Here is a 1,118,266-nt window from a genome sequence, read left to right as displayed (position 1 = left end):
CTGGACAGGACTGGTATGTCTGCACAGACTTGCCACCAGTGCCTTTGCACATGCAAAGCTGTTGGTAGGCTATTTTCTGCTTGGTTGTTTTGTTGGGTTTTTGTTTTTTTTTGGTTTGGTTGGTTGGTTGTTTTTTGGGTTTTTTTTTTTGTTCTGTTTTTGTTTGTTTTTTTTTTTTTTTTTTGTGGTTTGGATTGGCACAAGGATGTATTGAAAAAACAAATGTTGCAGCTTCAAAATTCTGGAACAGATAATAGTAGAAATTTGCTGGAATTCATTCTGTGAATAGATTACTGGAGTGTCAGATACTTAGTGGTGGTAGCTAATGTCTGTGTTCCCTACAGTGCCCAGGCTTTAAGCCAACATGCAAAACCAAAACAAAACAAAGAGAAAAGAAAACCTGACTTCTTTTTCTCATCCTGTGTTTAACAGCTGAACACTCCTGTGTGAAATGCTTCTTGGTGTTGTAATAAAACAGACTCAAGGATTGGTTTGATGCTATTGCTGGAACAGACCAAATAGTTATTGTATTTCTGCTGAGAAAAGATGCCTAAAATACATTTTTTATATTTGGAATACAAAACCTATACATGCTGTATACATGTTACACATATGTATACACATATGTATACATGTTGTATATATCTGATGCAGGGCCAAGCTGATCTGCCTGTATTATTTTTCTCACATCCCTGGTAATAGACCCAGATATTAGAATTGGGACAGAATGCTGTTTGCACCATGAGGGTTATCAGCTTGTAGCAGACAGAGCCTTAGAGTTGTAAGGAAAAATAAATCATAAAGATTTCTTCAGTATGGTTTGCATACTTCTGTGCTCCAGAGACAAATGAATATTGTTTTTAATTTAAGAAAAAGCAACCAGCATTAAAAAAAGATCTTATTAATACAGATTTCTGCCACCCAAAAGAGTGTTCTGAATAGGTGGGGCAGCTTTTAATGAGGCTGAAAACATCTGATAAGGTTAAAAGATGGGGAATACAGAACATTTACTTAGATGAACAATTGAGAAAATGTGCACATCATCCCCTAATTTGCTAAAAATAAAACCCAAAAGAATTTGGAAAAAAAATATTAAAGCCTACCCGTCGTTCTTTACATTGCTGAATTTATCCAGTCATTTCTTCTCAGCCATAATCAGGCACAGATCGTTCACATCACCTGTCTCATCTACACGTGTAGAGCAAAACTCCTCTACCTGTGAGCAAAATACCTCATTATGTGTACATTTGTCCCCAAATGCCACATGGCATGTTGTCACGTATTGGCATAGGCTATAACCAGCTTTGCTCCCCCGAGAGGCAAGGGCAGGACAGGCACAGGGATCCCACCCGATACAGCCTCACGGTGTGTCTGTAACCTCTGCAGTGCCCTGCAGGTCAGCAATGCAGATGCAGCTTAAGTTAACTGATGGTGTCAGTGCTTGTGAGCAGGATTAAAAGCATCACAGGCTGCTCTGAGCAACATGGCAGAAGAGTGGTTGCTCTGAAAAATCTTGGGGGTATAATCCTCCTTATTAAAGCATGCAGTCTGTGCTACCCAACTCTACAGGAAAAATAAATCTCTTTAGAAAGGGAACACTGAAAAACATTTAGTAAGTGTAGTCTAACAGGCATGTTCTGAAATGCACACAGATAGGGCAAACCAGAAAAGCCCACAGGAAACAATTTAAACAATTTGATTTGGAAGGTGTGAGCAAATGTAGTTTTTGTATTCACATTACAGGTAATCCTGATGCTCAAATTGAAACCCACAGAGTTTCTCTCCAATGTTGAATAAGAGAAAGGAAAAATGAAACTTCTGTAGCTCTGTGGCTAAGTTTTTTGACTTTAAAGCCATTCTTGTTCTCTGCATTTGGGCATTTAACATACATATATTTCAGTGGAAATCAGGTCCTTCAGTGCTTTGAGAAAACTCTGCTGGAGGTTCAGCTGAACCTTTTGATGTCAAAATACTCCTGAAATTGTATTTCCAGTAAATTCTTACAATGATTTCATCTCCCCCAAGGTGTGTTATTTTAAACCTAGGTGTTCTGGCTCATCTTGTAGGTTTGGACGCACACTAATGATAACTGTGATTATCACTGGAGTATAACAATATGTACAACAGCAGAACTTGCAGTTCTGCTGTCAAGGTCTATTTTGCTGGAGGAAAAAAATCCCTTTGAACACCTTTGAAGGTCATGCTGTGAAAGACTAACTGCTTTATAGTGTGGTTTATGGAGCTTGGCCAAAGCACTTGAAGCGCTTTTGGTCATATATCGGCATTGTTGCATTTCAAATGGAGTTACACAGTAAATCTTCATTTGCTAGGAAATTTTCTGATCCTTTCATCTGAAGCTGTTTCAGTGTTGCTTTGTTGACTCTTGTTTTAGGAGGAAAAAAGCATTTCTGGCAATTTGGTAACTGGGCACGTCTTTAAAGAAAATGCTATTAATCAAATAAGCACAATTGCAAGGCAGCAGCAACTAATTCTGAAAAATCTCGAGCTAGAATTCTCAAATTGAATAGCAGCTAGATCTGGCAGTGTGCATGCTCTGCATTTGTGAGGAAACAGGATGCAGATTCTACATACACCTATAAAGCCCCTAAATCTTAAAAGGTATAGGAAGTAGACCAGAATTTTGAGCTGTGGCATGGTGCAAGCAGCTGACAAACAATCCCAGATTAAGAGTGGCACTCTTCATACCAGCTTGGTACCTGTATGGTACATGTCAAGTCTATGCTAGTAGGTATTTCTATCTCTGACAGCTCTCAAGTTCCAGACTTACAGGCAACCATCCCACAGAAAGAAGGTTGTATGCATACATGCATGGGTGCATCAGTATCAAAACACTAGAGGCAGAACACCTATTCTGCAAATGGCACCACACAATTTACATCAACATAGTTAATCAGTTCCTAAAATGTAGCAGGTAAGTGGCTTTGCCAGTGCTGTCTGATGGGAGCAGCCGAGGCCAAGCTCAACCCCAGCCAGCCAACTACTACCTGTGATCACAGCTCAGCACTCCAGCTGCCGCCCTGGTCCTGGCCAGTTTACTCATACAGACATTTTCCACCACCACATATACAGGACACCTGCAAGGAGGAGATTGTTTAAAGGACTAACCATGGGCTTAGAGAGCAGCAATGGCTTTAATCTGTGTGCTTTTACAGACTCATCATATAGCTGCAAGTCAGGCAAATGCTTTCCAACTTATTTTCTTCCTAGCTACAGATACTAATCTGCCTTCTTAACAGGACTATTATTATATGAAGTATTATTACTATGAAGCTATGTAAAGCAATCTAAAAATACTGTTATCAGCTCCATGGCATACTCATTGCAATACAGACTAGCTCATGCAGAACCCTCAATTACAGCTGCACCTTTCAAATGACTGATATTCACCTGCAAATGCATTTTACAAAAACCAATTTGTCTATATGCAGTTAGAAAATTAAATAGGATGGAAGAGAGAGGAGCAGTGAAGTTTAAGCACTGAACCACAGTTCAGGAAACCCTTCCCAATATTCAGGCCTCTCTCAAAGAAGCAGTAAGCAATTTTAGTCCTCAGATTGTCACCATAAATAATGAACTGTAAATTCCCATTGGGACAGAATCTGTCTCCAGGCGTGCACAGGTATCCTGTGCTCATATGATTTGATGTTTTTCAGAACCATGTATTAAAGAGATGTGGTATACAGCCAGGAGCAAAAAGGCAGGCTTTCCTAGCAACCAAGGAATTCTCAGTAAATCCTCTTGTTCGTTTATTCTAGCACAGGTATGCTCGAAAAGGCCATTGCTGAGCCTGATAAATACAAGTCTCCATATTTAAACACAATCATGGGATTACGTATGTATCCTTTAGGGCAGATTAATTAGAAAGAATTGTCTGTTAGCAACTGAAAATTAATTTCCTCTCTTAAAGCCTTGCCTCTGCAATACTCATTTCCAAAATTAATGCTTCTCATTTTTATGCAGCATGTATGCTGCCGAAGTGCTGATGCTTACTCCACACAGCATAGTAGAAATTCTACTGCTTAGAAACTATTTGGGTCCATTGATACAGTAATAAAACCTTATAATAAACGACTGCATAATTTTCAGAAACTGCATTTGCTGGCATTTAAATTGTAGAAATAGAAAACTAAAAAAAATTTAAAAATTTATCTTTGTCGTCCTAACCACATATGCTATTTTCTCTTGCATAAGTCCATTAATATATATATATTATTCATTAACCCATGACCCAAATTCTAGCCTTCTAGTTAAAATGACAACCCAAGATGTTCTTCTGAAGTTAATTTTTATCGTATTTTTTTATTCAACATTTTTCTCAATTTATACTGTGCACATAAATACACAAGTTTTATGGCTCATGTTACAAAAGACACTACTATGTGTTAGAAAACATATATAGAATATATTGTAGTGGTTACATTTGCTCCCCTTTTTTCCTATTATTTTCATAACTTCTGTTAATCTAGAAAAGCAGTATCAGAAAGCAAAATCCAACCTCTGATTAGCACAGTCTACAACAGCTATAAGGACTATTTTTCAGCTGTAAGAGAAACTTTGGTTCCTGCCTGTTTTTATAGTAAGGTAATACCAGAAAGTTGCATGTCAAAAAGGAACATTGCCCCCTGTGCTCAGTTAGTTACTAAAATCTAGTTTATGACAATACGTATTTTTATAGACAGACATACACCTTCTCTTTTGCTTTACAGCTTAGAAAGATAAATAGATAGGTATTTTCAAAATAGGGGAATTGAATGAGGGACCCATTATTTTCTTATAGAAGTCACTGGCAAAACTCCAACATACTTTCAGAAGAGCAGATTTGTACTTTGTTCTATTGATTTGTTCTATCGATAGAACTGAAGAAAATTACATTTCAACTGACAGGATAAATGTCTTGTCTCTTTACAACTCTCAAGATACTCTAGAGGATCCTGTAATGCATGGATTTCCAGTTGAGTGTGTGGTGGACTCTACTTACTGCTCCTGGTGATCAAGATCCATCAGGGAGTAGATGTGATTCTCCAGTCCTGAAGGCAGGGACGTGGAATATGATGCCCAAGGAACATGCAAAATAAAACCTGTGGTCCTTTTGCTGCAGTGTAGCCAAGGGGTAGTAGATTATATATGCTTTATACACAGAAGAATCTCTTAACTTGCTTTTCAGCATACAGACATTAAACTGTACAATGTAGTACTTCCACACAGTGGGCAAAGAGCAGCTCCCAGGGCCATAGCTATGGAAGAGTATAGAAAATGAAACTGGCCTTGGTCTCTCAAGCCAGGGGAGACTAAGCAGTAGGTCAGGGAGGAGAAGAAGAAAAGTTTGGAAAAATGTTGCAAGCTGCCAGGCTTAGAGGCACTTTGCTTTTTTCCTTTTTTTTTTCCCTACCAGGACTCAAGCCAACACTAAGCCTATGCTAACACTGACAATACCCAAATGAAGTTGCAAGACACATAGCAAAAGACATGGAAGAAAAGCACAAAACAGGAATGAAGGTCCTAAGCCCACAATCCCATCTGTAACAGTATCCTTTGCGACTCATTGCAATCCATGCTGCTATGGCTCAGTGGAGGATGTGGGCAAAGGCTCTGAAATCAGGATGCATACCTGATTGTGAAATGACTATTTTGGTGCCACTTTGCAGGCAAAGACTGCCTTCACCAGCATTCTCTCTGTCCCCCTCACTGGTGTCAGGCATCAGGGAAGATCTGATGTTAGTCCAGTGCCCTGTCAAACTTGCTCAGCCTACACAACAATTTTGGGGTCACCTTGATAGAGGTTTGCTTTTTAAAGCAGAAAAGACTGAAAATTTTACACCTACACAGATCTGTTGCAAAATTAAGAAAATAAATTTCAGCATTATTTTAAAAACCCCAACCCTACTACTATATCCAACAAAAATACCTCAGTCTCTAGTACTGTTTGCCTTGAAATGGCACATGCTGGGAAACACTGCCCTTATGGTAGAGAGTGATTTAAAACAGGCAGATTGAAACAAAACATATTAATATTACATATTAATAAAACATAGTGGAATCAAGGCTTTGAATTAGAAGTAGCAAGAACAATTTCAGGGCAAATCACCCTGTTACTGGGATAATAATGGTACCAAAGTAGCCAGAAGTCTTATTTGATTCTAGTCAATGCATACATCTGAACAAATGTTCTACTTCAGATGGCATTTTACTGAAATGATGGGCAGTATTAGAGTTCTTCACAAAACTGAAATTTAATCATTCTCATTTCTCTGTATTTCAGTCTACTGATGAGGGAAAACAATGTTCCCAGCAACTCTATTTAACAAGTTACCTGCATTAAACAGATTTTGACTGAAGGATGTGTCTTGTCACCATTTCTGGCAATATCTTTATGAGCTGAAGCCTTTGTCTTGTATTTCACATGTGCAGAGATTAGTGCAACAGGCAATTTCAGTACGAATCCCAAGTTCAAAGTTTCTTTTGGAAATACATCAATTCACAAATAAAACATTGATCAGGTCCCTACTTAGAATTCATCCTTTCAACAGTACCAAAGTGACAACTTGCCCATCTGAGGGAATGAAGCTGTGCACCCCACTTTCCCAATTCCATTTACAGGGCTGTGCTTTGCTGAAACTGGGATTAAAAAAGGGCTTGCCCCTCAGGTATGACCATATCTCTGCTGTTGCACTGTGACAGTATGTGGTAGATACTTGCCTGGGGACACATCACAACTCAGGTAATGTAGGACTTATAGTGATTACCTAGAGATAGTACTTCCTATAGATATTCCTATATTAGTATATATATATCTTCCCAATTAATTAATTAATCAATAACTTCATTATTAATTTACTGGATGTGTATGCCTCCTTAAAAATGTTACAATCCATGTTTAGCTAGGATACTGAGTTGCAGAGGGAGGATGTTAGCAGCACTACAATGCACAGCTGTCCTCTGTCCTGTATCTGTATTTTCTATTTGCCCAAAGCCATTGCATCCTTGCAACTTTCTGTATAACAAAACCAAGTTGCATACACATCACACCTACCAAGAAAATTAATGTGCTTTTTGTACTGCAATATTTCTAATAACACTGAGCATTAGAAATTAGTATTTAAAAAAAATGTATGTTCTATGTTGAAATAAACAAACACTGATTAATTAATTTAGCCAGTTTTGTTCCAACGAAACTCTGGAATGTGGAATGAAGTTTTAAACTATTATAATTTTTGCCAAATTAATACTAGCTCACATTAGACTACTTATTATTTTAAAATATTTGTTAATTTGTTAAAATCTACTCTTCCATGCAGTATGTCACTTTGGAAAAAGTAGGAGCAACTGATTTATGCAAGCAGAAACCAGCATGAGACATGGTATGTCTTCCTCGCCTTCCCTAAGTGCTATAGAACATAATTAAGATATTTATAAATGTGAGTATAAATAAGGTAAGAGATTCTAAAACCATTTTAACGTCCCTAACATTCCTTTTTTTTCTGAGTATCAAAGACAGCACCAATAGCTAAACATTTTCCAATACCCTACCACTGCAGAATGTTCTAAGTATGTGAAGACTGTCTTGCACCCTTAATCCTGTGATCCAAGCCTACTGAAAATGCTCCCAGGTGTATAAAGCCTATCTGCTTGGGTCCTAAGCTGACATTAGCCACCAAAGGATATCACATTTTTTTTAATAGCAAAAACAATCTTGGATTTAGTTCAGTTAGATATTTAATAGTGGGATTTGCCAGACCATCACTGAAGACACTAGTTCATCTTGTCGCTGCTGCTTGGTCTTCTTGTTCACTCTTCTGTGTCCTTGGCCACCAGAAATTACTAATACTGAACTTGCTTTCATTTTCTTAGATTTCTGTCTTTTACTTTTAAATGAGATATTTTGATCCTTCAGAAGCTCATAAATGTTACTGTCCTCTGGTCTGTGTTCTAGGGAACTTGATCCATGAGACAAAGTAAGGGACCCAGAGGATGATGACAAGTCACTTCTTTGTGCAATGGACCCTGCTGAATCCCCCAGCCAAACTGCAGTGTCCTGGGTGTTACTGAGGGAAGAGCCCGGCCGTTCGCTGTGCAGAATGTTCTTTTGGTCATCGGCCTTAGGTTCTGAGCCAGGAGGGAGGCTGTTTCTCAGTTTGTTTCTGTTCTTTTTGTTTATAGATGTAGCTGTTACAAGAAACTTGACTGGGCTATTGTGTGCATGGTATGACACCATTCCTCTTCCTGGAGCCAAAAGAAAAGACACAATTAAAGAACATTATTTCTCAGACCACAGTGTTCTACCATAATTAGTCCATGAAATTTGCTCAGAAGAGCGTAACTCTTAAAGCCCTATTATATGCATCCAGTCTTTTGCCTTGTGTGGACACTATTTACAGAAAAAAAAAGTCCAAAAATAATGTTCTACCACAAGTGTCTTAGGACTAATAAATCAGCTGAAATATGGCATATGAACTTTAGATGATGTACTTTTGTGCTCTGTTCTCACTATGGCATGAGCACAGAAATATTGCTGACTTTTCAGCTGGAATCAACACAAATGTAACACTGTGTTTTCTCCAGTAATCCCCACATATTTTGTGTACCCCAAATTAATCCTGTTCTACCTCTGTACCTCTCCAGAACAGTACGAGAACATCTGTTTCATTGCAACAGACCCATCCACACTGTAGAACAGGAACTAAAACTCATCCTTCTGGTTGTCTAGTTACCACTATAGATTAATAAGGAACAGACTGAAAAATCATTTTTTCTTTTTTTTTTAAGTATTTAATCAGTGGGATATTGGTGATACAAGGAAGATTTACACAGTGCAAATATTTAGAATGTATGAAAAAAAATTGCACATGGCCAAATTGAGAAGCTGTAACAGCATCAATAGATGTGCCTTTTACAGCAAAAAAAGGGAGAAAAAAAATTCTATCAAGTAAGCTGCACCATTAAAAAGAGCTAGGCTAGCAAGGGGAAAAGCCCACAAATCTTAAAATCACTACATCCATCCCTAACTCCCAAATGCATTTCACATTTTAAGGAAACATTTCACATTTTAAAGATTCTACTTTTACAGGAAGTACATTCATATAAAGATGACTTATCACTATTGGAAACATAATGGGGAAAAGCCACAGTTTTAAAATTCAAAACACAGTTATCAAAGACTATAAAAACAGATCTCTGAATGTAATGTTTCTAGGTATGTAAAATCTGACAAATCTTGATCCCAGATAAATGCAAGAATATATGACATAAACCAAAATAATAAAAACAGAAAATGGAAGAATGAGAGACTTTTTCGATTCTGCAACTATGCATATTCTTGTAATTGTATTTATTTTCACCTAAGATAGGTTCCAGATTTTTACAAAGCATTTATCCTGTGTCACACCAGATTATTGCTGCATATTTTGCTGAACACAGAGGATTTAATTCTCATTTTGTGAAGTTACATAAGCTTTTTTTTCCCTCTGGAGGAAGCTGCAAACAGCTTGCCTCATAAAATCTGCCAGCTTCCCTCTGCAACACAGAAGCTTGAGCAGAATTCTGAAACCAAAACATTGGGGAAAAGCCCCTATTACACACACTTTTAAAACCTTGCTTCTAATAGTAGCCTAAACATTTGGATAGTGATACAGCAGCATTCATGTGCTTGTATTTCAAATGGGGTAATATGAAAGTAACTCATAAACCCACCTCTCCAGAATGCAAAAACCTTGATCATTGTTAAAAAATTGAAATATATACTCTCATATATTCCAAGTTTCCAGTTTGGGGGAAAAGGGAACACAACCAATTTATTCAAAAAACAGTTAGACAACATGCTCATTTTAAAATATCTGTGTCTCTAAACCTAATGCATCTATTTTCCCTAAATCTGGAAATAAGACTGTCAGCATTCTCTTCTCATCCCCATGTATGTGGCTTTACTCAGACAGGATTAATGCCCATTTCTTAAAGAAAAACAGTTGTCCCCTCTCAAACAACTGAGACAAAACTAGACAAGTATCTGGATAGTACTGTAAAGCTCAGAAAGAAAAACATATATAATTTCATCCCACAGCTCTAACTTTTATTCAAACAATACATATAATTTGGCAGGTTCACTTAAGATACTGGCAGAAGAGAAGTGACATCTTCAGTAGTCAATCTGTTTGAGCAATTTCACTCACCAGTTACTTTGGGAATCCCTTGAAGGCGTGGCACTGGTAAGGCTACTATGATGCCCAGGTTTGTTCCAACCAGCAGTAAGCCATGGCACACCAGGAGGCTGGTCACAGAGACACGCTGCTGCCCTGCGGGGTTTAGCAAGTGCTCCGTTACTGAACAGTGGTGACCTTTGCCTAGATCAAAGCAACTTCAGGCAAACACAACCAGCTGAACCATCCCAATTCAGCAAAGCACTCATTGCAAGGCAAATGTTTTGTTGGATTATGGAATTACACTTTACATACATGACAATTTAAATATTAATGAACATCTGAAACATTCTGCCCTAAACTCTGAAACATTATGCCCCTCTCTGAACCACAGCATCCAGAGGTAGACACAGACTGTCTCATTCATGCTTGTATGAACAGGCTAGGTTTGTATATTCCCAGTAATAAAACAGAAAAGCATTTCACTTCACAATAGTCAGTAACACTCTATACTCATGACTCAAGGCTGCTCATGATTATTTTTTTCTCCTAATTTTTAATCTGTGAAACTCTATTAGAAGTGCTGCGTCCGCCTGTCTAAGTTTGGGTCCCCACATACAAGAATGGCATTGACATATTGGAAGAAGCCCAACAGATGAACAGGGGACTGGAGATATTAAAGGAAGTGCTGTCTGCACCTACCTGATGGAAGGATGCACAGAAGACAGATAGACTCTGTCCACATGTGCACAGTGATATGGTAAGACACAACATGCTCAAATTTAGAGCATGGGAAAATTTTATTCTATGCAGGGAAAAGCTGCATCACCATAAAGGTGGTGAAAAACTGCAATGGGTTGCTGAGAGAGGTAGTGGGATCTCCATCCTATTCAGAAGTATTAAAAATTTGTCTAGACAAGACCTTGAACAACCAGGTCTAATCAGGCCTTCTTCATGAAGGATGAACAAGACTGCCTCCAGAGTAAATTCCAATCAAAATTACTCCATGATTCTATGGTTTTCTACAACACTATTTACAGGATTGCTATATTCTAGTGAAAACAAAGTATTTTTTGCTTGCAATGATGACTAAAAATATGTTTGATTCCATTTAAATGCATTTTCAAAATATCCATGACAAGCTTCAGAAATGGAAACTATGGTCTACCCAAACTTTTGCCCAAGATCATGGGGCGGAGCATTTAAATTCTGCTCGAAGCTCAAGGAGTTTCAGGTCCAAAACATACACATTCTTGGATTTATTATTAACTCTAAATGTAAGAGAGCAGTCATTCCATCTTCATCACAGCTCTCAAACTGTGAATCACTTCATCAGTAGGTCTAGAATTTGAATTCCACGTATGACTTAACTTGAGTGAACCCTCATGTTCAACACTTTGGAGAAGGATCTTAATTATGGTGTTTCACAAATGAATGCATTTTCTGTCTTGTTCCTTGAAGCTGAGCTAATTTACATCCAGGAATATATGAATTACAGACTCACTGGGAAAGCAGGGAAAGAGCAGCTTGACAGCCACCCAAAGCACTTGACTGGAAAACTGGAGGCAGACCACAGTCCAAGTCTTTCCTCACAGAACTTTACAAAACCAAATATTAACCAAGTAATGGTGTGTTTTAAGAAACTCACATAAGGTCTGATCTGGAATCCAAGGTCTGTCTACCTAAAAGCACATCCTAAACCACCCTAAAGGCACAATGATTAGGTCATCCTGGTCAGGTGTAACAAGGACAAATTTAAAAGGCTTCACCTACTTGTGCAGACCTTCAGAGACTACTACGCTGAGTTCCATGAACTATATGTGTTTATGCTGGTAGGATGCATCATCACTCCTCAGCTAAATAAGCAAGGATAGTCTATGTTGTACACAAATTACAAATATTTTGAATCTTTTTTGCCTTTTCAATGGGTTTGTTGTTTAGTTGGGTTTGGTGTTAGGGTTTTTTTTGTTTTGGCTTTTTTGAGATATTGATGGGATTAATTTAGTTTCTAAAACAAAGCACACAAAGGCACTTCTTCAGCACAAAAGAAGTTCCAAAATAATGCCTAAACAGCCCTGTCTTCTGGAGTTTTCAAAAATCAGTATTTGAATTCTGTGATTTAGAGCTTAGGCTTGTTCAATTTATTTATGACATGTGAGTCTTCTCCTACCAACTGTACCACAGCAAGTGCAAGCTAAGGTACAAGCTTAGCTTAACTTAGAGTTTGTTCTACAAACTACACAAATACTTGAGTACTATTTTTTAACTTTTAATATTATCAAAAGCTCCAAGTGCACTGTTGCCTCTCAATCCCCTGCAGAAGCAAGATGCTCCTATTTTTAGAACTTTGATGCTTTTTAAGCATTTAAAAGATAACATTATATTCGTGACTTCACACTCCAAACCTGAAGCAACTTTTAGACAGTAATTTTCCCCTGGCAAATATGTGTTACTGTTTCCACAAGTAAAACCAACAAACTATCAGCCAGCAACTTAGAATCTTAAACACTGACCACAACCTAAAGCATGAAACAGCTACAGTGACGTCAAAATAAAAATTGCTTGCTGTGAAATCTTAGAAAAGGAAACATCTGCATCTGAGAAGATACTTTAAATATATATATATATATAAGTTTAAAATATGCTAACTTAAAATATTAATTTATCTGCTAGCCAAGGTTTGAAATCATATTTATCTTTGTTATTTTCTGACTTTTTGTTTTGATATATTTCAAATTCAGAGGGAAATAGTCAATACAATTCCCCAGAATATATTATGCAATAAGCAGACAAATTAACAAGTTAAGAAGGGAAAATGATAAACTATTACAAAACCAATAAAATACTCATCTTTACATAGCAACTTCAGATCACACTGTCCCAATGAGGAAAAAACTGTTAAAGCCTGTAAATTAATCTGACCAAGATCTTGACTTTCCAAGAACTGAAGCAAATAATTAATTGTACGGTCTGCTCTGTGCTCACCCTTCTCAGGTCTCCATTACAACAACCACCAGAGCTGGATAAACCCTCACAGATCTGAATTCAACTCCAATTAGGTGCAAGGATATTGCTCCATAACCTCTTACATGGCCATGCTGCTCCTACAATGTAAAAAACCAGCCCACTGTACAGATCTGCTGGGCTGACCTGAAGTTTTCTCATCTTTTTATCATTTCCCAACAGTAATCATTAGGCAACTGCATTTCATGCTCTGGCACCTGGCAGGGTGGGAAAAAAGCAAGCTGTAAAGCCTCATATTATAGTTGTTTTTTATAGAGAGGAAATGATTTTTTCCTTTGCTTTTGCCATCCATCTGTTTCCAGGAAACACTTATGCCATTAGAGCATATATGGATATAAACAGAATATGGCAAGTTAAGCAGAAATCATCTCTTTGTTAAAAAGGTAATCTGTGATCATCCATACTAGCAATGAAGTATCAAGGTTCACAGTAATTACAGTAGTCTCTTTAAAAGGGCAAATTCTTGTAGAGCTGAGGGCAAAAACTTCTTTAAGGATATTCTTTAATAAAATACTTACTGTGACTATGAAAAAACAAGTGGTCTGTTCATGTACAGTATGATTTTTTTGATGTGAGCTCTGACAAAGGCTGGTGAAAAACTGACTTTGTTGATCCTTCAGCTACAGATCACAAACTTTAAGCATAAACTTGCTCTACAAATGACATATCTTGCACTAGTGAAGTGTGAGCATTTGTCTTCAAATGTTAATAGATTTCTCTGCTGCTCAGCATGCTCTCTGTTAAGATAACAGAGCTGTACTTGGGCTCCTTAAAAGCAATCCAGCTGTACTGTGAATCCACAGTGAACTAGATGGTGAAATAAACAGCTAGCTGGATCTATAACAATGACTATGCTCTTCCTCTCAAGCATTCTCTTCCTTTCTCACATGGCATTTGATCTTTTGTTACAGAACACAATCTTATTATACATTATTAAGAAATATTTTTGATGCTATATGAAGTAAAAGTAGTGCAGACCGGTCTAGACCAAATGTCTATCCCACAGTCACCTCTGTGATCCTGGTTTCATTTCCAGTCCTGCATTCCTACACACAAACTTTCCACAGCTCCAGAAAGTGAGAGCCCTCCAATCTCCAAAACTCAGAAGTGGACTGCCACACATTTAAAGTTACCTCCAGCAGGTAAAAGAATCTGCCAGACACAGTCTGTTTTTTTGCATTACTAAACTTCACCAAATCATAAGGACAATTGCCTTCTGTGCCATTTCACTCCCCTGTGATTCTGTCCTTTACAAGACAGAGAGCTGTGATATTTAAAAATGTCTTCTCCTAAGAACAAAATTGGGGAAATTTACTGCTATGAGAACTCATTTTTAAGGTTATGAGACCCTCCTACACTGCTTAGTTACTGTAGTTATCTTTTAAGTACTGTAACTCACAGTAATCATTCCTAACAGTGACAGTAATTTTTTCTTTTACTTGCACAGTATAACAACAAAAAAATTTCATTAACTTAATGAAGCAACATTCCTCTTATTTACATTATTTTTAAGTAAAGACATCTCTAGGTAGCCTATTGGGCCAGTAATACATCTTGTTACTTCTAAAATCCAGGGAAAAGAAGCCCAGCTTCTTCAAGTTATACAGAGATCTTGCCCTTTTATATCTCTCTTCTTAAGACTCTTAGCAATATTTTTACACAAATTTTTTCTCTCATTTCAACACCACTTAAATTTTTACTTATCTGTTATTTCTGCATATTAAGGAACTTCTATTGAATTTCAGAAATTCTAACAGAGCTGTTTACTTTAAAACTAGATCTCATAAAAATCTCTCATGAAGGCAAATACATATATTGTAAATATACAGCTATTTCATCATGTTGTAATTCAGTTTCACTTTGTTGGGTTTTTATCCTTTTTTATCTTAATATATACTATACAGAACTAGATTTTTTAGCTCCTTTTAATTCTGAAACTGCTGCTTTATTATGTAAACCTCCTACAACTCTGTCTTTTAGGTTTTGTTGTTGCAGCATTTTTGAGATCATATAAACAGGCCTGAGAGCTGCTGCTAAATAATTGAAATTCAGTTCATTTTTAGAAAGGAGTCTCCCTTTGAACATTTGCTATAATAATGTCCTACTCCCAAAATAGCCTTCCATTTCCATTCACTGGTGTACTTTCTGTGAAGACACTGAGAAAAAAAAAAGGAACTAAAATGGGTAGGAATGACACCAAGGGGCTATAATTAGCTAAAACTCTTGACAAAAATAATGGTATGTTATATCAGCAGTTTTATTGCCATGGCAATGAACACAAAGCTAAATTTTTGAACATATTTATATGCAGAAAATATGTATAAGGGAGGGTCTTACTTCCCTTTTTCCCCTTGCTATGAACAGCAGAACATACTAAAAGTTAATCCTTTTACAACTGATCTTGATTTATTAGCACAATTGTGATGAATTCAATCAAATTATCTATTTAAAGGCAGATGATTTGCTGCTGTTCAGTGCTGGAGCAATGGTCAAAGACCACATGTAAAAAGCACCCTATCTAGAACATGGCAAACAGACAAAATTTATAATGGAGTTTTATTGCAAAGCTAATGCCATCTGAAAGAAAACATGGTAAGAAGAAGACACTGAAAATGTGAAACATTTTTGATGTAAGATTTATGCCTAACTCCTGTGAGAATATAAATATAATCTCTGTGTGGGAAGAACCGGCTTCAGCTAGTAAAACTAAGCAATAAAGCTGGCACACACATTGCCCATAAAATCTGCAGAAGTTTGGTCTATTCCAGACTACAAACAAGGAGAGACAGAAAGAATGGTTGTCCACTCATGGATACCTCATGCTCAGCCATGCCAGTACCACTTTTCTGTCTCTCCTCCCAGCACAGCCCCAGCTCCCACCTGATGTGCTTGCTGATGCTGAAGCCTTTGTCATCCACTTGCTAAACTGATACAAGCCATTTCAACTGCTTATTGAACAGCTTCTGTCTTAAAACATGTAAAGAGTTTTAATTTTTAAAATTTTATCCTAACAACCACAGGTTAGACTTAAAACTAATCATTTAATTCACCAAGTTAGAGCTTGGGTCAGCAAAACGCTGAACACACTCTGAAATGGCAGCATGTGAATGGTTCAGCTGAGTTCCCTGGATCTACTGATATAACTAAAATTAAGCAAGTGGTTTTTTGGTCCAGATCCTAGGCAAAATGGTTCCATCGTGTACTAGATTCTAAGGTTCCAAAAGCAAATGCTAATCTCTGCAAAGTAAACACAATTTCATGACAGATTACATTGTCCAACTGTTTCACAGTCACACAAAAAATATGACCAAACAGAAGAATCCATGTGCTTATCTCAACCTGCTGTTACTCAACCAGCTCACTGCACACATTGTTCACCTGGGCAGCAGATGGACTATGACTTACTAAAGTAAATAGTCAGGACACACTTACCAGACTCCAAGTCTGAGATGAAACTTCTGATTTTGGCCTAATCTACAGCATTGAAGAACAACAGTGATAAAACAAAAATGTTACCATATGATGCAATTCAGCTACCTGGCAACATATTGTGAACAGGTGTGGCAATGTTAACATCCTGGAGGTGTTTCAGGGTCTCCGTGTGGAACAGTCGAAGGGTAGATCCAGATGTGAAGGCAATCCAGACTCCCACTCCAGCCACAGCCATGTGAGAGATTACCATCCCTTCCTCTTGATGGGCTTCAAAGTGGTTCTGCAAGAAAAACAAGGGCTCTGTGGGGAGATGCAAGGCTATCACTCAACCTTTCTTACCAGCTTTTCAGTGTAAGCACCGTATCTTCATCCTCTTTGACAAGGACAAAGCTTCCTCTGCCTTGCTCAGGATATGTTCTGATAGCCATGTATGATGTGTTAATTTCCCTGGGACTTTTTTTGGAAATATATCATTAGTGTAGAAGGATTCTCAGCTCTTGAGCCAGGGTTCCACCTAACACAGATTAACTCAGATTTTCTTGTTTTTAAAAATATTGCATGATAGGGGCTAGCAAGCCCAAAACAGCTCAGACTTAAAAGGATTTAATATTTCTTTATTTATACTCCTTTGGGAAATCTACCACAGCTGTACTTTTATCTACAGCAGAACTTCTAGTTCAACAATAAAAAAATACTTTTCTTTTGTTCTGCTGGGGTTTTTTCATAGCAAGAATAATAAATAATTATTATATATAAATAAATAAATAAATAAATAAATAATAATAATAATAGTTATTATTACATTATATATGTAATAAAAAGTAATATTTAGAAAGTAGAGTGTATAAGAATATAAACACACAATTTGCTCAATTACACACATAACAATGTCAGCCTTAATATTGCAGTTGGGTTTTTGATGCTTCTTTGAATTTCACAAGTATTAGCTATATTGTTTTCCTGTCCTTCAAACAATTGATGCTTCTCATTATAAAAGCCAAGATCCTCTTTCAAAATGTAAGTAACATAACACTTTGAAGATAGACCTTTTTCCTTGATCTAGAGCCAGTTACAACCTGGCTCCAGGAAGGCAGAAATCTCTCTCCCTGTATGTCTCTATTAACATGTGAGATAAAGCTGTAGTAAAGTTTCTTAATCATTAACAAGAAAGAGGGATTGTTCTCTCCCAGTTTTGTCTTGTAAGAAGACTGTCTCTGAAGTTGAACACAGTATTTTATTGTTGTGCCAGCTATTATCAGAGAGCCAGTCTGATAAATACAAAACTTACTTAGCTAAATAAATGAAAAACTGTTCCTTGGATAAAAATCTCTCACTGAGGGGTATGGAAGTAATAAGTGCTCTAATATTCACTTAACCTATTATATATTCTTTATTACATTTGCAGATAAAATGCAGAAGTACCTCCTCCTTCCTTGTGAAATACACTTAAATTTTCCAGGTATTACAGTTAAGTTACATTTTGGCTTTTTAAATTAAAATCTAAATATAATAACTTTATAGATATATTGTCCAAATTTTCCATCAAAATTCAGCTAACAGGCTAAGATCAGAGACAAAGAATAAAAATTTAGGATTTCCACAAAGAATAACTTTTGGTATTATGTTTACTAAGCACTTTGGGTTTTTTATACTTTATTACTGCATAAAGTATTATTTTCAATGAGAAATTTGCTGTTTAAAGACAATGGGAATTATCTTTTGTATTTTTCATTTGTTAACATTATTCTCCAAATGTTCAGTTTTTAGTAAATGAACAGAATTTTCTCTCCAGCTGTCAGGCAGTGGTTCAGTTTTTGAGTGTTACTGTATTACCTTTTGATTCTTTGAATAATAACACTGCAGAATGTAAGGTAAGCAACTCTGGCAGACCCATTTATATTCACTGTTTTCCTCAAGTAACCAGTATTCATTCATTACCAAATGATATACACAATTTGAAAATCATAGGATTTATTCAACAGAAGAATTTATCATAAAAAACATCTTTCAAAGTCAGAAACAGCCCTTATGACTAGATTTGCTGACATTCTCATCATGCATGTTCCATTGAAAAAAAGATTCTAAACTATTTACTTTGTTTATAGACTCATACATCCCTACACTGGTGACTAGTTTGCTTTTGAGAACTTCTAGGGGATAGACCCACAGCTGCTGAGGCAAACCTGACCAGCAACTTGCACTCTCTGAAATTAGAAGAAAAATGAAAAGATAAGATTGTAAAAAAAAGAATTTTCTCTGGAGTGATCCAACCACAGCTGACAACTGTGTTGGTGCCACTGAAAACAACTTGCACATGCATTTTTGTCACATTCCATTTTTACTAGCCAACTCATTATACTCCCACTAAGTCTGTCCTGCCATTTGTACAGCTGGCTGCTGGAATACACAGACCCACTTGAAGCAAAACTGTATACTGCAAACATGACAAGCCCTGTAGGAAGAACTATTCTTCTCATTGAAAGGGTCCTCTAACATGGAGCAAGAACATACCCCAAAACTGCACCTTCTTATGCATAAATTTTTGCATAGAGGATAGCTTTAAGATCTGTTTCAATTACACGCCTATCTGAAAACCTGTGAGCTGGTCTTTTACTTCTAATTTTCTTTTCTTTTTATAACAAGAAATACAAATACAAAGGAAAAAAAGAGGTCTCATTCCTTTTCTTATCAAAAGAATTGAATGAATTTTCTTTTTCTCTTTTAGTTTTCATACCTACATTCCTCTTGCCTGGCTTTCTCCCTCAGGCTCTCCCATTCTAACTACAGCAGCACAGGAGCTGCAGAAGGCACTGTGGATGCCACAGCCCAGTGCAGCTCACTAGTGCTCCAGCAGTGTGGGACACAGCAGAGCCCTTCTTTTGAGGGAGTGCTCACTTACACCAAACAGCTGCACCAAAAAATGAACCACAATTTCTCCAGCTTCAGGTGAAGAGGATAATGAGTGCCATTACCTTCAACCTCAAACAAAAGTCTTTCACTGCTTTAAAGAAGTTACAACACTTGGGCAATGCACAGTCATGTATACGGATTTCCATATTTTTGTTTACTCAGCTGAACATTTCAGTGTAACCCCTGTATAGATTATCAAAGTTTTAAAAACAAGGCAAAACAGACTAGGATAGAATCACACTCAACCAGTGACTTTATTCTATTAAATACTCTGGCACTTTCTGAAGTTTTGAAACAAGCACAAACTGCCTTTGCAGAGTACAAGGAGCTCCAGGCACAGAGACCATTATTGGATGTAGGTCTGTACCCAACAGCAATACAGCTGTCAGATCTAGGGTCAAAACTAAGTAACAAATTTCTTCTTCACAGAAAGAGGATCAGGGTATGTAATTAATATATAACAGCAATTGATGTGTTTCTCATGCGTGCCCTGCCAAGTATCTTGAGGCATTGTGCCAGTTTGGGGCATTGTGCCAATAAAAGACATTACCTAAAACATTCTATTACAATAACATATCATTAGAACAAGTTAATTGTGAGTCTTACCCATATTAGAGGGGGGAGAAAAGCACAAGTGAGTAATATCCAAATCCAATACACACACTGCCAAACCTGCTCATTTACTAAAAATATTCAAGAAAGAAAAATCTTAAATAAAAATCTTAGCAAAACAAGGAAGCATGGAATGAGATTGTCTTCAAGGATAATGTGCTTTGCACTTAGCAAATGCACAGACAGTTAAACATGAGATACCTGTGAAGCAAAGAGTGCCTCACAAGGACAAGTTTAAAAAATAGACTTGAATATGCTGATGGATTTGCACAAACATGGCCTTAAAATCTTGCCAGATGCCTTTACAGATAATGTACATATTGCAGAGCACATAGTATGCATGCATGACAGTAGCAATGAAGTAGCAAGCAGCTATATTGCAGTATACATGGAGTATCTCCACATTATGTATATGGAGATATAAAGAGTTCAGTAAAGAGGCAAGAGTAAAAGGTGAGCCCTGTGCAATACTTGGATTCCTGCTGATAGAGCGAAGATCACATTTATGCATAAGATCTTGAGTCAAATCATTTCAACTAACTTTCAATGAGAGAGAGCACAGAGGGAGAACAAACATTTCCTTGCTCCTGCTTCCCCTCATAGCAAATATTCTGCTCTTCACAGTAAGGAAGGGGCAGCTCAGATGTTAAAATATTTTATATAGACAGAGTTTAAATTGCCTCATATATTATATAATATTGAAACAATATTGCCAGTGAACATGGGAAGGACAACACAGCAGATCACTTTTGGAAACATAAGCCTAGGAAGTTATCAAAACAAGTCAGGTCACTAAGTAGGCAGCAACACTGAAAACATTAATGACCTTTTTAGTCTGGTGAGATGATGAGAAAAAGATCAGTATGCCTTAATACCCATAAAGAAGCAACAGAAAATCATTGCTCATTCCCAATTCTATGAGGAACATGACACACTATGACATGGATATTTGTGTGAAATTAAAAAGATGACCCTCAGCCAGACATACAGACGTACATGTTCTTGAACAAAATTATATTGAAAAAGCATTACTCAACCCATATGCACCATTTCTTATATGTTACTTGCTGCAGCATTTATTGTGTGTGCAATAGACCTATAATAACCTGAGCTCTGAATACAACAGATGGCTCAGTTGAGAAATGAGAAGAAACCTCCTGTGATGCTTTTGTAGGAAAATCTGTAGTAACAGCTGAAAAATGAAGCTGCCATGTCTGAGAGATATTGGTGGAGTCCTTGTTATTTTATGTCTCCAAACTTCTGTTTTCAACACTGCAGTACATGACATTTTACTATATTATGACAGAGTAAGCTTTAAACATTCTTTAATCCTCAAAGTTTGTTTAACTCTGGGTTTGCTCTCCTCTGCAAAACAGCCCAGCATAGCCCAAACTGCAGCCATACCACCAGACTTAGGGAGAGCTGTGTTACAGAATTAGGCCAGACTTGCCAAACCTATTTTCAGAGATCTGGCTGTATGTATCCAGCCTCACACAGGAAGAACCTGGCTGTGATTTCTTACTGTTTTCCTAGTGAGAATTTGAGAGATTTTACTAAAGTCTGTAGAATAGCAACCATGTGTCCCAGAGGCTATGAAACTAACAAAAGTCCATTTTAAGCACCTATCCAAATCACTCATCCAAAATCTTTCCCTAATCATACCATTCAAACTACCAACAACGAGCCTTAAAGAAAAACAAAGTAGGAGAATATACAGTCCAAGCAACTTATTGGATGAAACAAATCTCTCAGAAAACACAGAAAAAGACAGAGGAAATTAGGATGTTAGCTATTTCCCTGCAAACCCATGACAGTGACTCACAGAATCAATTGTACCAAACAGACAATTGTTGGGAGAAAACACGACCATCAAAGAAAAAAATGCAGCAACAAAGCACACAAAGAAGGAGGCTGTGAGCTCATCATGACTCCTGTTTGAAAAAACTTCATGGCTGTAAACATCATGCAATTCAGTGACACTCCATTGTAGGTTGAAGGAGAGGTTGAACTTCTGATGATTCATCAAGTCTTAACTTTGGACTACTAAGATATTCTTTTGGTGAAAGCTGTAATTTTGACAGAAATAAAGGCTTAACATTTTCTGGAAAATGTGGTCACAAATGTGAGTTTGAACCCTTAAGACTCTTCCCTCATTCTGAAAAAGCTGGCTTTTGTGTGACTATTCATCAGAAACTGCTCTTATGCATATAGAATTTTTGTAGGCCACTGAGAAGCAAAACTCAGAAAAAATATATTATGAAATTATTGCAAGGTACAAGTAACATCTAACTATATAGAGGCAGTCTGTTAGTTAAACCTTCTTCTGTAATTAACATGAAATGTGCCTATAGGTGCCCAGTTCTCTGCTGCCTTACCTCAGATTTAATTTTTAAGAAAATCTCTTGCCCCAAATACTCTATCATTTCCAAGCACCTTATGGAAACCAGTGGGTAAATGACAGCAAGGTCTGCTGAGACATCAGCAGAGAACACAACAGCAGAATTACAAACTAACGGAGTGAGATTTAAAAGAACTGAGACCACATTCAATAAAAAGCTTCCTGAATCATGATGCTTCTTAAACACATTTTCATTTTTAAAATTTCACCACTTAGACCCTGAAGCATAATAGGAGAGCAATGCTTTCAAAAGCGTTTACCTCTATGGAATGCGTCACAGTGCTGATTATAAAAATTTGTCCACCACATGCAGCCCAAATGGTCTCCTCCATCACAAGCAGACTTCTAACAGGCAGAACACCCAATTTAACTATCTTCTGAGGTTCTGTGTTCCATGTCCCATCTTCAATAAAAAAAGAAGAAAGGTTATACACACAAGCAAATGGTGACCTTTGCTTTAAAACAGTTCTGAAAAGTCCACTGCTTGAATTTCTGCAAGTTGCCACTTCAAGCTATGATGCGATTTGTGTATGATTACTTTTAGCTTCCAGGGTAAATTTGCAAGGCTAAAACAACATTAAGGAGAAAATTCAAACCTAAGTACTCATATTAACTGTCAAGAGAGTAAATTTTATCTAGATTAAATGATAATTCAGGAATACCACATTGCTCTTCTGATTCAACTGCTTTCCTTTCCAGAGGAAATACAGTCAGAAACCCATGGCTGACACAATTGTCTCCAACCCAGAAGGAGCTCACAGGCAACTTATTTCAAGATGAATCAACTTCTAACTAGGACAGAATCATCCTTCATGTGCAAAGTCATCAGGAAGATTTTTACTGTAGGCTGTAATGAGTGCAGTTCACTTTCTAAGAGCATTTTGATGGAATGGACCATCCTACTACCAAATGCTTCAATTAAGATGGAAATTAAGACCAAAAAAAAGAAGAAATTAAAACTTGGTCTTGTGCCACACCTTCACTTTTCTTACTTTTTCCTCTAATTATAAAACCCACAGTGTTTTCTTTGGACTGCATTTAGCAGATCTAAATCAAATTATGCATGTGTATGTGGCACAATCAGTTATTCAGAGAGGTTCTGGTAAGAACTGCATGCTTCCACCTACTGCTATGGTCACTCTCAATTGCCATCTCTTTGAAACAAGGACTAGGAGATTATTTATCCCCAAATTTAAGAACCAGCAACATAGGCTTCTTGAAACAGTTGTAGCTTTCTCTTTTATACATACAAATTGACATGTTAAGTACATGAATAATAACTTTAATGTTTTCATATTAGTTTATATATTGTAAGTGCTCACTGCGTATAGTCTCAAAGATGACATTTCTATACATTATGATTTATTAATAATATAAAAATCTGTTAAAAGTAACTGGGTTTTACACTGAGACAAAACATTTCAAAAAGCACCATTTCTTCATTGAAAAGCCTTCTTCCTACACAAGCTGCAGAAAAGTTGTTTACTTTTCTGACACTGGTTTCAACTCAGTAACCACTTAAATTTTGATTGATGAGACCAAAGTAAACACATCTTTAGGCAAGCACTTAAGTACAATTTTTTTCTTTTCCCTCCTGAAAACAAGTGCATCTTCTATTATTTGCTTAGGGAACGGGGGCACAAAATTTCCTGCCTCACCAATCACAGTAGCAACAACAATAATGAGAAGCCTCAGTTCTGGAGTAATTCTCAAAATTTCTGTCATCTGTGAGATACAACCTTCGCTGAGTCATTCTCAGGATGGGGCTCTCTTCTGAAAGCATCTTTGTAGAACTGACATTTAGTTTCAGGCTGTCAAAATAATTTTCATTATTTTAGTTTGCGTTGAGAAGAGTGCTTCCAGTTATTAGCCAGCAAACTCTCCCAGTAATGTCAGAGTCACTGTGTTCTCTATGACTCATATGTACTATTAGTAATAAACAAACTTTTGGAAAAGTTTCCATTCTTTAGCAACCACATTACCCACAAATTCAATTCTAAACTTGAGGCTGCCCTTACTCTATGATTGCTGTAAGCACTGCAGGCAGTTCAGAGAGTGAAGCTGCACATGTGTGTGTCACAATTTTCATTGTGCAAGGGATGCTGACTGCAGAAGTTTAACAACAATCTGTACATAGCACCATTCCTAGGGATAAACCCAGCATAATTCTGCTACATTATTCCTAAGGATAAGGACTATGAGTTTGGGCAAGGAGCAGACATGCTGAGCAAAAAACTATCTTTTCTAGTTATATTTTCACACTGAAAAAAACAATAACATAAAAGAAAAGTTCACAGAACTTGACAAGTCTTTCTCTTAAATACATTCAAAGCATACATTAATTTATATATATAGCATAGCTGATACTGAAACAACAAGAAAAAAAGGATTTTCAGGATATCAACTGTGGACTCAGTTACATTTTGCTCAAAATAAATTTCAAACATCTAATGTGCTTCTTTTTTTTCTTAAATCTGGACCTTTATGCCCTGAAGCTCCATGTAACTCCTGAGATGACTAAGCATTAAGCCTTATTAACAATTTCCATCAATGTAAGAAAATGCTTTCAATACTATCAATGTTATAAATACCATGTGAGTAATGAATATTTGATTCAATATATATACCTAAAAAACTCAGTTCTCACAAAACCATTTTCTGTTGGTGTGTGTGTTAACGCAGTACTTGACAATCCAGTTTAAGAGTTCCATAGGACTGGACATACAAAGAAGGTGAGATAGAGGCCTCATGTCTACCACAATTTATTGAAAAAAAAAGCCTGAAATCCCACTTGATGTATCAGCCCAGGAAAGATCCAAAGCTGTCACTCTACCCTATGACCCTAGTCATGTGATAAGGCTATTCTCTGGTGCTTTTTTATTTCCTACTGCAAACACTAATGTCTTCTAGATCAGACAGCATCTGAGACAGATGAGGAGAAAAAAGGGCAGGGGAACACTCTCTGGTCTAGTAATTAGGACAGTATTCAAAGGATGTGTCAGCTGTGTTCTGGACCCTGAATGACTCATTATTTATACAAAGTGGAATGGCACCAGGAGGACAAATTAAGCCCTGTGCATCTCCTTTCATTTTGTGGCAGCCAGGGAAATCTCTTGAGAGTGGAAAGCATGGGTAAAAATCCACTCAAGCAAGGCAAGGGACTAAGCCTGATAATCCAACACACTTCTGTAAATGCTTTAACCAGAGGCTGCTGGCTAAAAGTAAGATCACAACTTCATTTTGCTGACCAAGAATTTTATCACCCAGCTCCAAAAGCACTTATCAAGTCTGTGTCTAGCTCACAAGTGGTTTAAAACTAACAAAATCACACTTTGAAGAAAACATAATACTCTTCCTGCCTCTCTCTTTAGATCTCAGCAGACCCTATTCAATACCTCCCTGCACAGACTTCATGTTTGACACTGGCTATTTACCATGTTATCTGTCTGATCCAATGTCCATTGCTCCTAAAATTAAGGGAAAAGAAGCATTATCTCTATCTGACTTGTGTAAACACCTGCAGATTCAAGATGCGCTTATGTGAGTAGTTTCAACAACTGGCACTATCCAGGTGATTAAAATTAGTCACACCACTTGCAAAAGAGATAAGGAATAGCTTCGTTTGATGCTATAAAATCCTTTGCTAGTTACTGATTAAAGTAAGTTTATTTTTTGCTGGCAAAAGAGAAAAGAAGCAAGAAATAGAAGCCAAGATAAAACTTCAGCCAAAAGAATCTCAAGGCATGTCTCATGAGGATATGAATTGCAGGTACAGCTGTTTGCAGCAAAGAGATGTTTCTACAAAATCCGAGAACAGGGTCAAGATAGAAATGAATCCAGGGGCTTCTTGAAATGAGATGTCATATATTTATGTTGTATATAAGATGTCTGATATTTGCATATTAGAAAAGTATTTAAAAAAAAATAGAAGACAGATTTTATACTAATAGATATGTGTTATGCCATTGTGTTATGTCACTATTTTTAATACTCTTTGTAACTTATGTTTCTCCAGAAGTCACATGCCACAGTTTATACACCAGTGTTGAACAGTATCTTGAAATGCACATATCAGGCTGTTTAGCTGCATCAAAGTAAGGTCTCTCATTCTCATAAAATATTTCTAAGACGTCAATGAAAAAGGACATTATTTCCAGTACTGCATTTGTTATTAGTCTTTTGATTTTTAAAATTAATTTTAAAAATTAGTTATCTTCCTATCTGATTAAATTTGAGTGAATAGAAGAAGTTTTAAAACAATGTCCATTCTATAGGAAAAGTTTTAAAACTGTGGTTTGTTTCCGCAAAACCCAATGAAGGAAGAAAAATTATTGTACAATCATTTATAAGAATAGGCTTCTTATTACTAATTTATAAATATTTTAAATATTTAGTACTTTTAAAAATTGTAATTAGTTGGTGCACTCAGGTCTTCATATGTGACAACCTATTAACATACAGTTTATTTCCTCAGAAAGTCTTTTCAAAGTTTGTAGTAGTCTTGCCTTCCTTTATGCTTTCAGTCAAGCTGAACCGAGCAAGCGTTTTTGTTGACAGCTTCCTCTCTTGCTTAGCAGCACTATTGATGCTTTCAGCAGAGCTGCCAGCACAGCCCTGGGAACAGCAGGTCTTGGTTCATTAGTGCAGTGGAGCACAAACATTTTTTCCATCACATGGTACATAACCCAGCACTGTGGAGGAGTAAAATGGTACCTACAGAAGTCAAAAGTTTAGCACATTCCTCATCACTTGAAAATAAGATGAGACACTCAGGCCTGCTCTTCTAAACAATGTGTAACTAGGAATGTCCTACACTGTGCATGCATACTCATTTTTTCTCCCACATGCATCAAATTCTTCAAGCCAAATAGCTGACAGCACTCTTCCTACAGTTATACAGGGGGTGGTGCCGAGGTCCTGGCATGAGATACTCAAATAAGACTGAAAGCAATGTCAACATGTTTCTGGTGATGAGTATTATGTGACACTGCAAAGACAACAGTATTTTATCTCTGTTTCAGTTTCACTGCTCTAGTCCTCTCCCTAACAGCTTAATACCACTGTTTATTTTTCACAGCAATGCCTCTCACAATGTCTACTTGAAGTGGCAATCACATGCCAGAAATCCACTCTTCAGACAAGCTAGAGCAGTACCTGGCTCCACTCAAGCTCTGACTTCGACATCAGCATTTTGCATTCCACATATTCTTCCTTTCCTCAATTTGCCAGAGGACACAAGGGTCTTAACAAATTCATCAAGGTACCTCACCATTCAACTGACTTGCTACTCCTTCACTGTTATAACTGTTTCCCTTACTCTTGTATTTCCTTTCAGTTTTTGTCATATTCTTTGATATTAATCCTCTGAAAATGCTCCATTGATTAGTGTCACAAAGCCTCTTTGGACAGGTAAGTAATCAAAATTTCTGACCAACTTCAGAGTTCCCGAAGTTCTTACCAGTGAAGTCTCTTCTGTTCTGTGCATGGCCAAAGTTGCCTCAGCTATTATTTCACTGGACCAAACTCTTACTGAACTACTGAAATATTAATTCTTCTACTTTCTGCCACAGTAATTCTGAGTTTTTATTTTCTTTTTCCTGTTTCTCTCCTGTACTCTTTACAGGACTTTATGAAGAGGAAATGTATGTCAATGTCTAGGAGAAAGGAAGCTGGAACTGACTCCAGTACATCAGGAACAATACACCTATATTATATAAAGATTGTGATTTCCCTTTCCTAAGATACTTTTGTGAATGGAAGTCAAACACATGTTGACCTTTTTTGCTATTACATCACTCAGAAAACACATCTGCTGGGCTGTCTGCAATCATCACAAAGGGGTTTTGTTGTTTTTTAAACAAAGACAATACAACACACTTTCCCCTTAACCTCTTCTAAGCATGTTTTGCATGGAAATATTAACTCAGCCCGAGCCAAAAACTAAAGGCAGAATTTTTCAGACTGATAACTATGCAAAAGAGAAATTCTGCAATCTGCACCACTCCCCTTCCTATACAGAACAGCATTTAATTCACTAGCTGTCTCACAGTTCCCAAAAGAAGTCTTCTCACACACATAAGGATTAGTGAGGATAATTATCAGGGGTACTGTTTTTACAATTAACATATTAGCTGACTTGCACCCTAGTGTTCTGATATTTTCACAAATCAGCATGTGAGCTCACATTTAAGAGCCAAGTAGGTTTTATGGTATCAGCACCTCAAGACTTTGCTTTCAGTTTGTGTTCAAATACATTAAATTATGTATTTTTAAATACTTAAAATACATAAAATACTAAAAAGTACTTAAATACTTTTTACCTCATATGTGAAAGTATATGGATATAGAGGTGTCTCACTAAAATATGACTACGCTCCAGAAAGGAAGTTTTGCACCTCCTACTTTCCCACTAACATGGCATTTGCTCCTTGGTTTACTGTACAGACTTCTCAGTTTCCATTTTTTACTACTTCAAGACTTCAAGACAAGATTTTCTGCAGCCAGAGCACTCTGGATGCTGTTGATCTGACATAGATCTCTAGTGAAGAAAGTCAGAAGAAAGCACTTGCTGTATGTAAACAAACATCATGGATATTTACATGCACTGACCTCTCTGAGAACAACTGGAGAAATTAGAGCTTTTGGGGTAAATGACACAAATGACACAAATCATGGGTCTCTGACTACACAGAGCAAGGCATTGAGCTTCAGTGACTGAACTGATCCACAGTTTCTGCCCAGGGAGGAAGTCACAAGGATCCCAACTCTATCACAGACTGTGAGATAGACTTTCATCCTAGAAGAAAGGTTATCCTTTCTCATTCACGGAATCCTGTAACAATCATTTTTCCTGGGCATCTAACAGTATTTGTCCTTCTCAGGCTTAAAATCAAGATGTAATGCAGATATTTCACAATTCAAATATTTCACATTCACCTTAAAATCTTAACTTAATCTCCTTTATAATGACAGACCAAAACCCAAGCTGAAGTGGCTGAAAAGTAACCTCCTCTGCAGAAGAGAAGGCACCCCTGATGAACTGCACAAAGCTCCTCAGAGGCTGCATTCCCCCTCCCTCCCATTTCACTGCTTGGATTCCTTTGTTTGGTAAATAGGTCAGTGCTCATAAAAACACCCCTCCAGGGCTGAGTGCCTCACATAACCACAACAGCCAACATAAGGAAGATGGATGCTAACATGGCAGCAGCTGAATCACACAACTTCCACGGGGCATGGAGAACTGAAATAAGCCACACTGACCAAGCAGTCAGGAGAGGGATTACAAGAGCAAATGACAAGAGTCAGAAAAATATCATTATTTCCCATCTCAAAGTTCCAGTGACCATGATTCTGACAGACTCTATGAACATCTCACTGCCCAAAACCAGTGTCTTCAGAAGAAGACAAGCAGAGTATGGTACGATCCTGGTCAATGCAACATAACCAGACTGTAATGCAGTCTGGTTAACAGCTCTGCCCCACCTTTGACATTCTCTGTAGATATGCAACCCATGAATCCTTTCTTAGCTATACTGCCAAGGATGTCAGTTGTGTTTTTGAAGTGGTCTTTTCTGGAAGAAGTTGAGTGATAGTAATTGCAGTCTTAAAACAGCTTAAATACATCAACAACTTTCAGAGAGAAGATGACAAATTCACTTTAATACCCCTCCCAGGTATGTAGAGAAACTGAAATACCAAAAATATTATGAATCTAGGATCAAGACCTCATTCCTGTACCTCAAAAGCAAAGTAAAACAAAATGCTATTCAGTGGTAAAAAAAAAAAAAAAAGTTTTAAAGGGAACTGAAATCTAATGCCTGGCTTTGGATCAGAGACAACAGCTCAACAGGAAACCTACTGGGTTGAAGACAACGACTGGACAAAGGAAGTCTCTTTCCCAGCACTTTTTCCCAGATCCTTTGTTGCTTGGGGAAAAAAAAAAAGCATCCTGTACCTTTCCCAAACAAGCTCTTTATATGATCTAACAGTGGACACATAATTTACCCCAAGATTACAGATACTGAGTTTGGGTCCTCAGTTAGGGACTGGTAGGATTTAGCAGCCAAGGTACAGTTCCACACAAATGCAGCTGAACTGTTCACCGGGCCCACCTCTTTAGAGAAGCATGACAACCATCATTACTGCAGCTCACACAAACAAGGCAGGTCTCTGCTGGCTCTGTACCTTGCAAGGTTAGGAGTCTATGTGCTAACATTTCACTTAAATTAAGGTTTCAAACCTTGAGCAAAGCATTACTGATTTTTAACTGAATCACTATATATATATATATATATATATATATGCAATACTGCAGGGAGTTTAGTGAGATGTGCTGGAAGCACTCAAACCAGCTCTGGAAAAGACAGCTGTGGTTCAGAAAAACTGCCTGGGATTCTCCTATATTCAAATTATTTTAGCCAATTATTTAGCTAGATACAAAACAACCAACTATGATGCTAATAGAAAAATGAGGCCGACCATAAAATACATGAACTGCACACATAGGAAAGACTTATCTCATCTATACAGTAAAAATGGGCTTGTCATTTTAAATGAGATATACAGAAATCTCTACCAATAGGGGATTTCTGTGTTTCATAAACACCAATACTTGGTAGTTGAGAGAAATAAGTACTGTGCTTAATACTGTAAAGTATTAGTATTACTATTATATAAGTACTGTGTAAAATACTGTGTACTACTGTTAGCACATAAATTTCTGGATTCTTGCAACACTAAAGACTTCAAGGTTTAAGCTAAGGGGGAAAATCAATTGTCATATGCATATATGGTAAAAGTGGGAACAGTATCAAAGTTCCTACTGTCCTCTAAAAAGAGCCAACAAGTCTCTTCAGATGTACCGGAAAGAGCAGTAATCCTAGTTCAGCAGTTTTACAAAGAATTTTCAGAAAATACATTAGTGGAAAATTACTTCTGCCAAAATACACTGACATGTCAGTTCCTCAGGATGCCATCAAATCATATCACTATGCAGCATTACCTTCTGCTTTTGTGTAGATTGAGACGTTTCCATTTACCAAGCCAGCAAACAAGTACTGAGACCTATATGTTAAGCTCATAACAGTTGATTTCTCAGGAGTGAAGAAGTGTTGAAGTCGAATTTTCTTTGAGCCTTGGCAACTTTTGTAAATAGAAATGCTATAGAAAGAAGCAAGAAGAAACAGACCTGTGAAATTATGCTTTACATAGTTCTTGCTAGAATATGCAAAAGAGAAGTTTAAAATAAAATATTGAGGGAAAGAGGACTTTTTCCTTCAATTCTTGACACCCCGGAATGTCTGCGTAGACAACTTGCAATTACTTAACATTGACATATGACAACACATTCATATTATCTTGTCTGCAGAAACAGTTATTCAAAAAAGAGACATAATAAAAATTCTGCTCAAAGTCCTTATTATGAGTCTTTCTAAAACTTTAATTAGTTAAAAAACTATATATATATATTACCTGGAGACCTGGGAGAAGAAATGAAAAACTCACTACCAGACATTACTTACACATAAAATTTCCAAAATTCCTATTGATTGTTACAATGAGTATGGTAAGAATATTGTTAAAATTGGAATTAAATCATTGACTTCTAGAAAGGGCACTTTCCTTGGAAAATTTTGTTCTCCTTCATTTATACTGGTTATAAACACCTTCAAAAATCACATGTAGTTGCACACTTATGGCCTCAGTAACTATAACAAGATCTGTTTGCTAACTGACCTATAAATTAAGAACATGTAGCCTTGTTCTTCAACACAAATCATGGTTCTGTAGGCCATCAGTTCAAAGAGAGTGAAGTAATTCATGTCAATAGTAAACAGCAATATTTTTTTCTCATGTGACAAATCCTGCACAAATGACAGGGCAGAAGATTAATGGACTCCTCCTTGCCATTCTGAAAATTTTCCAATACCTGAAGATTACCTTGTAATGTTACAAAAGTAGTATTTATATATTTCAGATATGATGAACTAATCTTCTGTCATCAAAAAGATGCCCTACTTTAATTTCAAATACCACATGGTATAATTTTAAATACTGTAGAGTGCATTTTATCCTTGATTTAAGTGGAAAGGATACCTTGAGGTCACTGGATAACGCTTGGATACTTTTTTAAGAAGTAAACATTTTCTTAGAAGTATCTCACACAATTTTGCTATAGAATAGCAAACTTAATCAATAAATCATACACATTACACCAAAACCAGGAATCACCTTCCTTCTTCCATGCCAAGGCAAATAGTAGGCACATTGGAAGTTTTTGCAAGAACATTTTCAGAGTCTGGAGCTTTGTTTTGCTCTTTCAGCTTCTCCTCCTCTGGTATGTAGACCATGCAGAGAATCCGTGATTCCACATTGAAGCACTCAATAACCTTGGGGCTGGAGCTTTGAAACGAGACTATTGCAACCTGGCCCATCTGATTAGTACAGCTGCCAATCTGAAATGAAAAAAAGAAAATTAAAAAAAAGCACAACAGACCATGACTGATACCTGTCTCCAGGAAGATGAACAAGTACAAGAAGGAATGACTGGAATGTTAACTGAAGAGTGCATCTCAAGTTATATGTGCATTAAGACATAAGAGAATAATTCAGCACAAATACAAGATATAACAAAACATTATACATACAAACTTGCCTTCTACACACACAAAAAAAAAATTATGTTTTTAAAGCAGGAATAATATCATGGCCTATTCTGATATCTGACTCAAATGTATATACATTACATAATGCAATTACTGTAAGTATCTGTGCAACATGTTATTTTAATGACTGGTGTTCGAATTGTCTCAGGTTCTTTTAAAACAGGTAATATAGCTGAGGCCTGTCCTTTGCACAGTAACAGCTCTACAAAGAAATGCTCCATCCCAAAAGAAAGAGTCTTATAAATTTGCTGATACAGAAGCCTAAATTTCTCCCTGATCCAGAACTAAGTATCATGAACATGTCCATAAACTTGCACATTTTAGGGATCCCTAATAGCACCCTAGGGATCTCCCCAGGGAGCAGTAAAAAAATCTACCCAAGCACAGTACATGCTTTTGTATAGTAACTCTTTCTGTTTATATGAAATAAAATAGGAAAGAGAAAGAATATTTTGTAGCAGCAGAAAGATTTAATTTGCATGGTTTTGTAAGTACTATTTACAAATGGCAAAGACAAAAGGAAATTATATGGGTTGCCTTGAAAAAGACCACTAAGAAAAGCTATTTCTAACTTTTAATTTGCAAGGGCTCTCTTAAAATTTCAGTATTGTGGTAACTAGAAAAGCTCCTGAAATCATTAGCTTGCCTTTTTTTTTTCTTTTATGAACAGCTTCTATCCACCTCATTTTTTTCTGCTGAAATATCTGCATGTCTGGGGTCATAGCAATATGCAGAGTAAGTTTTTTCCTATGCAGATTTAAACAGATTATTTTTGGCTAAAACATTCTTGAAATATGAAAACAGACAGTAGTACAGTATAAGCTCATATGGGTTTCAGCAGCAATTGTTACAAATTAGCACATAACTCCCTTCTGAATGTGCTCAGCACTTTGGAATTCATTCTGTGCTGCACAAATCTCACACAGATAACTGACACCCTACAGAGACCAGCAAGATCACATGGACAAATTAGTAGCTAACCCTTTAAACAAATAAACAAAGAGAAAAAAACAACCCAACATTTCTTTCATACCTACACATTGTCGAGAGTCACAAAAAGCAATGGAAAGAAACAGGAGACAACCACTTTCAGATTTTACTTTGGGTAAAGTGTAAAGATTACACTTACCCAAAGAAAACCATGTTCCACAGCACAGGAATCTGACTCTGTTTCTCCAGCAAGGTATGGCTCAGGATTATAAGCAGCACATTCAACCTTCAAGGAGAGGAAAAGAGAGCTGTTAGCACATTAGAAAAATATGCCTGTTTCTGTCTATTTTAATTTGCAATTAACTGAAGCATTTAAGAGTATCAGAGAATCTCATAAGGCAAGGAGTCAGTTTAGATCACCCAGCTTCTCATGGGCAGGGTCAGCTGCACGGATGTTGCTCCTGACACATTCCTTATCTGCCCCTACAGACCTTCACACCCAAAGACTACAAATTCCCTTTTGCTGATCTGCTAAAATGCTTCATAACTTCATTACTTTTATTAAGTTTTTCATGTCCCCAACCTGACACCATCCCTGATGTAATCATTAGCCTGTTACCTCTCATCTCAGACATCAGGTACTTACTTCTCTTTCTCTGCAGTGTCCTTTCACATGTAAGGCTGATATATGTCATGACCCTGCCTGAGACACTTCTTCATTAGGCTAAATTACCTTATCATTTTATTACATGTAATTTTTTTAAACAATTTTTTCCAAATTTTTGTTTTTAAACTTATTATTGCCACTTTTTCAACTGACATCTCTCCAGCAGAAGTATCAACCTCATGTGTATATTTAAGAGCACAGAGTTTTCTTACCCAAACACACTATTCTAGGAGAGCTGGTAGCAGTACTACACCATGGTTACCTCTTCAGAAACCTGTTTCTACACATCACATTCATTACTGCTCTTTGTAACAATATTACATTTCTAACCAATCCTTACCTTGCTGATCTATTAAAAATTACTTTAACAGACCAACTAAACCACCTCTTCAATCTGGATTTATGAAACTCCTAATTCCTCAGTGAGCATACCATGTGTCTGTCCTGCTGACTGTCATGCTTTTTATTTTCCTTCCCCCACCCCTCCCTCCCCCCAAATTATTTCTCCAGGTGCCTTGATCATTCTGAATGGTAATACTATCATTCTTCAGACTTCAACTCCCTTCCAATCTCCTGTCATCATGTTACTGTCAGTATATTAATAACAATACTCATGATTTTATCATGCAGGCCATTTAAAAAAAAAAAAAACTGAAAGCAACACCAGACTCAAGGTCTATATTTAAAGTCCATCCCAACTCTGAAAAAATATCAAGCATCAAGGATCTGAAAAAACCCATTTTTATGACCAGTCATGGATTTCTAATTTCCCTAATATCCACGGCCATTTCATAAAGCTTATGTAAACACTTCAAAATATATAAAAGCAATTCTTAACTGTGTGGAGAATAAAAAGGTTTCTAATGAGGTGTCATACTACATTTTTACACTAGATTCTCTAGAATTCAAACTAATGTTCTCATCTTGGACATCAATGTCCTTGTGATTATATTGTAGTACTAGCAAAAACTCAGTTAGTATTAACTTAGAGTACTCAGTTAGTATTAACTCCCCATAGCCTAGCAACATCACCTCCAAACAGTGAACAATTAAAAGAAAACACAAAAAACAAAACTAACAAAAAAATCAAGACAAAATCAAAATAAAACAAAAAAAAGCCCCACCAATCAACAACCCTGCCCTCCCCCCCAAAAAAAACCAACAAAACCAAAAAACACCACAAAACAAGCTGGCAAAAGTTGAGTTCTAAATTCCAAGTTTACTCAATTTTCCAAAGTGCAAAGAATTTTACAGTCCCCTTGAAGTCAGCAGGCATTACAAAGTGATTTGCCTTAGTAGAAAAAACATTATTTATTCAGCAAAGCAATTCACTATATACAGATAAAAATTTGAAATCAATAGATGAAAAAAAGAGAAAGAAAAAAGAGCTTCCATGCCTGTCTTAGCATGTCTCATTTAACACATGCTGAAGCTATCTACTTGTAGTGATTTACAGTGGCTGTGTCAATGAAATAAATCACTAGTGAAAAATAAGACAGTCTGCATGTTGGATATTTCCCAGGCTCCTTGTTACACCTTGTGTCACTTTGCATCTTAGTCAAAAGTGATGTTTTTTCCATAGTTAAACCCTGGTAGTATAGCTTTCAGTCTTGACAGAAGCCTGGGACATAAACCTGCTCTGATGTCTCCCTACACCAGTGGGCAGCCTGAGCAGCACACAGAGAGCCAACAAACAGGATTAGCCATCAGAGCTTCTCTTCCCAGCCTCAGCTGGGGCTGGAGAGCCAAACTGCAGCTGAGGCTGCAGTAATACTTAAGTCATATTTCCTAGTATTATCAAGGATTTGGGAGAACCAGGAATGACACCTGGGCTCACACCCACATTACTTTAGGAGCTGAAAAACTGGCAAAGTTAGCCCAGGTCTGAGGCCAATATTGTCCCACACTCTGCTCTCCTGAGGTGACCAAGGCAAAGATCTCAGCCAACTGTAAAGGTGACAAACTTCCCTTTCCTTTCAAAATAAGAAGACTCTGTTCTAACTTGATTACAAGAGTTGAGCCTGATCCTTCACTGATCCTGGCATGCATTTTCAGGACTTAAAAATGCCTGAGCTCTAAGGAAATATATACATGATTTAAGTTTCTGAAAAAAATTTAAAATAGCTGGTTATTTCACCAGTGGTGACTTTAGAAAGTAAACCTCAGAAAAAGCTGTTTAATAAGACAAGCATGACTGGTTGTATGGGAAATCAGAGAGTTTCAGTAAAGTTTAGCTGCTCTGAAAGCCAGTATCAGAAGAATAGATTGTCTTAGCACCATTACACATTTCTACTGCATTTTGAACCATGGATTATTTTCCCCCAACATCCAATTTGTATACTCACTTGTGAGGTGAAACTGTCAGCTGAGCTTCTCTCCTGTGCAGGCTGTTCTAGCAGTGAGGGCCTGCAGACTCACCTCTTTAAGCAGAACTCATGCACTGACACTAACTTAACTTTGGGATTCTATCCACACATGCACAATTTCATTTCCATTACTCTTTTTGCACAAGACTTACTGACTGCTGGTCAATAAGAAATCCTATTGGTACACTGGAAAAACAGCATCCAGCACTCTTCCCTTTCATCTATTGGTTTGGTATTGTACTTATTTTCATCATCAAGGTCAGTGGTCAATAAGGCTTCAAACAGACACATTGCTTTAGGAAATGAACCATTAAGACAATGTCTATATCACTGTTCAGAATATGACACTTTACATAAGATTTCATGAAACATAATTTAAAAAAATTTTTTTAAAATATTGTTCTCTGTGCACTGATGAAAATCAGAAATTTGAGGAGGATTTAGCATAGTTACACCAGGAAAGGACAGCTTTCATGGAGATCAGATTCCTGCTCTTTGTAAGCTTTAAGTTACTTCTAAGCCCCAAAAACACACTTGGAAATCTCAAGATGAACTAAAAATTCCCAACAGTTCTGTTTACACTGAGTGATTCACTTACATATGAAATCGAATGTCATACTATGTAAAAATAAACATTATGCTCCTTAGTGCCTCAAAAAGATTGCAGCATTTTGCATTCCTGTGACTCTTCTGGACCTTTAATTGCTAATGTCCTTAAATCAAGGTAGCTGCTCAAGAGAAGTGACAGATGTGAACTAATAGATGTATTTACAATATGGTATTCTTTAGAAATTATATCACACAAGAAAACCTAATTGTAATCTCATACCAAAATTCTGTTCACCTTAAACTCCTGTTGCTTGGCCATCATCACTGGCATGTGTCTCACAAGGAGAGGATGTTTTTCCTTTTTGATTTGATTCCCATCATCTTCTATGCAGAACCAACCTAACAGGTTATCCTCTGCTGTAATAGAAAGAAAAAACAATAAACACTCCACAATCCTTTCACTGAATAATCACTTCCACCTTTCCACAGAAACAGAAAAGAATTCTGTCAGGATGAATCAATACAAATCAGGCTGTTCTTATGCCATAGATGCATAAATGACAACACGAAACTATGAACGGAAATTCAATTGAATAGATTACACACATACTGATAATACAAAAAAAGAACATCTTACATTAGCAAAACGTCAAGGGTAGTCTCTTAATGATCTTGTAAATTGAATATTGCAGGAGGAAAAAACACATCAAACCTCTCCTCAAGATTCTAAGAAATCTGTTTGTTGAACAGCATTTCTCTGCCTGTTTAAGAAACATCACTACCAGCTGCCAGTTACCATAATTATAAGGATCCTTGTCCTGGAGTGATGGAAACATCCATTCTCTCTTCTTTTTTGTTATTTTGCTTGTCTTCCATGAGACATCACAAAAGCACTCTATTTTGACCATGTGCTGGTGAAACTTGCTTTCAAGCAAGTTAATGCTTCTCAACTTAGGCATTGAAAAGTCCAAGTATCTTTTGAAACCTATCCCTTTGTGCAAACACAGGAGACTAAGAACATCAAAGGACAGCATACTTTTTATTGCTATAACTTAGACACTATTTGTGTTGATTTAGATGCAACAATTGATAATGAATACCAGACTTCATTAAAATACTGTTGAAAATTTATTCCTTCATAATGAGTGCCCTGTTTTATCTATTTTATTATTTTGCAGTGATACACAATCACTACTACTTACTGTATTGCAATTTGAAACATCTATAGTTTTCATCAAAAAAGGAAAATCATTCTCCAAAAGAAAAAATATATATATATCTTACACTGTACATTGAGAGCTATTTTAACTTGTTATGAAATTTGAGTAACTAGGAATTACCAAGGGCCAGTTTAGCCATTTGTAAATTGTTGATCCAAGACTGTTTGATGGCAGGGGTAAATGTATTGAACACAGCTGTAAAGAAAGTTGGCCGCCCAGACCTGCAGTGCAGAAAAAAAAAAAAGCCACCTATAAATGCATTTGGTACGAATATAGCCATGGCTAAAAATATTGAGCAAGATGAAATTTCATTATTTTCTAATACTTAGACAAAGACTCAGCTCTGATTGAAGTGTGCAGGCTATGATATGCCATATACCATATACTTTACATGAAATGTTATGTGAGGAGCTGGAGAAGGAATGTAACAGCGACTGTTCGGCTCCTCCTCTCTTGCTTCTTGCATCCAGAATGCTGGGCTGAGGAACAGGAGAAAGGGCACAGTCCTGCTCTGGAGCATTAAAGCTGGGCTCAGGAACAGGAGAAAAGCTACAGTGCTGCTCTGGAGCATTAAAGCTGGGCTCAGGAACAGGAGAAAAGCTACAGTGCTGCTCTGGAGCATTAAAGCTGGGCTCAGGAACAGGAGAAAAGCTACAGTGCTGCTCTGGAGCATTAAAGCTGGGCTCAGGAACAGGAGAAAAGCTACAGTGCTGCTCTGGAGCATTAAAGCTGGGCTCAGGAACAGGAGAAAAGCTACAGTGCTGCTCTGGAGCATTAAAGCTGCCAGCATTATGGCTTAAGAGCAAAACTCAGGGGCTTACTATAGAGACAGAAGGGAGGGAAGAGCTACAGATTCCCAAATCCTCACTTGTACATCTATACCTAATACATAAACCAATTTAGAAAGTTTTTAATCAAGATTTCTACTGACTTGTCCTGCTTTCCTGGGAGTTGCAGCTGAATTCTACAGCGATCTGCTGCTCTGATTTCATCTTCTTTTTTCAAAATCAGTTTTTGTAAACCTGAGGTCCAGTCATGGGCTACAGATTGGTTTAAGTTCTGAAAAATGAAAAAAACTAAAATTCAACACCAGCCTACCTGCATATTGCAAACAGGATAATAAGGTGATTCCTGCGTATAACAAACAATGACACATGCCTTCAATTAGACCACATTTCCATCATGGATAATTTAGCCATAATTGTAAACACAGTTCAGAAATATCTGTAAAATATTTTCTAATGTATTTAATCTAAACATTTAATCCCACGCTGCTCAATTTGATGATGCATAAATGACATTCCCAAGTGTTTGTTAAATTCAAGAATGTGAATTTGTATCAGGTGTATGCACAAGCCTTTTACTTTATTCCAGCATCACCAATTCTGCTACTAAAGAAAATATTTCGAAAACATCTACAAATCATATGGAAAATATGCTTTTGTTCAAATCTTTGAGTCAAAATGTTTAGAGAATCATCATGAAAGATGCGTGGTCTAAACCTGTTTAAGATGCTGAAACAATAACTGCAAGGTGAGTGCTCTGTTGCAGAGAGTAAAAGCTCACCTGAATGTACAAAACATCCAGACTAACAAGTACACAGAAGTACTCACACTTCCACACTTTCCATCATCAGAATTCTATGACAACTTAAGTGTTTTTCAAATATCAAGAAGCTGACCTCACTCCTCAATTAAATTTGTGTAATGATCTTACACACATCTACCCTGAAACAGTGACTGATTTTTAAGCTTTCAAAGTGTAGTTGCCTCTGACTGTCAGCACAGGCTAGAAAGGTTTTTTATATGGTGATGGGTGAATGTCTTATGGTATATCTGTGCTATACATATTCCCAATTATGCAAATGAAATTCACTTTCTAATACTTGTGAAGCTTTTCCCAAAAGCAATCTTTCCATAAATTTCATTCAGAGTACATATTTTCACCAAATGCTATGTTTTATTTAATGCCTTTACTCTGAAGCCAAGATATGCCAAGAGAAACTCAGCTTTCATATATTCATACATATACACACATTTGCAACCTGTGATGGCAGGTAGGAGTTAAAAACTACATGTAACCACATATAAAATGTATAAAAAACCAAGCAAAAAAGTAATAATTTGAAGTCTCAAGGCTTCATTTGGTGTTAAGTACTACATTTGTTTGCCAGAATATAAGCTAAATCAAAGGGATGTGAACAAAGTTAAAGCAAAATAGTTTCAAAATTCTTCTGAAAATCCTTTTATATTTTTGTGATTTATACTCAGTTTTAAGTACAGTTTCCCCCCAAAAGCCAGGATTATGAGCTTGGATGGGGATCAAGAGCTTCCTCCAAACAACCATCCTCCTACTACCATGTCTAACTGCCAGAATCCAATTTCTTAACATCAAAATGTAATTCTGTTTCCATATAAGCTTATCAGCTACTGAACAAATGCAGACACTTGTAGTACCCACCTACACTTAAAAACAATAAAGAAAAGCAAGATTAGAAGGACAGCTGTATTCTATTTATAACACTTAACAATCAACACTAAATGCTGTTAACTAGAGGTAATACTAGAGGTAAAAATTATTCCACTTTTTGCAGAGAGGACTAAAGAATGCCTTGCACAAACCCTAGAGAGAGGCAATTATACAACTTTACAAGAACAGACTTGAAAAATAAATCCAGCTTTGTTTATTACCTGATAGTTTCCTTTAAGGCTGCTTATTAATTGGCTAATTTGACCAAGTACATTCAAGTCATGTAAAAGGTTCTGCAGATCATGGTACAGTTGCCCTGGTCCCATATAGAGCTTGCCTGAAATGAATAAAACCATAAGGTTATACATAACAAAAATATGCAATTTTCAGTTGAATGAGGAAAGCATCACAAAGACAATATAAACATATATTACATCTTAAAATCAGAGTGGTTTATTTCTTTGCACATACATTGCATTATCATTTGCATTTCCTTTCAGATCATCTTACTGCCTTTTTTAGCAACAAATAAGATTCAAGTTGTTAATCTAGTATGATAGGGAGCACTATCCTAAGTTTTAATATCCCACACTAGAATTGTAACAAATATCAAAGCTTCACTGGCCCCAAAATCTCTTGCTGCCATGGAAGTTTTGTTTAGCACCAAACATCAGACTTGCTCTAACACATTAATGCAAACATTTTTCCTGGAGGTTGTTTTTGGTTACATGACAAGCAAAAACATTTATCTGTAGCTTTTGCTATGATGGTTTAAAATTAAAAATTTGCTTTATTGGTCATGAGACAGTTCTGGGTCATACATCTTTAGCCTAACTCTAACACAAGCCTGCAATTTCACTGAACCACTTGAAATTTTACTGCGATCATGCTTAAATCAATAAAGGATCTGTTCTAAAATCAGCAGCAAATCTGAACAGCAACAGAAATATTTTATGGTAATAATCAACAAGTATAAGGGAACAGTAACTCAGAAAAACACACTGTTTACTAGGATAAGGTGTCTGTTTAAATGCATAAAGCTTGCAAACCCCTGCTAATATACTTTGACTACCATGATGCTAGGAGTGGAATGGTTATGTAATTCCTTTGGAAACAACACTCACTGTCCCATAAAAAACCCACCCTGACTCATACAGAGTCAGCATGTTTCCCTTGGGCTGAATGATAGGAACAGGACTGGATTATCTTGCCCGGAAACTCCTGCAGTTTCTTTAGCTCACAGAGTGCAGTATCCAAATATGGATCCTTCATCCTTAGCACAGCTTTGGAAGCCAGTCTATGGGCAGCAAATGCCCCTGGATCAGAAGGATTCACAGTGTGCATACAGTGCTGGCTGCTGGCACAGCCCAGGTGCCACACACACTGCTGGCACCTCTGCTCCCCCCAGCCTGCTGCAGGGCCAGGGTACAAAACACAAACCAAACACAAAGCTGTCCAAACAGCCTAAATCGGAATAAATATTAAAAATAACATACATGAAACAATTCTACTTAAATCATTAGTATATGTTTAGTTAGGTATGAAAATAACTTTTCTAAAGACATTTTCCTGTTTGGAGGAATCACACAGATAGAGGCCATCACAATGTTTTTCTTTAATGTAATTCATTATATTAAGCTGGAAGTCTGCCTCAAACCCTGAGAAGCATAAAATTTCAAGACTCAAAGAAAATATTAATGGCTACTTTATTTAGTTCTCCATTTCACTGCAGGAAAGTGCAACATAAACCTGAAATATTACACATTCCCATAAAATTCCAAATTATTATCTGGCCCTTAAATCTTCTGGTAAATTGGATCAATAAAATTATTTCTGTGCATTGCACTTGAGCACCAGACAGGGAATGACTGCCCTTTACTACTGTTTACCCATCCAGATAATAGATGTGATTATCATCCTTTTCTTTGCCTGCTCTGAATGCTAATTAAAAGAACAATCTAGCCTTTCTTACCCTGAAAACCAAATTAGTCCATAAGAAAAGATAATTACATTTATTGTACACCATGAAAAGAAACAACTCCAAAGTAGATCTAGGAAAAAGAATTTTAAAATTATGGTCAGTTGAGTATGTTTACAGTTTTGTTTCAAAAAAAAAATAAACACTTCTTGAACTGCAGACTCCATACTTTCAATTAAGCTGCATTTTTACTTTCGTCAACCCAAATACTTGAGAAATCTCTCTTCTCTCCTTGTATCTATCTTCTGATAGCTTACACCATTTTTCTTGCTAACATCCACAATAATTGTAATTTGTTAAGTACCAGAATCACTAGTTCCTAGATGCATCAAATTGTTGATTTTTATGGGGCTACTTGCAAAGAAAGGTGCAGATCAGTACTAACAGGAAATCTGTTGAAATCTAGCTAAAAGCCATGACAGTGTGTCTGGCACTGCAAACAAGACAAATTATAGCATTCTTGCTTCAAACTTCTCTAACAAAAAGATAACTTCTGCAAAAAAAAAACCAAAAAAATTACACTGAACAGAAATAATTGTTTGATTAGTTGAGTTTTTGGCAGAAGTCCTGTCACCTGGCATTTACAAACTCCACTACCAACCAAACCAAACATCAGGCATGGAAAAATCACTACAAGTCTTTTTGAAATTTAGCTATGTGGGCTTGAATCAAGAGAAAACAGAACAATCAGGCTGTGAAAAGCTGAGTCTGTGAGGCTTCACTTGTACAGGACAGGTATTTTCACCCAAGCAAATTACATTATTCTTAAATTATAAAAGCCAGGGTCACTCTTTGTAGCTTGATAAAGACAGCAGACATTTTGTTTATTATTGTTTGGAGAACAGATATTAATGGAACATATAACAAGGAGCACCCAGGCGAGCCCCAGATGCTGCAGGACTTTATGCCATAGTGTTCAACTGAGGCCATAAAGGAAGCTTTAAGTGCCTACACAGATGGGCTTGCTCTGGGCAGTACATATATATGCACCACACCTGATAATCCTCTTCTTGAAGCTTCAAATAATCTTACAAATATCTTTCTTCCAGCCTTGGAAATAAGGCATAAATCTTGAATTTCATTCAGTAATTGTCACCTGAGTCTCTTTTGTCTGCATCATGCATATTTTATAAGCTATTCATAAGCAAAGATAAAAAGGATGCAATATGAATGTCAAAGCAAATAAACTAACCTGGCATCTGAAAGGCTGTCACCAGAAAAACCAAACAAAAGTAATTTTAGGCTCATTCATTAAAAGATCACATTCTTAGTACAGGAAAGGAAGCACAAAATCAAAACAGTAAATAATTAATGAGAGTCTGCTTCCATCCTCTGATGGTCTAGAAAAGAGAAACAGCCAAGTTAGGAAGAAATTTTAATACCCAAGGACAAGATCAATAGGCACCACTAATATCAGCCTTTCACTGAGGTCCCTAGTGGGCAAAACTAGCATAGAAAAATAAGGCTTCAGAAATCAACAATGATGTAGATTCATCAGAAGCAAGTTCTCCAAAAAGTGATCACTTGGATTGTGTATGGATAATAGTTAAAAGTTATAGCAACTTTATCTCTGAACTGGGTCCTGTAAGGGTTACTCATAATGTCCTTTAAAATAGAACTGGCTTCTCAGTGGTTAACCAAACACTGACTACCAGCTGATCCTGAGAATCGTCTGATGGAGGGTTTTTCTTGAGTGGAGGAGGTGGGGGAAAACACTACTCTGTTCATCAGATGTTTTTCAGTTCACAGCCAGACTGGCTGCTTCAGCCCACACATGTTCGCTGGACATTCAGTTGCTGGCTATTTTGGGGTGGGTGTCACTCCTCCTTTTATCCATAGAGAGTGCACTGAAAAGCTCTTGGCTTCACTCCAAAGCAGATACGTGGTCGGTTTCTTTTGTACTGTGAAATGTTTCACAAATGATAAAGACATTTCCTTCTCTTTCCAAGCCACTCTTGTTAATTATCAGACTCTAAAACAACTTATTTTTCCTATGGGAAAAAAGCCCTTCATGGTTTTAGAGAAGGATCTCCCCAGCTCTACACATCCTACGTGCTACAGAGTGTGCCTGGGCAGGAGAGAAGGCAGCACACTGTAACCAATAACCACATATGTGGCTTCAAAGGCAACTTTTTTGCATTCCACCTACAGATCAAGGGTGAAATCTTGGCCACATGTAATCTAGCAAGAATCTTTTTCACCAACTCCTTTGTTGCTAAGATTTTACCAGAGGAATTTGTGCCTCCCTGCAACAGGCAAGTTTACTGCCAACAACCAGTAATTCTTGCAAGGTATCCAATTCCTTGCTCAGCATTACAATGAAATACACTCAAGGTTAAAAAAGAAAACAAAACCACAACTTGGTTTAGAGGGAAGAAAGGAGGTTAAAGTTTAAATTGACTGCGCTGCTATGTAAAACTGGGGAGAAGATTTGCTTTTTATAACAATTTCTTCTTAGGTCAAGATACATTCATGTATAATACCAAACATTTATTTTACCTGCTTTTTTCCCAGTATTACTCTCAGCACCACAGCTTCAAATTCATCAATTTTGCCTGGTATGAAGCAATTTTTATAACTGAAAAAGAAGCAATTTTAGGTGATTTACATCCAGGCATTTTCAAAGCCTGCAGGAAACTCCCTGTGTGTGGTTAAAGTCAGTTTAACTTGGTTCAGGCAAAAGTGGAATTGGGAAGGTTGTGAATAAATACACACATGCTAGAGAAGTGTCTGTGTGGTAGTGCCTGGGCAGAGGGGAGGATTCCCACCGCTGGCAGAGGGCTGCATTGCTGGGGAGCAGCCACAGCTCTCTCCCTGCACAACAGCAGCTGCCTGAATAGGTGCTGGCACAGCAGCTGCTCCCTCGGGATTGTCGTCCATCCGCTTCCCCTAAATTTTCTGTTTCCATGGCCACTTCAAGCATATTGGTTATCATAATCCTGAACTGCTCACACCCTATCCTTCCTTTCTAAGAATTACAAAGGGACACATTTATTTTCTGTGGTGATTTGTTACCTGTAAACATCTTCTACAAGCTCTTGTTGTGTGTTCTGATTCCCATTTGTGAATTAGTATTTTATCACAGATTTGTGCTACTAAAGACAGAGTAGATGCAATCACCCATAATTTGAACATCTATTGCTGGGCAAGCAAACACAATGGGTCTGCTGGTCCCATACCATACAAAACTCCTGTTTACTCCCAATTAGAAGGATTTTCTTCAAGTAATACTATATACATATATATATATATATATATATGTATAAATTCAAATGTCACACAAAGAAAATAAAAGCATCAGTCAAAATACTTTCAATATTGCAACTATTTTTGCAAACATTTCTGTATTGTCCATCATGTTGAAACAAAATACTGTTAATAGACAGACTGATGGATGTCTCTTTTACTGCAAAGTAACTAATACAGACAACATCTGCCTTGAGTATAATCATTGTAATGACCTTTTCTCCACATAGCTCAGAACCACAAAACATCAATACAAATTGCTTTTGGAAAGCTATATTGAAATGAAGTGAAAACCACTGCATCATGAAAATTCAAGGTCCTTATGGAGATTCCTTTGCTTCTGAGACACATAAGCCTGAAGTCAGGCAAGTGTTGCACAGACTGGAAGATCATGAATGCTCAAACGCAAAAACCACAACTGAATCTGAGGAAGGCTCTTTTCCTGACTACAGTTCCAGTGTTACTGAGAGATAACACAAAATTAATGATACGCTTGAAGAACATGCCAGATTTGAAGACCACTCTGAAAGGTTGGTATATCCCAAATTTGACTTGCCATTTGCAATCTGGCCTTCGAGTCTGAGCACATTTGTATTGCTTCCTCCCACTGAGCCATCTGTGTGCATCTAGGCAGCACACTGAAACATCAAATGTTATGAAAGGAAGAGATTTGGGAAAGTTTCAATCCTCATATAGAGCATAAAAATCACCTGGGATGAGGGAAGAAGTTACATATGTGGGAGGTAACTTTAAAAGCTGCTGTGTCTGAGGAAGGAATATCAAACTCGTACTTGTATAGGATTACACACTTGGAACAAATAATAAAAACCCAGGCCCTTACACAACATTTCAACTATATTTAAACCTGAGAAGCGTGCACAGTCTACTGGAAAGAAAAGTATCATGATACTACATGAATTCTTGATCAGTTCATAATAAAACAGATATCATGAGATTGTTAACCTATTTGTGTTAAACTATGATGATGCAGTAGTAATATATTTAAAACCATTTAAGTGTAGACAGAACTGTTCAATTCTTTAAATTTGGCTTTGATTGTCCTAGAAAAGTTATGTTGATTTTTTTTTCCTGAAGTAATAAGAGGCAAACAGCATCTCACTGCTTAATTTATAATGCCCATCATTAGAAAGGACAGAATGGACACTGTGAAAGACAATGTTGTATCTAAAGTAAAATAGTTTCCTGTATACTGAGGACCTTGATAATTAATATAAAGAAGGAAATCAGAAACTATTAATAAGGCCCAGGAATCAATCACTGCAGTTGAGGAATTCTTCCCCTATACTTGGTACTAAAATCCTGTTCCTATAGATACACTGGTATGCAAAACACACCACTGCTTTACAGCTGCTCAGTGGAAGAGAATTTGTCAAAGTGAGAAACAACATTTTTTTTCACAGGTCTAGTGGAGCTACTTTTCCAAGTACAAACAGAAAAGGAAATCTTTATGTGCCATTTTATATGCAAGCTATCTATTTCAGCAACAAATAAACAGAGTTGGTAAAAAGATTGTGAATCTTGGAAACACCAGAAACACTAATTCATTTCACAGTTCATACTGATGTTATGCAAACATGCTTGCTTTGCAAAGTCCCAGAACACCTAACTTTTGCTAGAAGGCTGGTGATGAGGGCCCCCTTCTGTACTAAAACTTTGTCTTGCACAGAACTTGACATATCCAAGCACCACTTATACACTAGAGGCACATCCATACCTCTGATATACATTGTCCCCAACAATTCTGTATGAGTGCCAAAGCCAGTAAAAAAGGAGATGAGGTTTTTAGATGCTGAACTACCAACTTCCTGCACGCTGTGTTATGCAAGCAAAGTCCCTGGCAGCACTCATATCACCACCCTCCTCACATTTGTGCCTTCACCTCACGCTGTTCCTGTTTCCACAGGTGCATCAGAGGAGCACATGGGCAGGTCCAGTTTTCTTGTTTCTCCTTTATGAGAGTTTTTGAACAGATAGTTGGAATTTGACTAAAATAGTAATAAAAAAAAAAAAAGCTGTCAAAAATCCTGGCTTATGACCTAAACAAGTCCACGGGTCAATTTAAAGTTCATCCCAGAAAAGCAGACATTCTGCCCTCCCTGGTTTGCTTTTTCATGCTAAATCCAACTCATGATCTTCACAGTTGCATTCACCCAAAAAATCTGAGCCACCATAAGTCAACTAGGTCTCCTGATACTATACCACACTCTCAGGTCCAAACTGACCAAGTTTTTGAGTGGCATCAGTCTCCAGGTTTGCAAATTTAAGCAAATGGGAAGTCAGGAATGATGTCAGAGAACAAGAGTTTAGTTGGCAGCCATCAATGAAAAGCTGCTACATGCAGCTACTCACACGTATCCTTGCAGTACAACCCTAACTTTGGCTTAGTATCCTAGCATGGAAAGAAGCAGCACAAGCATATACAAAGTATTACATGGTAAGCAATAAACCCCTCAAGCTTACTAGAATGCAAACTATTCAGTTCAGACATGGTGTAAGCAAGCAGTCAGGATATAGTCAGGACTCTCCATCATCAACTACCACGAAGAGCTTTATCATAAACATGAAATGACACTGTTCAGTCTAATCATACTTTAATCATGTATGCATCTAAACATAATTTATGTTCTAAATTATTGAAATTTGTAATCTGAGTCTCTCAAACTAATGTATTAAATTAACTATTCTCACTGCCATGCAAGACAGGGGAGTTCTTCAGGTCCTAATCACAGAACCAAATAGCACACAACACCCACTACACAGAGCAGAGATGGGAAACAACCCTCACAAGTCTCAACTCTGACAAAGTATTTTTAATATACTTTACCTCACTGTCAGTTGCTAATACCTTTCTCTCAACTGGTAATTACATGAATGCTGAGACCTGTCTTTCTCCTTGTACCAGATCCAACACTGAAGAAATAGGTTGCATAAAAATTACCATCTAACCACAAAACTGCTTATTCACATATCTTGAGGAATAGCAAGATAAAATCAACAGCTTGCAACTGCAAGCAGTGAGTAAGGTATTGAATTCATAGTGCTATACCATTCGTGAATAAAATTATACAAAATAATGCAAAACCACCAAGGAAATGTAAAGCCTCGGAGACAGTGAGAAGTAGTTCATAAGTTCATACATTGAGAGCATGGATTCAGTATTATATTAAGCTCCAGCTAATCCTGACCACACCAGGAATTTCAGATATAAAAGACCATATATATTTTTCCTTCTGACAGAAGCAGCAGTACTGTGTCAGAGATTAAAGCAGCAGGGAACATGAGGGAGAAACACTGGAGCCCTGATATGCTCACTAGAGTGGACCCCACAGCCTGGCTCCCCAGCGTCACACTAGCTGGGACAATGGTCAGGGGTCTTCCTGGACAATGTACTGACTGCAGTTCCTGGCTCTGTTCCCAGGAAAAAGAAAAATGCTGTAATCAAAGACTTGAGAGTGAAAGAAAAGAGGTGCCATGCTCTTCTTTGCCTCACAAGGCCCAAAGAGGAAGGCTGAGGACAGCATGGACCTGGAAGCACCTGCCCTCCTAAGGAGGGAGAAAAGTCACACAGGGCCTCTGGGATGCACCAGCATGGGCACAAAGGGTGAGGGAGAAACTGGGTGCAAAAACACAAACACTGATATAAACAGGTGATGAAAGTACATGTGGGAAGGCATTTAAACAATGGAAATACTGCAGGGTCCCAAGTCTGGTCTGCAGGCAGTTGTAAACTGGCCAAGCTGCCAGAGGTTTACACTGGAGCTCCCACCAGACTATAACAAGTCACATGGAAATGGCACTGTGAGGACCTCACCTCCCTCTTTCACACCAGCTGTGTTTCTAATAATTTTACTACTCTGTGTCATGATGTGGATGAGATCCCTGGCAACACAGAACAAGGTTTATAGGAAGTGGATGACAAATCCTCTAATTGCTATAAAAAATACAAAAAGCAAAGAGAAGAGTCTCATCCTGCATGGGTGAGACAAGCATGTAACACCTAAATTGATCCTTGCCTAATCCACTAGATAGAAACTTATGTCCTCTTAACAAAGTCAAGTATTTAATGTCACCTCATTTGCTCAGATGAACAAGCTTTTTGGCACTAGATTTATTTAAACTCTTTGGTCTCTTGTTTGTATCTATCAGCAACAGTTTACATTTAATAAACACATTAAATCTCAGTGCATAGTGCATTGCCTTCTATAATATTAACTTTAAAATAAAGCCTTACATTATTAATCTTTATATATTTCTTTGAGATTAAAGCTAGTTCAATTAGCAAGTCATGCCACATCTTTCTTTCTAAAATCTTATCACCAGAGCTGGAGTTGACATGTCACTTAATATTAGTTTTGCATACTCTGGATATTGTATTACTATTGCTGTGCCTTAGGGGATCATAAAGCTGACTTTTTTTTTCTTCTCCAATTTTGTATCTTTCATTAGACAAGCCTGCAAAAAAACCCAGCTTTAATGGCAATGGCTATCACAGCAGCACTATCTTCATTTTTGAAAAGAGATGCCATTCCACTGAGCAAGATATTGATAGAAACAAGTGCACACTCTAGCCCATCATACATCCCTCCCTGGTTCCCTGGCAACACTCAAAGGCATTCACAAAGTGACTGCATCAAGCAGAAGGAAACTTGGAAGAGAGGAATCATTTCTGCACTTCAGCATCATGTCACTCCTATATATGACAGTAAACAAACCCCACAGAGATCAAGAACACAATCAAGGGGAAACAGAGTACAAATGTACTCCTGGAACTCTGAATGAGAAAGGGGAACAGCCGTGGTTTAGCAGTGCTGAGCTTTGCTCTCAGTCACAAACTGTAAACCTGTGAAAGAAAAAAATGACACGAAAATGAAGCCATAAGCATACTAACCTGATTTTTGATGTCACTGTTTTCTTCAGTGCTCATCACTGCATGGATATATAGTACAGATGGATCTGGATCATTTCCCCTTTCAGCCTTTAGACAAATGGCTTAAATTGATGTTTTTTTTCATTTAAGTAACTGTCTATGCTATGTCTCTTAATCAAGCTGATCAGAGCAGAACACTGCTGCCAGACACTGGTTTCCCACCCAGACACGGCAGGATGCCTAGCCCTCTCCCTTTGGTTCTACAGAGTCTCTCTAGTCTGGTCTTCTTAAATAAAAGCCCTGTGAGAAACTTCTCACTCACCCTTTTCATTCTTGGGGACCCAAGAACAGGTAACTAGGGGTGGTTGCTGTTGCTGGCACCAAACCAGCATTTGCCTCAGCACAAACCCCAATTCACAACCCATCAACAGTTTGCGTGAAGTGCTGCAAACTCGTAACATGTGCCAGAAGTCTGAGAAAATGAAACTCTGGCCAGTATATTTGACTTCCATTCCTATATTCCCAATTAAAAGGCAGTGAAATACACATATTCGCAGTGATTTTATGTACACATGGATGAATTGCAAGGAAAGGTTGTCTTCTCATTCTTCTAGAGGGGTAATACTGAATATTTTGGTAAGAAGTTACAGATTTTCCCTTTGACTATACTATTTATATTTTTGGAAAATATTTATAATATTTCATATCAATGACTTATTAAAAACAAGTTGTATTCACTGTGCTTTCATCCATCCTTTTTCTTATCGCAAAAGAACAGGTAGCATTAAACTTTCTTGATGCCCTCTTCCCACATATTCAACCCAATTGGGAATCTGAAGAGGTCACAGTCAACTGGAACCTGGCAAACATTGTCTCAAGGCAAGAAGGATGACTGTGGTATCTACATGCCTGTCAGTCCCACTTCAGTGTCTGGTAAAGTTACAAGGGTTATTCTGGAGCTAGTGAAAAACACCTGAAAGGCAACACAGTCATTGGTCCCAGCCAGAACAAGTTCACGAAATTGAAGTCCTGTTGAAGAAAATTAATTTACTTTTATGATAAAGTAACCCAGATAGTTGATCAGGGGAAGCCAGTTGATATGAACTGTGATTTCAGTAAAGCTATTGATCTGAGGCTTCTCATAGGCCTCAAAATGTCCAGCACACAGTTGGATAAGCATATCATGTGATGGGTGAGAAACTGGCTCATGGGTCAGGCACAAAGGGTTATTTATTGTTAATGGGATGGTAGCACCAGACTGGTGACCTGTCAGTACTGGTGTTTCCCAAGGCTTCATTTTAGGCTCAGTTCTCTTCAATGTCTTCATAAATGACTCCAAGGAATAATAAGAGCTTTACCAATGACACTAAATTGGGAGGAGTTGTCAACTCCCTTGAAGGCAGAGAGACTGCAGAGAAAACCTCAACAAATTATAGGGCTGTGCAATTACCAAGCATAGCAAGTTCAACAAGGGCAAGTGCTGGATCCTGCACATGGGACAGGGCATCCCTGGATGCACAAACAGACTGAGCACAGACACTGGAGAGCAACCACACAGAAAGAAATCTGGGGATCCTTGTCAGTGGTAAGTTGAGTCTGAGTCAGCAGTACTCTGGCAGCCAGGAGGGCCAGGATGTCCTGAGAGGCATCGGGTACAGCATCACCAGCCAGGTGAGGGAGGTGGATTTCTTACCAATGCAAGTAAATCAAAACCAAGAATATACAAATTTCTGTTCCCACTGAAAACATTACCCTGTTCCTATATTAATTCAACTTTTCCATACTATGACTGTGTCTGTGCTTCTGCACATGGACTAACTGGGGCGAAGAGAACAGCAACAGCCTATCAGAAACAATACATGGATTTACCAGGGGAAAAACTCTATCTCTCATCTTTCTGCCAATGGTTCTATGAAGAAAATTAGGACATCAGACTTTTTGGTACACATAATTAAATAACTGCTTCCACAAGAACTGTCTGTCTGGGATGCCAGAGAGCTATACAGACTTTCAAGCAAGACTAACTCCAGTGCATGAAACAGGACTTCGACTAATTTGCTGAGAGAAATGCACCTTTTCCTGAAGACTGAGATTGTGAAATGTTTATTGGTTATGATTGCAGGAAGCAAGCACAAGTTGTAATTGCACTCCACTAAGAAAAATATTAGAATGATACAAATAAAGGACCCTGCCAAACAGCTAAGACTTCAATCCCTCTTCATGTTTGTTACTATGAGAATTTAGTCTACTGTTGGTGCTAGGGGAGAACAACAGGGACAAGGTAAGAGCACACCTAGGACAGGGCAGTACAGCAGAATACATTCAAGTAAAATTTTCCTGCTTTGCCCCATACACCCTCAGGCCACACAGTTTTTCCTACCAAAATACAAATGGCTTAAAACCAAAAAACAGCCCCTATATGTGTTCTTCTGTAGAATCAGAGACAAAAGACTGCTGAACAAAACTCAGTGGAGTAGAAAACTACCCACTGATGATTTTGCCAAGTGAAAACCAAGTTCACACAGTCCCTGCTTTTTCATCTCAGAACAGTACTGAAGCATGTCTTTGATTTATACATACTCATAAAAATCTTTCAACCTTTCAGTTGCATATTACAGGCTGTACAAGATTAATTCAAATTTAGCTATTAATTCATCACCCAAATTTTCTGTCTTTAGACTAAGCTGCTTTTTCTTGCAACATCATAGAAAACTGGAAGCACCAATTGCATTTACTCAAAAATAAGCAGCAAGATACAATTGTGACAAGCTATCTACTCACACAAAATGTTTTGGTGGAGAAAAAAGTGCCATGATAAGGGAAATGCAACTAATAACCAGTAATCCTCGCAAGAACACAACCTGAATCCATCAAGAATCCTTGCTAATCACAGCAGCAATGTCAGAACACCAACCTTATAGGAGTCAAGGACTCAACCTGGCATGTGGCAGATACTAACCAACTATTCTCAGTCTTCCAGAAATGCAAGAGGTAATCCCTCTACTACTTAATGTACTGCTTACCCAGAATCATCATTATTCTGTATCTTTTCAGTACCCACAAACTAGATATGTAAGCTGAAAATCAGGTGTGAGAAATGGTTCTATGTCTCAGGATTTTGCCTGCAGCATCCCAAACTGTTCTTGATCACTATATTTTATTAAAACCACATACCATGAGGCCACTGGGATTTCATCATATACTTTGAAAAGTATATATAACTTTTCAGAGGGAGACATCATTTTATGATGACTGCAAAGATATGAAATTTCAAGCAGAGTAGATAGGATTTCTCTGTTACCACTTTGCAACTTGTAGTAAACACCCAGTAGTCTCATTAACGATGTGATACTACCATATTAAAGATCATGTCATCATCAACTATAAAATGCAGCAACTTGGTGGGTGCAAATAAGAAGCAACACTGAACCAGTACACAGTGTTACCAGTCTGTCCCTCTGCAGGAAGGCTGTGCTTTCTGAGCTTCTGTAATCTTTAGCAGCCAGCTTAAACTGGAACTAAGGAGACAACTCTACAGAATAACTAATTACCTAATTAACAATTAGGTGTGTATTCAGACTTGTCTATAAAAGCCAGTTCAAACAACTCTGCATTCAGAGTAACAGCTAGTGCAAACACAGTAGTATGTGCAAAAAAAAAGGCTATGATATTCCTCCTTCATGATTGTTTATATTCAATTTAGTTGGATCATTTTCCAGGAAAGTTTGATTAAACCAGAGGGAGGATTTTTCCAGTACACCCAGTATCCTTCAAATCCTTTTTATTTCTTATCTTTTGATCCTTTTTATTAGAAGACTAAATTAATATAACAGAGCTGACCAAGAGAAAAATTAGTTCAGCTCACATTTTACCTACAGAGTACCATTTAACCTGAAGGTTGATTTACAAATGATGTACAAAGTAATTTCTTTTCTTGTGTGATTTTGTCACCAAACATGATGAAGCTGAAAAATCTCAAAAGCCAAGAGGTTCAAGTAAGTTCTACAGGAATTTTTGGTAAGGAGTTTTTGTTTCTCCCCTCAGGTTTTTCTTCCCCATATGACCATGCTGACATGCAAGGATTTGGTCTTATCAGCTGTGAAACTGTAGCACAAAATCATAGTAGGAATATTCAACAATCTGTTCCTCCCACACTCACCTACAAAAGGGACCCCCAGTTCTAAGAAATAGACTTATTTATATAGTTCTCTCAGGGTTATGCATATGGCAGCTGGTAAGTCATAAGATAAAGGCTTTAATCTCATTCTCCAAGTAGTCCCTTATTGCTTAAAAGGAGTTACAAGAACTAAGTCATCCTTGAAATAAAGACATAAGTCCCCATAAAATTTTCTGTAGCTATTTACAAAAGGAGGAGCAGGAGACCTGACAAAAACCATCATGGAGAATACTGGGGGGGGGTAGTAAATGCTACACTGATGCTGTAGCATTTATGCCTCCTTATAGCACAACCTGTGGGAAAATTCATTAAGCCAAGGGTGCAATATTAAATAAATGTAGTGTGAAATAATGCCTAGAGCTACTAGCACTGAAATCCATGTGAATTATAATCCATGAATAGGAATCAAATTACAATCTAGAGATATTGAATGCATTTAATATTACAATATTTAGGCAATAAACAGGACATAAAAAGAACTCCTTATATATAAAAGTCTAGCTAACAAGCAAAGTCTTAAAATTCATGTTTCTCTTGAAAGCAGTTGGCAGATGTGTAAGGGGGATTAACTAGCACAGAAGAATTTGTAAACTTCAGAGCTTGAGGTCCTTTTTGAGAGAGGCTAGGAGGAAATTACCTATTAATATATAGTTTCAAAAACATTCATTAATGTTTTTTTCTGAAGCACAAGTCTGAAGGGCAAGATGCCATGGGCTTGAAAGAAGTGAATAAAGTCTACCCTGCAGTAACCACTTGTGTCCAGACTCTTAATCACAGCAACAGGGTGGCTTGGTCATCTTTATTGAGAGAAACTTCTTTGCTCTAACTGTGGGATAAAGAACAAAGGCAGAACCAGTGACCACAAGACCTCTGGTGCACCACATCAAACCCACATTTTTGCATGTCTGCACTCTCTCATGCTTTAGAACTCTTTACTCATTCATGCATAAAATTCTAATCTACAACAAATACAAGTAATTCATGTTGCAAAGCAGGAGCCTGGCTGTCACTTTATGCATTCTCAGTTTCCAAAAAAAGAGGCTTTACTACTCTTCATGTTACAGAAATCTTCATGGACAAAATGCTTTCCTTTGTTTTCAGTAGCCCACTGAATTTCAAATATGGATTTCAACAAAGTAGTCTGTCAAAGTCAGTAACTCCTGTCACTTACTTGGCTTAGAGTTAATGATGACATTTTCAGCAGTGAGCTGGGGTGGGAACCTGCAGTTGTCTCCTTGGCCCTCACTGCTGCCATACTCTATGACGTCCACTTGTCCCAGTGGTACACTCCACTTCAGTAAATACCTCTGGCCAGTTGTCATGGTGCCACTGCTTTCATAGGAAGAGCTGGAAGATGCACAAATTATTGCTGTGACAAGCAACTGTGTTTCAGGGCATACTATTTATTATTTTAGCTTCTAAAATCTGCTGTTTATCAACTTGAGTACAGTGCACAACTTGAAACAAATACATGTATCAGGCTGTCTTTTGTGACTGACCTTTCCCAGGGTGCAAAGAGCAGCCATGCAGGTGCATAATCTTGTCTGCAAGCACCACAGGACTGCCAACAACAGTCCTTACATTTTTATAGCAAAACATAAATGACCATGTTTTAAGATCAATGTGCATTTTGAAATCCTAATACAAATGCTTGGGATTATACTTTGGCTCCACATTTTCCTGATTTTTTTGAAACACTTCTGTATGGGCCCTAACTGCTATGTTTAGGGAAGTAGGGATGATGGAACCTTTGAATGACTGCTGGAAACAGGAAGGACAACTGAAGGGCTGACAAACCAACATTTCTCCCAAGCCCGAAAGCCCAGACTGTTCTGTATAGCAGACCTCTGCAATTGCTACAGCTTCCAAGAGTAATCCTGCCTGAGCTGCTGCTTAAGAAGTGTGCATCACAACAGGCATTCCAGAGGAAAGAGCAGAGTGAGGAAGCTCATTAGGAATAGAAATTACATCAATACTAATTTTACTTAGTTTTCTTCATTCCCTTATTCCCATTCAAGAACATGTAACAAACACTTATTATAAAGGACAAAAGAGATGATAAAGTGAAGAAAAAAGGTTTATTTCAGAGAAAAATGACTGAAATCCAGAAGTCAACTGCTTGAGAGAAATCAGCAAAATGCATTTATTGAGAACAGTAACTAAATGCTGAAATTCAGCTAGTCAGCTACCTATCTGCAACACAGACTTTTGTTTCAATGAGGAAGCAAGTATGAACAAAGAACACAACTGCCACAACTTTAGCAAATATTAATAAATTCTTGACCTAGCTCAGAAGTAACAAAAAAAAAGGCAGGACACAGTTGTTCAGTTACTAGGGATAGTATCCACCCCATCCAACTGCTGTTACTTCAGTCAGGCCACCAGCTCCTGATGGTCATCTATATGCTGTGTGCAAAGAAAGACCTGAGGGTCGTGTCACCTGCAAAAATATCTATCTTTTGCAAAGCAGAAACACTCAAATGTCCCAGGTGCCTAGGGTCCACCAGTTACAGAGGAATTTTCTATGGCTTGCTAAAGATATATACTTTTACAGAGGGCACAACTCTCAGAGGGTCAGAGACCTGGCATGATCATGAACTTTTAACTTTAGCGTTTAATGGAAAACAAAAACAGGCTGCACTTTGTTGCTCAGGTACAAATATAGAAAATCCAAGACTTTACTGGTATGAAAGAAGATAAAATATGAATAGTGAAAAACAATATTCAAGTGTTACTAAGAAAGTAAAGAATTTGTGAAGGCAAGGACCACAGGATAATTGACATGAGCTTCTTAATTTTCTGAAGTGTAGTTATTATATGGCACTTCTCACTCACATGGACATGAGACCAAGCAATCACACACTTAGCAATGTATGTACAGGATTCACACTTCAGTAATGAATTAAGATATCAACTCATATTATGCTTAAGAAAAGCTATTCTTGGAAGATTTTAACAATCCAGATTTTCTTTGTCAGAATGTACCATTACATAAAACAATTTATGATACAAGCAACATATGAATGTGAACAAAGTCTTGGCATACACAGATATTTAGTAACAGTAATAGTTACAGCCAACAAAAGCACAGAAGGAACTAGGAAAAAAAAGGCTTTTTTCAAAACATTTCACCTTTAATCTTTCAATGTTTGATCCCAGAGATAATAACCCTTCCCCATCTGGAACTTTGTTAGCAAGTTCCAGGTTTTTTCTGGCAACCAGCATTACCATTATGGATTTTGGTTTTTTGTTTGTTTGTTAGAGGTTGTTTGCTTTGCAGAGGGTGGTATTTACTTCAGAAATTGTGTCAAGTTACAAATCTGTGTGTGTTACAGTCGGAATTTAAGGAAGAAGAGAACAAAGTCTTACCTTGGGGCATGCCTGTACTTCACTAAGCACTAATACATAGCAGTAACAAGACACTACAGAGCATTTCTATCTGTAATCTCCAACTGATATAATTTTCTTACAAATTTACTCTAGAACTTCCAAATATCAGCCAGCAATTTGGAGGGCTATAACAAAGCTAGTTATCCTTTTATTATGACTACTCCTAGAAACCATTAGCCACAGTAAATCCAAGAACACAAAAGCAATTCAGTGTCATTTTTTTCCACCTGAAGTTCAAACGATCGACCTAAAAAATGTAAGTGAAATCTTACCGAATATTCACCGTTGCACACATCAGCACATCATTTAACATGAAAAGGCGCCGTTCTTTGGTTTTGACAATTTCTCCTTTGTCATTATAAACTGTCTCAACCATATCATCAGTCCGTATGAGGTATCTGTTCCCGCTGCTGAGTAGCTGGATTTTGAAAACAATCAGCATTGTATATTACACACAGTACATCCAACATCCAGCACACAAAAAGCAAAAACAATGGGTTATCACTTGCCATCCTAGCACAAGTGATTGCAGATGAATTTGCCAAGGGAATTAGGTCTCTTTATTAATCTGTTTTTGATTCAGAGAAACAGTAACTTCTGCTGTCATCCATGTGGACTTAAAGGGCTTTGCATCTTAATAGAGACCATGGTTGCTCTGGGAATCTTCCACACTGATAAAGGTTTCTTGGCAAAATGAACTATTCCTTCCACAATTTCTGTGATTTCCTTGCTTAGTCTCTTCTTTCATAGTCCACTGAAGACCTACACATGATTCCAACTGCCCAGAGTGGGAGGCCAGAGTGTGAGGGGGAAGTGTGCTCAGCCTGCTCTGTCCCCCTGGGCTCACACAGCTGAGGAGTGCTGGCAGGGTGTCACAGACTGTGGAGAAGATGACACATCCCAGAGATTCTTGGCATGTAAACTATTCCTGACATTTGCCTTCAAGGGCTGAGGATCAGCCACTGTGTGCAAGCGTGAACCAATCCCTTGCATGTCAAACACATCTCCATAGTGTCCAACAGAATAAAACGGTCCACAACTCACTAATCAACCACCTCCTTCACCACCTATTTCACCTTGGCTGGCATTGTTCCAAAACTGTGTATGCAAATATACAGGCTTAGGAGGGCCAACCATGTCCTGGGGGGCATAGGCCCAGCATTACCACCCAGGCAAGGGAGGGATTGTCCCACTCTGCTCTGCACTGGCCTCACCCAAATATTGTGTGCAGTTTTGGGTGCCATAATGTAAGAAAGATATTAAGCTATTAGAGAGAACCCAAAGGGCGGCCTCAAGGTGAATGCCTTGAGGGGAAGCTGTACGAGGAGCAACTCAGGTCACTTGGTCTGTTCAGTGTGGAGAAGAGGAGAATGAGGGGAGACCTCACTGTAGTCTACAGCTTCCTCATGAGGGGAGGACTCTTCACCCAGAGGGTGTTTGGGCACTGGAACAGCTCCCCAGGGTAGTGGTCAAAGCCCCAAGCCTGACATAGTTCAAGAAGCATTTGGACTATATTCTCAGGCACTTGCTGTGACTCTCAGGGCTGGTCTTGTGCAGAGACAGGAGCTGGACTCCATGATCCATGTTGGTCCCTTCCAACTCAGCTGATTCTGTGATATTAACACAAAAGGCCTGTGGGACCCTGTGAGATTTGGAGTGACAACCCATGTACATATCAATGAATCACCCACTGCATAAAACACAAAATATTGCAATCAATGTCAACTGACAAAAGGTAACCTGGGCCATCTCTTCAAAAGCACATTCTGTGTCTTGGAACTATTTGCAGATGGTTAATAGTTGCTTCAAGAAGCAGGATTATGGCAATGAGAAAAGAAAGTAAAATGTCTGAATCCATCTTCTAATGCACTTAGAATGGAAATTCTGTTCAGTATGAAAATTAATTCAGTATTCCATAGCTTAAAATAAGAGTTTTCTGGTTGACTATTGCTTTCCTAAAAGATGCGCTTTTTTGTATCTCCAAAAACACATCCCCACTACTCTACCTCAGAGGCGTCCACAAGATAATAAACTGGAACTTCAAAAAAGCACTAATTGAAGCATTTATGCCTCACTTCATGGGAAAGAAGGAATCATTTATGATACAAATAAAACAAGGATATATATATCCACAGTATAGACAGCTACTAATGAACTCAAATAAAAAAGATGGTTCCTTCCTTCTTACTGAATGTCTTCTAGAGCTCTTTTCAGACATTTCTATTGTATGATGCCAATATATGAATGAAATAGATGGAGATTTTCCCTAAAAGAAGGAAGATGTTGAATGCATTCAATAGCACATCCTGAAATGCTTCACAGTTGGAAGCACTGCTGTGTAAGGACCCTTTCTTTACACAGGTGTAATTCCCCACTTCTAGGATAAATTAAAAGTTGAATTTTTCCACATAGAACACGTACATGAGATTTTACTATATATTATTATTTCCTACACTGCCACAGAACACCAATACTGCTGAGGCAAGTTCAGTGTGTCGCCTATTCCAGCACACAGTGGTGTGCCTATTCAGTCCCAGAGGCAGGTGACATCTCACAGTCCCAAAGGCAGGTCATATCATATCTACCACTAGAATGACCCCATGTCATTCTACATGACATCTTGATCTCTACAGAAAAAAAACAAGATAGCTGTCTCTTTGGTGTCTGTTGTAGAGATTACTCAAGGACCAGAAACTGACCCTTCCATTTCCATTGTACTTTCCTACTTTCCTTACCTTGTTCAGGTAACGTTCATTCATTGCTTTTGCTATTTGTTTTATTTCACAGCGCTGATCTGCATCCCTTTTCCTTTCATTTAACTTCTCTGCCAGTGTCTCAAGCTCTGTAAGAGCCATCTGTAGAGGTAATCTGTCAGGATGTCCTTTATTAGTGTTCTTCAACATATCCTGAGGGGTAATTATAAAACAAAAAAAAAACCATTGGATTTATTTTCAAAGTCAGGTTCCAAGATTACAGAACGTACAAGTACAACTCAACATTCTTGAGTATTACTAAAGAGTAAGACCAATAAACACCTAATGAATATTTGGACAGCACATTGCTTAATTTCCCAAATATCATAGTAATTCTTTAAAAATATACTGAATGGGATCACATAGATTCTTATTTAAAGAACAAAGTTACAGAGAAGGGAGATTGTTTAATACTATCTGGCAATCAGTAATATACTTTAATATGTATGTATCTATAAACAATGATTTTAAATGAAACTTTTCTGATATTTACTGTCATAATAATATTGTATTATCCTTATTACTGTTATTATTTCTCATTAAAACATGGACAGCATACTCCTCCTAAAGTAGGAGACATTACTTCATTAAGGTCACAACAGCTCCTCCAAGTCTTTCTCTTTTGCAGGCATACAGTAGAACAGTTTGAATTATACTTTGTCTCCATTCCCAGAGCACTTAAAAATCTTCCTGCCACAATAAACTTCATCATTCCTACTATTTCAAAAACTCTCACCATGGCTTCTAATTCACATGCTTCCCCCATGACTACCTCTCCTCCTTTACCCCCAGTAGTTCCCAAACCTGCAGCCCAAAGTCTGTCCTGCTCTTGGCACCTGTGAACACAGCTAACACACAGTGCTTACTGGGGTAGATCTGCTGGGGTCTGGAAGGAGGTAAAAACAGATCAAATTTTTCTGGAGCAGGTCTATACTGGGGAATTGTGCTCTTCCTGCAGCTTGACTGCCTGTTGACATGAGACCCAAGGACTCTCTGTCAAATCCACAGTTTCCATGGGAAAAGAAACAAGATGCTGCAGGTCAGAAGGAAGCTGAACATACTCTAGCAGGTCCTGTGAGCCAATAATCAGAGAGTTTCTAAACTATCCAAGGTATGAATTTAATCCTCTTGTTTTTTCTTCAATGGAAAGAAATGCCACTAAGTTCCTAGTAATATTTTGAAGTGTTACTAGCTAACAAACAGATATAAACAAGCAGCATATTTGAACTACATCTTTACTAGAAAACTATTCATAAGCTATATTTTACTTAGCAAGTAATCTATAGTAAATCTAGTTTACTGAGGCTTTCCTGCAGTGCCCTTACTGCCTGTCCCTGCAATCAGACTATGAGATCAGCATGTTCAATGCACTGAAATGTCTCTTTATTTCCCCATGATCCAGTGGTCACTTCCACTGCAACATGATCCTCTAGCAGAAGACAGCTGCCATGTAATCCCAAGGGTAAACTATGCAAGAATGCAAAAGGAGCCTCTCTTTGGTAAACATTATTTACCTGCAATAGTAGAATGAACTGTGGAAAACGTTGGATAGGTTTCATCATCAAACCATACAGTGTAATGCGATCAGGGCTTGACTCCTGACACTGCTGCAATGCAAGAAAGACATATTTACTACCATGAGCACATTTCCACCAGTTACAGAATGAAAGGAAAATATTTCCTAAAAATTCTTCTATATTGCTTACATTAATTATAACAAGAAGAGCAAGGATTCCATTTACTAACAAGATTTAATAAAAAAATATCAAATCTTTTAGAAAAACCCATCACTATCAAAATGATGGCCTGCCACTGAATTGAAATATCCTCTGAATAAATACAGCTGGGCTAAAGCCACACCAGCAATGCAGCACCTATAAATCTAAAAACCCATCTATGGTTTTTAAGAGGAAATCTAATAAAAATATCATAATCTCAGTGCTATGCAAACAGAGATTTTGATCTTCTTTATTTGAAGAATCAAAGAAAAAAATGTTGATTTATATTTGGAAATAAAAATGTTAGAATCCATTATTTTAGTTACTACAAATGACAGATAAAACCAGACAAATTTCTTTTGCAGGTGAAAAAAAGCCAGAAATGGCCATAAAAAGGAAGGCTAGAGGAAATACTCAATATTAAAAACAAAGCAATTCTAAACAATGTTAAACTGGTGTTGTGCTTAAATTGCAATTTATTGCTACAACTATCAGCTTCACAATTTATTTCCATAGTTATCTATACAAACATCTATTTTTTTCCAAACAGCAGTAGTGAAGATTTTGATCTTCACTGCTGCTGGGCAAAAATAAAAAAAGAAAGGTAAAGAAGTGGCATCTGACAAGCAGTGATGAGAGGTGTGGATTATGTCTGTATTGCAAAAACATGCTTTTAACAGTAGAACATGATGTTTAACCTGTGACAACATGCTCACTAGAGAGTCTGATCTTCAAGATGCTTGAGGCTTCCAAAATATCATCCTGCACAGAGTTGTCTACACTTTAAAAAGCTGTTAGTTAAAGATCTGAAGGCAAACCTCTGCAACCCTTCTCTAGACAACTAAGAGTTGAACTAGGCACCCAGTTTTTACTGTTTTTTGGACCACTGTAACAGACCTGACAGGGTGACCAGCTCTGAGAGGCACAACTCAATGCAGGATGTCTGGGGAATGAGACAACCTGAGCTCTCCGACTCTCAGCAATGTCACAGACAACCCAAAAGCCTGGCAATGGATTCTGTGTACTGTCTGTAAGGTGTCAACCCTAGGGATTCACAGCACTTCTACTGTGTATGCCAGGCTCTCCATACATATCATGACAAGCATCATATACAACAGGTCAGCATGCATTCTGCAAAAAAATCACCAATTTCAACCCCAAACCAGAAATACAATCTTCAAAATCCAGGAAAATTGTTATAGAATGGAAATCCAGCTGCACTACCTCTCACAACACAATAAACAAATTAGAATTAAAATAAATTTCAAATTAAAAACTGGCTTCATATGATGAACTACTATTTGAAACTCACCTGATATGGAAGAATCCTAATGTTTAGACAAATAAAGTAAAGCAAACACCAATAAACTGATTTGAATAACAATAAAACTACTGTGCACTTGAAAATACATCCCAGATCTAAACAGCATGTTACTATGCCAAAAATACAATACTGGAAGGGCACCCTCTGGGGTTTGTGCCAAATCCATAAAACAGACCTTAAGTCCATAAAACCAATGAGACAATATACAGCATAAGCAGTCAATTTTCCTCCCAAATTATAACTAATGCTTTCTTATTTATCACATATGCACAACTATTTTAAGAATGAACTAACCTTTAAGAAGTCTAAAAAGGCAGGTTTGGTGGCACAAGATTTCTTGAGAATCCCAACTGCTGTACTGAAGTTGTTTACATATTCACTGTATGCATCCAATACCATAGATTTAGAAAACTGAAAAGAAAAAAAGGCAAATCTTAACTAAAAGTACAAAAGACCTCTGCCAGCACAGCTATAGAGACCTCTGGCTGTCAGGGACTCACTCAGAACTAAAGGCTTTGCTTGGCCTAGTGCTGGATACACAGAAATACTGGTAATACCCAAAATAATCTTTCTGCAGAAGACAGGCTGGAAACAGAAAGATGTAACAGCTGTCAATGACATTTAATCTATTTACAGAAATTGTTTCATCTTGGCTAGAACACTGGGACAGAAGAACTATGGGCAATCAAAGGGCATCCCCTGAGATTCAAATCGACAACTGAGATCCCCTGATCATCTCACTACCTGTCTTCCAGCTTAAGTGAATCAGCCAAGTCCAGGGCCTTCACACCCTGACTTCAGTTATTAAAGACTTACTAAGAAAGCAGACAGATTGTGTGGCCTGCAAACAGCCATGGGAATGGATAGATCACCACCCACTGCCTTCTTGGTAATTTCATCTCTCTCTTTTGCAGAGCTGGTCTCATTAAGACTACCTAAGTTGATTCAGTCACAACAAGGCAGGTTTGCTTCAAGCAACACATTTTCAGTAACTATTTCATTTTGGGTGAACTGTGATCAGATCCCAGCTCTCTTAGAGCAGGCATGAAAAGGTGGTGACTTCCAGCACCTGGGTGGTAATAAAACAAAGCACTCAAGCCAGAAGGCAGACAACCTCTTCGAGCCACACTTTCATGGTGAACAACATCTTTCTATCAACCAAGACCATTTCTTATTTTCTCTAATTTAAAGCAGTAGCTAATTCTGGCCTTTACTGAATGGACTTCCATTAATGATGGGACAGGGTTTACAAATACTCCTTATCAGTGTCTCTCAGTTCAAACTCAGGAATTTAGGACATTACCTACTTTGGTTTCTTTCTACTTGCACACTACTAGGTATGATTACTCATTTTTTATGAGATGCTGAGCCTCAGTCTCACCTTAATTTCTGTGGGTTTGTGAATCTCTAATTTCTCATAAAAATAAACTGTTTACTAAAATGTCTGAAAGATTAATCAAAGCCTGAAAACTTTTCTTACAATCCTTTCACATCTGCCAACCGAGCTGAAGACATGTGTTGGTGTCAGTTTCCTTATCAGGATAGTACATGAATACTCTGACAGTTGCCACAGGCATTGGAGAAGATGGGAATAAAGCAGCTAAGTTAGAAAGATATGGAGATGGAAAAACAAGACTAAAATATAAACAGATTATCTGTTCTGACAGATTTGCTTACTGAAGCAACAAAGACATCACCAATCATTTCAACAGAGTCCCACTCAGAGACACGACTCGCCAGCGCAATCTGAAACATTGAATGGCACTGAAGAATTTCCTTAATTCGATAAAAGACCATCTTAAGTTTTCTTTCACTCAGTAACTTTGGTTCCATATCTGAAAGGGGCTTCTCATATTGCTGTGGAAAAAGAAAGAGCAAATTGACTTAAACAAACAAAAAAAAGGGACTTCTGCAAGCAGAAAAATAAACTTATGCAACAGTACACATGCACAAAATCACTGAACATTTGGCATGAAGCATCTGTAGCAAAATCTGTGTTAGTCACAGGAAGGATTCTTTAATGATATTTAATGATTCTTTTTCAAATATTCAAAATTTTAAAATGCAAAAGATATTAAGGTACCTCCAGGATTCTTTTGAGAGCATCCACGTAATTCTTCTCACTATCAACTACCGAGCCCAAAATATACCTTCTCACAACCTGTTGAAACAACAAAGTTTTGTCCAAAGCTCTAATCAGGTAACACATTCATTATAGTTGGAAATGATGATTATAAAATTCTCACATTAATAAAACAAAAGAAATACAAAGCAATTTCAATACTGGAACTGTAATAAAATAATACTCTTCAAAAGTAATTTAATTTATTATTACTCTAAAAGTACTTACTTTAAAGAACACAACAATTATTGTATCGATATCTCTATTTTTTTCTGACTGTTTTAAGTCCAAGCTTAACTTTTGAAACTTGTGCTTTGACTTTGGCATTTAACAATGCTCTCAGGCACCTGATGCAATTTTTAGGGCTGTCCTGCGCAGGGCCAGGTGCTGAGCTTCAATGATCCTGGTGATCTTACAAATCAGGATATTCTATAATCCTATGCACCTTAAATGTATATATGTAGGCATTGATGGAAACAATCATAGGTATAAGATAATGTTGACTACTTCAGTGATTGGCTACAAAAAAATAGGAAACAATTTTCCAAAAATCAGTCCTAAATTTTATTTTTAATAGGTTTTATACATTTATTGGGAGCAACATGAAAGGCAAACAAGCAAATACTAATTGTCATTTAAAGTTAAGGCCATAATAACTCTACCATATAAACTGAGAAAGTATCCAAGTCAGCATTTTCTTTTGGGCATTACCATGCATAAATGAAGACCCCCATGTTATCTATACTTATATGCATTGACAGAGTTGTAGGACCTTCAGGAAAAGCTACCATATTTCATGCTAAACTACAGGCTATTTATTACACCTCCTTCTCCACCTTCTGCTTCACCTGAACTGCACTTTGTATGGACATGCAGGTGGCAGGACAGGAAAGACTGGAGAACCAGTCTGGTTTAGAACTTAAGCTTCTTGCCATCAATTAGATTTCTTGTTGGCTACAAGGATTTGTTTTCACCCAAATCCATTTCCTAATCCAGCTCACCCTAGAGTTTCAAAGTGGGACTATGAGGGAGAAGACAGCACAGGAGTAGGATCAAACCACTTTCCATAACTACAAGAGAAGGAAATCATGCTCATTTTGCTATTTTAAGCTAGCCTAAATGACCATGAAACTCAAATCTCAGGCTTGCTTCTTTCTGCTCTAGAACCCACAGCCTCCTGCCTCCTCCACCATCACTGCCTTTAAATTTTCCACATTTGTATTTTGCATTAGTAAATGCAGGTTATGTGAGAATTTTCTTTCAGGTACTGGCATTTCAAAGGAGGACTTCAAAATTATCTGAGGCTTTGCTTAAGATATATACAGTAAAATTAGTTGTGTCTAATCTGTGCTTAGAATGGATTTAGCAGTGTCGTATTTGGTATAGAGGATCAGTGGCTCTGGTGATGAATACTAATCCTACTTTTAGTCACAGTTCATTCTTCTGAAAAGAATAAACATCTGTACAAATAAAAATTTCAGGCTCTATAATACACAAAAAGAATACTTAGTATTGGCTTCAGGTTATTGCAATAGATACGAGCCCTAGCCTCAGTACTAGCAGGCACCAGGATTTAAACAGAAGCCATCATGCCACCTGCTGTTTGAAGCCAGCATGTCCACAGAGCAGCTCTGCTGTGATAAGGCAGCTGGGCTGGAAGGGGACCCTGGCCTGGGGCACCCAGGGCTGTGACCCCTTCCCACAGCCAGGCTATGCTGCTCCCCCTGAACTGCTCCAGTGTTTCTGTACACCCAGCCCACCAGAGCTCTGCTGACCAGCAGCCAACCTCCCCCACACAGCTGCTGCACCCCTGCAGTTTGGCATCACCTCCAGATGTGCACTGCAGCTGGCATCCAGATGACTCACACAGGCTTTACATGCCAGAGGCCCGTGCCTGCTCCCGAGCACTAACACTGACCACCCACTGCACTTTGTACCATGGACTCATTGAGTGTGGTGTCCTCACCTGTTTCCCACCCACCTTTTAGTCCACCCACACAGAGGGTATTTCACCTAAAGGAGCACAGGAATACTTCAGGAGACAGCTGAAAGCTCTGTTAAGGCAGAGGTAAGTGATGCATTTGCTCCCCTCTGCCCATAAAGTCACCACAATCACCTCTCCCCTCAGTCACCTCAAAGAGGCTCAAGCTGGTCATTCACAAATGGACTCTGGCCCATCTATGCTGATTTATCCCCACTCACCCTCCTGTCCTACTGAACACAGACATAGCTCCCAAGAACATGTGCTGCATCACTTTTGTTGGGACTGAGGTGAGGCCAGACTCAATTCTCCTCCTTGTGGGTAAGAGTGTGACACTTTTTCAGTCTTCTGATCACTGTGATCTTAGATGACTGAGAAAGGCCTTACCCACAGCATCCTTACATCCATCCCATCTGGTCCCACAGACACCTGTATGTCCAGATGGCCTCAGCTCCCCAGCTGCAGATTAGCCTTCACCCCAGCCAACCTGTCTCTGGGCTCATGGGCTGAGTCCCAAGGACAAGCCTCACCAGTGAAACCCAAGGCAAAGGTGGCACAGTTTTGACCCTTTATCACTAGGTCTGTGCCCCACCAAGCAGTGTATTGTGTTCTTCTCAACCTCCTTTTGTTGCCAATGTACATGTCAGAACCTCTGCCCTGCTGCCTCTCACACCTCACTAGCTGCAGCTGAGCTTTGGCTTTCCTAACTCCATTCCTGCCCACTTGGAGAACTCCTCCTGGGCAGCTGAGCACTATTTGTCATGACTTACACAACTATTACCAGTTTGCTCTAAACTACAAGAACCCTGGTTTTTTTTTGCAAAAGAGGGTAAATTTATTTGTACAAAACTACCCTAGTGAAACTCAAATTCCTATTTGGAAAGAAGAAAAGAACATTCAGACTGATACTGAAATCTCACATGATAATAAAATCTTACAGTAATGGAACACTGTTTGATAGTTGCTTTGTTACAAGATTAGCACTTCATTGTGTTAAACACAAGAGAAAAGTAAACCTCACCCAGGTAAAATGTAAAACAAAACAAAATCCCAAAAATATATGGCCCTCCCCTCAACTGCCCCTTAGTTTGCTTTTTTTTCTCATTGTCTTAAGGTACTGACCAACTACCACCCACAACTTGGCACCACAAGAAGTTTAAAAACTCTCATACAGTTATTAGTTGTCATAACAATACAGTAACATGAACCCAAGGGATTTATTTTCAGCCAAAATTTCTTAACTGATGTGATTTCAGTATTTTTTGAAGCGATTTCCACAGTGACTATACAGTTTGAGGTGGAAAACAGCAAAATTAATTCTTCTGTAGACTTGACTTTACTAGGAATGATTTTTTTTTTAACCAAGAAAAATCTTTGGATTCAAAGAGGATATTGTCTACATTTAAAATTAAAATCCCAGAGCACCTGGAACAATGTTTTCTGATTCAATAAAAATGCTTTAACTCTCTCCTTTTTTCACTCAAAACCATCACATTTAGTTTAAGTGTTCAGGTAGTGAAACAATATGGTTCTTATAGGTAATTTTATAATGCAAACCATTTTGCACGTCTGGGTGAATTGAGGACTGATGTAACTATATGCACACACACAAATTTTCAAAAAACTACTTATTCAGTTCTGAATTTGATGTTAAGTAAAATGCCAATATGTTTGAAGATCAAAGGCACCTAAGAGACACTGGTGCAGAGCAGAAGGGGAGGAAAAAAAGAAGACCGTACTTCCCAAAGCTTACTACCTGCTGCTGTGATAATCCTTCAGGCATAGGAGTCATAATTGCTTCTGCATGCATACAGTCCACATCAATAAATAAATTTTGCTCCTCTTCTTCCAGACAAGATGATCTGTGATCTACAAAAAAATAACCAAATATCAGCTTCTACATGTGGATTAAAAGAAGAAAAAACAAAAGAAAAGAGAAAAAAACAAAACAAAACAAGCAAAGACTCTATCATCTGAGCACAGAAATAATAAATTTTCACTTACCAAACAAAAGAAATTTCCAAATATTTCTGTATCATCTGGGAAATCACATAAATGTTACTACCAATAGGTATTCTAATAAAGAACACCTTTCAAAGGCATCCTAATATCCCACAGCTGCAGACAGCCTAAGCATCTTTTGCTTGACCACTGCTCCCTCCTCTCAGCCAGGACAATGGGGCTGTCCAGAGGGCAGGACATGACAACTTGGGCTAAAGCACTACAGCCCCAGGGACAGCAGTTTTAAAATAAATGATCCCTAGGAGGAAACTGAAAACCCCCATATTATGACCTAGCTAAAAAACATTCTATACAACCTTCAATAGCTGAACTAAAGTAACCAAGTTAACCAAAATGTTTTCATCAGAAAGGAGTGAGGGATTCTGCATTGCTCTGTGGGTAAAAATTTTACTGAAAAAGCACCACCGAAGTGCACTGATAGGTGGCAGTACATAGCCAGGCAAACAAGAAGACCCGAGGAAAGGAGACATAAAGAAAGAACAGTATGAGAAACTGTCTTGGAACAAAAAGAGAAATAAGGGAAGCAGATCTGACGTCTGGGAAAAACTTGTGAGTTTAGTTAAGAAATATTTCACTAGCTCCCTGCTGATTTGGAAAGTGGTTATGAGATTCAGCCATCCACAGGTACACTGAGTCTGCAACCCAATCTCTAGAAATGTAAGAAGGAATGCCTGGTCCATTGTAACACTGCCCTGCAGATCATTTTCATCTATTCAACTGCAAGAAGCTGAGGATACACTTTTTCATCACCTCGTTTTGTGTCCCTTTCTATACTCAAGCTGTGAATTAAGCAAATTGAGAAGCAGTCAGAGGTCATGACAGAGATATAAGATGTGTCCTGGCCCATACAGCAACTTTACGTTACTTCTGTCAATAAAAATATTTTGTTCCAGCCTTGTGGTTTTAGCTTCCTAAAATTGTAGTTTTATAAGCTGTGAAGTTACTACCATGCAATTAGTTGGACAGACACTTGAGCAGAAAGATACACTATCTCTCAGACTTATCCTGAAAAAGAAACAAGCTTAATTTACCACCTGTCTCTTGAAAAAATTACCTGAGGACAGCTGCTGCCATGGCTCATGACAAAGGACTGTCACTTGCTCTCAACTACAGAAAGAACACAAATACTTCTGTGGCTTTTTGATTTTACACTACTTTCTGTTTTCCCAACCCAAATTCAACGTTCATCAAAAATCATCAAACTGATTGAGCAGTACAGTCTTTCCCCTACTTTCACTCACTCTTAAGCATGGAAAGCACGACTCCTCACCAGTGATGAGCTTTTTAAAATAGTCAGCTACTTCTCCACTGAAAGCCATGTCTTAACAGCACATTCTCCTGACATTCAAGAGTTATTTGATGGAGAGACCTAGACAGACTTAGTAACTGTGCTGATTTTGACTGGGGTAGAATTAATTTTCTTCACAGTGGCTAGTATGGAGCTATATTTTGGATTTGGACACAGGGGTTGATAATATAGAGATGTTTTTTTTTTTATTGCTGAACAGGGTATACACAGAGCCAAGGCCTTTTCTGCTTTTCATACTGCCATGCTGGTGAGGGTATATGGCAGGTTGGGAGGAGACATAGCCAGGACAGGTCACCAAAATGACTAAAAGGATATTCCAGACCATATGACATCCTGCTCCATATATAAAGTGGGAGGAAAGAGGAGTAAGGAGAAGGGATGCTCGGAGTGATGGTGTTTGTGTCCCAAGTAACCACTGTGTGTAATGGGGCCCTTCTCTCCTGCAGATGGATAAGCACCTGCCTCCCTTGGGAAGCAGTGAACTAGTTCCTTGTCTTTCTTTGCTTGTGTATGGCTTTTATGTTCACTATGACACTGTCTTTATCTCAACCCACAAATTCTCACTCTTACCCTTCTGATTCTCTCCCCAGTCCTGGTGGTAGGGGAGTGAGCAAGTGGCTGTGTGGGGTTTGGCTGCTGCTGGGGTTACACCATGACAGTAACTTAACATCACTTCCATACTCCCATCAACCAGTACCTAGATCACACTGCTTGGTGGGACTTGTTATTGTTCTTAAATTATCCTTCTCTGTGGTCCTCAGGTTTCTTAGGGCACTCAGGTTCTTGCCCCAAACAGAAAAAACTGCTCAAGATGCATTGACCATACTGTCATCTGAACTGAATATTATACCATACATTTTTTATATATATCTGATTTCTTGCATCTAGCTCTCAGCTCCCACTACAAAAAATTGTTAGGCCATTGATCTTCTTTCTCAGAAATTACTAGAGAATGTAACAAAGAGAAACGCTGTAAATAGCATATACCTTGAGAAATGAAAGATTTTGTCCGAATGAAGGAACGACCCTTCTTCACAGCTGCTTTTGTCTTTTCAAGTCCATCTTTGGTACCTTCTCTAGCAGCTCTCATAAGCTTTTGCATCTGCAAGATAAAAAATATAGTCTACATGTTCAGTGAATAATAGGAAAGCATCTGAGCCTGCACACTTTTAGGCTATCAATATTGTCCAAAGTCAAATGAATATATAATAAGTAGAGAGAACCATGAAAGCTCAGAGCCAAGCTCCTGTATTTCGAAATAAAATAAAAATTGGAGACAAGGACTTACTTCATGGCAATACTGTATGCAAGTCTAAAAGAGCAGAAATGCTTAAGAACCCTTCTGCATTCAAACAAACTTTAAATAGTCTCAAATGTTATCTTACAGAACAAATACCTGCTACTCACAGGTCATTACTGGCCAGAGGTCTTGTCCATCTTTCAGTGTCCAAATAACTCTTCCAAAGTATTTCTGACCTAAAGATAATCCCCTAGACTCAGTTACATATTAACTATATTCTTAAACAACACTGTTATGAAGGAAAAGTTACAACTAATAACTTCATTCATTGAAGAAATGTATTGATTTAATAAGAATTCCATAATCTTACAGTACACTACCACAGTCAAATGATATTTCAAGAAACGAAAACAAAAAAAAACCCAAAGAATTTTGCTTTGCTGGAAAATGTTTATTAAAACACCCTTCTTTGTACTTCTTTCCCAAAATGTCACTACAACAAAAAATCTCCACTACTGTCAGAACACAAACAAAGCTACCTTGCTGCAATCAGGCAACTTCTGGGTTTGAAACTGAAGCTTTTTTCAAAAACCCAGTCTTTTCATACTGGTTCCATTCAGAATGGAGAGCAGGGAGGTTTCCAATTTGATCTGGTGTGGCTGCAGAGCTAGGGCTAGGCTAGCCCCATGGAGCCATGGTCTCAGAGAGACACTAGGGTTAACTTTACCTTAAGACTGCACAATACAAATTCAGCACATTCAGAATTCATTTCATACAAATTATTGTCTACTTTTTCAAGCTATTAATAAAAGACAACATTGTCTGTGTTGGAAAAGCAATTATTTAAACGTAGGTAGTTACAAAAATCAACTACACTACCTTCAGCTCATGTTTTTGCTTTAGTTGCTGAATCTCTACTGCTCCCACAGTGTTTGACATCAAATCTTTCATCTTTTTTTCATAATGCTCCTTTAAACGCGTTAGGTCATGAGAAAGCTACAGTGTACAAAAAGACACAATCTTTTCAAAAAGCCATAGTGAAAACTTCATGCTAAAGCACTCACATAAATCATGCACATTGCCCCATCTATCTACTGACACAAAGACAGCTAAGGGAAAACTATCACTGAGGGAAAACTATCACTGAGGGAAAACTATCACTGAGGGAAGCTCCAGTCCGAGGAAGGGACCATCGCTCCTGGGCACTGCTGAGCTCCGCCAGGTGCTTTTCTGTAAAGACAGGGGCAAAGCCACTTAGGCACAATACAATTAATATGCATAAGAATTTAGTTTCCTTAGTCTACATCTTAAAAACCACATAGAAACGATACATCAGCCTTAACCCTAAGCATTATTCACTGGAGCACAAAACCTAGCCTATATGTCAGTCTATCCTTCAAAACAGTGAATCAGAAGAAATCTCAGAGACTGAGGAACCTGTGGAGATTGCTGGCACCTGAGAATACGGAAACTGACAGGGCAGTGAGTCAAGGAAGGAGACACTAACAGGATTTATGCTCTTGTGGTTTCCACATGCATCATAGTCTCATTGTAAGAACTTGGGTGTAACCATCTTGTACATGAATATATTCATTTGCAAGGTAAGGAAACTATCACAGAGAAAGGAGTGCTCTGGAACACGGAACACTAATTACCATTTGTTAAACATTTTGACAAAGGTAGATAAAAGAGGTTAAAACGCAACCAGGAAAGAAAAAAAAAAAAAGGAAAATATTTGGCATGTACCCTATAATAGAAGTCCAGTGGAAAACCCCTCAGCTTGATATCAACAGAGAGATATTTGGCAAGAGATCAAGGCCTCAGGAAAGAGAAGGCCTACTGAGTTGAAAACAAAGCGACAGGCCCAGCACGTAGCTCCACTAGGCTGGGTCAGGATGCAATTACCTCTAACATCACGATTCTGGCATTACAGCAGTATAATAAAGAATAGTATCTGGTTCACAGACAAGAAATATTTAACAGCACAAAAACCTTCCCTTCTTAAAATAAAATAGTAAATAAATAGAATAATAAGAATGATAATGAAAAGGTGAAAATTATATAAAAGAAATATAATGAAATGACTTTGAGGAAAGTCATACCAGCACTTAAAATTAAAAATCCCACGTCCAACCTTGCCATACTTTTCAACTAACAATTAAATTATAAGTAGGGCAAGTCCCTCACAGGCTCTGAAAGGCTACAGAAGGTGATGTGCTGGGAATATACTGTAATATCCATCACAGGACCTGAGGAGAAGTGAAAGTTAGTACAAGGAGTGGATACAGAGAAAATGTACATAAAGAAGAGTAGTGTCTGCCCATGCTGAAATGCCAATGCAGGGAGGGCTGGGGTTGGCTTTTTGGGTTTTTTTTTGTTGTTGTTGTTGTTTTCTTGGTTGTTTGTTGCAAGGGTTTTTTTTGGCAATGCTAAAGTTTCCTTCCTCACTCTCTGCCAAAACCCTTCCCTAATTTCCCAATTTCTCCATCTCCCAGCAACCCATCCAGGTGCAAGAGCCTATCTGACTTTTCCATCCACCACCTTAAGTGTTCCTTACCTCCTCACACCCATCCTCCCGAGGCAATCCCTAAAACCTTTTGTTACAGGCCTGAAAAAGCCATCTGCATGGCAGTACCCAAGGGCACACCCCTCTTCTCTCATCACTCCTCAGTCTCTTGCTCAGACACTCTGTGCCTGATCCTGGTGCAATCACGTTCAACCACTGCCAACAGTTTTCCATGACAGATCAAAGTATACTTTTAAGAGTTCCAAAAAAATAGCTTGAAACCTTGCTTTGTTCACATATGTAAATGCTGAAGCTAGAGATAACAAGAAAAGATTAAAAAAAAAATAAAAATAATAAGTCAGCAGCCATGTTAAGGCTTACACACTCACATGCAAAGTAATTTCCTAGTCTCTTCCAAGGTATTTAAAACAAAAAAAAAAATTCAAACTCCATTTTTTCAGTCTTGTTAGAAAAAACTCCCAAACAAACAGCTGCAACAACTTAAGATTGTTCTAGTCAGAATAAAACCAAGACAAAACCAGAGGATGAGCACTCAGCTTACAAAGTGCAGATTTGGGTGGGCTCAAGTCTTGCAGTTAACTGCTCACTCCCTGCTTTCCAAAGGACGTGCAGCAAGGATGGAGGTAAGGGGAGAGCAGATAACATGTACTGGAGGGAAACACAGACAGCAAGGCTTTTATTCTCATCAAGTTAAGAAGCCTGCAAAATGAAAATGAGGGTCCCATGAAATAACACCCTGTCTGCAACCCCTGCACATTCCAGCCACAGGGTGCTGAGGCAGCTCACAACACACAGTTGGTTGCCAAGTGGCTCTTGGGGGTCTGCCCCCAGTCAGCACACACTGGGGAGCCTCTCACAAAGAGGATACTCAAGGGCAGAAGAAGAGGAGCCAAGGCAAAGAGAAGGCAAGAGCCCAGGGCCTCTCTCCCTGTGCAATGGGAGAGGTGCAGTGAGGACAGGCACCTGTGTCACCTGTGCCTTCCTGCCTCCTGCAGAACACACGGAGCCAAAGGCACAAAACCTGAGAAGTGGCACAGATGGATCATTTTAATCATGCCACCTCTCTTCTCTCCTAACAGGTAGAACTCTCTTTGATTACAAAAATCTTTTACTTTCAGAAGTTTTTTAAGCTCAGTCACTTTCAAACAAGCAAACTGATACAGATCTAAGACAGAAAGCTAGGGAACACCGGCAAAGAGTTTTGTGACTTTTGAGCACCTAAAGATCCCAAACCATCAATTCTTGTCAGGCTTGTCCCCATTTATTTTTCACATTATTTTCCACATTTATTTACCACTTACACTAATCCAGCAAGTGCAAAAGAAGAGAAGGCAAGGAACTGCCCATAAGCAAAAACAATCTCATTTTTAATTGAATTTTTATCCAATTTGAGTTGTATCTTTTTTGTATGAAACTTCTGTTTAATATTTTCTTATCTTCTTTTCCCTGTTACATTTTTTATGTACTGTCACTTCCACACTGATTCATATCTCCTTTAAAAAGATGCTGTTGGCATTCGAAAGTGAATTGAGGAAAAAAGAAATACAGGTGAGAAAGGGAAGTGCTGGAAACCAGACAACCTCAATGACTGAGCAGCACTGCAGGATACATACATGTCTCTTGTGGTTGCCTCGCAAAAAGGAGCTGGGAATTCCATTTTTACACTCAGAATCACTCTGTTCTTCATAGCTTTCAAACTCACTTGAACTCCACCCGTATTCCAGTGAGCTGTTTCCACCATCATCACCATTTTCAACATCATCATAAATCATTTCCTCTGCAAGAATTAAACCAAAATAAAAAAAGCTACACTGAAATGTATGTTTGTTCAGACACTGGAAAACTTACTCAGGATATGCTACAAAGAATTGTACAGATTTCTGTATGCACATTAAAAATTTTGAATTAAATCCAATATTCAAATAGCCAAAGTGGATTGTCTTTGTTGAAACAGAGTACTACAAAAGGACAGTGTTATGGGTACACATCATGATCCTTTTAGAAACATGTGCTACTCAAATGACACTGTTGTGTCCAAATCCCACAAGACTATTTAGAACTTCAAAGGAAGTTTAAACTCTAACTGTGAATGCACATCTGCACTGAGAAACATCATCCTTCCATATTTAAGCTTGCCATTTGTCCCTAGGGACATGGTAAAAAATGCTAAAACATGGCAAGAATCAAATGAAAGTGTCACCACTTCCAGCAGAACAGGTCAGACCAAAGCAGCAAGAAACTGTGTTACACAATGGTGTTTTATGACTCATCACCACCAGTCACTGGACATCTCCCACACCTGGCAGCTACCTTGCTCATTATTTACTCTAAAAACTTGAAGTATTAACCTTTTCAAGACATAACCTTTTCAAGTCTATATTACAAAGGCTGACTGAAGTACCTCCCGTTAAAAACACAGGTCTTTCTATTGGCACGGATGTCAAGAACACAAAACTTACTCAAAATAAAATGGAAAATTTAGAGCCAATTTCTTAACAGGAAACAGGAATGCACTCTACCTGCAGCATCATATGTCAGTACAAGTGGAAAAGTGTGGACATTTGTCATGGTACAACACTTCTATCAGGAACCACTATTGTCAGAGATTATGATGCAGCATTTACAACTGTCTCCTATTAAATCCAGGAAACAGCAGCTGTGCTTTTATTATAAGATTGACATTTCATTTAAACAGAGAAAAAATATGTACCCAAAAGAAAAGCTGATATATTTTACACATCCATCTAAACCCTGGGTTTTAATATTAACATTGGAATCCTCTGTGATAATTGTAAAGAGTTGAATTAGTCTAATGTGGAAGATTCAGATTTTTAATCTTTTTTTAAAAATCCCCATGCATATCAAGAGTGTCCTTAAAATATTGCTACTGAAGAAGACATCTTAATCTAGCACAATGAGTAATTTAAAATGATCATAATATGTCAAAATAAATCAAGACTTATGCAAGTCTAACTCCTGTGCTGTGAGCTTTGGGGCAGGATTTACCCCATGACTAGGTGAATTTATCTTGTCCATGTGGTAATGTAGATTGTCTGACTGAAACTTTTTTTGGAATAGTTGACAAAATATACAAATAATAAACATCAAGATCATGAATGTACGAAGATTTAACTTCCCTTACTACCTATTTCCTCAGAATCTTTCAATGTCTTAGGGGACAACATGAAAATCAAAATTTTAATTGATGTCTTACTGGTTAAGCTAAAGATTTGACCAGTATGCTCAGTAGAGCTTTGCCCCTTATCCCATATCCCACCTAGCTCAGGCACCTGGGCTGGGTGTACTTGTTTCCTGACTGATCAGCAACAGCACAAAGATGTCTCTGCTCAGAGCAGCACTGAGGGAACTTCCAGTAATATAAGCATTCAAGTCATGAATGTAACACAGTACGTTACAATAATAAATTTTAAAAATTTAGTAAAAAATTGTAAAACACCTTGCTTGAACACAACTAAGGAAGGAAAAAAATTAACTGTTACAGCTTTAAAGATTAATGTGGGTTTCACACAGGAAAGTTCAAGTGTTTTCTTGATTCATTAACAATTTCAGTATCAAAGACCTACACCCTCCGAGAGCCCTGATGAGTAAGATGCCAAGCTCCCAATAAGCCAATTCACTCACAGACAAAATCAGTCAGCAGCAACTGATCTTTAGGCAGACTTCACTATACCCAGAAACTGCAAAACAAACCTGAGTAAGAACTCAACGAAATATGCTTCTTGAGCCCTAACTCCATCATTTCCAGTAAAGGTAAAATCTTGACTTCAGCAACTACTTTGAGATCTATTCTGCCCCCTCCAAACATGGTCACAAACATCAGGAGCAAACCACTTCAAAGCTGAAATAAAACATTTGTGTAGAGTCACAGTCAGGATGGTAAACAGTCACCCTGGACCATCTCTTCCATTATCAAGCATTTATATATTGAAGGGGACTTTCAAGGAGAGAGCTTTTCTCTATAACCATGACAATGATACATTATCATACATCATTTAACTATTTAAAATACCATTTTCCTAACCATCTTGACTTGTTCAGGGCACTACAGCTACAACACCCAACACTAATTCTCTAATATGCAGAGTACTCAAGCATTTGGAACAGTATCTATAAAACAAAGTAGAATTCAGCTTCTGAGAAGAGCAGTGTAGGAGACCTGCTGAGATAGTCTTTTAAGTATTAGTATAATTCTGAACTCTGTAAGACCTACCAATTATTAACACAATGGTAAATCCATTTACATATATTTTAGGCACTTAATGAACATATCTGTTCAGTATACATGCACATAATTCCATTTTGCATTGCTTTCAACATTACAAAGACCTCAAACCTGGTTCAGAGTCTGAATCTTCTCTTGGCACATCATCATAAATTACCTCATCCGGGTCTAAAATCAAGACAGAAAAAAACCAAAAAAAAACAAATGAGAAACTTCCTAAAATTTGAATGGGACCGAGTGTCTAAGAGGCATTTGGACAAAGCCCTTAACATGCCTTTAGCCTTTGGTCAGCCCTAGAATAGTCAGGCAGTTGAAATGCTGTAGGTGTTCTCCAACTGAAATATACTATTATATTATTTAATTGCTTATATTGGTATATATTAACACAATGGAGATATGACTCACTCTCTACTAGTATTTTGTCTGCACATCTAATCGTTCAAATATTGTAATAATGCACAAATATTGCAATAATGCACAAAGCAGTATATGGTATTTTTGAAATTTCAGTTTTATCTGCATTGCTTATGATGACCTTTGGTAGCCAAAAACAAAAATCCACTTCAAAAGCTACTGTTTCTCCCTCCTTCTTACAAAAGTATGGAATGTCCTCTGCCTGTTCAAGGCTGCTCAATGCCTTACTGAATGGCTGTAGAAAAGCTGAAATTGACTTTTTAAAAACTAAATAATGTAATGATTATCATAGTAAATTAAGAGGCAGAATGACAAACTCTTCAGTCACTTCACAAAGTGAAGTAACTGAAAGAGATGAACACCAAAGTAAGATGAACACCAGCCCAGTGGGAACAGCTGAGAACAGGCAGGATAACCTGTCCTCAAACCACACAGTCTCTGCTCTGGTTCAAAATGCAGCTGCCAGCTAAGAATCAACCGCACACACCAAGACAGTGGCAATTCCTTCCCTTCCTCCTCCTCCAAGTACTTATTTGCCACTACTGCACAAGAAGAGCAATTTCAAATACAGTCACAGATCAGACTCTGAACTGGAGCTTATTTCCACTGCACATGCATTGAAGGAGCTAAATTACTCTCATAACACATGATTCCACAGACTCCAAAAGGTGTAAAAATCAATGTTAACTTTATTCTAAAATACAATTTTATTATACTGTTGAATGTTCTACAGCTTGGTTCTGGAATCTATCTAAAAACACACAATAAAAGTGAACATGGACATTCCCATAAAATCTGTTTGTGCACATAGACACATACTGCTGATCACAACTTAAAACTGACCACCTTCCACAGCTGTACTTCAGTGCTCACTGCTACTTACTTTCCATCCATGCTGTATTTGCAGGATCTGCAACCCATTTGGCCAGGGCATCATCCTCTTTCTTGGTCTGGTTATCTTCACTTGAAAAAGAGGCCACAAAATAAAAGAACTAAAAGTTACGCCACAGTGTTTTTAAACATACATAAAGACAAGACAATAAATTCTGCCCTCTAGTTTCCACTCCAAGGCTGCTGATTAGTCAAAAATGTTGCTTCAGTGTGTAATTGGGTGATGAATAAGCTATTCTAGTTAATAGTCTGACAATTTTAGTCAGAAAATTGAAAACACTTTCTTTACAATCTTAAAAAATACTCTTCTTTTGAGTTCATCTATCAGAACACAGGAAATTCTCTCAGAAACATTGAAGTGAGAGCTTCTTTTTCATGGTAAATAAGACAAAGATATTCTGGGTTACATTGGGAGCCATCAGGCAGAGCTGCTCCCCTTCTCCACCTGGTGCTGGTGAGGCTGCTACAGCAGCATGTCCAGTCTTGGCTTCCCAACACTCCCCTGCTAGAGAGCTGGGGAGAAAGTGAAGCTACCTCTAGAGAGATGTAGAGAAACTGAAGTCAAGGACTAAAGCATATGGTTTACAAAGAAGGAGCTAAAAGACATGGAGATTATTTAGTCTGGTAAAAAGGATGTTATGGGGTGATCCAAGAGTAGCTGCAAGTATCCAAAAGAGAACTACAGAGGTGAGGTATTCAGGGTTATTTTTTTGTTTGGGTTTGTTTTGGGGATTTTGGGGCCTTTTTTTTTTTTAACGCCAGACAAAGGGGGAATGGTCAATAGACTGCCCATTGGGAGATTTGGTTTAGGACATTTGGGGAGGGGGGGAGGGAAGAGGGGCAGGGAAGGTAGTACAGGTAGTACAGCAGAGAAGACTGCTTGAGGAAGCTGCAGCACCTCCATCCTTGCACGGTTGAGGGCTCAGCCAGCAAGGCCATGGTTGATCTGATGGATCCTGCTGAAAAGCAGCAGGCTAGACCAAACCTCCAGCAATCTGTTGCACCTGACATTGCAATCACTCTAGAAAAATTCAACCCAATGTCTTCAAAAATGTCATGCACAGTTATACACACCAGTGCTGATTTTTGTACACAACCAGAATTACAGGAGTAAGAAAGTGAAAAAAACCTAACCAACAAACATGGAAGCATCACAGAAGGAAAATAAAATACTTATCAAATGTAAGCTTTCTTAGGAATTAAGGCTTTGCAAATCATTAAAACATGATGAACTGGCAATCACCTATTCTGAGGGTCCTCCAGGTTTACAGAATTATAATGACATTCTTCAGTTGCTGACTGTGTACCTGCCAAGTAGGAAAAAAAAAAAGAAAGCATTTGCAAAAACATGTCAGTTTGGGTCAAACTGCACATTTTACCATAAGAAACTGATTTTACTAGATCATTGCTAAAGAATAATCTCCTTCCTTGCAATAGTTTTATTCTTATCCGTGTTTAAAAAACATTGGAAGTTTCTTCAGACCATGCACTGAAAGCTAAGTAATTCAAAGAAACAGCCATTTCTTAGAGGAGCTGTTAAGAGGAAATCACAATGCCTAATGCATTTAATTCTCTCTCTCAAACATATATTCCTCTACAAGTAATAAGGACCACACAAACATTTGCTTTTACTTGACAGTATTCCTAATAGTGGCAAAAAAGCAAAGGCTGGAATAAAGGCTGGAATTATAGAAGAGCTGCTGCCCAGTCAAAGAAAAGTATATTCAAAATACAAAAAGAAAAAGGCAGGATATGGGCAGCTTTCTTTTCCTACTGTCTTGACATTAAGCTGTCAACTTTCTCAACACTGCTTACAAAACTGATCTCTTATTTCTGTAATAATCCATAGTTATTTCCCTTTCTAGTTTCCTCTTCTGTCTAAAAATTGTACTAGAAGACAGAGAATTCATCAAATCATCAAGGGAAAAATCCAACAGCAACTCTAAATCCACAAGAACAGGAAAATGAAGAAAAGGCAAAAGGGAGAGGAATTTTGCCAGCATCTAGGAAAAACAATAAAAGGTATGAGAAGAAACCATTTGGCTTGAACACTGAACTCTGATCTGGAAATGATTTCATTACATTAAAAAGGAATTAGCATTAATCATACTCACCCAGGGTGAGTGCTATACAGGTAAGGTACCTGAGGTTAACCAAGGGCTCCCTTTCAAATCAAGTAAGGTGTGCAAATACAGTACCTTCCTCATCTACAGAAACACTGCGTATGATGACAGGACTGCAGTACGCTGGCACTATCAAAGGTAGGTTGGATGGCACAGCATATCCACAGGGGACAGGAACAGAATATCCACCAGACAGGCTGGGACTTGCACTTTCCTCTGGAGGACTTGGTTCTGGTGATGAGGATGGATCCTTATCTTGGATTGGGGAAATATTTATGACTGAGTAGGGATTTACTTTGGCTGGAGTGCCTTCTGCAGCAGGTTCTGATGCTTGCAGCTTCTCAGTGTTTTCTAAATTACCATCTCCTTTAGTTGAAAGATTAAACAAAAATACAAAGTTTTAGTTTTCATACCTCCTCAAGCTGCTCTAATAGCTCTTGGCAAGTATGCTAAACACTGACCTGATCTTTTCTATACAAGTTGCTTACAATCTATGACTCAAAATTGCTAACCTCCCCATTTTACACATGAGGAATGCAACAAGAGCAAAACAAGATGAGTTACAAAGATGCCTATGGAAAAACAGTAACTTGACTGACATAAGCACATGAGTCAAAACAGTCTTAAATCATAAAGGTTAAAATCTGGATTCTAGATGAATTTGAATCTTACAAACAGAAACACAAGAAATATTTTAGGGGTAGTCATAAGGACAAGAAAAAGTCATGGAGGGACATTCCTCAAAGAGCAGTCCTGAAAATGCTCTCTTAAGAAAGGGAGGAAGAAAATAACTTCACAAGTTTTCCTCTTTGTAAGTGTATTGTTTTCTGTTATAGAAAGTTCCCAGTATTTTTGAGACAAGCTGAGCTACAGAACCACAGGGCCCTCTGAAGGGAACTGCAGAACTGTGTCCCAAGTGATCAAATGATTTTAAGCTGTAAGCACAACTTCACAATAAAGGTGAGCAAGCCACAGATGCTCAGGGAAAGATGGTGTTTAAGTTCCAGGTTGTCAAACTGCATAGCACCTGAAGAGTTACCTATTTTTAATTGCCATAAGCACAGTGAATCTATTTACAAAAGGAAATTGGATTAAAGTAAGCAAAATCAGCTGTTAGAAATTTGAGCATAATACAGCAATTTCCAGACTACACCTCAGCACTGGGAACATCTGCATCTGTCATTAAAAATGTTTCAATATTTAGCAAAACTTCTGTTTATGAACAAAATTCATACACTCAAACTCTACTTAGTTTTATGCACAACATCTCAAGCTCAGCAACCAGCAAGCTTAGCTGTGAAACAGCTTATTTCAAGCCATCAATGTGCCTTAAGACCAGCAAGGATACACAGTTTTCCTGTAGCATGACACTCAGACTACGTCCAATCCATTGGTTTGGATGTCACACTTTAATGGGAAACCTCATGGGTTTGTGGTGGTGTGATGGTCACTTGCCCTGCCAGATCTACCATGACTGTAACTGGCAGGAATATTCAAAACACTTGCATGGTATTTCCATGTGTGAGAGACTGGACTATGACTCAAAACAAACTGACCATTTTCAGGGGAGCCTGGGTGCTTCGCTGAGGCCAGGTTTCCAAGCCCACAAAGAGAAGGCAGTGAGGTTTTGGGCATGTAATGACAAACCTTGGGTCTGCATAAGACAGAGGGGGTGAACTTCCTACCACCAGAGGCTACAAACTGGGCTCTGAAGCTGGCAGGAGGCAGACCTTGGGGAGAGGCTGCCCAAATCATGGCCAAACTGCCCTCCCTTACACACACAGCCTCCTCCCAGGGAAGGTCACATTCACACAAGGCTCACTGGCATTAGAGGCAGCTGCCTTGGGAGAGCTCATAAACTTTCAATTACCCCTGAAGTGCCCTCAGGACTCATTTCTGATGCACGTGATCAAAAGATAGTGTAGAACTTCACCCTTGAAGAGGAGGTGCTTGGGCACTTCCATCTGAACCTGAGAGTGTATTAACCCACCAGGCTTTTCCCCCCCCCTCTGACAAAGACCTTCAATCAAGTGTCATCACAGATCCATGGCCAGTGATTATGTATCTTCCTACTCTTACCCTTTCTTTCTCTTTCTTCCTTCTTTCCTTTTCCCTTTTATGTTTTCTTAAGCAGGTGGTATTTTTATGCTTTAATATTGCCATATTACTTTATATAACAATAACCAAAATGGCTACATATATGCTTTCCATTACAACCAAATTGTTCCAAAATAAACCCAACATGTGCATATTTACAAACACCAATCTTTCAGTGTTGTTCCACTCCATACTGCTCCAAGAGATCCATTAAGAAAAACCTGAGTTACCCTCAGGGTGGACCATAACTCCATGGAAAATTCTTGTTAAAGTACTTTTATTGCACTGTCAAGAAAAGGCATCCTGTGATCAGTCTTGACTATTTAGCCCAGTGGAGGCACAAACCAACAGGCTGACTTACCTGCAGCACCAGCCTCCTGGTGCTCTATGTAATTTCCAGGACCAGGAATAGGTGGCACAAGGGCTTGTCTGTCTGCTTCTGGTATCTCATCTCCACTATCAAAATCAAACTGTTCTCCCTCATCCTCCTCTTCATCATTCGGGCCCGCGGCTTTTGGTTCATGCTCTAGAACTGTGCAGAAAGACACACCTTTGTTTGTTTGCTCTCAATAATGATTTCATGGGACCAGTAAATGCTCCACATTACAAATGAAGCTTACACAATGAACCCTTAGATTTTTAGGTTACTGGAACAGAACAAAAGTTGATTGATATCTTGATAAGCTCATGCAGTTTTCAATAAATCCTTTAGTGCAAACAAGGAATTTACTCTGAAAGAAATAAACAAGTAATAATGCAAATACTCTTGCTTTTGTCGTAATGAGCCACGAGATTTTTAGAAAAACACCTAAACAGCCAAATTTTAAACAAGAAAACTTCACAGATTAATTTATTTGCACAGGGACTTTGCAACTTTAAAACTTCAAGTCATTTTTCCCTTCTAACTGAAACTCCTAAGTCTATTCTTTCCTAACAGTGTCCAAATACCAGTGACAATCACTTAGTTCACACACTCCAACAGAGACCAGCAGATTGATTTTCCTACTCCAATCTGAGACAGTTTTAAACCATGCAACATGTTATTAGCCCTATTACCCCACACATGTGCATTCTCGTGGAGGGAGGGTGTGGAACCTTTGAGGAAGTAATGGCTGAAATAATGACATCCTAATTGGATAGGAAGGGTGGGTTTGGGTTTTCTCCTCTTTGCTTGTGAAGATACTGTAGCACAGATTTGGCACTGTACATGGGGCTGGGGAGAGGGAGCAGGAAAAAGTACACAGCAGTTTCCCCCCATGCTACTGGGGAAAACCCATGAAAATGTAAATCCCTTCATGTACCTACAGCATAAAACAATATCCTAAAAAAGATAAAAGTGTAAATACACAATTATTTTATAAAAATTTACCTGAAGGTGATAAGCTTCCCCCCTCCATTCTCAGGTAACACAAAATGAAAAATAAGTCTTGCAAAGATGATTGGATCTGCTGCATCATGATGATGTTATCAGCTATCCTACCATCCAGAACACATTTTTTTATCTTTATGATAAAACTCACAACACCCCAAAGCTCTAGACTGCTTAGATTGTCATGGTAATCAGCATTCCTGCCAAGGCTTCTGTTTCTTCAGGCAGGCTGAGCCAGCATATTTTACCACAGCCACAAATAACAAGATCTTTCATGCAGCCTCTCTGTTGGAGAAAAAATCAACTAATTGCAAAAATAGTAAGGAACAAAAAACCCGGATTATCCTGCATTTATTGTCATGTGTTATGGCTGAGGCAGCAGGATATTTCATTTTATTTTGATGAATTCCTTTCAAAAATTCTCCTGCATGAAGTCAGGCTTCTCATTTTTGCTTTGTCCATTAGCAATTCCTCTTTTCCTGAAAGATGCAAGAAATTATTCAGAGCTCTTCCAAGTGATTAAAGACAAACATGGCATTCTTCCTGATTCAGCATCCATCTGACTAAACTGTAGTATTTGTTACTTGACTGTGTAATGGGGAAAAGAAACAAAAGAGGGAGAAAACGTCTTTTCAAGATTTGTAAAAAAAAATTTAAATTGGACATACCACCTATTTTTTTTTTTCTGTTATGGCTTTAACGCTGCCCCTCTTCATTCATTTCAAAACATTTGCTTTGCATCATAGATAAACAAAGCACAGAACCTGATAAATGGGACTAAAGCCTGGAAAGATTCCATAATCACATCACTGATGGACCAGCGGGTTAAGATTACAAAAAAAGACAAAAAGAAACAATACATTGTCCATCAGAAAGGGAATACAGGAGACAAACAAATATCCTCAGTTCAGAAAGTTTTAAAACTGTACTTCAGCTTTGCATTATTTCTACATTTGCTTAATTCTGCAGGCATAAAATTTAGCCTTTTAAATTTAAAGATACCTTCAATCTTATATTAAATAAAAATATTCTCCTTTAAGCTTTTAATACCAAGGACATACTATTTCAATTGATGGAAAAAGTATTTTAACAACAAAAATAAAATAAAAAGAGGATAGGGGCTTTTTGCTTCAACTTAAGACCTGATCAGAACATCAGATAAATACAGATTATGTCACACAAAAAAAATACAAATTCCTGTTTTGAAAATACCTATTTTCCACAGTTCTTTGTGTTATGTCACAACAACACACAGACAAAAGCTCTTTTTAAGTGCTACAATTAGGAAGACAGACAGCAGTTAGACCCAGAGCGAATCCAGCTACTAAACACCACCACAGGTCTTGCAAAATTTCATGCTCATGAAGAAAACCCCAGTTCCTCCTACCCTTTATCTGAAAATCAAAAGGATGAAGCCAAATAGTGCAAATAGTGCATGAGGAAACTGTTTTGCAGGAAAAAAAAAAGGGGGGGGGAAGAGGGGGAGTCTGATGGGTATGTGTGTGTGAGGGAGAATTTTCAAAGGCACCCTCCCTTGCAAAAAACTCACAGAGGACAGCTTTTTTTTTTTGACATAATTTTAAATGCACTAATTTTTTTCCTGAAGTAATAATCACACAATGCTTAGAATGAGTCTGTCTGGAATTCCAATAATTAAATTAGTTACTAAAAATTCAATTTTCCCTTTCATCACTACTCACATCCTTAGCTTTATGTGTGCCAACCAGTGCAATGAGAATACAAAAATTGATTTAACTTGTTCATCTTATGGCAATATTACTCTGAGAGCTCTTAAAATGCTTCAGGGAAATTCTCACATTTCTAAAAATTTCCATTTGGAGTTTTCAAAATGGAAGAGAAATCTGATATAATGGAAGCATTGTCTTCAAGTTAAATTAAGTAAGAAAGTGTTAATTTAGAATCAGAAAAAGGAACACATGTTCTCACGACGGTGCACAGCACACAGATTTATGACTTTTTTTGTGCTTTATTATCCAGTGAAATGACATTTCTTAAGTTTACTTCAGAAATAAGCTCACTTAGGCTGTGTTTACAGAGACCTGCTGGGGCATAAGCAAATTTAAAAAACATTTGGTTACTCTGCCAATTACAAAGCATTCTTGGCATCCTTTGCCTTCCCAGCCATTAACTAAGGAGTTAAAGGAATGACAATAATTTTAAAGCCCAGATTAAGTCAGCAAAGCTTCATTAATAGTTTTCTTAAACAGTTTATTTTAGTGACATACAAGTAAGATAAAATAGCTCTGCACTTAGTATCAAGTGCATTTTGAATAAAATATGAACACACCTGAAATCAATAAAAGCACCCCAAATGTCTGTCTCCCCTTGCAATCTCAGAAATACATCACGACTCAGAAGAAGTCAACTGAAGAAGTCAACTTTCTTCCAAGAAAAAGCATGATAAAGGAAGAATGAAATAGAACCCCAAGCAAAAATAGTTCAGCAGTCCAGGGCATGAGAACAATAAATCTGGAAGCCCTGAACATAAACAGGGAAGCTACCACCAAGAAATATGAATACCTTATATTTTAAGGTTTGAAAAATATTTTTAGAAGTGGAAGCCTTCTGTATAATTAAGAATGTCATCTTTGCAATCAGTTGTACTTTTTTTTTTTTAAGTTCACAGACTACTATGGAACAAAAAGCAGAAATGTATCTATTATATTTAAAGAACTCAATAAATATTTTTAGTCGCTTCTACCATACGACTGATGAAGGAAATAAGTGTACAATGCTTTAAATGGCATATATCTAATTATTATTTAGTAAAAAAATATTGATAAAATTGAACCTAAAACACACTGGCAGGAGGTGCCTGCTCTTATTCTAACATGCAGTTTTATCTTTTTTTTTCATTATTTTGGATTGCAACAAAACACTTAGGACTGCAAAGACCTACCTTCCTTTCAAATGGATTCCCCAAATGTTTCAACTTTCTACAAATACTTGAGTGTCTTGAAATACACAAAACTTATTAGTAAAAAAAAAATATTAGAATGTTACTATCCCGAATATTTTGAGGTAATATAAAATTTGCTAACTCACACAGGTTACAAGTCAAAACAAACTGCCAGACATGCAATCTAAATGCTTATTATTTATCCTTGACACATTCCATACATTTCTCTGATGAGACACCCTTTCCTTTACAAACCTCTATTTCTAGACAATTAAAATCTGCTGAGCTCCTTATATAAGTGTACAACAGAAATAAGTATTGAAAGCATGCAGATACCAGGAAACAAGTGATTTTTTAAAATTACCATTATTTTTATAAAACTAACCATTTGGGGCCAAACACACCCTGCTGACTGCGCTCCAGCATAAATGGGCTCTCAAGCTGTTCTCTTTTTATTTCAGAAGAGATTTCACAGCAGAGGCTTGGTGTTTGTCAGGATGGTGAAACTTGTGCTAGGAAACACTCATGCCTGCAGAAGCTTCCAGATTTGGCCAACTTTGTAAAATAACAGCTCCCTCAGCAGCAACTTGCAGACAGTTTCAAGAAACTTGGTTGCCACTGGACAACATCTTATTTCTCCCAGTTTGAAAGCACTGCTTAGGCTGCATTCCTAATGCTAGAAAGCAACGTGGTATTTTCAATCACTCATCTCTCTCCCACTTGTGACCACTAATTCTTCATTTCCAGGAGAGAAACCTGCAGTTAAATAGTCTTTCACTCTGGTATTCAGCTGACACATCACTGTTCTGCCCTTCTGAAAGGACACCTGCACCAGCACCTGTGCAGGGAGAGTGGTGAGGTGCAGGGCAGGGGGGACCCTGCAGGGGAAAGGCTGACCTGTACGAGCACTGCCACTTCCCAGGCACACAGGACAGCCACCAGCACACCACTGGCATCCATAAAGCACCTCCTCACACAGTCACACAGGTGGAAAGTATCTGTTCTTCTGGGGGAAAAAAACGTGTAGGACAAACTGTGCGCATAAAAACACAAGAGTGCTCCTTCCCATGGGAAGCGGGTCAGAGCCAAGGACTTTCCCTTTGCACTCATTTGCACCCATTCCCCCTGCTCTCACAGCTGTGCTAAGCTGGCTCTGCAAGGAGCCCAGGTCCTTGTGGCACAAGCAGGCTGCTAATTACACACAGCATGCACACACATCCAAAGCATGACCACAATGTCAGCATTACCAGTCTCTGTGGAAAACAGTTACAAAAAACCTCCAACCAAACTGAAAAGTATACATTCATGCAAAAATTGTTTCCAGTGATGGAAACAAAGACAAAACCACATGAATTAACAGGCTTTCCCTGCAAATAAATAACAAAGAAATAAGTACAAATGCCTCTTTAGTATTTTGCAAATACACACACTACATGCTAATTATGTTGTTGAGCATGCACAACAGATATTGTTCTTCTGGATAAAAAAACAAATTCAAAACCAGAGTCAGAAGAGTAATGAATCTGCCTGCTCACGTTTCAGAGAGCCTGCTAACAACAGCATGCCTAATACCAAAAAAATTGCATTCCTTGAAATAAAGCCCAGGTCTGTGGATGTTAGGAGAGATTTACAAATAGCAAAACCCTGAAGTTTACAAACTACTCACAGTGCTAAAAATTTAAGTCTTAATTACCTAAAGTTTAAAAGAACTGAGTTGCAAAAAATCAAAAGTCTAAAATAACAGCATTAAGACATGAATTATGCAGTCCAGACAAAAGCAGGAGCAACACCAGCATACTTGTACTCCTTTGCAAAGCCTCAATGTGCTTTTCAGTGCTGGCTACCCGCTAACCAGAAAGGCAGCTACGTAAAATCAGTGTATTATAGCCATTTACTTTAAATACTCAGCACACTGGTATTGCCTATCACCCTTAGAAACACAGATCAAGCCTGGTCCTGAGGATGTCTTTTCTACTTCAGCACCATATTAGTGTAGGGGGATAGAACAGAAGAAAATAGTGTAGAAAGTAATCGTACCCCTACGGAGTTGCAGCTGGGCCAATTATCAAAGATTAGGAGCAGGCCTGATTTTAACAGGCCACAGCTGTAACCAATGAGAAGAGGAGTGCTATAAAAGAGTGGGGTGGCTTGTTGAGAAGGGAACTGGAGTTAGCTGGCTGCTTTGTGAAGAAGAAAGAGTCAGTGCTCTGAGGAGCTGCCCACGAGAAACACCAAGAAGGTATGAAACTTTTGTGATGAGACAACTGTATGGAACCCCTGCAATAAGATGACAACATATTAGCATGTTTTGACATACGAATTTCCAAGAAATACCAAGAAATTTTGCTTGTGCTGTAAGGAAAGCCTGTACAGACGTTATTTGGAATTCTGCATAAATATATGAGAGATCCCTCTCTATACTAAAAATCACCTATCCATACTAAAGGCTACTAGCTTTCCGTCAGTATTCAAGGAATACCAATAACCCTCAGTACCCCTCAAAGTCACCCATGTGAGTTGGTAGAAATGCCACCAGACAGCTGAGCTAGGGTACAACAGGTCTGCTGATGGTGGCTGTGCAGCTGAGCTTAGCCTCAGCAACTGCACACACGATCTCCTGAACTCACCTACAATGTGCTGCCAAATGGACAATCCACACAGGAAGAGGAAAACCAGAGAGCTCCAACAAAACAGAAATCAAACGGCAGACAACTACAAAGTCGTTGAGAAAATTAAATGTCCATCTCTGGTACTGCAAGCATGTTAGCTAACCATAAGGCACAGATTATATATGAAGGGAAAAACAGAAAACTTTTTTAGAAAATGCAGTTTTGACCATGTAGTTGACAATTTTATGAAAAAATATTTTTTTTAAGGAAAATTCCACCAGTGAGAGTAGCCTGGCTTGTTATTTACTTCTGTATTTCTTTTTTCTGTCAGTTTTAACTATTAATATCTAGTTTTCCAAATAATTACTCTTACTTTGAAACAATTGCCATTTAATGCTTTGAGGCATATGCATTTCTCTAATACAGTCTATTTAATTCTAATTAGCAATATCAAACTGCTGAATCATCTAGCAATACCTTGTACCAAAAGCTCTTTAAAAGTAATTGGGAACCCTATGAAGAAGAAGGCAGCCAGATACACCCTGGAGATCTGAAACAGGGAGCATGAGATCCCACCTCTACTGAAAGAAAGCATACAGCTCAGGTGCATAAACTGACTGTCATACTAATGAAAAGCTGAAAGCCAATCAGAGCAAAAGCTTGAGTTTTGAGGCCTTGTATCATTCTAGCAACATCTTTCTACCAGGATGACACAGTCTGGTTAAGAAGTTAGCAAAGAACGTGACTTCATTTTTGGATTGTGTTTTTCCCTCCACCCTGCCAGCAATTGTACATATTTCCTAGAGTGAACTTTTGGATGACTTCAGCAAAGGGATGCTGAAATCCTGGATCATTGGTCCAGGCTGAACAACCCTTTGTCTAGCAATGTCAACCCTTAAGCACTCACTGGGTCCCCCCAAAAGCACCACTTAGAAGACCTCAAATCCTCTGACTCCAACAGCTGCTGACACGCAGCTCTTCATATGCTCAGCCCACCTCTGGAGCAACAGTCCAGGCAGGGTCAGAAGATGCACGCTGCTCCAGCAATCTGGGTGTCCTTTTGGACACACGCTGCCAAAGGTTCCTTGTTCCCAACAATTACAGCTCCTCTAACACTCCAAGCACTGCATGCAACCTGTTCACATGTTTAAAAATCATTAAGATTTAACTATTTGTGTTTTCCCCTTGATGAATTCTGGACAAAGAAACAAACTAGGTATTAAATTTTTCTGCAATTTACTGTATTTTGCTTAAAAAAGTATGAACTAGAACAGAATGGTTATGTCCTGTAAATCCAGGACAATACTGGAAATACTTTGGATTTCAGACGGCTTCTTACCTCCTCATTTCTATGGTTACCCCTTCATCCAGCCTAAAGAGCACTAATCAGATAGACTGATTTGTAAACTCAGCATAATATATGCAAAAAATGACAAATCCATTATCTCAGCAACTAATGAGGAGGGAGTTTTATAGCACCCTTTCTTAGTATTTATTTTAATTATTATTTGAACACATCTTGATCTTCTTTTCCCTAACATAGTAATGTCCAGTTTTATCTCAAAAAAAAAAAAAAAAGGAGCCAGTGGAATTCAAGCAAAAGAAGAATTACTCATGAAAACAGTAATTCTTAGATCACTGAACTCTGAGGAAATCCTAATTTACAGTACCCTTTTAACACATCTCCTACCAGAAATCCTATCACCAGTGGATACTGGGCAACAATGGTGTTTCCTTGGGACCTTTCAGTCCAACAGCCTCAGAGCCCTTCTCATTGCCCTCCTTTCATTAGCCATGGAGAGGGAGGGAAGCTCTGTCTTGGCCCCAAGACTGGTCAAAGAAAACCACCATAAGCAAACATCACGATTCAGACCTTCAGCCAGTCCAGATGGAAGTCAGGAAGGAATTTCTTCCAATATAAAAAGCCTTGTTAAGAATTGGTTTTGTGTATTTGTTTTCCATTCCCAGGTTTTGGTGGTCCAGAGGCTACAGTGGTGGCTGCTGTGGTGAAAAGCTGCCAGAAGCTTCCCCCATGTCCAGCAGAGCCAACGCCAGCCAGATCTGAGAGAGCTGCTGTGGGGAAAATGAACTCCATCTCAGCCAGACCCAAGACAGTTAGCAAGTGTTCTCCTCATGCAAATAGGAATGGGTCACCATCTGATATGCATGGGAAAACAGCATTCCCAGCCAAAGTTAATTTTACTTCTACTTCCCTTTGCAACACAGGAGACTGATAAGATCCTCTGGACAAATAACACTTAACCAATTCACTGCTCCCAGGGCAGCACCTGCATTTCCCTCTGTTCCTCTTGCCAACATACAGAATAGGGAAATACAGAGACTGGGAAGTCATCCTTCAGTTAGCATCCCCATGGCACAGGAGAACAGGCATCTTCCCTTCCAGCCCCTAGAGAAACTTCTACCAGCATAAAGTTATCCAGAAACTATCATGCTTTCCCCTAAACAAAGTTATTGAACTCAACAACAGACTATTTAACAGTAAGATTTTCTTGCAACAACCCTTCTTCTTCAACAACCCTACTAAATCATTTTCTGTATTCATTTTAATGAAAATATGGTAAGGCTAGAAAAATTATTTCAATGATGAAGAAAAAAGAAAATCTATACAGGGGGTTGGGAGAGTCTTCTCCCAAAAATCTTTAACAAGTATGTTTTCCTCAGATTACTAGGCATAGTTTCAGTTCCTGCATGCAGGAAAAGCAAGCAGCACCTAATAAATGTCTCATTCAAAAATTCATACACTTTATTTAAGTTATTGTAATACAGACAAGCTTTTATCTGAGACAAGCTCATGCACAAGGTAAGAGAATTATAACAATTTATAAAAAAGTGAATCTTTCTGTAAACTCTAGAGTAGAATCATTACAGAGGCTTTAGGCATGGTTAGTGAATATTTATTGAGTTCAGTGAAACTGAAGTAAAAAACTTCAAAAATCAAAAAATGTCTCAGTTCTTTGCCAGCAGTTTATTCCAGCCAGCTAATGGTAGATACAAGTCCTAAAAAGGCAAAAGAAGTATAGAAAAAAATAACTCACCCTCTTCTTACATGTCGGCTCACTGAAATTAAAATTTCAGAGCTTAGTTTCAACTGTTCATTGAAAGAATACCCAAAAATCAGCATAAATTCCTTTACAATTTTTGGGGTTTCTAAAAGCAATCCACACTAGTTACCAATCAACCAACAGTAGTTACCACCAACCAAGGATCAAGTTTTGCTGCAATCCCCTGAAAGGCCTTTATCTCATCACCAACTATTCTTTCTGATTAACATGACTGGGCCTTGTCCCTACACAGACCTAGCAAGTAAAGTCAAGTCACCTTAAAGAGCAGCTGAGTAAACAGGAAAAAAACCCAACAAAACAACTACATCTTATTATCTAGAAAGAAAACACCAAATATTATCAAAGAAATGAAGTCACCCACCAAGAAATCCAGAACAGTAACATTATTTAACATGTTCTAAACATCTAGCAAAGTTTTTACCATTTTTCTTCATAATAAAAGAAGATATAATTACATCTATGTATACTGTGTTTTCTTTGTGGCTACTAAAACCAAAAATAAGCTATTTATAAACCTATTTATTTTCTATTTTTTTGTTTTTTCCAATACATAAATATACTTGGCTAGAAGAAAAAATACATAATTATGAGTGACATGTGACACCATAAATGGTTTTTGCAAAGGGAATTTTCTTGTTACTCTTCATTACACAGCTTGTCTGAATTGTCACATAAAATAATTAATCCTTACCTTAAACAATGCATTGTCCTTCATTTACTGAGAGAAATGTGACCTTTAGAAATAAATAAATTGTTCTGTTACAGATGGGATGTCAGAAACCAGCAAGCTATTGCCAGTTTCAAAAACAAGGAGCCATTCATAACTACAATTCATATTCTGTTCTCATTCTCCTGAAATCTTGGCTCCCTTTTTACAATCATTTGTAACTGTCTGTATGCTGAAAATAGATACCTAACAATATTGTTTAGCCCAAGACCAACTCCCTTCGTATCTGCAGCTTAATTTAAGCAATGCCTTATTTTCCCAACCGCAGTAAATAAATACAATCTTAGGGTCTTCAATATTTTGTACTTTCTGAAACTAAATCATAAAACATACAAGTGCTTCTCTTGTTGATATTAAAAAAGCCCAATTTAACCACCTCTTGTCTCAGTCACAAAATTAGCTGCTTAAAACTGTTAAAACATAAACAAACTATGAATTTTTTCACTAAGTAGTAAAAAAATAGTAACTAAATAGTGTGAGATACATATAGGATACAGAATAAAAAGCAGCTCCTCTGGCAGAGAAACACAGTCATCTCTACAGCAAAACACAGCAGCTCACCAGCAGCTCCTTATTAAGAAAATAGGGTTTTTTTATAAATTGGTGGGTTTTTTGTTGAGTTTCAGTTTTTTGGGGATGGTGGGTTTTTTTTTGTTTGTTGGTGCGGTTCTTTGTTTTAGGGTTTTTTTTGGTTATAATATGTAAGGTCATCCCAGCGGAAACTTTTGTGAGAGCACAGTTCACAGTTCAGTTATGAGAGCATACTTCACTCCTACCCAAGGACTCAGGCCAGACTTCCTTCTCAGGAACAGAGAGGCAAGGACTATTTTAGTGTTCTGGCCCTGACAGGGAAACAACAAAAAATAACTGCGGAAAGACACAATCACAGCACTCAGCTGCATACAGGATATCCAGATTTAAGTCCTTGGTCTCCTTGTTCTACATGTCTCCATATCAGGAGCAAAGAAATATCCCACTCATAGGTCTAGAGAGGTGATTTTTTATACAAAAATGTGTACAAAATAGATGTCTATGAGATATTTTTAGTCTACCACCAGTTTTAGAAAAAATAACTTCATTTCAAAGAACATCTTAAATCCCAAATTCCAGCATGACAAGGCTTCTTATCTAGCTTTACCCAAGGAACTGGGGACAGCGGTGTGGGTGAGTGAACATCCAGCTCTCCACTATACTTGGTCCTTAAGAGCACCTCTCATACTTCTCAAATGAAGATGATTCCCTCTCAAGGTAGAAAGAATCGTTGGCAATACTATGCATTCAAATTGATTCTCACAATGTCCTTGTACAAACACTGAAATTTCAGTATTTCACTTTAAAATTTTAATGCATCATTTATGTTAATTTTCTATAAATGGGAAACAAAGAAAAGTACACTCAGTATGAGGAAATACAACCAATGCTTTCCAATAGTTTTCACAGAGAAATCATCTGAGGCATAGTGCTATGTACTAGAAAGAGTGAGAAACAGACATATTTAGAGACAATGAAACTAAACCTCCTTGTCACAGAAAGTACCCTCAGTTTCCTTTGGGCAAGAAGCTGTTTCTCAGGCAACCATCATGCCAAGCAAACAAACAGGTTTCCTTTGAAAACACGCTCTGATAAACGCCTCTAAAGCCCTCGCTTCAAGAAAAGGGCTTCCACTTTGCAAGATCACCAGATATTCTCCAAGTAGAGGAATGACAAACTGCCAGACATGACATCTCCTAATAAAGCAGTAACTGCACAAGTACAGGCCATCCATCACACGTAAACACCACGCATAACATTAGCAACCAGCCTCCAGTCCCAGTTGTTCAGTGTGAAGGTAAGTCCTGTACACAACAGACTCAATGGGATGCCACATTCTTAGAACTACCAGCTTTGTAATTCCTCCCTCCACAGCCTGCAGTCCACAGCATATCCTCTTCTTGTCTAAATGTGTTTGGTAAAGGACACTCCATTACAGCAATCAATTAAAAGCATAATTACAACTTACAGCCACGATAAGATCTGCCATTTTCACTTAGCTTTCAAGAAAGGAATTTTCTGATGACAGAACAAGAATCATCCTCTATTTTATTTCACAAGATAGCCATGGAATTCTTTTATGTAAGAAATTCTAAATACCTGCACTTCACACCTAAATTCATACGTACAGACACACTAAAGAAGGGAACATAAGCTAGCACTATCATTGCAAGTATCCATTTTGGAAGTACTTTTTTGGATTTTACTCTTAGCTAAGGAAGCCTTTGCATTTACCCCACTCCAACTGCTCCCTGTTTACTAAAACATACATTCCCTCAACATACACTGACAAAAATACTAGGAAATTTTTAATCATGGCTTGAAGAAGAAGCTCTTTTTAAAGAACTCCAGAGGACAGAACACACAGTAATAATTTTTCCAAGTTACTCACTACTTGAATTTGCTCTGAGGTAGGAAAGGTAACCAGCACAGACTTGTCACTACCTGATTAGCAATGCATGAATGGAATGTCCAAACACTTCTGAACAGAAAAGTTGCATAAGCAGAATAAATTAAAACAAATAAAATATGTTACATTCCATTCTTTTATCACATGTCGTTTTTCCTTACCGAGTAGTGGCAGAAGCAGCTTCACTATTGACATTTACTGCACCTTAACTTAAACAAGGTACAGATGGCTATGGCTAATGAAAACACATTATTTAACCTTTCATCTTTTTTCTTGCAACATCCCCATGACAAAGATGAAGATTACTACTATTTTTCCCCGTGCATGCATTAAAAAATTGATAAAAAATAAGTGTGGAGAACTTACCTGGCAAAACCATAGAACAATTAATCATCAAGAATAAAGCTGAGATTTATAGTGCAAGGTATACACTTGTAGAAAGGAGCCCACGTGACTTTCAGCACTACAGCTATCTTTGTTAGGACAAAAAATAAGTAAACAAAAAAATTCCCACAATATCCTAAGAACTTTCTCTTTTAAAAAAGCAATTTATTTCATCCGTGGCCCCAGTGTGGGATTTTAGAATCATTATGCCGAAAGTAAGAATTTTTTTTAATGGTGTAGCAAAGGGTTCTGCACCCAACAGGAATCTCATCCCCACTATGAGCTCAGAAAACCCACCCATGTGCCCACTGTCCAAAGGCACTGACAGAGGCTGCTCACCCCTCCTGAACAGATACATGAATGGCCACTGTATATGCAGGCAAAATAAGCCTTCGTTTGTCAGTTGTTATGTGTATTTGCTGTCATACTTGGCCCTCAAATCCTCACCTCTTTTCCACCTGCAAAACAGGTAATGAGAATTAGCTAGGTAGTGAACTAAAATGTCTTTTAGTGTCATTATCACTGATAATCCCTTTCATAGGTTTTTAAGAGAGTTAGCAACGGCAAACTAAAAAAGTATACATGCTCCACTAGTTTCAGAAAAGCTTTTTCAGATGAGAGAGAAATCACAGAATATTCTGAGCTGGAAGGGACCCATAAGGCTCATCAAAGTCCCACTTCTGGCTCTGCACACAGCCACCCCAGAATAATACCATGTGCCTGAGAGCATTAACCAAGCACTTTTTTAACTCTGTCAGGAGTGGTGCTGGTCTCTGGGGGGCCTGTTCAAAATCGTCCCCCTGCTCCTTTCCCCTCCGCTCTCCAAAAAAAAGTATCAATTGATATTGATGCAAGATTAGGTATAACAGAATCTCAATTTATGTTAAATAAATCTAATCCCAGCCTCTTAAGAACTGACATGTCTGAAAATAAGGACATGATACACATAGTTCTACACGTCACAAAAACCTTTGCCAAGAAAGAACTTGAATTCTGGAAGTGCACTGAACTGCATCACCCTGAAATCCTGTCAGAGCATCTATCCCACAGCTGAAATGCTGCACAAAGTTGGAGCTGTTGCCGCAGTTATTGGCTGTCTTTGAAAAACGGCAGCCTCTGCTCAAGTGGAAATATTGATTCCTTAGGGATGGCTCTTCCCCTACAGCACTACACTGCTTTGGAGATGGATTATCCCATAGAGATAGTTTCACAGTAACTGTCACTAAACAAAACTGAGCTAAATTCAGGGTCCTGACCACATGGATTAGGACACGGACAGCCAAGGAATTGCTGCCAACAATAATCTAAGTGATATCTCAGAGCATAAATGAAACTGCCAATAATGTTGGCCAGAAATCTAACCCATTAAAAGCTGATTTCACAAGTTTCTGCTTCTTTCACACTCCCAACTCCCTGGGCAGTATCTAGTAACAGACCTCTATCTGAGGCAGTGCCTAGAGAGAAAGCAGTTCTGATCTAGAATGACAATTCCCAAATTCCCAAAGAGTTACAGCTGAATAAAACTAAGATTAAATTTGTTTTTATACTCAAAGGGCTTCATGTAAGTTCTGTGTGAACATTAAGTGAAATGTCTTACAGGTAACAATGTATATTATTTTTATATATTAATACATACATCTATCAACATATATAATAAAGTGCAAGTCCATAAGTAATATTGTCCTATATACAGAACAGATAATATTTTACAGAAAAATCCCTATCTACACAAACTATAATAGCAACTTAACTGAAATAAAAGCAGGTTCAACCACAGATCTCCATAAATTCATGTTTTGGGATGACCAGAACAAGGACATAATACTTCTATGAAGTCTCTCAAAATCCAGCTACCAAAAGCCAAATCCTGTTAAGTATTAAAATATGTAGTAGCAAGCACTACACAATTATGTGCTTACAGGATAAAAAAATCACCCTATGCAACGTTTTCTTTGAGCAAAACCACAAAAGGCAGTGAGACAGTGTCTTTGTAGATCCTACCTTTGTGCCCTCAGAAACCTGGGATACACCAGAGGCCATCCAGCCACCAGGATACAACAGGCAAGGGGCACTGAGTGTTAACCTTACACAATGAGCCCCTTAGTCCAGCATCCATAATATTCTTCTGTGTCTGTGCTCTGACTACAAGGAGTTGCCATAGAAAACACATATTTTGGAGCAAGGACCAATTGCTCCAATGTTTTTTCCCATCATGTTCTAACTACACCAGTGAGTGAAGACCAAAAACAAGAGAGGGTAGATGACAGGAGCTCATGTTTCAACAGAATACCATGGGACCAAGCCTTAGGGTGATACGGGGAAAGGGAATGCTTCAGAGGTAAAATCACTGTGCCCATGCTGGAAAGATAAACAAATTCTTAGAGAAAAATTGGCCTTAAACTCCAAACTATTTCAATTACCTTCTGGTGGTGGTGGAGGGAAATCCTCTGTGTCCATTCTAGTATATCAGCCGCACCTTTAGCAGGCTGGAAAATTCTGCAAAAATGAAGGGAACATGTTTTTTAGATGAACACAATTTCCAAATATTGAGACACTCCTTTTCAATTTGGCCAAGCTCATACCTATTAGCTAATACCATTACGGAAGAGAGGAAATTTGCCTGGCTTCTTCCTTCAATATGAACACAGTCCAAATTTTTATGTACTCAGCCCTCAGTATTGGAGCCAATTCTTTTAATGATCTCAGTAAACCAGCTGAAGAAAGACAAAGTTTTTAAACTATTTTGTACTCTGCAGTTCCCACTGTGACAATCACAAGGAGATTACTAAAATATGTTATTTCAATTTCTGTTTGGAGTATATAGTCCATGGCAAAATATTCATGAAGGGGTGAAGGATAAAAATTCTAGGAAGCTTATCAGTTTTCATGATGCTTTTCTCTATTCAGCAATCAAAAATAACAAATTTTAACTATATAGTTTGTACACAGCTTCTTTCCATTGTTTTTTGTTCTGCTAATCTTAAAAATTCTGCTTGATTACCTTTACTTCCACTTTTCCTAAGGAGAGTGAAGTACTAGCGAGCAACTTCCTGGGGATCTTTTCTTTCATATTCTTTTCTCAAATGCCATTGATCTCATGTTTTAAGGAAAAGAATAACTCTACAAAGCATTCCCCTACTTTGGTACTGAATATTCAACTGAAGAGAGCAAAGCCCAGAAACCATAAGAGCCATCATCCCGCCTTCCCCAAAATGCTGCTTAATAGTGACATTCCAGTACGATCCTGAAGGAAAACATATTGTACTAAGCAAAGCACACACTCTGCCCCCAGCCCACTTTCACTCTAACTCAACAGAAAGCATGTCAAAAAGACAGATTTCAAAATAGGGCTGAGGAGGAAAAGTAAGTTTCCAAGAGCTGCAAAAGACAGTGGAAGAGCCAATGCCAAATTTTCTGTCCTATTCTTGAGTGGCCCGTAGATGTTCATCTGAAGAAGTTACCTCTTCTGCTGGCAACAAAACAACCCAAGCCCTTGGAAAATCTCCACAGCCCAAATATGTTAAGATTAAGTTGAAGGAGACAGTGAAATTCAGGGTACAGTGGCAAAATAATAAACTAAATGGATTGGGATTCAAAGGTCAAATCAATTGCCCTGAAAAAGTGGCAGTGAAAAAGCTTCAAAAAAGGATCCAACCCTAGGAGGCACCAGGCAATTTACCTCCCTAGCATTAGGTTTGCAAGGGTGAATTATCAGGACAGATGTGCCAGGAAGGATAACAACTCTGGTAGCACAAGATCCTATTTTGATGAGACAATTCATAACAACTTCATTTACTAAGCATATAAAATTTCCTTTTAAAGTGTCTTAAGCTTTGGTAACTCTTAATCCAGTTCTAGACAAAATCAATAGCTTCAGAGTCAAGGCTCAGAAAGGATTCACCCAACATCTGTCAATAACACAATAAATTCCATGATATGCTTTCACTATACAGTGCTCCTTCTAAAGCTTCTCTACAGTTTATATCTGCAGAGCTCCAAGGCGTGTTCCTGCTTACAGATGTCTGGAATGCATCCTGCCACACCAAAACTGTCAGCCAAAACAAGTGATAGTTATGGTTTGAAGAAATGGCTATTTTCCTGAAATTTTTTTAAGCTGCTCATGACTGGGGCATAGGTTTTCAAGTGTGACACATGTAATACCAAGCAAACCTCTGAAAGTGAGTCTCAACACCTTTTCCAAATGCATCTTTAAGAGAGCAGCTAAAAGGATTTCAGAATGATTTTTTTCTTTAAATATATGATGGAAGCTTTTAAAAATCTATCAAAGTTAACTTCCAAAAATTATTTTTTAAAATCAATTCCTTCCTTACCAGCAAATATTAACAAGACACAGAGCTGAGCCATGGAGCTTGATTTCCATTTTGATCTAGCTCTAGTGACATTCTTCGAATTACACAAGAATTGTGTGAAAGAAGGACACAGACCCAGTGTTAGAGTCCTACCCACTGACCTGCTTGCTCCCATCTGAACAGTGCAGTTATTCACAAGAAGAAAGATACACTTTCTCCCTTAAGAATGCCTCAGGGGTTGATTTATCCATTACATTAACTCATTTTGAAGCTTCACATATTTTTCACTACTTTTTAGATGCTGAGAAAAACCCTGCAGCAGGAAAGAGGTTGTGCATTACAGATTGCATTAATACCCTCCAAAAAGAAAATAATAGCCATATTATGTAGCAGACAGTACATTTATGAATGATCTCTAACAGCACCATATTTCAAAGAGAAGTTTTTCACTCCTCTTTTGAGAGGCAGGGGAACTAACTCAAAGACATTTAAATCAAGATTAAGGCAGACTATTTAATTTTACTAGCAGCATATGGTACATTTGCATTTGTAGCTCAAGAGCTTTTCCCATTGATTCTCCTGCTAACAGAGTTACACAGCACAGCTTACAGGTGCATTTAGACAATAATCATGAAAATCAAAGCTCAGATTAAGCTGAAAGGGACTTCTGAATGTTCTGTCATACACCCAAGACAGGTGTTTTCAGAATTAGATCAGGTTACTCATGGCCTTTGTCCCCCCAAGTTATGAAACCCCCTGAAGCTGGAGGTTTCACCACCCCCAGAGCATCCTGTTCCTGAGCTTAACCAGAAAGTCCAGGAAGAGTTTTTCCTGCGAGCCCAACTGGAGCTGGGCTGCAGCAGCTTGCAGCCATTGCCTCTCATCCTCCTGCTGTGCAGCCCTGAACAAAGCCTGGCTCCACCTTCTTTCCAACACTGCCTTGGGAAGTAGAAGACTGCAATTCAATCCCCCTTACTCCTTTCTTCTCAAAATGACACAAACCCGGTTCCCTCAGCCCCTCCTGACCTCTTCCCACCCCCAACCGTAGCAGTGGCCTTTACTGGACTTGCTCCAGTTTGCTAGTCCCTCACTTGTACTGGGGCCTCACAATGAACACCAAATTCCAGATGCAGCATTGAGAGCACTGAGTAGATGTTACTTGGTTTAACATAAAATTATATTTAAAAAATAACAGCTTTTAAGACACAGAATATCAAGATTTTGTTACAAAGGTATTTAAAAAACTGCAAAAAGAAAAAATCCTCATTAAACATGAAACATGTGTTATATTCATGCATATTTCATAATAAAATTATGAATATGAATAAATGAACAATTGCCCTGACTTACTCAAAATTTCACAGAGGTTATAAAAATATGGAGCTCTTCTCCCCCATGTAACATTGTTTTCTCAAACATAGTATAACATCTGTTTAATGACTCAAAGTTCACCCTTCCAGGCTCCACAGCAATCACAGGAACAAGGGGACAGAAAGAAGCTCTCAGAGTTACTTTATTCCCCTTGGCATCCAGATGTGAAAGGAATTCACCTGACCTGCTGCTCATCACCTTCTTTGCTTTGGATGTGGGCAGAGATAGCAGTGACTGCTGTGGGCCACAAAGGTGGTCTGCAGATTGTCTCCTTTCCTTGTCCTGCCCCCATATTTCCCCTATGTGTCCCACATAGAGCAGACACAGGGGGAGAGGCCAAGGAGCCCCTGGGCACTTTGACAAAAGGCAGGTGACCCACTCTGGTCTAAACATCAGCCCTCACTTCCAATGTCTACTTCCTGATGTTTTCATCCAGTCCTTTCCTGCCAAACTGTGAGGAGGAATGGCAATTCCTTCTCATATTTAAAGATAGTTTTCCAATTTTTTAAGTTCCCACTTTACCTATCCACTTACACCTGAACCAATCTACATAGGCAAACCCCAACTATTCCAAGCCTACAAGACGACTGTTAAAAAAAAAACCCTACTCATAGCACAATAGCATGCTTTTATTCCAGATGTTTAGCTAGTAACTTCCTAAGTTTGGCACTAAAAATCAGGAATAATCATATGAAATGCATGCATTTTGAAAGGAAAAAAACCACAACAGGTCTCTTATTATACTGCATTCCTGAGCAAGTTTGCAATGCTTTCTAAATTTTAAGTTGACATGTAAGGAAAAAAGAAAACAAATTAAAATGCCACATTAAAATCAGATGTTCATGGGCCATGTTTCTAATGCAGGGAAGTCTCCCACAGTTAAAGCAGTCAGATCTCCAATGGCACTCACACCAGAAACGAAAATCATCCAAGTGTAAAATGGTCCCTAAGGACAGCTCCCAACACTTCAAATTTTCCACCAGCTACACTCACCTTTGACCATGGAAGCTGGTACTGAAGGAAGTGAGAGTCTGTGATGTTCACAGCAGACCTCACAAACTCAAAGTGCTAATACCTGCAAAATCTATGAGACTCAAATTCTGATTCCACAGCAAAGGGCAGTTTCAGTAGTGAAACAAAGGCAAAGACACCTTTATACTTATCCAAAGACTATAGAAGAATGTCAACATTCCCCTTTGAGACTCAGTTTTCCTTTCTCCTAACCTCTGGTAAATCCTTTTGCCTCCAGGACTAGGCTTCTCAGCTGTGTCTGCATATCTGATTTTGTTCAATGATTTCCTCTAATTGTGGGACAAACAACAGACTACCAGCTCTCAGCTGAAGGATTACAAATACTGATCAACATCTGCATTTCCACTTCAACAAAACTATTTTCCAACAGTCACCACTTGTGCAGAAGTCAGAATGTAACAAAAATGGGACCAGCACAAGCTCTGCCAAAACTACAAGGCAGTGCAGCATTCAGACCTGGGGGCACATCACTTATGTGCTGAACTCCCAAAGGGCACTTTTTGCTGCCAAGCTATCTCAGCTCTATCACTCCAAGAACTGTAATGGTGACTCACACACCTTCTCTTATGGGTGTGTGCACTGGAACTGCAGCAACATCAGGATTCTTCATTCTTAACACTGCAGAGAGAATGAACATTTTATAATAGGAAACAGAAGCTGAATCAAGGAGACTGATTTCCAATAAACTGTGACTTGTGGAGAGAGCTTAGTCCAAGCAGAAATGCAATGTCTCTGAGAAAGCCTGGAAGTCTAAAAACTAAGCTAAAAAATAACATCAAAACAAGAAAACTTGAGAAAGTAAAGCCCCTGAATATCTAAAATCCCTTTGTGGCCACATCACTTAGTGAATATTGCTGTATAATGCCCAATTGAGTCTTCTTCCACCCAGAACTACAGAATTCCCATTGGGAATTAAATCTCACTGAAATTTGATATGAAGACTCTTCCAGCAGTGCAGAGAAATAACAACATAGAAGAAGGCAGAAGGTAGAAGGTAATTTCCTAATTTTTTCCTCCTGTAGCTCAAGAAGGATCTCTTACAGACAGAAAAAATAAAAACTGATTGTACAATTTGTTCTCCATACAACCTAAGAAACATAGATTGTAAATTTTTTAAGAGGCATCTACAGTGAGTATGAATGAAGCAGCCATTTATATTATGGCAGCTTCCCATCCCACGCTGTAAGCCATTAAAAAAGTCTGTATCAAGACCAGATCATTATTTCTTTTCATGTATATTTAGTTTTATTAATAGCTAAGAGTCCTTCCCCTCTACAGATTATTATTGCAAGGCAAGTTACAGAATCACTGCTTGACAGATTCATTCAGGTTGGCAGGAGGTCATGTAGTCCAACCTGCTGCCCCAAGCCAGGTCCACCGCCAAGTGAGACCAGGCTGCTTTATGTACTGAGATACTCTCAGTAGGTAAGAATCTAAAGACAGACTGCACGACCATGTCAGACATCCTGCCACCTTGCTTTGTTGTCCTCCTAGAAAGAAAACATTGTTCTTCTATCTAGCTAGAACTACTCCTACTTCAGTTATGACCACAGCCTGTGGTCCTGCCCCCTTCCTCATAGTCTGCCAGCTGGTGGGAGCACACTGCCAGGCCCCCATGAAGCTTCTTTCTCTTCCAGGGCACTGCTGCCACTCCCTGACATTGTAGCAGCCTTGTGCTGAACTTGCTCGGTTTTATCCACATCTCACTTGTACTGGGGTGAGGTGTGGACACAAAACTGGATGCGTGTGTGCATACTGCAGGTGTGGTCTGACAAGTGGTGAGTGAGAGGAACCCTTCCCCTCCAAGGAGACATTCCTTCCCAGGTGTGTAACCTTACCCTCCTCATTGCTGAATTCCACAGAGCTCTTTCGAGCCAGCTCCTCCCATCTGCCCAAGTCCTTCTGAATGACAGCCTGAATCTCAAGCACATCCACTGCCCACCCCTTTCCCCCACTTTGGTGTCACTTGCAAACTCCATGAGCAAGGGCTGGTGGACTTCCACTTCATGCATAACATTAAACTGGACACATCCTATGGTGGACAGCTGGGGCTCTCCACTGGTTACGAGCCTCAAGTTACAGCCAACCAGCCACCTCCAAAACCAACCTCCAAATCCCACCAGGCTTCCACCCATCAAGCAACACACCCACCTAGATCACAATCACATTCTGCAAAAGCAGAACCTTGCTGAGTCTAACACAAGAATATGATTTTATTAAGCTCAGTAGCAATAGATTTACTTTATAAATAGAAAAGCCATGACTTACAAATGTTTGTGGAATGAGAGGAATATGCATAAAAAGGGAAAGAGGTTTCCAAACATGCATTTAGGACACTTAACTTTTTAGTAAATGAGCCTTGCTCCTGTCTTTTATCCTGGCAACTATGTGAATACCCAAAGTAAGAAGACAGGCATCACCCCAGAATTTGCAGACCATCTGGGAGGTCAAGAGTACTGTAACAAATTGCAAGCCTCTGAAGAATTAAAAGGGAGCACTGGCATCATATGCTTTATATCAAGAATAATCTGTTTTTCTTCTGTGCCACACAAACTAGAAAACTGCATCACTGGGTCAAGACAAAGATCCTTCATGTCCCACACACAAGCAAAATAAAACCATTAATATTAAGAGCATTTTTCTTAATTAGTGCTATAATTTGACAGCAATCAAGCAACTTCATCTGGAAAAGCAATCATATTTCTGCAATTTCCCTTTTTAAATTTAATTCAGATTAGTCCCTTTCAATGCTGGATATGAAGAATTACCTTAATTGGAAATATCCTCATCAAGGTTTCAAATTTTTAATTAGAGAAGATCCTCATATGCTGCAGTACACTTCAATTGTGATGTAAAACTATGCAGGGTTTAGCTGCATACATATTATTATACCTCTGTAATTAGAATTATGAAGAGAGTTTAGAAATGCTTTTTATTAAAAATGCACCAAAATATCATTTAGTATAGTAATCCTGATCAGCCTTACATGTAAAAGACAGGAATTTTGTCAAAGGGAGGGTTTCATTCTGCAGCAAATCAAGGTCTTAACTTGCAAAAAAAAAAAAGCCATGGAAATGTTATTTATGGATACAGTAAATAAAGCATTTTTTCCCCTTCAACTATACATTAGTCAGACATTCATTACAAAACCAGAATGTCTTGTTTCAACTTGCACTAAATCCATGCATCCTGGTTTCACATGGCATAGGTTGTCTTTCAAGATACTGATGACAACTGATGAAAATTTCCACCAGAAGCTATTTCCAATGATGTAAGTGAAAGGATACCCTGAAATGAATATTCAGTTACTACTGCTGCCTGCAAACCAGGTCTTGACAGAGACACTTTACCTAAACATTTTCAGCTCTTTGGGTACTACTGTCCTTGGAAAAGTAACCATGCTGTTTCTCATTGAGGACAACTCATTCTATCTGATCATTAGAAAATCATCCAGTTGAACAAATGTGCTTCATCTGATGAATAAAATTATTAAGAATATAAACAGAATCTTATTACTAAGTTTCAAAAATATATGGACTAAAATATGGAAATATATTTCTAATAACCAAGTTAAAACACGTGCTCTAGAAAAATAACACTATTTTCATTGATTTTCTAACACCAAAATTTTATTCAAATAAATCAGAAATCAGGTAATACAGCTGCTAAATCATTAATTACAGGAAGAAAGAAACATAGTAATAGCACTTGCAAAGAACAGCCCTTGTCTTCAAAAAAATGTATAATGGAAGCTAGATTCCCACAGAAGTGTAAGTTCTGCATCTAGTCCAAACATCAGCACTCTTCACTCTTTCCTTGATTTGGAAATTATCTAGTAGACATCTTTCCTCTCAACCTTCTACAATCTGAAAGTGAAGTTTTTAAAACTCAAATTAGTCAATCCGTGGTTTGCAACAATATTGAATACTAAGCATGAAATTGTAAAAGGACACTGAGATGAGACTGGGAACGCTTTAGAAAAGTGAAAAATATAAAAACAAGAGACATAAGGTCAAGACTCACTGTGATCCTACCAGGAAATCTAAATATTGCCATCTACTTCTCAGTATGTTATTAGCCCATTTTACAGATGAGGAAATAACGTTTACCCTCTTTCTTGGAAGTTTTTGAGATGCACAGTCTATATCTCAAAGGAAAAAAGGTATTCATACAATTTCTGTAATTTTTTTAAGCACTTTGAGAAACAAGGGAGTACAGAAGAGAAACAAGAGTGACTTTTTGACCTTGAGCTTGGATCCTAACAGTTGACATTCATGGTTCAGTCCCAAGTAACAAGTACTGTACAGTACAGTAAGTCACTGAAACAGATTTTCCCAAGATAATGCCCCTATTCAGCAGCACATAAGTAGAACAATTTATTTTGCTCTGCTTAACTGCTTCACCCACACATTTGACATTAAGCTTCAGGCTTCCTGACTGAGCAGTGAACATGTAGGACATAATCAATGTTGTGCAGTTATGCATCACTTCCCACAGTCTTGCTGATTCAGGCATTTCAGAATAAACATGAATCAAGTTTTTGACCTATAAACACAAGTTTGAAAACATTTTTTTCAACTCTTGCTTAGCATTACTTGTCATCACTCCCTTAAAAACAAGTTCTACTTTTACATATCCCTGGTTTCTAAATAACCTACAATATTTTGGTGCAAGTAAAACTCAAGATTCTTTACAATAAGAAGATGTCCAACAGATGAAAATCTCAAAAGATGTTAATAACAATGCAGCAGTTTTCTTCCATGGATATGTGACAGAAATTGAGTCACAATATTCTGCTCTGCAAACCACATGCACACACGTGCAGTGACATGACTGAGAAAGACAAAAAGAACACGAAGATATAGTTGTATAGATCCACAATGAGAATTCTGGCTTACCTTGCTCATTTGCCTCCTACCTCCCTCTAATAAGGAGCCTCTCTCCTTCATGATACTCCCAAAGTCTCCCCTAAGTAATTCTCACGCTTCAGTTTATGAACCAATCTCTGAAAATTTCCAAGCATCCAGGCTTACAGCTTTTCTACTCACTAAACTACTTCTAGATTCAGAAATGAATTTACCAATATTAATTTTCCACTAACAGATGTAACAATAAGAATGACATTGTATTAAGAGGAATGGGAGTGGGGGGAAAGTATCAGTAACAAATGCTGATTTTAACAAAATATGATCTTAGATATGAAAAACGCCTCCCTCATATGTTGTCAAATACACACAAAATGAAAGTCTAATTCATACCACTACCTATGAAAACTCATTTATCATTTCATTATAACATACAAAATGTGCAAAAAGTAAGAACAATTGCATTCACAGTGTTTAATACTGTAACTCCAAAGAAAGTTTCTCTAAGATACAACTGCCACAATAGATATTCCACAAGAAGCATCCAAGGATAGTCCACAAATGCACTTACAGCTCAAAAAAACATGAGGAAGCTGAACTTACAGAAAGGTAGTTTAAAAAATACCTTTTAGAGACCATACAACAACTCCATGGGATCCCTTCTAACATTCTAAAGTAAAACTGTAAAATGGAAATACAATAAAGAAAAAAGTGAAATAGAAGTCACTGTACAAAAGTGGAAACAAAATTACTGTCTGTCCCACATAGTAAATTAAAAGAAAATTTGTACCTCACATAGCTCATTTCTCCATCACATACAAAATTGAGAACAGTGTACTACAGATGCACAAACTAACTGCAGCTCTGCACAACATATAAAGCTCAGTCTCAAAGTCTGAATCAAAATTGGTCCTCCTTCTTCTGGACTGCAGCTTTTGCTTCCTGGCTGATTCAGAAATAGACTGAAGTTTATAAATTTTCTACATCAGATTCTAAAAATAATTTCTAATTTATATAGAAGCAGTTAATAGACTTCCTGTTTTACAAATAAGCAATGTGTTATTCCCAATTGCATTAAATTCCGTTAACAATTATGAAGTTTAACAATAGCCTTTCAGGTTTGTTGGCTTCATTCAAATGTTTATAAACTATGCAGTGATTCCTAAACAGCTCAGGATCAATCGAAGAACTCCTCAGTTGTTGAGATTTCTTCACAGAATTATAGAATAGTTTGGGTTGGAAGGGACCTTAAAAATCATCCCGGTTCCAACCCCCTTGCCCTGCATGAGGCAGGGACATTTTCCACGAGACCAGGTTAGAGCCACATCCAGCCCAGCCTGGCAAGATAAAGTTTGCTTTACAGTATTCTAGTGTGGGAAAGGATTTTTGCCGTGTACTGATGAGCGAAATCATAGCCTATCGCGCTAAGCATTAGCACAGCTCAGGGTCAAAGAGAGCTCCTCAGCATGGAGGCAAGGAGGCAACCCCCTCTTCAGTACTTTAGTGTGCTCATAACTGGCCTGTCAGAGCCAATAGCACAAGACTTGTGCATTTGGCTCCCACATCTCAGAGCTGCAGTGCCAGACTGCACACACCCATCACGCAGCACTGGGGCTCCTCTCCATATCCTGTGGCTCGTCTCCATAGCAGCTCCTGAAGGGCAAACCCACAGGATGCTGCCAGGGCCTGACATTCAGCAGGAGGTGATGGACAGCCCATTGCTCAGCTGTCAGTCTGCTTCCTTTCTCCGACCACATGCATCTGTGGGTATCAGCCACAGAAGCCCCACACACTGGAAACCCAGTACCACCACAAGACACCTGTCATCACTCACGCAGTAAGACACATCTCATGTACAACGCCACAGGTAACCTAAGGAATCTACAGAATATATTATAAAAATCTTGAAATCTGACTGTAAAGCTTCGGGAAATATCAGATTTCAAGGTAGTACCTAAAGAACTGCTGTTCATAACCAGATAAACACATGTAACTAGTTCATGGAATACTAAGCCTGAGGGTGAGAAAGGGAAAAAAAAAGACAAGATGGATTAAACAAAGCAAGTCAGACAGATTATCAAGATCAAGCAGATCACCCAAGTGAAAAGAACGAAGGGTGCATTGAAGAAAACAGCTGAACAGCCAGAACCTCTGCCTGAATAATGGGCTTGAAGCTGTAGGCACCAAACATGTCCCCACATTCAGGCAATAAACCTTTGTCTCCTGAGTGCCAACAGAAAATTTTAAAAATGTTATACTTCATTTCTACTGCAGAACAGATTGCTCACTGGGGTTCATCAAGCAGAGTGACGGCTTTAGGAAAAATATATTTTATTTACAATTAAAATAGCCACAAACTAACACACGTTGGCAGAATCTCACTGTATTTATTTAGCATGAAACAGTTTTTAAGCAATATTTTTTATTTCCTGACTCATGAAAAAAAGACCCCAACCCTACACCTTTTTATGCTAAAAGTTAAACGGCAAGACTGAAACAAAAAGATGCATTTTATATTTCAATTAAACAACTTAAAACCTGCTAGCTCAAGGTAAAAGCCATGATCTTAGGATCTTTAGAAAAGAAAGGGAAAAAATGAAAGAAAGAAGGATTGAAGGATTGAAGAAATATGTAAATGAAAGGTGACAGAACTTAGGATGGATAAAATTGTTTGGGCCAAAAATACAAGCAACACCTAAAAATATTTAAAATAAGCCTTTGCTGTGGTCAAATTATTAGCAGCTGCCTTTCCCAGCACTTGGCTCCTGACACAGCTTGCTCACTCACTCGTCCAGTGCATGACTGGGCAATCTTTTAAAGCTCTTTAGCTTACCCTGTAAGCGCAGGGCATCTCGCAAAAGCAACTACATGGTCTGGGATCACCACAAACAACTATGTAACTGCTCCAACAGCTGCACCGTTAATTACAAAGAAACCAAGGGAAAAAATACATAAAAGGACAGTGTTATTGTGAAGAAGTATTTTTCCCCTGTGTCAAGACAACCAATTTAATTGCAGATGCCAACTAAAAAATTGGTCGACACCAGCGTTGAAGAACGGGGAAGGAAAGGAACTCCAGCACCCACGGGAGTTCTATTTTCCATAGCCGTGTCCGTAGTTGATGGAGAGGGGAGGGAAGCTGGAGCCGGCGGCTCCCTACACCGCGGAACACCAAGCAGCGCACACACGAGAAACCCACCGCGAAAACCTCGCGGAACAAACTTCACCACACTTCAGCAGCGAGAAGTTTGGCCAAGGCGCTTACGGACCCCTCGCATCCTCGGTTCAGTGACCCACCTGGCACGGGCAAATTCTATTTAGTGACAATCCCGCACCATGGGTGTCTTCCTCCTGCCCCAGCGGCTGCCGCCCCGGGCCCCCGCAGTCCCGGCGAGGCAGCCCCCGCCCCTGAAGGGCGTCTCCGCACCAAACATCGAGCCCACCCTCCGAGGACCAAACTTTCCGTGACAACACCGGAGCAAGGGCCCGGCGCGAAGCGAGCACCCACCTCCTCCACCGCGGCCGGAGCCGCCGCCAAACGCTCCGAGGCGGCCGCGGCCCGGCACGGCCCGCTCCGGCCCGCTCCGCCGGGGCCCCGGCGGCTGCCCCGCTGCCGGACACGTCACTCAGCCCGCCGCGGAGCCCGCACTGGCCGCCGGGCGGAGCTCCTGAGCGCGGCGGGAGCCGCCCGGCCCGGCCCGCTCCGGCCCGGCCCGGCCCGGCCCCGCCTCGCTGCGGCCGCCGCTGCCGTCAGCGCCTGCCCGGGGCCGCCGCTCCCGGCGCCCGCCCCCGCGAGGCCCGGTCGGATCCCGGTTGGCCCCGCCGGTCGGGCGGGTCGGGCCGGGGCGGGGCGGGCACCGCGTGTCCCCGGAGCCCGCCGCATTCCTGCCGCCGCACGTGACACGCCCCGGGGCGGGAGCTCATCCCGCCGCTCGCCCCAGGCCCTGCGGGCGGGGGCAGCCCCGCGAGGCGTCGGGGAACGGACGGAGAGCGGAGCTGCCCGGCTGCGGACACCGGGGGGGCAACCGGGCCGGACAATTCGGCATACACAGCCTCATGCTCACGAATAGCCCCTGAACGCGCCAGGGTACAAACTGGGCCACGGCGCTATTTTGGATTTTAATCTCATTTATAACCAGAAATCCAGTAAGTTTTCAAATTAAATGCTATCTATAGACACTGGCACATCATGCCGATTTTTTTTTTTCTTTTTGCATCCTTCTTGCATGACAGTCCTCACGGCGAGCATCTCTGCAGACCAGCACTGACCTGCCAACCACACAGCCACTCAAAGCCCGTGCCACTCAAGCATAGAATGCTTGTCCTGAGAGTAACACCAACCACTTGTACACTCAGCACTGACCACGCCACTTAGTTAAAATATAGAAAACCTTTACAAGATGCAATCATTTTGCAAATGTGTGCATCACAATATATCCATGTACACAGTCACACCTCAATAAAAATAAACGCTCTTAAGTACATTAAAAATTCTTAAATAAATTATAAGTCATTACAACTATTCAATGTTGTTAAGTAGTATCTGAAATCTTTGGACCACTTTTAAGAATAAAATCTTTGAGCTAAATGCTGTTCAAAGATCCATGTGTCATCCAGCAGTGATCCCTGCCTATTTAAGTAAACTCATTCTACAGTGAGTAATAAAATACACTCAGTAAATAGTAAATTCATTATCATTACAGGAAATCGTTACTAGAAAGGGTGGCATTTGACATTTGATTAATCCACCTTTTCCCTACATTTTCCCTTTGTCTGTAGTTTAACAACACAGATTTACAATTATCCAAGTATTTGTGTGGGTTCATACAGTCTGAATCACAAAGTTTTTTAAATTATTCCTCTCAAAAATGTTTCCATTTTCACAAAGTTATTTCTTTTTAATGCAGTTCATCATGACATTGACTCAAAATAGCTTTCATATAGATCTAATTGTCTTGTTTGCTGTGTAAGAAAGCAAACAAGACAATTGGGCCATACATCAAAGTTAAGGCCAGGAATACCATTATGGTGTTCAGTTCATAGCCGAGACCTCTCAGTTCCATCAGAGACCATTTTATCCTGTTGTTTTTGTGATTTCTAAAATGTGTTACATTTCACTCACACCAAGCTATCATTTCAGGAGCTGAAATGTTGGGGAATCAATCTTGGGCAAACTGTATAATAAGTACTTATCATTAGAAGCCACTTTAAAAAACAGACACATACCTAGACCAAGTACAACTGGCTTGGTTCTGTAATTAAAAATACCATTTACTAGCAACATCCTTTTCCTTTTGACACCTATCTCACAATCTGTGTACATTAAATTCTTCCTCTCATAACTACCTTTCACAGATTCTTATCTTTCACAATTATCTTAGACAAAATTCAAATCCTTCTTTAAGACTTTTTGTGAACCCTTTTGATCTTTGACTACTTCCATACATATGTGGAAACCTTGTTGGACAAATCCAACAATAGCAGATCTACTTAGAAAAACTAACTTTCAAAATAACTTACACTTTCCTACTGTTTTATAATGCAACAGCCTATTAGCAGTAATAATTAGCACCCTAATCATTGCAATCACAAATTCATTATTTGTCCACCCATAATTAGTTGTTGATAATTAGAGTACAGATAATGGCTGTCTCCACTGTTAACATGATGCTTTTTATAACCAGATTCTAAGTTGATGTTTAAATTGGTTTTACTGGTGATACTTGCATGAGACCTCACCAAAATTTACTTACTCTCATTTCTGATTCCTGAGGCTTCAGCAAAGATACTTTGCCTCCAAGCTACTGCACATAGGTCATCTACCCCACACATCCTCACCATACATCTACACCATCCACCTACTCCAGCTCATGGACCGGGCATCTTCAGGACACCATCAGCCCTGGCCAGCGTCCTGACTCCCTGTGACACAATGCCATGAAGGTGGGATGCCTTTTTTCTCAGTCCTTGGAAATCGCAATGGCTGAATGTACACCTAAATTTATGACACCTAAAGACATCATTCCAATAGCTTGCTTTCCAAAATACTGCATGAAATCTGAACAAAACAACTAAAACTTATGTTATCAAGTTCCCCAGGAAAGCCCAGTTTTCTCAGATTCTTCCATTTAACAGCTGATGTAGCTGGCACTTTTTCCTAGGGAGTATTCATCCACTGGAAATTCTGTTGTTCCTAACTGTGTCCCCCCTGAAGGCAGTGTGTCATCTGCTTACTGTAATCCCTCAGAAACCACTCCAAGCCAGGACATCCAATGAGTTTGCTTAACTTGAGCATCTGCAGAACAAATGCTGGAGCTTTGCAAAGTTACAGGTCCCCTCTAGTTTTCTTACCAAACCAGACTGAGTGATAGTATATTTTTTTATTTATATATATAATACATACAATATATATTTTAAAAAATAAAAGCAAACCACAGTTTTCCTAAATTCAGACTATTACATCAAAAATAACATTTGGGTTTATAAAAACATTGCTTATTCATATTCTGCTTTGATGCCTACTGCTGACTCATCTTCCACATCTTCCTGAAGCACCAGCACCACTACTGGGAGACAATTCCTCAGTTCTGAACACACTAGCACAGGTTAACCTGACAATTCAATTTTATAATATTGTGATCTTTTACCAGCACTAGAACGTCTTTCATTAATGCATTTCATTTCACTTTCCTTCTTTTACAAGGAGTATTTGCAAGTCAAATTCTCAGACTGCCAATTCAGACAGATGAGGTATAAATTTTCCTATATTAGAATATTTCTCAGGAGCAAAGCCCTTGTGTTACTTCATTTCCTTGTTGTCATGGGTGGTACATAAGTGATAGTACAGCTGATGCCATAACTTCTTGTGATGGGTGATCTCGGCCAGCAACCAGACCCTCCCCCAATTGCTCTCTCATTCCCCCTTGTCAGCAGCAGCACAGGGGGAGAAAATTATATGGAAATCTTGTAGGTCAAAATGAAGACAAGAAGATCCCTTAGCAACTACTGTCATGGGCCAGACTCAGCTTGGGGAAATTTTATTTTTTGTCAATTAAAATTAAAAATGAGATGGTAACAGAGACAAAACTCTGTTCTTCCCTCATACCAGGCTCAACATCACTGCATTCCCATCTCCTTGGCCTCCTCCACCCTGAAGGGCACAGTGGGATGGGAACCAGGGTTGTGGTCAGTCAATAACAGCTCCTCCCAGTGCTTCTTCCTCCTCTCATTTCTCCTCTGCTTTAGTGTGGGTGCTTCCCACAGGCTGCAGTCCTTCGGGATAAACCTGCTCCTTCAGGGCCTCCTCTATGGGCTGCAGGTGAATCTGCTCTGGTGCCCAGGAGCAGCTTCTCCCACTCCTTTTTCACTGAACTTGATGCTTGCAGAGATATTTCTTTCACTTTGTTCTCCTCACTCCTGTGCAGCATTTTTTGCCCTTCTTCACCTGTGTTTCCCTGTGGTGCCCACCACAGCTCAGCCATGCCTTGTGGTGGGCAGTTGGATCCAGCTGGAACTGGCTGTGTCTGGCTATGTATGGCTGGAATCAGCTGGAACCAGCTGTGTTTGGCTGGAACTGGCTGTGTCTGGCTATGTATGGCTGGAATCAGCTGGAACCAGCAGTGTTTGGCTGGAACTGGCTGTGTCTGGCTATATATGGCTGGAATCAGCTGGAACCAGCTGTGTTTGGCTGGAACCGGCTGTGTCCAACTGGGGCATCCCCGGCTCCCCTCACGGAGCCCCCACTGATGCTGCCAGGGATGGGCACCCACATCCCAGACAGTCATATGCACAAGTTGTTTCTATAACACAACATTCCTACTTTCTGTTATTTCACTGTTCTCTGATGCCTCTTCTTCATCCTGAAGCTGATAAAGGGAAAAACTTAAGTGAATTTCCTCTCAGGAACACCACAAAGCGCTGAGGCCATGCAACCCTGAAAGACAAATGCAGCTTTTGGCCAAAGCAGAACTGTTCCCAGGGAAGGAAAGGAGGTACTAGTGTAATACAAGATTCTGAAAAGATTTTATATCAAATACTATGTACAACTCTAAGCTGCCAACACATAGTGAAAAGGAATTCAAGTGGGAAAAGTGACAAGCAAAGAGTATTAGGATGGCTGGGAAAACAAAAGAGCGGATCGATTTGTATGCATGAATATGCAAAAGAGTCTCCAGGGATAAAAAATAATTATGTAAGATAAAAAGGCAATGATGACACAAGAATAAATTACTTTAAATTAGAACAGACTTTAGGCTCTTTCAGCCTAGGGCAATATATTGCTTAGCAATTTTGATGTCCTAAAAAGTTTTTAAACTTAGCCTCAACCAGTGTCACAGTAACACTCAACACAATGCTGAGAGAAAAAAGAAGAGTTATAGCATCAGAAAAACTACATATTCAATATGTAACCACAACGTGGTCAGCAGTCTACAATGTACCAACCAGTTCCATCTCCCTCACCCAAAGTCTCCTAGCTTTTTTCTGATTTAATTCTTAATGAGTCCTTAGGAAGGCTACTGCTGCTTTCCAGGACACATGTTCTTCCTGTAAATGTGACCCACAAAACAAGACAAACAAGCTCTTGCTGGGTACTATATGCCTACTCTATGCAAACCTCCATGCAAAAGTACTCTATATACTTCTGTAGTTTGTCTGCATGACTTTGTTTTTCAAGGTATCATAGATTTCATACCTTGATTTACACTTTAAAGATCCTGACAGCAGAACTGCAAGGTTCAAAAACATAGCAAATTCAGCTCTCTACCTTCTACAAAATTAGTCGTTTCTCAGGTATATTTTGTCCCCTTCTTGTTGCAAGCTCCATGCCTAAACTTAAAAGAGCACAACTTTGGTAACAAAATGCAGTGTTCACTGGTAAACTGCTTTTAGCATTAGAAGCAGCAAGGCAAGAGAAGGAAGCTGCAGATCTATATAGGAATAAATAAATACAAACAAATACCTGGAGCTGCCAGAATCAATTACCACTACTAAAACCTCACAATTCTTTACAGTGTCTGAGGACAGAGTGGTGAAAACACTGTCAGCTTATACAGCACACTAATGTGCGCCAAGCAAAGGAGAAGAGGCAGCTACAATCATACGAGGAAATAAAAATTTCAAACCAGACGTGATGCATCTGACAAAGCTAGTATTAAATTTCCACTCTCTCTACTCAGGTCACATTCCTAAGGACTCAGACCCTAGGTTGCTCTCAGAATACACACACACAATAGCAGCAAGCAATGGCACAGCCAATTTCTTTGCTTTCTTATTTGTGGACAGGTGAGCAGGCCCCAGTCCTTCCAAGCTTGGCTTGTCTGCCATCTTGAACTATGAACAAGGTCTGATATGGCCTTTGCTGTATCATCATCTTTCCACCCCACTCACCAGTGGGCAACTTAGGGAAAAGCAGAAGGCACAATGTGCTGCAAAATACTTGTTCCTGCTCTGTGGCACCACTAGCAGAACATGCTAATTAGTCAATCAGATTCAGTGCATGAAATGTCTCCTCCAACACTGGAAACACATCTGGGGGCTGACAACTACATCAACAGGCATAGTTTACTTCATTAATGATCACTGCGTGCATTTTTTGTTCCAATTTAAGTAATAGTGCAATGACACAAGACCAAAAGACTGTAATTGCTGTGTAACATTGTTGGCCCAAGTCTGCTCCAATATTTTTCTGAGAATAACAGACACAAGTAGAATGTATTTACCTATTAACTGAAACACCTGAGTAGCAAAACAATAACATTTAATTAATCTTACAGATCATTTACCAAAAGAAAAAAAAAAAAGAAATAAAAAAAAAGAAGGGAGGACTTTACTCATACAAACACTATTATACATTGTTCTTCTCATCCCAGTCTGTACCCACACACATCTCACAGTTAGTGGAGCTGTACACATGAATGTCTTGCTTCTGCTTCAATTAATCTCAAGTTCTTTACTGCAGAGGCAGCCAACCAGTTGCTTGCACTGTGCATTCTTATAAGAATAATTAAAATACCAGTAATGATGCTGGATTACTTGGACTCACTAATCTAAAAAGCATCAGGAATCATTTCCCGAAAAACATTCTGAAAGAAATGTTCAGAACTGTATTTTACTATTTTGCAATGGGACAAGTTTTTGGCCTTTATGTTCATGTTTTTGTTGTTTATTTAAGGGAGCTTATACTAAACTATGAAGTATCATGTGGTACCAAATGAAATGTCTTCATGGTCAGAACCTAATGCAAAACTGGACCACACACTTCAAATACCCGATGCCAGAAGGGTCATCCCCAAAGGATGTTTTTTTAACTGTTTTTAATACACACACATAGCACAGCTTCTAGTATTCCAGACATGCTTATGGGAATAACACATGAAACACTGGTGAAGGGACATTGGTTTACAAGATTTTTATAGCTATTTCCATAAATATGACATTACCTTTGTCACGTTTAGCATTTCAAAATAAATCATTTTAGTGCATGAACTGCAAAAACTGTTTAAGCTACAAAGAGCAAGTAAAAAAATAACAGACATTATTTTAATCAGGAAATGAAAATCACAATAGACAGCTATTCAATAAAATACTTTTATTTATGTACAGTGTAAAGATGCTTTTCAACAAACATTATATTGTACAAGAGCAGACTTAAGTTTGCTTAATACTTTTAAATTCACTTTAAGGGGGAGTCTCCCTGAGGTTAAAGAAGGTTTCTTATAACTGCATATCACATCAATATTTAATCCATGTTATCAGGAAAACACAAAAACACTCTGAAAGATTTGGACATGGATATTTAGTGGAAGAGGGGCCTGACAGCATGTATTGAAAACTACTAGACAAAAATGTGACAGTGGTAATGTGACTCCAAGATCATGACCAGTACTGCAAGTAAGAATAAAAATTAAAAAATGGTGGGTTCAGGGGGGAAAACAATGACAAGTTTTGGAAAAAAAACATAGAGTAGAAATGGAGGAAAACACAAACTGTGGTTTAGGAAGGTTGTATGAAGACTGTAAGAACCAGATGACTGGACATCTCAGATCAGACACCTTTCTTTAAAAAAACAAAAAAAACCCAAACCAAATCAAGTGAACACCATTATCTCCACCACAGTTTGCTGATTTGGGTTTGTGTTGTTTGGGTTAAAAAAAAAAAAAAAGCTTCAGAAAGGTGACACGAATACCACTCCTCAAATAGGCTTGTTCAACAAGAAAGCAGAGCCAAGACCCTAGCAGTCACCTTGGCAAACAAATAATTCACCCAAAATCATGTTATGCAATTTTTCCAAATCCACAGCAGCAAACTCTGTGACCCAATCCAACCACTATGGAAGCTGACTGAATTTTTCTAAATTGTGGTTTGTGGATAAGGCTGTGTAAGAAGGCCCAACAGGACAGGGATTAATTTCACTTCAACAAAATTTACAACCATGTATGGCTACTCTACCTTTAGGCTGAAAAGCATCACTTAGTTATAAGTACCAAAACCCTCAGTACAAGAACTTTCTCTGACTTGTTTCAGAGCAATGTGACTTCCACAATAATAAACCAGAAAATCCTCCTAAAGGGAGCAGTCAATAGACACTGAAGAATCCCAGAAGTCTGGGATTGGAAGAGACCTTACAGATTATCTAGTTCCAACCCTCCTGCAGTAGGCAGGGACACATTCCACTACACCAGGTTGCTCAAAGCCCCATTCAACCTCGCCCTGAACACTTCTAGAGATCGGGCATCCACAATTTCTCTGGGCAACCTGTTCCAGTGCCTCACCATCCTCATGGGGAACAATTTCTTCCTAATATAATCTAACTCTCCCCTCTTTTAGTTTAAAGTCATTACCATTGTCCTATCTCTCACTACATGCCCTTATAAAAGGTCCTTTTATACTCAAGTATAAAAAAAGAGGCTCTGTGTAACAGAACTGGTAACTCCAACACATGAAAAGGCCATGAAAAGGATGAAGAAAGGTTGTCTGTATTTTTGTTGTGTTGTATTTCTAGCTGGACTGTAAAGTACTCTTAAACCAACAGAAATAAAATAAGTGCTGGTATTTGCTTTATTGCACAGCTTTCTTGTTCTAGCAGGTCTAGCAGTGTTTAGCTTCACAGGGTCTCTAAAGTATCATTCATTATATAGTTAAGACATGCAAACCCTTACAGTCTTTTTGTGAAAAAACTAGGATGCAAACTAAAAAAACTGCATTATGATGTTAAAAACATAATTTTAATAAAAGATTTAAAATTCAATTAATAAAGTTATACACATTAATAATATAAAATATTAAACTTTAGACATCAGGTGCTATGACATAAATTTCCACCTGTCTTTTTTCATTCTCAATTCACTACTAACTTCCACCCCTCTATATTCTTTTATTTTAGCACATAGGAACTTCACATTCTTTAGCCAGCCACTGTAAGAATTACACACTCATCCCAAATTTCTTCTGATGTTTCCATTTTCTATTAGGATTCTTCAGAATTCTGTGGCTGGGATTTTAAAAATTATTACCTTGTTTTATTGAATCCAAACCTTCAAGTTTTAAGCTTCATAGAGTACATCATCATTCTGATACCTGATGACTTATTCTCTGCCTTTCTCCCTGGATCTCCTGCAAGTGAGGTTTGGATTCTGCAAGATATGCATTCAGCTAGTTTTTCCATAGCCAAGGAATTAATCTCTCTGGTTTCTTCCAAAGTACTTTTAACATTATTCTCCCACATACAACTGCTTGAGACAGGTACACCATTTCAAACTTCTGAGAACCCTTTTTACCATAGGATGGTGCCCAGCAGGCAACACTGCAACTTCATTCTGACCAGCTTAAAAATAAGAAGATCATTCCAAATTTAGATTATATCTATTAAATATCAGCACAATATCAGACAGGGTTGATGTGTAAAATTACTGTGACCCTCTCAGCCTGGTTTTGAATGGGAAATTTCAGATATTCACTTCATCATTATCAACAAGATCTGCCTATGTATTTGTGACCTAAAGCAAGAAGACTCCTCCCCATCACAGAACAGCAATTCAACTCTCTGCTTACACAGAGTGAATTAGGGAATACAGCAACCCAACCACTCCCTTCACTCAGAACAAATCAAAGACATTCCCACCAAAATGGGGCTGTTTACACCAAAGAGTGCTTCCCTCACACATTTAAAACAATATGCTCCGCCCCAGATCAGTTCACAGAGTCTCTAATTGTAGAGATGATGTAAAATTGCTTGATGTAAAATTCTTCACAGCTTGGGCTTGTCCAGTCTTAATGCTTTGGGAAATAAATCTGTGTAGCAGTCATGTTACACAGAGTTCCAATTAACCACTTTTTTAATCTCATTTGTTCGGTGCACCAAAACGAATACCCCTGTCATTCTCCTACCACTAGGTGTCACTCTCTTCTATCGTGATCTGTATCCCTCCATCTGCTTCCCAACATTTCACCCAGGAACCATCAAACCAGTATCTTAACTGGGAGAACATCAATCACCATTAGTCCCTATCTAAAGAGCAACCCAGTTTCGCAGGTAAAGGAAAAATTTTTTTGATGTGGGAGATAAAGTGCAAAGGATTGTTAGTGTTGTTTGGTATGTTATTTAAAGTTAAATAAAAACATTAAAACAACCAAACTCCTACAAGAGGTGATACAGGCCTTCCTCCACCAAGGAATCACCTCAGATTCTGAAACCACCTAAAACTAAGTGCATTCCCAAAAATGAGAGGAACCATAAGAGAAGCACTAGTGGAACTAATTGCATGACCCCTCACACAGGACATACAAACAAAATAATTTTACTAATCAAGCAGCATTTTTTTCAAGGATGACACAGAGTCACCTTCTGGTGTTAGGACTTGTATTTCATTGATTTAAAGTCCAGAAGGGGCCACTATGATTACCCACCAAACCCCACATATGGCAAATGCGTGATCTCCACATGCATGGTTTTGGTGGATATAAACTCCTCCCATACTGAGGGCAACCTGAAAACAACAGATTTGATAGCAAACACTCAATTATTTTCCTTGTTCCTTAAGTGTGCTTAAAAGAAAAAAAGAACAAAAAACAATACCCAAAAAATCCCAAACCCACAAACCAACCAACAAAAAAACCCAAACCTGAGCCACGACTGCATTCTACCACTGACCAGTTCTACCACTTGGAATGATTCACTGGCACACAGGAATTAGGTACCCATGCATACCTAACTTGGATCATAATTGATCTTAATACACAATTTAACATAATTTTCAGTATCTCTACCATATGTTAAATAGGATTCAAGCTAAACTTGATTCAAGCTGAGCTTAATAGATGATGTACTTTAAAGCCACTGTGAAGCATTAGGAAAAAAACCATGCCACTAGGGAGCACATCACTGCTAAATTATGAAATACTGTCCAACCTGACAAATTGTTGGTGTAATTCATAATGAGGGTTGAAGTTCTTATATGTATACACAGAATAAACACAAATAATGCTTTTCAACACTTGTGATGCACTCAGAGTGCTACCAGCAACAAGTCACTGCATCAATGAGCTTCTTGCAAAATCTTCTAGCTCACGTGCAAAGAATGGCTTTGCATTGTATTCTTCTGTTACCCCGCTGGGAAACTGTTGTTTGAGTGCTATATCCTCTTCTTTTCATGTGTTTCACCATTTAATTTTCCATTTTCCACTGCTTTATTTTCAAAGTTCCAGTCAGTTGGGCTGAGGAGTTGCTGAGTTTTTTTGTATGTCCAGTATGGGTTAAGTATTAGTGTAACAGCAAATAATCCCGAGAATAAAACAATAAAGTGAAGAAGTCCCAGGTTTTCTATAATGGAATTCCAATTGAAAATACACACCCACCACATGTGGTAGGTAAGAATCATGCGGCAGTGAAACAGATGGATCATCACCCACTGGTTTGCCTTCCAGAAAAAGGTGTTAGCACGGCCAGCCTAGAAAAATAAGAACACAAAGTATGCAGAAGTGAAACTGTTACTTCAAGATAAGGAACTAATACAAATACCCAGCTTTTATATACAAACACTCTCAGGCATTTTTTCCTCATAGTGCAATGTTACTCCACATATATGGAGTATTCCATATCCACATAATGGAATCTTAAACTTGGTATGGATCTATACCACCCCACTGTGCACATGCACACCGCAGCACACAAACCGACGTGGAGGCCGGCACAAGTGCCATGATGACAAAGCAGGTACGACAACAACACAGGTATCAGTTGGATAAATGCAGTTTGGATGAAAAACTATCCCAACAAACTACACAGATTATCTACGGACAAGTGAAACACGTGAAAACTGTTACAAACATAATCTGAAAATTATCACATTCTTACCTTCAGAAGCATCCAGGAAATGCATGTTGAGGGAGTACTCATCTCCAGCAACATTCCCATCAAAGGCAGATAATGTCCAGATTTCACATTAATTACTAAGCCAGCCAAGCCACCAAAAGCAAGCAAATGATGAACTACTAAGAAAACATCAAATGTTCTAAAAATAATGTTGGACACATGAACTGCTACATTTTCAAGCAAGAAAAATCCAGCTGCTATTAAACAGTTAAACCAACTCCACTTTTGCTGTGAATAGACCTTGTCAGCATGAAAAACAGGATCTATGAGCAAAGCCCATAACCCAGCAACACAACTCTGAAGTCCAAAGACACCACGTGTGACTGCCATATTCCAAAACACCTTCTCCTTTGCAGACAAGGCACGGTAAGTGGTACTTCTCCAGGAAGACAACCAGTGAGACAGAAGAAATACTCCCAAGTAGATTAAAAAACCAGCAGCTAAAAATGTCAAACGAATTTCCCATAAGAGATAGTCCCAGTCAAAAACAGTCCCGAACACTGGATCATCATTTGTAGGATTCATTTCTTCTCTTTGGACACTTCTCATCCCCACTATAGTCTCCTTCATGCCTATTTAGCCTCTGCTATTATGCAAACCAGTAAGCATGAACTCTTCCATCTGGAACAAGGATAAAAAAATTTAATGAATTTTTAAGTACGTTCATATATATAGACTCAAAACCATAGAGGGCTCACATCCACTGCAGTTATGACTTTGGTCCTGCTGCTATTAGGCACAGTCTTCCCAAAGACAGGCAGACAGATAAAAAACATAAGCAACAAGATTCACAACTGGCCCGTGAAGTCCCTACTAGTTCAAAGTAATGCACTGAAGCAAAAGCAGAAGAGGATCAAGTAGGAAGGCAAGAAAGAGGAAAAGAAAATACAAGAAGCAAACCCTGTTTTGTTACTTATGAAACTTTTATTTCAACAGCATTGCACAGTTATTGTCCTACTCCCCCGCTTTTCCAACACTGATTTTACAGCATTTGCTACAGCTTTGGGTGCAATTCAGAATCTCAAATACAGATCCAGGACATAAAACCAGAGAAAACGAATGCAGTAAGGGGGACCACTTACAGCAAAAAGGGGCTGTAATGATCATGGCTCAAAACAAGACTCTGCAATCAGTTTCTAAACATTAAGCCTCTTTCAAAAAAAAAAAAAAAATCAAAAATGGAAAAAGAGTATGGAATGCAGACAAGCAACACTTACATATTATTAGCAACATCAGTGTAATTAGCTGAACAGCCCAGCATTAAGTACCTCAAGTTGTCTGAAACTTCTGACACACCGTAGTTCAAAAACAAAGGCTTGTGGGGAGGGAAAAGCCAGATAATACTGAAATATTTGAACTCCAGCTCGTTTTATGAACCATATAGGTGATATGAGCACGACCACCACACCCGCCGCAGCCTGTGAGTGCTGAGCACCACTGTGCGTTTGGGACTCTGGGGAACGCAAGCGAAAAGGCCACAAAGACCATCGAGGGCAGGGCGAGAAGCTCCCGCCGTGCTTCAGCAGACAGCAAATGCCACCACCACCGTCCCCCGCGCTGCACCTCCTCGCCCTGCCCTTTGCTCGCAGGTGCAAAGGGAGGTACAAGGAGGGGGATGGCCGGGAGCCCCGAAGGCCCTTCGCTCATCCCACGGCATCACAGATGGAGAGACCGACTCCAAGTCCCAGCAGCCCGCCCGGTCTCCTCAGGGAAAACCAGGGCAAAACGCACCAACCCCACGGCAGGACCAGGCCCTGAACAGCGCGACCCACTGCCGCAAGCCCTGGCTCTAGCCGGGCCGTGACAGCTCCTCCGCCCCCGCACAGACACGGCACCGACGCCCCTCGTAACCCTGCCGAGCCCCTCACGCACACCTGGGGACCGGCCCCGACGCACAAACCCCGCTCCTCACCCACAGCGCTGCCCGCAGTGACGGGACGGCCCTTCCCGGCTCCGGGACTGCCCTTGCCCCTTCCCCCAGGAGCGCCCGGCCCGGTCCGACCCGCCTGGGCAGGCCCCGACCCGGCTCGACCCGCCGGTCCCTCAGCACCGCCCGCCGCCGCCGGGCGCCCTCTGCGCAGGCGCCGCCGTCAGCAGCAACTACCGGGCGCCGCGGGATGGGGGAGGGAGGCGCGGCTGTACCACTCGGGCAGGGGGAGCCTTGTTTGAAAGGCGCCTTTCCGTGCCTGAGGGCAGCGCTGAGCATCGCCTCCGCGGAGAGGGCGAGGCCTGGTCAGCGAGACCGATGTAAAACACAAATATCAGCGGTGGCATAGCGAGTACACTTAGCTATAATTATCCAGTTTCATTAAAGACAGCAAGTTATGAAATGGATGTCAATGGTGTTCTGCTACATGATTCTCTTCATATTTGTGACAACTGATGTTGTCATCCCAGTGACTCAGGGTGAATCTCTCGCGGTCACTGAGACTGCCCCGGGAGGCTTCCTCGGCCGTGTGACAGCCCCGCGCCCTGGTGTACTTTGTCTTCAACAGCAGTGACTGACAGGGACCCTGGATTTCGCCAGGGAAACGCTCAGTCCCACAACAAATCAAGTGATTCCTTAAAAAGGCGACCAAAAGAGACAAAATCAAACCACAACTTCTGTCACGTGGAAGACTGGCCTAGAACAGCTGAAATCCTAACCTGGGTCTATGTATGATGAGAGACCAGAGCTGGAAAATCTGCACTGGCAGTCTGACAGGTTCTTGGCTTCCAGATGGGGAGAGGGAAGTGCTGCCATTCTCTGTGGAAAACTGGGTTTTTCAAACCCTGCTTCAAATGCACCCATGCCCAATTCCCAGGAACTCTTTAGACAAGTACCAGTTAGTTCAGGTGAACCCTAGCATACCTTAGTGTCACAGCAATAATTAAATACTGCATGTGGTAACAAATCAGTGGCTCTTCTGTTTCATTTACAAATACACAGATACCTGATGATAGTTAAAAATGTCTTTAGTTTTAACATTTTTGTTTTCATTATTCCCCAAGTCAAAGTGTCATGATCCCAAGTCCTTCTCCTGCTCTCTGTGCTTCCAGAGGCAGACTAGACCCCTCTCGGTGGTGTGAGAGCACCTAAAAGGTAGGCTTATGAGATGGGTATGGGGACACAAGGCCAGCCAGTGACACCTTCAGTGAGAGGGGAGCCTACTGTCTGTGCAGGATGACTACAGTAGGATTTTATGTGTAAGTGGTGGGAATACAGAATATGGCCAACCTGTGCTTCCATTGCCATTCACAGTTACTTAGGTTGTTTAGGACCAAGTTGAGAAAGGAGTTTCAAACCTATAATCAAATTAATCCATCCATTGCAGAGAACTGTTTCTCCTTTAAACATTTGCCTTGGACATGTATTGACAGAAAAGTCCACAATAAGCCACTCTGAATTCTGCCTTTTGCAGTGGAAACAGAGGGCATTTTTCTGTCTGCAGGAGACATGGTGTTATGGGGCCAGAAGTTATCTGTAGCAAAAGAAAAGGGATGGAGATTGGAAGAAAACCTGCCTGATGAGGCTATTCCCTGATCATTTTATAGCTCTTTGTCATCCTTTAAGTAGCATATGAAGGAACTCAAGTTATTGCCTAAGGTTATTTCCATTTATATTTTAATTCCAGAGTACCAAACACTTGTAGTCAGTGTATGTGGAAGTCATATGATCATGAATAAAACCTGAGCTGGTAATCTTCCTAACAGAGGATAAAAAGTCTACTGCTAATTTAAAAGCCAAGACCTCACTGACTTCTCAAAAGGTTTTAGCCCTCTGCTCCCAAAGTTTTAGAAAAGCTCGCATATTTACAGACATTGATTCATGCGTATATACACAACTTGTGTTGACCTGTCACGTAATCCTGTATTTCCGTGACGTGCTTCTTGAATTCTCTTTCCAAACTGAAATTTACACCTTCTTCACCTACTAATCTACAATCTGGGTTCAAATCTATGGGAGCTTTACTACTAATTGTGAGAGCTTTGGTTTAAGTCTGTGGGAGGCTTACTGCATGCTTGCCTCAAGGAACGCTGTGGCAATACCAAATGTGTAATCTTGGTTTTTTCAATGCTTTGCACACACTCTCAAAGTTCTTCTGATTCTTGTCCAACAAGTACTTATGCAGTATTCCTAGATGCAAATCACAATTGTTAAACTGAGCACTTTGAACATGCTTGTTTAAGGCCTTTTTCCTCTTAGCTAGTAGGAAGTATACTTGACTTCTTTTAGAAAGCCTGTATGACAAAGCTTCCATGTGTGCCATGGATCCAGAATATCTTTATTACATTGCATAACATGTTCATCTACCTAGACTGCTATGCTTTCCTCAGTACTGGGAGATCTGCAGAAACTCTTTTTGTATTTCACTTATAGTCAGTTTTAAATAAATTAATCAACTCCTTATGCTTCAGAACAGACAGTGAAAATAGTTGCCTTGAAACACTTGACTGTCTCGAAATTTTAAACAATTCAGATTTGCTGACCATCTATACTTTGAGCTACCAGCTATGGGAAAGATCACATCAATGAATCTGTCAGTTTCTGCCTGCTTGAATCTTTCCAGATAATGGAAGTGATATAGAAAAACTGGAGATTCTTTACTCAGTCCCTCTCCATGAAAATGCTGGAGGTATACAATCACTGTTGAGTAGCGTTGGATAGCTTAGTTTCACTCCAAAAGCTCTGTTACATGTTGACAAAGTTCAGGATATTACTCATTCCCATGCCAAACCTGTGACATTTGGCTGTTCCTTGTCTACTGCTTGGTTGGATCACACCAAACACAGCCTTTGGGCAATTATTCATTCCCTATTTCTTCTTTTCTCATTCTTTTAATACAATTTAAGGCAAGATACCCTCTCCTTTTTTTTTTTCTAATCCTAATTTATTTCTGTTTTAATACATGACACTCTCAAGGTCTCTCCTGCTTGGTCCAACCATTTGTGTCATGAATTTATCTGAATGTCAAATTCTCTCTTCTGCTGGCTCTATAGTTAATCTGTGAATAACCCATTGTAGTTTTACCTCTTCTTTGTCTCTTTAAGTCCATACCTCACTCCACAGACTTCTCAGTCTCTTTCCGTTTTGCAAGCTTCTCTTTATAGTCTGTGCACCGTAAGCATGTCTGTTGAGTCATTGCTTGAATATATTTAATCTTTGGGTTTTTCTCCCTCTCTTCACTACCTCTGTCTAGTCAATGCCTCTTTATGGTCCTGTCTGAGGATCTTCACCTTCTACTGCCCAGTATCACTGGTGTCACCTAGTTTTACACCATAAGAATAAAAAGTAAGAATAATACCAACTGTATTCAGTCCTGGACTTAAGTTCCTCAGTTGCTTCTGGCTGGCTTCAGGTAAGTACCATGAGGTGATGATAAGATCTTGGGTTTGCAGTTGAACTTTTTTATTCCTCCCTCACCAAACGACATGTCTTAACAATGGTTGCTGGAACAAGTTATTCTGCCTTAGTATTTATGCTGTTGCTTCACAGCTGTAGTCATGAAGGTAAGTCTTAACTGGTGTTTCAGGTTGACCCAGAATGTGTAGGCCTTCTTTCTCCTTTCTTGCACAGTTCCATCCAGTGTCTCTTCAGGTATCAAAGGAAAAGACTGTGTCTGTCTCCTGGAATACATGCTATCATTCTGGGGCTTTATTTAGCTTCAAGTAGTCTCACCTGAATAGAAGTTAGGAGATTTACCAGCAAGTAAAATGGTGCTTGTAAAATGAGAGCAGCCAGTGGTGGGCTTACTAATGGGTCTCTAGCAAGGGTTAGATCCCAGTTATCTCCTCAGACCATCTTTTATGTGTAGACAGCTACAGTTACTGTGAAAATTATCCAAGGTGAAATTAAGGACCATACAATTACTGTGTGGCAACAGTGGGCAGAAATGAGGAACATTTCTGTGGCCTCAGTCAGTAATATGACAAGTTTAATTTTGAGGATTTCAGCAAAATGACAGCAAATCCGTCATAGTAAGAAGATTCTGAACAGCTTAAATGGTTTCTTGGAATAAGCAGCCCATAAGAAGTAAAGAAGATGGAAGGTGATGAATTATCTTCTTGTTTTCAGCCTGATCCAAGTGGAAACGTTCAGTTATTTCACAAACAGCAGTACTATGTGACAATTACAAGAGTATAAAGCAACAATTAATATTAGAAATGAAAAGGAAAATAATTTTTGTTACAACATTTTGCTAGGAATAGTTGGAAGAAATGTATGTTTAAAGCAACAGCTATGAACATGCTGCTTTTATTGCAGGTTACCCTAGACCTGCAAAAGATGGATTTTTTTTTTAATTTAGTCTATTTGAATTTGTTTAGAATAAGAAGATTCTTACCATTTACTTAATGAATTTCTAAAAATAAATTCTATACATATTAATGTTAGTAAACAGCAGTTATATTGTCTCTTTAAATCCTTAATACAGATTTTCATTTAACTAAGTCTGTGGTGCTGCAAAATCTTCCTAATACCTAAAGCTAGGTTTATATGCAATGGTCAGGAGTCAAGTATTTCATGTCTGCCACAAATCTGTCAGTGTTAAATGAGCCTAGAGCTTTCATCAGTCTGCTATTTACTACATTGGTGTGATGTGCTGAAACAGAAGGCATCATCCATCACACGACCACTGAACTGATTTATACACAGTTTGTGGTCAGACCCTGTGTGGGCTTTTTCCATTTCTTTGTATTCCATTCTTCCCGAATTTTCACTTTCAGTAAAAAGTAAACTGGCCTTTTCACTATTTTGCTGGACGACTCTTGCATACTGCAGTAGGTTCATCACATAGTTTAATGTGAAAGGTAAGATTTAAGGCCTTTCATTCACAAATCATATTCACAGAGGGAAAGTAATGTATTTCAAGGGTGAGAAGGAACATGTGTTAGACAATTTTCTGCCAAGTTATCCTCTCCTCTTTCTTGCAAGCCTAATGAAAACCTCACTGAAATATACCATAGCGGGTTATGGGTATAACCCATTGTAGTAGCCTTTAGAGTATTTTAAGGAAATTTAGAGGAAAACATACAATTAACAAATCATAAAGTTTTAAAGAAATGAGGTTTTATGTAATCTTACCTTTTGCACATCAGCTCACAAGAGATTTTTATATTATGTTTTGAACTGGTTGGCTGGTTTCATTCAAAGTAAATATGATCTGAAAAGTTTCATAGAAATCAGTAGAAAGGAACTCCCAGTTAGTACCCCGTGAAAAGAAAGGCTACATCACAAAACAAGAGTTCTCTGTCCTGTTACATCAATTACAGAGATAGCCCAAACTCAACATCACATCACCAGATTCACGCACAGGGGCAGCTCACTCTGCAAATGGCTAAGGAAGGCAGAAGACCAGTGAGAATAACAGGTTATGAGAGAAATATCTGATGGAAAAATCACAGGAAACAAGTTTCCTTTACCTTGCTTCTCTCAAAACAATTTGATTTTTTGATTCCTAATGACCACTCAGAATCATGAACAAGTTTTTCAAGCTTTTTTCTCAGAAAAGTTGACACCCAACTTTATCAATATTTCAGTGGGATTCTTCACAGTGCACAAGTAAGTCTTGGACTGAGGCTGTAATCTATTAATCTATGTGTAATTCATCAGGTTCTAAGGGGAGTGCTGTGACATTGCTCTGCTGGTGAGCAGTGGGCTTTGAAAGGAGCTTTTAGTAGTCTGAAGGCTAAACTGGGCTTAGCTATATGCCCACCCTCCTTCCTCTGGAAATGATGATGCTACAGCACATCATCTATCTATCTGTTCACTACATGTGTACAGTGTGTTGGGGATGAGTGTTGTTTACTGCTCCATCCATTTATTTCAGAAGGCTTAGGCACTTGAAAATACAGCACAAGGAAAATTAGAATATATTCAGCATAAGTTTGCAGCTTCACACTGATAGACTCCTAAATAAAGCAGCCCTCAGTGAAATGGTTAAGTTCTTACTAGGTACTATCTTCTCACTTCCACAGAACTTGACAACTTCCCTAAATGGGAAGTCAGCTGGTTTTCTTGTTCTTGAAAAAAGAATCCTCATTCTGTGACATTTAACTGATGCTTAGCCTTCTTATGTCCTCCAACACATCATTTTGCAATCAATTATATTAATAAAGGAAAAGTCCCATTGAAAGGTATAGTAAAGGTCTTCACTGTAATCAGAGTACTTTTTTTTCCTATAAAGGTGACTGTCTGGACTGAAGTTGCTGTGTTTGTGACTTAAAAGTGATACCTGCTTAGAAAACAATCCTATAGAAAACAATGGCCCTAGTTTCTTGCCAGTTATCTGGAAGAGAAGACCAAAATTCCCATGCACCAGGCTCATCTTTATGTATAAGCATTCCAAATGAAATTAATGTCTAAAAAAAAGAGAACAAACTGAAGGCAAAAGAAGCCAGTTAATGAGTCAACACCTTTGTTAAAAGGAGACAGTTTTTACAGTGTCAGAGGTGCAGGATCTCTGCTGTTCCAGCACCTCCAGGGGATAGACTATTAACAGAAACTCGATTTTATCTGCCAAGTAATTCTATTTCTGATTTGGTCTTAAGGTAATTAAAGGTTTCATTATTAGCTCAGTTGGTTAGAACATGGTGCTAATAACACCAAGGTCATGGCTTTAATCCCTATATGAACCATTCACTTGAGAGTTGGACTCGATGATCCTTGTGAGTCCTGTCCAGCTCAGAGTATTCTATGAAATAAAATGCCACTCTGGAACTGTTTTTCACAGAAAGGGGTGAAATAGCTGCACAGAATAAAACCTCCCTTACGGTCTTTTAGCAGGAGTATCTCACTTTTCCCTATAAAATGAAATCTAAATTTACTTACACTACCAAAAATCAAACTGACAACCAAGGAGAGAGCAGGTGTACTCATGAAATCATTGTAGGAGAGTTTACTGAACATTTAGCCCTTCAGCACATAGAAAAGAACTCTAAACTGACAAGGCAGATTTCCATTTGCTAAGGTTAAATTTCATTCTGCTGAAGGGACTGGATTTAAAACTGCATGCCAAAAGAATCAGATTAATCATTACCACTGCTGAAGAGGATGAACAAACAAAAAAGAGGATAAACAAATGAAAAAAACAGAAAACAACTGACTGCTTCAGAATGACAGGTTTCTGAGGAAATGTGATCATCAAAACCATATTGCAACAGCAATAAGTAATAAAACTTCGCCTGAAGCCCAAACATAAGGATCCAGATGCACACTTCTTATTTTACTCCATTTGATTAGTTATACATTCCCCAGTCTCCATTTTGTATTCAATACAGAGCTGGAACTGGTAGTTGGAAACAGCATGAAAGAAGTGAATACATTGGCAATAGCAACAAATTGCATAAATTAAATCTGTTAAATTAAGCTTTTGTGATTTGAGTTATTGTGACTTACAAACCCATAATCTATTACAGAAGGTGAATTTTTCATGAAGTGACCTGAAGAATGAAAATGACAAAATACTTTTAACTTCTTCCAAAGTAGCAGTCAGGAATAAGTTCAAGTACTAATTGGTACCGCTGCATAACAGAATTCAGAATATGATCACAGCCACTGTCTTCAGAAGTGAGTGGGAAGTGAATAAGAACAAAGAAGGGAGCTTTTAGAGGGCTCAGTGGGCAAATTAAAATCCAGAATTAAGGGGGAGGTATGCATATGAGATTGGGAGAAGTAGAAGCTGCCAGAGGAAAATCCTACTTTCTATTGTGCTCCTTATTTTAGATGAGAAATCAAGCAAAACTAAGGCTGCTGCACATGTTCACTACAAGATCTGGCTGTGCTAGCAGCAGCAGCTGTCTTCAGCTCACCACCTTTAATGTTGCAGTTTACTGCCCCTTCTAATCTGTTCCTGAGCCGCTTATACTCCTGTCAAGGCAAGCTGGGCTACCTTGACCAGTAACCCTTTTCTGACCTGTTGCAGTAACCTCCAAGTAGGGAAGGAAAAATTCTGCAAATAGCTTTGGTAACAGCTGGGGTGGAACAAGGGTGCCTGGCAGCAGAGCTGTCATGTCCTTTTGGCTGATACAGCCTGGAGCTGGAGAAGGAGTGTTCATTGTCTGGTTCATCAGAACGAGTGATGATTTCCATGACTGCCATTTGGCACAATTTGATATGCAAAAGATTCAGAAAGCACCAGCCCTTAATGGTAGAAAAAGTGGTGTAAGGGCTTTACAAAAGAGAAATCCTTGGTCAGAGCTGTACACCACAGACCTTAAGTTAGGCCAAAGTGTTATATGACTATAACTGGCAAAAAAACAACAAAAAAAATTACACCAAATGCAAAATAGTGTATAATTTGACTAGAAGCAAATTGTAACAGCCTTCTCCCTAAATATTGAGTTCTTATTGCTTATATATGTCAGATGCAAGGCCAGTAGCTGTTAGCAAATATTTAAGGAAAGAGAAATTACAAACTGTCATAAAAGGCTCAGATGAAATCATAGAATCAAATTATATTGGAAGCAACCTTAAAGATCATCTAGTTCCAACTCCCCCTGCCATGGGCAGGGGCACTCTTTGCTAAACTAAGCTGTTCAGAGTCACATCCAACCTGTCCTTGGAACACTTTCAGTGACAGGACATTCACAACTTCTCAGAGCAACCTGTTCTAGTTCCTCACCACCCTCACAACAAATAATTTATTCCTATTATCTAACCTAAACCTGCCCTCCTTCAGCTTAAGCCTATTCCCCCTTGTCCTATCACTACATGCCCCTGTAGAAAGTCCCTGTCCAGCTTTCTTGCAAGCTCCCTTTAGGTACTGGAAGGCTGCAATTAAGTCATAACTCCTTCCCCCATCTTCTTCATCTTTTATGCTGCTTGTTCCATCATCATCAGTACAGATGAAAGACCAGTCATTGTGCTGGTCTGGGTGAAATGCTGAAATGCACTTTCAAGTTCCAGCCCACTACATAGCAGTACCTATTGCTTGGAAGCCCCCAGAGAGCAGATTACTGTCATTTGACACATGGTCCCAGGGAGGTGAATGAATCACCGCCAGCCAAGTCAAAAGGCAGAGCAATGATTAGGCTTTAGAATTGCCTGACTGGGAACCTAATGAGAAGCACACTTAGATGCCTCTTTCCTTGAAAAATGACCACATTGTTTCCAGGCTGCACTGCAATGCATTTTAAAAGATGCAACTGTCATGGGACATCTCTCAGCAGGGTATAGTTACAACCCCAAATAATGTCACCTTCTCTGTAATCCTTTGGACAACAGTGCTGGTGAAAATGTCCCTATCTGATCCAGTGTGGCCTCTGTGAATTCTTGTTGACAAAGGTGGCAGCATGACCTAGAGGCCAGGATGTGTCCCAGTGGTCTGTTTTAGGGTTGTTGCTGGCTGTAGGAGGAAGGAAGTATCCCCTGCAAAGGGTATTCTAGTACTGTGATTAGAATAAACTAATCAAGGCATAAGGATTAACTCATCTGACCAAGCTATGACATTGTTATTTTCATTGGATAAATTAAAGAACTCAGTGATTAATATAGGCCTTAAAATTATTTACTTCAGTCCTCTGAGTAACACAGGTCAATGAACATCCATTATTTAATTTGCTTCAAGTCCAATAGATATTGCTGAATTAAAGCATGTCTACCAAATAAAAAAAACTATGTTGATTTAATTTTTAGTGATGGGCAATCCTTGATAGATTATTTCAAGAGTTTATATGTACACAGATAACTAATGAGAGCATTATTTACAGTCTGAATTGGTTTAGCTTCATCTTCCAGTCACTGAATCTCATTATAACTTCAACAGCTAGATTTGGCATTTATAAATTGTGATCAGGGGGTCTTGAATCTTTGATCATTTAAATAGAACAAGCTTTTAGAATGATTAAGCAATCTATAAAAAGTTTTTTTAGTTTAATCTATAACTTTTTTGAATCTTTATTTGTTTGGAAGCAGTATTCTAGTAGTTGTTCTACTAGAATAGAACAGGAAAATATAGGAAAATATAGGAAAATATAGGAAAATATAGGAAAATGCTATGAAAGTATTGTATCTCTTTTCTACCCCTGTGTTTGTACAGAAAGACTACCAGAATGATCTCAAAATTTCTTTCTACATTTCTTTTCCCTGAACACTACTGAGGAGGTATGTTCTTTGTGCCTGAAGTCATACTCTTGCTTATGACTAGGGTAGATAAGCACCCTTTTCTGTGATCAAACTCTTGATCTCCCACTAAATCACTGTGTGACTACTCCTGTATGCCCCTGGTATCTCCATTGGACTCATAGGTAGGTGCTAATCCTCTTCACAGAAACACAGTTTTTAATTGAGATGCTGTAGCTGAGAAGTAATGTATTTTTAAAGATCTCTGTAACTGCAATTTTATTTGTTAGTTCTGCTCAGTCTGTTTCTGAAGGACAAGACAGTGAACTTAAAACATTATTGAAGGTTCTTTGGTCTTATCTACATGCAAATGGGCTGTAGAATGTAAGCATTTTTAAAGAAAATGGTGTTTATATATGTACATATTTTAAAATAAAGTAATTCAACTATAGTTGTTAATATTTTTGTATTGTCAACACTTTTGGCCAAGGAAACATGGCATAGCTATTCTATTCAAAAGGAGAGTTGTTTTAAAAAACTTTCTCTAGTAACATACTAACTGAAAATGTTCAGAGGTTTTTGTTTGTTTTTTTTTCCCCATAAAAGCAGCTCATAGACAGATGCTAGGTTAATGAAGCTGAAGAAATGACAAAAATAAGTGTGGTGTGATGTTGCCAGATCCATACCAAAATATCTGAGCAGGGATGCTATATGAGCAGCTAGGGAGGGATGAAAAAATGTGAGGCAGACAACTGGTCCCAGTTCAGTATGAATCTTGTTCAGAAGGCTCTAGGCAGGAATAGAGAGAAATTAAGACAGAAATCACAACTAAATTGACAGTAAGACAATTAGGTGGGTCATGAGGGTCTTTAGCTGACCAACACCAGGTTTCCATAGACTCACATGGATGTCAGCCTTCTCCAGTGCAGCAGCCACTCCACAGAAAACATTTGTCCTGGAACAAACCAGTTTTAGCTGTGGCTGAAAAGTGATTTCTCAAGAGAAGGGACAGCTAATCTGTTACTGCAAACACATCCTAATGTGCCACTTTGCAGCGTCAGCAGCTGTTTGCCCACGAAGAAGGCGTTGGGAGTGTGCTTGCGTGTGCATGGGGAGGGCACTGACAATGATCAGTGTCATCAAGTTTGTCTAATAAATACTTTTGTCATGTCTACTCCAGTCTTCCATTTTGCAATACCCTTAGGCTCAATTCTCAAATCCCTCTCACCTCACTTCAGTGCCCATCTCCCCTCTCTCCTAGTATTGCAAAGACATCCTCAACCTCTTTTCTCTTCCCTACCAAAATGAAACTCCAGTCTGTACCTCTTTCTCTTCCCATTCCCAAATCTCTTTTCTGCCAAATGAACAAACTTTTCTCTTACAAGACCCTTTATTGAAAATCCTGAGATCCATCTCTCAGCATCGTCCTGCCTCAGTATTTTAATCCTTCTGGCTGATATTCCTTTCCTATGGTTTGGCTTGTTCACACCTGACAGGTCATGTTTCATGTTTCTGTAAGACTGCTTTAAAAGATGGAGAGAGAGTGGCTTAAAGATTGACTTCTCAGAGACAATGACAGCACAGTTAGTAGCGTGTTTGTTTCCCTGTTGACAGGATAACAGCTTGAGATGGTTTGAACGGAGTCCTTTTCAGTTAAATCTTGTGTGTTCTAAAATTAATGCATAAAAGATCTCTTTCTTCACACAAAGAACAAAATTTAAGCTAGACAACAAAGGAGGTCTTACTTATTTCTTTCTTAGTGTTTCTCAGCAGTTATGTTTCTCCAGGGACTGGCAACCCTGGAGAAACAAATGGCTTGATGTCTTAGCTGATTTTAGCCAGACCTCTTACCAAGTGCACTGGAGAATGGCAAAAAGCTATTTCAGCAGAAATGCCTAAATTCAGGAAGATATATGGAATTGAGCCCATGCATGTTGATAATCATAAAAACATTTATGTGCCCAGTTTTATGAGCTACTCTGCAATGGTATCATTAAGCACCATCTGAGTACTGTGAAGGCTGTGCCACAGACAATGTAAATCACTGTTTAAATCACACTTTTCACGACTGCCTGACACAGAGGACAGAAAATACACCCTCTGAAATCCAAGGACATTTTGGATTGGAGAGTATATAAAATACAAGTATTTCTGTGTATGAAAACCAGTGTCAGTATTTGAGGAGAGTATACTGAGAGAACAGAGATAGTGAGCAGAGCCCAGAGAATGTGGCAGGGTCAGGCAAGCATCTCTGTTCAGTACATTGCAAGACACTGCAGAGGAGAAACATGGGGAAGAAAGGAGAATGTCAACAAAAGGGATTCTGAGGAAAAAACCCCCTCATGTGTATGTTGGGTGTAATAAATACCAATTTTAAATATGTGAACAATATTTATTGTGGAGTCTCATTGCAGAGATTTGTGGTATTCAATGTTTCTGTTTCTAATGGAGAAGAAATTGGGCATATTAAACTTGCCAGTTGGGAGAAAACAAGTGCAAAATTATTTTAGAACAGAAATTTCACACCCTTATCAGTGTTGTACTTTGATGCCTTGTTACTTAATCTTGCTTTCATATTATAGTTAAAAATTGAGATTATGTTCATTGATATGTCTAAAAGGAGCCTCAATTTTCAGTTTCTTTGTTGTGATTCAGTAATTGTGCAAAATAAGATAATATTATGAAATATTATTTACGAAGGTTGCAGATCTGCTTAGACTCTGTGAAAGCACTATTTGCCACCCACTTATTTTTCTACTATGGATTTCTCTAATACTTCTTAGCTGTTTTCTTTACTCTATGCATTAGTTCATTTTAATAAATATATTTTAAGTTAGGCATCAGCTAGATCTTAGAGAGTTGCTTTGATACAAAGGCATGGTTTGTCCCACCTAAATGAAAAATGCTTTCAGTTCTTTTCAATGCTGCAGCATTTTTGTTGAATGTATGTATGCATTTATCCATTGACATTCTAGAATTTTCCTTAAGCTGAGCCATGGGTGTACACCTAGTGTGTGGAAGAACAAGCAGACATGTGCTTGTGATTTCTCTGATTTGAATACATCCTTCAGGCAACTTATCTATAAAAAAGAGCAAAGTGCACTTTGAATTTTTACCTTATTGAGGAAAACTCTGTTGGAGAAAAATGTCACAAATATTCAGAGGTTGGCTCTGCCTTTAGGCAACTGGTAAGCAGAGGAGAAAAGGAGAAAAGAAGTCCTAGAAGTCTTCAGAAAGGATGTTTGTGGTGCATATCTCAGCCTTATACAGTATGTCCCCAGTTTCCCTCTAGTAAATGGAAAATAAACATGTTTTCTAGGGAACATTTCTTGACAGCTGAGCTCTGTGTGATCTGGGACCCAAAGGACATCAATGACATCACCATCCTCTAGGACCTTGTCTGTCCTGATGACCTACCTGGCTGTTGGGAGCAGGGGCTTACAGTAAGCAGGCACTGCTGCAGTCAGGCTAGGGCAGCTTCACACAAGGCAGGGAGCCATGCTGGCTGCAGGTCGTGCAGCTCCTTGGCAATTGCACAGTTTGCTGCACAAGATCTGAGGCAAGGCACTACCAGTGAGGTTTGAAGACAGGTCCAGGAATCCATGTGTGCCTGCCAAAGCCTGGGAGCCGGCCAGATAGGGTTGTTTGCTTCTGGGTTATCAGCCCCATGCATCCCCATGTCTCTCAGAAGCAGCCCAAGAAGGGTTGCTATCACAGAATAAATGTGATACTGGCAGGAAGGCTCAACAAAGGTCACAGTATGGCAGGCACCTCAGTTTGCATTGAAAATGTGCTGGCTGCTCCTTCAGTGATCTCTGTCAGCCTGCCCATTACAGAAGGAGAACAACTGTATTTCCAGAGAGGAGAAACTTCTACATAGACTCCCATCTACCATGGCAGATGTGATCTCTGCTTTTCCCTCACATGTTTTCATGATCTCTGAGAGCCACACCAGACTCTACATCTGTCACTGCACCCTGTCAACCCATCTTCCTGAATGACCACTTCAGGTCTGAGGGTGTATTTCTGACCGCAAATGCAGAATATTCTGAATATTCTGCTTCTTTCTTTTCTTTTCTTTTCTTTTCTTTTCTTTTCTTTTCTTTTCTTTTCTTTTCTTTTCTTTTCTTTTCTTTTCTTTTCTTTTCTTTTCTTTTCTTTTCTTTTTCTTTTTTTTTCCCCTCAAATAATCTGGCATCACATTAGGGGGGAAAAATGACTCTTCACATGGGTGTTGTAGGGGACAAAACAACCTCTGTGTACTCTGTGTAAAGATGAAAACATCAGAGGGATATTGAAGGCAGCACAGGAGCAGAACATCGAACAAGTGTGAGGAATAGAAAAAGAGATCCCTCTTACCACCCTCTCTCAGGTCTTTGGGATTTCAGCCCATTTCTGAAACAGTTCATTGATCATCTGCTTTACTAAGGCAAATTGAGAGACAGAATGAAGACAAATGTCTCCTGCATCCAGCACTCCAGATAGCTGTTGACCCATGGTGGCAGCCCACAGCAACTGAGCAGCCCCAGCAGCCCACCATGCTGCTGGGAGCATATGAAAACACATCAGCTGCAGAGCTAATGGAGTTGGCACTTCATCAGCTGACTAGAATTCTCCATGCTCTTGTCAAGGACAGCTTGAAGTAGCAGCTGGTTCTTAATCTACTTAGACCACTAGAGACAGAACAAGGAAGCAGCATAGCATTATACCTCTGATGTAGGAGGTAAAAAATTAGCTCATTCTTTCTCACTTTCTCTATACACACTCCTTTCTGCCTTCAGTAAAGAGTACTTCTGTGGAGAGGGGAGCAGTGGAAATGGATACCCACCATGGCTCCATCCTGCCAGGCTCCAGCCTTGTGGCTGTCAGGGCCCCAGGAGACCTTAACCCTGCTTGGCTTTGTGGGAGCTGCAGATGGTCACAGCACATGCAGATGCCTTCACAGGGCTCAGCATTTGTGCCCCACTGTGGAACAGGCTCCAACATCAGCAGTGTGCCTGAAGCTGGCTTCTGATCAGCCTTTTGCAATGTCAAGGGGCTTTTATTGTCCCATAGCCCCTGCCCACATGCACTGAGGCAATGTACAGAGGCAGACTCACTGCTGAATTCAGTCTTGACTGGGAAGGAAACAGGTCCTGTTAATATTTCTTTTTCCACATATCTGTTTACTTTCTTTGATTAAAATAGGGGATTACTCACAAAAGCTGTTGCAGCAGTTCCAAATAAAGCAAATTAAACTCTTTCAGAAATAAAGGCCTGCAGAAAGGCAACAGTCTAATTCATCACACACTCACATCACTCCTGCATAGATGCATATCATGCAACTACTCCAAGGGCTTTTCTAACAAAGTGAAGTGGGGGCTAGCATCCAGCTCCTGGAGGCAGTGTTCCTGGGGGATTACAGGGGCTGTGCTCCCAGGGGAAGGTATGACTAGGCTGGGTCTCCGAGTGCAATTTTAGTTACACAGTTCTTTCTCCACCCTGTGGCTGAGTTTGGCTTGACAGACTCTTCCTGAGCAGCCAGGGACCTGTGGCAGGGTATTCACCTGCCTTTTCCAGGACTGTAGGGCCAAGTGTATTGCTTGGTTGTAGCTGCCCCTCCATCTGGGGTAGGAGGTGCTCACAGCAATAGGTCAGGGAATGTGTTTGGAGATCTCATCCTCAGTTTTAATGTCCCTATCTGGTTTGAGGCATCTATGAGAGATGCAGTTTTACCTGGCAGGGAGACACAACACCAGTCAGTGGCACAGGGTCTGTTGAGCCCTGGATGGCCTGGGGATGAGCAATCTTATCCTGTTTAAAGGTTGATGCAATGTTACCTGGGAAAGGCTGGCCTGTAAAAAGGATTTTATGGTTTCTTGTTTTAGTTCCTAGTCCTCAAATTTACAACTTTTAATGGTCTAAGAGCAGCCTGTAAGAAATACTACGACAAATACCCAAAATTATAGTCTGTCTACTATTCTTATCCACTGACAGGTTAAATGTCTGATTTGTAATTATTACCAATAAGGTCAAGCACAGGGTAGGACTCATGTTTATAATAAAAGCTTCATGATAAAAAATTCAGTAGCTTCATAGTAGAAGACCAGTGTTAACCCTGTAAAAGTCAGTAATTAAGATTAAAACTCTCCTGAGGACTGAATTACCTAGGAAACTCACTTGAGTTTCAGTGCTCAGAAATTTACTTTCAGTGTTCAGAAAGGGTTGGGGTGCTGGTTCCAACAATAATTTCACTAAAACGACATGTCTTTCTGTGTCTAACTTGCTAATGATTTAGACATCAGAGTGGCATTTACAATACATCACAGCAGAGAGAAATTAAAGGGTAAATAAATTAATGAGATTTGTCTTCTGGACGGGAACTTGGCCAGAACATTCTGTGTATAAAGATCCGACATATTTGGAAAAACCTTTCACGGGGTTTGTCGCTCTTTGGCAAATTCTCCTTGCAGAAACAGCGTGTGGCCGTGACTCCACAGCCGCAGGTCCGCAGCCGAGAGAGCCTGCGAGAGCTTGCGGGGCACCCACCAGCGCTGGCACCGCGGAGCCCAGGTCACTTTCTGGAGAGCTCAACTGCGCTCCCAGCTTTCCCTGTTTTCCTTTTTATTTACTATTGATTTGAAACCAGGAAAACAAACATAACCCTCCCCACATTTTCTGCCATAAAAAAACCCAAAACCCTAGCCCTGCAACTTTCCCGTGCGGCTCTCGGGCGGGGCGCGGCGCTGGCTCCGAGCCGCCCCCTGCCCGCCCGTCCCTGCGGCTCTGCTGCCACCTGGCGCGGGCACCGGGACCCGGACCGGCACCGGGACCGCCTGGCTGTGCGCCGGGGGGACGGGCACACAGTGCCGGAACCGGGCAGGATCCGTCTCGCCCGGTCTCCTGCCCGTCTCAGCGCCTTTCCCAAGCCCGCAGAAGGTCACGGCGGTGTCACCGGCCGGCAGAAAGCGCTGGGTTTGAAGCTCAGGGCTCCTGAGGCCCCCGCCCGCTTTCCGCAGCGATGCTGGTGCGAACGCGAGGGGTGGCGGCTCGGCGGAGCGTGGAGATGTCGCTCCCCCTGCGGGCTGGAGCTTTAATCCTGGTTACAGTGGCAGGGAATGGAGCACTCTCCCCGGGAGCAGGAACAAACAGCAGGTTACCGCTTCCGAAATGACAAGAGCCCCAGACGGGGAAGCAGGGACATTATTCCTTTTGGTACACAGGGCCCACCATGGCCTCTCACGGCCCTGCTGGCTCCCAGTGGGACGGCCAGAGCTCCAGAGCGAGGTGTTCCCGGCTGCCGCACGTCCCGCCCGTGTCCCCGCCCGTGTCCCCCTCCTGCTCCCAGCTGCGGGACCCCGAGCCCCGCTGGGGACAGCCCGGTGCCACCCGTGTCCTGCGCTCTGCCAGAGCCACAAGCAGCGGCGGCTGCTCCCTTCCACCGGGTCAGCAGAGCCCGACGCTGGGAAGGACGCACGGATGTTAATTCCAGGGAAATAGCAGTGCTGCTGTCGTGAAATCAGAAGTGACTCGGAAAGCACGGTGTCAGGGACACGGATATTTAGAAAGACCTTGTCAAAAAGGGGCACAGCTCCTCACCTGCAGAACGACTCCTCAGAGCAAATGGTAGCAGTGGCACTGCTTCTTTGCCTCTCTTCCACACTTTTCAAGTACATTACTATTAACAATTTTTTTTTTTCCCATTTAAATTTAACCCAGTGCTAGAAATCATTCAAGAATGGAAGATGCAGTGGGACCTTCCCTTGCAGAGAAATAGAGGAGAAGATACAATAGCCAGAAGGCTGGTATGGGACAGGCATGACACAAATCTGCAGAATTGAAATTACTGTTTTAATTAAATAAATAAGCTTTTAAAGCAGACAGTTACTTAAACATCTTTAGTGTTTATTTGTTCATAGAACTGAAATGAGATCTGAAGGTCCCAGAAATCCCTAAAATCTTGTCATTTATCCCACATGCTTGAGGCTACAGCATGCCCAATGAGTGCTTGCCAATTCTGTGGGTTTAGCAGTGATAAATATAATGGCCTCAGCTTTCATTTACATTATAATACCATATTAGTATGAAGGGGTCATCAAGTGAATTCTGCTACTTTTCAAGATTTAGGAGCATAAAAAATAGCAAAGCAGACAGACAGGAACATGGCAATTGTCTCCCTGATTTCTGAAAAGAAACCTAAAATTGAGGAGAAGAAAAAGGTGGATTTGCTGAATTCTGATCATTATGCTCAAAGCAAGTACAATGCTGTATTTACTCAGAGTGTTTAAGGAGAGATGGTATCACTAGAGCACGTAATCCAGCCTCCTGCACATCACAAGCCATTAACATTCACTCAGTCATTCCTTTATCAGGCTTCATCACTTGAGTTTGACTAATGCTTATTTTCAGAAATCCAGTTATTATGCTTTTGAAGGCCAAAGAAATGAATTTGCTGCTTTTAATAGCAGCTTGTTCCAGTGACTAATCTCAGTCTTAAAATGCAGGCCTTCTCATGAGTTTGAAGCAGTCTAGCTTCCCCTTACGTGCTGCCTATTGTACCTTTCCTTGCTAGACTAAAAAGCCTATTAATTCCCAGTACTTCCTCCCTGGAAAAGACTGATATATTGAAATCAGATGACATTTCAGATTTTTGAGGTAGGAGTAGGGTGGGCTGGATGGGGATTTTTTTATAAACTAAACTGATTATTTTTGTACTCACCTCTTAGACATTTTCTGAAGTTTAATGTAACTTTCATGATTCTAAATTTGGGGGTGTCTTTGAAAGACTATAAATGGACTAGAAGTTCTACATCAAAAATATCAAATAAGGAGGTTATAAGCATAATTAGAGCTGAACTTACTTTCTTAGTTGTTTTATGTGTAAATGTAACAACAGCTTCTTTGAAGTTGCTTTTTCTGTTCATAACTTTTTCATTCCATCAGAATGTTCTGATTTCTAGGTATTGAGATGACTTGCACAACTGGACTATTTTAGATAAAAATTATTAAGGGATTGGACAATTCACTGTGGAATGTCTTTCAAAAAATTTGTTTTGGTTGCTCAATTTTTTTTCATTCTTTCTAGTGCAGACAGCATTTATCCAGAGAAAGCAGTTGTAATATTAATAGCAGCAAAGCAACGTTAATCCCACATGGTGCAAGAGAAGTCTACTGGAAGGAAACTGCTGACAAAAGGTTGTGGAAGATAACATCTACAGATGGAGAGGAACATCCTTTGCCCTCTCTACTCTCGACTAGGATGTGACTAGCACCCTGGCTACTCCCTTCTGACTCTGACTACCTATGCCCCATCAGTTAGCATCAGACTCTGGTAAATGATCCTGTACTAGTGCTTTGAAAATCCATTTGTAGTTAATAAAAGTAAATTTTGAACCGACCTGTGTCTTTTTTCTAGGTGGGTAAATGCAGGAGATGCTTAATGTTTCAAGAATAGGAACAGCAGATTTTCCCATCCCCAAATATACTAAATGATGTTGCTTTTCTCATTAAAGAAAAGTTGCTGAGCATAGACTGAGCCCAGCCAGGTGCAAAGTTGCCTTCAGTGAGTTTTCTGCTTGGCCATTGCCTGTGATAGTGGACCAGAGAAGGGAAGAGGGGAAATGACAGTCTTGGAGAAGGTATTGTCTCATGTCAGTTCTCATGTTGTGGCAGCTCATCCTGATATTTTTGACAAATTTCATTTTCAAATTGTACTTTTCTCTTTCCATCTGAAGCTAATAGGGCTCCTCCTCACCTCCAGTATACAGAAATGTGTTCCAAATGCTTATGCCACAAACCCTCATGCAGTCCTTGTGTATAAATGACAGTTCACTGTCATTTATAGAGCAAAGCAAGTGATTTCTATCCCATGACCTCTCATTAACTCAGCTTTTTCTACCAATGGTATCAGACAGTACTGGGATCTAGATTGCTGCAGCTATTAAAAATTCCCTTAATTGCTGAATTTCAGGGTAATTTAAAAGTAAACCCATATGGGCTGGATAGAACTGCCACTTAGACACTCCTTTTAAAATCACTACTTGAACAAATTCTCAGTCAGGCAAGAGCTGTCGTTCACAGCATTTTTAATTTAGAAGAAACAGGGTAATTTATTACTTTCACACAACACTGTAATAATTTTATTATTTTTATAATTTAAAAACTTGTGTATCTTAAAATGGCAATATCAACCTCATAAACCAAGTCTGACATTGTTATTTTGAAATGGAAGAAACTAGGTGGTATCTAACTTAGCTTACACTTAAGATATGCCTTAAATAATTTTACTTAGAGGTATAAAAGGAGGTATTCTGTTTGCTTGATTCAATGGTCTAAATATAAGCAGTCAGAAAATTCCTTTTGTAGATTTAAAGTTCAAGGGCTATTCATGAATCCACAGGGATAAGCCCAGGCCTCTAAAGTGGGGGACAAAGTTGCTCAAGCATGGGTACAGAGTCAACAGCAGGTACTTTAATAAGATCTGGTAGACCTGTCTGATGTTCAATGACTGTACTGCTAATCCTCCCTGGCACACTATGGCTAATTATGCATTATTGAAGTGAATTTGCATCTGCAATATTTTTTAGTGAGTTTGATTTTTTGATTTATTTTTAAAGCATTAACAAGATCTGAATGTTACCTACAACTCCAATTTATTTTGTTTTTGTAATTTGAATGAAAAAAGCAGCAAATAAAACGAACAAAATGTATTCTGTGATTCAGCATTCTTGATGTTTTTATTTATTCATTTATGCTTCATTGCTTGTCTTGTGTCTTGTAATGTGTCTCCTGGCCATTAATTAGAATTATTGAAGTTCTTTTATGTTCAGATGGGAACCTTGTTTAATTTCATTATATAGTTTTCTCCTTGCTTTGTTATAAATCCCTGTGTTTACTTGTAGATTCCCAAACTTGCATATTATGTGGCAGCCTTGTCAGTGGGAAAATGGGTAGAGGGTGCTGAGAAACCCTCCATGAGCCGACTGGGAGCTTGCTCATCCTGCTTCCCAACAGCTCTTCTGGCCTAATGTAAACTGTGCTCAATCTGTTCTTTATAGGAGGAGGGACAGGTTGGGGTTGTTTTGCACTCTTGCATTCTGCAAGAGGCTTTTAAAATCTCCCAACCCTTCAACCCCAACCTAAAATCCAGTTTGGTATGTGAAAGGACTAGACCCTACCATCATTTTTACTGACCTCTATGTGAACTGGTCTCCTAAGAGGGCTGAGACATAGCTGAGTAATGATCCATTGTTTTTTTCAGAGGCACTGACTGGGAGTAGCTCAACATTTACTGTTGAGTAGCCCTGGATTCAGTCTGGGCCAGGGAGGATAAGTTCTTATTCCATCCCAGCAGCCAGTCTTGGCCTCCATCAGCATCTTTTCTGCATGTATTTCTTCCTGTTTCCTGAAGCATACCTTTCCTACCCCCTGGCTCTTTTCCTGTTCCTCCTCTCCAAGCTTGCTGCCCTCCTTCTCAATATGAGCTAGATTTCTTCCTCAATAACTTCTTGTTTCCTGAGCACTGGACAGGAAAAAGCAAACATCCCTGGAGATACTTCCTAGCTTTCAGTTAGCAAAATCTTCTCAGGCCATCCTCTTCAAAGCTGGAAGGAAAGGGTAAAGGGAAAAACCTGGTCTCCTATCCTGTCCCTTACTGGGCTCTGCATGATTGCTGTGACCTGAAGCTCCCAAAATCCCTCCAGCTTGAGCTGCCATGCACAAATGTCTTCTGGTTGTTTTGGGGTTTTTTTGCCCACAGGACTCTTGCAGAGCTGAGCTTTACTCTAGGCATACCATGGAGTTCCTCAGTGCTATGATGATGGTGAAATGAGTATTACATTTTTTTAAATACAAAAAAAATTAATTTTCTTCCTAGTCCCACTTATAGAAATGCATTCTTATGCCTACAAATGTTCTGCCAGATAATTTCATGAGATGCTTGACCAATGGCATGGAAAATTGGAGACTGAAATTCATTAATGACAAGTACTGGTGTAAAGAAATTTATCATCTATTCATGTGTGCATGTTTTGGGAACACAAATGCAAACTGGTTGTGTATAGTTATAGCAGATGAAGCCAAGAGGAAGAAATGAAATTAAAATTAAGTTTTGTGAATAGCACAAGCATGGTGCTTGGTGCAAGGAAACATTTGTAGAAATATAAGATAGTGTGAAACCTCCAAACTCTCTGAAAAAGAGTGAATCATTACCATTGAAGAAAGTTCTTGAATTTGGTGGTAACACCGACTGCTGATATATTGGTTTAATGCCTTTTTTTGTAAGCTCTGTCTGCAGAAAAACATACATTCCATTATTTCAGCAGCATGCATTGATGGCCCAGATGTACCAGCACAGTCCCAAATGTAGTTTCCTTTTCATCTTATTTTATAAGAGCCATAGTTCCCATTGCACCTGCCCCGCAGGTGCAGTTGTTTCCAATCGTGTGGTGCAATATATCTTGTCAGGCAATGGATGCTCACCCTCAAAGGTTATGAAGACCTGAATTTTTTCCCCTGCATCACTGCAACATGCTGGCAGCATCTGGAACAAAACCCCTGTGGCAGAGGGACAAAGCTGGGCCCAAAGTATTCTTGGCTGAGAAGAAGCAGGCGCTGAAAATAGATCCAATGACTCCACAGCCTGATCACACTTTGCCTTTGAGAGAGCATTTCCACTCTAACCTACGCAGACACACTTCAGAAAGCATTATTCCCACATAGATCTCTTTGCTGTGATGGAGAGCTGTGATTCCAGAAAGAGAAATGTGTTACTGCGAATGAAATCTGTTCAGGAGTTTGCTATCACTTTTGGGGAAGATGTGCTCAGATACAGCAAGGGGTGGCAGTATAAACCCCTGAAACACGGAGAGCTGTGCTCAGTAGTGCTGGCTGAGCCTGTTGGACTGGCAGCTGCGCTGTGCCTGTGCCAGCAGCCCCCAGCCCAGCTGCGCACAGGGCACGAGCAGAGGGTGCGGCAATCCTGCTGCACGCTGCCTGCCTTTGGAAAGACATCCAGGGGGCCAGCCTGGGGACGAGATGTGGTGTGTGCCTCCCATTCCTCACACTTTCCAGACTGGAAAAATGGGACTGTGCAAAGCGTCTTCTGTCCTGTTTGACACAGCCAAAAGGAACTGAATATTTGAGTGCCTCCCCAGATTGTCCCTCCAGACAGTATTCAAAGGCATTCTCTAGTCTGTTTGTTTCTGTTTCCTTTTTGACAAAGAAGGGTGGGAGAACTACATTTATGCCGATTTTTTATACAGGTTATACTTTTTTATTTAATTAAATGTAAGAAACAGTGAGGTTCCTTCCAGAATAAGGTAAAGTTAAGCAAGAAGGGTCAAAGGGGCTTTGCCTTTAACCAGCACTTTACAAGGAGGGAATTCCCAGGACCCTAGAAAGCGTCTGTTTGTTTAGAGCAAAAGCAAATAACATTATAACTTGGTCTCCAGAAAGAGGGGCACATCAGCAGAGGGAGAACAGTGATGTGGTGGGGATTGAAAGGGCTGTCAGCTCCTCATATGGTTTCTGAAAGCCAAATATCCCTTGGGTAATGTAAGTTAGTGCAATGACAATTACAGCAAGTTAGATACTATTTTGGTCATAATAATCTTTCATTTTTAGCTACTGGAAGCGAACTTGTGACTGAAAAGCATCTATTGTTCATTCTTATCCATCTCTGACATCTCTCACCCACTTCCCCAGGAACAATTTCCCTCATATATTTTACCTTGAAAACTACCCCCCTTAATGAATTGACTGAGAGTTATCACTCATCTTATTCCGGAACTCACCAAACATTTTTCTTCACAGGTTAAAAATACAATATTGGCTTCAGTGGAAGCCATTAATCTTTGTCCAAAAAAGTCAGTAGTCCCAGTATAGCATCTGACACTAGATAACACAACAGATCATCACAGAAGGTATTTACAGATATTTCATTTGTGAGAATAAAGATGAATACTTAGCAGCTCATGGGACCAGCTTTTCTGTTTTCCAGAAAAGAAAAGTTGTTTCCAGAAAGGAGCCAAGGAAGGGTCACAATCTGTTATGTCTCACAAGGTAAATGCCATCAAAGTGAAACACATCACAGATGGTAAATGTGCCCCAGGGGCTTCCTGCAAGTCTATCACGTGGCCATGAAATGCTGCTGCCTGCTCCTCAGGTCCTCCTGTGCACACAACCCCTCCTCTCCTTGTATCATCTCCTTCTCCTGTGACACAGTGAATTCCAGGGAAAAGTTTGTACCCCTGACTTACAGCAGCATTTTTATTACACTTACCTTACTTGGATATTTGGAGACGAGCAAGCTGGGAAATGACACACAGGGAGAACCTCCCCTCCACATGTGCTATCATAGCTGGTTTACATGTGGTCTTAAGTGACCCTTCTAGCTGAATGGATAGAAATTCACTTTTATCCCCAGGTATTAAACTTTGTTCCTTCTTTGGTTACTAATTAAAGATGTAAAATCTGATGGAGGGTTACAGCTTCTTGTTATTTCAGATGAGAATGCTCTTGTAAAATTTGTTTACTCTGTATCTCATTAAATAAGATGACAATAATATGTATTTTGGAAAGATTTGGGAAAATCTGGGTGGAGAATCTGAGTGGAGGATTAAAAGACCTTGAATTTGAATTCTTTATACACCAATTTGTCTCAAAATAGTAAGACCACTTCCTAATTGAGGCTGAAAAGTGTCTCAATGAATTAGCTCATCTCATGCAGAATCTATTTGCTTTCTGGCACAATATGCATGTATGTATTTGATTTGAGACCTGGCAGTAGAAACTGATATTGGTGTAAATTAGCCCAAAAAAAAGCTCTTTTATAGTGAAGGAGAATTATGGCAAAGTCCTATTCCAAATCAGCTAAAGCAATCGTGTATTTCTAATAAGCAAAGAATAAAGAATATAGCATTGACATTGGTTTTGCTCCATAGGTTTTCTCTTTCCTCAGCCTTTCTTTCAGCTTCCTCCTTCTGTGATTAGACAAGCAAATGATTTTATCATGAGACACAGACATGCACAAACCAAACAGAACATGATTTCTGGCCATTTAAAAATATTAAATATATAGAGAATTTACAGTTGTTCCTCTTTTATTTCTGTATGGATAAATATATACATACATATTATATTTACACATATACATATGTGTATATATATATATATATATACATACACACATATAAAGCCAAGAACTCACATAAACATATAAATATAAACATTCATAAAATTCCAAATACCAGATTTTTGGTATGCTTCATAAATTTATAAATATTTTACAAAATTCACTTTGACATATTCAAACCCCAAAGCATAACATTCATCTGCTTCCCTTACTGTTCAGTCATGATTTATTTCCTATCTGGCAAAACTGATTTATCACCTCTCTTATGATTGGGATTTTGTCACTTTTTAATACACTGAATCTTTGATTTTTACTGAAGCTAATTTCCTTTTAAGATTTGTCTGAAGCAGTCTGTTATAATATACTCCTGCAGGATCTGCATTTAAATTGATTTGTCATTATTTTCCATTCCATTGACCTAAGCCCTGTCCTCCTCAAATATTTTAGTGCCAAGCTCTGCAGTGAGTGTGATGGTGCTCAGTTGCAAGGAGGAAGCCAAGAATGGCAATGACAGGTGCAGAGCCTTTCTGACAAGCAAACTCCTCCATATTTTGGATAGCTCTCTCCTATGCAGGTGAGTTACTGAGGGTCACAAAGGACACAAGAGCCACACAACAACCACAAAGACTTTTGAAGAGATTCTGGCCAAGCAGGTTAATAATGTCTACTCCTGATCAGGATCTGGGATTCTGTTCAGGGTAAAGGCTGATATGATGTTATTCCTCATGTAGAGTAGAAATTTTCTTTAGATTTCTTTGTTTTGCTCCTTATGTAGAGCAGAAATTTTCTTTAGATTTTTTTCCTTAACTGTAGCACCTCAAGCCGCCTAGTGTCTGGTACTAATAAAAAGGGATATGAACCTCATACAGAGAAAAGAGCATTGCTGACTCAGCTAACATCACCAGTTTTCTTAGTATTAAGGTGTTTTATTCAAGAGCAGCACATCTTTGTTCCTTTGTGAGCAGATAACTCCATGACACACAGAGAAGATGTGGAGACCCTGAGCACTCACCTCCCCAGGTGCTGAGGCCAGCAGAGGCACTAGCCTCTTGTATCCATCTTCCTGGTCAGCTTCTCCTTCTGGGAAGAGCTGGGGAGCAGCACTGGCAGCCTTGGCAGGCAAATGCCTCTTTCACACTTGCAAATAGTCAGTTGCTCATAAAGAGGATCATCTGTCAAGTGAGGTGAGGGTACCAGTGGTCTAGCCACATCCCTTTCAGACCACACGTGCAGCCAGGATGCTGGATGGCGGTTCCTGTGGCTCTTCAGGGAGTTCTGACACGTGGATCACAGCTGCAAAGCCACATAGGGTATGTGTGCTGCCTTGTCCTTGAGTTAAATAGTTAAACAGGGATTCACTGCCCTTATCCAAAGAAACAAAAGCTAGATGTTTCTGCTAATGATGCTAATAACCTCCTTCCAGGGAATGGGGAAGCAATTTCATTAACAGCTCATAACAACTCATTTGATTGAAACAAATAGTTTTTTTTTTATTCATCTTCTGAACTCTAGTCACTTATTTCATGCTTTCTAAAAATTTTTTAATCTCTGTTACTTTCTTTCAACTTTCCTCCACTGTTTCTCAATTCCTCCAAAACAGGATTTAATACTCTAACCAAAACTCAACAGTACTGAACAAAGTGGAACAAGAACCTCTGTAGCACACAGGAAATGTCCCTACTTCCCAGGAATCTGACTTGCCATTTTCTCAGTGGCATCACTGAATACTCAGCCAGTCAGTGTCACTTTCAAGCATTATGAAATGTTTCTGCTTATCTCACTTGTTAACATTTTGTGTTTGACTGTTTGCTTGAGATCCAGGGGGTAATTTCTGCCATCTCAGACAGAATGTGGGTGGAAGTGGCTAAGTTGAAGACAGCAAGATTCAGAGAGTCTGTATCCTACCATTGCCCAAATATGGCAGTCTGGCTCCTAAACACAGGCAGACAAGCACACAAAAAGCATCCTGCCCTGTATCCCAGACCTGCTGAGGTTCATACCTAGGACAGAGACAAACATCACCTCCACCCAAATCTGTTAGAAGTCCTTAGACACTTGACATAGAGCAAAATGCAGCGCCCAAGGAGATTTCTACTGAGCAGCCTGGATGGGGGAGGATGAGCCATGTCTCCACACACCAGTTTGATTTTTATCAACCTGAAGACTTCTTCCATTTATGGGTAATTTGTTTTACCTTGGCTTGCAATGTCAAGCCCAATAATGTGTGCATGCTGCAATTTAAGATTGTGTATACATGGATGATTACACAGCACAATAATTTGTTAAGCCACACTAATTTAATGATATGCTAATACATTCACTATTAGATTTCCTCTTTTCTTAAGAGCCTGTGATTTAGTGTGTGTTGATTTAGCATCAGGTTGACTCTCCTTTAGCTTGTGATTAAATTTTCTTTGCTCTGCTTTTTCTCAAAAGAATATTCTGTCACATCAGAGTACAACATTTAGTACAGCATTCAATACAGCATTTTTTCTTTTTTCCTCACTGAATTACATCACACTGAATTTAGAAAGCATGCCTGTTTTCTTGGGATCGCTGTGCATTTTTATCATATCCTCTGCAGAACCTGTAACTATTCCCAGGTCAATGAATATAATACTCCATACCAATGATGATTTTTTAGAAATTGCTTAATAGTACTGAGAGAAGGTTAGATTTTTCTCCTTCTCACACTCCAAAAGACCTTCAGATTTCACAAATGGTCAAACATGTATGCATATTTGAAACAATATTTTTAGATGCATCAGTTTTAATTTTAGAAAAACTTCATTTAGAGAATATTTTCCTAGTTTTACATGAAAATGGTACACTGGAACTGAATCAAAAGCCTCAATGAAATGAAGATCTATCATAGCCTACTCTTTTTTACCTAATTCCTTAGGCCATTCATCTTGTTAAAGAGGAAAATTAAATTGGCTGGCGTGGTAGGATGTTGGCAGACCAGCACTGCCTAGTTTTTATCACTCTGTTATCCTCTAGCTACTTATAAATTGCTTGTTGAAAAAGCCACGTCAAAATTTGTGGAGGGATTGTGTTAGGGCTGCAATGGGTTATGTAAGGTACTTGTCTACATTTCAAAATTTTCACACTTCAGCTGTGCTGCTATAGTTGAAACAATAGCAGCCTTCCACAAACCCACTGTCAGTGTCAGTGCAGTTCAACTGGAATAACTATGTTAATTCCAGAGCATGTACTCTGCACCTGATTATTTGGTTCAGCAATTGAAATAAAATATGTCATATCTATGCCCCAGCTTTACTTGACCTTACTAGTTCATCAGCGATGCCTGTCCTCATTTATACGGGTATGCCTGTAATACTGAGCTGACATTCAGCCATCTGTCAAGCTCTTGTACAAGAAACAGCTTGCTTGTTAGTCCTGAGATCCTTTCCAGATTGCAGAAAGGATCGGCCTATTTTAGGAACTCTTGAAGTCTAAGGGAAGCGAAGAGGTTACTGGAATTTCAGCTAGGAGTGATCAAGGCCTTAGTTCTGATATGATGGTACAGAACTGCTGTAAGTGATGCTCCATGTCATAACATCCAGTGTTGGGATACAGACAAAAACAACCACTAGCTTCTCTAATGCCCTCTCCCTAAATTTCATTCTCATTAAAACTGCTGGCATATTTCTGGAAAATTTTGAGCCTTCCATAAGAGATATTAAAAATGAGAATTCCTTCATAGAAGCAATGAGCCATCAGAATACCAAATGTTGAATTTATTGGTCTTGCTGTCAAGACCCTTCACAGCCTCTTTGAATACCGCATGTCCATGGTGTACCTAGCACCAGCCATTAAATCAGAAGATGTCATCTTCCACCTCCAGGTGCCTCAGGATGCCAAAATTCATCATCTCTGTATTAAATTTTCAAGCAAACATCTTTCTTGAAATCAATCCCTTCTTGGGAAGACATCCCTGAGGGTATCTTCCACTTCATTATCCCCTCTTTTTCTGATGGCTGCAAAACAAATGACAGCTGATGGGATGCTGGGATGCTGCTCTTCATTTTAATTAATAGCATCTCACTTTTTTCCCATCAATTTCTCTACAACTATCTGTTGTTTCTTATCTATTGGTTGGCCTGTAAATTCTTCATGGTGAGGGAATATTTTCAGTTTATAAATGCACAATGTTGAAATCTACAAGTGGTCTGTAGCATTACAATAGTATATATAATACATGAGCAATAAAAATGTAATGATTCAAGCAACTAGGCACTTTTCTATGCCAAATAAATTTCTATTTTTCATAATTTTTCTGATACCTCCTTTGTTTAGATTAATGTTCATTTCATGCCTACCATGGCTTTTGTCTAATCAAGAAATGTGGCAAAGTATTCATCAAAATTTCTGCTGAGTTGCTAAAGCCATTCCCAAAAGAAGATTTGTCTGCCCTAAAAGGAGCTGAAAACCATGAAGCAGGCTAGAAGCTGTTTTTGGTTATCCTGTTGCAAACAATAAAAACACACAGAGATGCTTGAAGATTCACTTTGTAAAACAAATCCATTCAGTTACTTCTGTCCACCAATGACTGCTTACAAGTAATTCAGTTTTGGGGTTTTTACAAAAAGAAGAGACTAGTATTCTTTTTGTTATGATACACAATGTTCTCACTCAAAATCAGTGGATGACATTCTATACCTATAATATCAATGACTGCAAATCAAAACACATCGATGGAATGGCATAGCTTATTCCATTATTTGTTCCTTTCCATGAGATTTTATATGCATCTTCTTTGATTTCAGCTAAAAATCCTATCAAAATTATTTTTATAAGTTATTTCCTAACACCTCAAAGGCTACAAGTATAAAGTAATAGTTTAGTGTTGTCTAAAAATTGCCTAGTTGGAAATGTCAGATTGTAACTAATGCAAAATTAAAATTGTAATAAAGAGTGCACTCTATTTTTTCTCAAAAAATTTAATTGCAGAATTATTTACAGGAGATGAACATAAACAATACATAAACCAATTGAAAGAGGCAGCTTCATAAGAGAGCCATGGGGCAAAATAGTGAAGCACATTTTCTTACAATCAGCTGGAGGTGAGTAGAGAACCAAGAAAAAAAGAATAACTCAATAATAAAACAATTTTCAAATATGTCTTCAAAGTAACAGATAACATTCTGGTAAAGAAGATATTACTGAGAAGCAATAAATTATTGTAGCAATGAAACAACATACTGTACATTCAATTTAGGTATCCTGCATGCTACTAAATAGAATTTATCAAAAGAACCATAAAAGCATGAGAAAGAATTACATAAAATAGTTTAATTCTAGTGAAGTGTAATTTTATACAGATGGTGAATATTTGGCACTCAGTTCATCCTCATTGTTGATATGATTTCTTATGTATATATATATTTATATATATTTATATATACTTTTAATGATAACTAAACAGCTAGTTTCCTGGTTCTAACATTCCTTGAAGTTCTATAGGAGGCATTTAATTTAGTCCTTAGGCCACACTTGATTATTTTGGCAGGTCCATGGTAAATGAAAGTTTGAGTTTTGTCTCTGTACAGAAAATCCTGCACAGTCATAGTGGCTTTTCTTCAGGAAAGAACAGTTTTAGAGCATATAAGCCAGGCTAGTTGAAAGGGAGTTTTATTTCAGTCAGGAAATTAATGTATAAATTTAACTAAATAATACATACAGGCTGAGCCCTTTTAAAATGAGATGGCCATTCTATTAAAACTCCAAAGGATAAATCAAAGCATGGATATGAGCATGTGGGTTCCATGGTAATTATAAACAAAGCTGGCATGTCTTTGTGAGGACTCTCTTCAGAGACTCAAACCTACTACCGAGCCCTCTGCATGACTCTGACCTTCCTGAAAGGAAAAATGAGCTCCGACAAAGTAATGGCACGCTTGCTACCTTGAGTCCTTCCTATCTCAGACTTGCTGAGTCAGATATTGATCTGAATTATATTTATTCAGATCTGGTATTTCTTTCTGGTTTCAGTTTCTGAGCATTGATTCTAATACAACTGGGATGAGAACTTAGCCCGGTGCTCTGCAATAATCCATCTCACAAATAAGAAACTTGTATGACAGTGAAGCTTTAGGAATGGGAAATGATGTGTTGAATGAAAAAGTGGCAAGGTAAGAAGAAGAAAATTCCTCACTAATGGACTGTGTTTGTGAATAATGACTATATATTCAAATAAGCCTCCTCCTTATTTATGCTTAGGTGAAAATATCCATGTTTTTGTACCTAGAGAAGTAAAAAATCCTGTCCAACAAAACCAATTTAGAAAAATAACAATTTGGCCATAATAAAATATAGAATTAAATTGCCAGCTGATGAAAACTGTTCTATGTTTGCTCAGTTAAAGAGCAAGCTGTGTAGACAGACTAATTTACCTTAACTACGATCTGACTTCAAAAGCCCAGCTCTCTTCTGGCAATGAAGGGTAATGGGACAAAAGCTGGGTGTATAAAGGTGGATCAGTGAACGTGCAGTCTTCTTCTGCCATCATCTTTTATGAAATGCAATATGAATTTAATGAGAAAAGATCTGGAATACCATTTTTATACAGAATCATAGAATTGTTTATGTTGGAAAAGACATTCAGTAATGAATGCCATGGCCCCTTTCAGCTATTGGAATTTTATTTCATTAAGAGGAGCTGAATCAGCCCACATATGCTGGCCAAATTTTCTTTTGGGCAACATTCCATTTCAATTTTGGTTTTATACTTGCTGTCCTGAGCAGCCTATTATGTAGTTAAACAGCTACAGCGTTATGCCATAGAGGTAGCTGCATTTCAGAGATAAATTAAGCAATTTCTGTGGATACAGAGGGCTTAATTCCTGACAGGACTCTGTATATGCATATGAGTATGCCATGTTCCTGAAAGATGGTCCCTGGAGGTGAACATGGTGAATAGCTGCTGATGGGCCATGGGGCTGCAGCAGGCAGTGAAACTGCCACAGCCATCAGTGTTGAGGATGAGCTGCAAGAAAGTGGCACAATCTACAGGAATGTGAGTGTTGACTGTGGCTCCTGGGTCTGGTTCTCTGGAACCTTGACAGTGAAAAATCATTATGTGTATTTATTGATACATGTAAATATCCTCTTTCTGTTCTGTGCAGTATGAAATGGTGGCCTCTCATCTGCTGATCCTGTCCATGCAGAGAGAGGTGCCCCCATTGCTCTGCCATAAGAGAACCCTTAGGGCTGGGGCTGAGTCTCACAAGAGAGCAGCTGCCCAAACCAAAGCACAATCATCATGCCTCAGTGCTGTGCCCCACGTTATCCCTCGTGTTAGCTGGGCTGGAGGCAGACCTGGGGAGAGAACAGGGTGCCTGGGGAAGGCTGCTTGTGCAGCAAGGACCCCGGATGGATCTCTCCCGCTAAGAAAGTGAGGGAAATGCACTTGAGAAGGGGAGACTTGCCAAGATTCCTGACCAAGAGGGATCAGCTGCCAGTGCCGTCAGCTCCTGTGCCTGGCACAACCCAGGAGTCTCCTCCGGCACCCTCCCAGGGAGCTCCTCCACTGCCAGGACCTCACTGCCATTGTCAGGAACAGAAAAGACAGAGATTGTTCTGGAAAATTAATTTGATGCTCATTACTCCCTGCCTACTCCCTCGGGTATGGTATGAGCACTGATTGCCCTCATCTCTGCTTTGCTCAGGTCTTCCTCTTGGTTCAGTGAGTCTTTTCTTCTCCTTCAGCACAGGCTCAGACTGTGAGGTCCCAGATGCTGGAAGCGTGGAAAGAAACTCCCAGCAGCGTGGGGACAGGTGGGGGAACCCCCAGCATCCTGCCCTGCTGGGTTACCTGTCCCAGCTGCAGCCCAGCCTGGAGTTTGTGTGTTGGCTAATAAAGTGCTTGGAGATCCTTCTGGATGAAAGGCACTGTGTAAGTGTGGGTGCCAACCTGTCATAGACCAGGAAGCACCTCTCTAGACATTAAGGGGTTTGCTGATATTCCTTACCTCGAGCGCAGCTGGCCAGTGGTATCCCTGCATCATAAGATGCTCAAGGAACAGTAATGGGAGTAACATTGCTTCACGATTCATTTAAGCTCCCTTACACTGAGGCTCTGGTTTCACAGGTTTTCAGTGCACACAGCTTGAAACCTGGAGCTGCCAAACCAGCTCCAGACCTCAAATCGGCATGCAAAACCAGCACTTGATGGGACAGCCTCCAGTGTGCCCTCGCCACTGGTGCCAACTCTGAGATGCTGAGGAGGACATCAAACCCACCAGCTGGGCAGGGCAGGCTCAAGGCTTTGAGTGTAAAAGGCTGAGCTGGGCTGATTGGAGGTCCAGGGAGCCTGCATGGAGAGGGCCGGGGACAGAACAGTGACACTGCCTGAGGTGCCACGGGGCCAGGAACCTCTCCAGGGCACTGCTTCCACAGGCCACGAGGAGGCTGCAGGCCCCGTGTGACACACCGTGCCACGGGTGACACTCGTCACAGAGCAGTTACTTGCAAAACCACCCAATGACCAAACATTCCTTGACTATATACTAGACGCAGTGCTGAGGAAGTAGAGTACTAATTTACTGATACAGCAGGACGTGGGCTTATTTTAAAACAAATAATTTTCATTGTATGAAATATCTGTTATATCTATCTATATATATGAAATTCATGCACTTTCCTATGCACGCTTTAATTCCTTCCTGATTGATTTCAAATCTAATATAGTGTCAAGGTTTAAGCATGAATTAAAATATCATTTTTTGGTATTAAACTGTACAATGTTGTTCATGTTTGCATTCTGCCAAAGGCCATTCTAATCAGATGGACGTGAAATAATAAAACACTTAATAATGTACTCCACCAAATTACAAAGAATTTCAAATCTAAAAAAATATACAAAGCAAAAATAAGTATGGCAAATATCAATTTTACCATTCAGGCCTTTTTCCTTATCTAAATTTTCTGAATTCTGTTTAGTATACTTGTGTTTTACAGTCAATGACTAAACGAACAGAGACTTTCTATAGTTTTAATGTGTTAGAATACATATTAGCCCAATTAATATTTAATTAAACACCAGACTATTTTGCTATATTCAGCTGTTGTGAGTGGGTCTATACCATGAACTCTCAAAGGAGAAAGCATTCTAGTTCCTATCTTTCTGTTTGTTTATATTCCTCCTACTTTGGTTTTGTAACTGACATTTATTTTTGTGATGTGGAGTCAGATTACAATAGATCTGGATATATGTTTATTAAGATACGGTGTTTCTCATGTCAGAGAATGAAGCAATCTGACTTTGATTTATTTGCAAAACAAATATTATACGTATAATGTTATCTTTCTAAACTAACCAGGTGTACAATATGTAAATTGAAATGGCTTATTTGCCTTAAAAAATATAATGTTACCTGTACAACAATTTAATATATTGCACTTCAAAATGTAATGTGCACAAGCAACATTATCAAATTTGTTGGTAGGCATCTAGTTTACTTTTGATTTTTTCCAATTGTTTTTGTGGGTTATTTTAGTTGTTTGGTTTTTTTGTTTGTTTGAACAAGGTGGAACAAACAGAAATCATAGATTTATAAATCTTATACTGAGAATTTTCTTATAGCAGCATAGGAAATGTAGAACACAGGCTCCTCCAAGTCAGCATTATTAGGCCAGCTGGGGTCTCAGTTTATCTGTAATCTGTTCACAATTTGTCTTCATAATGTCTGATTACTGGCAGGATCAGGTACAGCTTGTCTTAATTGCTTAATTGACCTGTTGCTGCAGGTAGAAGGGTTCAAGTGAGTAAAGTAAGTGATTCCTCCTGGAAGTGTGCAGAAAATTAGATAAAATGTGTCAGCTGCCTTATGTATATATGTGTACAGGTGTGTGTGTCTCTAGTTTAAATTTCTTCAATCTAGGAAAAATACTGGCTTTGGTTTTGTGTGGATATTCTAATTAGCAGCTCCACTTTAAGATACCAGTTTTCAAGACTAAAGATGCCAGTCTCTGCACGTACTTCTGTGTTTAAAATAGTACAACAAATATAGGAAATAGCATCAATATTGTACACTGCCTCGGATTCAGCTCTTTCCTTAATAGAAAATGCCTCGAAAACGCAAGGGATGGGAAATATAATGTTTCCATCTATAGAAGAATATTTCAGGGATTTATTATTTTTTATTCATTTTTTTCTTTTTTTTTGTCTTTTTTTTTTTTTGCATTCTTGAAGGATATACATTCGTCTTGGTTTTTGCTTCAAATATAGTTTAAGGCTATTTGGTAAAGTATATACCAGATACCAGGCTCAATTTACAGGGGTGTCTTCTCACAGGAACTTCTCAAAACTTCATCTCTAAAGATTCGTACTTTGAAGCCAAGCATGCTTTATCAGTTGTCCAAAGACAGAACTCATGCTTAATACCACACACTGGGAAAAAAGAGGGAAAAAACCAAGCAACCAAACAAAAGAAAACAGATTTGAAGCAATGTCAGATCTGCAAAACCTATGGTACTTCACGTTTTCACTCATCCATCAGGCTGCAGGGTGTATGGGATTTGGATTTAAAGTGCTCAACAGGTGAAGAACCAAAGTGCTTGAGTATAATTAAAGAATTGTTCTGCCTATGGCTAAATACATTGCATTTGTTAAAGCAGGTAAACGGGGAATGTGGTAGCTGGGGCTGTCTGTCTCACTGAGTTCTCATTCTTTTCACCTAAACTTGTGTTCAATAAGATTCAAACCTTGGTATTGGGGGCTGCATGTTGCTCATTTTATTGCGTCTTCACCTGAAGACTTCTAGGTGCTGGATTGCTTGGTTGGCTCTGGAAGGTTGGTGAAGTGGAATAATTCTGTCCTAATTTGTTTTAAATGAAAGCCTCTTGACTGTGGTAGCTACCACTTCTCTCTGACAATATGAGGCGTGAAAATTTATTATTTTCCTTATATTCCATAGCTGGAAATCACTTATCTCTTGAGTCAGTTTTTTTTTTCCTATGTCTGAAGCAAGAAAGAACCTTGTTCTTGCCATAAATGATACTGCATAGAAAAATAGTTCTAAAAAAAATTACAATTGTAAACCACAGTTCACCTTTACCTTAACATAACCATTTAAACTTATATATACTTACCACTCACATTCATATTTCTTAAACTGTTTACAACATCACAACTGGCATTTTAAACAAGCAAGATTTTTTTGTTCTCAAGGATACCCTGGAAACTCAATTGTTATAACAATTTGAGAGTTTGAAATAGTACATATAGCACAGCTCTTGAAATGAAAGAGAGAAGGTTTATAAAATAAATATTAACATGTAAAAGAACAGTTAAAAATGCAATGAGTGGTCCAAAGGAGCAAGTATAACTTTTTCTTTACTCGTCTTACTACAGAAGATCTAACTTTTTAAGGCTTCCGTTTTCCTTTCACCATCACTCAAGTCCTCTTGCATTACAATTTTGCTTAGGTTTCAGAGTGTCGTTATACTGCTAACAGCAAACGTTTCTTAGTGGACATTCCCACCATCACCAGACTTGTATGCTTCTTGGTTTCTGATGAACTTTGGAGTTTTAGTGGCTGGATATCCCTGTTCATCTTCAGAAACTTGAATGAGATGAGAGGCCTAATGTTATTTTGCAGTAACAAAGATGAGAAGAGTGGCAGAGCGCATGGGTAAATATGTTAGCTGGATTCTAGGAAAAGAAACTGAAGGTCAAGGAGATAAATGGGTTCTTTCTTTCCTGCTCTTTACATTTGTAGCACCTTCTACTTGGATTAGCTAATGCCTCTAGTGAATGGTGAGATGCACCCATTTATAGTTTGTTTTTCTTATCCCTAATTATCACACATTTTATAAAAATATAAATAACAAAAAGTAAGCTGGGTTCCATCTCAAGAGGTGTTTCTTGTTGTCCTCTGAGAATATATTGGATAAGTCAGGTCTTGACAAGCCCTATCCATTGTAGCTGATTGTAAGTCAGACAATAAATACAAAAAGAAGTCGTTCTTGCGGTGAGCTCAGCAAATTCTGAGGAAATCAAAAGCATTCCACTGTGCTTATGGCACAAAGAACACAACATCAAGGGCATATTTAGTGGAGAGAATGAGACAAAAATTACCAGGTAAGTGACAAACTGTACAAGCATTTTGTTTAAAAAAAGGAACTCTGCAGCATTCTGTCTTTAAAGCCGGGTTTGAGCCTCTGGGATATAGATCTCAATGCTGTCTGCACGCTCTGTGGCTGAATTCTGCCGGAAAGAGGCTGCTCGCTTGGCAGCCATCAGCCGTCTTCTGGCTTCCTGCCGCTGTCTGTCAGGTAGGTCCAGAGATTTTTCTCTTGTGATAGGGAATTTTCCTTTTGGGGGCTTCTTTGGTACAGGAGGAGGAATCTTTCTTTCTTCCTGCAACAGGGCATTAAAACTAAGGGTGAACTGCATGTAAAAGGTACTTGTCAGCAGAGCATGCACATCAAAGACATGAAATGCAAAATACTGATTACATACATCAAGCATGCTCAATTTGTGCTTGCCCATCAGCTGACTAATGGATTACATGAACAGCTATCCACACTAGGGACACTGACAAACCCTCTTATTTGACAACCATTATGCATTCTATGGTCCTGTGCCTGAAAAAAGACTGTGCTTCCTTCCAGCATCCTTGCAGGTATTGGCACATGCAACCTGCACACCTCACTTTCATATGGATTTGTTTAATTTAAGCTGACACATTATTACACTCATTATAAACAGAAACACGCACTGTCTCTCCAATAAGAATTCAGCGCATCTGTGTAGTCTGATCAAGTGAAAAGACTCTCTAAGACTAGCAGGACAGGATTTTTGATTAAATTAATCATACTGAGTTTAGCCTCAGCTGGATATGAGATAGCAGCTGTGTATACATGTCTATTAGTTTAGTCTCCTCCAGGAATTGCTCTATGGAAACATTCAAGCGCCAACCAGAGAGAGAACATAGGGCTAATTGTTCTGCTTGCAAGCCTGGGCCATTTTAAAGAAAATTTATTCTGAAGAATTATCAAATTATAAAGTGAAGTCAGTAGATTTTGTTACAAAAGGAGCTGTAAATTTCTCTGCAGGTGTTAAATCAAGAATCGTTTTGACCATTTAGAGACTGTAAAATATCATATGAGGGCCTATAACCAAGGTATTTTACACTAATTTAGGTTAGAAGAAATAGACCTCTGGAGGTGATTTCATATAGTTTCAATTCAAAGTGCACTTGAAATTTGATGCAAATTTGAAGTTAAATCAGTTTGGTTTGGTTTTGGTTTGTTTTTTCTTTTATTTTTTTTTTTTTATTTTTAATTTTTTTATTTCATGTTTAATACTGGACTGTATAGCCCTGAAGATGAAGACTCCATAACGTCATTTATATAGGTATGGTTACTATGATAGATCTTTTTGCTATATAATTTCTTAAAGTAATGGTAATAGTCCAGAGTATGGGCTGTTCCTTATGGAGAACACAGTTAATTTGATGCACAGCAGGATTCAAATAATACAAAAATTGAACTGATACGCTTATGGTTTACAGACTCCTCATTGGGTTTTTTTTTGTTTTGTTTGGTTGGGTTTCTTTGGTTTTTTTTTTCTTAAACTAATTCTGCCTCTACTATCCAAATGCAATAGCAAAGACTAAATAACTAAGTTTATTTAAAAACATAGTTCTGCATTAAACAGGAACAGTGCAACAGCCTGGGATGCTATTCCCCATTATAGCCAGTTCTGCCTGTCTTTATTTTCTCTATCTCCTGTTTTCATAAAAGCTCCATTCCTGTCATCCCATCTTATTTTCTTTTCCACGTTTAGTTATTTCCCTCTTAGGAATATCACTGTTGCTGTCACTATAATAATTTCTTACTTCCAGTTGCCACTAGTAAGCAAGAGTTGCAAACTCACCATCCACCAACCCGTTGGCTGAAAATTAAAATCCAAGAGGAGCATGAAGAAATGAAAAAGTTGTCAAAATGCCTCCTAATTCCTCCCAAACCAAACAAATATTCACCTGAGGCCAACAGTACTGACTCAAACCAAATGCTGTTTTCATCTGACTGATAGAATAATAAGCAAGGACAGTGGGATAATCAAGGTAAGGGATGAAGTTCTAGAGAGGGGAAAGGCAGTTCAGAATTACACTGCTTTTATGGGCAATTTTTCACCTTTGGATTGGAAGCATCATGTGGGGCATCTCCCAAGTGGTGGAGTTGCAGAGCAGAGGTGCAGTGAGTTCACCAGCAGTGCTTTGTCCCTCAGAAGGATGTCAGCTGAGCTTTAGTATGACCTGTGCTATGTTCTGTCACATGCTTTTCTCTCATTCCAGTTCTGTTATCATTTGTGTCATGCAGGCAGGGTTAAACACTGCAGTGTTCAAGTTTGAGCTGCCCCAAATGTAGCAGAGTGCTGAATTTACCTTGTGTGAATTCTTGGGCTATTTTCTTCCATCTGAATTAATAAGAATATATTTCTGTTCTAGCCTTTAGAATGTGAATCAAATAATTTGAACAAAAGTGTCATGGAGTAAACTAACTTAGCAAAATTCATTTTATTTATAATATAATTCAGCTTAACATTGTTAAAAAAGAAAAGACTTCTGATATCTGATAAAAGTTTCCATGTAAAAATTGGGCCATGCCAATTAAATACTACCCAGGGTTAGAAACCTATTGTGTTTCACTATTGTATTTAACACAAGGATACTGCAGAACTACAAATGGGGAGTAAATGGTATTGTCCACAGTCTGCTTACCTTCCTTTCAGGTGATTCTATTATTTTCCATTCATTGAGTTTCAACTGGTGGAGTTCATCAAACTTCATGCTGACATCTTCGATTGAGAGCTGCAGTAAGTCCCAGAAACCTGCAAGGTCCTGGGAAGTTGGTCTTGGCATGGCACTCGGGTCCTGTAGCGCACAAAGGAGAGAACATGAATACTCCAGGAGGCTTTCAGCGGCGTGCATTGAGGCAGGAAGGGCATGGTGCCAGGTTTCATTGCTGCAGCAGTGCTCAGAGCTAAGGCTCTGCGTGCTCTGCAGCTGGGAGCTGTGACTGGAAAGCTGTGCCTCCTACACAACCCAAACATGAATGAGTTGGATGTCACACGCCAGCCTTCCTGAATGTGCGGCATGGGAAGTTCCTTAGCACCATATGCTGTGCTGACCTGCATTTCTAAAAAGGAACAAGCTGACAGCCTCTGTCTGCTGATTATTAAAGGCAAGGGGAGCGTGGTTTGTATTCCAGCCAGCCTGAAGTCTTGCTGGTTCAAAATTACATTCATGATAGCTGATTGAGACAAAACAATGCCACAAAGACGTCACCCTATACTGAACTTGATGTTTACATTGTCTTCAAACGTATACATGGAGTATGAAATCTTGATGGGATGCTTGGAGTTTGTTCTCCAGGGAGGTGAATCACACTCAGGAACTGGGAAGACACTACCACCAGGTAATGTAATTAAGAGGCTATGTGTGCTTAAGCCTTAATGGAGCAAACATTGGTGGTAACAATTAGCAAGACGATCCTGTATTTGATAATTAACCTGATGCCAGTGCTGGATAAAAATTGTATTATAAGGTAGTATGCAGACTCTTAACCCTATACTCTCTGAGCACTGTACTAGTACTAGTACAGGTACTAGTACTAGTACTAGAACTAGGTACTAGTTCAAGAAGAGAGCTTTGACACTTTATTGAAATAGGGCTTAAATGGTAAACATGGGTGTGAAGATGTTTCATGCCTTTTTCCTTCCAGGACAGGAGGAAGCCATTATGGTGGCCTAAAGAATGGAGCTGGGAGAGAGAACGTCAAAACTATGCCAAACAGAATCTGGATCTCTCCCTTTCTGGCCAAAAGCTGAAAAGACTAGTTTGCTATGTCAGCATCACTGCTGTTATGGCAGGCTCTGTTCCCCACCTTTTTCAAATCTAGTGGTCAAAGGCATTTTATATTTAAACACAACCCCACAGCTGTCTAGAAACTGGGAGATAAGTTAGCATTGCTGTTGAATCACACATTTCTAAGGGTTTTAAGCTTGGAACTCTGCTCAAACTTGGGTTTACAGATGCTACTGTGGGACACTAGGGCCTGGAACTGAGCATGACAACATGCAGTGTCACCCATATCTAGGCCCTACTGTAATCTGGCCCAAGAACCATTTACAAGTCTTCTTCACTAGGAAAAAGTTTCCTTTTAATAGGGAGCTTCAGGGACTTAAGAGAACTGACCATATAGATTATAACAGACATCTGGGAAACATTACAACTCCACATTAGTGTTTACTGAAAACTACTTCATTGGGTGGATCCCAATATGTTACAAAACAGTTTAAAATTTATGTCAGTGGGGTTACTTACTCTACAGAGGTCAATATTTCAGGTTTTAGGAACTGACTCCCTGTGTGAAATCATGAGGGGAGTCCCACAGCAGTCTGTCTTATCTTGCAATCTGTTGTCTCCTGCCTGGTCTCCTCACTCACTCTCCCCAGTTTCCTCTAAACAGCCAGAAAATGATTCCACTCATTGCAAGGGCATTTCCTTCTGAATCAAGGCTAATTACTGTTCTGTACCTTTGTGCACCCCACTCTGCTCACAGTGTTTGTGAAGACCATGGCCTCCAGCACAACTCTTGCAGAAGGCTGTGCCATGTATGCTCTGGACACAAGAGGGCTGCCTCCTGCTTCTTACACATCCACAGTTCATGAATAAATGCTGGCACAAATGAGTACTATTACAGCATTACAGCCAACTAAGTTTAGAAAAGATTGGCTTAAACCTGCTTCTTCTCAGAAACTGCTTATTTATTTGTATCTTACTTGGAATTCAGCTTTGCAGCCCTCTTTTTGAAGGAGGCCTGAAGCAAGCAACAAGCACCTAGATGGTGCTCAAGCTGCTCTGTTTTAGCCTGCAGCCATGACATACAAGCTGAGCAGGATCTGTGCTGACTAGAGAACATGGAGAAGGACACTTCAAAGAAAAAAAAGGGTGTTACAAAAAGTAATGTTCATAATGCAAAAGAGACTAGTTATTAATCAGTAATGACATTTTCTTAAGTAGTTAGTGGGAACAGTATACATGTAGGATATAGCCAGCCAGAGTCATAAAACAGAAAACTTCATTGAAGCTTACATTTCTATGAATTTACCCTAAGTGAGAGTCTTTGATAAGAGCTCCTAACACAAAGCATAATCAAATGTGCCATTTAAAGTTCCCATGATCCTTTAGAAAAGTCCATATGTGGCATTCATGGTTAAATTTCAGTTTGAGTAAGTATATTTCTCTGAAACCCTTGTTGCATTTTGAACTGGCACAATTAAATGCTGTTGTTCTGTGTCCTACATTTAAGCTTATAGATGCTGAACACTGTCAGAGAAACTGCCATGTGGCAGCCCTGTACATGCTGGATGTTTTAGAGACAGGGAATACACAAGCTGGCAGCATTCCCCAGGGGCACTGAGGTGCTGCCTTAGGAGCCTATGGAAACCCTCCTGTATGTATGCACTAAGTGACTATTTAGCAACAAACTTTATCATTAGGTGTAGGAAGAAAAGCCTTCAGGCATGAATGACCTACAGTCAGTTTTGCAGTTGCTGCTTTCTTCAGAGCCCATTATTGATTTAATGAAAGTGAAGGATTTTCAGAACCTAAATCCTGCGAGTGGGGTTAAGGTGCTGTTATGGACTTCAGAGGTTTATTATCCAAAAGAGAAAAAGAGAAGTAAAAACTTGCCATTTTTTGGTTTTGTTGTCTACAAAGTTGTAGATGTTTCCTTGCAGTCTCTATTGCTTTTGCAGTAATGAATTGTTCTTTCTCCCAAACAGCTGACGGCTGTGCTGAGCAGGAGCTACACTTGCTATTACAGTAATGCTCTCAAGCACAAGTGCTGGGCCCACTTGAAGATAAATGGAGTGGAGGTTAGGCTCTCCAAATCTTAGTTTGCACAGCTTAATCAATCAGGTAATGGAGGGTGTTTTTAAATTTGCAGAGAGAAAGTTTCAGACAATGCTGAAGATTCCCTTCTTTTGGTATGAAACAAATTACTAGATAGGAGCACACATCATGTAATTGATAATACAGATGTGCTCAATTCTTGCTTGTCAGACTTTGTATATTTCCTCTGTTATTCTGTAACAGCTTTTAAAATTCTTGTTTTGACAGAGTTTTTGATAACCGGATCCTTTCTTAATGAGTACCACGTATCTAATATTTTCTATCAGAAGGTATGACATTTTTGGCATTATTTTCTCAGTATTATTTCATTGCAGGTATTCTGAATGCTTAACTTTATCGGTAGAAAGTAGCAAGTAGGTCTTTGCAGAACAAATGTTCTGCCTTGGAAGTTATGTGACAAATCCCAACAGGCAAAGAAAAGTGTGTAAGCAGACTATAGGTTATGTCTGCTGTCACGCACACAACAAAATTCAGTACTTTCAAGATATGAGGTTTAGGGACAGTCAGAAGGAAAAGGTACACTTGCTATTTGAGAGAGGCAAAGAAAGGTTTTCTACCACGAGCTGTAGCAAGAAGAATTACGTTCTTCTATTGGTTAGTATCATCTTGCCACAGCTTTTGTATCACTGATGGCTGCTGTCATATTAATGAAGATAACATTTAGAATTGAATTAGTCTCTAATGAACTTCCAGAACAATAGCAGTAACCCTCATAAGTAATATAATGTATCTGTTCCTTTAGCCCCAGGACATCTCATATATAATCGGCAACACAAATTATCCAACTTAATTTCATGAACATTATAGATATCTCATTTCCATGATTAGTCCTATTTTCAGGTACGTAGAAAGCAGGATCATGTATTCTCCTCTATTCTATTTTATGATTTTCCACTGATTTTAATGTGAAAATTTCCCCCTTCCTTATGTGAAATATGGTTACTATATTAGGGTATTGCAAAAATAAGCCATAATATTATGTCTCAGAAAACTTGTGTTTGTTCCCTTCTAATTTTCTTTTGTTTGTTAAAGACAGCAAAAAGAGAAAAGCAAAACATAATCAGACTGAAATTACTGAATTTACATATATGCTTAAAAATATCTACCAACATCATACATAAGGACTAAGTTTAAAAAAAGGGGGAAATTGATGTGGGACATGAAAACAACATTTCAGAATGCTACTGCTCAGATGCACTACAGTTGCTTTTGAAGTAAAAATATTAAACTCTAAAATTTAAAGTGACATTTTGTGGACTATTATGGATGAATAAACTTAAACTCTTCAAGAATAACCAGGCAAAGTGACTTACCAGATTTTGCTGACAAAGCCAATAAAATTGCTGGAATTTCTGAGACATGAGGAGCTGAGCACTTCCAACAGCACTTCGGATCTTACCTAGGACTAAGCATACAGATGGATTACTACTAATAAATGGTTTTTGGCAGTAAATGCAACATCCATCTCAAAAAAAAAATGCAGATGAAGTTCCTGGTTATTTTAAAATGGAAGTAAATATTTGGTTTTGTTGTTTGTGATTATACACATGAAGACTGAAGTATAGGAAAACTCAGTGGCCCCTTATCTTTTGGCAATAATGAATGAATAATAAATGCTATATCAATAAGTCAAAACAGCTTAGACTTTACTTGCTTAAAGAAGTAGAAAAAAACTAAGGGACTATATTCAGCTTTCTGAAGTGGGCATCCATCAATCCATATGATTTTGAAAACACACTTAAATTTCAAAGTAAATGACGCTTCTCCCATTTACATTTTCTATTGTAAATTGAGAGCTGTTGAAATTGTCTTGCCTCAAGAACAAGCTGGATGTCTGTTCCTTCTGATGTCAAAGGCACGTGTACCTTAAATTATACCTTCTGGTTCTGTGACTGCAAATTACTTCACTCACTGTGCTTGTGTGGGTGATCCCTGGGTGAGATCTCTTTATCTGTTCTGAGGGTAAAGTTACTACATTCAACTGTAATATAACATATTCCTACCATAAGGATTACATCTCTGAGACATGTTTGGTACACCCTTTAGGAATTACAGGTTGTCTGCCCAGGAAAATATACAAAGTCCTCAGCACAGGAGCTTCAGACAAAGTGGGACACAAACAGGTGCTCCAGGACTTTGCTGAACCAGCATCAGCCCCCATGGATGTGTTGGCATCTCCTCACTGTCCATGTACATGTCCATACATTATGCACTGGGGAAAATGACCAAACTCATTGTACTTTGTTTCCAAATGACCAAACTCATTGCCTTGTTTCCAAGAGTCATCTGTCTAAATTAAATTTTTTGAATGCATTATAATTAGTGATCTGAGTTCAGCAGCTCAGCTATGTTAGGCACTTATTTTTAGATGAGCTGAATTTCCTCCTGGAGATGTCTCTGTCCTTCTGTTCACAGTACTACCTGAGGGGATTGGCTTATCTCTAAGAAACTAACTCATCCTGACTCCCACATCTGCTGGGATAAATGCCACACTTTGGTAGGTGGCATCATGCTTTTCTATACCTTCCTACATACCCTTTCCTACAGTTCCTTTCCTCCACATCCATCTCTATGATAAAAAAAAAAATCTTTAAAAAGCATTATAAACTGTGGTCTCAGTAAAAAAATTATTTTAGCAGGAGAATTTCCAGATCTTTAAATAATGTTAAAGATATGGACAAGGGTAAGTGTAGACAGGAATTACTCTGATATATTTTACTTCAATTTGGAGAAACCAAGTTTGATAATTCAAACAGGATGTTAAGTGTAAGTGTGGAACAAAGCTGATACAGCACAACTGATATGCAGCCCCTGATATAGGAAACATTAGAATGTGGCAGGGCTTATAATTTTGTTGTTATTTAGAATAAGTACAGGAGGGCATGTGAAAACAGTATTTTGGTAGTAGGTTTTACATTTTAATTCTACTTTCTTTTGACCAGTGAAACATCTGCTCACCTACAAGTAGTAGCAAGAGATAATTTAAAAATTTTGTTCTCTACTTAAAGTCTCAGTAACTTTCAAGGCATGTGCTAATATGTAGAGCTGTGGTTCTCAAAATCTATTCCATTTTCTGTTAGGCAAACAGTACAGCTGTGCCACAACACTAAATTAAACAGAAATATACATAATTCATCAGTCCTGTGCGACATCCATTGTAGAGGGGTTAAGTGGTTCAGGGCTGCATGAGTAATTCACTAAGGTTTGTTTTTGTTCTGTTGGCCAAATGAAATAAATAATTTTAATTGGTTTAGGGTTTTTGATCATCAAACCCCTCACTTTCCTCTACAGTGTTATTGGCATACAGGAAGGAATATTTGAGTGTTAAAACCTGAACAAACATACAGAAACTTAAATAAAAATAAATGTTTCATTTGATCTAACACAAATTGCTTTAATTCGGTTTTCAACATTTTTAATAAAGGCAATGACTTTAGTGACAAACAGCCTTGTATCCTCCTTTTTTCTCTTGGTGATCTGTAGCTTAGGACATTAGACAAACTCCCAGTGTGAGATCAGAGGTCCTCCTTTTCCAGGATGAGGAATTATGCTGCAGCAGGTCCCTGACATCACCTATTCCATGCTATGTTCAATGATTCACTGGGCAAAACAAGAGTGAGGTTGATTCCACGGGCTGATGGTTATAATGGTTGTCTCTAGTGAATAAAGTTCAGCCTTAGTTTCCTCTGCTTAATTTTGCAGTTCGTAGCTCAAATACATAGTCTGAGTAAGGGACATTGCTTTTAGCTCTTCTGCAGAAAAATAGATCTTGACAGAATCTATATATGTCTGATATTTTCTAGTGAACCTCAGCTACCCAAACCCTCATTCTAAATAAACATTAATTTTATCTTCATTATCATGAAGCATCATGTCAACAAGCATTAGTGATTTAAGGCCCAGTCAGACTGGTCAAGATTTAGGCACTGGCAACGTAGCATTTTGGTGGGATACACATTTGTCAGGGATATAAGGCTGTGATGGTTGTATGTGCCATTGAGTCACAGTGCTGAATACACATGTATAATTACAGCCCTAGAATTTACTAAAGATCTAACTCTATTTCCATTTTAATAAGTAAATCAGATGTAATAAAACATAGAGGTTAGAATCTCTCACATTCATGCTACTCTGCCTTGCTGTAATTAAATTAAAGTATTAAAACACTTCAACTCATAATCTGTAGCACAATATTAATAGACATCCAAAGCCTTGTTATTAATTTCATGCATTGGGGAATTATTCTGATGAGTGCAGATTGATTATCTCCATGAAAAAATGATGAATGTTAGAGACTGAAGAGATTGAGATGTTTGGTGATGACTAGAAGATTTTTCTTGTAAATAAATGATGATAGAATCTACCAATACACATAAATAGACATAATATTCATATAATCCATAAACCTCCTTGCATCAGGATAATTTTGTATTTGCCCAAATGTCAGGAAAGAGTAACACAACCTTAATTTTCCTCCCTGAGGCATATGAAACACTCAATTTTTTTTGTATGGTCCTGTATGACTTTAGCTCTGAAGACATACAAAACCCTGACCATGACTTCAGTAAGAGTAGGCTCAGGATTTACACCCTGATTAGAGATTGTGTCAATTGCACAATTAACACAATGGTGTCTTTTCCCTGTATGTGTGGAATTGCTTGAGAAATTCTACAAAACCTTGTGATCAAAAATGATTTCATGTCACAAATGTAGAGAGGGGAAAGTTAGATCTGTATTGATGAAATTGATTATAATCTGATGCTGTAACTCTGATCTTGACAGGTTAAAAGCTTTGTTCAATTGTGCCACTGCTGCACCAGCAGTGAAAAACTGCTAACAATCAATGTGCTTCTGGCATTCATTACTGTCTATTTAAATTACATAATTTTTATTTAAATTTTCATTCCATCCATTCCATTTCATCTTTTCATTCCCCCCTATATTTGTAAATAAATTACTCCACAATCTGAAATAATAGGCCTGGAAAAATATTGAAACTGGCATTTAGTTCACCCTCCTAACTCAAAGTAGGGCACAATATTTGTCTAATCTCGAAATTTAAATTAGTAATCTTTAGAAATATCATTTTACTATCAACAGAGCATCTAGAGACAAAAATAAACATATAATGCTCAGATGGCATTTTAGGACAGCACAGCCCCCATCTGGCAGTGCTCTGGAGGGTAATGGGACCCTTGTTCACCAATGGGGATTTACTGCAAATTTGTTTTTTACCTCAACAAAGCTACGTTCAAAAAGGAGAAAATTTCAGCAGAACAATAAAAATGCTGTGAGGAATTATTGGATGCCACATGTAGGACTTTACAGACTGTTTCAGTATAGTTGACATTCTTTAGTCATTCACAACACTCCAATTGGAAATTTCAATGTCTCCTGAAGCATAGGTTTGTGAAAAGCATTAGAAAATAATGTCAGTAATTTCTCTTTGGTTAAAGGATAACCTGTATTTGGTCAAACACCTAAGAAAGCTTTTATGGATAATTAATTCATGAATATACTAAAATCAATTGGCTGTGAGGTTTTTTGTTGATTTTTATTCACCTAAAATTATGGGAGATTTTACTCTGTGTTTTCTATTACTATTCAGTCCTATTAGTACTGTGAAAATATCAGCTAGAGGATTAGCAAGGAATGGTCCAGTATCCATGGAATTAAGTGGAATGGGAGAGAGAGGTGATACTTTGAGCTCCCACTCTAATATCTTTATTTTCTTTCCCCACTAGAGATCAGTTTACTGCTATTCCAGCAGAGCTGCTAACCACAATGCAGGAGATACCAACAAAGCAACATTTCTGCTGGCATAGTTTACCCTATGGTTAATTTTTGCACCTATCTAAGGATTTTTATGTGAGAGTAAACTCTGTGGAGCTGTTCCCCATAATGAAGTTCTCCAGTGGCCAAGCAGGTGGCACTGAGAAACCCAGGGTTGCCTTCTTTCCCCTGCCAAGCCCTGCCCGCAAGCTGTGGGCAGGGACTGCAGTTCCCTCTCCCTGCTCTGCTCTCCCTGCTCCCATCACTGTGCTCATGGGATGCAGAGCCCTGACCTTCTTGGTCTTCAATAGCTTTGTGACGCTTGAAATTGTTTTCCTTGTCATCACCTACACACGAATACCCAAACACAATTTTCAGGGTGTAAAACTGAAACTCCAGTCAGCACCCACGAGAAACACATATCTTTGCCTGGAGGCACCCTGTGAGTGCAAGTGACCAGATGTTTAACCCTGGGAACAGTTACAGACACATATCTACAGTTTTTACATATACTGAACACACACACACACACATATAAATAATAAACAGGACACAAATAACTGCTTCCACAAACTATATAAGAACTTTGCAGAGACTTCAAAATAAAAGGAGTTATTTTTGTTGCAATGATTATCTCTTTTTCTAAGACCTGATGAGTGAAGTTCTTAAAACAATATTATGGAAGAAAAGGTTCAGTGAAAGAAAAAATCAATATAGCAATCAGACAGCTTTTGGTCATCTCAGGGCTGCTGTGTTAGCACCAAAACTGAAATTGTTTTCTAAAATTCAGTTCTATTTTAACTGTTCCCATGTTTAAAACAAAATATAAGTGGCATCATAAAGGCAGCCTCTCCTATGAGATGCAACGCTATATTTGGTCTTCACGTACAATTAATATATCCAGGCCAAAAAGAAATGATTCAGCATTAAGAATGACAGTTTGAATGTGCAAACATTGCTGTGAAGTGTTTTGGGAACAGTAGTCTTGCTGGAAGATGGAAAACCATATTTATTTGCTTTTGGCTCAGCCATTTCTGTTTATTTTCTTCAAGAACTGGCAAATATTTAAATATGTCAAGCTACATTTCATGCTGTGACGTTATTAGATTTAAGTTCTTGAGGATACACACCTTACAACCTCTGCAGCTCAGACTGGGGATACAAAATGTTTTAAGGACCCAACAAGAAAAAAATATTCACACAGAGTTTTTAGGATGCTGTGAAGCTCATTCCCCTACTGAAATTAATTCTTTGAAAACTTCCTTTTACTTAATGTGCTATTACATGAAGGGATACAATTTAAAAAAATGTAATTTGGAAATTATTTCAGGAAGAGCTCTTGAAAGGAGTTACATACAATAAAAAGTCGGAACTTTAGACAGTCAGCTGAGCACAAATTCTGACCTTGCAAACACTTTGTAGATCTATTCTATAACTTCTTTAGCCTATTAGGGAGGTCAAAAAGTTCCCCCAAGAACAAGTAATTAACCCATTTTTGTTAGTTTAAAAAAGAGACTTCAAGGATTTCAGTTGAATTTTATCAACTCTCTTATCAGGGAATTGCTCTTTCTTTTCCTCTTCCAAATTCAAGTCCTTCTTCAAACAGGGAAACAAAATCCTGATACTATGTTTTGTTTTTTGACTGAAATATTCCAAGTTAGTGTCGCTAACTCCTAATATTAATAAAAATACTGAAGTCCATATTGTCTTCATTTCCTATGTACTATTTATAGAAAACTACCTTGATTGCCATTTCACCATGCAGTCAGCTGTTCCAGAGTATATCTGGAGTGCAAAAGTATAGGCTCACATGATGGGAAGGAGAATTGTTCTGCATCTGAGAACAGGCAGTCAGCTAAAGTCAGCTCATCCAAGTTTTCCTCATGTGGTACCCAGTTTCATATTCCAAAGAGTAACAGCTCTGCCTGCCTCTCCACATCTCTGAGTGGGGAAGGGGTACAGATGTGAGCATGTTTCCATTGCTTGTTTCATACAGCTGCAGATCTGGCTGGGACTGTGCAAAAGGAAGAGCTCACAAAGAGAGGAGGCAGGAGAAGTCCAGCTCTTGCCTGCAGACTGTTCGCTAGTAAAGAGAGAGGCTAACGTCCTGTGTGTTTCTCCCCTTTGCTCCCCAAATAATCTTACTCTTTCAAAGGAGATCAAAGTCTTGCTCTTTGAACTTCTGCTTCAGACTGAGAGCACTCATGTTCCTACATCAGTAACAGGTGGTCTGAGAAGCAGGTGCTTTGGGATTCTTAATGATGACACTGAAACGTCAGTATTCAGCACTGCAAAGACTTGAAGAATTGAAAAATAGGACATGTAAAAAAAAAGTACTGAGGAATAACCATTATGAAAGGCTTGGAAAATCTTCCACAGGCTAATCAAAGGAAAATGTGTTGTTATTTAACAGTCCCTAGAAGGATATTAAAGTCTTCATAGTATCAATGGAAGGGGAAAATTCTGAGCTCTGCTCTGCTATGATGAAAATAAGTCCATAAAGCACCAGAGGCTCAAGGAAGGAAAACCAGCCTTACTCACAGCCCCACCCCAAATCCTCTGTTGTTACTTGGCAGACTTGTGCACAATACAGCAGAGAAATATGACTGTAAAATAAAAAATGATGATGTAAAAATGTAGACATTTTTTGCTTTGAAAAGGTCAGTGCAAGAAATAGAAATTGGCCTTTTAGTCACCATGCTGGCCTGGCCCAAGACCTGAGGGTACATCATAGCAAGAACTCGTTGAGAGGGAAACAAGATGATCAGGAAACAGTACTCAGAGGTGATGGTGAAATTTGTAAGAGTGCAGGGAAAGAAGCTAGTAAGAAAAATTAATATGAATTCATTTGTGGTCTGAGAAAATCTCAGCTGAGACAATAATTCAGATTGTCAGGGATTGAAATATTTATAAAACTGAGCCTGAAGAACAAGGATAATTGACCTCAAAGGGAATCACAGGGAGCTGGCTACTGAGTCCTAGGACCACTTTGATATATTACTATCATTAGCGCTGTCTTGGATCTTGTTCCAAAATAGTCTACATTATTTTTCACTTTATCCCATCACTCCTTTCAAGGTGTCCACAGGACATGAGAGAATAATAATGATTCTTGACAAAATTGTAATAAGAAAATGCAGCTGAATTTTCTAATAATGCATATGCCTGTCTAACTGCAGAAGTACTTTAACTGTTGTTCTTGCCTGCTATGCTTTCTGTTCTTCCAACAGGCTGAAGTGCCTGTAAAGGAGTGGAAACATTTTTAAAATGGCTTCTCACTAAGAGGCAAAATCGCAGGTTTCAGGAAAAGGGCAAAACAAGGTTCATGTAAGACCACTCTGTGTGCTCTGGCAAAGGGTCAAGCACTGGAGCCATAGAAGTGAATGGGAAGAATGTGTCAAATTTGGAGCTGTGGATGGAGCTATTGCACCATATGAGCTCTATGTAATACCAGACTTTGATCCTGCACTGGACTCTAGAGTTGGTTCTTTAACTACTTCCACAAAACCTTACTCTGGGAAGCACCAAGATGTGCAGCCAGCCACAGGACAGTGTTCTTATGTACTAAGGTTCTTTGCTCCTACAGAATGAGTGAGGACAAACCACAACTCACAGCTTTATCCTAACAGATTTCATATTTTAGTAATCATCTGTATACTGAAAATATACTGAAATGTTCTTACTTTCTTCAGAAAGATCATTTTCTTCTGCTTCTCTTTCCATTTCTTTGCACCATCCTTCCATTCTCTTAGTCTCAGTGTGTAGTAACTTCATAAACCAAGATCCGTCCCGCCGACAAGGAGACATTCGACCAGTCTCGACTGTCTCGATGGCTGGCTCCAGCCAGGGTTCCGGTGGTGGAAGGTTTGAGGTGTCAACTGGGGTCCTGTAATCTTCTCTGTAGCTGAACAGTCCCTGTGTCCGTACAGTTCTCACTGCACTATATTGGGTGGGTGTGCTGGGCTCTGAGTGCTGCTGGAATGAAGAGCCAAATTGAAGTCCCTTATCCTCCATGGTGATGTGTCCTGGAAAACCCTCCAGTTCCAGGTCAGCCTGGACAGCTGCTGTTACACTGTTCGAGCGCTTGAATCGTCCATGTCTTGGTGAAGAGGGAAAAAAGAAAAGATATTAAGACATATAAATAATGTATGTGATGGTACAGAGAGACAGAATAATGTTTCAGTGAGAAGGAATGGATTCTGTTCTTCTCCTTGGACTTTATGTTAAACATCTTTTCTTTGTGTATATCACACTAAAATTAGGTGGTGAGTAGCAACAGAGGGGAAAAACAAAATGCATAGTGGAATCATTGATCTAAGCAAGGGTACAAAAGAAAATTATTTAAATTGTCTCTGGAAGCAAATATTGATTTGTTCTCATACTACAAAATAACACGTGTCGTTACTAAATAAACTGGAAATAACTACCAGAACTAGAACTTCCTGATAGAAGTCTGTAAAGTATTTATATAAAAAAATTTCCAATGTTCAGAATTTTAAGTAGAAAGATCTGCAAATCTGCTCAGTTAGGACTTTTGAGAATCCCTTAATAAAAGAAAGATAATATCAGTACATTTAAGAATGTGGGTTGGGGTTTTTTTGGTCTTATAGGATGCCCATTAAAAGTTGATTATCCACTGTTATATAACACTGAATAATGATATTTTAGAAAAACTTTGTGTTAAAATATTAGAGAAGCAAAGATTATTTGTGAAATCTTTTCACATTGGAGTCCATTGTCTCAGATTATTTGTAGTTCATGATGGCAAAAGGCAATTAGCAGCCAGATACTCACAGACAGCTGCTGTGAAATGAGATAATGGTCCTGGTCTAGTACTTGACAAACAGTACCTACCAGGCTTAACCTCTGAGTCAGTACATGGGCTAGCAGATTAACAAAACTAGAGAAGGACTGAACAAATCAGAAAGCTGATTCTATTTCAGAATAAAGGTATCATCCTAAGAATTTTGTCTCCTTTTGTGGACTGGGAAAGGCTGTATCAGCATGAGGAGTCCTGTTGAAGGAAGACTGTTCCAATATGTAGCTCTTAGTATTTGTTCTGACAATAATGAAATTATACTAAGCCACTATTTAATACTTTAACTTCTTCCCTTCAATTAAAAACTGGAAAGTTAGATAAATGTGAAGCAACTGCTAAGTAATCTCCACAAATGTTACCAAATGATAAACATGCATATAAGAAATTTGGCTTCAGGGATTATTTAGTGGCAGCACCTGTCAGGTGTTGTTTATTAAATCTGTTTATAAATGTATGTTGTGCTATGAAAGACTACAGATTTTTGAACATGCTTAAATTACCGTTTTTCATCTTCCACTTGAATTCCAACAGAATGGTATTCCCGTAGGCCTCTGCTTTCAGTATCTGAATCAGTTGCTGTTTCCACCTAATTCAACACAAAAGATACATCTGCAGAGTGAGCATTGACAACTCAGCACAATTTTGCACACACTCATTCAAAATTAATTATATATTTCATCTCTTACTGCTAAGAAACACCTAGCACAGTCAAATAAATGCCATAGGTATTCAGCCTGGTATTATGGTTTTGGTACTGTATCTTATTAAAGTTCTGCACAAATACTTCTGCTATGTAATTCCCTATTTCAAATCCAAGCAGAAGCAATTACTCAGTTTGGTGGGATCAGGGAGTAAGCTTGGTCTGGAAGGGCTGAGGAATCCACAGGGTAACCCCATTTTATATTATTATAAACCAGTCTCATTATAGTCCTTGATTTACAAAATAAAATAAAGTCTGAAGTAGCCCCATAAGCTTACAAGTGATAAAAAGAAATGGAGCAATGAAATTTTATTGACAACTATGTTGACAAATATAAAACCATTAAATGATGTGAGGGATACAGCAGAATGCCCTATCTCACCTTTTTTTTAATAACACAGTCCTGAAAATGCTGTATCAAGCAGGCAATTTATGCACTTTTTATAGCATTCCCATCTGAAATACACTTACCAAAATATATTCACAGTAGTTTCCTTCAAGACTGAGACTTGCGTTTGCAAGTTTCTGTGGGATTTTATATAGCACTCCCCACCACCACACCACCCCCAAGTCTTTGACACAGGCAGAGCAAGTGCTGCAGTATGCAAATTTTACTGAATCAAGGGAGAGGCAGGGAAAAAAACATAAAGAGTAAAACTGACTTTTCCTTTTGAATAATACTTTCACTGTTAAATAAAAAAAATATTATCAACTGGTTTTCCATATGCACACTCCACGTGTGAATTCAAAGAATCTATCTGATGATAAAGATAAGAAAAGTTTTACTCTTGCAGCAGTCACAGGCATTTCTGGAAAGAGCCTGATGGTCTTTGCAGCTGTGTCTCAGCTGCACAGTCCCAACCCCACCTGGTTTCTGAAGGGATCCAGGGACAAGGTGGGAGGAGGGTGGGAAACAAGTGCATATGTGGACTATACTTCTTGAGGAAGAGAGTTGCTGGTAACTTCTCCTTCCATCTTTAAGCCATAGCTCAGCATGCAGTCACATGTAGGTGAATGGAAAGGAACTCCAGCCAGCAATGAGTGCACGTTCATATTTACATGTGTTTAAGTCTTGGAGATGTCAATGAAACAGGTGGTGCAGGAATCCTCTAGTAAATGTTAATGGCATGCTTGAACTGCACAGTATAGCATCAGGCACAGGTGTGCTAAAATGTCTGGCTATCAGTGTGACAACAGTCCAGGAAAGACACATTTCCCAGCAATTCCCTTTACTCTACATAAGGCCTAGGGGAGAGTGCATGCTGCCTGGAAGTGCAAGTGCATGGAAGCTTGCTGTGTTCATTTTGATGGGCAGCGCATTGAGAGAACTAATATATCAGACTTGGTAACAGAATGTGGTGTTGTCAGTACAAAAAGAAAGATTTCCTCTTGACATTGGCAGTAAAAAACCCCTCAACCCCAGAGGTAGCAGCTTGGAGGAAAAAAAGCCGGAACAACCAACTGAAATGATAGGTAAATTGGTTTCCTAGTTAAGGGTGATCTTGGCTGCAATGGCTGAGAAGCATCAGCTGCTTGGAGTGTCATAGTCTCTGAAAGAACATTGCTCTATGCAAAGCAGCCATAAGGTCCAGCTGTTAGCACAAAGAGATGTCTATCAGGAAGTGCAGACTTATCTATAGCAGAGTCCAAAAGAGCCTTAAATAACAAATTCTAGTCTAAGTGAGGGACTAGGCATTCAGCTAGTCCTTTCAGTGATTTGAGGAAAGCTGCATATAAAACACATTAATTTCCTGAATTAACTGGGCAAAGAATGAGATACTCATGTAGGCTGTTGGGGGGAGCAGAGAGGCAAGTCACACTTGCAGCTTTGACTCCTGCAATGAGACCTCAGTCATGCATGGACATGTTTTGAAGAGTGAACTCATTCTCAGGGGTAGAGGAGATGATTGAGAGGGAACATTATAAATGCCTACAGGTATCTGAAGGGAGGATATCAAAATAATATTTCCAAGCTTTTCTCAGTGGTGCCAAGCAATAAGACAAGAAGCAATGGGCAGAAACTGAATGCAAGGAAGAACTTTACAGTGTGAGTGACCAAGCACTGGAGCAGATTGCTCAGAGAGGCTGTGGCATCGTCTTCCCTGGTGATGTTCAAGAACCATCTGGATACACTCCTGCGCAGTGTGCTCTGGGGTCACCCTGCTTTAGTAGGGAGGTTGGACCAGATGACCCATTGTAGTCTCTTCCAACCTGACCTGCTCTGTGACTGTGGAGTGAATAAGAGCAGATAACAAAAAAATACTTAGACTGTGTCTTCTGGTTGCACCTGTAGGAGTGCTAGAGATGATGTCCAATGGGGGGGAAACATTTTCTGGAAGATGTAGTTTGATGTTAAAATCCATAACAACAATTGGAGTGATGAGGAAGTCTAAACTGTTGCTAAGAGCTGTGGTACTGGGGTTCATCCCAAAGCAACCAGTCAGTCTGAGTTAAATCACATAATCTAGGAACAGATTGCCCAGAGTTGTGGATACCTTATCCCTGGAAGTATGTTTGAGGCCAACTTGGATGGGACCCTGAGGTCCCTGGTCTAGTGAAAGATGTTCTTGCCCATGGACAGGGGCTGTAACTAGATCTTTAAAGTCTCTTCCAATCCAAATTATTCCATAATTCAATTCTATTTTATTATTCTGTTGGACTGGGTCCAAAGGAAAAGACCATAGTAATTTCTTATTACTTCCACTTGTTAATCAAGTTCCTTGAACTTGTTCAACTGAACTGCAACTCTGGATGATGGTGTCAGTGATGTAGGCACAGGCTCCACAGGGTTACAAGCCTTAAGGTTTGACAAGGGAAAAGAGGTTTGTGGGTGGCCAGATTGAAGAGGTTGAGCAGGTGGGAGCAAAGGGTTTATCAGGGCCTTCTGCTCACTCACATGGCTCAGCACTGAAGGACAGGACATTGTGGCCAGTTCAGACCTGAGACAAAGCCAAAGAGATGAAGCCAAGCTGATGTCTCCTCACATGTCAGTCTTTGCCTTCAGCCCATTCCAAAGAACTGCACTTCCTTCAAAGAGTGATATCCTTAGGATAACCATTCCTGAACACAGAAATAGGGTAAGGCTGGGGGTGAGCAACAGCCAATGGACAGAGAATAGACTAGCTTTCCATGGAGATGCTCAGCAGCTCAGACATAGTGTTGTTGGAAACATGATGATCCAAAGACATAAACAAGGAAAGGCCCCTACAGAGAACATCAATTGGGCCATCAATTTTTTCTGCAACAAAGCAGGCAGACTTGTAACACACACCCTTCTTCATTATTGCATATCAAAAACATACCTGTTTTTGCCAGCTACATTGTCTGGTTTAGTAAGAAATAGCAGGTCTTCTTTTGAACTCTGCTTCTGATATGTGGAGGCAGATTTATCTTACCTTTATTTGGAATGGTTTGGTATCTTTCTATTGATGCAACACATGGAGAAAAAGGTTTTTATTGGTCTGTTTTCAAGTATTTACTTACTGGCATTTCACCTGGAGATATAATCCTGAGTAATTTACGCAATATGCAATTGATACCTAAAATTCACAGGCACAAATGAAGTAATACACTCTAAAATTTTATTCCAAAAAATTATCAGAAAAATGATGATCCAGGTGTCAAAATAAAAATTATATTACTTATCTCTAGATATAAAGTCTTGCCAATTTGTCCTTCCCTCCAGCTTGCCAAGACTGACACTAAATAAACGACCTGATGATTGCCTTGGTATTTTAATGCTTTCATTTTCTCACTATGCCTTGTAACAGCAGGAGAATGCCAATTTTTGTGTGTGTCTGTGTGCATGTGCAGGCAAAATCTAGCATTGCAAATATTGTAACAACCAGCAAAATGTAAAATGGAGGCAAATACCAAGACAAGCAAAAGTGGAAAATAAGACAGTAATTTGCAATCATAAAGAAAAAAAATGAACAAACAAATTGCATTGCTGTATGACAGATATTATAAAGACTCCTACTAGAAAACAGCAGGAAACTCTTTCATCTGATTGGCCAGGCTAAACTCAAATGAGCAGAGGATAAAAGTAATACATTTGGTTTGATTATGTGACTCTTGAAACTCAAATAACTTTCACTAAATCTGTTATTATAGTCCTTGATTCATTATTGTTTTAATATTTACATGGGTTATAAAACACTTAATATTTTCAAATTGGCCCACAGTCTCAGTAAAGCAAACAATGTGAAGAATTTTATCTTTATATGCTTTTGATGGAATCTCACACATAAGAGGAAAGAAAAAATAGACAGTCATATCAAAAGCAGAAGAAAGGACTAGATCTAATAGAGTAAATCAGCTTCCTCTCTCATCGCCAAAAAAAGAACAAAAAGTCTCTTAAAATTGGCATTTTATCTTAAACATGAGCACTGCAACTGCAATAACATTGCAGCATCCTAAAAAATCCAGTCTAAGCTTCTATGCATACTGTCTCAAAGGTAGACTTGAAGTTAATATATTCAATGCATAAGAAAACAGATTTTAACCTGTTGGCTTTTGCTTCACTCTCCTAAGCATTAGCAGTAAGAGTCCTTCAGGCCACATTATCTCTCCCCATGCGACTTCACTGCCCTCAATGGGTTTTCACTGCTGTAACCAATTTATTCTATAATTAGAGTTTAATAAACAATCTCTCTGATGATGTACAGGAAGGGAAATAATTCACCCTTCCTCTCTTGCATAGACTTCTCAGTGATAACAAGACTAAAATAGAGTAGACAACACTACTTTTGACACTAGATCAAGTGCACGTAATTGTGAATTTAGATAACCACTCTTAGGTATGGGGCTGACCTTATTTGTATGCAGTGACTTCAAAGTAGGAAAAACACTTCAAATAGAATTACAGTACTAATAGCTATTGCTTTCCTTTACTGATGGAAGATTTTAACCAGCTAAAAACATACATTCTTTCAAAATAATTTTTAGAAACCCAGCAAAATAAACCTATACTTTAATGCTAGTGAGATTTTTTGTGTCTCACCATGGAGCTCCATTTTGCCACTCTGCTAATTCCCAGCTGAACATCTGGACTACTCAAATATGTGGCATGGCACAGTAGCTGCTAATTATCAAAAGAAGCAGCTTGAAAACTTCCTCTGATCTTTTAAGAAATGACTTTTTACTAAAAATACAAGCCAGAGTTTAGAAATGGGATTTATGTCAAGCATATATGAGATTGTAGCAAGAGAATCATGTACACAGCAGAGGTCACTGATAACTTTTTTTTGGTGCATTTAATGCTAAGTAGCAAATTGCTCTGAACCAACAAATATTCACTGACTTCTCCAGGCAAAGGACTTCATACACTCCTCTCACAAAAGCACAGTCTAACAGTCATTTTAGGAGGAGAATAAACAGTACTTCTGTAGCTTTGGATCATTTATTGTCCAAACACTTGTGTAATCAATGCAAATATTTCTTTTGACTGCTGTGTATACATTGAAGTAGAGCACTGATGAAGATGGTATAACCTAAACTGTGCAAAGAAAATGTAGGTGCCTATCTAAGTACATTTAACTATGGGTACAAAATGCTTTGTGTTAAAGGGAAGTTCTAGTTTGAGAATGCAGAATATCATGAACAATGTTCTTACTTTGTGACATGAATTATATCTATATATATATATATATATATACACATATATAAAAATAAATTATGCAGAAGATCTCCTTTTGTCACAAAAAAACTTATGCAAGGAAGCTATTGCATTAATCTCCCTGGATATAGCCTTTAATTTATAAGAAGGATTTGTTCAATGTAGATTCTGGAGATTATAAAAAACACACTAAGTATTTTGAAGCATGATCTTCTGATGATAAATGAAGATGACTGAGTCCATTCTCTATGCTACAATTAGGGCTTGTCTCCAAAAATATGACTGTGAATCAGCCTTCACACTTAGAATATTTGTTTCCATCTCATTTGTTTCCAGGGTTTCTCTTCAATTTGAGAAGCCTTGATGTCTTTTAAATAGAGAAGAAACAAAGGACTGCATGTTTTGAAGACTTGAAATAAATAGGAGGAATTCCTTGACATGTTTTCTCATATATTTCACATTCCCAATGCTTTTAATATGAAATGGCTTATAAGTAGAGCAGATTTGAAATGTTAATCATTAGCATATATACTAGGGTGTGCAAAAGAGCAAGGAAAATCCTGGAAAATATCTTAGCAACAACCTTGTTCTGATTTAGTGCTTATTTTACTCTTAACAATCTCTACTCTCCATTTTAATTCACATACTTTGATTAGTCTTTTGCTGTCATGATAGAAGACAGATAGGAGGTTTAGAGCTACTAGTATTACAAGAGTATTGTTCTTTTTATATCCATATATTCTTTCAATTGCTGAATAAATTTTTAATCTCAAAATCAGTATTTTGAAATTAATTTGAATTTATAAGTCAGCATTTTTTCCCAGTGCCTATTTACATGCTTGACAATATTTGTCTTGATTTAAATATGACAGTGGAAAAAAGAAAACACAAAAAAAAAACAACCCAAAAACCCAAAGTCCCCAGCTATTTTCTGAAAAAGCTTCGTTTCTAAAGCTTTTATTTTTCTGTTTGAAATCCCATCAGGGATAGAGCTAACACACCATGAGATGGATTAGTGTATCTGTGCTGTTCCCTGTCTCTGCAGACAGGTGTTACAGATGTATAGTAACTCCAGTGCTTCTCTAGGAGCTCAAGCTCTCTGTGCTTGTGAATACCAACCCTATTGGCACATTCCTAGCATGCCAGGGCTTTTCAAAAGGACCCCTATTCACCACATGTACTCTGCACAAATCATATATCTCAAAGCTGCCCTAGGCTGGGTCCATTGTGTTTCCACTTGCAGTGGCACCGCTGGTCACTCTGTACCTTTGTTCCTCTCTGCTCCTGTATGAAGCTCTCTTGGCAAACATTCTCCCATCAATGTGTTAAAGGAGTGGAACAGTAAAAAATGAACAAATTAACCATCCTGATAGCAAATTAACTAATGCAAATAAATGCAAATTCAATGCATTACCCTGGCATGGCATGCTAATGAGAAAACAAGTCATTTAGTCAATCAAGGAAATATGCAAATAAAAAACATCCTTTTCCAAGGTACTTGGACACAGAAGTCTAAAAGAAATTAAATACTGCAACTGTACTTTGAGTATACAAATTACTATTTGTGTAGTTTGCAATAAGAACATTCTACCTTGTGGGTTTTTTTCTGTTCAAACTTGGCAATAGCAATATAACAAAATGTATTTCCTATTTAAAAATACTGCAGAAATGTATTTTTCTCACTAATGTGATGTTTGAAGCTTAATGCTGAAAAAAACCCCAAACAACTAAAATGTGCTCAGCGTACTGCTGAAAATTCCACATTTTCTAATGTCAAATGGTACAACAAAGAAGTTTGTATTTCTTGAAAGATAATAAACAGCTCGCCCTTCTAAAACTTGCTGTTGCAAACAACATTTGCCTTTCTCCATGTGTGCATCTGAGGACCACTGTTACAGTCCAAGTGTCAGATGGCAAGCTGCCATGGAAGATCTGCTGCCCCCAGGGAAACAGGTGTTTTTGTGGATAATAAGCACATATGATTAAACACATAAAGATGAAAGCACACATAAAGAAGGGTCAGGGCCCATTGAAAAGTACTGGTCATCACCTGTAGTTATAAACAGGATCAAGTGATGTAATCAAAGTTCCAGAATTAATTGCTGGAATATCAAGACTGACCAAATCAAGACACCAACACTGATAAATAACCACTGTGCACAGTTGCTGTAAAGGAGAGATAAGAACAACACTAGATACTATTCCTTTCTGAATAGTTAGTTTCAGGTTAGGAGCTAAAAGGTACCAAAGATTTCTTTGCTGCTCCTTTGAACTTTTCAGTGTTATCTCCCAAGCTCCTTCTCTGAACAATTTAGGATACACTAATTACTCTGTAAAACATTTTAAAAGTAGGCATCTGACTATTTTGCCATGGTTGTTAAATTGAATTCTACTTTTCTGCATCCAAAGGATCAGAATCAAATACTTTTTTGTCAAGGAAATGGACAAAGCTTTCTGGCAAAGCTGATTCCTTCCCATTAGTCTAATGCATAATGGAACAGCAAAATTACAGCATGCTAAAATGTTAACCTGTAAAGTTCAATCAGCAGCTGTGATAGGCTTAACCCAAACACTTTTCTGTGATTATATTATATAATTAATGGAAATGCAACTACTACTTTTTAAAGAAAATCACATACTTTCTTTTATATTCTTGTATATTTCTAATATACAGCCACTCACTGGGCGTTTTTACATGGATGATTACCTTCTCAAGATCTATGTTGCTGTCTCCACAATACCTATGTCAAAATAAATGTCAGTTTCTCTGTAGCTAATCTAGCAAAAGTAAGTGCAAAAGTGAACCCAGTCATGTAAAAGGGGATATTCAGCAGAACAGAAGCCAAAATTTTCTTCCACTGCTGTCTCAAAGGACTTCGCATTCTTTGCAAGTTCAACTTTCCAATTTTTATTACTACTTGGTATTTCCTAGGGATTTGAACAAATGACCATTTCTAGCTATCTAGCACTTACCATTTAGCAGAAGGAATAGCAATCAAAATTTGCATTTGGAATTGTCTTATTTCATTTGCCTGAAACAACAGAACTTGACTAAGCTTTCCACAGTCTGACACACATTTTGTCAGGTGAAATAAATATTGTGGGTTTTGATGGACAAATGGAAGAATGCTCAAAGACTGTGTTTATTAATGTTCTTTTATTACTTGCCATCTCTAATTATGCTGTATCTACAGCAGAACATTTCTTTATCTTTTTTGGTACCTTCTTCCCAGCACAACTAAAAGAGCAAGGGTCTCTTTTTAGGTAGAATACTTGAAGATTGACTGGCTTTACTCATTTTCCAAGGTCAAAAGAGAAATATAATGGAAAAAGTACAGTAAAGCATTTTAAAGCTGGTGAAATTCTGTTAAAAGGACTGTTAATTCACGGAGGGAAGGAGATGAACATGCTGTTCACCTGTAGCTCTGCAGTATAATTTTCATATCAAGTGTTAATGACAGGTAACCTCCCTGGAGATTTATTCATTCATTGTCTCCCATGTACAGTGCATTAGCTGAAGACTTTTCTGCACAGCCATGATGTGAATTGCAATTACTGCTAAGCAGCCAGGGGTTGTTTGGGAGATTATCAGAGCTAGTGAAGCTGAATGACTCACTCTATGCTATTTACAGGAAGAAGACAAGGAATACAGGTGTATATGATAGACTACCTGGATCCCTATAGAGGAGCGGCGACTCTTGAGGAACTCCTCTGCTTTTGTCACGAGGATGGCCTTGTCACTGGTGCGTATGGAGGTGCTCTGGCTCTCGGCCGCGTGGCGCTGGGCAGCCGCTGTCTCCAGGGCCAGGTTCATGGCCTTGTTGCTGTCCAGGCTGTCGGTGGAGTTGTACATGGCTCGCCCGTCCTGCGGCCACGGGGATATCCTCTGGGCCCGGCCGTCGTGGTACGCGTCCTGCGTGGACTCTGTGCTGCTCTGCGCCGTCACGGAGATCAGCGGCTTGGAAGTGGTGCGAGGGGGTACTGGCGGTGGTGTTTTCTTGTAACTTGTATAAGTTACAGCTATGGGAAAAATTAAAAGAAAAAAAAAGAAAAATAAGCAGAAAGAAAAAGAGAAAGAAAAAAGGAAAGAGAGAAATCAAGATTAATCTGATGGAAACTTGACAACAGAAATTACCCTAAGATTGTGCTATTTAAAAATTATGATGGTGTAATGTAGTACTCTTCATCAACCTCACTGTTATTTGAAAGTGTCACTCAGAATCAGATGGCTATCCATAGAAAGATTTTATTTCAACAAGGAAGAAGGAAAGGGTGGAAATGAGAGTCCCAAATTACAGTGAAGATGAAAGAGAGTTTGCAAGGATATGTGTGTTAAAACTTGTGCTGGGTAAGAACACACTGAGGCTTCTGAGATTAAGGGATAAAGCTCATAAAAGGAATAAAGGAAGATTTTTTTTTCCCTGTTCTTATTGTCTGAACTGTGAGCTTTGTGGTATACCACACTACTTTATGGTTTGCCACACTATAACCTCTTAAAATCCTGCCAGCTACACTGGTTGGAATTAGGCAAGGTTGGCTACTTATTTGTGCAAGAAGCATATATTTTAAAATTTTTTCAATACCATTAATAAAAGAAAATTCAAGGCATGTTAAAAATATTCTAATATATGCAAAGCTATTAAGACTTTGATGAGCAGAGCAGTTCTGAAGCTGGTTTAACATAGATTCCATCTTCCAGCATAAGGCTCAACAAACATCCAATAAAACTCTACAGATGCAGAACTGTGCCAATACTTCATCCTTACAAAATTTTAAAAATTTCAAAGATATTAATATTTAATCATTAATATCACAGAGCTGAATTTTCTAATTGTCTAAGCCCACTAAACACTTTTTCACTTTTTTTTGGTACTAATAAGAGTATTTCTGCTGTTGAAGAGTATTTTCCCCAAAGCACATACAATCATAATTCATAAAATTAGCAGCTGATTAAAAAAAAGGAATTGTGGTATATCTTTCTTCCTGTATGGAGAAACCAAGTCCAATTCACTTCTTGTATAGTTACAGGAGTAAGCTTGCCTTTGTCTGGTGTTACTAATGGATTGACATTGCAGCAGTTACTCAGGTAACCTTGGAATTGGGGTTACTTGAGTCCAAAAAAGGTTCTGTAAGAGTTCCTCTCCTCGTTACACCAGTAGGGGCTGATGAGCAATGAAGTCAGCCTCTCCTTTTTATATAAGGCCATGTTGCAGCTATCTGGAATGTAGAGATCAGCTTGGGAATTAACACCTTGGACTGCTGAACCTGTATCACCAGGCTAGTCTGTGTGAACAGTGGGTCTAGAGAAAGTGACTCTTAAATGTTGACTCTTGAAAATCATAAATTAAAGTGATATCATACATAAAAGAGAGAAAGCCTGAGCTAGGAAAGAAAACTTCCATTTAAAGAACATTTTGAATTACTATTGATGCCGCTCAATTCTGGTAGAGATTTAGAGCCTTGCTCTGAGCTAAATTACTCAAACAGAGTGAAACATGTAAAACACATGAAACATGCTCTTCAGTATCTGAGACTGTGCTTTTTTTGAAGTGCAATTTTGTTGTCCTATCACCAGTCATCTCCTGTCAATTTTGTCACCAGCAATTAAGAAGAAAAAAACCTCAGTATTTTTCAGATGCTTTAGGGAGTACAGAAAGTTCACAGAAGAAGGGGGAGGCTGTAAATCTTGGAAATTAAGACAGTGTCTAATGAACTCAAGTAGTGGGTCTGAGGAATGTTTCCACTAAGAGAGTTGCCATAATACTGCTCCCCCACTCTGCAAATTTAGATGCAACTGATCAACATGCTGGGAAACATAAATAGAGAAAATGGGGTGAAATAGGGTGAACAATATCCAGCACAGGAAGCCAATTTTACCTGTAACATAAGACAGGTTATCACTGTGATAACTACTTTACTGTTTTTACATCTGTCTTCATGTAAAAGAATAGCAGTGAATAATGAAACATATGGTTAATGTGATAATGAAACATCACAAGCAGGTATATCCCTACTACTTGAGCAGCAGATCACTTCTCTGTCTAATGAATATAAATGTTAAACTGCTGTTGCAGCCCTTCTTAGCTGACTTAATCTTCATTTACATTTCTGAAAAAGAAAAATTCTTCCTGTGGCAAAACCAAAACAATTTCTTGCCTTTTTTTCTTCCCCCCTTTTTTTTCTCCCCCTAGGATTGAATATTTTATTCTAAAAAAGTCTGATTATTTCAGTGGAGTGACATGATTTAAAGCCACCAGGTATTAGAGTAACTGCAGTGTTCTGGCAAGCATTTGATTGTGAATACTAAACAGAAATTAAAAATCCCACAGATGTTCTTGGAACAAGTAGAAGAAACTTCCAGTAGACTAGAAGTTTGTGGGAAACTGGCTACATTTTTACAGTGAAATATGGCAGGAAGAAATTCAATTAATTCCTATACAGTCACAGAGATCAAATATTGAACAGGGAATGAAAAAAAATCCATCTCTACACTGTTAATGAGTTGTATCTGGAATAACAGTTTCAGAGACAGAAATCTGGGACTAATTGGAGACTAACAAAATCAAGTAAGAGGATAGAGACCTGCATTTGAGAGTCAAATCTTGCTACCAAATTCTATTTGCTTTAATAATTCTAGTGGTTCTAGTGAATTAAATGGGATAACCTGGCATGTGTTGGTGACTTAAGAGACAGCTACATAACAGATTAGGGTCCTGTTAAAGGAGAAAGTAACACAGTAATCCACAGTTTACTGTTCATGTTTGGGTTTAGATCTCTAATAAATAAGTATTGCCTTAAGGTCTGAAGCATGAAACTTTATTCACTTGCAAATTGTTTCCATTAGCAATGGCATCTGGGAATAGTATCAACAATAACCCTTTTCTATCATGTCTGGTTCTTGGTCCTGGCAATTGTAAATGCAACACATCATATATGGGAAGAAACATTTCCTGCTCCTAACTGAAAATGAACTTTTTATTTATCATCTGCTTCTGCTGATGGACAGGGTCTCCTGCCACCTTTGCACCATTCTCTACCCTGTACATTTTATTTGCCTTAGTAGTTATTAGTCCAAAGCAAGCATATAAAACCTCCTTAGCACTGCTTTGTGTCTTCCCCAGTTTTAGTCATCATTCTGCAAACTCAGAGCTCTGGAGGACTTTGCTGGCCCCACAGAGAGGGTTGGTGCTGGGCAGCAGTCCTGGGGTGCAGAGCACTGGCTGAGGACAGTGCCCCATGGCTCCACAGGGCACTGGTGCTGAAACTAGAACTGGAACAGGACTGGGATGGAGAAGTCTTGACTTCAGTGCAGACAAGCTGAGCATCAGAGGCAGCACCACAGCAGGAGATGAGACCCAGCATGAGGCAGGCCTGTGGAAGAGCCCCAGGAGGGCAGAGCTGGCACAGGATGGCTTCAGACAGATTCAAATTGTGCACTTGAGCAGACGCCAGAGACCTGCTCCATGTTTGGACATGTAAAACGTCAGTCCAGGATAATCTCCTGTTGTTTCTAGTGCTGACCAAAGATTTCTGAATTCTTTAGTTTTCTGATTTCTTTAATTTTTTAGTGGTTTTAGTCTGCATATCCTGAATATTCCTGATATTTCTCTTTCCAGTCCTGCTGCTGAGCAATGAGGTTCAATCAAAGTAAAAGCAACAGGCCTCTGCAATGCTGTTAATCAGTTTGCAAAATCTATAGCTGCTCTGAAATGCAAGGAAAAATAAAGCAGATGGCACAAGACATAAATATGTCTTTTTATGAATAAACTAGAAAAAGAAACTAAAATTTTCTTTCCAGTTGTATTCAAAGGCTATCTTGATATAAAAAGCAGAATTTATTTTTTGCCTAATTTAATAAAGTGGGAAAAATATTTTTTTAAAGTTCTGAACATACATTTTGTCTCCTTCTATTAGCTTATAATAATGAATCAAAAATTACAAAAATGGTGACAAGCTGTTCTAATTCTAAACCATATGGGTATTTCAGATTCCTATTTGAATCAAAGTATTAACTGCTTGGGTACTTGCCTCACTTCAACATAAATATGTGCAATTGGCTCCACTAGATTTTCCTTTAAGGAAGGGCATTTAGAGAAATGGAGAATAAACAAAATGGTTCTGTGCTGTAACAATGCAGCATAACATGCATTAATTTCTCACCTAGTCAGGAAAAGTGTAAAATATCAAATTAGTTTTGTAAGAATTGGTATCCTAAGTGCCAGACCCTCACATGCACAAGACTGCCTACCAGTGCTGAGTTTGGCACAGAGGTGGCTATGAATGACCTGTTCTGTAAACCACATTAACTGTTTTATGTGCTCTGTGATGCCAGGCAGGCAGCATCAATCACAACCAGAATATCAGGCACTATGGCAATACTACTGAGTAGCCAGGAAGATGATTCCAGCACTGGAGAACTGGAAGTTTGGTGGTTTGGATACACACAGTAGAAATACAAGGAAGATTTCCTGATCATTTATGAGCAACAGTTTAAGTGATACAGCTGGAAGCAGAATATCCCTCTTAATCTACACTGTACTTGTCTAAACTTGCTAAAAGTTACTGTTCATACAGCCATAGAAATGAATTATTCCAGCCATATTCCAGTGCCAACAAAGTTTATACTAGAAATAAAATTACTAAAATAAGTCAATTTAGACATAACTTCAGGTTAGCCATAGACCTTCACAGACACAAGGCAGTAGGAGAAATGTGATCTATTTGATGAAATAGCAGTGGCTGTGGGTGACATTCAGAACACCTTTCAAAAGGCAGCCTTTTAATAAATCACCACTTTTGTTCCATTTGCAAGACAGAATCACCTGAGGGGTTTTTACAAATCGATGTAACCATTAAGCACTTAGTCAAAATAACATTATTTAGGCTGCGATCACAAAATTAGCTGGGTGATGGATTTACATGAAAGCACCATCAATTAAAGGAAATGGCTGTGGCAGGAGTAAACTGGATTTTCTGTTTTGTAGGGAGGTTTATCCAGAAGGAGGATAATCGCTCTGCAGGGAGCTGGGAGCTGCCCTGGAGGCAGAGGTCCCAGGGGCTGCTGCTGCAGGCACTCAGGGCTCCTCTGAGCAGCCACAGCACCAGGAGAAACACAATGCAGATGCCCAGGCTGGAGCTAGATCTTCTGCTTTGCACGGGGAAAGTCAACACCAACCCTGAAATTATTTCAGAAGAGGAAAAAGAGGCCTTCTGATAATGAAAGGCAACAATCAAATCTAACCCTGTATCAAAAGAGTACTCAGTTTTTGGAATAGTCTTTAGTGTACGTTGTTTTAGCCAAAGGTTTTGGAAGTTCCAGCTAACATGACTGTCCCTGAAATGCCCTGAAATCTCTTCACTATTCTCCATCATGGTCATTAGAAATTCTGAGTTACTCCTAAAATAAAAATGTATATATGGATGTCTAACAGTTACTTCTCAAAACACAGAATAATGATCATTAAAAGAACATTAAGAGATCAAAGGGGACTTTTGAGAAAAGAAAAACCACAGACACTAAAAGAGTTTATTTCTCACAAAAAGAATTAATTATTTGATGATTTTTCTAACGAGTCATGGATGTAAAAAATAAGAATACAAGTCCCCATTTAAAAGAGAGGGAGTTGGGACACATCTTTTTATATATGCCTCTTTTCATCTTCCATCTACATAAGTCTCTGATTCCAAACATCATTAAAAGCAGACTGTAGTACCAAACAGGCCAGTTTAATTCTACAAAATAATCTGCTTTTCTTGGTCAAATTCTGAAACATTAGTAAGGGGTATCCTTCTTGAATCAGTTATACCTTTAAAGTTCAGTGGTAACAAAAAGATTTCAAAATGCTTTTTGTAACATGTATAGCCTCCGGTATTTAATAAAAAAAAATGGAACTGTTAGAATGATGAGGAAAAGGTTGAATCAGACTGTTTGGATCCAAGTAAATCAGTAAATCAGTCTGTTTGGACCCAAGCTTGCCATTTTCAATGTGTGCCCTCAGTGACTACCTCAAAACCTACACTGCTGATTGGAGTCTCTTCTTTCTCCTTTCATTGCTGAAGCACTATGTACTCAGGCTGCACAGAAGAAAAGAGCAATTTGCTCCATTACCTGACCCTAGACAGGCACCTGAATGTAAATCAGGTTCCTCAGAGTGCTCCTCTAAACACCCACTTGTACTTAAATTGAAATACTGTCTGTATGTGAGTGTAGGGCAGGCAAGGGAACCATGTCCCATACAGTCCAGGCTTCTCCAGCCCTTTCCTTTGGTGCTCCCTGGAAGGTCCACACCTTTGCTTGCTGTTCTGGTGGTGAAAGATCCTGTAATTTCTGAGGGCTTTCTATATTCAAGAGTTTCTCCATTTTAAAGGTTGTTGAGAGGGAGTTTTTTTAATTGTAAGAATATTCAAACCTTGCAAAAGCAGTCATTAAAACTTACCACTGTCATACTGTGATTCAAATTCAAGAGATAATTTTGGTTTTAATTAAATTAACTTCTTTAATTAAATTCTGAATAAATTTCTCTCTAACATAATCAGAGAGATGCTTTAGTTGTTAACCTATCTTTCTGCTTCTTCCCTTTTCTCATTCAGGCCTCCATGATGAATCCTAGCCCATAAAGAGACCAGAGAGCTTCTCATTAGAGAGAGACTCTAGAGTCTGGGTATCTGTGAAAAGACCCTGTTTCTCCCTTTTGAGATTAAACAGTAAGAAACAGTGATATATATATATATATATATATATATATATATATATATGATATAAAAATATCACAGTGATATTTTTATGAGATTTTTTTGAAAGACTGCTTACACCCAGATGATTTTTATCAGCACAGTTTATATGATGGGCTGCACTTTATTTAAACCTGAAATCATTGTCTGGGTAGTATACATCTATAACTTTGCAACCTTTTTTCCTGTTGGATCATTTTCCACATCTTGTGATTAAGTAAACCTGGATATTTGTTACACCCTAAAGTCAGATGTTAATTGGTAGTCTCATGTTGGCATAGTCTGTGGGGGCAAAATGTTGCATTTATCCCGAGCCAGTATTTTAAGTAGGGTCTTTTAATAACAGTGAATTACATCAGAACTTCAAGACAGTTTTTGGGAACTATACGTGGGAATCCATCTCACCTCACATCAGTTGCTGATAAAAACCCAGTCATCCAGGTCCAAGATAGCTGTCCAATCACTTCTAGAATTACTGTGAGAAAAATAAGCAATTCTGGGGCAATTCTTGCCCATTTTAGATGCTTATTTTACCAGGAAATGAATCATCCTATGCTTTTCTCTGTCAACCATAAAGACAATCAAGGACAACCAGCTCAAATTAGGACAGCTAATTTTGACAGTTACCATGACTGGCAGTGTTCACTTGATTTAGTTGACATAGTGGTGGTCAGTCAAAGGTTGGACTTGATGACCTTGGAGGTTTTACCCAATCTTAATGGTTCTATGGTGCTGTGAAATGCCCAAAGGGGTGAGAAAAACTCCAGCCAAAAGCTCTGTTCCTGTGACACACTGGTTTGCACTGGGATATAACCTCTCCTGTCCTTTGTTACCAGCGTTCATTGGAAAGGTGGGAGCTTCATCTCCTCTGCTCCATATCCCTGGGAGCTGGATGGTGAAGCAAATCTGAGTGGAATTTCCCTGCAGTAGTGGCTGAAACCTAATTTCCTGCACCTTGATCCCTTCTGCTCAAGCTACTATATAGCAGCCAGTACCAGCTTCGCCCAAGGTATCTTTTTAACTCCAGACAGGCATGAAAAGCAAACCTTCTGTATTTCTGTAATTTTTTAAATTAAATTACCAGTTTGAAGCAGTTGATTAGACCATGCTGTTAATCCCACTGAAAATGTTGATATTGAAGTCAGTGGAACCAGTCTCCAATTCATACCATCTCAGGATCTGGACCATTATATTAACATATTATTGGCACAGACCAGAATTGTGCTGCCTATATACAATTTTTAAAAAAGTTTTTCAAAAGAGCTCATCACTGAGACACCGCTGCCAAATAAATTACATATTAAAAAACTTTTTTTTTTTAAGCAGCACTTGTCTTTGACATCTCTCTGATAAACAGAATCTGTGCAGCACTTTAAAAAACTACTGAAATCATTAGTACGACACATAACCTCAATTAAAAATTATTTTGTTGAGGCAAAATTACTGGATGTGGTTTTTTTTTTAAAAAAAAAATCTGTGTGTGCAACCGGTCAGCCGCGATATTCAGAGTAGATCCTTTTAGTTCTGTACATCTATCTGATTTTGTACAGGAAACTAACAATTAAGAGGAAATGTTACCACTAAATTTGCAAAAAGCTGGAGCCAATACAGTCTCCCTGGAGAAGAAATGTATAAAAGCAATTACTCTAATCAAATAATTCTGTGCACAAGATGTTACCTCCATATTGAGAAAACTTAGGTCTGTAGGCAGCTCCATGTTACATAAATGATAAATATGTTTTGACAGTGTAATTAATGTTAGTCTCAAAACAGAAATGCAAATCAAACAAGACATCAAGATCAAAAAGTGTAGGCCTTTGCTAAAATTAACAGAGATGTGGGCAACACAAACCTCATAGATTTCTGATGGACTGCTTACAAAGGGTTCTTATTTTAGATCAGTTAATTAGTAAGAAATTATAGCCTAACCAGTATCCTGTAGATGACATGGCAAAGTGCTGACAGCTGTACTGCTCTTCTAAACAGTTCCTATGTGCCTCCAAAATACTGAAGTTGCATTAGAAAACACCATCTCAGTTTTTCAAATACAGGAAGGAAAAATGTTCCTTTAACTATATTTCATTTCCAAAATACATGTGCAGCTTTTCAGGAATACAGATTGCATTTGTCACATTGTCAACACAGAAAGAGACAAAGAAAAGAAAGTTCCAAACACTGAGAATCACTCTTCTTGTGCTACTCTTTTCACATTGAAATTAAAAAAAAAAAAAGAAAATGTTTTTCATTAAAATTTCTTCTTAAACTCCTATGTACCCTTCTCACTCAGTTAAATTAATTTCCATCAGCCTCCTAAACCCCCTCATGAATATATTATGTAGGCTTATAATTGGTTTTACTTTTCTATTTTCTAGTCTCTTTCTTACAGTAACTATGTGTCGCTTGTCATTTTATTCAATTTACAGTAAGGAATTTTAAGACAAGTAGGATGAGAAAAACAATTAGCTTACTTACCCTTAAGGAAATGTTGCATAATTTTATCACTATATTATGATAATCTGACATTAAGGAACATAAGTGATTACTAAATATTTTAAACAAATGCAATTTAGTACCTTTAAACAATTAATTTAATCCACAGAGATTACAAGTCTGGACACAAATCAGAGAGCACTTTTTTGTCAAATCCAATAACCATTTTAACCAAGAAGCAGATGGAGTAAATATGAATGTCAAAACCAGTGTCAAAACCAGTTGAAACTAAAAAAGCTACTTGCAGGCTTCCGTCCCTGTATTTAGGTGTAGAAAATGATGCTGTTGTGTTTTATCTCTCAGATTTTAGGTTCTCTCAGTTATCCTTGTTTTCAGTGGGACCCAAGTTTAACCTTAGTTTTCATCCTATAATGCAATTTGAATAGGTTTAACTTTTGCGTTAGATTAATGGAAGTTAGCTAGCTATGCAATGCCATCATTGTAGACTATTTTAATAGACAACAGAGAGAAACAGTGATGTCCAGAGGACCACTTCTGTCATAGATGGTACAAGTTATAAAGAACATAGATATCCACTGGATATAATGGGGAATTAAAGTGATTGCCTTTGAAACATACATTTTAGATAAATGTATCACATGAGATGAACTTTTATGACTGAAATTTGTATAATTTCTTGGACTGGGGGAAGGAGACAGAGTGTGGAAATACATGTTTTTTCTGGACACAGAAATGTCCGAAAAGGTAAAGAAATGCATATAAAATTCATGACTCATTGATGTGTCCTTGATAGGCTGTTCTCATTCTCAGAAAGCCAAGTGATAGGTTCCTCACTTCAAGCTATCTTCCAGAACCCTGGGTGTCCCCTAGTTGCCCTTGAGGAGTAGCAGTGTGCTGTTGGGATTACTCTGGTATTTGTGGTTTCCAGTGGGTATATTTTAATGGACTATATACTGAGACTGAACCTTGGCCTTACAGCAAGCAAGACTTTGTCAAGACTAATCAAAGTGCTGTTCATTGACAGTAAAACACCTCAGTGTAGGTTGAGGTTTGTTGATTCTGTGTTGGTGCACAATAGCATCCATACACTGTATTCAGTCTGAGTCAAACTCACCAAAACATAGGTACCAAAGCCTTCTTCCCAACAGTTTCTTGTCTAGAATGATGCAATTCTCTTCTAGGTCCTGTATGGATGTCTCAAATGGTACCAGTCAATTGTCTCTGAACTAACCAGAGTTTGTTGTCATGGGAACTTAGACAACTAGATTGCACAAAAGCATCTATGTTTAGTTGACTTGACCTGGAGGTTAACCCAATGCAATTCAACTAACCTGTCTGGTCAAAGGCTAATTCTGTCAGGTTATGCCCTAGGAATGTCACCAATTTTGGTGTCTTTATTTTCTCTGATGGTCTGGAAAAAATCTTTTCCAGGATGTTTTGAGTATCAGGTTTATCAGTTGTCATTCTAGGATAGACCTGAGTCTGAATAAGTTTCCTGATGCAGAAATGGATCCAATGATGTTTGTATAGCTAGCACAGCCAGGAATGTAGTTCCAGTACACATATCATCATTATGGCTCCTGACACACACACATTCAACAAAACCCAGGACTGAACACATGCAGAGCTTCTGAAAAGACTCCTTGGAGGTTATTTTTTTTTTCCCAGGAGGAGAAGCACAGGCAGAGTCCTTCCTTCTTTTTCACTGCAAGGAAGCACAATGAACTGGTGCTTCCAGGGTCACCAACCCTGTGTGCTTCCCTCAGCTGCACACACAAAGCCCTCTGGCAACCTCAGGGTAAATAGCTGGGCTGAGATTTACATCTGCCACTGTCAGCTTCTAACACATCAGGAAGGTTTAAAACTGAGCAGTGAATCACCTTCCTTGCATGTTACATTTTTCTTATAAATTCTACTTCTTTTTTAACCATATAATACCATAAAGAAAACATAGCTTAGAAAACTCTTTGAACAGAACAGCTTTGAAGCCAAATTTTGCCAGGGGAGGCAGCATAGGTATCCTTTTTAATAAAAAAAGAAGCAGATGTCTGGCAAATCCAGTGGGTATGGAGGAATTTTGTCAAGCACAGAACAGCAGGAGCAAGAGAGAAACAATCATTACACATTTTTAAACTAACCATAGAGGGAAGGCAGTGACTTCATTTTTATCTTTGACTCTGAAGATAATCTGCACCAGGGAGAATGAAAATTATGAAAAGCTCCTGGCTACTGCTCCAACTGCTTTCATGCCTCATCAGCTTGAGGAGGCCAGGCAGCCCTGATTAGCACAGCCTTACTCCATCTCCAGGAGTCCCAGAGTTGTGAACAGCTGTGACAGCTCCTTGGCCCTCTTGTCAAAGTCCTTGAACCAAAGTGTTTGTGTCACCTTCATCCTAGTGACTTTCTACCATGTAGAGCTGCTCTTGAACAGCAGTGTCAGCACAGCAGCAAAACTTCAATATGTAAAAAAAATTAAAGACTAATTATGCTCTCCAGATACACCCAGAGCAATGAAAATTATGTGTGTGTGTTCAAGTGTAGAACTGGGTTCATCATTTGTTAGGATAAGATTTATTCTCACAGTGTAGGAACACAAGTCGGCACAGCATCAAAGGATTAACTCAGGATGCCCAAATGCTCCAAGAGATAGATGGTGTTTCCTGCAGAGAGTTAGAGTGTCAGATAATTCCATAGAGCCCCAACAGTAATTAAGGAAAGTCAACATACTAAATTATGATTGAGAACACAACCTTCTGTATCTTATTTGAACTCAATGCTTTGTGTTTTTAAACATATCTGTTGTGGATTCCACTGCTAGCCATTACTTAGCAATGGATACCAGTAAAATCCTCTCAGACTATTTATTTCTATAGAAAGAACAGAAATTGTGGGGATGTTACTTCATGCATAAGTTTTCCCCCATTTGGCTGGGTTTTCCTAGCCATAGTGCATCAGATTTAGAAGGTCCAAACAGCCACCTGGATGAAGTATCTCATACTTGAGGAAATAAAAGAAAATCACACATCTGTTACTCATAAATGATTTTTGTTTTAAGAACCGAAGAGCTTTTTTCCCTCATTTTTTATATTTATATACATTTATAAAATTCCTTCTGAGTTTTTTCTTTCCCAAGCTCAACAGTCCCAACATTTATGTTTTCTCATGGGAGAGGTGTCATATGTATGTGATATGTGTCAAAGCACCATGGCTTTTCCCCACCTTTGGTATCCTCATATGTGGCAAAAAAACCTGACAAACCAGTAAAACCTTAAAACAATAACTAATGTTATTAGTGTTCAGATAGCAACCAGTGAATCAGTCCTTTTAGGGTTTGGAGGGGTAGCCATGCTATGGAACAGTACAATTTCTCTATGAAATATAATATTCTCATCTGTTTATTTTTGTAAGTAATGATTATGCAATCAGTTCACTGACCATGAGAGTTTTGTGGCTAAATATCAAACATGGGCTGTAAAAATTCACCTTATGTAGCCCTTTATTTGAAAATGGAAAGCTGAAAATAGCTTGAAGTCTGGAGAAGGGAAACCTGCAATTCCTCAGGCATTCTGAGTAATTGTAGGAGTTCTAATTGAAAACTTCCTCATCCAATGTGACCTTGCTTGAATTAATTGGTTTTGGAATTAGTGCTGAATAGTTCCGTAAATGTGGAATTCTCTGAAGTTTACTCATTGCCAAGCAGAGTCCAGCTGACTGAAAAAGTAAAATGGCCCAAAGACAGTTTTCAAAAAGTAAAATGACCCAAAGTCACTTCATCTTCCTCAGGGAAGTCTTTAGCAGGCATGAGGTAGTTGATCTACCTACTATGAATCAGAAAAAGAGGTGCATGCACAACTGAGAGAATCATTAGGATTGGAAAAATCTGACAGATTGCATTATGCTACATTTTCTAGAAGAATTAAAAATTTTTATGAAGTATACTGGTAACTTAAGGCCAGTAACTCTGTTCCCTAAATCCAGCAATGCTTTATGCTAAATTTCTCTCAAGATTACCACAAAATCCCTGAAGTGGGAGAAATTACTTTGGACTGACATTTAACATAGGAGAGAAATCCAGGATGCCTTTATGTACCCTGACCAAATCCCCATTGTGCTGAAGTCCATATATAGGTGGATTTTTTTATCATTAATCCATTCATTTATCAATAATCCAGTAAAAAAATACTGTTATAGCCAAAAAACCTGGGTTAGAGGAACATGTGGAGTAGTTTCAAGAAACTGAAAATTATCCTCTCTTTTATTCATCAGACTGAAAACCAAAGAACAGAGTCCACATAGTCTGTGCTTGTTGCTGGAGAAGGATCTCATGCATCTGATTGAGTCACATATTTAGTATTTCTGGCTAGCTGCTTCAATTTGAATATAAAAGCAGTATACACTGAGAAGCTATTCCACCTGATTAGTAAATATCCTGAGAAGTGGTCCAGAGGAATCCAGAGGAAATGTTTCTCTCAATAAAGATGAAAGTGTTTTATACATTTTATACAATGTATATAATGTCATCAGGAGAACATACGTGTTTCTCCAAATCTGAAGAGATGATAAATTGGTGTTCAAGTTGGCCAGAAGTGCAAGTACCAAGTTGCTTTCTCTCTCTCAGGGAAGGGATTTTAGCATGTTCTGCTTCACAAGAGACCATCCTAACTGCTGCCTCCATTACCATTGCAATTCAATGTTTCTGCATTCACAGTAAAACCAAACAAAAAAAAAAAACCTGTGAGGAAACATCCTGAAATAATCTATACCATAAGGAGTGATTAACATGAAGGACTTTCTCTACATACAGAACTTGTAGCAAAAATAAGTTGACCTTCTCAGACCAAGAGGAAATAAAGGAGTGATTAATATCTTCCAGATGTCCTTGTTGGTTGTGTTTTCATAGTACAGTCCAAGTGCTGTACCACAGTATCTGAACTACTTTTCAGTAAGGGAAGCCAGGTGTTGCAGGTGGGATAAGGTGTTACTGCTCCCAGCCTACTGCTCTCCATTTCCCAGCAGGACTCCACAGCCAGGGCTGGCTCTGGCTCAGCTGGAGGTGGCACAGCCCCAACACCTCCAGCAGCCTGTGCCTCCCCTAGCCCTGTGCCACACTCCCTGGGTGTCTGCTGAGCTGACAGTGGGATGATGTGCTTCAACAACAGGGAACCAGCCTGGTACTACCTGAGAAGTGACCCAGTTTTTATGAACTCTTCCTGAAAAGTGAAACATTGCTTGCAGGAGTAGCAGAGCTGTAAGTCAGTAGCACTTAGGATGACTGCTGCACTCAGTGACTTCCCATTCAGGAAATTACATGTTGTCTGTGATGGAGGAGCGAGGTGGGAGGCAGCAGCAGCTGGAGCTGCATTTTCTCAGCTGTGCATCTGACAGCTGTGACTGGATATGGTTCAGAGATGGAAAGCATATGCTGCCATTCAGGGCTTTTAACATCAAGTATCTTTTACTGTGTTCATTATCTCCTCACAAAATGAAACGTGACGGCTGGAAGTGCCCTAACCTCAATGAAAGAAGAGTCTCAGCAGGGCTCACACAGAGGCCAGGTCTAGCTTACCATAGGCCAGCAATGCTGGCTGTCTCCTTTGCACTGCCACTTGTCTCATTCATTTACACCTGGGGCAACAGGGAGTGCCCTAGGCCTTGTGACAATGTCCCTCAGAGGTGGACAAGACTGGTTCCACAAATAATTAAACGACATGGATCCATGCAGAAGTTATGTTTTCCTTAGTACCAATGTTTCTCTGTAAAGTTATATGCAGTTAAGAGGCCGATACTGGTAGTTCTTTTTCCATCTATTAGAAAATCCTATTAGCATAGTCCATTAATAATGTCCCACATAATATGCATTATAGTTGCAACCTCCTGAAAGTTGCAAATGCGTCTAGGAATATTTTAGGAAAATGCATGCTGTAAATATATATTCTATACTTTTGTAATTGAATTCATAGAGAATTTTAGTTTAGGTTTACATTTTTAGTTACAAGAATTAATTTTTAGCTAAGCCTATGTGCTATGAATAAATTGCTTTATGACAATGATAAGGGGCAGTCATGACCTATATAACTAAAATTGAATGGAATAATTAAATTGGAATGACTGTTAATTTTCTAAAAAACTCCTTTAGTTTCTTTTCCAAAAAGAATTTGTTACATCAGAAGCAAAAAAGAACTTAATGTAATTTTCCTAAGAAATAAAAGACTGAATTGGAAATAAAAAGCTGATGTGAAAGTCTGATCTTACTGACATTTATTTGAATGTCAAATATCTGCCAACACCACCAACACCATTTTCACATTCCAGGCAATGGCTTCTTTTACAATTTTCAAAAAGGGATGAAGAAGTAAGATTTTTGTAAAAATTATAGTAAGAATAAGAAATGCAGTATCTCCCTCCAAAGTGACAAGGACTGAAAAGAGAAAAATGGAAGTATTACACCTAGGATTTTAAAAACAAGAACTTACTTGGGAACTGAAATTTCCCTTAAAAGTGAATCTCATAATCCTTACTCTTCTTTTATACCAGATAATTATTTCTGATTTGCATATTTACCTTAGATAGAAACTGTTGACAAATTTGCTCAGTGGCACAGAGATGACATTTTAATTACAGAATCACAGTCAGAACTGTATACAGCCCATAAGACTTGAAATAATTTTGGAGCAGGAAAACATCTCAAGTCATCTTTTTTCCCCAGATTGTCAATACCACCTTACCACAAAAAATAAGAAGGATTACATTGTGGGCAAGAAAATCTATCTGATGAATCATTTCTGAGGTGAGGGAGAAGTTAGGACTGAAATGAAGGATAAAATTTTCAAAACCACAGTATTTAACCAGCAGAATACTAATCAATGCATAACCTTTCTCATAAGCATGAAAACATTGTGATGCAAACACACTTACTACCTAATCTTGTATTTTCTCAAATATATTTTATTATTCAGCTTTTTCACTCTGAGGAAAATAAAATAGGTTCTTTTCAGTGAGAATTTTGGGCTTATGGAGAATATAAACTCAAGACAGTTTAGGTAAAAATCAGCCCACTTCGTAACCAAGGTAATTCTGAAAATATTCCAATTCAGTACTTGGAGCAGATTCCAAAATAAGCATCTGTTTGTGTCTCTTGCCATGGACGGTGTCTTCATAATGATCACACAATAATATATGATAAAGATGAAAATTAGTCTCTGGGGTACCAATAAGATCTCATTTTATATCATGATAGCATCTCTATTAATCAAAGAACAGAAACATCCCTAGAGGGGGCACTGTAACCAACAATTTCTAGCTTTACACAAAGTTTTACATAACAATTAAAATACTATGCTTCAGATAAAATAACATTTTATGCTACTTCTGGAATGCAAATGTATATTATTCAACCATGGCTTCCTTTCTAAGCTCCCACTGTTCTGTTATACAACAGATGTATCAAGCAAATAATTTAAAAAGTATTTTTATATGATACATTTTGAACTCATTTTTACCTTTTGTAGATGGGTAGCCTGCACTACAGCTTAATAGTATGTGGCAAGAACAATATCTTAATTAGGAACTGGCATTAACATATTTGGAAACCTAGAAGCGAATTTGGATCAGTTTACAAAGAATACATACTTCCTATAGATTTCATTTTAATTATTGAATGGTTCTCTGTGCAATCTTTTCTCTACCAATATATGCTAAAATTCTAAAATGGGTAAAGCTATTGTCTTTGCTAAGCAACTAATAAAAAAAAGAAAGTTGCCAGAAGAATGTTAAAAGATCTTAACAATGACTGTTATAACAATGAATGCTAAGGGATAATGAGTAACAGCAGATGTGTGAAGCTTGCCAAAATGTTTACAATTCAGTGAACTGGTACAATTGGTTACACCTTCCCTAAAAGTAATTAATTACCTTTTACATTAACTGCCTTCTAGTATTTGAACCAAATATTTTTAATCTTACTTCTCTTTTTTTTTTGGTACTTTATCAAGTTAAATTAAAATTAGCACAACTAATCTCATTTAGAAGATCAATTACTTGATAGATAAACCACATAAATGTCTAACAATATTGAGATTATACCATTTGCACTTGCATTTTTATATGTGCACGTAGATAACTGCACGTATGTGAAATGGAGGTCAAAAATCCAGGTCCATTACATTATGCATTCAGGATTCTTCCCAGAAAGAGCTTATTCCAAGATGTAGCCACAATAGTACAGTATTAAAAACATAAGAATATTGGTATCAAACATTACTTCTACACAGCAAAAATGCTTCTAGTGCCAAACCTCCCTTGAGAAAACAAGCTGATACATTTTTACATGCAGAGCAGTGAAAGGGTCAGGGGAGACTCGCTTACCTGTGGTTGACCTGATGGTTGAGGTGATGTTGGAGGATGTCAGCGCAGGGATACATTCATCATCTTGGGAATAGCCTGCCTGAATGGCACGCAAGTAACTGTGGCTTCTTGTTCGGAAACATCCAGGGAGGTCAAGGGCATCCATTGCCTGAGCTTCAACTTCACTAAACACTGATTCACACACCGATTCAAATTGCCCATTAACCTCTGCTTCACTCATCTGAATAAACAACAACAAGGCATTTGATTTTTGACTTGCTTTTTTGTGATCATCACGGCCTCAACATCTCAAATGGACACCTGTACATTGATGAAGAACTGTTTTAGCAAATAGTTAAAATGTAGTAATCCCTTCTGATCACATTCACATTGTTCAACTTAGATCAGCTGTTTACACATCTCTATTAAATGCATCACACATGCCATACATTGATGTTCCACTCAATATCTTTTGGCATAGTTGAGAAGGGACCCAAGCCAAACTCACTTCCTGGTTAACTGGGTTAGCCATTCACTTCCATGGAAGAGCCTTTTCTTCAGCAGCATTATATAAAATCTGACACTTCTGCCAGCAGGAGTGCTGTGGAACCCTGCCAGGCAGAGCAGCCCAGCTGTGCCTGCTGGACCCTCCAACATCCCCTTGGGGTATTTCAGCAGCAGCCTCCAGCTCCCTGCAGTGCTTAGGCAGGACCCAGCATCTACCTGCTAGCCCTGCCTTGCAGGCTGGGCATGATCCAACACTGTGCCTTTTTTAGAGGCAATTTTCATGATAAATAGGGCTTAGGCAGAGTGGCCAGGCTTGGGGAACCTATCAGTAGAAAACCATATGTTGCTGTTTTGAAGATTAGTGCCTTAATTCTACCTACAGTGTTTTTCAAATCTTCATTGAAGGCAGCCCTAACTACCTGTAAATGTACCTGAATAACTAAATATTATTTTTATCCAAAATCAGATAGGAAGTTTACATGAACAGATAATTGCATGACTTTCTGAAAATAATTATTTTCTGAAAAGTGAGTGCTAGAAATCAGAATCAGTATGAATAATTTTACAAGTTAAATTTATGGCATCACTAAATGGCGCATCCGGTTGATATTAATTTTCCTATACAGCTGCTAAGTGCTCCTAGTGCTTTATTCATTATGGAAAGAGAGTCCCATCAAATGTTTCAAATGTTTTAGGGTTTTGGTTAAGTAAATGGAAATTTTATAGAGATGTTCTGATGATTATGAATAACTGATAATTTTGTGTAAGACATTTTAGCTACTGAAAATCTTCTGAAAAGAACTAAATTACTCTTCATAAAATTTGCTTTTAATAAAGTTAAGTAGATCAATGCAATCTCAAAGAGATAAAAAAATCTTTCTCTGAACTAGTTTGCAATATTGTTGATCAGGAAATATATGGTAATTCAGTCCATAAACTCAGTAACTCTTAGCCACTTATTTTAAACTAAGGTTATTGACAATAGAAAATTAAAAGTTTTCAATCTGAAATTAAAAATATATACCGTGGAATTCAGCATTCTTCTTGAGTCTACCCTTTGTCAGGTGTGAAAAAGGAAGGATCTCACAACAAAAAAGCATAAAAAAATCTCACAAATTATACAAACTGCTATTATGTAGATGGAACAAGAGGAGGATGGTGTCATGGAAAAAGAACAGGAAAGAGCAAAGGTTCAGAACTTGATATTTTAATACATTTGCTTGGGGTAATAGCTATTAAATGCATTTCTTAATGGTCTGGAAACAGCTGGACTGTGAGGTAGGTATTTTGTGGCTAGCACAAAGTTGCACAGGTTAGTGAACACTGAAAAAGCAAGGAACTATATCCAGCAGGTTTAGTTAATCTGGCCAATTGAGCAATCTACCTGCAAATGAAATCTATTGTGGACACTTTCCAGGTAATGCACACTGAAATGAAGAATTTTAACCACTACTGAAACCAATTAATTATCATGGACAGCTCAGTGAATATCTCTATTCACAGACATGGTCAAAGAAGCAGAAGATTTTAGACTAGTTCTATGTGGGAACATTGTCAGGTGGCAGCTTACAGCATTTGCTTTGAATGCAGGATTTAATACACATAAAATTTTCTCAAAAGCAGAGTACAATAAAAAGACAAAGAAAGCAATAAACAGCGTAATAAAAAACAAGGCATCAGAATCATGGGAACAGTTTTCACAAGGGAGTTTCCTTGTGAAAAAAATAGTGAAAGGTTTGGAAAATGACTGTTTCTAATTCTAATGTGTGCTACATAACATTAAATTTGGAATTACCTCACACAAATTAAGGAATATGACTGAAGGGCGTTACTCAGGTTAGCCCCTCCCAGCTCTCTACAGTCAGTGGAGACTGACAAGCATTTCCAGGGGGCTCTCAGCCCACTCAGATGTTCACTGTCCTGGAAGAAACTCTTTTGCTCCATTAACCACAGAGGAAGCTTTAGTTGTTGCCTCAGTTAAAAGCCTCAATTTAGATGAGTTGAATCCAGGCCTGAATAGCCATGCAATACAAATCGAATATGAATGAATATGAAATTGCTTTAAAAAGATTTCTCTTTTAACATAACCATTGTGTATGTATACCCTTAGGTGGCTCACTAAATGGTCAAAGAAATACTAAGTACCATGTCTTAGAAGGGGGCAGGGCCCATCTGTCATGAAACAACACAGGGAAGAAAAGTCAGGACCAATAAATATTAGAAACATTGGGAATTTTGTGTGAAGTCCTCTGCTACATAGAACATGTATGTAATTCTGTTGGCTTATTGCACTTCAGGTGTGATTCAGACCTCGCAGACATAAAGCCAATAGGGAGGAAAACTGTACCTTTTCAGGAGTCCCCAGACATAGAATAGCTGATGGGACTAATTCTTTCACCCAAGAAAAGTGAGGGATTTGATTTAGGATGAAACACTCCTCCTTTGGAGCATAAATTTTTTCAATCTATATCTTAATCTGGCAACCCACATTTACTGAAATCAGAGCAGGTATTTTCAGATGATGAGTATTGTAGGAGTGTACTCCTCATGCTCAGTCTGATTCTTCTTAACATTTAAATATTTAATATGGACTGAAAATAAAACCACCAGTATTTATATTTGTAATGAAAAATAAATGGAAACTATAATGTTTGATAGTGTTTCTTTGCCTGTAGCATTCAGTATTCATGAAATTTTGAGTTACATTCCTCAGAACTGAATTACTTCCACAATTCACATCCTCAGTTTGATATTGATTAAAAAATTGCAAAAACCCTAAAACCATCCACTAGTTAAGACTCTCATATCTGCAGTTAACCTATAAGAAAAATTATAACAAGAATTTCCCACCTGACTAACACAGCTGGCCTGACTGAGCGTGCTCACTGCTCTCATATAGCTCTGATTCCTTGAGCGAAACTTTGGGGAATTGTAGTTTGCAGAGGGATCCAGGTTGTGACCCCCAGGCACGTCACTTGCAGTTTGAAGGTAGCTCTGACTACAAAGGAGAAAGGAAGAAAAAAAGGAAAGGGTGTAAAACTACAGATGGTATCAATTAGGACACTGAAGGCAGTAATTTGTATGAGACACACAAACCCACTCCCCTGGGTCCAAATCTTACTTTATAAAGCATCATAGATCTGTTGTAGCCAAACGTCTTAGCACAAGCAGAAAATCTGTCTGTGGCTCTGCTGCCTAGATGGTATGAAATTTTAAGTCTTTGCTCTATTTAAACATCATCAATCCTCCTGGCTATTAATGTTGAATGTTACTAAAATACAAGGTCTAGGTCAACAGGAACAAAAACCACAGCTAAAGCACAGGCCAAAGTAACTAAAAATCTTTTTTTGTAGATAAAAATCTGTTACTTGTAATCTGGTTTTCATCAGGGTTTTAAGCATCAAGAGCCCTTTTATCTTCAAAGAATTGATAGAGTTTTACAAAAGATTAAAATATTCCATGTTCAGCTAAAAAAATAAATTAATAAGGTGCTCAGAGCAACTACATGAAGCTCTAGAAATTGTTTTATTACAACACATTTCCCATTTTGCATGACTGGGACCATAACATCACAGTGAGCCCTCTTCAGTATGCTTTCACACAAAGAGTATGCTAGTCTCCATGTTTTGTTTTAAATGTATTGATAACATTCCAGAAAAATACATAAAACTGAGGAAAGTGCAGTACTTTGCCTTGAATACAAAAAATTAAACTCTGGTACACCAGAGTTCTCAGAACCTTTGTAAATCAGATTTTAGAACTTTCCCCAGCACATCAGTGCAGAAATGAACTAATGTCCCAGATGATATTTGTTTTCATACAGAAAATAGGCAGCTTTTACATTTATTCCTTAAAGGTAGCTTGAACAAAAACAGTTTCTGGGAAGGTAGATTTGTGCCAGTTGAATGCCTCATATTGGCCATACAGTTACTTCATGCTGAGCTGGCAGAGTTGGTCTGTGCCATGTGCCTGGGCTGCTGGAAATTTCCCTGTGAAGGGTGAAATTTCCGCTCTGGAAGAACCAGATCACTCAGCGAGTGAGAAAGCCACAGGTTCAACTCCTGCTGCAAGATGAAGCACAAACCAGAGTTTTCTTTCTGAAACCATATTTATCAAACATGGAGCATGACCACAGGCTGGTGCTTTAGGAAGACCTCAGCCTTCCTCATGGAGTGTTTGGATGCAATCCCTGAGGAGCACTCTGGGAGGAATCTCAAACAATTTATCATGGCTTTGCCTAGAAAAGCAGAGTATTGAGATCCATCTCTCTGTGTGGCCATGTCCTTTGATGTCTGATGTGTGATGATCCAGTATTCCCTCACACCACCAACTGCAAGAGCAGATGGGATTTAGAGACCCTTATACTTGGGAGGTCTGTTCTCAGGCATTTCCATGTGTTCTTCCATCTCAGGGTCAACATAGACATAGCCCTGCTTCCTCAGTGCATCTGCCTTAGATCCACAGAATCATTTACTTTGGAAAAGGCCCCTGAGATCATTGAATCCAGCTGCTAACTGAATGCTGCCAAGTCCACTGCTAAACCTTGTCCCCAAGTATCACACCTACATGTCCTTTCAATACCCCCAGGGATGTTGACTCAGCCATTTCCCTGGGCATCCTGGTCCAATGCCTGATAATAATTTCAATGAAGAAATTTTTCCTAATAAATTTGCTGGAGCATATCCAAAGAAGAGCAACAGAGCTGGTGAAGCAAAAAAAGGATGCATTTTGTTTTCATCTTTGTTCAAGGGAGACATTCTTTCAAAATCCCAAGAAATTTCCCTGGAGAAAAAACCAATTCATTTCTTCCTGTCTACTCCTTTCCTTCTGTAACCTCATGCCAGAGATAAACTATGTGGAAACTATGCTATAACTGCTAAAACCAGAATGAAAATGTATGAGATTATTGCAGGTGTTTGCTCAGAGGTTAATTAAGTCATTACAGTCAAAGTGATTCTATGATTAAGATAACAGGCTGCTGGTGGGTCTAATTTGGTTCCAGATGATAAAAACAAGAACATTTTTTGTTCCCATAGGTATGAAGACAAATATAATAGATTAGGTGAAGTGGTGTAAAGCCTCACTATCCACATTTAGTTGCTGGATATAACTAAACTGCCTTTCTTCTATAGATAGGCTGATGATTGACAGCTTCTCTGCGTCATTCTGATTTTTATATATGCTTTACTTACCCATGGAATCACAGAATGGCTCATGTTGGAAGGGACCTTGAAGACCATGTAGTTCCAAACCCCTGCCAAGGGCAAGGACATCTGCCACTAGACCACATTGCTCAGAGCCCCATCCAGCCTGGCCCTGAACACATCCAGGGATGGGGCATCCACAGCTTCTCTGGGCAACCTGAGCCACGGCCTCACCACCCTCACAGTCAAGAATTTCTTCCTAAGATTTAACCTAAATCTCTAAGTTCAAAAGTGGTCACCCCTTGTCCTATCACTACCTGCCCAGGCACAAGGGCCCATTTAGGTACTGGAAGGTTGCAAAGGAGCCTTCTCTTCTCCTGGCTGAACATTCCCAGATCTGTCAGCCTGCCTTCACAGGAGAGGTGCTCCAGCCCTCTGATCATCTTTTGGCCCCCTGTGGACCTGATCTAAGGGCTCCACATCTTTCTTGTGCTGAGGACTCCTGACCTGGACATATTACTCCAGATGGGGTCTCATGAGAGACTTTTAATCTGTCTGGTATTGCCAATAAACTCTTTGATGTTGTTATGTTAGTATTTTTCAAAACATGATGTTGTTATGTTAGTATTTTTTCAAAACAAATAAGTCCCTCCTGGATGTTCTGCTTGCCAGCATCAGGTGGCAAAATCTAAATTCTGAGTTCATAAACAGTTTGTTAAAGATATGTTTGCGATTTCATTAAAACATGGGCTACATTAAGAAAAGATAGAAGGAATTAAATTAAATTAGGAATTACTGCATGAAATACTCAAAATTAATTAACTGAAACCTGATTCTAATTACTATCCCCTTCTAAATAATGATTTAAAACCTAGTATTTAATTAATCACATTCTGGTTCCTTGTTAGGTATTTCTATCACTAAATACCATCAACAATTTTTACAGCAATAATTTCTTATGAAAAGAAGCCCAGTATTCCATAGTACTTCTAAGCAGCTGAGTTTTGATGAATGAGTGTGGATATTACCTGATAGTTAAATGATTTTTCATTTATCAGAGGAGATTAATTGATTCATGGAACTGAAGGAAAGTAAAAGAAATATTACATATAAAGGCTATAAAAGCCCATAAAAGCATTTTTACACTCATTTGAGTAACACTTTGAAATTTTCCTGATAAATAGAAATTATTAGTTTTTATTTCTAAGATATAATCTCAAAGTTATTGTCTAGGATAATTATGTCAATGATGGTGAAAATTATGACCTTCCTATAAACATGATCCAGGAAGTGAAATACCAGTTACATGGGGAAGTTGCTCTCAAATGATCTGTTACCCAAGGAAATCTCATGCTTTTCAACAGTGCTAGAAATCACAGTCAACACCTGGCCTTAGTAAATGCTGACTTTTTAATGACATCCACTCCATCTATAAGCTTAGGAATAAAATTCTTGCCCTTCATTTCCAGAGCATCAAAGTTATTTTGCTTTGAAAAAAAAAATTATTTTCTTTTATGTTCTGTAGCAGCATAGATGATCTTATATCTCAGCTGATCACTGCAGAAGGGCAAGGCAAGCATGTGCAAATGAGATGTTTTAACAGATCATCTTCAGGACCACTAAAAAAGTATTCATAGTAACATCAAAGAGGTGGCTCTAAAAATCAGCACTATGGAGAAGGAGGAATAGGGTGAGACTAACAGGAAAAATTAAATTAGTATGTCTGCTCTCTTCCCACTTGCTTTTCTGAATAGACTAGATTTTAGGAAGAGATGTCCTTTAAAAGCTTTTCTGCCCCCAAGGGTTACTTTCCATTTTCCATTGGCTTCCGAAGAAGTTCATGGCAGCCAGGCAGAGGTTTTAAATTTAATGAGAAATATCTTATCTGAAAGAAAGGCTCAAAGCCTAAAGAAATTTTGGGGAAAAAAGCACTTCCATGTAATGGCCTTACAGCTGTTGAGAACCTCTGCTCCAAAAGTGAAGGACTCCCAGTGAAGGTAGCTAAATTTGCAATAGCACATTCAGCACTCAGCAGATTGCCTGAGTGTGTTCAGGGAGGAAAAGAACTGTATTATAACCAGATAAAGTGAGCTATAGCATGACATGTTTATCTGGGACAGTATAACTGATAGCATAGCTGGGATAGCCTGTTACCCTGGCACAGAGTCAATGGCAGTGAGGTTAGGCTGCATATTCCAACAAAAAATAGATCAAGAATAAGGGAAGAGATGGTGGTCCAAAAGCAGTCTTAAGCAGTTTGTAAGAGTCTTGCTTACAGTCTCCATTTTCTTGAATTTCTCTAAACTGCAAAAACTCAGGCTTCTGTATCCAAACCTCGCATGTCCTGATGCTCCTACCTGAAAGCTGCCTCTTCCTCCATGCTCAGAACTCATGCCAGAACCCCCAAGGACAGGTCTTTTTCATTCTTGACCCACCCAGATCCTAATCTTTACAGTTTCCTCCTTAAGTCCTAGCTAACAGTTTCCTGTTCAAGATGTTCTAAAACACCCCCCAGAAGTCATCATTGGGCCACTTATCCTTCTGTCCTCTGCAGATTACAAGAGTACCCCTAACACCTCTACTTGTCATCAAAGTCCTGCTCAACCTGCTGAGGTCCCCTAATCCCATCCCCTCACTTAGGAGACTGCCACTAACCCAAAACCTCCTCGACTTCTTGTGCAAACTAACTGTTCTTGCCCACACTTCATCAAGAGTAAAGTTTAAGAGCAGAATGGGGGAAAATAATTGCAGGAAAACATCTGTTACTTTAACCTTACCACAAGAAACAAGATGTGCTAAAAAAACCCCAAACCCAAAGAAACTAAAAAGGATGACTTTTTAAAAGTCCTTTGATTCCAACCCCCCAATTTAAATTTGTGCTTTTCCTTATCTTCTAGTCAACCTTAACAGGACATATATCAAAAATGTAGAAAGAAATTTAAGTTTTCTTGTACTGCAATCAAAAAGCACTACATAAGGTTTGTGAAGAGATTTCAGAAGATGGAAAAGGATGTCTACATCTCCTTATCTTTTCCCAACTTAGGCCTTTCTAACAGAAGACTTGGAAAACCATGAGCTATTTAGAATATGTTTTAATGAAAGGAATATTAATGCAAGCTAATCCAATAGCTGCAATAACACATTAACTAATGATAAGGGAAGGGCATTAACTAATGATAACAGAAAGACTTATTTCCTCATCTCCAGCAATCTAATACTTAGCCTTCTATTTCCTTTTATATTAATGGTGTATTTGTTAAAGGAGTAGGATACTTTATAAATAAGAGACAGCTAACATTATTTAGGTTTTTTTCTCTGAATTCCATTGTTTTATATACTTTTGGAAAGTTTATGGAAAGTTCATGGAAAGTTTATTGTGTCTCAAGTAGCAGGGTGACTTCACATATGGCATTGGGGGATTGGAGGCATTCCCACTGTGGTGTGTGCCACAGCACCTCACACCACTCAGTCAAAATCTTTCACTTTGGGTAGCACTCAGCCCATCCTTTGTTGCCACTGAGATCAGATGCTGATGAACACCCAGGATGGTTTGGGGCATGTCTCCTGAAGTCTCTTGGCACTGCTGCATGATGAGTATTGCTGTGAGCTGGATTTACAGTACACAGTACTGCACCAGGACTTACACAAACACTGCATGTTTTGCAGCAGATGAATTGTTTTGTTGTTTGGTGAACAGGCATGTATGGTAACAATACTGTTTTACTTTTAGGACAGCTTGAAATGCCAGAATTACAAAATGGCACAGTTTAACGTCTTATAGCTAGTCCAGGGTCAAAACAACACAAAAAAATCACAAAATCACAGCATCGAGTAGGTTGGAAAAAGCCTCTGAGATCATCAAGTCCACCCTATGACTTAACACCACCTTGTCAACTAGATCACAGAACCGAGTGCCATGTCCAGTCTTTCCTCAAACACCTCCAGGGACAGGGACTCCACCACCTCCCTCAGCAGCCCATTCCAATGCCCAATCACCCTTTCTGTGAAGAATTTCTTCCTAATGCCCAATGTAAACCTCCCCTTGTGCAGCTTAAGACTGTGTCCTCTTGTCCTGTCACTTGCTGCCTGCAAGAAGAGCCTGACCCCTGCCTGGATACAATCTCCTTTCAGGCAGCTGTAGAGAGTGATAAGGTCTCCTCTGAGCCTCCTCTTCTCCAGGCTAAACAACACCAGCTCCCCCAGCAGCTCCTCACAGGACTGATGTTCCAGACCCTTCATCAGTCTTGTTGCCCTTGTTTGGACATGTTCCAGCACCTCAATGTCCTTCTTGAAAAGAGGGGCCCAAAACTGGATACAGGAATTAATGTGTCATCACCAGTGCCAATGTGGTTTAACCCACTACAGCCGAGTACAGAGTAGAAGCTAGAAGCCCCCTTCTTCCTAAATATTCTAATTCATGAGCAGAAATACTTGACAGCCAAGACAGTCCCAGGGGAAAAATGGACTATATAACTCCTGAGAAAGGGATCTCTCAGTCACACTGGTTTCCTTTTGTATTTTACTGTCTGCATTTTCTAATAAGTGATTGACATCACATACTTTATCCTAAACCTTATACCACTGTATAAAACAGTATGATTGTGATGCCAGCAATACACTTGCCAAGGTCATTCCTTGATCTACTCACATTCAATATAGTGATCACTCCCCAGAGTACCTCTTCTCTGTCAAATGTTCAGTCACCAGTGCACCCTGGGTCAAGGAGGCACTGAAAATGAATTAATGTTTTCTGAGGCCTCTAAAAGTTGTAGCAAGAAGGTCACCTTCTGACTCTGAATGGGTTTATCAGGTTTATTCAGGGAGCATCCAATATAAAGAAAATCCATGTTCCATCAAATTAATTTTTGGAATTGCCATATTCTAAAATCATACCTTTTTATTTTCATGATCATGCCTGCATTCGTGCAAAACTGTGAGAGTCAATGGGAACATTAAAGAAAGCACAATCACTTCTGTTCAAATCAGTATATGCAATTCAGAAGTATCTTTCTGGGACAAAAAGATAAAATTTGTAAAAGAATTCATCTTGGGTGCCTAAAAGGGAGGTGCATTAGAATTATCAAAGTAGCAGCAGTTATCAAAACCTATTTTATTGAGAGATTTGCATTTCAATGGATATTCATTTCTCTATCTGGACCTATCTTAACTATGTCTTCCTAGATACATGAAATAACTCATTGACCAGAATCTAATGATTATAGCTTAGGCAGCAGTGCCATTGTGTAGCAGCTGCGAGTCACCCTGCATCTCCATGGAGCCCTGCTGGAGTCAATGGAGCTCTGCAAAGGCACCCAGATGTGCCTGCATGCAGCCCATTGGAGAACTCAGAGTGGTGACATTAACTCTGATTCTCCCTTTCAAATAGCACATTTAGTGTGGCTCTTTGGAAAACCAAAAGTGCACATAAATCTCATAAATTCATCTGTAGCAAAGAGTTCCTTTTCTAATATTTGCAGTCTGAAGCTTCTCTTTGATCAGTGGTAGATATGAGAATTTGGGCCAAATGAAATAGTTTAGGTGCCTAGATAGTTCATCATTGACCCATACCTTTTAAAAAGTGTGCCTGAAAGATACTGAATATTATTACAGGAATATGTTAGGAAAGAGGTGGAGACTGCTGTTTCTACCCTTATGAAATGCCTACTAATCACTCACTGGTAGAAGTGAACTCTTACTGTCAGTAAGTGTTTAGGGATTTGGTACAACATAAACCAGAAGAGAATGAGAGGAAATCATCAGAATCATTAAACAGTCTGGTGGTTTGATCACTCCTTGCAAAGATAGAGAGGATGCAGGCTCAACCAAGCCTGTATTCCAAATCACTCAAAATGTTCCTGTAATAAAAAAAGTAGGCTACAAGAAATCTAAACTTTCAAAAAGGTGACAGATTTACACATATAGCTAATCTATAGCTAATCCTAAAAGTCTTGTCCCCATATAATAGCAGCAACAAGCTGGTCAGCGTCAACAAAATTCAGGCAAATGCTATGGCAAAAACTCAAAGGGCATTTACAGCATCATGTAGCAGTTCAGTAGATGGGTCTATGGATCTAAGCAGAACTCAAATATTGGATATGTGTTCCTAAATCTATTTGTGGAATTGAAATATTCATTAATTTCCTCAGGAAGCTATCTCACTTTTTCTTTTTGCTTTTTGCTGCATATACATGTACACATGCAAAAAGACTAATGTGGTAGAATAAATGTAGACTATGGCCTATCAGGACTCATTAAAGCATCTGAACATGAGCTTAATTTAAGCATACATGTAAGTCCATTAAAACCAGTAGATCTAAAGAAAATAAATGATCTTCATGCTGAACTTGAAGACAAGTTTTAGATATTAATGAGACTGGAATTTCTGGAGAAACAATTGAGTAGAATTGGGAAAAGAATTGTGTGTGTATATATATATATATATATATATATATATACATACCCACACACACAAAATTTCTGTTTTTTTTAGCCAAAAGAATCTTAATTTTCAAATCCTTGCCTGAATAAGTGTTTCTGTACACATCCTTGATAGTCCTATTTCGTTTTTATTGAAAACTAAACAAATGGGAAAACCAGCTTTTGATCCTTTTCAAAGAAAAGTAAAACTCACAAATTTGTTGGAAGCAGAAAGAAATAGGCACCAAAAAACAGAAGCATATTTTCCCTTGCTTGTCACTATTTGTGCTTGTTATATTGACCTGAATCTTACTGCATTTTCACCACAATCCATCATGTAATTGCATTTTTCTGAGAAAATCCTGCTATATTCCTGAAAAGACTCTGGACTTTGTGTAGAGCCTTAGGATTCCCCTTCCATCCCTAATCCAGGGTAATACATTTCAGCCCTACAACATAAAGCTGGTATTTACTAAAATGAGATAGGACATCTGGGCTCAGTGACTCCCTGTGTTTCACACTATGCTACTTCTCAGAGAACAAGATGCCTAACACTGCTTAAGAGCATTTGCTATTATTCTGCAAAGGAAGAAAAGATGGGGATCTCTTTTGACCCCACAAAAGATGTTTCCTAGGTAGCCAGATGACTGTCTGCCCTTCATCAGCATTCCCTCTTAACCCTGCAGCCTAATCTAACCCAGATCTTACTGACTGCAGCAGAGTATCACCATGCCAGTGGCCCTCTGATTACATTATTAGTTGATAAGGCTTTGTAATTAGCCCTCAAACTCTCCTCAGTAAATCTCCAATTTCACCCCTCAGAGACTCTGAGTAGATGCTACTGCACTATAGGGCCTCAGAAAGCTACTAATGAAGTGTGTAATGATGCTTTTTAGAGTCAGAAGATTGAGGGGAAAAAAACCCCAAAGATAAATAAAAAGCATATAAAAGATGATGGTTCCTTTTCTAGTGATTTTCCTCATCTCTTCTATTACAAATATTTCTCAGGAGTGGCTTCAAAACCATTCCTATTTTAAAATGTAGAAGCTCTAATGGTAAATTGAAGTTTACCTTAAAAATTAAAAAAGGCTTGGATCACTGGTGCACAGCAATGGATAATGTTGAAAGAGGACACTAATTTCTCTAGAAAGGAAGGTGTGCTTTAACTCTCAATCTGTGACATTTTTGCAGCACACCCACTCCCCCACATGTGCACACTTACCCACAGCATTTTCTGGGTACATTTGCCAAGGGGTGTGTCTTAGGAGCAAAACCCACAAATTTGTTTGGCACTAAAGAATAGTGGAGACTGCACTGTCATGGGCAGAGATGGATGAAAACCCACAGGGCTGGTCTTATGCATTGCTTCCAAACTTCTCTTTTGGCTTTTTGGCTTTCACTTTCTAATGTTCTAAGCATGTTATGGTTACCACAAATGGTTGCAAACGGAAAGAATTTTTTTTTTAAATGGAGATTTCCCATGTGTCTTAGAGGAGTCTGTGCTATTCCATGATTCCTGCTGAGCCAGGGGGTCTGGCAGCTAAGTGCTGTCAGATCTGGTTGAGGTTTAATCTCCTTGCTGTCTGCTTTGGCAACATTTTTGTTGCCATAATAAAGTCTGCAGAACAGAATGTGGACATGCCTTGGATAACAGTCCAGATAAGCATTAAGTTAGTGTGGCTGTGGATAGATGCAATCTCTCACTCTGGAAAGAGGGAGAGCAGTGAAAGATCATTCTTTTGCTCTGGTTTACTATGAGCCCAGAAAACACGTCAGCCATTTGAGGTTTTAGATATATTAACTTACAATACTGAATGAAGTGTTTTGTGTTGAGTGCTGATTCACCAGGCTGTGAGTAAGAGTGGCTGAAATATGGACATGCATCATGCTCTTCAGGTGTGCTATGGGTGTAAACAACCCACAAAACAAAGATGGTAAACACCTGAGGGAGGCACAGATGCTCTCTCTCTGTGAGTGTGATTCATAATTTAAGATACTCATTCCATACAGTGGCCAAAATCTGGCAGAGTATCAAGAGAAAAACTTAATCTCGGGTTGTCAAGACAACTTGAAGTATCACTGGTATTGTACTGTTGTAGTTTGCCAAATAATTTGTACTATGGCAGATTCCCTTCCTCATTGAAACACTACATTTTTGTACTCCCTCTGTGCTCACACGTCTTTCTGCCTGCCCACCCATCAGCTTAAGGTGTCTGGACTACCAGAAACAGAAAAGTCTCCCATTAGAGGTTTACAAAACAAAAGTACACATCGCTGTCACTGAATTTATTTTACTGTAGCTTAACCTATTTAATTTTCATCGTTTCCTGTGAGTCACTTCAGAGCATAATGGAAAACTTCAGCACAGCATGACTCTTCATTTGTGTGAGTGATACCAGTATGATCTTCAAATAGAGTGTATTTACTTTGAGCTAAATGCTATTGTTATCACTTTTGACTAAATGGTGAGATGGTTTTCATAACACTTCAAAAAGGAGATACTGAAAATGGAATTTGCTATTTCTACAGTGTTATTCTGTTCATTTACATAATCAGTATATTGAGTACTTTTTTTCCTGAAAATTAAAAGCATCAAATAACTGTATTATATTCAGTTTTTCAGAATTACTCTCCCATTCCAGAGTACAAAATTCTTGTTTTATTTTCAGCTTTGCTTTCTGGATCCCAGTGTCTCTGATGCTTCCATCTCAGCTTTGCTTGGTTTTGTCATAAATACAGAAAAATGACATTTACTAGATTGGAAGGATACCCCTACAAATCATGTAGGTCAATCACTTTTCCAGGATTGCACAAAACTTATTTAGGATAGTGACAGAAAGTCCCTTTGTTTCAGCTATCCATTCCATAAACTGTTCATTAGATTAATGATATTTAATGTAAATGAAAATATATGGCATACCTTGTACAAACTACTGCCTTCCAACACAGTTTAACTTCATCTTCAGTAGCATCACAGCACAGCAGAAAACAATAGACTGAAGGGCTTGCATTTCACTTCTAGCATACCAAAACTGACATCTGAACATTTTTGTAGTATCACAGTGAACAATAATTAAAAAAAAAAAACAAATATTTTTTTTCCCCAGGGCTACTGGGAGTCAACATAATTTCCACATTAAATAGGACTTCTGGCACCATTCCAAGAAAACAAAGAGTTGAAAGGAAGTAGTTTCAGGTATGTGTCCTGTCTCCACCACAGCAAGTCTGATTGCATTATAATTTGCTCAAATGCAATTTCCTAATAATACTAATAAATTGCACTGGCTTCAACTTGATGTTATTGGACTAAATAGTGCAACATACTATTTAGTTTTTTGAAACATAAAGAAAGAATTTAAACTCATTTCTCTTCAGTGAGTAATCTAGATATTTAGCTGCATTTAATTTTTGAAAAGTCCAGAAAAAATTGAGCCCCTTATGCTATAGCTATGCTCAGAAATAAGCCAGGTCCATTTCCTGATCCTTTGGCCAAGCTTTCCTATCCTACAGAGAGAGTGGCTGCATCCTTCAGAGCTGGTCCCTGAACCATGTCTTGGCACTATGCAGAGGTGAGACAGGTGGCCCAGGTTGGAGGTGGGCTGGGGATGCTGCTGGCTGTGCTCTCTCTCTGCCAGAGGTGGAGATCAGATGGCTGTGGTTGGGTCTGTGACCTGCTTCTGTCAGATTTATAAACCAGCAGTGGCAGACTATGAACTTCCCTTTTTATTTTTTCCCCAATTTGGAGTAAAATATACTCCTTTCCAAAAGCAACTGAAAAGATATTATTTCAGAATTTTAAGGCTTCTATTGTTTCCTTTACATTTATCTATTTGTATTTATTTATTCAGGTGCAAAAATACATTTTTATTGTTTAGAAACTTTTAATATTCAATTTGCTGGATCTTTGAGCAACGCAAACTAGTAAATTAGGGCTTACTTTTGTCAAAGCATAAACAGAATTTAAATGGGAAAACCATCCCTGCAAAGATGCCTAATAATACTCAGAGGAGAAAAGCACATATGTCAAATGTCTGTTGAAGGTTAAGTGAAGGCTGTTCTAATTTTCATTTTATCATATTCAGGATAGCGAAGGAAAAGTAGGCTTTTTCTTATGAAATCCATCTACTTTTGTTTTGCAGCCAATAAATGTTTTTATACTGCCAAAATAATCAATATTCAGCTTTTATTACTGTGGTCTGGCAGACCCCAATTCTGAGCTACCCTGTCACCCCAGCAGAGGAATAAGAGAATTAAACCCCCATTTTGTTTGTGTGCACTAGCTCCCTCCATCTGGGTAAACAAGCTAAAAAACCTAATGCAGCTGACATCTTGAATTATGTAGTTTCTCATAACACATGCCAGAAATGCTGTTCAGCCCTGTTATACATGCAGGAATGCTGTTCAAAGCCCTGGCTTCTGGTTCAGCAGCATGATCAGTGGTACAAATGGTGCTCAGCATGCAGTGGGGATTACTGAGCTATGCTGAGGGAGGAAGGAAGGCTCCATAACCATTTTCCACTGCTACATCCTTCACAGACATCTGCCAGACAGAAAAGGCAACCACAGATATACTGGGAGGAGCTGGCTTGTGGTAAAAACCCAAGTCTAGCATCAGCACTTGGTATTTCTGTGCAAGAAGAAATTTTCTATCTGCCTTTAGGATTGCTGAAATCTATAGATTTTTGCAAGAAAGACTTACAAGAACCAGCATAATTGTCACACTTCTGTTGACGTCCACTGGAAAAACCTGTGAATGTTAGATTCAAGGTGTTGCCCTTCAGTTTAAAGAAACACTGAGGACTTAAAAGATATCTGTCAGCAGGGGCAGCCTGGCTGCTCAATTATTCTTAGTCCAGTGCTAGTGAAAAATTTTCAACAGAACCCCTAATAGTATTTTACAGTATTACAAAAAGCTTCCTCCTTTTCTGACTCGTTAGTGGTAACTATGACATGAAATCCTCTGGGGCCATGAACAAGCACAGCTGTCAAGCCCAGTACATGCATCAGCAGTGCACCCGTGCTTTAATCAATTAAATTCTGAGTGGTGTGTTTGCAATACACGGAAAAATGACAGGAGACACAACATTTGGTATTGGCCTACTAACAACCACCTGTCTTCATGATTTAACAAATCAGGAATACTTTCTTTCTTGAAGTATATTCCTTATTTTAATGTACGTTTAGATATGTTTAATTGCTGTCTGAACTTTTTTATAAGCTGTAGTGGTCTAGGGCAGGCACCAAGACCTGTCACTAACTGGCAAATTTGTGCTGCTACTCAGATTCCCTTGTGGGAGGCCCAACCATAGCTGGAAACAAAGAACAGTATAGAATATATTTTATTTGGTCTAAGTGCTTGGAAAGTTAGAACAGTGTCTAAAAAAATATTTCAGTTTGTGGCATGAATAAGATAAGAGATCCCCTCCAAAACTGGAATGACTGCAACCAAACTGTCTCTGGGAATGATCCCTGGCCTACAACAGTGCCCAGAACTCAGCTGGGCAGTGGCTGGGCCAGTACCATATGAAGCAATGAAGTTGGAAAATCTTCTATTCAATAATAGTGAAAGTTGGTGGCTTTCTTGCAGATTGCAATGCAAATAATTCAATTTAATCAAGCCATAAGGATTTTTGCCTATGGTTTTTGTTTTATTTTGTTTTCTGAAAAGGTGAGTCACTATGGTAAACTATACGGTATTACCTACAGAACAATAAATAACACTTGGTCCAAGATTTCACTCCTAATTAGTTTATATATCCCAGGCAAAAAGATAAATTTGCTAAGCCATGAGAAACATCCAGTCAAATTAATAGAATCTGTAGATTTTAAGTCAGGCTACCACTTTGAAACCCTCCTGACAAGAATTTTTACAGTTTACTTATAAAATTATATATTGAAAAGATAAAAAAGGAGAGGAAAATAAAGATCTATTGGAAAACTTCCCACATACTTCCTTGTAGTTTTAAGATTTGCTTTAGTTATTTAATAGGCCATATTGCAGGTAGTATGAATGGTAGTATGAATGAAAAATAATCCAGTCAAACAAAATCTTCCACAATGTGTTTAAATGAGTATGATGCAGTACAGCTGATACATAAAGCATTACACTGATAAAAAAGGTGTAAAATGCCCAATATATGGTACAGTTGTATATTTAATATTATATCTAGTATAGAATAGAGTATATTTTCTATTTCAGAGAAAGCAATGAAATAACAAAAATTGTAATATAAATCAATCCTTCTAGAGAAAAAAACCCCATAACTTTGAATTTTTGGCATAAAATAAATATACATTTCCTTCAGTAAGCATAACAAACTCATTCAGAAGTAGAACGTTTATTTCATGGATGGAAGAAGATGTCAGGTTTTCATCCAGTAACCACAAGAAACTGTAACTAATTTAAAATGAAGCCAAAAAAAAAAATCACCTTTTAAGCGATAGATTTTTTTTTTTCCTATGGAAGCTGACCAATGCCCGTAAGACACAAAGGAAAGTTATCCAAGTCATGACAACTTCCAGAAAGGTGTAGTGAAGCTTACTTTTGATGATCTCCCAATGGTCTTTGCCCAATGGATTTTAATAATGACTCTGGTCGAACGGATAATTTTGGCGATGTCTTGGGGCTTGTATCAGAATCTCCACTTTCTTCATCTCCCATGGCCTTAATATAGCTCCCACTCCTCATTCTTCTGCATGGGATCTCTTCATCTTTCCCACCAGCTGGGTATCCTCCCCATTCATCCTGAGGTACCTAAAGGAGACCATAAAACACACACACACAGAGAATGTGGTTTATTCTTTTCATATGTTTAAATACTTCCTTCCTTTATTCATTTTACAAAGATAAGTAATGAATTTTTTATTCTTCAGAAACAGATGACTTATAAAGAGATTTTCAAGAACCCTAAATGATTTTGCCATTTAACTTCAGCTTCAGAGTTGGAATTTTTCAGTTTATAAACGTTAGAACCAAGAAACAATGAAGTCATGGATTGTGAGCTGAGCTGCAATATCTATTTGTAGACATGCTCTAATCTGCAGGAAGCAGCCTAAAGCTTGCACATAGATTTTAATCTGATAACAACGAGTTAATCAGGAATCTCAGAGCTATAATTCATTGAAAGCTGAGCACTTTGGGGTTTATTACCAGCAGTCCTTATAAGGGGCTTTCAGGGAGGTGAATGATGTATTTCAGATAAACTAAGACTTGATCTTGGCATAAATGGGTAGGATTAGGGCAAACTTCTGTGGAAAAAAAAAAGAAAAAGTGGTAATTTGTCTTTTTTCTATTTAGAAACTGCAAAATGGTTGATAGAGACTGTAATAAATCAGAAATTCAACCAGTTAAATGATACATGAGGTTGTAGGATTGCAGTTGCCTTTATGCAGTTCAAGTGGATTTCCAAATATTAAGATTGGTAGTCAGATAATCCACAGCTGGTGGATGGAAATCTCTCCTCACCACAAATTACCAAAGAATTGAGCAGGAGTGGATTCTTCAATCCAAAGTGAAATCAGCCTTGTTTCAATGCTTATGATTAAACACAGCCTGTCTCTGCCAGTATTGCCTTTTTTTTTTTTTTTAATATTTAATCTTCCAAGGTGCTGAGTCCTCTGGCTCTAATCCAGAAACATACTTATGCATTTAATTTGTTTTAAGGATACAGGCAACTCTCTGTAATGCATTATAAGGACTCACAGTTAAAAAGTAGGATGTGACAGAGTTCATCAGTGACCAAGGCAGATGCCCTTGGCAGCATCAAATCCTTTACCAACATTATTATTCCATCTATATTATGCAGCTTAATGTCTTTATTTACTAATATACTATAAGTCTGAAATCTCAATTAGACATATATTTAATACTTTCTGCAAAGCAGGATGTCAAATACAGATTTTCAAGTCAAACATATTTGAAATCTTCTATAGACAGAGTTCACTGTGGAGCTGAAGCAAATGCTCCCATTGGTTTCAGCATTCTTGGAGACTGGGTTTAAAGAATTAACACAATCTGCTTGCCAACTATGGCCCTTTCAAGACAGATGAATTAGCCCTGCACACCAGGTGAACAGAGCTGGGGCTTTGAGTCCTAAAAAGGGATTAAAGGAGAAAAGAAGTTTTAAAAGGGGGCGAACAAGTAAAAATAGAGATATTAAATTTAAAAGCCCAAGCTTAAGAAAGAAAAAAGAAAAAAAGATGGAAGATGAAGTCAGGTAAGAAGAGATTAAATAGATCGCACATATCAGAAAAATGTTAGAGATAACTGTCAGAGAAAAAGAAAGTCATGTTCTTATACAAAATAATAGGACAGAGCATGAATCTAAGTGAAATATGGTGGCATCACACAAAGAAACAAACTTTTCACATTATTGAGCTTTGGATGGTGAAAGGAAGTCTTGAAAATCTTCCCAAACTTGAAGCCTGTAAGTGTGATACATCGTTCTCATTTCTTTTCTCAGACCTAATATGTATAAGATTAATGTTGCAGGAATGTTTTTTATGATTCTATGAGACCTAAAAGATAATTTACATGTAGTCATAGTAGTCATAGCCAGTCGCTTAAAATACTAAATATATATACATTAAATTCAGCATTTAATTTTTTTAATATACAGCTGACAACTCTAACAGCTGTAAAAATCTGAATTAGAGAGCTATTTTATTACTTGATATCATACAAACATGCTCTTATTTTAAATAGTCTTTATTAAATGTATGTCAGCATAGCTAAAGCCAAAATCCAAATGCCAGAAAAGCAGTTACTGGCATCTACATAGGCCCACTACAAGGTGTACTGTTAAATTTTCACTACTAAAGCTGAATTATCATGTCTTAATATTATTTTCAAAAAAATCCCCTCATAACTTTTTCACAGAATGATTAGGCTTCAGAATGATTTAGGCTTCAAACTTCTTTCCTTCTTTTCACTTCAAAGATAATTAAATGGAAAGTTTAAAAAGACACTGATCAATAACCTTTTACTTACTCAAATGCAGAAAATTATTACTTTCTCAACTTTATTTTGTCTGAAATTCCATGTTCAAATAACTAGATAAGGACTGGATTTAAATGAGTACAACACAGGCTTATTTGTTGATTGAAGTTGCAATCTTATTTTAAAAGATAGAAATGACTGATTTTGTACATTAAAGTATCTAAAAAATTAAACTTCTTCACTGTGATAAGGACAAACCTTACAGTTATGTGCATTACTGGTTCTGTTGATTGCATTTCTTTTGCTGTCTGTATTCATAAGTTATAGGAATTCACACAACAGCTAAAGACCAAAGCTAAAAACCCAAGAAGTCCTGCTCCACTGTGGTGTGATGTGCTCATGGTACACAGGGCAACAAGAATCCCTTTCAGACCAATTCATTGGCTATCACAGAAGCATTTATGGTTGTTACAACATTATTCAAAATTAAATTATATGGGTTTTGTTGGTTTGTGGGGTTTTTTTTTGTCCTTAAGCCATTCAAAGGAGCACAATACAATGAATGCAGTGAAAATGCTTCTGGAACCTGGAGAGGAAGTTTGACCATGTGTTCCCTCAGAAGGTTTCATCCAGAGTTTTGGAGAACAGCTATAGTCTTTTTGCCATCTTCAAAATAAAAAAGAAAAAAATAAAGAAAAAGAAAGGACACTTGACATTGTTTTTCTTCATGGACTGAGAATAGAAGCAGAATTTGAGTCCCAGTTCAGCCTAGCTCTTCATTTATTTGAACTGATAGGTTAAGTACTTGGAAACATCTTTCAAAATCCAGGCTATCTCAAACCCCAACACAGCTTTCAAGAAAAGCAAAAGCATTATGTAAGTCAGGAAAGATTTTCATTTTGAGATATTAGCAAAAACAATTAACATCATGTACGAGGGTGATTAAATATACATCTTCCAAAATATGGAAAGGGCTTTGCAACCTGCAGAAATTCTACCTTACAATAGTTCCAAGCCCCTGAAATTCCCATCTGCAGGGCTTGCAGCTGCTAATTTGGAATAATTACTCTAATTATCTTCTTACATACCGTGATGATGCTGATATTTATAATGTCTAAAAAGACCTTCCTTCTGTTCTAAATGTTAACATGAATCCTTGTATATGTAGTTTCTATCCACAGAGGAGTTATACTGCATATTACCATATGAATTTCCTTTTGCAAGAACAACTGGCTGACAAGGCCTGGCTGCTGATGGTTATGACTGTTACAGAGAATGATGAGTCTCCTTCATAAGTGTCATTCACTGTTGCTGTAAGGAGCACCAGGTTCAGAAAATTTGAAATCTTTCAATTGTCCATCTACTGATTCATTTTGACACCTTACATTAATCACCTAGGGTCGATTTTAATAAAGCACTTGATACCTAACACTACATGTTATGAAGCTGAACTGAGAGTGAATTCCAGAACCTTAGGAAGGATCCTAAATTCCCCATAAAGGCATTAGGAGAGTTAGTTCCTGCAAAGTAACATAAAGAAAGTCCATCTAGTTAGCAATCAGAATGTAGAGCACAAAGAAAAATCTCTAATAGTTCTCCTTTCTTGGACTTACAGTATCTGATTACAGGCAGCAGAAAGGCCTTCTCTTATTTCCCTGTCAGATCCTAAAATAATCTTCTGCAGAAAAGAGGTGGGGTTTTTCTTGGTTGTTTGTTGTTTTTTGGTGGTTGTTTGTTTTTTTTTTCCAAGGTAGCCTTATGTTTTCCTTCTATGATGAAAAAGCTGTGGAAGTGGAAGACTTTCTTGGCCTCCTTCTAATCAATGATGTTTGGAGAGCTCTCCTCCTCTTTTTGTCACTCCCAGCATTTTCATGAAGCCCTCACAGATTGCCTGGGGAGGGCTGGTTAGGAGAGAGGGACTCCATTTACATAAAAGGGTGTGATGCAGGTTTGTGATCAGGGATTTACCCGAAAACAGGGAGCTTAGTTATAGCCCCTAGGTCAAGCACTCATGTGAATTTTATGTAAAAGAGCGTTTGGATAAAACTTTTACAGCCTCTTAACAAAGCAAGAAGTACCTATGCTCCAAACTGATGTACATCCTGCTGCTGAGAATGCAATTCACGGAACTGAGAAGATGGTGTTTGACCTTCTATAGGCTACAGAAGAAACCGAGCTGTCATCTTCACAGTGGGTATTTCAGAAACTTTGTTAATATAAAAATAAATTTCCTTGCTTTAGATAAAATGTTGCTATCCTTGTTCCTTGTTAGAAGTTCATATCTTAAAATACCCCTTACTACTAATTTTTTAGCTAAATACCTAGATTGTCACATGACCAGTTAATGGCCGCAAAAGTTATGATTTCTGAATTTTATTTTAAATCTTATTTCTATCTCCCTTTTATAGAAGCAATACACATTTGTTTGAGTTCTTATTTTTCTCTTTTATTATTTTATATGTTTTATGCTGTGTTGTAATTTGATTTAAATGGACTGATGACCAGGTAAGCTGCTGAATCACCATCCCTGGGTGTATTTTAAAGATGTGTAGATGTGGTGCTTAGGGACATGGTTTAGTGGCACACTGGGCAGTGCTGACTTAACAACTGGACTCAATAGCCCTAAAGATAATTTCCAATCTAAATGATTCTATGTTTCTATTCTTCCTGTTGAGCGTACTGATTGTGCTCAGACCAGATTTGACAGAAGAAGGATTTTGGACCCTTAACTGGATTTCAGCTGTGTGTCTGTCTCCTGATTCTCAGGAAGAAAAAACCAGCATGTTGTCAGGGAAAACAGGGATGGATTTGACAAAACTACAGAACAAACTAGAAATCATGGTATTACTGAGGTTGGAAGGGACTCTGGAGGTCTCTAGTGCAGCCTTCTGCCCGAAGTATGGCCAGGTACAGCAGCTTGCCCAGAACTGCTACGAAGATGGTGAAGGACCTTCAGGGGAAGCTGTATGAGGAGAGGCTGAGGTCTGCTCAGCCTGGAGGAAACTGAGGGGAGAACTCACTGCAGTTAGAACTGCCTGTGAGGGGAAGAGGAGGGGCAGACTCTGATCTCTTCTCTGTGGTGCCCAGTGACAGGACCCAAGGGAATGGCCTGGAGTTGTGTCGGGGGAGGTTTAAGTTGGATATCAGGAAAAAGTTCTTCACCCAGAGCGTGGTTAGGCACTGGAACAGGCTCCCCAGGGAAGTGGTCACAGCACTAAGCCTGACAGAGCTCAAGGAGCATTTGGACAGTGTCCTTGAGCACATGGTGTGACTCTTGGGAATGGTGCTGTGCAGGGCCAGGAGATGGACCCAATGATCCTTGTGGGTCCCTACCAGCTCAGGATATTCAGTGATAATTTGACTGTGTCCAACTGGGTTTAGAATATTTCCAAAGATGAAGACTCCACAACCTCTCTAGACAACCTGTCCCAATGTTTCACTACACTCAGGGGGAAAAAGCTTTTCCCTATACCTTATGAGAAATAGGCAATCTAGGGCCCCTAAAACTAATTCTAGGAGTGTGAACATCTAATCTTGTAGCTAAGAAATACTGATGACAAAACTGGAAGAAACAATGAAATGTTCATTCTTCTGGACTTTGATCACTGTTAATTTGATTTTTTTAAGTTTATTTCAGTTTAGGGTTTAGCTAAAACAGTCAAAATGGCAACAGCCATTGACATTTCAAAACAGACCTGCTCCCATTGTTCCATCCACTTCTATGGCATTTGCTCACAGCTCCCACAATTTTAAAGTTGTTCCACAGCTAAACTGCTGATCTGCTTAAAACTGCTGATTACTTCACTATATAAAAGCCCCTAAATAAAGGGCTTCAGCTGAGGGAGATGACTATCACTTCTTCATAATTCTCATTCCCAAAGGTTAAAGTGAGGATTACCTACCTCACAGGAGTTCTGTGAAATTTAATTAGCACGCAGATATAAAATTAATGGAAATATTGATTTTTACCTAAATCTTATTTTAGTAATACAAATTTCACATTTTACTAGAAGCACAAGCTGAAGTCTGCACATGAAGTGGCACTATGCATGATGTGAAGAAGGATAAGATATGAAACACTCTGTTGGAGACAAATAATTTTTGTAATTTTATGCTTTCTCAGCCTGGTCAAGAAGATGACACAATCTGAAATGCAGGTAAGAGGTTTTCTCCTAAATCATGTCTTCAAGAGCCTCATAAAAAACAGCCTCTGTGCACAGCTGCAAGTAGATGAAAGTAAATGACAATCTTGCAGAGCAGACAGAGATGATTTTTTGCATTAGCAGAAAATTTCCTTGATCCTACAGTGGGAGATGGGAGCTGGACCTCCTATGTTTTCAACAATTTCAGTCAAGAAGGAACACCAAGCAATTACAAGAATATTTTTCTGAGGTTAATGGCACTAAGACATTCCCCTGTTTACTGGCTGTGGACTCTAGACCCTGTTGCTCAGGATTTTTGCAGGAAGGAAGAGTGCAGTATCTGAAAAGAGAAGTTTGTTTCCTCAGTAGCTAATCTTGTGTCTACAACTCACCACAATTCTTGTGCACATTTTTGACGAGTTTCTTCTGTGTGGCTTTTTTTTTTAATGTGCTGATTCATTGTGCAAGGAACATGAATTATGCAATGAAGTCATTGAAAAGTCTCTACAAAACATGCCAGGGACTCCTCCTCACCACTAACAATGTTATTCTTCATAATTAGCTTTAATTTTCACATGCCACCCTCTACTCCTTGAACTTCTTGACAGCTCAGAAGCACAGAGAGTTCTTGCAGCATTCCCAAAGGTGAGTTGACACTGTCCATCAAGGCAGGAGCTAATTTGAGAAAACAGGAGTAATCTTTCCAGCCATTCTCTCCAGGCTTTGCTCTGAACAGCCACAGTGTTACAGAAAGAGGAAGGAAATAATATAGATCCCAAACAATTCATGCTTTACATTGGGTTGAAAACAACTTGACTTCAGGAATTTGGGATTTGGTAATAATCTGGACACTCATGCAGACCACAAACATACTATTCCAGCTGGGAGATGTTCAAAGAGGAAAATCATTGTCAGCATTATTTATTACCTAATTTTATTCTCTCATGGGGAGTTCCAAGCAAACTGCACTAAGCAATCTTTGAAGGAAAGATTTCTGTCCAATGTACTAAAATTGCTTCTGTGTTTTCTAAAGAACTGTGCTCTTTTCAGTTTAATAGTGTTTTATAACTCATATCTCACAAGCGATTAAAAACAAAATTTAAAAAATAACAAACAAAAGAACCCCCGAACCAAAACCAGCAATAACAACAAAAAAGAACCAGCACTATGTTTCCCAATTGGTTCTCCAGCAACTATGTGAATTATAATTGGAGGATGGCTGAATACTGTAATTGGTGTGAGGACTTTGTGGCTTTGTTTATACTGCATGGATGAAAGTGGGCCAAATTCCTGCCCCATTACCATCTGTGCTTATATTGATGGCACAGATCCTTGCAGTTCAGCCACCTGGAAATCCTCTGCTGTGTTGTTGGGTCTCTTTGGGACCCTCAGGACTCTGCTGTTTTGACATGGTGGAGCAAGGTGCAGTGAGACAGCAGTCATGAGCTTGTCCACACTGTGGGTGATTTTAGCCTGCTAAGCTCACTGAGATCTTGTGCCAGAGCTTTATTATAAGGTGAAATTTGTACTTACATGAGAATCTGTTTATAGTCTTTCAATCTAAGAGACAAAACCAGCAGAGTTTCAACCAAGAAACCTGTGTTTCAATTGGCTGTGTATTTCCTTTGGTGTGTGATCAAGGACACTGTGGTCAGCTCAAGCCACTTTAAAATTATATTACCATTAACCTCAGTGGAGCAGGTTTTCCTTAAGCAATATTCAGGTTTTTAAGCAATGCTAGTAATGGTCAAATGACCTGGAGTGCTCCCTGAAAAATAACCCTACAACAGTAATTAGGATAAGTAAAGATAAATGTTCAGCTGAGCTGGTGAGTTGCTCCAACTCACTGTGCTGCTGCACAGCCATAAGAACTTGGGAGAGAGAAGGATGCAAATGGTGTGGTGACTGCCATGGGGCTGGGCAAACACAGGTCACTAAAGACCCACAGTCTTGCCTGGAGGTCTCTGCCCTGCAGCACTTCACCCCCATGCTGTGGAGGAATCTTTACCTCTGAAAAATGTGTCTACCAGGTACACACCCTGGCCTGTGCTAAGTGCTGAACCAAGAGTGCTCAGGAGGGAGTTTAGGAAAAAATTGGCTAGCTTGGATGAAAAAAATGCCTGAGACCTGCTGAGCCACGTAAGAGTACTGAGGATCAGAATGCAGTGCCAAGGAAACCATCCTGACACCGTGTAATTTGATAGAATAGATGTAGCACAAGGTAGCAATTATTGTACTAAGGGAAATTCACAGAAACATCAAAGATCACAACTTGGAACTTTGCATGCAGGCCACAAGCAGCTTTCCTGACAAGGAAGGGAGTTTGCACCCAGAGTTTGTTTTCCTATGTCTTTGTCTTTTTGGGCCAGCTCATAGTTGCATTTTCCTCTAAATCTTTTTCTATAAATTGAATAAAATGCAAATTCTGCTAAAACCAAGCATCAAAAGGCCAAAGACCTAAACAGAATTGCAGCCTGTCTCTTACTACAGGTGAAAAGGAATACACCTGGAACACAGCTGCCAGCTGGGCTGCATGACTGACAGGCACCAGATGAGGCCCAGGGAACCACAACATCAGCAACAGAAGCTGACTAAAAGCTTTTCTGAGTTGGGCAAGATGCTGCAGAGTATTCAAGGTTACAGAAGTATAAAATAAGAGGAAAAAAATGCCCCTAAAAATAAGAAAAGGAGAGGTGCTCCCAACAAACTTACAATGCACAACACCTCTGAAACCAGAGGCTAAGGAGCAAGGTCTGCACTTTGCAGAGCTATTATAAGGCTAAACCTAAGGATGAACCTAAAAGGCAGCATATGCAGGGCTGACTCAGAAAGTGGCCTGTGGTAAACCACATCTTATTTAATGAAGCAAGAAATTTTATAACTTTTTTTTCAGTTCGTTACAGGTCTACTACTGAAAAGCTAGTGCATGTCTTTAAAACATAAATATTTTAAAGGCTATTTAACAGCTGTATTTGCCTCTCATCATTTTTTTCTGATTTTAACTAAAAATTGACATAATGTTTTGAATGGTTAAGTCCAGATGACTGCAATTATCTAGCTTCCAGAGCAAAATGAGTATTTTTCTCCTTCCTATCTACTGTGTAATGCTTAACTATCTACATACTTTTCAAAAAGTGTTTCCCTACCAAAGTACCAGGAAATTTGTCCATATGGACAATAAGCTATTTAAACACATTTGCAATTCTACTTTAAAAAAGAAACTTTAAGCACAGCATTGTAAGATGGCCAAACCCAGAAAAAACAAACAAAAAAACCCCAAAGCAACATTTGTGAACACTTCACCATTTTTACAGTCATATCCTTGCAGGAAGAATGGCATGGACTGCTCTAGAGAGGAGCTGGGTCTGCCCTAGGCAGCCAGCCTGTGGCCTAGGAGAGGGTGCAGTCATTGCAGCCCCAAGTGCAGTCTCCTCTGACAGATGGCCTGAGTGTAGGTAACAGTGAGTTACTCCTGCATGAAAACTTCTTCAGAACCAGTGACACCTTTGAGTAACAACTGCAAAGGTCAGCCTTCAGATTCAGCGAAGTGAACATTGAGAAACGATTTGGCAACACATTTCTAACATCATAAAGGAGGAAAACTCCTCCTGATTAAAGGGCAGTGGGATCACGGCCTCCCTTTTCTACTCATAGCTTTGACACTTCCACAGTAACAGGGACATGTTCTGGCAGCTTTAAGAAAATACTAACTCTGAAATCTTTCTACTCTTGTTTAGAAAAAAGTTTCAGTAATTAATTTTATCCAATAGGAGGATCCTAGGACATGGTCATGGAAGCAGTGTCCTGTATCACTGATTAACACAGTAATTCAAGATACCAGTGATTTAAGACAGCTGTTAGGGCAGAGCTTTGCTTTACAATATCATTGATTGAATGTATTTCCCCCTTAGGGGCGTTTAAGTATTCTAGGATTTGTGATACACAAACCCATCAGCATTCTGTAAATATAGGGAAGTGTAGGATTTACTACTCCTTTTTATTTAATGCTCCACAAGATATTGCAGGCTGACATTAACCCTGTGAATGAACTGTAGGGCAAAAAACTGTCCCTTTATTTCCCTTATTGTTTGGGCACTACCTGTTTGTCTTGCACACCTCCACTGCTGACTGGGAGGGCATAGGGGTGGCTGAGACATCCTTGTCTCAGCCTGTAGAAAACCAAATGTTACAGCATTTGTCCATGCTGATCTAGGATGCAGACTGCCCTGCTACCCTACTGTCTATACTAGCTTTTCCTGCTGTGAAAACAACCCAGTTAATTCTTCAGTAGTGGCTGGTCATAAATCATTGTGAAGGCAGCGCGGGTGATGGCGATTTGGATGTGAGTATCAAAACTCTGCTAGCTCTGGCTAGCTCCAGAGTGTGCACTCACTGCTAGAGGATTGGATGTAGTTTCTGTAGCTCATGCTTGGGTTTTATGTCAAGCAAGCACATACAATCAAGTTTCACAAAGATGAAGTGCTGAGAAAAGTGCATTGAGTTCAAATCCCTCCTTGCAAACCAGAGGGAGAGTACAAAGCAGTCGTGTGCCTCACAAGGGCAGTGGTTTAATTTGTGGGAATCTGTACCGCCACCAGCAGAGTTCCTGAGAAAATGTAACTGAGGGCTTAAGGCCTATTTATCCATTAACTTGTCCTCAAAGGTTTTCTCCATGTAGCCTTAACTTAAACCAGCAAAGAGCCTTGTTGAAACCCCTGCTTTTTTCTTTTTCTTTTTACAAGAGGCCAACTGTGCTTTTCTTTCATTCTGTGGAGTACACAGCTGACATTATTATCCACATGCTTAGCAGTGCCTCTGCTGTAACCGATGACGCTCGCTCTTAACTGCACTAGGAAGACAGGAGTGGGTTGAAGCCATTTTTAGAACAAGATGCTATTTCCTTTTTTAGTGCTGACTCATTCACTGTACCTTGTGGTATGTTTACCCCAATTGCTTGCTGCTTTGGAGGCTGTTGAATGAGGAAGGAATATTAATCAATGACACATTGCACTGTGCTCCAGATCTACAGTGATGGTGAGTGTGATGCCCTCGCCTATCTTTTGGCTCTACTGTTGGAATTATTTTTCTTTAACTAGAATTCAAAGTTATTTCAGTTCTGGAAACTGTGACTCTTTTGTGCACATCCTTTCAGCACAGTTATCTAGTTCATATCCTTTTTTTTTCTGATAAAAATCTTTGCTCTTTGCTAGTACTCACATCAGAGTGGAATTAATCAAAGTCATTGCACTGTACACATGTGAACCCTAATTAGCCAAAACAGCTGATGAAGACAGAGGAGATCTCACAGCTCATTTATCTTCTTCTTAACATATTTTGTATTAAAATTAAAATGACTTGGAAAACAGTAGCAGCTACTATGGCTAAAACTATAAAAAGTGTGCATTATTGCACGTGTGTTTTACTTGGGCTGTTTTGCTGCTGAGTGAGGTGGCAAAGTGTTTGTTGCCCAGAAATGCATTGAAATGCTCAATTTGTCTGCATTCAAAATAGAAATTGAAGGCCCATACACAGTAACTGCAGCAAATCATTTACAAGATACGGTGTGCTAAATGCTGTTAGTGTACAATTACAAATGGTACTCCTCTGCTCTTGAGGTGATAATTGGTCAACTGATTGACATTACAGCCCTCCCAAATGAGTTTCTCACTCTTCCCTTCTCCCTTGTTCCTGTGTGTTTCCATCACCTCCACTGTAGAAGGAGTGAAGCAAATCTGATCTGGGTTTTAAATGATAAAAATAATCACTATTTTATACAGCTTTGTTTCAAATAATTTAATTCTCTCAAACCATCCACTTTAGGACTAGATGACCACCCATGCTTGAAAAAGGCATGCTGACTGAATCACTTCTGACTTACAGCACCACACTCCCAGTCCAAGGAGATGCCTTAGCTGCAAGGACTCTGTGTGGAGAAGGAAATGCAAAACCCTAAAAGAGGAGCCAGAGATTAAACTTGGAGATTTATCAGGTTAAAGAAATACTTGCTTTCAACTCTAGGACATGACTGAAGCATATAAAGAGGAGACAACTTCAAAATCCCTTGTCTTATCTCCTTTTCCCAGGCATTTGTTAATTTGCTAGTAGCTTCCTTCTTAGAAAGAAAATTCCTATACTCACTCTTCAGAGTTTCAGTTTGAAGGAAAAGAAGCTCAGTAATTATGACAGAAGACAAAGTGGAAGCTCAGAAACATAAGACAGTAAACAAAGTCTATAGCACAGGTCTAAGACTGCCATGGCTTTTCAGTTTGAGATTCTGCATATCAAAAGTCTCAGTGGAAAACAGAAGTAGAAATATTTCATGCAGATACTGAAAAAATAATAGGAAGAAAACCAATAGATAGAGAAGTGAGGTGGCTACTGAGAAACCTCATATAACTAGGTAGTAGAACAAAAGTAAAAAAAAGGTAGTAGAAAAAAATTTAAAAAAAGATAATAATATATAAATATAGACATTAACTTTTTGTTATTCAGAGGTATGCTTACATATTTGTTTCTTCATTGAAGGACTGTGTTTTCAAAGCTTTATTTTAAAAAGAGTTAAAAATATATAGCTAACATCAGTCAGGACATGTATTTAATACCACTTTAAAAACAGAGACCCTGTGAAAGGCCTTGGGGTTTTATGCTAATCTGTTCACTTTTGCACCTCAGGGAAATCTGCTGCTGCACATCAGCTTCATAATCCCCTGAATTCTCATTGCCATCTACTTTGGAGCAAGGCAGTAAACTCTCCTGGGTAGGGATTCTGACACGTTTCTCTACTTTTCTCAGTTTCTGAACCTATTGATTATTTTTATCCAATCATTATTCAGTGATGTTGCTTACACTGCCATAAGAAAAGTTAAATATCCCTCCTCAGTTTTGCAGATAAAGCAATTGAAGTGTTCAGAGATTAAAAAATTACATTTCCTGGGTTAGAGAGAAAGTTCCTGGCAGAGATAATAATGGGACATATTTCTGATCTTAATGATTACATTGTGACAGCCCAACATCCCTCAAAGCAGAAGTTTCAAAACCAAGCAATTAGTTATTTCATTGTCAGAATAGAATCCCCTCAATTTGTTTGCTGACCTTGGGCAGTGAATAAGCCAGCCACTCAGTCTGAGGGATATCTATGCTCCAAATGGCATATTCTGATATGATGAAACCTATGTTTTATTTTAATATTTTATAATGAGAATATTTCTGTTATAGAATTCCTTGTATTAGTGCTTTGGACACAAGTATAGATTCCTTGTGGTAGTAACTGAACACTTGAATTGCAACATATTTCCATTATAGGATCTCTGTGAATAGGGAATGGATACTGTCCCATTTTTAAAGGGTCTTAAAAACAAAGATCACAAAGTCTCTGTGCAGCAAAAATTTGAATTCACATCTCATCTCCTAGATTTTAAGCTGGATAAGCCTTCCTAATTACTGAAAGAAAATTCCTTTCTGTAGTTATCCTAATTCACAAAAAGCATAAAAAATGGCTATAAAGAAGTGTGCTTTTCCAACCCCTAGGCCTGTCACTGGGCTTGATCTAAAGCTTAGTGATAACCAAGTTGCTTTGTGAGCTCAGTCTTTCACATTCACTTGAGGATGCTGATAAAAGTTGGGAGTAAGGAGAAGGCAAATGAAAATTAAAAATTGATAGCTTCTGCAAAGGCAAATGAGACGTAGGAGTGGAGGGATGGGGAAGAAGAAACGATGAAACATGATTCAGAAGGAAAGCACTATACCCAAAAGAGTAATAGAGGAACCTGAGATTTCAGGGTAGAAGTATGGAATGGGAAGGAAAAATCTAATCTTATCTAAACTTCTCTGTAGTGTCACAGCTGTACGCATGGTTTCAGAACACAGACAGAATGGAAGTCTCTGCACATGACGCACTTCCAGCTCTGGCTCGTTGAGTTAGATCAAAAACTTCTAGGGAAGTGCAGTCTATTTTACATACATGAGAATGTACTTGGATATGATAAAATACCACAGCTGTCAGTCTAGATTGGAATCAATTTGCATGGTAATGCTCTGAGGGCTGCAATTTATTTTCTTTTCTCTGCAATCAGAAACTTTCCCTGTTTCAGTGGGGAGGATTGATCCTGGATATCTGCGTATGCATTTGAAAAGATCTGGCTCTTCCAGTTTGACTCATCACTATTGGATACCTATAGCTCTGAGAGGAGAGAGTTCTGCACAGAAGTACAGTCATTTCTGCAGGGCCCAGAGAAACTGAAAATCTCATAATACATAGATCTGGACTAGAGATTTCCCCATGTTAATATGAGAATTGGTGAAGTTCTGGAGAAAGAGGAGTTCCTTAAGAAGAAATAGAAGAGAACGTACTCAGAACAATGTGGGCTGTGCAGGTTATCCTTAGTATAAATTATTAAAGGCATATTTGTATACTACATTTTTTTCTGGTGATAAAGCCAGCTGAAGAAGTTATCCTCTGAGGTACTCTCTCCTTTCTGCTCTGCACTCACTACAGTTCTCTGTATAATCTGATGTGCTTATGTCACTTGTGATGGGACTATGCTGGATGTAGGTCAGGTAAATTATTCAAATATCTAAAAATAGTATTTTGGAAAGTAGTTTTTAAACCCATGTCACTCTATGATCCAGATCATTTTGCAGCATGGTAAACAGTTACATTAGCGTGACTTTGGAGTGGCAAAGGGCATCAAGCAGGAGGTATTAAAATTTAAATGTAGGAGAAAGTGGGAGCTTCTTTGTTGCTGCAAGAGAGCACATGTGCAGAACACCATCAAAACCAGTCTGAGGCCCAGGCCTGAAATATCTCTCTCCCTGAGGTACCCATGTATCTTTTAACACAGATGTTGTTATAGTATGGTTTCAAAAGAGACTCAGTTCTATATGATCCTGGGTGATCCAATCATTAAAAAGAAATATGTGAGTCATTACCACCAGAACAAAGCAATTTGGTACACCAGTAAATCCATTCATCTGTTACTTACAAAAACATGGAGAAAAGGAATAAAAGAACACAAAAATTGGATTCCCCACAGCCTGTTTTTAAAATCACGCATTCATGGATGTATTTGAAACACTCTTTCTAGCTCCCAGACTGCTGAGAGTACTGCTCCCTTTTTAGTGTGATATATATATATTTCATCAAGGTGTTCAGTATGAATTCCAAAGATGAAAACACATCTACTGACCTGAAACAAATTTCTATCACTCCTGTTTTATAGTTTTTAATCTGTGGTCTATAAACAAAGACAAAAGCCAGAGATTTCTCACTTCAATGGAATATCTGATATCTGCATTAGGAGAGCCGTACAGAAATTCTTTGAGAGGTACCTTTGTATATTTTTTATGATGACTATGGCATATACTGTGATGCTCTTTTCATTAAAATCTCAAGAAAATCTTCCTCTTACCTGAAGGTAATGGCACGGCCTCAAAGAAGGTTTGATTTCCTGATGAACCAGAGGCTTATCTAAGTTCAGTGATGATTTGCGATAAGCTTCTTTAGCCTGACTTACTGTAAGCGTGGACCAAGAACTCCTTTTCATGTATTTACTGTCAGGGGTCATTGGTAGCCCTTCACAAGCCGAACACTTCACATCATTGTTACTTTTGGAAGTCTTCAATGAGAGATCCCCAAAATGCCCCTGGAGTGCCTCAGGATAGCAATGGGATATATGATCTGCATGGTGCCTATTTACCACACTAGGGGTTCGGTAAGTGCTATCGCTGTCCAAATTATCATCAGAGCTCCACCAGCTACTCATTCCAGATTTATGCTTGCCTTCTGGTTTTCGCTCCTTACTTTTACTCCTTTTGCTATGCTTGGAATGGTGCCCATGATGATGATCATCCCCTCGACTGTCTCCCTTTGTTCCATTAACATTTCCCTTGGATGATCCTTCCAGAGAATGAGATTTAGTAAAAAGTTTCTGGACGGAATGAACGAGATGGCGAATCCTGCCCGGGCTCTCGCTGCGCTGCTCCGCAGCTGTTGAGGTCCGCTGGTACTGTAAAGTATGAAACCCATCCCGGTGAAGAGGAAGCTGTTTCTCAAACTGGTCCAAAAGATTTGCAGGAATACGGTTAATCTTAGGGTTACCGTGAGACATGGCGCAGTCGTCTCTGGAGTCGTAATGTGAGCTGTAGTGCATTCTGGGGAAAGTGCTACTGGACATGTGATCGCCCATTACCATGGGCATCATCATGCACTCAGAATGAATGGAGCTGCGGGGGGAGCAACGGTGGTGGTCCAGCGGGCAGCTCTCCGTGGGGCTGAGGAGATACGACGGCCTTGGCTCCTGCCCATGGTGGATAAGGTCGTGGGTATGTTCACAATCTTCAGGGGATGCTAAGCCACAAGTATGAGCTGAACATAACTGTGGTTGATTGCGACTACCAGATAATCCTTTCATATTCCTCGGAGCAGGAGAGTATCTTTCTTCATTGAAGTGCTGAGAAGGCGACCATGAGTACTGCTGGTCTGTCATGAGAACACATAAAACCTGTGTTATGTGTCTGATTAAAAGATCAACTTGAAAATTCCAAGTATATTGAAAAACTAAGCATTTTTTCTCTGTGACCTTGGTGGAAAGTCTCACCATTCATGAAATTGATTCCACCATTTAAAAACTGATTAAAATTGTTCACTATGAGTAAATTATGGGGAGAATACAGCCTCCTTTCTCTTTGCAAAATCATATGCTACCAATTCTAGATGTTATGAAGCTATTAATTGTGTAAATTTACTCAAATTTAATGGATACATTCAAGTATTCAGTTTATTGTTTAATATTTATAGCTCATATGTCAAGCTTTGTGACTAATCATTTAAGTTACATGGGTCTAGTTTCTATTTTGGTGCTTTCACAGTTGGATATATTAAATGTATCCTTTTTACATGGAATCATTTTTGTACCATAAATTGAACTTCACTTTTTTCAATGAATCTCAGCTTCATGATCCTAAGTTCACTTTTCATAAGTACAAATAATAAACAGCAAGAAGAAAAAAATATGGATGTGCTGAAATGAAGCTAAATTTTTATATTGCTAAACAGTTTATCAATAAAAACTTTTTATGACTACACTACAAAATATTTACTTAATCACTCTAAGTTATTCCTAAAAAAAACCCAAATATATCTAGGTACAAGCTATGGGGTTTTATATACTTGATTACTTGTTCCTATGAATCATGTGCTCCAAGCTGTCATGATTGCTAAATAAGAGTAGCTTGTAAGCAAAGATTTTGATACTTAAGCCTTTGATTTTTTTCTCTCATGCAATTTCTTGCAGCTGTCAAATGTTACAAACAGAAAAATAAAAACAACCCCAGAAATACTTCAGTTTGACTTTCCCATTTACTTTCCCTCTTCAATTTCAGCTTATTTAAGAAACATTTCAATAGCAGACAAAGAGATAAGATGCAAGATAATCCTTTAGAGGATAAGACAGATGTGTAAGTGTTTATACAACCCAGTTAGCACAGCCTTTCTGCAAATTTGCTCTAAGAATCTAAATAATCTTGCACAGGTGGTTGATACAAGGAAGTTGCAGGTCTCAACCAGAATGGAAGCTAGAGAATATTTATTAACTGGACACTTGAAACCAGGCTGTAGAGATAAAACAGTAATTTACAGCACTTCGAACGGTTTCTAACCACATGACAAAGCTCTCCTAAATCATATTTCCACAGCTGGTGAGAAAATGCCTGGATATGGTCATGAAACAGATCAATACTCATATCTCTCTCCTAGTTTATTCAACTAATATGTCTTATATCATGATACCTTAACCTAAATGCTGTGTATTTCCTACTGTGGGAGATGTTTTTGATAATTTTATTACACCTTAATTTCAACAGAGTTGCACACAACGTTTTAAAATGAATGCAGCATTAAACTAATAAACAGTGAAGTATTCTTCAGCCTAGGCATAACGATGTCACACTGAAGTCAAAGATGGATTAATGGTACAAATGCCACCTCCATACTTTATTATGGCATCAAACTGATGGGTCTGTGCATGTGTCCTTTTCTGCTTCTATTTTGTTTTCCTGTCTGTTTCTTTTACTTAATTCTTGGCTATTATTACATTAAAATAAAATCTTATTACTGCTGATTGCCCAGTCTGTTGTCCTATTTAGGTTATAATACCTTGCAGAAATGTAGTTACAGGAAGGAAATATAACTATTTCTCTGAAATGACGTAATTGTGATTATAAACAGACATGGCAGTAAATTATAACAGTGCTTTGGAATTCAGCCACATAAAGTAGTCCTGTAATTAGTGGTACTTACCCAGGATATTACCAAACATTATCAGGGGAATAATAATGGACCATGTGCTGAATTTATTTAGTCTTTACTTTCCATAAAGGGTTCCCAAAGCACCTGACAGAGATTACTACTGTAGTTCTTACAAACCCACAAGATTGATAGACTGAAGAAGTTTTTTTTTACTGTGAGGGTGGTAAAACACTGGAAGAGGTTGATCTCATCGAAGATGTCCCTGCCTATTACAGGGAGGTTGGATTAGATGACCTTTAAAGGTGCCTTCCAACCCAAGGAAGGTACTGTTCTTCTTTTACAGAAATAGGAAGTTGCAATATAGGAAATATTTTCCAAAGGGCTTATGGATTTTCTGATATTAATGTTCAGAGATGTGTGAGCCAGAGAGAGGTGGAAGGAAGCTCTTCTGTCACTCTAACAACATGAGAGTCAAGCCCAAGCCTTTTCATCACAATCTTGCACATCTACGAATGAATATCACTTGTACTATGCCTCACCAGTGTATTTAGACCAAAAAAAAAAAGAAAAAAAAGAAAAAAAAAAAAAGAAAAAAAAATTGGGCACAGCAGAAACCCAGAATGAAAGAAAGAGAATAAGAAACTAATTTTAAAGGAAGATTCTTGAGCACAGAATTGCTAGTCCCTGGTGATTTGTTTAGGCCTCATGCAACATCAAACATAACCCAGAAGGCTTCAAATATTTTTGTCCTGTTACATCCCTAGGAATATGAGACGTGATGATTTGGCTGCACTGCAATGGATAATCTAACAACAGCTTTTCTGTCCCTCATGACTCCCTGTGATTCCAGCTCATTTTGCAACTATAGAAAAATACCCTTTTCTGTATGTTGCTTTCACATAGCATGCTTTCATATAGAATTTTATGTGCTACATGGAATGTCTGAATTATTTTTATTTGAAACACAGTAGCTGGAAACTGCTATAGGCATTTATTAAGCATAATCAAAATGATTAAAACATGAATTAAGAAGTTGATGTTTTCCAGAAGTAATTGCCCCCTCTTAACTCTGTCACAGAGAGTAACTAAACTAGATAAACTCCCAAATTACTTATATGTGCATCATTTAAATTTATCACTCTAATTAGGTTTGTCAATCTAGGATATCAAACTTGTTCTTTATCCAGACACAAGTAGTTTTTCATGCAAATATTTTGAAAAATCTTCAGAATTTTGAAATACAATATATAAATTTATCAAGTAATTTGTGCTTTGTATTATTCAGTCAACTTTCTTCAGGAGACTGAAGTGCTTGAAAAAACAGTTGAGCTGTGGCTGAATGAATTACTGTGTGGTACCAGAGCAGTGTAATTGCCCATGTGCTAACTTTTAGCCTGCCAAGAAAAATGTTCTAGCTTAAAATTCAATTAAGCTAACATGCTTTTCTAGAATTTGTAAGGGGCTAAAAGTATGTCTATGGTCAATGACCACAGCACAAATGATTCATAAAAATTCATAAAGCTACAGCAATTATTTTCTCAATCCTTTCAAAAGAAATTTAATATTTTGTTATAATTAAATTGTTTCATATTTGATAGATCAGATAATGACAAATTGGACTGAAGTTTTAGTCTATAATTTGAAGTTTGTTTTTTTTACAGCAGCTCTTATGTTTACTCTGGGCAATCACTCTAAAAACATAAAATGCCACCATCAGAACTAAAGAGCTAAAGGGAGACAGAAGAAGAAATAAACATAACCCAAAGCAGACAAAGAGATAAAGGAATAGCAGCAGAGAAAAATATATTATATGAGAGCATAGGAATGGCTTTTTTTGGATTTCATCAGAGCAAAATGGAATCTTCCAACTAACTTCAATGAATAGTCAGATAGCAATTAAAGACTGGGGTTGGGGGTGGACCTAGAACAAGACAAGGGCTGCTATGTTAAAGAATCCAGTAATTCCAAAACACTGAAAATCCCTTAAAGCTCTTCTTTTTCAGAGACTACTGTACAGATATGTCAACCTTTAACCTCAGCAGATGGAAGGATTTCTGTATCCCTTCCTATCTCTTTCAAGTCTTTCCCTGTTATGCCATTCTGTGTCCTGCTTTTCTTTTCCTCCTCTTTTCAGTCCTGGACTTTCTGAGAGTTGTTCTCTTGCTCCAAGCAGACATTGGTTTGCCTGTGTTTGGGATCTGGCCACTATTTTTAGATCATCCAAGATTTTTCCTTGCACTAGTCAGTATCAAGGAAAGAAAGATAGATTCAAGGACCAAGAATAATATTTGAAATGACAAATTAGAATTGCTATTAACATTCTAGGTTAGAAGGCTAAAACCCTCTAAGTAGAAAACATAAGAGCTGTGCATTTCTAGAGTTCCTGGAACACTGCTCTTGGCTAAAGAGCATCAATAGAAAAACACAGAAACATCTCTGACAATCAAAAGAAGTGCTTGTCCCCACAAATCTTTTTGTGTGTTGCATATTAGAAGCAAGATTTCAAGGTGTGATAGTACTCTCTGGAACTACTAAATGATGCCTGATTTTTTTTCTTACTTATCTTTCTATTGAGAAATTAATTTCAATGGCTTTAACTGTGTAAGTCTGTCAGTAAACTGCTTTCCCATCTGAAACATCTGTGCTGTTTTCATTGGAGAAGGAACTGTTCTTCTGCTTAGTGTAACCAGGAAAATGCACTGCTGAAAAGAGATACCTAATCCAGCTTTCAAAAAGTGATAGTAGACAAAAACAGATTGCTGCATCTTGCTGTTTCACATAGTTGAATCGGTGTTGAAATGCATTATGAAAAATATATCCTCACAACATAACTATAACTAATAAAAAATGAAATATTGGGAAAATGGGCATATTAATTAACTAAGTAGACATTAAACATGAAAATGCATAATTAAATGTTTTAGCTGCAAAAATGTCTGTCCAAGGTCTGCATTAAGTAGTATTATATGAGTACTGTTTCCTCATTAACTTGTTACCATATTTTTCTCTGTTCTATACTAGCCTTGAAAATGAATATTTACAGGGATTGAGAAGAGTGACTAATCGGCCAAATGCAAGGAAGTCCTGGAAATGCAAATGCCTTAAGCTTCTGCTATGGTCTCATGAGATTTCCAATCTATTTATGTAGCACAACATCTGGCATAAAATTTACATAAAATTGCAAAGATTGAGTGACCATCTTCCAGATTTAGAAAATGATTTGTATTTTTGGTGATGTGTGTGCTCTTCATGCAGTGTGTTGACCTTTTGGTGAGTTCCTACATAACTACTCAGACTGCTTACTTGAAATATTGAACATTGAGTGGCATCCCCTCAGAGACAAGGTTTATTGGTTCTTGTAGTACTGCTGCCACAAGGTACTTCATGCCCCCAGTCTGCACAGCCAAAGGAAAGAAGTAGGTGGCTCTGAGGACCTAAAGCCGAGCACCAAAATGCCCAAAGCTGTCAAACAGCACATGTGCCGCATGCGGATGCTTGGTTTGTTCCGACACATAAACCTGAAAAACAAATGCTTCTCTATTCAGAATCCTGGGCACTGTGTGGCAGGCATATATGGCTGCTGCCACTAGCAGTGTAAACAGAGCTGGAGGGTGTGTCCAGCCCATACAGTTCAACCCTTGCCATCACAGTTTCATACTAGGGAAATAGGAACTGATATGTAGGTATGATTTCAGGAACAACACCAGCCAAAGATCCTTACAAATACGCAGTCTGAATGTGGTTTTATTTTTTGAGTGAGAAACTGGCATGATTCTTCTGAAGCCTGAACTGTGTGTCCAAAAATGACAGATGAATACTACCCTTCATGTACATATTTTTCTCTGCTGACTATGGCAAAGGTTGTGGCTGACAAGCTCCAGTGCAGAAACCTACATCAAAAATGCATAAGTTTAGGTGATCTGAAGCACATGGATACTTCTAAACCATGGCAAATGTTTTAACAGCCCAAGCTAGTTCAGTGGAACCATATGACAAGTAATGACCAAGGGTAAGATGGTTTTTATAACTCCAATGTTAGATAAAAATGGACATTCAAATTGTATTTAAGACAGCATTGGAGTCCAGAACATACAAAATTGGAGCAACGTCAGAAAACCCAAAGGGGGAAGTAAGGACCATGTGGAATGCTGCAATTTATTCACTAGTCAGTTTTGAGCACTGTTACACAGGTGTCTGCATGTGGAACAAATATTTGATAGCACCAAATCCTATTGTTCAGCCCAACAGTTTTCCATGTCAATCCATCTTTCAAATAAAGATTAGTAAACTGACAGTCCAACATCTCAAGGCATTTATTTCTGAGATAAATAAGCATGATAAGAGAAAAGGGTATATAATAAAAGGAGCGCAAAATAATAGTGGATGAGCAAGAATGGAACCTTGGAGATGGTGAACAGGCTGGTGGGGGACTCAAAGCACAATATACTGGGAAGAAGGAAAGTACAGAACGGTGATAACTGGGAAAAGCTCTGACCAGGGACAAGGTAAAGCCAGGTTACAACACTGACTGCCTGGTGTGGAGAACAGGGCATGCTATATGTGAAAATGAAGAAATGTGGATACAGTATCTGAGGAATGAAGACATCTCACATCTTCTGGATAGAAAAATCAGCCCTTGGACTGTATGGAGAGGATGAAAGTCACAGTGTTGTGCCCATGCCATGAAAAAGGACAGAACAGAAATCCATGAGAGGTAATACGGGATTTTTATAATTCTCCAGGATTTGGAGTGGAGCAATGCAGGGAGTCCTCAGGATGGTGCAAAATTAATTCCCATTGGTTTGAAGGGTGTGATATCTTGGTACCAAGGAGTATGCAGCACACAGGCCTTCACAGTGCTTTTCAAGTTTGAAGGATGTTGCCTTTATTCACCTTTCAACAGTGCTGTGACACAGGGAAGGCCACAAAATGATTTACGACTAATATTTTTTCACAGAATCTGTATGATCAGCGAAGTTCTGGAAAAAATATAATGTAGCAGAACTAGACTGACCTAAAATAACTGACACGTCAGCTTATTTTCTGTAAAAATCCAGCTCTACAGAGTCAACCAGGGCTTCACTATGTGAATATCAATGAACAATTGGTTTTAATGCTTCCAAATACAGAGCAGAAATGCTACCCCAACACCATTAAACTTCCTTTGTTCCTTATTGTGCTTGTCTTTATGGATTTTCTATCCTAAAGGATAAAATTTTGCTGCTTGCAGTTATTAAGTCATGAGACAATCCATTTCCCTCGTGGTCATAAAACTGCCACTATTTTCTCAGCAATTAAAGGTAGCCAAAGTAATTGCAGGGTACAACGCAAAGACATACACAGAAATCTATGCACAGCTCTGGAAGTACAAGGGAAATCCTTGTCATGTTGATAGCAGTAGCAAATCTCCCATTAACTTCATGGGGCCAGGATTAGTTGTAAACATTTGCTGAGAAAGTTCTTGGTCATTTTACCTATGACACCTGTGTTACTCAAGGTAGATCATCTCTAATCAAGGCTGCATTTTGCAGAATGCACAATTTGTGCTGACTAGAATAAATGTGTTAGAAACCTGCAAGGGTTCCCTGTCAGAAAGATGATGGCGTGGAAGGGTGAAACTGGTTTTCTGAAATATTGCCTGTGATAGCATATTTGCCAAAATTTAATCCCAAGGATACAAACACTTGGACCAACTATTCAGCTGGATGGAACCACCAAATCTCCATTATCATTGATTCTTAAATAAAAAATCAAACAAAAAAATAATGCTAGTATTTATGAACTCATTACCTGATTATTTTTTTCTCAGTGTTTCTGGAATTCTTCTGAATTTGTCCACTTTTTATGATAATATATCATGGAGGAAGTTTTCCACTTCATCCAATACTAAGGGGACTGCAAGAACTAATGCTCATGTATCCAAGCAAAAGTATTTATTGTATATTCCCTCTAAATTGCCTTTTATTATTATTTAAAACATGGATATGTTTTAAAGATTTCACCTCTTTTACAGAGTGCTCTTCTGGGAAAGAAGCAATGTAATAGTTAATCACCAAAAGCATTGATTATTGCCATGGAACAATGATTGCTTGATTTAAAATACTATTCTATTTCAAAATTACCTTTATATTTCTTTTTTCTGAACAATAATTCAGATTTTATATTATCAGAACTGAAGAAAATTATTTGATTTTCTGTTTGCTTCAGAAACAGTTCTTTAGAGGTTTTTGACTCACCAAAAATTTTAGTTTTAGCCATGGTCTAACCCAAAAGAATTATTTTACTTTTCAGAGTTCATCATTTTCTGCTCAGGTGTACACCCTTGGTGCTGCCTCTTGCTGCTTTGCCATTGTATGGTGAACTTTTCTGTTCAGTTCAACCCACTGAGATGGAGGAGGACTCATCCTGATTTTCCTATGGGGTACAGGAAGAAATAGCAGCCTGGTGACAAGATCCCTTTTAAACCTGTTGCCATAGTAACAGGCAGACAATCTTCCTCTTTACATAACCTCCAGATTGGGAATTTTTCAAATCAGGGTGCTGTCTCTGGCTGAGCTCTGCTTTGGATCTGTTACAAACACTGCAAACATTAATTGCCTGTGCCCACAATAACTAGCACCCAGATTTTTCATGTGGCAGTGATGGGCCAAACAGTGCCTCCTGCTCCTGGGACAAGGTAGTGGTTTAAGTACCCCCACTCAGGGTGAGTTTGAGACAAGGCATCTCAATATGCTGCTGTTTGTTCTCTTATGAAGAGAAATGACATTATAAATAGATGGAAAAACAAGTGAAGCTGCACAATAAAAGGTGGCAACTGAACTCAGCAGTGAAAGCTGGGAGTGCATTAGCTATCTTTGCTGGTGTTTATGTTGCTGCATTGATTTTTCCAGGGCAAGCTCCTTTGGAAAGACAGTTGCCTATGTGCCCAGCACTCTGACAGAGAGCTGTAGTCTTTTGCCTCCACACTGGAAGCATCTCCACCACCCTGGTTGTTCCAAAATTGTCCCACTCCCAACAGAACCTAAGCAGGCAATGATGAATGTGGAGGCAGAGTATGGTAACATTTTTCCTGAGGAAATTGAGAGGACATCATTTAAACTACTCATTATAGAAATACATTTAAAAGGTTTCACAGTTTATGCTTTTGAAAAGGGAGAATCCAGGGAAGATATTCATTGAAGAAGGAAGATGTGGCTAAGCGGTTGGTCTCTCATCTCATCTCATCTCATCTCATCTCATCTTGTCTCATCTCAATCATCATCACCATCATCATCATCATCATCATCATCATCATCATCATCTCATCTCTGCAGCTGTCACACTCTTTGTAGGAAGGTAAATGTTGCGTGTCAGGTATGCACCCAGGGGTTACAGAGGTCAGCAGGCCATAAGGGAGAGAAAAATGTCCCTTCTTTGCTAACATCCCATGTGTGAAATCATTTAGGACAGAAATATATGTTTATCAATGCATAACTCCCTTTGCATTATGTGGTAGAAATGGATGAATAATTCATTACAAATATCCTATGTGATTATTTTTGCATCCTTATAAATATCTTCACCTGTTTGTGAATTGATCTTGGGCCTAATGGGATTTTTGCAGTTATTTGATATTATGAGGTATTTAATTTTTAGAAATAGCTTCTGATTTGCAGATTTTTAGTAAGCATTTTTTGCCAACAATCTGGCAATTAAAATACTAGGCAGTTAATATGTTTTTATGTGATCAGGCCATATGATATGATTTTGTTCTATGACTGAAAGTAATATAAAGAATAAGTTCTCAAGCATAACTAAAAGGAATTTAAATTAAAAAAAATATTTTCTGAAAAACATTTCCTATTATTTTATTAATGTTTTCTACAGTCTTGATTATTGCATCAATAACCTTCTACACTACAGTTTTGTGTAGAGAAAAATTAAGAATATCAAGTGGCATTATTTCAAGATATGGTGGAATAAGACAAATAAGAAAGGCTTTTTTTTTTTTCCCAGTATCTGTTAATCTAGTCACAATAAGGAAATTAGAGGGTGACACTAAACCATATCGGGGCATGTCTTATTTAAAATCTCTTGTAAATCTGAAAGACTTTTATATTGTCATACCAAACCACCTGGCTACATATTTTTTATTATATGACAGAAAGATAGCCCTGTGGTTAGAGGATTAACCTGGGAAACCTGCAGTCAAGTTTTCTGTCAGCCTTGAATTATTCGCATGTTTGAGGACAGTGCCATGGGCAGGGGTGTCAGTTGCCGTGGAGAGGCTGATCTTAACCACTGGGTTGCAGTGATCCTTTGTGCACGTCTCTTGTAGACTCCCTGCTTCAATTCCCCATGGAACTAGGATAAAACTTCTGTACCTCTGAGTGTTAGTGTCACAATCCAGGGAAACATTCAGTCTGTGGCTCATCTAGGAATTAATACCAGACTGTTCCTGTGCCTGCTGATTACTGGGATGAGTGTCACTGTAGTGGTTACTCTGTGTGCCCAAGTCATGTGTCTGGCTGAAGTCCCACCAGCTCCAGTCAGTCTACAGATATTTAAATATCCCTGGATGCTCTGGGGGAAGGTGCACCAAGGCATGGATGTGACACAGAGGAGAGTCAAGGACTCTGACAACCCCCCCTCTCTCCATGGGAAAATTTCCTGTAGTTCCTGGCACATGAAGCTAAAACCCTTGTGAAGTGTTCAGACACTGACTGCACTGAGTGCACAGTAGAAGGACAGACAGACTGAAAAGTAGAGGACTTCATTAATGTTTTCATTTCAAGAACAGCCATGTCCTTTCTTCCTTCCAACACATAAGGTCATAAAGGCATGATCATGCAATCAGCAGTGATTGAATAACCATGAGTTACTGTCTGACACTGGAACCTTTCCAATTAATCAAAAGCATCAACTGTGAAATGAAAATACATTTTCATAGCCTGCCCTTAAACTCCCTTACAGTTTACTTTGCAACTGGGGCATGTTAAGAGCATTATTAGTAACTGCAACCTGTTTTACAGGTTTTGACCTTTTCCTTAACATCAATTCAATACCATTCCTGAAGAGAAAACAGCAATTTACTACAGTAAAAAGCTTTTAGTGCAAGTTCTCCTTCTTTGCTTGACATTAGATTTTGCTAACTATAAAACAGCCTAACTACAAAACTTGTGTAAATATTTTCCTTACCTGTAAAAAGGAGTTAAAATAATTTTTCAAAAATCCATTTTCCCTATTTACTCTGTACATGTACTACCTATTAAAATATATGTTTAAGTGTTTACATTTCTGTAACTATTTGAATGCCTTTCAAACATGGCATTTTTCTATGTCTCTTGTTAAGATTGCACTATTTGCTTTGGACACCTAGAGCAAAATATTGCCTTACCCTTTACATGCCTAAAGTAAACAAGACTGAAATTTTCAGATAGTATAGAAAAGAGTAGTTTCATTAAATGTTTTTTGGGGTTTTTTTAATACAGTAACATGGTTTAGATGATGTAAATACCAGCTAGAAGAAAGCCTAGAATGAAAGAACTCCAGTTTCTGTGAGACTTACAGTGAGCTGCTTGAGCTCACAAGTCAGATCTCTTGCCTCCATCATCATGTCCTGCTACCTTTATTTTCTTTTTTGCTTAACAGGTTTCTTATTTGAGATATTCTTAGTGAAAAGAATAGGAATTTTTGGTGTGAGTGTGAATCTTGTAATAATAATACTTTTCACCCTGAACTCTGGTAACAAATAAATGTTAATGGTAAAGCCCTGGTGTAATGTTCTCAAAAACTGGCTGATAATGCTTGGGTAAGCTTTTTTTGAAGGAATACTTTGCTCTTCTGCCTGTTTTAACCAAAGAGGTCTTTTATAGAATCAATAGGGGGAAAGAGTTGAGATCAGTCCTATCCCTTGATATTTTTTTCCAATTAAGGCAGTGGATAATTTTATTAAAAATATTATTTAATTACTATTCAGCATTTTTATTCTCATGAGATACTGCGCAAACATTAATTAAACCCCACCAACGCCACAAACCTCACTCGGAAATTCTAAACCCATTTCACAAACAAGGACCTGGAGCCAGAGATCTTTCAGCACCAGAGAGATCACAACTTGAAGCTCCTCAGGACAATGAGAGTCTAGAATAATGAATGGCCCTGCAGGTGGAGCTGCCTCAAAGAACATCATCCTGACTCTGTCTTGACCTAGGGCAGTTTATTTGACTTCCTGTGTGAGTTTTCTTCAGGGATGAAGGTCTCTAGCAGTCTGTCAGATTGAGGCTGTTCATACAAAATTATGACATAGTCATTGCGTTATGTATACACAGAAAAGTGAGCCCATTTCCATAGTCCAAGGATTAGAGTATCCACCCAGAATCATATTTCTCTCCAATGAATAATTAAGTTTATGCTTGTGCAACAGCAAGAAAAAGTGAAGATTGAGAAAGATGTTTGCAGTTTTTTCACTTATTTTATATATAAGATTCATTGATTTGAACACAAATCTGCTAGTGACAGAACACAACACTGGGGCAAGGACAGAAAGACAGACATGTCCTATCCATCTGTAGAGGGGGAGCACATAGGCATAGCTGTAACTGCAGAGCTTGTCTACACAGAATATAACTAACTAACTAACTAACTAACTAACTACTTTTCTAAAAGTCTTACCAATTTCAGTGATTGTCTCTAGGGGAAAAGGGGATATGTTTTACATTATGTTTTTACATTATCATATGTTTTTACATTACTGATGCTATACAGTCCACTTACTTTGATCACTTCCAGTTTGGTGACTTGGTCCTGTCAGGAAGACAGGATTTTCTTCCAAAAAGATTAAAGCCACCCATTTCTTTCCATGTATTATCTAGCAATCTTTGGTACTTACTTTCAGAGGACTGTAGAAAGGACAAAATTTAGGAGCAAGGACATATTTTTCCTTGCTTTTGGCATATTTTTTTAGTTACTTGGCCATAAATAGTTGAAATGTTGGAAAGCAGCCTAATTTCTTTGTAGTCTAGTTGTTATTTGTTGTTCTTATTGCTGTTTTGCTTTCCTATTTCTCATTCCTGACCAATCCCCCATCTTTTTCCTAGTCAGAGTTCTGGATGACTGGTCAGTTAGAATATATCTTTGTGTTAATCTTTGACTATCTATTTTGTATGAGGGTCCTTGCTCCTATAGACACCTGACATTTAATATTATTGACTTGTACATCATTTGCTCTGGCTCCAGAAATCCTGCAGTTTTTTCTCAAACAAATGGGAAGGAGAACAATTGTGACATTCTTCTAAAGCGTTACTTATCTCACTCTTCATTAAGCTTCTAAAGTAGGCCAAACCTGCTATGTCCTAGAAAATTCTATCACTCTCCATTGACTCTAAAAGAACTCCTGAGATCTACAGTTTAGACATCTACATCTGAAATACTTTCCAACTCTCAGATGAGATGGATTCTAACCCAGGCCATCTGAACTCCTTCTTGTGTGCTGTGAAATGGGACAGCAGGGTGAAGAAACTCCAGATGTCCAAGAAGGCTGAGAGACTTGTTCATTTCCTGACTCCTCCATAGGATCCACTTGTGAGATTCCTAGGAAGTCTCATGTTAAATGATATCTTCCCTTTTACACCACTTTGATTAAGGCAGAAACTGACTGAGGCTTCCTCAATCTCTTCAATAACACTTTCTTCTGTCTAATCTTTGCAGTGTATCCTGTAGCTTTTTTTCACTTGTTTTGGAATGTTAAGTGAATAAACAAGTCCAGTACAGAAATTTTTATGTTGAGCATTTATGACACTCACTGATTTGAGTGCAACTGAGTGGCAACACTACTTGAATCCTCTTCTAAGAGATTGGCTAAACATAAAGACACAACCTGTCTGAATTCATGCTCCTTGTTCTAACTGCTTGGGTAGTTTTCCTTAACACAGAAACTATAATTTATCTTCCTAGCAGTGGGTAATAATACAGTCAGGGCAAGAGTTTATAATATTCTTGTCAACTACAACAATATTCTAATAACAAAAAATAAACTGTTGCAATATATTAACATGAGCATATGCACAAAAAGAAAAATTACTTTATGCTGACTTCTGAAATGTAAGTAAGCTCATGTTGAATAAAGGCAGCTTTAAGTAGCAAACATATAAAAACCACTTCCCATATTGCTTTTCTAAAAATAACCACATGAAGTAATTGCATATAAGTCAAAATTTTGACAGATTTCACATAAACCAGTGACAATCTGGGTATGAAATTCCAGGAACAGAAACTCAATTTTTCACAATCTAAATGTATAAAACCAAAGCCAGCGGGACATTTTAGTACTAGCTTTGTTAGACAGAAGTATCAAGACTTCACTCATTGGCTTTAAGAGTTTCTGATTTCTTCTTGCTTCTGTTATTTTTTCAAATTGAAAAGGTAACATTGAAAACTCCAAACTCCATCTGCATTTAGTATGTTCTCTAAAGATTAAGACAAAAAGACAAAAGAAGGAAGGTTGGCAATTTCCTTGAATACCTTCTTTTGGACTCTCAGTTGCCTGAGTGTTACTCAAATCTGATGATTTTCCTTTGCATTCTCTAACCTTATACAGCAGGTGAGAAATGCCCAGAAGGATTTGAGTGAGAGTTTTTGGCCACTGTCACTGACAGTGGTGGCTCTGTGGCAGGGTGAGGCTGCAGCCCAGAGCAGCCCCTGTGCCCAGCCCGCGGCTGCGCCCAGCCGGGTGCGCAGGCGGTACCAGGTGTCTGGGAGATGGATTCTGTACCTAGCTCCTCCTCTGGCGTCCCTGGAAAACTGAAGCTCGACTTGAGCAGATCGCCACCCTCTTCTTCTGAAAAGACAGAAACAAAGTAGCTATTTAATAACTCTGATATTTGTCTACATCCAGACATAACTCTCCACTAGTTTTTAAATCCACTCAGTGACACCTATTACCGTTCAGGACCTCTGTTAATGTTAAACTGCTGTGTTGCTATTATCTGCAGTATTTATCCCTTTGCCAGTTTTTCAAGTTTTCATCTATTAGTAATATTATCAATTATTATTATTGTAATTTTTCTAGACATTTTCAAGTCACTAATATCACATAATATTAATAAATGCATTTTTGGTAACATTTTTTACATTGCTCTTCCCAATTTTTTCTCAGTTATGTTAAATTGTATTGACTTTTAGCCTTCATGAAATTATTCCAGAAGAATCCTTATTGTTGGTCCTCTAGTTGCACCTCTAGCACTTACCACACATGATTCTTAGGCAACTTTTATTACCTTTTATACACAAACTTTCAATTCTGCCATTGTGAACCATGATAATGTTGTGATGACTTTTTTCCTATCACTTACATTTACTTTTTTTCCAGACATAACTTCTGTAATTATAAAAGAATATTTAAACTTGGATGATATGTATATGCTGTATGAATGCAGAAACCACCTGAGTGGCACCAGAGTGCAGCTCTGAGCTACCCTGGCTTATGTCCCTTTCAGAGCTGCAGTTTATTGCCTCTGCATCGCCCTCTTGTCATGCTGGCACGTAAACTAATTTTGGACCAGGCACCTAGTCTAGATACTTCTGTAATGGAGCTGCAAATGGAAAACTGGGTCAATAATGATTCCATGAGATGCAAGATTTTCTTCAGAACTTGTACATTATGATACAAAACATGTCAGTAATATGTTTCATGTATTTACCCAATACTACATTTTTAATTCTTTTTATGTTTTTCCCTATTCTCCATATTTGCTGGTGTCTCAGGTGGGTGGGAATTATTGAGTATACACAGCCTTCCACTCTCCTCTTATCATCTGTGTTTGTTACAAGACACCCCAGAAGAACTGGGAAATAATGGAGTACTTCATATCCTCTCACTATACATTCAACCAGCAGCTCTTGAAAGAAAGATAAAATCAGGCATTGCAGACCATGTTCCTGTGGTGCACAGCCAAGAACTGATAACTTCCCAATAACTCACATCAGTTCATGTTTTCATACCCTCAGGCAGACAGTTCTGTAAGGTCAAACCAGCTCAGACTTTTCTTCAGAGTACCTCAATGAGACCAGCTGGTTTTCTGGTGTGGCTTACAGTAGACACACAGTTTTGCCTGCTTCAATGCTCCATTTAACAAACACATGCATTTTGCATATTTTTTTTAATTACACTTTTTATTTGTACTCAAATTTTTTCCCAATTATCTCACAGCAAGCAAAATGAGTGAATATACTCATGTGGATCTCTCAAGCAATTGTTCTGAGGTTTTGACAATTTCTGAGGTTAAGAATGTCTAATTGATAACAATGAGTTGTATAGCAGAGATACTGCATAGAAAATTAGTTCCAAGGATGTTAAGAATGTTGGATAAGCTGAGCTGTCAAATAAACATCCTGTTTATAAACTCAATTGTTAAATAAACTCAGTCTGCTAAAATACAGCCTACAAGAGATCTCAGTAAGTGATGGATGAAAAGTCATACACAATTTAAAAAATGACTGGCATATGAATTTAAATTAAACTTCATTTGGAGAGGTAATGGACAACTCTAATTAAATAAAAGCACAAATTAGGCAGTTTCCATGGAGACTTTGCTCACATGATCTGCCTATATTGTATAACTCATATGCTTATCCTCTAATGTGGCTGCACAGAAAGCAGTTATAAGTAATGAAAGTTGCAACAAAAATATTCTGAAGGATCCTTTACATTCTTGTAAGTAAGTAGAAGATCTTACTGCTAACTTCATAATAAAGAAGATAGTTTAATATTTTTGAAAAATATATTAATTGATTCCAAAGGTCTATCATATCATTCAGAAACACATACAGAATGAATGCATAACATTATTTTCCCTTGCAAGAAAACAGCATCATAAAACAAATCTGCCCAAAACTAGACTAAGATGCTAGGAGTGGCTAATTAAGACTAAACCTTTGTGGATGTGAAGTGTTTGAGGAAAAAGAAAAAAAAAAAAAAAGAAAAAGAAAAAAATATTTCCCAAAATTAAAGGGAAAGATCATGCAATGAGATCCGTAAGTCAGATTCTGACTTTGCTGTAAGCATTTCTGTGCAAATTTGGACAATCCACTTAATCTTTTTCTGTCTCAATTTCCTATTAGAATTAGGATTAAAATGAATTTCTTTCTTGTAGCTGTACTACATTTGTTAATGTCAGTGAGCCTGTTGTCCAGAAAAACCTACACAGAGCACAAAGAGATAAAATGTCCTTCCTGCAGAAAAGTTACATTCTGTTATAAATAGGGTCAATTGCAGATATTTCAAAGGAACTTAGAATTTCTTTGTCATTCCCTTATGTTTATGAATCTGTATGAGGGGTATGAGTAGGTCTTAGTGATTAGTTTACTTCTTATTATGAGGACTTCTTATTTATTTATATTTTATCACTATACATATTCACATCATTATTTCATTATTTCCATTGTCTTTTCAAAAGGCTTTTGTCATTTCAGCCATTGAAAGGATTCAATTTTTGTGTTCTTGCACTTATGAAGCATAAATTAATCTAGAGTCTGGGTGGCTCTTGCAGTATTACACAGATAATCTTTGTATGAGATTAAACTGTACTCCAAACTCATATTATTCATTCAGCAACAGACATACATGGCCTTTGTTTCTTCAGTATAAATTTTTCCTAGAAATTGCCATTTTTATTATTGACCATAAAAATTAAAAGCATGGCCTTCATTTATGAACACACAGCATTCATGGGCACTTTAATTTCTCACAGTAAAGGAGTCAGGCAGGTTATCACAGCATTCTGTTTCATGCTGAAATGCAAGTGTCAGAAATGAGTGCATTCATCTCATGTCATTCACCTTCTCTATCTCATAGATAAACAGGCCTTCAGCTTGCCCTTTGCTACCTACTGGTGGAACATTCTACACCAGTGGACAGAGAAGAAAGTTGTGTTCTTAGCATGGAATGCTTCAATGGGCAATGAATTGCAAACAAAGAGATCATGAAAATCGGATGATTTACAATATAAGTGTTTTAACTACGTATGGAACACAGTTCACACACAAGGGACACACCAATATACAAACTACTGCATCACAAACAGGTCTAAACAGAAAACAAGACTCTTGCTCTGAACTTGAAACTAAAACATAGCAGGAAAAGCCTCCACTCTCAACAGGGCTCAAAAACATTGACAAAAAATTAAAGGCTCTAAAAATACAGAGAACTTTGCTTCTTTGAAAGCTCAATGTATAGTAAGATGATGCTGTGATCTGCATAAGTAGGAGAGCAAAAACTATCACTTACATGTAGTATCTCATTTTCCTTTTTAAATATGTGATGTATCTGTCATTCATTCCAGTTCAACACTGCACAGATGACACTCAAAACTGTGATAGGAACTTGTGACAGCTGAAGTTCTCCAGACTTAAGCTTGGAAACGTCAGGAGACGTTGCTGAGTTGGAACCAGCTTGACACATCCAGGCAGCTCATTCAACCCTGAAGCTACTGCGTGTACAGTGGGAAATGACACAGAGCAGTGCCCAAGGTCAGGCTGGTATGACACAGCTTTTGTCCCCAGTGCAGGCTGGATGTCTGTCAGGAGTGTGGCCTGGCTGTGCTGCTCCATACCCTGCTAAGGAGACATTCTCTAGGGAAGCACTGCTTGGCATGAGCCAAATCTGATCAAGGGTGTGTGCTGTGACAGGGATGAATAATCACTTTGCCCATTCTTCAAATTTTGTCATCTCAGCTTTAACCTCTGTCTACTCTCTGAACCTGATCTATCAGTTTAAATTCTCTTTCTTCACCTGCAAAGTCTTGCCTCTTTGTTGGATCTCATTTTTCATGCATTCATTCTACCCTTAATAACCAGGCAAGCTGTTTCCATCTCCTAATTGTACTTCTTTTATAACCTATCCATCCATAAAACAGGTCCCAGTGTCAGTGGACCTGTTGCTCACATACTTTAAAAGGTTCACCTCAGCAAGACTTAATCAATTAACTGCCTTCTCCATCACAATATAAGAGGAAGACTGAACTAGAACTGATTGATACTGAACTTAGTTCATAGCATTTTGATTTATTTATTATTGGCCTGCTCTGGACCTCACATCAATTTTTTTCACTATGTGCTTTCCTTTCAGCCTGCAAGCTGCCTATGGCAGTTGTTGTTTTTTAGCTTCTATATAGTCCCTGGTATTATAAGCCTGGCAACAAATGAGAGAAAACTCAAAGTGCCTGAATTAAACTGCAGCTGGAATTTCATTCAATCACATAATGACAGAATGTGTCATTAGAGGATGAATATGGGACACTCGCCACATCACTCCATAATCTGAGAAAACAAAATCACCTCTCCCAGACAAGGGAAACTTTAAGATCTAGAAGAGAAATCTCCTGTACCTCAAGTCCTGCTATGAAATCAAAGCATTTCTTGCAAGTGGCCTTTCACCCTGGCCAAAGACATCCCCAGAGTCCTCAGTGTATCTCAAGAATGAGGAACTGAGAACTGGTCCTAATCTCAGGGAAACAACCAAATGTCTGCATGCCTGGGAGATGTTATGGACTCCTCATCCCTCCTGACAGCTAATTGGATTGATTTGGACCTTCCCCAAGAGGCCAAAAAAACTTCTAGAAAACCTATTCCTTTCCTCACCCAATCCTCCAGAGGTTACATCCAATCTTAATCACATCTATAAAGCAAACTAGGCATGGTGAAGGCTCCTCCTCTGGCCATGAGGCCAGCTGGCATGCTCTGGCCATATGTTCAAGAACAGGTTGGATCCATCCAAACTGTGATGGGGAATGATCCTTTGTCCATGCTAATTTGCTAGTAAAGCCTGGGAATTATTTGGGACAGAGAAAATTAGTTGGCCAAGTGTAAAATTAAGACAGGGACCTGTCTGAGCAGCATTACAAGTAATCAAATTCCTATTTGTTGGGCATTGTCCTGGCACTGTTTAGTTTACTACAGATGCAGCCCAGGTGGCAGCATTGTCAAATACAATATTCTCATGCATTGTTCTCATAGCATGCTGATAAGCAACAAATACACAGAAGGACAGCAGGGCTGGGAAAACTCTGATTGAAATGAAAATTCAAGCTGATAGTAGCAGATTTAGGGTTACTGAGGTTTTCCTTTGCAAGAGGGCTGCATGAAAAGTATTAACAGTAAGAGGAAGTCATTGTTTAATTAAGTTGCTTTTGCTTTTCTCATCACAGCCTCCTTTTTTCTTGTTATTTTTCACACACATACACACACACACACACACACACATACACACACACACACACAGAGAAATGTTCCTGATGAATTCAGCAAAGATTTTTTAATTGAAGTATGCTGGCTCAAGAACTGGCCCAAAAGGATATTGCTAGAAACAGGGCAAATACATAGATTGCCTAAAATGCCTTTCCAACTTCCTGCAACCAGCACTTAAAGGACTTCCTGAGGCAGAAGTTTAATCTAGACCATCATTTTTAATAGCCACCAATGGGTCTATCCTCTATGGGTTTATCTAATCTTCTCTGGGCCCATTTATACTGATAGCCTCTACTGCATCCTGTGCCAATGCACCTCACAATCTAATTATGCTTTATTTGAAAAAGAATTTCCTTTTTGTTTGTTTATCAGGATGCCTGATAATTAAATTAGGTGCCTCTAGATCTTTGGTTGTGAAAAATAGTGGATCATTGAGCCCTACTCACTATGTCTTTATAATTTATAATTGTGTAGAGCATATCCCTCCCTTAGTCCTCCCTTCTCCAAACCAAAGAATCAATCTGTTTAGTATTTTATTATGGCAAAGCTCTTCTAAAACTTTCACTATCCTTTTCATTCTCCTCTGTACATTTTTGTTTCTCTGCAATACCATTTTCAGATGCAGCAGCCAGAAATTCAAATGGCTTTACAGTATGTTTTTTTTTTTTTTACTGTGGTGTGGTTCTCTGCTTTTTCTTCTTCTATTTTATTTTTTAATATTTTCATCTGCCCTTTTCATAACTCAGAGAATTAATTAGTCATATTAAGCTGTGCCCAAGAGAGACAATTTGTTTGGCTTTTCAAACACAAACATACTTCTCTTATTTATTACACTAATAAATATTGAAGAATTCCAGCCTTTTACTTAGTTCAGTTTACTGAGCAAAAACAAACCACCATTCACATCCCCTGAAAATCAGGACTGAGGAATTTCTGTTCTCTTTCTTGTTCTCTTGCTCTCATACAGCCCTTCCACTTTTATATAGTATGGTTCCAGACAGCAGGACTATGACATCAGGCATCAGTTTTTGGAGGCACACAGCCTAATAAATCAGGGAGAGGAAACTGGCTGTGTCACCTAGATCCTCTCACGGAAAAAGGATAAAATGAAATATACTTCAGGGGACCACAGAAGCTGTCAGGGATCATCTTGCTCTTGGCACACTAACTCCTACCTCCCAGCTTTTGGCAGCTGAAAATCATCCACAAAACACAGGTTGCCTTAGCAATATTGTGGTGATCACCCTGAAAGGCTTTGGTTCCCTACAGCAGCCTCTCCTGAGCCATTCAGGGTCATTTTGCTCGTTGGAAGGTTTTCTGAGCTGCCTTACCCCTTTTACCCTAGAGATCTGCAAGTTCCTCTTCCCTTCCTCACTTAAAGCAATAAATGCAAAAATGTGTTGGATGTTGCTGCGAAGTCTTAAAGTAGAGTGACTTTTCAGTCATTCTAACACTTAAATGAATAATTCAGTTAAATAACTCAATCTTTTTATATCAAAATTAACAAGTGACTGCAAGCAAAAAAAGAGTAACTCAGTGATAAGACATTGTGTTCAAACTTGGCTCTGTGTGATATGCTGCAAACAGTCTATGAAATTCCTAAAAGTTCTTTCTTCCTGGATTTTTCATGGCTGAATGACTATGTCAAGCCCTGAAAAAGCCATTTACCTGTTATTGTTTTTCAGGATCTGTGAGAGGAATCCCAAATATTCTATAATAAAAAGTGGAAATATTAAAAAAATATAGTATCTCATTATTGTAAGTTATAACCCACATCCTGTGAACCCAGATTTTCTGGATACCCTAGAAAAATCTTTAGTTGTCCCTATAACTCTTCAGAATCCATTATGTTTCTTTACTCAGGTAAACTGCAACAATTGCCTTTGGTACACTTTCATCTTCCACCCACTGTGCCAGCTCTTGGAAGGACTCCCAGCTACCTCACAGTGGACAATTAAGGAGGTCCAAGAAGTCTAACTTGGACCTTGGCTGAGAGGAAAAGTAGAAAATGCATGTCAGGAACACAGAAGGATTTTGCACAGCTGTGAAGGCTTAACTATCCTGTCAGAGAAGTAAAATGCTCACCAAGTCTATTAAAATAACTGCAAAAATTATATTAAAACATTCTTAAGAGAGTCGAAAGTGAGGAAGAATGCCAGAGCAAAGTGTAGGACAGTCCAGTAGTGAGAGAGGAATATACAAATCAGAAAACTTAATTTACACCTCTCCTAAAAATACATAAAAATTGTCCCTGAATTGCACTGGTTTGTGAAGAGGAAACAGGATATTTGTCTTAATGGATGAGTGTAGTTATTTAGCAATCTTTTTTTTTTTCTACATATGCACGGAAATGAAAAGTCATTTAGAAAAAATAAATTGTAGATGAAATTAGCCTTTTCAATATATTTCAAAATCACTTTTAGAAAAGGCATTTCTTTAAGACTTTCCTTAAAAATGTCTGAAATCTCTAATAGTAAATTATGTTTGACAGAATATGGGTTTTGTAACCTTTCCATTGTCAGGTTAAAATTAGATAGTCTCACACTATATTTTGCTTTACTCTTTGGTAAAAACCACCATCAGATATACAGCAACTATTACTAGTAGGTCATGGCATTCTGATTTTACAGATTCATCTTATGGTGGGGCAAAAGGTCTAAGCAATATCCCTGTCTTTCAAATGTTCAATAAATAAGATATTTTAACATTAAAGAACAACTGCATTTGGTCCACTGATCTACCATGGTAGGAGACATTTAGTATTGAAAACCTTTGACCCCAATGGGATGAGAGGGCAAAGTCAGCAGTTCTACTGGAAACTGAAATTAGCTATTAGTATCTGCAGCTGTGAAATCCCTCAATGAGGCTTTTGACATTAGATGATGAAGCTCTCTATAACTGGAGACAGGATGTGCATGTGTTTTTCTCTATGTGCAAGGTTGAAAGAGAGCAGAGGGAGGGCTCAAATATATTCATTCCTACACAAGAGAATTTTGGTGAGGATTTCTGTGAACACTTAAATGCTGGGATAGTAAGATTGACAGCTAGTGGGGTTTTTTATTTAGCAAATATGGTTACATATTATATAATACGCAGCTTCCTTTTGGCAATTTAAGCAGATATGAAATGCAGTACCTATAAATGAGCCCTTTTTCTGTCACAAAAATAGCAATAACCAGGACAAGTTTTCTTCCTAGAAAGAATCATGGGTCTGGAGCAGCTGTAGCAGGCAAAGACTGATGAATCAGGATGCCTCATTTCTCTGCCCTGTGTTTTCATCATCCTGTGGATGCTGCTGAAGTTATGCTCAGTGGCTCAGATTTAATGCATTTTCCAGCAACTAGTTATTAGTTCCTTCCCCACCATGCCTATGCAATTGCAATGTGAGGCTTGCTCTCTCCTTTCACCTCCCTCATGTTCCCTTGTCCTGTATCCCTTGCTTTATTTTTTCTTCTTTTTTTCCTTTTAATTCTCTCCCATTAGTCTTTCTTTCTTTTTTTTTTAATTGTCTTCTTCTTCCATCCACAGTCCTAATACTCCTGAGGTCCAAATAATATGGCACAGGTTGAAAGTCACCTGAAGATTTTGTGCATGATGCATGTATAATCCCAACTATGTGCTGTACTGAGTTATTTACACCACCAGGTCTTTAATGGAGCACTGCAAGTATTTAGAAAAACCAGAGAAATTTTCCTTGTTCCCATAGCAATTTTCTGCTACAAATTATAAAATCACAGCTTAGAAATAACTTAAAATTAATAGAATTGTTAAGTGATAATCTAAAATGAAAGAAAGGTCTATATTTTCAAAATAATTTTGTACAGTTTTATCCTTCTTCACAAGTAAAAAGAGATGTCAGGTGGCACATCTTCAAGGCAGAAAAATGAAACTTCTAAAAATGTCAAAATTGGGTGCTTCAACAATTGAAAATCTCTTTTTTCCCCCTGCATTTTCATTTTAAGAATGAATTTGTTCAGAACTGACTCATAAGCAGTTTCAGTTTCAGGAAGGTTGTGCTTTACAAAGAAAAGGGTTTTGCCAACTACCTCACCACAGAGAGCTTTCTCACTAATGCATTTGTTTAACACTTTGCACAGTGAGTGTAACCCTCCTTGGGTCCTCTCTAGTTGCTCTAGAAATGGTGTACTATATAGCAGATATTTCTGTGGTTGTTTAGGATACACAGACACACTGACTCATTACATTTTAAAACCAATTACAATGTGCCTGAGGTGAACCTTTCTGTTTGTTGGTTGTGACATTCAATTACAACCTGTGCAGCTGCTGGGTTATTTGGATTTTCCCTATGACACAAACAGAAATGAAGTTGAAGGAGAATCAATTCTCTGCGTGGCCAGTGAAAATGGAAAGCAAAATGATCAGCTGTCCATTGCAGGATGGGCAGAATCAATAGTTAGGATGTTGCAAAAGGCATACAGGTGCTTGGCCAATTCCTAGTCTTAAAGTTCACTGTACTGATCTCATCAAAGAGACAAATTTTTCATTTAATTTCCCAAGGACAGGCTTTTCATGGAAGCAGCTGGGGAGCCTAGGCACCTTTGTCTTCCTCCCCTTGGTGAGGAGGAGTGGGCAGCTCTAGGCTGATCTCTGTCCAGCCCATTTCTCCAGGGACTAAGGAAAGTGCTAGGCTGCCAGGCTCATCACCTCCAGTCCTCAAATGAGGGCCTAAAGCAAAATGACATCAAGCCAGACTGTCATGATTACTTAAAAAGGAACTGAGAAACTGAACACAAATATTTGCTCTCAGTAGAGGTGCTATTTGTTCAGGTCACCTCACCTGCTGCGGTGGTGTTTGTAGCTGCTACGCTGGCAGAGGTACAACCTACATTTCTTTCACACTTAAGTGCTGCTAATCCTGCTTGAACCACAAAGTAAAATAGTTTCCAGACCTTGTTCACTACAAGGATTTGTCTTTGAGGTCTGTGTGTGTGGGCAAATACCCACGCAGAGCCAAGGTCACTGACATTATGTACATGGACTCTTTCTACCCCCGTATCTGCAAGGCACTAAAGGTGCTTTGCACAGATGTTCACCTGGCCTTTTCCTGCCCTGGCAATGATACATGGTCAGGAATACATCCAGCTTGCTCTTTGGAAGAACTCACACAACTGAAAAATTTAATAACAACAACAAAAGCTTTAATATCAGCTTAGATACTTGATCAGATTTGGTTGGTTTAATGTATTTAAGAATATCAGCTCTGCTGAAGTACCCATCCATCTGCCTGTAAGGTAAGTGAAATCAGTGAAACCATAGCCTGTAAGGTAAAAGTACCTGGAATTAGATCATATCTGCCAGTAGTACAGTGTAAAGAAGTTCAGTTACCAAGGGTCAGCAGACATATGGGGACATAATAACTACTGCAACACTCTAGTGCGGCAGGGCCCTCACTTTGATCTGTCCATCACAGACACAAATATATTGGAAACTAGCAAATCATTCCCTTTACAGTTATATTTGGGCAGTTTCAGTACCTTGAACACAGTATCGTCTAATTGCAATCCATTTTTAACACAATCTTACTCCAACAGCTGTTTGGGGCACCCATGAACATTTGCAGGGATGTTCCATACAGTCATGCAGTATTTCAGCCATGGCTGCATTTTCAAGGGAAGGAGGAGACAGGCTTATATCAGGGTCCTCAAGCTCACATTACAAATGGAAACCAAATGATTAGTGTTAGGCTCATTTTGCTTCTCCATATCTTTGTTTATTCAAGGCCATAAATAGGGGCACCAGAAAGACCAGAAGCCTAAAATGAAATATTGAGACTTTAGTTTCTGATGCAATGCTCAAATCAAGCCCAGGCTGGTAGTGACAAACTCCTTGGCTGAAAACAAATTAGTGAATTCTGTGAATTCCCACAAGAGAGGCATGCCATCATGACAAAACTTTCACCTCTGTTGTTTCAGAATTAAAGGGCAAGAGGAATAAAATAACCTGTCAGTTTCTTAGCCCATCAGAGTCAAGTCACATCAGCAAGAAACAAATGCATTAGTGAGAAAGCTCTCTGTGGTGAGGTAGTTGGCAAAACCCTTTTCTTTGTAAAGCACAACCTTCCTGAAACTGAAACTGTTTATGATCAGTACGAGGAATCTGGCTTCCATGTACCCATTATTCACCCATGCAACTGGATGTAGCTCCTATGCTGTCATTCTGGTAGCTCTTAAGGACACTTGCAAATTTAAAGAATGCAAAGATGGTTTTGTTCTATGGGAATCCATGAGTAAGGCCTCCACAATTTTAGTAATTTGGTCTCTCAGTAATGAGATTTAAAATGAGTTTAAATCAGTGTTTAATTTCTGCTCTTTCAGGACAATGGCAGTGATTAGTAGTAATGTTTGACTTCTACTTCCATTTTTTTAATGCAGCTGTAATACTGTCTGCTTTTGGCTGCTGCTTTAATGATTACTAATGACTTTATTTTGAAAGTAATATTACTTTTTGTATTCATTCTTCGGCCTCTGAGCAAAAAGATAGTTTGAGTCAAATTATGCAGTCTCTTCATACAAGACCTTCCATTGGTTTAACTTTATTTGGAGTCAGTCCAAAGGAATATGGCAAAGGCACTGAAAGCACACCATGTATTTACAGGTGGCAGAAAGAATATGAGTGTATGAAAGTAGCAATTAAAAATAAATAAGCAAAAAGATGCCATACTGACAAGAAACATATATTAATTACTTTCTAGCCATCAATTCCAGCACTGAAAGCATCTAATGGGTTAAATTTCACTGTTGCACCCTCAGTTCTTATATGTAGAATCATCTCCCATCACATCTGTGCAGACAATCACCTATGGCAGCACTGATGGCTGTGCTCTGTGCAGTCTCTTAATTTAAACATAACCTCTGAGCATGCCTAATTTATTTATGCATCCCTTCCTTTAGGATTTCCTGAGGAAGTTTTCTTGACTTACTCCTTGATGGATAAGTACATTTTTGGGTGAGAGTGTTGTTGAGGGTTTTGTTTTTGTTTTTCTTTCTTTTTTCACTTTTTCCCATTCTTAGAAAATACCTCATTGAGGCCTAAATTTCTTTGCAAGAATGTATCAATTTCGATGAAGAGTTCCTCTTCCAGTCAAAGAGAGAAGGAAATCTTGGAAGAACTTGCTAATTTTGACATTGATTCAGCATAGAAGCAGCTGTCAGCTGTTACTTTATCTGGGTCAGATTTGTTAGAAAACAGTCCCTCACTTTGAACAAGGACACAAAGTGTCTTGGTGTTTCTGACGATATTTTCTAGGGGTTTTTTATTGGACTTATTTAAAATAATTTAAATGGTTAAATGTTTGTTAAGACAGAGGGAGAATGAGTCACCATGCCAAAAACCAAGTAATCTCAAGTAGAATAGAAAAAGCAGAAAACCATATTTGAGTGTTTGAGTTTCTCATATTGCCACTTTGCCACTTCACTAGTGGTCATACACCTATTCAGACACTCATTAAAAAAAAAAAAAAAAAAAAAAAAAAGGAAGGAAAAAGCAAACATAAAAGCTTCATTTTCTGCTGGGTCTGTTTGGGATGAAGCTTGCTTTCTTCCTGTCAGCCCAAGGCAATAATCACAATATGTGGTTATGGATTTGTCTTTCAAGTCACTGCTGTGGTTGCTGACCCCTAGTTTCTAAGGAATGCCCACACACCTGCTTATGGGAAGTAGTGAATGAATCCTCTGTTGGTTCCATGTACAGCACTTACTTTCTTTATTAACTGTAATTATATTTGGCCATGAGTCTTTTCATCTTTCTTCTATTTTCTCCCCATCCCATGGCAGAGGGAATGAGGAAGCAGTAGTGTGGGCATTTGGCTGTTGGCTGAGGCCAGCCCATGACCCCAGTTTTGCTGCAGTCCTGAAAACTCATAATCCTGACAAGTCCTGTGATAGTGAAAAACTGTTTTCTGTTCAATTCTCCAAAACAGACCAGTACCTGTTTGAATATCCTCCACCATTCATTTGAAATTCCTAACATTTGCACCGCCCAAATGGCTGACTTAGTGAACAGTTGGACTTGATGATCTTAGAAGCCTTTTCCAACATTAATTATTGTATTTTGCAGGTGATTCCATAAAAGGGAGGAAAAAGGGTTTTTTTTTCCCCCACAGAACTTCTTTTAAAATTTTTGGATTTATGAACAGAAGGGGAATTATCAGTGACTAAAACTTACTGCCTTTGAAAGATATAGAACATGACATATTTTGTTGAAACGCTTTCACTGATACAAAATCCCATAATGTTATGCTCAAATACTCTCTCCTCCACCCTAAATTTTACTACATCATTGAGGCAGTGAGAGCAGGGCCTCTTGTGCTATCCTGTGCTCACTCCAGTAGTTTTCCATCTCCTACATGCTGATGCGTGCTTATTCATCTTCAGCCCTCTGTTCTCACACCCATAAACACACTTGCTCAAGATCATATGCTTTATTAAGAATCATTACAGCACATGAAACTTTAATCTGGCTAGAAATCACCCGTTGCTAAGCAATAGCAAGTCAGGCCTTCACCACCAAGAGCAGACACTGGGTCCTGGTAAAAACTTCCCTGAAGCCTGAGCAACAGCAGCCTTGTTGCCATCAGTGCTGGAGCCAAACACATCAGCCCATCTGCTGGGCTAATTAAGGGAAATCACACTTGATGGCAGGATAAATATGTCCATGGATAATGTTGTCCAGAGCAGCATGACAGGGTTTCCTTCACAATTCATTAAGTTATACTACTCGTGTTCTGGACACATGGATCCAGCACTGGGTGGACCCAGGGGACTCTAAAATATCCCTAGCTGTTCTCTTTAGTTTATTTTCTCCACTGGCAACAGCTTTCTTCTTCTCAATTCCAATCAAATGTTGTAAACCCCTCCATTAAAAATACTTCCCGAGAACTAGCATGATATCTGTAAATCAGTGCTCAATCTGTGTCATAGAATTCCTCCTCTTATTTGTTCATCTTGTAATTAAAGATTATAAATATTATTCTCCTAAATTTACAAAAATCTCATTGCTGCATTGCTCAGCTCATGGTTTCCTAATGCTACAATGCTAGATTTAACACATAAGTAATGAAATAAGTAATTAATACTAGATTATTATGGTTATTCCTAGTAATATGATAGTATTAGCATTTCTAATACTTAGTAGAAGAATTTTTTTACTGAAAACAGTTCACAAAAAACGGCCACAATCTGGGACAGCAAAGCCCTCAATGTTAGGACACCTGGAAACTCTGCACCCATAGAATTTTTCATCCTGATCTTTTATTTTTTTTAAGAACTAATGGCTTCAGGAATGAAAAATGCAACATAATAAAAGCAACAAAGAAACAAATCTTTGTGTGCCCTAGGTAGGAAGATACAGATGTCTCTTGCTTAGGCCATGATTCATTTAACTGGCAAATAAATATTGTGACAATATACACATAAGACTTCTGAAAACAGACTCTCTAATCTACCACTACAGTAAATAAATAATAGTAATAATAGTAAAAAAAATGGATACACAAAAGGAATGGCAACTTAGGACTGCACTGTCTGTATATATTGAATTTAAAAATCATCATTAATTGGTATATATATCTATTCCCATTTACAGAAATAAGATTTCCCCTGGCGATGCATCTAAGACTATACAGAACATATGAAGGTATGAGTAAAAGTAATTTCAATGTTCCAGTCTATACTTTATAAATATTCTGTAGTTTTTTTATTCTTCTGTTTCAATTATGTCATGTGTTCTAAACTCGGTGAAAGTTTTAAAAGTAGACACTGATGCTTCCTTTGGTTGTTTCCACTCTTCTTGCTTTTTTCTATCCATTTGAACATAATTAGGAGGAATATGATACATCTATAGAAAGAACAACATCAAGCTGAAAAATGAAACTTCCTTATATCATGATTCATCAGATAACCAGACATACATTTTATAGGTATAGTGGTAGAAACCTACTGCCTGCTTGCCAAGTGCAAACTGGAAAAATCTTTACACAGCATACTAAGCAGGAGTTTATAAGGGATTACTAGAATGTCCTTCCTATCCGAAATGTTTAAGACATCACACTGTAGGTTATATTTGACTCCCTGATCTTAACAGCCTTTCTCACAATTAACAACATTTTTTCTGTCTTTCCTACTACTAGTCCAAACATTTTAGCCAACAATATATTTCTTCTATTGTTTGTAAATCATATTGATAAATTATATATTTCATTCAGTCTTCTCCTTTTTCCATGGTTGAGAAGTCAAAAAGTAGAGACAGAAGATAATTCTAGAAATCTTTCAGGATCCTAACTATATGTCCAGCCTTCTTTTATTGCTGGGATTTCACTTCATGTACTATCTCTCTAATTTCCTTCTTGAATAATTTTTTTAATCTAATTTTTCTTTTTTTTATGGCTCCAGATTATACTTGGTACTTTCCTTATGAAGTTGATTTTTTTTTTCATTGTGTGCCCAAAACTCACCTCTACATGAAATAATAGGCTCTATAATAGCCTTGTATGTCTCAAACTTGGCTTTTATTAGTATTTCAAAGCTGTCAATTATCTGCTGAGAAAAGCAACAGGCATTCTTACTTTGTACTTGTGCTGTTCCTTAATTAATTTTCTTATTAAATTGCAAGTAATTAACATTCTCTGGCATTTCAAGTGCATTTTTTTTATATCAGAGATTATTTATCTAAACACATTCAAGGTTTTATCATTCATTATCAATGCTGCAATTTATCTTTCCATTAATCTTACAGCTATTTATTTCATCATTTGGAATCTCCTATAACAAGATGTAGCAATGTCCCCTAAAATTCACTGTGTTTATTACAACAGCTGCTTATGCATATACCACAGGTGAGGAAAATGTTAATACTTCTGATTTTTTGAAGTGGGTGAAGGCCAACATTTGTTTGAAAAGTCTTTAAAAAATAGAAGATAGGAGGTAAATGACAGTTCATGAACAGATGAGAAAGAAAGAGTTCATACCAATCAAGCACTTCCAAAAAGAAAAGCCTTTGTGGGAAAACCAAAAGAAATCTTGTCAACATAAATGCTGCTCAGAAAATATCCAGCATTTTCTGGCTCCTGTTCCCTGGAGTCAAGGCATTTTATGAAGATATTTTGATCACAACAAAGCTTCACCATAGCTCAGCAATGGAAATGAATTCATTCTCCCTTGGAACACATCCTCAGTTCTCTAGGAGCATGGCTGCAGCCCAGAGACCTGGCTGAGCAGCACTTTTAGCTCTGAGACAGTCTTGTCATGGGAAGTGCCCAATATGGCAGCATACCTTTAGCTGAAGAATTAAAATTTAGAAGGTTTTATACTGAACTAGAATTTAAAAGAATTACAATATCCTTCATGAAGTGAACTTTATTCCTAGATGCAGTTACAGCTTTTACATCTCAAAAAAAAAGTATTCTGTTGGAAAGAAAGGAAAAGGAAGGAAAAGCACTTCCTGAGGGAAAAAACCAACCAAACAAACCAGATTTTGACTGAAAGGAAACAGAAAGGTGTAGAAGTAGAAAAAGAAATTTGAGAATGATGCTGAATACAAATAAGGATGTTTTTTAAAAGGAACTAATACAAGTCTAACTAATTCCTGGGTTGCTAATCCACAGAATCTGATGGCTGGTAACTCAGTGTTTGCATGAGAAATCAATGCAGTTTTACCTCTTCACTCTAAATAATCACTCTAAATAATCACTCTTCACTCTAAATATTTTTTTCTCCATTATTTTTAAATTTCAGGTGTCTTTCAGCATCGCTATTGCACCTTTATATAAAACCCCACTTTTGGTCAAAATGAACCTGTCATTTTTCAATTGCCAACAGATTATTGAATTAATGTGAATTTTGGTGGGTCTGTGTGGGTTCCAAAGTGCTAACACTCACTTTTTGCTTTTCTGCTTTTAATTACTAGCAATGAAAATACAATTTAGTTTACTACATGGCTGGAGTCCTGAAACTTCTGTCTTCAAATGCCAAATGTCTTGCTTTGTCTATGCAAAGTCAACCTTGTGAGAAAAACAAAACAAAATAAAGCCCGGAAGACAACTTTTCAAAAGGTAAAAATTTGCTTAAGTTGTTTTCCAAGTAAAAAAATCCATGGAAAAATATATTATGAAGAAAATAGTCTGCATTAGAAAGAACTCAGCAGACAAATAATAGTTCTTTTCTCTTGTTGCAGAGAATTGTTCTTAGATTCCAGACTAGCTTTTAGAATATCCCTAAATCTGAATCAGTACTTTTTGGAGCCTGTTTCTGCTATAACAAAATGCTTATATCCAACTTTTTGTCACTGTACATCAATTTAAAATCTAAATTAGATGAAATATGCTCAGTTTACAAGACTTTTTTATTTCTTTCCCTTTTTTCTCTTTTCCTTACTAGTCTGGCATTTTTATTGATAATTTTTCATGATTCATACAGACTGCACTTTACTAAAAAACCTGGAACTTGTCTATTGCTTTGCTGACCATCTTTTGACCTTCTCCTTTTTTTGCTTCTCTAAATGTGGTATGTTTGCAGTACATAGCATCTCTATGCTGTGCAAATATGACCAGATGTCAGATTTGGCATGTTAGCTCTCTATGGTTAGCGGTAACATGAGTAAGTCAAAGTACAAAGTCTTACAGGAAAAAAAATAATAATTAAAAAAACTTATCATAAAAATGCCTTAGCTCATGATGAGTAGTTCCTTCATTCCTAAAAACAAATACGAGTTGATGACAATGACCAAAATGCATGGAAAGGATGGACAGGAGTCAAACACAACAAAGCTTGAGTCTGAAACACATAGAAAATGTTAAGACTCAAGTTGTGCATGGCTGAGAAATCAGAAAGCTGCAAAAGATGTTCTTTAGTTTTTTTTTTCCCAGCCCATGGGCTGTAGATTGGACACCAGAAAGTTGCAGAAAAAAATTAACTTTTATCAGGCAAAAATGAGGGGGAGATTCACACATTTTTTTTAAAGGAAATCACCTGTTTACAAATAGTTAGAGAGTGGAAAAGCTACACAATTCCCTTTTTAAAGATTTTAATTTCACAGAACTGCTTTTGAGCATGCAGAAGGGGCACATCTGAAGTGTGGAATAATTAGTGAAAGGAAAAACAATGCATAGAAAATGTGAAGTATTGCTCTTATAGGTGAATGTCAAGGGGATAAGCAATCTCAAGGGTTAAGCAGCAACAGGATGCAGTTTGCTGAATTAAATGAAGTGTCTGTATGTCAAGATCAAGAATAAAGTGATATTTTTACCTTAGCTTTTCTCTGAAGGTCTGTGCTGTCCTTTCTGCTGCTAGACCATAATGGAAAATTTGACCTTTCAAATCCTTTTCCCTAAATTTCTTGTGATAAATATTTCATTTCATACACAAAATGGAATTCAATATCCTATTTTCAATTTTCAAGAGACAAGTTAGTACCATTGGCCATGCTTTCCAGTGCATGTTGAGGCTCTCATGCCCTGGCCTTTCAAAGGACCCTTGAAAGATGAATTAAAATTCACAATTACAGTTAACTTTCTGGAAAAAAAAAAATAAAGGAATGGTGAAGTGGCAGCATCTGGGCAAATGGGAGAAAGCTGTGAATAAGGAACTTGTGGTCCTAATTACTGGTTTTGCTGCTGGTTTGATTTGAAACCTTGGGCAAGAGGCAGTCTTTCTGCCTCAGCTATTCAGTCTCCATAATGTGAAATACAGCTGTACTCTTCAAAGACAGATCATGAGTTTCTATTCCTGAGTTTATTCAGGTCTTCCTTGCCAAAGTGGCTGCAATGGCCCACTGAAAGCTGTGCTGAGATGGAGTGGGATGGGCAATGCTCATGGAAGGGCTGTGTGTCCATCCACCTGTTCACTGCAGCTGCTTGTGGCCTGTGCAGGACCGTGGCATCAGCTGCTCCCGCTAACTGAGACATTTCATTTTCCTTAAACATCCCCTGGTCTCTGTTTGCCCCTCTCCAGCTTGCAGTCTCATAAATATAATGATTTAAAATATTATGGTTATAAACTCTAATACCAAGCACTGCTAGTTCCAAACTGGCCTAATTTTTATGTCCCAGCTCCTGAAGCACAAATTCTAGGCATCCCAGCATACTGTGACAGCTCATTCAAAACAACTGGGGACAGAAACATAAATCCTGTTAAATTATTTCTAATACAGACTTTTATTTCACCAGTATGTTGCTATTTATAGATCAGAATAACTGGATGGATAATTTCACAGCAGAAAGAGATAATAGGCACACAATGTAAAGACTAGATTCAGCACACAGATGCCAAAATCTGGTGGTAGGTGCAACACTTCAGCAATACTTGAAGAAAAAGGCAAGGCAAAAAAAATAATGTAAAAAGGAAAACAATCTGCTTTTAATTTTAATCAAAATAATTTCAAGAGAATGTTTAAGACAAGTATTAAAGAAAAACATTGCTATTTACCTAATCCATATTTTACTACCAAATCTAGTGAGAGGTTTTCCTTGGACTGGGCTATCTGCATAAGACCATTCCAGTTTCACTTTTTTCTTTTATCCGCTGTCACAATTTAAGTTTGCAGTGAGTCGACAATGACAGAGATTTCCAACACACTTAGAGCTAACTGTATTATTTCTACAGTAAAAACAACAAAAAGAAATGTAACTTGTGAATGCATTCAAATACAGTACAAAAATACATCTGTAACCTCTAAAAGTTAGTAGGCATGGCACTATAGAATAAAAATCTCAGATTTCACTGTTCTGTGAGACAAATTTTTTTGGGAGGGGTGGATAATAATCAAACATAAATGTATTGTTATCTTCTATTTGCATGTAAGATTCACTCACATTTCGACCATATTTAACATAATCATTATACATTCTTTTGTTAGTCCTACACTACACTACCATCCTGCTCAAGGCAGTATCTAAATTCTGTTTCCATGGCACCATTTACCTTTCCATGCCACTTGTTTGTGTTCATTACTAGAAAATCCCAGGAAATGTTGCATTGCTGTACCAGTAACTGAGTTATCATAAGCTGTGTAAGAAAGCTGTAACAAAGCAATATGTGCCTTATTTCTGATTTCTTGGATTGGTGTTTGTGGATTTTTTTCCTTCATCTGTAACCAAACTGCTATATTTTATTCACAGCACTGTAACACTCTTTCAGTCCAGGTGGATCATGCTGGATTCAAAGGAAAAGCCTGCAAGCTATATAGATGAGAAGTACTACTCACAAGCTATAAGTACACTAATAAATTAAACAATGCCCAGGAATGTCCCCAGGCTCTGGTTTGTAGTCAGATGTGAATAAATTGTTAGATTGCTCCACATGTTTTTACCTCGTGCCACCCAGCATAAAACCCCATGGTTTCAGCAGTGGTGTGAGGTCAAAATGTTGCAGGGTGATGAAGAGACCCCTGCCATTTCCAACAGAGACTTTTCATGCTCACATTCATGCACACAGCCATGTTTTGGAGGCTGACAGATTTACTAACAAAAGGTAGTTCAGGTCATGCCACATGGTTTCATTGCCCGGCACTATTCCAGGGTGTGTTTCTACATAGGTGTTGATACAACACCTACCCCATGCAGGAATGTTAAGGGCAAAACAGCTTTTACAGCTATCTCACCACGTTGTATCAAGGTCAAAAATGTCTAAACATCTGGCTATAATTTGTTATGCTTTTATTAAGATATTATAGGTGAGATTTAATTCACCCATCATAGCTACATATTAATGAAGGTGTCTACATATGTGCTAAGCATCTGAGCTGCCACATACTCAAAGATTTATTAAATATAATCAGTGGACTTTGTATGGTGAGCTGAGGCCCCACTGATGAGATCTTTAATGACCATCATGGGAACTTGGACATCTAGCCATCTTTTTCTGTAGGTACATATATTTCATATTTTAATTCTGAACTGAGTTCTGTTCTAATCCTTGCCAGCATTACCTAAGGTCATTCTAAACATAAGGTCACGAGAAAAAAGGAGTAATTTTATTGCTATCAAAATTTTACGTGAAGCTAAAGAACCAAATGATAAATGAAGAAACCACGTTTTTAATTTGTACATGAAATCTTATCCCTTCTTCTCTGTTCCAGCATCTTGGCTAACTTGGAGGCCTGGCAGCTTGGGTGCATAGGTCAGCTGAGTTGTGTCTCTCATTTAACACTGGGGCTGGAACATATTCCAGGTCCTATTGATGTCCAGGAAAAGGAGCTAGGAGAAGGCAGGTCCTTCTAGCATACAGGCAGATGGAGCATCACAGTGAGCTGGGAAGCTCCTCTCTCCCTTTTGCTGAGGATGTAAACCCTGAAATTTTTCAACCCTTCCATCCCAAATTTCTTCCTGGTCACTAGGAAGGTAACTTGAGTAACAGAACTCATTCACTGGCAAGTGGCCAAGAAGAACTTGGAGTTCTTGCCTTCCCTCTTTTTCATCCTATCCACATCTTCCCAAGACTTCCCATTTGGGAAATTTTTGTTTCTGATGCATAATTTTATTAATACATGAAAATTGCATCATGGTTTTCATAAACAACCCTAAAAAAGGGAACAGGTAGATTTGTTGACAATGTTTCAACTCTTCTAGTTAAAAACTATTTCTGTTGAAGATACCAAAACTCAGTTTATTAATAGCAAGTGCTGTTTTAAAAATATCAATTAGTTTCATAATAAATCGTATTTTAAATTAAACGTGTGAGAACTAGCTACTTATCCTATTAAACTAAAATGACCTTAGCCAGTATTTCTTTGATGACCTTGATGGTCACTAGAAACATTAAAAAGTTTATATATGAAAAGCATGTATTTAATCAGTAAAAGCATTTGACTTCATACTTTTAATAAAGGCCCATCTTAAATCCACTGACTTTCATCTCCCTTGAATTACTAGTTAATTTATTGCTCAAATAATTTATAATTTCTAAAATTATATTATTACAAGTGTCTGACTGCAAGTAGGCACATAGTAGCATCCTGACCTATTTATAATGCTTTTAAAATATATTGTAATGTGTAATCTCTATAGACTATGTAGCACTAAAAATGACAAAAAGAATAAAACATTCTCAGTGCACACTCTTCCAGTTATTCTACCACTAAATGGTCTAGAGGGTTAGCATATTCATATACATGTATATTTTCTGCAATTTAGTGACAGGAGTGAACAATTATCATATTGACAGTTTCCTTCATAATATATTTGCCTTCAGCAATTTATGCTTTCTATAATGAGAAATCTGGCCATTTTATTACATTTGGCACAAAGGACTTAGATAATAGAGCCTGGAGAACAACATAAGATAAATTACCATTAATGGTGTAGCTTTTCCCCACTACATTTGTAAGAACTCAGCTGTGCTACAGCTGTTGCCAACTATTGCTAAAGAAATGAAGCCGTTTTCTCTCTCTCCTCCCAACCTTCATTTATGAGATTTTCTTTTGTTACTTTTCAGCAAACAAATGTGTTGACTTGTGAAAGCCATTAACATGGAGGTAAAGGCAATCTGTACTACATCACATAATGTTCAAAAGTGCATCCTCCAATTCTTTCTTCTGATTTTCCTTCTTGCCTTTTCTGTAATAGAAATATAAGATTGAAAGCTCCTAAGATGAAAAAGGTTTCAGAAACTATCTGTGTGATAGTCTCCTTTTCTGTAGCCATTAATTACCATCTGCTACATCTCTGTGCACAACTGTTTGTACACTTGTGTGACACCAATTATTGTTCAGTTAACCAAGAAGTAAACAATTATTATAATAATACCTCTCTCTAATAGGTACTCCTCCTCATCAGTATATCTCAATTTTTTTTGATGGAATAGTTGGTAGTTGTTGTCATTATTCATAATTTACAAACTGGGAAACAATCAAGTAAGGTTTTGTTGCTAGAAGTCATGCCACAGGCTACAGCAATAAGTAGATCTCCTGAATCCCTGGTTAATGCACAATTCAGATAAGCTGTGAACACAAAAGAACCATTAAAGACAGAAGCAATGAGTCAGTTGGTCTTCATAGACTGATAAACAGTCTCTAATTATTCTTCTGTTCCAACAGAAAAATCACACAAAAGGATTTACATTTGCTCTTTTATGCCAAGTGGAAACCTGAGATTTGGGATGCTTTCCACTGAGATGAAAAAGAACCAGAGGAAAACTCAGCTAATGTAATTTGGCATTCCTTTCACATCCCATCTGAGACACACACTGTTCAGGCTTTTATAGGAAATCCAGAGTAAACAGTTGGGCTCAAGGACTGTCTGTGTCTCACTTTTATTTCCACCAGACAATTTGGCTTATTCAATGTCTGAATGGTTATTTATAAGAAGACATGTGTTCACTTGTCCATTCTGCATAGCTAATGTTTGTAAGATATGAAAAGCAATTAACATGGTGATGAGTCTGAGCCAATAAGTTCTGGTGAGGGAGGGTGTATTAGCTTAGGGTCAGTACCCTGTTAGGCACATCCAAGTAACTTTCATTTGCCCTGGAGCAGGACAGAACAATCTTGTATCTTTCCAAGAAATAGTGGTTTAGACCCAGAACCAACAGCTGACTCCCTCAGCTTCACACAAGGTTTCTAATTTTATTACAGTCAGCAACAACTCCTCCAAGTTGGTGTTTCCAGATGTTTTCCTGCTGCTGCAAACCACTGAGCACAGGGTACAAATAAACAGGTGTGCTGAGTAAGCAACTCATAGCTGTAGTCTAAATTGCCTGGTCTGTAACCAGTACTTACAAAACTGCTTTAAAGGTAGCTAAGGATGTGTATGTGATCTGCAGAGATATTAGATTGGTACAGACATACAAAGGAAGTCTCTCTTTCTGAACACCTTATTATCTGGATGCAGTATCCAAATGGCTACTTTGATATGTCACTTCAAATTTTGATAAGCTGACCATTCTTGGCTGAGCACTTGATCTTTTGCACACATCTCTGTAAAACAGCCATTACAGCCATTTCCAGGAACATTTAAGGACAACACATATAAACCATGTCTTGAAGGCTCAAATCTATCTTTGGGCATAAAAGTACAGCTTTTTCTGAAATCAGTGAATTTCATATCATCCTCACACTAATAAAAGGAAAAATTTCCACACCTTGAACCTGCTATTACATGCATTTCAAAAGCTCCACCTTAATTACGTGTTATCCCTTTTCTGTTCCCCTCCAAGAAATTGTGAGAAAAACTTTCAAGAATTATGTTATAGGACAGAATTGTCACAGCCAGCCTGTAAAATGTACAGCCTAAATAAGTCTGAAATGGCACAGCTTTCTAAAATGTCTGCATTAAGGATAACATAGGTACTCGGTTACATGTACAAAAGTACTATACAGCTATGACCTGAAACAAGGGAAATACTTGTTTGAATAGTTCTCATGGTAATGGGGAGGCACTCAAATGCTGCCTTCACTTGTTTCCTCTGCTTTTCCAAACAGGCTGCCACTTCACCTGAGTCTGCAGGAGTCCAACAAGGAAAGAGACCTTGACTGACTCTAAGTGCAGCAGATCATCTAGCAGAGAGCATCTCCCACACAAGGCATGGTAGTAGAGAAATGCTGTTCAAGATTTGCCAGTAGAAAATGGGCAAACAGAGAATTTGCAGCTATGAGGATCTTCCTTTAAATTGGAAAAAGAAAAAATTCCAAAGCAGATGCTGGACAATGGCATCAGTAAAGTGATATTTCTCACTACTCTCCTCATGAAATCTTTTTTTCCCTTTTTGACCTCCCATTTTCCCAATGATACATACATATATTTACACTCCATTAACAAATTCAATTGACTAAATCCACGAAATTTTGCATATTCTGTAGGAAAAAAACCCCTAAAGTTGTTTCTGAAAATTAATCAGCATGTTTAGCTAGCCAGCCTCTTTTTATTCATAAATAAAATGAGGCTTGGGTCTTAATCTTCACTGGGGCAAAAATCAAATTAAAAAATTGTCATGAGGAAGGTGACACATAAGCAGCACTGCTATTAGAGGTTTAAGCACTGCTACTGAAGAACAGCCAAAAGACAAATGGTCAGCTGTGCTGTGTGGTGCCTATACACTGCTTGCCTTGATGCAGGGACTTGACTCCACATCTCTCAATGACAGCTAAGTATCCTTACCACAAGGCTAATGTTATTTTTTTCTCCAGTTTTAACTGTTCCATCTTGTTTAAGTAATTAAGCATGCAGTGACCCCTGAAGAGTGTGTTTCTCTGATCCAGTGACTAGGACATTTGCTTGGCAAATTGACCTGTTAATCTAAAAAAGTATTCTGCAAAGACTTTTGTAGTCAATTTATTTCTATCAAAAAGGAGAGATTTGGGGTTTTTACTCATCCCTGCATTAATTCTTTCAATAGTCATGTATCCCTTGATTCAGCATTGGTTGCCATTTTCACAGTGCTGCTAAGTGAGCCATTCTCTATGCAGCAAATTTTCAAAGTGTAACAAAATGTTTGTACAACATAAAATGACCTTAACATATATAATAAGCAATGGATTTACAGCAATAACTTATGAAAATGCTATTATTAGGTTTGGAAAAGGGCTAAAAAAGAGTGCATATATATAGATAAATGCAAAATACACACTTGATACACTTATGTATACTTGATGTACACTTTTAAAGTCAATATAGGATTTCCATCTCTCATATGGTACCAAGTACTAAAAAATTAATATTGAGGTGTATGTAGACTGGTGCAGCAGAGAAACCCATTGGATATGGAGTGCCTTCATGTAGTAGAGGGTCATGAGCTTTGTTCTTTGATCCTGCATTAGGAACAACTGTATTTAATTCCATTATGAACTTCATTAAGCAGGAAGAATATCAGAAACACTGTAAGAATCCCATCTCTGCAGTGACACAAGTAGTTTGCTAGATGACTGCCAATCTCTTCCTAGCCACATCAGCATGTTGAATGCTAAGCAAGTCTGGCCCTTCGAGCAGCACACCCTGCCCATCTCCATTTGAATGTCTCTGGTCTAAGTGCAAAACTGTAATAAAGAGCATTGCTTATTCATGCCATCCTGATGTCTACCTGTTTCCCACATTTTTATGTGGAAATCCATAAGGTGGATTGGGGCAGGCATGTAAACACTGCTCCAATTTCCTCCACAGGATTTGACAGGTAGCACACAGGCAGGGGTGGGAAGCCTTCCCACCCGGGCTCCCTCCAGACAGCACATGGCCGTGTCCTAGGGCTCTTTCTCCAGGACATTTGGAATGACAGAGGACTGCCCTGAGAGAAGACAGTTTGGCCACTTACTGTGGCTCATTTTACTCACTAAAATGGGCTCAGTGAAAGAGGCTAGGTAAAATTGACAACTGTTGCAGGGCCATATACAGTTCAGGGACTAGGGTTACTGGTTGCCACAACCTGCTTTACTGCCTGGCTGTTGGGGCTTGGTTCCAAGTGCAGCTCCAAACATGTTTGGGAAGAATCACTGCAGTGACCTGATGGTGGCTCTGGAAAGACCCAGGGGCAGCCTGCCCTTCCTCCTGCCCTGCCTCCTGCCCACCAGACCAGCTGAGGGGGAAAGCTGTTGCATGAGGCCCGTGTGAGAAGGAGATTCTGCATCATCCCATCATCCCATCAGCTCTCCCATCAGACACCCAATCTCTGCCCCCGTGCCACAGTGAGGATAAACTGGATTCTACCACAGAACATCAGGAAACAAAGTTAAAAAGGCAGCCCTAAACAGTCTATAGGAAGACTGCCTGACAGCCTGGGCAGGTTTCATGTACCTGTCCCTGTTGTTTTCCCCCATGCTGGCTGCTGGCTTATTTTCCTATGCGCAGTTGTTCAGGAAGTGGCACGAGGCTCAAGTGATGCAGCGGTTGCCATGGAGAGAAGCTTGAGTTTGCACTTTATTTATTTTATTTATTTCTGAATGGCAGCATGCTGCAGTATGTAAAATCTGCATGCTTGCCAGCACAGAGGATGCCACAAACCTGGGGCCGTGTTCAAATGTAACCTGTCTTTGGAAAAGCAGAGTAAAAAGCTGAGCCTCATTAGCAGCTGATTTTATTTCCTGTTTGGGATTGGATTTCCCTGGAGACTCATGTCTGAATTGTCCACTGAAGCAGAATTAACACCTAGCTGAATTAAATGACTTTTTTTTTTTTCTTTACTTGATACAAAGACACTCGATGCCAGTGCTGAAAAATGTGCAATTTCAATAAGACATTCAAGAGTGAGTGGAACATGATCTTCTATTCCTTTTTATTTATTTATATAGCAACTAGAATAATGCAGAATCCTTCCTGCTTCCATGAAAAAGGCTTAACTTGCACAGGAATATTCACAATTAATTAGCCACTGAAATTTATCCTTCAGTATTACAGTAAATCTTGCCACGCTAAAGTGACATGGGAGAAGTGTCACATTCTTTTTAGATTCACTATATCTGGTGATGACAAAGCACTGTGTAATTCTTAGTGCACATCATGTCCTGGATAAAGAATCTTTTTGTCACTCACTCCTTACCCCCAAGTTTTGAAGGTTTTACAATGGTCATTGTTTGGAACTAAAAACTACAGGAAGATATAGTCTGTATTTGTACCACCATCATTGAATAAAAAATGTAGAAAGGCAAGGTAATTAAAAAAAAAATTCTATGTATTTTGAGTGAGCTGAGGACATGGACATGGGAGGCAAGCCTTGTTCTGGCTGGACATTATATTTTTTAAAATATATAGAAAACAAATACAGCTTTTCTAAATCTATTTCTTCATAAAAATAAGTTAAATCCTTTACAGAAATATAGCATACTAGATGGAATTAGAGATCTTAAAATTCTGCTTACGTCATTTGACAGACTCAAGGGCTGCACCTTTTCCCTGCTGCCTGGGGAAACAGACATGCCAACCAGCCATAGAGGCTCTGCAGGGTGAGCACTGTCTTTCTTCTTACTCACATCCCATTATATGCTGCCAGCTGCTTTGGCAGTGCTAGTTATCTTTTAATTGGTTTGCTAGGTATTATATAGTTATTCATATGCACAGATGATTAATTAAGCCAGTTCACATCCATATTACATTCAAATCTAAGGAGCAATATTAAATTTTGTTCTTCTCCACAAGATGAAATAGAGGGATAATCATAGGATAAAATAAGGATAAATAGATTAAAAATAAGATTAAAATTAGGATAAAAAGATCCACAGCTATAAAGGGATTGAAACTAATAGATTGGTGACTCTGCACTAGGAGAGTTATTTAATGGTCCACACACTTGAGCAGTATTACAGAACTAATTTCAAAGTAATATCTTTCATTAGCACTTTCATTATGTCAAAGGAGTAACACCAAGCCTTCATTCCCACCTAAGGAGGTCATATGGCCTGTTGTCCTTGCATGGGAGAGCAGGCCAATAGTTCAGCACTAGGAATATTAACACTAAACTTCCAAAAATTTGCATGGGAGACTTACAGGACTGAAGAAAGTATATTGCCAGAGAAAAGTCCCTGAAAGAGCTAGAGAACAAAATGTCTCTCGTAAAGATACTAGAGACTGCAAAGGGAAAGAAACTCATTTAACACACATAAATGATTTTTCATACTGTGTGTTGCTTGATGTGACCTACATTTTAGAAGTTAGATGTGGCATTCAAGCAACCTTAAATATGGACATTGGTAAAATCAGCTGCTAAAAGAGGTCTAGAATCCAGCATCTTCTATTTTTCACTGGTAGCTTTTTCGTTAGTGAGGAAATGCCCCTTACAGCAATATGGCAAGGTTTTAGAAATATTACCACTGCTAGACTAGGCTTCTGAATTCTTTCTAAGCTCTAATACCATCTAAAAATCATAGGCCAGGCAGCTTATTTCTGTTTGAATTTCCAGAAGGGCTTGATCTTTCAGTGACACTCAGGATAACACTCATTGACAGCATGGGGTGGAGCACAAAGACCTTTCATGCCCCTGGCCAGAATCCCAACCCTCAGCAGCTGGGAGCTGCATCACACCCTCTTCCCATTCCCCCTCTGAATCCCCAGCACAAGCCTCCAGCCCTGGAGGCAGGCAGAGAGAGCTGCAAGGTGGCACCCACCAAGTGTGGAGAAGACTTGCAGATCTCCTGGCAGGAACTGGCATTGGAGAGCCTGTCCCTACGCCACGTGGCATTCAGGATATTGATGGTAAAAACCACCACCCCATGAAACAGCCCTAGCTTCAGGATTCATTATTTACTTTAACCTTTCAGGAGCAGATCCTAACATTTGATTTCTCTCTGCTATGCATACAGAGCCCAGCAGTGTGTGCAACCTACTGCAAAACATGGTTAACTGCTTGAAATTGCAAACAGGAGACTTCTAGGCTTCCCCTGTGTAAGTTGACATAGCAGGTAATATGTCAGCTTAAAAAAATCATCACTACACTTGAAAAGATTCATTTTTTTAACCTTTGGGGTCCTTTTTTCTTATCCATGATCCATGCCAGAGTGGCATCCTCCAGGACTTTCAGAAAAAGACAGATTAATAGCTGTAATCTGTGCTATTAAAGACGAGCTGCTTGAAAAGGGTTAAATATATCAGCCATTCTATTCAAGAAATGAACAGGAGTGAAAAATGCAACTCCTTAGAGATCAGGCCTATCCTCTGGGCAAAACACTTGCATCAGTCATTAAGGAAAACATCCTTCTCAGAGGATGAAAAAAGGAAAAAAATAATCACAAACCCCAACTAATATTTATTTGCCAAACAAACCTGAGTGAGTTCTTTGAAAGGGTGACCAAGGAAATAGATGATAGAAAGGTGATGAAAGCAATCTGTCTGTATTTCACCCAGGCATTTGATAAGCTGTCAGATCAAAAACTGGTGGGGAAATGATAAGACAAGAACAAGTACTTTGCTGACATCAATTAAAAGCTGTCTGTCATCCCAAACCAGACAGTGCTAAGAAATTAAGTAACTAGTTAAAAAGTGGAGAGGCAGAGGTCTTGGCATTGCCATGTTCCAAAATCTGGGTTCATCCTGAGATTTTTTTACTATATTTTATATATGATTTCTTAGGATTTATTTCAAATGAATAAAATAAAATAAATGAAAGAGGAGAACTTGTCCCTGTTATGATTGCTACTGCAATTCAGAAAAGTATCTAGATTCCACATATGTATTTATGTTCTCCATGGACTTCAATTTAATAGCATTACACTTAGAACATGAATAGAAAGAGTCAGCAAAAAATAACAATGAGATTATTGAAAATTATTTTTATGACTTGACATCAGGGCCATGCTGTACATACTCCACAAAACATTCAAGATGACGAACAATAAACTCTTTTTCACAGAAGTAAATGGAAAACCCGCACATTGTTCTTAATCAAACACACAGATCTTATTCTCGTCCCTACTCAAAGGCATGCCAAACTAAAGCCCAGGTAGTGGGGAACCTCTGGCATTTCTGGAGAACAGCTGAAATTGAAAGTGCAATACAAAAACAAATAACAAGAATTCAGGAAAAACTTGGGATTTTTTGCAGCTTGAAAGAGAAAGAAATTAGGTAAAGAAGAATGATTCTTTGTTAAGATTCTGACTAAACAAGAGGATTCTGCAAAAATCTCACTTTTCTCTCTTCGTATATGATTCTCCATTTAACTCTATGTAATTGAAACTTTTCAGTTTTAAGAGATGTTCATAATTCAGGATCAGATCTTGTATGAACTCTCATTTTTTTGATAACATATCTTCAATTTACATTCAGACTTCAAGAAAATGGGACATTAAAAAAGATTAAAGCATTTGTGATTGTCTAAAGCAAAGACTTGCACTGCCTAAAACAAATATTCCTTTTTTCCCTATTAATAATACATGTATAAAGCATATTAAGAACTACAAAACACAAATATGTCCCACTTCTTTCTCTACTGCAGTATTCAAAGTCACAGATCACTCATGAATAAGAACTTCAAAAGCTGTGTGAGAATATACTTCCCATTACCTCAGCAAAACAAAGAGCTTTAATCTCAAGATGATAGGTTTACAGAGGTATTACTTACACATAAAAGTTTAATCAATATCCTAAAAGACTCGTGTACAATGTAATTTTTAAATATACCTTTGTACAACAGAAAATACATTGGACATGAAAGTTATATATTTCATGTTCATGAAACAGAAATTTTCAAATTGGGCCTAGTTCAATATACAGAAGCCATTTGACTAAAAAAAATGTGCTTTTTTCCCCCCTCCCTTATTTTTTCACAAATGGAATATGAAATGGTTCTCTTCCAGTGTCACATGGAGCTAATGTAATCTAAACATATTATCAGCAGCAACAGAAATGCTATTTCTATTTATAAACAAAAGGAATAGCTGCAACAATAGATAAACTGGCAGCTTTTGGCAGGTAATGGTACCAATTCTATTCCTTGGGTGTTTTGCCATATTATGGTTCAGCATGCTTTTCCCAACTGGCATCAGGGAGGGAGGATGGAGGCAGCTCCTTCTCATGGCCACAGAGTACCCTCATCATCAGCTCATGGCACTCTTCACTGTTAGACACTGCTGCACATACATGATCCTAAATTCCCTCAACTGGTACATCAAACAGCACAGTGTAGAAATTGCTCTTTTGACTTTTCACTTGGGTGCTTCATCTTCTTGTACAAAGAGTACCAGGAGTCTCATTACTAATGGAAATCTTTACAAAAGACAATGAAAAGTAAAAATGTAAGAAAAAAAGCCTAAGTAAATATTAGACCTGATGAAAACTTCCAGGTACTTTTATTTTAAATAATATGCATCTGTTTTACAATAGGGTGGCTAAAGCACTTTAGTACCAGAGCTTTTAAAAAACATCTCTAAAAAACCACTTTTGAAAACCAGAACCACCTCTAATTCCATATTACTTGAAAACCTTCAAATTTCTAGGCGAACACATACAAGAACACATTTTTTTTACAATGCATGTAACAAGGTTTTTAAAGATTCTGTATGAGAGATCATCACAGAACACTGAAATTTGCTGTGAGCAAGTTTCCAGTTTGATGGAAAAAGGAAATATCATTTCCCAAAACAGTTAAATTAATCATAAAATTGTTGGCTTTGAATATTTTTCAGCGCACACCATCATTTTGTGCATGCATTTTTAATTCTTTGGTGTTTTTCACTGTAATATCTCAATACTAATACAACATCTACTCTGCACTAAGAGAGTGGAGGTTTCAGAATAAGGATCTAAATCTACTGTGATACTTTTTATAATGCATATTTTAAATATTCCACGTGCTTTCAAAATCTTGCTTGGAATCCTGGCCTAAAACATTACAGCCTCACTCCCACATGAATTCTCTATGTAACAAGTAATATCATAAACATCTGTAGTGATCTCTTGTAAATATAATAAAATGTTACAGGCTGAGGTTTAAACTACAGTTATTCATATTTACAAGGCTTCCTTAACACTCTTTGCTCGTGCCTCCATAATGTAAGTGCATTTATTTAACATCAGCTTGGGAGTTCACTGAGTGCAATATAAAACCTAGAAACATTGATGGGACTATTTTCATTCATTTCAGCTTTCTTGGGATCAGACCTGTAGGAATATAGCCATATTATAATGTCACTCCTAGAAAGAATCATTTACCAGCCCATATGGAACAGAACTCAAATGCAGCATAAGATAGTATCTGCATCTGAAATATCAATTCCAAAGACTCTGAATTGAGGTGGAAACAGCTGCATAGCCAAAAACATCCTAGTGTACCAACTAAATACTAATTGTGTACTGGAAGCATACTGTTTTCAGCAAGAGTAACACAAATTCAATGCATTAATATTCATGATTATCCCATGTATTATTAGTAAAATTAATGTCCATTCATAAATCTGTAGGCTAGGCTTTGGATAGGTAGACTACCTATTCTTATGGTGAAGGCAAAATCAGCTGGACAGCTGGGTTTGCAGCATGGTGATCGCTGATAAAAAAATTTGGCCAGTGGCTGGATACTAGTGGCATCTCCATACCTTAAAACTGGACTCAGTTATTTAACACTTTCATTACTTTCTGGAGGAGGTGACAGTCAGCAGCAGGAGGAGGTCCCCTGTCAGCAGCACCAGTTCAGGGGAAAGGTCAGTACAATGCCTTTATTGGCATGGTTATTAATGGTTACTGGGATTCACAAGAACCTGGCAGAGAAACAGGCTGACAATAAACTCGTGTGCAAGTCCTTTACCTGGCATGTAATAGCCTCTTGCCTCAGCTGAGGCTGATGGTCAATTGATTCCAAGGCACCTTTGCTGCCTTTGCTCCCAAGAAAAGGACTTGGAATTCTGGTGGGGAGTTGAGTATGACTTGATGGGGCACTCTTGAAGGCTTTCAAATATTGGACCAGGTTTTCTAGAAAGGCTGAAGATATCCCCATCCTTGAAGATGTTCAAACTTGACTCTACAAGGTCCTGAGATACTCCAGGTTGGCATTGATTTGAGTGTAACCTGGACCAGATGTTATGTAGAGATCCCTTAAAATTTTTATTATTTTTTGATTCTAGATTTTAACAACCTGCTCGTAAAAACATGGAATATTATGAATTTACACTGATTGGAAAAGTATTAGCTCTGTTGCATACTACATCAACCTGTCTTCATCTTTTATGAGTGAAGAGTTATACTTCAGTATTCTTGTGTAGCATCGTATCCCGTTCAATTTTCCCTTCATAAAATTGGGACAGCATATTTGTCATTCTTAAAGCAAGAAATAATTTTGCAAGTCTGACACTGCAACAATGAAAGTACAGCATACTCATAAGGCAGATATTTTCTAGCTAAAAGAAAGAATGTTTGCATCTGTTTTGTATGATTTAGTGATTACCTTCTGCCCAGACACAGCACACCATTTATAGCATATACTCTTTGCTCAGTGAGTTTAATAAATAGATTGCCTTCAAATTTACCTGCCTTAAAAAATTACTTTGTATACCCTAAGAAAATATAACCTCATAGAATTTGACATAGAATTAACCTCATAGAATTAGCCTACAAAATGGCATTTTTTGACACTACCATGCAATTAAGGGGCACATCCCTGAGTGCACTGGAACACATAAGTTTATTGTACTCCTTTCCACTGCTAATTGACCTCTTTTCCAGTGTACCCTTCCATGACACTCAGCTTACCATGTTTTTCTTAAAACCATTTTTTACTATCTCATGGATTTTTATTACCTCCAGACTAAATGCGTTGCAATTCTTTAGTTAACCTGAAGCCTTTGAAGAGGCATTAAAGACTACTGTGTTGTTTCTTGGAGGCAGCGAAGTTCTTTGCTATGAAGATGTAATGAGTGCTTGTGTTTGTGTGACGGCATCTGTATAAATATCAAGCTTGTTCTCTGCTCTGTGTTGAAATTTTCTGTCTCTGCATGGGTTTCCTTTTCCTCTTCATTCTCTGAGCTCTCCTACTTTGGATGACAGTTTTTCTGCAGTAAAACTCTAAATTAAGAAGTCGAATAATGTGAACTTTAATTCAGCTGCAGTGGTGCTTTTCCTTGATTCTGAGAAAGTATAATCTCTCTCCTGAGAAATAAAGTATCAATTGAGATTAAATTTCACCCAATTGTATTGACAACAATCCTTCAATGGGTTTTCTTACTTCAATTAGATTTCAAAGGCACAACTGCAAGAAAGTGATGATTCTGGACATTCTAAATTGGATATATTTCACTTTAAAGATTTTGCAGGTTGATGGAACATTAGGGTTAGTTTGTTTCCAATACAGAGTTCTGAATTTCTCTCTTTCCAGGGTTTAGTTTTGCCATACCAGTCATTCAAATACATCTCATTCACCTGCTGATAGTCCATAAGACAACACAATTTTATTGAGATCATTGTTTTTCCCTCTGAGTACATGTCTAAATTCTGAGGCACATAAATACTCCAAAGACAAAAATAACTTAACGCTTTTGAACATTTAGTTTCTATGGAGACAAAACTAAAATGTCTAATGTGAATTTATATTCAGCCTGATGCCTTTCAGGTTCGAAGCACTTCATTAAGCCTTGGGGAGAGATATTTTTCCATAAATAAATACACAAAAAAATAAAAGAGAACCGCCCAAAATCCCAAATCCTGTGCTTCTAATATGCACTTGTGTATTTTAGTTGTGTAAGAATTGTTTCTGGCAGCCAGTTTCTGTTTTTCTATTCCCACTCTACATTAGAGACTTATTGATAGACTCAAGACATAGTTTGTGTCATTTTCAATAGACAAATCTTTTTGTTGAAACATGAGAAAACTCAAAAGTCAGGACTTTAAAGCTTCTAGCTTTCACTCCAAGTGTTTAGAGAATAATAGCTACAGAGTTAACTGCTACAAATGTCTGATGCTGCTAGGTCAAAGTAATGAATGTTACATGTCTGACCTTTTAAGCCAGGATCAGCAAAAAAGGCCTGAAAAGCACAGCATCATGATTAGAGCTGTAGAAGTACTCGTGAGATTTCTTTCAGGCAGTTGGATACAGAGCCCACTTTTAGAAGTGCATTTTAAGTGGCACTCTATTCAGTCTTAAAGATCATATTTGAAGAGGTGTTGTTCACAATTATCATCTGCTTTAATGATGTTTTCTGAATCCTGTTCTTCTGCAAGCCTTATTAGTTAGCTTAATGTTTCAGCCAGCTCTTCCTTTTTACAAACTGCAGGTAAAATACAGCATGAGATTATTGGTACTGAGGGTTTCTGTAAAGAATTTTGCCAGGCTTTGATGATTATGCCTGAGCCAACTTCCACGTGATAACCCTGTAAGCTGTCATTAGCACAGTGCTGGGCTTGAACTCAGTCCCCAGCAGGGCTTTTCTAGCTCCAAACTGTATCACATTAAATATGGTTGCAAGGTTTTTTGGCTTGAAACTTGCTCACAAATGACCAGCTCAGAGGCTGAGCAAAATGACTGTAAATATAGACATCTAGAAGAACCATGAATTACAGTGTGGGAGCCTGGTTTGGCCATCTTAAATTGATCTAGCTTAGTTTTTACACTATTAAGCCTGTTTATCCACCTGAGGATCTGCCAAGCTCTTTGTGCTAAAAAAGACCATGTACCTGCTCAGCTAAAATTTATTATGCAAAAAGATATAAAAAACAAAGAATGGGAGCATAAAGCTGGGTTCAGTGTACAGAAGTTCCACTGCTGAGCTAACTGCAGTGCAGAGGCAGGTGGGAGCAGCATTGAGGGTGCCCCCAAGGGGAGCTGAGAGCAGCGAGGTCCCTGCCCGGGCAGGGCTGTGTCTGCTCGCCCGGCTGGCGGCAGCTCAGAGCCAACAGGGGCTGCTGCCCGAGCCCTTCCAGCTGTGCCTTCCACGCCTGCTACCAACACCATGCTCAATTCAGCCTCCTTTCCTGGCAATGAGTGTCTGTAACAATACTTCAAACACTGGATTCTCACTTACTAAATCTGGCATTTTTCCATCCGAAGGTTTGTTACGCTGCAGACTGACCCAAGGAAATTCTGTACAGACTGACCCCATGTTTAGTTGCCTACCTATGCACTGTGTTACAAAGATTTATCACTCAAATAAATATGAATTTAAGGACTTTCACCTCCATTTTCCAGAGCATCATTAATATTAGTGTCTGCAACTGCCATTTCACTCCATGTTCTCATTTACATATTCCTTATTTGTACTTTTGGCATAGAACTTTAAGAAGACCTGACTTGTGCAATCAGATTGTCCATTGGTTTGGCAGTTTTTGCAACTAACTGTGAACTCAAGACCCAATTTAAAAGGGAATAAAAATTACTAGAGATAGTTTGTGAAAATCAGAAAATTCATCAGGGAAATGCACAATAGTGACTCCACTTAGGCAGAATCAGGGCATGACACTGGAGCTGGCAGCAGCTAAGTGCCCAGATGGCACACGGGTATTAGCTGAGCAATGCTCCACAGCTGCAGGGTAGCAACAACATTTTCCACTGTATGGGCTGTTATGTGGGATGAAAAGTCAGACAATGAACACAATTCATGGGGAATTAGACTTCAGTACTTCCATTTGCCTAAATAGAAACTAATTTTGTGCATGTTATCATGCTCATCAGTTATCCTGGTTAATTAAGACTTGCCTGTATACTTGATACCTTATCAATTCTTATGCAGAGTAGCTGATGGAAAAAGCATTTACTTATCATTCATCAAAACCCCAAAAAGAGATTTATATTACTTGGCTATAATTCTACCAAAATACTTCCATGTACTTTAGAAGCCTGAACATAACTTATGTGTTTATTCAGCTCAAAAAGAACAAAACTCAGCTGCCTAAATGAATCTTGGAAACACTCTTGAGTCCAAATGCAGACAATGTGGAGATAAAGTGCTATTGGGTGAATAGGCTGCTATTCATCTAATCTTAAAACAGACATCTTAAATAGGACAGATGAATCTTGTCCTGAAAATATTTGCTTCTCTCCATTTACTGTAGAGTCTGAGGTAACTTGATTTAACAGATCCACCTAGAGTGTAAATACTTAGAGTTAGGTGGAATGAATGTCACCTCTGAAAATCAAATGTAGAATCAGATACTTAATGTGCAAATAAATCATGTCAAGGATTCCACAGTGAATTTCTTCGAAAGGAAAAACGAAATGAACCAGGCAAGTCTTATTAAATCCCAGCTGATGTTTTTTCCTCTTGAGTAAAATCCAAAGAATAAATCTTTTTCATTTCAAAAGTTCTTGTTCTGTATCTCCACTGCAGAAAAACAGTTGACCTGAACAGTTAGACTAACATGAGAGACAGACACACTGGTCACTGCTTGGAAGCAGTGTTCTTCCCTGCTGTCTCCTCTTCCAAACAAGTTTTTCTGTAAGGCCCAAATTTGGTAGTTGATGGCACAACCTCCCACACTCATCTGTGACATACTGCAAAGAAATACCCATAGCCCCTGCCTTCCCCCGTCCCAACCAAACCCTGTCAGTTTTAACTCAGCCTTCCTGCAACCAAACCTTGTCAGTTTTAACTCTGTTCATTTTGCCCCAACTTAAGATGAATAGTCATCTAGGGTGATTTAGCAAGACTTGAAATTATCTTTTAGGAAAACAAGCAGTGAATTTGCAAAGCAAAACAAATATGACAACCATTTTTAGAAGGTAGTTACTAACAATATTCTTTACTACCTGTGTAGACTATTTCTAACCCCAAGCCCCTGCAGCAGATGACTCATACATGTAGGGACACATGGGGAACCCTTACACCACAATGCCTGACTAGTCTGTGAGCCCAGCATTGATTCACCATCTGACACATGGCACTGCACAGCCCTGAGCCCTGGCCCAGAGCTCACCCAGAGCACAAGGTGCTCAGTGTGGGCTGAGCTGCCCATAGTGCTGAGCAATTTGAAGCCTGGAGAGCAGGGCACAAAAGGTGAAGGGCACTGCTCTCCCCTTTCCCACACCCATATGGGTGCAGGGTGGAGAGGCTCACATCCAGAACTGCAAACTCAGAGCTGAGAACTTCCAGCAGCCATTGTCCTGCCGCAGGCTGTACTTCTCTACTGTCTAATTTATGGAAATCAGCTTCAGAAGTGACCTACTTGCTCTAAGGGAGGCCCTGCCATGCTATGCTATGCTTATATTTACTTCCAGCTATTGCTCATACTTGCTTCCATGCCAAAGTCTGGTAATAAAAACTCAGGCAAATCAGCAATGCAGTTCCTAGGGATGTGGAACTTAGGATTTGAGAACAGTGAGTTGCACTAACAATCCAGAAGAAAGTTATACTAAATCTGGTCCAGAATGTCTATATGTTTATACAACATTAATTTTGTATACTTTTCAGAAATATTAAGAATACAAAGTCTTCTATGAAAATGCTTTAATATAGTGATAGCTATATTTTTGTCTTGTCTTAACATGGCTGAAACTTATCTAGCATTCTTTGCATATCTAGTAGTGATGGGAAAATAGGTTTGACTTCAGCTATGTATGTGTGGAAAATATCTCAAACACCCCAAACACCTCTATTTCAAGAAAAAACAATTTGCTGTATTGTGCAAATTGACTAAGATTTTGGTATTCACATGAGAAAGATCTTGTTCACAAAATGTGCTTTTGCCTCAATAAAAAAAGATGCCTTCAAAGACATAAAAAGATTGAAACATTCATATAATCATATCTGTAATTTTTATTGCAGACACGTCTCCTATTGCATAACAAATGTTTTGGAAAGGTTTGCAAAAGGCCATGCAAACTGTAGGCAATATTTTAAAGACTAAGCACTAAAATAGAAAGAGGTCAAGAAAACAGAAAGCTATGATCTTAAATAGCAAAATAACACACTGTTTAACTTTTTAGAGTATATGAGGAGTGAAAAGTGTAGCATCTATTCAGACCATGAAATTCACTGATATCATTAAAATGTGTGACAATCAACAAACAGCTATAATCCACCTTGACAGAAGTCAGTGCACCAAGCAAATCCTTACTTGAGAGTCCTGTCACTTTCTTAATTGGAACAGTAACTGGGTTTGTTTGAAAGAGTGAAATGTATTCCTCATCTTAAATTACACCAACAAGTAACAGAAAAATCAGAGCAGAAGGATTGCAGAAATTACTGGAAAATAAATGTAGTTGAAGACAAGTTCCTGGCAACAAATCTTGTTTAATTGAAAGGAACCAGATCATGCAAGGAAAGTTGTTTGTGAGACCAGGCAGGAATGGCTGAAAGCTTTTGTTTTAAAACAAGTCAGAATATTCTGAGCTAGGACTTTAATATCTTTAGAAAGCTCCATAGATATTAGAGAGTGAAGGTGAATTGGGTCATCCTCATGGTAGACAGGGGAGGGAAATGGCAGAGAAGTGCACCCTTTTCTCAGCCAATGTAAAGTGTCATGGTTCAATTACCTTCAAAGTCATTACAATAATGCACACCAGGGGAGGAGCTGCCCCCCAGTCCTGTGCAGGCCCTAACAGGGAAAACTTGGCTATCTGATGATTAGAGAAGAAACAAGTGCAACAGTCAGAACGAGACAGTGTCTCAGTACCAGGGCAGACTTTTGCTCAGGATTATACCTGTATTCAACTCTATTTACATGTAGCCATGGTTTTGGCAGAGGTAGAGTTAATTTTTTTCACGGCAGCTGCTGTGGGGCTGTGTTTTGGAGCTGATAATACAGGGGTGTTTTTGTTATTGCTGAGCAGTGCTCACACAGAGCCAAGGCCTTTTCTGCTCCTCACCTCCCTCCATGCCACCAGTGAGGAGGGTGCGGGTGCGCAAGGAGCCTGGAGGGAACACAGCTGGGATGGTTGATGCCAAATGACTCAAGGGATATCTCACATCCTATGTGTCAGGACAAGGCTGGGGGAAGAAGAAGGAAGGCAGGGACATTGAGAGTGATGCCTTTTGTCTTCACAAGTCAGCATTACACATGATGGAGACCTTTCTTGAGGACAGCTGAATGAAGTAGTGAATTAATTCTTTGCCTTGCCTGTGTGTGCAGCTTTTGCTTTACCTATTAACCTGTCTTTATCTCCACACAGGAGTTTTCTCACTTTCACCCTTTCAATTCTCTCCCCTTGGAGGGGAGTGAGTGAGTGGTTGTGCTGGCTGGGGTTAAACCATGAGCTCGTGTAAATGAAATATCACACAGGCCTTGAGGCCAGCTGTGAATACACAGCTCTGGTTTGTACCACTGAAACCTTTCATCCCCTCTTCCACTTCCTCTAATAAGATGCCTGCATCCAAACTGGTTTTTGGGAAAGATGCATTGCCAGCCTAAGTCCTTGAAACACACCCAGGCACACAGACAGGGAGTGCTCTGGCACTTGGCTGTGTGGATGGCCACACACCAGAGAGGGGACTCAGAGCACAGCCCACATCAGCTCCTTGGGGCAGGTGCAGTAACAGGCACTGGGCAGCATGGCTCACTGAACTGCTGCACTGAGACTCAGACCAGATGTAAAAAAAGGGGTGACCTAGTCCTACAATAGAGGAGGCTGGATAATTACAGACATGGAAGAAAGTTTGATTGAAGAAAAGAGAGAGCAAAGACAAATTTTTTATGACTACTTATAATTTCCTTCTGTTACTGTGACAAAAATCCCAGCAATGCTTGAAGCCACACTGCGCAGGTCTTGTGTTAGTTGTTGACTTGCTTGCCCAAGGAATGCACTTGCTCTCTGATTTTTTGAGATGAAGACACTACAGCATCTCCACATTCCTAAAGAATTGCTTTCATTGTATAATATTCAGTTACCTTACTAGGATCACATGCTTAACATAAATATAGTGTTCCAGGGAAAATTTCTTTTGCTCAGTTTGTTTCTGATCTCTTGCAGATAGATATTTCTGTTTATTTAGCAACTACATAATTTGCTAAAATAATGGGAAAAATATGAGTTTCAAATTCCGGTCTCTGATTTCAAGACAAATATAACACTTTTCTATTAAGTAAGAAATAACAGGTACAGTGTGTGCATCTTACATGATGTGGAAAGTGTTATGAGAATGCAAGTACTTCTCTGCAGGAAGAAAACAAATTTTTGGCTTTATTCAGTGAGAATGTTTTATAAGATGTAACATGAAAGGAAGTTTTGGATAGAAGTTATGAGGGCTTGGGTTTTATTTCTGAAGCTTCTCTTAATATTGAGGGTTTTTTGCTACATCTCATCCTGAAAGAAAAAAATGATCTAAAGGTGATACTGAAAGAAGGCAGGTAGAGTCTTAATTGCAACATGCAGAATAAATAATGTTTGCTAAAAATGATTTGCATTTTCCTGTAACTGTACATATTCAAAACATCAGCAATGGATATAAAAATCAGATTCAAAGGCTGATAACTTCCTGATTATGTTGCAATTCAAACATTGCCCAGTTAATTATGATGAAAGATATTTCCATGGAATGTATGTTATTTCAACATTTGCTCTTGGGGATTACTGCCTAATATTGTCATTAAAATAAAGCAAAAACCTGATGGTGGATGAAGTATAAACCTTGTTTTTTAGATAAGATGTCATAAGTATTGTACCTCAAGCACTTACATAAAAATTCATGAGCTACCATTTCCATAGCAACAGGCAACATAACTTAGCTAAGATAGCTGCTTTCCATTCTAGGGACTTCATTGTCCTTGCAGTTTATGAAATACAAAAGTGTGTCTTGTAGGACTCTAAGCAGACAAAATGCTGGAAATGCTGAGGAAGGCATAGATTTTATTAGACATGCAGAACATTAGACATGCTTCTTTCTCTTCTCACCTGTATTACACAGGATTCTCTACCATTTTCAACTCACCACATACAAATCTAGTTCTCCTTGCTGTGCAGGAGATCCAGTGAAAGGCATCTGAAGCTGGCCTGTCTCTCATGTTAGTCTGATTCTTTCTGGAATGTGCAGAAGGAGCTTCTTCACTGGCCAATTCCTTCTTTCTCTCCTTCCTCCTCTCAGTTACCAAAATAAAATTCACTTCAATGCAGAGATTCAGCACACCATATCTGGGGCACCTGTTAAGTCTCATATTGAGCCTACACAAAGTTACTAATTTAACACACTGCTGACATACTCCCAGAGTTGTAAGTCTTTTGCTTCCCCAATGGTTCCATGTATCTTGTTATTAATCTGAATCACTTTAAAGTGCTTTTTAAAAACATCTGGCTCCGAACTTTTAAATTAAAAAAAAAAAGTGAAAAAAATTTAAAATAAGAACTTAAAAAGACAGCAGAACTAATATTCTCACTAAAGGTACTCTGAAATTTCACACTTGAGTAGCTGTGGTCTAAATATCACAGGGAGCACCATCATTTTCTACCTACTGGAAGTATAGGATTGCAGCCTGCTTGCTATCCTTGCCTTGCAAAGAATGATGTCTTATACTATTTTCTCAGTGAGGGTGGAAGAATTCCTTCTGAAGGAGAAATCTGATTGATGTCAGCAAGTGAATCACCACCTGTCCATGGGAAATGGATGCTTTTGAAAGCAAGCTATATTGGACAATGCATTTGATAGACTCTGTAATGAAGTGATGGCTCTGAAGTTCTCCTGAGCTGAGCCCCTGTCAAGGACCCTAAGGCACTCAACTCCTCATAGATTTTCCTTGCTACAAAAATATGCAGAAGGTAAAAGAATTGGTTTTTTTTTACTTCACCATTGAGAATTAATTAATTATACATGATATAAGGATGCAGATAATTTATCTGACTTCTAAGTTATTTTCTCATTTTGGCAAGTGCACCAAAAACAGAAACTGGCACAGGTAGCTGGAAAAGAAGCTGTGATGCTGGAGCACAATCACTTGTCATGTGGGTAGGTTGCATGATTATTTGTCAGGAGCAATTCAGGGATCAAGAGTAAGATGTAATGTGTTCTACTTATGAACTCCACCCAAAGAACATATAAAATGTAAACATGGCAGTTAGCTTCTTTTTTCCAGCTACAATGCAATGCATGATTTCTTACAGCCAAAGATCCTAACACAGGGAAATAATCCTCTATTTCTACATCCATCCAAACAAATATGTACAGCCTGTCACCTCATTCATACCAACTAATCACCTATGATCTAGCACTTTGATGAAGGCTGAAACGTTCAGTGGATATAAAAAGAAAAAAGCATTACACCTACCAGAGTAATTATTACAAGGGTATTTTTATCCTGCAGTTGAACATACACAATAAATGAGCATTAGATTAGATTATGCTACTGAAATAGTGCATGAGCCTTTATTATCCTACAGGACAAATGCTGCAATCCCCTCTGACAGACTCATAATCACAGCAATAACCAGTTCTTGACCTATGAGGGAGGTTGAGTATCCCTGCCAAACTAACAAGAATAGTAACTTCTCTCTCTGAAAAATTGATTGCTAACCACCAGAACCGTAAAAAGTCATCTCCATATTAATTAACAGTGCCTAGTCTTGCATTAAAATCAAACAGACATACACAAGTCACTGATCTTGACAGATAAGCCTTACACAACACCTCCAAAATTTATGATTACAGGAAATACAGCCATATTTATTTAGAGGTAGAGACAACCATGGAAAGCACCAGCTCCTATCATCTCTGATCATTATGATCACTTCCTTGGCTGAAATTGGAATAAGGAAACCATTCTAGAGCTATGTCAAAATTAAATTTAAATTCTATCAGCAAATTTACTTTGAAGTAGTAAAGACTGCTTGTGGCATTTTAACTTTGAGTGTGTCATTTAATTTTTTCATAAGAATGTGTTTATATAGCAGTATGATTTATTAATGTCAAAATCTTGTAACAGCAAAGAAATACCTGACTTGTGATCTATTCAATACATAAAACTTCTGGGCAGAATCACTTTGCTCATAGAAAGTAATCTGAACATCTATTCTCCTTGGATAGTTTTTGTAATTCACAGCTCCAACAGCTCATTTCAAGAAAAGGAAAAATTTAAAGGTCTGAAATAAATATATATTTCAAAACTATAAATTTAAAAATTATTCTCAGGTGATATAATTTTAGGGAAAATGATATTTGATAAGTTAATACCTATAAAAATTAGAATGAAAATAGAAACAATTTTTTAATTTTTTTTGCATACAGCAAACAACTACAATTCATTAAAAAGTGCTGCTAGATTACATAACTGGCCACTGAGGATAAAAACAGTCATGATTTATAGTGTGTCCTGTGAATTTTATATATTTATATATATATATGTGAGAAGAATATGTACTAGTATCAACTGCTTATTTTGTACAATATTCTAAGTACAACCTTCAGCTGCTACGAGCAGGCCTAAACATGTAGCCAAGGAGTAACATTGGACAGTACATAATGACAGTAAATGCAAACCCCATCAATACAGGATATTTAATATTTGTATTTGAGAAGCTACTACCTGATTAATTAAAAGCATTTTGTATATCTACCTGTGAAAACAATGTACATTTAATCCATGCCATCAAAATGAGGAAATTGAAGACAGCAGGTTTTAGATGAGGAGTCAAAGCTTGCAAGGAGAGAACCTTTGACTGCCAGCATGGTTGTCCTCTTTTCAATAATAAAATTAAATTGTCCTCCTTAAGGATTTGCCTTTGGCTCAAATTCCAATTTGATATCTTTCTTCATATGAGTTTTTGTGGACTATTAGTTTAAAACACCCGATTATACTTCTTTTAGGAGACTTTTAGCATTTCAAAGTCTTCCTTTGACCTGTTTCTTTTAACATTGTGTAGTGCTGCAACAAGCTCCTGCAGCATCACAGTCTAAAAACAGAGCCCACACTGAGAATAGTTGAATGACAGTTTGGAAAAATTGCTGCCTTAACTGAACATTGGGGATAATTTGACAAACCCAATATCATAAATACTGTAGCCCTTGCTGCTTTCAAATAATTAAAATTTAGATATTTCTAAAAAATACATGATTCATTAAAGAAGATTCATGCCATGACTTCATGCATTTGCAAATCAGAGATACACCATGTAGCTCTGCAGGATCTGGTAGAGTCCAAATATTTTTTTTATTTCTTTTAGTTCCTTAAAGTTCTGTTTGGTGGTAATGAATGAGGTACATATAATTACTCTGATTCATCCTGTACCCTTAACATGAAATACCCCAGAGCACTTAAAACCAATAATTAATAAAATATTAAAAAAGAATTAATTAAAAGCTCTTTATTAACTAAATTAACTAAAAAATAATCATTGACTTCACATAAAACAAGATCAAGAATTGTGCAGAACTCATTAAGACTTTGTATAACTTATGTTATATAAATGACTAAGAAATTACTAGTAGTACCTGCAATACCTCTGTATCAACAGCCCTTTATACAGTTCTTGTTAAACAAGTATGAATCATAGGTGAGAGCCAAAGAAATGAGACCAAGTAATCCTAAAGAGTGAAATAAATTCATGTGGCAATGCATCAATACCACCATCAATGTCTCTGTGAGACTCCCAAGTTCAGGAGTATATAGTTCCTGCACCTCTGAAATTGCCATATTTTCAAGAAAAGCATACATCCCTTTCATTTTTGCTTTTTGCATATATTTAGGTGGAAACTAAACAGGTGAGATTGAGGATATAGAAATTAGCATTTGAATACAGGAATGAATCACACAACTGTCAAGTTCCTGCATGATTAGGCACTTTCATTTGTTTCCCCATCTCTGTACCTCCATGGCTGGGTTGCACTCTAGAGTGAGCACACACCAGCACTCTGTGCATGCCCCAGCCCAGCATCCCCAGAGCACATCTGCATCCCCACCCCTGGAAAGGTTTGCTCAGTGACCTGCAATGCTCAGTGCTCACTGACCCAGGAGAGGCAGGCTCCAGAGCAACCCAGACCGAAAACATATGAGCTATTTTGGACCAGGAGCCTGAAGGAGCTCAGAAACAAAACAAAATAAAGAAAAATTCAATCAATTTGAAATAATGTTTTAATATCCACCACCTCCCCCTTCCCCCCCAAGTACAAATTCCCAGAGCAGACTTTTCATGTTGGTACAAAATAATTGCTTTTTTACCTGCAGCTTCATCTGGAAAACTGATCTTTTGAACAGCAGGACTTGCACAGTTACATCCCAACTAAGACTCTAAAGGCAAGAGAAGTACACACAAACTTTCTCCTCATGGTTTTTACTTGAGAAAAAAAACATCAAGGGCCAAACAGAACTGGAAGAAATTAACAGAACTAAAGAAGTTATGAACTTGGATAAAGTCTATACTAGATGAATAAAATAAATGCAAGATAACTTATTTTTAGTTTGTGATTCTGTCCATTCAATTTTATAGAAGCTCAAAAGGAGCTCAGCTGTGAGTGACCTTTTTAGTTTTGTTTTGTGTACTAGCTCATTATACTCCACCCTCTTGAAGACTTTCATTTTCTATTTTGGGTTACTTTTTTTTTTTACTCGTTTTTTTTTTTAAACTCAAGCTTGTCTCCAGCCTAAGCTGACAGATCTTACTTTTTTGAAGATTAAAAATAATGTTACTGAAATTCTGTAGAAATTAAAAAAAAAAAACTCCAACACTTAGCAGATTCAATTCACTAGGCAAGCATTTCCCCAAATAAAATCAAGATGATAGTTAGCCAAAACTAGCTGCAAAATAGTATTTTCTCCAAATTTGTTCTTTAAAAATCTGTCAGCTCTAATCAAATAGCACTGAACTTTGATATTCTGTTGTTGATACTCTTGAACTAAATTCCACTCAGTGTTATTTGTCCTAAGCCATACAATCTTCATTTTCTACCAAACCCTACACATACTTTGGGCAAAGGCAGAGAAAAAGGATAAAGATGAGACTTTCTGTGCTTCTGACACAAATGCTACAGTACCTGCAATTAATATGGCTGAGAAGACACGGAGATAAACTTTTATTTCAACCACAATACCCAGTACTGGTGTACTGAATGAAATGTCCATTTAAATTTTTGACCTAGCAGATCTGTGATTAGGAAAGTGCACAGTTCAACAGGCCATTAACTAATTCATTAAATGATGCTCATTATATAGACAAAGTGTTTTTTCTTCTGGAAAATGAGCAGGTCACTGACCACTACCTTGATGGGATACAGCCAGGAATTAGAATGGATATTTTGAGTTCATATTTGATTAGCATTTGAGACACTCTTCCCCCAGGACTGCACATGCCAAGTTCCTACCATAGCTCGAGCTATTATTCAAGACCTGAGAACGCTCATTCCACTTAACACTATCTTAGTTTTACTGACAGTGCTGAAGACAACAATCTGTTCCCTAGACTATTAAAGGACTTTCAGAAATAAAAAATAAAAAAAAAAAAGAAGCTGAAATCTAGCATCACATGCCAACAGTGAAGAAGTCTTTGAAAAAAATAATATCTGTGTCCCTGAGGTATTTCAGAAAACCTCAAGCCTATTTAGATGAATTGCAGCAAAGCAGCATTCATCATTAACACAATGCAAAACAGAGTCTGTGGATCTTACTGACCAGTTGGCTACTTTGGGGTGGTAGCAGGGAAAAGGGCAAACACTATATGCTAAAGCTGAATTAAAAGAAAAATCAGCAAGAGATGCAGAAGATGCATTTGAATTACCTTCTGTAGATTCCTAGCTCAGGTGGCACCTAACTAATTTTTATGTGATCCAGGACAGGAATTCATAGGCATTCTTTACAGCCCGTGGAAATCAAAGCAGACAGCTGCTATTAACTCTCTTCACCATGGAGCTCCTCTGTGTTAAAGGTACATTCTTAATCTTCTAATTGAGCTAATGCAAGATAATAGTTATAGGGATGCAGTCTGAGGAATGCATTTAAATGGGGCTTTAAAGTCTCATCCCTTTTTTTCATCCCACTGCTTAGAGACATCCTGGCTAATTCTCCTTCTTCTTTGGACTAATGATCACCCAAAACTCAGTGCCCACCCAGATTTCACCAGACTGAAACTGCTAGGTTACATATGCTGCCATAAGAGCATTCCCTTCCACCTCAAATCTCATGTTAGCCACATCAGACCAGGGAAAAAATGCTCATTCCTCAACTCAAATGTCAGTTACCTTTTAGGATTACCACTTGGTTTGCTTGACACAGATAATCACTGTAACCTGAACTGTAGCTAAATCCTTAAAAAGGGAGAATTAAGAAGGAAGTGTTATGTACAAATAAAAAAGTAATTTACTTCTATATACAGCATTTACAAATTTCTACATGAATATATTCTCATAGTTTTTGAAAATCAGGTTTTCCTAGGACAGCTGTCAGAAAACCAGTCTTACAGTGTGAGCCTTAAAGAGTACAATAATTCAAATTTACCAGAACAAAAGTTGAAAGGTATCTTGACTACCGTACAAAATTTTTTAGTAGTCATAGGGTTAATAAAATTGTGAAATTCTATGAAAGAGGCCAGGTTTGCAGATCAAGGCAATAAGCTCATCAGGCCAGGTGACACAGCTTCTCTGCACAGAGACCTTTCAACAGGTCACTGCAGTTTGTCACAGACACTTGTTCAGAAAACATACCTGAAAAAGGGGCAATTTTCAGTGTTGCTGTCAAAGGCATAGCAAAAGGAAGACTGGCAGCTGAAAATAGACAAGTTCAACCTTTCCACAACATTTCCTAGCACTAAGGGTAATTAAATATTGGAATGGCTTACCAGGGGAGCTGGTGGACTCGCCATTGCTTGGAGCTTTAGGACGAGATTAGATATCATTGTAAAAGAGATGCTTTAATCCAGCTTCTGGAAGTTCTCAACATGCCCATAACACTTGCAGCTCTGCATTAAGACAATGACTATAATCAAATCTCATACTTTAGGGTTTCAGCTGATCAACTGCAAGGGTTATAAAGAATTTTTTTTTCCCTTCACATAAAAACCAGACAGATACTTTAGTGTGGTTTATTCTGATCTGTCTCTGAAGTAGCAGAGATTGTAGAAATCTACAGAAAACACGATGGGGCCAGTGGTGATAGGGAAAGTACTTCCTCTTATCCTGAAATTCACAAAGCAGTTGTATCCAAATGGGAACTTACATGAATTTAAAGTCATCTTGATGGATGCAAACCCCTCCTGCCCTGGAACCTGTGTGATTAGGTCAGGCAGAGGCAGGTTTGGTCTGTCTGCCCTGCTAAGGGTCTGGCAGTAGCACCCACTCAGCATTTCACTGACACTGCTACATGACTTAAGAAAGGGACTCATTTCATGCTCTGCTCCTGCAGAGCACTGGCCAAGGGTCAAGTGAAAAACTATTGGATCACCATACCCTTAGAGGTCTTGTTAATGAATCCTGCTGGAATAGCTCAAAGGTTGTGGTTTTTGCCAAGGTGAGATAAATAGAAATCTCAAATGAGTTTGGTTCGTGTTTGCACAGCGTGAGATACAAATCACTTGTTAACACACATATCTCAGCTAATTAGCTAATTGTTATTAAAGATGCATAAATAATACCTTGATCTCTTCTATCTGCTGAAAGTTAACATACTTTGGACTAACTAGAGTAATCATGTTAATACATAGGTATCAGGATTTACTGTTCTGTGTTTTCCAGCATACATACATAAGCATCCCCTTTGGTTTTTAATGTAGCTACACCTGTAACTGTACATTCTGCACTATTTTAGCAGAATACTATCATGACTTGATTATTAAATATATGTAAAGCTGAAGGCAAGAAAGAACATTCTGCTACTTTTGCCCTTTTATGTGAAAAGAGTACGTCTTAACTCTGTCAAATAAAGCATAAAATGAGAGATGGATCTTCTAGTGATTTATGTGAGCTGCACTGTAGCAAGTTCATATTGTGAGTCTCCGAATAAATATCTATTTAAGTGAAGTCCACACCAGGCTTTTATGCTTATTGCCTGCCTATACTACTCTCCTACATCCCTTTGACAGTGTGTTAGATTCTAAGATATTTCTGTCTGTGCTACATAATGGGCCATTGGATAGATTTGTGCACAGCTACACCTGGAATGTAATGCAGGCATGTGAGTCACCTGTTGTGCAATTCAGGACTTTTATCATGCAGAATAAGGATGATTTATCTTTGCCATAATTCTGAAGCATATGTATCAATATAAGGGTCTGTTTTCAGTATTGCTCATTATGATTATGTTGTCATATTACAAAGTAAGAATGGGACACACCATGACAGCAACATCTAGTAACATGAAATATTCATGCAAAAACAAAAGCAGACTCAACCTGTAAAAAGTAGAAAAAAAAAAAATCTACTGATCCTGCTTATCTCAATGTCTATTTTGGTGACACATGCATACATTTGATAGCACCTATGAGGATCAAATTTACAAGATGGCCCTAATTAAGCAGTATATTATTCCATGGGTATCCTTACTCAAACCAAACCAAAATACTCAGAATAAGAGTTTTCTCATCTGGGATGAAAATGCCAAAATCTGCATTTACAGTCTTCTGACATCTCAAACAGACCGCACTTGTTGTGCTGCTGTATTTAAGTACAAATAACTCTGACAGATCTGTACTCAGATCTGCTCCATACTGCACACAAATTTCATTATAATGAACTTCTAAACTTTTTTGTTCTGTTGGTCTTTTTTTGATCCATATCTTACAGCATACTTAATGCCTACAGTGCAGGAATGCTTGGAAAACCTCAAATCAATCTACTGTCCCATATTTTTTCAAGAATTATCTTTGAGGAGAAACTGAAAGAGGAATATTATACTATGCACTAGACTGCTTTGGAAGCCAATGACATAATAAATAGTAATACCATTCTAATGATAAGTATCATCCCAAATTTTGACTAAATCTCTTTGTTATACAAATATTGCCTCAGTTTTCACAGCCTGTTCAACTGAAGGATTATTCAAGAAAATTTTGAGTGCAGAAAGAGTCCACATATTTGCAGCAGAGATTTACTTTATTTCAGCCAGTGCTCATTTATATTCCTTCTGTGCCAAAATCTCCACACAAGAAACACAGAAGTTCACATGATTACTTAGCATCACATTCTCTGCTCTTGTATTTCTGCTAAAAATTTCCCAACCCAAAATATTTGAATTGTGAAGTACAGTTATAACTGAATGTACTATTTTTAAATTTAAGTTCCACACAGCAGAAAACAATGTGCGTGTACAGTAGAATCCATAGGATTAATGTAATTGTGTTATCATTCTTTCTCAATTCTCTAGTGAAAATGTTCTTACCATTCAAAACCTCTTTCCTACATACTTCAAGTAATAAAACTAGACACTAAGTCTTGTATTTCTTGAATCTTTGCTTTCCTTAAGTACTGACTAGTGGGGTTTTTTTTTTGCCTGCCTTACAGAATCACATGCAAGTTTGAATAACTTAAAATCTTTTCATTAGAACTTGTTTTGGAATAATTCTTCCCTCCCCTTGGATTGTTTACATTAATGATATAATAGTTAACATTTAATGCAAGTTTTCAATTCTGTTCTTTGAACTAGTGCATGTAATTGTTACCTTTCCTTCATTTATCTGAAATCTAAAAAACCCCAACTAATAGTACAGTTTTGACACGTAACAAAATGCTGTCAGATGCACACCAAATAAATTTTACAACACCCCTTTCCCCCCACCCTCCAAGAAAACTCAATAAACTGAGTATAAAACAAACAACAATCTAATCTAACTGTCCACTTTACCTGGAAATGCATGCCCTGTTAGAGAATCCAAATCTGAAATTAAAACAGTGAAAAAAATAATCTTTAACACTGATTTAATATTAAAAAGCACAAAAAATCAAAAGCAAACCTGGCACCAAATATCACATTATCATCAATATAAAATTTTAATCATATGTATAGAAAAGCAAAACCAGAAAACTTAACATTACATTATGAAGGTTTTCTTCTCCATAGTTTTGTAAAGATGTAAAATATTATCTAAAGATTAAAGCTTTGAACACTATGAGAACTTAATTTATTTTACTGTTTAAGACAGACATACCACAATTATATAGGAATTTACAGTATTTTTCAAATGAAACTCTGATTTCATAAACACATATCTTGAGTATAAACTTTCATTCTACCTTTGTACATAAGAACAAATTAGGAAAGTACAGAATGCTTTTTAGACTGTACCCTTTTAAAAAGATTTTCTTTTTTGATCACAACAAATGAGAGACCTAATTTTTTCTAATCTACTGTCCACACTTGTTTTTTCTTTTCTTTTTTTTTTTCAATCTGTCTTTTTAAAAAAGAGAAAAGAGCTGGAAAAAGCATAAATGAGGTCTTTGCTGGTGACTCCCATCTGAAAAGACAGCAGGAAGGCACATCAGTGATACTGGAGGCATCAGAATGGGCCCTTCTAAATGTGCACTGAGACCAGAGCTCAGGATTCCATCTTTGAAGTGCTTTGCACCTTTTGAAATTCCATGCTCTTAACAAAGATTTATTTGGTACCTTTGAGGAGTTACACTATAGCCAGGAGGGTAGTGGAGGCTGACAAAGTACAGTCAACAGCAGCTGGGATTGCTATTGCACTGCCAAAGCAAAAGGCTAACTCTCAGACCCACACAGCCAAAGAAACCCTTCTTAGAAAGTGCTCAGTCACCTCGTGTCAGTGATGTGAACCCATTTGGAGAACAGGTCCTGTTGCTGGGAGCAGTCCCCCAGGTCCCAGTTGGCTCACCAAGAAATGTGAGAGCTTCAGACTCTCCTTCCCCCATCATACGACAAGTGGGATCACACAGGGGTGCAATGGCTACACTCTCTTGGAAATACACAACAGACAGGTTGTGGCTGACCAATCCACCCCACTATGTGTTTATAGATGAACTTTCTTGTCATTTTTAGGAATTGATTGCGTTACTAGCAGTGCCTGGAAAAAATCTTTTAGTACTGTTTATAAACTGCTTCATCTTAAAAAAAAAAAAAAGTTGTTTTCTTATTGCAACAGTCAACAGATACAAGATTCTAAGTTAATGTTCAGGCTACAGAAATTCTGAACTTTTTGTAGTGCAGTAACTAATTCTAAAAGTCATTAGGAAAACATTTACCAATTAACTCCTGGAACTGCAGAAGGAACTCTTTAGACAGAAGGGAAACTTTGCCTAGCTCTAATAACTTTTAACAATTTACCTGAGACATTTCCTGAGGACTGTGAACATGCTTAGTTTTGTAAATGAACACAGGAGAAAACCAACCTAAAATGTGATAAATGCACTAGAGAGATTGCTTTCTGAAATCCAAATTGCTGAACACAATGAATTAACTAACAATTCCAGTATGTGGTGTCTCAAGCTTTATCATAAACTATAGAGAAAAAAAAAATGCATCATCAGGATTTTTTCTTTCAGAGTCTGAGAGACAGAAGAGTGTTGTTACCCCCTAGGAGTCCATAAAATCCACATCAAAACCAGATTATGCATAGATGGAGCATCTAGCCAGGCAGTGACTGCTTCCTGAAAGCACAGAGACAGCATGCAGCTACCTTGCAAATCAGAATCACCAAAAAAACATCTAATACTTGAATTGTCCAAAATGCTGTCACTATGCACATCCTGTGGAACATCCTGGCACAGCAATAAGGTGTTTAAAAGCATCTGTTCTATATCATTAATAAAATATCCTGATGAAAAACCTCATGATCCAAGAAAAAAAAAAAAACAGAAGAGGAAAAATTTCTCTTCTTCCTATAGCAGTGAAAAAATATCTACTCAGACACTGGGATTTTAAAAAATAAAAACAAACAAACAGAAAAACCAACCACCAAACAAACTAACTAAAAAAAACCCTCAAATCAAAATAGAAAAACTGCAACCAAACCAGAAAAGCGGGACTTCTATCTGAAAAGTTCATGTACATATTGTAACTTGCAGCAGAAATCACTATTAAAAATGCTACTCTGAAAGAAATGCAGATAAGTTAATGCAAATTAATTAGGCTCTTGTCCCAGCATAAAACAATACTTCTGTGTAATCCTTTGTGTTGAACTGATGATATAAATTGTGGATGTGTTTATTTTCTCACAATTCAGTCTACACTAACTGAAAACAAGGTAGTTTGTCACCCAAGCATTTGTCCTGTGTGAACTGTTAAAGAAAATCAGATCTACTTTGCTAGCTGGAACCAGAAGATTTTATAGTATATTGAACCCACAAATCATGATCCACATGCCCCAATTCCATCATTACATTTCACAAAGAATGATGTCAGCTGACACTGCATAGGCAGGCAAGGTAAAGTTTCCCATATAAAGATAAATACCATGTGCAACATTTCCCTGCCAGAGTTCAATACATGAAATTACTGCAGTTATAATGGAATGAAATCTTTGCTGAAACAACTGGAATATTTAGTCTCTGCCATAAGATTTCTTGTACTCTTCTATGGACTCCAAGGGCAGTAGAAAAATCATCATTTCCTGTTACTGTTAAGAGCATTTTTCAGTTTCCTTGACTGATTTTCAATTAAGTAAGCCTGAACGGGTGGAATCCAATTTTCCTCCATTCCATTTATTTAGTGAATTGCCCAGATTTGTTGCTATTCACTTTCATTTTCATACACAAGGCTTCCTAAGCAGCAGGAATCTGAGATGAAAGTGGAATACACAAAAGTGACACACACTTTTATCCCCTTTTTAAGGCAACATAGCTAACATGTCAATATTAGCAGTTATCAAGGAATTACACTCATGAAATCCAGACCTAATTCATACTATAAGTAATTTATTTAGGTAATAAAACTGGTGATTTGACAATAAAGCTGACTTTTAGTTATAATGCAATGGATGTTTTTTTTAAATGGGGAATGAGTGTGCACTTTTTAGCAAGCAGTATCTCTGGTACACCACATTTTATTAGCTCAGTGCAAAACAGACGTTGGAGATGGCACAAGATTTCCATGCCAATAAACTAATTATTTCCTCCTAGAGTTGATTAGCAAAGCTGTAGTCCTCTCTGTATCTTGCCTCCAAGGCCCATTCTCCCTATTGTACAAACAGTGTTCACTGCACAATGCGCTGCTCAGCTTTGGACTTCCCCTCTCCCTCATCTCAGCTCCTCGTGCTGTGCTTACAGCCAGATATCAAAGCACTGCATGGCTGCCACTGCCTGCTCTGGCAGAATGCCAACACACAATGAGTGGAAGGGATGACTCTTCCAGTGCACAGGCAAACACATTTAAGGTGCAGAGCACATTTAAGTCATTTAACATTAAAGGTTCTCCATGGCATTGGCAGCAAGATGATGTAATACCAAACTCTCTCTGGGAGATGGTACCTGCTTAGAAAGGTTAGAAGAAGCTAATGAATGCTAAATCATGGTCTCTTGAAAATATAAGATTTTGCTCTGCTTCTAAGTGTTTTAACAGCAATTGTCAGCAAGAAATAAGTGTAGCTTAGCTAAATCTCCACTTAGACTCAATCTTATTTTATTATAAACCCCTAACCTAAGCCCAGGAACCCTTGCAGATATGCACAACACCTGTACCATGAATTCTACAAAGCTCAAGTCTTTAAAAAAGATGAGTCGAGTGAAGTCCAGCCACCCGTAATATTTGGAATACAAAGGGGTGGTTGCAAAGAGGAGAACGAACAGCATAGAGAACATAGAGCTGCAGTGGCTGAAGATGAAAGATTATTTGCATTCACTAGAAAGTACAGCTGTAGTTTTGACAATCAGGTCAGTGAAAACTATTGGCACATAACTCAGGATTGGATTGAGATTGTGAGTTTGGCTGCACCAAGATTTGAGGGTTAATTTGGTACCGCCCAAACCTAAAGCCAGAGGCTAAAGAAGCAGGTGAACAACTCTTTGCATTAGCCTCTAGAGGGGGAGAGTTTCCTTCAGCTCCAGAAATTATGTAAATTATTCACTGAAAAAAAGCTTTTTCAGTAGAAGCAATTCTTGCACAGTTCTGTTGCCTCAGCTTGGGTCGACTCTATTTATTATCTGTCACCATGATCCTAACCTACTGCAATAAATCTGTTTTCAGAGTCTCTCTTATTTTCATTAATAGGTTATTTGCATTAATTGGTCACCAATCCTATAGAGAGCACAATTACAATTTTAATGGCAATGTAAACATTTCTTGTGAGAATTTCCCTGACCAGAAAAAAAAAAAAGAAAAAAAAAAGAGTTAGCATAAAGGTTGCACTCAAGAATTCATTACAATGCAGTCATCAGTTACCATCTTACAAACTACTGCTCACTTGTGCTGGTATTTGGAATTAATTTTTATTTTTGGAGATAATTTTAAAAAATCCAGCTGAACAGTTAGTTATGAAGAATTATCAATATGACATTCAAAAACCTATTTATTGCTCTGACTCGATTTGATAGTATTAATTTTTTGATAAAAAATTACATCATACTGAGACAGGTAGATTATATTTATGCTGCTAACCAGGGTTTCATTTAACTGCATTTTTTCTTGTGATACCATTAAGAGTAAGATTCAAACTTACTTTTCTTCAGTAGAGGTGTTTTGTGCTACGTGTCTGAGCTTCCATTAGCTCCAATGAAGAAGTAGTTGAAATTGAGTCAATTAATTGCATTGAAAAGTAGAAATTAAACTTGCACAGAGGAATAGTTAGAGCAGCTCTTTCCATTGACAAGATCTCTAATGAATACAGTGTGAGCTTAGACAGCTACATATCTACATAACCTGTAGTGTTGGCAATTGGAGATGAATCTCATCACCAGAATCTTTCAGGAAAATAATCTACATATATGGGTGTGGATCTGAGAATAAAAGTGGATTGATTTAGACATGCAAAAATTGCTGGTTTACAACTGGCAAATTTGATGGCCTCAGATGTCTAAGATGGCTCATAAGAATCAGTCCTGGACAAAAATAAACTTAGTCCTGTCAGCCTCTTGTGCAAAAATTCACTGATCATTTTTCCTCCTCTCTTAAAAATCATATTATAATTATACAAGTTGATAGTTGCCACTTCATATTTTGCTTTCTGATTCATGTTATTCCAGGAAAAACTTGAACAATGGCTACAAACTGAAACACAAAGGGATCTATCTGAACCCCAGGAAACACCTTTTTTTTCAGTCATGAGAGTGACTAAGCACTGGCACAGGTTGCCCAGGGAGATTATGAGCCACATATGGCTATAGTGTTGACAGAGTAGGAAAAATAAGTGAATTATTCCTGATGAGACAACTGAATTGAGGGAGACAAATCACAAAAAATATTGATTAGGGGAGCTTTAATAATAAGACTGGTTTCTGTAAAAGGAAACTTCTTTATTATTAATAACTGGTAATCATTCACACTGGCCATTAAAGTCTTTGCACATATAGGATCATAACAGGATGTGGGCAGTCCCACGTGGTTGCCCAGGAAGTCCCTCAGAGGGTCCCTCACTTCATCACATGTACCCTGCAGCCTGGCCACGTGTGGCAGCAGCACCTACCCTGGCCAACTAAACTGGATCATAATTTGCTTCTTCCAAAACATGTTTTCCTCATTACTTTACTCTGTCTCACTTTAAAAAGCTGAAGAAGAACAACCACTAACAAAAAATAAAAACTCCAGAAACGGTTTCTTCACATTTTGAAACCCATCATTCATCCATTTTCTTCTGCTGCTGATCTCAAGCAATTGGTCTGCTTCATGCTTCATAGTATAATCATGGCCTCAGGACTGGTTTATCCAAATTCAATGCAGGATTTTAAAGAGCATCTTAAAATATATTGTAGAACCTACAGCTGCATACAGACATCTCACGATCAGAACATTAATGGTTTCCAAAGTAACTCTCCTCAGGAAACTAAAAGTACATTATGGATGAAATCTCAGCCCTGGTTTCCTGCAGTGATGGATGCTGTACTGACAGCAGCAGCAGCACCCACCCTGCTTGAGTGCAGAGACTTTACTGAGGCAGCTTTATTCCCCAGCTCTTTGAGAGCAATCATGGAGGACACCTATCATCTGAGGGAGGTTTACTGTAATTTAGACCCTGTGGAGTTCATCACAACTTTACTGCCTCACCTTGAGCCAGGATTTCCCAGTGGACTACCACAGGCATGCCATCCTAACCACATGTAATAATCCAAAGACTCTCAGGAAGGCACACAGTATCATCTAGAGGCACACTGTTGTGTAGATATGTGCATTTATGTAAAACAAGCGTACAATGAAAAGGTTTTTCAGAAAGGTCAACACAAATATTATTCATTCTTTCCCAGCGACTTCCACTTGTGTGTCTGGCTTAGCCATGGAAAAGGTGAGAGCATCTCTTTTACCTAATGCACTTTAGAGTCTTAGCATATGTACAAACCCTTTTAGGATCAAAAGCACTTTTAAAATTGTGTACGCCTAGAACACGTAATAACCAACACCCTAAAAACATACAATCATTTAGGTTGAAAAATACCTGAATACCATCAAGTTCAACCATTAATCCAGCACTGCTAAGTACACCACTATAGCACATCCCTAAATGCCACACATCTAAGATCTACATATCTTTTACCAGGGATGGTGATTCCACCACTTTCCTGGGCAGCGTGTCACAATGCTTGACATCTTTTCTGGTGAAAAAAGTTTTCCTAATATCCAATATAAACCTGCTTGCTCATGCCCTATCACTTGTTCCTTGGAAGATGAGACCAGCTTCCCCTCACTCAGCTCATTTCAGGCCCTTGTAGAGAATAACAAGGTTCTGTCTGAGCCTCTGTTTCCCCAGGGTAAAAACCCCAGCTGCCTCAGCTGATCCTCATCAGACTTATGCTCCAGACCCTTCACCAGCTCCACTGCCTTTCTCTGGACCTTCTATAGCCCCTCAATGCTTTTCTTCTAGTGATGAGCCCAGAACTGGCCACAGGACTCAAGGTGTGGCCACACCAGTGCTGAGTACAGAACCTTGATCCTGCTGGCCGCACTATTGCTTGTCCAGGCCAGGTTACCATGGCTGCCTTGGCCACCTGGGCACAGCTGGCTCATGTTCAGCTGGAAAGCCAACCAGCACCCCCAGCTCCTTTTCCTCTGGGCACCTTTCCAGCCACTCTGCCCCCAGCCTGTAGCACTGCAGGGGGTTGTTGTGACCCAAGGGCCTGGAAGTTGGTCTTGTTGAATCTCACACAATGAGCTTCAGACTATGCATCCAGCCTGTGCACATCCTCTGCAAAGTCCTCCTACCCTCCAGCAGATCAGCACTCCCACCCAGCTTGGTGTGATTTGTAAACTTTGTGAGGGTGTGTGTGCTCGATCTCCTCACAGAAGTCACTGATAAAGACACTAAACAGGACTGGTCCCAATACTGAACCCGGAGCATCACCACTCAGGACCAGCTGCCAGCTGGATGTAATTCCATTCACCACAACTCTCTAGGCTGGCTATCCAGACAGATTTTTATCCAGTGAACAGTGCACCATCCAAGTCATAGGCTCCATTTTCTCCAAGAGAATGCTGTGGGAATGGTGTCAAAGGCTTTTTATTTGTCCAGGTAGACAACATCCATGAAGGAGATAAGTTGGTCAAGCAGGACCCGGCTTTCATAAACTAATGCTGGCTGGGCCCTGGTTGTCCAAGCCTCACATTTGCTACCTTCCAGTCACCTGAGACCTTTCTGCTTAGCCAAGGCTGTTGATAATTGATGGAGTGGCTTGGTGAGCACTTCCAACTGCTCCCTTAGAACTCTTGGGTGAATCCAAGTCATGCAGTCCCATAACCTTGGGAGTGTGTAAATTATGTAGCAGGTCACCAACTATCTCCCCTTGGATCATAGGGATTTCATTCCATTCTCTGTATCTGTATTCCAGTTCCAGAGCCTGGAACCTGGAGAACAAATGGTCTTACTGTTCAAGACTGAGGTAAAGAAGGCATTAAGTACCTCAACCTTTTCCACATCCTTTGTTACAGCATTCCATAAGGAATGGAGATTCTCCTTAACCCCCTTTTTGTTGCTGATGTATGCATAGAAACAGCGGTAGTCAGACTAACTTTCAACTGGGCTTTGGCCCTTCTTAAACTCATGACATCCTTATAGTATTCCTGAGTTTTCTGCCCCTTCTTCCAAAGGCCATAAATTTTCCAGTTTTTCCTGAGTTCCAGGAAAGGTTCTCTGTTCATCCAGGGCAGTCTTCTTCTCCATCAGCCCATCTTTCCACACATGGGGACAGCCTGACACCTAAAACTTTCTAGATAGTTGTATTTCTAGCTCATTTTTTTAAAGGACACACGTAAATTTATTCCAGTCCAGCCAGAACTATAGCTTGGCCATACCTAGGATCTATGGAGCTGTGGTTAGCACAGTACTGTTTTTGAGCTAATAACTTAAGGCACTAACTTTGGGCCAGAGCTGATTTCTGTTCTCAAACAGCAAGTGTAACTCTTTCCTATTTTTCTGAATAATACCACAGCAAAAAAACACACTATCCCAAATTAAGGAGATAGCTAGCGCAAGCAGCCATAGGCTATTTTTACTTACTCAAAATCTAAAAATCATTATTTGTACATAGAATTTCCATATTCCATCCAGCAAATAGATGGTAGAAATTTGAGAGTCTACTTGTATCTGATCGATACATTCAATCACATTACCTTTCCATATGAAATGTTAAAACTTCAATTTATCAGACATTGTCATGGAGCATTTGTGTTCCATCACTCAAGAAGACATAATACACATCATGACATGGTGATATCATGACTCTCAGAAATATCAAGCTATCAAATTTTCAAGACCAGAAAAGGATCAAAATTAAAACTATGTTAAATAAAATTCAAATGGCATATGTTATGTTAAGATATTTGTGAAACAGTCTGACGAAACTCTGAATGCATGCTCTGGGCAAATGAGGAGTCTCAGAGATTCCATATCATCACACAAAAAAAAAAGAAAAAAGAGAAAAAACCCCTGTTTCCTGAAAAGTGAACTTCACGATAATGTATCTCCTCAGTTTTACTGCCAGTCCTTCCTAAATCTGCTTTCTTCATGAGAAAGACAAGAAATCCTGTGAAATTCAACTGTTTCACTTCATGCCACTAATCATGTCAAATACTATGACACATCTTTCAGAAGCTGCTTCTTTATGTCAAATTCCTTCAGTTTTTCTCATTCTTTCACTTCTGGAAATGCATCTTCTTTCCCACTTTCCCTGATTTTTAGTGACTTCGTTTTTTCCTTGAAAATTATGGAAATATAAGCTGTTGTATCAGAAGGCTTTTCCAAACAAAAGGCTATTTTCTCTCATTTTCAACACAGCATCAGCTTTTCTTCCTCGAAATCATGTGAGATTGCTTTCACATTTGTGTTCAGCTTGATCTGGTCTTTCATATATCATTCATTATGTTCTGCTAACCAAGAGACAGTACTTTTTCGTATTCGTTCTCCTGTCGTTTTTTTTTTCCTTTTATCAGATAAAACAAAGCAATCTTTCAAGCCTTTGATGCCCTGCCTGGTTTCAGAAAGACTAAATTACTGTGTTTATACATTGACATATAAAGTACCAAGTCAGGCTTTATATGACAAAGCTGATTCAGTGGTTTACTAAATATTAGGACAATTCCAGTTGCACTAAACCAGCTGAATCTTCTAAGGACTGTAGCTATGCAAAAGCTAAGGAGGAGGGGAAAAAATACCAACCAAAAAAAGCAGCATCTACTTAAGTAGATGTGGCTTGATCCAAACCAGCAACTGCATGGCCCACAGCCACTTGCTGATAGCCCCTCACCCTGGTGGGTGGAGAATCAGAAGAAGGTAAAACATGTAGACTGAGATAAGATCAATTCAATGACTGAAATAAAGGAAGGGAGAGGAATGAAATCTCAGAAAGAAAAGCGATGTAATATGCAATTGCATCTGCTGACCAATGCAGTGATTGGTCCTGCCCATCCTCCTGGTTTATACAATGAGAATGACATTGTGTGGTCTGGAATATCCCTTTGGTCAGTTTGGGTCACCTACCCTGGCCATACTCCCTCCCATACTCTGCCAGTGAACAAGTGCACAAGCTTTTTGTGCACTTGTTCACTGGCAGAGTAAGGGAACCTTAAAAACTCCTTGATTTAGGTAAACACTATTAGCAACAACTAAAAATCAGAGTGTTAGCAATATAATTCTCAAACTAAATGCAAAACACAGCACTGTACCAGCTAATAAGAAAATCAACTCTATCCTAGTTGAAATCAGTGTGGTATCCACCTTTATTCCATATAATTTATGCCATGACCATGTCTTACACTTTCCAGTATATCCCAGTAAACCATCATCACTCTTCCTGTGTCTTCATATATATATTTATACACACACATTTCACTTAGTTTAGGGACCATCCCTAAAAAAGCCCATTGAGTTAATTTAGTCCACAGCCTTTGGACTTCATCTGTTGTTACAGCTTTTCATCAGGGTAGGAAAAATAGGATATAATGTTGAATTGTTGCATGCTGGATCCAGCCAGTTGTCCCTCTTCTCCACCTGTTTGGAGGCTCCTCTGCTACTGGCAGTAGGATTCTCTGCTTTTTCTAAAAATGTATCAAAATCTGCTTCCATTGGATCGGGAACATAAAGCTCTAGTAGCTACCAGTGCACAGTGTTATGCCATCAGACTAAAGGCAGAACCCATTAATATTTCTGGAGTGACAGGAGCTAACTGCACTGGAGGCTGAAATAAGCCCCCAGGAACAAGTGGCAAAAGCCTGGCCCGGAGACGCTGCGCACGCGTGATGAAGTGTGGTCTGTGCCTCGATCACTAGCAATGGCCCAGCTCTGAAGTGGGAACTTAGGAAAGTTGTCCATGTTTTCAGTGATAAACACCAGCAGAAATGCCTGCAAGATGCCCTTTAATTTCATAGAAGTAAGAATTGCATTGAATTCAGAAGGAAAAGACCATTAAACAGGAGAAAGGATTTTATGGGGCAAAGTTTGTGATAATGTAATTAAAATCTCTATGCACAAGGGAATGAAGTAAAAGCTGAATTGGCTCTTGCCCACAGGCATTTCCAGATTTGATTGCTTCACTTGGTTGGTTTAGCATTCTTTCAACACAGTTTTGTGCTTTCAACATTGTTCATGTGGAATATAACCAGAGGAGAAAAGTTATTTTATGTTATAACTCGCTGGAGTCAATGGAATTATTCCAGTACAGAATACAGTTCACCATCCAAAGTAATTTGATTTTTTTAATTTTAAATATACAACTATTAGGTGAGATAGCTATTTATTGATAACCTAAATCCTAGGTATGATTCTTCTGAAGGTTATTGTAAAAATACATGAATGTACAGTTAAAACAGAGTGAACAAGTCAATTACCATCTCTAAATCCAGGATATATATCTGAGCTACAAGTTAATTCTGGATTCTGGAATGCAAATAGGCAAGCAGCCAAATTGTTCTTGGTGTCTTTGACCAACTTTGGCTTTGAAAAACTTTTCTAAAGAAACTGCTTTGTTGTCTGGAAAATACTCAGTTTTGAAAAATCAGCATTTTCAAATGGGAGAAAAAAAATATCAGAAAATTTTTTAAATAACTGTATTTGAAGCCACATCTAGTCTGTGTGTGCAATTTCTCAATGACAAAGACTCCTCAAGTCTTAGTATTTCAACATATTTTATGTTCTGGAGATAAGTTTAACAAAATCTTTAACAATAGGAAGGTTGCATTAGTTTACTTTTTTTTAAAAACAGCTTTGATATGGAATTAGATCTGCCTCTAAAATTAATTGGTTGAACTTTGTAGAAATAATATTTTCCCATCTGGTTATATCATATATATGAACCTCAATGCAACATTATATCATGAGAGCCAAAAGAAAACCCCTTCAAAACCTCCAGGTCTACAACCTCACAACTCTGGAGATCACCCACAAATAAAATAAAATAATAAATCATGCAACTTAAAAACTCAAAATCCCCTCTACTAATGCATGAGTCTAATTGCAATCTTTGCCTTTGTAGCACTGTTTGGTCAGCTCATTTTATGGCATGCCTGTCAGGAAATTTGGTTATGATATTTAAAAAAAAACAGCTAACCAAAAAACCAAAGAAAAGTAGTCCAAACAACTTATGAGTCTTTTTATGTTGTTTTACTTAGCTTTTATCCTGAGAGAATTGAATATTGTCAGAGGATGTTTTATAAAAATAATAACATACATAATTTTGAATACTGTTGTTTAAAAAGGAAGATACAATTGTTTTCAGGCACTTATTATCAACGAGAAAAGGGAGCTGTTTTCTCTGTCCTACAAATCTTGCAGTGATTTAGTTGTTAGAAGTACTATTTCACTGACATAAAGTGGAGAGGATAATATCTTTCATATTTCTTAGTTTAATTGTCTTACTGCAACTGAATGTGACACAAAGAGTGAAAGTCTAATTATGAGGGAAAACTGAAGTCAGCAGCCTCAGGCAAGACAGTTTCTTAGAAGTGGCTTTATAATCTCAGTAGATATACCATTAAACTTAAATTAATTTGGGTTTTTTACCTTTTTCTTTTATTTCTGAGACAGCACAACAAAACATGTTATTGAAGTCCATCTGTGTTCTTAGCAAAAATTTATAGTTTTTTAATTCCTGAAAAGATTTTAAACAAATCCAAGCAACATTTTATCTAAATTTATAGCATTGAGAAGTTTCTGAACGTGATTGAAGGTGTGCCTATCAAATCCATCCTAAGCTTCTTCAGTAGGTTCAGCTCTATACTAAAACAAAGAAACAAGCAGGTTCTAAGCAATTAAAGCAGCAAAAGTAAAGTATTGTTTGCTCCCATCCCTAGAGGTCCCAAAGACATGAACAGTCTGCCCTCATATTTCATGTTGCCGTTCTACTGCTCCTCTTACTTGTGAGATCTTGGCCTCTTCATCTTCTTCTCACACATTATATATATAAAATATACTTCTTTTCTCATCAAAGAAATGTTGGACATTGACAGCCCATCATCTCTTCCAGCCTTTGCTCTGTGCAGCTGTCCTGAGGGAGTAGCAGGATGTCACAGCAATGTGAGTGGCAGGAGAGTTAAGCCAGTGGAGCATTGGCATCTGATGGCCAGCTCTGTGTGTGCTTTGCCAGAAATTTATTCCATGTTCTGAGTCAGTTCTCTTCTGCCCCTAGATTCAACTACAGGATATGCATGTGCCCTAATTATCTTCATCACAAGATTTCCTAATTTTTAACAATGTCTTCAGTATTGCACATGTACCTTTGGGTGGAAGAGTCTCCATTATCTTATTGTTATTTTATTTGTTGAAGGAAATTTACACCACTCTTCTGCCTAAGGGCCAACTGAATGAGTTTGAGTTCCCAGATAAATCTCAGATTCTAACCTACAAGGACCAGGCATCAGCAATGAAAGCACCACTGCTGCTGTGGTGGTGCAGAGACCACCACCATTATACACAGAGGTCAAGTATATAAATGGATCTTTGCATCTGGGTTGATGCATATTCTACATCTGATGTGCTGTCTCCTCAGAGAAGAGAAAAAATCATCAGGCATCACAAAACAGAGAGTCCTCAGCCCTTCTGAATACATGCCAAGGGATTCACTTCATTTAGGTATTTTATTACAGCTTTCTTTAGACACAAGATATGAAAAATTCGTATAAAAATCTTGAAAATACAGAGAAGTTGTGCAAATGTTCTGCCAAACTTTATCCCTTACCCATGAAACTAGATGCTAAAAAAAAAAAAAAACAAAAACAGGGAAGAATATGCTTCATGTTTGCTTTAAATTTTCTCTCTAATAAACTTATTCCATGTTGGCCAAAGGTAAAAGAGTATGATCAGTAACATAAAATCCTTCAAAAAGCTGATATCACATCAATCTCCATTACTATCATTAATATATATAATATCAACTCCTAACTGTGAGGGCAGCTTTCACAATGATACCTGGTCATTTGGTGCATAGGACTTAAAATAGGTATTGGAATTAAAATTAGCTTTAAAAAATAAAATTTAAATTTTGCATTATATTCACCAATGCCCATATTGAAAGAGTTCTCAGATTCTCAAGTAAAAAAGAAATAATTTTCTGTACAAAGACATAGCAAAAGTTGGCCTTTCTATATTTTAGCTGCACATTTGAGCTCTCTTTCGTAATACAATGTACAAAGGCAACAATTAGAGATGCAGACAAGCCAAAGAAAGGAGTTCAGAAGCATTGGCCTATTCCCAGCTCTACTACTGCTCTGCCAAGCTAGTTCAGGAAATTTCCTTGATAACAATGTCTGCATGTAGACTATGAAAAATTATCTATTTAGTATGTGGTGTTTGTTTAGTCTCCTTCTATAACCAACAGAGAAAAACACATTTCCAGGGGGTGATTTATGCCACCTGAAGACAGGTATGAAAACAGACTAATCCTAGTGCACAACTCTGGAAAACTTGCAGAACGCGTACTTATAGCATATTTATAAGTAGATGGAGGACAAAAAGAGAGTTGTTGGTTACAGACCATTTTTCATTTTAGTTCAAGGTTTTTTTAATGGTTTTCTATATTTGGCTTTGCACTGAGTGTGTTTATTCTGGACTATCTTAGCAGAGCCCAGGGTAGCTACAGGTAGGTACTGGAGCAGCAGGCTCCCACATTTCTGCTATGATAGAAAAATACTGCTCTTTGGTACTTGTGGCTTGTAGGACAAGTAGGAATATTTCATTAATTCTATTAAATTATTTCAATCTTGTGGAGAACAAGGTATTAAAAGATTACAAAGGGAAAACAGAGCTTACACCTTTAAAGAGAAGGTGTAGGGAACAGGGACTGACCAGTCAAAAAGCTGTAGAAATTAGAAATTCTGGAGAAAGGAAAAAATTTCAAACAAATGACAATAAATAAGCACTTGGAAGAACACAAGCAAAAGAGTTGCAGGCCACATTTTGTCTGTCTAGAATAGAATGATTTCTTTACTGTTAAGAGTAGAAAATCTTATATATATGAGAATGAGTCTTATGTGCCTCACATGACAAAGGCAGCAATGTCACAGACAATGGGAAGTACACATTCTAGATGAAATGACTTTTAATTGAACTGATGGTAAGTCAGAAACTTATATCCTAACCAGTCATTCACAGCTGAATTGGCAGAATCATCAAGGCCAGAAGAGAGCTGCAAGATCACCCAGTTCAACCATCAATCCAGCACCACCATAATCACCCCTAGACCATATCCCTAAATGCCACATCCAGACACCTCTTGAACCTTCCAGAGACAGTGACTTCACCACTTCCCTGTGCAACTTATTCCAATGTCTGACCACTTTCTGTGATTTTTTTTTCTGTATTCTGTATTTCATCCAAACCTCCCCTGGTGCAAGTTAAGGCCATTTCCTTATGTTATGTTAAATGGGGTGTCCCCACTTAATACTGATGAATAAGTAATGGCAATTTGGAGTTTTTTTGATCAGATGAGATTGCCTGACTGACTAGGTGTGTCACTGGGACAGCATGAGAGCAGGCTTACAATGATCTTGTAAAACAAAACGATTTTCTTAAAAATAGGATTTGATTTAGTGAGGACAAGTACAAGCTACTGAACTCAGCAGGGAAAAATTAATTGTAAGATACCAGCTGGAGGACAAACTGTCATGTGTCTGTTCTACACAAAAAAGTGTCCACTGTCACAGTTTAGCACACTTTAGATAGACAGTATCACACTACTTGTGGAAAGAAATAAGGCTCATAGTGGGACATATAAGCAAGGGCAGAAACTGCAAGACATGGAAAGTTGTTCTCTTTTCACATGCAGTACAGGTTAGGACCTCAGCTGTCTGCAGATTTGACAGGAGATAGTGTACAGAGGAGATAGTGATCAGAACTCCGGAATACGTGACCTGTGAGAAGACTGAAAGACTATTTGCTTTAAAGTCTAATAGATATAGAACCAACAGGGTACAATATCAGTCTTCAAATGTGGGAAAGGTTGCTGCCAAAGGAAAGGAAAAATATATTTCTATTTTCATATGCAGGAAGACAAAAATCAGGAGCTTATTCTGAAACAGGGAAGACTTGTGTAAAATATTAGGTGAAATTTCTAACAGCAAGGATAGCGAAGCAGAGGAGCAGAATTGATGGTGATAATTATGGTCTTTCCAATATTGGAAGCAATGAAAAACCAGTTAGATCAAACATCTGTTCAGCATCACGAATCCTGCAAGGGCAGGAGATAGACCAGCTGTTCTGTGCAGATTTCTTGGCCTATTTTTCTGAAAGCTTAGGTTCTGTTTATTACAGGGATCTACTGGTAATATTATTAATTAATATTAGATTGGTCCTTGTCAGTCAAACAGTAGATCTGTACATTTCCTACTCTGTCAACATCAGAAGCATCTTAAAGCAATACAAATAGCTTAAAAAGAAAAGTTCAAAAGATTCCTTAATGCTCACATGAAGGAATATTTCATATACTTAATGGACTACATATTCACACAGTTTCTGTGCCAATTCAGGTTAGACCAAAGTGAAAGAAATTAGTGGGAATGGAAAATTGAATATTATAACTAAAATCAGTAAAGAATTATGGCAAACATGATGACAAATAATAAAACCTAAAGTGAGTACTCACATAGTTTAAAAAAAACAAAACAAATCAAAATCATAAAATCTCTTACAGATATGCTGTGTGTTGTTTCTTGAAACTCCCCATTAAAGTCAAACAATTGAGACTGAAAGCAGCACTGGACAGAAACCTTACTACCATCACAAAAGCAATTGCCAAATAAAAGACTCCACATAGATGTTATTTTTCATTTTTTTTAATAAGTTTATACCATTCTATAAAATAGAAATCAATCTATCCCTTGTAGACAGAATGTAGAAATAAAGCCCTGATTTGCTCTTTCCTTGGTAACAAGTGAAATCATCTACTTACATACTAATTATGTTTCTAAACACATCACTGTTGTTATTTTTATTCTGAAAGTTTCACTCTTCTCAAGAAATGTAACTGCCTTGTCAGAAATCTCTAGTCTGAGTGAAGCTAGGAAATGCTACAGGTAATAGCCTTCACAAGGGTCAACAAAAAAGCAGTCATTTAGTCCTTTTTTTGGTGTACCAGAAACAAAGGAACTGCAAAGATCAGGAGTTCAAATGCTGTAATAAGAACTTTTAGACACGATATGAGGGTTTTTTTGTCTGCATGGGAGTTCAGCCTGGGTATTATTCTTTGGAAACCTTAATCTGAAATAATAAAAAAAAACCAAAACAGAAGTGTTAAGGATGGTAGCAGAACTGAGGGACAGGGCAGGATTTTAAGAAACCAGGAAAATAAATTTTTCCCCTTCTTCCAGAATTCAGCCAAGGGTGAGAATTTCCCCCAGCCTTGAACTCAGGAATGCAAACCTACAGAAAATACTAGCTCAACACTTATTTATTTTTATTTTCTTAAAATTCATATGAGTAGTACACAACTAAGGAGAATGAAGGACATACTTCTGAGGACTGATTTCTGTAACTGCAACAATCCTACTTCCCTTCTTGTCTCAGTTAATACCACTGAGCTACAAATTCAAACACTGCTCATGAAGTTTATATTTCCATTTAGCCATATTTTACCAGCTGCTATGGAAATGTATGAAAATTTTGATGATACTTCTGGCTGGAAAGGACTTTGAAGCTGCCTCTAGCAACAATAGAAACAGTGTGAACAGCTCATACAAAACCTGTGCTCAAGTGTGTAAAAAGTACAGTAATTTATCTTTTTTTGCAGCTAAACCAGAACAACATTAGTAGGACACAGTAACTGCAAGGTTGTGAGGCTTTAGCTTTGTTTGGAACCTCACATAGGGCTGGCAGGAGCAGTAAGTAAATACATTAGATTTATCATTCTTAGCTATAATGGATGAAACATTGGATGTACAGCAATTTGTGGCAGTGCAAATCATGATATAGAAATTTTCAAAGTTAAAATCCAAATCACTTGGGTAGAGATCATCGTGATAATCAGTTTCACTTTGGCTTTCAGACCACAGATTAAGAACTGCAGGAGAATGACATTGGAGTGAATGGCACTACTGTGACAAGAATAAGCATTCATGTAGTGCTCAAATTGGTCCCCAGAGAAAGCCAAATACTGAATGGCTCTCTAATTTACACCTAATGAATCACTGCTCTGAAAGTAAGCACCATCATGTCAACAGGGTGGAAAACGCCTTCTGTCTTCAGTGACACAGATTGCTCTCTTTTACCTACATATGGCACTCAGAAACTTTAAAAAGCTAAATTTGAATTAGAAGTTGGCAATATTAATATACTCTAATAAAACAACCTAGGATTGCCCTAGAAATGTCAGTGTATGGATTACAGAAAAAAGCAACATAGTATGATTTCAAATTCCAGCATCTGGTTTCCAAACTGTCCTCTGGAAAAAAAAAACCCAAAAACCTGTCCTTTCTTACAAAAATAATTTGCTCAGCAGCAGCAGACAATATATATTTTATTTGTGCTATATTCTGTTGTTGTTCTATTATTTCTCTAGAGTCCCATAATGATATTCTCAGACTTCTAAAGTCCATACCTCTTCGGTGTATTCTCATGGCTGCAGCTCTTCACTGACTCCTTCTGCTGCATGCTGTTCTCTCTCAGGTCATGGCTCCTCCAAGGCTCTCTCTGACTGGCTAACCCACCCCCTTTTATCCCAGTCATCTTCATTGGTTACAGCTGCAGCCCAATTAAGGACATCACAGCTGCAGCCCATCGAGGGCAACCGGGACCTCCAGGGCAAAACCTATATACAGATATTCAAATACATTTCCTCTACTATATTTCCCCCTTTTCTTTTACATGAGTTAACAGTTGTACAGATGTTCAAATATAATACATACATTTCTCCATGACTCACAGGCCATGTACAACCCACATATTTTCTCATGACTCACAGGCCATGTACAACCCACATAGCTCCTTGTTCAAAGGCCATACTCTTTCACAGCTCCCTGACCCAAAGGCTATGTTCTGTCACAGCTCTTGGCCACCACAGCTCTCGGCTGTCTTATCTTCTGTTAACTATGACATCAGGGTTACCAGTTGTTGTTGTTCTATTATTTCTCTAGAGTCCCATAATGATATTCTCAGACTTCTAAAGTCCATACCTCTTTGGCATATTCTCACAGCTGCAGCTCTTCACTGACTCCTTCTACTACACGCTGCTCTCTCTCAGGTCAAGGCTCTCCCTGACTGGCTAACCCGCCCCCTTTTATCCCAGTCATCTTCATTGGTCACAGCTGCAGCCCAATTAAGGACATCACAGCTGCAGCCCATCAAGGACAACCGGGACCTCCGGGGCAAAGCCTCTATACAGATATTCAAATACATTTCCTCTACTATAATATTCTTTCAATAGTCTGTTGTTGGACAGTCCAAAAAGTCCTTGTTTGCCTTCTCCTAGTGGCTGCAGCACCTTCCACTGGGTGAAAGGTGAGGAGGAAGGTCAGGGCTGCTCCTCCCCATGGAAGGGCAGGAAGGTGTTCCATGAAAGAGAGGACTCCAGCATGGAGCTGCAGGTGGAGGGACAGCCTGGGGCAGGGCAGCAAACAGAGCCAATGGCACAGCCAGCCTGCCTGTTTCCTACTGCTAAAGAAGGGATTGAAGGCAGGAGTCAACGGAGAGCTTCCTGGGCTGGGATAAAGATGGGAAGAAAGAATCCCTATAAAACAAGATTCCTACATAAATAGTTAACAAAAAATGCGTGGTAACAACTCTAGCAATATAAATTTTCAAATGCTGTGTTTAGAGGCCAGGTTTGCAGACAACACAAATTGTCAGAGACTTTGGAAGTCATTGGAGCTCTTATGGTAACCGGGTCCTAAGCACTTATACATAAACTGTTCATATATAAGAACACTTCAAACTCTCAAAAACTTGTGGAAGGGAAATGATACTTCAGAAGTTTTGATATAAGGGTTTCAAACCCATTGAAAAACACTCTTCCATGTCACACAGTTACAAACTTCTCACGTAACAAGAACTTCAATGCGCTCACAGATGCAATAACTGCAGAATTGAGAAAGACCAGCCTGAGGACCAAACACCTGAATCCTCTAGCACCAAGAAGGGGATGTAAGGAAAAGCAGAAGCAAAGTGTGGATTTCCTTCTACTGCAACCAAAGCAAGTATGGTGAAAGCTGTGGGGCAACCAAAAGAAAGGAAAGCCTTTCCAATCAAAAATTACAATGTCAGCAGAGCTCAAAGAACATATAGAAATGGAGGCTAAGCCAGATAAAGATTTCAAATGTATAGAAGGCCCAGTACTGAATGATCAATAAGAGACAACAGAACTAGCCGTATTCCTTCCAGAATAAATCAGCCTAAGGCAGGAATGTTCATCTGATGACATGAAGTTCCTCACTGCCAGTTTCAGGGTTTCCTGCTGATATTAATTTTAATTTAGCACTTAAGTAACTTTGTACTTCTTTCCCCCTGGCTACAAACTGAATTTGAATAGTTGGGTATATCTAAAGAGCACAGAAAAATGTCTGAGTTAAACCAGGTATTTATCGTAATTAAACTTGATGTTATTTCTAGTACCCTTTATCAATAATTTCAGTAAAAATAGAAATATTTTTAATGGAATAAATATTTTTATCCTCTTAGTAAAAGTAAAAATACTGTTTTATTAATTTTTAGCCTCTTCTTGGTTCTAGTAATTACAAAAGAGTTCCACCCATTTGTGGTGAAACTGTAGAAATTTGGTAATCATTCTAAACAAATTGATGTGTGAAATTAAAATAGAAACCCAAAGAAATGTAGGCAGACATTTAAATCCCTCTTATGAACTTGCAAAGCTTATGTAGCATGTTAAAAAAAAAAAAAAAGAAAATGTAGTAAATTATAGGAACAACTGGATATCACTAGGCATGATATAAGCTCCCTAGGAGGGAAAACAGCATGGAATAGAGCTTTTTCTAGCTGGAGTGGAGGACAGTGTATTCTTCTCCATCAGGTATCTTATTCACTGCAGAAGGAAACAATTTTAAAACAACTGTTGCTCTGATCAGACAGAAAAACTCAAAGGTCCAGAAGCAACACTCCACAGATTCACCAAAAAACCTCACAAACTTTATCACTTACAAAAGCAAAAATGAAGTTTTTGGTCTCCTGCTGATGTTTGTGTGTTGTAAACTTGCACTGTGAACTGGCTCTGTCCTTCCAAAAAATTTTTGCAAGAGACCACAGAAAGCTGGTGGAGCAGCTGTACCTGACACTGATGAAGAATACATGGCCATACAGGCAATATAAAAGCAGTAATGTATTTTCATTTTTGTTTCCCTACTGCAGAATCTTAGAGGATTGCAACAGGTTCAGAGAAATGTATCAGAAAACTGAACCTGTCCTGCCACCTTTTCACAAAATGAGAAAGTACACAGTACCTGTCAGAAGACGTGGTAAATTAAATCATCCATTAGCTCTGCCTGATCCATCACCTGCAAAGGATCTTGCAAGCGAACACTCAAGTGCTAAATACCAAAGTAAAGAACAAGAGCAAGGTCTTTTGATGTGCACAGAATTTTTCCTACCAAATTTTAATAAAGCCTCTGACAATTTAAATTACTACAGGTGAATTCCGTTTAAATCAAGAGTCTTCAAAGTAAATGCATATAAAGCACTAATCCGTAAGAATGAGGTTAAAGAGGATAAAAATCCTACAACTGCAATTTTAAATTACTAATTAGAACTGTTGCAGCTGTTCTTTTTGCTAACCATTAAACTATAAGGATATGAAGACAATGAGAGGAGAATGACCTTCTATATGTCAGAGAATATTGCTGAAGGCATCTGCAGCTAATGGGCCTGTGCTTGCTCGTGCAGAAAGAGTAAATAGGTTTATTAGCTTACTCAGCTGGAAAATGCTTAACAGCTACTGGTCATCTGATAACAAATTTAATTCATAGTTCATTTAGCTACAAAAGGAACTGATTTTTTTATGCTGCTATTCAAATGTCCTGAAACATAATCTGTACCCAGAGGGGATAAGACAGATTCATGAACCCTAGAACAAAATGTTTTCGACTAATTCTGCCCTAGTTTGCATCCTGTACCACTGCATGTGAGGTTCTTAACATTTCACAGTTGATTTCTTAGAAAAAGATTGGTTCATCTAGCTAGAGATAAAAAATGGAAAAACTGAAAGCTTCTTAAAATCTGTATCAGCCTTATTGCCACTACATAGATTCTCTAGTTGCAAGATATGCTTTAAAAAGTACTTTTAAAAAGATGCACTTTGTAAAAACTTTAATGCAATAGTTTTGCTCTCAAAACCCATTTTGGGTTTGATTTGGATCAGATTCTTCAGTTATGCATCAATTACTGTAAATTACTGCCCTTATGTTAACTGTCTTGTATTAGATGTGAAATCGAGAAAGGGTCACGCCTACAAACATCTCCCTCCAGCTGCCCCAGTGAGCCCTTCCCAGCCACTCATCTTCTGGCTTTTTCCTTACTGAGTTTTTCCCACTCACTAAGGAAAGAGCTACAGCCAACACTTGCAAGAAAGGGGAGATGAACACTCAGGACCAGGTCACAGAATCAGTACTACAAGTTCACCTGTCTTGTTTTGCTACCTATAGAAACTTAGCCAATGGCAAAGATTAAAGCCAGTGGAGAAGCTCTGGATAACACAAGGTCAAATACAACCACTCTATCAAGCTGCAACAAAATGTCTACAGAAGGGAGACAACTAAAATGTATAAATAAATAAGATGATAGTAGAGTCCAGCACATATTTTTCATGTCAAGGAGGAAGGGAGAGGAAAAAAGGCAAGATTCTACCCTTAATGAAGTCACAATGTCTTTTTTTTCCCCCAGATTTTTTTGAGATCTATTTTTAAGCCAGGTTTCATTTCCTCCTATTGCATTGTAATCATTCTGGTTTTATTCCAGTGATAATTTCATCTATTATGATTTATTTCTTATATAGTCTTCTTACTGTGAATAAAAATTCATAGAAAAGGTAGCAAAAATATAAATATTTTTATAAAATATAAATATTTTTGCTCAATTTCTGGAATAAAATAACTAATTCTGTATCCTGAATTATTGCTAGTACTTGTAGTTGCCTAGTATTCTGTAAGTTGAACAATCATTCTTATACCTGTACAACCCATCAGAAAATTTCCTGTTCTTAAAACACGTAAATGAAAAGCAATTTGTTGAATAAAACTGCTCTTGCTAATGACAAGAATTTTTAGGATTGATTTATGTCTTTATCACAAATTTAACACAATTGAAAAGTCCTTAAATTTCTTTCTAAAACTGTGTGGAAAATGTCACATTGATAAATTAAGCTGAGAGGTTTGATTAAAATGTGTCTTCAGCACTATATCTTGAGATATCTACAGTGTTGAAACATGGTGAAGTAGAAAAGACTATTCATTTGGCATTCTGTTCAACACAGCTTGATCTTCAAACAGTGAAAAAGAGCTGTGGTGTTTTCTGGTTTAGCTCAGAGTAAATCTAACAACATCAGTCTGACAGTGTGAGCACTTCAGACAGGTTAAGAGCATGTGAACCCAATTACCAGAGCCATATTTCCCTTGGTTAAGCCAGCTAACCCACACATCATGGTCACTTCAGATGCTCTTTACTCCTCACTCAAAAATTATCATAATGCTCTTCTATGACAGTGTTCTCTTTACACATTAAATGGGTGTATGCATGGGTGTTTTCTTCATAAGCTGTTGCAGTAGTAACTCTTCAGAACAAATTAAATGTTCAGACTACAGCAGTGTCTTTTATATGCTTTTAGAGGTGTCTTGTGGCTCAGAGAGGTTTTGTGTGCAGACTTCCAGATTTAAACGCCCACATGAAAAACACAGTTTATATGTGAATCACACACTGAAGTAGAAAAAGCTCATCAGATTTCTAAAAAGTATTTTTGTAGAAGAAGAGATGCATTAGTCTTAAAATATCAGCAGAAGACAGTAATAAATATATCCTATTTGCACACATTGCTCCAGCTACACAGCCTGCAATCAGCCTATGCTCCTGCACTTGTTCTTCCAATTTACTGCCTGTAAGTAAATAGCTTCCCACCTGAGGGATCTATAGGTAAGAGCAGATTCCAAACAGTAGATAAATCTTTGATTTATTGAATCAGGACTGCTGCTGTTACTGAAAAAATAACTTTCTGTTTCATGAGAAGTTAAAGCATTTTGTAAGCAGTCTTGTGCAGGTGTAGTGTAAGGAAAAGTCACTCTTACAAACAGCATTACTCTTTGTAAGACATCAGAGGGAAAACATTAGAGAAATCAAGAAGAATTAGCAATGAGTTATTGTTTTCCATTATCTAGTGGAAACTTTGTCTCTTACAACCTCTGCTAAGGTAATGAAAATTTCAGTGTAAATGGGTACCAGCTCATGGAGGAGAGACAAATGATGCAGGAATTCAAGGAAGTGAAGAGGTGAGAAAGCAAAGAGAAGAAGAAGCTTCTCTGAGCAAGATGAAAATGGGAAAAGGAGAAGAAAAAGCAAGCCAAAGAATGAAGAAAGAATGAAGAAAGGTCACAAAAAAGTCTGTTTATTTTCTCTTGGAACAAAAATAAGCAAGACTCTGTAAAAAGAGAGAGGTGGAAGCTTTGAGAAGTAACTCAATAGAATAAAGGATGCTGGAACTGTGGGTATGGCATTCATTTGTGCTGGAGATGTAGAGCTACTGCGTTCACATGCATTTGATCTCAGAAGTTATAAAGTAATAAAATCTTTTTCTTGCTGTACCCTGCTCTTCTATCCCACCTCAAAATGTGTTTGTATAAGGTACTCTTTTTTGGTTTTTCACCTTTGGGTTCATATATCCTGGAAAATATTTTTTGTGCTTTTCTTTTTATTTCTTCCCCTACCCCCATCATCTTGAAAGCCTGAAGATGCAGAAAATCAAACTGATGTGGGAGTTTCACATCTTATAAACAACCTGAGCATCCAGTCGTCTTTTTTAACTTCCCAATATGTTCCTTAAATAACCTTTGTAGAAAGATGAATTAGACCAACAAAGCAGCTGAGTATCTATGCTAGGAAAGCTACTGTTGGTAACAGTTTGGTTTTTGGAATTTTTAATAGATAAAAGATGAAACCTAAACATATTCTAGGTAGCTTGCTTGTTTTAGTTCACTCTCTTCCATGGTATTAGAGTATTAATATTTTAGTCTGATATGAATATGTATTTCTGGGAATTTAATCTTTCTGCAAGGCTAAACACTGAGGAGCAATAATAACTACTAACTAAATATATTGCATTATTTTATTAATCAGAGGGCGCCATATTATTGCAAAAAACCAAAATCCCAGTTTCCTGAAAAAAAAAAAAAAAAGGAAAAGAAAACCCTAGATATTTTCCCTTTGGCACTGCATTTATTTACCAATACAACAAATCGTATCATCCTAAAAATTTTACATCTTGTTAAAAAAACTACAGTAGAAAACAAAATGAAGATATTTTAGCTTTGGCACAGTGTATTTATTAACCAATAGAGGTTTTCCTAAGATTTTCATCGCATGATAACTTTTTTTCCTTGTGGTAAAACGTTTTCCTGTCCCCATCAAAGTCTCTGAAGTCCAATGTATCTTATATCTAGCAGCTGATGAGTTATAAGCCACTGTTCAAGAAACTGGTCCATGAAAACAAGTAAACAACAATATCTTAGCTCTTTATATCTAGTGAGCTTGTTTTCGGTTGATGAGAACCTTTTCTTTTGTTAGAGTAAAAAAATTAATCTCCTGACCATGTAATAGTCAGTCAACTGGAAATAAATATCTTAAATAGTATCTCAAACAGCTTTCAAAACACAAACCAAAAAAAAAAGAACAAAACCAAATGGCAGTGTTCTTCTGAAGACTAAGAAATTATGAAAATAAAATCACACAATAGTACCATCAAGCCATCAAGAAGGAAACTTTCAGAATATAACAGCCAATCAAAATTTCTGGACAAATGAACACTGAAAGGTATAAAACAGCATGTTGTTTTTATATCAACAATTAACATTTTGCTTAACTAATTTCACAAGTCATGTCCTGCCAGTATATGCCACTAATTTTTGTCAAACCAAAAAAAAATTTAAGCTAAAACATTCCATATTTATGAATGCTTTATCTGTCAAAGAAGGAGAAAGTACAGAGTCAGTAATGTCTCATATAACAGACCATTTTAAAGATGGAGTGAAAACATACTAATGACAAAGGTATCATTTAAAAATCTGGGTATAGCTAATTCAGTACACGCTGTATCAGAGGAAAAGAAGGCAGAGCTGTGTCTAATGTTGCTTTGCCACATCCTGTAAAAATAGCTTCCTTTCACATAAAAATACCTTGTTAGTTGAACAACACTTGCAGCAAGAATATAAAAAATGTGAGGACATGGAGACTTTTAAAGTCTATATGGTATCTTATAGATATCTAAAAAATTCAGGTCTCTAATAAAAATATTGAATATACAGTCAGTTTAGTACAAGTTGTTATTTTAATGACTACAGTAACATGGCCACATTTTTAAATAAACAATAATGCCTACTATACCTCTGCCTGTAACTATTGACCCTAGCTGTCCAAGGATTATTTATGTCTATTGCCGATTTTAAATGTAGAAAATCAGAATGGTTTTATGTTATAATCAAAGGTAAGTCACTGTTCATGGTGCAATAACACTTCTTAGGATTGATGACAGTCTGGCTATGTATAAATAACATGAGGAATTAAGGAAATTGTCAGGCAAAAGCATCCATTGATATTTGGAGGGTGGTTTGGTACTTTCTCTTCATCAACAACTAATGTTAGCTCTATTATATATTTCCTTGTTTTTGTCAGAGATAGAGAAAAAAACAAAAAATGTATTTTTCCAATAGAATTATACCTATTGTGGGTTGCTACCTGATTGAGCAATCACAGGAGTATAGCAGGTGCCTTTGGGAGTTAAAGCACAAAATGATAACAAGAGCCTTAAAAGACAAGCACAGTGTGGAATTAGAGAGCCTGAGGGAATGAACACAAACCTCAAATGATCAATAAATGGTCACCAAAGGAGTACAACCCTGGGAACAGGGCTGAACCCACCACGGGGCACAACAGAGGACAAGGAATATTAATTCAATACTGAAATAACAAAAACATATAGAAAATGCAATGGAATTAACAAGAAGGGATGGAGCATGACAGCATTTGCAAAAAGGCTTAGAGGCACAGAAAGTGGAGGGAAGAAGAATGTATTGAGCTGTGCTTGCCCTGGTTAGGGCTGCTGCACCTGATCAGTGCAGCAGAGAAGGCAGGGATGCCATTCACCACATTTCACTACTCCAACTCAGCAGCTGTACCTAATGTGTGGCTGGATTAAGCACATAAGAATTTGGAAGGGCAGTGTGTGTGTCCAAGTGTTTTCTGCTTTGATTTTCACACATGGTGAAGTGATTGATTCTGTGGATGCAACAGGTGAATATTGTTAACATGTTACTTATGGAGACTATTTATACATGGCCTTCCTACCATTCTGAATCCTTATATCTGCATCTTAACTATTAAATCATACCTGAGTGACACCTACATCTTCAGTGAAAACATATGGAGATGTTAATAACTGCAGTTGAGGATTAGGACTATACCTGAGCCAGAACAAATTTTTTCAAGCTTTGCAAAGGTTCTATCAATGACTAGAAGGGGATTATTTTACTCTTCAACTAACACAACTAATTTACTTGTTTTTTGTCAAATGTTATGTTTGCGACCCTATCTTTGTGGGTTATTCACAATGTTTCTCTTTAGGTATTTGCACTCCTAAACTGATCAACAGAAAGAAAGGGTATATAAATTGAACCCCTATTCCTAGCTTTGGGGGGACCATGTATATTTCTTGATGGTAACCAAGCCAGTTAAAAAAGTTGTCCAATTTAGGCCCTTAGAAGTTTAATGTCATGGGAATACTTCAAGCTGGAGTTGTTAATTCCATGTATACAACATAGCAGCATTTGTTATAGCATATCAGTAATATTCCTTGGTGCTTATCTGTATTGTCAAATAGCTCTCAGTGTTTCTGGCTTTTCTGAAAACACTCTAAAGGAAAGTGTGAGTAGAAAAAAGAAAAGTAAATTTAATGAGCAGATTTCTCTTCCATCCTTTCAAACAGAAACAGGTCAGGACAATAAATTTATCTATTACAAAGAGCAAACAAGAGGCTGCCATTCTACTTTCTATTAAAACAAAATGTTCAGGGTAATTTTTTTGTTACACAAGCAAATGCAGCTTTCTGGACCATCCAGCTGAGGACTGAGACATATGGAAAGAAAAAAAAAAAAAAACCAACCAGAAAACCAAAGAACACTTATGAAGACTTTTAAGGATCTAAGTTTTAAAAATCTTGCAACATCTTTCTTCATAAGTTTGGGGCTTTTTTCCCTAATTTACAAAAGAACATTTCAGGAACTAGCAAAACTTTCTACTTAATAGTAAAAACTTGTACTGAAATCTCCTTTGTAAAAGGATGGCTGTCTGAAAAATGAAGAATGTCATGTCAAAAAGTGGTACTTCACATATCTTTAAAAGTAAATCACTATAAGCCACAGTCCAGCTGTGAATAATCCTCCAAATTCTATATGCATAATTTTTGTATTCCAAATGTGTTCTTTCTATATTTTTACAGTAACTAAAAGCCATCACAAAAATACCTAAATATTAAAAAAAAGAAAAAGAAAAAGCTACAGTTATGAGATGTGACAGGGACAAATAACCTTGCCAGCTGATCTTAGTAACATTTGGTTCCAAATTATTGTGAACATATGTATTTTGCTTTCAGTAAGCATATTTTACCAGTACTCTACAGAAAACCACAAGTGATTAGCCTGCATGATCACACATTAACATGTTCTGTTATATTGCCCCTTTTTAAAGCAGTGCAACATAATTCCTCTAAGATACTGTATCAGGCATCAGTATCCATTTATCTCTCTGAGAGACATCTGTTATGTCAAGTAAAGAAATGGCCCTCAGCATTCATGTTTGAGTTCCCTCTGGCCTTGTCCAGGTCACTGGTGCAGAACAGACTCTTGTTGCATGTTTTTTATGTAGGCCTCTTTTTCAAGACTTGGGGGACTTAGACAAAGCTGTGGGGACTTAGAGATCTGCTCCAGAGTGACATCAGGTTAAAGACATGAAGAGAAAGCTTCCCACCCTAATATGGGCCTCAGATTATTACCCTTTATTGATTTTCCAGGTAGGCAGCAATGATGGCATCTGAGGGCATTTGAGAGAACTTAGAGCCTTGGGATGACTTGTTAAGGGATCAGGAGCACAAGCAATGTCCTCCTCTATTCTTCCAGTTGCAGGGAATGATAAAGGAAGAAACAGGAAGAGTCAGCAGATCAATACCTGGCTCCACCAGGAGATTTTAGAGGTTTTTGATCATGTGTTTACACAACACCGAACCTGCTGGCAACAGACAGGGTATACCTGTCTCAAAGAAGGAGAAGGATATTTGCACAGGAATTGCCAGGGTTCACTGAGAGAGCTTTAAAGTAGATTTGAAGAGAGAAAGGAATAGAGCCAGAATCACTAGAGAAAAGTCTGAGGACAGCATGTTCAAGGGACAGTGGGCTAGCAAAGTCATTTAGTCTGCCACTTCAGGGGACATAGGAGATGGAGATACATGCAGGAGCAAAGACACAAGCTTTATTAATGTGCTAGTAACCATGAAAGTGCCTGAGAATGGTCATGTAGGAATTAGAGCTTCTCCCCCAGAAAAAGATGTCAGAATCAAAAGCCCAGGTGAGGTGCATCTACACCAAGGCACCTTGGGATTGATCCAAAGGTTCTGGGGGATGAACTCATCTCTCTACCAGTACCTGAAAGGAGATTGAAGTGAGGTAGGGGTCGGTCTCATCTCCCAAGCAACAAGTGAGATTATGAGAGCAGATAGTGTCATATTATGCCAGGAGGGGCTTAAATTGGATATTAGGAAAACTTTCCTCTTGGAAAAGGTTGTCAATCACTGAAATAGTCTTCCCAGGGAAGAGGTGGAGTCATCATCCCTGCAGGTATTTAAAAGAGGTGTTGATGTGGCATTTAGGGATATGATTTAGTGGTGGATTTGGCAATGCTGGATTCATGGTTGACCTTGATGACCTTAAAGTTCTTCACAAACCTAAATGATTCTATACCAGTGAACCTCTCTTTTGCAAAAACATAGCAATTTCTTGTCTTCCTGATCATGAAATTCCATGGTGTCTAAAACTGTGCATTGACCCTAGTGGTAAATGACACATAGAGGGAAGTTTCCAGGGATTATTTTCAACTAAATGGCTGATTTCAAGGGTTTTTTTTTAATGTGTAACACAGGTTCTTAGCCCACTTTCTGCAGTAACTGGGAAAGTTTTGCTCTAAGTGATGACATTACAGCATCACAGTCATAATGAAGAACATTGTGTAGTTAGTAATACACCAAGCAACCAGAGTTTTATGGTGAAAAAAAGTGAAATGAAATAACAACAAATTTTCATTGTTGGCCATCTACAATTCAAGTATTAGTTGCCTCTAGAGCTATTTTAACAATTTTTCTGTCATGTCATGTTAATATTACATTTTCCTTGCCAATTCCTTCTGAACAGCTGGTTAATGGAAATGAATACAGCTCGCTAGGTTTCCTCAAAAGCAGCAAGGTTAGTAATGAGGTCAAAAGGGGAGGAAAAAGCCTTAGGCAGTGTTCACCATAAACAAAAAGGAAGATAAGGAAGATTTGCTCTTTTCCCTGTCCAAATATCTAAAGGGCTCCTTGGGATACAATCGTGCATGTGAGAAGCCAGTAACTGGGGCTTAATGGAATTCATACACTGTAGAAATAAAAAGATCTTTTGTATACATGAGAATTAGGGAGAAAAGTAGGATGCGGCATTTGATTTTTTGATTAATCCATATCACAGGAAGCCTGCTGCCATTCTACTAATTTGAGTTTATGTACTTATTTATTTATGTAGCACATGTGCTAGGCAAAATAACAACTGAATGCATTGTTTTTCCTTTTATTTTCTTTTCTCAAAGATCTAGGGGTAAATTTAAGCCTACAGACTCTGAAAGCTATTTGTCTGGAAAAGAAAACAAGAGGGAAAAAATATTTTCACTAAAAACATTTCTTAAATTATATTAAAGATTTTTTGTCAAGATTTCTGATTTGTGTCTATTACAGCACCTGCATCTTCAGCTGGCAGTTTATTAAATGAAGAAATCACATAGTCTGTCACATCAAGTGTTTGACTGTAGGAACAAAAAATGGCAGGCTGTCATCACATCTCTTTATTATTATTATTTTAATACAAAATTAGCAGCTGACAAACAATTTATTGCCGATTAACATGAAGAAGTAGAGCTAGAGAACAGTTTAATAGAAAGAATATTTGGAGATTATTCTTGCTGCCATTTAAATTAATAGGAATTTTGCCATTGAGTTCAGTGGAAGCAAGACCAGATCCTATGCAGTGAACTCATATTTATACTAACATAATTTGAAATTTCAATGATAGCAAAGAAAATAGCACAGTCAAATTGGTTTAGGGTTGTTTGTTATGGGATGTTCCTTCTCTTGGGCTCCTAGAACTTCTGCTAATGAAATATATTTGTATCTATCTGTATAACTATGGCTATATGAAAAAAGAAAATTTATATATTATATTCAAAATTATTCAAAATCTTGGGTTCTTTTCAGAATGGTATCACCTGAGGTGCAACATTTGGGTGCAACACTAGATTATACACTTTATACTGGATTGTATTCATAAGCATCTGAAACTTTAGCTTTTAATATTCTGAGAAAGTCTATGGAAACATAAATTTTTCTAGAGAAAGGATATGCCTGTCTTGAGATGGAAAACACTTTTTCCATTCCAGAAGTCAGTGCCATTTCTTTACAAGGTCTGGCTTAGTTTCTCTTAAGGATTAAAATCTGAGAGAAGAATTGGTTCATTGGCATTCCAAGGTACAGACACTGTAAAAACAATGGCATATACAATATGCATAGGAATTTCCTGATGGTCACAATGATGTGGAAGTTAATTGCAGCATTTTACAGAAACTGTTACAATGGTCACTTAGTCATACATGTCTGTTTGGCCACTGCTTTTCTGCCTCCAAAAGTTAGGCCTTCCACAATCATCAATGTATTTTAAATATCAAATGTTATCATTTAACATCTAACCTCTGTCTCTCTTTTGTTCCTCCACTTATACCTTTATTTTCTCCCTCTCCATTCCTGCTTCACACTCAGCTGTTCCTGTGAATCTGTAAGACACCACAGTTGATATGTTTTAGCTCCTACATATGGGTCAGTATAGTACTGGTAAGTAATCACCAGAGAGTAGTACATGTTTCTAGGAGAAATGCCTTTCTCCACAACAGGAAAATATCAAGATAGCAAGGTAGTTATAAGCCACCTCATAAGGTTGCTGAAATAAGAGGAGTGAGCGGAAAAATATCACCAAGTTTTGTTTCCTCTTTTTGAGTCCTATGTAGATTAGAGCACACATAGCAAACCAGTTTATTCACTAATCTGCTTACAACTTGAAAGATAAATGTAGTATGAATAAGGATAACTACAGGGAAATGCAAAACTGATATTCAAAGCAGAACTTCGTCCACTTTTTGCATAAAATGTATATTTAGACATAAATCAAAACAAGTTACAAAATAATAGCTTAGTTAAACTAACCACAGTTTTTGGTAGCTCAAGGTAGAGCAAAGTTAGTTTACTTTAAATGACTGCTGTGTCCTCAAGATTGTTTAAATCTGTACTATTTTCAGTTAAACTTATCCAAGATAAATGTACATTTTTCAAGTTTGATGGTATGATAGAGGTGGTTTTTTTGAGTCATGGGTGGAATTAGGGGAAGGAGGGGAATTTCTGGATGCTGGTTTAACTGATGCCTGCCAGTTTTGTATTTTTACATTTAGCATGATAAGTTTCACTTCCTTTCTTTCTCAATTTAATAAAATGATGATATTTTTCTTTCAGAAATATACTATTTCTGAAAGAAAAAGTATACTTTCAGAAAGTATACTATTGCCTGGACCCACTGATTAATTTCCTCTTTTAAAAAGATCAATTGATTCTTTTCTGGGTTATGGTCAATCACTAAGATATTCTAAAGCATCTTTTATGATTGTCTCACACATGGGTTGGGGGCAGGTGGCTGGATTGACAACAGCCCTGCAGAGAAAGACTTGGGCATTTTGGTTGACCAGAAACTTGACATGAGCCAGCAAGATGTGCTGGCAGCCCAGAAAGCCAGCCGTGTCCTGGGCTGCATCCAAAGCAGTGAGGCCAGCAGGGTGAGAGATGTGATTTTCACCCTCTGCTTTCTCTCATGATATCCCACCTGGAGTGCTGTGTACAGCTCTGGCCACCCCCTCAGAAGAACGTGGACCTCCTGGAGTGAGTCCAGAGAAGGGCCAAGAAGCTACTCAGAGGGTTGGAGCACCTGTCCTATGAAGACAGGCTGAAAGAGTTGGGATTATTCATCCTGATCAAAAGAAGGCTCCAGAGAGACTTTAGAGCACCTTCCAGTACCTGAAGGGAGCCTTCAAGAAGGGTGGAGAGGGACATTTCATAAGGGCATGCAGTGATAAGACAAGGAGGAATGGCTTAAAACAGTCAGAGGATAGGTTTAGATACACATTAGAATTAATTCTTTACTGTAAGGGTGGTGTGTGCCCAGAAATTTGTGAATGTCCCATCCCTGGAAATATGCAAGGCCAGGCTGTATGGGAATCCAAGCAACTGGTCTGGTGGAAGGTGTCCTTGCCCATGGCAGGGGGCTTGGAATTATAGGATCTTTAACGTCCCAGTCAACAGAGACCTTGCTATGATTCTATGATTCTAAACATTTTTTGCCTTTTTATTGCTACATAAAAAATAATGAGTTTAAGTGTATTTTGAAAAGAAAAATAACTATTTAAATACTTGGACTTTTTTTCCTTAGATATTTCATGGCATGGTAATTCCACCAAAAAGAATGGCAATCAATTAGAAGGAAACAAAAAGTGTGTAATATAATTTAGAGGTACATCTTAAATAATATTCATTTCCAGCTGCAAAGACCTGGTCAGTATTACTGTGCAAAGAATGGGAAGTCATAAGGCACTCATCTTTCATGAAAGAACAGTCAAATTAATGTGAGTGGAGCAGATGTCTCAGCAGATCAATAATATCCCCTTGACAGCCACTAACACATGCCAAAACATAACATCTGAAAGACAATGAGGAAGAAAAAGGCGATAAGCACCTGTTACGCTATCCCAGTTTTATCGTTAAGGTGACACCAAGCAGTTCAAACTGAATACAAAACATCCAACAGAAAATGCTTACATTCTGCTTAAATATTCATTTCTAGTTTTGAGAAAGAAAATTCAAAGACCACAAATGAGATGCATAGAAGGCATAGGTTCAATAGTAAGGGGGAAAATAATATAGTATCCTATTTTCAAGGGTCCAAAACCATTAGTATTCTGAAGAATGCATTCAACTCCTGATGATGTGAGATTCTGTCAGTTAAGTTATTCCAAGATCCTGATTCTGCTGCTCTTAAATTAGTTTTTTCTTTATTCCTCAATCATTAGTTAATATGGGAAAAATTGAAGAATCTATCTTTAAAGTAATACGGTCAAATGGGAACATGTTTCTTTAAAGCATAAACAATGGTCATTGATAAGACGAATCTATAAAAGTGACTTGATAAAGGAAGAATTCCAATTTTTCCACCACAGTCTATTACAGATACCTCAACATCAGCAACACTGACAACTCCATCTGGATAACTACACTAAGCTTGTCAAACCTGTCCAGATGAAACAAATGGTCTCATACATACATACATGTACAAACATGGATCGTTCACTGTCATTTCAGTCTAATCCACCCAGAGGGGATCTATTATTAAGAAATTAAGAAATATTAAGCACTTATTTGGTGTAAAATTCAATTGTGATCAAAACTTTGAACTTTGGCTTTAATAATCATGGGGCAATAAAGAAATGGGGTTTGAAGGAACCATGGGAGGTCATCTAGCTCCCAGGTAAGATAAATGATATCTACATTGCTTCCAAGAGCTGTTTGACCAGTTTTTAAAAACCTCCAGTGGTGGAGATTCCATCACTTACAAGGGAACTACGACAGTTCTTCATTGACTTTGCCATTTTAAAGTGTTTTTCAATAATGAAACAGGTCAAACTTTACAGAACCATAATTCATGTCCCTCATTTATTCCAGACTATCTCCACTGCACCACATAGTTCTTGAAGTACTATGCCCCAAACATCAGTTTTCTAGATAGACAGTCTACCAGAGGCCACATTTCTGATTGCTTTACTCATCTTTCTGGCTGTACTTTCGATTTTTGCTTGTTCTTTTTACAGCACAGTGGGCTCATGCTCAGCTTTTTCTGAAAAACTGCTACCAAAGCATCTGTGGTCATTTTGTATCAGTGCAGTAAATAATTCCTGTTTTATGTTTTCACATGCACTGCTGCTTTGTCATTATCACTTTGAATTCTGATCCCATCGTCCAGCATATGAGCTCTCCCAGTTTTTTTGATCTTTGCAAGACACAATAAACATACTCGATTCCATCATCTAGGTTGTTAATAAAAGTACCCTAGAGAGTGCACTGCATCAAATAAAAGATATATGACAGCTAGTGCTTTGCTCCTCTACTTTATTTGACTTTTTGCTCTAGAATTTTTCTGAAGATTGATGTTAACTGTCATCAATTGCCAGATTGTTCTGTTTACAGTCAAGCAGTATGATTGCTTTTTTCCAATTCCCTTGATATCTTGTCTCCTTCTGCATGATCTCAAATATAACAGTGGAGAGTTTTGGATACAGACATATATAGGGTAGTAACAAAGTTCATGCCATGAAACTGCACAGAGGACTTGTACTGCTTACTCAGCACAACGCCCTGGAACTCTGCTCCAGTCATGAATCAAGAGGTACCCTGGGCTATGCCAAAGTGACACAATGCTGTGCATTTCCTGCAAAACTAATCTCCAGGGAAGATCAAAATTGTTTGAATAAAAGGAGAAAAATCTTTACTGCAGCTGGCAGACACACAGGACACAGGGCACATGCTGTGACTGGGACATCATCTACCTCAAAACATATATCAAGCAATGATGATGAAGAATCATATGTACTAAAAATGATGTTACTAGTCACTGCAAAAACCTGGACAGTGAGGAGTTAATATGTTGCTATGCCTCAAACACCAAAGGACACTCAAGTGGGCAAGTTAGGACAGGATGTAGCTGGAAAGAGGAGCTGGAAAGAGGTAGGACAAATTTCCCTGTTCTGGTCCATGGTGACTGCACTACATAAAGAGCAGTGCAAGGACAGGAATGAGGTCAAAAAGTGGTCATGAACAGTCTACTGAGAGTCAATCCAGCATTGGGGTGTTGAGATCACCAAAGACCCTCAAAACACCCAAACCATTTCCAGACAGGCCCAGAAGAACAGACTGTTCATGTTCACCCATTTACATGAAGAGCAAGAAACCTAATTCCAGAGCAGGAAAATCTCACCTATGAAAAGTTACCCCCATTAAAGGTTATTATTTGGAATAAAAATAAGGATGGACTCCTAAAATTAATTTAAAAATAATTAAAATAACTAAACCAGGGAATGGTGTTGTCATTTGAGATAAGGGCTGTATATAGCTAACAACAAGATAACCAATTAGACCTCAACACTGAGGTGAGACGAACTGATCAAAAGGTAGCAACTCACCACATAACAGACAACTCTGTGAGAGATTTGTTAACAGCACACAAGAGCAGCTGTGCAGTTCATAAACTCACTAGGGACTTGGTACAAAGACATATTATGTCTAGAAAAGTCAAAGCAATGAACCAGAGAATTGCCACTAGATGTTATCCCTACAGTAATATTATCTTTGTAATTGCAAGACAATTCACAAATCAGTACATATCTGAACTGGGCTCAAATCCTGACAGTAACCTAATAATTGTAAACTAAAAAGAGCTGTTAAGAGAACTATGATCAGACTTCAGAGCTTTATGAAACACTTGAATGAAAATTGTTATTTAATGAATATATACAAATTTAATCCAGCAATGTTAATTATCTTTTAATTCTGTTTAATGATGTTATACTCAAACATACATCTAATTAAAAAAGCAAGCAGTAAAACTTGGAAATTATACCCTGCATTCGGAATGAAAAGGTTCCTCAAGGAAAAAAAGTTAGATTTTATCTGACTCCCAGGATTTTGTTTAAATAATCTTTAATCTCAAATAACCTTTAAATTTTGCTTAAATATAACCACATTGAAAATTACCTGTCATATCACATACAGTTCCCACCTATATGAATCAGAGCCACCTGTGTTAGCAGGAAAGAATCTAGCATGAGTTAGGATACATCAGTGAAGCCCTTCCTCTCTGCCCTCAAAGTGAATGGTAGGAAGTCCCTAATCTGTTTATGACCCTGACAAAACACCTAATGACTGCACTCTACTCAGGATTTCACAACTTAGCTCTTCTTATCAGTCTGAAATCAGAGTAGATTTCCAGCCTTACTTTTAAACTTCCTTACAAAGGTGGCCAACCAGAGTTTTACTTTGTTTATTCCAGTGGAATGATAAATGAGGCAAAAAGCAAAGATTTATGAATCAGGCACTATAATATAGCATATTCCCTTAACAATAACATCTGACTGCAATGCAAACAGAAAGGTGACCTTGGTGAAGCAGTCCTTAACAAATGAGAGTTTTTTAGCTATTCCATATAGACATAGTGTACAAACATATTGCAAAACTATATCCATCTGCATTTGATTTATTTTTCAGCCTCTCTCTGAAATATTCAATTTTTTATCCACTACTCTACAGTTCTTGGAATGTACCCCACAATACCATTTCTGGTTTATTAAAGAATTCACATTTCTTTTTAGAAACGCATAGTAATTTTTTTCTCAACAATTTTCTAGTTCCTAACATATTTCACTATCATGCCTTTTATCTTCTGCTTCATAAATGGAAATAAGAACACAAAGTGAAAACTTTGAAAATATATGCCAGTGCAGGAGGCTGCTGATGGAATGCTGGGATGTTTTATCAGTCTTTATAAGCATCAAGTGTTTAATTTTTAGTTGATATCTTTCTATGCTGGGCACTGCACAAGTAGAAATTACAAGAGTATTTATCATTTGGAATTTATCTCCTCTTGGTTGGATTGCAACTGTGACTGTAAAACAATGAACAAAGATAAGAGAAGGGTGATCACAAGAGTGATTACCTAATTTAATTTTGAGCCTGCAAAGTCTGTTTTAGAAAGGATATGTGAAAAATTTGTCCCAGGCTGTAAGCAGAATCTTTTAACAATTTATTAATGGCCCACTGATTGCATAATTTAAATGTTTCTTTCTTTTTTGTGCTTCTTTTTACCCCATTTCATTACTTCACCAGTCTGTCATAACAAGCAAACAACAGTCAACTGCAAGAGCAATCTATAATGCACCATAAACTGTACAGACACTTATGGAATGCGACACTATTAAGTCAGGATCTTGATGAATGGCCAGTTCAGTGATAAGAGCCTTGTCTAGTGCAGCACTCCTGTGCCACAAGAGCAAAAAAGCCCCAACAATCCAGACAGACTGTTCTTGAAGCCTCTTCAAGGCAGAAAGTAATAGAATGAAATATCTGCAAAATTTAATACTGTTTGCAGTGTCAGAATCTGCTATAACTGAGACTGTAAAGTAGTTTTCAATGTAGTTCCCATTTTTGCATTCTCATTTTAAAATCATTAACCCTCTAGGCTTGACAGTTTCCTTTGGTGATAAACATATTTGTTGATAAGACAATATTTGTAAATGTACTTTTTACTGTTTTCAATTCCAAAACAAACAATTTCAAGTCGTTGTTCTACCAAGGGCAACAGTATAAGTGTGCTTGCTAAGCTGTGACCTTATCAGCCTCCCTGTTGCACAACTTTGACCACTTGTGCAAACTGTAAAGAATTGTTCAAAATAGGCAGTTGAGCCAATGGCAGAAGTCCCATTGCCTTTAGAAGGACCAGCCCTTCACTCAGACTTTGAAGCTTAGGAATGATACACAGCTGATCTTTAGAGAGGAGTTTACCCTTACTGAGTTTGCAACACAAGGGCTTATTCCAGCAAAAACTGGGAGAGGTTTGGACACCCTATTGGACAGGTAAAATATATGCTTGAAAGAAAAGGTAAGTGTGGCTCAGGTAGGGCACATTAAACAGAGCAGGTACTTCTCTCCACAGTATTTTTTTTTATGGTCTAACTTTTAGTCTTTCAGTTATTGGTTCAAACTCTTTCCAGGATTTCTTTCGGTCTTTAAATAAGGCAGAATTAAAATGATCTAAGGCTTTGAAATCTGCTAAAAACCTTAACCTCTCTAAAGCCTCATACATTTTACATTATCTGAAATATCAGCCTGCCTTTGATTAGTTTAGAAATAAATAAATAAAAGTAACACAAATGTGTCAGCTAAGTGGCCAAGAGAGAGTTAGCATAATTTATTATTACCTTGCATTTAAGGTTATATACCAGGAGATGAGATAATAGTATGAAATCCAGACTCTGAAACTCTGAAGAGTTTTGAAAAATGAATAAATTTTAGGACTTTTTAAAGATTAATTAATAAACATTAGGGAAAGTTACATTGGCTGCATGTAAAGTGAATTGTGACCACACACACTACATAATCTCTGAGCTCCTGATCTCTAAATTCATACAGAACAGAGATTTGGCTAAAAACATCCTTTGGCTTATTAGCATGTTATAAACCTGGGTGTTCTTGCCCTGGAAACTAGGGCACCCAGAAGGATAGAAAAATAAGAGAAAGGAAGGCATGACTGTAACCAAATTGAGCTTAAGAGCTTAGAGTAAGCTGTGGGAGACCTTTTTCTTACTGTTGCTATACTTTCCTCCTTTGGAAAGTGAAGAAAATTTCTCTTGAGTTATTAGGAGGTATTTACCTGTGACAAAAATGGGGTCATTTTCTTAAGAAAGGTAAACAGTCACTCAAGCACAGCATACTTATTTCACAGTCCACAAGCTTTTTTGCTGCTTTCGCAGCTCATTTATTTTCTACAATATTTTGACAAATTTCAAATATTTTTTAAACAGAAATGTTTGTGAAAGTTTTAAAGCTGAACAGTACATTTACATTTTTTTCCTATTGCTACAATATGTTGTCAAAGAATTTGACTTTGTGTTGATTATATGGCCTATGGGGGCTTCTAGGAATCAATCATACATCTCTATGGGAAAGAAAATAGAGAATTAACAGAAGTTGGGATACAAAAATCATGGTATTGTTTCTGGCTGTTGCCTTTCTTCAAACCCTGCAACAACCAGAAGTGCTTCAGAGAGGAGAGCTGTGAAGTGAACGGGGAGGGATCAAACTTAGAACACCACATGCAACTTCCAGGCATGGGATTTGCAAAACACAGGGAATACTGATGAATGCTTCACAACATATATGCCTATGGACAGCTGCTGTAATGCAAAGAGAAAGAGACAGTAACATACATTGTGAAAAACCTGGGTAACATCACCCACAAGCAGGAGCTATTCTATTTCTTATTTTGACAGGCTTCTTGCATCAATGAATGAATTATTGATAATTTCCTCTGTAGGTTTAAGCAGCAGACATACAAATAGAAAATTGAGTTCAAATTAATTTGTTCATACTGTAAATAAAATAGCCACTGTGAACATTACTACCTCATCTCAAGTACTTTCTCTTACTCTCTTACCTTTCAGCATTCCAGGCATTTTAAAAACCACAAATTCATAACAAGATTAGTTGCAAGAAATTTGGAAACAAATAGCTCACACTTGTAGTCTCTTGTAGTATCACACTTCATATTTGGAGGAGTGTTTTAGGATTTAAACAACATTTTACAACTTTCTACACTTATATGCCTTAACCTGGATTAAACATTTGTTTGTGCAGTAGTGATACTTATACCTAGTTATTCCTGATTGACTCATAGTGGCATGTTCAAAAATAATGCTACAGAAGAAGTGCTATATTTCAAAACTCAAAGCAGGAGAAAAAAAGGAAGAATCAATTAAATATATATATTTTTTAAATGAAAATCCATATACTTGGAAGACTCATGTGTTGCTGATTTTAAGAGAAGGACCCAAGCAAATGATAAAATATAACTGTGCATTGGTCTCACTGCTGGAAGAGTGAACTGAAGATCCAAGGATGGTAACAAGTGAACATTTGTGAACTAAACAGCCATGGGCAGAAGGACGTACCATAACAGCAGTAACACTGAATGATTTGGAAGACCAGGTTTTGGGGTTTTTTTCATTACATCTTCATATTCTCACTAGGTTCATGATTAATGAGAATGAAATTGTACAGCTCCAATATTATTAGACTAAGAAAAGTCATTAACAAAAAAAAAAAGGGGCTTGCATTAGTCAGCATTTGTCAAAGACAAACCCTGCTACTAAGATATTTTCTTCATACTTAAGAGCGTTTACTTGCCTTTGCCCTCTGAAAACTAAGTAGCTGATTGATGAAGTTGCTAACGAGTTTTTCTTTTTAATTTGTGAACAAGTAAGAGTTTGAGGCACAAAAAAAAATTACCATTTCACTAAGCAACTTTAAAAGATGGATGAGAAGTCAATAACACTGCACTTGACAATACACAGCTAAAATCAGGTGGTGATGTTGATGACAAACACTGCAATTAAAATAAAGATAATTTAACCAAGTGAAATGCTAGAATAATATAAATCTTTTAATCGAAACTGATGTTCTTTAGATTGGGAAGGGAGGGCTGCTGATGTACCTGAGCTAAATAATAGAGAGGAACAAATTATTCCTGTGTTTGAAAGATTATTCTTCTGTGAGGAATAACAACAGAGCATTCTCTAAGTACATAGGTTAAAATAGAAAGGCCAAGGAGATTCTATCTCCCTGAGAAATGAAAAGAGAGAACTGGTGACAACATATATGAAGAAAGCTGAGATACTGAATGGGAAGCAGTCAGGCTTCTCACTTCTCTCAAGTTCCTAAACCTCCAGGTGGGGGTTGAGGTAATGAAGTCCCTCCCACTGTAAGTCAAGAGCAAGTTCACAACCATTTGATGAAACTGAGCAGGCCCAAGTGTGTGGGGCCTGCCAACAGACACCCAGGGCCCTGAGAGAGCTGGCTGGTGGTGCTGCTGCCAAGCCACTCTCTCCTGTATTCAAAAAGTCATGGCGGTCAAGTGCAGTCAGTCCCCAGCTGTGGAAAAATGGAAACATCACTCCTGCTCTTTAAAAAGAAATGAAAGGAAGAGCCAGAGGACTGCAGACCACTGAGATTCACCTCTCTGCCTGGGAATACCATGGAGAAAATCCTCATGGAAGCAATTTAAAGACACATACAAGACAAGAAGATATTATTAGAGCAGATCCTGCCTGGCAGCCTTCTATGGTGGACTGACTCCAAGGGTCAACAAAGGAAGACAGAGAGATGTCTACCTAAACTTTTTTAAGGCATTTGACACAGTCCCTCACAAAATCCTTTCTTATCTCCAAATCTGAGATAAAACTTTTCTGTGATTCTATCAATTCTTATTTCTGTCCTCAGATTTTACATTGCCAAAAACTTCCCAGTAATACTGAACTATCATAATGGTTTCATGTGAAAAAGTATTTAATAAGTCATAAAATCATAGATTCCATAAACATGCATCATAAATATGCTGCTATTTCACAGTTCACTGCAAGTGGTGAATAATCAGATATAAACTGTCAGTAATTGAATATACTTATAAACTTCCAGTTTGTCACAGTGATCAAAGATTAATCTGTTCAGAGCATTTAAGGCTGGCATGTACATTCACCCTGCCTGCTCTTTGTCAAGGCAGACTTTTCCATTAAATTGCTCTGGTGCTTTGCTTTTCACAATGTTCACTCAGCCCAGCTTCTTACTTTCTTGCTCCTACTTACTCTAGAGATGATAAATTTATCACCTTTCTAACCTCTTATTCATCATTCTTTTCAAGCATCTGAAAAACACTAAATATCTCACTAAACAGGATTAAGACAGACACTGCCACAGTCAGGCACCGTAACTCCACACATTTATAGTTTTTGTGATATAGTTGTCCTTGGCAGCAGGTCATGGAGCTCCACAGTGCTTTCCAGTCTTTGTCCCCACAGTGCAGCTCATAGTGCAAGAGAGAGGGGGAGAGGTCTGGCAAGAAAAGCCATTTCAACCCTGTCCTTTCCCAGCATCTCTGCTGAAACCCAAGCTACCCACTCCAGTAACAGCACCCTAGAGAGACTATCTGTAAAAATCTTTGGCTGCACTGAGGCAGGAGGCCAGCTTTTGTCTACATTGTCCTGTACCACAGTGACAGTAAAGCCACATGTGCTAATAAGAAGAAACAGCAGCAGTGTGGGTGCATAAGTGGGTAATAATTTTAACATCTGGGTTTATCAAGCACAGTCACTCCTAATTCTCCACACATTTCACTGGCACTGGTGTCACATACTCTTAAGCTGACATGTGAGGAAAGAAATGATAGGAAAGAACAGCAGGAGGCAGGTGTGACACAGTGAAAACAGAAAACATGGAGATGGAAAGAGACTGGAAGTATTCTGCTCAAAAGGCTTCGACATCTGTTTTAGAAGAAAGGTAGTGAAAAGTACAGAACTTTTTAACAGTCCATTTCAAATTCTGGCCTGTCTTAACATTTCTGTGTAATTACATATGAAGAATATATTATGTATAGGTCTTAAGCAAGCTGTACATGTTGTGGGACATGTATTTGTATTCATCTATAAATGTTTGGTAAAGATACAGATAGACCTTCTTTTTAGTACAGTGGAGAGGTACTGGCAATCTGTATGGAGTTTCCTGATTTCTCTATGTCAGCTCTAACACACATGAGCAAAACAAAGCAGCTGACAGAAGCCCTAGTTATTTACCTGTCTCTGTGCTCTCTGCTTAAGGAATGGAAAGGAAAATGGGAGATGGTTGTGCTGCAGATAACTCAGTAAAGGTTCTTTTCATATGGGATTTGAGCCATGTATTTATGAGTAGGTTATTAAAGGTTTGCTTTTCTTCCTGCCTTTTTTTCCCCCTGAAGATACAAATATTGGACACTGTAACATATGATTCAGTTTGGACGCAGTCCTCATCAAAAGGCTGAAATGACAAGAAAAGTTCAGCACCCACTCTCCTAGCTTCTTATGCTTTTTTTGCCTGAGGTTATAAAGGTGAGCTGCATAAAAGAAAAGGCTGGAATGAAATTGAGTGTTTCACTTATCAAATAGAATCTGATACAGACATTGTATCTGCCTTTATCATCTAGGTTCCCTTTAAAATCAGTAATGACAAAAATATCAAAATTTCATTTTATCTTAAAGCTGATGTCAGATGAGTTACACTCCTACTTCTCTGCCATGATAACGAAGACTGCCTTGTACAACTCATTTTCATTCAGAAATCCAAATTCCAAACCTTAGTTTTAAATGAGATTGATTCCTTCCACCTGCTTCCCCCTGAACACCAGCACACAGACCTACCTTTTGACTCAGATCAGAATTTTTAGTTATTTTTATTTTTTAAATTTTCTCCCTTCATCTGTCTCACGCACAAACCTAGTAAATGTTTCCAAAACATTGCAGAATTCATCCTGAAAAATTCAGTCTCTGTATCTTCAATCTGTCATCTACCATAGTTTGCCAGACTCTGTCCCTCCCAGCCTCCCTTCCTGAATGCTCATTCCTAAAACAAAAAGCTTGTCACCTCTGACTTTACTGACTTGTTGTCTATTTCACAATCACATCTAAAGATAAATCCTATTTACTATACTTGGTCTTTTTACTACCCTTTCTTTGCTGCAGATTTATGTTTTCTCCACCTCATAAAATTGATATAGGTTCACATTTTTCTATAAACTGAGTAAAATTCATCTTCATCTGCTTCAGTTTCTGAATCTCTGTGCTGAGTATCTTATGATAAAGTTTTCTGTGAAGGATGGTTTGTAAAGTAATGGTATTGCTTTAGAGAGTAGATATTCCTCTCCTATGAATTAAAGAAATATTTGAGAGACACTTTGACTTTTTGCATTAGTTCATGAATCAGGTGTGAATGCTGAATACACAGGAATATTTTTGAGTAAACATTAAAGATTTTGACAGAAGTTTGTCCATGAAATGCACAAGTAAAACCCTGCAAGCAGCTAAAAAATAAAACCTTCCTCTTGTTTCTCATATATGTATTAGGTTTGGATTTCAATCACAGCAGACACAAAGAATTCAATTTTACAGGGATTTGAGACAATGGTAGCACAAATATGTACTATCATTTATGTGTAACAAATAATCATGCTACTCCCATTCTATGCTGCTGTTACTCTAACCATATTTATCTCATTGCCTCAGGAGCCACCTTTAATAGTTTGAATAGGTTAAAAAAAAGCTTTGCAACGCTTCATACTTTCATACTTCAATATTTTAGTGATAGAATATTTTCATGCTAAAAACATATTTTGGAAAATGCAAATATTTCAGTATCAGAGAATTTGAATATTTAAAGTATAAAAAATCCACAGATGTCATACTCTTGAACCTGGAGCCTTTTGTTCTAACACTGTTCTCAGTAAGTGTTCCTGTTCTGAAATAAAACTCATCATTGGATACATATTGAAAATGTCTTAATTAACATCAGAATACACATAAGAAGTAGTTAGTTTTTGTGTATTCAAGTGTCTCTACTTTCCTCCCAGGAGAGGGGTATTTTTTAAGAACTAGTAAACAGAACAAGATCAAAATACTTTCTATACATGCATTTCAAATGAAATTATAGAAATTTTTATCTTCTTCAGAATTTAGAAGGACAATTTCAGATTATCAAACCTTCTCACAAAATTTTCAAGCTTTCACCATGTTTTATATATGACTAGTGTTTTTATGGTTAGAATAGCTGCTCAGGTGTCCTTTTATCTTGAATGTGATACACACAATGTTTGCTTTCCCAGGTTTTCAGGATTATTTCAAATAGATTTTTTCATGAGGCTGACTTTAAACGCTCCAGTGAAGTTTGAATAGACCTGACTGTACTCTGCATTCTTTGAATGGACAGATTTACTGCCATTTCTTCTCCAGTATCCCAGTTTTCTAGTGCTCTACACCCAACTCTACCAAGGATGCTAACTCTCCATTGCCCTAAATCAGAGCTGAAAGGTCATTAATTTCCCCATTGTGCTCTCAGTCTTTTTGACTGGCAGTAGACACCACAGAATTCACTGAACAAGTGCCTTGTGCAAAGGGCCTTGAAATGCCATTGCATGATAAGGTGATAGAGCCTAAATACAACTTAGATTTCAAGGGTTATTCATGGACATTGAGTGAATCTGCACCATGGTCTTCATGAGCGCTAAGGAATCAGAAATTAGACAGCATACGATGGATTTGCACCTGAGTGAAATACTAGACCATGACAGAAGACTTCAAACTAAAAGAGAAGAACCTTTTACTCTTGATATTTCTAATACAGTCTCAATAGCTAAAATCCTTCTGCAAAATCCTGTCTGTGCTAAAAAGTTAGTCTTCAGTACTAGATTTGTCTCAGTTTCAGACAAATTTAGGAGGAAACATCCTGAAATGAATGTCACCACTTAAGAAGGCAGCTTTTGGCACTCCCTCCCCCATCAATACAAAAGGAATTTCTTGGAGGAAAGTGAAAAAAACCTGTTTATTTAACAAACAGATTGCCTGCAGACATGGGAAAAATAACTGTTAATATTGAACCTTCTCACTGTGGAGAAAGCTGTTGGATTTTAGAGTTCTGCTCAGCTTCTCCCAAGGTCTGGAGCCAGGATGTGGCTCTCCTGCAGCCTCCCCACCCCTCACAGCATCCAGCTCCACCAATGTCTGGTTCTTGGACTGGAGCAAAGCTGAACAGTTCCAAAAGAAGAAGCCACAGTCTCAAGAAAAAACTTCTTCCCTCAGCTAACAAAAAGAAGTTAGCTAAATGCAAAAAATGTACTCCCTCTCCACGCTGAAGAGTGGAGAAAAACAAGGGAGTATGTGACAGCTGAACACAAACTGCTGAAAGAACTTCCCCAGCTTCTCCCCCTTCCCCCAGGCCTAGCTTGAAGCTATAGAACCCATTTCTGGGTATAAAGCAGATGACAGAGGATACAGTATTTTATAAAATCATTTTGTCAAAAGACAAGACTGTAGTAAAAATCCCGACCCAGAAGCATACTGATAACATCTTTCAAAGGAGGAATAAAACCAGAAGTTGTCCACAAAGCAGGATTATTTACTTGTTGTGGCTCAGGTAGATCTTTTTTCTAGTGTGTTAGGTTATTTTATTTTATTAAAAACTAAACACCACCAACGCAAAATGCCCAGAGAGGACTGGAGGAGCAATGACAGGTAGAGGAACCCAAGTAACACAGTCAGTGAAAAGTGGCTCACTAAATCAGCTGCTCCCTATGACCAGAAAGGGGACCTGTTACACCCCTGGTTCCTGGGTGAAATACCCCAAGGTGATGCAGTGAAAGAAACACTCCTGTATGGCCACATTCCATGCTGGGGAGGATAGTTGACCCTAAAGGTTTGAGACTCCATGTTGGGATGAAGGGAAAGAGCATTTTTGGAGACTGTGTAAAACTTTCAGAAGGAATGTTTTAAAGCCATTTGGGAAATGTGTGGAATTTATTATGGGGTGTTTAGTGGAAGGACTCTAGGGGGAGAAAGGGAGGTACCTAGGTGGCTAAGACAGAAAGAGGAGTGGGAATAGAGAGGTGGATCAGACAAATGGAATTAATCAAGCGGAAACAGGCAACAGGACATCCTGTCTGACTATGTCCTGTGCTTGATCACCACATATGAATTCTATATACATATTTAATCCTATTATATATAGCTTCTGTGTGGATGCACTTCTGTTCTGAGCAGGTCAGGTGAATGCTGGTGAGCATCAAGCTGGACTACAAGGCAAACAGGATGAGAGGTCTCAATATCAGCAACCAGAGCCAGGCTGTGGGCCTCCATGGCTCCTATGTCTATGTTCCAGCAGCTAGGGAGACTTGGGATTTAATGGCAAGCTTCTAGGCAGACTGAAAGTCTAAGGCCAGCTTCTAGAATGTTCTGAAGTTCATAGGTGTGTATGTACACGCACATATATATATATATACCAGTGATATAATAGTGATACATGTATCACTATTATATATACAATAGTGATACATGTGTTCACGTGTGTATACATATACACATATATACATATATGAACATATATATATATATACGCCTCTCACAAATAGGTGCTCAGCCTTTTTGAGCCTGGGGATACAGAGCCATAAGAGCCAAACTGCAGTGGGCTACCAGCCTCTGCAACCTCAGGCAGTATCAAAACTAAATAATCAATTGTTGTAAACCTAAAATGCTGTCATTCAAAAACATTAACATACATATGTTCAGTGTCAGAGTTGGAAAAGAGAAAGATATATCCAAAAGTAAATTGCTTTGAAAAAAGAATATTTTAGCATGTTACTTTTAGTAACTGGTGAGGTCTACATGTGGTTAGAAAGCCAAAATCTGAAAGCAATAAAAGGAGCAGCTAGACAGTGTTAATAAATAAGGGAGGACAAAAAGGCAAAAAGATTCAGACAGAAGCAAAACTGTGTGAGGACTGATAAAGATAAAAAAAAAAGAATGAGAAGAATCTAACCAATGAAGAGGTTTGTGAAACATTTGGGAAAACAGAGCTGGAGGACTAGATGCAACACATTTGATATGTGGGAGAGATAATATCTCACCTATCTAGAAAGGCCAATGAAAAGATGGAAATAATCAGGCATGATGAGGACAGTGTGCAATTATCTACTGTGATGAGATAGGAGGAAGTAAAGAAAATATCTGAAAGAGAAAACCATCAATCATGGGAGAGAAATAGGATTCCCTCAAAGAACATGACCTTCAGAACTAATTCTTCTCAAAGAGCATATAACCACATGGGGTTTAACACAATTCTTCAGTTTGTATTTCAAATTATCAGTCATAAAGATAGACTATCTTAGCACTTGAAGTACTTTGCACCTAAGTTTTTGATAAACTATGCTCCTCCAAAGGAGTACATACTATACCTTGGTTCTGAAGCTACAGTTTCTAGACTCTTTTCATTTTACATACCCTAAATATTTTAAAACATATATGAAAGTTCTTGTAAATATTTAAACACAGATATGCCAGCACATCAGATCCGAAGTAGCACAAATAAATGTTAACGCTTACTTAAACAAAGAATAGTCAATTTTGATGAATTGCAAAGCAAGTTGGTGACTGCTGAGATTCCAGAAAATTACTGTGCATCTATTCTGAGGGAAACACAATGAGAGCCTATTACTCATCCTTCCCACACAGTCCAGTAAGAAATGCATTTCAAGCATGAAGTTTCATAAGAACTTGTTGACGGCTCTTCACTGCTTTGTGGGAGGGAGCAGCTGGTTTCACTGGATCAAACTTATCATCTCTATTTCAGTCTTGCAGGTTGTTTCCAATATGGCTATGAGGAGAGGGATATTCAGTCTGTCAGAGGCAACAGACACCAAGAACTCTGCTGTCTTAAGCTCTTCTCTGAATTCTTTTGCTATTTTATGTGCAACTACTACTTGGGTTTAGGTTCATTCAACACATCATCATGAGGTTGCTATAAGAACATTTATGTGCTCCACTATTTCATTTTGGCAGGGTTTCTGCAGTGCTCTTCTCCTACCTTTCTTTTTGATTATGGTGTTCAGGATTCCCCACAGAGTAAAGACATGCCAAGGAAATGGCCCAGGCTCCTGACTGCCATGGTAGAGAGAGTCTCTTCTTCCTCTACACAGTCCCATGATCCAGACAGCTGCACACTGCCAGCCAAAGTTCCTAAGCTGGCCCATGCACCACAACAGCTCTCTATGGAGAGGGCAATAAAGGAACACATGCCTTTCTGCATCCAGCATTTCCTTGGAAGAAAGTTTATAGGGCTAATAAATTGTAGTATTCAGGCTGAAGTATGTGTCCACAGACTGTAGCTGTTGCTTGCAACTCCTACTGAAATATCAGTTGTGTCGTTTCCTTTTTTTTCCTTTGGACAGCATCTACTGCTTGCAGTGAAAATTAGGACAAGCTGCATGATATTATGGAAAGGTGCTAAAAAATACACTCCCTCATAAGAAGTTAAAAATAAAAATCCCACTATCTCCATTGAAAAACAGGAGGCAACATTACAATTAATTAGACTTTCAGTGACAAACAACCAACAGCTACAAATATATATTATACACAGAATGAAAAAAAAAAGCATTAAAGAACATTATTCTTAAAAGAATAGGCTTTCAATAATGAGAAAGTGCAAGAATTATTTTTACTAGGGTACTTCAATTTGCCACCCTACTTTGACTGGCATTAATTAATGGTTTGATTCTATTTTGCACAGGGTTCTGGCCTCACTCAGAACTTATGATGGTGGGTGTTCTTGTAACATGCATCTCTACAATATTCTGTTGTCTCAGTGAGCAGTCAAACAATACCTGTAGATATTATAAGCCTCACAGATAATTCAATTCCAGAGATTAGCAGCATTTCACAGATTTATTTTCTTTATGTCCCATATGATGTATGAGTAATTGAGGAATATTCTGAAAATATGTCAGACAACTAACATTAAATGTCCATTCTGAACTGCCCAGGATATCAATCTTTCAGAGAATTTTGTTTTAAACATCCCCTCTAATATTCAAAGCAGCCTCTGTCCCAGCTGAGGAAGATCAGAATTTCTCCATAGCAGACCCCACTGCATCAATTTAAATATCAATAAAGAGGAAACACTGCATTTGTGACCCTTTGCATAAAGGGTGTAAAAAGACATCATCTAGGAACTGCAAGAGTTTCTGTTTTCTCCAGTGTTTTTTTCCCCCAGTGATTCAGCAAACTCCTAGTGGTTAAAACAATTTTCCTTCATCAAATATTGAAATCACTAACATTATTGTCTCATGCTTTTGAAACTTAATTAGATTAAACATCTCCTTTTCTTTGATAAGGTTACAAATCAACTATTCCCTCTGTGTGTGTGTGTGTGTGTGTGTGTGTATCTCCACACACATCTCACACAAATAAAGGCAAAGAGGTTCCTAGCATATGTAAAGGTATAGAATTAAGGCTAGCAGAATCAAACATTTTGATAATTTCTTAGGAAGAAACATCTATGTGTTATCTGTCATGTCCAGTGTAAACATTTTCACTTGTGAGAACAAGAGTAGATTGGCTATGCAATCAGACTGGGGATAGTCACACTTCTTGATTAGATCTCAAAAAAGAGTATGAAAGAATAAGAATAAATTCACACACAATACTGTGGGGTTGCTTTATGACTTTACTGCAATTTCAAACTCCATCATGATAAATGGGAAGATAATATAAAATCTTTGGAAATCCATGTGACACCATCTGGCAAAAATTCTCAAGTGAAGTGTATTGGTGTCTGCTTCTGAATAACATTTTTCCTAGAGACAAGAAACTGTTTCAGCTGGCTAAAAAATAACTGGTACTCTCACTTTGTAGCTTTCAAACTATTTTCTGAGTCAAGCAAGTTGCTTCTTGTATTTTAAAGCTATGCTAGACTCTGCTATATAATAATTCTACTCTGGAATTCTTCATAATGAAGAATTCTTCATTTTCTTTTGAGACAGGACACTTTATCTGTCCTACTAAACAACTGAAATTACAGGAGATAGTTTCCACCATTTCTTTGTGAGACAAATCACAGAACTGCAATATTGACCTGAATGGTACAATTAATTTTTCAAGGGCAGGCATACTTCCCTACAAGTAATTTTCCTCTGAATTCAGGAAGAAGGAATAATCCAGTTTATTCAATATTGTAATAGGAAGTCTGAGAAGAAAGAGAGGCTATACAAGAATTTCCTTTTATTCATCCAGTCAGCAGCTGTATCAGATTTAATTTTAATTAGTCGTGAGGAATTTAATGAGAATCCAGAGGGAGAAAATTAATTGGAAAAACAGCTATTATAGTTAATATTTTAATTAATTGGAAAGTGGAGTAAAATAAATAGTGGTAATAGATTTCAAAAACCTCAAGTGTCTCTTGAAAAGTAAATCTAAGCTGGAGTAAGCAAGCTAAGGTGGAGACAGTATCTGTAGATAGATAGTTCTAGGAAGCAGGGCTAATATAGGACCAAAACCAAGCAGTCATCAGAGGCATCGATGAAGACATCTCCCAGCAGCTGGTTCCTACTGAATTTCAGGCTCTGCAATTGCCAAGAGCTGCTATCTTGCATCAAAAAAAAATGCAATATCATAATGGGATTGATAGCATCTGTCTCTTAGGAGACAATATTTTCTAGTTCCTGCTGAGACTTAGCCTTTAGGGGCAAAAATTGCAATCCAATTGGCTATGTACTCTTGTACTGTCCTAACCAAAACAACAAGGGTGGAACAGCTGAATTTTTTGTAAACAGCTACAGAAAATCTCAAGCAACTAAGAACTTGCTAATCTAAGTGTGTTGGTTTTCTGAAACCTGAATCTTTTGTTGTTTCTGATATCATCAGTGCCATGAGATGCTTTTCATCTTTGTGTGCACACATCGAATTCTGTCTTGCCTTTTCTGAAAAAACAAAGTAGTACGTTTAGTAGCTTATTCAAAAAATACATTGTAGTAAGTACAGAAGCACAGGAAGACACATTTGAACTAATCTGAGCATGTAGTTTGAAAATATTCCCATTTGCAAGACTGTACTTTTTGTTACCAAATGTACAAAGACAAATTGTACATATGTGAAGAAAATAGAGGAAGAAAAGCTAGAGATATTTCTGGCTGAGCTAGGAGCTCTTTAATGATCTGGAAGCAGAAAAGGAATCATAGAAACACATGGGAGTACTTTATGTTCATTTGAAAATAAACCAAAAAGACTAATGTGAAAAAAACCATAAAAGTTCTTATTGGAACAAGGAAGAGAAGGCAAAAGAAAGGGTCCATAACTATACTTGAACAATGAAAACAAAACAATGTAAAAGAGAACATTGACCAATTTATAAAAAGGAAGGATAACCTCTTCCATTGCCTTTTTTCTTAAATCTTAATATAAATGACAAATAATGAAGATTCATTTAACAGAATTAATTCAACAAGCATAATTAAATGCACAGATAAAGAAAATATCATAAAAGAAGATGCAAACCATTCAAATGTGAGCAATGGGGCAGAGATTGAAACCATTCACTTTGAAGTTTTTAAGAAATTAGCTATTGAAATTCTGAATATTACTAAGTATTTATCTAAGTATTTATCAAGGACCTGTAGGAGGAAAAACCTCAAAACAACCAATGAAAAATTCTCATGCCCAAAGAAACACCTAATTAACTTAATAACTTTAAAGACAAGCATTAACCATGCTATCTGCAAGCTCCTAGAAGACAATCTAGTAAAAGAATATATGTACATCTCAGAAAGAACTCATGTCAAGCCAGTTTACTTTCCTTCTACAAGTCAACTGGACAAAGGGAAGTTGCACATATGATACATCCTAACTTTTAATTAAAGCTGCTGACACTATTCCATATAATATTCTCATTAAAAAGCTAAGGCAGGAGATGTAATCACTGTCAGATGGGTGGAAAATCAGTTGAGAAATTTCTCTCAGCAAACAATTACTAATGATTTGCTGTCAGAGTGGGAGAGGATTTCAAGTAGGACTGGATCGGGGACTGGAAGGGCTGAGACTTACCAAGTATTTTCACCAGTATTTTGCCATTTATAATGGCAAAAAAAAGGACCAAATTTGATTGTTAGACTAAGGGCAGACAGGTTCTAAGTACACTGGAAACTAGAATGACAATTATTTTTAGACTAGGGTTTTAAAATTTCAGGCACTGGTTGGAATTCCTGGAAGCAAGCACAGTGCTGTATTTGGACAACAGCAATAAAACACAGTCATAATGGAGGAAGTAAAAAGGTAAGCAGCAACTGAGCAGATAAAAATGCAATAATTGTGAACAATTCAGCACCAACGAGCTCCAAGTAATGCAGTATCCTCTTTAGACAGCAGCACTTTAATGAAGGTGGAGATAACATGAAGAAAAATTCAGGGAACAGTAAAAGGGATTAGAAAAAATGCAATATATAACTTGCAAGAAAAGATTCAAGTAATCTGTACTTCAAGTAATAATTGAAGGTGAGAAGACTGAGTATGACACAGTATTATTTTTCCAACATGTGCAAATGTGTTATAAACAAAAGGGTGATCAGTGGCCACTGTAGGGTAGAGAAGGAACCAGTGTAATTTGCAAAAAAGTTACTATAAACACTGCATAGCAAGAGAGTGAGAAGGAAGGAAAAGAAGAAGAAGAAAGGAAAGGAAGGAAGGAAGGAAGGAAGGAAGGAAGGAAGGAAGGAAGGAAGGAAGGAAGGAAGGAAGGAAGGAAGGAAGGAAGGAAGGAAGGAAGGAAGGAAGGAAGGAAGGAAGGAAGGAAGGAAGGAAGGAAGGAAGGAAGGAAGGAAGGAAGGAAGGAAGGAAGGAAGGAAGGAAGGAAGGAAGGAAGGAAGGAAGGAAGGAAGGAAGGAAGGAAGGAAGGAAGGAAGGAAGGAAGGAAGGAAGGAAGGAAGGAAGGAAGGAAGGAAGGAAGGAAGGAAGGAAGGAAGGAAGGAAGGAAGGAAGGAAGGAAGGAAGGAAGGAAGGAAGGAAGGAAGGAAGGAAGGAAGGAAGAAGAAAGAAAGAAAGAAAGAAAGAAAGAAAGAAAGAAAGAAAGAAAGAAAGAAAGAAAGAAAGAAAGAAAGAAAGAAAGAAAGAAAGAAAGAAAGAAAGAAAGAAAGAAAGAAAGAAAGATTAGGAATACTAATGAACCGTATGAAAGCTTTTAAGAACAGATATTTTGCTGGTCCAGTTTGTTTGGGTGTAGTTGGTACTGACAGAGTTCAGAGAATGAACTAAATTACTTTACTTTCCTTCTTTGATGTCACCTATTTGAATCTGTCATTTGATATTGACCACTATACATAAATCAAGTATAAGCAAGTAATATATGCCACTTCTAATATCAGAGACTTCTAAACTAATAATTGCTGATGAAGCCACCTCAGGCTTTTAATTTATTTGAATTGTTGGGCTGAATTCATTAGAGCAGGAGATGCAAACCTAGTAGCTCTAGACTTTCAAATGTATAAGTAAAAATATATATTTAAACAAACGGTTAATGATTGGGAGGAATATAATGGTACATTTGTCTTTGAAAAGGCTGATATTAAAGGAACCATTACAATATGATTGACTGTGAAACCTATCCTATTAAACTTGTAATCTTTGTAAGCAGATGTAATCTTTTACATTACCTGAATTTCTCAGATAATTGGGAAAAACATTTGGTCACAAAGGAGGAACGTGCAAAGTCGAATCAAAGTTGCCCCATACGCTTCCACCCTAATTCTGAATAATGTGAGTTCTGTTTTGGTGTTCAGACCGTGTGGATAAGCTGAGGCATTCAGCATGATACTGATTACTCTAGTGTTATGTGGACATCCAGTCCAAGAATCACACTTTAAAAATTTTTCCCATAAGCACACAGTAACACTTAAAAGGGGGGAAAATTCCTGTTGATCTGGAGCCATATTTAAACCAATCATCTCAAGCTAAAAAACTGTAACTTCTATGAGTTTCATTACAGATGCAACATTTCTGCATGAAGAAATACAGTTTCATTTATTAGAAAAAAATGAATCTTAAACAAAATGGAGCATACTGGTAAATACATGATGGAACAAGAACTTAAGGAAAAAATCGTCTAAAATAACATAAAAAGATAAAAATCTGAAAAATACTCAAAGTGTTCAAATTTATAAAGCAGTGGATTTAGTGGATCTATAACCAAAAGTTCATTATTGCACTCAGGAAAATCACCACATTTCTTTTAATACAAATAAAATGAGATTTAATTTTTAAATTATGTCCTTCTGAAGATATATTTCATCTCTTGAGGGAGTGTTTACATAAAGAATTTTACTCTGGTTCAAACTTTGCATTGGTACCTGTGTTTGTGCAGATAAATAAGCCACACACCTCTAAGTGCTCAAGAACATGAAAACACCTGTAGCTTTCAGAAGCAGAACAGTTAAGCTGCTACTACACTGAAGAAGGAGCTTTGGGATTTCCAAAATGACATTTGAAATAGACACAGGTAACCAGAATGCCATTACATGTACCTTTATCATCTTATTGTTTTCTACTGAAAAGCATTAGTTCACTCTGTTTCACTTTCTGTTATTTGCATCCTCAATGACCTCACTCAAAATTTGGGCACAGATTTTCTTAGACAGTTTTAGAGTTGCCTCTTTCTTAATCCAACAGAGAACCAAAACCTCCAGCCATCTGGGTAGAGCTTCTACATTACCAGGAACTTCTATAAAAACAAATATTTGTCATATCATTGTGTTATAAAAATTTCAAAATGTCACCTAAACTAAACAATATTTTTTTTTGGAAACTTGATTCTTTATCTTGAAATGTCAAAGTTTTTCAGGAGGAAAATACAATAGTACTAATTTCAGTCTGATCTAATATTTTTCTTGTTTATAAACTCCAGTTTATTTTCATAAAGAGGTCAGACAGATATAGTCTCTTGCTTTACAAGACATTACACATTTGTCTGTGGTTTTCCTGTATTAATATTGCAAAAAGCTTAATTTCACTTCTATTTTCTAATTAAGGAAGTCACATTTGTTATTATACAATATTCAGATAAAATATAAACGAGAATTTGGCTACATTGGAAGCGGATATTCATATATATTTACTTGATTGCTTCTCTTCCCTGATCAGATCTAATATTAAATAAAAATAAATAATCAAATTCGACATAAAATTAAATAATAAAATGAGCACCACTGTTGTAAATGAGAAAATCACTCTACGTTTTTCTGACACTGCATTAGTGCTCTTGTATCATAGAAAAGAGGAGAAAAAATATGATAGCCTCCTATATTTTGCAATATGAACTATGTGTGCAATATGAAGGAGTTATTGAATTACACAGAATAGATCTGTTTATCCAATTCAAGCTTTGAGCAATTTGTTCCAATTTAGAGAAAGGTAAAAGGACATGTAAACCCAAGTGCAATAGAAAATACAAAATACATTGCAAATGCACTTTATGAAGTGAAAAAAAACCTCAACAGACCTACTCAGATTAAGATGTTTAGTTTCATTTAGCCAGAGTACAGAGAAAAAAAAAGTATCATATTTCTATGTTTTACCTAAAAAAATCCACCACAGTTAAAATACCTCCATAAGTACCAATTTTGCCAAGTACATGAAATTATTCTATTGCTTACCACAACATAAATACAGATGACAGTCCTAGTAAAAGGTAATTAGCATATCCAATGATCCATGAAGCACATAGCTTTCAGTGTAGAGTTTAATTACCAAAGTCACACTAGGCTGGATATTACGTTGAAATTTATGAGACAAATAAAGGATTATGATCCTGAATGGTACAAACATATTTTCTAGACTACTCAGGTAGACTGAAGAACATAAAAGGTCTTCACAATGGTTTAAAGCAAAGCAGTTCAATCATGTGTCCAGGCTGTAGAGTCAGAGGGCTTTCACTGTCACTAGCACTGCTGGTGCAGCAAGAGTTATTACCCAACAGAGAAATTAATCTATACCAACTGACACAGTTAATCCAAACCACACTGCAGATCCTGCCTAGCACATTTTGAGTCTTACTCATCTTCAAAGTCACATCCAGAAAGAAGACATTAAAATGAAAGAACCTTGACTGATCTCATGGAGCTTAAAACAACAATATTTATGATGGCACACATTTATGTAAATTATAGATTGCATATAGAGAAATTATTTCAGAAGATATGCTATTTACTTAGATCAATATTTTTTTTAATGTTCTTAAAAACGTAAATGACTGCTGCTTATCCTTCTTGTAAAGCTAGTATAATTTTTTTCTTTATTACTTTGAACAAACTTTCAACTGAATTTGCAGATGAAAAGAGAATGGACATGAGCAACTTACTGAAATGAATTCCTGTGCTCATGTGATAAAGCCTTTGTGAAAGTAAATATAATCTAGGCTGATAGAGCAAACATACAGAAGTATATGAAATACTCTGTGATTTCAATAACTCAAATGCTTTTTGTTCTCTGAGTTTGCTCCTGTAGTTTTGAATGTCAGAATCCACTGCTGTAGTGGAACTGGAAGCAGCTAGCATTTATAGGGAGCAGTTTATTTAAGTCTGAAACAGGCAGTGCAGCTCTTGCTTTTAAAAGAAATTCTTTCAATTTCTCTAGAATTACTTTCATTAGTCCTTCTGCACATATATCAAAATAATTGGAAAATATTTGAATAAAAAGTTGTTATTTTCTTTCAGGTCAAGAACAAATCAAGACAAAATTTTAGAGTCTCAAAAGGAAAGTATGTGCACTAAAAAGGTCAGAAATACTTTTAATGAAATTGTGCTCATTTACAACACAGCAAAACATAGAGTGCAAATAGTGCAGAATTGATGAAAATTTGACCTTTCACGAGACCACTATCTCTTCTACTATAAAGAAGCCTCCCTTGTTTGATCTAATCACAGTAGCTGGATTTCTACAGGCTATATATCACCAGGAATATGTGATACACTCCAACCTATAGGAAAGCAGAATTCTTCAGTCACTCATTTCAAAGGTTATTCTACCCCTCTATTCCGCTCTTGTGACACCCCAGCTAGAGGAGCTGTTGTCAGACCTGGCTGCCCAAAAGAAGGAGGACAAGGACCTGTTGGGGCCATGGAGATGATCAGAGGGCTGGAGCAGGGCTCCTATGAGGAGAACTGAGGTTGTTCAGCCTGGAGAAAAGGCTTGTGAGTGATCTAAACACAGCTATGCTACCTGGGGGGCATACAGGGGAGAGGGACAGGGAACTTTGACAAGGGCTTGGAGATATAGGACAAGAGAGAATGCCTTAAAACTGAAACATGGCAGGTTTACATTAGATATGAAGAAAAAATTCTTCACTGTGAGGGCGATGAGGCAATGGAGCAGTTGCCCAGAGCAGTTATGGATGCTCCTTCCTTGAAAGTGTTGAAGCCCAGACTGGATGTGGCTTTGAGCAACCTGGTCCTGTGGAAAAGGAGGTTGGAACTAGATGATCTTTAGGGTCCCTTCCAACCCAAACCATTCCAAAGTTCCATGAATATAAATGAAAACATTACTAAATAAAAGACCACAAAAACCTTCTTAAAGGTTTCATAAAAAATAAGATCACACTTTAATAAATATAAGAAATATAACACTCACTGGAAAAAAATAAATTGAATCAAGCTTGTCGAGGATAACCAAATATTTTGATAATGAATAAAATCTTCCTAAATTAACTAAAACAAACACCATTAAACACCCTAACCCTTTTAGCATTTCTTATTAGAGACCCTAGAAACATACTCTGAAGACTTCCATGGCTAAAGAAACATTAATAAAAGTGTATATTTGTGTAGTATAGCCCTTTTTTTCTCAACAGTATTATACCAGTTTAATCCACCTTTAGAGTCAGAAGAAATTTCAGTAATTATGATTTCCTGGGGATGAAGTTACCATAAAAACAGAGAGAAAAACACAAATTTGTAATTTGAAGCTGAGAGAACAATACCTTGCATACTAACAACCGATAAAATATTCAAATGAAATGTTGTTTAAAGAAAAAAATTAAGTATTTTACCGATAGATTAACATATCTTTGGCAGCTAACATTGGGAAAAGAAAGTTAAAAAAAATGGAAACCAAAACTAAAGTGAGATTAATGAAAGAAATAAAAAATATTTAGCCAAAAAAACCTTTTGATTTGAAAATACAAATAAGGACTTCAAATCTCTCAAGGTCTTTGTTACCTGTGTAATGTTTTTTGATATATATCTTGATCTAAATACTGTAACACTCGTGTTTTTGTGTCACAATGGCAAAGCCAAAAGGGTGTTTCTCAAAAGTGGTTCTGCAGGACCAGAAATGTTTTGGAAATGTCTAGTTTAAGAAGTGCACCAACCACAATGTGTTTCAAGAAGAAAACTGAACAGCTCTCTAAAGGGTCTAGCAAACAATCACTGCTCCTGGAGCAGCAGTGAACCAAATGCTGAACCAAAAGCAGTTCCTCTGCTGTTCTTCTGCATTCCTCCCATGCACACTTTATCATACCCAAATTGCTGATTTAAAGAAAAGTAGGCCTGTAAGCACTAACCTAACTAATTCTGCTTCCAATACTAAGTGATGACTCTCTTCACCAACAATGCATAATGTTTCCCCCTCTCTAAGCACAAAAATTAGGTTTAGGAGTCCCTGTGGTTGCTCTGAAGACAGAACTAGGCACCCAGACAATATCACATCTTGACAGATTTATGATCAAATGATTCAGGCCTTCCAAAAAAGCATTTCAAAGAAATGTGGAGCAGTCAGTGAGGGTGGGATTCATCTGACCAAGAGCAGTATTCTGTGACATCTGCTTCTGTCACTGATTTTACAGTCAGCAAAGATTCATCCGCCATTATAGAGGTGTTTAAAGAAAAGTCAGATGAGCAGACTTGAGGCCCGATGTGGGGAGCCAGTAGAAGAATGGTGAGGATGATTGCAAAGACGCTCAAGTGACTTACAGAGGGCGTGTAGAAACACATGCATGTCACACTAGTAATACTTTAGTGTTGTGTGCTTGACAAGCAGGACACCTGTGTTTAGGTAACCTAGGTCTGTGATACTTGGAGGCACCCTACAGAAGTCACCTGAAACTCCTGCCCTGCTGTGGGAAAGATCAAAGCCCAGTGCTTGAGTGACTTCCCGCAGTGCTTGTGTGAATCCCTGGAAGCCGCATGGAACACCAGCTCCAGCCACCCTCTGGCATGGAGAAAGCTCCGTGGTGCTGTGTCCCAGCCCATGTGAGGTTAACAAAAATCAGTTCACACTTTGCATTTCATCCATGGCTTTGTGTTTGCTCCTGTGTCCTGTCTACCCCAACACACTCACGCTGTTATTTCTCTTTGTTGCTTGTAGAGGGGGGGCAGGTGAAGGATGTTAGACTAGGGCTAAAGAGAGTGAAAAGAGCAATTGCCACACCAAAAACTGAACTCATGAGCGATATACAAGAGGAAAGGAGTAGGAATAGAATGGAGCAGGAAGAAAGGATGAGAATAAGCTTTGGAGAATAGAACTGGAAATACAGAGAGGAATAAGGAAAGAAGACGAAAGATGAATAAGAAAGTCCTCTTGCTTAAATAAAACCCAACAAACCAAACCAAACCAAACAAAAAAACCCAAAATCACCCAAAAGTTTAATAAATTTTATTTATTCAGATACTTAATTGCCTAAAGTGTATATTTTTAACAGTGTTATTGATATTCTCAGCACTTAGGAATAAAGTTGAGGGTCCATATATGAGAAAAATCACAACATTTTATTTTCTTTCCTTTTTTTTTTTTTTTAATAATTATTGACTAACTTAGGAAGATACACTTTTCCATTTCCTTATTCTTCCTGTCCAAAACTACTTGGGTAAAATAGGAAAATACACTGTGTTTTTTTCAACCACAGTAAAGGAATTTTTATTCATATGATGAAGCTACACTCCTGACACTAACATAGAAATCTTAAAAGCACCAGGAAAAAAGAATACAGAAATAACAATGACTTTAGGGTTGACCTTCCTAATTACTGTAGTTGATTTCTTTAGTAACTGTAATAAATTAGATCCCTGACTGACTAAAGAAGGTAAAAATGGAGATTTGGTGGTTAAGGAAAGATTCAAACAGAGGGTGGTTTTGAGGGAAAATTTTTACATAGCTTGTTGTAATTGAAGAAAGAGGCTGTTCCAGGCTTATAGAGAAAGCAATGTGAAAATACTGCAGAAATGTAAGGTTCTGTAAGGCGGAGAGTCAGTAGCGCCCAGAGTTCTGGATGGGTGCATTTTAATTAAATCAAAGTAAACAAGCCACAGCACAGCCAAGTGTGAGTCAAGCTGCAGGCAAGCTTGACATACGGAATTTGAAGGTGAGTCTGAGGAAGTCTGAAGTTGCTGAAGAAGGAGAAAAGATAACAAAGAGAGAAGCACGGGGCAATTTGCTTGGGGGAGAGAGAAGGACAGTGACTGTATCTGCAGGATGATGAATAGCCTACAGCAGAGAGAGATGCTGGGTGTACAGGCTGGAGCAAAGATGGCATTACTTATCAGTGTGTGGCTGACATACATAACTCACCCCAGACTTAGCAATGGTGCTCACACTTTACACTTTTTTCCAATCCTGATTTTTACCCCAGACATGCATAACAAAATACTCTTCTGAATTTTGAAGATTCATTTATGGGTCACTGGCTAAATTTTGCATTTAAAGCAAGTTGGTCCATCTATTTTTTAATACTGTAACTGGTTAATTTTGCTGCAGCTGAGTAATCAACAAATAGTCCTGTTAAGTTTATATCTGTAGAGATTAGTAACACAAAAGTTCTTCAGCCTGGTTCCCCAGGAATTCTGCAGGCTGCAGACTTGCAGTGCGGAGGACAACATGATGGAAGAGTTCAGAAAACATATGCAAAATAGAAAACAAATTAAAAATCTTCATCCATAACTAAAATTACCAAAGTGATCATCCTGGACAGTGCCACTTCCAGTGCACTTGTTTTCCGACATTTATTTTTCCTTAGATTGACCAATAAATAAATAAAAACCTTGCTAAAAAACCTAGGCTAAAATAGCACTTGTGACCAAGAGGTAGGATGGCTTGTCAAAACACTTTTCTCCAGATATTTCACCCTCATTTTACAGGAAGCAAGTAAATACACAGCTCAAATGTTCAAGTGATCTAGTAGGTATAATTGTGATGTGTTTTTTATCTAAAATGAGAATATAAGTTTTTATATTAAAACTATTAAGTCTAAGGCCATTTATCTTATGACTTCTTACATATATTGCTTGTTGTAATTGAAGAAAGGAGTTATTCCAGGGTTATAGAGAAAGCAATGTGAAAATACTTGGGCAAGTGAAATACTTGTGAATGTGAAAGTACCCTGATTCACAGTGAAAATCATGGACACAGCTGTAGGCAGAGGAAAATTTGCTTTATGTATAGAAAGCAGGCTTTTTATCAATTGCTAGAATATTCCCAGAATGGCAGGTTTCAAGACATAGTTGATTCAATTAATTGTGAAATGCTTTTAGAATTTAGTTACATAGAAGCATTTTGCAGGTTATTAACTGCTTATGTTTCTCACCAAAGGGGCGCTACATTAAATAGTAAATAAATTATATTAAACATAATGAGCTCAAGATTGATTAAAATGATAAAAGACCTCACTTTGAATACATATACACTTTTGCCTAAGTGTCTTTCCTAAGAAAAACAGCCTTGTGTTGTTTTTGTGTAGCAAAGACACCTGACAGGAGACTTTGTCCAACAGCAAATTAAACTTCATTCTGTGTTTACAAGGGATGAGTTAACTGCTGGAGGTATTATGGGATATTTGCATATCAAAAATGCACTAGTTTGATAAAATAGATGTAAGCATCTTGATTGTCAGTTAATACAGCAGCAATGTTCTCAAGGAAAGTTGGCATTTAAAATATGGGTTTGCATACAGAAAGTATTCATAAACAGGTCCCATTTCAGACATTTCAGGGTTTTATCATTTTAAGTCATTCTTAATTTCAGCTTTGTATTTTTGGAAACATGATTATGCAAGTACAGCACAGCAGAAATGCTTACATTCATTCTTGAAATTCTTAATACATAGCCCTTAAACCCATCTTTTTTTCCAAGCCATTCAACATTGCTTCACTGTAGTATTCAGCTTTACATTCTTTACATTTAAGGCTGACTTGATAATTAAGAGCCAGCTGATGCTTAGTTTTCAATGGGAATTCAACGGTAGGTGGGGCAGCCTCATTGATCAACAAAATAAATAATATCTCTTTTTCCACAGCTGTCCAAAAATGTACCTAATTCAAAAAAATATGTCAGCACAGGCTTAAGCTGGTTATTGCTAACATATAATGAAATATTTAAACTTGAGTGCTTAAGACAAAGCATGTGCTCAATTGTGCAGCTAAGCAGACAATTAAACAAATAACGTATTAACCTTTCTTTGGTTGTTGATTGACCAGCAATTTCACAGCTGAATTTTATATTTAAAAGTGCATACATTGTTCTTGGTCCAAGGCCTGGCAGCTGTGTACTTCAGAACATCTCCTGAGATCCTGTGGAAGATTTCTGTCATTGTCCTCATGGCCCCGTAGGCCAACAGAAAAATGTCCAAGTGTCTTGTGATAATGACCTTTTGTCTCACTCACAAACCTAACTTCTATATAATGCTGCATCATCAATAATTTTTTGCTCCCATGGCACCTCCTCCTTCTACCCTGTTTCCTTTGTGGGTTTGTTTTGGGCTTTTGTGTTTTTGTTTTTTTTTTTTAATAACTTCTCTGGTTCTGACTTCCTCCAAGAACAGATTATTTCACCTTCTTCTAGTAGCAGTGTCAGCAGGTGACTTGCTCAGCCTCAGCTACTGAAATATGTATCCGAGAGTCTGAAGTTTTATGCATTCCAGCTACAGATCTGAGAGAGACTTTCTTTCCATCTTCATAGCATTGTTGAGCTTTGGGAACAGCCAAAGCTCTGACATGCCTGAATTCTATAAGACTGCAAGGCTCCAGTCTCACCAAAGCTTTAGCAGGGATACCACAGCTGATCAAACAATTTGCAAATCTGTTGCAGACCTTCTGAGAGCTGAAGCAGTTGTCATTGCTCATCACACAACCTCCAAGGCAATTCCATCCATCATCCTCACTTGCACACACTTGTGCTCTAAGTTCAGTCCATGGACAATAAGGGGCAAGTGGCAGTGCAAGCAGACCACTTTTCAAAATATTTAATACTTTTCTATACAAGAAATAGGAACTATGTATTGTCTTAATTTATTAGTACTCAGGGTGCAAGCTGCCTCTCTGACTACCCATTTGACTATCTTATATGTTAAATATGCAGCTCTGGGAAAAAAAGTAATCAAAACAGTCATAAGTGGTGGCATTCATCTGTTTGATTTATACTTTTGCAAAGCCTACTTGATTGAAGTAAGAAAAAATAAAGGAAATCACAGTGGGAAGAGAGGGAAATAATTTTTAGATCAGTTACCAATTTTGTCTTGTGCATCAGTTTGAGAAACAAGACAAAGGTGAGAATGGATTTGGATATCAAACTTTCCTAAGCTGAGATGTTCTATTTCAGGAGTATGTTTAATTCCTACTATATGCTTAATTACAAACTTCATTTTTTTGCATTAACACCTTTTCTTTATCTCATTAAAAACTAAACTGGAAAACAACCCACTCATTAAAGCTTAGATATGCACTCAGAGCAGCCCTTGAGCTTGCCTTTGTTACTTGATGTAAACATTCAAGGCTGTTTCCCTGCTCAGTGCAGTAAAATGGCAAGAGACACAAATTAACTCAAGGGTAAACAAAACATGATGATAAACAGAACATTACTTCATCTTTTTGTTTCTGAACTACAATAAAAACACAAAATCATGCATTAAGTAGCCAGACTTGGATTATTGAGTCATTGAAGAAGGTACTTGTTTTACACTCAGTTTGAAATCAGTCCCTGGGAGCTGATAAAGGTAGGCTCAAAGAAGGTCAGTGAAGTTGCTGTCCAGGAGCCAGCAAACCCCTTGCTTTAGCAAGGGCTGTAAGCTCAAGCACCTCAATGAATCCAAAACAGAACAGCCTAATGTCAGAATCCTAAACATCACCAAGAAACCTACTGGCAGCAAGCATAGCAAGCTTCTCCTTTTCGTGTTCCAAATGATTTTCAGTAAAATTAATGTTGCTAAAAGTGAGATTTTATGCCTAGTAATCCACTGCATGGACTCTCCAAAATGTGTTACTACAAATGTCCCTTAAACATGTTAGAATATATACTGAGAGGCCATGCTTTAGATCTGATTATCCAAATTAACATCTCTCAAACTGTAAAATGGAAACCAGAGGAAATACAAGACAGATTGAAGTTATGTAAATGGAACTGAACTCAGTTGTTGTCTCCATGCACTTCTTTAGTTTCATTTTTATTCCTTAGAAATAGAACCAGAATAGGTGACTGAATTTTGCTTTTGGTTAATGTGTTTATCTATTTCTCTTGTACCATTATGGATAAACAGCCATCTACTCTTTCAAAGAAAGAATGATTACATAGGCCACTGGAGATCTGTTCTACATTAGACTTTAATCCAGACCAGAGCATCCATCTAGAAAACAGACTCAGCTTCAGTGTTCCTGTTCTGAACTAAGTAGAACAGGGACTGAAGGATCTCTCAAATCTGAAGGAGAGCCTGTAATCAGTTATGGAGTATATTTATTTTATAAAACATTAGTAAGCTTGTTGTCATCTTAGTCCCTATATTTCCAAGTTTTGTTTACAACAGGTCTGACCTTTTCTTCAAAAACTAACCTCAACCTAAACTTTTATGTCACTCCTTTAAAATTAATATTCATTATAGTCACTTCTCCTGAGGAGAGACATTGTATCAATGTTATTCCACCAGAAATTAGAGCCAGGAAAAAGCTTTCCAGAAGTTCAGTATAGCTAGGGAGCTTAATTCACCACTGTATGAGCAATTACTTCTTCAATAAATTATGCAGCATTTATTAATCAAGGTATTACCTGTTCAAACAAGAAACAAAATTCTCTGCTGTGCATATTTTAGTAGATGGAGTATGATACATGATGCTGCAAGGCAACAGAAAGAGGAATGGGGGGAGTTATGGCACTAAATTCAGGGTGAGACAGGAGAGATGTTTACCACAGAGTGAAAAATGTTCCATAAGGAGTTGATGAGTTGAAGAGAACATCAAAGCTGTGAATATTTACAATGCATTTATCTCTTTCTAAGCCAGTCAGAGAGAAAGACTCTGACATTTTTTGAATTGCCCTGCTGTGTTCCCACATTTTAGTTTGAAAACAATTATCATTCATTTCTACAAATTTTATTAAAATGTTGCTTCTGTTAAATAGTGTCACCTTTGCTTCATAAATTACCTTTGTCTTCACTGTACATTTTATAACTTTTTAGATCATACAGCTCATTAAGAAGGTCTCTGTGGACTCAACCAAAACATACTAGATGTTATCTGAAATTTAAAATTTAGTAAACAACCAATCACTACAAAACAAGCATAAATATTCTGATCACAGTTTATGCCTTATGTATTTACTATGCTGAAAACAGAGAGATTTACATTAGATATTAGGAAAAAATTCCTTATTATGCAGGTGGTGAGGCGTTGAAACCAGTTGCCCAGAGAAGTTGTGGATGACCTTTCCCTGAAAGTGATGGGGCTCTGAGCAACCTGGTCTAGTGTAAGGTGTCCCTGCCCATGGCAGGAGCATTGGAACTGGATGGTCAAAAGTTCCCTTCCCTTCCAACCCAAACCATCCTGTGATTCTGTTTAAAACTAGCTCTGTTAAGTTCTGCCTCAGAGCCTTCCATTGCTGTGGTCACTTGGATCCCTACTGAATGGCACAGCATTTGGTGATGTGATCACAGCTGATTCATAACCGATTAAAATGGGACACTGTTTTCTCACTACAAAATTGTGCTGTTTACTACTACAGCTTTTAAACCTTAAAAGTAATCCAAATGTTGATTCTTTTTTTTTTTTTTCCTAATTCTCTGTTGGAAGTGCTTAATTTTTCTGGAGAGAATAACCTCTGACAAAAAAAAAGATATACTGAAAATTATATAGAGTGACTGTATATATATTTTTTAAATTAGCTATTATAACATATAATAGCATATTATTTAATTTGACCTAGTATTTAAAAAATGTATTTGTAGCAGTATTCTAGAATACACTATGGGACACTATTCTTCTTAACTCCAAGTACTGAATTTATATCTCCACAGTTGGTTGTTTCTGAAGTTTCCACTGTAAATGTAATCCATAAGATGTTAATGAGTAATTTCATTTTTCAATTGTAAGGGTAGCATAGGTTTGCTACAGGATGCTAGCTGTTTAGAACCAAGTAGTAATTGTACTTTTACTGCAAGATCTTGCAATCAGTCAGCAGGGATAGTAGGCAACTACACAGTCACCTAGGGCTGTATTTTGTTTCTGCTTCTGTCACTGTTCCACTTTGGATTCTCCTCCACCTCTTCCTGTTATCTCCATCATTCTTGGAGACAGTTACAAATTGCCCAGTTCTTTCTGCTGTGAGTTGGAATGATTGATTTGTCAATGTCTAGTTAAAATATATTGTACAAGTCTTTATATCTCTTCATATTCAGAGGCTGATTTTTCTAAAAGATAATGTTAGGAATACAGCACAGATGCAGGAACAAAGTATTCAATCTCATCTGTCTTGTAGAAAAAAAATTTAGTGCCAAATTTCCTTAACTGTTGCATTTCAAACACATTAATAATTTCAGTTTGTGTTGCCTACCCAGTCAGATACATCAAGTCCTGAGCTTTCTCTGTTGAAATAATTGTGGCAGAGAGGTACTATATGGTTTAGCAGAGTACAAATGTTTTCCACAGACATATTAAAATGTTAAAATGGGGCCAAGTTCACTGCAGGTATTAAAACCACCATTCTTTAGAGGCTATGGCATTGGACAAAATCCTTCATCAATGGAATAGAGCAAGAATTCCAGTTACAAAGTCGGTCTTTGTCCCTTTTCTGTTACATCGTCTATCATATCCACAGCTGCTCTTTTGTGCTAGATGATGCTTCTGTATTTGGTTTTCTCAGTAAGAGAAATGGATGTGTTTAATTTCCTTCTATGGTCTCTCTCCTCTCATGTCACAAACCGATTCCTAAATTACATATTGATTGCTGCAAAGAGTTTCTCATGGCAAAGACAGTAATAACATGTTCTTTTATGAGAGCACTTTTACAACATGAAGTAAATAATTCCAGAAAACCCTCTCCCAAGCTGGGTTTAAACTCTCAGCAACTGTCTAGCTAGAAAACATAACACATACATAAACCTTATGGTATCAAGAATCAGATTTAGCTTACAGAAGAAGAGGCCAGAATTTGAACTGCATGGACTTTTCTTGATGATAAACTGTCTAGTCTGCTAGCATAGACCAAATAAAGAAGATTATTTTTGGCTTGTCTTCAGAAATATCCTCCAGATCCTCCCGGTTATTTCTGTGGTACAAGGCAAATATTGCAGTGGTTAAACAACCACTTAATCAGGTGCTTCACCCCAAGAAAAGGGAAAATCATTATGTCTAGCACAAAACTATTTTTAATGGAGCTTATACACAGTAAATACAAAGGAAAACAAAGGAAGAGAGAAAACACCCACATGTTCTTCACCAGTAAGGGAAATAATTTTCTTCTATATCTAGATGATGAACTGAAGGTTATTGAGGAAAAGGCAAAACCAAAATATCCATGGTGCCATTCACAGCATTAACTTACTTATTTCAGTTCACAAAATCCATAACTTAAAATAATCTACAAGAGAAATGTTGTTCCATCACTAGTTTTGGATGGTCTGGGTAAGGAACAGAGACTGTTGAGATGGAATTATCTTGAAAGTTTCTTTTCAGAATGAAGTCTCTGATTTGCAAACACAGACATTCTGTTCTTAAGAAGGACACTATTATATACTTGACAAACAAAATATTTAATGGCATAATGAAAATTCAACACAAGCTAAAAACCCCCAAGAGATTACTGTCTCCACATACACTGAAAGATAAATTATTTCCATGTTTTAATTAGTTTGTCTCATAAGGAATGCTGATAATGGACATTAGTGTAACCAAGTTCAACATTCAAAGTTTCTAATTAAACAATGAGTCCATTCTAAACAGTGAACAAAATTATTATCATTTTCTTCCTCATACCTTGTTGGACTATGTACAAAGCCCTATATCTGACAGAATACATTTATCCCATTTTCTTTTCATGGGCTACGTTAAATAAAACAATTAAAAAGTGAACCATGACCTTTGTGAAGTATCAATATAAGGGTTTATTCATTTTTGCTAAGCATGCTGAGACATTCAATTTTGCTAAACATGCTGAGACATTCAATTCATCCATTTGTACCACTGAGAAAAATCAGCTGTGGGGAAAGAACAAACTCACCCAAGCTTCTGCTATATTGTGTGGGGTCAAAATTTGTAAAACCATCTCTGGGGTAGGAACTGTACTGCATGTGAAGGATATGCTGCCTCTTGATGTACCTGGAAATGCATTTTCCAAGTAACTGGAACGATACTATGCCAAGATTTTTCTGAAATATTTTTCAGAGACCAGCACTGAAAAGCTTGTTTAACTTCCATCTGCACAAGCTAATTGTTATTAACGCAGTTGCTGCCATCATATTTTTCATTTTCATGAACAGTCAGTCAGCAGATACAAAAAAAATATTTCCAACCACAGAGAGGAGGCTATTTCTTTCTCACATATTATAACAGAAAAAACATTTCCTTTATTATTTTATAAGGCGTGAGAAGATTCCAGTGACTAAAATTGTGATGAAAGCTTATGGGAAATAATCAGCAGGTACAGAAGACTAAATCAATCTGCTTCAAGTTCTTTGCTGTGGAAGTCCTAGTTCTTTTTCTACATATTATTTCCACTAATATCACTTGTAGCTCAGCACTAAGTAAGAGCTCAGGATTTTCATACACTATTGAGATGAATGTTGCCAGATGTTATCTAAGATTTATGCAAATGTTCACGCTAGGAGAAACTGGCATTCTTTCTGCATGGAAATCTCTTTTAAATTAATGCAGGTTTTGTCTTCAAAACCGTGTTCCTTTTGCCAGATTAATGATCTAGAATCAAAGTAAAAATCATTCATTATCTGCTCAGTCAGAATGAAATGTGTACATGTGTGCAATAATAATCATGGAATTTATTTGTGCATAGGTTTCAGAAGATGGATTGGAAAAATTCAGTCTTGAACGTCGCAGTATGTGGTGATAGGAATGGAGTTTTTCTCTGCTTTCTGTTACATCTGTGCTTCTCAAACTTTACAATTGCAGATTTTTTTGGCTTTCCCTCTACCCAGAAGAATTAAACACTGATTGAGAAACAATAACTTAATCTTGCATTCAGAAAATCCAGTGGCACTTAGAGCATTTTGCATCTCACTTATATTCAACTTTAGATTTAGAACTAACCTCACCTTTTCCTGGAAAAGGAAAAAGATACCTACAATTCCCCAGTAGCACAAGGCCCCTGTTAGATATAAAACTGCAAGATAAGGCAGGCCTAGGTTTCCTTTTAAGCAGGTGTCTGCAGAGGCCAGGATGACCATCTGAGCCTTACCAGAGCCTGGGACTAAAGGGCAGGTGCTGGGAGTGATATGGTGAAAATCAAATCAAATTTGCACACTGTCCACCCCAGTCTACATACTGCAGGACAAAAAAAAAAAAAAAAAAAAAAAAAAAGAAAACAACTCCCAAACAAGCAAACAAAAAACCCAAACAAACAAAAAACCCCAAACCTTGACACATAATATCAGCTATTTCAGCTTTACTGGGTCAAATCCATAGTAAATTAAATAAGGAATGAATGTTGAAATGTGCTATCTTTAAAAAAAACTCTATGTTTAGGTAGAAATCCACCATGGTTCTTATCTTACAAAGATGCAGAAGTCTGTTTCTAAAACATCAAGTATGCCAGAAGCTATAGGCAATATTCTGTAGACATTATTATTCTACAGAAAGAGTTCTTCTAGGTATACATAAAAAGTATTAGAGGTGAATGACAGAGCATGGAAATTAGAGTCTAAGGGACAGCACCGACAGCTCACACTACAAAAGTTCCCATTTATGAGACAGACTTCTAAAACAACATCTTTAAGAGAAAGGTCCTTCTGCAGAAATTAACATTCAGCATAAAACCTGACATATAAGAACAACTGCATAAAATCTGACATATAAGAACAACTACTCAAAACAGGACATTCCATATAATATGAAAAAGTGCAACACAGTTAGCAAAGGAAGAAAAATGGAAGCAAGAAGTGTACACATGTACATATCCACTTCCATGCAAAAGTTAACCTAAAATATCAGCATCTTCCAGGCTGCACTGAGCTCACTCACACTGGCCTCCACTCTAGCAAACACTGCAGTCCTGAGAAAATTTATTCCCCTTCAGGACTAAATTACATTTGCAACTTCATCCACTGTTGGCAGAGAAAATATTCACATTTCTAATGCTGCATGAAGCTTTAAGTATGTGCTGACTATAGCCTTTGAGGCCAACTTTTCTCCCCTCATCCCCAAAAATCTAATCAGCTTTTCACTTATTCAGTCATATTGGAGCAAAAGAGATAAGATGGTCCTTGTCTTTGGGTTTGTTTGTTTGTTTAATCACAACAATGTGAAATAAATGTGCATTTGGGATTACATCCTATTTATCTAAATTAAATCAGGGTTTTTTTCCCTTTTTGGTTTGCAAAACTCAGGGGAGTGGATCACTGGATGCAAAAAAACAAGAACAACATTGTAGTTTTGAGTACAGCTTTTCCTGTATATATGAGAAGTAAAAGAAATGAAGAATTAATTTAATTTATTCCAAATATAAATTAAGTGAAGGCCTGACACACACTTTATTAAAGAAAACAATTTATTTTCTTAACATAAAATGAGATTTGTTTCTTTAAATATTACTATCTTAAGTAACAACAAGATAGACTATAAAAGAACCAAAATTAGTATCACCATATCTCACACCCAGTTTACATAGGACCTAGACTTTTGAAAATACCATTCTCTATTTCAATTCCACTAGATAAAATGGGCAGCTTTATTATAGTTATAAATAAAATTATTAATTTTAATAATGTCATATATAAGTTTTTACACTATATAAATATGAAGGTTCAAAATTGAATCTTCAAATATTTCAAGTATAGCCAGAAACTGAAAACTTTTTCAGCAGCTAAATTTTTAGCAGACATATTGTAGACAACTTTTTTGCCTGCCTAAATGCAGGCAACATGAAAATGCAGCAGCAAGCTGTAGTTCAACATTTTTTTATATTTCATATTTTTTCAAGTTACACTGAATATTTTATGCATCTTGTGAGCAAATAAAATTCAACTGTATAATTGGTTTTTATTTCAGAACATTCAAAACTTCTTTTAGTAAATAAAAATAGAATAAAAATAAATTAAATTAATCTTCCACTATTAATCATATTAAAAGTCCTCCTAAAAGTAATTGATATAAACTTCTGTAAGGGTAAACCTGTGACATATGCTAGCATTCTTGCAAGTTCTAGAAAATTTGCACAAACTTATGCTTTCTCAAAGGAAGACAAAATTATGTGGGCATCTGATGTCAAAATTGAAATCAATAGTAAAAAAACCTTAATCTTCTGACAATTGAATTTATTATCAGATAAAATATAATTGTGAGAAATTTCTGAATCTTTTGACACTTGGAATAATTCAGTATCTATGGATTGGCTGTACAAACCATTAACTGTTTAACTTAACAGAAGAACAAGTTTAGGAAAAAAATCCAATGTGCAATGTGAGATACAGTAAGAAACAGATCTCTACTAAGCTATCCTTTTGCATAGAATATTTATTTTACTAATTAAAAGACTCACTATTTAAAGTTCGCTACCACAAACCCAGCAAATCTAACAACACCAACCAGTGTTCTTGTGCCAGTTACTGGCAAAAAATAATGGATGAACTTAATTCAAACTGTAGCTGTATACCACAGCCCAAAAGAGATCTGAGACATTGAGGAAGAATCTGAATTACCCGGAAAGAGTATCTTATTGAAAGAGTAAGACACTGCTGGAGTTATGAAGGATATAAAAAATGCCTGGAAGAAAAGCTTTCATTTGTATAAGCTTTGAGAACAAAGAGTGGTCTACTGAAACCTTAGCTGCCACCAAAAGCACTTGTTTTCTGCTTTGATAATACAGAAAATTTTATTTGATAATATTATCCTTTCAAAACCTTCTATGAATAAATGCAAAGGTTTAGAAAGAACAGAAATGTCTGCTAGAGGCTTTATGGGGAAAACTGTTCCTGAAATGTCTCATGACTACACCAATGTGTGTCACAGAGTACTTCAGAACACATGTGTCTATAACATGCCACCCTCACTTTAAATCTGAGCAGGAATAAAGCAAAGAACAACCCTGCAATGTTTACCATGACAACATAATCTGTCAACTGCAGATCACTTCCCTAAGTGTAGCTGTTGTTACCCCTCTGAAAACAAGCCACTGTTGCTCTTGCATTTCCAGAAGATGGATCTGCTTGAAGTAGCCATGCTAATGGGATTCTGACACTTTAGTTTCTTCCTAGTATAAGAAAAACCCCTGATGCTCTTCTAATATCTCACACTGACAGGAATGGTGCCTGGTACACTATCAGTAACAGAGCAAACCCATGATTTTTAAAACAGAACTCACAAGTCCTTGCAGCTCATACAAGAGCTTATTCTTAAACAGGGACCTCAGTTTTGTCCAACTCATTCTCTTTAGATAGGATGCAAAGGACATGTGACACATTTAAGTGCAGAACCCCAAGTTCCCAGGCAAAACACTGAAATGAGGAATGTGTACTCTTATAATTTCTATCTCCCTTTCATATCTGACATGTTTTCACCCTACAGAATAGCACGGTCCACACCCAGTTCCACGCCTGTGCAACAACGGGTATGCAGATAAATGCACTTCCTTGCTTCCTGCACTGCAGCACTAACTGCTAAAACCTTGGCAAAGTGCCCCCAGCAAAGAGCTCTGTTTTACACAGTCATTTTTATGACACTTAGATAATCCAGGACAAAACTGCTGGTTTTGAAAGGGGAGTGATGGTTAGAGAAAGGATGAACTGTAATGAGAAGTGAGACTACAGCTGACCAACTTGACAATCAGAATTTGGGGCTTGCAAAATGCTTCCATTCTGTCGCTCTTGTTACAGAAGGCCAAACATGATCAGAACACACCTAGCTGCCTGCAGGTCTTTCAGGAAATGGCATAAACAGCTTCCAAGGAACCCAGAAAACACAAGATGTGAAACATTGTCGTCCTCTCACCCAAGCCCAGGAGATTTCCCCACATCTACTATTTGTCAGATGAATCTCTGCTTAACACCTTGGAACCTAGCATAGGAGGACTGCACTGTGGCACCTCTATCCTATAATTCTGCAAATTCACCTTGATATACTTAAGTACTTTAAGGCACTTCGTGAACTTTTTTTTCTTTAACTGAAAAAAGAGGAAGAAAAAAGGAACTTGGAAGCAAACAGTACCTAACTTTAACTAATACTCTCTGAATTTTCCTCTAATTTCAAAAATACATACTACAAGCCACAAAGTATCTCAAATTTCTGAAGAAGACTACAGAGAAAAGTCAGAACTTACACTTAGAACACTGCAAAATCTTGATTTTTTAGTTCTTCCCTTCTCTTAGTGTACAATGGAACCAAAATTTATAGAACATTGCATAGGAAAAGGATCGTTTTGAGGGTTTTGTTTTGTTTTGGTTTAAACAACAGAGATATGAAGTTTCTCTCAGAATGGCCTTCTACAACCTAAATTCAGCAGCCAGAACAATTGCTTCTTCATCACAAAATTAAGAATCAAACTTCTGTGAATTATCAGTGCTAGATAAGAATTTGTGCTAATCTGGCAAGGGAAAAGCTTCAGATTCTAAGTCTTGTCACTAATCTAAGGTGACAGTTATATCAATATTTTTAAAATTGAAGCAGAGAATTAATAATTAGCATTTCTCTAATACTGTGTTTTAGAGGAGAGACTGGTGATCCAGGAGACGTTCACTCCTGGGAGAGTTCATTTCTGTATAGCTAAAAACTGATTGTTATGTTCTTGAGGCCTGCTCCTACAGCAATGCACACAGTTATCTTTTGAATGTGGGTTTTTAGTCATATAAATGTTTAAAAAAATATTATCCTTTTTTTATTCCCTTTTTACAAAGTCAATATATATTTATTAATATTTGCAAAGCTGAAGAGGTATGAAAGAGCAGTAATGAAAAAAAGGAAAACTATTGTTATGAAGCAGGCAAAGCATATAATAAAACAGAACTAATCCAATGCATAACTTTAAAGTTGGCCAGCTTTATCAGGAGAGAAATATCTCATGAAAGGCAAACAAACACTAATCTCATTTTTCCCTTTCATACCTGTATCTGTATTATTACAAATTTATCAAAAAAAGGACAAAGAAAATTTAAAAATCAACAACTGACTGTTTATTAAAGGAATGCAGTCAAAACAAATTTCTAAAAGAACTATTTGTCACTAGATAACAAAAGAGAAGGAGATAATTATTATTTAATTTACTGAGCTATTTCATTAGGTGTAAGATCTCAAAGCTTTCCTCCAGCTTCATATCCTAATAACTTGTCTCCACCAAATTTATAAAACATTAGAAGCTGAAACTTTTTTGTCAGAAACTATTCAAGATATAAAGCTGAATGTCTTTATGAAAAGCCTAGACTCTATCATTTTATTTTTTTGTTCATACTCTTTGCTCCATTTACACTGACTATTTTCAACTCTATTCTCTAGAAAGACTCCAGGTAGTTGATTTCAAACTAAGTCAATCTTTCAACATTTTCTTTATAAGAGCACCAATCTTAATAAATAATAAATAAATTAGAGATATTTTCTTCAATAATGGCATACTTTAAAAACCATATTCTCATTGCTTGAGCATTCATTTAAGTGAAATGTGTGTCTCATCTTGGTATTCAATTAGTCACTTGGAAAAAACCCTAACAAAACAAACCAACAAACACTGCCATGTGGGCCTGTATTTGAACTACAAAGGCTTCGGCTTAATTATCTTTGTTTCAGAAGCAGTATTTATTCACTACATCTGCTAAAATGTGTCAGCTTCTCTGTAAATGTAATATCTAATCTAAAATCTAAAAATATTTTTCATTTCTCTTTTACATCCAATCTCTATGATTTCCATGCTCAAATTTATGTCCTTAAATGTCTCTTTACACTCACACTTACTGACAAATTAGTTTGAAAAACACACAATAGAACAATAAAAGTAAATATTTTAATTTTTGTTCTAATGAAATATTTGTCCTTTAAGGTATTTCCTGCCTAGAGCATGTGCTCAGCTTAATTCAAATAACTTTTTGTATCTGCATAGGTTTCATTGGTTTCCATCATTTATGTACTATTTTCAATCTATTGTACATGAGTAATATTAAAGTGAGGTGTTCACCTCTAGCTGCTTTGAAAAATATTAGTAGGAAAACACACTCACCTTCAGGCTCCCCACAGAGTGTACACTGTGACTCTGCAAAGAAAAAGAGAAAATTATAATTTCTTTATTTTAAGATGTCATAATTATATCTGAATATAACAAAACTCAGAGAACTCAAAGTTAGCACAAAAAAAGCAATTCTATTTCCAGCACACATTTCTTAAGAGGTGCAAAATAATTAAAAAAAAATAAGGATTTTTGCAGGAAGAATTTTAAAATAGAACTATATAAATGTTTAGTTACATTTATATAACCATCACCTTCAGAGACTCCAGACTGCATTCATGTAGCAGGACTTTTTGCTTCCACAAGACTTTTTTGTATTTTGATATGTACAGTACTGCAGTGACAACAGTCACTCAAATAAAAAGTTTAAGTCTGCTAATATTTTACTATTGGAGGTAGCAAACAGTAATAGTGACAGAGTTATATTCCTTTCTCCTAAAAGTCTCCCAAGTCCTCCCAGGCAAGAGAAGTCAAACAGTCATTCAAATGTACATTTATACTCTGCCAAATACTCAAGTATAGAAATGAAGGAAATTAAAGTCTATCATAACATACAATCTCTAAATGTGCAGTTACTATTTTATCTATCTATCTATCTATCTATCTATCTATCTATCTATCTATCTGTGTGTATATATATATATATATATATATGCAGGCACACGTACACACACGTGTCTATGTGTGTAAAAATTTTAATATAAAATCAGTACAAAAAGCAGTTTAACATGACTGGCAAATGAAGTCCACTACAAAAGCTTGCTGAAATTATGTCCACCTTGGATAACAAAAAGAAGATCTGAATTTAGCTATGATCTTCACTCAAGGCAAAAAATGTCCAAAAAATGCAATATGAAGCAGGCACTGAGCAGTTTGACCTCTATAGTGCCCCAGTGACACTGCCAGCTATTTAGAAGAACTTTCTCCATACAGATAAGAAGCTGTCTCACAGTAACCCACCTTGTGATGGCACTTGACCCTACATCTTACATACATTTTAAACATGTTAATCACTGGGGTTTTACTACTGTTAGAGACTGTGGCATGCATGTGGAAAAGGAATGAGGAAAAATAAGTTTTTCCAGGCAGCTCTGTTGATGATAGCTAGATCACAACTTTTAGAACACCATAAAGTTGCCTGATAGAAAGGAATGAAATTTACGGCAGTTCAGCGCCTTGAAACACGTAGCCAAAGTTTGTATTGACAGACTCATTAGTGTCCCCAGCAGAGGTGACAAACTAGAACCAGCACCCCAACAGCAGCCTTGAGAAAATCTTCAGTGAAGAGCACGAAAAGCCAGGTCACAGGTAAGTCAGGCCAGTTCCTTCCACTGCACATGAAAAAGGCACTTGCCACAGCATGAAGTGAGGCAGAAGAACCAGCTCAGAAGATCTTTTTTCACATTTAATTCAAAGACTTTCTGAGGTTTTACTGAGATGGGCTGCCTGCCTGTGTGTGGTTTGTTATCCTGATTGGAAAGGAAGAATAATCCGAGACTTGGTTTCTGAACTTCTGACTTTGTTTGATCCTTATGTTCTGCTAACAACTGCTTCACAACTTTTTTACAATCCAAAGAGTCTGCCTGACATGTTTGGCACCTTCAAACACCATCTTCAAAAGGTCCCCACTCAACAGTACAAATTACTAGCTTCCCTCTTTTTTCCTCATAAACATAAATTAGTGTCAATATTACAAGTCTGCAGCAGGCTAGATAGTCTACCTGCAAAACAAGGCTTGCAGCTATGACTAGTGCCAGAAAGTTGTCAATAATAGAAAAGTTGTCAGCACTATCCCTGCCAGACTGCTGCTTTTTTGGACTTTTTCAGCTGTTTTTTTAAGGTCCCATATCTGTGAGCAACCCAGGTGTTCCCCTATCCCAGCATGCCTGGGGAGACTTCATGGGGGGATGTTTTTTATGCATTCCAGCAGCTGGGAACCATTTCAAACTGACAGCAGCACGTCTCTCCCTACTCTGGTAAGAAGCAGACTCTGTGGATGTGGATAATTCACCAGTAAGTTTCTGTTTATGAATTTCTCTGCTGTAGTTTGCCACTGGGGTGGGGAGACTAGATACCCTTGTTGTTGTGCTGGACACATACAGGTTGAGAGACAACTAAAAACACAAACCACTTCTGGCAGGCATGTAAACAACACAACAAGGAGGTTGTACAGAGCCCTGCTTTCAACACAGCCTGTGTGAGAGAGACAGAAATAATTATTTCTCTACAGTCTGTTTAGATCTGTTCATTCTATGGCTATTGTTGAGAGACTGCACACCCTCAGTTTCTAAAACCACAACACATAAAACATACATATGGCAGTCAATTATTTGTAAATTTACATTATATGGGAATACAGAAATCTGAAAATTTTGTTAAGAAGCTATGATTTGACACTTATTTTAACTTCTTTGTAGTGAAGTTGCTGTATGTTGGTAGAAAAGATCTTTCTGGAAGATGGCTCAATACTAAATACCTGTATTAATTTAAATTTTTTGTAATTTTAATTTTACTTCTGGGAATAGATCACAACAATGAAGAACATGACAACTGAACACCATTCCATCAGGTGAAATTACATTGTTTGTGTTTAGATCCATCTCACCCAAAGTCGAGTGTATCAGCACTAATTGAGTGTATCAGCAAAATCTCAACTAGTCTCAAAAATTAACCAAGGAGAGGAAAGAAACAGCCACCTACTCTGCCTTAGAAAGTTATGTAGCATGAAATCAAAATCAAGAAGTCACCTTTTTTTAAATTATTCATTTTTTCTTTTTTAATGTTGTAAAGGGTCTTAGACTTCATGATAATATTCACTGCAAAAGAGGAGTGTTTATTATAGGTGACCTCTGGAGATGAACTAGTTCAGCCTCCCACTGAGAGCAGAGAAGGGCTTTTGCCAATACAAGTTCAACTCTGCTGGGGCTTAATAGTCAAGTCCTGATAGCCACCAAGGATGGAGATTCCACAGCCTTCAATGAGCAGCCCGCACCAGTGCTGCATCAGCCTCATTAAGCTCCATTTTAATTTCTTGGTCTGCACTTTGTGGCCATTTTTCCTTTTTATATCACTCAGCATTGCCCAAGTGACTTTTGCTCCATCCTCTGTAACTCCTTCATGTAGCTCACTGTGGATCTTCACCCCAACAAACTAAATAAGCCCATCTCTTTCAACCACTCTGAGCAGAGGGCCCTCTGCTAGACTTCCTCCATTTTCTCCCTATGCTTGTGGAAGCAGGGAACCCCAAAGCCAGTGCACACAGTATTCCATGTGCCTCTCCAGCACCAGAGGGAAGCAACAACCTTGACAATTTGCTAATCATACTCTTGCTGACATAGCCCAGCACACACTGTACATGTTTGCAATGAGAATGCCATCTACTCACTCATGTGCAGCTTGGTATTCATGTTCATTCAGAGAAAAAATAAACTAGTATATCAAGTCTTAATGAGTCTCCTTATCCAAGTCTCCCAACTCTTAAAGCCATGCTAATGTATGAGAAATTATGGCCTCAGACAAGTAACTTTTCTACACTCATGCTGGATAAAATGTTGAAGCGGGTGAAATAGAAGCAGGAATGTGAACACATTTCAGACAAAGATATTTCTTAAGCCTCTCCCTTGCACAATTCCTAGAAATGGATTATGTCTGTACATATCTGATCTCTCCAAAGTATTATAGTGATACTTTCACAGGAGGTATTCTTTCTTTGCTGTATGTTGCTAATTAATTGCACTTAGCAAAGATACTCCTCCTTGCAAACACTTATACATCTGAGTAACTTTTTCATAGCTCTCAATAGTCAAATGACTAATAGAGGTGTGTGTTCAAAGATTTAGGACCCAATAAATCAATGAAACAAGAAATCTGTATTTATGTTATTAATCTCACTCTGTCATTTTGAAATTGTCTAGCCAACAGAAATAATGTTCCTAGATACAAGAACTTGCTGACAAAATAGGTCATAAGAAAGATCCTATGAAGAAACAAATTTGTCATAAAGACACAACATATTTTTTCCCTCCAAATATTATGAAACATATTTCATTTTTTATAGTTTTTCTTGCCCAATCTCAATGATAAGAACAACTAAAAATAATAAAACCAGACATATAAATGACAACATTATTTCTCAAAGAAAAAAAAAAAGCTGAGTTCAACATACAGTTTTAAATTAGAGTGAAAATAAATTATTCTACTAAACACATTAACACTTCATTCTTTGTATATATACTTTTCTTGTATGGCTGGTGCAAGTACAATCAAATCTACTATGAAGAGGTAAAGAAAGCAAAATAAGGGCCAAGTGAAATATGCAAAATAGCCATTAAAAAATGCAATTCAAAATATCCATGCAGGCTATATAATGGAATAGGATTAAGACACCACATACCAGTAATATTTTTAATTAAAGAAAATACTGGATGGTATTTAACATTACACTTTAGTGTACACTATGCACTCAACAGGGGTTTTCCAAATTATGCAGTCCAATCTGGATGATTTTGACTAGGTTTTATGGAAGTGACAATATAGTGAGAAATAATGTGCAAAGGTGAGAAGCAGTACTGGGGATAACTTGTCACCTCAGCACTACATTCAGAAAATACATGATGTCAGCACTTCTGACTACCCTTTGAATAATATACCACATATCCTGTTCTGTACCTCCTCTTCATTTTTTGTAACAGGACTTTCTGTCTCTCTTTTCATCTGATACTTCCAGATACCCTGCACTGCTCTTCCCTGCTGCCTATATAATTTTAAATTTCAATTAGAAACATGCGTGTTCTCTATTGCCTGTGTTTCTCTATTTGCTTTTTTTTTTCACCCACTAGATCTATTTACTAATTGGCCAAAAAAAGCCGATAGCACTGTACAATTACTGAATATCACTGCCTATTTGAATGCAGAATTCCATGCATCAGAGGAAAACCGTAAGTTATTTTTGTTTCACAGATAATTCTTTAGATTTTTGTTCTAAAGGCAAACACAACTGTTTCATCATTTTCATCAGCACCCAATGTCAACAGGCTCTTTACATCATTTTACTGATGTTAAGGAAACAGAACTGTACGGCACTCAGAGAGAAATTGAGTAGCCATACATTATATTGAGATTTAGTGTGTCTGAAAAGCAAATCATAATTTAAGGCTCTAATGTGAAAACAATAATTTTAAGGAGTTTAATCCAATATTGCATCTAAACATGGCTATAATAGCACCAATAAAAGCCCAAAGTATTATGAGCTATGTTTTCCATTCTCTCTCCTGTGTATTTTTTCTCCTACACCTTTTGCTTTATCTGTTCTAGCTCTTTTCTCCTGTTGGTATCTCATCATTACAGAGTATCATCTGCTGAAACATCAATGGGACAGACCTGCAGGATAAACTGCAGGATTTTGTCAAGTCTACCAAGATTACCCATCCACAATATCCTCTTTGTTCCACACTGATGCTAGAGCAAATCCCTTGGAGATGTTCTGCTCGTGTTCAGTCACCCATTCAGGTGAGGTATTGAGAGACATCTACAAAAACCAACTAACCTTTTCTTCTACAAAGCCCATTTTACCTACAGATTTTTTTCTAAAATGTGCTCTGAAGCCTCCAATGACTGGGAATTAAACCCTGCAAAAGGAGAATAAAATGTTTAATGCGCTCAGGGGAAAAAATAATATCCAATTTATGCTCATTTCCTTAAGGTTTTTTTTTTTTCTCAATTCTAGTTCCTCAGTTTTTTCTCACTCACAGTGTACAATACTCATCTTTGCTGTTCTCCAACCTAGCTATAACCTAAAGCTATAAGTGCCCCACACTGAATACACTTCATGACCAAAACCCTTCAATGGCCTGATACAGGAAAATATTTACCCTCTGAAAAATCTCTTCTATTTTTAAGAATGCTATTGGCCTAACTTAAGGCAGCACTATTTTCTTGACTCAAATGATATATCACTCATCCTTTTGGACAGAAATTTGACTAGAGGTACCTGGATCAGTTGCCATCATAAAAATGAAATTAATTCAAAGATATTTGTTGATGCACTTTTGCAGTACAAACCCTATCAAGGTTATCCATGTAAACCAAATCCACAAAGCATTCAAGGTACTTTTTAAAAGCTCTTGTTTGAAACTATGAAGTGGTAAAAATAATCAAAACGACCCTACACCAAAGCACTATATTTCTTTTAGTATTATGAATGCTGACAAATGGGAAAATAGGAAGAGAAAGCAAGTATTTTTGCACTTAGACATTGTTCTGGCCCATTTCTGTGAACAGTCATAAAGGAAATAAAAATAACTTAAAGAGTTAGTTAACTTAATAACTTAATAAAATTAATAACTTAATAAAAATAAAGGAAAACCACACTTGTGTATTTAAAGGTAGACATATCTGTCCATCTTGAAACTTGTTTCGTTTTTCTGTGGTTCTTTTTTTTTACTCAGAAAAATAAGTCACTTCATCATGCAGAACTTGCTAAAAAAAAATCACAACAATTGTTTAGAGTTGTTGTGAATATATCAATAAATGTATTTCATTCCTTTGAAACTATTTCTACAAGTACTTCTTGCTGAGCCTAAGAGCCTACTTTCCTGCCTTCCTCTCACTGCTGATCATTGCATGGCCTTTCTCAAGATGACATTCCCCTGCATTTGCAATTTCAGCTTTCTTGAATACTTACTTTCAACTGTATTTATAGCTAAAGCCCTTTTACAGCCTATGACTGGGCCTTGAGGTTAGGAAAAAAAATAGCTACTAAAGTTTTGGAGAATAGGAAAACTACAATAGGAATAACCCAGCTGCCTGTGAGAGCCTAGCAGCTGAGCTATACTGGGAAAGACAGAGCAAGGCAAATGAGTAGTCCTGAGAAGTGAAGATACTGAAAGAACTTTAAATATTAACAGAGTACAGAATAGCCATTATTAAAATAGAGTGAGCCTAGAGCTGAAGAAAATCAACCAGCCTGGAAGAAAACTTTGTATATTTTTGAGCAAATGAACTCACATCCAATCAAATGCATAAAGCAACCACTGAGACCATTATTTCCCCCAGATAAAAATATAAGGTTCATGCTCAAAGCAATGCCAGAACCTATTCACAGTATTTGCACATCAGATCCTTCTCCATATGGAGTTTACACATTACACATGCATTAACCAAGCCAAAAGAGATCAGAAAATCAGATATTTTCACAGAAAAACAAAAATAACTGAAGCAATAAAAAGCAAAATATTAGCCACTCAAGAAATAAAAAAGGAGCTAATGTTTCTCTTGGTGATCTGGACACAAATGCTTTCTTTTCAGAGGAGCAGCCATAAGCACAGTAATAAAAAGGATGTGCTTTAGCACACTTCTGATACACATTTCAAATGTACAGTATCCAAGTGGGGAGTCCAAATATCTGAGTGTCCCAAACGAGTCCAAAAAGACCAGGTGATAGACTTATAAAGTGAAAGTGCATTTGTATTTCTTCTCAGTTTTCCTCACGTTCTAGTGATGTTGAATGTTAAAGTGAGTCATGTTCCTTACAGCCAAGGTTAAGAAACTTGCTACCCCCTTATCACATTGTAGCATGATTTTGAAAAATACCATGGAGGGCAAGGGTGATGATCAAAAATTGCAGGAGTGATGACCCATGAGAGTGCTGTGAAATACAAAACTGGAGGCAGTCTGACCCTTGCTTGCTCCAAAAGCCCTCTGGAGCCAATGCAAGTGTCATTGGAGTTCAGTTGAGGGTCAATAGTACACTAGTGAAAAACTACCCAGGCTATATATTTCATAATTTCTCTATTTTCTGTCTCTTTTTTTTTTCCTCAATCTTATTTCCTTTTGCTCACTTTAAGAGATTTCACCAACACTCTCAGAGACTCATAAGAACAAATAAAAATGGTACAAATCCAAGCTAAGTATGATATAACAAAGAACCAAATAGGGAGATGGCAAAAAAATAGGATGGGACTGCACAGGTACAGAGTATATCACACAATCTGATACTCTGGTTCTCTGAAGGCTAAATTGATTTTTTCACTCCTTTCTCTTTATTTACTCTCATATAGGAATCAGATTTTGAAAGCATCTAAATGGAGTGGGGATCTGACTTTAAAAACAAATTTAAGGAGGTAATTTGAAATACAAGGGTCTACAAAAATATGTAACAATTTTAAGGGTATGTATCCATATCTGGGCAAGACTTGAATGATGTCCTTCCTATAAACTCAGTCTTGTATACCAACTCAGAACAGCAGGGATTGGAGGAGATATTCTGAGCTTATCCCTCAAAGCAGAATACTGCCAAAGTAACCTCGTGTTTCTCAAGGCATTGCCTGCTCAAGTTTTTGAAAATCCACCAGGAAGGAGAATTAACAGTCACTCTGGGCAACTGTTCCACTGTTTGACTGCCCTCACAATGATGAGTTTAAACCTCAAATCTAATTGAAATTTCCCTTGCTGCAACATCTCTGTGTTCCCTCCTGTCCTTACGCTGTGCATGTCCATTAACAGTCTGGCTCCATCTGGCTGTAATGACCCATTAAGCAGCTGAGGACAGCAATTAGCTCTGTTCTCCTCTCAGCTTCCTCAGCCTCAGGCTGAACAAATCCAGGGCTCTTCAGTGTCTCCTTGTGCATCATCTACTTCAGTACCCTGCCCAACTTGGTGGCCATCCCCTGGACATGGTCCAACTTCTCTGTGTTTCTTATACTGGGGTGGGTAAGGGCTAGAACTGGGCCCTGCTCCAATTGCAGCATCTGAAGTGCCAAAAAGAGGGGAACAATCACTGTATTTAACCTGCTAGCTGTACTGATGCTGGCCAGTGTGCAGTCAGCCTTCATTGCTGCAGATACACTTCTGAGGGCCTTATAAAAGTCCTACACTTCTAGGTCCTAATTCAAACTCAAAAGGACTGTGATATACAACTTTAGAGCTTTGACCTGATCCTGTCCCAAATATCCAGTAGCCTCATATGCTAACTCGAGGATGTTTACAGAATTTTGATGTGCCAGGCAGTGACTACCAAGCTAGAGACCATAGCTCAAGGTCTGATCAGTTGTGTAAGACTTTTCCACTGTCCTGAGAAAGAATCCCCTATGGGTTCCTTCTTAAATGCAGGCTGAAGGGAACTAAGTTTACAAGAGCTCTGAGCTGAAACTGTTAGGATGTTTGCACTGAAGAGTCTTTGAGATCTGATGATATTTCTAAATGCATCTGCATATCTCAGGAGGAGAGCTTCAATACAGTCTCTACCCTCTGTCAGAAACACTGCCTTCTGGAGAGCAAATACAGAAGAAGCACAAATTTAGTGTGAAGCACTAAAACTGATTTCAAGAAATTAAACCAAAACCTATTTATGCTAAACGTTATTTTCTGCCAAAAAAATAACCATTAATAAAACTAATCCAGAAAAATTCTTACTTCTCCATCTTAAACTCTCTCAGGGAAAAAAAAAGTCTATTGTGATGATGATTTAAAACACTTTCATCTCACTGGATACATAAATGTGACCTTTATCTTGACCATTACAAAGGCACAAAGAGTTCACTGCAGGACTCAGACCTAAGCTCAAAAAAAGGAGTTCTTAATTTTAGCTTTTACAATAAAAATTAAAGATTTCTTTGGAGTTATAGAAACTTTCCAGTGAGCTAAACAGAAAAAAATTTTTGCTGTCTTCTGTAAATAGCATCAACTTCAAGCTCCCAACTTTTCTCTGGTGAGGTATTCACCCACACTTGTACAATGCCCCTATGCTGGAACAAAGTGTAAAACAGCACATCTTTTTATGCAGGCACTTTTTCTATAGTGAACATTCTTCATGAACATTCATAAACAAAACCAACCCTAAATTCCAGTTCCAACTAAATGAACATTATTAATAACTAGATAAATCCTTTGACAAAAATGCAGAATTGCAATAAAGAAATAGGATTTGAGGATGCAAAACATATTTTAAGCTACATTGAGATATAGAATTCAATGACTGAAGAATCTGATCTTTTTGTAGAAAAACTAATTAATTCAACTTTAAATAGCCAAAAGTGAAGGTTCAAGAGCAGATTTAAAAATCACCATATCTTTTCAACTGTATGAGCCCCTTGCTTTCTTCAGTGCATCATGTGCACAGCAAATGGTACCCCTTTCAGCCAGCATTACCTTTTAGATTACTGCAGCAAGCTAGAATTCACTGGCAGTGATTTGACCTTCACTTCCTTTATGCCTTTGCAATGGTCTGGTGATTGCTTTAATAGCTAGCTACGAGGAAGTCCAAATCTGCAGTATGAGGAGTCTATGTACAGAGCACAACCACTGAAAGGTCAAAATACAGATTGTTAACATGCACTATGCCACTGTTGTAACTGCTAAGTATCACAGATCTCTATATGTCATATAGAAACTTCAGAGAACCTGAAATGTAAACACACAAAACTGATATGGGATGCATTTGTCTGATTTTAAAACAGCACCAAAATTAGAATCTCAGCACAAGCTGTCCAAGTATTTTAGACATTGTTATTGATATATTGAAACCCTCATAAAACTCTCAAGATTAAATTAATGTAGAATATACTCAGTTAATTAAGTACAAATCACTGACATTTCCATCACTGGAGCAAACTTCCACCAACCAGTCTAGCCTAAGGACAGGATACTACTAATAGTCCCATCTGAATGTTACTGCCTTTTGGAAAATAAACATTTTGTTGTGTTAAACATAAAATGGAGTTGCATAATTGCTCTTCACTTTTGAGAGAGACACAAAAGCAGAAGACCAGAAAATACACTAGTGCATATTAAATGCCCAAAATTTCTCAGATAAGTTAACTGAGTTTAAAGTCATACTAGTTTCTCCCTATTCTTTAGAACTACTTTTCTTTCCTTTCCAGATGCATTAAATAAAATATCTACTGAAACTGACTCTTTCAATTTTAGGGTAGTGATAGCCACTGATCTCTACTTTCTAACAAGATACCAGAAGAAAGTTTGAATATACAAATGAAAAATCAGAGTGATGGAGAACTTTCTCTTTATGATCCAGTGTTCGGAATCATGCAAAGAAACTGCCACCATCCTTGATCTGTTTTTCTGACAGAATATATAAAGGTAAAAAAATTGTTTCAATCATGAGAAATTTGTTGTTAATGCAGCCTTTACTTTCAGATAAACATTCCAAACACTGATGACTGACTCCTAAACAGTCATATGAATGAGGTTATCTGCAGGACTGGCCATGAATTTAGAAATTATAAACACACACATGTGATTACCAAAATTTGATAACCTCCATCAAACTATTTGCAAGATGTAACTAAGGGGAAAATTCCAGAAAGTTTAAGGAGATTGTTTTTAACAAGAAGATAATATTGAATTACTGGCCAGAGACAAGTAATGGAAAAGTTATGATCCATCTTTCATAGTCAAACTATAAATAATACAAAAGTATAATAAATAAATGCCACAAATGAGTAGTCTATAATGCTAAAGAATTTAGCATTATAAATTCTCTTAATCACAGAAACACCCCTGAATTCCTAATCAACAGAAAACAGATATACACACATGTGAAATTAGATGTCATTCAGATTTAATACTTCATCCTTAAAAAACCCAAGAATGTTTTATCATAGCAATTTTTCATGACTATTTATCTAAACTTAAAATATTTAGTTATCGTATGATATAATTAGACAATTGCTGTTTGACTTCAAAAACAATTGTACCTCAGGTGTGGTTGAAAAGCAGTAAATGTAACTTTGGCTAAGATGGAGTTTAAACATAAACAAGTTTCCCTATATATATAATTTTCCATTAATATTTTAGGCCCTTTAAAAAACTGTACAGACTTCATGAACTAATTGTATGATGTACAAGTAATGACATAATTCTATCAATTAGACTTACAAATTTTTTGTCTTACTTGAAATTTTACAATATAAATTGTCTAGTTTAGCTTTATTATTTTCATAATAATCCAGCAAAAATTTGTCTAATATCTAAACTACACAAAGAAATTGAAATGCTTTGAGAATATTCATAAAAGTTTTCAACACACATTTTTAATTTTTTCATATTCTGAAGGCATACATTAATTTCTCTAGGATTGTAAGTTGAGTTCCATCTTGTTCCATAGGATTAAAATAATTAATCAAATTATTTTTTACAACAACAAAATAATTTTTTGGATGGGAAATTACATGCTTTCACATAATTAATTACATGTGATGCAAAACCTACAAAAGTGAACATCTAAATATTTACACTGATTTCAGCAGAACATTTATACATTTTTCTAAAATGTGCCTGCTTTGAAATTAGCCCAGATTAGGATATCCTCAAATACTCTTACAGTAAAGAAAAGGAAATTTAAGAATATCTATTCCCTCCTCCTCTTTACCCAGTTTTCTGACATTTAAGAGGAATCTCTCTCTCTCTCTCTCTCTCTCTCTCTCTCTTCCTCCTCCCCTATGATTTTTTGATTATGGTAATACAATAAATAAAATTGTAAAAGGCTAATATTTATGGGGGAATTTTAAATTATATTTAAAATGGGAGAGAAATAATCTCCTTGAAACATAGCCTCAGGTAAATGCCCAACTAGCATTGCCTCAAGTTGCAAGCACTGAATGCAATGCTTACAATTCCCATTCAACAGATATTTCTTTTAGAAATAGCTTTTAAGCAGAAGAATTGAGATCAATAGCATTTTGCTGTTGAAAAAATAATTAGGAATATAAAACAACTGAAAGCCCTGAGGAAACTTGAGTGATTTTAAAACTGTCCTTCAGCTTTCTTGTCCAGCTAACTAAAAGCCCAAATTCTGCTTTTAAAAAGACCTTTGAAAAGAATACTGGTATTGCTAATGCACAAGATCAAACATTGCAATAAACCTGTACTCTGTGGCTTCATGTTCTTGCCACAATATTTTAGTGACACTGCTCAAATATAATAGCTTACAGGGGTTCTGTTTATATGAAACATTTTAATCCACAATGGAAATAAACAGTTCTGTATAGTTGGCATGGTAGATCTCCTTACTGTAATAGCTTAATAACTCCAAAATCTAATTCAGCTCATTTGGAAATAAGACCCTATCATTAAAAAAAAACCAAACAATATTTTCCTATACAGACTCTAGGAAAAGATACATAAATATACAGTCAGGAAAAAAGACAGGAATGGTCTTTATGAGAAAGAACTTGGAAACAGGAATCTAGAACTGAAGACAGCAACTCACAAAGTACCAAACTTTTCACCAAATAAGTGTATTGGATTTGCATGGCCAGATTTTGCATAGCAGGGGGGCTACAGGAGTGGCTTCTGGGAGCAGCTGCCAGAAGCTTCATCCATGTCCAGCAAAACCAATGCCAGACATCTCCAGGATGGATGTGCTGGGCCAGTTGGAAATGATAATGATACCTATGGGATAACATAGTTAAGAAGAAGAGGGAAAAAAAGTGATTGTGCAGGTGTAATTGTGATCAGACAAGAGAGCAGGGTGGGAACATGTGAGAGGAACAGCCCTGCAGACAGCAGGGTCAGTGCAGAAGGAGGGGCAGGAGGTGCTCCAGGCACCAGAGCTGAGATTCCCCTGCAGCCCCTGGTGCAGCCCATGGTGAGGCAGCTGTGCCCCTGCAGCCCCTGGGGATCCACAGGGATGCAGAGATCCACCCACAGCCCATGGAGGAGACCCACACTGGAGCAGGGGGTGCCTGAGAGGAGCCTGTTACCCTGTGGGAGGCCATGGAGAAAGGAGCCCACCCTGGAGCAGCCTGTCCTTGAAGAACTGTGCCCTGTGTAAGAGTGATCACACTGCAGCACTTGCTCATGGGAGGGACTCATGCTGGAGAAGTTAAGAGAAAATGATCTCTTGTGGGAGGGATCCCAAGCAGGAGCAGGGGAAGGACTCTGTTCCTGGAGCAGTGACAGAAACAACCTGTGATGAACTGACCGTAACTCCACTCCCTTTCACCCTACACTTCTGGAGTAGGAGGTAGAGCTGGGAAGGGGGGGAGGTGTTTTTAAGGCTTTATTTTACTTCATTATCCCAATCTGATTTTGTTAGTAATAAATGTAATTAATATCTCTAATTCTAGCCTGTTTAGCCCATTTGGTGAGTGATCTCCATGCCCTTATCTCAATTCATGAACCCTTTGTTAAATTTTCTCTCCCACATCCAGCTGCAGAGGGAAGTGATAGACAGGCTTTGGTGGGTGCCTGACATCTAGCCAAGGTCAACCCAGTACAGTAATGCAAAAAGTATCAGGAGGTAACAGCATCACAGAATCCAAGTGCAAGGCTTAAAGAGTACCTACACCAAAATGGCACACAGAAACACTGAGAAGCTGAAAAAGAACCAGAACAGTAGATACAGAGAAAGAAGAAAAGTTTCATATGAGAACATAAGATGTTGTTGGTTTGGGGTTTTTTAAAATGCTGTAAGTATTGATATTGCCAAACATCTGCAAATGTTCACATATGCATAGCAACAAATAAATGTTCAGTTCACGTTTATTGAAACATTGAAGCTCAATGGAAGTGCCCCTAACTTCATGTGAATTCCCCGGAGAGAGTACTTGCCAAAAATAGCTGAATGAAATACTCATTCACAGTGGGAGCTTGGCCCAAGCGAGGGAAATGCAGCATCAATACTGCGCATGAAAATTGAGAGAAGTGGGACTCAGATGTTTATATTTTGAAAGATGGGGAACTTTAGACACTAGGAAGTGAAAGATCAGGATCTTGCTATGTACCGGCATGGCTCAGCCAAAATCAAAGGAATCTCAGGTTTTTTGCTAATTATTTGGCCCAAGATCTTTCAATCTGTGGGTAATAACACAACTGGAGATAGAACCAGTAATTAGGAGAATGCAATTGGATTCAAAAGGTTTTCCATTATTTTTTGACTGGATGAGCAGATGGCAAATGCAGCTTAACAGAGAAAAAAAAAGTGAGATAATTAGCAGGGAAACCAAACACCAAGTTAGAGAATATATACTAAATGGAAATTTCATCTAGGAAGCTAATCAAGAGAGGAATTTGGGGGTTATTATGAAAAATAATTAAAACCATCAAATCATTTCACAGCTGCTGGAAAAGAAGGCAAAGATGATAGCAGGTTACATTAATAAATAGATATACCACAAAGTGGTATTATTAGTGCTCCAGGAATTTATTAAAAACCATCTAGAATATTGCATCCAGCTCTGGCAGGCATGGGAGCTTACAGCAAGGCAGTGCATTACTGACAAAAATTGGTGTCCTAGTGGTACTCCCCAAGCACCAGACTCCCAGTGCTGTTGAGTGAGCCTTTCCCTGTCTCATTCATGATGTGACAAATTTCACCCAAACCTAGGTAGGATATTTTTTGTTGCTCTTACAACACTGTTACAGGAGCCTCAGTCTTGGAGGATTAAAACCATCCTACTAAATTGGAACTGACATTAATTCATGGTCATTTTATCCTTCTGCTGGCAAAATAATTTAGACTATAACACTTATCTTTATTTCTGCTGTTTACCTTCTTGAAATATTTATAGAGAGCAATCATGTTCCTTCTTGGCCTTCCCCTTGGTATGTAAAACTCGTCAACCCATAGTATTTTCTCTTGTAAAGTATGCATTCCTCTTTCTTGATCACCACAGAAGCCCCTATCATCTCAACTGCTCACTTCTATTCCAGTTCAAACTTCTTCTCTGTGAACTGGTCTCTATGCTTGCAAAAATCACTTCCAGCATATATGTCTATGTTAGCAAGTGCCATGGTTTGACTGGCCAGGCACCAATGAAAGTCACGCACTCACCCTCCCCTGCCACAGCTGGGCAGAGGAGAGAAAAATTAACAAAGAGTTCATGTGTTGAGATAAGGACCAGGAGAAAACACTACAAGTGCAAAACAGGCTCAGTTTAGAGATACAAAGTGAATGTGTTACTAACAGAATCAGAGGAGGATAATGAGAAGTAAAATTAACCCTTCAAAAAACACCATTTTCCCTCAAACCCTCCCTCCTTCCCACCAACAGCACAGGGAGACAGGGCATGGGGATTTGTTAAGTTTGTCCCCTGAGATTTTTTTCTGCTGCTCAGGGAGGGGAGTCCTTCCCCTGATGCACTGTGGGGTCCCTTCCCATGGGAGACAGTTCTCCGTGGACTTCTCCAATGTGGGTCCACTCCCACAAGCAGCAGTCCTCCCAAAACTGATGCAACATGAGTCCCTCCCATGAGCCACAGTCCCAAAACTGCTGCAGTGTGGGTCACTCTTCCAAGGGGTGCAGTCCTCCAAGGACAGGCTGCTCCAGCCTGGAATCAAGGGCCTCTCCCTCCACCAGGTCTCCAACTGGATCACAGCCTCCTCCAGGCATCCACCCCCTCCAGCATGGGCACCTCTCCCATGGGCTGTGGGTCGATCTCTGCATTCCCCTGTGGATCCCCATGGGCTGCAGGGGCACAGCTGCCTCACCATGGGCTGCACCAGGGGCTGCAGGAGAATCTCAGCTCTAGTGCCTGGAGCACCTCCTCCCCTTCCTTCTTCACTGACCTTGGTGTCTCCATGTTGTTTCCCTCACATGATCTCACTTTCTCCTCTTCTCTGGCTAGGAAAAAAATTTGAGCCCACATTGTTCTGATTTTCTTCTTAACTATGTCATCACAGAGGCATTACCAATGTCTCCAATTATCATCTTTGGCCAGCAGCATGTCCATCTTCAGAACCACCAGAGATTGACTCTGCTGGACATGGTGGAAGCTTCTGACAGAAGCCACATCTATGGCCTTCCTGCTACCAAAACCCAGGCCAAGCAAAACTAGCACAGCAAGCAAGGAGCCCAAGGGAAGGGATGTGCTGAGCTGTGAGAGTAGCCAACAAGTTGGTCCAAGTGACTTTTGGGAATAAATCCAAAAGGTAAGGGCAATCCATTAGCTCAGGCCTATCCATGTAAATCAAAGTACCTAGACCTGGCTGAGAAAATAGGTAGATGCATATGGGGCATTGAGCTTAGGTGTGGCCCACAGGAGAAGTGGAGGTGCTGAGGGCTGGGACCAGAGGACTGGGAAGAGGCATCCTGGGGTAGAAACTAGGACCAAGGCTGGGGGCAAGGCTTGGAGGGAGTATGGTCACTGTGGGAGAGAAGATATGCGACGATGGGTCATGGGAAGGGGAAGACACTGGAGTGATCAGTGAGGGGTGTATTGTAGGTATCTCCAGAGGGTCTGGAAGGAAATTTTCTGGAGAAAATTAATACTGGGAAGGCTCTTAAGGCAATGTCATTGCCACTAATTTGGACTCCATTTGTGCACCAGGACGCACACAGGTAAGCTGCTCCCTTCCTGCCACTTGATTCTCCTTTTAAATTTTGGTTTGATAAGGAGATTACATAAATTTGAATTTCTATCCCTTTGTCAGTTCTCTTATGCTTCTATGCACTATTCCCACCACCTTTGCCCACTCATCTGCATTCTAACAGGGAGCTTGGCACCTAGAAGACAAGTTGCTAAGATATTTGAGAATATTGGCATCTAGAAAGAGGAAACAGACACCCAACATAAGACCCCCACTGGAAAGGCAGCCATACAAGCTCAGCAACAATCAGATTTGTTCATCTCTCAATCAACACACGTATTATGTTGAAATCAGCTCTTATACAAGCTGCTCCTTCCCCAGCAGCTGGGATTTAGGGGACATGGGAGAGAGCCAAGCATACTGTGAATAGGAAAGCCTAGCAGATGTTATCGAGGAAGTAAAGATATTACTTGGGGAGGGAGGAAGCTTATTTATAAGGAACAAGAGGAGAGGACTGGGCTACTGCAACACAGAAACATAGGTCATGGATCTGTAAGATAGTTTCTTAGGTTCCAGCATTAATCAAATTACTTGGTTGCTTTCCAAATACAATGTGCCATTGAAATGTTCAGTATAAACCTAATTTTCAACTATTAAATTACAAATCATTAAAGCCAATATTTTATGAAGAATTTTAATATAATGGCTGATTATATGAGGTATGAATTACAGTTTGATCAAAGAATAGAACACATAAATGTTTTCTTTGATTGTGTCCCTTAAGTTTGCAGAGAATTTGTGATCTCAAAGTACTTATTAACCAGTATTGAAAAAGCACAGTAAATTTTTTAAGTGAACAGAGAATCTTTAAAGAACTGTTTTCTTAGAACATTTCCCTAAAGCTTTGGAGTACCTTCAACCCATATCTAGAAGAAAGAATAAAGAATTTTACTTTACATTTTTGTATGCAAACTATTTATTTCTTGTCCTTTTACCTGCTTCCTCTTTTCTACCTGATAGGTGGGAAACAGGCAGTTTTATCTTCCTATAACAATATAACCATAAATTTAACTGTACAGAGTTAAGTGGTACTTTGCTGCTCTTATTGTCAGTCATCTGATTAGTACTTCACTGGAGCAATGGGAATGAAACTGCCTCTGACACAGATTTCATCCCCAGGATGTTTCTGGATTCATATACTCAAAGAATCATATTGCCATTTATCTTTGAGAAAAAATAGTATGTTTACTGTACAAATTAAGATTACTTTTAAAGTAACACTCTAATTCACTGTTATGCTATATACTTACTATCACTTGTAAGGTAGGTTAGTTAACGTAAATAACTTCCAACCAGTGGTAGTTCATAGTTCCTGAGAAAACATAATCCAGCCATTTCAGACAGTAAATTGGCTTCATTTAGGGCCTATAAGGAATTGGCTAGATGGTTATACTCAAGGAGCTATAGACAATGTCTTGATGTTCAAGTGCAAACCAGTGATAAATTATGTTCTTCAGGAGTTGGCATTGGGACTGGTGACATTTAACATCTTTCTTGGGATGTGGACAGTGAAATTGAGTGCACCCTAGCAAGTGTGGACCCTGAGATTAGGTCAGTTGGTGAGAGCATGGGTCTAACACCAAGGTCACAAGTTAGATCTCTGTGTGAACCATTCATTCACTTAAGAGTTGAATTCAGTGATCCTTGTGGGTCCCTTCCAACTTGGAATATTCTGTGAAATCTGTGAAGTTTGTGGGTGACACTTAATACATGGGGTGTGGTGCAATTGACACACTTGGAGGAAGGAATATCATCCAGAGGGACCTTCACAGGCTTGTGAGTTGGGCCTATGTGAACCTTATAAAGATCAACAAGACCAAGTGCAAGGTCCCGCAGCTGAGTCAGAGCAATCCCAAGCACAAATGCAGGTGGGGTAGAGAATGAATTGAGACTAGCCTTGAGGAAAAGCTACCTGGTAGACAAGCTCAACATGATCTAGCAATGTCCACTTGCAGCCCCAAAAGCCAACTGTATCCTGGGCTGCATCAAATTGTCATGACCAGTAGGTCATGATTCTCTTCCTCTCCTCCACTCTCATGAGACCCTACCTGAATTATGTGTCGAGCTCTGGGGCCCCCAACACAGGAAAGACAGGGGCCTGTGGAGCAAGACAGGGCCACAAAGATGATCAGAGGTCTGGAGCACCTGTCTTAGAAGGAGAGATATAGAGGCTGAGAGAGTTGGGATTGATCAACTTGGAAAAGAGATAGCTTGAAAAATCTATCCTTGAAAAAGAATGGGTTTAGATTAGATATTAAGACTAAATTTTTCACTATGAGATTGGTAAGGCACTGGAACAGAGAAGCTGTGATGTCCAACTCCTAGAAGTGTTCAAGGCCAGGTTGAATGGGGGTCTGGGCAACCTGGTCTTGTGGAAAGTGTCCCTGCTTGTGGCAGGGCAGTTGGAACGATGATCTTTAAGATCCCTTCCAACACAAACCGTTCTATGGTTCTCTGATAAGAACATGTATACCACAGGAAAAAGCCCCATTCAGGAAACCTGTTTCATAAAAGGAGCATGGACAAAAGGAAGGACTCTCTAAAGTTATTTAAACCATACCAGTGGTGCAGTTCAGTATCTATTACAGAGAAAAGCACTCCAGCACAGCACAACTCTGAAACATGGCTGATCTAGCTTGATACTGAAATCATATTCCTTTTCATTATGTAATAGTCAACAAATTCAAAATCTGGTAATCTGGTAGTCTTTTATGTTGTAGGAAATTTTTCCCCAGTCATGGAATATGTAATAAAAATTCACAGAAATCAACTTTTAGTAAAAGTGTCTGTGACAGGCATAATGAAATCTGCAATATGTTAAATATTATTAAAGCAAATGCATGTTTTTTACCACCCAATAGGAAGGTTCCTAAATATTAGTGATAATTTGATTACTGTTTCTGTTAAAAACTTGTCCTGTGACCTTTGCAAAGAATTTTCTCCAGTAGAAAATGAGAGGCAGGAAATGGACTTGTTCCACTTTAATAAAAAAAAAATAAACTGCAAAAGGCTGCTGCAACCTGTTATGTCTCCCCCTTTGGCCTTTAGTCTGGATAATCAGTGCTGGCTATTTTTCTGCTAGTCATTCTGAGCTGTAACTCTTTCCCTCACAACACAGCATCCAGCCAGGCTGGGTTAAGATAAAAGGTTCACATTAAAAAGTGACTGCATTTTCCTTTCTCTCAGAAGCTGGAGAAAAAAGCACTGTGTGTGAAGAATTAGCTATGGTTTACAAAACTCTGGTGCATTTGAAATCTAATCATAAAACAACGACTTGTGCTCAAAGGTTCATGTAAGTGCTTCTACTGTTTTGTCTCCAGTGGGTACCATCAAGAGTTTTTATTTTTTTATGTTGACAGTTTACTGTTCAACAAGTAGTTAGAGAAAGGACTGTGATTTTTCTGAACATGAACAAGTAGCCATTGGGGGATGCAAATGTTATTTTCATGTACTTATGGGTCAGAATGCCATAACATACATTTTCATAGAGGACTAAAAAAATAGAATCCTTCAGTGATATACTTCACTGAAAGCCTGCACATAAGCTAGGTAGGGTGTGAAAACATCTAAAGGGGAATGTGGGAAAGCAAAATTCCTCCCTAGCTTCCTGTTATCAGTTGTTGCTACTCATTTATAAGTTTATAGACTGAATAAGGTCAAAACCGTAAGTAACAAATGTTCTTCTAACCCATAACTTTGCCCATGGAAACAAAGTAATAATGATTAATAATTATATCAATGATCATTATTAAAGCTGCATAAGGGTTTCTTACTGCTTGCATACAAGCTAGGTCCCACTCTACCCACTTTGCCTCTGTCTTTAGTGCCATGTTTGCTTTTCTGAAGGGTCATGAAGAAAGCTGATGTTCTGTGGTCAGGAGGACAAGTTCCAAAAAATTAGCTTCACAATCCTATTTGCTGAAAAATCACACTCTCCTACAAGAGTAATCTTACCAAATTAATTTTTTAAATCCATGATTATAAAAGTTAAAAACATACTGATATAAATAATCTGAGACTATTTTAAAATATTATATTTCAGTAGCTGAGGAATAAAGAAGGCTTTTATAAAACAGGAATCATGATATTCAAGTTTTGTTAAAATGTCATAGGGAGTGGTCATTAAATTATATTACACTTTCTAGGAAAATTAATAGGTTCTGTTGTGAAGATTTCATAACCCTTGCCTTTGATTCCCACAAGTTATGAGATTCCCACAAGTTATCTATCCATGAAAAATATTTCAGCTGTAATATAATTTACTCACTTTACCCTCATCTGAAATATTCATGTAATGATCTTTAATTCACTGTTCATGCTATCTACAGGAGGAAGGTAGTTATTGAAATACTTAGAGGTGACAGCATAGGCAAGGCAAATTTCTGCTTTCCAGTGTTTTCACTGTGCACAAAATTACACAATCATAGAATCACTTACATTGGAAAACATCTCTCAGATTATTGAGTACAACCACTAACCCAGCAGCACACAATCTGTCTCTCATTCTACGGTTCAAGTCTGTTGCCCATACACACATGCTGGTAATTGAGTTTGGTGCTTCCATACAGAAATTATTCTGAGTTATGCTTGCCTCCCATCACAGAATACTAGAATCATTTAGGTTGAAAATGACCTTTAAGATCATGGATTTCAACAGTTTAATTAACACTGCTAAGTCCCTTTCCATTTCCCTAAGTGCCACATATACACCTTCTAAATACCTCCAGGAATGGTGTCACCACTACTTCCGTGGGAAGCCTCTTCCAATGCTTGAAGACCATTTAGGTACAAAATTTTTTCTAATATCCAATCTAAACCTCCCCTGCAACTTGAGGCCATTTCCTCTTGTCCTACTGCTTGTCACTTGGAAGAAGAAACTGACCCCCACCTCACTCCAATCTCCTTTCAGGTAGCTATAGAGAGCAGTAATGTTCTCCCTGAGCCTTATTTTTTCCAGGCTAAGCAATCCCAGATCCCATCAGACTTGTGCTCCAGACCCTTCAATAGCTCCACTGTGCTTCTCTGGATTTGCTCCAGCACCTCAGTGACTTTCTTGTAGTGAGGGGCCCCAAACTGAACAGAGGATTTCAGGTACAGCCTCACCAGTGCTGAGTACAGGGGGAGTTTCCAGGCAGCAACCAACAGAACAAGAGGACACAGCCTTAAGCTGCACCAAGGGAAATATAGGTTAGATGTAAGGAAAAAGTTTTTTATGGAAAGAGATGATAAAGTACTGGAATGGTCTGCCTGGGGAGATGGTGAAATCACCATCCTTGCATGTGTTTGAAAGAAGATTGGATGTGGCACTCGCTGCCATGGTTTAGTTCAAGCGTTAGGGCATGGGCTGGACTCAATGATCTTGAAGGTCTCTTCCAACCTAGTGATTCTGTGAAATTCTGTGAATTCTGTGAAAATCCCTGCCCTGATCTGCTGGCCACACTATTGCTGATTCAGGCCAGGATGCCACTGGCCTTCTTGGCCACCTGGGCACACGCGAGCTCATGTTCATACACTGTCACCAGCACCTCCAGGTCCTTTTCCACTGGACACCATTCCAGCCACCCTGTCACCAGCCCACAGCCCCGCCTCAGGTTGTTGTGACCCAAGGGCAGCACTCGGTATTTTGTCTTGTTGGCTGTCGTACAACTGGCCTTGTCCTATTGATCCAGCCTGTCCAGATCCCCCAGCAGAGCCTCCCTACTCTCCAGGAGATCAACCCCCAGCCAGCTTGGTGTCATCTGCAAACTACTGAGGGCACACTTGATCCCCTCATCTGGATCACTGGTAAAGACATTAAACAGGACTGTCCCCAACACTGAGTCCTGGGGAACAGCATTCATGACCATTGCCAGCTAGATTTAAGTCCACCACTACTCTCTGGGCTCAGTCATCTACTCATTTTCTTTTACCTGTCAAACAATGCACCGGTTCAAGGTGTGAGTAGCCAGTTTCTCCTGAACACTGTGGGAAGTAGGATCAAAAGATTTACCGAAGTCCAGTCTCAAGATGATCTGCTCCATGACCTTACCCAGAACTAAGGTAAGACTGACAGGCCTGTAGGTCCCCAGATTCTCCTTCCAATCCTTCTTATATAGATGGGTGTTACATTTGCAAACTTCAATCAACTGGGGCCTCCCTGGTTTCCCAGAGCTGCTGGTAATGAGAATTGCTTTGTGAGTTGTTCTGCCAGCTCCCTCAGTACTCTGGGGCTGATCCCATCCAGCTCCATAGACTTGTGTGTGTTGAGGTGATGTAGCAGCTCACCAGCCATTTCCCCTTGGAATATGGTGTCTTCATTCTGCTCCCTGTCCCTGTCTTCCAGCTCAGGGGGTGGTATGCAGAGAGTAGCTGGTCTTACTGTTCAAGACTGAGGTAAAGAAAGCATTAAGTGCCTCAGCCTTTTCCTCATCCGTTGTCACAGTTTCCCCCTGCATGAAGTAAAGGATAGAAATTCTTCTTCCTTTTGTTGCTGATGTATTTATAGAGGCAGCAAGGAGCTACACAAAGCAATTGAGTCACCAAAGCTTGGAAGGCATGAGCATGAAGATTGAAAAGACTACAACAGCAGCCACCTCTGTCTCTCTCAGGTCACAGAGGATATAGTACAACCAGCCTTCTTGAACAAGGCATCATGCTAAACCTATCATTGCCAGACAAGTGCTTTTAACAGCTGCAATTAAAAATACACCAGAGAAATATATTTTTCCTTCCTGCAATTGCCTTTCTCTGCCATTCTCTCACTTTCATTCCTCCCCCATATGACAAAAGCCTAAGGTCCAAAATGTACAAATGAACCAGTGGCAGGCCTGACATTCAATATCTGGCAATTCCCACTGAGATAGCAAATGGTACTTCATGTTACTGGGAAGTGAACATTCCTCAGAGATCCCAGCATATGTCTCACAAACAGCACTTGAAACTGAGATTTTTTTCTGCTGCTATACAGAATTCCAGTTTACATAATTTTAAATCAGATCTCAGTAATTTCAGTTATAAGGTCAAAGGAGTATTAAAAAATAATCCTAATAAGCTTCATCAATATGTTACATAATTATTTTAAAGCAGGGGGTTTCTTTGCATATATCATCTACAAAGAAATGTAACATAATATTTATGGTACAAATGTTCCAAGCAAATCTGTACTAACCTTTCCACGTAAAGGCTGACATGAATATTCAGGTATTTTATTTGTAATACAACATCTAATTTTTTCTCATAGATTTTACCATATAACATAGGAAGTTAACAGGCAAAAAATGAGATGTTAATAGAGATAGGAGAAACCACACATGTAAAGATATAAAATCAATTTTTGTTCACTGAAAAGACAATGGTATATGGAGCTGTTGTACTTGTAGTGCACTCTGAGAAAAGAAAGAGAATGGTTACTGTGTACTAAAAAGGCAACTTTGTTTACGATAAGCTATGTCCTATCTTTTCTTTTTCTATTTCACTAACAAATTTCATCAATTTTTACCTGTAACAGTGGAATTTTCTTTGTCAAATTGCAAAGAAAACAAGGAGAATTACTTGAATACCTGCAGTTACTTGGGAGATTATCAGTGATTTATCCATGCTGATCATTGTTTACAGACAAACAGATTAAGCAGTCTTTAAGGGGTTAAGAGAAAAGCAACTATAGTGGTGTATGAGAAGGGATGTTGAGTGCATTTTTTTAAGAGCTAAAAGAGAATGATCTGAAGTCAATTTAATGTCCCCTACTGTATCAAGTTGCTTGGATGGTATATTAAGGCTTTGAATATTTTCAGTCTTCTAATCATAGTCTTTCTGAACTGAGAGACACAAACTGAAAACAAACAGGCTTCTGCAGTAGCTGAGGTCACAAGAGAAAAGAGATGCAGGTGAAAAGGCTACCAAGGCCAGCAGGGGCCAAGGTAGCATTCATAACCACAGCAGTGTCAAAACCTTGCAAATTAAAGCCTCTGGCTCCTAACTCCTTATTTGTCTGGTGTGGATGGGGCCCCCAGTACTTCATCTTATGGTGCCAAGTAATTATGAAGACAAAAACTGAGATTTCCATGACAAGAAACCTCTGAATTGTAACCAAATTACCTACATTTATAAGATGATTTTAATGTTAAGTTGTACACATTTGATTAGACAAGAAAATTTATTTAGTTAATTGTTTTTATTTTTGTGAACACAGCACACTAGAGGACAGTAGAAAGTTTCCTCTGGGATCTGCACAATAACAGCTTTAGAGCTGTGATATATACATACTAAATTCTTTGCCCAAATGAATGACACAAAGATTGCCCATCATAAGTGAAGTCAGTGAACATTATATGGAAAAGACATCAGAACAAAGAAGATAATTTGCAGATGATGTTAGTTCTGTGAGAATAAGAGTGTTATTTTATCAGTGCAGAGTCAGAACAATAGAAATAATTTGCAGATAAAGTTTGAAAGAAAAGCAAAGGGGAAAACGGTATTTTTATCAAAGTCTAAAGTTTGTGATGACTACTTTCCTGAAGATGATTCACTGTGGAAAAAGGAAGTTAAATAAATAATTTGTCTTCACCCAAAAACATGTCAGAGGAAATCCATGGGGATTTGAAATACATGGTTTCATAAGCAGGGACTACAATGCATTTTTCTTTTGTGTTTTTGATTGGTTCATGGGTTGGTTGATTGGTTGGTTGGGTTTTTTGTTTGTTTGTTTTCAATTATGTTCCTGACATACCTTGTATTGTATTCTAGGTTCTCTGAGTGCACGCAGTCCCTCATGTAGTAATTCCACTTTTCTTCCATTCCTCTCTTACCTACATTTCTCTTAACTCATCCCAGTCTTCCTCACAGCCTTCTTAGTAGCTCCTGCCTGGCTGTGTGTCAGGGCTGTGCACTGACTGGCCCGTGGGCACACACCCATTGCTTACACTGCTGACTTTGGAGTCAAGACTGAAGATTTCCTGTCAGTTTGACTGAATTTGTGTCTCTCTCCCTGCAGTCATAAAAACCTTAAGATCTTTGAGATCAGTGAGTTTACAAGAGTTTTGTTAAGAAGTTCAGTCCATGCTTCTGGGAGCCCCATCACTGGTCTTATGGGGAGCATCCCAGTTCCGCAAGCTCTGAAGCCAGTCAGGCACCATCACAGACACAGCTGCCCAGGTATGCTGTCCTGCCAGACTGCAGGGACCATGAACAAGCTGCTCATCAGGTGTTCCCAAAAAGCTCCAAGCAGATGACTTGCTTCATCTCATACTTCATTTCCCCCCTCTATCCAAGCTATTCCTGTTTACCATCCTCAACCCCTCCTAAATAAACTTCCCAGTCTAATTTACCCTTACCTCACTGGCTCTGGTTTTGCGGGCTTTCTGCCTTTACTTGGCGACTCTGACAGCTGTCCTGGTACCTTCTGCCTTGGTCCTCTGTTCTGTGCAGCTGTCAGTTCCCTTTCTCTGCCCATGGTGTCCTGCTGTCTCTGATGTGGCCATCTCATGAGTGTCACCAAAGGACAGGGGAAGTCATGTGCACTGCTCCCATTTGGCTACGAGCACCTGCAGCTCCTCATGTCATTATCTTGTCTGATGTGCAATAGCCCAGGATCTACACACACATACCTTAACCTTTGAAGGGGAAGATTTACAGACAGACAAACTGACTGTACATGCATATTAAGCTCAAAACCTAGGAACAATGGCATATTGCCCTGGTAAAATCCAACAGCCACACAAAATCCATCTCAGTCCCAAGGGAAATGGAATTTCAGGAATTTCCATAAGAATAGAGATAAGTGATAGCACCTAATGGGAAGCAGAAAGAAATTTTACTTGGGATATGTAGATGCATGAGGTTTTTCTACTACAGTAAAGTTAGAGGTTGCAAGAAACCCTACTGCAAGAAACTGCTACTTTCAAAACAAAATTTACTTATTAAATACAAATCTAGAAATTAGATATTGCAACAAGGCTGTGTGAGAAACAGTGAGAATAATAGACTTTTATCTGAATCTTTTGGTAAAAACCAGATGTTAGAGTACTAGTAAGGAAAACACAAAAGCATCTATACACATCACAGATATCACAGAGACACAGTGAAAGTGCTTTTTAACAAGTATATACAAGAAGGTGTAGAATTGCATATATTACTTAAAAGACTTACTCTCAAATTCAGAAAGACCTACAAACTTACTGGGTATCTCAGGGTGGATTTATCAAGAGAAAACAGTCATTGCCAAGGAGTAGGAAAGGGTTGGAGATTATTAGTGTGTTTTGGTTTTTTTAGGACACATCAATATTCAAACCTTTAATGCAAAAGTTCAAAAGTTTCAAGAGGTGAAAAAAGCCACTGGGGAGGAGCTACTGTAAGTTTGTTTTCAACTTAAAATTAAATTAAGTGGCAGAGCAAAGCTAATATGGCGTCATTGTGAAATTATGAGGTTAACTACATATATATATAAAAACCAGATTTTAAGTTCTTGTTCTGACTTAAAAAGCAGACCAAAAGAGGAAAAAAACCCCACTGTATGATCTCTCAATAAGATTATCTAAAGGATAAATGAGCACATGAGAGCTACTACCTACTGAGAGAAACTACATTGAATATACAGAAGCAAACCCCTTTTGAAGTGTAGGTAGGAAAAATATTAAAAGACCATTCTAATTGCATCAGTAATTTTTGGTAATGATCTGAAAATTGAAAAAGAATTATTATAAAAGTGGAAACAAAGGCAGATAATTAATGATAAGCACAATGGAGAACTCACATGCCCCATCTGGATAAAAATCAAAAGACTGGGGTGCAAAACATCTTTCAATTAGCTAGAGACACAAAAGACAATGAGGAGAAAGCCTACAAATACATGAAGCAGTCTAGGGAAGACAAAAGAAAGGAAGAGACAACTGTTTAATTGGGCAGAAGACATAAATATGGATGCTACACAGAGATGGTTAAAGTATTCCACGCTGCTTCCAGTTTCACACATGGAAGAATTAATTACAATCAACCAAGTCAATGAAACAAAATGTATTTTAAACAATAGTCCAGGAAAAGAAAAGAAGCTGAAGAATATGTAGAAAAGGGAACATATAAACCTTCAGAGAATGAACTACTTTAAAGAACTTTTCTAACTAGCCAAAGCAATCTCAACAGACATCATTTGCAAGTATACAAGAAGGAAGTAGCAGACAAACACATGTCCTCTATCTACTGAGATGAGGAAAGGCTGAGAAAATAGAAGCATATTAATGTACCTTTGAAAGTCAAAATATTGCAAAATAACAAAAAAAAAGCTATAAAAAGAATATAAGACAATCTATAAGCAGACAATAAGAGTTTGCAAAGCATAGTAAAGCTAATGTAATTGCCTGCCACCAGTAAATATAAGAATGACTTTAATATATTTAGTGATACTGCTGCAAATTTAATAAACAATCTTGTTAATGATAATCTGAATGGAACTACTACAACAGAGAACCACAACTTTGGGGAAAAAAATCACAACCATTCCTGCCATTATCAATTGTCAGTCATCAACTCTGGAATCACCAAATTTGGATGACATCTTCAGTGCTGGCCCAAACATAGGACTACAGTGTATTTTCAACAATAACTTACACAACTGCAGTGGAACTACATTCATATCACTGATGGGGTAAAAAGCATTTTGCCAGACAGCATCAGAATTCAAAATGATTTTGACAAAGTTCAGTGTGGTCAAAATTGAGAGCACAATATTCAACAGAGACCAGACAAAGTACTGATATTAGAAAGAAGAGATCATGTGCACTAATACAAGAAGTGACTATACAGTCAGGGAAGAACTGGCTGATAGGAAGCTGGGTGTTAACAGTGATCACATAGCAATCAGCAAGGCCAATGGCATTTCAGAAAAAGACGATACTTCTTTCTGGGTTATCTTTGTAGGAGATGCCTTATGACAAGGTGTCAATCATTTAACTTCCTGAGCTGGTAGAGCTCTCCAGAGATTATTATACCTTCAAAAGCCCTTTCAGAAAGCTATAAGCTAGACAAAAAAAATAAAACAACCAACAAACAAACCCAGCACATTTTAAGGGGTTTAACCAGGATGCAAGATTGAAAGTGTTGTCTTACTACAAGTGCACTCATATTACATAGCATGGTGTTTCATTTAAACCTTTTATGGAAAACGTCACCATTGTATAGTCTGTAAAAAATAAATGTAATCAGCCAACAAATTTTCATAGCAACTCCCTTAATACAATGCATTCTCTGTTCTTTCTGATACCCCAATAGGGTAATGATCTCAAACAGAAAAAAGGATGCCTTAGCAGAGAAATGGAAAAATTTAGCACAGCTGAAGCAAGGTTTGAATCACGTTTATTTGGCAAACAAACTAGAAATTACATTACAATTTATTGTAGCATGCTGTTTATCCTTTGAATGGTTATGAACATTTATAGTTAGTGGAGACACTAAGCAGGGCATGTGTATTGTAGGTGCTTTTAATCCCTCCACGCCTCCTGGAGTTCTTAAAAAAAAGGCTTATTCTATATGTTCATATGCTTTCTAATTTTTCTATAGTAGAACAATCATTCTTCCTCATCAGAACAAAACGTAAAAATATTAATGATCACTATTGACCATACAGTAAAATACTGTGGTCTAGACCAAGGTATTTGCAAAGGTGATGGACTCCCCCCTTATAACAGGAGTACAAGTTGGATCTTGGCAATGATGACACCAGCTGTGGTAAACAGCAGCTCTGCAGACAGAGTTAAGTTAGAGTAACTGCCCAGTATGGTCAGAATAAAGTCTATGCTCTAGAAGGGGTGCTTGGGAGGAAAAGTGCAGAACAATAACAGGTATATTGAAAGAACAGACTCAGTACAACAGTGAGGCCCCAGGGAATGGAGCACACACTGCAAATGGTCTGTTCCTGGCCACTAAAGGAGTGTAACTTGGAGAGCTCAGCAGAATTTCTTTTAGAGCACAATAAAGAAAATAAAAAACACGCACCAAACACATAAATCTGTATACATATAATGAAAATTCTAAGGAAAAAACAAGAAAGAATGTAAGATCACAGCCCCCATGAGAATGAGCACAAGGGAAAAGCAGAGAGAGCATTGCTCCAGCAGTGTCTCCCCTGGTTAAGGATGCTGCATCTGATTAATGTCCCACACTCCTTCAGCAAAGGAAAAGTGCTACTTGGTTTGATGGTCATCATATTTTGCCTCTGCAGTTTATAAATCATATATGAAGGGTTATCTGTTACTGTATACTTATAATGACAGTTTAAAAGAGTGGCATGTGTATGTGTATTTTATTCATCAGCACTCTCCTACAAGTAGCATGATTGATACTGCAATACCAAGTCAGAATAAACCCTGATGCAACAGCAGATCATACTTAGACGTGAGCTACTATAACATAGATATGTTAAAATACAAAAATATTTTTTAAATTACTCATAGCATAATTAGTGCTGATAAAAGGTATTAAGTTATGCTGCCATCCTTCTTACAATTTTAGAAGTTGCAAAATGCCCATTCAGTTCCAGATATGTACTAATATGGTCACATGCAGCAATGGCAGAACAAGCCTCCATGGGTTGATGTCACCAGATGTCAAGAAACTTCCACTCAAAGCAGTAAGATTAAAGAGGATTCAGATATACAGGATGAAAGATTCTCTTTCAGATTGCATTAGGACTACATTTGTTTGCTATACAAAACTATAAGCTATTTGATAAAGAAAAGTTAAATTTATACACTGGTAAAAACTTTCTCAATTATCAGTCCTCTTTTACTTGAATGACTGAGCCAAAACAAAATGCTGTTTATTTTCTTTAGGCTGCATATCACATCTGGAGTCTTCCCTGTAAGGTTTAGTCTGTAAGTATGCACCCACGCAGGAGAGAATGGAAGAACCCTGCAATTAGAGCCCTACGCAAACCAAATGTTAGGCCTGAGTGTGTAGGATTAAACCAGACTATTTACCTAGCTCTATCTCCCTTGAAACAGGTGAGCAGAAGGTACCTAAGGAGGAATGGGGGCAAGATTGAAGTCTTTTTCCAGCCTTCTTGGCTAGAACAGCTGTGCCACTGCAGAGATACTAATTTCGAGAAGGAAATTGCTATTCCCCCAGAGCAAGGAAGAAGCAGAAGAGAAAATGTGATTCAGAGGAAAATCTGAGTCACCATACTTCCCCAGGCTGGCATTACAATGATGCAGTTCACAAACCACCTCTTGCTGAAGGCTATGCCAATAGGCACAATCTTACCCTAAATAAAGAACAGGGTAGTTGTATCAGCAACTTACAGTTTCCAAAAGTAAGCTTTATATGCTGATGTTTAAGGCTTAGGGGAAGATCAAGAATCTAGGAAGCTATGAGACAGAGCACTTGCTATGTTCTCGTACTGAAATATCAGTGTCACATGCCTTGTGTCTTTTCATAGCACAGAAAGTCCCCTCTGTAGAATCAAAACCCAGATGGATCATTTTATAATGATTAGGCATCACTGTTTAAATGTAGACACCATGAATCACTCTGCAACAGCTGTCAGCAATTTGCCTTGGAAATAAAAGCAATCATCTACCAAGTTTAAAGAGCTACTTTATGGGAAAGGGATAGGAAGCATGTGTTCCATAGAAACAGAAAGACACAAAAATGCAAAAAAGAAAAATGATTTAGTTTTGACAAAGTATTCTGTAGTAGTTATAGACTATCATAATTTAGATGGCTCTGGAATCCTGTGGTCCAACCACAGGGACAGTGCTGAATATTGATATCATCTAAATATGATTAACACCACTGAGTTATCCATGTATTTTATTATCACAAATAAAAGTGCATTGTATTAACTACTTGGAAAAAATATTGGTTTGTCTTTTAACAATAAACACCCTATAGTTAAAAAGAAGTTTTTTTTTGTTTTGAGCCTGGATTTGTATGTGTAAAGAATTTTCTGTTGTACATGAGAAAATAGGAGTGATCTTACTGTACTAAATTTTCTGTAAGAAAAATGGAATAAGCATACAGGAAGGACTAAGACTGGTAGACAAAAATTGAAAAATCCTACTGTTTACATTGGTAACCATTATATTAGCAATGCTGTAAAACTATTGTGGAAAGATTTAGCTATTTCTGTTAAGAACCCTTTTCGTGCACATGATTAAAACTGCTACCATTTTGAGTCTAAAACAGTGTCTCATAACTCACGTTCCCTTCAAAGGCTCAGAAGCAGAAGTACACACACATGCCCAGCAAGACATGATCAGAATCTACCTAAGAGAGTAAAATCCTTTAACTCAGCAATGTGATCCCAGCATCAGTGCCACAGATAGCACACGCTAGATGGGTAAGTAAGGGAACTGTTTTTATCATTTCTATACCATCCTAGAGTTGCCTTTATCCAAGAGTCAGGAAAACAGGTCTCTTCCAAAGTCTTCTTCAGCAGAAGATATTTTCCTATCACACTTCTCCTTTCCCAGGTTATCAGGTTAGAGCAAAGGCTGGATTGTAAAGAATGAAAAAATTCACAGGGGCACATATCTAAAACACAGGAGGAAATATAATTCTGTATCTCTCTTAGCTGGAAATTCATTTGGGAATTTCAGGAACAGAAACATATAATTTTCTGCCCCTGTAATGCCTATTTTATGTATATTATCCTCTGATGAAAATGCAAACACTGCTGTGAGATTTGGATACTTCATCTTACCACACTACATTACAGGAAAACAGGAGGGATAATATAACAGTCCACTGTCCAAGACCATAGGTACAGTCTGAGCACTCACATCAGCCACTCCAGTAGCTGTGATACTTGCTAAGCTATTTCACTGATCCCTGAAATATCCCAGTGTACTCCTAAAGTCATGACATGAAACATCAAGCTTACCTTTTCTCAAGGAAAGAGTAACTGAATGAAAGTATTGACCTTCTAATAAGGCCCACCTATAGCATAGAACTGGTAAGGCTGTATTTATCTGACTTTTGATGAAGAGAAATCACATCCATTTTCAAAACCCTGCTGTGATAATTTAGACTCAAAATATCTGGCCCCATTATGAATACAACATTTTTCTATGGCTATATATTTTTGTGGACATTTTTATTATCTGTGAATGTGATGTTTAATGCAAAAGGGAAAAAAGGAGATGAACAATGTATTCTGCAAGACTAATGGACAGCTAAACATAATTCATTAGGTGAGACGGGCAGTGTATAGAATGAGAAGTTAAATCATGCAGCAATGACCTTGGACTGAGCAGCTTTTCTGAGCTAATGTACTGAATTTTGAATTTCCTTTGTGAAGGGGTCCTTTTTTATAACGCAATAAACACTATAGAGGGGAAATTCATATAATCAAATGCAGATGACTGCATTAAATTACACATAAGATAGTTGTCTCACAGCAAAGAGAGAAAAATAGCCACTTTAAAGGCACAATTGATTCACATACCTGAAAGAAGGCAGACCTAAACCCACCTATTTCTCAGCATTCAGTATAAAAGAAGAAAGAGCTAATCAGTTCAATAATTCCATCCAGAAGGACTAAGAAATTCTGGTCTTTATAGTTAGCTTCGGGCACCCAGTTTAAATCTCATCTAGGGATTTAATTTTAGAACTGGGGGATGAGGAACATACCAGATATAATAACAAGGCTTACCTCCTACCTCTTTCTCTAAAAATACACAGTTTGCCTCCCATTTGCAATATACCTCAAAATGAACTAACTACTGAATCATTTAAGGTAAATAGTTTTTCTAAGGAATTTTTTCATTTTGGGTTCTTTTCAATCATGAAGAACATTTTTATCCATCTTACAAAATCTTCCTCAAAAGAATACAAGGAAAACCTGCGAATCTATATCAGGTTGCAATTTTTTTTTTCTTTTAAGGAAATACTAGAAAATATTAGGGAACACTAATTTGTCCACTTCCTCGCTTAGAGCATTACTCTCAACTTATTTAGCATCTGGCTAAACTTACTTGGCTGGCAGCACAATATGTGTCTAGGGAAGAAAACATCAGGCCTGCAGTGCTTGGGAATTGCACAGTACCTGTCCATATAGACCCATACTCTTCTAGCAGTGCTCACTTTGGTTTTGTACTTTAGAAACCAGCCAGACCCCGAAGTAGCAGAATAGTGTGTCAGTAAACACAGGTGTTCAGCTGGGACCCTGTGTTGTGGGGTTGTGTTGTTGCTACAAAACAACTTAAAATGCATGAGGCATAGTTTTTAAACAGTAAACATCAAATAAGTTCTGAAACTATAAAAAATGAAGCTTTCAGAATTCAAGATATTATTCATCTGTCAAAACGATAGAAGCAGATTTATATCCATTATTTTCTTCTAAGAATAAAGTGCCATGCTACCCACCAAGTATAAGGCATAGTGCAATATTTGCTGTGGTTCAGATGCAACAAAAGAAAAAAACTCTGAACAATTTGAATCAAAAGTACCTTTCTGTAAATGAAGAAGAAAAATAATAACTTTGGCATACTACATTATGCCCTGTTCATAGTTATTTTAATTAAGCTTATTGGCTCATGTCTTTTCCAAGAAATATGTATTATTACTTATATAATTTTTTACATTAACTTTTATTGCACTGAATCTTTTTATGTCAATCAACATCAGTACTGAAACATCTATGAAATGTCTGAGTCTGCTGAGAACTAGTGACAAAATGCCACACAAGCCTCAGGTCTTTGCCAAGACACAATGGTGTGAAAACAGTAGGCTGAGGACAAGACTGCTGAGCTCCTTTGCCAGCATCCTTGCTGGTTTCCTCTTCAGTCTCCATCAAGCTAATATTTTCTTCTGACTTTTCTATTTTGAAGCTTTGACATAATAATCATTAGGTCATTAGGTCATCTTAACAAAGACCATATACAGAAAACAAACTAAGGAAATGCAGGTCATTTTAATAAAACAGAAATAGATGCATATATCCAGAATAAGTCTCTTATTCATCATATCTGCTAAAAACCCCTATAATGATAGAAAACAAAAAATTCTGTAACAACTTTCACTGAAATATGAAAAGTAATACATTTGCTGTTATAAAATCATTGAGAGACTTCAACCGCTGGGTCCTTAACATGGATTAAATCATGTTATTAAACAACAGACAATAATGAAAACAACTTGCTTGATTTCCAGTGCCTAATAATTAAAATCCTCTTAGGTATTCCAAATTTCTGTTTTCCTCATACTGTGCAATTCCTTCTTCTCCATGAAGGCACCACAACTAAAATTCCACAGCTTCAGAGATAATGAGAATACAAAAAAAAAATGCACATTTCCTGCAAACAACCATTTGCAAAGGCATTTAGTTGTAGTTCTAAAGTTAATAATTTACTGTCTCCATTAATTATAAAAAGGTAAAGTTTTGCTACAAATGTCTGTCTTAAGAAGATCTAAGGAAGACAAGCTTTGGATGTGTTATATAAAAGCATGTAAGAGCAGTGTTACATTATTAAAGGGAAAGCTGCCTTTAAAACTGGAATTCATCAATATTCACCCTTTTAAGACATTTCACTAGTACATAAGTGACCTTGAAATAGGTTATGAATCTTCTGTGTAGGATGCATAACAAGTCATGGTCAATTAATACACAACAGAGCCCATAATCATGAAGATTAGTGCCTGATCTGGAGAAAACATAGTCAAGGGCATTACTGCCTAATTTAGCTTCACAGTCAAATTGATAACTTCAGGACCTCCAGTACTCAGAAACCATAGCAATGAGCACTCTGGAAACACACACAAATCTCTAGTAAACAGTGATGCTCTAGAATGGTGTTTAAAGACCTGTATAACTTTTATAAAATAAATATTAGAGCCATAAGTGGCATTTCATAACCTTGCTAACACAAAATTACATGGTCCAGAACATTTCCCCTAGAGCTATTTCTCAATAGAGAGCTGTCACACAAGACAAAGAGTTTAACTCTGGGTTTCCACAGGAGCACTGACTAAGAAAAGTGTCCAGGTCCTCACTGGAACAGGCCACTGCATGGCTCAGACCAGGCAACCATTGGAAATACTCTTACAGCTCTTCAGAGCTGCAGATTAAGCAAGCACCATGCATTGCAACTCTTCAGTATCCTACTTTGATCAGCTCAACCAGAGAAAAGACAACAGGGGCGCGATAAAGAGGGTAATCTTAAAATAGGAAGAAAATATGGGGCTACATTTTTTTCAATTTAGACTGTGTAAGAGTGCATTGATTTTAATGTTTACACTTAATTTCTGTAGAGATCCTGAACATCATTAAAGCTCTTCTCATTAATATCCACTCTAATTTTTGTCGATGGTTTTTCACAGCAAAGATGGCCTAGCCTCCCTGCTCCCCCTTAAAAAAAAAGTCAGATGAAAAACTTTGGTAGCAAATTGTAATTGATTGTTTTTTCTAAGTTAGAAATGAGTTTTCCATATGTCCTGAAGCAGATGAAAATAAATGAATAATAAATAAGAATGTTTTATACTTGCAGTATTTGGAGCCTTTAATCTGAGGATTTTAATAGGGCTCTGAAAAGTATTTCCTAATTAACCTTCACTTTACTATGAACAAGACAAATCCTTGTAACTTTTCTTTTAGCTCAGATGGAAAACAAGAGGGAAAAAAAGGAAAGAAATTGTGTGATATTTTTTTCTTTTTTGTGCCCCCATGCTAGCTCATAATCAATAATACAAAGCATTTCTTTAAGATATAACACCTCTTTGTCATTCTTCACACACATGTCACAGTGAAACAATGTTCTAAATTCTAGTTAACTGTCCCATCTGGAGGCAAGGGTCAAAGTCAAAATACTAGTGGTACTCCTGTTAGCAAAGCAGTGAGGAGCCAATAGAAGTAGTGGGTAAACTGTCTCTCCCTGTTGCACCTCAAGACTCCGAGCTACAGAAATATGAATAATGCCTCTTCAGACATAATGCTTCTTCATCCAGAAGAAAAAATGCTGAAGTCAGTATGTCCTTGTTCCCAAGGAAATCATCACTGCTGCCATCACAGGACTGAGGGATCTGCATGGCTCAATGGCAGGTACATTTCACATTAAGACATGTGAAAAGTGGCCTGACCCTTTCAGGCTCAGAAGGAAATTCCCTGTCCCAAAAGGACAAGTAAGTAAACCAGATTGCTGGCACCATCTTCCTCACCTCCCCCAGCAATATTAGGGTTCAAGCAAAGCAAAGAGATCTGCCAGCAAATACATTCTACTCAAGTTGGTGCCTTGTTGGAATGCTATGAAACTTGTTTGGAATGCTGTGAAACTGCTTTTTCCAGCAAAAAGACTATTCCAGGAAAAAAACACAAACAAAAAGCACCAAAAAAACCCCAAAAAAACAACAACCACCACCACCCTCATCCTCGCAGCCTGACTCAGCTGTTCTGTGCTGTTGATCCAATCCCTTTGCTGCACTTTTACTTTCCAGTGTAACTTCTCTCACTCAAGGCAGGCTGAATTGACAGAAATGAACTCAAATTCTGATGGTGCAGCATTCATGTCAGTCACATTCAATAGATATTGATTCCTTCCTCTCCCTTTTTCATGAATTGTTGAAGCAGGGGTCAAGAAAAGAATAAAGGAATTTTGGAGATTATCAGTGATAAAGCTCTTCTTTGTCAGGGACAGAAAAGGGGAAAGTCATCTTGATCACTGAAAATGCTGACTGAAAATTTCTATATCAGGTCTCACACTGATGACAGTGAAAAGTAGGAGACAACCTGGGTTTTCATGTACCCTGTCATCAGAGAGTAAATCATGAAGTTAAATGCTGGAGTTTCAAAAATTAATACAGGGAACAGTAAAGGGAATTTCATAAAAACAAAGCATAACATATATGAAAATCTGAAAAAACCTATAAGGTTTAATTCATACAATCAAAACTGTAATCAGAACAACATGTAGCTGTGTATTCAAAATGTACATGCACATGACACACAAAAATATATCTCTGACTCTAAACTAAAAATAAAATTTAATGGAAGAAGTAGTAATCATCCTATTTATTTAAAAATTTACTTAGAGCACAATACTAAGATTATTAAAATTTTGCATTTGTTTATCAGAAATAGTTGTGTTGAATGCTGAGAAATTAAGACTGACAGATCCAAAACCAGATATTATTATATCATTCCATGCATTACCCTACAAAACTCAAATATTTTTTGCAATTTATTTACTAATCTGTTGCATGTTTTTATTTGCTTAGAATATTAGCTACCTGAAGAAAGATCATCATATTACAAGATATGAAATTATATCCAAATTTTGTTTGTTTTTAAATTTGAAGCCTAAACAATTACCTAGCTACAAAATTTGTTCCTCAGTCTAAGGTTCAACATTACATACATACTGGTTATCAAGTTGGGTGTTTCAATATAGAAATTATTCTAACTCAGATACCTTTGCCTTCTAACACAGAATCCTAGAATCATTTATGTGGGAAAAGACCCTGAAGACAATTGAGTCCAATGACAAACCTATCACTGCTATTCCTAGCCATTTCCCTAAGTGCCACATATACACATCTCTTAAACATCTCCAGGGATAGTGATGCAACCACTTCCCTGGGAAGTCTCTTCCAAGGCTGAACAACATCTTGATGAACAAATTTTTCCTGATATCCAACCTAAACCTGCCCTGGTACAACTTGAGGCCATTTCCTCTTGTCCTTTCACTTTCTACTTGGAAGAAGAGACAGATCCCCACCTGGCTCATGCCTCCTTTCAGGCAGTTGTAGAGAGCAATAAGATTCTCCCTGAGCCTCCTTTTCTTCAGGTGAAAGAAGAAAAGATTACATATCCAGTATTGGATACTGGATATCCAGTACTGGATATGTTATCTTTTCTTCTTTCACCTGAAGAAAAGGAGGCTCAGGGAGAATCTTATTGCTCTCTACAACTGCTACCCAGCTACCTCATTCATTCCTATGAGACTCTGTGCTCCAGACCCTTCACCAGCTCTGCTGCTCTTCCCTGGACTTGCTCCAGCACCTCAGTGTCTTTCTTATAGGGAAGAGGCCAAAACTGAACACAGGGTTCCAGGTGCAGCCTCACCAGTGCTGAGTACTGTCCCAGACCTGCTGGCCACACTATTGCTGACACAGGCCAGGATTGTCACTGCCCTTCTTGGCCACCTGGGCACACTCTGACTCATGTTCAGCTGCTGTCAACCAGCACCTTCAGGTCCTTTCCACGGGGCAGTTTTCAGCTACTTTGTCCCCAGCCTGTGGCACTGCAGGAGGTTGTTATAACCAAAGTGGAAGATCCAACACTTTGCATTGTTGGAATTCATACAGCTGGCCTCAGCCCATCTTGCATTCTCTCCATCTTCTCCTGCCATTATGAGCAAGGTACTCTTCTGTTAACTTCAGCTGTGGCCCCTTAATGCTTAGGGAAGGGATTGTTACACTGATCACATAAACCCAGCCCACTTAGGAAATAAAGCCACAAAAACAAGGCTACAAAACAAAACAGGTGAGGAAAACCAGAACACATAGAGCCAAAGAACATAATTTAAGACAACTGGATTATCAATATAAATGTACTCTGAAGGCAGATTCACAGCTAGCTACTATTGCACAACATGACTGTACCAAAGCAAGATGTCATTAAGGCACCCACATTAACAGTGCCTGCCAAGGAGAGGTAGAGTGCAGCTCATCAGAATTCTGACTCCTATCACCTAGGAGCAGGAATGTAAGAGCTGGAATGGTTCACTGTATAGAAAATATTTACCAGGTAACCAGTCAGGACATAGATGACTTGGAATGTGTTAATGGAGCAGGAGGATGGCTAACTGTCTGGTACCTGCAGTGGATGAGATTTACCTCATACTTATCTCTGAGCAACAGCAGAATTTGCACTGTCTTTTTGCTACAAGTGCCTCAACACCTGCTGTGACTCAGGAGCCCATGCAGCCCAGGAGCAGGCTGTTTCAAAAGCGTTTGGCACTTCACTGTGCTGCCTCCCACCTGATGTAGCTCGGCTTTGCTTGTGACTCATTTAGCCTGCTAATCTCAGGAGAGTCAGGCTCATCTCATGCATTCCTGTTACTCTGGTGCTAGTTAACTTATGATGGATTCTAGTGTATTATGAGATATTGCTGATTGGATCAGATCAGCTTATTTTCCTAACCACCTTCACATGTCAATTCTGCAGAGAAAGGTGTTTACATTTCCATTATTCCACCTGTTACATCTTGTGTTGAAATAAGCCAGTCACCTTTGAACTGACTTGCCTCTCAGAGCACTGGAAGTATGCAATTTAGCAGAGAGGGTTTAACCCCCCCCCCTTTAGATCTTTATTACCTCTGGGTCATGTCTACTTTGTTAAGATGTTCATATAAAAACACATATATATCTTATGACATTGTCCCAATTTTTTCCCATACCACAATTTAGAATTGCAGTGTGCTGTAGTTTTATATATTAGCCAGTCTGTTTTCCTACATGAGGCTGAAATGAGGAAACCTTGGGACAAAAAGATTCAGAGTATAAGGCCTTCCATCAATACTGGATATGCTATCTGTTGCCTCTTTCCTGTCTGTAAACTTTGTTACTATTTCTGAAGTAGCAGAAGTTCATACTATGGCACTTCTTTTTTCAGCATGATTCTCTATAAACATTTGCAATCCTGTATAGACTGTCCTATTATCCTGAAGTAACAAGTAGACATGTCTGCTGGAGTAAGGTGTGATGCCACAACCCAATACATACATTCTTCCATTCAGTGTGGATTATCAAGGCAGGACACACTCACTATAAGCTGACCAGAATTACCATACACATCAAGTTGGCTAATGATATGTGGGGACTAACCTCGAGAGTATCTGCTCTTATCTGTTTAAGCCTTCCTTAACATCACATGCAAAATACTAAAAGAATGCATTAAATACATTTTCAAGTAACAGACTGGAAGAAACAAATAGATTCCTTTGGGGAGTGCCTTTAGTCTCAGAATTTCCAAAATGTCTAAAATCATTGTGTCTTGAATTGAAAATTCCCATTTCAGTTTCTACCATATAATATTTTTGCTTTCTTTGCTAGAGTTTACTTTCAAGAGTTATACTGCAGATAACAGTCAGACTACACAGTTCATTGTTACAACCAGTAATAACAGATGTTGCACAAGCTGATTTTCTTCTTACTCATCACAAACAAAAACAAAACATAAAACAACAACCAAACCACACACACAAAACCCCCAAAACCAATCCTAACAAAAAAAAAAAAACACCCCAAAACAAACAAACAAACCAAAAAACCCCTCCAACCAACCAAAAGTAGTGTGCTTCACGCTATCAAAATAGTGTGCTTTTACTTACAGATATGTACTTGGAGTGTGCAAATATAAACTGGATTATTCTTCAGATATACTCTTTGGACTGCTCTGATAAGGGCTACACAATTATACCTGTCCATGCCTCTTAAAAACCACAAAGATTGGTGGGATTTAAGGCTATTAATTTGTTCATACAGCTATAATATGGAATAAATCATCAGAATAATAAGAACATTTCAAAGAACAAGGAACAACCTTTATTACCTCGGAGCTGACTACCTCCCCCTATATAGAACTCAGATCAAATCAATATATATTCATACAATATTTTTAATTTTATCTATGATTAAGTTTCTTCAACAAGGAATAGCACAGATATTTAGGATCTAGAATATAATCTTTTCTGAATAATGCTGTGGCAAAACATACAGCCTTCTTTGAGGTCATATTAAGGAGATTTGTCAGAATGGTGTCACTTTGGTTTTTTGCACCATCCTGGAATATCAGTTAACAACAGAAATTAAAATTTCCAAATGGTTGAAAATATTCATACTATAAGTGCATATTTTTTATATGACACATATAAATCCAAACCATCTTTTATTTTGGACTTGTAAGTAGTTACAGAACACTTGTCAGAGAAAGAGCAACTAAAGCTAACGCATTTCGAGATTCATTCCTCATTTTGAGCTTAAGCACTTTGAGATGTTTGCTTCCAAACTAATCACTAGCTTTTGTACTTTAAAACATCAGAAGCAAAATTTTAACTACCGTAATAATAGCTAAATACTTTACCAGGTGAGATTGCAACTAAACATTTTCAGAACATGCTGCCACTGTTCTTCCATTGAAACAAACTATTTTGAAAGATAAACTGCTCCCTAATCAATCAAATTCCTCTTGTTAATTAGAACTAGGGTTTTAACAGATGTCCACATGTTCCTGGCAAGCACTTCACAATCTATAGTTTAAAGCATTTTGCTCAATTAATTAATTGTCTTTTTCATGTTTATAACATGAAATACGAGCTTAAAGACCACAGGGAAATGATAATTAAATGAAGAATACAATTATTAGCCTCTGTTGTATTGGTTATTTGCAAGAATGCAATCTCATCCCAACAGGGTTAGATGAAATCATAAAACACTTGTCTGCACTTTTAGCCTTGATGAGATTGTGATATTTATGTTCTCATAACATAAACTTCTCTCAGCTGATCATGAACAACCAACCAGAAAATATGTTTTGGACTTGCACAACAGGTATTGAAGTAATACAGCAGAAGGTTGTGTGGAAGACAAAAAAGAGACATTATGTTATTTATGATCTCCCTCACGGCTGGCCATCTTTCCTCTCTTATTGGAACACCTATTGGTATGTTTTCTCCTGAGGACACTTCTCTCAAATGACTCCTCTCTCAATATCTGTTCTCTCTGCTTCAAAATGTCAAGTTTACACTATTTTTTCCCTTTTATGTCACATTAATTCATTCTTCAAAATAAAATTTAAAAAAAGAAAGAAAAGTGGTAACAGAAAAACACTTCACTCTAAAATCTTACTTGTATTTTTGTTGAATACAAACACTATGTGAACTCCTAGTGCATTTTTACACAATAGATGTGTGGCATAGAAAGCAAAGAAAATATCTGCCTTTGTTGACAGTGAAATAACAAGGCCTTTCTTTTAGATTTTATGCTTCCAGATCCAGTCATCCTCTTAGAATGGCTCAGTCTATTCCTAATTTTCCAGATCCACTGTACCATCCTGACACCACAAAAGTTTTTAAATGAGGGTGAATATAACTTAAAAGAGATTCTTTTATATTGTTTAAGAATGGAAACAAGAAGCTGAACCTTGCTTTCCAGTGACAGCTCCTATACTCCTCACACATAGCGAAGGTACCAAGCAGCACATCTGAACATTTTGAAACAGGTGTTAAACATTTCTCAAGAATAACTGCTGGTAAGAGTGCAACATGCCCAAAGTAAGCACTGTCAGGTTTGGGTAAATATTTTAATATTCAATATGGATTTTGTTTGTGTGCTTTCCCTCTACTAGTGTATCCAGTCTTATTAGCCACTTTTTTGTTCAACTTTACTTCTTCTAAATGATCTGCCATCTCTGCTGCATACTGCCTAATTATTAAATAATTTATTATATGTCTGTCTTACAGAGAATGCTCACATTTTCAGAACTAATTAGTTTGAATCCCGTCTCTGCAGTTTAAGAATACCAGTTTGCTGCTGTTTGAAATAAATGAGCAATACATCAAATTTATTCTACAGTACTTGGAAATGTATATTTGCTGCTCCACAAAAGACTGGGAAAAATCAAGCCTCATGCAAAAAGATTCCCAGCACAATTTCTGCCACACACAACAGATGGTGATAGCCAATGCATAGGGTGGTTGGAGAGCACAGAAATGAACACTGCAGAAGTAATCACTCAGGTTAGGAAGCACTCATTGGAAAGATATGTTGGGTTTTTTTTGTTTGGGTATTATTTATAATTTAAGTTAATATCTACGTTTATGAAGTCTTTCTAGAGAAATTAATAAGCATAGTTAAAGAAAAAAGACCTCAAGGTCTGCTCTTGATACTTGTTTTTTGCAGCACTTACAATACAAGAAGATTAAGCCCAGGGTTTATAATTTATATATATGAATAATAATATTTTATATATAAAATAATTATTAAAATATTAAAGAAACTACCTAAAATATATACTACCACTGAACACAAGGTTTGAAGTGTGACTAGCCAACCTACTAGTCGTGAAAATAACAGGCAACGTAACAATAACTTTTAGAATTTTATAATGCTGAAGTGTTTACAGTGTGTTGCACAATACATACATAGTGCCACAGTGACAACATTTGCAACAGCCAGAACAGTTACCACAGTATTAGCAGATGGTGGAGTACACTGGAGAGACTCCTCATGCCTGAATTGCAGTAGAAAGTACAGCCAAGAAATGTCTTTAAATTATTATCCAGTGCACAGCTGGGCAAGAAGCTGTAAAACTTTTAAATGCATGTGTGCCCCTGGATAATGTGCCTAGACTCACTCTCCAAATGTGGGAAGTCCCTTCACGCTTCCACTGATTCCACATGAACAGGAGGCTCTGAGCCCCTGAGGAGCTGCATTGCCATTGCCACGACTGAGCTCATGCATACAGATTAACAATGAGCATTTGGACCTGCCTAAAGTGGTTTAATTGGATTTAATGGGACACCTCATATGCATCTGAAGATCTGGGTCTAATTCAGTAAATAAAGATTGATTTCCAAGCAAAATTATCATGCTAGAAGTAAGAAACCTGCCATAGCAGAGGTTTATCTAGACCAATCTGAGGCCTACAACAAAACAGCAGTTGGCTATGAAGCACTGGGACAACTGGTTCCTCTTCTGAAACAGGAATGTAAGGCTGTTCCTTGGATAAAGCAATGCTTGCTCCTCTTTTTTTAACTGACAAAATAAAATATAGTATTAAGGATTTAAAAATCACTTATATTGATTAAACAATTGTGGCAATTCTTAGCTATTATTATTAATTTACTTCATAAATTTCAGTACCATTCTGCTGAGTCACACAAATGGAAAACCTGGCCAACTGGATGGATATATGGCTCGATTAGTATACTGAGACAAAACATCTGTTATGTTTCTGCAACATAGCTTAGCTTATTGATTTGTATATGTGGATTTTGCAATTCACATGCAAGAAACAGAGACAGCAGTATTAGCTGGGACAGCAAACAGGCACAAGGAGCAGTGGGTAAATGGCCTGAAAGACTATTTAAAAGAGAGACGTGCCCCAAACTACGCCTATGGAAAAGAACATTAATGTCACCTACAGCAGCCTGAAAAAAAAACATCCTCAGTTATTTTATACCAATTCTACCTTTATTAGACATGACTGTTTTTAAATGGGCAGCCTGGAAAAACAACATCAATACAGAAATATATCCATCAATGAATTAGATTCCACTTGGATACATACAGTCATACATGGTGAACTCCATACACTACTTATGCAAGTATACAACTAACAGACTTGTTGTAGTGCATGATCATCCAAAAGGGGAATCTTCATCATCACTGACAATGTACACATGCAGATAGGAAATACTGCTTCTTTCTCTTTGATCAGCCTGTGAAATTTGTCCTCATTCCTTTAAAAGGAGTGACAGTTATCTCCTAGGAGGTGGCAGAAACTGCACAGGTCTTTGGGAAATGTAGCAGCCTCGGTTACTGCATGCCAAAGACAGGGAAAAAGAGAATGCACTTGCATCCTGCAGCTCAAAGAGAGCCTGAATGATTTCTAAGAGCAGCAAAGGGCTGTGAGCAGAACAGGAGAGACTGACAAGGACCAATAAGCACAGCAGCGAGGAGATGACTGAAAGCAAAGATCATCCTGCAAGGTCACAGGGAGAAGAAGGTCACTGATTTATAAACCTTGTATTTCCATTATGCTTCATCTGGCCACTTGGAGTTTTCCATTGCTTTTATTAATTATTCCAGTTCATAGCCTAAGAGAATCTGGCTTTTTGAACTTCAAAGCCATTTGGATCCTCTTTGGAAAGCTCTGTATAAGGAAAAGGTTCAGGCCCCACTCCCTCAAAGCTCTGGCAGTTTTGGCTCTCTCACAGCTCTCAGTTCTCAATGAAAGCTTAACAGAAATTACACTTTTTTACAAGAAAGATAATGCCTTTTACAAACTATAGAATAGAACCATTGTCAAGTAGGACATAAAGGGCTCACTTGAGTATGTCCTGTATCTCCTATGGGTTTGATTTACTCAGCCTTCTGATTCTCCATTCATGTGGCTACTCTTACAAAAGAAAAGAGGTGCACTACTATCGATGATACAAAAAGTCCAGGCAAAGGAAGCATAGCAAGTGTGTCAGCAGTAAACCAACTGTGAAGCTGGAGTCCAAGCTGGGATAGCTAATAACACACTACCTTTAAATACAGATGCCTGTAACTGTGCCAGCAATCTGTGAAGTTGCACAGCTAGAACTGTACTTTACTGCCTTAGATGCAGCTTTCTGATATGAATTCTCATTTGCAGTATTTGGCCTTTATCCTTACACTTTTCATTTGGAGACAAGTCAAGCTGAAACCATTTGAAGTGTACCAAATAAAAGCTACCATAGCTAGCATTAATCTCCAAACATTTTTTTAAAAATCAACTTTCTAAAGACTATTTCTATGGTCAAAGAGTTCAGGTTCCTCATCAGCTTATGGTATGGATTACCATAAATCTTAAGTGAATGGTATTGCTGTGATTCTTGTTTGACACTTCTTCTTACTGTCCACCAGTGTAAAATATCCTGCAAATACAAAGCACTGTCTAAGAATGCTGCACATGTGCAATTCTATGCTCTTGGAAGCTGTCAATTTGACACTAACATACTAGTAAGGATAACAGAAAGTAGAGAAGAAAAATATCCTTTCAGAGACAAATTCTCTTGATCTCAGTAGAGAAAATTTCCTGTCAGATAAATGCTATAGAAAACAGAAGATTTGGTCCACTGTTTTAATGATTATTTATTTGAAAAAGGGAAGAAAGCAATTTCCTACTATCAGGGTTTGAGATTTTCAAAGCAGATATAGCTATACGTATTCTGTAAAGGAAGATGTACAGACAAATCCCCTTGCCCAAACTTAAAAAAGGCAAAAAATTTGACTCAAGAAAGATTCTCTATGAAAACTAAAAACAATATTTGTATAAATGAATATTAAAAACATTCAAACTGTGTAATACTATGAATTGGTAACTGACATACTAGCAGAAAAAATAAAATATTAGGCTGGATCAAGAGTTTTTTGACTTTACTAATATGAAACTTCTAATTTAAGTCAAAACTTTGAAGAGCCTTTTCCAAAAATAGTCATGATTTATTCTTCTAGAGTAGCTGTGCAATTTGGGAATAAAATTGATGAAAATTAACTTTTACAGATTTCTGGGATTTTGTCCAGAAACTTAACAGGTATTTAAAATTTTTATACTGGGTATGAACATGAATTTACTGTGCCTCTAATTGTACAGAGACATTTAGAGTAAGGAACACAGCAGCATTCAAGTTTGCTCCTACAAAAAGATTCTTGACAGCTCTTGGTGCTACTGGTCAACAACAGGAGCAGTGGTGGCAGCTGCAACATTCCCAACCATATGGCAAAACTCAGCTCATTTCCATGAAAGGCCATTATTCCATAAAGTCATAGGATTATAAAGAGGCAGAAAGCTCCTGTGACTAATTTTTCTTTTTTCTTTCCCTTAAAGACTAAATATTGCTTTAACAGATGACAGAAAATATGGAAGAGTTTTCATTTACTGTTTGCGGTTCTGCTGGCTGTGAATGTGATCTGAATTGGTAGATTTGCAAAATGGATGACAAGCAGTTTTCCTGAGTTGACAGTGGTTGTAAAAAGCAATTGGTCTGTTAAAGCATAAAGTTAAATTACTGGAAGATCTGTGGATATTTCTTCCCACTTTTATGTAATAATCTGTCTAGGTTTCCTCATGCCAATCTACCGACACGACATCAACAACAATAACGGTTTTGCCCCAAAATGTCTTTCAATTTGCAAATCTTGAAAAATATCACATTTTATTAGGCAGACAAACCATATGGTGAAATGCCCTCTTTTCTCTAAATTTATAAGCTTTCAATACAGCACACACCATAAGGTTTTAAGATTTTGACTCTATCTCCAAAATCTTACAAAGAGAACATATTCTGCTTGTTCAGTACAAATTCTCTAAGCACTGGAACCAATGATGTACATCACATATAAAGAATGGTGGATGTATGGTTCTTCAGGAGTTATAGACACATTTGTTCAGCAAACTTCTGAATGGATAATTTGAGGTATTTCTGTATAATTCAAGGGTGTCTTATTGAGAAATGCAAAGCCTTCAAGCAGATATACAGGTATTGATTGCTACCATAAGAAAACTATACCACACAATTTTTACAAAGCCCCTTCAGCAGGTTAATATGTCAAAGTAATGTATAGCATAATTTAAAACAATTACACATCCTTGAAGCATACCAAGAAAAAACCAAAAAAACAACATTGTACTAAAGGGATATTATTTTTGCTGGGTATTGAATTTTCCAACTCTTCAGTGAAAATCTTTGATGCAGAATTATAGGTTCAAAAATAATACAGTCCTTGACATCAGGAAGCGTCTTTAGAAATTACAGGTGGTCCTTATTTTCTACTTTGCATATACCAAGCACACACAGCTGTATTATCTGGGTTCTTTCAGTCCCATTTACAGGTAGAAGAAAATTACAGAGACTAAATCCAGTATCACACAGACCATGGCTCCTAGTATCAAACTCAGGACCTTGTATTCAACAGCATCAGCACCTTGACAATCAAGTTCCTGACTCTCACAAGGGCCCTTGTGTTCAGTTCAAATCAGCTCCATTTACTGGTCTCAATCCTGCAAATAACTGATGGCAAACCCATGTTTTGGCACAGAGCTGTAGATACTGGCTGAAGCCTTCTGGAGAATCATGGTTAGAGTGCAAATACACAAGGTATCCAAAACTGTGTTAAGGGTGGTTATGTCTTCTAGACAAAATGGACAGTGCTGTGTGCTAAGTGCTACCAATTATGTTATGTGCCTGCAGTGTGTGGCTTGTTCTCATATGAATAACTTAAAGAATAATAAACAGAGTTTGAACAACAGGAGTCCCAAGAAAACTTTGAAGGCAAGAGGGGATAATAAATGAGCAGTTTCATATTGATATGCTTTCTACTTCAAATCTTCTCAAGTGCATATTCAAGTTTTAGAAACTGCATCCTCACAATATGCTGTAGTTTACACCATAACTTAAAATGCTATGCAAATCCATGTCAACATATTTACTAAAATCTTGCTAGCAAAAATATGTGTATCTAATACTGTTAATTGTGCTTACCATAACATTTGCCATTATATTTTCATAAATAAATTATGCAAAAAAATATTTCTAATGGTATCTGGTTTTAAACAAGTTCTCTAGCTCTGAAGGTGTTAGCACGTAAATTCAATTCCATTAAAATGAATGGAAAGGTGTGAATACTGATCTAACAGCATTTGAAGCTATTTTTAATTTTTTCTTAATTTCTAGAATGTAATCTTAAATACTTTTCTAGTTTCTAATGGAATGGTGTGTTCTTCATCACTACTGTAGCAAAGAAAAGAATTCTAGAGGTGGAATTCTTACTGCTTGTTATGATGACATTCTTGCAATGGCATTTCCAGTCACAGCACAGGCAAAACTCAAAACAATTTATTACATCTTCAATGTATTAGTTTTCACTTTAGCTTGTTTTTTTTTTTTCTTCCTAAGTCAACACCTATTCAATGAAACTCTTGAACTTTTCTTACTGTTTATGTTAAATATACAGACTTTGTAATGTTCTTGAAGAACTTGGTGGAACTCACAGCTAGAATAAGAGAAAAAGAATTGTCATTCCTGAAAATAGATGTAGAAAGAGATGAAAAAGCCAGGAAAGAAAAGCCAGTATAACCAAAGTTTAGTGATAAAAAATGTCAAGTTGACTGAAGAGCTTGTTTTATTGTATACTTGCTATAAAAATAAGGGAGCAAAGGGAGAATTCTGACAGAACAGGCAGTTTGTAGACTGCTTTTTAAGCTGTTTATTTATGTCACTCATGAAGAAACTCAAAACAACCTGAATCACTGTTAAGACTAGTATTTTAACTAAAAGGCTTTCCTATGTTAAAAGCTATGGACCTGGCTATATAATAAAGAATTCTGGCCTATCTACATCTAAATAATAGTTATTGGAAGAGTTAAACGGTCTCTTTCAGTTCATGAACAGCTACAGGTATTGCTAGCTACCCAAAGAGTAATAAATGGAAAAATTCATATAAATGTTTTTACTGTATTGCACCCTTTTGTTTTACAATCTCCTTGAAGATGAACTCACGCCTTCCTCAAAAAACAAATAATGAAATTCTGGTAAAAATCATAAGTTCTAATAACAGAAATCATTAACATTTTTTCTCTTTACTTACTAAACAAAGCAATATTTTGAAACTTAATATCTAAATACATTCTGGCAAAAAAAGCACAGACATTTCTAAGAATCAAACAAATTTTCTGAATTGAAATATACAAGAAGGCTATTTCACCACTCCAATTTTTAGTTTTATAAGGCTCCAGAGATAAATAGTTTTCAAAACTTTAATGCATTGTAATTATTGTTCCTATCCAAGACAGTGCTGGAGGCTCATTTTGCTTCTGAAACTAATGCAGTTGGTAGGCAGAATCACTCTGTGTGCCTAAGTGTGTATGTAATCATCATAGCAATGCAGAAGGGAGCTCTATAAAGGTATTAGGGAAAGAATATTTTAAAATGAGTTCCTAAAGTTTCCTTAATAAATTATTGTGAATTCTGAATCTGGATGTATGGTATTCACATAGACCAAACTGGAATCTCTCTTTTCGAAAAATTTCAAGTACTGGAAAAATCTATACCCAGAACAAAGCAAATCTGTGCAGCATGGATTTCCCTAGTCAGTGTTTGGAGTCCTTTCTCTAGTTAGAACAATGAAATTTCCAGCTATGTGACACCTTAACTGTAATAGAACAAAACACTATAAAGCAGCAAGGAATAAGCTCTCACAAGACAAAGATCAGGTTAGGTTTCCTCCTGTTTCAAACTATAATTTGACAACTGAACTCTAAAGATACCCCTGGAACAAATCCATGGAGGAGAAGAAAATCAACATGAACACGGGGATTTGCCTTTCATTGTTTCAGTGCAGGACAAAGGAAAGGCAGTTGGGAAACTGGTCTGTGTGCTGTATATAACCTGAATAGAAGTCTTGAGCAAAGAGCCCTGTCAGTCTGGCTTCCTCCGGGGCACGACATTCATTTACACAGAAGATAACTCCTGAGACTGCATAATGTGCTAACATGAATAAATTTATTCCCTGCCAGTAGAAGATTTTACTGTACTATTATTATCAACTAATCTTCTCCATTCATTTTACAGGTTGAAAAGACAAGCAAAAAGTAGATTTTTACAGTAAATGAAATATTTCACTGAAAAGTATTTTGACAATGCATTAATATATATATTTCTTTACATAAGCCAAACTTGTAAGAAACTTAATGAATTACTTTCATGTCATCACCAACATAACAGCTGAGGTCCCTGCACAGCATGGATCTTTAACAGAAAAAAAATTACCATCCCTAAGACTGTACAAATCTATGAAGCTGTTTCTCAAAATATTCCAAAAAAAAAAAAGGAATCTAGTTCTGACAGTTTTCCACTGTCTGAGGGATACATGATCTGGAAGTATATAGCTGACTCAAACAGAATTCATGATTGCATATGTTCAATTTCTTTAAATGTTGAGTAAGACTGTATGAAATAAGCATCAGATGATGAGTTGTTTTATCTTTCCCTTATTTTTGCAGTTTTTCTCAAACAAAGTAAGAGGTCAACTCAGTGCAAGAAAAATAATCATCTGAGAAAAATTCCTCAGGTGCCATGCCACTTCTTAACACCTGATAGATTTCTACTGGAATTATTTATCTCCTAAAATAATCAATACTTGCAATCACAGAATTATTTAGGTTGGAATAGATCTGTAAGATCATTAAGTCCAACAATAAACGTGACACTGCAAGTCCACCACTAAACCACGGAGCCGAAGTCACTTACCGTGATCCCAAGGCGCCACTTCTAGACATCTTTTAAATACCTCCAGGGATGTTGACTCCACCACTTTCCTGGGCAATACTGGACAACCCTTTCAGTGAAGAAATTTTTCCTAAAGTCTAAACTTCCTATGGTGCAACTTGAGACCATTTTCTCTTGTCCTATTGTTTGTTATTTACAGATACTGATGCATACTTTCTTTACCAAAGAAAAAGGCTAACAGTCATGTTGTGTTATTTTATGGAGCCTTTCAGCTGAAACCAGTGTCTATGCTTTAATATCAGAATAAGTCTACAATTCTAAACTAACAAATAAAGAGGATATGTGGATAATTTAGGTTTGTCATAGTTGTGCCTCCTACATAATCTAAGTACACCTTGTTTCTCTGCATAAGACTAACTGTACTTCAGCAGATTAGAATTCCCATTGATTTAAGTGGGAAGGGGGAAAAGAAAAATCTATACTTGCTAAAGCTGCAGCACTCTGTTTACCAATAATGATTTTGTTTTAGTTTAGGAGACAGAATGTCTATTTGTCTACTGAGAAAATTCTATAAGACAACAAAATCCACTTTTCACCAAAATATTAATTAGGCTTCTAGTGTCTAACTACAGTCCCACAACATAATCAATGGATTATTTCCCAATGCTTCATTGTATGCTTCAAGCATGTAACAGCATATCAAGACCTACAGCCCTCTAAAGACTTGCTTACTTTTCTTTCAGATTAAACTCACCCATATCATGATAGATCCAGTTGCAATGCAGAACCAGAACATTTCTCCAATATTTAAAAAAAGCCCAAATTCTATCTCTACAAACATGGGTTTGTTTCAGACTGTTTGGGAGAAGATCTTCAGTTTAATACCGTGTCTACTAACAAAATATGTCTTTATTTTCATGGCCTACTTCTTCCCTCCAAGATGAAAATAAATGCAAAAGTCTGATTCCATTTCCAAGCTGCACAAGATATCACTACCATTAACTCCTTTTCACTCTGTATTACAGTCTGTATTGGTGTAAACTGCCTTCATAGAAATGCATGAAGAGAGTATCTCTATCATTACCGTGGCTTTAAGCTTTTCACTTTCCATTTTTAATTTTTTCCTAATGTTTTACAATTTACTATTGTATATTTGTTGATCTGGGGACAGCCTTGATGATACACAAATAATAGACAGTGTCAATATATGTAATTTTTTTCTATTTATTGTTTTTCATTCCAAAATGTTTCCTTAAGTTGAAAATCTACTGAAAAATGCAATTCAATTATTAAAATGCAATTATTCCTATGGCATAAAATCATGACTATAACTCTATAATAATCATGACTATAAATCTATAACTAACATACTCCCTCCCATTTAGGAAAAAATTAAAATTAAGTTCTCCAAGCCTCCAAGACCTTGACGTGATACTTTGCAGCATCATAAAGTTACGTTTCTTTTGCATTCTTGTTATTTTCTGGTTATTAACATTGGAAATTTTCTTCTGAATTTTAGACTCCTCTCTTTCACTCTCTGAATTTTTTTTTTTATTCTATGCCTCAGTTGGTTAAGTACATACATGTGCTTTGCTTCCTAATGTTTCCAATTAGCAAAGCATTTACTGAGCTTTCACAGTCAGTACTCTGTGATGGCAGAACCATCTTCTGAAGATTTAGAAAGTTGAGACTACCACTATTCAAATGACTCATTAGAAAGGGTAAAATATTTAATCACCAGCTAGCTTAACATTTTTAATACCTATTGAAAAGAATTTAGTTGCAACTGGCAGGAGACCACTAGTAGCTTAATTCTATTAAAGCCAGCCACTATGACTGTATAATAGGAATGTCTTAACTTAGTTATCTAAGTTGATAGAACTCTTTGAAGACAATGCTGAGTGATGTGGAGGATAGTATGCATTTTTCAAGAAGCATTTGATACGGCTACACATCAAAGATAACTGGTTATTGTAAGGAAACCTTACACAGAATAGAACATATTTTAGAGAACTGAAAAGTGCATAGTTCCATGAAGACACAAACATTTTTGTCTTGATAACTGCAAACTATAAGACAAACATAAGTCTGTTAGTAGCATAGACACCACACTGGACATATGAGAACACAGAAGCATCAACCCATGCAATTTAGTACAGTGAAATTCTACCGCATTGAAAAATATGGGTGTATATATTTATATCCTAAAATTTTAGTCAAGAAATGCATCCTATTCTGGACCATTACTGTGAATAGGAAGGAATCAATCTTTTCAACTTTATGCCAGTGCTTCTATGAAAAATAGTGTACATGGAGGTATTAACTATGAAGTTGTTTCTCCATTTATTTTAAATTGGAAATAAGGGATCACTTGTATTCTGATATTTTTTGATTTGTTTGCTTTCCCCCTTTTGTAGTAGCTGAGTTAAGATCATCAGGCAGCTTTTCGTAGAACTGAGATGTATTTGATTTTAGAATAATCTCTATAGAAAATCAGAGAAGTTTTCAAATGCCTTTGAGTAAACTGTATAATGCATTATGAAAACATACCAGGGTGACAATTCCTGCAGCACACTGAGAGAGATTAGATGCTTCACATGTTCTCTGAGCTATGAATTATGATATTCAGAGCAGGTCTATCTCCTTTGAAATCACGTACTCCTAATATCTGAAGATCTAGCACCAGTTGGCTCACATTTTTTATATTCTCAGCATATACTTCCTCTAAAGCTGATGAGTCTATCATTCTTTCAGAGCAAATATATGCAAACATGCAGGGTCAGTTCGGTATTCAGAAATTGTCATCAATATTTGGTAATTATTACACTTCTGTTTAGGAATGATAAGTAATAAAAATGTCATTTATTCATAAGCATTAGAAAACCTAAACATAGCCTTTCTGCTTTTGATGAATATTGAAAAGTTAATAGTTATTTTCACTTAAGCTGATATGACTAGTTTGTATATCTAACCTCTGAAATTGTTTCATAATAAGCTCTCAATAACGACAGACTCCACTGATTTACTGTCTAGAATATCCATTGACTGACTGAACCCATGATGATGAAGCAATTGTATTCCCGGCAGCATCTATGCTTATACAGCATATGCAGTAATACATCTTAGGTTTAATTTTATTTAAAACCTTATTCTGAATTCTGTTGCCTACTTTCCATATGTCTATGTTTTACAAGAAATCTGGAAGCATTAAATTTATATGCTTAGTTTATCTACTGATCCCATTAATCAGCCTTTGACTACATGCTAGCAATCTCTCTTGGATACACTTGGTTTATGTCTGTCATAGACATCATCTTTGTTTGGGGTTGTTTTAAAGAATATTTTACAATGATGTTATTTTAAAGCTATGCCCTGGTTATACTGTAGTGAAATGCTGATAAGGTTGGAATGACACATGACAAATCTCCAGATTAAAAGTCATTTACTAACCATTATATTCCAGGGATTTTTCTACTTCCATTTTTGCACCAATATAGTATAAAAATTCTGAAGAGTAGACCAGCAAGGACATATTTAAACAGCATGGAGAGCATGAAAAGAATGAAAGCTTCATCTTATGCTTATAAGTTTACTTCATACAGTCTTGATAGCTTTGACAGCTTTTACTGTTCTTTCAAGTTTCTGCCATATGATTATTTTTGAAGCATTTGAAGCATCTGCTTTTTAGCAAAATATGCTAAAAAGCATCGGAAAGCCTCCTCCATGTTCCAACTTCCCACTCTTATAGATAACTCCTATTTTTTCCTGGCTAGAATGAGCTTTTTTTTCTGTTTGTTTCCATGGACCTTTTTAAGTTAAAACGTCCATTTATAAAGGAACCAATGGAAAATGTCCACCTGAAGAAATTTAGCTTTACAGTTTGAGAAGAAAATGAAAGCTACTGAGAGTGTGGAGAAGCAAAACTTTTTCTATTACAGACTTCAAACATAATGTATAACAGCTTAAAGAACCCTGTCTGGTGGTGGCAACTATAACTAAAAGGTCATATAAAGGTAGTCCTCAAAAAAACCACAAAAAAATATGGTCTTGTTTGTTTATGATGTTAACTACTCACCTCACCTACTTTGGTAAAGTTCAAAAGTTACAGTAAGATGCAAGTTACCCCAATATGAACAGGAGGAATTATAGTCTAGATAAATGAACCTTGTTATGATATGGCCCTCCTTGCAATCCTGCCCTTGCATCTTCAGCATGAAGTTTAGCATTTGCTTAGACCCAAAAGCATTTAAATTCCAGGCCTTTAGTATTTAATTACAATCCCAGCTGGAGTCAGTACTTCCACAGTGGCATGCAATAGCTTATAGGACATACCCATCATAAACTGTTGCTCAGTGATTCCATATGACAGACTCCAAACAAATGTGTTCTCAAACAAAAACATTACATTCAAAGCTATATTTTCCTAGATGTATTCACATAATTAATTTCTGATAATTTGATCTAATTCAATCATTTTAGGTGCCTGGCTTTATAAAACAGCACAAAATTCATTTTACTGCCTTTCCTGATTTGAATCAGGAAACAAGATTTTCAGAATGTTTGTGAATGAGTCAGAATACATATGACATTAATACATGTACACCTGCAAAGATAAACACACAGAAATATGAAAAACTTCCTTGTGATCTCATTTATATTATCTAAGTAATTAATCAGTCAGATAAGGCATACATGAAAAGAATTTCTATTATAATCACTGGCAGCAGCACAGTGACAGAAACATTGCGTTCAGGAAAACAGGATGAACACAACTATTATAACTTGTGCAGTGAAGTGAAGGAGATAAATCCAACACAAAAATATTCTCATGTCCCTAAAAATTAAACTAAAATAATACTTGTAGTGGAGAGAATATCTCAACTTTAAATCTTAAACCATTCTAGTTTCCAGAGAATTCTGTCTAGTAACAGCCTTACATATCTTTGCCACTCTAAACTGCTGTCAGAGGGAAACACTCGTTTTCCTTAAACCTGAGATCAGGAGAGGATTAATATTCCATGGATTTTTTCTTCTCTTTTTTTAATTAACTCACACCTTACCTCTCCATTCAGAAAGTTTTGTAGAGTGCCATGAGTATTTTGGTTGTTGCAGTTATCAAGAATATTCACCTCTTAGGTAGTTTCAGTTCTTTACACCTAACTTTGAATATTTCCATAAAATGGAAGCTGAAAATATTTCCTCTCTCTACAGCCATTGGAGAGAGACAGAGGTAAATCTCTCCCAGAGACAGTAAAAGCAGCCATTACCTTTGCCTCCTTAAAACTCTGAAAGTCACCTGCAATATATATTGGCTAATCTTTATCTTCACCCCATTGTGTAAATAGGATTATCTTAAATTCTTATTCAAATCATAATACTAAAAAATTATCTGTTGAACAAAGTAGTTTACAGACAGCAATCAAACCCATTAAATTTCATACCCAAAACAGTTTCATACTCAACCACAGTTTCATACTCACAGATCCCTGGATTTTGATATAATGGCTGAAAGCCATCCATATATGTGAAGTAATATTCAGCACTACTCTGATGAAAACATTGGCAACCTCTAAACCTCTCACAGAAATAAAAGAAATCATGCTGAGTATTTAACTTTTGAACTATATATAGCCCTGTAGAACGATGTGAGCCTGTGAATTACAGTAACAAAACTTGTTGGCTGTTTTTTGTAATAGATGGTGAAGAAAGATGTTGTCCTGATAACAGATGTGATTCTGAATAGATTTCCACAGCAAAACTTATTACAAGTGGGCACCAGAGGACAGTCAAAGTCTTCACTCATTTATAGATATTAAAATTTTGTTAATTATGTGCTGTGGCTGCCTTAATGCTTTTCTCTTGTTATCATCCTGGATCATGATGGGGATAACTTCCTGGCTCATGAGCCACACCTGAAGGCTTTAGCCCTAGATATTCAGAGACATACACACATCCATACATAGTTCCAAGAGAGAATGAGCACTCCATCCTCTTGCAGCAAGATGTATTACTGACTAAAGAATGGTGATATAGTAAATTTCTAACAAAGCTGCTATGAATATCTCACTTCTAAATTATTCCTGAAACAGAGGAGAACACTGCTGAAGTACAAAATTACACAGTACTTAATTTCTTGTTAATCACTCTTGTTAGTTAGTGGGTTTAGAATGGCAATGAATTTGAATTCAGCTGATTGTCCTGGACCCATTAAACCTGTTGAAAGACCACTTTAAAAGGGAAGAATTTGACCTCTCTTTTCAAAGGTACAGAGAGCTAAGCAAAGCATCAAGTTCAGACTTTTCCTCCTACATAATTTCTACTAATTCTAGTCTGCTGTGGGTGTTTTTAAAAGACTGTTGATCCAGATTTAAAGAATAGAGTAACATAAGAAACAATAATATTCTTTCTTACCTGTTCCTCTCTTTGTTTTGTAAACAATACAGTCTTCTGCAGTTTACAGATTAATAATTGCCCCTATGTTATACTCTTCTCAGAATATCAACTGACAGTAAAGGAGGCAATGGGCACAAATTGAAATAGAGGAAATTCCACTCAAAATTTAGAAAAAAACTTTTTTTCCCCATGAAACTGATAAAACATTGGATTAATTCTCCAGAGAGTTTGTGCAGCCCCCATTCTGGGTGAGAAAACCCAACTGACTTGGACAGTGTCATGGGCAACCAACTTTCAGCTGGTGGGCTCTGACTGAAAAATCTCTAGGGATATCTTCCAAACTCAGCTATTTCTGTTATTCTATGAAATAATTCCACCTTAAGGCATCTGCTGAACATGCACTTTCAGCATACAAGCTCAAATCATGACTCTATTCCCAGAAGAAAACTGAGCAGCTAGGAGCTCAATGACACCTTTGACACTGGAGGTTAGTACAATATTTCTTGCTTAATAATCAGACTTTACTTGGGGCCAAAGCTGGTGTTACTGTTGCATTCCTAGGGCAAATTTTGGCATAAAAAAATTCCCATTTAAATAATCTCTTTAAATAAATATAGTAATAATATAGCAATCTGATATTGACTGCCTATTTTCTTCTTAAGATGGTTATAAACTGAAGATTCAGTTTCCCTCTTCTCTTGGCTGATCTGTTGCTTACTGAATGTCACCTGGAGTGAGGTAAATGGTCAGTTTTTCAAACAGCCCAGTTTGGCACATAGAGTTCAGAGGCCACTTCATCGTCAGAAAGGTGCTTCAGTACTGATTTATTATTCAATTTATAGAATGCTAAACTGATAGCGAATAAGATGTTTTTCCATCAGAGTATTTTTCTGATGTTGCACTACACAGTTTACCTCTGCAGATGCAGTTTGTGGTTTTGTCTAGCCTACCTGAGAATGATCAGACACACTGAAGGGGAAGGAAACTACCCCAAAAGTCAACTCCTTCCTAATTCCAGGCAACCAATACTGCCTCACTGATTCAAACCAAGAGCAGATTCCTTCACCGTACTTGATCAGCTGTGTTGTAAGAGAAATAAGAAGCAGAGCTTCTTTCAGATCCATCCCTCCCTTGCCCTTTAGTTCACTTTACAGTGCCAATCACTTTCCTGACCATTTATAGCTCACAAGAGCTCCTGAGAGCACCAGATGTGAGGAAAATTCCCTTTCCTTAAAACTTGAATGGCCATAAAAGTCAGGGTATATATTTGTCATTAATCATTTAAAACTGATTGGTAAATTAGACTGTCCAAAACACAAAACATAACCATACTTCCCTCAAATATGGAAGTTAATGGCTATCTAAATGCATAAACACTCTTGCATACATCAAAGTTCTTCTTTAAAACACTTCTCATTTCATTTGCTGAGAAATTTGGCAAAACTTGTCTCAAATTTTCTGCTAAAACAGCTTCTTCCTTGACTTCAGAAACAACTATTCTTTAAAAATAAAGACTATTAATAACATTTGAAGAGGTATTTAAGTATTTCTTGCTTTCCCTTCTACTTTAAATTATTTCAAGGATAAAGTCCTATAACCAAGAAGCATAGAAGCCCCAACAGTGGAACCTGAAAGACCCAAGAACTGCCAGACAGGAAACCATCTGTGAGATTCCTTTTGAACTATGGCAAGAATGCATCTGAATGTGCAAGAATGAGAAGAAAAATCTAGTGAGGATTGGACACTTCTAATATAATTTGTTATACAGCAATATTTAAATAATATACCTGGACATGAAATTGAATGTATTATAGGGACCTGATTTTATTTACAAGTACATGTGGCACTTAGGGACATGGTTTAGAGGTAGACCTGGCTGTGTTAGGTCTACAGTTGGCCTCAATGATCTTAAAGGTCATTTCCAACCTTAATGATTCTGATTCTCTTTTTCTCTTTTTGTCTGTGTTCATAGCAGTGATGAAAAGTAAGAGGATGGAGTTCACATTGGAACTTTGTGCATTTCTAACAGTTGCTGTGACTACAGGCAGAGTGTCCTTGATGAAAAAGGGACTGCTGGGGAAAGAAGGGCCACCTCAGGAGAGGGAGGCATTCCCTAGAGGGGTAGAAAAAATTGTGGAAGATAGAAGATCTTTCTAGTTGGCTTTTTCTTTGTGTGGTGTTTTGTATGGAGCACATCAGATGTAGGAACATAGTAAAAAACAATGCCTTTCTTTATCCAATCTATTTGGCATTTAAACATTTCTGCTTTAGCTGAAGTGTCATCTACTGTGCCTTCTGCATGGTAGACAAGGAAAGCAACTACTGGGGCTGTCCTCTGCCAGCTTAGATCACTTTCTAAGAGGAAGAGGGTTTGCCTTCAGTTCTTTTCCACACTCTCATGCATATTCACCTATTTTTTAAACCTAGGGACAATGGAGAAATACACACTTTGCAGAAAGAGCAAAAGCCATCTAGAGATGCTTAATGCAAGGGACACTCTGCTGGGGCACAACTTGAGAGAAGGAAAAAGAACAGCATTTGGCCAAAACAGGTATTGTGCTATGATAAAGCCTTTAGTATTGCCAGTTACCAGAAGAACTGTTGGTAAAACTCAAGTCAAAGAGTCCTTAAACTGCTGACACCATTTTGTCCCCATTCCATTTGATCCAGCTGCATCTGGGTGAACAATGCATTGAATGAGTTGTTGAGGTGTTACCAAGACTTCTCCTGTTTAAGTCAGAGAGGTATTCCCTGTCTCAAAAGGACAATCTGAGAATATAGCAAAGCTCAGGGTAGTACATGATAGAAGACTGCTTTTGTTGCTTATTACCCCATCTTGCTATTATTTGCCTAGATTCAACCTGTTTGGACATTTGAATAAACCCTCAAATAAGCAGTATCAAAGGCAACTTTTCTTCCTGAAGTGCTGCTATGCACAGCTTTATTAATGCCAGCCAGAATTTCTTCATGACACTCTTGTCTAACATCTGTTGTGAAGTGAATCTCATGGAACACACCTGGTAGATGATGTACTAATGCCAACACATCAATTCCTATCGTAAGCTGCTAGTTTCTAAGTAAATGGCTAATTTTTACATATGGTGTTTTTACCAATTTGGAGTGTTCCCCTACTTCTCTTCTGTGACATTAGCAATAAGCAAAAGCATCTGACTTTGAGAAAATGCCCAAACTCTATTTTCTCCATGTAGAATCTATTTTAAACATTTATTTTCCTTCTATTCTCATACTCAACTAAACTGCATCAGCTTAAAAGGGTTCCCTTACTGTTCAAAGCAATCACAGATGAGAAAGAACAAGAATACACGGCAGGTACTGGGAAGAATATAATTATGATTATTTCCTTGGTTGGATAATTTTGTCTGGTGATGGAGTAATAATTAAATAGCCATATTAATTATTTATTTAAGAATTTGATTAAAATATAGGTCATGGTTTCCAAATGTTTGAGGAAAATGCTTTCCATTAACCTCTACAGAACAAAATAAAGCCTGCAAGAGTCATCAGCTGTCCAGTCTGTTCTAAAGCACAATTTCTGTCTTGCCTTTTATTTCTGTTCAGACACCTCAAGGCTGAAAATGGCGCAGGTGGCTTGGGATCCCTTATTCCCATTTACCTTCATAGGTGTCCAAGGCCTTTTGGATGTTTGAAGGAATTCTGATATTAGAGTACCTGACTAATGTAGGAGTGCCCCTGCTACTTTGGGAGTCTGCAACTGCAGCTGCTGGCTACCTGCCTGCTGGGCTGTGTTTTCATTCCCCTCACTCTTCAGCTGCCAGCCAGCTCTCCCTGCCCACCACTCACAGCTCTTGTTGCTCAGCCATCTTCATCTTCTTGTTTGCCTCAATGCCACCATAGCATCCACTAAACAATTGGATTTTCTTTTTTCCCAACTTTCCTTTCCTACAAAAGACTGCCCTTCTTAATATCTAGCTTCATGCACAATTCAGAACAATTCTGAAAGTGATGTGGCACTCTTTTCTCTAATAGGCAGAGCAGAGTGGGATCCTGTGAAGTCTGGTAGGAGTTTCTGGTTTAATTCACTGGCTTTAGATTCAGAGGAGAATTAGGCCATTTGATGCTAAATTCTCAGGATGTGTCTGAATAAAAATAGTACAAATACTGTGGCATTCAAGCTCTTCATCCATAATATATTCATCTTGAAGTGCACAGCTGCCATGCATATATTTATGTAACTGTTATCTGTAGAAATAGTTAAGTATTCAGTTCAACTCTGAAAAAAATATTTAGAAAAGTTAAGGAAGGCTAAGTGGTGAGCACAAGCAAGAGGCATAGTCATTAGACATACATGTCTTCAGAAGGCATCAAATCACTAACATTTTCACCTGAATCACTGAAGATACATAACACAGCTAGAAAATGTACAGAGAGGAACAAGGACATGAGGAATCTAAGCAGACCGCATCATTTCAGTTGATAAGCAGACAGCTTAAGGGGGCAATGGCAAGCATTCACTTTTCACAGTCAAAACACTAGAGGCAATCCATAAAATACTCAAACACAAGGCTTAAACCAAAGACAATGTAATTAATTTATAGAACCTATTTCCATAACATTTTTTAAATCAATAGTGTAAACATGTTGAAAAACAAGACTGGATAAAACCATGAACAATTGAGACATCAGAAGCTTTTAAACACGGTATGACCTCCAGCCTGAGAGGACCAGACACAACAGAAGCTGGATGTGGATCAGACAGGAAGGTGGCAGCATTCCCTAGAAACCCCATCTCTTGTATTGTTTTTCACTGTCAACTAACTATTGAGAGCTTTTCTCTCTCCCATTTTGACAGCTGTCTTGCACTTACCCTACACTGTTCCCAACCTTCACAAATAAAATGCTGCAAGTAATCTGGTCTATGTACGCAGTGGGTGCTGAGGGCATCAGGAACATCTGTAGCCTCCCTGCTCTACCCAGCTGGTACAGCTATGCAGAACCTCCTTACACCTGCCTTTACTTTTTCCAGATTTCTTCTTCCTTCCTTTCTAAACTTAACTGTGCAAAGTCTTTGGTGCAGCAATACAAGCACAGTCATATTCATCACCAATATTTTTATTCTGTTGCATCTCTGGCAGGCTCTTGGCAGTATAGCAACAAACATCCCAGTAATAAATGAGCTTTTAAGTGCACCAAGCTTTACTATTCAGCAGCTGGCTTGTGGTCTCTGATGACAACTTAATGTATACAACCCCTGCATAGGCAGCACACCAAATAGCAATAACAGCAACAACACTAATAAAAACGTAAGACATTGCTCTGACCTCAAGTTGAGAACACAGGTCAACTATCTTCCTAACTATACCAAAATCTATTACTTCAGGGGCTCTTTTCCTAAGCTACACTAACACACTACTGAATTGCAGCAAGTTAGGTAAGTAGGAGCACAATGCCCATTAAGCCTCCATAAACAATTAACTTTTGCAGCTGAGCTCTACAACAAAACAACCTGTCTGCTGCCATGGGATGTTGTTTCACTTCATGTAGGTCATTGGTGCGGTAATAGACAGTTTTACCCAGCAACAGCAGAAAAGTAGCAAAATACCAGCACAACACATCCTTTGATAGGCTTAATAAAAATATAGATCAAGTTCATAGCAGAAGAAATTTTTAAAAAAAGCAATTACCTCACTTAAATGTATTTCAAATGTTTGCAAAGTACACAGAATTTTACTGCTAAAAATACCCCAACAAAACATACATTCAATGTAAAAAAATGCCTTAAACTTACCTCTTAGTTTACACTGATTTAATATATTTTTTCTTCTACTTTTCAACTTTCCTTGCATCTTGGGAATATAGTGGTTTTCTCCACCCGTTTCCTTCCTCTCACCTCCTCCCCCTCCAATCTGGCCTCCTTTCCTTCCTTGGAGGTTTTTAAGCTTTAATTTGAGAGTGTAAAGCTGAAAAATATTTGATACAATTTTTTTTTTTAATTAGAGAACTGAGCTCCTCACCATGGTTGAAGCATTTCTGGGAACAGCACCAAAAAGCTGGAAGCTACTGCACTGAGTAGCCACAGCTTATCTCTTAAAATCATCACTCATTTATTTTTCCCAGACAACTAATGTTTCAGCATTTTACTTACAGACATGACTGCAGTTTAGGAAACTAGAAATGAGTCCGAGTCTCTTTGTTCAATTTTGGAATGTGAAAACTAGATTCCCAAATTCCAGCGTGGGCCCATCTCCAGCTGGAACAGGAACAAGACTCACCAAGTGGGATTTGACAATGTATGAGCTGAGGCTTAAGTTAGTCACATTTTAAATGAACTCAGAAGGGTATTGATGATTATGTGTTCCAACTGGAGGAGGTAGTTGTCAGTCTGCCTGCAGTGTGCATGTCACCACACTGGGGAAGGGGAAATATTTTAGAGCTTGTGTGGGACTGGGCTTGCTGAATGGAGCACTTGGGAAGTCTCCTCTCCTATAATTTGGATATTGTTGGGGAAGGGGGGAAAAAGTATAGGTTAGATATAATCTTCAGGAACTCTGTAACATGCATTCACAGCCAGGGGTGTTGGACTTGGCATTTCTGTATGCAAGTGAGTGGAAGCCTACAGCCTGTTTTAGGTTTCCATTAATTGGCACTAAATTTGCTTTACAGCCTGTATATATGTTTTTTTCAATCTTCATTTGGTATGGCTAGAGATTGTTTTCATCTAATAAAGAATATTTTCCTGATAAGATATCAAATCTGTGGTAATGCTAAATAAATCATATCTTTGGTAAATGCTTACACATTTCAGGTATGTGGATAACAGTAGTCTTGCTCTCCATTCCTTTTTTGTTCATTCATTGCATTTGTCTTTCCTCCTACATTACCCCTGCCTGAACAACAGCAAATTGCTCTTCCAACCCATTTATTTGTGTGAAATTCAGCAATTGCATGTCTAGTCTTTTACACAATCTATCTGCACATTCTTTCAAAGACAGTATTTCCCTTTTAGACATTATAATGACTACAAACTGGACCTTCTACAACCAGAAAATAAAATGTTTTAGTGTAACTGAATGTGTATATTTTTTTGCACTTAGTTAATATGTATTAGGCGTATAAAATCAGTTCTGAACTAGTTTATCACAGATGCATTAGCTTCTCATTTCTCTCAATCAGAATATGATACATTCATAACTCCTTCTCCTCATGTTTCTAACCTCTTAAGTATCGTTTATTTTCTGTTTCCTGCTGTTTACATCATCTGCTGACTTCATTAACATGCTGTTCACTTGCTTTCTTTAATACTATTAATGAAACTGTTAAATAAGGCTGAAACAGAGACTAATCATTATAGCAGCACATCGGACAACTGGAATGTGTCATCAGCCAAGGCTTCTGCAGCAAGGTCTAAAAGTCCATTTGTCAAAATAATTCCTTTTAATTGGTTTCACCAAGTTATTTTTTCAATTGACTGATGTTTAATTGTGGCATTACCAGGAAGCCATTTGTGAAACCTTGGCATAGAAAATCTGACTGCTTATATATTTGCTTTTGTCTAAACCAAACCTACTGGAAAGTTTGTACTTGCTTCAGAATGGGTTTTGAAGTACTTACTAGAGTTCTCCTTTCTATTTACCTATTCATACTCACTGTTTCATATTATAGTTTACCCTTATAGATTTGAGATCCTTGAATTAACTCCATGCAATTGACAAAACAATTAGGTTGCTTTAAGGCTGTGCAGAAGGGTATGTGATAACAAACAAATAATATTAAATAGAAGATAATATTTTTTTTACATAAATAGACACACATAGTGAGAACATATATGAATTCAACATAGACACAAACATTTCCAAATACATTTCCAGCATAACTAAGGGAAGCATGAGAGGTGTCTGTTAAACATCAAAAAGCATGAACAGAGAAGGAAAAAAAAATCTATTTTACCTGCATAGTTACTGGTGACCTGCAAACACACTAACCGAGAATAAATTAGGCTAGAAGTGAGAAAGTAAATAACAACCATGAGGAATGTGAGCCTTCAGATAAATCTTCCAGTACATGTAGTCAAGCAATGAACATAAAGCCTTTAATACAAAGCTGGCTTGGTTCACAGAAGGAGTTGTCAAGTGGTTGCTTGAAAAGGCAGCCAGCCCTGATCTCAGACATAGTGGCCCTATCTGCTTTCCAGCTCTGCGAGCACAACAGTGAATACCAACTATTCTTAACCCCTAACTTTGTCTTTGAAATTACTGATTCACATTTTCTTTGTAATGAAAGTCTGGAATAAATACTCCTCAGTTTTGATGAACCTCAATTGCCTCATGAAATCTAAAATAAGAAAATGCAATTATTAATCTTCATTACTAATAAAGACATGAGCTGCTGAACTTTTAAGTGTCAAACTTTTGGCCTCTAAAAAATTAGTTTTCAGTAAGTACACATAGGGGAAAGCTTCACAAGCAAGGGCAGTCTTGAAGACAGTGGATTCTGGCACTGACCGAGGTCTTTGTTGAAAAGCTCAAGTTCACTACTCCTGACATACAGCAACTGCATCAGGGTCTGCCTCCCCAGTAGTATCATCACAGACCCGGGGAAAATGGATATAATCTAGAGCAAAAGAACATACCCTTGACATTTTTTCTTCTTTTAGGGACAAAAACCACAGAAATCTCTCATGGCTTAGAAAAGACTGAAAATATTTGAATCCAGAACTATTTTGAATCTGAGAAGTGACAGAGCTGATAAAAAAGGACAATCAGGCATTTTTGTAATCATAGTATTTTGAGTATATAGGTCATTTCATTTTGAAGTTTTCAGAAAAGACTTGAGGACATTCAAAAATATCAGCATATCTTTTTATACAAAAAACCCAGTCTCATTTAAAAAGACTTTCAAAAGATTTGCTCATGGATATGTATTTGATTTCATGGAATGAAGCATTTTTGATCCTCCTAAGAGCATTCTCCTCTAAGTTTTTAACTTTTATCAGTGGAAGAAGGACCTTTGGTGAAAGTTATTTAACCTTTATAGTGCATTATTTACATAGACTACTCCAAGAAAACTAACAGGGCTGTTACTCTAGGTACAATCTTTTTTATTTGGCTGAATAGTTCTTGGCCTTTTCAAAGCACATGACTCATTGTTTTCATCAGCCTATGATCATAATGATACAAAGAAAAGTCACAGTAATTATAGAGCAGTCTTCATAAGAGCTATATTTAATAAGCTATGCTCATCCCTGTTCCAACTCCACTAGCTTCTGTCAAAAGCAAGGATATATTTAACCATTATGTGCTAGCTGGCATAGCTACAATTATTATCCTCAAGAAAGCAGCAATGCTTTGGCCCTTCTAGAGGTTAAACCTTATTTTCTGTCTGTTAACAAAAATACTGAACAGTTGAAATAGATTGAGAGTGCAATAAATGTTCATAGACTTCAAACAAAGCATTCTTTCTGAAATCATGTCTATAAAAGGCTTGTGTTTTTACCTTTTCAGTTTGACAAAAAAAGCAATGATGAAAGGTGAACGTACCTATATCTGTATATATGCATGTCTTAGCATAAATACAAACATATTGGCAAGAAATATTAGAAGTGTATCATCAAAACCCTTTATTTTTCATTGGATTATTAGCTGTTTAAGCACAATTAGTGACTACTATTAACTTCAGAAGTCTTTAAAAAATGGAAAAAACCCAACTCTTTATCTAGAGGAGATCACAATGAACATATGAAACAGCAGGATGATACAGTCTGCTGAGTAGCACAAAGAAAAATAAGAAAAAAGTTGCCCAGGATACATCTTAGCACACAAACTGAGCATCAGATGTAATCTGTTGCCATCACCAGGTGGTTTACATAAACATTTATCTATTATGAGGCCTCTGCAAATGCTATTTTGAATTGTTACTGGAAATTTATTACAGCACAATATGAGATAATAATATAGAAAAATAAACTCAGGGCACCAGCACCAGCCTGGTTCTATTTTACCTGTTCAGTTTAACCAGGGGAAAATAATTCAGATTACCTTGAAGGAAGAATAGGTATGTTATTGACTTCAAAGGGCTCACTAACAGTAGCATACAACTTCTGGCATCATTTCAGTCTCACTAGTTCTTGATAATTAAAATACTGTTTACTTCACAGTACATTTTTAATTAATAAACAAAATCATTTACATAGCTTCTTTCTTTGTCTGTTTGCTAGCACGTGTTCTGCCACACAAGTGTTTACTTCCTGCTGCCCTGCAGAGGAGTCCTTGTGCTCACAGCAGAGGAACAATATGGCTCAGAGAATCAGATCTACAGAACCATCCTGAAATAACTGGTCATTCAGGATGGGAGGAATGAGGGGTGAAATTTCACATATAAATTATGTGGGGGGGGAGGGGCAAACAAAAACATAAGATAATAATAACAGAATTCATTAATATCGGGTAATATTAATAGAATTCAAAGAACCAAACATATTTTATAGTTCATTCCAGAACTCCACACATCCTTCCTATTCTTGAAAAGCATGAAGTATAAAATCCTTCCAGTTCATCTACTGCATACAAGATATCTATCTTCCCACACTGCCATCCAATACAGCTCAGAATTCCGGTCTTATAAGCCTCAATATAAAATGTGCTGTTCTCTAAATTAAAACTTTGAAAGCATATATTGTGTTTATAGGCTGGCTAACAGTCACAGGGATCATATATGCCTGTGAATGTATATGAGTGCATGAGACAAGACTACTGAACCTATTGATTAATTTCTAATTAAAAGAGAAGACAATGAAACACTGGGAAAATTCTGAAGCAACCTTGTATTGTGATATGCAGAAGAATGCAAGCTGCAGTTCATTGGTGTCTCCATAGAAACAAGACATATTGGGGGGTGTAAGACACTGTCAGAGGACTAAAAAAATTCAGCTTCAGCAGAAAACAGAAAGGCACCTGAGGGATTTTTTTTTACCAGGAAAACAAAAATTAATTATTCATTTCCTATATGGGAAGCATCCATTTTTAGATGAGTTACTTAACATGCGTCAGGATTAATTTATGGAGTGGCTAATCCTATGATTTTCTAATCCATAAAATCTGTAGAAAACACATCGTTACACTTCTAAGTATAATGCCAAAAAGAATATAAGTAGGCTCTCAATGAATAATTGAAAGGTCTATTCAATGTGCTGTTAATTTTTGGTAACATTTTCACACTTACTTTAGACAGTGCTTATGCATTCATATGAATATTGGCTCATAAGCAGAACCCCTTTTTGGCTTGTGCAAAAGGTGTCCCCAGGAGAATTAAAGGCAGTGGGGAGACATTACTTCAAGACACTGCGCTGTAAACCTGCTCAGCATCCCTCCTACTTCAGAGGAACAGAGACTCAAAGTGTGCAGCTGCAGCAACTATTTTTAAGAAGTTGAACCCACACACAGGATGGATTAAAAAAGGCTCATCTCCATATGCTAAACCTGAAACTATAGGCAGAGATTTTTTCCTATGTGACCAAGGGACCTATGCCAGCTGGTAGCTTTGTAGGCTGGGCTACTGTTCCTTGGTTTTATGCCCTGAACAGGCTATTGAAGCCCTGGGGACAGACTTCCCACCTCAGAACCAACCCCAAGCCCCCTCAGCTCTTTTCCTAGAGATATATATTCTTTATCTGTAGAGGTCCCCAGTACTGAAGGTACCTCTTACCTCCTTTTCTACTGAAACAAAAAAGCTGTGGAAATTATCAGTTTCCTCATCAAGTCATTTCTGCTCCATTTCCTCAGAAGAGAGGAAAGCCTGTCATGCTGCCTCCAAGGCCTGGCATACAGAGGAGGCACTTCTGCTACACAAGGGAACTGAAGTTCAGAATTGCCATTAATTCTTGGCTGGGGGTCTCTGCAGTGTTAGGAGCCTCTCTTAAGCCTATGTTAAGACAATGCATGTTAGGTATGAAAAGAGAAAAGGTCCTTCAAGAATAACCAGGTGAGATGATGTACCCATGATATCATGTTGATGATCCAACCCTTTGACAACAACTAACCACTTTAAGGAAATGGAAAACTATGAGGATTCCCTGCTGCAAACAAGACTTAAGGATTCTAAAAAGATGTCTCAATGCGGGAAGGAAAAAAAGGTTACAGTGAAAACAGCTATTTAGGGACTTTTTAGTGTGCCTGTCACATATAACCAAGTTCTGTACAAAGCACCCATGCTAGTAAAAAAACAGAGGTCTCACTGAAGACTAAGTATTATGCATATTTTTTATCAGGTATGATCCTCCTAATAAATATTCAGGCACTAGAGCTCTGCCAGAGGATGCAGACTCACTCTCTAGCTCTCTACAGACTTGCATCAAGATGCATCTAAGATCAGAGAGAATCCTTCAATTAACAAAGCATGGCATCTTGCAGTCAATTTTCAAAATTAACACAAAATAGAATGGCACTATGAGTGATTATGGCATGTTGATGTCCAGCTGTGCTTTTTAGCATATGTGAAAAAATGGAAATTCAGAAAAACGTGAACTGATATGCATTCATTTACACCACAGTTTCTTCAATTGGTGCACCAGAGCTGAAAGCAGTGAACTTGCAGGAAATCACTTATCTTTCACAAATGCAAAGTACTGCCTGCACAGAAAAATTGTGGGTACACATGGAAGAAGAAATTATTTAAAAAGAGGTGCAGAAGATGATGAAAGATAGCTGATATGGCTATTGTTTTTTCAAGGAGAATAAGAATTAAAAAGATAGAATTATTTTTGATCTTATGAAGACTGTAATGCCCCTGTAATTGAATTTTGGACTTTGGATAAACAGTGATATTATCCTATACCTTTGCTTTTATGTGCCATTCTTGTCCACATCATCAGTCTTAGGTGATATTAAGGCTATTTCTCACACAAGAAAAATCTTCTCTAGGAATAAGAGATACCAAAAAACCATGTTTTTCTGAAGGACATAATATTAGGCTACTCTTTAGGGAATCTCTTAAACTCTTCTATGTTGCACCTAAAGAAAAAAAAGAGTTGTGTAATCTCAAGTAGTCTGCCTTCACATCCTTCACTGCAATCTCATCTTCGGGCCTCTGAATCCTTATAGACACTGACGTCAAATGAGGAAAGGATACAACAGTTTGAAGTCTCTTTTCCCCTTTCCTGTGCACCCTCTCCATTTCCCAAAGAAGTAAATGAGAAAGGGAAATGATTGACATTTTTCACTATTGTGCTAGTTATTAATAAAAGTCAGACTGAAGGGACAGTGAGAAATAAGACTCAGAAAGGAAGGGTGCACAACAACACCTGATATACAGCTGCTGATATATACATAATGATCATATATTACCACAAGTTCAGATTACATTAGATGGAATGGTGTCAACATATTTCAGGAGAAAATTAGCTATAGCTTATACAATAAAGTCTTTACTATCTGTCAAGCCTACTTGACATTTATTTTTACAAATTATGATACTTTATAGGAAGCTGTGCAAACACTCTGACCATTTTTTATAGGTGATATTAGATCTAAAGCACATACCAGCATCATGCAGTGATGGAACTTCAGTATGGTTTTGACATTAGTAATACATACTGAGTTTGTAGTAATGACTCTTACAAGTTCTTTGGTCCCAGAAGTGTGTTACACATACTGCAGTGGGGTCACAGATGGATGTTCCTAATTGCAGTTCCAGGAACAGTGAGATCAAAGATCTCTGCCAGATCTTCTGTCCCCATAATGCACACAGACCCAAGTTTTCCAGAGATTCAATTTATCTGGGTAGCCAAAGCTGCCTGAGTCAGCACAGGATATATGAAGTTTTAGGGCAATTACTAGAGAAAAACATAGTGGCCATGCTGGCTGTCATAGAATTTTGTCACACACAGTTATCAGATGTGGAGAAAAAATCAAGAATAACTGTTATGAAAGACTGAAGACTACTGCAGTGTGTCCATCATTCAGGTCAGTGGTTATGGCTGTAGTGCAGGACTGGTGAGTAATGTGTTTAATTTCATACTTTGCCAAAGGCTTCTTTGGGGACCTAGAGGAACTGACAGAGTCTCTGCTTAATTCTCAAAATAAGGATAATAATTTTTCCTCACTTCAGAGATGTGCTCAGATGACTGAGGCAGGTTGCTGTAGTGTGCAACAAGTTCACATTACTTTGCTTCTATATGTATGTATACATATAAACATATATGTGCATATATTTTATTCAATGAATGACATCAAAGACACAGTAAATATAGATAAACATTGCAAGTTCAATTGCTTTCCTAAAATTTGCAGGTGAAACATATTACTTAGAAGAAGAAAGGATTTTGTAAATATAAAAGTTTTACTATCTATTTCTTGAATCCATCCAAGACAACCTAGTGCAATGTTCTTCCCCTAGTTATTTTACACTTTGGCATATACAATATTCATTGTGGGTATATTTGAGTGAGTTTTTTGGGGGTTTTGAACATTATATATATATAATGTAAGTTCCTTTAAAGAACGTTACTGCTTTCCATAATTAAAATAAAATAAAGCAGAAAAGCAACACGTTAATTTTCCTGCCAGAGCTGCATTTATCCCTAAGCACTTTGAGCAAGGCACAGCAATGCGCAATATGTTGCACAGTAATTCTGCCTGAGTAAAGCTCCTGATATTAAAGAATAACCATGCATCCAAGAGACAGTCAGCCTAAGGCACAGACAGATTGACACAGCGTGGTGCAACATTTTTGTCCAGGATCTGGAAATGCCTGCTTGTGAAACTTTGGCAAGAGTAAGTCTGCACCATATGCATCTCCTTGTAAGTTTAATTGTCTGTATGCAAGCTATTAGTCTACCTTCAGGAGTTACTTTTCTTAACATCTTCTTCCTTCATTGCAGTATTATGGCTAAATGAATATTATAATGTCAAATCAATAAAAGACAACCCATGGTAGTTTGAGGCTTTTGACAAAGCCTGGAGCCAGAGCTAATGAATAAGATTAATCAATCAATCAGTAAGTGTTTGGTTCTAAATCAGTATTGGTATTTCACAGGCAGAATTGCTTAAGGCAAATGTTCCTTTAGCATGCGCCACAGCTCTCCAACATCTTAATCTCCTGCCACCACTGCATCTTAGTGCAGACCTCATTCACTTGTATTCCTCATTGCTATCTCCTCACATTAGTAAATGTGAAGTAAATGCTTGATGAAAGAGATAAGAGATATTTTAAAAGACCTACTAAAGAGTAGGTATGAGATATTCTAAAAAACCTACTAAAAAGTTGCATTAAGAAACAGTGGTCAGTCCCACTGAAACAGCATGAGAGATCTGCAGCAAAATCCAAGATTTCTTTCAATTTAAATGCTGATTATCTAGTTAGTAGCAATAATCAAAAGAGTCTTATATAGATAAATGAAGATACCTACAAAGAAAAGACATTTACTGAAAACAGGTACAATGTATTTTACATTTCCACCTTGCATTTCAGAGCCACATTCACAGATAATGAATCACTGTGAATAGCATGGTGGTGGGTTCTTTAGAAGGCATATCTGTATGCCTGCTAAAAAGGATAAGCACTCCATACTGTGTCCTGTGTGAGTCTACTCAGATAATATAACTGTATTACAAACTGCACAGACTATACATATCACTTGCACGTGTTTTCTACATTATAGTCATCAGGATAGTCCCAAGATAACAGAAGTGCTTGGTTTTTTTGTGTGTGTTATTATAGCTTTGTGTGGTATTATAGTTTTCTTGGATATTTACTTTAGACTTGGTTTTATAAAAACCCTCATTTAAATAAGCTCACTCATTTAAATAAGCTTCTCATGCCTGTGAGGCAACACGAGGCTACAAGTAAACTTTTGTGGACTTATATACAGGTGTCACTGCCAGAAGACATCTGAAAAACATGCACCTGCATGGTTCTACCATTGCCATGGGACCTCTTTGAAGATATGAGGCCACATGCTCTCTGTAGATGCACTGCACAGGAAGGAATTCAGCATTGCTATCAAGTTGAAGTCAAAATGACATGGAATGTAATCTACACCAACATGTAGAGTAGCAATCTACATCCAAGAACATGGTCAAACCTCCCCTTCCAAAGGAGCTGTGCTGCCTGGTGTTCCCTTCCAAAGGGAGCTCCTGGAGGATGAGATGCTGTGCAGTGCAGTGCAGTGCAGGCAGTCACACTGGCTGTCTGCCAGTGAGGCATTTCTGAATATTGGCTGGTAAGCAGAACCTGAGAGGTGCTCCCCTTGAGCACCAGGGGCTGGTCCCCTCTCTCAGCACTAAGGGAAGAATCTCATCCCTTCCTGGTAGGCTGAACTGAGGGCACAGAGACACACAGGCTGCTCTGCTGCCCATTTGCTCTAATTCCTGCTGTGCTGCATGCTGTACAACCTCTCATGGGCTGGACCATATCAAAGATGGAGAAAAAGAAGGCATGAATCCTATTGCTTCTACAAATATATTTTACCCCACATTTAAATGGTTTTGAAATAGTTGATGCACACTGTCAAATTGGATGACTTTTCCCTAAAATAATACTTTAAAAAGCATTTACATTAACAGAAACACTATGAAATTTATCAGAATATGGTTATTTTGGAATACTTCACAAGAAACTGAGTTTCTTCCCCTGGAAATTTTCATTGACACTTTTAAAAATAAGTGTAATACAGTCTCCAAAAGAGACAGAATACAATAGATTAGGTTTTAAAGAGAAGAAATTTGGGACAACTTTTAAATTTCAGACCAAGGTGTCATTTTTTATGTCTGCCCAACATTCCATCCTCCTCATGAGAAAAGGCAGGATGCCACTGTCCAAAATCTTACACAATTTTCTGGTGGTTCCCCTACACACCCTACCTGCACTCCATTCATATAAACCAGGGCTTTTTACACTGCTACTCCATACATCATCCGATAAATTACAAACTTTCTGTTTTAAACATTCCAAAGAAAAAAGCACCGTACACACTGTGGTGCCCAGCCCCAGCAGCAGCGGCAACAGCAGCTCTGTGAGGGGAGGCCGGGGCTGCCCCAGCCGGACACAGCCGGTTCCAGCCGGACACAGCCGGTTCCAGCCAGACACAGCCGGTTCCAGCCGGACACAGCCGGTTCCAGCCGGTTCCAGCCGGACACAGCCAGACACAGCCAGACACAGCCAGTTCCAGCCGGGCATAGCCGGTTACAGCCAGACACAGCCGGTTCCAGCCGGACACAGCCAGACACAGCCAGACACAGCCAGACACAGCCAGTTCCAGCCGGGCATAGCCGGTTACAGCCAGACACAGCCGGTTCCAGCCGGACACAGCCGGACACAGCCGGTTAAAGCTGGATCCAATCGCCCACCTCAGGCCGCGCCTCAGGGATGGCGTGTGTAAGGAGGGGCAAAAATGCTGGTGAGGAAAAGGTCGGTGAGATAGAACTTTAAAAAACCCCTAAACCAACCGTGTGGGCATGAAGGTGAGAGCAGAGAGGAGGAGGGGCCCAGACACCAAGGCAGGAATTGCCCAGCAGCCCGTGGAGCGCACTGTGATGGAGCAGCCACAGTGCAGCCTGTGAAGACCCCACGCATAGGCAAGCTGGTCGTGAAGGACCCATGGAAGGACATGTCAGGAAAGATGTGTGTTGAGGAGAGGCAGAGAGGAGTTTTTACGGATGGATTCCTACCCCTATTCCCCATAGCCTTGGGTGGCAGAGGCCAAGGAGTCAGGTATAAAGGAATAAAGTTGAGCCTGGGAAGAAGGAGAGGGCAGGGGAAAGAAAGGAGTTCTTTTAATTTTTCATTGCTTCTCACTATCCAAACTTATTTTAAATTGGCAATACAGTAAGTTAATTTCCCCAGGCTGAGTCTGTTTTGCCCATGATGGCAATTGGTAAGTGGTAATTGGTTTATCTGTTTATCCCTGTTTTATCTCATTCCATAAACTATTTCCTACCTCATCCTGCTGAAGGAATAGAATGAGAGGTGGCTGGGAGTGGTCTGGAAGCTGACCAAGGTCAACCCAGCACAAGGACTGAAATCAGAAATACACACTCTTTCCAGAAATTAAATCATCACATCAGATATTTTGTTAATGAAATAAAAAGCACTGCCTTGAGTCAATACAGAAATAAATCACACTTGTAAAGGTTTGTATTTATGGCTAACATTAGAAGTTAACAGATGAATATTTCGCAGTTTTTTATAGCAACAATATTCCAAAAAATTATTAAACAGCTCAGTGCTGCTCCTTTCTCTTGCTGCAGGCTGAAAACAGGGAAAGCCTTCATCTGCTTGAGGTTATCTAGCAAAATTTCCATACCACGTATAGAAATGGATTCAAACATTTTGCATAGACAACTTATTTCAGTGTTGCAAGAGACATGTTTAACCCCTGTTGTACATCAGTGGCAAGTAAAAGAAGGACTCCATGAGCAGAGTACATGGGAAACAGGCCATTTTATGTGAATAAGCAATCTTGTTCAAGCTACCTCAGGGAAATCAAATCACCTCTCCAGACTAAGTTTTAGTTACAGAGATGTAAACTTGGAATAATTTAAACTAGTACCTTAGTGGTTCAAAAGATGGTCTGCTTCATATAAATGCCAAATCACTAACTCCTTCAACAGACCAGACCTCCTATTCCACGAGATGATATATAAACATGTTCTTGTTAATCCACATGAATCAACACATATTTTGTCTTGCTCAAAATAAGGATCTTTGAACTCTCAGTTCAGATTTATGCTAAGTTCTTGGACAAGGAGCTTACTCTTTTTCTCCTTCCTCAAAAGCATATGCTGCTTATATCTTGCAACCACATTAGACCTGTCTTTTAATATACTAAGCTCTTTGTTTAATGTTGCCATTACTGAAACACCACTTTTTGTTTTATTCTTGTTCTAACAGAGAGAAAAGAAAGCTATAAAACAGTCCTCCAGCTGATATAAGATTGTTATAATTTTGATTTTCCCAGGTTTCTTTTGATGCATAAAATATGTGAGGAAAACCAAGTCAGCTTTGGAGAATATATTTTAAAACTTTCATTGAGCATTCTCATTAATGTTGTGTGGAGCCTGGTTTTGGACTTTTGAAAAAAAGCTAACAGGTTCTCTTGGCATCCCAATTTACTCCATAGCCTCATGAATATAATTTTTAATAGATACTTCTCACAAATCAGTAGGAACTAAGGTTTAACTTTAACTGGCAATGGGTTGAGTAGAAAGAACCATGTGTATGTCTTTTAGGTGGACATCAGGGTAAATTTACATCCAGTTTTGTCTACTAGTAAGTATCCCATTGATTTGAATGAGAGGACCTATATGCTTTTGCTAAAAACAAATTAAAATCACACAAACTTAATTTTGAAACCAACCTGTACAGTACTCAGTTGGATGTCTGAGTCTATTGATTTTGTAGGTTTAGGAAACATTTTAGATCCCTACTTCTCTTTACTTGGGCACATTATTATTTTATTCCTCTCTTATCCTATACAGCTTCTCTGTAAAAGTGCCCTTCATTTAAAGGGGACAGCTGCTTGCACAGTAATCACACTGTCCCATCCTGTGTTGGAAACTGTAGTTCAGAATCCTGTTCTCAATTGTTATTTTTCTGTTCATGACACATCACAGCTGTGTGAATAAGACCACTTAAATTTAAGGATAAAAACATTAATTTAAACTATTTTATATGGAGGAATCTCTATTATTCAATATACAATATGGCCTTGATCTGTTCACAGATTTCAATGTATCTGAAAAAATTTCAATCATATCAGCGCTGTCTGACTTCCCATGGAGCAGGGGCACAGGTGCCATACACATATGACTAGAAACTCTGCAGTCCTCCAGCCTGAAATTCTGTTAAAATCTCATCTTTTCATAACCAACTGACTACCCCTAATTGGATTCTTAATGGCACACTGCCTGGAAATTCAAATGTGGCCTCTCTTGATTTCAGAGTAACCCATTTGAACACAGACAGTTAAAGTGACTTGTTAAGACCATTTAACATGAATGAATACTCTAGAAAGAAAAAAATTATATTACTTCACCCTTAGGGGTTAGGGAAAAAAAGATTCATATTGTATTCATAAAACTGGCACCGTTAAAGGAAAAAGACATAGCAGTTGATCGGCTCATATTGAGCTGTTGATAGAATTCAGAACTGAAATCAGTAAAACAGAAATTGTGCCATTATATTAGCTTTAAAACAAAATCTTTTGAAATACATTTTAAATATTTGAGTTATTTTCCAGGGCTGTGTGCTACTTGTGCATAGGATTTGTGCTCTTTTTGTGTCATGCAAATATAGTATAGCATATGCAGGCTAGCTGGCTTTCTCAATGCTTCAAAACAAAAATGAAATTAAGTGTAGAATGTGTTAAAGAGTTGCACTTTCAAGAACTTCCTTACAATAGTCTGAAGCCAAATCTCACCAGCTGCAGTGTGTGTCTTCAGTATATTTTCAATTTCAAAACCTTAAATTTGGGAAGCTAATGCAAATCTGCATTCTTTATTAGGTCTGTAAGTCGGCCCACACTTGACTACTGCTGTAATTTTATGTTTTAAATCTAAAGAAATGGAAAATACAGTTGAAGATGAGTTTTGAAAGTGAACATATTAGTGGCCAGGTTCCCTAAGTGCCTTCCCTGATTTCTGCATGCAGTCATTTTCACAGGACTTCTTCAGAGTCTCAGCATATTGACAGAAGAGATCAATGGAAATGTCTGCCCTTCTGTGAGGATGATTTCCCCTTCCTTAGCATAGAAAGAAACATATATGAACACCATCAGATGTAATTTCTATCCATTATGTCAGTCATGCTTCCCAAATATATCAAAGGGGCAACTTCTGCACTTTTATCTCAAAGAACACAGCCTCCTGCTACCTGGAAAAGTATTGCCACCCATACTTTCCAGAGGAATGACTTATAAGGAAACTATATGACCTATTAACAACCAAAAACATTTTCAGCATAGCCACATCTTCACCCTTCACTGAGGTGCCTGAAACACTTGTCCTGCTCTTTTTTTTCCCCAAAAACCTGTGTAATTTATCATTTTATTATCACTGCTAATAGCATGATCACATAAGTGAAATAAAAATATCTGAATCAAAGAGATTCATCTAGCAAAAAAAGTCAAAATGAGTTTTGCTACTTTTCTGAAAAAAAACCACGTATTGATCCCCCAGGAGCCTGCCTTCCAAAGCAGTGGCTTTGCATGAAACAATGAAGACTGAAGTATTTATGAGCCAGCTAAATTTCATCCCTGAATGAGAGTTTGGGAGATGCTGATAATTGTTCATATATAAATTAAGAGGGGAAATTTTAGAATTATTAGTCAACAGTTTTATTAACTTCAGTATTTCCATCACTATGCAATCATTATTAGTACAAAATCCATCTTTTGCTGATTTTGTTATTTAAAATGTACTCAGTCATTGAAAAGGCTTGACTGAGAATTGTGTACCCACATTTAAATGAGTTAGAACCAGAACTGGGACCAGACTATGTCTGTCACTAGAGCTCCAAGCTTGGGCACTGATTGTAGTGAGTGTGTGGCCATGGAGCAGGACAATGAGCTGAGTGAGGAAAGGCACCAGGAGGTCTTTAGGGTCCTCCCTGGCTCTTGTGGCCTGTGCTATCTGGCACTATCTCAGTGGGGCACACACTGCTTTTTCTGGCTCTCTTACTGGAAGAGTGTGTATGTGTGTGTCTGTGCATGTGTGTGTATATGTGTACATGAACGCACACAAATGTGTACATGAATTCACACAAATGTGTCCATGAATGCACACAATGGTCATGATGCACAATGCCTGTTCCTGCTCACACACTACAGTATTCTGGGTGAGAACAGGTATAGAGGACCTGTGAGATCCTAGGAGAACAAGAAAAATCAAAAATGAATCTCAAGATTAAATTGTTATGAATATATAGCTGTTCTTGCTTACTGAAGCATAAATGCATCCATAAAGCCCCATGCTCAGATCAGACACAAGGGGTTTAATTCAAAGAAGTGTCTAGATAGGAAATCTAGGGAATTCTGTCTGGGATGCATGGGACTGATTAGAAGCAGGCACCAACAGCACAACAGGAACATAAGGGATCCATCAAAGAAGTACTACAACCAGCTTCAAAGGACATCAAACACTAAAGGCTGTGTTGCCATGCACAATCTCAGAGAAGGGAGTTTCCCGGGTTAGAAAGCATTTCAAGTTCATACTTGTTTTCATCCAGAATGGACCCAAAATTTAGACCAAGAAAACTTGACAGGCTTTTCAATATTTCTTTGGATGTAGATATGATTTAAGATGTTCTTTTTGGAAGTTAGTCTTACTCCTAGTTCCAGATTTTTTTCGTAGATCAACCTAGCTATCATCTGGTGTGCTTTAAAACAGAACTGCATGCACACAGGAAAAAAAAAAAAGAACATAATTTATAAAAAGCCTTGTTCAGCTTGTCTCTGCATGTTTTGGAAAAAGAATGTCTTGTTAAAGCCATGGTTTGGAGTGTGGCCACAGAAAAAGCCAAGTCAGCACAACCAGGCACACTTTGGGCACAGAGTGGGAAGGAACAAGTGTCTGTGGCAGGATGTGAACCTCTTCAGATGAATTGGCTGAAGGAATAATGAAATGGTACCACAACTTCAATACGTGGCAGTATGGTTAAAATATGGAGAGATAAATGCTTAGACAGCACTTCAGAGCAGTAGCCCAAATTAATTGTCTAATTGTAAGGTATAATTTAAGCTTTAACTAAGTCTATGAAAATGTATGCAGACTACACATTTATGAGAAAGATTCCATTGACTACATATAATCAATAAAATCAAGATTCCCTATGAGATTCAGCTACTTAGACTGCCAATCTTTATGACACTACAGTATTATTCCTTTTGGTTTAAGATGTTTTTTCCTTTCAGCTTCTATTATGGCTGCACAAATGGGAAGCCAAATAATTGCACTGAGGAAACAATGAGGCTGAATAGATACAAAATGCTGTCAAACACACTGGGTGAACCAAAAAAAATATGGTTTTAATTTCTTTCAGTTCTTGCCTGTTACTTCTAGCAGTAGGACAGAGGGAAGGGAAATAAATCAGATGCAAAAATAGTCGTCCTGATGACAACATCCCACTTGATAAACCCCAACCATTGATAAAATTTATAGGACCAAAATAGCATGAAAAAAAAAAAGATTAAAATCTCATTTCTGCAGAAATCTACAGAATAGCTCCTGAGTTCTGTGTCCTCTCCTAGCCATGCAGGTGATATGAATGGTGAGGGGTACGAGGTCTTGGGGGAGTTTAACCCAGTCATTTTCTCTAGGAGAGCCAGCGCAAAGAAAAGCATTCTAAGAATAAGTACCCCTTAGGTGCCTGATAGATTAAAAACAAGAACATCTGAACTAGGCCCACTCCTCAAAGCAATGCCAAACTCACTTCCCCCTCCAACCCCGCAGCAAAATTTCTGTAGGAGATGAAATACCTCCATTTGGGTTTCCTTGTCATCACATAGAGAGGAGCAGCCACAGTGAGGGAGTGTGACTGTGACTGTGTGCTGAAGCAACATCTAATCACCAACACCTGCTTTCCTTTCAGATTCTGGCATTTCAGGTGCAGGACCCCAAAGGGGTCTTGGCAGCAGGTGCTACCTGGTGCTACATGCAGGCAGACAGCACAACCTGGGGCACACAGCACCTGGCTGCCCTGAGCCACGTGCTCGCCACACTATCGTTTGTGCCGTGCTGCTGGAATATTTGATCCTGACACGCCTGGCCTGCCCTTGCCTCTCCTCTCTCTGTGGGTAGAGTACACGAAGTCTGGAAGCCCTCTTCCTCTTCGTGAACTGATGTGAGATTTCTATTCACAGGAATAGTGCCTGGATCTGACAAGCAAAGAGCAGCCTGATATTTTGTGGCCTCTGTTATTAAATGGTGTGTTGCCCTTATCATGATCCCAGTTAAGCCAGGAAGTGTTTTGCCATCAGCTTCAGCAGAAGCATGTTCAAGCCCTAGAAACCAAGGATTTGATTATGGTAGGTCATCTAGAAAATGAACTGAAAATTTTAAAGGATGTTTTTGCTCTTGTATCAAATGTCAGATTGAGTGCTTAGAACTGGGAGGACAAACAACAGATTACTATACAGATCAGCTAAAACTTGAACCTAGTGACAAAGAATGCCTTTTCTCAGAGATCATGGAAATATGATTCCTAAATAATTTTTCTGGTTTGGATCTCTTTCTCTCTTTAGTTTGATGGGCAATGATCACCTCTAAATCTTTGACTTTAATACTGCAAGTAACTATTGCTACCACAAAAGCTGCAGTGGCATTTATTATTTCCCTGCCATTTCTCTGAAGATGTTAATGGCAACTAAGATGCAGTTTCACTTTCCTTCATAAAAGAAATCTATGAATTACTATGTGGTTTTCTCTATGTCATTGAATGCTCTACTGTGCAGGTTGTCTGACAGTAACAGACTTGTTACCCTATTTGTACCTTGGTAATGTACTGCTAAGAGGAATTAATAGCTTGCTGTGCAGAGCTACTTTGCTGGTATTCATACGGTCGTGTACAATTTTCAGGCTTTATTATCAATTTTGCAAGCATATCTGTCAAAAACAATTAAATTCTACAACAGATATAATTTTTACTGCACCAATCTATGCAAATCTTTCATTGTTGCAGGTATGAATATTTTATATTACACAAGGAGAAACTAAAAGGAATTCAATTTAATTTAGCCATGGGGTCTCCAGTCAAGGATGTGTGGATTTGTACGTACTCCAGACCTTTTCACTGTTCTTGGGCAGAATTCCTAAAGTATATATAAAAAGAAAAAATGAAATGCCTGTTGTATCTAGAGAAAATGAAGCTAGCACTTATGGACCTTGAGCTATAGTAAATGCTTATCACTGAACAGAACTTTTTTTTTTTTTAAGAGTGCAAAAAGCCAGCTAATTTCCCTTACTACTCTGGAATAATGTATTGGAATTTTATTTTTGATAGCAATGTGGATCGCATATTCTTTCCTTTATTTTCAGACTTAGCTCCCTTTATATTCACATTAGAGACATCTATCTGGTCTGATTTCTACTAAACTCAGGAAACTTGAATGTACCAAAGTCCAGTTATTTGTGATTTTCCTTGATGAACTCCAGCATAAACTCAAGCTTTTCTTCTTGAAACCAGAACCAAACTATTAACTACTTAAATTTATTGCAATGACAAGGCCAAGAGCAAAAAATTAAATATCTAAGATGAAAAATCCAAGTATATAGACCAAAATGTTTTCAGAAAAAATATGACTGAGATTTCCAACACATTGACAATAATAGAATGCCAGAAATAATAAGCAAAATTTGTGGAGCATAACTAACATGACGTAATCTATGCCACGGAGTTCTATGGCTCCTCCACATAAAATTTAAAAACTTATTTGGTAAGGCAGAAGTGAAACATTGTATGCTCTGTGGTATGGTCATTTCTCCTTCTGTATATTCTTTTAATTTTAAGAACTGCATATACTGTTTTAAACATAACGGATGGGTTGCTTTTATTTATCTGCCCTTAGTGTTCTTATTGCTCCAACTATGTTGGTTATATTTTCTGTTATTTTTAGATTATTTATAACAAGCAGCTGCTTTCCTTTAGTGGGAATTATAATAGATGTAAAACTGGTAAAAATTATTAATGCACTTTTGGTTTTTTGGAAAATAAAATTTCAAAATAGCAGGTAGGCTAGTCAAAGCCTAGTGACTACACAATTATTTTTTTATCTTTGTTCCCCAAAAGATGCACCCTGAAAACCAATCAATATCTGAGATTTGATCAGCTAAGCTACCTAACAGTTGTATGTCTGAAATACAGCACATACAATTTGGCCTCTACTCATTATCTGCCTCTTTCCTTTAGCTTTCGCTTAATACACACAAAGGAAATCTGTGAAAATATTTTCATTGTTCTAGATCACTTTAAGAAGCCTTTACAGTAAAACTGCTTCTGTGAAACATATTAAGTAAATCTCATTATGTAACTATTTCAACAAAATAGTCTATAATCTGTGTTTTTTCTTGAAAAAGCAAACAGTAATATCAGGCTCAGTACTGCTGCTTAATCTGCTCATGTGTTGAAGCACCTTCACCTGCCTGCTAGTATTTTAAAATAGCATGTTTTGTTCAAAAAAATGATGCCATTAGTCACCAACTTCGCTAAGCATACAGATTTTGTATACCTAGCAAAACTATTGTTTGACTGTTTTCACAATTCGAGATACCTTTTAAAGTGTACTGTACTGGGAACTACATGATCATGTTGGTCACTTGTTGCTAAATAGAAAGGATGTAGTCTGTCTCAAATGACAGGGAAACATGACAGATATGGATCCATGAACTAATTGTGATCAAATGCAGGAACTGATATTAATGCATGCCTGTAAAATAATCATGTTGATACCACAGAAATAAAACCTTCAAACTTCTCCACAGCAATGAAAAAACAACAGAAATTGCAACTTGTGAATTGATGACAGCCAGTCTGAACCTTTGTTCTTATTTTATACAGACCTCTATTTTTTTTTTCCTTTGAGGCTTTGGTCCTGCATAAACTTTTAAAGAGCAACCTATTTTACCTGCACATCAGAAATCTATACTGGCAAATAGAAATCTATTGATTTTTTGGATAGGCATATCCAAAACTAAAAGGGCTAATACTCATGGGAAAAGGAACACCCCAGACCTCTACTGTTGAAAAGTTTAGAGCATGAGAAGGAGGAAAATACATACAGAGAATTCTTCCCATATTGAAACATTCATTTCAAGGCATTTGAACCCTATTCACTTGCTGCAAAGTTGCCAGTTCTAAAACCAGGATTGAATGAATTTTACTGAAGACCCAGTAACCTAGTGATCCTCCAGACCTCTGCTTAAAGGTATGTTTCTCAAAAAACATCTTATATCAAATCTTAACCCTTACTGTGCAATTAATATTAGGTATCTAAAAGAGTGCATACTGTGTGTGTGATCACAGCACTTTTTAAAGCTCATTAAATAATATTTCTGTTCAATAGCATTTTTTGTTAGCAACATTTTTAAAATGTAAAGGCTCTCATGACAGTGCAGCAAATATATGGGGGTTTTGGCTCTTATCTCATGTAGTGCACTTGATAAGGAGTACTACTGAATCTTCTGCACGCTGCATTACAAAGAAAACTGTCTTTCTGTAAGGCATTTTCTCTCCACTGCTTTCACACAAAATAAGGGCTCTTGCAGCTGAATGTATCTGGCTGTATTAATACTCAAATAAAAACTGAAACCCTTCTACTTTATCTGAAGTATAAAGCCCTGAAAAGATTTTTGCCTTTTCAATTGTGTTCACTGTAATAAAGGTTAATATTGAACTGAACTTATCGTAATCTAGCATCACATGTTAAGTTCCAAATCTCTGCATGTGATCTATTTTCTTCTTTATTGTTGAAATTAGAGAATAGGTAAAAAGATGGCAATATTATTAAAAATATCACAGCAAAAGCATTTTACTTAAAGACAGTTCAAACCTATTGCTTTCATGAGTAGGATAAAAAACATGGTGCAAAGTGCTCAGGAGAGGGAAGGGACTAGCATCTGTTGAAAATTAACTACTTCAACATTAATTAACACATCATTTTCTACCTGATGAGATGGTGTTGTAGAAAGTATAAATTCAAGGCACAAGAGTAAGAAATGAGTCATCTTTGACTTACCGTATCAAAGACTATTGCTGTATTGCAGTCAGCATCCAAACACAGAGCATGAAGCTTCTCACAAATCAGAAAAAATATACAATCAATGAACAAGTCAAATTCATTGTAAAAATAAAGGCCAGAGATTAGAGTATGTATCCAAGGGTCTGGTTAGTCACAGCTTTGACTAGCCTGCTACAGAGCTCTGCAAAACAAGTATACTGCAGCAGTGTGGCAAGCATAGGATTGCAATGCATGTCCCATATATTCAAGCATAATAGAAAACATGGTCTGGAGCTTATTCCATGTGGAAGTGGGGTTTGTTTTATGCAGGCAGAAAAAAGAAAGGTTCTTTTCCCACATAATAGAATTAGAAATGAAGATTTTTCTTGATTATTGTACACAATAATTCCCCAGGATATCAATTACATAAAGCAGGTGCCTCTGTCTCCTGTTTCCCAGATAAATGCCTGTAATCTCATTTCACAAATGATCCTATTTAGACAGGAGCCACCTATTGTGATGATATCATTTGCTCTAGTATCCATAAATGGGCAACTTCCTACAAAACGTCATGACTACTGACGACACAAATTTTTATAATATTGAGTGGGCAGGGTGGCTGATGGGGTCCCATCAATCTACAGCAGCTTCTTCTGATGTGATACCACGAATCCTGCATAATCACATAAAAGACTGTTAATGAAGAGGAGCATTAAACCTCTCTAGTAAAGCTCATTAAAAAAAAAAAACCAAACCAAAACAACCAAAAAAAACCCAAACAAAACCCCCACACCTAAAACTGGGAAAAAAACCCTGGAGAGGTAGTAAAGGCAGATAAAACATAATGACAGAGCAGTGGCACCTTTTCAAATGCCTTCGGCACTCTCAAGGATACTGGTAGATATGAACAAAATCACTCTCAGTTAAGAAGTGTAGCTGTCAGTTTCTTTTTAACAAATAATAAAAGACTGGATATCCTTTTCCCTTGCAAATTTAAAATATGCACTGACAGCAAAAAGGACCAGTGCTTCAGTGATACACAAATTAGCCCACTCTTAGTGAATATTTTTCAGAATTAACAGCTGCTTGTCACAGGAGCTTGGAATATGAACAGTGTATCAAATTACCCTCAGACTCTGAAATCCAGGCTGCTAGACAGGCTTGCTGCATGCACCAGCTACATGGATTTAATTTCTTACATCAGTCTTTTCTTAAGAAAAGCCATTCCATTAAATATTTGTACTTGGGAAATATTATAATACTCACAGATAGCTGAAATTAGTCTCCATCTGCCTGCTTTAACACACAGAGATGTGAGGAGAGTTAAAGGTGAAAGTGCGCACTTGCCTACCCACCCTTTTCCCCAGGGGACTCAGTTGTGCCTAGAGGCTAAAGCAAATTGCCTAAGAACTTGTATTTAATATTTTTCCTGGCAGAAGTTGGTAAGAACTTCAGAAGAAGGTCCCCTGGTTAAAAAAAATAACCTCAGGGCATTTTTCAACAGGATCTCCACAAATCTTGGTTTACTTACTCCTGCTTTGAAACGACTAAGCTGCATCTAAACAGCTTCTTAATTCACGGGAAGAAATGCATTAGGATCCATCTGCATTCACGTTTGGACAGTGCTCACCAGAACACCAGTCAAGCTGGGGTTTCAGGGTGGAAAACTTTAAAGCTTAAAAGCAAAAACCCTGAGAGGAGTTTATATACGTTTCCACTGATGTAGTTCCAGCAAAACAGTCCACTTCTTGAAATCCAGCCCCTCCACTGCACATTCCCTTCTAATACTTTGCCTTTATTTTATATTTCTTTGGACCAGGGACCGCCCTCTAGTAAATTTCTGTATTACACATAGAGAGGGTCTCAAAGGCAAGGCAGTGCAAATTTTAATAATAAAAGCAACTCTTTCAGAGTTGACTCCTACCAGAGTGACTCACTTCAGGTCTAGATAGGTTGAAAGCAAAATCTGAACACAGCATCCATGGCTACAAGACACAGTATGCTGTCAAAGCAGAGAAGTCAACGGGTTTTTTACAGGCACCCTAAAGAGAAGAACTCACTCCTCAGAGATTGAAAACATTGGAGAAAACAACTTCAGAGCGCCGAGTAGCCATTTAGACATAAGCAGGTTCTTTCCTTCTCCCTCCCTCCCTCCTGTGCTTGTCTTCCAAGACAAGACTAGCTGATTTCTTTAAATATGCTGTTTAGGAAAAGACAGAAGCACAGCTTTGGCTCTGGATATCATAACCCCTTCATTTCAGTACTGGGTGGAAATAGAAAAGCATATACTCTGTGTATCCAGATGGCATAAATATTTTCCATGTGTTTCCATGACAAAAGACAAAGATAACACAAGAAACAGTTAGAAAGTAGAAGTGTGTGTGAGTGTAACTGAGATTGATGGTCCAGAAGTTTCTCTCTTGGCTAGATAAAAGCTGATTAAATGGAAATGAGGAGAAGAAAAAAAGACAGAAAATAGCTAAAAATAAAATTAATCACTGCTTCATCAAATTCAGTCCTGCCTTGGGAAACACCAAATGTCAGAATTTCTTGATAATGTACAGTCTTTCAAGGCTGTTCCCGGGATGTAGTAGGCAAGTGCATGCTTTCTTAAAACAATACCTTTTTCAGCATCTGAGCTAAAGGATATCACCACTCTTCTTAACCTAGATTTGAGCTTACCATGAACACAGTGATGTGCTCAGAGCTCACTCCTGTGCAGAGGAGAATATTAAACATGATCCATGGAAGATGCCTCGATGGTTCTGATCTGTGCTTTAAGGCTTCTAAGCTTTGTAAAACATCGTGCTAAAGAGAATGGACCATCATTTCTAGCAGTTCCCATTTGTTTAGGGAGATATTGTGGGAAAATACTCCAAGAATATTGCTGTCTCAGGAAGGGCCTGAAGGATTATACTGAAAGGATGAGTCACTCCAGTGAAAGCAATGCACTTGGTCATGGAGAGATTGTCATAAACCACAACATCAAATACTAAGTAGGCAAATACAGTGGACATCTAATAAAACTGTAGACCACACGACAGAATATTCTACCCCTCTTAAGGTCTTTCCTTTACATGTGAGATCTTTGAAATACCCTGATATCCTAACAAATAAGTCTAAATGTCCTTAAACCACCTTTGAAATTTCTACTGGTCTTCCTTTTGTTTGGTTTGTTCTTTCTACCATAACTGGAAACTAGATCCTTCCAGACATTACAGACAGGTGATAAATCTGAATATTTCTGAGCTAAGAATTAGAAAGGCTGGATCCTCTTTAAAATGTCTGGGCTTTCCACTAATTAGAGTTGAAACCTAAGTTATAGAACACCAGTGGATTATTGAGACTCCATTCTGAAAGGCAGGAGACAGAAGGAGGTTGCCTTCTAAAACACCTACTGATATTTTAGTAGATAGTCTCTAAAGCAGAGACAAAACAAATTGTTTCAGTTAAATGAGTTTTTCTGCTGGTTTGAGTAACAAGAGACCCTACCATCTCCAGTAAGTATCATTGTAACATATATTAATTATACCAAACCAACAAAAAATTATGCTAAAAATATTTTCAATGCTGTCCTTTTAAATTGCAAACAGCTAACAATCAGTACAAATAAAAAGTGAATTACATGTCATCTTTTCCCAGAAGCAGAATAAGAAAACAGCTACTGCACATTGTGTGATGCTTCCTTTAATTGTATTACTTAGGCCACCCCATGTGCATATCGATTAACAAGGCTCACACTAACTAAAACAAGGAAAAGCTTTATAAGAACTTGCACTTCTACTTCTTTCTGTAGCAAACAAACAGGAAAATTAAGCAAGAGTCTTGGACAAGGAAATTTTAGTCTGCTATCCTCCCTAATGATTGCAGCCAATTAAAAATGCTAAGGGCTAGAAGTTTTATTCTCATTCTTTTAGCCAGATCTACTCGTGCATAAATCTCTTGAGGAGCTGAGCTGAACTGATGGGATCCATTGAACCAGCAACAGGCACCACATTTCTGTACCTAAGCAAAGATTCTCCCTTAAATCCCTCTGAGATTCATCACTTTTTCTTTTCAACAGCACTATAGAAAACACAAATAGGGGTTTCAGCCTCATTAGGCCAAATTTAATTTGTTGTAATATAGCAATGTTGATGAAGAATAATGTGCAGTTTTTAATTACCTGTCAAAAATCTATTTCCCAACAAAAAGCTAGAAATATCAATTACAGTTATCACAACTAAATAAATTCTTAAGAATGATAATAATCACAGTAAATTATTACTTAATGCCTAAAACAATCAGAAAAAAAAGTTCTGTTCTGAAGCTCAATTTTATACCACCAGCTGCAATGCTGGTGTCCCAAAGAAAATTTGAATTTCACATCCCATTACCAATACAGGTGTAAAAAAATTCTACAAAATAAAAAAAATTACATGGTCTGATAGAAAAAAAATCACAAATTTTCATTTCCATATGAATATTAAAATAATTGAGAGCAGAAATTTTCTAAAAAATTTGAGGAGGACTTTGCTTTTCAAATTCTGGTTAGCAAAATTGTTGATTGGTAAGGGGCAATCATGGTTTGCATCTAGTGACTCTTCTAAATGAAACAGAATTGTTTGGGAAATGGAAGAAAAGGATAAAAAGTTCTGCCTAATTTCTTTCTGTCTGTGAAACTGTACATTTTACTATGTAGTTTCCTTTTCAAATGAACTCCCCACTTCTTTGAAAGGCAGCTGCATTGAAACATTTATGGCTCTAAAGTCTGTAAAAAATACTGTTTAATATAAGCAGGAACTAAATACTCTCTTCTACCATAGACCTTGATACTGTAGGATGTCTAGTAGATTTTCCAGAGGTCAGATGTTTGGTAGGATTCATCCTCGCAGTCAAAAAAATCTAATTCTTGGAGCATTTCACATCTGGATTCTCTTAAATTATAGCTATTGTGACAAAACATTGCCTTTTCCAGACAGGACATCTAGAGAGAGAGTTTTCTTCATCGAAGGTCAAAGCTATAAAATTGTACTAACATTGACCAGCAAAGCTATGGCATGGCCATAACATTGGCATGAAAAGGAGGGGGTTCTTGCAGGTTAGGATGTCAGAAATTCTTCATATTTCGGTAGTATCAAAGTGGAAGATGCATCTGTGAGCGGGACAGCTTTGTGAACAATGATCCCTCACTCATTTGGAGGCAAGACTGCAAAAACATCTGGCTGCCTTTTAATGCAAGTGTTGAAGAACAGCTGTAATAACAACGAAGAGAAAGGCAATCCTGAAAGACCATATACAAAAAATATAGCACTAATTCCTTCTTTTAAAAATAATGAGTTTGTTTAAAAATTGCACTTTTTTCTTCTTACCAACATCTCCACAGAGCTTTAGTTAGAGACTTTTAATATCCTCTCCTTCCTTCCTTCCTTCCTTCCTTCCTGAGCTTGCTTCCTTCCTTCCTGAGCTTCCAGCCATTTCTTTGCAGTAGAATTCTCAGAATGTACTCAAGAAAATGGCATTTCAAAATTATTATTGTAAATGAAAAAGAAAAAGTAACCACCTGGTCTCCCTGCATGTTTAAGCTTAGAGCAGTTAAAAAAGTTATCTACTTTGCACTGTTTCATTTTGACAAACTTTATAACAGGGCAATTATTTTTACCAATTTTTCTCAATTAACACTGCTTCAGAAACCACTAATCTGAGAATGTTTGTGTAGGCTTTTGACTTTTTTTGTTTTAAGCAAAAATAGTTATTAGTGATTTGTGATAAATGACAGGCTTTATTTTTTCTATCTTTTTGTTTTCCAGTCTATGTCCTTTGTCAAACACAGTTCCTTCACTTGCAGTCCTGTTTTCCTTGCCTTTACTTCCCCTTTTCCTCCTTCCCAATTTTCTAAGTTCAAATAGACAAAAAAGTGATGTGAAAATAGATTTAAAAATTATCTTTTCCTATCTGGTTTTTGATTTTACACATATCTGATGTCTTTGAAAGATGATCAGTAGACTTTATGACAAAACAGAAGATGCTGTTCTAAAAAAGCATTCTAGAAACCATGGAAAAATAGAAAAAAGAAGAAGGACTTGAGGATGACAAGTATGATCAGGTTAAATCTCATATTAAGTCATGTGTTCTCCCTTGACAAATTTTTGGGAAAGGTGGAGAGAGACATGACAGCAGATACTGATAGTTCAAAGGCTTTCAAAGGATCTGGAGAGCCCAAAGGAGGCACCTCACATGATGAGGCTCCAAGTTGAAGCATTGTCTCCAAGTCACAGCCATGAGAAAGAGCCTACAAGGTCTCAGTAATATTTCTTGATTATTTGCTAAATATAGCAACACAGTCTAGATCCTCTGGCACATAAATAAAATTCTGCTTCACATATTCTGTGCTTTGTTTGCCAGTATGCAAATATGGCTACTATGTCACCCCAAAATTAACTGTGTCTTGTCCTGCAACAACTAAAGTACCAGAGTTTGGACCTTTGCCAGTTGAAATGTGGGTTTGACATCATGTTCAGGTCCTTGTCGTGACTGATGATAAGCTTTGTTTTGAAGGTGAAACAAAGTCAAATTCTGTAACTTCACATGTTGCCAAGATACAAAACAGCTGTCTTTTGGCCATATCTCATCAGAGGCACTGGCACTAATCCATTTCCAAGCATCCCAGCTCATAAACTCAGAACTATTATGGACTCGATAAAGTCAATCGATACATTAGTTAAGTGAGATGGAATGATTTAGCTCTTAGGGGAAAAAAAATATAGGCCTCAGTGTTATTAAATGCTGGGTTTGAGCAACCTGGAATAATGAATTACAAGAAAACCATTCAGACAGACACACCTGTCTTGGCACATTCACTTGAAATACAGCCAGGAAAACAAAGTCTTTTTGTTTTGTTTAAATAAATTGAGAGAACTTCAAATCAATGACTGCTTCTTAGTATCTATTTCACAAAAGCTTCTTGAAGAGCTTTTTTCTGAGACCCTACTTCAAACTGAGTATGTGTAACAGCTCGACAAGAACCTGGATTTGTCCCTTACAAATTTGAAAAGTCAAACTCTAAAGTATCAATGTAGGACTGACAAGTTTTTCAATGGTGGAGAAACCTATAGCATTTATACAACTTCTCCCTACTGAAAAATCTGAGCTAGACAGAAAAACATAGTATAGTGCCAATGGGAGGAAATGAGGTACTCTGGATATCATGATTTGCATTAAAAATACATTTTGACACAAATTCTCTTCAATCTTACTTAATGCTAACTTAAAGTAATAAACAGATGCATGTATTTACACACATCCAAATAACCAATAATGTATGTTGACTTAACACAATCTTTATGAGGCCTATTTTAGAAACTAATTAAATCTGTCTTTTATTTTAGAAAGTAAATAAATTTTATTTAATGCTCCTTATTTGAAGAAAAGAATATTCACAATATAGGATAGGGAAACTGCATCATTTTACAAAAAAACCAAAACTCTGAATACTTTAATGAAATTATATACAATATGCAGTATTGCAATATTCAATACTCAAATGTACAATAATTTCATATAATTGGAGTTAAATCTCCTTCCTCCTCTATCAGGCTACCTTTTCATTTCAGAGAACCTTGTTCACATCCCAAAGGAAAGTTCCCAAGCTGACATGTACTACAAATTCAATTTTTTTTTTTCTTGAGGCTTCTAGCATAAGCTATGGCAGTGAAAACGTGCATTGAAATTACTGGTTAGCCTGACTACTAAAAATAGTTATTTCAGCCATAGAAAACAACATAGTAGAAATATACTTTCTGTAGATTATCTCTCATAAGTTTTGTGTTTCTTGCAGAAAGACAATGTGAGCAAGACTACTCATTAACAGTGGAATGCAGGAAGAAGTAAAATCCCCCACAAAGAGTTCATGAAAGCACATTACTGTATGTCTGTAAACCTGCTTTTCTCTAAGGGTGACTGAGGGCCAGAAAATGACATGACAAAGATGCACATATCCCTGATTGATTATTTAACCCTGCCAGTCTGCAAAAAAACCCCATCAGTAATAACATTAATATTCACAGTGGCACCCTTTGATGCTTTCATAATTTAGATTTGACCTCAGAGAGAAACCTGGCAAATGACTTTTGTTCCCATGTTTCTGGTCTTTTATGAAAGGACAATAAAACCCCTGCATCAGCCTTGCATCGCGACTGCCCAGCAAGCACCCACAAATGTTTGATATCCAGGATTTTGCAGTCTAGAACTGAAGCACACTGGAAAAGCTGATACGTGTAGAAGTCACTATGGTTACTGCCTACACTTTCTTTGCCTCCAATAAGATCTTTCATTTCCATAAGCATTAAAATTCACCAAATGCACCAAAATTATTCAGACAAAAAAATAGTCTCTCTGGTTTATAAGCCTTTTAGCTGTGTTGCTTTCATCTTTTTAAGTATAGGCTCTGAGCTGAGGAATATTATTCCACATCTGAATATAAGAAAAAGTATTGCAGGAGAAATCTTGTGGCGGAAATGCTTTGTGGACCCCCAGCTTCAGCAGTGTGTGTGGAACAGCTGTCTGCTGTTGGCCAGTGCAAAGCTGAAACCCAGAAAACGCTGTACATGATGCCAGAAAAAAGGCACTAGCCTGAGATTCAGCAAGCCAAATTCAGATGATTGTTGTTAGTATTATTGTAAATCTTTCCAATAATAAGAAAATTAAAAGTTCATCTTCTGTGGTTAGATTCCCTATCCATTGTAATAAGAAATAGCAGTACGTAAAACAAATTTTGGGTGGGTTTTTTGTTTTTTTGTTTTTTTTTTTGTTTTTTTGTTTTTTTTCTTTTCTTTACCTTACAGCAATCAGAATGATTCTTTCTTTCAGTATTCTTATATAAATGTAAAGCTGGCTAGAGCCTGTAATATGTCCTGATCTCATGGTCATTCAGTGTACCAAGCTCTTTAAAATTCTATCCAGTAGCTGTGTCCCCAAGAGTCATTTAAAACATTTCCTAGTTTTATCCTTTTGCTTCAGTTAGCTTCCTACTTAAGTTCCTTCCAGCACACTGAATGATTTTGTTCCCTGATATTGCCTGTTATTTTGAAAACCTCCCTGAACCATCATTGCCAATTCTCCTACATACAAGTAGCCTATATTTTCTTTTCACCTCAAATACCTCCTTACAGCTAGTTGCTTTCAGTGTGACATGTTTGACAGATCAATATATTCTTTATCAGTTCAGTTACTTCTCTTTATTTTTCCTATATGTGATTTTGTTGATCCCTTTAGGAGAAAGTTCTTAACATTACTCTTCAATATACTCAATGAGGTCTTTTCACTGAGAATCCTTTTTCAGAAAGAGCAGGGTGCTCACTGCATACAGGACATGCAGGTAAAATACTTGACACCTTCAGCAGGAATTACACCAAACTCAGCTGTGGTTTATAGAGAAGCAGCTCCAGCAGAGGCTTATTCCTGCTGCTGAGTAGTCCCCTCAACACCCAAGTCTACAGAATCTCTTCCAGCATTGCTAGCCCCAAGGAGTCGAACAACACCCCCAATATTCACAGTTGAAACTTTCCCAAAATCATAAATGCTTTCTTAAAAGGTAAATATGAAAATTTCCCTTACACTTCTGACCAAATGTCCAACCTGTACCAACTCAGAATACTGCCTATCACAACATTAGGATTTTTAAACCAAACTGGAAAATAGAGCTTTTCCCTGTAATCCCTCACTTTCATAATAACAAACTCTTGCTAAGATCTTAAATGTCACACAAAACAAGAAATCAGCAGTGGTCACTTTTTCATGTATCATTTCCATATATGACACCTAGATACATTAAACAAGGGGGAAAGTACTTCCTAGGAGTTCAAAGAATTCAGCTGTTGGCTTGAAATATCAGCAATTTCTATAGAAGTCATAGAAAAGATTAAATAATTCTCTGCTCAACATTTTCCAATGTAAATGAGAATGTGATAAAGGTTTACTTCTGATGAAGTCTTAGTAAATGCACATGTATCAAGATTTTGTCAGAACCAGTTTAACGGGAGCTTATAAAACTTGTGGAAGCAGAGTGCACCAAAAGGCTGATATTTATTGGTAGAGTGTTACTCTGACATTTAAGCTGTTTTCTGTTATGCCTGCTTACTTACTTGTGCCCCTGTCTTATTTCCTGGGAGAAATGCCAAAAAATAAAGTGACCTCTGTATACTAACTATTAACTATGCCACATCATGTTGCTTAAAATATGTTACAACCTGATTGGCACAGAAACATATTTTGTTCTGTTTGGGAGCAGTTATAGCCAGAACAATGAAAATTCACAGCCCCAGCTTCTTGGGAAGCAAGAAATCAGCTCCAAATTTGGGTTTATATTGGAGTTCAGCTGCAGCATTACAAACCATGGCAGAGTATCTTAACTCGCAGACAAGGTAATTTGTAATGGTACAGTATATAAAACAAGCACAGATCTTGCTCAGATTAAATTAATCCAAGTCGGGGATCAAAGACCTGTAAAGATACAAATTATTCTTTAGAAATCATTCCAAGCTGCAAACACATAGGAGACATGCCCTGACTTTACCTAAAGCACAGACAAATACACTGCAGATTCACAATCACAGCAAATAAACACACAGTATAAAGAAAACACAGCTTTAAAAAAGTTACTATCTTACAGAACACAGCTGGCTGACAGATTTAAGGAGAAAATGATGATGAGGAACAAGTGACTTCTCTAGGCCTGGAAGATGCCAAGACACAGAGTGAGCTGCGAGGGGTGAACAAGAAGAGAGCCCAGAGGAAGCCCGCCAGAGAACAGCCAGAGATGGGAGCAGGGACCAAAGCTGCTGTGAACAGGGAGAGCTGCTCGGCTGCAGCAGCGCCGCACCTTGCGGGCTCTGCTTGAGCCAGCGCCGCTGGAACGCGAGTGGACGGCTCCATCTAGAGGCAAATATCCCCTGTGAGCTGTGAAACGGCATCGCTGCCACTGAAACTCCTTTCTCCCTAAGTCAGATCTACTCAAAATAGCACTCCGATCTGCTGCTCTCTTGGCAGGGATGTCCAGCAGGAGGGAGCAACCTCCATCCACCTCACCATCTGCGAAGGCTGAGCAGATGAAAATGAAGCCAAGCTTTCCCTGAAATCCACCTCTCAGCTTGAATGGTCTCCCACACCAAGTCTTGCCAGATTGACTCTGCAGCATCCATAAAATGACACAGATTGAAGGCTTACTCTCATTCTGATGGCAAGAATTCTGATGGGTCCCACAGGCAAAGGCTTCCTGCGCTCCTTTACTACTTGTGTCTCATAAGAAATACAGAGTCTTTCCCATGAATATCTTGATAATCTATATTCAGTATCAAACAGAGCACCAGTAGTTAACATGAAGTTAAAGAAACATTTAAAAAATAATTATTAAAAAGAGATTATTAAAAAGAACGTTTATTGTATTCACAGGGATCCACAAGAAGAGGAGAGAGAATGATGCATCTGACTCTATCTTATTAGAAGGCTAATGAGTTTATTATACAACATTATTTTATATTATATTGCACTATGTTACATCACATTTAAACTGAATCTGCTAAGCACTCAAACCTGCACAAAACTGCACTCCACTGTACTGAATTTCATGACTGTTAGCCAACAGTCTCCACACACACACACACTTGGTCCTGATAGGCCAAGGAAACAAAACACCATCACTTTGGGTAAACAATCTCCATATTGCATTCTACTTTTGCACAATCACAGCAAATAAGATAAGAATTGTGTTTTCTTTCTGTGAGGTTCAGAGAATGTGAAACCCAGAAATATTCTTGGGAAGAATTGTGCCTTGCTTTTCTCTGTGAAGAGAAATGTGGCGCTACAAATGTTTATAATCCTTTATGATGCAAAGGCCTTCTCTGTTGAACAAAGATGAAGCTATTCTTTTCTGTCCATCAATAAATATCTCCAATCACAAATTAATACTGATAACCTAGGAATATCAAATAACACACTTTTAAAATTATAAGCAAGTCTAACTTCATCCTCTCTATTGCTGGGGTCTAGACTGTGTCAAGTTATTCTTATGGAAGAGTTTCCATGAGTTTCTTCTGCACTGATCAAAAAATAAAAAGAAAAAAAGCCTTTGAGTGGATGTCTCTAAAAGCCCTTTTCTCCCAGTCACAGGCTATAGCACATATTGCAATGTAATTTTACAAGCTTAACTCCACTGTAGCTTACTGTGTGCCTAAAAGGGCCTTTTCAAATAGGCAGCAAGCAGTTATATGAATATAATTCTTCCTGTTCACTGTTTTCAGGCTTGTGGGGTATGTATCTCCAAACCTGCACTTTTTATAAATCAGTATGTTTAGATTCAGACAAGCTGTGTATCTGAGCAACAGCACAGCAAGGAGCGACTGTTGTCTGTGCATTACATTTTCTCAGATTACTCATTTATTATACAATAGTGTCCTAAATTTTACCCATCACTTTCTTCTGGTGTTTGTTAGTGAGGAAAAAAATTTGGACTCAAACTAGTTTACTTTTGCCATGATGATGTATTCTGCAAGTTAGGTATAAGTAGTTACGATTAAAACTGTTAAGTTGATTATTGTAAGCAAGATACATTGGGGACTGAGGGAGAGAAAAAAATAATACTCCTTTTCTTATAGAAATGACTTGCAGAAGTATGTGCTCATTTCTTAACCTATTTGTTTTCTGTGTTTTACTCATTTTAGATGTATTTTTGCAATTCGAATACAAATCTAAATGAACAAATGCAAAGGCAATATATTTTACAGTTCTAGGTTAGGTTTTGGGTTTCCTTTAAGGGCATATATTTAATAAAGAATTGTTTATTTTACAGGATTCATTGCTGAAAACAAAACTAGCAAACTACACAGTCATTTCTTCCCTGACTTATTCCTACTTTAGGAATTCAGATCCAGTTTGCTGTTACTCAAAACAAAATTGCTGGCAGGTATGACTCATATCTTTGTGGTAGCAAAGAATATAAGATGTATGCCTATTTATGTAGCACATGCAGAAGAGCACATTGGAAGTTTTTTAAGGTCTCTTCTAAGAGAAGTGCAAGAGCATGGATGGAGAAAAAGCCCATTGGAGTCAAAGGAGGACCCCAGTAGACTCTCATATGTGTTTGCAAATACATACACATACAATGGCAGTGAATATGTACCAACACCTATGGGAAGAGTTGAATATCAGTCAAATGAAAACATCAGAGCTAACCTCCAAGAGGCTCTTGTGATTGGCAATCACTTATGCTCAAAGACATTCCCACCTTGCAAGCTCAGCTTCATCCCTTGGCCTCAGACCCAGAACAGACCAGTCCTCAATCAAGTCCTGCCTCTTTGCAGTGCTTGGCTTTGCAGTGTCCAGCACTGATTTAAATCAATGTCTCAAAGACATTGGTGGCCAAACAAACTACTCAATTTGTGTGCCTGTGAAACATAAGTCACCGTCCCCGGCTTTACCAGGGTGGTCCAAAACTGAAGAAAATACAGGTGAGAGATGGACCTCAGACTTTCATTATTGCAATACGTTTTTGGAGGCAGTCATTCTATGAAAACATTAATTAATCTAAATGGATAAAAGAGAAGAACAGCTTAGGTCAACATACAGTGCTTAGAAAGGTGAATAAAATATGGAGGGAAGAGTAGCATGCTTAGAAAGATGGAGAAGAGGGCCCGTTATGGTATGTGTTAAAGCTGTGGATAGGGCAGGGATAGTTCACAAAAATTTAACATAACCCTCTCTGTGTCAGGAACACATATGACACAAAAATTCCAACTTTTTTTTTTATATTTGGAATGGCTTAGCCTTCTCTTGCTCTACCTGAAAATGGTAAAATATATGAGCAGTGACTTCCGGTGACAGCTACACAAGTATCCATGGGTGTGATGCCAAAACTTCAAATGTCGAAATCGGAACAAGATTGAGACTATTTCAGTCATTGTGGATCAATGTTCCTGGTCTAAATTAGTCAGCTGCCTGTTATGCAAGATCATCCTCCCCGCTAGTCATTCTCACAGGGTATTTACAGAACACTGTATGGGAATGGTGAGAATCTGAGTGAAGGTATTACCAGGAGGAGGCTATTTAAAAAAAGAATGTACTGCATACATTTTCAGGCAGACATTTAAGTAGACATTTCTGTAAAGCATTTGCTTTTCCCTTTTGCATTATATATGCACACATGCATACATGTATACACACATACATACATGTATACACACACACACACTGTGTTTTCATGTCATTGCAGGTAAGGTGGGAAGGAAGGAATACATTAATATGTTTTAAAAATCCTTTTGGAACATGCAATACTTCTGCTACTTCTGGGTAGCACAGGCTTATTTGGAAATAGCTTTCAAAATGCAGCCTTTGGAGAAAAGTATTTCACAAATCAAAGTATTCTCTCAAAGCTTATTTTGCCATGATAGCATTTACTAGAGTAGGAGGAAGAGGAAAATTTTGGTTTATAATACCCCAGTGGATTCAAATCTTCTCTTTTCTGTATGTTTGATTCAGTGTCCTGAACTAGATATAAAACATCTTGTTAAAAAGATCACAACCAAATGCACATAAAATATTTCACCACAATGATCTGCTGCTCTTCTTGGTTTTTTTCTATCTTACATGCTTATTTCCTTACCTTCACTGATTGGGGATGCAATATAATTGCATCTGTACAAGGTAATTTCTGCCTGCTTAACTAATGCTAAAAGACTCCTTTTTGGAAAAATACAGAACAAGTGAAGTGATCATAAGGTGGACTAGCTCAAAAAAAAACCTCATTGAATAGCCTTCTGCTGTTTGCATCATATAACAGGATTGCTCTGTGTAGAGTGTTATCTCAATAACTGTTCTATGAATACAGTCATAATGAAGGTGGGGGGGAAAAGTCAAGGAATGTTCCAATTTTTAACTATTATTTTTACTGCATGTTTTCATTTTTATTTCTTAGTGGGTATAATACATTAATTAAAAGAAGCCCGATTCATTTTGTTAACACAATACAGCATGATCTGCACTGATTCAGGGTCCATCTTATTTGCTAAAGCTGGAGATACAGAACCAGAATTGCTGAACCAAGCCAAGAGTTAGGCTACTTTTTTTATAAATCACATTTTTTCAATAGCACTTGACCAAAAATTCAGGAGCTTCAGCAAAGCCCGCCAAACTCCAAATGGACTGTCTGATGATTTGGCACAACTTGAGATAATGCTGAAAGCAAGTACAGCCAAATTAGTACTTTCATTCAGCTAAAATGAAATGGACTATAATATAAATAGATCAAAATTGGGCCCAGATCCTGCAATTCACTATGCAGGCAGACTGTCAAGTGCAGAATCAGCACTTTGGTGAGCAGAAATCTAATGAGGAAAAGCTCTAAAATGCAGAAAGAATTATAGAAGAAAAACTATTTAAATCCTCCACATAACTAGAAATATTTACTAAATACCACAGATACTAATAAATGTGTTAAGAGTACTTACTTTGAACCTGTAAATGATTCTTTAAATGTAGTAAAAATAATTTCATGCAACAACATGTCAAGCCAGTTTGGAAAAAGCGCTAAAAAATCCTTGATGACTGTGTTTATCCACAGCAGAGCAAGTGTATAATCAGTATTAACCAGCTCAAGAAGCAATGCACTACCTGAGCACAACACAAGTGACACAGATTTTGGAAGGTTAAAAATGAGAGAGAAGGAGCGAAAGGTTAAACATACAAATCCCACATAGAAAGAAGTCTTTAAATGCTGGGCTTTTTTGAGAATTGCAGCCTACAGTGCAGTTCCTCTGTTTCATGTTTGCTCCAAATAAAAAATAAATAAGTAAATAAATAAAGAGAAGCAGTTTAGTATTCTTAAAGAACCAGTCTTAGAGAATTCTATTCACATTAACACAAAAGATTGCATCATGTTATATAAATAAAACCATATACTGTGACACAAGGATCTGCTAGCAAAGTCAGAAATTCAATAGACAGAAAGGCTGTGAAAAATCTGCAAACCTGAATAACGAGGAGAAAAATGAAACAAAGGAAACAGGACATGTTTCTAGACACTTTATGGATATAAATAAATACAAATTATAGAGGAACAACAACAACAACAACAGAAAGCCTTACCATGATGTTTGCACAACTGTGTGTCTGTAGCCCATGCTATAAATGTGGATACCTTCTATTTCCATCATCTCAGCCCCTCTAGTGGTCAGTACCTGAAGATCTTGCCTTCAGGAGGGACACGATCTATCCATATGTACCATTCGCTGTTGCTCCAGTATCTTGACAGATATTTTTTTCTTAATCATGTAATTTTTTTCTGGAGATATAACTTGTCACTTTTTATTAGCATCTTTGTCAGTGCTGCTGCTACGTGCATACATTTAATTGCTAAGCAACAAAGAGTAAGCTCTGCACAGCACATTCGATTACTGCATTCCCTGTGCCATGCATTGTTACTAATGCACTTATATAATAAGAAAGACAAAAAAAAAAAAAACAAAAAAAAACCCAAAAGTAAAAATATTTATTTCTGTTTCCATAGCATCTAGAAGCCACAATCTGAAATCAGGCTCCATTATGCTAGCCACGAGGAAGAGAGCTAACAGCTGAAGGAAGATGAGGGCAAGTGGACTGACAGAAAGTGCACAACAGTTAAAAGCAGAGGTGAGTTTCAGTGTTTCCATAGATGAATAGGCTAAGTCTGAAGCTCAGAGGTGACTGCCCACCTACAGTCAGGATTCTCAGACATTAAAGAACAATTGCTGTGGCTAAAATACTTGAAGCTTTTGCAAGTGTGGTGGCCTCAAGGTGGGAAGCATTACCAGTTTTCACAAGTTTTTCAGTTTGGAAGAGATATATCTGCATTGTATCCAGAAATACTCTCTCTTCCTTCTTCTCTTTTAAGTTGTAGAAAAAAAAACAGGGCAGGCAGTATTTTGTCACCAAATGTTACTCATCACTGTCTGCTCTTCACATCAAAATGTATATTTGCCCCTCTCATTGAAGGCGCTGTGTCCAAAATCTGAGTTTGGCATTAACAAGCTTTATTTGAGCCTATCACACAAGGGACTACAACTCCATCTTTCCTTTGCTGAAGTGCAGCAATGTTCATCAAAGAGTTCTCTTTATGCCCGACATATATAAGGACAGTGGTCCCTTTTTCTCTTGTGATTACCAGCTATTTTGCAGTCAGCACTGCATTTTTTAGTGCCATATCTGCAATATCTTCAGCAAGAAGAGCTGCTTGGAAAACTAAGCCATGACTGTGCAGGTGTACAAACTTGCACAACCACATACAACCACTTTTATTTCTGCAGTTAGATTCAGGAATTGGGCCTGAGTCTGCCTGTGTCTCTTTGGCATAGGCTTTTAGCCCCAAGGATCAAGAGGAGTGCTAGGAAAACAAGTAGCTGCTTTTGAATTATGAACAGTCATGAGCACAGTCCTGCCCAATAGCATTAGTATTTCCTCTGGGTTCCAAGATTTTTGCAAAGAAACTGAAAATCCCCAATAGCTAATGTGTCCTGTTGCTTTTGGTGGGACTGAAACCAGGGCTGTAGTTGTGTTCTGGGCACAACATCCTTTATAGTCCCATGGGAAGACCAAGCTGAAGTTCTAAATGAACCACAGCAGGAGGCCACAAAGAACATTATCAAATTCTGAAACTAATTAAGTATGTAAGTACTTCATCATACAAAGTGCTTCTGCATTAAGCTACTCAACACATTAATTACTTAACCCCTGAAATATCATTGTGAACATATGCTTTTTTGTTGCTATTTCATAGGAGGGCAGATAGATGCTTGGAGAGGCTATATATTTCCAAGAGCTACAGAGTCAAATCCTTTCACATACAGACCTTGCTGGAAAGCCTGGGTAAGGACAGCTCTGACAGCTCCTGCTCCAGAAGAGCATTATTAGTTCAGAATCATGGAATATTCTGATTCAGAAGGGACCCACAAGGATCATCAAGTGCAGCTCTTAAGTGAATGGCCCACACAGGGATTGAACCCACAGCCTTGGTGTTATTGGCACCTGGGTCTGACCAACTGAGCTAATACCAGTTCAAATCCCAGAGCACCTTGAACGAGAAGAGATGCCAGGGAACATGCTGGCAACTGGGAGACCCTGTTCTTGCCTCCTGGACCACTTTGGGAGATAAAACCAGAACAAAATTACAGACTTTCTAGTTACTAGAAAGATCTCAGTGATTGTCTTCTGACCCAGAGTCCTACAATTTCTCAGACTAAGGATGCAACAGAAGGTAGCACAGAAAAGAAGTCTCACATCACTTGGCTTCTAAGATAGAAATTTTAAAAACCCATAAAATGAGGTAAATTATTGTCATATTGCATTATACTAGTGTGTTGATAATAGTAAGAATTTAATCTATTTCCTACCATATAACTTCCTAGCATTCAAAAACTACTACATGAATAGGTGTGCTTCTACATTTCTTAACACAGAGCTCATTTCTGGGTCCTCACATGGAACATTACTAGTTTCTTCTGCTTAGCTCAGGACACCAGAATGACCTTGTTTGATGGGATTTTCCCTAAACATCAATCTGAATGCCAAAAACACCTGGGCCTAGCATAACCTTTTTGAATTCATTGACACAAACTCACAAAAGTGTTCTGGGTTCAACCCTTAGTGATGACTTCAGAGTGACTGTGAAGTATTAGCTACACAACACAGTCTCTGAACATGAGCTGCAGTGACAACATGTGCAATACAGCCAACAGGGAGGGAAGAGGAAGGCTATATATGACCATCCTAATGGCTACACACTTTACAGCACAGGGTTAAAATAAATGCTTTGCTATTCCTCCATATCTGTAATTTCTCTTGAATGCCTCCAACGAAGAATTGCAGTCACAATCTGTTTGGCTTCAAGAAGGAAAATATACAGCTTATGGGCATGTATGTACACAGGTCCTTAGTAACAAGACTACACTTAATAACTTCTTTAATTTTTGGTCAACCCTGAGCTAGTCACACAGTTGGACTAGGTGATCATTGGAGGTCCCTTCCAATTAAAATAATTTATTCTTCTGTTCCATTCCTTTCCATTCCATTCCACAGAGCTGGGCACACCAGCCACAGACCCCAGGGCAGGCAGGGTGGTGCCCAGTCTAGCTGGGGGCTGGACATCACAGCTGCTTTGGACTAATGGCATTTGAAAAGGGATGTTTTTTTCCTACAGAGCCCCATTAAAGAGCACATCTACTTACAATAAAAATGGAAAGGATAGTAACCCTGCACTTTGCAGACTCTTAGCATTCTTTTATCGAAAGAGCACTCACTGCAGCAGCAGCCTTTGTTCCTGCTTCCCAAATCATGAAGGTTAATGGGGTCACCCTTCAATGAGGTGGCAAGAAAAGCCCTACTGGATTCAGAAAACAATCTCTTCCTCAAAATAATAAAACTGGATAGATTTCTCTCTAATAGAAAAGTATTTTTCATGGACTGGATCCATCTTGCATAGACCACCAGAAACAGGATAATCTTCAGCCAGTACTAAGCTAAATATATATGTATCCCTAACTCAAAACAACTTTAAAGATGTGTCACAGAAGACTGAGTCCATGCCAAAATAGAACTGTGGATTGAAAAGACATTTTCAAAAGGTGTGTGTGTAAAAGGCTCAAAGATACTTCTCAGTTCAGGGAACAAAGATTGCATTTTGGTTGTTTTTTTAATTTGCAGAGAGATCATTCAAAGGAAACCAAAACTAAACATTCACTGACACCACAAGGAGCATCCTTAAGGTCCTTCCTCAATTGTAGTGCTTTAGACACACTTAATACCAACAATTTCCAAGTTTTTTTTCTGAGCTTTTATTTTCACTTCTTCCATATCCACCATTTTTGGGAGGTTTGTCTTTAACCCAATCTGCTAATGTATTACTAGTGTGCCCACCACTGCGGGAAGAGAATTTTATCCAGCAGCCAACTAAGGAGCTGAGTAGTAGCTGTGAGCTTTATTGTTGCAATATTAATAATTTAAACCTTCTATAAAACAGTTTGTTAGGGATGGGCATGAGGGAGCAAAACATTATAGGGCTTCCTGCAATTTAGTACCTCAGAGTGATGAACAGTAGAGCACATCTCGAAGCACTTGTCTCCAAATCAATGCTTCCTTGCTTGTGAGGCAGAGGCAGGGAATGTTTTATTCACAAGATTTCAGAAATGGCTAAATGCAGCTCAAATGACAAAACTTCTAGAATATGTACTTTACTTAAGCTTTGAACCTGATAGGATCTGTTAAGATTTACACATCTGAGAAAAAGGGATTTTCAGTTCCTAAAGTAGTGAGGTGTATTCAGTCTCTACTGTATTCTAAATTTTGCTCTCCTTATAGTAACTGAAAAAACCTTCTCAATTCCAAACATTTCCAGTAATTCAGAATGGGGTGGAAGTTGGGAACATCCCAGAAAATCTGCATCAATAATACAGGGGTGAGGGGACACCAGTAAAATTCTAGGAATTATTCAAATCTTAGACTAATAACCCTCTGAATGGAGGCAACAAATATTTGATGTAATTTTATCATTCTGTAGAGAGAGCTTTTTGATATGTGAGAGCTTTTTGTCAGTGAAAGAGGCCTTTGTCTGCTGGTTTCATTTGCTTATGGTAACAAGAACAAAATACCAAAACTGAAAAATACTAATTTTCAGTGGTCTTTAATAATATAGCTGTATTTGCACATCCAGGACCAAACTGAAAGGCTCCCATCTACATTTCTCAGAGGAAAAAGGATGGGAAGATCTAAGTGTTTATGACTGTTTTGAAAATGGAGCTCTATTCTCTGTAGCTGTTGCCATCTACCAGCTCTTATGTTCATCTCAGACACTTGGTAAGTTTGCTTATGTCTTTGTTTAGTCCAAATTAGTTCTGCAGGGGATAAAAGCCAGGAGACCTGTTGGAGAAAAAGTAATAATGTGGAACTTTAAGATGTTGAAAATCAGACTGATTTTCTTTGGAAAGAATACTCACTAGGCTGAAGAAGGCCGTCACTCATTTTCTATAATAATGAAGGCATGAGATGAGGTGTACTTTGATTTCCTGATTATAAAAAAGTGGGAATAGCTTTTTACTGTATGTAATGTGAAGAAGAAAACAGTGGTGTTCTATTGCCATTCAAATAAAGTGTATCTGAAATAGTGTTGTATTATGTACAACAGAAAATTAGGTATAGCAGGACTATGCAATATGCTGCCCTTCACCAACACTAGTAAACATCAAATGTTTTCATAAATGGAACAATGGCATCCATTATGTCATCTCAGAATACATATGCTTCATAATTAATGTTATTAGAAGCGGAAAAGTCTGTTCTGTAAAAGCAGAGCAGTTAAGTGATGCTCATAATCCCTACCATGCAGCCCATTAACCTCAGAAATTTTAAGTAGCTTCGTAGTCATCCATGGCATTTCAGATTTCTCACAGTTTCAAATCTGTGGGCAGCTTCACAAGCTTTTTGTAAAGTTTCTCATGACTAGGACATCTGTAAAATCCCCTCCAGACCTTTCTTCAATTCATCTTGTGTTAATCAGTCAGTAATTCACATATCTGAATAAGGATAAAGGTACATCCCTTAAAACATTGCTCTACTGAATGCAATATCTTTTTAAAAGACTTATAGGTAACTTTATGTGCTGTAAGATATTAAAAGCATTCTGTTTCTTAATCTTACCTTTCTCTTCCCATTTCAATGTGAGTTTTTGATGAGCAGCATTCCCAGACAAGACTCATAGTAAGGAGTCAAAATAATCAGATATAAATTTTCTGCCTTTTACAAACTAATCCACCATTCAACATAGGTGCCCTCACTTTTTACGTGAGATAAATTATTTATTTTTGAGTCACATGAAAAATTGCAATGCTGCCTAACACGTTGCTTAGAGACAACTGATGAATTTTCTTCCTGGATGTATACTTGGGAAATATGAAAGGTAGAATCAGGATGCTAAATTTTGGCATAGTGTTTTTTTGTTAATTCCTTTACTCCATAGAGGGAAGAAACTGGTGAACCTTTGTTAATTCTGATCTCTTTAAACTGGCCTTCTTTTCCTAGAAGGAATTGATTCAGGACTCAACTGCAATAGTAATACCACCTTTAAATTACCCCTCACAAATGTACTTGTAGTCCTGACCCCTTGACAAAAATACTTTTGTACTTCGGATATGGATATATGAGATGGGCCTAGCTGAAGAAACATATGAGGATTATGTTAGAGGAATTCAGAGATCTGCATGCAGAGAAGAGGATGTCATCTCTTCCTCTCTGGCTGGCAGCACTAAATAATGTTGCACTACATAATGTAAGATAGTATGAAAAAGATACTTGGATACTCAGAGCGTGTTAATATCTAAAGCAGAGATGCAAAAATACACTGGATGTTATATCGCAGGGCATCCATTTGATTATTTTAGTACTAGAGGAGAAGAAACAAAATATTCACCCTCTCAGAAGTCAAATCCTACCTATCTAACTTGCAATTCACCCTGTGTGATGAAAAATCTAGATTTAGAGCTTCCAAATGGCACATGGGTGGACAGTTTTAGCTACTTGGGATTACCCATAAAAAGACCCATGGCTGAGCTCCTGATCTGGGGTTTTGAATCTAAGGCTTGAAATTACAGAAATTTTAAGGACTATTGGTGTTTGCAGTCATACGAGCAGGGAAAAAAATCAACCAGATCTGTGATCTGAATATTAGGGAAAGATAGTTGCTTTAGAGCTTGTGTTGTGCTGCACAAGTAAATTTAATAAACTCAAACAAAATTTTCAGTGTCTCATTGGTATTGGGGTAGCTCTGATTTCCTAACTCCTGGTGAGCACAGGCAGCAATCAAACTGAATGGCTTAGTGTGCTTCAATACTGCCATGCCAAACCCTTCTACACCAGCATGAAACTTCTTTTGGCCTGACAGATTTCCTACTCTACATATTGGCCCTAGCTGAAGCCCACTTTTTGGCAGAGCAGTCCCCTAAGTCTCCAGGGATTTCCAGAAAAGGCCCCTCTGGAAGCTGCTGGAGCTGCTGCATCCCTGGCAGTGCACAGAGCCCCTGGAGCCCCCAGAAGGGCGGGAGAGGCTGCAGCACCCCCTCCGCTTCCGCAGCTCCACCGCCCCGGCTCCGCTCGCAGCCCACGGCGGCTCTGAGTCACAGCTCACCACGTAAAGCTCCATCTGCAGAGGGTTCCTTCTCTGCAAGCAATGGGAGGTGACACTCTGACTAGGGGAAAAAAAGGCAGAATGTGGCATTCATCTGAAGAATGATGCTGTACCAATGTCCCACATCCTCAGTCAGCTCCAGGGTTGATTCAAACTTGTCCAAATGGGGGGTGGAAATTCGTATTTGCTTGACATGCAAGAGAAAACACTCCAAATTAAAGACGAATAACATACATAAAACCTTTTTTTTTTTGCTTACCAGTGCTGTCTATGAGTCACTTTTTTTTCTCCCAAAGAGAACTGTAAACTAACTAAACACTAAGTATGTTTGGTAACACAGAATATCCAAATTTGTTAGATACACTTTATAAAGGTCATGTTCTGTAATATCACACTGATCACCACCTGATTAAATTGCCTACTGCTCCAAATTTAATGAGAGACTGAAAAGTCTCAATGGTAATTGGGATAGATGATCCTTTAAAGAGAGAAAGTGAGTGGGTGGTTAGTTGAAGCACATAAGAATGCTTATTATTGTGGAGCTGTAAGAAGAAAAGAGAAAAAACAATTCCTGAGAAAAAACAATTAAAAACTATTTTATTTGGAAAACATTGAACTTTTAATTGTGTTGCTTCACTGAAATCCTGGACAGAGTATCAATTCTCTAACATATGGAGAAAATAAAAATGAACAAAGAATTCCAACAACCAATAATCCAGCAGTCTGTCTTCTGTCTACAATTGCATAATATATGGTAAATTTAATTATTTCAAAATTTTTAGTATAAAATTTGTCATTATTTTCAGGAACTCTCTAAGTGATTTGTGTCTTGCTCTGTTTTTCTTAGAAGATTTTTACTCCAAACAAAGCCATAGACAGGAAATCCAAGTACACAAAAAGATATAAAGACAAAAAACAACTATCTGACTGAAAATTATAGAACTACTACATTAAGAAAAAAGAACAATTTAATCTTAACTAATATAATGTCCCTTAAAGACACTAAGTATTCTTTATGCTCTTATAGTAAGATTACTAAAATGTTTTACTGGGGGTTTGAAATGGCACTAAAGTAAACTGCTGTTAAATACGCCACTCAGATGTTCATCAGGAACACTGTGAGAAGGGGAAGTTTTATAAAAATGGCTCTATTTTTAAAATAATAATTAGATTTTTTTTTCTACCTAAAAGATTGGGTCAATTTCAAACAAGTATTATTTAAAGGAAATCACATTAACTACATTATATAAAAGATCAAGCAAGGCAATTGCAACAGATATTCTGGGTCCATAATCAACAGAATTACAATATTTTATATCTTTAAGTCTTCTATTCATATTTTACTCTGACTGCAAAATGCATATTAAAATTCCAGACTTTTTTTGGAAGTTAAAATGTGCCATGAAAGCAATATTTAAGTTTATATTAAAAAAAAAAAAAAAGGAGACAAGACCCTGCTTTAAAAATATCATTGAAAACTGGCAATTCAATGGCTCTGAATTAAAGGGAAAAAATAACATAAGAAAAATCTTGTAACTCTGTTTTAGTTCTGTGAAATGATTAGTCCAGCTCTCAGGAGCTATGGCAAGTCTGTATTCTCAGGTCTCAGACAGGAGGATTGCACAAGTCCTCCAGCATAAAAGCTCTTTCAGAAGCCATATTTGATGTTCCTTGTCTGTTCTGTGCCAGGAGCATGTCAAAATACAGATGAATTGTGGTTCAAGACTGGGGCTAAAATCTGTCCTCAAACATATGACTGCAGTTTGTTGCTCAGTTGAAAGGTTGACTTGTTTTCTAGTTCCCAATTTTCTTTTCTTTCAGAGCAGTTATTTTATTTAGAGCCATATCTTGCTGGGTAAAAAGGACAAACATAAACTACTTGGTATAAAATCTCTGACAAGATACTTGGGAGAGTGGCAAAATGTACAAAACAACAGCAAACTCAAGCTATAAGCAGCAAAAGATATTGAAGCATGAGCAACCACCAGCATGAGCAACCTGGCCTCTTCCCAAGCTGCCAGGCGAAATGAACTTCAGTAAAAACTTATTTCTCTTTTTAAGAGAAGGCAACTGTTGGTTCAGGCAATTCCCACTAGGTCTATTATTATTTACAATGGAGGCAGACATCACTCTTGGCTCTTGCTCAAGGAGAACAGGGAGAGGGGGAGAGCTCCAACAACTTTCAGAAGAGAAGAGGCGTAACTCCTTACAGCACATTCTTGGGTGCAATGGGAAGGGACTTCATTGCTAATGATGGCTTATTAGTGCTATTGCATTTTAAGTTATCACAGAAGGGATTCAGGTTAAAAGTACATTATCATTTTGAAAATCTTCTGACTTACCTTTCCCTGAAGAGACTGAAGTTCTTTTGCCTAAATCACGAATCAAAATTACCTTTCTCTAGCCCAATGGTGCTAGCCTACCTCCACAGGCTTAGAGAAGACACCCCAGTTCCTGATAAGAGGTCTGCTCTACCCTCAGACTGAGAAATTTCACACAGAGAGGCTACCCTGGCACCAGCTGTCCCATCATGTCCTGTGATAGGTACAAGAGGCACAGCAGAACAAGATCTGGGCAGGTGAGAGGGTCACAGAGTTGGCATAACCTGCATGGGAACTGCATCCATCAATAATTCAAGTCAACCCTTCAGCTCTTCTAATTTCAGGAAGGGTCACGTAGCACTTGCTCCCTGGTCAGCCCTGGGTGCCCATGTACATGAGGTAAGGTAGTGAGATGGCACCAGCTGGGAGCTTCTAATGCCTGGAACATGCCATTGCCTCACTCCAACGAAAAGGAAGCACACCAGATTAAATATCCCCTTACATCACCATATGCTCTTGCCAAGGGGGGGGTCTGAACCTGCTTGAATGTGGTTATGTAATAATGACTGAACTGATTCTGAGGTAGAGGAAGTTTGGAGAGCTGCCTCCTCCCTCTCCCTTAAGCATGGGATAGTGAAGAACACCCATGGCAGAGGCAGCTTTTTCCTTTTAAGTCTCTCCTCATTTTCAGACTTTGAGGAAAAATAAGAATCTACCAATGTTTCTGCTGTAATTGAATATTCAAGCCTATATTTATCAGATGGTTTTCAATTCTGGGAGATAAAGGGAAGGAAAAAATGAAAGGATAATAAAAAAGAGAGGAAGAAGAGAGATTGCAAAAGCTAGCTTAAATGCTTGAGTCATAATATTTCTAGGACTGTTTTCATTGCCCAGATTACAGTGGCATTATAGGATCACCATTTAGGAATCAAGTCTGCAAATCACTGTCTTGGAGAAAGACACTCATGAACAGAATAGAGAGAGAAGCAGGCAAGAGCAAGACACTTACAATTACTAAACTAGACAGTGGTTATTCATTTAATCTCTAAAGAGAAAGCATATTCTATTATTCACTCTGTCTAAACTCTGTTCAGTAAGCCTGGTTCTTTTATCCATTGAAGACTGCATTACTGAAGTACGAAATGAATAAAAATAATTAAACATTTTCATAAAACTCATAGTTCCTATGTCACAAAGCTCAAGAATGCCAAGTAGATAAATCCGAACAAACCTAATTTCACATTTCATGATAGGGAGACTCAGGAATAACAAAGCATGACAATATAATAGTGAAAAGGAAAAGAAAAAAAGAAATCCCTGCATCATGTTTGGTTTCATTTTATTCTCTGAGAAGTAAACATTGCACTTAATTGTGCAGGCTTTATACCAAACATGAATCATGGAAATCAATGTCAGTTAATTGATTACTGTCAAGAATCTGCTGATCACAGAACTTGTTTCTTCTTGATCTACCTTAACAAAACTGAATATTAATGCACAACAAAAATAGTACTTTTTGCTTGCAAAACTTATGTGTTTCACTGAAGACACCCCCACTTCCTCCTACCAAACAGCTGTGTACAATAGTATATTCCAAAACATTTCTTTAATGCTAGGACACCAAAGAATAGCTGAGGTAAAAGGAAGTCTTTTTTTCAAATACCTTGTTTAGTAAAGACACTTGCATGTATTTTTATTTAATTTACAAATGTAAAAGCTGGTATTATATTACATAACTTCTTGCAGGCCAGAATTACTTTAAAATTAGGCTATCATCTGAATGAATCTTTAAAGAATTTATGGCTCTTTCTACTCCATCTATTGGTGAAATATATAGAAGCAAGAGAAAAGGTCTGCCTAGGCAAGTATGCATTATGGATAGACATACAAACCTGTTATTAATCAACTATTCATGAGTACAGCCGGAGCAGAGACACATTGAGAAGTGCACTTTCAGTCCAAAATAGGAATAGTAAATTTCCAAATTTATATATAAGCTAGGAACAATATCTAAAAGTATCTGTCTGGTTGGTAGTTGGTGCTCCAAATAAAGTATGTAGTATCTTGCTATGTGCAAAGACATGTCTGAAATGCAAGGCTTCTATAATTCTGTTATGGAGAAAACTTACCTGATGGTGATATATCTCTTGTCTCAATGTCCTAAGTTTAAGCCACAAGCTCACGTTAATGTCTTGATCCATTTCAGCCTATAGGGAATTTGTGAAAGATGGCATTCACCAAACCAGAGTAATTTCAGTGCTACAATGGGTGATTCTGGGATGATTAATTTCAGAACAGCTTTTTCATAAAGCACAAATTGCAACTGCTTAGTGGTGTTCTGAAGAGCCTCCTGCCTGGGAGGACCTACAATGACCAGGCATGCAGAACCAGCAACAATTTTCTTTCATACTGCAGGAAGTTAATGCATGATGATCAAGTGGTATTCTCAGAAGTTTAATCAATTTTTACTAATAAGTATTCTTTGTGATCAACAGCTTCCTTTAGATTGTTCACTGTGACTTCTCTTGGTTTATTTTCCTGTTTGTTGTGCAGTGTCCTGAGTGTGTACACACTGCTTTACCCATCTGGCACTAACTTTAAGAGTTAAATCAGCTTCCTCAGGAAGCTGCAGAAGTCATTTCCTTACTGAAAGACAGTGGAGCTGTGGCTAGCACCCCTGAAGGAAATGGCATTGCACTGGAGCTTTAGACACAAGATAATCATCATTTGTCTGTATAGAACTAAAGAAAATAAATAGTATTCTTCAATTTCTTATTTTAAAAATATTTAGTTCCAAAGCTCAAAGAAAAGGTGGCTGAAAGCTCTACAGCGATTGCTAAAGCCCTTGCATCATTGAGAAGTGGCAGAACTGAATAACTTCCCCTTGGACCACTGCAGTGAACTCATTGGGCTTCAGCAAGGGGCTTAAAATGACCCAGACTTCTTCATTCAATGCAGACAGCAGCCAAGCTCTCCTGGCAAGCACTCTGGGTGGGAATGTTGATCTGCTGAAGAGTAAAAAAGCTCTGTAGAGGGACCTGGACAGGCTGGATTGATGGCCTGAGGCCACTTTTATGAGGTTCAACCTGAACAAGTGCCAGGTCCTGCCCTTGGATCAGAGTGAACCCCTGCAGTGCTGCAGGCTGGGGGCAGAGTTTCTGGAAAGCTGCCCTGTGGAAAAGGAGCTGGGGGTGCTGGTCAACATCTACTGAACATGGGCCAGAGTGTGCCCAGGTGGCCAAGAAGGCCAATGGCATCCTGGCCTGTATGAGCAATAGTGTGGCCAGCAGGAGCAGGGCAGGGATCATCCCCCTGTACTCAGAACTGGTGAGGCTGTACCTCGAATCCTAAAACTAAACTGTGTTTAGTTTTGGGTCCCTCACTAGAAGAAAGACATTGAGGGACTGGAGTGAGTCCAGAGAAGGGCAGTGGAGCTGGTGAAGGGTCAGGAGCACAAGTCTGGTGGGCAGCAGCTGAAGGAGCTGTGATCATTCAGTCTGGAGAACAGAAGGTTCAAAGGAGACCTCATTGCTCTCTACAGCTGCCTGACAGGAGGGTGTAGAGAGGTGGGGGTCAGTCTCTTTTCTGACTAACAAGCAGTAGGATGAGAGGAGATGGCCTCAAGTTGCAAGAGGGAAGGTTTATTTTGGATATTAGGAAAAATTTCTTCACCAAAAGGGTTGTCAAACATTGAAACAGGCTTCTCAGAGTAGTGGTGGAATCACTGTCCCTGAAGATATTTAAAAGATGTGTGGATATGGTGCAGAGGGTCGTGGTTAATAGTGGACTTGGCAGCACTGAGTTAATGATGGGTCTTGATCAGAACTTAGAGGTCTTTCCCAAATGAAATTATTCTTTGTTTGTTTATTTATAAGGGATGCATTGCTTGAACCAGTAGGCATGAAAAATAATTTCTCCTTATTTTAGAACTAAGGGTTCCAAACATGCTCATCAAATATCACTGAAGGACATCTTTTTTTCTTTCAGGAACAAGCAACAGAACAGATGTTTTTAGGCAAAATATCTACATTACTGGTGGGAGTGGTGGAAGAAACTGAACTACAGCTAAACATCAAATTCCCAGTCACTAAAGTTCATTAAACAACCTGATTTTCAAGATGCTGAGTTCAATCAGTTATATATAATTTTCTGATGCTGGATGTTCACTTTACCTGAGTATAGCTATGCTAATTATAACATCACTGTACCTTTGCTCTCCATGGGGTTCCTACTTTGCAATGGACCACATTTTAATAAAGGAGAATGTTTTCTTCTGCACCACTGATGCCCATACAGACCTCCTTGCAGAGGTTTCCTCCAGTCCAGCTGCATACAAATGAGTGGAAAGGGGAAAAGTAGCTACAGATCTAATATGACTGAAAGTAAACTGCAGCCTCTCTTGCTCAGAGGCTGTCTCCTTTTTTTTTACTTCTACTTTCAGAGTATTGTGAACACTGGAGTAAATAATGTTTGCTGCCTCTGTTTTTTTTCTTTTCTATAAAACCATGCTGTAATAAAATTGAGACTTCTCCAGAAGTCTCCACAAAAATCAAATTATAAGAGATACTTACATTAGTTGAAAATATTAAAGTAAGAATATTAAAATGCCTTTTTCTTCAGTTTTCAAGTTTTCTGAAAGAAATTTGCATTTGCTATTTTCCTAACATGGCTTTTAGTCACATATCCAACAGAACAGATTAAAGTTTAATTATTTCCCTTCACCTTGCAATATTCAAAATTAAGGTGCTGTCATGAAGAATGTGTATGGAATCTTAACAGAAATAACAATAATAAGGTCTTTTTCTTCTATTCCCACATAGCAGAAAATTAATACTATAGAGACAAGAAAGCAAGAAAAAGTTTCTTACTAACATTTAATTGGAGGATTTTTACATTTGACAGAAATTAGGGAAAAATTATGGTTGTATCCTAATTTTAAAAATTAACTTAATATCTGTGAATTGCAATCTACATTTACATAAACTAGAAACAAGAGGAAACAGTTCATACACTAAAAAGCTAAAATGCTGTATGCAAGTTCTTTCTCCACACAAAAGTATCTTACTGTAACTCTATATTTGAGGTCAAAAATACTGGTCATAGGTGATCTTGGAGGAATTCCACACTGTCCTCCATGTCAACAAGATCAGAAAGCCACAGAGCTGCTTAGTGAGCACACAAAACCAGTTCAACTAACTCAGATGTCACTAGTCTAGGTGACATGGTTATAATCTTCCCTACTACAGCAATAAATCTATGAATGGAAAAATTACTTCCTTCTCAGTCCCTCCAGATTTTCTGTTTTTATGCAATTTTGTCATTTTCCTTAAAGCACAGAGGTAGCTATGCGTAGCCCCAGTATAAAATGTGTATTCCTGTTTTAATTAGGTTCATTTGGCAGAAGCTGAGAACAAGCTGGCAGAACGTGGCCTCTCTGGAGGACACACAGCAGCAACCACTCAGGCATGGGACACCTCTGCCTTGGCAGGACAGTGGCAGGACCTAACCTGGCCCATTCCCAGCACTGCTAGTTCATCCTCAGCTATTCTCATGGATGCTGCTAATGCATTACTACTGTGCCTTATTAACATTTAAGTAAAATTCTCCTGGGAGCAACTTGTAAGACACTGTACATGTTCTTCATCAGACTACAAGATGTGCATGATTCAGTATCTGTGCCCTTTTCAAATCCCGCGTTCCCACCAGCAGAGGCACTACCACTGTGCCAAGATGTAAAGAACACAAAAAGTGGTTGATGAAAAAATGGCCAAAGATCAGTACAGAAAATATGGCTTGAATAAAGTTATCATTTGAAAAAGACCTTTAGAGCCTCTACTCTATATAAAGTAAGTCACTGTCAGCTTCGTTTGTCTTTTTAAACATGAGGTACAAAGACTGCTTTGTAAACACGAAGACATCAGATGTCTGTGAGACCACTGAGAAGAAAAAAGAATTCAGGGCATATGAGCTTCTAGGTCATATATTAAGAATTTTCTTGAGAGGCTCAAATGCCCATATATGAGCAATGTCTATTATTATTATCATTATTATGAGGTGTGTATAAGATTACAAAGAGGTTGTGACCTGGTTTTCCAGGCACTAAGTTTTCTACACAGATACACAACTTTTCAAACAGCCTTTCTGGTGCAAAGTGAGCATGAAGGCAACAATATATATAATTTACTGCCTTGACCCAAACATTTGAAGCTAAGCTTTGTTTTGGTTGGCTCAGATTGCCACTCAGAGATGTTTCTAACAAAAAAGTGTCCTCTCAGTAATAACATTCAAGTTAAAAAACTGGGTCCAAAGTACGTCTTGTTTCCAGGGAACACCAGTATTGAGTGCAATGGGAAGTTCAGAGGTAGAGACTCAAAACTTCCTCAGCAAGGAGTGAACCAGGAGTGAGGAGCCTGAGGAAGAGGGGCAGAGGGGGAAGTAAATAGCACCAAAATGGAGAACCAGTGCTGTGACAGGTTGGAAATGAAACAGAAAGGATGAACCTGATCATCATCAGGAATTTAGGATACTCAGCATTATTATTCTTTCACAGCAAGAACCTCTGAATCCAGCTCACAGACAGACCTGCTGTTATTCAGCCCAGGCCCAAGGTCATTCACAACCTTCCCCAGTATCCCTTTTCTGTACACAAAGGCCTGTGCCACATCAACACCAGCAAGCAAAATTCACCAAGGAGCATCTGCTTCCTGTGAGGGTAACATGCATAACCTGCCTGGGCAATTTTCTGGACATTTCCTCTAAAACAAGAGTGGCTGCATCCAAGAAGCTCTTGTTAGGTTCTGTCCTTATCCTCAGCTACCACTTGTCCTTGTCTAGGAATTGCCTAAGACACAGATAGTTTTGGCCCCAAGTAAAAACTGCAGTGGAAAAAACCCTCAATGTTAATGATTCAACACAGAAAATATTAAAATCTGTGGATTGGAAAATAACAATATCTCTGGATCTGTAGGTGATATTTGGATGTTGCACTGCATGTTTTGTTTGCTAGTACAGAAGTAGCCTAGGTCCTATAGCCTGGTTGAAAACCTACCTCGAATTTCTAATTTAAAAGGGGAAAAAAGGAAAAGAGAATGGAAAAGGAAATGTGAGAGTAATAAAAAGGAAGGAAAAAAGAAGAACTTAGAGAAGCAACCTGAAAAACAAATCAACACAAAATCTGTGTAAAAAATGCACTAGGCAGTGGAACCTGTGCATTCTCTAAGATGAAGAAGAGCTCCTCTCAAACTGCTGTAAGGGACATAAATATCTGGCTACTGGCCCAGTAAAAAAAAAAATCCTGAAGTTTTGCAATTCTTGGTCAAACAAAATACTCCTTTCAGTATAAACCATATGGTTGGACTTAAATCTGAGAGACATGACATGAAGAGATAAATCATAAATTGGATCTAGTGAGTAATGTCTGAAAACAAAAGTTATTTCTTTACTTTGAACAGATCCCTGTTAATACCTAACACTGCAGACCTCTGAGTGCTGGAAGCTGGAACCCCACGCAGTAATGCTGAGAGGCAGCTCTGCACCCCAACATTTGATCACTTGGTTCTTGTGGCTTTACAGTGGGACTTGTAGCTGCACAACTGGGAATTAATACACATTCAAAGTGAGTTTTATTCTGGATTGGTTCTTTGCTGCCATCTTTTGTGTGCTCACACAGATGTTTCCATGACCTTAACAGTGGGGTAGGAACATAGGATCATCAGCCCAGCTCAGGACTCTCTTCCCATGTTGGCATTGCCATAAATCACTTTGGGAGCACGTGGCCAGGCAGCCAATCCCCTCTCAACAGTGCCCTTGTGGAGGCAGCTCTGGCAGTGTCAGCCCACATTTGTGATAGTACATTTGTAAAAACGTTAATAAGAGTAACCAGAAGTTCCAGAAAACCTTTGGGAGATACCACAGTACAAAGAAGAACAATACTTCAATCTCTCTCTTGATTAATTGCTCACTTTTGGATCCTAATTTCACTGCTGAAATAAGATATTATCACAGGCCAGAATTAGTACTATGGGAGATTAGGTTATGACTGAACACAAGTAATTCAAAACACATCCTGCTTTCAGATTACCCCCAAAAAGGGGATTGCAGCCCCAAATTGCCTTCCTCTTGCCCCACTCAGCCTACATATAGAGATAGCTCAAACCCTTTTGGCCCTCTTTTCCAAAAGGGCAGTTTCTTACTGTTTGTAGTGTTTCTGCAGCACTGCTCACAGCCAATTACTGCACCATCAGTTTCCAAAATGTTCCCCATCCATTTTACCCTTTCTTTTCAACAGCTATTGTCAGGAGCTTTACATATTTGAGAGCATAATCTGCCTTTGCTTACTGTTTGTTTTTATTATTATCGTACCATTATAATCTCATTATAGCCTTTTCCAGTTTCAATTATTGTATTTATTTTTTTCTGAGTCAATGTATTTGCTTTTAGTTTTTAATAATGTTTAAAATTTTCACTCTCCAAAGCACACGTTATTATTCCCATTATAAAATTAAGTTAAAAGATTGTCAATAGTCTTGGTTTGCACTAATCTTGGATCAATCTTTTTGCCATGCATGATACAAAAATCCTGCCTTGCCAATGCCTCCAGCCAACAAAGGTAGATTCACTTTTAAACAACAGGCTAATCAGAATATTAGAACTCATTGGAAAATTGGTATTCATATTTGTGTGGAAGAGAAATATTTTACAGACTCCTTAAAGCCTAGGAACATTACAAAGTTATTCTCCAGTCCATCCAAATGTGGGAATTACCAGTTTTCTACTCCGGGTGTGATTTATAAAACAAAAATTTTTTGACAGGACTCTGAACTTCTGTGACAGAATTAAGCTATTAAGCTTACAAAACATAATCATTTCAATTAAGTGTAATAAAGTAACCCACCTCTGACAGAAAATTAGCAGACATTCTCCTAATTTCCTGGTTATTTCTCTCAAATGTGAGATTAAGTGTATGCCCACCAATCAGGCACACATGTCCAAAGAAATTAGGTAAGTAAGATCTGAAAATCAGTCCTGCTATATCTTCCTGCACAGAAATCCTGCAATCTCTCAGGAACCCACTTAAAACCAGCACAGCTTTACTTGGTTGCATGACTTGTCCATGAGGCCTGTTTGCAAAAGTATTGATTCAAATTCTAATGATGCAGTTTTTAAGTTACCAGAGATATCTTTCTATCACATCACATCACATCACATCAAACTAATTTAGACATTACTGATTTACCAGGAAGGATGTTTTCATAGAAATAGAACTAAATGCAATGATATTGTAATACTTTTAAGAAATGAGCACTTTCTTTTTTCAAATAGCTTTGGACCTAAATTTATCAACAACTTGTCAACCACCTGAGCCCTTTATCTACAAATATTAGACCCACTGTAACAATGACAGAACTTTCATCTGCAACACTAAAAATACTGCACTCTGCTCAGGAAACACTTTTCAATGCTTTTGAGAAACATGTCTCAGCATTTAGTTCCATGCCAATCACATTCATTGTACATACATCATAAGCATGTAATACTTGCATACTTTTAAAATTTGACTGAATTCAGCAGTTAGAACACAGTACATGCATTTACTTGTGTGCAGAACTAGATTAGGAAATGTTTTGAATATTTTGTGATGCAGGATCACTGGAAGTAGGCAAAGATGTATCTAGTGGATGGGTGTACTTCTCAACAAGGCACAGCTTGACAATCCTGTTAATCCTCACTGCACTTCTGATTCATTCAGAATTGCTGCTATGAAATTGCTCTTCAGCTTGTTCATCTGCATAACAAGTGATCTCTGATCACTTCAGAGCCAGAAAGCTCCATCCATGATAAGATCAAGATAAAAGTTAAAAGCTCTGATGCTACAGACAGCTGGGAATAAGAGAGTAATTTAAGTGTAAACTTCAGGAGAATATGCAAGCTAAATTGTACAGGTAACAGTATGTGATAAAGAAACCATTTCAGCCTGCTCCTGAAGCCCTTAATTACCAGAAAAACAACTTACATACAGTTCATTGTTTCCCAAAGAAACAAAGACCTAAAAAAGATAATGAAATCTTCTAGTTTGGTCACCATTTTTCCACAGATATCTACATTTTACACAAAAACTCCAGTCAACTTGGTTGCCTAAATCATGACCTTTTAAAGAGGCACACATTGGGTGTATGTTGTGGTTGTACTGACAGCAGCCTCTGCACCTTGGCCACTGAAACACCAATGCCCAGAAAAAAATTTAAACAATAAGAATTAAAAAAAAATCTATAGACAAAATCAAGAGAGGGAAAAGGGAATTTTGATTTTTTTTTTAATTTAGTTTTACAGCTAATATCTAGCCTTATATTTAGCAAAATTGGCATGCAGCAATTAGTCTTAAAGGTCATCAGTACATGCCCCCTGCTACACAAGTAAATAAGCAAAGTGGACCAGATAAAGACCTTTACACCTACCTGAAGTGCATTAGTAAGGTATTCCAATGACAAGTGCCCTGCAAATTCCCATAAACAGAAGTCAGAAGCCTGGTGTTCTAAAGGGTTATCATTTGGCTAGGTATTGTAGTGCATGTCTCATGCATATTCTAGAAATACACCTCTGACTCTGCAGGACTGGCCTCTTGAGCTGGAAGGGTCAACCCAAAACTCTTCAGGAATGACACAAAACAGATACGAGTGGAGCTGGCCAGAGATGAAAAATCTGCCATGGGAAATAAGTTTCACCAACCATTTCTATCTCCATTTTCACCATACAAAAAAAAATTGCCTTATTTGTAGTTGTCTTGTTCTACTTTTCTCTGACAATTTGAAAATGTATTTGATGTATTTGTATTTGTATTTGATGATGCAGTCACTCTGGAGTGATCTGGTTCAACTGAAAGACACCTTTGTTTCTGAAAAGCCAAAGATCAAAACTGAGTCTGATGTCATGCATTTTACCCAGATTTTAAGGGGTTTTTTTCCTTTTTTTACATGCCTATGTGTTCTTCCAAGGTCACTTAAAATAGACAAGCAAGAAAACTGTCACGTACTAATATCAAGAACTCCACTGTAATGCTGAAGCCCCCTTCCTGTTCCCTAGCCCTCTGTTTAAATAGTGAATAAGTAACTGAGCCCTTCAGCTCCCAGCATGACCCTAAAACAGTGCTGCATCCCATGTCCAGCACCAGAGAATAGAAAGAGTTGAAATTTCCAAGAAGATATTCTTTGCTATTTTAGTTTTATGACCTCCTTTTCTTGGCCCTAATTGGCCATTTAATTTTTACCTGAACAAAGTGTCCATCTTTGTGGACATGAATGACATTAATTCATACACATATTCTAGTCATGGTGTTCTAATTGTTTGTTTCAGATACAATTTTTAAAAGATTTTTTTTTATTTTTACTTTCAGTTGAGTGCTGAATTGGGCTGAGCCTGGTTCTACTTGTTTCACAGCCATTCTAAAAACAATCTCTTTTCACTGCCATCACAGCAACATTTTGAGATCTGTCTTTCAACCAGTATCTAGCCCATAGCTCTGCTATAATGAAGTGATGTTTTTAAAATCATCTGCATCAAGTCAGAAAGCTTGCAGCACTCTATGTACATTTGGCTGACATTAACTGAAACCTTGAAGAAAACTTCTGCATCCCTGGAAATGTTCAAGGCCAGGTTGGATGGATCTTGGAACAACCTGGTGTAGTGGAAGGTGTCCCTCCCTATGGCAGGGGGTTTGGAACTGCAGGACCTTTAAGGTCACCTCCAACCCAAGCCATCTTGTGATTCTATGACAAGACCTACTGTCATTGAAAAATGTGAAAAGCCATTACAAAGTCTAAACCTGAGACTATTTACTAACCAAAAAGATTAGACAAAATTCATGTTTTATATAAAATGAATCTAATTTGCTACTGGAACAATCCTGATTGTTATTTTGAATACTGGTATAATGCTGGCACACAGAGAGAATTTTCATAGAATGGTTTGGCTTGGAAGGAACCTTAAAGATCACCTAGTTCCATCCCCCCTGCCATGTGTAGGGAAGTTTCCTCAGCTGTCCTTGAATTGTTGTGGCATAAACAATGAGCCAGAAAACTTTCAAACCAGCTTTTTACACACTGGGATATAAATGACCTGACTCTACAGATACTTCTAATGTTATTTGTAGATACCGCTGTTACGGAAAAACTACTGACTTGCATAACACAAGGCCTTACACCTGAAAAGCAGAATACAGAATAGAAATATTTATTGAAACCCCCTAATTTCTTTTATAATCAGTAGTGTGATTTTCCTCAACTACAATGGGCTTAGTCCTCTGCTATAATTTTTTGTTGCTGTTTCTAAGTTGTCTAAAATCCTCCATTAAACTTTCTGCCAATTTTCACTACATTTTTCACTAATGTCTTTGAGGAAAGATACTTTGAAGTGCTTTGCTGTATCAAGTCCTCATAAAGAAAGGAGTCAGACCTACAGAAGCTTTCTTCCCTCTTGACAGAAAGCCCAGGTGCCAGTTCCGTATCATTTTAATGTACACAGCCATATTTGTAAATAATCTAATTTTTTAGCCAACTTAGGTGATCTGGAGGAAAGACAAACTCAATGAACTCTAAAATATTACATTAATAGATTCCCCAAAACCCTTAGTGAATATCCTAGGAAAAAGATAAAGGTACTTTTGAATTACAAACAAATACTCAGTCATAAAATAAAAGGAGGAAAAAAAAGAAAAAAAAACAAACAGATACTTTCAAATACCTCAGGAAGGTATAGGAAGCCTTAGTTTCTTCAGAAAGCTTCATTTCAAAAACCTAACTAGCATGCACAGCTTAAAAAACCCAAGTTGATTATGTTTTAATATTAAGAAATTAAAGGAGGAAAAGTACCTAAGTACCTAGATGGAAGGCAAGTATGCAGCCTCTGCTGGATGCATACATGTCCTTTAATTCATTTGAATAAAATACTTGATGTTGGAAATCATCATTGCAGCAATATGTCTAACCACATTTCATTATTTGCATAACATAAGAAAACAGGCACTTAACTCCCACAGATTTACTTCCCAGTGTGTAATCTGAAAGTGAGTATATTAATGAAAAACACTTAAGGACTGAAAATAAGGATTATCACTGGGATGGCAGTTGTTTCATAAATATATGGAAAATGCAATGCAGAAATGGTCAAGGGTCACTGTTGCCAGTTAACTCATATGTTAGTATGATGTACTTATTGGCAGTTGAACTTTAAATATTAGAAGTTCATCCCAAAGGATCAATATCTATAATATCAATGAAGCTATCCTGTTAATAATTTCAAGGTTAGAACTGATGAAAATTGGCTAAATGTTTTTCTTGACTTTCTGCAAAGATTACCTCTAAATGAATCAATAGAATAAATTAGCTACAGTTAAGAAGATATACAGAAATGAGACTACTTTTTAAAGTCTCATTTTACCACAGATGGAGGGATGGGGGAAGGAAAGAATGGAGGACAAGAATATAGTGGAGAATTAAGAAGTTGTCATGCCTTAATTCTTGTTTAAATGGAAGGAATACACAGCTGTGTATATTAATTGACTTCTCTAAAACTGAGCTTTTAAATGATGACTTTCTTCTTATGCTTCCAATTCATGTAGATTAAGCAGGATCATTTCATTGTGGCTGCTATGTTGGCCTATGTCATTTATTTTACAACTAATATCAGAAATAGAGGGAAATGTTTAATATTTTTTAACTGGATTTAAAAATAACTACAGGACAAGCATTCTTGTTATCTAGGAACAGGGATCATATTTTCTTCCCTCTGTAAGAAGAAATTTTAATGCAGTCACATCACACTTTAAGAAAAAGAGAGTACAAAGCCAGATTCACTTTTCCCACAAGAAGTATAGAAAAAAAAATGGTTAAAGGGGCAAGAAACTATTTTAACATTTTTGTCTTGGAACAGAGAAGGCTCAAATCAAGGGCACTAGTTCCCAGGTACATAAAATACTATTGCAAAAACAGGTAAAAATCAAATATTCTCCATATCCATGGTGGACCGAACAATAATATTAAGTTTAAAGTTGCAACATGATATATTCATGCAGTTTGAAATATTTTGCACAATATCTATTAGTAAGACTAATCACATGCTTTGCTTCAGAAAGTTGTGGAACCTGTCACAGGCTGCACAACCATCAGGAGTTACTTCCAGGCAGGGATGAATAGAACTTGCATTGGACAAGAAGAGATTGTCCAAAGTTCAGATCAGACTTTCCAGACCTAAAGGTCTTCTCTGATTATCTGAATTATTTAAAAAACCTGTGGCCATCATATAAAATATATATAATTAGAAAGAAAAATGCAGTTTTCTACTGGATTAAATAATATGCCTTCAGGCAGAATTCTTCCATATATCACATTCTCCAAAAAGTCAAAATCACTGTAAAATTATTTTATTAACATACATGCAAAATTAGTTAGTAATTCCATAAGAAATTCTGTGTATAGGCAGAATGAGTCATAAGTTAAAAGGTACCATCCATTAGGAAGACATTAAATGTAAAACATGCTTATGAAGAGACAGAGACATTACTCAACTATTCCAGAGATCCTAAATTATGGACAACCCATATAATCATGAATTTAGAGGAATACCAATTCAGAATACCTGGAAAGGAAAAATGTTTCTGAAAAACAGACCCCTGGCAACAGCAATGAATTGTGTTAGAGAAGACATGCTACTTGTAGGAGCCTGGAAACTCAGTCTAAAGAGCAACAACACTATGCTCTGACTGCCCTGCCTTCACTTTAGCTGACCATGGTGCAAGTAGAAAAGACAGTGAATTTAAAAGAATGGAATGAAAATTCCATCTTTAACTTTTTCACCTATGCAGAAAAAAAAAAAAAGAACCTCAAATCAATATACAACAGCAACAACAACAACAAAAAAAAATAAACCATATCTTCATTTCTGATGAAAAATTAGCTCACTCTTGGCACTTCCATACCATCCTATCCACATGGTTTGAGACAAAATTCAAAAATTAATGTGCTGTGCTCACATGCCCAGTACCAGGAGGAAGAAGGGGGGATTGAAAAACGAAAATATTTTTACTGCAAGCTAAACCTCCTAGGTTCTCCTAGAATGCTCAGTGTTAAGCCAACATCAGATTTCTTGAGTGGGGAAAGAAATATTTATGATGCAGTATTTATACCTTAGCCAAAAGCTCCAACAGGAAGGCAATGAAAATCAAGTTAAATAACGACACAGTTTTGTAGGAAGCCATATGTCTTCTATAATGCCAAACAAAGATGCCAGTAACAGTTAAAGAAGCTCTGAATTTTGCAGCCAAGAATTACACAACATCAAAAAGCTAAGAATCTGCTAGCTACATCAATAAAGAGGAAGTATAGTGAATAGCAACCTGTTTCTTATAGGATTAAAAAAAGACAGAAAAAAATCAGATAAGTTAAAAAGAAGAAAATTAAAAGATCAAATACATGCAGGAAAACTAGAGAGGTGATAACAAAAAAACCTACTGGGAACTGCAAAACATTAGGCATGAGAATCAGCAAAATATCCAACAAAGTGATAAAGCTGTCAATTTTTTTAAAATTATGAAAATAACTACCAACAATGAAGAAGACTTGAGTTATTAGCTATGCAGGGTTATGAAAGGTCCTAGGGAAAAGAAAAACACAGAACATCAGTGAATATATCTGTGATCTGTGATGCTCTTGAATTACAACTCAAAAAAATCAAAATTATTAAATAGCATGGGATGTCTTCCACAAGGGCTTAAACAATGGAGTTTCAAAAGCAGAAAGATGACCACAGCCTCCTCACATAAATTACTGGAGTAAAGAAGTTGGAGACCAGCTCTAGCAGAAAACAGTGAATGCAGCCCAGCAAATATCAATTGCAATGGTTTCCAACAGAGTAATATCTTCATGCCTTCAAGGATGACATTTTGAAGATGTCAACCTTAAGGCCAAAATCTGCCTTCCAATATCAAGAAAATTGAAAGGACAAGCAATCAAATCTATCTTGGAGTTTACCCCTTCTTGGATTTTAATTCAAATAACAAGTAGAGCCAAAATAAAATTTAAAAAAAAACACAAAATACATAGTTTCATCAAATGGTTTGGTTTGGACAGAATCTTTAAAAATCCTCTGGTCCAAAACCCCCTGCCATGAGCAGGAACACCTTTCAATAGGTCAAGTTGTACAAAGCCCTATCCAGCCTAATTTTGAACACTTCCAATGATGGGTCATCTACCATTTATCTTCTTACAGTGCCTTACCCCTTTCATTGTAAAAAAATTCTTCTTTATGTCCAATCCAAATCTACCTTCCTTCAGTTTAAAAGCAATGCCCAATGCTCATTGCCTTGGTAAAAAGTGTTTTTTATCTTTCTATAAGCCCCCTTTATAAGTTGCATGATGTATGGTACAATCTGTCTCTTTTCAAGTAAACACTTGAAACGGAAAGACAATCATCATGAAGACTTATGGCCTGCCCCCATTAAAAAAAAAAAGGCAAAATAAAATACTATTAGTCCTTCAAAAAAATCTCTGCCTATGCAGGCTGATGCGCCTTCATTTGCTTCTTGAGTTAATAGTTATGAAAAAGCACAGGAGGCTCCCTCATGGAGGCAGTCTCACTGAAGCAGTAAAAAGTATCTCAAGAGCCCCAGTCAAACTTGATGTGGTGCCTAAAGAGGCTTTCTTTAGGATGATACTAAGACACTTGTGTTTGCACACAAAGAAGTAGTTGCACACCATCCACCAACCTACTTCTTATTGAACATCAAAGTAATTCTGTGTCTTTGAGGAGCACCATTTGTCACCACTGTATCCAAAATCCAAAATCCAGACAGACTATCTCAGTCCCTGTCACAGTAATGATATTCATAGTTCCACTAAAGAAATTGAATAGAAAAACCTAAAAATTTTATCACTACCATTACCACGGGTACATCAAGGCTTTGAGTGATGATTTGTGTTTCTCTAGATCACCAACTTTCCTTATTAGCACACCATTCCCATCAGTTTCTCTAAAGCTTTTTTAGAAGTGACTGCCATTAAGTAATCAACTGATTTAGTTAGATATTTAACACAGCAGGTCTTCAATGAAACAAGCATCATAAGCTTTTCACAGAAAATAAAAAGCATTTTGCTTATGCTATGGCAGTTCTTTAAGTTTTAATGTGTATTTAACGTTACAAACTGGAGCAAAGGTTTGCTCCAAAATTGCCATCCTACAGCCCAGGGGAAGAGTTCAGAGTAAATTCCAATCTCTTCAGCACATGAAAACCAAGCAGGCTTCTCCATTCCTAACTTTGGCTATTTGAGCTTTGACTTCTCACTCACCATAAACCACTCAAGAAGTATAGCATAGGCAGAGCATTTATAGACTCATTTGAACAAATTTATTCAGTTCTAGTCTTTGAAAACCTCCTAACCCTTTTCAGCATGGTTAGTCACCTTAAGAAGGAAGGTTCTAAAACAGAAGGCAAGATCAGCAATCAAGCAGGGATTTTATTGTATAGTCAGTGAGTATGGAGTTTGTCACCTCAACTCAAGCATGTGCCTTCAAGACACACAGTCCTCAGTGCCGCAGGGGATGCACTGCCTGCAATCTGCCAGTCCTCCCAGCCAGAGCAGGGGGAGGAGGGCAGTCTCCTCAGTGTGTGGCTGTGTTTGGTACTCTAGAATGCAAAGAGAGCTTTTTGCTGAGTAAAATACTTCAAGACTGCAATTGGGCATGGCTCAGGAAGATGGCACTCCACTTTGTGACGTGTAACTTGTTCCACAAAAGCCTGTCTAATTCTTAGACAGCAGGCCACCTGCTGACCTTTCGCCAAAACACCATGCCACATAAGCATGTTCAAAAGATCAAAGGCAAAAGAAGCTTTTAGTTTCTGCATTAGCTAGCAACAAGTATACTTCTACACTTTTAGATTTTCTGTTTCTGAAGCACTTCATATAAGCACTATTACTCTCCTCTGAGCTAAGCAAATATTAGCAGCAGTACATACTCGAGTGTTGTCAAAATTCATTCTAGATAAGATTTCAAAGGCTGCAGATAAAGCTTGTAACCAGCTACCAACTGCTGAAGCTAGTGGTAGTTTCCTTGACATTAAACAGTCTCCTTCAGAAAGTTTCTTGCAGTTTGTCGACCGACTCCGTGCAGAGGTTGAGAGACAAGTACGGGACCCCAAGACACAGATGGAGATAGTGAAAGAGATGGCACAGAGGAATGCCAATGAAGTCTGCAGCAGGGTGCTCCTGGGACTGCCTCTCAACCCCCCACCTACACTGGCAGAGATGATGGAAGCCTGTGCTAGGAAGGCAGAACTGTTTGCTGCACGGGAGGCGTGGTCAAGGCCAACAAACCCAGAGACGGTGGCAGCTGTATCTCCAGGAGTGAGGAGGCAACAGAACAACTTCAACATGTCATTTGCTTCATATGCAAAAAACCAGGACACTTTTCCCAGGACTGCGTCCAAAGCCAGCAACAAGAGACACCCTTCACACCAAAAAACCCCAATGCCAGTGCCCACCCGCCCGGCGCCACGACATAAATGGAGCAGGCTACCCTAAGGGGAAAACCTCCCTCAAAACAGAAAAGGGGGTGGAAGGGAAGCGAGGTGCGGGAAAAAAAAATAACCATTTACAGGATAAAATCTGGTGGTCTCACAAGCGTTTCAAGCTTGTGACCACCAAAGCTTTTGCTTTCAGGTCTACCCAGTGGACAGTCATTGGAGTGGACCTGCCAGAGGACTTGCAGAACTTAACAAAAGATCACACAACATTGGCCTGGCCAGGCAGGGCAATTCTGCAGCGTGGATGACTCCACAACAAAAGCTCTGCAAGGCCTTGTTTACCATCAATTTTCTGAATTGTTCATTTGAAAACAGGAACCCTCTGGTAAGATGTCATTTCAATAATAACAATTGGTTTGTCACAGCATCCACCAGTTCTCATTAAGGACCAGAAACCTGGGAAACCAAGGGTCCTTATGAGCTTGTCACCTGGGGGCGTGGTTACGTGTGTGTATCCACCCCCTGAGGCCCTCGATGGATACCCCAAAAGTGGGTAAAACCTTTCATCCCCAAAAATCCAGCTCCAGCAGACCGGGATAAGAAGCAAGCAGCTGTCGCTTCCAAGAGAAGATGCCGCCGGAAAAAGAAGGAAGAATCTTCCTAAGAGAGTTAGCTGCATTCCGGCAGACCCATGAACTTGTATGTGTTTTTTAAAAAAAATGTTTATTTTCCTTTGTAGAACAGAAAATCTACCTCCTACCTAACCTCACGATGAGCCCTGTCCAAGCTGTCATCCTGTTCACACTAAGCAGTCTCACAGCTGTGTGGATCATTCCTCAGCCACGCCAAAATATCTGGGTGACCCTGGCACAGACGCTCCAACAGGAAAATATATGCCTGTCCACAGCAGCAGTGAAAGACCCAATGTCTACCTGCCTGGTAGGGACTCCACGGCAAGCTGGAGAGTTCACAGACAAGTTAGATATGCCTATACCTCACCCAAGTCCAAACCAAATCACACACAACCTCACAATACCCATCACCAGTGAGCTGTAATGATTAAAAACCCCATGGAGGAGTGACTTCCAAAGTTACCCAGAGCTGCTCAGGAGCCTCAAGAGTTAGAGCTGCTGGGCTTCTCCCCTGCACCATACTGCATACACATCTTCTTTATCCCACATTCCAACACCAAACCTTTTAATAACATTAAACAGTATCGAGAGGAATTCACTGCCAAAAGGTGGTGTAAGGTTTTAAGCCATGTTGCAGCAGACAATCCACACCATTCACATCCCAAGAGCCTCCCCAAAGGTTTGTTTTTAATTTGTGGGAATCAGGCATAGGCAGGAATCCCTTCTCGGCTTTTAGGAGGGTCATGTACCATTGGGCGGTTGTCCCTGTTGGCACCCAGCCAAACCATGATTGGCGAGTGGACTCAACAATTCAGTCAGCAAAATTCATAAGAGAAGCATTCACAATTTGGACCCAAATTGTGATGCAGAAATCTTTCATCGGGCCAAGTCAAAGCAAATCGCTGTATCCCTGTTCTATCCAGGGGTTGCAGCAGCAAAGGCTCTAGGTGAATTGGGCCACCTAGAGTGCTGGGTAGTCAAACAGGCAAACTTGACATCCATGGCCATCAGCTCCCTCCTAGAGGATGAGGAGATTACCAGGCAGGCCACACTCCAAAACTGTGTGGCCATAGATTTCCTCCTGCTGCTGGATGGACACAAGTGCCAGGAATTTGAAGGACTGTGCTGCGTGAACCTAGCATCAAAAGCACCAATCAAAATGTCCACACGGCTCTCCAAGAAGCGAAAAGCCTGACGAGACGAGTCAAGCAGGAATCCGAGGACTGGTTCAGCAGATTGTTCAAAGACTGGGGACTCTCGGGTGGTGGACCTCTATAATTAGGACAATTTTGTTGTTTTTTGTTGTTCTTTTCCTAGTCATGTTAGCATTTGGTATTCTACGTCACATACTCTTAAAGGCTATCAGCGGTTTGGTCTCCAGTACCGCAGAAGTCAACTGCTCAGAGTTTGTGGAACTAAAGCAAATTGACAGGCCTGCAAACCATGAGTGGTGGACAAATTCATAATCAGCATCAGAAATAATTTGGCACATTTCCTTTTAATTTTAGTTAACAGAAAAGGTGGAGGTGTTGTATTGCACTAAATAGTTTATTTAGTAGTTGTTCTGCACTGGGTAACGGAAATCCTGTACTGAGTGCGGTATGTCATGTAGATTATTCCCCCTTCCTCATCACGTGGTTTCTCCCCATGCACTCCTTTCTACACACCTGGTGGTCTGCCCCATGGATACCCCTCCCCTCGCCCCTCCCCAATGGCATCCCATTGGCCATGGTCCTCTTTCCCCGCCCCCTTTCCCCTGGGGGATAAAACCCCACTGCAGGTAAAGGTTCGGCCTCTTTTGCCACCTGGTGGTCGCTGCGGCCGGTGGTGTCCCATCACAAGCCAATAAACAGGATACTCGTCCCCATGTGGTGGAAGAGCGCTCCTCGTCTTTTATCTTGAGTTCATGCAGGTCTAAAAATCATTCTAGCAAAGTAAAAGTGTGGGCTTGGGTTCCAGCTAGCCGGATTGGACCCATACAAAGCCCAGAGAACCACAGATTATTGCACATACCAACTCATCACTGTGTTAGGAAAATTATTTAAGAGCAAGTAAAAGCCATCAAAGCTAGAAGATAAGTCTTCAGTGAAAATTAAATAGATACTTTACTGTTTAAATGGTTAAATGAACAACACCTGTCACCAGACAAATTTGGACAGATATTAGCAAAATGAATGTCCTGCTAAAGGGGAGGCTTATGATACAGTGCATTTGTTTACTGTGTCTTATCAGTATTACAGTTTCCATAGAAACAGGAGAGAGAAATTTTTAGCACTGGCAACAAATTGTAATGATCTTTGGTAAAGAATCATTATATATATTTAGTTCAAATACAATACATCAAAAAGATTTACACTCAGGTATATGAAGCATTGATTACTAGTCCTAATGGACAGATGCTCATGGCTGTAGATGATTTCCAAGTCTTTATGGTAATGAAAGAAAGGACACATCTCATAACACATGGTATTAACAGTCCATGCCATGCTGACCATTCCTCTTCAGATTTTCAGTTTTGTATTGCTTCATCCAACTGCCCTCCAAATTAGAAAGGAAGCAAAAAGTATTGAAGCATTTTCAATATATACATGCCTTTCCTGAAGCTTATCTTATCCCTTACATTTATAATCACCTGCAGCTTAACCATGATGTAATTTCTTATGCCTTGTGGGCTGATTTCTGTGAGTCACAATTTCCAAATATATTTGTGAAGGTGGTTCATGAATTAAACTTCTGTCAACTGAAACCTCCAGCATTGTTCTGCCCATGTTCAGTATGGAGGCTCATGGCTCACAAGTGTTAATGGTACAGTACAGAGGATCAGTCCCTGGTATATAAAGGACATTCAAGAAGCCATTACATAAGGTAAGAAAAACCACAAGTGCCCCCATGGCTTTTTGTCATCCCATCACTATTCTTTGGTAAGTTTAGGTTTCCTATATATACCACTGAAAATCTGCAGATGATTCATCCCCAGGATTTGCTGTCAAATGAGAACAGTTGTGAGTTATGCTTCTCATAGTTTCCCTGGTGCTGTACTCTCTACCCTCACTTCTTCCCTGATTTTAAGCTGTGTCCAGATAAGACCTGGGGAATTCTGGGACAGCAGCTTTGGCCAGATACATATTCAAACTCTCTCACTTAAGCATTTACCTACGTAAGTCCAGCAAACCAACATATTTGAATAAAATTAATACAACCTACAAGTGACAACATGCATCTAATCTTGTACAATGACTTCCACAGATACACTGAAATATCAGCCTCCTTTATGGTGAAACATCTTCACTTTCTCTAATCCTTCCCTGCCCCAATGATCTTCGTGTCAAGCAGGATAATAAGCTAATGTGTCCATTTTTGCTGTTCCCAAGCTCTTCCCCTGTTTTTCCCTGCCTAACAGAGTGGCTCCTCTTGGCTGGCAGACTGGGAGAGATTCTCTGGAGGTACAGCTGGTGTCTTAACCAATGCACAGTCATACTGAGACAACGAAACCACATGCATGGAAACATTTGCCACCGTTTAATCTCAAGTGCAGAGGGTGCAGCACTGCCTCTGGTAATACACTTCTACAATAAGTGCCACTTAAGGCTTTGGGGATCACATGCATTATTGATGCACAAATGCTTGATATTTCCCATCGTGACAGAAAGGAGACAAGTGGTTAAATTGCTTCCTGTTGTGCATGACTGTAGACATTAGCCACCGTTATTTATAGCTCCTATAGTATCCCAAAAGGCAGGAGAACCACGTCATACAGCGTTACTCCAAATAAAATCATTCTAGCAAAGTAAACCATCTTAAACATAGAGAATATCACTGTAGAACAGAAAGCATGAACAGCTCAGCTGTTTTGATAACAAAATGTATGTGTTAGTACTCCCACCCAACAAGCTAATACAAGATGATTTAGGAAGGACATGAAAAACTGTACATTAATAGTCAGCTGAAAGAAAAAACATACATCTGGAAGAAGTTTCCCCATCAGTGCAAGGGGGCTGTCCTTTTCTGGAAAATGCACAAATATAATTAAAGAGAATGCTGATGGTTTTAATCATGGAGATGCTTACATGCTACATCTCTTTTAAACTGTTATTCTATCCTAGGGAATTAAACCCTAGTCCAAAACATGAGGCAGATTATTCCAAATTAACAAGCATGCCTTAGAGCAGGGAAAGATTGTTCAGGCATCTTATGAAAATAAAAGTTACCTAACCCTGTGGGCATCTTAGATACAGAATCCAATTCCCCATACTTTCCCACTTTTCTAGTAAAAAGGGGTGGGAGGAGTGGGAGGCAGGTGAAGAAGGACAAAATACAGCAAACAAGAGTTTCATAAAACAGATTTCTTTAAAGAAGTTAGCAATGTGAGTTCTAGTCCTTATTTTCTCTAACTTACATTCTTTTTCCAAGAAAACTTTCATGAAAAATTCCATTATTCCCACAAACCTGAAAAAAAAATGTTTTGCTCTTCAAAACTTAGAAGAACTTCCACCAAATTGAAGGATTGTTATACAAATTATGGGACTCTGGAATAAAAGACTGGTAGTCACTTCCAGTGGTGTTTTGATTGCTTACTCCTCTCAGGACAGGGTGTCTTCAAAGCTCAGGAACAGATATATTTTTAAGATAACAATCTACTTACAATTAAATGGCAATTTAAGAGAAAAAGGAATATAATTAAAATGTTTTAAAAATGGTAGCAAACAAAACATGTTTTTTACTTCTATACTTTGCACAACAGACTTATGTATTTAAGGCATACCAGCCAAGAGGTCTGTTCTTGCTTCAGAGGTGCCTCAACGTAGCTGGAGAGGCAGGATGCTACTGAAGCAAGGAATCCAGATACTTTTGTGCAGGCACCCCTGAGAGCTTTAAAAGGTAAGGGAATAGCTTTTTTGGCCTACAGTCAAATTTCTCTGAGGGTAATGAAATATCAGTGTGGTCCACTGAACCCACGTAAAACCAATTAATTAAAGAATCCTTCAGCATTATAGCTCTATTCCTCTGAGATCTATAAGAATTCCCAGTGCTCCTCACCATTAACTTATAGTTGTTCTAGAAGAACATACTAACAGTTTTCCTTACTCACTGTATGAGTAGAAATGTCTGTATTTTGATTTCTGTGCTCAATTACACACTCCTTACCTCTACCCACACACTGCACTGTGTTGGCCAAGCTGTACCTTTTGGCAGTGATCTTCAAAACCACATTCCTCCACGAGAGAGTGCCCGTGTACAGTACTCACACACTCAGAGCCCCTCAGTCCACGTGATTTACATAATGCCTGGGCAACCGTTTCACAAATAGATGCAAGCACGAAAAAATAAAAATCCCAAACGGTGGCATATAGAAATCAGTCATTCTTCATACAGCTTTTATTTATCAAGACCTTCTCACATTATTAGCATGGTCAGTTATCAGAGCTGCCTGCTGCTTCTGCGTCTGAGGATGCACAGTTCTCTCTTCCTTCAGCAGCTGAACTGTACACATGGAAATGCTTTAGAAAACATTTCAGAAGTAAAGGTCAAGTAAGCTTTCTTGAAAGGGATGCTGCTTTCTGGAGAAAATTTCCTTCCTACGCACTTTTAGCTACCAAGACTCTTGCGACATTAAGCAAAGACTGTGAACACGCATGCCCACATCTGCCTCTAGAATTAAGCCTCACCAAGTCAGAATTCTTTCTTCAGTACCTGTTTGCCCCACACATAGGAGGGTGAGACTGTTGGGAAAGTGCTATTTTACAGCTAATGCTTTACACTCAGTCCTGCGAACACAGGACACTTGCCCTTCAGGGGAGCGTATTTTATCAATATTGAAACATTTAATGTGACATCTAAACATTAGAGAAGTATTTTGTTCAGTGTTTTGGTTTTAAGACTACATAATTTTGGGTGAAGCAAAACTGTGACTTCTCATAACAGTAATAAAAGTGGAAAAACATCTCCTTGGATGAACTAGTGGTAGTAGGGGACCTGGAACTCCAAAAAGGTCATTGAACTATGCTTGCAACCAACTAGGACACCATGCAAAGACTGAAGCACCAGCACTGTGTACTCTGATCATTCTTTTTACTCTACAAGCACAATGGCACAGAGATCTGTGCCAGCTGGAGCCTTAAAACATTTTTTTGCTCACACATATACAGAGTCTTCTAGCGTGCCCAATTATTTTAAGTGGACTAATAGGTGTTGATTAGTTTTATAGCTGCCTTGATACTGAATTCTGAGGTCCTATTGGTCTTGAGATAATAGACATGGTCCCTTTGAAGTATGAGTCCAGCCCAACCTGTCTATATTTTTGCTCTCATGGAGACCAGATTTTAGTGGATCAAGATGAACAATCCTAGGTACATACAGATCCAATGAGACAAAGCTGTCTTCTGGCTAGTTTGAGATGGAAAGTGTATAGCTCCCTAATCTAGATAGACATCTAGCAGTACTAAGTCTAAAATGGCCACTGGGTATTGTCACACATCCTTTCATCAGTTTATTCATTCCCAGTCCAGTTCTTCCTTCTTCATCCTCTTCTAGTGATCAACACCTCTACAGAGTCATGGTAACAGGTATTGCTTGTACCAGCTCTGGTAATGAGTTTAATTCATTTTTGAATTTGCAGAAGCTGGCATCATATGCCTATCCAACTAAAGCAAAACAACCTTGACACCAAGGTAAGAGAACTTCCGGATTAACTAGAAGATTAAGAAAGTACGTATTCTTCCTTTATTTTCTGCCCTCTAATTTCCATTTCCATGGAAACTGGGCTGGAAAGTACCAGCAGGCAGCCTGCAGCTGAACATCTGAATGAGAATGCTCATGTTTAACTCAGCAAGCAGACAGCAGGTGAAATCTGCAGGAACTGTCTAAAATCTATAACTACATCTTGAAAGCAAAAGGACAACTTCAGTTTCAGCAATGAGCTTCTACAGAGGATGCTATATCACCCCAGTGAATATTCTTGTGTGGCAGCAGTTGATAATTTGACTTCCTCATTGATTAAAGAGGATATGATAGGAAAAAACATTCTTTATCACATTGGCACAAGGCAAAAATTCATTACAATTAACTTAATACTTGGAAATGTTTAGATGGAATATGCTAGTGAATATGGTAAAGATATTTTTGTAACAGGACTCTGGCTTCTGAACACTATGCTGTAACTCCTTCTGTGAAATGAAACTGGCTGCTGTACAGTTCATACATACACATTGTCAGCCCAGTCATCTGGATGGCTCTTCTTACAAATATCCATTGCATTTCAACAAATATATATATACACACACACATATATAAAAATTAACTAGCAGGCAGCAATGTATTTGCTAGTTATAAAACACATTGGTTTTGAGCACGAATTCACACTACTTGTATTTTAAAAATCTAATAAGGTAACACTGTTGTAGTTAAAGGGAAAAAAAGCTATGTTAACTTCTTTATCCAATTTAGTAAATTTTAGTGCAGGAATTCTATTTAACACCACCTTGGATTTTTCTCCAGGTCAATATTTGCTCTTCAAGCAACAGGAAGAAAAGCAAAGAAGCAAAGGATGAAACATTACTGTCCTGGGCTGCACTTTACCCAGTGAAGAGATTGGTTATTATTAAATTCCTGCTTTTGTATATAAAGCAATTACCACTCTCTCAAGAAGATATTACTCATTCTCTGCAGAAAGCAGAACATCGGTTCCACTTTTTTCAGTGCAATTTTAGGCAATGCAGTGGACAAAAGAGGATGATTATAATGAAGGATTTAACATCTTGCACAAGTTCAATATCAGCACATAAGAGCTGACCTGAAAATGGGTTATGAAGAAACTTGAGACAGCATCAATCTTTTTTCCTTTTTTTTTTTCTAAGAGTGTTGCTCAAAGTTTAAGAGAGCTATTTATCAGAATCAAGTCAGCAAGATAGCTGCAGATGCTTTTTATTGTACCTATGTTCTCCTTCAGGATGAGAGGGAAAATTCAAGATTAAAGCGTCAAAGAATGAATCAGCCCAAGAAGCTGCTAGTGACTATTGATTCATTCCTTCCTTTGGGATCTTCAGTGGGAAAAACGAGCCCAAAATTGCAGTCCACCACATACCAAACTCATGGCTACGATGGAAAAGAATAGTATAGAGGCTGTTTGTGCAATTTCCTCACATGATGGAAAACTAATAATTGTGTATCAAGAGCACAACAGAGACAGACAAAACACACAGCTATCAGCATCTCTGCAGTGCAAGAATGTCCATTTAACAGCTGCAGCAATGTAAAACTCACAGCAAGTGCCTTCTGTTAAGGAGTTCTATTATGTTTTACTTTACCAAGTGTATTTGGGCACACTTTGAGGATCATTTATTGGGCTAAGTCATGATACAGGGAGGCCTGGGATGAACAAAAATCAAATTCCAAATAATTCACTCTTCTGCTCTAAGACTGCTTAAATACAGTATACACAAAAGCATAAGTTTTCAGATATATTTCTTCTTTTTATTTGCATGAAATTTTCTACAGCTGAACAACCCACATGTACTGCCTGAAGAGTTCTATTTCCAGCAAGACTGGAAATAAAAATAAATTTTGAAAATACATACATTTAAATAAAAAACAACCCACATCACGCTACATTGACTTCTCTGTTTCAAATCAGCAGTCCCACTCCTCAATTTTTTGTTTTGTTTAGAAATGCCAAAACATATTGCATTTAATGGCTATCTTCATTTGGAGGGTAGAATCCAAGGGCACTGCTCATACTGCATGAACAGCTCTCTTATCCATTACCATATACAAGTACCTTACTAAGGGAGGGAGGAAGGACAGCTTTAGCATCTGCCTAAGGTTCACAGAAGTAATTCTCCAGAAACAGAAAGGACTTCTGCACTGGCTGAAGATTGCCCAGTAACAGGGGATAGATCATTGTTGGGAAATATTTATGAAGGGAATATGAGCTGACTGTATGTGCACACAGACAGTGGTGTTTGTCCATCAAAAGGGGTGGGTTATTTCACCCAGATGGAGTCTGGAGAGAGGGAGGGTTATAATTCAAGAAAATAAGCAAGCTGCTCCCCACCAGGTCATTAGTAGATTCACGCTGCTTCCCCTTACGATCTTGTTACTAACACATGTACAGAGCATGTAGCTGCTTTTCTTCCAATTAACTTTATAACTGCTAATGCATCCCAGTTGTTGCTGTCTGGTTAGGAGATGGAAAGAAACTGAGCAGGGCCATCAATACAGCTATTACAGTATGGTTATGGCATATAAGATGGAAGTGCAGAATAAAGGTATCTAGTCTAGGATCTTTTGCTTCTTGAGTAATAGAATATGTGACAAAGCTTCTGTATACCAGCTGTCCTGGTTTGAAAAGGAAGTGAGTTTTTGGGATGCTGTGGTCACACCAATGGGTGCTCAGATTTGAATATTGGCACCTGGTGTGGCCACTGAGGACATGGATACCCCTCTGAGAACACGACGGGAGGTTAAAAGCACAGGGGGAAGCTCTGTTGGTTCCGGTGAGGAACGAGGTCAGAGCTCCCCTGCCCGGCTGCTGTGGGCTGGGCGAGGAAGGTATGCTGGGCCTTGGACAGAGCAGGCAGGTGAAGGGGCCTGCAGGATGGAAGGGTGGAGGAGCACTGAGAGACATCAGGCAGCCTCCCCACCAGGAGAGAGAGAGAGAGAGAGCGAGCGTGAGAGCTGGTGCCAGTGCTTGTGCCATCTTGAAATTCGATATCCTGTGCGGGCAGCACGGCTGGCTGAGAAGAAGGGCAGGGTGGTGCAGCGAGAAGGTGCCCGGCCTGGCAGGGAAGCTTAGGAGTTCTGGACAGGCAGAGCCTGAGATTTTAACACTTTTCTTGGATGATGGAAACCTTACAAATGCTGATCCTCCTGGAGCTGAATGAGAAGAGAGATAGAGATGAAAAAGGAGGAAATGGGCTGGTGTAATGCAAGTTTGTGCAAGTGAATGAGGTCTGAAAGAAGTTAAGAAGAACCCTAGGTGGGTGGAGATGGTGGAGTGGCCTTTGGCTGGACTTTTCTTATATAGCTATGGACAGAACCATTTCTCCTGTGACACAGAGACTGCATTTAGGGGGAGGCAATGGCTCGGAGCCAAGGGAGTGCCGTGTTGTTATGTGAAGGAGTGCATAAACAGAGACGACAGATGAGGAGGGGGGTGGTTGGTGCCCTCGATCTTCAGTAGAGGAGAAGATCTCTGTTCTTGAGACCCCCTCAGCCCCAGGGGGTGAATTTGGTGGGGACAGGTGCCCCAAGAGACTGTGCTCTTTTTGGAAGTGGGCAAAGCATCCTTAAAAGGGGAACCCTAGAGGCAGCTCTGGTCCATGTTCAGTGGTGAGAGCACTGTAAATGGAAGGAAGGTGTCATGATGGCAAATGATCTCCAGATGGTGCCACGAGTGACACGGAAACACACGAGGCTTCAACTCTGTTTCCAGGGGAAGCCTATGGCACAAGAGGGACTCCTCTCCCCTTGAGGAACTGAGAATTGATTATCTGAAGGGTGGTGATGGACTAAAAGTTGGTGATCTGAGGGGTGGTAACTGAATTGAGAATCTAAGGTTTTGTCTTACTGTGTTGTGTTGAAATTTGGTGGGGGGAGGAGGAATGTTTTTGGAAGGTTTTCATTCTGAGTTCTGTGTGTGTTTCTTTTTACATATAATTGTAGGTTAATAAAGTTTTTTTCCTTTCTTCCTAAGTTGGAACCTGCTTTGCTCTGTTCCTGGTCACATCTCACAGCAGACACCAGGGAGAATATATTTTCATGGGGGCACTGGCATTGTGCCAGTATCAAACCATGACATTAGCTAGCACAATAACAAGCACACATTGTGCCAGTGCATGCTAGATAAACTTTTAATTAAGTAATGAAAATATCATTAATGGAAAGGCACAAATAAATGAATGCATAAGAATTGAAACATCACTGTTAGCAAAGCTTAATGCAAGCAGCTACCAGCTGTATTCAGTGATTTATTTAGAGAATTCAAAGTCTTTAAATGTTTGAAAATTAATAATTCTTTAACCTTGGAAACACCTAATCTTATTAAATATGTATCTTCTTCCAAAACTTTGTTGTTATGGGATGGCTGAATTTGAAAGTCTTTGCAGGATATATTTTTATAGCTAAGTTATAAACACTGAGAAAAACAGTTCATGGTAGAAGTACTAACACACAATCACCACTGGAAGGAGATCACTGTTCCCCTTGAAGCTATCTTTCCATGCATAGCTCTCTTCTCCAGTTTACAAATACAGAATACCCATACTGACAAAGTGTGGTCACTTCAAACTCCCACACAGTGTAAGGACAATGAGATGTGCAGCTTTCTAGAGTACAGGCAATCAGGGACAAATTGAATCTCAGGCTAATTGCATATATTCCCCAAGAATCAAACTTAGGTCTGAAGGGCAGCCAGACAAAAGGATGGTAACACTGGCCCCATCATTCCCAAGGGTTCATTTCTTTCCCTGGGGTGCAGCTCCAGTGCTGATAGCATGGAAGAGCCTGGTCATGGAGGCACTCTTGAATGAGGAGCCCAAGAATACCAAGCTGCCTTCACTTGAACTGTTGAACAGCTCTAAGTGAAGAAACTGCTACTGCCTCTCTCCCTTTCACCCATCCTACTCCCTACAGCATCTTGTTCTTCCCTAATGGTTTTGTCATCTCATTGTATGGTTCTTCCCCCTTCTTTTCTCCCATCCCTCCATCAAGTCTATTTCTCCCTCTTCTTCTTTATTTATTAGGAACAACACCCAAGCCTGCACATTGCTTTGTTCCTCCAAATGTCAACAGCCTAACATAGACTTACAGCTCACAGCCAGGTAATTTTTCTGTGCTCACTGACTGAGAGCAAAACTGGACAAGATTATGTATGATGCATACATTTGAATGCAAATAGCACATTCCACATTTACACAAATTTACTGAATTTCTTGGTTTTAGTTTGGACTAGTTGATTTTGACCTAAAGTCTGACATGACAAAGGTTCATTTATCTCTATCAGATGCAATTAATCAAACTGTAATTCAGTCATTCTTTTAATCCAGAAAGGAGGTGAAAAATCCCCCATGTCCTGTCTGAACTCTCCTTCTCTCTGCCAAATGTTTAAACACTGTAAATAGGGGAAATGGAGGAAAATGGAACACAGATTTAATTTACTTTGCACCTGCTGGCAACTCCCCACTATATAGTAGGTAAACATAAAAAAAATACTACAGCAGTGACACAGATGCAATAGAACTTGCAGATATTTTCACAGATAAGTGGGCTTATGTGGTACAGCAGCTGTTACATACAAAGCCTGACAGATTTTCTCTTCAAAGAGCTTAGTTCAAAATTTTCAAAACCAAATTTTATATTAGTAAACCCCTCCTTTCTTATGTCCAAATGAAGGCATTATTGCAGATGACTGAGATTTTAGAGAAATGGTTTTCTTGATATTGGTTGTAAAGAACTATTAATTACACCCTCTCCAGATAAATGGTCAGTCTTACCACCCAGCTCCAGGCCATCCCTTCATGTAACTCTGGCTCTGATATCTACATGATACACTTCTATATAAGTTAAGAGTTTGGTTGTCAATGGAATCTGGATCAAGATCCTATATTACAAATAAAAGGAAGAAAATAATTTGCACACAATATCAGCAAAGGAGCACACAGACTGGGCTAAGATCATTACACCAAGCTCAGTTTTAGGAGCTCTTGAAATTGTTATGAAGGCCAAAGTCTGTCTGCAATTTGTTTGCTAATTATAAACTTCCCAATTCTTGCTGGAATGGGTGTGTTATGAACTATCTTACTAGAGTACTCCTATCACATTCACAATCTAAAATGGAAATCAGATTTTAAATTTCATTTGAACATTGGCAGGTAACCACAAATCCCACTACAGTTCAACACAGTTGTCAAGTTCTCTCTGTAATTACCTTTAGTGCAAACTGTACCTTGAAATACAGGTAATAGCAAGCTAAGGAGCAAACTGGTTTATTTTAATGGTACCTACAGGGAGAAAGGGTTATGCAGATTTAAGAGATGCCAGCAATCACATATATTCTATTAAGAAGATACAGAAAAAAAAGCTGTATTTTTCTTCCTACTTCTCTACTTCCCTAAAACTATTCTGTCAAATCATATCCAGAGTTGCATATGCAGTCACTTTCACTCAATTTATAGTATTTTTGAAAGGTTTTTAAAACTTATTTTAAAATAAATTGGTTTTTCGTGTAATAAAAGAATGTAAAATTAAATCATGGCTTTCTTCTCTTCCAATATCATTCTCATCAATTTATTTATTCTTCCACAAACACATTAAGTTTCTTCTACAAAACAATAAAATATTGTTAGCGATACTGCTTCTGACTACTCCGTTAGTCTACTCCTCTACTTTATAACCACAGGGCAAGCAATTATCTGCAGTCAGAGCTACCTGCAATTTAATGCTTAGTACTTTTGTGAATCAACAGGACCAGGCTGCAGACTCCAGTATTAAACCCCTTTTCTTGACAAAGTAGTAAGCTTAGAGTTAAAAACATATAGATCCTTCAGAAATTCATACAAATAACTTTAGAAGCGAGACCTGAGAGCAACCTCTGCAATGGTGCCACCTCCAGCATGTTAACAGAATACATAAAATCTTCACATGAAAGCAGGTAATTTAAACAAAACACCCAAGTTAACATTCCCTATAAGATAATTTCAATGACTATAAATAGCAAACAAGGCCTCTCTATATAATCCAATTTGTGCTTGTGTTTCTCCAAATCATATAACAATATTAACTCATTAAACAAAAAGTTTACCTGTGTTCCTGTCAGGTAAAATACAGCAATGCTTCTGCAGTATGCCAGGCAGAACCTGTGGCAATAAAGAAACAGGTGTTAATGGATACATGTATTTTAACATCATATGAAGAAAAGCCAGAGACTGCTGGAATGATGCATTTACTGCATCTAATCAAGCTTTGTGCTCTCAAACTGAATCCAAACTAACCATCACGTAATGTAAAAGTGAATCCTGTTCATCAGAACTGCAAACAGAGAAGAATCTTGCAAAATTAGCTGCTGACTACCTGCCTGTAAAGTTCATGTCACATTCTCCCATTGATTACAATATCAAAAGTTGATTCAAAGAACCTAAGACCATAATCAAACACGCTCAACTTAGAAAGACAGTATGTTATCAGTCAGTGATGCTGCTGTCCCTGATTTCACACACGTGGCCCTGGGGTTATGCACCCAGCTCATTGTAAACCACTCAAGTCCAAATTTCAAAGCACAGCATTTTGCTCTCCACACAGCCAGTTCCAGTGGACAACAGAAAACTCCAGAAGCTTGAGTAGGAAACTCAAGGGAATAGGGACAGAGAAGACGCACATTTTGTAGTTCACCACGTCCACCATAGTGCAATGCTTCTGGCAGCCAGTGAGAAATGCTGAGGAAGCCAATCACAAACACTGTCAGCAGGTCAGGACTGGGTTATAAGTGACACAGCCTCCCAAAGCATTCACAGAAAGTTAATTCACTTTATAAAGAAACCCATTGCTTTTTATACCTTAGCTCTCTACAGGTGGACCTGATTAGTCCTTTAATTAAAACACCATCACCATTGGCTAATTAAGAAACCACCCTTTGGTAAACAAATCTCCATAACACATTCCACATGTTCACAACAACAGGTGCAGCAAGTTAAGATAAGAATTGTTTCTAATTGTTTTCTCTGATCTCTTGACAGCCTTTCCCAGAACGATGCCTGGCAAAGTTGTCTGTTGCTCTCTGTGACCAGAGAGCTGCTACCACACACCACTGGCCCTTTCCCACAGGCAGGACCTCATCCTTCTTCACAGATTTGCATATTAAATTCACCAATTTTGGTGCAGACAATCAGCTTTGGTACTCTTACTAGTAACAACCTGTACTTAAAGCACCCAATACTTAATTCTAATCTGATCTTAAAATCTAGAATTTGCACCCTGGATAAATGATATGAGCATCAGTAAAACTGTAGCTTAAAGTTTAATGGCTTTTCTTTTGCTTTTTCTGGGAAAAAGCCAATTAAAAATCACGCTCTAAGACAGCTTCTTAACATTTACCCTTGAAGACCAACATGAACCCTTCACAGTCTGAAATATAAAAGAAAAAAACCAGTTAGTTTCTACAGACAGCAGGCCAGCACCACCACTGTCAGGATATCCTGGCCTTCCAACCTCTAAGAAGACCCCAAGCACCACCACAGCTGGCATTGAGTTCTGAAAATCCAGGAGGTACAACATTTCAGGGAATAGAGACATTTCTATTTTTCCCAAAGACTGCTATTGCTGTTTGGCCAGGATTAACAGGTAGGGATGAGTGTGGTCAGAGCCAGACCTGCAGAGCCCTGTGGCAGGGCCGCACATCCCCATCCCTCCCTGTGGGACTTTTCCAACGCTGGCTTTCAGAGCACCAACTCCTCAGCTTGTGTGCGTCCTCCAGCAAAGCAATTTAAAGTCTTAAGAACCTTGCTGCACCATGCTTCCTCCTGAATTCACATATGGAAACAGGGCCATTGCAAAGCACTGCTCTCATTGCCATTATTATTTCACCAGTCAGTCTGTGGCCAGAAAGCCTCCCTGAATAAAGCAATGGGTACAACTGACAGGGATGAGAATGGTCTCCCCATCCAACTCATCTGAATTTCACAGAAGGCACAGCATTTAAATGTAAGCTTTCACAAAAGTAATTCACTTGTTTTGGCATTATTCTGAACCTAAGCTTGTGGATAAAAGGTAAAAAAAATCAGTTTGCTTTACCCTGCTTCATAGGCAGCAGGCAGCTTGTATTTTGGGAAGAATCAATGGCACAAATAACAATTTTCTGAAAACCACACTCACCATTCTACAGTGTGTCTTACATTTTTGAATTTTAAAAAAACCCAATAATTCTTGGAAGTACAATGTCATATGTACAAACTATAGAATTTTCCTTAGGGCCATGGATAGAAATAACAGCAATCTTAAAGGCATCGAAAGCATAAAAATTAGAAGCAGAGAACAAAGAAATCCTAAAATGAGCTGAGACAGTCTTTCAAAGCAGTGTAACACAAAGACTGAATTTTAAAAACATACTGTCTTACTCAGACATAAAGTAACATTTAGTTCCTCTGGAATCTGTCACATTTTCTTCTCCAAATTCACGGACGATGAAGAAGCATTATGAATTTATTATGAGCTCCCAATTAATCAAATTAAGGCTGAAATTAAAAGTAGAGACAGCAAAAAAAAAAAAAAAAAGCAGGTCTGAAGTTGTAAGACAACTCAATGGGGGAAAAAAAAAAGCTCTAGAAAATAGTTTACCCTTCCTCTTCCTGGTAGACTGGATATAGATAAAAGAAAAGACATGTGAAAAAATCACAAAAACATTTATTTGTCCCTTTCCTGCACTCTCTTTAAGCACTAAGTAGGCAAACAGTATGGCAAAGTCTTAAACAATGCTTCCTGCTCCCCAGCCCTTTAACATGTTTACCCTGCACAAAGCCAGTTTCTGGCTGGTAGGAGTTTGATATCAACCTCCCACTTACTTATCTATAGTATACAGATTTTTACACTGTACCCATCTCCATGGTATCCAAGAGCCTTTTCACACTGCTCTCCTCCCACTTTCTCCCTACTTTGTTTCTCTCCCTAGGGAAACTGACAGGAGAATTCCTCAGCAAAACTGTCACCTTTCCCTCTACAAGCCTGTCCTTTCCCCTGCTGCTTTTCTTTCATTCATTTGCATGCTGTAATACCCAGTTTATTGCTTAAAATGCCTAAAATACCTGATCAGTCTCAGAGATCTTTCTCTCATTTTACGGAAGATCCTTAGATTTTTTGTTTCCTTTTGGTTGTTTGAAATTTACCCACATGGGCAATTTGAGGGAGAATCTCTGCCCAAAGCAGACTTGGATTGGTTTCTGCTGTAGAAATCAAAATATGTGAGCAACCAGAGGGATTTACTTGTGGGGAGGGGAAGCAAAAGAGAAACAGGTTGCAATGATATTAACTGATGATTTAACCTTCAGTTGTTTTATGACTCTCAGCTGGGAGTTAAGGCATTGCAATACTAAATTAAAAATGGACTCATAGATGCAGAAACAGAATAAATAATACAGCAGGTGGTATGTCCTTCACATCAAGGTGCTTCCCTAGCAGTAGGCAAATTAACTTTGGTCAGTGGTATACAGCTAGACACTCATATGTAGCAGGAACATAGTCTTTGCTTATGATGCCAAGATGAAAGCATCCTCAAATTCAATGAAAAATACTAATCCTTGTGGTTGGATATTGATTTGGGTGCATTTACATTTGTCTTAATTTTAAGGTTGCTGTGCTTAGAGATATATAAATATACAGCTGTCATAATCAATGTTCAAATTTTAACTTGTAGCTATACATAATATAGGTATTCAGAAAGCTCCTCAGAGCAGCACAGGGTAGCTACATAGCTGGTTTAACTTTAATAAAGATCATATTTTTATAAGTTGACTTGGAAACTTTCCTTCAATTTCTTTAAAATAAGACAGATAAGTCCTTTGAGTGTTCAGTACACAACTTTTTTTTTGTTCTTAGAGTGATATAACTAGGATTTATTCCTAAAAAACAATTGAAGTTTGGAAAGTATTAACTTCAAACCCACTAAAAAATCCCCACTTTACAGAGAAGCAGAAATGTGAAGCAAAATAATTCTCATGTGCAAAAAAGCCTCTGTGAAATGGATATCTACTCACTTAAAAGGATCTGCTGCACAAAGATGATCAGGCCTCTCTTTGGTACTGAATGGTAAAATGTTTTGCTTTCTACTCCACTAATGATTGGACTGCTAAAATAGCCATAGAAAAATGAGCTGTATACTATTTTTCCTTCTCAATTTACATTTTTTTCTGCTAAAAATTGAGTCAACTGAAAATGAATGTTTCACAGGTCCAAATTTGCAGAACACCCAACTCAGGAGTTCGAGTGCTTGATAAGTGAAATTTAAGGCAGAACTTAACAATGATTTATACTGTGATTTGTAACTTGCCAGAAGGAAAGAAGCTCAACTTGAATTTCCAAGATGAGACAATATTTTTCTGCTTTTTACATCCTAGAAATCCAATGAATTCAAAGACTAGAAAATCAGAACATACCCTTTTAGGCATGCCAGCCACACAGGTCCTGTTTGTGGCCCTTGTGGTCATGTTCAGCCATTTCCAAGGATTGCCTCTGGCAGAGCCCCCCATGCTCCAAACCTCCCTCCCCACAAAACTATTATGATTAGCTTGTCAGGCATTTTGATTGCAAGAATAGGATAACATCAAAAAAGAAAATGTGTCAAAAACATACTGGGGAAATCCACATCAATTTATAAAATTTCAGAGAAAGGAGCTTCCAGAAATTGAGATTTACTCATACACTGATGGTTGCAAAGAAATGGTCCATGGGCAGAGTCAGCCACCAAGTGTGCCCTGCATCTTCTATGGAAGCAGTACAGTACTGGAGACAATTCAGGTTAGATATTTGGGTGTGATCCAGTGAGTTCCTATCTATTTTGTCTTTCAAATCTTGTGTCTCTTCTTTGGAAAAGAGAGACACCTCCTAGACCTTGCTATCTGCAGTGCTCTGTGCTAAGCACTGCTGCCTTCCTACCATCCACACAAACCTCATGGAATTAATTTTTTCTGTTTTCATTCAAAGGATCATATCCATTCTATCTCTGTATTTGGTTTTCCTTATATTTGTCTCAGGGCTTTTTAGGAAATTTTTTAGGAAAAAATTATTTGTCAGCTACTTCAGAGCAGTTTTGGAATAATGTTTGTAATAGATCTTAAATCACTGGAAATTCTGTGCTCATGCTTCTCTGAATGTCTCTTGTTGCCTTCTGCCATTAAAGGGGTATACTATATTTTTGTTTTAATTTGTATTATTGTTTCCATTTATTTTTGGCTTCATACCTGAGGATTTTAGATGTCATTGTCCCATTAGCACTGTTGGAGGAGAAGGAACCTCTCTGGAAGTTATTCACTGGTGCTTCTTAAGCAGAAAAGAAGCATTTGGGATTTGGCTTCTTACAGCAGCAACTTATCTGTCAGGTCTGTAAAGGTATCTGACTCAAGACAGGGTGTTACAAGTAGGCAAGGTTTCCTGTTCACAAGCTGTTGGGTGATACAAGCCACCATAAATCAAAGGCTTATCATTACAGTGTAACCATAATTCTTTCAGAGCAGACAGGCTCATGCAGGATAAGGGGAAACAGTTTTAAACTAAAAGTGGAGACATTTATAGTAGGAAGAAATTCTTTACTCAGAGGGTAATGAGGCACTGGAACAGGTTGCCCAGAGAAGTTGTGGATGCCCTTTCCCTGAAAGTGTGCAAGGTCAGGGATGGGACTGTGACCACCAGCCTACTCTAGTGGAAGATGCCCCTGCCTATGGCATGGAGGTTGGAACTAGATGATCTTTAAGATCCCTTCTAACCCAAGTTTTCTATAATTCTCTGATGATTCTATGCAACCAGGTGGTGAAGTGCTGTATCAAGGCTGCTTGCCTTCAGATTTCTAACAATATGCAGTTGGTTCAACATACCAAAGCCAAATCTGAACTTCATAGCACTCCCACAAGCATAATTATATTTGGTTGAGCTTTTTAAGGGGTATCTAGGGAGTCCATCAACAAATACCAGTTATCATTTCCATTCCTGTAAGAACTCAGAAGATAACTTCATTACTAGTGTGCCTCTTCTGTGTCTCAGTTGAAGCTGATATTGATAGAGCCTACACCATCAGCAACGGTTCCAAGTTACTCCTAAAATCAGTCCATGAAATATCCAGCTCTGGCAGAAGAGAGCATCAGGACCAGTGGCACCTGCCTTCCCAAGGCTTCCTCCAAAACCATACGTGTTCTCTGTCAGAGCAACACAGACCCCACTTGCAATGGCAAAGCTGGCCCAAGTAGAACACATTAAGATTTGATTTTTTTTCCTCTGTCAGGTACTGCTGGAAGTAGTAGAGATTTTTGCAAGACCTTTCAATTGTTGCCTGTGAGCTGTCAGTTCTTCTGCCCTCCCAAGGAAACAACCTTTCCCCTTAGCTCCTGATGAGACGTGCCCTGCTGCAAAGGCACTCTGTGCCAAAATGTCTCCCAGCCACGGCAGTGCGAGTGAGAAGCCAGGCTTGTCAGTTCATTGCATTGTATTCTGATGAGATAGCCCAGACTTGTCCAATTATGTTTCTTCAAGATTTTACTAGATTGCTATTGCCCAATGTCCATTTTCTCATATACACTGATGAACATCCAATATCCAATTTCACATATTCACTGATGTTTTAATTCCTTTTTCCAAAAGCTAATTTAGTGTCCATACAGAGCTTGCTAATGATTTGTCTGGTTTGTGGGGTTTTTAGCAAAAGTATTTTCCTTTATCATCCTCTGCCTTAGCCACCATTCCCAATTCGTTATCAAGAACATAAATAAAACATGATAATTTTGTGGAAAGGCAAACTTACAATGAAAATAAATAAATCATGTTTGCCATGTATCAAGCACTTTGGCATTGTATCAATGTATTTATCATTGCACACCTTATCACATTTAAATATGTATATTGTGTCCTTTTAATTTCAAATAAAAGGAAATGTTAAAGAGGATGAATTTCAAAAATATTCTGAAAATATTACAATATCCATATTAATACGTGTTCTTTTGGATTGTTTTACATCTCAAAAAATGAAATTTCTCTACAATTTCTCTAATTAAAGGAAGTAATGACAGCAACAATAGAAGGAACATTTCCTTAGCAGAGTTTTCAACAAAAGGTGACAGACATTTAAGTAATGAGAAAATCATTGATTGCATTATCTACTTTTTATATCTCAATCAAAACTAAGAGAAAATAACTCCAGAAGAGAGAGTATAGTGCTACAATGACCCCAGATAACATAGCTGATCTTGCACTGCCATTGGCTTTATTACTCCTTCTATCCAGTTACCATGACAAGTTAAACTGAAACACAGGCTTGATAATTTTTTGATGACCCAGGAAAGAAAAGATGATAACCATTATGATACTTTTCAGAGTAATGTTAGCATGAATCTGCATTAGAATGAACTAATTATAACTGCCCTACAATTAATAAATACTTATAAATATGAATCTTTTAGAAGTTATCATCTGAAGTGTAATCCACATTGCTTTCATAATATAATATACCAACTAAATAAAATAACTAGCCAAGCCTGAGCAAAAGAACCCTATGTAGACTGCAATTAGCTCTGAGGTGATTCAAAATAGTACCTTAAAGCAGTCTTTTCATACTTAATGCTTACTTAATGGTAGAAAAATATGTAGTGGCGCTGCAACAGCCACAAACCCTATTTATTTCCAACTTCCTTTTCAGTATTTAGACACTTAGAGAACAATACATCAGCAAGAGCAAAAAACTCTTTTAAATCTTTCATTTGTCAGAAGTTTACACTCTTGACAGACAGAACAAGACTTTGCTGCAGTGATACATATACTTCTGACCTCTGGGTCCAATTACTGTAATTGGCAGCACTTACAAGAGATTCCACAAATTATTTAAGATGCCTAAGACTAAACACAGCATGGTAAATACAGGTTCACTTGGAACTCTCCACTTTGTTGTTCAAATAATTGCACAATTACACCATTGTCCAAAACTATGCCTTCAAAAATCTGGAACAAGGAATGTCAAAGTTCTCTGAAGCAGATGATGCTCTCAAAGTGCTCTGAAGCTGAGAGATGATGATGTGGTCCTTCCCAGACTAATTTTGCTGTGAGGAAGAGGACAAGACTTTTCAGTTGATGTTTTAATTCCCTTTTCCAAAAGTAAATTAATAGGAGGATAAACCTCAGGATAAAAGCAATTGCATTTTCAACTTTCTTTCAGGTGAAGCATTCCTAAGTATCTCATCCTCTGATTGACAGCAGGCTGACCATGATCCAGCAGCATGCCCACATGGCCAAGAGGGCCAATGGCATCCTGGCCTGTATCAGGAATAGTGTGGCCAGCAGGACTGACCATTCTTCCCCTGTTCTTGGCACTGGTGAGGCCAAACCTTTAGTGCTGTGTTCAGTTCTGGTCCCCCCAGTTTAGGAAGCATTTTGGGGTGCTGAAGTGAGTCCAGAGAAGGCAGCAAGGCTGGTGAAAAGTCTGGAGCACAAGTCCTCTGAGGGTTGGCTGAGGGAGCTGGGGTTGTTTAGCCTGGAGAAGAGGAGGCTCAGGGGAGACCTTATCACTCTCTACAGCTGCCTGAAAGGAGGTTGCAGCCAGGTGGGGGTTGGTCTCTTCCTCCAGAGAACAAGTGACAGGACAAGAGTCTTAAGTTGCATCAAGGGAAGTTTAGGTTGGAAATTAGGAAGAAGTTCTTCTCAGAAAGGGTGATTTGGCATTGGAATGCCAGGGAAGTGGTGGAATCACAGTCCCTGGAGGTGTTTAAGACTGGATGTGGCACTCTGTGCCATGGTCTGGTTGACAAGGTGGTGTTAGGTCATGGGTTGGCTCAGTGATCTCAAAGGTCTTTTCCTGTGATTTGATCCTGTGATTCTGTGATCAGGTATACAGTCATTGTACACATTAGCAACCAAAATAAACAAATTCACTTTCCTGAGATTGTACCTGAGAAACAAGTCTTGGTGTAAAATAGAAATCATGAACATTTCTTCTATCTCTTACCACCATGAGCAGCACTGACATCTCCTACCTAATGGCAGTAGCCTAGATGCAAGACCTCCTGTCTCTGGCATGATAGGAACATGGGGATCATGGGCACAGAAGTAACTGTGGCAGATCACTTAGAGTCCAATGGTCAGTCACAACTTTCCACAGAGACACTGCAGAAGTAAAAACCCAAGCTCCATCTTGTGCTGAAGAAGGAATAGCCAGACCAGCTATCTGAGGAGTTTGCTGCTTGCCTGGAGCCCAAGTCCTGTGTGTCCTACAGCCCTTGCAGAGGCTCAGCCAGCCCCTGCATTACACCCCTGACCTGCACATCCAGGGGGATCAAGGAGGGGAACACTTCAGTTAATTGGATATAGCAAATACATGAGGCTAGATAGAATCCAAGGGGTACAAGGGTGATGACTGTGAGTTCTCTCTCTGTCTTGGAAAGTGATCATCTTCTCAGGGCAAGAGGTAGGGGGATCCTGAGAAAGAGAAGAGAAGGCTAAAGACATGCTAGAGACTTTTTTCTTGTGGAATCTTCATCCTTGAAGATTTTCAAAACTCAGATGACAAAGTCCTGAGAAACCTGCTCTAACTTTGAAAGTAGCCTGCACTGAGAAGAGGCTTGGACTTGATAATCTCTAGAAGTCACTTCTGACCTAAGTTATTCCACAATTTTAATAAATTAGATTTAATGTACTGATACAGTCAAATATCACAGTAAAATATAAGATTAAAATGCATCAGCTCCTCTATCCTCCTTCAAATATAGTTTTAATTGACATATGCAATTTCTGTTTGTACTAATGAATCTTAAATTTGAATAGTGAGTACATTTACATCCATCTGCAAAACCCAAAAGCTGTATAGAATCATAGTAGCTTTAGAAGGCAGCTAAAGACAGGTATTTCCTCAGAAGTTACTAGTCACCCCAGGGCTATAATTGTTTAATTTGTGAGAGTAATGTGTGGAGAATTATTTGGCCCAGGAAGTTGCTTATGAAATCTTAGCTGAACTGCAATGATTTATCTTTAAGCATCTGCATTGGCTGTGACCGAGGTAAAGTTCACAGCCCTCACAGTGCTGGGATTTGCATTGGCAGCTGGATGGGTGTTGATGACACACCAGTGTTTTGGCTACTGCCAAGCAGTGCCGTCCCTCTGACATCCCTTCCCTCATCAAAGTGATGGGAGTGGGCAAGATCCTGGCAGGAGACCAGGCCAGCTGACCCAAATTAGCCAAAGGGATATTCCATACCAGATGGTGCCAGCTCAGATATAAAAGCTAAGGGAGAGAGGATGAGGGGGAGCATTTGTGATTCTTCAGAGTTTGCCTCCTAGAGGAACCATTACACATGCTAAAGTCCTGCTTCCCAGGAAGTGTCCAAACATCACTCACTGATGGGAAGTAGAGACTGACCTTTCCCTTTGCTTATGTGCATACAGACTCTTCCTTCCTTCCTTCCTTCCTTCCTTCCTTCCTTCCTTCCTTCCTTCCTTCCTTCCTTCCTTCCTTCCTTCCTTCCTTCCTTCCTTCCTTCCTTCCTTCCTTCCTTCCTTCCTTCCTTCCTTCCTTCCTTCCTTCCTTCCTTCCTTCCGCCACTTCCTTCCGCCACTTCCTTCCGCCACTTCCTTCCTTCCTTCCGCCACTTCCTTCCTTCCTTCTTTCCTTCCTTCCTTCCTTCCTTCCTTCCTTCCTTCCTTCCTTCCTTCCTTCCTTCCTTCCTTCCTTCCTTCCTTCCTTCCTTCCTTCCTTCCTTCCTTCCTTCCTTCCTTCCTTCCTTCCTTCCTTCCGCCACTTCCTTCCTTCCGCCACTTCCTTCCTTCCGCCACTTCCTTCCTTCCGCCACTTCCTTCCACCACTTCCTTCCGCCACTTCCACCACTTCCTTCCGCCACTTCTCCCCCCCCCCCCCCCCCCCCCCCCATGGCTGTTCTCCATCTTAGTCTCTCCCCTGTCCCACTGGGAAAGGGAATGATGGAACAATTAGTGGGCATCTGGCACCCAGCCAAAGTCAACCCACTACATCAGCATCTGGTGGGATTTTGAGCAAATACAAATTCTAGAGCTTGTTATACAAATACTGGAGCAGAACAAACAACTTCATTTTCACTCTCTAAAATACAAAACAAAGTAACAATAGCCTCTTTTCTTCCCCCTGCCCTAGTCTATTAAGGTACAAAGCATGTATGGGCAGGCCTTGCAATGCCTAGACTGCAAAGTCTCCTGTTTGGAGAGGATGGTACTACAGTGGTAGGAATAACCCCTCTGGGCAAAGGACACCTCAGTGTTACTCATCACTGCCATACCCTGGGGCTACACACCAAAAAGGTGCAGGTAAAGATTGGTATAGAGCAAGGCTACAGGAAATCACAGCAAATACTTTTAGGTTGGAGAATTTTAAGCCCTTCAGCAGATAGGTCCTGGCTACCTCCCCACACTTGTAACTCATCTGACAGACTGACAGCGCACACACATGCTATGCACTGCAGATAGCACTGCTACTGTCCCTGACAGTTTTCTCTTTTATTTCTCCTGAGTAGAAGTCATAGTTCTCCTTATGGGACATTTTGGATCCTACATGCCTCCCTGCTCTTTCCAGAGGGCTGAATCCCTGCCAGGCAGAGCTGAGCTGGGCTGCAATAGCCTGCAGCACACCCACATGGTGGAAAAAAACTCCTTCTCTCTCAGGAAGGGTCTCCAGTGAGCACACCAAAACCAGAGCTGGAGAAGTGGAGTTGCCTCACCATCAGGGAGAGGGTTGCACCTGGCGGCACCAACCTTCACCATGCCCCTGGTACCTCTCAGGGCAGCATGTGATTCCTCAAAGGTTTTGTTAGAGATGTGGGATGTTTCCTTGCTTCCATCTCACCCACATAACATCAACAAACCCAGCCACTAAAACCCTCTCAGGTTTTAGTCTGGGAGATTATTGGGAAATATGTTTTTACTGTGGCTTGTTGCAAGACATCTTTTTAATGCACAATGACAAAAAATTATGTGATTCAAATGCACAGATTATTGAGATAATAATAATACATATAAGGCAAATGCCAGGGAATACCAGGTGGTATTTCTCCTTGCTGTTCTGGAATTTTACTTAGGATTTATGTGTGAAGCATGTGGATTTTAAATATTTTGATGCCTATGCTTGCATTGCAGAAGCAAATCTATTAAACATGTAAAACAGAGTAATAGTCCTTCCATGTATCTTTGTTACAAAGATACTAATTGTCATTAAAAATTAAAGTTTTTTGTTTTGTGCTAGGACTTGGCAACAATGGACTGCTTTATTCTACTGTGTAGGAGTCATATAGATACAAAGACATTCAGCTCAAAATTATGAACAAGATAAAAGAGGATGTTTTAAGTGTAAAAGCTACCACAACAAAAATAAGAGAGGAAACAACTTGCATTTATGGTGCTGGTATCACAGATCTTTCCTGCTCTGAAGTGAACTCATATCAAAAATTGTGAATCATTACTTCAACTCTCCAATAAGTTACTTAATGGCTTATAATTTATTAGTAGTTTGGCTTTTAGAAACTATTTGATAAATCAAATTTTAAATTTATTAATAGCTAAAAATAGTCATCACCTGTATAAATGTGGGAAACGGAAGCCTCCACTGTGGAAGGACCAGAGTCTGCAAATTTTATTTGGTATTACATGTCAAACAAGGTTTTTATATGTTTGTCACTTTGGAGAAGTTGAGACTCTAGACATAAGTAGCACTTTGTCATTGATGAGAGACCCACTGAGATGAATCAGATGTCTGGTATTTCACCTAGCCATTTTCCCAGGTGAAAGTTCCCCTGAAAATTGGGCACCAGACACAATTTTTCCAACAGTTGCTTTGTTGTGCTATGTAAGTCAAGTCCATTAGTCACCTTTTGGCCTAACACACAAACTGAAGCAGCAGCACACTAAAGAACTCATTCACAGGCAAAACTGGGACAATTCACTCCTGATGGACAGCTGTAAGTGACAGCAGAAAACCAGAGAAGGATGGATTATTTTTAGGAATACTTAGTTCATAGATTTAGGCTATGCAACTCTTTCATGCAAAGAGAACAAACAGAGAAGGATGCCTGTGCCTCATTCATGCCCTTGGCAATGTTTGATAGCACAGGGGGATATAAATTTCAGAACACAAAGCGACTACCCACACCTCCTTCCCCAATGAGCAGGCATTCTTATGGAAATAATAGCTTTCTCTTTAAGACCAAAATATTACCCACATTTCATTCAGTGTTGAACAATATGATAGTTTATTGCAAGCCCCAGTCAGCTGGAGAGATTTTGCTGAAGGTGGGATAAAACAAGGATAGTTGTCAGCAAGCAGGTTATAATTATTTCAGTACCAGTTATACAGTTATGCTTCTGGTGGTGATTTTTAAGGAGGGAGATCACCATTTGTGCAGTCAGTTTTTGAGAATACAAAACTGCAAGAGTGGTAGGGCAGCTTTAATCTGTGAGCTGATGATACCACACTGTTAAAACTGTGCTGCTTCGATGCATTGCTCTAATCTTTGATCGGTTTAGCGTGCACATACCACAGGTGATCCAAAGCTGCACAGAGAGAAAGGGTATTTTTGATGCCTATTAAGGGGAGAAGACAGAGGTAAAACACACAAGTATGCCTATTTCTCTGCAGCTGATGCTCCTCCAGTGCAGTGGGAGGAGTGAAGGGAGCTTGGGGAATCCCCAGGAGTGTTGCAAAGCTGGCAGACGTAAAATACCCAATGCACTCTTGGGGATAGTCTTAAACTGAGCACTGGAGATGACAGTGCTGTCTCACCTCTAGAGAGACAGGCAATAGAGGCACAGCTTATCTACAAGATGGGAGATTGAGCTTCAAGTTAAGTGTCTGACAAATGGAGATGGGAGAATCTTATCTTTTAGATGGCTGCCATGAGCTGCTATTGTGAAATAACATTCATCTTCTCTGATGAAGCTTTTCTTCATTTTGCACAGTTAGAAAAATTTACTAATGTTACTCAGACCACAAAGAGTTCTAAAATTTAGCTCTCAGAGGTCTTGAAAAAAATTAAAAAAAAAATTAAAAAAAAAATAGAGAAGTTCCTGCCTTTTTCGTAACACTCATTTAAGTATTTTGTACAAAGCAGAATTACTTTCATAGAATAAGTCCCCAATGTTAGAGCACTGGAGTGGGGAAGAATTGAAAATAATCAGAGGAATATTTGGATCTGTGCTAACTTCATCCTAGAACAACACAGTTAGTACTCCCCTGTAAAGAAATTATTAACAATTAACACTTTTCTTTAGCTCTCTACATTTTTGGGGTGTTGTAAGGCTTGCATGGGGCAGTGAGGCTGTACAAAGTTAAATAGTTCTCTGACTAGGACAAATTTTTTACTGTTTTTTTTTTTTTATGATGCTTCTAGAGTTTTCATTTACCATCAGAGAAATGAGCACAAGAACTGGTGCAAGGGTACAGGAACATTGTTTTGTTGGTAAATGTATACGTGAAATGACCTTTTATGTATCCATTTTCTGAATTAAAAGCTAAAGTAAATGTAGTTTTAGAAGCTTTTTTTTTTTTCTGTCTTGACTATCCAGTTGAAAATAAATTGTTTTCAGCTTGTTTGTTTTTAATTCTTCATTTCATGTTGCTTTCAAGGAAATGTCACCTCTCAAGAACAAAAGGTTAAGTCACACAATGCTGAACTATATAATCAGTCTGCTTGACAAGCCTAGGCTGCTGAAAATATTAAAGAAGGAGCACCTGACTAGTAGACAAGCCATCTCAACTGACAAAATTTCCTTTTCCAGTGTTTTAATTATTCTCATGGGTCATCCCATCATCATATATATTAGCATTGATGTTACCTCATGACTGGTAAACACCAGCAATTTATTTTCTTCAAACCAGAATCTGCAATTAGTAATGAAATTTCCTGAGCCTGTCCCAGTTGCACTGGTGTGATGAAAGACTAAAGAGCTCTGCCACTCAGCATTTGCATTGCTTATTCTAGCCAAAACCCTATTAAAAAAGCTAGCAAAAATGTTTTGACACAGACAAGATTCCAAAGTATAAGTAGCCTGTTTATTTACAAGAATGATCTGCAATATCCTACTGAATTTCAGACTGCCTTAGATTTATGAGTTTTTGTTATTCAAACACAAAAAAGAGCCATGAGGTAACTGCAGCTAATTTGCTGACTGGAGTGCTTGGAGAAAGTGGCAATTCATTTTGTGCCCCTCATTTAAACACTAAGAGAAGATATTGTAATCTGTGAACTAGAACAGAAACATTATTGTTATGTGACATAGTGTGGAAACTCATATCAATGCAAATGAGGGGGGAAAATTGTTAAATAAAATAAACCACTACTTCAGTACCTGTGGGTATTTTCCTTTGACCCATCTTCAGGAAAGGATGCTCCTTTAAATTCATACTGATTTTTGAGGCAGATAAGTAAATGCTTTCTACCTTTCAAAGGCAACCTGCTGTTTGCTATCCATATTTTTTCATATTTAAAATAATGAGACCAGGAAGATAAGCAAACTTATGTACATGATAATAGAAGGCAATATTTACATTGTGCTACTGATGAAAATATGTTTGAAGATATGTTTTGTATTCACTTGTTTGAACAAATAATTAATTCATGCTGAAGCCTCTTCAAATGCATGGATATGACATGGTCTACTCTTGATCACAAAGAAAACAACAAGAATTCTGGTCCCCTCTTCAGTGCTGGCTTCCTCACTGGCATGTACTGTGTCCTTGTCATTCTTTGTAACTATGAATTCAAACAATTGGAAATGGGAAACAGACACTTGGCATTCTTTGCTGGAAATCAGATTTAAAACCATGGAAAACATAAAGTCTGAATGTGATTACAGATTTAACTAAAAGCATTAGGGGTGAAAAAATGTAATAAGCCTTTGAGGTATCAGCAGAGTAAGGTCAGAACAGTGTAAGAGTCACAAAAATTTACATATAACTTGAGGAAACAGAACAAAATAGCATTAAAATAGCACAAAATACCATTGGCCTCAGAATAATAAAATAAATGTTCCAGGGGTCATGTATGTTTGCTCCTTGACTTGGCACACAGTTGTTTATTATAGTTCTGTATTTTGTTGTGATAAATATCCATTCACAAGTCAAGCCCTGATTCAGCAGTATGTCCACATTTAATCCCATATCGAACTGCAGAATATACACTTAATTATTTTATTGGGTTGCAGCATAGATATAATCACTACTAGATCTATTATTAAATTATAAATATTTAAATTAGTGAATCTAATAATATTTGCTATATATACATTTGGGTCATAACTTCAAAACCAATGAGTATTTCAGCTGAAAAATTCAACACAAAAGGACATAATACAAAGGGTAAACAATGTCCCTGTTTGTTACCATTGGATTTGCATCGATAGCTATGATGCTGTCATCAGCTCCCATGCAGTTTATACTGCATGTGTGGCACTCCCTGCGTCCCACTGTACATTCCAGTTGTCCTGCTGTACCCTGAGCATGTTTATTACATCTGTGACACTGTTGGCTTTGCTGAGAAAGAGAAATACCAGACTGGGCACCAGAAGATTACAACTAATTGTCTACTGGTTGGCTTGGTCAATGTCTTTATGTTTAGTGCCTCAGGGCAAAATTCATCCTACAGGCACTGCTTTGAGAAAAGAATGAGGAAAAGTCACCAAGGCAGAGGCAGTCCCTTGAGGATGCTCCACAACTCTGGAACTGCACCAACAGCAAGGCTTCTTCTGCTGACTCAGCTACACTGGAACAGGTGGGTTTGGAGTAAGAGTATAGGGTATAGGGTATAAAGGAAAACAGGAATATATAGTGTATGTTCCCATACATGTGTTCATGGTTTTTACTCCAAAATTCTTTACAAAAGTAAAAAATGAAGGCCAAGAAGTTGCAATTAACTTATCATTTTTATACTAATGCTCATTATATTGAATAATATAAATAATGCAAATGAGATTGAAATTTAGCCCTACTCTGAAGAGTTACAACAACACAGGAAATGAACAACAGAAAATAAAACCTGCAGATCATTCTTGGGATCTGACAAAAAATTCTTTGTTCCCTGCTGCTTTGCCCCACACCACAAGCACAAAAAAAGAAAAAAACAAAAAAAGCTGTAAAGATCAAATAATTCAATGGTCAAACTTGGCCCTATCAAGTCTTTTGTCTTTATCAAAAACAACTAGAGCACAAAAATTAATCTAAATGAATCAAAGTAATGCAGTAGTCTTTCACAGTAAATTACTTTACTGTATACATTTCTTGCAGTAACAGCTAGAAATAATAACCTTTTGTTCCTTGAGTTTACACAGGACATTAGGGATTTACTATGGGGAAGGATATTACTATAGACTAGTGGTGGGTTTTTTCCAAAGGGAGGTGATTAGGTAAACCAAAGGAGCACATAAAATGCAAACACACAACCTAAAACACCAGAATTTTTCATGCTTTCTGATCTTTCATGTGTTTTTTCCAAACATGTAATTAGCTCATATATTTCCATATATATTTTTCTTTTTAACACAGTATCCTAGATATTTTATTTAATAAACCCTAAAAGTAGTAGTGTAAATAGACAAAACAGTAACTCCTTCATCTTCCCACATTTTTTAACTGATTAGACAACATTATAGCTTTCACAGAAGCAAATACTATAATTAAGTCTATCAATTTCATTACAACTTCACTGTTTTCACCTGCTCATCCTCCTTCTCCAGAATTATCCTTCTGTACCTCGATTCATCCAAAATAGCATTTGGAATGTATCACTGTAATTTGTGGCTTACTGTGAATGCCGTTTTTAGAAAGTCCACTCAAAACATGTCCATCCCTGTGAATAGGGTGTAAAGGATAAAAGAAAGCAAAGAGGGGCCCATATGCATCCTTGGGGATGGTCTGCCTTGGGAAGGCTGCTGTGGCTCCTCCTCACCCACAGTGTCCTTGTTGCAGAAATCACACCTGCATGGAAGGCAGCTCAGCTATCAGAGCACGCAGCAGGTGCTGCCAAGCAGGCTCTATCTGCAGCACAGAGAGCTGGGAGGTGACTAAAATCCACGAGATGATGCCATGCTGCTGCCAGCAGAAGAGGCTGTCCACTCCTGCCCACTGCTTAGGCACCTTCTCATATGCTCATTTGGCTGCTTACCTTGCCCAATGCCCAGCCCACTCCCTTTGCTGAGCTAGCAGAAAACAAATACTGAAATAAATGAATTTTTAAAAAGCTCATTTCTGCTGGCATATTGAGCTAGATCCTGGCTTCAGAGAGAGAGGAGAACTGCACACCCAGGGAGGGATGAGGGGGACATGAGGCAGAGCAGAATGCCTTTATCTTATGCCAGCAGATGGATGAGGTCAGTGCTTTCTTCAGAGCTCACCCTGAGTTACCAACAGTCAATTAAATAGTAAACAGTTTTCTTAGATGTTTAAAAGTTACACCAAGTCCTTTAGAGAGGACAGGTCCAGAAATGAGGGGTCAATAATCTCAGTGGGAAGCTAAGGATAGCAGGCAGGCAGAAGAAGACCAGGGCAGGCACCCCCTTGCCTATCTGAGCTGATGCACAATTGCACATCTTCTTTTGAGAGAAAGTTAAGAGAGCTTAAACTTAAAACATCAAAATGGAACAGGAAGGGTAAACAGTTACTTTGTGAGAATTTGAGACTAGAGTCAGGAGAAATTTCAGCCAAAAATTTTTACTCAGTGACATGAAAAGCAGCAACTGGATCTGATGGCATCAAATACCCCAAGGACAAACCCACGCTGGAATCCTCACACTGTCAGCCACACTTTGATGGATACAAAGGTTGTTTCTCAATTACTGATACAACCAATAAGAATGGTTTTTCAAAAATTTCGAACTAAAAATCGAGTTTCCAGTACTAAGGCTGTCATTTCTCCTTAAAACACTTCTAAATTTTTTCAGTCCCCCAGGACAGTGAAACTACTCTGCATGAATGATTCCTTCATAAGAAAATTTCTCTTATGGTTTGTAAGCATAAATGGAATTCAGAAGTCATGTCTGACAAAGAGGATGTCCCTCGTGAGACCGCCAAAGCAACTCACATGCAGTTTATGAAATGTGGGTGATGTTATAAAACTGTTGTGTCCCTGAAAGGCCCCTATGTATGTGAAGTGTGCTATTTGTGGTAGTGTTTCTGTCATTTAGCTCTGAGTGCAGAGATAGTGAGCAAACTGTTGCATGGAGAAGACCCCAATAAGTGAGAAACACTGGACAGGATAAGGACTAGGCATGACTTGTTAAAGCAGTTCCCTGCTTTTTAATTTAGAGAGAACTTCTGTGGCAGAGAAATTTCCCTGGATGGCTTCCAGATTTTGGTTGGTGACCATCTAAATGAAAATAACCAAGGCAGTGCTGGAAGCAGGGATCAGAACTACATGCATTTGCTCCCAGAGGAGAGCCCTGAACAGACAGAAAAATCTCCTTATCTTCTCCAGGAGAGCAGCTGAATTTCAAAAGAAACACAGTGCAGTTTTTCTTCTCTAAAATCATCCATAAAAGTTACAAGATTTATTATGACTCATGTTTATACCTCCAAGGTCTGAAAATTAGACTTCTTCAGCTGCCAGGGACAGAAGCAACTTCAAACTAAGCTGGGGCTTAGATAAACCCTCTGACTTCAGCTCCCAGAGACAGTCACCTGACTTAAGATCAGTTTGGATCTGGACCCAGGAGTCTTAACTGCACTTCCCTGGCTGCACTTACCTAACACCTTTCCTAAGTCAGCTACTCCAAAGCTGTTCTTGTACCACACATGAAGGTCATTCTTCTTGAGGCAGTTTGTTCTTTATTTAATGCTAGATGTTGTAGTATATGGACTCATTTGCAGACAAATTCACAGTATCTTGTGAAATTCTGGCAATGGAATAAGAGTCTGCTCTTTGTACTTTGGCCTCAAGAAGTGTTATTTTTCACTAATATGATCACATTATAATAAATATACTTGCTCTCTCATTCTGTCATTATAGATTATCATTATGGCCTTGCACTAATGTGCTATTTTCCACATGTCCAGGGATTTACAGGACTCCTTCATGCTTTGAAACAAGCCATTACATATACAACAAAAGCACTACTCTTAGTCTAATCACTTTTGCTTTGCCTCTTTTTTCCTGAGGCTGCTTTGTTTTCTGGAACCTTACAATGTACTTACAAAAATCTAATGTACCTGGTGCCTATTTCTTTAAAAAATCCTCTGTAAAATGGCAGCAGACAACAATAAAAAATGGTTAAAATCAGCCATCATAGAATTATAGAATATTCTGTGCTAGAACTGACCCACCAGAGTCACTTTTTTTTTTTTAATTAGATAGTTGTCTGGAAAAGGAAATGAGGAACAATTCTTTAAAGCATCTTTAACAATTCTTTGTTTCAGGTCCAGTCTGATCCAAAGCACTGCTGGCAGCTGCACTATTAATGTGTGTTATCCACAGAGAACTGAGCAGAGAGAACTCTGCTTTTCTTTCTCTCTTCTTTCTCTCAAAAATTCACTGAAACTATTACAGACGTTCCAATCCCGTGCTCCAGATGGGAGAGCCCAGAGGAACACATGATGGCTTACTTGCTACTGATGTGTTTGTGTTTCTGTCCGACAAACACTGATAGTCTGGCCTAAGTACTCACTTGAAGGCACTGGGAAATGCTCCAAAATTCCCCAGTTCAGATGTGCCCAAAGAAGGTCTCTTGGCTATATTTACTTTTAGCATCCTTTGCAGTCCCTACTGACACATGCCTCACATGGATTTCAAAGGGGAATTTTATGAATCCACACTGACACTTTCAAAAGGGACACTTTCAGTACTGACACTTTGAACACTGTGACCTTATGCTTTTATAAGTGTAGCATCTTTAGCTCTTCCATTCCTGCATATTGGCTGGAAATAAGTACTTTGGTTACTTCTTTTTCATAGTGGCTTCTGCATAAACTCAACAGAATAGATAAGTTACTCAGGCAAGTCATGTGGAAAGGCTGCTAAGATAAAACACTGAGAAGAAAAAAATGGGGTGGATAGGAGGCTATTGTACTACAGCATTTGCAAATGCCATCAAGGAGTCTGGAGGAGATACCTGGTCTAGGCAAGTAATGGGAATAAATTGTGCTGCAAAGTGAAAAAAAAAAAAAGCTGATATACAAGACAGAGGGAGAGAAGCCACTGGGGAGGTGTTCACAGTGCAAGTTTCTGACCCTCCCTCCAAGCTAGCTCAGGTGCCACCACCCTGATGGTACTTTGGAGGAGAACAGCAGCAGCCAATCTCTCTTCTCCTGGTGTCCAATCCCTGACTTTGACAGCAAGCAACAACTGGGCAAGGTGTGCTGGGAGGCATTGTACTGTCAGAGCCAGCAAGGTGCCCCAGAGCTGGGTGAAAACGTGACAGGATCTGCCCGCAGAGGGCAGGTAAAACAGGCAGTGGCTGCAGGAGGATGAGCAGATCGAGCAACAAAGCAAGATCTGAGGATAGACCTGGTGTCTGTGGACAGGGCAGGGAAGCAATAGCTAATTCTGGAGCCTATCAGGAGACCACAGTCCCAAAGGAGTGCTGCCTTTGCTGTATGAGCACAGCCCCAAGTCCCGATAGTGAGTTTTGTCTTTCCTTAGTCTGATGTCTTACAAGTAAAGAGAAAAGATGCTACAGGGAAAGCATCTGCTGCCCTCTAAGAACCACTACCAAGAGCTGAGACTGATGGAGGCATCTCCCTGCCTCTAATGCTTGAATCAGCAGCTTTTGTACAAAGTTTTTGTAGCTTCAAAGTTGCTCAAGCTTCAGAGTAGCTTGTTTATGACTGCTGCAACATTAATGAGTGCTAAACTTGTGGTGGAAATGTCCAGCTGCCTGTCTTTGTGGGGACGGACACAGAGATAACCACAAATTGTTCTAACACAGAACAGAAACAGTGGGATATACATTTCTTCCAAAAGGTTGCTGCTATTGTTGAGCTTTGCAGTGCTCGGCATTAAACAGAAGGTCTTGAGAGGTGAGATTTAGCTAGAATCACCTACAGGGACTACTGATATCTCTGCTAAAGCAAAGTAAATGGCAGGAAGAGAAAAGATCTGCTGGAGAACAGAAGAGAGAGAATACTCAGAAGCTGATTAATACTCCACTGGCTACCATTCAGGATAGGAAAAAATCTTCAGAATTTTCTGTTTTGACCAAATAAAAGGTTGAAATATTCATTATCTGAGACACAGGTATGCCAAATGGTTTTCACAAAATATTACTGTCATGTTTTTCTACCACGATATGACTTATATTGGCCTGTACTGGCATACTTCTAGATATATGTATAGTGAGGGCTTATGCATTACTAGGGTAGAGTGCCTTAAGTTTCTTTGCTGGGTGGGTCTACCATGCTGCAGCACCTTCAAAACATATTAGGAATTGCTCATAACTCCTGTTTCTAAAAAAAGATTGGGCAAGGGACAAGGAAGGGGTGGGGGGGAAGCCTTAGGGTGATGAAGCAAGAGGTCTGACTCAAAACCTAGATTCAGTTTGTTTCCAAGGTAGATTAAAGGAAGTAGAGCACTTAGGTGTTTCAAAGGTCGTATTAATCATTCTCTAAAATTCTCCAGAGGTCTATCTTTGAAAGAAACCTGCATTGATAATAAGAAGAGAAAACTAGTTTTGGAAACAATCACCAGTTTGGGATTAGGGGAATTTGATAAGAAAGGTATCTGTGTGAGTCAAAGGACTTAGTGCACAGTAGTCAGCAATGAGGAAGATGAAGTCTTCCATTGGATTTAAATTGTTCATCTCGGGTTTTGTGCTTTTAACCAAGCTGCACCTGGCATTGCTTATAAGGAATGTAAGATAAATCAGACATGACATTTACCATGCTTTCATGCAACTTCCTATTACTTTTATTTAGATTTGCTGTAATGGTGACTTTGTATAAACACTTCCTCCTAGACAAGAGACACTTATGATTTGTAATGAGCAACAGCAAAAGGTAACAGAGTTTAGAACTGACCGCTGCCTCACAGTCATATTTAAAGGCTTTGCAGACTTTGTCCTTTTGTGCTCCTCCACTAATACCCAAGTGGAACACAGCTTGGAGAAGTGGTGAGGAGCACAAGCAAAATGAAAACTGGCTACTTAGCCAGTAGCCTTCTGTCTGGTTTCCAAACTTGAAACCTAGACACTGCCTGTCTGTGCCCTCAAACCAAGAACCTCAGAAACCCTCTGTCTGGTGCCTTCAAACCAAGGGGTGCCACGAGCGAGATAGCCACTTCTGGTGGCAGCAAAAGTCACTTTTTCCTCTATAGGACCATAGGTGTGAGAGACATGGCTGGGAACAAGGTGTACAGTTGAATCCCAAACCACCACTGGAAGAAGCCCATGGGGAGAGGATGGTATGAGCTGCCCTAGCAAGCTTGGTCACCCCTGATCTAGGAGAATTCTTTGCCTACATTAAAGCACAAAGATGCTTGATTAATTTAACATTTCAAGAATGTCAGCTCATCACTGCAAAGATTATATTTGCACATAAATACCTGCTTTCATACAAAAAGCTCATGGTTTTTTGTAAGAGTGGCAGAGATTTTTCTGTTGCTTGAATTATTGCCAATATGAGTTAGTTAACCTCCTATGTGCACCTTTGTTTTCCTTCCAAAGGCTGCAGGGACATCATTAATAAACCTGGAGTTTAACATTTCTTAGTGTGGAGGTGTTAAATTGTTTGAGTTTAAATAAATATGGAAAATCAATATCACTAGTCATCTTCATTTGGTGTACCTCATTGTCTATGTAAAAATTTTGTCATTCAATAAGATAACAGAAAATATGGTATTTCACTGTCAACTCTTTTTATTTTATTTTATTTTGCCTAATTTCTTCTTGAGAATCCAGATCACTAAATCAGGATAAATAAATTTCCTTTACAAAAGAGTGTTCTTATCTAAACTTGCAAAGAAATTTAAAGCAAATGTAATTTAAAGGCTCAAAACCCAAGTAAAATCTAAACAGCAGAAGTATTTCAATAGGAAAAAACCAACATAATTTTTAAACAATCCTATGATTTTTTGAGGCTGACTCATGATTCTGTAATGTTTAAAGTTGGCAATACTGATACCCTGTGATTTAGATGACTAATCACAGACTGAAAAGCTAATAATCAAAGTAAGCAGTTTGTGAAGTACCCACAGACTAGAAAATATGTTTCTCAACTACTCAGCAAAGGCTTATGTATAAATTGACAACAAAGAGAATCAGTTTATATAGCTGTTTCACAAAGAGAGAAAAGAGCTAATCAGTTAATCAGTTATTTTATTTGTATCACATAATGCTACCAGCTGCAGTACTGAGTGTGAAGAGGGAAGAGCATGAAATGGAGAGAATAACAGGGTACCTCTTCAGCACTGCATTCACAGGGAACAGGGGAGTGTGGATGGAATTCAGCAAGCAAAATGCAAGAGTAAAAACTGTCTGAAGTAAGACTGCAATTACACTGCACACCAGATGAGAACATACCTGGGGGAAGGAGGGAGGCAAGCACAAAAGGAAGTCAGGAGAGAAGAGATCTTTTGGCAACAAAGAGTTAAATCTGGTAACAAAATGCAGCCCATGGAAGACGGCTATGGGGAAGACTGAAGAGAATAAAAGCAGAAGATAAAATATCATTTGCAGACAGGTGGAGGCAACAGGGGTGACTCCTGGTTTCTTGGCAGGTTTTCTGATAAGATCCATTTTTTGTGCACATTAGTTCTCAGCTGGACTCTTTCCAATCTTTTCTCTTATCTGATGGTAAGCAGACAGCAGAAAGAGGTATATGTAGCAAGTGCTTGGCACCAGTTATATTTCCTAACAAGAAGATTGATTTTTTTTTTGTGAAACTCTGCTCATAGCAAAGTGATATTGGCAGAAGCTAAAGCATCTACACATATTGAAGCTGCTTAATCAGCCTAGTTCCCTTAAAGTAAGAATGAAAAAGAAGGATGATTTCTAATTTTCAGAAGTCAAAGACAAACTGAAGAAATACAGCTAATATGGTGGAACTTAATTTATTGGCTTGCAAAGGCAGAAAACAAAACCATTTTGAAAAGAAACACTACACATTTCTCTGAATTAGTATTTTTGTTGCTACTTCATTGCAAAATATAAAGAATGTGCAGCATTGGCCCACAAATTTGTATCCTCTTTATATAGAATGTATGTCTTCTTTATATAAAATTTATATTCTCTTTATCTGAAATTCAATAGAGCTGTTAGTAGTTCCAGAAAATTTGCCCGCAAAGGCATATTTAATTACAAGTCTGCCAAATGTGAGTTTTGCTTTCTTTTGAGAACCTGTTTTAGGCAGGGTATTACATTGGTAGGATCTCTAATCTGATCCTGCATGGAAGATCATTTATCCCTAGGAAAAGGAAAAGATGGCATACACTGTTTGAAAATCAAAGTTCAATAAAAGCAAGCAAACCCAAGAAACTGGAGTGGAGAAAAATGATTCATCTGTATTAGGGCTTCCCATAGCAGCTGTCACTGATCAGGCATCACTGCAACATCTAAAGTGCTGCAAAATTGGAGTGGATCCCAAAATTCAAAGGAAGATTGCAGACTAAACTGGAAAGACAGGGGGACGTATTTCACAGCTGTCATCTAGATAGGAAAGATATTCCATTCCTTACTCCAGATGGAGAGCAGCTCACACTTGGACACAGGAGTGAGGGGGTGACTGAAATGTGGGGATTCATTCATGAGCTGCAGGCACAATGCAGCTCTTTTGAACACATTGCAATGTACCGGGAAAGGCAGGGGGGCATCAGCATAATTAATCCCCTCATGCAGAAATGCAGGGGTCACTGAAGGCAGCACTGTTGCATGCATGCCTCACATTCACAGCATGTCTGCTTTGCTTTTACATTTATTTTTAATAAAAGCCTTGACATTAGCTATGGCACTCTGACTGCAGGAGACCCTTGTTTGGTGACAACTTTCTGCCTCTGTTGACATAATTTCTTAATTATTGTATGAGACTTACTCAATAATATAAATACAAAAATACACAGGGTTCTTTTGTCAGTTTATTGTCAGTATATTGCATGGTGAGTTGCTCTTTAGGAAGCTTTTTAGCAACTTTTGTCCACTTCATGTACATTTCATAGGATCAAGAATCATGAATATGATTACAGAAAGGCATGCAAACACATAAAGGAAAAAGTATTTACATAAATATATTGGAGAGGGTGACAGAAATGTCCATGACAAAAAGTCCTAAAAATGCTTCATGGAATAAAAAAAAAAAAAAAAAGGACAACTGTACCTGGGGTGAATAAGGAAGGACATCATCAGCCAAACAAGGGAGGGGATTATCTCACTCTGCTCTGTACTGGGCCTGTCTCACTTTGAAAATTGTGTGCAGTTTTGGGGGCCACAATATAAGATACTAAGCTAAAGGTGAGCCATAAGAATGGTGAAGCACCTTGAGTGGAATCTGTGTGAGGAGCTGCTGAGGTCACTTGGTCTGTTCAGCCTGGAGAAGAGGAGACCAAGGGGAGATCTCACTGCAGTTACAAGTTCCTTGTGAGGGAAGAGGAGGAGCAGACCCTGATCTCTTCCCTGTGGTCACTGGTGACAGTCACTGGTGGTCACTGTTTCCTTATGCCAAGGAAACAGCATGAAGCTGAGTCAGGGGAGGTTGGGAGGTTTAGGCTGAATATCAGGGAGATATTTCACACCCAGAGGGTGTTTGGGCAGTGGAACAGGCTCCCCAGGGAAGTGGTCACAGCACCAAGACCAACAGAGTTCAAAAAGCATTTGGACAAGACTCAGGAACAGTACAGGGTGTGACTCTTGCGGTGTCATGTGCAGGGCTTGGATTTAGACTCAAATATCCTGATGGATCCCTTCCAACTCAGCATATTCCATGATTCTTGATCCTATGAAATGTACATGAAGTGGACAAAAGTTGCTAAAAAGCTTCCTAAAGAGCAACTCACCATGCAATATACTGACAATAAACTGACAAAAGAACCCTGTGTATTTTTGAGGAATGTTTTTAATATCCAGAGCATTTCAGTGCATTTATTAACTGAAAAAATCATAATATTAATGCAAAACATATAAAAATTAAAGTGAAATACATCTTGATTATTCTGCCTGCATATATAGACTTTGTAGAGCACATCCTGTACATTCTATGTGTTCTTACTATTCATACCATTTGATATGTGTTTACAAGACATGGTATTGTTCCACCCAGCTCACCTCTCCCTAGATGCTTGTAAACTAACATACTGATCTAATAATGGACATTAAATATGACAGTTTGGGGATCTGCCTTGGGGAACTCAAACATTTCTATTTTATTTCATGAACACTTTGCAAGCTCATACACTTGTTTATAGTTTTTATTGCAACCTTGAATTGTTTGTCTTGCTTCAAGGAAAGGAGATACTGATATATGAGGGGCAGTTTGCATGTGCTTCTCTCTTCTGTTTTCCCTAAGAATAAAGTCTGATTCATGTATTAAAGGCTTTGCCAGAAGCCTGCCTGTCCCTGACTGAAACTGTCACAGCCTCTGCAGAGTGAAATGGCAGCTTGGGGGAAATGCAAAGGGATTGTGCACAAGCTGTAATGAGACAGAGTCTTGACACCTCTGGAGGGAAAAAGGAACAGCACCCCTGAGCTCAGCCCTCCAGAGAGACCTCAGCCTTGGCCTCTATATCCACAGGAGTCTTCAAGGGCTGCTAAAGGTCAGGCCACAGCAACCAAGGCTTTGGACATAAATTAGGGAGTTCTGGAAATCAAGATCTGCTCAGCTCTAGAGGGATGGTTATGAGAAGAGATCAGAACAGCAGGATGCCTCCACTAGAGTAACTGCAGTCCAACAGCAATGCCTGATGCAGTGAGCTCTGGAGTCATCTTGCAGAGAGGAGGCTCCCAGTAGTGCACTGAAACCCCACCAGAAACTCCTTTGTCTCAGGGAACTGCTCTGCTCTTCATTAGCTCATTGCAGCTGTGTATCTCTATCTCAACAATTTGTTTCTTCCCTGAAAAACTGTAAAATGTGGATGCATAATGACAATGAAATCCAAAAACTGGCAGTGCTTTATGCCTGAACATGAATTCTTGCATTTCAGCCTGCGTGACACTCAACAAAAAGCTGCCTCATATCCACCAGCATGTCTGCCTCATTTCACTCTCTATGCTCACATGTCTGCTTGCTCTGCAGCCTCTCAGATGACCACTGAAGTCCCCATAAGTAGAAGCCTTTGCTGAAGGCCTGTTAGCCTCCAACAGATCTGTGATTTTTGATACAGAAAGGGAAAAGAGGCAGCTGTCTCACAGTACTGCTTGGGTACATCTGATCTCTGAGAACTGCCAGGATATAACTCACAACTCCCCCACTGATGACAATGCTGTTAGATCCCTGATGCACAATTACCAGACTGTTTAGGAGCGAGTGACTGTGGCCCCAAGGAAAACCTGCAAGCATTCAACCAGCATGGCTGCAGTGCAGCAGCTCTGGGCCCAGGACTGCAATGGGGAGCTCATCACACAGCAGCAGAGAGCCTGGGGACCAGAGAGGGCTGTGGGCAGGAGCCCAAGTCAGACAGGGACGCCCAATGCCACAGGGAGCTGCCAGAGAGGCTGTGAGTACCAAAAAGCCAAACCAGCACAGCCATGAAGGTGCTGTACATATACAGTGGATGGGATTCTCATGACTCATATTCATGCTCTCCATAGGCAACAGAGAGAAGCAGGCACCCTGAGAGAGACATCCAGATGGGTTTCTATGGCAGACAGATGAGCCATCTCTGAAAGCCTGTTCTCTCTTTGACTGCAAAGGCTGACTACACAGGATCCACAGCAGTGTACTCTGTGGCTCAAAAAATTGAAAATTATTCTACCACAGTGAGCTTGACTCTATTTTCCAAATATACACCTTATCTAGGACTTATATATATTCTGAATTTTTAAAACAAATTGTTTATTTCTTCTGGTTTAAATATTACAGTTACTTACCAGTCAGTTTTGCATTTTGCTTCTTTTATATTGTATGATAATAGGCATGAAAGATTTTTATTATAATATTTATAAGCATATTTACACACATTTATCTAGCCTACACATAAACATGTGAATGCAGATATTTAAAAAATTTTGTTCTCAGCCTTCACTGTCAAGCAACATTGCTATTTTTAAAAGCATTCATATGAATATTTACATTTGAAAGTGTGCTACTAGAAATTTACAGTATGTTTTCACATGCTGCCTCTCAAATGCATATAATAGTATACATCTTGTTTTAGTCAGGAGACTTAAGCATAGTCTGTTCCATATTTTGCTGGGTTCTTCTGAAACCTTTGAAAGAGAAATCAATTACTAGTGATTTCAAGAGGCTTTGGACTGGACTTCCTATTGTCTTATTAAGACAAGTGGCCTAGTTCACTTCTATTTTAAAATTCTCCCTAAGTTGGAAGGTACAGTACTAGCACTGTCACTCTGAGAAATGACATACACCTCACCTGAAAAGACATGTTTGGAGAGATAAAACACACATTTGGAAAGAAAACCCTGTAATTGCTGTAAAAGTCACAGGTACTGAGAGGCTGGAAGCAAGGAGTAGCAAACATGGTACCTGACCTCAGGCTTATTATCTCTTTCATCCTGCTGTATCATCCCCTTCTACCTAGGCTGATGTTCATATTTCAAGCTCTACATAGAGAGCTGAGGCTAAGTCCCCAAGTCCCTCACCAAAACTGATGTTCATTTAACTTAATTTTCAGCCACAGGTTCTTGCTGTGTTTTTGCCTGCCAGGTAGAAAAGCATGCTCCTCTCAGATCCTTTCACTCTGCTCTGGATTTGTGTTCAGCGGTCCGGGGACCTCCCCACCTTCCCTGCCCCAGGAACAGACATCCCTGCTGGCATGCCCTGCACAGAGCTCTGTGCCTCAGCTGCTGGGGGTGGGCCCCCAGGACCCCCCCAGCACCTCTGTGTCTGCTGGGACTGCCACCAGCACCCTGCAGCACTCAGGCTGCCACCCTGCCATCAGGGACAAGGCTTCATCTCAGCTTCTGCCTCATACTCCTTGCCCGTATGCCTTCAATCTTCATTCTCAATTCATTATATTGCACTTGAATTAACAAAGCAAAATAAGGAACAGAAACTATTTAGAGAAGAATCTGCATAATTTTGTAGCATCTATGTGCCTTCTGCACCCTTTACAAGCCATGTTTTCATTTAGACCACAGCCAAAGTACTGAGCAGCTTTCAGTCAATAATCAGTCTCTGCAGATCCCCCCCAGGAAAAGACATAGTCAAACTTGAAAATGAGACAGTTGTTTATTCCTCCTAACACAGTTGTAGGTTTTAATCAAAATACCCTGTGATACCAAGCCAAATACTTCAGAGAAATGAAATTGCTTCTGTATCCACACAGTTGTTTCCATCAACCAGTCTATAGTCCTGCCAAAGAAACATAATGGATTTATTTGACAAGTCTTCCTTGCCATCAAACAATATTGACTGGCATTATTTATGTTTGTTAACCTATTCTTTCTGTTGAGTCTTCCAGGGTAACTGTTCCAGTATTACAGTGGAATCCAGATTCATGTAAGAGCGGGATGTATATGTGTTCTAGGTCCCATTTTCTACCCTTGACATTTGAACTATATTATAGCACTTTTTGGAGTCTCTGAAGTCTTCTTAGCTCTCCAGGATTCACACCAGTGGTTCAGAAGCAGCCTCAGCTATTTCCTCCATAACTTTTGTAAGGGGGATTACTCAGAACTGACAACCTGGAAAAGCTTGGAAGACTTCCATCACCCAAGGCAGGGTCACAGCTTTCACAGAGAACTGTCTTCCTTCTGCCAAGACAAAAAGCAGTGCTCAGCCACCTTACCAAAAGGGAGAGCTGGGCTGGAGAAACAGCGAGTGCCCCGAAGAGTCAAGGTTGCTGTGCACATTGTTGCTGCTCCTGTGCACTTCTCCTCAACAGGGAATGAACACCTTTATTACCATTTTGTCATTTTCTTCAGAATACAATCATAATTTGTGTAATTATTATGCAAAGAGATCCAAGAAATTGCTGCAGAACATGCACACTTCCAGATGGATTTCTCAAGGTGAAATGCTGATGGTAATACAATTGCTACTACACCTCCTAAATAACCATCAATTCAATGGGAGAAAATGAGGCAACCTAACTTGAGCTCTGGTAGGAGAAAATAAGGAGAAAGAACTCAGATTGTATCATAAGGACAGGGAGGAAATCAAAGGATAATGATTGTCTTTTGTGTTTTAAATGCAGTATTTTGTCTGTCAGATTCATTCATCTGATACAAAGAAGAGCAATAGCACACACTTCCAAGATAAAATCAATTATGTATTATCTTAGAGTTGTACAATCTCATCCTCCACAGAGGCCTTAATGTAACTTACATATAGCATATGTAAGTCATATAGCATATGTAAGCTTGCAGATCTCTGAAAAAAGCTAAATTTTACTGGCAGTTCACTGTATAAATTCCGATTTATGTTTTTTCTTCATTCTCAGAGAGTATAAAATTGTAAAGACCATCTCTGCTTGAAGGAGAATACGAATTTTGAAATACAATTAAAATAAAGGAGCAAATTAAGACTAGTTTGATTTAATTCATTACCTCAGAGCACTTTTGTTTACAATAACCGCCTATATTTTATGACAGTTTTTTTAAAAAGTGAAAAAAGGCTTTGTTCCTCAAAAACTCCCAAACTGTGGCCAAGTTAGCCACATTTTAATTAGTTTCTTAATTTATCTCAATTATGAAATAAAATAAGGAAATAACTCTTGTTTCTGTATTCCATTAAAGTGCTTCTGTAAAGTTAAAGACTATTTTGTTAACATGGTATTCCAAATTTCAAGCAATCTATTTTTGTAAAAGCTAAAAATAATATATCACATTTCAGGTTATCTTCATTTGCCAAGTTATGACAGAATTCACAAAAGTACAACAGAATTTGCTGGAAAATTTGCAGAATTTACAATACTTAGCTCATTTTTTCATTTTCATTTCCAGAAAGATTCTTTCACAAACTCACAAACTCCTTGTTTTGGTTTGGGTGTTTTTTTTTTTTTTTTTGAATGCTTAAGGCATTTCAAGCAGTTGAATTTGAGCTTTTTCTTGACTCTCCGAGCTGTCATCACATTCTGTTTTAAGTGTTCTCACGAACAAGACAGTAGCCAGCCTATAAAACATTTCATTCTTTCCCTCTAACAGATCAATTCCCATTAAGTAATTCTCTTGACATCTCTTAGAGGAAATGGCAATGGAAGGAGATCTGCAAGCCATTGGGACAGTGAGCCTCCATGCAGCAGGGCAGAAGGCAATGTGTGAAGCACTAGTAGCTAAGTTCCTAACTGGTTAACACTTGGCTTTGAGAGTGTGGACAACAAAAGGTATAGTTAGTACCTTTCATTCAGTGTGTCCAGGGTTTTACTTTTAAAAAGAGCTGTTATCAAAAAAAAAAAAAAAAAAAGGGACAACAACCATAACCACTTAGTCTATTGATAGAGCAGCTGAGTGGTGAATACATAGATGAAAATGTAAAATCTTAGGCAGGAATGAGAGACAGGTCAAATCACCTTTATGAACTGTGCTTTCTTAAAAATCTATCTGAATTCCTAAACAATTACAATTTTCCACAAGATCCTCAGTGATGGGGAAAATATGTGCAAAGTAAAGTCTAGCATGTAAGCAATGCCCAGAAGAGCATTAATTGTAACAAACAGTATAGAATGATGGTACTCCCAAGTCTACTTGATGTGGGAGTATCTGATGAGAAGAGACATGTTCCCAGCAAGCCCTGCAAGATGCAAAAAAGATGATTAATGCAAAAGAATCTGGCAGAGACTGAAATTCATAAAAACCATACAGCTTCTTATGAAGTCTAGACTGAAATGCCATTGTCCAAGTTGAAGAGCCAGATGATTATTGTGTACAGCTTTGACCATGGACATTAGAAAGGCACTACCAAAGGCCAGTGTGCTCAAGCCCAGCTGCTTGCTGCCAGCCCTGTGGATAACGAGAGATGTTTTCTCTTCTCTCTTCCCTGGCTTGGCTTCCATATTCCTTGTCAGAGCCCCACCATGCTTGTGTCATGCTTGCTGCCTCTCTGCTCTAGTGTCCCTCAGTGAACATGATCAGGCATATGTTTAGACTAATTTCTCTAATAAGCAACTCTCTATTTTGCATAACTGATATTATCTAGTCACATATTATAGAGTGCTGTATGTTTCATTGACAGATAAGGAGGCAAAATGGGACACGTTCATGGGCCCAGGTGCTGCTAGACTCAACAGTCCTCTCTTCCTCCTCTGATTACTTACTGTAATCAGAAAAACTCCACTGGGGAACTAGGAACGCATCTTCTCATGAAAACAGTTGCATAAAATGAGAATGCTGAGATCACTGTAGTGAACAAGGGCATAATCTTGGCTATGGAAATAAGTGAGTGAGCAATGTGACCTGAAGCACAGTTCCCTTAGGCACTCACTTTCAATCTCCTGGACTTCCCCAGCTGGAATTTTCTTCCATACATGGCTGCCTATGCTCTTTCTCACAAAATAGACTGGAACATTTCGGAGACTGACAGGAGGTAAGGAAATGGGTTTTAAGTTGTTTCCACAGCTGACTAGAGGCAAGTAACCAGCATCTGTCTCTGAGGTGAATGCTCATTAACTTCTTGATTCCTCTTACTACAGCTCTTCTATCTTCAATGGGCGATTGTTGGATTTTTCCCTTGGGTTATCTTTTGTTTGGTAATTTTTTTTTACCAGAGATGGAAAAATACACAGAATGGTATAGTTAAAAATTAATTCTTCTTGTAGTGCATATGTAGCTATTTCAGTGAGTATGGAATACCAACCATTCAGAACACAGGCAATCCCTTCCTCAGAGAAATACCCCACACAACCAGACTTAACTTTTTTTTTTTTTTTAATCTTGCCCCATTAAGATTTAATTGTTTTTGCAAAAGGAGAAACTCCAAAGGACTTCACCAAAAAGAATGAACTAAGACACTCAGACCAGTTTCTGGTAAACCAGAAGACAGAAGCCTGAGCCCCTTTTGACAGGAGAGGGAACTGAATACATTTAGCTGTGAATGTTGCTGTTATTTAATTGCTAGAAATTTGGGCTGCTCTCCAGCATGCTTGCTTTGTGCACAGTACTAGTGGAAAAGCAGTTTCACAGAATGAACCCCACAGATAAATAATTGTATATCTTGTAAATTCTAGGATTTAGGCAGGAGATCACAGCTGCTGCAAAATAACTTCCTACTTCTATCACATCTCCTTGAGGTACAGAGCAATTTGAGCTTTAATAGAAAGGAACAGTCTTTGAAGAGCACAGCTGGAGCATGTTTTGTGGGGTTTGCTGCTCACAATCCAAACAGCAGAAGGAAGAGGGTAGTGCAGAAATCAAACCCAACAACCCCAGGAATCAAAATGACATAGCAGTTTTTCTCCTTTCCATTGAGAGACATCTCTTTTAGCACAAGGCTATGTCCCTTCAGTAAATGAATGAAGGAACCAGGGCCTTCTGATTCCCATGAGACTTGCTCAGTGAGCTGGGGTTTTTGTATCATTGTTGGAGGGTTTTTTTTAAATGCCCATGAGAGCTTTTGCTAAGTAAGGGCTCAGAATAAGTACACTCCTTGCTTGATTTCATCTAGGCTCTGATGAAATAGCCTGGACTTATCATCTGCTGTGCCTTGCTCTTCACACGAGCTAGCTAGCACTTCTAGAGTGGTATGGCACAGTACTCTATAAAGGAAGACTAAGTGGAACCAATAGCAAACTGTATTTTACAAATCTTTCAGCATATATAGCAAACATAACTCAGAAGAAAAGTCTATGAGGTATATTTATTCATACTCTAGTTAAATCTACCATGGAAAATGCCACTCAGAACTAATTTCCTTATTTGAAGCTTAAGAAAACAGCACATAACCCACATGATATCGTACATTCACTGACTGGATAATAGGTGGGGAGAAGACAACTCACATACAAATAGGTAAGAAGTAGTGGTGAATTCTGCAACAGGTACCTTAGCAAGAGGATACATATATTTATACATTTATATATACACATTTACAAAGTCTAGTAGCAGCAGCTATTTGGACCAACTAAGTTACCCTAAATCCTAAAAACTTCAGACTACCTAGGTAGAATTTAATGAGGCAAAGCTAGACTCTGGTGACACAGTTTAGTGATGGACTTGGGAGTGTTAGGTTAATTGCTGAACTCAATGATCTTAAAGGTCTTTAAACAATTCTATGATTCTATCTCTGCAAACATGCTGTCTAATTCTGTTAAGTAAGCAACCAGGAACCACAATATTTGAGTTAGATGATATTATTGGAGTACAGGATACAGCCTGACCATTTATGACAAAATCAGCAAGTCACTTTTCTAGTAAAACTTGATGGACATATATATTTTTTTTTTCTTTTATAGCTATGCTTATTTTAAGTGTTTAAAAAGAAACAGACATTTCAAATATCTTTCAGGCATTTTGTATTTGGTATCTGTTTAAGAGCCTGTCTTTCATTTACACAAAAGTGTATATCAAAGCGGTTTGGCATACTATACAGGAGTGGTTACTTCTAAAAAAAGTATAAGATTATAACAAAACAGTTTATCAAAATTTGGAGCATGACACAGATTTCAAAGCAGGGTCATTACGAAAGTGATGTATTGCTTTACAAAGCATCAGTCAGAATCAACAAAGCATCAGTTAAACTCCTATGTCACTGGAGTTGCTCATTGCAACCTATTTCAACGGCATTCAAACAGTACCAGTATCTGTGGGCTCTAGTTACAGCCTGTCACCAGCTTTGTTTCACAAAATGTTGCCACAGTCAAAGCGTGTGGCTCTTCAAGGCAGCTCACAGCCCATGCAGCCATCAGACAGCACTTCACAAAATCCCCAGTAAATATAGAGTAATAATGGTAAGAGAAGATTTGAGGCTCATAAGGAGAAAGACTGGCTGTAAAGAACCACCAGAGACAGATGCATTCCGGGTTTTGCAATGGCAAGTTCTGATTTGCCCACCTTAAAGAAAAAATATGCTGACTGCAACAGGTAAATAACAAAAAGGCAAGTCTGAAGCAGCATTACCTCTCTGCTCTTTTGTGCCATCCATCCATAACTTCTACTCATCACCAGGGCATTTCTACTCTTCCAGGGCACAGGACAATGGTTGATGCAGGGCAATGGCATGGAATATATCCATGCTTTCCTCCACACAACCAGCAGAAAGACAGGGAATAGCAAAGAGCACAGAAAGCCCTTGTGCAGCTCTGGGAACATTTGTGCAAGCCAAAGCGCTGTGTGTTAAGATCTGGGAAGTAAATTAGGGCTCATTTCCTGGCATATGAGCTTACAAGGAAGGGCTGGTGTTTAGAGAGCAAGTTTGGCTTCTGTCCCTGATGGAAGGACCAGCCCCAGGATCAGTTCACAGGACTTGACTACATTTACCTCAGCTGCTGAACATGAAACACATGCAGGGCTTTCAGGAGGCTGCAGTGAACCAGAGCCACCGTCTCCTGCCTTGCCCAGGTCGTTCCCACCCTGTCACTGTGTGTCCTGCAGTGCTGGCAGAAAGGTCAGATCTTTGTGCTGGTTTGCCTCATGCTCACTGCTGAAAAAATGGGGTTCCCATTCCCCCATGGTGCCCTGAAGCTGCTCCTCAGGACCAGCAAAGCCAAGGGCTCTGGCCAGGGTGAGCTGCACAAGCAGAGCTGACTGCACCCACCAGTGACAGGCTCTAGAATAGGCCCAGAATTGTGCTGAAATTACCGTGAAAAATGGAAACAATCTGCCCTAAGCCTACAAAGCTAGTGAATCCCAAGTAAAATGTTTCAAAGATTTGACACATCCTGGCAACCCAAGAGGTATTTTGGAAATAAAAACCTGCAGTTTCTCCTAGTTTAGTGCTCAGGCACAAAACTGAATAGCTTTGCTTTGTATGTATCATAAGGCAGCTCTTGCCTCATTTAAGGCTGTTTACATTCTCCTCCTCTACCTGCCTCCCAAGCTGCAGCAACAAAGCATTTCACCTGTCCACTGAGCACAACACCAGCTAAATCACCTATCACATCTCATTAGACCTGCCTGAGCCCTCATGCCTTGCTGGGATACCCATGACCCTCAGGTTCCCAACACCAGGTGCCCAAAGGCACCCCACCAGGCCTCCAGCTCCCTTGTCTGACATGTACAGCCCCACCACATATCCTGCACATAACCTGGGGAGATGTTATGGACACCCTCAGGCATCTTTAGAGCAGCCAGAAGACATCAGCAGCTGGGGTGAGCCATTTGTGAGAGTGGCCATTTTTAAGAGCCATTTGTGTTAAGTGGCCCTGCCCTGAATTCACCCACTGGAATACTTTAAAACTCTTGCCTGGCACCCAAAGAATCTTGAAGCCTTAAGAGGTATTGCAACTTATCTATTCACCTTGCAGAGCCCTCACCTTGCACCTCTCCAACCTGCCAGCTGCAAGTTTGAGCTGATGATCCCTTGTTTCCTTGTCTCTATGTGAGGAGAAAGAGGTTTCCTTGCTCACCTTTTTCCTATTGTGGCTTTTAGATCTCTCATTCTTTCCCAGCCTGACACATTCCAGGCTGTGTCACCTTTCAGAAGTTATTCCAGATCTTTCTCTATCCTTCTTTCCCTTTGCTGTTGTTTGCCCACTTCTGCAGATTTTTTTTTCAAACCAGCTTAAGGAAAATAAAAATATCTGCTTGGTTTTTATCTGTGATATATTAGCTGCAACCTTTATTTGAGTAACTCCAAGCTTGATTGCTATTTATTATTTTTAAAAGGAATGGGTGACTAATGGGTTTAGTCCTCTCTATAATTTGGATCTGTAGTGAATTTCTGTGTGACTTGATTAAAATACAACAGAAGTAAATATAGGGATCTGTCATTGAAGTTTATGGCGTGCACACCAAAGAGAAAAGGTTCCTTGTATTGGCCATGAGGATAAATAATATCCATGTCTGTAGTCCTGGAAACAACTTGCTTTTGCCTGAAATTTAGACTGTCACAATCCAGCTGCCTAACCAAAATGAGACATATATCCATGCTCCACTTCAAATGACAGTGGAGTTATCAACTCTTGTGGAGCTTTGCTGGAAGCTTTTACTCCTCTGGTCAGAAAAAGCTATAATTAGACCCTGGAAGGTAACTAACATATAAGCTGTGTAACATGAAGCTATGATGAAGAAAAAGCACTTTAGCTGCATCATGTCATAAACTATGTGAGATCAACCACACCAGAGATGTTATTTATCCTCAAGATACTTCAATTTTTGAGAAAAACCCATAGTGGTTTTTTCCTAGAAGTGACTTTACCTCAGGATGGTTTGTATCAATCAGTTACTCTGCAGCAAATACACGTTTTTCAAGCCAAAATTGCATGCAGTAGTCAAGGACAAAGAGCAGATATGAAGACAGCAATCAGCCCCTCTTTGGTGTTTGCTGAGCAGTCAAGCCTGGCTGGCAGTCGGACCAAGGCAATTATTGATGTGCAAACAGCACTTTGCACTCAGTTCTAATTTATATATTTAAATAGAAAACACATATTCCACTAAATCTGTTATGTGCACACCCTTCCCCTGCAGCAAAAATTTACTCTTGCAAAGTAAATTTATCTGATCTCAATACAAAGGTTCCATATCATGTTTGCCAAAAGCAAATACAATGCACTGGCCCTATCCCCAGTTTTACTTGGTGCTTTTCAGAACACAACGTTACTAAATTTTCCTGGGTTTCGTCTTTTTTTTTTTAATTATTTCTGAGGCTGGAGTTATTCCTGCAGCAGTTTATACTCCCCTCTTCCCCCACATCAATTTCTTTCCTCAACCTGAGGAGTATCCTAGCAAAGGTGATAATATCCATGGGGAGATTCCCCAAAGCTTGCTCTGCCATGATATACAGTGACACACAGAGAAGGTTCAGAACGACTGGCTTGGGTTCTTTGATGGTTTTGGGGCATGGTGAGGATGGAAGACCTTTGAGTAGCTTAAGCTCTGCTTAAGCCCTCACAAAGCACAGCCTGGACCCTGAGCCTGCAAACACAAAGGCTTCTTACTTGGTGTGGCTCTTGTAGTTACCAGTGAGTTCTGGGCATCAGGGGAACTGCATGCATTCATATCATGCCAGATATTTTGTCAAGTAAGTTACTAGATCTGTAGCTGTAAAGTATTCAATGCTGAAAATAATTACAAGCTGAAAGATAAAACAGTACAAAATACCATTCAAAGGCTTCTGTACACTGGGGCCACATATTCACAAACAGTGAACTGAAAGCATGACTTTTGAGGTCATTGGCTGTTTGCAGCTGGTCTGCTCCAGAGAAACCACAGCATCTAGCAGTTACATGCTTAGGCACCTAAGAAAAGAACATTGAAAATAATAATATTTTTATTCAGGCCAGAAAGAGTGGCTACAAAAGAAATATTGGAAAAAAAACCCCAACAGAATAAAGGAGATGGCTATCAAGATTACAGCTACCTTATATTCAAATAAATATATTTAAATGGCTGGTCTTGGAAAAGGTCATGGTCTTTATGAATCATTCATAATGTATTTCTTACTGGATTACTTTGCATGGGATAATGTGTACCTTCCTCCTTATAAGCAAGGAAGATGTATTTACATCTCAGGCTCAGCCTGTGAATGCAAGGCTGTAGATAAATTTAATTTTAATCTGGCAATTTAATTCTTTAAATCACTGCAAAAGGGAGTAGCCCACTCATGCTAATGGCAATAGTTTACTTACAAAGCAGAACAGGAACTGAGAACCATTAAAACTAATGCTAAAACTAATGCAGGATTTCTAAGTTACTGAATCTACAATACAAAGGAAACAAGAAACTTTATCCAATTTGAAGCATGTATCTGGAAAATAAAGGCTTGGATTAATTTCCTTTGGTATATTCAAGTTTCTTTCCATGAAATTCCTGTTTTGCCACCTTAATTCCTCCAGGAACACTTCTGTTATTAAAATGTATTCTAAAAGTATATGGCTAAATAATTTAAACTCCTTTTTTTTTTTACTGCATGCATCACATTTTTACTTTTGCTATTAATTTTTCATCATTGTATGGTTACTATATGTAATCAGAAAACAAAGTCAACACCTAGAAAGCAGATGGCTTAAACAGGATTTGAAAACACTGTGATAACTTCTCTTCTACATTTTTAGATATAATTATATGTTCATAAACAAAGACTACATAAATATTGACAAACAAAAAATGGCACACAAAGAAAATGGAAAATATAGAGCTGCACAAGATCTATTGTATGCACCATGTATGATATTTAAACTTATTTACAGCTAATGTAGTTTATAATCCACTTCATCATCAGATATCATAATCCAAAATTGTACTTCAGGTACTGCTTTCCTACTTACAGCACCATTAACTGAGTACTAAGCAAAATAAATAAATAAATAAATATAAAAATAAAACCCTTACACCTAGTTCAGTTGAAGCATTTTCTGAATTACAGTAACATATTGATTCTTTCAATGTAATAAAACTAAATCAAATCCTAACAGCGCATGAACACCTAAAATGGACTTAGGGCTCAAAATGGCTTATTTTATTTCTTGAAATGTGAGTTCAGGGAAAAAAAAATCTTAAAGTAGAAACTTATTATAATTTTTAGAATCGTTCAATCAATTTGAAAAAACCCAAGAGCAAAGAAATGTAGATAACTAAACATAAACCTCCCTTTCCTCCCTACCCCCATCCCCTGGTAAAAATTTTCCTACTAGGATGTCCTAGTTTGGGCTGGGATAAAGTTAATTTTCTTCCTAGTTGCTGGTACAGTGCTTTTTTGAGAATAACGTTGATACAACACTAATGCTTTAGTTACTGCTAATAGTGCTCACCCTGAGCCAAGGACTTTGCAGTGGCCCATGCATTGCCAGTGAGCAGGTGCACAAGAAGCCAGGAGGAAGCAGAGCCAGGAGAGCTGACCCCAACTGGCCAAGGCGATCTTCCAGAGCAGGGAACATAATGCTCCGGATCTAAACTGGGAGGGAGTTAACTGGGAGGGAGTTAACTGGGAGGGAGTTAACTGGGAGCTGCCGACGCCTGCTCAGCTATGGGCGGGCATCAGTCAGTGGCTGATGAGGAATTGCACTGGGAATCACTTCTTCCTCTTGGGCTTTACTCCGCTCTCTCTTTTCATTACAATTATTATCATTATTATCGTTATTACTATTTTTGTTATTATTATCATTAATGAGATCCGTATAATTATTATACTTTATTTTGCTTCAAATATTAAAGTGTTCTTATCTCAGACCCCGGGGTTTACCTTTTCCCTTCCCGATTCTCCTCCACCCGGGGTGGGGTAGGGCGGGGTCCGGGGTTACACCGGGACAGGGGAAGTTGGAGCGGCCGGGGTCCGGGGTTACACCGGGACAAAGGAAGGTGGGGCGGCCGGGGTCCGGGGTTACACCGGGACAAGGGAAGGTGGAGCGGGCGGGGTCTGGGGTTACACCGGGACAAGGGAAGGTGAGGCGGGCGGGGTCCGGGGTTACACCGGGACAAAGGAAGGTGGGGCGGGCGGGGTCTGGGGTTACACCGGGACAAGGGAAGGTGGGGCGGCCGGGGTCCGGGGTTACATTGGGACAAGGGAAGGTGGAGAGGGCGGGGTCCGGGGTTACATTGGGACAAGGGAAGGCGGAGCGGCCGGGGTCTGGGGTTACAATGGGACAAGGGAAGGTGAGGCGGGCGGGGTCCGGGGTTACACCGGGACAAGGGAAGGTGAGGCGGGCGGGGTCCGGGGTTACACCGGGACAAGGGAAGGCGGAGCGGCCGGGCCGGGCCGGGGCTGCGGTGCCGGGCCCGCTCCCGCCGCCAGGGGGCAGCACCGCGCCGCGCCGGCGGCCCCGCCCCGCCCCCCGCCGCGCGCCCGCAGCTGAAGGGCGCTCGCTGCTCGCGCGCGGCCCGGGCCGGTGCGGGGCCGCTGTCCCGGCACAAATCGGTCCCCGGCGAGCCGCGATCTCCAACCGGGAGGTGTCCCCACCGCAGCCACGGCCCACGGCAGCGATGGACGCGGGTCACAGGCCTGGGGCTGTCCTGGCTGTCGCTGAATGGCAGAGGGCGAAGAAGGAGAGTTGAGGGAGTTTTGGGCTGTGCCGCTACCCGGGAGCAGCAAGGACGGGATGATATCCCCGCCCATGTATCGCACGTGGACCGCAGCACCGCGAGGAGTCCTGGATGCCACTGTGTGCCGTCAGCCCTTTGTCCTTTCCACAAACACAGGCTGCTGTCCCTGAGCCCAGAGCAGGCTCTGAGCTGTGCCCACAAACACAGGCTGCTGTCCCTGAGCCCAGAGCACACCTGAGCTGTCCCCACAAACACAGGCTGCTGTCCCTGAGCCCAGAGCACACCTCAGCTGTCCCCACAAACACAGGCTGCTGTCCCTGAGCCCAGAACACACCTGAGCTGTCCCCACAAACACAGGCTGCTGTCCCTGAGCCCAGAGCACACCTCAGCTGTCCCCACAAACACAGGCTGCTGTCCCTGAGCCCAGAGCACACCTCAGCTGTCCCCACAAACACAGGCTGCTGTCCCTGAGCCCAGAGCACACCTCAGCTGTCCCCACAAACACAGGCTGCTGTCCCTGAGCCCAGAGCACACCTCAGCTGTCCCCACAAACACAGGCTGCTGTCCCTGAGCCCAGAGCACACCTGAGCTGTGCCCACAAACACAGGCTGCTGTCCCTGAGCCCAGAGCAGGCTCTGAGCTGTGCCCACAAACACAGGCTGCTGTCCCTGAGCCCAGAGCAGGCCTGAGCTGTCCCCACAAACACAGGCTGCTGTCCCTGAGCCCAGAGCAGGCTCTGAGCTGTCCCCACAAACACAGGCTGCTGTCCCTGAGCCCAGAGCACACCTGAGCTGTGCCCACAAACACAGGCTGCTGTCCCTGAGCCCAGAGCACACCTGAGCTGTGCCCACAAACACAGGCTGCTGTCCCTGAGCCCAGAGCAGGCTCTGAGCTGTCCCCACAAACACAGGCTGCTGTCCCTGAGCCCAGAGCAGGCCTGAGCTGTGCCCGTGTCTGAGCCTTGCACAGCCCTGCAGACCCACACAGAGCTGCAGCAGTGGGCGGACTTGGGGCTCTCCTCCTCATGTATCAGAGGAAGAGTAACCCTAAGGTGAGGAATGAACAGCAATAGGGGAAGTATGCTAAAAATGCAAAAGAGCACCCCCTCCCACCCCCCAGAAAAGGGAAAGAGAAGGGAACAGGTTTTAAGTTCTTGCAGTGTGCACATAAATCAAAAATAAGACCATAACTCCAAGAAGCTTTTAATTTAATTAAGCATAGAAATATTGTGTATAACAAGGAACACAAGGACACATACAGCATATTAACAACCATACTATGGAAAAGCTTTTTCATATATTCGACTTTGCCACCATAGACTGAGAATGTTTATTAACAGTTCTTTTACTCTTTACATGCAAAATACAGGAAAAAGAGACAATGTAATTGAATCATCTAGTCATTCATTCACCAGGTAGGATGGACATTATTTACCGGAAAGATGTATGGGAACAGACTAAAGAAGGATCTGAGCTTGTTTGGGAAAGTCAGCATAACCAAATAGGATAAAGCATGGCAATATAGGAAATCAGAAGTCAAGTGAGTAGGATGCAACATATTACTATGCTGAATCCTCTATACAACCCAAGAAATAAAAATAAATAAATAAAGGATAAAGGTGCGTCTTTTGGGAAGGATGTTTAACTGCAGTTTAGAAATTCTTAAACAGAAACTCACATGATAAAACTACAGATATGGTACATTCACAGGGAATCTGAGACATCTGAAATGCATCAGATCCATAGAGCTGACCCCAAATGAGTGTGCCCCACAGAGCTGACCCATGCACAGAAAGGCCTTATATCACACAGACAGCTGGGAAATAAGCTGCCATTATTTTTATATCATTCAAGGAATTCACACTTTGGCTTTATTCCAGAGTGTTAAGCAATGCGGTACTTCTACTCCAAGTCATGGTCCAGACAGTCCAAATCAAAAACCTCAAATATCCAGCAGTTAGGCTTCCTAAACCATGTCCAAAGAAATTTGAGATACCTAAGGGTAGGTGCCACATAAACCAGCATATTAGAGCAAACACTTGAAGATTATGGAAATGGCTGAATTTTATTCAGCCATTTTAAAATACTTTTTAGTTTGTGTTTTGGTTTGTTTTTTTTTTTTTCTGGAACTCAAGAACTTTCGAGAAAACAGTGTGAAGAAACTTATTTTAATTTAGGGATTGAAGCACTAATCCACGAACCCCAAAGCTGCATTAGGAAATACTTTTTTTCCTTTCAAAAACTGCAAATGTCTCTTTCAAGAAATGCCCAGAGATATTCCACTTGGTAGTGGCAAGATGTGGGTTCCAGAGAATAAATTCTCCCTGTAAATAGGGCCACTTCACTACAGGAACAGGTGGAGCCTTACTGAGAGAAACTCTTTAATTTTTTTGAGATTTGTACATCTGTCTGCTGCCTACAGTTCTCAGAAGATTTAGCCCATTACATATATCCTTTGTAGGAAGAGCTACCCAAAGGAGAGAACTGCCTTGTAAATCTGTACTTCCATTTACTGAGAGCACATCAAAGTGCTCCAAATGCAGTGCAGAGCTAAACTCAGGGCACACTACTACTGAATTGTCATCAGTGTCTTAGCAAATCTCTAGCCCACCTCAGTCTTCTCTGCCTTGATTTTGCTGGGATAGCATTCCCTCAGCTCACAGTGCTGGCAGGAGGATCAGTACCATGAGGTCTGGATGGTGCTCAAGTATTAGTTGAACACCCTTTAGGAATGTACAGAAAAACTCAGAAACTCATTCAGGAAAGTAGTCTGAGTTGTCTTCTCAACCACACAACCCCAAAGGCAAATACAACCACAGGAAGATCAGGAACCAGTCACTCTTGAGGTAAGGGCACCCTGAGGGGTGTAGGAGGCGTTATTATACATAATATGTATATATGTATATATATAATATCTTACAGTAAATGTGCATTTCTGTTCATAGGTTCATTCCTCCCAAAATACTGCACCAGAGCAGGTTTCAGGCAAGAACTCTGGATGTGCAACAATGATAGCCTTGTTCTACTCTTAAGAGCAGCACACAACAGTGTAGCCACTGCCAAAAACACAGCCAAAACCACTCATGTTAGATATGTAGGCATTTAAATCCCAGCCAAGCTCTTTAGTTTGATTTACAGTAGAAGTATGTCTCTTTTACTTTAGCAAAATCAAATCAAATCAAATCAGAAAAAGTTAATTCCTATTGGGTACTTTCTTTCATACCCCTTGGAAATTAAATGTTAGTTAGACTTGCCTGTCAACACTCAACACTGAATCACAGCTGATCTTCTCTCAGCCTAATAAACACTGTAGATACCAGCTCAGCTTGTATGATGTTGGAAAACTCAACACCACTTTCATCTATCCAGGGTGATCTACATTCTTGATTAATGTGTATTTCCCCACTGCTTTGCTCTGTTGGTTCACAGACAAAAGGCATCAGCTTACCTGAGCTATCAGGATTAAAGGATAAACAGACAATTCAGCTTTCTCAGAATTTTGCCTCAAAGTGACAAAAATCAAACACACAAAGGATTTGATGCCTAATAGCAATGTTCTACCCCAAAGGGTAGAAAATCATAAAAGCAGCATTAACCAACTGTGCTGCCCACAGACCCAGTCTACTTGCAGGGTGGAAGGAAGCCCAAGGCGAGCTCAGAAGTACAGAAACTACAGCTTTGAACCAGGAGGACAATCCAGGTGAGCAAAGCCTGTCCCACACTGGCAGCACCGAGTGCACAGACCCACGGACTTGAGGACAGGGTGGGTGTGATCCCTCTGGCAGCAACCAGCCCCTCACCTAAATCCCCCACCCCAGGTAGAGCATGACTTCTCTGCTGGGCTGAAATACCAGATTTTAGGTCAAATCACTGCAGAAAATGCACCTAAGTGTAGAGAAAGTGGGGCTGACAGGATGGAAGGGTGGTGGAGAGGAGGTCAGAGGCTCATTTAGCACCTGGCTGCCCCTGGGTTGCAGCATCACATCCCTCCTCTTGTCTCATAGGCAGCATTTCACACTCTCCTCAGACTGTTTCTGTGCAAAGGAGTGAGAAAACCCAGCCTCAGGCAGCTGCAATTCAAACCACAGCCAACCCTGCTTTTTCTGCTGCCTCCTTCAGAAAGGGGGGTGCAGGACAATAACAGCTTTTCCTGCTCCCCACGTACTGGCAGGAATGTCTCCCACCTGTGGAAGCCTTTTCTTTTACCTCTGTCCCTACCTGTCTCTGCTGGAGACATGCTCAGAGCACCAGGAGCAATGTTAGCAAAATTAGTAATTCCCTGCTAAATTTTTAATGCTCTTATTTATATTATTTTTATATCATTATTTATTGTTTTAAATTATATATTTGATTTATTTTGATAACTGGATTTATTTTGTGGGGCTTCCCCACTCATCCTGATGCTCAGCAGAGGAAGTAGCTGAGACCAATCACCAATTTCAGGCATGAGGGGAAAATAAAGATAAGATGATGCCTTTTGTGAATGCTTCAGTATTCAGAACAGGACCAAATAACACAGCAGGATGATGGTTTTGCTTCAAAATAAAACTTCAGAATAAAATAAAGAGAGAAAAGGTGTAATCATACCATATGAGAAGTTTATATTTCAAATCCAGAGCAAAGGGAGGTCCCTGCCATATGTATCTAAATCTTGCAAAGGTCTGAAATGTAGGTCACATCTATTTAGGACACTGAGCATCCCCTTTGGCTAGTTCTACATGGCTTCACACTGAGGTACTTGAAGAGCTGTTTGGTTCACCATGCTACTTAGCATCCAGTTCTGAAATGCTGTTCTCTCACTCCAGGTATTTGTGTAAAGTTTCTGTGGGCTTCTTCTCAGGAGTGGAGACTCTGCTTTTGGGAGACAGGAGCAAAAAAGAGGCACAGCAGTGCTGGGGATGGGAGCGTGCACGTCTTTCACAGATGTTTCCCTGAAGTCTCTCAGGACTTCATTGGTAAAGATGCCTTAAAGTGAGTGTGCTAATTTGTGTTATCTGAGTAGCACACAGTTCCTTCCTGTAACAGAGAATCCAGCCAGTTTTACCTTGACTTTAACTTACTCACATTTGGGTCAAAAACTAGGAAAATTCAGCAAGATTATAAAGAATGATTTCTCATAGACATTTGCATGGCCAGTTCTTCATCCTGAACTTTCTTATTCTTTCAACCTGACAAGATTTCAGTGAATACCTCCACAGAGTTTTTATATCAAAGCTTTTGAACAAACCTATGAATCAAAGAGAGCATTCAGTTCTGTGTACATTCTTTGCTTGATATTGAACCCCCTGCTGATTCAGAAAAATATAGATGTAATTTTAGAGGGTCATTTGTTTAAAGTTTCTTTGAAGACTAAGAATATGTAGTAACTCAAACACAACCAGTGCATCTAAGAACTAAACCCTAAAACATGCACCAATTTGATGGTTCTATGTTACTTTAAGCTAATACATTACTTAATTGCTTACTTTTCTTTGAAACATGAAGCATGAGAAATTTTGTAGTTGAAAATACAGGAGATAAAAGAGAATGCAAAGCATCTCATCCTTAAACCGGGTTTTACCACCATCAGATTTAATGTAAAGATTACTCATATTTTCAAGCTCATTTTTTTTACATGGCTGTCTGGGGCCTTGTTTTCAGACCAGAGAGTAATTTGGGCATTATTTTGGACTTTGGCTCAAGCAGAAGTGTAACTACAAATCAAAGGGTCTTTCTGGTTGTTTTTGGTAATGTGTGTCAGAAAGTACAAGGATAAATAGGGACCAGTGATGTTTGCCTTTGTGAACTAAAGTTTTCTGTCCATTTGATAACTTGGGGTAACAAAGGTGCTGATAGGGGTCCTCACTGCTAATAGGGAAGGCAGAAGATATTTTCCAATTCTGTTCACAGAATGGAAAATATCTATATCTCTACCAAGGGCTAAAGAAGTATCAGGTAGCAAAAGTTATCGAAACTGGAAAGAAATAGTATACTGGTGTGAGAAACACATTGGCTATAAACTGCTAATTATTGAAAAAAAAATCTTTTTCTTAGGAATACAGTGAAACTGAGTCATTACCTTCTCATTTGCTCAAGGAACCATCTTACACCTCAATTGATTTATTGATGAAAAGCTTAGAAAAAGAGCTAGTAAGCACCTTGGAAACTTTAAGGCACATTTTTATTGCTCACAATTGAGATCCCATGAGCTTGCAACACTGCTGCAGATGGGAATGCTGGACAGCCACCATTTTTTGACTGAAAATGTTTCTTTACAACAAATTTACTGCAGATGATACTTTGTAACAATGTAAAAATTAATAATAAAGCAAGTACAATGTATTTTTACAATATCAGGTCATTGCAACCTTGACTTTACATTAATAGAATTAGTCTTTTCATATACAATCTTTTCTGTAGATGAGATACTTAGAGAATATAAGAATTTACAAGCTTAGGCTTTCCTTGCTTATTTGAATTTCATAAACCTTCCACATATTTTTGGCAACTATTTTCTTTCATTGTGAAAGATCCCTTTGCATAGGGGAGATGCTCATCCTTGTAGCTATAAATTTGTATTTGTTGTTTCAGCACCTCTCAGGTCTGGTACAAAACTTTAAAATGTCTCTTTAGTTTAGGGTTCAGTATTAAGGTATTTGATAGTACTTTGTAAGGCTTTGTTAGTATTGTTTTATTCATATGTAAAACATTCAGTGGAAAACTTTATTTACGTATCATTGATACAGTACAACTGCTAAGTCATATCTGGGACCATTTTTTCAGGAAAGCAAATGAATGCAAATCTTCTAAGAAAAATAAGAGAAAGGGAGAAAGAGCAACCTTTTCTTGTGTAGATTTCCACCTGCCATGGGCACGATCACCACAAAACCACCACAATTCTAACACACTCTATAAAAAGCTACAAAGATGGTTCCCATTTGCAATGAAAGAAAAGTGAAGATGAGGAAGAGGGTTTTGAATTATAAACTTCTTCACACTATCTTATTTTTCTTTTCTGAGAAAAAAAATGAGACCAACTTCTAACTCTTAAAGCAGCTGGGAGTTTAATAACCATCATAGAAATTTTGTCTTCTGGACCCTAAGGAGGCCATGCCCCTAGCATGGTTTGGAAATGCTTCATTTAAGACAACGTTTTAGTAACACTGAAGCGCAAGTAGATGAGTAGTAGCATAACTTTGTATTTACATCTCAGTCTGGGTTAGATATAATGACAAACTTTTTTTTTACAGTAATTTTTTGACACTGTAATTATGAAAGTAGTAAAATATTTCGTATCTCCATGCGGCAAACTCATCTGTAGAATGGATTTGATATCTAGCAGTAGCAATGCCTCATCTTGGCTGCTGAAGACTGATGAAATGTGAGGGGTAACTCTGACAAAAGCCTGAATCAGTGCAGGAAGCATAAGGATGCTCTGAAAGGTTCTTGATAAACGAAAAACACTTTCAACTCCACGGCATATGTATCAGCAGATTGCAAATTTGTGTGTTGGAGGGGCTCCCAAAACAATCTTGCAAAGGCTGCTGAACACCAATGAAAGGCCAACAGTGGCTGGTATTTGAATCTAGCCAGCCCACTAAAGTGTGGGTTTTTTCTGCCTTTCTTATTTCTTCAAAGAGATTTGGGAAAGAAAGGACACATCTCTCTGTATCAACAGAATAAGGAGCAATACTCTCAATTCCAGCCTATTAATTTCCACAAGCTACCAGAAGCCGCAAGGAACAAAGAGAGAAAAAACCACTGAGGAACTTTATCCGTCTACCAGCATTTTTGCAACGCAATGGCACCCTTGAGACTTTCATATTGTTGCTGAAAGGGATTTTAAGCACTGCACTGCAGTGCCAGTTTGCTGGGAAATTGCCTTATAACATCTAGATCACTTGAAGCTTGTCCTCCTGTACCTCAGCTTGTGACTTGAGTGGTAACTAAAAGATAACACTTGCACCAGTTTCTTGCTGACTTTAAGAAACAGCCTAAAACAACCTACAAAAAATAGCACCAATCCTTCCTGGAGTGGAGTAAAGGGACAGTAGTCCATAGTGAAATTGTAAAATTGATGTGTTTATATGAGTCCAAAAAATTGAAAATTAATTCTTTCAAAAGTACAGCAATGAGTTATCACTTTTCTTTGAATCAGATGGTTGCAATAATGAAATAATATTGCATTTTCCCAACCAAACAGTCAAATCTGTGCTGTGATAGCAGACTCATTGGTGGTAAATGCAAGCATAGTCCAAGGAGGATGTTGACTCTTGCCCAAACTACAGCTTTGATAAGTTGGACTATCAGAGCCCAATAAACACTTCCAGTTAATTGCCCCACAGACACCAAGCAGTAGCCAAAAGCTTTTGATATCAAATGGGTGTAGTAGGCAGACTGCTTGGCCATCACCTTCTCAGTGCACTCTTGTGCCAGCTGGTTGGGAACAGAGACTTTTGGTACAAAATAAAAGCTTTTGAATGGACAACCACTGTCTGAACTAAGTTCAGTCCCAGCTGTGCCAGGAATAAAAGTGGGAAATGGAGTTTCCCAGGCTGGGTCTCAGAAGGGACAGGCACTGCAGAGGAAGTGGGAGAGGTCTCGAGAGGAGGAAGGAGTCAGGAGGGAGCAGAGCTGGACTAGTTCCAAAGGAACCCAAGCCCAGAGGTAAGAAGCAGTGAGGATACTGAGAGGAGGAGAAAGCAAAATCACTGAGAAATGCCATAAAATGTTTGTAACTGTTCACTAAAAATAAAAAATTACTTGCCTTGATCCCTCAGTAAGAGAAGTCACTGACTTATCTGCACAGGGCAGCATACAACAATGGACAGCCAGATAAACATGTAAATTGGCTGAGGCTTTAAAATGCTTCCCTCTAATTATCTGTCTCACTGGATAAATGCTGCCTACATAGCTAAAGAATAGCAAAATGGAGAAGCTGGAGCCTTCACACGCACAACTGGTTTAAAAGCTGAATAACTTCAGTATGAGCTGGAATGGCACCTAGATTCTGGTCACAATGTAGGTTAAAGGCTGAGCTTACATCCAGACACAGGACTAGGCATCAGACTTGACACCTGGAGGACTCATTCCAGGGGGACCAGAAGTGGGACAGAGATACTATTAATTCCATAACTGTGTCACCAGTCTTAAGCAAGGACTCATGGCCAGAAACTTCATAAAAGCCTGTTTCTCGATGCTACTCTTCTGTCTATATAATATATATATGTATGACTGCCTTCATCTATTAAAAAAAACACCACCAACCTTTTTGTGTTATGGTAATACAGTCCTTGAAAACCTCTCAATAGGAACAATAAAAACACTAACAATAATAATGATTGTAATATGGCTCTTAGTCATGGATTACACTGCCTTGTCAGTGAAGGTTCAAATGAAAGAATTCAAAATTAACTATTACTATTGTTGCTATTATTATTATAATAATGCCATGAAGAAAGATGCTCTTAAACTTTATATTGTTCACAGAAGATACAAAGGTTAGTATTTAATCTTTCTCCCCCACACCGGTTTCTAACAAAAATTGTGTAATAAAAACAAAGGAATCCCAATTGTTTCTTAATACCTTCTGAGCAAAAATAAATCCCTTGAAGTCCAGAGATATTTTTGACAGTGAGCTAAAGGTGTATTATGAGTGAGTGGCTTGGTGGGTGAATATAACTGCCACCTATGAGAGGTATATCAGAATCTGTAAGGAGAAATGTGGTTACTGTTTAATGGATATACCCAGAAGAGCAGCCACACAATTCATCTTCACTAGCAACTCTGGTGAGTGTTGTAGGGATTTTTACAGCAGAGCCATACATCAGCATAAACCACAATTCTTCAGTTGGTTGGCAAAATCTAGTGCAGCACCTCTGCTTCTGTTAAATGCTCTGCTTCCTATTTTTGTAAGTGCAGAAGAACCAAAAGAGAGTAAACATTTTCAGTTTTGGCATTCCACTTCACATTTCCCATCTAGATCTTCATGTAGCTAGTCATTATTGCCTTCTTTGGTATTTCTAGTAATTTAAAAACATCTCAATGTAAACCTGCAATCAAGCACTGACAGTTTGAAAATTATGCTTTGCTCTATTGAGAGAATTTCTTTGAAATGCATATAGTGATTTATTTTAAAATATTTTGCTAAATAACCATGTAATGTTATTATATATACTGCATTATATGCTCTCCACTGACTGTTGACAAAAAAGCTCTAGAAGGGATAGGAATTTAGATAATGTGATCTTGTTATGTAAGATGCTGTTAAATGCTGTTTCTTCTCTTCTAGAGGTATGTCTTAGGTTATGGTGTCAGGATTTGGCTTTGACCAAACTGAGCGATACAAAGCCAAATGAATCACAGTTACAGCTCCCCCTTTAACATGGGTGATTTTATTAAGATTAGAGTCATTCATATACTAACAAATCAACAATTTTAAATAATTCCAGCTGAACCTTCATTCACAGGGCAATGTGACCCATGACTAACACCCATATTATGATTTTCTTCTGCTAAAGCATTCCTTACCTTTAAGAGTCATCTTTAGTGAATCTTAGCATCTGATTTGCAAAGCCAGGGATGCTGTCCAAACACATGTTCCAGTTTCTGTACAGTATGTACTCCCAACAAAGTGTTTCACTTCTACAGTTTTAGTCAGGGCTCAATATTCCACAGTAAGCCTAGCTGTCAATTCCAGCATTCATAATTACATTGCTTAACCATACAAACAAAGCTGAAGTCTGTTTGGTTTTCCCTATTTTGACCAACATAATTAGCATTTCATAAGCCCTCCTATTAGCAAAATATTGGGTCAAATCATTTATTGGTATAACTCAACTGAAAAACAACAGAATTACCCCAGGGAATAATTTGGTCTATTAGGTTTTCATATAATTGTGAATACTTAACCTCTAATTATTTGCTTATGAAAACATAGCTACATAATAGAATCACAGAACAGTTTGGGTTGGAAGGGACCTTGAAAGTTCTCTATGCCAGCCCCCTGCAATGAGCAGGGACATCTTCAGATAGATCAGGTTGATGGGTCTGGACCAGATCCAAAGGTCATCCTGATCAGTGGAAGCCTGTCCACTGGTCTCAGACAGCCTTAGGCTGAGTCCAAAGTATGGCACACTTGAGACTTCAGGTTCAGCAGAAAATTCATTGTTCAGTGTCTTGGCCACCAAGCTGAGGATATTGCCTTCAACTGAGACCTCCTGGTCTGACCAAACAGCCCTTTAGGAGGAGAAGTTCAGCATCTGCCCCTCTCCAAGATCAACAGCCAAAGCAGCAGGATAAAATAGGAAGGCACAGGAGAGAAGGTAGGACTATAAATCATTTATTGAAATGGCAGCTTGGAATGAAAAGTCTGATAAATACCTGACCATGTTTTATGCTATCCCAATACCCTGCTTTACTGCTTCCCCACTGGAAGAAACTTCACAAGCACAGCAACTCTTACACAAGCAAAGAGGTACATTTCAGAGTTTATAGCAAGAGCCTTGTGCCCTAAATTCAAAACTTCAAATAAAATGAAAGGAAGCACCTGAATCTCTTCTATACCATAATGAAAATACAATATGTTTCTAGGTGGGAGCCAAATGCTAGCTGCAATCTCCAATGCTTTGTGTGATTTGAGACCATATTACCTGAGAAATTGCTTCTGTCTCTGTGAAATCTTACTGAGGGATCAAGATCTGCAGGGATGTTCAATTGTGGTTTTATGGTAAAAGTGAGAAGGCTTTCTTTTGTGATGAGGGACTGAGTTTGGGAGTACCCTCAGGGGGTGTGAAAGCTCAGGTTTGTTAGCCTTCCAAGTGTACTGTAAAACTCCTCTTATGCTGCAGTGCAAGGACAAACTAAAAGCAGTGGAAAACGTTATATTCATGAGCTGTCCTCTGGCACTATTTATTGTGTGTAACATATAGAAAAGCTAAGTGGAACACAGCTGTACTTGTTGCATTGCCTGTATGGTAGCGTATGCATGGAGAGGAGGATGTAGAACAGGTGATGAAAAAATGCTGACTGGTCAGTTATTAAACCTGCCTAATCAGCACAGGCCACATGGAGCAGAAATTCATCTGACTATTCTGCTCATAACAGTATTGTCTTCTCTGCATGACTCCTTCATTATTTTAATAATTATTAAAATAATTATTATAATTATAATCTTAATTTATTTTCTTAGAAAAAGCAAAAAATCTCTTTTATTTCCCTTCTTTATTTTCTCCTGTTTTATTTCTACTGGTATTCCTGTTACGTCTGTAGAATAGTAACTGCTTTTTTCTTTCAAGAAGTTGATGATTTGAGGCAGGGATTCATGGATGAAATTTCAGGTAGGAAGCTCCTTCTTTTTGCTGACCAATGGACAGCAATCATTGATAACCAGTTCTTGAAAATACCTTATTTTGCTCTGTCAACCACAGCTGTAGACTTCTTCATTTCAAGCTTCCATGGAGCAACAATAGGCAATTGAGAGGAGTGTGGGGTGAGGTGTATGGGTTCCTCACCAGCAACATTCAAGAATCAAGTTCAGATACTCACAGTAGCACTTTTAGCCTGAAATTCCATGAATCAGTGAAGTTCTCTATATCCCACAGTGTTGTTGCTGGACCATGTCCCATACCATAAGCACAAGAGGTCACTACACCTGCTCCACTGCAGTGCTTCAAGCCAATATCTGTGCCATCCCCACGCTTTCACAGGTGGTGGATGCAATGTGACATGCAACAGAAACACCATCCCACATGGAGTATTTATAGATAGGAGAGGATATTTCAGATAGGAGAGGATATTTCTACAAGAAGAAGAGAGGTTAAGTCAAAAGATTTTGGAAACACTGCAAGTTCCCATGACAGATCTACAAGACTACGCTTCCCAAGACACTACACTGAACATGTGAGGAACAAGGATTTCTTGATAGTGATACATCCCGCCCACGAGAAATAACAGTGTGAATTAGGTCTGTCAAATTACCAGCCAAACTGCCTGTAAAGTTAAAAAGGGATGGAGGATTCTGAGGTATCAGTCATGATGTCCAGGAGAAGAATTCTGATGCAAGAAAAGCCTTGATGGAGTTAAAAGAGTTAACCGAGTTCACAGAGAAAAGGTGCTCTGTGAAGTTGAGGAAGCTGAAGCAATACTGAGTGTGTGATCTGGAACATATCACTAACTTTAACCATGAGAGGCAACTCAATTCATTTAAGTGGGCAATTTCACAAATAGAAGTATTGGAAGTATTGGCAATATGGAATGTTATCTTTCTGTGGATTCTGAGATTGACTGGAAAGGAAAAAGAAACAAACCTTATTGTATTATTAATTTTCACTATAAAATGCCTGCCATTTCCTTTGCAATGTTCTCTTTACCATTTTCTGTAGAATTCAAACTTTAATAGATACATAAATCATGAAGGTACATTTTGCCTTGCCCTGAAAAAACTCCAGTTATATTTGCAGATGATCACTGTATTACAGCATTTCTTATCCATGTATCAGACAGCACAGGGCAATGTTGTCAGCCTGGTAACACTCTTCAGTAGTTTTTTTCTGTTCTGTGTACATTGCTTTAGAATTAATATTGGCTAGGAACAACTTGATAACATAGATATTTTATGTGGAACGATTCTCAGTTCCTGAAAACACTTCTCAAGTTAAGAGTGATATCCTTGTAAGAATAGGGAAAAGAGCTAACAGTCTTTTATCTTGATCAGTGATGTGGAAAAGACAAATTAAGTTAAGGCAGTAAATCTATGCACAGTAAGAATTTAATATTGGTCTTCTTCTTCGTAGACAAAGACTTTAAACATCCTGACAATACTGAGCTAGGTGAGGAAGGGGAATGTTGACTAATATAGTAAAAAGTAAATTTAGATTGCTTTAAACCCTTGGAGTTGCAAAGATATGGAAGGCTTTCCAAAATACAAAATAAGAACACAAAATAAAAATAACCAACAATAAATAGAATTGGACTTAAATCAGTCCAATGAGATCTATATCCTTATTATCTCAATGATCCTTTTCAGTCCTAAATGCTTTATTCCTAAGAGTAACTTTTCATTACATTCTTGTTCATGGAGCAGGTGTGTTCCAGCATGTCACTACAGCAGTCACAGCGCTGTCCCCTGGCCAGGAGTGGCTCTGGGAAGCAGAGGAGCCCTTCCAGCTTCCACGGCAGGTGCTGTGACTCCTGCCCACAGTGCAGCCTTGTCTGGCCTGGAGGCGTCTCATGGACGGGGCCCTTGTTCTGTCACCTCAGACATGACACTACACTTCTCTGGGAGGGACTTTCTTTTTGACAGTGGTACACAGATTGGGAGAAACAAAAGCAGTCAGGACCTTTCGCCATATGCACTTATGCACTCCTGCAGTACGAATAAATAAGGACAAAAGAAACACAGCAGAACTATGTCAGACAGGTACACTGTCTCTCAAAGTCACTCAAGTATCTGTGCACAGCTACTGCTGAAGGTTCTTTCCACCATTCCCAATTATTAACCATCTTTTCCCCATGACTGGTCTAACTAGACTAGTTGGATAAATGTAATTTTTAAGCATGAGTGACAGAGGCATATGGTAGCTAATAAGTGTGCTATTTATGCAAAGTTTCTTAAAAATAAAACCATTTTTAAATCTAAGAAGGTTCTAAAATGTAAATGAAAATAAAATAATTGAGGTTGTCACATCAGGCAGTTGGAAGTCAGGAAACATGAAATGTCTTTATTTGGAACTTCTGAATATGTATTAGGATACAAACTTAAATTACACAGTGACTGACTGATGACCAGAAGGGCTCCCATTTCAGGCATTCAGTGCAAAAAAAAATCACCCCCTTGTACATAAAGTCATGTTAATGAGTAAGGAAACTCCAGTGTGCTAAGAGTAATAGGAGCCATACTTCTGGCTGCACATATACCCAAGAGGACATTAAATTATTTCAGAGAACAAGATAAATGAAACAACATGAGCACATCCAACATCTAAGATCCATCCAGAAATGTTCAGAAGAGATTCACCAAGTCCTTCATTCAAAGTGCAAGAGGGGATTGAAACTGCAAGCAAAAAACTTTCTGGTGTTTCTCAGGGGTAAGAAAAAGACATTATTTCAGTCTCTGAAATTTAATAGGGAAATCAAATCTGTGCTCCAACAAAACCTGAAAAGTTAAAAGCAGAAATAACCTTTTAATCTCTAAAGGGATAGCAGTATGTAATTACATATTTAGACAGCAAAAGTCTGATAGCCAAAGGCTTACATGGCATACAATAATTAAAATAGTTTTGATAATTTACCTGCCTTGTTGATGAGCGGTTTTCAAAGCTATTGACTGGGAAGCTGATACTCTTTTACATAAGTCATTCCTAAAGACTAGAATTAAATTCTGTAAGCCCCTTTACATAATTGATACTTTCAAAGAAATCCAAGACAGTACAACATAAATGCAATTTATGTGAAATATTTTAATTACTCTAATGCAAATATAAAGAATTTTACTAACTCGAGATTTGGTCAAATGTGCACATCCTTAGGAGATTAAGCCAAGAATAGTTACATGAGCTCAGACCCACAGCCCGTGTAACACGGACCCGTAGTGCCCTGCTTTCACCCACGGTCAGTAGCAGATATCTTAGAAAAGTGAAGAAACTGAATGCCCCTTTCTGGATGTACACTCCCAGCTTTTAGCAGTCAATGGTTTCAGATCCTCCTGACTAGAAGTTGCATCTGATCACTCTGTGAAATAAGTGTTGAGCTCAGTTTTCTATGTTATGTTCAGGAAAGTAATTCTTTTTGATCAGCTAACACATAGAAATCAATAGAAGTGTTATATGAATGAAATCCCTGGCACATTTAAAGCCTAGGCCAGTAGAATGAGCCCTTCTGAAAGTAGCCATGTCCACCACTTTCCTGGCTCCTCACTTCCTTCTCAAGTCAACTTCTTATTCTTTTAAAGTTGAGATGACAACAGCTGGTCACAAACAAATGAAATACTAGGCCTGTAGTGAGCTGTGTTTCCAGCAGTCAGGGTTCTGGAAGTACACATGGGCTCTTTGAGAAGCACTGCTCACAGAGAAGTTCCCAGAAGCAGAGGCACAATTCAGCCCTGAGGGCTGAGAAGCAAGGGAGTGGACATGAGAGCAGGGAAATACAAATGGATGAGTCAGAGCATGACTAGAGTATGATAAAGTAAAACAAGCAAAAATGGAAAAGAGCAAAAACAGAGCCACAAGCCACAATGAAAGGTTTTGTGGTGAACGGAAGATCTCATTTGATGAAGCTTAATGCTGCAATAAGCTCTTTTAATAATCTGATCATTTTTTGAACAGCTTCTCTATCTTTCATGTAATGTAAGGTTCTTTTGTCAATTCTTGATTTTTACAATAACTATTCACACTTCTAATTATTTTTTACCACAGTCTTATTCATTCTGGATTTAAAAATCTGCATTTTATATTCTTATTATACTAATTTAAGAGAGAAAATCTGAGTAGCAAGTGAAAGGATTTCACTGCTAGGCTACTTTTCATTCTCCATTTAGGACAGGAATGCCTTGATTCAAAGCAATTACATAAAAGCAACTAAAACATTTAATAAGACTGATCTAAAAATATTTATTGAAGAGAGGCAGCACTGCTTGACAGATTTTAAGAGATGAAAGAACAAACCACATTCATATATGGACTACAATAAGACTTCTACTGAAATAAATATCAGGATTGTGGCTTTGAACTCAACTCCTCTTTGTATTTTTGAATACCACCATCACAGCATTATGTTACCACACTAATGGCCTGAGAAACTACTGAACTGCAACAGATTGCACACAACAGACAGCTCAGCTTACCCTCTGTTTAGTTATTTACTTATATCTTTTCTAATATATAATATACCATCTAATATATAATATACCATCATTCCAATGTCTTTATCGCTTTACCAAGTAAAAGCTTTTTCACAAAAATAAGAAAAAAAAAATCTTCCCCTGCAAAAATCAAAGTGCCTGAATTGAGAAGACAGGTTAATCAAAAAAGGCATTTGTATATGAAGTTTTAATAAGACTCAATGATGTTATAGGCACTGAAGTCTTACAAAATATTTCAGAGAGGTGCTAAATGTAACAGAAAGGTTCCTTTCTGCATGCTCAATTTGAAACAGGAGCTAATTTCCTATAGTTATCTCTTAAATGCCAGTCATGTCAGTTCTGAATATGCATGATGAGTTACCTTTCTAAGATACACCCTGGCCAAGCCCTTATGCTCATCAGCAAATGGAGCAAGAAAAATAATTAAAAATTGCACATTTGTTCACAGACACAACAAGGACTTATTAGGTTGTGCAGAGCATCACCCTCATGCAGCTTCACAGCTTTTGGATGAGAGGAAATATTCCTTTCCAGTTTGCTTTCCCACCCCTTTATTTAGTTATGCTATTTACACTTGCTCCTGTTGGGATGGTGAATATGAGGCTGCTGTGCTGTAGGTACAGGTAGAGCAAATACACTCTTGTCCATTGCTCCTCTTAGATACACACAGTTTCTTAGCATGACTCACATTATTTCTGTAGCTCCCACCATTTATAATGTCACTTTCCTGCAGAGTTCCTGACTGGCAGATTGCTAAAACTCCTGGCCTTTTTTCTTGCATGGCATTTTCACTAGCAAGAGTAAGGGCAGTCAAGTCAGTACTAAATCCAGATTGAAACTAATTAACTTCCCCTTCCCAAACAACATACCTTAAAATTGAACTTTCCTAAATTTGGGCATTAAAATTTTATGATTAATTTTAAAATTCAGATATTAGAAACATGCCTTGTAGCACTTGAGCAGGTTTTTGGATATTTGAGATCTGTGGCCTGACTGGCCACACTGACTTAGGACATTTATTCCTTAGGAAAAGCTCCACATGAATCCCTTAATATTCTTTTCCAACTGTTATGGCTAGCCCACAGTGCCCAACCTGTAGCTTCACAGTAAACATAGGGCTTAAATATTCATTGATTTTAATTTGAATTAGCAACATGTTGTTTCTTCTTCATATTTAAATAATCTAGCATTGAGTACAGAATGGAATTTCAAAGAATTTCCTAGTCAGTTATATAATCAATGATCACCATGTGAATAGCATTATTTTTAAAAAATCTGTAAGAAATAAAGCATAAAACTACCTATTCACTTCAGTAACAATGATGCAGGTCCCATACATATTTATTAAAATATAATAGATTGTCTTAATGTTTTAATTTGCCTTTTTTTTATTTTTTAAGGGGGCTTGGAGTGTATTTTCCTTTATTTGTTTGTTTGGAAGTGGGTGATTTTTGCTGTGTTGCTGAGACTTTCTTTACCAGTAAAAGCTGGCTGAGAATTACCATTGCTTATAAGATCTCATATAGATCTGCTTTCTTCCAATATGAAGCTGCTTCCAAGTCCTTTGAAAATTGTCAAAATCAACTAAGATAATTCTTGGATTAATTTTTGATTGTCAATATTCAGTTATTGCTGTAGAATAAATATTCTATTATAGAAGATTAATATATTTTCACAGTAGGGAAATCAGCCATGACTGTGAAAGAAACAGAGCAGAAAAAAATGACATATAATTAGAATGAGAACTCAGGTCAGTAACTGTGTGCAGTTCCAGTATGGATGATCTATGCCTGCTCTGAAATTCTCAATGCAGCAAATTTCTGTCTGTAACATGATTTTCTTTTAGATGAGGGTAACTGTAAGAGATGCAAGTAAAGAGATGACAAATAAATGAAGCTTGACACAAGATATCCATATATAATGTCCAGTGCCATTCTGAGACACTCAGGTATGCAGGTACCTGGTCACCTGCACAGTGGCAGGAAAGACACAGAAGCTACAGAAGACCACACCTTCCTTAAGCACCAGCTGGAGACAGGGATGGTTACATATGGTTACCAAGTAGTGCATTAGATCTGTAGAAATTTGAATAAGGTTCCAAGAGATCACATTAAAGAATAATTAGAAGTCCTAGAAATTAGGAAGCCCTAGAAATAGAAGTCCTAGAAAACTTCCTCACTGTGAAACCTTATTCATTGCCTTGCTTACTGCTCCAGATGACCCACACAAACATAATGGGTGTTGCCCTTCTGTTTGTGTAAGGTGATAATAATTATTTGGTATTTATAATTAAAATTCTGGTATGACAATCTGTGCTAAATGCTTTAAACAGACTTATTCTGAAACACTTATACATCTGGTATGCTAACTGTGGCTCAGTAAAGTTGAATGTGTATTTTTAAAGGCAAAATCCTAGCAGTTTTGCCCACGGAACAGGTAGGATGAGATTCAGTTCTCCTACATCTGAACTAGTCACCTCCATGCACCCTTTGCAGTCAGTCTGATCTATTCAGACACCTACTTCAGAATGAGATTAGTTACACTTTACACTGACAAGACCTCCACTGACTGTAAAGAAATGCAAGGGCAACAAGCTCAGATGGAGACATCTGCAACTCCATGAATTCCACACATTTTGATAAACTCCAATATGAATTGTACACTGAATCCCACTGAATTCACATTATTTTTGGCTGTAAAAACACCCCTACACTTGTCAATTCAGATAGCAATACCCACAGCTAGCATCGCCCCCCAGCTCCCCACTGAATACAGCACTACTATCCACCCAAGACAGGAGATGACAATCTGAATGATTTACCCAAGGCTTCAGGAAGAGTTCATTGCTTCTTTTTATTTCCATACTTGTCCTCACAGACAACAGGCACAAACTGACAATATGAACTTCATTCTTTTGTGATGTTAATATTTGAAAAATATATTTAAAGCTTCTGATGATCCAGAATTGTGAGGTCTTATGGTGATTATTACACATAGTTTGACTTCACGCCCAACTTCTGTTCAGGCTGCATAGATGTGGTCTGGTGGGAAGATAGCTGCACACTTCAGATTGCCACACCTCAAGCATTTGAACTTCATAATACTGAAGCAATGTTTTGATAATAGAAGATCAATAAAAGACTTAATAAAAACCATGTAGATATGACCTGCCAATCTTAGTCCTAGGTACACAGATGTTGGTTCATGAAAATCAGTGATAACTGTTCAAAGGTTTAAGTAGGCACAGAAGGTGTAGCAAACAGGATATTGTTTGGATTTCAAGTCAGAGCCTTGAATAAGACATAGAGGCCAAAGAGCAGAGAATGTTAGTTTATGGGAACAGGTCTCTTTATTTGATGGCCTAGTAATTTCTTGTACATACGTGACAATGAAGCATTGAGGTACCACACGCAAAGAGCCAAGCAAAAAAATTATGCTGAATTAATATCCAGGTCCTCCACAAAGCAGAATTCAGCTCACAGATCCATGAGGCACAAATACTGGTGTCTACAGTTCCCAAAATGCCTATGACTCCAGTACAGGCAGTGCTGCCTCTGATAATAAATACCCTGAGATTCAATTCAGCTGCTTGCATACCAGTGCCTGGTGTCACTGCTGGTGCTCAGATGCAATGCCTGACCTCCAGGCATTCTTCTAAAGAACATACACCCTCTGTACATCCTACAACACACATCTATCCCGTGAGGTGTGTCAGATAACCTCAAACATCTGAAATACATACACAGAGGCTGTTCAGCTGAATTTCTCAGTTGCTGTCGCTGTACTGATTAATCCTTATGCACTATAGTGGGATCTTAGGCATGGAGGAGTTGAGTCAGTACATAAATACAGGTGACATTGTTTATAATTATTGTTGTTGTTGTTTTAATGCCTTCCCCCTGACTTCTGTGGCTGCCTTTTTACTCAGAGCTCTGCTGATGTTGGGAGATGTCACACAGAATCTAAGAAGAATTGGAGTTTTTTAGTGCAGTAGCTGAGAGCAATATGGAATAACTTAAAGTTTTTGAAAAGGCATTTGATATCTGATTGAGGCAGAAAGCTACATTCAGATATCTTAATCCCAAATTGAGTATCATCTGTAGATTCTGACATAAATGCTACCCTAAGAATTGGTAGCTAGATTGTAGAGCTGATTAGAGCAATAGGTCATAAGAATGCAATTTTTAAAAGTAACCCTTTAAGCTTGCAGAGATGTGAAAAGAAGTGTGATGGAAGCAAAGAGTGGTGCTCACAACCCCAGCTGGCAGTGGTGTTTTATAGCTTGGTTGAAAACAGGAACATGCATTGCATACAAACATCATAAAAATGCAGTGAAACATTTTAATGAAAGAATACACTGCCTGAATGGTGACAGTGTACACAGACTACCATTGTACAGAAGAAAAAGGTTTATGGTCATTTTTCCTACAAAGTATTATTTATCTATGCTTAAATATGATTTAGATATTATGATAGATGTGTACCATATCTATGTTTAGGTAATTCATAAACTAATTATTTCTCTTATTTTATTGATAGAATATTGTGAATGTATAACATGTCTATACAGCCTTAAAACAACTAATAACAAGAGTGGTGATGAGAATTGGAGGGAGAATAGCCATATCTGTATTGAACTTGTTATCTTCCTTTTCCTTAGTGTCCTGCAGAGCTAGAGTAAGCTAACTATTCAATAATCAAAAGCAACAGAAAACAGTGTAGAAGTCAGTTGGACACAAAAGGTGTAACCTGCCTATGTGAGTCAAACAGAAAGCATACAGGCTCTTTGGAGGAACAAAAATATGCTAAATTTCTAATAATAAAAGTATTTAGGGATCCATTGTAAAGTCTTTGGAATAAAGAACCACAAAAACCTATTTGATTTCATGCTTATAGGGCAACAGAGAGGCTGTTTCTTTAATGCATGAATACATGCCATTTTAGGATGCTGAACTCACTAGGACTAGGATGGCTTACAGAAGTTTCATATGGAGCAATGCCAATATCTATTAAGACCTTTTCAGGTATTAAAAGTATTAAATTTTAGAATTTAATACTTTTAAATATTTTTATGCATATTTTTTACTCTTACATATAAATAAACTGAAGTCTTACCCTGAATCATTACCAGCTTTCTCAGTTGAAATCTTCTAACATTGATTCAGTTAGAAAAAAACTCTGTGACTGCTTCTAAAAATAGGTTTGTGTGCAGCAAACAGAGCTGCTTGTAAAACAGAGTTTTACAAGCTTTTAAATCCCAACAATAACAGTTTCATTTAATTCAAATTATTTTTTAAACACTGAAATTTGTCAAATATATCTGCCACTGAAAAAAAGAGAATGGATATGTGTATAATGATGTGCATTATGTATACTGACAATTTACCTCTTTTATGCTAGCAGAGTTATGGGAGTATAACTTTTGATTAAACATTCAGTTTCAATGGCAATTTTCTGTTTAACATTCTAATGGTCAGCAGCAGATTCAATTTAAAAAAAAGCCAAAATAAGTTCAGCTGCAATGAAGTGCACAAGAATTGTTCTTCTAAAAGACTATTTTGTTACTCCTAATTTGTTGTGTTATTTTAACTCTAAGATAAGTTAAAGGTAGCACAGTACAGAGCTGCCACTTCAAAAACTGACAGTATATCAACCCAGAAAATGCAGAACACACTCATTCCAAGAACACCATGGATGGAGTCAGCATTTCCATGCCACTGTAGAACTTTCCACTTTTAGCATTTTAAAACAAGCACCATGACTATCTAGACATGAAAAATCTTGTTACAAGGACCAACTTAGAGATCCAAGTCCTCAGTTCAAACATAGCTGGTGAGGGAACACAAACACATTTCTTATGTGACTGCTAAACTTCTCTTAGCAATAGTTGAAGGAAAGGCAATATCAAGTATTCCAAGCAGACATTTCTGCCTCTCCCTAATATGCCCTATTTCTCAACCCATTTGCTTTTTTTTATGCCAAAATATTTTATGCCTCTGATATTTTTATGTATTTAACTACAGGCAGCAATCAAAATGTTGGCACTTCCTGGCTACTAACATTTAAAGCTTCTATCACAAGAGAGAGGAAGAGCATGTCATGTACTTATAAGGAATAGATTCATTACCAATAATTGCTATTATTGGCATGTTTCAAATAGACTCCAAAACAGCCTTTTTCTATGTCTTAACCTCCTGTTGCTGAGCAAGGAATAGAATCATCAAGCATCTCAGGAGATCTGACAAAAATTTACTTACTGATAGGATGACAGAAAGAGAGAGAGAGAGTGAGAGAAGGCAGGTACCCCAGCCCTGCTCCTGTATGCAACAGCACTAAACCAGACTTTTTCTGCTATGAAAACTAAAAGAAAAAAAGTGTCCATGAGATAGGGCATGCAACTCAAAGTTCATGCAGTGTTAGGACACAATTTTTAGCTTTCTGTAGAATCCAGGGCATGAGAACAGCTGATTCAATTGCAACCTCATATTAATGAGAAATCAATTCTTTCTGAGGTATTTATGCTTATTTTAAAACCATTTTTAGCACCAGTGAGAAACTACAATCATGAGATTCATTCGTTCAAGACCTGTTTAATGGTATGGCAAAATTCTCCCTAAATGTATGAAGAAAAAGACTATCTGTAGATTTTCCTGACAAACTCACGATACTTTCATATACATCTTTATGATAGGAATCCACCTCTGAGCCAGTCATCCCAAGCTCTGGTGTTGACACAAGCAGCACTTTCCAGGTGTGATGCAGCTAACCTGCCTTAGGGCAAGGTACATCTCCACAGAGGGCTGCCCATCCTACTCCACTCTCCACACCAAGGGAACCAAGAAGTTCCAGTAACCACTAGTGACTGTCCCATTGAGGAGCTACAAGATGCATTTAATCAGATTAACCTCATACCCAGCAACAAAGTCTCAAGGAAAGAACTGAATCTGTAAGTCTGCTTGACCATCATTTCACTTTCCTTTAAAGTCAGCATCACAAAAGCACATAAAATACATCAAATACTGTGAGAAATAATGGATGTAAATTATAAGAAGAAACTGATATATTTCATCAAGAGTCATAGAATTTGCTAGGCAACATTTCCCAGTACTATACATAAGGGACCAGCATTACCCACAAATCAAGCAATGTTCTTATTTATTTCAGAAAATATTCAACATAACAAATGAAAGTACTAACATTACAATTATAGTGGTAGACAAGGAGACAGTAAAAAGAGAGCATTAGTGGGGAAAAGCTAGCATGGGAGAGCTACATTAATTTTTATAAAGAACTTTAAAATGCTTCCCTGTTTGGGAAACCAAATCCGCTCTGAGACCTTTGACTGTGAGTGCAGGGGCAGAGGAACGGTGATCTCCATAAGCAAGGCAGGAGCATTGCTTTAGACAGCCCAGCATGTGCAGAGCTCAACCATGTAGCACTAGGACAGGGAGTTTGTAGCAGTGCAGGCAAGGAAGATGCAAACTGAGATTTTACCAATGCCTGACTTAGGGATGGGCTACACAGACCAGGACTTGGAAGACTTCCTGATGCACACAAGGAAGACAGGGAGAACAAGGTCCAGGATTTAGAGGAAAAGGTATCCTAGGAGAAAGGGAAGCCTGAAAGACAACACCACACCTGCACCCACTACTACTCATGCCTTTGAAAGACTTCAGAGTGAGGTTTTTCTGGTTTCAGTAAACTACTCTACAAAATAGAGCTATTAATTAGCTAATAAAGGTTGTCATAGCCAGCCTAAGACATGCAATAAATACTGAGAGTCACTGGATATTTTTTTGCTTATTAAAACAATATCTTATATTTAAAAGTCTTATTGATTTCACTTAGACCAAAAATAATTTCATCTTCTGAAGCACTATTTAAAATAGATCACGCATTGTCAGCTCTTTCAAAGGAAATTTCTAAAAATGATGGAAAAGCACATGCAGCCCTGTACAGGATAAACACTAAATCTGTCCCCCTTTTCGGTCTGTACTGGAGATCAGCAGAGAGGATTGCTGACTGTGCTCTTCCCAAACACTGCACCCAGAAGAAAGGTCAGTGTTCCAGTGGCAGGGTGAGCTTTAGAGCTGGTACTTGTGTTTTGGCAGCAAAATGCAATATGCTGCCTTGCTTCAGTATGGCCTGAAGGCATCATCTTGGATGGAGAAAGCAGAGATCTCCAGGTGCCACTTCTCTCCCAGGCCCCTCCTTCATGGTTCTCTGATGCCAGAAGAGGAATGGCCCAAAGTACTCAAGTAATTCTCATCGTGCCAGTGACTGGAGCAGCTTGCAGAAAGTTCAGAGATGGAAAACGCACTGACACCATAGAAGAATGGACTTCCCCACTTACAGTTGGCCACCAGCCCCAAAAATGGCACATTCATCAACAGAGCCACTGTGGCATTCCATGCAGTGTTGTTCTGGTCTCAGGCACCTGGCACCATCAGTGATCATCGATGGAAGGGGAGGCTATCAAACAAAGGGCACTGCACAGTTTGGGCAGAATAAATTTGTGATGATCTCTCTTCATCCATCAGCACATATCCCAGCTCAGTGTTTTGGGGTATCTGGCTACCTTTCTGACAGAAGCAACAACAGTTAAGAAAATGTTTGTTTCCGAGTTTCACATTAGAAGAAAAAATAGGAGCATGGATTATTTGTTCATAAACAACATAGAGAAGCCAAAAATACAGCTTTGCTCATAGGCAGTTTTTGATCTTTATGACTTGAAAATGCCTGTGCACATCAAAATTTTGCTCAGAGAGTTAATATATAGAAGTCACCTTTTCTGTGGAAGATTACAGTGAAAACAAATGAAGTATGACACAGCCCAAATACAATGCTAAACTCCAAAATCCTGCTCACAGCAAGGTGTGTGCTTAGGGATGCCTTTGCCAGCTGGCACCTAAAAACTGGGTCTGAGTTCAGAGGCAAAACCTTCTTTGTTCACATCTAACTCAAATGGCTGAATTAAAACATTTCAGGTACTTCAGATGGGTGGTTTTCACTGGGAAGTAGGCTAATTTGTGAAAGCTAAATACAAATAAGCTGAAGTCTGAGCAACTGACAGCTCAAATTTGCACATAGCCAGCACAGTGCTCTCCAAGCATATCTGAAGAGCACTTTATATGTGCTCATTTATTATATAAAATAAAAACCACAAATGCATCTAAATCTCTAGGATCCATTAGTTTTAAATTTGCCTTACCACTGATGTTTTTTTATCAAAGTCGATGGTTACAGCCAGGTACTGCCACTTAAAGAGCTCTCCTTGGTGCAATGGCAACCCAGGTCTTGGGCAGGATTTAGTTATTTACAAACAGGTACCTGGTATTATTATGGAAAGTTTGAGTTACCTGAGGTGGGCAGACTTGTATCTGTTGGGAGATACAGCACATGGATTACAAGGGACTCTTCTGGAGCCATGGCTGAAGGGCAGAAGTGTGACTATCTATAGTCCCTAACATGGCCCTGAGCTCCTCACCAGTGGCAGGGAAGGGCCACCTTGGGGAGCTGGTGCTCCCTGGGCAGTGCCAGGTGCCCCTGACCAGCAGGGCTGCACGGGAATCTTGGAGATGCTACAGCACCTAAAGTGATGCTGGGCACTAAAGGGAGCCCAGCTGGATTTAGCCCCAGGTGTAAGCCAGAGCTATCCAAATGCTGCCTCCTGTCAAAAATGAGTTCTCCTCATCCCCCAACACATTCAAACACTGTGGAATCAAGCACAGGTAAAGCAAATTGCGATTGTGCAAGAGAAAGCCTGCAATATCCATAGTGACCAAACCACAACTGGGAACAGGAGGTTTCAGCCAGCCTTTTTTACTGCATCAAGAAACTTAATGAAGACCCAGGTTCAGCCACAAACAGACATGGAAGATACTTTTACATGAATTCCCAAATATACATCACTTCAACACCAGCTGAAATTTCCAAGTTGCCTGTTGTGAAGAAAAAACCAAAAAAGCCCAAACAACAACAATAACAAAAGAAACTAATATCAAGGAAATTCTGAAAGATGATGTTTCCTGGTGACAACAGGCAACATTCCAGGAAATTATTTTCGTTCATCTCTAAATAAAAATTTCAAGTCACAAGTGAGGAAAAAAAAAATTTATACATAACCACTAAATGACCTTATATCATATTTCATTTTTTACAGGAATCAGTTCAACTCCATTTTCATCTTTCAGTTCATGAGTTTTTTCATGTATTTATGAACAATTAACTGCCTCCACGTGGAAAAAAAGTGAAACTATTTCTCGTTTCATTTTCATAATGACTATATGAATACTACTTTGCTATTGCACAATATCATTAATCCTATGTTATCTTCTGGCTTTCCACTTTCATTTGTTATACTTTTAATCACTTTTTTTTTTTTTCAGTGGGAATATTTCAGTTAATCTTAAAATTCCAATCTAAGGACGCTAAAGATGTTGAAAATTTACTGTTTGGTCTTCAATCTTCCCTCTTTCTCCACTCTCCTTTGTGGAACATATATAAATGCTTGGGTATAATCACAATTTGTTGCTTATATATACAGTGAATTTTTCTAAAAGGTTTATGGCATATAGATTGAAACAATTTGTGTTAAAACAATACATGAAAAAAAATCTATCAAAAAGAATATCAGAAAATCCTCTAGATGAAACTACATGATTAATAGCTACAGCCAAAGAAACAGAAGTACTGGACAGTTAGTGTAAATTTTCATGGATACAGTTTGTAAGAAAATGCATCAGTAAGGTTTTTTGGAACAGCATTTCAGTGTATCTATCATTCCTTCATAAAGGGAATATCTTGCATGCACGTACAATGCTCTTTATTTCAGAACTTCTTGCAAATCTTTCAGGTGAGATTTCAGCAGTGGTAGTGATTACAAGAGCTGGACATATTTATGAAGAGAGGACAAGGCTGGAGGATTTTATGTTTTGCTCTGAAAAAATAAAGACAACTAATGATCACATCAATGTCTTTCAGAAGAGAATTCACATGGGAACAGCCTGGCTGCCAAGAATACTTTGCTCCTTGTGCTTTAAACTCAGAAACACAGGAAAAGTTTGTTCCATTGGTCAAGAGAAGCACAACTTTCATGGCAAATTTTAGTGATAATAATAAGTAAGATATTTCTTTAGGGTAACTTGGATCAGCCCCATGAAATATGTTAAAAAAGAGAGACAAATTTTATTCATCATTATGTAACATTATGCAACTAAAGTTAATAGCAGAATAATGTTTTCTTTCAGTAAATGTCTTCTTGGGTTTTGTTGGGTTTTTTTTAATATAAGTTACCCTCTTTTATGGGCAATCTGTTTTCCAAGTAAAGAACAATCCAAATGTATCCTGGCAGCTACCTCATATCAGCTGAGCCTTTTCTATAAATTGTTATATATCAAGATACATTATGCAATACTGATGTCTGTTTACCTATAGTCCATGCAATTTTTTCTTATACTCATGAAAACATTAAAGTCTATCAATCTTGCAAGATGCAATTCCTAAATGTGTGTGATACCTCAGGAAAGGGATATTATGAAGTTTGTTCCTGCCCCTTAGATATATGCAGAACAAGGAAAACAAAACAGTCATACCCTGTATTGCACTATTAGGATCTCTCCAGTGTTACATTCTGAGTCTTTAATCTATATTCTTGACCATTTGTCTTCTTTTCTTCTGCTGCCAAGCAGTACCACATGCATCCCTAAACCCCTCTGTGATACTCTCCCTTTTTTCAACGCTAACCTGGGCTTGCTCCTGTGTCTGCTCACCCTCCAGCTCACAGACTGCAACATGAAGTGCAGGAAAACACAAATGTTAACAAGCTGCACCTAGAGCACTGATTGTTAGAGCACTGAAGCAAAGTGTTAGATTTCACTTCCAGGCTGTAATCAGAATGAAAGGCTTTACACATTCTGTGAGTCTCAGGTATCACACTACTTTGCTAAGCTGCAGTGTCCATGTTGAAGTAACAAACGGACATTTGTCAGCACATTTTAAACAAAATTCCATCTAATTAGGAAGTATACCACAAAGTTTTTAAAACAATGGAGTGTAATTTAAAGAAATTAGTAAATGCAGAGAAAATATTCTATTAAATGAAGTTCGGAAAACACATTTGTATCTTTCTTTAAAAAATGAAAATAAAAATGTATTACATTACTCAGGAGTGCAACTAAAAAGAAGATTAATCTTCACAAACATGCCAGGAAAGCGCCTGAAAGAGAATGCCATCTGAATGTGATATGCTTATATAGGAGAAACTTTTCCATTTTATTGATCAAAGCATTATTCTACAGCCTAGCATACACTGAGCTTCTCAGCTTTGTATTTTGCTTTTCTGCATCGTTTTTTGAACAGCAATTCATGATTATTTTGGAAAGTAAAAAGGAACAGAAAAATCCCAGGAAATTGATCAGAAACATGACACTGGTTAGCAAAGTAAGTTGCATAACTTATCCACAACTAAAAGTAGTGATTTCCACACTGCTCTAAATCGTAAGCACAGTACATGATAAAAATAATAATTTATCAGATGAGACATTTACATTGTATGGCACAAAAAGCACCATAAAATGTAAAAAGTATTTTGAAATACAATAATTAACGAGGAAAAATACATACATGTAAAAAAAGATAATTCAAAATGAAAAAACATAAAAAAACATTACCTGCACTATAAATTACATCAAGACCGAACACACGTTACTATATGAAGCATTTTACTGGTGAACATAAGAATATTTCCACTGATTTCTGTCACCTTTGACAAATTATTCTAGCTGCAGAGGAACATTAATGGGGGGGAAGAGAAAAACTCTGGGAAGCATCCAAAATTAATCTATCAGTTCTTAATTTCGAAAGAAAAAGAACAACTTCAAAATATTTAATTTACTATTTAGGTCCAGTTTTAATCATTTGGTCCTCTATTTCCTTACTTTCAAATGTCACTGTGTGCCTTTGAATTCATAAAGTAATGTATAACTTTCTAAATCTTGTTGCAACTGAAACCTTGCAGTGTAGGTAACTCAAATTTTTGTGAGAAAAGTCAATGCAATATAAGAATGCATCATATTACTAAAGGAGATGAGACTGAAAAGTATCATAGAAACAATTTCTCCCTTAGAAGTGTCATGTTAAGATTTTTGAGGAGTACACTATAAATTATCACTTAGGAAAACCGTTATCAAATTAGTTACCCTCTATATTATTATAAAAGTACATGATATCATAACTAATTGCATCCCTTTTCAACTTCATAAAAAGTAATTTCTTCGAAACACCTCACTTGCTATAATCACCCCCTCCATAATGAGTAAGAGCTGACATATATTGAAATGGGAGACACTAAGAATCCAATGCATTTCAGGACTGGCAACAAAATTAATGCTGCATTCTTTTATGTACTGCAGCCTTTTCTGCATATAATTCTGTAAACCACAGGACCTTGTGACAAAATTACTCTGATCTACAAATTGTAGTAAACTGGATTTTCAGTAAACTGTTATGAAGGAGCCATGCCTAAGCTACATGTAACATTTTGATTCCTCAGTCTACTAAAACTTGAGGGGAAGGAAAGAGCATTCCAGTTTTATTTGAATTCCAGAAAGGAAAAGAGTGTATTTAAATTTCTGTTAAGTTACTACAAAAAAAATCATTTACACTAGTTTGGTGGTTTTTTTTTTAATGCATCTATTATATATTGAAGCTATTCTCTTAAACCCAGTAGTTTATCTAGCTCTGAAAACTAATTTTGGACTTTTGTGGTATGAATATAAGCTATAGTAGCTACTCCTAAGTGACAGCATTTGTAAACAGACTCTCAAATGAATGAGATCAAAATCTCAGACTCAAATAGAAATAAATTTATCATGTATACAATGCATAACAGGAACACTTAAAAACATATTTTTTCAATTCCTTACCTTTAAGTAAAAGATAAGGCAAAGATAATCCCAAAATAGCCCAAAACCAGGCCAGATGCTAGATAATAAAGCCACAAGTTGCCATCAAAGACAAGATCAGTTTCATGTCCTGCTGCCAGAAAGGGCTGGAAACATCAGAGTGGCCTGAGCTCTCCTCCAGAGGGAAGGTGAAGCTTGTGTCATTCTTACCAATGGGAGCCCATGGGAGGATATCAATACTCCTCACTGACACTCAGCATCTTCTGGCTATGATGTCTTCATAGCCCAATTAAAAAAAAAAAAAAAAAAAAAACAAACAAAACAAAACAAAACAAAAAAAACCCACACATTCTTAAGTCTACATGTTATTTCCTCTGCATTGTGTTATGATGAGGAAGTCTGCTTAAGAATTGGGACAGATACATAGTTTTTTCAAGACATTTGGACATACTTTTCCATTTCCTTTTGTAGCATTAAAAAAGATTTTTCTTGTAGCTTCAACTATGCAGGATTTGAAATGCTGCAATATCAATAGAAGTGAATCAAAGGAATAAAACCAAGTATTGTCCTCCTTTCTGCTCATCAGGGAAGATAATTGTTATCAAATTCTAAAACTAAAGAATATATTTGTTCATTTAAGTAAAATCTGCTGTTGCACAGAGGCTAAAGGTGGCCTTATACTGATGATCTTTGGAAAGAATTTCACTCTGCATGAATGAGACAAAACTGTTGTCTTTTATCTTACATGGACTCTGCTTAGACAAATTCGAGAGAATAAGAGTGTTTATGCTCTGTAGCTTTATATCCCAATGACTTATTAATCCATAAATCAACAAGAATGTGGAAGATCCTCTGGGTTTTTTTCCTTGCTCCCCTATTTTTAGAGTATAAGAAATAAAAGGTGCAGTAACTACTTGAGATTCTTTCACTACTGTCTGCTATTCAGGGGAAAAAAAGAGGTTAAAAGTAACCTCCCACTTGTGGTGAGTGAAGCTATTTGTTCAGTGTTATTTTTATAGGCTACTTGTGAAACTAGAAGGCAGGCATGAAAGCTGAGAAGTTCATTCTACTCCTCATTGCCAGAAAAGCACAGAATAATACAATAGCATACTTCTGCATTCCTGCAGCTGCACGAGCTCTAAAAGCCACCACATGAGAGTGAAATGGTTTGGGAAAAGCTTCCTTTAAGGGTAACTTGGTATCCTCATCATTAATATTACGTCTGTTTTCTATGAAAAGTCACCAGCTTCTCCAGTTGCAAAACTAGGAGGATTGCTGGAGACTTTGATGACATTTTATGATATGTAATTTGCATAACATTATTAAGGCATTTAAAAGTTTCACAATACAAGCCATACCATCAAGAAACAAAGAATTACAGGAAACTTATTCAGTTGACCTCCAATGCATAAAATACATTTCATGAAGAATCAGCATTTTTTAAAAAAATTTCATGCTAAGGGAAAGTAGATTCCAGACAAGCCTAAACAATTAATCTGCATCCTCACCACACCTTAGGGATTCCTGAAAATACAGTAATAAATTAAAGGGGAAAGATAATAAAAATAGTTTTGAATTGTTTTTCTCAATACTGACCTGCTGCCTCCCCAGGACAATGCAGAGAAGTTGTTTCCTCTGAAAGGCAGCATGCCAGAGGCTGAACACTGCCCAAGCAGCCTTTCAGCTTCCAAGATGAAATACATATCAAAGACACCTTAATTGACCACTACACTAGAGTGGTGTTCAATTTCTCCCTAAATCCGTGTCTTAGTTTTATGCTTTCCTAACTGCTTTCAATGTCATTATCAAGATTTAACCCTTACATTTTCTAGAATAAACTTTGAAATGCAAGAACTTTTGTGTTCAAAATGAGATCAGGTCAATCTGACAACATTAAGATGCTCTTCTTTCTTCTGACATAACAAATTTACTTTTGAAAGAGAGTATTTAAGATGGAAGATGCAAAATTGAGACCAGTGGAAGAATTTTGCATGGAGAAGGAGAAGCTGTGAAGGACCCAAGATGGGGAGCTATAGGTAAGACAGAAAGCTCTAAAGTATACTTAAGCTCTTTCTATTATTTGTGCAAAGTCTAAATCTCTAAATTACTGATTTTTGTCTTGTTGGATTTATGCATTTGATCATATTTTTGAGATGTTCCACTACTGTCAATTTATCTACACACAGTGGTTGCAGCATCTCCTGAAGATAACAGACACTGATTCCCCTTGTGAGATAAAAGCCTTCATCTATGGTATACCTCATGTATTTCTGCTAACTGCTGGTGTATGATACCTTTACTATCAAAAATATAGAGAAAGTCTTTTTATATCATAGGAATATATGCTTATGAAGCCACAAAAAGTTTAGAGGGATTAAGGCCAATGCCATTTTGGAAGTTATTTGCTGTTCATTTTCAAAACTGGCAAGGACAGAGAAATGTGACAAATATGGAATGAAAATGCATGGAAGATAGGTAAATTTTATGCACAAAAGAAGTATTTAAGAGAGTACAGTGAGAAACAGATAAAAGCAAAGTGAGACCAAATATATATGCATGCATGGAAACACTGATTGAGAAATCTAACTGCAGTGATTTCCATCCTCTCATCACAACTGAGCTTGTACTAAATGAATAAACTGCTACTTGACATTTTCTAAATAAATATCATGGAAGAGTACTTATTTTACTGTAATGAATCATTTCAGCCTCTCCAACAGAAAGTAGTTATGATGAACTATAATCTGTTCTGGGAAATATAGTTCTATAATGGAGATATATATGGACTGAAATATGGGAAGTTGTGTTCTCCAACAAGTCTACTTTAAAGAGATTCTGATTCATCCATGCCCACTTCTACTTATATTTGATCATAGCTGTTGACATACTGTATCTGCCATGCCGAGAGCTATTTCTCTACTAGAGGTAAGAAAGCCATATGGTTCGTGGATGACTATAAATTTTTGCAAGGCAAACTGAACTAATATGTGTATTTTTTTCCTGTAGCTATTCAAACAAAACTATCCATTTAGCAAACAGAACATTTTCAATTCAATGGGATATTTTGGCCCATGTAATACATTTCTAAGAACTGAAAGTCTTCCTTAAATGCAATCACAATAGATGGGCTAACACTGACTTTCTGCATTAGTGGTCCTCTCATTCACCATGCATGGTTAGATATAAACAAATTCACTGTACTGATTAAGTGAAGCAGCAAATAAGACTTGTCCTGTTCATGGAGTAGAACCAAAACAGCTGTTTTTGTTTGACTGATGCAGATTCAAAGGACCCCCAGTGGTACACCTCATAAAAAATCAGCAGGTTATTTGAGGGGTTATGTTCTTTTTATTACTAAAACTTCTCATAGGATTATTGTAGTTATGCAAGGAAATTGCTTTGACAACGTGTAATTACAAACAGGAAAAAAAAGTTCTTGCCAAAGCAGGTGTAAAATAACATTTTACCATCCTTGTTACGGCTCAAAAAAACCATGTCAATAATTAGTCCAAAGTCCACAATTTAGCTAGGCAAAGCTCACAATCAAGCTCAAATTCAGTCATCCAGACTGCATCTACAAATATTTCCTATTAGAACATCTGCTGTCAAAAAACCCTGCCATAACTGTGACATGGTAAGTGAACCAGGACAGGCAATGTCCAGGGGAACTTCCAGAGGGCACCCTCTGGGCAGAATACTGCTTGATGTTCAGACACAGTAGATACTGGACATGCAAGCTTTCCTCAGGATCAGGTATGAATCCCTCTATTCAGGGATATGTTTCTTATATCACATGTACCAATTATTATTGAATTAAGAATATAGAATATAACTTTTAGTTTGCCACAATGGACCTTGAAATTTTTGCCTTACTTTGGTAACTTTTTGTTTCAACAGCTTGGCATTGCCAACAGTATCGTTATTAATATTTGTGGGATCCTGCCATACACAAATGTGAAATCCCAATCCCATTAAGTCATTGTGGTTATTACCATTGATTCAGCAAGTCTTGGATTTCACTGTGATTTTATGTGTTACACAGACAAAACACAATCTCCTCAACACCTCTGTCAAGAGCAGTCTATGTTTGCTGATTGTTAAATGCTTGCTTAAAGCACTTATGACTTCATTCTAAGTGTAATTTCAATTTGCACCAGGAATTTAAACTCATTTCAGAGGGACTGGAAATTCTAAAACGTTATTAGAGGTATGCCCTGTACCATTCTAGTGCAAACTAGATATATGACTAACTAAATGCAAATAGCACTTTACAGTACTAAAATGAAAAGCTAAAAAATATAAAATAAAATCAACAAATTTATTTGACAATCCTAGATTTTAGTTCATGTGTTACTGAACAATGGCATAATAAATGCATTCTTTAACTTGGGAATATTATGTCAGATCACACAGGGTCTGCCTTGAGTACTCAACATTAAATCTCCAATGTATACCATTGTAATTCATAAAACTATTAAACATTGTCTGAGTCCATTTTAACCGCATAACACACATTTTGAAAAGCATGCAAAATGATGGGGGGAGGAACCTCTGAAACATAAATTATATGATCAGCTTAGTACTGTAAAAATAGCTGCACACAGTAAAATTAAATGTAGTTTAATTTTACTTGCAGTTCTGAAATAAAGGGTTTTATGCAAACCATCTGGAAATTACTTGAAAGTATTGCTATATTGCTGAAAGCACAGAAGTATAAAACTTCAACTCTTCCTATTTTACCTGTTTCCCAGATAAAACATGAAGGTGGGAATGCAACAAATCTGAGATGTGAATGGCTGATGCCTTGAATACACGTGTATTATAAAATATTACCATTCATCCTCTGGTCTACTCCCAAGCTGCTTTTTCCAGTACCATCAGTATGCCCCCTTGACACATCCCACAGTAGAAAACATTCAGTTACTAAGACTCCACATGAGACTTCTCCATCATCTGCACTCGGTCACATTGAGGTGACCATTGCTCCTCGCAGGATGCCCGCTTGCAGTCATCTACTACCTAAATGGCTGGAGGCATCCTGTGTTTCAAATTTTGTTAGTGCTCCGCTTGTGTTGCTACTGCGAAGCAGAGAGAAATAGTTACAAAACACTCCAGCGCTAAGAAGGGCACTTGCTTTCACAGTCGCGATCTTGGGCTCACACCACCTCAAGTGCCGGGAGCGCTTGGTCCCATTCTCAGGGCTTTAATCTGGAAGAGATTCAAGCATCACCTGCTCCCAAGGCACATTAAGCCTGTGTAAGAATGTGCCGTAACGAAGCAGAATTGGAAACAAGCAGTAGCTTGTCGCCGTAAATCAGAACCCTTTAAGTTTGAGGGAAGTTGAGGCTGGAGCACTTATAAATGGATTTATGGCTAAACGCCAAGCTGTACGGCACCGGCACCGCTGTTAGAACTGGGACACCAGCAGCGGCAGGAATTAGGTTACGAAGGCGACAGAAAGCGGGGCGGTAAAAGAAAGTCCCTTTTCTGCAGCTCCCGCCGGCTGGAAGGGTCTCCCCACTCCCGTGCCCCGGACCGATCCGTAGCGGCCCCACAGCCGCAGGTCGGGTCGGGCCGGGGGGCCGCCCGCCCCGACGGTGGCGGACGCCGGGCGGTTCGCCGGCTCCGCTCCGGGAGGCGAGGCGGGCCGGGGCGCGCTGCGCTCTCATTATGACACTGGGTAATTATTTTATTTCTCCGGCAGACGGTGTTTCACAGGACCGCGGAGGCGCTCAGCCAACCCGCCCGCGAACGCCGCTCTCTGCGTGGCGACAGCCACCCGTGATCGCCCCTCGGGGACCGAGGGCAGCGCAGCAGATGCGCCGGGCACCCACCCCCGCGCTCCGGGTGCGCGCCCGCGGACCCTCCGGCCGCGCCGAGCCCTGCGCACCCGGGCGCGGCAGACGCGCAGAGCCGGCGCGGGGAACGTGCGGGACTCACCTGCCGCCCGCCCCTCCTCGGCTGCCGCCCCACCGCCCCTGGGGGCCGGGCCGTCCCTCCGGAGGGACGGAGCAGCGCGGCCCCTCCGACGTACCCGCACCCTCCCCGGGGCGGCACGGCGGCCGGGAAGGGAAAGGGGGAGCGGAGCAGGCGACAGTGCGCCGCCAGCCCCGGCTGCCCGGCCCCTCCTCGCGGGGCAGCCCCAGAATCACGCGCTGCCAAAATTTAAATCGCCCCAGCACTGCGGCTCCGAGCGCAGCATCCCCCTCCCCGCCGCTCCCTCCGACCAGACCGGCCACACGGGAGGGTGCCAGACCGCGGCCGCCCCGCTCAGGCATCGGGCACTCCGCCGCGCAGCCGTCCTGCCCGGGCTGTACCGAGGCGAGACCCCCGCCACGGCGACACCGCGCCGGGACCAGCGCGACGCCGGGACGCGCCGGTGATGGGGATGACACCACAACCGACGGCGCGGCTGGCGCGCCCTCGCCCCGCTGCCCGGGCGCCCGTCCCCGACGGTGCGGTCCCAGCGCGGACCCGCGGCACCGGCACCCGCCCGTTCTCTCCCCGGCTTGTGCGGAGGCGCCCCGCGAGCAGCCCGGCACACCTGCCGCCCCGACGGCGGCCCCTTCCCTTGCCTCCCCTCCCTCCCTACCTCCCTCCCTACCTTTTTCAGCGCTGACATTCTAGTGCATTATTAACGCGGCGGGTGCGGGCTGCGGCGGGTCGCGATTAAGGAGACGCCGGGAGCGGGAGCAGCGGCGCGCGCCCAGCGTCCCCCGGCGCCGCTCACCCGCCGGGGCCGCCGCGCGCCGCTCGTTCGCCCGCCCGCCGCGCGCCGCTCCCGCCGCTCCCCCCGCCCCTCGCGCCCCGCGCGCGCCCTCGCCCTCGCTCCCGCGCGCGCGGCAGGGGCGCCCCCGCCGGCTCTGCGCAGCCGCGCGCCCCCTGCCGGAGCTCGCGGGCATCGCGCCCGCTGAGGCGGGACGGGGCGGGGCCAACGCGCGGCGCGGGGACGCCCTGCCGCAGCCCCGCCAATGGCGGCGCCCGGCGCCAGGACCGACAGGCGCGGCGGCCAACGGGAAGGGGAAAGCCGCGGGGCCGCGGGGCCGTCCTCGGAGGGGCTGTGGGGCCATGGCCGGGAGCAGGAAGAGCGGTGAGTCTGTGCCGTGAGGGGTGCTCGGTCCCGCCGTGCTGCCGCCGGGGCTGTTGACGGAGGGAGCCGGGGGGCGGCGTCGAGGGCCCCGGGCGCGGCTGCCCTCAGCCGCCCTCAGCCGAGGTGTGTTCCGGCCCGGGCGCACCGCGCTGCCGCCGCGGGACTCGCTGGTTCCGCTCCTCGGCGCCGTTCCCGCGGGGGAAGGCCGTGAGAAGCCGAGCGAGCCCGGCAGCGGGGGAGGCGGGCGGACAGAAGTGGCCTCCGCGGAGCCTGCCCGCCGCACAGGCGGGGGCTCTGGGCGTGCGGGGCCGCGGGGACTCCGGCGCTGAGCCCTCCCGGCCTCCTGTCCAGCCGCTCCGGCTCGGAGGGGCCGGGGCGGGTTCTGTTGCCGAGTATTCCTGCCCGGGGGTAGGGAGAGAGTAAATAAAATTTACTTCTTAATTATAGAGTATTTTAAGAAGACACCTTTTTTCCTCAGTACGCACATGCATGCTTACTTGTTAGTGACCCTCTATTTCGGCTTGAAGTGACTTAGCTCACTTCTGAAATAACTGTGGTACTGTGCTTGCAAAGAATAAGATAAAAGCCTTCTGCTATCCAAGCACAGCTTCAGTCTATTCTGTTTATCTGAATGTTTTGTAAGACACGGCACAGGAAGAACGCAATAATCAAAATACAGGTGTTCCATAAGTAATATGTCGTTCTTAAGGAGTGTCGAGTAGAGCTGAGCTGCGCGAGAGCTGAATGCTTGCATCCTGTGCTTGGCTTTTGCGTTTTCACACAGTTCCAGCATCCTGAAACTGGAATACTCCATGGGAGGATAACAATTTGAGAGTAAAACTGATCACTGGAGTTAATGTCTAAGCTGTTTGCTGACGGACTGCAAGTAGAGATCGTTTGAAGGAGGTTTAAATACACAGTAGTGTTCTCTGTGGTTTAGATGCAGATTCGTTGTGAGGAAGGGAGAAGGAGTCACTGTCTTGCTTCTACGCTTTGGGGATGTGAATTACAAATTGATGTTTTCTGGAAGAAAGTGAATTAGGAAGGGTGAGTTCATGCACTTGTGAATGAATGCATGGCTCTAGAGCTGAGAATGGGAGAACTGAATTCTAAAGCTCTCAAATTGTTTAAAACTGAAGGTCAGATAAAGAGCTGCTTGTTTTGGTAGCGTGTCAGAGAAGGCTAAAATGATCATGCTGAGTGTCTGACTTTACTATATAAAGTTGGAAATCATTCATGTTTTATTCAGCCACTCTAAGGAGCCTTGACTTTAGATTGGGGGGAAAATACAGTGAGAAATACAAGGATGTCACATGCTCCCGTGGGAAGGAAATGAAAAAAACTGGAAGAGTTTAAAACCTCATCTGATCAGCCTCTGTAGCCCATAGCATATATGAAAACTGTTGACTTTCTGTTGTGAAATGATAGGTATTTTTGAAAGGACAAGTGTCCTATAAAAGAGCTGAGAAAGAAGGTTTAGCTGCTTCCCTTTAAGGTTAATTTTGCTGGCTTTTTGTAAGAGCATGTTGAAATGCTGAAGACAGGTTTTTGTCTGCATTAAAATAGAACAACAAAGCTTTTTATTTTGTTGGGAACTGGGCCATAATACCCTAAATGGGATGGTCAACAGCTTGTGGGTCATGTGTCTAATTGTCAGTGAAGAGAATCTAAATAGTGAAAAGCCAGTAGAGCAGATAAGTGAAATGCACTTCACTCTGCCAGGAAAGGGTGAGACAGGAGTAGTTGAGAAAGTGCAATTTTTTCTTTTAGTTTTTTGTGGAGCTTTTTGTTTTTTACTTGCTCATATACCAGTGATTTGTGACAGGGCTAGAGATAATACTGCTGTCATTCTGTGTGTTATCAACAAGGTATTGATCCTGTCTGGGACAGCTGAACTCCTAATTTGTTGCTGTTAAACATTGACAATTGCATCCTGAAAGCTTTAGTCATCATTCTTGGAAGTTTGTGCCACCCCAAAATAACACTTTCATAAAGGGTTGTACAGAGAGTGATGTTCCAGCTGCTGAAGGGTAGAGTTAAGGTATTGATGCAGGTGTAGTGTACATTATTGATATAATTGCTAGTAAAAAGTGATAGAAAAGTTGTGCTGTACAAGGGATGATCTAGTGGGACAACAGGAGGCTTCCTATTGGAGAGATTAAACTGGAAAGCAAATGTGAACACTTGACAGACATCAGTGGCAAATGTTTTTAAATAGAGAATATTGCTTCAAGGAGTGCTATTTTCATCTCTCAGGTGACTTGGGGGAGAATTATAATGGTCCTTAAAATGAGACTGCAATTCCTTAGTTTTGGGATTTTTTTTTGTTTTGCTGGGTTTTTTTTTAAATGGCTATATCACATATTAAACATCTTCATTTTGCAGAAAAGCACACCATTTCTTCCCTTTTTCTAGTTTCAGAGAAGCATTGATTTTTAGAGATCTTGAGGTTATTCAAATCCTTTTCTTATTTTTGGTTTTCAAACTCAACATAATTTTTGGCAAATACTTTGATGTTTTACTGGGAAAAAAGATAGACTCCCTTTTTTTTATAGTGGGTATGTTTTCTTTCATCATATATTTTCCATATATATAAGGGAAATATTAATGGTAAATGGAGTTTGATGCCAGACATTATTTTTTTCCTTCTTTGAGAAATATCTTGCTCCCCCCAAATGTGACCAAAGATTTATTACAGCATATCAAGATGTAAATTCTGTTTGGATTGTAGTTGACTAAATTACAAATAGCTGGGTTTTTTGTGATTAAATGTAGAAGCTACACTAGACTAAATGTACTTGACTCTGCCACTGAAACCTTTTATGGAGGGGGGAAGAAAAGTTTTTGTTGCTGACCTTGTTGTTATGCCTAGATGAGAAATGCAATCAAGGAGAAAGGCTAAAAAGGTAGTGAAAGAAGCAGAAATGATACACCCAATGGCCTTCATTTAGAAAGTCTGCAAGGGGAGCACGTGCTCACAGGGAGCAGAGCCTGACATGATGTGTTCTTTAGGGTTCTGTGTTTTGTGTGGGTGGCTGGTTGGGGTTTTGGGGTTTTTTTGGGGGATGGATTATGTTGGTGTAGGCTTGGTTTGTTCTTAGTAAGTTCAAGCAATTCTTACGTACTTTGCATTGAGATGGGATAGTCCACACAGGAAGGTGAGATTGTTTAAATATGCTAGGGAGTAATAATGTTTAGGAGCAGGTATATGAACCTGTGTTAGTTAGTAAAAGTGGTGGAGGTGGTGGTGTGTGCCATTAAGGTGCGTCTGTTTTAGTTATTTTGCCTTTTTAAGCATTCAGTGTGCAATGCCTTCCACTCAACACTAGGTTTGCTCTTGTTATAACGTAGATTTCTGGAATCTGTCACCTCGGAGCAAAGCTGCTCACATACTCACCTGTCACTGGGATAAGGGAAAGAATCAGAAAAATGAGAAAACTCACTTGGTTGAGACAAAGACAGTTTAATAGGCAAACCAAAATCCACACAAGCAAAACAAAAGAAGGAATTCATTCACTACTTCCCATGGGCTGGCAGGTGTTTAGCCTTCCCCAGAAAAGCAGCGCTCCTTTACCTGTCGTGGTGATTTGGGAGGACAGCATCATCACTCTGAGCATTCCCCCTTCCTTCTTTCCCCCAGCTTTATATCTGAGCATGTCAGCATAGGGTTTGGCATATCCCTTGAGTCAGCTGCTCCAGGTGTGTTCCCTCTCAGTTCCTGGTGTGCTTCCAGCCTTCTTCACAGGTAACAGAAAGGACCTTAAGACTGCTCAGCAATAACGAAATCATCCTTGTATTATCAGCCCTGTTTTCAGCACAAATCCAAAACACAGCCCCCTACCAGCTACTGTGGAGAAAATTAACTCCATCCCAGCCAAAGCCAGCACAGATTGTTATGGCAATATGTGGTTTCTTATGCTTTCAGTTGTTTTTAGTTCAAAAGGTTGAAAACTGTTCTCAAGAAGTTTGGATTTTTGTGGGTTGGCTAATGACTTAAAGTAAAACTCCATATATGTCTAGAAAGAAAAGAAAAATTCAGCCGCATTGGAACTTCCAGAACTTTTTTGTGATGGGATGTTTGGTGCAATATTGATTTCTGTTATATGTATATTAGATATGCTTGCAGAAGTTGCTTGATTTTGTTATAATCAAATGTTGAAATCACTGCAAAGGGTGATATATTTACTCTTTGAAGAAAGCTATGTAGAATTCAATTAATTTATGTTTGGTTCATATAATATGACCTTACGAAGATTTCTTTTGAATAGTACTTAATGCACAAATCTGTTGGACTTTTTTTTGTGTTCAGTGATACTACACCTGCCAATTTCATGGTTTGATTTTTAAATACTGGTATATTGACCTTCATTTTAGTTTGCTTCTTCTTATGTGAAACTGCCTGTTTAAAATTTGCAAATTTTTTTCTCTTCAGTAATCTGAAGTCAGAATGAGTTGTGGGTTTTTTGTGTTTTGCTTTTTGATTTTTACTGTTTTCAGCTATTTTGATGTCTTTTTTCCATATTGCTACTATCATTTACCAAAACATTTAACTTAAGCCAACGTGTGGCATAGTTCAATCTTCACTTCTAGCCATATGCTCTTTGCATCCAGATTTAGGGTGAAGTAAGATTTAAACTTTCTGAAACTTTACACCTGTGTTGGCCTCAGATTGGTCTCTGAGCAGCGATAAGTGCAGAGCCTTCCCCCTTCCCTCTCCCAAATCTGTCCAGAAAAGAGAGGAAAAAAGTCTCATAGAGACTCATAGGAGTCCAGTTCCTGTCCTTGCACAGCACCATCTCCAAGAATCCCACCATATGCCCAAGAGTATTGTCTAAATGCTTCTTGAGCTCTGTCAGGCTTGGTGCTGTGACCACTTCCCTGGGAAGCCTGTTCCAGTGCCCAAACACCCTCTGGGTGAAGAACATTTACCTGGTATCCAACCTAAACCTCCCCTGAGGTTTAGAGCCATTGCCTTGGCTCCCGTCAGTGGTGACCACAGAGAAGAGATCAGGGTCTGTCCCTCGTCTTCCCCTCACAGGCAGTTGTAGCTGCAGTGAGGTTTCCCTCAATCTCCTCCAGGCTGAACAGACCAAGTGCCCTCAGCCCCTACTCATACAGCTCCCCCTCAAGGCCCTTCACCATCTTTGTGGTCTCTTTTGGGTGCTCTCTGACTGCTTTGGATATTTCTTACATTGTAGCACTCAAAACAGCACGCAGGATTTGAGATGGGGCTGCAGCAGCACAGAGTGGGACAATCTCTTCCCTTGCCCAGCTATGCCTGATGCTCTCTAGAACACAGTGGGCCCTCCTGGCTGCCAGGGCACTGCTGACAGTCTTGTGCAGCTGTAGTTTACAGTTGGCTCAACTCAGTGGCCAGAATTATGATTATTAATAATAATAATAATAGTCACCAAAATTGAGCTTTGGTAAGGGGGTATGAGATATCTTTAGATGTTTTCAGTGAAGTGTGTTTGATTGTGCCAAGTAAGAAAAAGATGATGGTGCAGTATGAGAAACATATTTCTTAGTTTTGTAGAAGATGGATAGTCTGCACAAATTGAAACCATAGTGAAGATGTTCTGTTTTCCCAGGAGTGCAGTAGCAATACACATTTTGCAGGGTATCACTACAAGGCAGATGAGGTTCTTAGGAACAGCAGAACTGTTCTTAAAATCCTGGTGTTTTCATTGTGAACTTCATATCATCTTGGTCATGTCAAGTTTAATAGATGTCTAGGATCTTGTGGCTGCAATTAAGGTAGCTTCTTATCATCTTTGTCATGTCAGGTTTATTTGATGTCTAGGAGCTTGTGGCTGCAATTAAGGTGGCCTACTGACAGATCTCTAAAACCTTTGTTGAGACAGGATAGCACGATCTATTAGATTCTTGTTGAACTACACACTCATGTAGAATTTGCTGACAGATCTAACACCAGTCTTACTGATTTGAAACTGCAATGTGACAGGGCCTGTGCTTGGTCTAGCTGAATAAGTTTCTTTTAAGCTAAGAAGAGAAAATAAATGTTGGCTTTTTCTAGCAATAAGTTACTGGTTTGTATCTGCAATTGCTATGAACTGCGTTGGTCTGGAGGCTCACAGGTCAATCTCTCTTTGTAATAACTGCTTAATTTAGGTGAATACATAGATAGATATGGGGTGTTTACCACTATATTCTTTTCCTCTCCTACCTTTCAATCTTCCTGATATGTGCCATATACTTAACTTTTGAACAGCTGCAGCTTATTTATCTCACAGGCAGCAGAATTCTATATTACTGAGTTTTAGATAACAAAGTGAGTTTCCATGTGCTATAAAAAGTAATGCTAAATAAAAAGATAAATGGAGACATATTTTATCAGCTGCTACTTTAGAGCACAAAAATGATTTTTTTTTTTCCCACTGTGGTTCTCGAACCTGTAATAAAGAATATGACAGGTGTAAAATTAGGGCAATTAGCATCTGATTTTTTTAGCTAATGGGATGTTGAAGACTTATAGATGCTGTTTCAGTGAGAATAACGTCAGTGGTCTTGAGACAAACGTTAATGTTGTGAAGTTACTATTATACACTAGATATAAAATGATAGTATCTGTTTCTTATGCAGCTCCCTGTGACCTTTTGGTTAACAACCATACTGAGATGCAGCTGATACCTAGTAGTTCAAGCACAGAATTCTTGGACCTTGGATACAACTAAATCCTTCCGTTGTTTCATTCCCAAATAGCACGTGTGGGTGCATTTCACCATTAAATATGTAATAATAGCTTTAGGTGTTAAAACCATCTGTTACGGTTTTAATTTGTTATGTGATTTTGATCTGTTATGTGTGATATCAATGAGACCAATTGTATACTTGTAAAGAGGACCATTCCCACCTTGTGTAGACATCCTGTGAAGAACTGTACAAATTTTTCCCTTTAATATGTCACTAAAGTTTTATGAGTCTTGTAAAACTAAAAGATTGTCTAAGGAGCTAGTCAAGTTTAAAATAATCAGCTTGTGATACCAGCATTTCACCATGGTGTTTCTACTCAGTCTCAGTTTTGGAGTTCAAAAGACAAAGCCAGGAAAACCTCACAACAACCAAGCAATGTCATAGCTTGTGGGAGAAATGGGATGAACAACCTTTGTTCAAAAAAAGAGCTCTCTTGACAAAGGCAGGTAGTTAAAGGTTATGTGTGTGAGGCTGAGACTGCTTTCCAGGCCAAAAGAGACTTCAGAATCAAGGTTTCTAACCTGTAGGGAAATCTCCAGTGGGAAACATTTTCCTATATAATGTAGGATTCTTTAACCTAGTAAGGAGAGGAAGAAAAAGTGCTGAAAACAGTCAAGTTTTTAAAATCTAAATAGCAAACGTGGTCTTTGTGTATGTGTCTTATGCCAAAGGTGATAAGGCACTAGAAAAAACCCTGATATGAATTATGGAGTTCCTCTAGAGTCTTTTGAAGTATATTGAAAGTATTGAGGTGCAAGTTTTTGGGTCTCAGTGTAGGTAGGTGTGTAAAAGTACTTCTCCCAGTCATTCAGCCACGATGGAGTAGTACATTTTCTGGTGTTAAGATGCAAGTGAATTCTATCCTGAAATATGAAGCTGAAAAATTACTTGGTGTCTTCCTCAAGAAAGCATGTCATAAAATAGCAGTGCTGTTTGGAAGAAAGGACTATATATTTGTAGATAGATGTATTTTATGTGAAGTGTAGAGACTGAAGTTGTAGTCGATGATCTGCAGAATGGCCTCCTCTTTGACTAAACACAAGATCTTGTAAACTGTTAGCTTCTATGTTTGTCTAGAAGTGCCTCTTGAAAGAGACAGTCAGCTTCAGCCTGAATTTTCTGCTGCAAATCTTGCAGTCCTTGATTTTTTATCCTTTTTTTATCCTTTAGCTGCTGTTGTAAGAGCCTGTTACCATAGCTTCGCCTGCAGGATGAGGACTGCTTGCAGACTGGGAACACAAAGCAAAATACTGTACCCATTCCTGTGTACGTAAAACTGTACTTTGATCACAGCTAGGATTCCACATATTTCACTATTTTTTTCCCCAGCTGGAAAGATCAATTCTGTTATTTCCATGATACCGCTGCAGTGCTTTGCTTTGGTTTGCATGCACTGTCCATGGTGAAATGGAAATATGTCACTCTTGGCAAAACTGACCTTGCTGATAGCAAGAAAATCACATTTTCTGTTTCTTTCTCCTGAGTTGAGAAAGAGCATTGCATCTTAGATGTTAGGTACACCTTTAGATGATCTGAACTGTCAAGCTACACAGAATGTAATTGCATGTCACTGCATTGTTCTTTTTCCCATATCCCTGCATGGCTCTAATGTTTTTGGTAAAAATGAGTGGGAGTGGGGAAATGATACCCTCTTCAGCTGCCATGGAATGTTTTGTAGTGGTTAATTACTCTCTTTCTTCCTTAGCTATTCATTTCCCTCAGGACTAGAATATGATGTGCACGCACACAATCTCTCTTGACTTAATTCAAGCCTTTGGTCTCTGCCATTTCTAGCAATGGTTTGGGGTCTTTGAGCTTTCAGCTGATTCCTTTTTGTTTTGTGTGGGCTGTTTTGGCTGTGGGGCTTGGTGATTGGAGGTTTTGTTTTTTCCAAGGTCAGTGTGTGTGTGTGGCTGTCTGTGTCTTTTGCTTGTATTGGGAAGTTAAGGTTAATAAATTTAGTTATCCTTGGAGGTTCTGTGTATTGATTTCTGTTTAACAGGGGCCTGTACTCAGTGCACAGTCATCTCTACCAAGTACATCTTGGGCACTCAGAGCTCATTGGCAGAACTGGTGTCTTGTGGACATTGAGGTCTCTGGAGCAGTGTTTAATCTGCAGGCAAAACAGGATACCTTGCATGCCATCAGGCATCATAACTTGAGACTAAATTTTGCCCTAGTGGCTGAAATACAAACTGAATGCCTTTGTCTTTGTGAGGCTTGCAGAGCCATGACCCAAGAATCGCTGTGTTAGGCCAAATAAACACAGAGGAAAGACCTTTGTTCATCAGTTTGGCCAGCTGAGCAACTCTTTCAGAAAGGATCCAGAAGACTCAAACTATGAAACTACCCTGTATGATTAAAGGAAAAGTGAACTTTGTGGGGCATCATTTAAAGGAATGAATGATTCCTGGCCTGAAGGTATAATCAGTCTTCTACCTGCTAGCTGGTAGGGATAGCAGTCTAGCTAACATTTTCTGTCTGTAGCAGTCTTCTAAAATGCTTGTCCTGATAAACACAGTCATCTCTTTTTCCAGTGTAACTCTTATCCAGGTGGTTTCCTTGAAGATATCTGATCAAGAGTGTCCAGGTATCATTAGGGAAGAGGAGATGATCCATGCAATGGGATTGTTACATCCTACTAGGCAAGACCCTCCACAATTTGCTTTAGTTGATCCTGTTCTGAACTTTTAGATTGGACTGGGTGGTGTCTGGAGGTCCCTTCCAGCCTTAACAGTTCTGTGATTTTTATGATCATGTTATAAAGTAACTGTCCTGTTGTGCCCTTTATAGGAGATGTGGTACTTGCATGATAAAAGCGGCTTCAAGGATTTAAATCCATTTGAATATTGGAGAGCAATTCTTCACTAACAGAGAGGAACTGAAGATTTTAATGAAGCCTTGTCCATATGTTCTGCATGAGGATTATCATTCTGTCTGCTCTTTCCGTCCTTTTCCATTCTGCTGTACTATCTTTCCTTCTGCTGTAGCAGAAATAGCATATTAGAACATCTTGCACATGGGATGGTTTTAGAAGAAGTTCCCGATTCTTCCATTTTTGGAAAGCTTCTGTTTGTAGGAGAGACAAAGAGACCAAGTAGGGCAACTTGCAAGCTTCACAGAGTTCAGTGCTCCCAATGCCATTTTACTTTGTTCTTGCTGCCCAACTTCCACTGAAGTAGGCAGGAGGCAACCAAATGAGAAATGTGGTGGGGGTACTTACAGTATGGATGACAAGCAGCCAAAAGTATGTGGCAAGCATTCTCCACAGAAATGTTTTTGAGGAAGCTCTTGCTGCACAGGAACGTTTCTGATGTTGTTCTGAACTTAATGTGTTTAGTTCTTCAGCGTGCTTTTGTTGCAGTCTAGTCCTAACTGAGTTTTGAGTCATGGTAAGTCCTGTTGCCAACCCCAGAATATTCATAAATCTGCAGTGCTATTTCAGTGTGTTTGTGGATAGTCTGGTTCTGTGTGTAATATTAATTCAGTCAAGGTGTCAATTTAATACATAGCTGTCAAAAATGCATTTATTTGAAGGAGGCTCCTTATTCTTCTTGCAATATTAGTAGTAGAAAGGTCATGGATGTTGACAATTTGTATCAGTAGCCAGCATGTCTTCTGCATTGTATTTCTTGGAGTTACACTTGGCTTTCTTTATGCGATGTCAAACTGTAGACACCTGGTGCTTTTTCAGTTTTCTGATGTATTTGTACTTCACTCTTTCCAGACATGAGTTGTCAAGAATTAGCCATGGAACTTGTTTGGTACCTACTGCAGCTTGTTCTCATGTCTAAAAATACTGGCTCCTTTTTGTCACTGAGGAGTCCCTGGAAAGTCAAGTGTTGCCCAATCAGAATCAAAAGACTACACGAACCTGTCCAGTTCCTCCATCAGTTATGTTGACAGGAAAACATTGTTAAGAAATAACCATATGGTTATTAAGTTGACTATGCCATGGCTATGGTGAGAGTAAGCTTACTCCATTTTGAAACTCTACTAGGTAAGATACATTTCTGGAAGTAGATATTTTTTGCTTGAATTTCCTTTATTGCTAATATTCTGTTAAGGGGTAGTTATTTTTAAGGGTCTGAGCAGTTCTTACCAAATGGACTGATCTCTGATGCTGAACAGTATCAGAGATACCAGGTTAAGGAGAGGTTTTCAATAGGTAAGAACTGCTCCTTAGTATCAGGCAAGACCATTCTCCTGTGATTGAGCCAATGCTTGTGGATATCACACAATACCTTTTTTTTTCAAGTAATTGCAGCAATAAAACCCTCTGGAAAGAGCTTCCTTTGTCATCTGAAAAATGTTTTGGTAGCTCAGTTCTGAGACTGTTAATTGCAAAGCAGAGTGCTGCTTTGGAGCATGTAAAGCTGCTGAGGATAGCAGAATGGGTATTCCTCAGAGCCTAATTTCTTTGTTCACTTATATTGAGGACCACTTTGTTCAGGTTTTGGGCTGCAGGCAGATTTTTATTTTCTTTTTTATTCAGACTAGAATATACTTAGGATTCCAAACAGTTCAAAATAAGTCAGTTCTTTCAGCACTTTCTGGCGATCCTAGGCATACTAACCAAATCTGCAGACAATACAAAACTGGGAGGAGCTGTTGACTCCCTCTAGGGCAGGGAGGCCGGGCAGAGAGACCTCAACAGATCCGAGGGCCGGGCAATTGCCAACCATAGGAAGTTCAGCAAGTGCTGGGTTCTGCAGCTGGCATGGGGCAGCCCTGGCTGTACAGACAGACTGGGGAATGAGATTTCTAGAAAGCAGTGCCATGGAAAAGGACCTGGGGGTCCTGGTCAGTGACAAGTTGAACGTGAGCCAGCAGTGCCCTGGCAGCCAGGAGGGTCAGCCCTGTCCTGGGGGGCATCAGGGACAGCATCACCAGCCAGGCAAGGGAGGGGATTGTCCTGCTCTGAGCTGGGGCAGCCTCACCGTGAGTGCTGGGGGCAGTTTTGGACACCACAATGTAAGAAAGATACTAAGCTATAGACAGCAATCAAAAGAGACCTACAAAGGTGGTGAAGGACCTTGAGGGGAAGCCATACGAGGAACAGCTGAGGGTTCTTGGTCTGTTCAGCCTGGAGGACTCTGAGGGGGAACTTCATTGCAGTTACAGCTTCCTTGTGAGGGGAAGAGGAGGGGCAGACCCTGATCTCTGTGGTGCCCAGTGACAGGACTCAAGGGAGTGGCCTGAAGTTGTGTCAGGGGAGGTTTAGGTTGGATATCAGGAAAAGGTTCTTCACCCGGAGGGTGTTTGGGCACTGGAGCAGGCTTCCCAAGGAAGCAGTCACAGCACCAAGTCTGACAGAGCTCTAGAATTGCTTAGACAAAGCTCTTGGGCACATGATGTGACTCTTGAGGATGGTGCTGTTCAGGGACAGGAGTTGGACTCAGTGGTCCTTGTGGGTCCCTTTCCTGATTTCCAGAATCACCTGATTCTGTGATTCTTCATTGACCTGAGGTAGGTGAACTGCTGGGATTCATTGCTTCCCGCTGTCTTCAGAAGGCTTGAAATACATCAGGTTTCAAGTAAGGACCTTGTAATGTCTGTGTGTCAACACTTGTCGCTTCTGTTTTGTTATGGTTATTGGAAATTGCTAGCTATCTTAAGAGATGACCTGTGTCAGTGCTGAGATGCTCTGACACAGATGTGAAAACTGCAGGCAGTAAAGAGCTCCCTCTCTCCACACCTTACTGCTTCCTCCAGTGTCTGCTGAAAACTCCAGCCAAGTGGATGTTGCTTTGGTGAATCTGTCACTGTTCCTGATCTAGATAGTTCTTTCTGAGCAAAAGAGATTTTTATCAAAGAATAACCTCCTCAGTATTTATACCCTCCAAGGCAGGCATTCTATCAGCTTGCTTTCTCAATAAAGGTATTAAAGATGGGGAGAGCTCCCCATGGGAGTTAGAAGGAATGAATGTATCACAGCACGTCTCGTCTTGCTTTCTGAAGTAATGCTATTGTGTGTATGAATATAGTCCCTCAATTTTAAAAATGGAAAGGAAAAGGTGATGTAATTTGGGGGGAGAGATGACTACGGAAATCACATTTCAAGGTGGAGAGCATAAAATACAGTGTAGTTATGAGGAGGCTGCTCTTCTCAGCAGATATGGAGATGTATTTGCATATTTAGATTTATCAGTATGTCAATGATCATTTGCTTTGGAAGAACAGTTCCCTCAGTACAAGTGCTTGAATGTTAATGTGTGTACTGGTTGTGGATGTGCTAGAGTTAATTTTCTTCATAACAGCTCTTGTGGTGATGTGTTTTCTGTATTTGTGGTGAAAATAATGTTGATGACTCAGGGATCTTTTTGTTGTTGTTAAGCAGTGCTTACATGGAGTCAAGGTCTTTTCTGCTCCTCACCCCACCCCACCAGCGAGGAGGCTGGGAGTGCACAAGGAATTGGGAGGGGACACAGCTGGGACAATTCACCCCAGCTGACCCAAGGGGTGTCCCCCACCATATGGTGCCATACTCAGCATACAGAGCTGGGAGGAAGTGGGGCACATTTGTCTTCCCAAGTCAGCATTGTATGTGATGGAGCCCTGCTTTTCTGGGGATCACTGAACACTGCCTGCCCATGGGAAGTGATGAATGGATTCCATGCTTTGCTTGTGTGTGTGACTTTTGCTTTACCTGTTAAACTGTCTTTACATCAACCCATGAATGGTCTCAATCCTATCTTTCTGGTTCTTTCCCCCATTCCATGTGGGGGAAAGTGAACCAGCAGCTGGGTTGCCTACTGGCATTAAACCATGACATTTAGTAATGGCTGTACTGTAGTTTATTAAAATGCTGTAGTGTTAGCAGCAGCACTTGGGGAAAGGATTCAGGATAAACCTCTTGGATAACTTGCTTAAGAGTCAGAGATCTGCAAAAGGCAGTTAACTTTGTCTCATTACGCTGAGTATTTCCATCTACTTCCTTTAGCAGAGGAGGCTAATTGTGGATTTTTGTCTTTCTGGCTGTAGACTAACCTAGCAAGGGAACCTTACGGAAATGCACAGTCCCTTGTTCATGTCTGTCTATCTGGAAACTGTAATCATAGCCCATAGTAAAGCATTCTCTCATGTGATTAAGCATTTACATGAGAAAGCATAGTTGCCAAGGTACACTGGAGGTCCAGTTTGTCTATCAAGGACTGCTGGTTCAAGGATGAAGAGTTTTTTTCAGTTGTGAAGTAATTTATTGAAAAGTTATGTGACTATAAAATGTTTTTCTGCTAAGCATCAGTGGGATGCATTCTTCTTACGACAATTTAAGTTCTTTTCTCTTGGCAGAATTATTTTATTATGAATTTGCAGCAGGTTGCTTGTGTAGTGTCCACAGAATGTATATTAAATCTGAGGTTGCAGTTTAGATAACATTTTTCTCCAGATGTCTTTTTTCCCACCCCCACATACTGCCATATCCCCTTGACCACATAGAATTCATGAAACTAGAGATGTTGCTTTGCAACAGATAAAAACTTATAGTAATACTTTATACTTCAGTATGTCTTTTTAAGTTATTGAAGTGTACATGTATATATACAAAGGTAATGGTTTTGTTAATGAGTAGATTATTTGCATATATTTCTTTAATCAAATGATACTTGCATTTGACTAACTCATAGCAGATTGTCAGTGTCGTCAGAAATGGGCCCATAAGAAGAAGAGGCGTATAAGAATACTGATTATTCTGTAGAAATAACTGGTTACCATGTGTTTCTGCTGCTGTCTACTTCTGGTGTTTCTGTGTGATTAAGTCATTGTAGCTTACTGATTTTAATGAGTAATTCAATTGCGGTGCCTCTGTGCCAGAAGAGACCTGCATTTTGAGCAGCCTTATGACACTTGCATGGAAAGATTCTTGTTTTAAAAATTAATCTGTGTTTAGTTTGTGAATGTACTGTTAATTTACTGCCAAAATGTAGTCAAATAGAAGACTTTAAATGTAACCTTGCTAATGAACTCTGGTGTTTTAAAACTGTTTTTCTAATTCAAGTTTTGAACTTAAATATATTTATTTTTGGTCTCACCTGTGAGAGGTAGAGACTACTCAAAACAGACTTCCATGGAACATGAGGGAAACTGTCTTATATCAGTTAGTTGCTGGGGTTTCTGAAGTCTTAAAATATTTTTTAAACACTGCATTTCTTCGTATTAAAAAAAGTTTTCTTACCCTGCAGTGTTCTTGGCAAAATTACTCAAACGACTCTATGGTGAAACTTCATCATCTTCTCTTGTTCAGACTTCAAGTAGAGAAAAGGAGGTGGTTCTTGAAAATCCTCGCTCAAAATCTAAAGAAAAGAATTTGGATAATGTCCAGATTTCATCAGCAGATGCTAGCACATCAACTAATACACCCTGCGAATCATTTCAAGGTGAGACTGTGTTGTCATTTTTCTGATAATATGCTTTTAAATATAGCTGCTTTATTTCAGAACTGTATAGTACGTTGGTTTTTTCATCTACTGATACCAGCAGATGAATTTGAGTACTAGGGCTAGTGGTACTTAATACCTGGAACACTTGAGGTCCTGTGAAAGTCAAGAAATATTCTTGGTGTATATGCTTGGATGCAGCATTTAGCAAAAGCAAATATGAAAGTTCAGTGTAAGCTGTAACTGTCTTTGATATAATGTCTCTTAAATAGTGATAAAATGACTTCTACTGGTATAGCTCTGCTCAGCTGTTAGAGATGCAGATGGAGATAGGTGGGAATAAATGATCCTGCTCTCATGCTGCAACAGAAACCCCATGGGGAATGCAGATCCATTGGAAGGCAAATATTAATTCAGAGACCATATTAGTCCCTTGGAAAAGAGCATTATGTTGTGTGTGTTTATACAATGAACATGGCATGTGAATATTTGAACAGATAAGTAAAAGTCCTTGTTTTTTTTCAAATAAGTTGTAGAATGTGAATGGCATGCCAAAAGATGGAGCTGGAAAATGAGGTAGCTGTGGTATTACTTGTGGGTAAAAGGCTCTGCACAAGTATAGAATGAAAGTGAACTGCTTTGTATTCACCTAAAACCAGGCTTTGCCATAACTATAAGGCTGTTAAACTGTCTTGAAATAGAAGGGTATGTTTCACAAGAGCATAAAAAACTTCCTCTGGGGGAAATGGTCAGCTATCCTTACTTGCTCACAGGGAAGAACTGGTTGTAGAACTGGGGCAGGAGAGTAATGTCCAGAAGAAGTGAGCAGAATGATGAGTAGGGTTAGAACTGTGTGCTACATAATAACAGATGTTTGTCTTGTTCAGGGATCGGCTTGGTAGGATTGAGGAGAGGATTAGTCTGAATTGCAGAGGAGCTCTGAAGAGCTGTTTCAAGAATAACCTCTCAAAGCACAAGAATGGCTTATTTTGACATGCAGAAAATGAAGCAAATGTGGCAGGAGGCCTGACAGAGCTCGGATGTGTCTGGGAGAGCAGCAAAGGGAAGGTGAAGGAAGGCTAGCTGGGACAAGGTAGGCACAGGAGCTGTGTCATCACTGTGGAAGCAGTGCCACAGTGCCTGGCAGGGAAGCAGAAGGTCTGTTCACAGTAACCAGGTTCAACCAACAGTCCATTGACACCAAGCAAGTTAATAGCGACAAGGCAGGCCTGAGGTCAAGCCAGTATGTCAGGTCTATGTGTCAGTGTGTGCATCACTTGGTCTGAAATACCCTTCTGGTCAGTTTGGGTCACCCGTCCCAGCTGTGTCTCCTTCCACTCACCCCCAAGTTCTTCACCAGAGTGACAGTACAAACAGGAGGAAAGCCTGCTCAGCAATAACAAAATCACCTCTGTATTATCAAGGCAGTAGAAACAGGTGCAAGCCCTGCTCAGCAATAACAAAATCATCTCTGTATTATCAACCCTGTGTTCAGCACAAATCCAGAACACAGCCCTGTACCAGCCACTGGGAAGAAAATTTACTCCAGCCAAAACCAGCACACCATTACTGTAATACAAGGTTGCATGGAAATTTCAACTTCTGTAGTTCTATATGTTTTATACTCAATTTGGTTTTCAAGATTAGTACTTGTGGTACTTCTTTTGTGTAGTCAATAATGAAAAGCATATTTTCAAAAGGTTGATAAAGCATTAAACTTATTCTGTACAATGATATGTGATAGCATTGGTAACTAATGGTCCTTTCAAAACAAGTAACAGGCTATTTATTTGCTCTATGATGAAGGTGTGCTAATTATACCCAACTATGGAGTAATTTCTTAAGCTAAAACTGTTGTTGTTTGTAGTGAATCTATACCATTCCTTATAAATTAGGGCAAAACTCCCACTGAAATGGGAGGTGAGAGGGAGAATTTATTTTACCTTGTAATTTATAACTCCTCTGATTTGTTTATACCTGATTCCTATTGCAATATTCTTCAAGGTGTAATGAAAGAAAGGCTTTTTATTCAGTATCCTAATACAGGGAAAATATTGCTTATGGGATAGGAAACATGGAATAAAAAGATCATGTTTATATTTAGGATTTTCACAGCAGAGCAACAAGGCTGTTTTTGAAATTAACAGCAAACTATAACTAAGTTTGTTATCTGTTGAAGGCATGCAAATGCCACAGTAGTACAGAAAGGGTTCTGCCTTGTTTCAAGCTCAACATATAAGTACTTTAAAAAAAAAAAAGCCTTGAAGTGATAAAATCATAAGAAAAAAAGATAAATCAATTACCCATCTGGGAAACCAGCACACAACCATTCTTTTCTGGTTGTGATTTTATTTAAATTTAACAAAGTCTTGCATTTACATGTGATGATTTTATAGCATTGGACACTGAAAGTACATGTTTAGAGATAGATATAAGGTTTAAGCTATAAACTCTGTGGCCTTGGTGAAAGAAAAACGTAAAAGCATTGATTGAATTTTTTTTATCATAAACTGTTTTAAGTGACTTCTTACTTACAGACCAAAGATTATGGGCATAACTACAAGACAGCTGATGATTTAAGTAGCAGTAGTCAAAGAAGACTAATTGGAAGAAACAGTGGAAAATAAGGAATTTGGTTTTTTTGTAGATACTAACTCTTTCCTAGTTTGAAACTTTATTGTTTCAGTCCTACAAAATGACACTAGATCATTTTTAGTAGCAATAAAAGGTTGAGGATTCTTTTTAAAATAAACTGACTTAATCTTAAGTATTTTCTAGCATTAAATAACAGATTTTACTGTAAAACTCATCACAAGGTCCTTATTTGCCTTTAACAGTTACTCTCAGGTTGTGAAAATACCATAACCAATTTGTCTGGGCTAAACTGCCACACCCCCTTCCACCTGTGAGATTCTGATCTTCATTGGCATGCAGTTTGCAGCATTGCCTTGAAATTTTATGGGCATATCTCTATTGTCCTTCTAGATGCAGGCTTTTAAGATCATACTTTTAAAGCCTGTAAATATTTGCCTTTACATACAATATTTGCCTTTTTTGAGATCAGATTGAAGTTCAGATGCTTAAGAAGATGGAACATCAGGACCTATGTTAATGATTGGTTCTCATTTAATTCTGGATGATAACAGTTTGGTATCAGAAGGGGTTATCCCATAAAGCTCCTCACATAGTTCTGGAACCAAAGCTTACAATAAGACCAGGAACAACTGGAGGTAGAAGGCGAATTCTTAGGGACACTGTCCTTTGTAACTGTAGAGAGGCCTTCTGAATGGTATTTGTGTTTTCTTCAGGAAGGTGGTAGTTCTGTTAGGCATTGAGAAAACATGTGGAGATGTCATGCTTCTTCTGGACCCCACAGAAGAAGAGTAGTCATATCTTTTTGCTTGAAAAGAGAAATTTTGTATTTTTTAAAAACAAACCAACCAAAACAAAAAAAAACACAGACAAATACAAACCCCCGCCCCCCCACTAAAAAAAAAAAAAAACAAAAAAAACCAAAAAAAAAACCAGCCAACCAAAAATTCTACCACCCAAACAAATGACAAACCCAAACCAAAACAAAGCACTTGCCTGTGTGCTGAATTTTAGTTCTAGGGCATAGATAGTAAGATATACCTTCCCTTTGGATTATAGTTGTCCTAGTTTTTTCCCTTTTGTACCAAAATACTTAGTCAGAAAATGAGTGTAACCAAAGTAGGAATTCCTATCCCCCAGAACAATTAGAAAAGACTTTCTAAATATTTCGTCCCTTGAGGAACTTGATTCATCCATTGCAAGAGCAATAATTCTTAATTTCAAAAGATGTAATAAAAGATTTTTTTCCTACTTCAGCATAAAATTCAACAGGGTCTAGATTACATCTTTATTACCTTAAACCAATTTAAAGTTCCACGCAAGTAGTGAACCTGCTTCTTGTGAAAGGCAAAGCATTAAAAAAGAGCAAATGGAGAGTTGAAAGCTCCTATAATAAGAGAAATTTTCCATAAACTAAAGATATTTTGTGAATATGCTGCCTTAAAAATACTTTAAAACTTGCTATATCACAGAAAAAAAAGTATCTGGGAAAAGACTGAGCATTTCAAAATAGAAATTGCCCACATGGTTATGGGCTTTGGCTAAATTCTGTCCCAAGGTTTTGTTAGTTTTTGACCTTTGTTAGGGCCAGGTCCGTTTGCAACCAGGATTAATATAGTGAAGTCATGAGGTCTGCAGTTCTGTGATTTCTTTATTTTTTTGTTGGTATTTTAAAACCTCAGTAATTATTTCTAATAGCTTTGTGGTATATATTCAAAAGCGGCATGCATGCTTCTAACGAGAGATTTGCTAATTGTAGAATTGGCACAGAATGGTCAGGTTGGAAGGGACCACAGTGGGTCATCTGGTCCAACCTCCCTGCAAGCAGGGTCATCCTGGAGCACATGGCACAGGATTTCACAGCCTCTCTGGGCAATCTGTTCCAGTGCCTGGTTACCCACACAGTAAAGAAGTTCTTCCTCATCTTCAGGTGGAACTCCTGTGCATCAGTTTCTGCCCACTGCCTCTTGTCCTGTTGCTGGACACCACCAAGAAGGGCCTGGAAATGTTCTCTTGACACCGCATGCTTTAGATACTGACACACATTGATGAGGTCCCCTCTCAGACATCTTTTCTGGAGGCTCCCTCAGCCTTTCCTAGTAGGAGGAAATGGCCTCCTTAGTATCTGACCTTTTTCTTGGTCAGAATTATAACTACTTTTTATAAGACTTGGAATTTACTGATCAGTGTTTAGCATCTTCCTTATAAAAATGAACATTTCAGAGTTGCTGAAGAGGGATAATTGCATTCAAGTTAAATACATGTCAGTATAAATTGTGTTGTGCCACTTTTGATTTTTGCTTTTTCCCTAATCCTGAAAAAGGAATTTGAAATGCAGAGTGCCTAGCCAGAGTTTTGGATCTTGTGGAGATAACTTAAACTTTCCTTCTCCTTCATTTATTTAAGTAAGAAATAGTGAGGAATGTTACTAAGCTGTTGCTAGTAATAGGTTTTAGTTTTCTAAAAAGGCTGGAATCCATGTTATCCTATATAAATGGACAAAACACAATTTACTATTTATTAATTAAGTAAAAACGTGAATGTCTTATCAAATGTGACCTATCCCAGCACTGTTATCCTGTGTGAGGAATCCATGTCAAAATTCAGTACAGCTGTGTGATTATTTTGTGTTCTCCTTATTTGTTCCACTGAAGTTATTGATGCTGACAGTGTACTGCATTTAAATCATTGCTAGGACACCAGGACTGTGTCCTTCCTCATACAGCCATTTTACTGTAGAAAACTTAGGCTAGTGACAGAAATGCCTAGGAGACAAAACTTGTCTAAAAAATATGCATGAACAGCCCTGCCTTTTAGTTGATCAAATAGATGAAGTGCTTATGGTTGAGAAATTAAATTCTAGCAGTACTTAATGCAATAAACAACTTTAGAGACTTGTTAAACAATTCAGCTTTGCTTTAGTTAATTACTTTGAAAAGCTGTCTATTGTGAGTAAGCTAAAGAGCAATGGAGGTTATAATTATTATACAATAAAGTGTTGTCACACACTCTTATAGTCTTTTCTCAAGGGTTTAAAAATTCTCTCATTGCATGGTATATTACAGTGCTATTATGCTGTGCAAATGGGACAGATATTTTGACTGAAGATACCAGCCCCTGGTGGCTCTGGTAAAAATGGTGCCCAGCCAGTTTTACAAGGCAGTGCTTTAGGGGAACGTAGAAATCTGGGGTTTAGGGGAGAAGGGAAAAAAATTCCAAAACTCAGCCTAAAAACCCAACCAATCCAAATCCCACCAAACCCCCCCCCCCAAAAAAAAAACCAACAAAAAAAAAAACCCCCAACAAAAAAAAAAAAAAACCCAAAAAAAAAAACAAAAAAAAAAAAAACCCTTCTCTCTGTTCAGACTGAGTGGGCTGTGTGTATAATATCTGTAACTTCAGTTTGTGACAGAAACAGTTCTCTTGTTGTCTTCAGTTCCTACAGCAATGCTGTTCTGGGTTTTGGAGGAGTTCTTTGCTGCTGATTGACAGATTCCTTCCTTTTCCAGTGTTCTTACATATATATACTAACTCCTTCTCCTCTTCTACATGCTCATTGCAAGCAGCTTAGCTGTCATAGGGAGAGCTGCTGGTCTCTGTGAAGCTTCTGTGAGCTACTGACTGAGCTCTCTCAGTAGCTCATCTAACAGTGTGTAGCAGTCACCTACATAGAGGAGAAAATGCCAGCTTTAGTTCTAAGTGTTAACAAGCTGCTAAACCTAAACTAGTCAACTGCAGGAAAACTAATTATCATGGTAAAGGAAACAGAAAAATGGCTTGTTGAAGAACTTGCTAAAATAGCCTTGTTTCACCTAGAGATGGCTGATAGTACTAAATTGAATCAAGCTGCAGTGTAATAATTGTGTGTTAGCATTCCTGCTGTCCACCTTACCTCCTTGTTTGAAATCATGTTCAGTGCATTGGTGACAGGACAGGTTGTCTCACACAGCCTGCTCCAGTTTACACTGGGGAGTTTATCACTTACACTGCTGTTGTCAAAGTCATAGTTATTCAGAGTCAAATCCCATATTTTCTGCTGTTGCACAAGTTTACTTTCTACTTGTGTTTCCTATCAACTCTACCTTCTAACAATTTGAAAAGTGGAAATGTTTGTAATGTGAGCTTGGTACTGAACTATCTTCTGAGCAAATACTTTTCTCTAATATTTTGTGCTTTGCATTGTTTTTTACACAAATGAGAAGGGACTGTTACCAATAACTTCTAGTTATGGAATAGAAAATGTGAATTTAGAGGGGCAAAAGCTTTTAAACTTTAAATTTTGTGTGCTTTTGCTCTTATGAGCACATATCTTTATTTTCTGGTCTTGTTTCAGGTACCTTCCAGTAATGACATAATGACTTCATCAGTGAGGATAATTAAATAATTGCAACTTAGGCATGGCCTTTTAGATTCAGTGTTGTTGCATTTATTTTTTTTAAAAGGATTGATTAACAGGGATATATTTGGCTTTTGAGAAGTGTGTTGAACAAAAAAGATCTGCAGCAGGAGAAGTAATTGAGCTGGATACTAGCATAACATTAAGATAGCTTTATGTTCCTGCTCATACTGCTAGAAATCTTCAACATCTAATCAAAATATTGCATATAGTCATATACCAGGACATATATGGGACACATATACCATTTAGCTGTATAATTTGTTTCATCATTACCTCCTATATTCAACTTTCAGAAAACAGATAACAGCAAAATTTTAATTCCACCATCTGCTTGTAGTCAGATTCACATCTGAGAAGTGTTCTGTTTCTTGTTTTCCTCAATCAGTGGTTTTTCCATGCTTCTGGTCTCACTTTGTTTTATGCTTAGTTTTCACTACTTTTTCCCACGAAATATAGATATTTTAATGGTTCATAGGTAAAAAGCAAAAGCATCTTCCCCAAATCATGAGTGAGAACAAGAGCAAGAAGGATTTGTACTTAATCAGTTTTTTCTCTGTGACAAAAAATGTCTGCCTCAGTTTATTGACCTCAGTTTCCTTTTGAAGTTTTTGGTTTTTGACAAGTGGAAGGAAAACACCATGATGAGGGAGTACTTCTGAGGATTTTCTCATTTTGTTTTCTTCTTTCAGTGCTCTTGTCTAGTATCCTCTGTAATCTACACTTTCTCTTTTCAATGAACTGAAGAATTTCTGGGAATGTGGAGTGTCAGAAGGGAAGTAGTTATGAACTAGCTTGAGTTTCAACTGCTGCAGGGCACAAGTGATATACACCTTAAGAACTGGAAGAGTTGTCTGTAATATGGCTAGGACTCTAAAAAATAACACCCTGGGAATTAAGTGAAAACATGCTTTGCTTGAATATCAAAGGATAGTGGACTTGATTTTGTGTAAACATAACTGAATAAAGTATCAGAAATTAAGGTCAATCAAAAAATTCAGTACTGCTGTCTGCATAATGTTGTGACCATCACTATTATAAAAAAGAGGATTGGAATAAGTGTATTGTACTACTTCCCCACAATGTTCTCCAACAGTTGCTGCTTAAGGATTCTCTGAGCCAGAGGACAACATGTATCTCTTAAATTAAAAGACTTGTCTTTTATCACTTTATTGTTTAAATGTATGTAATTGTGCAATTTAGAATAGAACTTTAAACTTTGACATTTTATTTGGCAAAGAGGGGAATTTGTCCTTCCATAAAGAATAGCAGACATCTTCAGAATTATAAAATTTCACAACTCTGAACTTTGTGGAAGAACAAGCTTCTTCAGCATTCTGTTACATGTATTGGTGCTAATAAAATATATGACAGTAATAACACAGTATTTGAGATAACTGGCTATCTGAAAGTCATTCAGAAAACTTTTTGTATTTAGAAAAGTATGGAGAATGTTTGGAAGGAATATATATTTCATCTTCTGTCAAGAAGTGGCATGAGTGACTGCTCTTGTTTATTCCAGTTTAGTCAGGACAATGAGGTAGAGTCTGTAGTGACTGGTAGCATTTGTTCTTTTTTTTGTTTGTTTTCCACCCAGGGTGACTTCTCTAGTATTGAGGGAAAGAATACTGTTGAAAACTGCGGTCAAGCAGTAGGAGTTCCACCCTCCAAGGAAAAGGGCCATACTTTCCAATTGCACAGAAGACTTCAAGTTTCTGTTTGGAAGCACTCTGGTGTGTGTGAGACGAACACAAGGCTGTGCTAAGTCAGCCTGGGAACTGAGGTTGTTTGTATGTAATGTGTAGCACCTCATGTCCCTGAGGTTACTTAATTGTACCTTATAGACTGAAATAGCTTGGTTTCCAGGAACTTGGATATTGTCTGAACAAAAACGAGTATACATTGAGGAGTGGGTAGGTATTTAGGTTCACTGGAATTGTTCATGCAATTGAAGGATATTTTGATGTGTTCACATTGATCAACAGGAAAAGTATTTATTTTTCTGTACCGTAGTTCAGGAGGACACTCAAGGTATGTACAGATAGTCACTGATACCACCTTTGGTAGACTTCAGTTTATGAAGCTTTTTGAAGGAGATGACTCTTGCCCAGGATTTGAATCCTGTCTTCATAGATGCTTGTCTTGCTAGTCAATGAAGGGAAAGTTATTGTGTACAGATAACGAGGTCTTTATGTTCCTTGGGAATTGTAAGAGTTTTGGGGTCATAGTCTCACTTGTATGCAATAAAAATGAGGAATAGCTATAATAGGGTCATATTCTAGCTTACATACTAAGTAAAATCATACTTTAATACAAAATTTTTAAGGGAAATAACAGACCTCATTCAAACCTTATTTTTGTCTGGTCATATCTACTGTAATGCTGCACAGAAAATGCTACTGCCAATAATGACTTCTATAGAGGGTGTGACACTGAACTACTCAGACCTTGTATTTGATTCAGCATCAATTCCTCATTTCCTGTGTAGGATGGTTCAGGAGTGGTACTCCCCAATTTAGTACTCCCACTAAAAAGAAAACCCTCAGCTGCTCCCCTCCCCTTCTCCACTGGGAGACAAAAGGCAGAGATCATCAGTGAAGACAAGAACAGTTTACTGGAAACACCAATGAGATAAGAAAACAAACAGTAACAGCAACAGTGCTAATAACAATAATGTGCAAAGAGAGGGTGATTGACATGCAAAGTGTTCGCCCCAGCCCAGGACACTGAAAAACAATGGCAGACAGCTCTTCTGCCTGACAGGCATTCCCTGTGACTGGAAAGGAGCACCTTTCTTGGAAGCAAGAGCCCCTGCAAGTGGCCTAAGGTGGTACTGAGTAACATTGGTGTGTTGGCCATGTCCTCTGGGCACAGCTCAGGGCAGCCCAGAGCTCCTGGATCAAGTACTCAGGCGGGCTCAGGCTACCCAGCAGCTTGTGACTACTGACTACAGACATGTGCTACTGCACCTGGCTGCTGTAAAACATAATTAACTGTCCTGGCCAGAACTAGGACACTCTGCTTTTCTCTAAAGACCTATTTTTGGGGATGAACTTTTTCCATGTTTGGAAAAGTGATAACTGGGTGTTTCCAAGGGGTAATTTTGTGGAAAAGATCACAATTTTGATAAGATTGGTCTAACTTACAGTTGTTTGGGGGAGGAGGGGGACCTGCAGGACTTTCTAGCTTCACTTGGGTTCTCTGTTTGCTCCTATGAGTTCTGCCTTGTGGGAACTTAAACTTGGGTGAGTTATCAAAGCTTTTTGAGTTGCAGAGAAGCACTTCACAGGTAAGACAAAGTTTTTGCCTTGATTGAAAAACTTTACAGGGTCCTGGTGTCCAGTCACTGGCTGTGGGACTTGTGTGAGGGGAGGCCAGGGATGCCCTGTGCTGGACACAAGCAGTTCCAGCCCACCCACTGCAGGGCACAGCTGAGCAGGGGCACCCCAGGGGACACTTCTTTAAGAAATGAGAAAACAATCCCAAGACAGGAGGGAACTAAAAGGAGTGGCAACAGTGGAAACCCTAGGGTCAGAGGAGGAGAAGGTACTCTGTTGTTAAGTAAATATTCCTGAAGGATGGCAGCCCATGGAAAACCCCTGTGGGGGAAAAGTAAGGAACAGCAGAGACTTCAAAACATTACACCCACCTCCTTGTACTGCTCTTTCTCTCTGAAGGAACTGGGTATAACCTGCAGTGAGAAGAAACAGGGGTGAAGTTGGGAGTGAAAAGAGCCATTGAGGAAAGATTTTTGTAGTTGTGATCTCCTTGCTGTTGACCCGTGAGCTCTCTTAGTCCTCTTTGCCCCATTGTAAGCCAGCCCACCCTCAGCCTGCTGAGGGGAGAATGAGTGAGTATCTGGCTGGGTGTTGGGCTGCCAGCCAGGGCCAACCCAGCACAGAACCTCAAAGTGATTCATTCAGTCTCTGTCCAAGGTTTAGTCTTACAGCAGGCCAAGGACCCAGACCCTGAACATGTGCTCTGGCTGTGTCTGTGTCTGAGGTGTGCCTAACCATGCTTGGTGTTCAGGCAGCCTGGAAACTGTGCTGGTGCTAAGTGCCACCATTCTGAGCTATGAGTAGGGCATAGTTTAAAGATGCTGAAAAATAAACTTAACAAAATGCAGAGGCTACCTGAGATGACTGACTGACTGACTGACTGACTGGGCAGCTGACAATTCTGTATGGCTGGAAGCCTTACCTTCAGCTCCTTCTAAAAAGATCTGATACTGGTTTGTAGTAAGATAGTAAGAGATAACATAACTGGCCAAGCAACTAACATGCTTGGAGATGTAATGTTGGTAATGGCGTGGTGTAGGATGCCTTTCCCTACTCTGTGCACAAACCACCACACTGAGTTACATGCTGTGGATCTCTGTGTGGGGAGCATGAATAGAAGCTAGATAGTTTGAAAACATTTATTCTGTATTCTTGGTTTGCCCTAAAGAAAAATGTTTACTCTTTTGGGGGCATTGTAAATGACCTTTACCTGTTGGAGCTTTTTTTTCCCATAAAATAAATTTCAGAAATGGGATTAATTACTTCTAACTAGTAAAAGGGGAGGATCCTTTAGTATCTCTAATATCTGTTTACTTTTGTTTATCAAAAAACCCTCTTTATGTTGCAGTTTTATAAGTTCAGCCATTTTCTTTTCAGCAATGTTTGACTTTATGTTTGACCAATACATCTCTTCTTGGCTCAAGGAGACTCTGCCCCCAGGCTACAAAAATCCAGATGTAGATACGGTAACAGTTTGGTTTGACACACTTGCACAAGATTAGCAAGACTAATTCTTGGTTTATGAGCTTGCAAGCTTCTTAAAGATGCAGCTGGTGTGAATAAATATGTAATTTGGATATTCCCATTTAAAGAGGTAAAATAAAAAATATAGTCTTGAGTCATCATTCATTTCCATAGAAAGATTTGTAACTGTTTTTCTTTGTAGGATTGTTGTTACAGATGGTTCCTCAAATTCTGTTATGTGTAACTATTTTGTCTGGAAGGTTATTATCTCAATATAGTTACTGCTTACATGATTAAAAGATTTGAATTTTTTAAGGCTATTGTAAATTAAGTTTAGTTGTTTTCCTGATCATCTTTGTTTTACAAAACCTAAATAAAAATGGAAAAAAGGGGAAACTTGAAATCCTTCAGAAGGGAATAACTTAAACATTTATACATCCTTATAATTTTAAACTGTCACTAATTAGCAGTTCATCATTAATCAACCTGGATGGGAGAGAAAAAAGTCAATGAGGTACTGCTAGTTCAATGATTTGGCATCATCTACGTGGAAAGGATCTGCTGAAGAATTATCCCATGTTAATTTTTAATGGATTTTTTCCAAAATGCACAGTTGCTCTTCATCATTCTCTATTATTTATTTCTTTCCCTTTATTATCCCTCTAAGTATTATCAATACTGGAAACATTCTGACTCATTCAAGAAAAAGATTATATTATTCTAATGTGTTTTCAAAACAAATTTATTCCTTCATGATGAAAACAATAGTGTTGTTTTCAGAAGTACTTTGAATGCTCAGAAATGAACATTTGTTTTTGAAGTAAATGTCTGTCTGAGAAATGCCAGTGCATAGTTAAATTCCGCATTAGAAATATAGAAGTAATCCTCATTAGGGATCTATCAGATGCAACCCCATTTGAAATATTTAGGAGTTAGTCCAACCATAGTTGCACATAGCTACACCTTGGTGATCGACTTGGATCATCTGGGACCTTCAGATGAGTTTGTGGTGTAAGGAGGTTGATTGTGTCCACCTGCCAGAAATGTTTTTATTGTATATCATTTTAACAGCTAGCTCTGTGTTTTAAAGAGACAAATTGCCCCCAAAAAGGGAAGGTTAGTGCTGTGTCTGTGCTGACTTACAGAGCTGGCTGAGTGTTAAAAAGCCCAACAAAACAACAACAAACACAACCAAAAAAGCCCAACAATCCAAAATTAAAAAAAACTTCACACTGAGCCATCTAAAACTATGTTGCAACATCTGGAGACACCTGAAATCCTGGCCTTCTGGAAAGGTTTTTTCTCACTGTGGTTGATCTCTGTTGTTGTCACTACTCTGTGCAGAAATACATTCTGACTTGGTGTGAATGGAGCAGAGATGTGTCTGTCACTTCTTGTCTGGTGAACAAATGAGGTTTCTACTGCTGCTCTTGCAGGTACTTTTAAATACCTTTCAAAGGGGAAACAATCATACAAAAACAGACTGCTGCCATCAACACAAATAGTTTCCTGTGCAATGAAATAGTTGGAAAGCTGGCCCTTGGCACTTACCTCCTGCCCCAGAAAGAAGTAGAGCAGGATGAGGAGGTGAGTCCTCTGGGGCAGGCACTGCTGAGGCTTAGTCAAGTGTGACTTTCAAACTTCCTTTATCTTTGCACCCTTCAGAGAAGTATAGGCTGTGACTTTTGTGAAGCAGTTCTTAAAGAAATAGTCTGCTCATGCTGAATAGGGAAAAAAAATGTTTAGTTTCTCTTAAAATATCACTGTAAGTGGAAGCTTCTTTTGAAGATAGGGGAGAAGATTTGTCTGATACGATAGTTCTTTATACCAGAAGCATTTTTTTCTAACCCATGGAGTGTGATTATTTGTAGATGCAACAAAATTTGATGCAGTTCTTTTGGTCATAGGATAATTTCTGTGTTCCACAGCTGACCTTCTGTAAGGATTTTCAAGATCACTTATTGCTGTAGTTGGAAAAACATTTCAGAAAATCTGTAGTGAGACCAATATTGAGCCAGATACTTTGGATTTTCTTTTTTGTAGATAAGGATGCTACAGTTATGTCTCCAAGAAGAGTTTACACAATGGACCTTCCTCCAGAGGGTTATGTTGCAGTTACTCCAGATGCTCTTAGTAATGCAGTTTCTGAAAACTCTGGCAGTAGTGCTGACTCAACAGGTAAGGTTGCATGGTTGTTACTGTAATTAATTTTTCAGAAGGGAAACTTCTTAGCAGCTCTTATCAAGTAGATTCAGACGGCAACAATAAAGCATTTAAACTGTTGCTGCCAGTGGGTGTCACTGTTTTGCAATGTAAGCACAATGAGGATGTGCTTCCCTATGGCTTCATTTCCATCGTTTGGGGTTTCTAGACTAGATTCAGCATTTGGTGATAGCCATGCAGTGCCACAGATCTTATGAAGTTATGTAGAACCTAACTTAGAACAAAGTCTTTAGCTCCTCCCACTCAAGTGACATGTACTCATATTATGCCTGCTCACAGTCAAATTATTTTCAAGGATAAATATTAGGTAAAACTGTCTTACTATGTCTACCCTTGATGTTTTGAGGAATTCAGTAAAGGCTTAACAATCTTTCAAATTTGCCTCTCTCAAAATAGGTATTCATCACTGGAGTTAGTGGGGGGGGGGGGGTGTATCAATCCTTTAATATTGAAAAGCTTTCTGATGAGAAACTGTGACCATATAACTTCAGAAACAATTTTTGCTGTTGTCAAAGGATACAAGAGAAGAAGCACAGAATCTGTAAAGTGGATTCTAAGTTGACCTCAGTTTAATACATGGTTTTCTGAATGACATTGCCAGAATTCAGTTGATTCTGTCTGTCTTTAGAAAGAGGTCCCAAGCTTAGACGAGACAAATGAATTTAGTTTTTTTCAATTGCTGTGTTCCTGTGGATGTATGTTTGTCCAGAATTGTGCATCACTGTCGTTGGCCACTAGGGACATTCTATAGTAAAGAAGATACCCAGGTAATGCACCTGATAAGCAGCAGTTATTAAACTACGGTGTCAGTTTCAGCCTGGAGATTGCCTTAAATGCAAGGAAAACATGAGATATAACTTGCAGATATAGAAAGGCAAATTCTGCTTGTCTTTGCTAACAATACCCACGGGGTGAATTTTCAGCTTGGAAATTTGGTCTATAATCTGTTCTGAGCTCCAGTCAGAGTCTGAGTACAAGTAAAGCTACCAAAGTAGCTCAAGGGACTGAAGCAAAATATAGGATGACTAAGGGCATGTCAAGAATGTTCTTCCTTGGTGTGCAGTGATTTAAAGACCATTTTTGAGTGACAAAGAAGTAACTTTATCAGAGTAACATAAGAGTAGGTCTTGATAGTTTTTGGATTATGAATGGAAAGATGTTCTAATTTAGAGTTTCTACGTTGTGCTCTTCTCAGTTACATAGGATTCATGTTTGCAATCCAGAAGCTGTTTCAAGGTTACCCTTAACTTTGTTTAGTTGCAGAGCTGTCTTTGGACAGTTCACTGGGTTTCTCTTTCCCAGCATGTCAGATTCAAGCTGCTTATTCTGATCTTGAAGCATCTTTTCTCTCCTTCCATGCCATATAATTTCTGTTTATTATTTCATGTACTTTCCTTTCAGATATTAGAGGAGTGCTTCTTCCTCTTCTGTGTTTTGCTGATAAGACTAAATGAAGTCTCATAATACTTTGTAGGTAAATTCAGTTTTATACAGGGACTTAAGTTGCTTTTAAATAGAACACTAGCATACATACAGAATACTGCAGATATATCCTTACAGCACTAGCATGGAACTTTTGTGGCAAATTTACTCAGCTGCTGTTTAAAATCTATGAATAAATCAGATTATGTGTGGTGCATATTAGATGTTAGAGTGATACAGTATTATACATAATTAGATGTTAGATACATTGCAAAGCAGTTAAGCAGAACAGAATTTAGGATTGCGTTATATTGTCTCTTTTTAGAGTCATATAAATACCTGCCTGGTTTTACAGTGGGTAAAGTATTGAACAATGGCTTCATTTGCTCATTTTTTAGATTTAATATTTTCCTGTAGTATTTCAAAACCAATGTACTCAACCATGATAGTAAGTAGACTTCTGGTGTTGCTTAGTGATAGTATTAGCTGTTAGATGGAGAATGTTCTTAGCTGATCCCAGTTTTACTGTTCAGGAAGAGTAAGTTTTGGGTTTTAGCTACTTTTTAAACAGTTAACAAAGGATCTGGAATTCTGGGAGACTTACTTTTGGATTTGTTTGTTATTGGCTTTGCACTTTGTCATAGAATCAAGAAAAAACAAATTTGAAGTGAAGGTTTTTAATCTGTGGCTCCTTTTGCAAGGTTTGTTTGATGTTGTACTATAGATGTTATTCTTACCAGATATTTGCCTAATTATTTTTTTCAAACCTCCTTATAGGGAGATTTTTGTTACATTCCCTTTTTTACTTGCTCTAGTGTTTCACAACTCTTTAATGATAGATCATTCTTGCTGCAGTTTAGACCCTTATTTGTTTTGCCTAAATAAGGAGATGTGTGCTAATCTTGCAAGGGTGAGGGGACATGGTTCACTTTACTTGTGTATGTCATTTAAGCATACATATAAAATCTATTGCAGGATAAAGTCTGTAATTTCAGGTAGTGCTCATAAAATATTAAAGGACCATCTTAAACACACTATGGATTACTTAGTCTGCTCACCTAGGTTCAATTGTATATCCCGAATTTAGATCTTTTTTGAAGGGATAAAGGAAAGCTCTAATGAGAACCTTTGACACTGAAGGAAAAAGAGGGTGCATGCATGACTGTATGTATGAATATTTTATATGTATATATAAAATAAATCTGTTATGTTTAGAATTGTTCCAGGTATGCCCAAAAGATCAGCTCCATAAAGTGAAGTTGAGATTTGGTGTATGCATTGTTTTAATCCTGATACTATCTATATGATATATTTTATATGGCAATAGATAACCTTCCACTGTTTCCTAAAAATGTAAGCATATTGTTTATGTACTGGATAAGAAAAGGTTCCTGTGTCATCCTTTTCTAGCCCAGAACTGAGGGGAATTAATGATATGGAAATTCAACAAAAAAAATCTGACTCAAAAATTAATTTCATTGTTTACCAAATTTTCATTGTTGTCTCATGAAAATAATATTACTCTATTTTAGGATTATAATTTTTCAGTTATGCATCACTGGTGATTTGCTGTGTCCTCTCAATAAATTAAAGAAACCAAATATGACACGATCATCAAGAGAAATGGATGTGCCATGGCTGATGTTTCTTTGTGGTAAATTGCTGTGTGGAAGACTGAAATATTCAGTCACTAAAGTATGTATTTCAACATCAGCTGCTTTTGAGAAATGGTTTAGAAGTTGAAGTTAATTAAAATTATAAAATAATTTCTTATCAGCTCTAAAATATGTTCGAGTTTTTCTATTATTATTGTTGTTGAAACTGCTAGTTCGATTATGGTTGATGTTGTCAGGATGATATTAATGATGTCCAGAATAGCTTCTGAACAAAAGGGGAGAAGAAAATTCAGGCAGTCTCTTATGTGTCTTGAGCATCTTGATTCACTTAAAGGCAGCCATTTCAGGAAGACTTAATGGTGTTTAAGCTTGTGTTTGTTTTTAAGAGATGCTGTTATGAATCATGTGTTGACTACTTGCATTCTTGGCAAGTGGTTGGGAATGTGATACTTCACAGAAGCACACCAAGGGAGCAATATGTTTAAAGCAGCCTAGGTCAGCAGCAAACTTTTTTCACTGATAGGTAGCACCAGTTGTGAAACTCCAACATTATGAATCCTTTTGTAGCCTTCAAACCAGAGGACTCATTAGACTATTTAACTTAATCTCTGTGCCTATTAGATAGGTCTTACCCCATGTTGAGCTCAGCACTTTGTGTTTGGAAGAAACCAAACCAAACAAAAAAAATCTGTTCACATTTCAAAGATGTCACAGAGGCTCCACTGCTTTCTGGTGCTAACAGTTAATTGGTCTCACTCTATTGAATAAAAAAAAAATAAAATTGAAAATTGGTTTTTCTGCCTTCCTCCATTGAAATGAAGGGCCTCTATTAACTAGTATTTTCTTTCCACAAAGAAGCACAGTAATCAAGTCACCATTAATCTTTTTGATTAAACAGGTTCACTTTTGCATTGCTCTAAGATATTTACTTCAATCCTCAAGTCATATTTGTAGATCTTTTAGGTATCACCCTTTTCACAGCATCTTTTTAAGAATACAAACCCCACTACTGCATGTAGTATTTGTGTTTCTTTACCCTTGAAGAAACTAATACGGTATTAATGTTTTAGATATGTTTTCGAATTAATCAGAGGGTGTGCGAGTAGACAAAAGTTACCAGAAACAGTTAATTAAAAAAGTCTTCTGCTTTAATTCCAAATCAGCTCATTCATATATACAGTTATCTCAGTGATATTACAGTAAATATTGTTTGTGTAGGGCTTCTTAACTGTAAATCAAAATGTTTCACAGTACTCGATGTTACTTATTTCAAATAAAAGAGTTCAGGAAAGAATTCAGCAGGAAATAAACTCAACTTCTCTTGAAAACAAAGGAGTTTAAGAACACTTACAATTGCTTTTCTGAATCTTATATCTGAGAGAAAAAGCTATAAAAAACCTCCTGCAAATCAGGTTGTCTTATAGTGCCTTCTGTCAGCTGCTCCTGCATTGGTTGTCCAGGGTTTTGTGGCAAGTTCTGTGAGAATATCCAAGGCTTATAACAAGACTAATTGAGAGAATTGTGGCAGTTTCAGAGTAAGGATTCTGCATTTGCAACCTAAAAATAATAAAATTCTTTCCAGTTTTCTTCTTTTTTTAATAGAATAACAAGCCTTCTAAAGGATTCTTATGAACAAAAATCCTATCTAATTCATTACTTCTTTAAGTATACCTGAATAATGAAAAATGCTACAGTACAGCTCTTAGTATAATAGCCAGTGTTTTGCTACACAGGTGAACCAAATCATATTTCAAATCATAGCATAAATAAGTGAATGGGATTGATATACAGATGTGTAGCTTGTTTTTTACAACTTGCTGGAAAAAAAAGGTTTTACTGTTCTGCTTTCAGCTACTTTTATGGCTCTTTCTTTGAGGTTAGCTTCTCTTTCCTTCTCTCATTAGATTTGTTAGCATGGGTCTTTCCTTTTCTAGTAAGGGTGGCATGGACTTGCAGGTTGAAAACATACTGTGAAAGAATAATTACTGTAAAAAGTTTGTTTCAATAATTTAGCAAGGAAGGATTATATGATAGTTTGGGCTCTTTTGTATTTCTAATAGTTAGGCTAAGTGTTTATAATTTTTATGATGACTTCACCTAGTTAATTTTGGGTGTTCTGGTTTTAATTCTCTGCCAGTTTGGATGCCACTGTTTAGTATTAAAACAATATATCTTTGCATGACAAAATTATATGTGATAACATTCTCTTGTTTAGCTTTGTCCTTGCAGAGATCAGTGTATTGCTCCCAGTTTGTGAATGGCAGATTTTTCTGAGCCATCAACAACTTCAGGGATTCTCATGTGGCTGTCATCATCAGAAAGCAAACTGTAGTAACAATGACACCTCTGTTGAGGTTGTTACTATGAGCTTTTTCAAAATGTTGTGGTGTTTAGAGATTAATTAATAGCTTGGAAGGAGACATGTCTGTGAGATTAAGAAACTTTCTTCTCTACAGCCTGTTTCTTCTTCAGCTTAAATGCACTTGGCATTTTGGAATCAGTTACAGTGAAAGATGCCACAAACAAGTAGAGATCTAGGACAGCTGTAGCTGAAGAATTCTGTACTTAGATGTTTTTTCCTTCAATATCCTCTTGGCAGACCTTGTATTTGTTGATAGATGCAATGACATTCCTTAATAGATAAAATCACCACAGTTTTCTTTCTGAAATTGAATAAGATAAAATAACCATTTTTATTTCCAGAGTTCAGATAAAGTATTTAATAATTTGTTAAATCTGGCTTAATTTTTAAAAAAACCCAGAAGTTTAGATCCAGTAATGTTTATATGTAGACTCACATTTTTGTGGGTTGATTGCATCGCTGGAATTATATTAAAAGTTAAGAAAGACCTAAATCAACTTCTCTAATACTGCTTTGGAAAATTTTTGATTTCTTTTCTATCTAAACAGGAGGAGATTTTCTTTTTAAAGTGACACCTGATTAAGAGTTGTCAAGAATTCTAGTTAGCAGTTTAACTTTTATCATACTTAATTTTAAGGAATTAAGTGTATGCTTGAAAGAAGATGCTTGCTGATGTACTTGTATTGCAAAAGCTGACTTAGTGTAATATCATATTCTTGGAAATATTTCCAGTGTACTGAATGTGATACAAATTATAAACATTTAAGATGTAACTTGGGCAAGCACTCAGGGAAACATCTCCAGACTTCCAGTGTTCTGGAGCAGTGTTACAGGCAAATTCTGTGCTCTGTCAAGCCGCCAGCCTAGAACGGAGTAATCACTTCTTCTGATTTCATAGCAAACGAGTCTGAACCTCCTGAAGGTGAGTGTAGAATTTACCAAGAGATTCACTGCTGTCCACTGAGGGTTTTAAACACAGGACTGGGCTATCAGTTGAAGCTGTAAGGATGACTCACTAATTTAGGTTTATTTACAACGTAGGAACCAGTCATTTCTAACTACCACTGTCTGTAACTATTTACATCTTCCAAATGCCAGTGTATTCACAAGCATATGGGACTATTGCAGAATGCATGGTACAAATCATGCGTTTTTAACGTCACTGAAGTCTTCAGTATTTCTTGTGATAGTTTCTGACATGAACATGTTGGCAGACCTCATCAAAACAAACAAACAAAGCAACAAAACAAACACACACATGCAATGCCCCCTGCCCTACCCCAAACTCCCAAAAAACCCTCTGGAAGATGACTTTGAAAGCTAGATTGCAAAGAATTCTGCCTCAGATATTTAGCTCAAGTTTGTGTGTGGTGCTAGGAAAGGGTGTAAATCTGAAAATGTATTAAGGAAAAAAGAATACATGGCAATGTGATACACTGGTAATGCTTTACTTTTGCCATGGCTGCATGCTAATGGTTTATTAAAGATCCCTGATTTATATTTTTGTAACTGTAAATAAAGTACATATTTAGATGTGATATTAGTTTCTGTATGCTTCTAAAAAAGCCTCAAGTATTTCAATAACAAAAATTTACCTTCGAAATAAGCTTTCATTACTATATGTTGCTGTAGTACAGAAAATAACATGCCCCTAATCCTAGTGTAGAGGGTTGATGCTGGCTGGATGCCAGACACCACCAAAGCCAATCACTCACTCACTCCCCTCTGCAACTGGACACAGGAGAGAAAATTTATAACAAAGGGTTCATGGGTTGAGATAAGGACCAGGAAAGATCACTTATCAAATGCTGTCACAGGCAAAACAGGCTTGAATTAGAGATACGAAGTTCACAAACTTCTCCAGTGTGAGTCCATCTCATGAGCAACTGTTCTCTGAACTGCTGCAGAGTGAATCCATCCCTCAGGCAACAGCTTCCCTCAGACTGCTGTGGCGTGGGTCACACTTCCCCAGAGTGCAGTCCTCCAAGGACAGGCTGCTCCAGCCTGGGAGCAGGGCTTCTCTCTCACAGGCCTCCCATGGGCTCACAGCCTCCTCTCAGGCATCCAGTTGCTTTGGTGTGTGCTCCTCCACAGGCTGCAGGTGGATCCCCATGGGCTGCAGGGGCACAGCTGCTTTGCCATGGGCTGCAAGGCAATCCCAGCTTTGGTGCCTGGAGCACCTCCTGCCCCTTCTGCACTGACTCTGGTGTCTACAGGGCTGTTCTTCTCACATGTTCTTAACCAGCTCTTCTCTGGCCCCAATTACACCTGTGCAACAACTTTTTTGTTTTGATTTCTTCTTAGCTAGGTTATCACAGAGGCATTACCACCATTTCTGATCGACCATCAGGTTAGCTCCACATCAGTCTTTGAGCCACCAGGTATTGGCTCTGCTGGACACTGAGGAAGCTTCTGGCCGCTTCTCATGGAAGCCACCCCTGTAGCCCACCCCCACCACCAAAATCATGCAGACCCAATACACCTAGTTTATGCCTTTGCATTTTAACAAAGTAACGAGGATGCTGGGCTGGATCCCAAAGGAGAAATGTGTGTTTAAGCAGAGTAAGAATTCACCAACAAGTGCACGTTTAATGAGTCATGCTGACTCAGGTAATTTTCTTCACTTTCTGTGGTAGTTCTTTGACCTTCATCTTTTCTTATTCCTTTGTGCTACAATGTGTACACCATTGGTGTCTCAAATGGAATCTCTTCTCATTACATGTCCATAAGTCTGAAGGTAATTTGATTAAAATAAGTTCTGAAGTCAGGTGACAGCATTCATAGTAAGAGGAGAGGGAATTAGGGCCATTATCTCTGAGTTTTGTTTTCTTGCTTTTTGTTTTATTTCAAATTACAGTGATGACAAATATTTTTGTTGAGCAACCTGTCCTATAATAGAGGAGTCTCAGGGAAAGAAGAGGCACTGTCGCTTTTTATTTTCTTCTCTTTCCCTAGTGAACATCATTTTTCCCTTCTTGCTCCCTACTGGCTGAGTTACTTCACCCCTTTCAGCTGGAGCATGCTCCCCCTTTCTCTTCCCTTGCAGCTGTGTTACAGGCTTCTGTTGTCATAGTGACAGTAAGGAACTGATGGGCAAGGAAAATAAATAGAGAACAGCACCAACAAGCTCTTTAGATCGCAGAAAAAGGCCAACACTGTTATAATTGCTGCCTCACTTGAGCAGCCACCCAACACTTTGGAAATCTCGACACTGCCTGATTACTTTCACCTCCTTGTTTCATAATAAAAACATAATCAAGACCTAAGCTTTTGTAGTTAAATCTTCATGGAGCAGCAGGATAAAGTCATTATGGGGCTAGATGAAGGAGAAAGGCAGAAGACAGCTGGGTCTCTGTCTGCATGTGCCTCATGGTTCTGAATCTTAGCTCCTCATGTGTTAAAGCAGGAAATTTAATCTTAGGTTTGTAGATCTTGGGATATTTCTAATCACATGATATTTTAATTTTGGTTATCAGTTGTATAGTTGGTTGTGTGTAAAGTTCTAACCTCCTCTGCTCTGTTATTGCTGCTATTGCCTATGAACCTGTTGGTATTGAACCACAGAAAAACATTGCTGTCCTTCATGTTGAGAGCCAAATATCCACTGACTGACAGCACACTTACTGATTATTATGTGTGAGAAGGTGACCCTGGCTCATCCTCTTGCTGTGAGGACCCATGTTACTCTTTCTAACAAGACTTGTTTCAATGCAGTATTTTCAATTTGAAAATAAAATCGTGAGCAGGGGAAGAGGAAAGCCTTTTGTTAGAATAGGAACTCTGCACTCATATTACCCTGGTGTTTAAATACTCTGGACACTGTAAAAACAGAGTAGAAATTTGTTTCTAGCATGAAGGGACTTAGTGTGGCTGAGTGGACAAGGAAAATTAAGACAGTAAAAAAAAAGTATGTAGTATTAACTATGTCTTTTCTTTTTCTTACACACAGGCTTCCTGCAAGTATTTTGTATGATATACAGAAAATGCTGCTGTCTCATGTTCAAAGTCAAAATCAGGCATACCTCATGATTTCATTTTATTGTTATTCTTTTTTTATAGCAGTAGTTGTAGTTTATGGTAACTTGTAAGCATAACAGCCACACATTGATATAACTTCCAGTAGGCTGTCTCCATTCAGTCTCCACTGGGGAAATTTCTTGATCTCATATCCTTTGCCTTTGAATACTGCCCTCTGCAAAGTTTACAAGTAGCAGTTTGAAAGTACTGAACAAACCCTCAATACAACTGTAACCTGTGCCAAGGAAGCTTTGAAAATCATCTTCCATCAGTCTCCCATTCACAGTAGCTTTGCTAAATAATTTTGTTAGTTTCATTCTATTTTAATTATGTTTTATCCCTGCAAACAGAAATTGGCTCATAAGTAGAGTTCAAATCACTAACAGGGCAAACTCCACCAGAGTTTCTGTATTGTAAACTGTTGGAGAGGAAGGAAGCCCCTGCCTTCACTGCAGGTCCAGGATTGTTCGGTATTACAGGCTGTGTGTTGCCCATGCCATGCATCAGCCTCACTCACCCTCTTTCCAGCCATCTGTGTAGGGCTGAAGAAAATGGATATTGCTGTAGCAAAAAACAGAAATACCAGTGTACGCAAATCTATTGCCATAATCTAGCCAAAATGCAGTGCAGGCAATCTGAAGTGCATTCCAAGGATCCCCAGTTGCTTTGAGCAGCTTATGATTGAACGAAGCTGCTGCATCTCTGTACCAATAGTTCCATTTCCCAGCTGCATGGGCCGTGCCAGCTGTGGAGGAGGCATTAGGGGCAACAGGCAGTCTCTCCTGACAGAAAGCAAATCCCTTCCACACATTCAAATCTTTTTTAGTACATTACTCTCAGCAGATATTGGTGATGGTTTTGGAACAGGTCCACCAAGTGAGTGTAACACTGGACTGTATATCAGCTTCTTTGCACAGCTAACCACAAAATTGAATTTATTTTGTCAATATTGTTTTCCAATAATACTGTCTACTGCATGTCTTCTCACATATAGAATGCTGCACCTCTGGCTCTATCCAGCTGATGGTGCTGTATCTCACAGACTCCTCTCCTGAAATCTGTGTGTGCTCATCCTCTGGGCTGCTATAACCAGCACAGCTGTACTGACATGACTGGGTCTGCTGGTTTGCAGTGTGCTGAGCACTCAGCTCTGTAGGGGTGTAGGGGGGAGCAGGCCTTCACTGACCTGTGGGACACTGCCAGCATCTGACACTTCTTGATGCAGATACTTTAAACAATAGCCTTGAGCTGGTCTTGGTGTAGCTGGTCTAATAACAGGTGGTTTTGTGTTCTGCCTGTTTCTGTACTATTCCATAAGAACTGGGTGACCTTACTTTCTCAAAGCTCTTTGTTTCTGGGTGCATGGATGATACTTGGAAAGGACTTAGTTATATCACACCTGACTAACTCTCTCCACATCTTGCTGTGGTGAGAGTAGGAGAGAATGCAGAAACAGTTTTATGCAACTGTTTTTGCTTTGTTGGGATGATGATACCACTTTTTTACCAATCTAATTGAATGAACACAAATAAAAGGTTTCTTAAGTTGCTTTTTTTTTAAAAAAGAATATTTAAAAGCTGAATTCATAAATGTTAGGAACTCGGAGAAAATGCGACATAAGCTAATTTTCTGGTAAGTCCAACTTTAAGGTGTGTAGAACAGGATGAAAAATACCACATGACGTAAAGTTCTGACTGCTAGAAAGGAATTCTGCCATTCAAATAATTTTTAGTACATTACTCTCAGCAGATGTTGGTGGTGGTTTTGGAACAGGTCCAGTATATAACGCTGAACTGGATATCAGCATCCTTGCACAGAAAATTGAATTTATTTTGTTAATTTTCTTTTCACCAGTAAATAGCCATTGCACTATCACGATGACAGATATAATACTAGATAAAACATTTGTTTTGGTAGCTTGAATAGTAGGTTAGCTAGATGCAAAAATCTGAAATATAATGGACCTGTAATGGTTGGCACACCTTAAGGAGAGCCAAACATACATTTGATAAAAAAGATGCATCTTTGATGCACAGTGAGGTTAATTCCTTTCATGCTTCTGTCTTAAATTCAACTTAAGTACTTACCTGGATGGCTTAAGTATGCAGTGTGTTCATCAACCATTCCAGTCTTTTTACATTTAGGTACGCACTCTGTTTGAGTAGTATATCAGCATTTCTTGAGTACTTAGAAATGGGCACATCTTTTGTCAGTCTGGACAAATAAAGAGTTCTATTCTATTTTTTGGTCACTGTCTGTCTGAATATGAGAAGTTAAAGGTAATACTGTCTACTGCATGTCTTCTCACATATAGAATGCTTTGTTATTCCCATTATAAAATAGCATGTAAGATAAATTTCCAAAAATTACAAAGGCATGCAACATTGAATTGATAAAAAATACATTTTGCTGTAAAACTTTATGGAAAGTGGCTATTAACAAATACAGGAACTGTATATCTAGTTACTCAGCTAGCTTTCCAGAGGAAGCTGCAAATACAGTGAAGACATCTTAAGGAGAACTCAGTGTTCAAGTATGGCAGATATTCTTTTCCACCCTTCATTCAGTACACTAAAAACCTTAGTTTGTAACTGACAAATTTAGATCAGTTGTCCATTTAGACAAGGTAGCAGAATTAAATGTGCACCTTTATTAAGAGTCATTCCTCAGAGAATTGAACTTTATTGAAAGCTCAGATCTAGGCACTTGTCATATCACAAGGTATATAAAATAGTAAAGATTCTGCTGTGGAAGCCCAAGGATATAAAGACATGACCAAAACCCTGCATATAGTAATGTGGTTGATACTGTGCCAGTGCTGATAAATGAGCACAGAGAGGCAGCAACTTCTGCAGGCTCCAGGGCTGCTCTGCAGGTCTGTAACACTTCATACCCTGAGCTGCTGCAGTACAGCACATTTGTGTATGGATCTGATTTTTTTTTTTTCCACCTCTTCACTGAAACATATGAGAATACTCTACTAAACTTCTTGAATTACTAGAAGAGTGAGGCACCTAACGATATTACAGTAAGTGATGATAATAAAGTCTGTCTAGGATCAAACTTTCTGTTTGGAGAGCCTGTCTCTTTTTATGTGAACCCAGAAAGGGGAGTGAATATTATGGTAGCTTTTACACAGCAGTTAAATACCTTAGCTGAACTGTGGCATTTTTACTGAAAAGAAGATAATGTCTATCCTTCTTGTTCATCTGCCAGAGAAAAGAGGTGATTGATTCTTTGTTCAGTACTTTGTATAGTATATAGATGAACACTTTAGAGGAGAGAAACACTAATTTGTTACAGCTCCTTAAGAAATAAAAATACATAGCCTTAGGATAAGTGGGAAGACTTTAAGTAATAAACCAGTGATAGAATTCTTCCATCTCAGGATATATATTTAATTTTGTCCTTTTTTGCTAGCTTTTCTCCTCCTGACAAAAAATGCCAGACTTTCTGGGTATCCTTCTCCTTTGTAGCACTTGCTAATGAAAATGATGCATTTACCTCCATGTAGTAGGTTGACCCCAGCTGGATTCCAGACACCCACCAAAGTCTCTCTTTTTACTCCCCTCTGTGCCTGGACAGGGGAAAGATAATACAAAAAAGAGTTCATAGTTTGAGATGAGTTCCAGGAGAGATCACTCATCAAATACTGTCACAGGCAAACATCCTCAAAATCTAAGGATATTATTTGAGCTTTTATTAAAAAAAAATCAGAGCAGGACAATGGGAAGTAAAAACAGACCTTAAAACACCTTCCCCCCCCACCTCTCCCTCCTTCTCAACTCTACCTCCTCTCTGGAGGGGAACAGGGACATGGGTAATGGGGGTTAGGGTCAGTTCATGACATGTATCTCCTGCTACTCAGGATGAAGGGTCCTTCCCCTGTTCCAGCATGGGGTTCCCCCCACAGAAGATAGTTCTCCACTAACTTCTCCAATATGAGTCCATACCATGGGTACCAGTTCTCTAGTATGGGGTGCAATCCTTCAAGGACAGGTTGCTCCAGAGTGGGCTCCTCTCTCCACAGCCCTGCAGGTCCCTGCCAGGACCCTGCTCCAGCACAGACCTCCCACAGGGTCACAGGCTCCTCTCAGGCACCCCCTGCTCCAGTGTGGGTCTCCCCCATGGGCTGTGGGTGGATCTCTGCATCCCTGTGGATCCCCATGGGCTGCAGGGGCACAGCTGCCTCACCATGGGCTGCACCAGGGGCTGCAGGGGAATCTCAGCTCTGGTGCCTGGAGCACCTCCTGCCCCTTCTTCTGCACTGACCCTGCTGTCTGCAGGGCTGTTCCTCTCATGTTCTCACCCCACTATCTCTGGCTGCAATTACAACTGTGACTATGACTTTTTTTAAATTCTCCTTAACTATGTTATCACAGAGGTATTACCCCCATTTCTGATTAGCCCAGCACATCCATCCTGGAGCTGTCTGGCATTGGCTCTGCTGGACATGGAGAAGCTTCTGGCAGCTGCTCCCAGAAGCCTCCCCTCTAGCCCCTCCACTACCAAAACCTGGCCATGCAAACCCAATACACTCCATTAATAACTGTCTCTTGGGCTTTGTGTGTTTAATCAAATAATATTTAATTTATATTCTTGAATATGTATTGATGGGTGGAGCCTTTAGTGCTAAAGATTGCACAGCTTTGGATGGAGATTCTTTTTTCCCCTCTGAAAGGGAAGAAGAATATATCAAGGAAAAATGAAAGATTATCAAATGCAATATGCAGTGTTTCCTTATTTCATATGTTATTTATGTGTTTCTAATTTCCAGTTGTAAATTAGTTTACTGATTGCATGAAATTTAGATGTTTAAATCAGTAATCTCAAAGAAAAAATCCATTATAGTATTTTCTTTGACATATATCTAGAATAATGGTGTACAGCATTCACTAATAATCAGAAATGTTAGCATTTGAAATAATCTTCACACTTTGTTTAGTATAAAACCATATGTACTTTCATAGACAACCTCAGCAAAAGCTTTAGAGATAGTTTTACATGTTCTTCTGGCAAAAGAACTTGTACATATGCAGAAAAACATCTAAGTATAATGATTAAATTATTTGAATGTGTTCTCTAGTGACCTACAATGCTTTTCCTTTTTGCTCTCTGGCATTTTTCTTCTATTAAATACATTCTTATAGTAATATATAAATTCTATTAAATTGAAGTGCCTCTAGCCATTATGTTACAAGCAGTATAAAATTCCATTGTGATTATATATCTGTTAGTTCAAATGTATTTACAAGGTTTTTATATTCCCCCCCTTTTTATACCTTTTCTTTTAATGGCAGTAATTTTGTACACTTTAACTTGCTTGCAGTGAAGTGCTTAACTTAAAGCCAAGTGGAAACCCTGAATTATTTTGAGCTGTTTGCAGCCTATTCTTTGGTGATCTTCTGCCAACTTTTTGTGTCACCATACTTGTTAGTACAGTGGAAGTTCTCTCTGCCAGCTACAGTGTAATTTAATGGCAGAAGTGAATCTTGTGTGAAGTCCTAATTAGCATGTATCTCCTTGTGGGGGGTGAGTGAGTAATAAAATACCAGCTGTAGTCTCCCTTCATGCTGCCCAACCAGAGAAGTGACCAACACCACCACAGAGCCAGGCATCTGCTGTCTCCATCCAGAGGGGCCCCACTGCCAGTCCTGCTCTCCTAGGTCAGTGCTCTGGCCCTTCTCTTCAGAGAACCTAAAGCCATTCCTGAGATTTATTGATCATTTCACCTGCTGCAGGATTTCTGTGAGCACTTTAGTATTCCAGAATTAAAAACGTCCTGTAAACACACTGGCTACAAAAGTCAAAATCCCAGGTTTTTGAGAAGACAGAAACCTGTACTGTGTGGCCTCTTGTCCCACTTGATGAAAGATTACTTTTATGAAGGGATCAGGAGTGGAACTGAACAACCATTCCTTGTGATTTCAAACCCAGCATTCCAGTGAAACTTTAAGAATCTTGAATTAGCTAATAAGATGTACAGGTACTTGTAACCTTACTACAGACTTCTTGGACTTTCTTTTTGGTTTAAGTAAGTGGATTTGGATCAGATCTGTCCTGCTTTCTTTTTGTTTTTCACTGGTATATAAGAAAATGTTCCACTTTTTCATCATTTATTTTGCATATCCTTTGGAAAAAATCAAAACAGCTGAGCTGGGCATAAACCTCTTGATTTTTAGGATTTGTACAGAACATAGTGGATTGGTTTTGGTAAATGTGGTTTGGTTGGGTTTTGATTTTAGAACAACACTTTTTCATACAGTAAATAGCCATCCAGGAGTCTTTATAAAACATAAATATTACTTTTCAAGGAGGCAGTTTTGGTGACCTGTCCTGCACAGAAGATACTCAGGTTGATACACATGCAATAACTTGTGCTGGATGTATAGCATGTGATACAGCCATGAGAGAAATAGTAGTATAGTGTAAAAGCTGTTGGATAGTTTCCACAGATAGGAACAATAGCAATCATGTAATATATATATTTCTTACAGAAGCAAACAGATCTCTTTAAATTTGTTACCTGCTTAACTAGCCTGCATTGTCTATTCAGCTGTAAAAATGTGTGTGTTTTCAAGGTGGAAAAGGCCAAATGAAGCTATAGTCTGTGACTCCAGCAGAACATTTGCATTTACAATGAGATTTTTTTTTCACCTTGTGTTTGGTAATTAATTAAAATTAGGGAAACTGTAACTGCTTAAGGACATTGAAAAACTATTCTTGGGCCCATGTTTCTTGCATCTAAATCCAGAATCTTTATCTATCTGACTTCGAATACTGGGGGCACAGTTGTGCTTGAATCCTACAAGAAGTCTCTTACTTGTCCTGTACAAGTAAAATGAAGAAATTTTTATTTTACATTTTGTTGTTTGAATAAAATTATGTGTGATGCATATAATCAGGCTCTGAATATAAAAAGGTAATATTCCCCTAGTGTCAGAAAATTTTCTGTGATGTAGTAGCTGTTTTGGGGAAAAGTGAAATATGACAGTCACTTAAGAGTTGGACTTGATGATCCTTGTGGATCCCTTCCAAGTCAGGGGATTCTGTGATTCTGTGATATCATTTAGCCAGAGAGGGACTTCCCAGACCCAGATTTATTCCTCTTCTCATGCATTTCTTACCTGCTGCTTGGTATTTCATTCAGGAAGAACATCCTCCCTAAAAGTCAACATATATGGTTAAAGTTAGATGCTTCTGGCAGGGTAAGCTCTCTTTGGGAGAACCTTTTTATTCCTACCCCAAAGGAGTGGCATTTTACACTAACAAGGACATTTACTTGCATCACAACTGAATTAATAGTAGTACATATCAGCCAGCTGATGAAAGCAAGTAATGAACATCTAAGTACATCAAAGACAAGGAATATATGCATATCCATAGCATATTATGGGTAGTCTGTGATTGACAGCTATTGATGCCTAACGTTCAATGATGTTGGAAAGAAAAATTAAACCAATTTTGTAGAGGTGGTAGGCAGTGTACCAAGTAAAGATGAAAAGCATTCATGTCACACTAATCTGGATTGGGAGTACAGTCTGTGATGGAAAAAACTGTGTTCTGCAAGCAGATGACAGATTTTAAAATTTGTATGAAATACAAGTCAAGTGGAGGCAGATGAACGCATTTTCCTTTATCATATCACAGTTATTTCACAGATCATGTCAGATAACTGAAGAAGAGTAACAATGTCTCTCTTATTTTCAAGGGATGATACTATTCTTCAATGAGCTGCAGAGCAACTCTTTTTTTTCAACAACTTAAAAGAGAACTAAAAATAACTTGACACTTTACTAAGCTGAATAGACAAGTTGTTGTGCTCCGGTTGCCATTTAAAGTTTTATTTTTTACTTTTGGGAAGCAGTGCAAGAAATCCTGAAAGTGATAGAGAGTGATCCATATTAATCCTGGTAACATTCTACTGTGCCCAGAAATAGGTGGTTTAATAATGTAAAGATGGTGTACAATGGATTCAATATCTAGGAAAGTAGAATATGCATACTATGTGATCTCTTGTTGACAATATGTGACAAAATTATTTCAGTCACCTTGCAAACATTTATTTTTGTAATGGATGCTTTCATCATCTGGGTTTTGTGGGTTTTTTAAAAATGTATATTATGAATAATCAGATGTTTATGTCATAAAGATTTTAGTCTTTGAAAATCTGTAGCTGCTTAGTACAGAAATCAGGATGGAGCCTTTAGGAGATGAGGAGAGACCCACTGAGAAAGAATAACTTCATAGAATGTGAGCAACACACAGGTGTAGAGGAATGATGGCCAAGGAATAAACCCTCAGTACAGCAGAGACCAGAAGTCTGCTGAGAACAGTGGGAACCCAGGCTTCAGAGGGACATTCCCTAGAGACCCAGAGAGCACTCTGCAGACTGTTCTGCAGCTCTGGTATCTGGTGTGCTGAACTGAGAACAAGCCTAAGAAAAGAGGATTGATTTACAAGGATGCAGTGGGCAAGGTGGAGATAAGGTTATGTATGTATAGTTTTGTTTCAACTTTCCTTATTTTGAGTTTTCTCCACCCCCTGAAAAGAAATCAGCTGTTTTAGTGTCTGTTCCAATAAAACCTAGCTTTCCTATTAAAAAGTTGGTTTAAAATATTCAGTATGGAAAAAAGAGTTGAAGCAGGTTTGTTCGTGACATGCAGTCAAGAGCAAACTGCATATCAGGGAGGACTGTGGCACCAGGTTCACGTCTATTACAGACTGACAAATTACAGCTGTTCTGGATTTTTTCCCTCTGGTGTCACTCCTTTTTCCAGCATACCTGCCTGCATGTTTATATGTATGATTAGTTCAACATAGATCACTATTACTTACTGCTTCAATGTACAATGAATTTAGAATGTGATTAATTAATGTAAACTTAATCCTTGTCCTAAAACATCCCTGTTTTTACAAAGCTGCTTGGAAACTGTGTAAGTAAATTTAATTCAAATCTAGTTTAGGATCCAAAGATAAATGATGAGGGAAATAGTTAAAAATAAAACATGTGGAAGTTTTGCATTCTTTCAGACTTTACTTTTCCAGAGTGTTTTGAAATAGGGTTTACTGGAAGAACCATGTAATAAATTGCAGTTGTGGCAGCTCTTTCATGTACAGGGTTAAATATAATTGTTTATTAGGTGCTTTGTAAAAAGTTAAGAAATACTAGAAAATATTGCAAAAAATAGAATTGAGGTGTAAACTGAAATATTGAGGTGATAACTGACATAAGTTGGGGGGTTGCTGCTGAGTATCTTCATTTTGCTGGGTCAGTGTCTGTGTACTTTTATGTAGCTCTTCTGTGCTAAAGATTGTACTTTAGTTTACATCTGCTCTTAGATGTTCTTCTATCACAGGAGAAAACTACATTTCTGTTTTCCAGTAGATAAGCTGTTTTTCCAGTATTTCCCATTTTCCAGTCTATGTTCCTATACTCTTAATAGCATCTAAACATTTTGTGCTGTTTTAGCTGGTATATTTGGAAAGAACATTTTAAATGCTGCACAGGATTTTAAAATTGCAATGTTTCTTATAATTTCTGGTGTTATTCTGAGCAAAGGGAGAGCTTTGGATATTTAAATTAACCATTGGTTGAAAACCACCTCTGGGAAAAAAGGCTTTGAAGAAAACTCTGAACATGTGTTTTTGCCCTGAAAATTAAAAGAAAGAACAAATATTTAAAATAGAAATGTGACATCAGGTGTTTAAAATGTTTCCAGTTTTTTTAATATAAATGTTACAAATCTCCCCCTCCCATTCATAGAGGTGATATCTGTTCTAATACAGAGATGTAATCTTATTTAGCCAAAGACTAAGAGGATTTCTCTATTTAGTAGCAATTAGTCTTTGTGGCTGAGCATTTCTGATTTACTAGCCTTCAAAGCAGTTACTGGTTGTCATTGAATCTCTCTTTTTTCTTGTATGTGAGTATGCTCAGCTTTGTGATTTTACTCTATTTTCCTCACTGAGTCAACATAATTCTTGGTGGTTTTGGGGACCACAACTGAGCCCATTTGGGAAGTGCTGTATATGCTTCTAAATAATGGTCACTGAGTCTGATTGTTTGCACATCACCCCAAAATCCCAAAATGACTGAAGATAGAGAGTTTGAAAAGGATCACTAAAAGATCAAAATATTTGCTTTTGTTTAAAAATTCTGTCAATGAATGGTACAGAATTTGTATCAGGAAAAATACTTCTATCTGAGAAATATTGGGAGCTTCGTCAAGTATACCTTTCTCTATCTGTAAAGTGACAGAAGGCCCAAAACATTACTGCTAAAATTAATTTTGCATTAAAATAGTTTCATATATCTCCTGGATGCCTTAGATCAGTGTGTGTGTGTACTGAGTGTACATACCAAAAAGCAAAGCAAGCTTAGACCCTATTTCATCATGTATCCAGCTGGGATTGGGAACGCTCACTGCTGAAAGATCAGAGAAGCACAATAGTGGGAGCACAATAGCAGAGAGCACAATAATGGGATCTTCAGTTTCTCCCTTAGTGTCTCATCAGAATCTTGTGAAAAGTTTCAGATTTTAGACACAGTAAATAAAATAACCAAGACATTGGTTAGTGGAGCTGTGAGAGGAAATGACACCCTTGACTTTATCCTGTGTAGACTTTGGTTCACAAGAGGCACATCACAACAGGAACCATTGGATTCAGCATGCTGGAAAAACAACAGGAAACAAGCAGCAATCCACAACAATTCAAGAAGAAAGACTACACAAAAATAAAGATACTTACTAAAAGGAACCCTAAAAAGGTCAGCTAAGAGAAGGAAGTTGTACCAGGTGGTATGGAAGCTACTTAAGGACACCATATGTGATATTCAAGGCCAGCGCCCACCACCTGTCATGACAGGCTTGAGAAAAAGCAAGAGAAAGACAGCAGAGCCAGACAACAGAGTAAAGGAAGCTGTTAGAAAGTAGTAGGTGTCTTTTTAAAAACTGAATTCACACCCAGATGATGTATTAAACATATTTAAATGTAAGAATGTGGTGAAACAGGCGAAGGAGTTTTTGAGCAAATGCTATATAGAATTAAAACTAAATAGGTCTTAGTTTTGAGGCACCAGGAGCAATGTGTCTGCCACTCTTTTGAACCAGTGATCTTGGTATAGAATGAGTATTTAGAGAGGCCTGTTTCAAAGAAGTTAAAAAAATCTTTTGCATTGATGTTAGCTGTGGAAAAAATACTATGGAGAATCCCATTATGCAGCATTTCTTCTTGGCTTTTCTGAAAGGATATGTGAAATTGAAGTTATTTAATGGTCGTGCAACAAAACAAATTTATAAAATAAAATCACAGGTATCAAATTTTATTCACCTAAACTTTCTAAAAGAATTTAAGGGAAAAAATTGCCCATATTACTGACAATGATGCGTAGCTACATGCTTTTCAAATTGCCTTGTGGTCAGACTTTGAGGTCAGATAGTGTGAAGCTAGTTTTTTAACACAGTTCTTAAATCATCCAGGGAACTGCAAGCCTGTTATCCTGTTGGTTTTTTAGGCAGTTCAGCACAAATTATGATGCAAAATAATATTTGTGGATGTTTGATAACCTGTGATCTGAATGGGACAGATAAACAGAAGGTTTGTGAGGAGGAAGTATGCAAACATTTTGAAGACATAGGAAATATATGGATAAGGATCATGCTACAGATGATGTGGTTTCCTTGAGTTTCCACCAAGCTTTAGATAAAGGCCCTCTCCAAAGGTGGCACATAGACATAACATGAAAGATGAAGCCTCAGAATAGATAAGTAGATGAAGAGAATGCAGCAGTTCTTAAAACAGAGGCTTGTGTTCCATAGATGGTCAGGTAAGAAGAATGAATTGATATCGGAAGGTTTCCTGATGGCTACATGGATATCGACTGCACCAAAGGCTAGAGTTGGGTGCAGTGTAATCCCAGATTGAGTGATTTGTCAAAAATGACAGATGAAACACATCTTAGACAGTTGTCAAGTGATGTACTTCAGAAAAAATAACCAGACAAAATTCACCTGCAAAATGGTGAGCTCAGAACTGACTGTTACCAAGCAGGAGTAACATATAACAACACAATGAATAACCATGAAAACAACATTTTAGCACTCAGCAGCAATCAAAAAGCAAAATTATGGCAATTATTAGGGTAAAAAGTGCAAAAGAACAGCCATTATTGTACCTCTGTGTAAGTCCAGAGTTCATATTTTCTTGAATGCAGTGTATATAGTGTTGGTACAGGATACAGAAGTAGGTAGTTGTTTGATGTGACCAAGTACGGTTTGTCCTATGGCAGGAATTTGATTTAACTTATGAATAAGAGAAATTTATCTGTATATACAGTCAGGTCAACATTTATGATTGAAGACTTACACAGAAAGTGGTATCTGCCTTTAGCTGATTATTGTCATTAGCATTAATAGGATTTGCTTAAAATCCAGGAGGTAATACTCCTTTGTGGTAGGCAGCATTTATGCAACATTTGCCAGTTTTATGTGAATTCTTGATTTGTCAACGCACAAACATAGTATGAATGAAAAAATAGAAGACAGTCCCTATCCTAAACAGCTTCCAGTCTTTTGCAGTTTTCTACAACAAGTGTTGCACATTAATAGAAGTTCTAAAATTTTTAAATGGGTTTTCTTTCTCTGATTTCAAATTATTTGAAGCAGTTTCCCCAAAAAGAGTGAAAAAATAGTAACATCATTTTGTGTCCCTGAGATCTTTCCAGTATTGCTGATATTCTAATGAGCCATTCCATTTTATTGCATTCACCAGGCACAGCTTTTCACCCTTGGTCAAATTGCAGCTACAAATATCTTAATTGGCACTAAAAATAACATTCTGGTTTTGCCTTACAATATCCTAAACCAAAATTAACTCCTCTGCTTTGACTGCATGGTACACCATGGAAGATTCATCCAGTGTCAAGGAGAAGTAAAGAGCTTAAACTGGATGAAAAATCAGAAGGGCATACGTCCTGTTTCATCTGAAAAAAGAAACCAACCCAAAGCCAAAAAACCAAAACTCAACAGAATTACAGAATTACCATGAATTACCATGAGCAGCATCCACACAGCCAACTGTGGGACTTGAGCAGGAGAGCCAGCTGCCTTACTTGAGTAATGATGAGCACATTATATAGATTCCTAAAGCTGAGTGGATATTCTTTGACTGTGTTTTCCTCAGCATGCTTTACAATTTTTTCTCTCTTTTTCTTTGCCTTGTTCTAAAAGTTTGTTCTTATAATATTCAGGGACCTGATTTTAAAATACCCATAGCATTCAAAAGTCCTAGCTTATTCTCATAGCCAAACTTTATTTTGCATATTGTGGAACTTCATATCCTTTAGACTTGCAGACAACTAAATAATCAGCCTCCCATTTTTCACTGTCTTATAGGATGCTGTCTCACAATGTTTCCATCTGTCATTGTCTGAAGGAACTGAAATAGTAAAGATAAACTCGAGGAAGCTTATATTTTCCATCATGGAGTTGCCAGCAATGTGTTCATGCTGATGGTTAGTCTGGTCAGGAGGAAGTCAGCTGTTGCTCTTAGCTTATGTTAAGCTTTGTATTTCATCTCATTGTGCTGCTCTGATGATGAATACAGAGTAACTTCCTAATATAATAGAACTCAATAAAAGTTAGCTTATTGGGTGTCTTCCTATCAATATTTTTTCAATATTTTTCATTGTTTTCTGTTTTTCTTTGAAGATAGAAACTGGCTGCACTGACTTTTCATTATCACAGTTCGGTAAGCTGTATGTATAAACAGAGTCCTCTTATTTCATTTAAAGTCTACTTTTTTATGTATTTGTACCTCTGTTCTGTTATAGAAGCATGAGTTTGAATGGAGAAAACATTTAAATCTTTCAGACAAGATAAGATAGGCTGTTAGAAAATTACTTTTTCTTTTAGTGCTAACTTACATTCTGAGGCTTCTCATCTCTACTTCCATATCATACTGTCAGTCAGGGTAGTGTGACTGTGCACCTGCATGGTAAACTGCATCCAAAAAGAAATCTATGCCAAAAAAAAGAACTCTGAACAGTTCTTGGGGAAGGGGTTCTTACTAAGGCTGACAGAAATGCCTATGAAATTGTTACTGGAAAATGTATATAGGCATTCCATCTGGAAGACACTCTGCTCAGTCTGAAGGAGCACCAAGTGCAGACTAAACAGGTTAGAGTCAATTGCTCCTGGATAATTGGATTATGTGATCAATTAAGCAACTCGTGGAGCAGAGGTAGGTCTTAGGAGTAAGAGAGGTGAGAGACCAATATGGAACAGGAGAAAAATCATCAGCTCTTGTGGAATTAGAGCAAGCTGTAGCTATAGTTGTGGCTAGAGTTAGTGTGGTTCAAAAGCTATTCCTATCATTGTTGCTTAAGTACTTACTCAACATGCTGAGATTGCTTTCATAGTGTATATTCCCTGCATTTTTTTAGAATTGCTTAGCTTTGACATAACAAATCTTTTCTGTCAGTGGGAAAAATTATTAGAACCAAATTTGTATCTATTGGAATTTTATCAGGCCTCCCATACTGGCTTGAAATGTAGAGATAAGTTCAAAAGTTGGGTCTTGTTTGGGGCTTTTTATAAAACAGTGGATTTTGTTAATTAGTAAAAATCATCTGATGAGCAGACTCATGTTAAGAAACACCTTCCTGTGTACCAATATTTCCTGTAAAAGAGACTGATTCTTCTCCGGTGTTGCAAGCATCTAGTCAGAGCTCATCATCTCGATTTCCTTTGTGGTTAATGGAAGAGGGGAGAGAGATGATGTCCTACAGATTGCATTTCCATCCCTGCTGGTTTAGGATGGGATAAACTGCTTTCTGAAGAAGAAAGTGTCTTTTGGGTTATCAAAGGGAGCACAGGTCTAAGTATGCACTAAGTATTTTCAGGCAGCTAAAGCTGTGGGAGGCGAATCCCACTGAATATGTCATTTGTTAAGGTCATTGTGTGGGCTGTGACATAAACTTTATGGTGTATGTTTCTTGTATAGCTTTCATTTATATTTTAGCATGGCTGTTGTAATCAGGTAGCCTTGCTGGCTGTATGAACAAGCAGTTCTCTTGGCTCCTCTGCATGCCACGTGCATGGGAAATCTACAGCAAACTGTACCATTAGTGGGAAAAAAAAAAAGGTTTTACTTTCTTCTATTAGCTTGTGAAACAGCTCAGTTGTCATCTTGTTTTCATATGAGGAGGCAGAAATTAAGTCTATTATTTTACTCTTTCAAGTTAAATCATACAAATCTTCTTGGAGTTTCTTTCTCTGCTAACTTCTGTGAGAGTCCTCCTTTTGCCTGCCAAAACCTTACTGTTCTGGAATTATGCTAAGAAACACAGCTTGAACAGTACAATAGGTTTATATAATAGCTTTGGAATATTTTTCCTGTTATTTTCCATCTCTTTTCTTATGTATGCAAACAAGGTATTAGCTGTTGTGATCACTGATACCAACTGAGCAAATGTTTTCATTGAGCTTTCCATGCTGATGTACAGGTATGGCTTTTGTTTTTCCTGAGCTGATAACAGCTCACTTTACCCCAGCATCGAGCTTTTGTATGCATTGCTTTGCATTCATAAGCATCTAATTGTATTTGTTCCTGATGTTGAATCACTGGTAACTCCCACACATGGAACAGTAGATACTACACAGATACTAGAATACAGGGCAAAGAATAACCAAAACTGCTAAAGGACTGCCATTCTAGCTCCTCAAGAGAACTAGGCAGAGTCTTGTATTTGTCTCCTGTGTTGGAGGAAAGTCAGCAGAGTTCTGGCTTCCTTTCAGCCAGGCATTTATCTTAATACCTACACATGAGAATACTATATTCATTCTGCCTTTTGACAGCTTCACTGTAGTCTCTTCAGACCTTCTGCTGTCCTGAGCTACTTAGGATAAGGAAACTTCTGGATTTGACTCAAAACATTGGCTATCTTAAGCCCCACCCTGGCTTCTGCCTTGTTTTTTTCCAAGTGATCTCAAACTAAGGAAGGGTGCTTGGCTACACACCATGCTATGGTTTCACTGAGATTTGGGGGTCTCAGGTGCTTAGAGAACAAGTTAGGCCACTTTGCTGAGAACATAGATTAAAGTAGTGTTATTAGCAAACAGTGCTGTTCAGGTCAACAGAGGGCTGAGAAATTTTGCAAAATCAATGTGTGTATATATATATATATATATATATATATATATATATTTGCAGTGAAATTCACCTATTTTAAATGAAATACTTCCATGAAAATCCAAATTAGATCTTAAGATGAAACATGATGTTTTGTTTATAGCATCTTTCACCATTCATATCTGCCTTAGTTCTGATATTTTATGCCTTCAGGATGACACAGACGTTATTTTTCCCACATCCCATATGTCCAAATCACATATAAAGATATTTAGCTCAAATACCATGGGTGCGAAACATTCCACACTGTGGGTCCAGGGTGATGTTTGGCATGTCTTTAATGTGCTGTGGTGTTCAATTACAATACAGCAAATTTATTTTTATGCAGCCTTCTTCATTGAAAGTATGGAAAACTGCTTTGCAGTGAGTCATCTGACAGCTAAAGAACTAAAAGTCTGAAGTGATATTTAAAGAGAAAGTGGCTCAGAGATGACAGAGTTCAAGACAGAAAAAGAAACAGAAATTAAAGAGAGGGCCTCCAACCATGGAGAAAATAGCGACAAAGACTGGTTAGGGGGAGGAGTGATGAGAAAGCCAAACATGCTGAGAATATCTGAGACACTTCAGGAGATTATGCATATCATTCTGAAACAAGCATTAGGCTTCAGAGGTCTCTCCTGTATCACACCAGCCTTAGCCAAGCAAGGTTGCTTTGACCCTAAGAGAATGGTGTAAATCCAGATAAATAACAGTAGTAGTCTTAGGGCATTGTAAGGAACTTAGAAGCATGCAGGTAGGGGTTGAGGGAAGGATTAATGTCTTAACTTTCTAGAGCAAAACTTCAGAATATGGTGTTTTCACCTTGGCTGAATGCCATGCACCCACCAATGCCATTCTGTTACTGTCCTCAGCTGGACAGGAGATAGAAGATATTACTAAAGGTTCACAAGATAAGGGCAGGGAGAGATCATTCAGTGATTACTGTCATGGGCAAAACAGACTCAGCTTGGGGAAACTAATTGAATTTATTACCAATAAAAATTAGACCAGGATAGGAAAAAGTAAAATCTAATCTTAAAAGCACCTTTCTGTTCTCCCCCCAGTCTTCCCAGGCTTAACTTTATTCCCAGTTCTCTACCTCCTCCCCACCAGCAGCACAGGGAGATGGGGAATGTGGGTTTCAGGCTTTTCATCTCCTCAGGGAAAGGAGTCCTTCTCCTTCTCTGGCATGGGGTCCAGCCTATGGGGGACACTCCTCCAGCATGAGTCCTTCCCATGGACTGCAGCTCTTCATGAACTGCTCCAGCATTAGTCCTTTCCCACAGCATGCAGTCCTTCAGGCATGGTTTGGGTCCTCTGTGGGGTCACAAGTCCTGCCAGCAAACCTGCTCCAGTGTGGGCTCCTATCACCACAGGACCACAGATCCTGCCAGGAGCCTGCTCCAGCGTGGCTTCCAGTGAGGTCACAGCCTCCCTCAGGCTTGCACTTGCTCAAGTGAGGGTCCTCAACAAGAGGATCTCTGCTCCACCATGAACCTCCATGGGCTGCAGGGGCACAGCTGCTTCACCGTGATCTTCACCACAGACTGCAGGGGAATCTGCTCTGGCATCTGGAGCATCCTTCTCCACTGACCTTGGTGTCTGCAGAGTCGTTTGACTCACATATTCTCACTCTGCTCTTCTCTAGTTGTAATTGCATCTGCACAATAACTTTTTCCCCTTCTTTAACTATGTGTTACATATATATATATGTATATATATATGGATAACTGTGTTACCCCAGAGGCATTACTGCCATCACTGATGACTCAGCCTTGGCCAGCAGCAGGTCCATCTTGGAGCTTGCTGACATTGGCTCTGCTGGACATAGGAGAAGCTTCTAGCAATTCTTCACTGCAGTCATCACTGTAGGCCCTGTGACCAAAATCTTGGCATGCAAACTCAATACATAAAAGAAAACTGGAATTCTGCAATCCATGTTGTTTAAATGTGTGGGGATTTTGTTAGATCATGAATGAGGGAAGTCCAGTTAGTTAGTTAGCAATTATTATAGACATGAATATGGACTTCAGCAGCAGTGCACTCAGAGGCAGGATAGTTTTTTGCTTCTGGCCAAATCTTCCTTGGCTAGTGCTAGAGGGGCTAATTGATGGAAGTGAGTGTGTGGGAGGAAAAATCAGTTCAGGGTCAGAGATTACTTTAAAACCTGGGCTTTGTATATAGGGTTAAGATCTGAGTAAAGAAGCCAAAAGCTGTCTTGAAGAGCAAGAGGGACTTATTTCCTGTGACATCTGAGGCTTTTGAAGAATTAGGTAGTAAGGAAATTATAATATAGCAAGGGAACAACAGAACCAAGGCAGGCTATTAAAGAAATTAGAGATTACTGCCAAGGTCACTGTTGCCTTGCATGCTTTTCCTATAAAGATGATGTCCAAAACTGAGCTAGCAGTAAGATATCCCAAAGGAGGAGAATGTTTAAGGAGGAGAAAAGAGATGAGTCAGAAACGTATGTCTGGTGTTTTTAGAGCACAGCACAGCACTGTCATGAATGGATATCATCAATATAAACACTATTATCTCTCATTGTAAATTATGTACATTCTTCTTGTGTTCTTGGTCAAGTCTACCAGCTGGTGGTGTGGGACTCTTTGGGAAGCTCTCTCATGTCATGTCACCCAGTCTGCCCATACTGGTTTTTTGCTCTGGGCATTCTTTTGACCTCACTCTGTGTAGAGCTGTATTATCTGCCTTAAGAAAGTAAATGGGATGTAAAGTATGTAGCATGAAGGAGAATACAGTCTTTATTGAAAGCAGAAGGGAAAAAAGCATGTCTTTTTAACGCATTCAGAAAGTTGACTTTGACATTGTAGTACTGGAAGACATTGTAAGCATAAAAGTAAGGTTAGAGCCACTCAGGTATCTCAGAATTTGAAGGGTGTCATATTTCATTGTATGCCGTTCTAAAATGCTTATTACAGATCTTCTTATTTACAGCTCTCATGTCTCTTTTGAATCTGCAGAAGAGGAATATCAAGGGCAAACCAAGAGAAAGCGCATTCGAAGGAAGAAACAAAAGAGCAGTTCACAAATCTCTAGTAATTTCCATGGAGAACAAACAGATTTGGGAATGCAAGAGACTGTTGTTCAAGATAATTTACAGCTGCAGCAAACAGACGGTCACAAAATAAGCAAAAACAAGAAGAGGAAAATGAAAAAGAAGCGACAGAAAGAAAAAAAGAGAGCAGCTGGCTTAATAACAAAAACTACCAGCGTGGATTTTACATATCAGCCTGACAAAAGCAACAAAGAAGAAGCAGCAGGCTTAAAAGACATAGGTGAAAAGGCAGATAGCATTCTGGACTTCCTGCAGGCAACACAACAAATTTATTTTACTGACAGTATGTACCACTCTTTCTCCTTTCTTTTTATGAGTATTACCACACAGGGGAAAATGGATATGCATTTATTAGCGCTGTAAAATGGGACAAATCTACTAAAGAAGTGTCCCTCTTGAAGAGAGGCATGTGAGAAGAAGTAAGGCACGTGAGTACCTAGTATTTGTCCCACTTTCTGGTCTGCACATGAATATGCAAGAATTCATATCAATAGAAAAAACCTGTGGTCATCTGTCTTTGAAAATATACATGATGTTCCTTGCTCTTCTCCAAAACATTCAAATACACTTGGGACAAGTGGTTAAAATTATTTTTCCCCTCTGCAAGCAAACATCCAGAAGGATTACTTGCTTTCAGAGAACTTCAAATAAGGGCAATTGCTACCTAAACTACTTTCATGCTTAGTATCTCTGAACCAATCTAGTTTTCTGAATGCTCTGTGTCTCAGGAGATCTATTTGAATTCTATAAGGAAATCAAGACAGACAGCATGTACAGGAACAGGGAAGATACTATTGGCACTAGGAAAGTATATTAGCATAAAATGCTTGTGAACAAGTTGAATGGGAACTGATGCTCAATGCACATTCCCTAGTACTTTTAAAAGAATTGCATAGATTTATCCCTAGTGGCCTATCCAATGTTCATTGGTCACTGTGGAGCTGAATGGAGAATATAAAATAGCTTACCTACCTGTATTAGTCCATCTTGAGGCAGAGCTATCAGCTTCTAGTACCATAAAATTCATCTTTTGGTTACAGAATGACTGTAAAAACCTTGTTAAGATGACATCAGGGATTTCATGTTAACTTTTTCAAGATTTATACACAGAATTTTCTTTGCTTAATGTTAAATTTTCCTGCTGCATCAGGTCTTCATACTAATCCTAGCATTTGAAATCTATCCTACTTTCTGCCTAAGGTATTTCCATCACCAAAATTAAGAATTTTACTACTTCACCATATGGCTAAGTAAATGCAAGCTAAGCTACTTGCATTTGCTGTAGTGGAACTCCACAGTGACCAAGAAAGATTGCAAATTCTTCAAGTTCTGCTGTTAATACATGACCCAGAACAGAAACTTGATGAGTTGTCCCCAGCTGTGTTGCATGTTGATTTTTAAGAAAGAGTGTTGTTGAACTGCCAGCTTTCCTGCAAGTCAAGTTCCGATTTTGGTAGTTTTTGACAGACTGACTGGCTGTAGTTTCAAACCAGCAGATTGGAGTGTTGAGCCAGCGAGGACCTTGGAATCCACAGAGGGGAATTCTTAGTAGAAAGGAATTTCATCTGCAGATGAGATATGACGTCTATAAATCAGAGTGACTAACTTTCTTGTTAGGCAAATCCCAGTTTATATATAGATCTGACATTATGCTGTTTGCCTTTTCTAGTTGAATGACTTTAACACTCCCTATTTTTTTTAAACTAAATTGGAAGCCATTGCTTTTAGGTGCATTTTCAAATGGTCACATTGGATTATACTTCTAGTACATATGTTAAAAATCTGAATGGGGAAAATTCTGTACTTCTCAGGTGTCTTGCTGGTAAAAAAAACAACACATTGCTGGGATGAAAGAGTGAGTTTATGATTTAGTACTGTATAAACAATTGTATTGGGTGTGGCTGAACTGGAGTTCATTGTGCACAGCAGCCCTCACAGTGCTTTGGAAAGGCGTTGAAACACACCAGAGTTTTGGTTACTGCTGGGCAGTGCTGGCATCTTAGTAGTGCCATCTCTCCAACATTCCCCTCCATCAAGGGGCTGGGAATGGGCAAGATCCTGGGAGGGGATGCAACCAGGCCAGCTGACCCAAATTAGCCAAAGGGATATTCCATACCAGATGACATCAGCTCAGATATAAAAGCTAAGGGAGGGAGGAAGAACAGGGGCGTTTGTTCTTTTACAGTGTTGGCCTTCCAGAGCAGCCACTACATGGGCTGAAGCCATGCTTCCCAGGAAGTGGCTGAATATCACTTGCTGGTGAAAAATAGAGAATAACCCCTTCTTTCTCTTTAATTATGTGTCTGCAAACATCTGCTAGTTTTGGTTGGGTTTTTCGTGGTTTTGGGTTTTTTAGCAAACTGCCTTATCTCAACCTATGAGCTGATTTTCATCTCATTTTCTCTGCCCTGTCCTGTAGCAACATTTCTCTTCACAGAGAAAAGCAAGGCACAATTCTTCCCAAGAATATTTCTGGGATTCACATTCTCTGAACCTCAGAGAAAGGAAAACAATTCTTATCATTTGCTGTGCCTGTGATTGTGCAAAAGTAGAATGCAACATGGAGATTGTTTACCCAAAGTCATACTGTTTTGTTTCCTTGGCCTATCAGGGCCAAGAGTGTGTTTGTCGGGACTGTTGGGTGACAGTGCAGTGTGAGCAGTTGTGTGCAGGGTTGAGTGCTTGGCAGATTCAGTTTTGGATAATAAAGTAATTAATTAACCTCCTGATATCCATGGAGTCAGATGCATCATTCTCTCCCCTCGTCGGGGCCATCACAGCATTGCTATACTGTCCCACTGGGAAGGGAAGTGATGGAGCATCTTGATGGGCACCTGGCATCCAGCAAAGGTTAACCCATTACAACAATGTGTGTCCTTCTCTGTGGTCTTGCATGCTGCAATAGTTGCTTCTTAAATAAAAAAATAAAGGTGGAATACCAAAGTAGTTGTTTGCCTCCAGAAGTGCTTTGCAGTTGTTCCACAGAGTTGCTCCCTTCTCCAAATGTCTGTGCAGTTCATCATATATAGTGTGTAGGAAGCAAAAACACAGTGCTTTGGCCACAGTACAGTTTCTTCTTCACACCTTCTTTCTCTGCTAACTTTGAAAATTTGATTCTTCTTGTATTCCTATCATTATGAATCCTGTTGTCCTTTTCACTTACTGATTTTTGTAGTTTTTGCTTTACCATTGTTTTAATATTTAACAAAAAATGTTTAACAAGCTACTCTTTAGTACCTGATATTTGGTTGTAACTTGTACTAAAAAGGAGGATGCTGTCTTAGGAAAAAAAATTGTAATTAGGAAAATTCTCTGAGTTCACTGAATATTTTAACATAGTTTTCTAACTGTTTTTGCAGAGAAGTCACAATGCAGAGATGCTGCTGTAAATTCAGCAACTGTCCAAGAGCTCTTACAATGTCTTGAACTTCGCACCATCTCTTCCTCAGATGTGATTCATCTGCATCAGCTGAAATCCCTTGTATTGCTACAGGATACAGAGAGATTGAAGGATGCTTTGAAACAATTCCAAGAACAATCCATGATGTCTCCTGGTAGGTTCTATTCACTCATGTTCATACACTGATATTTTTGTGTGAATTAAAATTCACACAGCTTTATTTTTTTTAATTAAGAAGCTGTAAATAAGGATGTAATAGTAAATATATGCTTATACAAGATATGAAAACATAATTCCCACCAAAAATACAGTAATATCCCTATTTTCCATTTGTTTACAATCAATATAGAAGCTTTTCTCACTTCGCAGCAACTACAGAATACAAGATGATTCAAGGGTTTAAACGAATATTTTTAAAATCGGAAATGTTTTAAGATTTAATCATAATTAAAGCATATTTTTAATAGATTCCCGTGGTAGACTTTTTAAATTGCAGGAATTAACTTGTCTATCTTGGAGATTTCGCTCCTTCAGCTAAGAATTAATTTTACATGCATAAAAATCAATAAAGCCCATTATTTTTTTTCTTCCTGGTCGCCACTTTGCTTCTTTAATACACAGACTTTGCAAGCTAAACTTTGATTTACCGTTTTAGTTTCTAAAAAATACTGTTGATAATGCAAAACTTTGAAGTTACTCTTTATAACAAATATTATTCTGAAGTCATTCATAAAAAGAAAAATTACTGTGTTACTAAATTTTTTCATGCCTGAGGCACAGGCTCCTTCTGTTCTCTATTATTACCCCTATAATTTTAGTAGAATCTCTTCTTGTACAGTTAATAGTTCTTCAAGTGAATGTTGGATCAGCATGTAGTCCACATGAGGTATAATGATTCATTTTTCATGTAGTCTTCATTTAAACAGTCATTGCTACTAGTCATTAGAACTTGTGTTGCAGCATCAGACAAAAATCTGCAAGATATGCTGAATTTTCTTGCCTCCCAAAGAATTTAATCAGAGTTGAGAGCAGTTAGCTTCAGCATGAGAGGATCTCAACCATTTTAGGTTGTACTCTAAGCCTTTTGAAGAGTGTCAGCAGAGATGGTAGCAGTGTGCTATCAGTGTAATTAAGATCGTAGCCATCGGAGGCTTAGCAACAGCATTCAAAGACGAGACATATGCTTGTAACTTCATTAAATAATTTACAGCATGATAGTGCCTAAAGATCCTCATCTAGACTGAAGCCTACTGGATGCTGTGTGCTGGACAGAGAGAGGAGAGAATTCGTGCCTGTGGAGTTCAGATCTGATACAGTTTGAAAAGGATGCTCTTAGAGAAGTTCATATGTATTCTTTTAAGGGGAGATATGAGGTATGACAATCCTTAAGGTTCTGATGGATGTGAAGTATCCATCTATACATGGAATTAAATCCTTCTGTGCATTTCAAGCCTACAATCTCTGATCTTAATTACAATCACAGTCTCATTGGATGTAATATATGTGTGCAAACCAAGTAGAACTCGGCAGGAATCATGAAAATGTTATTACCCTTTATTGAATGAACTAATTCAGCTTTTCTTGATTAAATCCAAATGGAATTGAAGTGACAACATTTGGGATATTTTTTACAGGCCTTATCTAACTTCTGTACAATACAGTTGGAGTTCTGTTGGGTTTTGCAGCCTTGGGAAAAGTTGCACTGTTTACTTTTGTATAGCAGAAATGTCAAAATGAAGAGAGAAAACAGAAGCAAATTAAAACCCCTAATTTTCCAATGTATGTATTCATCACTTAAAAAAGAAAAAGAAAATTTCCTGAGTGATTTTTAAAATTCAATAATGTTTCTGCTGGTGCAGCCTAGAATTGTTTACTCTTCAGTTGATTTTTTCCCTAGTAACTGCTGTCACTCTGAGCTCAATTCTAATCTCATTCCAAGTTCACAGTGGTGTAACCATAGTAGTTTATTTGATATTCATGAGGTGCAACAACATAAGAAAGAGGAAAAATACATTCTTATAAATTATTAAAGGATAATTAAGCACCTGCTAGTCATTAAGTTTCCTCAGCAGACTTTAAAAAATACATTCTATTTGTAATTCCAGAAATTCAGTGAATGAAAATACAATGCTCTGAAATTTTACTTTGAATTAGACCTTTAATTATACTCTTTTTCTGTACATTTGGCTCAAAATTAGGTCATCTTGTCCAGTGTGGGTTTTTTACATTTTAGTTTTCACTCCCAATGAGCAGGTGATAAAAGTTAAGAGTTACAAAGACCTTTGTAATATAATACCTTTCTATAATAATAACTTGAATTTGTTAGTACACCCTTTGTTGTATTAACAAATTCAAGATAGACAAGTTAGGGCTGTTTATGAAGTTAAAAATGTGCAGTACATAATAGTATTCTCTAATTTTTATGATTTTGTCTTATTGTCTTGAGTTTTCTCTATTTTTACGGGGATGCGAAGTACTAGAAGGAAAGCTCATTCCATAGTAACACAATAAAAAACCCCATGATTTTAGGAAGTTGTATTATTTTTTACAAAATAAACATTTTATTCCCTGTAGTTCAAGAAATAGTATGTTAACCCTTTTTCCCATCATTATGATTCTACTCAAGACACCATCATTAAGGAGGTAAAGATGGGTGTTATGTTTTGTTCAGTTTTATCTTTAATTCCAGGAAAGGAAGCAGGGAAGCATAAGAAAAAAATAAGTGATGCATCTCTTCATATAAGTGCACATTCTCCACTAGTAAAAGTTACAAATTATCCACACCATTATGTCTTTTATTTCCTCATATATGGATGTTATGGTTTCATCCAACTTTCCACTGGGATTACCAAGTCTCACTTGGCAAGCTTATGGCTGCTGATAAGGGTGCTTTAGTATAAAGCCGTGGGCTGTTCCAGGTCTGCAGATTGCAAATTCAAAACCCCTAGTTCAATACCATGATTTGGTATTTCCTTTGCATCTCTTAGCTGTTACTCAGATTGAAAATCACAATGCATCCAAAAGAAACAAGAAACAAATTTCTCTTTTATCTTAAGCTCTTAGATCCCAATTTTTGCAGTCATGTCAAAGAAATTGATTTTAAAATTCTTTTAGAATTTTTAAAATTCTTAAAATTTTAAAATTAAAATTCTTATCAAGGGTGATGGTAGGGTCTGATAAATTTTGCAGGAAGAGGAAATACTGAAGAGATTCAGACACACAAATTATCAACATTAACTATTATCTTTTAAATCTTCGTTTAAATGAGAAAAAATACTTAAACAAGAAAATCTCTATGTTTCAGAGGTACTAGTTGTTCTGTTTAATTGTCATCCTCCATCAGCTAATCTCGTACTTTGTGCTTTAAATGCTCTGTCAAGTTGCCTTTGACCTTGTACCTGAATGATCAGACAAAGTTGAGGTTGATCAAGAGTATTTGTGTGAGCATGATTATCTAGAGTGTCATTGTTCTCAGTCTGTAAAAGAACAAAATGGTTCCATTTATTTGGTAGTCATTAACAAAAAGTACTTACCTCTACCAAAAATCTTCTCTGTGTGCAGGGAAGGGAATGTTTAGAAGTCACATAGACATGGATTTCTCATGATGGGAGCTTTGCTGAGCTCTGATAGAAGGTCTCTGGCCATTAGCAGAAGGAAGCCAGAGACCTTCATGATCCTCCGCAGTGCAGTGGGCAAAGGAGAGGAGCTGTGACTGGAAGTAATGCTCCCTTTGCTGGCTGGAAACTAGCTTTGGAAATGAGAGCTACTTAATTCCCATTTCACATCAATTATTAAAGCATAGGTGATCGCCTAATTAAAAAAAAAAGTCATTATCTCCTAATTTATGAACTCGTTTATGAACTTCTGCTCATCAACTTCATCCTGTTATCTGTTAACATTTTCCTTTTGTTGGTTGGTTTCAAATCTCAAACATACTCTTCCCTTGTTGCCTAGGAAATTATCACTCATGGCAGAGCTAGAAGCTTCTTTTAACTGCTTTTTTTTGGAGAATTGTCATTTATATAAGTCTTCATTGCAGGGGGAGGTACAGTTTGCAGACCAGAATTAATATAGTTACTGTGTGCCAACAATGCAGAGGCTGGATATACAGAAGCCTTAAAATAATGAAATTTACACTTCTTTTTTTTGTTTTTTTGAATGAATGAATGAGCATTCAAAGAAAAGGAAATTTGAAAACTGTATTAACATAATGTTATAGAATCATCTTAAATGTCATTATTATGCGATAAATACTGCAGAAAATCTTATCATTAAAAATCAGTAAAGTCACATAGGTAATCTCCTAATTCAAAGACAGAAGTCATAGCATTTTGAGGCTTTAATGCAGCTATCTGTACAATATGACTCATTCTCAACTGAGGCTTCTAGGTACTATTGTAAGTTAAATAATGATCTGTGAAACTACTCTCCAGACAGAAAGAAGCCTTGCCCATGATCATGTCATTTCAATCTCATTTTTTCTGAATTATTGAATCATAAAAAATAGGAAATTTCAAAGTGTATGAGCAAAATTGTGTCTCATACAAATGACTGACCTCCTAAAATAAAATGCACCTGCCTATATAGAAATTTATAGGTATTAGTCTTCAAGGTCTAGCATGTGCATCGGGTTTAATGAAATGTTAATATTAAATGGAAATAGATGTTTGCACAAGTCTTTTTCTTAGTGTTCAGAAATGTTGTGGAGGTATTTCAGGAGGAATGTGTTTTCTCTGTTTCAGATCATGCCAAGGTAGCCACATCTCTGTTTCACTACTGGATTACAGATATACTTCCTGTGAAGAACAGGAAATAAAGCCTTACCTATGTGTCCTTATGCACAGGATTAAAATTTAACACACAAACTCTTAACCAAGTAGCAATTGTTCAGGAAGAGCAGTGGCAATACACATTCTACTCCTTCAGGTAAATGAACAAAAACTCCAAAAGACAGTAAAGGCAAATGAACAAAAACTCCAGAAGACAATGAGGTGTAGCTACAGTGTGAATTTTGTGATGGTCAAGAGTTGGTCAAGAGTATGGCCTGAGTCTTCAGCTGCATTAATATGTACATTTCACTTTAGGATAAAGGACTTGACTGGAATGATAAAGTCTCTATCTGGTATTTTGTTTAAGAAGTATAGTATTATATTTTTTGTTTGTAAGTTGTTACTCCTTTCTGGAAGTTATATTCTTGACTGTTTTGTATATCTGCTTGCCTGGAAAACAGAACTATATTTTTTATATTTAAACCTAAGCAACATTATGTCTGAGAAATGTATTTTTGCTGAATAAACTGCTAACTTGTGGACATAACTATGTTTCTACATGTGTGTCATGTGGGTCATATAGGTCCTGGTTGGGATTATGCAGAAACTTGGATGGCATTTTCAGAACTACTCCATGGTTCAGCCTGTTACAGTCCAATGGGTTTCACTGACTTCAGAGTTATGGTACTGGGTCCTCTCTCCCTGACTGCTGTGTAATCTGTCTACTGCTGTGTAATATTTCTGCACTTGAATTTATCCAAGTGTAGATACTACAGTAAGTAATATCCATGGTTAAATGTTTTGGAATAATGAAGAAAAAAGTGCTTTGTGAGAGGCTCTTCTCTCAGCTGTATCATTCATCTGACAGGTGATACAGAGCAAACCATGTCTTATATCTAGGTGTGTTAGCTTTGTTATCAGTAAGATGGGGCACCATATTTAACTTTTCCAATGTGTGCTTGGAGATACACTGCCAATGAGACTACAAACATTGCATAGGGTTTTTTACTTTGCTTTTTCTGTTTCATTATATTGCCTGATAACTCCCGTTTCAAGGCATTGGTTTAATGATGCTCAAAATTGGTAACAAAAGTAAAATCATAACTTTTCTCATTAATTGAAGAAATTAAAAGGGGTTTGGTAATGCACCAAATGATTGCAGCTGCAGAAAGACAATTGTTATGGCTAAAGGAGCTTTGTGCAGCTCTGAAGAACTGGAGTTTGGTTTGTATAGGAAGGCAGGAAAGGTATATAAACCAGACTTTGCAGAGGAGAAACCAGCATTGCGCTCCCTGTTTTAATGTTCCTGAATTGTTAACACATAGGCATTGAACTGTAGCTGTGACTTTCCACTGAGATCCTTTGTGCCTCAGTCCCACATCTGGAGAAAGAAGAAAACATCACTTGAGTGTGAAGCACCTAGATAATCTTCTTAACTGACTCATGGGAAATGAATCGCTTCATCCTCACTTTAAGGTTTGAATGCACACAGCAAATGAGGTCTAGAAATTGCAAAAAAGGATACACAGCAACTCATCAGGTAAACATCATCTGTCCTGAACACTGTACATGAAAAAAATGAGCAAGGTCATGTAGTCAAAGACAGACTTTTGAAACACAAGTACAAAAGAGATCAAATTAGGACTACAAAAATAACTGTAGTGTCTGCGTTTCCTGATACTTGAGTGACTGTGCTGAGGGGTGATAGGGCTGCTGCCTTGAGTAAATCCCAAGACTTGGCAATTCCTCCTCTTTGTCCTCTGGATTCCAGGTTAGTGACCTGGAGATCTGGATGTCAGTGTAGGTGACTCCATTTCCAGGTAGGTTTCCACATTTCCGGGTTCTGTCAGTAGCAATGCTTAAGCACGTAGCTCAGGGACACACCCACAACACTCATATGGCTGATTACACTCCTCCCTTTGATCCCTTGAAACGCAGCACAGTCTCTCTCCTATCCCTGCCTGGCTCCTGGGCCCTTGTGCCTGCTCTGTGGCTCTCCTGCACACCAGCTAGTCCAGCCTGGAACACACTTCCCCATGTTCACACACTCATCTCACAGGCACTCGTGACACAGCCTTGTTTATTGTTTTGATTTCTCTTATTATTTCTCTTTCAGTGCTTGGCTTTTTCTCATAATCACAGGATGGTTTCTATTTCTCATAATCACATAAAGGTCATCAAGTTCCAGTCCCCCTGCCATGGTCAGGGACACTTTCCCCTAGACCAGATTTCTCAATATTAAAGTGATTTTTAAAATTCAACTGAATTCTGAATAGCTGCATATAGATGAACAGATTTTGATATCTTTGCCAACCAGAAATATTTTCACAGAATCACAGAATGGATAAGATTGGAAGGGATCCCCACAGTGGGATCATCTGGTGCAGCCTCACTGCTAAAGCAGGGTAAAATTTTGTACTATTTCAGTGAGTAAAAGTTCACAGGTCAAAAAGGTACTTTGCTTGAACCAGGTAATAATGGATAAAAGATTATTTTCGGGCTCTCTTTTTTTCCCTTTGCTTTCACCACTGTAAGAGCCTTCTATTCTGTGCAGAAATCAGCTGGCCCCAGCTAAGCAAACCCAGGAGAATTTTCTGTGTAGCCAGTTAGTCAGTGATATCTGGTGTCTTTGCAAATGACCTGGGAGAGGAGCTGAATCTTAGACTTACCAGACCTGCCACAATTGCACTAACAGGGATTATGAAGAGGTCAAAGTATGCTAAGAGTTTAGAAAATTGGACCAAATTCAAGAAGATAAATTGTAGATTGTCATTGGAGGTAAATGCAATTGCCTAAGTGTACTTGTTTCTGAAACAATGTGTCAGACAGTGGTGTGCTGAACTGCAACAAGCATGAAGACACTTAAAAGCAATGCACAAAAGAACACAGCAGAAGATCTAGTTTAAAACAAAAGAAATGGACATTACTCATCATTTCAATTAGGCAGTCTACTAAAACAGTATCAGGTGCATATTTGACATTCTATTTGCAGTCAAAAGGATTTCATGCATCACAGTTTTAATACTTAGTCACCCTTCTGCACTGCTTCTCTAAAGAAATGGTGCTCAATCTCCTTACAGTTTCTCAGGTAAGGAGAAATTTAAAAATTTCTCCTTACCTGAGAAACTGTAAGGAGAAATTTAAATTTAAAAAATTTAAATTAATATCCACCAGTGAACATTGTTTTTCATTTCACTCTACATAGCTCCTTCAACATAGCAATGAAACATTTATCCCTTTAGATTTTCATGCTAAACTTATAAATGGTAAAAGATTTGGCTTCGAATTTTTGCTTCTTCAGCATCATTCAGTTTAATGAATGTGCTGCATCATGTGGAATTTCTGAAACATGGAAGAGTTTTTAAAGTGGATTTTTCATCAGAATACTTCTGGCTAAACTGTACAGACACTATTATTAGCATATTTCAAACTTCCCCGAAGACAGAGCTTTAAAATTTTAGGTTTAAAACCTACATGGACCCCAAGAGTAGGAAGTATTTAAGGATCAAGTGGAAAGTAATCTGCGTGTGTCTTCAGGGTTTAACTTTCTAGTTTACATTATTGAGCAGTGCACAGGAAGTCAGGAGCAGCAGCACAGTGGGACAGAAGCCTGCTCAGAGAGGCAGTGGTCCCTTGCCAGCATGTACAAGGAAGAGCACAGGGGCTGAAGTCACTTGAGACATCTGTAGTGGTTTATAAGCTGGTCAGTGCAGTTGTACGCAAGGGTATGAGTGCAAAGCCATTATCTCTATATATAGGTACATGCTGTATTCTTAAAATTGCCTGTAAGACCTTAATTTTTCTCCTTTGTGGATATGGGAATCAATCTCTAATGTTACAGATTTTTACTGCTTTGTAATTGGTGCAATATTTTAGGTAGTGCTTTACAATCATGTAGAGTTATAAATTCCATAATGTGTTTTCCATGACAGCTGGCTTTTCTCTCCTGCACCCGTGTGGGGAGTTACTACTCAATAGGCTGAATGTCTGAAATGACACTGGGGGGGGTGGGGGGAAATTTCAAAAAACCCCCAAAAAACCAGGGAAGGAAAAAGTGGTGAATGGCAGCATGAAGACAGAAGAATTTTAAGCTTTCACCAAAGAAAACTTATTTCACCTACTAATAATACCATGTATATCACAAAACCAGTCCATAGATGTGGAATGGAAAGAGATGTATGTTATGCATGTACAGTATGCTACACATTAGGCATAATAATAGAAAGTGGTAGTGCAAAAGATGGCAATCTGTAGGATTGGGAAAATGTATTATATTTAGGGAAACCTCAGGTTTTAGCTAGGCATGTTTTGTAGTTCATTGCATCAGCCCTGGATTGCTCCTAAGGAGGGCTGTATTGCACGTGTTTATGCAGCTAATTAAGCTTCACTTTTTACTGCTTTATCCTCTGCATTGCCTCTGAGTAAATTTTGTTTGTTGTTTTAAACTGTTCAATGTATGCAGGCCTAAGGGGAGGGGGGGACATATGTATTTTAGAAAAGCAGAAATTTAGATGCTGTATTTGTTTAATGTCTCTAAGAATCTAGGAAAAAACCTATATATTCTATGATTATTTGAACCTGCATATGCACCATAGTCAGTGAAGGTCAAATATATAGCTTTAATAAGGCTATTCTCTGAGTGCTTAATTTTGCATAATTAATAGTCTGTAGTCATTTTAATGCACTCCATACTCTGGTAAAGTGTATAAGCAAGCTGTAGTTCTCTTTTACATTATTACTGCAAGGCTACATCCTGTTTTAGGATACATAATGGACAGAAAAGAAGTGTAATCTAAGATTGAAGAGGAATACACAAAAACAGAAGGAACTTTTCTTTTGCATCAACTCTAGGCTGCTATAGGTTGCATCAAATAGGGGCTGCTTCTCTTCACTTTCAAGGTCTTTGCCAGTCCTCTCCATCCCTCATTCAGTGCACAGTTTATTCCTCCATCCCTGCCAGCCCCTGGTATGAATTTCCATCAGCCATTTGCCATACTTTCAGATTTACACATTTGTGCTTTTTCCCCACAGGTGCTTTCCACAACTGTACAGCATAATCTTTCCATTGTCTTCCTTCCCTTCTTTAAACCTCTGTTTTGCTGTGATCCTGCCCAAAACCTTGGCCAAAACCCCAAGCCTGGTCAGTAAGGTGCTAGGACAACTGCCTGTTGTGCTGACTAATGTTGCCTTACTGTCTGTGCACTCCCAGATCAATCTCCCTGTTCTCTCTGCTGTTTCCTCCTTTCCTAAATCAGCAGCAGTTTGATGCAGGTTTGCCCTGCTGCACAGCGCCAGTGCAGCCAGTTCTATCACCTCTGAGATGACAGGGTGCTCAGGAAATGCAATAGACCTGTCTACAATGGAGAACATGCTTGAATCTGTGGGCAAGGCTGCTGATAGTTTAAAGTGGCTTCATAATTTCACATTATGCACGTGCACGTGATCAGTCTGGTAAAATGCGGAGCTGGTTCTCCCCAGCAGGTGCTTTGGAGGCAGTGTGCTTCTGTATCTTGCTAAGGAGAGCTTGGAGGCATGCAAGCATTCCTCCTGACTTCAGATGTCTACAGTGTAGCTTTTACCATCTGAGCTGCCTATCCTCAAGATCTTCCTCATCGCTGGGATTAAATAGCTGGATATAACTGACTGCTGCTAGACATCTACTTTAGAATTGGAACAATTGTACCAATGGGAGAACTTAGTGCTTCATGTTGACTGGTATGAAAGCACAAATAGATTAGTCATGAAAACATCTGCATTGCAGGCATCTGGGTCTGGTTAAAAAGAAAAAAGGAATGAAAAGAAGATCATTTACTGCACCCGAGGAAAGGACAGGAATGTGCATGTTGCATGGCCAAAACATCACTCCTGACACAAGCTCTTTCAGCTTGCACAGGGCTGTGACCCCCTCTCCTTGATGCTTTCATGTCTTTTTGTGGAGAGCTACTGGCTGAGAATGGTAAAAAGGGAAGGGAGAAGAAGAGTAAGGAGCTGTTGTACAGCTGTGCATGGAGTTCACCCAGCACAAGCTGAGGAGATGCTTCTCCTGTTCTTCTTCTTCCCTTTGTGTAGGTGCACAAAGCCTCCACCATTTCTCTGGCAGACTCAGTAAAAGTTTGCTGTCTGATTCATTCCTCCTCTCAGTGATAATAATCAAGTGGAAGTGACTATAAATGCTGAAAGAAAGAGTAACCATTGCTAGGAATATCAAACTGATCGACCATTACCTGAATTCTACAGAAGGAATCAATACCAAATATGGTTTCTTGAGAATCACAGGTGTAATCACTGAACTCTGTAGACATAATGATAACAGTTTGATCTCTGGCATTTGGGAGTTTAAAATGAAGGTCATGTTCAAATCTGATTGGAATTCAGGGAAAGCTGCTTGGCTTATTACCATGGCTATAGTGCTGGGTTCTATTTACATTAGTAAACAGTTTAAAATGCTCGACATGTTATTCAATTAAATCTTTGATTGCAAGCTGACAGACCAAAGTTCATTGATTTTTCCAACCACATTAAACTAAGTACATGGCACAGTGTTTCATTTAGCCTGTCTGCTTAACCCTTTCACCTTGATTCAATTACCCAGAGTAAAATTATTGTGTAAAATATTAAATAACTCTAAATTTCTAAGTTAGAAGGCATTGCAAGAATATATTCATCTCTATGACTTCTGACATACATTTATTACTGTATGATTTACAATTTGCTATGGATCACGTTGTTATCCAGATGGCAAAAGTCAGTGAGAAAGTTTTTTCTTTATATTCATTCAGTAAATTGATAGATTCATGGAAAGTAAGACTGAAAAGGACATGAGATTATCTTCTCTGACCCCATCTAGATCTCTGGTCATAAATTTTCCCTTTGCTTCAGGGTGAGAGCAGTCTGACAAAGGCACAATTTGTGGTTTTTGTTAAAGCATGTCATGTACAGAGACAGGCCATCTTGATTTAAGGACATCAAAAAATGAAGATTTAGCCCCTTCTTTAGTCATTTATTCCAGTACTCCATCACTTTCACGCTTAGAATCATGTGCCTTTTTTTTAAATTTCAGTTTGTCTAGATTTAACTTTCAGCCATTAGTTCTTGGTATGCTTTTCTTCACTAGATCAATTAGTCCCTCACTACTTCCTGTGAAAGTTCTTGAACACTGTAATCAAGCTACAAGGCAATCTTCTTTTTGACACTGTAAGTATTATCTCTTTAAACTATTTTATTTAAAGCATTTTCTATAGCTTCCAGCTTGATTTTGTGGCTCCCTCATACATTCTCTCCATTTTTTTCCCCACCATTTAGGAAACAAGCCTGCTGGAAATGAGCATAGAAACTTAGCATTCATTTAAAATCTCAGAAGTGCCAACTTTTGTACTCACTGTTTCATTGGTTTTAGATCAACCTCTTGACATAGGATTTTATAGGCAGACCATGTTAAATTATTTTAAACAAGTACTCATGAAATTTATTGCTATCCAGGATTTAGTCTTTGGTGCCATACTTGATGTTTGTAAATGTTAATCTTTCTGTTTGGATGTATTAACTTCAATTTTTTTCAATATGTGTAGATTAGTAAATGATGGATCATTTTGTGTGCCTGTTCTGCTTTCATTAGTACTGACTATCTGCTAATCTTCATGACATCTGCAGATTTTACCAGCAATGATTACATTTTCTTCCATATCATCAGTAAAAAATGATGTTTTTAAAAACATGTTCATTCCTAGTATTAATCTTCATGGGATTCAGAGAGAAATAACATTATTCAGTCATGATTCCATATTTGCACCTTCTTTTTGAAAACAGAAAACTGAAATAATTTAGTGGATTTCTAATGTATTTAACATGTGTTTATGACATTATGTGCTTTTTTTTATCAGAAAGTCATGTAGCACTAGGTGTAATAGTTGTCAACAACTGAAGTTTCTTCAGTTTTCTACAAGAATATGCTTTAATGTTTTTCAGATAAGCATAAGAACCCGAAGTAAAGACACTGTAAAAAAACCCTCTAAAATTGTGTTTTATAATATGTTTAGGGGGAAGCAGAACAGTTGAAAAATACTCAAAGTAAATAGCCTCTCAAATTTATCTTAGGTGTTTTTAATTTGTTGCTCTGCAGCGAATGATTTGCATTAGTTAAGAATGATGATTGTGTAGATTCCTCATTTTTAAACATCCAAGGGAACATTCTTATTTTTTCCTTTTCCTGCAAGGTGTGATCCACAGTTTCAGCTACAAAGGTGTCTATTGTTTGTATTATCTGTTGTGTTGTATTTCTTCTGGCTGGTAATTGAGGAAAGATCCCTGCAACGAGTTCATTAAGTGCTGATGAATAAACCAGATTTGAGATGTAGAAGTTTGCTTGCGAATTTGCATTCACAGTTTTATAGTGGTATATGTAAATGTTCAGTTCCTTACAGAAGCCGTTCTCTGAGCAGATTTCCAGGCTGCAGCACAGCAGGTTAAATGTCAGCATCAGCATTGGCTATCCAAACTCTAAGATAGAATCAATGTAAGGATTCATCAGAATTATTAATTGAACTGTGGCTGTATAAGACCTTGCAGACAAACAGCATAGAGCCTTCCGCTCCCAGGATCTGGCCCACTGCTAATGCACAACGCCTTGCAGGACTCCAAAAGTTCCTGCTACTCTCTCCTACACTGGAAGTCTTGAGGGGAAAAAAGCAGCATTTCTGTCAAAATGTCCAGGTACTATCTTTTCTTCCAGTCTGATTCTTTTTTCCATAAGCAAAAAACATCAAGGTTCAATATCAAGCCAAAACCAATTCAGGTGGCTTTGTCAGGCTACCTGAAGCATAAAGACTTGGCTGACTGTTGTGTTTCTAAAAGTCCCCTCTCCATCTACTTTTTCCACAATTTGCAAAGTGAGAAGTGATCTCAAACCACCCTGCAAGTACCACAGGGTGAGAATTTGAACATGGGCAGATCCTGGCAAGCAGCAGGCAGCAGTGCCTTACTGAGGTGGTGTGAACAGCAGAGGAGACACAAGTGTAGCTTTTCCTTATAGGCTGTGATGGTGATCCACAGACCCACTGTGCTCTGTGCTGGACAGTGTTCTTGTGGGTAACCCTGAGACCTTTATTTTCAAATGAGAGCAGTGGAAAACTTAGGAGGTAAAAGTCACAAAGATGAGACGACACTGAGCAAGTATTTCCAAGAGGATCATTAGTCTTTTGAGAAGAAACTATGGGTCCTCTCTGTCAACCTTGGTGCAGCTCCAGTTGTGCAAGGCTGATCACAGGAATCACTGGTGTCCTGAAATCATAGTTGCTTGGTACAGCAGTATTTTGAATGGTATTTAGCTTGAAGCTGACCAAGGAAAAAAGTCTGAAATTATACAAAAATCATAAAATTATATTTTAGAAATCCAAACTAGAAACTAAGCCAGACTTTGTCACTCTCTTCTTTGTGAATGTCCAGGTGTTCTGGTTTAACCACATTCAGCACCTAGTCACCACACAGCCACTCACTCTCCCTCATAGCAGGACAGGGGAAATAATCAGAAGAGCAGAAGGGATGCTTTAAAGACAGTTTAATAGGAAAAGCAAAAGCCACGTGCACAGGGAAAACAAAAGAATAAATTCATCACTCAACACAGGCAGGCAGGTGTTCAGCCATCCCCAGGGAAACAGGGCTCTCTCACATGTAACAGTGACAAACAGTGACAAACACCATCACTCCAAACATCCCCTCCTTCTTCCCCCAGCTCTCCATACTGACCATGACCCCATATCCCTGGGTCACTTGGAGTCAGCTGTCCCCTCCCAACCCTCTGTGCTCCTCCAGTCACCTCACTGCTGGATGAAGTGAGGAACAGAAAAGGCCTTGAGTGTTGGAGCAATGCTCAGCAACAGTGGAAATATCCTTCTATTACTGCAGTGGGTTGACCCCAGCTGGGTTCCAGGCACCCACCAAAGCCTCTTTCTTGCTCCCCTCTGCAGCTGGACAGGGGACAGAAAATACAACAAAGGGTTCATGGGTTGAGATAAGGACCAGGAGAGATCAGCCATCAAATACTGTCACAGGCAAAACAGACTCAACCTGGGGATATTTAAATGAATTTATTACTAAGGAAATCAGCAGGATAATGAGAAGTAAAATAAATCTTAAAAGCACTTTCCCCCACCCTTCCCTCCTTCCCAACTCTACATCTTCCCCCAGCTGTGCAGGGTGGTGGGAATGGGGGTTATGGTCAGTTCATCCCAGGTTGTTTCTCCTCCTGCTCAGGGAGAGGAGTCCCTCCCCTACTCCAGCATGGGGTCCCTCCTGCAGGAGACAGCTCTCAATGAGCTTCTCCAACGTGAGTCCATCCCAAGGCATCAGTCCCCCCCAAACTGCTGCATCACAGGTCACTCTTCCACGGGGTGCAGTCCCTCAGGCACGGCCTCTTCCAGCCTGGGTCCCCCACAGGCTCACAAGTCCCACCTGCAAACCTGCTCCAGAGTGGGCTCCTCTCTCCACAGCCCTGCAGGTCCCTGCCAGGACCCTGCTCCAGCACAGGCCTCCCACAGGGTCACAGGCTCCTCTCAGGCACCCCCTGCTCCAGTGTGGGTCTCCTCCATGGGCTGTGGGTGGATCTCTGCATCCCTGTGGATCCCCATGGGCTGCAGGGGCACAGCTGCCTCACCATGGGCTGCACCAGGGGCTGCAGGGGAATCTCAGCTCTGGTGCCTGGAGCACCTCCTGCCCCTCCTTCTGCACTGACCCTGCTGTCTGCAGGGCTGTTCCTCTTATGTATTTTCACTCTGCTCTTCTCTGATTGTTACTATAGCTGTGCAAGAACTTTTTTTTGCCTTCTTAACTATGTTATCACAGAGGTGTTACCATTATTCCTGACTGGCTCTGCCTTGGCCAGCAGTGGTTCCATCCTGGAGCTGTCTGGCATTGGCTCTGCTGGACATGGAGAAGCTTCTGGCAGCTGCTCCCAGAAGCCACTGCTGTAGGTCCTGCACTACCAAAACGTGGTCACACAAACCCAATACAATTATCAACCCTGCTTTCAGCACAAATCCAAAACAACCCCACAGCAACTATTGGGAATTAACCCAATTAACTCTACCCCAATGAAAACAAGCACTCCACACCAGGATATGCACACCACCTGAAAAACCTACCCAACCAAAGCATTCTACTGACAGTTATTCTTTCTCTTCTTTGGCTTCAAATCTGAGTCCATGGACCTCAATATTACCTCAGTGCATGGAATGGTGTGCTGGCAATGCATTATGCCCTGCAGCATTCCTCATCCCCTTACCAATCCAGCAGCCTGAGCTTTTGAACAAGAGTCATTACAACGGGGGTGCTGTGCTCTGGGATGCCCTGAGGCAGCAGCACTGTCTGCAATCCAGCTCTCAGCTCAAGAGTATTGTGCACCAGGATATTAACTGTAAAACTGGCAATATTGCTTTGGTGCAGAGGCTTCCTCCAGGCACCCACAAGACAGATGGCTTTATCAGCACACAGCCATTCACCTCTGCATTGCAATTGGGAAGAACTACAAGCAAATTTCCAACTATCTTTGCTAAGCAATTTTACAGCTGTCTATCTGAAATTAAAGCACCCTCTCTTGGTTGTGCTTTGCATTTTTATAGTGACTAGCAGTCTTCTTTCTACAGTACTACACTCAGCCTTCCACTGGGCTTCTGATGCCCGCAAAAATCTGTGCCACCAAGTTAATGAAGATGAGTGCTTCAGGCTATAGGGAACCAAGCAAAGGAGACATCTGTGTAATCTGTGTAATTGGACATTTCTACAGACACTGTACAAAACAAATCATCTCTAGCAGGGAAAGGCTTTTGTGTACAAGTTCATAGGAAGGTACTGATCTGCACTTCAAGGAAAGTCTCTGTAGAACCTCTACAAAGGCAGCTTCCCACCCACAGCCCATGAGTCCCATTCCTCCTGAGCTGAAATGCTCAGGTCTTTGAATAGGTATGATCCAAGGACTGAAGCAGTGGGTTTCTCAGTACCTGAGTGTCTGTCCCACTCAAATGAGTGAGAATCCATGAACACATCTCTGAAGTTGGGGAGATTTTCCATCCGACTCAAACCAGTCAGAGGTAAGTTTGAAGATGAAGCAATCAGGGCATGTGCATCCCTTGGCAATTGTAGTACCTGTGCTCTGGTTTTCAAATGAAGTTGCCTCCAGCTTCCCATACATGAGAGGCAAGAGTGAAACATGATTAAAGAGAGGTACCACCTCACCATCAGGGAAAAGCAGAGGACTGATATTTCTATAAGCTGTGAAGTGGGAGGAGTTTACAGTCAGCCCTGAAAGTAACTTCCAGGTAGGAGAGTCTGCCACTGCAGTTCTTAACTCATGGAGAAGCTCTGCTCTGAAAGCAGTCTCTGGATCCAAACTGGAGAAGTCAGTGTCTGATAATCCATAAAAATCTTGTTGACAAGTCTGTGATGCAGGAAAGAGGTAAAAAACTCAAAGGATTTTTTTTTATCTTTGTATCTTCGTGCAGTGAATCCACATTAATTTTCTGCTTTGGAGAAGGAATATGGGAAGATGGAAGAAGCCCTCCCTCTGAGTTTGAAGAGAAAGTCCCAACAGGTTGTATTTTGACCCTTGATTTGCCTGGGAAGACTATGGAAATTATGGTAACAGCACAGTAACATGAGAGGGAGAGGACTCCATCCAGAGGAAGGAGAGAAGCAGGGAAGAACAGTGGAAGGACACATACAACTTGAAGAGGCCTGTTTGCAGATTCTTCATAAAGAAACTTTTCCTACTATTTTTGCCCTTTCCTGTAACTTTTCTAAGTCTGCTTCATCGTTTCAAAGATGAGAGAACAAAAACTGCCCATGTTATTAAAACTGCTGGTTCACCACACATTTGTTGAAGTGTGCTCTGGTTTGTTTTCTAGTCCTTTTCAAATAATTTAGTTGCTTTTTTGACCTCTCACTGGGTATGGAGCTGACATCTTCATGGTATCATTTTTTAATTTATGAACAGAACTTATCAGTTTATGTAATTATGGCCACCATTCCTATGTGGAATTTTATCTGCCATTTTATCTCAAGTTGTGCATGATCATAGTGCTTTTCTGCAGCTTTGCACAGTCAGCTTTTGATTTTAATCCCTGTGATAACTGTAATGGAATCAGCAGTCTCTGTTCTCCCATTATTCATCACCTTTTCCAGGTCATTTAAGACTTTGCTGAGTAGCACAGATCCTGACAAAAAGTCCCAAAGGATTGTGTTGGTGATTTCCTTCCAGTGGGAAAACCGCATTCCTACTTTTTTTTTTTCAAATTTTTAAATTGCTTATTCATTTAAATTAGGATCTTCTTAGCTCATGACACTTCCTTTTAAAGGGCTTTCTTTTTCTCCATCGAATTGTAAAAATATACTTTAATTCACCTTGTTTGCTTATTTGCCAGCTCCTAAAAAAAAAAATGCCAGTAGGCTTGTGAAGTGTGTCTCCTTTACGGATGCTTAATGGAATGCTTCCCAATATATTTTTCCACGTGTCTGCTCATTCTCTTCCTTGCAGTGGCTTCTACTGATTTTCTGAACAAGAACATCATGTTCACTCATCAGTAGCTCCTCAGATCACCCCCAGAATCCTTTGTACCAATCAGTCATTCCCCCACCTCCCCATCCCCTGACCCAGAGGATTCCCAGGCAGAGGTTTCACACTGCAGCTTGCAGTGGTGTCATTTCATCCTTCAGTTGGTTTAGAGCTCTTAGGTGAATTCCATCTGGTCCTAGAGAGCTGTTAGGGTTGTGCTCTGGGAATTGTGATCTCTGAATCAGTGATCCTACTTAAGTGCAAATGCTCACTGCTCTGACCCTCATTTTGTTTTCCACTCCCAGCTGATTTGAATTCTGTTCCAGTAATTTCTGCTTGGCCTCACAGTCAGACATTCACAACATCAGAATAAAAACCACCTAATGAAAAAATAAATATTACAGAAGTGGTGCTCTTTGGATTAATGTATTTGTCATGCTTTATTTCATATTTATTGCATAGATTTTTTAACCCCCTTATGAGGTTGATGAATGAATCTTGCAGTGTTCAGCTTGAGACTTCACAAGATAAGACATGTACCTTTACCAGGATTATGCCTAAAAATAGACTACAAATAGTGTTAAATAGCCACAGCTATGCTTACAACGCCATGCCAGAACTAATAGATGTCTTTTTAAGGGATCAGAACATTTAAACTGGACAGCAGACTGTAAGGAATGGGTAATCAGCAATGTGAAGGCAATTACAAGGAACCAAAACAAGGGAACATGCCAGAAAGCATGCAAGAACAAAAATTCAGCTAGCAAGGTTCCCACTAGAGCTATGTGATTTTATTTAAAGCTTTGAAAGATTTTCTGTCAAACTTGGAAATCTCAAGTAATTTATATCTTCTTATATTTCAGTTTAAAGCCTTACAAGGGAATCTATAGACCTTTTGTGGTTTTGGTAGACTAATTCACTAGCCTGTTGCATTGGAGACACACAGTATTCTGCAAAATATATCCAGGATTAATCAAAGCATTTACAGTTTCTAAATCAGAAACCATTTTTGGATGTTACCAACCTAGATATCCACTGCCACTAAATGTAAAAAAATTTCCTAGGAGACCACTACGGAAGACTTTACAACCTCTGGATGTTTAGACCCATTTTCTAATTCAGGAATGATGAATGTCAGTAAAATTCTACATTTTCATAATAGCTTGACATCTCATCATTTTAACTGTGATCACATGTAGAAAAAGTTCCAGCCCCTCCAAAAAGATTGTTCAGGGTTGTTTAGAAGGTGGAACAAGTGCTTTCATAGAATTCATTACTCACAGTTTATAAAGCCAGGTGGAATATAGTAACTTAGACAACTTGATTGTCTGAAAATTTTGTTTGAAGGGCACAGAGAGGTACCAATGAAATGACTGGCTGAAGTTGTACTTCAGTTGTAAAACAGTGCTTTAGAATTAGAACCAAAATTGTGGTCATGCTTTGAATGTATTTGTGGCCTCTTAGAATGAATCCTTCCTAGAATGAATCCTATTCCAGAGTCCTGGTACGCCAGATAGCCCCACTGCAGCCATAATTTCACACTGTGGCTGTGCTCTGAAACAAATGAAACATATCCCTAAGTTCCAGAAAAGCCCAGAATGCTGTATGTTAGGGTTGTTCACACCCACAAAATAGTGCAGTTCTTTGCAAGTCAACCAGCCCTTTACAGGCATGGAATGAAAGGCCCAGCCTCCTGTCCCCATTTGCCATACCCAAATACCTGGAGTTACATGTCAGAAGCTGAGCTCTCTCACTGCTTGCTGAGCTCTCTCACTTGTGTGACCCTTGGTGTGTGTGTAACAGGGTTGCAATGTGAGCGATACACGAGGAGAGAGAACCCTGTGCAGTAGTTGGTTGCATATGCATCTGCTTATGAGCAGTTTTACTCATGAGAAAACTTCCCAGCAGCAATACAGCACTTTTGGGAATGATCTGTCCAGCTTTTTACAAATAAATTCAAATTCCAAGGCCCTTGGGCTGTGTATGTATGTGCAGTGGGCAGGTTACAATGGTTACACAGGTCAGTATCTGTGCACTGTGTATCAAAATGCAGATGATATCCAGGGTGCTGTGATGAAACCTGGCATGACTTGGAACCCCCTGCAGATGGAATGAGGGATGTCCATGAGGACATGGAGTATGAGTCCAGCTTTTAGTCTCATCAGCCACAGAAGCAGCAAAAGACATGACATGAAGAGTTCTCATCACAGATTGTAATAAAATTTCTCATACCAGCTCTCACAGTGAAAAACACCCACTGTGGATGGCCAGCCAGGAACACATGTTCATCCTGGCATGGGAGCCAGTAGCTGGTGGGTGTCTTGATGTAGATACCCATTTTAGTGGACTTTGGGGAGTAGAGCAGAACGAGAGAACACGCCTTGCTCCTTAACAAGCTTGCCCCTCTTTGCTCCTAAGCAGATGGGAAATTGCAGGCTGTTCACAGGAAAGAGCCGAATGCCTTGTTTCTGTGCAAAATAGCAGCCACTGTATGTCACTCCTTTAGAGCAAGGAATAATCTACTGTGATGGATTCAAAACATCTAGGTGGTGCACACAAAGCAGCGCATGTGGTCTTTAGTAATGATGTGTCTTGCAACTCAGTATCCAGATACGTCCCCAGGGGTGTCATAGGCTTCCCACATCAGATCAGCAGTGCCTTGGTAGCTGAAAAATGGCTTTATGTTAAAGGATGATCCCCACCTTCTTCACAAGCTGGCAGGACTGCATTGCATGTCCAGTGCATGACCCTGCTCACAGAGTGTGTGTGCTGAATCCCAGGACATGGCAGGGCATTGCACTTGTGAGGAAAAGGGAGCTCTGTTACTGTTTCCAGGGTTAACTGGGACTCTGGACCTGTGCTGGAAGTCTGTCCACTGCCTGCCAGATATGAGCCTTCCCAGAATAACATCCCTAGGTGAGTCTATCCAGCAGCATGCACCCAGACAATTCTCAGGTCAGCTAGCACAGCTCCCAGGCCAAGTGTTCCAGCTTCTCTCATAGCACGTTGTGCTGGTTGACCTCTGAACCCACCACAGAAGCAGCAAGGCATAAAGCTGTTGCTCCAAAAAGACATTTGTAATTCTGCTGTGCACTTTAAACTGCCCAGGAGCGTGTGTTAAGTGAGACAACAGGAAGGTGCCTGTGATGCAATGTCTTGCACAGCCAAGGCAGGCAAGCTTCTCCTGCCCATGTCATCATAGAACAGTTTTCTGTTGCAGTCCAGCCTACAGGTTCTGCAAAATTGTTCAATGCATTAAGATGGACCCTAACATAAGTTGCCAATGGCTGACATGAGTGCAGCAGCACCTTTTCAAAAGATGCTAGCTTCTATTAAGGTCTTCAGACCTTTAAGAAATGCCCATCATTTCTATTTGTGGGTTTGGGTTGGGTTGTTTTGTGTTTGGTTTGTTTATTTCATTTTGGTTTCACTTGTGAAAGGAATAAATTCATCTATACTAGTACACACCTGAGCTAGAGAAAAGATGACAGCAAATGTGCTCATCCAACTGATGGCTCTTGGATCAGTGGCTCTCAGTTCTGTAGGGCAATGACTGTTCTGAGATGTTGGAGATCATCCCCCAAAGGTGTTTGTAGTTGCCTATCAGGTCAATAGTAATTGTTTATGCAAAGCCTTCTATTCAGCCTTCTCATATGTTGACTTTTCTATGGGCACTTAATGCTACTGGTGTTGCTTTCCCTCTATGCAGATCTCCACTGAGTGAGGGGGGATGAAACTCGGCTATTGACCACATGCAGTAGTTGGGAAGTGAGGCAAAAATCAGTGCTCAAGGACATCCTCCCTGCTTGTCAGAATCTCAGAGGAAGGGTTTCATGATCCTCCTTTTGTGAGGTTAAGCACAGATTCTTCTTGTAATATATGCCTTTAATCTGCTTTGGTCATCTCAAAAGCCATTCTTCCTAAGAGCTTCATTTTGGGTTGTCCTGCTGTAATCAGTGGGGTGTAGTTTGTACCAACTCACTGTACTATTGTCACCTCCTGCCCTGATCTTAACATAAACATTTGAAATAGGCAAATGAGAATGGGAATTTAGAGCAACTAGCTCCAAGGCAGGCATCTGTGTGAGCCTTATCTGGAGTTAGGTGGGAGAGATCCAGCCCTGCTTGACAGAACTGGGTTCCAGGTAAGCTCTGGAGCAGTACCTTTGTGCTTTTCCAGCCACAGTAATGCTTACCTGCCTTTGCTTAGAAATACTTCCAGATCTTCCCCTCTGTAGTTTCTCACACATACAAATTGCAGCATTTTCTGATAAAATTTGCTTCCATGAAAGAATTTCTCCTTTCTCCATAGCTGTAATGAATTTGATTTTTTCCTATTATTTTGCTATGACATTTTGGTCAGTTTCTATTCTTTTGTCCCTCAATGGCATCAAAGCACTGTGGGCAGGCAGGCTGCAAACACAGGAGTGACTGCTTGGCAGTGGAGCTGTGGGAAGTGCAGGAGCCAGTGCTCAGCAGGAAATAAATGAATAGTTTAAGCTACTTCAATGGTGACTCTGTAAGCCTCAGCAACACAAATCTCTTGCTGCTGTGTGTATCTGTAACCTTAGATGACTTTGAGGACTGAACTCTGCAGTCTATAGCTCATCTACACAGCATTGCAGTCTTCTTTTATTGATGGCATTTCCTACTTCTGTCATCAACATATTCCAATTCATCTCCTTTATTTTGTGCTTTGTGAAGATACTACTGTGTAACTCAACAATACAATTAACGTTGTTCCTATTCCTTGCCTTCCTTACCATCTTAAAATTCCTTTATCATCTTCACATCCCTCCTTTACACCGTGTTTTGCTGCAATGCCTACAAAAATTTGGAAACAGTCTGACTGTAAGTGAGCTGAGAACATTGCTTTGCATGCCAAGCTATACATTCTCTTTGTTTCCCTCTGCTCCTTCCACTGGCAATCATCTGCCTGCCCACAGATTCTAGGCTCTTTGGGGCAGGATTGTCTCTCCCTTTTATAACCTAACAGTGCACAGCCCTGTTACCCCAACAGAGCTGGCAGTTTAGTTACCTTTGTTTAAGGCAAAATTACTTTTAGCTCAGCTCTAATTTTTGAGTAATGCACATAATTATTTGCAAGGACATGCTCCCAGATCTAATAACTGTTAAAGTCAAAAAGCCTAGCATTAGTCATACAGCTGTGTGCTGAGGAAGATTTGGTGGTTTGTTTTCTTTATATGGTTTATTTTATTGATTTGCCTGCAGTGAGAGCACTTTATGTTTACTCCTATCCTGCACAAAGGGGTGTTGGTAGAAGATGTGGGTAGGTTCAGAATTCTGCCATGTATTCCTGCAGCCTGGACTCTTTAAGGATGATGAATTTTGGAAGCTACTTCTTTAGTTAAATATCTGGATTGTTTTCAAAATTATGACTTCCAAATGTCACATTGCTCGGCAGGTATAGAATGAAAATGGTATATGCTTTATGGGAAATCGTCTTTTAAAATTCTGTCCCTGTATCAGTACAGAGAGCCTTGAGTAAATCAAGCTTAATGGCCCTCAAAGCCAGCAGAGAGTCTTGCTTTAAACCAGTTTATAGTTCAGAATTGTGCCTGCACGTAGGCAGTGCCCTGCAGAGTTTGTCTGCAATCTGTCCCCATCAGGCAGGAGCAGTAAGGGTGAGACATCAGCCCCCGCCCCTGAGCGTGTGGTGGGTCACAAGAAACTGATGCCCCCCAACCTGCCCAGTGCCACCTGCCTGGGTGCCCTGGGGCTGCCAGCAGCCTTCCCTGTGTGCAGGAGTGTCGTAGACGTCTTCTGTGAAAATCCTTTCTTGGGATTCTTTCCTTTCTGAGAAGCTGAGGCCTCAGAAACAATATGTAAACAATGGTTATCTGCTGCTGTGGAATGCAACAGGTGGATCCGTGATTGGTCTCGTGTGGATGTTTGGATTTAGTGACCACTCACGGCAGAGCTGGCTCTCACGCTCTGTCCGAGCCACAGACCTTTGTTTTTCACTCCTTTCTATTCTTAGCTAGCCTTCTGAGAGGAAACCTTTCCTTCTATTCTTTTTTAGTATAGTTCTAATGTAATATATATCATAAAATAATAAATCAAGCCTTCTGAACATGGAGTCAAGATTTTCATCTCTTCCCTCATCCAAGAACCCCTGTGAACATGGTCACACAGGGATGCAGCTGCCTTCCCTGGCAGGGAGGGCTGCTCACCCCAGCCCCCCTGGGGCAGCACTGTCCCCTCCGTGGTGTCACACCCTTGCTCTCGCCTTGTCACTCTGGTGGCCTTGCCCCAGCAGAGCCAGTAATGTGACTGTGGCAGGTTCCCTTAGGAACTGGCTGTGGCAGCAGGAGAATCCCTGCCACGTCCCCACTTTTCACACAGTCTTTGGGCCCTGGCCACGCCTGTGTGTGGTGTGGCAGTCGGGGCCCCACGGCAGCCCAGCAGAACACACAGCTCAGCAGTATCAGTGTCACCTGCAGGAGCCACCAGCAGCAGTTTGAGCAGCTCCTAGGGGCTTGTGTCCTTCCTGCAGGGGACTTTCTGTGGTGACCTGGCTGCACTGGAAGGGAGGCCTGAGGGGGCTGCTCCCCTGGGCGCCTCCACCACCTCTTTCTGTGGTTTAACTCGTGCACCTGAGCTTGCGTTACTCTTCCCTCCTTGTGCTGCAGGATGGCTGAAATGTTTTTCAGAAATAGATGTAAAAAAAAACCAAAACAAACCCAAATCAGAAAGCAATGAGGGAAAAAGAAAGCAGGGTAGATGTAGGCAATGGTCTCCTGTGTGTGTGGGAATGTCTCAAGTGCCACAGGCCATTGCTACTCCAGATTCCAAGGGTCTCCAATGGCAAGAACTGACAAGCAGGAGAAAGCAGGATGGGACCCTCTCCTGAAGAGAAATTTCTGGTGCTAGAGCTGGTATAGAGGAAAATGCTGATGTAGCTGCCCTTTTCAGGATAAAAATAAATCTGCTAGGAAGTATGTGGGAAAATGAGCTGGTAAATAAGAATCATTGTATGGAGCACAGGAAACAAGGAAAACTGGGAAGTTGAGTTTGATTCTACGATAAAACATTTTTAAGGATCTGAAAGAAGATTCTTATGATGCAGGAATCATATGACCATTACACCTGGGAAAGACCTCTAAGATCATAAAGTCCAGCTGTCAAGAGAATCAGCTGCCTGTGAAAGAGAACCTAACAAAGTCTGGGGCACATAGGGAAAGTGACAAGTCCATGAAAGTATTTGAGGCATTTGCCTGAGGGTGGTCAACAGCACAGGCTTCAAAAGGTGCCAGAAGAGCAGGGGCCAGAGCCCTCTGTGCAGTGCTGACATGGGTGATGCTGTCATGAGATCCCTTCTCCACACTCTGGAGAGGCTGGGACATGATCACTGGCAACATGAAAAGCTTTTTGGGAAGTGCCAGTCATGAAGGGTCTTTTAAGAAAGTGATAATAATTTATTTCTGTTAGTCGATTCCTGCTACATTTGGGAAGCAGCCCTTGCTGGTCCCAAAGGAACTGGATTACAGCAAAGGAACTTGTAATTTCATTATTGATTTGTCTTCCTAATGGAAATAGAGCAAAAGGTGGTGAATATTGACAGCTGAGTTGAAGGTATCCCTTGTCTTTAATACTGGGGAGGATGTCAGCATATCACTTGCACTCTTGGCTGCTTGATGCCTATTAGAAAAGAGTCTCCATCAGGCAGGGGAGGCATTAGTAGATGAATGAAGAGAGCAGCCTGCACAGCACAGTGGATCCTGACAGTCAGGACTCAATTCTCAGAGGCTTGGACTTCAAAAGGTGTGGAGGTAATCCTTGTTTGATCAAAGTTCTCCTGAAACAGCCAAGGACTATTCTTTCAGAGTTCTTGGGCATATAATTCAGATTCTGGTAACATCTGCAATTACAGAAAATATTCTACAATTCATCTGTGTTACATGTGGCCATGAGATCCCTTTTAAAAACAGCTATGTCAGCCAAAGCATATTCTTTCCTTTCTCTTTTATTTTCTACACAAAGAAACTTGTTTGAAAAGCTCTCCCTTTCCCAATACCGTGTCACTGAAATCTCACTGCCCTTCTCTGAATGGAAAGAATTACACACAAAATGACAGAAATTTTGCAGCTCCTGTAACTCTGATACTTCAGTAAGGAGGTTTTCCTTTGAACGTTGGCAAGGCTGCAAATTTAAAGGAAAATCCCAGTGTTCTGTGTATTTCCAGAAAAAGGCAGACTGCATCATTATCCTTGCCCTTCTCTGGGCAGCAAGCACAGGCCTCTCCTGACTGTTTGGGAGAGCTGGCACGGGGCATACAGTGAGAAACAAGAAAAAGGCCTTTGACTTTTCATACTCTAGGTTTTCATCCCAAATGTGTTTGGGCAGGTACTGATAGGCTTCCTGTTAACTTCAGTCAGCTCCCAATTTTACGTTGATTACTTCCTGTTAATACAGTATTTCCAATGGCTAAGGGATGCAGTGCAAAAGGTTTAGCATGGGGTCATTGTGAAGATTGCAAATATATAAAAAAAAGAACAAACAGATTGGCAGGTTCCCAGTCTCTTGCTTTTAGTGCCCAGAGAAGTTTTGGAAATACTGAAGTAGGATGGGGCTTGGAGCAGTCTGGTCTAGTGGAAGGTGTGTCAGGGGAGTTGGAACTGGGTGACCTTCAAAGGTCCTTTCCAACCCAAACCATCTATGATGATTTGATGATGTTTATTTGGATTGATGCTATAGGATGAGTTCAACTCAAGTTTGTTTTTATTTTAAGGAGACATTGCTCTGCTTGTGCCACAGGGTTGGTGTGCTACCAACATGGTGCAGTGAAAGAAAAATGAGAACTGCCCTGTGGGCTATGTAAGCCAGAGCCTTGGAATAAAACAGAAGCATGTTCCTTTATGTGACATTACTTAGGCATCTGCTGAAAGGTAGATGAGGAAGTGATATCATTGTGGAATACCTGAGTGGATCATTTCTCCAAGTAGAATCATGTTCTGCTCTTTTACAGCAGGGATATTTCTCAGAGATCTTTAAGCTGCCATAGCAGAGACTGTAGGGGTGCAAGTCAGCACTGACCTCTGGAGCACTTGTCATGAAAACTGGTGTGGGCTCAATGTGCACATTGGTGCTCTACTGACTTAAAACACCTGAAGATTCTCACCCTGCATGTTTAAAAGCAGGACTGAAACTGGAGTCAAATTCTGCCTTTCTATCTATATGCGAGGTTCCATATATTGAAAATGGAAAAAAAACCAGCTTTTTTAGCATGGGCTATCAATGGACATTACTAAAAGCTGGAGAAATTAATTTTGTAGATTATATTTTACCACCATTTCTCACATAGTGTGCTATCTGACTGCAGGAATAGAACTGAATAAAAAGACACTACAGTGAAAAGAGATCACAGTTAACAAAAAGTAGTAATATCAGTAAATATCAGCTTAGGTATTTTTAAGGAACTAGCAGTAGAAAAATGCAGAAGACCATGCATAATGCTGAGTAAAAGGGAATGCTATCAGACAAGAAGGTACTTATTTTTAAATGTGCCTCCAAATAGCCCTGTTATATTAGCACACCCTTTGAACTTGGGTCATGGCTGCATTAAGCTTCCTACCCAGGCAGGTCATCCTGTGGGTATAAATATATGTTTTAAGTTATATAAACACCATCCAATCCTATTTGCATTGTCACTCTGCGACACAAAATGCTATAATGCCCTCCTTTTCCTGTGTCCAGTGCTATCTATAAAGCAGGCTTAGGTCCTTTTCTTATTAAGGAGGTCAGGTCTCTTAATGAGCTTTAGGCATTCCCAGAGAGTTTTCCAATATTGCAAGGCATACCTGGCCCCAGGCAGGAGAGCTGCAGCCCTGCCAACACCTAAGCAGTGCAGACAGATCCCATGTGACATGTTATGCAATGGAGCAGGGCTTTATATACCCTGGGCCCCAGAGCATGGAAAGGGCTCGAGGGAAAGAAGCATCAGGTGAGCAAGAAATGTTTGCATGCTGTCTTTCTTGGGGTGCTTTTGGCACTGTAGCAAACTGCATTAGGCATAATCTTATGTTTCATGAAGAGGCCAACTTGTAAAACATCCTGGGGTTTAGTAATGTTTTGTGTGCTCTAGAATTGCAGGGGCTGAAATTCTACGAAGACTCAGAAATCATGGTTATTCCTCTCCGGAGAATGACACCTGGGTATATAAGGTTGCTGCAGGTAAAAATTTTTATCTTTTAATTAATCTTAAAAATACCTGTATTTCTCTTAATCAGGTTGATTTTATTTCAAATTGCTGTATGACCAACCCAAGGGAACGCTGGTTTCTTGTGGGTTAACTCACATAACTCAAAATAATTAATCCTCTGCTGAAAAGCAAATGAATGATGATATTTCTTGATAATTGGTATCATGCTGGAATACCTAATGCAGAATATTTGGAAGGAGTTAATTCTTCTGCAGTGCTTAAATGGAAACTGCTTCTCCATAATTTTTTCTTGCAATAGCTTTGTGTGTTTGGGGCAGTGGGAAAATGCTAATGGAAGAAGCATGTGACTCAGCTGACCCATCACTGAAACACTTCAGCCAGGTTCTTGGCCATGATAAGGGAACCTCAGTCAGTATTGACCTCTAGAACATTGGGAAATCAGACTATCAATCATTATAGCATGCATAGAAAACATTTTAAATCAGCTGAATAATTGAGACTAAAGCAGCTATAAATATATATATACATATATATACACCAAAGAATACAGAAGAATTCCCTATTTTATTCCTTATTTTGATATTTACAGAGTATCCATCCTTTCTCTGGAAAATGTCACAGCTCTTAGCACTGTGATCTGCATCCAGAATCATAGACTGTAGCAGCTGAGAGGGGAGAGTTGAGTAGTTGAGAGGCTGAGCTAAAGATGCTGTGTTTCAGCCCTAGCCATGAATTTCTCTCACACCTCCTGGCATATCTTTTGATATCACGCTACATACTAATTCTGTTTGAATTTCTTTTGTCTTTATTTATTTTGTGCCTGAAGTAGCCACAGTCAGACACATTTATCAGAGCACTAAGCTCTAATTCTTTAAGGTCAATAAAAAACCTAGGATCTGAAGTGAAGAATAGGCTCCTTGGAATCTGTTGCTCCTGTCAGTGATGCCATGCTTTTCATCTATGGATTGCATGGAAAAGCATTAACAAAACAAAAACTCACTACATTATTTGAGGCCTAGTAATTATTTCACTTAAAGAAACCAAAGGCAGCACTTAGAAAGACACATGTTGTATTTTAACTCAAAGTGCCAATATGTGTATGAATTTTTGTCTTGCTCTCTAGAGACTCCATGCAAATGTGTTTCTGCCTCTTGATCAGTGTATCATATGGACTAGGCAAGCAACAGTAATTTAATTTATTTTCTGATTGTTATTCAGATACTAAATAAGTAATTCTTATCTTTGCTTGTGTTATAAATGATCAAATCAGTAGCCAAATTTATAAAAAAATTTAACAATGGTTTATTAGATCGTTAACAAAAAATGGAATTTCGAAAAACCACCACAGCCTTGGGCAGCGTCGAACCCGGGATCGGCACTGGGCGAACCTGGATCCCACCGACAAAGTGTCAGCATCTCCCCCCCAGTGGTTCACCCACTTGAATGCTTCAAGCAGCCAGCTTATATACAGTTTATTCTGCCTGAGGCAGGGATGACCACACGTTCCTTTGTGTCTCTTCACGTGTAGAACTGGGGCCATACTTGTGCAGGAATAGACAAAGGTAGGTCCAGGGGTCCAGACGGGTGTCTGAGCACCTCGGTCCGAGTCTGTATTCGTATGTAGCAGAGTGACCCCGGTTCTTGAGTACGGTAGAAGCAATCGTCCCAGGTGCAGGTCCCGTGAGTGATTCAGACATTCCACAGAAATTATCAATCATGGCCCAGGAAGGTTTCTTTCATCCGTTAACAGACTTGATATTATCTTAAGGTTGTCCGGGAACTGAATAAAAATGAGACTCTGCTCCCAGCCAGGGTGATCACAGACATACCTTAGATTCTACAATATTTTATACACATATATAGCATGAATTATCTCTACCATATACTACACTTGGCATTTCCTGCTTCTTCATTGGACTTGACAAAGTGACTGAGTCAAAACTTGTCTGCTTGGTCTGGTCCTACCTGTGGAGGTCATAAAGGGTTAGTGATCCCTTCTAGGCTTGCTTTCCTGAATTAATATCTAACATTCAAGAGAACATCCTGTGTTAATAGCAAATCTGTTGGAAGAGGAGATCTTTGTTCCTTACAGAATAAGAGGTTCTTTCTCCTTTATGCCTAAGCCTCCACGATTCAGCTGTCTCTCTTAGCTAGCCAGAGGAACCCCATTAAAGCCACCTAAATCAATGTGCAGCAACTGAAAGGAAAATCACTATCAAAAATGTGTCCTGTCTTTTAGAAACTGAGAAAAATAGAGGGTTTCCAAAACGTGCAATAGATTGTGTGAAATGCTCTTCAGTGGAAAGCAGAATCATACCCTGTTAAATGGCATGGAGAAGTAAAGGAGTGTTTTGTCGGTTCCAAAGACCTTCTTTTGTGTTGCACTGAGCTGAATCAGCTGGTAACTTGCCCTGTTTCTCCCTCAGACTCAAGCTGCAGCAAAGATCGTTACCAACCCGTCAGACACAGCGCTGCAGCGGGCGGCTCTGCTCCTGGGAGTGTTCGGGATCAGCATTTCCAGCTACAGCACACACCAGCTAACTCAAACAAAAAGATTCCCCTCGACCACTTAGGCTGTGCTAGGAGGTGACCCCAAAAGTCCAGGCTTATGTCAAAACTGCTGATGAGTGGCTTGGCTGCCGCTGTTACCCAGTGGAGGTAATGAGACACTTTGCAGCCGTGATTTCTACATGCAAAGTTAAATAGATGGAAGGACTGCAGACTTCTTCAAGAAAGAAAATAATAACTGCTCTCAGAAGCATTGGATTTCCAAACAAGACAAACTTTCTGTAAATGTTATGGATTTCTCTTGTTATTCAGTATATACATAGAGATCTAAAGGTATAAAATACAGTTACTCTCAGAGTAGCTGTAAACAGACCAGTGTGGGTGCTGGGCTCTGCGTTGCAGGTTTTGCAAATTACTGCAATGTAAAGACTGTTTTTGCAAAGAAGAAATTAATAATAAGCAATAAATTCCTCTTGACAAGGGTTAGAACAAAAGGAATTAATCTCCCAAAGACTCCTTGCACTGTACATTTGGGTATTACAGAATTTGTGCACTCTAGCTTTTTCTATTGAATCTTAAACATTTCTTGATGCCTTTTGAGCAGCAATGTTTGTGTATTGCAGCACAAGCTGGTAGCCTTCTGTCACAGCAGAGATGGCCACAGGCTACACCAGCCATATGGTGTAGCTGGGAAGGCCTCATGGCTCCAGACCAGGTAACTTCATCTCTGTGCAGAAACTCTCTGTTGTAGAAAGTACCAGTAAAAATATTGGGTTGGGTTCCATTGCAGAGTTCAATATCTGGCTGTACTCTTCTGCAAAGTCAGCTCATCTCATAATATACATTCTGATTAAAATAGAAATAGAGTTTGACCCTTTTACCCTACTTCACCCTTGTTTTCTTCTCACTTGGTACAATAGCTTATTCAGGAAAGTTCTCTTACTATTGGCTTGCACTTTTCCAACTGTTTCTTATGTTTTATGTAAACATGGCTTTGTAGGCTCTTCTGTGCATATGTTAGCATTTAAAATCCTTTGTTCTTGTTTACTAAATACAAATTTTATTATGGGCTCGTTTTCAGTGTTTAAAATTATTTTGTCTGTCAACAGTGTTTAAATTCATCCACTAAGGGGCATCCTACACAGCTGAATATTTTGAACTCTTCAGATTGCTCATTCCAACATGACAAACCACAAATTGAATCAGGCTGAAATTTTTACTTTTTTATTTTTTAATTGTTCTTGTCCCTGTTTGCCTTTCTCTCACCCTCTCTAAGACATGTCTCTCTTTCCCCTACAACTTTTGTTAGAAGATGATGAAAAAAATCAGTGTTTACAAGGTCATTTTTTTTCAATGTGCCAGGTCACAAATTGCCTCCATCTTATATAGACTTCTGTTTATATTTTTAAAAAATAATCATATAATGAAATATTCCACCTTCTGCCTTCACCTACAAGAAATGAAAGAAAACACTTGAACTCCTTGACAAAAGTAAGAATGAGACCTCTGGAAAGCATTCAGTCACAGAGTCTGATGCTATATAGTGTGACCCCACCACAACCCTCAGTATGCCATAATTATGGATTTTTAGTCTATTACAGGATTTTTGGCTGCTGTGTTTTTGTTAACTGATTTCCTGCTCCCATTCAACATGAATGTAAGACCATTAGCTGTTTTCAGGGCCATTAGTATGCTAATGCAAGCTCTTCTGTTAGATGAAGACTATGTGCAATAACATAATTTTTACAAGATATACCAGGATAAATTAAATGATGACTTGGCCACTGAGATGTTCCCATTGGAAATGATGCTCATGAGGAATGTGTACTTTTCCATAAGAATTGTTTTGAGTAGTTTTGAAAGCTTTATCTAGTACCAGTGAAAATGACAGGAGGACAACACAGGCAATAGGCACACTAAGTGTGGAGACATTTTATAAAGGTAGGGGCCACAGGAACCTCAGGAACATACAGTGAAGCACCAGGGAGCTGTAATTGAAATTATTTACAAAACAGCCATGTTTCAATTTGCTTCTGATGAATTGGGCCTGGGCAGAAAATCACCTTTATGTGAAAAGCTGGGACTGCATCCAGCAGAAGATGTAGGTATTGGTATGTAACCTCTCTGTTCCTTAGAATCCTACACCCAAAATGTCAGTTTTCTGAAGTGAATCTGCCACCTCCTGCCAGGCACAACATACAGCCCTGTGCCCTCTCTTTCACTGCTGTGCCTCCCTGGAACACCTTTCATGTTTCCCCTCAGCCAGGCGAGGCTGGGGTGTGTTGAACACCAAGGCATCAAAACCTTGTGGAGGTGGCAACAACATGCCCACCTTCTCATCCCTCCCGTGTCTGCAAGCCCAGCTGTGGGCTGGAGGTTGCCCAGAATATGAGTGGAAGCTAAAATCCTGTATCCCTTTTTGTCCTGCTGTTTGTTGGAGCAAACACTCTTTGGCAGAGGAAGGAAGGGCACCTTGCACAGGGTGCTCCCATGGAGGAGCCTGTGGCACTGCACCTTCCCTCCTCCTGCTCTCCTGAGGGGCTGGCATGGTCCCAGGGGTCCTGGCTCCCAAAGGAGGCTGGCTGTGTGAGCCTGTCCCTGCTCTGCACCCACTACAAACAGGCAAACAGGACAAGCTAAAACCTTCTCCTCCTAAGTGCCTATTAGTTAAGTTTTCCCACTCCCTGCACAGAGTGTGCCATGGATTTGGACCTTTCTTATGTTTGCCATGTTTATAGACATCTAACAGAAGCCTGCAGGCTCAGTATGTGGCTGGGCTCCCAAAACCTGAGCAGGATACTGCTCCATGCTGCAATTCCCAAACCTGCCTGTGAATTTTCTCTTCAAAGCTCTGAGCATGCCAAACTTCAAGCATATGTTTATGTCCTATTGAAGTCAAAGGGGGTTTAAGAAACATCCTTACATCCTTTGCCAGAGTGAGGTATTTAATCTTTTCCTTGATCTCCACCAAAGAAGCATTTACATTTTAAATATATTTGTACTTTTGTTTATATGGTTTTACTTCAAAAATGTTGGCAATTCATCAACAATTGAATGCTGATGAAAGTCAGGAGCCTGGTGAGCTTGGGAACATTAATGCTGCATTACCTAGTTTTAAAAAACACCAGCAATGGATTTCACTTGGCGTATAAATTGTTATGTTTGAGGACTTACCCTCCAGGAATTACTTTGTACCATCCCTAGCTTCTAAGAATATTTAAATGGAAATACTATTTAAGCCAATAAATATTAGACCTTCTTTACAAATACACTTTAAAAGCCATTTAATAAAATTTATTGGATTGGTTTTACTTCTAATATCAGGCAAATATATGTTAATACCTCCTGATACTGAACAATTGTAACTCAACTAATCCACTTCTAACAGAAGTAACTATTCTAGTCTGAATTATGTCTTGATATATCAAGTTAATTATTTTATTCTTTGAGGAGGAATCACAGGAGATTTTGTAGCTGTTTGATTTGTATGCCTGAGTCCACCTCCTAAAGGCAAGAGCAATGAAAATATTAAATAATCAGAAACTCAAACATGGTTGTTACTCTTCAAATAGATGTAGCACAGACTGGAGACTTGTTTGTGATAAGTGGCATTGCTAGTGAATATCACAGAGCATTCAAGCTCTTTCACATGTATGTACTCAGTTATCTGAAGCAGGATTTCTGTCTCCCTCCACCAGGACAGGCAATGAAGGGCAGCCACTCAAGGTAGCACTCACCCACTAGTAAGGGAAGTCTAATATAAAGGGAGTGCCTGACATATTTCATGCACTTTCTGGAAATTCTGTTTCTGCAAACTGCTGCTCTAGACCATTATTTATCTCTAGAGTTGCAGACTGTGCATCTCCCAATATACCACAGTCCCAGAAGGTGAAGTTGAGTTTTCCTTACCCATCAGTGGGTGCTCCATTTCCTACAAGGTAATGGTAATGTCCTCATGGGGCTGAGCCCCTAATTCATGTATCTGACTGAGAACAGAATGCAAACAAGCTGAGAAACTCTCCATTTTTGCTAGTGCCAGCTTCATGTCCTCAGATCTGAGGTTTCAGATGGTGCTGTAGTGGTAATTGGCAAGTTAATAAATTAATAAATAAAACTGGGGCATTGACACTGTGTGGGAGCTTCCTCCCTGAAACCTTCTGTGTCTGCATCACCTTTCCAATGGCAGGCTGTGCAGTGGGTTTGTCAGTGCAAAAGCTGTGTGTTAGTGTCCATTCACTTCCCTGGCTTCATTGGAACATGGCTGCTGACACTTAACTGAGAAATGGTTTTCCCTGTGCAGGGCAATGGTGCTTCCCTATGGATATATCAGAGATAAAACAAACAGAAGGAGATATTAATGCTTGTCACATCTTTTCTCACCTTGGATAAAATGCCTTTTCCCCTCCTAGTTATGAGTAGTCAATGACAACACAAAATAACACCCTCAAGCAGTCTTGCCTTTCATATGACTTTGTTGTTATTCTTCTAGAACTATCTCAGTTTAATAAGGAGGCTGAAAGGTAGTTTAATCAAACAGTAGATTAATAAGGTTCCTAAGGCTACATTCACTTCAGCTTTCAACTTCGTGTGTAATCATGAGCTATGGAGTGTCACTGACTTTTAATCAGTGCCCGTGTCTGCGGTGGGTGTGTTTGTAAGCATAAAAAACAGCCCCAAAGGGCCCAAAAAGAGCTATTTCTTCCCCTCCTTAGCATCATTCTTGAAAGTGACCTTTCTAAGAGCATAAGAACCATTAATCCACACCTTTTAAAAAGGTTTTAGGAACCTCAAGTAACCCACAGCATGCCACTGATGAGGTCCATCCTGCAAGGGGGACACTGGAGTGGGAGTAGTCAAAGGAAGTGTTGATGCCAAGCAGGGTGAGGGCTTGAATTAGCTCTTAGGGGTGCTTCCATGTCTTTCCTTTAAGAAACAACAGGTGAGATCCAGCTTAGCTGACACGAGCAATGGAAAGTTTGGCCAAATCTGCTCACACCCTTAGTTCTCAATACAGAGAACAGGGACAGGTCCTAGGGAGGCCACTGCCACCTTGGCACCTGGCAGCAGCCTGAAGGTGCTTTGTGATGAGCTGAAGGAATGGGAATGGTTTTCTTACATGTCAAAGTACTTAGTGTTTGAGGGTTCTCCAGTTTTTCTGTAATTTTCCTGACTAGGAGAAGGGACTGTATCTCATTGCTGTTATTTAAACCAGAGTAAGGAAGAAATGCCAAGGCAGAGTTACCCTGCTGCTGAGAAAGATTTTTAATCTTTTTTAAAAAAGCAAATGACAAATTGGTTTGTCCTTTACTCTCTGTTCCTCAGTAATGGATTACAGGAACTTGGAACTCTTGGCCTAAAGGAATGGGGGCACGTAAATCCAAATTTGCTGAAAGCTTGAACAGAATCATCACTGACTAGGAATAGCTCAAACACCACGTGCCTTCCCTGTCATAGCTGAGCTATAGTTCCTTTTAAAAAGTGAGCTCTGCCTCAAGGGAAAAGGAAGCACACGAGGCTGTACTCTGCTCCACCAGGTGTTATTCAGCTGCACCGTGATAGATTCCTGAGGGGAGGAAGGGCAGAGGGATGGACCCCAAACCTGGCCTCACTGTGACCCTCCAATGGCAGAGGAGCCCCTTGGCTGCTGCCTTGGACCAAGACAACCAGAGTATGGCTGAGCCTTCAGTGAGGGTCCACATGGCTGTCCCAGCTGCCCAGCTGCTGTCTCCTGCTCCAGCGCTGCTTTGTGGCCCCTCTGAAGCTTGCGGAGCTGTGACTGACCCAGTGTGCCTGCCTGTCTGTCTGTCTGTCTGTGCACATAAGGGACAGAGGGCAGGAGCAGGCTCTTGTGCTCAGGTGCAGGTGGGGAACGCTGCAGCAGTGTTTTGTGCAAATTGCTGGCTCCATCCTGAGTAACCTGCAACCTCCCACCGGGCCTTGGCTTTCATCTGCAGCACAGCACTGGCAAAGAGCTTTTTCATCAGGTAACTCCGAGTCCCCTTTTCAATCACTTGCCAGCTACATCCTCTTCATTAGCCCCAGAGCTCACCTGAGGGATTATTTGTCATGCTCCATCCCCAGATGAATACAGCTGTTTATTTGATAGCATAGAATCAAGAGGAGAAACTAAATAAACACTGTGAGTGTTTGCCCTGAGAAGGTATCTGCAATGTTTTTTGCCACTTTCCACCTTATTTTCAATTTTTCCATAACAATTCTGCTGTTGCATGTGTGTCCTTGCATCTTCCTGATTTCCCTTGCCAAGCAAAAAGGGCCTGAGGCCTCAGCTGACCCTGTCTTGCAGAACAGCATGGATGGGATGGGATGGGATGGGATGGGATGGGATGGGATGGGATGGGATGGGATGGGATGGGATGGGATGGGATGGGATGGGGTGGGATGGGATGGGATGGGATGGGATGGGATGGGATGGGATGGGATGGGATGGGATGGGATGGGATGGGTTGGGATGGGATGGGATGGGGTGAGATGGGATGGGATGGGATGGGAGGCATCACTCAGCAAAGAACAAGGGAAGCAGAAGCAGCATCTCTCCCATGGGGTGAGAGGGGCTGTAAATCTCATCCGTACACTGAGCCTGGGACCACACAGAGCCCAGGGTGGCTATAATGAGCCAGTGCTCCCACAGTCATGGAGCAAACCTGGCAACTCACTCTGACTCTGGGGAGCTGTGGTTTAGCTGTGCAACTCAGCTCAGGTTTGTATCAAAGTGACAGGAGCATGTGTGTAAAGAAACCCACTCTCAGTGGGCCACTAGCAGACTTTTTGGCTGTTTCTTTTTAAATCATACAGTTTGAATTCCACTTCATAGTTTCTCTCCCACATTAATTAGTTCCTTGCCAGAGCAGGGCACTAAAAAGCCCAGAGTTTGCTGTAGGATATCAGCACTGGAGTATGATCCTGCACCTTTATTTCACCAAACTTTCATAACTACGTATTAAACATTCCACCTGAGTTATTTCCATAGGTTCTGTCCACAGTGCATGAAAAAATTAACACCTCTAGAAAAAATTCATCCCTTTCAGGAGGTGTCTAGAAGAGGTGGGACAACTTTCCATTTAATGACAATGTACTGTCTCTGTACTGACAATGGACTGCACAGCTCAGTGTCAGAAAGCTCAAGGCAGCAGAGACAAATCATCTCCACCTCTACAAAACATTCTGTTCCAATGATAGCAGTTTCCCATTGAAGACAGTCGCTGAGACAGATGGGGAATTCACAGGCACAATTTCCAGGCTCCATCTTTCAGAAGGAGTTACTGAGCTGCAGGATGCTGTTTCTGGGACAAGGAAAGCAGAGCCTGGGAACTGAGCAGCCCCCCTGTGGCTCACCTCTCAAATGGAGGCACTGGGAAGCCTCAGAGAGCTGAAGCAGCACTGAGTAGGAGCAAGCTTGCACTGGAGAGTGGGATGTACTGGAGGTACCAGGCTGAACAGCATTTATGAAAGGAGCAGTGAAGATGCCATGTCAGAGCATCCTCATGGGAAGCGAAAGGTCACAAAGGGCATTCCACATTTCCTTTGGAGATGAAGTCCTTGGCACCAAGTGTGCACTGTCATTGAACAACACAGAGCTGCTAGACAGGAGTTTGGCACGTATCTACAGACCATCCTCCCTGAAAATGGCAGGATGCCTTCTGCAGAGAGAACAGCTTGCAGGCACCCAGAAAACTGCACTGAAGGAACCACCATGAGGCCCATTCACAACCCCACCAGCTCCTGCCCTCCATCTCCCTGTTACAGGAACAGGGACCCCAGTCTGGTCACTCTTGTCCCTGTCTTGGTGAGCCTTTCAGGGAAATGACCCTCATCTGCAATGAGTTCATGAGACATGGCTCACTTTCTGCCCCCCTGAAACAAAGGGATGGCCACTGCCTGCAGGCTGGAGGTGGACTGAGGGCCAGGGTGAAGCCTGGCAGCCATCAGAGCCATCTGCTGGCCCTGGGACAAATCAGGAGGTGCTCATGCACTGCAGCAATCCCATAGAGGCCACAATTAATTTCAACTGGTGTACAAATGTAATTTAACAAGTTTTCTGGTCTGTTATGTAGGCTAGGAGGGAACAGCAGAAAATTAATCATTTCTGGATGAGAACTGGAGAACTGCTAACAAAAAAACCCAACAAATCTCAAACAAACAAAATGGAAAGTTCATTTCAAAACTGTGCAGCTCTGAGTAAAATATGCTTCAAATACTGTTTTGAGTCTTATTTTGTTCATCATTATTTTGCTACCTGAGCAACTTGTATATCAACTGACATAACATAAAATATCTGAAGTATTTAAAGTAAGATTGCAATTACTTTAGGTTCTTCCCGCTGACACTGGAGAGAAATAAATGCTACTCAGTTCTTGGGTGAGACAGTCCACCCTCCAGAGGCACACATTTCTTTCCACTGATCATGGAGGGAGCCCACTGTGTCTGTGCTCCTAATTCAGGCATCTCATTTATGTTTCCATAGCTAGCTAGGATGAATCAGAGCCAAAATCAATCCACTTGAGTGTCAAATCTCCCACTGCCAAAGGTCAAACAACTCGCTCTTACAGCAAATGAAATCCATGGTTCTTAACACTTGCTTTTCCCAAGCAACAAAGTCACAGTCATGAACAGCATCACAGAATCACAGAAAGGTTTGGGTGGGAAGGGACCCTCAGAGTTGGAGCTTAACTCTCATCCCTGCTATTTGATTAAAAAGTGAGTTGTGCTGTACCTCAGTCGCCATGGTTCTGGACTTGCTGTACTTATTGCAGTCTAACAGCCCTTTAAATGAAACATTCTTTTGCCAATACCTGTACTAAAGTATTATTTCCCCTAACACAATGTTTAACATAGGATGTTATTACATTCTTTAATCCCAGGGACTGCTGAGAAGTTCTCAATAAATAATAATTTTAATTTCTTTTCAACACAGGCATCTATAAGTAATTGTGTAATATCATGGAGGCTGAATTATCTGCAGATCTCTGTTGCACTGTAAATAAAGTACTGTATGTGCTTTGCACTCTTGGATCTGAACTGGTGCCAAGGACTTGAAATCATCCACTTCGCTGTGAGAGGATGAGAAAAGGACAGGGTTTATGGATAATTGGGCTCAAGTTTTGTATCAGAGTCCAATTAGGGACTCCAGCAGTTGTTTCAGTTCCTCACCTGCAACAGGCAGGTAACAATATTTCCTTTTTCCCACTTTCCTGCTCTGCCCGAGGCAGCAGGAGGGGGGCTGGTGGCTGCCCTTCCCATGCAGGCAATGTGTTCTCAGGGTGCCAGACTCTGATGGACCACAGCCTTCTCTGTTGCCCAAGGAAATTGCCTTAGGAGTACTTTAGGATCTGGCTGAAGGAGTCACAGAGTCATTAGTGGTTATAGCTGGAGTTCTTGAAGAATGGGGGAGGTCCCAGAAGACTGAAAATAGGGCAAAAATCTTTCAAATGGCAAAGCCTAGGATCACTGCTTCGTAGTGCTCAAAAACCACTCAGCAGTACTCAAAAAATAATCAGAGCTATCTACAAACCCACAAGAAAATAAGAGGATAAAAAGCAGCAAATGTGTTTATCAGGAATAAATCATGTGCAACCAACCCAGTTTCCTTCTCAGACAACACTGCAAGGTGAGCAAGCATCATAATGTAGGTGGCAAATGTCATTCTCATATGCAAGCTGGGGGAAAACACTATTAAATGAACCTCAGTAATGAGATTACAGGCCTTGTTCAAAAACCTACAAAGAATGAAGAGCATTCTTTGAGTGTTCTGGGAAAAAATTATAGAATGGACTTCTGCACACTGCTGTGAACGGGGGCTGCCTGATATTTTTACTAATGACTCATGGTATATGAGTGGGAATGCATAAAACATCAACCTCAGAAGGTCTCCGGGTGCCAAAAGACAGGAGCAGAATTCAGAATGATCTAAAATCTGCCAAGTGCTCTAAGATCAGCAGTGGGATTCAGGAGGGACAAGCACAAAAACTTGATGCTTTGGCAGGAGCATCAGCTGTGTGAACACAGTCTGAGGAGCAAGGCAAGAGTGATGGAGCAAATCACAGCACCAGGCAGCAGCTGTCAAATGCTTGCAGGGGTGCCACAGCCATATTTTCTGGGAAAAACCCCTTTGCTCAGGATTTTGCTCCTGGGAAGCTGAGAAGCCTCAGAGACAAATGGAAACAATAATTATCTGATTTGCTTCTCCTATGTTTTGCTGCTTTGGATTGTGTTTGGACATTGGTTACCAACAGGGGATTGTTTCATTGGTTTCATGTGAATTGTTTTGACTTAATGACCAATCACGGTTAAACTGTGTCAGGGCTCTGAAAAGAGTCATGAATTTACATTATTATCTTGTTAGCCTTCTGTAAGTATCCTTTCTGAATTCTTTAGTATAGTTTATTATAGTATCATATCATATCATATCATATCATATCATATCATATCATATCATATCATATCATATCATATATATAATAAATTAGCCTTCTAAGAACATGGAGTCAGATTCATCATTCCTTCCTGCCATGGGGCACCCTGCAAATACAACACAGGGGCAGGAAGCAGCCCTGTGGGGATGTCAGGAGAAGGGGTGCAGGCTGGAAGGGATGTGAAGGAGTCTTCTTCCTTTGTCCAGGGCTGATGAAGGGCCAGCAAAACTGCTGTTTCTCTTTCTGAACCACCCTTCAAGGAACATGTGCAGCAAGTGAAGAGAGCTCAGAAGAAAGTTACAAAAGTAAGAAGCACAGAAAATGTGATCTGCACAGAAAGTGAACAAACTGGTAGCTTGGAAAGGGGAAGACTGATATATGCCACAGACCTGACCACCTCCCCAGCAGCCCTGACAGTGGACACTGTGCCTGCAGAAGGCACCTCTGCTGACCCACAAAAAGCAGGTGCTCTTTCTTGCTGGCCTTGTAATGCTCTGTGTCACAGCACTTTGCAAAGCCAAAGCCACCCTGCTTGGCAATGCCTTTGTGGATGCATAATACACACTCTGTGCCACAAAATTATGCTGGAGAGAGAGCTGATTCAGACAGGAAGCTCAGGGATGCTCTGCTATCCTGGAACCTGCCAACACAGCAACCAGCACATGATACTGCAGGATCACCAGAGGGAGCATGCCACCAGACATGCAAGTAGGGATGAGCACCCCAGAAGTTTTCTTGGATGCCACAGGTTGGCATCCAGGAACATAGATGAGCATGGATGCACTGCCAAGTGCTTTCAAGGGTGGTCTGGAAATGGGTATTTTGTTTTCAGTTTTATTTAGTAAAAGATGTTCCAGCAAAGTTGATCTCTTGCTGTTCTGCCCTCTCTGAGTGGGAGAGGATCCATAATATTGGGGGGGCGGGGGTGGAAAAGAAAGCTTGGCTTACAATGCACTGAGGCCAAAGCCATGACTTTCTACTTGAGGTGCCTTTCTTCAGGTACCACAAAGCCTGACCTCATGGAAATGAGCTGTACCCTGCCAGGAGAGGAACCTCTGCTCCCCACAGCACCAGGGGGAAGAAAAGAAACTGCAGAGCAGCCCAGTGGGTCTGCAAGATACTACCCCCAGCTGAGGCAGCTACTCCAAAATATCTGAGCTTCCATCAGCACTTGGACAGTCCTGGTCAATCAGGACCCACAAGTGATGGGTGCCTCTGGATGCACAGCTGGAGAGGAGCAGATTAAGCCATTCATCCCCAAGAGTCCAGCAGTCAAAGCACCTGTCTCAGCTGTGTCTCTTGGATGTGGCACCAAACTCATCACCAGGAGTGCTGTAACCCCAGCCCTGGGTACCTCCCAGCCCCAAGAGGTGTCCCCAGAAGCAGGCCTGGGGATGAGGCAGGTCCTGCTGTGGGACAGCTGGGTGTAAGAACACCGAGGGAGCAGGAGCAGGACCAGGAGCATGGCTGTAGGTGAACAGCTAGCATGGGAAAGGAGGACAAAAACTTTAAACACAGATCTCCCTGCTCTTCCTGTGGCTCCCCAGCCAAATGTAATTAACCACAAACTGAGAACAGACTGACTGAACTTCAGCATAAATATTGTATCAAATGTCATCAATTCTCCTTCCCATTATAATTTCTGAGATAGAGCCGTGATCTTGTCTGTGCTCTGTAGAAAATTGTTTGCAGGTGGGAAACAACCTCCCTTATCTCCAGTGCCATCCCCTGTCCCATCCCAAGCAGGTCCCACACAGCAGGATTGCTCAGCTTGGCGAGGCTGCCATCACACACAGGGGATGGAGGCAGAGGTCTCATGCCTGCACTCCCCTCCCCCTGTCCCACACGTGGCTTGCTGGACCCATGGCAAGTCTTTAGCATTGGGCATCTGTCTCAGAGGTCACAGCTGCTCACCCACAGCAAGCCCTGCCCTGAGGCACCCCATGGAGGTAAATCTCCATGGCATGAGCCCTGCCTTGCCTGCTGGCCAGAAGGTGAAGATGGTCCAGTTTTGGGGCAGGAGCCCAGCTTTGGGTACATAGGATATTCATGCTTCTGACATTTAACACACCACATTTACGTAGGAGGAGGAACGCTGTCTCTGATCCAAAGCATAACCACTGTGCCCTGAAACTTCATAAACTGTGCACCCAGTTATTTTTTAGGTAAAAGCATAATAATTTTATGCAAATATCTGTTCTTTTCAGTACTGTTTTTCTTCCCATTCTGGAGTTTTCACTTTTGCCACCTTGTCCATCTTGTGCCCAGTTCTGGTGTTTGATTAGAAATACATGTGATTTCTTTCGTTATTCTCATTGTTGCACATGGTCTAATTCAGTGGCCTGATTTATTTATCTGTATCAACCATTCAATATCATGCAACCCAAATAATATTTTATATGCCTAAAGTAAAGATAATTCAATAGCATAAACCCCAGGTTTCTTTTTAGGAGTGGAGCTTTTATTTCATATCATATTGATCATCAAGAGACAAAATGTTAATGCAGGTTTCCTCTGAACTGTTCCTATAGCATCAGTGTGGGGGAAGCATAAAGATGAATATAGAAGAGAAACTATATTTCTTTCACAAATTTACATGCAAGTAAAAAAAGGATAAGAATATTTAGTGAAAAGTCCAATTTTTCTGTTTATCTCCTTTTGAAATATAGCTCTTCTTTTGACCAGCTCTAGAAGAACTCAATGGATTGGGCAAACATCAGACCAAAACTATTTTTGGCAGTGTTTTGAAAATATTGGTCAGCTTGTGCAGTTGGACATGGTGAGAGATTTGAGCAGTTGCTGTCAGAACTGGAATAATTTTATCCTACCTGCAAAATGCAGTCAATGCCCTTGCCCTGGTGAGTGTAATTTCCACTGTGCAAGCCCTCACTAAAACATAAAGTCAGTATAAATTAACTCTCTGAGTGAGCACAGCCACCCTGCAGCCAGCAGTATACTAGGAAAAAAAAAACAAACAGGGTCTGGAGCTCAGCATGTCCTTAGGATCTATTTTGATTCCCTGTACATAATTTTTCCATGTTGCTCAGTGAGGCTCTTCTGAAAAATGATGTTCATGGTTCATTTTAAGTAATCTCTGGTGCCTCATAACCTTGTTCTTTGAAATTCCTCAATCTGAATATCTATCACTGAAAGGTATCTGAGGGCAGATTTCCAGACAAGGGCCTAAACCATCTCTGTTACATGCATGTGTTCACAAACCCACCTGCGCAAATTCCTGCATTTAAAAAACTTTTTTTTTTTTTTTTTTTAATGCACAATTATTTTTGCCAAATCAAGAAACTTTCTCAGGGCAGGAACAAGTGAGGATTTGGTCAACCCCTTGTATGTATGCTTATAAGAGAAACGAAGAAGTGGAAGTGAGCAGAGTCCTGCAAATGCAGATAGATCACCCGTTAGCCCCAGCTGCTTTTCCTTTTAAGTCCTATGAAAACTGTAGTGTTAGCAAATTTAACTTTTCCTTCTTTTGAAAAGGGATGAAGTATATTCTTCTTTGGGAGCCTGCCTGGGTATGACTCCCATATACCAGCTGAGCACACAACAAGGCTGAGTGGTTTAGACACATGAATCATCTTTCTATCAATGCCAAAAAACTGCCTCATCTGTGGAACAACTTATGGGGAACAAGGTAATATTTGTCACTTTGAAACAACTCTAAATATATTTTAAAAAGTCAGAGGCTATCAAATTGATGCAAAAGCTCCTGGGTGAGGCTCCTTCTGGTGTGCTGTGGTCTCCCACTCCAACTCTGCACATAGCGCATCCTGCTGGCTAACATGCCTGTGGAGAGTGAACAGAGGAACACGTGGAGTTCTGCAGCCCCAGGAAATGCTGGGGGACAAATGTGAGGGTCAGGCTTTCTGTGGTGCCCCAGTTTGCTCCTTTACAATATACAGAATCAGAAATTGCACCAAGGCTAGAGGTGTGGGGAGCAGCTTTGCAAATCCCATCCATACACAAGTGCCATAGACCAAAGCCTGCTCCATACAGTGGGTAGGACAGGGGATTTCTGTGGTGGATTTGCATTTGAAGTACTTCTGTATACAAAAGGAGAGGGTGTGTGTTGGTTTATTGCTTCACTCTGGGCCTTCATTCCAATTTTGGACATTTGGATTAAGTATATCTAGCTAAGTTCTGATTTAAGTGCATATCTTTATGTCACTAATACATTTCTTTAACTACTTTAACATTTCTAACAATTCATGTATCTTCCTCTGCAACGTCCCTCATGGAAGCACGAGTCATAAAATTCCTCTGCGTTGAAACAACCCATGAACTAAAGAGAGATTAGCTGGGATAATACAAAAAGTCTCAAGTCCTGCAGTAAGACACCATATCTCCAGTATAGTTTTCCCTGCAAGGAGCCTTCTTTTGTCAGAACCTCACTGTGCACCATCCATAAGAATGAAGTTCCCTAGTAAGACTCAGTGGCACCGATGAGTGCCAAACTCACGCTGTTAAAACCCCAGGGGAGAGATGTTTCCTGCTGTATGATGCTGGGACTGCCTGCAGATGCACACCTACCCTCCCCGTGTGTCCTGGGTGCTGCAGCCCCACCACAGGCTGGTCACTTGAGCTGGTCCTGGTGCTCCAACATCATTGGGAGGTTTTGGGGTGTGTTCAGGGAGAAGAGCCAGCATGGCAGCCACCACCACCCCACAGCTGTAACAACAACCCTCTGAGGTGGTCCCAGAGCAGCACTGTGAGCCAAGATCCACCCCCACATAACAAACACATCCTCACACTGTCAAACCTACTGGCAACATATGGATGGGTGGTTATTATAGGAAGGATTCAAGGTAACAAAAACCCACCAGCAAGTTTTTCTATATATTAAGTGCTATAGTAAGTATATAACTCTATATATGACCCATTCAGAAGGGCTTTTTCTTTACACTTAGTGGTATACCCTTTGCAGTTGGGCAGGGGAATATATGGGGATACACTGTAAATAATCTGTAATTAATCTATAAGCAGATGATAACTTTCTCTTTAGTGGCAGATTGTCAGAGAGAAACACTAAAATGAAGTGTGACTCTATGAGACATCACAATTTGGGGGTGGGGAGCCTGTTAATAAGATCCCTTCAAAGGAATAGCTGACTGACGCTGCAGAATACAAAGCAGGAGGCAGTGCAGCTTGTGGGATGAACTCTACAAAGCATCCCAAAATATTCCAAACTTAAATAGCTCCAGCATTGCTCTATCAGTTTTGAAATATTCAAATGTTACTCACACTGATTCAACCCCACTGAATTTGTCAGCACCCTGCAGAGGTACCAGAGGGAATGATTGGACAAGGCAAACCTTCAGCATCAAAACTGATATAAAATTTTTCATCACTTGCACCTCAGCACTCCAACAGCAGCAGAGAAGGTCTGCTGACCATGACTGTCCTGGTGTTGACCTTATTTGGTTTGGATTAGGACCTAAATTCATGCAAATCTGCCATCAAATCAACCTTACAAACCCCATATTTTTGTGTTTAACTCTTGAATTCTTCAGATGGTGTTTTTTCTTTTGTTGTATAGATGTTTCTGAATATCAATAATGAAAACGTTGGACATGTTATTTAGCAATCCACATTTTATGTGCAATTACTTCCTGCTCCTTCTAAGAGTATGAACTTGGAAGGAAGGAAGGAAGGAAGGAAGGAAGGAAGGAAGGAAGGAAGGAAGGAAGGAAGGAAGGAAGGAAGGAAGGAAGGAAGGAAGGAAGGAAGGAAGGAAGGAAGGAAGGAAGGAGACTCCTGCCAATTTAAATGAAGAAACTGAAAGTCCTCTCATAAATTCACCTAAAAGCAGTTCTGTGGAACAGCACAGAGGAAAATATTGCACCCTAAATAAATAAATAAATATAATAAAAAGAGACCAGTGTGATCAGATGAATGTTGGTGTGGCTGGAGACTGGGAAATCAATCACTGCTCTTGGCTGTCTCTACATATTTCTGTCTGTGTCCAGTTACCCAAAGCTATTTCTCAATTTCCCACCTGAAACCTCTGCCACCCCTACACCATCCTTTGCATAATAACTATCACTGTCTTTTTTCTAGAGAATTCTCAATAATGTCTTCCAGCAAGAGGCAACTGCAGTGATAGGTGCTATCTTGAAAGTCTGAAAGAGCACATTTGTGCAAGAAACACTTTCCAGGCACTTCAGATAATCAGCTTCTCAGATGTTTGTGTGGAGGCAGCCTCACAGCTCTGAAGATGATGTGCATCGTCCTTATCCCAGGACATAAATCTCACCACTCTCTGGGAAGTCTCCTACCAGCCAGCACTCTCAGGGAAGGAGCCATATTCAGAAAACCTTTACTCAATATTTCATTTTTGTCTGAATTATTTCCTGGGAACTAAACACAATCCATAGAAAGAAAATAACAAACATCTGGGCAAATATGTCAGGCAGGGATGTCCTGCAGCAGCGGAGTAACATTAAAAGAGCTGCTACATAATGCTGTCATTGCCACCTATATATTTAGGTTAAAAATGCAATTTATGGAAAACAAGTACTAAAATGAAGAGATGCAAGAGCTGATCATCACAGTGTTAATGCTCTTTTTGAAGTTTTAAAAAAGGCACAAATGCACATTAGGGCATCTCTTCTCTCCTTGTGCCTCCTCTTCAGGAGTTGCACTGCAGTCTTTCCAGACAGTAACAAAACTGCTTGGCACTGCAAGGCACAAGCCAAATCTGAAAGATCCACTCATGTACTTCAGCTGAGGGGTTTATGTACACATATAGCATTATGTCTAACAATAACAATACAAATATTGTATTATGCACTTACAATGCATATAATGCATAGACTGTATATTACATGCATGTTATTATGTAAAATGTATAAATATAAAATATAGCAATATAAAACATAGCAATTTACATCTATTATATAATATATATTATATAAAAATACTGCATATGTTACTTATATAAACTTACATTGCATATATACTGTATACTATATACTATATCTTTATATATGAATATGTCATTACATAACTGTTATTATATAAATGTATTATTTACATTATATAATATATACATATGTTTATACTTCATATAATTAACAAAATGCGTTTGTGTATTTATCAGATGTGATTTTGTGTTTTATATTATCAACGTATTTATATGACTTATAAACGTGGAACAATTTACCCACATTTACTACTGTTGTTATGTTGTTACCACTGTGTTTACGTGCTCCCACTGAGGCGCAGCCCCTGCGTGTCCTGAGGCTGGAGTGGCAGAAGAGGACAGTTGTGCTAGAGTTGCAGCTCTCTTGTGCTTAAAGTAGCTGTAAGACAGACCAAGAGTATTTTATGGGCTGGTGTGGCAGAAATGAGAGCACCCTTGGTGGATCCCACAACACCAAGGCACAGGCAGGGCTGTCACTTGGGGTGGGAGTCAGTGAACTGCTCCTTTCCAAAGGGAAACAGGAAAAAACACCAGCACACAGAGCCTAGAGAAACTGAAGTCAAAACAGGAACTAGAGTAACACTAGAGAGGAAGGAAGAAATAAAGGAAACTTTCAGGCACAGCCCAGCAGGGAAGGAAGCTGGAAACCTTTGCTGTCTTGTCTGTTACTCCAGACAACAACAAACAGTTGCATCACAGAGCCATCTGGATCCCTCAGCCATTTCTCCATCTATCTGGTAAAAGATTATTTCAAGGTATGGCTTTTCTTAAATTAATGAGTTCCTGCAGGAGAACATGCTAACCTGACACAGCTGCAGAGGTCTTCTAAACAAATACAAATGTAATTATCCTGATTCTTTAGGATAAAATTGTTAGTTGTATATTTCCTTTGTCCATTCATCTTGGAATACTAATTATAATTAATTGTTGAATAAGTTATTCCTATTGTTTTCTCAGGCCTTTGAACTTGATGCTGCTCTCAGGATTATGGACCAGTAGGCACAATATCCTCTGAAGTTATAATGTGTTAGCTTCAGCCCAGGAACAGATAACCTGAAAAGGTTTACTCTATGGGAAATATGAAACTGTCCGACTCTCAGCGGAGAGCAGCAACACATCAGGAGCTCCTGTGTGTTTCCCATTGGTAAGAGATGTGTATTTGGGCAGCTGGGGCTAAGCAGTTGAATGGAAGTGGTTTGTCTGTCCCTGGGCTGTTGGTGTGCTCAGTTACATGGTGTGATTCAGGTCTGGTCCCCCTGAGGATGGTGGATGAAATCCACCTCAGCAGCACAGTCTGTTCTGGAGAGAAGCACTTGTACCGTGCTGCCTTAAAGCATCCTGTTGTGCTGCCTTGAGCTGAAGTATTCAGGCAAGCCTTGCTGTTGCCAGGATGTGAACTGGGAGCTGCTTCAGTGCTGTCCTCGTTTCCAGAAAGCAGGCACCAAAGGAGGGATGTTCTATGACTATCTGCATGAGGGGGTCCCTTTCCTTGACTTTTGCAGTGAAGAAGGAAAAAGTGATTTAGCACAGGACTGACCACTACAAACTCTTATTTTTCTGATTACAAAAGGACTGTACAAATGGTTTCCAAATACACCCCTCTCTTCCTTGTGCCCCCCATGAGGCCATACTGCCCTTGCTCTCCCAGCCTCCTTGATGCTTTTTTTCTTCTGGCACAGTGGCATGAACAGCTGCGCTGCAATTAAATACCTGAACTCCTGCATTTGGGATTAGGTCCAAATAGTACTTTAAATTAATTCCTGCTTAAGTCTTCCTATGTGGCCCAGTGGTTTGGCCTGCACTCTGCTATTTAGTTGTTGTACTCCATAAAAAAGTGTCACACTGGAGGATAATTTCAGAAAATTTCTGCAGCTATAGGCCTACATACACTCCAAGAAATTCTAAGATCAGAATGTAACACAGGATATTTGACACATGAAACCTTCCACTGAGTGGCCAAGGCTGAAATTCTCTTCCAGTTGGAGCACTAAGTCATAATTCCCACCTTGTAATAGATGTCTTTTTGGGTAAAATTCCTGTAGGAGTGCTTCCCTGAGCCAGCATTGTGCTGTCAACTGGAAGATCATCAGATCCAGATGAACACTTTGGCTCTCCTCCTGCAGCACAGTTCCTTGAAAGTGCAGGAGTGATCTAATCTTACCAATCACAATAGATCAATTGAATCTAATCACAGGTTAGGTTAGACCCCTGGAAGAGCTGTGTTAACCAGTCACCTCCTCTGACAAGGAGCTACAGAGATCAGATGGGCTGCATCTCCCTGACTGCTCACATACCTTTGGGGAAGATGTCAGTGAAAACCTGCAGGCTTCAGCTACTGGTCCCACATGAGGGGAAAGCTGCTGTAAAGCATCCAGTGCTGGGACCATTTTTTGAACAAAATGGTCAGCACTGTAAATGCCTGTGAATAAACTGGGTATTTCCTGCTGTAATAGATATGCTGAAGCTGTGAAATATTGGTTTGAGGATGGAGGGCTTAGGGGAACACTGAAATTGTCTGTCAGTCAGGCTGTCATTGCTGCTGATGGGTGGTAATGAGAAAACAGGCTATATGTTTCTGTCTGTAAAGTGATGGTTTTTTGAACTTGTATCAGGAGACTATGAATAGGCTTTGCCTTCCTTGACTGCAGACTAGACTAAAGATGTTTTTATTTGAATTCGTATCAATTCTTTTTGTTATGGAATTCCCTATAGCAACCTGGACTGCTTTGCAGTCTAATGTGATGTGTAACAAATTGAACTTGTTGCTCGGGGATCAAGAACTCAGAATAAATGATTCTGTCCTTCTGAGACCCATTTCTTACAGCTGGAAGTCATTGAGGAGTGCCTACTTATTTAAAAGTTTGTCATTGGGGTATGAACTGGTAAGGGCAGAGAAATGCCTAATGATTGCTATGAACTGACAAAATGTATAAGTTATTTTTGTGTGTTTTATTGAATACACAGCTGAGCACAGGTAGGTGCAGCCTGGCCAGCTGGTATGTGCTCATTTGCTTGGAAGCCCTGCAGTCTATCTGACTGGTTTGGTTTGATTCCTACAGATGCTGACTGCAGAGAGGTCAGCTCTAGGCTGGAAAATCATGTTTCTGTGGATGAATGCCACTCAAAACCGGCTCATAGTGGGGCCCACTCACAGGAGTATAGGATGTAATTTGAGGTAGGATCTACCTTTAACCTACACACTGTCCAGGTAAAAGCAGGATCATCTTCCCTGTGGTGCTCAGCACTCTTTGAAGATACAGTGTTTTATGCAGAGACATAAAAATACTGTGACCTTGTCATGAGTAGCAGATAGGGGGGAAAAAAAGTAATTTAGATTAAAAGCTGCAAAAATAGTCAGCTTTTCTGAATCCCATTGTTTTTAGAGTAAAAGGAAAAAGAATCCCCATTTCTAATCACAGAAAGGAAATGTCATATAGTGAAGTTCTTTCTTCCTTATTGGTGTATCTCCCTAAAAAAAAAGCTCCCAGGCCATACAAGGGGCAGTAGAGAGCTCTTCTGGACCCCTATTACTTATACTAATATAAATTTATACTTTTTAATGCTTTGATATTTATTTTTTCCTCAAGCGACAGTGTTTGGTTTTGGGCAGGTTTTCTGTGTCTATGCACTTTCTCTTTTTCTCTTTTTGGAGAAATTGTTTCTGTTCACTGGAGTGCTGGCTACTGTATTCAACAATTAATAATTGTGGGATAACATATTCCTTGGATATATACTCCTACAATTTTTTGATCAGTGAGATTGTTTTCACTTGCAGAAAAGCTACTCACTTGAGGCTTGTATTGGGGTTTTTTTTCTGACACCAGGAACAGAGACATAAGTTAATGCTGAGATCTTCTCTATAGATCTTACCTCTCCCATTGGAGCAGATTGTTTACATTTCATTGTCAGTGGAGCATTATGAATGCAGGGAATAATCTGTTAAGCTGATTAGGGATCTGGGATTTAGCAAAGCAATAAACATGTGAAAGCAACTTGTAAACATTTGTAGCTTCACTGCTGAGCTCCCCCCTTTACTACTTGTATTAATTAGAATGTGTGTAAATCAAATAAATATAAATGTCAGCAGCAGCAGTAGTTAGAAGAAACGTAAATGTGCTTCTCTTCCCTTCTCTGCTGTATTTTCTCCTTCTGAGTTTGCTACAAAGGGGCAGTAAAATGAAGGACCACATTATTTCTTTCCCCTTTGTTGAAAGGAGCAGTGCAAAGAAGCAGAAAGTTTTAAACAGGAGTGAGAATGATAGAGAAGAAATAGAGCAGGAATTGGGAAAAAGAGGGGAGGAAAAATAATTAGACTTGGGAAGGAAAAAAGCCTCTGCATACCAATACTTCTTCTGGGTATTACCATATGATTTACTGTGTATTTACCACATTTAAGATTTTAAATGGATCAAAAAAGCCAAGAGTTGGGTATCATTCCTTCTGGTGATGAAATAGGATCTGGGAAGCTGGTTCTTCATTTGTCCTTCAGATTGTGGGGGGTGCTCCTGTGCCTCACAGCTGGTAAAGTCCTACATTACCTACACTTCCATTCCCATTAACATTTACATGGCTAGTGCATGGCCAGTCCCACACAGGGGTTGGCAGGATATGTGGTAAGACAGTGAAATCATCCTATTTTCAAGTTGTCTCATCCCCGTTTCTGATGAAAGCTTTCAGTGTGAACTATGGTTTCATTTCAACAAGCAAGAAAGAAAAATCTCATGTAGTGGCCACAAATTCTTCATGCTGCATCTCCCAGCAAAAGAAGAGTTTAGGAGTTTCTGCTGGACACAAGATGAGTAAGTCTGTGCCTTGGCCTGGGCTGCATTGAGGGCTGTGTCACCACTGCCAGACTTTGGCAGAGCTACAGGCAGTTTCAGCAGAACTTGCTTTGGATGACAAAGTTTTCTGATTTCAAATTAATGGGCAACTTTGAAATACCCAAGTAGAGGCCTCAAATGCATCAGATCAGATCTCGTGTTTTCATTCTTTTCATCTTAAGAATTTGCCTTGTGTGCAATGATCTGTGCACCCTACTCCATAGGAGAAAATGATGACAGTCAGCTATTTCTTGGATATGACTATGTTTATTGGCAAATAATGTTCTCCTAAGCACGAAAATCATACAGAGCCAATTTCCCTATTCATATTTCAACCCTGGCGTTCAGCTAGCATTCTGTCCATCAAGTGGTTTTCTGGTTTTCTTTCTGACTTACAAATATGAATTTTCCTGTCTGGATGGCTTTCTGCTGAAATTCTGCCTGTTCTATAAGTCGTACACTCATATAAACTCTGAATTAATTAATTCCCAGTGTTAGTGTTTATAGCCAGTCTAGTCCTTGGCAGTCACTACCATTGCTTTAGGTCTGGCTGAGCAGTGGGACACTTAATTGTTTGCTCATTTAGTCTGAAGAGAGAGCAGCCAGCATAACCATAAAACCCAGAGAGAATTTTATGTGACCAGATTGAAAAACAAAGATGTATTTGCTGGATTTCACCCAACCTCCTGCAAAACAATGCTTCAGCAGTGCATGAAGAGGAGAACTGCCATCTTCACAGGGTAAGGGGGAGGCTCAATGAGTCTCTCAGGTGTAGAGCACAGATCCCCTGCCCCACCTGGGGGCTGACATTGTCCCCAGCTCTACTACTGCTGCAGCTTGCTCCTGCCACCATCTATTCCTGCCAAGGCAACCGTGTAATTTAAAAAATAAATAAAATTTTTAAAATGCTATTTAAAGCTCTTATTTTTTGAAAAAAATGGGATAATCTGCTGTATGGAAGTAGTCCAGTGAGCAATCATGTAATATAAGGAGCACAGCCAGGCTGGGGCAGGGGGTAGCCTAGGCTTGGGTGATGGGCATGGGAACACGTTAAGCCAAGCATTGCCACCTGCAGTGAAACTGGTACATGAAACTTAAGAGGAAAAACCTGGCTCTTACTTCCCTTACTAGTTTTGTGCCTCAGGCTGCCCATCCCTATATTTCTGAGGACCATCTTAAGATACTGTTAACATTATGAAAAGCTTTGAGGTTCCTGAAAAGAAGACAATACCATTTATAACAGGAGTTTGTTTACTTCTAATACTTCAGGTTATACATCAATAGGACTGTTTCTGCCACTGCAGTCACTCTGTGAAAATACTATATAAGTGCCTCCTCTAAATAAATGATTAGATGAAGGAATATAATTTGCATAATTACTTAATATATATAATTTAGCATTTTCAATGCCCATTAACTTATAATTCAGAACAGCAATTTATTCCTCTTCACCCATCCACTGTTTCTCTCTCAGCTACAAATAGCAGTGGCCTATTTTGGGCCAGCTCTCATAAAGAAATTAATAGACTGTCTTTGTGATTATTTATTACTCGTTGGCCTTCTACCAGTAACTATGAGAGTCCCAACAGCCTGACATCTGTCTTTTGACAGGTGTAGATCTTGCCTTTTTCATCTTGAGCTCAGATTTAGAGAAAGCTCAGCCTTCCCATTGCTGCTCTGTGCTATTATTTTACTATAGACCTAAGTGTTCATAGAGCTGCTAACATCACATGCTGTAAGAGCACTTGTTTGAGAGCCAGTGGGATTTCCCTGTGAGGGCAGTGGAGAGAAAGTCTCTTCTAGGAAGAACTTCAGACCACCTCAGGTCAGGTCTTGATCTTACTTGTCTTTCAAGAGACTGCTGACTGTGGACCAAGGGTAGCTGCTCAAGTTCACAGCACCTGTGCCTTTCCTTCCATGCTTTTTGACACCTGGAATCATTGAATGACTAAGGTTAGGAAAGGCCTCTAAGGTCATTGAGTCCAACCACCAACCTTACACTGCCAAGCCCACGACAAAAACATGTCCCTAAGCACTGCATCTACATGTTTTTTGAACACTTCTAGGGATGGTGACTTCACTACTTCCCTGGGAAGCCTGTTCCAATGTTTGATCACCCTTTCAGTGAAGAAATTCCTCCTAATGTTCAATCTCAACCTGTTTTGTTAGTAGAAAAGATATGAAATTGATAGTGGTTCTTACTGTAATATATACAACAAAAACTGGTTAGCTCCTTCAGTCAGCAGCACTTCTGTTCCAGCTGGCACCTCGCTGTGGAGCTGTGTGAGGCAAACAAGGCAAACAAAGGCTATAAAGGGCCTCCTGGGCAGTGTCCTTCAGGCACAAGGGTGCAGAGCTGACTCCATCTGCTTTGCACTGCCTGGGACTGTTACAGAAATTTGGTACATTGTTCCCAGGCATGGTTTAAACTGGTTACATCCATGCTGCCTTGCTGGTGAGACTGGGTTTGAGCCACCACCTACCTGCTGCCTGAGTTTCTCCACCTGACAGCACCTACCTGTTGGATCACACCAGGGTGGCATTTCTCTTCCTCACCATTTTTTAATTGCCCATGAATCATCTTTAGTTAAGTTTAAGACAATGAGTAACTCAGTGATGCAACAGAAACTACAGCTCAGAATTCAGCTCTCCAGGCACCATAAGTAAAGCGTGATGCCTTTGATTGATCTATTGTCAAAATAACTTCAGTTTAAAGCAGCATTTAATTTCAAAGGGTTTTCATTTATTTCTCAGGACTGTGGCATATGGATTTCTCTTTATCTGATGGGGGAAAAAACAGGTGGTAGAACACTCAAGGCTCACCTCCATGTGGAAATGCACTGGAAGAGGCATTCCCCAATAACTGTATCTGATGCAGAAATGAGAGCTGTGACTATTATTCCAGAATAATTTTTTAATACCTATTTTCTATGCAGCCACTCAGTTTCTGAATTAGCTCTGAATAAGAATTAGAGTCAGACCAAAAAAAGCATTTCTACTCTGAAATAGGAGCATCCAGAGAAGATGTACGCCCAAATTATGTTCTGGAATAGCTATTTCAGAAACTTTCCAAGCACTGAGGAGCCCTGAGGGCAGGCAGTCTGAGGTCTTCCAGCAGCACCAGGGTGGCCAAGTTTGGACTGCTGTGAAATCTTGGGTGGAGCAGGGAAAGCTGCCACTACCAGCCCTTTGTGGAGCTCCTGGAGAAGTTTGGTGCACAGGGCTTCTTGCAGAGAAACAGATCCTATCCTTGAACATACACCCCCAGCTCACAGATGTGAGTACACATGATGCCAAACAGGCCTATGTCCAGCAGTCCTGCCAGGAGACTTTAGCTTGACCTCCTCTCTCTCTCTCCCTCTCTCTCATTTTGGCAGACCTGCAGTTATTTTTGTAGAGTTAGCCCAAATACATACTGAAAATATGTATTTCAATTTCTTTTTCACATTTGCCCTACAATGTCTTACATATAAAGAACTCTTCTGTTCCCTTTTATGAAGGCCAAAATTCAGTTTAGATACTTCTCAGTATTCAAGAAAAACTGAAATAAAACTTTCATGTGAAACAATTTTTCTTATGCTGAACAGTGAAATATTTTTTTCTACCAAGAGTTTTATTTACCATGTAAGGAATGTATAAATGAGACTATAAAATATGTGCATATTCTTTTTCCTAGTGTCTTTTATGGAAATACAATTTCCCCTCTCTATTGCATTGCAGCCTGTTTACATATACAATCACAATCTTCCTTTTTGCTTGTGAGTTAATAGCCATGCTTTGTTCTAACTGTCCCTATTATTTTCTTATTATTACAGACAAATGTTAACAAGTAGGTATATATGTAAGTAACTTTATGTTCCTCATAGCTATGAATGCAACATAAAGTGTATTTGCATAACCCAAAACAAAAATGAGCTTTTTGTTTATAGTAGGCTGACCCTGGGTGGATGCCAGGTACCCACCAAATCCATTTTTCCTTCTGCTGCTGGAAAGGAGAGAGAAAAATGAACCAAAAAGTTGATGGGTTGATTTCAGGACACAGAGAGATCACTCACAGGCAAAACAGACTCAAACTGGGGATATTAATTGAATTTAGTACTAAAAAAATCAGAGCAGGATAATGAGAAATAAAATAAGATCTTAAAAACATCTCTCCCCACTTCTCCTTTCCAGCTCTACCTCCTCCCCCAGCAGTGCAGGGAGATGGGAATGGGGGTAATGGTCAGTCAATCCCAGGCTATTTCTGCTGTGCTCAGGAAGAGGAGTCCTTCCCCTACTCCAGCATGGGGTCCCCCTTACTGGAAATAGTTCTCTATGAACTTCTCCAATGTGAGTCCATCCCACAGGCACCAATTCCCCCCCAAACTGCTGCAGTGTGGATCACTTGCACAGAGAGCAGTCCCTCAGGAACAGGCTGCTCCAGCCTGAGTCCCCCACAGGCTCACAAGTCCCACCGGCAAACCTGATCCAGGGTGGGCTCCTCTCTCCACAGCCCTGCAGGTCCCTGCCAGGACCCTGCTCCAGCACGGGCCTCCCACAGGGTCACAGGCTCCTCTCAGGCACCCCCTGCTCCAGTGTGGGTCTCCTCCATGGGCTGTGGGTGGATCTCTGCATCCCTGTGGATCCCCAGGGGCTGCAGGGGCACAGCTGCCTCACCATGGGCTGCACCAGGGGCTGCAGGGGAATCTCAGCTCTGGTGCCTGGAGCACCTCCTGCCCCTCCTTCTGCACTGACCCTGCTGTCTGCAGGGCTGTTCCTCTCATGTTCTCACCCTGCTTTTCTCTGGCTGCAATTGCAACTGTGCAGTAACTTTTCCCTTCTCAGCTGCGTTATCCCATAGGTGTCACCATTTCTGATTGGCCCAGCACATCCATCCTGGAGCTGTCTGGCATTGGTTCTGCTGGACATGGAGAAGCTTCTGGCAGATGGTCCCAGAAGCCACCCCTGTAGCCCCTCCACTACTAAAACCTGGCCATAAAAACCCAATACAAAATTTATAACTTTTTTTTTTAAATCTAGATTATATCGACGAAGTATTTCTACACCTCCACTGAAACTTACGAGCTTCATGCAAAGAAGTAACCTGCCTTGTTGGTTTGTGTCACCAAACTTACCCAATTGGGAAGTTTCAATCCTCTTGACATATGTTCAAAGACACCAGAATGGCTCAGCTGGCTGGCCATGCAAGAGGATGGATGTCCTCTTCCTGCAGGAACACCCAATATGAAGTAGCAGAAATGCCAAGGTGACCAAAACTGCTGTTGTTTCTCAATTACCTAAAAAAAGGGTAAATCTGAGGCTAGAAAACACTGTTCTGGTAAAATTAGCTAGGAGTGCTGTTTTGATAACTTAACACAGTTATATTAACAAAATATACTGACAAAAAACATGATACTTTTTTCCACCTTTCTGTAATTTGGGAAATTATATTAAGCTCTACCAGCAAATGCCCCCAAAATGGAACGGTTAAGCCCAAGGGGATCTGACAGGACAAGGAGGAAATACTGTATTGGTGTTTGGGATAGTTTGGTGATCCCCTAGCTTGGCTTGCTGTGGTATTTTAACCTACAACAAATGCACATAATTTCCTCGCTGAGTAGGCAGGAAATGAATGTATGTGAGGTATTATTACTGCTGTCAGTTCAGTCTGTAAATGGAGGTACAATGGGCTCACTTGGGTGGTGTCATCCTCTTCAGTCACCAGCTATCAGGCACTAGATGGAAAGTAGTAAGCACTTGACTGGCTCTTTTGTTCTCCATAGACTGTTAAGCCTTGAAGGGAAGGACCAAACCTCAGACATACCTGTGAGCAGGAGAGTATTTTCTGGTTATTGGTATATAACTCCCAGGGAGTGTCTGTTCTGATGTTTGCTCTAGCCTCCCATACACATGATTTTCTGAAAGCTAATTTGAGCACCTCTGCCTGACCCAGGAGGGATGTGTGCCCGAGCCCAGGTGGTCCCAGCTGTGGTTAAAGGGTGCTATGGGGGCTCTTGAGGGCAGAAATTCCTCCCTCGTGCATCATTAATCACTGAGCATCCTCACTCAGCCATACCCTGGGCAGGGCAAACAGAGACCTCATTTAATACCCCCCCACAGACACTGGGGATAAAGGTACCCTTTAAACTACTTGGCAGGAAGGCAAATGGAGTCACTTGCTCTGCTCTGCTTCCAGCAGTGCTCCACAGCCCCCAGTAGGGCTTTGCTTTACATTCAATCCCTTACAACTGTGCAAAGGGGCAGAAAGCCTCCACAAGTATGTAGAAGGGAGTAAAAGGTTACTCCCACACTGCATTTCTTTCCACAAGCTACAATATTTAGAGTGTGATGAGTCTGCTGACTGCAGCTCAACATTTTTACATTGGCAGTCAGTATTTCTGCCAGAGCATTGCCTACAGTTGATCCAAAAGAATGAGATTGAGGGAGTTATTTCTCCACACACACAAAAAAAGAAAACATGGTTTTACTACTATTTACTGAAAGCTGTCCCATAGATTTTCCAAGGCATAGAAAAGGCTAACTGCTACTAATAGAGGATTTGGGTGTTTCAAATATCCAGAGGTTTCAGACAGCATCTTCAAAACTGAAGATCTGGGATTACTTGAATCCACAGTTAAGAATCAGGCCAGTTGCTTCCTGGTGCTGAGGGACAGAAATCTTCCCAGCACTCTTTCAAGATGCTGACATCTGAAATTGTTCAGCAGCTTTTAATTCCACCCCCTTTAGGTGTCTAAACATGGATTTAAAAAAAAAATAGTATCACATTGTTTTCCTTCCTTAAATGTGCTGAAACAGTTCTCCCTCATGCTCACGTTTAGGGATAAACCCAGCAAGTTTTCAGAAGAAATACAGAATTTGATTGAAGTGGGTCACTGCCTTTTTCGTTGTGTCAGGTCCCTAATACAAAGCTCAGAGTCATAGTAACAACACTTTATAGTTTGTGCTGGTTACTCAGGAATCTCAGAAAGCATTTCTGAAACATTTAGCCAAGTAAAGAATGTAACACACCTATTCATATTTGGAAGGCTCCTGCTAGGTAAGTAGTATACCAGTTTTGCAAGTGAATGAACTGAGGTTTGGTAAGAGTCATGTAACAAATCCAAAATTTAAACTGGAGATAAATTACTGCAGTAATAAATAAATAAACACTTTTATTTTGTTTTTGTCATCTGAAATTTTCAATCTCTGGTGTTTGTTTATTTGATTTGCTTTCTTCCCAGGACTAAGGCAAGCATTCTTCTAGGTTTGATTAGATTTAGATCTCTCTCTTGTTCCAGCTTTGTAAGGAAGCAAAATGAGGTGCTTTGTAATACTGAGGATCTGATTGCACTGCTTTTCTCCAGCCTTGGTTTCAATTGCCCATTTTTTTTCAGCTTCTTTTTAACTCTTCTCACTTGGCTTGCACTTGTGCTGTGCCTCTGGAAGGCTGTGTCTCCCTGTGCTGCCAGGTGCACCCATGCTGGGGCTACAATGTGGGGATTCTGCTGGGCCCTGCTGTGAGTGTCTCACAGGCTGCAGGACTGGGGTGCCTTCTGTGGAAACTGAAGTGCAGGGAAGGCGTGTCCAGGGCACAACTCTGCAGTCAGCAGCTCAGGGCCATTACAAAATCTTGGAGGTCAGGAGCTCTGCTTTGCAGAGCTTTATAAAAACACAGATTCCCTGTCCTAGTATTTACAAGGATAAAAAACCAAGCAAACAAATAAAAAAATAAAAAGATTAATGAAGTAACTTGTATCACCAGGCAACATATATCTTTACTAATTGAGTGATTCTACAGAAAAAAATATATGCAGAAGAATGCCTCATCCATGTGAGGTTTTTTTAATGAGTTTTTTTTTTTCTCCATGTAATCCTGTGCCATTCCACACACAGATCAACATTAAAGGAAAAATGGGGCCACACAAAGCTCTATGATCTACAATTTAACATTTCCACCTTGTTCTGTTGCACTGCATTTATATATAACAAAATTTTTAGCTCATTGAGTAAAGCTGGCCACTTTGGATGTCACATTTTACACCACAGACAGTGACTTTGGACTGAATATAAAATTTAACTTTTCCCTTTTTTAGCTTTCTACAGGTCATGTCATAACCTTAGTAACACAATTCTTTTGTTTTACTGGTCATAGGTTAAATTCTTATCATCCACAATCTTTTCAGCAATGCCAGTTCAATAAGAGCTCACGAAGCTTCAATTCAGTTTTCTTCCACAATTAATATCTTCAAGCCACCACGTGCAAACCTCTCTAAGGAAACAAATGCTATGTTGCAGCAGCCTGGTGGCACAAGCATAGGCACTGGCAGTGCTAAGTCATGAGCTTTAGATTTCTGTTCAGTAGCTTCCAATGAACTGTCTTATGAGACGTGGCTGAGGGAGTCAGCAAGGAAGTTTTGAATACCAGCGTTTTTCTGCAATGAAGAACATCTTGGTTCTGTTACAAACTGCATTTTTTCAGGCACTGTAAATCATTCTTCCATACCAAAGTTAAAAACTGCACTTTCTAGCAGACAAATATTACCATAAGACAGTACAAAACTATTTTCTTTGAATATTTATGCATTTTATAACATGGCTTATTCATAGATATCTTGGTTATTCACAGATGGGAAATATAAAATACCAGATAACAAAAACGGTGATAGTAAGAAGCATGACAAATTTATAACACATTATTTTAAACTTAACAGAATACAGATTTATAGCACAATATCACACTAACAGTCATTTTGGCAAATGCATAAAAAATGTAATAAATATTCCATTAAATAGAATATGCCACTTCTTTTCTTTTTCGTTGGACAGTAGTTTTGTTTATTCTGTGGTTGAAATTACAGATCACTGCAATCATGGATCTCCTTCATTATCCTGCAGTTGCAGAGTTGGCTTAGGAAGGGAAACTGAATTGTCTCCCCCTGGTACTGCCACTGGTGCTAGAGGTGGTTCTCATGCTGTTAACCACTGCACTGGGCTACCCTGCCATGTGGCACTTTGTCAAGGTAAGCAAATGCACTGCCAAAGTCACTGGCTTTTACCTGTTAAGCTGGTAAGAACGACCACTTTGCAATCAAGATATTTTCTGTTGCTGACCTAACTTTGTGAGCAATGTCTGCCTGCAGAGAAAAGCCAGTATGCCTGGAAAGAAGTAGTTCTACAGGAACAGTGACAAACTCCTCCATACAAAAACGTGGGCTGTGGAACGACAAACCCATATTCAGTTAGGCTGTGCAGGATTTCTGGAGGGCACTTGATCATAATCTGCATCTTCCTAGCAAGCATACCCAGGAATTACCCGTGGGAAGTGCAGCTGCTCCACTAATATGGGTGGATAAGGAGTAGTCACCATCTAGGTCACCCTCCAGCTGTGTTTGTACAGTTTAGACATGGTGCTTCTCATCTAAGATTATGCACCATTATTAACTTCTCCTGCTTTCAGAAAGCAATAAAAAACCTCCATAAATAAACAAAAAAACTCAAATCTCTTTTGGGATGAGGTTTCTGTAAGCTATTCCCTGACTCATATGCATCAAAACACCTGCTTGGGATAGTACTGAAAGAAAAAAAACCCCTAGATTTGAATAGTGTTACATTAATGTTTCCACAGACCCTCAGGAGAAATGGCTTTTTTAACAGGAGGGGGTCAGCACTAGGATGGGTATTTTTATTGAGTAACTCTATTGATTCTTATGCTAGTGTAATTCACAACTTTACTCAGGCATTTCCCTGCAGGCTTGTTTAGTGGAGAAAATATGCATATATGTATGACCTGCAGAACTTCTTTGGACTTTTATGTAATTACATTAAGAATTTTTTTTTTTTTTTTGCCTAGCTGTTGTTATGCTTATTGTCAGAGATATTGTAATGTCCAAATCTTTAAAAGTTACACAGTAAAAATTATGCCTCCAGATCTCTAAAAAAAAAGCAAGAATCAAGTAATTAAAGAAAAAATATCTAAAATTTTATACATTCAAGTACCTGCTACCTAAACAAATTCTCATTCTTTCTTGCAGTGGTGGCGAAGAGGCACATGACCTCTGCTAGACAGAAACCAGATGTTTATAGAAGCATTATGAAAGGAATTCCTCATTTTTGTGGGCTCAGGTCCTGCCTGTTGTGGCAATCTTCTCAGCAGCATGATGAATACTTGTAAGATGGGCACACTGGTCACTGAAAAAACTTGGAATTGATGTGCCACCCTTGGGTCTCTGTGCTTAGTCACCCATCAGAGGACATCACCCTTGCTGCCTCTGTGCAGGCTGAAAGGACTTACTGAGCACCAGGCAACCAAAATCTCTTTGAAGGAGACTAGCAAAAAGGAGATTGTTTTCTTCTTAATATTGGGCTGATGAGGGAGCAAGTGGCAGCTTCCCATCTCCCAGCAACCAGGCACTGTGACACCCAGGGATGCTGCAGAGCAGGGAACTTGCAGACTCTGTAGTTAGGGAGCTGGTGATTTAGCTTAAACTGTGATGAAAGTTTAAACTTTCTGGATTGCAAACTAGGATTTAGCAGAACACCAGGTACCCAATCCCAGCACAGGTTAATGGGATGTGCTGCCTTCCCTCTGAAATTACCTCACTGGGGTTCATCAGTGTACACAAAAAAGATGTGGTGCAATATTACATCAAGATGCCAAGCCTTTCTTTGCAAAGAACAGTAGAGGGTCATTAACATCTATCATGTAAAAATAATTAATTTGGTGGCTGAGCTATCATGTACCATCTGAAACAGTTCAATGCTTGCCTTTGAAGGCAGTGGCAACCTGATCAACTGCAGGTTCCTATGCTACTGAGCTCATCCAGAAACCTTGCACAGGACAGCTAAACCAACGTTATTTGCTCTGAAATTCAAAGTGAATTCTGCTTCCTAGGTAGTTCTTAAGCAAAATGCAGGATGACTGACTTTGTAGGTGCACATAATGGCTGCTTACCTTCAAGATCAACATTGAGGTTAATGGGGAATTGCCAAATCAAATATGAAGTTTTGAAAACAGTTTTGCAGAAGCAGAATGATGAGATTACAGCACTATACCACAGCACAACAGACACAATACAAGACACAGCAGGCAATGCTATTTCTGAATCTAAACATTTCCCCTCATAGGAAATGTAAGTTTATTCATTTTGATATCAATCTTCACCTTTCCTGAAGCATATGAATTTCTTAGTTCCGAGCAACTGATGCTTTTTTTCTTTTGTGGTTTGCAATAAATATAAATTCCTGGCCAAATGGACAACTATATAGAAAACTATTATGGTATTAAAAGAAAAAGGATTTATGTAAAGTATGTATTGAGCCTCCTAAAGTCAGGAGGGAAATACAGTGGAATTTCAAATAAGTTAGTGACTTTACAGTATATCTGTAATAGGTGAACATGCAAACTCATCAACAGTGGATGGAATAAAGGCAGGGAAAGCTATGGAAAAAATTTTAAATTACATTATTTTAAATCTGAATAAGAACCATGCAAATTTAAGTTAAAAAATTCTTATTAAAAATAAGTACTGGTATGCAAATATACAAAACATAAACTCTTCTAATTGAAGCCTTTCCTAAAATCTCTGAACTCTCTAAATAAAAGTAAGCTTCTTAAAGCATAAGCAAATTCTCAGCCAGTATAAATCTCTCCAGCTTTAGCTTAAACTGAATTCCTATATTGGCATAAGCCCCTTGTGGCTAAAGCAAACTTTATATTCCCTTACTGCCAAACATAAGGGACATAGTCTCTGGTACCTGGCCTACACTAAGCATAACACACAAGAAGCAATGTAAGCTTTCAGAAAGTAACTCTCACCTGTACTTGCTCTACAGTAGACCTTTCTGTTAAGTAAAACTGAGTGTGTTATTAGTGAACACCTGGGGAAAATTTTATTTGGATCTAAAATTTTAGGTGCTGTAAAAAAGGTGGAAGATCTAGATTATTGTAGAATTGCATCTCACTGGGGATACATGAAGGAAATTGTAAAGTAGCAAGCTGCCAGTTTCTTGGGGGATCCACACTGGCTTTTCATGCTACTACCTTGCTTTTGGAATAGCCAAATGATAAGAAAACTATTGTCACTGAGGCTGAGATTAGAGATAAGAAAACCTTCATGATTCCACAGTTCTACTAAAACTGAAAAGGCTCAGCCATGTAGACTGCTTTCTAAATTTCTGTAAACAGGTTGTCTAAATTTAAATAATCTACACAATCAGATAAATAATACCAAAAGAGAATTTAAGACCCTGTTCCAACACCCACAAGATTTTTTTATGCCCTTTATTTCAAATAATTGTTCAGTAACATTTTAGATAAATGCCTGTCAGAAGAAATGGGTCTAGCCCAAGGTCTCCTTTCAGGTTAGGTACTGCTATGATCAAGAGGAAAGAGATATGAAAAAAAATCACTCCTTTAACTAGGTTTTGAACCAACTGAAGTGAATCCTTCTCTTGTGAGATTTAACTGGAGAACAAAATCTCTTTTTAATACTGATCTCAAAGGCATAAACGAGAAACCAAGAACTAATCTGATAAAATACCTCTTTAGATTACATTGATATTTCTACACTGCACATACACAGGTTTTTTCCTCTCCCTTCTGTATGAAGTTATTTTGAATTAAAATACACCTCTGCTAAAGTCAGGGAAAACTTTATCAATGACATCAATGAGGTCAAGGTTTCAGCCACTTGGTCTAAGCATAGAAAGAAAAACACAATTCCATCTTGCATCATTAGCCTGTCCATGGGAACTCTTTTTTTTCATGCTAAAGAAAATTAATAGGAATGGCAAATACTCCAGGGAAATTTAGGCAAATGCCACTGACTCCTGCATACTTTATTAGAAAACTAATTAATAATCAAAACTGAGTAATAACTTTTGTAGAAATATTTATAGCTCTCTTCCTGACTCTCATTATCCAGGACTACAGCAGTCTCCCATATTAGCATGTCACACCAGCCTTGATTATACAGAAGCATTCAGGAAAATGATCTGAACCACCTACAGGTGTGACTTGGAAGTGTATTAGTAAAACCGCCTTTAATCCTCTGTGGACACAGCTTCAGAATTAAAGCGCCTTTACTTTAATTTTGCATATATCAGAAGCAAAGTAAACAAACTGAAATCAAGGTCAAATCAACAGTAAAACTATATATGTAAAGAGTAAATATAATTTAATCCATATTTTAAAGACTTCCAAAGTACAGTAAGCAAAATTCTTAACTGCAAATTTTTTTTGTTCTGAATAAGAGATTCATGTGCAGTTTTGTTGAGATGACAATACCTTGCATTTATATTAAATTTTCAAATTTCATTAATAACAAGTTTTTTTCTACAGTATTCTGTAGAAAATACATGGTCATAATTTCATGAGCCATAACTCTAACTCCATCTGTTAGGCATTTGGGACAGTTTTGTTGCTTAGCTAGTATTTATACTTTTTCCAATGCCATTCCACCTTTTAATTTTCTCAGTGCCTTTGATTGCATTATCCATAGTATGCCTCTATACTATATATAATTGTATATACTATATATAATTGTATATTTCCTTACAATAGAAACAATAATTGTATATTTCCTTACAATAGAAACCAAGTACATTTCTCAGACTCTGGACTCCACTGACATTCTCATAGTCACAGATTATAGATTGCCAAACGTTTAAAAGGGCAGGAGATTATGTGTCTGTACCATATAATAACAATAACACTTGAGATGCTTAATGGGCTGTTTGGACTTGACCTTTATCCCTTGCCAGCAAGAGAAAGTTAAATTACTGTAAATTCCATTATCCCCTGAAGGTCTATGCTTGAGCAAAAGCACACCTGAGTGCTGGGCACCCTGGCTGTGGGCAGAGATGGATGGAAACAAAGGGGCTGCTCAGATGGGCACAGAGCTGTCCTGCAGTGACATACAGGGGGACTTTTTGCAGTGGATGGCACTGTTCCACTGATAGGAATATGACCAGGTGATCCACATAATGTTTCCCATCACGCTAGTACCATTCTTAACTTCTCCTGCATAAAAGCAAAGTTTTCTATGTGGTTTTCTTCCTCATTACATTTAAAAAGAAAAAAAAAAGAAAAGTAAATACATTTTATGGAGAAAAGTTGAATCCATAGTGAAAACTCGTGGAACAGGCTTTTTAAAACCGAAAATGCTGACACAGTCTCTAGAACAGGAAGCTGATGCTGGCAGGACATGCCATGGGAAGTACCACACTGGACTTGCTCCACGCCTTGTTTCTTTTCTTAAACATCATTGTTAGAGACAGGATGCTGGGGCAAATGGACTTTTGGCCTGGTTCAGCCATACTGAAACAAATATCCCCTTACTGTTTCAGAAGGATGTTTGTCTTTTAGCAATATTGCTTCTCATTCTCTGGTTTGCATCTCTTCTGTATTCCTCACAAACCTGGCTATTGCTACATAAACAGCCTTACACCTTCCCATCTCTCCAGCATGAGGATATTCACACTTTTTCTCTGCAGACAGAAGCATGGTATTTAGGTGTCTTCCCAAAGCATGTCAGGCAAGGATTGCCTGCCTGTGATTTGTGCTAGCAGTGGAGAAAATAAAAAGTCTTTCTCAGATGTGAAGTTTTCGTATTACATTGATCAATGCAAAGCAATAGAAAACAAAACCACAGTGGGACAATTGCTTTGAGGGAACAGGGCATTGTGGAACTGGAAAATTGTTAAGAAATATATAAATGAGGCAATATCTATGTTCTTATTATTCTGTAGGTTTGATAAAAGCTTCTGTGGCTTTGGGAAGGTTGTATCACTCAGATGAGAATATTTTGAGGTTTTGATCACTTAAAAAATGTATTTGTAGGTACACAATCCATGACTACTTGGTGACAGCTCTGCAACAGTGCTTGTTAGTGTAGATGTGGAACTGGCAAAGAAAATGGGTTAGTGGATAAACAGCAAGAATGTGAAGTCAGGATGTTGCTGCTTGTTTAGTAAAAGATCTGACAGTGCTTGCTGGAAAATCTGTGTATTTTGGCTTCAAGCATACATAGTGCTTTATTATTAATCATGATTTGTTGTTTTATTCCAGTAACAGCAAACTTCGAAAAAGAGGCAAAAAGAAGGTAAGCCAGAGTTTTCAGCTATGAAGAATTTTTTTTTACTAATATGTTGTCAGGATTAATTCACTAATATGTGAGTACTTTCAGATCATTGCACTGAAGTTGCAGTACAAAAGAAGTATGTAATTTGTTTTCTCACATCTGAAGCCCATTATTAGTACAACAAATAAAGAACATTTAAATGTCAGGGAAGAATAGAAGTTACAAATAAACAAAATTCTGTCTTAAATCATACATGACATATAAAAAAGCAGGCTTGCTCACTGCAGAACAGTATTTCATTTCTGCCTAGATTAAAGAGTATTTATTCTTCCAACACATTTTCATTAATGACCACTTGAGATGTTTATAACACAATGGGCAGTAAACACAAGACCTATTCATCAGTCTGCTCCTGGTTACAGCCAAAGTGGCCTTTCATGCCACCAAGACACAAACCCAATGAGGGTACCCTGCCAACTGCATCATCTGCTTCCAGTCCCTCATCTCCTCATGCTGACAAAGAGAGCACTGGTGGGCAGCAACCATGGCTTCCCTGGACACATTCCAGGAGTGACTGATGTTGTTGGGGGCTGCCCTCCTCCAGTGCCCATCAATCTACTTTTGAGTCTGACACACTCACACATTTTCCTTTTAATCTTTTTTTGTCCTCTGGAATCACTTCTTGTCCTCGTATTTCTTTTTTTCCTCTAGCCCCTTCTGCACAAAGGGCTTGGAGAGTTGGTTATGGTTGGGCTAGCACCTGGCTCTAAGAGGGAGAAAGACAGCTAACATGGTTTAAACAGGACTTAATTTAAAAAAATTTGCTCCTTTCTGCTGGGTCTAGTGAGAGCTTATGTGCTCACTGTGTCACTGAGAAATACTTGAGGAATAATTGGTCCCAGGAGAGTCATATTCCGGTGCCTTGAGATTCCCCCTTCACACTGAGTAGTTTCCTTTGTTATCTTCCCACTGTTGATGTTAACCAGCAGAATAAGCACTGAACTGGAATTTTCTACCATATTTTTCTTTGCTAATCTCTTTCTGCTGTCCATCCTTTTGGAGATTTTTTTTTTTTTGTGACTACTGGCTTCACAATGCTCTGAGCAAGAAGAGAACTTGGAGGTGAGCCTTGAGCTCTTCAGTGTCCTTGTGCTGTAAATTTGGATCAAAACTACAGGTAAGAGTTGGATCTCCAGAGAAAACTGAGGCCATGTCTGCTATAGCCTGGCAGACTCCTGCAGTCCAGTCATGTCACTCGGGGTCAGAGCTACTGCTCTGGTAGATAGCTGTGTGGGGGAGAAACAGTCCCCTTTTCCTCCCAGCACACTTTGTTTCCTTCAGAAAATTGTGGAACTACAAAACAAAGGCCCTACTTGGAGACCTTTGCCTGTTTGGAATGCTGGTGTATCCATGAAAATATCTCAGGCTGAGATCGCCAGTTCACCAGGCAGAGAAGGCCTGAATCTGCAATCCAAGTTTTACTGTTGACTTAAATAAAATGCTGGGGAGGTTTCATTAGGTTTAACTCCCTGCCAAACAGATCACTGAGTAGTCTAGAAGATGGTGCATGTTTGATTACATTTACTCTTCTCAAGTCAGTCTGGGCAAACTCATCAGAGTGTTCTCATGAGTTGAACTACATACTCTGTGGCTTAAATATTCAAAAGTTAATCTCCAAATTGTTCATTTTCATTAGATTTTGGTAATTAAAAGTTTTAACTGCACTAGATTTCTTGAAAAAGTTTGTGATAGGCATAATATAAAATACAGCATCCCTCAAAGAACAGAGAATTTCACCTACTTTGGCTTTGTTTCCTGAAGACAATGAAATCTTAGTACTTGAAATCTTCTGAGTGCACTTCTATCCAGTGTAGATATTGCAGAGAACAGCACTGTTTCAGGTCATTTTATTTTAACTTTTATTTGTCTAGGAAAAATTTTTGAAAAGACTTGTAAAAAAGAAAAGGGATGTAAGATCAGAGAGGTTAGGTAGTGGTGTGTTTTATATAATAGAGGTCACTGCCAATTTGATGTACATTGCAGCAAGAAATCCTGCAGTGGAAAATAATGGAATATATTTTCATTTTATTAAAATCTACTGAAAATTAGCATAACACTTGAAATCTGAGCCTAATCCTATTTGCTTCTTTGGGTTTACTTGTGCTACCTGATGCTCTTGTTCTCCTCATGAAGTTCCTGTTTCTTGAATACAACTTCAATGGCATTCTTCAGAAATGAATTTGCACAGTGTGCAATTACACTGTTGAAAAACATTTATTTCCTTTTTCAGTTATAAATGCATTATCTTTTGTCTAAATGGATGCTTCCTTGTTTATATCTGATGAGAAGAAGCAATTCTATTAGTTCTATCCACCTTTCCAGTCTTTTTCTCTGTACATTTTTTCCATTTCCTTCTGGTTTAAAGCACACTGTTCATCTATCTTCATAACAGTATTTTTCCATGTATGAGTGTCTTTGTCATCAGTTCTGGCCTTCTTCTATTTTTGCTATGTCATCCCTGGGGACAAAAAATCTCTATAATAAATCGTAATGACAAAGTATAAATTAATTTAGCATGCATTTGCACACAATAATCTGCTTCCTCCAGGACTCTTGGTATTTCTTGAACTGACTTACAGTTGATTCAACCAGCTGTCAATTTTTAAAATAACTCTAATTTCCAAAAGTATTTTGCTTTTCTCTCTTACACATTTTCTTTGGACAAAGACCTACATTCACTAACTTAACATGCCAAACCACAAACAGCTTTGCTATACATGTCAGTATTTCAAATCAAAGTGGGTTTGCTATCAATGAGAATGGAGTTTGGCTAGAAACAGAATATTTCCTTTCCCTTGTTGGGGTTGGACCTCACCTTTCTATTGGTAAACCTTGAGAGTTCAGAAAGGAAGGTTAGACCATCTTGGGGTGTTTTCTGGCTCCTAAACCAGCAAGATTTATGCTCTGTTTTAAATAAGAATTATACTAAAATCTCAAAAGAGTAGAATGCAACACTTTTCAAATTGTCTAGAACAGCTTTTATGTAATAAATGTGACTTACACACCTATGTATATATAAGTGAAATGTAAGTACTGCATTTGAGTGAGCTTGGACTTCGTGATGACTTTCAGAACTCATGTACTGTAGTCATCCAGAAATCATATTCCTAAAAACTCTATTGTATCACACAATATGTATTTTCTCATACATAACACATATGTTTTAGCTTGAAGCTGGCTAGGGAACTGCTAGGAAGCATGGGGGAAAACAGGAAGAAGAGAGTTTTGCCCTGAACTCTGGTATTAGTAGTTGCTGAATCTTCCTCCCTTTTTGCAGTTCAAAAGATATAGACAGCCCTGGTACTGCTTATTTTTGTGAACTTAGATGCAGTTGTAGGTAGATGTCCAGAGTAAACACTCTAGAAAACCAAGATGAAAAAGGCAAAACAACACAGTGTTGCTATCCACAAGTTAGAAAGGGAGAATTACAGAGATATGACATCTAGACATTTAGACTTTCATGAGATAAATTCCAGACTGGTACTCTGGCACTATCAGTGTCCAGAAGGTGGAAAACACGTGGGGGAGGAATCTAGGAGTGGATATACAGATACTGCAGTGCCTGTGCTGTATTCTGGCACCGTGCTCTAAAGACAGTTTTTACCATGAAATGGCTAACAATGGGTCCCTGCAGGGGGAGAGGGATGTGTCCCTAATGCTTGTGGTGTGTGCCTAACACAGCTGTGAAGTGGCAAATCTCATCCTTCTAGCATGGTCTCCAACAGCCTGGCTGAGGTCTGAGCACCAAGTGCAGCAGAGAAGGTTGGCAGTGGTGGCAGCAGTGCTGGATGTGTCATCTCTAGCACAACGTGGGTCTGTTCTTGTGTCTTGCTTGGAACAGCAGCACTGCAGTCGTGTTCATGCAGCCACAGCAAGGTTGGCAAAGGTCCTGCAGCCTGGAGTCACTGAAGAATGCTAAAGCCACTAAGTGTCATGGAGTTACGTGGGATGATACAGGGGATCACCTCCTTACTGCTCTTCACTTTTCTCATTTTTGCTCTCTGTCTCCTGAGAGCCTGGTTTAGGCCAGCAAAAGAACTCCATCCTTTTCTCTCCTGGGTCAGAGCCTGGAGTAAAAGAGGAAAGGAGAAACATATTTTTCAGCAGCATAATGTTTTGCCAGGTCATGAAGTGGCTGCTAAAACCATGTTGTCTGGCTTTGCTTTCAAAACAGCTCAGTACTCCTTGGGAGTCAGAGACAAAGGCTGCATTTTCTGTTACTTCTCTCACTTTTTTCCCCCAAATCTGTGCTCCCTTAAGGGAGACAGGATCAGAGTTCAGAAGACGAATCATCAATTTTTCTTATGATATTTATGAAGATGTTCACGGCATTTTAAACACCATGCAAGAAGTTTCTAACACAGGATTTCACAGCTTTCCCCTGAATACAACTTAGGGACACATGATAATATAGTTTCTTAGAGGAAGAAATTTTGTATTTAAGTGTTTTGTATTTTTTTTCACTGTAGCCACATCCAGTTGGCAGATGTCAGCTTCTTAATCCGGAAAAACAAATTTTATTAGTTGTATATAATTAATTTTAAAAGGAAATAATAAATTTGTAAGCCCAAATCTGTAAAACAGATCAGCAGAAAATAATATTCTTCTCAGAAGAATATGAGATAACACTCAGCCGTGCCCTGGGGTCTTGAAGATAAATAGAAAATGTGAACTGAATTCTCACCTCTCTAAAGTCAACTGGATTGATTTTCAGCGACCAAAGTAAAGCCAAGTTTTCACACTGAAGTTCAAGATCTTAGAAGAAAACCTAAGGGTAAAATAAGTTAAAATTAATAAAAAATGAAGACCAAAGGCATGTAGTTAATTTTCTGTGTTTTGGGAATGCTGTGTGAATTTCTTAGTGAGACTAAAACTGAGCAGAATCATAAGTATTTCCATGATTTAAGCCCAATGGTAGAGCTGGTGTTTCAGGCAGCAATAAGAAAAATAGCGTAAGGAAGGCATTGGATTAAAATAGTAGGGTCACATGGTGACAACTTACTTGATCATTTCAAGGTCTAAATACAAAATTCAAATAAAATAAAATGGTTGTTTTCTACTTAGAGTTACACAAACATTTGCCAATATAACTTAGAAATACTTTTGTTTATAAATTTGAAGGAGAGGTTAAAGAACTAGTTATAAATTGACTTGGCCTTCTAGAGGAAATCCATGCTAAGCCTGATCTGTCTTTAATAATGGAGAATGTGTTTTGTCTCCTACCCTCTTGAGATTCAGTTAATATTAATGCAAGCAAGATGTGAAAGGAAATTCTGTGCTTCACTTTTTAGTAGCTTTTAGTCTCACAAGAGAGGGGATTGAAAACGAGATAAAGAAGACTTTGTTTGAACACTTATTGCAAAACTAAAGGCTTTTAGAGTCCTTCAAACACTTGTTCACTTGCTTTATGCTCATTGATATAATTTTGTGAAGTTCATTTCAAAGACAGAGAGTTAACACTGCACTGGTGTAAATGCTGCGGTTACAGGTCCAAGTGAAAGTGAATGTATCTTTTGTGGAGTCAGCTACAAATTATAGTTAGCTACACAGCATTCCTAAGTCATTACAGAGATCCTGGATCAGAACAAAAGAGAATTTATAGTTAAAACTATGATGCCTCTGAGGTTAGCTTCCACAGGACATTTTATGACAGAAAAAGTCCTTTTCTCATTGATTTGAAAATCTTGAATCGGTGTCTGCCACTGATGGGAGCTGAAGGCAGCAGGCAGCCCTGCAGGAGCTGCTGTTCCTGCCCGGGGTGAGCCTTTTTCCAGTCAAACAGGTAGGAGCACATTGCAGCCAAAAAACCCTCAGCAAAGCCCTGCTGCTGCCTGACTGCTCCTGCTCAGCCCCAAGGGATCAGGCAGTCACAGCAAGGCCTGCAAGTCTGTCAGGAGGGATCCTTGAGTGTTACAGCCTTTCACTGGTGAAATCATAGCAGCATTAAGCAAGAGAACAACCAAAAATGGTACTTTTAGAGTGGTTTTCCAGTTCTTTGGACATCTGACCCTAATTCATAGATCAAAATAATGGATAAAGGAGTGCTTAGGTGGGGATTTTAATGGAAAATATCCTAGCAAATCTGTCTGAAAACAAAGAATCAATGAAAATACCAGCTGGTTCACAGGACATTAAATCTGGATCATTCACCCGTCAAACTGGGAGCTCCTGGCACTCACTGGACTCCAGCTGGATGCACCAGGCTTTTCCGCCCTGGCCGTAGGGCTCCGTGGGCCACGGGGAGCAGCCTGTGGTCCAGGCTGGGGGGCTGGCGGTGCAGCCTGTCCTTCGTCACAGACACCCGGTGACGCGCGGGGCTGCACGGCTGGGTGCACTGGCAGGCACACTGATGGCCACTCTGGCTGGGTATGGTGGTGAGAACAGTGGCAGGCACACGGGTGGGTGCACAGGTGGGTGCACTGGCAGGCACACTGATGGCCACACTGGGTGGGTATGGTGGTGAGAACAGTGGCAGGCACACGGGTGGGTGCACAGGTGGGTGCACTGGCAGGCACACTGATGGCCACACTGGGTGGGTATGGTGGTGAGAACAGTGGCAGGCACACGGGTGGGTGCACAGGTGGGTGCACTGGCAGGCACACGGGTGGATAAACTGGCAGGCACACGGGCAGGGTACACGGCGCTGCGCCAGGACCATTTGCAGAGTTGTCGGGCCATCTGTGGCGCTCTGCGGGTGCCGCTACTCCCGCTGCCCGGACAGGTCCGGCTTCAGCTCCGAGCGCCCCGCGTTACCCTCACAGCCATCCTGCTGCCGCCGGCGGCCGGGCAGCACCATCCGCGCCCTCCGCAGCATCGGCCGGCGCTCGGCGGCTCCTTAACCCCGGGACCCCGTCCCGTGCCAGCGGGGGGCTGCGGGGCGAGCCGCGGGTGCTGCCGGCGGGCCCGGTGCTGTTGTCGCGGCGATGCCGGGCCGCCCCCCTGCCCGTGCCCCCGCCCCGCAAACATGGCAGCGGCGGCGGCGCGGCGGCCGCGGGCGGCGGCGGCTCCGGCGGGGAGCCCCGGCAGGTGAGGAGCGGCGGGGGCGGCGGCTCCCGGCCCGGCCCGGCCCGGCCCGGCCCGGCCCGGCCCGCCCGCCGCCGCCGCCGCGGACCGCCCGTCCGCACCCCGGCTCCATCCGCAGGCCGGTGGGCGAGGCGGCGGCGGCGGCGGCGGCGGCGGCGGCGGCGGCGGCGGGGGGCGGGCTCCCGGCGCCGCCAGGCAGCTCCTCCCTCTCTCCCTCCCTCCCTCGCTGCCGGCCGGGAGCCCCCGGCGGGGTGACAGCCCTGCCGAGCGCAGCCGCCCCGGCCGGGGCTGCGGAGCAGCGCCCGCTCCCGCCTCGGCCCGCTCGCTGCCGGCTCGCAGCGGGGCCGCCCCGCGCCCGCCATGTGGAAGCTCAACAAGAGCAGCAAAGTTCTGCTGGACGACTCGCCCGAGGAGGAGGAGACGCGGCCCCGCGGGCCGCCGCCCGCCGCCGCCTTCGCGGCCCCCCAGGTAGGAGCGCGGAGCCCGGTCCCGGTTCGGAGGGGTCGTGAGGCTCGGCCCCGCTCCCGCTGCCCCGCTCTCCGGCGGCATGAGTAATCACTTTTCCCACCCTGGTGTGCCGGTAGGCTGGCCCTGGTCGGAGCTGGGAGTGTTTGAGAGGATCGTGCGCCTGTCACCCGGTTTTTGGGGTGCTGACTGGCCTATCCAACCCTGTTTCCTTCCAGCAGCCGGCCTCCGGCGTTTCTGGGACTTGCTGTCCTTCATTCCAGTGGCTTCCTACCGCAGGGTACTTTCTCTCCCAACCCTAGGCAGAGGCACCGCAACCCATCTGTTAAGCGCAATTCATTAAACAAGGATGTTTAGGAACATAACTTTATTTGCGCGTTTGTGTAGAACCCTGATCTTTTGGCAGGATTGCTTTTTTTTTTTGTTTCATTAATGGTAGTTCACTGTCTTTAAATCACTGCAATCTTGTTTGAAAGCTTTTGTTGTTAAATGTTAAATTAAATGCCAACAGTGACTTTCTCAACAAATATAACCTGAAGGGAAGGGTATCAGTTGAGTATCGGGGAAAACAACTAAAAAGAATGTTTGTTGACTTGCTTTCAAAAACTTGGTAACAATTAGGTATCCATCCATCTCAGAAGCCTGTTATGCTGCCCAGTACAGCTTAGTGCTGATCTTCTGTTGCCACAGAGTTACTTTAGATATTGAATGAGAGGTTCTGAAGTAAGCAGTTGCCTGGGGTTGCAAAACAGTGAGGTTTCTTTTCAAAAGAAGGTACTAAAGCCTTCCCAGCTTTCTACCCCACGTTTATCTTGCCTATCTTTCGGAAAGAGCTTGAGTGTGTCTGGATAAATTATCCTCACCTTGAGTTTCTGGTTGACAGGCGCTGTGAGCTGTCAACACGTGTGGCAACTGCTGAAGAGTGCAAGCCTCTCCCAGTCACAGCAGTTACTCTCTCCATCTTCCAGCAGCCACAGCCACCAGTTTAGCCTTGCCTTGCCCTTGCCCCTGCACAGTGAACAGTAGAGCCATAGCCCTTGCTACTTCTTTGGCAGCAGCTGTGGAGAGTCATATGGATAACTAGGATCTCCTCCTGCAGAAGAATGGGCATTCATTTGGAGACCCCCTTCAGTGGAGTGAGGGGGACTGTGGGGTTTGAGGTGAGCTGAAGTATCTCCCCCAGCCCCTCATACAACATCTAACCTCTGCCTCCTGCAGTTCCTATCCTCAGGTGCTTGTAAGGTCCCACAGTTTCTGCTAAGCTACTGTCTTGGACCATCATAGCCCTCACAGACCTGCTCACCTCCTGAAACCCTCCTCGAACACCAAAGGTCACCAAAGGCCTCCAGTAAATCCCACTGACTCTTCACTGCTCCTCTTCTCCACCACTAATGATCCAAGCCCCCTTTGAGGCTCCTGACAGTAACTTCCCAGTCAGGAGAGGATTCTTCAGACTTCTGTCCAGACAATTCTCTCAGCCCTCTACTTTAGCAGCAGAGGCTGGAGTTGGTTTATTTTATTTTGTCCAGTCCAATTGTCTTTTACTGTCCTGGGCCTTTGTTCCATTAGTTGAAGTCTCAAGTTCTAATGGTGATGACAATGGTTTCTTGTGCAAAAGGTTTGCATTTTCATGAATTTTTAGAAAATTCGTTTTCAACTCCCAGTGGAACTGGGATACTGATTATAGTGTTGAGGGGTGGCAGGAAAAAAATAAATTATTCTAAGTCACTAAATGAAATATTCTGGAAGACAAAGGATTCAGTAAGGTTAGCACAACTGTAGTGTAGCTTGGCACAGAGGCTGAGTCAAGATTATAAGCTATTAGTTATTTTGCCCGTTAAAATCAAAATATTTTCAAAGGAATGCAACACCCTGCCCAAAATATTTAGCAGTAGTAATTTTAGAGTTTATGTACATTTTAAGGAAGAGCAGTCTGTATAGAAAGCTCTGATCAGCTTGACTGACATTGTAATTCTCCTGATCAGGGCAGCTTTTAGGTCAGCCATAGGTACAATGTATCTAAACCATGGCTGGGACAGGTGTCAAGGGAGCCAAATGCACTTGGTTCAGCTTGTTGTAGCTGACCTGGTTCATGTTCCTTGCTTTTAGTATTTGAAATTCTTAATGTTTCATCAGATCCTGGTTTTTTCTCCCAATAATATGATTGTAAGGGAGTGAAATCCAGTAATGTGTAGAGGGATTTGGTAATGATCTGCACTCTCTGCTGCTGCTTGCTGAGCTGTGTCTGTGTCTCTCCAGAGCCAACCCTCTGGCTCTGGAGGACAGCAGCACCATGAGAGCTTGGAGGAGCTATGGGGGCAGTTCTTGTGTACCTTAGCTGTGCAGGGGATGCCTCAGTACGTGTGTAAGTGTTGTTATGGTACAGCCTGCTGTGAATGAAGGATTACCTCATCGAGATGAGAAGAATCCAGGACGTCCCTGACTTTTTTATTGTTAGAGCCAAAATCTAGATAATTAGTGTGAGTGCTTTTTAGCAAATTAGGAAGCCCAGCTTTAGATCTCATGCAGAAGCTGACTGTTAGATTTAATTTCCTTTTCTGATACATCATTTGGTAAAAGAGGAGATGAACCAGACTTGTTGTGTTTTGACTTTGATTTATGATATGTTGTTTTCCCAACAACTGTATTTTGTCTTTATTTTCATTTTTAATAAGCAATTGGGAAGAAAATCCTTAAGATTTTACCATTCATGCTATGAATAAGGCTGAAACTTTTTACTTCAAAGGCAAGAAATTGGTAGTCACATCTATGTCATTAAACCAAACCACATTGGAAGTATTCCAGTGTAATGAAATGTTGGTGCTGTGTATTGTTTCTTCAAAGCTGAGAAAGAGTGAAGGAATTCTCACTGTGCAACCTGATAATTACGACATTGCAGTAGCAGAGAGCAACAAAGAATTAGTCTACTATAAGTTAAAAAAAAAGCCCAACACAAAAAACCCCTTTGTTACTCCAGAGAAATTTTAGTCATCCTATTTAGATATGGAAGCCTGATTTGGGCTTAAGCAGACATTTGAAATTGTAGACGTTCATAGTTTTTAAATAGAAAAGCCTAGTTTGATCTAAAAAAAAAGTTTTGACAGTTCTGTTTTTGTGGTATACAGAATGGTTTGATTTTGTTCCAGGGAGAACAAAAACAAATTTTAGAACATGAAAATTCAAGGGAGGGAACTGTGAGCCTCTGGCCACTTTTTAGCAAAAGTTTCTACATACATTCAAGTACTTTGAATTGTTAACACTTATTTAAAATAGTAAGGTGTTTCCTGAGATAAGAAGGACAAGTAAATTTTGAAACAGTACTTGTGTAAATAAATGTGTGGATTATTGTGAGGTTTGTTTAGACCAGACAGTTTTAGACTGTATCTTAGAAGTTAATTTTCATTTATGCTTTGAAGCATAAATATTTTTAACTTACGCAATGAAGGTGCTTTATTCACTTAAGTTATAATTTATACCTGAAGATAACTCAACATGCATAAATAGTACACACACATGAGATGAAATTAATGTGTTTTGTGTGTGTCTCTCTAAAAATATGCTAGAAATGTACAGCAGTGCATGCCAAACTTGCATTCAGTTTGGAATATAGTCATTATGTTTCAAACTGTAGTTGTTTTTTTGGAAAGGGAAAACTGCTGGCTTTTGATTTCTGGAAGGCACTGTTTTGGCAGTTGTGCTAAGTTCTTCTTGATGCAATCCTACCATCTAATCAGTTCTCAGAGATGTCAATGCTGTGTCAATAGCGTGTGTAGCTCTGACGTAAAATGGATCCACGTTAAAATACATCTATATATTAGGGGAGGGGATGGGTGTCAGGCTGACCTATATTATCTAATGAAGCTCTGTCTTTCATGTAAAAATATTTCAGAACCCTAGCCTTGATCTGTTCTCCCCAGTTGTATTTTTTGTTATGTTCAAAGAGAATATGTGCAAAAACATGTTTTATGCTGAATTTTGTTTAGACTTGCTCAGGTTGTTTGAAGGTTGGCTATACAGAATTTTAGTTATCTCTTTTAATGAAGATGTTTAAGTGTCTGGTACAATTTTAATACTGGCTTTCATCTTGGAATGAGTTGAACTCAGACAAGCCCTGCAGAAATGGGTGGGAGCTGAGCAGCTTTTCTTAAGTTTTACTAATACATTGAATAAAGGGTATTTTTTAATTAAAAAAATAAGGTAGAAAATATTAATCCAGCTAATGCCTTTCCTTCACTTTCTAGCCATTTCTGTGTGTCTCAGGCTTTGCCTTCAGTACTCTAAAAATCCCATCATACCTTCTCCTCTCTGCTAGCCTGGTTTTTTTCCTCTTCATTGGAGTGGTTCTTGTGACATTTCAGTGGCATTTTCCTGGCTAAAATCCATCACCTGTATTCTGTCATCATCCTTGAACAATAGATTGTGGTACTGTCAGCGAAGACTTTCCCGAGCCTTCCTTGGCCTGCCTTCCTTGCTTTTCCTCCTTCTTGTCACATACAATCTTTCAGCAGCTCCTTGAGCAGGTCCCGTTTCTTTCTCACAGTCTTTCTGGAGCTCTACAGAGCTGGCAGTGTCTTTGGGGCTTTTGGCTTTCTAAGTTTTAAATCCTTTTCATTTTTGAGGTGCTTCACTTTTTAATTTATACTGTCATTTTTTACACAGTTGACTGGGATCAGATCTGTTTCTCACCTCTTATCCCCTCTCTGTTGGTTTATTCTGACTCTTAGAAGTCCACAAAGCACATATTGTCTGATTGGTCTCCTATTACAGACACCATCACTATATATTTTTTTCTTTCAGCCAAGCCTCTAACCAGCAAGTTGTTATCTATTTTGTGAAAGAGAATTTATCTATTGTGTGAAAGAGAATTTGTGTCCTAGACATCACTGTTGTTTCCTCCATGAACTCCAGGTCAAGTCTGCTTTCTCTCTCTCTCTCTCTCTTTTTTTTTTTTTTTCAATTATTATTTTTTCTTGCTGTCTAGACAGTTGAAATTCTTGTGCAGACCCTGACCTCCCATACTGATGGTGATTACTTCCTCTGCAGCTTCTAATATCTATGCTGTGGTTTCCCATCCCTTGGTTCCTGTAAATTCCATTGCTGATATTAGTGTTGTTGCTTATGGCATAAAGTTAAGTCATCCTCATCCTTCAGATTCCATTTCTTCAGCTGGCCTCCCTTTGTTTCAGGAAATTTGCATTTAAATCTCTGTCCTCACTTTCAAGGTTTTCCTTAGTGGATCCCCTTCCTCTCCCCCATTTGTCACTTCTATCACTTGTATCTTCCCTGAGCCTGTTCTGCTTTACTGGCTCTGATTGCCTGGCTTTGCCAGCAGCAGCCGTGTCTGCTCCCCTCCCCTCCAGCCTAACACAGAATTATCCACTCCCACTGATCCACAGGCCCACCAGCATCTCCTCCTCCACAGCTTTGCTGAGATCTGCTTTCCCTAAGTTATTTGTTGTGTCTTCTTGGGGTTTTGGGAGGTTTCTGGAGCCATACTCTCCTGCCACTGCTGGACTTCCTACCATAAATATACAAAGTACGATGTAAATGGTTTTGAGAATGAATGAATCATTCTAATCCTTTACTGTTAAAGTAGGTTTATAATGTTTTCCTCACTTTTATAGAAACTATTTGCCAGACTTTGTGAGGACATCCATAACATGAGTTACTAGAAGTTGCTGAACACTTTACTAGGTTAACTTTTTTCAGCTCTGTCAGCATCAAAGGTACATTTCCAACAAGTTTTGCTGCTGGCTCTCTGTGAGCAGCTCCAGGAAAATATCATGCTGCACATGTGATAAAAGGCACACATCAAAAGGAAGCTGTACATGTGCTGCTGAACACTGTGACAAAAAATGATGCATTCAGCCCGTATTGCAGAAACTGTACTAGGAAAATATGGCCATTACTCATCCAAGACCTTTACTGGAGACATGTAGTTTAATGGCAAATTCCATGTCTGAATAAGAATTGTATGTCAGCTACTGTCTTTTGAATTAGCATCCATTGGTTTGTTTTCTGGATAAGGAAACAGCAAATATTAATTTCTGCTATGGCTAAGTTGTTAAAAATAACTGACAGATTTTCAGCTGGAAATTTCATCAAAATTGAAAACTTCACTGGAATAGTTGAATTGTTACAGAAATTGGATTAAAATTTATTATCTGACCTTATTTGCTTCAGCTTTGACACTGATTTTTTTTGATCTTAGTACAGCTGTTTCCATTTCATGAAGGATATTTGAAATATTATAAATTAGGTAAAATTAAATTCTTAATGGCATATGAACTTTTAAAATATTTTAAGGCTATTAATCTTTAATATTCTTCCAAAAATATTTCAGAGAAGCGAAGTCTGAATAAGATGTACTATAACCTCTTCCTACAGAGATACACAGTAATGTGAACACTTTATAATAGAGTAACCTTGTGTATTGATGTAAAAACAGAGCATAGGAACCTGGTGTTCCAATGTTTCTCTTTGTAATGCCAATAAAATTCAGAACTACAGAAGTATTCTTGTGTAAATACTTACATTCTGAAATTAATCTTCTCTGGTACACTTGGCCATTTATATCAATTGACAGTAAAAATATGGAAATAATTTAGATATTCTGTTTTAAAATGTAATGGAATGTGAAACAATAACTGAAGTGGTTGAATGAAACAGAGTTTGAAAATGCTAAGCAAGTTCTTAACAGCTGTGGATGCTAAAGAAAAGAGCATCATCTTTATTATGAATACTGAATAAATTAAAATTATTTGAAAGATGAAAACCAGTTTCCCTATGTTTTCACCTCACAGTTGGTCTGGTGAATAGTAGGCAGTTATGAGAGACTGTAGCCTAGAAGATGGAAGAATTTTTAAATATGTTGGATGGGTTTTCTTCTGTACCTGAAGTAGTCCCCCAGACTTTTTAAAGTTAGTGGAGTGAAATAAGTTCTTTTGAAAATGATCTGAAGACCTATATTTTAAAAGCATGTTTCCAAATTAGTGTTGTCTACAAACTATATGCCAAAATTAAAGTATATTCTTCAACACACTTATATTTTACATTTTATTTTTTTTTATCAACAGAGGTATTTTCAGGTTTGCTGAAGACTGGCAGAGGAAACTTGCAGCATAGGAGTCACTGTCACTATTTACATAGTTTATTGTCATAATAAAGATGGTTTTCTAAGTGTAGGGAGCAATCTGGTGTGGAAAAGTAATGTTTATAGAAGAGAATAAATGAGTGTAAAATACCAAATTACTCTTAAGCAAGACTTTAGAAATGCCTAGGTTAATACTTTTCATTGGTGACATTAAAAGGAAATTTTCAATTAACACCATCTGCCCAGATGGCTGGTTTGATTCACTCATTGCTTTAGGGACATACAAATGGAAGATTGAGATCTAGCAGTAGATGAAATATGGACGGGGCTGATCACATTATCTTGATCTCAGTCTAGGATATCTCTGCCAGAAAGGAGCAGAGGCAGTTCACAGTCCAGCACTGGAGTTGTTCTGCTGAACACATAGCCTCATGTCCAAGAAGAAAGTGATGTGTGACTGAGTAATGCAGCCTTTATTTGTTAAAATTGAAAGCCTTGTTTTTCCTTTAAGGCATGTTCAGTTTTGTGTGGGTGTTCAGGTACAGTTCAGCTTTGTTTTTCAGCTGTGTTAAAGGAATATTGAAACTAGTAGAGTTGTTTCAGTGCCCATTTATATTTGATCACTGTTGCATCAGTTTCCTAACTCAGAAAGCATATATCCATGCATTGAATTTTTCCAGGTGTATATTACAGGTGCAGCAAAAAAAATCAGGCCAAATGCCACTGATCTTCTACTGATAATTTTCTTCTTACTCAATGTTTGAGTGTATTTTGCGTTGGTTTTGATTCAGTTCTAAACTTAGATAAGCAGAGTGGCTTTTGCATTAATAATCAGCTTTAGTCTTGTTTATTTCATTTCACATTATATTAAAATCCTTCTCAAACCCAAGGAAATATTTTCTTTTGTTAGCTGTATTTTAAGAGGGTGATTTGGCTATGTCATCTCCTCTTAACAATCTGTGTTGTTTCTGGTCAGACTGTGTATATGTAGTTGTTCTACTGTTTGGTTTGTAATCAGTGTTTTGGGAATCTTTCCAACTTCAGAGGTTGACTTTCAGGTTTGTGATTTCCTGAATGATTTTTAAAATTTTTTTTTAACCCTTCCCCTCTCCTATCACTAAACTATTTAGCAGGGTTTGTGGAGTACTGGAAATTATGTTAAATTCTTCCCTGGAGTGTATCTCTTCAGGTGCTGTTTGTTTTGGGATTTTTTTTTGTTCTACTTAAATGGTACCTTTGTGGTACATAATCCCATTGGCACTTACAGGCATGACTATCTAGACTTTATATTCCACCCAATCCTTGATGAGATGTGATGATAGGCAGAGGGGATGCAATAAGTCAGTAGAAGGGTGAGAATTGGTTCCAAAAGGACCTATTCTTTTAACAATAGCTTGTTTACTCCTGTTTGCACAGCTAATGTGTGTGTATGTGTGCATGATAGGAAACTCACCCAAATGGGCAGAGAAAATCAATAGTATATCATTTTACTTACTAGAGCACAAGAAGGGCATGCAGGACGAAATGATGCTATTATTTCCCTTAACTCTTTGATGTTCACCATTCTTCATCTTGGCCTGAATTATGAAAGTGAATGATCTAAAGAGACTAATTAATTACTTTACCACAAAGGAAGCTGAGGGAAGCAGATTACAATTTTGATCTCTGTACAAAAAGGTTTGTGTGCTAGTTGAATTAGTCCCTTGAGTACCTTCTGGTTTGCAGTATGTCCAACAAAAGGGCACTTGTTTCCTTATGAAAACACTCTGTGCATACCAACCTTCCCCTGCCAGAACTGGAGGGCTATTCAAGCTGCTGATCAGCATTTCCCACTAGTGTTGGCATTTTCACCTAGAAATATCTAAATACTGTAATGTAGCCCAGGTTTGTCTTTTACATTGAAGTAAAACAATGAATTGTCATACCTGTAAACCAACCAGACTTAAACATACTGAAATAATTTATAAGTGTTCAGCATCACTACGTGTTATGCAGCATGACAAAGAGTGAAGATGAGCTTTATTGACACATAGCTGTACAGTAGATTGTCCTCTAAAGAAAATTGATGAACCAAATCATAGGCTTCCTCATCTCAGAATGGTAACAAAAGCAGGGAATTTGTATCAGGTGAAAGGTGTAATAATGTGCATCCCTTAAAAATACAAATTATTCTGTGGGTAACAAGAGAAGATGGGTTGTAGTGATGTCTCATCTTTCCTCCTGGGTTCTTCTCAGTGGTGGCACAAGTCCCCTCCCTCTCTCTGCTCTTTTCCTCTGTATTTTTTTTTTAATACAAAGCCCATCCCTCCTGCAGGGTGCACAGGTCCCTCCATGCCATGTGGGCCATGGCTGGCTCTGAACCTTTATACCTCCTCCTCTCCCACTCTGTTCTTGCTGTGTGACCTTAGTCTGCTTCTCTCTGCTTTCCCTAAGGATGGATTTTCCACAAAACATTTTCACATCTAGTCTGTTGGAGATGACTGAATTCAAACCTACAGGCTGCTTTTGAGCAAAGCATGGGATGGACATCACAAGCACAAGCACTCTGTCCACATGATGGACATCTCAAGCACTCTGCTGTTATACAAGTCTCCTCTTTCTTCAGCAATGCATTTAAAAGGATACTATGAATACTTTATTGGTCTTCTGCCCCAAAAAATGTATTTTAGGGATTGGATTCTCACCAGTTTTTCTTGAGGGTTTAATGTATTTCAATCTTTGTCTTTCATCTCTTTAAACTTTGTGTTGTCCACTTGCCATCAGCCTCATCATGCATCAGGGTTGCATGAGTCTTGTTGCTGCAACCGTGTCTCTCATTCCTTAGGTGGTACCACTTTGTATGAGTTCCACTACTATGAGTAGTAACACTGTGTTAATACAGAAACACAGTCTTAGTTATCCCTTTTTGAAAGAAGCAAATCAGTACCCCTTTTTGTCTACTATTTGCTGTTAATTATGTCTTTTGTTGACAGTGGTATTCTCATTCTATTATGCTGACTCCCTAGCCCTGTAGGGTGCTCTTTGCATCTCCTGGTTCTCCCCTAAAAGCTTTCACTGTGAAAATGCCTTGCACCCTTGCTTCCTTGTGCTCAGCCTTGCTAGAGGCTCTATGCCTTCACACTCTGTATTTTCTCTCTTCTGGAACATGATATCTCTATGCACTTTCATAATTTTATTTTCTTCCTAAGATACTTGAAGAGCTGGAAGAATTAAAATGAGAGGTGTTATTTCTTTCAAGACACTAACAGTGTCTTGTTTGTTCTGGAGGTAGTATTGTTGGTTGTTGAAACTAATAGTTCTGCCAGCTCTGGATGTCTGAGAATTTCTCCTCTTACCATATTTCCTCTTGGAGCTTTTCTAGTTCTTGTTGATTTCTTTTTGTTCCTGGGAAAAATTTGGATAGAACAGGTGATGTATTGTCTAGCTCCTACCATGTCCTAGCAGAGACTCCATCGTGTTAAGTTTGCAACTTCATCCAAAAGTTGGAGAGCTGAGAGTGTTAAGGGGAAAGAGGGAGACTTCTGAATAGTATGTGTGAGCTGTTTTCATTTAAAACATGGTCAATGTTTCTCTTAAAAGTAGAGGTATAAAAAAGCAGTTGAAGCAGTTGAAGCGATTAAATTTAATTTGAGAGAACTACACAAATCTTAATGGTTTTGGTATCCTATCTACAATCCTCCTGTGTTAGGCAGCTAACTGAATTCGGAAGTTAAATAACTTGTTGCAATCCACAGGAAGCAATAGTCTCATTTTGAATTGATAATATGAGTTCCTGACTTTGTGTTCTACCCCAGCCAGTAAATCTGGCTATCTACAGCTCACTCTGTTCCAACATACAAATACTATTGAAGTATTGAGCAATGGTCTTCCTACTCTATTCTAGAAATGCTCTATCCTTGTCCCTTGTATAATATAAAACATTGCCTGAAATGTAGGTGGAAACATTAGTATGTAAATAAATATATATAAAGAGATGTAAATAAGTAAATATATATATATATCAAAAAATAGCATGGGATTTGAAGCTGGTCTGTCAAAATGAAGCTGATACATTTGGGTCCCCACATGACTAGAAATAATACTTTTTTGCTGGTTTTCTCACCTATTTCTGATGCTGTTAGCAAAGTGAAGGAGGCCTTTGACAATGCATAGGAGCCAGGATGAGTGTCTTAAGTGTCTGGGGATATGTGTGTGTGGAGTGCATATCAACTCCTTAGCATTTACTTTAGTTGAAAAGGAAGGAGTTGTTAAATTTGATTTTTAAAACAGTAGGTGGCTGACGTAATCAATATATGGACCACAGTGAATACTGGAGATTTTCGGAAACTGCTACTTCAAAGACACTTTGCACTTTTCTGTTTTAATTCTGTTTTTTCCTGAAACTGGGGTTAAATATTTTTTGTCATATGTAGTCATATGTTCTGGCTTTGTACTTGGGATTGTTTGTATTTGTAGTCATACGTAGAGAAAAAAAAAGGTAATATTTTTCTCATTGAAATACAGAGTGAAGAAATTGAAAATTGCGGATTTCCGGAATTCTGTGTCCCACTTCCTTTATCTTTGACCTCTGAAGTACTCCCAGCACTGATCTTACTTGCCATGTCTTGAAGAGAGCACTGATAGTAATAGGAGGGCCTGACAATATTAACATAGCAGTTTAATTCAGAGATGGACAGAAATATTCCCCAGAATAGCCTTCACAGGCATTTAGCACTCTAGTTTTCTTCTGAAATCTACAGTTCTGCATGGAGGCGAAAGAAATGTGAAGGAAAGTGTTTTGAGTTAAGGAAATGTAGGGCTTTTTAATATGAAGGAGGAAAAAATCCTGGGACATTCCTCTCCCCCCAGACCACAGACAATGCATAAACCATCATCTAGTACAGTATTTAGAAACTCAGTGCAGATCCAAAAAATTAAGATACTATCATTAAGATAAAAATCAAACTAATTGGACTAAATTTTTTATGATGCGAGTGTGTTTCTCCCTTTGTGGTATGGGGTTTTGGTTCTGTAAGGTTTTATTTTTCATAATTCTAAGTGTAGATTTGTATTTTAGTAGTGGTGTTCTCTTAGTTTTGTGTTGTAATCATCTTTTGTCAATTTTCTATTTATGATGTGCCAAATAGAATAAAAGCATTTGTGGATAGTCTAAAATGTGTCAGTGCTAATTGTCAAACCAAAACTGACTATGGGCCTTTTTATCTTTATCCTTCTTTTGAGAATAAAGACCAGTTTCTTCAAGATGAAGTTTCATCTTCAGTGTCACATCTTGCAACAAAGGTAAATACCTGTTCTTTGAAAATGTAACATTTAATATCATATATATATTTCAGTCCATGTATGTTAGAAAGTTGCCAGTATTTCATGGACGGCTGATTAAGGAATTTATACAGTTCATTGATGATTTTATAATTATGTATGATTCTTGGTCATGGTGTTCTCTCATTGAAGTAATATTAGTAGTGCAGGATTAGTTGGAAAGCTCCCTTATTTGCTTTCATTAGTGGGGAGGGGAAGGCATCCTGGTCTTTTTTCCTCCCAATGATGGCTATTAAAACACAAGATGAAAATAAGAAGCCACAGGAATTACTGAAGTCTAAAGAAGCTCTAAATTCTAGCTGCAACTGGCAATAAAAACATGAAGAGTAGAAGAGTTTGGGGTTGTTTATTCCATTATATGTCCACTGGCTCTCTGACCACAAGAGGTTAAGGATTTTACTTTGTATCTCTTTCAGGAAAGAGAAGTAGGCATGCAAGTTAAATTTTTTTACCTTGATATGTGTCCAAGAATCTTCTTTAATGTTCTTAAAATACATTAGTAGAAGATAAAAGAAGTGGAAGTTATTATGATAAGCTAGATCTTGTTTTGAAATTCCATAGGTCTAAAGAAAAGTATTTTAAAATACATTCATTAGTGTAATAGGATACTTTACATTAATATGTATAAACTGAACATCTGTGTCTGTTGCTTCTTTTATTTCTGCTTCAGATGCAGCATGATTTTCCTTGAAAATAGAAGTCAGATTGTACTATACCTTTTTCTAATCTTTTGAAGAAGTATATTCTTTTTTATGAAAACATAAATTACCATATATTTTATACCAAATGATAAATCTTTAGGGAGAGAATCTTAAATAGAATCTATTTTCTATTGAAACTTTTTTTGCCCCTTTCTTAGTCATTCAGGAAGGCTTACTAAGTGTATGTTCTGACTTAAAAAACCAGAAATGTCACCTGATAAACCACTGCAGTATTTTTGTCTTTTAAAGGAAAACCCTCTTGTCTTAAAAATGTATTCTCATGAAAGCACCTTATCCTTCCCATCTTCTCTTTGTAAAAGCAATTTTCTATTTTATTTAGTTGTTCTGTTGTCTTAGAGCAGTGTCAGTACAGTGATATTCCAGAAGTTCTAAATTTTAATACGTTAATAAAAGGCTGATGCATTGCATGTGTGGCCTTTCCAGTACACACATGCCATGAATAAAGTAGCCTCCACATTGCAACAATGTGGTGATGAGCAGCAGAATTCTTGAAGAAGAAGGTAGTGGATGAATAGTGTGTGTGCTCCTTGGGGAGACAGCCTTTCTGGTCTCTTAAAGCCTGAGTTTTAAGACAGTGTTGATGTTCATTGCAGAGCAAAGATTGTGACCTAGGTTTGGAGGTCTAAAATTAGGAGCTAGTTCTAAAGGCTGCAGGTGGAACTTAGAAAGTGTTCTTAGATCCTGCTCTTGCAGGAAGCTGCCCACTGAGCACTGAGGACAGGCTGATTGCAGTGCTGAACTTTTCTAGTTCTTGCATCACAGCTCTCTTGAAAGGCAGGTATAGGTGGTTAAAAAACCTCATGAGATCTCAAAGTGAGGAACCATGAGGGCTCCAGTGGTGCTCTGCAAAATGCAGAAATCTGGAACCTGTGTTCACACTCTGCCTGGACATGTGAATTAGGGAGAGGAGTGACTGAGGGAGCTGGGAGTGTTTAGCTTGGACAAAAGGAGGCTCGGGGAGACCTTTACAACTACTTCTTCTCTCAATTAGCCAGCAATGGACAGCAGGAAATGGCCTCAAGCTGCATCAGGGGAGGTTCAGGTTGGACACAAAGAGGAATTTCTTCACTGAATGCATGGTTAGCATTGAAATGGGCTGGCCAGAGAGGTTGTGGAATCACCATTCCTGGAGGTGTTTGAGGAATGACTGGATGTGGCACTCAGTGCCATGGTCTGGTTGACCACCTGATGTTCAGTCACAGGTTGGACTCCATGATCTCAGAGGTCTTTTCCAACCTAAATGATTCTATGATTTGGCCTCTGAAAAACTTCAATCTTTGAGGGTCTCACTGCCATGCTCAGCTTCTGAATTAAAAGTATAGTAGAAACTTCATCTGCAGTTGTTTTTAGGCCAGATTTTGAAAAGAGACAAAGTTTTGAGAAACGAAATAGATCAAGAACCTTAATGCATGCAAATCCATGGAACCTGATGGGATACATTTGTAGGTCCTGAGGGAGCTGGTGGAGAAGTGGCTGAGCCACTATCCAGCATACTTGAAAAAGTATGGCAATCTGATGGAGTTCCCACTGACTGGAAAATATGACCTCCCTTTCCAAAAAAGGAAATGAAGACCAGGGAACTGCAGACCATTCAGTTTCATCTCTGTGCCAGGCATGGTCATGAAGCCAATCCTCTTGGAAACTCTACTAAGGCTAATGAAAAATAAGGAGAGAATTGGTGACAGCCAGCATTGCTTCATTAACGGGCAAATCATGCCTTTAAATTTGATGACCTTCTACAACAGTATTACAGCATTGGTGATGAATGAGGGGGGAGCGACTGATGTCATCTATGTGGACTTGTGCAAAGAATTTGCACAACATCCATGTCTTTAAACTGGAGAGACGTGGATTTGACAGATGGATCATCCAGTAGATAAGAAATCGGCTGTATGGTCACATGCAAAGAATTACGGCCAGTGGATTGATGTCTGAGTGGAGGCCAGTGACAAGTGACATTCCTGAGGGGTTGGGGATGGGACCAGGCCTGGCACCATCATTGCTGGGCACAGGGACAGTGGCATTGAGTGCACACTCTGCAAGCTGGTGGATGGCACCAAACTGTGTGATGCTGTCAGCAAGCTGGAGGGAAGGGATGCCATCCAGAGGGACCTCGGCAGGACAGAGGTGGGCCTGTGTGAACTTCATAAAGTTCAACGAGGCAAAGTGCCAGGTCCTGCAGCTGGGTCGTGGCAGTCCCAAACACAAGTGCAGGATGGGTGGAGAAGGGATTGAGAACAGCCCTGCTGAGAAGGATTCGAGGGTGCTGCTACACAGCAAGAACTATTGGTCTGCACATCAGAAGCTGGCTTGGGAAAATCTCCACCACCACCAATGCTTTATTATCTGTAAGACAAATTTGGTGGAGAGTTGGTTTTTGAATTTTGGTTTCTGTTTTCTTGCTCGTTTTGAAGAGGTTTCCTGTCATGTGGGAAGAATGCTTCTTTAATTAAAGCTGATTGACATTTTTATAACTGTAAAACACTTAATTGTAACTTTATTGAACTGTAGGGTACTTATATGGAAAATTATATCTCCAGCTTTTTATTTTAGTTTCTTTTTTTTTAGGGGAGGAGTGAGGGAAACTGGAACAAACAATTATTTCTTCTCAGTCAAGGTCAAGAGGAAAATCCATTCTTTTTGTTTATATTTATAAAAAATGTCTGCAAGTGTTTTGTGAAGTGCCTCTACTTAACTGGAGAATTTTGATTTACCAGTTGTCAATCCTCTGTGAAAATACTTGTGAAGGTCTGCTGAAACATGGTCCAAATATAAATTTCTGGAAATCTCATTTCATACATGCTGAGCAGTGCCTTTTAAGGGATTAGCTGCTTAACTACACAATGGTATTGAAAGTGCTGGTTCTCACTGCAGGTGTACAGCAAGAATGCCCTGTAATTGCTCATTTTGCTTGCTAAGACTGTCATGTGGCTTGTTCTAGCCTGCAGAGAGTGATTTCTGTGCTCCAGAGCCCTGCTGGCCTGGCAGTCTGGAAGTAGAAGAGTCTAACAGGAGTATTCTGCAAGTACTAGTACCCACTCCTAATGCAGTCAGGGTAAATTCAAACATACTCGAATCTCTTGCTTTGTAAACTGCTTGTCTTGTACCTCTAACTCTGTGACCCACAGCTCATTATCATTCTTTGACTTGATTGAGTTCTGTGCTTTTTTATCTCTCCCATTATAAGATGTTAGTCTGTATTAACCACATCCATCTGATGCACAAGTTTACCTGTTAAATTTACACCATCTTCCTCTTTAGTATATATCCATCTGTATCTGCGTACTTTTTTTGGATGCAATAAACTTTTGAAATTTGCTTTAATACTGAACTACTTTAGTTTATACCCAGCTGTTAGTATTCCTGGTTTGTGGCCTTTTACCCAATATTTCATGAGCCTTCTTGCCCTCTAGCAGAGCTCTAATTATCAACTGCTTACCTTTGACAGTAAAATTAACTGAAAAGTCTTCCTAGTGATGCTTTACTGTTTCCCAGTAGTTTCTTTGATTGTTCATTTTCTTGTTTACCTTTTATTACCTATTGTCTTTGCCTGCTTATCTATTATGGGAAGACAGTCATGTAAACATCAGAGTTTGTTGATGTGGTGAAAAAGGGTGTCCTTAAGGTAATTTTTAGTAATAATACCTATTAATATTGTAGGAGACTTTCATTTTTGACCCATTCTGGGGCGTTTTATAAAGTTAATGATCAGTAGACATTTGTTCCCAGTTTTATCTAAAGAAAGAAAAATCGCAGTCGATGTAAACAATTTGTATACAGTTATTTCACTTGAATCAATACAGGTAACAGCTGAAGTCTTACTATGAAGGTTGAGAGCAGAGTGGAGCTTAGGGTTTGGGGAGAGCCATAATGTATGTACAAAACTCTGATTATGGAAGAAAACTGATAGATGACTGTAATTTTCAGAGGATGCTTCAGATGTTATGATAGTTGCTGCAAAAAAGGTGCTGTTGCCCCTAAATTCCATGTGCTTTATCTTTAATTGATTCTTAGCACTAAACTAAAAGAATGCTAGAAATGAGGGAGTTAGATTTCTGCTGGCTTAAGTAGTTGAAGCAGTTTTCCACAGCATCACACAGGTACAAAACCATAGCATAAGGAAGGCAATATCAGTGAGCAGGCAGTGGCCTGGGCTGACCCTTTTCAGCAGCAGTATCTGATAAAGCAGATCTGATAAAGCAGGTCTGCCTCTGTGATCCCCTCTCTCTGGGGATCTGTCTGACAGATGGGCACTGATCCTGAGGTCCTGGCAAAGCAGAGGGAAGAGGAGGGAGCAGGAGAAACGGCAGACAGCTTGACCAGGGACACAGACCACATCCTTTGCATGATGTTCTAGGAGGGACTGCTTGTACTCCCACTTTCAGAAGATACACTAATTAGATGGCAGCTCTCTCATGGTGGAAAAAAAGTACTTCATGAGCTAGAAGGAGCTAAAGGAAAAGAATCTGTGCTCTGGTCTCGAGCTCTTAAGATACCAGTTGGAGCAAACCATGAGGGCTTTTCAATAGTTTGCCAGTTGATGGATTAATATGTATGTTTAATTTCACTTTTTACTGATTCTTTTAGGTGATTGCACAGGACATTGCTGGACAGGTTTTCCCAGCCTAAAGTGGAAGATACAGGAGAAAATTTATTAATTTATTAATTGCTGTCATAGTCAAACTGCTATGAGACTAACCTGTATTTCTACTTCAGAGAGTACTGAAATAGCTTCTTGAGAAGTTCCTGCTTTGTTTCTCATTGACATTTTTGAAAAATAGTAGACTGCAGCATCCAACATGGCCCTCTAACTCTAACATCTCATGTTACAGTTCAGTTGTAGTCAGCAATAGTGCTTTCTTCCTTAATAAAGGTCCCCCTTTTTTTTTTAGCTGTCTCATGACCATTTCACTGATTTTTTTTTTAAACTTGGAGTTTATGCCTGGTTCTATCAACCAGCTTTGATTTTCAAAGATCACCTAGTCCAAGCTCAAACCCAACCCATCAGGCAGAGAAAGAAGCAAAGGTGGCAGGAGGCATTAATGTGATATCCTTGAAAAACCTTAAACATTAAAGAAGGCATTCTAGGGGTGGAACCAAGGTCAAGTGACCTGAGGGGAATATAGATACACTCTTTGAGTATGCACGAATGGGGTTGGGAAGGATTAGACCCACTAGAGGGGATTTAACCTGGTGAGCAACAAGAAAGGTTTTTCTGCTTGTACACCAGCAGCAGAGAGTGTGAAGAAGATGGAGCCTGACTGTTCTCAGGGTGCTCAGGGAATGGGCATGAGGCAATGGGCACAAACTGAAATAGAAAAAATATAATATAAAAATAAGAAAAAATGTTTTCACCATGGGGACATTCAAGCCAAGGAACAGGTTTCTGGGGAGGTTGTGGATTCTCCAGCTGTGGAGATACTCAAAACCTGGCTGTCCATGATCCTTAGCAATCTGCTGAGGGTGACCCTGCTTTGAGCAGTGGGCTTGGGCTAGATGGTCTCCAGAGATCCTTTCCAGCTGTAAAGGATGGAATTTCTGTGAATTCTGGATGTTGAATTATTTTGTTTTCCAATGACACAGGGAAAAGTAGTTTAAAGATTAGAGAATATAATCAAGTCAGTTACATTTATAAACCTCCTAGGAAATTTTAGAAGCAGTACTTTTGTGTAGAGAGTTGCATCATAAAAGTGAAATACTGAGCTTCTGCCAGTGGATTGATGCTTTAAGCCCATATCAATACTATGTTTTCATACTTTGAATAACTTTAATAATTTTACATAAAACAAGTCTCCAATGTGGTGAGGAGTCAGCTTACTGAAGTGTTATCTTTACTTACTGACCTTCCTTTGACATCCATTGCAGGGAAGCTAATTGTTCTGGGATACAGGTCTTTCTTCAGATGCTCTGTGAGGTTGTAGGTGATTCCAAACTGATTTAGGTTCTGGCAATCTGTGACTGGCAAAAGGAGATGGTGTTCAGAGAGAGCATAACATGGCTGGTGTGTAGGGGCTCTTCCCCTAACATCAAGAATCATTGTCTTGAGGTATTAGAGGGTGCACCCCTTTAAATAGGGGGTATTCATATATGGATCTCCTGTCTGAATTGGTCTAATTTTTCTTGTGATGGTTACCAGCCCTTCTTGGCTATACAGCTGCTGCATGTCAAACTGATGGTTGGAGGGAAAGGTGACTCCAAGATCTCCTTCCTGAGCTGTACCTCTCAGTTGTAACTGTTCCAGCTGCACTCCTCAGTTGGTTAAAAGTGTTTAAAGAATTTTGAAAAGAAACATGGAAATGCAGCAGGCTGTTCTGAGGAATTTTGTTATTATGTGTCAGCTACATGACAGCAGTAGTCAAAAAACAAGATTGTTGCCTTAAAAACAGTTCAGTAGTTACAAAACAGCTTCTGGAGTGTGAAACGTGTATTTGACCACCTCCTCCACTTAGGTTTCAGTTCAGGAGTGTGCTGCCACTGACAATCAGGAGTGAGCTGTTCGCTCCTGGTCGGTGCAGTGCAAAGATGATGCAGCAGATCGGTGCCAGTGCAGGCAGGTGCAGAAGAGGAGGCTTAGGCATGGTAGGCAGAGGTTCTGGTTTCACTCTTGCAATTCCTGGTTCTTTCAGCCTAGTCTGTTTGATATGTAGTAGGCTTTGTGCAGTGAGTTATAGCACATATTGGCAAAATTTACTTGGACATCGGTGGTCTTATGCAGATTATCCTGAGAGTGTTTCCTTTGGAAACCCTAAATAAGTAGTGGAAGTGTATCTTAAATGTTTAGCATGCATTTCTCCTAAGGACTAGTTGAGAGAAGGAATAAATCAGTGACAGTCTGGGTATTAGCCTTGTATGTACCTACCAAATACCATGGACATGAAAATATGGAAGGAATGATGCAATGTGTACATAGACAATGATTTACATACAGGTAGAAAGAGTGCAGAGCTTGTAAAAGTTTATCCAAAGACTTATGCATAGAAATTTTCTCATTATTGTTCTTAAAGATATCTGTGAATCAGAACTGGAAAAATGAAATTAAATTTAAAAAAAAATCTAAAACTAAAAAGTATGGAAAGCTTCTGGGGTTTTTTGGGGAGTTTTTTTTTGGTTTTGGTTTGTTTTTTTTTTTGAGGAGGAGATTGCTTGGGTATCCAGACAGTGCAGCAAAGGTTGGGATTGCATTGGCAAAGTATGTATGTTGTTCTAGATTAAAGAAGGTGTATGTACAGGTATATCCTTTTCGTTACATTGAATGTATGTGTATAAATGCTTGTCTCCAAGCATTTAATCAGTGTTGTTCTTTAAAGGTACATATAATTTAAATGAAGCCTCTTCTATGTCCTAAATTGCTATCTGAAAACTAGGAACAAGGTTCTATTTTTTCATAATCAGCAAATTTATTAGATGGAAATGACTTGATGAAGCATCATTTTTGAAAGAAGGCAGCTTTATCTATGAATTGCATCATCCAGTTTAAAGGGGAAAAGAGTTTTTAGGTGCAGCTTGTAGCTGTGTTTTTGCCTTTGGTAGCAAAGGTTCCTTACCCAAAAGGCCTGAAATAATAGAATTTTAGTAAGATAACAGATGATGGAGTCATGGAATGGTTTAGGTTGGGTGAGACCTTAAAGATCATCCAGTTCCAACCCTCTGGCCATGGGCAGGGACACCTTCCACTAGACATGATTGCTCAAAGTCCCATCCAACCGGGCCTTGAACAATTACAGGGATGAAGCATTCACAACTTCTCTGGGCAACCTGTTCCAGTGCCTCACCACCCTCAAAGTAAAGAATTTCTTCCTAATGTTTAATCTAAACCTACTCTCCTTCATCTTAAGGCCATTCCCTCTTGTCCTATTACTACATGCCCTTGCCAAAACCTCCTGCTTGTCTTGACAGCTGTGATTTTGTTTTGATTATTATACTTCATAATGTATCATATTTTTTAATAGAGTTAAGTAACCCTGACAGACTGTCACTGCTGTTCTTACTGTATCCTGGGAAGAAGAACATCAACTTTCATGTTCTGTGCTTGGCACACAGTGTGTGTTTCTGTGAGCATGCTATCAAAGTAAAAATAACCCATACCTAGTCATTTCACCTTGAGGGAGGGAGAATCAAACCTTTAATAAAGTTTAAAAAGCAATTTATGCTGGATGCTTAATGGTCACAGTAAATTTAGAGAACACACTGTAGTGCACATGGCACCGGTGAGCCAATGCTCTTACCCTTCTTGCTTGCAGGCAGGAAGTTGTAGTTTGGTGATCACAGAGAGGGACAATATGTGTAAAGCAGGTTAAATCTAAAGAGTTTCATAGTGTATGTGGCTGTCCTGTCTGTTGACTCTTTCTAGACGTGACAGTTTGTTTCATTTCTTGTCTGCTGGAGCCCTTTAGACTGTCTTTAAAGCTGCCTAGATTCTCCTCTTACTGTGTTACATTAAAATGGAGCCCAGCTGTACTCGATGGCATCACAAGGCCACGGAGGATTTGTATTGTTTGCTCAGCAAGGGAGAGCTCTTGCTGCAGTCACCAGACCAGCTCTTTTCCCAGGCATGGCCATCCCCTGCAGCTCCAGTGGCACCACGTGCAGGGCCACAGCCACTGCTGCCTGCCAGCCCCAGTGGCAGCAGTGGCAGCCCCACTCTGTGCCTGCCAGTCTGTCACCCACACTGAGGAGGATTTGCTTCTCTCTGTAGGTTCAAGGTGCAAGTTTCCGGGGCTGGAAAGAAGTGACCTCTATGTTCAATAAAGACGATGAACAGCAATTGCTAGCAGGATGCAAGTCTCCAAAATCCAAAGGGTGAGTAAAGCCATTTGGTCTATCTGCTATTAAAATGCTATTAAAACACAGAAAATAGCTGTGCAATTTATTGGAGCTGGATGCTGAGGAACAGCAGTGCCCAACTGCTGGAAGTCAAATTGACACAGGAAGTTTTGTGGGCAAAGCTATATATACATTAAGCTTACAATGAATAAGGCACTCTGTATTAGGAAAGGACAGATGATGTTTTAAACATTTTTGGGCTTGTCAGGGAAGAAAAAGGAATTTAGCTGCCTAATAATTTTCTTACTGTAGAAAAGTAGTAAAGGGTTGTAAGTAAAAGGGTCATTCTCACACTTTCACTATCCTCTTAGAGATTAATTATGATAGAGTTTACAAATTCCCTTTTTTACATGCCTTACTCTCTCTTTTGAAGTCTTACTACACCTAGAAAGGTTAAGTGGAGTAGCTGTACTAGGATCTGGAAGTCTTCCCTGTTGGCACTGAGCTGTGTTTTGGCACAGTTGTGTGCTGGTATGGTGAGGGCAGCTCCCTGGACAGAACACGCTTCCAGGACAGACCATCTTCCTGTTACAAGTGTGTGCAGGCTTCACCTGCACGTGCTGCCTCGCCGCCTTGGTTACAAACCAGATATACCACATAGCTGTGGATCTGTTCCTGCCAAATATTAGCTTTGATAAGCTAATATCAAAATGGCTGATTTGCTGTAGCAGGCTTTGTCTCCAGTTAACTTTGAAATAAGTGTGTTTCAGGATGCAACACCACGTATCTGCATATAGGGAGTGTATGTGTATAAATAAACAATTTAGAATATAAATCCATATATTTTATTTCCATTTGAGCCTCTTCCATAAAACTTCCCAAAAGTTGCCAGCCACCAACCCATGAGCCATCTTATGGGTGTTATTAAGATGCTAGGCTACGTAATAATGCTTTGCAATTGATGCTGAATGTAAGAACCAAGTAATACAGTGAAGACAGCAGAAGTATGATAACAGAGTTACCACCAATGTAGAAAGCTATTTTGGTATTACTATGAGAACTTCCTGGTTTTTAAGTTCAGGATATTTTTCCTTAATTATATACCATGATTTTTACTTCACTTTTAAAGATACATGCAACTTTTAAGTGTGCTGTTTACAAAATACAGGAAAAGTGTTTGGAGTCTGTGGCAGTTTTAGCAAAATGAAATTTCTGAGGAATCATAAATTCAAAATCCAGAAAAGAAAAAGTGATTTTTAAAGATATTGGTTGAGTTGCTTCTGTTTAAATATGATAGAACTAAGCTTTCATTAATGGAACAAAGCTTTTTTAATAGAAATGTTTAAAAGAGATTCAATGGTGAGTTTAGTTGTGGCTAAGGAATTGATATGCTACTACAGATAATGTTTTCAATTTGCTTTTTAGCTCATTGAACCCTCAAGGTTGTGTCTTTCACCCCTGGTGTTCAATCTTTCCTTGTGGCCCATTATTTGATTATATACATAATCCTGCATATAAAGTTATGCATAACTATTTGACATTCTGTAATTCAAATATTTCACACTGCAAAATTATTCAGGTTGAAGATTCTTAAGGGGATAAGAAAAGTAATAATATGAGTAGCCTTTCAAATGTCTGAGAGAGAAGTTCCAGTTATTTTTTCAGTTTGGGAGGGGCATTTTGAGAGATCTTAGCAGAAATACAAAACAGCTGTTATCACATTATTGTGTGGATTTTTATGAAAGTTTTAATAAAAAAGCTTGGTATCTTTTAAGTCCTAATTCTGTGTACATCAACTATTTTGAGGTATAAGGTTTAACTGGTAAGGTGGTAGCAGGTATATGAAACTGAGGAACACGGTGAGTGTTTAAGCTGGTGTTAGAACATTTTCAAATCCTTTCTACTATTGTCCTAGGTTTTTTAAAATTTGGTTTTGTTTTTTGTTGATTTTTTTGTTAAAGTCCTAAATTGTTCAAAATGCATCCTAAAATCCTTCATACATTTCCAAAGGCAGCTCTGTGGAGTTCACCCCACAGGAATGGGGTGGGGATGGTGATGTGTCAATTCTCTTGTAATAGAAAACGACCATACTCAGTCCTCTTCTGATTTATCACCACAGGATTCAGCTGTGTTTAGGTTTATGTGTATGTGAGGGTGTTTTTCCTGAAGCTGACAGCAATGGATGTGCTGCCACAGGCTGACAATGATTAGTACTCCTTACTGTAAAACATAATTTAATTGAATGTTTATTAATAACTACTACATACATTCTTAAATGAAGGAATTAATCATGACATCATTGTTATTTTCTAGAACAAACCTAAAACTAAAGGAAGAGATGAAGTCTGAAAAGAAGCCAGGTTTTTGGGACAGTTTGGTGATAAAGCAGAATGTTCCATCTAGGAAACCAGATGAGATTGAGGGATGGGAACCACCACAGATTACCACTGCTGACTCTACCAGTGATGCAGCAACTCCTTTAAGTGACTATACAGCCTGGTCAGGCTGGGAAGATGAAACCAAAGGCTCCACAAAATACACAAACCTGGCCAGCTCAGGAAACAGCTCCAGGTGGAGTATCAAATCAGCTGGAAAGCTGGTTAGTATTAGACGTCAAAGCAAAGGTAACCTGACTGACAACTGGGAAGAACTAGAATGATACTGGTAATACTGGTGAAATACTTTATACATAAGAAGAGAACAGTTCCATGATTTACTCACACGTTTAAACCAAAATCAAATCTGCTCAATATTGCACCTTTATACAGTAATTTGTTTTATTCAGATTGTTACAAATTTTTGCTCACCTGATAGTAAATTTTCTTATTACATTGTTAATAGCTATGTTTTCCACACTGAAAAAAGGTAGAGAATCTATTTTGTGCCTATATTTCACATTCAGACTTTGCAGTATGTCAGATTGTTGGTTTTACCAAAAAAAATGTAATTCCTTAGTGAATGTATACACTGGTTGTAAATTTGACTGCCTTATGAAGGAACTGCCACTAGCTTGAGGTCCTGCTTCTGGTATTCGAGGGCCATTCAAAATTTTAGTTTTGATGCTGTCCCTTTTAAACTAAGAATACCAATCTGTGGCTTGCAGGGAGAGTGCTTGTACTTAGTACTGTTTTCCAAATCTTCAGCCTCAGCTTATGCTTCAGCTTGTGCATACAAGATGCTTAGTGTCACATTGTGCTGTACTCTGTGGGACATGGGAAAATACTGTTCTGATGTAATTCCTTCCATTACAGGATTGTCACCAACAGTCAGGGTCTTCCAGAGTTGGGGTGTTTTTTGTGTTTTGATTTTTTCCCTGCTTTTTTGGTTGTTGTTTTTTGGTGGATCTTTTGGTTGGTTTTTTGTTTTGTTTTGTTTTGTTTTTGTGGGTTTTTTTTTTTTTTTTGGGTTGGTCGCTATTTTTTTAATATTGAACTTCTTTTGACAAAGCTAAGTTTCTCAGTTTGTAAGATTCATGCTATGCCAAAAATAGAAATTACTGAAAATTTGGAAAACAGGATTGAGTAAACTGTAAGATGATGTCAGAATTCTGGAGGAATATTGAATCTGGATGTAGGAATAAGTTGCTTCTTATGGAAGGGCATATGTTTGCATTTTTTACAATAGCTGATCCTTGTTTTACAAACAAGATTTTTGGTTTTGTGTTTTTCCTTCCTTCCTTCCTTCCCACTGCATAAGCAATGATTGAATTATACTCCAGCATTTTCAGGGTAGCTGAGTAACTGAGCCATTGCAAGTATGTGCATGCACACAACATTTTTTTGTTGAAAAGTTCCATCTTATTAGCTACTGATACTTTGAGTTTTTGGCAAAAGAAGGTGAAATGTTAAACTTGAGATTTGAAATTATATATGACTAATAAAAGTGCCTCTTTTTAGCATATTGTCTGTCACTAGTGATGCAGCTGATGTCAGATCTAAAGTCAGTTTCTGTTTTGTTTATATGACCCATACAAAGATTACTTTAACATTCATGAATAAAAATCAAACCAAAAGTTTCATAAGAAATGAACAGTAGGCCTTTTCTCTCCTGATTGTTAAACTGGTGTAACAGAACTGAAACTTGACTGTCTAGCAATATGGCCAGTGCAGTCAGAAGATGAAGCTAGCATGTCAGAGAAAATCAGCATTTTTACAAGAGAGTATAGACCTTTCTATAACAGATGTCTTGTAAACATGTTTTTGCAAGAAGCTTATGCTGATGAAAAGGGATGCATGCAATTTTTTTCTAAGCTTTTTCTGTTACTGCCACATTACTCCTCCCTTAGCTCTCTTTCTCTCCTCCTCCAATTCATGTGTAGTTTTCTGGCTTGCAGTTCCTGCATAGCTATTTTTTGGAGATTCCTGCTGAGATGTGCCTGGAGGGAAACTGTAGCAAAATGGTTTTAGTAGTTTGGGGTTTTTTCGTAATATTGATAGGATGCTAAAAGACATTGTTCTGAGGTTTACCAAAAAGAACGGTGATGTTTTATGCTACAAAACAGAATCTTAAAACTGGCAAATATATTTGTAAAATTTGCATTAGATATTAAAAAGTATTCATAGGGGAGAAAAGGTTAGCATTTATATTGCATTGTTTGGTCTGTGAGTAAACTCTATTTTTGCCTCTGACAAATATGTATGCTGAGATTAATTATAGGAAAGAATTAGTATTCTTGGGTGTAGTATGCTGCATTTTATAGTTTATGGAATACCCTCTAAGGCATGAGCTAGTATTTAATTTTGTTGTTGGTGCTGATCTAAAGGAACAGAAAAAGATCTGTTAGCAGCCCTTAATATTCTCAAAGATGGACTGAGGACTTTTAATTTCACTCCTGAAGAAACTATTTATACTGTGACTAGTAAGGGTTTTGCCTTGCACATTATACTGTCAAGTGCCTGTTTCTCACCTTGATGATGTGTTTGATGCACAGCTTAACTGCAACCTTTTTCAATTTGTTTTTAGATGTATGATAAAGAATATGCTCACAAATATGAAGCCTATTATAAAACAAAAGTGGGAAATTGAGATATGTAAAATTCCAGTTTCACTCCTAGTGATGAAAGTTTTGGTGTGCTTTTTAAGTGATATTTCCTCAGAAATAACCATTTTAAGGATCAACATTATTAAATTTAATATAATTTATTGTTATGCTTTAATAATGTATTTGTCTGTTGAGAACTCACTGGTGTGAGCTTTCCTTCTCTCATGTTTATAAATGTGTCTGAATTTTCAGAATGGGGTCCTTTCATCTTTTACCTTTGTTAGATGCTTAACTACATTAAATGTTATGAGCTTAAGCTATACACAGCTCCATATGTGGAATAAGTGTAGAATATGTCCTTAATATTTGTTTTGAAATTGCATTTCAATCTATGTGAAATGTTTTAGAAGAAGGTAGCATTAAGATGGTATGATAAGATTGCACAAAATAAAATATAGTTTATATTGCTTTCTTGTAGCCAATCTGCATGATTGTTGGCGTGGTTTTAACGGGAATTAAAAGCTTTGTGTGGCTGTTACTAGTCACTTAGCTCTGAGCAAAGTCCTTTCTGAGTATTTTTATTTATTAGCATCATTTGCAAAAAGAAAAGTAGTATTTTCCATATGAATAAAGATTTAGTTTGAACTGAAACGCCTTATTCTTTGACTATTTTTTTCCAGTAGAATTTGTCATGTGAATATGTTTACATTCACTTGGACAGGTTTGGCCACCTCAATTTAAGATAATTTAACTATTAGAGAATGTCCAAAGGAGGGCAACAAAGACGGTGGAAGGGCCTTGAGGGGAAGCTGCATGAGGAGCAGCTGAGGTCACTTGGTCTGTTCAGCCTGGAGGAGACTGAGGGGAAACCTCACTGCAGCTACAACTTCCTTGTGAGGGGAAGAGGAGGGACAGACCCTGATCTCTTCCCTGTGGTCACCACTGACAGGACCCGAGGGAGTGGCCTGAAGCTGTGTCAGGGGAGGTTTAGGTTGGATATCAGGAAAAGGTTCTTCACCCAGAGGGTGTTTGGGCACTGGAACTCCAGGGAAGCAGTCACAGCACCAAGCCTGACAGAGCTCAAGATGGGTTTGGACACTGCCCTTGGACACTGGTGTGACTCTTGGGGATGGTGCTGTGCAGGGACAGGAGCTGGACTCAGATCCTTGTGGGTCCCTTCCAACTCAGCTGATTCTGTGATGTTACTTCCACCATTGTAGAGTATGGCCAAGGAAGTGATAGCAATGTTTGCCCAAACTCTGTGATCTCAGAACTTGCAGCATCCTAGATTTAAAGCATCACACACTGCTTTTACAGTGGCAAGAATTCATTGGTATCTAAACTAAAAATAATTTGGTGATTTTTGATTTAAAATATTGTGGGTTTTGTTGGTTTTTGGTTTTTTTTTTTGTTTTTTGTTTTTTTTGTTTTTTTTTTTTTAAACTTATTTGCTGTTGTGAAAGCTTGGGCAGAGCAGCATTCTTTCCCTGAAGATTTCCCAGCTACATGTAGAGTGGAGGACCTGAAATGCTTTTGCCTACACTGGCCCCCAACAAAGTGACACCTGCAGGGTCTGGCCTATGACACGTGAGGAGCAGCCACTGCTTCCAGTGGAGCAGCTGCAGAGGGAACTTTATTGTCAGTCTCCCATTCTTCTACTCCTGTCTGCTGGCACTGTGGTTGTCTACACAGACTGAGCAGGGAACATTTAGGCAAAATATTTCTTGCCATAATGTGTGAAGTAACTAAATCAGAAAATCTCATTCATACAAGTTATACTCTTAGTGGGGAGCAAAAAGACTGCATTGACATACCTCTGACTAGACAAAGGGGGCAGGTGCACAGCTAGGCAGGTGGAAGGAAGTGGAAGGACCTGCATTTCCAGAGCTGAGCAGACAAGAACCCTGTCAAATTTTGAGCATAGTTGTTCCTATAGCCTGGCATCTGTCTCAATTTCTGAAACTTATCAAAATGCTTGTTATTGTACGACAAAACTGTAGGTTGTGTGCAATCTGAAAGCATGAATGTGCATGTTATATAGCTGTTTCGTGCATATCCAAACTGTTTGTGCTAATTTGCAGGGGTTTGTTTGATCCTTTGCTCTGAGTGCCTGCTACTTTGTTTCTGATGTGTCTGGGAAATAAAATCAGTACTGTGAAGAGGAAAAGTAATTTCCTAGAAGGCTTATCACCAGCAACAGTTGGCAAAGGTGTGTATCATTAGATACTGTCAGTCTCAAAAATTTCTTGTAGCATGACTGATTTGTACCAAATAAGACAGGGAATCAAACATACAGGCAAAAAAAAGCCAGTTTAGAAATCAAAGGGAGAGAATTACATTTAAGTGCCATCAGCATCATTGTGGAGCCTTCCTGTTCTGAGGAGGCTGTAATGCTACACATCATAGCAGAAAGTAATGCTGCTTCTGTAGTTACAAAGAAATAAAGAGTATGAAAACAATACAAATAGGAATATAAATAATAGGAATTTATATAATTGTAAACAAGGTGTAGGGAGATAATGGTTTTTCACATGGTATCTACTGACTGTTATCACTGCTATTGAAAAAAGAAATATCTACTCTGCACTTGGGAAGAAATTTTTCCTATTCTGTGTCCAGCAATTACTAAAAGGTGCAAGACAGTAAGAATATTCTTTTCAAGGCCATAACAATCTGGTAAAAGCTTGGCTGGCATTAAAGTTTTTATGCTCTTGAGACCCAAATAACACTACTAGAAGCTTTATGACACATTTTGAACTGTGAGTTTCCTATTGGAAACGAAAAAGGATTATTCTTTGCATAGAAAAGTGCACAGCTGTGTTTTCTGAGATTTGTTTGTCCACTTCTGAAAGTAATCATGTGATATTTTGCTTTCCAGTTGCTCCAGCCCCTTGTACTGAATAGACTGAACAGTTGAGTTTAAGCAATTTTTCAGACAATTGGCTGGTTTCATTATTTGAGATTGTACAGTAAAATATATCAGATTTTATATAGAAATATTCCTATAAATTAGCAATGTGTTTTAGCCTTTTTTATCTTGTACCTTTTATCTTGAAACCCACAAAGGCTGTGGTCTTGACCATCTTGTTTGTCCAGGAGTCTTGGATTCCCTACAAGGTTACACTGCCAAATTCCTCTGGTATTTGAGGGATGGAGGAAACACTGGAGAAAGTCTTTGTGCTAGAGAAAGGATGGGAGGCAAATGTATCCTGACACCAAGTTCTGCACTTGGCATATTATTTTTTTTTCTGCTAAAGTTTTCTAATATGCAAGATGATGAATATTAATTTTTCTTTTGATTGGTTTTATTTTTGTACTTGTCTGTTAGCTTTTAAGGAGGGGTGTCACAGATGCAAAGATATCCTGATTGCATGAAGACCAACTCTTTGGTGTTTCTCTCATGACCAACACACCCCTTTTAGGCTGAAATGCCTTCAGTTTAGGTAGTGCCTGTAAACAGTTTATCTTCTGAACATTTGGACAGAAACTTGGCAACCAGCATTTGACAGGACAAAAAAAAGGAAAACAACTCAAGCATCACTTCCCATTAGGAAGTAAACCATTGTTTGATGGGATGAAGCACAAGATTCCCAGAAGTCATACTACAGATAGAGTAAATCTGTACATAGGGTTATTTTAGACACTTAATGAAAAAGATATATGCTCTTTTTTTTTTTTTTATTTTATAAACTAACCCTGAAGTGCAGTAACCCATCTGTGCAGCCTGGCTGCCTCAGTGCTCCCTGCCTGAGAGCAGCTGTGACCTGAGCAAACCATCATGGTCAGGTCTGGGCTCCTGAGCTGTGCACTGAGGACTGGATGCACTGGGCACAGGGGGAGGGGCTGCAGGACTAGGGAAGGAGCTGATGTTCTGGTATTGAGCAATGAAGCACACTATAAACAGAAGTAAGAAGTGCAGAACATCTGGGAATGTTCCTACAGCTGTTAGTAGCAATATTTATTATTAGGCCAGGGTTTTGGTCTTAGAGAATCAGAACTAACACAGCTCTAGTCTTTTTTCCTGGTGTTCCAGTTCAAGACCAGGACTTTTGGCTTTTGATGAGCAACTGAAAAAACCATCCCCTGTGGACAGGTACAAAGGGCAAGTTCTGTTTGTTTGTAGTGTTGTGCCTTCAACTTGCAGCAAACACTTCTCCAGATCTATTCCATACTACTATGCGTATAAATTAGACTTAGTTGAGGAAAAATGTAGAAGGTGAGTGCAGGCAGCAGAAGAAACATTGGATCAGCAGAAGGCCTATGGGCAGCTTACAGCAAGAGCTGAAGGGGTGCTAGGATGAACCTACTGCAGTGAGGGGGCTGAACTAGGCCATGGAGCAGCACCCATCCTGGTTAGGGGTGGTCTCACTCCTGGTCAGGCTTCAGTGTAAGAGCAGGGGAAGGGCACAGAGGGCACAGGAGCAGGCTGTGCACTGTGGAGCTGTGTAAGGAACAATAGCAGAGGTGCAGCCTGGGACACACAACTGCAGGAGCTTCTGCATCATGGTCAAACACTTCTGGTTCTAGTGAAAATGCTGCCAAAGTATTGCTTTTATAAATTCACCAAGTTCTAAAGGGATACCAGTGAGTTCAGAAGGGGACAGCTTTGCAGCTTTAAAAGTTTCCTGTAGATATAGGGCTAAAAATAATGGCTGTTCCTGAGAGAATAATGGGGACCAAAACATTGGGAAGAGGTGCTCTCAGCATGCAGAACTTTGTTCTATAGCTGAGCATTATGTGGGAATGATAACTGACCCCAGTAAAGAAATTATTCTTCCATTATTGTTCTGCTATAAATACTACAGGAAAATAGCATTCAAGTGGGAAGAGCATATAAAAATCAAGTAAATTTTAGAATTAAGTGGTTGCTGTTTATGTAGACTTTGAAAATTGTTAGAAAAACTTTCAGCTGAAGGCACAATGACTATAAAGTGCAACAGATATAAAACTGAAGATGTTTTATTCATATTTGTAGAAGAATGTACACATAAACCTGCAGGAAATAAGCATTACCAGCATGCCTGACAGGTAGAGGGACAGGTCTGTGTGTGGCACAGAGGATGGTCCATGGGAATTGAAAGAAAGAAACCCAACCTTACTCTCACCTCTCGTGTCCTGATCCACTTATCTGTCATGTCTTTCAATAGAGACATTTTAAGCATTAAAGGTAACCCTCATCCTACTGAACTTTGTAGGAATTTTTGCTGGGAATTATGTTCCAGTGTCTTTGGACCTGAGCCTTGCAGATGAAAGTACAAAAACACTGCAAGCAAATAGCATAATTAGCTAATGTTTCCATATTCTGAACTCTAATTGATTAAACAACTGTCTCCAAACATTTGATATTGATTTATTTAATGCAGGTACCTATCTGCCAATTCAAGCAACTTTAGTTGGATGTTAAGGGTCTAGCCTTCCTTTAAGTTCTTTGCCAATGATGGAGCTGTAAGGATGCTAATTTGTGCACCATGAAATCCAAAACGTGGTGCTGCTGTTCCCCATCCTACCCTCTCCTCCTGGCTGGCCCTCACTGCTTCTGCCTTCTAGACTGCAAAAGGCCACTGGTCTTTTGAAGCTAGTCCTAGTAGAGACCTCCTGGTTTGAGCCTGGTGTTTTCCTGAAGTTCAGCTTCTTCTTCTCCTAAAGCAACTTAATGTAACCCTTTGGGGATGGGGAGCAGGGGGAAAGAAAGAGCAAGGTCCCACTCCTCTGTTTTCTCCAGGTAAGAGCCTCAGTCCTGTCTGACTCCAAGGAAAAAGGCTCACACAGTGCTCTTAGGAGGTCCATGGCAGAATGTCTTTTCCCAGAAATAGGTGAACAAGACGACAAGTTTGGAGAGAATATAATAAAAAAGGCAAGGAGTCTCTCAGAGACAGGTTTGGGAGGCAGTGACTGGGGAGTGGGAGGGGAGACCTTGTTTTTCAAAATTGTAATTTCAAGCTCCTTGTGGACTATGGCAGTGAATATCCTGATGCCTTTGAACTGCTGTTCTCAGGACTAGAATTTATTAAAGCCAAATCACCCAGGATTGGGAAGTGATCATGGAGGGGCCACAGTTAAAACACTATTTCCTACCACTGCCACTGCAAAATCTGTCTATAAAGAGATCCAGGTTTGGGGACAAAAGCTGTCCCCAAAGAAAAAGAAACCTCTGCTTAAGAGATTTAGAACATATTTCAAGACACCCTTTCTGCTGAAGGGCAGAGTGCCTGCCCTTCCTCCTTGGACAGCAGCACACAGGAGGCCAAGGAGCAGAGGTTTCACATAAACCACCCTTCTCATGGTTACAGTGCTTTAGGTTACACAAGAAAGTGCTGGAGTAAAGGAAGATAAATTCAGTAAGTAAAGGAAGATAAATTCAGGCTGTCAAAATATGTTCTGTGCTTCAGGTGAGGTATTAAAGATTGTTATCCTAAAGGTGAAAACCTTTCCCCATTCTTTATGTGATTTAAATTAAAAAACTCAACAGACCAACACAAAAACTGAACCACCACCAACCCTATTACAAAATCACTGCCTTAGCTTTTTTGCTTAAGTAACACAACTGAAAGTTACCTTCTTATGCATGCAATGACCTCACATCACATAGTCACTCTTAATCAAACTCTTATTTGCCTTAAGCCTAAGCAATGTATTCACTATTTAACAAATCTGTGGAACTGTTCCCAAAACAGTTTGGCCAATGTTGAAAGCTTGTATCACTGCTCATGACAATGTGATTCCACACTCAGTGTTGAAGATTTCTTAAATAAAGAGTCTTAAATAAACTGAAATGCTTCTCGGCACATCTGTGCATATCTCTTACCCAGAAGAAATGCTTAAAAAGCCGCTTTACGGCTTTGGGGCCTTGGGGTCCTGGTGGGCAGCCAGTTGAACATGAAAATTCTTACAGATACTGATTTTTTCCAGACCTGTCTTAAAATGGCTTCTAAGACCATAAAATCATTTCTCTTCCTCCTCAGTTCAGTGGCTAGGAGAGAGGTTTTCTCTCAGCTCTCTTAATACCTTTGCCCAGCTGTCACCTTATTTGTCTTTTGAGTGCTGGGCATCTCTCAGGTCACAGTGTAGGAGCTTTGCCCTCTGTCTGCAGGAGAGGTGGTTCTGCAGAGTCCCTCAGCACGAGGGGGGAAGAGCTCAAAGCAGCATCAAACCAAATGCTGACTTTAAAACCTTTCCTTCAAGCCCTCAGAGAAAGCATCCATATATTTACAGGAAGTTTTATGCAGGGTAGCAAAACTAACCAGGATAAAGGAGTGATTAGTGGATGTCAGCCAGCACCAGCCACTGTCAGGGTTACTGAGGTCACAGAGACAGGAAAGCATCTGAGCTCTTACAGGAATTAAATAAATGAGGTACAAATTGTTGTTAAAGAAGGGCTGCTGGGTCCTTAACAAATCCAGTGGCTGCAGCAGTGCTTGGCTGGGAAAGCAAGGCTTGCAGCAATGCTCTGAATGAACAGGAATAAGAATGGAGGTCCTTGGATCCACACCTGGCCATTACTTTTGCCACAGCCAACACCTGTACAGAAAGAAGAAAAAATCCACAAAATCCTGTATTGAAAAATCCACAAAAATCAGCAATTCAATCACAAAGATTAAACTAACATAAAACTATTTCTTAAGGACAAATATTCTCCCCTTCTTGTGCAGCCTATTAACAGCCCAGCTCTGCTATTACAAAAAGGGCTAATACAACAAACTACTGTAAAGCAATAGCACTAGGACTGCTTGCATGCTTCTCATTCCATTACCAATGACTACAGACAACAGGTTATAGAAGATCTTACACAATTCAAATGGATTCATCTCTATGCACCAGAGGCTTCTAGGAATAACAGATAAAAACATGATTTATTACACTTACAAAACTGCTTTCAGAACAAGCAAGTGCAGAATGTGGTACATGATTTATTTTTTCTGTACTTTACATATTGTTAAGTTTCATTGACAAATCCAAAACTTTCACAATTTTTCCTTCACCTGCTTAAGCCAAGCAATTTATTTTGTTCTACAGGATAGAAAAAAAAAAAAAAAGCTTCCTGGAGAATTTATCATCTGATTAACTTGGCAGAAGGTGCTCCAGCTCAGACTGACCTTTCAGTGTTTCCCATAGCTTGTCAGGTTAGAACCTCAGTTGGGAGCATAGTGTTCTGCCACTGTACCAGTCTAGGAACAAGCAACTCCATCCTCATTAAATTTCAATAATATTTTCTTCTTAGAAGATGAAATTAATACAGTTGCACTTGTAGACATTCCAAACAGTATAAATGAAGGCTGCAGCTACCATCAGAAAGATTTCCAGTAGCCCCAGATTGGTCTCATGAGTTCTGCAAGATGTGCTAAGACAGGTTAAATGTTTAATAAAGTCCTTAAGAAAAATAAATATTTTTGCATAATGTATGTACAAAAATTGGTTGATTTCCTTCATTCATATAGGTTCAACAGCAGATATAACCACAGTTATATTTTACTCACTAACTCCTAAAAATGAATGCCACCTTTGTAATGATGTAGTAAGAGCCTAAGAGAATATTGGCCTATTCTTTATAATAGTGCAAATTACATGGAGGTGTTTTGAAACCATGGCTTATAGAAAGAAGGATTAACAAAAAACCCCCTCCTTTGGTCCCTGCAAGAGTAGTTTAATTCTTCCATGATATTTTCAAAACTCCCCTACATAATTTTAACCAACTATTAAGGCGTCAAAAGCATAGATTTAAAGTTGAGATTAAAGTGGTCTTTCTTGGACTTGAAAAAAAGTCCACTGGAGATTTCCTGACAACGAAATTTTCTTAATGTTTCTCCTTTCCTCCTTGCTATTCTGCACAAAAGCAATATGCCAAATGAACCTCTCTGATAATCTCCCCCATATATTTATTTAAACTACAATAAAACATTACACTTAAATATATTGCACAAAAAGCATAACATATCCTGCCTGACTCTTCACAAAAATGGCCACAAACACAGGAGAACAGCTACTGAACGTCTCAAAATTTGAAGAGATCAATAAAATGCTGAGGAGATACTGGCATGAGACAGGTGTTTGGATCACTGGCTGTGCAGGGGTGTCCTGTATCCTGAAAAATGAAGGAGAAAAATAAGCAAGTTCTCTTTCCATATTCAGTCTCCCTTCACCCCCAATTTAGGAAAAAAAAAACCCCAACAAAACAATAAAAAAAAGCACAAACCCAAAACAATTCTCTCCTTGTACCTGAACCTGAGCTGGAGCCCTTGAAAAACTATTATCTTCCTTATTCATTATTTTTCAGTAAGCATAACAAAAAGGCAAAAGGCACCAGCTTTACTGAGCCTAAATTATCTATTTAATCAAAACTTGAAGTCATCTATTGCTCTGGGGGAAAATGAGTCCCTTGCTTTGAAAATTATGGGCAGCAGATATTTCCTCAAAAAACCTGACTAGTGTGTTTGAATTCACAGTCTTAAAAGCTTTCCTACCTTTCCTCCCTCCTAATCCTTCTTTCATCTTTCATGCCCACCTTTTCCCCAAGTGAAATGAAAGCACTGCCTTAAAACTGAAGTTGGCACCTAGGCAAGGCAGGAATAGAGAAGTAAGACAGGGTGGAAAGGCTTTGCCATTACAAATTCACTAAGCCTGCAGTGCTTTCTTTCCTCTTACAGAAATTTGACCTCAGCAGACCTGTCTGATTATTTAAGATTCAAATTCTTCTTTGAACAAAAAGTTGTAGTTTGCATCTTATTAAAACCCCCTAAATGAGGGAAATGCAGAGGTGTAATGAGAAGAAGTTCCCAGACAGTTCAATGGAGAAGTTAAAAAAACTTGTCAGTGTTGTTGTAAGGCTCAGAAGTGTCCTCATCAGGCTTTAAGGAGTTTCTGTCTCTTTTCCACCAATGCTGGTGAATGCACCATGTGAGGGAAGAAAACTAGATAAATACATGACAAACAGATCACAGACTACCATGGTCCTCATTGCTTTTGTTTCCATAGAGAATGAAATTACATGCCATTCTGTTAATAGAAGGAAAGAATCTCTAAGTGATTATTTTTCTCACTGCCACATTCCCACCTAAAGTCTTTGCAGCACCAAAGTGCACCAGGTGAAATACATTCTAAATACTGCTCCACTTTTCCAGTGAAAATTGTTACTCAATAGATTTGTTATCTGTGTTTTTCCAGGAAGTCTATGGAGGACTACAAGAATACACCAGGTGCTATCACCTCCTCATCCTCCCACTCTTTTTAATAACTGCTTTAACATCACCTGAGAAACAGTTGTTAGATTCATGACACAGAGGGAAAGACAAACATACACATAAAAAAAGAGAGCCAGGTAGAACTGCCTAACAGGGGAATCTGCAGATGAGAAAGAACAGATGACCAAGACCAAAATCAGAAGTGTTAAACTTAACACCTTCATCTTGAGATGACATCTGCAAGGAAGAGCTGCACCACTCCAGAAAACACTCTTAAAGGTAGTTGCTAATGGATTATTATCTTCTCTACCCATTGCCATGGCAATGTCATGTCATTACTTTCCTAGTTTCCAGAAAAAAGCACCATCAGAATTATAATTCTGGGAAACAAGGTAGAGTTTATCCTCTTTCTTATTTGTACTCCTGAATATTTTAAACTGAGTTTGTAACATGCTGTTTTCTCTGCACATCATTATAAAAGCATTTTTGAAAGTTCTACCCAGTTGGGAAATACAGGTGCAACAAAAATCTCAGAGATCAGTTACTGGTGTTTTTAGTTATTGAAAATGAAATAAGTTTTACAGTGAAAAAAGTGATGAGGACTGAAAAAAAGAATCACAACTTTCTTGTAATTATGAGTACTCCTCATTTCAAGAGAAATACATTTTCATGGGAATAATAGACTAAGTAATAGATAAAAACACTCAAAGTGTTAAAATTATTGGATTTCAAAGTTTGAAAGAAGTCTGCTTTAGCTTTGAAAGTAAGAAGAGAATTCCCCAGGAGGAGTGTTTACTGGCTAATGTAGTTGTTTTCCTCAAAATCTAGCATAGCTAGACATTAAGAAGCTCCGTAAAAGTATTTTCACCATTTCTTTTTTCAGACACAACAATATAATTGCTTCCCTTGACTATCTCAAGTCACATGCAGCCTGTTTTGGGGAATTTCTTTTCACAGAAATTCTCCATAAAAGTAAATACGACTACAGCATTCCAAGTGCAATAAAATCAATTTTAGTACCTTGGTATGAAAGTTATCTGAGGTGCATGTTACTCTTCAGATTTAAGTACTGAATTAAATACATCAGGGAATGCAGAAAACAGTTTATAATAACACTGAGTGCAGAGAAATCTATTTCTTAGCAAAATCTGTCTGATCCCACTGACATCTATGCTCATTAGAAATTGAATTATGGCTCCTAGTTTAAATGGCATTAAGAGGGAATATGGCAATAATAAAAGACAAAATGATGAAAAGCTGGGATGAGAAGTCATCACTACCTTTATCTAAAAGGGAACAAGAAACAAACTATTCCTGCTGCTGAACTGATGTGCAGAAAGAAAAATCAAAACAAAGAGTAACAGATAATTAGAAAGGAACACATTATTCACTTTGACATTATGGAACAGTCAGCAATGAAAACAGATGAGACACAAGAAATACCTGGAGTAACAAAGCAAGGTGGTAGTCCTTTGAAATCGTGAAGAAGGAAGCAGGAAGGAGAGCCATAAAGTAAAAGAAGCAGAGTTAAGGTTTATTTAAGCAAAGGTTGATAAGCCATTTAGAAAAAGTCTTTTATTCTTGTGGCAAATCACAAGCAGCTTTGTGGGAACCAAAATCAGCACAAGCTGCAAGAAGACTAAAACTAAGTGTTATGCAAAGTGATTACACTGTTTTCATAAAGTCCTGGAAACTGAAAGAAGAAAAGATATTTCAGCTTCTGTGGCCATGTCTGAGATAATTGAAAAGTATTACTAAGTAAGCTCAGGAAAATACAAGAACCTGCCACAATTGCAATGGTGCCTAGTGGAACAGAGGAAATAGTATACATGAAAGCACTCAGAGGTATCACACAATAATTAGTCATTACTTTTGCGCTATTGAAATTTTGTGGTTTTTTTCAGTTTCATCACAGACAAATCCTTTAGCAAGAAGTCATTTTGAAAACAGATGTTCAATATGAAAATTTTCCTATGACTCCCTCCTAACACAGGAGAGTACAAAAGTCACTGTACTTCCAACAAAGAACTTAGGAGACTTCTACATGCTATATATACATTGACTTTGGTTACAGATTTTAGACAAGTAAAGGAATACAAATGCCTCTTCCCGAAAAACTCCTAAAGACTTGTTAAAAACCCACTATGATTATTATTTGTATACTGAAAAAGTGAAAAAGTAATTTCCCTACTTCATCAGTTCAATAGATAATTCAATTCAGCAGCCATCAGTCCCTTCTTTTGCAAGGCCTTCTTTGAAAAGAACACAAAACAGAAGGCTCCAAGAATTTACTGGGAGTAGCCCTTGCACATTGTCAGCAATTACATTATATTATCAATTTCATAAATCGCTGAAAATTCTTCTCATCACAAGCTAGGCCTGTGCTTTTGGGCTATTTGAGACCCTTGTCTCAAATAGAAACTCCTACCTCCCAGCACACTTACTTAAAACTACAATTTACTTGCATCAAGGATGGCCCTTAGTGTAAATAATTCCCCTAAGTAGTCTCATGCTTATGCACCACTTCTGTCTCCAAAAACAATTTATGGAGAGCAGTCACGTTCCTTGCTAGCACAACTGAGTTAAGAGAAATTAATCATTCCTAGACTTCATGCCCTGATTGCTTTAGCTCTTTTTTCTCTGCAACTATTCCAATGTTTCGCTTTGCTCTTTAATGAAGGAAGAAAAATAAAAATAGATCCCTTATGAAGAAAAGTTCAGCTCTGCCTGAAGTTCTTCTGAATGACCTTGGAAACAAAAGTTGACTGACTTCTCAATTATACCATTAAATGAAGAAACAAAATTTTTACATATTATCAGCTATCTCAAGAATACAGGGCTTCCATTTCTTTCAAGATTCAAACACTTGTTACTTTTCCTCTGCAGTAATTGTGATTTCTCTTTTAAAATTTGGATTTGGTGGTAGCGTTTTTGTTGTTTTTTTGCTTTGTTTATTTTGGATTTTTCTGGCCATGCATTAGAGATATAATTGTATGTCAAGCACTCATATACCCATATTTAATTTAACAATCTTTCTAATCAAGGATAATACTGAAGTTTGAATAAATTTTCAAAGCCTGACAAAAGTTCTGATTAAGGAGTATTTTCACCTAGAACAGGATTTATCTAAAACTAATAAAGTAGCTCCTGTCCCTTTGCCCCTCACCCTTGCTTTATTTCTCACCTCTCTTTAGCAAGCTTTGGAAAGGATACAGACACAAGTGTCTGAAAAAAAAGGCAGCACTATTTTTTTCCCCATATAACTGAGTGACCAGCACTACTTGACCCACACTGCCCTGTAAAAAGCGGGACGGTATTTCAGATGAAAAATTCACTTGTCCCTGCCAATAAGGGTGCCAATTATGCATAAATCAATTCATTTAACAATCCACTTCAGCCTGATCATCATTTATTTTAAGACAGAGACAAGGCTGAGATGCCAAGACTAGAGAAGGAATACTGCAATGTAGGCTCACAGAATGATCAGGCTGAGAGGCACTCAGGAGGTCTCTAGCCCAGCCTCCTGCTCAAAGCAGGCTAAGCTGGGAGATCAGACCAGGCTGCTCTGAGCTTCATCCAGTCAGCTCCTGAACATATCCAAGGATGGAAACTGCATCAGCTCTGTGGTCAAACTGTTCCTTGCTTGGCTGTCCTCAGGGCAGGCTCTTATGTCCCCCTGAAGCAGTCTTCTCCACCACTCCTCACATGGCCAGTCCTCCAGCTCCCTGATTCTATGACCCTCACCTGAACTTCACCCAGCTTATCAGTATCTCCCTTCTGCTGGGGGCCTCATGGCTGCAGCATCCCAGATGGTCTAATGAGTGCTGCATGAAAAGGGATAATGGCTTTCCTCAACCTGCTGACTGTGCTCTTGTTGAAACAGCTGATCCCAAACACCTGCTCCAATATTTTTGTGCAGAAGCACACAACCAATCTATAACTGCACTGCCACTACAAGAGCTGCCCAAATCTCCACGATGAGGCAGCACTGGAATGGTGATTTAGGAGGTACTGCTCATCAGTCCAAAGTACCTTTAGAACTTCCTGTGCTGTGTTTCAAAGGATTTAGAAGTTCAAAATGAACCCTATTATTCCAGCAGTACATTGGAACATGTGTCTTGTCACCTTGACTGTTATAACGTACTACTGGAATACAACTGCAACCTGCACAGGTTCACTGCCTCCTACTGTCTCACCATCTCCAAAGTTAAACATTTAATTCCAAACACATTCAAAGTAATTCCTAATATTAGGTACTTGTACTTTTCTATTATACTAAGATCAAAATGAGAGAAATTTAGTGTGGAAAGCATTAACTCTATACAGTGATGGCAGGCAATCCAGAGAAATCTGATACCACAAATGCCCACCTAAAAGCACCAAATGCCCACCTAAATGCACCTGTGTACTTACCTTTGAAATTTCCCCTTTCAGAGAGAGGATTTATCTTACATATTGAGCTACATGCTAAAGACTTAGTCCACTGTAATGAAAGCTCTTAGTCATTCTTGACACAGATCCTTCAGAAAATGCCCAGGCTTTTCACAGTAGAAGCCAATTCTGGCTACCTGCTTTCCTATTATTAATTTTGCAAAGCATTACTACCTGGAAGGACTCTCATGATATCAAAAATACTCAACTTCAAGATCACATCATTAAAGAACACACTATTTCCAGCAGCATTTAGCTTATCCTATTAAACAGCCTAGGTTTTTTGAAGGAAAATTAAAAAGCCTCACACTGACATAGAAGTTCTCATAAAAATCACAGAAAGATGACACAAGAGCAACTAATTTATGTTAATTAGAATATGAGTAATATGAGTATTTTCCAAGATTTCTCAAAGATTTCTTGCTCTTTGCTGTCCACTTGACACTACCTATTATCTGATCTTTCAGCTGTAAAATTAAGGAAGCCTCACTAACTAGAAGGCTCTGTTACAGTGCAACACAGAGTAAAAGCAGGATTAGTTAATAACACACATTAAAGAAGAGAATGCCCTACTGAAATCAAAACCATCCTGTAAGACAATATATGCTTCATGGCAAACCTCAAAACCAGGGTAAACCACTCTGGATGAAGTTTTAAACATTCCTCCATGCTTCATATGGGACAGAAGCAAAAATATAAAAATAGAGCAATGCATTTTTCTACACCAATGTGTAGGAAAACATGTAGTAATTATTTCTCATTAGACATGTATTGATTACCATGGCATTATTAAAAACACTAACTTCAGACTAGTCCCTCACAATTTTCCATAAGATCAAATTAATAGAAGTAGACAGAGTAACTCTTTCCACATGGCACTTTTCATTGCAATTCTAAGTATTGAGGTTATCAGATACCAAGAAATAAGAAGGCAAGCTTAAGAACAACTTTAGAATTTAACAGAGATATTATATGGAAGTTTTATATATTATTTTGAAGTTAGATATTATCCAATCACCTTTCACATGAGAAAGCTGATAAGATGACCATATTTTTCCTTGCAGATGATCACCAGTAGCTGTTTGAACTTATTTCTGATTATCTGTTCCAAAGCTCTTACCTTCCAAAACAGAATACTACAGTGTCGACAGAAATGCAAGGTGTCCCCGTACTGTTCCTTTATTGGGTAATATTTCTGAAGTGCAAAGTACATCAGCTTCCAGTCAATGTGACCTTTCTCTGATGGAATCAAATGCCTACAGAACTAGACATAAAATTAATATCTTCCTTTAAAATTGTTGTAGTCAATTCAGGCAAAGGACATAGGAAGGTGGGGGGAAGGTAGTTAAACTGAAGTTTTGTAACTAGAATTCTTTGAAGTCAATATTATGACATCATACATCTCTGCAAAGCAGTGACAGATCTGGCCACAAAAAAGATGGAAGGCAAAGACTAAAAATAGGAGAGTGCATATTTGCCAAGAAAAACTAGGCCATACACAGCTGATCTAATTCTACTGTCTCAAAATTATTCTAATTATAGTCAAGAAGCATTTAACAAAACAGTATTTAGAGCTGTAAGCAATTAATTTTATCCTTTTAAAAAACCCAAACCACTCAGAAATGAGATTTAAAAACATGATTGTGCATTACAGAGGGTGGTTCTCTGTTAAAGCATTATGAATTCAAATAAAGCTTTTTCTTTAATTTTAAAAGCATATACATGTTTATTTTTCCCATTTGGTTGTGTTCTAGAAGGATAGCAACAATTAGTGATTGATGTACTTCTTGAGGACTTTATCTGCATGTAAAGATTAGCTGCTGCACTACAGCTATTCCTCCCTAGCTTGAGAGACAGACAAGGTTTATTAAGTATGTATTATAAAAGACTTCTGTTCCACTCAGTGTGGATTAATGCTAATACATTGAAGGCTTTCTTCATTCAGAAGACAATTCCTGAATGGGGAGAAAATAGAAATGCCTGATTTCAGCTACACTTTATTTTGTTTCATAATGGCTCTCATTTTTTTTCCAAAAATGGTCTTCAGATATCAATTATGTTTTCATGGTGGTTTCAATGGCTCAACAAACACACTGCAGGGGACAGAAGAAACTAACCTCATGTGATTCTGTTGCTTATTAAGCCAGTACACTTTTAAGGAGAAGAAGCAGAATTTGATATGGGAATATCATTAAATAATAACTTAGTAAGAAATTGAATGTGAACATTCAGGAACACACTGGAAACACTGTGTACAAGAGTACTTTATGGGGCACAGGGACAGCTAATTACACTGAAACACTTCAGGATCTTTCTCCCTGCATTACCCTAGTATAAGAAGTTCCTCTCTAACCAGTTTTGTCACTGTTCAATAGAGCTTACCTCATCTACCCTCAAAATCCACTCAACTGCTACACAAGCTTAAATTTGTTATCCTTGTAACTTCACCTTGAATTCTTCTAGGCTGCTCCTGAAGATGGGTTTTCAGTTTGCTTCTGTCTATTTTCTTCCACAGTTAATTCTAAAACCTTTCATCTCACACAAAAAAAAAAAATCTTATTTGGGTCAATGGTGCATGAGTTAATTGAGCTTCAGTTCTGTCTTCCCCGTTACATTAATACTTAATCTGGTAGTCAACAAGCAACTTCAACCTGCCAGATTTAAGAAGGGGCACTTTGGCTTCCTCCAGTACAGAATGTACTAGAATTCAGAAGTTCTTCCTCCAGCTCTGATGAGGTACCTTCCACTTTCTTAGGTTTATTTTCACATAGCCTGATTTTTTCCCAGCATTTATTAATGTCAGAAAAAGACAGTTCTGGAGTCATTCCTGGATTAATTTAATGCTCTTTATGAGGAAGTGACAGGAAACTACTGCTTCTCTTTCTTTTATTAATTTCAAAGCATTTGTTCTTATCTTCTTAGCAAAGATTCAAGTTGGCTTCTCCAGAATTTTCATGTAGCTTAAAAGTTTGAGAAACCTGTCTGCCTACCTTAGTTGGTAAAGCAAGCTCTATTTCAGAAGAACACTTTAGAGATTTCCTCTACAACACTGGCTAGGCAGTTTTTTAAAAAGCCCATCTTGCAATCATTGTGCAGTAATCATGAGTATTCTCTGTACTTGGGGCTGGATTCCTCCTAAATATTGCATTCAGTATGAATGTGAGTTTAAGATAACTACTGGGCTGTTTCCTTGCATTCACTTTCAAAAATAATTCATCCACTTTCAAAAATAATGCAAGGAAACAGCCCAGTAGTTATCCTAAACTCACAGACATACTGAATTGAACATTTAGGAGGAATCAAGCCCCAAATACAGAGAATACTCACAATTACTGCACAAAATGATACACTTTTATCTCAAAAAGGCAAGTTTATGCTCCCTTATTACTATATGATATCAAAAAAGCTACATTTATACAAATAACAGAGTTTATTACCTGCTTTTCTGCAAAATGGTACTGGCAGAGTTTTTTCCACAACTGTCTGTCTTCACTAAGCATGTACAAAGTTGGGGTCACTTGACCCAGAGTAATAATGTCCCAGCCATCAGAGAACCTGTATAAGATGTTATTCAGCATATGGAGAGGGAGGTCGCTAAGTGTAAGTCCATTGTTGACTTGCTGGAAATAAGAGTTGAAGACTTTTAGCTACAAAAACACGACAGTATAAAGTACAAATAAGATTCTTTACTTTACAGGCATCTTAGGCCTTAGTTTAGTTTTTTCAAATCATTGAGTAAAATCTATGGTTAATGCTTGCCTACAATTATTCTCTAACTGCTGTTGAAAATTTAAATTAATGTACAGAAGAAACAACAAACTGTAAGTTTTATAATTCATAGCTTTCCTGCTGTTAAAATATATCCTTAATCCATTATTTAAATTTCAAATAATTTTTGAAACACTTCTCTCAAAATAATATTATGCAGTCTTGAAAACTATAATCTAGTCAATTCCATCCATAGTGTGCTAAAGCTTTAGCTATAAGAAAGTCATGAACCGATTATTTCTAACTTATTGGATCCCTATAGTTTCTCAATTTTTATTAACAAACAAAACACATATCAACTTGCCTTAAGCCAACTAGAGTACAGAATAGAATATAGAATACAGGACTGAAGACCAGAGATACAAAATGAAAGCATTGTGGATGTTAGAGGCAAGAGAGTGGAATAATTTCCAAAGTCTAGAGAAAGTTCCCCCTTATTTATAAATGAGACCTGCAGAGGTGACAGAGGAGAGCACTGAGAATGTTTTCATCAAGATTATACAGCTCTGTGAGCTGCAGTGGGGTAAGCAGCAGCACAGCTCCTGCAGGACTGCAGCTGGAACCCACAGTGGCAGCTGGCAGAGGCCCAGCAGGCTGGAGGCCGTGCCCAGCTGGCAGGGAGGGAGCAGGGGCAGCTGCCAGCCCCAGGGAGCAGAGCTGCCCTGTCACAAGGTGGTGGCAGCACAGCAGCCCTGCACCCATGGGCTCACATTTCTGTCTGCTTCCTTCCCAGCCATTCACCTTGCTTATAGATCAGACTTTCCATGGAGTCATCTGGTCCAAGCACTGCTAGGGCAGCAGCATTCCTCCTCTGAGCAATGACTATGTGAGCACTACAGATGCAAGATTCCTCATGGAATCTTCAGCCAGTGTAAAACAGCTCCAAGGGGAGTGTCATGGAAGGGAACAAGTGCAGCAGTAGCTGCACTGTCTCAGAAGTGTCTGTGCTGTGGTTGCCTGGTGCATGGAAACTGCTGAGACCAGGCTTCTCAGTTCTCCTTTCTATTCCAAGAGTAGCTGGTTTATTCAGATAACCAGCTCACACAGAAAGGACAATTTGAAAATTTCATAGCTGGAAGCCGATAGATACAACACTTGTATGATTTTATAGTGAGCAATATCTTACAGGATTTCTTCCAGGAGTAACCCAGTCAGATTAAAAAAGTTGCCTGCTTATCATCAGAAGTTTCCACCATAAAACCCTGGAACAGTGCATACCACATGCTTTGAACACAGTCACACGAGGAGAATCCAGATGCTGAAGTCATTATCTTTTTTTTCTTACAAAAGCAACAGTGCTAATGAATAAATCTGTAAAATTGCTACTTGAGTTGATACACCTCCAAAATGTCTTTTAGATTTGTATTTCTTCAGTTGTAGAAAATTTATTTTGGAACTGAAAATTGGTGCTTTTTCCCCATGTCTATCTGACAAACTAGAGACAATTGTTTTAAGACTTGAGTGGGAAAACTAATTCTATCTATATCTCTACTACAAAGCAGCAGTACAGACACTGTAGCAGTTTTCACCAGAGAAAAGCTACTAAAACATTAGAAAATTAAGTTGATGCCAGTGAGTTAATTTCACATTACTTCTTCATAAAACAAAACAAGTAAAACTGTTTAAAATGTATTTAAAACTTGGTTCACTTACAAATCCTCATGCAATATTCCACATAATTCTACTCCCCCAAATATTAATTAACATGATTTAATAATGTACCTTGTTCATCTGAAGATTTTTTAATTGTTGTTGCCACAGAAGGATAGTTTCTAATCGGCAAATCCAAATATTGATGTTGCCTACCAACACAGATTTTCCTACTCCCCTAATCAGTATACAGAGAGTAGAACTCAGATCCTGCAGAAGATCTTTGATCAATCGTGGATTATATTGGTCTTCCATAACTGGAAAACAAAACAAACCAAATACAATTTTGGTTGACAGAGTTAATCAAGCTAATAGCTCAAGCTAATCAACACTCCTTTTTTAGATTAATTAATTACAACTCAATTGTTTGTGTACAAATAACTGCCCTAATTCCCACCATGACATTCAGTGGTGCTGCTCCTTAGATGCAAGATCAATAATGAACAATCTCACAGGCAAATTTGATGCAAAAATTCATGCTATGCATTTAATAAGCTTAATGCTAAACAGGTAGGTATAAATCCAGTTCCTTCAGTTCAAATCACACAGTATAACATCTTCATTAATGTGGTTACCAGAAAAAAATTAAAAAAATCAATATAATGTAATGGCTTTTTCTTAAAATAATCAAAATGTATGTTTTTTGAGTCTCAGTACAACATGCAAACTGAAACCCAAAAATTTTATTAACCTAAAAGCTTCTGCATTTTGTGAAGAGTATAATTTAACAGTAACCAATAGTTTTTGAATAGATTCTAAATGTCACATAAATTCACCAACCTGTTTCAATAGACTTTATTCAATAAGAGAATATAACTTATTGCAATCACAGGATGGGAAGTATGAAACCTGGCATAATTAAGAATGCCATTACTATGTCTTACAATGTAAAAATGGTAATAAGACTAACAACAACAAAAAAATCAGTTGATAGCTTAGTTACACCAATTAAACCTGAACCATTAGATTACAAATCCTTAGGTCTTACCCTTCTGCACAATTTTGTCCAAAATGTTAAAGTAGTTCTTCTGTGCTGCACCACTCAGTGAAGTTAACTGGGATTTTGCAATTAACTGCAAAAGCTATGACAAAAAATTTAAAGTCAGAAGAATGACAGAAGTAAAGGATGGTTTTTAATGCACATTTAGTGCATACACTCACCTACAACAGCCTGAATTGCCATTTTGTAAAAATATAACTACAGATTTCATAAGACAAAGACATGTGGAAAGCTTTAAGCATTCCTACTGGCATCCCATGAACAATTTCTGAAGGATGCACACTTTCAAAATACTGAGCAAATGCTTATCTCTGGCAAAGCATATGAAATACTTTATGAGCTGTAGTGAAATGACAGAGAAAGTCTGTTTTGGGGGCTCACAAATACAAATGTGAAATTGCATGTGGCTGGGTCCTGAAGTCCCTGACAGATCTGGTGGCCAGGAACATCACTCTGAACTGATACCAGCTACCAGAATTACAGCTTCTGAGTCAAAGTGTCCTACTGGTTAAACTGAAGTGTGATGGATTTAGTGCACTACTTTCTACTTATGGAGAGGAAATACCCTGTTTTGCCTAAACTAGGCAAAACCAACTTCTATATTAGACCTACATTCAGGTCCCTGGTAGAATAAACCACAGTAATCTAATAATGAGCAGTGTACAAACCACATCAGTAACTTTCTCTTAAGTATTATAGTAAGAATCTCCTAGCTGTCCACACATCTGTCTCTGAAACCACTGTGAGCAAATAAAGTGACAAGAATGGCAGCAATGGTTTAGGGCAAAATAATCACAACAGCTTAAGTTCTTGCCTCACATGAATGCCAAACTATAGCTACTAGAGGCAGTCCTTGCTCCATTCTGGAACATTTGCTTTTACATTTCAGATTCAGTTATGTAGCTGATAAGAACCATTAGCTCTTCAACAAAAAATGTTCTCTTATTATGAGAGACTTTGATGTTGTGACACCATTGCAATGTTTAGAGGTGTGGCACTGAGCTTTGCAATTTGCACTTTATAACAATGAGTTCAGAACAACTGCTCTCAACACATTGGAAAGGGAAAGCATGGAGCAGAAAACAGCATTCCCTACAGAGTGTTCTGGGGCAAGGTAGCACCAAGTGTTGGCACAGAGAATGAAAAAGACTAAGCTTGCCAAAAATTATATTGTATCTTCATTTCTCAAACACCAATTTGACACTTCACTCAACAATTTTCCTTGGGAGGGAGAAAGAATACACCTGTTCTGTCCCTGATTTAATAATGTTACTTCTGGCTCCTCTGCACCATCTCTGACAAAATATTATGTGCTATGAAAGAAAGAAATAATTGTCCTGATGTATTTAAATACAAGCAATCTAGTCTCAAAAACTGGATAAATAGATACCAGGATCTCTTTGTTGGCTTTTTCACAGCCTATTAGCTTGATTAATAATTGAGAACATACCTAGAGGTCTCTGGCAGCCTGCCAGTTCAAGCAAGTAGGTACATTTCTCTTGATTAATTAAAAAAAAATCAGTTATGTTGCTCAGTCTAAAGAGGAAATTAAAGAAACAAATTCCACCTGATTAATTGTAATGAAGATTCCAATTTCAGTGAAAGTTAATATGCAAGGATTAAGACAATTGTAGCAAAAGCAAAGTAGCAGAGTACTAGGATCACACACTGATACATGCAGAGCCATGGGTTATGTTGTCTACTAGAGATTGTAACTTCGAATGATCTCTGTTTACTCAGAAACATTGGGATAAAACCCACCCACATAAAATTCAGTGTATCAGAATTGAACAGCTACAAAGTTATCAATACACTACAGCACCAACAAATACAAAAAACTAACTGATCCTACCTTCTCCCCCTCACTGCCTATCCTAAGAGTCCTGGACAGACATCAATACTAATGTTTAATAACAAATGACATATCTTTAGTTAGTTGGAGAATCATCTTGGTGGTCTGGGATCAAAGAAGAGCTAGGGTAGGGATTGTTCTTTAAAAATTGTAAAAACAGTTCTTGAGTTATACCTTGCTATCAACAAACAGCCACTCTCTCAGGGGAACTGATGCAAAAACATGATCAAAGTTTTGTATTTGTAAAACAATTCTAAATTTTAAACATTCCAAATAAATTCTAAAACAATTAAAGGACTTTAGAAGTCTATCTACTATTTTAAATTCACTCAGATTTCTTAGGGTCTGCTATTAGCAGAATAATGGCTTGGATTGCAAAGCTAAATTTCTGAATTTTAAATAGTGCTCCTTCCTCAATGATCTTAAGCCTGGTTGACTAAACCAGCTTTTTATATTTCTTGGTCAACAGAAGAAAAACTGGTCAACATGCTTATGCTGGACTTTGCACCTTGTCTTGATCAACTGTTTTGGGCAACCCAGTTTAGGCACTGCAACATCTAAAACAAATGCAAAATTCTAGATCTGCATTCCTTTTACCTGCTTGCTATTCAAGTGAGACACCCAAGATTGACACCATTTATACCAAGTCACCTTTTTTAAGTGGTTTGGTTTTTCCTCTTCCTACTGTGTTCAAGGCTGAAAAGTCTTGGGAAGGATCAAGGTTCTTGATTCTGCTCCCAAAACGGCATTAGAAAGTAATGTTCTAAACCACAATACATACATATACCAAAAACCCCCAAACCCTGCAAGGGGAACAAACCAGGCAAGTACCCTAACCATTAGCCTGGAAGCAAATCCTTTTTGATTTATTTCCACATCTCTTGTTTTTCTGAAAGTACAATACATTGCCTCATCTTCACAGGGATGGGTAGAATGTGTTTTCTCTACAAATAATCCACAGGCTAGTGGTAAGGCTGTTCTCCTGGTATGTTTGTTTAATTTTTATTTGTGTCTTTTCAAGTTCAGGATGCATTCCAAGAAATACAATATTTGTGAACAGCCCCACTACTGAACAGTCCACTCTAGTCCTGATATGACTCAGATTTTGAGCTTCTCTAGGAGCTGGGACAAGCACTTTACTACCTCAAGTTAGATAATAAAGTAAACCTGGGGCTAGAACGAGATCAGTATCCCCAAAACAGGCATTTCCAAGTGGGCATCTGGTGAGACATTGAGGTAATTAAGGCTCCAGTCTAAAGTTATAAGGAATGTTAACAAAGATAAATGCATAGATACCTTGTCCTTGATTAAAAAAAACTGCAATGAATCACAGGACTGGTAAGAAGTTACAGAAGATACAGAAATAGCAGAATACTTATACATCAAGTATTGTTCTGGAAATTGTTATTTGAAGAATATTTGAGATGCAGCAATGTATATTTAAGATTGATAACACTTTACTATTTCTGGTTGTATAGAATTTTTACCTTTAAAGAGAGTTCATTACCCAGACTGATGAACAACTGAAACTACCATTGATATTTCCCTTTTAAATAACACAGCACACTAGCCATCACCATCAAGCTACAGGCTTTCAGACAGTCATATAGTGAGTTTTCACCAGAGAAAATTTACTCAATTTTTATAATATACATATAAAATAAAGAGCTTACTTTGACCACGTAATTGAACCTCCTGATGTCCTGAATCGCACTCGAAAAGTCCAAGCGGTTAAAGGCTTCTCCCAAGGTGCAATAGCCATGTCTCTGAGAAAGGGAAAAACACACTTTAAATGGAAGGAAACAAAGACAAAATTGAGTAAAGCATTCAGAAAAGCACTCTGACATGCAGCTGATGCTAATGGATACCATGCTCCCTGGAAATACAGTGCCTCTGGACTGAAGAGTTATTTGTTCTACAAGAAATTAAATGAAACAAGATATGCTATTTGTAACTATCAGGTATGTAGGCAAGGCCTTTCAAATCATACTAAATGTGTAATCTGGCATCATTGGTATTTGATTTCCCTGGGAATCTGCTCCACTCTTGCATGGCCACAATGCTGGCAACTCCTTCATGGCTACCACAGTCCCCATTCGCCCTGCACAAGGAAGGGCTTGCTTCTACAGCTGTCTGAGCCTATAATTATGAGAATTATCTGATTCACACTTGAGGGTGAGAACATAGCAAGCTGCTTCTGGGATCAGAAGGAAAAATGGTCTCAACATCTAGAATTTGTTTTCCAGGTACTAGAAGCTTAGGCACATTTTTTTTTAAGCACCAAGAGCAAAAGCAAGTACATTTTCCTTTGGTACTTCTCCACATCCTAAAGTGAAAATGGAAGTTTCAGAGGCTGTTGAGAACAACTTAGGGCGGTAGAAGCAGCCCAAAATGACATGGGATTATGTAAACTCAGTACATTTACAGCCACAAAGCCACACTGGAGCCCAGGACCAAATATACTGAGGCTAGGAAAATCTCTGACTGATAAAAGAGTCTTGCAGAGCAGTGTGCTATTATGGCTTTATTAGCCCAGGGAAGGAGGAAGATAATTATTTAAAGTTCATTCCTAGACAGACTTCCTTGGTAAATTATGGGATGTTGACAAGTTTTGAAGTACAAATAATGTTCCTTTTTGTGACCCAGTGAATGCTTACCATGCATGTACCCCAGCAGGATGGGACAGTTAAGAATTCACTGCAGAGTGGTGATAACTACTGCCTGTTGGTTAATGACCAAATTCAGGATTGCACTGCTTGCTCATTCAGCTGATGTGCCTCAGACCCAAGCACACTGCACACTTCACAGTATGCACACCTTGCTTAGCTAAAAGCAATGATTAACACATACACTCAACAAAACTTTTGTTGAAATTTTGAAATATTTGTGGCTGTTCTCCAGCTAAACAGTTATCATTAGGTCATGCTTAAAACATTAACATAAGAGACATTTCCCTGAACAGACTGCTATGAAACTACAGCTCTATCTTTCCCAGGGTACCATCATGACAAAATTATTCAAAAAACATCTCCAATTTCATTTCAGCCATACTTGGTTTTGTTTTCTTTAATTTCAATGCTCTCCCATAGCATGTTTCACATGTTTCTTATCAAGACCTCCCTATCTTGTCATTTTGCCCTAAAAACCAGTATCCAGCTTGGGAAGAAATGCTTCCTAGTTGTGAGACCATTATTTCAAAATCAAGAAAGATTATAACCTGTAAGAAAAACTAGAGCCTCCAAATTATGTTTTAGAATAGCTTCAATTGCTGCTCTGGATTTTTCAGTTCATGCATTCTTATTCCTTGCTACTTTTTCAACCTACTACTCTAAGCTTTTAAATTAATACAAATAATTACCTGAAAGATAAGTACTTAATTCTAACCATCACTGGTTTTTTTTTATACTAAAAACCTAAATAAACCTGAAAGATGAATGATCAAATATTAGAAGGTAACCAAAATATTTTGTCTGCTCTCTGAATGGAAAAGAAACAGAACATGTCACTAGTACACCAACTTCTGCACAAGTAGGGGAAAAATAATCCTTTATATATGGGTTATTAGGGAGACCAATGCATTATTTTAGGCTATTTGTATTTTGGCCTCAATGTACTTTTGAAACATCAGCTTAACCTCATCATTCAAATCACCACAATAACTGGTGACAGATTGTTGTCCCCTGCTCTTTCTCACCCTAATTTAAGACAGCACAAAGGGAAAAAGCATGCTTGAGACTTTTGCAGACCAATCTAAGTAACCTAATCTAGAAGATTAAGCAGAAAGAGGGCTGTGAATCTGGTGAAAGGCTTTAAAGTACCCTTCAGATGTAGACAGGCAGTCTCTGGGTCACTGGTCTATAAGGTCTGCAAAGCCTTGCAGTATGTCCTTTTATGTAAGCTCTTCTCCACAGCATGCCCTTCCTGAGTAAAAAGCTGTGTATTGTCTCTCTCAGCTCTAAAATGCACAGCTACTTCTGCCTGCATGACTGCAGTCATCAGCCTCACCTCCTTCTCCCTCTCCTGGCTGGCATTACCATGTGGATGCAAAACCTCCTTACTGGTGTTCCAGTTCCACACATCTCAGACAGCCATGGAAGTCAGCACAGGAATGAAACTCACACTTCAAGACAGTTTAATCTCTACATACAATGGATGTATTTTAACCTTCCAAGAGGTCACTCCAAGAGCTTTCATATTCCCTTTGCAGTTTCATGGTATAGTTTATATGCCAAACTGAAAGCATGTGGACTTTGTTGAAAATAATGATCCTCTTTGTAAAATTTGAAACTGATGTTTTACTTACTTCCATTCAAATGTACACCATGATCCCAAAATATCAGGTGGCTGCCTGCAAGCAACTTCTTTGGAGATATTTCTCTGGTTTTGCAAATACTTTCAATTTTAGTTCAAAGAGACAGTAGAAAGATATATGGGCTCGGATAAGTAGTGAAGAACTGTATTTCTATCCTTGCAAGTTCCCACATCTCTGCCACAAAGACCTACTGAGAAGTCACTTTGCCAGCTGCCTTTGCCTCACCATGTGCAGGTGTCCAGTGTTGCCAATGAAGAGAGTTAAGTATAGCCCCTAAGACCATCTGGCAAAAATACCTTTTTCAACATACTGTCTGTCAACTAAGAACCACAAAGATTGTAGGAATTGACCCACACCATGCAGACTTACTTCCTTGGTGCTTTCTTTATGAACATAAATCCATTTTTCACGATAAAAACCTAAAATAAAATCAAAATACAATCATTTTAGGCTTCCACATTAGTTAATGCCTTCCAGAACATACAACTTTCAATAAAACACTTCATAAGATAGCAGAACAGTTTTAATGAAGGAAGTTTATAAATGACTGAAAAGATAACTAAAAATTGTCACAAGATATGGACTTTATGAAAACAATAGAAAAGTTATATACATGCTTTTTTAAAACCCCATGAGCTGGCACACAATTGGCAGATGAATGACAACTTTTGTCAGCTGTGACCAACCACTGACATAACAGTGGTCCGACATAACTCCTGACCTTTTTTTTATACAACACGCTCCTGAGCATTTGAAAGTAGAGCAGATATAGACAACACTCTTGTTCCTGACCACTCCACCCCTCTAATCCATTTTCTTCTGTACAGCTGCCTGTTCTACATTGACTTGGCATCAACTAACTGCAGAGGACTGCAGGGAAGGCAAGGATACAAGACTAACAAAGGCAATCAGGCTGACCCTCAGCTTTTACAGTCTTGCACATTGTCAAATGAGACCTAGAGCCCCTTGAATCTTCTGAAATACCTGAAACTCAGACAAGCCTGGAGAAGCTTAGAGCTTTCTGCAACACCATCTCTCTAACAGTTTTGGGGATATACAAGTAACAGATCATTTCAAGATCAAAGCATTAGAAATGCCAAGTAGCTGCTAACCAACTTACCTTTTTTTTACCTACTCTACCAAACTCTCTGCTTCAATAATATACTTGCTGCCATACACACTTCCAGTCCAAAGTACAAGCAATCTTTTACAAATGACAACTGATAAAATGGCTTTCCTATCTTAATTTTTTAAAAGAGACTTGTCTCCAAGAAATTCAGGACTGATAAAATCTTTATCAAGAGATATGATTATTATGACAAAATATATTCATTTATAAACTGATTCTGGAGTTAGTTGACTAATTAGAACTTGAAATAAACAAAATAAACCATCTGCTTTGGGAAGCAGAAGCTCCCAGATGCATCCAGAAAAATTTAATCTAAAACTAGTCCACAAAATATAACAGTGGTTAGTATCAGAAGACACTTAATACTCAGCAATTACTATTCTTAAATGCATTACCTCTGGGTCGTTGAAAGAAAAAATCCAACACAATAAATGATCAATAACATAGTTTCAGTTAAGACATATCACTTTTGACACCAGAATTTGTTGCCAATATAGAAATAGTCATAACTTTGAAGGCTACTCTATAGGTGAGTATAACATGACTATTACAACATTTCTCTGAACCTACATGAGTCTTCTAAAATAAATGAAAAAGCCCAGCCTTACATTGAGAATCTGTGTTATTCCTAAAATGATCTTTTTTCCTTTTCTTGGCTGCAAACTCACAGTCTTCAGTATTGTACACTTCTTCATTCTCATCATCTCCAGTTATGATACTGAAATAAAAACATCTAATTAGAATAGCAGTAATCAAATATTTAAGATGCATACATCTTACAATTCTCTGCCTTAAATTCTACCAGCTGAAAAAAAAGAGAGCACGTTCTTAATTAAGATCCTCTAACTCATTGTCTATAGCAACATGTATCGGGAGAGAAGCTGTCTTTTCTTCCCAGAGGGGTTGAATTTTATGCCAAAGTGATTAATACATGAAAGTATCTTCCTGAGAGGTACCTTGAAAATCATTACTGACATTCAGGAAGAACAACTAAGGAGACACTACTGACTGTAAAACTCTGCAGAGTTCTGGTGTACAAAAATCCATTTTTTGAAGTGGACCAAGCCTTAACTGCACACAGGTAAAAAGCCTGAGAAGAATTATTGCAGATCCTTGCACAGGCAGAAAGCCAGCAATGAACGACATCTCTCTTACTACTGTCACCTTTGGGGCAAAGAAAGTCCTTCTTTTAAGACACTTTTGATTCACAGCTCTGCACATACTACAGGTGCCATGGCACTGTTTCACCAGTGATTTGTACAGCATCAAGAGCCAAGTGGTGTGTCACTGCCAGAGAGACTCACCTCCCCCTATGTCACTTCTGACAGTTAACTATGTAACCCAACACTGAGGACTACACCAAATGCTCATGTATATCGAGCACAAAGTGTGAATATTAAAAAAAGACACATATAAATTATTGAAAATAAGCTAACATTTCTAAAATGTAAATGCATTTAAAACTGTCTGTGCTACAGGAAATTTACACAGCTCATGAAATTTTCATTCCATTTTTGCAGACAACTATAAGGACCAGCAACAAAGATAAGAATGGGTGTTCTCTTTTCTAGCACTGAGAAGGAAGATACTTCATATGAAGGCCACAGTCTTGCACAGATAAGAAGAATAATGAAACATACATGGTAATGAAGTTTAACTGGGGGACTTATTTGTTTCTACATTACTGCTCTTTGGTAACAAAGTTGAAACTCCTCACATCTGTTACTATTTTAAATCTGAATTGGTTTTTATCACTGCCAGTTTGAACTTCAGATTAAAAAACTGAATACTGTAAACTGAAGGACAGAAGTCTTTTCAAAAGTAACCTGTATCTGGGCATTAAAGTGACAAAAATCAAATTATTTTAGTCTATTGCTACTAGTTTACAGAGTTAAAATTTTCAGGTTTGAACCATCTGCTAAACAACACTGTAAAAACTTTTGGCTTCTGAATTGTTCTAATCAATACATGCTAGCTCAGCTTAAAGATACACAAGTTGAGAAGATTTAGTAAAAGAAAGTTGGTTTCATCTTAGCTTTTTTTTTCCAGGATTTAAACCTAACATCTGCATTCATATAGTGCTCAATACAATGTGATGGCATTAGTTGAGTCTTTAATATTTTTAAAGCAGAGGATGAAGACTCAACACCTTTAATATTCTATAGAACAGTGCCAAATATCACATCTGGTCAAACAGCAAAAGAGTTCAGAGGGAAGAAACCAGCAAGAGACAAAACCAAAATATCAACACAAGTTATTTGATTATGTAACATTCCAATCCAGCAGTTTGTTTTTGTGGGTTTTTTCCCCCCAAAGATATCATACAGGAAATCTCTAAACTCACTAAAATTATTTTAATTATGATTTAGCATATTGACTGCATCACCACATCATGTGAGAAGCTATGACAGAATCTGAAGAGTTGCTACAGAACCACAAATTGAGCCCAAAGCTGCCAGAGTTCTGTCATCCTACCAACAGATACAAGCCTAGGGACACAGGTCCTGATACTCTGCACCATAACCCAGGCAGCACAGAAACTCTCTCATGCCCCTTAACCCAGGGCAAGCAATGGGAGAGGGTGGGAGGCCACATTCCTGAAGGCCTGCTTAGAAGAGGAAGGTTAATATGGAAAGATTCCTTCTTTTGTTCCTGGATCCAAGTGTCCCTACAAAGTAATTTAGGCCAGTAACATACCTGAAGTGATTTGAATCCCACTCCTGACACCCCATAAGATATACTTCCCAAGCATCATATAAATAACTAAGGCAGCTTCAGGAGTCAATAAACATAAGGAATTGTGAACATGATGACTTATTTCAAACACCTTTATCTAGCACTCAAATTTGTCTGTGACATTCCTGGAATTCCTCAAGTCTCTTTAAAAAGACAAACTGTACTGTTACCTCTGAGGATCTTCTGATATGAGGCTTTATTTCCTCATGTTCTGTCCCACTTCACATAGAGTCTTTCCCTACTGATCTGCAAACAACACCACTCTTGTTGACAAACCTTTAGTCTGAAAGCAATGAATGAAAGCGAGGGTCCCACAGACATCAGAAGAATGGGACAGAGACACAGAGTTACCCAGCGATTGCTAGCATTCCTTCCAGAAATCTGCGGAGCTGCTTGACAAGTAATGAAGCTGCTCTACTGTTCCAAAAGCAATCCCTGCCCCCTCAAACACCAAGCTGAGATACAAGAAACCAAATCAAGTGCTGCACGTGCCATATGGTGAAACAGAAGCCTTAATTTAGTGTTTTTATTATAATACTGCACGTGACATTTGAGTGCACCTGGCAGGATTTAAATACATACATAATACTGACAGTTTACAGCTATTCTTACTCTCTGTCTTGATGACACACTTCATAAAAAATTATTCTAAAGCTTTTAAAAGCAAAGTACCTGGTGTCCTTAGAACTGTAATATCTTAGATCATGCAACAATTTCAGTTTTTCCAAAGAAAGTAATTCTATAGCAGTATTTAAATAACCTCTTGGGTACGACACTTGAAATTATGGAAAATGTGAAAGGGCTATCTGAGCTCCAACTGTTTTCCCTCATCCCCTTGCTTCTTTTCATGTGGCCCTCAACCCTCTGCAATTATTTACAGAGACATTATTTTAGAAGTGACTCTAACAGCTTGACCATGGAAAATCCTGAGCTAAGTGCAGGCACCAAATGATTTTGTCATTTGACAAATATATTGTAATGTTATCTGTTAACAGATTCAAACCAAAGGACTTCTATCCAGTGGCAAAATCACTGTTGTGAACACTGTGTCTCACAGAATTAGACAAGAGACACTGCAGACTGAAATGACTACCTTGCTAGCCCAAGTTGTTCATATGAATCTAACACATAAAAAGGTAAATATTACCATCGTGAAAATCTTATGAGTCTAATTCTCTTCCTTTTACCTCTAAAGGAACACATAGGACAGCTTTACTCCTAAGTTGCAGGCTAATGAAAGATACTTGCATACAGTTCTGTAAGGCAGTTCCACCCCCACCAAGCTTCTCTCCATCACAACACTTCAAGGACACAGTGCCACAGCACTGGAAGTGTCTTTGCTTCAATTTACAGGCACTCATGGCCAGCATCCACACCACAGAGTTTGAATACACACAGCCCAAGCCACATTTCCAGCTACTATGTACCTTGAACACAAGGCACTCTTATGCAAATAACTAAGACCTACTAAGTGACAGTCTCATTTTTTTTTCAGTCTTAGTTTCCATAAAAGATCTAAAGTGCAATTATTCAAACATTATGCCAAATAATTAAAACTGTTCCTGCACAAGTGATTATATTTGTTCAAGCATGGTTATCATAAGGTCCACCAATTTTACTAAATCAGCAGCTGGATTCACCAAAGCACTGGATGACTAATCAAGCAAAGTTTGAAGTTCTTATTAAATAGAACACATTCTTCAATTTAAGGAACTTATGTGTCTAAGGTCTATTTCTGAATCTATTTGTGATTAGAACTTCATAATTTCTGAAGAGAAGGTATTTGCAATGGGTAAAGGACAACATTTGGCAAGCAAGTCTATCTATACTTTCATAGAAGAGAATAGAAGCAAAACTAAAAAGGGTTTCATTCAACTACATAGCTTGAATTTATTTCTTTATAAAGGAAAACTTCTATAACTGCTCCCTTAAATACAGTACTGAAGTACTAACTTCAGAAGAGATTCTTACAGAATATTGTAGTGAAGAAGATTATTACTTACAATGGATATAAATGAACAAAACCCTGCTAGAACAGCCAGATTGGCATATACCATCATCCCTATCCACAGGGCAGCTTAAAGAGAGACAAATAGGTATTTTTGTACTGTTTACTATATGTTTCTTCTACAAGGAAGCACTTTATCAAGTCTCATTTTTCTTTAGTGCTACATCTTGTTAACAAATCTCCTAAACTGAGTTATCTTCAATATACATCATAATTATTTCCAAATAGCATACGATGGTACAGAGATCCAGCCAACAGCACATCTTACACTGCTGTACCACAATGTGAAGCCCTGCCCATGACACAGAAGAAGCCCAAGCCTGGGTAAATGCTGGGTACAGACTGGATAGGAAGCAGTTTTGCAGGAAAGGAGCCAGGAGTCTGGAGGACAAGTAGCTGAAAACAGGTCAGCAGTGTGCCCTTGTGTTGCATTAAGCCAACTGCACCCTGGATTGAGCTATGGAAAGTGTATCCTGCAGACTGAAAGAAGTAAACACCCATCTTTATTTGGCAGGAGTACTCATCTGGAGCACTGTGTCTAGTTTGGGGCCCCCCAAAAGAGTGAAAACTTTGTCATACTGGAACAACTCCAGTGGGGAGTCACCAAGCCACTGGAGTACATGGTGCACAAGGGTAGAGAAATGACCTTGCTCAGTTCTAGAGCTGGTGGTGGAGGGAAATCTAATTGCTGTCAGTTTTTAATATGAGGCTACATATAAGATGGAGTGAGACTGTAAGGTTGGAGAAGGTGGGCAGCAGTAAGTTAAGCGGTAATGGACACACCTGTGATAAGAGAAATTCTTACTGAAATGAGGAGGGCAGGGAGAAATGATACAACATAGGACAGCACAACAACAACAACAAAATAACATTGACAGTAACAGAACTTAGAACAGGAACCCAGAAAAGAACTTCCATTACTGGAAGTTGAACTGGGCAAGGCCCTGCAGAACCCAATCTCAGCTAGCCTTGCTTTAAGCATGTGTTTCAACCAGATGGTGCTCAGAGGTCATTTCCACTCTAAATTGTTACATAATGTTGTGCAAATAGACATTAATTGCAGTTTAGTAGCAAAACTTAACTGGCATATAAAAAGTTCAAGTTATAATCAGAGATCCAATGTTAAAAATGTAGCGAAATTATTCCAAAGTAGTGCTACAATGCCAAGACATACTAACTTGAATTCTCTAGTCTGAGTTTGAACAACATACATTTTTAATTGAATAGACAGAAGTACAGTTTTTGGTTCGAGAAGAGCTCAATTCTAGGGTCTTCCAAGACTAAGGAAAAAAAAAAGAAAAAGAAAATCCAGTATTTTTGCTCAAAGAAGCCATAAAAGTACCTCACCTTGCTCTTTGGGGAAAAGATACATTATACATTTATACACACACAATTATGAGCAGAAGTCTTAATGGTATCCACAAAGACTGATAATTCCTTTCATACTTACCAAACAGTATTAATTAAGCAACCAACATGATATTCATTTTTGAAGCAATTGGCAGGGTTGCTAAATACTTAGATTTCCCTTACTTTTCTAAATACCTTTTTTCAAAGGCATTAAAGGCAACTTTTATGTTGGAGGCTTACTGAACATTCTTCCAGACAAAGTTTTGTATCCACAGCAGCCAGACTGCGTGGATAAAGAAGCCCAAATGAGATCAGTGACAGATTAACACAAAAGGAAGAAAGGCAGGAAGGAAACAGTAGGTTAAGCTTAATAATAATGCTTCACTGGTTGATAACTCCCTTGAGGATTGTTTTACAAATTTAGAAAACACAGGTGTGTGACTACAGCAAATCCCAGCTTCCCAGTAAATCCCTCTCTAAACCAGATGAGTTATCTTTTACTGGACTAACAACAAAACACCAAATGTTCCCTTCCCTCATTATGAGCACATTATGCTGGAATTTATGACCAAGAATCCTACCCCTGAGAATTGCTTTTTTGTGGAGAAGTTTGTTTTGACAGAATGATTTATATCACACCAGCCTGTGGCCATTTGCCACAAGTATCACTTTATTTACCTGATCTCTTTCTCACCTGTCCTACAGGAGCACATACAGTCATCTGTTGTGTTAGAGAATGAGCATTAAGCTACCATTGATTGTATATTTGGAGCAGAGGCATTTATGGCTGGCACAAACTAATCCAACACCCACTCAGCAGAAAGCCTGCATTCACTTCCAGGTTCAATTGCAATTTACAAGTGTCACTTTTACCTTTAAATAGTACTCAACAGGCTGTTTACCCTGAGGGGCAGGGGTTTTTGTTGGACTTTTTAAAGTATTTATTGTTTTATTATTTTGAAAGACATATAGGCTAAGAAGGGGTCTGGCTGCCTCAAATAAGCAACTCACAAAGCAGTGACAAAAGACAGACAGTCTCCACAGGGGTCTCCTGCCTGCCTAACTAACAAAACACATGATTACATTTGTATACAGATGACATCAGCTACCACAAGCAGTTGCAATCTGAATGGAAATTAAGTCAATTTTGCCTTCCCACCTGCTATTAATTCATGCAGAATCACTTTTTTTTTTTTAAACTTACACAGTGTGGCTGATATCATTCAGCTGATTATTCCCATCCTCAAGTGCATGACTAAAGGTTTCACATCTTTTCCATCCATCTTCTGTTTTAACCCATCTCCATCCAGGGGATCTCCAGTCTTGGCCCAAAAATGGCATGGTTTCTCTATAAGCAGCAAGAAGAGATTCTTTGTCTATTATTTATTTTAAAAGTTTCAAAACTTGCTATCATTATTTCAGTTTTCTCTTTAGCCTTAAAAAGAAAATACCTTGAGAAAAGTTCTCTGTAGAGCAGCCTTTAAAGAAACAGATTCAGTGGTTTAAGTAGATTTTTTTATTCTCTAATGATATTCTTCTTGTCTTTCAGCATTTTATTAGATCAAGACCATTAGAATTCCTTGTTCTTTGGAGAACAAGGGAAAATATCCTGGTAGCCCACGAACGGAACGATACCAAAAAAAGAAAATGATAACAATTATATCATGTGTAATCTGCTCTGTCATGATCAAACAGATTACTGATTTTCATATGTGACTAATAAACGGTTTTAAAGAGATTGACAGCTCACAAAATCAATGTTGCTCCTTTTGTTTTTTCTAATCCTTACAAATACTGAGTTTATGGTACAATGTGTAATGATGTTTTGGGATAGGAATTTTAACATTCCCAAAAATCTTTTTGTTGTTTTTGAGGCCACCTCCCATGCCAGCCTATTAAGCAGATAAGGAGAAAAGGAGACTGCAACAAAGTCCATTGTGACATGTCTCCAGAAATTCCTACAAATAGACACAGATCATCACAGCTACATCACTCAAACAGTGTTCTGCTAACATTTTTCAAAAGTGAGATTCACTTCTGACACATTAAGAATTTGACCAAGGCAGTATTCTACACTTTGAAGACCATAACCTTGCCAGCTTTTGCTCTCTTCTTCCCATTCATCACACAAACATATTCCTCAGTTTAATAAGAGATTTCACATGCAGGCTATAGAGAGAAGATAGCATTATCATATTCAAAACACATGTTAATATGTAACAGCAACAGCTTTGGTCCTCACAAACATGCATTTTCTAATATTTCTTCAACTTGAAAAAATATTAGACCCCATCACTAAACATCACTATGAACTTATTTAAAAATTTGCACTCCTGACCAGCATTTGCCCAATATATTTGTCAGAAGAGGACAAAAAGCCAGAAGAAATATAGGCTGAGTGAGCCAGCTGGGTTTTTCTTTGTTTTGCATACTATGCAGATTTTTAAATAAAGTGCATTGCCTATGCCTCAGGATTGACTAAAGTCCCCTTCCTACTAATAACTCAGCTTTCCTCTGCTCCTAACAAGAACCTTTTCCAGAATTTACATCATCCATTCCCCCAGGTGCAACAAACCTTATTGATGCCTTTCTGCTTTTCCAATTCTTTTACTGCTTCCTAGGAATAATATGAACCACAGAACAGTTTGGGTTGGAAGGGACCTTAAAGATCACCCAGTTCCAATCTGGGTGACACCTGCCACTAAACCAGGCTGCTCAGAACCCCATCCAATCTGACCTTGAACACTAAAAAGGATGGGATACCCACCACTGCTCTGGGCAATCTGTGCCTCATCACTCTCACAGTAAAGAACTTTTCCCTAAGACCTAACCTAAGCCTACCTTCTCTCAGTGTGATGCCATTCTGCCTTGTTCTGCCACTACAGGCACTTGTAAAAAGTCCTTCCCCAGTTCTCTTGTAGCCCTCCTTTAAAGGACTGGAAGACTGCTCTAATGGTCTCCCCAAAGCCTTCTCTTCACCTGGCTATACAATCCCAGTTCTCTCAGCCAGTGCTCATAGGTGCTCCATCCCTCCTCTGGACCCTCTCCAGCACATTCACAGCCTTCCTATGGTGAGAATCCCAGAGCTGGATGCAAGACTGCAGGTGGTGCATGAGGAGAGCAGAGCAGGGGGGCAGACTCCCTTGAGCCACTGGCCACCCTTGTTTTGGTGCAGCCCAGAACACCTCTGGCTTTCTGGGCTGCCAGTGCACATTGCTGACTCATGTTGAGTCCCTGTCAATTAACAGCCCTGAGTCCTTCTCCTCAAAGCTGCTTTTAGTCCATGCTCCACCCATCCTGTACCTGTGCTGGGGACTGCCATGACCCAGCTGCAGGACCTAGCACTTAGCCTTGCTGAATTTCAGGAGGTTTGCACACACCCATTTCTGTCCTGCCAAGGTCCCTCTGGATGGCACCCCTTCTCTCCAGCTTGTTGGCTGCACTACACAATTTGGTGCCATCCAAAAACTTGCAGAGGATACACTCAATTCCACTGTCCATGTCCCTAACAAAGATGTTAAACAGGCCCAGTCCCAATCCTCAAGAATGTCACTTGTCACTCATCTCCACTTGGACACAGAGCTGTTGACTGCAACTCTTTGGGGACAACCATCCTGCCAGCTCCTTTTTGACCCAGCGGTTCATCTGTCAAATTCATGTCTGTCCAGTTTAGAGACAAGGAATTTGTGTGGGACAGTGTCAAATGCTTTTCACAAGTTCAGGCAAATCACACCAGTCACAGCGTGACCCTGTACGGCCTCATCCACCAACACTGAAATCCCACCGGAGAAGGCCACCAGACCTGTGAGGCAGGATGTGCCCCTGGTGAAACCACGCTGGCTCCCATCCTCACACCCCAACACCCCACACGTCCAGGCAGGCTCCACACACCCCCTGGTGCCTCCAGCCCCCTCAGTGCTGCCCGTCCCGCCCAGCCCCAGCCCCATCTGCCCACCCTGACCTTTAACACCTTGTCCCACACTCCTTCAGCTCCGCACGCCAACCCCAAACCCCTCAAGCCACGACCGCCCACGCTCAGCCCCAACCCCGCGGGCCGACGGGGCTCACACACACGGCCCCACAGGCATCATCCCAACCCCGCTGCCGGCCGGGCCGCGCTCACCTCCCGGTGCCGCTCCCACCGACCCCGCCGCTCCCCGCCCGGCGCTCGGCCCGGGCCCGGGGCTGTTGCCGGAAGTACCATGGGCCGCGCTGGCCACGCCCCCTCCCCGCGCTGATTGGCCGCCGCCCGCCGCGCTTGTTGCTACCCGGCAGCGCGCGCCGCCATTGGCGCATCGGGGCGGGGCAGTCTCCGCCCCGGCGCGAGCCGGCCGCGTCACGTGACGGGCGCCCGCGGGACGCACGTGCCAATGTTTTGGTCGGCGGGGGCGGGGCGTGTGGCGCGCGCGGGGCGGGGCCCTCCGGGGAACCCCCTCCAAGGTGTGACCCCCCCCCCAACCTAGGGAACCCACCTGGTGTGACCCCCCCCTCAACCTAGGGAATCCCCTCGGTGTGACTCCCCCCAACCTAGGGAACCCACCCGGTGTGACCCCCCCCCCAAACTAGGGAATCCCCCCGGTGTGACCCCTCTCTTCTGTGCCCAGCGTGACTCCCCGGCATGAACGGTGTGTCTGATACGACTCCCCCCGTCCCCGTTGTGACCCTGTGTCCCCGGTGTGCCCTGAGTACCCTGGTGGGGTCTCCCTCTGTGTGCCCCGTGTGCTCCCCTGTGCCCTGGGTGTGCCAGTGTGCCTGGAAAACCGACTTTATGGAGGGCCTTTTTGTTAAAACCTCAAATCATTAATATATGATTGATTGTATAAACATTTCAGATTTCACTTAAAATCAGTTATTTTCACTTAGATTCAGTTATGGAGAAAACTATTTTTAAAAAGTCAGGGCATTAATAGTAAAATTAGTGTTTTCAAACATTGTAATTGGTCCTAAATTTTGTGCTGTAGAAATTATTATCTTAATTATGTGAATGCTTGGGATTGACAATACTACAATTGCTGCATCTTGTCCTTACCTGGAAGCAATCCTTAATCTTTTTGCTAGTCTTTCCCATAGGAAAGTGGTGCTTATGAACTTGTAAAATAATTTCAGTGTCATAACGGCACAGAATTCAGAAAAGACTCAGAATGGAAGGGCTTATTTTCTGTCTTTGGTCTTGAAAAACTCACATGAGTAGTTATATTTGGTCTAAGATTCATTGTGTTCTCAATATGTTAGTATTAATAATTAAACCAGAGAGAGGATTCCTTTCTTTTCTTGAAGACAGAAAAAAAAAAAGTTGAATACCCAAATATTTTTCAAGACCCCAATATCCTGGCACAAATACAGCCATGGCAAAGGTGCTGCCAGAGCCTGTAGGCCACTCACTCTCCCTGCCATTGCCTGACTGAAAATATTCCCAGCCCTGCACTGGCAAATGATGTGAGTCAATATAAAAATTCTACACCACTACTCTGCCAGGAACATGTCAATCTCCTTTTCCAGCCCATGAAAGGGTTTTGGGTTTTTTTGTTCTTTTGCACCTGGATCTATTCCTTCATAATGTGCCACAAATCCTTATGTCTCTAGGATCCTTCTACATTTTCTGTCTTTGAAGTGTCCTGGGGTGTGTGGGCATACAATGAGTACTCAGTAGCTCATTGCTCTGGTGGGGTTGTTCCTTTAGGGCAGGCTGGATTTTACTAGCAGAGCTTCATGAGTGAAACATCTAATCCAAAAGTGAGCACTTCAGAAAATATGCTGTGCTTCTCTTGTGTTTACCTGAGGAGTAAGCGGCTTTAGAACCCTGAAAGACAGTAAGCAGGCTGCACTTCTTGAAAAGTGCAGCATTTTGGGAAGGACTCACACTGGAGCAGTTTGTGGAGGACTCTGTCCAGTGAGAGAATTCCAGAGCAGGGGAACAGCATGACAAGGAAGGAGTGGCACAGACAAAGTGTTATGAAGAGACCCCAACTGCAGTTTCCCATCTCCCTGTGACACTTGTGGAGGAGAGGAGTTGGCAGAAAAGTCAAGAAAAAAGAGTGGAGTTGAGTCTGTGAAAAAAGAGGAGTTGACAAAAGGTGCTTCTGCTTTTTGTTCTGTTTCTCACGGTGCTATTTTTTAAATACCCAATTTCTAATTCATGGCACATTAAATTAATCTTCCCCAAGTTGATTCTGATTTACCTATGATGGTAATTGGTGGATTATGGTTACTGGTAGATGGTAATTGGCTCTCTGTCTTTATCTAGACCCAGAAGCTTTCTCATTATTTTTTTCTCCTGTCCTGCTGAAGAGGAGGAGTGAGAGAGCAGAGGGGTGGGCACCACATTTCCTGATATCATAGAATGGTTTGGGTTGGAAAGGATCTTTGAAGATCATCTATTTCCAATCCCCCTGCCATGGGCAGGGACACCTTCCCCTGGATGGACCTTAAAGCTCCATCCAGCCTGGCCTTGAACACTGCCAGGGGTGGAGGATCCTCAGCTTCCCTGGGCAGCCTGTGGCAGTGGCTCACCAGCCTCACAGGCAGAAAGGCTCCCAGGTATCTAATCTAAAGCTACTCTCTCTCAGCTTAAAGCTTTTGTCGCTTTTCCTATCCGTACATGCCCTTGTGAAATGCCTCTCTGTGTGGTTTTTGTAGGCCTTCTTCATTTACTGGAAGCTGTAGAAGGTCTGCCTGGAGCCTCCTCTCCTCTAAACAGCCCCAGCTCTCTCAGCCAGCCTTTGTGGTGCTCCAGCCCTTTGAGCATCTTCATGGCCCTTCTCTGTCCCCAGTGCTGGATGCAGCACCCCAGGAGGGGCAGAGTCCCCTCCTCAGCCTGCTGCTCACCCCTGCTGCTCACCCCTGCTGCTCACCCCTGCTGCTCACCCCTGCTGCTCTCACCTGCTGCTCACCCCTGCTGCTCACCCCTGCTGGTCCTGCTGCTCACCCCTGCTGCTCTCACCTGCTGCTCACCCCTGCTGCTCACCCCTGCTGCTCTCACCTGCTGCTCTCACCTGCTGCTCTCACCTGCTGCTCACCCCTGCTGCTCACCCCTGCTGTTCACACCTGCTGCTCTCACCTGCTGCTCTCACCTGCTGCTCTCACCTGCTGCCATCAAGCCCAGCTGGGGGTGTTACCTTGGGTGAATGCCTCACACTTTAGGGAGGATACAATAGGGAAGGAAGAGACTGTTCCTTCCTATATGTTTCTAGCTTTTTTATTTTTTTCTGGTATAGGTCCTAGAAGGACAAGGACAAGTGTGTCTTCCAGCTTAGGCGGTCACACTCTTTGACTTGTGCTTCAAATTTAATAAAGTTATTAATAGCTGAGGTACATAAGTAATTGGGTTTTCTGTGACAACTCTCTTTTCCGCATATTTGCTGCTACTCATGCCCAGCTATTATAATATTTCACCTGCTGGCTTCAGCATATTTATATTAATTATACAATAGAGGGAGCTGGAAGAATGTAATTTTTAATTTATTTTTAGTAGAGAGCCACTTATTACAAGACTTTATGTATATGTGGTTTCATTCCAAGTGTCTAAAAGTCTTGTGATTATTCAACAAGCAGATGCAAAGTGGTTATTGCCCAGAGTTACTACTGAGCTAGTGAAATTTTTTAACTCTGTACTTCAAGACCAAACAACAATCAACCATCATCATCACTCTACAACCACCCCCAAACAAACATAGTACTAAAGTAATTTTGCTGTATAGTGTTTGTGAAGTAATTCTAGTATTTAATGCTTTTGGTACCTTTCCATCTGCCTTTTTTTGTAAGAAAATATGATACATTTTCAAATGACAAAATTTAGAGATATTTCCCATGTTAGGAATAGTTGCTATCTTGAGAGTCCATGCTCTGACCTATAAAAATTTATTGAAGACTGAGAAATTTATTTTAAAACATTTTTTTTTATGTGTAGTGCATGTCTGTGTTAAAAGTATACAAAAGAAAGCATGTTGCTGACTTTAGGGGGGTTTCAAGATGTAAAATAACTTAATAGAATGTGGAAGCTTTTAAGACTATTCTGATCAAAATGGAGCAGCTTGAGCAGTTTTTAAATAATTTAATATTGATTGACACTATTCCATTTCATATATTACTTATAAAGTTCTATGATAATTTTCCTATTCTGTTGTCACAGCCTTCTATTATGTTTTATTTAATACTAAAGCAGTTTAAACCTTCCCAGTAGAAATTGAACAAACTGATCTGCAGTGTGGCTGTTAGTGCTTTGGATTGTTTCAGGGAGATTTTTAAGTGAAAATTTCATTTCAGATGAGTTTTGTGATTGGGATAGTTACCCTTACTGCTGATTGCAGGTCCATGTAGATGAGACACTAGATCATTGCTACATTAACATGAAATTAGGAGAATAAAATGGTGAATTCCATCTTTCCCATTTTTCCTATTAAATTACTGAAATTATGATTTCTTTTTAATAATCCACAGCAAAGGTGAATTCTTTAAATGAGCTTACACTGAAGGAAAGCCAAGCTATTTTACTTTAAAATTACAGTTGCTTGTAAGAACTGAGACACATTATTAAAAGCAGAAGGAATGTTATTTGGTGTGGCTTAGGATAACCTCACAGAGCATGTAAAGCATCTTGTCATTAAGATTCATATTTTCTTAGCTGTTTGGTCTCAAAAGATGCATTGTAGGAATGTTTACATGTGTTTACGTTTACATATAGAATGTTAATAGGAATCACTTCCAATTTTTTCTTAGAAATCACCCAAAAATGAGGGTTGTGGTAGATGCAAATGGCCTTCTTTCCTTTGGGAGAGTGGTTTTCATTTTGCTGAGTAATCTCTATACATATTTAAAAAAATAATATAGTTCTGACAAATAATACCGCAGCCCAATTCAGTTACTTAGCAACATTTAATGCCAACAAAAAGAAACAGGAAAGTGATGCAGGAGCAATCAAATCATTAGAAAGCAGAAGGAAACACATGACAATGATGAAGACAAAACTCCTAAGTAAAACAAAAATTGAAAAAAACACATAATCCAAGCACTTGGTCTTTTTCCAAGGAGTCAGTTGCTTAATAGTTTCATTTTCAGGAAAAAAAACTACCAACTTATAAAAACAAATATCAAAACTTGGAGAAAAGCCTCATCATCCCAGATATTTCTTAATGTGTGTTTTTCAGTGTATTACACAGTTTTTGAGAAATTTCTTTTGTGGCTGGCATTTTTTTCTTTCATACTGATCATGGACACTGCCAAAACAAGAGGTAATGCTACTGCTCTTCCTTCATTAGGTTTATTACTCTCCTCAGTGGGAGAGGATGAATAATTTAGTGTGCTAGGGAAACTGTAGATGCATAAGACAACACCTCCCTTCCCAAAGGCTTGGCTGCTGAGGTGCAGGTGCAGATCAGCGCTGGTGCCTCCCAGGGCAGCCCCTTTCCTCCTGGGAATGTTGGAGAGAGGCTGCTGGCAGTGCCAGGGGAGCCAGACTGGCCTGGCCACGTAGCCTGCTGGGCTGGGCTCCTACCTAGACCTGCAGATTGGCTTCCCAGCTTGACCTTGGGGCTGCCTGAACCTGCCTTACCCCTTGATGTGGACTCTTGGTTGAACCTGGCCTCCCTCTCTTGCCTTATGCAGAGAGACTGTGACTGGCAAAGCCCCTGCCTTGTCACCCAGCACCCCTCTCAGCTCCCCAGTCCACAGGGATGTGGTATCATCAGACAAATTGATCCCCAAAGAGCATGGGGAATGGAAAGAATTGATGAACAGAAACATCTTGTAAGAGCTTTGTGGGGAAAAAAGGATTCACAGATATACAGTAGGTTATCAATGATTACACACAGAAAAGTAATTGTCTTTGGCAGATTTGCAAATCAATGTTGGTTGAAAAATTTTAATATGGAAGATGTATTTTATAATAATTCAGTGTTCTGTAAAAACAGATTTACTTTGGTTGGAACAAACACTATATAACAGAGGGGAAAGAATTTTGAAAGCTAATAATTACTCTGTGGAAAAAATCGGTAACACTTTGCTGGGAAATAACATTAGGGAGAAACTGATGGACTTTCAGTGTGGCAGTAAAAACCATGATTTTAGATAACTCCAGAGAAACAATCTGAAAAAGAGCATGTACCATATCTTGATACAAATCTTTAATTGAAAGCCCTGGGACATGAACAGAAATTACACCCTTTGATCAATGGCAGGTTGGATACTGCAACTAACTCATTTGTGATGAGGAAAATGTGAGGTCAGAACTAAGGTTTGGAAAAGAAATGTTCATTTTTCAAGAAATATGTGCTTTGCCTATTTTAGAGAAAGATAACTAAGAAAGAAAATTAACTAGTTTAGGAATTTGCAGTGTGAGGTGGAATTTCATGGCAGTCCAAGCTATAGAAATTGATAAGAAATTACTAATCAAAATAAGGTTTATTGCTTTTATGGTAATGAAGGATAGTAAGAGGTTTCTAACCTCCTTGAAACCTTTAATCAGAAAAAAACCACCAATTTTTAGAAGCAGACTTTCTATATTGGTAAGTTACCATCTGTTTTCACTATATTTGTATGCATCCATAGAATCTTTAAATTGGTTTGGATTAGTGATTTCAAATATGTTCCTGAAACAAAGTGATTTCTGCAGCAAAAGCTGGGGACATAGAACTCAAGGAAAAAATGATCAAAACTGAGGACACTGTTGCAATAATTAAGATAGATACACAATTAATGTGTAAATGAGAAGATATCTGTTGAAGGAGAGAGGGTTTTTTTCTCTCTTGTTTCTGTTGGCTTTTTTCATAGGAAGATTTGGAACAAAGAAATCTAATTTTACAGAGAAGTTTCATCAGTATAGGAAGAGAAGCTTAGTCAGTCATATGATATAGATATGATATAGATATGATATAGAATCTGACTGAAGGGAACTGAATGCAAACTAGTAAATGTACCTAGAAGAATAAGAAAAGAAGAAAACTATTAGTCTGCTATTCTATAAAATGATATGCACTGGTTTGCTAAAATGCTCAGTTGAAGAAGATGGCTAGCAGAATTGCTAGTTGAAAAGGATAAATTTTCAAAGACAAAGAGAAAAATAGGGTTTGAAAGAGAAAGATAGCTAGAATGTTTAGAGAAATTAGATGTTTATTAGTTTGGCTGGATCTGATAAATTGGGTTACATAGCTAGTAAGCAATCAAAGATACTAGAATTTATATAGAAAACATATAGAGGATTGGAGAAGTGTGACAGAACTGCAAAAGAGCATACACTGTGTCTATTCTAAAAAAAAAAAGGAAAATAAAGCACATCAATTATAATTTGTAAATTTAACTTTAACTTCTGGTGGAAAAATCCAATACTAATATGACTTCTATAGTGAGCTGGAATACAGAATTAAGTGTATGCATGTTAAATTGGTAGATGGTGGGAAATTGGCAAGATCTCTAAGAATGTGGAAAGACATGCTAAGAATTAAAAATGACCTTGGAGAAATGGTCTGAAACAGAATGAAATTCCCTACAGACCTTCATGTGTATATCTACTCATAACTAAAACCTCTGTCCATAGGGTGCTTCACTCCCATTTAGCTATGCCTATGACATACATGGTTTAATGGAATAGCATAAACCTAAGCTTAATTACTAATGCTATCAATAACTGTCTTTATCTCAGCAGCAGAAGCTGTATCTGATATAACAGCAATGTTGTTGTAATAAAGCTGAGCAGTGAGGAAATAAAAAGGAAAGCATGTTGAAATTAAAAGAAACCCCAACCCTGAAACTTACTTAGGTTTTACTTATACCAAATGAAACACCTATAAATAATAACTGTGTTAGTCAATTTATGTTGTGGTTTATGGAAGCGGTAGAACAGAATCACTTTCTGATTTATCAAAATTTTAATGGAAGCTAGCAAACACATTTTAATCTTGTCCTGGTTTCAGCTAGGGTGGGGGGAGGGAAGAGGGGGGCTGAATGAGCAACTGTGTGGTGTTTCACCTCCAAGTGGGCTTGAAACCATGACACTATTTCATCTAGATGGGATGCAGAATCTTAACTTTAGTAATTCAAGTTACACTCAGCTGCTGTGCTTTAGCTCAGTGCTATCAAAGAACTGTGGTTCTGGCTTACAAAATGTCCGGTTTCTGGTTTGTTTTCTGAAGCAAACTGCAAATGCATAGTAAGGAAAAAGAAAAGTCTTGTACAACAAAAATTGTGGTTATAGTCCCTAAAGTCGAAGTGTCTTTCCACTGGCAAAGCAGACTCCACAGAAATTTCTAAACAAAACTAACCAAATTCTTACTTCAACTGTTTTTATACTGTACCCATACCTATGTTTTTTTCAGAACTGGACATTGTTCCAGTCTTACTGGAAGCCTTTCTCTGGTGGATTTGTGCATGTTGAACTGAACATTTAGTTTATTGAGGCTTTAGTAAGTTTCAGTTCCCATGTCTTTCCTTTGAGCAATTTTAACAGTGCAAAGGTGGGGACAGGGCTAGAATGAGATAGTGGCACAAGGGGGAAGAGGACATGCTGAAATAAAAGCAATTACTTCTGTAAAGGTAGGTGGTAGAACAAGGGGATTGGGATAATCACACAATGAGCTCTGGAGCATTGTAAATTCTGCTGGCATGTGTGTTTTCTTCTGTGGGATGCAGGTTTTACACTCATGCTCATCTTTTATGACAAACATAGTTAGTACCATGCATTATGTTTATCACCTCATGGTGCAGCTTTGTGGCCAGAAGTGATGCTTTAGCAGCTTTGGGACCTTGAGCCCTTGTAGACATTTGCATATTAGACTGAGCTTAATGGCTGCTTTCTTTGAGGGTTGTTATGTCTGCCATCAATAGTGACAGTCAGATGGCTGCTTGCACTGTAAGGTGTCATCCCTTGCAGGTGTCCTGTAGGGGCTTTGAAACCTCACATTTCCACTCCCCTTTCTCAGGAGGTTCTGAATTAGGCTGATTTTCTCTCCAAAGCCCTTGGACATTCAGCTTGAGCTCAGGCTGTCCATGGCTTTGGCCAAAGGGAGCTTCTGTCATATTTAAAATGCACCATCTCCAGCAACTGGAAATTAGTGCTTTTAATCTACTCTTTGTGTACATGTAAGCTTGCATATTAGACTTCTATTGAGAAATAAATTTGGGTTATAAATAACATATTTGTCTTTGTTATCAATAGAGTAATTTACAGCACTGCTGAATGAGAGTGGCATCAATGGACAGTCAATCTGACCCAGAGATGAAACAGCAAGCAAGCTGTCAAAACCTTTAGTTGGTAGGGCATTGGAGTGATGGGTTCAGAATAATTTTATCTTTTCTTGGAAAAATGCAACTACAGGTGATTCTAATGAACAAAACAAAAACCTGATGGTTGACTCTCATACGAGGTTACTGTATAATATATGCTTCATATATTGTATATTTGCAATAATTTAACTACTCAAAAGTCTATCAGAGATTAGTGCATGGTCAGTAATTTTATGCCTCATCATTAGTAGTCCTCATGATTTGTAATCCACTGTGATCTCCAATAGTAAAGAGTTCCCTTTGGAAGCACTAAACAGAGGAAGCCTTAGAAAGTAATATATTTTGTGAAATAGGAGCACAATATACTTTAATGATTATTATTCATAGCCTTGCTCACCATGTAATTATAATCCCTAAATTCACATTTCCTACTAAAGAATCCATTTGGGGAGGGGTGGCTGAGGGGAGGTGGTGGGTTTGTCCAGTAAGCTTTATGGGTTGAAATTTCTGCATTTGATCTCTGTTTACTGTATTAATATGAGCACCACTTCATATGACCCCCTGAAGTGCCACCCAATTCCCAAGGGAGTCAAGGAGGATTTTGACCTTTATTTCACAGGAAATGAATCAGGCTTTTTATATGGAAAAAAAGCAACTACAAAATAAACAACTACAATTCTAAACTTTATTGTTAAATTCAGTGCCAGTCCAGTACAAAAAAAACAGTCATGAAAGAAGCTGAGCAAATTTCAGACTTGTTTTCTTGGTGTTTTGTTTATTCCCTGATAAGGAAGAAACAAAAGCAGCATTTGATTAACTCAGAGATAGATGTCTGCATAGTTCTTGGGACCATTCTATTACACACAGCATGACAAAGTAGCAGTCTATCTAAACAGTTCTCAGAGGTTTAGAACTGTTAATTCTGCCTGTACATTTCTTCATATGCTGTTTTGAAATTTTTATTATGTTTTTATACATATCTTAATCATAAAATCTATGGATGTAGAAAGGAACTTTTAAAAAACAGTCAAAGACCTCGCAGATAGGAAAAAAATTTTTCCTGGTGCATTTTACAGAAAAAAATAGGATTGCCATTAAACTAAAAAGGCATTTTCAGAAGCTCATAGACCTGGAAGACACATAGATTCAATTCATATATTATTTGAACACAAGCAATATTCAAAGAATTAAATCACTTTTCCAACCTATTAAGATAAAACTGCCTCCTTAACACGTGTATTAGACTAGAGGAACAGCAGGAAGAGATCAATATGCCCTTCAAGTTGGAAATTTATGCTATCAAATACCAATAAGCAATGGGAATAGTCTTGCTGATAGCATTGGAAATGCTATTCAGGCTGACATTACATAACTAGGTATCCAGTTATCCCATGAGCTAGATTCAAGAATCACTTAGATGTTTTTCTCCTGCAAGCACCCTGGTCAAATGAATATAACATTTACTGCAGCAATGATTGCCTGTCCATACCAAAAGGATGACTAAATGTCTTTAAAACCCTGAGAACAGAACAGGAATCGTATTTCATTGTGTCTCTCTTTTCCCCTTCTATTTCTTCTGCTTCTTTCTTTCTACTTGGACTCTGTAGGTCTCAGAGAGTAGAATCCCACGCTGCTCCTTGGCAAAAACCAGAGAACTTGTGCTCCCACAGGGAGCTGTGGGCTGGGGTCCCATCACCTCCAACTACTTTATGGCTTCTGGGGAGGCTCCTGTTCTTCACAGTTCTGACTGGACAGAAAGGGTGCCATGGAGCTGGTGCTGTCTCCTCACACTGTGGCTATTCTCAGCTCTTCTGATGGTGTTTGACATCTGGATCATCCTGCAGGCCCTTTAAGAAAACAAAATGGTACCTGATGAGTGCATCCACACTGCCATGAAATGGAGATTAGCAGTCACTCCTAGTAATGACTAACAGTAGGTCTTTGGGATAAACTGGAATTTAGACCACCCTGTAAAGCACAGGTAAAGTGTAGCCAGTGTGTTTAAAGATGCATCTAATTTGTTTAAAGACAGTTTAGTCACTTCAATAGTATTCTATGATGTTTATAAATGTCCAGTTCTGTGATGTCACCAGTTGTAAAAAGTGCTGACGCTGAAGGGAGTTTTGTCTAGGTAATGGCAGCAGGGTTCCACCCTGTAGAGTTCTGTTCTCTGGCATCTATTTCATTTGAATAAATATGCTTAAAAGAACATATTTATGATTGCACTAATGATTGCTGCTGTTAGCCTATATCCTTACATTAATTCTTCAACTTTGAGAGGACAGAGCCGCTTCCTATTAAAGTTAGGACATAATTCTGATTTACCCGTCTGAAAGATATTACAATTTGTTGTTGCTAAATTAAAAACAGTTAATCGCTTTCCTGTGTTCATTTATTTGAGGAGATCATTTCCTGATTGAATTTGCTGACAGTTCCAAAACGTAAATTCATGGCATGTACTATTTTTGTGTCTCTATTTTATAGCATGGTTACCTTTTTATTCATTTAATTAAATAAAAAATGAGAGTAATTTATAACTTCGATGCTAGATCTTTCAGCTGCAGAACTGGGATCTGTACAAAATGTTTTTGGCATAGTAGAGGTAAGAGAATCAGAGAAAAGTGATTTTTTAGCCCTTAAAGCTGGACTAGGTTAAGTTACTATAGTGACAGATGAAGTTTCATCTGTATGTAACTACTACTTTGAATGCTTTTTCCTTTGGTAGTCTCTTCCATGCTTGTTGTGGAAGCTGCCTGGTTTAGGGAGTATTAATCCCATGGCAGTAATAAAGTGGTGCTGCAGAGGTTGCATCTGGGAGGTGAACTGGGCTCAGTAACTTCAGCCAGAATTTGTCATAGTGAAGACCAGCCCCAAGATGCTGTTGTTTCTCAGATAAGTCTGTGCCAGTCTGGGGAATTAATTTTGTCTTAATGTCAGAAAAATTACTGAATTAAAACCAATTTGCAATTATTTAACCTTACTTGAGGATATGCATTTAATTTAATGCAGTGCTGACCACTGATCTATTTATTATTATTTTTTACAATTTTATGTAGCATGTACGTGCTCTGAGCATTATGTCCATCAGGAGATAAAGAGCAAAACCTTCACAGCTTCCAACACTACCAAGAAAGTAATGGACCCCACAAAGCAGCAGTCTGGCTGATGGGAGGAATAATCTGATGAATTCTAGTGCCAGCAGCATTAGTAGTTGTAAAACACTGAATTTAGAGGCTAAAAATGCATTAGGCAAGTGCTGTCTGCTTTCAGTAATCTATCACAGCAGGATCTATCATGCATCTCCTTTTCCTTGGATGACATCGCCTTCTAGCAACATCAGCACAAATATTTGGAAGAAGATAGAGAAACATATGGCTTGCAGTACTTCACTGGCAAATTGCTTCAGCAGCAAGCATGATTTTTCATTTACCTTCCCAGCCAAGGCTTAGAGTTAATCACAGCAACCAAGTGCCACTGCTGTGCCATATGGAAGCAGAGCTAACTGCCTTAACAGAGATTTAAACACATGTGGGGAGAGTCACAGGAATTATGAGTTCTGGGAGTGTACATTTAATAGTCAGACAGGAGCACTTGACAGAAAAGAGAGGAAAAAGTTGCACATTTCTTGAATCTTACTCTTTCCAAGACTCTCTTTTGACTTAAGCTTTCACCTCATATGCTCCTTCACGAGTTGCTGTGCTCCATAGCTCTTAGCTACTTGATAGAGTAGGCAGCAGCAATACTGAGAATACAGTCCTGATCTCAATGAAATCAGTGGCAAGACTCCAGTGGAGTAGGACAAGCCAAAATTTCTCTTTTAATGTAGGTTCAATTCTATTAAAACTCTTGCCTTAATACAAAAACCAAAAAACAAAAAACAAAAACCAAAAAACATCCTGCTGTCTTTCTAAATATTACAGGAAAATAGCACAACTGGATCCCCATTCTTCAGTTACTTGCCATTAAGATGAATTATTGGGTTGGATTGTGCTTTGGGTTTCCAGGTCTAAAGAGATTGTCTTGGCAGCTTTGCTGTATCTTCACTTTAATCAATTGTGTAATCAAATTGTCCTGCTTTCTCCAGTGTTCTGTCGACCTCTCTTAAAATGATTAGAAGAGATTTAAAGGATACCAGCTGCCATCAGTGACAGCAAGCACATAACTTGAAAATCTCATTACAACTTGTGAGGAATATTCAAACAGGGCTATTTAAAAGACAGGCTCGAGTCCAAATTTGGACAGTTAGTAAATTCCTTCCAGACCTTATGAGAGTGAGATGAAGTAAGATTCATCTCATCCACCTTTAGCCATCTCTAGTTTAGATGTGTTCACCTGAGTTTGCTAGCTGATGCTGGCTATATAGTTGGGGAGCAGAGAGAAGTAGGCAATTTTAATGCACATCAGTAATTTGACCTGTTTTAATCTTCTGCTTTAGTATGATATGAATTCCTCCCTGAAAGTACCAGTGTCTTTCCAATGACTACAGAGGAACTTTAAAGGGAAATGTGTATATTGTAAATATGTCTGGTTAGATGAGATTCAATTCCTCTGGGATCACCTTTCGTCCTCTTGCAGGACATCCCATATTCCTTGCAGCTTCTGGGGAGGAATTTCATTTCCCACCATTGTTACTGAGTGCTGTCCCATGCCTAGGTGGCCCAACAGAATTGAAGTTAAAGCACAGATCCCTGCCAGCTGACCTTGGAAAAGATATGCCGTAGACATGGTAGGAGTTTATCACAAATGGTTGATAAGGAGAAAAGAAAATCAAACAAATTTTAAAGATTAGTAGAGACATACAAATATGTGCTTATTCTCCTAAAAAATGGGAAATAGAATATTAAATACACTGTTGGGGTTCTGACACTAGATGGCAACAGTATACATTAGAAATACTGGATAGTCAACCAGTAAAAGTAAACTTTATTCAAGGAATTGAATGAAGGAGAAATTATTTTTAGACTAGATTTTGAATGAAATTAGAACAAAATAAAGCATGTTTAAAGTATCACATGTTTCTTCTATCAAGATATAAACCCTGGAGAAGCTAATTTAAATCTACTAGAAAAGCTTGTATTTACTTTGAGTTAGAATCTGCCCTTCCATGAAAGAGTATCTATCAGACATTCATCAAGCTAAACAAAGGTTTTATGTTGCTTTTATTGACTGGATAGTTACAGAAAATCTGATGGTCACAGGCCCTGTCCTTTGCTCCTCAACTTCCTCAACAGATTGTTGTATGCACAGAGTTTGAGAGCAGTTTTCTTTTAACATGAAACACATTTGTAGAATATAAGAATCAAGTTCTCATCTGCAGCTCTTCTACTGAGTAGTAATGGTGACATCAAGCTACATAACTCATTTAATTAGAAAAAAAGTACTGAAACACTGCAGCAAGATTAAATTGTGGTGTTAATTTTAGAGGAGAGATCACAGCCGCACTTCTCCTTTTATAGTGGTCAAAATCTTTTGGTTTGGTTGGTATCATTAGTCAGTGCAGAGGAAGAGAAGGATGTGACTTTCTGGCAATTCTTTTTCTTTCCTCATGTACTTGACCTACCATGTTTGGGAGATAGCATGGATAGTCCTGAATAGGACTTCCCAGCTGCTCAGGGAAACATCCCCAGTCCTAACTGTTTGTTGGTTTAGATAATTTTTCTTAATATATCTTTCTCATTTCCAGATTCCCAATGGTGTTGTTTAACATCCCACAAGAGGAGCCTAGAGCTAACATTCTGTGGTACCATAATACAACTTCTACAGTAAATGAGAACACTAGACTTTCAAAGAATGGAATGGACTATTTAAGGGTTAAAAAACCACTGAGAAAAGTTCCTAGACTATTAATGAATAGATCCTTTTAATATTGCTACTATTTTGAAAGAAAAAAAAATCCATCCTTTTGGTAGAATACTCTTCTGGTCTGTGGAACTATCATTTTAATATTGCTACTGTTTTGAAAGAAAAGAAAAACTTATTTCTTTTGTACAATATATTTCTAGGCTATGGATGTAAAGCAAACTGGACATTGTCTGAATTATCATACTGCAGAGTTTTTTGCAGGACTAAAACCATTGTAGTACTCATGGCTTCACAATAAAAGAATTTAAAGAGATCCCTTTGTGGTTCAAAGAGAGAACTGCCTACTTTTTTTTTTCTTTTTGTATAAAATCGTGCTGTGGATATTTGGAACACAGGCAACAAAGTTATCTTCCCAACTGCAAGAGCTCCATCTATACTGGATTTTAAGTGGACCCTTCCTTCCACCTTCAAGCAGAAGCTCACTGAGCATCCACATTATCTATACTCAGGCCTGTGCTATGGTCAGATAGACCATGCATCCTGGATTCAGGTCCTGAGTTTGTCACTAGATATTTCTGTGGAGAGAAATTATGTGGCATCAAGCACAAACTTTTAACCCAGTCTCAAAAGTTCAAGATCCACAGGATAACTTTCAGTCTCACGTGACTTTGAGGTGAGGTATGGCCTAAGGAAAATATTTTTGGAGAAAAGAAACAATGACCTTTTTTTACTGCTAGGTGAATATGGTAACTACATATTTCACAGATGTGGAGTATGAGGCAGAAAGATTAAGTGAACAGCTCAAGGCTATAAAGAAAATTTTGTATCAGAGCCCAGATCAGAAGGGAGGAACTGCTGACTCCCAATGCTATGCTAAGATACCTCTCTGTGTTGAAATTGGCCTATGAATCATCTTAAAAGCCAACAGTAATGCTTTATGAGTTTCAGCACTGCAGATGCTATTAGTCCTGTTGAGGAAGAAGGCAATTCTTTAACAATGTGCAGCAATAATCATTCCTCACTCTTAGAAGCATTTATAAATATGCAAACCATTCACAGTCTAAATCCAACAACCTTAACATTCCCAGGACTAAAAAAATCATAATATTATTATTATTATCATTACTATTATTATTGCTATTGTTTTTCAAAATGTAGCTCCCAAAGCCTGTAAAAATGACTCTGCAATCATATCCATTTCCTGATAATGCCTTTATTTTCCTTCATTAAGAGGTATTTATAAGATATTGTAAGCTCCTTGGTGGCAGCAGTGCACACAGAGAAAAAAATCCAAATGTGAGTCTTTGTATTTCAGGACATATCTTCATTTCATTCTGAATGATAGTACCTGATTATTTTCTGTCCTCTTTGAGATATGAGCAATTTTATTGTCCCTGTCTTGTGAATAAAGTGTTGAATACACTGCTGTTGTGCTACAGCTTGCAGAGAATATTCCAGTTGCCAGACCTTGCAGGATATAACAGGCTTATATGCTATATAATATATTTTGGGATCTAAGGATTTGGAATCACAGAATCACAGAATAGTTAGAGTTAGAAGGAACCTTTGGAGATCATCCAGCCCAAGCCCCCTGCCAAAGCAGGGTCACCTAGTCCGGGATACACAGGAACATGTCCAGGTGAGTTTTGAATATCTCCAGAGAGGGAGATTCCACAACCTCCCTGGGCAGCAGTTCCAGTGCTCTGACCTGACATCCTCAGTGTAGAGAAGTTCTTCCTCATGTTGAGGTGAAACTTCTTGTGTTTTACTTAATGGACGTTGCTCCTTGTCCTGTCACTGGGAACCACTGAAAGAGTCTGGCACTTGCCTTTGAGATACTTGTATGTGTTGATGAGATCCCCTCTCAGTCTTCTCCAGACTGAGAAACAGGGGCAGCTCCTGCAGTCTCTCCTCATGAGATAGATGGTCCAGATTCCTGATCATCTTTGTGGTCTCCTCCTTGTCTTTCTTGAACTGTGTAGACCAGAATTGAACACAGTACTCCAGATGTGACCTCATTAGGGTAAAGTAGAGGCTGAGGATCACCTCCCTCAACCTGTGAAATTCCTTTTGCTTCACTTGCTTTCTCATGAGTTAAGAACAGCTGCATGACCTTGGTTGACAGTCCCTAAAGCAGGTGAATTTTGAACCAAAAGCCGCATTTCCTTTGGTTACTTATTGGAGTAAACCAGGAGTAACTCCACTTAATGGTGCCACTATGAAGGGTGAAATGTCATGAGGGAGGTTCCCTAGGTAGTCAAAGTTACTTACCTGATTACTGAATTACTTGGTTGTCTATCTCCCTCTGAGCACAATAAGCTTCTTGGCAATTCTAGGTTAGGAGGCCATTTTCCAATGTGTATGGGACATGATGGCAAACCCCAAGTAATCCATATCTCCATAGCTGTCAAAGCAGACAGCTCAGAGGGCATGGAGAAATCTAAGTGTCTGGCCTAGTAGAGAAAAGGCTCTGATATTTGATATTCTCTCTGAGTCATGAAGAGAATTATTGCTATAAAGATGCAAGGCCTGAAGCTTTATGGGTGAGGGGGGAGATTTGCACACTTGAGTGTGTGAAATGCACTAAAATGCACTAAAGGAGAGAAACAATATGACCTTGCACACAGCCTCACTCAGAAGCAGGCATTAAGCATAAAATGGATCTAAAAGAGATGATCAGTGAGCTCTGAAATGATGCTATTAATTGTTGTGGTGTCTGATGTCTCAAACATCCCACCATGTTCTCTCATCTGGAAACAAAAATGAGCTTTAGTGGGTTTTTGCTTGACTTGCAGACATGAGCTCATGCAGATACTTAGCAAGAAAATCTGTACATACTTGTTTACATTAAAGTAGCATAGCTCATTAACTTGATGTCCTCAGAATATAGCTTTTAATTAATTGTGATTTTTTTTAGTTCATAAACACAGTGCCAAATTTATAACTAAAGTTAAATGCTGCATTCAAGGTCTATTTTCACAACAGAGAGGTATGTAAAACTGTTTTACCTTAATCAATTAGTAGTATTTAGCCAGCTGCATAACTAGCCCCTTTGAAACTATCACTATTTACATTTATTATATAAAAAACATCATATTTCCTTCTTCATGTAGCTGTTATCTCACTAATTGTCCTTGGTTAAGTTACTTAAACTTCAGTTGTCCACCATGGCATGGCTTGTTCTAGTATAGATATTCTGCTTTAAATCTGCTTTTTCTCTGGAATAACTTTCATCTGTCCCTTCTCAGTAATGAATCCTACATGAATTATAAAATTTGTCCATAAACAGGTTAGCATAAGAGCATTTAAGCATCAAGAATGTTATATCCTTTTGGAATTGTCTTTTAAAAATTTTAATTGAAAAATTAATTTTAATTAAAAAAGGTTTCTCAAAAGTAATATTAGTTCTTTTTTCAGTAACTTTGTTTTGTAACTGCTACAAGTCACTTCAAACTTGTTAAAAGCTCCAGTAATCAAGTTATTCATATCTAACCAGTACACTGTAAAGAAACCAGAGTACTCTAGATAGTGCTGGTGATTGTGCAAGTCTGCTCCTGCTGCATGCAGAAGGATCAGACAAGAGTGCAACTCCAGCAGCCAATTGTGCAGTGTTCAGGTGTGACTACTGTCCAATGCACAAGTGATTTTGTTGCCTAGAAATTCGCAATGAATGAGAACCCCAAAATGAGAGGAAGGTTATTGTACCACTGAGGAGGAATGTCAGATAAAAATGTGTGAAATAATCCGTACCCTTTTCTGAAAGAGCAGAAGTATTGTTTCATGGCACTGCCTTGGAGCCTTGCTGTGGTATAACCTCAATCAGCAACTGAGCCATACACAGCCACTCACTGACTCCCCACCAGTGGGATGGGGGAGAGAATTGGAAGAGTAAAAGCTAGAGAATAAATGAGTTGAGAAAAAGGCAGATTAATAGGTTAAAAAAAAAAGCTACACATATACACAAAGCAAAACAAGAAATGAGTTCACCACATCCCATGGGCAGGGCAGGTGTTCAGCCATGCCCTGGAAAGCTGCATGTAATGATGACTTGGAAGACAAATGTGATCGCTCCTAAAGCTCCTCTCTTCCTCCTTCTTCCCCCAGCTCTTTATGTACTGAGCATGTCCCCATATGGTCTGGGATACCCCTTTGGCCAGTTTGGGTCACTTGTCCCTGCAGTGTCTCCTCCCAACTCCCCACACACAGACAGCCCCTCACCAGTGTGGCACCATGGGAAGCAGAGAAGGTGCAAGTGCTGTGCAAGGGCTGCTCAGTAACAACAAAAACATCCCTCTATTATCAACACTGTTTTCAGCACAAATCTAGAAGGTAGGCCCATACCATTGTGAAGAAAATTAACTCTACCCCAGACAAAACCATTACAAGTCTAATTCAGATAATTTTATCCTGGATATGTAAACTGTTGCTCTTTTTGAGTAGCATGATATTATTTCCTGACTCAGGCTGACTTGAACTGTTATCACTAATCAAATACCAGAGGCAATTCCAGAACACCCTTTTATCTGAGTGAAGAATGATGAATAGTTTGTAAAATGTTTAGGCATCCTTCACAGAGAAAAGAGCTGTTTAGGTGTGTGGAGTTTGTATCTTGGTAGGTCTCTACAGTTTGTGTATTAACAGCAACAATAACAACAAAACAGAAATTACAATGCTTAAACAGTGGTAAATCTGCTTTGATGTTACTGTGTCTAAACAGCAAAATTTTCAGGAGATTTAATCAAGTACTTATACAAATACAGCTTTACTGTCATTTCATGGAATAAATCATTCTTATTATACTAGTATTCAACTATAAATGCACAATGAATGTAAATGTTGCACAGCACTTTAGGTAACATTCAACCGCAGACTTCAACCTACTTTACTTAAATGAATTCATGTATGTGTTTTCTTTATAAACAAACAAACAAACACATAATGAAACAGAAATAATGAATGACCTTATCATAGGGTACTTTCAATTAAAAGTTATAAAACTCCTATGGCAACTTCATGAAAAGAGTTTGGAAATGCCACTTGAAAAAGACCTCAGAGAAGAAGTAGCTTAGGGAAAAACCATCAGTACTTGCTCATCTCAGTTATTCATAGTGTTACCACTTGTACCCATCCAAGCTGAAACCTGGTGGCTAGGTTTGCACCATAAATCTAAACAGACTCAGAGTCTGGGACTGATTAGCACTGGCTGTGCTAATTGTTAGCCTGGGTACTGGCATCATTTGGTAAGCACAGACCAGGGAGAAAGCCAGGCTCTGGTCCTTCTGTTTTGAGATGGAAAATAATTTAGGGGTAAATCTGCAAACTGTGTTGTGCCACTTGGCTTCTCATGCTACAGAACTGTGTCTGTAGTGTCTGATTTGCTAACACAGTCACAGCCCAAATGTGGAATAGCAGCCTCTTCAGCAGAATGAAGTGAAAGAAAAATACAGTTTTTTCCTAGGGGCAGAACACATAGCCAGCCTTATTTTTTTTATAAAAGGTATGAAGTTCTCATGCTTTTGAGGCAGATCTTCCAAACTGGTTGGCTTGGGATGGGACAAAGGGGCACAGCATTTTTGTGAAGACTCCAGCACTTAAAAGAGAAAACAGTAACATAGTGATAATCTGCAAAATACTTAACTAAAAGGGAGGCTGGCATCACACAGCAAAAAAACTCCCCAAACCAGAAAACTACTGTTGGGAGGCTGGAAGCAAAAAGGATAAGCAAAAGATTCAATTGCCTTAACCTTGAGATCAGCTATTTTGTTCCACTTATTCACTAGAGACTTTCTCATTCCCTCAAGAAATGAGATTGCTACAGATAAGTCTTTTTCAGTATTCTGCCCTAATTTCTTAATTTTTTAATCCTTAGACATGTTGGAAAGATCTGTATGTGGTGTGTAATTAAACGTTGTACTAAAGCAGACATACAAGAGAGTTTAATCTTTTCCACATGATGTAGAAACAGATAGGTCACTCTGTTGGTGCTGTTTTTCTTATTCTAGGCAATATTTGCTATGGCTTGCACTCTTTTCCACGAGAGTCCAAGAAATAAAATAATATGATTATTGCAGGAATTTTATTGTACAACTCTGATAAACAGGATTCCTCCAGTGTTCAGTTTATGTTTTGATCTTCATGCATCCAAACTCTCCCATTTGAGAAAAATCTTGGATGTCCTTTATAAGAACCTGTACTCCTTTCATTGCCTCAGATATGTCAAAAAACACAGGGACATGTTGTTTACTTTGTGCTTTTGTCAGTGCTGAACTATTGCTTACTGTAATTGTCAGCATGTAGGAGAGTATTTTCAGTGCATTTTTCTATATCTACCTGTGATTTGTTCAAACAGAGAAGCCAAAGGAGATTACACACAACATGGTGAGATTTCCCTTGGAGCAGGTTGCAAAACCCACCTGTTTGCTAAAAGGTTATCACTGCAAATAAATACAAGGAAAGCAAAAATCAGACAGTATTTCTAGAAGAAGTGATGATTCAGGAGCCAAGTTTCTGGTGAGTTTGATGTACAGAAATCACAGTGAAAATCCATCAGTTTCTACCCTAAAAGCAAATGTAGAAAAAAATAGGATAACCTAAATTGTAGGGGGATACAGAATGGATAAATGAAGGTGGTATAGAATGTAATCTTATCCCCTAAAGAATTGCAGCTGAGCCAATTATTAAGGATTGGGAGAAGGCCTGATTTTTACAGGTCACACCTGTAGCCAATCAGAAGAGTAATATATAAGAGTGGGTTGGTTGCTTGAGGGGAACTGGAGCAGTTGGTGGCTGTGAGGATAAGGAAGAGTCAGTGCCTAGAGGAGCTGCCTACAAGAAACATTGAGGAGGTATGAAACTCTATTGATATGGAACCCTTGCAATATAATGACAACACTAAATAACGTTGACTCTGGCATATATCAATTACTAGTCTTAAATTTTCAATGTCTCACAGTCTTCATTCCATTTTCTTGTATAAACTCAGAAGATTTTTCTTGACTTATAAATTAAATTTCAAATCAACATTTTTTTTTCTTAGTATATCAGTGAGAGCGTTGAGATTTGCATTTTTTTTACCATCATCTGAGATGTCTGAACACAGTATAGTGTAAGTGTTGCATTATTAGCGACAATTTCCATATTTTCCTTGTTTGTTTAGAGTTTTTTATATGAAAGTGGTAGATGAAAATGAAAATTAAATTCATATCATATGAAGACTTTATCTAGTTTTAAAGCAGGTTATCAGCCAAACTTTACACCACTACCCATCAAACCACTGAATGTCACTTATTTAATTTCTGAAATTTTAAATTCTAAAATAATAAACCCAAGAGAATAATTCCTTCTGAATGTGCCTGTACAAAAATTCAGGAACTGAAAAACTGATTCTGGTAAAAACCTCTGAACTTTTTTTCCAAACAATTTTATAGAAAGAGGGAAAAGAGAAAGGGGATCCATTAAAAAAACCTCAAAGCTGGGTGTCAAGAGGATGTTGCCAGACTCTTTTCAGTGGTGCCCAAAGACAGAACAAAGAGCAATGGCCATGAAGTAAGACACAAGAAGTTTCACCTCAGCATGAGGGTGGCAGAACACTGGAACTGGCCAGCCCAGGCGGGTTATGGAGTCTTCCTCTCTGGAGATGTTCCAAACCCACCTGGACACATTCCTGTGGAACCTGCTCTAGGTGATCCTGCTTGGCAGAGGTGTTGGACTGGATGATCTCCAGAGGTCCTGTCCAACCATAACAATTGTTATATACAAGGCAGGACTTTCTACCTGGTGGCAGCCAGGTTAGAGCAGAGGAGAGGGGAAGAGGCTATTTCTGGAATAAAAGGCTCATTCTTACAATGTACATAGCTATGTGTTATCAAGTCTATTGAAGGCTGTGAAAGTAGGAAATCATGAGTTTCACCATCTTTTGGATGCTCTGATGAATGTTAGGAACTGCATTCATTACAGTAGTTCAGACTTAGCAAAGGATAAAGGCATCTTTGTGACACCTTCCATCTTTACGTTTATGCTCTCTGTACTTTCTGTTTCCAAAGGTTGTCACTGAGTTCTAGATGATGTGTCCCTCAGTGATGCCCAAATGGAGTTACCTTTTTCAGATTCTTGTTGGTGGCTGTATATGTCATCTTCCTGGGCTGCAACTTGTTCTCTTACAGCCTTTGACAGGTAGAGCTGGGTTACATTTGACTCACAAGCAGCTGCTCAGGCACTGGGGGAAGCGAAACATCCCTCAGCTGCCTGCCTGTTGTCAAGTTAACTCAAGCAAATAAATTCCATGTCAGGTCAGTGCTTCCTGTAAATTCATTGTTGAGAAGAGTAAATGCTTTCCTCAGAGGCAGAAAAGAACTTCACTAAGCCAGTTCTCCCTTTGATCGTATCAGTCACTTTTTCTTGGCCAAGCTGCTGTGAAGTATTGAATGTGTGAATGCAGAGACAGAACCTGGACTTTAGGCTGTTCTTCTAAGTCTCTGGTCCCTAGGTCATTATCTCACTTGACAAGTATTCTGTTGCTTACAACTGAGCTATTAAATATTAGTTGAAAGAAGAAAAATAATGCAAATTCTCTTTTAATTAATTGGAGAATTTTTGTCATCAATCAATATCATAGTAGTCTTCTATCAGCATGCATATCCTTATTAATACACCTATAAAGTAAGGAAATACTATTATTTCTGTTTCACCAATAAAATATAACTAGAAAATATAAAGTGACTTGCCTAAAGCCACATCAAAATAGTAACTGAAGCATGTTCAAAATTCTTAATTCTTGAGTCTCAATCCAGTTCCTTCACAATGAATATTCTTTCCTGTAAACAATTTTTATTCCTCTAACCTGTACTTTTCTCCCACAATTTTTCTGTTTTAGACAGTTACTGAAGTTGTAACTGATATTTCTGGTTGCTACTCTTTAGCTTATAGTTTAGTTCCCAATCATAAAATCTTAAATAATATAATAATTTATAAAAAGAAATTAAAGTGGAAAACAATACTGTGATGGAAACGTTGTTTTGCTGACATAAGGTTTTCCTTTAAAGCATGCTGAGGCAGACAGATGTATATCATATTGTGTATTCCTGTTTAAATAATTTAAGAGAAACTGAATATCTTCTTATCCTTCCACAAAAAAGTATATTCAGTATTGATATTTTAACACTGAGTGACAGATACAAGAAAATCAAATGATCATCAGACTTCAGTAGATCAATGAAAGAGATGCCATCTGTGAAGGAGGATTCAGAGGATTTTTTCAAAGACACCTTTCACTCCTGACATTCACAGAGCAGTTCCTTTTTCTTGCATAGCAGAATATAGGACATTCCTCAGTGCTCAGCTTTAGGCCCTGATGGAAATTCCAAAATTCTGTTTAAGGTCTGGTATGCTGAATGCTTTCATTAATAACACATGCAGACGACAATTAGCTGCAAGGAACATGGAAGAGAAGAAAGCTACAATGTACCAATGTACATCATGACTCCAGCCCAGGAAAGAGATGTCCTCCACCTTTGATGAGGTTTCAAGTGTCCTGGAAATCTCTTGAATTAATTTTTAGGATGGTTTGTCTTGAGAAACATAGACTCAACCCACGTTAAATTAATGCATCTGAGGGAAACTGATGAAAAATACGCATTTTTAAATTTTTTGATCATACCACCAGAGTATCTTTGTCCCCAGAGTTGGAAATTGCTTTCTTAGCCATATAATCATGGCCACATTCTTTATCTGGTGACTAAGGCACTGGGAATGAGTTAGTGTGAGTCCTGTGTTTCAGTCCTTTGTGCCAGAGCTGGTTCTCTACTGCGTGTAGGAACATTACTGAGTGAACTCTGCCTACTCTCTTAAAAATTGGATTCTGAGGTGCTTTTTAGACCTTAATACTTCAGTCAGTAAGTGGGCTGTATATCTGGGCTGTATATATATATATTTCTTGCCTTTGCAAGAAATATTACCTTATGTATGGCATGCATTGTATATTTTCTGCTAATGTCTCTGCCTAGTCATTTGTATAAATATGAGTGAGCTGTGCTTCCAGTGTCTTGGTTTTAAATTCTGCAATTTCCACAGTATCCTCTTTGCTAAATAATGGATCAACTTCAACAGCAAATACTAAGTAGTGCAGTCTCCTTCCTTCAGCACTCTCTCAGAGAAGAAAGTAATTCAGGTTTCCTGCTTTCTGTACCATTCCTACTTCCACCTTGTTTGGAATGAAAAGAGTGACTCCTACACAGTATTTGGAAAATAATTATGCTTGTGCTTAGGAGACAGTGCTTTTGATCTCTGGTACTACATCCTTGTGGCCCCCAATCAAGGATCCAGCTCCAGAAAAAGGGATGCTTCTGTAAAGATCTACCCTGATGGAGCCTTACTGATGAGCTATAGGAAAGTGTATTTAATTTTAAATACTCTCTATAAACATTTACCTCTCTTCATAGAGATTACAGCTTAAAAATGTGGATTCCCATTTTCAGAACTTGCTACCAAAAGTTTAGATTCCAAAGTTTAGATTCCTCCTTTAACAAGTCTAGCCCATGGACCTTAAACTAGAATGTGAAAGTCTGTGAACTTTTCATGTATCATGTTTCTTTTTCTGCTCCCTAAATCCAGGGAGTCAGTAAAATTGGGAAGCACGTTTACATGAAGTATGACTCACTCTTTTAATTAAAAAATTGGCAAAAAATAATAGAGGGCATGCCTTTCTGTAGCATTCATTTTGCAAATTGTATTTGATTGCTGCCAAAATTTCTGTCATTACTGTCAGTTATTTAGTCCCTGTAGCAATATTTCTTTCAGTCTACCAGATAGTAAGGATTTATGCTTCTAGTCTCATGGGAATGATGTGTTCAGGTAACTCCCTTTGTTATGAACTGGAATAAAGGGCCTAAGCCAGGTGGGTATTCCATCAAATTTCATTTGGATTTTTAGTGATTGTTGATGAAGATGATTCTACCCCTCTACTCTGCTTTTCTGAGACCATACATGGAGTGCTCCATCCAGCTCTGGAGCACCCAAGGACACAGAAGGACATGGACCTGCTGGGGCAAATCCAGTGGAGCACCACAAAGAAGATCAGAGGGCTGGAGCATCTCTCCTATAGAGACAGTGTCAGTGAGTTAGGGTTGTTCAGCCTGGAGGAGGGAAGGCTCTGGGGAGACCTTTAGAGCAGTCATCCAATACTTAAAGGACAGGCTACAAAGAAAGCATGAGAGTGACATTTTACAAGGGTCTGTAGGGACAGGACAAGAGGGAATGGCCTCAAACCAAGAGCTTAGGTTTAGATTTGATTTTAGTAAGAAATTCTTTACTGTGAGGATGGTGAGGCACTGAAACAGGCTGCCCAGAGAAGCTGTGGATGCCCCATCCCTGGAAGGTCAGGGATGTTTGAGGCCAGGCTGGATGGGGCTTTGAGCCACATGGTTAAGGGGAAAGTTGCTGCCCATGGCAGAGGCATTGAAACTAAAGGATCTTTCAGGACCCTTCCAACCCAACCCAGTCTGTGATTCTATGATTAGTACCTCCCCAGCAAAATTGCCTACAGGTAGTTCTCACATAGCCAGAAGAGAACAGCCACTTTTAAGCTCCAGTTCCATATATTTTTTTTAACCAAAAATTCAGTTACAGATGTGTTTTTTTAACAGAGACCTCTCTGTATTAGCTCAGTATTGGCTTTAAAAGAGCCTCTGACAATCACATCCCTATTGAGTGTTACAATTTGTCTCACCTTTGCTGGAATTTGTCCAGGGCTTTACTTTGTGCTTTTCTTTCATATTTCAAATGATGGAATGCTAGAAAAACCTGAGGCCAAGAAAGATCTAATAAAAGAAAACCAACAGAAGTAACTGATTATTCTTCCACTTCTTTTACACACAGATGATACCCACATGCTTAATACACCTCATTTAGATGAAAATGTCCAGATGAAGAGAATCCTTGATGAAAGTTCTGCAGAAGCAGAGGCTTCCAGTTAATGGGAGAAGAAAATGAGAAATTCAGGAAGAGACCCACAAAAAAGACCAGTGGACTGGATAACATGACCCACAAGTAAAGACTGAACAAACAAGGATTATTTAAATGGAATAAGAAAGGATTATCAGGAGAAAAAGAGAGGGAAAGAAGTGTCGAACTTCAATTAAGTAAAGGTCTTCAGTGAAGATCAAGGAATTAATTTGTTCTCTTTGTCTACAACATATGTATGCCATGGGATGCTAGGGCTTAAATTACATCAGAAAATTCAGGTTAGACACCAAGGAAGTTTTTTAACAGTTCAAGTAGTAAAGGAATGGAAAAGCTGCCTAGGGAAGGTCATGGCATCTCTGTCTTTGAAGAACTTTGAAAACAGATTAGAGATATGTCTACCAGGAATAATCCAGGTATAGATGTTCCTGCTTTGTTGTACAGTGCTCAAACACAGGGAATGAAGGACTTTTGTAGTTGCTGTGACTCTGAGACTAGCAGGAATAACAATGCACTTGCTTCATTTTTGTAAACTTGTACTTTCCTGACACTCCCTGGTGCTGAAAGCACAAGATTCTCCAGTGGGATAAGCAGAGCTTTTCATAGTGCTGGCAAACCCTTAAATCTGATGTAGTCATTGCTAAGGAGCCAGGAGAGAAACTCAGAAGGCTGGGTGCGGTGGGCATTGAGGTAACATCATTTCTTTTGTAGGGAAAGAAGTGAAGAACAGTTCCAACCTTTGACTGCAGGGGTAAGTGTCAGCTATCCCCATGAAGAAGGGCAAGTGTCCCTTTGAGGGGGAGCTTGTTGAATCCAAGGATGCTAGAGTGCAGGGTGAGCCTTACACTGGCTGCTGGCCATTTGCTTAGGAAGCTCCAAGCACTCTTCCAAATAAATGTAGGTATCAGGATTCAAGCACACCAGTACCACAGAATGGTAACAAGCTGCACTGAGAAAAAGCAGTGGCCTGGAGGGAAGCATGAGTGAGAAATTACTTTGTACAAGAGATCTTGATTTAAGTTGATAGGAAACTTAAAAATTAAAAGCTAACTTTTAATTGCCTTGCTGCAAACTTTCTTTTAGTGAATGACTTTCATGTTTATGGATTGAAAGCCCAGAAGGAAAAGCAGCAGCAGCAGGAGCATTCCTGGTGGAGAGAGCACTTCTGGCACAGTTTTAGCTGACTGCCGAGATCCATAGTGGAGTTGGAAAGTTGTCAACACACTCCTGTTTGATGTGAAAGCAAAATACCTCAGACAGATGATGAATGGTGCTGTGCAGTTGTGACTGGTGGGGACTTGACCCAGTGGGACCTGAAGAAGCTCATCAGGATCACTGACATGTGCTGTGAATACAAACCTCTCTGCTGCCCTGATCAATACTTTATCTACCCTTAAGATGAAGAATGGTTGTATGTCATACAGCTCTGTGGGGCACTAACAACAACAGCAACAGTAATCAGGAAAGTGGAGCTCTAAATAGCTGGGAAATGGCACACTAAATTTCCTATTCCCAAAAAAAAAAAAAAAAAAAAAGAGGACTTGTTTCAGTTTTTGAGCTTTGCTAAAAGAAAATGATACAAAATCTATTCCTAAATTGTCAGCAGAGACTTAAAGCAGTTCTTAGCTCATTGCCCATATGCTCACCCTTCCCAGTGATAACTTTAACTCACTGTGAGAAGCATTGCTTTATTTTCACAGCAAGAGTTGTGCCTAGACTCAAACTAACAAGTCTGCATTTTTCAGGGCATCTGGGGAGAACACAACTTTCACTGATTTCATAATATATAGGAACTATCTCTAAAGATAGGGGTTTGGAATTGTTTCATGAAAATTCATAGTATGCACAAATTTTGCAGGGATGTCAATAAAATGTGAAGGTGCTTTGCATGTTGTAAGATCATGTTCAGGTTATCATTATATAATAGATCTAATTATTATTTTTATTATTATATCATACCAGATTATGAAAACCTATAAATAGTATGAAGGGCAGGAGGAACTTCCTACCTCTAAGAATAGTGCTGCTAAGATACATGTAGGAGATACAATAAGAATCACATTCCAATCATTGCCAGAGCTGGTGCTCAGCATTTAATCTATTGGTATTTGTCATGGTTTGACACTGGCACAATGCCAGTGCCCCCATGAAGATACCCTCTCCCTGGTTTCTGCTGTGAGATGTGACCAGGAATAAGCAAAGCAGGCTCCTACTTAGGGAAGAAAGAAAACAAAACTTTATTAACTACACTACAACTACAGATAAAAAGGAACACACACACAGGGAAAATGAAAACCTCACAAATACATTTCCTCCTCCCCCCACCAAATTTCCAACACAATACATCTATTCCCCAAATCACCAACTCTCGGTCCAGCACCACCCTTCAGACAATCAATCCTCAGTTCATCAAGAGGAGAGAGTCCTTCTTGTACCATGGGCTTCCCCTGGAAACACAGCTGAAGCCTCGTGTGTTTCTGTGTCACTCGTGGCACCGCCCGGAGTACAGCTGCCATCGTGACCTCTTCCTTTCATGTCCAGTGCTCTCACCACTGAACACGGACCAGAGCTGCTTCTAGGGTTGTCTTTTAAGGATGCTCTGTCCTGATCCAAAAAGGGCACAGTCTCTCCTTTGGGACACCTGTCCCCCACAATCTCTCCTTTGGGACACCTGTCCCCCCATATTTTTTCACCCCCTGGGGCCGAGGGGCACCAACACTGAACCCTCTTGGTCCTGAGGCATTGCCTCCCCCTAGAATGCAGTCTCTGTGTCACAAGGAACATGGGTCTGTCCATGGCTGTACAAAAAGAGTCCAGCAAGAGCCACTCCATCATCTCTTCCCACTAGGATTCTTCTCTACTCTTCCACTATCTCTCACTTGCCCAGACCTCTCTCACACTTGCACATTTCCTTCTTCCATTTCCCACTCTGTCTCTCTTCTAGGAAAGGTTAATGTTCTGTAAAGTTATCATTCTCTGAAAAGGGTATAAAAGCTCCTACAAGGGGCCGGCTTCACCCCCCCCTTCTTCTCCGTCCCAGCCGTGCTGCCGGCACAGGCCCATGTTTATCAAGTTTCAAGGTAGCACAGTCCCAAGCACAGGCTGTACTCTTCTCTCTCTCTTGGGGGGGCTGCCTGATGTCTCCTGGTGCTTCTCCCACCCTTCCATCCTCGGGGGCCTCTTCACCTCCCCTCTCGGTCCAGGCCTCGGCCTACCTCACCCGGCCGCATGGCTCCCCTGCCCCACCCAGCAGCAGCAGCTGGACGGGGCAGAGACCCGAACTCTTTCCTCACCGGAACCCAAGAGAGCCTCCCGGGGAGAGCTCTGCTTTTAACCCCGTGTTCTCAGAGGAGGATCCATGTCCTAGTGGCCAGGTTAGATGCTGATATTAAAATCTGAATATCCATTGGCCGAAACACAGCATCCCAAAAAACACATTTCCTGTCAAACCACCACAGTATTAAATGTGGAGACTGATGGAGCATTTTCAATCTCTGGGGAAGCTTATTTAACATTGTTGAAGTTATTCTAAAATAAGTTGAGAAATCTGTGACAGCTGGTCAAATTTATTTTCCATGTACTTCACTGAAATGAATCTGGCCCAGATAGCATTTTCAATTTCTCTTGAAGTGTGACCACAAGGCACAAGCTGGAATGGAGAAAAAAAGTCAAAATTCCAATCAGTTTCTAATAATAGAGTGAATAGGTCTAAACTGTGAGATACCACTCTAAAAGTAGTAGGCATGATAGTATGGAATTTAGGAATCTTATCAAAATTGGATATAATGGCTTGATTTATTAAGAAGCAATAGAAAAGTTTATTTTATGGGATCACACTTTGTTTTTATTTTTCTATTGCTAAAATGTATCTCACCTTTTGCTGCATTGTGGAAAATGGTCTTGAGAGTCCCCAAGCTATTTTTCTTCACATAATTTGATAATTACATCTTGGAAAAGATAGACCTTTAAATCCTGAATTTGGCAGGGCTCTGAGAGCACTAATAGGCTTTAATGGCCCTAACCAGAATTACCTGAAGCCTCCACCTCCACTATTGTCCTGGGGCCTTAATTTCAGCTCAGGGCTGGGCATTGAGTCCTGGCCTCAGTTGTGCAGTTCTGGTCCTCCCTCCAGGATGGATCCTGGACCTTTCATTCAGCTTTTTCTCCAGTCCTGTCTTTAATTGCTTATTTGAGGAATTTCTCCACTGTCTCTGTCCTTAATTTCCTAATGGTCCCTGGGTGGACCAAGGACCTGATTGATGTCCTCACTGCGCCAGGGGCTGCCCTTGTGTGCTACCAGATCTGCAGCACAGGCGCTGTGGGGCTGTGCCCAGGGTGGTGGGGGTACTGCTGGATTAGCAGCCACCCTCAGCCCCCAGCTCTCCTTCCCTTAGGGAATGGCCCCATCTCTTGCTGCTGTCTGCCTGTAAATTTCTCTGCCTGTAAAACCTGAGTGTTCTGCAAAGCTTGTTGGTTTTTTTTTTCTTCAGTCTTGTACTAGTAAACTTTAAGAGCTCCTGCTTTTACATCAGAAAATTTTCCTAGTAGATCAGTTAACTTTAGGTTGTAATTATTACCAAGTCTTAGTATCCATCAAGGCCTAACTCTTTTTCTTGAGTCACATGAAGGATCTTATCTCTGTGTGCATTGGCATTCATCCTGTACCACTGGATTTGCTTTGCAAGCAAATAAACAAAGAACAGTTAGACCTGTGCTTATTTTCCTAGTAAATACTTTAAATCAGAGAATCATGGAAAAACAGTTCAGAAGGGATGTTTGAAGGTTGTTTAGTTCAGACTTCTGCTTAAAGCAGAGCTATCTCTGAAGGCAGGTGGGGATTGTTCAGGACTGTTGAGCTGAATTCTGAGTCTCCAAGGATGGAGAACAGACAATTTATCTGGCAGTCTTTTTGATTAAGCCTCACTGTGGATTTTTTTCCTCCTTTTTGACAGGAATTTCCCTTTTTACAGCTTGTAATCTCTCTTGTCCTTTTACTGTTTCACTTTGAGAAGAGTCTTGCTCCATCTTCTCCGTTAACTCCCTTTCAGAAACGATAGACTGATCCTCGGTGCCCCCTGAAGCCTTCTCTTCTTAAAGCTAAACAAATGCAGTTCCTTCAGCATCTCTTTTCACATCACCTGTTCCAGATCTTTAGACATTGCAGTAGTCAGCTGCTGGGCTTGCTCTGGTTTGTTCTTGTTGCTGTTGTGCTGGGGGCTAAAAGTGAAACCACAGTGTTCCAGATGCAGCCACAGAAGTGCTGAGGACAGGAGAATAACCACTTCCCTTGATCTGCTGACTGTGCTTTTGCTTGTACAGTCCAATATGTGTGGCTGTGTTTGATTTATATGTGCAGTGGAAGTCTGAGTGTGGCCACAGGTAGGTTCAGGGTGCTGCAATACATCTCAGTATTTCCCCATTTTGACTGAGCCTGGAGACTGCACTGAGCAACTGAACAGGGATCTCACCTATATGTGTGCAAGACTGCAGATTGCCAGCTTACCCATCCAGCTGCCTTTTTTTTCTTTATTTTTTCATCCACAAAATGAGGAGCACAGAAGTGATCCTCTCTGCTAATTATTTTGAAACCCTGGTCTTCATGTTGGTCATTCTGAAGAATGTGCAAATGATGGCCATTCCATGGACTTTGAAAACTCCATGGATAATTATCTTGCTGTGAACAGTTCTACCCTTGGCTGGGGCTTTTTATAACAAGGGTTTACTTACAGTTTCCTGTGACTCCAGTGAGAGCAGTGAACATATTGTTGCATATAGGTGCTGCTGCTTTGTGCAACATATGGCAGTGGTGAGGGTCTAGCCAATATCAACAGAAATATTCAGGTCTTTGCACTGCCAAATATGTTAGCATCTTGTGAACAGAAAAGCTACTTGGTCCAAAATATCCCAGAGGTTTAGCCTTCATACTTGGCATATAGTTTAGAGTGGTTTGTAGAATTTTAAGGTAGAATTTGTTTTTGTTATAGATATGTTTGTCTGCAGATGATTACCTGTAAAAAAGTATGGAGAGGAAATAATTACTGTAATGTCTCTGTGTCATGTTTTTACCCCAGCTGGCAACCAAGCCCCACACAGCTGCTTGCTCAGTCCCCTGTCAGGGAGATGGGAGAGAGTCAGAAAGATAGAACTGAGATAAGCCCTGGGTTGAGATAAAGACAGTTCTATAGGTAAAGCATAAACTGCACCCACAGCAAAGGAAAACAAGGAATTAATTCACCACTTCCCATGGGCTGGCAGGTGTCCAGCCCCAGGGAAGCAGGACTCTATCACACCAAACAGTGACTGGGGAAGACAAACCTCATCATTCCAAGTGATCCACCTCTTCCAGGTTTATATATGCTGAGCAAGACATCATATGGTGTGGGGTATCCCGTGGCTCAGTTGGGATCAGCTGTCTTGGCTGTGTCCCCTCCCAATTCCTTGTGCAATTCCATCCCCCTCCTCTGGGATCAGGAGCAGAAATACCTTGACACAGTGAAAGTACTGCTCAGCAACAGTGAGCACATCCCAGTATTGTCAGCACAGTTTTCAGCACAAATCGAAACCACTGCCCCATACTAGCTACTGTGAATAAAATTATCACTAGCCTAGACAAAATCAGAGTGCTAATGAGTGCAGTCTCAAGCTGCACAGGAGGGGTTTAGTCTGGGCATCAGAAAGAAGCTCTTCACAGAAGGAGAGACTGGGCATGGAATGGGCTGCCCAGTGAGGTGGTGGAGCTGCTGTCCCTGGAGGTGTTTAAGATAAGAGCAGATGGGGCACTCAGTGCAATGATCTGGTTGACAAGGTGCTGTTAGGGCATAGGTTGGACTCGATAATCTTAAAGGTCTTTTCCAACTTAATTGATTCTGTGATTCTGCCTCTACTTGCAGAAGCACTACAGTGCAGGGAAAAATCTGTTTATTTAGTATGCTGATTTAAATATCAAGGAATAAAGAGAAAATGAACAGACATAAAAAATATTTCATCCTGCTATAGCCTGCCATTACAGAGGTCAGCAATTCCCCTGTATGCAATATCCAGCTGCACTGAAATTGTGCAGTGAAAATGTGTGCCTGAACTGTATTTACAGTTTTTCTGATATTACTGGACAAAAACTTGAAAAATGCTAAGCATCCATAAACTCCCAAGAGGCAGACAGCAGCCAAGGGAAATAATCTTTCTCTTCACCTGAAGAGAATTTAACACTTCTCTATTTACATCTCAAACAGAAAGTGAGTGTGTGTTCCTTTTCAGTACTTAAGCTGGCATTTATTGAAGTACTTGGCTGCTGTCGAGTGAACTTTATGACATTCCTGGAGGTTTGAAGGCACAGCTATTGTGCCTGTACAAGGGCACAGTATGGCTCTGTCCCTGGTACAGGTGGGCTCACTGCAGCACAGAGAGCAGAGACACCTGGTTTGAGTCAGACCAAAGGAGACATGCTCAGGGTCTGACACATGCTCCTTATTATAGCTGCCTCTCTCTGCAGGCTACCAAAGGTCTGCTCCACAAAAGGGAAAAATGGGGAATTTCATATCATTGCCCCAGGGATTTAGAGTGCTTCAGAGCCCTGAACAAAGAAAAAATCATTGGAAAGCTGTTAATTTGGCAAGCAGAATAATAAATCTCTCTCATGTGAGAAACATGATTTGAAGGAACTATTACTATTCATTTATTACTATTTTAAAAAATAAATAATAATGAAAAAAAATAAGGTGAACTGGGAATTCACCTGAGGAAAACAGCTTGCAACCTATCAATACAGGCTTTTCTAATGAGTGTTTTTAGGATTTGGGTGTTCTGGGCTAATAAAAGCAATTTTCAGATTTGCTTCCTTTTTAGCTCCAGCCTTATCCTATTGAAGGCAGTACATTGGCTACTCAGTGAAGTCTGGTGAGGTATTTAAGGCAGGGAGGAGTCATGTTTAAGACATGTTTATATGTTCATGCAATTTATCTCACTCATGAGATAAATTGCATGAAGAAAGAAAGAAGAAATTACTGTTTAAGGAATTTCTCCACTGTGTAGTGTGTGTACACTGGTGTAGTGTGTGTTCTTCACACCCTCATTATCTTCCATGCGAACATCACTGAAATTAAGTTCATGAAAATAGTTAGATATCACACTTCAAAAGGCATCCGGTGGAGAAACTGTAGTGGGTAGGTTTTATACTGTATGCTTTTGTTTTGTTTTTTCTGAAATGTTGCCATCCCAATTAGGTACAGTTGTTCAATTGAAGTCTTACCAAAGCAGAGCAGAAGTATTATTCCTCATGTCTTTAGAGGCATATTTCTTTTCATAAGTGCCACTATGGCTTTCCTCCTCTAGCATGGCACTTCTGATTTTTCATCTGAATTTTGCTTCCATGCTAAACCATTTTTTGAAAGAATACTCAGTTATTCCCATACTTGTATTCTGGTAGATTATTATTACCCCTGAAAAATAATATTCTGCACTTGCACTTACATTTTGAGACTACTTCTCTCATTTGTCAAATTGGTTTTGGATTATTGCTCTGTTCTGTAATAAAATTCTTCAACTTTATGTAGTCTGCATATGTAGGAAGTATATTCTGTCCCTTGAAGACAACTAGAGCTGGGAAAATCTGCTTCAAAGTTTACTCAATAGATCCTCTTATTTTGAAAGTGAAATACTGATTGCTACTCCCTTAGTAATTACACAGTGTTTGAAAGAAGAGTCTGTATTATATTATAATCTGCTTTACAGTAAATTAAAGGAGTGACCTTTGCAATACTGCCATTAAGCAATACAACTTTATCTCTTAATTTTGTGAATTCTCACCTGTTTTACTCTCTGTGTCAGATGATCCAATTACTCTTTCAGGACCCATTCTCAGCTTACAATGTTTATTACTCACAATTTCTAAATGTATCAAGAAGAATCTCTGTTTTATATGTTTATTTTTCCCCTTTGCTAATACAGTATGATGTATACAAAAGACTTGATCAAAAAATTGTGTATTTTTAATAATAAAATAATCCAGAAACTCAAGACTAAATTGGATATGTCCAAACCAGGAACAATGTATACTGATCTTAGAGTATATAATATTTTAAACAAATGTCAATAATCACAGTAGGAATTCCTGTATCTTAATCCTTTTCATGCCAGTATTTTATCATGACTGTGAAAGTATTTTAAAAAATATTTTGGACTGACTTTGGCTCTTAGACACATTTCTGCAATTCTGGAGGAATTCCCAGTTAGCTAATAGTTACTGGAACTGTAACATTGCTGGAACTGTGAGCCAGTGCCTGCATTTACTGAAATATGTAGCAATCCTCCCACAGATTCCATCAGAGTTTGATTTGCAACCTCCAAGTCTTAAAGATGTTCTTTTTATATCTTAGTGTGTTAAAAATATTTTATTGTGAAAGCTGTCATGTACTCTATTTTTTTAATGTACAAGCAAATATTTAGCTTTAAGTACAAATGATGTAATTTTGCTGTTGATAATACCAAGTCCTGGGTAGATAATTCTCCATGTACAGAAAAAAACAAAGTTATGTTCTCAGTTGTTTTGTTTTAATGTAATTAGTTCTTGATTTGAATTGTTCCCTAGATATTGAAGACTGGGACAGTGGAAGGAATGAAGGAAGGCCTGCCTTATGTAGTGTTTGCCTGTAGCTTGGACTGGCAGATATATTTGGATAAATGCAGTCTCTCCTGTTACATCTATATTCATAAATTAAGCCATATTAGAGTATACCTGTAGGTAATAGTCCTCTCTATTGTTAAATTCTTAGAATTCTTTTGGCAAGCCTTGACCCATATCAAGTAGCACTTGGCAGCCCTGGGCACTGTTCTGAGTTGGCCCAGGTCATTCTGTTGAGAAGCTGATATTGGAATGCTGAATTTTGCTGGGTAAGAGTGTTTGGTATCATGGGCTGGTGGTACTGATGGATAGAGTACTCTTGGACACATGCTTCTCAGCACAAAAACACTTAAACAGCAAGGCCTGAGCTTAAACTGTGAGTCTGTACAAACACTATCAGCCTGTGGATAAGCTAAAAATGCGGCTTCCTGAAGGTAGATACATAAACTATGTATCAGTAAATTCTGAAAGGGCTGGACACAGTCCCATGGTGGCATATCCAATGCTTTCTAGAATCAGTGACACTGTTTTGGGCTGAAGAGAAATTCTCCATGTGGGATGAGGCTTGCTGTGTTGTTCTGTCTCTGGGCTCATTTTGTTTCCCAGCACAGATGCCTTTGTGTGTTTCAGGCATACTAATTCATATTTAAGTTTCTGACGTAGGCTCTAAGCTACCATGCAAGAGAAACTGGAGCTGAACTTTAGAGTGTGCTAGGGGAGCTTTCCTGTCTGACCCTGCAGGAGCCACTCTGGCAGTCACACTCACCCCACCTGAGCTGGGACTGAGACACCTTGGTGGGGGATGGCTCCAGTGACTGACAGGTCCCACTTCACTCCCTGCATACTCCACTCCAGGCCAGGTTTCCTTACGGGCTCAACCATGGGTTTCCAAAATCTGGATCCTTGAAATAATTTAATTTTGGTGCAATAGTTAAATAACAAGATAAAAGCTCAGACTGGGTGTCTCTAAGGAGGGAACCCAAGCAAAGGAAATCTTGGGCTTTTATGTCCTCACAGTCCAAGTGTGTGAATGTCTGGGGGTATTGTATTTGCTGGGATTGTCCTTACAAAGGCAGGAATGATGCCTCTGACTCAGTGTTCTCAGAAAGCTAATGTATTACTTCATGATACCATATTATATTAAAGAATACTATACTAAAGAATACAGAAAGAATACTTACTGAATGCTAAAAAGATAGTAATGAAAACTTGTGACTCTTTCCAGAGTCTCGACACAGCTTGGCCCCAATTGGCCAATGAGTCAAAACACTCACACCAGAATCCAATGAAACAATCACCTGAGGGTAAACAATCTCCAAACACATTCCACATGTGAGCACAACATAGAAGAAGCAAATAGGATAAGAATTGTTTTCCTTTTCTCTGAGGCTTCTTGGCTTCCCAGGAGAAAAATCCTGGGTGAAGGAATTCTTTCAGAGAATGTGAATGCTACATGGGTGTCTTTGGCTCCTGCTGTGCCTCTGAGAGTCTGGTCATGCCCTTTCTTGTACAAAAGATCAATGCCAGTTCCTGGCCTCTTGCCTCTAGGTCCTGCCACCCAGAGCTCAATCTGCAGCCTGCACACTGGGCCCCCTGCACTAAAGGTGTTCTTCAACACCCTGAATTAGAACAGTGGCTCATTAAACCTGCTCAGGTACCCTAATCCAGTATTTGCTGCACTTCACCTATATCTATCAGCCTTCTGCCTCTCAAGAACATTTCTATCACTATTCAGGGAAGTAGACTGGCAAACCTGGGGAATGACTTCATTTTGAGCCAGGTTTATCTTTATGTCTGGGTTAATTAAAAAGGACTTTTCTGTCTGTAGAAATGGAAAATTTTCCAGTAGGAAAATCATCAAAATATCACCCAGAGGTGATGTAACTGTTAAAAAAAGATTCATAGAGTCACAGTAAGATTTGCAGAAGGACTTGGGTATTGCTGTCCTAGTGCTCAGCTTTGGTGACTTGTGCTGTGCAGTCCTGACCTGTAGAAAAAGTGCCTTCCACACTGCATTTATGAGTACTCATTTTGATAAGGAACTTACACAGAAACGTGTTTGTGCACTGCATTTTTGTTGTTATGGCATCGTGGGAGTGTTGGAGCCTGCATTCCTTTTGCATTTTGCACTGTAGCTCAAGCTAGCCACAGCCACAACCAGGTGTCAGAGGGAAGATGAAAGGGATAAATCCTCATGTGAGCACAGATTAACTCCTGGCATTTCAGCAAGCATTTCTGTATCTTTTTCCTATTTTTAACTCAATTTTTTGAGGGTTAAATTTACTGAGGCAGGATTAGGAAAGAGAAAGCTAATTGCAAACTGTAGAGATGAGAAACCTTTCCTTTATACATCCACGTGCACTAAAGCGTTCTGAGGCATTGTATCAGCTGCACAAGAACAGACAGCTAGAAGACTGTTCTAGGTGCTGATGAGCAGTTCCATGAAATATTCCTGCCCCTGTGCTGGAGTCCCTTATGTGCACCACTACCATTGCAATTCCTTCCGTGATGCAGCAGGATTTGACCTCAGCTAATCTGCCAAATATGTTCCAAATCAGAGGCTTTTGGGAATATTTTCAAGACATTTTTTCATAAAGGTACAGAATTTCCATAAAGGCCACTTTATGTAACAAACTTCCTCTATTAAAAAAAAAAATAAAAATTGCTAACTCAGCAAGCCCCTAAAGGAATGGCTTGGAAGTTCTGAATCCCTCTTGTTATCTGAGTTTATCTTGCGGAAATTTTCCTGGTTTGATGAAATGGAAGTGGTATATTTTGGCTTCATTCCTTTACAAGAAACAGAAATAGTCACAAATGAGCTGGTAGGGACTCAGATTCTGCAGGTGAGTCATTTCCTACGTCAGGTACTTCCTTTTGCAGACAGGTTTGCTATCACTGCTGTGTAGTTATGTGTTTTGGAGGGTGTCATGGAAAACAAACAGGAAGCCAACCTGACATTTGTCATCACTGAGTAATATCTGTCCTTAGAACAGGGTACTTGGAGTCAAGGGTCATAATTTTTGTTCTGTGTTATACAAGAAAGTCCTTGATTTATGACTGATGTCTGATGCTGTGATGACTTGTGTGATACTGTTACCAAGGACTTAGAGCTGAAGTTGAAATGATTATTTGTCACAGTCAGTGATCACACTGATTTTAGCTGTGGCAGATGAAAATGTCCCTTTTACCCTGAATATTTTGCAATTATTTCAGGCTAGTGCTGTTTCTACTATTACATGGAAGCTGAATTATTTGGTTAATGATAGTTACACATCTTGATGTGAGGGCAACTGCACTGAACAGCTGCAATATTTCCAATTTTCTAAGTTACTTGTTCATAACCTTTTATGGTGATAGAAAATCACTATGAAAACATGGTCGCCAGTCAGAAAAATGCAGCATGGTGTTACTTTTCTTACTGAGCAGAAAGAAAGTGGAGAGTTTGGCAAAGAATAGGAAACATTTCTGCAACCTTGCTCTCTAATTGATTGGAATTTTCCCTTGTTTTGTTTAACATAAACCCAGTTTGTTTATTTGCTTTTAATTTTAGAGGGTTTTTGGTGCATTGCAGTCACAATGCATCCCACTGAGATAACCTAAAAGGACATTATGTTTTCATGCATAAGGAACAAATCATGTTCTTGCAGGCTATGGCTTCTTTAATTTCAATTAAGGAAAGTGACAAGGATGAAAAGAAAATAAATACTCCATGGCAGAGTATAGGAAAAATATCTCTTTTATTCATAATGCAGAAAGAAAAAGTTAGCATAAAGAAAAAGGAGTAATTTGGAGGGGGAAGCATAATTGTGCTAATATTCCTTAGGTTTAAACTGTATGTAAGGACTCCCTGAAAGATGAGTTAGGAGTCCACAGCATCTTCACAATTTTTCATGACACCATTGAACAACTTGAGTTTTTGGTAGTCATCTATTCAGAATCATAGGATTTAGAACAGGGAGAAGATCTATCCCTTAGGATCTGCTAAAAGCTTTCAAAACAAAGAAAAAATCCTCCTAATTATTTCTACTTCAAAGTTTTGTCCTTATATATATCAACTCAAGACTTGACTTGTAACCCCATGATTACATGACAATAAAGTAAATTCTTGGAGGGAGAAACTTTTAACTATATGTCCCAAGTATATGTCAAAATTCAGATAGGAAACGTAATAAAGGCTAGAAACAAAGTACTGTGCCAAAAATACCATGATTTTAAGCTACCCACCTGAGGACAGTATCATGCTTCTTCTGACTGAATAGCTGGGGATAAACAGCTATTTTTTAAATCTAAATAAGGATTTAATGCCTGTAGATTTGAAGGAGATCTATATGGATTATGTTAACATTTTTGCCAATGCTAATAGTGCACTGGTCAGCAAATGTCCTGTGGGAAAGGTCCTTCCCATTTGTTGGTTCCATGAGGTCTCTGCCTTGTCCAGAGCATCCTGAGCCTGTCCTGGCACTGTGCACAATGCAGAGGGGAACCAGTCACCCTGTTTGGGGCTGCCTCCCTGTGTGAATACAGTCTCTGAGCTGGACACTGCCTTTAAGAATGGGCAAACCATAAGTAAGAGCAAAATGTACTGTGTATTATTCTAAAATGTACTTGACAAGTGCTGTATTTGCAGCAGCTGTATCCAAAGAACCCCAGGTGTTTCTAGATACTGATGCTTTGCTTAGTAATCTCAAGGTGGTCTCTAGAGCACTGTCCAAAGAGCTATTGATGGTCATGCAGGTCTGACAGCTGGGACCCAGGAATTTAGAACATCACAAATTCATTTGAACGATCAGAGTGTCATCAGATGAGATCTCACCTCTACTTTTTGACACTTTTCTGTAGGAACTCCATTCAAAATCAAATGTATTCACCTGGTTATCTTCTAGTAAGTCAACAATTTAAAACCACATTCCAAATATTTAGAAATGCTAATGGCCTCAGGGCAGAGTTAGCACTTGGCCAGACAGTAAAGAAAATACTCATTTGAGGTCACATCTAGTGAACAGATTGATACTTGCCAATGAACAGATCATTTAGCTGTTGAGAATTAAGTGTTTATTGCAGAATGCTAAGTGATATAAATCATAGTGCACAACCCTTTATATCATATATATCAGAAATTTGTTTTATATAAACATGGAAAGGAGAATTATGCAAGCCCCTTATTACCAGTTATTGACAGTCTGGGAGTGATGACAGCCAAGCAGGTTTGGACTGATGGGATGTTTGGGATGAGAGCACTCTCTCAGAACTGGTTTTCAGGGAGTAGAGATACCACAACTACATGACAAAAATAAACAGACACATAATTTTTTCTCCTTTGACAGAGTGAATTAATTAACCACTGCTTAAATTGCCATGTTGTCATCATCATTGTTAAGAGAAAAATTAGTGTTTATAAGGCTCTTTTTAGTAACTTTTTAAAAAACTTGTTTCATGTCTGAGGATGATGATACACTAGACAGAATGGGAAAAGGAGATGAACAAATTTTAGAAGTGCTCAAATTCACCTGAAAAACTTCAACAATGTTCTTTAAGGTGCTGATTAAGAGCGACTATGACAATTATCTATGTTACTCAGTAACTAATCAGTAGACTACATATTATCTTTATTATCTGTCCTTTTTCATACCTGACTCCTGTTGACATCCAGCTGTCTGGAATTTTTCTAGAAGTCTAAAATTTCTTGAAGAATACAATCCAAAAAGCCAAGGCTTCTTTACACAAGTTCTCCAGGATTTTAGGTAGGAGTTACAAAGTTTGCAAATTTTAATGCTTGGCCCTCATGGGTACCTCTAGTAGCTAAAAGAAGAAAAAGTTCTTCAGTTCCTCATGTGTACACTATCCTGCTTCCTCCCAAATCTGTGATTTAAGCCTGTCATTACAAAACCTCAAGATTTTCTTTCAAAACATGATTTTCAGGTCAACATTTGTTATCATTTTCTGTGGGGGAGCAAAAAGTTACATATTTTTCATAGTGGTTCTCCAAAATGCCCAATTCCAATCTTTATATCATTTTATTTGTCACAAGGAGGTCTGTAGTGAAGTTATTTAAAGTTCTGAAATCCCTTGGGAAATGGGAAATTACAATTTATTATTTTAGGACCTTCAGTTGCATGTGAAGTAACACTCTTATGTCAGTCTGTCAGACTTGAACATTTATGAAAGTTTTTGCTGTATCCTGTATTTGCTTAAGGCACAATCTGACAAGGCCCTGGTGTTCTTACTGATATGGTAAATACTTTACCTAAATGTATCTTTTTAATAAATTAATACATTGACTAATTCTGATGTTGCTTATTTCTAATTAACTTGTAATTACTTAATATAAAGAAAAATGAGGATGGAAACTGTATTGCTCAAAACCTCTTTTGAGGTTTTTCTCCAAACATTTCAAATTTCAGTGCAATTAATCTTTTACCTTTGACAGCAGTGTTTTCTTTAGGTTAATAACTGCTTCCAAAATTAGGTGCAACTCACTGGAACCTAGTTTATCTGTTCATTCACAGAATGCACGAACAGCGCAACTTTTCTGTGCACATCTGACACGTGCTGCCCTTCTGCTCTTGCATGAGGTGCAGAGGTGACAGCAGTGTATGATAGTGGGTGTGTGCTGTGGGGCTGAAGCCTCAGTTTTCTGCTTCACACCTTGATTTCTGAGGCTGAAACTCAAGGTCTGCGTACAAATCAGTCCCATATATAGAATCCTGAAGTGATAAAAGTTTTCTTTGTATAGGATATGTTTGGATACTTGACTTAAACACAATCCCTCAAAAGACAATGGAGACACATTTACCTGAGTGAGGCAGCAGTACATAAGGAGCTGGTATGTGAAAGGAGAACATGCCTGCACTGGCTACCGACAGTTGCACAGCCACACATCCATTTTTCCACTTGTTAGGAATACATCTTGAAAAAATTTGAGCTGTTCCTTTGACACCTTGTAAACCTACCAGAAAATCTTGAGTACCATGCAAGTCACGTTCCAACACTTTAATGTTCAGAAACCTTGTGGTAATGCAAAGATATATGAGTTAGATAATGCATTAAACAGCAAAACTGGGAGCCTTTTATAATATTCAGTTGTTGCTTACCATGCATTTTTTATGTATAGATCAGCAGGATGGTGTTAGACAGCATGGAATGGTAATAAATGCATCTTGGCTCATTGCAAACAGCCAGGAGGGACTGGCATATAACTTACACACTGCTAACAAGCACGTGTAAAGTGTTTGTGGTTAAGGCTTTGCCTTTGTTTACAGTGGAACAAATCTTGAGTGAATCATGGTTCCTTTGATCAACTGGTCTAAGGAAAGGAGATGAAAATGCCCAGAAGAGAATAGTCCTGGTATGGGAAGCTTTCTGCCAGGCTGGTCAGATCTGAACTCACATGTCTGGGCTCTGCTTCCCTGGGAGTATATGGTGGGCAAGGATGGGCTTCACTGGAGACAGAAATGGCACCAGGGCTAAAGGTCCTCTTGGCCAGCCCACAGCACCTGCAGCTCCTGCCCAAACAGAGACCAAACCTTTATTTGGGGTTTTGCTGACAAGCTGGGGCTGGGTCTTTCAGTTGGCTTCATCAGGAAAGAACTAAGGGAGGGATTTGCTACGGTTCAGTCTGACTGTGCTACCCCAGGTGGTATTCAGAAGAGAGAGCTGGAGGAGGTCACAGGTCATCCCTATTTTGGCTTTCTGAATGTACCTTAATCAGCTGCAGCAAGGACAAGGAACAAAAGCACCCTTCAAGGGAGGAACTTGGATGTTCACAGCTGACCTACTACAACTTTTACCAGGAAGACTGGGAAATCTGACAATTTTCTGCCAGATGTTCTTTATCTGCAAAATACTATGGTTTATTTTCTTAGCATGGCTGCCTTACAAACCCTTTACTTTTGGCCTGGTTCTGCATTCCTTTTCTTAGTTTTGCAGCTAGTTTCCTAACAATAACAGCAAGAACTATTCTGCCTTCAAAATACTTCAAAACGCATTACAAAAAATGAAGTAATAAAGTTTAATTCTCCTTTTGTCCATAGCCTCACCAGTATAAGTTGTGTTAATGATGTAACTGCTTTATCTCAAAGCTTTGCATTTAAATATATCCACTGGGATCAAGAAGTCAAAATCATTTACATTAGAGATGTATACTTGCAGGTATGTATCAACATACAGAATATCTAGTTTTTACTATAGTCAAAGGAGATCTAATTAATGCAAAGCCAAAGGATGGCTTGTCTTAAGCCAGTTCAAGTACAATTAGGTCGCCTAAGCATAAATATATATTATGACTCAACAGAGCTACTCTTAAGCACTGTCTGTCTGAGCAGGAGGCAGTGTATGTGGGCATGTATGGCGAGGGGTAGCTGAACTAGAGCTCTCAGAGGGGGTGGTGGGGTCTTGTATCATATCCTGAGGTATGAATCACAGAATCAGCTTACTTGGAAGGGACCCACAAGGATGTTGAGTTCAACTCCTGGCCCTGCACAGCACCATCCCCAAGAGTCACACTATGGCCTGGGAGTATTTTCCAAACCCTTCTTGAGCTCTGTCAGGCTTGGTGCTGTGACCACTTCCCTGGAGAGCTGTTCCAGTGCCCAAACACCCTCTGGGTGAAGAACCTTTTCCTGATATCCAACCTAAACCTCCCCTGACACAGCTTCAGGCCATTCCCTTGGGTTCTATCAGTGGTGACCACAGACAAGAGATCAGGGTCTGTCCCTCCTCTTCCCTTCACAAGGAAGTTGTAGCTGCAGTGAGGTCTCCCCTCAGTCTGCTCCAGGCTGAACAGACCAAGTGACCTCAGCTGCTCCTCACGCAGCTTCCCCTCAAGGCCCTTCCGATCTTTGTGGCCCTCCTTTGGACACTCCCTGAGAGTTTAATGTCCTTTTTATCTTGCAGTGAGTAAAAGTGCCCACAGTATTAAAGGTGAGGCTGCACCACTACTTGTCGAGCAGAGCTAGAACCACTAAAATAGTTTAGGTGCAATGATCTAGTACTCCAAGCATTTTTGTATACTTCAGGACAAATACTGCCCTGAAAGATAAAAGATGTCTTCTTAACATTTTTATTTTCTCTGTGCATGAGTAGCTCAAGTCTGTTCTTAACTAAGCAGAAACCAAAGGGATCTTTGAGTAGATCTCAGCATAAATAAAACAAATTCTGCTGGAACATCCTCTTTTACATAATGAGTCCTGTCAATTTGCTTGCTAGAAAGGGCTGCAGATTTGGTTTACAGCTCTGTGCTGTAAACAGATCATTGATTATGACCAACCTTAAAATATTCCCCAAAAGATATGTCAAGAAACTGTATTCTAAACTCCAGGGAAGATCCCTATAGTTTTTCAGATGATCTTCCCCATGCTATAGATATTTATGTCTGTTTATCTGTAGAGGGGTGATGCAATTGGAAGCTTTAATACCATTACCCTTAAAAAAATTCTAGTTTGCCAGACAGGGAGACAAGTAAAATTGGAATATGATGTTGTGGAAATGATCTTGTAATATTAATAATATCTAATAAATAGCCAAAGTACCTTGATAGTGGATGACCAATAGATTTTTTTTTTGTTCTTTTTTAAGGCAAATGCTGTGAAAAGGAAACATTTCTTCAAGCTTGATATGAACTAATGAACAGATTGTTAAAAATCAGCGAGATTAACAAAAATGTATGATTAATTATTCCTATACACGCATTAAATATGTCTTAAAATGTCACATTGGATTTAATTCTGTTATTACGTTTCATAATGGTGTGTGGTGCATGTACTATATTTGCATATGATACAGTGTGGTAATTATATAATTATATAACATGTACAATGTATTATATAATTGTGCTTATAATATATTATATAATTATGCTATATCATTATAACATATCTAATATAGACCATTATATTAGATAATAATTAGCTTCCAGTAAATATTGGACTTATTACATGATATATATTTTCTCAGTGAAGTGAAATGAAGTGGTGACATTGCAGTTGATATGTGGAGCAAGAGACCAAGAAATATTTGACAAAAAAATGTTTGATTTTCTGATGGGGAATTTGAACAATGAGGAAAAAGAATAACTAGAAAGGATCAAAAGGTGGAACTAAAGACCAAAGACTTGGATTTATGTGACAGCTGTTCTTGATACACATAAATAATGTCAGCTCTTGAAGGTCTAAGTGCATTTCAGTGTCTCACTTGTGCTGGAATCTCTTGGGTTTTTTCAGTGTTTCTCAGCACTGTGTATTATAGACTCTGCAGTTCAGGACAGAGTTCAAATCCACTCTTTGAACCAGAAAAAAGTCCCTTTTTTCTCATGGAATACTTCAGTGTATGAACAGTAGTTTAAGCAATGTTCCAGTGAACAGGTTTTGCTTAAGCATATGAAATTCATCATCAGGGTTTTGTAAAAATAAGCAAGTTTCAGAATGTGGTTGTCCACAGATGACTCAGTACCTCAAAACCTGGACTTTTGTTAAACAGACTTTCTCAACATTGGATATGAGAAAACAAAACAATTCTTCCTGTCTTATTTCATTAATCTAAAGTAACTGCTAACTAGCCCTCACCAGAAGAGGGCTCAGCATAGAGTATACTGACCTAAAGATGCTTTGGAAAATGCTCTTGAAAGAGAAGCTTTCCTTGCCAGTGGAATAGTGCAATTGTTGGTGACAATGAAAATTATGTTATACCTTTTCTGAGCCAGTGATTCCTTTAAATCTTCTGTGAATCTGTGGGGCCTGATTTTCCTCTCTCATGATGTTCAGCATTATTGATGTCAATAGTTTTTCCTCTAGACACTACAATAAGTGGGAGAAAAACAGTTCTCTTGTCACTTAAAAAATGAGTTTTCTTTTTTGTCAATAAAAGGGCAGTCAATAAAGGGAAACTGAGGGTTGTCATTAAGTAGTAAGAGTAAAACAGTAAGAGAAGTGTTTTGGGTAAGATCTGATATTTTCTGCACGAGGTGGATAGCCCCTGATAGCCTCTGCAAGGCTCCATAGAAATGGTAATTAAGCTCTCTGCAGCTTCAGCCAACATCATGGAAGGTTCACAGCACGGAAGGTTCACAGAGCAGCACATCTCCTGCTAGTTTACTTAGTCTTGATGAAGAGTGCTGGCACTGTGCTTCTGAGAGAGTCTAGTGCCAGCTGGCACCAGGGCAGGTGAAGACTGAAATGACAAGATTTCTCCTCCTTCTCCTTCTCCTTCTCCTTCTCCTTCTCCTTCTCCTTCTCCTTCTCCTTCTCCTTCTCCTTCTCCTTCTCCTTCTCCTTCTCCTTCTCCTTCTCCTTCTCCTTCTCCTTCTCCTTCTCCTTCTCCTTCTCCTTCTCCTTCTCCTTCTCCTTCTCCTTCTCCTTCTCCTTCGTTGTTCCCTCTCAGGCCAGGGCTCCTCCAAGGCTCTCCCTGACTGGCTAACCCACCCCCTTTTATCCCAGTCATCTTCATTGGTCACAGCTGCAGCCCAATTAAAGACATCACAGCTGCAGCCCATCAAGGACAACCAGGACCTCCCGGAGCAAAGCCTCTATACAGATATTCAAGTACAATACATTTCCTCTACTATACACATGCACCCAGTCCATGGCATCCTTACTTTTGAAGAGGGATGAGTCAACTCAGGATGTGGATTTTGATATCTCACGTGGGTTCATTAAAGGGTGTGCATGGAATATTTGTCAGAGGTGGCTCTAATCTTAGCAAGTGACTGGTCTCCTCTCCATGGAGATGTTTCATGGAGCCAAGCAGCTGAAATGCTGTCTTCTGATTTTCTGCCACATGCTCTTGAAAGGGCTGCTGCTATCAGCCAGTCTGCTTGATGGGACTGAGCTGTCCCAGCTTTTAGCAGAGATATTTTTCTGCAGATAAAACCCATTGTTCACAGGTAGCAGAACTGCTAGCCTGGATCAAGCTGAAGCTAGCTTGGCTTCTTACCACCAGAAAAAGTCTGACTGAAGAGCAGTCATTATTCAGAAACTGACTCTGTCCACTCAGTTTGCAATTTCTACACCCTCTTCTCATTCTCTGCTATGTTTGATTTAAATTCTCCCTGATCACACTGCAGGCTTTGCAGTCACTTTGTTCTTTGTGCTTCAGGGGATAAATGAAAACACAACTTTCCTGTGAAAAAATGAAAGTAAAAAGGGACTTCCCAAACGGATCACAACCCTACACTATTGCTACAGTCAATAACACACATTGCTGTACACAGGAATATTTCCTCATCCCTTACTCATGAGTGTCCAACAAGGTCTGAGGTAGCACAGGAGAAGCCCAGTCCCCAGTGCTTCTGTGGGCTCTCTGTGTTTGACGCCTCGGTGCCACAAGGTCGGTGCAGACAGAGGAGCTTCTGCAGGGCAGCAGCTCCAGGCAGGGGCTATGGGCAGCACAAAGCCAGCAGAAAGGCTGGGCCCAGTGGGGCTGACACTCTGCTCCTAGGGAGAGCCTGGCACTGGGTGCACCTGGGGCTGCTGCAAGGGCAAGGGCTGGAGCTGATGGCCCCTTGGAGGAAGGATGTGCCTGCAGGGCTGAGGGTCTCTCTTGCTCTAACATCTCTTGCTGAGAGAGGTGGTGGGGTTTGCACTGTACTCAGGCACTGAGAAATGTGTCTCCACTGCCCAGGACAGGGCTCTGACTCTGAGGAGATAATGCTGAGAGTTGGAGGCAGGTGGGAGAGAAGATCAGGGAGGAGAAGCCTCCGTCTGTATGGTGAAGGTTTTGGTTATCAGAAAAGATAAAGCAAGAATCCGAAATCCTGGTGTTGGCAACCAGGCAGTACTGAAAAACATACATTCTGGGTTGGGTTCTTGTACTGGAACAGTGGACCCAGGTTTTACAGAATTTTTTCTTTCTAGTTAATCTTTTTCCTTTTTGTCCCAAAATAGAGTGTAATGTGTCTTTTACAGTCCTGACATGAACTATCATGGCGTTTCCCACCATATTTCTATTATTTCTTTTCCTCCAAAATGTAAGAAACACATTACTCATAAAATATTTCCTGCCTCCCCCTTTCAGCCTTCAGTGAGATAATTAAAGGCCTGTCACAACTCGTGTGCTTTAGTCCTCATCATTTCTTCCCTGTTTTCAACAGCCACCTCTACCAGGGAGTATAAAACCTCCAGATTCATCTCGTAAGCCAAAGAAAACAACTGCAATTCACAGAATCCCTTAATAATTTCAGCAAAATGCTGAAGAAGGTATTTTTTAATTAAAGATTTCATGTTTTCTTACTTACTTTCTTATTTTCATTTCTTCATCATGTTCTGTTATGAGGAGCGAAGATTTTTTCTACTGATTCCATGACACCACACTGGGGGAAAAAATGTTTGCACAATTGGCAAGGTTTTTTTATTGGAATAACTTTGTCATATTGCTATCTCTTAAATTCATGGAATCAGTATTTATGTGTATCCTTTTCCCAAGCAATCTTCAAAACAACATTTTCTTCATTAGATTGTTGCAACATTTAGATTAAGTGCTTTGGCAGAGGAAATTAATTATATCCCAAGTTTGTGGGTTAGTATTTGGCAAACTTTAATACATAACAAAGCAATGGGATTTTATCAGGATTCTGTGCCAGGCATCCTGTGAGCTAATATGCAGAGGGTGGAGGATGGAAAGATGCATAACTTTTGTCATAGTAGAAGCTCTTGTGAATCTGATACCTTAAGAACCGCTGCTCTTGCTCTGTCAATTATGTGTGTGGTTGTTCTTTCCACAAAACCCCTGGGGCTCAGCCTGGAGGAGCTCCCTGATTCCTCTGCTGCCATTCCTGTGTTTCAGGGACATTACTGTGTTTTCTTTCACAGGATTTGAAAATGGAACTGAAGTTTGTACCATACCAAGTTCAGTAAATAACAATTTGAAATCATACACGATATAAAAAGTCTTCCTGGCTGCCACACAGACATGGCCAGACAACATGCAGCTCACTTCTAGTGGAGCACACCCAGAAGCCTCCTGTCCAGTGGCTCTTCAATGACATTATTCCTTTACCTCTTCTTGATGAAGAAAATGCATTTGTTAATCTAAGCTGGATCACCTGCATATTCCTTCTTTGTGAATTTTGCACAATAATTCTTTCTTGTGCCCTAGATTAACCTCTTTTGCCCACAGAAAGTAGTGTAATGTTAAAAGATAACTTGTTCCCTCATTTTCTGAGCATTTTTTGATAATAATGTTTATTGTTGAAAGTGCTGAAAGCTCAGTCTCTGGAAAATTGACAGTTATACAAGCCTTAAGAAGTCAAATTGAAAAAAAAGGAGACAGTTCCTATCTCTCTATTATTAGTTTGTATGCACATGAAAAATAACAGCCAATAACCCCTGTCACTGATAAAGTACATGCATAATTTACAAAAGAGGTTCAATGCATTATTGTAGCAGATTAATGAATGACCAAGCATAAAATTAAATAGGAAATGTAAAGACAACTTCTATATATTACAGTTTTGTCCTCTGGTCTCTCTCCTTTTATTAGAACTTGGCCTATTTCTAAAACTCTTATTAAAATGTTGCTGTGAAGTGATAGATACTGTTGCTTAGTGCTGAATTTCAGTACTTGCAGCCTGGGCACACAGAAATGTCCCCTGAGTGAGCAGAGTGGCAAGTGCAGGGTTCCTGCAGAGAAAAGGCATCACCTCCCCTGCCACACTGCCACAGACCTGGAGCACAGGCTCCCCCTCAAGCCACAGGGATGGAATGGTTCAGGCAGACTTCAACAAGGGGAAGAAATGGGAGAAAACATAGAAAGGGGATGTTAAAGAGGACTTCAATTTGCTTGCTTGTTATTTGGAGGGACATAAAAATTTGATCCGATATGGAAAATTCTTTTGAGAGCCACACTGGGATGTTTGTGGTATAAATATGGAACTTACTGAAAAGGAAAAAGTAACAGACAGCTGTGGTGTAAACTCTACCTGAAAAAATAGAGTATTCAGCAAGAATATATGGATGTATGCTGATGAAATTTGTGCCCATATTGATTACAAGAACACCATGTAGAAATTATAGCAGAAAACATGTCCAAGATGTAAAGCAGATTTTCTTTAATTAGGCCAGATTTCTATGACTGTCTCCTTCCATATTTTAATTTATGTTTTTACTTGCAACTGTACCCTGTCATGTTATCATCTGACACCAGATTATGCTCACTTTTACATTGTTTCTAATGAAGGTTAAATATCTCTATTCATTGTCAATATTCATAGTGGCATATATACACATGTTTAGAGAGAATATTTTCATTTAAATTCAATTAAAAAGAAATGACATGACTTTATTTCTTATTTCACCAGCTGGGAAATTAAACCAGTTAGGCTATGAGAAATAATATATTATTCTTCCTTGGCTTTTATTTCACTCTTGCATTTTTCGGACTAAAATAAGAAAACTACTCTGTTCAACAGCACAGCTTCTAGATGCTTTAAAAGGAATGCAGCAAAAATAAATGTTTAGGTTGTGGACAATCTAACTAAAATAATTCATGGCTGTCTCACTGTAGGAGTAGTAATTATTGATCAACCTATTTTCATTCTTTTTTTGAAGTGTTGAAGTACTGTAACCAGCTGCATTTGTAAAAGGCTGAGTGAACTTGGCTTATTCACTAAGGCTCAAATACTGCAAAGTTAATGAGGCTGCTGAACTTGATGACTTCACAGGAAGTGAATATGGGACACTGAAAGATGTCTGTTTCTTCCATTTTATTAAGACACATTTTAAAAGTTTAATAACTGTTACAGACAGCAAGGCCATTAGAGCAAGGAGTCAGAGAAGAAGCCACATTCTGTGGCTTGTCAGGGATTAATGAGACTTCCATGGCAGAGCTGTACTGCTGTCTTGGTCATTGAAGATGCATTCTGCCAGTGTTGAGAAATTCCTTCAGTTTCCATGAAATGTAGCTCTAGTCATCCTCTGACTGTTTAGTCCTTTATCTTGGGATCAGTCCCTGGACAGAAAATTCCCATCTGTACCTGCCATAAATCACATACTGTATTCAAACCAGACTGCCTTTAACATTTAAACATTAGATATCATATTTGTATAGACCATCTTTGGTTTTAAGATATAAGTCTTTGGCCCTGCATTATAGAGTTTCTTGAAGTCTTTGTCCTGGCAATATAAATTTCCTAATATTTCTTCTTATCTGTCTCCTTTTGCAGCAGTCAGGGGACACAGGTTTTTTTATTATATTATACTTTGAAGAGAAATTACAAAACTCCCCCAGTGATACTCATTTGTCCTGATGTTTAATTCTTCAGGGTTTTCTCAAATCTTGGCATACTTGCTGTGACAACAAGGATGACTAGGAAGTCCATCTGTTCAGGATATCCATAGGAATTATGCAGAGTGATTCAATTTATAAAGAAGACTAAATACTCTCAACCTGAAAGTGATCACTTGTCACGTGCATTTTACCTAATGGTGCTAAAATGAAGGACTTCCTTGCTATCATCATCATCATCATCATCATCATATTTAATTGTAATAGAAAAGTTATGCAATAAGCACTTTCTGGACACTGTTTTGAAGAACTTACAGGACTGTGCAGGCTTTCTGCTCATTCCTATGAAGCATTTCTCACACTTCCTCTAAAAATATCATCACTGCTCTTCAGCCCTAATAGATGTCTCTGACCCTGCTGCTCCTCTTCAATTTTCTAATTCCACTTTCTTTCACTGGAAGAAAGCCTGCAAGAAACTGATGGGAAAAGCCAAAGTCTAGATCTGTCTAGCACTCTAGCTGTGCAGAAAGTGCAGAATAAGAGTGTGTCTGCTACTATCATGTCTGTGGCTTTCTTACTAAATCTATTGGCGACCTTTTTTCCCCCTTTTGATACCGAGAAGAGAGTCTCACATAATTATTCTGCCTTCAACTCTAATTTTGTCTGTCCTTCTGACTTGTGCCTCATGCTTCTCAGGGTGCTGAGTCACTAGTAGGGGCAATGCACCCTGGCTGACATGGCTTGGAACTCCCTCATGGCTGCTTGAGGTGCCCATGGATCATCTCAACCACTGCTGCAGTGGATCTCCTGACTCCACACATATCACATTGCCAGGTGCAACACACACTTCCACCATGCTGAAGGGGCTTATCCTCCTGATAAATCCCATCGTAAGTTATGGAAGAGGGTAGCATACAGAAATAAAGCTGGAGGTGACTTCAAGTATTCATGAAGTTCAGCTGGCTACTCCTAGACAGGATCACCTATAACTGCAGTTTTATCTTTTTCAAATATTAGAGGGGATGGATATTCAACAATATCCTTGGCCAATTGCTCTAGAGCTTGATTATTCCTGCCATTAAAAAATTTGCCCTAATACCAAACCTGGGTTTTCCCTGCCATTTAAGTTCACCATAGTGGAGTGCCTTGCTCGTACAAGTCCCAACCATAATGTGTTGTACTGTGTTCTGTTAAAGCTGGACTGTTCTGTTCCCCCCTTGTTTGGTAATGGTTCTGCCCCGGTTCTCCCTCCCCTCCCTGTTAGTGTCTGTCACCCTAACTCCACCCCAGTTGTCACTGTATCCCTTAAAACTCCTCCCCGGTTTCCCTAGAAACCAATGTATCCTTTCCTCAACCCCTCCCCGCTGCCCTGCCAGTCACTCTCCATTCCCACCTTTGTTGCTAGAAGTTTCCAGCTGGAGAGTTAGATGATTGGTCCAGGGACCGGGGCCCCTCCTCAGAATTGCCCCCATTGGTGTTTTCCCCATGTCAGTCCTTTGGATCCCACTCCCCACTGTATCTTTATTGGTCCAGGGACTGGTACCTCCCTTACATCCTCCACCCTTTAAAAACTGCTGTAGTCCCTCCCTCCCTGTCTTCTCGTGCTGGTTCTCCTGGGATTCATTAAAGCCTGGATTAACCGCAGTTAACCTCCCTCTTATTCCGCTGGTTGCAGCTTGGATACAGCCTCGTCCTGCACAAGGCAATGTCTACAGCCGCAAGCTGGGCGTTGGCCTTAGGCACTGTCCTGAAGCTGAGCTATCGGGACAAGTGCCCCCCTGTACTGCTAGCGGTGCTGGCCAGCTAGCCGGACATCTCTCTCACAGCCGCACTGCTGCAATAATGTAATAATTTCCCCTGGGAAATATGGGTGTGAAACTTCAATGCATGTTGTAAGTCTGCCTGTGCATTCTGCATTTCTAAAGCATTTTGAAGTACATGTAAAAAGTCAAGAAAACTGCACTTCTGCATTTGGTGTCTAAAACCTCTGTTCAGCCTGGAGGAGACTGAGGGGAGACTTCATTGCAGTTCCAGCCTCCTCATGAGAGGAAGAGGAGGGGCAGACCCTGATCTCTGTGGTGACCAATGACAGAAGCTGGAGAAAGGGACTGAAATTAAGTCAGGGGAGATTTAGGTTGGATATTAGAAAATGATTCTTCGCTCAGAGGGTGCTTGGGCATTGGAACAGGCTCCTCAGGGAAGTGGTCACAACACTAAGCCTGACAGAGCTCAAGAAGCGTTTGGACAACACTCTCAGACACATGGTATGACTCCTGGGGATGGTCCTGTGCAGGGCAGGGAGTTGGACCTGATGATCCTTGTGGGTCTCTTCCAACTCAGCTGATTCTGTATCTTCTAATTTTAATGGGCTGCATCCAAATACAAGGTCTTGTTACCAGTGCTTGAAATAAGGTTGTGCATCACTGTCCCTCAGTTCACTGGGATGAGACATTCCGGCATCTTCTTGTACCTCTCAGGGTGGATAGTACCAGGAATCATTTAATGACTGCAAAAAGGGAAACAAAGGGGATTAATATCACAACAAGGGAATACGGAAAGCTGCTTACACGCTGCACACCATCCCTTAAAAAATTCACCATGGGCCAGAATCAAAACCATGAAATTTTTTTTTTAGAGGTGTAAAATAAGAATAACCTGGTTTTACTTGAGTTGTCAAACTACCTGACAAAATTTCCTTATAAATTCTTTGCCAGAAAAGGAACTGGAATACCAAATTGATCAAGAGGACAATAGGGCAGGGTTACCTCTTTGCAGACACCATAACTGGCTGACTGATAGCTGAGTGATAACTGAGTGATAACTATGTCAGCTTCTAGTCAGCATGTCAGTTAACACAGTTAATTTTCATTTGGATCTGGAAGTGTAACTATGACAACAAGGATAAATATATATGTGTTATTACACAATCTTTTAAAAGTGGATTTTGTTTTGGTTCTTATCTTATATCCAAACATGGTTCTGAAGCTGACTGAGCATAAACTATTTTGAGATAAAATGCTAGGTTTTGCCATTGGTTAAATATGGCTTACATTTGTTTCAATAGTAGATAATGCACATAGTTGACCTAAAAACTTGTTTGCATGGTACACAGAATTTTCCCCCTACTTAACAAGAGAATATTGCTGCCCAGATTGCAAAACCTGAGCAAAACTCTACAGATAGGCATCACACTGTGAGCTTTTATTGTCTGACTGCATCTAATGGTAGAACTGTCAAAACTAGCAGCAGGATAAGAATAAATTATGAACGAATGAAGAACTCTCTCATTCTTGGGTGATAATCCAGATTTCCTTTATCTATAAATAATGATCCCAGGGTTTCAAAATGAGAGGGACAAACATTATATGAACAAATAGTAGGAAGATTTTACATCCTTCTGAGAATTATCTTCTCTGACAAATCAAAACACCAGATGCCTAATATAAACAGGATGGAAACCCTGCAAATTAAGTGTCCATATAAGATATCAATGCCTATATAAGATGCTTTATATTCCCAAACTTGGTGTGCATGAGTTCTTTGTAGCTTTAGTGTTTTGTATTCATGAGTATGATGACCCTATGGCTCACAGTCAGTGTTCTCTTTATAGTCAAGAGGAAGAGGGTTTTTTTTGCACAACAGATTGCCCAACCTAGCAGCTTATTCATGTATGCAATATCATTTAAATCAATAGGTTTCCCCATGATAATTCTCTCCATGTAAAGAATGGCATGTTTATTTAAAACCACATATACCAACATCACTAATGCCAGTTCTTCCTTGCGTGGATTTATACCAGTATAGTTGTTTCTGTGAGGAAATCACACTCAAATCAGGGAACTGTCCTCATACAAATAGACTAATAAAATGCATATTTGCACCTTTATTGTATTTAATGAACAGAAGTCAAAATGGGACATGCTTCAAGCTGAATATGATGGGGAAAGAGAGGGAAAGAGAAAAAAGTGTCAAAAGAATAACAGACAAGATGATAGAAAAGATAAGCAGACCTTTAGGATGTTAGTCTCTTTAAGTTTTGAAATGTTCTGCCAACTTTAAATTATTATTTACCAGAATACATTAAATGAGGCTTATTTTGACCATGACCTCAGGTACCTGCCTTCCTCTAGTTCCTATGGTCTCCTTTTTTGTTTTTTTTAAATATTTTCTCTTGTTCTTCCTATCCTTGTTTAATCTTTTAAATCTAAAATAGACCATTTTTTCCCAGTTGTACCTACAGGTAGATTCTGCTTCTGTGAAGTCCCATTGTTTCATATGGCAAATATAATGTCTTTTTCACAGGCAAGAAGTTCACTATTGGACTGAATGCTGTTGAATTATTTAGGCAGAATAACCAAGGTATGCTGCAATATGAATTATTCTTTACATGTTTGCATCAATTTGTTGTCTTGGTCCACTGGCTGTGCAGTCTGAATAGAAGTCAGTCCATTTAAGTCTTTTAACCTACATACATTTCATTAGGATGTTTGCCAGGAAGTTATAGATTGATACATTTCCTAGTACAAAGTTTTTATGTCAGAAGATACCTTTAGCTACAAGTCAGTGTATGGATCTTGAATTTGGCAATTTTTTTCTTTTACTTAATGTACTGATATAACTTGACCACATAGTTTATATACAATGTCCACAATATGTTAGATGTACTAAGCATGAAATACTTATGTATGATGACAAGAATCCAAGTTTAGATCCTGTATGGAGGGCTATAGAAATGAGAAGAACTTCAAAATTGTACCCTGGTTTAAATACAAAATTCTTGTCTGTGCCTGCTTCTGAAAAAAGGCCAAGAAATCAAAATTTCCTAGACCCTCTCAGCATGCAAGCTAATTGAATCAGTCTGTTCTAATAACTCTGCAAGAATTAAGGTGTTTTTAAAAAATAACTTTATTTTTTGCAAAATAAAAACGGCCTAAAGGAATTGTGTGAAGGAGCTCTTTGATACATACTATGCAATATTTACTTTTGCATTACCAGAAAATATGGAAATCTGGTATCCTAAGAAAATGTGATTGAAAACATAGTTTGTATAGGAGCTTGGAAGAGGCAAAAAAAACCATAAAAAGACCAAATTAATACAGATTGGTGTGGATTGCTTACAATTATTATATAAAAAGTGAGGTTTGGGAGAGATCTGCAATAGATTCTGCACAAGTCCCCTGATTTGCAGTGACTACAGGATCTAAATATTTGTTGAATCAGCATCTTTGTTTTGCAGAAGGTGCTCATGGGATATTTAACTTCCTGCCTAGCAAACTAATAAAAATAAAAAATCCCAATGACTGTGATCTCTGCTTTGATGTTTGCAAAAAAAGCAGAGTGGTCAAGAATATCTGAAAGGAGATTAGCAAAATCACATATTCCATGCATTCCCATACAAACATATCAAGGGCATGGAGCACATTTGTAAAAAACCCAAAGAACCTTGCCTATCGAAAAAACTCATAGAAATGTCTCTCTGCCATAGAAATTCTGTCCTCTTCACCCCATTTTTGCCAGAGGACAGTAAGTTTCTCCTCTGAGGGGGAGAATGGAACCTCCGCCTCTGTGGGAACCCTCCCCCACGTTTGCAGCCACAATCTGCGAAGGGCAGCATCATCAGGAAGGGAAAAGCCAGCAGTACCTTGTGACAGTGTCCAGCACGCTCTGGCCAGCTGCTTGGTGCTGCTAGGCTTTCCGAACATCTTCCCGGAGGCTTTTCAAAAGGTTCTCTTTGTGGTCAGCCTTGCTGTGAACTCTGTCCAAATCAGGATCTTCAGTTCTTCAGCTCCTGGCTAGAATCCACTTCTGTGGTCACTTGTGAGGTGACCATCAACGCCACACACTCAGGGTTTACCCAAATGTAGCAATGCTCCTCTGGGGGCCTCACCAAGTGATGTCTTCCTCAGTTGAGGGTCACCAGCTGTGAGTGTTCACAGGGGTTCTTGGATGAGGCAAGAGACGAGAATGTTGACTCCATGTTCAGAAGGCTTGATTTATTATTTTATTTTATATATATATATATATATATATTACATTATAACTATACTAAAAAGAAATAGAAGGAAGGGTTCCCTCAGAAGCCAGCTAAGAATAGAAAAGAAAAGAATGATAACAAAAACAGCTGGCTCGGACAGAGCACAAGAGCCAGCTCTGCCGTGACTGGTCAGTAAATCCAAACATCCACAGGAGACCAATCACAGATCCACCTGTTGCATTCCACAGCAGCAGATAACCATTGTTTGCATTCTGTTTCTGAGGCCTCAGCTTCTCAGAAGAGAAAAAAATCTAAGAAAAGATTTTCACAAAAAGATGTCTGCGACAATATCCCCCTGCATTTCTTGCCTCGTTGCAATTTTTTTTCTCACTGACCTTGGATCATGAATCGATTTTGCATCTGTCAGTGAATATTCAGATAGTTGTCTGTGAATTCCAGGGGAGGGAGGTGAGCTTCCATCTCACACAAAGGAGGCATCTGGTGAGAGGTTTTTATCCAAGGCACAGTGAAGCCTGTGAGATCCCCTCTGAAGATTTCTATGCACTCATAGGCGAGGCCAGAACAGCCACTGCTCATCTCAGATAGCAAGTAACTGTAGCAACCATCACTCTCCAGAAAACAGGTACATACTAAGGCATATTTGATTATGTGAGAAAGAAGCAGGGCAACTAGCTGGGAAAGACAAAAAGAGAAGAGGATGTATGATATTCTATTAAAAAAAATTAAAAAGAGAGACTTGAAACTATCAGGCAAGCTGAAAATAGGGCTTGGTGCCCAGAAGGAAACTTCATTGCACTATTTGATAAGGGACTCCAAGGCAGATGCAGTCTTGGTGGAGGGAGAGGAGCACTTCCTCCTCTCCAGCAGTGGAGAGGTGCTGTTTTACTGAATAGGCTCCTGCAAAGAGGACCACAGGTCTACAAGCTTCTGTGCTAAATCAATATCATGAAGGAAAGAGAAGTCCTTGCATTTTTGTCATTGCTGTTGTGAACTAATGGAATTACATATAAAAAATATGTTACTTCTTTGTCACATCTTCAATCAGTGTCTTTATCAATTGTTTCTGGTAGAAACAACACATTGGACTGCACAACCTGGCTGATAGCCCAGTTTCTATACATAGATCCAGTTTGTACACTTATAAAATATTTCTCCTCTATGATGATCCCTCTACAGAACACCTATTTCTGTCAGTTTAGATTAGCCTTTGAAACTTCAGAGCCAGCAGCTAACAGGCTTAACAGCACAGCCTATAAATCATCTGTCTTGCAAAGGCACTTATGTGGAAGAGCTGAGCTTCTCTGAAAGTCAGGGCATTTCATTTTACTGGCTGTATATGGGTCCAGCAACTTAAATTAGGCATACAGTGATGTTAGCAGTGGAATTTTCTAAAGACTGATTGCTATTCCGTTATTAGAGCATGCTCCAAATGCTTGTTTCATGCCAGAAAATGCATGACAGCAGTACTTCACTAGGCAAATGGACATAATGACCTTTTTGAAATGGCTCCAGCACAGGATGGGGCTGACGATGCAGCATCCCTGCATGTGGGGGGGGGGTACTGGGAAATGCAGGGGTTCAGGGGTTCAGGTACCACAGTGGGCAATTTCATCTAAAAAGATGAACTGTAGATTTGATAAATTTGTGTGACCACCCCACAGCCCTGGAGAAGCTGTCTTGGACAGGTTGGTGGGTGATAAGAGAATATGGCTGGGAGCAGGGGTCTGACAACACTCAGCATGTGCTAGGCCAGTCACTGCAAACTTAAATTGATAGAGCACGTATCCTTCCAGCTCCAGGATAATGCTTCCAAGGAGCTGGGATCCTTTGCCTTTCAGAAGTTCTCTTTAGCTACTGCTTTTGGATCAGTAGTACAGCTTTTCTCATCTTTCAGATCTTGCAGCCTGGGCCAGCTCAGCTGTCTGGCAGGTGAAATCTGTTTGTGCAATGGGCTGCTGGCTCTGCCACCAGGCCACTTGCCTGGAGATGACTCTGTAAGTCATCCCCTAGAGCTGGGATTATGCTACCCACAGGTTCTGACTGGCATTGACCAGTGACACAATCTGCAGCATCCACAGATACTTGATCACCTTCCAACAGAGTTCTTAAGATGTCTGAAACTACCTGCTCCCAAAGGAATGATCAGGCACAGCTTGGAACACAATGTCATAGACTGTTCCTGAAAAATCAGCACAAGCAAGGGGGTAAGTCATGCAGAGATTGCAAGGTGTGTTCTGCCACTTAGCCTCAAGGAACCAATGTCACTGGACTATTTTACTCAATGGTATAGACAAAGCCAGAGACTACAAAGATCTGACCTTTTCTTCCCTGAGTCTGAGAAGCAAGACCATCCTTAGGGTACCTCAGATTTGGTATTTGAATGACAGAACTGCCCAGAAAATCTTGTAGCCTGAGATTTCAGAGTTTTCTGTCATCATAAATGCTAGGCTATGTACAGGCTCTGCAGGAAGTCTGCACCCTTTTAAAGAGCAGCAGGCCATGCTTGTGAACCACAGGCAAGGCAAATGCCAGGTAAAGCAGCAGCTGCTGGGAAACATGCACCCTTCCTGAGCCATCCTTGCAATCAGAGTCAGCCTGCAGTTTTGCCATAAATTACATAGCAACAAAAGTGATGAGCAATTGCTTAACAAATTGGGGAAAAAATGGCTCTTAGGCTGACTGGATCACCTTTAACACCTTTGAAGTTTGGCAGAGAGATTTTCACTGTGCTTTGGGAATTCCCAGTGAGGGGGGAACACAGCTAATGAACAGCTTTCAAAGAGCCTAAACTTAGCTAAAGCCTGTTCATGCATTCCTTCAATAATCAAGAGCAACAGCAGAAGAATGAGATTGAGAAGACAAAAATCTATAGCTTGACTTTACACAGTATACAAATTAAGGAGCTGACCCTTATATTTGATCTTTTAAGTAAAAAGGTCAAGTACCATTACATTAATTCTTCATTTTGCCTCTCATCACCTCCCTCCTGTCAGTACAATTCAAATGGTGTTGATTTTTGATGCCACTGCTATATACTGGACAAGCTGCACTCCACCTACATTTCCACATTGTGCTGTTGTCGTGTCCTGTCTTTGAACTGAAATGTTTCCAATTTGTCCTGCTGCAGCTTCTTCCTTTGACCATGAATGCACAATCTGCCAGATATTCTTCCATTCTTTTTGGCTACTGAAGAATGAAACATTTTTTGGCTCTTCTCCTCAGCAAGTAAACAGTTAATGGGAGCTTGACACCACACTGATTCCTGAGCTCCATCCTTATTTCACTGAAAACCCAGGATGGCAGCACTTTGCAAAGCTGAGCCTTTCACACTGGCAATACCTGCTTGCAGTGAACAGACTATAAAAGAGCTCTGCCTAAAGGGAAACAAATCTCATGGGCAAGCTGTCTCTAATCTGTCTTCTTTATAGAAGGAATTACGACTGCTTTGTTGCTGTTGCTTTGTTGTTGTTGCCTTTTTAATTTTTTTAATTTTTTTTTTTTTTTTTTTAGAGAGAGAGCTGAACTACTATTGCAGTGATTGATTTTTTCTGTTCGGTAAGCAGCCTAAATTTCCTTCATTGCCAGCTGCTGCCCAATGTAACTGTAATTGTGAAGATTATTTTACAGAGATGAGTGGAGTTTTGAGGTATGTTCTATGGTGCTGAGTTGTTTGTCAGGGAAATTTAACTGTAAATGCAACAATATATGAACAGATTGCATGAAATTTGCAGTCATGTGCTCGTGATACTATCGCTTTTCTATTTTAAAGATAAAAAGCTGGGTTGGATGACTACTGAACAAATGAGCAGATGTTCCTTCCTCACCACTGAGCACACTGAGTGTCACACTGATTTATATGACCTGGAAAGGATGTATTTATAAAATATTTTGGATCTGGAAAAGCAGAATAATTATAAGACCAGTTATTTAAAGTTTCAGCACTGAAGCACAACAGTCAGCTGTCATGGCAAAAAAATTGTTTTCAAAGTAGGTGTTTTAAAAGCAAGAAGGAAGATGCTACAGCTCTTCTGTGGTGGGTGAAAGGGAAAAGTCAGTTGGCATGTTATGTGATGTAGCAGCTGGATTAAATATAGAAGGACACTTTCTGCTGTGTGCATCTAAGTGACATAATGCTTATGTGAAACCCTGAAGTAAAAATTTTCCCAAAAAGCTGAGATTCTCAAATGACTCATTGAAGGTTTGGATTTTCTTTCAATGCATTAGAGACAAGAAAATCTAAACACAGTCCATGAAGAATTAGAGCGTTAAACCAGCCAAGTCCCTCAAATACACAGCATATCCATGTGCTAGTTTATCATTTCATTCTTGATAGCATAGATGTGAAGCCTTCCTCTGAAATCAGTGGAGTTGTTCTCAGTTATAGTGATGGAAGAGAAAGCACATATAACTCAGTGTATGGGGAAAACCCAAAAACCAAACCTCAAAACTTGCTGTGAGTGAAGCTGAGAAAGTGTTTTATTATTTTGTCCAAGTAATATCCTGATATTGCATTTGTAATTTGAAAAAATTCCTGTTTCTTGAGTCTCAGATGGCACCTGCAGGGTGGACATATGCACAGTGAAGGAGACATCTGGTCTGGAACAAAGCTGTCTTTTAGCTCAAAATAAACTTCACTTTTCCTTCAACCACAAACAGTAGACAGAGGTAGGAATGAAGGCCAGGTGAATGTTATACAGTGCAAATCAAAGTGATTATAATAGGAAGAACTTACAGGGCACGCAATTTAATAACATCTCCACAATCCAGAGCATTTTTCTGCCTTTTTTTTTTTGTTTTGTTTTTGCAGAGGCCTCACTGTGGTTAACCAGGTTTGTTTCAATAGCTGAAGATGATCTTGCAGACCACCCTGTGAAGCTCTGTGGGGCAGTATTTGCATAAAACCTCTCTCTTCTTTGCCCAGTTGCCACCATGGAGGGACTGGGGGGGCAGGCAGGGAAAATGCTTTCTGGAAGGGATAGCTCAGATATGGTACCCACCTGGTTCCTGTGCATCCTGTGATGCTCCTGTCCTGCTGGCATTCTGGCCAGCCTGCCCACCTTGGTCAAATGCATGGGACTGCAGAGTGGGAGAGGTGCCACAGTGTCAGGGAGCTTTAGCCTTGTGGCTGTGAAATAATGGTGAGGCAATCAACAAAGGCCAGTGCAGGGTCCTACACCTGGGGAGGAGCAACCCCATGCACCAGCACAGGCTGAGGGCCAACCTGTTGGGAAGCAACTCTGCAGGGAAGGGGAAGAGGGTGGACAACAAGCTGTCCATGAGCCAGCAGTGTGTTCTGGTGACCAAGAAGGCCAAAGGTCTCCTGGGCTCCATTAGAAAGAGCATTGCCAGCAGGTTGAGGGAGATGATCCTGCTTCTCTACTCAGCCCTGGTGAGGCACATCTGGAGTGCTGTGTCCAGTTCTGGGCTCCTCAGGGCAAGAAAGACATGGAAATCCTGGAGCAGGCCCAATGGAGGACAGCAAAGATAAGTAAGGGACTGGAGCCTCTCTGTTATGAGGAAAGGCTGAGAGATCTGAGCCTGTTCCCCCTCTAGAAGAAAAGACTGAGAGGGGACCTCATCAATGTATATAAGCATCTGAAGGGAGGGTGTCAAGAGGATGGAGCCAGTCTGCTGTTGATATTTTAGTCCTTGGCACCATCTGCAAGGGCCCACTATAATAAAGTGGGATGTGGAAACATCAGGTTTTAGCCCTAAGCCTGTCAGGTATTTGCCTCTAAAATCTATAAAAGTGACAGTGTCTGAGTGTAAAAATTTGAACTAGGTTCAGTAGTTGAAAATTTTTTGGATGCTTTGCAAATTAGAAACAATTGGCAACCTGCTGGAAAAAATGTCCTTGCTGACTTTTGCAAACTGTCATTTCTGAAAATACTAGCAAGAAAAGCTATTTTGTATCCTGGAGAACTGTTCTTGAAAAAGAATGTAAAATAACTTCATTTACTTTTCTTTCAGGGTGGGAACATGGAAGAAATTGTGCAGCAGAGCTGAGTGTATGACAGGGAAGAGACCACCCTTGCTATTAATGAACACCCACTGGAAGAAGGAGTGTGGTGGATCATTGAGGATGAATTTGAGTTCTGTGAAGGGTATGATTTTTGGTTTCATATTACCTAGAAAAGTAGTGAAAATTTAATTAAATTCTAGACACTGCCTCTTGGGAAGGTCACTTCAGGACCCACTGGGATAGATGGATTTTCTTGACAGAAATACTTTTGCAGGCTTCAGTGCAGTGTGAACCTCATGGGCTCAATATATCTGGGGGTAACTGTGTGTGCTGGTTCTGCATGGTAAAGCAGACATCCTGAGCACATCAAGCGTACAGCAGGAACACAGATGATCTAGGAAATCCACACACCAAAATCAGCCTCTCAACACTCCCAAAGAATCAGGCCTTTGAAATGGGTGCTGAAGGGTAACCTTCCTCCCTAAGGAGCATCTCTGTGGCTTCTGGGTGCTGAGCAAGCCAGAGGTCTCAAACAAAAGCAGGAAATCCTCCTGTTCTGCCTAGGTGACCCACCGAAACTGTAGAAGTGAGTGAAAAGAAAGAAGCCCTCTTGGAAAGAATAACTGGAGGACAGAGGCAGTAGATATCCAAAGTAATGCCATGGGAGGCTACCTGTAGTTCTTAAGAAGAAGAAGAATAAGAAGAAATTCTGTGGAAGTGGCCTTTTTTCATGTTATTTCAAGGTGGTCCTGATAATTTCCTGAACAAATTAACTTGGACAGTCTACCATTTTCAGGGATGGCAAATCCTTTGCTTTCAAAGAGCTCAGCAGATATATCCCAACCTGCTGCAGGGACAGCATATGCACAGCTGAGCAGGAGATAACAGAATTTCTGCTTGAATTTCCACTATCAACCACAGCAGGTTTTCAGCACAGTTATTTTACAAATATACTATGGTTCATTATGAAAGCAATCTTCTCTCTTAAATTCTCCAAGTACTTCTTATAAGATTGCCACTAACACCACTAAGAAACTCGTTAAAGGTAATTTAGACCTGCCTAGAACAAATGTCCCTATGAAAGACCAAAGGGAAAGGGAGGAACAGAACAAGAAATCCTTAGAACAGATTAGCATCACTAGTGTGACTATCTCAGAAGGTCAGTGAGGCTTGATGTCATGCTATTTATGTTCAAATTTTACAGGATTTTATGAGAGAGTGGAAGGTCCTCCCCAGACAATCATATGCCATTCATTATTCATTAATCTTGTTTTCTACTTGGTGATGTTTTTGATCTCATGATCTTTCTTGGTACCTATTGGTGGAGGTGGTATGGGTGTAAAAAACCAAAACTCCTTGGTATGATTCTGGTGTAGAACAAATTTAACAACAGTTTTTACCTTTAGAGTTCTGATAAATACAGGTAGTTCTCAAAGCAGCAATAAGGAGTATTTTTCTCAAGGTATCAGTTGTTTAGAACAGCTATCAGCATACATCTCAGACTTGCTAGACACTGATAACCTGCTAAGTTACTAACCAGCAGTGTAACACCAAGTGAAAAATTTTTACCTCCTTCCCCATGTATGCCAGGTACCAGAAAAAGAGAGCTCCTAAGGCTAAAACTGAGTCACAGAGAAGTTGGTTTGGCCACAGTAAATTCAGCCTCGTACTGGGCCTGTTGAAGTGTGCACACAGCTACTGGTGGGTGATGCTAAATGTGTGAAAACTGCTGCAGGACAGGACTGGAGAGACGAAGGGAAAATGTTAACATTTGCACATTCAAGTCAGGTAATGACTAGAGCAAAATGCAGCACAAAGGAAAAGGTTTGTAATAAATTTCTACAGTCTTACTTCTCTGTGTGGATAAAAGATTTGAAACTGAAGGCAGAATCTCTACCAGCTAAACTGACAAAAGGGAGCAGGAGTAAACAGATGCCAAAAAATTGTACTTAGCCCAGATGTGTCCCTACTGCCTCTTATATGGTCATTCTCTCCTCATTCAGGCTTCCCTGAATTTCTAAAAAGAAACAGTGCTAGAAAGATATTAATGTGTTCACTGAAAAAAGTACAAATGCATAGCAAAAATAAATGTTTTTCAAAAGTGGAAAAAGTCTTAAATTGCAAAATGCCTTTGCAGGATAATAAAGGGATTTGGGCTGAAGTGAAAGTGCACATTAATGTTTTGAGAACAAAGACTAAATAAACCCAGAAATGAAACAGATTTTTAAGTATACAAATGTAAAATAAAAGGAAACTTTAAACATTTTGGTGTATTTTTGTCCAAACTGCAACACCTCATCCCTTTCCAAACAGCAGCAATACCAGTTGTAAAAGCATGTGACACACTTACTAGTTGTCAATTAACAGAAAAAAGTGTTTAATGTTTTTAGGCATAGCCCCAATGCCTTTTGAGAAGTTTCTCTAAAAATGAAAGAACACAGAAATAAAAATAGGAAATGTTTATGGAAACTTGTGTCTTTTTTTTTTTTGGTTGGTTGTTTCATTTAGTTTGGAGTTTTTTGGTTTTTTTTTTTTTTTTTTTTTTTGTTCATCTGTTGTTGTTGTTTTTTTTTTTTAAGTACAAATTAGTTAAAATTAGTTTTGTCTGTTTCATGGTTGGTGATGTTTGGGGTACTTATTTTCAAGCCTTTCTCCAGAGCAGTGACACCTGACAAAACTAATATTTGTTATTTCAATGAGCTGAGTTTTCCACATAATCATTTAACTTGAGGATTAGCATTTTAAACACAACATTTAATGTTATGATATAGCTTGTGTTACCAGATAACACTATTTCCTTCACAAAACCTACCAGGGAGCAATTGCACGCTCCACCAAGTCCATTGCACTGGCCTTACATGAGAAGGTTTTAACTTGCAAGAAGAGAAATTAGCTAAGAAATGACCTGGTTTGCTGTGCTTTCACAGCAGCAACACAGTGATATCTCCAGAGAAAAGGCAAACCCACTGACTAGATGATGGCCTTATCTCATTTACAGAGTGCAGCCTTGTGACTTAGAGCTTTATGAACAGTTTTTTTCTCCAAAGAGGAAAATCTACCAATTTAATTGTCCTGCTTGTTTGATTTCAGCAAAGGCTATTCCCTCGCATGCAGGTGCAGGCAGCTCAGAGATTTAGATAAGAGCTGTTGCTTGTTCACTTCCTATCAGCCCTGCCCTGCTATGAGAGAAGACAGTCTGGAAACTCCTAAGGAACTGGGGATTAATTTCATGAGGACCCTGGCACAGGACTTAAAGTCTACTAGAACCTGATGGCTACTTGAGGAATCCTGCATTTACCTATAGAGATCTTAATTGGGTCAACACAAGAATATTCCATCTGCAGTGCAAACAAACAAATTAAAAAAGTGTTAGTTAGACATTCCTGGTGGTATCAGACCCTGATCCTAGCAAAATGCAGATGTTATTCTTCTGCTTTTTTGTGCTGGACAGGAAGCCTGCTAGCTGAACAGCATGCCTTGTCTTATACTTGACAACAAAAAGCTACATTTTTCTTAGAGCAGTTCAATCTTACAGAAACAGGATAAACAATTTGAACTCTACACTCCAATGATGTCAACATCCACACTGTTCTGTGTCCAGTGCTTTCCTCAGAGCTACTGGAGACACAAATAGTCTTACAGCAAAGCTTTAAAAATTGTAGACCCCAAAAGTAAGGGAGAGAAGAAGACTTTAATAAACATTCAGTTTTAAGACAATGATCAAATAGCTATTGTAACCAGTAAGAAGCCACAGAATTTAGGCTCTTTTTGCATCTTCTGTCAGATTATTTATCAGCATCACTACTATGGATTATAAGCAGAAACATCATGAAAGCAGAAACATCTCACCTTAGACAGCTGTCAGTTTTCAACTTGACAGATTTAACTAGGGAGTTTAATGCAGAGATATTTTTCCAATGTACTTTGCTAACAAATATTACCAATGCCAATTCTATTTATTCTATGGGTGTGAATCAGCTGAGGGAGGGCTGAAGAATGTATGTGATTATATTTGCCCAAAATAACACCCTCCAGAAGGGTATATACTCTCCCCAGATGATTCAGTCTTTGTCATGCATGAGTACAGTTGGTTTAACCCCCATCCTGGTCTTCAGGATTGTTGCAAAACATGAAATATGTAAAATTTTCTAAAGAAAGGATGTTCTTTAATCCTTGATCTTTGTATGCTTTCAAACCAAATCAATAAGAAGAGAGATTTAAACCATTAAAGAGAGATCAGCTAACAGGGTCTAAGTGATGTCTTTGTGTTAGAAAAGCTAATTAATTGTTGGTAGAATTGCCTTGTTAAGGTTTAGGGCTGGACATGATCTCAGACCTAGAGAGATGCTAACAAAGCTTAGGAAAAAGGATGCTTATTGATAGTGGGCACAAAGAATGCAGAATTTATGGACCACAAAAACAACTGGCAGAACTTCCAAGATAGGCAGAAACTAATAAACTCAACTCAGCAACTGTGCTGAAACCAGCTTCAACTGGGTAAAAGGAAATTCTGGCAGGGGGAGATTGCAACCACTGACTCATTGACCCAAAAGAAGAGAAGGACTAAGCATGGGGACTAATTAGCACAAGAGGGAAGAGAATCATTAACCAATAGAAGATAGAATGCTAATTAATAGGACAACTGTGTAACTTGTATCCAATGAGCACTAACTCCTTTGTTTGCTAAAATGTGTACATAGTAAAATATTTTGATAGTTGGTGTGCCTGATTTGAGGAATTCCACCAAGCACTCAGGCTTGCACAACTCTGAAATAAATAATCAATGTCTCTCTCGAGTGTTTAATTACTGGCTTGCTGCACACCAGGTAATGAATCCAATTTTTGTGGACAGCACCCCTGCCCTGTGAGAGCTGCATCTGAGCAGCTGGGCTGTCAGGCAATGCCCTGGAGGAGCCACGGGATGCTTTGCAGAGCCCAGCCCCAGTGCACAGAGGTCACCACATCCATCTATCTTTGCAGGATCAAACCTTTCAGTATAAATCTGCCCTTTTCATCTTCCTTTCCTTTCAGTTCTGTTTCATTTGTGGCTGATTTGTTCCTGCAAGCTCTTTGGGAGGCATCTTCCTCTGCACCTCACAGGCTTCTGCTTTTCAAGGTCATTTTACCCATGGAAAGTGATACTTCTACTCTTTTTCCCAAGAGACTTTTACAAAAGAAAGCCATCAGTACACTGAATTCAGACCACTGTCCAGATTTGTGATCATGGACACTTGTTTTGACATTTGTCATTTCTGAGTGAGGCTGTTATCAGTCTGTAGGAGGGGAAGAGTGCTCGCTATCTTACCTTGCTGTCGGCTTACTACTTCATCTGTCAATGTTATGAATGCAGTTCTGTTTATATTTGTGAAGCCCTGGTAAAATGTTAAGCACTCTAGCAGTGCTGGAAATTAGTGCTATTTTGCTCTGCAGAGCACAGAGCTCTTTCAATAGGACAAGGCAATTCAAACAGGTCTTGACAGAGTCTGGATAGGAAAACAACACCAATCCACCCCTTGTTGCATTTATTTCTGCAAGTAAAAGGCTGAGTTGTATCTGGCTGGAGGTTTTTCTTTGTGTGTTTCTCTAAAATAGCCTGAGTCACCACATAACTCACAGGAAGAAAGGTAAAAAAGCTGTCGTTATTCATATTTCTTTACAGCCCTGATGCCTCTTCATGTTCACAGTAAGTGCAGAAAAACTGTACTTGCTGTGATTTCTTTTGATCTTGGACTGGCACCTGCTGGTGTAGGGAGCTGGAGGCCCTGTGATGAATAATGGCTCAGCAGCAGCCAGCTACACTGAGGTTAGAGATCATGGAGTTGATGTGCAAAGGTAGGTCTGAAGCCCCACTGTGCTTTCTTCAATCCTGTTCTTAATCCTTATGGCATCTGAGTTGAGAAGCAACAGCTATGAAAAATGGATAGCAGTTCCAAGACTGCTTTTTTTCCCTGCCTGAAAGCCTTGTGCACTGCAACCAGCATTCCCAGAAGTGTGTGTATTTTTATCACTGAGAAGTCCTGGAGGTGCCTACAGCCAGAATGCCCCACCTCATCTCACTGCTGTGCTGGGGCTGTGAGGAAGCACTGGTTGCCTCCTAAACTGCAGCTCTCCCAGCTAGCCATGGACACTTAGCCTGATTACTGGTCTCTGAAATAAAATCTAATGAATAATACAGTCAGAAAGGAAGAAAGTAATTTGGAAAATAACAGAGAGAAGGATAACAGTATTTTTTAAACATTTACTGTTGCATTTGCACCTGCTTGGCCAGAAACAATCTAGATTTTCTAGGAAGTTTTAAAGTAAACCACAATGCATTGAGACATTTTTTCTGTTTGATTGCTTAATTGAAAACTTACAAAAAATGGCTCACCACACCTTCCCACCCTGACAGCCTGGGGTTTTTTTCACCCACTACAAAGCATGTAGGCAGAGCAACTCATGGTACCTGAGTTTAATGCTGGGGTGACAAATCTGCCCAGACTGCCAGGCCCCAACTCCATGTGCAGTCACTGCAGGCAAGCAATTAGGGCATCTACTCTAAGATTTCATTCATTTGCCCTAATTAAAAGCATCTAGAATTCAGCACACACTGAAGGATTTTTCAAAGCTGTGGTAAATGCACTGCTATCTGTGACAGACTTGCCTTCCAGCAGCCTTCTTCCCTACTTTGTCTATGCCCAAAGCCAATTCTGAGTCATGATGTGGGTATTTCTTTGAGAAGGATAGTTTAAACTTCCCCTAGCAACTTGACATTTTTAATTGCATAGCATGGTACAGAATTACTAGACTGAGCATAATACACCAAGTCAATAAGCCTTGTATTACATTTTTAACCTGAGGCTTCAGAAATCCATGTATTTATGTAGGTGTGTTTCCTGTACCTGCTTTGAAGCCCAGGACATGTATAGCTTAAGGGAGCTGAACAACCTTCTTCACTTTATACAGGCAGCTGGTGAAAGAATGGAACTTACAGCTTTGGTACACACCTACAATCATTTTCCTGTGGTTGAGAAATGTTCATTTTTTCAAGTACAGGAGAGCATTAAATATCTCAGAGTGTAATAAATAATGACTCCACTTCATGTCTCAATTCCAAAGTGGAGACTTCTGACAACAGAGACTCTGCCCAGAATTTATACCCATAGAGGAGGTGCCCACATCTACTCTTTCTGTTTTAGGAGTCATTGACAATTTGTGACACAAACTGAGTATGAAGTCAAGCAAATGTATTATCTCCCCAAGGAAAAGAATGGACTGTGCTTACTTCCCTTGATTATTGCATGAAAAAAATACTACCTAAACATGACATTTCCATCCTGGCAGGAAATGTGTCCCTCCCTGGGGCTGGCTCAGGCATGGAGATGGAGGCTGCAATCTCCAGCATCCTTGGCAAGACAGAAGGTACCATCCTCCTAAACATTTTAGCTTGGCAGAGGCTCCTTGATCTCCATCTCTCAAAGCAAGGCCCGGTGTGTATTTGGGCCCTGGCTCAGCTCACTTGGGCTGAGCAGGAGGAGGGAGGGAGTGCCCCACGCCCGTGGATGTGCAGGCAGGGAGCCTCCCAGGGCAGAGCACAGCTGGCAGGCAGACCTGGCCTGGGAGGAGGGTTGGGTGCTTCCTTTGTTCAGCACTCTGGGGAATGAGCAAGTAAAAGCATCTGGGAGATCTCAGGCTAGCACAGCATTCAAGTACCTGTTAAAATTTAATCAGATCAATAGCTTGTTGACTTTGGTGGGACTAATGATGAGCCTCATTTTGAGGCTGTGTTTAAGTGCTTGGCTGGGTTCAGGTTTGAAATATTAGTTGCTACCGAGTTTTGTGTATTCTAATGCAGGTAAGTGTGGAGAAAACAGAAGGTGATACCACCCCTAACGTGAATGCTACTAAACTTGTTTTGGAAGAATCAGATAATTGCAGGTGAAGGTCGAAAGCTAACCCTCTGTTTTGCATGAGAACACGTTTTAGACTTTCCTCTCCTAGCTCACTTTAGGACACTGCCCTTCTTGCATTTTATTTGCCTTGCCCACCTCCAAGTCCCTTCTACTTGTTTCCTTCCTTGTTTCATTGTTCTGGGAACTGGAGTTAAAAGGAAAGCAGAGAACCTTTGAAACTGCAGCAAACTGGATTAACTGGGATAAGCAGCTCTCCCTCCTCTCCCCTGCTCTGCTGTTTGCAGCCGAGTGATAACATCAACCAGCCCTTGTTCCTTCCACTGTCCCATGTGTTTTCTCTTTCTGTTTTTTTTTTTTTTTTTAACCTGTCACTGGCTTTAATTCCACATGCACCAGTGAACAGCAGCTGCTAATGCTTGATCTAACCACCACCAAAGGAAAGCTTTTACACAGCCTGCAACCTGAGCTTCTGCAAACACAATTCAAAACTCCAGCTGGTCAAGGTGCACCTCTGCTCACATTTCCTTTTATCAGAGGGCTGCAGGGGACCATTCTGGGCAGATTATTTACTCTCCTCTGTATGCAGCCTTGCATTTCATATTGGAGGTTGCCACCCAGTAACTAAACATGAGATAAATAATTGTGAGTAAAAAATACTTGTTCTTTATAGAATTTACTTAGATCATTTGAGGATCACACACTGTTTGTTTACTCAAATGCGCAGGCAGGAGCCAAGATGTGGATGCTTTTCTGCACCAAAACTCTCCATTTATTTTCAATCCTTTTTTCCAGCATAACTGAGAATCCAATGTGGGTTTGAGAGAATAAGAATGCCAGGCTCCAGCTCCCTCAAGGACATCACAGGGTATGGTGGTAAAGCCATCATAGTTGATGTAGCTTGCTTACTGCCTGGTGCTGTTTAAATGGACTTTGAAAAGCAATCTGACCTACAGTAGAGGCTGGCACTGAAGGTTACTTGTGTATCCAGAGCAGGAAGGTAAGAAAGGCCAAACACCATGAGATGACCAAAAGCAGTAGAGGAAAACCACATGAATGTATGCATGAGGAGCATGAAAAGGCTGTCAGGCCTGTTTCCTTCAGGCATTCTTCACTGCTTTTTGCTGGCAATGAATGAATGAGGTGTCTGGGGCTTGGCCTGTGTCTCACATACAGGCTGGGGAGACCCTGCTTCTCCTTGCCCAGTGACTGCAGAGGAAGGCCATGGAGCTTGTGTTAGCCTCTGAAGTGAGGCATGAGTCCAAGCCTCTGCTTCTTTTGTTGATACCCTCTATACTTAGCAGAGAAACAAAAATGTCCTTGAAACGTGTGGACATGATAGGCACTTGTTTGCCCTGGGTGTCCCCAGGGAATTCTCAGCTAGTGTACATCCTTCTGCATTGCACCACTTTGGGGAAAATGATAGAGCTCCCTCCTGCCTTGTAACTGTGTTACATAAAGCATCTGAATATGCTACCCTCTGAGAAGTTGTGCTAGCTCCAAGAATCTCATTCAGATATTTCAGATATGATAATGACCCATTTAAGGAACTAATTAAAATTGAATGAGTTTCATATCTCCCCCAGTTTTAGAAAGGAAAAAATCATTGGCCAAATATAAATTTCATAAATGCTTGATAAAACTTCTGCAGGAAGAAATTTGGCATAGGACATCAAGACTAGACCATTCTGAGCACATTAAAGAACATAAAACAAGACTTTGAAGTGTGACCATCAGAGTCTATAATAATACACTGGATGACAAAGGTAATAAATACCAGAGAGAGGGACAGAATATATCTAGTTAAGCAGTTTAAACCATGTTTTGGCATTCTTTTCAATTATGGTTCTTCCTAGAAGGATTTTCAAACTTACCAGTACAGTTTTGCAGTGATCTTAGTTCTGAAAACACTGGGTTTTTTTCCTCTATGCAAAGCAGCACATTATCAGTTATTTTAGTCACATCCACTTCAGTGGTGTCATTTCCATTACAACAAGGGAAAGCTGTGACTGTGTCACTTCACTGAGAACTATGGGCCAAGCACATTTTGCTGAGCTTTATGTTAAAATCAATGGATAAGCTAATGGGATACACACTGCAAATGAACCAGAGCACCAAGTTCTTCTACTCCATACAGAGAGAATAAAATCTGTGCTTTCTTACTCATTTGTTCTGCCAGAATCACAAAACAGATGAGTTGAAAGGGACTTCTAGAGATCTCCTGTCTGACCCCCATGTATTCTTTACAGCTCTGTTGGTTGTTTATGCACAACTGTAAGTAGAGCAGAGGGCAGGGTCACATCCTTTGATCTACTGGCAGCACCACTTTTTATGCAACTCAGGAGGTTCTTGACCTTCTTTGCTACAATTACTTAGTGTTGGGTCACGGGTCAGCTTGTTTTCCACCAGGGTCCCTCACTCCTGCTCTGCAGATCTGCTTTTCAGCTGGTTGTCTCACAAAGTCTATTGGTGCATGGAACTTTTCCTCCTCAGGCGCAAGACTCTGCATTTCCCCTTATTGAACTTCACGAGATTCCTGCCAGCCCATCTCTCCAGCCTGGTCAGGTTGTGTTCCTTTGAATGCCCACAAAACTCCCTGGTGTGCCAAGCACTCATTCCAACCTTTTATTGTTTGCAGTCTTACCAAGTCTTCTCTCTGCCCCAACAACCAGATCATTAATGATGTTATGAGAGCCAGTGTTAAAAGCCCTGCTAAAGTCAAGATAAACATCCCCTATTTGACTGATAAACAGTCAACTCTCCCTTGATCTTTATGTTCCTGTGAAATTCTTTTTCTTTGTAAGGATGAAGTCCATCAGAGCACCTCCCTCATTGATCCTTGTCTCTGGACTGCATAGCCCTCAGTGGCTGAAGACAGTTGGGTCTCTGCTGGCAAAGCCCAGGGATGGATGATGAGGAAAACCTTACAGGCACCAGTCACAGATACAGAGGCTTGGAAGATGCTAGGTGGATTCCTCCACATTCTTTGTTCCCTGCCTCAGCTCTTGGTCCTCAGATCCAGAACAGCTCTGCAAAATGATCTTGCATTATTTGTGCTTCTAATGCATAGTATGAAACCTTTTCCCAAAAGGCACCCACAGCAAGGCTGTTCTGGCAGTGGCCCCATTCCCCAGGTGCTTACTTTACAAACTGGCCCATGTAACAGGAACTTCAGGGCTGAGAAAGGGTGAGACACAGCCATCTGCTTGAGTAGCTTTAGCTACAGGAACAGAAAAACCTGATAAACCAGAAGCTTTAGAGTGCTCATGTCAGACTAATACATGGAAAGCACATTTGAAATTCTGGAGGCTTTCACTTGTGGGATCAGCTCAGTCTTTTCATGTAGATTTGTGGGTGCTTTGGATGAGTACGTGCTGGAGGAAAAGTGGAGGGCTGCTGCATTTTTGTGAGGGAGATGCAAAAGGCCACTCTCCACAAATAGAGCCATACTGGGTTCTGGGACTGTCTGAGCAGCAGGGTGCAGATTTGCATCAGGTTCACTGCCCACTCCACAGTGAATGCATCATGCTGTGCTATTGAGAGGAGCTCTCTGAGGACATTGGAGACTGAATGTTGCAAGAGGTGGACACAGAATGATCTGTTCCAAGTATGACCAACACTATCTGGATGTCTATCACAAAAGTCACCATGCTTCCCTCATTGTCCAAGATGGAACATGCCATGTTAAAAACTGTTAACACTAGACTTCTGCCTGGACTTGAAGCTCACATTTTTTTCCTGTTTCCACTTCTTCCAAGACTGTTTTGCCAACTGCTAATAAGTCTTCTCCTTTCCTACCTTCTCTTCATACTTGATTTTCTCATCTCATGCTATAACAGCACAGTAGTAATATTTTTCAGTCTTTGCCTAATATTACTTTTCATTGAAAGCACCATCCTATGTGGAAATTAATTCCTGGTTAATAATTAATATTTATATAAACCATTAATACGGTTTGCTTAACCTAGGTTCCTGAGCTGTACACAAGCACCTGGTGCTGGGTGAAGCAATCCTGCTGGAATCAGGGCTTCATGGGGCACTGGTTCTCACTAGATTTTTCACACTTCCCACAGATGCACTCAGTCAAAGCCTCATATGCCCTGTTGAATCACTCACCCTCTGGGGGATGTTCTCTGTGCCCTGGCTGAATTCATCTTTGACTGTGTGCCATCACAACAAGGTGACAGGCTTTCTGCAGACTGATGTGTCACTGGGGTGGTAGTGGCAGATGGTCCTTCCTGTCCTCAGGCTTTGAATTATGTGAAGGAAAAAACTATTATTCCTTGCTGAGCTGGGTGACACATGGTTCTTGCAGATTCACAGATACATAATAACTCACAGAATCATAGAATGGCTTGAGCTGGAAGGGACATTAAAGATCATCTAGCTTCAACACCCCTGCAGTGGGACGGGATGCCTTTCACTAGACCAGGTTGTTCAGAGCTCAATCCAACCTGGCCATGAAGACTTCTAGGAATGGAGCATCCACAGTCTCCCTGGTTCAGCTGTGCCAGTGCCACACCATCCTCACAGTAAGGGATTTAAAAAATATTTTAGTATCTAATCTAAGCCTACTCTTTTTCAGTTTGAAGCCATTCCTCTTGTCATGTCTCCACATGCTCCTGTAAAAAGTCCTTCTCCATCTCAGTTGTATTCTTCCTTTAGGTGTTGGAAGGTTGAAATTAGGTCACCCCAAAGCCTTCTTTTCTCCAGGCTGAACAATCCCAATTCTCTCTGCTATTCTTTCCTCACAGCAGAGCTGCTCCATCCCTCTGATCATCTTGGTGGCCTCCTCTGGACTCACTCCAACAGGTCAATGTCCTTCCTGTGCTGGGGACCTCGGAGCTGATGCAGCCCTGCAGGTGGGGTCTCAGCAGAGCAGAGCAGAGCAGAGGGGCAGAATCCCCTCCCTCAGCTGCTGCCCATGGAGCTTTGGATGCAGCCCAGGATACAAATGGATTTCTGGGCTGCAAGGGCATACTGTCCAACCTCTCATCCACCATGTCCACCATAGCTTGGGGTTTTTCTACATGAGGACCCAAGTGCAACATGCACTTAACCTGCTGGTCCAGCAATGTGGGGTCTGTGTGGGGGGCTCCAGTGCCATTTGTGAGAGCTAAGCTGAGAGATCAGAGCTGGTGTCTAACCATGGTAACAATTTTTATATGTATCTATGCATCTTTATCTGATATATAAAAGATGATTAATAGTACAATTTGTAAATAGTTTTGCACTCAATGGGTTGTTTGAGGCTCATTGTTCCCAGACTTTACAAAAATCAAAGAAACATCACTGACCTCCTTGAAATGCCTTGTGGTTTACTGCTTAATTATTTTACATGCCTCTTCTAAATTAGCCACGGTTAGTATGTACAGGTTTGTGCATGGCACTGACTGCCCTGTAACATGCACATACCTGAATATAATGTAGCATGATTAATGCTGAGTTCTTAAACATCAGCTTTGCTGGTAGGGATTGAGTGCAGTCATCTGTGTGACCTAAATTGCTTCATGAGCTGGGATTGCTAAGAGAGAGTGAATAAGTGATGGAATGGCATTATGAAATCATGTCTTCTCTTGTGTAGCTAAAAATGGCTGCAGTCAAATACCAGTGGGTCTAAGTTTGCTTTGGGGTGTGGTGAACTCGTATATTTGCAGTTTCACACAGGAACAGAATTCAAAACATCCTTTTCTGAAGGGCTACTTTGCTGAACGTTAAGAAGATTGGGCAAGAACTCCATCCTCTCACTGACATTTGCTGTTTGTGTTTGCTGTCTGCCAATGGACATTTTCTCAGCTCTTTAGTGCTGGAGGGTTTACAACAACCATTACAAAGCACTGCAGGTACATGCAGGCAGAGCTCACCTGCTGTGCCATGAGCAATTCCCAGCAGCTCCAGCAGCCCCTGGCTTGCAGCAGCAGCACCACCAGCAGAGAAGCTGTGTTGGAAAGTGCACATTGGAAAGTGCTGTGTATTCTAAATGTTCACTGACACCATGAAGGATCAGCTTGTTTCAGGTTCATAGGAAAGTCTTCTGTATCAAAGGGATACAACAAATAGTGATGGTTCCAGTCTGATGAGGATAAATCACCAAATCACCTTTTAGAAAAGAAAGGGAGCAGAGGATTACTTGTAATACAGCAAACTAGCACAGAAGGGCTTTGCAATGAGGTTTGGCACAGCTCTGGTTTTTCTTGTTTACTATGGCTATACATATGAGATCTGTAATTTGGTAAGTAAAGTACCTATGAGTAAAGGGAATATCCAAAGCATCATTTCACAATATTCTGGGGGAGATTCTTGAATATCCCAGGGAAAATCAAACCAAACTCCTCAAAGACATTTATGTGAATTTTCTGTTGTTCCATGGAAATTATGATTTTTACTGTGATAAAATCAAAGCCCACATTCTTCCATAAGAGAAAAAAAAAATTTTGAAGGCATCTTCTAGGTATCAGGGAAGCTGTGTAACTGTGGAGCTAAAAGGCCATATTCTCATTTCACATTTCCTGACTTAAGCAAAGGCTAAAAATTGGGTAAACTGTTAATTTAATTATGGAGCAAATGGAGGAACTAACTGAAAAGGTGCATTTATTAGTAACTATAAAAGAAAAAAAAATTGGGTTTGAGACAACACAATTTTGTTGCTGCTTGTTCTTAGGATCATGGTAGCTCAATTATGGAAAAGCCAGTTGTCCTCAGAACAGCATTATTGAGTAGGTCTATGGCTTACATGAGTTTAGAGAAAGCATTCAATATTTTGTTTCCAGAATTCTAGGCTATGTGTGTAATGATAGTTTTTCTTCATAAACTCAGAGAGAATCCTTTCAATGCCAAATCCAATATTCTGGCATCCAGCCCTAGTCATCATCTCTAAAGAGAACAGGTTTTAAATTTGTTTCTATTTCTCATGAAAAAAATAAAATTGCAGTCCTAATTCTTCTTTCACTGAAATGATAGTGAGGTTAGAAATCTCTGTAGTCATAGCCTGTACTGCTATTTTTAGAAGAAAGCTCTCAAAACTGTCCACTGAAACCTTTCAAAATAATTGAAAACAAATTTCCAGTAGTTCTACCCTTTCAATCTTGTACAAAATGAAAACAAGATCCATTAATATTCAGAATTGTATGAATGTCTGTGGTAATTTTTTTTCCTAAGATGAAAATTTTATTTTTTTATTGTTCTAAGATAAAAGCTTCAATTGTGTTTTTGTCAGTGTGATGTACTTCATCTCAATAATCCCATGATTAGTTAGCATTTAAGGGGTATATGAATACTGGGAAGAGTTTATCAGCTCACCCTCTCTTTTGGCTTACTGCCTAATTGGGAATGTGACTTTGATCAACTTCCAGTTCAGCAGGCTTTGGTGCTTCTATTATGTAAACACACATGAAAATGGCTATACATAACTGCAATGATGGTTAAACCATTAATGTCTGCAAACTCCAGAAATGTCTGTGTTGGGATATTCATTTTCATTGCTAACCAGATCAGATTAGGGGAAATCCACTATCTTGTACTTGGTGTATCAGTTCTTCTTTCACAGTGGTGAAGCTCTCTTAGGAAAGACACTGAAGAATTCTGAAGAGAAATTGCTCCTAATGAGAGAATCATGCAACTGAATGGAAAGAGATATGACAAACTGATAAAATCTTCATTTAATGGTTTAGAACATTAGTCATGTTTTAAAATTATTTATGTGTCTGCCTTTCTTTTTCCTCATTCATTTATTCATTCATACTGCTTTCCAAAAAGTGAACAGTATTTATAATTCTGGAGAAGACAAGAGTCCATATGCAGCTCTGTTTTACATTTCAGGCTGTTGCATTTTTAAATGTTACTAACTTTTTATTGGCTGATAGATCAGCAGTTGGATGAAGGATGTAAGTTTACAAATAGGTCTGCCAAATCCCTCCCCCAAAATAAAAGGCAATAAAAGAAGAGAAATGTTGATGTATTTTGTAATTCTGTTGTGTACCTATGCTTTTTAGAATCATGGATCTTTATCAAAAAAGAGACTGAAAGGCTTTGTCATTGTGACCTGTGTTCTTACTGATTTTTTTAAAGCTAGATTCAAATCCATACAATCATTTGGTGCTACTTACCCTCCAGCACTGCTGATATTGAAGTATTGAAAGAACAGTGAGTCTACTTTGAACTATCAATATCCAGTGCATGTTGAGTCTGTATTTTAAAATATTGTATTTGTAATCAGAAATCCAAACCAAAATTCTCCATATTTTGAATTACAAGCTGAGGGGACACATTGCCAGTAAGGGATGCGCTCTCCTGTGGTGTTTCTGCAGAGCTGGACTGTCAGGCATGTCTGAAGTTGGCCTTTCTGAGTCAGTTCCTGTGTTCTTAGGAAAAGCTTAGTTCTACATTGAGTTCAGGCAAAAAAGGGAGCTCTTTTCTTTCAGAATTGCAAAAATTTCTCAACTGTTAATGTCTTTAATGAGGCCTGTGATTGAGTAATTTAATTGCCCAAGTATAGATTAAGATACTAGCAGTATTTTGAAAATGTTTGCTTTGTTTTGACTTCCATCTGCTGTCTTCACTGTAACCGTCAGACATTTCTTGACATCTCCTAGAACGTGAGCTGCTTTTGTTGCAAATATATTACTGGTTTGTGTTTGTGCCCTGTCAAGCCCCTGGGGATGCAGGGTTTGAAGGCAGCCCCGTGCTGGTGCAGGGGTCACCATCCCACAGCTTTGGATGGATTCTGAGCTGTGTGGGTGCACTGCCCACACCACAAGCCTGGTGCAAAGTAGGTGGCTTCCTGATGGATTCACACAAGTGTTGAAAGTTGTCCCAGTTACATGTTTTGCCCTTCACAGCTTTTAATCTTTGCCAGTTTGCCAATTTGTCTTCCTCAGAACATGCTTCATTTTAACAAGCCAATAAAATAGAAATACCAATCCATTTAGTCCTGTATCATAGCTTCAAAACTAACCAGTCATGGGACTTCAGCAAAAGAGTTAAAAGCATATTAAAAAAAAAGAGCCATTAGGTCTGAAGAGCTGATGAAAGGACCTGAAAAGCTATCAAAAAGCCATAGCTTAATTCTTATTAGATAATAATAAGAGATACTACAGTCTTTTTCAAGAACCTATTATTATTGCAAACCTTTATTTTAATAATAAAACACACCATTATTCCCTCTATACCAATTCTCCCATGACATAATATCACATATCTCTGGTAAAAGTATTTTTTGCATTCCTTTGATCAGCAATTCCCTTTTAAACTGTCTCCTCTCAGCTCCTTCTTTGATCACCTTTGACAGACTACTAGAGTCTGGAGGACTAGTCCATCTAGAAGAGCAAGAAAAATCCCTGGATACAAAACATATTTATAAGAAATATGACTTAGGCACGTCTCCAAAGCAGAAAGTCAGGATAAAAGACATAAAAGCTAGTGCAAGGAAATGGCAGAAGCAAGAAAAATTGTCTGGTGTCTTTCTGGTGCTACTATTCATTGTTTGCCTTAGGGTTTCAGAAAACAGCAGCTGCCTGAATCTTGATGGCTAGAAATCAATAATATAGATTTCATCTGCAAACAAATGCAATCTCTGCCCCTTTATGGGAGGAGCAGCCAATACCTCAGGCAAACACAGGACATGACTTTCAGGTACACCTAGCGAATGCCCTGGGAAGGGTCGTGTAACCTTGCAAGCAGCCTTATTTTCATAAGCAGAATGAAAAATCAAAAGGCTAGATATGAGGGGAGGACTGCTGGGGACAAATTTAGGAGCAAAGTGTAAAATAATTACTTCTAAACACATTATAAAAACCATGTAAACAAGATTCTAAGAAGAGCGTGATTTCTTAGGAAGGCTAGCTGAGCTACAAACAGGCTTTGTTTTAAAATATTTTATTGATTTCTATTTCCTAAACACTTTTATTTCAGCCTGATATTGCCTGTGATTCCTTCCTTCCTTCCTTCCTTCCTTCCTTCCTTCCTTCCTTCCTTCCTTCCTTCCTTCCTTCCTTCCTTCCTTCCTTCCTTCCTTCCTTCCTTCCTTCCTTCCTTCCTTCCTTCCTTCCTTCCTTCCTTCCTTCCTTCCTTCCTTCCTTCCTTCCTTCCTTCCTTCCTTCCTTCCTTCCTTCCTTCCTTCCTTCCTTCCTTCCTTCCTTCCTTCCTTCCTTCCTTCCTTCCTTCCTTCCTTCCTTCCTTCCTTCCTTCCTTCCTTCCTTCCTTCCTTCCTTCCTTCCTTCCTTCCTTCCTTCCTTCCTTCCTTCCTTCCTTCCTTCCTTCCTTCCTTCCTTCCTTCCTTCCTTCCCTTTATAGTTCTCTTTCAAAGGTAAAAAAAAAATTCCCTTTAGCATCAGCATGTATTTTCTCAATTTTATGGAATTTTCATTTCTTTTTGCTTCAGTTTTCCAAACAGAAATAAAAATATCATTATGAAACAATCTGAAATGGGTGTTACAAGACCTCCTGGATGATTTAAGTGTGTTTCACAACACACTTGCTCTTCATAATATAAGTTATAAAGCAATATTTAGAGAGGGTACATAGACCTTTAGAAAAAGGAAAAAGATAACCAGAAGGGAAATCTTTAATTTTCTCTCTGACACAACTATATTTGTTAAATGCAAAATATTTTATCACAGCACACAGAAATCACAAGTTGCTGCTGACAGTAACACAACTGGGAAAACTGCAGAGACTCAAGGTATTGTTCCAAAGAATCTTTCAGTTAGTTACACATTAACAGCTTCAGTAGTTGTACATTCACATATTAAGATATCATCCAAGTTTAGAGTTCAAATGAAAACTTCCTTTTCAGTGCATTGCACTTTATCTGGAAAAAAGTAATGACTCTTTATATTGCACTCTAATGGCCTGGAACATGTTTGTCTGACTGGAATACTAATGAATATTACACTTTAGTATTAATAGACTTGAGAAAGTATATGTACATACTGGAATTTTAAGATGAGGGGGTACGGTGCCCAGACCCAGCAGTGTACTAGTGAGTACAGAGTTTTGCATTAATGGTATAATGAGAACTCTCTAAAACTCCTGTCAGTAGTTTTGGCCTTTCACAGCAACAATAACAGTATTGTTCAGCTGAACAATTACTAATTAATTGTATTCAACTTTTCCACGATCTGCCTCAGGACCAGAAAGAACCCAGCACCCAAAATGAGCCTATTTCTGAATTCACCAGATGCTCTGAGCATGCTGCTTCCTCTACTATGTATTGTGATGTTTTGCTTTGACCTGAACTGTTCTTCCTGGTAAAAATATATTCATTTCCAGAGATTTCTAATTTCGTTGGTGCCAAAATTATTTTTTTGGGGGGGGGGGGGGTGGGAGGTGGAGGGGGGGGGATATTCATTCAATACTTCTCTGAAAAACATGAACTCCATTAAAGACAAGTTCCATTATGAAAATATTTTTTGTGGGAAATTTTCTGACCAGCCTTACCATTTAGATATCTAGATTTATGTACACTAATGACTCACATCTCTTTCCTCCACTGATTTTCAGCACCTTTGCTATTGTTTTGACAAACTGCTCTTTCCTCTTTCATTCTGAAAATAAACAAAGACCGTTGTATCAATCCTTGCCTTTCTTTTCCCTGCCTTTCCAGCTTTTTTTTGGCTAAAGACACAGCTCTTTTCTGGAATAGAATACCACTTGATTTTTCAGATTTGCCTTAGGTGTTGCTCTCTATCATAAGGATAAACCAAATCTCACCATACCACAGTTGACACCACTTTAACCTGCTGGTTGTGAGATTGAAATAGCCTTCAAAAAAGAAATCTCTTTTTTGGGGAGCAGACAATTGTTCTAAACAGCCACACTCCACACTTAACACAAAAGTTAATTTATGTGCCAGATATTGAGTTTATCCTAAACTAACTTGCCTATTCCTAGATAAGTAAGGACAACTTTTACACTCCCTCTTGATGCTAGGGTGCCACTGTGGTGTCACATTTGCTGAGCCCTCCTGGCCTGGAGGCACCCAACATTCTTTGCCCTATTGGGACTTTCTGCCAATGACCAAGTTGGCTCTGCAGCATTTCTTCCAGGCTGAAGCTCTTCCAGCCACACCTAGGTGGGGATTTTCAGAAACAGTAGGCCAAAACAGTGACCAAAATGTTTTACCTCAATAAAGGACAAAAAAAAAAAGTGACAGGCCCTCCCTTAAAATCTCAGTAGACTTTATGACTTCGGACAAACACTTTCACAACGGTACAATTTATGAACAGCAGATGAGGGTGGGATTGCTCTTGACTAAGTTTACCTGGCCAAAGGTTAGTAGTCTAGCCTAAATCAGCCACCATTCTCCCCCAGCAGTCAGCAGTGAACTGCAGGTAGCTGCAGAAGTGATTCATTCCAGGTCCATCAGGAGACAGGATGACTCACTGGCTGCAGAAAGGCCTGCTGGGGTGGGCAGTCAGGTGAGATGCACTGGGCTGCTGGGCACTGTTTGTTAGCCTGCCCTCAGAACACAGCAACAGCCCCAGCTGTAAAATACCCACAGGCTGCATCACCTCCTATTTGGAGCCAGCCAGGAGCACACACCTGGACAGTCACAGCAGCTCACAGGACAAGTGCTGGCAGGTTCGGCTGCCAGAGCTGAGTCATGTGGCTGAACCCTTAGTACCAGCATCTGTTTGCAAAACTGGCTCTGAGATACTTCTGATAAAGAGAATTATGATTTGGAAAGGTTGTGAGTTCTTTTGAAACATTACACCATTTCAGGCAGCTATGACCCAATATCTTAGCACCCCCTCTTCTTGGCTGCAGTATCATGTGGCTCTTTCTAGATGCAACTACTATCAATAATAGATTATTACTCAATTAAATACTGTGAGAACCTTAAGCCTGAAAAGCAGAACATTTTATAAAGCCAAAATCTATGACTTCATTAAAATGATTCTCACATCAGCTTACTTTTACCTTAGAAGCTCAGTAGACTTAGTGAGCTCTCTAGACATAATGGATCCAACCCAATTATTAATAAGGAAGTCAAATAGTGGACATATCTTTCACTTTATTCCTGATTAATTTTTCTTGCCTCCTCCACACAATGGAAAACGCCATCATCACAGCTATATTTTCTTTTTACATTCTGGGAACTTTCTAGTCCACTTTTTTCCTCATGTCTTAAGAATCCTCCTTGAAGCGATTTAATTTTCACCTCCTTTTTTAGCTACACTGGCTTTTCTCATACTTCTGATGGATTTGTTGCTATGTGGCATGATTCTTCCTTTGAAACACATCCGTTTATGATCGACTATTTTGTGTTTCCATTGCACCATCCCAGTGGATTTCACTCAGAATCACCCACGTTTACTTCCTGCTTGGATGGAACTTGTTGTCTTTGCTTTACATTTCATCCTTGATCACAGTGGCAAAGGTGTGATCCTGACTGTGCAGAAAACATTGTTGTGTCTCCAGCTATGTCTTTGAGGTTTGTCACAACGAATAGAAGCACTAGGGAAGGCTGGGAAGGTTGTAGGAAATGGACATTGGAGAGTTCTTGATATTGGAAATATTTGTGCTGGGAGAAGTTTATGCTTTGCAGTCATTCCCAGGATGTTACCATGCTACATGTATACATCTACAGGAAAGCACAGCACTTATCCATGACCAGAGTCATGGACACCATGAGTTCCATAACATGAGTTCCTCATGACTCTCCTGTCTCCTCCACTGAACTGTGAATCTGGACAAAAACCCCAGGCTTGTAGCAAAATGTTAAGTGTAAAATTGGTATCCTTCTCTTTCTTGTTCCCATTCAGTACCTGAAGAGTCCTAAATGTTTGGATGGTTTCGATCTGGATCATAACTGTGTTTATAGCACTATGAAAAGTATTTATTTCAAATGAAATATACATATATATACCTTGAAAAGATAACTGTGTAGTAGAATGTTGAGTAAAATTAACAGAGAACAAATACAGGAGTATTTGGTCAGTGTTTGTTTTAATTTAGGAATGAGCAAAATAATTTTAAGTTGGGCTTAAATGAGAAATAAGTATTTATGATCTATTTAGAGAGACAAATACAGATTTTTTTTAAGTGGTAGAGCATTAATTTAGATGAAAATAAACCCTGATCTCTTCCTTTAACTTACCAGTACATATTCTATTTACACAGTAGGCAAGGGCCCTGAAGCTGGAACAGCTATAGTTGAGAAGATGATCCCTGGAGAGCACTTTTAGAGTCCAGGTCAACCACCTTTCTTCCTAGCAGGCCTCCTTCCCAGCAGTCCCCACTGCTCCATCAGCTCCTGCCAGGTGCACAAAAGCTTGAGAAGATGCCCCATGTGCTGCAGCACTAAAGGGAGGCTGGCAGTGGCCAGGGTCTGTTCTTGTGCCCCTCAGCACACCTTGGAGGCTGGACTTGCAGCTGGTGGACGGTAACACTAGCTCCACAGCACTTGACAGCCAGATCTCATTCCATGGCCACATCTCAGATAAATGAGTGTTTCAGAGCTCCAAATCTTTTCCCTTGTTTCTGTTCAGCTGAGCCCTGTGGCAAGCTGACATGAACTAAGCAGAGGGAGGACTGCTGAAGGACAACTGAGCACATGGACATTTGCAGCACTTCTGAATCAATTTTATTTTACAGTTAAAGTAATGCAAATAGATTTAAATCCATGCTTCTAATTAAGACAACAGTTTCCTGTGCCTCCCAACTGCAGGCAGAATCTGAGTTCTGTTCTGTGATGAAACATCTCTTTCACAATTTACTGCAACTTTCCTAGATCTTGCCAGCTCTGCCGAACCATTAGATAGGATGTAAATACCTTTCTTAGGGTATGCCTCTCTGAAGAAAGACAAAAATATATCAAATTGTGTAACTTTGGGAGTTAAACATTACTCCACATTAGTTTTTCTTGTTTCCCTGCATTTTGGAGGGCATGATTTTTAATTGCATTATATTCATTTTTACAGTAAAAAATCCTACACATTATCCCTATGTAGGGTGATGTAATGAGCAGACTTTATATTTTTTATGTACTCCTGCTTTTGTACAAACATTTTACACATGAGGACTGTTGTTAATATTGGTCTCAGTCCTCAGGTAAAGCAAGATGCTAACATAATACAAACCACACTGATTTATGTTGCAAATATTCGAAGACCAGGGGAATTTATTTGTGACAGTTTGAGATCAAGCATAGATAAATGGGGATGTTAGACTAAGTCACATAGAAGAAAATCATCCTCTTGGATAGTGCATGATAAGACTCTCATGCACATGTTGTGATTCTTGGGATTGTCCTGTGCAGGGCCTGGAGTTGAATTTGATGATCCTAGTGGGTCCCTCCCAACTCAGCATATTCTATGATTCTATGATCAGTGGGCAGAGAAGTCCTCTTACCATCCCACCACTTTGTTTCTGCAATTGTTTTAGAGCAATGTAAGATGATCTATTAATGTCTCAAACTCTGCAGGAATAAGATGATCTTTCTACCAACTGTAGGGTAATAAAATTATACAATCTAAATATCTGAAAATGTAGGAAAATTGGAGCTTCCAGACAATTAGTCTGTCTTTGAATGTTACACTGAAGACCTATTCTCAGAAGTTATACAGTTTTCAGCCTCTTTATAGTAATTGACATCAAGGAATTTAATCCTTTTTTACAATGGAATCCTATTCTCGTTGTTGTCAGAGCAGATGGAGGCAGCTCTGCAGGTGCTCCTCTTAAACCCAATAGATGCCTGGAGAGTCAACTCAGCTTGTGTTTGCAGGTGAACCCAATAGACTGCATCTCTGTTTCATTTTGGTTGACTCTTGCATGCGATAAAGTTCTTCTTAAATTTACTTTCTTGCAGGAAATAACTGTTGAGTGAAGGTGTGTTCCCAAGAAATGAGCGGTGAACTGCATCTTTCCCACAATCTCAAGAGATACCTTGCTGTCCTGGGTTCCACACAGAACTGCTTCAGTCTTTCTTTTTCAGTCCTGCTACTGCAAAGCTTACCCAATTGGCTTTCACTGTCCCAATGTTCTTATTTGGCCCCACCAAAGTTCCTAGAAGGTTTAAACTATAGTACACCATGAAAAGACTTGTGATTTGGGATTTGATTTTGCAATAGCTGTGCTCAGAGCTCTTTGAGGACAAAGTGTCATCACAGCTCTGAAAAATATCGTCTAGAAGACAAACCAAGACAAAAGTGATGTTACAACCAGGCATCAAAGAAGAAAACAATGAAAAGTTATTGCTAAGTTAGGCAGGAAGAACTATATAGATGAAAAAAGACTAGAGAGTTGGTCTCTGATCTTGAAAGCTTCTGCTTAACTACAGAGCACACTCATTTCTTGACTTTTTGCATGATTAGTTCTTAGTTTCCTTAGGGCAGAAACAGAAAGATTGAGCAGAAGGGTGTAAAACCTAACTGATAGCACTATTCAGAAAAAAAGATTACAGGAATAAGGATAAATAGAGCAGTGCCATGTGTAATGATTGGCACAGGAATGAGTTCATTGGAAATGTAAACACGGAAAGGGACGGGCAGAGAGGGCACAAGATGAGCAACTCAGCGATGAGTAACTGCGGAAGTGGTTAAGACTTCCTGGTCAACAAAGAGAAAAACAGTGATGCAAGAAGAGGTTGGGCTAAAAGGAGGGAATAGGAGCAGCATTCCCCTTGGTGTGCTCAGCTGTGCCTGCCTCTTTGTGTGTGGCTTCACATCTTGGTACTTGTTGCTTCACTGCTCTAATGCCGATCAATAACTGACCAATAAACACGTGGGTTTGTGTTGATGATTGCTACGCTCTGGTTCCTGTTACTGCCTATGAAAAAAACATAAAAATTAGTACTCCTGTTGTGCTCTTGATTATTGAGGCAAACTTTGAAACCCAGACAATCACAGCTCTTAGATATTTTTAATCATTACTGATGAGGCAACTCAAGTCTAGTACAAATGCGCAAGCTAATTTTACAGGATTTTGTGTTCTTTCAGTAACTAGATTGATTCCTGGAGATGGATATATGTAGCTGACTTCGGTCTGGAAGGGGTTTTTTCCCTATGATGCTGTTTGTTTTTCTGCTATATCACAAATTTTACTGGCAAGTATAATTGACCAAAATTCTCAACACCTTTTGTCACGGAGACCTTGACAGACTGCTGTTACACCATTGTCTGCAAATGAGCTGAGCAGTCCTTTCTAAGTTTATTTTATTTCCAAGGATGGGACATCTACCACCTCTCTCTACAACATTATACTTAAGTGAATTGACATAGTCTCCATTCAGTACCACAGGATAAAGCCAGGATAAATATGGCCCAATCGCAAAATATCCTCAAAATTTGAAGGCATCTCTTTACAGAGTAAAGCCAAATTCTGTATTTCTTTATTTGCCTGCTGTTGACATAGCATAGCCCTTTCTTTGGCAAAAGCTGTTGGATACTGAGTACTTTTGCAGTGGTGTGTTCAGAAGGCCTCAACGTCTACAATACACCTGAAAAGACCTTTTTTCTGGGTTCTTTCCAACACCAATTCACTACTCGGAGACGAATCAGAAGCAAAGCAGTGGATGGGTAAGCTCTGACTTTTAAAGGTTGCTTGCACCAGACAGTCTGAGAGCAGGAGCTTGCCAAACCTCACTTTTGGAAGAAATCCACTGGACTTCATAAAATATGGGATAAAGATGTTACCTGAAAAATTACTTAAGAGCAATGTTCCTAAATGGTAAGCTGGGCTGTGGCCCAAGGTCATTCTCAGACTACAATAGCTCTGTCCTCTCTAAGGCAGCAAGATGAGCAAAGGCTTGCTATGGGAGATTAACCTCCACAGAAAGGGGGATGAATGTATTTCACCCTTTCCAGACTTGCTTCATACCTTGCACTGACACAGGTCACGCAGGATTTGTGAGAGCAAGGTTAGATGTCAGTGATAATAATGTTGCTCTTGGGTTTTTGTGGAAGATCCCAATCTGCACAGCAAGCATTTTTTAGCTCTGCCTCAAATTGCCTTCAAATGCTGGCTGGTGAAACACTTGAGTCTGAGCAGATTAGACCATGCCAAAATGGTAACTATGAAACTGGAGTGCATTGGTTTCTTGTAAAAGCTCACTGTATCCAACCATTATTTCTGCTCCTTTCTTCACAAAATAAATAAACAGAGATTTAGCATAATATACTGAATTCTTTCTACGGAAAGTTAAGTCAAACAACAGTTTTTTATAAGATTCTGGAGATAATATATTTTCCAAGCAGAACTTCAAACTCCCTCCCACTTTGGACACTGGCTGAGATGAGTGTGATGTTGCCTGCAGCACATCGTAGCTTTTGACACTGAGCAAGACCAAACAGAATACTACATTTCGAAAAAAAATAGTACCCTTCAGAAATAAGCTCTATCTTTTCAGCCATATTCCGAAATAAAAAAAAATTAGAATATTGTAGAACAGCCTTAGCCTCATATAATTCAAATTTACTGATATTGAGAGCTACTAGTTATTGTGCCACCTCCTTGTGAGATTCCATGCCTAAGCTCTCAGCCAGGGGTCCAGGCATGGCTCAGGGATGCATTGCACTTTGAGATGTTCACAGTCAAGTATCACCCTCACTCACAGAGAAATTAATTCCCTAATGGGATTCCAGCTTTAAAATAATAGCACTTTAATGGAGACAGCAAAATAAAAGTATGCTCTAAATAAACAGACATTACCTCTCAGAGTGGTAGTTTTATTTGTATGCATTCAAAAGCACATAGTTTTTTTCACAGGAATATAAGCATAACAATGGTGAAACATCCGTATTGGATCCGACTACTATTCCATTTCGAGGGATTCAAAAGCAGATCCAAGAAACTTCACAGGGGGCAATGGTAGACAACCAGCTCCAGAAGAAAGTTTCTGCTTAATCCCCACCAATGTAATGCTTGGCCGATTTCATAAAACATATACACTTATACCCCTTGGAAAAGTTATATATATATATAAAAATCTGTATTTCTTATAGATTTCTGTACAGTAATATTTACAATATATTGCAAAGATTTCAGTCTTATCTCCATATTCCAGACCATAAACCCCAGACTTTGTACCTTTCTCCTGTTATGCCACGGCTGCGGACATTGCCCCTTGTCACAGCACTGGAGAACCATCAAACACTTGGGTGTAAACAGCAATTTGTTCTGTTCACTTGCATCCCATTTGACTATTTTGTTTACATAGTTCTAGTCAAACAAAATAATTCAATTTATGGCTAGCCTTTGTCATCAGCTGCCGTTTTAGGCTCCCTAGACTATTGGAAAACCAGTTCCATTGCTAAAATTTCTGTTCAAACTGCAACAGCCCACTTTTCCAGTTTAACAAGAAAGCTGGAAAATTCCACCCATCCAAAGAGTAAAAAACAAAAAAAGATTTTTTTTTTCTTTTTGAGAAAAAGATAGGTAGTGGCTAGCATTAGCAAGTTCTTTTTGTTTTGAAGGGTATGACTGAAAGACCCAGCAGAAGGAGAACCCTCTACATGTAACAGTAACAGGAACAGAATGAACACCAGAGCTCTCATCACTTGGAAAAAGCACTGAATTCGCCATTCCCAAAATATATGGGGAAAGAAGGTTGTCATCTATTTTTGTTCTGACATATTGGAAATGTAAATTATTAGCTTCCCCAGAAGGTAATATTAAATAAAGGGAATCTACAGCTTAACAGGCAAAGATCTTAGATAGCTCCACATCACCTCTGAAATAAATGGGAGTGCTTGAGATTCCTATGGAGTTTGAACAAAGCCAGAGAAATTTTGCCACATCAGTGTGGAAAGTCACCTGAACCCTATTGAACTATCCACAAAGACAAAAAGAGGAATTTAAAAAGTATTCAGAATGGGTCCAGTTCTGATTTCACTAGCCTCTGCCATAAAACCTTAATTGATTTTCAGAAAGGCTCATGTTCAGTATTTTTAAGCAAATTAAACACATTCCTTCCTAATACTGAAAATTCTTGAGTAATACATCTTTCATCTTAACTTTTGAAAGCTGCTCAACTGACAGAGGAACAACAAACAGAAGTTTGAAAATGAAATCAAAAATTTTCCTTGGAAACAAAACAAATTAATTCTCTTCTCCTGTGGCAGGGCACTGGATTGTAACTCAAAAGATTTTTTGCACTCTGAACTATCTACAGTAATCCATGCTTTTGAAGAAAGCATTCCTTAGCTCTGATATATAAATATATATGTGGTACAGCATCTTGCTGGGAGCATGAACAGAACAGATACATCAGATTATGCTCTTGACTAATAAACCTAGACTGTGATCCTTAAAAACCTGCACCTTCAGTCTATAAATTTTATAATATTAGCAGCATCTTGAAGTTTTCTGAGAATCATCGTTTTATAATAATGTAACAAATGTATATGGAGATTTTGTTATGTAAGAAAATATCCACATATGCTACCTTCTCTCTATGTTTGAAGGAGCTCACACGAACTACTTAGTTTTCTCCCAGTTGAAAAGTGGTTCCACAATTATTTTATCTGGAATTGTTATCTAGTTATCTTAAGAACTTCAGACATGTAGGCCTTAGTACCTAACACTAGAAACAGAAGACACTGCATTTCCAAACTGGTGCTGTAATTGAGAACTAACCATCCAAGGACTGACAAGCACATTTAAAACCCATGCAAGTGCAACTCAGATGATATTTAGCTGATGTTGATGAGCTCTTCAAGGGCAACTCTTCCACAACCACGGTAACACAAAGTAAGCTTTTAACCTCTGCAGGACCCACAGCTGAAGTCAACATTGTGCCAGTCAGGCAGCTTTCACAGATAGGTGTCACTGCCAATGAAAGGGAAAGTGGCTTTGGCTTTTTTTTTTTAAATTGTTTTGTGGTTTGCAATGTCCATGCAGAAATGCTTTGATTTTATAGCAAGCAATGACAAATTGGGGTGTTTGAGGCATAGCCAGCAAATTCCATGAGCTACTGCAGAGGCCTCATTCACTACACTAATGATCCAAGTATCACCTTTTAAAACATGTTTAGCTCAGGCAGCTCAACTGAGGCATTTTACTGATGACATTGGGTGAGGTGTTGTGTACACTGGGTGTCATCAGGACATTCCCTGGCCTGGCTGTGCCCTAACATGCCTTCCTGCCTTGCACAGCCCTACTGCAGACCCACACTGGGAAGTGTGGCTTAACACAGCCTGGCACAGCTCCCTAGTGCCATGCTGTAACAGCCTGCTCACTCACTGCCTAAAACTAAAGGTGTTACACCATGACTGCCAAACCTTGCCATGTGTGCCATGTCAGACTCGGGCACATATTGCAAACAAATTGTACTGTTCTGCAAGGCAGAAACAATGCAAAACCTCCCTCAATACCTGTTTCCTGGAACCATGCTCCTGCAAGTATTTGGTGCTATTCTTTCCCAATCGCTGAGCAAGCTGTGTGACAACCTAGCAAGAGCAAACTAGATGGATACAAGGTACACTGATTTGGCCTGCATGCTATCAGAGAAAGAGAGGTTTGGCAGGAATTTAGCTTACATGTTTGCCAAGTATCTCAGACAAGGCCACCACAGTTAGTCCTCACCAGCCAAGCAAATGATGGTGAATGATGTCAGGATGAGCTCTGATTAAACAGCTCTGGTAAGGCAGAGCCTTTGGACATCCAGGTGGAGTCTGTCTGCAAGGGAACACCTGACCCAGAGGTCATTGCCACTTCATTCCCACTTTCTCCCCCCATTCCTGTTGACAAATTCATTGCTGGAAAGAGATGGGTGCACAAAACAGACCTTCTGTCACAGCCTGGAATGACATCCTGAGGCAGTGAGCTGATGTTGTATATTACTGGGGATGGCAGCTGCTGCCACGCTTCAATTTTCCAGGGGATTTTGTTTCCTGCTGTCTTGCTGGGGCACAGTTCACAATCTCCACTTTTCATTGCAGCCTTGGACATCCTTGGGCTTGACAAGAGTGAGACTTCCAGGGGATGGGGGTGAAGGTAGGAAACAACAACAAAATACCAAACTTGGACAAAGTACACATAAGCCAGATGAGGGAACAGTTTCTTCCTGCGTCTGGTTTTGTTCAACTTCCAAGTCAACAATTCTGAAGAAAGAAGAAAAACAGTGTCATTTGTTAATTATCATATCAGACAAGCTTAAGGTGATACTCTAAAGCTTTTATTCAGCTGCCTGTGGCTACTGCCAACACAGTAAATTACCCTCCCTGGAGATTTCCACTTGAATAATGCCCACCCATTTAAGAATGATGAGAAACTCAAGGCTGAATAATCTTGATACAGCTCAGGAAGGAGGATGCAGAGTGAACCTCTTCCTAGAATGAAGCAGAACTGACAGTGAGAAGAACTGCAATGACCATCTTGCTAAGGACCTCAGTTTTCTGAAGCTCACAACCCACACTCTGCAATCATCTCTCTGATGAGACATGCTAAAGAACCTGATCCTTCAACCAGCTCTTTTATTTACATGGTGCTCCATCAGGTCCCAGAGAGCTCATGAAAAATTAAACAGAGAACATAAAATATGAATGGAATGATCACTGGCCCATAAAAGCTCTGCAGTTCTTGAAAGGTGTTTTATACACAACAAATATTGGGATTGCAGAAATAAGGCTTCTGCCTCATTGTCCAAAGAAGATGCAACAATTTTCAAACCTCTGCAGAAAACCAGGAACTTCTAAGGATGTGCCTGGGAACACCAGGAAGAGCATGTTGCTCCCCAGCAGAGAACAGCAGTCCACTGCCCTTTAATAAGTAAGCGAAACAGAGCCAAACACTTGGATATTGTGAAAACATACAGATATCTGACTTGATGCTGTATTGTCAAGGTGTAGAACTGAATGAAAATTTAGACCAGAACTACAAGGCTCATCTTGCAATTACGTGACGATAAACAACTCTCTCCTTAAATTCTGTCCAGTAAATGTAGTATTTAACTTATGGTAACTCTTGATGACCCTTGTCCTTTATTCTGGGTGCAGTGTACAGGTATTTTTAGCTGACCTTTCTGAACTTCCCACTTCTGTGACCTAATTTAAGTATATTCTCAGTTTCCAGAAACTACCTGACAGATGAGATCCAACAGTTAAGAGTTAGCCCTACTATCCTTAAAATTAGGTTTATAAATAAGGACCCTCTGAATTAGTCTTTCCTAGGCTGTCAAAGGAATTGCTACCAGAGTAATTAAAGTTATTGCAGAATGAACATAGGATCACTTGAATAAAACTTGATGTTTTTTTCATTGAGATCTTTTCACCACCTTGTTAGGCTGTGTAATACAATTTTCTCTTACATGGTAAAAATAAAAAGCCATTGACCAAGCTCATGTGAGGTTCAGCTCCTGGTACTTCCCACCCTCCCACCCTTGCCTTTGCCCTGGTGCAGCACCTCCTCTGCAGACTGCATGCTCCCAGGGGTGCTCACCAGCATCTCCTGCCTCAGCTGCAGCACTGGAACCGCTTGGCAAATGGATGGGGAAAGGACCATCTGCTCCCTCTGGAGCCAGCTCTGTGGTGATGACCTGGACCTTACCCCCATCAGGGGCATTCAGGAGCAAACAGGCTTTTATTTGGTTGTTTTTCTTGCGTGGCTCATGCTTGCCGGAATCTGCCTCCCATCCTCTTGCTGCAAGCAGATTCACAAAACCACCACCTTTCTCATTTTGTTTTGTCTATCTCCCGGCCTTTTATCACAGAAGGATGAGCAAGGAAAAATGATTAGTTGGGAGAGCCCTTTTTTCTCTCTAAAATTATTCGGGAAAGGATTTGTTACATAAGAACACTTCTTTTTAGTTGTCAGCCGGATACCTGAGAACATTCTTATCAGTATGGCCTACAAAAGTTTTTGTATAATGGCTCTCTCCCTGTCTTCCTCCTCTTGCAGAAAGAAAACAGACTTTTGAGAAAAATTCTAATTCTAAAGATGAACCGAATTTCACATCATTAAAACCAGTTTCAAGTAAATGGATTTTCGCCTTACATGGATTAAAGGAATTTAGAGTGACAGCCTCACATCCACATAGGAATGAGAGGCTCAAGCACTACAATTCTCCACATTCTTGGGCCCATGTGCTCTATCAACAGCTGTATCTACACCAAATTATGTTCTTCTCATGCACCAATTACCAACTGTCAGAAAATATACACGTAATCCTTTATATCAAGACCTACTCATGAAATTTTTAAACACCTCACGGTAAGCTGTGGTAGTTATCCTAGGGGCTTTATGTACTGGAAGAAGAAAAACTCCTATCTCATGGATTATCAACACCACAGGCTCCATGAATATAGTTCTCTTCCAGGAGATTATCCACAAAATAAACACCACTTTTATTAAACCCAGGACACTGGCTTTTACCAGAGCTAAATTTGTTATGTTTCTGTCTGTGAAGTAATTGATTTCTAAGCCTAGATCCACACTTTTGTGTTTATTATCTTTAGCTTACAACACTGGAGCACCCCTCTGACCAAGGCAAACCCACAACCCACTCCCAGCTACCAGCAGCAAACCACATAGCAAAACCCACTGCAGAGGAACACCCAATCTCTGTGAAATGCCATAAGGTCACCTGGAACAAACTTTTAGGGTCCCAACAGGAAGCCATAGAGGAAATAAGATTTATAGCAGGGCACTGATTCAGTTTTGCTTTTCTGATACTTGGGGATGTGTAAGGAGAAGGAGAGAGACTAAAGTAAAGGGGAAAACTGTAGCAGTGTAGTGTAAATACAGTACACTCCTGATGAGAAATAGTTTCAGCAGTACACTATAAATACAGGGTACTCCTAATTAGTAGTAGTTAGTTCAGTCTGTTATCCAAATAACTGTAGCTAAAGGTTGAATACATTTCTAAGGCTTTTTCCTAGCATTTAATGTAGCAGAGATTAGAAGAAATAAGATATTTGCAAAGCAGGAATCTGCAAAGTGCAGGCATCCTTCACAGACACCAACTCTCTAATTTCCTCTGGGGGGTCTGATCTAAACCTGGCAAGCTGCAAGCATTTACTTGTTTGTATTTTGGTTTTTGTAATAACACAGATTTCTGCTTTGCAAAAAAGCCATACCTGGAACATGTGGTAAACAAAACACATTTTCCTTCAGCCCTTCCTGAAAACACTAATATAAACCATGAGAAGTTAACTGCTCTCTAAAAAGGAAAGAGAAACGCAAATTGTCAGGGCGAGGATCTGCACACACCTTGAGTTCACCAGGCTCCAACGCACGCTAAATTAAGTCATCACGCCAGTTCCTGGATCACCTTATTGGTCTCCTTGGCTTTCTTACACGTGTACAACCATTTGATTATCCGAGCGTTGCGCTCAATCACAGAGGTGCTGCTGGGGACCTGCTCTGTGAGTTCGTCCTCCAGCAGCCCCTCGTCCCCGCTGTGCCTCGTGAACTCGCTCTCCGATGTCGCCACGCTGATGCTGCGGATCTTGAAGGAGACATTGTCAGACACCACAGAGAAGTTCTCTCTCCCAAGATCCTCAATGACCTCCTGCTCCAGGCCACAGTACTTGAAAAATGTGTCAGAGTCAGCGAAGGACTTGGAGTAGCGAGAGCTGATGTCTGACTGGGAGCGATGGAGACCTCTCCTCTTCACCTCCTTGACCTCTTCAGGAGGTGTACTCAGTTTTGAGGGTCTCTCATGCTCTTTTGTACATACCCTTGCCCCTTCAGTGCTCACAGAGATAGTCTGCACGGCTCCATGGTCGCTTGGCTCACGGTCACCATCTTTTGCTGAGAGAGGCTCGCTGCTCTCGGTGGCTGCGATGTCCTCCATGACTCTGGGCAACGCAGGGGAAGCCAACTGCTTCTCCTTTATGGACCCATGGAAGATCCTCCTCACCAAATTCCCCCGTGAGCTGTCCTGGCTTTGACCCCTCCCGAGCTCACATTTCTGACGGTAGATCACCAGGGAATCCGGCCGCATCTGCCTCTTGGTGCTGCGCCTGGCGATGGGGGGGCCGTGCTGCAGGGGGGCTCGGCAGGAGCTCCCGGCCGTGCCCGGCTCCCGGGGCTTCGCGCCCGCGCCTCTGCCCGGCTCCCGGCTCGCTGCTTTGCTCTCCACGGAGCAGGTCTCGCTGCTGCTCTCCGAGGCTGAGCTGAGCGTGATGACGGGATCCTGCCTGCTGCCGATGACCTGCTGGCTCTTTACGTACTTGGCCTTATCGGCGGCCAGTCTCTCCACGGCACTTTTCCTGCCCGGCTTGCCGGCCTCCAGCTGCCTGCGGAGGTACTCGGGCCCCTTGTTGAGGAGCCGCAGGGGGAGGGAGGAGTGCAGGTCGGAGATGGCGTGCATTCCCACGGCCCGGGAGAGTTCGGCTGGCATAGCAATTTCAGGGACGCGGATCCTGCTTCCAGTCCCGAGAGGGAAATGGAATAAGAAAATTAAAAAAAAAAAATTAAAAAGGGAAAAAAAGGGAAAATCGCGGCGTAGGACACCCGGGTGCGCAGGCGGCGGCACCGGGCTCCGAGGGCCGCGCTCCCCGCTCCGTCGGGGCGCCGCGTGTTCCGCCCGCCCGCCGGCAGGCACAGCCAATCCCGGCAGCTGGAAGGCTGGGAGGGAGAGAGGGAGGGAGGGAAGGAGGCAGGAGCCGCCCTGGGGGGCAGCGGCCCGGCCCTCGCCGCCTCTCGCGGCGCTGGGGCGGTCGGGGCTCCGGGGTCTCGGCGCTGCTGTGGGGACGGGGCGCCTGTTCCGACCCCGGGGCACTCGGGGGGCTTGCTCCCCTCAGAACCGGCTGTCCCGGGCCGCCGCCTGAGAACGGGGCGCTGCTTGAGGGCTGACCCGGCAGACCCCAGCGCATCTTCCTCTTGGGGGGCGCCACCTGGCCCCGCTCTTTTCGCGGCCCTTACGCGGTGCGTCCCCCCCGCGGGTTTCACTGCCCGGGGGCTGCGCTCCAGCGGCAAACCTGGGAATGATCGGGAGAGGACGGGACGGGCTTCCAGAGCACAGCGGCAGAGCAGAGTCCGGGCACGCCGGGCGGGCAGCACAGCCGTGGCCCCAGCCGTGCCCCCAGCCGTGCTGGCGGCATCCTGCCCTTCCCGGGGCAGCAGCAGGGACACGTCTGTCCCTGGGCCACGGCTGTGCTCCGGCTGTGCCCGTGTAAAGTGCAGGGGAATGGCATCCGTCTGAACTGCGTGTCGCGAATCTTTGCCCTTCGGAAACACAGGGCAGAATTCCCATCTGGGGCTGGCAGTTCTGAACAGGCAGGACAGAGCCCTCGGCTGTAATGTAAACTTCTGAAAATTAGACTTGTAAGTCAACTACCTGGGGCAGTTCAACTTTAACTCGTGAGATGCACTGTAATAACTGAATTATACATAACTTTTGTTCTAATACAGGAAACAAAAGGCAGTTTATATCTGCAGGTTTTTTCATGCATATTTTTTACTGGTTTGGTTTGGTTTTAGCTTGTCTACTACTTCTGGGGGAATACTAAAATGCTTTTGTGGTGATTGGTTCATACTTCATCTTTCCAGTCACTAAATTGTAGCTAACAAGTTTAGAAAGGAAGAGATGAGCCTCCCTGTCCTCGTTGAAGTTTCAGGGTACACCACTTTGCTACCAGCAAGGTTCTCACTGAGGCAAGAGAAAGGTTACCATCAGCCCTAGAGTCAGAGTTTGGGCTAGCTCTTCAGTGAAGACCTTCTTAGAAACACACAAAACAGAAATACTCTCTTACCAACATGGTGCTACTGCTGGTTTTCCCCTTAATTTTACATCATCCTTGTTTCTAGACACGTAAGTCTGAAATGCAGAAGCCCTATAACACAAACAACTGCCTGTTCACAGCAAGAATTCCAGATATGATGCTTGCCTGAATCATGACTGAAATTTGTAACATACCTTGAGATCACTTAGACTGAAATTCTTGTTGAAATGTAGAATGGGTGCAGTGCTTTGAGAAATAACTTTTTTTTGTTTTACAGGTATACAAGTAGAGCTGGTTCACATAAGAACTTACCTAAAATCAATATTCTTGAAAACTGAGAAACAATAATAAAAGTTTAAGCACAGTTAATTACTAGGTTCATACACAGATGTGTAAGAGTATAATTAATATCATTACATATTGAAATGCTTCATGGGATGCTGGGCATATAGAGAAGGTTGATGTTTTCTGACAATTAATCTAAGCAATAAGCTGATAGACATAATGAATTTAGTAATGAGATACTAAGGTTTAATTCCCATATTGACAAATCTGCCCTATTTTTTCCTTCAACATTTTCCTTGGTGTTCTATGGCACTGAATAATGTAATAACACATAAATAACACATATTCACATTTCTCCATGCATTTTATTTTGTGTTTGTTCCAAATCCTAGAAACTTGTAGTCTTGTAGAAACTTTTAGAACTTGCAAAAAAAAACATCTTTAGCATTTACTTGAAATAATAAGAAAAATGAACACACATAAGTATCAATTAGAGGGGTCTTATTCAACGACTACATTCATTTATTTATTTATTCATTTATTCATTTATTTATCAAAGCTGTCTGTTCACTCCCAGCAATATTATGTCGTTTTACTCAATGGACAATAGCTTTGTGTTTAGAGTTGATATACAAAACCAATTTTAAAACATTGGTTTTGATGGAAAAAAAAAGGTTTAAAACATTAAAAAAAATTACTTTCTCTTAGAATGTCCTTGGCTTTAAATGCATGCCTGAAAGACTTTTGATGGAATGTTTTCATTTTCAGCCAGTTTTGTCCTCATCTCACTGACAAAAGTAGATGTGAGTTTTGATTTTCCATGAAGTGCATGTCACAAGAAATTTCTCATGAAAAATTGCAACAGCAATTTCCAGCTGACTTTCCAGATATGTGAGATACTTTTCCCTGAGAATCCTGGGTGATGACAACAACATTTAAGGGGAAGAAGAGTCTTCCCAGGGTCAGAAAACATTGTAAGCAACAAAATTCTGTCTCCCTTTAGCAAGGTACATCAATATAGCAGCTTCACAGTTAAGTGATACTTTAAATATGTTTAGGTCACATATTTTAAAACTTAAATGCATTTTAGTTTAAATATGATTTTCTGATTTGAAATGCTTATATTTCTATTTTTTGGAATTAGCTCTTATCTTAATGGATACACTCTTACAGTATTTAAAGAAGAGGGAGCCATTGCATTTCTTCCTTCTGGAAAGCAGAGAGAAAGAGAGTGTATTATGAGAGTCCCAAGCAAACCACCTTTGCCCCCTGTCCCAGAACAGGCTTGCAGATAATAAAAAGGAAATAAAAATGGGTGCAGCAGCAGCCATCCCTCAGCCTGTCAGCTGCCATCAGTCTCCCTCTGGCAACAATGCATTAGACGAAGGTAAGAGAGGCGAGTCCCGCACACACTAAGCCTGAGCTGACACAAAGAGTCTTCCCACAGAAGGAGAAATCTGCAAAACACCTTTGAGTCAGCTGGCATTTCAAATTATCACAAAACACAAAGCAGTTGAATTTTATGTGAGGTAAGAAAAACCACTTCTCACTGAGTTTTTATTCATAAGGGGTGTTTTTCAGAGCACAGCTAGAGTCTGAGCCAGAGGAAAGCCAGGAACAGGACTGGTACAATGGCACTGCAAGCAAACAGTACAATGTGTGCAAAGCTTAGGTCATTGCTGTCACTGCTCCCACCCCATTGCCAGTGTCAGTGACACTCTGATTTATAGTGGTCAAAGGGCAAAAATGAAGTGGTGGCAGTGGGAGGTAAAGGCAAAGAGGAAGAAGAGAAAGGGAGCTCAAGCCCTAGCAGAAATAGGACACTCCCATTTTGGGACACAGCTGTGTCCCAGCCAGGACTGAGGTTCGTGCCCCCAGCAGCTCTCAGTGCTGAGTGCAGGTATTGCAGCCCACATCAGGGGGTGAATCACTTCCACTGTGACACTGAGTGGTGCCACTGAGTGTCCTGTTTGCTGCACTGGGGGCATGTAAAACAGCCACAACACAGAAATGAACAGCTGTTTCCAAACAGCTGTCTCCAGTGGGGACAATTTAGGCCTTTCAACATGAAATCAGTGACTGTAATGATTCTCTCAGATTCACACAACAGAAGGTCTAGGCACATCTTCAGGCAAAATTTTAAGACTCAGGGCTTGAGCACTGTATGGCAGAAGCAGACCCACATCACTTGTATGTCTTCTTTTAGCCTCTCCCACCACTGCCAATTGCTTAGCATCCTTTTCACCATTGTGATTTTGGGTTTTTTACTTCATTAGACAGCTTGGCATCTTAATCAGAAAACATCTTCCTCCTAAAACCAATCCAGCTTGCTCCCAGTTGTCATTAGTGGGCTTCATTTTTTGGAAATTCACCCCAGGTGTACCATTTTCCAGGCTGAACAACCATCATGAATCTCAACAGGAGTGTGTAATTTACAACACAGGGATTCATGGCAACATATGGGGAGCCTTATTAGCACAAAGAGCAGAAGAAAAGTGATGGAGTATCACAGTGAAAGCAAGAGATGAAAGGAAGAACAAATGCAACATGAATTACACCAGGCAATTACAACGGGGAACGTGCTAGCCATAGCATGACTATGACCCTTTTTATGCCTTTTTTTCCATGCAGCACATCTGAGTCTACACTATTTCCTTTTTTCATACACCTCTCACATGCCTAAAATGTAAAAATAAAAAAATCCAGCCCAGGTTTGGTGCGTAACATATTTAAGCAAGCGTTAAAATATTGAGATTGAATATTTTGATATGAAAGAGCTGATATGTTTATCATGCTGTCTGATCAAATTCTCTGAGTAATTTGGAAAGGAAGGGAAGAGCCAGAGTTTTCACAGTAAAATATAGCTATGATCCTGTAAAGGAAATAAGTAACTGAATTCCCAGAACAACTCTGATCCTGAAAGGGATTCCTTGAATTTTGAATTGAGATACTTCACGAAGGAACGTGTGTTACATGTGTTAAATTAAACTTTGCCTCAGAAAAAGGTTCTTACTGTTGTTTCTGTCGTGTATGAGTTGGATAAATGTTCTCACAGTGTTCCCCATAGGCCTAGTCATAGCTTGCAGTTGTAAAACTGCCCCTCAGTATTTGCAACACCCTTTACCAACCAGCCAAACTCAAACACAGTCACTTCACCCAACACAGGGATAGGTCAGGGCACTTCTTAAATACTTTATGAATTTTATAAGCAGCATTGCTGCAATCATCAGCATTTTTATCCACAAGTTTTCCTCTGTAAAGGTAGCCTGCTAGCCTAGTCTCATGTATAGTTAGCTTTGATCATAGAAAAACCCTTTCATGTCATCTAAAGCTAAAACCCATAAAGGTTTAAAGCCATCGCTGATGTTTTGGGGAACTTCCAGCATCTGTGTGTCACCTCTTTGCTGTCTGCTTGCCTGGCAGATGCCTAAAACAATCAGAGCAAAGCTTTTGCTGCTGCTGTGCCGAGGCAGTACGTCTGTCTGTTGGCCTAAGCGGGTGAGAGGTAGTGCACACTTACGTTCCATGAATTCACTGTGTATTCCCACACAGGCAGATTAGGAAGCACATGAAAGGTCACTGATTATTGAACTTCTGACAGAGAATTGCCTGTTGTCTTTACATCTAATTTATATCATGGTAGTTGGGGTACTCACCTGGCAAGCGTGAGAGACAATCTTCCCCTCCCAGATTTGCAGCAAACTTTCAAAACTGGATTTCTTGCTTCCCAACACAGTAGTTACAATGTGGGTCTGTAGATCATTGTCACTCAGATTCTGTTGTTGAAAACATGTATATTTTGCTTCTCTAATTGGAAATTTACTGAAGGCAATGGTCCGAAGATATTCATTCTCTAATCTAGTGTGCATGCATCTAGGAATATAATGGATTTTTAGTTACTCTTGCAAAGTGGAAGGATTTATCAGGGAAGGTTGAAAAAGTCTCACCTTCAATGTTGTTTAAGGTGTTCACTGGAGATGTGTGTTCAAATCACGGAATGGTATCTGAAAACTTCATCTCTTCCACCACACTTGCTGACATGCTGCTGTAAGCTCTCCCAGTCTCACTTCAGTGATACAGAGTTGAGTGTAGAAATCAAACAGCAGGATATGTTCATATTTGAAAATCCCAGTGATGCATAGGAACCAAACAGCACTCAGAGCACTCTACAGACTTTTGAATGTCCAACCAGCTTATACAGGTGTTGCCCCATTCAGACACTGACTGCTGGAAATCCCATTCCCTATTGGTCTTATCCATTTTCTGTAGAATATATCAATGTTTTACAACAAGTGGTGAGTCACTAAATTCAAAATGTTTCTATTAAAACAAATTTTGTCACATTATCATGGAGAGAATGTTTATCACAGAGCTCTTTTTAAATGTAACTGAATACATTTGACCAACACTATGATGGACACAGCTCCTAATGTTTGAAGAAACCCATCTGTCAAGCACCAAAACACTGGAAATATCACCAAAGGAGCACAGTATCAGAACTTGGAATGCATGGATATGTATAACATGTGAAGTCTGTCATCTGTCTAAGGTTTTAATACCAAATTGGATGAGATCATGATATGTCTTTCACAGGGATTTCTTGTAGTCTCTCTAAAGACACAGCTAGCAGTCATTCATTCTTTCTTATCAAGTGATTGAAAATTTAAGTCTCTGTCCTTATGAAATCTATGGAGAACTGACCAGTGTTTTATCTGTACTTCCTATGTAATAATTTGGGGCCAGAAGAGATCCTGCATGGTCTCTCTAGCAGGGTCATTGGCAAATGAAGTCTGCATGTTACCCTTCCACAGAAGGAGCCAGTGCTTTTCATTGCTGAGATACCTTGTGGTTTTCTATGATTTTTCAGTGCTTAGAATCTCTCCTAGATCCCTAAGGATATGGGTTTACCACTCAGTTCTTGATGGACATGTGATAATTAAAGGAGGCTGTTGGAATATAGGCTAAGGACTCCAAAGGGTAATTGATTTTTACTGTTTAGGCACAAGAAGTATGCAAATATAGGAAAACTGATAAATGTGCTTGTATGTATTAATGCAGTTTTTTTGTTTCCCCTTTCTAAGTATTTTCAGATCTCCTTCAGTTTGCTGATGCAAGAGCTCCTTTCAGAGTTTATATGGGAAAATGAACTAATTTATCAAGACAGTTGCCCTGTCAAGGAGAAACATTTACATTTATTAGTCATCAGTCACTATACCTCTGAAAGTGTCGTGGTTTGTTCTTCACTTTCTAAAGGACTCTTGTACAGTTCAGACATAAAAGGCAAGTATCTTTCAAGCTCAAAAGGGAACCTGCACCCTGCCCTGTCTGTATGTACAGAGAGATAGATAGGCTGTATCTCCTAAGCCTGGCTTTGGGGATCAGCACAGGCTATTGGCTACTTCCAACTATCCTACTTGGCTAACAAGAGAGTTAAATAGTGTAGATGTTGTCAAATCACATCTGGTTTAGTCTTGAGATCAGAGAATAAATCTGAGCCCACAGATGCAATTCTGAATCCTCACTACAAATTTAATTGTCTGTTTGACCTTCTTTAGATATTCACCATAACATGCAGTAGTTCTATGTATAGGCTAAATGTGAGTTTGACATGGTCTATTCAATAATTTTCAGCTTTGGTTTAGGAATTTTCTGTTACACTATACAGTTGTGTTTTAACTAAGCTGGGCAACATCTGTGTTGCAAATGGGTTCTCTGACACAGTTGTTTATGTGATGAAATCTAGCCTTGTCTTGTCTTTGCATTTCAGAGTCCTTCTAAATGCACCCCAGCATGACCTGAGCTACACATAACAACAGAAGAACATTCACAATACTCTTGTGATGACCTGACTACAAATTCTTGATGTACATGAATTTATCTTGAAAGTCAAAACAGATTTCTTCTAATCTGATTGACTCCAAAGATTAAATAACATCTTGGATAAAGAGAGTGAAATAGCTTAGCTGTTCAGTATCATTACATCAATTCCAAAGCTATACAAAACAAATAAACATAAGGCCCACTATTCAAGCTTCATTAGGTTTATGTTGCACAGCTACATTAAACAAAATTACAGATTCAGTAAGATCTTATCATGCTGATGCAGCAGCTGCTCTGGACAAGATCACACAGTTATTCTAATTTGCAGGTTTTTCTAGAAAACAGTAGTTCAGACCTCTTCCATGAACAGGTCCACCCCTGCCCTGCACCCTTTAAATCAGGTGCTAGCAAGATGCTAAATCCTGGCTGAAAAAGCAGATTCAATGAGCAGAAAAGGGCTGGAGATTTTAATCATTCATCCCATATGACTATTCAGTGTACATCCAGTAATTTACCTGTCAGAAAATGGTTTTCTACCAATTTCTTGTTATTTTCCTTTTTTACAAGTACAGCTGGTACAGACATCTAATTTATGGCACCCTCTCTATAAACTAACCTATATGTTTAAGTCTTTCTAAGACAACTTTTAAAGACAAATATTAAAGAGGAAAAGCTTCCTGAATTTCTGAAGTAGATGCCAGGGCCATTTGGGCATTACTAGAGCCTGAGTTGTGAGGTGGTGGACTAAACTAAGGGGTGGGTTGTGACCTGATCAGTGTGAGGGGTCAGGGAAGGAAGGTGGACACTCATTTCCACACTGCCTTTGCTCTGGAGCCTCCAGTGACCCTTCTCCAGAAAAGGAAGTCCCCCAGGTGCTGCTCAGAGAGGTTCCACCCCCAGAGCCACTCCGAAGGGGTACATGGAGACAGCTCCCCCAGGTCTGGTTCCTTCTGCCCTTGGGCTCCTTCACCCTGCACCTTCAGGCAATGAGACAAATAAGGCAAAAACCCTAATAGTTGATCACATTATATTTTTGAACACCTATTTAATTTCCATTCTTAATGTGACCCATTCATTTAGTTTTTCTATATAGATTTCAGGCTTCTGTTTTGTGTATTTAACTTTTCTGTAAATTGCCTACAGCATTGGTAAGCATAAAATAAAAGAATTCTAGTAATATTAAAATCAACTGATATACAAATAAATGTGATATGCTATTTACTTAAAGTCTAAAATACTTTTTTATCCCCACTGAAAGTGAGACTTCACTGGAGAGAAAAACAACTTCAGTTTATAGTTCTTTGGCTTTGAATAATGAGTCTATTCTTTTAATACCAGCTGAACTGAGAGGGAGCCTCTAATATAAGCCTAATAGAACTTATTTCTTGTTCTTGAAGAGTAACTGCAGATAGTATTTTAGATTTTTTTAGATTAGTATTTTAGATTTTAGAATTGCAGATAGTATTTTAAATTTCTCCTAGAAAATTGCTTCCATTACCCCATCTGCTAAATGCACCAAAAAAGCCCCTTCCCCCCTAAAAAAACACCTTTAAAATATTTTAATGATTATACCATTGTGGGGTTTTTTTCTCTTTCACATGAGATTAACTCAGTTGGTTAGAACATAGTGCTAATAACACCAAAGTCATGGGTTCAATCCATACATGAGTCATTCACTTAAGAGTTGGAATCAGTAATTCTTCTGCATCCATTCCAATTCAGAATATTCTGTGATTCTGTGAAAGTATTTGATTATTCTATTGTCCTGTTCAGGATCTGTGTCAAAAATTTTATTAAAGGGAAGAAAATAAGGATTGACACACAAACTGAAGTCATGCAGTATGCTGTAGAATGAAAGTTAGTTGAAATCCTTGTCCTTTGGTTTAAGACTGGTACTAAGTAATGAATGAACAGATAATCAGGTAATTCAGATTAGCATTCTGGATTACCAGGGAAAAAATATTTCCAAAACACCATAATTATTAAGTTTTCTAATCTGGGAGGTTTGTGCACTGTGTGTGGTTCTCCCAGTAACCCCAAATAGAGAACAAATTTGATCCATCCAATTTTGTGGTGTTGAGTATTCAGCCCATACTGAGCTAAAGCTGTGTGCAGCCAGGCACTGGAGCACAGGGTCACACAAGAGAGGAGCCTCCTCTTGGGCTGCCTGGTGCCCCTGTGCTGGCCCTCAGCACCAGGCATGGTCAGCCCTGGCTCATGGTGAGGGAGGATGGAGCAGTGCTTGGATTAGCACAACTCTTGTCCTGAGCTAAACCCATCTGAGGCTGGAAGAGCAAAGCCCAGCCTTTGCAGATATTTTGTGGAATGGGGGCAGCTCTCCAGGTGGAAGAGCAGGACCCTGCATCCCCCAGTGCCCCTGCAATCCCAGCACTGGCTCTGGCTTCATGTGTTTCTTGTGGCGCCTGGAACTGCCCCTTATCTGATTTCAGCAGAGACAACATTTGCTGAGCCGTTTGTGAATCACTTGACACTTGCACAGACTTGTTGAGAAACCAAAGTCATCTGCCAGACCACAGTGTTCCTGGCTTTTCTTTCCTTCCTTTGTGAGACTGCTGCTTCAGCCAACTGAAATTATGTGAGCACGGCAGAGGTGAAGAGATAGGCTAAGATGGTGAAAAATAATTGTGTTTTTGTAGGTTTCCATGCAAAAATGAAGGCTTTCTATGTATCAGTGAAGCTATAAACAGCTCCAGTTCCCACTGGCTTCAGTCAGAGATAAGGACACGAAGCATCAGGCAAGTTTGTTTGTTCAGAGATACAATCACTTAAGAAATAAAAATAACTTGCATCCTGTCATGTTAGTCAAAGACATCAATGCTCAATTAACCTTTACAAAGGGTTTTGAAAGGAGATAAACAGTGCAAAGAGCTAAACTTTTTACTTAACTAATTATATTTTATTTTTAAATAATTTAAAGTGAATAAGTAAAATATAATTTAATATTTATTTAACCTTTTTAGAAGCTTAAAAGTACTGCAGACAAAATATGCACACATTAGTTTGCTGTTGTCTTATTTGAGAGATTTATGTTTTCTTAATACTGTCTAGGCATTCCTAACACTGAATATGTAAATGGATACAACATCAGAGTGTGAGCTTGCATCTCTGAGCTTCAGGGTCAGAGCTTTGCCTTTTATGCTCCCATACAATTCTTTGAAAAGGCTGACATTATGCATTGGTCACTAAGTTGCCTTATTATGTTTTAAAGGATTTTAGAGGTCAAAAAAGTATATGATTAGCAAGGATATCAGCTATCAAAATCAACTTCCAACTCCATTCTGCTCTACAGAGCAAGGAGAAAAAAAAGCACAAAATCTTTCCATTTCTAGACAAGAAATAGAGATAATAGGCAATGTTTTTAATGAACACTCAAATATTTTTACACATAATTTTAAATGGTGGCACTTCCAAATCCTTCTGCTAGCAGAGCTGTTAGCTAGTGAGGGTCTTGCATTTCTAGCTGGTGAGTATAAATAGAGCACTACTACAGCTCACCCCTTGGAAGGCACCTCAGGAAGGCTGTGGTCTACATCTGCCCCTCCCTCACCTTCCTATCAGGGCTCACCATCCTCCAAAGCCAGCACTGACCTCTTCAGTGAAGAATTCATTTTCCTCCATATGCTTATGAGTTTTCCTGCTGTTGGAAACTGGAGTGCCATTTATATGAACAATATTTGTCCTGCTTCATGCTGATGGTTTAACTAACAGCCCTAGTGTACACTGCACAGGTGTGAAGCCTGGCCCCACAGCATGGAGCTCTTTGTGGCTCACCACGAGAAAGGATAGCAGAGCACATGGAAGTGGCTGGGGGCTGTGTTCTCTAGAACAGCAGCAGCAAGGGTTTGCTTTCTTTGCCAGCAAGGTACAGCTGAGTTGCTCAGTGGAGCTCTGTGTGGCTAGAGGTAAGTATCAGATTATTGGCAAAGTCATTGGACTGAAGCTTTGCTCTTGGAAAGGCTGAAATGCATTTACCTACATAATTTGGCTAGTATTTTATCTTAGTGCACACAGGGCCTGCTGTCCATCTTTTCCACTCCCTTCTCCCTGTGTTATCATTCTCCCTCTCCTCCCACTGCCTCTCCCTCACTGCTGTCTTTGGCCAAGCATTCAGCAGCCTGCAGGGGAGGTGGCCTCTCTAATCACATTTGTGCTAATTGGGGCCTGATGAGAGGCATTTGCTTTCCCCTCCGTGCTGATGGCTCCCCAGCTGGGCCCTGGCTGGCTCTGCTCTTTCCCTGTGTCCTGGCTGTTCCAGGAGGACAGCAGATGCTCCCTGCTCTGCCACAGAGAACAGCTGGCTGCTGTCCCTGCCATGTCACAAACCAGCTTGTGACCGTGCCACAGAGCCAGGACACTTGGAGTGCTCCACCAGCATCCTGCTCCTCAGGAAGAGCCCCATGCTGCAAAATCATAATTTTCTCTCACAGAAAAAACCAAAACAATTGTGTCTTGGTCTCAGTGTTTAAAGCAGGAACCCTCCAAGGACAGATAGCATCTCTAGTGAAAAATGCACACACATAAGTGCAAAGATTGCTGTGAGAATGTGTTGATTTTAATTTTTTTTTAAATAGTAATTAACATAGCTTCTGAAGAGAGCCATATCTAATGGCTAAGGGCAAGGCAGGACCTCGTGCACATAGAGCTCAGTCACAGGGGTAACCCACTAGAGTTTCTATATCAGTTTTTATTGAATTCAGTCATGGGATTTTCTAACCAGTCTCCTGATCATCTCCTTTTACTGCACCTTGGTTTGTACCTCTGAGTGATGTCAGATTTCCTGCATGGGATCCTGTTTGATAGAAGTACCAGAGCACCCTACATCCCAGTTACTGACAGGCAGTCGATGGGACCTGGCCCAGCCTGGGTAGCAGGTTGGTGGATGTGCTTCCCTTGGGCTGTGCTGTCTGCTGACCTACCCACGTGTCCCCATAGTGGCCAGCCCTGGCATGACTGCCCAAGATGGAAACAAGGACCTGACCTCCAGCCTCTTGCTCCTGATGGCCCAGCAGAGCTTGTGCCCCTTTTCCTGGCTGTGGACACGTGTTTCTGTGTGTGAACTGCAGAGGGAGAACGTCCTCAGGGCCTTTCCAGAGACAGCAGCAGCATCATTCTGCTGGAGGCACGATGCTGCCAGGGACTCCACACTCCCTACAGCTGCAATCCAGTTCATCACCCAGGTGGTTTCTTCACTCCTGTTGATTAGATAATTCCTCCCTGGGGCCAGATCTAGTTTAAAAACAATCTGTGGGAAATTTTGACTTGATTGTAAAAAGTCACTGAAGTTCTTTTTGCTTACAAGCAGAAGAATGCTAAGTTGGTGGCCTTTAGTTTGTAGAGCAGGTTGTGGCCATTTGGTCTGTGGTCACTGAGGACACTCACACAGAGACCCTGACAGCTCAGAGATTTTAAATAGGGCCTGATGCCAGCTTTCTTACAAGCCAGCAAAAACAATGAGTTTTTGTCAAGTACGAGTTCTCCTGAGCATGGGGGCGGGGGAAGAAAAAATGGTAAAAGAGGGAAAACTGCTATTTGAATTTTTTTAATCTGAAAATATTGCAAGTGGCTTTAATCACTATATCACTTAATTGCATCAAAGAAACTGAGGTTAGTAGAAGAGACTGAACACTCCTGAACAAAGTTTCCTTTGAGCTGTTTATCCATGCAGTGCTCTGCTGGAATGCAACCAGCAGAAATAGTATCTGACTCCTGCAAAGCCCACTTAAGGTGTATTATGTTGTCAAGGCAGATCAGTAAACTAGCTCTTTCTGATCAGGAGCTGTTTGTTTCCCCTTAAATCTTCAAAACCTGGCATGTTATGTGAGGGGAGAAACTGTCACTTAGTCCACTTTGTCCACTTCTCCATTGTGCCTGCAGTAAGCCTTCCACTCAGGAGAGCTGGAAGTCCTATGATCAATACATTTTTAATAACCTACTGTGTATCCATATGCACTGACTCTGTGGCTGGATTCCTTTCACCTAACAGTACCAGTGGGGTTCAGCAAAGGACAACATGTTGTGTCCCCATGAGTGTCCCCATGTAGGTGCCATGAGCCTAAACTGTGCCCATGGCCAGTGGAGGTCTGGTCAACACAATCACTGGACAGTTGTGTGGGTCACCCTAAAGCCCACTTCAGTTCAGATGTTTAAGATGTAGACTTCTGCATCATTTGAGCTGCCTGAGAGTCAACCCATGGGATGTCCAGCTGCAATCTGGAAGGAAATTGGTGCTCTCCTGGCTATGTGTCATGTTTGATGGCACCGTGATGCCACTTTATACATCCTATCGTGACTCAAATGACACCAGATGCTTATGCATAGGGAACTCAGTTTCCTTGTAACATCAGCATGACAGACTTCTGTATTCTAACTGGTTATTCCATGTTCCCTCTCTGTTCCCCTGTTGACTGCTGGTGACACCTCTTTTATTTCAGGATGAAGTGTGTCTTGTAATACTTCTTTTACTGCATTAGGACTGCCCAGGTCACAGGCTTCCATGCAAACTGCTGCGCTTTTCCTGGGAATATGTCTGCTCTAGGAGGGAGCAGCCTGCAGAGGAGGATGGGTGGAGCTCAGGTGTTGTGTGGACAAGGCTCTCAAGTCACGGCCTGTTCCCACACCACTGCTCCTGTCATATGACTACACTTTGCCCTTTGGCCAGGACTTTTGGCAGTTTTGTAACTTGTCCTTGGCTGATACTGTGGCCAAGTTCACCCAGGGTGTGGCATGGGCAGGATTAGTGCACCCCTGCCTCAATTTCTAAGGAATGTGCAGAGAAGGTAAATTTCAGCAGACAGCCATAATGACAGTATAATAGCCGTTGTTTTGGTTTTTTGTTTTGTTTTATACTGGATTATCCTGAGTTTACAACAGAAGCACTGACAATTACACGGTCTTGCAGCCTGTGGACTGTGTCAAAATAATCATCTACACTTTTCTCTACCACATGTTTTCAACTATGGCTGACCATCTTAGAAATCCTTTAGAGTGTTTTTTGCTCTAAGGGTATGCCTGCACAGGAAAGGTATTCTACAGAAAATCAAGATGTGAATTTGCAGTGCCAGTAGCAACATAAGGGTTTCTCCATTTGAACAGCCTTGTTCCCTTTCCTGGTTACATCTAAACTGATGGTCAGTAGTACCTTGTTCTCCCTGTTCATGCTTGGTTGGGGCAGACATGGAACTATTTCTGTTCTGGAAGTTAAGTGACTCTATTGCTGCAGCACTGAGCATGAACTGAGGTGCTGACCTGTGCTGACATGCCCTGTGAACTTCGTGCGCATTGACTCCATTCATTTCCAAAATTCACTAAGCTGAATGAGACAAAGAACTTTTTGAACAAATTGTTGACCTAAAAGTCAGCACAATGCATGATTCTGTACCATCTTCTCACAAAGAGAGGTCCTAGGAGGAGATCTCCAGACTCTGTGTTTCTGGAAGACTCCTGTCACTCTGCTTAGCTGTCAGTGAGATAAAAAACTACTTGCATAAAAAAACTCCCCTACAACTGCAGTTTGGAAATTTTAAAAGATCACAGTCTTCCTGGGAACACCAAGAAGACACTGTTCAGTGGCTATATCATAAAAATGAAGGGATTGAGGACTCCTATCTAAACTTTCTTCATAACCAATTCATCCACAGCCAGCTGTTTGCAGATGTGAAAAATGATTTGAGATACTAGTTTTTCTTTATGAGACCCTGATGGTGGATCTAAGGGAGCAGTTTGTGCTCCTGTGCCTTGGCTTGTGGAAGGCTTAGAATATGAATCTTGCTGTTTATTCTGGTTATACATTTAGATAATGCCCTGGCAGTACACAGGGTCTCGGTATTCTGGCTGTGTCCATTGTCAAGACTTAAATTTCTGCCTTCTCATGAAAGGCTTTTTTTTCAGCTGCTTATTCAGTTTGTTGATGAGACAGGTTGAAGAGGAGAAGCCACCTTGGATTCAGCAGGGCTGCTCATGCAGCAAGCAATCTTCTGCCTTTTTTTTTTGGTTTGTTCATGTCTAATAGGGCTGGGCTCTAATGCAAGGATAGATTGCAGTTGACTGCTTACACTAAGTGTGCATACAGTAAATGATTATTTTACATTTGGCCTTAAGCTCAGCCTTTTTGTCCCCAGGCTAATGTGGTTCCTCATACTCCCAAAACTCTTTCAGAAGTCCACATCATACAGACTGCAATATCTTCTATGTTATGTAGAATACATTACATGTTGCTTCCATGAGCTACTATTTTGTTTCCACCTTCACAATTTCTCTCTGTATTTTGTCCATCCTGAGAAATTGTATATTTTAGCAACAAACAAATCAACAGAAATACAAAACCATAATCAAAAAGATAGCTGATGCTTTATGTTTGGCTACTTGTTTAGCTGAGTTTCAAAATGAAGTGCTAATGGTCCCAAAGTGCCATCAGAATAGTGTGGGGAGTTTTTTCCCCATACTGTTCCATTTTCAATTCCTCATAGTTCTTTGAGGTTAGGTCTACTGGTTGAGATAATCCTGTGAAAAACAGACGCTCTTTGGATAGTAAAAAGCACAGGTAATTAATGTCTGTAAGGACATCCTGAGTGAGTATACACAAGAAAGTAAAGAGGGCCAGGAGTGTCAGTTTGCTAATTGTAGCCAGGGCTATTAATGACATTCTTTGGACAGTTAATTACTCTTTTCTTTAGCTAAAGCCTACCTAGATGATAAGACCACCAAGACTCCATTTATTCTTCTTCCTACATACGAAGCAATATGTGCCTTTAAACAGTGTGCAGAGACATAAAATCAGATAATTATGTCAGATATCTAATGTTTCTCCTCGAACATGCTGAAAAACTGATGTATAATGTCACCCATAATTAAGTAGGATGGAAACTAGGGTGTTTTCTCTGCCAAATTCATAGGTGAGGTATGTAATGCTGGTATAAGGTTCACATAAGTGACCTGCTGTGTGAAAGCAGGAGGCCTAATTTACTGAATACAGGAGAAGGGTGGGTTATAGCACAGATGAAAATGGGTGTATTAAAATCATATGAAGAACAATACCTTGGTGAGACCAAAATCCAAGTATCCCAGTATTCTCCCACTGGTAGGGTCCCATAATGGATGCTTAGCACAATCAGGAACGTGGCTCAGGAATTCTGCCATGTGTCTGTGTCCCTCTGGTATAAGCACACTTGTTTTCATTAAGGTGCAGGCTGTCTGCATTGTGCTTCTCCTTAACTGTTCCATCCTGTTCTCATCATGCATCTTTCTCTAGACTGTCTGGAGAAATATTTTTAAATGAAATTTTCAGAAATTCTCCTGAATTGCACTCATGAGCAAAATTAAAATAAAACTTGGGGAAATCCCGGTGTAAGAGCAGATGAGAAACTCGTGATAGCAACAAAGGTTTTAGGAAAAGTCTCAAAGAATGGACATTAAGATTGCAGAAGGCAAAATCTTCAAGCAGTGGAATGCAGGATGGTAGGGGTTTGACATTAACACAGAATTCCACCAAAATCTGGCACTTATGATGAGATGTCTTAGCCTGGGGCTTTAGTGAAACATGTATTAGTGGAGCATGAAATCTCTATGGCAGAGGTAACATCTGTGTTTATTGGCTATTTTCTATGGCTAACATTTGTGAGTCTGTGGTACCTTTAACTAACCCAGCACTGATTTTTGGGATGTGACTGAGTAATGGACAGTGGGGTTGTTGTAGAAGTTTACAAACAATTCATAAAGGAAAGGAGCAGCAGAAGCAAGACATTAAAATAACAACCTACCTGCTGTTTATTTCATACACCTACAAACAGTACATATTAGAAAATACCAATGTGTTGCTTCTGCAATGACATCAGGGTCATAAAAGTTGAAGGATTATATGAAACTAGAAATAACTTTGAGGATGGTAAATGGAACAATAACAGTGTCTAGCAGATACCATAATCTTAATCTTTCAATTTTTAAATTGCCTGAAATCATCAGTTTCTACACCTCTTAGATGGAAAACTAGCTTAGATGACTCAAACTGTATTTACATGACATAGAGTACATCTGGGAAAAGGTCTGTGGCAACAGAAGGTACCACTGCATCTTGCTCCAGTGTTTCTCAGACCTTATACAGAGTACCAAATCGTGCCAATACACAGTGATGCAAAGGCAGAGGAGCCACTGTCTCCCTGCTACTGTCTTTTACTTGTCACCTGTAGCACTTCTTCACCCTCCAGAAGTGATACCATTACACAGGGAGAAAAAGGTGTTTTTACCCACTGAATCGAACTAACGTATTCTAAATTATATGGGATTTTTTTAGAGGCTACAGGAATATTTATAATCTCTGCATTCATCTGAGTGTGGAAAATGTTTCCAGGTACACCTCTCTGGTTGGTGGGGTCTCCAAAGCCAATTGTGCTAGGAGGAGGAGTATGGTTCTTTTCTGTTCTTTCTAGTTTCTGGTTTTCTTCTACTTAGTGGGGTATAACTTTCTGACACACATTTGGGGCTTGGTATTACATTGAAAAACCAGACTTCAAGGTCGACTGAAAATTCTCACTGCTAAAAGGAGGGTTTTTTGCACATTGGCACAGCAGATGCATTGCTCTCCCACACACCAAAAATTATACTATTGCTTAAATGAGTGTGCATGCTCCAGATATAATAGCTGTCCCTGAAATAAAAAAAATGACCTTAAATTATGTCTTGAACATGGTTTCATTGACTTCAGCAGGGCACTTCATGTGATTAAAATTAAACAGGTATAGGCACTTTCACAGGTTGCTGTCATCAGGACATCATTACATGCCCCCAGGAGCTCTACAGCTCAGTGAGATCAGCTTTGTTTTGCATAAATTAAAAAAAAAAAAGTTTCAAGATTAAAAAATGTTTTTTAAGGAGGAGAAGGGAGGGTGACATGGCAGGAAACAGATTTTCCACCTTGACTGGCAGATGCTGGAGTGAAGAGTGCTGGCATGGACCTGTTACAGGGGCTCAAGGTCTGCAGTCCTGGCACGGAGCTGCTGCTCTGGGTCTGTTTTGGAGGGTCCTGCAGAGCTCAGTGAGCACAGACAGCATTGCCTGGCCTGGGGTTGAGGCAGCCTGCACAACTTACTGGTAACCAGGGCTGCAGTGGTCCTGGGCCTGGCTTCTGTTTGTTGGCACCTTTACTTTTGACTAGAGGTTTCAGAAGCCTGGGATTTAGCTCTGTCCTGACTTACAAGATGTAGCATCCTTTCCTTTGATGATTTCTCTACTCTGTATCACGCATTCTCCAATGCACAGTTTTAAGATAAATTAAGAGTCCTCATTCTTCTCAATTATTTTGTATGAATTGATAGCATATTCATTTAAATTTAGGGCCAAAATCATGGCCTGTGTCAGCAATTAATTTGGGTCAGCACAGAGTGATGTTATGGAGCTCTTGTATAGCTTTTATATAGTGATGGACTTGGCAGTGCAATGTTCATGGTTGGACTCAATCTCAAGGGTCCTTTCCAACCTAAATATTGCTAGGATTCTACACAATCAGGTAAAATGCAGATACTCTGGCTTACAAAAATGTTATTATTTGCTGCAGGTCAGTTTGTCTGAAAATTTGTCCTAATTGTGGTAGTGCATAAAAGAGAGTGCAAAGCTTTGTGGAGATACAGGGACAAGGCCAAAACTTTGCTGTTAAGCATGGGCCAAGCAGACTTTCTTAATGATCTTTACAACGTAGAGGAGACAGAGTTCAGTGGGAGCTGATTGTTCTGCTGAGGGTGATAAAGGATGTCCCATATGTCTGAAAGCCTTGTATTCAAATTTATGGGTTCCTCTACCACTGCATTTTCTGTGTAGCCAAAACATTATCAGGTAATTAGTTAAAATTCCTTAAATTCTACTTTTTGAAAGAGTAAACAAGATTCAAATCTGACATTTGAGCAGTGCATCGAATACAAACCTTGATGTGGTTTGAACAGACATGAGTATTATTGGATGTACCCTGTTCAATGCATTGTTTTGACAGCTTATCCCTCGGAGTCTGAATGAGCTGTAACTCTTTTATGCAGAGCTTCTTCCTCGGATGTTGCCTTAAGGGAATGAAAGATTGGTTTGTAACAGTGGATGGGGAGCTGAAGGTCGGGAGTAAATTCTGTTTGCTAAAATATATTCTGGTGCTTAATCTAATGCTGGGTGAGCTCACTCACACAGCAAAGTTTAGAGAAAGAAAGGGGAAAAACCTTGGCAACTTCATTAAAATGATTGGTGGTATGTGCAGGAAAAGAAGAGAAGGACAAAGAAAGGTCCTGCTAGTACAAGAAGGGTAAATACTGGAGAAGATGAATTTTACTTTCAAAATAATAACTGTGTTCTGGTAAAGTGTGCCCATAAATCTGTAATGTAGCCTAGGGTTTCAGAACTAAACCTTTTTTACTTCATGAAATAAATTTTTGAGAGTATTTCTAGAGATCTTTTTAAGAATCCAACACAGGAAAAACAGGATTGGTATGTACAAATTTATTCAGCAAAATGAAATTGTATTTTTCATCCCTCATCCAATTTATTTATTTGTAAAGATCTTTCTAACACCAGTAAATTTTATTCAGTACCACATGTTACATTTTTGTCAGGATTGTCCAGTGACCTGAAAAGAGTACGGTCTATTAAAGCACTGATTTGGAGACACGATGCAAGATTGTTTCCATTGTTTAACATAGGAGGCTTTGAGTTTAGTTGGTTGAGTCTTTAAAAATATGGTATGGGTTATTCCATACTTTTCTACTGACATGGTGGGGTTTTTTAATTTTATGAGCATAGTGATCATAAAAAGTTCAGTGTGGGAGGGACAGGGACACCATCCTTAGAAGTATGCAGTAGAGAGAGTACCTGTGGAGAGGGTCTCTGCCTTCTCCCAGCAGCACACAGGCACGGTGTTTGGCTTGCACTCTCAGAGCCCCACCCAGCACTGATGCCAGCCCCTGGCAGATTTTGTTTGTGGCTGCCCTGCCGAGCCTGTGTGCATCCTCCTGCCACTGTCCTCATGTCTGCTAATTGATGGAGTCAGAGCTACACACTGCTGTGGGGAAGTTTTTCAACTACTTTTTGGTCAAATTGTAGGTGACACAGATCCTGACATATTTAGCAGGAGGGGAAATGACTGCCAGGTCTCTCGAGAGGCTGCTTTGTAATTGCTCTCACTGAAGCATTGTTATTATCACTAATAGGAGGGCTGGAGCTGAGAAACAGCACTCATGTTTGGGAGCAAATGTGCAAGGGGAAATGGACTAAGTAAGGAGATGTCAACGGTTGTCAGCACCCAAATTCTCCAGTGGTGAAAATACAGGAGATGGAATGTTAATTGCTTTCCTGGAAGATGCCTTCTAATATGGGAATTGCTCATATGAGTATTCTGCAGTCCTACAAGCTTTATTTGAAATTCAAAACGAGCTTTTCTCATCAGTGCATGCCAGCCAGAGTGACTTTTAATTTCATGTTACCCTACAGACTTCCACCAAATGTTAATAAGTGATTGTACACAGCACAGGTGTTTGAAGGAGCCATCTCAGAAAAGGTTGCAGAACCATGTTTGCTATAATTTGTATCGAGATAGTGTCCTGGGATCCAATATTAATTTGTATTTTTGCAGTTTGTTTTCTGTGTGCTTTGCATTTTAAGGTACTTTTATAGACAAATCCTTCACTGCCTCAGCAGGTCACAAATATTTGATCTCTGTGGTATGGAGGGAGAAGAGATAAAGAGTGGCTGCCCAGCCTTGTGTGCACCTGCAGGTCAGGGTGCTGGTGACTGAGATGAAACAGGAGCATGTTTGGAGCCAGCTGTCTTAGGCTCTGTGTAGATACCTGATGGCAGACAGTAAGTGAGATAAGAAATTTATAGTTTGAAAGATGAGGTAAACAATGAAAAAAACGAAGAAATTGACTCCAGATGACACCAAGTGTTATGCAGTACCCACTGTACATAGCAGTGCCTTTTCAGCATCACACACACGTGCCACAGCTGGTACAAGGGGCTGCCCTTCTTTGCCTCTTTGGCTTTCTCCCTGATGGTACCAGCAGCAGAGATTTACCTGTGCCTTGGGGTCCAAAGCCCACTGCCCCTGGGCCAGCAGGGCTGAAATGAGTGCAGCTAACTGTGAAAAGGAGTTTGAAGGGCACAAGTGTCCCTTGTGCTCTGCTGCCACTGGGCTTGGGTGGGCAGGAGCCCCCGGCAGCCCCCAGCTCTCCCTGCCTTGCTCACCTTGCCAGCTCCTGGAGGAGCTGGTGCTGCACTGAGGGCAGAGCAAGACCCCCCCTGCCCTGCAACATCCCCACTCCTGCAGCCATCCCACGCTGCTGCAGCTTTCAAACTCACACTGCTTTGATGGATTAAAACCCAGTAATAATTTACTGATCCGTGTAGCCTGGGATTTCATCCGGGAAATGAAAGAGACATTCACAGGATTATGCACTCCCACCATCTTATATCATCAGTCTGCCCTCTGGATTTTTTCAGGTAGCAGCTATATTGGGATTGTAGTAGAAAACAGGATAGTAGTACGTAGAAAACAGGAACATGAAACCAAGCAAGGCTTTCAAATGCTTAATTTGAAAACAGAAATGAGTATACAATAACATGCAATTTTTCTGATTTTCATATTCCAAAATAAGTAACAGGGATGAAAACAAGTTCATTTTCCTCTTCAGACACTTCAAATGATGTTTGCCAGCAGAAGTCACAATCATATCTTTGTCCTTTTTTTAATGATGATATTGCAAAGAACTATATTTTTTATCATTTTGGCTAATGTTTAGTTTGCCTAATTCATACACAGAACTCCAAAGTCTCAGGAGAAAGAAATTAGAATAATTTAAAATGCAGCACACGTCAAGACATCTTGAAAGAGCTGGAAAGCCTTAAATGCTGTTTCAAAAATGGTTTTTATCTAGAAAATCAAGGAATTTTGAAGTAAGTATCCTTAGAAGATTTTAAATTCTACATATTCCTTTAAAAACATATTTTTCATGTGAATTATTGCCTATACAATGTAGATCCTTATTTTTCAAATAAATTTACATCAGAAATGTATTAACATCTAAATATAAGCACAAAAGAATTACTTATTTGTGGAAGTATTTTTTTACCAAAACTAAAATGGTAGACAGCAGTTTACTAATTTTAATTCTACCAAAATTTGAATGTCCAAGCCTTGCTCAAACTGGAGCCTTTTACTGCTGCCAAGAATCCATAATCAGGAAAAGGAGCCTCTCTCCTATCTGAGCATTTTTGCAATGACCAAGTGTCATGTGTGACAAACAGGTGGCAGTGAGCAGGGGAGCTGAAGAGTGGAGAACAGTACAACAGTCTGAGTCAAACAGATCACTGGCTGCAAGACAGACCACAGAATAAAAGTTGCCCACGCAGTAATTTATGTAATGATGGTAAAACTACTTTAATTTTTGTAATGATGGTAAAACTACCTTGTTTTTATTTCATATCATTCTCAATTTTTGTTGCATCTTCTTTTTATGTATATTCTATATTGGCTTTTATATATATTCTAGTCTTTTTTTTTCCCTGTCTGACAGCATGGTAATCTTTCACTTTTAAGAAAGGTCAAACCAGCTTTTTTGTCTGAAATCTTAAACAAGAATCTCCAGTCACTCTGCAAGCTGGTGCCTCCCCCATGCATTGCAGTAGGTTAATAATCCCAGAAACTAGTGGTAGACATCCTAATTTCAATTTTGTAAGTAGTTGCTGCACAGGTCATTTTACCAAATTCCTGTTTGAACCACAACTCACTCCTGGGTTAATTACTGAAGGAGAAGGATTGGGTGAAAATGCCTCTGCTCTGTGTCCATGGCAGTTGACAGAGGGCAAGAAGCCTCAGGATCCTCTCTTCCTGCACACCCAGCTGGCATCTGGAGGAGAGCTGGAGTGGGATCCTGGGCTGTACCAATGCAGGAGTTTCACCCCTTGGATGTCCATAATTATCACCAGACATCACTGAACTGGCCAGCACATGCAAAACCCACACCAGGGCATGGCATGAACTGTCTTTTGCCATGCTGGTGTTTGGGGAGATGGAATGGAGGATGGGTATGCTGAGAGAGAGACATAAAAGGAGAGACTGTTCAGGATAGATTATGCTGGAAGGAAGGGAGGGACAAGACCCTGCTCTTGGGGGCACATCAGGTAGTAGGAAACAAGGCTGTGGGAAATGACACTGGCAAAACTATTCATTTTAGTATATTTGAACTTTAACCAACTACTGACCTTGAAAACTAGGAATAAGACTTTTGAAGTAGTTATTGGAAAGATGCAAGAGGCAATAGAGATTTCCCAAAGAGGAAACAGGTGAGTAGAGCCTTTCCTTTTGAGACCTGCCTATCTAGCCCCAGGACATGGTGAATGAAAGGCTGACAATAAACACAGAATTAAAGATACTTCTCCTCTCTGGGGCTTTAATTTTACATGTACCAAGCTGTTTAAGAAGTTATCACGGCCTCTGGAAGGAAGCAATAGGAAACTTTAAACTCCAACGAGGAAATCTTTCTTTTCTGTCAGAGAAAAGGGCAACTTAATTACCCTGTTCTGCTTTGCTCAGCCACGGTGGCGTTCCTGCTGAATACAAAGTGCTGAGCAGGAGTGAGGGCTTGATAGAAGAACCAGTGCTGAGCTGATTCACTCTGTTTTGAGAAATGACTTAATGTTTAGTTGCTGGTGTCAGTTTTGTCATTAGCTCTAAGGGGAGAAGTAAACAATATTTTTCTGACGCACCCATCAGTCCTTCCTCAAAATGCACAGCTGCTCAGTTCTTAACTGGAGATGTTTTTATGGTGAGGTTGCAGCCATTTTAACTGTCCTGCTGCCCTTTGCCTATGGCCAGTCTCTGATGCTGTTGAGACTTTACTGGGCCTAAAAGTTTGTATTTTAATGAACAAAGACTTGCTGGTTATATCGTTAATCTTCTATACACCTTCCACCCCATTTTCTTCCTTGTTAAAAGACTCTGTAATCTCTTGCAGTGATTTAAAAATTACAAAAATAGTGATTTTCAAATTATTGTTTTTGTAGTTAATTTTCCAAAATGTACTTTTCAAAGCTTTGTAAATTTTTGGCTTTTCCTTGGTCCTTGTTTGTGTGTTTGAGGGGTAGGGCTTGTTGTTGTTTGGGTTTGGTTTTGGGTTTTGGTCAGTGGTTTTTTGTGGTTTCTTTTTTGAAGGACTTTAGGTAGAATTTTCTATGTCATTAAGTCTTTTATGCAGCAAATATAAACCAGATTCTTGTTGCAGCACACCCCAAATAATGTGAATGACTGCTATAGAGATTCAGCCTTTTAAAGAGAAATTGTACAATATTATCAATGGACATGTTGTCTGGAAAGCTAACTTTTAAATTTCCAAATTAACAAAAATAAAGAAGGATCTTAGTCTGCTATCATTGTTTTTCACCTATTCATAAACAATGTTAATCTACTTAAGTTTATCTAATTCTACTATGGAAATTCTGTTACCAAAGGGAAAAAAGAAAACAGAAGACTTTGTGCATGTCAAAGAGCCATTTACAGAAGACCATTTCCTCAATCTCACTGAAATTTCAGACAGGGAAGTTGAGTCATTTACAAAAGGAATTCTGATGTCAGTATTGTAAAAATATTCATTTTTCTAGTGGTGAAGGCTCATAAACTTGGAAGTTCTTAAGCTTTTCTACCACCAGACTAAAACCTGTGAAGAACTCCTGGACTGAGGTACTTATTTATTATTCTTCACTTTTGACATTTTATGACCCCACACTGACTATCTGAGTAATTCTATCAGTGCTACTTCTAACCAGATAATCAAACAAAGTGTGAGTAAAAACATTGCCACTGTGGAACAACATCCCCTCAGAGACCTAGCTTACACTTCCCTTCCTCTGAACCCTTCTGGCTCTCATCTCTGTCCTCCACATCCTGGTACCACAGTAAACATATGGCATGACAATTCTGGGCAATAATCTCTCATGAGAACAATTTCTGTATTTGAAAGAAGCAGATAAGCTTTCAGGAACCCAAGTCCTTCTTTGGACATAAAATTGAAGCCCTGAGCTCCAGAGGTAAATCCTAGCTACTTTGTTATTAATTAGATGAGTAAATCATTTAAGACAGCTGAGAGTGGCTGGGCAGCTTGAGCCTCAGGAATAGCATGGGGAATGCTAGATAAGATAAGAAGGTGATTATCACTTACTGGAGAAAAAAAAAAAAACAGGTAATGTATTGCCTAAGGAGGAGGAGAAGGTTGATGGGGGAGGGAAGAGATATTCCACAACGTTCCATTAAAAATGTTCCATTAGAAAGTCTGTTGACTCCCATTTTTATGGATTTGATTTCCTACCATCATCTTTTTTTGTGTTGTGTTTACTTTGCAAGGAACACCACAAAAAAGGGAGCAGTGAAATAGAATAAGACAGCATTTCTGCTCTGCAGCCTCAGGTTGGAATGCCATGCTCCTCTAGGCCAGGACTCAAAAAAGATTAGCAACACCTAAAAAGTAGAGACAGAACAGCACTGGAGAAGAAAAAGGAAAATAAATTTTGGCTGTGGAATGAGTCATTGTTTGAGGTAGAATCAGCTCCACAGCTGGGCAGCTGAGGGATGAGGTACAATACATTGATTTTCAGTTATGAAAATGTCTCACAGAGCTCTTTTATATGACATTGGATGCATGTACCTAAAGGAGAATTGCCAATAACAGCTAAACGAGAAAGAGGAAGATTCTTTATAAGAAAATAGATATAATAAAGATTATGAAGATGTATCTCACCAAGAAACCATTATTGCAGGGAGCCTCTAAGTGAGATAACAGTAAGACAGCTTGTTCATTATAGCACACTGTGCATTGTATATCATAATAACTGCACTGTACTGATATTCCAGAGCTTCCAAGAAGCTTTACATTGTTGTTTCTCTTATTTTCTCAGTAGGCTCTTGATTCAGGGACGAGATCATCCTGTGCTAATATAGATTGGAGCAGACGATCCTTGAAATGATTTGGCTAGTTACAGTGCTGTGGAATGGCTTCTCACAATAATGTCTATTCTATAGTTTGTCTTCTGACTGTAAATAAAAGCCATTAACAAGCCTTATGAGTCAACACTTCGGCACAGCTCTGTTTACAACACATCTCTCTATATGGAGATTGTCTGATTATGCTTTATATTCTGACATTTAAATAAGCATTTTCTGAGCTTCATATTCTGAGCATTTAAAAAGCTCCTTAAGAGCTCAAAGCACAATAGCACAGAATAATTTACTGTTGTTTGAAGAAGACTTTCAAACAGCTCTCCAGATGCCTCTGCAGCGAGTGTTGACTGCTGGTGTGAAAGCTGGAGGATGGTGATGCCCAGTGTCAGGAGACCTCCTCAGTGTGTAGGATCAGCCTACTTCCATCAATCCACATGAGCCACAGGCTTGGCTTTGTCCATGCTGTGTGAGTTATTTGTAACTACAAAAAGTGTCATGTTCAATGACCAGTGGCAGAGAAATAGATAAAATTTTAGAAACTTCATATGTACCTCACTCAAGTGCAAAAAATGCCCTAAAATAAACTTAGTGTTAGAAAAAGAGAGCTGTCCTGTGATATCTCATATCTGAGGACATTTCTCCAGCTCCTCTGGAGTTTCCATGTCCTTTATTGTCTCAGGAGTATTTCACAATAGTAGGAATCTTCCAGCAAGAGTCTGAGTCATGCCAGAGATTCAACAGAAAAGTGGACTGAAGTGGACTGAATAACAGATCCTGGGCTGTGCAGCTTTCTGCAGTATCAAAGAATTTTAAGTCTACAGAGAAAACCTCCTTTTCCATGCCAGCAGGCCTAGGATTGAGTTTCACGACTCCAGCAGCCAGTATCATCCCATCCCTTCTAAAGCTTTGCCCTGTGCCTTAGCATCTCTGCCCATCAGAAGGAGTAACCAAGCACTTCTCCTGCTTGGTTAGAACCCTTCCTTGCTCCCCATTCCAGACTAAAGGCTCTCCTCCAGAGAACAGACTGCACTACATCAACACAGACTCACTGGCAGCAATTGTCTTCACCCAATGTGAATTGGTGGGTGGACATGAATCTCACAGCCACCGTGGGTCATTCTGGCCCAGGGACTCCTGCTTTGGGAGTTTGACCTGGTCCTAAGCAATGGCCCAAACTGGAGCTGTGCCTCTCTGCCACTCCTTGCCTGTGAGAATTGGGCACCAAAGGGTCATCAAGACTGTGGAACTTTTACAGCAAAAAGTAAAAAGGGAAAAGCAGAGTTTTCTTCAGCAGTGTAGTCCTGCACAAAGTCTTCTAGTGGTGTTTGAACTGATCCAAGCTGGTCTTTTACTCACAGGGTATTTGACAAGAGCTACAGCTCTTGAGCCCATCCCAGCTGGAGTTCACTTGGCACTCTGCTCTCAGCTGTGGCAGGTGTATGTGCCACCTTTCGCTGGCATTATTCCCAGAAATACCCAGGGAGTACAAGTGATACTGAAGAGACACAATATTTGTGTTATATGTTTTTTCCCCAAATGTTTTCTTAAACTGTATCTGCTAGAGCCTCCAAAGCTGTCCTGGACCTTAAAGTTATTTCTCTATCACAGAAAACTTTACTGCTCATAAACTACTGAGTTTTAGTGGGGTCATTAGTCACTTTCTGAAAGAACACAGTTCAGTAAAGTGCACCAGGACACAAAAAATATTTCTGGCAGAAGACACCAGCATGAAGGGTGATTCACCCACAGGAGGATTACAGTAAATTACAAAGCAACCTGGAAAGCTGACAGCAGGGATGAACACAGGAAAGCAAATGTGATTTTATATAGTAGGAACTTGATATATGAAGGGAAATTAGGATCAAGTTTAGAAAATGATGACTGAGCATAATCAAGCTACATCCATCTCATTAAAGCAAGTTTATTTTCAGCTTGTTACTTTGATATAACTTTCTTATGTTTTCATGTTATATCTTTAGTCTTTGATGAAGGAAGCTGAATAAAACTGTCCATCAAAGAAGTTTTATTTTACCCATCTTTTGAGATGTGTGAGCCATATTTACACTCCAAGAGCAGGGGATCTATTCCAGAATACCATGACCTGGAGGATTTTCTAGCCTGCAGTAACTGCAGGTGCATGCCTGCGGCTGCTGCAGGGGCAGATCAGGGCATCCTGGCAGCTCCTCCAGATGCAGGAACACAAATTGCACCATGACTGGAAAGAAGGGCAGGAGCAAAGGCTGTGCCTGTGCATATCAGGAGTGCATCAAGGAGAGTGGCTTGGGATAAGAAAGTCTCTCTTCTCCTTCATGCCATTGTCTACAGATACATTCACACTGTGGGTCACTCCATGACTCTTACCTACTTTCCCAGAAAACTACCATCAAAAAGGCTTTGCTCTTTGAAAGTTAAATGAAAGAACCGGGTGCATAGACTGAAAAGTCTTTGTTACAAAAGGTGTAAGAAGTGGGCTCAAGTCTCACCAGGGAGTTTGCTTACAGAGGAAACACTAAAAACTCTCTTCAGCTGAGTGACAATACAGTAAGATGAGAGAAAACTGAAAACCCGACATTTTGTGGATACAAAGCAGGTATGTGTTTCCTTCACTTGTGGGAAGTAAGTCTACACCTTTTACTAGGTACTGATGATGCTCTAAAAGAGGATTTTAATAGAGATTTACACATGGCTGAAAATCTGGTCTATTTGGCCAAATACTTTTTAACAGAACTCCACCTGCTATTACTGAGAATACCATTACCAAGAATAAGCAAACTTGCTTTAGCCCAGAATCAGCCATCACTCAACTGCTTTAACGCAGCTCCAGGTGAATGGAGGTGAATTGGATGTTCTCCAATGGCTCTTGTGAGTTTGGAAATCTCTTTGGCTATTAGTGCATGGATACAGCAACATCCATCACAGTATTATACCTATGCACAAGTGCTTGGAAAAAACACAGTCAGGATGTTTCTTTGTTCCTATGTATATTTAATAATAATATGTTCCCTCCTGAGCTGCCTCCTTTACATAGGAGTATCTGCCTGCAGAGCAATGTGCTGTTGGATTAAAGCTACAAAACATGCAGACATCAGCAATATATTGGTTTCTGGCAGCAAGGGTTTGTCACACCTTGTTAGTAAAGAATTTAATTTTCAGCCCAGTATATTGAGGCTGGCCCCTCAGGCTTTAAATTAATGTTTTAAATGAGACAGAAGCATTCCAGGGAAAAGACATTACCTGAAAATCACACATCTTCTGGCATATAATTCCACTCCATAATTTTGACATCTGAATTAAATCAAATTTGTATCTCTATTCCTATTTCAGAAGGATATTTTTCTAAGTTTCTGACATAGGAATGAAGGACCAAAGGAAAGAGATATGCAAAAAAAACAGAGAGGACTTCCATCTGCACATCACAAACACATTGTAAATACCAAAACAAAACCAAAGTTCAGTAATTATGCTAGAATAATCACCAGGAGTTAGAAACAAAAACAGAGCCTAGAACACTGATCCAAATGTTTAACAAGATGAAAGTTTCAAAATCGGGATTATATTGCATTTCAGAAATTGTGTACTGAGAAATTTGAAATGAAAATAGATGATTTCTTAAACCTGCAAATTTACTGAAGATAAGGTGGAAAGTAATTGTTTAATAATCATTACTGCCCAAGTTTTCTTGTTATTCTTTCCTTTAACCAAGGAAAATCACATAAATCAGTGCAACTGTAGGGATTTTATAATATTTGTATTCTTTATTCCTTGGGAGGACTTATGACACAATGAGTAAATTTTCCATTGCACAGACTATGTCCTTCCCCATTAAAATAGCATGTCTGAAGATTAATGTGCAACAAAAAAAGTTCAATTACAGACAAGACTTTAATGAGATTGTGCACAGGGCTTTAATGTCTTATCAACTCTGATTTTGGGGCCAAAAATGGCATCTGCCATTTTAGAAACACACAAATAACAGTGCACTTTAAAGGAAGACAGTCTCTTTTGTTAAATGAAAAGATAATTTAATTTTACTCGAATAAAGGGGCATAAAAAGAAGTAGGATCTACAATCATCTAGGCCTCATGAAGTGTGAAAACCAAGATATAACCCAAACAGCTTCATATTGTTTAAATCTAGGTGAAAACAAACATTTTAAGGATTTTAGATTTTCATACCATTTGAAAATGCAGGAGGCTTGTGTCAGTTCTGTATTCCACATTCACCCTTTGCTGTTATCTCATGTCTTTTTGTAGCATGAATTCTGATGTGGTCAGAGTGATGCAATGCAGCTGATAAAACAGAGAATTCTGTCCCGGACTTTCAGCCTTCCTAACATCGGGTGCTGGAGCTACTGATCAACAGAAAAGGTGATTTATTTACATACTGAATTTTGGGAAGAACAGTGAGCACAGTGCTTGTACACAGTACAAGGTGGGAGAGGATGTTGATTCTAGTAGATGTTCACACAAAATAATTTGGCTCTGCAAAAATTATCATTCCAAGTTCCAACTTTATAACATGACATTACAGTATAAATATACTTTTTAATTCCACTTTGGTAAGAGCTTGCTAGTGGATTGCCTAGGACAGATCCACAGTTAGTGTGAATGAATGGCCATGGGGAATTATATTATTTTCAAAAAAATTTTAGTACTTATAATGATAAATAGGGGGGAAAGTCAACCTTTTTAAAATGCTACTGCACTACCAAGGTTCCTTCCTCTGCATATTCTGAATGCTCAGGAATTCAGACTAAGAAGGTGTTGAAATCACTTCTGCTCACTTGGGCATCGCTTGGGAAAAATGAGGGTTCACTTGGGAAAGACAGCAGCACAGGGCAGAAGAGTGAGGCCAGGACCTCAACCCAGAAAACTTGCTTTTCAGACATTTTTAGCTGCAGCTGCAGGTGAACTTATTGAAATGGTGATTGTTCACTGCTTCTCGTGAGTTTCCCCACAATTTCAGTGATGTATTTTGGAGGTACTTACACAAGTAAGACATGTGTGACAATGTATTGGTGTGTGCATTAGAAAATATGAGAAGCATTGCAAAGCCAGGTTTGATTTTATGCACTGTAAGCATACATTTCTCTGTTCCTTAAATCCTGATACAGTAATTCTTCACATAAGTTAGAATTTATTTTCTTCTTGCTTCATGTGATTAATTTTTTAGTGAAAGAAGAAAAAAAAGGTTTCTTTCCACATTGATTATCATCCAAAATCTTAGCTCTATGACACAGATGAATTACCACGAGCTTTATTTGCAGATGCATGGTCTTGGCGAGCACAGCAGGATGTGAGAAGCTCAAGGTCAACAGTGAGGCAGCACTGAAGGAGAAAACATGCCCTGCTCATCCTGATTCCTGTTCCAGCAACTCTCTGCTGGTTCATCATCCAAATTAGTGTGGCACAAAGAGAAGGCTTAAGAAATATGCCAAAAAATCAGTGTACCTAGGCAGATGATAGAAAGCAGAATGTATCATCATGTCTTTGACTGCCTTCCCCTGCCCAAAGGCAGGCTTATTTATCTCTGGCTCTGCCAGTTCTGTTGCTTTTTTGTGTAACCTGTTCTTAAAACCAACACTGGCAATCCCCTCCCATCCTTAGGCAATCTTTCCTGGGAACTGGGCTGTATATCCCAGGTCTCCAGATTTGCCATTCATTGCAACAGTTCTGGGGAACTCACTCACATGCTGACTTGTTGTGGCTGGTCTTGATAGAACCCCACGAGATAAGGCATTGTGTGGGCTGCTGCCATCCAGGGCGTTTTGTCCCTGGGTAAGGCTGGGACAATAAGGGAGCTTTTGCATTGGCTGGTGAAGAATGGCTGTAAATTGTCAGTGTGCATGTAGAGGTTTGCAGATGTACATAACATAGATTCGGGCAGCCATAGCCCTTTGGCAAGATTTACAAGGTGCTCTGGCCCAGACAGAGAGCTGGGCTAATGGTGCTGTGGGCAGGCACAAGTCAGCAAAGGGTTTCAGATGTGGGAGAGAGCAAGAGCCCTGGCAGCTTTGGAAGCAGAGGAAGGGCAGTGTCAGGAGTAAGCAGGGAATAGGAGGGAAACAAAATATTCAAAAGTACGTAAATTTTAAGATGCTACAATACAGAAATTATAGGGCTTTTTGGGAGAAAACCTAAGGGATGGTTTTCAGCCTTACAGCCCTAAGAGCAGAGAATAAAATATTAATACATACCATTTCTTTTTCTTCTTTTATTGAGTCTAAGTGGGTGCTTTCTTAATACCACCTGCTATATACCTAGTACTTATTCTGTCTAAATATCAGTACATCAGTTCATATCTGTAAATCAAGACCAACATGTGTCTCTGAGCCCATTAGCCATTCCTAGTGACTACATCCATTGTAATGAATATTGTATTTTAATAATTGATGTTTCACATGCCCTATTTTTCTCTTCTTTGCACTGGGACCTTCTCCAAATGCATCTGAAGCATTCCTGGTAAATGGAAGGTAATGATGAAGTGAAACTACAATGTGATCTTTTCCCTTTTGTTGATGGTCAGAATTTACATGTTAAATTAGAGTAAAATTTCAGCTCAGTCACTGGATTCCCCTTACAATGCTAAGGAATTGAGGTTTTGTGATACCTTCTCCAAATTCACTGGGAAGGAAATAATGAAACATTCATGTAAGTAAATTACAGCTCCACACCCTATTAGTCATAGAACTTGAAAGTAATTTGAAATCTTGAGTATATATGAATTATTGAACAATGAGTGAAAATGAAAGAAAATGGGGACTATAACTTGCACTTCCACCATTTGTGTAAATTGCTACTGTGGTACCTCTGTTCAGTAATTTCAGGGCAGTGTTGAAAGAGCAGCAGAAACCTGTAATATTTAAAAACAGTAGGAGCCTTATTGCATAGCAAAGCCAGAAGGCAGCAACAGATCAAAGATGAGAAAGGACATGAAAGGGAATGTGGACGGTTCCAGTTGGTCTCACCTGAGCTCATGGATAGGTTGAGCTCTATACCTCTTCTGGTTGCCCTCCTTCCATTTGGCTGGTGGAGATGGACACATTAACACATTTTGTTAAAGACAGCTGGGGCAGGCTGAGAACAAAGGTGTGCCCCAGCATCATCTCTGGAAGTGGGCGTGAACTCTGTCCAATAGTTACTGTCTATGGGATGAAAGGGTGAAATATTTTTAATAATACAGGGATAGGCACTGCAGAATAGCTATACAGAGATACAGATTCAGCTTTTAGAATAGGTGTATGTGTAATCTTGAATTTTGTAAAAGGTCTTTTTTTCTGGTATATAGATTTTTACATATTCCCAATTTTTAATTGGGAATTTTAGGACCCTCCCTTTAAAATTTTCTCCTTTTTTTGGTATGAAGATTTGAGTAGCACTTTTTTTATGTCCAACACCCGAGTGTCATTCAATTTTCTCAACTCTTCAGCACCTGTGCCTTCACTCATTAGCTCTTCCTGTATCCTACAGATTTCTCTTCTGGAATAATCTTTAATATGGGCTCTTTTTGTTGATCCTTCTAGTTAATTTAACCCCACATGAGGCAAGAATAACTTCTGCAGACACAACTTTCATGGTAGCATTATGTTTTAACAAGACCAGACACAAAACCTTTCTTTGCTTAGGAATGTGTTTATCAATTGCAAACAAATTTCATTTTGTGTCTATCAAACTAGGTATCTGATTTTCATGTCTAATTGATGTCTGGGAACAAAAAACCTTCCACTGTCATTTGTAATATTTATATTGCTATATTGTTAATATCTTTTCTATAAGTACTTAAGTACTTTCTTAAGTAACCTTAAGGAATTTTTTTCTGTGCCATCACCACTACTGACAAGATTACAGCAGACTGCTATTTATTTCTCTTTTTTATTTCTCTTTTTTCTCTATTACTCAGAGATCAAATCTTGATTGCTTTTTGATTGTGGTTTAGTTTTCTCTACAGTATTTGTTATTACTTTCTGCACAGTAGTTCCAATTCCCAGATTTTATTTTCTGGACTTCACAAACTTCTTGTCTATTAATTTCTCTGTTGTTTCTCACTGGTATCTCTTAGTTTCCTACATGGAAACTCATTAACCATACCTTCTATCTGATGACTTTTACAAGAATCATTCTTTCTCCCAGTTCTGCTTCCTCTCTGCTCTCCCTTCCTTCTGTTTTTGTTTTTTCTTTCTGATCAATAGCTGGGGTCTCCAAGATCCTCTACCAATCTTCTTTAGTCCATAAATTAAATTCATAGTCATGCACAGACCTCACACACAGACTTTGATAGAGTTCAAGAGGAGTCCTTTCTCTACAAAAGCTTTCTGATATTTTATAATGAAAAACTTTCTTCTACTATCAAACTTTGTGCTCTTTTAATATTTATTGTTTCGACACATCACTTCATTAAATCCAGCCAAGCTTCAAATGTCTGTTCGTAAATGAGTTTTCTAACCCTGTCTATACCAGAGCTGTCTCTTGGCTGTTTTATCTGAGAGGATATGACCCTTCAGTTTAAAGAAAAACTTAGCCTGGCAAAAGGCAAAGCTGGAAAAGGCAGACAAATTTTGCATTTGTAGTTAATTTTAGAATGAGCTGAAGAACCTTTTTGGCAAGTACAAGCTGTACTTTCATAATGGCCCCACTGGCACAGCCTGTGTAGCCCGGAAGGGCCAAGTGGCAAGCTCTGTCTGCAGTCATGAAATGAGATACTGGCCCTTGTCTGCGAGGAGGCACATGAGCCTCGGGGTGCTGTTTGCTCTGTGTCACAGGAGACCTGTGTGAGAGGGCTCCAGGCAGCACTTTGGAGACAGGCCAGGCAGCTCCCTCTGCCAGTCCAAATCAACCCTTCACAAGCAGGTTAGCTTGGGCAAGTTATCTGGCACCTAGACAGAAGTCAGGCTGAGAGGAAACAGGAGTCCTTTGTGAATGTCTCACAAATAAGAAAGGAAACTAATTCAATCAAGCACTCTAGAAAACAGATAGTATGAGCAGTTTCAGTTTTAAGCCAGAGCAGTCTTAGTGAACCAGCTGTAAGAATATGAATACAGATTTACCCAGTTACAACTTGCTAGCTATCTTTTGCAGAATCATTGTGCCCTTTTTTGATAGTTAATGAAGTCCTTTAGGTATCAGGGCTCCAGGAAGTGATAAGACAGCTTGTGAAAAGGCAGCTTGGGCAGTTCAGGTGCTTGCTGCTTGGTAAAGTATTTACAGGATGCCTTTGGTTATTCCAGGTGAGATGGACTGCACATTGCCATGCATACAGTGTCTAGGTAGGACTGGCAATTCCGTGAAGAAAGGTAGAGCTCTAAGAGTCCAGGAGAAAAGGGGGAATCTTACTTTTCCTTGTACCTGTGTGAATATAATGCATGACTTGTTGATTTGTAACATGAAATTTCTCTGCATGCACTTCCAGTGTGACTGAAACGCTGCTGATTAAAAGTATAACTTTAAAAATAAAAGTGCACCAGAGCTTTTACTCTCCAACTCACCAAGGACATTAATCAATGCTCAGCAAAGCCTCTTCATCTCACCTCTCACTGTCACCTATGGAGAAATCACAGAATAACAGAGTAAGTATCTGGCTTCCTCCTTGTTTAGGCTTTTAACCTCGTTGTGCAAGCCCAGGGAAGAAGCAGCAATGATGTAAGTAGGTAAATTAAAGACTGGGAACACTTCTGGTCTCTGTCCCTCCTCCTTTTTTTTTTTCCACTCCCAAATTAAGAAAACGTATACCAGGATTTTAATGATGATCAAGGGGTTAAACCAGAACATGACTTTTAGACCTGAAATGGGACTTACCTTGCTGTTTTCTGTTCACCAGACCTTTATGACCTGAAATGAGGCTGTGGGAATTCAGTTTGCTTGCATGGGGCATGACATCTACAGGATGAATTTTTTGTTGTTATTTAATTTAGCACTGCAAAGCACCCATCAATTCTATTTGAGGCTCCATCAATGCTCTCAATGTTGCCACCATGGATAGGCTGTTTACTTCAACAGATAGTCCTCAGAACCTGATAAATTTAAAATGTTGATGCTAGCGTTTGAGATTACACAACCAGTGCCAAGCCAAAATAAGACTGAGGTAAGTGGAGCCATTAAAAACACAGGGTATTACTGCTGGAAAAATTCTGTTTCCTCTTTCAGCTTTTATTTAAATGACAGCACATGCAGTGTACTGAAACTAGTAGATGGAGATGTTTTCCTTTTTTTTTCCTTCATTATTTGTTTTTTATGATCAACATTTCACAAAGAATGAAAATGGTATCAAAGGCCTTTTTAATTCCTTAGTTTTAATTTTCTGACCCTGGACATGCACCTGTGTGTGAAGAATTGTTCACCTCCCACCACACAATCCCAGAGGGCTGTCCAAGCTTCTACCTGCTCTCACTCAGTGCATGTGCTACCCAGACACTGGACACTGCTGGTGGTGTGGAGTAGGGCAGGGCATTCAGTGGGGGCACATGACTCACTCCTGAACCATCACATCAGCTGTATTAGTTCTGGCCCCTAAGCCATATAAATCCTATTTAATATATGCCTATTCATGTATATGAAAAAAGATAGGCATAGTGAAGATAATATGAAGAAAAGGAAGTATGCTCACAGAAATGCTATGGGCCCTTGCTGTGACATACACAGTGCATAGTTGTTGCTGTAGGGACACCCTTATTTTACCTGTGATACGCCAGGAAACTTTCCCAGCTTTGTTCTGCAACCCCCCACTGCAATTCTTGGCAGCACCTTGCTTTTATTGTGGTGAAATATCTCTTTACACAAAGTGCACAGGGACACAATGGAACATTAGTCTCTACCGGGAGGCAAGTATTAAATACCATGCATGAAATAATAGTCAACAGTACCCAAATGGATTCCCATGGGAGAGGGAAGTGTTTCCCTGTTTCTCCAGTGCAGGTGTAGGCACAACAGTACCACCTTTCTGATTCTTCCACCATAAAAATCCCCAAAAGCCAACCAGTTCCCTATTTTCTGGGAGAAGAACAGCCCTTTCCCCCTCTAAAAGGCATCTGATGCTCGCTGATGGTGGAATATCCAGCTCAGTCAGTGACTGAAGCTTTGAAAGCAGCCCTTTTTGCCCTGGAAGTTAATTTAAAATGAGCTGCATTTTTGATGCTGTCAGAAAGCTTGGCTGGTTAGTCCTCAAAGGTTACAAACAACAGGAGAGAAGGGAGGGTTCCTGTTGTGCTATGGCAACTGTCAAAAACTCGTGTACATATTAGCAAGATCAAACGTTTGCTCAGCCTGGGAAAGAGCAGGTAAACACCACACTAATCCCTCTGGAGCTGTGAGACACACGGGCTGCCAGCATGCACGGCTTTCGTCAGAGATGCAAGAAGTCAGGCAGGATTCGTTTCTCTCCTTTCAGTTTATTTATTCAAGGCTTGTGCTTTGCAAGGCTGCCCCACTTGTTCCTTGTCATGCAGCTGTGCTGACTGAAGTACAAGGGAGTGTGGCACAAAGGAAGAAGGAAGGTTCAAGAGGTCAGCTTTTCAAGAGAAAAGCAGAGAGCAAGCTGATAGCAAGGTACCAGGGACCTGTAAGTCCTGGCTGCAAGCTCTGCGCTTCCTTAACCATCAGACCTATCTGGCTCCAGAAATATGCTCCCAGCGAGCTGAACTGGGGGCTGAGGATGCATTTATAGTAAGGGTAAAATGCCTTTGAGCTGATGTAGAAAGTACATCCATCATCATAAGTGATTTGGTGCCTGAGTCAGGGTTTCCCCAGGGACACCTTCTCTCCTTTGGGATCCAGGCTCCAAAGGCTAGGTTTTGGTATGATCCCAGAAAAGCTTAAAAGGATACTGGTTAACTTGAGTGAGAAATGACTGGGGTTAATTTTATATCCTCCTAACAGTACTAAAAAAAGCCTGTGAATCTGTCTAAAATCTGAGACAGTACTACTGGCTGTGCAGAACACAAGCACAAAATTGCGATTAGCCTTGCATGCATAATTATTTTCAGGCCATGTGAATTAAAAGACAAAAAATACTCTGAAACATTACTAAGCATTGAGGTGGACATCTCAGAGGTGCCTTCACTTTGAATCAAGCCAGGTGTTTACTATGGAGGGAAAAAAAAGTCCTGAAGAACTGAAAAGGCAATACGAGACTCTGATGACACTGGAAAGCTGCTTCCTTGTTTGTCAGATCCATCAGCATCTAAGGAGCAGTGGTCTGGCTTAGCTACCTTGGAATATGTTAAGAGACATTGTTTAGGTTTTCTTTTAAGTGTCTTTCCAAATTTGTTTTCCTCAAGGCTTAATCAAAATTTTATAAGTAAGGAAAGATACATTTAGCAGAGTCTACTGGGTGTTAGTGGTTGGTAAGGCCTGGAGGAAATGCTGCTTCCAGAAAATGAAGATGTTGACATGAAAAAGTGTGTGCAGGGGGAGACCTGCCCCCTCCACCCATCCTGCTGAGCCAGACAGACACACAGCCAGGGATGCAGGACAGGCAGTGGCAGTGGAGCTGTTGTCAGAGCTTAGTGGCCAGGACATTTTGATAAGGTACAGAAGAAAACCAGGCTGCATTCCTGCGTCCTGCAATGTTTACAAGTGCTTCCTGAGACAACAGAGAAAAACTAATTTGGTTTTCTTAGTCTGAAGGAGATGATACAGACACTGCTTCACCCACACAACCCAGGTGAAGATGCAAAATTACACATGCCCAGAGCTATGGGGAGCTGGGCCATACTGCACCTTCTACATTGAAAATGTGTCCTCAGCTGAGGGGCAATGGGATAGAGGGGATAGTGAGGAAAACTCTTCCCTGTCTGAAACTAAGGGAGTTTCAGGACTGGAAGTGCAGGAATGTGTCTCAATCTGTGAAATTTCTTAAACTGCATCAAAGACATTGATCAAAGTCCCAAATTTACTTTTCTTTCCTTGAATCCCATGGTCTGTTGCTTGTGTGGAAAAAATTATGGGTTTTGTGCTCTTAAGGGGAGGAGATAATGAAAAATTCAGAGGGCTCACAGCCTGTGGTAAGGTTGATAAACTGGCTTCTAATTAACTGCCAGTTCTGAGAGCAGGAGTGAGTCTTCATGCTGCAACCTGTGACTGCAGTGAGTCTTGCTCTGCGGTGCTACAGCCACCTCACATGGTAAAAGGATGGTAGATGATCAAAACAAAGCAAAAAAGCTTCAAAATTATTTAGGCTTATTTTTTACTTTAAAACGTGAAAGTCGCAACTGAAACTGGCAAATCTTTAACTTTCTAAGAGTCCTTTTCCTAAATCTTTCTAGCACATAGTAAGTAAAAGGGACCTTAGGCTACAACTCTTTACCATTACTTCTGCTACAACTTTAATCCAGAGAAACTGGTGAAGGTTATCTGGAATAAAATGTCTGAACACCCTAAAAAATCAGTGATATAGTCCTGATATGACAGGTAATCTTGTTTATATTTCACTGTTTACTTTGTAAGCGGGGAAAGCTTTGCTCTTACAAGATTTTTTTCTTACAGTTTCAACAGCAAGATGAATGTATGGCACTTTGTGAATGTGACAGCTGAGTTCTGTTTCACTGCTCTTTAAAATATTCTCTGCTTTCTCTCTGTTTAAGAAAAATCAAGGAATTATCAGGGATTTGCTTTTTCACTACAAATGCAAATGCACAGGATGACAGCTGAGCCTCACTGATTTAAGGCTTCACAGACCTGTCTTGTAAACATTAATGGCATTTGAGTCATTTTGTCTGCCTCCTCACAGCCACACAGAAAATATTAAATGTTGGGGCAGTGGGGGAGGAAGGGAAACCCTTTGGTTTAAGATGCTGTCCACAGCTGCCATTAAAGTTCAGTCTAACTTATAAGATTTATCAAGTTTGGAGACCTTTTTTTATCTGTTTCCTACCTATATAAAATTAACAAAAAAACAAACAAGAAAGCTTCCTATTAAGGCAGTCTAGATCTGAAAAGGAAATTAAGGTCAATTCCTGAACAAAATTGAAGCGTGAGCTGCTTTTCTTTTTCAAGTAGTTTTACTTATGTTAATAGCCACAGTTCCTTGATTTATGAATAATTCATGTGTATGAGTCTCCACAAGACTTGAGCCTGCAGGTTACAAACTTGTATTAAGCACTGAGTGGCTTAAAAATACACTGGTAAAGAAGTACAGAACAACTTTTATTTGGTGCTAAAGACAGCTGCAATGCAACAATTAATTATTGTAAATAAAGATGGTTAAACTAACACCATCTACATAAGCAGAATGTAGTAAATATCTTCAATATGTCTCAGCCTGCTGTATTGCATATTGTGCCTTCATTTTATGCAGTAAAAATTTCAGAAGGATATGGCTACATTCCTCTGAAGGAAAAAGCACACACATTAAGCAGTATATATCAGACACAGATTTTGGCACAAAAATCTTTGTCTGATATAAACAGACAGACAGGTTTTGGCAGAAGAATGATGATACCAATTTAAAATTTATTTATTTTCTCTTTATATCCACCCGTATCTTCTCTACACTTCTGAGCAAGGTGAGCCACAATTCTGGGGGCTTTGTTCTGGTGATGTTTTTTCAGTGGTGGCCATTCCTGGTGATTCCCACTGCCTCAGTGACAAATGGAAAGCAATGTCAGCTCCCTGGTTCCCACTGCCCACCACTGATGTCTGTTGGCATCATTCAGGATATTGTACAGCTTGTCAAAACAGGGTCTTCAACATGTATGAGGAGTCTCACCTGGAAACAGTATCTTAGGAAGTCTGTCTTTATTTGATCCAAAGTTCTCATGAAAGTGAAAGAGGCAGCTTGCAAGACCTGGTGATCTCTTCCATTTTCCTTAGCAGTCAGTCCACAGTCACTCCTTTCTGCTTATAGGGTTTTCCCACCCATTGTTTTTCCGTCTGCTACACACAGATCATGGAAGCAGGGGCTCAGCAGGAGAGCACAGCACGGAGGCAGAGGTCAGGCAGGGAAGGGAAAAAATGATGGAGAGTGAAGAATAATGAGGAGGGTTATGTGTCAGGGAAGAAGAAGAAGCAGAGACTGTCAGAAGGTGGGAAGGGAAAGTCCCAGCGCTTGTCAGAAGCCTGTGAAGTTCCATCTGTCTGTACATGGACATGCTGAAAAGGAGGCTGAAATGGCATCTCCTCCATACCGTGACTACTACAGATTTCAGTCATGACTCAGTAAGGTCCCTGCATCAAGTAATTTTGTTCCACCTTAGCACACATTTGTTGAGTTCATTTTGAATAACTGACATGTGACAGGCTGATCACATGCTGAACCTCTCCAGGAAGAGCTGAAAAAGTGTTTGTTGGGTTTTTTTCTTTAATCCATATACCATATCTGTTACACACTCTGAGCCAAAAAGTATTTAGTACTGCACAACAGGATGTGTGTTTTGGAATTAGAGTGAGGGAAAGAGGTCGTCTGCATTTAGCAATGACAGGTTGCAGTGGATATAATCCAGCCCTTTGCTCTCAAGAGTTTGTACTTTTGAAAGGCAGCTGCACTCAGAACAGCACTGGGACATTTCCAACAAATAAAAAAAACTTCAGCCCAAAGACAGGTTGTTCCCATCAGCCTATTGAACTTGGGAGTATGAATACACATTCAAATAGCATTGCATGAAGCAATGCAGCTCCTTGGGTGAGAAGCCATGGCATGGTGGAGGAGAAAGCAAGCTGGAAATTGTTTGTAGTCTCACTTCCACAAGCTTTTTTTTTTAACCCTGGGTCCTTGCCATGAGTCAGGGGCTGGGGAACACTGCACCCACCAGCTGCAAAACCCCTACCATGGTGACCCCAGCCTCTGGTCTTTTGCTCCATAATTTCTGCTGAAACCATTAGTTTTATCTCTATATTTGTCCTTTTTGTCTTAGTAGCTCAATAACTATATCCCATCTGTGCATCTTACACCACAAGCTGAAATTTGTCTCCTGCCAGTTGGTGCTGCTTCAGTTGTTCACCTGGCAATGTCTAAAAGCTCCTTTTGCCCTTGTGACCTGCTCTATTAAACAGTTGTCTCTGGACAGTAAGGGCAGGCTTTAATGACATTTGGATGCTTTCCACTCTGAATGAAGGATAAGACATAGATATATCTCACAAATGATCAGGAGGGGTAGGAGGGATCTGTATGTGCTTGATCTCATTAACAACATGAAGTAAAGAATTGAGCTCTCCTGCCTGATTACCATCAGGTTTAAAAGGTCAGGCTGGGGATGATGGCTGTGAAGGCGTTCAGAGACTTGAGGAGATTGTCACCAAATTGTGGGCATTGTTTTCCAGTACCTGTTATTTAATTTGCAGTGCAGATATGAATGTATTCTTCCCCTTTGCTGGGTGCTTTGCTGACCCCTCTCCTCCCTCTGCATGTTACAGACACACAGGGGAGATGGGAGATGTGAATGCATGGCTCATTGGGATTATGCTGGGAAACTGTCTCCACCACAGGTATTTTTCTGACCTTGAGTAAATTGTATAGCATTCTTCATCCAATTCTTCCCCTTTTAAATTCTTCCCCTTTTAAAGATACTTTATATCTGCCCAGCATATTGCAGCAGTGTACCAAGATACCTAAACTGCCTTTTAACCCCTGTGAGACAGATGTTATATTAATCCAAGTGAAGTGTGGCATTTATATACCTTAGGACTTCTTGGCTAGGCCTTTGATACATGACATTGCACTGAGCCATATAAATGCTCCTTGTTACTAGTGTTTTAACATTTTTCACTTTGGAACCCCTGAAATATTTCAGAAAAGATACAGACAGCTTCACAAATGTCCCAGATGAAGGTGGCGTATGTGAATGTCCTTTCCTTAGCCAGCACTCCCTTCAGTTCACATACAGGTCAAACCCTGCTTCAGACAACCTTTCTTTTTGCTTGTCGTTTTTTTCCAGTGAGCAATACATGATACTGAGGCAGCAAACAGCTTAGCACAGGCAGAGAGAGGAAAAAAACCCCAGCAGGAGGGGTCTAGGTAATGTTAGTCATTTGAGGAGTCCATGGTGGGCCTGCCCAGCCCCCTGCCTGGGACTGTGTGCCCACACTAAAGGGAAGGCTGTGTACTCACAGTGCTGCCACACAGCCACAGATGTGGGCACAGTGCTTGTGCGCTTCTCCCCATACAATTTAGTGTCCCCAAGACACAAAATTGGATCACTGTGTGAATCTTGGATTATACTATCCATCTTTCCTTTCTGGAAGCATGTTTTCACTCAAACATCATGTAAAGACTTTTTTTTCCTTTTTATCATCTGCTTGATCTTTCTGTTGATGGATCTATTGCTTCTAACTGTGATGACATTCAGAGTTGTGCAAGTGCTTTGCAAACATGGGAGAAGATGAGTCTCTGCTTGAATGAGATTACAATCTTTGAAGGCAACAGCAAACACTGAGCATGTGGATAGCTCCTGAAAGCACATCTGAGAAAAGCTGGCTGAAAAAAACCATTGTTGTTAGGAGCAAAATCTTAAAATTCCAAACTCTTAAAAACAAATTAAATTCTCTGATTTATCTTAAATTAGCTTTATTGTGTATTATTCTTGGTGTTTTCTTGTGAAGTATTTTCATAGTGTCTCAACATCTTTTCCACTGATTTATCAGAGACTGAGATGTTAGCAGGTAAATATTTTAGTAACTATATTGTGGTAACTGTGTCAAAATATTGGATGAAAAACAATTAAGCCACTCAACCCTTTTACAAAATAAGAAAAATATTATTATTATCTTGTTGCAAGGAATTTTGTTTAGGGAAAAAGTACCTCTTGCCAAAGTAATGTATTGAGAAAAAGCCAACTGTCTTTTGTGGCTCATGTGTCTCAGAGAGCCTTCAGCCTGTGCAATGCAGGGCCTGGCCCTGAGGTATGAGGGCCAGTTTCCATACTTTGACTGGAGCTGCTGCCAGGCAGCTGCTTGTACATTGCTCAGTGTTGGTGAGGCAGCTCCAGCCCAACTAACATCAGATCGACACCTTTCTTATTAATACCCAAATCCTGGCTTTTTTCCTTGCTGTGTAGTCTGTGACATAGAGCAGAATTTTTTCATGTGCATCACTTTATTTCCAGCAGGGAATTTACAGAGCAACTGTATACTTCCACATTGGGATTTAAGGTTCTGCCCAGCAAATTAAAACAGGTTAGGAAACTGGTTGTTGGCTTGGAGGTTGGGAAGCAGCTCAAGCACTTTACACAGCACTTGACCTGCATCTCCTCAGCACCTCATCTTGGGTTCCTCTGTCATCATTATTATACTCTGGGTTTTTTTCAGCTCAAAGTGCCTGAAAAAAATGTGATGGTTTTGTCAGCTACATTTTTTTCCTGTGGTAGGAGGGTGGTGGTTAGTTTGCAACACCTGTAGGGTAGTGCTGGCATGTGGAGGCATTCGTGGATGCAAATCCCAGCTTAAACTGGAGGACAGAGCAGAAGGAGCCAGTCTGATGCAATCACAGCCATCCTGTCTGCTGGAGCTGGGCCTCACCTGTGGCCTCTCCCAAACCTTTCTCAAGAAGGATTTGGGAAAATTTTATCTGGCATATACCAAAACCCCACCTGGAAGCATGTTAAACATTCACCAGACACATCCAAATACTGGATAATTGGAGGGCCACTGCTCAAACCTGCCTCCTGGCCTTGTGAGCTGTTGGCAGGGATACTGTGATGCCTGTGTTGAGGATCAGGATGGGACTGCCCTTGGCACCAGGTGTAGGCATGGAAAAGAAAAAACTCAAAATTGTTGTCTTTCAGTTGTTATTTATCTAATTATTTTAAAATGTCTTTCTTTTTTTTTCCTTTTGTTGATATGTTGTTATCGATTGCATCTGATGTTTGTCTTTGAAAATGACCAATTTTCTTCATTTTGAGCCTTCCTGAGTGCTCAATTCTTGGCAAGCACCATTAGCCTGCAGGCAGCTTTTCCTCTTTGCTACTCTCTTATCTATAAGAAGATTATCAGTTGGCTAATGATTTTATTTTCTTATTCCTCTCTAGACATTTTTTTTCTGCTACTCTTCGACACTGGGAAAGTGCTGCAGGGTAAACTTTCTATCCTAACTTTTTATCGCATTGGAAAATTAATGGAGAATACGAACAATGTCTACCTTTCTGATAGAGAGACAGTGGACCTGTCTCTAACAAGCCCTTGGCAAGAGCCTTTCATTCCTTCTGCCTGTCCCCCTGCAATCAGGGTGCTTGTTCTGCAGGGAGTTTTCCTCAACCATGTGAGCCCCAGGTCCAGCACTGCTGTGCCTCGCTGTGATGGATTTACATTAGCTGATGCTCTGCACTATTGCCCAGGACAGAGGATAACCAGGCAGTTTCTCATGCACTATTTAGATGATTTAAACATTTAGAAATTTACATTAGCCTTTTTTTGATGAATTCTTCATCTGCATTCCAAAAAAGAGCCTCATTAGCTTAGGACCAAAGCATTATTTACCTACCATTTATTTCTCAGTATTTTGCTATCCCTCAAGAGTACATTAATGCTTCCCACAGCATGAGCTGCCACCAGCGCTGCCCTGGTGAGCTGACAAATCTCAGGGACCCTGCTGCAAAGGGGACAGGGGCTTTGGAGGGTAAATGAGGGCAGTCTTAAGAGGATAATGTGGTGTTTAGTGATGCTTAGCCATAATGCAACAGAGCAAAGGAGGCTTTTTCAAAAGAACAGATTGAATAAATAAGACATTATTAGAAGATCTTTAGCCAACACACTTCTTGTTATTATGAAACCTAAGATCAGTGTAATCCTTAAAAGGTTTTTAGTTTCTATTTAGAAGCACCTGCCCCCTCTCATGGCACTGAAAGGTAATTTTCCCTAGAAGATAGATTCCAGTTTTCCTGTATCAGTGGCAGTCTAACACTGTATCTACATCTAGTGGATCTCCCACAACATTGCCACTGGCTTCAGTGTGGGTTCTGGGAGCATGCAGCTTTGCCCAGGAGAGTGAGGTGCCCTGGCTATGCCTGCCTGGGAATGCCCTGGCCACACCAGCCTTTTTCTAGCCCATCAGTCAGCAGCCAAGTCTGATAAATCTGCAGCTGTTCATGTTTACAAACTCTAACTCTAATAAAAGGTGTGGGTGACTGTGCAGAATAGCACCACAGGAGCTCACCTGAGTCCATGCAGTTATGCTGGTGACTTACCTCTGGTTTTCTTACATGTATCAGTGTTGGTACAGTCATTAGCTCAGTACCACCTCTGTGGTGCAGTTAATATTCTCAGTGCCTTAACATGTGCACAGCAGAAAAGAGAAGAAGACAGGAGGAGACAGAGGCAGTGCAGCTCAGCTTAATTCTTCTATTTTATTTTTCAGAGACCACTACCATTAAACACCATTAGAAGATTTGTGTCCCACTCCTCATCTCTACCCTGCCTTTAGGTACATCACTCTGGACGTTTCTTGTTCCCCTTCTCACCTCTGTTTTCCACCCTACCCCAGCATAGCTTAACTACTTATTCCATGGCTCTTTGGGGCTGGTGCATCACAACCCATAGCTGGGGGGCTTCAAACATGGACAAACAATTGTTGTTTGGATAATTGTTCCTCAGTGTGAATGCACTACACAGCCACTACATGGAGTAGGTGCCACTCTGACTGTACCACACACCTGTGGGAGGGGGCACAAACTCCCTTGTGCCAGCGAAGGCCAGCTCTGTCACTGCAGTGCAATGACTTTCTTCTGTGTCCCCCTCCTTGCTGCCTGTGCTCCCTGCTTGACCCTCCTGCTTCACATGTCAACCAGATGCAGGTGACTGGCTTCACTCCCTCTGTCTCCATGGCTCAGGAGAGCACCTCACCCCTGTCCCCCCAGTGCTGAGTAGGGATGGTGCTGCAGCCCTGGAGCAGCTCATCTCCCAAACACCTGTGCTGCTGTTCCAGAGCCAGGGATGAGCTGCAGCTCCTGCAGCACTCTAACTGCCCTATCCAAGATGTCCATCAGCATGGCCCAGCTGCTCACCAGAGCTGCAGCAGATGTCTGTCTTTGCCTGTTTGGATGGTGGCACAGGCTCTGCAGGGTGTGAAGAAGCTCCTCTTTCTTGAGGGTCCTGCAGCAGTCAGGGCAGGTTTTACTAGAAGCAAAGCTGAAGGAAAAGATCCCAGGCAGACACAATCACCTGGCTGAGCAGTTTTTGTATCATTGTCAAATCCAGATGTTCAAACAGCAGGAGACAGACTCTCAAAATCATGAGGCTGGAACAACCTTGGGATTTTTTTAAAAGCCCTTAGTGCCTTTCTTTTTGTTCCTGTGCATGCTCAGAAGAGGTTTTCAATGTTTTTAACTTGGCAGCCACCAGCCAAGACTTGGCTGTTAAATTCAGATTGCATTTAAACTGTACTTCTTTAATGAGGTAATTCTCCTCCAAAGTTAAAAGCCAAGCTCCCTGTATAGGTGATCAGAAAGGAGCCAGGGCTTCTGAATGCTGCTACAGTTGGTCCCATAAAAATATTACCCCTCTCCAAAATCTTCTTTTTCTTCACATGAGACACTAAACAAAGGCACACAAGAACTCCCAGTGGGGGTCTAAGTAACTCCTTCTGTGCATTGACTATATGGAAAATCCAGGTGCTGCCTTTAGAAGAAATGGTTTTTTTAATGTTCATCTGCTGGAATTAGGCTAGTAAGAAAATACTTGAAGATTCAGCATAAGCCTTCTGAGTAAAAGAAACTAGTAGATTCAGCAGCTGCAGATAATTGCTAAAGAATCTAATATTAAAGATAGCCAAAAAATGTAAATTGCATTCTATGTTTACTTATAATTTGTGTTAGAATTATGTGGCAGAAGTACAGTGTACAAGACACCTAAATATGGTATTAAATTAAAAACTAAATATGAATAATGAAGTTTAAAAAATGTAAAAATCTTGTATTTGAAATGAGAGAAGGAATGTATTTCTTAGGCCTTCTTTACCTGAGAATAAATTCCTTAAACTAACTGGGACCCAAAAAACTTTCTCCTTGGACACATGGTCATTTTATGATGGAAAATTGTCTTATTAAAAAAGACTACCAAGTGTAATTTGTACCAGTAAATAAAAAATCCTACAGCTGTTATGAGGCACAAGCAGAAGAGACTCATTAAATACAAAATAGCTTCAATAAAAGGAACATTGAAGCAACTGCACTAATCTCCACCAAGGTCTCCTTTTCCCTCTCACATTTTCCGTAAAGATAGATGTGGAGTGGATGCATTCAGACAACAGGGAAATTATTAAGATGGTACTTAACCAAATCCAAGGAGAACTATTACCTTGCTCATTCACTATGGACAAGATAATGTGTTTATCATAAGCCCATTTGAGTGCAAAGAATTGTGCAAGTTCTCCAAAAAAGGAGTCAGTCCCTTTCCAGTTCATCCTCTAAGAGATCAAAAGAACCAACCCTCAGCAACCAATGAAACAAGTAAGCAACTATTCAAACAAATGAGTCAGCCTCAAACACTGATCATAGGGGGGAAAAAATCAGGTGTTGTTTTTCATGTACTCCTCTCCCTTTCCCTACCCACCGCTGCTCCAAACTCATGTGTTTGGCTGTAAATCTATAATTGTACACTTTTGTTGATAAATCATGTTTGTCTGGAGTTGAAAGAGTTTTGAGGAAGTTCTTTGTCAATCAGTGTTATTAATGACATAGCTGTAAATCTCACTGTCATAGTATTGACTGAGTAAATAAGTACTTTATGACCTAAAGGAATATTTTCCCGGTGAGAAAACTGGTTTGAAGAAAATTGCCTAATCTTTTTTCCGTTATACCTCAAAGTCATGCATGCAGCTGGGCACCCATTCAAAGATGAACTCACACTGTCTGTATCTCACAGGATCAGCAATGTGCCAATTTTCTAGATGTATCACTTAGCCTGAAGTCCAACAAATTGTTAAAAATGGATATGTTTTTTGATTGGAGTGGAAATAAAAGAAATCTTTGTATTCTTCCTATAATCCCTCTCTTTATAATTTTTATTTTGCACATCTGCGCTTCCAAGTAATTCTAGGACTTGCCTGTAAAGAGATCAGATTCAGCCATTAATTTCCCCTTTGTAAATCAGTATTATCAGTAACCTGCCTCAGTTTCCTTTTCGGTAGAGTCACCCTCCACACCACTGCTGCTGTGACGATTTGCTCACTTAAAGGCGGCTACAAGCCAGGCTCATGTGAAGGTGTCCCTGCTGTGGCAGGACGGGCAGAGGCATCAGCAGGGATTTGTCAGGTCCAAAGTAGGTCCAGAGTACCGCAGTTCCTGCCTCGGGTCTGAGAGCCAGGCTGCTCCTCGGCACGGGCAGCTCAGGATCCAGCACATGAGAGCCTTCGCTCTCCTCCCAGGGGAGATGATTCCCCTTTGCCTTTGCTCTCCGCCCTGGTGAGATGATTCCCCTTTGCCTTTGCTCTCTGCCCCGGTGGGATGACTCCCCTTTGCTCTCTACCCCGGTGGGATGATTCCCCTTTGCCTTTGCTCTCTGCCCCGGTGGGATGATTCCCCTTTGCTCTCTGACCCGGTGGGATGATTCCCCTTTGCTCTCTGCCCCGGTGGGATGATTCCCCTCTCCCCGCTGCTGTGGTGCCTCCGAGGTCCCTGTGTGCCCCCTTGGCGCCCCGGCCGCCGCTCCGTGCCCGGGGCAGGCCCTGCCCCTCGGAACCCCCGCACGCCAAGGCCGCGGGATGAGGGAGCCGCCCTGAGAGCAGACACCGCTGTGCTGACACTGGCTGGGCCCTCGGAGAAGCTTTTTGGTGGAACCCAGGTCACTGGTTTAAAGTTGTGGAGTCTTAGACGCTTCCTGATCCAGTCCCTGATTGAGCCGAGAGCAGCGGAGCTGTTCAGTCTGTGCTTTGTCGGCTCGGAGCAGAGGAAAGCTGCCCCTGGGGCGATGCCTGCAGTAAATCTCAGCTGAGTGACTCTCCCCTGCTCTCCTGCATCACTTCTTCCTCACCAGCAAGCCCCGCAAGCTGGAATTCTGCTGGCATCTCTGCATCCCTGTGCCATCGTGGCTGCTCAGGGGGGTGAGCTGAGTGCACCCACCTCTGCAGGCCTGTAACAGGGGATGGAGGTGTCAGGGGCACTGAACAGGGGCCTGGTGACCTTGTGTTGAGATCAGCTGAATAAATAAAGCCATCTTACCTCTTTTAGAGAATCACACAATAATTTAAGATGCAAAGGTATCACTTCAGATCGTCTGGTCCAATCCTTGCAGTACTCAAGGTCAGATCCACCTTTGATATTAGACCGTGCCACTCAGGGCCACATGTAGTCAAGTACTGATTATTTCCAAGGACAGAGATCCTAATAGAGATTTCAACAGGTTTTATGGATTTTATGCCTGATGAGAAATCATTCACAAGTTAATTTATGCCCTTGGATCTCACGTAAGCAGCTCTGAGCTCTTCTTGGGTAATTTCTGGCAGTACATGTGAGAGCATGCTTCGCCTTCCTGGAAGACAGCTGGGCCCACAAGATCCAGGTTTGCTCAGCTCTGTTTCTCAGTTAAGCTTCCTTTTTTTCCCTCTCCTGCCCTTGACTCTGCCCTATTTCAGTGGACTTCAGCAAGAAACTGTCCAGCAACAGGAGTTACTCCTTTCTGGTTTTGGAAAGCAGCTGGTACATTTGAAGTGCCACCAGAAACAGGGTGAATATTAGCTGTACCTCTGAGAAGAGATTATTTTACCCACACTTGTTTTACACAAGCAACACCATGGTCCTGCTATTGCCTGCTATGACAGATATATTCCTGAGGGCCAGATTCAATAAATCTGTCTGAGTTATCCTGAAATCAATTTTTAGGTCTTTTGTGACCTTGCATAAGGCCAAAATGATTTTTGTTTATTGAATTGAAATGTACCATGTTCTCTGGAAAGTAATTAAGGTATTATGCAATGTTAGTTGGCATTCCAAAACTTGCAGAGGATGTTTTATAATTCAGTGTAATAAAATGACATAATAGAGTAAATGATTTTGCTACTTCTTTTAATCCTACATAGGAATAAGTGACAGATACTAAGAAACTGATTGCATGTATAGAAAAAGAAATCTAATCTCTTTTGCATACATGTACTGTATGTGTAATGTATTTATTTAATTCTAGGAATATATGTTAGAGAAATCTTCATATTAAAGATAAACTTTATCCTGGATAAGATTTCTCTGTGTGAATGATGGCTTGACCTCATTTCAGAGAGAATCAAGCACAACTTTAAAACAGACTGGGGAATAAGCTTTAATACAGAAAAACTCTTATAAAATAATCTATTTTGACAAAGGGTAAAAAAGTGTATTCTGCTAATTTTTTTCGAATATAAAATTATTATTCACATTAAGATTTACCTGTTTTTCTTAAACTAGAACTATATTAATATCAAATTCTACTTATTTCAGTTTCTTGGAAAGCTGTAAGACTGGATTGTGATGTTGACAGAGATAGAAGATCTGAAAGCATCATGGTATAAGTCCCAGAGTGGAGGGAGGAGAGGGGCATGATTTCAAAATGACAGCTTACCAACAAGACAAAGAATGACATTTTGATTTTTAAAAAGTGTGCAGCACTTGCCAGACAAAATCTCTGGTTTTAAATTCTTACAGTGGAACTTTTCTCAATCAGAAGAAAAAAAGTTCACCATCTCCATAGGTATAGACCTCAGGACTTGTTTCCTATTTACTTGGACCATCCATAGGTTTGAGATAATTAACCACAGCTTATTTCCAGAAGAAGAAATAAGAGGAAGTTTGTTACCTATCAACAATGTAGTTTCCTCCTTCTGTCTCCACATGTTAGACTGGCAGAGACTTCCCAGCCTCTAATTCCTGAAGTGTATTGGGAGCTGGTGTGTTACATGCTGTTTATGAAATAAATCCAGATTTTTGTTTTTATCAAAACAACTATGATTTTTTTATCAAAAGAGAGACATTGCCAGAAAAATTGTGCTGTCTGATGACTACCTTATCCTAAAAACCTTGCCAGAAATATTGTGCAGTCTGATGACTACCTTACCCTAAAAATCTTGCCAGAATTATTGTGCTGTCTGATGACTACCTTATCCTAAAAACCTGCCTTAAGGGCCAAGTTCACAATTCTTCATCTAAATGCAGCTGAGGTCAAAAAGAGGTTTTGTGGTTTAGGGGTACATGATGGGTAGATCTCTGAGCAAAACAGTAAATGTTTGTATTAATTACATTGATAGTGTACAAAAGAAAATAATTTTTGTTGAAAAAAAAAAAGCTCACAAACTCTAGCAATTAATCAGGACTATTTTGGAGGTGAAGTTGTATGCAGTTAAAGCAGTTTGTTGACAAAGTAAACAGTAGTAACCTCAGACATTTATTTTTATTTCACAGCTCCCTAACTCAGTGAATCTAAAAATTATAAGGCAACAAAACTCTGGAAAGAATATATTTGTATTTCAATGGACAAAGGCATCAATATTACTTTACTTTAACAAATACTATAAAAATTCAAGTTATACTTTCATTGCTAAGCTCCAAAAATCCAGTAGATTGACCATTGCACTGTTTAAGGTTTTCTATGGGCATCATGACTTGATTTAAAACTTGAGAACTATGAACTGTCAAAGGCAAAGCTAAAAATAAATGTTGCATATGTTTTGTCTCACAAGGGTGAGCAACTAATAGAAGAACAAAAGGTTATTGAGTAAATATAGATTTTTGGATGGAGGGAGTGGGTATAAAGGTTCAAGATATTTTAGTGCTTTTATGACAGACTGACACAAACATTAAGAAAGTTTGACCTATTGTGTATCCAAACTGCAACAAAAAGTGATTTATGGCTTATTTAAACTTGTGGTACTGAGGTGGAAGACATTCATCTCATTCTATGCATGCTTAGAATAAATCAAAGCTGATTTGTGGATAGGACATTAAACTTGTTTTGTATAAAATTGAAGTTAAAAAAATATACCTGTGTTTTCTCAGACTACTCTCCCTAGTAAAAAAATAACCAGTAGACTGGTTCAAGAAAGTGAAGGTCTTCCTTTTCCTACACAGCAAACATGAACAGCTGCTTGGCTTGAAATATTTCCCTAAATATGAATAATGGCTCTGGATGAAGGGGTCAAAGTATGAAATAATCATCAGCATAGCACAGCCAAACTTTTGGCAGAGAATTATCCAAATCCCATTTAAACATATTTTCAGATCTGATCTTCCTTTTGTAGCAACAGTGAGCAGGGTGAAGCCAAGGGGAAAGAGAGCAGGATTTAATAGAAAAATCATGTAACTGTGTTTACAAGAACTCAGCTCAGAATATAATTTACTATAATATACTTTGATGCTGAAGAAGCATCATGAAAAGCAATAGATATAGCTGAAGGTGCTTCATGCACATAACAAATAACAATTTGTAACAATCAAAATAATGAAAAAAAGAATTTTTGTATTGAAATTTGATCTACTTTTCTCAAGGTTTCTAAAGAGAGCAGGACTTCACTGATATCAGAACTTCGCCTGCTGTAATTCTTATCTTCATGCATTGCTGTTAGATGGTTTGGAGTTTAACATAAGAAGAAGTTGAAGCCAGCCCTGAAGTTACTTGTAACCAGATTTATGTGTGAAAAACCACAGGCTTTTAGATGTATGAGAGTTGAAGCACTTCCTCAAATCAGGTCATTAGGCCACAAATTTTGTGGAATTCACTAATCTTTGCTAAGTCCATTTTGCAGTGCCCATCCAAAAGCATTCAAGGTTTCATTTATTTTACTTTCATATATATATATGTGTATATACATATATATATATATATGTGTGTATATATTTTAGGACACAGTAAGACTTAAAATAGCCAAACCCAGTGTTTCTATATGGACATTCACAATTAGCACACACTTGAAGGCACAGGATTTGGTCTTTAATTGGACAGGTTTGAAAATTATGCAAAATTAAACATCAGCATTGGCTTTAGTTCCCCAAGACTGGATTCTGAAAGTTTCCATTCTCCTTTTTTCAGAGTTTCTTTCACCTTGGTAATAGATAATGTTCAATTAGGAAGTATTTACTAGGGAAAAGGAGAGATTTTTATTTTAATTTTATTTCCTTTGGGGACATGAAAATTACACTGCAGTCAATTCAGAAAAGAAATCCTAAGGCTTCTAATCTCTCTCAGTAAATGCAATCCTGCTGAATTATTACCTCCCATATAACTTCTGCATTTGCCTACCATGCACAGATTTACAGGTATTCTCCTCTGCCCAATTCCAATGCTCAGTAAAGCAGAGAAGGGATCTCGGTTCTAATCCAGCATAAATCCCTGGTTAGTTTTATGGGGCTATCTCAGGTAGGACACAAGGGGCAAATATAACTCCAGCATGTATCAAGACTGTGGAATAAACAGACCCTCAGAGGGCTCAGAGCTATTTTGAAGACTTGGGGATTGCTTTTTCTGTTGTTGTAGCATTGGCAAGCTCTCGGTTTTGCTTTGACTCCTGGGCTAAAATGTTTGATTTGTACTTGGCTTTGAGTTAATAAATATTTGGGATCTGACTCTTGAAGTAAAAGTTAAAACTGTCTACTCTATAGGGACAAAAAGGATGGATGCTTCTCAGGAAAACACATGGGGGTTGTTTCAGGTGAATTATTATAAAATCTCTCTATCAGACTTTACCTCTCTTTACTTTGCTACAGCACCGGAGCTTTGCCTTTCTGCAGGGAGGCCAGTGGGTGCAAGAGGGCCCTGCTTTAGTGCCAGGGCCTTCCAAAGCACAGGAAGTCATTTGAGAGGAATGGGAGAGAAGGAGGGGTTATGAGGAGTACCGTGATTTCAGCATCCTGGTTGTCTCTTATGGAAAAGCTGGAGGCAGAAAGGACAGAGGGAGACATTTTGGTCTCTAGCAAGCACAGGCTGTCTTTGATGTTAGCTGGTTTGGGGGTTTTTGTTTGGTTTTTTGTTTCATTTTGGCTTTGGTTTTTTTGTGGCTTTTTTTTTTTTTTTGGTTTAAAAAAGCTTTTTCTACAATGTCAAATCTGTATCCTATTTGGCAGTGGGGTGTGAGGAATGAGCCACTACTCTTTGACAGTAGAGGGTGTCAAACTGCTACAGTCAGAGTAGTCTTCACCCTGATGCACACAAGGGGAATACTCTGTGGAGGGCCAAAAAATTGTGCTGAATCCAAAATTGTATTGTTGAGGAAATGTCCCATCCTCCTGCAGGGATAGGGAAGTAACGTGTGTAAGGTGACACAACCTTTTAGCCTTTGTTTTCATGCAGCTTAAACCCAGAACAGACTATTCAATGTGAGAGTTTATTATGACTCATTGAATATAAAAATAAACACAAATATTTATAGATAGAGAGAGAGAAAAATGGAGAGAGCTCTATGAATAAGAAAGCATATTTCCATTCTCATAGCCTCTGAGAAAAAGGAAATGAAATAAGAAACAAATAAGAAAAGGAAAGGTGGCCTCCACAGATTTCTGCAGGCCCTTATCACAATGCTCAGATGTTGAAAAGCTTTACTGTGAGTGAGATAAGATTGTATCTTGCCTTGATCATCTCACGTCTGAGATGACAATCTGAACATTCTCTGAAACAATACTTTCTGAACTAGTCTTCCAAACTGCAGATATTCTTGTATTGCACCTAACTGAATTAAAATGCATTTTGTGGAACTTGAAATACTTGACTCTATAGTTTCAATTCCTATACACCAGAAATATATTCATAGTATTTACTACCTTGCCAATTTTTTTCATTTGCAAACACACCAGCAGTGATTTTATGCCATCTCAGTCATGTGAACAATTTTAAATAAAGAACTGATAACTGTTGTCATCGTATTTCAAAAGTTCTCATACTTTCTCAGTGATTTCTCATGTGCATCTCCTTGCAGCACTGACTCTTTCTTCTTCACAGTACAGCCAAGAAACTCCAACTCTCTTCACAACACAACCAACTAACTCCAACCCTCTTCTCACCAAGCTAACCCACTCTTTTGTAACCCAACTCGTCTTCTTATTGGACACAGCTGTGGCCTATTAAGGGCAGGCCTGTTCCTAATCTTTAGTGATTAGTACATCTGCAACTCCTCAGGTGTGAGGCTACCTTCTGCACTATTTTCTTACATTCTATCCCTCCACAGATAACCTGTTAGCAACTGTCTGACAATTGGACACCTCTTCACCAACAGTTAATTTTCTGGGATCTGCTACTGCAGACAAAATATCTTTTGTTTATATGATGTGTGTTCTGTAATACAAACATTTTGGTTAAAGTACTGCAGTGAAAAATGCTGCAGTGAAAAATGTGTAAAAATACTGTTCTGTAGAAGAAAATAATATTGCAAAAATTAGTTGTTTTCTCTGTAACAACCTGCTGTACCAAATATAGGATAAGACCCTTTCACTGGATTTGTCTTCTGTGAATCCATGTTTGCTGTCCTGAGTTATATTTTCAGATTTAATTGTTTGCTGATAGAATCCAAAGTGATGAGTTTCATTATATTACCTGCAGTGGCAATACTCCATTCTTTTTGAATAACTTCAGATTTTCAAATTTTTTCAAATTGGGCTTCAAGGCTTCAGAGATTCTCCTGAAGATTCTGGGAGAAGCGAAGGGAATGATTTCCATAAGTTTCCAAAACTCAATTGCACAAGACCCTGAGCAACCTGATTTAATTTTGGAGTTGACTTGCTTGGGCCGAGGATGGGTCCGGGTGACCTCCAGAGGTCCACTCTAACCTAGATTTTCCTATAAATCTATTTTATATTTTATATCCCAAATGTTGGTAAATAAATATCCCCCCAAGAGAGGGGATAAAGGAAATAATCATATAGCTGTGTCATATTGCAAGAATTTATTCAGATTATCTTAAATCTATAATCCATTAATTTTTGAGTGATTAACATGACATCTTGAGAATTTTCATGTATTTTTTGTACAAGGTGTTTCTTGCCTGCTCTGAGTAATGAGAATTAACATGCTGTTATGGAAGATTTCAGAGGGAGAAGAAAATCACACAATGCTGATATCAATAAGACCTTTCATTGTTTCATCGGTAAAGATGTTTCTAAGAACCTTTTGCTCAAAATTAGTTATGTAATTGTATGTCATGACACTTGACACAGAGGCAGTGGACTTAACACCTCTCCTTTGTCAGAAAGGGAAAGTGTAATAAACTGAGGGCAGCTTGAATAGCTAAGTTCCTCTCAGTTGGAGGAATACATATGTACACAAAATCCATCATCCACAAAACACAGCACAGTTTGTTGCAGAACATCAGTGCTACAGGAATGCCATCACCTTGGAGTACTGAAGTAGAGAGGTGGTGATCCTGCCTTAGCTCCTTAGCTACATTTTCCCTCAGGAATTAATTCAGAATTTCAATTTTATATTAACTGCAATGAATCAGTTTCTCTGCAGCTGTATCTGAAAGAAGTACAGTGCCTTTTATTTTTAGATGCATTAAAATCAATTTCTTGTGATTAGTGCTTCTCATTTTCTGTACTTCCTGCTTTCTGAGCAAATGGCAATTAGTTTGCTAAGAATACCCAAGTGTTAGAGAGTAAAGTTCGAAAAGTTCTGCTTCCATTCATCTACAGCCATTTTTTAAAAAAATCCTGATTTCAAGACTGACTCCAGTCATGCACCTGTTTGACTCAAGCTGGAGGATCTGACACAGCATTAACCTTTGAAACACTGTTTTTTAAACACAAAGGGACTGACTGGGATTTTGCATGCTCTGTAGGAACCTTCCAGCCACCAGTGACTCCTGCAGCAGAAACCTCCTCTATCCCACTGAAATCTTCCCCAAGGAGCTATAAAGGGGAGCAATTTAATTTGATGCATATTTAAATGCCTGGTTTACTTTTCTAAGCTAGCCCATATATGAATTTTTAGCACAACTCTATTTAAAGGAAACACAGAATCCTATGTACTGAGTTGGAAGAAACCTAAGGAATCATCAAAGGCCTACTCCTGGTTAGTGACTGATCAGTTTAATCTTTCCTGCACTTAGTTTACATGTGACCCATAAAATGGTGTACCAGAGGCACTTCAAGTCACCATTGATGGCACTGAATGCACCCCTTGGGCTCCAGAAGCTGATGGTGCACACTGGTGGGTGTGTGGATACCCGCCCAATCAATGGGCTCTAAGATGCAAGTGAAATCATTGCAAAGCTGGCAATCATGCAGTGAGTTGTCAAAATAGGGCTTCTGTTCTTAAAAATATGTAGAGGGCAGAAGGTTATCCTGGTAGGTCTGAGTCTATCCTAATCACAGAGCCCCTCACTGCTCCCTTGACCATTTTGTGTCATTAGCCAGGGAATTATCTGAGTCATCCTGTTGTTTTCAAGGCAAGATCAGCTTGCAAGGCAGAACCTTTCCCTTCCACCCAGGAGGATGTCTGCATGCATATCCATTTTAATGTTAGTCATCACCTTACTTTTTTAATCTAATCAAATTCATTCTTCATTGTTTTACCTGACTAGGTTTTTAATGGCTCTTGCAAAATGATTTCTGGCTTTGCCATCTATGTTCTCTCCAAACATCTGTGTTAACAGTGGACAAATTGTAGCAGGTAACAATAATGTTACTACAGTTACAAGCCCTTTCTATCTCCTCTTCCCTACCAGAGCAAAAACTTCACAAAATATTGTTCCTGATTTGCCAATCTCATTAAAAACATTGAAAAGGGTGTTTCTTCCTAGTTGTCTTTGTAGCCAAAATGAATTCTCAGCTTGAAAACACAGCCTCAACAGTGCTGCCTCTCCCATATTCTTTGTGCCTGCTGATCTGAGTACCATCAAAGCCTTCATCACTGTACCCCTAACACTCTTTTCTGCCCTGAAATGCTGGTCTGGCTTCCAGACTCCACAGAGCTCATTTCTTGTCATCCCAGGTCCTGCTCTACAGTGTTAAGCTTTCAGACACGATTGCTATTCAGAGCAGAGCTTGGGTTGGGAGCCAAACTAGCACTTAGGCAGCTTTCAGCTACCCAAATTGCAAGATGTGAATCACAAATCTTCTTCCTTTCTCATCCTTCCCCTCTACTCAAAACCCCCTATTCCTGAAGACACCCAAGATGACCCTGCAGCCTCCAGAGGACTCATTACTCTTCAGCTCTGCAAATGCCCTGAACTGTCCCATCTCTGCAGCTCTGCATCTATCTGTGGACCATCTCACAGTGCAGATATTCTCCTATATCGTTTGTCTGACAGGCCCCACAACAAGAAAGTTAGGCACCTAGGCAGATACTTGGATGAAGAGAAGAGGTGATGTGTCCTCTTATTATTATTATTTGGTAGGCTCACAAATTTTTCTGTCATAACCTCACTTTCAGTTGCAGTTTATGACCAGGGTGCTTCCCTTAAAGAGGGGACCATTAATGCTTTCCAGCCCCTGAAATGGCTCACATCAGCATCCAAAACTTCCCAAGCTGTGTCCTAACCACAGCCCTAGGTTAGGGAGACTTCTGCTAGCTCTCTCCTCTCTCCTGTGGAATTTGTACTCCTCACTGGAAAGAGAAAAAAGCATCTTCTCTGTTTTTCACTCCATAACCAGACACTTAGAGAACTCCCTCCGGAGGTCAGAGATGTGGGTTTGACCCTGCTTATTCGCCCTCCACTCCAAGCAAAAAAGGGAGGCCAGAGGATGAAACTTTTATTCATTGGCCATGGTTAAAACCATTAAACTACTAAATAAATATGGGGACCAGTACTTTCCAGACTGCTTAACAGTCCCCATACTCTACATCAGTGAGAGAACCAATCCATATTCCCTTCAGGGATAAGATATCACACCACCCAACTTGCTGTCACCTACCTACTTCCCCAAATCTACTCCTTCACCCCAATTTCAGCATTGACAATTTCTGCTTTGTTTCAACTAATGTGATTTAGGGAGTAGAAAGGATGAATGGCTTTTATTTCACATTAAACTGCCATTTCACAAAGGGATATGGCTGGATTCCATTTCCATTATCTAGTTTGACCATTATCTGACATTTCAGATGGAACTGATTCATTGAAATTATATTACCTCAGCTCTCAGTGGTTACTCACTGCCTTCAATAGGAAATTGTTCAGATAATCCATTTGGGCATCATTTAAAAGGGACATGTAGAGTACTCCTGCAAGTAAGGCAAGCAGCACTGGATCAGCATGGCTAATGGCACAAAATGGGAGGCAAACTCTGGTTGAAAAGGGTTGAAAAAGTAACAGTTTATTTGAGAGGATTATCAGAAACAAGCTGCAGTGTTCTTGAAACTAATCCTATTGATTCCCCTTTCTTTTGATCTGTAGTGTTTTTTCTATATCAGGCAAGCTGGAGTGTGCTTCAGGTTCAGTTCATTCTTATTACTTAATTTATCTCTATTCTACAGAGACCCACACAAAGAAGTTAATCTTTTATTTATTTGGAGAATATTTTATATGTATTATCCCATAACAGCCTTTTCTACCACTGCAGCCTTTTCACTGCAATAGTGAAAATTCTATCAGCAGTACCATTATGAACAGATGAGTCTCATTTTTAAAAATGTATTTGCAAAAATATGGTTTCAGTTTAGACTTTATACTGAACTTAGCCATCAGAGGGCAATTGTTTTTTCTTAACAGTATTTTTATTAAGATATTTGAGAAAGGACAAAACAAAAGTCTGGGGAATTACAGAAGTAGTGTTGCAAAAGAGGCTTTTCTACAGTAAGATAAAAACTGAGCAGAGGCATCTATGAATACCAAAATTGGGAACCAGCAGAAATGGGTCAGAGCATCTTCATGCCTAGTCAGTGAAGAATGTTATTGAGCAAACTGAGAGCATCTAAATGCAACTTTGCACTTAGGAGATCCTTAAAATCACATCTGATTCTACTTTCAAACTCTGTAATGAAGGTGTAATCTGCACATCCTAAAAGCTTAATATTAATGGACATACTTGCACAGGGAGTGTCTAAACTGTGAAAGCCTTGCTAAAACACATGGGCTTGCATAAACATTTCTTGATCTTTTCAGACTAAGCTTTAGAGTGTTTGCAGGAGGTTTATTGTTTGACTATTCAAATTTAAAACAGACCTAATCTTCTAATGTTCATTATAGAAATTAAAAATTTGGTCACTGATGCTAATCACAACACTATAAAATCAACATGTAGTTTGGGTGAGATTTTTGTCAATACTCTCTTTGGTATTAGTAATATTAGGTTTTTCAAATACAATTTGAAATCCTTTATGCAACCCCTCACTTATCTTCTATGGACCATTTTGAATTAGATCTTACCAAGTGAGAAATATTGCCATGGGCTAACCAAAACTATTAGTGCTGGAAAAAATGGTCCATGGTATGCAGGGGCATCATAATGGTTCCTTTTTGGCCTTAAAATCTAAAGAAAAGTACAGTCAAAGAGTGTTTAGGGAAATATAAGCAGTAAAACTGTATTGATCTGCAGTAAGAAAAGAGAAGACAAAACCTTTATTTTTCAAAATTGCAAATTGGTGAATTTTGCCAAGTACTGTTAATTTGCCAATTACTTCATCTGAAAGTGGATCTCAGAAGAAAAATCATGGTTTTACAAGGAATAATTATAGTGGTTTATGATTATAAATATTAATCCTGAATATTTGTGAAGCAGAATTGATTATTTGCTATAAGCTAGTAAAAATAAAGTACTAAAATTAAGGCTCTTATTGTAAATGGAAAAGCTGCTCCTGGTTACATTGTTTTTGCCAGCTTCTCATTGAAACTGCTGTGATAACATGTCTCAAAACATGTGCACTGTAACTGCCCCAACTACAACAGCACCAAAGAGTAAATGCTGTCCAGAGCAATGTTCAGCTGCCAGGAGAGGCACTGAGAACAATTCAGACTCACTCAAGGTCAGCTGCACTGAAGCGGAGGGTGCAGGGAGCAGGACTTCAGCTCCTGGTGCTGACTGCGCCTGGAGGGGCTGCCAGTGGCCAAGGGCTGTGGGGCTTTGCTTTTCAGCACAAAGTGATCTTGACTATCTTTCAAGCAGTTACCTGTCTCACTTGAAGTGGGAGGAAGAAGTTGTGCAGTGGGAGAGTCTTTGGGGAGCAAAAGGTAGAGAAACTCTGCCAGGCAGGACATCTAGGGCAGGTGGGAGGCAGGGCCTGGGAAGGACAGATGTGAGCAGTGCCTGGGAAGCTGTGGTTTGGGGGAATTCAGGTGTTGGGTGTTGTTGGGCTAAGAGCTTAGGATTTGGCATGAAGTTAGAAGCTTCTAGCACAGTAGTGGAGGGAGCAAGGATAAAAGGTTTTAAGAGGTCACTATGAGAAAAGGTATCCTAATAAGGAATACTAGTGGCAAGCAAAGGTATAAACCACTGAAGCATTTCTCTCCCTTGCCCCTAGCTCCCATCCTCTTTCTTCTGTTCTCTGCCATATTGAAATCACATTTTGAAAACTTAAATACACTTGAAATAAGGGATGAACTGATCCTTAACTTTTAACATATTTTGATGATATGTGTCTTAATTGACTCTTTGACATAACAGGTTCTTACTGTCCTAGAAGAAGGATCAGGTTTTGGACTAAAGATAAGAAGAAATTCTTTTTGCAACTGTCTGGAGAAGTGTCTGAAAACCAGTGGATTTTGTACTGTTCAATATGTTCCGAATCATCCTAGAATAATAGCGTTGTTAGAAAGGTGAAGTTTTGCAGTGGATAAGAAATTATCCAGTGGGTTCAACATTAAAACTGAATGCAGAATGCTATGGAAGGAGTTCAGAATATCAAGTGGCAAAATCACAGATTAACTTCAATGTCGTTAAATGCAAAGGAATTCACATGGGAAGAAGTATTCACAACTGTACATGCATAGTGATGGATGCTAAATGAGCTGCTGCTCAGAAAATGAAGTTTTGGAGCTGTTGTGGCTTGTTCTCTTGAGACATCAGCCCAGTCCTTAGCTTTGGTTGCAAAGACACGAGTGCTTATTTGGCTCTATTGGAAAAGAATGAAACAGAGAATTTAATTATGTCACTCCTCCACTTGGAATTCTTTATGCATGTCTTGTCATGCCTTCTCAGGAAGAATATTGCAGAACTAGGCTCATCCACCTCCTAGATGACCTTCACCATTTGTTTGTTCTGGATATAATAAGTGTTCAAATACTTGGGAAGCCATTGCTTCCCTTGTGCAAAAGAAATTATCTCCTCCATCACTGTCTGTTGGAGAAGAGGAAGCCACCCCACTTTGCCTCTTCCCTGCAAGGCTCAGGAATGTTCATGTTAAGTCAAACTCACAGTCTGAAGTAGGTTAATCTATAGACGTGAAAAGTACAGTTTGTTTAGATGTGCTGGTAGGTAAAGCAGCAATGACTTTGAGCTTAGTTCTTCCACAACTTGGTTTTTGCTCTGGTTAAAGGTGGTATATGTTATACTCCCTTTTTTACCTTTGAGGTCATCAAATTTTTAGCAATGAGAGAGTTTTATTATCATGAAAGCATGAATCTCTTTTTCTGAGCCTGGCAGATGACTTGAAGCTGGCCACCATGATAACAGAATCTGAATTCCTTTTAAGTGATTACAAGTCTATGCAGGTCTGAGGTCTTGGTAGCCCAGTACTATCAGGGAAGAGGGATCTCTTCTCTTCTCTTCCACTCCCCCAGACCCAGCACATTCTTCCCTCCTCTAATGTAAGATAGGCACCCCCTCCTCATAAAACTCATCAAAACCAAGGAGCAGGACAGTTTATGATGGATCCAGGAGTTGTCTTAAAGAACATAATCGACATAGGAACATCTGCATTGGAAGCAATCCACATGAAAGTGACAGTATATTTTTCTATCTTTCAGCCTTAATTTTAGATTTAGTAGTCACCTATAAAATTTGATTCCTATTCAAATAAATTCCTGCCTATGTGAAAGAGTAGCAATAAAATTCACAAAGTCTTTTTAAAGAACTTTAAAAACTAAAACCAGAAAGTGTGAAGTATATTTAAGGTTCAGAATTTTAGTGTCAGTATGAACTGTGCAGGAAGAACAGGACAGCCTAAAATGAAAAATTTAAACTGACATGTTCATAGCTGGCTAACTCAGACCCAGAAACCCATACAAAAATGTCAGACTGTGTTCTGTCGGTGAAAAACCATAGGAGTGAAGAAAAAAATTCTGAGCTACTTTTTCTTCTGTTCACTCCCAGGAATAGAAGGATGGGCTACAAATTACCCCCATAATAAATATGGCTTTTAAAGGTGATTGATCATACTAAATAATTCACTTGGAAATAAGGTATGGTGACAAGTTGGACTATGGTTTAGAAGGATTGTGAAATCAATATCAATGGGCCTACCTCCCCATTTGTACATAGAGTTAAAGAGGTAACAACTCTTGTAATTTTACCTTAGTTTTCTTGATATATAATAGCTTTCTTAAACCTCAGCTATGCAAGTCATAGAGTTATGGGGGAAAAAAAACAAAACCAACCCAACACTTATTAAAACCCAGAAAGCAAACAAACTTCCATGACTTCCTGATTAATAAAAGTCCACTAGTAAATTGAATATGTTATTTTTGATGGATGGCTTGACTTGAAACTTTGGGGCTGAGAGAAATCAAAAAAGAAAACTTTTGGACATAACCCAAGCTTACCTGACTGACTGAGTAGTAGAAACTTCCACCAGATCAGAACTAACTTACATAAAACTTATTTCTTATCTCATACTGGATACATGAATTGCATGGCAGAAAATGTATTGCACATGTCAGAACAATGGTTAGGAAAAAGCTACTAACTGAACATCAGATTTGCTAAGTACAGCTAGGCCAAAAGCAATCCAGTATCACCAGATCATGCCTGGATTATCAGAGATCCCCCCACACTACTAGAACACATAACCTACTGCCTGCAGTATATAAAATAATCAGGTGAATGAGCACAATTCCTCCTTGGTCAAAATTCTTGGAGTACTATATAATTACAGTAGAGGAGTAGAGCTCAGCAGGAACATTAAATGACATAAAATGTAATTACTATATTCAGGGTATATAGTATGCAGCATATACTTCGTATTTGATATGTGTTAAAGAAAATTTGCCTCCAAAGTGCTTTAAATGTAAACAAGACATGATGATTTCACTGTGGAAAGCTCTTGCAGTGGCTGGGGCAGGATGAAAAATATGTCAAGAAGTTCTGCAACAAGATGTGTCTCTAACTCCTCCCTTGAGTCTAGGTTTCTAACTCTTCTCCTATATCTACTGACCAGATATTTTACAGGTACTTTCTGGGTGACAGGAAAGCTCCCTGTTACAATTTTTGGAGTTGGAACTTTTGAATACTAAAACCAGACATGTCTTGAATAGTATATATTCAGGGTGGGGAAACTAGTTCTTGCTGACTAGGCTTACCAAAAACATTTTTAAAACAAGCAGTTAACACAAGTGTTTTTCCAATAATAACATGAAAAAAATCATGTACTCACATGCCTTGCAAGATGAAATGATGGATTGAAATCAGGCCCCAAGGCCACAGGGTTTTCCACCTTTGTTACACTTGAAATTTAGTTGTGATTTTGTATCACACATATATTTTTAGGAGAGGGAGATTAGAAGTCTAAATGCCACTGTTGGTGTCATTTCAGTAGTTAAGAACCTTAGATGGATACTCTCTGAATTTCCTATACATTCCGGCAATAAAATTCTGGTGTGTAAATATAAAAACCCCTTTGTTTCCATATTTATATATCTGTATTATTTGAAACTGTATAAATAGGAAACATCTAAATGGAAGATAATTTTTTTCTTGAAGCCAGTTCTGATGAGAAAGACAGAATTTGGGTTATTGTGTGGCCCTATATTCACTAGCTAGTACTCATTTTTAGAGGATGCTTTGGAAAAATATTGCCTGTACTTTATTTTCTTCTAACCTTGTTTTTTGTCTTAGTTTGGTTTTCTTCTTTCCTTTTATTGCTTGCAAGGCAGACTCTCTGGTGTTTGACAGGCATGAAATGGTATGGAACAAAGATACCCATTATTATGGGTAAGAACAATCCATTCCATTTGCTTGCAAAGCAAAAAAAAATATACTCCTTAAAAAAAAAAAGTTTTTAAGCTTGCATTTCTTTTACATGTTACTGATCAAGGGTAAGTCAGTGGGAATTGTCTGCTTGGAACAAGTTAAAAAGAAGAAGTAAAAAAATAAAATCTGTAGGGCACAATATATGTCATATAGCCATTCTAGCTGAAGCACAGTATAGAATAAAAAGGTTTGCAGGTTCTGAGCAACTTGTAAATTCTTTGTCATCTAATTATTTGCTGCAATCAGTCTTCCATCACACAAATTCAGGGGATTGCACGTGATCAGTGTGATGTTCTACCCAAAAGGTCATAAAGACTTGAGCTGTTTTCCTCTGGAGATTTTGATGGGAACTGAGCAATTCTTAGGATGCCTCACCCCATGAAATGCACTAATGGGAAATTAAAAGGTGTTAGCAGCTCCCCAAAGCCAAAAAGAAAAAATCAGTCATTCTTGGCAATGCTCCAAGGCAATTCTTTTAGAATTAATCTGTGCCATCTTCAATCTCATTAGGAATTAGGGACTCACAGATTCTTGTCAACATTAATATCACAAAGGGAGAAGTAGCCTCTCCACAAAAAGCAGAAGAAATTATTGCAAAAGGAATATTTGAGGCCAAACTCTGCACCTAGTTACTCTTTGATAAGTTTATTACAGATTCATGCTGATGAATGATATGTGAAAAATGGCTCATCTTGGTTAAATAACAGTGGCCTGATTTTCAAGGCTGTGCAGTGGTTTTCAGCTGCAGGCCTTTAATACATCTGCAAAGGATTGCCCCAGTTCTCCATAGTATCCTTTTATTTGATTTCTTATGTCATACATTTTCCCCCCAAATTCTCTTTTCCTTTGAAGTTTGTTATATGGAAAAAATAAAGCTGCTTAATGAAATTTTTATGATGATGTTGCCCTTTGCCTGGTGAATTTGGGACTGAAAGACAAATCTAATCTGTCAGTGTAGCAGCCAGGTGTAAAGGCACTACAGTGCTGTCTTTGATCCCAGTCATGTGCAGTCTCACAGTGGCGTGGCTGACTTTGTCTACAGAAAGGCACTTCAGATTTGAGATTTGCAGTCCAGCCTTAGGTGCAGTGCCTCATGTGCAGTGAAGCTGCAGCACTGGCAGGGCCACATGGTGAAAAAGAGGAAAGGTAACAGTTGGAAGAGATAAGGTGTGGGGGCTTGGTTGGGTTTTGATATTTTTTTTGAATTATGGACTATATGTAACACTCTAGTTTCTGCACAGTGTTTTAAAGTGAGGATTTAGTAAGGTCTTAGTAATATGGATGTAAAATTGAAAAGAAAAGCAGTTTCTATCTATAGATAGAAGCAAACTGTAGTTAAGATCAATTTCCTTTGGATTGAAATATTTTTCTCTTTAAATATAGAGGTGATGTCAAGTTATGAGATTTGTAGTGAAATGTGAAAACATTTTAAATATAAATTTATTTGACATCATTAAATTGCAGAATCATAATTACTAGGCTTGCAAAGGACTGGAGGAGGTCGTCTAGTCGATCCACCTCTCTCCATGGATATTTCTGTCAAGCCACCTCTAATCATGCAGGCTTCATAAACCTCCACACAATCAGTCCTTCACTACTGTGATGATTAAGAAAAGAAATTCCTAATGGTAAATGTAATTTTTTTCTTGATACCTCTTCAGCACATTATGGAGTTGTACACTCATACAATGGTTTGTGTTGGAAGGACCTTAAAGACCATCCAGCTGTAACCCCTCTGCCATGGGCAGGGACACCTTCCAGCAGACCAGGCCGCTCAAAGCCCCATCCAACCTGGCCTGGTGCACATCTAGGGATGGGGCATCCAGAACTACTCTGGGCAACCTATTCAAGTGCCTTGCCACCCTCACAGTAAAACATTCTCTCCAATATCTAGTTTAAACCTGCCTTGGTTCACATTGAAGCCATTCATTACATGCCTTTGTGAAAAGTCCCTCTCCAGCTCTCTTGTACCCTCTCTCCAGTACCCTTTGATACTGGAAGGTGCTTTAAGGTCTTCCCAGAGTCTTCTCTTTTCCAGGCTGAACAACCCCAAGTGTCTCAGCCTGTCTGCACAGGAAAGGTGCTCCAGCCCTTTGGTCAACTTTGAGACCCTCCTCTGGTCTTTCTCTAACAGGTCTGCATTATTCTATCATCTTCTGTGTTGAGGACCCCAGAGCTGATGCAGTTTTCCAGGTGGGGTCTAACAAGAGCAGAGTAGAGGGACAGAATCACCTCCTTTGACCTAATGATGACACTTCTTCTTTACAATAACATTTTGCATCCTCTTATCTCAAGTAGTCTATTTTTCACAGGGCAGAAGTTTCCATAATTTTCATCATTCTCTTTGCTTTTCTCTCAGCCGTCCTATGGAAGGCATATCTCCAAGTGCAACAGTCAAAATTCTAGATGGGGCCTTAATGTACATTGGATTCTTTTGTTCAAACAGGAGTTTGCTTCTTCTGCAATAGCAAGACACCAGCGTTTCAGCCTGTGAGCTGCTGAAGACCCTGTTCTTCTTTTTCTGGACTGCACATTGCCCCAAGTGTAGAGCTGGTTATTTCTGCCTCAGTTGAGGACCTGAATTTTGTCTTCAGGGTTTATACAAACACTTTTTGGATGGTACAGGTCCCCAGGGTTGGATGCTTAGTTCACAGGTAGCTTTATTCCCAAAGTCACAGAAATTTGGAAATTACTTTGTGAAAAATGCTCATTGAATCTGTTGGTGAAGGGTAGAAGGGAGGCAATGCCAAAATGTGTAACAATACAGAGTTGTGCATCTTCCTTTATTCAGCTGAAATGTCAAAATTCCTCCCTGAAATACTACTCGTGTCCAGCAGTACTTCCTCATCCTTGTTGGGTTTTCACACACACCAGAGCACAAGGTATGTGGTATTTCACCTCACTCTGAGCATGCTTAAGTGAAGTGTTTGCTTTGAGGTAAGGTAGGGAACAATGTTTGTGCTGAAATAAGGCAACATGAGCAGTACTTTGGCTTGTATGGGCAACCACTGCAAGCACCTTCTGCCATTGCTGCCTTTGTTAGCGTGATGGGAAATGAGATGCCACAGGAACTCTGAAAGTCAGAAGCAGAAATGACTCAGGGCTTTCTGTGAGCAAGCAGCCAGAAAACCAGTCTGTTTGCTGTATAGGTAAGAGCTATAATTTGCCCCATTTTGTGCTCATTTACCTTATAATTTTCACTTACATTATGTAGACTATGATAATTTTATACTGGTGTTCAAGATACTAAAAAGTAGCTGACTTCATAGCTGTGCTCATGTGATTATTCTTATTTGTAGGTACTAAAAAAACCATAAAGTTGCCTAAGTGAGACAAGGTTTTCTGCTCTAATAACAGCCTATTAAAATAGCCCTTAATTTTGTAGATTTCTTGTCTTCCTTTTATGCTTCCTTTCATTAAATAACTATACAATAACTGACTGCATACATTTTTAATCAGTATATTATGTATGTTTTTTAGTGCCACAACTCTGCTACATTGCTCTCTATTTTTTCATTGTACCACCTATTTGAAATACAAAATACAATTTTTTTTAATGCACGACCAGGAAAACTTTTGGGACAAAATACTTGTAACATTTCATCCTGAATTATGTGCAGGAGATAAAAATATAAGACAGAATGAAAGAGCAAGGTGTGAACTTGTTCAGTGTTTCAAAATAAACACAGGTCTTTTAGTAAGTAGAAGACTGAGGAGTTCTGGGGAGGAGAAGAAACCCTCCAGCCATGTTCAGGTGTCTGTGACTCCCTGTTGCCAGAGTGACAACTGCAAATACCTGGTGATCCTCTCAAACCATTCTCCAGGAGCTGGCAACAATCACCAGTTGGTGAGTGCATCTCAGGCTTCTCACATAATCCCATTTTTACATTTGTTGTGTACACACAAACAATTTCCAGTAATCTCCCTCATTAACATAAATGTGTGTGTTGTTTGTTGGATGCACATAAGTGTGTTGGAGATTGAGAATTTCACTTCTCTGCTCTGGAGCCTTTCATGCCTGCCCAAACTCAGAACTCAGGTCTTTTCATGTCTCTTGGGAATATATAGATGTTGAAATCAGTGCAGCCCAACCCACACACTCCCCTGCATGTGCATTCCACCATCTTCTCCCTTAGTGACTGGGAACTCAGCTTCCCTATCCATCAGGCCCCTAACACCAGTTCTCTTTGACTACTTTGGATCCATATATTCATACTGAGCTTGTCCCTGAATTCTTGTGAGTCTGTCTGCATCTGTTAAGGTAGATCACTTCTGTCCATCCAGCCAGACAAGTTTTTCATTCGGGTTCCCACTATCTCCCAGTAACTGCATTAGTGACATGTTTCCATAGCCTTCCTCACTCAACCAGTCTTAATTATCTGCTCTTTGTATTTTAAACACTTGCTTTCTCCTGTGTTGCCAGCAGAACCCACCATACCAGGATTCCTAGAAATACCTCAAACTTTCCCCTGTTGCTCTTTAGACACCTTCTGAGTGTTGCCCAGGGACAAGTGGGTGACCTGCCAGTGCCAGCAGCAGCAGAACATGCAGCTGTGGGGCTGACACCTTGAAGGTTTCAGAGGTTATTGGGTGAAACTGGCATTTTATACTCTGTTTATAGAGCACTTAGAGCAGCTGGGTCCACTTTTGTGGTTGAGTTCTTAGGTCTATTACAGCACAAAAAATCACTACTTTTATTAATTACAGTGTCCAAAGGTAATGATGGCACAAGAGCTGTAGACCAGAGTCATGCATTGTGTATACTCTTGCACTATTGATGTTTACAGTAAGTCCACACCTATGGAAGTGAGTAGCTTTGATTTCCTATGGTTCACCCCATGCCTGCTTCTTCCCAGACATCTACTATACTGTTTTATTTCCATTTGATACATAAATAATACAAGAACTATATTAAATTGCTTTAATTTTGTCTACCTGGACTTAAACTTGTCAGAGAAGAAGTAAAAGTTTTGCTTCAGGAGTGCTAAATAAGCACAAGCAATTATAAATAAGTAAAAAAGCAATAGCTGATTTACCAGTGAGGGATAAGAAGAAGACAAGTTAAAAGGGAGCCAAACTTGTGCCATTCCAATAGACTGAACAGATCACTGAAGTAGTCAAGACAGTTACAGTTCAGGTATGATTTAATGTATTCTGCAGAAAGTTCCCAGATTTCCTAACCTTGAAAATATATCTTGAGACACAGGTGTTTGTCTGGCAGAGGAGGCAGTGCTGGTGTAGCAGCAACAGCAACACCTACCTGGATTTACTGGTGGAGCATGTTTCTGGTTTACAGCCTCTCTTCTGTAAGCACAAACCCTGTGAGACCTTTTTTGTTGTCATTGCTATTCTTTCTTACTTTAAATGTAGTTTGTTCTCACTTTCATTTTTATATTGAACCTTTTTTCCATTTGGGAGGGTTTTAAAAGTTTGCAAATATTTTTCATTTTTATAAGGAAAAAGCAAGTTGACTAACACAGTCCATGCCAAAAAAAGATCACTCCTTTTAGGGCTGTTCAGGGAGTCCAAGGAAATACTAGACACCAATGTGTAGATGATACCAGTTTTTCTATAGCACAATTTATAGTATTGCACTATAAAGGCAGATGATCAAAACGATGACCTGTCACATCTACCTTAGAAAATCTGCCCCACAGATTTTGGGGCAGAAAATCTGTCTGGCAAAGGCAGTGTCTTAGCTAAAGTTCTTGCTGTGAGGGGCAGTGCTCTGCTCTCTTGTAGGCCCTCTTTAGGTACTGGTGGGTGCTCTAAGGTCTCCCTGGAGCCTTCCCTTCTCCAGGCACACAACCCCAGCTGTCCCAGCTACTCTTCACAGGGAATGCTGTGTTATAGTGGTGATGTCCTCAGGCAGCCATGGCACTGGAGAGGCTGTGTTCATCTCATCTGGACTGGTTTCAGAAGGTAAGAACAGACCAGTCACCACCCCAAGAAACTTAGACAAAACTCAGACTAGATTTAAAACTGAGAACAGCTGCTGGGCTGGTGGCCCTGGCTGCTGCTGTACCCTGAGCCCAGCCCTAAGGACTCTTACAGGACCAAGTGCCTTTGAGAAAGTAGAGAAGGGCCTGAGGTAGACAAGTTTCCATAGAAAAGTAATTTCATACAAGAAAAAGAGAAGCAGATGAATTTTCAGAAGGACTAAAGGAACAGGAGTTTTCCCTGTTAGTGGAGAAGCTGCTGGATGGGCCCTAAGTCACCTCTGAAGGGGACACCAAGCACCTGGCAGGTCTGATGGAGCTCAGGAGCAAACCCAGCACTGGTGCCTGAGCAGCTCATTATGCTCCAAGTTTCCTAATTTTCAGTATGGAGTAATTTCACCACTGAAACTGAAGGACTGAATGTATCAAGATATTTTTGAAAGCCATAATTTTCGAGCTAGCAGAAATACATCATGTCCCTAGCATGACCACTTGCCTGCTGTAAGATGTCTTGGTTTATATTTAAACCAGCCGTGGTGTTCAGTGACATCTAGGGACTGCCTTCGAGAACTGCATTGCCCGGGAACGACGTCATGTGTCTCCTTCAGACTGCAGCTGGGAGTCTGAACCCTAAACCATCACTTCCAGCTGCGGTGGTCATTGCTGAACTCTGCAGACAGACATTTCCATCTTCACAGTCACTGAGAAATGCAATAATCGTGACCTGTGGAAATAGATAAATAGGTCTGCTCTAGCCATGCTGAGGCACAACTTTCTATTTTCAGTGAAACATTCTGAGCTACTTAAATACTGCAAGTTCTTATTTGAATACAAAGTTTGTGCTCACCCCTCTACAAGGCCCCATGACCAGGGGGAGATTTGTTTACTCAGTACATAGTAAACATAGGGGGGTGCAGGCAGTGTGTTCTTGGTCACATTTTAAAGTATCTAAGCTATGAACTGTTACAGTATTATTGGTTAAGAAACAAGATTCCTGATGATTTTTTTCCTGTTTAACAACTGTAAGTAAATAAACATCAGTTACTTCATAAGCAGCATTCCTCTTCTTTCAATGCCACTTTTGAGAGTCAGGAAAGCTGCATTTAATTCAATTTACTTTTCAAGTTCCTGCTGTTGGTATTTCTAGGCATTAGCCATGTGGGAAGCAACTGCTGACATGGAGGAAGAGGGTGCCATCTGTGCTTGGCATGGGAGTGCAGGAGCATCAGGGCATGGGCACCACAGGTTCTGGGGGCTGTCAGTGCCTTTCTGAAACAGGCTGCTGAGGGGGACAACAGGAACAGGGCACAGTATGCTCCAAACTAAAGCAACTCTACTAAAAATTCCTCTTTCTTCCATCAAACCTGTTTGGGATTACAGAAATGAATACAAAACCAGACAGATACCAAAGGAGTCACACTGTTCTAGAGATTTAGTTCTCATGACAGGATTCATTCAAACTCAGGATCACTTTGCTAAGAAGCCAGCAGGGCTTTAAAGGCAAACAAGTCCATGCTTGGTGGACTGAACAGCAGCATGAGCCATAGTGGAGTCAGGGGACTCATACTGTCACTGTAATTGTATTACCTGCAAACCCTGGTGACTGTACCCAAGGCTGTTCCACCTTGGAAGTCTGTTGTCATGTATTGCAAGGGTTCTATATCACTAGAGTTTTGTACCTCCTTGATGTTTCTTGTAGGCAGCTCCTCTAGGCACTGACTCTTCCTTGTCCTCACATCAGCCAACTAACTCCAGTTCCCACCAATCCACTCTTTTATAACACTCTTCTGATTGGCCACAGGTGTGGCCTGTTAACATCAGGCCTGCTCATAATCCTTAGTAATTGGCTCAGCTGCAACTCTTTAGGGGTAAGATTACCTTCTATACTACCTTCATTTACTTATGTTCTATCCCCCTACAGAAGTCTGCTAGTTAAATAGAGAGAAGGACACAATAGGACCTTGCAGTCTAGGGTCCCAGAGCAGGCTCTGTATAAGAGCACTAGACCTGTTCTGGCTATTCCCCTTCTCAATTTATTGAGGAATGCCAGAGTATTCCAGTGGTTCTCAGCTGTGGAAGAGCCTCTCCCAGAGTGTGACTTGGATGTGTTGTGGATGGCCTTTCCTCTGGCTGTCAAAGGAGCTCAGCTGAGATGACGTGTAAGCTGGTACCTTGGGCTCCAAAAAAACGGTGCTGAACTTTGACCTTCTTTTCTGGTGTGGCAAGCTCAATCAGCTCTGCTGAAAGTTCATTTCTCAGTAAGAGATTATGTACTGAGGAGTGGTGGAGTGTGACGTGCTTACTTGTTTATTTGCTTTATTTTTAAACTCAGATGTGGTTTTTTTAATATTGTCTGTAACATTATGCTGCTGGGAGGGATCCCAGTGCTTTTCATTCCTTGAGGGTTTTGGATCTGTGATTACTCTGCTGGAAAGCATTTACTGCACGTGCTTATGACAAGGAAGCCATTTGTGCTGTTACAAACATACTGCTAAGGAAATAACCCTCTTGTGTTTTGAATTTCGTGTCATGCTCTTCACAGGGGTACCCCTGGTTTGAGTGCACACCAGGCAGACCTGGCAGTGCTGCCCAGCCCTGAGCAGTGCTTACACCACAGGTCCATGTCTTTTCACCCCTTTTTTTGTCCTCCTGCTCCACTGAGAGCCCCACTGAGAGAGTGGCTCTCACACCAGCCCACGTTCCACAGCAGCTGTGGCTCCTGCACCTTCCTGAGTGAAGCAGCTTTTTCCTGATTGACCTTGGATGGGGGAGGAAGGGCGTGAGGCTGCAGACACCAGTCCACGTGCCCTTGTCCTGCTGTTTGGTGGTCACTTGAGGTTCCAGCTCTTCACCTTTCTGCCATCTGTTTCATATAGGCTTTTCTCATATTAATTACTAACCTACTTATTTGCTTATGAATAGGATAAATTATGTTTCTCCCTGGAGAAATCAAATTCTTTCAATGTGCAGTTCCTCCTGAGAGAAACCTGTGCCCAGGCTCAACAGAAATAATTGCCTTTGCCCCAGTGTAATGACAAAGAGATAAGCAATCTCTGTGGCCCAGCAGTTTAGTGAATCCATCTTCCCTTCCTAAGAGCTGGATTAGAGGCTTTGTGCTCCCAGGCTCTGCAATAGTTTCCATCTCTCAGAGAATACAAATAATTGCTAAGAACAAACCATGCTATCACAGTTGTCATATATTTCTTGGTTGAGTTATCAGCAATAACTTATCTATTATCCAGGGTTTATTGTTTTGGCACCTTTGGGAGACATACATGAAACACAATGAATATAAATCACGTTGCATTTTGACAGTATCTTAAGATTTATGGAGAAGCTAAAGAGAAAACAGAATCATTTTGTACTGTGGAAAAATGGGAAAATTGTTGATTCACAACGCGGTTAGAATGGTCTCAGTCTGGTAAGACAATGAGAGATAAGTTTACCTTCAGATCCATGGATTAATGACAGCTGAACATAGTAAAGGATTTTTAAGCAGCTTCACTGAAGTCAATGGGGGGCAAGGATGGAAGCATTTTTTTACCTCCAAAGTCATGGGGAGACTCACAGAGAATGCTTTTGAAAAACCTGCCCATAATTTGTACACTTCATAACAAGTTAACAATCACAAAGATGTCTTTTCTGTTTGATTTTTGAGGAAAAATGTTTGGCACCATAAGAGGAGGAACAGATAAAATACAGGGAAGCCTTATTACAAGCAGAGACCTCTGTTCAACCCAGGGAACCTGAACCATAACACCACTGACATTTTCCATGAAAAGTGCTTCATCTCTAGTCTCTCTTGCACAGATTCTTTATTCCCTCCTAGGCTCTGTAATGTGCTACTAATCATTAAGGTGATTCTCAGAGCATGGAAGTGTGTGACCTAAACTTTTAACTTTATTCAGCCCATCTGAGTCCCAGGCAAATCTTTCACCTTCAAGTCAGATGGGAAATGCCTTGTGGCAGAAGGTTCTACTTCTGTTGTCCCAACAGAAAAAGAACAAGTTGGCTGTCAGTCTTGCCCCTGGCTGCTCTCTCAGCTCCAGATGCTGGTCTCAGGAAAACCATCTCTGGTGGCAGCAAGCACAAATCTGCACCCTCAGGAAGACACATCTTGTTCTTACATTGTTGCTCCAGTAAGATGTCACCTAGAACACCAGGCTGATGCATTCTGATGAATTAAAATTTGATTCCCACTGAAAAAATGCCACTGTGATAAAACCTTATTTGAGACAAAATGAATTGCCATGAGTTGGATTAATGCCTGGTTTGATCAAATGTGCTCTTTAAAAAAAATGAAAATATTTCCATCTCAAAATTGGTAATTTTATTAGGCCAGCCATAAGCTTTCATTACCCTATATTTTACAGGTCAGCCACTAAACCAAGTTATTAATTATACATGTACAAATGATTCCTAATTTCTAAAATAGTGGCAAAATAGTTAGAGTTCAATGTGAAAAGCAGAATGAAGAGAGATTGATTAGGAAATTACTAGAAAAACAAAATCAGTAGAAACAAATGTCTTAAAGAGGTGATTATCACAGAAAAACACAGTGAAAAATGACAAGTCCCAAAGAAAGAAATTATACTGACAAAGTTTTGAACACATACACTTTTATTTTCTGTCTATACGAATACTGATGATCAGCAATAGAAAAAGTAGCATTAGGGATTTCTGGCTGAGCACACATGGAAGCACAGGCAGTGCCAAGTACAGGACATCAAACCCCAGTACAACAACCTGCTCAGAGGATTTTGTGCTGTGTGAAACAAGTAGTTTAGAAACACAAGACAAATGTTCCTTCAAGAAGAGATGATGACTGATCATTCATTTAGTGTGCTATGCAACCAGATCTTTGATCATCATTAGCAGAAGGCCTCTAAAGGGCAGATTTGAACATCAAATATCACTTTGCCTTCTCAATGGCAGTTCTATTTACAAGATTATTCCCATTATTTTCACTATTTTATAATCTTAAGCTGTTATAGGAACTAAGATCTAGGCTTTCTTTTTCAGGAAAGATGGGACCAAATGAACTTTCAAGGTCTTTTCCATTCTACTATTCTGTGAAAATATTTCTCTTTTTTTTTTTTTTCCTTATATTTTAAGAGGTTCTGTTTATAGGTACTGTTAAAATAATGAAATTCTTCCAAAAACATTAAAGATCCTGGCTGTGTGTCTGCACAGGTGAAACAAACTTAGCATATGGGATAAATAACCCTTCTTTGTGTCTGAGGTAGAAGAAGCAAATGTGAAGTTAAGGAAGGTCAAGAACAGACTCAGAAAAGCTGAGAACAGAACAACAGCTCTGAGTTTAATTTAATTTTTTAATGAATGAGACTATTTGAAAAAAGGAGTAGAGTGGTAAAGGATTTAGAAGAGGACAGAGATCATTAGTCATAGTGGAATAAAAAGAAAGACATTTGTGGAAGAGAAAGCTTAAAATGAAGTTTTTCTATTGTTTATAAAGCAAGTGGAATTCTGAATTTTAAAGTTCAGTTTTTAAAGGGGAACAGGGTTCAAAGCTCAAACTTTATGAAAAATATTCTCCCAGTGCTGACCTAGTGTTTATGTATATTAGTGAGGATGTGTTCACCTTGTTGAATGCAGCTTGGTTATTTGTGTCCCGAGGGCACTATTCTCCACTTGCTGCCTGGGTGAAGCACAGTACATCTACACAGGACCAGTGAACTCTCTATCTTCCCTTAGCTCTGTTGGCAAGGGACACTTACTGTGATGGCTGCAGAGTGGTGTTGACTGATTGCAGCACTTAACAGGCATCATTTTGCTTCTTAAAATACTATTTTCCTACAGGTTTTGTCCCAGTCTGCTAGGGCTGTAACAATGCACAAAAAAACCCTGTGCAAAACAAAACAAATCAAATCTCTGATCAACCAACAAAAAAAACCCCAAATGATACTAAGACATTTAGTGTTTTATCTTAAAGACAGTGAATGCAAATATTTTCAGATACAGCCACCAACTTCTGGTCCTTCTCAGGCACAATGAAATGTGATTTCTCCTATATATGAGACTTCTTTAGCTTCTGGCACAGTTACATGAAACTGCAAGAGTTTTCTGGCTTGCTTTACAACTTGAAATATGGGTACGTGACCTTCTCCTCATAAATAACTTACATTTTTAGCAGCAGCAGAAGCCTAAGTGAGAAACTTGCTCTCAGAGGCTGCAACACTGTGCTGGTGGTCACTAAAGCTCTGCAGAATGTGGTACAGCGGGGTAAAAGTGTGGTACAGTGCTTCTTGCCTTATGCTGACCTCCTGAAAAAAATTTTTGCTGTTTAGATCCATCTGATAGTCTTGTCTGATGGAATCCATTGTGCACCATCTCTACTAAAGCCAAAGACAGGCATCAGTGTCTGAAGAGTGCCTGTGTTAAATACCTGTCATAGTCAGCCCTAACATCTTAAACTGAGGTCATTACATATTTCACCCCACAGAGATGGAGCTCCAGCTTTATGTGCTCCCTTTTCCCCTGCCCCTCACTGCACAAAGAGCTCAGGCACATGTGGGACAGCTGCCCTGGCTGGCAGCCACTGCTGCTACCCTGCATTGTCTCTGCAGCCCCAGTGCTGGAGGGTTTGCTGCAGGTGAACATCTCCAGCTGTTCAATCCCCCCAGTTCTTCACCCAGGTCAGTGTAGCCTTGGGCACCTTGGAGAAAAGGAAATGGATGTCAGCCTTTGGCAGGTGTTGTCAGGATCATCAGCATCTCACTACATCATTGAGGCATTGCACAGAGGACCTAGAAGGAACTTGGTTCTATCCTGACACATTTGGCTTGTGGTTAGAGAATAAAATAAATAAAGTCATTAAAAACAAACCCTAATCTAAGACACCACTATGCATTATGTGGGGTTTTTCTTTTTGTTTTTTTTGTTGTTTTTTTTTTTTTTTTTTTTTTTTGTTTTTGTTTTTGTTTTTTGTTTTTTTTTTTTTTTTGAGGAAAAGCATATTTGTAACCCTTTTTATCAACAGTGTTAGCTACAATGACTTCATAGTCATTTATTAAACTCAGTGCAACCTGTGCATCCCATAGAGGCTGGACACCTGTTTAAATGACCAATTCTTTCTTTTCCATAACACAGCCCTAAACAGGATCTGTGCAAAAATTGAGAGAAATAGAAACCAAGATATATAAGAAAATTAAGAACTTTTCTTGTATTTTAAAAAGAAGAGTTTCTCAGAAGGCAAAAAAAAATCAACCAAACCTAAGTAGCATGTTTTCAGGGTGAGCTATGCACTTCTGACACAAACCCATGCCTGCACTAAAGAGACTTTTCAGTCTTTTTCACACATTTACTTACATTAAACTGTGGTCTCAACTATTTCTTCTTAATTTTAGGGTATCAACTGAGTTAAGAACCTAATGCCTTGAGGTGCTGTGAGACCACTAAAACTGTTCTCTAGATATGTTAATTTCCTTGTGAGGCCATGGAGGGGTCTTGGATGCCTCAGACACAAACACACCAAAGCTGGAGAACTTCGGTTCAGTGTTGAATCTTCCTTGGAGGAGGGGATAGGGGTTGAATGTTTTTGCTCTTCCACAATAAAGTTTTCCTTTGAGACTCCTGATTAAGTCAGTCATTGATAGCAGAGAGTGTTTTCCTTCTTCTGCTGATTGGTGCAATCAATTTCATGTGGCCCTGGAGGAACAACTGATACATAAATATTTGTTTTCCTTCACTACCTCTCTAAAAACCGGAGTTCTCGTATCTGCTGGAAAGGAACATGGAGAAAGGGGGAAAAATTCAAGTGTATGAAGTATTTTAAAGATTTGTGTGTTCCTTGTAACTTGACTCTCTTCAGATTAAATAAAAGGCTACAATCTTATGTTGAATGTGGTGCCTGAAAACTTGTAACCTTTATTCAGGCTGTGAATCAGATTGCGAAAGCTGATGTTCACATAACGAAACATTTTCCAAGACAAATGCCATCGGTGGCTGCTGCCTGCCTCAGCTTGCTGTGCTGGAGGTGATATTCATAGCACTGAGCCCAGGAGGGGCTTGGAGGAAAGATACTCCCCAGCAGCTGAGGAATAGCAATAAAAGTATTTCATGGCATGAAATGTAGTGTTGAAGCCTTAGCCCTCTAAAAGGAGGGAACTGTGGGGAATTTATATAATATTGGGCGGCCTGCATTTCCTTCTAGTTATAAAGAATGGAATAGCAGTGGAGCATTACCATAGCTTTCCATCTGGTGTGGCGAGGTTGGGGTCTCCTTGCCCATAGTCTTGTGTTCTGGGAGCAGTGTAAGCTGTGTCTCAGGAGCTGTCAGCAAAGCCTCATCTGGGATTGGAAAATATCTGGAAAGAAATATCTGTGATTCAGGCATGTGATACAAGATTGCAAATGCAGCCCTGATGCTTTGGTGCTTCTTTGTGTCCTTTGTTCCTGCCCATTCCCAGATGCTGAGACACTTGAGTTCACATTCCTTATTCTTGTTGAGGGGGCAGGATGCAAGCACTTGGGGTGCAGTTGTCTGTCTGAACTATGCTTTAAACAGAGGTCATTTGAGTTAGAGCTAGGTAAATAAACTGGCTGAGGCTGCTAAAATGTCCTTTAAATATTTGTTTACTTACTGCATTCCAGTGGTGTGGCTTACACACTATCACATCTACTTTTGTCAGTCCAGGAAGAAAAGAAAACCATTCTTCTCTGCACTTAGAGTCTGGAAGCCAAGTATCTGTCTGGAACCATCTTGAGTGGCCAATTTATAGACATCCAGAAATACATTTATAAAGAGGCAGAAAGCCCCAACACCACACAATTAAGTGGGGATTGCTGCAGTGCCTTAAAAAGCAGAAACACAACACAAACCAAAATAATCTAGAAGATGTTAATAGTAAGTTTTTTATCTTTTCTCTTAGAAATAATTGTTTTCCTTAACTAAAAAAGGGTAATGAAGATCCAGTATCTTACTAGGTATCAAGTTTACCTGTTTGAACACTATTTTCATGATATTTATGTTAGGGTTTACGTATCCTTCCAAGTACAACTATTTTTCTCCCAAAATTGCAGTCTTTTGGCAGCCATCTCACACAACTTCATGAGATTGTGTATGTGAACATAAATTTTACTCTTAAAATGAAGTGGCTCATCATCTTTCAATGGGAAGTTATGGTAGAAAACAGTAAGAACTGACCTATGGATATGAGTATTACTGACTACAAAATTGTAGACAGTCTTAAATAGTTGACCACAGTTCAGCCAGAGGCATCAGATGATCCCAGAACACTGAGAGAACTGGCACACAGAGCTAGAAGTCTGGTAGGAACCATTATAAATACACCCATCACATTGACTGTGGTAGCTTTTGACTAGAGAATAATAAACTTCCGAGCTATATTTAATGAAAGAAAAACATAAGTCAGGCATCTACGAATCCATTTGTCAGTGTTCATGATTTCTGAACAATTTTGAAGAAAAACATAAGAAGAGATGTGGAAGAAATGCAACAATACTTACCAAATATGGGTTCTGCAAGGCTTATCTGGCAACTTTTGTGCTAAGCTATTCCTGGGCAAGGGGGATGAACCAGAGCCAAACCATTTGGACTTGTCTAAAGCACGCCTCTGGTCATGGCCTACATGAGAACTGAACTGGGATGGAGAAGATGGGGAAAATGGAAAGCAATCATCAGGAAATTCAATCATCAGGAAATTCTTCATCAGGAAAAAATGAGGTGTTGCTTCAAGCAGGTATCCATGGAGTGCACAAGTGCTTTTTTCTTTTACAGAGGTTGCTGTGAGATGGGGCTGAATTATTATTTTAGTTGATAAGTCTTCCCACACAAAATGGGTACTCAGAAAAGTTGCTAAAGACAGTAGGGAGTAGAGGTAGAAGTGTTTTCAGAAGTAACATCCTGTAGGGATTAGGCACTGGGAGGTCCCCAGGGTTCTGATGGCAAAGTATATGACTTTGAAAAGTCCAAATGCATGTTTTCTTTCTTGACAAACTGTGCTTAAAAATGTAGTTTTGCTGAATGGGCTTGAGTTCCATTATACATTTACCTGCTGTTCTGCTTTCCTTCTTCAGCACAGAATTTTTCTCTTTCTCAGTTTCTGACTGTTTTGAAGTGATTCTCATGACAATCATTGGAAAGGAAGACCAAAAAAAACCCCCAAAAATGTAAAGAAATAAGAGGAAAAGCTCTTGTGTTTCAAGATAGCAGCAAAACCAGGTAACTGGCTCACTGACTCTTCCTTTGCATTTTGGCAGGATTATGCAAACTGTTTTTAAGATTTAAGGCAGATTCATTCTGGAAAAGGTAGCTCCTACACAGGGTTTCAGACAGCTTGACAGGATAATGCATTTTCACTGATGCACTGCAAAAAACCCCTCAACACGTACCATTAGCAGGGTTTTTGCAGGCTAAGGGCGCCAGTGAGCTCTGCTGCACACTCCCAGTTTGCTCATGGGCTTAGCAGCAGCTGGTGCTTAATGGGAGCTGGGGGTGGGGGGAGTGTTGCCACATCGTCCAGCTCTCATGTAACACAGCTCCTGGACCTCACTTGTGGGAAAACCAGTTTTTAGGGGTACCCACAGGCAGTCGGGAGGATTACACTAATCAGTGCCAGTGCAGGGGACAAGATGTGAGTCTCTTATTGAAGAACGTGCCCGGGAAGAATCAAGGGGGTGTGTTTCCTGACGGGGATTTTTTTTAAGGGCAGCTCGCCAAGCATTTCAGCAGCTAATTATATTGGGAGTTTATTTTTTGAAGTGTTTATAAGTGATCCAAAAAGAGGGAGGTTTGATTCTTCCACTTGACATGTGCCAAATATAATTGGAATGATCACACACTGGTCAGTCTGTGAACAAATTGGATTTGTTCAATTTTGGCAATCACCCGGCTTTTGAAAAGCACTCTGGAAATCAAGATGGTTTGTTTCATGCAGTGCTGACAGTTTGTGGACAAAAAAAAAAAAGAATAGAAAAATAAGCACTTTCTTGCTAAACAAATAAGATAGATCTAGGATGAAATTTGAATCTTTTGAAGTTGATGGCAAAATTCCCATTGGCCACAATTTCACCCCAAATCTTTGAGCAGTGAACCTAGTAGTTCCTAGATCTGCAAAAAAAAAAAATGCTATGAAAAGTAATCTGGTAAGTTACCTTCTCTCTTTGCAATGATTACCAACTGTGTATGATCAAACTGACATTGTTCTTCTATAAAACCCCTCATTACAGAAATTAGCAATTGAGGGAAGTCAATATTTTCTTTAGGTCAATAACATAGTGGCAAGGGAAATTTCTAAAAGTGCTTAAAACAAAGGCTGAGGACTTTTTCTGTTCTATCTTCAATATTCTTGGCCATCTGGTCCCTTAACTTTATCAGCCTGTCATTCTGAAAATCTGGTTTAAGGTAATTTTTTTCTAGCAATTTCCTTACTTTTACTCCTTGTACACTCTCCTAAATCATCTTTGCCATTCCTTTTAAAAGTCTGTGGAGATTGCTATTTAAAAAACTAAGAGGAGAAATGAGGAAATAAGAAATAGTTTCTTGTTTTGAATACTGATATTTCATCTCTTGCACTTATTTATAATTGCAATTAATATATTTTAATTTTTTATTATTTTAAATTTGGTGATTCCCAAACTATATTCATTAGCAATTAAAAACTACAGGACTAAAAACTGAAAACTGGGTGGGGGGGGGGGAATTAAACTACTTTGGCCTCTAATTCAGCAAAGAAACCTAATTCCCCATTAAGTGTAAACTTTTATTGAAGCCCAAGTGACTTTAACTTCTTATATGTATTTCTCAATAAAAATTGAATATATCTATAGATCTTTCACCTGTAGAGCATCAGACTGTGAATTTTAGATTGCCACTGGTCCTATCAAGTAAAATTTACTCTAGGTTTTTCTACTATCAGCTCAGCTCTTTTGATTTTAGTGGCAGCAAAATAAATTGCTTTAGTTACTTCTCTCTGTGTTGGATTATTTTCTAATTCAGGCTTTCAGTTTCAATGACTATAAGGGTTTTTTTTTTCAATGTGAAAGTGGATTAAAATTGCTTTCAAAACAGTTTATTAACCCAACTGGCTAAGCAGAACTTCCATCTATCAAAAGCCAAGTTAGTGATTGCTTGGTTGCTGCCACTGACAAAGTTTAGCCCATCTGAAAGCAAGAATCCCACTGAAATGGACTGAGCCATCAGAGCTCTGCATTTTTGAATGTCAGCCAAACTATATTCAAAATGTACTTCTTTCATGAATACTCTCCCTACTGTATATTATTTCCTCAGTAAATTTTATTCCATAATATGAAGTACAGATGCTCACTTAAAGATCAGATAAACATAAAAATGTAGAAGCAGATTAAAATCTGTGGAACTCATACTAATGTTAGCATTTGAACATTACATGGACTTGCAGAAAGGACTGCCAGGTCATGTAAATAAATGACTTGTGTTGAATTTCAGTAGTTATAGAATCACCTGAGATGTCAAGATACTCTGCTTCTTTGCAAAAAAAAATCTGGGTAGCTTGGTACAGCCCCTGTATAACAGTAGTGATGTGCTCAATATCTAAGAACAAAAGTATCAATGATCATCTCTGTCCCTTGCCTGTATGCTGGATTTTGTATTGAGCTAAAAAGTGTATTTTTCTTTGATTCTTCTGAGTCGATGCCCAAAAGCAAAGGGGAAAACAAACATCCCAGGACAGTGAATGAAAAGAAATAGGTGTTTTTACTTGCTTCTGGTGCATTTCAGAGATCACATCCATTCGGGATAGGTGTGCAGAGGCCAAAAGAAGAACTGCTCCACTGAGTTCTGCATGATCCATTGCTGCTCAGTGCTGCCATTCCTGATGCAGACTCACCCTGCCCAGCACTCGGGGTGGCTCTCAACAATCCACAGGAGGGAAAGTTCTGCTATCAAAAATTACAAACAGCTTTGCCTGTGACAGCATTTTTCTCTAGAGGGCTTTCAAGTTTTAACCATATTTCTGGCTTCACAGAACACCACAGGTTTCGGTGTAACCCTTGTGTGAGGGGCCTTGCCAGTATTTGTGCTGCGCCAATTCTCGGCTTTTGGCTTTATGGGAAGAGCATAAGGAGAAATAAAAGGATGTTTAATATAATTTGGAACTCAAAAGAACAACAGACATCTATTCCATTAATCCTTAGTTTATGGGAGCAAATGGATTATTCAGTTCTTCTGCCATCTTCCTCCAAGGTTGCTAAAGCTGACTCCCAAAATAAAATGAGGCTGACGCATGAACCACAAAACATTTCAATTAATTAATTGGTGGTACCAGTCTTCTGATCTAAACATTTTTTCGCCCTTTATTCTACAGCTTCCTCCCAAGGTCATGCGTTCCCTTAACTTGTCTAATCTCTCATTTTCTCACACATTTTCTCATTTTCTCTTCATTTTCCAGTGTTCTCTGGCAGTGCCACTGAAGCAGACTGATGGGACCATGTTAACTTGTCAGATATTATTAACCCTCTTTATTTATCTGGAATCACAAGATCTTCTTCCAAGAGTGACCTATCTCTTACTCCTTTCTCTGTGTCTGACAAAACTTGGGCTTTGACTCTTCCTGCTCTATGGCATGAGAAACTGTCTGGGCAGTAATGTCTTTCATGGCTCACAGACACTTACGAAGAAGCCTTGCTCAGCTTCTCATACTGCCCCAAGGACATCCATTTCATTTGGAACATACAAAGTTTTAAGAAAAAAACCCCAAACATAAGAGGATGGTAAACACAGATACCCTTGAGCTAGTACAGAGCCCATTGATATTCTTGCTGATATCAATGGTTTCTTTTAATCTGTGATTTTCCTGGGGTTGTGGCTGCTGTGACCCTATGGCTGTTGACACATTAGCCAGTAGCTCTCTAATTCAAATGCCCTTTACTTTATCCTAAACTCTTCAAATACATTCAATGAGGCAGCTAATTTCTTAAAAGAAGAATGGCCCTAGGCATTCACTATAAAGCTCTCTAAAGCTAATTCCTATTGATTTCAAGAGCAATTGGATCAAACCTTTTTAGCATATAAAGTATTTTAATATTGGTTCCTTTTTGGGTTGTTTTCATTTTAGTGTTTACTAAAGGACAGCAATGGAAAAGCAGGAAAAATGAGACCTTTTTTATTGCCTTTTCTTTCTCTTGCCTTTTTTTCTTCTGTTGGCAACAAGAACCTTCGATTCTGTATTTATCATTCATGTGATACTCCTTTCCACAGATGTTTCAAATTAGATAGGAGAGGATATCTGTGTGTTCTCATCAGCAAACAGGCAGCACCCAAACTTGCCAAACGAGAAAGTGCATTTGCTTGGCCTGGTCTCCTGTTGGCTTTGGACCTAGTAAGCACAAACTGTGGCCATTTTTAATGCCACTAAGAGAGACCCATTTGCTGCCTGTTTCCTTTAGTGTAAGTCAGGCAGGTGCTTAGACAACAGTACCTTTCTGACAATAAATGGCACAGAAGGCAACAGAACCTTGCACAGAGCTCTGCTCTGATGTGAGGGAGAGCTGCTGACTTTACCACTCTCCCCCCACCATGTTCCCACAGCAAGGATGCTTATTTTAAACCTTTTTTTTTTCCCTTTCCCACGTTCTTACTGTTTTTTGATAACATACGTATAATTGTGAAAATATAAAGGGGTCAAAGGTTTGCTTTTGGAGTGGTAGATGCCCAGGACATCTGGGGTTCATCCAAGACAGCAAGTCTTTAGGATACAGCTTCAATTTTTGTCTGGGCACATACTGATATTACAAATAATTTGCTTTGACTTTCTTTAACACCATGGACACCACAGGGAGCTCAGATTGTCACCGTGCTGTCCCTTCAAGTGAGGCACCAGCCCAATCCCACTGCTCACAAGCAGTAAGCTGAGCAGGCTGCCAAGATACCACCACAGAGAATCTAGCAGGAGTGGCTTAGAAATAAGTTTCCTTCTCTCAAGCATGCCCACGTGGAATTCCTTCCATTTTTTAGTCTTTGCAGTGTTTTGAGCACAGGGTGTTCCTCACCTTGCACATAGGGAAAAGTAAGTGGCAAGGTCTTGAGCCAATTTCTTGGCTCAGCCAAGAAATTGCGTCCAGCAAGTGGCAGACTGGGGAGCTGGATGGATACAAATTCCCAGCTTCTTTTCTCTGTCTGTTCTTTGCCTTTTTCCCAGCCTGGCAGCCTGGTCCTTTATAACTTCTGTTTGCAAAAATGTGAGATCTAAACTTCATCTTCCTTTTTAATAGAGATAGTCCTTGATTCCATGTCACATCTCTAATGTGAAAGCTGCATAAAACATTAGAATTCAGGAGCATAAAAGACAAGGTTTTCAGACTTTGAGAACAGACTTTGAGAACGAACTTATCTCTGCCTAGAGAAGGCATAATTATAGTAGGGGTTACTTACATTTCTGCATTGCCCTTAGAAAATCACTTCATTCTTACACAAAGGGAGAATTTTTCTCTGCTGGTTCAATCTTTGGCCTCCTTCTGAGTACACAAATCTGGAAGTTTGATACGGAACAAAATATACTTTTACAATAGAAAGCAACATTATTTGGTTTGGTTTGGTTTTGGTCTTATGGGGTAACACTGGTGAAGGAATTCTACCCAGGCACCCAAGTTAAATCAGGCCTACATCATATCTGTACCCTGAGTTATATTTGGCAATGTACAAATATGTTAAAAGTCATGGGAAGTGAACAGACATTGAAAAAATATGGACCCTCCAAATGTTGATATCATTTCTGTAAACTTTTTCATTGCTCTGGTATTTGGAGTACTCTACACTGTTTAATTTGAGCTATTAACATTCCAAATGAAAGTAGCAAGAACTCCACCATAAGTTTATCTTTCTTTGACTAATCCTAACATGCACCCAAGTCCCTGTCTCGCTTTCCAAGAACCACATGGCACGGTTATATTTCAGAAGCATGTTAGCTGTGCTGTCTGCTTTAGCCATTTTACTGACACTGCCTAAGTGGCTCCCCCGGAAGCACTTACCTCTCTCCAGTGACTATGTAGGGAGTTTGCTCTTCTAATTTTTCTCTTCTGAATCAGAGCAAAATTAGATCTTACAGTAGAATAAACCAAACTATGCCTATAAGTCCACCAGTATCAAGTTATAGTTTTGATCCTTTAAATCTTATTCATGCAAGTAAATTACCAGTGCTGTTTGTGGAGTGGAAGAGTAGCAAATCTATGTTATTAAAGGTCACAAGACCAGGGCTTCAGAACTTCTATGGCTTTTGCTCCACTCAGCCTTAAAATTCCCATGCTCAGCCCCCTCCCTCCATTGCTGTATTTAGCCAATTTTTAAGTAATATTCCCAGCACAATATAATCCTGAACTTCAAAGAAGGCTTTTTTTTTTACAGCTGTAGTAAAAGCACAGTTATGAAAATAAACGCCAGCTAATAATATAATGATGATGGAAAGGGCAAGACACAATATAATCCAATCAAAGAGGTTCACTCTGGCATTACTTCTTCACCAAAGCCCACATATGGATGCACACACGTGCAGAGGCACTCACTGAACCTCTACACAGAATCTGCCCCTAGCTTACCCAGTCCCTCCACTTTATTACTGGCTGGTACAGTAAAGCCTTTTAACAATAATCTAAAAAACTGCAACAAGTATTTATAGAAAGATACTGAAGAACAGGACTTGAAAGAATCTTCTTTCTCTGCAACCACACTTCCAGGTGGCTTCCATATGTTTTCCTTTAACATTCAAATCTGACATGTCAGTGCATTTTCTTTACTACAAATTATTACTAGGCTGATGTATTGTTAGTGTTAGAAAAAATAATGCCAGGTGAAGAAAAAAGGGAAGTACTGTGATTATAGAGCACCCATTTACAGCTTACAGTATCTCTGATCCACAGTTATTCTTCAGGGATTTCTAACCCTTTTTATTTCAATAGCTTGAAATAAGTTTGTTTTCTGTGAAAGGCCATGAAATACACAAACACAAACCTAAGGGAAATATGTATTAAAATTACAGATACACTGCAGGGTGAAAAACTATGGGGAACAGTAGAAGAAAAGTCTCAGGGGGATGGAACACCTAAAAAATATTTGAAGAAAAAAAAATTTGTCAATCTAAAAGTTCCTATTTCAAAGGCTTTTAAAAATGGGCAATTCTTGTGGAAGGGAGTGTTTTGTGGAAAATTCCATTCTGTTGAAAAAATTACTTTTGGCAAAAACAAAATCCACAGCTGTGATTTAAAGAAGAAGAGGATACCACATATCAAGAAGAACATTCCCCTTTCAGCACCCCAAAACTGGGTCATTGGCCTCCATACACTTCTCAATATTATGCAAGGACAGTCCCTTGCTGTCATAATTTCATTTATGCAGGTTTGCACATGGTATGTGAGAGCTGATTTTCTGGGGTGCTGCTCAGTAAAATGTCATACGGGGAAAGTTTTGCACCTCCTGAAGCATGTGTGGGATAAAGACACATCTAGCTCAGCTACTCAGAGTATCTGCTGGTCTCACCTGCTGAATTAAAAAACTGTTTAAAATATACCAGCATTTCAAATAAAGTTAATTCTGACCCAAAAGAAAAATATGTGATATTCACGTAATATTTTATGTTTACATGATTCATTGATCTCAGAGGGAGTTGGTCATCAAATTCCTCTTAGTAGAAACTAGTGGGATGCTCACAGTATTTTACACAGTTAAGCAAATTGAAAGGTTTTGTAGTGAGAAAAAGATAAAGACAACTATAGAGAACTTTACAGAGTTAAGTGCAAGTATTTGTTTTAAAAGGAAGATGCCTTTTTCAGGATGCCAGCCATGCTATACAGGTGTTTCCCCAAAACAAGAACACAAGGCTCAAGAGGACTGTACAAAATGCCCTGGGGAAGGCTGAAGTGAATACTTGGTGGCTGCTCCAGGGGACATGGGGAGTGCACTGAAAGAAAGGAGACAGGAGAAAGAAAAACTGTAGCCAGGCAATCTGACAATCACACAGACAACACTACAGACAGACTTTGCAGGACATACAAACAGAGAATAAAGATTTAGGGAGGAGAGAGGAATAAATATTTCTTGATTTTTTAGCCATTCACTGCGTGTCTCTCTGATAAGGGACTTGAAGAAAGTCACTTTTGCATGACTGGTCATAGACTCTTAGATGAAGATATTTTTTTTTTGTAAAATACATCTGAGTTTATCTTGCCAAGTCATCTGGAAGAACCCATGGGATTCAGTTCATTTATTCATATTAAAATGTGGTGATATTCTTTGCTAGAAAAGGGTGAGAATTCAGATTCACCATGTAACCCTGGTTGCTTTCAAAAGCTTTCATTTATCATGCATTGTTTCCTTAGATTTTTAGGTTTCAAGTAACACTCCAGAGGAAGAATTCTCTTTTTTTTCCTCTTCCAAAAATTCCTAAGGGATGTAATATATATTGAGAAGCCAAGGCATCAGGAGAGATTAACCACGTTGTTCATGCTTTCTGTTGATTCTACTTATTGCACCATGTAAACAACTATAAATAAGGGTCTCAAAGAATGTGTAAAAATGGTCTTGAGAAGGACCCAGAAATTTTACTGTCTTCCAGGAAATCAGTTGGAAAAATCCTCAACGATTTTGGAAATAAATTCTGATGTGTTGCACTGTCCAAAATCACCTTTCCATTGGAGCCAATGGCAATGCTCCTGTGGATGTCAGTGGCTATCAGATAAAGGTGTGACTGTTGATACAGAAGATAGTACTACATGATTAATTTTGTGCTAAGACATGTCAGACCAGATTTGTTAAGATGTTTTAATTGCTCAGCTGCCATTGAACTAAGGAGGGGCAGACAGTGCAGTAATACTCTTCTGAAATATCTGCATCAGATTAGTTGACTTAAAGTTGACCTGGTGATCAACTAATACTTTCAATCACTTAAACTGATCATGATTCTATGTTCAATTGAAGCAGTAGCCTCTAACATACAATGATTTTTTCATCCAAGGTTACATGTTTGTCATCTATTAACATCTGTGATTTTTGGTTTAGCTTTTGCTACCTGCAGAAAACTTTGAAAAAAAAACATGCAGAATCTATGGAAATTATGCATTTATTTAGACATTTCAGAAATTCAATGCTTATTACTCTGCTGACTCCATTAACCTTTACTTACCTCACAGACTACACAGTTCAGACACCTATTCTGCTTTTCAAGGCAGCTTATAAGATACTTTCACTAAAATCCAGAAAGGAACTCTCCATCTATCTTGGAGGTGCCTGACTTGCTTTAAAAGCAGCCTGGGATTTGCAAAGGAAGAATGACTTTTTTATCTCTGTGACACAAATCCCAGCTGACAGCCCTGTTTACGCTACAGAAAATAATGACTGCTGACAGTCTCAAGGACCACCCGGTGGTTTATTTACATTTGAAACATTTGAAATCAACTCTGTTTAGATAATGTTTCAGTTTTGAATCTGGCTTGCCTGCACATGTTGCTTGTAGGCTTAATTAAAGCTAGTACATCTCATTGGAACTGTAATCAATAATGTCCCAGTTTCATACTGCCAGCCAGGATCTATTAATGGGGAACTGCTGAGTTACATGTTAGACAATTTGTTCATTTGGATTTCAGAGCCCAGTTGTTAAGAGCAAACTCTTAATGTTTAATAAAACCGCAATTTTTAAAATGTAAAAGAATTGGTCTTTTTATTCTAACATCATCCTCTGGAGGAGTATATAAATATTTTTTGTAAATATTATAACATGTAAAAATAAAGATATGCCAGGTTACCCGAGTTTCTTAGGTTTGGACCGTACACTCTTTTTAGATATCATCAACAAGTAATATTATTCAATTAAGATAACCCATTTCACAATATAGATTTGAACAGGTTTAATAAATAACAACTTTTCGTGAGATGTGTATTTTCTTCATTTCAGGAAGTTCTCTTTCCAGCTCTTTTTTTGCCAAGGATATTTCAAAACTGATCAAAGAAGAATAACTTGAAGGGTGTTAAATTAATCCAGTTCTCTGAATACAAAGTTAGATAGATACATATTTTTACCCAGCATTTGTCTTAGTACCTAAAAAGGCAATGATGAAATAAGCAGATAGCTTGAGCGTGCCAAAATTATCAAATAAGATTAATATCCCATATTAATTCCTATTAACAAAGTAGATATGAACTTATATTGCTGTTAATTATATCTTTCCCTTTCTTAGATTTTTCATTCCTCATTCCCAGTAGCAGTGATCCACAGCTTCAGTTCACATTCCAGTTTGCAAACATTGGTTAATAGGATATGAAATTGTGTCTCCTTCCTTAATTTAGCAGGTCATGGAGAAAAAAATCATACTTATTTTAAAAATGCAAGTATAAAGGATTTATAAACAGAGTTCATCCTGAGGGATTCACTACAAAATGACATTAGGATGGCAGTCTCACGAAACAAGTTAATCTTCTGTGCTGCAGACTGCAGAAAGCACTCTAGAAGGCACTTAATGCAACCTACCTCTTTTAACTGACTGCTTTGGAAGAACAGACATCCAGCCTGGGAGGACTCCTAAACATTTATGAAAGGGTACCTGGAAGCCAATGGCACAAACTTAGGTGTATGTTAAAAAAATTGCTCTTTGAATGATTTGTTGGTTGGTGCTAAATATGCTTTCCTTCTACTTCAAGGCCAAGTGCAAGATCCTGCACCTGGATCAGGGAAATTCCAAGCACAAGTACAGGCTGGGCAAAGAATGGCTTGAGAGCAGCCATGGGGAAGAGGATTTGGGGGTGTTGGATTAATGTGACCAAGCAACATCACTTGCAGCGCAGGGAGACAAAGGCATCCTGAGGTGCATCAAAAGCAGCATGGCCAGCAAGTTTTGAGATGTGGCTCTGCCCCCTTACTCTGCTCTTGTGAGATCCCACCTGGAGTCTGTGCCCAGCTCTAGGGCCCCAACATATGAAAGACATGGCCCTGCTGGAGTCAGTCCAAAGGAGGGACAATAAAATGATCAGGACTAGAAAAATCTCTCCTAGAAAGACAGGCTTTGACAGAGTAGGGGTTGTTCAGCCTGGAGAAGGCTCCAGAGAGATCTCAGAGCGCCTTCCAGTACCTCAAGGGAGCCTGCAAGAAAACTGCAAAGGAGCTTTTTACAAGGGCATGCAATGATAGAAAATAGGGGAATGGCCTTAAACTGAAGGAGGGTAGGTTTAAATTAGGTATTAGCAATACATTCTTCACGGTGAGGGTGGTGAGGCACTTGAACAGGTTGCCCAGAGGAGTTTGGCTGCCCCATCCCTGAAAGTGTTCAAAGACAGATTGGATGGAGCTTTGAGCAACCTGGTCTAGTGGATGGAATCCCTGCCTATAGCAGGGGTTTGGAACTAGATGATCTTTAAGGTCCCTTCCAACCCAAGCCATTCTGTGATTCTATGATTCCACTTTTGTTTTGTAGCATTTATAGCATGCAATGAATGCAATGCTACAGAAGGGTACCTCTGTCCATCAGAAGGTGAAGCTCTGCTACAAGAGGAAATTCTTCATGTCACAAAATATGCCAATTTAATCTAAGGTAATGTTCCAAACCTTAAGAAGGTAAAACAAGAAGTTAGCTGTAGAATTTTACTTTTTATATAGTAAATTCTTTTTTTATGCAATCAAAAGAGCAACTGTGACTAGAAATCTTGCAAATGAAACATTGTTTCCTTTGGCTGCCATAATTACGACCAGACTCTAAGGGATCTATAGGAAAAGATGCTGCCACTCTGAACTGGAAACTGCCAAGCTCAGGGCTGCTTAGGTTGTAACAGGCTTTAAATATGTGAAATGGCTTTTTAAAGGACAAAAGTAACTGACCAGAAAAACACATAGATGTTACATAGCAAAAACCCTTAGCATGAACTGATGCAAAGCAAGTACCCGGTAAGAATGTGAGCCACTGGAAACCTACAGAAAGAGAACACATTGCATGGGAGTGTGATGGCCACAGAGAAAACACCGATTGGATTGTTTTCAGAGGCTTATAAATACACCAATAATCTCTGTTTTACACTGTAATTTGATCAGCAGTATGGCTCCTAGTAAAGCCAGGAGGGTAATGTAGATTTTAAGTAAATGTAGCACCATTTAACATTTAGTATACCTAAAGCTACCAAAAGAATCCCACTGATGTAAAATCAGCTGGAACAGGCCCAGGTATTTTCAGCATTCCCAGAAGGAAATAAGGGGTTAGTCTGAAAAGCATGAAATCAGATATGCAGAAGGAGTGATCCAAAACACATCAAATACAATCTTCAGCTGCAAAATCTTAAAACAGCTTGTCCTTGTTCACATTTGTAAGAATCTGATGGCTGACATGAAACCAATTACAATAAGAGATTGATGTTTTGAATTTCTGGCTTAACTGTGGCCTTAATTTTGACATCAGATATGACAGAAGGAAATTGGGAAAATTAAAATACAAGACACACTAAAGGGAATACAAGGCTGAGAGTAAGTAATAGCCTGAGACAGGTTTTAGAAGGTAACAGCCAGACCTAGTTTCTACAAAAAATGAGAGGCACACAATGTTTGAGACAAATTAGACCCAGTAGTTAATTTTGACCCAAATTTCTGCAGTTGATAAAATATTACAGAATGGCACCTATTTAAGTGACTTGATACTTTAGTAATCAAAAATGTCTCCCAACCAGCTGGAACTGTCAATCTGTGACAATACTTTTGCATCCAGGTGCTTTATTTATTTCCATCAAGAGCATCATCTAAATTTATTGTGAGGCATAAACTCACATTTAGTTGGCATGAAATTAGAATCTAAAAAGATTTAAAACTCTTGGAGAAATTATTTGATTAGCATTTGCATATGGAAAATAAAATTAAAATGTCTGAAAGAAGAAAAAGCACTGCAATATTGTGAAAACAGAATGTTCAGAAACTCAGATCTTTGTTGTGAGACCATATATCTGGTTTGACAGAACAACAATTTTCATTTACAGGAATGATGTGAGAATTCAGGCTGCTAAAACCAGGTAACTAGCCCCCTTTTTATTTTCCTCCCAAACTATCTGTGTGGTACTGTGGTTAGCATTACTCAGATGCTTAGAGGGAGGCCACAGTAAGGTTAGGTTTAATTGCCTTGGACACTGTCAAACACAGTCCTCAGGCATTGAGCAGGTCAGATACTAATTGGCCACACATAGCACAGGAATAGCACAAGACTGGAGAAGGATACACAGGTGGAAAAGAAAGAAGGAGAAGAAACTCTTTGCTTCAAAATGTCTTAAACCATAAAGTTACTTTGATTATTGCTTTTTTGAATGGAATAAATTGTATTCAGTAGTCCAAGGAAACACTTCATATAGCCAGAATAGCCTTCCTGCTCATGTTACCACTGCAGACTGAGTCCTCAGGCTGGCCAAGCAAAGCAGCTCCTCAGTCTCCAGCAAGGCAGATCTTCCATATGGCATTCGGCTCCCCAGGCCCTGCCCAGGCTGCTTTCTGTGCTTGTAAGAGACCCTCCTGTATATAACAAATTCTGAAGCCAAAGGCTAGAAATAGACATATGAGCATGTTAGGAGTATTTGCCTCTTTCAGATTGTCAAATGGAACGTGAACCTTCTCAGGTAAAAGGCTCAAGAACCGCTGGAGAGAACTCCAAAGTGGTGCTACCTATAAGCTTTATAAAGGCAGATGCAAAGGCTCATCTTAGCAATGTGGATAGCAGAATTCCTCCGCACTCTGAAATTACCAGAGCTTTTATTTTTACTGTCAAAAACCAGACGCAGCTAAAGAATTACAGAATGGAAAGCAGATATAGAATATGTGGATATCAATCTAGCACAAGGATTACCACACATTAATTTATACACTCCTGACATTTAAGTAACTATTTGCATTTAATATTAGATGAAACTAACTAAAAATCTTTTCCGAAGAATGAAGCTTGCCATTTCTTTTTATTTATTTTTCTTACATTAGTTATGGCATGGGAAAAGCCCAAGAGGTTTTCTTTGTAGTATTTCTAATTCAATTAAGCACAAGAACCAATTAAAAAGTCAAATGATTTCCCATGAACTTTCAGACTGAAGTGTTGGATAAATTTAGATCCCCAATGAAAACTAATTTGATTTCAAAATGTTCTGGCCAAGTATTTAAAAAATGGATGCTTATAGGTAGGATGCTGTGTCTATGTTTTTAGGAAATAAAGAAGAAAGGTGCAACTTTCAAAGGTTGTCTGCATCTAAGTACCCTCAATAAATCAACATGAACAGGTGACATTTAGCTCCCTTCATATCAGACAATTCTTTAAAAATAAATTGCAAACATAAACAATTTTTTTGTCTTTCTTATGATCCTAGGCATAGGCTATGTGTAGAATTGACAGAAATGTATGCAGAATGGATTTAAGTCTTAAAATTTTATTTGATCTGTAAAAATCTGGCTTCAAAATTTAACACAGTTCCACAGTTCCACTGTGTGTGTGTGTGTGAGTGTGTGGGTGTGTGGGGGTGTGCGTACAGAAAGAGTGAAACAGAACACTTAATCAAGAAAGACCAGCCTAAGTTTTGTGAAAGGTTCAGTAAACAGGAGTGTTTGGCCTGATATGAGAAGGGAGATTGGGATTACATGTTTACTTGTTGCTGAAAACCTGGAGATATTAGCCATGATGGAACTTTACACCTGCACATAACAGAAATATTTTTAGGTCTGCAATGGCATCCAAGAAAAAAAAGTAACAAATGGAGGTGAAAAGTTTTCCAGTTATACCTATTACCAAAGTAACTTTTAAAATCATGAGTTAAAGCTAAAGTACTACTAAAGGAAAAGATTTTTTAAAATGTGTCATAAAGAATAGAATCTGAACACTGTCTATGGCCACATATTTAAAGTATCACAAACAAACATAAAGGAATAAAATTATGTAAGCTGCCAAAGGTATGTTAGGGATCACAGAATCACAGACTGGGTGAGGTAGGAAGGAACCACAGTGGGTCCTCTCTTCAGTCTGGAAAACAGCAGACAGAGGAGAGACCTCATTGGAGTCTATGACTTCCTCATGAGGGGAGGAGGAGGGGCAGACCCTGATCTCTTTCTGTGGTGACCAGTGACAGGACCCAAGGGAATGGCCTGAAGTTGTGTCAGAGGAAGTTAACGTTGAATATTAGAAAACTATTCTTCACCGAGAGGGTGGTTGGGCACTGGAACAGGCTCCCCAGGGAAGTGTTCACAGCAGCAAGCCTGACAGAGCTCAAGAAGCTTGAACAGAGTTTGGACAGTGCTCTTGGGCACTCTTGGGGATGGTGCTGTGCAGGGACAGGAGTTGTACACTGTCGCTATAGGACACAAAAGAACACACGCTCACACCGTTCTCAAGGTGAAAGAGAAAAAAGGGCCGTTTATTTTCTGACTCCAACATTTATAGTTTTCCAAAAGTGACAGTGGATTGGAGGGTGACAGTGGCACCTCTCCAATGCCACTGGTTAAACCAACAGTCCATCAACTCTCTCCTCCTCCATAAAGGAATGCAAAACAATGAGTTATTTACAGAAAGTGTGTGAGAAAATTCACTACAAGAATGTCAACATCAGAAGGCTTAGAAAATCTTAAAAACCCAGGGTGACATCACACGATGATCTTTGTGGGTCCCTTCCAACTAAACTGATTCTGTGATTCTGTGATCAGGTACAAGTTCCCTACTCAAGCAGGGTCATCCTAGAACATATTACACAGGATTCCACAGCCTCTCTGGGCAGTCTGATGCAGTGCTCAGTCACCCACACAGTAAAGAAGCTCTTCCTCATGTTCAGGTGGAACTCCTGTGCATCAGTTTCTGCCTCTTGTCCTATTGCTGGGCACCCCTGACCAGAGCCTGGAAACATCCTCTGACACCCTCCTTTCAGATAGTGACAGACATTGATGAGGTCCCATCTCAGTCATCTCTTCTGGAGGCTGAACAGGCCCAGCTCCTCAGTCTTTCCTCATAAAAGAGATGTTCCAGTCCCTTAATCATCTTTGTAGCCCTCCATGGGACCCACGCCAGGTGCTCCACATCTCTCTTGTCCTGAGGAGCCCAGAACTGGACACAGCACTCCAGATGTGCCTCACCAGGGCTGAGTAGAAGGACAGGATCACCTCCTGTGACCCGCTGGCAATGCTCTTCCCAGTGCACCCCAGGACACCTTCAGCCTTCTTGGCCACAAGGACACACCACTGGCTCGTGAGCAGCTTGTTGGCCACCAGGACCCCCAGGTCCTTCTCCACAGAGCTGCTTCCCAGCAGATCAGACCCCAGCCTGTGCTGGTGCATGGGGTTGTTCCTCCCCAGGTACAGGACACTGCACTTGCCTTTGCTGAATTTCACAGTTCTTCTCTGCTCATCTCTCCAACCCATCAAGGTCCTTCTGAAGGGCTGCACAGCCCTCTGGGTTCCACTCACACCTCATAGATTTGTGTTGTCAGTGATTTTGCTGAGGATGCATCTGCCCCTTCACCCAAGTTAGTAACAAAGAAGTTTAGGTAAACTAAAAGATTCTGAGCTCAGTATTGAAGCTTAGGGGACAACACTAGTGACAGGCCTCCAACTATACCCCATGCCACTCATTACAACCCTTTGGGATTTGCTGTTTAGCCAGTTCTCAATAAACTGAAAAAGACTTTCAAAACAATTTTTTTAAATCTCTGAAGCCATAAATACTATATTAGATAGTTAATTAAAGCGGATGCATTAATTAAAATGGATGTGGAAGAAAGAACTTCTGACAATAGTTACACAGTTTTTGTGTTGAATGCAGAGCACAGTCCTAACTATGACCCTTCAGGAATCACCTTGCTCAAAATAAAGCCCATGAGGACTGGCAGGAAACTGAGCTGCCATATATAAATATAATCACAAAATAAATATGGAAAGTACCTGTACTGTATGTATAGAAATTACTGCTGTCTGATTAACTGTTTCAACAATAAAAATAGTTGTTTTAAATCCCAAAGGTAACTGCTTATAAAACTGCTTATTGAACCTGCTCAACACACAGCAGCACTTCCCCTGTAATCTTTGCCCTTTACTAAGTATCCCCTTCAAGGAATCCCATGGTTCCATACCTGATTTTTTCTCTTCCATTACAGATTCCCACTGATTTGGTGCTGCAGACATTTATCCTCCCAACTCCCACTAACAGCTGGATACCAGGCACCTCATAATTCATTAAATACATTGTGCCAGAGGCACCATCTTCTTCACTACCTTTCTTCTGGATCTGGTCAGGCATCCTGTAGCAAAGGAACACAGACATACAGACATGGATTTTCATGGAAAACCTCTCTTACCAGATCACGTGTCTCATGGATGACTCTGTATCTCTAGGTTTTTGTTCCAAGACATACTGCAGAGAACCTGAGCTACAACCACTGTTCCTTACAGAGCTCTTAGTTTACAGAAATGTGCAGACTGCCTTTTACTGTAGAGTGTTTTTACTGAAAAAGTACTTTTGGAATTAGCCTAAGCCCACTGATGTGAACTGATCCAGCCTGTGTCAATGACATTTGGAATCAGGCAGTAGAGTTCTGTAGTGATTCAAGGTCTGTTTTTGACAACCAGTGACTTTCCTTGCATTAGGCTAATTTGCTGAATCTTTTCTACATTACATTCAAATGAAGTAAGATACATTCCAGTCATAAGATATCCTTTCCATTTAATATTTCCCCTTGCAGCTTGGATTTAGTAATTAATCAGTGATATCCTGCAGAGTCTACAGACTATCATGAACACTGAGATTAGACAATCCTCATTTTTCCCCAAATTCAGCTAAGAGAATCCAAGAAACTGAATTTACATAAACAATAGAAGGATTTTGCTGTGCAAGTTCATAAATTCTGACAGTTTCATGAAAGAAGACACTTGAGATGAGTTAAGAAGCTTTAACAACTCTACATAAAGGCAAGTTCACTGGCTGAAAAAGCAGCCAGCATTCTGGAAATGACTAATGAAGTATTACAGCAAAATTCTGCTGGTGGATGCTTCAGCTTATACTGTATAACTGAAGAGCAGCAACAGGAGGAGGAGTTATTCTTTGTGAATATGTGACAATATCTAGCTTCTGGGACTATCACACTATTATAAATCCTGTTCACTGAGTCCTGATGGTGGCTTATTTGGTGTTTTCTGGCTTAAGAAGCAATAGATACAGTCTGTCAAAGATAGGTGAGCACAGAACCTGCTTTCTCACCTGAAATTGGCAGATGCTACATCAGTCCTTCTAAAGGCACATATTGGCAGCATATATTTCCACTGCAGCTATATGAAGCTGCATAACTCTTTCCCACTAGCTGGAAAATATTTACTGAAAAATATGTGCAAGCAGTATGGATCTGTTTGATGGTGGTATCTATTTGAAGACAGATTTTTTCCAAATTATGAGGCAAAGCATATAAAGGATTTTCACTGAAAGTTTGTAAATGCTTTTTTTTATGGTTTCAGTCTCTTCAGTGTCATTTTGAGTTTGTTTATCAAAATGTATTTTGGCCCAGTCTGAAAGAAATCCAAAAACTTTTGCCAATGAGTAAAAATAAATAATGTAAAGTCTTCATCTACACTAGGCTTAGCCTTACCATTCTGATGGGATAACTTAAAGGTAAAGATTACCTGATAGTTTAGTGGATCATAACAGAGCAACTATAATTTGGTTGCTGGAAAGGTCACACATACTAAATTTCTGGTCCTCATAGAAGAAACAAGGACATTTTCAAGTGGGGAAAAGCTGAGACCGATGGAGCATAATTATCATCCTGGCATTAACTCCAAGTAAGAGGCAAATCCACCAGATTCAGCACTGGTAAGGGAACTAAACTGGTTCTAAAAAACTTCAAGTCACATTCTCACCTCTGCTCTGATTTGTTACATCAATTTTAAAGGCAGCACATGTATCTTACAATGAAGTGGATTTACAAATATAATGTCTTGGTTTGGAAAGACAGGAGTCTGTTAAGGAAGGCAGGAGCCTCCCCTGAAATGGAGAATGTTAACCCTCCCCACCCCTCCGAATTGCTATAAATTTTAAATTAAGGGGCTCTCAGGCAAAAATATGGGAGCAGGAAATAGCAGTACTTTAATAGGGAAGGAAAAAAAATAAAAGGATAAAATAAACAATGCAGTACACTAGATCAACCCTGACAGAGTCAGAACCCAACCTGACACCCTGTGGGTCAGGGTGTTGGTAGCAGTCCAATTGGAAATGTGGCTGCAGTCCTCCTGAAGTGTCAGGTGTGGTTCTGTTGGAGCAGGGGGTCCTGTAGAGAAGGATGTATTCTTCCTCTGAAAATGCAGTGGAAGAAGAGACAGCTGCTGTTCCTCTGGGGAATCCTGTGCAGAAAACTGTGCTGGTGTTTCAAAAACTTCTGGATTATATCTGGGTAGGAATGCTTGGCTCCCCCCTCTGGGCAGAGCATCTCACAATGGGATGTCATAGTTCTTGTCAGTCATGCAGTGACATTCAATAGTCTGTTTTCAGTAGATGTCCCCTCCCAAGGGAGGTGTGATTGTGGTCACTCAAAGAGGGAGATAAGGCACACTGCCCACTTGACAGAGGTAATCTGCCATACAGATGGTAATTGAAAACAGCGGGCATTGCAATTTTCAACATATACTCAAAACAAATTTGAAATCTGAGAATCATACTATCTCATAGTATGAGATACATAGTATAGTGCTATACATTACTATCTATCCTACAGAAATATCTTCTCTATCTTATTATTATAAATATACTCTATTTACTCTGTAGTTTACTTTGTGTTGCTCTTTAGAGATTAAACATTCAAAAAGTTTTAAATTGGAAGAAGCAGGAAGAATTGAAGCTCACCTGTGAACAAGAAATTTCTCTATCTTGTGGAGAGAGAGATCTGTGGAACAAGTTCCTACAGGAATCAAGGATAAGCCTCTGTGTTTTCTGAGGTATTATTCATGCATTTTACCAAACAAACTTTCAGAAGTGCTCAAATTCTCCAAAGGTGAGCCCAATAAGCTATCAAAGAAGCTGAACTGCTTAACTGTCACAGAGTTGTTTTCAAAAAAGTCTTTGTGTGCCTAACAATAAGAAAAATTAGAGACCAGAGCTAAAGTAGTTTCTAAAAAACTGCAATATCTAGAGTGATTTTTAAAACCAAGTAGGAAGTCACTTTTAACTGCCATACCTGTGGAAAAACACCTGTATTTACTAAGTAAAGAACTCAGACATGGTTTGAAGCAATTTTAAGAGCATTTATTAAGGAAAGAGACCATAAATTACAATTTAATAGAAATAAACTTTTTTTTCCCAGCATATCTAATTCTAAACTGTTTCCAATTTTTCCCTCAGGTAGAAAATTAATCCATATAGCAAGACAGAATTGAAATTATACATAAATTGGATTAGTTTTTGGGGCAACTTACTCAAAAATAAAACTCTCATAAATTGACTATCACCTACTGTTTACTTAAGAAATAAATGTAGGGGGAAGTTGTGCTCATATAAAGCATTTAATCTTTTTTGTTAGAATAGTATTGATCTAAAATCTCATTTTAATAAAATATGAAAAGTTAAAATATATTTTTCAGTGTAAATATATTACTGCCTCAACATTTTATTCTGTACAAATTTAGTTGTTACTTATGGCAACATAATTGGCTGGAAAGATGCCAGTTTTTCCTCCTATTGTTCCTTCCCACCAATCAAACTGGGAATTTGTTTTAGTTGTCACTGTGATTCTGTCTCCAGCTTTGAAAGTCAAGTCACCTGGCTGTTGTCCTTCAAATGAATAAAGTGCTGTCACTTCAACTGGATCACTCCCAGAGTTATCTGAAATTAAAGAAATTAAATAAAAAGGAAATTACTAAAAGGAAATTCCTAGTGTCAGCACACACACTAAATTCTTAAATAGAATATTCTTAAATGACAGTAGAAAAGGGTGACAAAACCACTAAAATAATCTATATGGACATATAAACCACTGATGAAAAATCCTCTCCATTTCCACTATAATCTTAGGTAAGTGAAATTTGAATTCCAGCCTATCAGTGCAGTCTATTTAATAAAATAATACTCTATAAAAAGTAAAGATCAGCCAGTTTTCTGTATGCCTCATATGGTCAGAGAAAGTGGGAACAAAGGTGGTGTGTTGAGGAAAGCACAAATGTTTCCTGAATGGCTGCTATCAGAGCCACTGCCCAGGTTTGAGTTTTGGTTTGTGTTCTCTGTGACAGCTTCTTCATGGAAAGTGCAAAACTCAAAGGAGAAAATTTGATTATTTAATCAAAACTCAGGATCTAGGATGGCAAAATACAAAATATCCACAGCATTTCCCTTCTTGTTCCATAGGTTTTGCAGTGTCTGGGATTTTGGTGTCTCTCAGATGTTAAACAAAACACACAAAATGTGCCAGTGGAAAGAACTGATTATGGTTTGATGTACTGGAAGTGACTTGGTTTGTATGGGGGTATTTTCGACCACATATACAAATGGCTTTTAGTCTCTTTGCACCAGTCTCTTATATAACTCTTTCAGTTCTCAGCTAGGGTTGGAATCATGCCATGAGGCTTCTAAACTAATTTTAAAACTATCAAAATCTTGCATACTATTATCCACCCTCCATTCCTATAGAAAATTTTAGCCGATATTTATTATTTAGCCAATGTTTAATACCACTGAATTTTAAATCTGAGTATCTTCAATTTAACAATACATGTTTTCTCTCAATTCCTTTAACTGTCTGAGATATAGGAGGTAGTTGCTTTAGATTAGTGTTGATTTAGAAAACACTTAAATCTCTTGCATGAGTGAATCTAAAAGTGAAAAATGGAAGGTGCAATGGAAGATTAGTTAAGAGGAAGTAATGTTTGCACAGTCAGATAGAGAGATTTCAGGGTGTGTTGCTCATATGGACCTGATGGCTGCATAAATGCTCAAGCATGCTAGATTAAAGGCTTTTAGAATTAGCTGCACCTTCTTGCTGTCAAAACTGTTGCAAAAGGGGAAACCCAACCTCTCACTAGTTTACATACTGCCAGCAGAGAGCTAGAAAGTGCGGTGAGAGAAGCATTGACACAACTTTTTTTGTTGTTTTTTTGCAGTCTGTCTTCAGCAACTGATACCCACAGATTTTTTTTCTTCTGGTTGCTTTTATCATTTCAAAAGGAAGAGGAGAAATTTTTTCCCTAAGGCTCACAAACACAAACTCTGTAGCCAAAGAGGACAGAGAAGAACAATGGTCCACAAATGTATGCGCAAAGAGCACAGGGTTTTTCCCCCCACATCTGTCAACATGTATGTTCATTCTACAGGTGAGTGCTTTCTCTTCATGATCTGCACTCTTAGCAATCACCAAAGACTAATAGAAAATTATTTAGCCACGAGCTGGGAGAGATTTGATTGCAGAGAAGTCAAGTGCAATCTTTCTTGATCACACAGTATCTCTCTCCTGATATCTACAATCATGATCTAAAGTCATACAACACTGTTTCTTTTACTGTGAAAATAAAACCAAATTTATCAGGTTCATATCTCCACCAGTTACTCCTACCAAAAAGACAGATTACAGCTTTTCTAAATATATCTTTTACTGTCACATCTGAAACCCTGACGGACTGAATATTCAGCAATTACACAATTTTCCATCAAAAATTCAAGCAGTTGATGCAGTTGGGATGATATGATGTGCTCTCATGCACAGTTTAGTTTGAAGCTAGATATTTTGATTGAGGAAATCATAGAAAAAGTATGAAATAAAACATCAACTTTTTACTCCTAGCACTAACTGAAGAATAGTCAGAAAATACTGTGGCCCAGAACTCTTTAGGTGCTGTGGCATGAAAACAGTTATGACTCAGTTCCATATAAAAAGGAAGAAGGGGTGTATTTTACCCCTGTGCCACATTCAGGTAGCACACATGGGTTAAGTGCATTTATATGCTACAATGAAGACAAAAATTTCCTATGCTTTGAGTTCTTAAATCTATGTGATTTTATCATGTAAATGAATAATCACTCAAAGAGAATTGGAGATACTATATACTTAAAACTGCCCAAAATATATATGGAAAAAGTAGATGTTTGATAGAGCAAAAGAAAAGACTGAAAGTGCTAAAATTGAGGTGAGATCTTATTCTCAAAAAGAAAAAGAGCTGTCAAGACCACTATGATATGCTGGACTCACAGCAATGGTAAGTGGCTGAACCTGCACTAAGACTATAATTCCTCTTATACAAACTGCTGAGTATTCTGAAATTGGCTCTGTAAAAGTAGGAGGAAAAATGAAAGGAAACGTGACAGAAATTGAAGCTTGAGAAGGTGAAAAAACATCCCTATGTGAGATATTAAAGGGTAGCAGTGTATTCAATGCACCACAACCATGCCTCCAATTACTGTTTGCCCTGTCATATGAACAAAACTGTTTTATGTGTTTCTCTTCTCATTTTTTGTCCCTATACATGTGCATCTTTCCAAACACAGAGAAAACTCAAAGCACTACAGCTGAATATGAACACTCAGTTCTATGTCCTTGCCCCATTAGCTACCTGCAATCATTTAAAAGCATTTTTCAGCTTTATTCCTGTCAGCTCTTTCATAACCATTTCTGCTTAATTTTCCCTAGCAGCCTTTTCTCATACTATAGCTTTGTTTCATTTTACTTTTCATAAAGATTTAAATTCTGTAGTTTTGTAGCACAATGCAGACAGAATGCATATTTCTTGCCTCAAGAGTTCAGCATCTCATGCTTCATATTTATATGGATCATCCTAACAATAAGGTACCTTAAATGAATGCACTGTTACAAAATCCCCCACACAGATTATAAGGAGGATCTATTCTGTGTTCTCATTTTCCAATTTCAGTTTTGCACAGAAGGGTTTTAAATAAAATTGTTATATTCCACATGAAGATCCCTGAATGCATAGACAGAAATGACATTTGCAGCTCACACAAGATGGTGCTACAGTGCTACATACAGCATATGATACTAAGATCATTGAGATTCATGAGTATGCACACTGCAAGAAATACAAACTACATTGTGGAAAATCCTTATTTTTTATTGCTATTTGAATACACACTTCCAGAAACACAGTGGTCAAAACAGAAAATATAGAAATTTTGGTTGAAGGCAAATTAGTAGCTAGCATATATATTCAATACTCCAGCACACACAGGTATGGCATGTGTTTGATGACAAACTTCTCTGACCACAATATTCTTCCAGTTTATTTATCTGTACATACCATAATGATTTGCAGATTTTGTGAAGGACCACTGCTACAGATAAAAGACTTGGTGGGGTTTAAAGTAGAGTGAATTTATGGCCTCTTGGGTGTTCTACATTACAGCCCCAGAGTGAATGAAAGAGCAACAAAACTATTTTTAATTATGGCCCATCTATTGGGTAATAAAAGCATTTTCTATGAAGTTGGTATGGAACAGATACATTGCCTACTCTTCTGTGACTCAGTTAAGAGTGCCAGTTTTTGACTACAAATCCAGCTGGCACAGACTGGCCACATACATACCATAAACACTGACCAGAGAGATGAGCCACATGCAAACTGCCTACTGGTTTCTTAGTGGAATAACAACTAAACTACATCTTGGAATTATTTGGGAAAGTGCAAGGTGAGAATAATGTCAAGGCAGTTTCTAACAACACAACCACATAAGTAAATGAGTTACAGTGCTTGGGGCCATGCCTTCACACCAGTAGCTATGGAAGCCACTAGTTTCACATTCTAATGTGAGCTTATAAAATATTAGTAAAGCCATAGGCTGTTTACAAGACTGGATTTTAGAGAAGAAGCCATTTGTAATAATTTTGGCTTAAGCTTATGATACTTTCAAAATCCAGCTCTAAGTTGGAATACAGAATAGTTGGAACACAGTTCAGCTGTGGGCCCCAAATTTAATTTTACTGGCATAGATACATATACCCCCCAGCCATCAGCCTGATGCTGAATATCTTGTAGAAGATGTGCTGCTTTTGGCCATGGAGACAGCAATAAAACCGAAATAAGTTTCATGTACTTGAGGTTAGTGGTGAGATTGCTAAGCATCCACTTTGCAAATTTTACTAATTGTCAGTAATTTGAGTGTAATTTGTCAGTAATTTCACTCTCTGCCCCCTCAGTGGGATGTGAAAAAGAACAGGAGGCTAAAAGTAAGAAAACTCATGGACTCATGGGTTGGGATAAGAACATTAAAATAATGAAAATAAAATATTATTTTTAAATTAAAATGTAAGGAGAAGGAAAATAACAAGAAGAGAGAGAAATAAAACCCAAGATAAGCAGGCAATGCAAAGAACAGCAATTGCTCACCACTAACCAAATTATGCTCAGCCTGTTCCCAAGCAGTGGCCCCCTAGGCAGCTTTCCCCCAGGTTTATATACTGAGTATGACCCTGTGGGGTATCCCTTTACCCAGCTGGGGTCAGCTGTCCAAGCTGTAATAGAATTCTTATTGCTTAAATGGAGGCCGAGCAAACTAAGCAACCACACGGACCCTGTTTGTGCAGAAGTAAGATAAAACCAACAAACAGACCTAATGATGGAAAACAACTAACAGATTGGGCAGATGCAAAAATCTGTGCTTTGGAAAACAAACATATCAAGTATCAGAAAGGCTTAGTATACTAGTACACTGTTCAGAGGCATTGATAGGATCAGGTATTGCTCATAGGTTTAATATGAGAGATGTTACTAACAGTGAACAGACAAATATTAGTTCTTTACCCATTATGGGCTTTTTCTTGGAAAGGGTTAGTACTGAGTTTATAATCAGAGTTAGAAAAGAATCCAAAGTAGGATAAAGAACTATGTCAATTACTGGGCCCATGGCAAATCTGAGTAAAAAACAGTAGTTGGAGCCATTAACAATGAAGACTTAACAGGAAATTTTAATGTCAACCTTAGAAAATAGTCTAAACACCACCACCTGCTAAGATACCACTGTGAGTGTAAATACTGTGTGTGTACATTTATTGGTTACATGCCTGAAGGATGTTTGACCCAAATATCATATTAAAAAGGAAGACTATTATCAGGCCTCAACCAAACACGTTAAAGTGGAAGACAACCATTAGCTTAATTCAACAGCTATAGATGAGCCCATGCAAATAAGGCAAACTGTATCATAAACTGCATGAGGCAAAGTACTGACAACAGATCAAAGGAGGTGATCTCCTTTACTCAGCACTGGCATGGCCACACCTGGAGTGCAGTCCAGTTCTGAGCTTCTCAGTACAAGAGAAACATGGGCATGCAGGAGACAATCCAGCAAAGGGCCATATGGAAACTGCCATTGGGGCATCTCTCCTATGCAGAAAGGCTGAGAGAGCCCAGGGAAGAAAAGGCTTATCAGTGTCTATAGATATCTAAAGGGACAGTAAAAACAGGGTGGAGCCAGGCTCTTGCCAGTGATGCCCAGTGACACAGGCAATGGGCATGTACTGAAACACACTGAACAGATTTCCTAGAGAGGTGATAGAGTTTTCGTCTTTGGAGGTATTCAAAAGATATGTACCCAATCCTGCTTGAGCAAGGGGGTTGGACTAGATAATATCTAGAGGCCTTTTTCAACCTCATCCATTCTGCAATTTGGTGAAAAACTTCAAAGAGACTTTTGAAATAAAGTTACCTGAAAGTATAAAAGCAGCACGAAAATTTGTAATTGTAGGGTGTTTGGACTGGAACAGCTGTAATCAAAACCCAATTTTATACTAATGGAACTCACACTGTCAACATCATCTGATGGTCAGGCCAGACAGAGTAGACTTCTTAACAGACACTGACTAGCCTGTATCCAGCTAGGGGAGTGCCAGCATGGAGCACACCTAGTAGGGACCCCCATTTCTCTGAGAATGTGACCTCCTGGTAAGGCCTACTTGTCAACATTTGGATCAGTGTGTTGTAAGGAGCTGCACTGGCACACAAACAAGTTTAGCCTAGGACTGACAGAGCAACTCTTAGATCGGAGTTTAGTAAAATAAAGGGCTGAAGAGAAAGATTTATTGGTGGATGAGCAATATGAGAAATGAGATGAGGCAGTAAATTACAAGAGTAAGTATTATCTTACAGGTATGTCAGCATTTGCTGTGTTCCTCAACTGACAGAGCTAGATGTAAAAACTAAAAGGTAACACTGGCTCTTTGCAGGACAAATGAGAAGGAGAGACTAAAGATCTAAATTTCTAAAGATCTGCATTTCTTGAGAAATGCAGCAGCATTGGGCCCTGATGATGACTAAGGCAGGCAGAGAAATGGTTAAAGTTCAACTTTGAAGTAGGTAGGTGAACCACTAAGTTAAATCTGTGATACTAACAAGATTGAGATGAAAGCTAGATCTGTCAGAGGTTCTGTCTGAGCTCAAAGACATACTTAACATGAGAGCCAGTGGGGGAATGTAAAAGATGGACAAAATGATAGGGCAGGAAATTAACTTTGAAGCAAGAACTGAATCGAGAGCAAAGAAATATTGAATTTGCAAAGGTCAGAGAAAAGGATGTTGCAACAATTGAATCATAACAGGACGAAAACATGGACGAAAGCAGAGACAGAAAGAAAAGGTTGCATCTTTAAAGTAGTACCCAGAGAACAACTATAGGTCTCATTGCTCCTTTAGTGAAAGTGAGAACTTCTAAAAAAATTCAAGTTGAAGAACACATGAGCTCTGCAGTGATTGCTAAGATGAAGTTTAAGATTCTATTTGACAATTTTTATCTTGAATTCTTAATTAGTTAACAAAAGAATATCTAAGTAAAGGAGAAACAGAAATAGTTATTTGCAGAAAATATTATCTAGCAAATTAAAAGCAACAAAGAACAGCTAGCTGGGAAAACTTAGCAGAAAAATAGAGGGCTGAATAAGGAAGACTTCTCAGTGAGACACCCAAAATATAAATGTAAAGGTGATTACAGACATAGCCCAGCAATAGAATTCAGGGATCTCAAGTATTACCAAAGAAAACAGAAGGTGAATATTAATCTAACAGGTTACATACAAAAGGATGGAATGCAATTTTTAATACGTGGTTGTACACAGGTCAGCAGAGACTTGGAAGAAACAGTTACATTTATGTCACTGAATGGCTCCTTTTCATGTTATTGAACTTGATGTCTCCAAATGAGAGTCCAGGTTCCAGTGCCAAATCACATTGGCATAAATTAGCAAAGACTAATTTATCAGCATAGATAGAGCCAATGGCTTGAACAGGGAGCAAGGGAAACTCTTATAAAGAAGGTGAAGCTTCTGAAGAAGTCCAAAACAAGAAAAAAGATTAGATAACAGCAATATGATCAGCCTTGGACTTCATAAGATGAAGGATGAGATGATATTACTGCAAAGAGATATTGTGAGCTTGAGGAGGGTTAAAAAGAAGCAACTAGATCAGATGGATACCTGGGACAGACAGAGAGAGAGAGAGGGGAGATAAAGCAATGAGAATCTTCTGCATGGGGGAGAGCTCTCAAGCTTAGAGAAGATATGAACTGAGTAAAGTCATCTTATCTGCATCAGTGTCCTCCTGAAAGACAAACAGTATGAACTGGTAAAAGGGGACAGACACTGGCTAGGACCTGAAGCACGGTCTAGTAATGCAAGGCCTCCATACAGGTGAGACCAGCAGCTCATAACTGAATGAAGCACATTCTCTCAGAACTAGGTCAGTCTGATATGTGGCCAGACAATAAACTGCCTTTTTTGCCACTTCTCTTTTTACCCCATTAGTCATCTGGGAAAGTTATTTCACAGCTGTATTCCCTTGGTTGCCAAGATAACTTTCTTAATGTCTAGCTCCAAGTAATTCAGTACTGGCATACTTTTTTTTTTCTTTTTTTTCTTTTTGTTCAATATTGGCCTTTGGTTGAAACCCTTCTTGACAATTATATGCTTGACTTATACTTTTATAGTCCAAACCCATTTTTTCACACCTTCAGACTGTTACACTAAAAATAAGATAGTTACCATCTTATTATCTTACATCTCAGAGACTCTTTACTCCACTCATTCACTTACTGAACTTCTCCACATCTATTCAGATTAACCTATTCTTGCAAATGAATAAACAGAATATTATCATTAGGTAAAAGGCCTGTAGTAACTGACCTTTCACATTACCATTAAACAAAGAGTTCTTTAAATGGGAGGGTGAAGGAACAGAAGGAACAGAGAACTTACTTTTTGGAGATCATGGGGTTTTCATATGAATGTGAAAATTGTAATTAAAAAAAATTTGTGATGAATCTGCACATGAGACTGTCGAACAGTTTCTTCTAATGAGGAGATAACCATGAATGAAGAAATCAGCAAATGAAAAATGGAAGGGAAAGGAGAGCAGAGAACACTGCAGGAACTGGAAGCCACAGAAAGGTGAAGTACAAGAACAGGAGAAGTATTAGTGATGTAGCAGAGCCACTCTTGTAGGTGAAGGTTGAGCTGAGAGTAAAATATGTGATAAAGCTAGACAACACAGAGCTAAGGGGTCAAATCCATTGAGAAGAATCTTAATGCAGTTACAGAAACTAATAACAAAGATCAAGAAATTAAGGGAATGTGTACATAACTTAAAGAAACTTAAATATATATAGATATTTTGAAAATTAATGGATGTATTCTAAATCCCAGAACCCTAAACCCAGAGCCAAAGTAGAACTCAACATAATACAGTACTGAATACAGGTAATACTCACTAGTTTGACAGTCATCAATTGAACAAAAAGTCATTGGTTCCATAAACTGCTTTAATATTAGTGGGTTTTCAAAGTAGAGAAGTCTATTTGTACAATAATGGAACCTACTTTGAGGTAACAAAAAGGAAAAAAAAAAAAAACAAAACAAAAAAAAGCAGCTAGCAAACAGAAGACTAGAGGGATGCAAAGTTAAGAGGGAAGATAAAGATGACTTTGTGATTAGTGCCTTGATCTGTTTCCTGGCCATAAGAAATACTAGTACATGATGTAAATGGTGCAGCTGTTTCAAAGACACTAAGGAAACAAGCCTAAAACTGACCTGTCGATATTAATTTAGAATATACTTCAGTACAGCATTAATCAGGTTGAAGTCAAAGACCAGTGATACAGAGAGAGAAACTGGACTGAAACTACCAAAGCCTCAGTGACACAGTACCTTTTTCAAGAATGAGACAAATCCAACATCTTGGCTGCATATGATCAGTCATACTAGGGAGTATCTACCTTTTACTGTATCTAAACTTACCCCCTTGGTTTTCTTTATATTTGAAGTCTATTTCTGAACTATTATGTAGAAGAGCAGCTAAAAATGAGATTTGATTTCTTAGGTGACTTGCATCAGGGACAGTCAAAGAAACATTGGAAGGGGAAGTGTGAAGGAGGTGTGGCAGAAAGATGTAAGGCTTAGTGCTGGGTTTTAAAGGAAACCACTAATTATTCTAACATATCTGTTTCCTGAAAGCTTTTCAGTCCTTTAATGCTAAGGATAGCACACCTTATCTCACTATGACATTTTGTAATTGCTTTAAAAAATTTTAAAACAGGAAAGAATACTAGTTTTAAATTCAAAATATGTGAATTATAGTAGTCATGATCATCATAAATCTGATAAGCCACACTCTGAGTTATAACATAGAAAAAACGGAAGATACTTTGTGGATATTCTAAAACCAATCTACATCTGTTGATAATCTGAAAGCAAAGTTGTGTCAGTATCTGAAAGAATACATGCATGCAACTGAACTTCTCTCCTTAGAAACAAAGCAATGGAAACAATTTCATTAACGTTATAACAGTCAAATTTTCACAGAATAACTCTGAAAACACTGAAAAAGATACTCTCATATGTAAAGAAATATAAGTTAAAAAGTACAGAATTGTACATTTATTACTGCATGCACATATAAAAAATTAATCTCTTTTACAACTAATTTTTCCACTTATGACTTTAGAAAGCAATCAAAATGATGAAAACTGCAACTGAAAATAGTATTCTGTTATTTACATAGAAAATACATAGTTTGAAATGGGTGTGACTACCATTTTGAATATCTTCTCAAATTTAAAAACCTTTGGCATATATTACAGAATACTTTTATGAAAAAGGACTGGGTCATTTACTTCCTGGAATGTGAACAAAGAAAGAAAAATTCCAAAGTCATGAAACATTTAAACAGTACTACCTAAAAATGTCCCTTTATGACCACATACAATGATGAGAACATGACAAAGGCAGTATCTCATTCCATATGACTTTTCGAAAATTGGCATCTTGGAGATTAAGACATCATGAAGTATAGCTCACTGAATATGTATACTTTTTAATATTTTATGATTGAAGAAGTTTAATGCAAATAATAGTCCATGTGCTGATGATGTCTGAATTGCAAGGCTTTACATGTGTAAGTGGTTTCCAACAAATTTAGGTAATGTCAGCTTTGGCTCAAAGTTGCACCTCAGAGCCACAAAGGTGATGTTGAATTCACATTCACAGATAGGATGAACAAAAGTTAAGTCAAATTACTGCATTATCTAAGTTACAGGGTCATGATAAGCAGAAACAAAACACATTACAATGTTGACATTCACTTATTGGGCCCTTATTGGGAAATGTTCATTCTGAGGCTTTATCTTTCACTATGTCTAAAGGCCTGAATAGGCCTAAAAGAGCAGCATCTTGGGAAAGTGGCAAATGATCTGTTTAAAAACTTATGAAGGAAATGAAGTAAAGAAAGTCAGAGAAAGGATGAAAGAAAGTGCCATACAAATTACTACACAGAGAATAGAGGTCAGTAAATTAAAAGATTTTATGGCTTTCTTCTATTGTGACATGACAAAGCATCAGCCAGAGAGGACTGGGGAAAACGGACTAAAGAAGAACCATATAGTCGTGTATTATACACTGTGACCCTGCAGATATTAACTTTTCAACTCCTATATGGCAACAAAATATTATGCATTCTAATGGCTACTTAGAAAAAGTCTTCAGTCTCCCATTTAGAAAGTCTTAGAAAAAGTCTTCAGTCTCCCATTTAGAAAGAAAAATAGTAGCCTAACTGTACCCTAAATACTAAAAGTCATAAAAATAATTTCAGTTCTTGAATCACACCAGTATACAGATGAGCTCCTTTCTCTACCCAATGTGCTCATTTTCCATATTCTTAGCTCTCACCTCTCAGCTTTTAGCTTAAGAAAAAAAGGGGTTTATTTCAGCTTCTAGAGCAGAACAGATGTATACTTACTTACAAATTTAATTTTAGTTGTTTCCGGACAAATAACAAATCAAGTGTTTGTTCAACCAAGTCTTAAAAATGAAATCTCAAATGTCCTATTCACATTAAACTACTAATTTCCTTAATGGCCTTTTATTTGTTTTTTAAATGTAGACTCACCTCAAAAAACCCTCTGCATATACAAAACAACAACCTCAGATCTCACTGAACAGATGTTTGGGAAGGCCTAAATATGCACAGTAGATTTGACATTTTATATCTACAGGTACTAATCTGCTATAATCAGATATATTCTGTACAGATACCTCAAGTATGTCATATGCCACCATTGATCCAAATAATCTCCAATAATGCTCATCTGATCAAAAGTCAGGAGACATGATATTCAGCAAATCACTCGCAGAACAAATAATATCTTGCTTAGCTGTTTCTTTGCCAATAATTCTGGCTTGTTTTGGGCACGTAAACAAAATCACCTGTCTCTTTCTACTTTCTGAATAAAAGCTTATAAGACACTCAAGTATTTAAATTCAGTATTGAAGCCTGCAAGTAATCAGTTGTTCATGACTAAGAAAATGAGGGTGGTTTTTTTTGCATTAAGTGAGCTTCACTGTCACTGGGGTAAAACCACTCTTTAAATGCCCCACAAATGCCTATTTGTGCCCAGTTAAACAAACCTGATCTGAGGAAGGATAGGAGGCATAAGTTGCATTACTCTATTCTACATTTGCTTATAGGCAAAGAATTGGTCTATACCTAGAACACCTGCAGGCTGTTTTGTTACAGCAGCTATGGATTTAAGGCAATTTCAAAATCAAAGAATGGCTTGGCTTGGAAGGGACCTGAAATCCAGATAAATAGCATCTGTAACTCTTCCCTTGTCCACTCCATCATGGAAGTTGATTGAGTTGGCCAGGCAGGACTTGCCTCTGGTGAAGCTGTGCTGGCTGTCTCCAATCACCCCCCTGACTCCCTGTACTTTAGTATAGCTTGTAGGAGGATCTGTTCCATGACTTTCCCAGGCTCAGAGGTGAAGCTTGCAGTGTAGTTCCTGGGGCACTCCTTTCCAGTCTTTTTAAAAAGGTGTACAATGTTTTCCTTTTTCCAGTAACCTAGAAAATGTATTCAAGGTACATCGATAATATCAAGGAAGGCCTGTATCATTCCAGGAACTACTCTCTTTAATATGTTTCAGTACTAAATGTACACCCAAGTTCTTGAAAGGAAAGCAAAACGAGATGTTAAGGACTCTTCCACTTCCATGAGGACTGCCTCAGCAGACCCTATTTTCTGATTTAGTTGCAGTACTAAATGTTATATTTTACTTTAGCTGGGTACTTTGTCCAGGTTTCCAGTGTTACAAAGCCCTCCACTTGATTTTCAGAATAACTTAATAACTACATTCTCCATTAACAAGGAAACAGTGGCTGAAAAAAACTATTCAAGGCAAGGTTAGCCACAGAAGTTCCATATAAGGTACAAGACCCTCAATTTTGCAGCAACGCCTCAACAGATAAGAAGTTCATCATCAGCTGCAAATCTGTATGCACGGAATGAAGATATTATACACACACTGTTGTAAGAGACTCACAAAACCCAGGAGAAGAATTATGTATTTTTGACCTCTTCTATATAAGCTAGAAATGGATCATTTCAAAGCAGATTCCATATTGCCAACTTGAGTTGTTACTGAACAGTGTCATGTCTAGCAAACAAAACTGGTGAGTGAAACAGACCTGACTATATTTAAAGTTTAAGTCACTGTGCAAATTTAGCTCATTCAGTATGAGACGTATTTCGCTGGTTTTGAGTTTCTGGCCTACTGGGGAACATGCTGGCTCATCATCTTCATCTGCTGATGGAATGCTTTCTATCTTTGTTTCAGCACACTCAGCTTTTGCATTAAAGAAGTGCCTTTTTTGTTAAGCATCTGTGGATGTATTTGATATTTAGGATATAAAAAAATCCCTACCTCCTGCTTGCAAGATTCAATTCCATAGCAGTACTTTTGCTGATTACTTTTTGTATTTTTCTGACATTTCAAAAAACAATTAGATTTTAATTCAAAGTGAAAAGGTCAAATAAACCATATCAATGTCAAGGGCTTTATCATGCTCAACATGACATTAATGCAAATAATGCCTGTGCTGAAATCATACTGCAAAAGCTGAGATGCAATCCTAAGCATAGCCTTCATATTCTGAAAAGCAAAGTACAGTCACCAGAATTGAGCTCTGTTTTATTCAGGTCAAACTGATGATTTAGGAATGATCTGGGACTCCTATGTTGACAAGCTTCTCCATGTTTCCTCTACACATACCGAGTTAGCATCTCAGTCTCAATACACTGTCTCTGCATTTTGGTCAGCTTCAAAATTTCTGCCAAGGGTATTATTGGCACATAACCTGGTTCACTTGATAGAAGTCTTAGCTTTTACAAAGGTCTGGGAAACAATCTACAGCCTCTAGAAAAAAACCAAAGAGTAGTAAATGTATTCTATACAGTTTCTGCCAGTTTCTTAGGGTAACGCTCTGTGAAATACTGATTGACTGATTGAATTTTTTTTCTTCTTTTTTTTTTTTTTTTTTTTTTTTTTTTTTGCTTTGCATGGAGAGATTCTTCTCTGCACTGGCTAGAAAAATGGTTAAAATAATAAAATTATATGAGACAAGGACTATCTCATATGGAAACATACTAAATAATAATACTGTACAAGGCCTCATTTGAAGGTCTGTACAAACAATCCATATCATCAGTGTTTAAAACTGGTTGAAAACAAAGTGGACCAAGAATAGAAAGCCTGTTTTCAAGGCAAAATGAAAATGAGCCTTGCAGAATAAAACAAATTAAAGATGTTACTACCCCTTGCAAAGGAATCAGACAGGAAAGAAATTTTGCTATAGAACTAGAAAGTATGAGAAAAAAATAATTAATCTTGATAAGAAAAAATATAGATGAAAACAAGGTGTCTCAAGTCATTGTGAAAGATCCAGAAACTGCACTCTGTAAAGGGAACAAGTTAGTATCTCTTGTTTTAATACAAAGTCTAGCACTTTCATGATAACATTTATATTTTATATGAACACCTGCAATATATAGAAAACTCTTGTTAACTTTAGCTGCACTAAGGGACATAGGGGCTGTTGAAATTGATGCTAGGATTTCTTCTTTCCACAATTACTTATTCTCATTGCTTTTATGTTCCTTCAGCAGCAGTACAGCCATTATTAATTCTACTTACACCATAGGCTTCATCAACTTATAATTTCAAAAGGTATTCAATCAATGTTCCCTTCCCGTGCCAAATGGTGACTCAAGCAATTCCACTTACAGTATCCCATGGCACAATCCTGTAATCATCTGACTACAGTTTAAACTGGTAGGCAAAAGGTAAATCACCCCATTCATTACAGAACAGCTTCAGCAACAGCTAGAAATGACACAGAACCACAAACTAGAGCCTAATCTGATCAGTGCAAACTCTGCAACCTGCAACATCCACCATCACATGGATGAAGCATCTTGGACAGTCATTATATCAGCCAATACCAGCCATGGAGTGCTGATATTACACTTCCCAGCAAAGCACAACCAAACTTTGCAGAATACTCACTACATCAGCCTAGTCAATTATGATAAAGTTCTTGAAATGAAAAAGCAAACAGTACCACAATTTTCAGTTCAAATTTAAGTGTGGTACTAACAGTATTCTTCATACATATACTTTGAAGTCAAGTGAAATATTGGCTGTATAGATGCTTTTTAAAAAGAACTAACAGTAATCACATCCCTTGGTTCAAGCATGAGGAAATTCAGCCTTGCAGATGGGATTCGACCACTGGCTCAAATTTGCCAACATACAATATATGTGAAGGCAGATTTTTCCCTCAACAGTATCTCCAAACTTACTCTGCTGTCTCAACTCAGATTCTGTCTTATCCTTCTGTAGTTGCTGGCAAAAGGCAGAAATGTCAGAAGTAAAGAAGATGCAGTCTAAACATTTTGGCAGAGACCAATACTTGAAATTGTGGACCAGAGTAGGCTTTCCCATTATATTTTTCCTTACAGAGGAGTTTTCTATTTTCATATTTTTAATCCTCTTTTGACACCTTCCTTGCTACATAGCAAAGGAGCTGCTAAAAACACAAAGATGCAACACTGAGAGAAAAGGGGGAAGAGGGGTGCAACTCTCACTCTGTATGAAAAAATTAACACTTCCTTTCCACAAGAGTAGAGGTCACTTCTAGCTAAGCTTCTTCAAGAAAAAAACAACTGGAAAAAGAATATTTGAAGGTTACCTAATATGGCAAAAAAACCATTCATGAGAAAGACAAACCAAATTAAATATAACCAGAGAAGTCTCAATGCAAACCTTGCCAGACCTCTCCATGAAAAGGTAAGAAGTTTCTTGAAATCTTGTCTTTTTGTAGAAGTGAAAAGTATTATTACATCATTTCTAGAACAGTTATTTGTTGTACTAGTTCAGCTTACATTCATGTCTGGTTTATTTAATTTTTTTTTCCTTGGCCTCCTATTTTTTATTCAGGGACTGACAGTGTTTCTACAAAAGGTGAATGACCTTCTTGGTTCAATCAGAAATATCTAGCTGGCTGATCTGCATGATGTAACACTGAACCAGCACAGCCAGAGTAGATACAGGATTCCAGGTCCCTCCATGACTGAGAATATGTCACATTCCGGGGAACCCTGATTTTACTGTTCATGGGAAAACACATTTGAAGTGGGTGTTCCATCAGGGTGAAAAATAATTTACCATAGAAAAGAAAGCCTTTCCTTAGCATTTAGTATAAAGTAGATGTGCTTGTCCCTGCTATAAGGATGGATCTGTGAAGCATCAGCCCAAAGACCGGCATTTCTTATAATAGTGTTAACTTTTGTCTCAAGTCAGTAAAGCACAGGGCATTTCACCCCACTCTGGAGAGAAATCCTGAATATCTATCACTTCCTTGAGCTAGTCAAAACTTCTGGTTGGCTTCAAGAACTATAAATGAAGCAGAAGCTCCCATACTCCCAAAGGTTTTTCTGGATAATAGACAGGAAAGCAATTTAAGCTTGCTTTAGTCTTACTGCTTGGAAAACACAGACAAAAATACTACCTAAAGTAGTACACAGCTTTGAAACAACATTTAAAGCATGTATTCCAGATGCTAAAGCATTAATCTGTGTTACAATGCCTTCAGAAAAGACTTCAATCTACTCTATTTAACATTTATATGCTCCTGTGAACAATTTCATGTTTTAATTCTGTGAATCAGAATTATCACCTTAGTGGTGCTTTACACTTAAAAATATGCATAGATTGCACTGAACTTTTTCTGTGCTTTAGCTCTAATTTCACAATTTTTATTAAAAAAATGCCAGGAAGAAATATTGTTACCCATGCCAGAGTAGCTGGTTCATACTTAGCACAACAAGTGCTCTGCCCATGCATGCACACATACATCAGAAAGACCCCAATTTCATTCTAGTATGTCTGACCTCAATCTCTCTGTGCCTTGTTGTATTTTGAGTTAGCAGATTAAACACATCAAGTTATTTGTTTCAGTATGACCAGTGAAGGCCTGCATGCTGCATATTTTCCTCTCAGCTTGCCACAATATAAGCCATAAGCAGCTTGATTATCTGACTTATCACAGTCATGATAGTAATAGTACAATCCTAGTAAAAGTGAATCAGGGATAAAAATAGTCTCAAAAATAATTTCCTGGGATTTCCTGGGTTTCGTTAGTATTAAGAAAGAGCTCATAATAGCAAGAAAATTAATACTGTGGGGGACCACCAGATGGATGTTTTATTTTTTTAGTAACTAAATATAAACATGTCACAAGTCTTGCCATGAAAAACACAAAAATAGACCAAGCTCAGCTAAAACTCTTAAAACAAAACAAAAGCACCCATACTTCAGTTTAGCAAATTAGTAGACAATGTTATGAAGGATTATGGCAGAAACATTATATGTCTCACTTTGTAAAATTTTTCTAAAACAAATAGATTTGTCTATTTGTCACACTGAGCTTATTGATTTTATAGTTTATAATCTGCTAAGAGTTTCTCATCAAATTATAGTATTGAAGGAACAGATTACTGCACAGCTTAATGAGGGTTCTTCCTTACTATAGTTCTACTTGATCCTTCAGCAAATCTCTTCCTTTCTTGGAAAAGGAGTAATTCATAAACTGAAGAATAAAAAGTGAGCTTTTTTTCCAGTTTCAGATACACAGCACATATCTACAACACTTAAAGGAGTATGTACACATCTGATTTTATTGTGTTCTCATGGATGATTTAATTTCCAGTTCAAAAGCAAAATGCATTTTTTCCCATCACTGTGAACCAGAGAGTTTTCCTCCATCCTTAAAAACAAGAGGTTCTGGACTCCTTCTCCATTCCAGGTCTATGCAGATATCAGATACAAAAAAAAATTTATAATCTTAATTAAATGTTAAAAGTTTTTGATTAAATTTTACTACAGTTCAAGTTGGCAAAGGAAACTTCAGAATGATGAAACCATTTTGAATCATCTTGATCCAAAACAGACAGAAAGAAGCACATAATGAAATATTGACAATATCCTAGGAAGGCAGACTAGACTTTGCTTTCTAACAACAAAGGAAAAGCAAAAATTCGGGCATTACTCTGAGAAAAAATTAGTCTGAGACCACAGAGATAGCTGATTTTATTTGTATGAAAACTCATGAAATATTTTTACTTTCCTGCTGTGTTGCTTAGTCTTAATTGAAATAAAAATGCCCAAGTCAAAAGTCACTCATCAAGAGGAGATTTGGGCACACTTACATTTCTCTTGTAGCACAGCTGTCAAATTTTTTTGTCAGTGGGCATATGTAAACATGGAACTGCACAGTGTATACAAATAGTTGCATGTTAGATTTCCAGTTAAATCTGAGTTGTTCCAAAATAGTACTGGTTTTGTTAAACCTAAGTTGAGAAATACATATATAAAAAAATAAAGTGATTGCCTCAATACATATTTACCAAAGCAAGCCTATTTTAAAGTTGCAAGAACAGGAGTGATGCTCTCTTTCAGCAGTTCTAAGTAAAAATTCCATTTTTTCATTATACTGTGTTAAAAAAGCTCAGCACCACACATAAGCAGAGGTACTAATTAATGCAGAGACTGCTAGCATGGTGTCCATGTTCCAGCTTATATTTTCTTTTCCAAGTTTGATCAATATTATCCTAGAGAGTAGTACCTTTCAAAATAACAAGATAACTAGTTAGATGTAAACTGAACTGCAGAACAGGTATGAAGGTAAAAAAAGTGAAACAGGAGGTGAAATCACAAGCAAAAAAAAAAAAAAAATAAAGCATTTTAACTCAGAAGAGGTCTATGAATTCTTAGTCCATATCATTCTCTTGGCTTAGTTAAAACATTTGTAACTGGCCACAAAAAAATCCATAGTGTACTAACAAAGGCAAATTCACATACAGATCCCTTAATTTTCCTTGACAAAATACACTTCAGGAGGCATGAAAATCTGTCTTGGAATTCTCTTGGGAAGCAGATTTTCACAGATCTACTGAACCATCTGGTGTTCATAGATTACCAAAAGAAGCACTGAGATCATCTCTGAAATTACAGAGAAGTGGGCCAGGCCTGATTCCTGGAGAACTGTAACCATGAAAAGCAGCAGCTCTGATGCATTCAGTTAACACAAACTGAATTTGCCACCTCTCGGTACCACCTAATCAAAAAGGGTTGATATTGCTTCAATTGTTTTAAACATAGATAAGGAACACTCAAGAAGGTTTAAATAAATAAATAATAGAAAATTTAAGGACTGGAGTTTAGTGCAAATTATTAGAGCTTTTAGGAGCCCAAATCTTATTGATGTCAGTGAGCTCACAGCTCAGAATTTGGTATTTGTATTATTACTTAAAATTTGAGAGGAAAGAGAAAATGACCTTTGACAAAGTCATCAATCTGTTTGGCAATCAAAAGAAAGATGAAGGAAGACCAAAAAGTGATTTGATTACAGCACAAGTGTCTCAAAGAGAACAAGAAGGGAACAAAAATAAAAGCTCTCTGCGTAGCAAAGGGCTCTTTAATATAGTGAAGAAAGCCACAACAAATATTGTCTAAAAGCTGCAGACAAATTCATGTAGGAAGACATGAATTTTTAATAATGAGGTTGACAAATCACTCAAATCATCATTGAAGGAAGAAGGGGGTTTTTTTAGCTTCTTAAAAACAGTGACAATTTTCTCATCTGCCTCCATATCCTCATCAGTAGGTTTCATATAGCACTTCTTTCATATGCAAGAATATAAATATATGTCTATTGGGACAATAACAATCTGTTAATATTTTATTTTATTTTAAAGTGAAAGGTTTCTGCTGAAAAAAAACCGAGTCAGAATTCAAATTTTGAGGTTTTTTTTAGTTTTACGGTAATCAGGTTGGAGTGTGTTGATTTTATGCACAATAGTTAAAAAGTTCAATGGCTGCAGATAATTTACTGCATTCAAAAATCCAAAGAAGAAGGCAAATATTTTTCTCAAAATAAAATTTTAAAATATTTAGTTTAGTAATTCTGGAAAGTAAGAAAGACAGTGTTTCTGAAAGCAATCTAAAAAAAAAATCCTTAAATATTCAAGCTTCACATCCACAAGTTCCTATGGGTTTCCTGAGCACATCACATGACCCCTTAAAAAATGCAGACAGCATCATTACTTTCTCCAAATTATCATAAAATACTTATATTGTTATCAAAAGAACTGCTTTTGTGTTCAGTATGAGTATGTTGTCTTACAGTATTGTTAGAATTTAAACCCATAGTGAGATTTGATAATTGTGAAGAATAGTGAAAGCACACTGCTTGGAAGGAAGGAATTTCTTCCATTTTCATCCCCACTCCTGTCTCAAGTGATTGTTTCAGCACCTTGGCAATTTCAAGTGATTCTTTACCAAACATGTGAAACAGTCCTTTTCTGATAAACTGAGCTGAGGAAAAAGCAAAAAATATCTGACTTCTGATTTGAACAAACTGCCTGTTATTGATTCAGTTCTCAACAACATTCACCTCAACCCAGGACCAACTTTTACTAGCAGATCACTGCTCCTGCTCCTACCAGTTCAGCTGGGAAACCACATCACTGTAACATTTTCAGAATTGTATATTATTCAGCACACTGTTAGGAGGGTATGCAGGAAGTAATCATTTAGCTATATTTTTGGTTATTTGCTGCTCCATGGCAGAATCCCAAGGAGAAAAAACTACAAATCAAAACACTAATGAAAATTTAATATCTAGGATTAGATATTCCAGTGTGACAAACTATGAACCTAATGTATCTAAAAATTGGTTCTAATCAAATAAACTCCCGAGTCTACAATGTCCAAGTAGTCACTAAAGAATTATGGGTTGTTTGTATTACAGATGTGGTAAAGAAGTCCAAAGAATCATCCACCCAGAAAAAGAAAGCTATGTTGTGGTAATAAATCTTGGAAGGGCCAGTAAGCCCTTTTAGTAGACTTTACAATAAAGAGGGGACAAGTAGAAAAATGAAATGCAAATGCCTAATTCTAGCAAAGGAGAAGGCATGAACTTTCACGCTCATAAGCAAATCAAATTTCTTTATTTAGTGAGTCTTCAGAAAAATGTCTACCAGTGTAGAAAATTCATAGTTCACTGAATCACAATAACTGTAGCAGCTGCTAGTTTGTTGTGGTTTTTTGTTGTGGTTGTTTTGGGGCTTTATTTCTTAGACTTGTAAAAGGTCTGTGCAATTTTTAACTGCATCTAAAGAAAATGTGTGGTATCCCCAGGTTTCTGGAAACATTTAAAACACTACTGAAGCTCATTTTACAAAATGAAATGCATTACCTTAAGCATTATTCAGTTACATGAAAACAATCTTCTTGCAACTGAGTTCAAGTATCACATTATCAGTTAGGAAAATAATGTTTTTCATTTATCGTTTTCTTGCATTTGAAAAAGGTTATATTACATTACTTATCTATATAATTCAAGTACACAGAAAATAATTAAAAATGTTTCATCCACAAGTCTAGCTCTTCTTTCACCTAATAAGAAGAGTTAATGTTTCAACCTTTCTACTACTTGTATAACTGCTGCAAAACCAAATGCTGGTAACACAATGCCAAGTTGCCCCTTCCCCAACCAAAGGCAAATCCTTATTACTTGCAACCCACTTAAGCTTGTTGCTGAACATCAAAACCTACCTCCACCCCAGCCATTATACCTAACACATAGCTTCCTAAAAATAAGATTAATTCACTCTTCTATTGCCTATCTATATTTATTTTTAAAACTAGGATGACACAAAAAATTTTGAATATGTCTTTTACAGATCACTGTAGAAGAAGATCTGCTGCAGCAACTACTCCTGCAAGAAAGATTGACATGCATGTCCTATAGCTGCTAGGCAGCTCTGTTGAAATAATTTGGACTATAAATAGGCAGAAACAGATCATTGACAGGAGATATGGCCTTATGGCTCTTTCTATTTCATCCCCCAGCATTAATACACTCTTTGTGAAAGGGACCGTGATTCTTGACTTCAACCTTAATTGCCCTCTGTGAGAAGGAAAAAAGCTTCAGCCTTTAGAAGCACAGAGTATTTCTGTGGATCCAGAAAGCATTTGAACTGTTACCTATGGAAATGTAATCTGCAACAGAAAGCCAAATATACTATGCCATCATTTAAACAAGATCCTACTGCCCCCACCCCCTGTATTCCTAAAGAAAAACTTGTATATTCCCAGAAACTGCTAGAAATCCCCAGTAGCAGACTGAGTCTATATCTTGACTTCAAAGAATCTTGCAAGCCATTCAACAGATGGCTCTGGAATATTTTTACCTTGTTGCTTGCAACTGAATAGAAGAACACTCCCTTCAATATAGCAAATGGGTGCAAGCTTTAGAAACCTGTTCTCAGTTGGCCAGGGCTTTGGTAAGACTGGGAAAGCTTAGTTTTAATGGCCAGAAGACCAGTTTTCCTCTCTTGCATGACAGCTATTGTGTACAGACCACTAGAGTCATCCTTCTTTTCCTTGTAGAAGTCCTATAACACAATAACAAATCTTGATTCTTGGTAAGTCTCTAATCTGCAGAAGTCACATTGACAGTTCAGCTTAAGATACTGCTATCTTGGCCCTTTCTACAGACACACATATCAAGAACATATATAAAGAGAAGATATGAAAAAGAATGTAAAGACAAAGACACATAATTTATCTTAATTTTTAGTGAAAAGCTCTAATTACACTTTGCCTGAAATAGACTTTTCATTGTGATCTATTATCAAACTCAATTTTAGCTCTACTCACAGAAGTAAAAAAGAGGTATTTTGCTTAATTTTATTTTCAAGTGAGGATGCAATACATGAAAATATAAGTACATATTCATATTTTATATATATATATATATATATGTAATATGGAATGCAACTACTGCACAGTAAGATTCTCCTGTTAAGAGCTGAAAGTTCTTTAAACATAAGAGCATCAATAGTAATATCTTTAGTGTAACAGAGAGTTATTTCAGTACAAAAGCCTGAAGAAGCCATGTAAATTGGTGTTTATTGCCAGCATAATCAGGCATCATCTGTGGAAGCACTTTTAAAATTAAAATAGCAATTATAGTACATTGCATAAGGACTTGGACAGAAGCTTGTTATATCAGCTTCCTTTTTCATTTCAATTAGGTGGTAACATAAAACAATTTTACTACTCCAAGTGCATTTTTCAAGCTTAGAGAATAAACCAAAAGAACTTGTGCTGCTCAGAAAAAGAACATCATTGTTAGAATGTAAAGCCAGGGAATAAGATTAATGTTTATGAAATATTTTCAGGAGATCATACAAGACCTGAATCTCTTTATAATATATGGACAATAAAGAAAAATATCAATGGCCAGATATTTTTGCATATCCTTCAAAGTACTTTTAGGACTTCTCAGATTCTACGCTGTATTAATAAAATAAGTGTAAGCTTAGTACTTACCCCCAGATGCATAATCATTGGGAAGTTCAGGATAAAGTTTGTTTGTGTTCTTTTTAGCTGAAAGAGAAAATAAAGTAGTGACTTATATGACATGCTAACATATATTGTTATATTTTGTATACTGCTATTCTGATAGAGTTCAATAGCTATTAAATGATTGCAGTTAGCTAGGAACCAGTGCAGAAGGAAGAAATACAGACTTTGCCTCCCATCCTTAACTGGAGAATTACGTTAACAAGAGAAGGCGCACAGTAAAGCTTCACTTTGAATGAAAGCACTTTGTTAAGACAAACTGTTAAAGAGCCAAAATTCTGCCTCTTCTGCTCTACTCTAATGATTAAAAGATAATGACAACCTAAAGGGAAACTACAGTTTCCAGAAAAAAGAAGTTTATAGAACTTGGACTAGCAGTTTCTAGGACTGTTATTTTTACTAAGAAGTTTCATTGTGCTGTGAGACTCCTATGTATCCTGTATCTATGAATATTTCCTTTGAATCACTACATGATTCTGCAACTATAAAAATACTGTTTATATAGCAAATCTTTCAGAGAGAAAAGGTTTGTTAATATAAAACAAAAAAATAAATCCTTTAGTCTTTATCAGTCATGGCACTACATCAACATGCATTCAGTGTTTGTCCAAGGAAGAGTATTTAAAAAACATTTTTATAGAGGCAGCTGCTATAATGACTGCATAGTATTAATTAGCTATAATGCTCTAATTTTATGAAGAGAATAATTAGCCATTATCAAAAATTTTCACCTGGTGGTGTAGGTCTAACAGTGGGTTTAGGTGGCTCTGGTCTGGTTGATGGTCTAGCAGGTCGTTCATTTACCTAAAGTATAAAATTTTTTTAAAAACATAGCATCATATCCAGACAGAGATTGTGACTTCAGAGCCTAGAAGTACATCAAGTTACACTGAAAAAAAATTTTAAAATTACTCTTTCTCCACTGAACTTGTAAGAACTCAAAAAGCATACTAAACACCAGTGATACACACATGACACTGAAGTAAATCACCATGGGTTTAACAAAGCTGAAAGTAAATGCTTGTCTATCAGTAACATCAACATCTGTAAGAAAATATCTTCTACAGTCTCAGTATTACATTATAAATGTGATTGTTTGAATGGAAGACAGAAAAAGTAGGAAAACTAGGAGTATCCAATTTGCAATTAACTTGACTAAAAATACTTGATCAAACATTCCTAATCACCACCTCAGATTTGATAATGCACAATTACAAAACAAGGATTTTGTTATTCTGAAAGATGCAAAGCAAACCCAGCAACACTCTTGCTCCCAAGAGCCTAGCAGGGAAATACTTGAACAAATGTTCCACATACAGTAACTGATAAGCGCTATGCCTGCAGTCATCCAACAGAGAAGTTGAAAATTACACATGAAGATCAGCATTGATACTGACTAGGAACAGCTTAGGAACAGGAAAAGCCTATGTGAAAAAGAAGCACACAAACCCTTCTTTGTTCCCTTACAGATTTTCCTGGATTATTTTTTTGCTCTTCATTTTCATACACTTCGGTGAAGGATGCTAGAGTTTCATAAAGATCATCTGCCTGAGCAGGGAAAGGCACGTCACCAAGTAGGATGGCACTAGCACGAATGTCCTGCCCATAAAACCTGACACAAAAAAATAAAGATTACAGGTATTTGATCATTATTATGTTTCAACTTCTAGATAAATTCATTTTGTGTAGATGCTCCCTATTGTCCATCCCTAGCCCTGGATTTTTCCTATTGATCATATGCTGAGAAATGACAGAACTATATCAAAGCTGTAAATTTTGAAAACTGACCACAGCCCCCATTTTCCTGCACCACTTGGGAAGAGGAGGTAGAGAAACTGTGATTGAAGTGGAGCCCAGTAAGATGGAAGGTGTGTGGGGGAAAGGTGTTGCTTTCTAGATTTGTTCTAATTTCTCATTATCCCATTCTCTTATTTACATAAAATAAAATAAACTAATTTCCCCTTGATGAGGTTGGAGTTTTTTTGACTGAAATAGCAATTGGTAAGTTATCTCACTGCCTTTATCTCAACTTATGAGTTCATCATCATGCTTTTTCTCCTCTCATTCTGTTGAGGAGGGGGAATGACAAAGCAACTGGGCTGGAATGTGGTGGCTAGCTAACTAAGGTCAACTTGCCACAGATACATGATCCCTAAACATTTAGCATCATCTCAATACCCATTGCAAGATGTCTAAATTGAAGAAACCCTTGTCCCTCAAGAAATTCTAAACTAACAGAGTGTGTTTTCACAAAAACCACTTTTTCCAAAGTGAATGTGTCCTAGTTAATTCTGTCACTCTGCTTTCACTGAACCTTTTAGATATTAAGAGAACTTACTTGCGATTTGTTTCTTTCCTTTCAATTAAGCAGGTTCCTTCCAGAGATACGCCTGCGAACAGCCCTCGAGATTTGCAGTACGTGTAGACAGCAGCAGAGCTTCTCAGGGCAACATCGCCTTCCAAGTTTCTGGAAAGAAAAGGTTTTGGTGGATATTCTTCGATACAGTTTTCTAGCATGAACAGCAATTGTCTTTTTCTTTTAATCTTTCATTTTATTTTTACCCTATTTTCAGACAGAAAATAGGGTAAAAATAAAATGAAGGATTTTATTGCTCTTCTAATGTGAGGATACAGTTTTTCACCTGTTTGCTTGTCTTCCCACCCTGACACCTATGTCCCAGCTTGGACACAGAGATGTTGCAGGACAGTGAAATAGCTTTGTAGGGTAGATGATATTCACTGCCCTTCCCTGATCCACAGAGCTCTCTCTCTCTTCTGTGCAATAAGTATCATCCTTCTATTTTGTTAGAAAAGACTAAAAACCAGCAGTAAAAACTTCATAATCATAAAAGGGTAGCCATAAAGGGGCACATATTCCATAAGCAGTGTCTGAGGTAGCTGGGCTTGGTTAACCTGGAGAAGACTTGGGGCAAGCCTAACAGCAGGCTTCAAATATCTAGGGAGAGGTAATCAAGAGTATGAAGCCAGGCTCTTAAAAGCAGCATATGGAGGAAGAATAAAATACTATTGACATAAACAGAATAAAGAAATACTTTGACTGGATGTAAGGCAGGAGAGCTGAACAGAAGAGCAGGTTGCCCAGAGAACCAAGCAGTCTCCCTCATTGGGGATTTTCAACTGGAAAAAAGGACTGAGCAACCTGATCTGAAATCATAACAGACCTTGGTTTGAGCAGGAGGTTGGAGTAGCAGTTTTACAAGACTCATTTCCAAGTAAAATTATTCAGTGATTATTTCACCTCATCCTGCAAAGTAAACAGGCTTAACCCCTTAAAGATTTAAAAGCAATTGTTTGGTGTAATTTTTGTTTACTGTTGGGCAGATGTGTGGTGACAGAAAGCACAGACCCATATGTTACTAAAAATCATAGTTCTATCAGGCACAGAAGCACCTGTGCTCTTCATTGAGCCTAGCCAAACAGTCTCCTGCAAAAGGAGAACAAACCTCAGAACACTTTTCTTCCTCCAATAAATTACTTAATCAGGAAAGAAGAAAAAAAGAAAAAAAAAGTGATTGGCAAGTACAATATGGCCCAGTCAGCACACATGTTGCCCAGGCTGTTCTGCAACATATTAAAAAAATGCCACATTAATGTAGCTTTTAAAAATTATCTTCCATATATGACTATTAGGAAAACATATTACCCACCTCCCGAGAGGTCCAATTGCCACAGTAAGATTTCCTCCAAGTGTAAGATTTCCTCCTTTGGCAAAAGCTTCTACTGCTCTTTCATGATTCAGTATTATCACTAAGTCTGAGACCTATAAAATATCAAGTAAAAGTACTACACTTTTTAGGAAGAAGGAACAGCACAGGAGATGATCTTCCTTTCTTGTAAAGGATTATTTTCAAACAGCTTCCATGACACAGTTGATTCTTTTTCTGCAAGGTATTTTGAATGAAAAATTCTTTCAACTACTTTTTAAATCAAATTGGATTGATTTTTTCAAAGCGGTGGTATGTTCAGTATGTGAGAAACAAAAGCTATAAGAGAAACTCTATGTTAATTCAAAATTCCTAATTGACAATTTCTTATTTTCCATGGCTTATGCAATTATGAAGGAACATTTTCAGATGTGAATAATTTTGATCTTTCAATAATTAAACTAATAAAGGCAAGACAGAACTTACTTAACAAAAATTCCTGTCCAAAGAATAAAAAGCAAAAAGGATACAGGTGCAATTGATAAAACTTTTTTTCATGACAGGAGTTTTATATATCTGTGTGTGTGTATATGAATTAGTAATTAACTTTTTAAGACTTGAATTTGAGATGTAGTCAGCTGCTTCAAGAACCTATTAAACCTAATAATTGAAGAGGTAGCAATATACCCAAGGACTACTGCACCTAATTTTTCATCTGATAGACTTGACTGAAAGCCAAGTTCAAGAAAAAACTTTCAACTTACCCCAAATTCCAAACAGTGACAGCAGGGAATACAAGAAGAAATACCAGATTATTTGCAAAACAAGGCTGGCCTAGAAGTATTACATACAGCATAAGAGAGGTCTTTGTTATTAGCCCTCCACCCCATCCCAAACAAAAGATGGCTACAGGGGCAGTTTGTGGATCATCCAGGGATGGAGGGAGAACATCTGTCAGGATACTGCTTCCTCCTCTTACCCATTAAGAGGATGAATCCATTGTTCAAGATAAGCTAATCCATAGTGAGAAAGCCTTCAAGGAAAACATTTATAAAATTTAAAGCTGGTCCTTAATTTGAAGTACCAAGTCACTGTGACTTCTGAAGCGTGATCTCTGTCTTGTTTTTTAAAAACATCCATAAGTATAACTACAACTATAGAATCAAATATAATCTCTCCTGCAGGAATAATTTTCACCTAGTTTCTAAAACATCTAACTTTATATAGGACTAGAAGGATGCTGAAATGGGACTGTAGGCTCCTAAGTCACTCATGAGTAACATATTTTCTAGAAGAAATGAAAAAGATTGTGTTATAATAATGTCAGTGAGGAAACACCATTTTGTAAGCTGACTAAAATTTCAAATGAAGGGCACAGTATTACTCAGAGAAAAACCCCTCTCACAAACAGCTTCTGTATTGGAATTTTTTGATTCAGTATCAATAGGAAATGTCTACATTATCTAAATTATCAGGTGGGGATGATTAACAGAAAATTTTCATAGATTAATCAAAACACATGAAGAGGCTTAAAAGGAAAGAGGCTTAAAAAAAACAAACAAAGCCCACAACGAAACAAACTCTGGGGCTCAAACTGAACACTTTTTAATGCATTCAGATCCTGTAGTCATGAAAACCAATGAAAATTCCTCATAAAAATTAATGATTTTGTATTCACATCATCCTTTAAGAAGTGCATGCAATAATGCCTGAGATCACACAGTGAACAATGAGGAGAGAATAAAATATTGATCTATTGCTCAGTATGTGAGTCCTGGCTGACTGGCTGCCAGGACAGGGATAGCTGGCTAGCTGTAGATCTACTGGGGGCTGCCATGGATCACCCAGATCATCCATACATGGATTCTTCTGAAGAGCAGAATGCCTATTGCAAGAGACCTTGTTGGCAGCATATTGTTACTCTGATTTCCTTTGGGAATCAGCAGAACAAAAGCTAAACAAAGAGAAGGATGAGTCTGGAGGCTAGAGTGGGGAGCAGAGAAAAGATGAAAACATACCAGAGTGAAGGAACTGTGAGGAAGAAGAAAAGGGAAGGAGAGGCAGAACGCTGTTGGGGCTCAGCTCACCAGGGTTTCTCTGAATATGATGGGAGTCCTTTACTTAAGCATTTCTGCTGGCTGAAACTGGCTCCTTTTCTGTAATATTCCTTCAGGAGAGGTATCACCAGTTTTGGTGCTTTCAAACTGAAGGGTCACATCAGTAACCACAAGTGTGAGTGGGAAATGTGTGAAATACAGTAACATTAAGTGGAGTCCATTTTACTCCAGTTCTTTACACTGTTGCTTGCCAGAAGGAGTCCCTGTGCCTTTTAGCAAAGCATTTAACACACTATGAAGTATAGGATGCTTTTTCAATTAACTTCAATTGTCTTATATGGGAACACTGACAGGAAGCTCTCTGTAAGTGAAAAATTCAGTCTGCTAGAAGTGGAAATAAGGAAATTAGTGTCATGTCACTTTTTTTCATCTAAATGTCTTCTAACAATTTGACTGATAGGATCAAAACCCCTCTTTTGTTTGTCTTGCATAAATGGATTTCATAATAATATTTTTGTACTTGAAAGTAGATTCTACTATCTCGCTAACATTTAGATCTTCGTGAATGTATTTTAATTTCTTGCAAAAAAAGTTACCAACAAGTACTTCAAATGCAAAACCATACCTCAATTCCAATTTCAAATCCACCTCCAAGACCAGCAATTCCTATTGCAGAGGGAGCAGACCAGGCTGTTGTGTAAAACAAGATAAATTTACAGAATTTTAACCATATATTACAAGAAATACTCACTTCATCATTACAGTTAAATACGCTAACAAATTCTCCATTTAAAACTATGTTCAAAACCACTACAATAGAATCATAACTATAATGCTTTATCCTACAGGAAAGGATTTAAGAAATACAAACACTCACAACCTAAACAATTCCTTGTTAAAAATTATTTATCATATACTTCATAATCAGATATAGTCAATTTTTGTAATCAATTTTATACTATGTACTTTTATATTTCATTGTTTTCCACAAAGATACGGAAAGTTTTACATTTGGTCAAACAAAGGTACAAAGACTTGAAAACGGCATTCACACCAAACACTGTCACCTGTCACCTACTTGCCTGACTCATCACACATCTCCTGTTTTATGCTGTAAAAAGAATAATGAAAAAATATATTTTTATCTTTTTTTATTAACTTCTCATGAAGTACAAAAGGAAAATATCCACTTACTTCCATTAGGAAGACGAGCTAATACAATTCCACTTCCACCTCGAGCAGTCACCAAAAATCCAGCTTTGATAACAGACAAAACTGCAAGGCCTTTGGCTTTAGCTATTACGTGAGCTGAAACAGCAAAATCATTTATTCAAGACCTTGTAAGAGAAGTTCTAAGAGAAGGGGAAAACAAAACTCAATATTTAACAAATATGAACACAAAAGTCAAATAATCGATGCAAAAGCTGAAAGAAAACTGCAAAAAAAGTTGAACTAATAACGACACCTCCACCACAGTGAACTGCAAACCCAGCTGCAGGTCACATTAGCCTGTGACAATCTATACACTGCCAAACTGCTCCACCAGTCCTGATTAGCTTGTATAGAATTAGTTTGTTTAGTGCCACACACTTTGTGTGTGAGTACCCTTGGCAAGATAAAGAGGAAACAGGCAGTGAATAACTGACAACCATGTCTCCACAAATTTTTGGAGGAGTCCAAATTTAAATCACAGCAACATAGAGCAGCCTAATAAGCTTGTATTGTTAGACAGTGGCAAATATTGATGTGTCATCATCCTGCAAATCTTATTGCAGACCTTCCAGAACATAACAGTTAAGGATTTAAAACCACAACCAGCAACACCAGGGGGAGGAAGACACTAGGAGAAACACAGAGTAACAATTGCAAAAATGAAGAGGACAGCAGCAAATAAGAGTGCTGAACCAGTATCAAAATCACCCTGATTTCTTTGCTTCAACTTATTTTCATCTAGCTAATTCTAATCAACACAGATATTCAAGAGCTAGAGCTACTAGGCCAGGTTCTCTCTTAAGAACATACATTTATAGGTTGAGCATAAGACAGTCTGTCCATCCTGGGGGAAGCCTTCCAATGCAGGTACCTTGTAGCAGTAAACATTCAAAAGATCTCTCCTAGTAAGTAACAGCTGCCAAGAATACAGCAAACTGAAACCCTTTACTTCCAAAATATATTCAAAGAAGTTATAGCATCCGAAATTTTCATTCATCTCTAAGTTGTGGTCAGTGGAAACAGAGGGAATTGGTAAATACAGCATGACTGCAACACAGGGAGTGCTGAAGGTTTTAGCTGAATCAAAGCATTTTCTTTACTCACGTGGTATGATTTTATCTGGTCCATTTCTGGAAGTTATTTCTGTAAATTCTCGCAGTATTTTAGCTGCTTTTTTAGCTTCTGATTTCAGGTTGGAAGGTATAGGGTTGTTCACTGGAAGAAATGAAAGAAATATGGTCAGTTTAGGATATCTACTTGACTAGACAGAATCAAGTACTATAAATTATTAGTATTCTGCAACATGATAAATACCATTTTATGTAGACATAGTAATGTTTCACCGGTAGATCTGCAAAAAGAAGCCTTAGTGCAGTTAAAGAGGTAAGAGTTAGTCTTGATTGCTACATCTACTAAAATCCCTCAGAGTTACCTAAATTATTCTTGTTTTCCTGTCTGAACATAACAACGCTATTTTCAAGCATAGTAGAACCAAACTGTCCAACTAACACATAAATATATTGCCAGACCAAAGATGCATCTAGTCTCACATCACATCTCTGAAAAAATTAGTGACAGCATTCCCATAAAATTCTAATACTCTTCCTAAATTCACAAACATATAAAAAACACTGTGCATAGAGAAACAACATTCAGTCAAAAGTGAATTATTTTTTTAATTGGCATTCCCTGAACATTCATACACCTCTTCACTCTGGACAACATTCCCACCTAAAACCAAGAAGATGAGGACTAAATACATTTTAAAGTTACATCAATAAAGCTTAGAGAGCAATTCAGCTCAGACCAAGTGAAGCACATAGCAGCAAGTCAGCCAGGTTTCTGTCCAGGCTCCCATGGCTAGAATATGATACACCTCCATTTTTCAAAGAGAAGAATATTCCTCTGGTATGTTCTCCAAGCAAGATGGCAGATTCCAAGAACAAGAGAGATTTTGAAAGCTGCATGTCTGGATTAGTGTCCCCTGAAGCAGCTTGAAGAAACATTTGGCGTTGGTGAAGATGCAGCACGTACAACCTTGGAGAGTTTGAAGTGACATCAGTCATCAGAAGGCTGTGCAGAAATATCAGCCTCTCTGGGAACAAAAGGAAATGTATAGAATGCAAAAGACTCTAAACCACACTGCAGTTAGCAGAGTAGAAATATTAATTTTATCTCCTAATAATCCCTTCTCTTTTCAGAAAATGAAGATCATAGTCAAGACTCTGAGTGTGAAAGGATAGGAGAAGGTGGAGCTCTAAGGGCTCAGGATATTCTGAAAAGTTCTTGGCATGTTAATTTTCTCTGACTGTTCAGTACTAAAATTGTCAAACTGCTTCAAGAGTTTTGAACATGAATTTCTTCTGTGGCTGGAAGGCTTCCCCAGGCTGGAATCTGGCTACATGGCAGTGTAGCTCAAATAAAACATGAACTCACAATTGCTTTTGGTAGATTAACAATCTGGAGTGAATTAAATGTCTCCTTTACCTCTGTTTTTGTACTTCACACTGCATTTTCAAGGTCAGAGGGCAAACATGACCAGCATGTCGTAAGAGAAAAATAAGATTTCTGGTTTTGTATGGAGATAAATTGAGGCAGTCCCAAAAAGCATATTGCAACACCGTTCTGCTCAAGAAGGCACAAAGAATAAACCTAGCATATTACAATTTGTAAGTAATAATTAACATTGTAATACACAGTGCATGTCCATTTGCAAAATCAACGGAACATTTCTACATATAGGTTTTCACTTAAGATACTTTGCAAGTCTAGAGGTCTCAAGTTTGGGAAGGGTCACCTACCCAGTCTACCCAAAACACACATTTCATGGTACTTAATTTTTCACATGATTCAGTGAGATTAGACTGTGGTAAAATGGACAGTTATGTACCTGACCATGCAAGACTTCTAGCAAAGTGATCAAGACAATGAAAATAAGACCTGTACACTGGAGATAAAAAACACTGGGGAGATGAAAACACTGGGGAGTTAAAAAAAAATACTGAGCAAAGCATTATCCAGCTTCTAGATTAGAAAAATAAAATAAACTTCTGTGCTCTTCTCATACTCTTCTTCCTTGTTTACCCATGCATTCCTTCCTCCCCTTTGCTTCTCTTTGGCTAATCTCAGAATTTGCAAAAGCATCTCCAATTATTCTTCCTACTACTAGAAAAAAAAAGCAGCTCATATTTCATACACATTAGAAGAGAAATCCCTTAGCTAAATTCATTAAGAAAATGAGGTGTTTTCAGACCTGAAAGTCTGCTAACAGGAATAATATGTGAGGAAAAAATATAAAATCACAATACAGTTTTTGTAAGCATTTTCAGACTTCAGATTCAAAATTGCTGCAGAAAGATTTGATGGTTACCAGAAAACACTGTGTGCATGTCACTGTGCACATAGAAGCTACTATTTAATTGAAGACAATTTGAAGCTGAACTTCAGGAGTCAGCAAAAGTAATACTGTTACTACCTCACTGTTCCTTCACTTCTCAATAAATAACTGGTTGCTCTGAGCAACCTGCTCTAGTCAAAAGTGGTTTTTGGGTGTTTTTTTTTTTTTTGTCCTGCATGGTGTGGGGTACCTTTATCACCAGGGAATGGAGAAACTGGAGAGATATTCATCCAGCTGTACTCTACAAGAGCAAGCACAGGAAAACTTAACTTCTCATCCTCAAACCAACATCAGAAACTTCACTTTCTCCCTGTATTACTTGTTTCCTGCATCACTTCTTCTGCATTGCTTGGGTAGCTTTTCTTCTGCATTCTTTGGGTAGTTACAGGAATTCACTCATCCATTATCCCTTGCTTTTTCCCTTCCTGCCACAGACTAAAGTAATGCAGGATTATTTTTCTGAACTAAGACACAGCAGGTGGATTTGACAACAGCATTCTGCCAATTACTTTGCATGTGGCTAGACTTGTGCACTTTCAGAAGCTAAGAAATGGGTGATATTTCTAAAGCACAAGAGAAGCACAAAAAAGAAAGAGGTCGAACATGCTACTAACTGAAGAGCTCAAAGCTCCACCTTGCAGAGAATGGCTGCAAGTAAGATTTTAATGTAGACAGTAGCAAGTATGAAAATTAAAGTGACATTAATTGGCAAGCAAAAAAGGCACAGAGAGGTTTTAACAACGGGCAGGATGAATAAGCCACCTGATTAAACACTTTCTTGCTGCAAACCAACACAGTTACTCAAAGTGGTAACCATATGATTCTTTCCCCAGTGGCTCACTTTGATTCCTTTATTTACTTCCATAACGTTGTCTAGATACCAAGGAACTGGCAGGATGCCTACAGGAGCCTTGACAAACTGATGACCTTTTTAAAAAAAAAAAAACCCAAAAAAAACAAACCCAAACAAATCCACACCCTGACCTCAATTATGTATAATATGATGCCTGATAAGGCCTGGCTGGACTCCCATTTTGGTGAATGCTAGAACCACAGCAGAAGAAATATAGTATTTTTATCACCAAGGAAAGGGTGAAGCTTGGCTTTCCCTCTTGGGTTATGCCACACTCAGGATTTTGTCAACAGAGTTCAGGATTATACAAGGACAGAGTCAACAATCAACACTAAAAAGGCAGTTTAATGGTTCAATATATAGTATGTATATAGTAGGGCTGAGGCCTGACTCTTACCATTTAATTTTATATCAATCAATTTCATAAAACTTTGTCCAAAGGCAAAGAAAATTATTGGTTTTTTAGTAAAAAAAACCCTAGCAAATCAAAAATAGCACAACTTTGTCAGACAATTCAAAACTATTTACTTTAAAAAAAAAGGACAGAGGTTTGCACTGTGGTGCAATGGTGGCATCTGTCCCAAAATACAAAAGAAATAAAAAGAAATATTAGAGTGAAGGCAGAGGAGTAAATTCTTGCTTCTATTTATTTTAATCACTCAGTAAACAGACCAAATTGTAAGTAGCATTTCTGTGACCTCAAAAATTATTTCTGTTTCTGTTCATCTATCAAATTATCCTCTTCTCCCTTAAGCTTGCCTTAGGATTTAATTTGCAAAATTAGTTCCTTAGAAATTCATTTAATATCACAAATTTATTGAAAAAGTCCTACAGACACATCTGCTTTTTAACAAAAATACTGTATGAAATATTTAGACATAAGCAGAATTTCCGTGTTCTGTTTACCCCATCAATAACATACGTAATAACCCTGTAGCACTGTCTTCACTATTAGCTTTTAAGTATGCATATCTAATTGTCTGGTTTGTATTCAAGCACTGCTCAGGAAAGAGGCAACCAGGAGCAATAAGACAATAACATCTATCAGGAGGATACACTGACTGATGGATTTGGAATGCCGTGACCAGAGAATGCTCAGCTGGGAGCAAGCTTCATTTGCACTCCTGCTTGTTGTTGAAAGGAGAAGATATTGAGCATATGTGAGTCAGCAACACAAATCCCATGGGGGAATATCACACCAAAATTGATTAACTGCTTAATTTGTAAGCTGATGAGGCAAGTGCGTCAGCCTCTAATTTACATTCTGACTAACAGTAATAATTTGCTGGCTGAACATTTGGTGAAATTATCTGACCAAGGTGCATTAAAGAATAAATAAAGCCTTTTTACTTAAAAGCTATAACTAATTCTGATACAATCAATATTATGCTGAATATGAACAGATGAAATAAAGCCTAGTGGCATTACGAGAACCCAAACATCAAAAGTACAGTTTCAAAGAACAGATGACAAAGGGGAGACAAAGACTCACATGCAGATTTCACACATATGTTGCCCATGCATGTTTGAGCTTTGAAGTATTTGGTGAAAAGTGGTTTTGTGGGTTTTTTTAGCTACAAAAAGAAGGAAAACAATGACAAATACCTCTCTGAGCCCCATTCAGTCTTTGCTTTCACTTCACTAAAACGTATAGAAACAGCCCAAGAATACATTAAGGCATAGCTGATTTGCAAATACCCATGGCTACATCAGGAACATCAATGCTAAAAGGCTTATATGAACAGAGAACATTCAAAATTATGTACATTTACAAACATGAAAATTCGCATAGTCAAGAAAAGTTAAAGAACATCATTTTAATGGGAAGGAGAAACCTGAAAGACAAGACTGTGCTGCACTGGAAAAGGGCCTAACCAAGAAATTTCAATTTGGCACTAGAATTAAAGAGATTAATGCAATTTTGGTTCCACAAATGTGTAACAACATGATACTATGGTAGCCAGCTCCAGCCTTGGGATTCATCTGGTACATGGAATTCCTCGAACAGCATGCCAGATGTGCATCGTAGGCATTTTGCCCAGCCCAAGAAAATGTGATGCAATAGAGGTGTGGATGACAAGCAGCAGCCTATGCTAAACATGTCTCTGTGAGTCTCCATTTATGATCTCCAACACTTGAAGCCAGTGATTGAAAGCAAAGAATGGAGGTAAATGAAATGTCAAGAAAAGATGTATGGAGTTCAAGGAAATAGCGGAATAAGTTGAAAAGGAACCTACAGGAAAAGGATGTTAAAAAATAAAGGCAAAACCAACCCTCTTTAGTTGAAATCCAGCAGACTACTATTGTCAGAGCCTGAGCTCCTTACTCCTGGTTTGGAACCAACAGCAACAAGCAGATACTGTTTCCTCCAGATTCCAAGGAGCGCGAACAAGGAAAGGCTCAGAATGTACACTTTGAACACCCTGCTTATGGCACAGAGACTATGAAAGCAATAGCAGGGAATGGGAAAGCATTACTGACACAATGGGCAAGGTGGTACAATTCTGGCGTACACACCTTGAGAACAGCAAGGGAGACAAGAGTGTAAGGCAATGGAAGTAGAGCTGAAAAGCAGAAAACAGGGTCTCTACAGTGAAGTTTTGTACTGTGCTCATGTATTTCTGCCATGATCTTTATCACTTGGATTCCTGAAGCTTTACCAGCTTCCATGCTTCACTGCTCATCAACAACACTGGTGTGAGAAATCAGTGATCTGTCAGTGATAACAGTACGAGTTATGGCAGGGTGCAAGTACCACAGTAAGCACCACGTGGCTTGCAGAGTGGCAGCTGAGCTGCACTGGAAGACTCTAATGTGTGCTTTCACAACCCTAATGGTTTTTATACCATGAGTAAATGTAACTACACTTTCCTCCTTCCCCACCCTGGATTACAAGTTGTTTACTGGACAGCATTGCTTCAAGCTGGTGCTGGTAGTGGTGAGAAAGGCAGAACAGACCAGAAAGGTCTGCAGAATCTGCAGCTGACAGCATACAAAATCAAGGAGTTGGAAGTATTTTAAGGTTTACCTAAGACAGATGGAAATATATTCTGTCCAAACACTCTGGTGAAAGGAAGTAAAAAAGTGCTTAAAAATAAAGCTGAAAATAGAAAAAAACCCAAACCCACTCTTACCCATGTTAAAACCAGCCTGTTTTTCCTTGTTTTACCTGCAATAACCTGCTAAAGTTAGCTGCTGACGACAGCCTGTGCCCAGGAAAAACCACATGAGCATACTGAAGTTACAACTAAATTCAGCCTTCAAGAACTCAAATATGCAAAAGGAATGACACATAACAGAAGATAGCTTCTTCTCTAAAAGGAAAACAGCCCAACAAGTCTATATTTCAAAGAGGAGAATCTCACAGACATTGCTATCAATATAAAAAGCTGAGTATATTTACAGTATTTTGAAGAACTTTTGATGGAGTACATTATAATTAGAAATTATAATAATATTTGTGATTATATTTCCACAATTACATATATTTATACATTTAAACCACAGCAATTTGTGTGGAGGGAGGAATAACAAGTGCCATTAATACTTCCGAAAACCTTTAGGTAAACTTGCATTACATCTGTATGGTTACTGCAAGACAGCTAAGTCAGACAATGAGAAGTAACACAGGCATCTATGTTTGGACTTTGGCAGGCAAATACACAGTCTGAAATAAACCCAAATTACAAAGAACCACAAGTCTTTACTGAGAAAAGAACCATTTCAAACACAGGAGGCCTTTCATTGATAGAAATGAAGTAATGGAGATAGATGAGCAGATTTCTTCCCTTGTTCTCATCTCTAGAAGTCTGTAGGTTTGAGTTTTGGGGGTTTTGTGTGTGTTTGTTTTCTTAGGGGTTTTAAAAATATATGAGTTATGGAAATTAAAATACTTCTGTTGTAACTCTAAACCTGGAGAGGCAAGATGCCTCACCCCAACTTGCATGTGCATTATGTCTACCATTAGCTAGTACTCCGAGATGAGTAATTCTTCACAGAGAATCATTGAATGGTTTCTGTTGGAAGGGACCTGAAAGATCATGCACTTCCAGCCCCCTGGAATGGGCAGGGACACCTTCTCCTAGACCAGGCTGCTCAAAGTCCCACCCAATGTGGCCATGAGCACTTCCACAGACGAGGCACCCACAGCTCCTCTGGGCAACCTGTTCACAGTGCCTCACCACCCTCACAGTAAAGAATGCATTCCTGATGTCCAATTTTATTCTTCCCTCTTTTACTTTAAAATTGCTACCCCTTGTTCTGTCACTATCTGTGTAAAAAGTCACCTTTTAGGCATCACCTCTCTCCCTGGAGTTGTCTCTTCTCCATGCTGAACAAACCCAGCTTTCTCAGACTGTCTCTACAGGAGAGAGGCTTCATCCTTTTGATCATCTCTGTTGCCTTCCTCTGAATTTGCTCCAACAGGTCCACATGTGCCTTGTGCTAAGAACCCCAGAGCTGGAAGCAGCACTCCAGGTGGGGTCTCATGAGAGCAGAGTAGAGGGGAAGAATCCTGTCCCTTGCCCTGCTGCTCAAGCTGCTTTGGATGTAGCCCAGGGTGCAGTTGGGTTTTCTGGACTGCAGGGACACATTGCCACATTGCCAACTCATGTCCAGCGTTTGTCTGCCAGAACCTCCAAGTCCTTCTCAGCTGTGCTGCCCTCAATGAGTTTCTCTCCCAGTCTGTACTTGTATCTGGGATTGCCTTGACCCAGGTGCAGCACCTTGTACTTGGACTTGTTGAACCTCATGAGGTTCTCATGGTACCACTTCTCCAGCTTGTCGAGGTCCCTCTTGGCATCCCATCCTTCTGCTGTATCAATGGCACTGCACAGCTCCATGTCACTTGCTGAGGACAAACACTGAATGTAGATTTAAGGCTTTCAGCTATTACTTGTTTAAAGGAGTAATTAAACTTCATGGTCAAGTTTTTAGGCTGTTGTCCTCTAAGCACAGGTATTTTCTAAATTCAGGCTTACAGAGATATAAATTGAGATGTTAGGTGATGACTTTTTGGAAAGGAAAGCAAAATTTATTTGAAATGTCATAATTATATAAAATAACACATCTAAAATAAGTTTAGGCTTTGCACAGGCTATCTGATATAAATTATATGGTATAAAATATGATGAAAGTAATAATCCTTGTTAGGTGTATCAGTATGACTATTGTCATGTATAGTGTCCAAAAGCATAAAAGATTTTTGGTCAGCTCTAGTGTTTACAAGTTGCCTTTTCAAATCTTGCAACCAATTATCTATGCACTTCTAGATCATGAGAAAATATTTTTCACATGAAATATTTTGTTAATGGTAAAATAATACTACAACACATAAAAAAAAACATGCCCCATTTCATTGTAGCATAATTTTTATAACTTTTCTCCACTGAGAGGGAAGAACTAATTCAAACACAAAGTTGATCACTTTGTAACTTTATGTGGTATCAGACCTCAGTCCCACGTTAAATTAACTATTTCCTTGAGAAAAGTCATGGAAAAAAAAGCCCTGTAACACAGTCTCCTGCGTTATCAAAAGCCTTTGATGAGTTTTTGTACTGAAGTCAGCTTTGAGAAAATTCTAATTAGAGATGCAGAATTGCCTCATCTCCTATTCTGATGAAAGCTGGTATACATGAGGGTAAAATGAGAGTGACAAAGCTGAAAAATGTACTTTAAAGAAAAATGTGTTTCCCTTGTAGATGCAATATGTTTTAACTAGGTGATGTTCCTTATTTCTAAGGAACTGTGGCATGTGAAGACAGTTGATACCTGCCTGAGGCACAGAGGATTTGTTCCAAAAAGCACATTAGACATCAGATGCACAGGAGGCAGAGTACTGGAATACCTGTAGCTAAAAGTCTTCAAAAATTCTTATAACTTTTAGCAATTGCAAGAATACTAAAATCCCAAGCTCACAGTTCTACAACCAGTTTGTAGCCTTTGCAGTAGAAGAAAGGATAAACACAAGTGGCATGAGGAAGAAATCAATCCATTGTGCAAAAAGAATCATAAAACATCATTTTCAAGAATATAGAGATGACAGTGATGTGCTCTAAATCATGCATAAAAGGCAGACTTGTGCTGGGGGTTGTCTGAGACTCACATGTGAACTCTAGCAAGAATTTGTACTACAAGAATTGCAGGCTTTGGCTCAAAACAAGCCACCACACCCATCCATCCTACACCCATGCCCCAGGATGCTGTCCACTTGAAACCCTTCTAGCAAGTCTTTCATGTACACTTATTATAATATGTTGGATGTGTAAACAATTGGCACCAAAGAGGTCCTACCTAACAAGTAAGATAAGAAGCACGACTGAAGCTAAGTCAGAGCTCCAAATTCAGTTCTACCTGTCCTGTGTTATCTTCATACAGGAGTTGGTATGATATGTGAAATTCAGACAGCAGGGTAAGGGGAATATCCCAAAGGGAATCTTCATTTTGACTTGTTAAGTGTCTTTTAATAATGAAGAATAAACTTCAAGGCAACCCAAGCAGATTAACATTATTACCCTTTGCACATGAAAGCTTTAACTAAAACAAGGCTATTTTTATACAAAAATCCTAAACAAACATCTTGTTTATCTTCTCACAAGGCCAGAAGTACAGAGAGAATAAAAAGTAAGATGAAGCCCAGATGTACAATACACAATAGCCTTCTATGCTACCATGAAAAAATATTAACTACCTAAACAAAATATAGACTCTGCTTATTTCCCAATGAATGCTTAACACTTCTGTCAAGAAAACTGTCACCATCATTCTGATTCTTTCATTTTCACACTTCACAGATGTCCAATTCACTATGTGCATGAATCAAATCTAAGAAGTCACCAATTCCCACAACTAATTAATTCCTACAATTAATCATGCAAGAAACATTTCTTCAAGCTAAAAGGAATAAACCTTTAAAAAGTGAAGGTGCTTGATATTTATTAATCACGAATTGGAAGAACCCTAGTTCTTCCTAAGTTCTTAAATTACCTTGTTCACAAAAGCATTTCCTCTCCACTAAGTCACACAGGTTATCCTTCATTACAGCCCTGCATCAGAGGATCTTTTACAACAATGCAATAACTGTTTCAAAAGCCCCCAAAATATGGAGAGCTTATTACACCAAAAAGAGTAATTCTTAATGGTGAGAAACCATGACACAATGGACAACAGTGAATTCTGTTACCATTTCAAAGGTATGAAGTTGCCATTAGCTGAAGAAGGCAAAAATTTGTCTCCCACTGCTGAGGGCTGAAAATGACAGAATCATTTAGGTTGGAAAACACCTCTGAGATCATCAAGTCCAACCTCAGACCACAGCCATAAGTGTCACGTCCAGTTTTTCCTTGAACACCTTCAAGGATGGTGACTTCACCACCTCCTTGGACAGCCTGTTCCAATGCTTGACAATCCCTTCAATTAAGACTGTGGAATAACACTTAAGGATCCTCCCCAGTTCCCTCCCAAAGACAGGGAAACATCAAAGACTTTGTCTCAAAATTACAGCTAGGCATGTGCCTACACGTGAAATACACAGCCTCAAACACGGGGTTTTATAGGAACTCCAGGATGGCCTTTCAAAGCACTCCCTTCTACACAGAGCCTCACCCTCCCACACCCACAAACACAGGAACGGGGTTGGAGGGGGGCAATCCACTTCCAATGTCGACACCACAAGGGACTGCACGGGACAGAAAGCAGGACTGAAGGCATTCTGCACTGCTCAGTTATAAAATATAGCAGAGCCACATGTGAGAATGCCACAACTGATGCATCTTGCCCTCCTTCTCCAAGGTTATGTCTGACAGGTAAGCAGAGCCCTGGCCCCTCCTGGCTCCACCACCTCACACCCTGACACCTGAGAGCTGGCCTGACAACAGCACGATGCTGCAGGCACCGGGGACAAAAACCACGTTGCTGATTACCAATCACTCCCACTGCAAAGTCAAATAACTAGATCATGTTAAAATCCTGGTCAATTGTATTTACAAAAGAAGCGGTGTGTGCAGGATAGCATTTCAAGCTGCATAAAAGGAAATGTGCAGTTTGCTCCATTCCACAGCAGATGTTATATAAGCTCTTCAGCTTTCATTTGCAAGTCACAGATCTAGCACAAAATTATGAATCTTGCATTTTTTATTTAATCTCCAAACTGCTGCATTTTGACCAGAAGACCAGCCAAGCAAGTCTTTAAAAAGCAGCAGAGGAATCCAGTCCTGGCCACACCCTGCCGTGGTGTGGCTGCGTCTGCTGGTGTTACAAAACCCAGCCAGGTACACAGATCCAGTGTACAAGATAGGCCAGCAGAAAAAATAGAAATAAATACATAAAAAAGTTTAAAAAATTATATAATAAAAGAATATAAATAAAATATATGTGCATATATATATCTTACAATACATAGTAGGTATATATAACCTATCTATATTATACATAGATATGAAATACAACTAAATAAAACAAACTAAAAACCAGACACTCGAGCTGCCCTGGAAAGCGAAGCGCCCCTGTGCTCAATTTCACCAGCAGCCTGCCGAGGCCAAAGCCGCATTCGAAGCTTCTTAGAGTTTTAGGTGGAGGACGCAGCACAGGCTGCGACCCCGGGCGAGAAGGGGCCGCGATGTTGCAGCGCAGCCCTGCCCGCGCTGTCCGAGCGCGTTCGCTCCGCCCGCGGCTGCGGGGGCGGCTCCGCGCCCGCCGCGGCCGCTCCGCTGAGGAGCCCCCCGGGATCCTCATCACTCCTGCCCTCCTGAGGAGCCCACCGGGCCCGCGGGATCCCTACTCCTGCCCCCGCGGGATACTCACTCCTGCCCGGGCCGGGGCTCCCCCGCTCCCCCTCGCTTCTCTCCTCCTGCCGCCGCTGCCGCCGCAGCCTCACTGGGCGGCGCCGAGGCGGCCCCGCCGAGCCGCGCACCTGCCGCAGGTGAGGCGGGCGGGGCAGGGGCGATTGCGGAGCGCCCGCTCCCCTTCCCGGCAGCGGCTCCTCGGCGGCACCGGCACTGCCCTGCCCGGTCCCGTCCCGTCCCTCCCTTCCCGGTGTCCCGGGCACGTTCCATACTTCGCTCCTTTTTTCCCCCTCAAAACAGGCAAGTCCCACAGCCGCCTATAACTGCCGGTGCCGTAAAGCGAGGCGCGGGCGGTGCGACAGCTGCGAGGTCCTCTGAGCGAAGATGGCGGCGGGGGAGTCGAAGTCGGTGCTGTTCGTGTGCCTGGGTGAGCGGGGCAGGGACGGCCGCTCCCGGTCCGCGCCCGCCGCTCCTCGGCCCGGGGCACCCTCTGGGTGGGGAGGGGGCGCGGTGGGGCGAGGGCTGGGGCCGGGGGAAGTGCGGCACCCGCCCTCGGACGGTTCCGCGGCTTTGCCGTGTCGGGAGGGCCGGAGTAGTCGCCGGGAAGGGAGACAGAAGGCAGAACACACCCGCGCCCTTTTTGTGATAGGAACCACGAGGAAGGGCTTAGCGTTGGAGGTGGCAGAGCACTGGAACAGGTTGCCCGGGGTTCGTGGAGTCTCCCTCTCTAGAGACGCTCCAAAGTTCCCTGGACGCGTTCCTGTGTGACCTGCTCTAGGCCACCCTGCCTCGACAGGGGCCCTAGATAATGTCCAGAGGTCCCTTCCAACCCTGATAGTTCTGTGATTCTGTGAAATCAGTAGAAAGCATTAAAGGAAGCGAAATGCAGTGTTGACAAATGCGAAGCTTGTGTGTGGGAAAGCGCAACAGCGAAATAGGCGTAAACCAGCTGTGACCTAAGGCTGCTGCTTGGGGCAGCACGGAGAAGTGGCTTTAAACTGCTTCCTGAGATGGGTTCTGCAGCGCTTGGCTTTGGGAACAGCGGGATGGGAACGGGGAACCTGCCCGCAGGCATGCTGTTGGGAGCAGCTGATGTGGGAAAGGGAGAGAAAACCACAACAAGAACCACTGAAATTAATGTAAGAGCTGCTGTAAAAAGAGGGAAAGAAGTGTAGGACTTTAAGTTAAAAAAAAGGACTTAATGGAGGCTGATCTGTTATGATCTAGCAATGAAATTCTTGATCTGGTATGAGAATGAGTGAAAAGAATAAGACTTTTTTGAAAGGCTACCAAAATGAAGAAATAGGAAACTTTCTTTTACTGATATTTTGTATGGTTAAGTTATAAATCTTATCGTGCAAAGTCCCAGGAAACAGAAGTGTAGATGAGATCAGAAATCACCTGAATGCTTTTCTGGAGTTTAGGACAATCAATTACTGGTAAACAAGATAATCACAACCAGCAAATAGCTAACCTGACTACACAGATTACAGAGCCATCCCCCATTTTGTACATGCTTTCTCTAAACTTCTGCTTTCTTCAGGGCATAACAAGCTGGATGGCTCTCTGCTCTGCTCTAGGAGGGCTGTTAACATGATCTGTTTCCTAGCCCATATAATCTTACCTCTGTGCTGTGAACCCCTGGCCATTTGCCAGGTTTGTTGCAAAACCGTTAGTTAATGTTTGGGCTTTTCGCTATCTGCTTTTTTTTGTTGTTGTAACAGGAGACTTGCAGATTAGTTGAATAGCAAAATAAGAGTTTAGTTTTCTGAAATATGTTCTGATGTTTACCTTTGAGTAAAATGAACCCCTAATAATAATCCAGAGAAAACATCCTTTAGTTAGGGATTATCAGTTGGTGTGTGTTTAGAAGCTAGTGGTCTATACAGATGTTTTTGTATAAAAAAATCTTAATTAATAGGAATCCTCCTTCCCAAACATGATGTTCTAAGGACAGTGGTAATCACCATCCCTGTGTGCTGAAGGGTGAGCCAGTGGGGAAGGAGACTGGTCTGGCTAAACAGGGAGTTGTGGCTGGAACTGAAGGAAGCAAAGAGCTTTGGAAGAAGGGACAGGCAACTCAGGAGGACTAAAGGATGCCATGAAGTTATGCAGGGAGAAAAAGTAGAAGGTCCAAAACCCAGCTAGAACTTAGTGTTTACTGCCATAAAAGACCAAAGAAAATGTTTCTATAAATTCATCAGCAGCTAAAGGAGGGCTAAGTAGAATCTCCATCTTTATTGGATGCAGGAGGAAACAGCGACAAAGGATGAGGAAAAGGCTGAGGTGTTTAATGCCTTCTTTGCCTCAGTCTTGAACACTCAGACGAGTTAGTGTCTGTGTACCAGCTCCCTGAGCTGGAAACAGGGATGGGGAGTAGTCAGATCACAGATTCACTTAGCTTGGAAAAGACTTCCAAGATCATCAAGCCCAACCTTTGACCAAACCCCAATCTGTCAACTAAACCACAGGACTAAGTGCCACATCCAGTTGGTTCTTGAGCGCTTCAGGGACTCCCTCACCCTCCTGGGCAGCTCCTTTCAATTATTTACCCCCCTTTCCGTGAAAAACTTCTTCCTGCTGTCCAACCTGAACCTCCCCTGGTGCAGCTTGAGTCTGTTTCCTCTTCTTTATTACGAGTGGCCTGGGAACAGACCAACTCCTACCTGTCTGCAGTCTTGTAGAGGGTAGTCTTGTAGTCTCCGGTATTGTAGAGGGCAGGAAGGTCTCCCGGAGCCTCATTTCCTCCAGCCTAAACAACCCCACCTCCCTCAGCTTTTCTCACAGGACTTGTGTTCCAGACCCTTCACCAGCCTTGGTGCCCTTCTCTGGACGCACCGCAGCTCCTCAGTGTCCTGTAGTGAGGGGCCAGAGCTGAAGGTAAGGTTTGAGGTGTGGACTCACCGAGCACAGGGGGACAATCTCTGGTCCTGCTGGCCACACTATTGCTGATACAGGCCAGGATGTCACTGGCCTGCTTGGCCCCATGGGCACACTGCTGTCAGCTGGGTGTCAGCCAGCACCTCCAGGCCTTTTCTGCCAGGCTGCTTTCCAGCCATGTTTCCTGCACTGAGGGAGCTTTTGGAAGTGCTCACTGAGCCACTTTCAATCATTTACCATCAGTCCTGGTCAGCTGGGGAGGTTGTGGTTGACTGGAGGTTGGCAAATGTGACACTCATCTACAAGAAGGTTTGAAAGAATGACCTGGGGAACTGCAGGCCTGCCAGCCTGCTGTTGGTGCTGGGGAAGGTCATAGAGCAGATGATCGTGAGTGCCATCACGTGGCACAGGACAACCAGGGCATCAGGCCCAACCAGGATGGGTTTAGGAAAGGCTTGAACGACCTATCTTCTATGATCAGGTGACCTGCCTTGTGGATGAGAAAAAGAGGCAGGTTGTCTACCTGGACTTGACTATAACCTTTAACACCATTTCAGCATTCTCCTGGAAAAACTGGCTACTTAGGGCTTGGATGGGTGCACTGTTTCCTGGGTAAAAAACTGGCTGTGTGGGCCCAAAGTAGTGGTGAATGGATTTACACCCAGCTGACAGCTGGTCATGAGTAGTGGTTCCCCAGGGCTCAGTGCTGGGATCAGTCCTGTTTAATACCTTAATCAGTACTCTGGACAAGGGGATTGAGGGCTGCTGTAGTCAGTTCACAGACAACCCCAGATTGGGTGGGAATGTTGATCTGCTGGAGAGTAGAAAGGCTCTGCAAAGTGAGCTTTACAGGCTGGGTCAAATCCAACAATACGAGGTTCAACCAGACTGAGTGCCAGGTCCTGCCCTTGGATCACCCTGCAGTGCTGCAGGCTGGGGCCAGAGTGTCTGGAAAGCTGCCCTGCGGAAAAGGAGCTGGGGGTGCTGGTTGACCACAGCTGAACATGGGCCAGAGTGTGCCCAGGTGGCCAAGAAGGCCAATGGCATCCTGGCCTGTATGAGCAATAGTGTGGCCAGCAGGAGCAGGGCAGGGATCATCCCCCTATACTCGGCATTGGTGAGGCTGCATCTCAACTGCTGTGTCCAGTTCTGAGCCCTTCAGTCAAGAAAGGCATTGAAGTGCTGGAGTGTGTCCAGAGAAGAGCAGCAAAGCTGGTGAAGGGTCTGGAGCACAAGTCTTGAAGGGCAGCTATGGGAGCTGGGGCTGTTTAGTCTTGAGAGAAGTAGGTTTAGGAGAGACCTTACCACTCTCTACAATACCTGAAATAAGGTAACAGAGACGAGAGGAAATGGCCCTAAGTTGTACCAGGGAAGGTTTAAATTGGGTATTAGGAAAAATTTCATCACAACGGGGTTGCCAAGCATTGGAAGGGGCTGCCCAGGGAAATAGTTGAGGCTGCATGGGTATTTAAGAGACACAGACATGGTGCTTAAGAACATGAGTTATTGGGCTACTTGGCAGTGCTGGGTTAACAGTCACATGTGATGTTCAGGGTCTTTTTCAAACTAAACTATTCTATGATTTTGTGAAACAGTTCATACACGTGGTTGTGTAAACCCAGAGTGGTGATTTGCACTGTAACAAGGTTCCAATTCAGGAGCTCTTTTTAGTGTAACATAATAGTTTATATTAATTAATTATTAGGCCTGAGGAAAGGGTGCACAAGTACCAATCAGTACCAACGTTAATAGGATGGATTGTCTTAATCAAATGTTGTAAATAGCTTTGACATTTCCTTTTCTGTGTTATTGGGTTATGAAAAAAAACTTGGTGATATGCAGTGTGGAAGGCTAATTGACATGATAAGCACTTCTTTTTTGGGTTTTTTTTTTCCCAGTGAAATACACTCTTCTCAGTTAAATTTTGTAGGCAACTTGTTTCTTGTTCCTGCTTTAAGATTGCTTAATTTTTTTTGGTTATTTTGCAAGAGTGATACTTTTTCCTTCTAAATTTTACTAGGAATAATAGCTGAGATTATTGCTGAAAAGAGCACAAAACAGATTTCTAGAACTGCATTTAACTGTAGTGTTGGTTAATGCAGTACATTAATTCTAAAGTTTGCCACATCTAGTGAGAGTGGATTCCAGAAAGGACACTTCTTCATGAAAAACTACATTTTCTTTCTACAATGTTTTGAAAGAAGCCTATTATTTAAATATGTATTGATTGTGTTCTTTGTTTGTAATGAAATAACCAGATATCATTACACAACAAAATACAATCTAGTTAATGTGCATAACTACATAAAATGATAAGGGTTCCTCATCACTGAGAAATAATTGAAATACCCAGCAACATATGTAATTACAGCATATGAAAAGGCACCAGAAGATATTTTTTTCATTTAAGCAAAGAAAGAATTAAAAGTGGAGGTGAATCAAGATGCAGTTTGCTCATTTTACACTTATATAGCTCATGTAATTGATAGTTGAGCTCCAGAAATGGGCTTAATATGATGCTGTGTTATATAAGTCTGCCTCTTTCTCTCTGATGATTTCTCCACTATAACACAGCAAGCTGAGTGGGCATCTTAGACCAGGCACTGGCTTTCTGATCTCCTTCAGACATGGAGGAGCAGTTGTAAGATGGGTGTACTGTTTAGCAAAGTGGGTTTGGCTACATCTTCAGATGATTAATGCTTGTTGTGAATCACCGAGTATGACTGTTGTCCCTGGGCATCTAGACTGCATAAAATCATTTTTGAAATGGCAGCTAACTTAGTGGTTATGAGGACATTAGATGACAGTCACAGAGAGATTTGACTTTCCTGGTTCAGGTGTCACAATTCATTGTATGCCTTTAGATACAGCCAAATAGTAGGTTTCATGGGACAAAATGCTATTTATAGCTGCAGAATGGAAAAGCAGTAGGTTGGGTAAGACATTGAAGAAGTCATGAAAAACAGTTGCTGTAATGAGGATTCTTGGCAGGTGGACAAAAAGAAATGTCTTTTTAATAAAGAGAATGTTAGACAAATGTAAGGAAAATGACCTTTATTCTATGTGGTATTGGTAATATAGCTGTAAGAATACAGTGTCTTATTTAATCTGTTTCAAAATGATGCAGAAGTGTTAAAAAGTTAAAAGCATGGTTGTAAAAGTAATCCTGGAATTGAAAAACAGGATCTATGCTTAAAATGTGTGAAGGGTCTGATTGTTATAACTAGGTGCTTATGTGTTGAAAACTTGTGTTTTCCTGATGAATCTTTAGGTTTATTAGAAAAGCAGCAGTTGAATAATTCAGGATAAATATTCTCACTGCAAGGAAAGTTTTTTGAGACACACACACACACACACATGCACATGAATGCAAAAACCAGAGAATCTGAACTGAAATCTGTGCCTTGAATGGTTCCTCACAAAAGTAATTGAATGCTGAGTGTGACAAGATGGAAAGAACTAGGACTTGTGATGAAGTTGTGACAGGAATTTAACTACAGAACATAATAAAGTGACCAGTCAGTTTTAAACACTTGTGAAGGGGACCTGATGAGTGGTGCAAATGATGGGAAGCATTCTTCCAGTCACTTTGATTAAGTAACCATTCATGGAAACATAAGTAAAATAAAAATCAGATTTTTGTGTGTGAGAGGATGAAAAGTAATAAAACTTTTGTTACTAACAGCAGACAGCAAAAGAAAGGAACAAGAGAAAAGCATTTGTTTGCATTTGGGGAAGCTCCAAAAGAAGTAGGGAGCTGAATAAGGAATAATTAAGATACAAAACCACATTAGAAACTAAGTGATTGGGTCAACATACTCAGAGATAGGCAATGGAACTGAGCATTAAATTGATTCAAGTTCTCTCTCCTGCCAGTAGAAGCAGAGCTTCCATTTCTGGCTGGAAGTGGGTCAAAGATTAGTGCAGAGACAGGAGTAAGAACTGAAAAAATTTAGGTGTTGGCTTAGGTCACTGTCGCTGGAAGCCTTGTGCTTAGAAAACAAATGTGAAAGCATGACTTCTTAAAAGTGATTGACAGATGGTTCCAGTACTGATTCTGTGATTGAAATCTCTTGTCCTTAAATCAATGTATTTGGAGATGTTCGTAGGATTAATTTCAGTAGATGGACTCTAGCTACCTTGGGCACTAGTTTTCTATGATTGAAAATGTCACTACAGCTTAAAGAACTTGATATGCAAAAAAATGGAGGGAGAAGGTTGAGATTTTGAGAACTTGAATACTGCTGCCTTCTACATAAAGCCAGCATGATCAGATCAGTTGGAAATACAATAAACAAAGAACACTAGAGGAGGATAGGTAGTGAAGATAATGTATAGGTAACATTTAAGGAGAAGAATGGTTCAAGTCCAAGGAGGAAGTTAATTGCCCTATGATTTTTTTTTGTGAAATTTCTCCTTTCTCCTAATGGAGAATGTCAGTCCGTAAATTAGGAAATACTGTACATCTGTGAGGATGCACAGCCTGGAAAGACCAATGTGGGATGTACAACTGCATCTGAAATAGATAGAAATTAGTGATGCATGTGACTGGAAAACAAGAATTAAGTTTGCATATGTTAGTGGGATAAGATAGAGCTTTACATCAGTCTTGAGATGAGTGATAACAGTTGCAAGGAGTAGCATGGGCAAATCTGTTTAAGATTAAAATAATATTGCAGAGTATGTGGGGAAAAGACCTCCTTTTAAGTCAGTTCTGTGATTCTGTCTGTAGTTCCCAAAAATAGATTTAAATGCTGCTTGGAGTTCCCTAACAGTGTTAACACCTCTGCTAATATCTGGAGTGTGTCGTCAGGGAAGACGTGAATTTTTAAGTCACAAACTGGGTTAAGTATTGGTTTCAAAAATGATCCAGCTGAAGTTTCTAGGTACTACTAGACGTGGTAGTTAATATGTTTAATCATGGGTGATCATGGTGCTGTTCATTATGGCATTTTATCATTAAAGATTATATTTATGGCATTTATTTTAAGAAGTGAGCAAGCTGTAGAAGAGTGAAAATTTGGAACAAGTTCAGTCCATGTGAGCAGAATGGAAATGGAACAAGCCATGTTCCATTTGGAACAAACAAATGGAAAAAGCCATGAGGGATTTATTTCAAAACTATCATTTTGAAATTTTGGGAGCTAGTTAATTAATTACTAGGTCTCAGAGTATTAATCATTGTTTTTTACTGATATGTTGAGAGCAGTAATGAAGGTTACCATTCATGCGCAATTCTGTGGGATCATTATATAGAGAAAAAATTTTGTTCAGAAAGAAATGGATGGCCTCCACAGCTGGAGTAATGGAAGCAGAATGTAATAGTTTAGAGAAAAGGCTTAAGGTCACCTGTTTGAAGTAACAAAGAAAGAGAGGGAATGGACAAGTTTGGAGTAGGGGGCTATAATCATAAATTTGATACTCGTGAATGAGTCAAAGGTGATGGTAGATCTTCTCAGGTTGTTTTTAAAAACACTATGTACCTATTACAAACTTTTTTTCAATTTAAAAAACAAACGTGAACAAACTTTTCCTGTAGTGTAATCTGTCGTTTTGTTTGTCAGTATTCAAGAAAAGTAAATTTAAATTAGAAGTGCAGATTTGACTTAACTGGAGTGAAGAGATAAGGTCAGTTAATTTCATGAAGAGATTGAGAGCTTGGTTTGTTTAGTTTAGCACAGCTTGGCAAGGGTTCTGTATCTGTTGAAGGAAAGGCAGACTGATGTTAACCAAGATCAGATGAGCAGAGACTTCCAGGAATAAATACTAAGTTGAAACGGGAAGGTCTTATGCTAGCACAGGAAATTAGTATCTGGAATAGCCTTTTAAGATAGATGATGCTTTTTAAAATGGAGCTTGATGTGTTTGTAAGAGGAGTGATGCTTATAGGCTTGCAATATCAAAGAATTGAGTTCATTGATATGAAGGTTATTTTCTGCCTTGTGCTGTGTGTTACCATGTTTTGAAATTGTACTGTTTTAACTCACTCAAAAACTGAGATTATTTTTTTACTTTATTACCATATTTTAAGCATTTATTTAATTAATAGTACTAACTTATTTTCTCACTTAACCACATAGGGAGCCTCAAAATTTTCCTGTTTTATTTTTCTTCCAAGACTGATTCCATTTCTGTGCGTGAAATAAACTAATTCAAACAATGGAATTAGTATGTTTTCTCCTGGAAGAAGATCTGATGACATCAGAACTCACTTAATGTTTTGGCAAGATCAGTTTTTCAGTGGTTAGCCTGTTCCTTTTGCCATTTAGTTGATTTGATGTTCTCTAAATCTTTGACAGTCAATTTGTGTTGCTTCAGATCTTCACTTCCCTCTTTGTGATTTTTTTAGTTGATGTGTGACAGCAGTTACTAAATGCCCAGGTCATAGCAGCTTCTCTCTAGCAATGAAGTATCTACCTTGGTGTTTTGTTTAAAAATGAGATTAAGTGCCTCATGTAAAAATTTCTTTTTGCTGATGGAAATTTAGCTTTGTTCATTGGCATTTTTATAGTTTGAGATTTGGAAAGAATTTAATCAGTAGTAGGAGAGTGATTAATTTAAGGGTACAGAGATGGGTTTTGCCATTTCTGATATTTTATACTTAATCTGCTCAAAAATCAGAGATGAGCAAAGTTACGCATTATGTCTGATGGGAACAGAAGATTTGTGTGTATGAGTTACTGCAATCTGCATGACAAATCAAATATTATGAATATCCCATCTAGTTACTGAAAATTTCTGAGGATGAAAAGGTAGAAAGAACTAAAGTAATAGTTGAAAAGGCTTTTTCTTTTTGTTGAGACACTTCATTCTTTTCAAATATGAATTTCTGCATGCATTTTTAAGATCTCTGACATAGATTGTTACAGTTGTAGTTACAGTTTCAGAACAAATATACTGCAGATCCATTATTTTTAGTTTTTAATGGAACTGTAATTCATTGTTGAAATAGGTTCTTTTTGAAAATAAGGTCAGATCAAGTGGCTAGGGCAATTGGAGGCCATTGGAAGGGAAGATTGTTTATGTATTTGAATAAATACCTTAACTGTTTGTTGGCTGGTTGACAGCATTTAAGCTTTGCCATGTACTAGATTTTATTCCTAATCCTCTGTATTTTGGGCAAAAAAAGTTCAGAATTTCTTTTTCCCATTATGTTTTAGAGCTTGTGTACTTGAATTCAATTTTTGGAGGTTAGACTTGGTTTCTGGATGCTACTCTTGATGAGGGCTGAGTTTGACCTGTAGTGACTTGAATTCAGTTAACAAGAGTGTTTTTACTGCAGGTTGTTCAGCTATTTCACTACATTTTTACAATGGTGGTGGCTGTGTTTTGGACTTGTTCAAGAGACCAGTGGATAGTACAGAATCCTAGAATGATTTGGGTGGTAGGGGACCATCAGCTAGGTCATCTCATCTGGTTGCAATGTCTTCTTGCAGCAGAGATGCCTTCCACTAGACCAGGTTGGTCAAAGCCCCATCCAGCCTGGTCTTGAACATTTCCAGGGATGGAGCACACAGTATCTCTAGGCAGCCTGTTCCAATGTCTCACCACCCTCACTGTAAAAAAAAAATAAAAAAAATTCTTGTTTATTCTTGTTCTCAATTTTTTTTAAAACCATTGTCCCTTGTTCTATCACTACAGCCCCCTTTATGTATAGAAAGGTTGCAGTAAGATCTGATCTCCCCAATCCTTTCTTCAGACTGCACATCCTCAGTTCTCACTCAGAGGTGCTCAGCCCTCAGATCATCTTTGTGGCCCTCCTTTGGACCCACTCCAAGAGGCTCCATGTCCTTGTGCTGGGTGCCCCAGAACTGGATGCATTAGTCCAGGTGGGGTCTCATGGCAGCTGAGTAGAGGGGGCAGAATCCCCTCCTTCGACCTGCTGGCCATGCTGCTTGTGATACAGCCAAGGATATGATTGGCTTTCTGGGCTGCAGGTGCACTCTGCTGGCTCATATCCAGCTTTTCACCCACCAGTGTTCCCAAGTCCTCTGCCATGCTCCTCTCAATCCCTTCATGCCACAGGTCTGTACTGATACTGGAGATCGCCTCAACCCAGGTGCAGGGCTTGGGGTTCTCATATACATAAATTGCATTCTGAGTAAATAAAAATCTTTAATCTGATCTGGGCAGAAAAATCCACACAATTACTGGTTTTTGTTTTCAATGGTCTGAAAATTCACTTGAATCTCTTGTTTCCATAGGAAACATCTGTCGCTCTCCAATAGCTGAAGCAGTTTTCAGAAAACTTGTGACTGATGAGAAGCTTGAAAATAAGGTAAGCTATTGCTTTCTATTCCAAGAAATAACTATCTCATAGCCAGTCAGAATATAAGCAGTAAGGAAAGAAACATAAAAATATGAATTTGTTTTTCTGTAGTGGAGGATAGACAGTGCAGCGACATCTACCTATGAAATAGGAAGCCCTCCTGACTATCGAGGACAGAATTGCATGAAGAAGCATGGCATTCCCATGAGTCATATTGCCAGGCAGGTACTGTACCTTAATTTTCTTTAAATCTGTCTATGTATTTGTTCTGTTGTTACAGTGGAGGACAGACAGTGCCGCTGTTTCAGACTGGAACGTGGGGCGCTTCCCAGATTCAAGGGCTTTAAGTTGTCTAAGAAATCATGGCATTGAGACAGCACATAAAGCACGACAGGTAGAAGAGAGTATATTTTCTTCCTTATTCATACCCGTGTCCTAACCATTGCAATCATGGAAGTCATTTGACCAGTGCATGGTTAAGCATCAAGTAATAAATAAATACTCCATGCAGTTTTTTAAAGAACTCCAGAGTGATTTAACTCTTCTAGTTGAGCTTGATTAGATTTTTGTTATTAAGGTTCATTGGAAGTATAACTGGAAAGCATTGAACCAATTTCTGCATTGTAGAAAACTCCTGCCTCCAAATGTTTAGTATTCTGAGCATTTTAAAATGGTTTTTAAAACTGGACTTACTGTAGTAATCTGTGATGCATCCTTCATCAAGGAATTGTATATTTATTTAGCAGGTCCAAAAAGAAGTAGAATACCTCTTCATCCATCACAGAAAGCTTCTGCGCTTGCATGTGAATCTTTTAAAAATATCTGGAGTGCTAAATTAGAATGAAAGCACTCAAACCCAAGATTAGTAGCACAGTTGGTGGTAACTTCAGAGGAAAACATACCCTTGAAGCATTCTTAAGTCAAAGGCAGGTTTGCCATTTAGTGAAATCCTCTAAGTTTTACCTAAACTTTTATCTGTTTTCATTAACAGAAGAACATGTATTTCCATACTGAATTCCAGAGAGATTGGAAGTAAATGTGTCTGCATCTATTTAAATCATTCAGACACTCATATAAATGCACATAATTTACTTCAGTTAACTATTCTGTGGATATAAGATATTCCTTTAGGGCTTGACCTTTACTTAGTTTGAGTTTACGCCACTAGTTTTTATATTGACAAAAAGATCAAGTAGTCTTGTTATTATCTTACATTTCTGTTCCCTTCAGAATTTTTCTGGACCTTACTGAGGTCATATTTACTTTTTTCACTTTTCAAAGACTACATGTTTAGATTTTTGACTTCCAAAAATAAATTCTCTCAATTAGTCAACTACCCTCTGCTGACCTCTCCTGATGTTAATCTCTGTTTATATGAAACAGAATTAAGCACAGCACCATTTCAGATTTTTCAATAATTTACAATTAGAATAATCACTGCAAAAGTCTGTTGTGATCTTTTCCTGTTACAACATCCGGATTTACTCTTCATCAGTTCTTACAAGCATCCTTATTTGTGAATATACAAGCTAAATGGTACTGAAATTATTCAGTCAGTGTTTCAGTCATAACAGTAGTGTGACATATTTGTCTTCCTAGAAGATATCTTGGAAACTTGAGAACTGTTCTTCTAGGTATTCCTAGAGTGGTTTATGAGCAGTTAAATTGAAACAAAGGACCCAAAACAAGCTGATCCTCTGTCTTGAAGCAAATCTTTATATCTTCCTTTGGCAGAGAAGGAATGAAAACATTTTAATGAAGACATTTGCTTATACATTCTGGCAAATGAAGAGATTTTTCAGTCAGAAGATCTTAAAATGTTACATATACAGGAAGAGAAAATTAAAAAATGAGGCAATAAAATGAAAGACTTAACAGGATGAAAATTTGTCCAAATCATTCCAGTACACATAGTTTCTGTTGTAAAGAAAATCTTCAAATCCCTGAACTGCAGATAACTGTTTATTTTGCACTGATGTTAACAATGTAGCTCCACGTTTGGTTTTTTTTTTCCTAAACTTCTGTCAGTTGGTCTCTGCTGATTCTCAGACCTGATATGGTCTTGTGGTAGCTCTGAAAAAAGAGGTATTTGACAGTGTAGAACAGGACTTTTCAGACTGGTCAGGTTAGTACAAGTGGAAGTGTATTTCCTTTGCTTTTAGAGACAAACTTAAGGATAGAATTTTGTGTGACACTTGGTTCAGAACAGATTAAGGAAGATTTAATAACAGAAGCTGCAGAAATAGGGAGTAGGGATTTATCTTCTGTTGCCTTCAAAGTACTGTACAATTATAGTCTTCAGTCCTCTGGAAAATTGTTACCCCCCCAGTGAAAGGCACCTTCTCTCATGTAATTTTTGCATAATTATGTAATTATGATCATGGATTGTAGCTTTTTTTTAAAATTCAGTACTACAAGAATGGTTTATGTAAAAGAGAATAGTAAATTGGTTGTGTCTTACCATCATGTACAGTGATATTCTAAGTTAAAAGTGAAGTATAAAAACAAATTATATATTTATATATAAAATAAAGTTGTTATAATTTTAGCTAATGGCAGGTTGCTGTATGAAATTCTGTAAGCTCTTATTCTTCATGCACAAACCAGAAACTTTTTAATAATTTTCACTTTTATTCATGCTGAGGCAAAAATTGATTTTGGTATGACTCATACCATGCATTTGCCTTAAATATGAAATTGAGATTAGAAGAAGGTTGTATTAAATACTGTTTTAAAACTGGGTAAATTTGAGGATTACTACCTCTCTGTGCGTTTCAGACAGAAAATGAGATTTCCCTTCTGTTAATAAAGGGAAATGTTTCACTAATAATTTAATAAATGTTATATGCATTTTTTAAATGTAAAGTTATTGTTATCTGTGTAGTTTCATTCAAAGTTGACTACTTGAACTCTCCACTACACTTCTCTAAATGTATCTAAATTTTCACATCCTCAATTTCATCCCCCAAAGTACTAGTTTTAGTAGTTTTAAGGAGTACCTTCAGTTCACTGGAGTTTGCTCAATTAAAGCTTTTTTATTTTTTTTTAACTGACTCTGTGTTATGGCTTAAAAGCACAAGCCAAATGGTAACCTTGGTTTTAGGGCTGCATTTGCAACTGTATTAGTGCTGGTCATAGGGTAATAACTGTCACACTGTCAAGTGTTCCTAGTTTATTCCTCCATTTGTCCATACAACAAAGAAATCAGTGCCCTCTTATTTTCACAGGGGCAAGTGTTCAGCTTGTGTAGAGCAATCAGAAGCAGCCCATAGAAGTCCTGATTAGATTTGCCAGGAAAACAGAGCTATTTCCACTGCAAAAATATTTTCATAGGTCAGAGGCACTGCATGAATACAGCAAATATTTTTACAGTGAAAATAAACAAGTCTGCATTAGTTTTCATCATTAACCCTTTCTTTTCATGTTCATTCCTGACCTTTCCTCTTCAGTTCTCTTTGTGTGTAATGTTTCATTTATGGCTTTATTCTAATGATAATTTCTGTCTTTTCTTGCTCCCTGTTATGGGAGCTTAATCAGTATCTATTTGCTGTTTGCACAAAAAAAAAGGCTGCTTTTCCATCTTAACCGTTTTTTTTAATACATAAATATTTTTTACAAGTTAAAACTCTGACTTATGGGATACTGTGTTTTGCCTTTTGGCTGTTTCCTTGTTCACTCACTTCTCTAGCCCTTCCTTTGTAGGGATATGTGCCAGAAAACCTGTTCTGAATAACCTTCCCAAGTGTTTCGGTTATGATGCTTCACACAGGACTATACATGAAAGACAGTCCTAAAGTGAACTCTAATATTCTTCATCCTCATTATGGATGCCTGGTTCAGATATCTTATACCAGCACTTATACCAGGGGCCATGGTCTGGGAAGATTTTACCCTAAACTAAGGCTTAAATGTAAACTGAAATAAAATGAAAACTGGCAAACATCTCCAGCCATCCTTATAACAAGAAGTATTATAACATTAGTATTTAAGTCAGTGGTTTATCTGCTGTGTTTGCCTACATGACTTGAACTCAGATCTCTTAATTGATACTCATGTTTAGGAGTCAGTAAATTACAAGAAAGAAAAAGAACAGATGATGTGATGGTAAGAAGATGTACAATAGATCCCAGATTTTTCACATCATACTAAAATTTTTTGAATTTTCATGGTCTAAAATACTGTGGATGCATTTGTTTTTAAGAGATTGTAACTCATGCTACCATACTTCAGCTTTAAGTTTCACTTGGTATATGTTCTTGTGCAGTGGCAGATTTCTAGATTGGAAGTATTGCAATTGATTCCAGGTTACCTACATTTTTGTTGTCCTATCAAGAAAATAGTTTTTCTGTTTTATTTTTAACCATTTTATTGCATGGCTCCCATAATTGGAAATTGCTTTAGTTTTAGTAGTTGAAAAGTACTAGAAATGTTGTTTTAATAATATTCTAAGTTGATGCATGAAATGTAAAAGGAAAAAGAAAAGGTTGGTTAAATAGCTGACTTGGGTTTGTGTTTTTGTGGAAGGTTTGCAGAAATGGATACATAATCATGGTAAAATATATTTAAAATGTTGTAAGTTATTGTAAAATTGCATAAAGGTGCAGTTCTATACTTTCCACCTGTGTCTTTTTTAAATAAATCATAGCTACAGAATTTGAAAACACTTTTTTCTCCCCTTTCATTAATCAAATGCAGTTTGTAGGCTAAAGCACCTATTTTTACTTCTAGATTACTAAAGAGGATTTCCAGACCTTTGATCATATACTTTGTATGGATGAGAGCAATTTAAGGTAATGTATGAAGAAATGGAACAAATTCATATGGATTACTTGTAGTGATGTCTCATAAGTCACTTTGAACACAGATGTCACATTTTACTGCTTAGCTTATGTTGGGGTTTCTTTGTTTGGGTTTTTTTTTTTTACATGTATGTGAATGATGTGCTAATGCATGGATTCTTCACTTCTAATAAGTTTATTGAGCCAGAACTCAATGGTTTATTTGTGTGATACGTGCCACTCAAGGATGAAGGACATGGAAATTTTCTTACTTTGTGCTATATACAGCTGATGCCTGTATAATTAAGAATGAGGATGTACTTACTGTCTTGATTGAAGTGATCAGTTTTTCTAATTGCATGGCAATTAAAAGACAAACTGGGAACTTGGAAGGATTAAATATGATGTGGGTTTTTTTTTACTTTTTTATGTAGAAAAAGAGAGGGAACTCTGAAATTAGCAAGGTTGTTAGCTTGGGGAAGTCTTGTTTTATTGTTAGCTGTGCTCTAGCTAAGCGTCCTTAAGAAAGATCTGGTAAAGTAGCTGCCTAGTGTAAAATTTTAGATATCACTAGCAAAATTTCTACTCAATTACATACATATTGGGAGTTAAGGAGCTGAATTTAATAAGCTACAAGTGTCAAAGTGCTTGTAAGGGCTATTGTCAAGTTAGTTTAAAAAGGCCCGAACCAAACCACCAGAACCAACAACAAAACCTAAATAAAGACCCTGTTACTAGCAGATAAAGTCTTCTAGAAGCAGCACCACTTAATTGAAGTAAGTGTGATTTTGTTGAATTTTCTAGAATGTCTTGAATAAGCTCTCCACAGCCTTCATGAATGAAGGGTATGTAACACTTGGCTTGATTGCAGTGTCTCAGGCAATGACGTGACAAGGCTTCCTTCTATTTTCACTTGAATTCTTAAACAGAAATATTAATTAACAATTTATATGATATGAGCTCTAGAGCAGAAGAAATACCAGAACTATAACAGGGATATTGCTGCTGCTGTGCTAAAGATTTGCCTTTAGCTTGCACTGAGTTCAACTGTTTTGCCTAGGAATGCTGATTTGTAGGTTCTAGGAGGGCAAGCTGATTCCAGGTGTTGATGGAATGCCTGTCAGAAAAAGAAGATTTGGGATGTGTCTTTTCTTCAGTACCAGAGCCATCTGACCCTCTCCTCTTCATTAAGTGGTGTGCCAAAAACCTTTAAGAGGATGGTCTGACATTTTTTTAATAATAGAAGGCTAGAGAATTTATTGAAAAATCTGTAAATTCAAGCATAGGTTGATAGAGGATTTCTGGTTTTTCTTCAAGCAAAACCAGTACTGTGGTCTCACTGCTATTTCTAAACTATCTGAAAGTAATTTCTTAATCAGAATTAATAATTTTAATTTCTTAAAGCTGATATGGTTATGACTAAGTATTCACAAGGAATTTCTTTGCCTTTTGTAATGGTGAGTAAGTAAAATGATGATTTGGTATGGAGATGTGTAATATTGAAATAATTTAGTATGTTTTGGGAGTTCATTGTGAAGATGATAGTACTGAGCTGCCTTTAATCTGAAGATGATGAGAGGTCCATTTTAAGTATGGATAACAGATGATCATTTTTGGGATAACAAATGGCCATTTTTAAGCAAATAGAGAAAATACCATCTCAAAACTAGAATGTTTTATCAATGAGAAGCAATGTAGAGGAAGAGGATGTGAAAGTTGGTAAAATGCTACAGTATATCAAAAGGAAAACAGCTGTAGCTCCCTGATTTACCATTTTCTGTTAAATGGATGTGGTAGGATTTCACAAGAGCTAGAGCATAGCAATCTAAAACAGTGGGTTTGAGCAGACAGGAGAGTCTTACTCATACTTCTGGAAAAATACCTGGATAATTTCCATTGTTTCTTGTTCAGTACAAGCTAAAGGTGAGTGTTGAAAGTACTAATCATCGATTTGAGAATGAACTTGATGAACTTAAAAAGTTAAAACTGTTTAAAAGTTTTTTTTAAGCTAGAGTAAAGTGTCTGACTGCTTATTTATGCTCTGAATTCAGTTTATGTCTTCATACTCAATTAAAAAAGACCCCACATAACAAGAAAAACAAAAACAAGGAGCAGCATAAAGTCCACAGGACTGATAGAGTCCAGAGACATTGTTTTCCTGTGTCATCTAGAAATGGTCATGAACATTGGTGCCAAAATTCTGAAGGAAAATTCAAGGAAAAATTTTATTTTCTCTTCTACAGAGATTTGAACAGGAAAAGCAACCAAGTTAAGGACTGCAAGGCTAAAATTGAGCTACTTGGAACTTATGATCCACAGAAACAGCTTATCATTGAAGATCCATACTATGTATGTGTAAGAAATTCTTTGGATGGCTTGATTAAAAATTGTGTGTGTGTGTGGTATAATCTTCCCAGATCCCCCAGTTGGCATATGATACATAATCTGATGTTACACAAAGTGAAGTGTAAAGTTGTTTTTTTTTTGGGACTTAAGAAAACCATGTATTACTGGGATAGGAAAGGAAAATGTTACTATGCTTATAACATTTATTTAAATTAAAATAATGCAGTGCACCTATATTTTCAATATTGGGTGAAACCCTGTTTGATCAGCCTTGTTACGAAGAGGATATGATCAGGAAAGTTAGAGACATAGGCATTGACACAAGTGGTCAAAAGAGCTGGATAATGCCAGCCAAAAGCAAACAATTAGACTAATAGTCTTCAGTTTAGGAAACAGAAGTGGACGAAGATGCAGTAGGGTTCTATAAAATCTTGATACCATGGGGAAAGCTGAATAAGAAATTGCTGTCCATTACCCAGGAAGTAGACAATAAGGTACAGTGGTAAGTAAGCAAATGGTATTAGTGGGAAGCAGGTTCAAAACAAAGAGAGGTTTGTTTTGGGCATTTTGTTTCCACACAGTGCTTCATTAAGCTGTGAAATTCAACATGACAGGTTAGTGTGAACCTAAAAAAGGAAAAGACTTGAAAGACTCAAGAGTGAGTGGAAGAAGTACATGAAGGAAAGTCATGCAGAACTATTGAAAACAAAGTCACAGAGTTTGTCTGTAGAAATACCTGAGCTCAAATTAGAGAGAAATATGCCAAAGCTATCACCAAGTATTTGCACAGTTTTTATTTTTTCCTAATGTCTCTTGTTTGCCATTACTGACAGCAGAAAAACCAGTCTGCAATTTGTATTTGCTCTTCAGCCACTATTGTTATTCTTAAAGTCTTTTTCCTCTTTTCTTTTCTAGGGGAGCGAAAAGGACTTTGAAACTGTTTACGAGCAATGTCTTAGATGCTGTAAAGCATTTCTGGAGAAGTATCATTAATGCTTCATCATATAATTTCTAAAAGAAAATAATTAGCTTCTTCTGAAATATGTAAAGTTTACTTGATTGATGTATTTAAATTGTAAAATTATGCCCCTGCATTCAGTACTTACTCAGTTTAATTTTGTATTTTAGCTGTTCTGTCATCTAATGAAAAAATATAGAAAGGTTTTAATTGGATTACATGATCAACCATTTTGTCACACATCAATGTAGTTATAGAGTATATAATTCAGTATAAATTTTACAGAAAACTCTTCAAGTGCTTTCTCACAAGCACTGCAGAAGTAACACCTTGCTTCTTTATATGTAATGCTAACTGAACTGAGGTCTTGTCCTCAGTGAGTTGATTGCAGTCAACTTTCAATGGTAGTCTGTGAGATAATTGATGTGTAACTTGGGTGTGTCATCCCAGTATCATTAGGCAGCCTTTGGATGGAAGCTGTTTCACATGGAGTCTGCTAGACTAAAAGATCTGCTGCCTGATAGAACTGGCTAAGTCTTCCTTTATTCTTCTGGTCAGTTCCTAGCACACTGACACAAGCACATGTAACACAGCATTTACCTTGAGGAGAAAACATACCTACTTTAAAGCTGAAATGTGAAATCACATATTGTATTTCACAGGAGTAAAATACTCACGTCCATGCAATACAGTGGATGAGAAATTTACTGTAATCCCAGTTCCTACATGAGGGTCAGACAGTATTTCCAGATTTACTCAGGTGGATGTACGGCCTGTCAAAAGTGTTCTTTGAGAGTATAGTTCAGTGTAAAGAAAGTCCATCTGTAATAAAATACTAAGTTAGCAGAAGGCCAGTAAGTAGACAGTTCAGCTCTTGAACAAAATTTGAATGCTTTGTAAAAGTCTATGCCTGCTTTTCTGAGTATCACCCTTCCTGTCTGCCTTAGACATGTAAATGTACTGAGATCAGTAATATAAGTGATACCATGATGATTTTCCTGTTTTGAATATTCTCAGCATTGGTATGAGCTAGCATTACCACATTATCTGTAAAACTGGATCTATAAAATTTGTTTTCTTATTTAGCCTTGTTTTTGTCTCTTGCTGCCTTCCAAACTTGTAGTCTATGTACTTGTCACCTACTCAGCCTTTTGGGAGAGAGATGGATTTCATCAGAAGATCATGTTATTCTTGGGGAGGTTGGAATCCTGGTGTCACTCTGTTTGTTGCAGACTTCACAATGCGGATTAAGTTTCTTGGGACTTTTGCTGTAGAATAGATGTGTTTGTGTTAATGAGATTTCTGTTTTGTGCTAAAATTTCAATCAGACATAAAACTTCATAACTTGCTTAGAAAAGGCAGATGGTAGAAGGAATACTTAAATACAGAAATCAGAATCTTTGCACATTATTGCATTACCATCAGTTTTGACTTCTAAAAACAAGCTAGGAATTGGAAGCTAATAGCTTTTTCACTTCTCAGGGGCAAAGAGTAATACACTATTTCAGATCCAATTAAGTACTGACTCTGGAAAAAATATTTTTTATTTGTTTATTAATGTTTTGACAAAGTAAATGGGTGAAAATGATGGGCAGTTAGGGACAAAACATCCTAAATGTGGTTTCATGCATTAAGCTCAAAGGTGGAAGTATTTAGGCATAATCTAGTGTTATTCCCTGCCAGAATGACCATTTCAAATATTCCAGTGGAAGTAAAATAATTCATAAGATTGAGAACACGATGGTTTGTGCTTTCCCATTCATGGCAATGTAGGAATTCAGCCCATAGTTTCCTGCATATTAAGGCTAAGATTGAAAGGTCTTAAATCTTTATCTTTGAGCTGCTGGGGTAACAAAGGAAATAAGAGGATAGGGTTGTTTACCTTCACTGGGCTTAGGAATCTTCCTGTAAAGTGATACTTAATTGAAACTCGTGTTAAATTCAGTTCACATTTTAAAAGTTTCAGCCTTGAGACAGACTTTCAGCAAGCAATCTAGTGACTTAATAATTCACCACCTCTACGAGGAAGAAAAAGCTGGTTGATTTATTTTATAATTAGTAGGGTTTTTTAAATGGAGGAGGGGAAGGTGCACAATGGTATTTTATATAAATTTGTAGAAGCCCAGAATACAGAACAGGGATTGCCTTCAGGAAGGACAGTTGCACAGAACCATTATTTGGGTTCAAGGAGAAACAGTGAAAACAGGATTAAAACACAAATCATGTATCATACAGATGACTAAGTGCTCACACATCCAAAATACCACTCATGAAAAATGTAATTTTGAATGAAAAAATACAGAACTGACTCCTGTTTCTCCCTGCCCCCACAGCTTGTTATAAGTGGTAAAGTTAAGACTAAAAAAAAGTCTGCTATAGTCTAGTATAGGCGTGTTTTCTGTCAGAGCATGATGATTTCTGCTAAATCTAGAGAAAACTTACAGGGGATTAATTTATATATATTAATTGATTAAATAATTAATAAGTTGCTATTTCCCTTTTACAAAGAAATTTTCTAGTAGGTTTTTGTTTAACCAGATTTTGGGTCTCCTACTAGAAAAAGAAAGCTTCACTATTTTAAACTCCCATGTTAAGTATTAGTCTGTGGTCTGGTCAGTGGAACCACAGCAAAGCACAGAGTTCCACACATGTTTACTGCAGATGAGTAGCTTTAGTGAATCCCATAGAAGTTGATTGCTTTAACAGCCTTGTTTTCTGCAGGCATGTATTGCATCCACTGAGACATGGAATTTAGCATCACTGTGTAGTCATCACTGAAAGCAAATAAAAATTGCACTTCTCCCCTGCTAAATACAGCCACGTTCCAGGATGGGATTTTGTACTTCTGCCATGTTTTCTTCTGAAGAGTGGGATGCTGAAGGCTCTGAAGTTTCAGTTTCCAGAATCTCAGCTCCAGTCGTACTCAGGGTGGGGGAGAGTCGTGTTTGGTTTGGTTTTACATTTTGTGGTTCAAACTGAGGATACAATGGAAACTATAAATGCCAGTATTAAGATGAAAGTGGTTCATTGTAGTAGGCTGGCCCTGGCTGGATGCCAGGCACTCAGCAGAGCCTCTCTCTTGCTCCCCTCTGCAACTGGACAGGGGACAGAAAATAAAATGAAAGTTCATGGGTTGAGATAAGAACTGGGAGAGGTCACTCACCAAATAGTGTCATGGGCAACACAGACTCATGCTGGGGATTTTAACTGAAATTATTACTAACAAATTCAGAGCAGGGTGATGAGAAGTAAAATAAGACCTTAACAATACCTTTCCCCCCACTCCTCCTTCCAGCTCTTTCTCCTCCCCCAGCAGTGCCCAGAGATGGGAATGGGGGTTATGGTCAGTCAATCCCAGGTTTCTGCTGTGCTCAAGGAGTCCTATTCCACATGGTGTCCCTCCCACTGGAAATAGTTCTCTATGAACTTCTCCAACTTCTCTATCCCACAGGCACCAATTCCCCCCCAAACTGCTGCAGTGTGGATCACTTGCACAGAGAGCAGTCCCTCAGGAACAGGCTGCTCCAGCCTGAGTCCCCCACAGGCTCACAAGTCCCACCAGCAAACCTGCTCCAGGGTGGGCTCCTCTCTCCACAGCCCTGCAGGTCCCTGCCAGGACTCTGCTCCAGCACAGGGCCTCCCACAGGGTCACAGGCTCCTCTCAGGCACCCCCTGCTCCAGTGTGGGTCTCCTCCATGGGCTGTGGGTGGATCTCTGCATCCCTGTGGATCCCCAGGGGCTGCAGGGGCACAGCTGCCTCACCATGGGCTGCACCAGGGGCTGCAGGGGAATCTCAGCTCTGGTGCCTGGAGCATCTCCTGCCCCTCCTTCTGCACTGACCCTGCTGTCTGCAGGGCTGTTCCTCTCATGTTCTCACCCTGCTTTTCTCTGGCTGCAATTGCAACTGTGCAGTAACTTTTCCCTTCTCAGCTGCGTTATCCCATAGGTGTCACCATTTCTGATTGGCCCAGCACATCCACCCTGGAGCTGTCTGGCATTGGTTCTGCTGGACATGGAGAAGCTTCTGGCAGCTGCTCCCAGAAGCCACCCCTGTAGCCTCTCTAGTACCAAAACCTGGCCATGCAAATCCAATACGTGGATTTATAGGTTGCACATAAAATTTTTCTTCCTTTTTGTTTGAGTCATTTTACTGTGACAACTGGATTTAATATCTGATTTAAGGAAGAAAGGGAAATGTATGCCAAAGTTTTTGGAGTAACACTAACTCCTTAAAAATTCTACAATACTAAAATGATTTCCTGGATATCTTCTGATTAGATTGTCTTGCAGTATCATGAACAGACTGCACATTATTAAAAAACAAACAGAAAGCCCCTCCCCAAACCAAAGCCAAAACCCAAACAAAACTTCAGAACATCTGTTAGTCTTAAAAAATATTCCATTTTATAATGCTGTAGAGAATTGTAGCAGCCTTGGTAGTCTGGGCATTCTGTGGGTTTGAAACACACAGATCTATCCATCCTCATAAATCCAGGGTGTCCAGGTTACTGAACTCTGAAGCGAGTATACCTTTCCTTCTTACACAAGTGGAACTCTGTGGAAAGAGATGGAAGTGTGGATAAATGATAGTAGCTGCCAGAATGTAGTTTGTTTACCTGGATTCAGTGACCAGAGAGCAAACTGAGAACAACTTAATACCAAACACTTTATTACTTATGCTTGTTATTTACAGTATTTACATATTGCACGTTCGCTGGAATGTTTTATACATTTATTATATAAAGTAAATTAATGGCAGCTTGTGTTTGTGTACAAAATCCATGCTCCACTGTCCCAAAAAGTATGTCTACTTGGAATAACATTCCTGTTTGTCATGCAGTTTGTACTCCAGGGTACAATGTGACCCCAATGCAAGTCTGTTTTAACCAAACTTTTTAAAAATTGCATAAGCATGAAGGATATCGAGTGACCACAACTACTGTGGAGCAGATCTTTAGTAGTTCTAGATATACAAACAAACATTCCTTAAAACTGTAGAATCAAGCAACAGAACATGAATTTTCTTGGTGAAATATTTGTGTTTACATAATTTTTGGCAGCATTACACATCAATTGTAGTGTGTTTTTAAGTATGGAGCATTAAGTACTACTGGCAGTTACGCTACTGTAAAGAATGTCAATCTGCAAACTGTCGATGACATACAAAATGCATGTTAAAAGAATTATGGGAAGTAGTCTGTCAATCTGCAAAAATAAATCTCTTGTTCACAATGGAATTCGCTAAAAGGTAGTAAGTTCTGTTTCCCTGTTGGTTTCCAAGGCACTTCTCTTGGTTCTTGGTGTTCCTTGTCGTGGTAGTAAGATCTGGTGGATTAAAAGAAAGAAGAAATTGACTTTCATCATTTTCATACTCACTTACATGCGCTTGAAATGTGTTTATCATCGTGAAAATAGCAAATAAAACTGGAGAATTCAGAAATAACTTTGGAAAGATCAGTAGTGAATTTTAAATTTACCTAAGTTCATATCAGCCTGACTGAACTGTAACATTAATGCTTTGTTAATCAAGGCTAAAATTCTGGAAAGCGTCATTTTCTCTGATGGTTCATTTTTGATAGACACTGGGGAAATTCAGTTCTACCTACTAAAAATGTATTCATAGTTAATCTGTTCCAATGACTGCATCTGTGAAGTCAAGAAGTGAATAAACTTCAGGAATAGCATTAACAGATTGCAAAATGCTTTCTAAATACCTTGGTGTCAGGAGCTGTTCATGACATGCCCAGTTTGAAGGATCTAAAGGGTTTGATATTTCATTGGGCCCTTTTGTGAAGAAACTTGGACTTATACAAACAAGAAACAAACAGAAGTAACTTTTTAAAGAGTTGCTTGTATAACTACAGCCCCTGGAACATGCCAACACTAAGCCACCACAAACTAAGCAGGAGCTGCAGTGGTTCGATTTGCTGCCTGAAGTCTTCCAGAAGAGTGTCTTGGAATGAGATCACTGTCATGCCTATGACACTGATATCACAATCACCAATACAAAATTACAGGTTCCCACACTGCTTATGTATGTATTTTGTCTGTATTCTAGAAATGTTGATTCAGAAGTTGAGCAGTGAAGATTTTCACAACCTTACTCCCCCACACCCTGAAAGCTTGTAAGAAAATGTAGTGTAACTGCACATACACATATCTAGAAGTCTGTCCTCTTCTAGACAGGTGAGCACTGAATGTTGCAAGTCTGTCCACCCAGTTTCAAATGTTTCCATGCCTGTTGTTGTTCTTATTTAGAAATAAAAAATGTACCGTGTTTTTTCAGTCAGCAGGAACTACACAGCTGAAAGACTCTTACATGCAAGCAGACCCAGATGAAGCTTTGGTGTTTTACAGCCATCAAAAATCCGTGGCGGAGATAAAAACAGGTGATAATCTGATACTAGAATTCTGCTGATGATATTTTTCACAGTTAAAACTTTCATATTGTCTGTCTGAACATAGGTAACCTCCCCATGATCAGTGTGAATTCTCTGATACTCTGAGCTTCTCTACATTTTCTACTGCTTAAGTATAATTTGTAATGGAATCATTTGTATGCAAAGTCAGTTGGACTTGACATAATCCATTGAAAATCAAGCTATTGGTGCATACAGAAATACTTGTTAGTAGTATTTAAACATTTAGTTTTGCAATTTTTGAAAGCTATTTAGGAAATGTAATAATGTTACAGAAAATTATAATGTAATCTAGGGTTTTTTTTCTGGCTTTGCAGATAGGACAATTACTTCTATTTTTTTTTAATATCCTTCCTTAGAGGGGGAAACTGATGTAAATTTTCCTTGTCTTTCATTTTAATCTAGCTTATTTTCTGTATGTATGCTCCTACTGTACCCTATTTAAGCTATGATGTTAAAAAGTGATGTTTAGAAGAAATTAACATGCTTTTGGTTTGATCAGTGTGTGATACAATCTACAAGTTAAACACTGAAAATGTAATAAAAACTTTTTTCATTACTAATGGGAACGTGCAGCTCACTGGAGGTGAAAAACAGTGGTTAGGATGCTCATTTGTCATCTCATCTCCACTTGCTTTTGTAGGGGAACTTGACAGTTTTGTATCAGCTAATCACAGTTTTCTAAACCCCTGGTGTTTTCAGAAACCCCAGGTTTTTAGCATTGATAAATCTGTTCTACTTCTTTTTTTTTTTTTTAATTTCATATAGTCTGTTATATGCATCAGTCTAGGGATATTAGGCTGGAACTTAGCTGAAGGATGATGGATAGTCTTGGTGGAGATCCTGAATGCAATCTGACTACTGCCTCTGTTGAGAACATAGGTAACTATACAACTCCCCAGCCAATTCTGCTAATTTTTAAAAGCACATATGAAAGCTATTATAAAGGCACATTGCAGCTTTCCAGATTTGATTCTGGTTATTACCTGTGTGTGATGATAAACTCTGTAAGAAAAAGCTAATCTATATGACAAGAATTTAGTGGTTTAAATATCAATATAAATTTTAAAATACTGTGCCAGTGTGATTTTGTAGCAGAACCTCCTTATACTTATATATAAAAAAAATTCTTTTCCAAAGTGTGCACACCCAGGTGGAATTCTGCTGTAATGTGATCACAGAGATCCATGCACTGAAGATTATGAAGCTCTGAATGTTCCATCTGGTGCTAGCCAGAGACATCTCACAGCTAGGAAAACTGTGAGCTGCCCTTTAATAAACCTGGATGATGCCACACTAGTAACCATGCACGCTGGCTGCCTTTTTAACTCAAAGCAGTAGTTCTGAAAAAAGTCATAAATTACCTAACTTGGGAACCAAATCCTGGCATCATGAAGAGGTGATTGAACATGCCCTGAGCAGCTGTATAAAACAGACCAAGCTATACTTTCTAGAAAAAAACAGGCTTTCACTGAATAATACACAATCCTCTCATCTTAATTTCACCTTCACTTTTATGGAATTCAAGTGTCTGACATTTCAATGCACTTGATGTTACTCTGAGAAAGCAGCAGTCTAAAGGAGAATGCAATTAAGGGCTGTTGTTTCCATTGTTACAACACATTTGAAGCAAAATTCAAGTGCCCAAATATCTTGGTTTAAGAATAATTTGAAAAAATGGATATATAATATGGTGTATAGGAATGGGATATTGAGTGGAGTATTTTAAGTTTCCAACTTTATATTGTATTTTCAGCATTTGTCTCATACATTACTAGTATGGTCAATACATCTTGAGTTTACAGAGATTTTTTGGAGTTCCAAAGGAAATTTCAGTTTTAAGCTTATTACAAATTTTGCAACAGGTATTTGAACTGTATGTACAAATATTAATTATTTGCATCTTCATCTTAAAGGAACAAGCAACTGGTAGATTTCTTTAACGCACTTTTTATAATGTATAAACCTCATTTTCTCTGCATAGCCTGAGACTCCAACTACTTGCACCAGTCTTGTATTTATTAGTGTAAAAGTGTGTCATTAGCTTTACTTTGTTAATTTGAAATAACTGTAGATGCTTTAAAAGTTCTTAAAACCACATTAATATTTTTCAATACAGAAATTAGAAGAAATCTTCAAAACAGAAGTATGTAATAAGATGTGATAATGCAGTCCATAGTCCCTGAACTCCTCCTCACAGTGCAAGAAGTTTTCAAAGTAAGCTATGAGATCAGTATTGGTCTCTAGCAAACATGTATAGGACAGGTAATGGAAAAGGGATGGAGCACCAACAGTAGCACCTGAAGTTTTCAAACAGAAGTAATAAAATCTGTATGACTGTGGCCAAGTGGCTTTGACAAATGCTGTCAAAGGAGTTTTCAGATTCATCACTGTCTGTCACCAGAACTGCTCATGATCTGAACTGTGAACTTTATTTAGGTGAAGATTTTGGGAATTGTGTTCCCGGCATCTCTAACCTACTGCCGATATGGACAACCTAACAGTTGTGGGATGTATCTGCATGGAGTGGAACAAAGCAAGCATGGAACATGGGAACTATTAGGAAGCTGGCAGAAGAAAGAGGCTGAAGAACAGAACCAAAAAAAGAAGCATCAAGGACAGGACTCTAGCATAGCTGTGTGGACCATGAGAAGGGGTTACAGAATAAAATTAATTAGTAATGGTGCTGGTGGCAGCCAGGGAATACAGCCTGGGAGGCTGACTGGAAAAAAAAAAGGACAACTGGGAGATGTGATAATACAAATCTGCTGCTCTGGCTTCACTCGTGCAATCTCAACAAGTTGAAGGGCTGTTACTGGGGCCCTGCATTGCTCATGTCTGTAGGACAGGCAGAAAGGGAACATATACTCTAAAAAAAGAGAAGATGGAGCTCAGTTACATATGTATAGGACACATGAGAAAAAGTTAAGGCTCCACAAGACATGTCACACCATAAACACACATGTGCCACATAGGAATGTGTTGTGACAGTAACATGTCTAACTCCTGTTTTCACATATTATTTTCTTGTTTATTCTGAGCTCTGAGTTTCAATGTCTTGTGTGCTTTAAAGCTGTGCTAGTTCAAAATGCACTACAAATAAAAATAAATTTGTATTTTTTCTTCTCTTCAAATTGAACTCTAAACATGGATAGATGTCCACAGATCTGAAAAATCCAACAAAACTACTGGTTTGCCAAAGTAATAATCCAACTATAGCTCAGCACACTTATAAACCTGCAATGAAAGCAAAATCAGATACTGAACAAAACAGGAAACATAATTTGTTTTACACAAATTTAACTGATGCAGTGGAAAAGCCTTGAGGAGAAAAGAGGCTTAATCCTACAGACACCTGTGCATCTCCAGATGTATGTGGTAGAGGATAGTCTTCCTTTCTGCTAAGTGAGGCTGCTTAAGGAGTCTACCACTGATTTGTGTCTGTGTGAATAAAAGAAGTGGACAGTTGCTGACATTGAAATATGTTGTGCAAAGGTTGTTTGAGAAAAGGATATTTTTAAATAGACTCCCAGCTTGAGATGTGAACTACTTTAGTTGCTATTCCTTCATATGACAATTTCATGTTTACATAGCAGGTTGTTAAGATAAAGATAAAATTTTCTAAAGAAAGGGAGAAAAGAATTTCACACTGTGATGTATCTGCTTATTAGTATTGGCAATAATATTATTCACCTATTTGCAAAGTTAAACAAATTAAGTCTCATTTATGCAGACTGGATAGAGGGAATGACTTGTAGAAACCTTTCTTGAGATTGAATAGCTCCATCAGGTTTTCCTGCAGTCATGTTTTCTTTAGATTAAATAATCCTAATTCCTGTTACTGTTCTTGTATACTGAGTTTTCTAAGCCTTTGGTCATCCATGTTGCTCTTCTTTGGACACATGCAAGAAGAACAGTAATTGTGTCAGGAGTTTCATAAACTATGATTCTACTTATACATTCCAGTATAGTTTGACTTCAAGTGTAACACTGCTGTCTCACTTAGTTTGCAGTCCACAACAACCCCTGTTTTCAACAGCACTAACTATTCACCAAATTCCATGTATTTCTGCGGTTGAATAATCCTACAGGACTTCATCATTCTGCTCTTTAGCTGTCATCCTGGTTTTAGACTATTTGGCTTATTTTCCAAGATTATTTTTAATTTCAAGGTTGTACTGTATCATGGTTGCTTGTCCAAAAATACTGAAATACATTAATACAGTATTCTACTACCCAAGTTATTAATGAAAATACTGAACAATATCAAACCCATAATGAAGCTGTGTGACATCGGTCAGTATATTTTTCCAGTTTTGACAGTGAAGCACTAAGAACCTAAGTATTTTTTCCAGTCATTTTTACATTTATCTTCCCCAGCTTGATTGTGAGAGTGAAGTGCACAACAGTGTCAATGCTTAAAATAAAAGAAAATAAAATGCTTAATATTTATTACTTTTCTCACAGATTCCTTCCACAAGATGTGTATTTTGTCACAGAGTTAAAGCATCTTGGTTTGACAGCATTTGTTATTGACAAATCTACATGGTTATTATTTATCCCTTTGTCCAAGATCACATTTTGTCTCAGGTAAAGGTTGAAAACAGAATGTAAATTAGTCCTTCTGTATTCTTATGTTACAGTTCTCTACACATAGTTTGGGAGTAATTTTTGGTTTGGTTGATTGGCTTTTGTTTTTATTTTGGTGCACGATTAAATTTCCCAAGTATTTTTGGGAAATATAGGCCCATCTAGGCAAAGAAGGAGGGAATTAACCTCTAGACATGAGAGGTGTACACAAGGAAATCCCAAAAAATCCAAATAGCTTGAAGATAGTTTATCAAAGCTACTATCAGTACATTTTAACTGATTTACTGTAAAAGCACCTGTGACCTATCTGCATTTATGAAGCTTTGATGTGTACAGCTATGTATATATTAACTCATACTACTGAGTACAGCACAGATCTACAGCTGCACACACAAAAGGGCGACTGCTGCTGCCGATACAGGCAGTTGTGTACTGAGTAAACTCTTGAAAAATAAGCCACAGCTGCTGTGTTTTGTTCTGTAACAACAAATTCACTATCTGCTAACTGTATGCTGCTATAAATAATTCACAGATGATGCACATGGACGTTTATGTAATGACTTCCAGTAGGGGGTACCCTTTCCTTAATGCCAAAATTTGCCAGATTAAGCCAGTTACTTCAAGTCCTCTGGGAGGGGAATACCTTATTTAAAGGACAGTTGTTATTATACTCCCATGAATTTTCATGTATGAAACACAACATCTGCTGCTTTGCTATGCAGTGGAATGTCATTTCTGCTAAGAAAAAGCTTACCTTTATCCTTCCATGCACATAGGGCTTACTGCCAGTCGAGTAAGAAGCCTGGCACATCTTTTATAGTCTGCATGAAAAAAAAAGCATTACTAGATTACCAAAGTAATCAAATTTGCCTTTAAAAATCAAAATCGCTTTCAGTGTGCAAATTAGTGTCATAGCAAAGTTCAATGAATACCTTCTGTTTGCAACAGAATAAAAATCAACTCTTTTGACTTAAAGAGGAATGTATAAAAATTGGGTAATAACTAAAAGCCATGTCTAATGGCACGTCTAACTATGCAACTGACTTCTGCACATGTTCTATCTGTAAACAAACAGCATGAAAGTGCTTGGAGGCTCTCCAAGTGTATGTATGTATGTATTAGAATTTATACATCTGTGCCTCTGCTTCTGTGCAGGATCTAAACATGTGACTCTAGTATTTCCATATTAGAGAAAGAATAAATAGTGCTCATCCACCTTTAAATCCAGCCATCAATGAGCAAGTCTGTCAACTTAATATTAAGTAATGCCACTCTCCAACAGATTTTCTTCCTGGGAACAATTAAATTAGACAAATAACATCTTCTATTCATACAAATCTTAAGTCCAGCCCAAGTAGATGACCACATGATAGACATTCATAGGAGCATGAAGTTTCGTCTTAAAACTAGTAAAAATGTTTTTTCCACTGAAGTCCTATTGTTAGTCGTTCATATTTTAGGTATCTTCAACTTTTTGATGCATTCATAGTAAGACACAGAACCAATGCAAAACTAAAGAAATTACTCAAAAGGTTTTTTTTTTTCATTTCCATAAAAAACTGAAAGAAAATATTTTGAAAGTTGGTTACGGACAGACAGAAAAGTAAATTATTTTTCAGATACCAATGCTACTACACTGTACAAAGTACTAGAAAGTATGCCAACACAATGCTTTTGTACTAGCTACCACCACACTGCAGCATCAGAGACAGTTTTCGTTTCTTTGCTGTTTGGCCTTCAGATCTCTATACACAAGGAACAGTATAATTTGAAGTCAGGATATTATCAAAAAGTAACATTCTGTGCATTAAGAATTAAGGCAGGCTGTTTGTCTCATTTTCCTAGAAGAAAGTTGCTTTAAAGATATGCTAGTCAGTCCAGCCCAGTAGGTGACGTTCACTTCTTTTAGGCTTTATTTCATTAATGGGTAACTACATCTAATGTTTCATCTGGAGATGGAATGTTAACAATCCCAACTCACAGCATACTTATGGTATAATTTCCACTCATACAAATGATCCTCCATTATCCAGACATTATGTTGGTGGATATGTCACCTGTCAGGAGGAAAAGGCTAATTTAGAGCCGTTAAGGCCAACTAGTTTTTAGCTTCACAGCTTGGAGCACTCATTAGTGCTGAGCCAAATGATGTTTGTGTTGCGATCCTTATGAAAAAGATAATGACCATTGCTTGTTCAGAACAGAGAAGTTATGAACAACTCACATCTCCACCCATGTAAACAGAGGGTGATCTGGTTACCTGTCATCTAGAAATCCTTGTGTTTCCAGGGAATTCCTGATCTGAAGCCTTACAAATAGAGAAAATGTGCACAATTCTTACCAAATATGCCTTTAAAATGCACTGGGCTGAAATATTTATTAATACTAGAAACTTGGAATCTGTAACTCTTGTTTCTATTCCCAGCTCTGCTACTGACCCAACTGGTTGACCTCAGACAAGTAAAATAAAGTGTGCTTCCATTCTGAAAAGGCTGTACTAAAATAGCATCTGCTTACTCAACAGGCCCACCTCAGTATGAATCTGGAGTCACATCTACTGACTGATAAATGTCAGTGTTTGATTTTTATTTAATTCTCTGTGCTGCCAACAGTGATGAGGCATCATAAGTGGCTTTTGCTTAGTTGTGTCCATCAGCACTATTTTTTTTTTCCTAAGCTAACAAGTTATACTTTTATAATTCACTGAAGACAAGTGTTGCAAAGATTCATTGTCAACATCACTGGTAGACTGGTAGCTGAATAGTCAAAATAGAAAATGTCTATAAAATGTGTCCTACATATATAATCAATGAAAAGTAAAATAACCCCACCTGGATTTGTGATCCTGTTTTGAATATACAGCACTAAAAATTAAATATGAGATATTTGTGAGAGGAAAAACAAACACATGGTTTGGAACCCATGAGGCAAATACATCAGTACCTAAGGATGCAGTGTTTACAGCCACTCTACACAGTGTATTTGCAATGAGAAAATTTTATTTCTGTTTTCCTCTCTGTAATGCTGATGCTGTTCTAGCAAAGGTGTAGAGAATACTTTGTACATTTTAAAGCAGTCCAAATTTTTCTTTGCAGGGAATGCATTCTGACATTGTATCACTACTGATACTTGATAGAACTGACAAATTTTAGAGTTTTCTCTCACTTTAGGGAAGTGCCTGCTTTTGTTACTTACATGCTGGGATGGTACAATCCCTCGTATTGTGATAAAGCCGATGAAAGTGTTTGCTACATTTTGGACTAAAGTAGAGTGGACCTGAAAGATAAAGAAAAAATAAGTTATGAATCAGCACAGCTCACAAGTAGAGCAGTGTAGCTTATGGTATATGTGTGAAATACGGATACCAACGCAAAATTAAAACATACCTGTTAAATGCTTCAAGAACTTGTCTTTCATTCTCAGATCTCTGGGAACTATTTCTGTGGGACAGAAAAAGGAATAGTGTTACCCTGCTGCACTGGATCTATGCTTGCCAAGCATAGTATGAAGACAGGGAACACTCTGTGCAGCAACATCACCAGTATGTCTTGACAGGTGCATGGAGGGCAGAAGTCCTTTGCATACAGTAGGCCAAACTGCAAGCAGTCACTTCACATAGGGAGACCTTGTAAAATGCTCTGTGAAACACAGTACTGATGAAACAATGTCTGCTAGGTGAGAAATCATTAATGATGATGGCTATTAACTAAGAGTCAGATTTTAGTTCTCTATGAACTACATTATGAAGTTTACCTAGACCTAAATTCTTTCATATTACATGAGTGTTAAAGACTCAATGATATATTCCAGTCTGGGGTTGTGTCTTCTAATTCTCTTATACAAATGTAACCACTATTCTGTCCCAGGTATGTCTGTAGAAGCACTGCTCTACTGTAATCATGAAACTGGATTGATCTACTTACAGGAATCTTCCCTCCCTCCCCCAGCAGTAAGTAAAATTCACAGGAAATTATTCCAAGCAAATTGCTCTCTTCTGGCTCCCTATGTTTGTGGTTTACCGCCTTGTGTTTTGTGTTCAGCAGATGGCAAAATGAAACTAGTTTACTGAAATCCATTTTAGCCCTAACCCCTGCTTGTGACTTCCTGATTTACAGCTATCTTTGATTGCTTTCTGTTACAAACTCTGTGCTGATGGCTTAGTGCTGAGCGTGTATGATACACTATATGGTGCTTTATTTACTTGACCATGAATGCCTGAGCAGCCTTTTTCATTCCCCTGGCACCTCTTATCAGATATAAAGCAGAGAGCATTTCCATCCAGATCTGATTCACTTGTGAATTTAGACACTTCTCGAAAGTCATTCATCGTTTACTTCTAACTTTAGTCGGTGTAAGTAAAATTGACCTTATCCTATTTGACCTAATTATGTCATGAAGAGCATTAAAAACACACATGCCTCACTCAGAAACTTCCCATGGGACAAGCTCACTAGGAAAGTGATGCCAAAACTGAAATGAAAGACTCTAACTAGTAGTTCCTTTTCAGAGTTGCTGGGAAAAACTCCGTCATAGTAACAGAATGAAAAATCCTGCTTCGAAATCAGTAACAACACTACCAACTAATCCACTCTGAAGCAGAATTATTAATTTTGTAGATAACTGTTCTACACAAGCCAGATGTTTTGCACCAACAGGGTGACCAAAACTATGCCCATTTTCCAAGATGAGATTTAGAGTTGTGCGCATCACAGTTCCCTGCTTAATCTGGCCTCTTTGACTCTTCAACATTTGTAAAACAAAATGTTCTCTCCTGTGTTGACCTTAAGGAGAACAGAACTCTCTTCCTCTGTGCATTCGTTATTCATCCCAATAGAGAAGCAACATCTTCATGACAACCACCAATAAATGCAAATTATGAGGATATTTGAGTATGAGAATGAGAATGGCAAAAAGGTACAATGAAGCTTTAAAAGATCAATAAAGACAAAATAAACAGCATACTATCAAAATGAAAGCCAGTTTGGGAAAACTTGAGTAGATATTTGCTGGAAAATATTCAGAAAGTCACTGTCAGTTGGAGGGGTCAGATGAGCAGCAGTAACACTGCAGAGGCTTGGGAGTGACAAGGAACACTAAATTAGACATGGCAGCAGGAGGAACTAAATCAAGTTTCAACTGAGTGCACAGAAGTACATCACCAAACTAAGCAGGTTAGAGAGGAGCCAATCAAACGAGCAGAGGGATGGCTGCAGGAGTGTCCCAAACTGGTCACAGCCTGCACAGTGACAGAGGAGTACTGTCTCAGTTCCCTAGAATTTCAAAAGGTGCTACCTCTGGAGTACAAAAGGAACTAACAAGCAGGGTGAACAACTCAGTTCAGTGAAGCTGAGGTGTGGGGAAGACTTCTATATGTAAGCTCTTTAAGGACATACTACAGTCCTGCAGGAGAATTCTTGCCAGGGTCATTTCCAAGAAACACTTAAACCAAGCACATGATAATAAGTGGTAATCTTCCAGGAAAAAAGCGTTTTCATCCCTTGTTTCTTTGATCTCAGCCCATTTAAGTCTTTTCCCATATTATTAGGTTTTGTTCAAAGCCACAGGAAGTTGGACTTTCAGTTGAGTTCATTATCCAGAGAGTAAAAGGCTCTGAGAGGTGAATGGAGGTTTTCTATTCCAAATTTGCCATCTGTGTCTGTTTCTGATACCAAATGGAATCTGCACGTATTTCAAGTGGTGAATTCTTAATACAAAATTAGTAACCTGATGCACGATCTCATTCACCGAGGCACCCTAGGGAAAAAAAATGGATTGTGACTTACCAACTCTCTGCTCGTCCTGGTACCCTCCATAGTCAGCCACTTCCCTTCGATCCAAGTTATAGTCATGCTTGGAGAAGTACTGCATCCCACTGTCCTTCTCCAGGTGGTACCTTTTCAGTTCCTGAATGATCTCCATGATGAGATTTAAGAGATTTTGCTTGTCCTTCAAATCTGTGGAGTCTGTTTTTTCTTTGCAGTATCCTGCTGAGAGCATTAAGAGTACAAGCCCCAGCAGCCCAGAAGACCTCAGTCCACTCATTGCAGTCCGACCTGAAGAGTGCATGAGGGGATGAAGAGGAAGGATCCGCTGCTATGTGAGGTCTCCTGTTTCACTGGAAGAGAAAATTGGGGGTGGGTCGAAATTGGGGAGACTCGTGGGGGTGAAATCGGAAACACTAGCGGAGGAAAGAGCGGCGGCCGCTTGGCAGGTTACACAAGGCGGGGCACAGACCGCTCGGGGCTGCGGGGGCTGGCGGAGCGGGACGGGGCGGGGGGTCCGCGGGGCTCGGCCGCTGCCCCCGCGTCCCTCAGTGCCCGGCCCGCGGGCAGAGCCCCCAGCGCCGCGGGCAGTGCGGCTCGGCCTGCCCGCAGCCGGCGCCGGGCCCCGCGGGAGGGCGGGGGCGCAGCCCCGAGCGGGGCCAGGCTGGGGGTGCCCCGGCGGAGCAGATCCCCGGCGGGACGGGCGTTCCGCCCCGCCTCTCCCCGCCCCGCCGCGGAGCGGAGGAGCACGGGCGAGGGGCGACAACTTTCCCCGAAGTTTCCGCCGGAGAGCCGCGACAGCTGTCCCCACTCTCGCTGCGGGCCTCCGCGGCCGGGCTGCGGGCAGGAGCGGCGGGACGGGAGGTGCGCGGCTGGGGGGCAGCCGGCCGGGGCAGGGGACAGCACCGCCAGTCTCCCCATTTTCTGTCCCTTTCCCCGCTCCCCTACCCTGCAGGAGTAGCGGCCAGCATCATGCCCAGAGCCGCTCGCCTTCGGACGACTGACCGCCCCTCACGCACGGCCGGTCCGTGCGGCGGCTCTGCCCTGCCAGCCTGGCGGGGTCCGGCGGTCACCGGACAGCGCTTTGGCCCGGCGGGGCGGGAGGGATGGAGGCGTGGGGAGGGAAACAAGAGGGGAAGAAGGCTGCTGGCGCTCGCCGGCCGCTTTACCTGTGTCTCTGTCCCGGACGCCGAGGTGTCTTCCCCCGGGAGCCGCTCCCCGGACGGCAGCAGCCAGTGAACGGCAGGGAGTCCGAGTATTCCGCGGCTGGCCCGCCCGCCCCCCTCCCGTCCCTGCGCTCCCGCCGTATCCACAAACTATTCCATCGCCGCTAGCCCCAGCGCAGCCGCTTATATAGGCTTATATAGGATGACATGAGACGGCAGATAGTATCGACTAGAAGTGGGTGGAAAACAATAAAAGTCCACTTGGCAACCTCGGGAGCGTCGCTGCTTGCACAAGCCCCCCCTTCCCGCCCTCTCTCCCCTCCCGCCCCGGTGCCCCCCGTCCCTCCCCCTGCTCGGTTCTCCAGGGCTCAGTCACTCCTTCTCTGCTCTCCGACGTAAGGAGACGGTCCCAAGTGTGTGTGTTTGGAGTGGGAGGGGGCGGCGGGAAGATGGGGACGGGGGGAGCGCGCATCCCCCGAGCCTTTAATTAGAACCGCACTGAGGAGCCACTGAAATATTGATGTCCCTGGCGCAGCTCTCGTCAGGCGGGTCCCCGGCCCGCGGCCGCAGCCCCGCGGGGGGCGGGCGGGGAAGCCGCCTGTTTACCGGGAACTCCGGGCCCGGCTGCGGCGGGGAAGGGGAGGTGTTGGGGCGGGGGCGAGCTGCCGGGGAAGGGGAAGGCTATTTCTGCTCCCGCCGGCCGGGAAGCCCGCAGAGAGGCGGCTGGAGTGGGTCTGGGCAGAGGGAGGGAGCGGGCGTGCCGCCTCTTTCGCCGATTCTTGGCACGGGCGGTCCCGGGTGGCGAGGCGGCTTCCTGGGCTCCCGGCGCGCCGCTGCCTGGAAGCGCTCCCAGCGGGGCCGGGAGAGGAGGAGGAGGAAGAGGAGGACGACGACGAAGGCAGTGCCCTGTCCACTCTCGCAGCTGCCCTCGGCAGAGGTGACAGCGTGAGCGAAGGGCACTGGAAGCGCGGGGCAGGCTGCGGAGAGCGCCGAGCCCGCTCCAACGAGCGCCCTTCCCTAGAGCACGCACAGCCTGCCGCCCTCCCCGCGTAGCCCCTCGGGGCGCGGCAGGGGGAGGCTGAAACCCGATCCGGCGGAACTCCGGGTGTTTACTCTCCCGTGTGGATGAACCTGTCCCTCGGCAGCCGCGGACGCGGAGCTCCCCGCGTGCCGGGCGCGCTCCCCGACCCCCGCGGGCGCCTCTCCGGGGCCGCGCGCTGCCCGCGCGCAGCGGGAACAGCGACCCCCGGCGGCCGCCGCCCCGCGCGCGCTCGGCGCTGCCGCCGCCCGCCGCCAGGCGGCGCTGAGTGCCCCGCGCCCCGCAGCCGTGAGGGCGGCCCGGCCCGCAGAGGCGCCGGGCACTGATTCACCTCCCGGTGCTCCGTACGGTCGGGCTCCCCGAGTACTTCATCATTTTAATCGATTTGTCTTCAAAACCAATACATGAATGACACATGTCTCTAAGTACAAAAATCTCAGCCTGTGCTGTCACAGTGAAGGTACAAAAACATTTAAAAAAATACCACACGATGAAGAAAGAGACGCAGAGGCAAGACTGAGCAAGACTGCTTTGTCAGGTTTCCAGGCTTCCTCCTCTTGGCTTCATGGTTTGTTTCCAGTCACCTTAAGACTCAGGGGAAAAAAGAAATTGAACAATCAGTTCCACAGTGAGAAAGAATGTCCCTTTGCATGACATAACTTGGTATGGCTGTATTTACATGTTAGTCATTCCAAATATTGACACATTGAGGTCACCAATTGGAGACAGGGAAGATGGAAAACGAGGCAGGCAGAATAGAGCCTGGCGTTCTGTTCCCAAGATTACATTGCAAGTATTCCTTCACCTAAAGTAATCTCTTTGGAAAAGGTAGATACAACTGCAGAACTGAAAGAGAATTTCAGCTAAACACATGGACGGAGTCTCCCCTTCCTCACACCTACAATTTCCATGCCAGTTTTGGTCACCATCGTGCAAGGAAGGAGCAGCCCATGTTTTGAGTACACACCAATTCAAGTCAGGAATCTTTTGCTGCATCTTTTCTACTATCTTAGATGCACCCAGACATGCCTGTTATGTCTGCCATGGAGACCAGCTGTCAAGGAACAACCAGCAAATTATTGAATAATATGGTTTATGTAGCTGTCTTCCTTTTGAAAAGACAGTGGACATTAGCAGAAACTGCATTAATCCCTTTTATAAGATAACTCTACCATAACTCTGAGAATGGGATAGCTTAAACTGCCCTAAGACACACCAAGGAGAAGTTAATGTCATAAACAATTGAATTCCAATGCTCAGGAATACTCCTTTTAAATTTACTAATATAAACATAGACTCAAAGTACATTAGCATTAGCTGAGATATGAGGTAGATGAAGAGTTTGTTGTCTTTTTCTGCATGCAGACTCTGAGGCAAGGGTCTATTCTGATTTGTTTACATTGAATTATACAAGGATATATAATAGCTCCCATGACTTCAATAGAACTAAATTAAATTCCCACGGATAGGTTTAGGATGGCAATTTAAAATTCCAACAGGTTATATTTTATTAAGTGTATTTTCTTAGGGCTCCATCTAAGCTAGACATCTAGATGTTAACTGCCTATACACTACCAAGCTCCTGCTCTGCATAAATATTGTCAAAACTACAACCCCCAAGCCTTCTATCCACCCTCAGTTTGACTCCTGAGGCTTCTAGAGTGAATAGGTGCACTCTTTGCCATGACTGCTCACAGGTTCTTGGACTTCTTCCCTGGATGCCGGGAAGCACCTCACTCTTCTCAACACTAAACAGCCAGGATGGTGAAGAAAGCATTCTTCCAGGAATTACAAGATGTAAGTTTTAATCCCTTCAGGCAGAGATGAAAGATGAACACACCTTCCCTGCCAGGACAAAAACCTGCTTGCTTTCCTTGAAAGAAGGTGGAGAGGGACATATGAAACTCCGTCTTAAAAAGCAACATGTACCTGAGAGAGCAGATCCCTAGAGTAAATGCTATGCAATTAGTTTTTTTGGCTTGTCCTGGAGGAGTGGTTTTCATTTAAAAGTGATGGGATGTTTTTTGTCTTATTTTTACAGGACATCAAGTTAGTTAACTCTTCCACAATCAAAATCTGTGTGTAGCTTGATCTACGATGTTATTAAAAATGGGCTGTCTTTAAATTAAACACTGTGATCCTCAGGATCTCATGGAGTAAACATACACCTACGAGATAAAATGCAGCATTTGGTGGATAGTTTTAACCAGCGTATTCTTCCCTGTTCCATTGGTTATGAAACAAAGGCACTACGTTTGGGATTTGGAACAAATGCCAGGCAGAATTTCTAGTTTTGTTAAATAACACACATTAGTCACTGTTTTTACAATTCCATTCTAGTATTCCATTCTAGTACACCATGCTAAGACAGAAAAGGAAAGATATCTTGACTTCCTTCACTTACGTGGTGCACATGAAAACAAGAAAATGTGTTTTCTTTGGTTCTGTTGTCTAAGACTGGTGAAATTTTCATGCTAAGAGCCCTACAGTTTTAAGCATGCTCTTGTTTCAGCTGATTATAACAGACATAAGGGTTCCTATCTATATTTAATAAAAGCAAGTGCAACATTTTCTGAAGTGATTGCAGAGCTGAGCTGATTGTCTAAATCAGGCTCATAACCAATACATGAACTGAGTGTATGCTTGGAAGAAAATTCCAATGGACATTTATATGACTAGGCTAAAGAAATGCTTCTTGCATTGCTCTTCATTCACCTCAGAACCTCAAAAAATATTTTGAAATTCATTTTTTGTCTTAAACATCACAGCAACTTACAAAACTCTTGGTTTAAAAACCAGACTTTTCACTCCTCAAAATAGAAAAGCAGTATTTAATCTTCAGGTTACGCACCAATCCCAGTAGATGTTAGTATTATGGGATGAGATGGGGCTGGTAATTCTGCTGGGTTGAGTGGGTAGCAGTTGGTTGACATATCAGTTCAACTCACAAAATACTGACCACACACATGGAATCTGCATGTGTGATAGTTACTTTTAAAATCTGTATAGAAAAATGCATACACTGCATCCAACAGATGATACTTCCCAAAATCTCTGTTCCAAGTTAATGAAAATGCAGAATGTTTTCAATATAATGTATTGTACATAAGTATAAAATAATATTTATGCACCTGGCTTAGTCATCTCTGAGAGCCTCCAAGTCTCAGAGGCAATGCCCAATGACAGCTGCTGGGGAGACTAAAGATGAGGTAGTAAGAATTCCTGTAGCACTGAAATCAGCCAGAGTACATATATAACTAGAAAAAAAACTTCCACAGATGTTAGGGGTATTAAAGCCAATTGAGCATTTTAAGGGCTTTCCCCACTTCCTACCTGATGCAAATGCCAACAAGATTAAAATCCCATTAATCATCACTGCAACCAAAACTGAAGAACTTTGATGCAGTTCCCAAATGTTTCATCAGAACTGCAGCCAGAGCCAGCTTGATGTTTGGTAGTAAGTTAAAAAAAGAAACCACAACAAAAATTTCCAACCAGATTTTTGGCTAGAACTTTTCTCTGCCTGTAAATTCAAGGCTAAAGACAACTCTGAGTTGGCAAATGCATCAGTTATGGAGCCAATTTTAAAGTTATGTTCAATCGGCTTTGCAGTGCTGCAGCAGGGGAACAGTGATATGCCAAAACAAAGCTCTTTTGGGAATCCTACTGAACCAGCAGGAGGAAATTTAAGACTAGGGAGCATAGTCTCACTTTTTTAGATGCTTTTCATGGTCTTCAGGGTACCTCCTGAAATCTTCAGAGACCATCCCTTTGAAATATTCTGTATTTAGGTTTTCAGAGATACTTTCCTTTACACAGTACAGATAAATGCCCCAGTGAAGCAAGGGGCATCAAACCCTTCCAGCTGTAGAGTATTGCCTACAGGAATACACAAACATGGACAAGACCCCAGACTTTTAAGCAGGTAAGTGAGGGCAGGGGCTAATGCCATTCTATGAAACTACCTTCCATAGCCATAGCCACTGTGCAGCTCTGGGCCTGCTACATGTGGGTTCACTGTGGACTCCTCTCTGTTCACTTAGAGTTGCATAGCTGCAGCCACAGAAACTCTTTCTACATCAAATTAAGATTACAAGTAAAAGCCATAGCTGATGTCTCATTAGCTGATAGAGTGCATTACATTTTATTGCCTACTCGGGTCCTTCTGTGCCAAAGGAAAGAGGATAGCTTTAGTGTATGTAAGAACTTAGTAATTTTAGAAGCAGAGTAGCTTCATCTTTCATCACAGCCATGGTTCTTAGCTTGAAGAGACAAGAGGATCACATGTGTTTTTTAGAGCCATGGCTGATAAATGCTGACATGTTTTGATAGTGTACTCTAAATCTGAGAATTTTATCTCACATTGTCTTTGCACAACGTAAAAAATTTATGCTGAAAAACAAATGCCATCTCAGGCAACATAAGGATATCCCATATGACTCACCATCAGCATATGAGTGCTAAGCACAAACATTGAGAACTATAAAAAGCTGAGGTACTTTTTTCCTTCTTCAGGTCATCAGTAGGCAGGCACACTGCTGGTGTAGTGAGCAGGCCTCATGACTATCCAGTGGAGAGCTGGATGACTTCTTACAGATCAGATGTAGAGCAGGCCCATTGGCCAGACTCTTCCAGAGACCTCTTGTAGGCAAGCACACCCTTTGGAAGAGCATGTGCCTACAAAAGCTGTTGAGGAAGGAAGGGGGGTTAATCCCCTTCTAGGCAGATATTTTTCAGGCCATAACAGTTCTACAGCTACTGTGCAGCACTGAGCCCCCCTACACATGTTCACTGTTGATCAGAAGTTTTTTTCTTCCAGAAACCAGCACTGCAGTCCCAAACTGTACCCAGGCAGTTTCCTCGTGACCAGCTTCATAATAGGATTAAGTGTCTTCACAGTAAAGGCAGAAAGTTTATTCAACAGCAGCAGAAGACTATTAAGAGCTGTCACTAGATTTCAGAGTCCAGCTTGTAGCTTTTCTTGATTCTGACCTTGAAGTGATGCAAAGATATTAAAGTGCAAACTATATATTCAATGTAGTGTATTGTACATCCACAAGCTGAGGGTTGTGAATGTTATCTCTTTTTGTATGGAAATTTGCTGTCCTTTAGAGGAGGCAGAACATCCTGGTTCAGCTTGACTGCGGGAAGCTAAGGACCTGGAATACACAGGATACATATGGAGGAATAAATATAATGCACTCAAGAGCACTAGTCTGATAAAGTCTGTGGCACTTAAGCCAGCTGGCACAGGATAGGCCACATCCATTCTGTCCATCTCTCCTACTGCCAACAAGAGGACAGCCTTATGCAAACCACTCATTAGGAACACTTCCTGAGCAGCCTCGCTTCCCAACAGTACACAGGGATCGATCAGGAGAGTTGTCACAGACTAACCATGTTCCAGGGACTGCCCTAACAATTTAACAGTATTAACGCTGGGTTCCAGTGCCAGGAAACCTCCTTGGCAGTTTTCACATTTGTCTTCTGGTATAGTCACAACCTGTGGGTCCCACCTGTGTTGCAAGGGGTAGAGGCAAAAGCTTTGGGGACTCTTACTTGGTAAGAACTGACATGAGCTTTTTTTGCATCATGTCCTAAATGGGAATAAAATAAGCACCAGAATCTGGGAACTGCAGCAGCTTCAAAAAGTAGGCTCAAGACTTGAAATCACCTTTAAAAAAAATAGTTCCACGTCTTTATGGTCAGGCAGCTGTACACAGCTTCCACAGGAGGCAGCAAAGAATCAATGCAAGTTGGGCAGAACCACAGTGAACTCAACTTAGTTACACAACTTAATAAAACTTTTTTTTCTTTTCCCCTCAATCCACTATTTTTATAAATGCAAGATCTTTTAGATCTTGTATGGCAATGGTTCAGAATTATCAATATCTTTAGTTTTAGTCCAAAGGAAAAGAAAAAAATTAAAAATAATTTTATACGACCATTACAATCTGGTCTTTCTCCTAAGACAGAAAATGACTTTGTCTCACATGACATTATTTTAAAAAGGTATAGATTTTTAAAATAGGTTTTGCATGGCCTGGTTTTTGGTAGCGGCGGGGGGGAGGTATGGAGGTGGCTTCTGTGAGAAGCTGCTGGAAGCTTCCAACATGTCCAGCAGAGCCAATCCCTGATGGCTCTGAGGATGGGCATGCTGCTGGGCAAGGCTGGGCCAATTAGAGAGGTTGGTAACGCCTCTGGGATAACATAGTAAAGAAGAAAATCAAAACAATGCCATGCAGTTTTTTCTACCCAAAGAGAAGGAGGAGGTGAGAACATGTGAGGGAAACAACATGGAGACACCAAGGTCAGTGCAGAAGGAGGGACAGGAGGTGCTCCAGGTGCTGGAGTTGAGATTCCTCTGCAGGCTGTGGGTGAGACCATGGTGAGGCAGCTGTGCCCCTGCAGCCCATGGGGATCCACAGGGAATGCAGAGATCCACCCTCAGCCTGTGGGGATCCACAGGGAATGCAGAGATCCACCCTCAGCCCAGGGGGACCCACAGGGAATGCAGAGATCCACCCACAGCCCCTGGTGGAGGTGCCCATGCTGGAGTGGGTGGATGCCTGGAGGAGGCTGTGACCCAGTGGGAGACTGGTGGAGAGAGAGGGCCCTTGGTTCCAGGCTGGAGCAGCTTGTCCTTGGAGGACTGCACCCCAGGGAAGAGTGACCCACACTGCAGCAGTCTGGGGAGGGCTTCTGCTTATGGAAATGGACCCACATTAGAGAAGTTCACAGTGGAATGTCTCTCGTGGGAGGGACCCCATGGTCTCTCAGGGGAAGGATTCCTCTCCTGGAGCAGCAGAAGAAAATCTCAGTGATGAGCTGACCAAAACCCCCGTTCCCTGTTTCCCTGTGCTGTTGGTGGGCAGGAGGGAGGGGCTGGGGGGGAAAAGGTGTTTTAAGGGCTTATTTTACTTCTCATTGTCCTCCTCTGATTCTGTTAGTAATACATTCACTTTGCAACTTTTGGTTGAGCCTGTTTTGCCCTTGAAGTGTTTTCTCTTGGTCCTTACCTCAGCTCCTGAACCCTTCTTTAATTTTTTTTTTCCCTTCTCTGCTCAGCTGTGGCCAGGGAGGGTGAGTGAGCAGCTTTCATGGTGCCTGGTGTTGTGCCAGTGTAAAACCATGACACATACCTAGTTAATGTTTTGCTATTATGACTTCTCTTTTAGCCTCTTTCCTGACATCACCCCTCCCCAGTCCCCACCAAAATTAATAATATATTCTTTAATGGAGAAATTTTTACACATGAAAGAATAATACCATTTTGAGGCCAGTCAAAACATTTGATTCATTTGAGAGATCATTTAGTACTCATATTAGTGTAGTTGTAGTAGTAGTAGTAGTAGTAGTAGTAGTAATAGTAGTATTCACTTCTGGTTTTGTCTTATTTTAAGCTTAAATGTCAGGTGTGTTCAGTTTGTCTCAGAACATTAATGCCAAATGGTTCTGAAACTGGAAATTGTCTTAGATCTGACATTCATACCAAAATGGGACCAATCTTTATGGGTTGTTTTATTGTTGGTGTTGCAGTGTCATATACAAAAATCACATTATAAAAGTATTTTCAAAACTTTTCACTCTATTTAGCAAAGAACAACAATAGATACAGCAAATCTTGTATTGCTGAATTATTACTTATATGGTTAACATAAAAGATAAAAATTGAATTCACAATTCACTGTTTTATGTAATTGATTTAAATTTTATGTTGAGCTCAGCCTGAATAAGAGAAGCAGTGCAATTTTTTTCCCTCTTTCCCAGTTGGTATACTCATCTGGGGAAGTCTTCATCCATTCTTTTTAAAGATTTAGTGGTAAATAAATACCACAAGAGAAGGGTTTCTGTCTTAAAATGATAACTTCTGGTTACGATATTAATTTTCTTATATGCAAATTTTGTACGATGTTCTTCTGATATACCAAAGAATTTGGCTCTGTGATTAAAGGAATGCAGATGGACTTCTGTCACAGCCATCAGGTACTGCACATAGATATCAATATTTATGCCGATCTTATTTGGCAGTGCTAGTTTAGTTGAAATACCACTTTGGTGGTGTCAGTTAAGTAACAAATTGCAGGCAGATGTTTCTGTTAGAGGGTGTCATAGAATGAGAATGTTCCCTGGGCAGTGTTGCCCAATGCAACTATGAGCTTTGCAATTATTCTGTTTGAAAACGTGAGATTTGCAGAAAAGGAAAAACCCCTTGTTTCAGACGGAGCTATTTATCACCTTTTCTTTGTCCATTCCTCCCACATTAGAGGAGCAAAAGGACAATACTCAAAGGAAGAGGATCGTGACCACAGTAATAATGATTAGAAGCTAGATAAAATATGGAACTTCCATCATCTGAAAAAGTCCAACATTTCAAAATATTTTAGTTTTGATCTGAGACAATCTCACAAACAAATAAAAAACCTTCAAAGATATTGACAGTGGAAAATAAGTATTAAAATAATTTCAGGAAATCATTATATCCTATGATTTTTCCAAAATTAAGCAGTGCACACCTCTCATTCAGAAGTGAGATAATTCTTAGGAATTCTCCAGAATTAGGACTAGCACAATGAACATGTGGAACAGGATGCCTTGAAGATGTTTCCAGGTTCTTTAAAGCTTGAATATAGGTTTCCCAAGGCTACTGTACTCTTGGCTATATAATGTTCTGCAACTCCTGACTGCCAAGAAACTTGAGATTGGCTGTTCCATCTGTTAAGTGCCCAGCTGCTGGACTCTGAAGTGATCCATGTAGTGCAGCCTACTAGGAAGCAGCATTTGGGATTCATCAGAGGTTGATAGAAAGCAAAATATTTCTGCAGCACTTTAACAAAGAGGTGTTCCTCAAATTAAATATTGCCATGTTTGAAAACTTCTTACTAGCTCTCTTCTTGTAGTAGGAAGCTGTCAGTCTGAGAAATTGGGTAAAGGAAAAAATTAAATGAACATGATCCATTTAGGATGTTTCTTAGTAGCAGAACACTAAATATTGCCACTGTTTATTTGTTTGGGGTTTTTTTTTTTTGTTGTTGCTCTGTAGACAAGGTAAAACTCACTGCATTGAACAAGCAAGTCCTTGTGTAGCCAAGCAGATACATATTGAACAGAAAGGTATGAAGAAAAATCAGAAAAAGTTCTGGGGTCTTATATTAATGAAAAAATTAAGTATTTTTATTGTATGCATCTTAATCTATATTCAAGGTGAGATGACCCTGTCACCAGTGTATCCCACAAGAATATAGTAAATAGGGCAACCCCGACGAGGGAAGAAATGACGCATCTGACTCCATTGACATCAGAAGGCTAATTAATTACTTTATTATACTATATTATTCTATACTATATTATAACACTACATCTAAACTGAATCTGCACAAGCACTCAACTCCACTCAACTGCACAAAATCTTGTGCCTGTCTGCTGACTGACAGTCTGCACATGCGCTTGGCCCTGATAGGTCAAGGAAACAAAACACCATCACTTTGGGTAAACAGTCTCCATATTGCATTCTACTTTTGCACAATCACAGGCACAGCAAATGAGATAAGAATTGTTTTTTCTTTCTCTGAGGCTCCTCGCTGCGATTCCCAGAAATCTCCTTGGGAAGTTGTGCCTTGCTTTTCTCTGTGAAGAGAAATGTGGCCACACAAGAATAGCAAGCAGTTTTACATGGCATACTTTGGAAAAGAAACATTGATAATATATGTGTCTGGAACAAATGGATGCTTTGATTAGTTGCTCCAGATAATATGGAGAACGGCTACATTTTTGTTGACATGAGAGTGAAGTTGAATGATTCCTTCTTACCATACCCAAAGGAATACATAGAGAAAGTCAAACTCATGTGGTATTTAACTCAGTAAAACCACATTAACCTGGATCCTAATTCTCTCAGTTGATGAACCAGCCATATACTTTATGACTCCAGAAAAGGTCTTAATGAAGCCAGCCCAATTAACTATTCAAACACCAGTGGATTAATCAATAGGTTAATGGAAAATTACAGGAATAAGTTACTGCATTTGCCTGTTTTCACAAGTTTTCATTTTATTTGAGGCAAGAGCACCTGACTCATGTTCCAATTTATGTAGAATGTTTCTTCTCACACTTTCTACAATCCTTTAATTATTTTTATGTTCCCTCTTTTGTGGGACTTCCATGTTTTTCCCTACAACCTTTTGTAAAAGGAAACATCAAGAGGTCATAGTATGACAGTAACAGTCTCACCACTGCTGTATCTGGATTTCCAGTTGTGCTTCTCTTGTTAGGAAACTCAAGTGCAAATTCATTCAGTCATTTTGCTGCAGGATGGCATTGAGTTATGATGTTAATAGCATATATTTAATTCCTTAATGATACAGTATCCATTTGGTTAACAGACTTTTGTAAATAAAAATACACTATCTAAAATATGATCTGAAATAGATATATATTCTTTAAATTATCAATATTATCTATACATCTATATTATTTTAAAAATCCATCCCATCTTGTTTGAAAAAATGTATTTAAAAAAAATTGTTGACTGAGATTAACGAGAATTCTGTCTTTTCATTCTTTATTTATTGATTCTGAAATAATTTTTGATTAATTTACTTCTGACGGGAATCAGACTAATCAATTAACACTCCATTTCCTCATCCGGAATGGATATATAATCAGTGAAATAATCAGTGTTTTCAGTCTTCTACAGTTTTATTGTCACTGTAATAAATAAATAAAATTCAAATTAGGAGGACAGATATTTCCTCAGCAAACAATTAAGTGTTACTGGAAACATCTTATGCACCTGTAAGATGCTTATTTGTTTGTAATGTTGTCTAATATCTTTCTCAGTTGCTAGTGAATTAAGAATCTTTCCTTTATTTCTACGTGACCCATGTATCTTATCTGGCTTTCTTTTAAAGACAGAACAAAAGTATTAATTGAATAAATGTTCTTTTTCTGCACTATTAATAATTTAACAATCCATGTCTAGTTAAAAGGCCGTTTCATTGCTATGATTCATTTCTTTTTCAGTGCATTAGAATTCCTCACTCTTTGCTGCGCTGCAGATGGATTTTTTTCCATTGTTGTTAGCTTTCCTATGGTCCAGGTGGTTTTAGTTCAGGTGGGGTTTGTGTTGCAGTATTATTCACACAAAATTTGCAGAGGAAAGTCATACCTTATAATTATATAATACCTGTTGTGCTTTTGTTTGAGAAATAAGCAGACATCAGGGAAATCTGACTGATACTGTCAACAAGCCATCTCAAAAGCCTCCTACATAAATAAAGCATCCACTGAATAAGAACAAAAGTTGTTACACATGTAGATATGTAGACAACAGAAAACGGAAACTGGAGTAAGCAGTAAATTTCACAGTGCAATAAATTGGAGTAAGCAGTAAATTTTTACTCTCTACAACTCCCTGAAAGGAGGTTGTAGCCAGGTGAGGGTCAGTCTCCTCTTCCAGACAGCCAGCAACAGGATGAGAGGACACAGTTTGAAGCTGTGCCAGGGGAAGTTTAGGCTAGACGTTAGAAAAAAATCCTTTACAGAGAGAGTGGTTGGGCATTGGAATGGGCTACCCAGGAAGGTGGTGGAGTCACCATCCCTGGAGGTGTTTTAAAAAAGACAGGATATGGCACTTAGTGCTGTGGTTTTAGGTGATAAGGTGGTGTTTGGTCATACATCGGACTTGATGACTCCAAGGTATTTTCCAACCTTGTTAATTCTGTGATTCTGTAAAATTACCAATAAAGCCCTTCAGGAATCTCTGTTAAGATCAATAATTTCCAGCGTTTTCATAAATGAGCCATTCCTTAGGAAATGTGACAGTGTTTACTGATACTAAGCTATTCAGGAAAGCCTGACAATGAAAAAAATAGGAAAGAACCATGTAAGACTGCATGGTCACTGCAATGACACTGCAATGGTGAAACTCAGTACAGATAGATCTGATGTTCAGCTAAATATATGGGGAAAATAATATACATTTTACAGAGAAAGGAGATTGAATTAATTACTATTCTGAATGTTTTCTCTGAATTAAAATTGATTGTTCTGTTAAAAATGTCATCCTGTTGCTCAAAATCAAGTCAATATTAAGAACTATTTAAAAAAGAACAGACAAACATGGTGGAAACCACTCCTTCCCTCTCCATGGAGCATGGTGATCTGTCTACAGCTGTGTTCCCCCCTCCCTACCCACTGCAGAAATATATTAGCACTGGCTAAGGCTCTGAAAAGTTTGACAGAGGTGATCAGATACTTGAAATATCTTCTATACGGGGAACAGCTAAATGCATTAGGACTTTCAACATGGAAATTATGATTGATGGCATGTGGTAAAGGCTTATAAAATCATGAGTGCAATTGGTAGAGTAGTAAACAGGGAATGCTTGTGCCTTCCAATGAAAGGTTTGGGGGCCTTAGATTCAAACAGGTGATTAACCTGTGGTTATCTGCAAAACACCTTGACACAAGATGATCCAAATGGTGAAAGTTTAAATAGAAGTGAAGACATTCTAGACAATGTCATTCTTGCCAATGCTGTTACTGATATTTGATCACAGCTCAGAACTCGCAAGACCAGCAGGAGAGGGTATTGGATAAGGAGGAGAAGGCAAGTCTGTTCTTGCAGCATCTGGAGAAGGTGCTTTTTTTACTGTGAAATTACTCTTGAAGTGGTCATTCAGGAGCCTGGAATAATGTAACCAAACACGGCCATTTGCAAAATGGACTGGCAGCACATTCATAACACAGCAAAGATTTTTCCATGTGAAGATACTGAGGAGTTTGCAAATGGCTTCAATGGTCATAATGAATGGTTTCAATGGTCATAATGAATTTGATGAGAACTCTGGTGTCGCTAAATCTGCTGTAAGCTGATTTTGGTTCTAGCACATCCAGTTTCAAGACAATCCCATATTTGGTGAATAAAAGGGCAGCCTCTGCTGGGTACTGAAAGACATTTCCAGCCCTGTTGGTCATTGCATCAGCTTTGTGCTTCAGCCTCTTGGTCTTTTCTAAGTAGTATTTTTTTAAATGCTGGTTTTCAGAATTGATTAGAGGCCTCCTTGACTTGAAGGTACCATTTGGTAAAGAAAGCACTGAGAAATTATTTGAGATATCTCCTGCAGATCTTTTCACACCTTTGACAGTTCTGTCTGATTTCTTTTCACTTTCTTCTGCGTGGTGAGCAAGAGATCCTTGTGGTAGTTCTTGCTCCTGGCAGTGATATCCATGGGAGGAAGCTTATCAGTCTCAGTTATGTGTCTCTTTTTGGGCCATTTTGGTTGACTTTGGTGCAGACCGCAATAGACCTGTGACAGTGGCGGGAGCAGCAGATTTTTTTCAGGGTTTCAAATAAAGTTTTTGGTGCTTTCAGTTTATTGAAGTCTGTTAGCTGAACACTGTAATGTTTTTGATTCTTTTTCTGATTTAATTTTCTATCATTCTCTTCCTTCTTTTCTTTCTTCCTCTTTCAAAGGGATTCTTCAGGAGTGTCTGTGGCCTTCCTTTTCAACTCCTGCTTCCTTGCACCAGGTAGTTCCTTGGTCTCTGCTCTCTTCTGGTGTCTGTCTTTCCTGGAGGACCCAGGGACTTTTGACAGGTGATGGAGATTTGGTTTCACCATGAGGTGATCACAGGTGGTGGGTCCTTCCCTGGAAAGAGCAACCAATAGACAAGGGCAGTTTTTCCATGTGGAAGCCCTGACACCTGTGGCCGCTGCCTCACATTGGGCACCAAAAAAGACCAAAACCCCAGTCTTGTTAAATCCAGCTTTTACCCTATTCAACCAAATATTTGAATTGTACAGCACTTGTCCCAGATCTTTAAAGTCCCAAACCCAAGCCCATTTCTAGATAAAACTGTTTACTTAATAGTAATGCAGGATGGCATCACATGCACTAAAATCTATTTTGAGTTGTTGAAAACCAACTGTATTCCGTTTATGATATGATATACCTGCTTCAGAAGTAAAGGTCATAGCTTCAGACCTACAGGCATACCTGGAGATCTTGAAAATCCCTCTTAAAAAATTCAGTTGTTTCTGTTGAGAAACATGTTTAATTGGAAGCATAGCTAACTCTATTCTAGATTGAAGACCCATAACAATTCTGACCTCTGACTTTCAATATTTTCTTGTAGATCACTATGTTTTGTTCTTCAGCTCTGGTAGCCTTATAAACCACCTATCAATACTTGCTAGAAAATAAAATAAAACTCATATAATGCCTACTGGTCCTGTTTTTATCTTAGCTATGTGAGCTTTGCAGGGTTCAAATTTAATCAATCTATTCTTCCTGTTCTGAATACTTTCACTTTACCAGCAATACAGTGATGAGTCAGAAGAACTAATTTTGTTAGTTCCCTCAAATGGAGTTCATGTGGATTTTTTAAAATCTTTTAAATCTTTTAAATTTTAATAGAAAATTGACTGTTTGTATTCAATAATAAAATGATACACAATGCTTGTCAATTCCTACCCCAGTGAAGGAGTAGAAGAGCTTGCATACCAATTTTTCAAGTATTTGTGGATTTTAAAAGTGTAGGACTGCCATTGCGTGTGTCCTGATTCTTCTGTAATAAGTGCAAAAATGATGTCAAGGAAGAAGGACTTTGTTGTTGTTGTTCCCTGGGTAGCCTTGCTGCATTTGCTTTGTGTTGAAACACTGATCAAGAGTTGTTCAGTGGAGTGATACCAGCGATCCTGTGATGACCATGGACAAAGGCAGACCACCTGAGAGGAAGAATGTCTGCAGCAAGGCTGTTCCCAGTAGAAAATGCAGATTCAGAGTTCTGTGGTAAGAAAACCAGGAGGCAGCAGTACATTGCCAGCAACAGTTACAACAAATGTACCTACAAGTGCAGGTAAGGATGGCAGCAGCAGACCCAGTAGAAGCTTTGAGAACCTCTGAGCACTTGCAAGAACTTATGGCACAGTAAGAACAATTGCTACAGGAGGAACATTAGAAACAAGAGGCTCTAGAACTAAGGAAAAGGATTAAAAGCTGTTGCTCTGATCAGCAGATCACAATAAAAAGGAAACCAGCACACAGGGTAAGTACAATGATGTTGAAAGTCACAGGAAATACTTTTCTCCCAATAAAATCAGCCTGAGGGTAACCTGGAAGCATTTGTAGAGCTTTCAATGTGGCTTGATGTGATCCAGACACCTTTAGGTTGTCAAACTATCCAGTTTGTGGAAGACAGTTTGGAAAATCCCAGATCTGCTGCAGGAATTCAGGCAGGGAATGTAAGGTCACGTCAAATGTGGTCTAGCAGTGAATAAAAGTGAAGGCTAGATCTTACTAGCTACTTGATCTGAACATGAAAAGCATTCTCATAAACATGCATCCATGGACCAACGCTCTATTTTACTTCTTTAAGAAAGATTAAGGCATTGATCTTCATGGAATTCTGTAGCATATTGTAAAGGATGGCTATAATATACAGGGCTTGGATCTATTATGGTTATGAAGTTGTTGATGCTTTAACTGGCACCTGATTTTCAGGAATGAGGCACAATAACAGACATGAAGATTCTGTCCTTGGGGCGAGAGAAAAGATAGGCAGCTGCCTCAGAATTTTTCCAAGACCTTTGTTTTGTGATTAAGGACATGGTATGTTTTTGGACATCTCTATGCAGGTGTTTGCAGGTGGAACTTCTGAATATAGAAAGCCTGCAGCATAGAGTAAAAGAGTAGCAAAAGATGGATGTTAAGAACATTGAAGAGTTAGATCTGGAATAGATTAGATCAACCATATTAGTTACAAAGTGTGACAGGAGATCTGACTGTGTATTGACTGTGCCACAATTATCTTTTGTGTATGTTGGAACTTTTTGATGTCTTTATCTTAGATGAAGTATCAGCAGGCTAATCTTTGGGTTTCACTTTTGCATGGACTGCAACAATGTTGACAGCAAATAACAACTCAGAAATGAGTTGTGAGGCTGATCTTCTTTCTTAGACGCCTTTTTTCTGTTAGCATTCATTTCATTATTTTAGCTCTCATGGTAACAGTTTATTGCTAAAAAATTGGATAGGTGTTCGCCACCCACTCTTGTTGTCAGGGCCCTGAGTGCCAACAGCAGCCCCTTCTTTCCTTTCCCCTCTCTGGGACGTTTGACCACCTGTGGTCAAGGCCAGCTTAGATACAGTGCAGCTGGGTAACCTGGGATCAGATTGCTGCAAAAGGGTTTGTGAAAGAGCTGCAAGAAGCTGTGTTGGAGGCCTCAGCTGGCTGAGAAGTTGAATTCCAGTTCAGGCCCTTGTCCCTGGTCCTTGTCAGACCCTTGCCTCTTTACCATACCAAAGGATATTACTAGTAGGTAGATGAACAGCTCTAAAACATTTATGTGTATCACATCCAGCACATCACACCCAGCACATTTCATTTTGAATTTATATCTGTTATGCTTTTTAGCAGAATCTTTACTAAAAATATAAACAGATTTTTCAATAAATCAGTAACAGTGATAATTCAACAGATGGGGATTGTAGACTGGAAATTACTAAATGGAACCCATCCACCTCTATAATTTCAAATTTTGCTTTTTTAGCCCTTGAGAGCTCAGGAAAAGTTAAGTTTTTACTGTGTCTTATTTGAGAACCTCACAGCTTTTCCAAATGCGTAGACACTTAGCTGGGGATTTTATTCCTCTCTAAAACTTTAGGTGAGATAATAGTGCCCACCACATTATGAAGTGTTAGAAAGTGGGACCAAATAGTTAATAATACAGTATTAGAAAAAAGGCTCATAGTCTTGGAATAAAAGCTGGTGCCAACAGGAGTGGGGGAGTCATGGCTCATTCTCTGGCAGTTATGACTAATAGATGCAAAGTGAGACTGAAGATTAGGAGCAGTGATGCAATTAATGCGGGTAGCAGAGATGCTGAAGACATCTTGCAAGCCAGGCAGACCTAAGATTGAAGCACCTTGGTTTTGGTTAAAGGTAGATATATGCTTTGATATCAGGTTAAGAAGAAAAAGGATACAGTCATTCCAAACCTAGCTCTCATAAAATTTTTGCATGTTTATCAAGATCCAGCAATAACCTCAAGAAATCAATCCACCCTATTCTTAAATTTAAAACTGGGGGGCTGGAAGGGGGGGGTGGGGAGATATAGAGGTACCAGGAGAGCAGGTGAAAGCACTGTGGCTATATCCCAAAATGTTTGTGATCTCCTCTCCTCAACAGTACTACCAACACCAAAGTCAAATCTTATTCTTAGACTTATCATCAGTCTACAATAACCTAGGAATTAACTGTAAGGTACAAGACCTTGCCTGTGCCAGTCAAAGTCCAATTTGACAAGTAGCATTCCTTGACAATAGAATGAATTTTGCCATGACCACCATCTTTTCCTTTGTGTTAACTGCACAGTAGCAGGCTGGGGTAGACACAGAGCTAACTCCTAGAAGGTACTCTCCTTCCTATGGAACACACTACTGATAACAAGTTTAAAAATAAGAAGAAAGATTGTAGTAAAAATGACTACAGAGTTGGGATAATGGCTTTATCTTTTCTGAGAAATTTGTAGGACCAGACAAATTATAGCTGAGTTTGGTCTGAATGAGAAGTTTAGTTCTGCGAGGGAAGGCAGCACAGTTCTCTGTAAAAGGTAAAGTCTGGGCTAGTATTATGGTATGGGATAGTACTAAGAACAGAAGTCTTTCAAGATGTACCTTGAAGAGGCAGAATAAGGCTGAATGTTGTGAATTACATCTTTTGAGTCTTTATGATGATTGTGTTGGAGAATTTACTGTTCTAGTGAGGTTTAGGAATAGGAATAGAAATAGGTGAGAGGATCAGAGAAAGAAATTAAGCCTATTGTGAGGCTGAGCAGAG

At 39.0% G+C, this 1,118,266-nt stretch overlaps 10 protein-coding genes across 40 annotated transcripts; 3 read left to right on the top strand and 7 right to left on the bottom strand.

Moving 5' to 3' along the window:
- Window positions 1-4,300: 4,300 nt before the first annotated feature.
- ARHGEF10 (Rho guanine nucleotide exchange factor 10) lies at window positions 4,301-114,551 on the bottom strand. Of its 4 annotated transcripts, none has more exons than XM_036380380.2 (29): window positions 114,454-114,551; window positions 101,788-101,863; window positions 86,197-86,367; window positions 83,814-84,104; window positions 82,859-82,922; window positions 81,608-81,687; window positions 80,422-80,478; window positions 77,681-77,844; window positions 74,420-74,536; window positions 73,288-73,402; window positions 70,726-70,838; window positions 66,950-67,027; window positions 66,544-66,723; window positions 65,161-65,277; window positions 63,339-63,431; window positions 61,807-61,977; window positions 59,344-59,489; window positions 56,853-57,028; window positions 41,614-41,729; window positions 39,855-39,982; window positions 39,044-39,144; window positions 37,999-38,120; window positions 34,321-34,407; window positions 32,758-32,981; window positions 31,529-31,686; window positions 22,788-22,930; window positions 16,713-16,887; window positions 10,185-10,307; window positions 4,301-8,241 (listed from the first exon to the last, which is right to left on the bottom strand). In XM_036380380.2, the coding sequence occupies exons 2-29, from the start codon at window positions 101,822-101,824 to the stop codon at window positions 7,727-7,729; spliced, it is 4,062 nt and encodes a 1,353-aa protein (XP_036236273.1). In that variant the 5' UTR covers window positions 101,825-101,863; window positions 114,454-114,551; the 3' UTR covers window positions 4,301-7,726. The 4 variants fall into 4 exon arrangements, with proteins under 4 accessions (XP_036236273.1, XP_036236274.1, XP_036236275.1 ...); XM_036380381.2 differs by having other exon boundaries at window positions 63,339-63,428; XM_036380382.2 differs by lacking the exon at window positions 74,420-74,536 and having other exon boundaries at window positions 37,984-38,120.
- Window positions 114,552-121,518: 6,967 nt separating this feature from the next.
- On the bottom strand, window positions 121,519-128,369 carry CLN8 (CLN8 transmembrane ER and ERGIC protein). Of its 2 annotated transcripts, none has more exons than XM_036380695.2 (3): window positions 128,190-128,369; window positions 126,298-126,936; window positions 121,519-125,890 (listed from the first exon to the last, which is right to left on the bottom strand). In XM_036380695.2, exons 2-3 carry the CDS (start codon window positions 126,883-126,885, stop codon window positions 125,576-125,578), a joined length of 903 nt encoding a protein of 300 aa, XP_036236588.1. In that variant the 5' UTR covers window positions 126,886-126,936; window positions 128,190-128,369; the 3' UTR covers window positions 121,519-125,575. The 2 variants fall into 2 exon arrangements, with proteins under 2 accessions (XP_036236588.1, XP_036236587.1); XM_036380694.2 differs by having other exon boundaries at window positions 128,228-128,369.
- Window positions 128,370-158,392: 30,023 nt separating this feature from the next.
- Window positions 158,393-614,306, bottom strand: DLGAP2 (DLG associated protein 2). Of its 22 annotated transcripts, none has more exons than XM_036380773.2 (16): window positions 614,188-614,306; window positions 534,803-534,857; window positions 390,037-390,069; window positions 312,465-312,497; window positions 259,974-260,039; window positions 244,386-245,455; window positions 228,441-228,652; window positions 213,188-213,335; window positions 209,852-210,071; window positions 191,976-192,325; window positions 182,489-182,574; window positions 180,853-181,268; window positions 172,711-172,802; window positions 168,200-168,352; window positions 167,353-167,370; window positions 158,393-165,831 (listed from the first exon to the last, which is right to left on the bottom strand). In XM_036380773.2, exons 1-16 carry the CDS (start codon window positions 614,203-614,205, stop codon window positions 165,613-165,615), a joined length of 3,189 nt encoding a protein of 1,062 aa, XP_036236666.1. In that variant the 5' UTR covers window positions 614,206-614,306; the 3' UTR covers window positions 158,393-165,612. The 22 variants fall into 22 exon arrangements, with proteins under 22 accessions (XP_036236666.1, XP_054370339.1, XP_036236662.1 ...); XM_054514364.1 differs by lacking the exon at window positions 614,188-614,306 and adding an exon at window positions 309,469-309,588 and having other exon boundaries at window positions 534,803-534,820; XM_036380769.2 differs by lacking the exons at window positions 534,803-534,857; window positions 614,188-614,306 and adding exons at window positions 454,462-454,633; window positions 492,487-492,765.
- Window positions 614,307-614,596: 290 nt separating this feature from the next.
- On the top strand, window positions 614,597-681,100 carry ERICH1 (glutamate rich 1). The gene is made up of 6 exons (XM_036380903.1): window positions 614,597-614,673; window positions 629,571-629,765; window positions 643,539-643,673; window positions 672,290-672,667; window positions 675,744-675,938; window positions 680,527-681,100. Exons 1-6 carry the CDS (start codon window positions 614,652-614,654, stop codon window positions 680,598-680,600), a joined length of 999 nt encoding a protein of 332 aa, XP_036236796.1. The 5' UTR covers window positions 614,597-614,651; the 3' UTR covers window positions 680,601-681,100.
- Window positions 681,101-751,377: 70,277 nt separating this feature from the next.
- Window positions 751,378-779,103, top strand: TDRP (testis development related protein). Its single transcript, XM_036381044.2, has 4 exons — window positions 751,378-751,577; window positions 763,888-763,947; window positions 773,404-773,507; window positions 775,785-779,103. The coding sequence occupies exons 1-4, from the start codon at window positions 751,470-751,472 to the stop codon at window positions 776,128-776,130; spliced, it is 618 nt and encodes a 205-aa protein (XP_036236937.1). The 5' UTR covers window positions 751,378-751,469; the 3' UTR covers window positions 776,131-779,103.
- Window positions 779,104-783,395: 4,292 nt separating this feature from the next.
- FBXO25 (F-box protein 25) lies at window positions 783,396-817,059 on the bottom strand. The gene is made up of 11 exons (XM_036380231.1): window positions 816,987-817,059; window positions 814,068-814,211; window positions 807,378-807,487; window positions 806,010-806,059; window positions 803,002-803,094; window positions 799,465-799,558; window positions 798,549-798,733; window positions 796,496-796,678; window positions 794,179-794,322; window positions 790,071-790,097; window positions 783,396-787,531 (listed from the first exon to the last, which is right to left on the bottom strand). Exons 2-11 carry the CDS (start codon window positions 814,202-814,204, stop codon window positions 787,442-787,444), a joined length of 1,113 nt encoding a protein of 370 aa, XP_036236124.1. The 5' UTR covers window positions 814,205-814,211; window positions 816,987-817,059; the 3' UTR covers window positions 783,396-787,441.
- Window positions 817,060-908,155: 91,096 nt separating this feature from the next.
- Window positions 908,156-915,787, bottom strand: FAM110C (family with sequence similarity 110 member C). Its single transcript, XM_036380916.2, has 2 exons — window positions 914,653-915,787; window positions 908,156-911,546 (listed from the first exon to the last, which is right to left on the bottom strand). Exon 1 carries the CDS (start codon window positions 915,785-915,787, stop codon window positions 914,693-914,695), a length of 1,095 nt encoding a protein of 364 aa, XP_036236809.1. The 3' UTR covers window positions 908,156-911,546; window positions 914,653-914,692.
- A 102,445-nt stretch (window positions 915,788-1,018,232) lies between these two features.
- On the bottom strand, window positions 1,018,233-1,062,506 carry SH3YL1 (SH3 and SYLF domain containing 1). 5 transcript variants are annotated; one of them, XM_054514156.1, is made up of 10 exons: window positions 1,062,488-1,062,506; window positions 1,050,290-1,050,400; window positions 1,049,168-1,049,281; window positions 1,048,599-1,048,663; window positions 1,045,920-1,046,032; window positions 1,044,590-1,044,718; window positions 1,043,701-1,043,863; window positions 1,042,983-1,043,055; window positions 1,042,219-1,042,275; window positions 1,018,233-1,018,830 (listed from the first exon to the last, which is right to left on the bottom strand). In XM_054514156.1, coding segments are annotated over exons 1-10 (1,026 nt in total). In that variant the 5' UTR covers window positions 1,062,489-1,062,506; the 3' UTR covers window positions 1,018,233-1,018,630. The 5 variants fall into 5 exon arrangements, with proteins under 5 accessions (XP_054370131.1, XP_036235618.1, XP_036235619.1 ...); XM_036379725.2 differs by lacking the exon at window positions 1,062,488-1,062,506 and adding an exon at window positions 1,062,235-1,062,446; XM_036379726.2 differs by lacking the exon at window positions 1,062,488-1,062,506 and adding an exon at window positions 1,062,235-1,062,446 and having other exon boundaries at window positions 1,043,719-1,043,863.
- Window positions 1,062,163-1,082,531, top strand: ACP1 (acid phosphatase 1). 2 transcript variants are annotated; one of them, XM_036379730.1, is made up of 7 exons: window positions 1,062,163-1,062,352; window positions 1,062,516-1,062,642; window positions 1,073,300-1,073,373; window positions 1,073,645-1,073,758; window positions 1,078,093-1,078,154; window positions 1,080,386-1,080,491; window positions 1,081,404-1,082,531. In XM_036379730.1, the coding sequence occupies exons 2-7, from the start codon at window positions 1,062,600-1,062,602 to the stop codon at window positions 1,081,479-1,081,481; spliced, it is 477 nt and encodes a 158-aa protein (XP_036235623.1). In that variant the 5' UTR covers window positions 1,062,163-1,062,352; window positions 1,062,516-1,062,599; the 3' UTR covers window positions 1,081,482-1,082,531. The 2 variants fall into 2 exon arrangements, with proteins under 2 accessions (XP_036235623.1, XP_036235622.1); XM_036379729.1 differs by lacking the exon at window positions 1,073,645-1,073,758 and adding an exon at window positions 1,073,476-1,073,589 and having other exon boundaries at window positions 1,062,167-1,062,352.
- A 3,567-nt stretch (window positions 1,082,532-1,086,098) lies between these two features.
- Window positions 1,086,099-1,099,493, bottom strand: ALKAL2 (ALK and LTK ligand 2). Its single transcript, XM_036381016.2, has 6 exons — window positions 1,099,387-1,099,493; window positions 1,098,239-1,098,570; window positions 1,095,842-1,095,895; window positions 1,095,651-1,095,731; window positions 1,093,210-1,093,276; window positions 1,086,099-1,086,771 (listed from the first exon to the last, which is right to left on the bottom strand). The coding sequence occupies exons 2-5, from the start codon at window positions 1,098,519-1,098,521 to the stop codon at window positions 1,093,212-1,093,214; spliced, it is 483 nt and encodes a 160-aa protein (XP_036236909.1). The 5' UTR covers window positions 1,098,522-1,098,570; window positions 1,099,387-1,099,493; the 3' UTR covers window positions 1,086,099-1,086,771; window positions 1,093,210-1,093,211.
- Window positions 1,099,494-1,118,266: the final 18,773 nt, after the last annotated feature.

The sequence above is a fragment of the Molothrus ater genome, chromosome 3 (assembly GCF_012460135.2).
Source record: "Molothrus ater isolate BHLD 08-10-18 breed brown headed cowbird chromosome 3, BPBGC_Mater_1.1, whole genome shotgun sequence".
NCBI lineage: Eukaryota > Metazoa > Chordata > Aves > Passeriformes > Icteridae > Molothrus > Molothrus ater.
The sequence above is the reverse complement of the archived record's forward strand: the minus strand, read 5'-3'. Positions and strand labels throughout refer to the sequence as shown.

Coding starts and splice junctions, on each gene's coding strand:
- ARHGEF10 (XM_036380380.2), bottom strand. CDS start 101,824: ATGGACACAGAGGATTTCCCTCCACCACCACCAGAAG. Junction 77,845..80,421: donor AGATTCAGACTCTGAACCAG/GTTTGAGGTCTT, acceptor TAATTCTTGCAG/AGGAAATGATTTATGATGAT. Junction 70,839..73,287: donor AAAATCTTTCATTTCTCAAG/GTATATGCTATT, acceptor ATTTTTTTGTAG/ATCACAGATCATCTTGTCTG.
- SH3YL1 (XM_054514156.1), bottom strand. Junction 1,048,664..1,049,167: donor AGCTCGTCTTCCTAATGGAA/GTAAGTGGATAT, acceptor TTTACACAACAG/CCTGGTCTGCTCCCTCTGCA. Junction 1,043,056..1,043,700: donor CTGTAAGGGAACAAAGAAGG/GTTTGTGTGCTT, acceptor TTTATACTTTAG/GTAAATGAACGACCTGCTAG.
- FAM110C (XM_036380916.2), bottom strand. CDS start 915,787: ATGCCAGCCGAACTCTCCCGGGCCGTGGGAATGCACGCCATCTCCGAC.
- CLN8 (XM_036380695.2), bottom strand. CDS start 126,885: ATGAAGGAGACTATAGTGGGGATGAGAAGTGTCCAAAGAGAAGAAATG. Junction 125,891..126,297: donor TTTCCTGGATGCTTCTGAAG/GTAAGAATGTGA, acceptor TTATTTTTCTAG/GCTGGCCGTGCTAACACCTT.
- ACP1 (XM_036379730.1), top strand. CDS start 1,062,600: ATGGCGGCGGGGGAGTCGAAGTCGGTGCTGTTCGTGTGCCTGG. Junction 1,073,374..1,073,644: donor ATGAGAAGCTTGAAAATAAG/GTAAGCTATTGC, acceptor CTGTTGTTACAG/TGGAGGACAGACAGTGCCGC. Junction 1,078,155..1,080,385: donor ATGGATGAGAGCAATTTAAG/GTAATGTATGAA, acceptor TCTCTTCTACAG/AGATTTGAACAGGAAAAGCA.
- TDRP (XM_036381044.2), top strand. CDS start 751,470: ATGTGGAAGCTCAACAAGAGCAGCAAAGTTCTGCTGGACGACTCGCCC. Junction 751,578..763,887: donor CCGCCTTCGCGGCCCCCCAG/GTAGGAGCGCGG, acceptor CCTTCTTTTGAG/AATAAAGACCAGTTTCTTCA. Junction 763,948..773,403: donor TGTCACATCTTGCAACAAAG/GTAAATACCTGT, acceptor TTCTCTCTGTAG/GTTCAAGGTGCAAGTTTCCG.
- FBXO25 (XM_036380231.1), bottom strand. CDS start 814,204: ATGCCATTTTTGGGCCAAGACTGGAGATCCCCTGGATGGAGATGGGTT. Junction 803,095..806,009: donor ATAAAGAAAGCACCAAGGAA/GTAAGTCTGCAT, acceptor TCCCTTTCTCAG/AGACATGGCTATTGCACCTT. Junction 787,532..790,070: donor ACCTTGCTTTGTTACTCCAG/GTATTTCTTGTG, acceptor TTCATTTTTCAG/GATACAGGACACCCCTGCAC.
- ERICH1 (XM_036380903.1), top strand. CDS start 614,652: ATGGCCGGGAGCAGGAAGAGCG. Junction 629,766..643,538: donor ACCCTGCGAATCATTTCAAG/GTGAGACTGTGT, acceptor TCTTTTTTGTAG/ATAAGGATGCTACAGTTATG. Junction 643,674..672,289: donor CAGTAGTGCTGACTCAACAG/GTAAGGTTGCAT, acceptor TTGAATCTGCAG/AAGAGGAATATCAAGGGCAA.
- DLGAP2 (XM_036380768.1), bottom strand. Junction 312,498..390,036: donor ACTCTGTGGGGAGCCTGAAG/GTGAGTGTGTTT, acceptor TTTTAATTTCAG/ATTTGGATTCTCTAACAGGG. Junction 192,326..209,851: donor AACCATCAGGTCAACCACAG/GTAAGCGAGTCT, acceptor TTTTTCCCATAG/CTGTAACTTATACAAGTTAC.
- ALKAL2 (XM_036381016.2), bottom strand. CDS start 1,098,521: ATGCACTCTTCAGGTCGGACTGCAATGAGTGGACTGAGGTCTTCTGGG. Junction 1,095,896..1,098,238: donor CCAGGACGAGCAGAGAGTTG/GTAAGTCACAAT, acceptor TCTGTCCCACAG/AAATAGTTCCCAGAGATCTG. Junction 1,095,732..1,095,841: donor GTTCTTGAAGCATTTAACAG/GTATGTTTTAAT, acceptor TTTATCTTTCAG/GTCCACTCTACTTTAGTCCA.